At 40.4% G+C, this 1,153,433-nt stretch overlaps 14 protein-coding genes, 3 long non-coding RNA genes and 3 pseudogenes across 40 annotated transcripts in view; 8 read left to right on the plus strand and 12 right to left on the minus strand.

Annotated features, from left to right (window-relative positions):
• The first annotated feature begins 128,252 nt into the window (after positions 1-128,252).
• TMEM108 (transmembrane protein 108) lies at positions 128,253-491,922 on the plus strand. 5 transcript variants are annotated; one of them, XM_072651345.1, is made up of 6 exons: positions 128,253-128,446; positions 139,011-139,076; positions 297,750-297,835; positions 476,208-478,205; positions 487,002-487,156; positions 491,577-491,922. In XM_072651345.1, exons 3-6 carry the CDS (start codon positions 297,796-297,798, stop codon positions 491,697-491,699), a joined length of 2,316 nt encoding a protein of 771 aa, XP_072507446.1. In that variant the 5' UTR covers positions 128,253-128,446; positions 139,011-139,076; positions 297,750-297,795; the 3' UTR covers positions 491,700-491,922. The 5 variants fall into 5 exon arrangements, with proteins under 5 accessions (XP_072507446.1, XP_072507444.1, XP_072507445.1 ...); XM_072651343.1 differs by having other exon boundaries at positions 128,257-128,446; positions 139,011-139,115; XM_072651344.1 differs by having other exon boundaries at positions 128,259-128,446; positions 139,011-139,115; positions 297,754-297,835.
• LOC140531000 (vacuolar protein sorting-associated protein 29 pseudogene) lies at positions 322,661-323,215 on the minus strand (annotated as a pseudogene).
• A 7,700-nt stretch (positions 491,923-499,622) lies between the features above and the next one.
• Positions 499,623-606,653, plus strand: BFSP2 (beaded filament structural protein 2). Its single transcript, XM_072650513.1, has 8 exons — positions 499,623-500,081; positions 529,348-529,430; positions 531,396-531,552; positions 533,077-533,238; positions 543,914-544,045; positions 553,018-553,238; positions 554,801-554,834; positions 606,345-606,653. Exons 1-8 carry the CDS (start codon positions 499,623-499,625, stop codon positions 606,651-606,653), a joined length of 1,557 nt encoding a protein of 518 aa, XP_072506614.1.
• A 193-nt stretch (positions 606,654-606,846) lies between these two features.
• On the plus strand, positions 606,847-621,576 carry CDV3 (CDV3 homolog). 5 transcript variants are annotated; one of them, XM_072651364.1, is made up of 6 exons: positions 606,847-606,871; positions 607,107-607,171; positions 608,657-608,733; positions 616,704-616,840; positions 617,690-617,849; positions 619,030-621,576. In XM_072651364.1, the coding sequence occupies exons 1-6, from the start codon at positions 606,862-606,864 to the stop codon at positions 619,154-619,156; spliced, it is 576 nt and encodes a 191-aa protein (XP_072507465.1). In that variant the 5' UTR covers positions 606,847-606,861; the 3' UTR covers positions 619,157-621,576. The 5 variants fall into 5 exon arrangements, with proteins under 5 accessions (XP_072507465.1, XP_072507466.1, XP_072507462.1 ...); XM_072651365.1 differs by lacking the exons at positions 606,847-606,871; positions 607,107-607,171 and adding an exon at positions 607,363-607,959; XM_072651361.1 differs by lacking the exons at positions 606,847-606,871; positions 607,107-607,171 and adding an exon at positions 607,605-607,959 and having other exon boundaries at positions 617,696-617,849.
• A 10,026-nt stretch (positions 621,577-631,602) lies between these two features.
• TOPBP1 (DNA topoisomerase II binding protein 1) lies at positions 631,603-684,625 on the minus strand. 2 transcript variants are annotated; one of them, XM_072651352.1, is made up of 28 exons: positions 684,413-684,625; positions 684,046-684,135; positions 683,637-683,771; positions 683,251-683,394; positions 682,278-682,459; positions 681,204-681,400; positions 679,284-679,463; positions 678,369-678,538; positions 671,801-671,964; positions 671,420-671,661; positions 665,594-665,907; positions 664,658-664,833; positions 660,655-660,866; positions 658,727-659,010; positions 653,147-653,320; positions 652,943-653,052; positions 649,286-649,409; positions 647,508-647,654; positions 647,310-647,409; positions 645,611-645,803; positions 643,173-643,387; positions 641,796-641,962; positions 641,541-641,652; positions 634,221-634,384; positions 633,400-633,537; positions 632,467-632,556; positions 632,177-632,338; positions 631,603-631,850 (listed from the first exon to the last, which is right to left on the minus strand). In XM_072651352.1, exons 2-28 carry the CDS (start codon positions 684,127-684,129, stop codon positions 631,665-631,667), a joined length of 4,566 nt encoding a protein of 1,521 aa, XP_072507453.1. In that variant the 5' UTR covers positions 684,130-684,135; positions 684,413-684,625; the 3' UTR covers positions 631,603-631,664. The 2 variants fall into 2 exon arrangements, with proteins under 2 accessions (XP_072507453.1, XP_072507452.1); XM_072651351.1 differs by having other exon boundaries at positions 678,369-678,523; positions 684,413-684,624.
• Positions 673,226-675,925, plus strand: LOC140531001 (zinc finger protein ZPR1 pseudogene; annotated as a pseudogene).
• A 10,509-nt stretch (positions 684,626-695,134) lies between the features above and the next one.
• Positions 695,135-720,802, minus strand: LOC140532645 (DNA topoisomerase 2-binding protein 1-like). Of its 5 annotated transcripts, none has more exons than XM_072651357.1 (15): positions 720,646-720,802; positions 719,927-720,005; positions 719,466-719,554; positions 718,882-719,016; positions 718,409-718,552; positions 715,742-715,923; positions 714,494-714,690; positions 709,390-709,569; positions 708,830-708,954; positions 706,241-706,410; positions 705,840-706,054; positions 701,253-701,569; positions 700,177-700,352; positions 697,006-697,217; positions 695,135-696,249 (listed from the first exon to the last, which is right to left on the minus strand). In XM_072651357.1, exons 3-15 carry the CDS (start codon positions 719,544-719,546, stop codon positions 696,245-696,247), a joined length of 2,139 nt encoding a protein of 712 aa, XP_072507458.1. In that variant the 5' UTR covers positions 719,547-719,554; positions 719,927-720,005; positions 720,646-720,802; the 3' UTR covers positions 695,135-696,244. The 5 variants fall into 5 exon arrangements, with proteins under 5 accessions (XP_072507458.1, XP_072507457.1, XP_072507455.1 ...); XM_072651356.1 differs by having other exon boundaries at positions 708,830-708,984; XM_072651354.1 differs by having other exon boundaries at positions 708,830-708,999.
• Positions 720,803-726,150: 5,348 nt separating this feature from the next.
• LOC140532646 (C-C chemokine receptor-like 2) lies at positions 726,151-729,421 on the minus strand. Its single transcript, XM_072651360.1, has 2 exons — positions 729,192-729,421; positions 726,151-728,317 (listed from the first exon to the last, which is right to left on the minus strand). Exon 2 carries the CDS (start codon positions 728,278-728,280, stop codon positions 727,234-727,236), a length of 1,047 nt encoding a protein of 348 aa, XP_072507461.1. The 5' UTR covers positions 728,281-728,317; positions 729,192-729,421; the 3' UTR covers positions 726,151-727,233.
• Positions 729,422-740,569: 11,148 nt separating this feature from the next.
• Positions 740,570-741,501, minus strand: LOC140532640 (BTB/POZ domain-containing protein KCTD18 pseudogene; annotated as a pseudogene).
• Positions 741,502-744,663: 3,162 nt separating this feature from the next.
• Positions 744,664-748,012, minus strand: CCR5 (C-C motif chemokine receptor 5). The gene is made up of 2 exons (XM_072651348.1): positions 747,942-748,012; positions 744,664-745,821 (listed from the first exon to the last, which is right to left on the minus strand). Exon 2 carries the CDS (start codon positions 745,808-745,810, stop codon positions 744,758-744,760), a length of 1,053 nt encoding a protein of 350 aa, XP_072507449.1. The 5' UTR covers positions 745,811-745,821; positions 747,942-748,012; the 3' UTR covers positions 744,664-744,757.
• A 17,299-nt stretch (positions 748,013-765,311) lies between these two features.
• LOC140532649 (C-C chemokine receptor type 5-like) lies at positions 765,312-792,630 on the minus strand. Its single transcript, XM_072651366.1, has 4 exons — positions 792,365-792,630; positions 774,692-774,793; positions 773,914-773,996; positions 765,312-770,753 (listed from the first exon to the last, which is right to left on the minus strand). Exon 4 carries the CDS (start codon positions 770,740-770,742, stop codon positions 769,693-769,695), a length of 1,050 nt encoding a protein of 349 aa, XP_072507467.1. The 5' UTR covers positions 770,743-770,753; positions 773,914-773,996; positions 774,692-774,793; positions 792,365-792,630; the 3' UTR covers positions 765,312-769,692.
• Positions 792,631-793,154: 524 nt separating this feature from the next.
• LOC140532641 (uncharacterized) lies at positions 793,155-796,618 on the plus strand. Its single transcript, XR_011976609.1, has 2 exons — positions 793,155-794,394; positions 795,875-796,618. It is a non-coding gene; the product is annotated as an uncharacterized lncRNA (long non-coding RNA).
• A 36,014-nt stretch (positions 796,619-832,632) lies between these two features.
• Positions 832,633-858,424, minus strand: LOC140532642 (C-C chemokine receptor type 3-like). 2 transcript variants are annotated; one of them, XM_072651349.1, is made up of 4 exons: positions 858,271-858,424; positions 847,364-847,434; positions 839,599-839,660; positions 832,633-838,709 (listed from the first exon to the last, which is right to left on the minus strand). In XM_072651349.1, exon 4 carries the CDS (start codon positions 838,696-838,698, stop codon positions 837,637-837,639), a length of 1,062 nt encoding a protein of 353 aa, XP_072507450.1. In that variant the 5' UTR covers positions 838,699-838,709; positions 839,599-839,660; positions 847,364-847,434; positions 858,271-858,424; the 3' UTR covers positions 832,633-837,636. The 2 variants fall into 2 exon arrangements, with proteins under 2 accessions (XP_072507450.1, XP_072507451.1); XM_072651350.1 differs by lacking the exon at positions 847,364-847,434.
• Positions 858,425-900,699: 42,275 nt separating this feature from the next.
• Positions 900,700-907,717, plus strand: LOC140532650 (C-C chemokine receptor type 1-like). The gene is made up of 2 exons (XM_072651367.1): positions 900,700-901,009; positions 906,314-907,717. The coding sequence occupies exon 2, from the start codon at positions 906,325-906,327 to the stop codon at positions 907,393-907,395; it is 1,071 nt and encodes a 356-aa protein (XP_072507468.1). The 5' UTR covers positions 900,700-901,009; positions 906,314-906,324; the 3' UTR covers positions 907,396-907,717.
• A 67,255-nt stretch (positions 907,718-974,972) lies between these two features.
• LOC140531121 (uncharacterized) lies at positions 974,973-979,289 on the minus strand. The gene is made up of 3 exons (XR_011976284.1): positions 978,964-979,289; positions 977,915-978,012; positions 974,973-975,589 (listed from the first exon to the last, which is right to left on the minus strand). It is a non-coding gene; the product is annotated as an uncharacterized lncRNA (long non-coding RNA).
• A 16,113-nt stretch (positions 979,290-995,402) lies between these two features.
• Positions 995,403-997,916, plus strand: XCR1 (X-C motif chemokine receptor 1). Its single transcript, XM_072651369.1, has one exon. The coding sequence runs from the start codon at positions 995,830-995,832 to the stop codon at positions 996,886-996,888; it is 1,059 nt and encodes a 352-aa protein (XP_072507470.1). The 5' UTR covers positions 995,403-995,829; the 3' UTR covers positions 996,889-997,916.
• Positions 997,917-1,019,877: 21,961 nt separating this feature from the next.
• FYCO1 (FYVE and coiled-coil domain autophagy adaptor 1) lies at positions 1,019,878-1,128,548 on the plus strand. 7 transcript variants are annotated; one of them, XM_072651372.1, is made up of 19 exons: positions 1,019,923-1,020,035; positions 1,024,757-1,024,853; positions 1,037,668-1,037,832; positions 1,042,596-1,042,702; positions 1,043,647-1,043,772; positions 1,050,236-1,050,342; positions 1,052,897-1,053,040; positions 1,057,985-1,058,078; positions 1,059,567-1,062,095; positions 1,063,043-1,063,135; positions 1,063,610-1,063,728; positions 1,065,832-1,065,999; positions 1,070,894-1,071,043; positions 1,072,278-1,072,486; positions 1,075,398-1,075,539; positions 1,105,948-1,106,043; positions 1,106,488-1,106,698; positions 1,122,022-1,122,131; positions 1,123,505-1,128,548. In XM_072651372.1, exons 3-19 carry the CDS (start codon positions 1,037,781-1,037,783, stop codon positions 1,123,578-1,123,580), a joined length of 4,533 nt encoding a protein of 1,510 aa, XP_072507473.1. In that variant the 5' UTR covers positions 1,019,923-1,020,035; positions 1,024,757-1,024,853; positions 1,037,668-1,037,780; the 3' UTR covers positions 1,123,581-1,128,548. The 7 variants fall into 7 exon arrangements, 6 of the variants coding, with proteins under 6 accessions (XP_072507471.1, XP_072507475.1, XP_072507473.1 ...); XR_011976610.1 differs by lacking the exons at positions 1,024,757-1,024,853; positions 1,123,505-1,128,548 and adding an exon at positions 1,113,138-1,113,316 and having other exon boundaries at positions 1,019,878-1,020,035; positions 1,122,022-1,122,086; XM_072651370.1 differs by lacking the exon at positions 1,024,757-1,024,853 and having other exon boundaries at positions 1,019,878-1,020,035.
• Positions 1,032,885-1,036,991, minus strand: LOC140532655 (uncharacterized). Its single transcript, XR_011976611.1, has 2 exons — positions 1,036,860-1,036,991; positions 1,032,885-1,035,819 (listed from the first exon to the last, which is right to left on the minus strand). It is a non-coding gene; the product is annotated as an uncharacterized lncRNA (long non-coding RNA).
• On the minus strand, positions 1,084,994-1,118,423 carry CXCR6 (C-X-C motif chemokine receptor 6). 3 transcript variants are annotated; one of them, XM_072651379.1, is made up of 2 exons: positions 1,118,266-1,118,423; positions 1,084,994-1,087,744 (listed from the first exon to the last, which is right to left on the minus strand). In XM_072651379.1, exon 2 carries the CDS (start codon positions 1,087,722-1,087,724, stop codon positions 1,086,699-1,086,701), a length of 1,026 nt encoding a protein of 341 aa, XP_072507480.1. In that variant the 5' UTR covers positions 1,087,725-1,087,744; positions 1,118,266-1,118,423; the 3' UTR covers positions 1,084,994-1,086,698. The 3 variants fall into 3 exon arrangements, with proteins under 3 accessions (XP_072507480.1, XP_072507477.1, XP_072507479.1); XM_072651376.1 differs by having other exon boundaries at positions 1,084,994-1,091,664; XM_072651378.1 differs by lacking the exon at positions 1,118,266-1,118,423 and adding an exon at positions 1,091,475-1,092,310.
• Positions 1,128,549-1,138,205: 9,657 nt separating the features above from the next.
• Positions 1,138,206-1,153,433, minus strand: part of CCR9 (C-C motif chemokine receptor 9) — a 17,785-nt gene continuing 2,557 nt past the window's right edge. The window contains exons 2-3 of one of the 2 annotated variants that reach the window (XM_072651380.1): positions 1,150,896-1,150,938; positions 1,138,206-1,140,913 (exon numbers count right to left, since the gene is read on the minus strand). In XM_072651380.1, the coding sequence (XP_072507481.1) occupies positions 1,139,861-1,140,913; positions 1,150,896-1,150,913 (1,071 nt within the window). In that variant the 5' untranslated portion in view covers positions 1,150,914-1,150,938 and the 3' untranslated portion in view covers positions 1,138,206-1,139,860. The remainder of the gene's footprint in view (positions 1,140,914-1,150,895; positions 1,150,939-1,153,433) is intronic. The other variant, XM_072651381.1, reaches the window with a different exon arrangement.

Below are 1,153,433 nucleotides of genomic sequence, written 5' to 3' on the forward strand. Positions count from 1 at the left end.
TTTATAGCATGGATCAATGGAAGAGGATTCTTGTTTGATCTCATTCAACCTGCAGCCTTTATTAAAGACTATGTTTTGTTTTAAATAGCATCAGACATGATTTCAGTTTATATTTAGTGATTTTTTTTGCAAGTAATTCTCTTGCCCTCCCTCCTTTTCTGATGTCCTAGAACATACCTGGACACCTTCTATAGTAAGTCAGTCAACAAGCATTTATTCATCCACTACTATGTAGCAGTCATTGTGATAAGCTTGGGGGATACAAAGGAAGCCAAATGAATTCAAGTCCTCTGACCCCCAAACTAGCATTCTTTTAAACTTCTGTTATTCTGCCTAACATGCAAGTGGAACATCTTTGTTAACAGAGGCACTCCTGGAAAATTGGCTGCTGAGTGATGTGGCCCTTTGGACTCTGGCCTCCGGCCTCTGATTGCTGAGCTTTTCCCTTAGTCTGCTCAGGCCAAGGACCATTGTCCCACTTCCTGGCCATCTCCAAGCCACATCAGCTGTATTCCAGCCTCCTCTTTCCGCTGGAGCTCAAACTCCTGGGAACCCCTAGAACCGTGGACTCTTATCTCATTGGGAACTTTGGCCTGATTTGCACCATCTGCTCTCACTCTTCCCATGCTCTTTTCAGCTTTAGCTTCCCTATGTGGGTTGTCTTCCCTCATTAGACTAAAGCTCAAATAAGATAATGACTGTTTTCCTTGATTGTTTCTGCTTCTCTGCCATTTAACTCAGTACCTGGCATACAACAAGTACTCAATAAATGCTTTTTATTTCATTCTTCCACCTATCCACCCGGAAATTCATTTGTTTACTCACTTCATTCATTCATTCATTCATTCATTCATTCATTCATTCATGCCAAAGAGACCACAGGCTGTAGTGCTAGAACTCTGGGTTCAGAGTCAGGAGTTTGATCCTGCCACTGACATACACATAGAGCAGGTATGTAATAAAAACTCATTGTCTTGATTTAACACTTACTGGCCATTTTCTTGTCTGGAAAATGGGAACAATGATAGTTGTATTTGTAATTATAACAACATTGTATAATATGGTATATATAATACAAAGGCTGCTGTGAGGACTCAGATGACATGTTAAGTGCTTTAGAAATCACAGCTATTGGGGTTATAAGAGTTTAAGGGAGAAGGAGCTCAAGCAGGGCTGAAGTAATCAAGGGAGGATTCATAGAAGTGGGATCTCCTATGTGCTGGGGCCAAGGCTACTTGTTATGGGGATACAAGAGAAATATAAGACATGATCCCATCCTCAAGGATATCAGCATTTCTTTATGGAAAACAATATATTCGTGCCAAACAATGAACTAGCAATACAAGACAGATTGTGATTGCATCCTGAAATGGGCAGGCTAGCCAACAGAGACGGCTCTAGGATAATAGGACCCTCTCCCAGGAAGGATTTTTAGAAATACAATCTCAAAACACAACCAGTACTTATGGTTTTTCTTAAATTACTGTTTGCCTATCCCTCCTCTTTATCTTGTAGAGACATTCTGCCTGAAAGAGTTCGGGTCTGGAGATTTTGCTGAGAGCTCTGACAGGCACCGTTGCTGTCTGAGAAAACAGACTTTATCACAATTCATAAAGAATCAGTGTTTAATTCTTAGGTTGGCTCGATTTCATGCTTAGAAGATGGGTTTTCATCTTATCTCAGCTGCTGTTGGTAAGCTTCCATGAGATGACTCCAATTTCATTTCCATATGAAGATATCTTTGTAGGGTGGATGAATGGTGTAGGCCTCAGGGAAAGAGACTGATCAGAGCTAGAAATGAGTAATTCTGGAATCTTGGAAAAGCAGTGTGCAAGGTATCCTCAGATCACAAGGTCAGAAGTTTAAAGCTAGAAGAGACCTTGGAGGTCACTAATTCTATCCGCCTCATTTTAAGATAAGTAAATGGAGGCCCAGAGATACTGAATGACCTGTTCAGTCATAAACTAGTAAGCACTAAAGGCAGGATTTGAATCTAAATCCTCCTGATGCCAAGTCCAGCACTTCCCTACTATCACCCAAGGTTTTTCCAGACAAATTCAGTTAAGTGGAGAGAGATGAGTGGAGGGAAGAGACCTGGAAGAAGATGGTAGGGATGCATGGAGAGAAACTCAATTGAATGCAGTAGCCCAGGGGAGGAAGGGTACTTGCTATCTGGTTGCGATTAATCTAGTTGTAATTAATCATTCTTTTGCAATTAATCTTATGTTAGAGGGGGCAGGGTGGTATAATATTTAGAAAACTGGCCAGAGCCAGGAAGTTCTGAGTTCAAATTCTACCCCTGATAAATACCCTGGGTAAACACTCAGTGCCCAAGACAACTCTCTAAAACTACAAAGTTGCAACAACAAAAAAAAAAAAGTGCGGTGCTGCAGTGGTAGAGGAGGTTCAATACTGGAAGTTTTCTAAACCAATTATATTATAGGTTCAGTCAAAATGAATGCAAAACCACACCAAGCCAAGAATAAGGCACTAAACTCAATAGTTTATATCTTCTGAAGAAATGCAATTGATTCAGTGCATTAAAAATTTCAGCACCCCAGGACAATGCCCTGTTCACCTTACCCTAGTTACAACTCATCCACAATTAATACAATATGCCAATGGCTCCTCCTTTGTGGGCCAAACACATTTGGAAGAAATGAACATTCATTTAAGAGGTTTTCACATCCATATGTGTTCAATCATTGCCATTTTCATTGTCATGTTACTCTGCTGAAATATGCAACATTTTCATGTTATTCCACTGATATTTCATATAAGTATATATTCATATTTCAATTCATATTCAATTCAATTCATATTTCAATAAGCAGTCATAGCCTTCTGTGGACCAAAGAAATGTCTTGTACACACTCATGGCACTATTTTTTCAAGTCTATGTGGATGCTTCTGTGATTGAGAAGGTATACATTCATTTAAAAACATTACTGAATTAATAGTAGATTTTTGCCATCATATATTTTTCCAGTGAATAGATCCCACTACTATTGTGTGAGGTCCATGGAATTTTTGCTGTGAAACAGGTTAGGAACTACTGGGTTGGGTAATTTGTTGATGCTTAAAAGAGAGAATTTTTAGGAGATAAAGGAAGTACTCCTGTTGAAGGCTCTTTGATTTAGTCAGCATATGCTGTCTTCTTACCTAATCAAGTTGGTAGAATAGTGGGTAATGTGTTGGTCTTGGAGTGATAAAGACCTGATTTTAAATGTCACTTCTTACCCTCATTAACTGAGTGACCTTGAATAAGTCACTTAATATCTCTGCTTCAGTTTCTTTATCTACAAAGTGAGGAAATTTGACTTCTAAGTCCCTCCCAGCCCTATATTAATGACTCTATAAACTTTTCTTTCTCTCTCTTCTCCCTCCATCCCTCCCCCTCTCTCCCTCCTCTTTCCCCACTATTTCTTTCTTCCCCTTCTCTCCTTCTGACTAAAACTATGATTTCATTGGAGTAGGGTGGGACTACTAAGTCCAATATTTCCTCCAAACTTAGTCTTAGAAAAATGTCTGCAGTTAAATGTCTTGCTCAGGGTCACAAATTGGTGTACATATTGTGTAGGATTTGAATCCAGGTCTTCTGTGCCTGTGAAGCCAGCTCCCTACCTATTATGCCTAACTTCTACACACATTATTAATATTATACACATATCAGTATCTTCATGAGTCACCATGGTTGGAAAATTCTAGTGATAACCCTTTTGTGTCCAGACTTTGAACTTGGTTGGTCCTTAGATTGTGGGTATTAACATCTTAACATCTAGGTATAGGCTGATACCTGAACTTTTCCCAGGGCTTGTTTTCCACTGGCATATACTTTGAAAACTCAGGGTCACCTCCACATTAGGATGAGATGTCCACTAAAGGAGGGACTGTTACCTTAGATAGTATTTAATAAACATATGGAACTCATTATCTTGGGAAGCTGTGCAAGCCAGAAATGGAAACAGGTTCAAGGAGAGTCTCTGCAAATTCATGGGTGGTCAGTCCAACAGGTTGGGAAACATTCAGAATACAAGCTTGACTGCAGAGGATAAATAAAACAGCTGCTCAAGTTTTCCACAGAATGCCCTCTGGTGCCACTCTCTGGGACAGGAAGCTGAGCTGAGCAAACCATGAATCTGACCCAGTGATTGAATTCAATTTTGTCCTTAAAGATCACAGAAATCTAGATACAGAACCAGAAGGAATCTCAGAGCCCATCTAATCTAAGCCTTCCAGCATCTCAGCTTTATTCTCCCTTATGATGACAGCCTAAATATTTGTCATCAAAACCACTTGCTTGGAATGTAATCAGATGTTAATGCTGACATAGGCTTTTTCTCTGTGTAGATAAAAACAATTACCCATGATTCTTAGCATTAGGAATTCTTAGCATTGGAAGATAGAAGGAAGGAAATAACCATGCCCCCTTTTAATCATTGGTCCTGAACAAAGTCCAGGATTCTCAGTCCCAAATATGGTTCAAGCTTACTCATCAATTAAAGAAGCTATGATTTTTATACTAATAAGATTCTTGAGAAAGAAGACCTTACATATGGATATTTTAATAACTCTGGGATCTCATTAATGTGGGCATTCACTTTATTGGCACAAAATGCAACTCATCTATGCCTTTTCATCCTATATGTATTGTGGTTTATGATGTTCCATAGCTTCTCCATGGAGGAGCTATCCAAAGTGCTGAGGCCCTCTCTAGGCCTTTAAAAAAAACACTGATGCAACCATCTGAGTTGTTCTTTTATCCCACCCTTTGTCAAAATCAATAGGTGACTAGTTCAGATCCTCACCTGGTCACATGCTTCTTGCGTGGTATCTCTTACAATACTTTTTGTACAGCAATAACCACAAAAACATTCTCTGGTGTCTCCTGTGCTTAGGCACATTTGTATCCCCATTGCTTTTTGTATCATGTTCAACCACGATTTTTTGAAGGTTGTGGTGGAGCAAGATTTGCAACCATACAGAATCATTGGACAAACATTTGTTTGAAAAGTTGGGTTTTTGTTCAGTGGGGCAACTTAGAATTATTGAAAGAACTATACCATTTCCAAATCAGAACCCATCAGAAATAAATGACCCAAGAAAATTGGGAAGAAATCTGTCTTTTTAAAGTCACATTGCTTAGGTAATAAAGTATTGTATCAGGGAAGGCATAAAAAGTAAATTAGGTCATAAGCCTAAAATAAGTTACTTCTTTCCTATTTAATCATCAGGGTGTGCGGCTGACCAAATGCTTGACCCTATTAAGTAATGAGGGCCAAATGCTATCAGTCACATGTTTATTCCCAGTAGCTATGCTCTCTGCCAACTGAGGCTCTCTGGAGAAGAACTCAAGTTCTTCATGGCTTTCAGAGGAGGTATACTCTGAAATGGAGGTGTACTCAAATATACTCTTGGCTCTGCCCCTACACCTGAGAAAACTCCTCTCTTCTTACCATCCTGGATGCATTTTAGTGGTTTACTCATATAATCATGGTATGACCATATAGAGTTCTTTAATTATGTCAGTAGGGAAAGAACTAATCTGACACATTAAAGCAGCCGAAATAGAATCAAGAGCCCATAGTTACTTCCCAGAACAAGCAGACCCAAACTTTTTGTCTTTGGGCAAGCTGAAACTTGGGAGTTCAAAAATACAGTTCAGAAATCAAGTCAGATTTCTTCTTTGTTTGCCAAGGCAAGGCAGATGTGGAACTCAGTCCCTTCTCCCTCTGTTCCCACAAGGAAATCACAGGATCCATTCAAGGGACATTCCATTAACCAACCAGGTTAATGTCCATGTGTTGAGGTGATCTAGTAATTTGGGAAACAATCTTAATTGGTCTTCTTCTCCTTCTGAAGAACAACTTGTTGCTCTCAACTCAGGTAATCTTTTGCTTATTGATTTCTCTTTGGTTCTCCATACCAGTAAGTGTCATGGGGTGAACTGCCTCCCTAGAATGTCCTGTGCAAGCCACTAGATGGGAAAGATGCACAAGAATCAGTACCTGACTTTTTCCTCCTTTCTCCTAGAACCAAAATCTCAACCATAGCTGGTATCTGTCTTCACTTGCCCTGAGCCAACTGACCCACTAAGCTTCCCAAAGGCTGGTTAGCTTCTTCTTCTTCCCTGCCCCTTAGCTTTCCTCTCTTGTTGCTATGTGGAATTGAAAGAGTGAGGAGGAGGAGGAGTAAACATGTATTCCTCATAGAGACAATGAGGCATAGTGGAGCATCTGAGACCTGGAGTCAAGAGAGTTAGGTTCAGATGCCACCTCCAAAAAGTGCCCAAGGGAAAGTTTCCAGACCTCATGGAGCCTGCAGCATCTATATCACATATGTAGTAGTACCCCCCAAGTACTATGCAAGTCTTCAGATACAAGCTAAGTGTCAGTAGTCATCATTGTTGCTGTTGTTGAGTTTTCTTTGGGCTCTTGATTTTAAATAGATTTGTTGTTGTTCAGTCATGTCTGATTCTGCATGATCCTATTGGGGGGTTTTCTTGGCAAAGATAGTGGAGTGGTTTTCTATTTTCTTCTCCAGCTCATTTTACAGATGAGGAAGCCAAGGAAAACAGGTATAAGTGACTTGCCGAAGGTCATATAGCTGGTAAGTGTCTGAGACCAGATTTGAACTCATGAAGATGAGTCTTTCTGACTCCAGACTCGATGTTCTATTTAGCACCTAGCTGTCTTAAATATATTTAGTTTTTAGTATATACTTGTGTTTATTTCCTTAGGATGGAGTGGGTGGTATATATATACATATATATCGCTTTATATGATATCTTATAATATACATACAACATATATCTAATTTACAATCATAGCAAGAGGAAAAGCACTAATGAAATACATTAAAGCAGCCCTGGAGAGATGGGGGCCTAGAGCTAACTTCCGGACCAAGTAGCTACAAATTGTCTTTAGGCAATTTAGTCTGGACCTCCGCTTTGATAAACCCAGAGCTGTTGTGAAACAACACCTGCGGTGAAACAGTGAAAATACTAGCTTGCTACTTTGTTTTGTACAATGGGATTTTGTGTATCCCTAGTTCCTACCACCAGAAGTAGGTTAAGATATCTAGGGATAATAGAACATTGGTTCTGGAATGGGACTTAGACATTATCCAGACTAGGGTTTCATAACCTTATTTCCACTGTGGATGCCTTTGGTAGTTGTCTGAAGCCTATGGACTCCTTTCAAGGATATTTTCCAAAAAAAAAATTCATAATTGAAGAAAATGCTAAATTTCTGTTAGAGGTTAGAGAAATTAATGGTGTAATTCCCGTCCCCTCCACTGAGTTCACAGATTCCTTGATATCTATTAAACTAGAGATTAAGAACCCCAGATCTAATTCAACTGAGACCCAGGAAGAAAGGCAACTTACCTGATCAGGATTTAGGAGGGAGTGGAGGACACAAATGTTTGTGGCGTCCATGAACAATTAAGAACTCCAAACAAGATTTGAGAGACCAATGATGCGAGAAGAGGACTCCTGTGGTTTCTTTGCTTTTTATCATCTACTTACCCCGCAAAAAAAGTTTTTGGCTATGTGAAAAAATGAAAGATTGCTTTATTTAGACTCATTTGCTGGATAAACATAAAGTATGAGAGAATTGATTATCCTTGAATACAATAATAACCCTAAACATTGCCTCAGCAGTATAGTATACCATTTGGGAAATGAAAATAGCACGTAGAAAGGGGGCCTACAGGTGCTTTGTCAATGTCAGCTTGGCCAAGCTCGGCTATCTGCCACATGCAGATATCTGTGCTAGACAAAGTAAGTCTGGCTGCTTCCAAGGTTGTTGTCCCGATTTTTTGGCCCTCCTTTCTTTGAGTTCATTGAGCAAAGTTTCTCAGTGGATGTGTTCTATTCCAGATCAGTAGTATTTCTGTGATAAGGGAAGAGATCCAGAAGTATGTGTGAGTGAGGATAGAGATAGGGAGAGCAGTAGCAGGGACATCTAAGTGTCTTCATCGGATGCAAACAGGCATTATGTGTGTGTGTGTGCATACACAAACACACACACACACACACACACACACACACACACCTCTGTCTTTTTATCTTAGATATGTCCAGGCACACCCCTAAAAGGATCAGTTTCCTCTACTACTGTCCCTCTTGGATTGCCTTGACAAGGTATGAATTCTCTAGATAAAGTGTTACTTTCCCTTAGCATGTATTATTGATCAGAAATTTTGAACTGAAAGACCTTAAAAGGCATCTAATCAAGGATCATAGATTTAGAGGTGGAAGGGCCCTTAAAGGTCATCTAGAGCCCCACTTCCATGTGTTACAGATGGAGAATCTGGGGTCCATGGAGCCTGAGGCCACATAAACTTTATGTTTCACAGATGAGGAATCTAAGGTCCAAGGAAGTTATTGCTCAAGGTCATGTAGCTAGTAAATGACAGTCAAGATTCCAATCCACTGCTGTTCCTCTGACTTCAAATCTAGTGATGGGACTGAGTCTTCATTGTCCCACAGATGGATCCTTTGTTTTTGTGTTGCTGATTCAAATTCATATCTAACGTATGCCTGAGATGCTCATTTGGGCCTGGTCATTAAAGTGATGTCTATGCTGGGACTCAGAGAGAGCTGGAGAGAGAGGTCAAACAGAAATGTGAAGTTAGAGGCAGAGGATAGAACTGAGTCCCTTGGGAGAGACCTGGGCATCTAATATTTTGTTGAATGGCAAATGCCCCATCAGGGAACCATATGCATCAAGGAATTGACTCCAGTTTAAGATACAGACTAATACATAAAGAGATAACACACCTCCACACTTCTGACATCTAGACTCTCCCCTCCCTTCACTGCAAGGCCTAAACCAATAAATCTTTCCTGGTAGAATTTGGAGAACTATGATGGGGTGTGGCAAAACTATTTTAAAGTAAAGACAACTCATTTCAAGTAAGGAGTCTTTGCCAGTATGCAGACTCCAATCCATTTGACCAGGGTTGGCTAAACATTTTTAGCACCTTCAAATCATGTAGCATAGGTAGTTGTCTATTTGTAAATACAAGGTCTGACTGAGAGGTGGGCACAAGTCACCAGCATTTGTCCAAGTGATTTATACTAGGCCTTTCTTCATCTCTTGGCTTTTTTTCTTTCCACATGCCTCTCTGAGGACAGGGGAGTCTAGTGGGATTCTCTTCAGTCATTAGTCAGTGGTTATAACCTTGATGTGGCCCTTAATGTAGTAATTCAATAAAGGTCTTCAAGGTTAAGGAGACAGAAGAGCAAGAGGGAAGAGAGAGAGAGAGAGAGAGAGAGAGAGAGAGAGAGAGAGAGAGAGAGAGAGAGAGAGAGAAGATGGAAGGGGAGGAGAGGAGAGGAGAGGAGAGAGGAGGAGAGAGGAGGAGAGAATCGAGAGGACAGGAGAGGAGAAGAAAGAGAAGAAGGAAGCACCAGATCTAGCATCTTACCTTTGATGTAGAAATGACATTAGCTGCTCAGACCCAAGGACATCACTGCAACGAAACCCATTTTTTCTGCGTCAGATGGGCCACTTTCTGTGTAGTAAGGGATCTGGGTTCTCTCCATCAGCAGCCATCTGGGTTTTAGAACATTTGTCAGCCAGAGAACTCGCTGATCTGGAAAAAAGTGGTTTTTTTCATAGGATAGCCCAAAATACATTTTTTAAAAAGTTAAGGAAAACTGGCAGTGGCTCATTTAAGGTGCCAACTGCTGACAAAAGTTTTTACCTAAAGATACCCTAGATGGAAAAAGTAGTGCAGTATTTTCAAGTAAAATACAAAGGGTGATTTCTCCATGTCTGGCTATTCAAGAGATCAGTTGAAAGAAAAAAGAAACTTTTTGGGGGGGGGGATCAGTTATGAATTTGGGAATACCTGGGAAACTCAGCTGGATGACATGATGTCCTTTCCTTTGTGGAGGTTTGTAAAAGTTTTTGCTTGTGCATGAGTGCAAAGATGTGATTAATACACTGCTAATGTCTATGTTGAACTGTTATCCCTGCAAACGAATACTTGAGTTGTAGAACAGGCCTGAGGGCCACACAATTTCTGTCTCCCCACTGGTCATCTAACCTTCGATAGAGACCTCTTCTAGCACACAGAGGTGGTAGTCATTGTAAATATGGCAGTTTATTTATTTGAATATTTGGAAGATTTCTGGCTTTGTCCTGCCTTTGTTCTGGCTATGTCCTCCAGAGCAGACCAAAGCCCCTTTGTACATAGATGTAGTTAGCAGACTGTATTGGAGAGTTGCTGTGACCAAAAAACAAAACAAAACAAAAAAATTCTGCTGTGGCCTCTTTCAATTTAGCTAAGTTTATATGGTGATTTAGCCCTACAAATATCTACTTTTCTATTTGTCAGAGAAAGACACTTTTGACACTATTAGTGAAGCAATGCAGTGTGTTCATCCTTCGTTCCTGAAGAAGACCATGCCATCAGAGAAATGGTGACATGACTTGCACTTGACATTGTTTTGAGTGAGGGCAGGTTGTGCAGGTCACCAGCCTCACTTCTCCTCCAGCACCATCTGAATCCCGTGACCAAATATGCATCAGGATTACTGGAAATGACCCAGGATGAGGCAATTGGGGTTAAGTGACTTGCCCAAGGTCACACGGCTAGTGAGTGTCAAGTGTCTGAGGTGAGATTTGAACTCAGGTCCTCCTGACTCCTGCACTGGTGGTCTATCCAGTACACCACCTAGCTGCCCCAAAAGCAAAGTAGTACAGTAGCTGGGATGCTGTACTTAGTTTTATGACCTTGAACGAGTGACTTAACCTCTCTGACCTTCAGTGTCCTCATCTGTATAATGGGATTGATAACAACATTTATCTTACAGCAGGTAATATATGTAAAACACTTCACAGCCTTAGAAGTGCTATATAAATCAAAGCTATTATAGGAATACTGAAGGCTATGTTTTTGTTTTATTTTAGTACCTAGATATTTTATAGAGAGAGGGTGGACAGTTTTATATCTTATATTCACCTCCTCATGTAATAAAGTATTTAAATGAGAAAATATGTATAAAGAGCTTTCTAAAATCCTCATCAGGGGGTGCATCTGTTACCAACTGCATGGGGCCAGTGCCATGTGACCCACTAGGCTTCTGGTGGGTTAATCATCAACCTCCCCTTCCCTGCTGGAGGAGAAGGAGGCCAAGCAGACTACACAGAGCATAGAGCCAATAAGCCAACAGTAACTCAACAAGCAGTCTTTGAATAATTACTATGAGCTAGGGACAAGAATGCAAATACGAAGAGAGGAAAGACAGGCAATGGTCAGGACGAGTGAGGGATTGACCATGGCTGACCTGGGCTCTTCTTTCAGATGGCAGCTATGGGAGCAACTGACCAATTAGAGGAAGGAGCCCCAGGAGAGAGCATTTCAGGTTGAAAAGTTGCTAGGACAAGGTGGAAATAGATGTCTGGAAAGTCAAGAACAGAGCTAGGGAAGGAGCGAAGGAGTGGAGGGGATGGGGGAAATGTTAAAGAAGTGATAAAAATAGATTACCTATAGAAACAAGGTAGCTATGATGGTGATGATAATGTTTATTACCATTACTACTCATAGGACTTTCTTTTTTCACTAAGTGAAGCATTAAGTATAATCATAAAGGAAGCAGAAGGGTAGGGTGAGTAGAAAGCTCATCTCCAAGTTAGGAAGTCCTAGATTCAAATGCTGCCTCTGATGCATATTAACTCTATGACCCTGGGCAAGTCACTTAAGTTCTCAGTAACCCAGTCAACTATCCCAAGACCATAAGTTATAAATGAGCTGCCATTTTTGTGTTGAGGGAGGGACTTTCCACACCAGATGTCCTTCTCCCAGATACTAATAACAATAGATCACATTTATATATCCCTTAAAGTTTGCAAAGTGCTTTTCATATGTGCTCACTTGATTTTCACAACAATCCTGTAAGGTGGGACAGTTGGTCACTCTTCAGTTAATCAATTGCTAAGAGACCCTGAACACTGAGAAAATGAGACTGAAATGGATTAAGTGACTTGTTCATGGTGTCATAGCTAGTGAGTATCTCAGTTGGGATTTGAACTCAGCTTTTCCTGACTCCAGGTTCAATGCTTCATCCACTGTGCCATCTGTCTGCCTACTTAAAAAAATCCTATAAGAGTAAAGAGAGTGCTTAAAAGGAAAAAAACCAATAGTGACTTTACATCTAAAAGAGTGCCATCCTTCAAAGCTGTCCCCTTGTGAGGTTATCCTAATGATACTGAGGAAGAGGGCAAGATGAAAAGGAAGAAGTCATTGGTTTTGCTCAAAACCATTTGGAAACTCTTTTTGAAGAAATGTCTGCAGAAAAGTTGCCCAAGAAAATCTGCTTTCCTTTTGTCCCCAAATTCGTCATCTGTGTTAGTCAGCAGACTTGGCTCCACATGATTTCTGGCAGTTTCCAAAAGGCAAATTGGTCCTTAGAGGAGGCAACTTTGCTCCCAATGAGGATATTCCAAAGAATGTGATGCAGACACAGAAGGTAATTCCAAGGGAAGAGTTCTAAAACTATTTTAAGCAAAGGCCCCATGATAAGAGAATTTGCCTTCAAGGTGACTCCTTTCAAGGGGATGAGATTCATGACATTTTAAAACCATCATAATGCATTCATATAATGCTGTAAGGTCTTCCAGATGCCACATAGCTGCCTATTTTTAAAAATGTATAATTAACAATTATATAGCACTTTAAAGTTTACAAAGTGCCCTACATATTATTATCTCATTTGGTCTTCACAATAACCCTGGGAAGTAGGTGCTATTATTATCCCCATTTCACAGATGAGAAAAGTGAGGTGGAGAGAGGTTAAGTTATTTGCCTAGGATCATATAGCTAGACAGTCTCTGAAGCAAGAGTCTTAAGTCAAATCTTTTTGACTTGACTTAACATTGTAGCTATTATCTAATTAAAGATGGTAGAACTGCAAGATGTGTTTGATATACAAGCCAACTCTATTGTGTACAGATGTGGAAAACTGAGACCCAAGGAGATAATGACTTATATAAGGACACAAGTCAGTAATGGCAGAAGTTAGGACTTGAACTCAGGTCTTGCCTTTCCAGCTTGAGTACTCTTTTCACTAAACTAAGTAGCCTCCTTTGTCATTTAACAGTTGTATGAGTTAGTGGCAAAATGAGAAATAGAAATCAGAATTCCTCTGCTTTCAAGCCAACTTTCCTCTTCTCTGCTTTATCACACTATTAACTCTAATGCCAAGATGTTGAATTTGGTTTGAGATAAAGAAAGTATTCAAAAGAATTTGGAATAATTATCATCCCAGACTGTGCAGTAGGAAATGGACAAATTAACTGAATACCTCAGTCCTCTGAAAGAGCCATGATTTTATTTAGGTGGGGAATTCCTCCACCAGATCAGTTCATCACTCTTTAGTTAATCAACTGCTAAGAGACCCTGACCAAACAATTTAACCTTCAATATTAGGCTCTTAATATGTGTCAGACATGGTTGCTAAGACCTGGGGAAGCAACGAAAGGCAAAGACAGTTCCTACCCTCAAGGAGCTCACATTCTAATGTAAATTACTAGGAATATACAAATATATACAGAATACATCTAAGGTAATTTCAAAGGGAAAGTTATTAGTCACTGCAGAAGTCTCCCTATAGAAAGCAGGATTTGACCTGAGTCTTGAGAGAAGTCAAGGAAATGGAGGTGGAGGTCAGGAAAGAGAACCTTCCAGGCATGGAGTATGGCCACTGAAAAGGCACCAAGGCAGAAGGTGGGGTATCATGTATATGAGGACCATCATGGATGTCAGTTTGAGTATGTGAAGGGGAGTGAGTAAGACTGGAAAAGGAGGAGGCAGTCAAGTCATGACATGCCAAGCAGAAAGGTTTATGTTTGAAACTGGGAAGTTGTTGATTGGGAGTGGAATGCTTTGATCAGAACTTCACTTTAGAAAAAATCACTTTGGCAGATTAGTGGAGGATACATTGGCATGGAGGAAGAGACATGATAGAGGTACCATTAAGAATGCTGTTGCAATAACAGTCCAGGCAAGAGAGAATGAGAGACTGAATAAGGGTCGTGTCTATGTGATGGAAAGGAGGGGACATATGGACAAAATATTGTGCACGTTGAAACAACATGCTTGGAAACCAGCTTGGGTACGTGGGATAAAAGTGAGAAGTCAAGGATGACCCCAAAGTTCTCAACCTGGATGACTAGAAGGATGGTAGAAAGAGCAGAAATAGAGAAATTCTAAAGATGAGGAAATTGATCCTGAGATGCTTTAAATGATTTACTTGTAGACGTACTTCCTGTGTCAGAAACTTGTTCTTAGTGTGACCTTGGGAAAGTCACTTAATTTTTTAGTGCCCTAAGCAGCTCTAAGACTACATATTATCATTGTGTTGTGGGTCTGTATTGATGGAGGTTTCAGGGTATGTGGCGTTACACAGGGGTATATGTTATGTGTTGGTTATGTGAGGTTCCTACGAGTCTGTTTAGATACAGCTCAAAGGGAGACAAGAAAAGATATCTTTAGAGTCTCCACCCACTCCTCTCCAAGGCAGACCAGTTCCTTCCAGGATAGGAAGGAGCAGATTGGGATCAGAAACTGGACGCCATGTTATCCTCAGATAAAAGACAATGGACTAGATTTGTGTCTATTTGCCCTATAGATATTGTTAATCTAGGGGATATAATTTTTAGGTTCAAGCTGCACCCCTCATCACTATCCCTTAAAAAGGAAAGAGTGGCCCAAGCTATATATCTAAAGCTATATATATTCCACCAAATTCCAGTTACATAATGAACACATGTAGCAGACAGAAAACAAACCCATTTATCCAAGAAGATAGTAAATAACAATTAGAGAATGTATACAGATGAGACTATACCAGAAAACCCAGAGTGAATGAATTCTCCTACTGGGATCAACCAAGAGAGTCTTAGATCTCATCCAAGGGGAAATACCTTGGTCTGCAATATAGTAAACTGGAGACGAATGATTGAAGCGTTAGTACTTCTACATATAAGCTTCTTCCAAGAGTCTTCCTCTCCCTTTAGGGAACTGAAGAGAATCTGGAACCACATATTTTCTCTCTCAAAGCCAGAAAGCAGGAGACTGAGGTGTCTCTTCTCTCAAACTATAGACAATTATGTCCCTGAGACAGGCATAAATCATTGAATAATCCACTTTCACCAAAGTGTACAATCATATGCAAATGATCTTTTAGAACCAAGTAACACAGATAAATGTCACACTAGAAGTTCTTCCAGTGGATGAAATCATAGATTTAGATTTTTTATTTTAAAAAAAAGACCTACTAGAATCTGTGTTCTATAGCTATAACCTTCAAGAACCTGGAGTTGGTCACTTTCCGTGCACAAAGTCATCAAAGTAGGGCTTTGGGGAAGAATTAATTCATCTGTCTCCAAGCATTTTTTCAGCAGCTGCTGGACTATAAATGCTAAATTCTGGAGAAGCAGAGATAAAAACTAAATAGTCCTCACTCTTAAGGGATTTGCATTCTACTGGGTGAGAAGGCATGCCAGAGGGATCATGTAGAAGGCATAGCTTGAGCAGAATTTTGAGGGGAACAAGGGATTCAGAGACTGAGATGAGGATACAGCACATTCCAGGCAGGAGGGAAGGCAAAGCAAATGCACAGAGGTGGACAGGGAGTATCCTGTGTGAGAAACAACCAGTGAATCTATTTGGATGAATTATAAAGTGTGTGAAGGGAGGTAGCGTATAGTAAGGCTGCAAAGGCAAGTTGGGACCAGGTTGTAAAGGGTGTTAAATGACCAAAAGAGAAGTTTGCATTTGCTTGTCAAAGCAATAGAGAGCCACCGAAAGTTTAATTAAGCAGGAAAACAGGTCAGAAGTCACACCTATACTTTAGAAATAATGTCAATGAGCACATGGGGGCAGTTCTAGTAGGATAATAGGTGATTGGAGCCTCATTCTGTAGAATCACAAAATTTCAAGTTTTAAAAGAACTTCAGCAACCATTAACTGTAGAATTCTCTCTATGACACCTTAATACTGGGTCATGCAGCCTTTGTTTAAAGAGTCTAGTAATGAGGGAAATCCAATACCTCTTAACAACTCAAGCTGTTAACAATTTGGTTTATAATGATCTTCTTCTCTGAAACGTCAATTCATTGTTCCTCAATATGCATGCTAAATCCAAGAAGAACATATCTCCTCCATGGCACTTTTAGTACCTGAAGACTGTAAGGATAATCTAACCTTACAAGTCTTATCTCTTCTAGCATCAGTAGTTTTAGACATGAATTCCTTTATTTCTTCCGAGCTCTGCTTCTGTTTCTCCAGACTTTTTTTTCTACCATATTACTGCAGTCTCTTCACCCTGGAAGACCTCTCTTGACCCCTATGGCCCTTCCCTCTGATCGGTCAGTTCCTCTTACACATTCCTCTGTAATCTCTGTACTTTCCAAACTTCTTTCTCCACCATGTATACCTTCCCACTTTTACCCTTTTCGGTTCCCTTTTATGCTTTGTTCCCTCTTCTCCTCCATTAGAAAGTAACCTTCCTTAGGACAGGGATTGTCTTTCTTCTTGCTTATATTTGTATCCCCAGCACTTAGCACAGTACTTGACATGCAGGAAGTACTTAATACGTGTTCTATCAATTACTCTATCAATCTATCATTCATATCTTCTTCTTGATATACAATTCTGTAGATGTGTGGTTAAGGTATTAAGGTCAAATACACAGTGCTGAATGGCTATACCTGCTTCTAAATAACTGATATTATCTGTCTTCCAACTGGATTCTTTCATTTGGTTTCATATGTAACAAGAAACCATAGGAAGGTGGGATGGTACATAGAGTATTAGAGTTAGGAAGAGAGAAGTTTAAATTGCATCAGATGTTTATTAGCTGTATGATCCTGAGCAAGTTATTCAAATTCTCTCAGACTCAGTTTCATCGTCTGTAAAAGGAGATAATAATAACACCTCCCTCATAGGGCTGTTGTGAGAATCAAGTGAGTCAACATTTGTAAAGCATTTTGCAAACCTTAAAATACTCCAAAATGCTAGCTATTATTATTAATAATTATTATACGCTTGTATCTCTTCCCAAGACAAGCTAGGTGGTATAGTGGATAAAGGGAAGGGTCTGGAGTTAGGAAGACTCTTAGGAAGACCATTCTTCCAAAGTTCAAATCCAGCCTCAGACGCTTAAGAGCTGTGTGACCCCAGACTTCACCCTGTTGGCCTCAGTTTCCTCATCTGTAAAATGAGCTGGTGAAGGAAATGGCAGACCACTCCAGTATATTTGCCAGGAAAACCCAAAGTGGGTCATGAAGAGTTGGACAGGACTAAACCAGAGTAGACAGCAACAACAAATATATGAGTCTAATGCACATGTTCTTTTTTATTTTTCATTTGTATTTGCCCTACCTAGCTACCAGATTGTAAGTTTTCTGAGAGTAGAGACTGATTTTCCTATTTTTATTGTCACCTCATTTCCAAAAGCATTATAGGCTACTATATATGTGTTGTATGTTCTTAATTATTAAATTCCCCATTAGAATGGAAGCTCCTTGCAGGCAGGGGTTGGCTTTTTCCTTTGTACTCCCAGTACTTTGTTTAGTCCCTGACATATAACAAGTGCTTAATAAATGATTTTTTTTGACCAAACATAATGCCTGGACACTCAACATGTGTTGCTGACTGAAACATAATGACACTATTTGATAGTAGGTACACATTGGCCCCAAATTAAACGAACTGTGCAAATACAGCTTGGCTTTTTCTGCTATTTTCGTAAAGATACAGAGAACTGTTCCAGAATAGGGCTAAATAATATTTGCTAACTGAGAGATAAGATTGTGTTTATAATTAAGAAACCCTGCCGATTTCTCTGAAGGGCAGATGCCACATGACTATAAATAAGTCAACTTTGTCCCAACCACAAATAAACAAATGTGTTGGAACAGAAATTTTACAGTTTGGGTTCCAAGAAGCCTTCAATCTGTTCATCTGGGGCATAAAAGGATCAAAAAGTTGATGAAATTTGCAAAATCAAGTTGACATGCAAAAAAGCAAATCATAATTTTTAAGCATCTTCTAACTTAAATTCACTAAAAAAAAGTAAAGTGTCTTCTAACTTCAAAATATAGATGCACAGGAAAAGAAATGGCTACATAGTCACTTCCTAGCCATTAGCATGCTCTATAAATTTTTTAGGTGAAATCCTTAACTTCTTTCTTTCTTTCTTCCTTCCTTCCTTCCTTCCTTCCTTCCTTCCTTCCTTCCTTCCTTCCTTCCTTCCTTCCTTCCTTTCTTCCTTTCTTTCTTTCTTTCTCTCTATCCATCTATCTATTTTTAGTTATGAAGACAGAGTATGGATCACTTATGGGAGCGCCTTAAGGGAGCATCTATGTGTTGTGCGTTCAGTACTGCATTTAGCAAATGATGGGGATCCAACAGTTAATAGCAGTGAAAACAGTGCCCCAAATGCATCTTGTAGATGATGCCAGTGAAAGTAATTTTCCCCTAAGCAAAGGCACAATAAGGCCATTAGACTTACCCATTTTCATAATATTGTAGGTTAAAAATAAGGCTATTGCTAAAAATTAGAAATTAGTGTGCCCAACCCAAAACTTCATGGGCCTCTGAAATATGCCCACTGCCTCCCACTCTCCCTTGTTTCGTGTCTATAATCATCTGTGAAGGAATACAGATTTTATATGGGGGAAGAAATGAACATTGTTGTCAATTAATTCAATTCTGTGTGCCTCTTCACAACTACCCCTTGATGTTCCCTGGTCCATATTCCAGCACCTGGTAGGTGTCCTTATCTTCCTTGCCACCACCCCCTCTATGATTATGTCATCTCCCAAGTGTAGAGTGGAATTATGTGCTGTGTGAATGATAGCACAGTAGGGGAGGGAAGAGGAAAAGTGGAAAAACCATGGCATGCAAATAAACAGTCTGATGAAGAGTGAAAGAAGATGGTGGTGTGGAAATTAACAAAGCAGCGATAAAGTCAAAGTCTGTTCAGTGGTGTTTAAAAGTCCCCAGGCTTAATTTCATTAAAAAGGGATTAGGCCTATTTCCAATCTGGCCACATGTTTTCTAATTTATATTCTCATGTCAAAAGGAGTAGGTGATTTAACTTTTTGCAAACCAGATCTGATTTCCTATACGACTCTGGCTATTGGGCTCAGCAGATTCTGAAAGGAAGGAACCAAATTTGAATTTCAGTTTTAGTTTAGTTTGAAACCAAAGTTGTTCGTCAAGATTTAGTTTCTTGGAAGAAATCTGATTCTCTTCCCAATTCTGGTTTTCAACAAAAACTGTAACTGTGGGCCAACACTAGTGGTCCCCCCTCAAATGGAAGATAGAGAAATCTCATTTGGAGAACACTGCTCAACTCATGCAGAAATCATTGAACTGATAGTGGAATGCAGATACAGAATGGAGCATGTGCTGTCTGATGTGACTAATATTTTGCTTTGTTTTGCTTAATTTTTTCTCATTGTTAGAAGGGAGGGTTATATGGGGGAGGCATTATTGGGATGTGAAAATAATATTTTTAAAAAACCATCAACAAAACTTTCTGAAAAGAAAGTAATGGATGAATCTAAGATACCAAGTTCTTTGCTCCTGGGGCTCCATCTTTTTTATGGGTAATTTCACTGTCTATCTTCCATGCCTGCAACTGTCTCTCTCCTCATCTCTTACTCTCTGTTTTGCTCCAAGTCTCAGTTAATACCTCATCTCCAGTAAGAAACCTTTCCTCATTTTCCTCAATGCTAGTTAGTGCCTTCCATCTAGAATCATCCCCAATTTATCCCACATATATGGTAAATGTGCCTTGTTGTTTATGTGTTGTTTTCCTCATTAGATAGTACGCTTTTCGGTGTCAGGACTGTTCTTTGTATCCCTGGTGCTCTACATAGTGCCTAGCACATGGTACAGAGTAAATGCTTGGTGACTTAACAACGGAGAGAAAAATTATATCACTTGGCAATAGTCTAGTGTGTGGGACAAAAAGAGAGAGAGTGCTCCAAAATTTAGAGCCTTGGAGCCCTGACAGGTGGAAATTCCACTAATGGCAAAGAGAAATTAACAAGAAATTTAGTCAAATAAGATTAATATTCAGGGTCATATGTCTGGATTTTGATGTAAGTAAAATTATTTAAGGACATTGTGTTTTAAAAAATGCTGAAAGTACATTTCAATGGGGTTCTTTTTGGAAATGCCAAAGCCAGTTCTGCCTGGTACCCCCAAAGGACAGTCCTCTGATTCCTGTAGCTGGAACAAAAGAATAACACAAGGGAGCAACCACATGGAGGGAACACAAATGCATTCGGAATCCTAGCCTGTGGGGTGCTGGAGAAACGCTTACCTTATCTCAGCCCAAAGCTTGTCAAGGGTGTTTCATCTGTCCTCTTGAGGACAATTGTTTTTCAGGGTGCTGCAAACTGATTAGTCTTCTTGATTTGTTGACAATGTCCAGGTCTATATATTGGCCATTCTTAAAAGAAAGCATTACACAGACCAGTGGAGAAAAGAAAGTAACAATGAAAGGGAAAGATTGTTGCCCTGTGTACAAGAAAAATTCACCCAATGTATGGAGTACCTCTGGGGCAATAGTTTCAACTTGTCATTGCATGAACCAGCAAATGGCAAAAGGAAGAACCAAATGCCCAAACCAATTTTTCTGTATTATTCTGCTTCAGTAGGCCAGCTGAACAAAGGCCAGACTCTACTGTGTCTGAACCTGAAGGATCTAGCAATCCACACGACAAAATTTGCAGCCACTCGACAACTTATCTTCTACCTAATTCTTCTCAAACTCCCAGAATAACTTGGTGGAGGGGGAAATATATGTGTGTATGTGTATATATAAATTTTATTATTTTTATTATTACATATTAGATTTTTGATCTATTTTATTTTTATGGATGAAGGACATCCTTCATTTTTATTATTTTATTTTATTTCATATATTTTATTTTTATTATTTTATTATTATATATATTACAGAGAGAGCTGGAGCTATATCTCTATTTATATTTCCCCCCCACCAAATTGTACATATCTGTATTCCTTCTATATGTATATATAAAATACATCTGTGGATCTATTACTTAAATATCTCTCTAAGCCTGTAGATTTTTATGGACTGCTGATATACACACACATTTGTGTATATGGAAATAAAATATTCATGTGTTTTGTTTCTTTGAATATTTTGCCATTGGTTTGGATTAAATAATTAAATATTTACTTCCTGTCTTGACTTTATCCTTCCTTCTCTTTTTTTCTTGATCACATAGTTGGAGGTTCCAGGGGCTTCCACACTTGCAGCAGCCTCTCTTTAAAGCAGAAGACAAGTTGGTTCCCCATGTAGAATGCGTTGCTAATGAGTGCCTTGGGAAAGAACTATTTAGGAAGGCAGGGTTGTTGGTAAGAGGGAGGAAACTTGGGAAAGGAAAGGGGTGCTGCTAGAGGTAGGGTGTAAATAGAGTCATAGAATCTTAGTTCTAGAAGGAACTTTGCAATTCATCCAGTTCCCCCTTACAGATGAGGAAAAAAAGGCCCATAGAGATTAAGTAACTTGCCAAAGTCATAGAGACACTGTGTAATCCTGGGTGAGTCACTTAACCTCTCTCAGTCTCAGTTTCCTCATTTGTAAAATCAGGATAATAATAGCTTTGTTCATAGGGTTGTTGTGAAGATCAGATGAGAATATATGTTTAATGCTTTGCTAAACTGAAAGTGCTATACAAATGCTAGCTATCATACAGCTGGTTCAGTGGCTGAGCTGACATGAGAACCTCAGTCTTCCGGCTCCTAATACAGTGCTCTTTTGGGAGAAAAGGGCTGGATGTTATTTAAGGATATCTATAAGTGATGGCAGTCATAGCCGCAGGCCATTACTACAACTAATATCTACACCAGCCATATTTTCTGGAGAAGACATTTTTGAAGAGATGGAATTGAGAAAGAAAAAAAGTTAATTTGATATTAAGTCTTATGTGGCATATACTTTACTTGCTGTGGCATACATGTACGGATAGTAATTTGATTTCGGATGGGAATAGGAGCCCTTTTGTCTCACACTGTCATGTATAACTAACGTGGATTGTGAATCACATCTGCCATATCTGTGAATGACTTCACCAAATAATGATGTGTCAACTTTAACTTGGACTTTTATGGCAGATTTTATGGTGAGGAAAAGGATGCCCATAGTTATTTTCGGCTGTGATTAACGTTGTCATTGACTGCATTTCCACAAATGAAAACACTACCATTTTTACTCTGGTGGGTTTAGTTGACAGCTCTTAGTATCTTGTCGGGTTAAAGATTATTTTCCTGGACAATTTATTCTGGTTAAGGTCAAGTTTCAAACCTGGAGTGTGCATCTCATCCCTTTGCTAGAAATTTTCTACCTTTTGACTTCAGAATCCCAGGGCCCTCAGTCTAGAAGAAAATTACCTCATCCATTTTATCTCCCCTGCCTTTTCATCAGTGTAATGCATATTCTCTAAAGGCTTTTCAAAGAGTTCTGGGGCCAGTGGATCACCTACCTGCTGTCGCAACCATTTGTGGTTGGAAATACACGAACTAAGTGAACCAGTTACAAACTCTACAGTTATCTTCTTGCGAATTGTCAACTACTTTTCAAAAATCTCTTGGGAGTGAATTCTATTTGCTATATTTCTTATTTCCTATAACAAATTCTTATGATAGGATAGCAACTTTGTTCATTATTGGCAACATTGTTAACTTACTAAGTGTATTTTAGAAATCCAATTCAGCAGTCATGAAAATGAAGTGAGAGTGATTATTTTCTGTGACCTCCAATGCATATTTCCTTTGTATTTTCAAAGAACAAGGGAGAGTCTCACCATAAAGCCCAGATTTGCTAATCTTTATATGTCCATTCCAAAAACTTCATTTAGAAACTTTTCTACAGATGGTCCAGTACATGTATTTGATTACAATATTGTACCTGTGGCATCTTAGCACACATAACAACTACAAAATATTTTTAAAATTGCTAAGCCCATGAATTTTCATCTTAATTTGTGCCTTTGGCCAATTACAGTAGAAGAAAGGTACCTTATCTTTCTTACCCACTTTTTTTGGTAGGGAGGAGGAATCTATTTATAACACTTTAAAAACATCTTTATTTAAAATTTTGAGTTCCAAATTCTATTTCCCCCTCCTTCCATCCTCTCCCCTCCTCCCTGAGATGGTAAGCAATCAGACATAAGTTATACATGTATAATTATGTAAAATATTTCCATATTAGTCATTTTGTACCAAAAACTCAAATAAGAAAAGAAAGAATATGAAAAACAGCATACTTCAGTCTGTATTCAATCAATATCAGTTCTTTCTCTGGAGGCAGACAGTATGTGTCATCATTAGTCCTTTGGGATTGTCCTGGACAATTTTTTTTGTCAGTATCGTTCAGTCTTTCACAGTTCTTCATCGAACAATATTGCTGTTACGCTGTACAATGTTCTCCTGGTTCTGTTCACTTTACCATACATCAGCTCATATAAGTCCAGATTTTTCTGAAATCATCCTGCTTATCATTTCTTATAGCATAATAATATTCCATTACAGTCATACCACAGCTTGTTTAGCCATTTCCCAATTGATGGACATCCCTTTGATTTCCAATTCTTCACCACCCAAAAGGAGTTGCTATAAATATTTTTGTACAAATAGGTCCTTTTTATTTTTTTTGGATGTTTTTGGGATATGGACCTAGCAGTGGTATTCCTGGACCAGAGGGTATGCACAGTTTTATAGCCCTTTGGGCATAGTTTCAAATTGTTCTCCAGAATGGTTGGATCGGCTCACAACTCCACCAACAGTTAATTAGTATCCCAGTTTTCCCCTGTCCAAGGATGGGAAATCTTTATATTCCATTTTAATTTGATGGAGAGAATCAAATGAACAGAACTCACTTAATGTTAATGCAATAATTTAAAACTGCATCGAGAATTTTGGAACATCCTGTAGCTAATTTGTTGAAGACATTGCTAGGTCTTATTTTCCCAAGGCATGATCCTAGTATCCTAGCATGATTGCCAGTAAGATTTCTTATCTCTTGAAGATTTTTTCTTCCATTTATTTTACTTGCTTATCAAGCTAACTCACTGCCTTATAAACAAATACTGAATGAAATTATTTTTGGCTTAGGTGTTGGTCCAGTCATGTACCATTCTATTTTGTTCTATCCTATTCTAGCTCATTCTGTTTGTTAAAAAAAAAAAAATAGCTGATGGATCTCTTCTCAAATCTGGGTCATTTTCTCTTTCTACCCAGGGCCAAACATTCTTTCCCTTAACTCCATTCTGGGTCCACATGCCACACAGCTCTGATGGCTAATCCTCAGTGGGAGTTATGTGAGCTCAGCTGAGAGAAGAATTTAGCTTGGTCTGTTCCAAGCACAAAAGGATCTGCTATGGTCTGTTAAACCCTAAATGCTGGACTGTGTGCAGCTGACAATTTTGAGGTACCTCAATGGGCCTGTGAGTCAGTCTTTCTTCCCCAAAGAGAATAAGCACGGAAAGAGACTTTTCTTTTGTCAGAGTTCTTTGTCAGCTTGTCTGTAAAGTTTCCACTTTCCCCAGGTTGTTGTCTTTAATTCATATACTTGAACTTTGCTCTGGTTCTGTCCTTTGCAGTCTCAGGGAGAATGAGAAATGCATCATGGCTGGTTCTTTCTTTGAATGCCCCATTATTTTACCTTCCACGGTGTTCTTGAACCTGACCTTGACAGCATTCCCCCACTAGACAGGGAGTTCTGTGGGAACAGGAGTTGTGCCTGATTCAGATCTTGTTTCTTGCACAGTCTTCTACACAGAGTAGAAGCTTAATAAATATTTATTCAATTTTGTTGCATGACATTTGAAATGACAACTATGTATTTTTATGTTTACTTTGACCTTTGCAAAGTATAGATATACCAGGAGATTGTTGCTCCAGATAAGTTACTTCACTTTTGTGGGCCTTAATTTCCTCACTTGTAAAATGAAGAGGTTGAAATAGATGATTCATTATGTGACCTTGGGTGAGTAATCTCCCCTCTCTGGGTGTGCCTCAGCTTCCTTATCTATAAAATGAGAGAAATAATTGGACCAGATGACTTCTGAAGGCCCTTTCAATTCTAAATCTGTTATCATTCATCTGGAAATGGTTTAAGACCATTGGATGGGTCAGTAGACTAATTGGGTACAGAATAGTAAATGACCATAGTAATCTAGTGTTGGATAAACCCCAAGATCTAAGCTTTGGAGGCAAGGACTCACCATTTAACAAAAATTATTTGGAATACCAAAAAGCAGTTTGGCAAAAACCAAGCATAGACCAACACCTACACTGTATACCAAGACAAGGTCAAAATGGGTAAATGATTTAGACATAAATGGTAATATCATCAGTAAATTAGAGGAGCATGGAAATATTTATGTGTCAGATCAATAGATAATGGAAGAGTTTCTGATGAAGAAAGAGGGTCATGGGAAATAAAATGGACAATTTTCATTATATGAAATTAATTTTTTTTTGCACAAACAAAACCAATGCAGCCAAACTTAGAAGGAAAGCAGGAAACTGGGGAAAACTTTTACAGAAGTTTCTGTGATAAAGATTTTATTTCTCGAATATATAGGAAACTGAGTAAAATTTGTAAAAATAAGAACGATTACCCAATTGAGAAATGTTCAAAGGTTATGAATATACAGTTTTTAAAAGAAGAATCAAAGCTATTATTTGTCACATAAATACTATATAATAAATACTATAAATCACCATTTATTAGAGAATGGCAAATTAAAACAACTCTGAGGTACTACCTCATACATATCAAATTGGAAAATGACAAATCCTGGAGGGTATGTGGGAAAATACACTAATGGTGTATTTTGTTGGTGAAATTGTGAACTTGTTCAACCATTTTAGAGAACAATTTAGAACTGTGCCCAAAGACCTGTAACACTGTGACCCAGCAATACCATTACTAAATCTGTATCCCAAGGAGATCAAAGAAAAGAGAAAATAACCTGTATGTACAAAAATAATGACAGAAGCTCTTTTTTCTGGTGGTAAAGAATTGGAAATCATGGAGATGCCCAAGACAGTAAATAAGTTTGGCATATGATTGTGATGGAATACTATTGTGTTCCTAAGAAATGAAGAGAGGGATGATTTCAGAAAAACCTGGGAAGACTGATATGAACTCTTACAAAAATTAAATGAGTAGAACCAGTAGACTATTGTACATGGGAGCGCCACTGTAATAATGATCAACTCTGAAAGAATTAGCTATTCTGCTCAATATAGTGATCTAAGACAATTCCAAAAGAATCATGATGAAAACTTCTCTCTCCAGAGAGAGACAGCTGATGCACTTCGAGTGTTGATTGAAGCATACTTGTTTCATTTTCTTTGTTTTTCTGGCTGTTTGTTTGTTTTCTTACAACATGGCTAATATAAGAATATGTTTTATATAACCTCACATGTATAATTGACATTGTATTGTTTGCCTTCTCAATGGGTGGGAGAAGGCTGAAAGGAGGGAGATAATTTGGAATTCAAAATTTTTAAAAGTGAACGTTAAAAAATTATTTAAAAAAAAAGCTAATCAGAAGGGTTTGTGTTTTATCCTAGAGGCAATAAGATGCTATTAAAGTCAATTGAGTAGAGAAGTCATTGGTCAGTTTTACATTTAAGGAAAATTACTTTGGCAGCAATGTGTAGAATGAACTGAAGTGGTAAGGGACTTGAGGCAGGGAGACCAATTAGGAGAGGTGATGGGGACCTGAACTAAGGTGATGGCTACCTGGGTGAGTGAAGAGAAGGGGTTGGATGGGAGAGATGTTGTGGAGGTAGAGATGACATTGATAGAATCCCCAGATGGCTCACATAATGGAATTTTCAGGACCTAGTGGCCGTATGTTTAGCAAATGTGCTCTCTTTTTTCATTTCATGCTACATTTTGCTCTGCTGGATTTCTGAGTCTCTATTCCCTTTCAACCCAGGCTGGAAAAGAGGATACTTTCTGGCCTTGAAGCTGGCTGATGAGAGAAGGCTCATTTCAGACTAGTCCTCTGGGCTAAGCTCAGGTCACTTTGTAGACCAGGTGTAGAATGTACTCAGAATTGAGTACTCAGGGATCCTTGCCTGAGTCTACCACAGGCCTAAGACTTCCATGGCATTTGACTTTTCCCTGTGTACTTGTCAGTAGTTGGCAATCCGCCTTGTAAAGGCTCATGTAGCCTGGGGGTGGTGAATTGGGCAGGGAGAGAGAGAGAGAAAAAGGGAGAGAGAGAGAGAGAGGGAGGGAGGGAGTGCTCCTGCGTGCACATGCAGCATATGTGTATGTGTATTTATGTGTATATGTGTGTTTGTACATATGTATGTGCATGCAAGCATATTTGCATGTGTGTGCCTATAAGTTTATGTGTGAACCTCTGTGTGTGTGTGTGTGTGTGTGTGTGCGTGTGTGTGTGTGTGTGTGTAACCCAGAAAAAGAACCAGGCTGAGAGTCCCAAGACCACAATAGAAGTCATCTACAAGATAAAAGTCCTGGCTACGTGATTTCTAGGGTCCTTCCCAACTCTAAAATTCTGTGATCTATAAATGAATAGTTGCTATGGTAACCCCATTCTTGTTTTAGAGTACATATAGGAAAAGGAGTGGAAAATGGCATTGATCATTTGATAACTGAAAGAAATAGGCTCAACTGCCTCTCAGGGAGTGACCCTACCTTTTACAATAAGAGACTAAACTTTATACAACATTCATACCAATGGATATGCCAAGCGTTGTCTTTGGTCTGCCATGAAAGAAAAAGGAAGGAAGGGATCCTTGAGTGGCCCAGGTAGAGTCTGTGACAGATTTCAGGGCACTCCCTCATCTGCTTTCATAATTTGAAATTATAGACTGTTTACAAAACCCCAACATGAGTACCATTTGTATTGTTCAATGAATTCTCCTTTTCTTACAGTGACCATTGTTTCTAATTGAACATAATCAACTCATGGGAATCCCAAGCTTCCATGCAGAATGCAGAAGAACTCATGTGAGGCTGAACTCTGGTGGGCTGCTTGAAGCTGAGGTGTGGAGTGGTGTGGAACATCCCAGGGCAGATTACATGATTGTAGGAAATGTTTGACACCCAACAGAATGCTACCTAATTAGAAAAGGCTGAAGCATGGAAACCCTTCAGAAAAAGTAGGTCAACAATATGCTATCCTGCTGACTTGTTGACTTCCTGGACTTAGGATCAAAGGAATCTTCTTGCTCTCTGCTGAAGTAGTGAGTTCCCCTTCACTAGAGGACCAACACAGCCTGTATTATTACTTACTGAACAAGTAGTAGAGGGTGACATATGGTTCAGGAAGGCGATTGTGCCCCTTCAGCCTCCTAAGGTTTTATGCATTACAGTGGTTATAATGGTAACAATGATAGCTAGCATTTATATAGTACTTTCAAATTTGCAAGATAAATATTATCTTGTTTTATCCTTATGTCAACCCTGGAAGGAGGTGCTACTATTATCCTCATTTTTATAAGTGAGGAAAGTGCAATAAATGTAAGTGACTTGCCTGGTGTCATGTGGCTAGTGTCTGAGACCAGACTTGAACTCATGTTTTTCAAGTTCAGTATTCTACAGATCATAGACCAAGAGCTAAAAGAGACTTCAGAGTATAGATATGTAGTCCAACCTTACTGAGTAAGTCACTTAACCCGAGATCTCTGTGTTCTCTAAAATGCCTCTGAGGTCCTTTCCATTTCTAGAACTATGCTTCTGTGAGCCTTCAATCCTTCATCAATCAATGAAGAAATATGTATTAAGTACTCACTACATGCCTGGCCCTCCTAAACCCTGAGTTTATGACCTAAAAGCATAAACAGCTTCCTTCAAGTTAACTTAGATTTGAATGGAGGGGAGAAAAGGTACATAGTAGGTACATACAAGAGAAATGTAGAGCAATTGGAAGGCAGCCTTACGGGAGAAGGTAAGAGCAGAGGAGAGAGGGCTAGTAAGGTCTTCCAGCAGAAGGTGATGCCTTAGGGAAGTCTTGAAGAAAGAGATGGAAGTGAGAGGGGAGAATTCCAGGTTGGGGAATTTATAGTGCAGTTGCAGAGAACAAAGATGGTAGGAACTGTGGGTGAAACTACAGGTAAAGCCAATATGGCTGGAGTGTAGAGTGTGTGGGGGAGAGAAAGGTGGAAGAAAACTGGAAAGATGGGGAGAAGCTAGATTGTAAAGGGTTTTAAGCAGCAAAGAGAAGCATTTATGGTATGTCAAGTCAACAAGCATTTAGTAAGCAGCTGCTGTATGCCAGGCATCGTGCCAGCCACTGAGAATACAAAGAAAAGCCCAGTCCTTGCCCCCAAGAAGCATAAATCTAATGGGAGAGACAACATGCAAATGACTATATAGGCAGGTCATAGACAGAACACAGTGGGAGATAATCTCAGAGGTAAGGCACCAGCAATTAAGGAAGACTGGGAAAGACTTATGGGAGAAGGCAGGGTTTTAGCTGAGCTAGGAAATCCAGGATGTATCTTTGAAGAGGGAGAGGAGTCCACATATAGGGGACAGCTGGTGAAAATGCACAAAGAGGGAGTTTCTTGCGCTCCAAAGAGCAAGGTTATTTGATCCTAGAGGTCATAAGAAAACCTAGGGGAGTGATTGTTGCCATCCCCATAGCACAGAATGTGAGCCATCCTGTTGCTCATAAGTACTGACCCTACCAAATATTTTCTTGACGTAATTGTTTGTTCCATTGGATTAATGTATAATGTTACAGGTCAAAACAAAAACTCTGGTGAACCAAAGATCAAGCTATTCACTGCTGACTCTTGTCACAGACAGATATATAGCACATGGAAGCCCAAGATAGCCATGCTTGCAAGCCCAAGTTTTCTTTTTTTTTGTTCTGTATATAGTATATTTCAGATAGAACACCACAGTGTGACACTTTCACTACTGTTGTTCAGACTCTTCAAGACCCTATTTGGGGTTTTCTTGGCAAAGATACTGGAGTGGATTGCCATTTCCTTCTCCAGCTCATTTGACAGATGAGGAAACAGAGGCAAACAGGGTTAAATGACTTGCCCAGGTTCACAGCTAGTAAGTGTCTGAGGTCAGAGTTGATCTCAGGGATCAACCTGACTTAGGTCTGGCATTCTGCAAAATGCTCCAGCATCAATGCTGAATATGGACTCATGGGACCTTTGAAATCAGACCTGGGAAGTATTAAAAGAATGATTTGCCATTGTTTTATCTTCCTCAGATCAACAGATTATATCCCCTTCTCCCTCTCCAAGAATTCAGTAGCTTTCTGAAAGGAAGCCTAGGGTGCTAGTACAACAGCCCTATGAGTGAATTCCATTCCTTCTAAATAAACAAGGGCAGATAGTGCTAGGGAATGATTTAAAGTGATTGGTCATAAAGGAAAAAGCCTCCAGGTCTCTCCCAGAGGAAAAGAGCAAGCCCAATGGATGAGCTATCAGAACGATGGGAGGAACTTTGAAGATCATCCTCTCTGAGCTAAAAAAACAAAAACAAACTTAACAACTGTTTACTGTTTACAATTTATTGCTTTGTTTTGGACAGTTTTTTTTTAAACAAATTTCATCAAATAGAAACTGGACAGATGCTGAGATGGAGACAAGGGTGTTCAATGAATCTTTTTGAAGTTTACTTCTGATGATCCATACGTATTATTGGAATAGAATGATAGAGTACCTTTCGTAGATATTTCTAATTCTTTTTATTTTTTAAAATTATTTTATGTATTTTGTTATAATATATAAAATAAACATAAATATGCTTTATGCATTTCATTATAATATATAAAATATAAATGTTTTATAGTTTTATTATAATATATAAAACATATGAATACAGTTTATGTATTTTATAATATACAAAATATATAAATTATATTTTATATATTTCTTTTATAATTATCCAGCAAGCATTTGATGGTCAGCGAATAGAATGCCAGGCCTAGGGTTAGGAAGATTCATTTTCCTGAGTTCAAATCTGGTCTCAGACACGTACTAGCTCTTTGACCCTGGGCAAGTCATTTCACCTTGTTTCCCTCAGTTTCCTCATCTGTCAAAAAATCTGGAGAAGGAAATGGCAAACCACTAGTATCTTTGCCAAGAAAATCCCAAATGGGGTCACAAAGAATCAGACTTGACTGAAAAAACGAATGAGTAGCAGCAGTATTCATCAAGCACCTTTTTTGTGTGAGGGCAATGCTAAAATGCAGTGGCAGATAAAAAGGTATGTTTGACTTGGGCGATGACCTAAGATAGGAAATAAGACACACTGCAAAAACTAAATATACATTGAAGTCAACCATAACATCTCTCTAGACAAGGTGTGCTCAATTCACTCCTGCCGGGACCACGCTGCTGATTCATCTCCACAGGGCCTTCTTTGCTATGCTGCAGAAATGCCCTGGACTTCTCAGAATTGGAAGCCTCTGCCTCTGATTGGCTGTTTCCTCCTTGCCTCCTCTAAGAAAGGCTCAGGCCAAACATGTTTTCATTCCTCTCCAAGCTGCACTCATTCATTCATCTCCACAAGACCTTCTCTGCAATAAGGACCTGGGTAACTTCTCTGCACCCTTTTATGTCTTACGTTCCCCCCTTAGAATGGAAACTTCCTGAAAGTAGGGACTATCTTTCTCCCTCCTGGCACTGTACTCCCTATGGCTTTGCACACTGTGGAGCACATAGTAAGCACTTAATAAATGCTTGTTGACTTAAATGCCAAACGAGACTCTGTCAATAAGTATCTCTGAATTCAGAGGCTGTTGGAGAGGTCTCATCTGTGGTTAAGGACAGACAGCTGTGTGCTGAGGCAATTGAGGGAGGAAGGCGGTTTCCAGGATTACCACACAATCTGCTTTGCTATTTTCAATATGTTTGCAACTCAGGTCTTATTGCCATTTAATTTGGAACTATGGAGCTGATGCTGGGCTGGGAATCAGTGGATGTGGATTCCAGTCCTGGCTCCACGATCTGTTAGTTATGTGATGCTGGGCAAGCTCTCCCAGCTTCTATGGGTCCACTGGCTGTATTATTAAAATAACCATAACCTTCTGTTTCTGGTATAGGAGACACATACTCATGTGTGGCTTGTGGAATCAGTCTCTTTACACCCTAGTCACACCTCATAGATTTAGTCTTTGTTAAAATGATGCTCTAGACACTCTTAGACTCTTCGTCTACTGCCATTGACCAACCCAATTGTTTCTATTGACTTTCCTAGTTACATTAGCCAAAAAGGCAGATGTTGGCTGATGATGGAGCCATACACACAGCTGACCACCCTGCCTTTGGGAAAGGGTTGGGGCCAACTGAGTCATTAAACAAAGAGCCCTTGGCCTGTCACATGAGCAACTGAACAACTGTGTTTCAGGTATATTACCATTCTCCTCTAGTCTAGATTACTTCCGCCTAACTCCCTGTTTTTTATTCCATTCTCCTGGTACCTGATCTGCCTCCTCCCCAGCAGCAACTGGACTTCCCTGCTGGCCTGACCTGGATTTTTGACATCCGTCTTCTCCTCTCCAGCTCCTATTTGGTCTGGTTTCCTCCAGTGCCATCTCATGCGATGAGTAAATTACTCATCCCAAAGGCCTCTGTAAGCAAGATTTTCATCTAGCCATGATCTTGCCTACATCTCCAACTCATTCCAATAAGGGAGACTTCCAGGTGTTAATTGACTTGACTTGAGAGTCAAAACAAGTAACTTCTGTTGACCTGACCAATCAAGGAAATATCACCACTCAAAACCAACCTTTGGTTAATGCCCAGCACACAGAAAATAGTTATTTTATTAGTCAAGAGTCAATTAGATTCTGATTTCCTTGAGAGTAGGGATTGACTTTTGTCCGGTGTTGGCATATAGTAATCATCACTAACCTCTATCTCCTTAAAGGCTGTTATAAGGATCAAAGGAAGTAGTATTTATAAAGCATTTAGTACTGTGCCTGGAACATTTGTTGTTGTCATCATATCCAACTCTTGGACCCATGTGGGATTTTCTTGGCAAAGATACTAGAGTGGCTTGACTTTTCCTTCTCCTAATTTTACAGATGAAGGAACTGAGGCTGAGAAAGGTCAAATGTCTTTCCCAGGGTCACATAGCTAGTAAGTGTCTGAGACTGGATTTGAACTCAGGTCTTCCTGACTCCAAACTCAGTGCTCTCTCCAATGTGCCACTTAGTTGCCCCACCTGGCACTTAATAAATTCTTATTTCTCCCCTCCCTCTTGACCAGGGTCACAAAGACAGTAAGTGTCTGAGGTCAAATTCAAATTCATCTTTCTAACTCCAAGTTCAGCACTCTATCTACTGTATCATATAGCTGCTCTTAAATGGAAGATCCAACCACTCCTCCCTATATCCAGTTATGGAATCTTGCAAGGTAGGATATATAGGAGCAAACAGAAGGATCATAAGATTTTATACAGGGAGGGATTTTAGGGTCCCAATCTAATCCAACTGACTCATTACACAGGTGAGGAAGCAGAAGCCAGAGGGGTAAAGGGTGTAAGTAACAGAATTTGAACTCAAGTCCTCACACTCCCAACACTATATCACTGGAGCCCAAATAGGACCTTCAATATGCCTGCTAGGAGAATGGATAACTTTGCCCAAGTATGGGTAACTCAGATGTGCTTCTGGCAAATTAAATCTCTTCTCTCTGGTTGGGGTTGAGTGACCACAAAGTTGATGATCTACAGAAGGGCCTGTCAGGATGATGGATCTGTTTGGTGGCCAGGTTCAGGTTTTCATGAGAGCACGTATCAAAATTGAACTTACTAAAAAGTGAGTTGCCATGAAACTGGTATTGATGCAACTGTCTCTGCGACTAGAGATATGGAAGCATTACTGGTGTTTATGATCACAGGGGGAGGGTGCAGTATTGCCATGCACCCCAAGAGCATGGATACTCCCATGTGTCAAATGGGACTTTGGCTGTCGAAAGTTATTTTTTCTCACTAATCAATTTGTGGGAGAAATATGTGCAAAGTTAGAGCATGGAGAAAGGGAGGAGCTTAATAGGAAAGCCTTCATGACAGTATTGGATGCTTGAGTCCTCATGATGAATCATTTCAGTGGCTGTAGGTCTGAACACATTGGAACGATGGAGACTGTGGTGAATGAAGTCTACTCTTGGTGGAAAGATTTATTCTTGTCCTTAGAGGGCAGACAAGAAGGCTGTTGCCAGAGTCCACTGCACGTTGCCTTCCTACCTTGGTTGGGCCTGCTAGACTTGACCTCCTCCGGCTGCCTCCACTTTATTTTGTATCATCTTGGATGTCCATAGTTGTTTGCATGTTGTCTCCCCCAGTAGACTGTGAGCTCCTTGAGGACAAGGGGCTGTTTGTGTCTTTCTTTGTGTTTATTACAATGCCTAGCACATAGAAAACAATAAATGTCTGTTGACTTGTCTAGCATGCTAAGAAGAGGCATAAGAGTGGGACTTCAGCAGAGCACAAAGAATCATTATTGTTAATCAGTTAGCTTGTCGTTTGTGATTCTCTTGAGAAGAGTAGCCATTTATTAGCTAAGGTAATATTTGATGGTTATCTGAGGCCTGCCAGTCATAGAAAAAGTAACTGAAGGTGGGCACCTGCTAGGTAATTGAAGGTGTGCTGTTCATTTGGGAATACTTATGAAATTTTAGACTGTTCTATTTTACTGATAGACAGTAATGACTATAATAGACTGAAGCCAAGTGAGCTACTTTTAGTTCAGAATAGCAATATTATAATATGTGACTCTGATCAACTAATTTACTAAGAGCTCTTTCCTGTTGATAAATAGTCTAATTTTAATATTTAACCAAAACATAGCTGTGACCTTAATATGTAAAACCAGGTCATATAGGGGAAAGCATAGATCATCATGGCACATAAACCTCCATCTGTAAGATGTGATGAGGTCAGAGAACCTTCCTTGTGACTTAGACAATGTTAGTAATAAATATTTACTTTATTCACACATTTCCTCCAGTAAAGTGCTGCTCAGATACTTCAATTAGACATGAAGAGGACTTTGGTTTCTCAATGGCTATGCCAGCAGAGTGCATGACTAGTCCAGGGTTCATAAACTGAGATTCATGAACTTGGTTACTTAAAAATATTTTAACATATATAATATAATACGTATACACACATATATACATATATATGCACATACACATATATACGCACATATGTAAAGATGCACTTATATACATATATATGTAAAGATAGGCAGCTAGATATAGACACCTGCATATAATTGGCTTCCTTTGTAATCATGTGGATTTTATTTTATGCACATGAAATTATCCTGAGAAAGGAGTCTATAGGCTCTACCATATCTGCTAAACATGACATAAAAAAGCTTATGAATCCCTGTCCTAGTCACTCCTTTTTTTCCTCCTTCAGGTGTGTGATTTTACAATGTGGAAACATAATTTAGAGAGTTACTTGGGACACTCGAAAATTAAGTATCATAGCTGATGTCATAGGATCATAGATTTAGAGCGGGAAGGGAATTTTGGAACCATTAAGTCTCCAACTTTCTTGTTTTACAAATGAAGAAATGAGGCACAGGGAAGTTAACTCCCATTTACATTTGCAGATATCTCCTATGAATGTACTTGTTTACACTGGACAGCACGGCAGCTAAATGGATAGGACGAAGACTCATCTTTCTGAGTTCAAATCCGTCCTCAGACACTTACGAGCTGTGTGAACCTGGACAACTCAATTAACCCAGTTTGCCTTGGTTTCCTCACCTGTAAAATGAGCTGAAGAAGGAAATGGCAAACCAGTATCCTTGTGAAGAAAACTCCATATGGGGTTATGAAGAGTCAGAAAAAACTGAAAGAAAGGTTCAACCACAACTTGTTTACCTGTTTTTATATGCCTATTAGAGTGTGATTTCCCTGAGGGCAGGAACCATGGTTTGTCCTCTTTTTATCCTCAGTGCTTACCCATTGCCTGGCACATAGCAAGTCCTTAAATGCTTCTTAATGATTAGGTTAAGTTCCTCGCCCAGCATCACTCAGCCAATGTGCATCCGGGGTACAATTTGAATGCAGGTCTTCCTGACTCTCTAACCACTCTGTCACACTATCTCTTGGAGAGTCCTACCAATTTAGAAAGGCTTCAAGTATGGACCCAGTATTGGACTGTATGTCTCTTGTCCAAGGACCAGCAAAGATAAGTGCAGAGAGACTCGTGATCAGATTGAACTTTGAATAAACATTTTGGCAATAACTTTTGAAGACCTTTTGCTAAGTTGTGGAGTTTTGTGTTGGTGGAGAAAGTACCCATACTGACCAAATAACAGATCTTTGGAATATTGAGAATTCATCCATTGGTTCTTTGTATGTGAACTCACCCTAAAAAACTCCACTTTGTTGATTACAGAGGGTTTTAGAATTGTGAACTGTTGTTTGTTTGGGCTTTGTTGGCATTGTTTTATTTACCCATTTACTTTAAAGACCACACATAAAACTAAAGCCCAACAGGCAACCAGAGTTGTTGGCTCTTCCCCTCTTCTAAGACCATTGAGGTCATACGCCTACTTTGCATTAGGAAACCCCAGTGGAAAGTGGGCTATGCCTCCATTTTCCCATATAAATTGGTCATAGAGCACATTGGGACTTACAATATTTGAACAGAATCCATAAATTCAAAGCTCTATGGTATAAGATATGAGCTGCTTGGTGGCAGGAGTGGGGCAAGGTCTAGAGGTTAAGAAAAAAATCTATATTAGCTAGGTTCAGTGTTACAGGTATAAAGATGGGGGGGGTGTGTGCAGTGAGCATGTGTGTGATGGGAGCATGAGGGAGCCACAGAATTGTAATTGTGAGGGATGGTGTGCTATAATGAAAAGAGTAAGGAGATAGGTCTGAGTTCAAAGCCTGGCTTTGTTACTTATTACCTTCCCAAATCTTTCTACTTCTAGGGTCTCCCTTGTGATATTACCTTGAATCTACTTGGTCAGTATCTTCCTATGCCCCTATGCTTCTTGAGGAGCTTATATGATTTGGTTCTGTCTTGTTTTCTCGATATCTATATATTATATGTACATGCATGCATAGGTACATACATGTTATCTATGTGTACATTTGTATATGTGTACTATATTACATGTGGAATGTGTATGCATGTTATATGTACATATATACACGCTTATACTGCATGGATATATCTCTATCTATCTATCTATTCTGTATGTTCATAGCTATTTGCATACTGTCCCCCCCAGTTGAAGCTCCTTGAAGGAAGGGGCTGTTTTTGCTTTCCTTTGTATCAGCTAACCTCTCTGAGCCTCGTGTCTTTCAACATTAAAATGACAAGGTTGGACTGAATGAACTCTACGCCTTTTCCAGCTCTAAATGCTTTGCCAAGGTCCATATCTGAACAAGAATCCCAGACTCTAACCTCTCCTGACAGATGGTCCCTTAATTTCTACTTGAAGACCTCCAAAGTTAGGACACTCACTCCCTACCAAAAGAGCTCATTCTACCTTTGGATAGTGCTAAGTTTTCCTTATTCTAGTCTTAATTTTGACTTTAGTTCTGCCCTCTGAGTCAAAGAAATGGGAACTAAGGAAGTAGGAGGCTTTTGTAGTACATCATTGTGTGGGCAGTATCTCTTGTCCCAGGTGGCATCTACCTCTTTTGGACACCAACCTCTGAGGATCCAAAGTGAAAATTAAAGCAGAAGTGGAGGAAGGGAAGGAGGTATAATGTATGACATAGAGTCTCTTGTCTCAGAGAGCCCTCTGCTGAGTGGAGAGGAAGGGCAGTCCCTTTTAGATGAATGAATGAATACAAAAGCATTTATTATGTACTTGCTGTGTCCCAACTACTGTGCTAAGATCCTGGGACAAAAGGGAGGATAGTCTTTGCCATAATGAGAAGATGGCTAGAAGTTAAGGCAGTATGACTGAGGTCAGTCCAATATGGTAGTCCTTCCTTGTTCCAAGCAAACATTCAATCAGCCTTAGGGTTCAGGTGTAGAAACTACTGAGTCTTCAGGGCCTGGCCTCAGCTTGTTGAGGTCAGAGTTGGAAGAGCTGGTTCAGATGTGAAAAAATTCACTTAGACCTTCTCTTTAGCCAATGGGAGCTTTACTGACACAAAAGCAGCAAGCCTGAGATTTATCAAGGAGCCAAACAAAGGCACTGATATAGGAAAAGAACCAGACTTATTTAGACAGAAATCTATAAAACCTATAGGATGATGGTGTAATTTTTAGGGTTTCTAATGAGGTTGGAGATTTAGGGAACGGGATAAGTACACACAAGGTGAGGAAGGTAGTTGCTTGTAAGATAAGGAAAGGCTATCATGACACAGAATGAGGAAGATGAATGACAGGATAGAGAACACAGAATAAGGGGGACAAAAGCCCCTCTTTTGGTGCAAGTTACATGGCACTTCAGCATATGAGAGAAAGGGCATTTGGACACCCTCAAGCTACAGGATGGCCTATAGGATGAGCCTCAAACCCCCTCAGACAGCCTGGGAAAGTGACCCTTACTGACTCTTAGAGCACCGTTTGTATCCACATCGTGTCAGTGGAAGGTAGCTGGTAAGAGGTTAGCTCACTCATTCCTGTTGGATCTTACTCCCAGAACTCCTGTTCACATCACAAGCTGTACAATTTCTGAAACCCTGGCCGCAGACCTCAGGACTTCTCTCGGCTCAAATCGTTGATATGCCGTGACTAGGAAGAGGCTCTCATCTTCTTTCTGATTCTCCTGACATCTTGGTTATTTCTAGGAGGACTGAGCTCAGCCTCCTTTGCCCGTCTGAAGCTCAGGGTTCTGACATTTGCTGTCTGTGTTCCAAATAGTTTCCATGGTGTTTCTTGCCTCGGAAACTCAGACTTCCTTTCCCCCAAAGGCATGAAGGAAACTGTGACTCATGGACACTTTAGAAACCTCCCTGGATGAAGCCAAGCTCTAAACCAGCTTGTTCAAGCAGCTGAACTTTCCCAGCTATAGGCATTGTGGTAATGTAGCTTGGCTTCTTGGGGCAGCCATTAACAATGGAGTTCATCGCTCTGGGTTAGTAGAGGCGATTTGCCAATGGGAGACCAAAGTATTATTAGGCTTAGGAGATCATTTTAAAAGCATATCCCTAATGTGCTTTACATCAAAATCCAATGCTGACTGAATGAAGTTGAACATATAACATGATTGGCATTAACCTGCTTCCAGAGCTGATAGGACCAGAGCACTGGTATATTGGAGCTGATTAAAAATGCAGGTGTTCTCCAAAGAGACTCTGTGGTTTTAAATGAATGAAGAAAACTAGAAAGTCATAGGATTGTACATTTGGAGCTGTAAAAAAACCCCAGGGCACATCCAGTCTGACTCCTTTATTTTATAAATGTGGAAACTGAGGTCTGGAAAGTTTAAGTATTTGCCTGTGTTATGTTCTTTTAGTTCCTTGCTCACTGACAGCAGATTCTATTTCATTTCTGTGTTCGTGTCCAGTGCATAACGTGAATGAATAATCAGTACTTGTTGAATTGAACTGAATTGAATTGAGTAGGATGAGAGGGAAAATAAAGAATGTGATTTATATGGAGGAAAGCACCTATACTGAATAATCATAATCCTAATTCAAATGCATGTGGCCCTTTAAGGTTTCTGGGATGTTTTACATATCAGATCTCATACAATTTTTACAACAAAATTTTTAAGGTAGTTGCCATTTTGCAGGTGAGAAAATTGAGGTCGACAGAAGTTTGGTGACTCACCCAAGACCACACAGCGAATAAGTATCTGAAGCAGGACTTGAACTTAGAGCTGCCTGACTCCAGGTTCACTGTGCCACTTAGATGATGATGATCAAGGACACATCTAAGTACAATAAGTTAAATGTTACCCAGGTAACCTGAAGCAGTTGCACAAGGAAAGTGGAGGGAGGCTCCTAGACTCTCCTGGACCCTCTCAGATTCTGTAGCTCCATCTGAAGAGTACATCTGGTCCTATGTGGCACCTCTTGCCCTCAAGAGACAGGAGGCCAACAAAAAGACAGCAATGACACCATCTTGCCCACTCGCTTGAGAACAGCAGTTGTCTGCTTGAATTCTTAACAAAGAGAGACTCTACCAAGGGGCAGCTTATCAAACCATCCTATTGCAAGAGGCTAACACCCAGTTGGGGGGAAAGAGAGTCAGGCACTGGAAGCTAGCACCTCACTATAATGATACAGTTTCCTGCCTGGGCATAATGAGCTCCTCTGGTGTTATTTGGCAGGGTGATAATTAGACTCTCCATCCTGACGCACTCACAGGGAGGGGTTGTATGATTTTTATGGAGGGGAGTCTTTGGAGAATAATCCATAGATTCTAGCCATAGGTGTGGGACTGCCCCTTTCTGCCATAGTCTCTCTCAATATTGTAAAACCCTATGAAGAATCAAGCTGGAGAGAACAGGGGGAGGTGGGGAGAGGGGGAGCATGAGAAGCCAATTCCTGTTGGGTGGCAATTATGTTTAATGGAATGGAACCTCTGAGACAGTCATAGTGTACAGTTGCCTTACCTAAACAATTTCTTTTCCCATAGTATAACAGATGAGGCCAGGAAACACGGCAGCTTCATGACCGATGAGTGCCCCCGAGCTCTTCTGCTTTGTCATGCTCAGTGGGGAAAACCATCTTCTAGCTAAGTGAGCTGCTCTGGGCCCTTATTTCTGAGTCTCCTGAGAGTGTATGCTCTCTTTTCTCACATCATCACAGTTCACAAGGTGCTGAGGGCTTATTTAAGGCGTAAGGAGGATCTCCTATGGGGAGTTTCAGCCCACTTTTGGAGGGTGCTCGTCAACCCCCAAGAAGTGGTGCTGTAGTGTGAGGCTGTGTTGATTGGACAGTGGGCAGCAGGATATTAGGGGTGCTTAGAGCCTGTAAGACTGGCAGTGGGCTACCAAGAGGTGGGATAAGACTGGAGCCTTTTTTAGATATGGAAGGAAGAGAGGATTCTGGGGCAAGGTGGGGTTTTAGCATAAATCAATTTTAAAAAGCAGCCTCTGTGAAAGATGAACAGATCACAGCCAAAGCAATTGTGAGGTCTCACAGTCTGTTGGCTTTTTTATTTTTTGTTCTGTTTTGATGGGGACTCTATGGGAAAATCATACTTCATATTTTAAATATCACAGAATTATATCAGCTATACAGATAAATTTTTAAAAGGTGAACAAAGTAATTTTTAGGTAGTGTATTTGAATGCCTGGACGAAATAATGGCCTTTGTTCCCCAATCCAATAGCCTGAGGTTATCATAAGAGAGATGATAAAATATTCATTTTTTCATAATTACTCTCAGTTAGAGGTAACTTGGAAGGAAGTTTCTAAAATTGCAAAGTAGCAGTCTGTGGAGGCAGATGCTGCAGGGGAAGGAACAAAGAGAAGGCTGAGCAGTTAATGAATGGCAGCCATTTCTAGTATGTGGACCTCTCTCCAAATTCCATTCTCCTTCCAGGGATCCATGAACTCCGCATTATGGGGTATACCCTCCACCAGTGTATGGTAAAAGCCATCCTCTCCTCATGGTCCATTCCTGTCCAAATATTTTCGTAAATCCTTCCTTGAGCTTCTATACAGTGCAGGTTCTTTTAATAGTGAAGCCACAGGATAGGCTGGAAAGAGGGCTGCTCCCAGAGTTACAGGAGAGCTGGGTTCAAATTTGTCCCCCTCACTTACCAGCTGTGTGACCATGGGTAAGTTATGAGACTTTTCTGAACTTTAGTTTCCTCATGAGTGGAATGGTGATAGAAAAGTACCTCTCTCACAGACCTGGTGTGAGGACCAAATGATGGAAAGTAATGTGCAAACCTTCCAGGATCAGCTCTGGGGAGGTAGCTTGCTACAGGGAGTAGGGGGAAGGATGGCTCTGGAAGCAGGAGGTTTGGGTTGGAATCCTCATTCTGTCACTTACTACTTATGTGACTTTGTGCAAGTCACTTAACTTCCATGAGTCTCAGTTTGATCTGTAAAATGAGGAGCCCAGACCAGATAGACCCTGTTAGCCTCAAATCTACAGTGCTATGAGTTCCTGGACACCAGTGCAAGGTAGTACTTAGACCTATGTGTGTGTATGTATACACATACATGCATGGACATATATGTATGCTTCTATACATTTACATGTATATATACAGTATGAATGTATGCATAAGTATATATTATAAATGTATACACATGTCTTTACACATGCATATACACAGATCTCTCTATTATATTTCTATATGCATGTATATATATGTATAATATTATTCCTTAGACACCTTTGTCAATATTCTACAGTCTACTTAAGTCTACTGTTCATCTGTCTGTTGTCCTTTGGGATTGCCTGCCATGTGATTCTTCTGAGACCATGGAATGAATTTCATCCTGGGTAGCTTTCTAGCATTACTGGGAGGGTTAAAAAGATAAGCTCGGGGGAGGGCAGTGTCTGGGAGCAGCCCGGGTTGAGGATCACTGAATGGGCTTTGGAGTTTCTTAATCCAGTAAACTCTCCTTCTCCTAGTCAACTCTGGCTGTAAGTAAGTGTTCATTTTTCAGTGCCTTTCCACAATGTATATATACCAATGCACTAAAAAAGTTTGCTGCCTATTTAATTGTGTCCTAATTGGGCAATATTCCTTTCTTCATCCACTTGGTTTTTCCTGCATGTACAGGTCCTGTCTTGGGGTTGAATCTTCCTGGACTCTTGTAAGATGTTCGGAGGACACCCTTTGAGACAATTCCCAAGACCATGCTTTGCTCCCCAGTAAAGAAAATATAAATATTTTTGTAGTAATAAAGTATTATATGGTATGTAATGCATATTATATATATTAGTATATTATATTATGAATATAATATGTTATATATAAATATGTATAATATAGTAATAAAGTAATAACTATAGGTATTTAAATTCAACATGTTCAAAACCAGAACTCACAATCTTTTCCCATCACTCATTCACCCAGTTTTGCGACCTAGAGCTCATACTCAACTCTTGCCTTTTACCCCGTTCCCGTATTTTATCTGGTACAGCCTTGGCAACCTCCTTCCTCAATATCTCTTGTATCCCCCTCCCTCTGTCTGCTCACACCAGAACCACCCTAGTCCAAGCCCTTATCACCTCTTGCCTAGATCATTGCACTAGCCTCCTGCCTAGTCTCCCTCTGGACTCTCCCTTCTCTAGACCGCCCTCCTCACAGCCACCATATTGGTATTTCTGAAAGACAGTTCAGTCCATCTCATTTCTTGGATCAAGAAGTTTCAGTGCATCCTGATTGCCTTTAGGATGAAGTCCAATGCTTCTACTGAGCTTTTACAGCTTCACAGTCTCTGCCCTCTGCCTTCACTATTCTAGTCAAAACTGGCATACTTACTGTTCCCCATATGTGACATTCCATCTCTCATCTCCACACCTTTGCACAGGGTATCTCCCATGCTTGGAAGGCCCTCCTTCTACCTGTCCACCTCTTAAAGTCCCACATCCCTTCAAGACTCAGGTCAAATAACACCTCCTTCTAGCAACCCTTCCTAATTTCACCAGTTTTTAGTATCATCATCATTTAGTATCATGATTTTATATTGTATATATATATATTAAAATATTTAATGATATATACACATATATTCTGTATTATCTGTGAGAAAGGAAAATGTTAAGGATGCTTCTGAGGTTAAGAAACTAAAAGGAATGGGGGCACTTGATGTTTGATGGTCAATATTTCCCAGATACCAACATGAGAAGAAGATAATGATAAGAAAACTGTAGGAACACAGAATCATTAAGATCAGGTCAAGGTAACTCAAGGATGAACTGAACCATGGACATCCAGGCAAGACTGGACTATTCCCCAGACTACCATGAAATCCCCAGCTGGAGTCTGGACTGAGTAAGTCCAGGGCTATGCTAATTTATGCAAATGATATTATGAGAGTCAAGAACAAGTGTAGGACTGATATCTAGGTAGGAGGGGAAGTTATGAGTTTTAAGAGAGAGTGAGATAGTCAATCACAAAGCATTTATTTAGCACTTTCTCTAAGGTAGGTGAGGGCTAGGCAGAGGCAACTAGATGGCCCAGTGCATAGAGTGCTTGCTCTGGAGTCAGGAAGACCTGAGTTCAAATCTAGCCTCAGAAATCACTAGTTGTGTGACTCTAGACAAATCATTTAATCTCTGTTTGCCTTAATACACTGGAAAAGGAAATGGCAAACCATCCAGTATCTTTGCCAAGAATTCACGGACAGAAGGACCCACAGGGTCACGATGAGTTGGACATGCCTGAGCAGCAGCAATACGCTGGGCACCATGCTAGCAACTCCTGGGTTACCAAAGCACAAACCAAGGGTCCCTGCCTTCAAGAAGTTCACATTCCAAAGAGGGAGACAACACGGATACCCAAAGAGAATAAATTTATGCATGATACATACAAAATAAAGACAAGATAATTTAACTGTGGGAGGTACTAGTGGTTGGGGAGGAAAGGAAGTGAGACTTAAACTGAACCTTGAAGGAACTTGAAATCCCAAGAGGAAAAGACGAAGAGGGAGTGGGTTCCAAACATGGAAGATTGACTGGGCAAAGTCCCAAAAGTGGAAGATGAAAGGACAGCAAAAATTCGAGTTTGAATGGACCACTGAGGGTGTAAAGAAGGGGGGTAGGACTAATAATGAAAATGTAAAGATAGATTGGTACTAGGGTGTTAGGGGTTTTGTGTGGCAAACAGAGGAGTTTATAGTTTGCCCTAGATGAATATAAAGTCACTAGAGTTTATGGAACAGGGAATATCATGTTCATCCTTGTCCTTTAGGGATGTAGCTTTGTAGAAAGTTAAATTGGAGTTAGGGAGACCAATTAGGAAGCCATTGAAGGAGACCAAATAGGAAGTCCAGGAGAAAGGTGGTGGGGCCCTGTGACTGTGGGAGTGGAGAGAAGGGAATACATGCAACTTTTCATCTGAGGACCATCTCCTGGCTAGCCGTGATTTCGAATGAAAGCAATAGCTAGAGACAAGGCTCTGGGAGCCAATGGCCATTACGGTGCAGGATTGGGCCCCAAAGCAGCCATAAACATTAGAACAGGACATGGAGCTGGGAAAGGTCAGAGAAGATACAACTCCAAGGGCCCTGTGAATGGGTCAACAAAAAGGCACTTCCAGCTACTGGCAAACAGTATATAAATAAAACTGACTTAAGTAAACTCACAGTCCAGTCCTGAAGAGTCTGTAACAAAAGCATTGAGAAAAAATTACTTGTTTGTTTTTTTAAAAATTCAACATTGAAGTTGAAGGGGAAAACAAGCATCAACACAAGGAAGCTTATTTACTGTAAATCTAATTCAAGACTTCAGATTAAACTCCCTGAGAGGGAAAAGATGACATGGGGCAGGGACAGAAACACTACACTGGTCATCGAGGGGCCTGGAGACTAGTTCAGGAGGCAGCTGGTGATGCAGTGAGTGGAGCACTGAGTTTGGAATCAGGACCACTTGAGATCAAATCCAGCTTCAGATGCTTACTAGCTGTGTGACCCTGGACAAGTCACTGAACCTCTAATTGCCTCAGTTTCTTCAACTATAAAATGTGGGTGATAATAGTAGCACTTACCTCACAAGGTTGTTGTGAAATTAAAATGAAATGAAATTTATCAAAGTGCTTAGCACAGTGCCTGACCTATAATAGGTACCATATAAACAGTTATTTCATTCCTCTTTCCTTTCCCTAATCTAACTGGTCTCTAAGATGTTCGGCTCTAAAATCTGTGCTCACTGAAGCAGAAGACATGTCCATGGGCTGAAGTCAATGATTTGCCTTATAGGGAGGCTGTGAAACTCAAGAGAGATTGTTGGAAGGTACTTTGTACCTTCCAGGGCCATCTAAATGCCAGTGGTTGCTACTTTTAGTACTAGGGCCAAGTCAGTGATTTCCCTTTAATTTATTTGATACTAGAATTTATTATTTAGTATTTGAGATTTTTGGAATATTGGGCACCTATACTCAACATGGCCATTGGAACCTATGTCATAATAGAGGGTTTCCTAAGGCATTCCATTTAAAACAGACAATCAGCTTTTTTTGTTTAACTTTTTGCATCCTGGACCATTCTGGCAGTGTCTGGGGAAGCCTATGGAGTTCTTCTCATAATCATGTTTTTAGGTGCATGAAAGAAAACATATAGGATTACAAAGGAATTTAATTATATTGAAATAAATTTATACAAATATTAAACAATAACAACAAGCTCACACCCCAAATTAGGAACTTCTCATTTAGAGTGCTCTGTAATATCACCTATCCATTCATCTATCTACCCTTTCCATTCATTCCATCTATCCATTCATCATTGTCATCTACCCTCTTACCTATGTACCTACCTAAATTTATCTACCAGTTATGTATCTATGTAACTGTCATCTATCTATGTACCTATATGTATACATATATCTATCTACCCTATCTATTCATCCATCCATCCATCCATCCATCCATCCTTCTCTCTCTAATCTCTGTATCTATCATCTATCTTTAGGTGTATTTATTAGTCTGTCCTATCCATGTATCTAACATATATGTGTGTATGCATCTATCTACTATTTGCTTAGCATCTATGTATCTATATACTGATGTATATAAGTACCCTGTCTGCCCTTTCTATCTACCTACCTCTCTGTCTGTCTCTAATCTCAGTATTTATGTATCTATCCTATCTACCCTGTCTATCTACCTACCTAATTTTCTCTCTCATCTATCTATGTATCTATGACCTATTATCTATGTATGTATCTATTTTTCCTCCTTCCTTCTCCTTCTTCCTCTTTTCCTCACTTTCCTACCCTGCCCCCAGCATAGTAGGCAGAATAGTAAACTTGATGCTGTGAAAATGGGAATTCACCTCCTGCCTTTGACACTCACCTTGCATATACATGTCCTATAATCTCTCTGACCTTTTCCTCATCCACAAACTAGTGAACAAAGTCATGTTTAGATAGTGCATTTTAATGCTAGAATTAACTCAATGGCATCTGCTCTCATATTAAGGTTGTAGATAGAAGCAGTAACCCCTGCAGCACCTGCTTTCCTTTGATCATGGGGATCTACTGAAAATTCATGGGAATCAGGCTACTGATTCTGCAGTACTGCACAAATATCAGTGATCCAGTTGATGGAGACCAAGGCAAAGGGAGAGGCACTCTTGCAAATGTTTCCATCCGAATGAATTGGTCATCATGTGATCTGATACAAGGGTTAAAAAGTGATTTGACATGCTCTTGAAAATGTTCTCTCTTGGGGAGTGCTGGAGGAACATCCTCTCTTTATTGAATGTTGGACGAATCTAAGAATCCATTTCAGTTCTGTGAGGGAAGATGAGATGACCAAGGCCTGACCTTGTGGATGATGGGGGTTACCACTTCTATGCTTGTGGTTGGTGAAGGCCCTCAATGAATTTAAGTAATTGTAGTCTTGGAGATATAAGGAAAAGGCACTAGAATGAGCACAACCTCACTATGACTGAGTGAAGGCATAGACCCATAATGGGGAGCCACATTTTATAATCTTTTCAATCATTAATTTGCTCTCTAGGGATCTAGTGGATTTTTTTTCTAGAATCTTCATTTGGATGCTTCATATACCATTGCTAACAATTATTACTTTCCTTGTTGCAAGTGAATTTTTAACCCAGATGCCTATTTTTTCCTGTTGTCATAAGCCTTCCTTTCTTGGCAAATGGATCGCGAAGTGTCTCTAAGGAGGCCGGCTTCACAAGGTCCGCAGGTAGGTATTCTGAATCCCCCAGGTCAGCATCCTTATAGCTACATTAAAATACCAAAAGTTGCCCTGAATGGGTAGTTGTCATTTCCATTATAGTAAAAAAACAAAAAAACAAGTAGTCCCCTTTGACTAGACTCTCACCATTTGCATTTTCAGACCGAGTTTCCCTTACTCATCCACTCGACTTTCAGTCAAATTGGCCTTCTTCCTATTCCACATAACATAGCATTTTATCTCATGCCTTGGCATTCAGTGGTCCCCCAAGCCTTGAATTATATCCCTGATCGTATCTACCTAATGAAGTCCTAGATCTCCTTAAGGCTTAGCTTTTTACAGGAAGCCTTTCCTGAGCCCCCTAATTATTATGGCTCTCTTGCCCCCTAAAATTACTTTGCCTTCACTTTGTATACATTTTCGATTTCCTTATCTGTGTACACCTGATTTCTCCTCAGCAGAATGTAAAGTTCTTGAGGGCAAAGACTGTCTGACTATTTTTAGAAAAAAAACTTTTTATCCCCAGTACTGACCTAGTACATAAGAAGAATTTAATAAATGCTTAGTAAATTAAGTTGAACAGAGGAAATTCAATTTAATTCAACTTAGCAACTATTTATTAAGTTCCAGGCACTGGAGACAGAAAGATTTAAAAAGTGAGGCAATTTCTATCCTCAAGAAACTTCCATTCTACTGAGTCAAAAGAAATTTATAAAGGGAAACTATTTCCACATGCATGACATCACTAAGGAGGGTCTAATATACCCCGTGGCATATGTTTCAACAGTGCCTATGTAAAGAAGGCAAACCAGAACTGTTCTTGGCAGAAGAAACCAACTCTGGAAAATGTGCATCTGGGCCTTTGTGTATGGTGGCTCCACAGAAGGAGCTGGGGGAGCTTCTTGCTCCTGTTTCACTCACCCTCTTCCTTTAGTTGCATGCCATTTTGTTAGCAATATCCTTGGGACTTGAACCTTTTCCCCCGTCCCCTTCTGTTGCCTGCTTATCAAACCCCAGTAAAGCCAGAGCATGTAGTTTCATGATGTCCTCAGCACCACCATTCATTCATCTCTCAGGGATTAAGCATTATGTAGGACTTTTGCATTCAAAACCCAAGAAAGCTCTGCTAACTGTGAATGGCATACCTCCAGATTTCCCACATATGTCTTTTTTTTTTTTTAATCTCTCTACTAGAAACCAGGCTGGGAATATTTATAGGCACTTGGGGAAAAGGAAAGCTGAGGGATCAGCTTGCTGGGCCGTCCAAAAAGCTGCCCGGCTAATTAGCAGATGCATATTTTACTCTAAGAAGGAGTTACTTGGTAGGTCACTCTACTCAGTGTTTAAGCATTTGAAAGCCAACCATGTTAGATTGGTATTAACCATTTGGAAAAGTGATGCCTATTTAAAGTTAGATCAGGATTTATCTCAATTATTTGAGATTCAATGTTAGACTATGGTGGACATGTGGAAGAACTTGCTGAGGAGAATCCTAGAACTCTGGAAAAGAAGACAAGAATTTCAGAGTTGGAAGGGCTCTCAATGGCCATTTAATCCAATACATTGTCAAGAAGGCTTCTCTATTACAAAATACTGAATAAATGGTTACTTTAGTTCTGCTTAAAGACCTCTGACAAAGGGGAACTCATACCTTTCATTGCACTCTTGAATAGTTCTCATTATTAAGGAACATTTTCTTGCCATCAAGTCTAAATTTGCTGCTTTGCAACTTATGTCCATTGTTCTGAGATCTACCCACTGGGGTGAAACAGATCAAGTTTAATCAGTCATCACTCCTCTAGCTAGACCTCACAGTTCTATCAGTCAGTGGCAAGTTCTTGAAGTTTCTTCACCTTTCAAGTTGCTCTCATCTGGGCACTCAGATTCCATCCATTCTTTCTCTGGAGGTGGATGGTATTTTTCATCAGAAGTCCCATGGAATTGTCTTAGATCATTGAATTGCTGAGAATAGCTAAGTCATTCACAGTTGATCATCATGCAGTACTGCTGTTCCTGGGTACAAGGTTCTCTTGGTTCTTCTCTCTTCACTCTGAATGTTTATGTCATGTTTTTCTGAAAGCATCCTGCTTGTCATTTCTTATAGCTCAGTAGTATTCCATCACACTCATATACCACAACTTGTTCAGTCATTCCCCAATTGATAGGCATGCCCTTAATTTCCAATTCTTTGCCACCACAAAAAGAGCTGCTATAAATATTTTTGTAAATATAGGAAGTTTTCTTTTTCTTTGATCTCTTTGGGGTAGAGACCTAGTAATGGTATTGCTGAGTCAAAAGGTATGCATAGTTTTATAGCCCTTTGGGCATAGTTCCACATTGCTTCTCAGAATGATTGGATCAATTCACAATTTTACCAAGAATACATTAGTGTCCCAAGTTTTCCACATTCCCTTCAACATTTGTTATTTTCCTTAAGTCAATCTGATAGGTATAAGGTGGTACCTTAGATAGATACTTATAGATAGCTTTAATTTCTTCTTCTGAAAACTGTCTGTTCATATCATTTAGTCATTTATCAATTGGAAAATGATTTGCATTCTTATAAATTTGACTCCATTCTCTGTATATTTAAAAAATAAGACCTTTACCAAAGAAACTTGTTGTAATTTTTTTCCTTGGTTTCCTCCTTCCCTTTTAATCTTAGCTTCACTGGGTTTTTTGGTACAAACCCTTTTCAATTTAATATAATAAAATTATCCATTTTATATCCTGTAATTCTCTCTCTCTCTCTCTCTCTCTCTCTCTCTCTCTCTCTCTCTCTCTCTCTCTCTCTCTCTCTCTCTCTCTTGTTTGGTTATAAATTCTTCAATGGAATATTTTCTTTGAAAATATAACAAGCACAGAAGAACAAACATTTTTCTCCACCTCTCCTCAGCACCTTGGGAACACACCCTTGCTTATCCTGCCTCAGTCTCTGGGGAGAGTGGTCACATTCTTAGTTTGGTTCCTTCTTAACGTTGGTCCCACCAAGTTCATACCAAAAGGGGCATAATGATAATAATAGGGTTATTGTTATTCAATTATTCAGTCATATCTGACTCTTCATGATCCCTTGGACCATACCACACCAATATTGTTCATAAAGCTTCCTTGGCGAAAATACTGGAATAGTTTGCTATTTCCTTCTCCAGTGAATTAGGGCAAATAGAGGTTAAGTGACTTGCCCAAGGTCACACAGCTAGTAAGTGTCTGAGGCTGGATTTGATCCCAGGTTTTCCTGACTCAAAGTCTAGCCCTTTATCTTTTGTGCTACTCAAAATTTCTCCAGCATGTCTGGCCTTGGATAGATGACTGGGGCTCTTCTGGCAGAATTTTGGTAATCCAGTTGCAGAGGAGGTGCCAGTCTTCATTTATAAAAGGAGGTCCCTCGCCACAAGTGTCCTCTAACCAATGAACAATGAAACCACAGTTCTGGTCCCTCTTATCCCCCCCAAAAGGTACAGGGTAGTTTCAAGGAGTAGGGGGTGGAATGAGCATTAACAGTGATGGGGGACATCAAGAAAGACCTTGGAAGAAGGTGATAGCTGAGAGGGACCTGTAAGGAAATGAGGGTTCCTCTAGCTCCTAATCACATCAGGCATTTTCTTCTTTGTAAATCCTTCCCTCAGTCAAAGTTGCATTTATGCCAAGTGAAAAATCTCATGCAGGTGAGGCTCCTTGAGGCCTTATATCATCTAGGATGGAGGTGAGAGAAAGGAGAGTATTCCAGGCATGGTGATTGGTCTATAAAAAGGCATGGAGGCAGGGGATGAAATTATGTCTGCAGAGAACAGCTAGTGGAGTAGGTTGGTTTGGCTGAAACAAAATAGATAAAGGAGAGCGATGTGAAACCAATCTGGAAAGCTAGGTTGGAGACAGATGGTGAAGGACTTTAAGTGCAAAATCGGGAATCTGTATTTTATCCTAGAGGCAATAGGGAACCACCAAAGATTTTTGATTAGAGAAGTGACAAGATCAGTCCTCTGTTTTAAGAAAATTATTTTGTCAAGTGTGTAGGGGTGGATTAGAGAGGGGAGAGACTGGAAATAAGGAGAGCCAGGCACCAAGAGAGATGTTAGCTGGGAATATAAAGGTAATGGCAATAAACAAAACCAGAAAAATGAAATACATGCTAACTAGAGGAAAAGTGAAAGTGAAAGAATGGACAAAGAATTTTAATGAGAACTTGGAAGGAGGATATGTTACATAGCATGCTGTTAGGTTACTTTATGCACTGAAATTAATTAAATATACTTACCGAACAAGTTTAGTTGATTCTTTGATGTTTAATGTAAGTCCTTTAATAACATATTTTTAAAAACAAAGAGAAGAGCAGGATCCACTAGTGAATTCTTCCCTGAAACAGTTGGCCACAAGTGTCTGAACATTAGCCCATAATCAAAGTTGCTGCATGAACTCTTGTCATTGACAAACTGCTATTATAACGGGGGAATAGGTGAGTTCTGTGTCACGTGAAAGCTTTTTGCAGTCATTCAAGATGCTTTCTTCAAGACACCGAGACAATTCATGTAACCCACGTAACCCCTTCCTCTCTCTTTCCCTCACTCCATCACAAGGTGTCCTCCAACCTCTTCCATTATGTCATTTCTGAAATCTGAATTTCTGTTTAAACATAACAAGAAGACATTTCTTTACAAAGGAATGAGAAAAATCCCCTTCTTTGGGCTCAAGGCAGATCTCCATATGGTACCTGTCAGATTCTCTCTCCCTTCTCCTTCCCCTTCTCTCTCTCTCTGTCTCTCTCTGTCTCTCTGTCTCTCTGTCTGTTTCTCTCTCTGTCTCTCTCAAAGGGAAGCACAATTTCTGCAATCCAAAGAACAATGGCTCACGCACATATGTAACCTTAGTGCCATCCCACTGAGATTATCTTGAATTTATCCTGCATGCATCTTTTTTGCATATTGTTATTTGTATATTTTCTCCTCTATTGGATTATGAGTTCCTTGAAAGGAGGGGCCATTTTTTGCCTTTATTTGTTTCTCCACTGCTTAGCACATGTGTCTGGCACATACCAGGCATTGAACAGATTCTTCTTAACTTGACTTGTACATTTCCAATCATAGATTTGCTGGATAATATCTTTTATTCTAATTCTTGTACACAAGTCACTGTTGATTGCATGATGCCACCTATTTATATCCACCACGCTTTTCTTTTTTGTCCTTTGGGTTGCCTGAGATTTCAAGTCTTTGGAGATCATATAGTTCCATGACTTCCATGTCATGTTATATAGTCATATAACATTGTCAGAAGGTAGTGGTGATTGTGGAGATCAGGTGAGGCATCATGTGGAAGGTGGCACTTGAGCTGAGCATCTGAAAGAAACCAGGGATTCTAACAGGCAGAGGTAAAGAGGAAGTGTGCTCCAAGTATAGGGCACAACTTGTACAAAGGTATGGAGATGGGATATCATTTATAAGAAAAAGTGAGATGATCAATTTGGCTGCATCAGTATATGTAAATGGGAGTAATGTATGCCAGGAATAGAAAGGAAAGGTAGAACTAGGTCATAATGGGCTTTAAATGCTAAATCAAATCTTTTATATTTTGTCCTACAGGCAATAAGGAGTCACTAGAGTTATGGATAAAGTAGTACTTTCAGTTAAATTCAACAAGCATCTATTGAGGGCTCACTAAAGGAAATCAAATGGCTTTAATTCTATTCAGGAGATGTAGTGCATACTTAAATAAGGAAAGCAAAGTTACTTTATGATGGACAGAGTGCTGTTAACTGAATGGGAGATTTAGTCAACTAGCCCTAGTCTACTTGTACTTCCCACTGGAGATTCAAAGAAAGGCCAACAACAATCTCTGTTTTCAAGAAGCTCACAGCCTAAAATGGGAGAGAACATGCTAACAGTTATGTAAGAGCAAACTATCTGCAGGATAAATTGGAGGTGGGCACTAAGATTGAGGAGGGCTGGGAAAGGCAGAATGTGGACCTTTAGCTGAGAGAAGAAAGAGAGGCATTTGAGCTATGTTTGGAAGGAAACTAAGGATTCTGTTTGAATCAAGCAGAGTTAAAGAGGAGTGAGCACACCTCATGGAAAGCAGCGGACCACTTATGCAAAGGTACAGAGGCCAGAGATGAGTTCAGAGAACAGCTCTCAGGTCAGTTGGACTAGATTCTACAGTTTAAAATAAATGGTTGTTTTTGTGTCTTAAAATATAAAAGGCATTCTTAGCTGACAAGCTGTACAGAAACATGCTGTTGGCTGAATTTGTTTCTCTGGATCTAATATGCCATCCCCTGAACTAGAAGGTAGAATGCAAGGAAGGAAGTAATATTAAATAAGACTGAAAAAGTAAGTGAGTCAGATTGAGGTGGGCTTTGAAGACCAGGCTATTTTGATTAATTACCTTCATTAACCATATGCCCTGAGCAGAAAAAGAACCAGTCCAAGAATGAGAAAACTGACCCACCCCTAGCTTCCTGGGTGGTGTTAGGTATTTCACCCTCCTTGGACTTGGAGAATCTATATCTGTAAAATGAATGGAGTCTGACCAGATGATTCTTATATCCTTTCAAAATCATAGATTAATTCCAAGGAACCTGAGAGGTCATCTAGTTCAGCTCCCTCATTTTACAAATGCAGAAACTCCTGCCCAGAAAGGCTCTAGGGATTGTCCCAGGTCATATAGACAGGACAAGGATTTGAACCCACATCTTCTGGCTCTAAATATAGATTTTTCTTTCACTACAGCATGCTGCCTTCTTGTTCTAACATTTTTCCATTCTGTGATATTGCCAAGAGCATATAAACATTGCTTGCAACGCACATCCCAAGGGTGATACCTTCATATATCATATATCCTTCCTGGGCATGAAACACAAAACAATTTAAAAAAAAAAATTCTACATTGAACACACTGGATTAAGGCTCTTCCTTTCTCTACCTCTAGCATAATAAGGTCTTAAATATTAACCTGCTGGATTCTACATAGTCAAATGTAGCAAGTACTTTCCTAATCCCACCCTACATGAAGTTGGATAATAAACGTGTCAATGATTTCCTTCTTTTTAAATCCTTTCCTTAAGCCAAACTGTGTCTACATTAAGTCAGAGATCTCAAGCAGGCAAGAATCTGTAAATTTAGAGACCCTCTATCATTGAAGATATTTGCTGCATCTAATTTTCAGTGTTTGGGGCAGGGGGAGGGAAGGAGGTATAGAAGGCCAGCCACACTGTCTCTTTAGAAGGATTTGCCAAATACAGGCCTGGCTCAACAGGACAATTGTGTTCATCACTGCTGGCAAGTGAAACATTCTGCTGCTCCCCTGGTTGGGAACACAGCCAAAATGCGTGCTCAAACTCTTGATAGAGGTCCAACAATGAAGGCAACTCATAATACGTGCGACCAGGCAACTCCCTTTTCCTGCTCGGCATCTCGCATTTCCTTCTGAATTAATTCCTGATGAACTGTGTTAATTTATGCCTTCAGACTACCCCTGCACATGTCCATGCCCTGAATTATGCTCAGAATAATGAAAAGTTATTTTTTAATAAAAACTACATTAATTGAATCTGTATGAATGCTACTAGAGCCTGTGAGTCTATTCTGCAAACTAAAGAACCATTGAAGGCGTCTTATCTCTCCTCACTGAAAAGGTACATCTAATGCAAGACTCATATACTTTACTCCTTTAGAAAGAAATTTGAAATAGGCTCACATTAGAGATACTGCAACAAAGGGTCTAGGGCATTGTAATCAACCAGAACAATACCTTGGGTCTACAAAGAAAGGGTCACTGACCCAGTTGTCAAGCAACTTACACAATACGCTTCTCCTGAGAATGTGGCTCCTCTGTCATTATGTAACATCAATATTCTAGGATGTCTTTTCTACAAGACCCTCAGACTCTTCCACAATCATGTAGCCAGCCCTGTGCCTATATAATTAACCTTAGCTATGAGATAAGAGGACATTTTTATATTATAGCACTTTCATAGAACTCATTTTTAAAATGAAAGTAACAGGAAAAACTGAAGGTTTTTCAGAAGAATCAGGCATGCTATTTTTAAAAATAGTTGCATATTGAGGTTTTAGAAGTAATTCAGAAACATTTTAATGTATTTTATGTAAAATAACTATTATAATGAGGAGTAGGCTGAGGATAGGATTAATTTACTCTGGTTCGGGAAGCATTTATTAAATTTCAGACATGCTGCAAGATCCTGGGGCTATGAGGGCAAAAATGAAAAGTCTTACTTCCAAGGGACTTCTCTTCTATTGGAGAACCTTACATTTGATTGAAGGTTAGACTTCAAGGCTATTAATTATATATGTTAGGATCCTATACATTAGAATTCACTCTCAGGAAACTAAAACACAACTATCATCTATAAAATTAGGGGATTAGATTGAATGGTATCTTGAAGATATCTTCTTGCTCTAAATCCTTGAGGACAACTTCAAGGGATAGATACAGGCTATATTCCAGTATAGCTGAGTGGATTCAGAACTGGGAGAATGGATAATCACTGACAACTCCATGTCAAATTGCGGGAGGTCTATAATCAAAGAGTATAATCTCAATATTTGGATTGAGAGATGGAAGGGAATTGAGAAGTCATCTAATATAGTATTTTCATTTTACAGATGAGAAAATTGAAACAAATAGTAGTTAAATGATTTGCCCAAGATCATACAGTTAGTAAAGGACAGAAGTCTCCAGTAGAATACCTTAAACATCTATGAATGGTCCTGCAAAGACATCAGTGATTTGGGGTAAGGTGAAGGTAGCATGTTCATCAAGTTTGCATTTGCTGTCAGTCACAGAGAGACAATAAATACATAGAATGATACTCCTACTAGAATGATCCGTCACACATAAAGAAATGAAATTTCCTAGAGATTTGAATTAAGTCCTTCACTTGAGTCTAAAAAAAAAATCATCTTTCAAGTACAAGAGGAGGGAGGCATCCTAGATTAATCTAGTTCATGTGATAAAGATTTGGAGATCTCTGTATGAATCAATAGTGAGACATGGCCGGCTAAAATCAGCTAATGTGATGCTACATTGCATTAAGATAGGCATGAATGGTGAGGTGGTGGCTGATGGAGTACCTGTGTTTTCTTGGTGTTAATTATTAGGCCAAAATTAGCACAGGCAGCAGAGATTCAAACTTTGATGCATCTCAGCTTCAGATTCTGCATTGAGTGCACAATCCTCTGCAAGCAGAAAATCATGCACCAACATTCCCTCCACTTTAGTCTTGGCTTGTAGCCTTTTCAAATTGAAGAACTTGCCATCAGTATGGTAGTTGACCTTGGTGCTGTGTTCATTCTCATTGAAAGAATTTGACAACATGGTTGAAAACATCATACTAAAAAGCATGGGAGCAAGCATACAGCCCTATTTCACTCCACTGGTGCCTGGGAAGGCATGAGAGCATTGTCCATCATCTAGAATGCCGGCAAACATGCCATTATGAAAATGATGTACAATACTGATGAACTTCTCTGGGCAACCAAATTTTGACATAATTTTCCATAAGTTTTCACAACTAACAGCATCCATATGTAGAACCATCAGTTACAACAAATGGAGAAGTTCTGAATACTGTGGATAAGTTCACTTACTTTGGTAGTGTACTTTCCAGGGATACACACATTGATAATGAAGTTGATGCACACATTGCCAGAGCTAGTTCAGTGTTTGGGAGGCTCTGAAGAAAAGTTTGGGAGAGAAGAGGTATTAGACTGACTACCAAAATGAAGGTCTAACAGAGCCGTTGTGCTGACCTCATTGTTACATGCTTGTGAAACATGGACAGTCTACCAGTGCCATTCCAGGAAACAGAATTGCTTCCATTTGAACTGTCTTTAAAAGATTCTGAGGATCATCTGACAGGATAAGGTATCAGATACTGAAGTCCTTGCTTGAACTGAACTGCCAGGTATTCAAACTATGCTTCAGAGAGCGCAACTTCAATGGGCTGGTCACATTGTTCAAATGCAAAATGTATGCTTGCCAAAAAGACTGTCTTATGGAGAACTCACATGGGGCAAGTGATCACATGGTGATCACAGAAGAAACGATACAAGGACACTCTCAAGGTCTCTCTCAAGAACTTTGATTTTGACTGTGCAACATGAAAGACACTGGCACAGGACCGCTGAGCATGGCATGCCCACATCAGAAAGGGTGTTGTGCTCTATGAGCAAAGCAGAATTGAGACAGCACAAAGTAAATGTAGGATGTACAAATTTTGGGTATCCACCCCAAATATTCACATGGACTATCTGTGCCCAACCTGTGGTAAAGCATTCTGAGCTCATAATGGTCTGATTAGCCATAGTCAGACACACTAAAATTTCATTTTATCACAGTTATGCCATTTTGGTCCTCTTCAAAGATGAAGGACAGCAACCAACCAACCAACCAAGACAGGCATAGTGCCCCAAATAAGGCAGGTGAAAGTCCCAGTGTATGCAGTGCTACTCAGACCACATCTTAAGTATTGTGTTCAGCTCTTGGTACCACGTTATAGAAGGACATTGAAAATCTGGATAGTATCCAGAGCAGGGTGACCAGAATGAAAAAGAGACATGAAATTGTGCCATATCTTCTAGTTAACCCAATTGAGACCTGTCAGAATAACTCAGTTTATGAATTAGTGTCAAATTGGATGGAGATATCTAGTGAAATACCCCAAGGATATGTCCTTGACCCTGTCTCAGGCAAGAATTTCTATCAACGACTTGAATGCAAACACAGATGATACGCGTGTGAAATTTGCAGATGACATGAACTTGAGGGAGAGAAAGCTAACACATTGGACAACAGAAGCAGGACAAAGACGATCTTGATGAACCCAAATATTGACTGAAGCCTAATCAGATGATACTTAGTTGAAAGGTACTTAAATATATTGAAGTATATTTTGAGTCTCTATACTGGGACTCAAAAAAATCAGCTGCCCAAGTATAAGATGTGGAAAAATAATTATACAACAATTTAAATGCAAAATATCTGGACATTTTAATAGAATGAAGTCAACATGGTATCTAGAAATGTTAATGCTCCTTTAAGACATGTACATAGAACTAGAGCATTCAGAATAATGAAGGAGAGAATTGCATTATACTTTGCCCTAGCCAGACCACATTTAGAACATCATATTCAGGTTTGGGCGCCACATTTTAGGAAGGACATTGACAAATAAGTACATACAGATCAGATTGATTAGAATGATGAGAAAGACTTGGGAATAATTTATATTTTATGTGGATTGGCAAGAATAAGAATGCCTTGGGGAAGAGGAAACAAGTATTCCAGTGACTGTCATGTGAAATAAGGATTAAATGTGTCTCTGCTTAGCCAGTAAAATGGGAATAGTAATAGCATCTACCTCATTGGGATTGTCATGAGGTTAAAATGAGATAATTTTTTTCTTTTTTAAAAACTTAATTAATTTTTAATTTTCATCATTCACTTGAGATTTGCATTAAGTCCTTCATTTGGGTCACTTCCATAAGCTTTTGAGTTTTCAATTTTCTTCCTTCTCCCCAAGATGGCATGCAATCTGATATAGGCTCTACATAGCATATTGGACATTTTTTCACATTAGTCATGTTGCAAAGAAGTATTAGAACCAATGGGAGGAACCATGAGAAATAAAAAAACAAAACAAAACAACAAAAGCAAAAAAAGAGATTAAATAGCCTGCTATTGAGACTCCATAGTTCTTTCTCTGCATGTGGACAGCATTTTCCATGATGAGTCTTTTGAAATTGTCTTAGATCTTCACATTGCTGAGAAGAACTAAGTTTGTGAAAGTTAGTCATTGTACACTGTGGCTGTTATTGTATCCAATGTTCTCCTGGTTCTGTTCACTGCACTATGCATCAGTTCATGTAAGTCTTTCCAGGTTTTTCTGAAGTCTACCTGCTCATCATTTCTTATAGCACAATAGTATTCCATTACATTCATATACCACAATTTGTTCAACCATTCTCCAGTTGATGGGCATCCCCTCAATTTCTAATTCTCTGCCACCACAAAAAAAGTTGCTATAAATATTTCTGTACATGTGGGTCCTTTTCCCACTTTTATGATCCCTTTGGGATATAGACCTAGAAGTGGTATTCCTAGGTCAAAGGGTATGCACAGTTTTATAGCCCTTTGGGCATAGTTCCAAATCGTTCTCCAGAATGGATGGATCAGCTCACAACTCCATCAACAATTCATTAGTGTTCCAATTTAAAATGAGATAATATTTATAACACACTTTGCAGACCTTAAAATGAAACATAAATGCCAGTTATCATAATCTTCATCATTATAATCATCATCATCATCATGATTAGTTTTAGCTGATAGAACTAAAAACAATGGTTGACAGTTGCTGAGAGGCAGTTTTCAACTCAATGTAAGGAATAATTGCCTGAGAATTAGAGCCATCCAAAAGTAGAATCAAGTACCTCTGGAGGAAATGAGTTCCCCATTACTGAAGGTTTTCAAATGGAAGCTTAGTGACCATTTGTCAGGGTTATTGTTGAAGGCAAACCCTAGATGATCTTGGAGGTCCCTTCTAACTCTACAGTTCTGTGATTTTCCATTTCTTTTTCTTGTGAAAGCAACCCAGTAGCTCTGAATATAAGGAAAGCTCACAACAACTGCAGGATAGGTAAGTATTAATACCCCCATTTGATAAAAGGGGGAAGAGGAAGAAGAGAGGTCAAGTGCATTATTCAAGATCACAGGGACAAGTCATTGCCAGAGTTGAGAACAGAATTTCAATGTTCTCTTTCTTTAGTCTTATTCTCATCTCTTGACTCCTATATGCCTCATGGCTTCATTTGTTGTTTTTACATTTGTCCTTTTTCTTTTTTAGAAAAGCGTCCTCAACGGAAAGAATTCACACATCTTTCCTGGCTCCAGAATATATTTTTTAAGTTGCTTTTTTCTGTCACAGGTGAGGAAAGGAATGGCATGGTTGGTCTGCCTAGGGAAGAGCAAGTAATAGTTTCAGCCTTCAAATGAAATTCTTGCCTAAATAGAGTACCTTTCATCCTAGGATCTTCCAGAAAGGAATTGTGCTTGTATGGGGGTCTACTAAAGATTTGTGATGAATTTTTCAGGAGGCATAGAACAAGTGATGCAGAGAGATCATGTAGACCAGAGGTTGCAGCTCAGCCAGTGCCATGGATCATAAACATACAATGCCATTTGGGGGCAATTCATCCTTTGAACCATTGTTCTTCATCCACGTGTGTCTGCTTGTGTTCCTAAGATATTTATCAAGGATATGTAATATACTGAATCAGGCTGTTCTGGGAAATTGTCCAATCACCTTTCCTAAAAAGAACTTGCAATCAGAGACAACCATTCTTCTGGGTGGGTAAAGGAGTCATATGGTAAGGAGGAGGAAGATGGATTACTTTAGAGGTCAGTAACCATTGAGGGGGGAGGATAAAAAAAGCCTTGGATATAAGCATCACAGGCCTTTACCTTCTTTACTTTCTGGGTGTAATGAAAGTCCTAAAAATGATGATCAAGGGGCATGACATGTTGGGTATACCAGTCTCTACTCTGAGATTCTCCACTATCTAATTACATGAACACCTGTTTTTCAGAAGTTACCGGAGTTGTGGCAAAGTGTGGACTTTACCAGAAGCAAATTCAGTGTTGTTCAGTGACAACTGGGTAGGAGGGTCTAGGGTTAGGAATGAGAAAACCGGAAAATTTGATGTTAACATAGACATTGAATAAAAATGGGTGACCATAACCCTTGGGGCTGCAGTTTCTCTCACTACGAAGTGAAGATAATGTCTGCCCCACTGACTTCACAGTGTTGAACTAAGTATCTAAAAAATGCTTTGAGTTCTCCCTGAAAAATGTATGATATCCAGTTAGAATATTTTGTCTAGGGAAAGAATGAGTGCCTTGACCAAAAGGATTGGCCACCAGTTTTTGAAATATTTGGCCACAGGAACTCATAAAACCAAAATGTAGAAGGTTTATTATTTGCTTCAGTAGAGGAGATCCCACATTGGTTAAACTTCAGATCTTTCTAAGTACTGGAGTAGAGAAGAGAGTAGAGGCCTTGAACAACCAAATGTCATGTCTTTAAGAATTCTTTTGCCTCCAAGCTGTCCCCACAGGAAAGACAAAGACAAAAAAGACATTTGGAGTTCTTTCTATTTCATCTGAATTGGATTCTGTCCTTTCCCAGAAGAGTCTGCATTTTAAGCCCTGGAGATCCTTTCCAGGGAGATAGTCCAGAAGACATTTAAAAATAACCATTTCTAGATGAACTTTGGGAATCCCAATAGATGACTAGCTGGCATAGTCAGTAGAGGACTGACTCAGAGTCAGAAAGCCCTGAATTCAAATCCTTCCTCAGGCACTTCCTGGCTGTGTGACTCTAAGTGACCTGCTCAATATCTCTCAGCCAGTTTCTTCATTTGTAAAATGGTCATTCTATTAGCACCTACTTTGTGTAAGAATCATATGAGATAACATATGTTAGGCCCCTAGTGAACCTTAAAGTTACATATAAATGATAGTCTTTATTATTAAAAAGAGACAACTATCAAACAGTTAACTGAAAATTATAGTAAAAAAATATACTTAAGCATCTAAATGATGGTGTCATCTTGTTGCAGCATCAGAGAATGATAGACTGTCAAAGTCAGAAGGGACCTGATTGGACATTAACCCAAACTGTACAGGAATGGCGACTCTTTCTCTAACCTCCTCTCTAAGTGATCACCCAGCTTTGGCTTGGACACCTCCATGAGGGAGAAATCCCTAGCTCTTGAGACAGTCATTTCCACTTAGAAGTAACTCTCATTGTTAAGATAGCAAATCTACATCTTTCCTTTTGCAACTTCTATAGTAAATCAATGAGTATTTATTAAGAACTCACACTAAACCAAGAACTGTGCTAAGTGCTGAGGGATACAAAGACAGGTCCTTGTGCTTGAGGAGTTTATAATCAAATGGGGGAGACCACATGTCAGTAGCGTGGTGGAAGGTAATCTCATGGGAAAAGAGCTGGCATGGGGGCAGGGGCTCGGAGCTGAGTGTTGAAGGAATCCAGGGTAGCCTGTCCAGAACTTTTCCTATCCTTTCTCTCCATCTCTTTCCTACCCTGAGGTCAAAGAGTTTCAGTATATACTTTCTTTGTAAAAGATGCTCTTCCTTCTTGTCGTTGCATACACTGCCTCTTTGGCAATGCATTATTTCACATAGGTCTTTAAGGACAACTTTCCCGAGGAGATTATATGTTATTTTCTCCATCATATATTCAAATGATAAGCCCCTATGATTTAAGCTAATCAGTAACCTAACAATTCTAGTGTTTATTATTTTTGAAGTTCGAGACAACCAAATGCCAGACAAGGTGACCTAGTTAAATTGCTTCTTATTTTAAACTGGGCTCTGAACTGTATGCTGTAAGCTGTTCCCATTCCCAGAGTCCAGTTTTTTCATTACTTAACGTATGGGGAGGGGCATTAGGTGGTACAGTGGTTAGAGTGCCAGGCTTGGAATCAGAAAGATTCATCTTTCTGAGTTCAAATCTGACTTCACACACTAGCCATGTGACCTTGGGCAAATCACATCTTCTTCTTTTAATCTTTCTACTAGAAATCAGGCTTTATATCCTCAGTGGCTTTTGGACTCATGGGTTCAAAAATTAAGTACACAATGGGAACAGACATAGATAAGTAGCCAGTTCCTGATACATAGTAGGAGCTTAATAAAACCTTTGTTGAATTGAATTGTTGAACCTATCACTCAACAAGGTCATGGAAGAGGGATATGTTCCTTAGGAATGATAGGTTTCCTAAATTCCTACATGGCACCAGGGCTTACATAGGGTTAGGCTATCTACTGCATCACCAGGCATCTTGACTTTTGTCTTGCCACTAGACTTTGATGAATCTGGAAGAGAGAGTGAAGCTGAAGTCTTTGTGTAACTCTGCCTCACTTAAATCCACTTCACACATAAGTCAAGACCTCTCTCCATGACATCATTGGTCCTCTTTCAAAATGATGGACAAAAAACACCACAAGTATCCTACAGCAGCCCTTCAATCTAACTTTATAGAATTACAGACTTAAAGAAGCAACTTTGAAGGTCATCAAATTCCACCCCCTCATTTTACATATGAGGACATTAAGGCTCAGAGAAATTGTGACTTGCCCAGGGTGATACAGCCAGTAGCAGAACTTGAATCCAGGTCTTCCTGACTCCAAGGCCAGTCTTCAACCTCAGCAGGTGAAAAAGGAATAAGAGGAAGATGCTCTTTGGGCTTTCCCATTTCCCATATGTCAGTGTACAGCCAATGCCTGACTCTGTTTTCTTCCCATGCTGATGACAGAACTCAGTTTCGCTCTCGGGGCCTTACAGGGTTTCCAAGGTGAGCACACTTCCAGATAGCTGAAGTTTACTGAGAAAATTACTAGAATGGTTGAGGAATTCATTTCTCCATTGTGATCCTTAATTTCCTAGGCTTCAGGGAATCTTATTGACTTCCACCTGGAGTTAGAAGTAGGCTGAACCTGGGGAGAGTCGTTTTCCTTTGGGGCAGTCATGGAGGTAGGGGGGATTTCCTCTGAGAGATGGAAAATAGCTTCTTCCAGATGAAAGTAAGAAAGAAAGAGATTTAGTATGTGTAGTTCATTGTCTGCTCTTGGACTGTTCGTGTATTTTTATGGTAGTTATTTCTGCTTCAGATTAATTAAAGAGACAAGGAGGGTAAAAGTATCATGAAACTGTTAAAAAAGGAAAAGATTTTATTAGAAGAAACTCTGGCTTCCCCTCAGGAGAAACATCATATGTCTCAGTTTTCTTTTCTTTTTTCGGCCAAGACATAACCTCCCAGTTAATAGAAAAATACATTTAAGAAGTAGTTGTATCAGAAAACAAAGACTGACTCAGAGTATTAGCCCTGGGAAGGGCCTTAGGAAAATGAAGTCCCTGGAAATGTAAATGACTCACCCAAAGTCACATAACTATTTAGTAGCAGAGCTGAGACTGTAAGTCCAAAGTTCTGATGCCTTGTTCAATACTCTTCCCACTACATTAATCAATCAACAGGCATTTATTAAATGTGTACCATATCCCAAACTCTTGTGTAGCAGTTGGGTGGCACAGTGGATAGAGTGACAGTCCTAAAGTCAGGAAGACTCATCTTCCTGAATTCAAATCTGGCCTCATATACGTACAAGCTGTGTGACCCTGGACAAGTCACTTAACCTTGTGTGCCTCAGTTACATCATCTCTAAAATGAGCTGAAAAAGGAAATGGCAAACCATTCCATTATCTTTGCCAAGAAAATCCCAAATGAGGTCATGAAGAGTCAGATGTGGCTGAAAACGACTGAACCACAAAATATCCCAGACTATGCTGGAGGACGAAGTGATAAGTGAAACAACCCTTGTCCTCAAAAGGCTTATATTCTATATGGTGAAACTACATGTACATACAATGTATAGAAAAATAATTTCTTATGATAATACATACAAAAGATACAAGACAAGTTTCCAGGGGAGGTACTAGCAACTGGAGGTAGTGGTTGTGGAGATCAGGTAAGGCACCGTGTAGAAGGTGGCATTTGAAACGAACATTTGAAAGAAACCAGGGATTCTAAGAGGCAGAAGTAAAGAGGAAGCATGTTCAAGGTATGGGGCACAGTGTGAGCAAAGGTATGGAGATGGGGTATCATTTATAAAGAAAAGCAAAGATGTTCAATTTGGCTGCATCAGAAGATGTGAATGGGAGTAATGTATACGGAAAATAGAAAGGAAGGACGGAATTAGGTCATAATGAGCCTAAAATGCTAAATTGATTAGTTTCCAGTTTGTCCTACAGGCAATAAGGAGTCACTGGAGTTTGTTGAATAGGAGAATGCTGTGTTCAGACCTGCCTTTAGGAATGTCACTTTAGTGACAGCATGGAGGTTAAAAATCTGGTATAAAGTAGTGACTACATGAGTAGAGAAAAGGGAATGGATGCTAGAGGCATAGAAGTAGAATTGCCCAGGATCGGCACCTGATTGGCTCTGTTGGGTGAGTGCATTCCATCATGTTTTTCCTTGAAGTCCTGAATCTCTATGGTTGTGAAACCAGTAGTATTAGGAAGAAGATGAAGAGGAAGAAGAAGAAGGAGAAGAAGTAGGAGGAGGAGAAAAAGAAGAAGAGGAAGAAGGAGAAGAAGAAGAGGAAGAAGGAGAAGAAGAAGTGGGAAGAGAAGGGGAAGGACAAGGAGAAGGAGGAGGAGGAGAAGAAGGAAAGAAAGAAAGAAAGAAAGAAAGAAAGAAAGAAAGAAAGAAAGAAAGAAAGAAAGGAAGGAAGGAAGGAAGGAAGGAAGGAAGGAAGGAAGAAAGAAAGAAAGAAAGAAAGAAAGAAAGAAAGAAAGAAAGAAAGAAAGAAAGAAAGAAAGAAAGAAGAAGAAGAAGGAGAAGAAGAAGAAAAGGAGATGATGATGATGAAGGATGAGAAAACTGAGGGACTGTTATCAGCTCTGTAGCTGAGCTCACTATGTAAAGAGAAGAAGTCGTTACCATTCTTTGGCTCATCCAAAGCCTCTTACTCCCAAGTGACAACTTTCTGCAGCCTTAGGTTGACCTTGAGCATGTGTGGGTTCAATTGGAAGCTGACTGCAATGTTTGAGAATCGAGAGCTCCTGGATCACATCTAGAAGTTCAGTCCCTATATCCAAAGCCAAAGACGTGTTAAGAAATAGAGGCAAGCTGGCAGCATGATAGTGACCAAATGAATTGGAGGAGGGACAAATGAACTGGCAGGTGATATCACAGGCTTCCTGCCCTAGCTTGGGGTCTTGAAGGTGAAGGACAAAAGGGACAAGGTGAGGAAGAAAGTGAGTGGGCTATTGGTGGGAAAATTGAGCTCTGGTTAACCTAGGAAAAGAAAATGACACGACACTGAAGAGCAAGGAGCCAAAAGTCAAAGAATAGGGGAAATTCAGAAAAACTGGGAGTTAAATGCCTTGGCAATTAGTCCCGGATCTACCCTAACTAACTTTGGAGACTTCTGAGTTTCTGTAAAATGCTACCAACAACAATACTGGCCTCTAAGTAGCACTAAAAGGTTTGCAAAGCACTTTACATTCTGTCTCGGTTTGATCTACCCAACGGCCCTGTGAAAATGGTGTGTGAGAACTGGGTTACAGAGCTAGTAAGTGTATATTTAGGATCTGAATTCCGGTCTTCTCTTCTCCAAGTCCAACACTCTATTCACTATATCACGTAACTGCTTCTACCCAGAGCTGTAACTCAGCTGGGACAATTGAGACTTTGCCACTGGGTGCTAAAAGTTAGAAGGTTCTCAGAGCATTTGCAGTTTTTCAGCAAGAATAATTCATTGAAATAAGTTATGCAAAATTACAGCCAATATCTCTCCCTTTAATAATTATAATAGCATTTATGTAACGCTTTAAGGTTTGCAAAGCACTTTACATGTCATTTGGTAATCAAAACAACCCTGGGTGATAGACACTATTATGATCCTTATTTTACAGATGAGGAAACTGAGGCACCGAGGAATTAGGTGACTCATCTGGGGTCATATGTCTAGCAAGTGTCTGAGGCAGGATTTGAATCCAGATCTTTGGACTTCAAGTTCAGCATGCTAACTACTATCCCACTTAGCTGCCACCACCCCTTTCTCTACGCAGCAACACTGAAGGTGTGTTCCATATCCCAGGTCCTCGGTATGGCTCTTTTCATACTTCCCCTGAATCCCTCATAGCGTTGCTTTCCAGATGAAACAAGATGACTTACTGAGAGCAGTTTGTGGCCATAATGCACCATCTCAGTGGAAGCTGTTATCTCTGAAAGGAGAGGCTGGGACTTCTAAACCTGACAGAGATCTCTGTATTTGGGGCCCCGCAGAACACCTTCTGCTTCCCTCTCCTCTTCCCTCTTTCAAAGCTCCCAAGAACTTGCCTTTGGCAGGGATGGAAGAAGGCAATCTTTCCCAGACCTGTTTATCTCAGCCCAAGTCCCCAGGGCCCTATTAGGTCTCTACTTTGTTGTCTGCCACATAAGATTGAGATTGAGAGAGGTAGTGAGGGTGGGAGGGAGCTGCCTTTCAGAGTTCAAAGCCCAGACAAACCTAGCCTTTCTTCTCATTGCCTCCCCTCCCCACTTTCTTCGCTTGTCAGCAGAAATGGCAGTTGAGCCAGACCAGCTTTTGTTGCTCCCCTGTATTTCCACTACACAGTTTAATCCTCAGGGCTCAAGCTCTGATGTCTCAGCTCTCATCTCTAGACCCGGGATCATGGGGTGTAGGAGGCAACCCAGCTACTTGGGATTTATTTTGGAGTTGTCAGTATTTCAACAATATAATTCCCATGTGTTCAGAAAATACAGGGTCCTCTTTTCTCTCTTAAACTGTTGGAGTCTCTGGGGTGAGCAAGCATCATCCTTCCCAGACTGCCCAACAATATATGTCAGTCATTTGTAACTGGAAGTTAGACTGTATTAGGAGGGATAGAAGATTGAGCCATGTGATCCTACCCAAGATCACTTAGCTGAGCCTCAATTTCCTTTCTTTGCAAAATAAGGAAGTTGTACTAGATAATTTCTAAAGTCTCTTACAGGTCTAAATCACACAATCCTATGAAGTTTGCCAACTAGCTGTATGATTTTAGATGTCACTTCATCTATAGGTCTCAGTTTTCTCATCTGTAAAACCGACGGTGGGAGACTAAAAGATCTCTTGGGTCCCATCCCACCTAAAATTATAAGAAATACCATGGAAAATTCCTATGATTTTTAGAATCTAAGAAATGGTTGAGATTTTTTGTGCTATAGCTAACAGGGGGGCACGGTAGTTAGAATACTGTACTTGGATAGAGGAAGCCCTGAATTTAAATCCAGCTCAGAAACTAAGCTGTGTAACCCTCACCCAGTCACTCAACCAATCTCATTTTCCTCAACTGTAAATGGTGAAGAGGAATTAAGAAGACTCTTGATGAGAGAAAAAGAGAAGAATGTAAAAGCTGGCTTGAAGTTTAACATAAAAAAAGCTAAGATCTTGACAACTGGTCCCATCACTTCCTGGCAAACTGTTGTTTGTCCTTTGTTTTTAAAGAACACCATGACATCAGGAAGGTGGTACCATCACCTGCAAGTGAATTGGAGTTAAGTGAGAGAGTGCTGTGCAAAGTCACCAGCCTCACTTTCTCCTCTGGAGCCATCTGGGTCCAGTAGCAAGATATAGATCAGAAAAACTGCAGATGGTCCCAGATGGGCTAGGTAAGAAATGAGGCAAAGAATGGTCTGTATGACCTAGTCAAAAAAGCAAAAAACAAAATCAGTCTGGGAGGAGGAGACCCTCAGGGAAAAGAAAGAAAAGCAGCATCAGATTTTATATTCTTGGACTCAGAGATTACTGCAGTGACTGCAGTCATGACATTAAACAATGCTTGCTCCTTGGAAGGAAAGTTATGGCGAATCTGGACAGCAGACTAAAAAGCAGACATATCACCTTGCCACCAAAGATCCATAGAGTCAAAGTTATGGTTTTTCCAGTAGGGATGTATGGCTGTGAGAGTTGGACTTGTAAGAAAGGTTGAGTGCCAGAGAACTGATGCTTTTGAATTGTGGTGCTAGAGAAGACTTTTGAGAGTCCCTTGGACAGTGAAGAGGTCAAATCCATCAATACTTAAGGAAATTAATTTAGGATTTTCAGTAGAAGGTCAAATATTGAAGCTGAAGTTTAAATACTTTGGCCACATAATGAGAAGATGGGATTCATTGGCAAAGACCCTGACACTGGGAAAGACTGAAGGTGAAAGGAGAAGGGGATGACAGAGGGTGAGATGCATAGATAGTCGCATAGGGACAACAAACATGAACTTGGACAGACTTTGAGAGATAGTGGAGGATAGAAGGGCTTGGCATCCTATGGTCCATGGGGTCATGAAGAATCAGATTCAACTGAACAACAACGAAAAATGGTGATAGTAGCACCTACTCCCCAGGATTGTGAAGATAAAATCTGATAATATTTGTAAACTACTATGTCAACCTTCAAAAGCTACATAAATGCTATTATTATAATATTATTATTGTTGTTGCTGTTATTAATAGAAGTAGTTGGAAATACACCAAGTTGGTGAGGTGCTTGATATGGCTGCACAGGACCTGAATTTGGGAGTGTGGTGGCAGGTTCTTCCCTGATATGCCCCTATGCCTCACTCCCTGTGGCAGGGTCCTAAGCAGTGACCTGGTGTCATAGGGTCGTGGGGTACCTCTATTTTCACCTCACAAGTGGTTTCTCCCCCCCTTCAGTGGAATCAGTCCACTTGATTTAGTTTGGTGTGCATCTTGAGTACCACAATTCCTAACCATCTAACTCACCCCCTTCTACTACTATCTAGTTTCTTTTGCAAAGCTGAAAACAAGCAAGAGGTAGCATTGTGGTACAATGATCAGAAGGACCTTAGGGAAGTCACTGACTCTTACTGAGCCTCAATTTCCTACTCTGTAAAATGAGGGAGTTGAACTAGATGGCCTCTGAGTTCTTTTCCAGATGTGGTCTAGGATCCTATGAAATGGTTAAAAGTAATAGACATTCTGGCAGCTGGGTAGCATAGTTGCTAAAGCACCAGGCCCAGAGTCAGGAAGGCATCTTCATGAGTTCAAATCTGGCCTCAGACTTAGTAGCTGTGGGATGCTGGCCAAGTCACTTTACTCTATTTGTCTCTGTAGCTCTGTGCACTTTACAAATATTATCTCCTTTCATCCTCCCAAGAACTCTGGGAGGCAGATGCTATTATTATCTGCATTTTAGAGATGAGGAATCCTTCTAGGATTCTTTGACTCTGATATTAGAGCTCATGCCATTTGACAATATCTTCTCTCATGCATGCAAGGAACTCCTAAGTCCTTGAGGGAATTAAATCCTGAGTCTCTTCCAGTTTTGCACATAAGCAAGGTCATGGAGAGATGAGGTCACTCCTACCCCTTGTCTCTTGAGAGTATAGAAGCCTGCCCATGTAGGATGACACGTATTCTTTTCTTTTGGGGCTTATTTTAGAGAATGTTAATAAAATAAAGCCAAAAAAACCAAATGATAGTAATTAAAGCTAATAAAGGGAAGAGGCAGATTGGAGGGCATGTCTGTTCAACGTAGCTTTTTGAGTAGCTGGCTGGGGTTTTATTATTGGTAAAGCAGGAGGCAGCTGAGTCAGGTTCATCACCAGTTGCTAGTCTACTTCTAAACCTGTAGCTATGCACGATATTTCTGTTCAGACACCTTTTGTCAACTCTCCAATGGCTCCAGGTTTGTAACTGCAGACTTTCTATATGTTTAAAATGACTAGTTTTTGTAATTGAATGAAAGCATTTGGATATTCAGGACAATTCCAGCCACAGAAATAATGATTCTGATTATTTGTGCCTTGTCCTGCTCCCAATTGATTTGGATGTCTTTTCACCCAGATCTCTATATTTTGAAAGCTTTTTGTTCCATATAATTTGGAGATTTGGGGTGTGTGGTGTGGGGTCAGCTAACAAAGCATCATTTTGACATGTTAATGGATTAAGGTCATGTCAGAGTAGATGTGGGTCGGTTTTGTCTGTGATGCTGCTGCAGTCTCAGTGCAGTTTATTTGTTGAATTTGCAAGGTTGAATGTACTAGTTGGATAGGTAGAAAAATATGCAGAATAATTGTGCTGTATGAAAAGGAACGCTTTGGTTCTGATCTGTATCAATGGAAAATGCCCACTGAGGGAGCTCACAGATCCATTGAAGTATCGAAGTATCAGAATTTGCTTCGGGCAATGGAGTGGGCTTTTCTTTCCTTCTACCATGGTGATATCTTGATAATCTGATGCATTTTCCAAGGAGTCCCAGGGGAAAGGCTAAGGTAGGTATCCTTTACCATGGACATATCCTAGGTTCAAGAGACTGAAGAGGTGATCAGCCTGTCCCGACCATTAGCAAATACCTTCGAAATAAGTAGCTACATGGTAAAGCAGGGTGCAAGCATAGTCCAACATGCAAGTAATGTATTAAAGTGGTTTTTATTGAAGGATGTGGTATAACTGAATAGAACTCATGTAGACAACGAGAACACAGCTTCTACAAGCAGAACATGCCTCACCCCTCACACCCCGCTGCTGCCAGAGCTTCCAGAAGAGAGACACTCCTCCAGGCTTGTAGAATCTTCAGCTGCATGTTACCCTTTGACATACTGACATACTAACACAAGATACTGTTTAAGGCTCAAAGGGCAAATCTTCATCAGCAGTGCAATTTGTGATCCAATTCTTCTAGCATAGAAGAATCCTTACTTCTGACATGTAACCAGTAAAAGTCTCCCTTGGAATATACAGCTCGGAGGGTTTGGAACATCAGTGGAGCAATTAGGTGGTACAGTGGATGAAGTTCTGGGTCTGGAATCAGAAAAAATTGATTTCAAATACAGCCTCAGATGCTTACTAGTTGTGTGACCCTGGACAAGCTACTTAGCCTCCATTTGCCCCAATTTCTTCATCTGTAAAATGAGAATGCTAACAAAGCGCCTACCTCCCAGGGTTGTTACAAAGATAAAATGAGATCATAATTATAAAGGACTTAGCACAGTGCCTGGCATATAGTGGACAGTACATACTATATATGTGTCCATTGTTGTCATAATGATTATGCCACAATGCAGGTAGCCAAACTCATGACTAATCTTTCTTATCTCATAATTCAACTTTTGGATTGTTTAGCCTCCAGTACATAGTCAGCAACCTTGGGCAAAGCTTCACAAGTGGCTATTATCTGGTGATGACATGGGAAGCCTGCATTGTGCAATTTCTCATAACTGTCCTAGGAATGACCTTGAAGAAGGCTGCTGTCAGTTTAGAATGGGGAGGGACTATGGGAGATGAGGGGGGGACAGGAGAGCATTGAGGCTTCTGTTAGACAGGGTTAAACATAGTGAACTTTTAACAAAGAAACTAAGAAGTTTTAAGAGGTTACAATACACTCCAAGGAAAAATGTTAACAAGCTAGCAAAGAGATTACAATAAACTGCACTTAATGTCAGCATTTCTTCTACTGGGGAGGGAATCTCCTCAAATGGGAGTTACCCTGGTGGTTTCAGAATCCAATAAGCAAGAAATGGATCCAATCCTGCCCTGAGGCTTGGTTTAACACATAATCTTAGTGCTGAAAACATGGATCCATGCATCATCAGTGGTTCCTTATATGGTGAGGCCAGCTATAGAAGTCACATCATACTCTGACCAAGAAAAAAGAGCACCATATGGGTTCATGTTATAGAGACAAAGGAGATAGTGAGTTGGATTCTGAATTGGTTGAAAGACTGGATCCACTGAGTGGTCATTAAAGGTTTGATGTCAATTTGGAAGGAAGCAGAGTGCCATACAGTGCTGTCCAACACTTTGTATCAGTGACTTACATAAAGCCCTTGAAGGCAATTTTGAAGAGATCAGAAGTCAGGACATAGGTAAACAAGTAGGAAGATTGAATCAGGACCCACTAAAAGACCTCAACAGGCTAGAATGTTGAGCTAAATCTAATAAGTTTATATTTAATAGGAAAACATGTGAAGACTCACATGGGTTAAAAATTAAGAATACAATGGAAATAGATATAGGTTGGTTACAGTTTGTAGAAAATCTTTAGATTTTGACAAACTGAAAGTTCAATATAGGTCAGCAGGATTCATTGAGAGCAGTGATATCCAAGACCAGGGAAATGATAGTCCTGCTATAGTCAGATCATATGTGAAGGGTCAGATTCAGTTCTGGGAGCACAATGGAGGAATGACATTCATAAATTGGACAATGTCAAGAAGAGCATGGGCAAGATGGTACAGGGCTTTGGGATCATGTGAGGAACCCTTAAAAGAGGATAACCTACCTTATTGGAGGAGAAAAGGCTTAGGGGAAATTATTATAACTGTCAAGTCTTTAAAAGGCTGTTATATGCAAGAGGGTTTAGGATTTTTTTTTTTGGCTTGGCCCTAGGGGCCAGAATAAGAGTACTGACTGGAATTTACTAAGAGGCAAATTTCAGCCTGATAGGGAGAGAACCTTCATAATGATTAGAACCATCCAGAAGAGGATAGACTGTGTTGGTAGAAAATGGAGTGTTCAAGTACAGGTTTGTGTACTGGGGACTCTGTTTTGGGTATACGGTAGACAAATGGCCAGGTCAGAGATTCCGTGAGCTTGTCATAGCTATTCAAACAGAGTAGTACCTTGGAGACCCTAGGCAAGGCAGGGATTGTCCTGGAATATTTCAAGAAGTTGGAAGAAGTTTACAGCAAGGCCTATCTATTATATGTTTATCGGATGAGAAGGATCACATAAGGATTTGAGGAGTGAGAGTTTGGAAGTGTTACACCATAAGGGACAGAGGGAAGAAGACAGAGAAAGGAGTGTGGAGGGTGAGGGAGGAAGGCTTGCAGTTTGATTTTCCCCAAATAATAACAGAATCCTGAAATAAGTGACCAAGAAGCTTCACTCTGTATGCCAAGGCTTAGAACAAACAAAACCAGACTAAACGTGCATGTGTGTCTTCTCACTAAGCCTGTGAGATTTGTGGCTTCTGGAGAAGAAAGGAAGAAGGTTTGGAGTTTATTACCCTCCAAGCAATGGAACTGCAGAATGATGGATGCTTTAGGTACAGCAGTGCTCCAACATGGAGCCTTTTCTCCACCCCTCCTTTTCCCAACATATCTGAACCTTTCAGACCATTAGACCCCCGGCCGTGGGACTAAACTTTGTAAACCTAGTCTTCTTGTAGAATTCCCCAAGAATACACTCCATTTCTTCCTATTCAAGTCACCTACAGGGTCATTTCTATTCTATCCTGGGAAATGCTGTTAAACACTCAGTTTCAGAGGCTTTTTTGATCTGTCAAGGTCCCTCTAAGACTCTGAAAGGCCACTGAAGGGGAAAGAAAGGGGGAGGGAGAATACTCCATAGAGGACAGTGCAGCAGAGAGGCCTTTCAGAGAAGGTTCTACAAACTGACAATTGCAGCTAGCCCTTTGAGCTGATTATGAGGGCTGGCATAAGCTCCGAGGTTTATAGCTTCTGAAGGAGACAGCTTGATTTCCCACAGAGACATTCAGAGTGCAGGTGAAGTTTCAGAGCTCAGGTCTAACTCCCTACATCCCACCAGAGAAATCACCCTCAGCACACAGAAATTGTTCACAACATTCTCATGTATAGAATCTAATTGCAGCATTTTCCCTTTGTCCCCCTGAAGGATCGTGTATGTTGGCTATGCTAGAGTGGATGACGAAATCAGAGCTCACACACAAAGGCTGCTCGGCTAGTCTGACAAGCTGTTTCTTTATCGTGTTACTCAGTAAGGCATTATGCCCTAGTTCTCACAGCATCACCTTAATGCTGCCTTATTAGCTAATCTTAATAGCTCAGGCTTCTTCTGTTTAACTGTATGCTTCATATGAAAGGGCCCACTGCCACAGCCTTGAGCCAAGCTCTGCTAGTGGCTGGAAAGTACTAGGCAGCGGGAGAAAGTATCACCAGGTTGGGAGTTGGGGTCTTACCAGCAGAGGTCAGTCCACATGAGCACAAGAAGGGTTGGTTCCCAGCAGGAAGCAACTGTTATTCATGCTCACCCACATGGTAGAATACTTCTCAAAGTGCCCTAGAACTAACAGAGCAGCTATGTGCATACACAATGAGTTATAAGCCTCTCACCAAAGCCAACATGTGAATGTACGAATGGGATCATAGATTTAAACCTGCAAGGGACCTCAGAGACCAACCTCCTTTTACAGATGAGAAACAAGTTCAGAGAGATTAAGCGACTTACTTAGAGTGAGTCAGCTAGTTAGTGTCCAAGGCAAGTTTTGAACTCAGGTCTTCCTAACTCTGAGTCTGACATTCTATCCCCTATGCCGTGTGAGAAACTGTACATCTGCATTAAAGTTAATTATTACACTAAGCTTACTTATCCTCCAAATTTCTTTTTTTGAGTGCAGTCATTTTCCTACTCACTTGGGTTCACAACCTGGACATTGTCTCTGATTCAGCTTTCATCCTTGCTTCCCAGCTCCCCTCTCTCGTATCCCCATCACCTTATCCAGTCAGTTGTCAAGTCTTGTTGGTTCTACCTCCACATCTCTGACCTCATTCTCTTCGCTCAGTTGTTCACTCCCTCAGTTCTCTTCTTTATCATCATTCACTTCATCTATTGAAATAGTCTTCTAATCGGTATCCTTATTTCCACTCTCCCTTCTTTGACCAGCTGTCAAAAGGATCTTTCTAAAGCACAGGTCTGGCCATGAAACAGCCCCAATCAGAATCCTCTCAGATATAAGTATTAGCATTTAAGGTCCTTCAGAATGACTCCAAACTGCCTTTCCAATGTCACTTTACTTCCTTTCTTGTACCCTATGTCTCAGGCAAATTGAATAGCTGTTTTCTGACCTAGACGTTCCCTCCATGATTTGCACAATCCATTCTCTGTGTCGTTCTCCCTCCTCGTCTTTGCCTTCTAGAATCCTTATCTTTCTTTAAGGCCTATGAATTATTAATTAATTTATGAAATTATAAAAGGAGGCAGACATGCCTGATTCTTCTGGCACTCCCTGGGAAAGACCATGAGGACAGCAGAAAATGAGGCTGCCATCACGCTTTAATAAGGCACAGAGGGTATGGGGTGAATAGCACAGAAAATATAGGGACAAGTGGGAGAAGGTGGAGTACAGAGGCATGGGAACAGGGTGGAAGAAGGTAGATGGTAGTGGGGAAGAGAATGGGTGACAGGGGAGGTGGGAATCACACAGAGTCACATTTCCATGAATTAGAACACTCTGCAGCATGGACCTAGTGGAGATGAAGGGGTACTCTAGGAGCAGGAGGTTGAGGTCTCATGTTTATAGGGGTTTTTTGGGGAGGAGCAGACTACCTCTTATCTGTGTCACCTTGGGTTGTTCATTAACGTATCCAAATCATCCCAAAGTTGTCAGCAAAACTTAAAGGTTAAATCTACCTCATCTCAAAGTCAGCATCATTTGGTCTTCTGCTGGTTTTACTGTGAATGTTTGAACTTATTTGAGATTTACACAGCATAGGACCAAAAGACCCTCACGGCAAGACCTAGATGGTTGATCCTGATTTAGCATGCAGTCTAAGGATGTGAATTTTGATTAGTTTATGACAGTTTACAAATTATGCTCCTTAGATCTTTGTGATGGTCTCTATGTGACTTCTAGCTTTCTCCTTTGTAAACTTATTTCTTGCTACTGTTACTTTATACTGGCTTCTTATAAACTTTCCATACAAACCAGGAGGAGAGCAGGGTGATGAGAGAGACCAGCACAAGATATATTTTTAACACAAACTAGCTCAGTTGTTATCTCCTCCATGTAACCTTCCTTGATTAGCTTATACATATTTGTATGTGATATAAAACTCCTAAGCCCCAATTCCCTTAGGAAAACGTCAACACTAAAGACAAAGATTTTTTGTTGTTGCCACTGCTGTTTTTGAGTTTGGGTCCTCAGCACTTTCACAATGAGCATCTAAGAAACGTTTTGTTAAAACTGAATTGAATTGAACTATGTCTAATGATGAGATGAGATAGCTAATCTCAACATTACTTATCCACACTGATTGGAATGCATTCAGCACTGTCTTCACTCCAATGTCCCCCACATTTAAATATACTTTAATGCTATATACCACCCCCCCCCACACACCCCATTCATTTTACCAGAGAAGCGTCACTAAGTGAGAATGATGGGGATAATTCAAAGCTAATTCTCTACCACTCAAAATAAGATGTAAAAAGCAAATCTGCAGAATTTTTCTTTGAGAGCTCATGAGGTTAAGAACCTGGAGTGGGGGCAGGCTGCTGCTGTGGGGAAGTAGAGAGGGGAATGTTACAAATGGAAACTGGCACTCTCCTACCTAAGGACAATTGTCACATTTGATGCTGGTGGAAGGGGGTATAGTTTTATAGGATTTCTGCTAGCCAAGGACCTCCAAGAAAGGACCAATCCCTATGCCAGAGTAGGACTTCACTACTGGCTCTTCAGGTGCTGGGCCTGGTGGTAGGAGTAGAAGCTTCAAGGGCACTAGAAAGTTTCCTGACTCATGAGAGTCCTCTCAGGTCAAATCAGCTCAACAGAACGGGTGGCAGCCAAGGCATAAACAGCTTCCTCTTGATACCTCCATTCAAACCCTCATGTCTCTCTCATGCAGACCAACCTCTTCCACTTCTGAGTGTTTTCCCAACCACTTTCTTCCCATCTTCATCTGCTGCTACAAAAAATCTGGGTGGCTTTATGTAAGTCATTTTGCCTTTAGAAACTTCGGTTGCCTCATCTGTAAAATGAGGAGATTGAATCAAAAGATTTCTAAGGTCCTTTCAACATTAAAATTCTCTGATTCTGTGGTTCCCTAGATCCACATCAGTTACATCTAGGGAAAAAGAATAGCCAAATAGGTCCATAAAGTCATATTCAGATACTGAAATGAACTAGTTAGGAAGAAATAGCCCAACTCTATTAGGCTGGCCATGGAATCTAAAACCAATAAAATTAGAGTAAAAAGCCCAGTGTGAGAAATGATGTCATGAAAATAGATATATTCATTAGGGAAGAGTATATAGGGAGAAAATCAGGGGAGTGCAAACAGCACCTTGAGGAATAACCACTATTAGTAGAAGAGGAAGAAGGGAAGTAAGCAAAATAGGCAGAGAAGGAACAGAGGAAGAAAAGGAAAACCAGAATGGAATTATATTGGAATCCAAGGAAAGAAATTCATGAATGGCAAAAGTGTCAGATACTGTAGAAGGTTCAAAGAGGATGGGAACTGAGAAGAACCTACTGTACTAGATTTGCTAAGGAGGTCACTAGTTACTTTTGAGAGTGTATTTTCAGAGTAAACCAAAGCTGGGTTGTAGAGCATTCAGGAATGAGTGGATTGGGTAGAAAGGAAGCAGAGACAGTACGTTTAGTTCACATATTCAGGGAATTTAGCAACCTAAGGAATGAGGGAAATGGGATTATAGGGTAGTTGTAAAAATTACTTAGGATCATAGATTTTTATAGATGAAAGGGCCTTTCAAAATCACCTAGTCCAATCTATTCATTTTACAGATGAGGAATTTGATGCTGGGTGAGTTGAAGTGACTCATTCATATATACAGATGGCAAAAGCAAAAATGGGCTTTATATCTGGTCTGATGATTCCAAATTCACTGCTCTTTTCACTGCATCATGCTGTGTCTTCCAGCTAGAAAGGTTGCTAGAAGGGTGACCAAGGTCAAAATAAGAATTTTTCTTAAGATAAAAGAGATCTGAGTATTTTGAAAGCAGAAGGAAAGGAGTCCATGAAAAGAGAAACAGTCAGAAAGATAGAGACATACAGAAAGAAAAGTGGGGGTAGGGAGATGGGAGAGGAAAGAGAGACAGACAGAAACAGAGACAAACTGTGAAGACTAAGGCCAGTAGTTAAGTCAGGGGGGCCAATGGTTAGGACCAAAAGAGACCAGCTAAGGTAGGAGTACTGTAGGATTAGGTAGCTAGACCTAGGAAAGACCTAAGAAGGTACAAAGTCCACCAAGTCAAGCAGTGGGGATCACAGACCCATGCCAAGGCATTTAGATAATGAGAGGTCAAGATCAAGGCAAAGGGTTTACATAACAGACAGAGGATACCAACAACAAGAATGGAATTTGATACTGAATCGATTGCTTTTTATATGAGCTGCCAATATACTTTCTATCTAGAATCAGAGCTTACCTCAGTCAATCAGTCTGCAGATTGGGAGGCAAATATGTAGACCTAGTGGAAGGAGAGGAGTTAAAGGCATAAAAAGTAGAGAAAGCCCTAGTGCTGCCATGATACCTAAAATTGTGTCATTAGAGTTTTATTCTTTTTGAGTTAAATCATTGTCTCTATAGAAGTCTCTTTTAAAGGAGAAAATACTCTCCTCCCCAAGAAAAGTTGTTATCATGCTAGAAAGAGTCCTGGTTGGGGAGTCAGAGGAGTTTGGTTCAGATCTTGACTCTCATGCTCCCTATCAAGGTGACCTTGGCAAAGTAACTTTTCTTCTCTAGGTTTCAATTTCCTCATATGTAAAATAAGAGGGTTGGAATAGATGATCTCTGATCCTTCCCAATTCTACATCTATGATCCTATTGGAATCTTAATAATCTTAATAAATTGGTTCATAAGGTTGCTTTTGAAGAATGCAAGATCCAGACAGAATGGGATAGCAGACAAGGTGACTTAAATTAGGGACAGAAAGGTTGGATCTGCAGTATAATGCATTGTCCATGGAGGAGAGGCCTCATGATGGATGATGCAAGGTCTTCCCTCATTGAAGGCACTGAATATCTGAGCTGGTTAGAAAGGGAGGCATTAGAAGAGGTGGGGTGGTATCAGTGCTCAGATCTGGATCATTCAGAACATTGCCTGGAGCTAGCCCTGCTACGATTGTCTTTGTTTTCCCATGACCTTGCACATCATAGACACCCCATCACGCTTACTGAATTGAGTGGAATTGAAGTCATGTCTTGCTGCATGCTTGCTTCTCATTTAATCTCACATTTTTTTCTTCATTGTTATAGTTGTGTGCACTCGCCATGTCACTCTTGAACAGAACCAGTGAGCCCAAAAGCTGCCATGGGTGACTCATTGACTTGCTGCCTTGAACCCTGTTTGTATATTTCCTCTTCCTGGCCGTGAGGTGGACTCTAAATCCCGTGTTGAATCTCCTCTGTGAACATCAATTTGTTTTCTGTTTATGCTCTTTACTTGTAAGTGACATGGGGTCCTAACATGGCCATCCCCATAAACAGTTCTGATTCATCTCAAAGCAGTGCTTCAGGCTGGGGAAAGAACTCCAGTTGCACCTTGGGAGCTTTAATTTCACTCCTTCAGAAAACTGCTGCACAGGCCTGGCTTGCCTTCTTTCCTTTCCACCTGCCTTCCTCATTTTATCTTTCCCTACTTCCTTGAAGCCTGGAAGCATTGCTGGATGGGTAATTCTTCCCTTATTCCTTTCAAATTGGAGAGTTTCTTGGATAAGAATGGCAATGTAATAGAGTGTTGGATTTGGCATCTGGAAGATCCAGATTTGAATTCTGCCTCAGAAATTTATTAGTTGTGTGATCCAGCGGCAAGCATTGATGAAGCATCTACTATGCTCTAGCCCTGTGGTAGGTGTTGGGGACACAAAGACAAGATGGAACTGCCCCTGCTCTCAAGGAGTTTATATTCAAGAGAGGGTAGCAAGAAAGATAAGTGAGGTTGGGCAAGTCAGTTAATTTCTCTTGGCCTCCATCATGGGGTTACTAGTATAAATAACACCTGACCAAGTTGTTGTGAGGATCGAGGGAGATTATAATGATTTGTAAAATATTTCACCAGCATACATAAATTATAGACATTTTGGTGGGGGAGGCGGGGAAAAGAAGACAGAAGGAGAGAAAGGCAAACTATTCCAGCTTTCCTCATTCCCCAAGCTCAGTGCCTTCCCCAAGAAGAAGTTCTAAGGATTTTTCCCCAATAAGTTAAATGGACATCTGTTCTTCAATTGTAGAACAGACACCCAGTTGTCAGTAATGGTTTAGATACAACAGAGCCTCCAAATCCCTAAGAGTTGGCCCTAGGAATTCTTTCTAATACTATTGACCTTAGAATTTAGAGTAAACTATTACCAATGAAATGGTATCTCCATTTACTCTGAGAAAATGCATGGCACAGTGGGTAGAATATTACACTGGGAGTCAAGAAGACCTGGGTTTGAATTCCCCCTCTTAGACAGTTTTAGCTGTGAGACCTTGGAAAAGTCACTTAACCTCCTTCAGTCTTGGTTTCCTCATCTTCCAGAGGAGGAACCATGGCACTGACAGCTTTGTTGTGAGGGTCAAATGAGATGGCTAAAGTGCTTGGCCAATCTAAAAGTACTCTACAAATGTTAGTTGTTAAAATTGTCCAGGGGAAAGCTACAATATAAATAATCACTTTTAGAGGTGGTGGCATTCTTCTTAATGGACTGATTATAAGGAGAATGCCCCTATTTCATCAAAATTGGGAACTTCCTTTGTGGAAATTCCCTCCACTGATGCAACATACTCATTGGTAGTGTTTGAGAGTTGCCTGGGGGCACTCTAAGGTATATGGTTTGCCTTTAGTTATGTAACAAGGAGCATAAGAGACAGAATCTGAAGCTAGGTATTCTTGATTCCAAGGCTGGCTCCCTGTGTTATGATGCTTTATGGATGGATAACCCACTACAAATGAGTGAAAAAAGGCAACCACCATAAGCATTCTTTGGAATAAGAGTTCAGATATTTTAAGATTTCAACTGAGTTTCCCTCATTGTTTAGTTATTATTTTGAAACAAATTTAGCAATGATCCCAGTAACAATAGTTCACGTTGAATTAGAACATCAAGGATGAAAAAGTTCATTCTTCACAAGTAATATTTCCATTTTATAGATGAAGAAACGGAGACCCAGAGAATAGGAGAAAGAGTCCTGGCTTTGTGGGCAGAGGCCCAGGGTCCGATAGTATTTCTGCTTTTTACTGTGGGACCTTCATTTCTTCAGGACTAAGTAAATGAGAAGGTTGGTCTCTAGGTTCTTTTGAGTTCTAAAGCTATGCCCTACAACCTTCACTTACAAAGCGAACTGGAAGTAGGAATTATCAGAGCGAGGACTTCTGTATCTAACTGTATCCTAGGTTCTTTCCATTCCAGTCCCCTGAGCAGCTCTGCCTGAGAAACTGAAAGCACTATCAGAAAATTCCAGATATTTCACACGTTAGCCAACCAAGCCTACAAATGACTCATTGCTGCGAGATGTCACAAGAGTCACAGAATTGCAGAGGCTCTGCTGTCTCTCCTTAAAATTGCTTCCCATTTGCAAGTTTGCAGGAGAGTCCATGGATAGCCAGGATTGCAGCTGGCTGACTGGGTAACAAGCTGCTAGGGACACACAGAGATGAAGTACCTAGCTCAGGGCCACATCGGCGAGTGAGGGTTGGAGGCAAATCTGAACCCAGGGCTTTCTGCTTCCAAAGGCCAGCTCCCTAGTCTTTACTCCAGGCTGTTCCTTATTGAAAAAGTAATCCTCTAGTAAGGCATACTTGCCTCAGTTGCACATAAAATGATAACTAATAAATAGCTTTTCTGCATCTAGAAGGGCAGCAGAATTCTGTATTCCTTTGTGGAATTCTCTTCTCTAGGTAAATGTGAATAAGCATACTCCTAGAAGGGGACAGGGAGTATCCTTCCTCCAAGTAAGCCAGGAGTATCCCCTTCTCATGAGACAGATGTCCTGTTGTCACTGTCCTTGAGATGTTTCTAGTCAACAGGTCATAGGTCAAGTTGTCCTTCCTCTTTTCACTGGAATTTCTGGTTATTTTTGTCTTCTCCATTTGTCATTGTTTCTTGTTCTTAAAAGAAATGGGCCAGTAGTGTTTCTTTGTCTTCTTACTGATAAGAATGTAATGCTGTAAGGATGTTCCAAAAGTGGGTGCAAAGTAACAAACATGTTTTGGGGGCTTCACATGGTGTCATATCATGGCTTTCAAATTAAAAACACATCTTCCTATAAATTCTTTTATGTGTGTGAATTGTCCTTCCACAGATTCCCTTCCTTTCTCCTCCCCTCTTTTCTTCTTCCTTCTCTCCTCTCTTCCTCTCTCCTCCCCCACTCCTATCTCCTCTTCTGCTTTCCACTCCCCTTCCAATCCTTCCCTTCTCTCCCTGCTAATATCCTTAATATTGGAACATCTGCTCATTGGTTAGCTTTTCTTTTCTGAACTGAGTTTTTGTAACTACATCACCTTGACTCTTGCTCACCCTTGCTGACCCTTGTCATTGCTGCTTTTCTTTCGAAAGAAGGCTATTTCTTTGTCTGGCTGCTTGTTTCATTTTTGAAAGACAGCTGGGTAAAGCTGGGTAGAGCACTAGATGGGGAATTTGGAAGACCTCCTTTAAAATTCTGTCTCTGACCCCTATGGGCTGTGTGACCATAAGTATGAATGTCACTTAACTTGTGAGTCTTGGTTTCATCTATGAAAAGGGGACAAGGATACAAGTAATATCTGCCAGACAGAGTTATTGAGAGACTCAAATTAGCTTGTGTTTGATAAGAAAGGCTTTCCAAACTCAAACCTATGAATTATTAAAATTTTTGTTTTAATATAATTTTGAGACCCAGTAGAAATACCATAAAATAATAGATCTAAACTGGAAGGAAATTTGAGGCTCTCTCGTCTAAATTCTTTATTTTACAGATGAGGAAATAGGTAGAGAGAAGGGAAGGAAGCTGTCCAAGGTCACACAGTTAGTAAGGGTCAGAGCCAGAACCTTAAACCTAGACCTTTGGACTCCAAATGGTATCTTTCCCACTGCTGTCTGTTGGAGTTACTTGAAAAAGTGAACCAAATAGGGACTTTTTTTTGAATGCCAGGAGTTTTCCCAGAAGCTTAAACATCAATCAATATTATAACATTTGTTGAAATTCACCCACAAGTATAGGCGTTTTAGTTTCAAAGCTCTTTTAGTCCTGAAATAGCCGGCAATCTTGTAAAGCTGATTAGTGTGGGTTTGACCTTGAATTTAATAGTGTGGGAACAGAAATATGGAGACAGTCATCTCCTCAAGGTCTCCTAGCCTGATAGTGTTTTTGTTGGTTCAGTTTCCCTTTCTTGATTCTGTGCTTACTCCAAAGGTCCTCACAACTCTTCATGCTCCTCTACTAGTGCAGGTAAATCATAGTCAAAAAGATAACCTTGGAAACTAACAGTCAGTGGGAGAAAGCAGAAGGAAAGCCATGGAAAATCATGGCCACATAGTTCAGAATCTTGTTAATAGCCAACATTTATATAGTCCTTGAAGGTTTGCAAAGTGTTTTACATTTGTTATCTCATTTATCCTTACAACAACCTTGTGAGACTGGTTTGGCTATTATCTCCATTTTACAGATGAGAATACTGAGGCTGAGAGTTAAGTGTCTTATTTTATCTAGGGTTACATAACTAGTAAGTGTCTAAAACAAGATTAAAACTCGGGTCTTCCTGATTCCAAGTTCTACATCGTATCCACTGAGCTACTATGCCTACCATGTACCATCTAGCTGCCCACCTGATTACACCAGGAGGTAAATCCATGAAGAGAATACAAATTATCTGAGAATAGAATTATAGTTTCTAAACTAGTTTCCATTTCTGGCATCATAATCACATGACATGAATGAGTTTTTCGCACTTTTAAATTGATTGAAAAGGATGAAGTGATCACTTTTGAAGACCCTTCTGTACTTCTTCCCCTACCTTGTGGTTCTTACATATTCAAAAATGTTGGTTGAAAATATGGGCTCCTTTAAAAAACAAGAAGACGACAGGGACCAGTAAACATTTTCAAAGAAAGCATTTCAAAAAACACCAATGGATGGGATATTTTTCCTTTTTGAAATATTATGTTAGTGCCTCTAAGGATTGTACTTGACATAATAATAATAACAGCATATATAGTGTTTTAAGGTTTGTAAAGCACTTTACAAATATTATCCCATTTTGTCCTCGCAACAACACTAGGAAATAAGTACTTTATTATCTCTCTTTTATAGATGAGGAAACTGAGGCAGGCAAAGGTTAAATGACTTGCCCAGGAGCACAGTTAGTATGTATCTGAGACTGGATTTGAATTCAGGTCTTCTCAACTCCATGTCTAGCTCTCTATCCACTGTGCCACTCAGAAGCCTTTGAGACTTGGAGACACTCTTGGTAGGCCCTCTTGTGTGTTTCCTGATTCAGTTGCCCACAGGAACATATTGCTTCTGACCTGCCACTGTCTTTGCTTTTACTATATAATCATTTTTATCAATCTCTAATCTGCCTCATTCTAACTTTTTAATTAGTTGTGATTAATTGACCCAAAAGAAAGAACTTGGAGAGCAAAATGAAAGTTCTCAAGTAAGTATATTCGAATAGAACTGTGATCTTATACATGGAAGTATTCCCTTCAACAAGGCAGATAGCAACCCATACAATTCTTGACCATGCGGTGACACTTGTCCATGTCTTTCTGTAAATTCAGCAGGGAAAAATCTACTAGATAAATTTTCCTTATTTTCTTCTGACCTCGCAAGTAAACCAGTAGAGTTCAGGGCTATCCACTAGTTTCTCTCACTCGCGTCATATGAGTAACCAAGCATTTTAGGTTGTGCATTTCTGTGATTACATCCTTTACTCCAAGTCTCCTTCATAATACCTTGTAATGCATTGTTACCTGCTCAAGCCCATGATGTGACACTCCATTGCCCTTTGGATGGTCATCAATTTCAGAGACCAGCTTTCTACAACTCCCCAAATCATTTGAAGGCTAAACATTTTCTCAGGCTTAGCATACTGTGTTAAGGATTCTTTAATATCTATGGTGCAATCTGTATTTTTTTAGCTCATTTAAAGTGATGCCAATGTAGAAAAATTACTCAACATGGTTAAATATCATTCTGTGGTTTGAAATATCAGTGTTTTATCTTTAACACAGAATTCGTAAAGGGCATCATGAGGAGGTAAGTATCTTCATGGATAGTCTATCACCTTGGAGCTCCAGAATTTGAAGGCTCATCATGTTCATGGATCAGCACCATCTCCACTCATTAATATTTTTAGCATCTGTCTTTTAAATCAGACACAAAAATGAAGGGCTTTTAAAAATAGCCTTACACATCCTTCCAAGCTAGATACAGCATGCCAAAGCAAATTGTTGACATCAGCATCTCCTGATTCTCCTCTTTCTCTCTTGCATCTTCCTCTTTTTTCTCTTCCTTCCTTGCCATCCTCCCTGCCTGTGGGATGGAGTTATGTTTGAGCTAAAGCAACCAGAGACTAATTACCCCAGGATTTGCTTTTGATCAATTTGGAGATAACTTTAAGTCAAGTGGAAGAAGAATCGTAGGGTTGAGCTAAAAGAGACTTAGATACCATTGAGTTCAACTCCCCAATTTCCAAATGAGGCCCAGAGCAATTGGGTTGTCTCACACAAAATAAATGCTGTGCCCCAAGGGGTCAGTCAGTATTTCTTAAATATCTGCTTAGCTCTATGCTAAATGTTTTGCACAATAACAAAACAAACTCCCCTCCACTGAGGAGTTGATTACCTAGTTCAGGAAATATGAACCAAACCAAAAACCCAAAGAAACCCCAAACCCTCAAAACTACTGGATAGACATTTGGATCTAGTGGCTACATGGCATATTGGATATAGTGCTAGATTTGTAGTCATGAAGGCCTGAGTTCAATTCTACCTCAGACACTCATGCCCCTGAGCAAGTCACTTAAGCTCTGTCTGGCTCAGTTCCTTCATCTATATATTGGGGATGATAGTATCACCTCCTCCCAGGGTTATTGGGAATGAACAAATGAGATAACATGTGTAAAGTGCTTTGCAAATATTAAAGTGCTATTGCAAGCCTGTTGATTATTATTTATAACAATACTTTTATGTGATACAGATGAAGAGTGCTTTAGAAGTTCAAAGAAGAGAGATCATAAAAGTGGGAAAGGGTCCTACATGTACAAAAATATTTATAGCAGTTCTCTTTGTGATGGCCAAGAACTGGAAATTGAGGGGATACCCATCAACTGAGGAATGGCTGAATAAATTGTGGTATATGAATGTAATGGAATACTATTGTGCTATAAGAAATGATGAACAGGAAGACTTCAGAGAGGCCTGGAAAGACTTACATGATCTGATGCTGAGCAAAAGGAGCAGAACCAGGACAACTTTGTACATAGCAACGACCACATTGTGCGAGGATTTTTTCTGGTAGACTTAGAACTTCATTGCAATACAAGGACTTAAAAAATTCCCAGTGGTCTTTTAAGGCAAAATGCCTTCCACATCCAGAGAAAGAAAGATGGAATTCCATCACAGAATGTAGCAGATCATTTTCTTTTGTATTATATTTTGGTTTGTTATATGATTTCTCCCATTCATTTTAATTCTTCTATGCAACATGACTATGGTGAAAATGTATTTAATAGGAATTTATGTATATAAAATTGTATTGCCATCTCAGAGAGGGAGGGGGGAGGGAGGGGGAGGGAGGGAGAAAATCTGTTATATGGTAGTGATTGTAGAACACTGAAAATAAATAAAATAAAAATTTTAAAAAACTAAAAAAAAAGAAATTCAAAGAAGAAAGAGATTTATGAAGGCCAGGGCATTTATGGAGGTCTTATAAGGAGGAAGTAGAACTTGAGATGAGCTTTGAAGGACAATGGATTGGGAGGGAGAAGTGGGGAGGGCTTTCCCAGTGGAGGTAGGTTTGGGAATGACCCAGGCAAAGGCATGAAAACATAAGTGATCATGGAAAGTGTTGAGGGCAAATACCATGATTGGGTCAACTGTGACTGTGTCTATGTGAGGGCATAATGGGATATAAGGTTGGATCTATATAAGGGGGCTTGTTGATGGAATATCTTGCATGCCTATCTGGGCTGAGGAGTTTATACTTCCTTCTATGAGTAATAGGGAATAATTCTAGGTTGTTTAGTAGGAGAATGACAGGATGGAAATAATGAGGAAGATTAATTCCCCAAAGTCAGGGTGTTTTTAGTGCTAGGAAGATGACAACCAAGGAAAAATAAAACCTGCTTAGTGGAAAGTGAATTAGGCAAGTAGTTGAAAGAAATCCACAGTTATTGACATACATTAGTGGGGACAATAGAGACTTATTTGCAATAGGAATTGATGACATTATAAACTTTTTTGTAAAATACTTTAATATCCTTTAATGAAAGCATAAAACATCACATTTAGGGGTGGTATTCTCAAATCAGTCAGCCCTGAAAACAAAGTAATCTGGATAACCACAAAGTCGAGGGCAATAAACTCCACATATGTCAGGGTTTGAGTGGATGAACCGTCATCTCTCTGATGCTCATTCAGTTTCAGAGCCCCACCCATGACTGCCTTTTTGTCCTGGGTGATCCTTGGTCAGGCCTTCCCTATTGCCTACTCCATACATCCTCTGTAGATGTAGCCCATATGTTGATGGATGGGGGAATCTTCATTTCAATCCTGTGGCAATTGCTGAATCCATTGTACCATTTGGGAAGGCCACATGCTACCTCTTGCCCTTGATAAATGACTAATCCCATTCCTTTTCTGATCACATATTTTCTGGCATCTTTAATACCATGCCGGTTGTGCAAACCAGTGTTAGTAATACACAGTCATATATTGATCACATGGTACAGCTTTCTCTTGCTCTTTGGGTCATTTATAATGGTGAGCTTTTGAAATCTGGAAATTGTGGCTCTATGATTCACAACCAGACTGCGGTTGCAAACTGAACTAAAAACAGCAATCCAAAACAATAAGTTTGCCAGCAATGATGTCCTCTTTCATAATCTAAAGATCAAATGCATTCATGTTTCTTGAAGCTCTTGCCAAATCAGTCATATTATAAGGAATTTGGGCGTGTTATTCCACCTGATCGTTTCTTCATAGCTTTGAAAACCCAAAGAGATCAACACCTGATTGTCACTCCTTCCTCCAATTCTTATTTTTCCACTTCAAACTCTCATTAATTATTTCTTGATGCACATCAGAAAATCCATTCCCTTTTCACTGGGGCTCATGGAAGAGCTGTCCGTAACAAGCTTGTCAAGTCAAACTTGCAACTTGAAGACTGAGATGGAAACTTAAAAGGCCTCCCTTCCCGAAGAGCTATCAGAGATTTGCACGCTGTCTGATGTTCTATTTCTTCCCTGAACTGGAAGATAGACCAATTATAGTCCCAGTACAATGGGGAAAGTCTTTTACACCTTTGATCTCAAAGAGATCAATCATTTCTGTTGTTGACTCTCCAGGTTGGTTCCTCTCAATTATTTATTTCTAACTTATGGTTTAGCCACTTCCCACTGAAATGGATTAGAGAGCTCCTTGGTGCACTATACAGCAGAGGTAATTGTAGTTCAGTGGTTTTTCAGTCATGTCTGACTCTTCATGACCCCATTTGGGGTTTTCTTGGTGAAGATACTGGAGTGGTTAGCCATTTCCTTCTCCAGTTCGTTTTATGGATGAGGAAATTGAGGCCAACAGGGTTAAGTGATTTGTCCACAGTCACATAGCTGGGAAGTGTCTGAAGCTAGATTTGAACTCAGGAAGATGAATCTTCCTGACTCCAGGCCCAGTATCCTCCCCATTGTACCACCTACATTCAGATAGTCAATGGTGATTCTAAACTTACTGATAGAGACGTGGCTGCCGCTTTGCTGTCATGGCTGCTTCAGGATTGTAAAGTCACAGATTAAGAGCTTGAGGGGACCCCAGACATCATCTAGTCCAGCCTACTTATTCTACAGTCAAGGAAACTGAGACTCAGGCTGGGTTAATGAGTTGTCCAAGGTCACCTAGGTATGAAGAATTTTAGTATTTGAACTCTCATCCTCTGACTCTGGACCCAGCTTTGTTTTATTATTTTAAAAATTATTTTCAGACTAAATCTTAAATGTATAAGTTCTTTGGTGCACACATTCAGAATGATGGCAAATATTCAGAGATCCCTTTGTAGATGACATTGTTTTGTGTACATTCTCATCTCATCTTCACAATAACCCTGTGAAGCTGGTGGCATGAATGTTGTAATTCCCATTTTACAGACAAAAAGACTAAGACTTAAAGACGTCAAGTGATCTTTCTAAGGTCACAGAGCTTGGCAGTGACTCTAAGTCCAGACAGCTTTCTGTCATGCCATAGTTGCCTTGGAAGGACAACCATTTAAAAAAGCTTTTATATAATTGTGCTCAATTTGTATTTGATATTCTGATTTGCTATCAGTAAGTAAGTCAGGTTTCTACTTTGTCTTATCTAGTCTCCAGCTCTATGAAGATATGTATGTGGGCACGGGAGTGGAAGCAATAATGGTGGTTTTATTTGGGTGATGTAGAGTGTACCATCTTAGGGTCAACAGAACATAGATACAGAACTAGAAAAAAGCTTAAACATCAGCTGGTCCAACACTCTCATTTTAGACATGAGGAAACTGAACCCCACTTCCACCCTCTCCCCCAAAGGATTAAGCACGAGGTCCAAGTTTATACAACTAGTAAGAGGATGGGTCAGAATTTGAATTTGGGTCCTTATCCTTCAAATTCATGATTACTTCCACATCACTATACTGTCACCAGAGATTTGTCATGAGTTGTTCTAAGTGAAGTAAATAGAGCCGAATTTATATATGTTGAAGCTTTAATTATATAAAATACTCTCCAGTTTAATAAGTCTGGTTCTCAGCCAATAGCATCAGAGAGTACAGGTCTCTGTGTGTGTGTTTGTCCTTCATTGCCAAAGAAAACCATAATGACATGACTTGCACTTGACTTTGTTTTGAGTGAGGAAGGACTGTACAGGTCACCAGCCTTACTTATTCTCCAGGGCCATCTGAATCCAGTGACCAGATATTCATCAGGATGACTGGAGATGACCCAGAATGAGGCAATTGGGGTTAAGTGACTTGCCCAAGTTCACACAGCTAGTGAGTGTCAAGTGTCTGAGGTGAGATTTGAACTCAGGTCCTCCAGACTCCTGCACTGGTACTCTATTCACTGCATCACCTAGCTGCCCTCTAACAGTGATGGGAAATGGGAGCTATGTAGTAGGGACAGTTAGGTGGTTCAGTGGATAGATCACTGAGCTTGAGGTCAGGAAGACTCATCTTCATGAGTTCAAATCCAGATTCGGATACTTATTAGCTGTGTGATCCTGGGCAAGTCCTTTCACCCTGTCTACCTTAGTTTCCTCATCTATAAAATGATCTGGAGAAGGAAATGGCCAACCACTCTAGTATCTTTGCCAAGAAAACTCTAAATAGGGTCATGAAGAGTCGGACATGACTGACTCAAGAACAGTTTGTCCCAAAGTGACAAGCTGCCATCCGGCATAAAGGAAGAAGGAACCTCATGGGATTCAGTAGTAACTGACTGTGTAACTGATTTTGAAAAGGAGATACGAACTTCTGGAAAAAAGGGCAGAGATTAGGGTTCTGAGCAGATATAGTAATAACATAGTATTATATAATAACAATGAAGTACTCTATGTGTATAGTGTGAAGTACAGAATAATACAGCAATAATGAAGAATCGTAAGCAGGCAACGCACAAGTCCAGAGTTTGTCATTGATTTAAGTAAATCTTTGCCTCAATGTTCCATAATTTCCATGAGCTCACATATCTCCCTAAGACCGTTGGCTCTAACCATTCTGTTCATATGATAATGTTGCAGGATTGAGAGACCCGAAAGGCACCTTAGAGAGCATCTTGTCCACACTAGCCCCTCATTGTACCGTTGAGGAGACTTGGCCCTCATGTGTCCAGATGTGTCCCTTATGCAAACCTTGTAGTCTAGAGAGTCTGAGACTTTGAACCTGAAAAGGCTGGCAGGCTTGTTTCCCCAGCCTGCTCTAAAACCACTGTGACCTTCAGGTTATAAAGGAAGACCTCCCTCCCTCTGCAGCCTGCAGGTTGGGTCCCTGCTGTCCTCCCTTCTAATGGGAGTTGAGCTTTTAGCAGGCTCCGTTTTCATGTCTTTCTATTTCCCTCCAGGCATTAGAGATGAATAGATACAGTCCAAGCTAAAATAGAAAAAAAGACCAACCCAGCACAGGTTTCTGACGCTTTTCATCTAGCTAGTTGATGTGCTTTTAAGTTAGACAGCACAGTGTAGTGGCTGATGGCTAGCAGGACCTCTGCCCACTTACAACAACTTTTCCTCGGGCTCCAGACTAACAGCGTAAGTTTCCCTGTGTTTTCTTGAGCCCTCCTGACTTTTCCAGGGTCAGTGCATTAGTTTTTTCATCTCTTCAGGGCGGGGGGGGGACAGGGAGACTTGACCTCTGCCTGTGACTCTTTTCTCCCAAATTTCTTCATTCAGATAGTGTTGAAGAGGCTCTGTGGTACACTGGAAAGATCTCAGACTTAGGAGTCAGAGGAGCTGGGTTCAAATCCTTCATGTGACTCATTACCTAGGAGATCTTTAGCACACTTAACCTTCCTGAGCCTAAGGTTTCATCCAAAGTGGAACAAGGGAATTAGGCTAGATAACCTCTGAGTTCTCTTTCAGTCCTAGATTTATGATCCAAGATCTTCCATTTGTGCAATATCCACTGCAAACAATAATAATGGGTCACAGTCCTATTCTGGTTCTTTCTTTTTTGACACTGAGATGAAGAGGGGGAAGTGTACCCAGCCAGAAAAGGCCCACTTGGAGGGTTCAAGCAGGCTTTAACAATGTCAAGGGGACATCTGGACAGGATGGGATAGATTTTATTATGGACTAAAAGTAAACTGTGTAACAGACGCACATTTTGACTCTTGACCCTCTTGCATGCATGACTACCCTAAGTGGTTCTTTTTCCTTGGTTGAAACTACTGGTGACTCTGAGCTCTGCCTCTCAGATATAGCATCTTCCATCCAGGACTTGTCTTCACTGTCCTCAGCAAGAGAAGAAGTATGTGTTGAACACCTACTATGTGCTGAGCACACTAAATCTTACCAGCTGTATATTCCAGCCGAGGGTATTTGCCCCTACAGTCTGCTCTATTCCTCTCTCCCTAAATCAAAGTTTGCCCCAGGGAGTAACCCAGACCTTCCAGAATTTGGCACCTGGAGACACTCACAAAGTGCCCAAGACCATAAGCAGAAATAGATCCTTACCCTGCCTGGGGAGTCTCTACCTGTCCTACACAATTACAACAGATACACTCACTTCCCCCATAAACTCTCAGCTTTCAAAGATTATGGGGCCTCTCCTGTTTTCCTGGCAAGATTCTCTTCCCAATATCCCCAGCTCTCCTTTCCTGCACAAACATTGAGGGGCCACTTTCCTAAGACGCCTATTTCCCAAGTTACCAGCCTCAGGAGAATGTCTCAATCACTCTTTTATAACCCAAGGAGAAACAGCTGCAGCTGTAATCCATCTCTGACTGGGACACATATTTGATACCTGTTCTGTGTCAATCATCGTTTTCTACTTCACTTGTTTACCCACTTGTTCCTAGGGACTGGGGATATAAATGCAATGTGGGGTATCTAGCAGAGGCTCTAACCCTCACCTCCAGGCAAACCCCTTAAAATGTCAGACAGTGTCTCATATTTGTTCAGCATCTTGCTCTAGCTAAACGTTTTTCCACATTTAATGCAATATATTCACGACAGCTAGTAACTCAGTGGATAGAGCTTGTAGTCAGGAAAACTTTCCTGAGCTCAAATCTGGCCTCAGACACTTACTAGCTGTGTGACCTTGGGCAATCACTTAAACCTGTTGGCCTCAGTTTCCTCATCTGTAAATCAGCTGGAGAAGGAAATGGCAAACCATTCCCATATCCTTACCAAGGAAACGCCACAATGAGGTCACAGAGAGTCAGACAGGACTGAAGTGACTAAACAACAATGATAACTGTTTATAGCAGGGATGTCTTCCTCATCAACGCATACCCATTCAGTTGCTTCTTCAATTGCTTGTAATTCTTTATTTGGGCTTTTCTGCTCTGTATCCTTCTCTTGATTTTTTCTCGTTCCTTTGAAGCATTCTGCAACATAACATCCTCCATTTTAATCTCTTATGTTTTAATCAGTTTGTTTCTCCTTTGTTTTTTACTTTCCTTGGTCCGGGGCCCAGCTTCCTAACATACCTATGCTACTGATCACCATCCTCAGAAGGATGTCCGGATCACTCCTTTCTAGCTAAGGGACTAATCAGTTAGTATGGAGATCTTTGACTTGGGTACATATCTGCTACCTCTTTGGTGTCTCCATCAAAAAGGAAGCACCTCCTTTCAAGCTACAATTCCCCATTACTTCTAACTGGATTGTCCAGTACTATACACTAGAGAAGCCCACCATGACAGAAGGACCGTTGGCAGTCAGTCCCCTAGGATTTATTAAGTGCCTTCTGTGTCAGGCATGGCACAAAGCACAAAATACATGTGCTTACAACTAGCCTCCTGAGGGTCTGAAACAGAAAGATGGGATTGTTTATCAAACTAGAGGACCTGAGAGAATTCCAAGGGGGTAGTGGAGATCAGAGTACATGCACAGCTTGTTATCATAGCCCTGTGACAGTGCTGACCCTATCATCACTTCTCTGCTCACTTCCCAGTCAACCCTGCCATCCAGCATGCTCCGCCTTGTCAGTCATTAGTCACTTGTTCTCCCAGATGCTTGTTCTTGACCTCTCTACTCCTTGTGGGAATCATGTTTCTCCTCACCTTACACAGACCTGGCTTAGATTGTTAGTCTCACTCTCTCCTTCTCAACTACAGAGAAATCCCAGAAAGCTTTCTGTGTCTGTAACAAGGGGCTGACCACAGGGTATATCCTGTTCTGCTCTCCAAGATTTCTGCCAACCATATGTACTAGCTCATTACTTCGGCACTTTGGGAAGGATGAATTCCCTGGCTGCTTCTATCGGACCATGTTTGTGACTTGATGCTAAAGGGAGCTTGTACTTTGAAATGAAGACACAGATTCCTTGTTGGTCATGGAACAGCAAGAGGTAATGCCTGTAGGAAAGTGGTTCTCTAAAGGAACATAACTGTCCTCGGTAGCATGTGTCTCTTCTCCTTCTGCCTACAGAAGTGTGTCTACCCTTCAGTCTCCTGCTGGAGTGGAAAGGATGGAACTGTTGCCTCAGGGCTCCTTCCTGGCCTAAGGGCTCCTACCCTCAAAAGAGAAGGGGGATTAGCCCAGTCATTTCTGAGATTAGGTCCTTGGTACTCTTTTCTACTTCGTGCTCCAGGTGACAGGACATCTATCTTGAGATGAACATGTCCAAACTTGTGAGTGCAAGAGATCCTAGGTCTATTGGATAAAACTCAGTGATGTCAGGAGAAGTTATTGCATCAGAGAAGATGGCCACTAACAATAGGAGGAACTCACACCCTGGCCTGGGTAGCCAGTAAACAGAGACTTCGAGGGAAGGATATAAAACTAAGATGCACCTACTCAGCCAGTGCTCCTACAAACTGCTTTATGCTCAGATAAAGTTCAATTCTCAATTTTCGAGCTGAGTTCAACAGAAAGAATTACTGCTGCTTGTACCATTAACTTCGAAAAAATCTGTCAATTTTCCCTTGTATTTTGTGTTTAGCATTGCTTTTGTTTGTAGGAAATAAATACATGTTCCATATCAATACATGTTTATATTATACATTGAATCGTGTTCTTCTCCTCCCTGGGTGGAGGGGTGGGATTGGGGAAAAAGCCAAAAATGAACCAAAGCATGGGCAAAAATATGTCTTAAATAATTTTCCTAGTCTGGGGGGAAGGAGGTGTGTGGTACACACAAACAGTACAATTTGAGAAAAGGGAGTGTAACTCCTCTCATTGAAAGTCAAGCTTCTCTAAAGACTTAACTTCATATGAACCACATCCATGGGTCTAGTGCAGATGAGCCCTTAAGTGAAATAGATTTGGTACAGTATCCTAGCCCTCCTAGGCTCAGCACTGGTTACATTTTTAAATGTCCTTTTTTGCAGAGAGTTAATCTGGCACATGGTAGGTTATGATAAGAAAGTAAATCATTGCCCAAAGCCGATCATGACTCAGATGGCCTGATAAAGAGATATATTTTCCCATTTGTTCAGAAGGAACTGTTATTCAGTCATTTCAGTTGTGACTGACTCTCTGTGACCCCATTTTGAGGTTTTCTTGGCAAAGATACTGGAGTGGTTTGCCATTTTCTTCTCCAGATGAAGAAACTACAGCAAATGGGGTTAAGTGACTTGCCCAGGGTTATACAGCTGATAAGTGTCTGAGATAGGATTTTAACTTGGATCTTCCTGACCCCAGCCTTGGTGCTCTATCCGCTGCAGCACCTAGCTGCTTGGAAGACAATAATATAATAGTATGATGCTCTTTATACAGTAGCTAGTTAATGAGTGAATGGTTGAATGAATGAATTATGATTACATTGGAATGATGACTTTTTGGAAAACTTTAGAAGGAAAAGAAAGAAACTAAAAAATGTATTTTGTGGCAAGGTCCCTGTGGTGAGTGACCAAGACTCTGAACATATCCTGAAAGTTTTGGACCCCTGTGTTCTCTAGGTTTTTTAGTTAAAGCTGGCAATTAATCAGCAATCATTTATTAAGTACCTACTACGTACCATGTACAACTTTAGGTTCTGGTGCTACAATAAATCCTTCTCTCAAGGAGATTACATTTGAATAATAAGAGTGGAACTAGAGTTTAGCTTAGCTGTGCCTCTGAGTACAAACATTTGGTGCTGAGAATCAAAGACAATTAACTGAGGTAGACATTCACCAGATCCTTAGTCAGAAGGTGTTAAATTGAAAATAAAACTGCTAATAACATGAATTGAAGGTTTGGAAACAACTGAACTAAGGTGGGAGGTGAGGCTCAACTAAGGAGAATATTGGAGTGGTGAGATGAAGGGAAAAGTTGCCTAAGTGAAATTACTCAACCTACAGAAATCGACTAAGAGTTATTTTTTTTCTTATTTATGAGAATTGGGATGAGAAGTAGCCATTTCCTGAAGCTGATGAAAAAGGTAGGGCTTTGATATTTTTTATTGGAAGAGTAATGAAGCATGAACTCTGGAGAGATTTGGCTAGATTGAAACACAAATACTGGCTTAAATGAAAGCTGGCATCTCGTTGAGCTAAGAATAAATGAAGTCCCTATAAAAGCTGGTCAGCAAGGCACAAAGCAAACAACTGAAGTCCAAGGAACTTAAACTTTAAATATGGATTTCTGTGTTGCTATTGACAAGCTCCTTGGTCGTTGTGGAGTCTGATACATTTTGAACCTCTAATAAAAATGACAAAAAAAAACCTCACAAGTAAATAATTGGGAAATGGAAATAAAAGGAGAGAAACTCTTCTTCCTTATTTTTGGTGAAAGGAAAAAAATCCTTTCAGGTTCTTCTTTGGGTCAGAGTAAATTTTGATTTCCTTCCTTCCTTCCTTCCTTCCTTCCTTCCTTCCTTCCTTCCTTCCCTCCTTCCTTCCTCCTTCCCTCCCATCTTTCCTCAATCTCTTTCTCTCATTTAATTTTTATTCTGAATTTAACAAACACCAAACAAAATAGACATTTCTGCATACATACTATAAAACAGAAAAGGATGATATTTCTTTCCTATTTTATTTTTATTCTGAACTTATGAAACAGCAAATAAAATGGACATTCCATATACATTTAGCAAAACGGAAAAAGAGGACCATATTTCCTTCCTTCTTTTTTATTTTTTCTTTCATTTTATTTCTTTCTTCATTGAATTTTTATTTTGAATTTAGTAAACATCAAACAAAATGGACATTTCCATATACATAGAGTAGAACAGAAAAAGAGGACAACATGTAAAACTAAAGATTTCCATTTTATCCAGCTAGAAACTCATTTTAACTATATAATTAGTTCAATATGTAGCTTTCCAAGTTTTCTGGATTGTCTGTGCTTCTTTGGGACTTTCCTTATGGATTCTTTCCTTCATTTGAAAAATAAAATGGTTCAATGAAACTTTTTTCTTTCTACCTCCCCTCTCCCCATCCCTGTCCTCGCAACATCTTCCCTCATTCCCCCTCCAACCCTAACTGGAAGAAAAACAAATTCCTTGTAACAAATATGCACCATCAAGCAAAGTATATTCCTGCATTGGCTGTGTCCAAAAATAAATGTCTTAATTCTGTATCTTTAATTCACTATCTTTTCATCATTGAATCGATTAGAGTTCTCAAGTCTTTCTAAGATGTATTTCTCAATAATGTTGTTGTCATTGTATAAATTGATCTTTTGATTCTGATCACTTATCTGTGCACTTAGTTCATGCAAATTTTCCCAGGTTTCTCTGAAATAGGTAATTTTGTCATTTCCCATGTACAATAATATTACATGATATTCATATATCTTAATTTGTTAGTCACTTTCTAATAGAAAGGTTCTCTTTAGTTTCTAGCTCTTTGGTACTATAAAAAGTTTGCTATAATTCAAAAAAATGTATGTGTGTCATTTTCCTCCCTTAAAAAAAATATCCTTGAGGTATAGGCCTAGAGGTGGTGTGTGTTTGTCCTTCATTGCTGAAGAAGACCATGCCCTCAGAGAAATGATGACATGACTTGCACTTGACTTTGTTTTGAGTAAGGGAGGGCTGTACAGGTCACCAGCCTCACTACTCCTCCAGAGCCATCTGAGTCCAGTGACTAGATATTCATCAGGATGACTGGAGATGACCCAGGATGAGGCAATTGGGGTTAAGTGATTTGCCCAAGGTCACACAGCTAGTGAGTGTCAAGTGTCTGAGGTGAGATTTGAACTCAGGTCCTCTATCCATTGTACCACCTAGCTGCCATAGAGGTGGTATAATTAGGTCAAAGGGACCAGTTATACTTTACTGACTTTGGGGGTACAGTTATAAACTATTTTCCAGAACAGCTAGACAAATAGAGTAGCAATATGCCTTACTTCTTGTAGTCCTTCTAACAACTGACATTTTCCATTTTTGTCATCTTTACCAACTTGATAGATATGAAGTAGAAACTCAAAATTGTTTTTGTTTACATTTCTATGTAATTGATTTTTTTTTCATTTTTCTGTTAATAGTTATAAAGTCATCTACAAGTAGCTCCAGAAAGAATGAAGCAGCTGGGCCAAAGCTGAAAGGAAACTCAGTAGCAGATGTATCTGATGACAAAAGCAAAGTCCAATGTTTCAAAGTTCAATATTGCATAGAAATCTGGAATGTGAGATCTATGAACCAAGGTAAGCTGACTGTAGTCAAATAGGAGATAAAAATGTCAACATCTTGGTATCAGTGAACTTAAATGAACAGGAATGGGTGAATTAAATTCAGGTGATCATTACATCTAATACCATGGGCAAGATCCCTTAGAAGAAATGGAGTAGCCTACATAGTCAATAAAAGGATGAGAAAAGCAGTATTGGAATATAATCTCAAAAATGACAGAAAGGTATCAGTTCAAATGCAAAGCAAACAACCTTACAGTAAAATAAGTCTATGCTCTAATCACTGATGCTGAAGAGGGCAAAATTAATTCTTTGAAGACATACACCATCTTCTGGAAATAAGACCAAAAGAGATATTACATTAATCATAGGGAATTGGAATGCCAATGTAGAAAATCAAAAGCTAATTGTAATAATAGGCAAGTTTGGCCTTGGGGTACAAAATAAAATAGGACAGAGAATAGCTGTGTTTTGTCAAGATAACTCCCTGGTCACGGAAAATACTCTTCATCAATAACCCAAAAAGCAACTCTACACGTGGACATCACCAGACGGCCAATTTCAAAATCGGGTTAATTGTATACTTTTCAGCCAAATGTGGAGAAGTTCTAGAGATTCGGTTAAAACAAGACCTTCGAGGGGATGGCTCATATCATGAGCTTCATGTTACAAAATTTAGAGTTTAGTTGAAGAAAGTAAGAGGAACCATCAGACCATATAGATATGACCTAAATAAGATCCCTTATGAATATGAAGTGGATGGGATAAGTAGATTTAAGGCATTAGATCAGGTAAATATAGTTCCTGAAGAACAATGCACAGAAGTTTACAATATTTTGTTCAAGAGGTAGCAACAAAAATATTCCAAAGAAAAAGAAGAGTGAAAAAGCAAAATGTCTGTCTAATGAGGCTTTGCAAATAGCTGAGGAAGAAGGAAGATGAAAGGTAAAGGAGAAAGGAAAGATATACTCAACCAAATGCAGATTTCCAGAGATCAGCAAGGAGAGATAAGCAGGCTTTTCTCAAATGAGCAATGCAAAGAGATAGAAGAAAATAATAAAATGGGAAAGACAAGAGATCTTTTCAAGGAAATTAGAGATATCAAGGGAATGTTTCATGCACAAATTGGTATGATAAAAGATAAAAATGGTAGGAACTTAACAGAAGAAGAGATTAAGAAGAAATTCAAGAACACACAGAAGAACTATACAAGAAATATCTTAACATCACCAATAACCACAATGGGGTAGTTACTGATCTAGAGCCAGACATCTTGGAAAATGAAGTCAAATGAGTTTTAGGAAGCATTGCTAACAATCAGGCTAGTGGAGATGATGGAATTCCACCTGAGCTATTTAAAATCCTAAAAGATGAGGTTGTTCAAGTGCTGCTGTCAGTGTGCCAGCAAATTTGGAAAACTCAACAGTGGCCACTGGATTGGAAGAGATCAGTTTATGTCCCAATTCTAAAAAAGAGCAGTGCCAAAGAAAGTTAAATTACTGGACAATTTCATTCATTTCCCACACCAGCAAGGTCATGCTTAAATTTCTTCAAGCTAGGCATCAGCAATACATGAACTCAGAATTAGCAAAAGAGCAGGCTGGTTTTCAATGAGGCAGAGAAACCAGAGGCCAAATTGCCAACATTGCCTGGATTAGGGGAAAGTAAGGGAGTTCCAGATAAACATCTACTTCTCCTTTATTGAATATACTCAAGCCTTTGACTGTGTGGATCACACCAAAATGTGGCAAGTCCTCAGAGAGATGGGAGTACCAGATCATCTTACTTGTCTCCAGAGGAACCATATGCGAAGCAAGAAGCAGCACTTAGAGCCAAACATGGAAGAGTGGATTGGTTTAAGATTGGAAAAGTAGTACGACAAGGCTGTATGTTGTCATCTTATTTATTTAACTTATATGTAGAGTACATCATATGAAATGTCAGGCTGGATGAATCAAAATCTAGAACTAAAGTTGCTGGGAAAAACACTAATGGCAGAAAGTAAAGACTTAAGCCTCTTGATGAGGGAGAAACAGGAAAGTTTAAAGCTGGCTTGAAGCTTAACATTTAAAAAAAGAGTAAGATTTGATAACTGGCCCCATCACTTCTAGCAAATAGAGGGAGAAGAAATGGAAGCAGTGTCAGATTTTATATTTTGGGGCTCACAGATGACTGCAGACAACAACTGCAGTCATAAAACTTTTAAAAATTTATTTATTTTATTTTTAATTCATGGGATAAATCAAGCATTTCCATAACATAGTATAACAAAAAAAAGATGATTGCACATGAAACTGCAAATCTATTATGTATAATTATCTATTCCTTTTAAATATATAATAAAGTTATCATGTAACTTTTTCTTTTCCCCTTTTTTCCTTCCTCTCAGCCCTACGAATGGCTACCATTAGACACAAATATATATATATATAAATGTATATGTGTAGAATCATTTTATACATACTTCTATGTTATTTCTCTGGGTGTAGATAGTGTCTTTCTTGATATGTCCTTTTGTAGTTTATTTGAGTATTTAAAAAAGTCAAAATGAGTAATTCACTCAAAGTTGTTCTTGAAACAATGTTGCTGTTACTGTATACAGTGTTCTCTTGATTCTACTCATTTCACTCCATTATTTCATGCAAATCTATCCATATTTTTCTAAGATCATCTTATTTCTTATAGCACAGTAGAATTCCAACACAATCATATACCATAACTTGTTCAGTCATTCCACAATTGACGGGCATTTCTGCAATTTTCATTTCTTTGACACCACAAAGAGAACGGCTATAAATCTTTTAGAATATATGGATTCTTTTCCTTTCCCCTAATCATCTTTGGAAATAGACCTATTAGTGTTATTGCTGGGTCATAGGGCCTAGGCAGTTTAATAGCTCTTTGAGTACAATTCTAGATTGCTGTCCAAAATGACTGAATCAGTTCACAATCCTACCAACATGAATTACTGCCCCAGTTTTTCCACATTCCCTCCAACATTTTTGCTTTCCCCTTCTGAGAGGTGTAAAATGATATCTCAGAATTGTCTTGATTTGAATTTCTCAGAACACTTTTTCATATGATTATAAGGTATTTTGATTTTTTCATCAGAAAACTTCCTGTTCATATTCTTTGACCATTTGTCAATTGGTGAATTACTCATATTCTTATAGATTTTATAAGAGTCTTTATATATTTGATGTATGAGGTCTTTATCTGAGAAATTGTCTATAAAAGTTTTTCCTCAATTTTCTGCTTTCCTTCTGATCTTGACTCAGTCATGATATTAGAAGACACTTGCTCCTTGGAAGGAAAGCTTTGGCAGATTCAGAGAGCATACTAAAAAACAGAGTCATCATCTTGCTGAGAAAGGTCCATATAATCAGAGCTATGTTTTTCCCAGTAGCAATGTATGTCTGTGAGAGATAGACTATGAAGAAAGCTGAGTGCCACAGAACTGAAGCTTTCAAACTGTAGTTCTGGAGAAGACTTTTAAGAGTTCTTTGGACAGCAATGACATCAAATCAGTCAATGCTTAAGAAAATTAATTCTAACTATTTGCTGGAAGGTCAAATACTGAAGCTTAAATACTTTAGTCACAATGAGAAGACAGGACTCATTGAAAAAGACTCAGATATTTGGAAAGATTGAAGGCAAAAGGAAAAGGGGATGACAGAGGATGAGATGAATAGATAATGTCATGGAAGCAATGGACATGAGTTGGGACAGATTTTGAAAGATAGTGGAGGATAGAAGGTATACGATGGTCCATGGGCTGATGAGAAGTCAGGCATGGCTGAATGACTGAACAGTAACAGAAGTCTTTCAAACTTAGTTTTCTCTATAATGTTATCATTTTGTAAATTGTTCATTTAGTTCTGCTTACTTCACTCTGTATCAGTTCATAAAGATCAACTTGGTTTCTTCATAAATTATACATTTCACTAGTTCTTACAGTATGGTAATATTCAGTCACACCCACATACCCCAATTTGTCTATAGGGCACCCCTCATTTCCAGTTCTTGATTACCACAAAAAGAGCTTGTGTACAGGGTATGTGTGTGTATGTGTGTGTGTATGTGTGTGTGTGTATGCATCCTCCCCCCCCCCACACACACACAGATCCTTCTCCTTTTTTATAGCTGAGTCAGAAGGTAGGCACAGTTTGATAACTTCTTTGACTTTTTTCCAATTGCTTTCTAGAATGGTTCACAGTTCCACCAAAAATGAACTAGTATACCTGTTTCTCCACAAACTTTTCAACATTTATTATTTTATTCTGTTATCATCTTTTCTATTCTGATAAATGTGAGGTGAAACCTTGAGCTGCTTTAATTTGTATTTCTCTGGTAGTGATTTTTCATGTGATTGTGATAGTGGAAGGAAAAGGGAATTCAATAAGTATTGCCTACTATGTTCCTGCCACTGTGCTAAGCACTATATAGCTATTATCTCAATTGGTTTTCATAACAACCTTATAAGGTAAGTGCTGTTATGAATCTTATTTTTCAGTTGAGGAAATTGAGGCAGACAGAGGTTGTGACTTGCTCATGGTCACACAACTAGCAAATGTCTGATCCTAGATTTGAACTCCAGGCTCAGCACTCCTCTACTGTTCCACTTAACTGCCTCTAATAGATTCTTAAGCTTGGATTTCTTCTTTTAAAAACAACCTAGTCACATTGTTTAAAAGGGACACTCTCTAGCTGTTTGACCTTGAGCAAGTTACTTAACCCCAATTGCCTAATCCTAGGTCATCTCCAGTCATCCTGATGAATATCTGGTCACTTGATTCAGATGGCTCTGGAGGAAAAGTGAGGCTGGTGACCTGCACAGTCCTCCCTCACTCAAAACAAAGTCTAGTGCAAGTCATATCATTAGTTCACTGATGGTATGGTCTTCTTCGGCAACGAAAGGATGAACACAGTCACATCCTTTAGCCAAATAGACGTATGCATATAATACATGCATATATACACATGTGTATTTACATATACATGTATATGTGTGTATATATGTATATTATTTATGTATATGTGTGTATGTATATATGTGTATATGTATATATGTGTGTGAGGGTGTGTGTGTGTGTGTGTGTGTGTGTGTGTGTGTACATATGAATGTCTCTTAGTCTTATAAATTTGAATCAGTTCCAGTTCCTTGAAAATGAAATCTTTATCAGAGAAACTTGTTAGATTTCTTTCCCTTTTAATATTTACTAAATTAGATTAACTCATGGAAAAACTTTTAAAAATTGTGATAAAATTTCCCATCTAATTTTTGGTGATCCTCTCTATCACTTGTTTAGTCATAAGCTCTTCCTCCATCCATTCATCTAAGGGAACTTTCCCCCCTTGTTCCTCTAATTTGTTTATGATGTTACTTTTAATACTCAAATCATATATCCATTTGGAGCTTATCTTGGTACGTGGTGTGAGGTGTAATTTCTGCCAGACTGTTGTCCAATTTTCCTTGTGGTTTTTGTCAAATAGTCCTTCTCCTAGTAACTGGGTTCTTTGGATTTGTCAAACACCATACTACTATTTCATTTAATTCTGTATGTTATATTCTTAAGCTTTTCCACTGACCAAACTTTCTTCTTTTTTGGAGCCAGTACCAAACATTTTAATGATTGATGCTTTGTAGGACAATTTATTCTTTGAGTTATTCTTTAGGATCATCATTTAGTATCCAAATATTTTATAATATTTTCTTCAAAGGCCTTTTATTGAATAGATATTTTTTTGCATTGTAGTCAGTAAATGACATATTTAGTATATCTGCTTTTCTGAATTTTTCAAAGTTTTTATGTCCTACTACATGGTCCATTTTTTAAAAGGTTACATGAATGAGAAACATATTAATATTTTTCTTTTCCCATTTAGTAATCGTCAGAGAACTATTATGTCCTTAACTTCCTTCTTGTTTAATTTTTTTTTAGATTTGTCTCAGTTTGAAAGGTAGATATTCAGGTCTCTTACCATTATAGTTTTACTGTCTGTTTCTCCCTGTAATTCAATTAACTCTTTCATTAAGTATTTAGTTATTCATTATTGATATTGATTATTTATCTATGGTGCCTTTGAGTATGATATTGTGTTTCTACTTATTCTCTTTTATCCTTTTATTACTGTTGTTACCTTTTCTGAAATCTTTATTACTAATCTAAGCACAATGTTCTCTCATTTAAACTCCATGAATATTCATCTTTCAAGTATGGTTTTTCTTTTGTTTCTTTTTTTGTTTGTTTGTTTGTTTTTTGTAAACAACATATTGTGAGGCTCAGCTTTCTAAACCCTTCTGCTGTCCTCTTCCATTGTGTGGGTGAGTTGATCTTGTTCATGGTTATGATAGGTAATTGTGTTTTCCTCTTCATCCTCATTCTTATTTACAAAGAAAACAAAGGTGATGAAAGTGGAGTTTGCCTGACAATTGTGATCTATGAATGATGCATTTTGTTTCAGCTCCTATTGCCCCTCTTTTCTGACCCTTGAAGATCTGAAAGGAAATGAAAGACATCTGAAAGAATACTTGCTTTTTCTCCCACTATGAACAAGTAGACAATTTATCCTCCTATGATCCCTTCCAGCTGATCAAATGTTCCCCTTTTCTCCTACATTTCCATTTTAAAGTGTCTCTCTGGGTATGACCTTCCTGTAAGGAATGTTTTGAGGTCTTCTGTTTTATTAAGGTTAATTTTTCAGTTTTTCTGGATAAGTTATTCTTGGTTGTAAGCCTTTGCCACTTGCCTTTTGGATGGATGACAGTGTTCCAACCTCTCCTTTTCTTTATAGTGGCAACTACTAAGTCTTCTGTGATCTTGTCTGACTCTGTGTACTTGAAAACTTTATTTTTGACCCTATGCAGTATATCTTCTTTGACCTGGCAGCACCATATTTTGGCTATGATGTTCCTGGGAGTTTTCATTTTGAAGTGTCTTTCAGGAAATTATTAGTAGCCTCTTTCTGTTTTCAGTATGACCTTTAGTTCTAAGAGATCAAAGTAGTTTTCATATATGATTTCTTGAAACATAATATCTAACCTTCTTTTTGGTAATGATTTTCGAGTAGCCCAATGCTCTCTTCTTGACATATTTTCCATGTCAGTTGATTTTTTGAAAATGTTTTCTTCTGTTTTTCAGTCTTTTGATTTTGTGATATTTTTTTTTGTCTCCTGGAACAGTTTTATGTTTGTCCCATTTTAATTTTCAGAGAATTCAATTCTCAAGTAAGGTTTATTATCATATGTTTTGTTATTAATTATCCTTGTCATTTTTTCCTTCCAAGTTTTACCAATATGTATCTCTTGTTTAGTTTCCTTGAAGTACTTTTGTAATTTTTGTGGCAAAGATTTTTTTCCTCTGAGGTTCATTGTGAGGTTAATCTTGAAGAAAATTGAGTATCTCTCAGTCCAAGTTATTCCTTCATAATACTTAGTGTTTTCTTCTTTTTAGTCATATTTTCAACTTCAATTTTTATATTGGAATTTTGTGCTCCACTTCTGTTTTCCTAGAGGGTATTGATAGACCTTGCTTGAGTTTGGTGACTAAAATTAAGCCTTACTCTCTATAGGATTTGTCTGTCCTTATCTGCTGCTGTGGTTTGGATGTAGGTTTTCTGGATCCAGAGTCCAGTGTGGGTTGCATGGGTGCTGGTCTGACCCTGTCTTCTCAAGTGATTGGGGCCCCTAGGTTACCTCTTCCTGAGCACTGCTCTTGCTCTGTATCTTGTTGGAATGGGGCCCTTTGGTTGCTCCACACCAGGTCTAGGTGCTAGTCTGACTCTTTCTCCTGCCACAGCTTGGGATATTGCCCTTGAGTTCTTACAATGGATGCAGGTTTGGATATATTTCCAGCAGTAGATTGGGTCCCTGAGTAAGCCTGAGCTGGTCCTAGGTGTTGTCTGGCCGTCTACCACCTTTGATGGGGCTACTATGTTGCCCATATGGGGCTCTGCTGAGGCCCTTTCTCCTACTGTAGGGTCAGGCTATTTTGAATTTCACATTTTACCTACCATCTGCTCAATTTTTCAGCAGCATTCTGGTGATCTTTTGTGGAGTTCTGGACTGAATGGGGGAGTTTATAGCTTATAGGAGTGTATAGTTTATAGCTGATTCTCCTTGGCTTTTATTTTGTCATTGTTCCTCCTGGTGCATTTTTAGAGCCTTATTAGGGTATCTATTGATAACCTGGGTTCCTAGAAGTCCTAACACACCACTCTCTTCCCACAATTCCCTAGAATAAATTTGGGATAAAGAGAAATTTATGTGTAACACCAGTCAACACAAATATCCTGAAATTATCGAACTCCTGAAGTGGAGACTATTGTCTGGTACCACCAATCTACCTGATTCAAAAGACCTCCATTATTTATGTCAATATTCAATATATCCAAAGGCAGAGAAATAATTATGCAGTCCTAAGGGAGTCTGGCTTAATAAGCTCCCTTGCCTGTTCATACTCTTTCATTACTAGTAAATTATTGCTTTCTTCTATATGCTTTAAATTTGATACAAGTGACTATTCAGATAAGGAGTTAATCAGCGTGAAAATGACAAGTGTTTGCTAGGCTCATATATGTTTATCTTTGAGGATTTAAAAAAATCACTTAAATCTTATTAATCCCCAGACAATTTCTTGTCCAGTATATAAGACAATGACAGAAGAGGGAATGTTCTGCTGCGTATTCAGAAATAAGCAGGGACTGAGATTCAAACAATGTCTTTTGTATTTTAAATCTCTAGCCCACTCAAGTTGTATGTTTGTTTTATGTTCATACCCCTCATGCATCTGTGTGAACTCTGTACAGATCTTTGCTTCTTTTCACAAATAACAAATTATATTTTTTTGCCTGAACAAAAGGATAAAGAGGTGAATGATGTGACTCGGGGAGTTGTGGGCAGCCCAAAGCATGTGTTGGGAATCTTTCCTCAAATATCTATCTCTTTACTGAAAGCCTTTCAGGGTTAACTCAAGTATTGCCAGATCAGCACTGTATTGTAAATATCTATATTTATACCTTACAGTTCTTTGTAGTTCAATTCAATTCTACACAGATTAATAAATGTTTGTTTTTGTAATTTTGCTTTCATGTAGCAGAAATCACTTAAGACAGTACAGGTGACATTTAAACTAAGGGCTTGATTAAGGCACCTCCAAGGGACATTTCTAGGAATGCAGCTAGGAAGTTCACAAGTTGACAGGTGTCAGGCATGTCTTTTCTCTCTGAATTGACATTGATGGCACAGTACTCCTCCTCTCCTTAGAATAAAAAAAATGTGTGTAGTCTGTTCTGTCAGAAGACATCAATGGATCACCATTTATCACTTCTGCTTATCCTCAAATCAGTTCTGCATTTATTTTACCTCTTCACCTACAATCAAAATGTTCCAGGTCCCACTAGGATTCAATTCAGTTCAGCTACCAATTATTAGGGTCCTGTTATATGCCAGGCACTGTAATAGGCAGTGTGGATTCAAAGACAAAACTAAAACACTCTTTGCTGTCAAGGGGCTTATATTTTATTTTAATGAAATGACATATACGTTGACACACAAAGTAAACAATACATAGAAAGTCATGTCAGAGTAGAACAGGACAAAAAGAGCACACTAACAATTATAGGAATGATGAAGGGTCTCATAAAAGATGGCACTTGAACTGTGAGTCTTTGTTTAGTATTTCTTTTGTGTAGAGGAAATAAATAGCTGCCCTATACCTCATCTTCATCTCACACCTTTCTGCTTCACCCTTTAGTGAAGACCCTACATAGGAGGCAAACCTAAAGTTTACATAATTTTTCCTGGGCCATGGGGACTGGAGTGTAAAGAGCAAAGGAATACAAGGAAGAATACTTCTGATCTGTTTTGTAGGTGGTCAGGTATTGAACTGAGATCTAGTGCCGAAGGAGAAGACAGTGATCCAACCTCCCAGGCCCAGGAGCAAATGTTACTGTTTCGTATGGGATACATTTAAATCAAGGATGGGAACAGACATCATGTAATAGTCATTTTATGATAGGCCATTTAAATGGAAATGAACTTTTTCTCAAAGCTAGCAAGATCTTGGTCCACATTACCCCTCAGACAAATACTGTCAACGTGATATTGGACAAATTACTTAGCCTCTTAGTGTTGGAAACAACACTCTAAGACTATAAATTACAGAGATGTTGCTGAGTCTCATTAGTGCAGGGAGTTTTCTCATTCAGTAGTTCATTATATTAATGGAAATAGATCTAATCCCTATCCCCGATTTAAGAGTTAAAAAAGGTGGTAAAACAGCCTCAATGATACTGAATCAGGATTGATCTGAGAAGGTAGTCCAGAAACACCCCTTTAGCTCTAAATCTATGATCCTACCTCTAATTTTTACCTTTGAGGTGGGATGTGGTAATATTCCTGTTGGACCCAGTTGAAGAATGCTTTCTATTTCAAGTATATTTATTTTGGGGGGAAAAGACATCTAATAACAATTTCTATAAGACAAACAGAATGAAAAATACAATTCTGTAAACATTTACATTTTAATAATGAAACAATAGCAGCAACTTTTTATTTGCTTTGTGTCCTTTTAGGATTTCTTTTCCATCTGTATATACATCAGGTCTTGTTGATGGTGGTTGCTTTTTTTTTTTTTAATAATCACATTTGGTTTGTATTTTTTTCACTCTTCATCACTTTATATGGTATCTTTCTACATTTCTCTGTATTTTTCACATCTATCCACCCACATGAGCATGCACACACACACACACCTCTCACAGTAATATTCTGTTACATTGATCCAGGATAATTTACTTATCCATTTCCCTGTTGGTGGAGATTGGATCTGGCCAAGGGACCTTGCCAATATAGGTAGCTTTATTCCAACTTCTTATGACAACCTCTTATGTCTTCTTCCAGTCTCTTATGCCTTTGTTCAGAACTTTGCTCTGTTCATGTGCCTTATCTTGTCACTGTTATGCTTAGATATCTCAGGCATAATAATATTTGCTTCCCTTACTGTGATTGGTCAAACCTTGACATTTAGTTGTGCTAAAATGCTTGTTTGGGCCAATCCTTGGCATTTTGAATAGACTGATATGTTTGTTCTGACAAAAAGCTCATCCTCAGCCCTTTTACCACTAAGTTCTTCCACCAGGGCAGGATTGGGGGTACTGAATGGTGAGTAGTATTTTCTGCTTGGTAGAAACTTTGCCAATATTTGTGCCACCAGAGTTTGGGAATCATGGATGATTGCATCAGTGAAATGGCACATTCTTAGTGTGTGCCCTTGGCCATTAGCAAGCGGACATAGTGGCATGTTCTTTGGTCAGTCTGACAGTGGAGAGTATATCAGTTTGACTAACCCAGATGATGACAGTGTACAAAGGCAGACAACCACAGACATAGTTTGTTTCAAACTTTTCACTATTACAAATAAAACAACTATAAATATTTTTGACCAGATATGGTGATTATTCCTTTTAAAAGAATAGCTTAGGTAAGTTTGTAGCTATTATCAAAGGGTTGGGTGTCCTTTTTCCAGTCACAAAATCCTCCGAAGTTAATCCAATAAGGCACAGAAGTCTATTAGTCTGTATACAAGGAGTGAATACCCACCATTCCTGCCATGAATCTTTACAGTATTACAATTAAAATTGTAGTACTGGAACCACTGGATCAAAGGATATGATCAATCTTGCAAACTTTTTATGCGCTGATAACTTGTGCTTCAGAAAGATCATGCCAGTCTATATTTCCCCAGCATTGCAAGAGAGTGCCTGTTTCCCCATAGCCCTATCAAAAAAAAATGCCATCATTTTTAAAACCTATATAATGGGATTAAGGTGATACCTCAAAGTGGACTTAATTTGCCTTTCTCTGGTCAAAAGAGAATTTGAATCATTTTCAATTAATTATTAGCAATGTGTTTTCCTACCGTACAGAAGTAACCATTCATATATTTTGATTAATTTTATCATTCATTGAGGAATGAATAATCAATTCAGTCCAACAAATCTAAATTAGTTGAGTCTTATGTGCAAAGCACTGTGCTAGATGCAGGGAATACTAGACGTAAGTCAAGTTTCCCCATCTGTCAGAATGCTGCGTACAAGGAAGTATATACAAAGTAATTTGAGAAGGATGAGAAAAATCATGGTGGAGCAGAAAATGTGCTGAATTTGGAATCAGAGGACCTGGTTTTGAATCCTGACTCTGACAGATGATTGACTTCATCTGTCTGCACCTCAGTTGAATTATCTGTACAGATGACAGAGTTGGGCTATATGACCTCTCAAGTCCCTTTCACTTTTCAACAAGCCTATGAACTATCAGCTGTGGGAAGGGTGGAGATAGAGGAAGTGGTGGATAGGTGAGTAGAACCAAGGTGAAACCAAGTTGAATCTCGAAGGAATGATGAGGAATCAAGTTGAAGAGAGAGAGCACTGGAGGCATGGGAGACCACTAGTGCTGAGACCCCCAGAACAGCTGGGAGATAGAATGCTTAATTCAGAGATTAGCTAGCAGGCCAATTTGGCTGCAAAAAGAGTGCTGGAAGGGGAATAATAAGAAACGAGGCTGGAGAGGTAAATTGAAGACAGATCATAAGGGCTGTAAGTGCCAAGCAGAAGGATTTGCCTTTCATTCCAGAAGCAGTAGGGAAGCACCAAAAATTTTTGAGCTGAGGAGTGACATGATTAAACCCATGCCTTAGGAAGACTATTTTGGTGTTTGTGTGAAATATGAATTGAAGAAAGAGAAGCTGGAATCAGGGAGACCAATGGGGGTCATCACAATAATTCAGTCCAGGTGAGAGGGAATGAGGGCCTGAACCAGATGGTTGGAAAGAAGGGAAGGGATGTGAGACATGCTGTGGAAGTAGAATCAAGAAGACTTGGTAAGTGATTAGACATGGAGAAAGAGAGAAAGGAAAAAGTCAAGGATGACTCAGAGGTTGCAAACCTTCCTGTCTGGGAGGATAGTGATAGCCTCAAGAGGAAAACATTTCAAAGAAAAGAAAAAAAGCTTAAGAAGATAAAGAGAAAGAAAAAAGTTTAAAAGACTGATATAATGGACAATAATTACTTTTATGAATGTGTTCCTGATAGATTCTGTGTATTGATTTATTAGACATTTTCACATATTTTCTACAAATAGTTTCTCCCCACATACCTGTTTCTTTTTGCCTTATCAGTTGGTTCTTTCACACATTAATAAGCAAGATAAAGACAGTGTTGGGAGATGTTTGACTTGGGGGACTTGGCATAGTTTGGAAGAGGAGTCATAGGAGGTCTATTGGCAAGTCAGCTTCTAAGACCCTAGGAACCCCAGAAATAGCAGCAACATTGGACAAAGATCTGTAAAAGAAGGAAGTGATCATTATCTTTGGCAAGGGGAGGTCATAGTTACTACACATAGATATAATGATCTTCTCAAGGCAAAATATTCTTTCTGGGATATGAGGCATAAAAGCCTACTGGGGGGAGCGGAGCCAAGATGGCGGAGTAGAAAGACGCACATACACATAGCTCCGAATCCACAACCCACAGAACGGCTACAGGGGAGTAACTCATGATGAATTCTGCACCCAGAGGCCACGGAATATTGGAGCGAGGGAGATTTCTGTTCCGGAGGGACCTGCAAACCTCTCGTGGGGGGTCCTTCGCGTTGCGGACTGGGCGCCAAGACTGGGAGCTGAGGGCAGCCCTGCAGCGGCCGCGGCACTGAGAGGAAAAGCTCCAAGCGGGCTTCGGGGACGGGATCTCCAGCGGCCACGGGGTCCCTCCACCCACAGAGGGACCTGCAAACCTCTCACAAAAGGTCCGTCGCGCTGCAGACGCGGAGCCCAGCCCAGCCCAGACCTGCTGCGGCCACGGCACCAAGAGAAACAGACCTGAGCAGGCTTCAGGGACGGGATCTCCAGCGGCCGCAGAAGTCCCTCCACCCACAGGTGACGGGGGTTGGTGAGAGAGTCTCTTTGGTGGGTCGAGAGGGGAGTGGGGTGCCCCCATGATTCGGGCCCCCCCGGGAGGTAGAAGCTGAGAGGCGGCTGCAGACCGGGGCTCCCCAAGCGGGCGGGAGCCTGGATCCATTGTGGAAGGTCTGTGCATAAACCCCCTGAGGGAACTGAGCCTGAGAGGCGGCCCTGCCCCGACCTGACCACCTGAACTTAATTCTCACACTGAATAGCAGCCCTGCCCCCACCAAAAGCCCTAAGGCTGGAAGCAGCATTTGAATCTCAGTCCCCAAACGCTGGCTGGGAGGACCAGGAGGCAAGGTGGGTGTGAGGAGAATATTCAGAGGTCAAGTCACTGGCTGGGAAAATGCCCAGAAAAGGGAAAAGAAATAAGACTATTGAAGGCTATTTTCTTGGAGAACAGACATTTCCTCCCTTCCTTTCTGATGAGGAAGAACAATGCTTACCATCAGGAAAAGACACAGAAAGCAAGGCTTCTGTGTCCCAGCCCACCCAATGGGCTCAGGCCATGGAAGAGCTCAAAAAGAATTTTGAAAATCAAGTTAGAGAGGTGGAGGAAAAACTGGGAAGAGAAATGAGAGAGATCCAAGAAAAGCATGAAAAGCAGATCAGCTCCCTGCTAAAGGAGAACCAAAAAAATGTTGAAGAAATTAACACCTTGAAAACTAGCCTAACTCAATTGGCAGAAGAGGTTCAAAAAGCCAATGAGGAGAAGAATGCTTTCAAAAGCAGAATTAGCCAAATGGAAAAGGAGGTTCAAAAGCTCACTGAAGAAAATAGTTCTTTCAAAACTAGAATGGCACAGATGGAGGCTAAGGACTTTGTGAGAAAGCATGATATCACAATACAAAACCAAAAGAGTGGAAAAATGGAAGATAATGTGAAATATCTCATTGGAAAAACAACTGACCTGGAAAATAGATTCAGGAGAGACAATTTAAAAATTTTGGGACTACCTGAAAGCCATGATCAAAAGAAGAGCCTAGATATGATCTTCCATGAAATTATCAAGGAAAACTGCCCTGAGATTCTAGAACCAGAGGGCAAAATAAGTATTCAGGGAATCCACCGATCAGTTTCTGAAAGAGATCCAAAAAGAGAAACTCCTAGGAACATTGTGGCCAAATTCCAGAGTTCCCAGGTCAAGGAGAAAATATTGCAAGCAGCTAGAAAGAAACAATTCAAGTATTGTGGAAATACAATCAGGATAACACAAGATCTAGCAGCCTCTACATTAAGGGATTGAAGGGAATGGAATAGGATATTCCAGAAGTCAAAGGAACTAGGACTAAAACCAAGAATCACCTACCCAGCAAAACTGAGTATAATACTTCAGGGGAAAAAATGGTCTTTCAATGAAAGAGAGGATTTTCAAATTTTCTTGATGAAAAGACCAGAGCTGAAAAGAAAATTTGACTTTCAAACACAAGAATGAAGAGAAGCATGAAAAGGTGAACAGCAAAGAGAAGTCATAAGGGACTTACTAAAGTTGAACTGTTTACATTCCTACATGGAAAGACAATATTTGTAACTCTTGAAACATTTCAGTATCTGGGTACTGGGTGGGAGTACACACACACACAGGCACACACGCACACATACATAGAGACAGAGTGCACAGAGTGAATGGAAGAGGATGGGATCATATCTTAAAAAAAAAATGAAATCAAGCAGTGAGAGAGAAATATATTGGGAGGAGAAAGGGAGAAATTGAATGGGGCAAATTATCTCTCATAAAAGAGGCAAGCAAAAGACTCATTAGTGGAGGGATAAAGAGGGGAGGAGAGAGAAAAACATGAAGTCTACTCTCATCACATTCCACTAAAGGAAAGAATAAAATGCACACTCATTTTGGTAGGAAAACCTATCTCACAATACAGGAGAGTGGGGGACAAGGGCACAAGCAGGGTTGGGGGGGATGATAGAAGGGAGGGCATGGGGAGGAGAATGCAACTCGAGGTCGACACTCATGGGGAGGGAGAGGATCAAAAGAGAATAGAAGTAATGGGGGACAGGATAGGATGGAGGGAAATATAGTTAGTCCTATACAACACAACTATTATGGAAGTCATTTGCAAAACTACACAGATTTGGCCTATATTGAATTGATTGCCTTCCAAAGGGAAGGGGTGGAGAGGGAGGGAGGTAAAGAAGTTGGAACTCAAAGTGTTAGGATCAACTGTAATGTTCTTACCACTAGGAAATAAGAAATACAGGTAAAGGGGTAAAGAAAGCTATCTGGCCCTACAGGACAAAAGAGAAGACAGAGACAAGGGCAGAGAGGGATGATAGAAGAGAGAGCAGATTGGACACAGGGGCAATTAGAATGCTTGGGTTCGGGGGGGGGAGGGGATAAAAGGGGAGAAAATTTGTAACCCAAAATTTTGTGAAAATGAATGTAAAAGTTAAATAAAAAAAAAATAAAATAAAAGCCTACTAGGATAAATGATTGGGGATCCCTGGGCTTGAGCGCTTTGTCTATGAACAGGAGGAGAAGGTTGGTGACCGTGAGCCCACTCTGAAAGCAACTTACTCCATATGCGAACCCAGAAAATCCAGTATGACTCTGGATTCTGATATTTAACCACACAGAGTTTCCATTTCCTTATCTATAAATGGGAAGAAAAGTATTTACACTGCTGATTGTCCAAGATTATGAGGAAAGCACTTTGTATATCTTAAGGTGTGCTATAAATGTGAGTTATTAGTATTATTTCTCCTGAGAGACAACATTCTACCCTGTCCAAGATCAGGGAAGAGTTTTTGTCAACCTAGGGAATGAAAAAAAAATCCCAAAAGAATGACAGCAGAAAGGGAGAGATGAGTTTTGTTTGTTTATTGTTTTTTGCAAAACTGAAATTTCAAGTGTTCCTTGGGGAGTGGGGGTGGGAAAGAAGCATGGGGTGAGACTATTAGAACAGATTCCCTTGTGCTTTTTGCCCAATTCATTAAATAACTGTTTCATTAAGTTCTTTTTTATTCATCAATTTGTAAGGGAATATAACAGATGATTGAATTCCAAAAAGAGTATTTTAAAAGCATCCTCCTCAGGAAGCACTCATTCTATTTCTTGTCTATTTTAGAAATAAGACATAATTAGCTATAAATGCAACAATTTCACTTAATGTAAATTTCCCTCTGTGTGGGAAATTTAGTTAATATATAATTAATTGCTTCCTGAAATAATATTGGTTTTCTCATCTTGGTAAAAACAAAATATGTCTAAACTTACATAGCTTGCTTAATAATAGAATTATTGGTGCTGTAACATAAAAACCTCATCTGCCACTTTTTTGATCAGTTGAACAGATGCATTACATAATGCCTCAGAGCTCATCCCTATTGGTCCTCACTCATAATGCCCCACCTCCTGTTTCCTTGCCTTTACATTCACTAGCTGTCCGTGATTTCTTTGATAGGGGCACTTCTCTCCAGTGGGGAGCCCTGTTCACTTATACAAATCAGCACTGACTCTGCTATTTACAGTTTTAGAAGGTTGCCTGAGAAGCACTGAGATGTTCTGATTTGCTCAGTATCACTCAAACTTGGGAAAGTGTCTTGACCCCACTGCTGACTTCCTATCTATTACATCAAGCTGCCTTTTATTAGTTTTTACAGTCATAAAATTCTGCTGACAGAAGAACTAGGAGCATTGGACATATATTAGGAAAGGTACATTTCACCTTAATCCAAGGAAAAGCTTCCAAACAAGTTGGGCTTTTAAAAATGGAGTGGAGATAAAATACCTGTAAAGAACTCCCAACAAATTCTGGAGCAGCAGAAGTCACAGAACAATGGAGTGGAGGAGATTTCTGTTCCAGAGAGACCTGAAAAACTGACACAAAAGGTCTGGTGGGCCCCGGACCTAGAGCAGAGCCCTGCCTTGGCCTCGCAGCACCAAGAGGAGCAGATCTGAGCAGGCTTCAGGGACAGAATCTCCAGTGGCAGCACAGGTCCCTCCACCCACAGGTGCTGGGGGTGAGTGAGAGAGTCTTTTTGGCTTGCTGGGAGGGGAGCAGGGTGTCTCCAAGGCTTGGGCCCCCTCGGGAGGCATCAGCGGACAGGGGCTCCCCAAGCAGACAGGAGCCCGAATCCATTGTTGAAGGTCTCTGCATAAACCCCCTGAGGGAACTGAACCCTGTGTGGTGGCCCTGGCCCCACCTGAGCACCTGAACTTAATCTCACACTGAATAGCAGCCCTGCTCCCTCCCAAAGCCCTGAGGCTGGGAAGCAGCGTTTGAATCTCAGCCCCTAAGCCCTGGCTGGGCTGATCTGGAGGCGAGATGAGTGTGGAGAGGAAACTCAGAAGTCAAGTAACTGGCTGGGAAAATGCCCCCAAAGGGGGAAAAAAAATAAAACCACAGAAGGCTACTTTCTTGGTGAACAGATATCTCCTGCCTTCCTTTCAGATGAGGAAGAACAATGCTTACCATCAGGGAAAGATATAGAAGTCAAGCCTTCTGTATCCCAAACATCCAAAATAAATATTCAATGGGCTCAGGCCATGGAAGAGCTCAAAAAGGATTTTGAAAATCAAGTTAGAGAGGTGGAGGAAAAACTGGGAAGAGAAATGAGAGAGATGAAAGAAAAGCATGAAAAGCAGATCAGCTCCCTGCTAAAGGAGAACCAAAAAAATGTTGAAGAAATTAACACCTTGAAAACTAGCCTAACTCAATTGGCAGAAGAGGTTCAAAAAGCCAATGAGGAGAAGAATGCTTTCAAAAGCAGAATTAGCCAAATGGAAAAGGAGGTTCAAAAGCTCACTGAAGAAAATAGTTCTTTCAAAATTAGAATGGAACAGATGGAGGCTAATGACTTTATGAGAAGAGAAGAAATCACAAAACAAAACCAAAAGAATGAAAAAATGGAAGATAATGTGAAATATCTCATTGGAAAAACAACTGACCTGGAAAATAGATCCAGGAGAGACAATTTAAAAATTAGGGGGCTACCTGAAAGTCACGATAAAAAAAAAAACCTAGACATCATCCTTCATGAAATTATCAAGGAAAACTGCTGTGATATTCTAGAACCAGAGAGCAAAATAAATATTGAAAAAATCCACTGTTCACCACCTGAAGGAGATCCAAAAATAGAAACTCCTAGGAATATTGTGGCCAAATTCCAGAGTTCCCTGGTCAAGGAGAAAATATTGCAAGCAGCTAGAAAGAAACAATTCAAGTACTGTGGAAATACAATCAGGATAACACAAGATCTAGCAGCTTCTACATTAAGGGATCGAAGGGCATGGAGTAGGATATTCCAGAAGTCAAAGGAACTAGGACTAAAACCAAGAATCACCTACCCAGCAAATCTGAGTATAATACTTCAAGGGAAAAAATGGTTTTTCAATGAAATAGAGGACTTTCAAGCATTCTTGATGAAAAGACCAGAGCTGAAAAGAAAATTTGACTTTCAAACACAAGAATGAAGAGAAGCATGAAAAGGTGAACAGCAAAGAGAAGTCATAAGGGACTTTACTAAAGTTGAACTGTTTACATTCCTACATGGAAAGACAATATTTGTAACTCTTGAAACTTTTCAGTATCTGGGTAGTTGGTGGGATTACATACACACACACGCACACACACACATGCACACACAGAGACAGAGAACACAGAGTGAATGGAATAGGATGAGATCATATCTTAAAAAAATGAAATTAAGCAGTGAGAGAGAAATATATTGGGAAGAGAAAGAGAGAAATGGAATGGAGCAAATTATCCCTCATAAAAGAGGGAAGGAAAAGGCTTTTTAGTGGAGGAAAAAGAGGGGAGGTAAGAGAAAAACATGAAGTTTACTCTCATCACATTCCACTAAAGGAAGGAATAAAATGCACACTCATTTTGGTATGAAAACCTATCTTACAATACAGGAAAGTAGGGGAGAAGGGGATAAGCGGGGGTGGGGGATGATGGAAGGGAGGGCAATGGGAGGAGGGAGCAATTTGAAGTCAACATTCTTGGGGAGGGACAGGATCAAAAGAGAGAATAGAAGCAATGGGGGGCAGGATAGGATGGAGGGGAATATAGTTAGTCTTACACAACACGACTATCATGGAAGTCATTTGCAAAATTACACAGATATGGCCTATATTGAATTGTTTACCTTCCCAAAGGGAATGGGTGGAGAGGGAGGGATGAAAAGAAGTTGGAACTCAAAGTTTTAGGAACAAGTGTCGAGTACTGTTCTTGCTACTAGGAAATAAGAAATACAGGTACTGGGGTATAGAAAGTTATCTGGCCCTACAGGACAAAAGAGAAGATGGAGACAAGGGCAAAAGAGGGATGATAGAAGAGAGAGCAGATTGGTGATAGGGGCAATCAGAATGCTTGGTGTCTTGGGGTGGGGGGAGGGGAGAAATGGGAGAAAATATGGAACCCAAAATTTTGTGAAAATGAATGTTAAAAGTTAAATAAACAATTTTTAAAAATGGAATGGATTGCCTTGTGAAGTAGTGAGTTACTTATTATCACTGTGCTCGGTTTGCAGTTTGGACTTCCAATTCCATAATTCTGTGACTTTTTCTTAGGTTTCCAATAAGGTGTATCAAAATAATCTCCGAGCTTCTCATGGACTATTTCTTTATTTTTTAAAAATTCCACTTAACTTCTATTTTAAAATTTTACTAAAAGTTCTATTTATTTAAAAATTCAGTTGGCTTCCTGAATCTAATGCCTGAATTTGGTACCAGTTCCTGTTTCTGAAACAGAAAGTTCACATAATGGATGTCTTGTGTATTCTGCCCTGCCTCCACCTCCCTCTTTCTCTGCCTCACCCCACTAAGCTAATGAGTTGAATTGTGAATGGTTCTCTTATTGTCTCCTCCAGGGCAAATTCCTAAAGGCCAAGTCCAATACATTTCTTCACATGGGATCATAGTGGAAAGAATATTTGACCCTATCTAGCCCTTTTATCACTCCCAGGGGATTTTCTAGTGTGGAAATTCTCTTCACAGATACAGATCAGCAGAGCTCAGCTCAAGTGTCACTGGCAACTGGAAACTTTCCCTGTTCCCTCCAACTGCTAGTGTCTCTAGCCCTAAAATTATATTGTATTTATTCTATACCTCTTTCTATATGTAGTGACTCCCGTGGCTAGAGTCTAAGTTCCTTGAAGGTAGAGATTGAATTCCTCTTGTCTTTGTCTACCCAGGACCTATCACTATACTTGGCATATAGTAAGTACATAATAGATGTCTGTGAATTGACTCAACAACCTAGGTTCTTGGAGGATTGCCTCAAGACACTGAGAGGTTAAGTGACTTCCTGTGGTCATGCAATCAGTATCACAGGCAGGAATGGGGAATTCTTGACTTCAGGATTGACCTTGAATCCATTATATGTTCATAGCATCATGAATTTAGAGATGGAAGGGACCTTCGAGGTCATTTTATTTAACAGTTGAGGAAACTGAGACCCAGAGAGTTTAAATGACTTTCCCAAGATCATATAATTAGTAAATGGCTTAGCCCTTAGGACTAAGGTTGAATCTGTACACAGTGATTCAGAGGGGGAAAATGAAAAGCATTAGTAATTAAAACATAGACACAGTTACATAAAATGTTCCTCTGCCTCTATTTATACAGCAGATGGCCAATGGAATCTCTGGTAATCTGTGACTCCATTTCCTGACTCCAAATTCAGCATTCTTTTGCCATTGTACCATATTGCTTTCATGTGTCCTATTACCTCTTCATAAACAAGTATAAATGTGTGATTACTATTACCTAGGAACCTCACTTATATCTCCTGTCAGCATTCATTAGCATATGTTTGGGTAATTAAGATCTTGTATTATTATTCATTCTTTGAATTTTACAATTTCCCTAATCTCATTTGACTTTTCTATTCCTTTCTCATTGATTTATTCAGTTAGTCTAAAAGAAACCTTTATTATTACCCTCATGCTATGTGAACCTAGAATGGCCAACTACAGAGATTTCATAGCACTTTTCCCTGCAAAATGTTTACTCTTATACTTCTTAAGTTCATGAAGTCAAAGTGATGAATAACCAGGGGGGGAAACAAAGAAAATGGATCAGTCTTTGGACAAGAGTGCATGCAGTATACTTAGTGAACAGTCTATGTATCCATCTATTGGTATCCATCGATGTCGATGGAAATTTCCAGCATGTTGGGGGTCCCTTGAACCCACAATGATGATATTGCAGATCCAGTGGAGTAACTGGTATCCTTGACAACACCTCTTGGGTGATGATAAAGCTTTAGGTACTCCCATCCACCTGTCCTTAGCTTTAGTCTTCCTGTTTTGCTTGCTGCTTATGAAATGTCCATTCAAAAATCATGTTATTATTCAAGAAATAAATCCCTGAAGATTAAGGTTGAATCTGTACACAATGATTCAGAGGGGAAAAATGAAAAGCACCAGTAATTAAAACACAGACACAGATACATAAAGTGTTACTCTACCTCTGTTTATACAACAGATGGCCAATGGAATCTCGGGTAATCTGTGAGCCTTCATGAATGAAATCAATTAAGTTTAGGGAAGCTATCTCTTGCTAGGGAATATAAAAACAGTAGCAATTGTACAGATGTATGGAGTGAATCTAATTATTCTGGCACAACAGGGTAGTTTCTGGACAAATGGGACTTGGCTAATGGAGACTGGGTATATATCTCATTCTCTATCTTTTGTTTGTTGATACTGTCACCAATCTTTGGGAGATTTCTAGAAAGTTCTTTACCGTAACTCATATACTTATTTACATTGTATTGCTAACACATCACATCATATCACAAGCATATCACACCAAATCACATTGTGATTTGAAACCTGACTGCATAAGTGTTTATCAGAATCAACAATGTTTCTATGTTCTTATAAAGATAATTGATGTTGGCATCACTATTCTATCTTAAAATTCATATCCCTAAGTCATGTTCACCCAGCTTTTATTATTTTTTTTGTTTTCCATTGTAATTATGTTACCACTTAAAGAGAAAATAAAGACATTTTCCTTTTTACAAATTATGTAGCTTATGTTGGTTAAACGCCAGAGACATTTATCTTTCTTCGGTTCTGCATGATGATACACAAATTTACAAGGTGAGAAAAATTTCTCCCCCCATTGGAATGTTGTGAAATATATTTTTAAAAGGAAGTGTCAAAGCAGGAAGAAAGTTGTTTTGCAGGCTCACACGTTGGGTTCCCATATTTTCTGGTGTCATAAATGACGTCACACTTTTTAGCAAGATACCAGAGAGCGCAGAGCACACCAATCCACTAAAATGTGGGTCAAGTCTCATTACAACTATATACCAATGAAAATCTCCATGTAACAAAAAGATTTCCAAGTCCTACCCAATAACCCACTTATTTCAAGATACACTTGGTACAAGTAAAATTCTAGTACAACGGAAGAATTAAGATCCCTTAGCATTCACTGTAATGGAAACGTATGGGATCTAGTCAAATCTTTTTGCATAATACTGTTAGGGGTAGGGCACCAAATTACACCCTAACTGTCAAACAGGAGGCTTTGATTATAGGTAATGTTATGTTTCACGGCACATAATTTGACAAAAGTATAATCAAAAACATAGCAACAGTTAGTGTGGTACAGTGAAAAGAACACTGACTTTGAAGACCTGAGTCTGATTCTTGGCTCTGCCTTTTACTATCTCTGTAAGTGAGCAAGGGACTTCATCTCTCTCAACTTCAGGCTTCTCATCTGAAAACTGATCATCTGGACTAGATTACTAAGGTCTCATCTAGCTCTGGAGCTAGGATACTTTAGCCTCACCTCTGGGTCCCTAGTGGGTGTTTAGCTCCTCATGACTCTCAAGGTTATCAGCTAGTAGATATCAATGAGTGTTCCTTCCCTTGCCTTCCCTTCCCTTCTCTTGCCTTCCCTTCCCTTCCCTCTCCCTTTGTCCCTCTCCTCCCCTTCCCTCAGAAGCCCATGGTACTATAACTGTCAGAAGCAGCATTTAGACCCAGTTCTCTCTTCTCCAAATTTAGCTTCCTGTTTACTGTACAAAACCTGCACTCACCATCTACTGTTTCTCTCCTTGGGATATAAGTATGCTTTTTCCCCCCTCTTGGGAATACATCCTAAAATGTCTATATACATCCTGCCCAAACATGTCTTTGCCTTCTTGATGGAAGGAAACACAGTCCTCATTAGAGACAATAATTCATGTTAAGAATTTGTAAAATGAGTTGGATTGGAGTAGATGGCCTCAATGACCCCTTCCAGCTCTGGGTCTGCGAGCTACACAGTGCATTAAGGTATATAGAGTGCTTTCCCCAGAACAAATCTGTGAGGTGGGCATTGCAAGGAACTAAGTCTCTGAGAGGCCAAGTGAATTAACTGTCTAGGTTTATAGGGTTGGGAGTCTGAACCCTCTTGAGTCCAAATCCTGGTTTCACATTCTGCCTGTGACCCTTACTGACTGTGTGACCTGAAGTAATTCACTTCTCAGTGCCCTAGGTAAATTGCTAAAGAACACAAGTGGCAGAGAAGGTGCTTTCCTGCTCTGGTATAGGGGAGTTGCTTCAGTTTTCTTTCCTGAGAGTATTGGGAACTTCCAGGAATGAAATATTAGAAATGAAACCACAAACTCAGCCCCTATTACTATGAAATTCTTACCAGAGAGTTACTTATTTTACAGAGTAAAAAAAAAATCAGGAAGAGGGCTCTTCCTGAATTTTTTTTTCTTTTAGGGCTGAAATTTGAGTTTGGGACAAGATCCTGAAGGTTTCCAATTTACTAATAACAATAGCTTCTGAGAGAGAAGCCTTGATTAGTTGTAATTAGAGATTTACACTGACATCCAGAAGGGCCCTGGCTTCGGTTTTGGTTGGATAGTACAACTGAATATTGCAAATTACTTTCCTTTTCTTTGTATACCAGTAGACATGTTGCCAGAGGCTTCCTGATCAAGTCCATTGATCTGACAGCTAAATAATGAACCAGGAAAACCTTCCTTAAGGCTTGAAACATATCATTGCCTCACTTAGACATTCCTCTACTCCAACAATAGTCAGAAAACAATGCTGGGCTAGGTTTAGGATATCCTACGAAACTCTTGACTTCATTTGCTAAATGAAAGCTCTTAGCATGCTTGATGGTATCAATTTCATTGCCAGCAAAGTAGGAATAATTGCTAGGACTCGATTAGCAGGAGATTTAAAAAGTGAAACTGGGGTGGCTGAGGAGGATCAAGGTTTTTCTAAGTGGCCCTTTGATCACCTTGATGAATAATATGAAATGATTGCTCCAAACACAATGTGGTGGAACATTGGATCACTTGGGTTTGAAGGGTCCGAGGGATTGGAGATGTGCAGGCTCTGCCTCTAGAAATGCATGAGTGATGTACGATGAGCAAAGCTGAAACTGCTCTGATAAACAAGTTTAGGGTAATGTAACACTACAGAAAATATTTAAGTTGGAGAACAATATACCAAGGCAAGCTGATTATCTTTGAACTCGAAGTGACTTTTTGAGGCTGGACTGCATCTACAGAAACTAAACAATTGTTGGCTAATTTTAAATCCTCCAGGCAAGGAGATTTTCTGTAGCTTATTGGCATGTTTTCAAATGTATGAATTGGCCAAGGGAGTGTAGGACCTCCCCTCCCTACCCCCCATTTTGTGGTTGTCTTTTGTTGTTTTCTTGGTATGGCAGACAGATTTTTAGTTATTTCACTTATATACAAATTCCTGTTCTGCTACTTGACCTTGAGCAGATCACTTAACGTCTTTGCCTCTCAGAAAAGGGGAGAAACTGAGCTAGATGACCTTTGAGATTTCTTCTAGTTCTAAATTTATGATCCTCTGGCTCTGTGTTTGATAGTGTTGGGGGTATTTGTCTTACACTCCAAACCTAGTGAGGCTGTGGAGAAGCCAGGGGAGACCTGTCCTTCGATAAGTACAAGTCATGTGCAGATGGAGGTTTAATGCTTTTCGAAACATTATCAACTCCATCATGGTTCAGAGAGAGCATCCAGGCTGCTACTGCTTCCAGTTTCCATTTCCTAGCACCAAAGTGCTGAGTTGTTGCTTCCTAGCCCAAAGAGAGAGTGCAGTGCAGAGGATAATGCTGGATTTTCTGAAGTTAAGAAGACCTAGCTAGGTTCAAATCCTACTTTTTACATTTGCTGGCTCTTGGGCCTTGCACAAGTCATCAAACTCATTGGACTCTCAGCTTCATTATCTGTAAATGGGGGGAAGGGCTGGTTGGCCTGGATGTCTTCTCAGTTCCCCATCTCACTCTATTCCATGATCAGATGAGTCACCCAGAGATAACTTGTTGAAAGATCACATTTGATGTCCATCAATTCCTTAAGGGCAGGAAATGTTTTGGTTTCTATATCTCTGACACCTAGAAGAGTGTCTTACCGAAAGGAGATTCTCAATCAATGCTTGCTGACTAGAACTCTCCTCCTCTGTGAGCTGATCCAACCATTTTGGAAAGTAATTTGGAACTATGCCCAAAGGTTACAAAAATGTGCATACTCTTTGACCCAGCAATATCACTGCTAGGACTGTATCCCAAAGAGATCATAAAAATGGGAAAGGATCCCACATGTACAAAAATATTTATGGCAGCTCTCTTTGTGGTGGCCAAGAATTGGAAATTGAGGGGATTCCCATCAATTGGGGAATGGCTAAACAAAGTGTGGTATATGAATGTAATGGAATACTATTGTGTTAGAATAAATGATGAACAGGAAGACTTCAGAGAAGTGTGGAGAAAACCTGGAAGAGAAGCCTGGAAGGACTTATATGATCTGATGCTGAGTGAAAGGAGCTGAACCAGAAGAACTTTGTACACAGCAACAACAGTGTGCAAGGAATTTTTCTGATAGACTTAGCCCCTCACAGCAATGCAAGGACCTAAAACATTCTCAGTGGACTCTTGAGGCAAAATGCCATCCACATCCAGAGAAAGACCTATGGAATTGGAACACAGAACGAAGCAGACCATTTTCTCTTGGGTTATATTTTGTTTTGTTTTGAGGGTTTCTCCCATTCATTTTAATTCTTCTATGTAATATGACTAAGGTGAAAATGTATTTAATAAGAATGCATGTGTAGAACCTATATAAGATTGCATGCTGTCTCAGGGAGGTGGGGAGAGAGGAGGAAGGAGTGGGAGGAAGTAGAAAAATCCCAGATATATGGAAGTGATTGTAGAAAATTGAAAACAAATTAATTAATTAAAAAAAACATTCCTCCTTCCCCAGATTTCCCTAGGCTTCAAACTTCCTTCCTTAGCTATTTCAATTGGCTATCCATCAGCAAGAGGAAGGAAAGGGAATCTTTCCAAAAGGTAACTTTAGATAGCTTCCAAAACAAAGGCATGGTAAAAGAGCAGATGATGAAAATGGTCTGAACTTTTGACAGGTTCTCTACTGGCCCTTTCCTGGAAAACTACTTCCCAACAGCTGGGAGGGCATCTTGATAGAGGGGCATAACACACAGGCTCTAGTGATTAGGTCTAGTCATTGGTCTTGGATTCAAATGCTACCTTTGCTGCTACCTGTAATAGTGGACAAGTCACTTAGTTTTCCTGGAGCTCAGTTTATCTGTAAAATGAGAGGATTGGACTAGATGGTCTTAGGAGAACCTTCTAGCTCTAGATATATATGAGATGAACTAGGTTTTTTTGTGGGGGTGGGGGGATTAGTTTTATTTTAGGCCCTTTGGAAGGTTCCTGAAATACTTCCCAGCGCCCACCCCCACTGTGTTGGCACTCTGAGGCGGTGGCAATACAGTCATTGGCAGAATTGTAGACTTAGAGCTCTGGCTTCTTTCAAGTCCCAGCTAAAATCCCATCTTTTACAGGAAGCCTTTTTCCAGTCCCTCTTGAGTATTTCCAATTCATTCTCTAGATGGCTTGTCTGTATGTTGCATGTTATCTCCCCCTTCAGATGGTCAACTCGGAGAGCACTGTCTTTTGCCTTTCTTTATATTCTCAGTGACTAGTACAGTGCCTGGCACACAGTAGGCAAATAAAAACGTGTACTGGATAACTGAGTGGGAGTGACCTCGGGGCCTCTCTCATTCAGCCCCCTCATGTTACAGATCTGTAGCTTTTGTTTGCCAGGGTCCTGGATCTAGAGCTGGAAGTGTTCTCAGAGGCCATCTAATTCACCCCGCCACACACCCCTTTTTACAATGCAGAGACTTGCCCAAGGGCGTATGTATGTACTATAAAAGGAGAGTTTTGAAGCCAGACCACTTTCCAATGCCCCTGGGAGCACCCACCGCCCTGAAGCAGTGACCCGGGGGTGGCTGATGCCAGGGCTGCCCTTGCTCGAAGGGTGTCGAAGGGAGGACTCTCCTTTCGCTAATCCAATAGAGCCTTGGCAAACACTGCCTTTAATCTCCGTTAATAAACCCGGGTTATCCGTTGCACCAGTCCGGCCTCATTGGCATGCAGGGGCCGTAGTACTAGGGACGGCCCTCAGCACCGGGGCTCCCTTTGTCCGCGGCTGCAGCCGAGGGCCCGGGCAGGAAGCCTCTGGCCACCGCTCCACGGAGCCGGGCGTCCAGTCCCCGGGGATGGCACGGCTCCCTAGGGTATCTGCCCGCAGCGAGCTAGGAGCGGAGGGATGCCCGCCAGCCCTCCCGGAGGCGAGAGGCGGGAGGAGCGCACGGGAGGAGCTGGTGGGTGGGTGGGGAGTGAGGAGTGGGGGGCGGGGGGTTGGAAGGGGGAGGCGGCCCGGCGATTGGCCGGCGCCCGCACGTGACCGCGGCTCGCGAGCCCACACGTGCTATCGGCCTCCCGGGCTGCAGACGGGCTGCGAGGGCCCGGTAGCTGGGGTGTGCGCGCGCGCGTCTGGGAATGTGGGTCTGTGTGTGAGGGAGCGCGAGCGCCCACGTCTGTCTGCGCGCTGAGCGCCGGTGCCTGCTTTCTCCGTGGTCGCCGCTGTCTGCGAGAGCGTTCGCTCCTCTACCGAGGTAAGCCGGAACCACGGCTCTTTATTCTCCTAAATTCGCCGCCTGGAATGAATGAATGAATGGGGGGAGACGCGGGGAAGGGGGGCCGGCATTGTTCACCTCTCACTCCAAAGAGTGCGATTTTTGCATTGGATGGAAGGCAAAAATCAATCAGGCCGGACCGTGGAATGCCATGTATTGGCTCCCCGTCTTATTGGCAACCTCCTCCCCCCCTCCACCCCCAATCAATCGAATGTGGCTTCAGGTGCAAAGCCAGCCCCACCACCCAGCTCAGCTGCCAACGTTAGAACCGGCTGCCTTTGTTGGTAACCGGGGTGGGGGCTTTAACATTTTCAGTAAGCTTGCATGGAGTGAAAAATAACAGCCCTATCGGGTCTGCATCTTTCCGGGTAGCTTAATTGGTAAAGATGGACCGGGGATTGTGTCTGTGCCCAGAAAAAAAACAAAAAGCCCAAAACCCATTCCCCTGCCTGTGGCGGCAGATCGAGAGACGATTCTTAATGCGAGGAGCACGGCTGGGCACGGAGGATGGAATGTCACTTTTGCCTGGTTCGCTGCAAAGTGCATGGGGGCTGCGGGTGCTCATGCAGGCTGGGGGAGGCATGGGATCCAGGACCATGGCAAATGGAGAGAATGCGAGTAATGCTGAATCTGAAGTGTAACTGTGCGGAGAGGGAGGAAAAAAATAGGACAGTTTGCTTACCGCAGGTCTTAAAGCCCAGCACCGATTAACCAAGCTTGATGGAGTCCCCTCAGTCAGCAAGCATTCCTTAAGCACTTACTCTGTGCCGCACTGAGCTTAAGCTCGGGGAATTCAAAGCAAAGCAAAAACACAGAACCTGCCTTCAAGGAACTCACATTCTAATGGACGAGACATCATGCAAATAATTAGGTACATGTAAGAGTATGCAGTGCACGAGACAGCTCCTTCTCATACTTTTACCTGTATTGTATTTGATGCTGGACGGGGGGATGCAGGACACTCATTTTTTTAAAGCTATAAAAAAATAATTGAATATTGGTGGAGCTGAGCTAAAAGAAAGGCTGAGGCTTAAAAGAAAAAAAAGATAAATATGGCAGAAGCTGTCACCAATAAATTGTAGAAAGAAAAATGCCTGCAGTGAACTGCAGAATATGCCAGTGTTCAGGGATTTTTTTTTTTAGAGGATTTGGGGGAGAGCCCGTTAGCTGAGGGTTTTTTTTTTTTCCTGGCACTACACTCTCTGACAGTTCACTACTTCCAGTCAATGCCTTTACAGGCTGTTTGCCGGAGGTGGGGAGGGGGTGGGGGGAGGGAGGAAAGCCAGCATCTGAATTAGGCAGACTCAGACCTCCTTAATCCTCTGAATAGTATGCTTCCAAAAGGCTGTTTGGCTTCCATAAGAGGTCCCTAGAAAGAGCTGGGGGAACGTCTTATATCAGTTGATACTAAAATTAAGTAAAAAAAAAAAATTGGTTGAGAATTGTACCAGTGATTCCTCCTTGTCTTTACTCTCCCATTCCCCTAAGCTCACAATAGAAGGGACATTCCATGCTGGCACTCCAATGGGAAGATATAAAAGTTCTTTGGGGATTCACCTAGTTGATTGGTAGCATTGCTGGATAGGAATGGATTCTACTTACAAACTTTATAAAGATTTTACTCCATTCCTAGACTTTGAACATAGTACCGGTGGAACATAATACAACAGGGAGGCAGAGAGCCCCCTTTCTTCTAGATATTTGAATCCGTCTGATGCCAGTTCTCTGCCTGCTTCAACCACTCTTCTCATTTTTCTGCCTCTTCTTTTCCCTTTCATATATATGTGTGTGTATGTCTACATGTGTGTGTATATGTGTGTATGTATATATATAATCCAGGAAATAACTTGATTTCCATTAGACCCATGATACACTCCCAGTTTTCAAATGCCTATATTTCCCAGAATATCTAGGATTAGGGAAAAATTAGGGGAAAGTAGAGCTCTTGTTGTTGGTAAAGAGATCAGACCTTAATGACTTTTGGTTTGATGGCACCATTGTTGGGAACAGGCAACAACTTTTGACTGGTTTCTGTGCAATCAATTAGTTGCCAAAATGGAAGTGAAAATATAACTGATTACTAATAAAGCTAAATGTAGTTTGTTCCCCCAAATATAGTAAAATGAGACAAATTCTCTTTACAACTTAACTGATTTAGAATCACTGAATGTTAGAGGAGAGGATCTTAGAAAATATCTCATTGTAGACCTCTTCATTTTGAAAAGGAGGGACTCAGTAGTGAACACTAGCCAAAGGATTGGCAGCCTTAGATCATTAACCTATGCACTAAGCTATGTGGTTCTTTGACCTACTGGCCGAGGTTCTGGTCTCTGGTCCACCAAAGGCCTGCTTTCCAGTGCTACTTTGGAAGTAGCAATAATGAAAAGACCTTTCTTTCTGGGATTTCTCCTCCATGGGTTGGGGGCAGGGAAGGAGATAAAAATTTACCCTTCCTACTGAACTATTTCCTCTTTGGGAGAGGATTTGTGGCCACTTACATAAATAACTCGAGAATGGTTCTGAATCCTTTTCTTAAATGTTATAGGTAGGAGGGGAAGAATATGGTGGAGGAAGTCAAATGGAGGAAAATGCTGTAGGAAAGTAAAGGAGATGGTAAATCTATCAGTTTCTCCTGGCTGGGCCTTGGAAGAAGCCTCTCCACAGGAAAAGCTGCATTACTTATGGCTTAGCCTGTGTTTACTTTAGTTTCTAGGGGTATGAAGGAATTCATACATGGGGCAGGGAGGGTTGGCTCAAATGACCAGCAGAATTCCTTTCAGCACTGAGATGCTAATGACTCCAGGGGACTAGCCATTTATTGAATGGGAGGCCCGGGTGAAGGTAACTTGTACTACTCAGAAAGAAGATTTTAAGCCTTAGCTATGCTAGCAATGTACTGGAGACAAACAAAGCCAGCCACCTAAGCCGCAGCCCTCCCTGAGTCCTTGGCTCCGCTGTCTCTAAGAAGCCTGTAGGTTTAGGGTCTGCCTTCTCCACCAGTAGATGGCGCTGCTGTCTCTGGGAATTCCACTAGGAGGTTTAACAGGCTAATTGACCAGCTGTAGTCCCTCAAAGACGCCCTGTGCAGTGTTCAGAAGATTAAAAAGAAAAAAGCTGTGTCAGCCCTCTGTTGGAAAGAGTCACAAGGAGAGTGCATCTGAAAGACTGAGCAGCATCTAACAGGTTGAAATAATGGGTGCTATCACAGAGGATGAATGATTGGTTATTTCATTTGCTGTATCTTTTGGGGGAGGATGAGGGGAAAGGAGGTAGCAAATGATGATTAAATTTTCTTAGCATAGTACTTTGCAGTTCTGTGGTTGGTTAATTGACCATAAGGTTAATCATTCAAGTGGATTTAATTGCAGTTTTGAATATCCCCTTTTCTTTTGGTTTTTTACATAAAAGCTAATATGCAAATCTGGGCATATCCCTGAAAATATACTTATGACTTAGAACTCAAACCTAAGCAAGCATCAGAGACCTAGGGAAGGCATAGAGTGGGTATATCCTCTGAAAACAGGAAGTAATAATCAGGGAGTGGGTGAGACTTTTATGATCTCATCATTGTAGGTATCCTCTGAAAACCGGAGGAGGGGTCTGATTTGTTTACTTTTTTTGTCATAGAAGGAGGTGGTCCATCCATTTCTCTGTCCCTCTTTTCTTCTTGTTATGAAACTATTTTTCTTATCCAAGAAATAAACAAGTTTATTTTCCCTATATTTTAGTATCTTACATTGCCTGGCATACTGAGAAGTAATAGACTTGGCCATGGTCACACAACTGATATGTGTCAAGGGCAGGACTTGAACCCCTTTCTTCCAGAATCCACACCTGGCCTTCTACCCACTATACCTGGGGTCCTCACAATGGAGTCTATGAACTAGTTTTGCTAAAAACAAAAATTCTGATTACTGAATTTTATTATAATTGGTTTTCTTTTTTATTCCATATATTTTGTTTCTTGCATTTAAAAGTATTATTCTGTGATGTGGATCTAGAGGTTGGATCAGGCTTCCAAAGGCATCAAATGTACATAGAAAAGTTAAGAGTTGCCTGAATGGGGGATGCCCCTTATTAATGGAAAAAAAATAGAAAAAAAATCCTACTACTGCAAATATGGAGTATGGCATCATTCTACTACAGGGCTAGCTTCTGCAGGTACCTGAGAGTCAGCCACAAAATATTCTCTTCAAAGTCCCTATAAAATTCCTAATAAGCATCCCAAACTCTTGCACTTAAGAAAACTATGAAGGAAGCAATTTGCTGACTTTCTGTTCAGGATAGAAAAAAGTGACCCCAAAGATCAAGTAATGATTCTAACCTCATTAGACAGGAGGAAATTTTCAACTCTTTCCTGGTAACAACTCTCTAGAAGCCCCATCATTTTTAAAGCATTTGGTAGAAATGTTCTTTAGGAAGAAAGTGTCTAGCATCAGCCTCTCACTGGTGTGCATTGAAGGGCAGGGTCCCATAAAATAGAACTCATCATAAGTTTGGACCAAGAACAAGGCATGATTCAGGAGTAATGGTGCCTTTCATTCATAGCAATAGTTCTCCAGGCAATTCATGTCTTTGACTCAGCAGTGTCCAGGTCTCATTAAAAGATTCATTTTCTGTGCCCGTCTAAATAATCTGATTGCTACCAGTGCTGAGGCCAGCACTTAAAACTAGTGACGTTGTGGGTGGTCAGTGGGCACTGTCACTCTGGCCTCTTTTGCCTTTTCCTGCCTTGGCACGCACGGTTGGTAGAACAATGGATGAGAACTTAGGAAGATCTGAATTCCCTTCCCACCTCAGACGATTCCTATGTTCTTTAATCTCTCTCATCTGCAAAATGGGACAATGACAGTGCCTTCTGCAGATGGCTGTTATGAGGATCAAATGAAATAAGTGTTATATCAATGTGAGCAGTTATTGGTAGTAGTAAGATCATTGATCTAGACCTGGAAGTGACCTAGAGATCCAGTCCCCTTGTTTTACGGAAGAGGAAACTGAAGCCCACAGGACTGGGGTATTCTATCCAAAGTCATATGAATAGTCACTGCCTGAGTTGGAACTTGAATTCAGGTCTTTTGCCAAATACAAAGCCTTTTCTAATATTCTCTAACTATATGACCTTGGGCATGGCTCACTCTTTCCGGGTCTCAGTTTCCTTATATGGAAGCTGAAGAAATTAGACAAAGTGATGTCTCAGGTCCGTTGTAGCTCTGAGGATATCTCTCTGATTATGCTGAAGCATTTCCAAGACCTCCAGGAATGTCTAATTTAGAAGATACCCTGGTTATGGGAATATGAGACTATGTATGGACTGTTTAACCCCTTTAGCAGTCTGGTGAAGCTTATTGAGCCCTTCTCACTAAAATGTTATAAGAGATAAAATACATAGGGTTACAAAAGAAATAGAATATAGAAATACAGTTATCAGAATATTTTTGTAAAAGATTCACAGACCCTAGATCAAAAATCCTTGGCTTCTCAATCCTTCATATGTTTCAACAAAGAGAAAAATTAACATAAAGGGGGCAACAGACATTATTCTCTCCAATACTTGGTGACATTATTTAAATATTTTATTTTAAACATTTTAAAATAAGCATTTAATTTCTCTCTTTTCTATTTCCCTCTCTCCCAATGGAAAAAGAAAAAAAAAAACCCTGATAACAAATATTTATCATCAGGAAAAACAAATGCCTATGTTGGCCAAGGCCAAAATTGCCAAACTGAGGTACATTTAAAAGTGTCTTTCTCTGGTTAAGATTGTTATTTGGGAAATTTACTTATATCACTGGCATGATAGGGATCAAGACTGCTGGGAGTCCATCCCTCAGGACAGTCTCCTAGCTTAAGAAAGGTTTAGCACACTGGAACTGGAGCACTAAGCTTTCCTTAGATCTGATTCTCCATAGAGAGATTTTTAAAACTAGGAGTTTCCTAAGTATAATTACCTAATTTGTGGGAATCACTGGGCAAGCAGGGCTGTGAGCAGCGCTTTGACTAAGTGGACTGGGTACATCTCAAGATGATCCAAAATCTTAGGCTCCTGGAATTTTTGATGAAGGACAACAGCATCTGCAAGGTCATCTTCATGGGCCTCCTCTATTCTAGAATTCTTTGATTCAAATGAAATACATCCAAGGCCTCTATGAACCTCTCTTTGGGAAGGCGTCCCTCCTGCAGGTATGAATGTGAATGCCTGAAGGCTTTGCAATTTCATCAGGATGTCAAATTCCCTCCGGTGCAGATTGCAGTCCATCTAGGACTTAGTGGATAAGTCCTGGGAAGCTGCCTGGGGGCACAGAGTTTAAAAAACCTGCCCAAGGTCATATAGTTAGTAAATATTCACTCCCATTCTGGGGTTAAAATAATTTTTCAATTCTTAATTTCACTGAACTTGTGTTTTTCAGCAGTGGCCTTTTATTTTCATTCCATTTTAGTCCTGACTGTCTGCTGTTACTACTGTAACATGTGTCTGACCACAACCACCTGTCCCCTCCCCCTACTTACTCTGGTTCCTGCCTCATTGCAGCCTGTAGTACTTCAGTCCCCTTTAGCCCATCTGTTCCTTCCTGATCGCACCTCCTTCCCTACCCTGTGTGGATTCCATTGTCCTTGCCAAAGCTCTGGAATTCCTCTCCTCTTTGTCCTATTTACCTACCATTCTATTCCCCCATTCCTGGGGAGAAAGCCCACTATCTTTCACTTTCTCTGATTTTTCTTCCAGGATACTTATCGATGTTGGGGGGTTGGGGGGAGTCTTGAAGTCAGTCCCACAGTTGTTAACCCTTAGCTAGCACAAATGGTACCATGGTACATGACAATTATGCCTATTTATTTACTTATGATTTATATATAGTTAATTTATTTCCTATTGCATTCCCAATGGTCCCTTTCACACACCCAGGCCACCACTTACTTGACAAAAACCTTACCTTCTACTTCCCCGAGAAGCTGAATACCAACTCTGCTGTTTCTGTTAATGGCAGTCCAGAAGGCCATTATTTTGGGAGGTAGCCTTTTTCCTTTCTTGCTTGATCTCGAGTTTTCATTGCTTTGAGATAGTGTATTCCATGTCTCAAAGTCATGTAGTATCCTTAGAAGAGTATTGGTGTTGGAGTGATGGCCCTTTGTTTCTGGGACAAACTACAGCGTGACTATCGTTTGTTTTTTGTAGTCGTAGGCTCCAAAGGCCATCCAGCTTGCTCCTCCCTCCTGATTTTTTAATGCAACTTTTTCTTGCTTATCCTGAACACTCAAACCATTGTCAAGTTTTGTTTATTTTACTTCTGTCATCTCTCTTTTCCTCCCTCTCTGGTCCTGTCCTATGTATTCCCATTGACACTGTGATTCTGGGCTTTATGACACCTCTCCTGGTCTATTGTAGTAACAGTATAACTGGTCTCCTTGCCTCTATTTTCATCATCTCTCACTCATCCTACTTAATTTCACCAGACTAATGGAAATAAAACACAACTGAATTCTATCACCTGCTCAGTGGCTCTTCATTGCATCATCATCACCACCATCACCACCACCATGGCCCTCAGCTTTAAGGTTTACAAAATGCTTTATTCACAATAATCCATTGACCTAGTTAGGCAATGCAGAGGTTGAGTTCATTAATTGGATTTTAATGCGATTTGGCCTCAACTTACCTCTCCACTCTTATTTTTCATTTCTTCTCTTATTTTCTTAATGTATAGCTTAGCCAGAGAACAATGTTTTCAGTTCCCTAGATACCCCTTGTTTTCTTGCCACTGTACCTTTGCTTTGGCTGTTCTTTCCATAATGGAGCAGTTAGGTGGGGTAATGGATAGAATACCAGTGCAGGAGTCAGGAGGACCTGAGTTCAAATTTCACCTCCCACACTTGACACTCACTACCTGTGTGACCTTGGGCAAGTCACTTAACCCCAATTGCCTCATTCTAGGTCATCTGCAGTCATCCTGATGAATATCTGGTCACTGGATTCAGATGGCTCTGGAGGAGAAGTGAGGTTGGTGACCTGCACAGCCCTCCCTCACTCAAAACAAAGTCAAGTGCAAATCATGTCATCATTTCTCTAATGGCATGGTCTTCTTCAGCAATGAAGGATGAACACAAACATCTTTCCAGAATGCCTCCCTTTGTCATCCCTTCACCTTGCACAACTCCATAGTAAGCATCTTGCCACTGCCATAGTAAATGGGTAGGCTTGTTCTCTTCGAACCTAGAGGACAGACCTAGAATTGGTGGATGCAGTTTGCAGATGCGAAGACTTTGCTCAATGTATAAAGCGAGAAAAAACCCTTCTCCACAATTAGAACTTACCAAAAGTGGCATGAGTTGCCTTAGGAGGTAATAGGTTCACCCTTACTGGAGATCTTCAGATGGAATCTGGAAGACCGCTTGTTCAAATCTGCCCTTAGACACTTTCTGGCAGACCCTAGGCGAGTCATTTAACTTCTGCTTGCCCAGTTTCCTCATTGTAAAATGGGGATAATAACGGTACTTATCTCACAGGTTTGTGGTGGGGATCAAGTAAGATATTATTTGTAAAACACTTCGCACAGTGCCTGGCACATAGTAGGCACTATAGAGATGCTTATTCCCTTTCTTCCACTTGTCAGGGAAGTAGCCAACAGAATTCCTGTTTGGGTATTGACTGAATTGTAACCTCTGAGATCTCATGCACCACTGAGCTTCTCAGAATTCTCACCTAGCCTTCAAAGGCTCAGTTCCAAATGCCATCTCTTCTGTGAAGCCCTCTCTCTTCTTTGTTTCTCACTTCTCCCCTGGCCAGAAGTCATCTCTCCTTCCTCTGAAGTCCCAGAACATTTTGTATTCACTTCTTATTGTCCTTTTAGACTTTGCCTTTTCTTAATTATCTGTGTATGTCTTCCCTTTGTTGCTAGAATATAAGGTCCCTGAGAGCAAGAATGAGGCTTTCTTCTGTTGTATGTTCTTCATATCTTCTAGCATGGAGCCTGGCACATAGCTGAATACTTGTGGAATCAGAGAATGTGGAGCCCTCTAACGCATTTTCCTTATTCTACAGAAGAAAAAACTTAGACCCAGAAATTGACAATTGACTGGTCTAAAATCACACAAATGATTTACTGACAGAGTCCAATAGTTTCTCCCTTATTGTAGGTTGCACTTCTTTTTATATTTTATTCTCAAAATTAAGAGACAACACATTGTAATGGAAAGAGTATCAGAGTAAAAATACTTGGGTTTAAGACTAGCCTGCACCACTTATTAGCTTATTAACTTTAGCTGTTACCTAAAGCATGTAACCTCAGATTTTTCATCTGTAATGTTTGCTCAGAGTTTGTGTGAGGACCAAATTAAACAATGTATTCAAAACACACAGTGCTACTTTTGTAGCAATGGACACACAGCATGTGAGATTTTGTATCTGTTGACCTTGGTCTTTGACAATTTCCCTTCACCTAAAAGTTTAAACACAGCCTCACCCTGGAGGGTGAGACAGATTCAAGTCCATATTTCCCTTTGTAGTTCACCCCTGTTTTAGTGACAGGGTGATGATAACAAAACTTAAAGTTTGACTAACTTTAACCAGCCTACTTCTCTTGAGGCTGCTTTAAGTAATATTTCTATAGTTGTCCAGGGTCCTCTATGGAAAACTGCTCTGCCCTACTAGGAGGTAGGTAAGTGGATACATTTTAATTTAGGCTAATATAAGCCACTGAAGTCTAGAATAATTTTAATGCATAATTAATAATTCATTGAAGAATAACCATCAAAATTCCTTGATTTTTTTAAACCTGGTTTTCCTACTTTTAGTACCATTAACTCCTTCTGTAATGATGGCTAACTTCCCAACTAGACTTCTGGACCAGAGTGAGCACCTTCTCTCTTCATGTTTGTATCTGTGTTGGTATCAGAGTGGACTGTATTCTTGCCTCTGCAAGGGACTAAAAATACTCACTTCTAATGGTTTTCAAATTAATCGGTGTTTGGAAAACACTTGTGAATGAATGAAGAAATGAAATAAATGTGGATTCTGTGAGGTTCAGTATTCTTCCAGTCCTTCAATGGATTCCCGCTGAGAACAGCTCCTCCACATTTCCTCGTTCTGTATAATTCTTGTCAAGACTGTTACACAGAATAGCCCACCCCATGTGCTAGGAGTTTTTATTATTTCATGAATATCAGTGCAACCACTGAGCTTTCCATCATTAGCACTCCTCCCATTCCTGATGCATATCTGCCTTGCCTCTTTTTCCAGGGCTATAGGGAATAAATGATAGTCCCTTTATCTGTAAAATCAGTAGGTTGAACCAGGTGATCTCTATGGTTCTTCCCAGATCTGAAATTTATGAAATCCTATCTAGTCTCTGGACTAAATATATTGGCTATTTGGGGATTATTTATGAAAATCTTCCATGACACTTGTGTCCAGACATAACTGACCCTTTTAACATTTGTACTTGGAACTGGCCCTGAGTAACAAATTGTCCTGCATTGGTGGATACTTCATGTTGTGTATGAATAGATGGGCTGGTTCCTTGATCAGTCATTCCCTTTTGTTTTCCAGCATCTGGTTCAGCATGCTAGAAGAAGCAAGGAGTGAGCAAAAGCAGAACTGATGGGCCATGAGGATGTAAGTGTGTTCGAAGGCTGCCTTACATACCACTCCAGGGTAAGGCCAAAAAAATAATCTTTGCCATTGTTTCTTCATGGTGCTAAGTGACCGTTGCCTCCCAGGAGTTCCTTTGCACTGGTGTTCCCAGGTGACAGAATAATCTGGTGGTTGCTGAATTTTTAATGGCCATGAATAATAGTGCATTGGGTAATTTCTTATACATCCTAGGCATCAGTTGTGTTCATCCTTTGTTTTCGAGGTAGACCATGACATCAGAGAAATGATGATATGACTTGCACTTGACTTTGTTTTGAGTGAGGGAGGGCAGTGCAAGGTCACCAGTCTCACTTTCTCTCCTCCTGACCCATTTGGATCCAGTGACCAGATATTCATCAGAATGACTGAAGATGGCCCAGGATGCAATGGGAGACCTTGACCTTTTCAGGTATTCACTTAGAGGGAGGTAACACCCATTGGGTGGATAGGCCTCTTTAAGAAGAAGTCAGGGAATGGCCCTTTTAATGAGCAAAAACTAAATAAATAAATCACGCTGGGAGGGAAAGAGAGACTGTTATTATTGATAATCCCTGTAAGGTAGCCATTAAGTGGAACTTGGGCAGGGACCTATTGTTGTCCAACCCATGGCCTTCAGAGTGCACTGAGTTTAAGGTTTTGGGAAAAGAAAGGAAGGAAGGAAGGAAGGAAGGAAGGAAGGAAGGAAGGAAGGAAGGAAGGAAGGAAGGAAGGAAGGAAGGAAGGAAGGAAATCTAGCCAGTAAACCCCAAAGGAAGGGGAGAGGGGGCAGAAGAGAAAGGATCCCCACTCAGGCAGAGAAACGATGGCATGACTTGCACTTGACTTTGTTTTGAATGAGGGAGGGCTGTGCAAGGTCACTAGCCTCGCTTTCTCCTCCTCCCTAGGCATCAGTAAGCATTAGCAGAAATATATCACCAAAGAAAGTCATGGTGTGACATCTGGTCTCACTCATCATCAAAAATTGCTTTTTATTAACCAGTATTTTTAGAATATAGATGGGCTTTAGAACAGAAACTTTCTTTGAGTTCCCTCTGGGAGGAGCAGGGGAGACATTCGGGAGTGACTGGGTCATATCCGGGGAAGAGTTACAAAGACTGAGCAGACTTTGCTTAGAACAAACATCCCTATAACTTTAGCACCCCTATCATAACCACCTCCCCATCTTCCAAGTTTCACCACATTGCCACCACCTCCACACCACATAATCTGCAATCTGTCCCACATTAATCACTTTATTCAAGAAGGAAATAAGTTGCCAAATGAACAACAGATATTCTAAGATTGGTGGCAGTACTGTTAGTCCTACATCAAGATTTTTGTTGGTTCAACTGTCTCCTAGGCTGGTAGAGGAGAATCCTTCTAATTCTTCATTATTCATGATTTGGTTTATTCTACTGCACTCACTGTGGTTTCATGAGAAAGAGAGGAAGGCCCTCCAACATTTGGGGTGGGACCTTTGAGGCAGACTTTTGGGAGGATGTGAAAAAGAGTAGCACAAGATGGACAGATTTGGAGGGATCACAATCTGAATTACTTTAGGGAACATCCACATCGATGAACTTTCACATCTAGTAGAGTGTATTCACAGTCCCTAGTGAGGAGTTGTCTGCACTAAAAGCTGTGGGGTTTTTATTGAAGATTACTTAGACCTGTGGGAGGATTTCATTACCTCCACACATCCTTCCTTTGAATGCTGGCAAATATGCAGATGGGGAGTAGTGAAGGAAGAGACAACATCTGTTTGACAGCTTCAGCTCCTACGGCTTCAGCTCCAAACTGACTCCTTGAAGAAAAAATCGGGTATTCATAAAAAAAACCCTGGAGAGTACCTCTTTTCATGATTAGCAATGGAGAGGAGAAGGGAGTGAGACATTTATTTAGCTAAGACATTAGCTCATACAGGCTTGTTGGAGTCCCTCATGTGGCAGCACCTGGGCCAAATCTGGCTCCTCATCCTGCAGCTGAGAAGGAGAGTGACAATGGAAGATAATGTATAGAACTGCACGCACCAGCTCAGAGCTTGGTAATGAAGAAAACTCGCCAAACTAGAAAGATAATTAGGAGCTCGGGGTCTCTGGAGAGTACCACAAATGTGCCTTATTACAGCTTTGGGTAGAAATGCACGTGTTCACTAAGCTCCCAGCTGCAGAACTCCATGAGCAGGGAAGAGTCAAGGTTGGCGGTGTGGATTGAGACAAATCATAGCGTAGTGTCTGGGGGCTTGCTAAAGAAAGGACCCAGCCTTTGTCAGCTTTTGGCATGAAAGGTAGGCATGATCCCTCTCTATTGATTTTTTCACCGGGTGGCTTTCATTTATGTTGGAGTTTTAAAAATAACCAAGAATTACAGAGTATCAGACAAGAATACTAAGACTGATAATCTTTATCTATTCAAATTCATTACCGGGCTCTCTTTGTGGGAGTGGTTGGTTGGTAAAGGGAGGTGGTTCCCAAGTCACATAGCATGGATCTGAGCCTTGTCAAATAAGAAAAAATAAGCTGCAGAGGTCTTTGGGAAGTATTGGTTGAGACACTACTGATCATGAAGCATGGGCCTGATCATTGTCAAATAGAAAAAAAAACTGCAGGGGCCCATGGGAGATAGGTGCCCAAGACTCTAGGGGTAATTCAGTAGTGCTCCTGCTGAATACTGCAATAGAAAAGATTATAGTCCTGACTCTGGGGTGATATATGACTATATAGGAATGATCTAACCTCACTTAGTGCTTCAGTTTATCCATCTGTAAAATGGGCATAGGAGCATCTACTTGGAATAATTGAGGTCATAACTAATAGCAATAGTAGTGATGTATTAGTGTATTATATACATAGTAACTCATATAGTATTGTAACTAGTGTACATAGTAACTAAAACTTGTATGGCTTTCTAAGATGCTGAGAAATAAGGTCTGTTAACTCACATTCTCAAGAACAAGATGGGTTACCATAACCTTTTAGTCATTTGCAGTGGCATCTGCTGAGCAGATTGGGAGATGGAGGAGAGAAAGGTGCCTTTTATTAGGAGTGTTGTAGAGGTGTTAGACTGCATTGCTTTTTAAAACTAAGTCAATATGTGACCCATAGATATCCTTCTGTATGGATCAGTGACCTCCATTTTTATTTGAGTTTCACACTGCAGTTATAGAGGACATTCTTATTCAGGTACAAGTTAGACTAGATGACTTCTGAATCCATTCCAGCTGAGATCACTGATTCTGTGATTCAGTTCTTGTGACATTTAAAGAGAACATAGCTTAATTTAAAAACAAACATGGTGGAATGTAGTTGTGTGACACCATCTGCATTTTAGTCCATTATTTAATAGCTATTTAGCAAAAGCTGATCTGTCATATTTAAAGAATGAATGCTGTGTATCTTGAAGAAAATCTGACGTGCTGGAGAAAGAGCTGGTATTGAAAGGAACTGTTCTTTGAGTTAGAGGATTAAGACCCAATTTTTCACATTTTAACACAAGCTATGGTGGCCAGGCTTGTGATCAGAGGCAAGGGAGAAGAGGGACCTCGGTGGTTCTCCAAGTACCTTTTTGAAGATTTATGGATGGGCATAACCTGTTTCTAACAGAATAGGATAGGGAATGGCTGCAATGGTGGTTCATCTTAGATTTTGCCACCATCTTTATTCATTGATTCCAAAATTTTAGAAATGTGGTATGGTTCTTGTGTAATAGTTTCCTAAATCTTCTCTGATCACTATTTAGACAGACATTGTGTTTGGACCAGTTGGAGAGGGTGAACACCCCTTCTTTTCCTCATCCTCTCAGTTTTGTGTTTTTTGCCAGATTCTATAGTTTTAATACCTACTTATTAAGGAATTCGTGTTTTTCTATTGAGTGACAAACCAGTGTTTGTGAGTATATTTTATGCACGCACACACACACACACACACACACACACACACACACACACACACACACACATGCCTCAGCTAAGTAAAGAATTCCAAGGTACCCTGGGAGAAATGATTGAACTAAATTGAATGGATTTCTTTCAATCCATTTGGATACTTGGAGAGAGGTTTTGTTAGATGCTGTAGTGACTGGGATTTTTCTTTGTAATGAGATTTTTTTTTTCTAGAGTGCAGTGTGGGTATTCCATTTTGTATAAGTCCCTTCCTGACTTCTCCTGCCTCACCCATGGAAACTATTTTGTATTTAATTTGACTTGTTCATATTTTACATCTACTTTACTTTTCTTTTTTTGCAAATAGTATTTTATCTTTTCCAATTACATGTAAAGATGGTTTTCAACATTCATTTTTTAAATAAGATTTTGAGTTCAAATTTTTTTCTCCCGCCCTCCCTACTATTTCCCCTCCTCAAGATGACAAGCAATCTAATGTAGATTATACATGTGCAGTCATGTATGCATAATTCCACTTTAGTCAGGTTGTGAAAGAAGAGACACAACAAAAGGGGAAAGTCATAAAAAAAGCAAAAACAAAAGTGAAATATCATTCTTCAATCTTCATTCAGTCTTTTTACTTTCTCTGGGTGTGGATTGCATTTTCCATCAGGAGTCTTTTGGAATTGGCTTGGATCATTGCATTGCTGAGAAGAGCCAAGTCTGTCATAGTTGATCATCACACAATGTTTGCATTTACTCTTCTACATGTATGTTCTCCCCCTCCTGTAAACTCCTTGAGGGTTGGACCACGATTTTTATATTTGTATTTTAGGCTTCCATAGTGCCTTGTACATGGTAGGTGTTTAATATGTATTTTTTTTAAATGTTATTTATTTTATTCTGAACTTAAGAAATAAAACAAGCAGTTCCATAGCATAGTAGAATAGGAAAAAAGACAATTGTACATACATGAAAATACAAATCTATCATGTACAACCTGTTGTTTTCATAATAGAAATATATATTTATGTATAATATGTATTATACACATAGTCATATATAATAATCATGTAACTTTTTCCTTTTTTTTTCCCTCAATCCTCTCTTCTGATGGCTACCATTAGACACAAATATATGTGTGTGTGCATGTGTGTGTGTGTGTATATGTATATATATACATATATATTACGTGTGTGTGTGTGTGTGTGTGTGTGTAAAACCATTCCATTCATACTTGTATTTATCAGTTCTTTCCCTGGATGCAGGCAGGATCTTACTTCCTGTCCTTTGTAGTTAATTTGAGTATTTATAATAGTTAAAATGACTTAGTCACTCACGATTAATAATTTAATTGAAATTTAAGTGCTTAATAAGTTTTGTTTGTTGATTGAGTTATAACTAAATGTATATTTATGTAAATTTATATTTTCTGTATGTGGTTACTTTGGAGTCAGCATAGAGGCTTGGTTGAAGGGAAGCTATCTAGGACAGGGGTTCTTAATCTGAAATCCATGGAGAGATTTCAAGGGATTCATGAACTTGAATGGGAAAAGATTTACATTTTTACTAACTGTAATTAAAGTATAGCATTTCCTTCAGATATGTGTGTATACATGCACAAACACACACACACACACACACACACACACACATTTAAAAAAAATTATTCTGAGGAGGAATCTATAGGCTTCACTGGACTGCTGAAGGGATCCAAGACCAAAAAAGGTTAAGAAGCCCTGAACTGGAAGGAGTACCTGTATTGGACATAGTTCATTTATTTGTCTAACTAAGGATTTTTTTTTTCTTATCCTATGCCCTCTTAACTTTTGCGGAGGAGTTTTCTTGTTCCCTTGATATTTATCCCTTCCTGGTTTGGTGTCTGGTATTTTAATAGAATTGAAATGTAGAGTAATACTTCCTTTATTTGGCACCATTGGAGTGGTGTTCCAGTGGGGATACATTTTCCAAATAACTGAAGCTTATCTTTAAACCCAACTTTAAAATCATTTTTAAGCAATTGAGATGGAAGTCTTTTCTACAACAAATTGCAGATTCTCTGCTGTGCTTGTTGAGTTCCTGTATTTTCATTTATGTTCTTTGTTCCTCATTTTCTTTCTTGTCACTTCTTACCGCTGTGTGCTTGCCTTTAGAGGCTACTTTTTCATTTTTAAATTTGTAGTTTTTAATCTGGAGTTATTTAAGAACCTAGATAATTATACCTTGTAGAATCATGTCTTATAAAATATGAGTAAATGGGTTCCTAATGAAGACCTGAGTATTTACTGTGAACAGAATGCATGAGCTTCATGCTAGGGCCTGGGAAAATCTACAAAATGCTTCCAATCTGAGCTAACCTTTTTCCTCCAGGCTGACTCGCACCTGCCCTTAGCTTGGTCTGTGACTGCACATTTAGCAAGGTAATGACAATAAAAATGATGAAGACAGAGTAGTGATATGAATACATTAATTTGGATGGAAAGAGATACTTAATTTTTTTCCTGGTAAATATATTTTAACATAGTAATTATGTAATTTTGGGGTATGTTTAACGCAAAAATTTAGAGCTACTTTAGAGGTCACCTAGTTCAATTTCCTCATTTTATTGGAAACAGACACCCAGAAAAGTTCATTAACATGTTTGAGGCTACACAGGTATTAACTGAAAGATCTGAGATTTAAACTCAGGTCTTCTGATTGCTCATCTGGCATTCTTTAAAAAAAAATTCCACCCCTCCCCCATTAACAAACATTTATTTTCTTTACTTCCACCTTCCTCTCACTGAGAAAAGAAAAAGAAAAAAAAAACCCTTGTAACAAATAGCCCTAGTCAAGGAAAACAAATTCCCACATTGGTCACGCCCCTAAATCTATATCTCATTTTGCTCCCTGAGTTCATCAGTGTTGTCTGGAGGTGAATTGCCTGCTTCCTCATCCATCCCCTGAAACTGTGGTGTGTGGTTTCATTGGTCAGAATTCTGAAGTCTTTCCAAGTTCTTTGATTTCATGGTGTTGTTACGAATATTGTTCTGCTGGTTCCATTCGCTCCACTCTATCACTTCATAAATTCTTCCCCGGTTTCTCTGACACCATCTCCATATTTTTCCTGGAATGTTCATTTCATTCTTGTACCACAGTTCATTCATCTGTTCTCCAATCAACAACCACTGCCTTGCTTTTCACTTCTTTGCCACCAGAAAAAAAAAGCTATAAAAATGTTGGCACATATGGGCCCTTTTCCTCTTTCTTTGATCCATTTAAGGCATAGGCCTAGTTATGGCATCTCTTGGTCAAAAGACCTGCAAAGTTCAGGTGGGAGCAGGGTGGGACCTTTAGTTCCAAACTGCTTTGCACAGTAGCATCTCTTAATTCACAGCTTTACCAGCAGAGCATTCATTCACTTGCCTGCCAAATCTGGCCTTCTTCCCACTATGTGGGAACCTCTGTGTTTCCTTTCAAGGGGATCTTACTTTAAAACAGAGTGCTGCATATGAGGGTAGCCCATATTTTAACCACTGCATTATTTGTCCGCTAAGTTCTCTTTTTGCTTTCTGGTTCTTGGCTGTGCTCTATATCATTGAGATTCTTAAACAACTGAAGTGTTTTATGTGTGTGTATCTACTAATGCAGAAACATAGTGCATTGTTTTGTAGAGGAGATATGGGTTTATCCTACCCCACCCCCAATGGCACAAATTTGAGTGTGTGACCCTGGGCAAATCAATTAGTCTCTCAATTCCCCAGGCATCACAGGGATGGGAAACCTTCCTCCTTCAAGCCTTAAGTGGGGGGATTTATTCAATAAGCCCAGTTTAAGAATCTAGAAGGCCAAAGCCACATGTGGCCTCAAGGCCGAAGGTTCCCTACCCCTGGACTGGATATGTCCCTGTCTGCATTGGGAGAAGGAGTTTCCTTACTGGAGCTCTCTACACTGATGAGATCACAGCTCTAAGCTGTCTCCCACCTTCATGAACAATGCTCTTGGAAGCAGTTTCCAGGTGAGCTAAAAAACAAAACAAAACACGTTTCTCAGGTAGCTTCCTGTTATATGCCTCCAATCCATGACTTAGAATTTCTTTCTTTCTAGTTTTTTGGCTTCCCAATCTCCTTGTTTGTCCTACTAATACTGGCGGCATGTATTCAGCACAATGAGACCCCAGATGGTCAGGAGCTGAATTTCCTCCTGGGCCCTGCTTCCTGCATGAACTTGGCAGCTTAAGGAATTCAGGCTTGTTAAACTGCTTAACTTTCTGTGGCATCTGCCTAGCACAGAAAGCACCATGGGCCCCTGAGTTGAGTACATTGTCTCCAAAATATTTGCTCTTTAATCAGAAGCAACCAAGCTGTCTGTTCTCATTCAGCCTCTTCAGGCTTTGATTCCTAGTGACCAAGTTTGCTTCTGTGGGATGCCTCCTTTGGAATTGCCTGGAGCCTGACAAATGGTGTGGAATGAGCTAAAGGGCTTTTCCAGGAGCAACCAAGAGAAGTTCCAATCGCCTCCTGATTCCATCTTCTAGAAGGAGGATATTAATTCCTAGACACCAGTGTCTGAGGAGTTATTGCCTACAGGAGAACTATTACTTGGAGGGGTCACCAGTAAAATCCTTAAGCTCATGGAAGAATTTTTATTTAAGCTTGTTTTGTTACTCTTACAAATATTAATTACTTTACTTACTGAGGGATGATCCCAACTGGTGCAAATGGTCCTAGAGGGAGGATTGAAAGTGGAGGAGGTGAGGGGGAAGTGGTAGTGAGTGAAACTAACCTATATATTGAAGTGGAAATTAAAAACAAAAACCTGCAGGTGAAGAAAATAATGCCATCAAGCTAGGCCTATTTTGAAGAGTTTTATCAAAGTAAGATTGTATGGAATGAGAACTGAGAAGACAGAAAGAGAGAGAGGGAGAGATAGAGAAAGAGACACAAAGAGACAGAGAGAGACAGACACAGAGAGAGAGAGAGACAGAAGGGGTTTTTTAATCTGAAGTCATCATTTGGTATAGATTTGAGGAAGGGAGAAATATTAAAAGTTGAATCAAGTATAAAAATTATTAAATTTATAGTAAATTTATAGGTAAGCTAATTTCATTGGGGCCCAGAAAGGGACTGATTCAAGGTCATACAGCTACTAAGAGACACAGCCCTTACTCAAACTCATACCTTCATTATACCATAGCATCTTAGCCCATTTCTTTTGACAACGTTCCTTCTACATCCCCATCCTACCTTTTGAGTTGGACTGTCCTTTTTCCTTTCCCATTCTGCCCTCTTCTACCTTGTCTTTCTTCCTCTTTCTTGCCATCCCAGAACACAGTTTGGTATATAGAGGGAGTATAAAGGGAGTGGAGCGTGGGAGGGAGAAATCTGACTCACTGTATAGGTGGCATAGTCAGAGTTGGGGAAGGGGACGGGGGAGGAACGTATTTCTGTTTCTTTCTTTGGAATCTGCATTTATAATCATTCTAGTCTGGGACTAGCTTAGACACTGGAAGAACATCAGTATGGCCACCAAGGAACTCCCACAAGGCTTGGAGTCTGCAGGGCTAAGAGACAGACGACCACCAGCTGGCAGATCTGTGAACACTAATGCCAGTGTTCACGTCAGCTAAGTTTGCAGAAGTTATTGACCTGAAAGGAAGCCAGGTGGTGTAGCAGATAGATGATTAGTTGGCCTCTGAGTCAAGAAGAGCTGAGTTCAGGTCTCACCTCTGACATTTACTGGCTGTGTAACACTAGGGAAGTAACTTAACCTCTCAGGGTTCTCTGAGGCTACCTGCAGATAAGGTGCTAATCTGCATTGGTTGAGGGAGTTTACTCTCTTGGGAACTGGTTACTCCAGTGAGATCAAGGGTCTAGTCCTTATAACCCTGCCCCAGCCACTCACAGTTGTGCACAGAGATAATGCCACAGACTGGTAGAGGGTGAGCTATCCTCTCTCTCAGAAGCCTTCTGCTACTGTCTCCTCCTTCACCCCTCACGTACATCACATTACTCTACTTTTTGCCAATCCTAAGCCCTCCATCTGCTCAAGTGATCTCATTCCTTCCTGGCTCCCCCAACAGATCGCCCCCTCCTTATTACTACTCTGTAACTTCTTTTCAATCTTTCCTTGTCCACGGATCCATTTCCTACTATTTACAAACATGCCCATGTCTCCTGCATCCTGAAAAAGCTCCACATTTGGATTCATCCATCTTTCCTTACTTTTATTCTATAGCTCTTCTGCCCCTTGTGGCCAAATTCCTTGAAAAGGCCATTTACAAGAAATGCCTCCACTTTCTCTCCTTTCACTCTTTTTGTCTTCTTTTCCTCTTCCCTTACAGTCTGGCTTCTGACCTTATCATTCCACCCTTTCCAAAGTTCATCGTGTTCTCTTAGTTGCCAAGTTGGCCTTTTCTCAATCCTCCTTCTCCTTGACCTCTCTACAGCCTTTGACATGTTGATCCCTCTGTCCTCCTTAATATTCTCCTCTCTAGGTATTCAGGACACTGCTGTCTTCTGATTCTCCTCCTTTCTATCTGACCTTTCTTTCTCAGTCTTGTCTGTTGGATGCGCATCCGGATCATTCCCCTCACCTTTAACTCTAGTTGTAAGGTTCCATCCTGAACCCTATTCTCTTCTCCCTCTATACCTTTTTACTTGGTGATCTCATCAGCTCCCATGAATTTAATTACCATCTCTATGCTGATGATTCTCAAAACTACCTATCCTGCCCCAACAACCTCTCTACTGACCACTGATCTTCATTTCCAACTGCCTTTTGGACACTTTGAACTGGATGTCCAGCAGACAACAGAAACTCAACATGTCCAAATTGGAACTTATCTTTTTTACCCCTAAACCCTCCCCCACCCCCACATTTCCTATTACTATAAAGGGTAACACCATCCTCCCAGCTCTTTAGATTTGCAACCTGGGTATTATCCTTAATTCTTCACTATCTCTAGCACCCCTCCACCCCCATATTTAATCTGTTGCCAAGGCCTGTCAATTTCACCTTTGCAAGGACTTTTGAATATGCCCTCTCCTCTCCTTTGACACTACCACCTCCGTGGTGCAGGCCCTCATCACCTAACACCTTTCTTCTGTGGCTACTGAGGGGCGAGGGGATCTGCTTTTCTTAAGTCTCTTCTTCTCTCCAATTCATCATTCAGCCATCAAAGTGACTAAAGTGCAAGTCACGCCTATCCTAAAAAACAAAACAGAATAGAAAACCTCCGGTTGACTCCCTATTGTCTTTAGGATCAAATAGAACATCCTCTGCTTGGCATTCAAAGCTCTTCATAACTTAGCCCTCTCCTCTATTTCCAGTCCTCTTAGGTCAGTGACACTAGCCTCCTTGTTGTATTATGAACACTACCTTGATCTCTTGGCTCTGAGCATTTTTTTTTTTTGATTGTCTCCCAGCCAGGAATGGTTTCCTTCATCTCTGCCAAATGGCTACACTGGCTTCCTTTACTGCCTTCTCACTGTGAATCATTTCTTATTTATCCTGTATAGACCTTTCTCTGTATATATTTGTTTGCTTCTCTCCCCTCCCCGCATTAGATTAGGAGCTCCTTGAGGCAGGGACTGTATTTTGCCTCTTTTAATCTCCCCAGTGCTTAACACAGTACTTGGCACATGATAGGTATTAAATAAATGTTTATTGATTGATTGAGAGAAAAGGAGATAGCTACTGCCATCCGTTTCTGTGTTCTTTCTTCATAAAGGGAAATCTTACTCATGTAGCCCCTGAATGTCAAAGGGGAAAGATTTGCTCACTTTTCTTTTACAACTTTTTCATGCTCCTTGATCTGATACCCACTCATCCTTCACCTTTGCCTCTTAAAATCCCTAGGTTCCTTCAACATTTGATCCTTGTGCTACTTCTAGGGAAATCTTTTGTGATTTCCCTAAATTGTTAGAGCCCATAAAGAAACTTGAGATACACACTTTTGGGGGGGGGGGGTGTCTTGGTATCCCAGTGCCTAGTTCAGTGCCTTGAGAATAGTGCACTTAATACTTGCATGTTGAATTGGATTGTATGTATTGTTTAATGATGGGTATAGGGGATGGGAAAAGAGGGAGAAACAGAGAGCAGAGAGATGAGAGGGAGAAAGAGACAGATAGACAGAGGAATCTTACATGTTCGATAGTAAACATATGAAAAAACATGAACACATTCTTCTGATTGAGAAAACTACTCCCATAGAGAGTTAGCAAGTATCCTTTCGGGCTAGAAGCCAAGATATGAGGACTGTATTCCCCACACATATTCTCAACTTTTCCATCTGTCAAAACATGATTATCTGGGCCACCTGTGTATCCCACAGGAATAATGGTTAGGTGGATGGGTAAATGTTGAATGACATTTGGAGATCCACTGATGAGTCTTGTTAACAGCCACATTTTTATTCTGATTCAGACAAGAAAGGGAGGTAAATTGGCTTATTACTCTAAAATAAATTTCATCTAAGGGTCAATTTCCTTAGGATTAGGGCCTTATTCAGAGAGCCTTCTCCCTCATCCCACCCCCACCTTTGGAGGGAGACTGTATCACTTGAACAGATTATTTCTTGTGTTTCCCAGGATCAGGCGTGTGATTTTGTCTCTGAATACTGATGACCCAAACTCCTGTATAAGCTGTGTTGAGTGAACTAATCACCTGCAGCACTTTGGAGTTTAATGGAATCAATTTGAGAATCAGACCTTGGATTTCTTAGCCCTGACCATTTGGATCCCATTTAAGTCAAACAAAGGAAATCAGTCTTTACTTTGTGCTGAAAGGGATGGGCCAGAGGGTGACCCCTGTAACTAACAGTCCAGGAAAGGCCTTTTGCTGGTCAGGGAGGATCAGTGTTGATTTTCTGACTTTGGTACAGATTTCAGAGGAGAAAATGGTACAGATGATTTATGTCTCACTGGTATTCCTTGTCTCCCTTCTCCTTGAGGATGAATATTTCTTCTATGGTAGAATGAAACAATGGTAATAGCAAGGAGGGAAGAGATATGGAGTTGCTACAATTAAATGAATAAAATGTAACTGAACTTCTTGGAGAAAAATAAAATGTGTATTCTGAACAAGGAGTTTGGGGGCAGTGATAATATTCCCACCGTCCACAAATTCTGTAAAAGACAAAAAACAACACCCCTCCCTTAAAACCTCTAAAAACAAATTATAAAAAGCTAGCCAAAAGGTTGCTTTGGAAGAAACATTGATCCTGAGGCACAGATTAAAAATAAAGATGCACAGAACTGTTTAGTGAAAGGAGCTTTTTAAATTTTTAAATCATAAAACAAATTGTAATCCCTACAGTCAGGAACTGATGTGAATTCCTGATGTTGTCCCTAGCCTAGGGCCCTAACAGAAACCTCTTCTTTCCCAGTGGGGAGGACATTTCTTAGTTTATTTCTGATCCTTTGCTTATTGAGATTAGCAAGAAGCTCTTTGGGCCTAAACCATTAATTACTTTGGCTAGGGCATCATTTAATGACTATTAATTAGAAAATGATTGTGTGCATCATTAAAGAGACCAGAAGTCCTGAATAAATGGTAATAGTCCTGGATTTTCAACCTTAATGTCCCCCCACTCGTTGTAAAGACTCACTTCATCTTTTCTCCTAGGATTATCTTACCTTCCTAAGGAGGCTTTTTCCTTTTTCTTTTTTTAAAAGCTCTCATTGTTCAGAGAGGAGAATCTGGTTTAGTTCTAAGCTATAGATAGCTCTTCAAGATTTTCTTTTACTAGTATATTTCTACATATTGGTAAATTGATTTCCTTATTGACAATACACTTCCTCTACTCATGGATACTTTTTAAAAAAAAAAAAAAAAAGAACCTGACAGATGCAAAGCCTGATGAAGCCCAGATGAAATAGATTATATTTTAGCCAAAAAAAATAGAAAAAAACTCATTTAGCACAAGCTCATTAGATGGGCCCTCTGGTAGTTTGTTTCATTACAACTTGACCCTTCCCTCTTTCTTTCACATCTAAGCATAAAGAATAAGGAAGAGTTATTTTTAAAAACATTTCTTACATTTGATATTTAACAAAAATATTTCTGCCCTATGTTTTAAAATTGTTTTTATAATGTTTAGCACTCTTCTCCTAGGAAGCCATGTTCTTCCTTCAAGTGTCCTGCAAAAAGCACAGCGCCCTTTCTCTTCTTTATTCTATTTGAAACCTCATTATTTGGCTCACTTTCCAGTCCTTTAAGCCAAGTGTATTGTCTATACATTTTCAAGTAGACTCTTTCTCTCCTTCTCCTTTGATGTTCCACACTCTGAAAGAATATTTGGATTTTTTTTTCACTCTCTCTATTCTAGCTAAGAATAACTTTGCTATTTTTATTTCTCCTTTAGTTTGGTTCTTTTGCTTTGGTCATGGTAGAAATTTCTTATATTTTTATTTCTCACTGAATTACTTTTTCCTTTGCAACATAGCTCTTCACCTTTCTTGTTTTCTAGCCTTCTTTGATTGTATAGTGAAGCCTGTGGACCCCTTCTCAGAATAATATTTTTAAATGCATAATTTAAAGTACATAGGATTATAAAAGAAACTAGTTATACTGAAATGTGCTTATCTATACCTACATCTATATTCTGTATCTCTGCCTCTCTGTCTCTCTAGCTCTGTCTGTCTCCTATCTACCTAACCATCCATCTGTCTATCTTATCTGTCTGTCTGTTATCTATCCATCCATCCATCCGTCTATCTAAACCTAAGTTTCAGCTCTCTGTGTTAACCACCCCTGCTCTCTAGCCTTTTTTTAGATTCTTATTGTTCTTCTACTTTGACTCCATAAAATAGATGCTTCTTCAAGATGGACACTTAATTCTTTTTGACTCTGAATCTCCCAGTGCTCCACACACTTCCTGCACTGAATAAATGATTTTTGGTGGATTGATGTGTCTTCACTTCAGGTAAAAGGGCATTGATAATCTAGAGATTACCCAGAGAAGAGTGATTAGGCTTGTGAGGGACTCCTCTAGGATGATTGTTTGCCTTGGAGAAAAAAAGACATGGGGTCTAGAAAGGAACATGCTCACCGTCTGCAAGTATATAAAGCACTGTCAGATGGAAGGAGGATTAGTCTTTCATCCCCTAGCTTCCACCTACCTTCCCAGACCTCATACACCTTGCACTCTCCTCATCCATACTCTGCTAGCCAGTGACACTGGCATCCTTGGTGTTCCTCATCTCAAGATGGTAATGTGATACCATCTTGTGACTCCAGGTATTTTCACCAACTGTTCCCTATATCTGGAATTCTCTCCCTCCTCATCTAACTCCAGGCTTCCTTGGGGTCTTAGCTAAAGTCTTACCTTCTCCTAGTTCTCTTTAATCTTAGTGCCTTCCTTTGCAGACTACCCCCAGTTTATCCTGTATATATCTTGATTTTGCAGAGTCTTTTGCATATTGCCTTCCCTGTTAGGTTGTGAGCTCCTTGAGAGCAGGGACTGATTTTTGCCTTTCTTTCTATTTCCCAGGACTTAGCACAGTGCCTGGAAAATAGTAGATGCTTGATAAATGCTTGTTGACTTGACTTGTGCTTGGTCTCAGAAAACAGAAGCTCAGGAATAATGGGTGAAGGTTTAGCAGAACTAGATTTGAACTTTATATCTTGAGAAATTTTCCAACAATTATGGCTATCCAAAAGTGGAATAGGGAGAAGTAGTGAGTTCCTGCCCATGCCTCCTTCCTCCCTACCCCTAGCTAGAATGATCACATTTGGACATGCTGCTCTAGAAAGGTTTCTTAAATATAATTTGGACTAGACAGCTTTGGAGGTTTTAGAATTTTTTGATTTTTAATTTTATTTTATGGTAGATGATATCTCAGTATGAGTAGGCTAAGTAAAGTTTGTCAACAATGACTTGTGCCTTCACAGTGGTTAAAGAGATATCATCAAGGACACATGTAACCAGAAGGAGAGAGTGCTAATCCTGTAGCAAGAGTGAGGGGTGACAGATGGACAGCCTGAATGTTGCATTGGTCCCCATGACTTTTTAGAAGAATGGAAAGAGGGCTATGTGGAGTAGATTTTTCTCTATGGAAGTACAAGGTCTAAAATTACAAAGGATGAGAAGGTGGATATAGTCCTTTACTGGTGGAGATAGTCCTGACAGAGGTTTAATCATGGAACCATTGAAATCTTGAAATAAGAATGCTCCTGAAGGCAACAGATTGGATTTGTCACTGTGGTTTGGTCTTTCAAGTCTGTTGCTATGAAGGCATTCAGTCAGTTGCTAACACTCCATAACATGCATTATATTTTGCTTATCAAAACCAGGTCTTCCAGCTCATTTTCATCTGTAAGGTTAAGGGATTGGAAGAAATGATATCTAAGGTACTTTCCAGCAAGGCTATACCATGCACTATTATGTTCCTCACTGTCCCTCCTTGTTAGGCACATCTCTGGAGTTCAGAAGGTGCTTGGCCAAATTGAACTGAATAGAATTTTTCTCTTTGTGCTCTGTCCTTGTTTAACTCTAACTTTCTTCTGTTTCTCACTTAACTTATCTGGTTCCACCTGGAGTTTGACATTTATTTTTCAGGGTGAAATAGAGTTCTTTCTCTTTGCCTTTCATGCTGTTTTTAGCTGCCTCCTTCCTGGTTGACGTGGACTTACCTGGCTTTATCTTCACTTTTTCTCTCCTACAATTGCTGTTGAGCTATGTGAATCTCATGAAGAGCAAGAACAGCAAATCCAGGATCTCCTCCTGCCCTCAGCAAATTCAGGCCTACTTTGGGCTTGAGACATGATCCAATTCAGGCATAGGATGCCTAAGTGGCCTGGCTCCTTGTCTTCCTTCTCCACGGATTTGCTTAAATCATGACAATTCCCTGTGCTAGTTCTCTCATCATATAATGGAGAGAATAATCTTGACTTAGCTAGAAGGGAGTGGTGGTGTTGGGGAAAGGTGGTTGACTCTTAAGTCAGTTACTCTCTCTACACTTAACTGCCTTTGCAACCTCAGCTAAAGGACTCCCTCTGCCTCTGTTTCCATATCTGTAAAATAAAGGGTTGAATTAGATACCCTCTGAAGTCCCTTCTAACTGTAGATCTGTGATCTACCTGTTACCCAGATGTTATGGGAAATAGGCAATAGAGACCCAGCCCTTGTGCCTGCATATTGTCTTGGACAGTTCTAAAGTAACATGTAAGCAAGGGCATGATGGTGTGGGAAGGGCTTCCTAAGTAAGAGCCAAAGTCATTATTTGTATTGGTGAATGCATTTTGAAATTCAGCTATCCATTGGCCTATTTGTTGGGGTTCAAAAGGAAAACAGGTGGATACTTTCCAAATGGTCTATGGTTTGATTCACGTGGAAGGAAGGACTATGGCACCATTTATAGGCATCTAGGAATTAAAGTAACTGTGAGTCAATACTGCTTGCTTAGATATTTACTTATCAAAAAAATAACAGGAGGGAACAGACCTAGAGATATTCAGACACTTATCCAGGGTCACAGAGCTAGTTAGGGTCTGAAATAGGATTTGAATTTAGGTCTTACTGATTCCAAATTCAGAACTTTATTCACTGGAACCTAGCTGCCCTAATGAGATTATTTTTTAATATATATATATCATTATTATATTACAAAACATAATGAGATTATGTATTATTATAAGATGCTTGAGAAATGTCAGTCTGATGATGATGATGAAAATGATGATGATGACAATGATGATTCCCATGTGACCTGGTCAGGGAAGAGGAGAGAGAAAATCCATTTAAAAGGGGAAAAGGTCACTTTTAAACTTGGGACCATAAAGCCAATGCTTAGTCATTCTCTAAGCCAGTTTCTGTATTTGATGTGAATATTTTCCTACTGAAGCGTCATAAGCCTTAATTAATTTTTTTTCTTCCTTAGATAAACATAACCCATTGAACTGTTGCTGAATATAATGCCCTCCAAACCTTTTTATAGCTCTTGATGATTTTGTTTCATTCTCCATTTAACATTCTATTATTTAGCATTGCCTTAATTTTCTTACCCAAGATACATTTCTTTTTCAGATTCTTAAGTGAAATTCAGTACACATTGCAGTCCCAAAGGGCTCATGTCCTATTAGTCTGCCAGCCCCAGACCTCATTTAGTGCTCTGGCATTAGAGTAGCACTGCTGACTGTCTAGCAGAGACTTGTAGAATCCTGTGACTGTGAGACCTTGAGATGACAGTTCCTCCTCTGGCTTCAAGTAAATCTATGTTGTTCAGTGGTAATCATGATTCATATTTCTCTCAAATTTTATTATTTATACAGCACTTTCTCACAATAGCTTGTGAGGTAGGAGACAGATGTTGGTATTTTTAATGACTCTATGACATGGTAGCCCAAAAGGTGACTGCTAGCCTTGATTGCACAAAGAGGGTGCATCCAGGGTGGTGGGCAGAGGCCCCAGTCAGATTCCATCTGGCATACTTGGTTTAGTTCTGGCTGTCACATCAGCATAGCTACACAAACTGGAGTGTGTTGAGAAGATGGTGTCCAGAATGGGGAATGGACTGGAGACCAAGTTATATAAGAATCAGTTGAGGTCACTGGGATATTTGACCTGGGGCAGATGGATAAAATTTAAGAGAGAGAACATGATAGCAGTCTTGAAATATTCTTATGTGAAAGGAAGATATTTCATTTTTCTGTCTGTGTTCATCCTTTGTTCTTGAAGAGGACCATGACATCAGAGAAATGATGACATGATTTTCACTTGACTTTGTTTTGAGTGAGGGAAGGCTATGCAGGTCACCAGGCTCACTTCCTCCTCCTGAGCCATCTGGGTTCAGTGACCAGATATTCATCAGGATGACTGGAGATGGTCCAGGAAGCTTTCATTTTTCTAGTCTCTGGAGGAATAACTGCTTCTTCTCTCTACAGATTAAGTTTCTTTATCTGTAAAATGACAGGGTTAGACTAAGCCTATAAGGTCTCTTTCCCAATCTAAATCTGTGGTTCTTTGATTATAGTTGTTATTATGCCTGATTTTCAACTATTTTTTTAAAAGAATCATTGACCCTACAACCGTTGTACTGGTCCTCCAGATTCTACATTAACTCCACGCAGTGTTGCTTAGATGAGGAGTCACTGCTTTCTCATTTGGATCCCCATATCACCAGGGTAAGGGTGGAATGGAAGTAGGAATGCATCAGTATTCAACAAAGAAAGCAAAAGAAGATGTAGAGAAAGAATGGCATCGTACATTAAATATTCTTGGGATACACAGCTTTATTTCCTTTAAGTGATCTCTGATTTCATAAAGTCCTGAGTTAGTCTGTCTGGTTACATTATGATCTTCAGGGAATAAAATGCCCTTGTCTCTTCAGTATTCAATGGCCCACATTTTCTGGGAGAGTTTCCTTGGATCTAAGTGGAATTGTCTTTCCTTGTCATAGAACTCTATTGTAGAGTACATAGGATTAAGCACTGGAAGGGACTTCAGAGGTTATTTTGTCTAGCTCCCACCTTCTGTAAATGAGGGATCTGAGACTAGACAAGGTTAGGCAAATTATCAAAGGTCACAGGGCTAAGAAGTTACAGAACCATGATTCAAACTCAGGTCTGCTGACTCCAAATCCATTCTTCTTTGTCTTATACCTTATCACTTCCTTTTGTAGACTTTAGAGTTGGAATTCACCTGAGATCAACTAGTTCAGGAGTCACCCTGAGATTTGTGAATAAATTTCAGGGAGTCTGTGAACTTGGATGAAGAAAGAAGTTACATTTTTATTTTTACCGGCTTCTAACCAAAATGTAACATTTCCTTTACTTGTGATTGTAGGCAGCAAACCACAGTTGATTTGGGCTTCCTCAGATTGCCAAAACGAGGGGGAAGGAATTTATGACACAAAAAGGGTTAAGAACCCTTGACTCAGCTTCCTGAAGACACTGAGACTCAAAGAGTTTATGTTGGTAGCAAGTAGCAGCCTTTCAGCAAGTCATCTTCCTTCTCAGTGGCCAACTTATTCCAGTGGAAAAAAATAGATGAAACTTATCACAGTGGTTAAGAGAGGTCCATGCTTGCTGCAGAGCAGCTCATTTTTATGGAAGCAGCAATCAATTCATGCTGAAAATGCAAACAGGGAAGCCAGGCTCTGGGCTGCTGCCTCTTGAGATATACTGAATTGTAGCCTCACTCAGTTCCAATTCTGGGAGCTTACTTCTTGCCAGAGAAGCCATGGTGCCCAGAGACTTGGCTGCTGCTGAGCATCTCATTATGAGACTGGCTGTTGTGGTGGTGGCTACTTAGTACCCATAGCTAGTGGAGAGGATTGTATTTCACCCTGATGGCACCTAATGTGATCCTTGCCCAGACACAGAGGTGATGGGCACTGAAAGCTATACCTGGAGGGGACCTTGGAATTTCTCTAATCCAACTCCCTCATTTTACTGATGGAAACACTGAGGCCCAGGGAGCATAAAGCAAGACTTGAATGAGGGTCATGCTGGTGGCAGAGGCAGCACTGAACTCATCCACTGACTCTGGGGCTGTTGCTTTTTCCACTCTCCTTGCTTGGCTTCATTTGTGTATAACTGCAGGACTGTATAAAAGATGTGAGCTGTGATTACAAAAGATAATGAAGCATCCTACTCACCTCCTGACAGAATAATGGTGAATTCAAAATGCAGAGTGAGACCTCCATTTTTGAACATGGTCCATGTGGGGATGTGTTTTATTTGAATATTCATATTTGTTACCAAGATTTTCTTTTTCAATGAGGGGAGGTGGGAGGGAGAGAAACATTAATGTTTTTTAATCGAAAAAGGGTAAAATAAATTAAATTGCACATTCCAAAAATAAAAGATGAGAACCACCCAAGAGCTTATTAAACTGACTTTATGCAAATTGCCTGACTTAGCTTTGGTCTCCAGAATAGTCACCTTGTACGGTGAGGAAAAGTCACTTTCATTTAGCCACCATTGATTTCTATTCCATTGGTGTTTGGGCAAGTAGCCCCTCTCTGCTGAGTGAGCTTGGCTGGGCATTTATCCTTGACTCTCCTTGTGGTTAAGTGACTATACAATTATAATTGAGACAACTTAGAAAGCTGTACATGCTTCTCTGAGTCTCTTATCTGGTCAGTAAGTGACATTTATAGAATACTCACTGTATGCAAAGTGCTATCTTAGGCACAGTGGGGAGATGAGAAATGATTGGGTGACTCGACTCTTGGAAGAGTAACTTCAATTATTTCAGAGAAAAGAGAAGAGAAGCCACAAGATCTCCAAAAATAAAAGGACAATTAAAAGTCAATTGAGTTGACTCAGCTAGCAAGTCACAAGATCATAGAACTGGAAGCGACCTCATTGACTAACCAAATTCAGCCTCCATCAGAGTGAGAATCCTCTCATCTGCATAGAATCATAGAAGAATAAGAGGATCACCAACAGATATTGACTGAAGGTCTGCTGGGTACAAGTCACTACACTGAACAGAGTGACTGGGGATAGAAAGAGGCTAAGAGAAGATTTTGGCCCATGTTTTACATGAGTTTATAGCTGCATAAGGGGGCAAGACACATGAAAATATAATGAGTGATAGAAAGTAGCCCATGCAGCAGATAAGTGGTAAGACTGATAAGGAGGGATGGATGTTCAGGGGAAGGAGAGATCACTGTAGACTGGTTCATTTGGAGAAATGTTATGGACTTGAGCTAGAGCTTGCTAACTGACTGAGACTAAGGTCACCAGTGGTGGTGAGGCATTCTAGGCCAAGAACTTGATGGGAGGAAAGGCCAAATATTAATGTAATGTCAGGAACAATGCATTTACTTTGACTAGAATGGAGCATTCATATAGGGGAATTGGGGGGATAGGTTAAAGTTGGTAGGAGGTTGGGATCTGATTGTGGTGAGCCTTGAATGCCTTTAGTACCCTGGTAGAAGGGGTAATTACTGATGAGTTGGCATTCAAAATGAAGGGATGTAGCATGTCATGTGAAAAGCACACTGGACTAGAAGTCAGGAGACTATGCTTCAAATACCAGCTACGCCATTTAACTGGGTTCTTTTGAGTCAAGTGCTTAACCTCATAGGGGTGTTGGACTAGGTCCCTTCCAGTTCTTAAAATCTATAAATATTGTCTTTGATGATAGACATTCTGGTGAAGGAAAACCAGTGTCAAGAACCATTCTCTCAGTCTTTTAAAAATTATCTTATTTATAGACTTTTTGTTTTAACTTGGCTTATTTTTTATTATTTATTTGACATTGGTTCTAGGGTTTTACATTGATGTATTATCAATTTCCCTTAAAGAAATTCTGACTTAGATAATTATATACCTAGAAGGCCATATTGTAATAGTACTTTTCCTCCAAGTGGAAGGAGTAAGGTCTTTCGAGTAAAGTCTATTAAATGTTGAAACCTGGGCATTTGACATAAAGACCTTTAGCTTTTGGGATGGGAAACAGTGTCAGCTCTGCCTGAGCAGTGAGGTACCTGACTACTTCTACTATCATGCCTCCTCTTTTTCTAGGAGAAATGAATATTTACTTTGTTTCTTAACCTGGGACATATGAAATTTAAAAAAAAAATTGATAACTACTTCGATAAATTGGTTTTCTTTGTAATCTTCTGTATTTTATTTTCTGCCTTTAAAAACATTTTTCTGAGAAGGGATCCATGGGCTTCACCAAGCTGCAAAAGGGGCCCATGACAGAAGGAATGTAAAAGAATCCCAGTTCTAATAGCCTTGTGGCTCTCTCTTACATTCTTGTAATAAGATCATAGGTTTAAAACTATGATTATCTTGTTTTATTATAATTATCTTGTCCAGCACTTCTTCAGCTTTGGGGTGAGACCCCATATGGGGTTGTGCCCCTCAGTTTAAGAAATGCTGAAGAGATTGGGAGTGGAAAAAACTTAAGACGCCCTGGAGTCCACTCCCTTTGTTTTGCCAGTGTTCTGAGGCCCAGAAAAGTTTGAAATGATTTAGTTAAGGTCACTTAGTTCATAAATGGCAGAACCAGGATTTGAATGCAGGTCCTGTGACTTCAGCTGCCATTTTTTTCATTATGCCATGCTTTGTTATATTCTCCTTTATAACTTATTTAAGTAACTTCCTCCACCCACCCCCACTTCTATCTGGAGGGCACACATGGATTGTCTGATCCAATGCCTGCATTTCACAGATCAGGCCACTGAAGACCAGAGAAGTTAATTCCAGAGGATCCTAGATTTGGAATGATCTGCCCCAGGCCATTTAATTAGAAAGGAACTGAGCCACATTTAAACCAATCCCATGTTGCCTTGTAGGTTATAAGCTTAATGCGGCCAGAGAACTATCTGTACATCTCCTTCAGCACCTAGTACAGAGCCCTGGACATAGTGGGTTTTAAATAAATGGTGGTCAGGTTGAATTGAATTATAGCTAAATGTCCTCACAGTGAACCTGACAAAGAAACATTCTGTACAACTATGTGATTCCCACTCTTTGTTATGTCGCCCATTGATGAAATGCTTTGTGTAGACCTGAGTGCACCAAGTTGTACTGTTGTATCAAAGGAACAGTTCTCTCCAGGTGCTTTATGTGATACACCTATTGTAGATGAAGACCCAGATGATGTGGTGTTTGTATACTGACTGTAGGGCTGGGGCCAGACTCTTTAGGCTTACTCTCTAGTAGCAGCTACACCTCAAACCTTCACCCCTTTCCAATGCAAATAACTCCTCACAAAAACGAAACTGTATACACCAATCCAGTTCAACAAACAGAGATAAAGTACCTATTGTGTGTTAGCACTGTGGTAGATGCTAGGGATACAGAAAGAACCATGAAAACTCTCTCTACCCTCAAGAGGTTTACCTTTTACTAAAGATTCCTAAATTCCAGGTCAGCTGAAAATCATGGTGGTAGCATGTGCATGACTTCTTCCTCTCTGCCCTGTGATAAGGAATTGTCCTTACTTCACCTCTCAGGCCTATAAACTGGAAATATGATTGCTACATATGTAAAGTAACCATGTTGAACATCCTCTACTATAACCATGGAGGAGCCCACACGTTCATGTCCACTCTCGTTCTGTTCTTCTCTGTCTCACTCTTGTTTTGTTGTTTCCCCCTGCCATGTTTACTCCTGTCAATACCATCATCCTTTGTGAGATCGTGGGGGAAATGTGAAGATAATTAGTTCCCTGAATGTCTTGTTGCTGTGGGATACAAAGAGATTTCCATAGCTGTGTATTAGTTATGAGTCACAGAGAAAGAAGCAGATGGTGTGAAGGGTGAAGTGCAGAGTTGTGGGGATATCCAAAAATCAAAAACAAATAGAAGCTTGAAAGCCACTGAGAGTAAAGGTAGGCAGCAAAGCTCAGAAAGAGGCTGGGGAATATTTGGACATATACCAGAGTGTTCAACAGAATCAGGTTCAGGAGGAAGAAGCTATGACTCAGGAATGTAAATTGAGTGCTTTGATTGTGTGATATGAGTGATTGTGCAGTGAGGAGGGAGGAGGAGGCAGAGGCAGCAAGAGTGATTAAACCATTATGTTGTAGTAGAAATAGCATTGAGCTGGTGATGTGGAATCTTGAATTCTTGGACAAATAGAGACTCTCTAGTTTAGTTTCCTGACATGTAAAGGGGGGTATATCTCCAAGACAGAGGTCCTTTGGTGTCATGGACTCTTTTTGGCAGCCTGCTGAAATCTATGGAGTCCTTCTCAGAAGAATGTTTGTTGCCTACTTTCATAAATGAATAAATGCTAAATTTCAGTTAGAGGGTAGAGAAAAGAAATATGTCATTTTTTCCCATCAAAGTTCATGGACCCCCTGAAATCTTTTTAAGGAACACAGTTTAAGAACCTTAATCTAAGATGTTTTCCAGTTTTAAAGTTCCATGAGTCTCAGTGAGGAAGTGACAAGGAAGGCAGATGCTTGGAGTGGTTTCCTATTGTACAGGTAATAATATATCACTCTTGGGTCAAAGAATTCATCACCAATGGACCAGCCCGCAGAAGATGTGCCTCTCTGTGCAGAACTTTACTCCCAAAGGATAAGCCTTCAAGACACATTCTGATGCCAGAACTAGTCTACTCAAAGTCTGTCCAGAAAGCTGGAAACTTCTGCCAGCATAGCCTTCAAGAACTCAAGGTCACCCTCCTTCCTATGAGGATGAGGCATTGAGGCATTGAGGTAGGACTTTGTGGAGGGCCCCTAGGGCTGAATGTGCTTGTAAGGTAAGGAATTCTTAATCTGGGCCCATGAACTTCCAAAAATAATTTTGGTTTTGTTAGCTCCATTTCAGTGTATTTGATTTCCTTTGTAATCTTATGTGTTTCATTTTCTGCATTTAAGGACAGTTTGAGTAGGGGTCCATAGACTTCAAGAGATAGTACAAAGGGCCGTGATCCAAAAAAGGTTAAGAATTCCTGTTCTGGAAGAAGTGAAAATGCACCATAAGAAAACAAAAAGGGGGGAAAGCTGATGGACAAGGCCAGTCATACACAAAAGAAAAAACTGTGTAATTTTCAGGGCATTGTAGGATTCTCAGTCTGACAGAAGGGGGATGATATCAAAGGCATGGAAAATTTTGGAGTTTTTGGAATTTGTAAAATTTTTGATCTCATTACTACCAAAAAATGGCAGCTGACGGTGTCTCAACAACTACTGACCCATATACCTACTTTCCCCATTTTTATGAAAATTTATAGATATAATCTGTACGATTCTACTTGGATGAAAGTATCCTTGATGAAGTTATGAGAAGGTAACAAACAACTTTTGCAGTGATATTCCACTATAGACGATATCTTTACTGTAGCTGAAAGACATAGAGAATATGAGAACCCACTCTGTTTATTGTTGACCACAAGAAAGCAGAGGATTGGTGGGAGAGAGAGGGATGGCACATGTTGGCTCCAGCTGTATTGAAGCTACCAGGTTCCTGTCACCTATTTCTCCTTTTGAAGCTGTCAAGATTCCTGTTTTATGTCTGGGGTCATTCAAAAATAGTGTTTGTGGAGCTGTTTAAGGTATGTGTGCAGAGTACTATGCATATGTTAAATCCTTTGATTCTCATGAAAACCCTGGAAGTTAGATGCTGTCATCATCCCCATTTTACAGATGAGGAATCTGCAGTTGAGAGAGATTATGTGACTTGCCAAGAATAAGACAGTAGGTGTTTAAGGCAGAGTTTGAACTCAGGTCTTCCTGACTCTGAATCCTGCATTCTATCTGCTGAGATGCCTAGCTGTCTCTCCATAGAGACAACTGCCCAACTTTAGAATGGGCTCTAGTTACCTTACTTTATTTGGTGGGCTCCTTGCAATGGAAAGGGGCCCCCTTCACCAAGCAGTTTGGGGAAATTTGTCCAATGGCAGAATTGTGGCTCACTCACTTTGTGTTTGGGTAGGTAGCAGCTGTGGTGGCTAATTGTGTGTATTTCAGGCTTGCTTATCCCCTCCCTCTCCTTACCTGATTTTGGAGCTACTTCTTATCCTTGCTGTCTTTTGGAACCTGGGAGGGGAAGGGGGGACAAGAATGTTGGGCCTGAGGTGCCCAAAATTGAGTTACAACTTCCTCTCCACTTCTAAATAAGGGGAAAAAACAGGTTACAACATACACTCCTGGGCATGTTCCTAATTACCATCTGGGGTAATTCGGTTATGCTTTTCTCACCATGATGCACCAAGCTTTAGGGAGGTCCTGAAGATCCCCGCAGAGCAAATTGGAGCTGTGAGCCTATGACCAGTTGCGTGGTCCCAGCTTTGTTGCTACCAGAATTTTTAATTGGGGCTTAATAGTTTAAGTGGATAATCAACTGAGACATGAATGCAACCTAGCAGGAAGTAATTAGGAATTTGAGATTATATGTTCAACTAGAAAATGTTTTAAATGGATCTCTTTCTATTCAGTCAGAATAATTGTGTTAAATAAATGAAATGATTCATACTACCAAGAATGAACTACTAGGAATCTCTTCAAAAACTGCACATTAGTTTGTTGCTTGGAATTTAAACAGAAATGACATTCATGCATTCATTTTATTCTGTAAACCTTAAGCACCTGCTGTGTACAAAATATGGTGCCTGAATTCCAGGTGATAGGAAGTTTAAATGAGACAAGCCTCCTGGTCTTGTTCTAGCATGCATGTGTTTATTATGTGGTTTTCTGCCTTAGAATAGATACTTCTTCACCTTTTTGCATCCTGGACCCTGATGGTAGTGATTGGTGAAACCTCTGGACCCCTTTTTAGAAAGATTTTTTAACACATGACCTAAAATACATCAAGAAAGCAAATGTTATTGAAATAATGATGTAAATTTTTCCCCATTCTGGTTCACAGAACATCCCCCTTCCAGGATAAGAATCACATAATATAAACGAGAAGTGCTATGAGACAGAGAGATGGGGGAGAGGAGAGGAAAGAGACAGAGAAGGAGAGAAGGCAGAAAGAGGGATAGATGCAGAGATATAGAGAGGGAAACAAAGAGGGGAAGAGGGAAAGAGAGAAAGAGAGGAGAGAGAGAGGAAAACACACTGAGAGTATCATAAACTGGAGTGATTGCCTTTTATATAATATCATTTCTTATTCTTGTCCCCTAGGTTAGAACATTGCAGGAGGTAACTTGAAGAGTGGTTAGGTAAGAAAATATATCCCTAAAGCTTGTCTTCGCCTGGTACCTTGTCCAAGTTGTTTAATAAAAGTTTTTGTAAATATATGGTGGTCTCATCATGAATGAGGTGTCTTTCTAGGAGTGCAGAGGAGGAGGATTTCGAGTCTTGTGTTTGTCTTCCCAGCCAGGTTTCTGCTTGCAGACTGGATGGAGGAGAGCAAGCCCTCCTGTGCTCACCTCCTGGGTACTGACCCAGGGCTGGATTGCAAAGCACTAGTGTTGACCTAGCACCAAACTTGTTAGCTGAGTCACTCTAGAGTGACCACTGTGGTGGGGGCGATGCCATCAGGATCTGGGGTTTGATTTCTCCTTCTCTCCTAAAGACATGTTTCAGCTTGTCTGAGTCTTGGTGCCCTGTTTTAGGAAGGACACTGATTGACAGTCTGGCTCATGTCCAGGGTAGCCAGAATTCAATTAAATTCAACAAACGTTCATTAAGCACCTTCTGTGTGTTTGGCATTGAGGATGCAAAGAAAAAACAAAACAGTGCCTGTCCTAAAAGACCTTCTACATTCTCTTAGGGGAAACAATATGTACACAGATATGAAAATACAGAATATACACAAAGTAATACAAAGAAATTTTGGAGTTGGGCGGGGGGAATGACTATAAACTGGGATGGTGGTCAGAAAAGCCCTTCTGTAGCAGCTGGCACTTGAACTGGGTCTTGAAAGAGGGTCCCAAGAACTGAGGAAGGAAAACATTCTAGGCATTAGAGATGGACAATGCAAAAGCAGGGAGATGGGAGATTAAATGTTCTCTATAAGGAGCAGTAGGCAGGGCAGTAGAGTAGGAATCAAATCATACCAGTATGGTTTGTGGATGATTAACTTAAAGAGCAGACTACTTGGCAGTGGTTAGGGGTGGGTGGGTGGAATGATGACTGGCTTTGGGCATTGGAAGGGTACATGGAAGAGAGATTTAATTTGCTTTACTTGGTCCCAGAGAGCTGAGAAACAGATTTTTGCTTGATATAAGAAATAATTTCCTGACAGTTAAAGTAGTCTAGATTTGGAATGGACTCTCTTGGGATGTAGTGGGTTTTTCTTTCCTCCTTCCTTCCCTCTATCTCTCTCTCTTCCATCTATCTCTGATACTTTTTCCATCTCTGTCTCCTCATCTCCCTCAGGCTAGAAATGCCGTGGCCATTTGTGGGTCCTATCTCAATACTCATTATCATAGAAGCTTTAACCTGCTTGGCTTTTTCTAGGCTGAGTCTTCTTAGGCAGCCAGATAGCCCTCCACTCCTGAGGGAGCCAGACAGTGTAGACACTGTCAGTGGCTATACCACAGCTTGGCATGTCCATACAAAAGCAAATCACCAGCCAGCCTCATCCTCATCCAGTAGTTCCTAGCTTCACATGAACAGGTGGATAATTTGTTTGGGATTTTGCAGAAGGAATTTCTGTTTGTGTTTGCTTTGGGATAGTTTTGAGATGCTGGGATTCTGCTTGGCCAATCTTGCCCCCTTCAGGGTTGGTTGTGAAAAACAGAGCTCAGGGCTTTGTGTTGAGCTGCCTTGGGTTCTTCGATGAGTCAGGACTGGATCCAGGAGTAGACCCCTAGTTACTCTGTCTTCAGCCAAGACTTCAAGGCTGCAGCACCTAGAAAGTACCTGTGAGACACTCCCTGCCTGCTGCTCCTGCTCCCTTGTGTTCCTTCCTGCATCACAGTAGCAGGGCCAGCTGGTAATGGACATCCAGCAACTGCTTGGTGATGAGTGATGAATGGATGAGCACACACCATATGTCCAGGGCCTTTGAAATAGCTAATTTACATAACTTGGGAAGTAGGAGCAAAGCCAGTGCTCTGAATCTCACATCTTTTGTTTTCTTGTGCTATTTGTTAAATGTATCCATTGGGTAGTGTCAGCTTAGGGACCTTAAGGTTGGAGGGAGGACCGTGATATGTGCAAGCCAGACTCAGAATCTCTGGCTCAGAAAGGGACCTCATACAACATCTTATCAAACTTAGCTGAATACAATTCTCAGCTACAAAAGAACTCCATAGGGTTTAGAAGTTGGAAGGAACTGTTTCTGATTGTTTAGTCTAATATCCTCTTATTTGATTGATAATGAAAATAATAATGATAATTATTATTAGCTAACATTAATATGACTTATAAAGTGCTTTACAATTATTTTCTTATTTGATTCTCATTACACCCCTGGGAGGTAGGTGCTATTATTATCCCCATTTTACAGTTGATAAAACAGAAATAGAGGTTTAGTGACTTGCCAAGAGTAACACAGAAAGTAGATGTCTGAGGCTGGATTTGAATTCAAATACAGTACTCTGTTCAATGTGTTTGAACATTCAAACCATGTTCCTGATAAGATCCTCTAACCTCTGTTTAAGGATAGTCCAGTATTTGTGAACTCTGCCTTATGTATAAGGCAGCCCCTTCCATTTGTGGAAAGCTGTAGACGTTCATTCCTTATAGGAGCTTTGATTCTGCATCTTCACAACTTCTACCCATTGTTCCTAAGTCAAATGTTGGTATGATATAGTATTATTGTTATAAGATAACTTTTAACCAGTAATAAACATCTCATCATTTTCTAGAAAAACCTAGGAATCTAGGGTCCATGCATCTAAGAGCTTTCTAAGTTGAATTTTTAATCACTCCAGTAAAGGAGACATGAAGGCTTGGCAGAGAGATTGCTGGACTAGCCAGGTTAAGTCTATTTTTTACTTTTCCATTTTCTAGCTCTAAACGGAAGGTGGAAATCAGCTTTGGAAAAGGAAGAAGTCACTTTCTTGACCTTCCCTTTTGTATTTGTATCTCACAGAGATTAGCACAGTGCCCAACACTTAGTAAGTGCTTAATAAATGCTCATTCATTCACTCATTCATTTCTCCTCTGCCATAAGACACACACTTACCTTTTTGTGAGGACTGATTAAAAAAACAACTCAAAAAATATTGAGTCATCTGAAAGAAAAGAATTATATAAGTATAATGCTTGGGTTTATATGCATGAATATAAATATATTCATAAATGAATACTTATAGACTATAACTATATACACATATGAAAAGATATATATACATATAAGTTGAATAGTTTTAATTTACATTCATTTGGGCTAAATCTCCCCTCCCATTCCTCTGCAGTAAACTGATTTTCCTTTTTTAGAGGACAGTCCAAAGACAATGATATGTATATGGTATGCCAATATATGTAGAAGGTAAGCCAAATTTCTAATTCTTACATTTTTTTTTCAGGATAGATCTGAGCTTTCTCCAGGGTCTTCTGAGGGATAGAGAAGTACTTAGAATGCTCTATGTTTTTATCTGTTTTAGCAATGGGAGTCATGAGATGATTTTAAAGTTATGGAATCATAGACTTTTAGAGCTGGGAGAACCAGCACCAAAAGTCTTGAAGCTTCAATTTGGGTTTTCTTTTTTTTCAATCAAATAAAATCATGGATAACATGTTTTCTAATGTGTCCTGCAGCTTCCCTGTGTGTGCCTAATCCAATATAGCCAGGATTTGTGGAGCACTTTCTGTATATAAAGGACTGGACTTGGTACTGGGGGGGGGGGGGGGGCACAGAAAGCAGTCTTTGCCCTCAGGGAGCTGATATTCTACAAGAAGAGTACAACTTCTGAACAGATGGACACATGACTAGGGCAGTCAGGAAGATGGTTCAGGGGCTGAGCCTCAAAGGAGGTGAAGGGAGAGTTACTTTGTAGTCTTTGGGGACAGACAGATTCTCACTCAAATTCCTGACAATATACAATCCCCCAAAGGCATCAAGTAAAACAAGAATAGATAAGAAGGATTTTCCTTCTTAGCATGTGCAGCCTTACACTTTAGGAGTTTTATGTTTCTATGAGTTAACCAATAAGCACTATTTAGCACCTACTGTTTTGCAGATATTATATTAGGTGCTAGAAATACAAAGTCAAAAATGAAAGTCTCTGTCCTCAAGGAGCTTATAGTGTATTGGAAGAAAACAACAAACTTGTGTAAAAAGATATGAAATAAATATGAGACTTTTGGGGGGGAGGGGAGGCACTAGCAACTGGAGATATGAGAAAGACTGAATGAAGAACGTGGCCCCAGAGTTAACCTTTTTTTGTCAAGAGAATTTGCTGTTGTTGTTCCAATTGTTTTTTCAGTTGTTTCATGACCCCATTTGGGATTTTCATCGTAGACACTGGAGTGGTTTGTCATTTCCTTCCTCAACTCATTTTGCAGATGAGGAAACTGAGGCAAACAAAGCCCAGGCTCATAAAACTAACAAGTATTTGTAATGTTAATGGGATTTAAGACCTTGGCTGCCCATATATAGCTGTCACGTGAAGCCCATTAAGGGAAGCTTGCTTAGGGGAGGCTTGCTCGTAGGAAGGCTTTTCTTTTGCTAATTTCTAATTAGGCACAGAGTCTGGAGGGTTATGATGCCTTCCAGCACTGAGCAGTGCTCTGGGTTGGTTTTTTGCTTTGGGGGTTTGCTTATGAGAAGGACCTTGTGATTTCCTCCTCCAGACTCTGAGAAGCTGTCTGCTCAGGCACCTGGACTGCTCAGACGTAAAGGCTCTCGATCCAGCGGCATGTGTGAAGTGTATGGCAATATTGCCTTGATTCAGGCAGTAGAGCCCTATCTGTTGATCTTTATTTTTCTGCTTATATTTTCTCTGAAGTTCAGGGTGCTGACTTTTCCTCTGAACTAGTGAGTGTAATTTTAAAAGCATGTGGACTCCTTAAACAACTACCTTTTCTAGTAAAGCAGACCCAAGAACCTGAGCTAGCTAGTCATCCTGGGTGTGCCAGGGTGCTTGCTGTTACAGTTTCTGAGCCCAAATTTGAACCCATAAAGATGAGTCTTCCCGATTCTGGGTCTGGCACTCTATCCACTCCACCACCTCGCTACCCATAAGAGAGAGGGGATACTTAATAAATTAGTTTGTAAAACTTTCTCTAGGTTTGTCCTTTATTGTTTATTTTTAATTCTCATTTTGTTGCTAACTCAAGTTGCTTCCATTTACATAGTTACAGTGATTACACAATCTTGTTTTTCTTTTGGTTCTACTTTGTTTTCTCTTCATCACTTAATTCTACCTGTATTCATTCAGCTTAACCCTCTTGCCACCCTCTGAAACATCCTGTTCCCTTGAAGAATTATCAGGAAGAAATTTCCTGTTTTAGACTTCCTGAGATCTTGAGGATGAAATTATTTGTCAGGTTAGAGAAAATAGAGACAGCCCCTTGGGACTTATTTATGCCCTCAGCTAGTTGCAGAGTCAGAGCATACCCCAGGCACATACTAGATAGGCTTTTATTTTCTGCTTCACCAATGTCCTTCCTCCATATAAAATCCAACCTCCTAAATAATGGATTCAGAGATCTCTCTCATACTTCTTTTCCTCCCCACAAAAACCAGCTGACTTTTCTTCTCTAGTTAGCCATCAAACCTATCCCTTGCCTCTCAGCACTGCCAGTTGCTTCCTTTAGAAATGTTTCCCCCCCATGGTTTAGTCCCATAGGTTTGGGGAAGAGCATAGTACACAGGTATGTAGTTCCTACTACCTACAGTAGGTAGTTCCTAGTACAGGGATCTTGATTACAACCCAGTCAGGGAATGCTACCATATATAAATATTAAGTGTAGGGTAATATATTGGGCCCACTTACAGCAAACTCCTCAAGATACTCAACCAAATCCATTGTCCATCAGTATCCTTTTCCATTTTTAATGAAAAAGCTAGGCTTTTCCTCTTCTCTGTCCATTGCTGGAAATATTTTTTCTCCTGCTCCATATTTTATTTTAGCTCTGTAAATGACTGAGCTCTACAAAGATTTAGGGGATATAGCTTGTCAGAATCATAAAAAGATATGATACATCAACGGTCTACTGTATCTTGACAGTTCAGGGCTACCTTTTCCAAAATTATATGTTATCCTGGATTCTTCATCACCTCATCTCTATCTCTACTTTATCACCTTCAGATAGAACTAACTTCTAAAAGATAACTTCCCTTGCTTCTGTTTCCTGCTCTGTTATCTCAAAAAATATTGCCCAATAATGCTATTGTTTTTGATTATTTTTACTTTTATAGTGCATGGAAAAAAGAAATGAAGATAAGAAAAATGTTATGTAAGTTGGGTATGGTGGTACATGTTTGTAGTACCTGCTACGAGGGAGTCTGGTGCTAGCGTCTTAACTTAAATCCAGGAATTCTGAGCTACAGTAAGCTAAAAAGTCAATTGAGTATTCTCATTAAGTCTGTCACCATTGTGGTGAAGCCCTGGCTTGGGTGGGGGAGCCACTGGGATGCCTAAGGAGGGAAGAACTGGTCTAGACTAGAAACAAAGCAGCTGCCTCCGTGACATGTGACATTGAACAATGGCATGGCACTTATGCAAGGCCATAGAACTTTCAGTATCTGTGAAACAGGGAGACCCAGACTCAAAGAAAAGAAAAGAGGAAAGATGGGAAAAGAAGGGGAGAAAAAAGGAAAGGTTATACTAGGACCAGCAAAAGGGAAGGAGATCAGTATTTCTCAGTATCCTTGCTTTGATTCCCCCACATCAAACTTATCTTTCTTCCAGAGGTTTCTAATGTTTATAAAAAAAAGTTTTGTTTTATAAGACACTTCCCTCCCAACAGTCCTGTTAGGTATTGTACAAGTAGCATTATTCCCATTTTACAGAAAAATAAACAGGCTCAGAGAGCACTATATAAGTGTGCTATTATTATTTTTTAAAAATTAGTAGATGATTCAAGTACATTGGGTAGGACTATGAAGGTTTCAGGAACCCTTAGAATATAGGATAAAAAAAAAATTTAGAACCACTGATGTAGATCAGCGTACCAGTATCACGCATTAACCAGAGTACTTTAACTAATGTGCTGCAACACTTTAAGAATTTAACCTTTTTTTTAAAAAAAGTATTCATTAGACTTTGCAGCCCACAAATTTCCTATTTTTTTTAAATTGCCATTATCCGTTGTTTTATTAGCATCTATTTGAGCATGAGCACTACTTAAAGCCAAAAGAGAACTAAGCATGCTTATGAGGACCATCTCACACCATGTCAAAGGAAAAGTTCTCTGAAGAAAATATGCTAGTTCAGTGTTAAAAAGAAATGCTTCCTAGTTTGGATGCATTAAGAAAGGCAACACCTCTGGCAAATATTCCTATTCTCCCCTCTCCTTCCCTGACCCTAAATCCAGATATAGGTACTTATTGACTGGGTGACCCTGGGTAAGTCAATTAACCTCTCTTTGCCTCAGTTTACTCAACTGTAAAATGGGGATAATAATAGCACTGTGGTTGGCATACAGTAGGTGTTATATAAATGCATATTCCCTTTCCTTTCCCCTTTCCCTTTATGCCTCTTGGCCTCAGTTTATTCACCTGCAAATTCGGTAGGTTGCTCTAGATGATTTCTAAGCTTCTTTCCAGCTCTGCAAGTCTATGACTAGGCATATATTTAAGTGTTTTCCTTTAAGGTGATTCATTTGGACATAGATTTCTGCCTCTCCTAAAAACCATGGTTGGAATTTTTGGTAATTTCAGATTAAAGCTGAGGTTGCTGATTTGTTTTGTCTCCTAGCCAATGACTAAGGAGCCGATAAGACAGTGAGAGTATGAACCAGGTCTCTCTTCTGCTCTCCTCCCTATTATCAGTTCTGCTGCAATCCTATTCATTGCACAGTCAGAAAACAGAAGATGAGAAGGAATTTATTTTAGACAAATATATTAGTTGTGAGCAGCCTTGGGGAAGGCTTGACTCAGGAAGAGGTTGAAATTCTTGGCTAAGACAACATTTAAAGATTTCCGTGAAGTTAGTCACAGATTTCCATTTCTCATCCTTATTACTATGTGAGTTGGTTGTGGGATTAAAACAAGTTAGCAGATAAACTGATGAAAAAATGCAAGTGTTGCTAAAGGTTTGATCCTTATGAGCATTCTCTGCTGATACTAGATGTGTTTATGGGCAAGGGCACCCAGGGTTTATGGATAAGTTTCATTGCATTGTATCCCAGGAAATTCTTTTGCTTTGAGCTAATTGTATTCTCTGACTGACTGTTGAACAGTTGGGATTTGTGAATGATAATTCGAGTGTGGCACCACAGAGTACCTTGAACCTGGAATAGCCATTCTCTGGAGGACCAGTCCTATGGGTTGGGGGGAATGTTCCCAGACACTTGACTGTGAATTAGATTAGATGCCCTCTGAGATTCTTTTCAGCTCTTGATATGTGAGACTGCAGTCTTTTGAACTCTAGGCTCTGGGGGCACTCTAATTGTTTCCATATACTTGGAAACCTCAGACCTCACTTGGGTAAGGGAAACACAGGTGGTCAGAAATCTCTGAGAAAGAGGGAGGAACCTCAGAGAATGTCCTCTGTTGAGTGTCAGTCTTCAAGAGTGGGCAGGTCTCCTGAAAATTCACTTTTAATTACCTGGGTTTAATGGTACTGACTTAGACAAGTCAACCATCCTTTTTTAAAAAAAATACCAATTAATTTCTCTCTTCTTTTGCTTCCCCCCAATTACATGTAAAGATAATTTTTAGCATTAATTTTTACAGGATTTTGAGTTCCAAATTTTTCTTCCTCCTTTCTTCCTAAAATGGTAAGCGATTTGATATAGGTTACATATGTGTAATCATATAAAAATGTTTCCATATTAGTCACCGTTGTGAAAGAAGAAACAGACCAAAAGGAAAAAAATATATAAAAAAAAATAAAGTGAAAATAGTATGCTTCAATCTTCATTTAGAGTCCATCAGTTCTTTATTTGGATGTGAATAGCATTTTCCATCATGAGTCTTTTGTCATTTTCTTGAATTATTATATTGCTGAGAAGAGCTAAATCATTCATAGCTGATCATCACAGAATGTTGCTGTTACTGTGTACAATGTTTTCCTGGTTCTCCTCCTTTCACTTTGCATCAGTTCGTACAAGTCTTTCCAGCCAACCATTCATTTTTGAAGCCTCCTTTTCATGTTGTTTCATTTCAGATGTAGAGGGGCAGTACATACAGTTGCCTGATATATATTGTGAGAAAGGGTAATGAATGTATATGAATGTGATAGACTACAACTGTGTTGTAAGAAATAAGGATATAGATGATTTGAAAGAGACATGAAAGTACATGAATAAACTGATTCAGAGAAAAGTGAGAAGAATCAGGAAAACAATTTTTATATAATAACAGCAACAATGTTGTAAAGACAAACTTTGAAAGCTGCAGGAACTATGACCAAAACAATGGCCATCCATGATTCCATATGACAGGTGATGAAACATACTGTCCACCCCCTAGCAGAGGTGATGGACTCAGGGTGCAGAATCACATACACACATACGTATTATGTATTTTAATGTAGACAATGAGGAAGTTTATTTTGCTTGAGTATTCATAATTGTTATAAATTGTTTTGATTTTTTCCAATGAGAGTAAGAGGGCCAGAAAATGGATTTCTGTTAATTTTTTTAAAAAATTCTTTACAGTGATAGGTGAGGATAGAAAGAAAAAGCACAAACCCAATAGTTCATATCCCTTGAACTTGGCTAACCACTTGCTGTCTCAGAGCAAAAGTGAAGTACATGGAGCATTTCTTTGAGTGGTGGAAAAACATAAGTGACCCAAGAAATGGGGGTGGGGGAGAGAGGGGGGGGGAGGAGAGAGAGAGAGAGAGAGAGAGAGAGAGAGAGAGAGAGAGAGAGAGAGAGAGAGAGAGAGAGAGAGTCAGAGTTGACTTGCTTCATTTGCAAGCTTTTCATAAGTAGAATGGTAGTAGAAAATTAAAATGAGAGCAGCTGGCCTTGAAGGGCACAGTGGGAGCTGGAGAAAGTGACTGGTGAGCATTAATCACGTACTATTGAACTCCATGAAGGAAACTTGTTTGCAGGTGTTTGATTTCACCATGAAATGCAACACAAGAGGGTAATGGCTGTTTGTTGCCTTTGAGCCAGCTGGGATTTAGAGTGAGGTGAGATCTGGTCTTGGCAGAGCACAGCCAGGGCCAAAGGAGTCTGGGTGTTGAAAAGCAGTTTGAAAATGACCAGCCTTGCAATGATTCATTGTGACAGTCCATGACGTTACAGTAGAGAAATACTGGGCTTAACGGTGAGTTGAACTGAAGGCTACGAAAGTAGGGACCTCAGCATATAACTTTGGCTCTTGGTATGTTTAATGATAATGCCGTCTTCTGTTTGTCTAATTTTCTTTCATTTCTGTGATTTCATTTCATGCTCATGATCTTATGAGATATATCAAGTGGACGTCCTTTCTTCATTTTACAGAAGGGGAAGCTAAGATCATTTCCATGAGGTCGTGACTAGTGATAGACTGAACTGTCTTGTTTGCTCTTTAGTCTTCTTTCCACTAGGTCCATGTTAGTGACCCTTTATTTGTTTGGCTCCCTCAGTTTCTTCATCTCCAAGGCAGTAATTGAAGATGGGAGATCAGAAAGCAAAATGTAGAATTTGGCTTCAGGAGTTCTGATGAACTGAAGAATGGCTTTTGGATACATTCTCTTCTACTGTTTTCAAAGAAAACCATTCTCTTCTACTTTTCTGGTAGAAATTTTAAAAAATCATGGCATCCTAGATTTACAGCAAGAAGGGAGCTTAGAGGACCTCTAGACCAACCGTTCATATGGGGAAACAGGCGTAGGGAGGTTAAGGGGTTAACCCAATGTCACATGTATCGTAAGCCTCTGAAGTAGGATCCAAGTCCCCTGCGTTCAGTCATTACTTTTTATTCTTCTTCCCTTTCTGATCTCATATAGTTGGAGATTCACCAAGTTTGAATCCTTAGCCTCTACCTTCTTGCTTCAAGACACAGAATTAATCCTGTTGTTCAATTGTTTTAGTCATATTTGACTCTTTGTGACCCCATCTGAGGTTTTCTTAGCACAAATACAGGAGTGGTTTGCCATCTCCTTCTCCAGCTCATTTTACAGGTGAGGAAACTGAGGCAAACAGGGTTAAATGACTTGCCCAGGGTCACACAGCTAGAAAGTGTCTGAGGCCAGATTTGAACTCAGGAAGATGAGTCTTCGCAACTCTATACCTGGAGCTCTCTGCACCTAGTGACCCTTTCAGAACTAGTACTACCTTGAGCAAGAAGACTTTCCCACCCTTGCCCTCAGATTACTTCCCATGCAAAATGCATCTGTTTTGTACAAGCACAGTTCTTTGTGTGTCTTCCTTCTCTCCACTTAAATGTGAGTTCTTTGAGGCCAGGGATCTTTCTTTGGATCCTCAGGACTTAAGCGTAGTAAGTGCTTAATCATTGCTTTTCTTGGTAAGCCTCTCTATTTCATTGCGTGCTTTTAAAAACATCCTGAGAAAAAGTCCATAGGCTTCATCAGATGGCACCCAAGAGGTCCAAGGCACACAGATGGTTAAGATCCCCTGCTGCAGTCTAGAGCCAAGGCTCCAAGGGCTCTAACATTCTCCCTGCTCAGGAAGGAGCAGATCTCCTCCTTGAAGGAAGGGAATATTTTGCTATTGTTTTTGTATACCTAGCACCTAACACAATCCCTACCATGCCTGTTTCTTTAAAATTCTTCTTAATAATCATCAAAACAAGCAAGCAAGAAAATCTAAAATATGAATCAGTATCAAGAATATTTGCCATTAAAAATTATATTAATTTTAACATCATTATCATCATTGAGACATTGTTTCCATTTCCTGTTTTTCTTCTGTGTATTTTTGGGAGGATTGTCAATATCCTCAATTCAAGAATAAAGTTGTTACTATGTCTCTTCAACATTTGTTCAATATTTCTTTCTTCCTTTCAATAAGATCCTTAGGTTATAGTTATAATAGGGAGCTCTCTGGACTGAAGGGTATGAAGAATTTTCTAGCTTTTTTTACGTTACCATATTGCTCAGCAAGAAGATTGTTCGACATCACATGTTGGTCCTTGGTGGAATATTGCACTTTTTACTATCTAGCTTTTCTGATGTTGAATTTTATGGTTTTTTAACTGCCTTTTCCAATTTAGCAGAAATAAGATAGTATCTCAGAGTTGTTTTAATTTGTAGTGAAATTTATGTCTCTCTGAGAGAAGGTTGTTTGCAGATAAGAGGCTTCTGAGGATAAATAGGTCTGATGGGGACAATAGTTGTTTCTAACCAGCCTCAACCCTGGCTCTTCCCAATGGACTGGCTTACGAGATGAGCTGTTTTCCTTTCTATTTAATATAGTCGTAGCATAACATTGTGTCCCTTATTAATTGCCCTCCTGACAAGTATTGATTATGTGCTTCTGTGTAGTTTAGTAACCGATTTAAAAAATAATATCCAATTAGAATGAGACAGTTTTATTTATTATTGTACATTTGAATTTGCCAGTGTCTTATTTTCAATGTTTGAACTTTTGTTACTTGAAATTTGTAAGTGATCACTAATTATTCACTGGCCTGGACTCATTCTTGAAAGGTGGCCAGGCTATTTTTCTGCTTTGGGGCAGTCCCTATACTAAAACAGGAATCTTTCTTGTTTCTTTTTAAAAGAAGTCATTCATTTAATCAACAGATATATTTCTGTGTTTTCTATGTAATTATTTGAATGCTTGTGTGCAATGCTGCATATTAGAAAGAGATCTAGCCTCCAAGTCAGAATGACCTGCTTCTGATACATACTGGTTAGGTGACCTGACCCTGCTCAACTCATTTAACCTCAAAGAGCCTCAGACAACTCTTTAAATTAAGTTTCATGAAAAGTGCTAATCTTCATTGGTAGAAAAAGTTTTTCGTCAGGAATTCCCTGTGCTGATGAAAGTGTCTAAAACATATACATATATGTACCCATATACATATACATGCATACCAAAGTTATTACTAATTTCTAATGGCCTTTTCTCAATGCTCATCCAGTTTGGCCTCTCTATAGCCTTTGACCCTGTTGAACACCCTCTTCTTGACACTCTCCTCTTTCTTGATTTTTCATGACTGTTCTTTCCTGGTTCTCCTACTACCTTTCTGGCTGTTCCTCTGTCTCCTCTGTCTCTGATGAATCTTTAACCATATTACACCCACTAGCAATGAGCATTTCCCCAGGACTCTCTTGGGCTTGATTATTTCACTAGAAGATCTCAATTCCAATGGATTCAAATGTCCTCTCTACATAGACAACTCTTAGATCTTCTTGTCCATTCCTGACCTCTCTTCTGATCTCCAGTCAAGCATCTCCAATTGTCCTTTAGACATGTTGAATTGGATGTCCTGTAGACACCTTAAACTCAACCTGCCCAAAGCTAAAATCATTATCTTTCCCTCAAAATTATCTCCTATTGTTAACCTTCCCTATTTTGCTGTCAAGGTTACCACCATCTTTCTAGTCACGCAGGTTGATAAACCTAGATGTTATCCCCAGCTTCTCCCTCTCACACCAGATGGACAATCAGTGATCAAGTTCCTTTGTAATGTATCTCGGATGTACTCCTTTATCTCCCCTGACACTGTAACCACCCTGGCACAGTCCCTCATCACCTCATTTTTGTAACCCTCTGGATGTTCTCCCTGTCTCAAGTCTCTCTTCACTTGAATCCATAAAAGTCATCATAAAATGCAGATCTGACTATGTTATCTCCTAATTAAAAGGCTCCAGTGGTTTCCATTTATATCCAGGACCAAATATAAAATACTCTGTTTGGTTTTAAAAGCCCTCCATAATTGGCCCCTTCCTACCTTTCCATTTTTTACATCTTGCTCCCCCTCAAAGACTTTACAAGACATGCGTTTCCTGACTGGGAGCATTTTAGCTGCTTGTCCCATGCCAACACCCTTCCTCCTCATCTCCACCTCCTGGCTTCCCTCAACTTTCAGCTTAAATCTCACTTTTGGCAAGAAGCCTTTCCAAGTCCTCCTTAATCTTAGTTCCTTTCCTGTGATACTGTCCCCAGTTTAACCTGTGTAGATGTTGTTTGTGTGGTTGCTAGGATGTTGCCCCTATCAGATTGTGAACTCTGAAAGTAAGGACTGTTTTTTGTCTTTCTTTGTATCCCCAGCACTTAAAACAGTGCCTAGCACGTAGTAGGTGCTTAAAATACACACACATATACAGACTCACGTGAATATACAAACACACATGCATCCACATGCATCCACATATCTACGAACACACATATGTGTATATACATACATGTTATATATGACTGCATACATACATATATGTATACATACACATATGTCAGTGGACCAGGTGTTATGCAAAATACAAAGTTTTACATGTCACAATTGTCCTGTCCTCCAGGAGCTTACAGCAAAGTTTGCCTCTGCCCTCCTAACCTTTTTCTTCTGTGGGACACTATTAGTCACTTTTGGAACCTTTCCCACGAGTCCATCCATTTTACAGACTTCCTTATTACTGTTGAGGGTTCTCACCACCTTGTGCCATTTTTGACACTTCACTTTCCTTTGCCCTAATTTTGTTAGTTTGACCTTTATGTCTTTTATTTTTTCTACTTTCACAAAGCTGCTCCCACCTTAGTTCAGGCTCTCAACACCTCTCAGATACACTAATGTGGTAACCTCCTAATTGACTTCCCTATCTCCATGCCAATTCATCCTCCACACAATTACCAAAGTAATTTACCTGAAACACAGGTCTGACATATCACTCCATTGCCCAAATTCTAGATGCTTTTGGTTTGATACTAGGTGCCATTATAATTTCATCATTCTCTCATTCTTTATCAATTATTAGGAATAGTCCCTTTGTGGGTGCTCGCTCACCACTTTTTTACTGATGGGGTCCACGATCAAAAAAGTTGAAGATCACTGATGTGAGTTACTAATTACAGCACATTTTTTTGAGGAGAAAACTTTGCTAATTCATTGGGAGATGAATAACTTTTAGTAAGGAAGGCGGTGTTGAAGTGAAACACATGACATAGGTTGGTGAGATGTTGTTATCAAGGTTGCTGAGTAGCAAGAGGAAAGAGTAAAGATAATGAAGACAAACTTTGACTGCTTCAGCTTTATGCCAACAATAGCCAAGCGGTGATATCACTTCAAATGAACCAACATTTTACAGAATCATAGAACTAAGGCTGGGAGGGACCTCAGAGCAAATCTAGTCTAAAACCTTCATTTTGCGGTTGAGGAAACTGATATCACAAGAATTTAGTAACTTGCCCAAGCAACTGCTACATAAGTAGTAAGCATCTGGGGTAGGATTTGAACCCAGGGCCTCTGACTCCAAAGCCAGTGAACTTAGGAATACTTTGTTTTAAGGCCATAAAAAATTGAACAAGGTAATAACAAAATTCCATTTGTTTGTTTCTCTAGTGTTGTTTTTGTTTCAGCAGCCTATTTATTAAATAAGTGAATAAATCAAGAGCAGGTGTCAGGAAGGAAAAAAAGGGCACTGAATTGCTAAAATTGAGAAGTCTTGGATTTTTTTTGCCTTTTTAGCTGAGTTTCAAAGTCTTCCTTCTGTTTTTGAAAGAGTTATTGAATTCCATCCTGATCCCCTTCATGCCATAAACCATATAATTCCTGTGTTCCATCACCAATACTTCTCTCTCTCTTTGTAGAGGATGTGAGTGTGTTCATCTATTCATTTAATTCACATATGGAGGTGATGTTTGTTCAGGTCTGCAGGGTCCATGTCTGTAGGGTCTTCCTATTCTCCTGAGTTAGTTTTCTCATCATGCCATGAACAGATGGACACTTAATAAAGGTATTTTGATGATGATGAGAGAATTAGAGTTTCCAGATGTGGTGGGCAGGAAGGCAGGGCAGAAGCATCTTGTGAACTGTCTGCCTTCTGCGGAGGGGGTGGGGTGGGGGGTGGGGATGCTTTCTATCACCCTGGTACCAGGCTGGAGAAGCCACTCCATCACCTGTTTCAGCCTCTGGCTCCTTCCCATCTCCCTCTCTCTGCTCAGCCCCATCTGCCCACTCAGTGGGGGCAGGGCATGCTTCAGAGATGCTCCTCTGTGGTGATCCAACAGGAGGCAGAACTCAGATCTGGAGCTGGCTGAATGGAACCCTGCAAATGTTACTGCACATGGTATGTAGAAAGCCTTAATCAGAGGTCAGTGTGGGAGCAAATGCTGGCTTTGATCCACCTCAGGAGTGCAGTCTATTTAGAAGAGCGATCATCAGAGGTTAATAGCTGTTCAGCTATGGTGTTTGGTATTTAAAGAATCAATTTAAAAGTCTTTTACTCAATGGCAAAATGTAACATGTCCGTGTCGGTTAATGCAGTTCAAAGTATACTCCAGATTGAAAAGATACAGGGATGGAGTTTAGATTTCTGACAATGGAAACCTATCTATTTTGTATTGTCTGAATGATCTGCCTGTGGCCGTTTCCAAAGGCATCTGCTGTGCTCCTGGCTAAAGGTATGTGCCAGAGAGGCTGCTGATCACCCCCAAGTCAGTGAGGTTTTATGGGATTTTAACCAGATCGCCAATTAGAGATCTGCTACATAGTCATGATTGAGGTTAGAATTAGAAAATGTTAGACCAGGAAAAGAAATGGCTCCCTCCATCCTTCCCCCTGACCTTGACACTCTAGCTCAGGAGTGGGGAACCTGCAGTCCAGAGCTACATGGGGCCTTCTAGGTCCTCAAGTGCAATCCTTTGATGAAACCCAAACTTCACAGAATAAATCCTAAGGGGATTCAGTCAAAGGGCTATACTTAAGGACCAAGAAGGTCCCATGTGGCCTCAAGGCTGCAGGTTCCCTACACCTGCTTTAGCTTTTTCTGTCAATCCAAACAACTATGAAAGGGAATAGATAGCTGGAAAAAAAATCTGCTTTGAACTTATTTTATTTGTCCTGTTCACTGGTAGAGGTGGAAGGAAGTAATTGAATTAATTTTCATCTGTATTTAATTCAGGCAGTTATTACTCAGGGACAGATTGCGTTAGCAAAATGGTATTGAGTGAATGATAATTTTGCATTTATTTGTAAGGTTTACATACATTTTAAATACATGGGTTATTTTTAAAATTATGTTTTCTTACTCAAAATGAATGAAAAATAGTTTCTGCACCAAGTACCATTCTAGTTGCTAAGATCAGAAATACAAAAGTAAGACAATCCTTGCCCTCAAAATGCTTTCATTCTAAAGGGGGAGATGACCCATACAAGGCAATGGTGTTTTAGTCTAGAAAGACAGGGAGATGCTAAGTGGAACCATAGAGTAGGCGATCGACATGCCCTTTCCAGTAACAAGGACACTGCTGCTTTGACTGGGTCCTAAGGCTGGAAAGACCAGGGGAGACAAAATTACACATGTGTGTATATGGTGGCAGGCAGGATAATTTGCAAAAAGATGGGGATGAAATGTGAGGCAAGGCTGGTGCTGCCTAGATCCATTAGAGATCATGTGACCCACTCCCCAATCAGAACAGAGTGGAAGGACAAAGAAAGTTTCCTTTTCAGAGATTTGGAAAACTTTATGTATGTCATGAGAAGCTTTATTGCAATTATTGGATTTTGAGCATGTGTATATACAAAGTGCCATGGATGAAAAACCAAACACCTGTGTAGAAGGTTGACCAGGTAAACCCATCTGTATGATAAGGTTGTTTGGACATTGGCCTCTCCCTAGGGAGGATCTTGGCTTTACCTTCCTGGGAGTTGGTACTTATATAATGAGAGCTTAGCTACAAATGAGAAGCTGGAAAGGTTTGTGCAAAATGAACTTTGTTAACTGACTGCTATACTCAGGACAGTAACTTCTCCCTTCCACCCCTGCCCCTGACTTTTTAGCCACATCTGCCTCAGGTGAGTGGTGTGGTCTGACTTCTTTCCCCTTTGAGCTATACAATAATTGAGGTCAGTGACTATTCAAAGTAAGGACACATACTAGAATTCACTTAAGTGGTATGGGGGAATTTATAGGCCCCTCTGTACCCTAACAGAACTTTGTCTAAGAATAACAAATCATGGATCAATCAATCTTTAGGCATTTATTAAGTGCTAGATACTGTACTAAGCACTAGGGATGCAAAAACTAACATAACCCCCCTCAAGAAACTTATATTCTAATGGAGAAAACAGCATGTATACAACTTATACAACTCAAACCCAAGATGGGTAGAGTCTAGTAGCTATGGAGATGGAAAGACCTTCCATAGTAGGAGTGCTCAAGTTGGTTTTGAAGGTATCCAAGGATTCTATTCTAAGAAACAGGTGAGTGAGAAGGAACAGGGCTAGCCAGTGCAGGGGCATGGGGATAGGATATGGAGCATAATTTAGGAACCATAGTTATCTGGAGATAACTGGGGCAACTTCACTGAAAGAGAACAACTCTAAATGAATTTCTGGTCTCAAGGGCTATATTGGTTTCAATATTTACCGAGAACAGGAACAACTCATAAAATACTTGACTACATTTTATGGGACCTTTAGATGTCCTCCTAGCCAAGGACTGCCCATTCATTAACTCGGGAGTGATCATATACATGTGCACAACTTGGTGAGACCCATGCAACAGGAGGACATTAGACAACACATACAAATAACCTCAGTGTGATTCATGCTGATGTTTAGTAAGTGAAAGCATTAGCCTTTCACAGTGGGGCTTAGTGTCTAATTTTCTGCTTAATCTTAGAATTAACACAATATTAATGAATTACAATATGGGAATTTTGTAGCGGTAATAGACTTACTCATGGATTGGCAACAGGAGACAGCAGAGAAAACTGGAATGCATGGATCTTCCCAGAATGCTTACTCAGCCTTCTCCATGACAGGTGACTGAACTGGCATTGTTTCCTTCTGCTCACCATTCAAATAGAAGCCAATAGAGTAGTCAGGGAAGTAAGAAGGAAGAATAGCCAAGGGGTCCAGAGCACAGAATTGTGCAGCTTGGGCTGGGTGCCTTCCAGAGTTGACCCTGCTGTAGTAGGGTGTCACCAGGCACAGCTGTGCCCTAGGCAGGTGACATGATTCCCTGATGTCTCTGGGAGCTCTGGGATTAGCTCCAGTTGATGTGGCATCAAAGGCCAAGGAGAAATGGTAAAATGGTAGGGGTTTTTTCTCAGGGTTGGAGGGAGGGAATGATGGAATATGGAGGGTATGTGCTTTCATCAGTGGAGGGAGCTCTTGGCATGGAAATTCTACCCACCGATGCTCATCGGCATCTCCTTTGTAACCAGTAGTCTGAGATCATAGAGACTTACCCAGGGCCACCTCATTCATTCTGTAAACATTTATTAAGCATCTATTATGTGCCAGAAATTGTAGAAAGCTCTAAGGAAAGAAAAAGGTAAAAAAAAACCAGTCCCTCCCCTTAAAGGAGCTAACAATCTAATGGAGTAGACAACATGCAAACAAATATATACAAAGTCAAATTATATATGGGATAAATAGGAAATCACTAAAAGAGGGAAAGCACTGGAATTAAGAGGGATTAGGGGAAGACATCCTGTGGAAGGTGAGATTTTTAGCTGTGACTTAAAGGAAGCCAAGGAGGCCAGTCGGTGGAGTGCATATGCCTGAGTAAAGGCTGGGGCTAGAACCTAGAATCAGGGGTGGGGAACCTGTGGTCTCCAGAACACATGTGGCCCTCTAGGTCCTCAAGTGCGGGCGTTTGAACAGATTTATTCTGTGAAGTTTCCAAAGGCCTGCACTTGAGGACCTAGAAGACCACATGTTGCTTTGAGGCCACAGGTTCCCCACCCCTGACCTAGATCTTCGGATGCCTGCTCTTCTTTCCCTATTATTATTATTCCTATATGTTGATATAGGCCCAATGTCTATTCTACTTAATTGTGAATTTCTATTTCTGGTCATTGAGGATTTGGACAGGACCTCATCAGTCCTGGGAATTCCCAGTGAGGAAACTTGCTTTACTCAATGCAGTTCAGCTCCTCTTTGGCAGCTCATAGGAGCAGAGAAAGTAGCCAGTAGCACTAAGTGATTAAGTGGTTTGCCCAAGGTCAAGTAGTCACTCATGTATGTTTCAGAAGCTGGGCTTAAACTCAGGACTTCTTGGCTCTAACACTGTGACTGTCTCTAATTAAAGTACTTCTGCATAAAACTCTCTGACTTTATTCACCATCTGAGGACTTGCTTTGAGCTTTTGCTACCCATTGGACTCCCATCAATAATATGCCCACCTTTTGTTTCCCCCATATTGTCCCTCCCTGTTCAGTATTTCACGATATGTGAGGGATTTCAAGCATCATCTTGCTCTCATGGGAAGCAACCAGCCTACTGTGTTGACATTCATTTTGTTGGAAGTCAGAAGATTTGGAAAACTTTCTGTCATATGAGAAGTTTTATAGGAAGTATATGATCTTGAACATGTCACATGTGTACACGTACAAATGCCATGGATTATCAAATCAAACATTTCTATAGAAGGCTGGCCAGTCAAATTGATGAGGTTAAAGGGAGGAGGCATTTGTTTGAACATTTGCCTATGGAGGATCTTGGGATCTCCATCTTGGGTGTAGGTACCCATGTAGCTGCCATAGTGCTGTGGTAGCCTGTATTAGGGTGTTGGGGACAGGGTGTACATGGCTGCGCCCATGGAAACACAGTTTTTCACCTAGAAAATGGCTTTCTTTAACCAGACCAAATATTTGGGCATCTCCTGCTATGAGGGAACAAGGAGCAGCACTATAGGAAGGAGGAGAAAGCAGAAGAGGAGAGTGGGAGGAGGAGAGAAACTACTTCCAAAGGAAAAAAAAAGGAGCTTTTTGTTTTTGTTGAATTTCCTGGAATAGCTGGGACGTGACTTTTCTTGTGTCATGGTATTCTAGTGAAAGTCAGATTTATAGTGGCCTGTCTCCTTATAATTAAAAGAGGCTGCAGCTGTCTTTGTATCATGTAGGGCGGAGGGGGACCTTGAGGGTTTATCTCTTTTAGTGTGCTTGCTGAACGAGTGCTCAATTTAAAGACAAAGGACCTTGGAGGCATTCCTGATTCTACCATCTACTGCCTGCACAAGATTGGGCCAGTTACTTGACCTTTCTGGGTCTTCATTTCTTCATCTGTAAAATGGGGAGGTCTTCCTCCTAGCTCTAAATCTGTTACCTTCTGGGTCAAATATACTGTGTTGGACATTTAAAGCTCTTCATAACTTGACCCCTTCCTACCCTTTTATTCTTTATATTTTAATCCCCTTTATACATGCTAAGATCCAATACACTGAATTAGAATACCCTGTCTCCCTTCTCTGCCTTTGTCCTGATGATTCCCCATGCCTGGAATACACTCTTTCCGCACCTCCACCTCTTAATTTTCCTGGCTCTCTTTAAAACTCAGCTCAAATCTCATTTTCTGTAAGAGGTCTTTCCTGGCTGCTAGTACCTTTCCCACTGAGATTTCCTTCCATCCACTCTGTCTGAACCATAGGTAAGACTCGGATGATGGATGGACACCAAAGGTTGATGAGTAGCACTGAAAAGGGCACAGCAAATTTTCACAACTCTCCCTTACTTAAATCCAGAAGAGTTAAGCAACTTGTCCCAAGTCCCACAGCTTGATCCTTCCAGGCTCTCAACAGAATCCAGGTCTTCTGATTCCAAGTGTGAAGCTCTGTCTCATCCAAACTACAGCCTTTCAGATATGAATAACAAAATAAATTGTCTAGCACTTTGAAGTTTTAAAATATGGTTTGATACAAACAACCATGGACTTGGAGACAGGAGAAATGTGCGTTTAAATCCAGGTGCTGACACTTAATACTTATTAGCTCTGTGACCATAGCAAAGGCATTTAGCTTCTGAGCCTCTGTCTCCTCTTCTGTTAAATGGGGATAACAATTCCTGCTTTATCTCCCTCACAGGATTATTGTGAGGAACGCATTGGATATATTTTAAAGCACCATAGAAATGTGAGATACTACTACCATTACACACCTTATTTCACTTGATAATTCCCCCCCAGTTTCTGAGCTGCTTTCTTTGTCCCTGGTTCAGTTGTTAGGTGTCTGGGTGGGGCACCTGTTTTGAAAATGTAGAGAAGACTCCATATAATGAAGGTAAAAAAATACTTGTCATGGTCAGTGGTGTAGTTTTCAGAGTAATAAATGTACAGGCCTGAACTCTTTGTATCTGTTCAGTAGCTTTGGAAAGAACTACAGACAGAATCCAAATGGAGAAGGAATTAACCCTCCCCCCCCAATTTTAAGCCTGGATCTTTGCAGCTGCAGTTGAATTGACATGCACTGAGAAGGACTACCTGCCCTGTTTTGCTAAGCCCACACCTGTCTTTGTCAAGTTTGAGTTTCAGGTGTGATCTTTAAGTGTAAAGGAGTGATATCACACTCACAACTTCTTTAGAAGTTGACACAGAACGTATAAATATGCACAGGGAGAAAACTCTACTTTAGTTCTAGATTAGATGATAAACCATAGAATGTGGAAGGGACCTTGCAGATTATCTTTTGTTTAGTTTTATCTGGGTCTCTGTGACCCCATTTTGTAGGTTTCTTGGCACAGATACTGGAATGATTTGCTAATTCCTTTTCCAGTTCATTTTGCAGATAAAAAAACTGAAGCAAACAGAGTTAAGTGACTTGCCCAGGGTCATCACACAGCTAGTAAGTGTGTGAGACCAGAGTTGAACTCATGAAGATTAGTCTGATTCCAAGCCCTGGGCCACCTTGTGAGTCTCACAAATTTAATTTCCTAACAGGAAACTAAGGCTCAGAGAAATCCCACATCATAGAATATTGAGCTAAAAAGAATAGCAGAGATTATGAATTGAGTCCAGTCTCCTCAGGTGAGAAAACTGGGGCCAAGAGAAGGCAAGGACCTAACCCACTATCAGAGGGGTGCTTAGTGTCATAATGTGGAGCAGACCTGGGCACTATTCCTTTTGACCAAAATATCATTGTCATAGTTCATTCATTCCATGCCTATAATGATAGCCTCAATTGACCTTCTGCTAGCCATCTTGTCTTCAACAGAACTGCTTGATTTCACTCCTTTTCTTATTTTTGAATCTAAAGTTTAGGTACTTAACATGATTATTGATTGATTGAAATGGAAATGTCCGTGGCGTAAAAAAAAAACCAAAAGGCAGAATAATTGGAAATTGAGGGAATGCCCATTCATTGGGGAATGGTTGAACAAGTTGTGGTATATGAATGTAGTGGAATACTATTGTGCTATAAGAAATGATGAACAGACAGACTTCAGAAAAGCCTGGAAAGACTTAAATGAACTGATGCTGAGTGAAGTGAGGAGAACCAGGAGAACTTTGTACACAGTAACAGCCACAGGGTGCAAGGACTGACTCTGATAGACTTAGCCCTTCTCTGCAATGCAAGATCTTAAAACAATTCCCAAGGACTCGTGATGGAAAATGCCATCCACATCCAGAGAAAGAACTATGGAGTCTGAAGGCAGAGCAAAGCAAACTACTTTCTTTTTTTTGTTTGTTTTTTTCTTTCTCATGGTTCCTCCCATTCGTTCTAATTCTTCTATGCAATATGACTAATGTAAAAATATACTTAATAGGAATATATGTGTAGAGCTTATATCAGATTGCATGCCATCTTGGGGAAGGGGGGAGGGAAGGAAGGTGAAGAAAATGTAAAACCTCTGAAAGTGAATGTTGGAAACTAAAAATAAATAAATTAAAAAAACTCTAAAAGGCAGGAGGAATAAAATTGAAAATCTATTTTTTAACAATTGTTAAGTCAAAGAAGTTCTGTAGCTGCCTGAAACAGAACATACTGTACATATACTGGGCATTTAAAATTTTTCTTTTTGAGGAAGACTGCATAACTTCTTTGGATCTTGGTTTCCTCATCTGTAGAATGAAGGAGGTGGCCTATGACCTTCTCGTTCTCAAAATGCCAGGAATCCAAAAGAATTGGGGAGTCATTTGCTTTTTGGGCTTTCTCTTGCTGATTGTTTCTATGTCTGTTGTTCCTGAGAATCTACCTATATCTCCCCTTTACAAGTTCAAAAGAAAGTGAGGTGAAAGTCCTCTGAAAGGGGGATAACTGTTATCAGCCAGTTTTTACATCACCTTCAATCTCTTGTTAGACCCAACAATATCAGTGACAAGTGTTTTGTTGTATTTGCTGGTTGGGGAGCAAAGTAAGAGTTATACTTGGGATGCGATGTTTGAAGGGTACTTTGAAATGTTGCTGAACTTACCTGTGTGTTCTAGGAATGCATTGTGGGATTCTCCCAGAGATCCCTCTCCCAGCAAGGCCTCCCCCTAACACCTGACTCCCTGCTTCTCACCCATTACCAATTCTTCCAACTTTGGCCACACTGGGGAAGAAACTGGTATGTTTTGTTGAAGCTACACCAAAGTCAAGAAGTAAAAGGATAAAGCCTAGAGAAAATTGTCTCACATGGGGCAGGTCTTTGGATTTCAGAAGGGTGGAAAGATAGTAAAAAAAAAAAAAAATTAATGGTAGCAACTGCTGATCGTGATGGCCAAAAAAAGGATGCTGAATATTCAGTATTCTAGGCTGCGGGACTTGTGTCCTGTGACCTGGAGAAATAGGGGAAGGTTTCCTCCTTTTTGTTTATTGTTGTTCAGTTGTTTTTCAGTTGTATCTAACTCTTTGTGACCCCATTTAGGGTTTTCTTGGCAAATATACTGGAGTGGTTTGCCACTTCCTTCCTCAGCTTTTTTTATAGATAAGGAAACTGAGGCAAACAGGGTGAAGTGACTTGCCCATGATCATACAGCTAATAAGTGTCTAAGAATCAGATCTTTCTGACTCCAGGGCCCCATACTCTATCCATTTCACTACCTTCTGAAAAATGAATACTTTCCTAAAGTTCTTCACGTTGTGAGGGATACTATGTCCATAAAACCCAGCCTTCTTTTGATTCTATTAACATGCTTTCCTCTTATTATAAGGGAATAGACAGGCCTAGACTCCAAAATAAGGTGTAGCTTACAATCAAGAGATGAGGCTAGAATAAAAAGGATAAAACACTTATGGCCTGCAGTAACCTTTAGAGTTAATGAGAATCAGTTCAGAGGGTACAGGATTTGTTGTTTGGAGCTAGCTTGTAAGAAATAACTCACCTTAGAGATAAGTTGCAAATATATTGCTGATAAGATTAAGGCACCTCCTCAAATTCTGCTGTGAGGCTCTAGGGGAAATGTAACAAATCAAATATTAGCCTGTAATCTCAGAAATCCATAGCATAAGGTAATGTAATAGCAGAAGGTTTTGGTGGTTGATAAGAATATGGAAAATGCAGCTCTGCCTTATATCACATTACACTGCTAACTCATACAATGGCACAACTCAAGAAATGTGGGAATCCTTAATGTTAAGCAGTTTTGTAGCTCAGTTTGTAACAAAAATGAAAAAAATATTTCAGAGCAAATTAGATTTGAAATTATTGTCTGAATAAATGATATTTTCAATATACTAACGTGATACTTTTATGAGCAAACTAAGTAAAACATAATATATTTTATGCTTCTAAACTAATGTAGTGCTTTAACTCTGTAAAAGGCCCTAAAAATATGTGCATCACAGATAATTTAATTGTCTGCCAAATGTCTTTTTCCCCCCTCCAACTTTTTCCCCAACCAAAATAATTATTTTAAAAGTTGTTTAGGGAAATTCAGTAAGTGGAAAATTACTTACTAGAGTGAGCAGCTATAGCAAGAAGCGTTTGGCAATGGTAAAGGGATCAATGCAATGGATTTTACTGGGAGAGGGGAGGAGAGGAAATGGAATAATTGAAACTTCCCCGGAGCACCCGTAAGAGGTTGGTATGCTGATGAATGAGGCATGGGTTTATATTAAATTTTATTTTTTATTTAATTTTTCAATTAACAAGCATTTGTTTTTCTCTCCCTCCCCCTTCCTTGTCCCCACCTGAAAAAGAAAAAGAAAAAAAAGAAAACCCTTATAATAAATACACAATCAAACAAAAGGTATTGCTTTTTACCAGACAGATTGAGTGGCTGAAAGAGTGGGAAAATTTTGCTATGAGTTGGAGTGGATGGTGAGTGAGTGGCTATAGACCAGAAGAGTGTCTGAACACCTTGCTAATTACAAATGTGGTAAATCAACTGTGCAGAAGCACAGAATGAGGGAACCTGCCTCGACTCTCACATGAGAGTTGATCAGAATATTAAAGTGAGCCAGCAGCAGGATGCAGGAGATGAAAAGCAAATGCATCTTTAGGTACTTTCACAAGAGCAGAATGGCAGATCAAGGGAGGTCATATCATAGTTGGCCCATGATCTGACTGCATCTAGAATGGTGGGTAGAATTCCAGGTGTCATACTTAGAGGGACATGGGCAGCGTAGACTGGGTCCAGAGAACAGCAAACAGAGAATAGAGTAAGTGGTGGAAAGGAGAGGATCTTTAGTATGAAGAAGGGGGGAAAGCATAAAAGCTGTCTTCAGATAGTTCTTATTTGGAAGAGGATTACACACACACACACACACACACACACACACACACACACACACACACATACACACGCACACAAGTGTGTACACGTGCGCTTTAAGTTTTAAGCTTTAATAGCATCAAACATTACTAAAACTTTTGGAACACCCTGTATATATTTGTCTTGTTTGTCAGAGCTGTGACTGAGAGCTGTCCTGATTCAGGTAGATTTGGGTTTGGAAAAAGGAAGAACTTCCTAACATTTGAGGTCACTTAACAGAGAAATAAATAGACCACCTTGCACCCTGGCAAAGTCCATGCCACCAGAAGTGTTTGAACAGAAGCTGGAGAATGGATTTATGCATTGAGAGGGAGATTAAATCTGTTGACCTCTAACCTCCCTTCTATCTGTAAGATTCTAAGGACAAGTGAAGATCTTACTCTCTGACTATTTAAAACTCTTGATTTTAGTAAAACCCAAAGTACTTTTTCTTAAATGTCATTCCTCTCAATCGTTAGAACCAAGCATATTCAAAGGAATTTTAAACCGTATTTTCAATTCACTCACCCATAACCAGCCAAGCAGTCTTCATCTTGCCCCAGTATAAAAGAAGCCATTTTGGCATTTTGTCCTTCAAATAGTATAAGCTGCCTGAGAGCAAGGACTCTTAGGCGCTTATTAGATGTTTGTTTGGTTTTTTTTCTTACAAACTCTCTAAAGTTCAATAATTCATCAGCTAACTCAATTTCAATTCAACTCAATACTTTAGGACGTATTTCCTGACTGCTGTACATACAATGATTGGCACTGGAAAAAAACCAAAGTTTACATAAGACACTATCCCAGGCCCGATTGAACTTACAGTCTAATATACAAAGACTTATGCCAACAAGTAAAATACAAAAGCATCCATGATAAATAAATTGAACAAATGGAAATCAGAGGTGCTGCTGCATGAAGTCTGATGAGAGAATTTTTTACCGACTGTGGGTTCAAGGATTGCTGGGTGACCTTGGTGTCATCCTCGACACTTTCCTTCCTCCTTGCTCCTTTACTTCTGAATAGCTGCTGAGCAGAGGTTAAGGTTAGGATTAGGGCCAGGGTGACTTCGTTTATGGTTCAGTCTTTCTCTACAAAATCTCTCCTATCTATCCCTTTCTGCACATTATCCTAGTTTTGGGACCTAATCACCTCCCTCCTAGTCCTAGCAGGAGTCTCCTAACTCTTCTTCCTATTTCCAGTTTCTCTTCTCCAAAATACTCTCTGTTTGGCTGCCAGAATAAACTTCCTATAGCACACATCTGACCACTTCAGTCCCCTGTTTGTCAGACCCCAATTGTTTTCTTGGCAACTTACAGACTCCTCAACTTGGCATTTAAAGACCTTCCCAAATCTGGCTGCAACGTACCCTTCTATCTTATTTTACATTGCTTTCCATTGTGTGCTGTGTTCCAGCCAAGTGAGCCTACCAGCTATTCTTGAACCCTTATATCTGTACATTTACATAAGCCATCCTCCATGCCTGGAATGTACTGCTTGTCTTCTTTCAAGGTCCACCCACCTCTGCTTTAAAACTTTTCCTGATTCTCTCCCTCCTCCAAACCCTGTTTGTTCATGTTTTCTCCCTCAAATGTCTTTGTATTTACTTATCCATGTACATATTACAATTGCATATAGTAAAATACAAGCTCTTTGGGGACAGAGACTCGTTTTTTGTAGCCCCAGAGTCTTGCATATGGTAGGCATTTAATAAATGTGGGATGAACTGAACAGAATTCATAAAGAGAAGGGCTGTTTAATCTTGGGTTTAAAAAATTGTATGAACTAAACAGGAAAAGAGATAGAAAGTCAGGACATACTAGGTCTAGGAAATAGAGCTAGAAATAACATGGGCATAGGAAAGCTCAGGGCATGTCTAGGGGACAGAGCAGTCTAGTTTGATTGGATGTTGTGGTAGATGGACAGAGTGAAATGAGATAATGTCTGAAAGGAAGAGTAAACTAGCCAAATTAGAGAGAGCCTTGAATGTCAGGCAAATGAGCCTGAGTGTTATTTCAACAATAACAAGGAACTCCTCAAAACTTTTGAATGGAAAATGAAGAGTTGAGCTACTTGGCCTCTGAGATTTCTTTTGGCTCTAAATTTAGGATCCCATGAAAAAAAATACTTGTTAAATTACCAGCCCCAAACTACTAGCATTCAGAAATGTTTGCAATGATTTTTTTTAAACATGCTCTGACAGGCCTGCTTGAGGTATCATGGTAACCTTGGGTTCTCAACAGCTGAGTAGTCAGAACACCAACTCAGGCAGGTCCAGACAGGCTGAGAAGGCTTTAAGAGATGGCGGACCAACAGTCTGAGCCTTGCTGGCTGAAAACTTGCCTAGCCAAGTGTAGAAACTTCATTCCTAGTAGGTAATGTGGGGAAGTTTTTGATCACAGCAGCTTAGGAAACTGTGTACTAAGTAAGTCATGGAGAGCTCTTGGTCTACTTTGGTGGAGGAAATGGAACACTAATGAAATGACCATTCAAATTGCTATAACAAGCACTCTCTAGATGCTTTCCTCCCTTCCTTGTTGTCAAGAACACTACTTGTATGTCTCGGTCAACACACATAAAATGACTGTGGACAAAGAAAAAAATAACCTCTGGAGCCTTTTCTTGTTTCTGGAAATCTATCTACACACAGATGTGCATGCTTGCTTATGTACATTTATAGCACTCAAAGGCTGTTCTGTGACACTTGTGCAGAATTTTGCATTTAAGTTCAAAATTGCAACTTATTCTAAGAATAAATGTATATTTCTATGTAGCTATACTTATATGGCATCAACTTTATATTTATATAGACATAGGTATGCTTACATTTCTGTATTGATATGGACAATTATATAGAGAGAATTTAAGACAGATATAGAAATATAGATGAAAGGTAGATGATAGCTATCTAAGCTGCTCAATTGCTAATCTGTATCAGTAGAGGGGAGCTCCTTCTATCCAAGAAAACTTTGATCTAGACTGATTCTACTAGCTACAACTAAATAATAAATCTATAGATATAGATACTAGTCAAGAGTAAGTCAAAAGTTTGTACTTCAAAGCAAAATTTTGCCAAGGGGATCCCTTGACAATCTACAGGTACCAGAAACATCTTATGTGCTATTACTCATGATTAATTTACACCATAGGTTGAATAAAAGCTACATCCTTTATAGCACCTTCCTCTTCTCTTTGATATGGTGTGTTTATGTCAGGTCACAAGACCCCAACACCATCTTCACCATTAAGAAGCAGAGGTGTCAAATACATGAACTGTGTAGAGCCCCAAACATTCCCAGGTGGAGCCCAAACCAGATTAAAATGTAATTGGGAAAGATTTACCCAAATAGATACAAATGTAATCAAACATAGACAATATTCCATTTTAAAACTAAGTCAACATGTGGCCCCACAAGTATCCTTATGTATGGACTAGTGGCCCCTGTTTCTATTTGAGTTTGTTATTATTGTCTTAGAGTGTCTACCACAATTAGGAAGCAAGACAGAAAGACTGAAGGGTTGAACAGTTGCTAGTTGTTCTAAAATGAGTGCTAGACTCGCTCCTTATTCTAAGCACCTGTAGGCAGTGAATAACAGGAGAGAGAAAGAGAACCTCTAGTCTAGCCTGGTGTTTTTTTATCATCTGGTTTGTTATGCTAGAGTTGCAGAGATGACTTGGTATGACAGAGGAAAAGGAGAGATAGAAAGAGAAAAAGACAGAAAGATATAAACACAGAGAGAAGTAGATGTAGAGAGAGACAGAGGCAGGGAGTCAGACAGACGGATGCAGTTATAGAGATAGAGACAGAATCTGACAGATAGTCTCAAAAAAAATGACAGAAACAGACACAAAAAGAGGAACAGACAGAAACAGAGAGCCACCTACGATGAGAGAAACTTCCATGTATGATGTAGCTTTGGGGCTATTTTCCACAGGAGCTTGTCCTTGTCTGTCCCTCTCATTGTATGTGTCCACAAGGGAGCCATGTGGGCTATGAGCTATCCAAGGTCTTGGGTAGAGACAACATTAAATAGTGTCAGCGAAGATGTCTCAAAGTCAGCATTAATATATTGACTCTTTAACAATAGCTTCTGAGCCCTTCCTATCCCCATGACATGTTTGTATAAGTGGTTATGAGACCCTTACAGTCAGAGTTTGTGAGACCTTGACATACAAAGAACCAGAAATTTAAAAAACTGTCACAGAGATAAGAAGACCTGACCTCTGTTCTTGCAAGATTGCAAGAACTTATTAAAGTGATCATTTGAGACATTGTAAATTTGGACCTAACCCCCCGTCCCCCCCCCAAAGTCCTGAATTTAAAAAAAAAACCAAACCAATGGTAACTAAGCCACAAACAGACAATAAAAATTGCCTGCACATGTAAAACCCTTAAATGAGAAAGTTTTATTATCGAGTACCCCTGTGGTCAATGGTGATTACCATGGAAACAACTTCCAAAGACACTATGTCATCTTCAGCAGCAAATGTGGTGATTTGAGGCCTACATTTCTCTTGGGAAGATGTCTGTTGGCAGTTAGAAAAGCAGCAAGTCTAATTGCTGCTTCCCATCCTACCCTTCTGCTTTGTCTCTGTTTGACAGGAAAGTACTGTTCATTAAAGGTTGTTGACATCCTAGATACAAAAGACAGTTCAAATTCAGAATTGGGGTGTTTCAAACAACATGAGGCTGAACTCTGTTCCATTAGAGAAGTCACTCACTGACTTATTTCTGAACAAATGTGAAATCTAAAGCCCTTGAAATCTACTGTGTTAAAAACAATTTGGTTAGCTTAGATAAATGTGGGTAGCACTTCATGAACTAAGGGCTCCCATCATGAAATGATCATCCACCACTCCCAGATTTGGTTTATATAAAACTTACATTCAAGCCTAATATGAGAATAATTATTCAGTATATATCTATATATAAAAGCCACTAGGAGATGCAGCAGTAGATAGAGCTGTGGATCTAGAGGCAGGAAGACCCAAGTTCAAATCTTGCCTCAGACTCTTACTAACTGTACACTTTGGGGCAAATCACTTCATTTCTGTCCAATCCCATTGTTCACATACATTATACCTTATCCATAAATAAGTTGATGTCATCCCCCCACTCTTTTACAGATAAGGAATTGGGGCCCAAAGAGGAAAAGTTCATGTTCATACAAAAAGTAGGTAGCCCAGCCAAGATTTTTGAACCTTTTAATTCCATACTATGCCTTTTCCCCACTGTACCACCTTCCAGTGGTAGTCTTGAACCACACAACTGTACCTGGAGTTTCATTCTCTCCACAGATGTAGATCCCAATCCTTCAGTGTCTGGTCTACTTGGGTTGCTGTGGCTGCATCATTCAGGGCTGAGCAGGTGATGAAACTTTGCGAGCTTAGTGAAATTGATCCAATGACTTTATTGGTTAGTTGTCCATACTCTGGCTCTTACTCAGACCCCTTCCATCTTTCCAGTTGTCAGAGCTTGAACTCTGATGACAGAGTCCTTGACTACCCAGGGTGACCAGATGAAAGGCAACATGATTTTAGCAGGTGGATTGTTGGACTTGGAGTCCAGGAACTCTGAGTTTAGATTCTGTCCTTGACACAATTATTAGCTGTGTGACCACAAGCAAACCAAGTGATGTCTCTGAGCCTCACCTGTAAGTAAAGTGGAGACAATAAATAATACCGTCAGTATTTTACAAGGTCATTAGGAGACTCAAATGAAATGATATATGTAAAATCCTTTGCAACCTTGAAAGCGCCATCTCATTTTGGGTGGATCAATTTTATAGAACACTGCCATAATATTTTATTTTCAGTAACCTATTAGCATATCCTGATAGTTCCCACCTTTAAGAATGATCATTCCCATTTTACTAAGAAGTAGGAATTCTAAGGGAGGGTAACCTCCCTTTGGGCAGTCATCAAAACCAAGACATTGCATCCTATGTGTTTGTTCTAAAGGGGACAAGATTAGAGAATGAGAACAGTAGTTATCATGTAGATAGCACCTTAAGGTTAACAGGGCCCTTTCCAGACAACATCTTATTTGATAAATGGATACTGATTTGTCAAATATTGGCCTGAAGGACACTACTTCGAGAGCATGGCTTTCCTCTTGGTAACTAACTGGGACTCTAGCATTCAGTCTCTGAGTCTTGGGCTCCACTTTTGTAGAGTCTGGATTTTCTTTCAGAACAATACAACCGCAGCTAATTTTGGTCAAGACCAAGAAGGACAGGCTCTTAACTAAGTCATTGTGATTGTGTACACTCATTCATCCCAAATTGCTGAGGGGAGATGCTAAATGTAGACCAGTAAGATGAATCAACAGATTTCCTCCCTTCTCCAAATGTGGCTGCAAGATGTTTTTTTCCCTAGATGTTAGCTTTGAACAAGATGCAGTCCTTTTTCTCGGAGTGTTTCAGGCAGAAACAAATAGGAAAGGAGAGGAGATAGGAATAGTTTACTATAATTTGACAAAAAAGAAAAGAAAAGAAAAGGCAATCACAGAATTTGAGATTAGAAGGGACCTCAGTAGCCATGTAGTGTAACCCATCATGAAACGAATCCCCATCATAAAATACCTAATGAGTGGTTGTTCCGTCTTTGCCCAAAGACCGCTAAGGAAGGGAAATCTGCCCCTCCCACTCATGGACAGCTCCACTGTTTAGAAAGGTTTTTTTCCTTACATCAAGCCTGAATTTTCTTCTTTGCAATTTTCATCCATTACCTTGGGTTCTGCCCTCTAATCCTTCCTTTGCATTCTAGCCCTTGAAAGATACTTGATGATAGCTGTCACAACTTCATGAGTCTTCTTTGCCTCAAACTAGTCATGCCCAGTTCCTTCAATTGATCCTCATATCACATGGAGTCAGATGCCTTTCACCCCTTGGGTGGTCCTACTGTGAGCCTTCTCTAACTTGTCAGTGTCCTTCTTAAACCATGGTGACCAGATTTAAGGCTTTAAGCTAAAAAGATTGGGGAGGGAGAAGACTACCCATGTCTAACCCTAAAGTTATAAACTATAGAGAAAGAAGAAAAATAACATTGGAGAGACCCAGAAATGCACAGGAGACAAAATCTAAGAAAGGAGTCAGGAGTTAAACTCTTGGTCTTAAAAATCTGCAGACAAATGTCCAAAATTAGACAGTAAGTAAGAGGAGAGGGAGGGAAGAAGGGAGTGAAGGAAAGAGGAAGGAAAAGGGAGGAAGGAAGAAAACATAAATTTATTACATGCCTACTATATACTAGGTACTGTGCTAAGTGCTTTCCATATATTATCTCATTTGATCTGGAAGTTCTAAAACAAGGGGGCAAATTTGACCTCATCGAAGGGAAGGAGAGAAGCAAAACTGGGAAGGAAAGAACAAGGCAGGAAGGATGGAAAGGAAGGGAAGGAAAGAATGAGTAAAAGGGAAGGGAAGGATGAAAGAAAACAGCTCTTCACCCAATCTTCTTCCTCATTCATCTCACTGATTTCCATTCTTTGATTCCTTTCCACTTTCCACACAGAGTTATTCCTAGTATAACAACTAACATGTGCCATGGAGTACAAACAGTCCTTTTAAAATACATTCAGGTGCAGTCTGCCACAACCATCTGCTCCATCCCCTACCCTTCATACAGTCAAACCTCATTAATTTAGACTCTGCCAAACTGTAATTTGTGATGATTTGTCCAGAGAAGGGCTGAAGTCTTCCTTTTCATTATCAATGAAGAAAGTATTGGCTAAGTAAATGAACTGTGTGAAGAAGAGTATTATGAAAGTTCTTACTTGCTTGAGATGGGAAGGGGAGAATGTTTTCTAGGGCATCAGCATCTATTACTAATAATTAATGTGCTGATTATACATGCTTTTTATCTAGTCATTAAAGTCGACCCAGGAGGACTTCTATTTAATTATATTTTGTTAGCATTTAGCTTGAATTATTCTACTTAGAGAAAGTACTGGAACTTCATTTCTTTAAAAAAAATTGGTATACTCAGATGCCACCCTGCAATTTAGCTAAATTTGTAAGGGTTTTATTATAATTACCTACACCCATCCAATCCCATGAATACTAACCAGCACTATTAGATTTCTTTAACCAAGATTTTCAGTTTTCCTTCTTTTTTCCAAGATAAAAAAAAAATCCATGAAGTGTAAATGAACCATATTTGGTGGTAATTGCACTGGAGAGATCAAGATCTTAGTTATATCACTTACCCTCTAAAAAATTCATTAGAATGCTATAAATGAGAAGCTAAATATGGCTAAAACAAAAAGAAGGCTATACACTTCTTAACTGGTGCTGTCAGATAAGGGCACAACCCTCCTTGTCTTGCCTCCATCTGCTGGGAAGATCAAAGTCATGACCTTTCTCCACCACATCCCATAAAAGGCCAGAGGTGCAGAATAATGTCTAGAAGACAACTTTGAAAGATTCTCCTAAGGACATCTATTGTCCCACTTGACTTAAGTTAGTCATCAGAGTGAGATATGTACTGTGTTCAACCTCCTAGAAACCACACTGTACAACTATACACCCTTCCCCTTAAGGCATGCCTGCCTCATTCCATACAACTTTCTAAATAAGCCCAAAGATCCACATTACATTTCATGGCCAACCCCTTTTGTCACATGTGTATACTAACCCTTTTACATGAAAATAGTGCTTTTTTTGTTTAGCTTCATCCCACGGGATTCCAGCTTTTCTTTACTGTATCTATAATTCTTTATTATCATCTTTTTCTTCTTGTTTTCCCTTCCCTTGTGTGGCCCACCTCAGTTCTATGATAACCAGTCATCAGTCCTTACAATGTTGCCACATCCCCTGCTAGAATGGAATGAAAGAACAGTCCTCATGTCCTCCCTTAAGCCACCATATGTATTGTCAGACATTGTGGCCTTGGACCTGAACTGGTCCTTTGGCTACTTTGCTCAGCAGTTTAATTCTTTTGCTTTTGTAACATTGTCCAGTTCAGGACCTCTCTACCAATTCTTTCAGCTCCATAGAAATACATAGAAACAAGCAGAGACTTGAAAATGACCTGTAGTTTCCTAGGGATACAAAGTCCAAATCCATTGCCCCTGGAAAGAAGCCAGGGTGCTGGCCTTGAAAGGAACATTCAGGCTCATGCCACAGGGTGAGAGGGCTCTAGCCGGCAAATACTGCAGGTCAGAACGTATTCCAAAACAAATCTGCATAGTACTTTGTCTCTTAGAAGCATAACTCAGTAGCACTCTCCAGGGGCTAAGAAAGGGAGCCAGGTTCTTCAGGATTAGGACACAAGGATTGCTTATGTTGGCTTTCCTATACTATTTCCTCCCAATGGGAAATGAGCTTCCTGACAATGGAATTAAAAGCCCAATGTATGCCCTGAGGTAGGATACCAGCGGACATCTCTGTTTTATGTCAACTTCTAGGCATGAGTCCCTTCTGCAACCACCATAGATATGACAGTTCTGACTTACTGTCGCAACTATCAGTAACATTTGTTTTCTTTCCCTTTTCCTTTCTCTTATTAAAAATATATAGGGTCAAGCAAAATGAAATTCCCTAATTGGTCATGTTGAAAAATGTGTGTGTCATTCTGCACCTTGAGTTCAACTCTGTCAGGAGATGTAGGTAGCCTGCTTCATCACAGGTCCTCTAAAAACCATGGTTGGTTGTTGTGTTGTTCAGAGTTCTGAAGTCCTTCAAAGTTGTTTGCCTTTACAATAATGTTATTATTGGATAAATTGTTCTTTTGGTTTTCTCATTTCACTCTGCATCAGTTCATTCAGGTCTTGGCAGGTTTCTCTGAAATGAGATAAAATATACAAAGTACTTTGCAAACATTAAAGTCTTATTTAAATAATAATTGTTATTATCATTATCATCATTATTTTTTCCAAGCCAGGAACAGAATTGTCTTCATCATTTGGGTGAATCTCTACCTGGCCTACAGGTAGAGTTAAGTAGGTCATCTGAATGGCCTGGAGTAGAAGAGACAAGGTACAGGAAACATGGCTGACCCAAATGGACTTGGTCCAATAGTGTCCTGGGGATTGGCATAGATATAGTATCCTCTGAATGAATGGATTCAGAATGGCTTCAGAAAACTAAAGTTAACCTTACCCCTGGGTAATTTTTACTGTTTGGGGGATAGGTGCTGCAGATCCTAGCGGCAGAGGGCGGAAGTTCTTTTCAACCCTTTGTCATGGCTCCTCTTTGCAGACATCTCATGCCATCTATCATTGATGTAAAGAAAGAAAAAAGAGGATCAGGAAAGTACACCAAGCCATGGAATAACCTTCCTAAGATTACATAGCAAATTAGAAATCTGATCAGGACTAGAACCAGGTCCTAGGATCACAAAATCAGAGTTTTGGAGCCAGAAAATTCCTTAGAGTCCATTTTTAAAATGAGAAAACTGAGGCCCAGATAGAGCAAATCTTTCCCATATTCAGACAGGTAGTCAAACTCAGCTCCCATGACTTCCTGTTTGGTGCTCTTGATTCCCATTCAAGTGCCCTTTCCCCACACCAGGATGCCATCTAATTGTGCCTCCAGAGACAAATGATGAAATCTGCAGAAGTACGGGTCAGGAGATGTGGACTGGTAGTGGCTTTAAAGTATTAAAACCCACGAGATCTTGTTATGCTCTGATGTGTGATCTTTGCTCCCCTTTGTCTAGAGCTCGGAGACTAAGAAATAGTTTCTAATTTCTTATCTATTCCTAGGTTTAGAAATGGGTAGAATCCATCTCTAGCTAATGGGTAGACTCCTAGTTCATTTGGAACCAAAGAAATCCATTTGGCCACAAAGTAAGGTGCAAGAAAGGAACAACCACAAAATCTTTGGATTTTGATTCAGCGAACATTTGTCCAGCCTTTATGATATATATGTCAGAAACTGGGCTGAGGGCCAGGGATACAAAGTCAAAAACTGAACAAGCCTCTGCCCCCAAGGAGGGATATGATATCTGCACCAATTGGTTATGTCTCAGTCATGTGAAGGAGAAAACAATGAGGATTAGGGGAGATCTGAGAAAGCCTCATGGAAGATGTGTAGTATCTGAGCTACCCTCAAAGCAATATCCATCAATCAGAAAGCAAGTACTTTGTACCAGGCACATGGGATACAAACAAAAGGAGAGAATGGAACAGCTCCTGTTCTCAAAGGGTTTATATTCTTTCAAGAGAGACAATCAGCACATATATAAGTATATAGAGAATAAATTTAAATGAATAGAAGGTGGTGAGGGAGGGACTAGGAAAGGAAAGGTCATGAGGCTTGAGCTGTGGCCTAGAGAAAGAAGGATTCTGTGAGGCAGAGGTGAGGAAGGAATGCATTCCTGGCAACTGTACAAAGGCATAGAGAAAGTAAATGGGGGGAGGGGGCTGCATGTGAGGAACAGAGATGAGGCCAGTTTTTTTATAAGGGAGTTGGGCTTTGAGAGGCATTTTTGGAGGTAGAGACAACAATTTAACCTCTAATTAGATACACAGGATGAAGGGAGAGTGATAAGTTTGAGAATAACTTGGGAGTCTGGAAGAATGGAAGTGCCTTCAGTAGAAATAGTAAGGTTTGGAATAGGGCTGGGTTTTGCCAGGTAGGATAATTAGGTATGTTTGAAACATTTTTTAGTTCTTGGTGTCTTCAAGACTCTGAGAGGTAGAAATGAGGAAGGAGAACATTCCAAGCTTGGGGGTTGGTTTGTGTACCTGCAGAGGTGGGTAAGTGGACTCTGAGTTGGGAGAATAACTGATAAGTCTTGAAAGAGGGTGGTTAAAGGAACCTACAAAGGCCCAGGCTCCAAGAATCAGTCAGCCAGCCACCAGCCTACCAAGATATTTGTGCGGTATAATGACAAAAAGGGAGAGTGCATATCTTTTGACAGGCGATTTCACTTCTTGTTAAGGAAAAAAGTCATAACAGTCATTATGTCTGGCTTTCATACATTTCCTGCAGTTAGGAGAACAATAGACAATTAAAATGACAGTGTCAGGAGCTTCTAGCGTTTTATAATGTATGCCAAGGGAAATGTCCTCCTGAGAAAATAGTGGAAATTTCCTGCACCTACTTTCTCAATGGAAGGGCCCTTGGAGGTTGAACCCCAGGCCAAAAAGAGTCACTTCACTACCTGTCTGGCAAGTGATCATCCAGCCTTTGATGAAGGCCATTGACATCCCCCCCCCCGCCCCCCCACTTCACGTGTCTATACCTCTAAGGGTTGGGAAATCTCTGGGTAGTTTTCATTGTTTCCAATTCCAGAGTAAAACGTAGTCCTTCACATGAGAGTGCTGTTCCATAGACCTCATGTCCTTCACGATCTCAGTTTCTCCCCCTCTGAACATTCTTCAATGTGACAGAGTCCTGGATTTGTAGTCAGGGAGCCCTTGGTTTGAATCCTGCCTCGGACACTTAATAGCTGTGTGACTCTGGACAATTTCTTTCAGCCTCAGTTTCCTCATCTGTAAAATGGGGATAACAATAGCACCTCCTTAATATAATAATACCATTATCTGTAAAATGGAGATTATAATAGTGCTTCCCCCCTTGGGTTGTTGTGATGAGTTGTTAGATTGACTCATTTTTCAGGCATGTCCAATTCTTTATGATTCCATTTGAGATGAGCAAATGAGTTAGTATTTGTGACACGCTAAGCAAACCTTAAATTGGTAAATCAATGCTAGCTATGATTAAGGAGCTTGACAAAACTTTAATGCATTCTATAGATGCTGGATATTTTTGGCTATTGTTACCAGTGTCTTTTGTAAAAATGTACTTATCTGATCCTAGACAGTTACCACTCGCCTGCCAATATGGGATTTGACCAAGGCAGAGACAGCAACATTCTTATTTCCTTAGTCCTGGAAGCTCGTAATACAGCTTGTATTAATATTAGCTTTCTTGTCCTTTTATTCATATTGAGCCAGTAAAATGCTCAGATCTTTTCTTCACATATAATTCTGGGCATTCATGCCTCCACCATATTGTAATATCTTTTACAGTTGGGAATAGTATGGTACATTTCTGAATGCTCACAGGAGCCAGCTAGGTACCTCACAGATGGAGGATATTACATGGAGTCTGAGATTATCCTTCATTCTCTTCTTGAAGGGCCCCAATGGCATCACAAGGGTGATGTCTTGACTTGGGCATGAATTGGATTTAAGTAAAGCAGAGTAGCACAAAGTCACCAGCCTTACTCTGTCCTCCAGCATCATTGAAGCTCCTGTGACAAGACAGAAGTCAAGACACTGGTGATGGCCTGGGACACCTGCCTCAGTTTCCTCATATGTAAAATGGGGATCATAACAACACTTACCTTACAGGGTAGTTGTGAGGGTCACATGAGATGACAGGTGGGAAACACTTTGCAAACATTAAAGCACCGTATAAATGCTATTCTTGTTGTGATTTCCACTGGAAATTGAGGAGGTAAAATTAAGTGTAAACCTGTGCCAATATTCTGCTGACATTTTGTTGCCAATGACTCTGGTAACCATGTCAGTGTTTTAAGCACTTCCCGCAAAAGACAATTCCGTCTTTTTTCAGGTGCCACGTATGGCTTATTGTAGCTTTTCAATTCTTAACAAAACCAAGTCATTGGCAAGAACCTGCAGTTCCATAACAGGTGTGGAATCTCTGCCCTCGCCTTGAAAGAAGCAGAAATTGGGCAGTAGGAGCAAGATGTTTATTTGGGTTTGTTTTTCATTTTTTTAAAGCAGAGACTCTTTGTGCTTCTATAATCATTTAAGTTAAACAATTCATATAGACCTAATAAGATTTTCTAATACTCTTTACAGACAATGAAGTTGTGATTTATTTACCATGTCTGGTACATGGCACTTGCCCACTTCATGAATGGTTTATAGGAGACCCTCCTCCCAACTTATATGGTTTCTGTGTTATCACTGAAGCAGTGGGCTTCCTCCAGAAAAGCCCAACCCAGCTTTGCTTTAATGAGGGTTGCTTTATTCTAGATTCCTTCAGCCTTCTCTTATTTTACTCCCCATCTTACAGTATTCCCCTGCTCTCTGAGACAGAAAGGGGATTTATTTCTCATAATTGTTAGACCATTCTTCATAAACCCTTTAAATCAGCAAACATCTATTAAGTGTCCATCTGGAGCATGAACTAGACTAACCTTGTGGTGTCAAGTAAGGACCAGAGGACATGTGGCTCCCATACTGGTTTTATGGGCCATTCTCTTAGCACAGTGTAGTTCAGTGGTGAGCTCATCAAACACACAGATGATTCAAAGCTAGGGACAAGAAAACTAATACACTGGATGACAGAGGCACGATCCAATAGAATCTTGGCAGTCTAGACAATTGGTCTGAAACTAATAAAGTAAAAAAGTAAGTTTTCAAGATCATTTTATTCTTAGGCACAAAAGCCCAATTTCACAACTACAAGATGAGAGAGGCATTATTAGGTAGAAGTTGTTCTGAAAAAGGTCCTGGAGTTTTAGTTTTAGTCAGCCAAAGAAACTCTTTGGTGAGAGGTATAGTTTGGAGGAGCAGGGAAAGATGATTTCACTGTACTCTGGCTTCATCTAGATTATTGTATTCAGTTTTGGGGGCACATTTTAGCAAAGATATTGGTAAGCCAGAGAGTGTCCAGAAGAAGGCAACCTGGGTGGTAGAAGCCTATGAGTCCGTATTATATGAGGATTAGCTGAAGGAACTGGTGATGTTCAGCCTGGAGAAAAGATGGCAGAGGGAGACATGGTATTTCTCTTCAAATGTTTTAAGAGTACTTTTGAAAGAGGGGCTAGTTGTATCCTTTTTGGATATAGAGCATAGAACGAGGAACCATGGGTGGAAGCTACAGAGAGGCACCTTTGAAGTCGGAGAAAGCTTCTTAACAATTAGAGCTATCCAGAACTAGCATGATCTATATCGAATAGTGGTCAGCTCCCCGTCATTGGAGGCCTTCAAGCAGAAGCTGAATGTCTTCTTGAGTTAAGTTGTAGTGGCAATTCTTCATGTGTAGGTGTTGGACAAGATGATGACTGAAGACCTTTCCACTTCTCAAGTTCTTTGATTCTACGAATAAACACAAGAGAAGCAAAGAATTATGGATGATTACAGTAGAAAGAACCTTATAGACTGCCTAATCTAACCCCCTCATATAAATGACAAAGTTGAGGCCCAATGGGTTTAAGAGCCCAATTATACAGAAAATTAATGGCAAAAAAGTAATAGATTTGAATTTAGAGGACCCAGGTTCAGATATTGAATTTGCCACTTTTTATCCCTATGACTTTGAGCAAGTCACATAACCGTTTTGGCCCTCAATTTCCTCTATAAAATGAGGGAATTATGTTGGATGAGTTATTTTTTTTAAAAATATTGCTATATGTATAAACTATATTATATTGCTTAGCTTTTCAGGAAGGGAGGAAGAGAAGGAGAAAGGGAAGGACAGAATTTGGAACTCAAAACTTTTTTAAAAGTTTAAAAATTGTTTTGACATAAAAATTGGAGGAAAATAAAATATTGTATAAAATATTGCTAAATAAATTTTTATATCATTTTCATTTCCAAATACATTTTCCCTCATTCCTTGTAGAACTATCACTTCTGACAAAAAATAAAGAAGTAAACCAAATGATTTTAGCAAAACTAACCAATGTATCAACTGAATCTGATAGAATATACAGTGTTTCATGGGCAGCTAGGTGGCACAGTGGATAGAGTGCCTGGCCTGGAATCAGGAAGCCCTGAATTCAACCTTGACTTCAGACACTTACTAGTGGCATAGCCCTGAGCAAGTCACTGTTTGCCCCACTTTCCTCATCTGTAAAATGAACTGGAGAAGAAAATGGCAAACTACTACAGTATATTGCCAAGAAAACCCCAAATGAGGTCACAGAGAGTCTTTAGGGACTAAGTTTGAACAGTATAAAAACAGAATGTTGAATTCATTTTGAGGGTTAATTTTTCCAGTTATTTTGTTGGAGTGATTGTGTTCCTGGTTCTGCATGCTTCACACAGAATCATTTCGTATGAGAAGGAATGACTTCTTAGGTCCCTCTACCTTTAAATCTTCAGTCATATGATTAATTCCAAGACTGTCAGGCTGATTGAATTGCAGTTTTAACATGCTGAGGAGTGGCTTGTAAGACAAATACAAAAGTAGGTCTATGACGCTGACAAGCGGTCTAGGATCTTGGTTTGTTTGTTTTATCAAGTTATAACTATATCTCAATATTATTATATGTTTTCATTAACATGTTATATGTTTTATATTTTAGTGTTACATTTATTTCATTCATTTAAAAATATTATTCTGAGAAAGGCCCCATAGTCTTCACTGGACTGCCAGAGGGGCCCATGACCCAAAAATAGGTTAAAAACTCCTACTTTAATTCAACATAGGCTTTTATGTTCAGAGAAAGAAAAGCCATTTCTTCTTCAGTGAGGTATGACTTTCTGCACCTACTCAGAATCTGCTTTTTTACATGCAAAATAAATTAGCATAGCCTTCTGATGCCCTGTAGGATATATAACAAGTGAATTATCTGTGACCTTGAGCATGTCCCTAGGCCTCAGTTTCTTCACTTGTAAAAGGAGAGGCTTGAACTAGATGATCTCTAAGCACTGTTCTTATGCTAAATTTCAGGTCAGCTAGGTGATGTAGTAGGTGGATGCTGGACCTGTAGTCAGGAAATCCAAATCTGGCATCAGATACTTACTAGCCATGTGACCCTGGGCAAGTTATTTTTAACCTCTGCTTGACCCATTTTCCTCATCTTTAAAATATGAATGAATTGTACTTCCCACTGTTGCTTTAAGGTTAAAATGAGATTTTTGGTAAAGTACTTTGTAAACCTTAAAGTACTGTTTAAATGATAGCTATTATTATATAATTTCTGTGTTTTAAAATGCAAGATAACAAAGGTAGCAGGAAAGAAGGAAAGGAAGGAAGAAGAAAAGGGAAGGAAGGAAGAAAAAGAAAAGAAAAGGAGGGTGGGAGGGAAGGAGAGAAGAAAGGTAAAACAGAAAGAGAAAGAAGAAAGGAAATAAGAAAAAAAAGCCATAATTTTGGTCTTTGACATTGTGGGCGTTACTGTGAGCTTATTAAAATCCTTGTTAGACTAGAGTGACAGAGAAGGTATGGAAAAAAATAATAAAGATTGCCTTGCTAGCCTGCCTGCAGTAATCCCTTATTCTCTGATTCAGGGAACTTTTCCAAATAATCAGCCAAGCCAAGTCATAGCAGTACATGACAGTGGTGGGAGAGATAACCTAGACTTTGGCAGAAAGTGTTTCATGTTAGCAGAAATCAATTAACTTATAAAGACATCATGGAATAAGGTGAACTTACCAGATGTGGGTTCTTCATGGTGTTTCTGGGTTGAGTCATTACACCCCAACAGTTGGACTGATAACCCTCCTTGTCTTCATGGTAAAAGAGCTGGAAACAGCTAGCCTTAGAAACACCTGTCCAGTTGTCCTTTGGGATAAAAAAAAAGGAGGCACTGGCTTTATGCCCCGAGTAGTTTCAGAGACTAAACATCTGCTGCTGGACTGTTGATTGGATGGGGCAGCAAGATGGATCTGGCTCCTAACCAGCAACCCAAAGAAAGGGATATGGAAATACAAAACATTTATTCTTAATGAGTTTCTATCCGCAGTAGTTTGGAGGAAGAATAATGTCATATTTGTTGTCTCAAATTACATTACAAGCTCCATGAGGATTTTTTTCCTTTTATTTCTAGTGTCTCCATCCCTTGAGCCCCCTCCATCCAAGTACTTACTAAATTTAATCCAATCAAACAAGCATTTATTCCTAAGATGCATCTTGATGAAGTGGAAAGAGGGGGTCAATTTAGAGTCAGAAGACCTGGGTGTAAATACTGTCTTGCCCCCTTACTCCTTGTGTAGCTTTGGACAAGTCACTTCAACTCTTGGGGCCTCGGTTTCATTAATCATACAAAGAAAGTATTGGACTAGATGACCTTGAAGGTCTCTTCCATCTCCAAATCAGTGATCCTGTTAAGCACCTACTAAGTGCAAGGCACTGGAGATATGAGAATGAAATGAAGACTAGCACCTTCTCTCAAGAAGAGCAGCTAGGGTGTCCGTTAATGCACAGGGCACTGGGTCTGGAATCAGGAAGACCTGAGTTCCAATCCAGCCTTAGACACTTGGAAGTCATGTGCTCCTAGACAAGTCACTTACCTTCCCTTTGACTTAGTTTCCTCATCTGTAAGATCTATCAGGGTTATTGTGAGGATCAAATGTGATAATAGTTGTAAAGTGCTTAACACAGGGCCTGGCACATAGTAAGGCTATGTAAATATTATTACTACATTCTCTTATAGTCTTGGAACACTTACATAGATAAGTATACAAATGATAATTTGAGGAGGAAGAGGACACTAATAAGTAGAGGGAATAGGAAAGGCTTCTTTTGAGCAAGGACACATTGAATAAAGTTTTTGTTATTCAGTCTTTTCAGTCATGTCCAGCTCTTCATGACCCCATTTGGTGTTTTCTTGGCAAAGATGCTAGAATGGTTTGCCATTTGCTTCTCCAGCTCATTTTACAGATGAGGAAAGTGAGCTAGTAAATGTCTGAGGCTGGATTTGAACCCAGGAAGATGAGTCTTCCTGACTGGCACTCTATGCACTATGGCACTCCAGGGATTCTCAGAGTTGAAAGGAGGATAGAGAGCCCTCCAGTTACAAGGACCAATGTAGACAAAGTTACAAAGACTGGAAGTGGAATTCCAAGATGTAGAAATAGCAAATGTGCCCATAGGTCTGGAAGGCAGAATGAATGGAGAGGAGTAATGTGAAATAAGTCTAGAGAGATAGGCTACAGCTAGATTGTAAAAAGACTAAGTGCTGAGGTGAGGAGTTAGAATTGTATCCTAGAGAAAATAGTGCCATTGACTGTTCTTGATCAGAGGAGCAATATTATCTTAATAGTTAGAAGAAAGAAAAGAGTAGAGGCCTAGAGTCCAAATAAGATGCTGTTGCAATAGCTACAGAAGCAGTTACATGGCCTAATGGTTAGAGCACAAGACCAGGAGTCAGGAAGAAGAGTTCAATCTGTCCTCAGACACTTAGTAGCTGTGTAATCTTGAACAAGTCACAGCCTTTGGTGGCTGCAGTTTCCTCATCTCTAAAATAAGGATAATAATAGCATCCACTCCCCGGGGTTATTTCATGATAAAATAAGACAATATTTATAAAGTTCTTTGCAAGGACTTTGTAAGTCTTTGCAAGCTTTAAAGAGCTATATAAATGCTACTATGCTATTATTATTACTGTTATCATCAAACAAGTAAAATGTGATAAAAGTGGCCAGGTAAATGGAGAAACAGGCAAGATATTTTGTAAATCCAAAAGACATTGATACTGATTGGATATGGAGAGTGAAAGAAAGAATGAAGAGTCAAGGAGAACTCTGGGAATGTAAACATGAATGACTAGTAGGTTACCAGTTTCATGAACAGAAATAGGGCAAGTTTAGAAGAAGTCTATGTTCCAGTTGGGGCCAGAGAGGAAAGAGATCCTAAGTTCTGTGGTGGATATTTTGAGTTTTAGATGACTACAGGAAATCCAGTCCAGCTGGCTATGTCCAACAGGTAGGTTGGTGATATAGGCTTGGAGCTCAAGAGAGCATGTAGGGCTGGGGGTCATCTGCATAGAGATAATTAATGAACACATGGAAGATGATAATCCTCCACATTGCCAGTGAGCAAGGCAGCATCATATAATTTTGTTTTCAAAACTGCTTAGATTCTGTTTTGTTCAAGTGTGCTTTAAAAGGTCCATGGCTGAGAGGTGGTAATGGGAGCCAAGTCCCTCTAAGAATGGATGATGATATAGCAAGGTAGATTGAAAAAGATTAGCTAGACAGGAGGAGAACCAGAAGAAAGCAATGTCACCAAAACTGATGGAGCAGGCAGTGTCCAGTAGTTTCAAATGTTTCCAAAAGATCAGGAAGGATGGGGGCTGAGAAAATATTAAATCTAGCCATTGAGTGCCCAGTCTTTGGCAACTTTGGAACAAGCACAATTTTTTTGAATAGAGATTTGTGAGACATATTGCAAGGGATTGAGAAATGGATGAGTAGAGAGGAGGTGAATGCAGCAATAGCCTTCTTTTTAGGTGTTTGGTTGTGAAAAGGAGGGGTGGGTAATAATGTGAGGAGTTATCACTGTTTTGATGACAGGGTTGTAATGGTATGGTCAAGGGAGGAAGATCCAGGGGTATTTGTAGGCAATGAGGATGGAGTCTGATAGCAAAGAGTTCTGCTTATTATGAAACTCTGTAAGTACTCCTGAACAGAACAAAAGAACGTCTGAGAGGGAACACTTTTGTCATAGAAGCAATTTATAGATAGAAAAAAGTAAAGTGAATGACAGAATTATAATCTTTTAGACTTCTGTGATGGCTAATGTGATGTAGAACAATAATATAAAAAATCAACTGAAGTAGGTAAAAAAAAACAACCCAACCCAGTGCACCATGTATTTAGCTGATGACTTTGACCAAAATGAAACATATTATATCATTACATGATGCATTCTTGAATGTTAAAACCAAGTCTGAAGTGTCTTGTTGGAGCCTTGTTGGGAGAACTAGAGTCTGTCTTTATTCATGTTGCCACTGACTACGAGACACTGAGCAAGGCAGCATTGTATAACTGTTTTCCAAACTACTTAGATTCTGTTTTGTTCAAATGTACTTTAAAGAGTCCACAGAGAGGAAAAAATCAGGTGCCTCTACAGAGCTTGAAAAGGATCACAGATGCATTATTTCATCTAGTTTTCAGTCACTTAGCAATTTTTGGAAGCTAATTGAAGCATGGTATTTAGTGTCATGGGAAGATAACTTGTAGAAAAAGAGGGAATTTTAAAGAAAAGGGAGCAAAATGTTGCATGTTGATTGCTACAGGAATCTTTTCTTGACCACCATTGATGAAGAGAGGAGATTCCCACTACAGTCATGTTTTTCTTTTGTCAATGGGATGCATGGTTGAATGCAAAAAAAAAAAAAAAAGCATAAGGAACAAAGATTCAAGCAGCAAGTTTCCATTATCATGACAACTACACGTAGTGATACTAGGTCTCCTGGAATGGACTCATCAATGGATAAGTGTCAGACTAGGTTAGTAAAGATAAGCAGATAAATGAAGGCAGTTAATGTCGGAAGGAAGGCTGGGGAGTTAATTGAGGAAAACAATCCAGTATTCATACCTAGCTAAGCACTTCTTTGAAGCACATTGGAATGAAGATTGTCCAAGTTTCTGATTCTAGGAACTAAGTAAGGCTGAATTCTGCTTAAACCATGGAAGGAACCTTAAATTAGATCAGGCAAGGATTGATAATTGAAGTTCAGTGGAAGTAGATGCTGAATTTGTATGTAGGTATTTGTATTTCTTTAAATCTTGCTCTATATTTTATCTTGACTTTATAAGTTTTATAAAACAACTTTTATAAACTTTTATGAAGTTTTATAAAACAAATAGTAATTAGGGATCTAGCTATGACTCATGTTATTATATTAACATATAATTATATTCTATTTTCATGGGAAGAGCATAATTATTAGAGTGTTGGCTGTTTTTCCTTCTCATACATAGCTCTCAGTGCACTCCATTAACAGGTACCACTCTTTACCTGGTAGCAACTTTCAGGATTGTAGGCAGTATGCCAAGCAGGAAATAATCAACCACTATTTGGGCTGGTCTTGAATTTCCAAGTCTAGTAAGTAATAACAAGTGTTAATGTCTCCATGCCTGAGATTATCTGACTGTTAAGATGGAAATAATTTCTGTCCTTTACTTTGCAGGGATAATGTAAAGATGAATGAGTTGCTTTTTTTGTTTGTTTGTTGTTTTTTTGGAAAATGCTTTGCAATTTCTATAAATCATGGTAATACTAAGTATAGGGTGGAGAAGGGGTGTTCAGATGTTCTGGAATCACCACATTAGATGATAATAATATAATGATGTTATTAATAATAATAACACTAGCTAGCACTTTCTGTAGTATTTTAAGGTATACAAAAAAGCGCTTTACTCATCTGATTTAATCCTCACAACAACTGTGGCAGGTAGATGAGACTTGCTGAGCATCACATGACCAGTAAGCATCAGAGACAGAATCTGAATTCAGGTCTTCTTGACACCTAGTTTGGTGCTCTGCCCACGGCACCACGTAGCTGCTTCTCAGTCTCATAACTTTGAGGATAACCTTGATATTCTCTCTCTCTCTCTCTCTCTCTCTCTCTCTCTCTCTCTCTCTCTCTCTCTCTCTCTCTCCATACACACACACATACACACACACATACACAGACACACACACAAACACACACACACACATATATATATAAAATAGGATCTTGAATAAGCAGTAAAGGGTCAGCATTCTCTAAAATAAAGCAAAGTACAATTCAGCCTGTTGCCAATGATCCAGTTAAAAGATGGTCTGAGGTTGATGAGCTTCCCCAAACTTAGTAATTATATTTGGTTATTTAAATGGCTCTATGATCTCATTGGTATGATTGTTCCTTTCACTGGGGGTGGATCATGACTCTCCCATTCTTTACTGGAGGTGATTCTTGTTTGTATCTTCCCTCGCATTTTCCACAGAGAATCTACTCCCTTGTCCTGGATGATTTTTCTCTGGAAAAATCTTAAAATATCTTTTTCTGAGAATTATTTTTTTAATATCTTATTTTTCCCCAGTTGCATGTAAAATGATTTTTAACATCTGTTTTGAAGCATCTATAAAGAAACATTTTGTGACTATGAGTGTAGCACTTTGGCTCTCCATCTATCATGCCCCCTTCTCAGGACATGACTGGTCCCTTCTAGTTCTTTGGGTTAATGATGCCTTTGCCCTTACTTCTTGCACATAAAGTCATCATTTGTTCTGCACTATATCCTACTTAATATTCTTCATGGATTTTTCCATTGTCCTTTCAGGAGGCATTGCATTACTGAGCAAAGATTATTACCTCTGGAGTCAGAGGACCCAGTTTCAGGTCCCACCCGTCTATGTGACTGAGGGCAAGCCACCCCAACCCCTCCACCCTGGCTGGTGCTTTGGTTGTCGCATGTTTATATAAAATGAAGGGATGAAACCCAATAGCATCTGAGGTCTCTTGAAACTCTAGATGTAGGGTCCTATGAATCTTACCTGCAGTTTTGACGCTGAGATGTTTCTCTTCTATGATGTACAACAAGATAGCATCCCTGGGAGAAATATCTTGTTAACAGGAATGGTTAATATTAATTATTATTATTTATTAATTAGTTATTAGTTAATTAATGTTAATATATAAATACTCTTAGGATCAATCACTTTTAGTGTTCTTCCTTCTGCCAGAACATGTGCTAGTTTCTGTGGTTTGGCCACAGATGATTGAAAGTTGATGAGCTTCCTCAAAGTTAGTTGGGCTGGTCCTCAAATGACAAAGTCTTGCTTCCAGGTTCTTGATTTCCAGTTTCTTCAACTGCTACTGCCTTTCCTCACTTTCCATCTCATCTGTCTCTATTTAAAGAGTCTGTATTAAAGGAATGCATAGTTGTTTTAATTTTTGTCTCCCTCCACTGGAATGTGAACTACATAAGGGCAGGAACCATAAGATTTTGTTCTGAGGGTGCATTTTTGCCTTCCTTTGTACCCCTAGTGCCTGCCATATAGTCAACACCTAATAAATGCTTATTGATAGACTTTAGTAAAAGCCTTTCCAATTTTGTAGAACCATCTGTGCTTCTAGTGTTGTGTTGGCATAAGCCTTTAGAATCCAGGGTTACCTCCATGCCATAATGGGTATCTGAGGAGCACTTCAGAGGAGTAATCTAACTAATTGTTATTATGTATATATTATAAATTATGCAGCTAGGTGGTATACTGGATAGAGTGCTGGGCCTGGAGTCAGAAAGACTCATCAAATCTGGCCTCAGACACTTACTAGCTGTGTGATCCTAGGCAAGTCACTTCCCCCTCTTTGCCTCAGTTGTTCATTTGTAAAATAAGCTGGAGAAGGAAAAGAAAAGCCACTCTAGTATCTTTACCAAGAAAACCCCAAATGGAGTCACAAAGAGTCAGACATGTCTGAAACAACTGAATAACAGCAATGATCATTAATTATAAATATTATTTTTAATAACAAGGGAAAATTAGTGTGGTAAAACTATGGATGGAGGTTACTAGGGCTGTAGTAAAATTTCTCTTTTCTTTTCATGTTCCTTATTTGGACCAAAACACACCAAAGAGAAGATAGAAAATAAGATATTATAGTTACCTATAAAAATTTGAAGAGCTGTTACATGGAATAGCAAGTGGATTTATCCTACATTATTTGTTGTTTGAAAGGGCATAACTAGGATCAGAGGGATGGAAGGTACAAGAAGGTACAGTTCAACTCCCATCTGTGAAAGAGATAGGTAGATAGGTAGATAGATAGATAGATAGATAGATAGATAGATAGATAGATAGATAGATAGATAGGGCTGTCCACAAAAGAAACACTTTGCATTACAACATGGTGAGCTCCCAGTACCTGGGAGTATTCAGGCAAAAGTCATAAAAGGAAATCCAACATTGGATGGGAGGTTCAATCTAGACTAACCTTTGGCTCTGAGATACCATGATTGTTAATGCACACACTCTTGCCTGTAAAGCCACAATCTTGAGATATCTGCCTTTTTGTCACAATCTTTGATTGTAGGTAAGAACTGATGCACAGATAGATACAGGAGGAAGATGAGAATGTAATTTATAGACTGAGGAAGAGAAAGAAAATAATTTCCAAAATAATATCTTCACACAAGCTTGAAGTATGGAAAAAACATCTAGGAATTTCACAAAATAGCCTAGACTAAACTTGGAGTTGGAAAATTTTCTCTGGAAAGTTTCTGCAAAACTCTCAGGTTTCTATTGAAGACAGTGTGGAAAACCTTGGTTTAAAGGACGTTGTGCCTTGGTTAGTTATGTAATCTGATTTTTAGTCCCTGAGCAATTTGGGTCTGGGAACTTGTCATTTACGTTGGAAACTGATCAAGTCTTGGCAGACTGACACAGTCTCATTTTACTCATGGGAGATGGATTTGTAAACTAGAAAGCCAATTATTAATTTACAAGGAAAGTTGTAATTTAATAATCAAGACTGTCCTTGCATTCTGCAGATGACACCCTCTCTCCTTAGTAGTACTCTCACAAGGGAGGCAGAATATACTTGTCTGTGTGAGATCTACCTGACTAGATGTTATCAGTACTCCTTAGACAAGTTGCTTCCCTCTATCCTGTCCTTCCAAATATGCTGACTTGGGAGACCCACCCAAGAGACCAAATGAATATTGGAGGCCTTCCCTGGTAAGCATGTAACCAGATACAAAGAGTTCACATTTCTTTAAGGGATATTTTAATTTAGACTTCATTAATGTGATGGGGTAAGCTTTTGCCATTGCTGGTAGCATGGTACAGTGTTAAGAGAACTGGATTTAGCATCACAAGTGCATGGTTTAGGTCCCTCTCTGTCACTGATTACCTGTGTGACCATGGCAAGTCACTGGACTTGCCTGGGTCTCAGTTTCCTCATCTGTAGCAGGAAGGGGTAGGGACTAGGTGACCTCTCAGGTCTCTTCTAGCTCTAAATCATTCATTGGATAGAATGACTTTATGAATCAATGATTCTGTAATTCTGAATCAGACTTGTATGCCCATAGTCAGGTCTCCTTCTTTCAAAGAAAGCTGAGTAAATTCTGAAACTTTTCCTCCCTTTTCTATGGTCCAAGATAGATTTGATTGATTTGCTTTCTGGTTAATGTGTTATTCTTAGTTTCTTTGTTATCCTTCAGTCTTGCCTTTGCATTGATTACATGGTAGCAGGGGGTCAATCGATGTAGCCAGGACAACTTGGCAGAGAGGCTAGAATAATGTCCACTTTGGATTTGGAGTCAGGAGGACCTGGACTTGCATTCTGCCTGCCTCAGAGACTTGAGCTTAGCTGAGTGATACTGACCCAATCACTTCTCTTGGTAGGAAAGGACCAGGATGTGAAGTTGGTTTCCATTGCAGTGTCCTCTGATGCCTGAGGGTGGAAAGGGCCTACCAAGCCACAGAGACTTTGCTTGTGGGTCTAGTAATAGACTGTATGCCTACCATCTGAGAATGAGCCCATTAAAATTCAAAGAGGTTCATCAACCCCACAACAATTTCTGAAAGTCATTTGTCAAGTGTTTAAGGGGTTATTTTCTACAACATTTCAGGGAACACTCACATATCTCTAGAACCTCAGAGTTTTGATGTATTCAAGTGTGAAGACCTAATTAGACTCCGGAGCATTAAAGTCAGTCAAGGAATGACCCTTTGTGTTAAATACATGCAAGGGATATTACTGGTACAGACACTGAATGTGTAGCTATTTAAGTTCTATCATTAAATATGAACAAGATTTCAGAGATTTTGCCAAGTCTCTGGGTTGGTGTACCATTCCTGTGGTTTGGTTTATCACTCAGGGTAATAGCTGGGTGCCATCTTTCATGAAAGCTAATTTGCAGTTTATTAAGCAAATAATAAGAGTCTTCTGAAGATACCCTAAGTTAATAGAATGAGACATGGCTTCACCCATTAGAATTATAAAATTTTAGAGCAGAAATTGACCTTTGCATGTGTAATAGAAAGCAAGTAAGACTTGAAGTCAGAAGGCTAGTGTTCTAGATGGTGCTTTCCATCTACTAGCTATACGGACTTGGCAAATCCTCCTCACTCAGCCTTGGTTTCCTCCTCTATAAAATTAGAGTTTGGGATTTAAATGAACATCCTTCCACTTGTAAAAGTTTTTGTTCATCTAATCTGACCCCTTACTTTATGGATAAAGAAACAGACCTCCAAGAGATGAGATGTTCTGCCCAGTGTTGCTAGTGCCTTCATGCTCCTCCTACTTTTTCATGATCCATTTCTCTCCATCAGCATTTTAAGATTTGAAAATCACTTTTATTCATTATTTCACTTGATTCTCATGACAACTCTGTGAAATAGGTGCTACAGGTATCATCTGTCTTTTCAAGTTGAGGAAACCAAGACTTAGAACCAAGTTCAGTGATTTTCCCATAGTCATGCCATGGGGCCCCTCCTAGCTGCCGTTCAAGCAGGTTTTATCTTTTGTCATGCTGCTCCCTGCTTCTCAGTTCATTCCCCAGCCTTGTTCCCTGGGATTCATTGTATACTTGAGAGGTTGTGCTTTATTTAGGATCTGCAGAATGAAGGTGAATTCTCTCTAGTGTCCATTATGTATTTTGTTTTGTCTACTTACGTATGAATTCATCTTGTAGAAAAGATTCTAGTCCCTTGGGCTGCTGTTGATGGTGTTGAGTTCTTTATTCATGTCCAACTCTTTGTGACCTCACTTGGCATTTTCTTAGCAAAGGTACTAGAATGGTTTGCCATTTCCTTCTCTTCATTTTATAGACAAGGAAACTGAGGCACACAGGGTTAAGTAACTCACCCAGGGTCACACAGCCAGTAAGTATCTGAAACTGGATTTGAACCCAGGAAGATGAGTCTTCCTGATTCCAAGCCCAGCACTCTATCCACTATGCCACCTGGCTGCTTCCCTCTGGCATGAAAGTATCAATGAAGATGTAGAAAGAAGCTTACTTATTATTCGTTATTTTTTTTTTAAAAAAGTTTTAAGATGAGCTATTGAAGGTGGCATGAGTAAAAAATATGAAAAAAATAGTAAGTTGAATATGTACTGAAACTTGACAAAATACTATTAAAAATATTGTAAGGTGGATGAAAGGATTTGCTGTAATGCTGAGGAACTGGCGCGATCCCACACATTCTCCTTACAGGTATTTCCAGAGATCTCTTGAAACTTTTTAACAATTCAAAGTACTTTGTATCTCATTGATGGGATGATGGGAGTGGAAAAAAGCAAATGGAAAGGGGAAATATATTTATCTCCAGCCTTAAGATTTAAAAAGAGATGCAGAGCTTGTGGAGAGCCCATATTCATCGAGTTATGTGGGATAAAAAGACCCTTACTCAAAATCTTAAATAAATGAAGAGGCTTCTCAATAAGAACAGAAAGAAAAGGATTTATTTTAATTCTCAAGAAAGGGATATCCTTCCACCAGGTCAGGGAATCTGATGGAAGGAGGCAGCTTACAGAAATTGAAGCACAATTTTATACCCTGACTCAGAGAATCCCACCTCCCCACTATCCCACCTCTCCATTGGCTGGGAGGCGGGCTTACAATCTAAGCATGAAAAACTAGACAAACCCCAGGAAATCTTCACCTATCCCAACATATTTACCTCATCTAATATCTAACTTAACTGCTGATGTGACTTTAGAAAAGCGGGGGTTGGGGGGAGAAGTGGGAATTGGTAGTGTTGATGTGGCAACAGTACAACAAACAAAGGGGAAATTTGAGTGACTTCCAAGTTTCAGCTACAGCCCACAGCACTTTCACAAAGAAAGCTGGTAGCTGGTAAGGGGGGTGCCGTCCACAAGCCCTGGATACCTGAAACTCAGGTGTCCAGGGAGAGAGGCTTTATGGAAGAGAAATTTTATTTAAAAAATCCAATATTCCCCATATTTTTATTATGAAAAGTCTTCACAATCTCCTCATCTCACTCAGTGTGGTATGGGAGAAAGTATGTACTGTGGAGTCTGAAGGTCTGAGTTCAAAATCCTACCTATGATACTGACTTTGTGACCTTAGATAATTATTTTTATCTCCTTGGATCTCAGTTTCTTCAACTCCAAAATGAAAGGTCAGACAAGAGAGCCTCAGAGACCCCTTTCGTTGTTAGCTTGATGATCCTTTGACCCTGGGACAGGGAAAATGGGAATGGAATGCCCTCATGCTGAACCGTTAGGTCTAGCAGCGGCCCATTGGGTAGAGTTAAGTGAGAAAGGCTAGTGTCTGGCTGGCCGAGTGGTGTGGAGGAGACCTGACTAACAGAACAGCTAAAGGTCATGCATCAACATGTGGCCTTGGTCTGAGGGAGAAGGACAGAATGAACCACAGGAAGACAAGGGCAGGCACTGAGTTGACGTCAGGTAAGAAATCAGAAGAGCAGCAGCCCAGGGTGGAGCATCAGTCAACAACACCTGCAGTGACAGGGCTGTGAGCTTCCCAAACTGAATGGAGGCAGATACGTGACGGAGCTGAAAAACAGCAAAGTGGACCCCTCCGAGAAGCTAAGGGATGTGAATCTGGGTAATCTCTGGCAGGAGAAATATCCCAGCCTCAGCAGAGGCACCACTCCCTTACTCTCCACTGATGGATGAGTGTTTTGAGAAATTCTACCCTCTGATGTAGGAGGGCTAAGAGTGATTCTACTGCTTGATTTTCCGTCATTTACTGGGCTGTTCTGTCAAATAAAATGCCTTGAAATTTGATTTATGACTCCTGTGTGGTGTTTGGTACAGAATGCGTTGGATAAAGGTGTGAACCTAATGTCAAACCCCACATTTGATCCAGGGAGCATTGTAATTCCAGAGTGGGTGGGATACTCATTACAATAGAAGAGAGGAATCTCGTCTTATTCAATCATTCCTTGACTCCATTGTGGCTCCATTGAGTGCTAGGACTACTTCCTGATGTGTGTAGACGGGAAACCTCACCCTTAGTATGCACATGAATTAAGATCATCTTAAAGGCTTTTCTGTCTTGGCACACCAGACAGACTCCACAGAGAATGTGGTCCTGCAATTTCCTCTAGTTTAAAGTGTGGCAGAACCTTCTTAACTGGCTCCTTAGCTTTTCGTTACCACCTCTTGAATCCATCCCACACACTGCTGTGACATTAATCTTCAAAATACACAGCTTTCATCACATTAGTCCTTCATTCAAAGACTCTCAATGACTTCCTCTTACCGACAAAATAAAATTCAATCCTCTTCTCAAGGCAGTCGGTCCTTCATTTTCTTGTTCCAGGCTTACATTACACCATGCTGTAGCCACATTCAACTGTTTTCCATTTCCTGATGCATCTTCTGCTTTTCAACTTCTGTTGGTTCTGCTTGTGCCATTCTGTCTGCCTCTCCCTCCATCTTTCTCAGCTTTTTGACGCCCTCCTCCATCAAGACCTAGTAAAGATGCCACCCTTTGGTCTCTGCACTGGAAGTAAGCTCTCTGTTTCCCTTCATTTTCTTAGAACTTTGATTATAATGTTTATGCATCTCATTTTGCTTAGCATATTCTACTTGTGATATATTTGTATATGTCAGTATCTCATTTCCCCAAGTAGAGCCAAGTAAAGCTACTTGAGAGCTGGGATCTGGCCCTCTTGATCTTAATGTTCCTGGTGCCATGACTAGTACCTTACACATATCTATAGATTTAGACTTGAAAAGGACCCAGTGCTCATTTTATTAATAAGGAAACTTAGTCCTAAAGTAGTTAAATATCACGTAGATAGTAAGTGATCAGGTCTTCTGACTCCAAATTCAAGACTCTTTCCAATATACCATATTTTGTGCATGTTTAATGAAAGATTCATTGAATGAATAAACAATTTTTCTATTGTAAATATTGATTATAACAATAATAGCCTATCTAACAGAATCATAAAAATTTAGTGTTTAGAATTCATTTAATCTAATCTCCGCATTTTACATATCTGAAAACTGAGCCCCAGAGAAATGAAGTCACTCCCCCAAGACTTCATAGATGGTTGGGGGTAGAGTTCAGACCATGAAGCCTGTCATTAATAGCTACATTAAACACTTTTTTAAAAACCTCAAATACCTATTAATTAAGCTCTATTATATGCTTATTTTGTTTTGTAATTGTCTGCATTTTTAGGTAGTGTTGCAGATAGAATATTAGACTTGAAGCCTGGAAAATCTGAGTATGAATCCTCTCTCAGACATTGTATGGACCTTGCAGTCACTTAGTGACTCAGTTTCCTCATCTGTAAAATGAGGATAATAATATCTATTTCACATGGTTTTTGTGAGGATCACAAGTGTTAAAATGACATATAAATAAAAGTTGTTACTATTATCTTCACTACTAGCATGTGAACCCCTTGAGATCAGAAGCTACTAGTATCTTCTTGTATCTCTCTCAATTCTTGACATGGAATGATAAGTTGTTAGCATGCCTCAGTGAACATAAGTTAAAACTAAATCTTGAGTGTCTCATAGATGGAATGTTCCATTTGGAGTCAGGAATACCTAGAAGGCCCAGGTTCAAATCTCACCTCAGATACTTACTAGTTTTGTGACCATGGGCAAATGGTTTACGTCTTCTGAGCCTCAGTTTCCTCAACTGCTTGTTGGGCTAGATGGCATCTGAAGTCTTTTCAAGTTCTTCTTACATGATCCTGTGATGCTAAGTCATTGCACTCTCTCTGCCTCAGTTTCCTCATCTGTAAAATGGGGATCATCATACCGGCATACCAACTTAACAGGTTTGTTATGAGTACCAAGTGCAATGATGTATGTATGAGCCCTTCATTAACTTTAAAATGCCACATGTGATCTTATAGTGAAACTCACTGTGGTCTAAAGGTGAACTGAGATTTATATAACTAGAATTGCCTCTGCTTCATTTTGTAGACTTAGCAATGTTTTCAAAGTCAATCACAGTTTTGGAGCTAGAAGGGACCTAAGAAGTCACTGAGTTCATCTGAACCTACTTCATTAATAGTTAGATTTTGGCTTAACCTTCATGCCAAAAATCAGTGTTTGGAGCCAAGGGATGCTATTTCAAATCCTAATTCTGCTCCTTACCACTCTTGACCTTGGCCCTCTCTGGTCACCAGTTCCTCATCTATAAAACAAAGGAATAGACCTAGGAGGCTGCTGGGGTCTTTCGGAGCTCTAAATGGATGATCTTTTGATTAGCATGCAGTCTGCAAGGGCGCCTTGCTCATATATCACCAGCCAGCTGCTGTCGGAGCCTGCGCTCCCTGTTCCCAGCCTTCTGGACTTCCTGTTTGCATTTTTTATCTAGCACTCCTTCCCTTTGGATGACAGATGTGATTCAGACTTGCTGTCAGCATCTGGCAAGACTAGAAAGAAAGGAGGGGAGGGTAAGACAAGAGCTAAAGGAAGGGAATGGGGGGATGAGCATAAACCTTCCATTTAATTAAAAAAATATTTGCAGGGCTTAGGCTGGATACCTGCTGTTTTAACTAGAATGATTGGTTTCTCCCCTGGAGATTGCTTTGTGGCCTCTGCCAGTTTCTTTGAGCCTAGGCTATGGCTTTTTCTTTGATGGATGAGGAACCACCGTGACATAAAGGCTTTTGTTTATTCACTCATATGTAATAATTATGATATATGCTCCAGAAAGTTGAGAAGAGCTTTGCTGTCCCCACCTGCCATTGGAGCGTGAAGTGATAATGACAGTCCAGCATAGGGTGTCATACTGAATTCTAACTATATCTTTGTTTTTTGGGGTTTTTTGTTTAACTAAGCAAATATATATAGGAGTGCTTAAGATTGAGGGAGGAAGGGCATGAAAAGGGCATCTCTTTTAGACCACTCACTTGCAGAAGGAAAAACTTACTTTGAAAGAGCCCTATTGTGCCTGGAAGTTTTCCTTGATCAGGATAAATGGGGCTCATCAGTAGTAATGACTGTGGTCTAGATGACAAAGGATGATATCTAGAGGTATCATGGTATTACAAGAGTATGGCTTTAGGAGTCAGGAGTCTGGGGTCTTAGTTCTAGCTATGTAATGATATTAGCTAGCATTTATACAATACTTTAACATTTGCAAAGTGCTTTACAAATATTATCTCATTTGACCTTTACAACCACCCTGGCAGTAGGTACTACTATTATCCCTATTTTACATATGAGGTAACTGAGGCTGAGAGGTTGTATCTTGTCTAGGGTCATACAACTAGTATCTAAGACAATATTTGAACTCAGATTTTCCTGACTTCAAGTTCAGCACTGTATCCAGTGAGCCTGCCAGTTGTCTATGTCATCTATCTGCATGACCTAGGTCTCTTTTGTAAAATGGATGGATGGAACAAGATAGTCTCTGAGGTGCCCTGCAGCCCTCGTTTGATGATTTAAAATCAGTCCTCATTTATAGATGAGCACATGGAAGTTCTGCTTAATTAAGGAGAAGATAGATCTTAAACAGTACTGAGGTCAACCCCCTCATTCTGTAAACGGGGAAACTGAGGCATAGACTGGTCCAGGATCACACAATTGGTAGCAGAGTTAGTTCCTCTGAACCCAAATTGAGCAGGCTTTCTGCAATGCCATACTGCTTAAAGCTCCCCTCTGGGAAAGTTCAGCCCTGCTCTGATGCTGTTAGGTACATGTGATGAGAACACGGAGAGAGCTGTGCCCTTGAATTTTGATGTTCAGTTGCCTTGGGGCACATAGGGCTCTGGTGAAGGAGAAGTTGGCAAGCTTAGTGTTTCCCTGACCTTTCCCGGATTAGAGCAAGTCCTAGGAATGAGACTCCTGATGGCTGTGAGCAACAGAGTCTGAAGTGTATTTGCTATATAGGCAATTTCTATCTTTATTTTAAGCTCTCCCTTTCAAGACCTTATCAGCAGATCCATAGAGATTTGCCTGGACTGTGTTAAAAATATTGTTGTTGTTCAGTCATTTTTCTATCGTATCTGACTCTTTCGTGACCTCACTTGGGGTTTTCTTGGCAAAGATACTGGAGTGGTTTGCATTTCCTCCTCCAGCTCATTTGACAGATGAGGAATCTGAGTCAAACAGGTTTAAGTGATTTGCCCAGGGTCACACAGCTAGTAAATGTCTGAGGCTGGATCTGAACTCATGAAGACGAGTCTGACTTCCTGATTCCAGACCCAGTGCTCTATGAACTATGGCACCACCTAGCTGCTCCTGTTAAAAATGCTCCTTGATCTAAAGGTCTCCAGAGAAAAGGCGTCAAGGAAAAACTTAACAGTCATAAGGAGGGTGAGATCCGGATGACTCAGTCTTTGCTCACACCCTGCTTGGAAGGCACAGCCCATTATCCCACCAGTTTATAGTGTTATCTTCACTGTCTTCATCACCAGCTAGTTACTCTGAGCTGTCCTCATTCTTGGTTTGCTGTATATAAACGATAGCACAGAATCCTTATCTCTACATGCCTCTTTACTGTACTGAACTTTCTTCTCTGGTTTTTCTTCATCATATTTGGGGAAATGGAGATGGTTTTTATTCAGATATTTCATTCTGTTTTATACCATGGTCACCTTTGGTAGTCTATTGAAGCCTCTGGAATGTGTCTCAGAATAATAGTTTGTTATCTATATTCATAATTGAAGAACATTCTAAATATCCATTAGAAGTTAGTGAAAATAAAAATGTAATTTTTTCCCATCCAAGTTCACAGAACTCTGGAAATTTATCCATGGACCATGGATCCAAGGTTAAGAATCCCTAAAACTAAATCAGTTTTTTTAAAAAAATATTCTCTTTTGTTTTTATGTCCCCTTTTTTTCTGAATACATGCTTTGCCTTTCCTCTACTCAGCTAGACATGCCTTGTAGTAAAAAAAAATTAAAAAGAAGAGGAGGGGAAACAGTTTTGAAAAACTAACACACACACATCTACTGAGTCTGACAGAAGCAACACAGAACAGCCTGAGAACTGGGTGCAAATGCCAGCTTTGACACATCACCTGTGTGTAACCTTGGATGAGTCACGTAGATTCTGGACCTCATTTTCCTCATCTATAAAATGAGAATGCTTGACTAGATGGCCTCTGAGGTCCGTCCCAGCTCCAGAGTTGGGTTGTGTGTCAAGTTTCACCCAATGGTCCCTTACCTCTCAAAAAAAGAGAGGGATCTATCTTTTTCTCATTTCTTCTTTGGGAACAGGCTTAGTTAAGACACAGCATCCTGTTTCAAGGTTTTTAGTTTGTTTTTGTTTGTTTGTTTTGTTTCTTTCTATTCACATCGCTGTGGTTATCATGTAGATCTGCTTCTTGATTTTTTCTCATAGTGGCTGAAAACATAGGACACCATCTTGAATAACCCCAGGGCATCCACTCAATGAATCTGATGTACAAAATGACATCACCTCTTTCCCTTTGAATTCCTTCTTGGCTATGCGTTTGGTTGCTTGTCTGTGAAGGTTTTGAACGATTCAAATTTCCTGTTGTTCCTGTTCATCATCAACATACAAACCAAGGCAAAGACAAATTGCACCTGAGACAGAATGGCAAAGATAAATGATTGTGAGAAGGGATTGTTCTTTTCTCATCCTATGGCTTAAACTTGAGCTGATGCCAAGGATGAGTGGACTGTCACACCACCATCAAAGCAAAGAGCACATGAAGGTTGTCCTGGGAACAGGTTTCCTCAGTACCTGCCTGAGGCAGCCCTGCCCTCTCCATCCTCCAACAAAAAGTGGATAGGATGTGTCACAGTTCTGAATACTAAACTTGGGTAGCATGGTGGTAGCTTTTTAGTGTGATCAAGGATCAAAGTGGCAGCCAAGACAGATGTTTCTTATGTTGTCATTGACCCAGTGAATTGTGTCCTCTCAAAAGACAACCCAGGCTGTAAATCTAGAAAAAAAAAAAAAAAAGGAAAAATATACCACTGAGAATGAGATGCTGTGGAAGAGTAAGTATGAGAGGCAGAAGAGTGACAAGGGCAAGTTATTCTATCCTGGGGAAGTGAAATGAGGGTCAAAGAATGATCCTAATGGATCAGCTATCAAGGAAGGCACCATGCAAAGCTCTGAAGACCCAAAGATAAAAGTAGAAGAGCCTCAGCCTTCCAGCTGTTTTCCTTCTAAGACAACATGTACTTATATAAATGTAGGGGGATAGGGGCTGGTCTTATGATTTCATTAGTGTAAGGAAGTCCCAGCTAACACAACCTCCTCTACCAATGCAGGTCAACCCCCATGTTCCACTCAAAGTCTTAGAGATTGTGTCTAGAACGTAGAAAAGCCAAGTGACTTGCCCAGGGTTACTCAGCCAAGATGTGGTAGAGTTAGTCCTTGAACTTGCCTGATTGCTTCCAAGATTGGCCCTCTAAAGCCATGTGCTCAGTGTTTTTAGCAAGTTTATAAATATTGCATATTTCAAATAATGGCTTCAGACACTTACTAGCTAACTTTGTTACCCTGGGCAAGAACCTTAATTTCTCTCTGCCTCAGTTTCCTCCTCTGTAAGATGGGGGCACCTGCCTCAGGTTACTATGAGGATCCACATGAGTTAACATATATAAAGTGCTCTGCAAACTCTCTATACTGCCTGTTACGATGATGTAAATATATACATCGTACTGACTAAAAGAATCCAAAGTATTTTGGAAAGGGGAGCACTAGCAACCAGGGCTATGGAGAAGAGCAATGGAGCTGCATTTTGAAGGAAAGTAGGGGTTTTAAGAGGTAGAAGTAAGGAGAGAACACATTCCATATATGAGGCACAGCCAGCATAAAGGTGCAGAGGTGGGAAAGAAGTGTCCCATGCAAAGAATAAAGAGTAGACCCGCATGACTGAATCACAGAGCGCATGAAAGGCAGTAATGTGCAAGAAGGCTGGAGAGATTAGAAGGAGCCAGGCAGGGCTTGACCATAAAGTCACATAGCTAGAATGGACTAGATGGCCTAATGGCTAGAACACTGAACCTGGAGTTAGGAGTTCAACTCCAGCCTCCAACACTAGCTCTCTTCGCCTCCTGAGGTGTTTGTAAGGATAAAATGAGTTCATATTTGTTAGTACTTTGTAGACTTTGAAGCAACAGAACAACAGTAGAAACACGTGTGTGGTGCTGTCAGTCATGTCCGATGCTTCATGGCCCCATTTGGGTCTTTCTTGGCAAAAATACCATTGCCATTCCTTCTGCAGCTCATTTTAGAGATAAGGAAATTGAGGCAAACAGGGTCAAGTGACTTGCCCAGGGTCACACAATTGGTAAGTGTCTAAGGCTGGATTTAAACTCAGGTCTTCCTGATTCTAGGCTCGCCACCCTATCCGTTGCACCACTTAGCTGCCCCCATGTACATCTTAGCTATGCTCATTATTTTTATTATAATGCAACATGACTGAAAGAACACTGGATTTTAAAGTTAGAAGAGCTGGATTTGTAATCTTCTTCTGCTGTGACCTTGGGTCAAGTCACTTTTACTCCCTGAGATTTAGTCTCTTCCTTAAAAAGATGTGAGGAGGCTGGACTAGATACTACCTCAAAGTCCTTCCTGGCTTCCCTTCCTATGATCCTGTGACTTCTGAGGAAAACAAGGGACGATCAAGATGTTAGAGCTGAAAGAAAAACCTGGATAGAGGAAAAGAGAGAAGAAAGGAGAGGCAGGCACAGGAACATCTCATTGGTTCCACCATTTGAGGGTAAATGGATTTTGGTCCATCCTGGATTCCCTTGCATTGGTCAAGGTCCAGAGAGTTTCTGTTCCTAGCCATCACTTTCACAGGGACTTATCTCTAGAGGAATTTCTCTGCCACTCAATGTGAGAGACACATGAGGATGGGGGTGTGTGAGAGCAGGGAAGGGGTCATTGCACACTCAGCAACAGCAAACCCAGGAAACTTGTTTAAGGAAAAAACTTCTCTGTGTCTCTCATCTAAATAAGATGGGAGGGGGGCAGGGGATGGGTGCGGTGCAGCTAGGTGGTGAAGTGAATAGAACACCAGCCCTGGAATCAGGAGGACCTCAGTTCAAATGTGGCCTCAGACACTTAACATTTACTAGCTGTGTGATCTTGGGCGAGTCACTTAACCCCAGTTGCCTTGCCTCCTCCCCTCCAAAAAGGAAACAGAAATATAAATAAGACCAAGAGCTTGATGATAGTGTAGTTACTACATCAAAGCTATAACAATGGTGGAGTGTGAGGATTTTGCGCCCAGGTGCCAGAATTTAGGGAGGTGGAGTAAAAGCATTTGGAGTCTTTCAGTAACATTCATTCATTCACTAAATCATAAAAATAGTGTATCATAAAAACAACTGATCTCAGCATCTTCATTCTTAAGAGTAATTGATTAAAATAGGAAGCCACTAGCATAATGCTAGCCACTTCCTGCTCTCCTGAATTTGCCTCTGAAAGTTGATTTGAGGATGGTATTCTGTGCCCCATACCCTGAGAGCAAAAATTGCTATACCTTTTGCCAGTTAGTGCTTAAAAAAGGACTTTTCATTCATTATTCATTCATTCATCTTTTCCATGTAGAATTCTTTTTGCAGTTCTAAGGCTGCAGGTTAGGGTAGGGGCACTGCTATTGTTTCAAGTATGTAATGATTTGAGCTGCTGCCTCAACCCCCGACTTGCAATTTGAAGTGAATGGATCCTGAAACATCCTCACATGGTGTGCTCAGAATCCACTGCTTGCCTAGGAATTGTCATCAATAGCCATTATCCTGTGGCTGACAAATATTATATTGTCTCTGAATTTGTGCATTTTGGAGAATGTGTTGATTGGAGGGAGGATTATCTGCTGGACAGTCATGCTCTTCCTCTGACAGCTTTATCAGTAGTTTTGCCTTCTTAGAGAATAGGCTGGCTATGATATAAAGAAGGATGGCAAGACAGCCATTTAAAAGCCTCTTCACAAAGCAGCTGAACATGAGGATATCAATCTATCTGATTTCAGTTTATCCTTTAATCATTAATACTACAACATGGGAAGTTTTAAGCTTAAATAACAGTGGGATGATGGAGACTCATAGTGACAGGACAGGAAATTCGAATAAAACCTGGCCTCAGGCTAATGAGGCAATTCCAGTAATGCCCTATGTATATCATGGCTTGACACTGTGAGGAGGAGAAGCCACAGTTAAGGTGGCTTGTGGTCAGTAGGAGGTATGGGAAGGAGGTAAGTGCTGGTGTCATGCCAGAGAAAAGGTACCAGAATTCAGGTAGTCAGGAGAGGTTTGCAGGAGGGAAGTCCTCAGAGGTCAGGATGTCCATAATGTAGATGGAGAGATCAGTTAGGCTTGAGTACCAGCCAATAGACTATTGCAATGTGAGCTTGATTCTGAGTTGAAGGATGTTGGAGCTACTAGCTCCACCTGAAGTCTGGAGCACATCCCTAGGAAGGGGCAGGGGTCCTGGGGAGATAGATGGGCAGTGTAGACTTCCAGACACCTAATGGATTCTCCTGGAAAAGGAGGTGGGGATCTGTGAGGGAGAAGTAAGTAGATGCTGGTTATGGAGGAAGGAGCCATAGCAGATTTGGCCTTCTTTACATTTCCCTCTCTTCCCCCAACGCCAACTGAGTCTCCTTTAGCATAGAATCTTTGAGTTGAAGGTCATCTAATCCATCCTACTGCTTTGAGGAATTAGCAGTGTGGTTGAGGAGACAAAACACCAGTACATTAGACAGCAAGAACAGTTACAAAGTGACATGTTGCAGCACAGATAGAGGGCATTCCGTATAAAGCCCAAAAGAGGCTCTTAAACTTTTTTTGGGTCATGGAACCCTTGGTCAAACTTTTTTGGGGTCATGGAACCCTTGGTCTTCTGATAAGAGACAGAGACAGGCTCCCTGAGGCACTCTCCTTATAGACATACATGTTGTTTCCCTATATGGAAAATAAGCTCCTTGAGGGCAGAGACCATTTTTATTTTTTCTTTCTATCCACATCATTTAGCTTGGTGTCTGGCACCTACTAGGGAGTCCAAACATACTTACTGATCAGTTAATTACTTGAAGGCAAAATCAGTAATCTGAATATCCTGATAATCTAGGTAATAGATAAGGAGAGTAGGATGAGAACAGTGGAAAGAGAGAAAAGGAGGGGGCCTTTTAGGCTTATTTTCATTGTCCCCCTCTGTGTCATTTTGCAGCAAAGGCTGTTGTGAACCTAAATGAAGAGACAGACAAGAGGCCAAGGCACTGAGCCAAAGTCACCTCTTTGCTTAGTGGGAAAGCAGGCTTTGAACTCTTTTTCACTGCCCTTAAGTGACCACTGATTTTGCCCTCTCCTTCACTTGTCCCAGAACCCTTTCCTTTGGGTCATATTGGAGAGCAGCTTAGTGCCCAAACTCCCTGGCTCTCTTGCCCAAGCCATTGTCTGGATGAATTAATAAATTGACAAATGAAAGTATGGAACAACCCACCTGCCATCCTGTTAATGTAAGTAACTGTGTTTGATGGATTAAATCTTGTGGTGATGCCCAGATGGAAAATTCCAAGGCCTCCACGAGCTCCCTACTTGACAGGTAAGGAGTGATGAATGACCGTGTACAGTTGTCCAGCTTCCCCGGCTTTCTAAATTGCAACCTAAAAACAGTATAGATCATGTTACTCAGTAACACGAAATTCTTGTGATCTGCAGTTACTCTGTGAAATGAGGACTGAATTTTTTTCTTTCTTTTTTTTAAACTGTTCACTAGCAGACATAGCCTCTGCTGTGTTAATGTTTCAGAGTGACACAGTGGGAGAGGTCTTGCTGCAGTGGCTGGCAAGTGAGCCTTGCCTGATCTATACCACGTAGACACTTAGGGCATCAGCCTAGAGGGTTGGGTGCAGCTAATGATGGCTCCAGGGAGAAGTTACAAGAGGAGGGCTTTCCTGAATGACAGACTTCTCCTTCATGCCCCCCTCCACCTATCCATACTTATCCCTCTGTACCCCCACCCTCTGCCTCCTGCTGCAAGAACAGAACCACAGAGTTCTTGAGTCATAAGGGATCTCAGAGTCCAAGCTATATCTGAAAAAGGATCCTTATTACAAGCTACCTAACTCTAACAGATGACCACCCATATGGGCGAATCCACTGCCTCCTAAAGCCATTCATTCTACTTTTTTTTTTTGTAGGCAATCAGTGACTTGCCCAAGGTCACACAGCTACTAAGTGTCTGAGATCAGATTTGAACTCTGGATATGCTGACTTCAAGACCCATGCTCTGTGCCACCTAGTTGCCCTTCCATTCTACTTGTAACAACAATATTTGTTAGAAAATTGTTTTTAAAACACTGATATCTTTTGTTTTGAACATTACTTCCATGTCTCAATATGTTCCTTTTTCCTCATTATGAAATGAGATATTTGTAAACTGCTTATTAGCATAGTATCTGGCACCTAGTAGGCACTAAAAAAATGCCTGTTCCTTTCCCTTCCTCTGGCATGCCTCCAGCCTCCATGGAGATAGCCATTCTTTATAACAAAGAGTAATGTTAGGAATCTTTCCCTTATATTAAGGCTAAGTTGGCTTTTTTGATAACTTCCCCCCATGTAGGTTATGACTGACAGCCATTAGCAGTAGAGGTGTCTCAGAGGATTTTATGCAACTAATAATAAAAAAATAATAATAACCAGCATTTATATAGTGCTTTTTAAGGTTTGCACAGCACTTTATAAACACCTTATTTTATCCTCAAAATAACCCTGGGAAATTGTAATCCCTGTTTTACAGATGAAGAAATAGACACAGAAATGAATAATAATAATAGCTAGAATTTATATAATTACTTACTAGACATATATGTATGTGTGCATGTATACATGTATGTATGATGTATGTGTGTATATATCTCACTATGCTCTTTACTGTTACCTTGTTTGATCCTCACCACAACCTGGGAAGCGGGTACTATCATTTATCTTCATTTTACAGATGAGAAAATGAGGCAAGCAGAGGTTACATGACTTGCCCAGGGTCACACAGCTCACAACTGAGGCCATATTTGAGCTCAGGTTTGAATTGAGGACGGGATGTCCTACATGGAGATCCGTTTAGGGGTGAGACAGAGAGGGAGCCCAGCAGAACAGTGAGAGGCTGAGGGTCAGAAACTGTGATCAGAACTTGAAAGCCAGGACAGCTCAGTTTGTAGGCACCACCCTGGAAATCACGTGTCCAATAAGTGAGACTTAGAGAGGAACCAGAAATGGGAGATTAGGGGCAGGAGGAGCCAGGAAGGTTATAATTTTCTTCAGTGGGTTGTTGTCTGTGGGCCATTCTAGTGAGCTCCAATTCCCAACCCAACACATCTGCTTCTGCTGTTCAGGGCACACTTCATTTATTTACCAAGTATCTTCTAAGCTCCCACCTCAGGCTGTTCCTAACAATGCCAGGCCTCCTTAGTTTCTTTTTAAGTATTTTTCCCAGATGAAACTGGAATCCAGGGAAATTGAGGCCTTCTTGCTATTTGGCAAAAACTCGTTTTCCTGCTATTTCTTGAAATGTCCCACTCAGAGCTGTTGTAAATAGAGAGAAACAATTCTGGTATCCTGATACCTACTTCTGCTGCACAGGATGTTGAAATAATCAGCTGGTTCTGTTTACTCTTAACAATCCCCAAAAGCAGCAGTTGAAGGGAAAAGAGGGCAACTTAATTAAAAAACGACTGCCAACAACAAGCAAATAAGTAAAATATAAAGAGCTCGTTTCAGATGAAAGCCTTAACCTAGGCAGCAAAGATTTCTGCCGGATGAAGTCTGTTTTATTATTAGATTCTTTCCCCTGCTTGTACCTGGTCCACAACCAACTGACGATGTTAGATCGTCTTAATTAGATGTGTTTTCTAAAGAAAAGAAAGATGAAGTTTACTTTGATTTTTATAGAATACTCTAATAATTTCAAGTGTTCCAAAGAGTATCGTGATATAGAATATTCCTCGTCAACATCAGAAATTTAAGTTTATAGATTAAGAATTGGAAGGGACCCCGCAGGCCGTTGAGTCAACCACCTTCAAACTACTGGGGCAGCTAAGTGGCATAGTAGGTAAAGTGTTAGGCTTGGAGTCAGGAAGACTCATCTTCATGAGTTGAAATCTGGCCTTAGACACTTGCTGGCTTTGTGGTCCTGGGCAAGTCACTTAATCTTGTGTGCCTCAGTTTTCTCATCTGTAAAATGGGGATAATGAAAGCATCTAACTCACAAGGTTCTTGTGAGGATCAAATGACGTAATTTTAAAGTACTTAGTACCAGTGCCTGGTACATGGCAAGTATATTTATTATTATTATCATTACAGATGAGGAAACTGAGACCAAGGGAGGTTAAGTTACCTGAGACGTGGGTCTTTCTCTTGACCCTGTGACTTTGGATAAGGCACTTAAACTCGGTGTTCTCATGATCTTTCAGATTTTTTTTCCATCACAGATATGGTGCTTAAATTTCATTTAAGAGATACCAACACCATTGCCAGAAGTAGACTCAGTAGCATCAAAGGGAAAGGCAGACCAGGCATCAGCACTTAAGCCATTCTCTCCTGAGTGATGGTCACCTTAGACCAGAGGAAGGCTAGCAAACCATGAGATTTTTGAACCATGACCACCTAAGATCTTTTAGCTTTATTTGGAAGCACAGCTAAAGCCTCTGGCCCTGGTAGGAAACCCTAAATTCACTTCAGTATTTTCAGTAGGCATCCTGTCCATGAGGTTCCAGGGAGATACGTCATGACTTGGAGTCATGATAATGTTATATATTATAATATATTAGATAATATTATCATGTCTGACTTTGAGTGACTCCAGAGAGAGTTGCTTTCATTGTCAAAGGAGTCAAGGCGCACGACTGTCGGCAGAATTCCATGGAGCCGCTGTCAGCATGAAACATACAAGTGGATGAGATTATCTTTTAAGAAGGTGACAGGGAAGCATCACAAATGCCAACCCACACACCTGTAAAGGGAACTAGCAAGCTGTTTGATGGCCCCGAAGAGAGCGACGTTGAGTTCTCACTAAGAATACATTTTATAAATTGGGATTCATTGAATTGATCTAACTCTAAAAATGTCTCCCCTAAATGAACAAAGCTCAGATTCCATAGCAGGGAGGGATTTTTTTTTTCAGATCAAACGTCCATCAATCAACAACAGATGCTTATTTAGTATCTCTTACTGGTGGTGCCTTTGTCATCATTATCATCTTCTTCATTATTAACTGACCTTTAGCAATTTAAGGTTTATGACATGATTTCCTGTGGACCTTCTGAGAACCATGTGAGGTAGGTAATTCATATGTTTGTGTCCCCACTCTACAGATGGGGAAACTGATACTCAGTATCAGTATTCACTTGGATTTAAAAAAAATCCACTTATTAAATGCCAACTATGTGCCAGGCATTGTACTAGGTAGGCAGAGGGAAAAAGAACAAGCATTCCTTTACTGCCAGCTCTGTGTCAGGCAGTGTGCCACGTGCTTTTACAAGTATCTTATTTGCTCCTCACAGCAACCCTGGGAAATAGGTGCCACTATTATTATTAATATCCCCATTTTGCAGTTAAGGAAACTGAGGCAGACAAAGTTAAATGGTCACACAGCTAGTGAGTGACTGAGGCTGGATTTGGACTCATCTCTTCCTCACTCCACATCCCCACACTCTAGCTACTGCCCCATCTAGATACCTCCAAGGGGCCACGAAGGTAAAAGTAAAACAATCCTTTTCTCTCAAGGAGTTTTTCTGTTCTACCATGTTGTTTTATCATGTAGTAAGCTCCTTAAACAGTGCAGATTAGCACTTTTTCTCCAATTTGTGATCTTTGAGAGTTTCCTGGTAGTACTGAGAAGTTAAGTGACTTGATCCAGGATGTATCAGACTTGAACCTGGATCTTTTCTGACTCGAAGACCAGAGCTCTATTCATTGCCCCGTACTCTCTCTCAAGAATACACTTCTAAATACAAGATATATGCTACATACAAAGTAACACAAAATAATTTCAAGAAAGTACCCACAGTGGAGTGGAAAGGGTAGGGGGCCTTGCATTGAAAGGCTACATTTAGAAGGCAGTGCCTGAGCCATACTTTGAAGGGGGCTCAGGGAGATTAATAAACTTAACCAAAGGTCACAGAGACAAGAAAAACCAAAGGTCACAGAGACAAGAAAAACCAAAGGTCACAGAGACAAGAAAAAATCATGTTATATTCCCATCTCAAAAGAGTTTTATTCTCATTGTGATCATCAGAAGCATACATATGAAACCATCCAAGGCAGGATGGTCCAGATGAGGGGGATAGCAAGCTGCATTTCGGGCTAAGAACCTCTGAGTCCAGGCAGTGGGTATGACTGCCCACCTGTGCTATGTCCAAATCACCATTTGGACAGTAAATCAGCATAGCTGCCTGTCTTTGGTCAGTTTCTTTCTGGCACCACTTAAAACATAAAGAGTCAAACTGGCTTCAAACCATCCACTTGTTTTTCTCCATCTTTCCTGCTACATGCTGAAAGTATTTGAGTAACAGCAATAGAGCTGTTCTTTCTCTGCCTACTCTGCCATTTCCAAAGTCATGATGGATCCCAACCATTAGGAGAGGAAAAAGCGGGAAGGAAAAGTCAATGATCAGGAACAAAGTGCTTCTAAAGATACAATTTAATCAGCACACTTTTATTAGACATCTGATGAAATATATCAGGCATTGAGGGTACAGAAACAAAAATGAAACAGTTCCTGTCCTTAAGAAGCTTATATTTATTCACAGGTGAAAAACTAACTCAAGGAATGCTAGTACTAACCAGGCAACTGGCCTTCTTCCTACTAATTTTCTGTTCTCCCATTTGTCTGTAGTTTGTCCTTCATAGGACAGCTAGGTGGCACGGTAGCTAGAGTGCTGGGTCTGGAGTCAAAAAGATTCATCTTCCTGAATTCAAATCCCGTCTGAGACATTTACAAGCTGGGTGACCCTGGGCAAGTCACATAACCTTGTTTGCCTCAGTTTCCTCACCTGTAAAATGAACTGGAGAAGGAAATGGCAAACCACTCCAGTTTGTTTTCCTAGAAAAATCCCAAAAGAGGATGACTGAAAGTGACAGAACAAACAAAAGTCCTCACAAAAAAGAAGTCAAATCTTATTATTTGGAGGAATGGAAGGAAAATGATCAAAATCTCCTTTTCTTTCCCCAAAGATTCCCACTCACTAATATCCTCAATAAATTCACTAATTTACTAAATTACTACTCATAGAAATGAGGGGTGATGAGCTCAAAAGCTTTCTGACCTTTTGCTGTCATACTGTACTTGAAGTCCTTGGCATGGAATGGTCTTGTAGATGAGATAACCTTAGGATTAAGATCTCCTGGGGAATTTAATAAATATAGATCTCTCTCTGTCTCATTCATATACAAACACACATACATATACACACATGTATATATGTATATAGATATACACAGATGTAATATACATATATGTATATATTGTATACACATATGTGTGTATATACACAAGATGTGCAAATTTAGAGAACCCACTCAAATGTTCACATGGACTATTTGTGCCCAACCTGTGGTGGAGCATTCCGAGCTTGTATTGGTCTCATCGGCCACATTTGGACACACTGAAACTTGACTCTAGCATAGTGACGGCATTTTGATCCTCTTCAAGAATTCAGGACAACTACCACAATATGTACACATGTATCTGTGCATGTATGTTTATGTATATGTACGCACAAACACATATATACATGTCTGCACACATATGTATAGATACATTTATACACATATAGGCACACACATATAGACATGCACACAGATACACACAGATATATAGATATAGACATATATGATGGGATTTTAAATGGATCTGCTTTGTGCTAAGGGCAAAGTGTCAGTTCTGTCTGAAGGATTTGCTAGAGGTTGGTGCATCTTGAGTATTCTCAGGGTCCTAACATAGACGCTTTACCGTGATTCTTGGAAAGTATAATGTTAGCGGTAAACGGTAATGATAATAGTTATTATTTCAAACGTGTACTTGTGGTTATCACAATGAGAATACAGACTTGTTCTATCTCAGACTCTTTTTTTGTCGCTGTGACCTTTTGCAAACCTTAAGGTGATATGTAAATATTAGCTACTATGATAATTACAATATCATTGTAATTGTATTATATTTATCATATAAGGATTAATACCAATTACTTTTGTTACCTCACTTGAGGCTCACAACAGCCCTGCCGAGATGAGTTCATTATTATTTCCATTTTGTGGATGAAGCAAGTTAAGGGCCTTGCCCAGAGTCGCACGGCTATTAAGTGTCTGAGACGATACTGGAATTCAGGTTTTTGATTCCCCATCTAGTGCTCGTAATACTACACCAAGATAAAGAAGGAATTAGTAACGATTCTGTTTTGGGGTCAGCCTTGGAATATTCTTGTTACATTTCTGGTTCCTGCAGCTTTTGCAGCTCTGTTTTGTTTCTTCATACACAGCACAGTTAGCTGACCAAAAACAACCTTCTTTATTAGAATCACGCAGACATAGACAGCAAAGTTAATTAGGTTTGGGGTCTACAGAATCATTTAGCAATCTGCACAAAATTCCACTGGCTTTAAAAAAAAATGCATAAGATGATACAATAGTGGTAGATGTGATGACCCTGAGCCAGAATGGCCCAAGGAAATTCTGTGTGAGTTCTGGGCAGTCTGGTCTTCCATCTTTATGGGCAGGAATTTTCATCCATTTTCTTTTCAATGTTTCTTTGCCCTCCTTGTAAATGACTCTGCCCATTTGTCACCCACCATTTCATTTTTGTACCACCCAACAACCCTAAAAAGAACATAATACTGGAAAATGTTTTCCCTATTTTCACCCCTGCAAATTTTTCTCCATTCTGATTTCTCTAATTAGACTCTTAGTTTAATTCCCAAAGCCCATTTCCCCCCAAAGAGACATTTCAATTTTTTTCCAGTACTTGTGTATATTTTCATTTTCCTCATGTCTTTTCACTTGCCATTTAGCCATATCTTAAAAGGCTGCTTTTCTTTCTGTTCGTCCTCAGAAATTAATTCCATCAACCATTTAACCATTTGGGGTTAATCTCCTTTCCTCACTGGGAATCATTCTGATACAATGCTGTCTTGGAATATAAAGGGTTTATTCAAAATCTTTTTTTTTAATAGTTACAGAAATTAAATGAAACCATAGAATTGAATTAAGGAGCACAGTAGTAGTTGGCCGCCAGCCAGAGTGTAAATTCGCAGGGTCTGTGGAAGACTTCTCTCTTTTTAAACTAGGATCTTTCCGGTATGTGTTGTCTGGGAGTATAGACAGCGCTTGAAGAGCCTCCTATGTCTTGTTTCGCTATAATGACCCCAAAGAAATACTTCTTAATCCTTCCCCATAGGAGTAAGCTTATGTTTCCATGCTATAGAGAAGGCAAAAAATTTAAACTGGCTTTGGTCAACAGGTATCTGAGTTCCTGATCTGTGTAGAGCAATGCATAAAATCCAAAGTTCAGAAAAAATCTCATTTAGCTTACATCCCACTAAGGGATAGCATGTACATAAAAAACTATCGTGGGTAATACATGATAAATGCATGAGAGAGGTAGGCAAGGTGTTATTATAGGATTATAGGGGCAGAGATGAGGAGCTGGAAGGAATGTTAGAAGCCACCTGCTCCAAACCCTCTTCATTTAGAGATAAAGAAATGGAGGTCCAGAGAAGTCTAGTGACTTGCCAAAGTTACTAAGAGATTTGTCATGTGACTAGTAAGTTTTGAAGGTAAGATTTGAACCCATCCCCTTTGACTCTAAATTCAACTTTTCTTGTATAGTATTTTTACTAAACATTCTGTTTATACCAGTATAAGAAGATAATAACGGTGTCAGACAAACAATTTTCTACATCAGAAGCATCTTTGAGGCAGCTGGTGATGTGGAGGATAGAACTCTGGGCGTGGAGTCAGGAAGACCTGAGTTCAAATCTATCCTCTGACACTTACTAACTGTGTGACTTTGGTCAAGACACTTAACCACTTTTTCCTCTGCTGTAAAGTAGGTAATAGCACCAAACTTATGGGTTGTTGTGAAGACCAAAGAAGATCATGCATATTTAAAGCACTTAGCCCAGTGCTTGACACATAGTAGGCTCTATATAAATGCTTATTTCCTTCACTTCTCCTTCCTGTTTGCTCATGTTGTGTGCAAAACATGAAAAGTAACATAGTGTGGTGGAAAGAGAGCTGGCCTTGAATCCAGGAAGACTTGGGTTCAAATCCTACCATTGACACATAGTGGCCATGTAGCCTGCTCTAGGCAAGCAAGTTTTTAAAGGCTATAACAATGCTAAACTCTAGAAAAGTGCAGACCTACACTGGTCGAGGGAGTTAACTTACAAAATAATAGGTCCAGTTTCTATTCCTATACCTTTGATTCACTTCCATAAAGATTTTATCAAGATGAGGGACTAGGGACATGGATGAAAATTATCAATGTCCTCTTGATTGGCTTTTTTTTTTCAAAGTAGTAATAATGTCTGTGACTTTTCCTAGTTTAGTTTCTTCCCCTCTTTTAAATATTTTGAGAATCAGTTCATATAGTTTCAAAACAATCTCTCCCTGCATGGATTTCTTCTGTGTCCAACAATTTTTCCAACTACACATTCAGAACTATTTCTGTTTCATTTAGCATACTGGGAACTGACATGTTAAGGTCCCAATGTGGTGGTCACAATGTTATCAATGAGGAAAGTCAACTGTTATAGAAATATTGGCAGATCTGTTCCATTTCTTGTTTGTTTGTTGTCCTGCTTCCAGTTTCATTGGTAAATTTTTTTGGCATGATTTGGTTTAATTCAGTCTTATACAAAGCCTTGTGTGGACTCAGTGGCCTAAACATAGTGGGAGCTCAATAAATGTTGGGATAATTAAAAGAACATACAATACATTCTCATTGCAACAAGTCATTGCTATGAAGTAACTAGGTAGGTCACTGTGTTCTCAAATTCTGGAAGACTCCACATGTCCATAATTCAGTCTTTGAGGAAAGAGTTGGTTGCTTATTCAAAAATATACCCAGCTCTCCAAGACCTGAGTAGCCAACTAGAGAATTGATCTGAAGTATTTTTAGATATTTTCTTTTTTTCCCTGGAAACTTGGTTCCGCTATTGCACTGAGGCTGAAAGTACAGTGGCCACTCATGTCCTCATTCAGATATTGATTGGTTCAGAAGGTTTAAATAGCCTCATTTGCCCTACCAGGGCTGGTTGCATGATGGCCCTCCATTCCCAGGGACTCATCATATTAGTGCCAGACTTAGTGGAGACATCATTTGGCTTACGTTCAGGGTGTGAGGGCCTTGCAGGCCCTTTTGAGGGCTGCTCATCCCCCTTTGGGGTCCACCTGAATCACCCTGGCAGAATGATTGGATGAAAACGATTTGTTGCAACAGCCATGAAGGCAGCTGAAGCAGGCCCTGTGGAACACTTAGAGCTTTCAGTTTAAGGGTTTGTGGCTTGGACAAGGCACCAAGTACTGAGGGTCTGTATTTTTCTTTAACTTAATGCTATAATTAAATATAATTTATTTGGGTAATAATGAAATCAGATTTTGAATTTAATCCTTGAACTTATGACTGTGAAATTTCTTTTAATAAGGGAGTGGGAAAAATTCCTGGTGTCCTAGACAGCCATTTTTCTAGTGAGATTGATGTGTTCTTTTTGTTGACCTGGAAAAACAGGAAAAAAATGTGCAATCTTCTTATTTGGTACACCTCACACTGTGGCCTGAGAACCGTAACAGGCTTGTCAACCTTTAATGTCTCAATGATTGGACTTCCTCCATAATTAATTTTTATTTAAATTAAGACATTGTCACTCATTTTAAACATCTAAATATCAAACTCGCCTGGGGGAACTGATTCCTGTGAAAACTTAAGCATTTTTCATTGATGAAGGGAATGGACATGGCAACACCTAACATTTCCACATAGGCTTGTCTGAAATATAGTTGAAAATATTATTCAATTACCATATTGAAGTCTTTGGACAAGGCGATCTCTCAGGTTCATTCCAGCTCAAAATTTATGAATTTATGTTTTGTATCATCAAGAGGTAGATGGAGAGCAGCCAGTGACTTTCTCCAAAATAACAACTAATAATATGGTGTTTCAGCTGGACAAATTCTTTTCTTTTTAGAATAATCCTGTGAGATAAGCCATCTCCAAACCAAGCCTCTCCATCTCTGGCCTTCATGTACAACTAAACTAAAAATAAAAGCAAAGCTAAGAATAACCACAGGAAATGTAGACTGTGACTCTGGAACAACTCTGGCTCTGATTCAGTAATTTTTCAGTTGTTGTCTTCAACTCTTTGTGACCCTATTTGAAGTTTGATAGGTAAGCTCTTTATCTTACTCAGATCCAGGCATCCACCTTCTCTAAACCATGTCACTGCTAACTTTCAGGTCTCCTTTATTTATATTTCAGGTCTCTTTCTCCAGTGGAATGTAAGTTCCTTGAAGGCAGAGGTTTTTTGTTTTTTTTTTTAACTAATTTATTTATTTATTTTTAGTTTTCAACATTCATTTCTACAAGATTTTGAGTTCCAAATTTTCTCCCTATCTCTCCCCTCCCCCCACCCTTTGACACCATGCATTCTGATTACCCCTTTCCCCAATCTGCCCTCCCTTCCATCACACCCCACCCTTCCCTTAACCCCATCTTCTTTCATTTCTTATAGGGCAAGATAAATTTCCATACCCCATTACCTGTATTTCTTATTTCCCAGGTGCATGCAAAAACAATTCTCAACATTCATTCCTAAAATTTTGGGTTCCAACTTTTCTCTCTTCCTCCCTCCTATCCCCACTGAGAAGGCAAGCAATTCAATATAGTCATGCAAAAGACTTCCATGGTAGTCATGTTGTGAAAGACTAACTATATTTCCATCCATCCTATCCTGCCCCCCATTTATTCTATTCTCTCTTTTGACTGTCCCTCCTCAAAAGTATTTACTTCTAATTACTCCCTCCTCCCATTTGCCCTCCCTTCTGTCATCCCCCCCACCTCACTTATCCCCTTCTCCCCTACTTTCCTGTAGTGTACAATAGATTTTCATACCAAATTAAGTGTACATATTATTCCCTCCTTAAGCCAAATGTGAAGAGAATAAGCTTTACATTTTCCCTTGCATCTCCCTGCTTTTTCCCCTCCATTGAAAAAGCTTTTCTTGCCTCTTTTGTGAGAGATAATTTGCCCCATTCCATTTCTCCCTTTCTCTTCCCAATATATCACTCTCTCACTGCTTAATTTTGTTTTTTTAGATATCATCCCTTCCTATTCAACTCACCCTGTGCCCTCTGTCCTCTGTGTGTATGTGTATATATATACATATATGTATACATATGTACATATATATGTATATGTATATAATCCCTCTGACTACCCAAGTACTGAGAAAAGTTTCAAGAGTTACAAATATTATCATTCTGTATAGGAATGTAAACAGTTCAACTTTAGTAAGTCCCTTATGATTTCTCTTTCCTGTCTACCTTTTCATGCTTCTCTTGATTCTTGTGTTTGAAAGTCAGATTTTCTATTCAGCTCTGGTCTTTTCATCAAGAAGGCTTGAAAGTCCTCTATTTCATTGGATGACCATTTTTTCCCCTGACATATTATACTCAGTTTTGTTGGGTAGGTGATTCTTGGTTTTAATCCTAGTTCCTTTGACTTCTGGCATATCATATTGCAAGCCCTTCAATCCCTTAATGTAGAAGCTGCTAGATCTTGCATTATCCTGGTTGTATTTCCACAATACTCGAATTGTTTCTTTCTGACTATTTGCAATATTTTCTCCTTGACCTGGGAACTCTGGAATTTGGCCACAATATTCCTAGGAGTTTCTCTTTTTGGATCTCTTTCAGGACATGATCGGTGGATTCTTTCAGTATTTATTTTGCCCTCTAGTTCTGGCATATCAGGGCAGTTTTCCTTGATAATTTCATGAAAGATGATGTCTAGGCTCTTTTTTTGATCATGGCTTTCAGGTAGTCCCATAATTTTTAAATTGCCTCTCCTGGATCTATTTTCCAGGTCAGTTGTTTTTCTAATGAGATATTTCACATTGTCTTCTATTTTGCCATTCTTTTGGTTTTATTGTGTAATTTCTTGGTTTCTCATAAGGTCATTAGTTTCCATGTGCTCCATTCTAATTTTTGAAGAACTGTTTTCTTCAGTGAGCTTTTGGACCTCTTTTTCCATTTGGCTAATTCTTCTTTTCAAAGCTGCCTTCTCTGCATTATTGAGTTAGCCTACTCTTGAAGGTGCTATTTTCTTCAGCATTTTTTTGAGTCTCCTTTAGCAGGCTGTTGACTCGCTTTTCATGATATTCTTGCATCACTCTCATTTCTCTTTCCAATTTTTCTTCCACCTCTCTTACTTGATTTTCAAAATCCTTTTTGTATTCTTCCATGGCATTGCATATATGTTTTGGACGTTTTGGATGCAGAAGCCTTGACTTTTATGTCTTCCTTTGATGGTATGCATTGTTCTTGATGAAAGAAAATACCTGTTCACCAAGAAAGTAACCTTCTATAGTCTTATTTTTTCCCTTTTTTGGGCATTTTCCCAGCCAGTTACTTGACTTTTGAGTCCTTCATCAAGTGGAGGATATACTCTGGGGACCTATAAGTTCTCAGTTCCTCTAAGGTGGCACAATCAAGGGAGAGGAGTTTACTCCTCTCTTGGCCTGCGCTCTGATCTGGGAGCAACTATAAGCACTGTTCTGTTCAGCATCTGCAGGTAGGAACCCTTGAGCTAGCCTCTTCTCTCACCTGGAAAATGAGGCTCAGCAAGGTACAGTGATCACTGTACCTGGTCACACAGTGAGTCACTGAGAAAACCAGACTGGAGCCTCTAGCTCCCCTAGTTATCAGTCCAATGCTTTTTCTGTTGGACTACTCTGCCTTACAAAACTGAAAAAAGCACTTTCCTCAGGGAATAGGAGGAAAATGTAAATTTGCATGCCAATGGATGTCATAGAAAATTTGGTTCAATGTTTTGCATACGACACTCACTTAGTAAATATTGAATTGATCACTTGGAGGAGCTACTGAAGACCTTCCTTTGCACCTGACCTCTTAATACTGATGGTCTCATAATAGGACCAAGAGTAAAAAATTTCAGCAAGAAACTTAGGACAAGAGAAAAATCATGGGACTAGAGTAGTGTGGTGGTAAAATTGATTTCCCCTGTTATAAATGAACCTAGAATCTGTCCAAAAAAAAAAGTTGCGTGGGTGTTGTGTTTTTATCTTTAATATTAGAGTCTAGTACTAGCATGGATTTGAAATTAGAAGATCATTTTATATCTAAGCCATGATTTTATATTAAAGAATTGTGAAAGGAAATTATAATAATTAAATTTAAATTATCCAGGGTGCAGGAAAGCCAAAAAGCCAAGGGGTGGGTTAATGGGGCAGGTGGTAGGGTGGCAAGAAGGATGCACTCCTCCTCCAAAAAGACAGGCTGGGAAGGAAGCCGTTAAGGGTGGAAATTGGTTATGAATGCAAGTTCCCCTTTAGAGGTGTGGAAATACTTGTGTATAGCTGCTTTTCTCTCCTTTTGCCTTTGCTACATAGGAGTGCTGGGAACCATAGCAGACCTTTGTCGAAGATGAGAGGAAAGCTAGCAGGGCAAGTGAAGGCTGTCCTTTTACTAAAGATGCAGGGGAGCTGTGCACCTGCAGCTGAAGCAGTGAGGGATCACAGGCAGGGACAGGTTGAAGAGAGAATGCCCTTGTACACTGATGCTGGGGCTTGCCTGCCTCCCTGGCAGAAGCAAAGGGAGCAGGGATGAACAGGAGCTGTCCACAGCTCAGGCTCATTTTGGTCACAGAAGGAGCACCAGGTTACATGCCACAGGCATGATCAGATCACTGAGTTTTCTCAGCTCTGAGAGGCTGTTTACCCAGACTCCTGCACACCTGATCATCTTCATAGCTGGCCTTTGACTTAGCTTTGGATGCCAGATTTTGCCTACTCTCTTGTCTCCTCTCAGCATTTGTAGACTTTTCTTGTAATTTATCTTTTGCCTGACTCTTTACTGGATAATCTGGTAACAGTGGATTTCTTTTTTAAATGCATGACCTTTTATGCACAGAACTCAGGCTAGGGGGCTAGCCATGCTTTAGTGGGATAATGCCTCCTTGTTCTTATTGTTCAGTCATTTCAGTCACGTCTGACTCTTCATGACCCCATTTGGAGTTTTCTTGGCAAAGATAGTGGAACGGCTTACCATTTCCTTCTCCAACTCATTTTACAGATGAGGAACTGAGGTAGACAGGGTTAAGTGACTTGCCCAGGGTCACACAGCTAATAAGTGTCTGAAGCCACATTTGAACACAGGGAGACACATCTTCCTTACTCCAGGTCCAGCACTCTATTCACTGCACCACCTAGCTGCCCCTTAGACCTTAACTATCAATGATAACAATTAAGGATTATGTTTTAATGTATTATGTTTAGGTGTTAGCTTTCTTTTAAAACTTGCTCCATATGTATTAACTTTCGTACTTTGAGAATTTGTCATTACCCTTATGCTAATACAAACCAAATCTTGATGACTTAGTAGATGGGCCTCAAGAGTTGCTATGACATTGTGAAATGACCAACTTTGATAGACTTAGCTCTTCTCACCAATGTAATGATCTAAGACAACTCCAAAAGACTTATGATGGAAAATGTCATCCACATCCAGAGAAAGAACTCTGGAGTCTGAATGCAGATTGAAGCATACTGTTTCCTCTTTTTTTTCTTTCTCATGGTTTTTCCCTTTTGTTCTGATTCTTCTTTCACAACATGACTAACGTGGGGATATGTTGAATATGATTGTACAAGTATAGCCTCTATCAGCTTGCATGTTGTCTCCAGGAGAGGGAAAAGGAGGGAGGAGTAAAATTTAGAACTGATATCTTATAAAAGTGAATGGTGCAAACTATAAATAAGTAATTTTTTTTTACAAAAAGAGTTGCTGTGGCAAACAAAAGGCACTAATAACACTCTTTAAAAAGGAGTTGCTATGATTGTCCCATCTGTCATTCTGCAGCAACTTGGTGATGAGCCTCTCCAAGCTTGGCTAGGCTGGTCTTTGGAGAACAGAGAGCTTTGATGAGCCCATAGATGAAGCCTTTCCAGCATGGTAGGACTGGCCAGAACTTGCACCTCACTCGCATAACCTTTGAAAATGCAGAGTTGTTTCCCTCCCATCATTGGACATTGGAGGAGGAGTGTCATGCAGGTGCTAAACATGAGCAGACCTGGGCTGGAATGGTGGAATCATATGACTGAAATGGACAATGACAGATAGCATCTACATCTGGCCATTTTGAAGAGGATGTTGCCCCTTGGCTTCTCTTTGCATTTCTTGCCATCTGCCTTCACTCTTTAGTCTATGGTTTCACTATGCCAAAGGACCTTAGTGCATAGTTCATTCAGCAAGCATTTATTAAGTATCACCTATGTGCCTGGTATTGTGCTGGGTGATGGGAGAATACAAAAAAACAAAATAGTTCCTGCCCTTGGGGAACTTACCTTCTACTGCAGAGGAAACAACATGTACATAGAAAAGCAAATACAAAACGTATTCAGATTTAATACGAAATCATGTCAAATAGTGGAAGGACAGCGTAAGCAACTGGAGCACAGGTTACCTGTGCATTCATTCCATTTGGAGAAGGAGGTTGCAAGAAGGAAAGAGGAAGAAAATAAATCATTGGAAGGAATAAACCACCAAACTGTACTATCATCAAGCTTACATGTCTGACTCTTGTCCAGAAAAATAGCATAAAAGACTCTTTGAGTCAAACAAATGCTTTGCTGACGTCTAAATCACTTCTGTCTGTGGAATGACTTATTTTTAATGATGTCATACTGATTTTTTTGTTGCTGTGCTCATCTCTTTTCCATTCTGGTTCTTTAAAATAGGTTATCATTAAATGTAAATTCTGCAGGAGTGGATGCTCTAATGAATAATTTATCCGAACATGCATACTTGTGATGTGGGGTAGATATAAATGTTAGAACTGCTTTCAGTACATAACTTTAAAAAGCTTTTTCATAAACAAAATCCATGAAGAGAAACTACTGAGTCAGACAAAAATCTTTGCATCAAATGGCTCTGATAAACCTGCTCTCCTAGATATACAGGAAATGGATGCAGCTAGGTCAGTCCAACAGCCAATTCCTAGATAAATGATCACAGTATGTGATCCAAAAGTATTCCACAGTGTGTTTGCAAACTATCGATAATAATATGAAAATATGCTCCATATCACTAATAATAAGAAAAACAAAAAAATAAGCAAATAAAATCTTGAGATTTCACCTCATTCCCATTAGGTTAGCAAAAAATGATTTTAAAAAACCAACGACAACGGAAATAGTGTGGGAGGGACTGTGGAAAGTCAATCACAAAAAAATCTTTTGGAGTTGTGAATTGGTCCAGTTGTTGTGAAAAACATTTTGAAATTACAAACAAAAAGACACTAAATTGTTCATATTTTTTTTTATCCAGTCCTCTCACTACTGGAAATATATTCTGTGGAGGTCAAATACACAAATAAAGACTCTGTGTGTAACAAAATATCTGTAGCAGCATTTTTGTGATCAAGAACTGGAAAAAGTAGGAGACTAGTAATTGGAGAGAGGCAGAACAAAGTATGATTTAGGAATGTAATGAGACATTATTACATAATACAAAATAACAAAATTAAGGACTTCAGTGAAACCTGGGAAAAGGCATATAAACTGATTGATTCCTAGTAAAGCAAGCTTCGAAAATGAAGGAGGAAGAATAGTCTTTAAAGACTATTCCTGATCCTAGAAAACAGATGATGAATGTGTCATCATAAATTCAGGGAATGGGGTACTGTGGGCACAGAATTATGCATACACCGAGCCTCATTCTTTGTGTTAGTTGGTTTTTGATAAACTGTCTTCCTTTATTGCATGGGGGAGCCTAATGCAGGAGGGATATATTGTGAAATGATTATGATATAATATTTTTAAATAAATAAGAAATTAGCACATGCTCTCTATGTGCCCAGATCAGTGCTAAATATTTTGGGACATACAAATGAAGTACAAGGTATACTTCTTTACTTTTGAGGAGCTCGCCAATCAGGTGAAGAGGCTATACACACATATCTATAACATCTCTCTGTCTGTCTACTTACCTGCCTACCTACTTATCTAATAACTAGGGAATAATTCAAAGCAAATTACCCAAACTAGCTTTATCTCTCATTACTTCTGGTCCTATACTCTCTGTTCCAGTTAAACTGAAAAGTCAAAGCCATTTCCTCTATGGACATTTCTGCCATCTGCCTCATGCATTTTCACAAGCCCTGCAGCATGACTGCATTCTCTCCTCATCTTCCTCTCTACCCCTTCTCTTCCTTTGGAAGTCAGCTCAGGCATCACATCTTTGTTGAATCCTTTCCTGATCCTCCAGTTATTAGTGCTGTCTTCCTTCTCAAAATAGAGAATGGAGAATACAGCAAGTGAACAGAGCACAGGATTTGGAGACAGAAAACCTAGATTCAAATCTTGGTCCTATTCCAACTTGTGTGACTTTTGGCAAGCTCCTTAATTTCCTCCAACCTCAATTTCTTCAGCTACAAAATGAAGGGGTTCATCTAGATCAAAGTTTCTTAACCTGGGGTTTGCAAACTTGTTTTTTAAAACAATAATTTACTAATTATTTCAATATAAATGGCCTCCTGGGTAATCTCATATATTTCATTTCATGCACTTAAAAACATTGTTTTGGAAAGGGAGCCAAAGGCTTTGCCAGACTGTGTCAAAGGGGTCCTTGACACAAAAGGTTATGAACCCCTAGACTACAAGATCTGTAAGGCTCCTGTAACAGTCTTAAACATGCATTTACTCATCTGTTTCCACATTGCATGACCCAAGTATAAGCTCACTAAGGGCAGGAATTAACTTGTTTTTTGCCTAGTGACTATTACGGTGTCTTTCACATGATAGGCACCAAATTTATATGGAGTTGAATCTTATTAAATAATCCAATGTTGGGTAATGTGTAGTAGAGACTTTTCTTTCTCAAGAATGTAAGTGTTTGAGGAAAGAAAAGCTCATTCTGGGATGAGGCATGAGCCATGCTTTGGAGCAGTTCTTGGACTATAATCAAAAAAGAAGGGATGATGGATAATGAAGACATAAAAAAGCCTCAGTCAAGACATGAAGCAGGAATGAATGGAGGGAGGGAGTTAGTGCAGAGACTTTGTGGACTGGAATGGATGGATCATATTTAGAGAGAAATAGAAGATAAGGTTGAATGCAGAAGATGCTCCAGGTGATGGAAAATTTTTGAGTGCCAGCGTAAGAATTATGAATATGACTGGTTGGGCAATAAGGAGACATTATAGGGGAATGGCATGAAGAAAGAGGTATTTTAAAAGATGAATATGGCAAGGATGGTCAAGATCAATTCCAGGACAGAAGTGGGAAGCCTATAGGCAGAGAAATCAGTCATCAGGCAAATGTGGAAACACAGACTTGAGGTGATGGAAGGAAAGAGAAGGGGTGGATCTGAGAATTGTTGTAAAGAAAAATAACAAGATTCAGTGGCTCATTAGATATGGGGAATGAGAAAGGAGTGTTAAAATGATTTTTAAAATGAAGAGAAATGCTAGGGAAGGTGACCTAGGCCTACCAGATCTCGAATTGTATTATAAAACAGTAATCAGCAAAACCACCTGGTATTGGCTAAGAAACAGAGGGGTAGACCAGTGGAATAGGTTAGGTACTCAAGACACAAAAGTTAATGAGTATAGCACTCTACTGTTTGATAAACCCAAGGACCCTAGCTTCTGGGATAATAGCTCACTGTTTGACAAAAATTGCTGGAAAAACTGGATAACAGTGTGGCGGAAACTAGGCATAGACCAATGCCTGATCCTGTACACAAAAATAAAGTCCAAATGGACACATGATCTAGGTATAAAGGCTGATACTATAAACAAGTTGGGGGGCATGGAATAGTATATTTGTCAGATTTATGGAGAAATTTATGATGCAACAAGAAATAGAGAACATTATGAAGTGCAAAATGGATAATTTTGATTACAGTAAATTGAAAAGTTTTTGCACAAACAAACCCAAAGCAACCAAGATTAAGAGGGAAGCAGAAAACTGGGAAAGAATTTTTGCAACTAATTCTCTGATAAAGGCCTCATTTCTAAAATATATAGAGAACTGAGTCAAATGTACAAGAATACAAGTCATTCCCCAATTGATAAATGGTCAAAGGATATGAACAGGCAGTTTTCAGAGGAAGAAATTAAAACTATCTATAATCACATGAAAAAATGCTCTAAATCACTATTGATTAGAGATGCAAATCAAAACAACTCTGAGGTACCACATCACACCTATCAGGTTGGCTAACACAACAAAAAAGGAAGATAATAAATGTTGGAGAAGATGTGGGAGAGTTGGAACACTAATTCGTTGTTGGTAGAACTCTGAGCTGATCCAGTTATTCTGGAGAGCAATTTGGAACTATGCCCAAAGGGCCACAAAAATGTGCACACCTTTTGACCCAGCAATATTGCTTCTAGAACTGTATGCCAAAGAGATCATAAAAATGGGAAAAGGTCCCACATATACAAAAGTATGTATAGCAGCTGTCTTTGTGATGACCGAGAACTGAAAATTGAGGGGATGCCCATGAATTGGGGAATGGCTGAACAAGTTGTGGTATATGAATGTAATGGAATACTATTGTACTATAAGAAATGATGAGCAGGTGAACTTCAGAGAGGCCTAGGAGGACTTATATGAACTGATACTGAGTGAAATGAGCAGAACCAGGAGAACATTATACACAGTTAACAGCCACAGTGTGTGAGGACTGTTTCTGATTAGCCTTTCACAGCAATGCAAGGATCCAAAACATTCCCAAAGGACTCTTGAGGCAAAATGCCATCCACATCCAGAGAAAGAACTATGGAATCAAAAACGTAAAAATAAGCAAAATATTTTCTCTTAGGTTTTGTTTTGTTTTTTCTCATGGTTTCTCCCATTCATTTTAATACTTCTATGCAACATGAGCAATGTGAAAATGTGTTTAATAAGAGTGTGTGGATAGAACCCATATAAGATTGCATGCCATCTCAGGGAGGAAAGGAGGAGAAAATGTAAGACTTATGGAAGTGTTTGTTGAAAACTGAAAACAAATAAATTAATTTTAAAAAATAAAATAAAATGATTTTAAAGTTTCAAACCTTGGGGAATTGGGAGAATGAAGATGCTATTGATAGAAATAGAGGACTCTCCCCAGAAAGGGGGCAGTAGTTTTTTTGGGGGGGAAATGATGAGTTTGAGTTTTCTGTATATCGATTCTGAGGTGATCACAGATCCAAATAAAATGCAGTTGGAATGCAGAGCCTAAACCTAGGAAAGTGGAACCAAAGGCAAATTTGAGAGTCATTTGGATAAAGACAATATTTGAACTTGTGAAAATGGATTAACTTCCCAAGAGTATAGAAAGAAAAGAGCAGAAGAACTAAGACTGAGTTTGGTAGACAAGTCATTAGAAGTTAGAAGGAGAAAGAATAATTTAAGAAGAGATGTAGCAGATGTGAAATAGGAGAACCAGAGAACTACAATCCATGAAAGCATCTGAGCAGAGATGGGATGGAAAGCATTTCATCCCTCTTCTCCCTCTACCTATCCCACCTCTCACTAATCCATTCTGGAATAGTAAGTACTTCTCTTGATTGGAGTATATCTTGTGAGTAGGTGAGTAGTGTGAGATAAGCCTGTGGCATATTACTAGTCAAGAGTCAGTTATGCATAAACAGTGGGGCAGAGATTATCACTGGATAGATTATGGTTGAAATAACCTTGGCTAGCCATGAAGGGAGAGCAAATGATTACTGATGGACTAACTACCCATATGGTACATTGAACTAGAATGGGAGATTCTTGAGAGCAGGGACTGTCACTTTTCTATTTGTATCTCTGGTGCTTGGCACAGTGCAGTGCACACAGTAATCCCTTAATGAGTGTTTCTCTGTCTACAGCTTAGAGCCTTAGAGTGTTGCCTAGGATATGGAAAGGTATAGTGACTTGGTCAGGGTCACATAGCCACTGTGTATCAAAGGTAGGTCTCAAACTCAGGTCTTTCTATCTTCCAGCCCAGTTGTTTATCCATTATGCTACATTGTTTCTCAGACTCTGTGTGTGTGTGTGTGTGTGTGTGTGTGTATGTGTGTGTGTGTGTGTGTGTGTGTGTGTGTGTGAGAGAGAGAGAGAGAAAGAGAGAGAGAGAGAGATTATCTGTATCTTTATAGCTACTGTATCATCTAAGAGAATTATTACTATGTCTAACTTCAACTTGACAAAACATTATAATATAGAATGGTAAGAGAGAGTCTATTGCTACTGTCAATGCAAAAGATATGAGGAATTCATTAAAAAATAAATTATATAGGATTTCATCCAATCCCATCAGAAATCAGTAGCTAGTGGCTAGATGATTGAGTGTTTAAGGATAGTATACATATTTATGTGATAGTTCAGAGTTGGAACTTGGAAGGGGTCTTACAGGTCATCTAATTCAACTTCATTTTACAGAGAAGGAAACTGAGGCCCTAAGAGGTTATATGACTGACCCCAAGCTCAAACAGGTAGCAGAACTGAGATTGGAGCTCAAGTCCTTTATCTCCATGTCCAGTGCTCTTCCCCTCTATGATGAATATCCATGTCCCTGTTCATAGTGAAGGTTTCTGGTAACTTCTAAAAGGGTGGCAGAGGAAAGGCTAAGAACCCAAGTTACTCCTGAATCAGTTATATAAAAATGAACCTCCCTGAGCGGCTAACAAGGAGAGACTGAGGCATCAGGATAACCAGGCTCAGAATAGTACCTGGTACATAGTAGGTATTTAATAAATGCTTGTTGATTATCATCCTGTGATCTTTAAGGTCCCATTCAGATCTCAAAGTCTATAAATCTGTGATTTAACTGTGATAAAGAAAAACAAACATAGAAATACATTATTATTTCTTCTCTTCTTGCTTGTTTGTCCCTCAAGTCCTTCCTGTGCAGGGGCCCTTACAGGTGGGGCAGTCCAGCCACCACCATGTAACCAATAAGGAGTCTAAGATTCAGGAACATTAAGACTGTCGGGCGTCTTCAGACACGTCTTTGCTGATATCTAGGTCAATAATAAAGATTCACCAAGTGGTCGATTTAAAAGTATCGCCTTTTAAGCCGACTGAAGACAATCAGTGGCCAGATTGGTGCCTTGTACAGTTTAGGACAAGGACTCTGAAGCACTTTGGGTTTTACCAAAGCATTTTTATAAAGGAAGACAGCCTTGCTTGCTATGAATTGTGAGCACAGAATTGGCTCTCTGGGAAAGAACTATGGAGTCAGAACGCAGAATGAAGTAGACTATTTTCTCTTTTGTTATGTTTTGTTATGTTTTTCTCATGGCTTCTCTCATTCGTTTTAATTCTTCTATGCAATATGAGTAATGTGAAAATGCATTTAGTAGAAATATACCTGTAGAGCTTATATAAGATTGCATGCCGTCTTGGGGAGGGAGGGAAGAGGGAAGAGAGAAAATTTGAGACGTATGGAAATGATTGTTCAAAACTGAAAACAAATTAATAAATTTGGGGAAAACACACGCGCGTGGGTGCACGCGTGCGCGCGCACACACACACACACACACACACACACACACACACACACCAAGAATTGGCTCTCTTGGCTCTATAGCCCAGGACTTGTCACCAAGGCAGTTCTTGCCCTTCTAAGGGTCCCATACTAGACCATAAGGGATAGCCAGTGGTCATTTATTTTCCATTTCGTGACAGTGGAGGCATTGTGATAGGAGAACTAGTTACTGCCTAATCCAGTGTTTTTAAAATACCAGACACCTGAGAGTTCTGTATGTAAGGTCTCTCAATGTTTTTGGTGCTGTGAGATAGTTAGAATTGCCTGTCCAAGTGTAAAAGTGACTGTCCCCTTATTTTGCCTCCTTCTTGCCTCTTCCCTTTTCTTCATTTTACAGGATCCCCTAGTTGGCTTGTATGACATATCTATTAAGTACTTACTATGTGTAAGTCGTTGTGATAGGACCTGGCCATACCCAGATAGTATGCCACAGGATCAAATGGATCTGTGGTATCATCAATGTGATGGTCCCTCCAGTGACACGGATTGTGCTATCATCCATTTCTTCTCATAAGTTTGCAACAGGGGGTCTTCCTAACATACTAGGGGCTTTTCTTGATTCCTTCAAACATTGTGAGGATACCAGTGGAGCACATTAGCCATTCACCATTTATTTTCTGCTTGCCATACAATCAGACCACTTTCTTTTCCAACTATACAGTCTTTGATGATCAGTTCAGAGGCCAACTGCAACACTTCCTAGTTGGACCAACTCATATTGGGAAATAGTTACTGAAATAAATAAAAATACAGTAGAATATAGATAATGTAAACATATGGTTTTCTAAGTCTTTATGTGGTTGTAAGGATGCTTATGCCTGGTTTAGTGGTTCTCATTTCTAATTTGAGTTTGACATTCCTGCTCTAGATCTATGTAGTTCCTTATTTGTCATGTGTTGCAGTCTGCCACTCTTAACCACGTGACTCTCCACTGTCATCTGGGGGATACTCATTTTTACTTCTTTGTTGATTCCAGTGTTCTGATTCATAGCCATACAAGGACATCAGTAACCTTGGTTTCTGAGGTTACAAAGATGAAAGATGACACAATCACTTCCTTCAAGGAGTTTGTAGTCTAATAAAGGGACATGACATGAATGCAATTAAGAATTTGAGATGGAATTTTATAAGGTCAAAGGAAAAAATGGCATAGTGGAAAGGGCACTGGATTTGGAGTCAGAAGACCTGCCAATCTTGGGTCTGCTTCGTAATGACTATGTGATTTGATCACTGTACCTCTTTGGTCTGCAGTTTCATCATCTCTAAAATGAATAGCTTTGACTTGATTCTAATATCCCTTCTACCTCTGGGTCCTGTGATTTTATGAGAGATCCAAATAAAGGGCTAGAAGAAAATAGGAAAATCTTGTTTTCCTAGGTGTTGAGTATTGCCTATACTGTCAGACACAATTGATGTGTTTTGCTAAGCTATTTTATTTCTCTTTAAAAAAAAATTCTTTGTTACAAGATATGCCTAGGTAGGTGTAAGGGAAAGTAGAAGGATACATTTGGAAATGAAGTTGATGTTTAAGAAATTATTAATAATTTTTTAAATTGCAGAATCAGCTGGGTGAGGTGGTGATCAAGGAAATACTCATGAAATAGGTGGCATTTGACCTGGGTCATGAAGGAAGAGAAAGATGGCAGCAGGTGTCATTCTGGAGGGGGTACATTTCTGGCATGGAAGGTAGCCTGTACAAATACATGTCAATCAGAGAGGGCAGGATGAGAGGAAGAAACAACAAATCATCCAGTGTGTAAGTGGAATGGTCATAGATGTGGAATCCAAGGTTCTATATGAGCATAATCACAACTTGGCATATTTATGTAGGGGTATGTAAGTGTTCTCTATGTGGGTAGTGGGGAGTGGAGTGTATCTAGTTACCAAGCAACTATTAATAGCTTGAAGTGGATGAGGGGGCATTGCCTGCCTTCATCTCCATTTCACTAGTCTTCAGAGAAGTAAAAACCATTTGCTGTGTTATACAGTCTGGACTGAAGAGAGCTTAACTCTGAACCATTAGGGTGCTTTCCCAGAGATCATGAGATGTTCAATTCACTAGCATCCCTTCTCCTGATTTCCTCTGTTTAACTCTAATCATTGACCCACTCCCAAGCATTCCAGCCCTGACAGGACCTCTTTGTAGCTTAACTTACTTGATCATGTTCTACTGGACCAATGGAAGGGCTTTCTTTTAAATTCCAAATTAGAACTGATTTTTCCTATTCTCATACTTCCGAGCTTCCCACTCATTGAGGCTCATTTACTCTCCCATGTTTATTTCACCATGACAGAATGTGGGATTCTTTACTTGAGAATAGGCTCGTTGTTTCCAGTTGTTGCCTTACCTGGGAATGATGTATCTATTTCTGGTTCCCTTGAGATGCCTAGCAGGCCTTTGGGACTTGAAAAAGGCAATTATCTATCAAATAACAGATGGCTTTGTAGATTAGCTGGGATGAGTAAAAACACAGTAATACTGAACAAAAGATGGTGATTACCTAGTTGAATAACAATTGGCAGTTTCAAATGCAGATGTCCTGAAAACAAGAAAAGATCAGATGGTAACATTTTTATTTTTTGGAGTTCATTAACAATGCATTCATTATTACAATACTGCCCTAATGTTAACAATGTGGAGATAAGGAGGGGGAGGTTAACTTTTATACCAGATTATTCTTTTAAATTTAAATAATATTTTCCTTTAAATGCTATAGGGATAAAGGATAACACTATTATCTCATCTAGCAATAAAGCATCGTGGTGGTATGTTCTTAAATGGCAACTATTTCTGGAGAATGCCAAACTAAGCATTTTTTAGCTCAATTTATGTAAACATTGGAAAAAATCAAAATTTATTATATTCTTACATGTGTTACAGAACTCAGATTTTTAAGAAAGGAAAAACAGACCACTAGTTTGGCCCTTTTTCTCACTGCTGGGGGTAGAGGTGGGGGAGTGGGGAGGAAGTGGAGAAAATGCACCAATTGAAATCTTATAAGATAATATTTGTTTTAAGACCTGGATATCATAATATAGGAATCAGTCATCCAAAAGAGGAAAAATAAAACCTCAGGCTCACGTACTAAAGGAAACAAGACTGTGAACAAATAAGCTATTAATTTTAAACTGACTACACTTTTACCCTTCCAGAATGGACTTCTTGAAGCTAATGATGATATTGCTTTTAAATGTGTCTATTTTCATGCTCTAAAACATTTGCAAATTTGAGTTTGCAACGTTAGCTCTCTAAAGGCTATTTTTTCCCCATCTAAATACTATGCCTATAATATGAGAGTGGTTGGTTGGACCTGACCTTGTGGTCAAACTACCTAGGTTTCCTATAAGTGTGATGAAAATACTGTTCTGCTCAATTACTTTTTACAATAAAAATTAGGATTCTATATTAAAATCACTAAGCAAAAATAATAATTACCAACTGATTACTAAGCCTTAAGAGATAATATGTATTTTAAAGCAAAATGTGAAGAAGTGGAAATTTTTAGGGCTCAATTAGGGTACTGTTTTTCTTACTTTTAAACATTATCCCTTTTCTCTTTTTGTGGTTTTGAATAAAGATCCATTCATTCTTTCTCTCACCTACTGTTTGTACTAGTGTACAGAATCTTATGGTCTGTATAAACTTTTTGTCACAACCCTATTATCATTGAGTATACAGCTTTTCGTCATCAAATTGGCATACCTTTATACTATGTAATGGGTACTATAGTAGTATGGTACCCATTATGTGGTATAATAGATATGATAATAGTTCATATTTACCCAATGCTTTAAGGATCACAAAATAGTTTACTTAAAACAAACAAGTTAGATAAGTAGTGCAAGTATTTTTTTCATTTTACAGGAAATCTGAGACTTAAATTGGTTAAATCATTTGCTTCCATAGTCACATAGCTAGTGTTTGAATTGAGATCCAATCCTAATGTTACTTCCATTGAACCACATCAACTCATGGGTACAAGATATAGCCTACTCTTAAAGAGGTTATAGTCTTGGTGAGATTCATTAATTAATTCATGAATTACTTCAGTAAATCTGGAGCAAGGGAAATAGAAATGACATGAAATAGATATGAAATAGACATGAAATCAACAAATGACAATATGAGATAGCATAAGTTTACTGCCTGTTAAATGGGTGGAGTTGAAGGAAGTCTTGTTTGTGGCTTCATCCTATTGTTTCCAGCAAAGAAAAGTTTTAGGTTGTTTTCGAATCAGTTATCTTAACTCCTGAGTTCCTGTGTGGCTTTTCTTTCATAGATAGAAAAGCAAGCAATTATAATCTTACATGCCCCCTATGTACCTGTGGGACTTCTCCTCGACTATCTTTCCCCCTTCAGGAAGGATTTTTCTCCATTTGACCCTTCCTTCTTTTTAACTCTTTCCTTTTTGACATCAAATGCTTAAATTTACTCATTGAACAATAAACAACTAATGCCTTCATTTTTTTTCATTTTAACCCATATAAAGAAATTTCAAGCGTGCTTAGTCCTTGGGAGTTGGTTTACTCGTTGGCAGCTTTAGACTTACTAAATAACTAGCAAGTGATTAAATTTCTACTTTCTGACAAGGTATTTTTCTTTCATAGTTTATTTTCGTAATTGATGGAACCTTGAGATGAATTGGGTCAAGTATAGATGAAGGTCAGTCTGAGACCAGTTTTTATCATGGATCTGATTGCTTAAGTTTGACAACACTAAGGATTAGTATCCAAATCTGTCCAAGAGATCTTCAAGGGAAACCTACTGTCCTAAAAACACAGTGAACAATTGATTAGAGAAATGCAAATTAAAACAACTCTGGTACCACCTAACACCTATCTGATTGGCTAATATGACAAAAAAAGTAAATGTTGGATGTTGGAGGTGATATGAAAAAACTGGGACAGTAATGCACTGTTGGTGGAGTTGTAAACTGATTCAACCATTCTGGAGAGCAACTTGGAACTTACCCAAAGGCTATAAAACTGTTCATACTTTTTGATCCAACAATACCATTGCTAGATCTATATCCCAAAGGCATCCAAAAAAGGAGAAAAGGACCTATTTGTACAAAAGTATCCATAGCAGCTTTTTTTGTGGTAGCTAAAAATTGGAAATCGAGGAGGAGATGCCCGTCAGTTGGGGAATGGCTGAACAAGCTGTGGTATATGATTGTAATGGAATATTATTGTTCTATAAGAAATGACAAGCAGGATAATTTCAGAAAATGCGGGAAGATTCACATGAACTGATATTCAGTGAAGTGAACAGAACCAGGACAACATTGTGCATAATAACAGCGGTATTGTTCAGTGAAGAACTGTAAGTAACTTAGTTATTCTCAGCAATACAATGAACTGAAACAATCCCAAAGGACTATTGAAGAAGCATACTGCCCATCTCTAGAAAAAGAACTGATGTTGTTTGAATTCAGACTGAAGCATGCTATTTTCCCCTTTCATTTTTTTCTTTTATTCAAGTCTTCTTGTACAAAATGACTAATATGGAAATGTTTTAAATTGCACATGTATAACTTATATCTGATTGCTTACCATCTTGGATGGAGGAGGGAGGGAGGAACGGATAAAACTTAAAACTCAAAACTTTAAATAAAATGCTAAATTAAAAAAAAGACCAATGAACACACTTCTCAGAATTGTGGGGAAAGCAGGACATACACAGTCATGACCTTGGAAAGGAACAGTCAGATGCTGCAAGGACACATTCTTCAGAAAGGTGACTTCAGTGAACTTTTACAAGACACAAACCCAAAACTGCTTCTCTGAAGATGTGGTTCAGCACAGCTGAGAAAGCAACTAGTTTTAAGATAAACAGCAAGGAGTAGGGTATCCTTTTGAACTTTTTACACATGACTGCCCCTGGAAAATTGGACCTATGCCTCTGCTGAGTTGGCCACAACTAAAATATCCAACTAGTTTTATTTCAGATTTCAAATCCTTGTCCCAGTGGAAAGTGATCCCTTTACTGTCAGAATGAAGTTCTGTGTCTCATTCAAGTTCAGGACCACAGACAGCTCTGGATTGTTGTCAAATATTCTCACTTCACCGATTGTTAACTTCCATAATCAGTCATGAAGTGCTTGTTATGTTCAGAGTCCTGGGAATATAAAGACAAAAATGTAATAGCCCCTGCCTTCCAGAAGTTTACATTCTACCGAACAATTTTTAAGATGGTGGATACTGATGCAAATACCAAAAATTCACTCAGACCACAACTACTGGGGATTCCTTGCAATCTAAATACGACTATCAATTTCCCACAGTCCTGCTTATCATATTTCACCTTTATCTAGTCTCCTACATTCCTGCATTTGTACAAGCTTTTCCTCATCCCCAGCTTCCTCTTCCTTCCCTTGAATATTACTTTGTAATTTCTTCCTAAATAATTTAGCTTACTTATTCTGTTTCTGTTTGTTTCATGCCAATAGAATGTTAGCCCCTTGAGGATAGGGACTTATACCTCTGTATCTATCACAGTGCTTGCAGTAGTAGAAACTTAATTAATACTTACTGAAGAACCCCACCTACCTGGGCCTGGCCCTGGACTCCTACATATCTTTGACATTTGGAAGTGTAATCATTTCTGCATATGAGTACTGCCTCTGGCCAGTGTCTTCTTATTCTCTGTTTTGTAGAAACAGACACTAAATCTTCCTTTCCCAGTGGTAGATCAGTTAACCAGAGCACACTGAGGACAGCAAAGGTGGATTTTCCTTTCAATACCAATAATTCCAAATAGACTTTTAAAAGATGAAATCCTTCTTTCACCTAGAAAAATGGACAATTGTGATAGCTTTACCCAGGTGCTTCTCTGCATTTAATGGGAATATATTCTTTAAGAAGGCATGTCTGCCAGGATTAACCATTTAAGAAGGATGAAATGAGATCTAATTACAGGATATATCAGTGTGGACATCCAAAGGATAAGAGAAATTGAAATAGGAAACTGAGAGGTCTCCAGGGACTTATACTATAATCAGTTAAAAGTTTTATCTCTCTTGGTCTGAAGTGTTATGATAAGGCACTTCCTTTCCATGTGTGAGTTGCTTTATGGCACTAAACAAATTGGTTTCCTCCTTGTTTTTGCTTACACTTGACAAAATGTTTTATTCAGCTGGCCTGTTTCTTCCTCCTGCACTGCAGAGATGGGGCTACAATGAAAAAGGCACATATGAGCCTAGGGAACATTCCTCCATCTTTTGTGAGCTGAAGAATGCGAAGATAGCTTGTAGCTTTATGTCTGGGCACTAAATAACAATGCAGCTAAATGGGATCCCTTTTCCTTAAATGGGTCAGACAGAGGAGGAGTTGATAGGAGCTTTCCCTTAATCTCTGGCTTTATTTGCTGACCTCCCTGGAAAAGGCATTTATTGTTTGTAGAAACTAAACCCATAGTACAGAATATGTGATTTGGAGGAGTCAAGTAGTCCAGTCTGTATTAGAACAGGAATCCTCTCTACAGCCTCCCTGACCAGTCATCAGCCAGCCTTTCCTTTAAGACTTCCAGTGATGAGGAACTCACTACTTTCCAAAGCAATCCATTACACTTAGGAACCCCCCTCATTGGAGTTGGAGTTTTCCTGGATATCCCACCAAAAATTGGCCTCTTTTCAAATTCCAGTTTAGATGATTTCTAAGATCCCTTGAAGCTCCATTTCCCAACAGCCTCTGATGCAATCACATCAGCTCTGTTAGGCAGCTTCCATGCTGAAGAAAACTCTATAAACCTCCTACGATATTAAAGATCATTGTCTAGGGCTCCTCTTTTTACCTCTAAGCAGAAATGGCATTTAATCATAGCCATTGTATGTTTGAGGAAAATGTTTTCTCTTTGATTGTAGAATTTGTCCCTGGGGAGAGAGCTTATGAAGAAATAGTCTTCCAAAACTAGACTTCCTATGGAATCATTGCCAGCCCTGGAGTTCAAGTCTGCTGGAATTATGATGCCAATTAGTGGCTACTTTGATATCAGAATGTTCAAAACACTATCAAATTGCTTCCCTTCCTCTGAGGAATAGGTGTATTAAGTAGTCAGTATCTTGTATCTATTCCAATATGCCAAATTGGTCTTTGGGAGCAAGATCAAGAACTTTTGTTTTTGAGAGTTTTTACCCCAAATGCATGTGTCCCCAGAAAATATTCATAGAAGCACAAATAGAATATTTTATCTACACATGATTGGATAACCAAATGAACTCATTCACCTTTTAAAGAATTTTTTCCCTTGTATAAGCAGAGGCAATTACAGGGATGGGTATTATAGTACCTAGACATCTCACATTCATCCCCACACCTTTACCCTAAGCTCATTCCCTGTTGTTTGAGAGAAGGAACCCCCATAATCTGAAATAGTTTTAGAAAGAAATTGATTAGCTCATTTCATAGAGGAAAGTGAGCTGGAAAGGACATGTGGCCCCTTTGCCCAGATTCTGGAAGATTTACATTATATATGATTTTGACAAATGTTTCCCATGCAGGAACCCCACCACACAGTTAAGTAGTTCTGCTGAGAAGGAAGCCTGAAAGGTATATTGAGATAGATATGAGAAATTATAATTCAAAATAGCTTAGGGGTAGAACCACTTAGGAGTTCCCAGGTGTATTAACTCAAAACAAGAATATTCTGGGTAGATCCAGAGGCTTGGGGGAATTGGAAATACCTTATATCTCTAGCATTCCTAGAGAGTTACTAGGATCAAGTAGCATTCTGGGTATGGACAACCTTTAATATATAAGTTAAGATTTAAGCAGCATAATAAATCCTGGAATAGTATAATAAATTATTTTCCTATACTTCTGTAATGTTAATTTATATTAATGAGAGTTAAAGATCTTCCCTGCCCATTAATTAATACCTATATTTATACACAAATACACACACACACACATACACACACACACACACTGAGGTGAGGTTTTTCTTGGTGCTTAATCTTTGGAAGAAGGTTTGTGTGCCAGATGAGACTCTGGGCAGCCCCCCAGCTTTGAAAACCCAGAATTTGGTGCTTCTCTTTCTGATAACTATGTATGTATGTAATAGACAGTAGTATTTGTCTGTTGATCTGTGATGTATGTATTGCTTAAGGTCAGACAGAAGCCCTGTCTGTTGGTCTTTATTTTATTGCTTGTATTTTCTCTGTTGGTGAATCTAATTAAAGTAGATTGTTGACCCCTTTTAGAAAAGCAGATCTAAGAACCTGTACAGTAGGCCCTCTTGTGTATGCTGGGGTGCTTGATGCTACAAATTCCCAGCTCCACCCTTTAAGGCAGGGCTTCTTAAACATTTTTGTGTACCCTGGATCCTAAAATCCATGGTCTTCCTTAGAATAGTGTTTTTAAATGCACTGGAATCACAAATACTTGGAACCACAAAGGAAAATAGTTACATTGAAATATAGTTATCAAATATATATTTTTTTAAGTTTATGAACCCCAGGTTAAGAACCCCTGGTCTAAGGAGTAATGAGGAAGCAAGGCTTGAAACACAATGCTTTTAGTAGGAGTTGCTTTCAAGGGATTGAAAGAGATGGCCTTCAGGACTGGCTGTCTGATGTTTCCCTGAAGACTCTCACTACCTCATTATAATAAGCAGTGTTCTTGACTACATAACATGACATGACTAGGTGGCACATCTCCAAGCAATTTCTCATCCATTTTTGCCCATATATCCTTCTGGTTTACCTATAGTTTTACATATGTCAAGATGCCAGCCAGATGGAAAGCAGAAAAGAAAGGAATTGGTAGCCAATGGTGCACCAGAGAACAAACTTAAAAAATGAAGATGCCAAATAACTGATATACTAAATCCATATCAAAGCAACTAAAGTCTGCCCTTTCAGCATTAACTCTGTTTATGCCCAAGGAGTATTTCTAGGATCATAATTGTTGCCTGTCTTTCTTCGCCTCCCTTCCCTCCCACCCCATTAAGATTGAAGCCAATTCATCACATAGACACTGAAGGTTATTATTCAAAGTTGTATTAAAAAGTGAATTTATATTGAGCAAAATCAATAAGGCAAGCAGCCCTGACATTTAATTTTCTTGGAAAACCTTTCCTATTGAACATGGCAAATCTACATGAGGCACATTTGCAAAATGAAAAGCACTGTTGGGAGGGTAATCTTCTTGCACAAATGACGGGTGAGTAATTTGAAAATGATTAGGCCTTCTGGAAATCTCTCTTTTTTTGTCCCCTGTATCAGTTGCAGTCCTGAGAAGAGTCTGTGTGAGTAACAGCTTCTATATACATGCTGCATAAAGACCTTCATCCCCCAATCTATAAGAAAAAAAGGAAATAAACATTTATTAAGCACTTATTAAATGCAGTTGTCAGGCACTGTGCTAAACACTAGGGATACAAATACAAGCAAAAAGAAAGACAGTTCCTGCCCTCAAGGAGGACTATAGTCTTATATAAATGCATTGTCTATATTCTAATGAGGAGAAACAACAAACAAAAGGAGGTAGGGTGAGAAAGGACCCAGTGAGGGAGCATGATTTGGAAATCTGGAATTGAGGAGTAGAGCCAGAAAGGGAATGAAGTCCTGGCCCTTTCACAAAATAGAAGCCCCAAGAGGAATTTGTCAGTGGGAGAAGGGGATGATAATAATAGAAGATGGGGAGAATGGCACTTGTTCTGAATCAGAGTATTTGTGTAGGTATCTTCAAATTTTATTGTGCAGCTGAAGTAGGCAAGTAGGTGTGATAATAACATCTAGTATTTCATTCGTTGTCGTTGTATACCCAGAGCAGTGACAGTATAGACTTAATCAGTACTTGACTGATTAATTAATTTGAAAGGCTTTGAAAATGGGAGGAAATGCTATTATAATGATTGTACCACTTCAGAAGTTAGATATGTGCCATGGAGCACTGTTGGAATGGTTGGGATTCTGGACTAGGAATCCGAACACTTGGGATCTAGTCTTGGCATGCCACTAATTTTCTCTGTGACCTACAGAATAATACTTGGTATCTCTGTAATTCTGTTTCATCCCTCATTATGTCTAAGGTCACTTTCAGCTCTAAGAGTCTCCGCTGCCATTTTGTTTTCCCCTCATATGAATAAAAATGTTCGTCCAGCTCTGGGCAGAGAAGGAGTGGGATTAGCTGGAGAAATTTGGTCTTTTGTTATTAGCTGCCCATTCCAGTTTAATTCTGACCCTCTAAGAATGTTCTTTCAGCCAATGGCACCTGTACATCAGTGACCAATAAGCACCCTTCCCCTTTGGGTTGGCTCAAAAACCAGGTCAGGTGTTAGTCTGAGCACTGGTATCGATTGAGCAGTATTCTCAAGAGGAGCAAAATTTCAGAATCTAGTTCTCCTCCCTTCTCTCCTAATCACACTTACTGCCTTCCCCTGCACAGTGGGAGAAAGAGACATCTCTAAAGAAAGTGGGAGTCCTAAGAGGTTTCAAATCAATAGCCAGCAGCAAATAGTCATGCCTGTGTATTGGTACCTACCCTTGAAATGGGATTTTCCAGGTACTGGTAACAATAGCTGACATGGACAGAATGTGTTAAGTGTTTTTTAAGCATGCATCCTCTCAACTTCTCTTCACCATAACCCTATGGCCATGGTAATGGCCAGTCAAGTGACAAACATTTATTAAACACCTACTATGTGCCAGGCACCATGCTAGGCTCTGGGAATTGTTATCCATGTTTTAGAGATGAAGAAATTGAGGCTTAGAAGAAGCTAAGAGACCTGTCATGGTCAGTTGGCTAGCCAATGTCCGAGGAAGTGTTTAAATCCAAGTCTACAAACTCTAAGTCTACTTTCTTTCTACTGCTCTGCATAACTTCTCTCTATTTGCTGACTCCCCCAAATTTCTTGGTCCCCCCACACATACTGGATGTCATTTTTTTCAATTGTAGTCCCAAGATTATAGCTCTGAAACTTATATTTTAAGGGTGTACTCCATTCATTTTGGTTTACTAAGTGATTCCTTTATTATGGAGAATTTCAGACATGAATGGCTAAATAGGAAGGGGGAGAAATGCATTGAAAGGATGTTGGTGGGAGCAGAGTTGTTTTGCATACACATGTGAGTGCTTTAACTTTTAGGCAATTCATTCAATGCACAATCAATGCCAAATGTATCTCCCATTTGTATCTGGCATGTGTATATGTGTGTATGCATACATATATACACATACATATTTATATACACACTTGTATGTATGTGTATGTGTGTGTGTGTATATACACATATAAATGCACATACATATACCTGTATATTTACTTCTTAGGTGAACTGTAAATGTTTGGATATTTAGGTCACATCCAACCTGGTTTTATGCCTTTTTTAAAATAATGGGGCATGAGGACTAAAGGGCTGAAATTTTTATTGATTCTGGAGCTGAGCTTTATCTGCTTGGAAAAGGCCAATATTGTAGAGAGCACCTCATATCCATGGCAACAGAGATATCAACTTTTAACTTTTAGCTGTATAGAGAAGAAATTATCATTATTTTTGTCTATGATTTTAGAGATGTGTTTCATGATTGTAAAAATGGTCTTTGGCAGTTATTCTCTGTCAGTTTCATAGCCATGCAGGTCAAAGGGCTTATGCCTTCTCAATGTGTCACCCTGTTTTTATTTAGAGCAGAGAGAAAGGCTATGTTTAGGATGGGCAGAAAGTCATTTTTATGCTTAAACCCCCTGTCACTCAGAGGAGATCTGATGGCTTAGAGAATAAGAGAGGGCTGAGTAGAATAGAAAGTTTTGGATGTTGGGGTCAGGAGAATTGACTTCAAGCTCTGCCCCTAACCAGCCATGTGACATTGAACAAAGCACTTTACTGGAATGGTACACTTGGAATAAGGAGACCAGGCTTCAGATTAGGCATTTATTTAATAGCTGTGTAACCATAAACTGGGGAAAATGAAATTTGGACTACTTATAATCATTTTCCATGGGAAAATGTTTATAAATCTTAAAATACCAAACAAATGTGAGTTATTATTATCATGAACTTGAAGCCTTCTTTCAACTCAAAAATTCTATAATTCTAAGAAATAATTTTCCAGTTTGTCCAATTGATACAGGCAGATACAGCACATCTACAACTTAGTTGCCTGAGGCTCAGGAATTAACATGACTTATCTTTGTTCACACAGCCAATGCGTCAGAGACAAGATTTGATTTTAGGTCTTCCTGGTTCTAAGTAAAGCTTTCTCTCCACTGTGCCATAGCTTCCTCTTGCCCAACTGAAATCACACAGAAGGTGTTTGGTTAACTAAATTCATCTCCCTGGGACTATCGAGTCATCCCATATCTCTTCTGTGGCTGTTAGCCTTTTCAGGTCCATGGGACATGGACAGCTCCCTGAGAAAAGAGAAGTGAGTAAGCTGTGACCTAGCAAGAGCAAACCTGCCCAGAGTGCTAACAAGAAATCACTGCATTTGTCTAAAAACACTGAGTTGACAACAACTGTCAGAAGTGCTTCCCCTCCTAGCAAGCTAACAAGGGTTTGCTTTCTTTTTGAAAAGAAGAAAGACAATGGAAGGCAACTGAGTCCATGTCTCTCTGTCTCTCTCTGTCTCTGTGTCTTTCTATCTCTCTATCTCTGTCTCTGTGTCTGTGTCTCTCTGTCTCTCTCTGTCTTTGTCTCTCTGTCTCTCTCTCCCTCCCTCCTTCCCCCTTTCTCTCCCTCTCCTGAGGAAGAACAAAGAGAAATGTTAGGTTGCAGTATACAGCTCAGTGTGTACTAATATTTGAGATGACGTGTTTCATGTATGGGCAGCTTCTGATGGCCAGTATCCATTAGAGTTGTGGCAAAGGTTCTGGAAGGTTGACAGTGCTAGTGCTTCAATTAAACAATAGTTTAAGAGGGTGGGTGGGGAAAGATACTTCGTAGACCAATCTGTTTCATTTTTACAGATAATGATCTGATAATGGTAAATAGATAATTCATTTAATATTAATTATGGCAGTGGGAGAATACATTTCTGGATGGTATAGTTGCTGAGAAACAGAGCTGAAGGGATAAAAAGGCTAATGCTGGGAAGGAAGAATTCAAGTTACATGTTTAAGAAAAAAGAAGCAAGTAGAAAGTAGATATTCACTATAAATGAACTGGAATCCCTGCTTTACCCTGAAGTTTTGACTGATCTCCCATCTTTTCACTCTTTGTTTAAAGAGCAAGCTTTCATCTCCTAGAATTCCCTGAAATAATTCAATTCATTTCAGTAATCATATATTAAATTATAGCTAGGCAGTCGTGTGGTCTAGCGGGTAGAGTGCTGGACTTGGAGTCAGAAAAACTCAAGTTCAGATCCTGCCTCACATCTAGGCAAGTCACTTAACCCATCTCAACCTCAGTTTCCTGATTTGTAAAATTGGGATAATCATAGTACCTACCTCTCGGTTGTTGTGAGGATCAAATGAAGAAATAAGAGCTCTGCAAACCTTAAAGTATTATATGCATGCTAGCTGTCCTCATTGTCACTGTTGTAGTTCAGTTGTGTCCAACTCTTTGTGACCCTGTGGTTCTCTTGACAAAGATACTGGAATGGTTTGCCATTTGCTTCTCCAATGGATTAAGGCAAACGGAGATTAAGGGACTTGCCCTAGTAATTAAGCTAGTAACTGTCTGAAGCCAGATTTGAATTCATGTCTTCCTAATTCCAGGCACAGGACTCTATCCCCTGAGCCATCTCACTGCCTCCTAACATTATCATGATTATTATTATTTATAATATCAACCCTTTCACATTGTAAACTCCTTGAAATCAAGGTCTGTGTCCTTTTCACATTGGAATTCATCAGAGCTACTGTACACATAAGCCCTTGTACATAGTAAGTGCTTAATCAGTGTTTATTAAATTGAATTGAATTGTCATGACTAACTCAATCAAAGGAGACATATAACATTTTTCCACTAACATTTTCTCACTTTTTCTTTGTCTGTCAAAATGAGAACTTTTTAACATAAGAAATTGCAGTATTTACTTATTTGCATAATATTTAATTAGGAGATAACGATTTGTACAAGATTTAAGGAAAATAAAAGCAGGTGCAGTTAGTTAACTTTTTTCTTTTGTTTGCAAGTGTTTCCAGTCACTGCTCAATCAGCCTAGACTTACGTCCATTGAAATAGCTTGAATACTGAGAATTCTTGTTTCAGTTTGGGGTTGGCTTCCATCACCTCTGACGCCCCTTTCAACTCTCAGATCCTATGATTTTGTGGCAACTCAGTCTTAGTCTTTCTTGGAAATTCAAACCACTTGAGGACATCGAGGTGAAAGTATCTGCTGCTTTACCCCCAACAATTTGGGGATGCAAGGCAACTTGGCCTGAAGCCCTTACTGGCAGCTCCTGTTTAAACTTTGGACTTTATAGAGAAGAATAGACTGCCTACTTATAGCTTCTCTTTAGACAGACCTCATTTGCCCTTTTCCTTTCCTTGTTTCTTTTTCTCCCTTGTGGCAAAGCAGAGAGATAAAACCTTGTCACAGCTTGATATCTTGTACAGAAACCCTGTGATGGTCCGGTCCCCTACCAGCAACCTGCGTGTAGAATCTTTTCAAAGCCACTTACTCCCATCAGACAGGCAGCTCAGTTATGCTGACTGACTAATTTGGACTGAATGCTTACCTCACAGCCATGACTTAGATATAACAAGATATTTCTTCTTTTTATAAAAGTTTCATATGAAAGGGGCTTGGAGTTGGAAAAAGTGACTGACTCTGTCTAAACTCAGCATTCTGAACAGATCAGAATTGAGCAAGGTTTTTAACCAGCAATATGCAGTGATTTCTTCACAAAAACTTTTCAACAGTTAATTCCTGTTAATAGGAAATTTCTGCTCATAACCTAACTTAAATCTTTTGTGCTAAGAGCCAGCAACTGGCAAAGAACTCTAGTCGTTCACAAGAGAATCATATTTTATACATGAATAGCAGCAGGTGCCTGCACACACACATATGTATATACACATATGCATGCATATAAAATTTGACAGTCAGTGTGGTATGGTGGATAGGATGTTCTACTTTGAGTCAGGAAGTCTGGTAATGATGTTACACTGTGTGACGCTGGTCAAATCACCTAACCTCTTTTTCCTCATATATAGGATTACAGATTTAGAACTGAAAGGAATTTTACAAGGCATTAAAGCCCAAATCTCTCATTTTACAGATGAGGAAACTGAGGCAAGGAGAGAATTATATATGTAGATGTAGATATATACACATATATGTGTGTTTCTATATACACACATGTATATATGTATATATACACCCACATAGACATATACACACACATATATATATGCACATATGTATGTATGTCTATATTAAGGGAACGCAAAATAAAAAAGTAATCATAAGGAGATAGAACTGACAGTAGAAGGACTTTTTGGAAGGAGGTAAATCATGATTTGGTTTTTGAAGGAAGCTGAATTGGTCAAGAGAAAACAAGAACACATTCCAGATAGGAGGTCACCATGAGCAAAGGCAAGGTGACAGAAAAGAGCAAGATATTGGCGGGGAATGAGTGGGTGACAGTTAAAAGCATAGAGGTATGTTGAAAGATCATATGAAATCAGGTTGGACCTAAACGAGAAAGTGAATTGATTCAATTTTACAAAAAAAATCCTTCAGTTTGCTTTAAACAGAGTTGTTTTCCAGTGTTTTAGAAGTGTGTGCCCTTTAAAACAGGAATCCTTAACCGTAGATAGATTTCAGGCATTCCCTGAATTTTGAATGGAGGGAAAATTGCAACTTTATTTTCACTAACCTTTGGTTTTCTTGGTAAACCCATGTATTTTATTCTTTTGCATTTAAGAACATTATTTTGAGGAGTCTATAGGTTTCACCAGCGTGTATAAAGGGACCTGTGCACACAATAGGTTCAGAAGCCCTGCTTTAAAAGAAGGAAGCTGTGTATCAGTGAAGCAGATTCATATCCACTCTTCTGACGGTTGCTACGGAAACAGTTGAGTACAGATTATATTTCACACTTTACACAGCTAGGGAGTTTGAAAACTGAAAGCAATTTAGTTTGGTGGCTAAGAAATTTCTATCTGATTGGAAAATGCCTGTTATGTTAGCAAACATTCAACAGTATTTTAGAGAGAATTTCTTTTCTCCCATTTTCCTGGAATGCATAGAAACAGGACCTCTTCACCCATAGAACAAACATAAGGGAGTACTGAAGAGAGAACTTAGTGCCCTTTCTTTGGTGAGTTGGAAGCAGACAGATGTCTCTTACTTGAGAGAAGTTAAAAACTTGAAGGGAAACTACTGATAAAGGAAGATAGCAGGGTTTTTGATGAAAAAGTGGTCAGAAGTGTCAAAGTTATGACCATCCTCTTGGAAGGATTTCAAGAAAAATTTCAGGTGAGTTAGTTTTATTCAGAACTAAAAGACAGGACACTCTATCTCCCTAGACAATCCTTTATACTTTTGGACAACTTTAATCAGTAAGACATTTTTCATTCTATTAACCCAAAGTCTTCCCCTCTCTCAGGTGAATGTTCTATGGGAAGTCTAGCACTTTGGACCATAAACCCATAGCCAAGGCCTCACTCTCCATCTAGGGGTCCTCTAGGATTCTTTCAGACAAAGTAACTAGGAGAAAATAACTTCTTAAGAGTTGGTCTGGTGAACCCAAACCTATAAAGTGAGAACAGAAAGCACCATACAGGCTTTTAATAGATAACTTCTGATTCTCTGACTTCTCTCTGAAGATAGATTTCTTTTGGTCTGTTACAAAGCACTGAAGAAGAAAACCATTTTTCTTTGATTTTCAAGGTTTGGGGATTTATGTGTATGTGTGTGCTAGAAGGTAAAAGCATTTATGTTCAAAAGCCTTCTTTCTTTGATTGAAGCACAAAATTTCTATAAAACTCTCTAACTTTTCACCAAAGGAAATTTATGCCACATGCTTCCTCCTTCTGTTTTAAGACATGAAGCCTTATTCTGCCAAGCCCTGCTCAGACCTTTAATGGAGCACTGTCTTTCATTCTAGCTGCTGTCCCATCTCTCAAATTCCGTCCTACTTGCTGTGTAACTTTATGCCTAAACTCCTGTGATCTCTTCACACCTTCTCATCTTGCGTGATTCATGTTCCTGTTTACCTATAAGGTCTACAAAGATGAGCTACCAAATATGTCAGTGACTTCTTTCTTTTTTCTCTTCTGTACCCCAAGACCACTGACCTCTGAAGTTAGAAGTCTGCTTTCTAGTCCCTTTGAATTATTTTGTACCTTTTATTCATTTGAGGTTATGGTATTCTCATACAGGATATTGGTGTTAAAAGAATGGGCTTTTACAATAGTGCACAGTTTTCAACCATGAAAAGCCACTATACATTTTCATAGATGCCATCTAGCCTAATTTCATGTTGTATCCTCCTAAGTGGTCAAATGAATCTCCTGGAAGGTGGGAACTATTTTTTATTGTTGTCTTTTTCCCCATTGAGTAGCAGCATCTTGTACTTTTAAAGAAGCTGAACCAGTGATTTCATTGTTATGTGGAACTTGTGATATGGAAAGGGGCAAGTCCTTCTCTGCAACTTACACCTTTAGAGAATTGCCTTAGAGATACTGAGGGGTTCAGTGACTTGTCCAACGTCACAGAGCCAGTATGAGTCAAAGGCAAGATTTGAACCTAGGCCTTCTTAACTCTGAGATCAATTCTCTTCATTGAACAAGATGTTTCTTATGTTATACATATAGCAGATACTAGATAAATTCTTGATTGAATTGTGCTTCTTTCTCTTCAACTCTAAGGCCAGAATTATCCCCTTGTCTTTGTTCATGTAATTCCCTTCATTTCCTTACTATTGGAATTTGTTGAAATCCTACCCATCCTTCTAGGCTCAGCTCAGTGGCTACCTTCTCCATAATCATCCTAACCATTCTCCTCTGAACATGTAGAGCAGTTCGTAACTCTGCTAAGCCCCAAGTCTTCAAGCATTATCGTTCATATACATGCCTTATCTTCCAGAGGCCTGTGGTCCTAACTGTCCATCTTGCCCTGATCAGTTGGAGCTAAATAAGTGTTTGAATAAGTGGAATATACAAGGTGTACTCATTGCCACAAGTCACAGCCATGAACTAACCAGGTAGGTCACTGTGTTCTCAAATTCAGGAAGACTTCATATGTCAACAACATCTTGACAAAAGACATCGCTTATTTAAAAATACACCCAGACCTCCAAGACCTGAGTAGCCAAGTAAAGAATTAATCTGAAGTATTTTTAGAAATTTTCCTTTCTTTTCCTGGAGACTCGGTTCCTTTATCTTAGTAAAGCTGGAAGTACAATGGCCATTCATGTCCTGATTCCAATATCAGTTGCTTCAAAAGCTTTGAATATCCTCATTTTCCTACCAGGGCTGGCAGCCTGGTGGCACTCCATTCTCAGAGACTCACCATATTAGTGCTGTGTAGACACCATTTGGCTTGTGTTCAGGGAGAACTACCACCTCTGGTGTGCAGGCTGCCTTGGTATCTACCCCTCACTCAATTCTCACCTGTGGCTGAAGATGTAGCATGTGTAACAGACACACCCTGGTAAAACTATCTTGGCAGACAAACTAACTCAGGTTGAGGGTAACTGACAGCCCTCAAACCTGTTGACGGGTTTCAGATGTCTACCCCAAGCATGTGAAGATTTTCCCCAATGGAATGAGCAGCTGAGAACTGCTCATTCCAATGGCCATGAAAGTGGCTGAAGCAGGCAAAGATGCCAAGGTCATTCATTGCATCCTGGGCCATTACTGGTCATCTTGACTTTTGTCTTGCCACTGAGCTTTGATTACTAGGGAAGAAAAAGTGAGATTGATGACGGCACAGCTCTGCCTCACTTAAATCCACTTCACACACAAGTCAAGATATCACCCCTTCATGTCACTGATACTCTTCCAAAATGAAGGATGAACAACTATCTCTAGTATACTTTAGATCTCCTGAACTTGAGACATCCACCAGCCCCAGTGTCCCTCAGTAGCCTGGATTACAGGCATATGTCATCATGCACTGCATGCAATCTTCTTTGTTATATAGACTTCTATATTTATCAAAGAACCCTTCTGATCTCTGGGGTATCTTTTAGGTCTAAAACTCTATGTTACTATTATTCTAAAGGGGGCATATTGAGATTATTGGCAGATATTTCTGTAAAGTACATCTAGATCTACAGTGTAATATAATAATAAAACCTATTAGTCTGTAGTGAGAAGTCATTATGGCCTCATGGATAGAGTTAGCCTTGGAGTCAGTAAGATCTGTGTTAAGTCTGTCACCTGTCTGTGTGACTCTGGGCAAGTCACTTAACTTCTTAATTGTGTTCATAACTCTCTTAGAATTGTAACTTGCAGAGAAGGTGCAGATAGCTTTCCGTGTGTGGTACACTGCTACAGGAGAGGAGAGACCATCCCATTCCATCGAATATGTGTGTGTATCTTACTGTGATATAAATAATGGACAGCACTGTCTCTCTCTCTCTGAAATTCTTTATACTAATAAAGCAACATCTAGTCCCTATCTCTGATTAGTCTGTGCCATATTATCTCAGTTATATAAAGAATGAGCACTCATTGTTTGAATGAACTTTGGATAAGTAAACCATAATAGAATTCTGGTGTCTTTTGTTAGACTGATGTTCAGCAGACAGCTGCCCCCCAAAGTTTGTAATGCCTACTTCCATAAGTTACTTCATTTGTTTATTTATCATATGAGACCACCTGTCCCATGAGAATCAATTTAGTGAATCTATAGGAAGCCTCTATAATGAATAGGGCACTGTGCTAGGCACTAAAGGCCCCTTCTGATCTGTAAGGTCCTTTTCAGCTCTGAAATACCATGGTACTGTTATAATGGAGGTTGGTTGAGGTCATCAACAGATATTTTTGTAAAATATATCCACGTCATCCTTTTAAGATTATAATGAAATAAAAATTACATTCAATAAGAGGCAGTGGAAAGATAGAGTAAAAATTAAATGGAAACTAAATAATCTAATCCTGCCGAATAAATGGGTCAAAGAACAAATCATAGAGACAATCAATACTTTCATTAAAGAGAATAACAACAATGAGATGACATATCAAACTTTATGGGATGCAACCAGATCAATACTTAGTTTTTAAAATTTAATCTAATTTTAAAATTTATCTTATTCTGAACTTTCCCTCCAATTTCTAATATTTTTATTTCAAGTTTTGAGTTCCAAACCATATCTCTCCCTCCCTCCCTTCCTCCTCTCCCTTTCCCCTTCCCAGAGATGGTAAGCAATCAGATATAGGTTATACATGTGCATTTATGTAAAACATTAGTCATTTTGTACAAGAAGACAAATAGAAGAAAAAATGAAAGAAAGGGAGAAATAGCTTGCTTAAGTCTGAATTCAAACACTATCAGTTCTTTCTCTAGAGGCAGATAGTATGCTTCAATATTAGTCCTTTGGGATTCTCTTGGATCATTGTATTGCCAAGAACAGCTAATCCATTCACAGTTCTTCTTGCTATAACTGTGTACAGTGTCCTCCGGGTTCTATTCATTTCACTGTGCATCAGTTCTTGTAAGTTTTTCCAGGTCATTTCCTGTAGAACATTAGTATTCCATTGCAATCATATGCCAAAAGCTCTATCTAACAAAAGCTGCTGGGAAAACTGGAGAAACTGGGTATAGATCAAGATAAGGTCAAAATGGGTATACGATTTACGTGTAAAAGGTGAGACTATAAGCATAGTAGGAGACCCTGGAATAGTTTACCTGTCAGATGTATGGATAAAGGAAGAGTTTAGGACCAAACAAGATATAGAGAGCATTTTGAAAGTAAAATGGGACATTTTTATTATATAAAATTAGAATTTTTTTGTATAAGCAAGACCAATGCAACAAAAATTAGAAGGAAAGTAGAAAACTGGGGGAAATTTTTTATAGCAAGTATTTCTGATAAGGCCCCATCTCTCAACTATATAGAGAACTGAGTCAAATGTATAAAAACACAAGTCATTCCCCAACTGATATGTGGTCAAAGGATATGAACAGGCAATTTTTAGATAAAGAAATCAAAGTTATCTGTAGTCATGTGAAAAAATGCTCTAAATCACTATTGATCAGAAAAATGTACATTAAAACAACTCAGTGGTACCACCTCATACCAATTTGAGTGGCTAATGTGACAAAAAAGAAAAACAATACATGTTGCAGGGGAGATGGGAAAACCAGGACCCTAATGCACTATCGGTGGAGTAGTGAAGGAATCCAACCTTTCTGGAGAGCAATTTGGAACTATGCTGAGAGAGAGAGAGAGAGAGAGAGAGAGAGAGAGAGAGAGAGAACCCGAGACCTATTTGTAAAAAATATATATAGCAACTCTTTTTATGGTAGATAAGAACTGGAAATTTAAGGGATGCCCATCAATTAGGGAATTGTTGAAGAAGTTGTAGTATATGATGATAATGGAATATATAATGACAATGGAATATTACTGTTCTATAAGAAATGACAAGCAAGATGATTTCAGAAAAACCTGGAAAGACTTACATGAACTGATACAAAGTGAAGTAATCAGAACTAGGAGGACATTGTATATAGAAACAGCAATGTTTAATATGAAGAATTATAAATGATTTGGCTATTCTTAGCTCTGTGATCCAAGATAATCTCAAAGGACTTGTGATGAAAAATGCTACCCCTTTCTAGAGGAAGAACTGATGTCTGAATACAGACTGAAACATACTATTTTACTCCTTTCTTTCTCTCTCTCTCTCTCCTTCCTTCCTTCTTCCTTTCTCATTCTAGTCTTCTTTCACACTATGACTAATATGGAAATTGCTTTCTGTGTCATGGAAGGGGAAGGGGATGGAGAGATAGAATTTGGAACTCAGGACTTAAATGCTAAAAATTGTTTTCACATGGCGGAAATAAAATATTATTTTAAAAAAATATATCCACATCTGCAGTGTAACAGTAATCAGTACAATAATAATAACACCTATTTGTCTGCAGTGAGATGCATCGAGTCACAAAAGCAAAAATGTAGTGATCCCTCGGGCAGCCAGGTGGCTCAGTGGAGAGAATGGTGAGCCTGGAATCAGGAAGACCTGAGTTCAAACTTGGATTCAGATACTTCCTAGCCATGTGACCCTGGGCAAGTCACTTAACCCTACTTGTCTCAGTTTCCTCATCTGTAAAATGAGAAGGAAATGGCAAACCACTCCAATCTCTGTGAAGAAACCCCAAACAGGGTCATAAAGGGTCAAACACAACGGAAAATGACTACACAACCATAAAAACAATCTCTGCCTTCAAGGAGCAGCTTGCATTCTGATATGGATATATAACACAACGCTTGATAAGTAAATACAGAGTATGTACCGTGAAAGTCAGTATCCTTTCAGGATAGAGAGCACTTCTAACTGGGGAAGACAAGGAAAGACTTCATGGAGGAAAGGGCTTGACCTCTACTGTGAAGGAAGCTAGGGGTTCAAAAGCAGAAGTCAGGGGGCAAATTGCGAACCAAGCAGAAGAGGCAGCTCTGACTAAAGCAGAGGGTCAGGAGTGGCCTGCACAGGGAAGCAGCAGGCCCGTTTGGCTGGAGCAGAGAGAACAGAGGAAGGGGATGTTTTTCAATAACTCCCTAAGGTAGAGAGGAACCAGCTTGTGGAAGGCTCCGAATGGCAGGCTGAGGATTTGGTCTTCTATTTTTCAGATGACAGGAAAACAACAGTTGTGGTGGTTGAGTTAGAGTTGGGGAGGGCATGTGGTCTAGGAAATCCCTTAAATTTTTGCTGAAGGCATAGGAAATGAAAAGAAGCAGTGGTGTCTTGGCTGGTGGACCTTTTGTGTCCTAGAGCAATGCATAAAATGGTGCAAAAGCTAGAAGCAAGATGATGATGGCTGTGGAATTCAGATCTAGAGAGCTCAATGAGCCGTGATAGGCACGCCTGCTGGCCGGGGTCTTCATTGTCATTGCTTCTGTTTCCCTCTTTAATTCAGTCTGCTGGTAGTCTGACAGGTGCACAATGGCTCTAGGCAATCCACTGGCTGGTAAGACTGTCCAGACATTTGTCTTCTGTTATCTTCCATTTCTCCTTTAACTCATGGGTTTCCTCGAATTTTCCACTCCCCATCCCTTGCCCGAACAGTTTATGTTTCAGCTGTTCGCTGCACTGTCTGCTTGGCTACTCAGCCAGTCTCTTTTGTTATGTTCTCATCATCCCATCTTTATTGTCTTTAATGTAGGTAGGGCACCTGGAGAATCATTTGTGAAGGTGGACTCGCCAGCTGCTCTAGGGAGCTCCAGAGTGCTCTTCAGAATGTGCACATGCAGTCATGAGCACTGCATTTTAGAGAGGGGGAGAGATGATGCTAGAATCTGAAAGCCCTGCTTTCATAGGACATTCTTCTCACACTGAGAACTGCGAGCCTGCAAAATACACAGAGGCCATCAAATGGGATCAGGTCTCCTCTTTGTTCCTGTCAACCCACCATGCATGGGAAACCATCTGGAAGGAAAACCTTCTAGGAAGTGAGTCCAACAATAAGTACAAAAAACATCCCTCTACTAGAATCTAAAAATGACAGATGCTATTATCTGGTGAGATACTGGATATAAATTACTTCTTATTCTAGAGAACGTTGTATAATGTTACCAATCATTACTATATTGATTTTATTAATATTAATTCAATCGTTACTATACTGATTTTTATTAATGTTAATTTTATATTACAGTATATGTTATAGAATATATTTCTATTATATTAATTCTGCTACTCTCAGTCATATGTACCCTATTCTCATTGGAAGTAAAATGAGTCACTTCCTATCTTAGTTAACAATAATAAAATGGGTTGTTTTCCCAAGCCAGACACAAAAATCAGTCCTTTCAGAAGCATATGAAAAGTAATTTTTATTCTTAGAGCCTTGGACTCCTTAGAGAAAAGGAGTCTATCTGTATAATAGATAAACCAGATAAGGATATCAGAATTGACCAGTCATCTAATCCAGCTCTCCCCACCCCAAGAGGTTAAGTGATTTTCCCAGGCTCACACAGGTAGTAAATTTCAGAGGCAAGATTTGGAGCCAGGCCATATGACTTCACTTGGTACGATTTTAGAGTTTGAGCTGAAAGGGACTTTACAAGTCATCTTCAGAGCTCTTTCCACTGTACCACACTGCCCGCCAATCTTGTTTATTCAAGTAGCATACACATTTTTACCAAAGCTTTCTGACTGTTAGTAATTCCCTAGGCCATATATCTTTAAGGCAGTAAGTATCTAGGAGCTTAGAAAAAGAATAATGATGTTAATATAAGCTTTAAAGTTTTAAAAGTCCTTTCTGTGTTTTTTGAATGAATGGATGCATGGGTGGATGCACATTTATTAGAGATTTACTATGTTCAAGCATTGTGCTAAGCGCTTGAGAAACAAATAGAAAAAGAAGAGGAGCTTTCACTCTGATTAGAGAAGAACGAAGTCAGCTGTAGCGTGAGTGGAAAAGCCTAAGGGGGCAAATACAGAACTAATGACAAGTCCTTGATATGGAGTATTCATGCCAAAGGAGTGGCCTACCACCACTGGGAAGAGGGGAGCAGCTTAGTGTAAAAGAGGTAATTCTGGGTTCCCTCTAGCAAGGATGAGGATAGAGCTGCATTGTCTGGTGGTGAGGGAGAGGGGACATGGTAAGAAAGGTAGGGGGTAGACTTTGGGGAGGAAGGAGAAAGTGAAATTCCACTTTTGGTGTCTGGAACAGCCTGTTGGCAGAGGGACTCATTTATTCTTAGGGTAACCCTATCATAAAACGGTAGTCTCACAGTGAGAGCCATGAACCTGAGAAATACACACAGATGTCATCAGATGGGATGTGCTTCTTCTTTGTCCACGTCAGCAAACCTGTGAAATTGAATGTGATAAGTATTAATTTATCTCCATTTTTCAGATTTGGAAACGGATTCATTGATGTTAAATGACTTACCATGGCCACATATCTAAGAAATATCAGTGATGAGTTTCAAACCCAAATCTAGTCTAACGCTGCTCCATCCATGGCATCACAGATGTATAGCCGCAGGGCCAACAGACATATTTTTCATTTCTTTTAAGAATGTTATGAGCCTACTGCCTGTTTCCTTCTGGGTTCTTCTGGCTCTGGAGGAGAAGTGAAGCTCGTGACCTGCACAGCCTTCCCTCACTCAAAACAAAGTCAAGTGCAAGTCACTGATGGCATGGTCTTCTTCAGCAACAAAGGACGAACACACACACACACACACACACACACACACACAAATCTTTCAGGTCCTGAGCTTCTGGCTTAAGAGTTATTTGCATGGCAGAATGCTACAGGTGTGATCTATCTTTAAACACTTGCTGTCATTGTTAAGTGTTTCAGGTTCTGAGTGAAAGGTTTATTTGAAAGTAGCAATTCTAGGACTTAACAGTTTAAACCAATTCTCCCCATATACGTTCAGAATTTCAATTCATTGCGTTGTCTAGTTCTTGGCCATTGTGTCTGACCATATTGGGAACAAGAAATACATGATGATGTATTCTCCAGCTTCTCTCCCTCACCACTCCTCAAACAAAGCCCATATTAAAGGCTTGTGTCTAGATTTTCTGAATAATATATATTCAGTATAATAGTAATAGGACAATGCTGAGGCTGTCTCCAGTCATCCTGACCCTTATCTGGCCATTGGACCCAGATGGCTCTGGAAGAGAAAGTGAGACTGGTGACTTTGCATAGCCCTCCCTCACTTAAATCCAATTCATTAGCAAGTCATGACATCACCCTCCTGATGTCATGATGCTCTTGGAGAATGAAAGATAAACAAAAACAGGACACTAAGTAAATCCATTTCAGCTGAGTAACATTTCAGATATACCATTACAACTCCAAGATGAAGAATTCAAAAGTTAATTCTTATATCCCATTTGAACTAAAGAATTTTAAACATTTTCTTCCTTAACAAGCTTATAGATTCCCTAGAATTTCACCCTTTGTGTGCAGAGAAGAAATATAAAATATTAGAGCAGAAAAAATCACTAGAATCCAATGCTCTTCACACTACAGATGAAGAAGCTGAGGTCTGGAGGGTTTCAAAATCATCACAGAAGACTCCTAAACTATCTGTGTGACTTTGGACAAGTCACTTGAATGAGTGAATTAGTGAGTAAGTGAATGAGTGAAAAGTATTTATGGGCTTATTATGTGCTGAGTTACTGCAAACAGCATTGCAGAGAGTGCACTTCCTGTGGGCTGACCATGTTGTTCGAATGCCAAATGTACACTTGCCTAAAAGACTATTTTAGTGAGAACACACACGAGACAGGCGTTCACATGGAGGGCAGAAGAAGTGATACAAGGACATTCTCAAGGGCTCTGAAAAACTTTGGAACTAATTGAGTGACATGGGAGACACTGGCACAGGACTGGGCCAGCATGGCATGCCCACATCAAAGAAGGCACTGTGCTCTATGAACAAAACACAATTGCAGTATTTTAAAGCCATTTCCAGTCCAAATTTCATATGGATTATTTGTGCCCAACCTGTGGTAGAATATTCCAAACTCATATCGATCTGATCAGGTGCAGTCGAACACACTGTACCTCCAACATAATGATGTCATTTTGGTCCTCTTTGAGTATTATATACTAAGTCCACATACACAAATACAGAAGCTAGACTGCCTTTCCTCTCAAGGAGCTTAAACTGTGAAGGGTGGGAACACACATTAGGGAATAGTAGCAAGGAAGGGTGTTTTGTTTTGGGAAGAAACAAAAGATGTTGAGTAGGGCCATAGGGGAGTTGATTGAAATGCTTCTCCAGTAGCTCTGTAGGCATTAATTTGATTACAATTCACAGAGGGGAAGAGGAGAAGGGGAGAGGATAGAGGTAAGGAAGGACAAAATGGCAAAAAATTGGCAGGCTGGAATATAAAGTGTAATGGGTCTGACTAGTGACCAAATGATGCTTATCAATCAGGAAAGTTTGCCACCTCCCCAAGAAGATGTTCCAGACCTCAGTGGCTTCAGTTCCCTTAGCAGTCATGTGAATAGGAGGGAAGGTACAGTCACATTACACCTTCCTGGGTCTCAATTTCCCCATTTGTGAAAAGGAGGAAGTTGGTCTGCTTGGTCAACTCTAAATCCATGAGACTAGGAAACTAGTTTGTGGCAGAAAGCCAAAACTCAAACCTAGGTCTCCTGACTCTTAAGTCAGCAACAAAGAACCACAGTGATAGTAATGCTATCTGAAATTAAGATGGCACTTTTAAGTTTGTTACATACATTAAGTGCTCTTTGCAAGATGCCAGTGCTGCCTGCTCTCCCAGCAATCACCAGTATTCAAAGTGCTTTCTCAACCACAGAACACTACATAGATCTAGGTGATTTATTGATTTATTTAGACAGGTTTTGTGGGGAGCTCATTTTCACAAAAGCATGTCTTTGAAATCAGGATTAGAAACCGAATCCTCTCCTGCAGGTTGAAGTCTTGCTATTGGGCCGCTAATAGGCTTCATTACCCTATTTGATACACTCACTAGTGGTCTAGAGATTTTTGAACTAGTTGGCCTCAGGAACTTTTCTTTAGCATTTGTGAGCCAGAAACAATGGGGTGTCTTGTTTCGTTTTGTTTTCCCCTCTTGGATCCATGTTCTACTGGTGTGTTAGCCCTTCAGCTCTGGACAGACAGGATCCCAGAGCCAGCAGGCATTCCAACCAGGGTATTGGATAGTTTCAGATTAATTGGTTAAGATGTTGTGGACTTCAGAATTTTTCCCTGAAACAAAGATCCTTAGTCAGTAGATCTTAAAAGTCTTACCTGGTAGGTTCTTAAGTCCAAAGCTAATTGCCATCACCCACCTCAGAAACATTCATTGGAGCCCAACTGCTTACTGAACTATGTTTAGACCAGAGATGTCCAACTCTCCAAATCAGATTACATCGTAATTGGGAATGACTGAACAAAATGAATAAAAATGCAATAGAACACATATAATGCTAATATGTGGTTTTCTAAGTCAATGTGGCCAGCAGGGATCTTTATGGAGTGACCCTAGGTTTCTCTTTGAGTTTGACATCCCTGGTGTTGTCTCCAAGGGAGGCAGTGTGATGCAGAGGAAAGAACTCTGGATTTGATGCTAGGTAAAGTAGGTTCAAACCCCAGTTCTGCCACGTATTACTTGTGTGATATTTTCTCTCCCAGACTGAGTTTCCTCATTTCTAAAAATGATTGAATTGATAATTTTGGAAGTCTACTGTATTCTCTTTATAATTAAATGCAAAATAATCAAGATGGTAGAGTTTAGAGGGGGAAAAACAACAGTGGGAAGAACACAAGATTTGGAGCCAGAAGAACCTGGGTTCTCTGTTACTTATTATCTGTGTGACCATGTGGAAAGGTAAGCTCTGGAGTTAGGAGAACCTGAGTTCAGGTCCTGTCTCTGAGACTTACTACCTAAGTGCCTTTGGACAAGTCACTTCACATCCTTGGGCCTCAGTTTACTCCACTGTAAAATGGGAGGATTGAACTAGATTGTCTCCAAGGTCCCTTTTATTCATAAGAAATAGGGGTACAGGGAGTAAGGTAAACAAACCAGGAAAACAATTTAAGCAAAATAACATTGTGAAAAGAAATAATTTTGAAGGATGTGGGTAGCAGAGAAAACTCAAGCACCCCCATTTTGCCTGTGGGTCCTCTGCTTTGTCTCTGACTGTTTGTATTGTAGCCCCTGCCCATGCTTTCCCCCTACCTTAGTGCTGAAACAGTGAGGATCAGGAGCAATCCTATCTATCTATGAGGGCAGAGTTACGAGAAACTACTAACCTGAACAATCTTATCCCCATATCTCCAGTAATTAGTCCTGTTCAATCAAGAGATGCCCTTTACCTCCTGCCTAACTGAAACCTATACGTATTACCATTTTATGTAAATTTGAACTACATAAATTCAAAAGAATTTTGAAAGAAATCCACATTCCCCCCAAAAAACCCACCTATGTTAACTTTAGAGTATTATGCTCTCTCCCCTCCTGCCACTCTGTTCCCACTCCTCATCACCCTTCATTTTAAAAAAAACCTTGAAAAAAATCTTCCCAAGGAGAAGCAGAAGAATATGTGATGAGTGCTTGGGAGTTGGCTCGAGACCTCCTTCCCAGAGAGAGGAAACCTTTGCACTGCCCCTCCACCTGCTGGAATATTTGTCCTTTACTTGTCTATCTTCTCTCTGTGCTTGGATGCTACATCTCTATCCCCAGTCCCCATAGGTTTCCCCTACTCTTGTCTGTGTCCACGTCTGGCCCACACATGTGCCCCATCCCCTTCTTGGTCAGGGTCCTGGTTCCATGACTTCCTTCTTCTGCTCTAGCTTCTCGGTCCCCTTGTGCCCTAGAACTCTGTAAAAGCCCCTTCCTTCACCCTTTCTGCCTCCCTCCCCACTTCCCTTCTCCCACATCCCAGGAGCAAATTTACATAAGTAAAAATCAGTTTACAAAGAAGTCTGTGGAATGGTCCACTTAAGTAAAACAAGAATTTCTGTATAAGCTTTGTTCTTTTGTTCCTCCTGGGAGTCTCTGACTATATGTGGAAGTGGGGCTCCCTTGCTAGTGAACTTAGTAAACCCTTTTGGTTCCTAAATTTCTAGTTCTGGTTCTATTTCTAGTTTCTGGTTTGGTTTTTTTTTTTTTTTTTTGGTTTGGACAATTTTGCCCACAGGGACTTATGAATTACATGGTTAATATGGAAATCAATTTTGCTTGGTTATACATATTTGTAATGGTTTTGTCTTTCTTGCCTTCTCTATGAATAAGGGAAGGGCAGGTGGAAAGAAAAGAATTCAGAACTGAAAATATAAATAATTTTTTGAAATGGACTTAAGGACTCTTATCAATGTAGTCACCAACCATTACTACAGAGAATCAATGATGCATGCCACCCATTTCCTAACAGAGGTGAGGGATTCAAGTTGCAGACTCAGACATACATTTTTGGATGTGTCCAAGGCAGGAATTTATTTTTCTTGACTAGGCATATTTGTTACAAAGGGTTTTTTTTTAGAATTTGTTTGGGGGAAAGAGATAAAGGAAAGAAAAGGACCCAAACAAACAAAAATATTTATAGCAACTATTTTACAAGGACAAAGAATTCGAAACTGAGGGAGTGCTCATCAATTGAGGAGTGGATGAACAAGTTATGGTATTTAGAAATGCTGAAGGGAAAGGGATGATTTCAGAGAAACCTGGGAAGACATGTATGAACTCTGATTCAGAGTGAAGAGAGAAGAACCAGGAGAATATTCTGTAGTCAAACAACAGTATTGTAAAGATAGCCAACTTTGAGAATCTTAGGAATGCTGATCAGCATATTAGTGGACCATGATTGTGGAAGACTCACAATGAAACAATGAAAATTTTTTTTTGACATGTTTGTGACAGATTTTTTTCCCTGGTCTTCACAATGCAAGGATGGAAAGTGAGAGGGAGAAAAAGCAGACGTTTTGGGGGAAAATCTAATTCAAAAAAGGAAAAATTGCCTTAGAGGATGAGAGAGAATAAATGCTTCTCTATTGAAAAAAAAGTTGAAAATATGAGTATAGCGAGATGGATTAAATGACTCTAAATTCTATTTCATCTCTAGATTTATGGCCATGTGAACCTCCATTCTCTGGCTCCAGACTTCTTTTTTTTTTAACCTTATATTCTGCTGCTTCTCTAAACTTTCCTTTCACATCAACTTGGTGGCCTCTATATTTCCTAAATATGCCTTCCTATCTGCTTACCTTTGCTTATAGAATTCTGGGCACTGTTAAGGCTATCTTGAGTGTTTAAATACTTCCTGTCCTTCAAGGCCTAAATCAAATGCCATTTCCTTTGTAAACCTGATCTACTCCTTAACCAGGGAGATTCTCTCTCCTCTGAATGGCACTGGCACCTTGGATCTCTCTCTCTCTCTCTCTCTCTCTCTCTCTCTCTCTCTCTTTCTCTCTCTTTCTTTCTCTCTCTCTCTCTCTCTCTTTCTTTCTCTCTCTCTTTCTCTTGCTCTCCTTCTCTCTCTATCTCTCCTCCCCTCTCTTTTCCTCTCCTCTCCTTTCTTTTTCTCTTCTTCTCCTCCCCACTTACCATACAAGCTTAGCTTCTTGATACTAAGCCCTGTGCCCTAGTCACATTGCCATCCACCCCAGTGGCTCATAAATGGTACTTGTTCAGCAACCATCTTGAACGAATGAGAATGTTCAAAGTGGCCCAGCATGTTGGCACATACCTGTACTCCCAATTAATGTGGAGGCTGAGGCTGGCAGATCTCTTAAGCTCAGGAGTGTTGAGCTGCAAGGGGATAATGCCATTTGAGCATTAATATGTCAAGCCCCTAGGAGCATGCACTCTCTTTTTGATTAGTGATGGGCAAACTGGCCCAGATCAGAAATGGAACAGGTCCATTCCCCTCCACCCCCCTTTTACAGGTAGAAAAACTGAGATCCAGGGAGTTCAAGCAGCCTAACCAAGGTCATATAACTAGTAAGCAACAAAGCTAGAATTCAAATCCATGTTCTCTAATTCTATGTGCTCTCTCTCTCTCTTTCTCCTCCCCCTCTTAGGAGCATAGTTCCATTGTCCCACTTGAGAATTTCACCAAGCCATACCGTGTGTCTCCAATTTCAGGGATTTAACTGTCACCATCTCCCTACCAGGTCATTTCAAGGTTCTGGGAGAAGCAAAAAGTCTCTCAAAAGGTTGGGTCCTCCTGTGTTAGAGGTTTGTGACATTTTACCTCTGAGTCAGTCCCCAAGCTCATGCATAATCTCCTGCTATCTGTTTCTTTCTTAATGTCTCAGGTCTTCAATTTCTAATTGACTTGTACAACATGGGACCATATGTGGCAAGACTTTGCCTTTGCCTAGGTCCTTTCTTTGGGGGAGCTGAATTTACTCCACCGACACCATCTCATTAATCATCCTGATGTTCCCATGAGCTAAGTGGCAGGTACAAGTATGGAGTTAATTAAAGAGAGACAAAGATGAAAAATACCTTATGTTGCTTAAAGCTTATCTTGTTCAGAAATGTTAAATAATTTTAAAAGGTTGACCAATGTTATAGTTTGTTGTGTTTACCCTGTACCTCTTATCTTGCCTAACCTACCATTTCCTGCTCCTGTTGCATCCCCAGCAGTGAAAGTCCCAGGGTCTCTATCTCCTCTCTTCTACTAAATTTGTCTTGATGACATCCTGTATCATGTTCAAACTGTGCATTACAAACTTGATTTGAAGGTGTGTTTTGTGCTGTTTGATCTGGTTCTCAGAGCTGCTACTCAGGCTCTGAAAGAGTACATGGAACTAAGTATTTTTACCACCATTTGCTTTAGTTTCCAGTCACAGGAAGGAAGACTTTCTATGTCTGTGAGCTGTGTGACCTTAAACAAGTCACATGACCTTGCTGAGCTTCAGTGTCTCCATCTATAAAATTCCTTCATTTTGTCCTGACCAATCATGAATGGTAAAAGATCTTAGTGATGGACGTATCAGTCAGAACCATGAGGGGAACCCTCACTCTGGAGGATGGAGAGTAGAGTGAGGAGCAGGTAATCATAGATCTCAAACTTAAAGGAATTTAGAAATCTCTAGCATAACTTCCTTATTTTACTAAAGAGAAATCTGAGTCCTGAGAAGGAAATGACTTGACCAAAGTCACACAGCCAGCAAGTGGCAGAGGCAAGATTCATACTCAGGTCCTGTGACTACAGGTTCATTAGTCTTTCCACTTTACCACCCCGGCTCTGGAATGTTGTTCCTTCTTCTGTCTTCCATCACTTCCTTCAAGATTCACCCAAATCTCTCCTTTTTCAAGAAGCTCTTCCTGATCCACCCACTCATAGTGCCTCCTTTCTGAGCTTACCCCCCATTTACACTGTATACCCTATATTTATGTGTTGATTCCACTATCAGGCTGGTAGATCCTTGATGGTTTTGCCTTTTTTATCTCCAGCGCTTTGCCCAGTGTTTGGACTGTAGTAAGTGCTTAATGAAAGCTTATTGATTTAATTAACCCCATTACCTTTCATTGGTAACTAATCAGAAGTTCCCCTGTTCCTATTAAATATAATTAAAAGTTAAGAGTTTTACTTCACATCACATAGCAAAGCTAAATATCCAAATTAGGATCTGCCTCTCTATAAACTTTCACCAATGGTTCCTAGTTTTCCCTCTGGGGTCATTCAAAACAATAATAATAATTCCTATTATCAGTATAGCTAACATGTATATGGTTGGGCACTGTACTAAGCTGCTATGTTCCCATCTCCACCTAAATTGTTTTCTTCTCTAAGCTAACCGTCTCCTTTCCTTCAACCGGTCTTCATCTGTTATAGTCTCAGGGCCCCTCATCATTCCTGCCATCCTCATCTTGAGAGTCTCCAGCTTGTCAGCATCTTTTCTAAAATATGGCACCTAGAACTGAATGTGAAATGAATTCCAGATGTGGACTGACCAGAACAAATTACAATGGCACTATGACCTCCGAATCCTAAATCTATTTCCATTTATTCTAAGATCTTGTTTGCTTTTCTGTTGGCTATACCACTTTCTTAACTGCTGATGAGCTTGCGGTGATCCACTAAAATCTCTAGAGTTTTTTTTTCACATTAACTGTTATCTAACCCATCCAAATGTAAGACTTTATATTTATCCTATTAGATTTTGTCTTACTGGGTTCATCTCATCATTCTAGCCTGTTGAGAACTTTTCGGATTTTGATACTGTCATCCAATATGTTAGCTATCCTACCATCATCATCCAAGCCATTGACAAAAGTGCAATATGGTATTCTGAGGTCAGAGCAACTATATTTGATTTGTTTCTCCTGTAGCTTCAAACTTTGTAGAGCATTATGTGATGTTCCGTAAATCTTGGAATACCATTAGCTTTCAGTAGTACAGAGATGATCCCTATTGATGTGACAGCTGGTCTTTAATCTCGACTTTCCAGGTGTCTGGGGCCCATGCTATATTCTAACCAATTCTTCTTTTGTCCTATATAGTTATCCATTCTGTTTTTATTCTTTTCCAGCTATCTTTTCACATCAGCATAATCTGTCTGCCCTAGTGGGGCTGCTTAACTTCTGAGCAAAATCCATTATATGACAGACTTTGAAGATTAAACCAGAACCATGAGTTGAAATTGATTCACACCAGCCAGTGATTTTGGAAGCTGTATACTTTTTCTCCCTGCTCCTTTGTCTTAATGGGGGAAAAGAGAGAGAAAGACCTCATATAAGTGGTTGAATTTGAAAGATTCAAACTATGGCTTGCTCCAGCACTTTGAAATGGTATAATGTTTTGCATTTCTGAAGCCCTTGCAAAGGAGCTAAAGGTCAATCCCAAGTTTAAAGCAACCTGATAGAGTTTTGGGAGCTTCATATGGCCCCTTGTTCCCAGTTCACCCTAAGAAATCAACACATTTTTCAGGACAACTGTGCTGGTACCAGAAAGCAATATGCCTTCCTCCAGGTTCCTGAATCCAATTTCAAAAGATATTTTTCAGGCATTGTTATAAAAAAAAGGAGAAGAAAGGAGAAAAGAAACAGAAAAATAAAGAGAATGAATTTTCTGTGAACAGAAATGATCTTTTTCATTAGCACTTCAGGCACCATGATGAAGCATCCCCCTCTCATATTTGGCATCTAAGCAGTATCATTTAATCCTTTGACCTCACTGTTCAGTGTTTAACATTAGAACCATGAAAAGGGAGGATTTTAGACAGATTCCTTGGCTGGTACAAGCTCCTTCCTGTCTCCGTGAATGAGATAAATAATCTTAATACGCTTACATGCCATAAGAAGTAGCCTTGGATTCTTGTAACAAGCACAGGCCATCATTGATTGTCCTTCTATTTATAGCCAGCTGCTGACTTCAGGACCTGGGATAGCAGTATGCCATACTACAAACAAATGCAAATAACGTCCAGCTGGAAGACAGGAGCCCATAAAATTGCCATCCCAGTCCCCAACAGTATTCATCAGTAATTGTTACACTCAACAATGATTTCTTTTTAGTTGAGGAACAGAGTTTCTCCTTTGTTAGAAATTCTGCTTTTTCTGATAGCTCTATTGACCTCTTTTTAGGCTGTGGGAAACCTAGTTGGATCAGGAAATTAGTAGGGGAGGGAGTAGTGGAAAGGAGCTATGCTGGAGGCAAGTTTTTGCCTTTGCAGACCATGGGAACCCCCTACTTAAGACAATTTGATCATTGCCTACCACAGATTCAAGTGCCTTGCGGTCAGGACTTAGCAACAGGAGGCCAAGACCTTGACTTTCATTGAATCTTTCCCAGGGCTGGGGAGGTCCAAGAAGCCAATATCTTAATGAACATGAACGCTATGAGTTGAGATACCCTCAATGCTTTTGAATAATAATATGTGGCAAGAATGTTTTCTTTTCTCTTCTTTCTTTTCATTTTTCTCTCTTTCCTCTCTTTCCTTCCTGTTCTTTTTTTAACTGAACCTGTGATTTCATTGCTATAGAAGAGGACCCAGTGAGGGGCCTCCCTCTATAACAACAGATTCTGACCAATTCTCTAATGTTTTCAGAGAATCATCTGGAATGCTGAAAAGTAAAGTGACTGGACCAAAGTCACACAGCCAAGGATGACTTGAACCCAGGTCTATCTGTCTCCTAGATAGGATTTCTATGTACTATGTATGTTATCATGCTGCCTTTTATGACTACAAGTATGAAAAATTTTGACACATTTCTTTGGTTTAAGTCTCAGTTCCATCACTTAATGACCTGAGGTAAATAATTATACCTCTACAGTCTCAGTTTCCTCATGACAAATGAGAGAACTGAATGAAATTAATTAGGTTCCTTAATATTCTATGATTCTGGGGGCAGCAGGAGTATGGGTAAAGATATATGTGTGGAGGGAGGATGAAGACAGATGTTTAACTCATTGAATTGCCGCCTAAGATCCCTCCAAAGTTTCCAGTGGTGAGGAGGTACCTAGATAATAGAGTCCATTCCTTCCTTTTTTCTCTTTTTTTTTCTTTTTTCTTTTTTTTTTGCTTTGCTAGAAACCCTCACCCTCCCCAGTTTACAGTGGGAGTTGGGGACACAGTTGTCATGGCAATCTCTGTCCCATGATCAGATGAGTAACAGGTTTCCTATCCAGGAAACATGGGATTGTTGGAGGGGGAAAAATAGTAGTTTCAGTGGAGAAATAAGAAGTATTTTGAAAGGGCTATTCTTTTTAAGGAAGGGAAATCAGGATGCTAATGTGGAAGTGTGTCTCTTAACCTCCTAGAGTGCTGTAGATAATAACAAAGGCACTTCCTTTGTATAGCTTAGTCAATAGGCCTGCCAGTCCTTTGGGACTTCCCAAGCAGAAGACAAACATGCTTTCTGCCTTCATTCACATGAGTATTTGATCAGCAGAGAGGAGCTGTTTGTTAGTTTGTCTCACGCGACTAATGTGTTCAAGAGCCATTAAATAAATCACTGGGAAAAAATGCCATGCTTTGGCAAATGCAGTGCATTGCAGGGAGAGCAGTGATTGCTTTATACAGGTATTTGAAAGCATTCAGTGAGAGGCTGTGTGACTGTGTTCCATAATGAGAAGTGAACCAGAAAGCAGCAAACTCTGGGAGCCAGGTGCTCCTTCTTCCTGGTCTTAGTTAGTAAATATTTATGAATTACCTACTGTGTGCCAGGCATCATGCTAAGTGCTGGGGATACAAAGAAAGTCAAAAGATAGCTCATGCTCTCAAGGAGCTCACAGTCTAATGAGAGAAACAACATGGAAACAATTATGTACAAATTAGCTATCTACAGAAAAAATTCCTGAATTGTAAAATGGATGGGTTGAACCAAATAGCCTCAAAGAACTCTTCCATTTCAGAATCAGAGCTCTTTCATTTTCCTTTCTCCCCCATACCCCCAGTTTCTCATTAGTTGAGTAAGAATGGTCATTTCACTCCCCAAAGTCCTAGCAAGAAACATAAATTCAGATTTGGAAGAGGACTCAGGAGATTATCTTATCCATTTTCCTTGCCTTCAGCAAGGTAAGACATTTTATAGATGAGGAGACAGTCCTAAAGGGGACATATATCAAACTGTTCTTCTTTCCAGAACTGCAACCCAGGCTTTGTTCCTAAAATCCCAAGGCTGATATTGATGGCCCCCATATGCACTTAAAGCTGGGGAAAGAGTTGGATGCTGATGATAATATCTTGGCAACAAGTGTACAACTGATTATAGATATTTTTGATGGAGTTGTGAGAAGATGTTCATGCTGAGTCATAATTTGCTTCATAGATTTATAGAGTAATTCCTTTGATTCAATGAATATTGTCTGATTCAGTTCAGCCAATGTTTATTAAGCCTGTAAGAGACAGTGGGGTGCTTCAGAACCAGGAGGAGCTGGGATCCATTCCTTCTTCTCATACATAATGATGTTACAAGCTACTTCAACTTTCAGTGGCCCCATACCACCCTTGTAGACTAGAGCTGTCAAACTCAAATAGAAACAGATCCCTGGTGCTTGTGTGTTCACTTAGAAAATACCAAATTCGCCTTGTGTTATATTTTAATTTATTGGCTTAATTATTATTTTTGGTTTAATCAATCAATTTATTATTTATTTATTAATTATTGGTTCTGGTTGTGGCTGGGATAGGAGGGTTCTGAGTTGGACATCTCTGTAATGTAGACTAGAAAATGCAGATTAGTTACTAATCAGCATTATTAGATCACACTCAGCAGAGGAAGTTTTCTCACTAAAAGTTGTCTAGACCTTTAAAGTTACTGGGTCTTGATCCTGTCACAATATATGCCACATGGTAGACTTCACTTAATGGTTTTCTGAAGAGAATAACCCTGATTCCCTTTGCCTTTTAGTTTACAGCATCTTAGATTTTCTGGAGAGGATGACTTAATGGTCCTCTCCTCCAGTTTGTTAATTTTACAAAAGAGGAAACTGAGACTCAGAAAGGGAAAAGGGCTCATCTAAGGTTATAGCTAATGAATGATAGAGCCAGGACTTTCACTTAAGTCACAGGAGCTTACATTCTAATGAAGAAAGACAAGTTGAGAAGGCCCCAGACACCAAGGGGAAAAGGATGAGCAGGAAACTCTCAACTTCATAGCCTTCTCAGTGAGTCATAAAATTGATGAGCTCTTTTCAAATTGATTTGAAATCGCAAAGCAAGGGAATTGGCCATTCTTCACCTTTCCCTGACATTTGACTCTCTCTCACTCAAACATATAGGACCATGAGACTGAAGAGTATTCTATCCAGGGAGCTACACTATGTAGGATTGTCCCGAAAGAGACACAGAATAAATATTCTTTTGATTTAATAGAAAATGAAGTTCTGGGAGGTTTACTTTTCTTAGTGTCTGGCCTGATCATTTTCATCCCATTTAGAGGGAAGATGCTTTCCCCTGTACTGATAATTAGCAAAAACACCCTATCTGCTCTTTTATTCCTGAAGTTTGCCAGTATTTTCCTTATCACCTTTTCCCCTCCCCCATTCAGCCATTTGGGTTGTACTGTGAGTTCTGTACTTTATTAAAGACTTAGGCCAAATGTTAGTTATTATTTATGGAATTATACTAATACTATGCATCCTCTGGAGAGAATAGACATAGATGGTAGCCTGACCTTTTATCAGTCTTCATTCTCCTTAGTCATTTGCAGAAATTGATGCCTCTGACCATCCCCACCTTTTTGAGAATCAACATTGGCTTCCATGACTGCTCTCCACTAGTTCTTCAACCAGTATGAGTTGTAATTCTCAGTCTTCTTCAATGAGTTCTTCACTTCCTCCTCTTGATCCCTAAGTGTGGATGTTCCCCAAAGCTCTGTCCTTAGAATGCAGATTTTCTTCTTCTCTCTCTATGATGTCTCTCCTGTTCATCCTTTCCTATGACTTTATTTATTACTTCTATGTAGATAACACCTAATCTGCATAAAATTACTGACCCCTGAAGTCTACTCTCATGTTTCCCATCATTTGCCTCAAACTCAAACTAAGCATGTGAAAAACTGAAACCATTACCTTCTCCAAAAAACCCAACCGTCCTCCAGAATTCCTTGTTTGCAGTCATGGTACCATTAACCCCCTCCTGGTAACCCAAGCTAAAAACCTCAGACATCTTTGACTCTTCCACCTAACACATTCACCATATCATTCAGTTGCCAGGGCCTACTTTGGTAATGTCTCATATGAGTTCCCTTCTTTCCGTTTACAATACATTATAATTCCAGGTGTAATTAACTCTTACTTAAACCATCCAAACAGCCTCCTGACTCCAGGTCCAGTGCCCTGTTCACTGTGCCACCTAGTTGACCAGTCTTATATATAATAGCCCCTTAATAAATGTTGGTCTTATTAAATTGAAGAGAATTGGTATACTGACAAGAACACTATTTAGAGACAGAATATCTGGATTCAGTCTCCAGTGTCATGCATAGAGTGTATTGGGCAAGTCACTTAATCCCTTTGATTCTAAATTTCATAATCTGAAAAATGCATATTTGCACTATGGGCCTCACAGGGCTGTTATCAGGCAAGTGCTTTGTAAAAAGTGAAGTGCTGAGTAAAATCAACTACGCTTAATATTAAGAACTACTTCACTGATGTGAAGGAATCTAATGGTAAATAATAGAGTTAAAAAGCAATGAATTATTATGGCTGTTATCATCATGATTGTCATTATTTTAATCTCCTTGGGTCATTTATCATTAAATATAAGCAGCAAGTAACAAGTGTTTATTAAGCACTTCCTATGTGCTAGGGACTGTGATAAGTTCTGCTGTTTTCAATACATCTTTCCCCTCCCCTTAATCATAAGGGTTTTTTGGTCTAGCATAAAAGAAAAGAGAAAAGTAGTTATTGATTTGGAATTAGCTTCCCTTCTCCATTTTTCTAGTATGGATCTGGGTAGTAAACCGACCAAACCAGTACAAGAGTAAGGAAGGAGCTGATTGTTCCATTTTTATGAAACTTATTATTTGTCTACTACCTAATTTCTGCCCAGTTTTTCCCATGCCCTCTTACTCATGGACTCTATGAAGTAGGAAAGGTCAGTTCCTTTGGATCATAGATATGGAGCCATAAGGGGCTGAAATGGTGAGAGCACTCTCAAGTGACTCCTAATTTGTTCAACCCTTTATCCAGAATTACACATGGACACACCTAGTATTAAGAACATTTTGTTAGGGTAGGGTGGGGGTTGGAGAATACCTAAAAAGAACTTTCTTTGTCTTCTATTTCTGACCTCAAGAATTCAAGCAAATTCTCAGAAAACCCTTCCAAAGCTCTGAAGCCAGATCTTTACTCTTACATTCTGGTTGGAATTTCCCCTGGGAGAGGCACCGTTTGAGAATTTGATCGATGATTTTGTTCGAAACGAACTATTTGTGGTTCACCCATCCCCAAGACCCCCTTCTAGAGAGATAATTTTGAAGTTATTTGTAAATGGTGCATTACAACCAGGGTAGACATTAGTGGAACTGTTTCTGAACAGCTGGATGGGATTATGTTCCCTGAAGGGAAAAGAATGATTCCATTCTCATGATAAATTTTCTTCTCTCCATCTCCCAGACAGAATCATGAATAAACTGGAGGACAAGCAGGACCAGATGATACCATGAAGAGAAGTTTACAGGTCCTCTATTGCCAACTGTTTAGTAAGTACAGTCTCTATTTCCTCTTGCCTCTAATATGTCAGTGTAGTGTTATCATTGTCTGCTGAGTTCCAGCTGTGTCAGTATCCTCTGGACAGCATCTGCAGGAAAGCCTGGGATTGGTTAGAGAGATGGATGCAGTGAATTATTCCTCTGTTCATTAATCTATATGTTGAACAGTCTCCTGATTTTCTGTTATCTGAATATGTACCACTGTTCAGTGTTAACTGTCATGTGAGTTGTGAGTCATATCGCTCCTTCAGAGAATTAGATGTTGAAAGGCAAATGTTTCTGTGTTACTGGGTAGAATAAAAAGGTCTTCCATTCCAGTAGAGTCCCATGCACTTTTTGGTTGGTAGGAGTTAAGATTGTGAATATGCCACTAAATTACTGTTGTCTTAAAAGTGTTTGAGCTCATGGCTGAGTGGGGAAGTGAAGCATCTGGTGGATTGGTGGTTAAAAGACTGTTCCTCAGTAGCCTGGTCTTTCTACCCATTTCCTCTTTCTCCGTGATATTTTCCTGACTTTGCTCTATACAGAAGCTTTGGATTCCTGACTTTTTCACTGAGATCCTATTCTCTTGCCCAGTCCACAGTCACCCCTGGACCTTACACCTTTGTGGATTTCTGACTTTTGATCTCAGGGTTGCTGTTTTATTGAATCTCTGGAGCTGGACAGAATGCTTGGACTGCTGCCCTACTCCCTAAGCTGATCATTTCCCTCCACCCTGTTAATCACCCAAATGGACAGAAACAACTGTAATGGCGCTGGATTTGTAATTTATGGATTCTTTTTTAATCCTATTTATTGGGATTGGCAAACTGACACCATTTCTGCCCTAGCTTTGCCCCCTCAAAGTGCCATTGGATAATGTAGTTTAAGGGAAATTTACATCTTGACCTTTCTAGAATCGTTCTTGCTGAAGTCCTTGGAAGTTGTGTGAATATTCCAGGGCTGGTTGTCTGGCTCCTGTTAAGATGTGCTAAATTTGCTTTACATTTTTTTGAGAAAATAAAAAGAGTTTGGAATGCAACCCACAAATCAACCCTTTGATTTGAGTAATTCAAGTTAGATTTCAGCCTCCATATGGAGCACAGCATCTCTGAATAGCATTCTGGCTGAATTTTTAATTGACTCATTTCTACCACCGAATTTTAATCCCTGTAACACTGATCATGTTAGCCCATTTGTGTCATGGTAGATAGAAACCAGTTATGTGCAAGTCTTCCCTACTCCACCTCTGGGCACCATTCTGAACTACAATGACATTTTGGTGGGGTTGGGGAAGGAGACCTAGATTTAATTGATGGAAGAACTCTTAATGCAGATCAATAAGTAAATCATCTAGCACTTATTAAGTGCCTACTATGAAACAAGGGTTATTTTGGTGCTGGGGATATGATGGCAAAAAAAGTTAACAGCCCCTGCCTGCAAAGAATTGACAGTCTTCTAAGGGGAGACAACATATGCAAATATAGGTATGTTCAAAATAGATATAAGATAATTTTGGATAGAAGACACTCATAGCTGGAGATGAACTTTGAAGGAAACTAGGGATTCTATGGATTAGTTACTGTTGGTAATTTAGAGGTTTAGAGGATTGCCTGGAGGCACTGGGCACTTGAGTGACTTCCTGAATGCCCCCCTTTTTGTCCAAGGTGGGCCCTGATGGGTTTATGTCCATGATCAGATCTCCCTGATTCTGAGACTAGTTCTGCCTCCACTATTCCATGCTGTCTCTCCTGTAGTGAATTTACTCTGTGTAACAGAGGAAAGGTTTCAGCCCATGGAAGAAATCTCATTAGTCATAATGGCATCTCCTTTGCTGACCAGGTATCTGAAAGTGTATGAATATTCACTAGGTCACATTTTACTCTGTGGCTATCGATGGGACTATTAACTCCTATTTATAGAATTTTAGGGTTCACAAGGCACTTTCCTCACAACAATCATGTGAATGAAGTGCAAATATTATCATGCACTTTTCATAGATGAGGATTGAGGCTTAGAGAGATGAAGTCATTTGTCCACGGGGAGGCATGAAGCCTAAAATTCTGATGTGAAATGGAGACTACACAGCATGGTGGAGAGCAAGGCATCAGACCTGTGACTACCGGTCTGTCTGTCTGCAAAGGCAGCCGATTAAAATGCAATTAGGAAATGTTTAACAAAATAAATAAAGGTACCATACAACATAAATGATATTAACTTGTGGTTTATGTAGCTCTTCAGGGTTCCTTTCTATTTGAGTTGGATATTACTGATGTAGAGGAAAGCCTTGGTAGAGTAGCCCCAGGGAAGACCCACTTCTAATCTTGCCCTTGCCCCTTCAAAGGTTTGGGATGCCAGTTAGGGCCTTAGCCCAGCCATTGAGTTATGCTGAACGTAGCCTCACAGATCTAAAGCTGGAAGTAGTCTGAGACACCTTTACTCCTCATTTTTTAGAAAATTGAATTGTTTTTTTTTAATCAACAAAAATTGATTTTGTTTTTCTCTGCTCCTACCCATTGAAAAAACAAAACCAAAACCCTTGCAACAAATATACATGGTCAAACAAAGAAAATGATCACATTGGCCATGAAAACTAAAGAATCATAGACTCTTAGAGGTCATCTGATTCATGTGCCTTCCAAAGCATGATTCCCCTCTGACCTTATCATTGACAAGTGGTCATCCAGGCTCTGTTAGAAGAGCTAGATGATTTAAATGAGCTAAAAGTCAGTGTGTCCTTCTGCATCTTGACTTTATCACTTCTATCAGAAGATGCAAGCCCTTCATTTTACAGACCAAAAAACTGAACTCCAGGGAGAGAAGTGAGAGACCCAAGGTCCTACAGGTAGTATGGAATCCAAGGTGAGATTTGAAATCAAGTCCTCTGCTTCAGAACCATTGGTCTTTCTTAAGTAGCAGATGGAGCAAGACACTGCCTTTGGCACCTCTTGGCTCTAGGATCCAGAGACTGGTTTGGATTAGCTGTATACCACTGCAGGAATCGTCATATGAGCCCAATCAGTTGGCTGTTTCATCTATTTGTTTTGTCATTCATATTCTGTCCTATATCACAAAACCCCTCATTTACAAAGTTGGCTAATCAAAACAGAGGACATGTGAAAGATGAAGGGACATCTCCATGGAGACTGTCATGGGAGTTGCTGAATGTAACTGAGTGTGAGCTCTTCCATTCCCAGGCAAAGTTTGCACTGGAAATTCAGAATCATCCAATGGAGACCCTCTTCTTCTACCAAGCAGACAGAGATATTCAATGAACCCACTCTAATTAAGCATGAGTCTGGTTTTCAGCCTTTTGTACTGTCAAGTCTGCATTCTAATATCTGTCTTCATCTTCCTGGTTATTGTCTCTTCCACCACCCAACCTTGGGCCCTTATCCTATGCCATCTGTACTCTCGCAATAACCTCTGCTGTAGAAAATTAGCTATTGTTATTATTTACCAATCTTCTAGCCTCTCCTAGACAATCCATCTTCTATAATGCTGTCAAAATAACCTTCTGAAATCACAGCTGTGATTATCACTGTCTGGCTCAAAAATGGTCATTTGAACATTTTCCCCTAATGAATAAAGTGTGAATTCCTTTATCTGTTATTCAAGGCCTTTTGTGTTATACTACTCACCCTAATGCCCTGATTTCCTATCCTGATCATTCGTGTTTGTGATATGAGTAATGGAAAATGAAGATTTCTTTTGAAAATTAAAGAATCATAGACTCTTAGAGTCATCTGATTCATGTGTCTTCCAAAGCATGAATCCCCTCTGCCCTTATCATTGACAAGTGGTCATCCAGCCCCTGTTAGAAGAGCTAAATGATGAAGAAGAGTGGATGAGGGGTGCTAAATAGTCACGTCATTTATGGCAAGTTAGGGAAGGTCCACCTGTTTCAAATTTATATTTAGCTTTTGTTTGGAATTGGAAAAACAGATGTAAATAAAAAGGTGAAAGCTAAGACAGAGACAGAGAGAGAGAAAGAAAGACAAGGTCTGTCTTATGGAAAAGACATATTACATATATGCATTTTCTGAGATGTGGTGTTATCTCAGTACTATTTCTGAAGTCTGCATCATCTCTGCCAGTCACCAGTGATAATGTCAGTAGAAAGAGCTATTTATTTTCATGCAAAACTCCTCTCCTGGCAACAGTGTCTCTTCACCATGCCGACTGCAACATCAGCCATAGCTCCTACCATGGAGCTAGCATAGAACAGTCCTTTCAGTTGTAAACCCCAAATGCCCTTCTTGCAAAACCTACCATGTGAATGTGTCAGGAATGAATGTTTGCCATCTGAATATTTGTAGTCCTCTCATTGAGGGAAAAATAATCCGACAAAAGCAATCTTAAGAAACTGAGAAATCTTTGTGTCAGCATCAAACTAAAATAAAATTCTATTTATGTATATCTATCATTAAAGGATGCTATTTAAGATGCATCCTTATGTTTAAAAATAAATTCTTAAACAGAAGAGTCCTAGGATCATAGATTTGGAGATGGGAGGAATGTTTAACCTCATCTAGTCAATTTTATAGACAAAGAAACTGAGGCTCAGAGAGTCTAAATGATTTGTCCAAGGTCAGATAGGGTATTAAATGTCAGAAGTGGAGTTGGAATCGGGGTCCTCTGTCTCCAAATACAAAACTTTTTTCATTGACTCATTTAAAAGAGAAAAGTACCAAGAGCCACTTGTTGTCTAGATGTTTAAAACCTTTGGATTTGTTAACAATGTGGTATCTATGAGCTTCAATTAAGGCAAAACACATCCACAATTTGTTATTATTTGTTCCAAACCCATATTTTTATATGGAGTCATTTGTATTTGCATAGAGAGATGTGCAAATGACTTTTTCTCAGGAGCTTCTGAGAACATCCTCTTCTTACACAGACAGCCTCTCTTCATCTCCAGGGCAAGTTGTCCTATGCTAAGATTCATGCACTGAATGTAAGGTGGTATATGTATGTACTGTGATTGAAATTTCATGTTTCAATGAGAGCCCAGAGGAAGCTTCAAGAAAAATCTGCAGGCTCAAGGCGGTGGCACGTTTGGCAGGATTTTCTCTTGAAGGGACAGAGTGAGCAAATCTTAAAGCCATGGGTTCTACCATAGAGACTTTTATTTCATTTCATTTCATTTCATTTTTGTCCTTCTGGGGGATCAGATGGTCCAATATGCAGAGATGTGAAGGGAGAGCATTCTGGATAGGGTGGACAGCCAGTGCATAGACTTGGTAAGGAGATGGAGTGTCCTCAATGCAGACCTATGGTTTCTTATGAATGTGACCATTGATGACATGGGACAAACAATGCAAGTCACTGTTGAGGGGGATTTAATTAAAAAAGAAAAAGATAACTAAGATAAAGGTTCCTGTTCAAGGACCTTCCTTTGGGAATATAAATTAAAGCAAAGTAGCTAAAATTGTGCATCCAAACCTGCCTGCAACTATCATCTGTCCTTATTTCTTCCCCCCTGACCCCAATTTTGGCCCTGGGAAAGGAGCGTGTAATAATAAATATAATAGCTGAGATATGTTTCTTAAAGATGGGGATTTCTAATCTTTTTTGTGTCATAGCCTGCTTTGGCAGGCTGGTAAAGTCTATGCACCCCAACTGAGAACCATGTTTTAAATGCATAAAATGGTGATAATGATGATAAACATAGCACTTATGTTGTTGTTGTGCTGTGTTCAGTCCTTTCAGTCATGTCTAACTCTTCATGACCCCATGTGGGGTTTTCTTGGGAAAGATACTGGAGTAGTTTGCTATTTCCTTCTCCAGCTCTTTTGACAGATGAGGAAACCGAGACAAATGGTGAACTAACTTGTCCAGAGTCACACAGCAAGTAAGAGTCTGAGGCCAGGTTTGCCAGGCACCCTGCTAAGCCCTTTATAATTATTATCTCTTTTGATTCTCCTAACAACCATGGAGAATAGGTGCTATTATCTCCATTTTACAGATGAGGGAAACTGAGGCAGACAGTGGTTAAGTGACTTGCCCAGAATCATATAGCTAGTACTTCTCTGAGGCTGGGTTTGAACTCAGATCCCTCTAAACCATCTAGTTGCCAATCACTTTGAAATACAGTTGTTGAAATATTAAAACAAAAAACCCAAGTTCACAGCTCCCAGTCCTTAAGAAACTCTGCCTTGAGATTTCCTAAGCCTTTCCTGAGAGGAGGGACTATTTTTTCCCTTTGTCTCCCCATTGCCTAACAAATGCTTATGGATTGATTGATTTATTGAAAGTTCTTTTTATATATTTTATTTTTATATTTTTTATTTTATAATTATATTTTTATTCATCATCACAATGAGGTTTTTTTTTTTCAATACAACAGGGATTTCACCATCACAGAGATTTTGTGGTGAGGAGACTGCCTTTTCCAAAGCAGATAGTCTTATGTTTTGTATCTAAGAAGCTAAATGACTTGTTCAGGGTCGCACAGTTATAGAGACAAGACTAGCAGCCAGGTCTCTCCTGGTCCCAAAGAGTGTTCTTCTCATCATGTGCATACTGCCTCTTAAATACGGAATCCATGACGGTTAAAGCGTCAAGGTCATTTGTACCGTTGGTTCCTTGGACCTGTCATCCAGTTCTGGCCTCTCTGTGCCTGGGTTCTACCTGTGTTAACTGATTTCTCTCCATCTGGGTTCAGCCCCTTTTGACTGATCTCTGCCTGTCTGAGCCTTGCCTGTTTTTCCCCTCTCTGTGTGCCTGGACTCTGTCCCTGTTGTCCATTCTTTCTATCTGCACTATGCCCTAGTTGTCTGATCTCTCTGTGCCTTGGCTCTGGTCCCCTTTGCATCTCTCTCTCTGTCTGGTTTTAGAACCCAGTTCATTGACATTCGGGGGGTTGATCCCCTTTTACCCAGGTTCTCTGAGTAGATGTGTCTGATCTCCTGGATGCTGGTTTGCTTTCCTCCTTAAATTTAGACTTTTTCTTCAATAATACTTGAGCTCCCACACCTAGAATCCTACTTTCTCACTTGCATTTATGGTGTTTTTATGCCCTTTCTTTTACTAACGGATTTCCTGACCATGACCCATTGTCATCTAGACACGATGTTCATTCGCCCTGTCTGGTCTATCTGGATGCTGAGTCCGCCCAGCCGTAGTCTATTGGTGCCTTAAGACTCAGGTGACTCAAATGTTCTAAGGATTTAAAGAAAGGGGCTCTTCAAAGAATGATGCTTTCTGCTTCAACCATTATTTACCAAAAACCTAAAGTTTGTTTGATTCAGGAAAAAACTCTCATCACAACATAACTAAGTAAAGTTGAGACTAAAAGGCCTAGTTATCAGTCTACTTGTGTTGGAGCATATCCCAATTTGTTTGATCTTTTACTTCAGTATTCATAGCTGAACATCATTTGGCACTAATTACTTCAACAGAAAGCATAAAGACTGCCTCTTCTCAAAGGAAGTAACTTCCTCTGCTCCTTCCTTTCCCCCCTCCTCTTTCCCCTCCATACTATAGCAATTCCTTTAACATAGTGGCCCATGGCATGTTGTATCAACATATCTACTTTGTACCAAGGACACTGAGACTTTTCTTTCTCTCTTCTGGCCTCATTTTTTGTTTGTATTTGTCATCATAGTACCCAAAAATAGCATTTTCTTGTCCCATCTCTCCAATGAAATTCCTGTTACCTCCCATCCCAGACCACTCTGTCTTTAAAAACAAAACTACAACAACCCCAAAATGTTCTTTTATTTCCAGGTGCTCTCAAATCATTCAGAAAAAGAGAGAGATTTGGCCCCTTTAAGAAAGAAGTTGGCCTGAGCAGAGGCAAAATGTAGCAGAGCTTAAATAAGCTGTGATAGGGAAAGAGTGAATTAGCTAAAGAAAGCAGCCATGGAACTCTGGTTGTCCTCCCTTTTTTTTCCACTTCTTTTTTTCTTCCTGGAAAACCATCAAGGGGTCTTAAAGATTTGATCTCTCCTTCACATTTTATAGTTATAACCCCTACAAAGCCCCAGAATCTTCATAAGAAACTGTGAAGAGAAATGACATGTGAAAAAGATATTTAATGCCTGCCTCCTCTGATAAGCCAAGCAAAATAATTAGAGATTTTTTGCCATCCATAAGGAGAAGAGTTAGAAGGAAGGAGGAGCAGGAAGAGGAGGGGAAATGGCACATTCTGAGACTGAGTCAAACTGATGTTCTGAAGCCCAAAGCATTGCTGAAGAAGGAGGAATCTTAATAAATTTAGTAGTAGTAGTAGTAGTAGTAGTAGTAGTAGTAGTAGTAGTAGTAGTAGTAGTAGTAGTAGTAGTGGTAGTAGTAGTAGGGGTGTATAGTATAGTATACCACTATACTATACCTAGCCACCTCTATAATATAAGCTGTGAAGATTTCCAAGCCTGTAAAGAGTGAGAATGAGTTCCACTTACAATTGGGAAGTAAACCCAGCACTTAGCAGTGATTGGTAGTATGTACCTAAGTGTTTATACTTTTTTAAATCTTGTTTCATTCTTTATCCCATGCCCACTGTTAGATGCATGCCATCTGCAGTTTCTTTCCTCAGGTGAGAGGTGTAAAAGCAGTGGAAAGTAGCTCCTTAAGTAGGGTCAGACATGTCTGGGGGATAAAGATGAGAAAATGTACTCAGTTTTTTCTTCTGAGGGCAGGAAGCTCAAGTCTCAGACCCCTGCCTTACCCGATATTTCCAGGTTGTTCAAGACAGGAAGAGAAGAAGGAGGAAGAAGAGGAGAAGGGCGGAGGAAGTAATAGAGGAGGAGGAGGAGAATAATAGCTCACACTTATATAACACTGTAATATTTGCAAAGGGATGTACATATGTTATCCTCTTTGATCTTTACAACAGTCATATGAGGTTGGTGGTATTATCATTCCCTTTTTATATATGAGGAAACTGGGGTAAACAGAGTTAAATCACTTGCCCAGGGTCCCACAGCAAGTTGGCGTCTGAGACCAGATCTGAAGTCAAGGGAGATGAATCTTCCTGAATCCAGACCCAGTGGGCCAGGTAGCTGGCCCTCATTCACACCTACCTCCCCTTCAGTTGCACGTTACATTCCCAAATTACCTTTGTCAATCCTACAGCCATCAAAACTATCTTTATCTCAGCTTGTCTAATCTTAGTTCTGTTTTAAGAGGATGTAGCAGTCTCATTAAGTTAATAATAACTGATATTTATGGAGTCCGTTAAGTCTCACAAACATTTTATACATATTAGTTTATTTGATCTTCCCAGCAAGACTATGAAATAGATACCACGGGTGTTTTTTGTTCATGAGTAAACTGAGATTTGGAGTTCACACAACTAGTAAGTATTAGAGGCAAGTGGAAACCGAGTCGCTCTGTCCTCCAAGTTCACATACTTTTTCACTGTATCAAGCTCTCGCTCTCTCTTAATCTATATTATGGTACAAATGACTGATACTGCCTTCCCATATTCTCTTAGGGGGTATTTGGACTTTTTTGGGGTGGTGGGGATGGAATTCTTCAGGAAATCCCAGTCCCTATGTGGTAGACGTTATTAAGATGATGACTCCTTTACAGATGAGAAAACAGAAGCTGATAAAGATTAAGTGACTTGTTCATTGCCAGGCCTAGAGGCCTGTGTGGGCTACCCGAGTCTTCTTACCTCACCTCCGAGGTCTTCGGTTGGCCAAAACTGGATGCTCATATGAGAGAAAGGACGTTCCAGAGTCGAACAAGGGTTGAGCTTTATTTCAGGGTCTCGGTTACAAGTGCAGGGGAGTCTTCCTTAGGAGGAAGAAAGGGAGATTTCCTAAGGAGGCTAAGATCTTAAGGGATTGGAAGTAGAAGTACAAGCGGGGAGAGAGGGGGAGGGGAGGGAGGAAAGAAGAAAAGCGGAGCCTACTGTCCTCTTGGCTGTTCATGATCTTTTAGATAGAGTCCGAGAAGTCTTCCTGACTCCAAGTTCAATGTTCTTGCAGCATTCGTCATATTTCTACTTATATTATCCACATCTGGGTAGAGCCACTTTAGGAGATTGTTCTCCTGATGGCAACCACTAGAGAAACACTCTGCCTAAAAAGCACTGGTGCCCCTTCTTAGGGGGCTGGCATTTCTCAACCTACTAAATGCTGGCAAATTTTTGACCCAATATTTTCTCTGTGTGCACATGCAGACACAGTGAAACAAAGCACTTTCAGCTCCTGGATGCCTATGCCCCCTGTTTACTCTCACTAATTCAGAACCATCATAAAATCTGACCCCACAGAATAGAACGGTGTGACCAGTAGGTGGAAAGTTCAGGATCTTAACACCTCTCACCTGGGCTATTACCATTGCCTCCTAGCTGGTCTTTAAGTCTCAGGTATCTCCTCACATCAAATCATCCTTCATGAAACTACCCAAGTGATTTTCATAAAAGACAGGTCTAACCATGTCTCACCCCTTCCCCTTTACTCAATAAACCCTGCTGGTTATTTTGTTACCTCTAGGATGAAATATAAACTCCTCTGTTTGGCATTTAAAGATCTTTTCAACCTGTCTCCTTCCAATATTTCCAGTCTTCTTGCACACTGCTCACTACCACATAATCTATGGTCTAGCCACACTGGCGTCACAGGATGCCCTATCTCCTCTCTCTTTTTACTACTTGTCTCCAAGCCTCGAATGTTCTGTCTCCTCATCTCCACCTCAAGACTTAAATGAATTTGCTAATTACACTTTATTTATGATGAATGCTGGCTTCCCTCAAGACTTACATCAGACACCTTTGTCTGTAGGGGTACCTTCCCATTCTTCATAGCTGTAAATGCCTTCCCTCTCAGACTTCATTCCATACCTATTCATAGCTTACGTCTACCTATTTATGTCTCTGTTGCCTTCTCTGTTAGAATATAAGCTCATTGAGGGTAGGGACAATGCTCAACCTGGTTAAGCTTACAAAATAAAATGGCAAACATGAAAATCTCGCCATTCCAGTTGGTCTCTTACTCACTACTTAGCTGTATTAGAGTATTTACTATTATCATGAGATGACAAAGTTATAGCTTCAGGTGACCTTACAAATCATCTAGTCCGTTTTAGTCATTTTTATAAGGAATATAAAGCTGGAGGAAGCTGAGACCTAAAGAACTAAAATAATTTGCCTGAGGTCACCCAGGTAATTAGAGGCAGGAGATTGATTTGAAGCCAGGTTCTTGGACTCAAAAATCCATCTCTCTTCCCATTGTCCCTTTATAAGGTTAATTTGTGGAAACAAGAACTTGGGCCTGGCACCCTTTTCCCCCTCATTATACAAATATTTGCTTTTGTCATGCACAGATAGGAGGCGATTGCAGTTCTGAAGTGAAAGTCTTTCACTGAGACTGTTGGTTAAGAGACCATCTTAGATTGGTGAAGAGGGCAAGTTCATGGAGGACCAAGGACATTGAGAACTTTCAAATTTCTAATTCTGATAAAATATCTTTTAAAATTTCCACTGTAATTGAAAATTTACATAAGTCAACAGCTCCCCTGTGTATACTTGCATTTCCATGTGAAATTAAACGTTGCCAGCATTCTCTAATTGCAAAGGTTGGTTTGGCTTAGCGAAAAGGAGAAGTGTGGAACCATGTTAAAGAAAGGGAGCTTTATGACATTCAAGTACCTACAGTAAGACAGCTGGCAAGGCTATGTGTTTCTGTCATTGTGGGGGGGAGGAAGGAATCATGCTTGATACCTTAGTTTTATAAGTGTTTTAATTAACAGGATAATTTGTAATTAGCAAATTCATTGCTCTGTGTGTAAATGTTCCTGCTTACTTAATTCTTACAGATGCTCAAAACATAGCTTGTTTGGTCTTTCACTCTTACATAATTTAATTCTCCCCCCGCCACATTTTGTTTGCACAGGGACTTTAGGTACCAAATAGTTCTTTTCCCCTCCCATCATGCAAAAGTGTACTTCACTCAAACATGTGCCAGTCCAGATTCCACATTAGTGGAGTCCCACTTATTGAGATTTAACTGCCCAATTTATTTCATTCGTTGCAGCATTACTAATTACTAATTGGACCAGAATGACTAGGGCCAGGTCGAGTTGGACTGGAGGTTTTTTGGAGGAAGGGAGTTTTCAGCAGAATTTTGAAAAGCCTAATGTTGCCTTGAAGCGGCCCTCAAAGCTTCTATGGTTCTGAATATTCAAATATCATCCTTGTAAGCTGTAAGAAGAGAGAGCTTCCCAGCCCTCAGGATGGGATTCTGGGGACCCATGGGAACTAGTCATTGCTTGCCACTCAAACCCAGAAAGCCCCTTGAGGTCTCCTTTGTCCAGTCTCCTCTCAGCAGCTCATTCATTTCTCTTTTCTCTGATCTTCCTGCCAAAAGTTTCAGTATTTTTTTCCCTAAATAAGCATCCTCCCCTTGAACACTACCAAGTCTACACTGCTTTGTCTTTCCCACAGTACTTCATACAGATCTTTTAGGGGATCCCAGGGCTGAGGGCTGGGCTTGTTATTCACCATCTCCCCAGCCTAGCCCATTTGATGAGCACCATTATTGCTTAAGACACCAGAGGATATCATCCAGCTTGTGAGCTGATGACACTTGCTTACTTACTTGGCCCACAAGGATGGAATTGGCTTCAGTTGAGACTATGCATTAGGACTCAGCATCCATTTAGTGCTTGGATAGGTTTAGCTTAGCTCATTAGTAGTTGCTAATGAGACAGCTGTGGACATAGTTGTGTAGTATTTAGCTTCATATCAAAAGACAGAAACAAATGGAGTTTTCGATTCCTCCATTTCCCTGTCTCTAAAATGAAGAGGTTCTCTTAAAAGTCCTTCCATTCCTGAGACTCTGTGAGATAGCAATCCAGACATTTTCTACTGTTACTCTTTGTGTGATTAGTCTGGTTAATGTTCTGCAGTATGACTTTCCTGAGGTCTTCTTGCTGTGTTACAGCGTGTATTCCCCACAGCTCAGTAACTTAGCTTGGATGAGAATCCTGGAGGCCTCAGAGATGAAAAGTTTCCAGGGTTTTCTTTGGAAGTTCTTGGTCTTGATGGTGCAGTTTAGGGCACTTCGCCAGGGTAAATTGGGGGTAGGGAACATGTCTTCAATAGAGGACAGAGAAGTAGAGTCCAGCAATGGTTGGGAGCAGAGTTTGAGAGCTGGCTTGGAACAAGAAACCCTAACAGGAGAACTCTGGTAGTACCATCAGGTAACAAATCACCATGGAGGACCCAAGGAACTTAGAACCAAAGCATTTTCCTAGTGCTAACTCAATTACTAAGACAACATAGCAGAAGCCTAGCTGCTCTCCCTCAGCAGCGACCCAAGTCATCATTACCAGAGATGGGGTCGAGCCCCACAGAGACCCTCAAATGGCATGAAAGGAAATAGGCTTGTTTGTTTGAATCTAAAACTGAAAGATGGACAAATTCAGCACCAACTGACATGTGAACATGAAGAATGAATTTTTGGCTATCACTATGTTAAAAATGGGCAGCTGGTTGGATAGAGTGATGGACCAGAGTTAAGAAGCCTCATCTTCCCGAGTTCAAATCTGGTCTCAGACACTTACTAGCTGTGTGACCCTGGGCAAGTCACTTAATCCTGTTTGCTTCAGTTTTCTCATCTGTAAAATGAGTTGGAGAAGGAAATGGTAACTAGGATCTCTGCAAAGAAAACCTGAGGGGGGTCATAAAGAGTTGGATGTGACTGAAACGAATGAACAACAACAAAAATGCTAAAAGTACGTGCACATGCCCAAAGCAGGCACATAATTTTATTAAATAAATAGTCATGCTTTCCCCCTATGCCTAAGGCAATACAATTAGTAGTAAAAATGAAATAAAAATAAAGCTAACAGAAAAATAATCCAGCATCAATAGAATCTCCTCATGATTGTGAAGTGCTTAGCTTGGCACATAGTAGCATGATAAATGTTTATTGATTGGTTGGTTGAGGTTTGATGGGTCTGTGTCTGATTCATGGGGCAGTCTTCACCAGTGGTACAGATCTGATCAATGATAATGTTCATTAATTGATTGATTGAAGGTTTGTGTCTGTGATCTCACTCTTTGGACACTTCACCAGGAGGGCAGATTTGAGTCCACCTTTGCCTTCTTGTCTCATGGGGGATCTCTTGTCTATCTTGTCCCATGAATCTTTCACAAGGGGCCCAGCCACTGTGCTGGGGGTCTTCCCCTAGATCTTGTCCATTGGTTATCCATGATCCCTTCTGCACAGATCATGGATTTGGAGCTAGAAGGGACACAAGAGAATATCAGATTCAACACCCTTACTTTACAAATGAGGAAAATGTGCCTCAGGTAGGTGAAACTACTTGCCTGAAGTCACATGGGTAATAGGTAGGATTTGAACTCAAGTCCTTTGATTCCAAAATTAGTATTTATTTTTCAGGCCATATGATGCTAGCTTCCTAATCACTAGCCCATTTCTTTCTGTAGTCTAATTTCTTTTGAAGTCTCTTTTGTGCTGCTTCTTCTATGGAATTCTTTTTTTTTTAAATTTTTATTTTCTCCCAGTTACATGTAAAAAAATTCATTTTTAAAATTAAGTTCCAAATTCTCTTTCTCCCCACCCCCCTCATCGAGAAGGCAAGCAATTCGATATAGTTTGTACATATGTCATCATGCAAAACATATTTTTCTATGTAATTCTTTATTCAACGTAATTCAATAAACATTTATTAAGCACCTACTATGTGCCAGTCACTGTACTAGGACATGCAGCTGTCTGTTGCCTTTGGGGAAATCATTCTCTAGAGATGGTAGGGAAATAGTATCACCTGAGCCAAAAGGATCCACACATATACCTCTCTCTCGCCCCTAACAGATATTTCAAATACTCCAACTGCATATTCTGTTACTTTTTTCTCTTTACTGTTTTCCTAGAAGTTAATCAGCTGTTTCCAGAAGAGGTACAGCATCACTGACAAGCAACCCTTTCTGAGTATTTATAGGAACCACTATAGATTTGAAAAGTGTCATTTTATGGATATAGTGTTCTTTTCTTCCTGAATGCTCAAAGCATTTCAGGACATACTCAAATTCAAATAAACACTGAGTTAGACGTCAGCCCGGGCAGAAAAGATTTGCCCTGATGGAGTTTCTCTCTTGTAGCACAAAGCGGGTAGGGCAAGAGCAGATTTTTCTAAATTTGAGAATCTCTGTAAGGTCCAGGATTCTATCTCCAAAGCAGTAATCATCTTATCCAGGTAAATTCTCCCATTTACATTGTGGATGATGATTGGTTCGCAAAGCTCCCTGCTCACAATTCCATTTTGAGGTAGAGAGTGAAGATATCATTCCCGTTTTATTATTGGCAAAGCTGAGACTCTGCCTTTAGAACTCTTCATCTGAGTATATCCTAAGGTTAGTCAGGTAATCCCCTGGGGTTGGGTCTAAGCTTTCCCAAGTTCCTTGCCTAGGGGCATATAAGCAAAACTCCTGTAATTCTGCAATCATTTGCTGAAGTGGGAAGGAGGTAGTTACATATTTTGTTATAATAAGGTTAATCATTGTGATACTTCTCAGATAATTTTTCCATCTTTTACCCCAAAATACAGCTCAGATTTAAATGTCCTCTCTGGTTGGAGGATGCAAATCTGAATCATTTGAACCCACACAATCCAATCCAATCCAATCAACATTTATTAAGTGCCTACAATGTGCCAAGCACTGTGATAAATGCTGGGGATACATTTAAAAAAGACAGTTTCTACCTTCAAAGAGCTTAAAATCTAAAGGGAGAGAAAACCTACAAAGGAGTCAAGAGTGAGTGGGGAGAGGCTTGAAGGGGTTCCTAGCACAGGGGCATCTTGTTCCATAGAGTTGAAACCAGGTAGAGCAGCAGATGTAAAATGGAGTGAGCTCAGAATTCAGGTTCTGCCCTCTATAAAGGAAGGCATTGGGAGCAATTCAGTACTACGTTCTCCAGTCAGAGGGGAGAGGAGGCAGAGGGAGGTGGTGTCAGTTAAGACTTGAGTTAACATCTTGGTAGTGAGTTTAGAAGTGATGAACTTATCCTAAAGTGGTATCTTGTTCCATGGGGTTGAAATCAGGCAGGACGGCAGATGGGAAATGGATCAGATGGTTACTTCAATGCAGGTTTTTCTCTTGGCATGGGCTTTTACCCCCCATCTCTCTGAGGTCTGTCTCTGTCTCTCCTTCTGCCTCTGGGTGTGTATGCGTCTCAGTCTCTGTCTCTCTCCATCTCTCTCTCTGTAGCTCTCTTTGCATGTCTTCCTCCCTTCCTCTCACTCTTATATTTGTTCCAGAAGTTTTCTTCCATCTCTCTCTTCCTGTTCCATGGTGGGGAGGGGAAGATTAGTGTGACGGGGAGAAGAGGAGAAGGGGAGGTAGAGAAGCAGTCTTGAACAAGTTCAAGTTGATTGCCTGCTCAACATTGACGCCTACAGCTGTCTGTCGTGGAAATCTTTGGCTTTATTATCACTGTTAGTTGTAATGATCCCAGGAAAAGCACGTGGCATTTCTATCTATACCTATACTTTCTCTTTTCTCACCATTTTCCCAGGATAAATGCAGAGACACTAGTTCCACTTGTCCTTATTGACGAGAGCATGTGCTCTTGTTAGCAGGAGGACACTGGTAAACGAAAGAGCACTTAGACAATAAACCAAGACTTATGTAATAGATGCAGAGAAGGTATGGATGATTATCCAATAACTAGTCTATAATAGATGATATATGTGAAGCACTCTGCTAACCTTTGTTGCTAGCTGAACAAATACTAACTATGGAAGCAGGTCCTGAAGGCATGGGAGAGGGGCCTCAATGAAGCCTACATCTACCTTTGCTCTCCTCTGCTCCTTCCATCATGCCATCTCCCAGGTCTGAAATGCACCTCACTGCCTCACCTTCCCTGCTTGAAATCCTTTTCCCTTGAGGTCCAACAGAGATGCCATCTCCTCCTTGAAGGCTTCCCTGAGGTAACCATCTGAAAATGATCTGTCTCCTCTCAAATTTCTCACATCACTTTGTCTCAACTACTACTTTACATTTATCACATCCTCTCTTTTCTACATTATAATCTTCTTCAAGCCAGGCTTTGTATTATCTTTATGTCTCCAATACTGTATGTTGTTGTATGCACTAGATGCTTTTTAGGGAGAGGGGCAGAGAATCTGGACCTGTGATTTCATTTCCTCACTCCCAGTGAGGAAACCCCCTTCTACTGTTGCAAATTACTTACTGCTCTCCAAGTTCCAGACTTGGGATTTGCCTGGGTATCTCACAAGTAATTTATATCAGAGAGGATGAGCCTCAGTCTTCCTTCCACCATGGTCAATTGTCTTTCGACCATGTTGTCTCGTGGCATGTTTACTGAATTGTGTTGAATTGGGTCTCAGTCTCTTCTTTTGTCAAATGAGGGAGGCAATGACTGGATGGACTCATAAATATCCTATCAGTTCTGAATATTTGACCCTATTAAGTGAATTAAGTAGGCAAATGATTTTTTATTTCGTAAGTGCTAGGAACTCCCTCCCCGTAATTCTCAAGTAGGCTATGACTTAATAGTTAAACCTGGGGAGTTGCCTGAAACACAGAAAGATGAAATTAATTGTCTGCAGCTCAGATCAGAAATAGGATTTGAACCTGGGTCTTCCAGACTCCAGGCTGAGCACTCTCTCCCACATGCCACTTTGTCAATCAGCTTAAATTCTGGTCTCACCTGACACAAGTACAAAAGGATGCATCTGATAGTCTCATCCATGTGCTCAATAATGAGACTGTGACTGGGGCTCAGTCCATTTAGGAGAATGATGTTACACGCAAGATCATTTATGGCTGTCCTGAACTCTGAGCAGCCCGGAATTGCCTCGGAGTTTACTCTGGCCACTCCAAAAACATCTTGCCTACATGGGGGAATTCTAACAGTTTCTTTTTAACATATGTTTGTGTGTGTGAGAATGTGGGAATGTATGAAGTGCTGTATGCATGAAGGGTGCTGAATGAATCAAGAAAGCAATTGACCAATATGGAGGGTCCCATAAAAAGATATGAGCAGGTGATTCGTGATGAGTCTGTGGGAAACAAAGGCATCTTAGAACCTATAGTTAGAAGAAAGTATTCTAGTCCAACCTATACCTGAGGCTTGAAGCCTTTCTCTGGTAATAATAGTTCATTTCCCAAAGGAGAGGGAGGGAGGGAGAGGGAGAGAGAGCGAGGAAGGGAGGGGGGGCGGGTTTTGAAAGAATCAATTAAAATACCAAGAAGTAAACAAAAAATTCAGAAGAGACACAAACAAGACAATTTTGTAACTACCAAGTTATGTTTAGTGAATAGTTTTTAAAAAATACTGTATAACAGAAGTTCACAATTTCATATCTTCTTTTTTCTGTTCGTTGTAAATTGATATGTACATTTTGGTTATAAACGTTCATAAAGAAAAGGGGAGTTAAAAATTTCTAAAGCACTTTTCATACATTCTCTCCAGCATTACCTGAATTTCAACCAGGCATTGGCCAGTGTTTCCCTTGCCACCCTCATAGGGAGCAAGTATTTATTAAATACCTACTGTGTGCCAGAGATTTATTAAGTGCTTTACAAATATTACCTCTTTTGCTCATAGACAAGCTGGAAAGGAATGCCAGATGAGAAGACATTTGAGCTTTTCATTTGAGTTACAGGGTTGGTTAAGGAGAGGTTCTTTATAACATTCTGAAGAATTTAGTCCATTAAATAACCAATTTGGGAAGGACATGTGAGAGATGTGCATAGGATAGCCATTCTGGAAAGCAGTTTAGAAGAAAGTGACAGAAATATTCATACCTTGTGACCTGGATAGTCCACTCCTAGGCATAGACCTCAAGTAAGTTAGCAACACAAGGAAAGTTCCCACGTACATCAAAATATTTATAGTCACATCTTTTTTTTAAATAGTAATAACAAAGGCCTGGAAACCAACTAAGTGCTCACTGATTGTAGAGTGGCTCAGCAAATTGTGGCATAGTGATATAATAGCAGATTGCTGTGCTGTAACAAATAATGTATATGGTGAATAGAGCAAAGCAGGGAAGACTTATAGGACCTGATGTAGAGTAAAATAAGCCTAACCTAGACTGTATGTACAAGACAAATGAGATAATCTTTGCAAAAAGCACTTAGCACAGTGCCTGGCTCACAATAAATCTTATTCCCCTTCCCCTTCCCCTTCCCCTTCCCTATAACAATGTATGTGGAAAGAAAAACAGAAAATCTAAACTGAATGTTGAGAAAGTATAATGATAAAACATGGCCCCAAAGAAGAGTTATAAGAAAGCATCCTGTTTCCCCACTTCTTTGCAGAGGTGAGGGACTGTGGGTGTGGAACACAGCACAACGTGTCAGACTTTGAGATATGTTAGCTTAGTTTTGCTGAACTGCTTTTCCTTCTCCTTTTTGTTCTTTGTTATAAGGGATAGTCTTCTGGGAAGGAGAGAGACAAAGACTACATTAGGCAATGTCTTGTTAAAAACAAAAGATGGTAATAAAATATATTTTTAGAAAGTTTCTATGTGCCTGCCAGATGCTGGATCTAGAGACAAAAATGATCGTCCCTGTCCTGTGGGGATACATTAGGTATAGTGAATCTAGGATGCTAGACCTCAAGGGAGAGGGGACTTCAGAGACTGGGGAATTCAATCCCATTGTTTTCTAAATCAGGAAACTGAGGACCAGGGAGGTACAGGTTAAGTGACTTACTGAAGATCATTCAGGGAGTTTCAGTGGTAGATACAAAATAACTTGAGCGAGGTGGGGAGAGATGGAGGGGGAGAAGAGAGCAAGAACACTCACAAGGGAGGGAGGGAGGGAGAGAGAGAGAGACAGAAACAGACAGAGACACAGAGAGAGAAAAAACATAAAAATGAAACCAGCAACTTTGGGGATCCAGGAGGCTTCCTGTAGGAGATGGTATCCGAACTGGCTTTGAGAGGATATATGTATTCCAAGAGATTGGGATGAGTCAATCAAGAAGCCTTTTGTATGTGCTCGCTCTGTATGAGACACTGTGCTAAGTCCTGAGGATACAAAGAAAGGTGAAACAAACAAACTCATGGTCCCTACTATCCAAGAGTTCACATTCTAATAGGAGGGAGTGCATTGCAGGCATGGGAAATGTGCCAGAGAGTGGATATGAGGAAAGTACTTTGCAAGCTGTAAAGCGTTATATAAATGTTAGCTATTATTGTCATTTTCATGATCACCTTGTTAGCTGCCCCAGTTCTTTTCCTCTATGTAAATAGGTTCTCTCCCACATGGTACAGTGGAAAGACACTGTATTTGGAATCAATGGACATCCAAGTTCAAACCCCAGTCCTGGTTCTGATGAAAGCCTGGCTATTTACTGCCAGTGGTCCCATACCCCTAAGTCCCCCTGAGCTTCAATTTCATTGTCTTGGGACTGCAGTGACATCAAGAGCCTCATGACGGCCAACAACACTCAGTGAACATTTGGTCAAAGGACTCTTCCCCGAGTGGCCTTAGAACAGGATTTCAGGTCTTTTTGATTCTCTCTTTTGCCAACCTTTCCTTGTTAGCAGAAGTTAGCATGGTGGTGAGTCACCATTTACCATGTATCTCTGCCTTTTTACTCAACAAAATAAAAAAGACACCAAGTGAGGACTGAGATGACCTGTGTGTGCACGACAGCCAGGTCAAGAGCAGCATCTCATGGATCAGTGTCTCCTTTATGTAACATGGTCACAGCAGCAGGGAGAGCACAGTAACAGAAGTCTGGTGACTGGGGTCTGCAGCTTTCTAGCTATATGACTCTAACCAGCAAGGTACCTCCTTGTTGTTTTCTCTAAAATAAGGGGCTTGGACTTACAGTGCAGGGGAAAGAGTGCTCAATTTGGAGTCACAAGCCCTGGGTTCAAAGCCTAGCTCTGATACTACTTATTTGACTCTCTGGACCTCAGTTTTCCTTATCTGTAAAATGAGGGGAAGGTCATGCTAGATGACTTCTAAGGGCCCTTCCAGCTGTAAATATTGGATTCTAAACGCAAGGTCTCTTTTGACTATAATGTGTTAAAACACTGCATTTTAATGACTTGTCAATGCAGGGGCCATTTGTATTTTTGCACATGGTGCAATATATGCTGACTGTGGGTTTCTGGCTTCTAGCATGTTCATTTTTAGACTTCTCCCAGCACTGTTTATTTAAGAAACTCAATGATCCTGCAAAATTAATGAGCACAAACAAAGTTGATTAGTCTTCCCCTTTCTATGCAATTACTGCACAGGGGGAAAAAAGACATGACTCCCATCAATATTTAGGAGAACTGCAAGAGACTATTGACATGACACAGTAAATTCTTCTAAGAGCAGTGTGGTAAAGATGTCTGAAAGTATATGATTTGTGGCATAATTTGCTAGAATTACAGGAGTCCATCACTTTCCTTTTGAATCCAGCCTTTTTGGATCATAAACTACATACCTTTGAACTGAAAGGAATTTTCCTTAGATATATGGCAAATGGAGGCTTTCCCATCTAGTCCCAGGGCATAAAATAGGCTGCTATGTGGATTTATCTCCCTCCCATTTTCCCCCTTCCTCGACCCAAGAAATAGTTTATTTTCACTGGTAGAATTCTGTCCCTAAAGACTGAAAAAATAAGTTAAAATCATAGAATCATCATTTTCTAGATGAGATAACCAAGGTCTAGGGCAGTGAAATGACTGTCTCAAAGTCATACAACTAATTCATAGCAGGGTTTTAAAGGATGGGAGAAAGAAAGGGTTTCTTTTGAATATCTACTTAGAGATCTTTTCCTCAAATACACAAATAGGCTTAATGAGTCCATTTAAATGTCCTTTTCATTGAAAAGCCTTTATAACGACATCTTGATTATTCAGGAACTGATTAAGGAATAGTTAGATAACATAGGACTCCTCCTCTCCTCATGTCTTTCACCTTTGCGAAGTTTCATTGCTAATTAGCGTCTATAGCAGAGGATAGAAAAATGATAGAAAGGGAGGGTGAAATAAACATCAAACCATTCTGCTATTACTTATAATTGAAGGTAAAGTGCTTTTCCCCCTCATTATTAACAAAGGATTTCAATTCTCTTTCCTCAATTGCCAGGGATGATGGAGAGTTCCTTTGAGAATCTTAGAAATGGAAGGGATCTTGGAGTTCATCTAGTCTAATCCCTCCCTTTGACTTATGAGGAAACTAATACTCAGAGGAGGAAAGGGATTTGCCCAAGAGCATCTAGCTAGTTAGTGACAGATAATAACGATGATGTGTATCTGTCCTTCGTTGCCGAAGAAGACCATGCCATCAGAGAAACAATGACATGACTTGCACTTGACTTTGTTTTGAGTGAGGGAGAGCTGTGCAGGTCACCAACCTCACTTCTCCTCCAGAGCCATCTGAATCCAGTGACCAGATATTCATCAGGATGACTGGAGATGACCCAGGAGGAGGCAACTGGGGTTAAGTGACTTGCCCAAGGTCACACAGCTAGTGAGTGTCAAGTGTCTGGGGTGAGATTTGAACTCAGGTCCTCCTGACTCCTGCACTGGTGTTTCTATCCACTGCACCACCTAGCTGCCCCTAATAACGATGATGATAGTGGTAGGGATAGCTGCTATTTGTATGTGTTTTAAGGTTTGTAAGGCAATTTACAAACCTGATTTCATTAGGTAGAGAGATGGGTTTGTATCACCCCCATTTTAGGAAACCTAAGCAAACAGAGATTAAGTAACTTGCCCAAGATCACACAGGTAGTAAGTATCTGAGGCTGGACTTGAATTTGGGTCTTCCTGACTCCAAGTTCAGTGTTCTATCAGTTGTACCACCCAGCTTCCTGACAGTATTTACACTGACAGATCCTTAAATAAACATCAAAAGTACCAGGAAATCGAGGGTGGAGATGAGGTAGGATATTAGAATGGTGTACCTGTCATCTACACCTTTTGGTAAATCATATTCTAAATTAGAGAAGTTGACTTATTAGTGTTGTAAAGATTAGGCAATTGATGAAGGGCTTCCTTATGCCACAATATCTTAGCCTTAGAAATCTCAGGTTAGAGTTAGAGGCCCTTTAAGGCAGAATGAATGACCCTTATTTGGACATTCATCATCACCAACTTAGCAGGTGGGTTTATTGCCAATGTTTATAGCACTGACAAGATTCCTCTCTCTGCCTGGCTCTTTAAATATGGTGCCCTGCTTTCACATTTACTGGGACGGTCTTCTCCTTCCCTTTGCCCCTCCCCTGTCAATACTAGGCTTGTTTTATTTTGCAATATCTAATTCTCCGTAGAACAAGTATAGAGGGCAAGCTGAATGACAGAGTCATCAATTTCAAATAATCCCTAGAAGCCAATCACCCCAAATGGAACTTAACCTAAAAGTGGAAGTTATTCCTTATCTTCTTTTCACTCATTCCAACTATTTCTGTCACCTTCCTGCAAGGCAGAATCTGTTCCTGCTTTCCAGCTTTTTCCTATTCCAGGATGGTGATACGTTACCCCCTCCAGATGCTCTGCAGGTCAACCAAGCCAATCTTCTTGGTGTTCCTCATACCCAACATTCCATCTTTCATATGTATGTCTTTAGACAGGATTTCTCCAGTGCCTGTCTTTGTTTCCTTCAACCCTGAGCTTAAACAAAACCAGTTTGATTTTGCCCCACCCCAGCTCCTTATACTTTTCCCCACCCCTACTCCCAAATTGCTTTGTATTCATTTTGTATACACTTAAGTTTATATATTTTCTTTTTTAATAAATTATAAGCCCCTGGAGAGTAGAGACTGTTTCATTTTTTTCCTTTTTATCTCTAGCACCTGTTACCTTGAGCCATCATCGTAATGAATCATACAGATATTTGAGCATCATTATTATTGTTTTACAGGCAAAGAAATTGAGGTTTAGATAAACTAAGTGATTCCTTCATAGTTGTATTCCTTGCAAATGTCAGAGATAGCATTAAAAGGTCAAATGAAAACCAGCACTAGTCTAACCAGTATAGAGAGACAAAAATGAAGCTTTTTTACACTGGGGTGTTGGGGTGGGAGGTGGTGAGATAACATGTACGCAAATTAAAAAATACCCCCAAAATGGGCATAGGAACTGGACCTCTGATGTATTGGGAACACCTTATTGAGGAAACCACCTTTTTACCCAAGCAGGTTGGCACCTTCCCAGTAATTTGCACTCTTAGAAACATGCCTCAAGAACTGAGAGGTTGTGTCTTTTTCCAGGTTTACACAGCCAGTATGTGAGTGGGGTGGGACTTAAAGCCACGTCATCCTGTCTTTGAGGCCAGCTCTTTATCTTGCTGGCTCAGTGGATAGAGCGTTAGACCTGGGATCAGGAAGATGGGAATTCAAATCCTACATCGGACACTTAGTAGCTGTGTGACCCTGGACAAGGCAACCTCTCCCTGCCTTAGTTTCCTTATCTGTAAAATGAGGTTAATAATAACACCTGCCTCCCAGGGTGGTTGTGAGGATCAAATGAGATAATATTTGCTTTGTTGTTGTTTTAAACGAAAGGTAAGTGTACAAAGTATAAAAAGTGTAAACAAAGAGGCAGAACTATTCATTTACTATATTGGTAACAAAGACTTGAATGTTAACATTGAAGGTATTTATAGAGCTAAACTTTTTTTTACATACATCCATTTACCATGTGGTACGTTATTTCTTAGATATTATGTCCTATAAACTAAATACATTCTCATAGTTTTACAATATGCTAGTAGTAAAATATATATCACCAAATAAAATGTTAGGTTTTTATTTGTTTGTTTTTTGGCAAGGTATTCAGAAGGGTTACTTGACTTGCCCAGGGTCACTCAACTAAAACGTTAGTTTTTAATGCATACTACTTTTAAAATATCACAATTTGGTGGGTTCTGAATGTTTAATTACTTGATTCACACAAGGGAATGGAACAGAAAAAATCACCAAGCCAAGACTGTTTTAGGATTTTTTTTAATTCAATGCCTTCTACTTTCACATCATCTCCCACTATCTGATACATATAAGTGACAAGTGTAGAAGCTCAGATAGCCATCAATGCAAATGCAAGAATGATGTTTGTTTCCAGAGCATTGTATGTTCCAGTGGCAGATCCTGAATTAGTGTAGAATTTATCTTCATGTTCAAAGACTTCAAATTTGTGTGTGTGTGTGTGTGTGTGCGTGCGTGTGTGCGCATGTCCTGAAATGAGAATGTCTGCATCCTACTGCCCTTGTAGCAATGCTAAGTTGGCCACATCACCTCATGGAATAATTTGATGTCTATGGATCAAACCAGTTTTGAGTGGCCTAGCCATCACAGCTTTCTGTTCTGGATAATTCAGATTCTCATCAAATGTGAACATTTCCAGCTAGAGTCTTTAAACGGTCATAGCTTTCTTTGGTGAAAAGTTTCCAGTGCAGAGAATGAGCTGAACTTTTTCAGGCACCAGCAGTTTTTTTTTAATTTAGCTATTTTCTCTGCACTATGTTAGCCACCATGATAACAGCGATGATGGTGATCAAACACTTATCAAGCTACCATTTTGTGCAGGGGCCAATGCTTGATTGTAGAGATGCAAAGAGACACAAGACATGGTACCTGCCTTCTGCGAGTTTATAATCTAGATGGAAATAGTGAATACATGCTTCAGATGAGAATTAAAATTACAGGAGAACCCATAAGTGCCAGATAAGTGGTGTGGACATGAACTCTCACTGGAATTTGGAACAATGAGTGATCACCAAAGGTGGAATGGTTACGCAGACTCCACAGAAGAGAGGGGACTTGGGGTAATTGGAGGACTTATTTACCAAATAGATTTTCTGATAATGATCACCTCAATTCAGATAAACCTTAGTTGTAGACTGAGGATCAGGAATGATGGGCTCCATTCCCAGCTCTGTCTCTAGTAACCCTGTAGCGTGATGTACAAGGCTCTAAGAGTCTTTCCTGTATAATGAGTTTGGAGGGAAGAGGGAGGAATCAGGCATTAGGGTATAGAAGATTCCCTCCAGCTTTAAAATTCCATGTTGCCAAAAATTAAAAATAATAGTTGAGTTTATAAAAATTTGATTTCTCTCCACTGAAAATTGAAGTCTTGGCAGCCTGTGCTTCCTTAAAGATCAAGCTGAATGTGTTTATGATTCATCACACATGGTAAATTGAACCAGGAGCTATAACCAATTCTTGATAAATTGGTATTTATTTTGTATATCTTATGTGTTTACTTAGCTTTGAACATGTACAATGGAAGGTAAACTCCCTGAGGTTAGGGCCTGTCTCTTGTATTGTATTCCTCTGTGGCTACTAAAACAGTGCTGGGCACATAGTAGGTAATTTTTTATTGGTCCTGTGGTAGCCTTAGTATAGGGAGCTCCAAGTAAGGAACTTTCTCTGCCATAGTAGACTGAGAAAGTTGACCGTTCCCTGGATGTTAAGTGGTTAGTGTCATACAGTCTGTAACAGACATCAATCTTGAACCCAGGACTTCCTGACTCTAAAGCCAGCTTTCTCTCTACTATACCCTATTGCCTCAGTTAGCCAACGAACATTTTTATGTGATCAATGCTTATTGATCCACCAAGTTGTTGGTTGATCTGTTGATCATCTAAGAGTTGGAGGCAGAAGGAAAGAGTGCTGCTCATGAACACCCCAATCTATGCACTGCCTAGTTCTGCAGAGTCCAGTGTGAAGATTTGTCCTGTTTTAGTCACCAACCACCCTTCCAGTCTTGCACTTCACCCAATAGTCACATGCAAAGATGGTGCCCTGATTGACCATGAGGTTGGCAAGCATGGAGAGCCCATTAGACATGGCTTTGGCATGTTTTATGCAGCCACTCAGCATTTGTTTTCATCCTGTTTGGGAATTTCTCCATAGGGGGTGAATGGTTTGGAAGAATGAACGTTGGTCTGGACCTTTAATTTCCTTGTGTAAAGAAATCCCTGTGCAAAAATGACCCCTACCATTCAGATCTCGGCACCTGTCCAGACCTTAGAGTTGCCCAGGGCACTGAGAGTTAGTTAACTGGGAGCAAACCACACACCTTCTCCTAAGCTTCCCTTTCTTCATCTGTAAGATGGGAATGATAATTCCTGTAGTACCTACCTCAAAGGATTGTTGTGAATCAAACAGGATTCCATAGGGAAAATACCTCATGATCTTAAAGTTCTATATAAGTGTCTATAAAGTTTTATATAAATTTCCATTGTGGTTGTTTGTGAGGCACCTTAGAGACAGCTTGCTGGAGCTATAATGGATAGAATGCTGGACCTGGACTCTGGAAGACCTGAGTTCAAATCTAGTCTGAAATTCTTCTTAGCTGTGGGACTCTGGACAAGTCACTTAACATCTGCCTCAGTTTACTCAACCACAAAATGTCAGTAATTAATAGCACCTATTTCCTGGGGTAGTTGTAAGGATCAAATGAGATAATACTGGCACATAGTAGGCACTTAATAAATGCTTGTTCCCTTTCTTTCCCCCTTGTTGTTATTATTATAGCTTTAACATGAGAGGTTCAGCATTCCTGGTATAATCTGGTTCTTCTTATGTTAACATCCTCAATTCTCCTTTGTACTTACCTGAGGTCTTTTTAAGGTGGGGGTGGGGAGGGAGCCCACAGCAAAGGGATGAAGCTAATGACACATGTCAGGTGCTGTCTCTGTAATATTCAGGGAAATAAATGTAGCCACTTCCCAAAGAGTTGAGCCATTCCTTTAATATGTAGATGATTCTGTAGCTCATTTAAGCTCATTATTTTTCAGTTAGCGGCTCTAGTTGAGCCATCCTTATGGCTATATTTTTAGAAGGCTTAGATTATTATAGCAACTGTGAAAAAGGAATGGGAAAAGAAATCTGGCTGCCAGCACACAACTCCCCTAATTACATTTCTTGAATTGAATTCCCCTTTCTTTTCACCCTCAGAGAATATTGTCCCCCTGATTGAATGCCGTCGCCCTTGGGTGACTGCTGACAAAGCTGCCAGCTGATGAGTGATGTGTGGGGATGCTGGTCCTCCTCCTCATCCAGATGCTTATTCTGTGCAACAGCTGGGCTTTGAGAAAAAGGTTGGGTACCCAGCGTGCCTGGAATGCCATCTCCTTCAAGCAGCTCAATGAACCATTTGAAGAGTTTGGTCTTCAGGCTGCTGTTTCTTGACAAAGCTTCTAAGAATTAAGGGAGTGGATGTGAAAGAAGAAGAAGAGGAGGGGAGAGGAAGAGGAGAAAAGATGAGGGAAAAACCCCAAGGAGGTCATGTTAGTAATTGTAGTAGAAAAACAATTAGAATAATAAAGTCTAGGTAGCTGAAATCTTTAGAACAGGATTTCTAAAAATGAGGCTGGTGAGAGAGAAGTTTTGAGAGACTTGTTGAAGATGAAATCTTTAAGAGGCTGCTGCTGCAGGGGAAGGCAGGGAAAAGAGCTTACACACGGTGGTGGAGTGGGCTGACCCTGACTGCCACGTTCCCCCTGCTTCCCCTCTGTCCAGCTGTGTGCACAGTTCTTCTGACCTCCAGTGGGGAACTAGTCAGAGCACTGAGGAAAAGAATCCAGGCTGGTTTGAATTTTGTTTTCCAGAAGTATGATGTGGGGCATTAAAGCTGAAATTTAAAAAAATAAAAAAAGCCCTGGGCAGGTAAGCTTAGGCCATGGTTTTAGGGTGGGAAAAATTGGAAAATAGGAATAATGATAATAAAGTAAAGGAGAAAATTTTCTATGATTGGGGCCAGAGCTGGGTCACACACAGAAGATAAGAACAGGGAAATGGAGGAAAATAAGGAAGAAAGAATGCTAAGCAACTAGGAAATGACTGAATGAATAAAATAGAATATTGTGCTGTAAGAAATCACTCAAGGGATGGATTCAGAGAAACCTGGGAAGACTTTTATGAACTGACAGAGTGAAGAGAGCAGAACCAGGAAAATGATTTGTACAGTGAAAGTCAGCTGTGAAAGATGTAACAATGGAATCCTCCATTCAATAACCAATCATGATTCCAGAACTTAGGATAAAGCAGCCTTCCCATCTCTTGGCAGTGGGGTGATGGACTGTAATGGCGGAATGAGACATACGTTTTCAGACATAATCAATGTATTCATTCATTATGGTTGACTACACTTATTTATTTCAAGGGAGGGCACTTATGTTTTTCACTAGGGGAGAGGGTTGGGTGAGAAGGGAAGGCTAGTAACAGGGATGCAGAAAAAAAGGAAGAAAAAGAAAAAAAGCATCACAAAATAGTTTTAAAATATACAGGAGAGAATAAAGGAAATTTACATGAAGACCTAGACAAGCAGGGTAATATTGGTGGTGCCATGTTCAATTTAATATCTGTTTTTTAAAGCTTCATCTGTATGTAATAGAGATTTATAGTTTCCTATTCAGTTTGTTCTTTGTAGACGGAAATGTTCACATCTATTGATATTTGCCACGTTCCAAATTAAAAAAAGAAAAAAATTGAGAGAAATGAAGATAAGGGAAACTTAAGGCCATAGAACTTAGAACTACAAGCTCATGGTATGAGGGATGTGGGGGAAAAGAGGGGACTGGATATGTTAATTCACTGGCCTTTTGAGCTTTTGGTGAGTGCTTTCCTTTACCAGTACCAATCAGTGCTTTCTGTTCAACTTGGAGTCTTTAAAGAAGTGAATGGGGCCAGTAGGAGGTTAAGTGACTTGCCCAGGGTCACACAGCCATGTATCAGAAAATGGTAAAAATGGGAATAGGAAACAGATTCTTCAAGGTGGAACCTCCTGGACGGAGGGAGCATAGCAGATTAGGAAAACAGTCAAGCATTGATTTTGGCCTTTGGTCTGGTCTTTGGCCTTCATGATTCTTCTGAAATTCCAAATGGGCCATTACTCAAGTAATTTGACCAAACCTATGATTCTCCATCCCTGAAAAAGGGATAAATAAAAATGAACATGCCCCAAAGGGAGAAAAACTTAAAAATCTAGGGGACACCTAAAGGAACCCACTGATAATTTTTTTTAAAATAAAGTCTATCTACTAACAAGTATTTACTAAACACTTGTTTATGTTTGTAAGGAACTGTGTTAGAGACCAAAGGGATTACAAAGAAACATAAGTAATGGAGTTTCCATCCTGTAGCCCTGGGGGAAAAAAGAGAGATTGTGGGACATTCAGGACACCATGCTATTTATCCATATCCTCATAGAATCATGGATTTAGAGCTGGAAAGGACCTCACACACCATCTAGTCCAGTATCTTCATTTTAAATGTGAGGAAACTGAGGCCCAGGGAGGTTGTGACTTGTCCAAGGTCATGCAGGCAATACACAGAAGGGCCAAGATTCATCCTCTGACTCCAAAGTGGGTGCTTTTTCATCACTGAGAGCTAAATGGACATTCAGAGATTGCCTACAATATTCCCCTAAGGTGACACAGGAAATACCTGAGGCCTTAAGAAAAAAGTGATTCACCAAAGTTTGTGCAGCTTAGAGTCAAAGACAATGGCAGAGTCCATCCCAACTCCCTTATTTTACAGATGAGGAAACTGAGGCTCAGAGGAGAAAAATGCCTTAAGGTACTAAATATCAGTGGTGGGATTTGATCCCAGATCCTCTGATTCCAGAACCATTGACCTTTCCGGTGTATCTTGTCTAATATCATGGAGTATCAAAGTTGAGGGCCGTCTTTAGAGGTCACCTTGAACCACTCTCTCAGTTGATATATAAACAACCTGATGCCAAAAGTTGTATACAAAATAAATAGCTTAGCAGAGACTGAACCTAGATCTCTGTTCTAGGTCCTCTTTACCTTCCCTTCCAGGTACAGAGATAAAATTCCTCTTTGTGTCCTCTTGTCCTTAGCACCAGTGCCTTGTATGAAGCAGGGGGCTCCATGTATGTTGATTTCCATGGAAGTGTGAAAAAAGACCTAACTCAGCCAAACAGAAAGCAATCAATTTTCTCAAATCTAATGTTGTAAACAGTGCAGGAGAAGCAATAAGAACCAATAAGGCATGGCTTAGGAGATGAGCCAATCTTAACTGCCATGCCCTGAAACCCTTAACTGCAATTTTCACTCCTAAAGATTGGGAATAAAGGCTTGAGCAGCCAGAACTATTGCTAATTTCAAGTTCTAAAAGAAGTAAGGGATAAACACTGCTGTTTGCAAATTGAAAAGGATTAAAATCAGGAGGGGAAACCTATTAATTTTAAATTTCTTGCTCTGGCAGCATTGAAGTACTAGTAGATTGGGACAAAGGAGGAGGAAATCCTGGAAACTAGATTTTTGGGGTAAATTATAATGAATTTAGTACATAGTTCATCAACCTAAAAATCCTACATCTAGGATGATGAGTTTGCTCACAGCTATCCACCAACCTACTCAAGGCTTTCCAAAAGAATATCCAGGCAGCCCTTTACTCAGGAAAACCAGAATTCTAAAAGATTGAGACTCCTGGATGAAAATAACACAGCAGGTGAGTAGAATGACAATTCATTGATTTTTGGACTTCCATCCAGGTCTAGAATTTGGCCTTCATGAATCCAGAGCAAAGAAATCCTGAGAGATCCCTCAAGGAAATAGTATAAAATATGGATATAGAGAGGTGAATATGAGGTGAGAAAATAGGGGAGGATTTTAAATGTTAAGAGCCTAGGAATATTGTAAAGCATTGGTTGAATGGAAGGGAACCAAACATTAGAAGAAATAGGGAAAATTGAATCAGATTCTGGAGCCAAACCACTGGTATAAAACCTGTGGCTGAGTCACTTTTCCTCCCACTCCACTAATGGATCTGCCATCTCATCAATGTGAGTACTCCCTCCTGCATTGTAGACTGCAGCCCATCCATGTCTGCCTGTCTTCTTTGTCTCATCTTCCCCTGAATCTGTCATAAGGGGTCCATCTAACCCGATGGGCTTTTTCTCTTGTCTTCTTTGGAAATTGGTAGATACCAGTGGAGCCCAAGTGTTAATTTCAGTTACCTTTCACTCTTGCTAGAAGACCAAAGCATCCTGTTACTTCCCTCATTCTTGTTCCTCTAATGACATCCTCGTCACTTAACACTCCTTTACCCAAGAAGCTCAAAACAGGTGAGAAAAATGTAACTCATCCTCTCTCCAGCTCCCTTCCCCTCAAGAATCAGTCTGAATTCAAGTGAATTTTGGCCCACAGCGATGCCAGGAAGCATTAAAAAGACAAAGAAAAGCAGAGAAACAGCAATGTTTAGTCCTTTTGAAATAACCCTTTACAACTGTTGTATTTTAAGCATTTGTTAAACTAAACTGATATTGACCATATGGTCAACGAGGGCCCTTCTAACTCTCCAATTCTCTGATTTTATGTTGTCGTGGAGGAAACCAAATTAAATGAAGATCTTATCAAAGAACTTAGGAATGCTAGATCCTATGTGACTGAAATATTTGGGGGCTCTTTTAAGTAGTTTCTTTTGCAGGATGCTTTCCTTCTGGTATGCTCCTCTTTGCTTCTCTTCCTCCAATATATTTCTTCTTGTACCACATCAGAGCACTTTCCCCTGCTGCTCATTGTCTGTTGAAGGAGTTTTAATTTTCTCATGTGAATTGAATTCCTAGACATTGTATTCCTCTTTCACAGTTTCTCTTATAAATTGGGCAGGAAGAATGTCTTCTTTTCAACTTTTCACTACATCATATTCCCAGAAGTCCCCAATGACTAACTTAGCTTGTGATAAGTATCTGCCAATCTCTTTGGGGTGTTCACAGTGATATAGAGACATGTGCTAAGCATCCATTGTGTGAACATCACTCTTTCAGGACTAGTAGTTTTACTGAGTGAGATAAGGCTACACAGTCCTTGTCCTTACTGGGTTTACAATCTTGTCTTGCTTGTAGACCAATAAAACCAAGCCCAAAAGTCGCAGAAAGGAGTGAAAAGTGAATATCATTTTAAATATCAAATTTCATAATTGATAATACACAGGGTAGAGGAAAGCTATGACTTCTCCTTCCTTCTGCAGGGCAATCAGCAAATCAGCTGTTGGAAAGATGCAGGGAAACTTTGGTGAGTTTCTGGTCTTGTGATAGATTTTTGAATTTCTTGGTGCTGAGGCTGAAAGCTCTCCAGATATTTTCTATCTATAATGCCCTCCAGCTCTTTGCAATTTACTTTCATCAAAGTGAATTAGGTCTACAGAATATCTTAGCAGTCATGTAAGCATTTGCTTGATGGCCTTGGTGGCTTCAGGCCATCATTCTCCCAATAGTCTTACTTCCATGGTGCCATCAACTGCCCTTACGTAAATGCTTGCTTTCTCTTAAGCAGTTGTTAAGGGGCTTGATAGGGGGCAGTGAGGAAGGCAAAGAGAGAAAAGTGCTAACATTGGTAGATGTAGCTAATGCAGTGCAACCATATAGAAACTTTCAATGAACTTGTGGGTCTGATACAGTGGTGAAGTAAAAAGGACTCCATGCTCTTAGTCTAGAAAGCTAAGTTCTGATCCCTGCATTGCTACTGAGTGACAAAAATGTGATTTGGGAAAGTCACGTAACCATGCACCTCCATTTCCTCATATATAAAATGGAGATTGGGCAGCAAGGTGGCGTAATGGATAGAGCACAGGACCTGGAATCAGGAAGACTCATGTAAGTGAGTTCAAATTCAGCCTTAGACACTTACCAGCTGTGAGACCCTGGGCAAGTCCCTTGACCCTGTTTGCTTCAGTTTCCTCATCTATAAAATGAGCTGGAGAAGGAAATAGAAAAACACTCTGGTGTCTGCCAAGAAAACCCCAAATGGGGTCATGAAGAGTCAGGTGTGACTGAAAAACAGCTTGACAACAGCAAAAATGGCGATAACAGACTTACAGATTCTTAGCTTTGAAAGTAACTTTGTCTGTCATCTACTTCAGCTCTCTCCCTTTACAGAAAAGCAACCCCAAAAGGTTAAGTAACTTGCCCAATGTCATGCAATCTAGGGTAGAATCATTAGAAAGACAGTTCCTGACAGGAACAATCTTGTTTTTATCTCTAGCACCCAGGCACATGGTGATTACTAAAAGGTGATTACTCTGACAAATTTCAGAGAGGTGTGGGCCCCCTGGAGCAGAATGTTGTATACCTTGGAAGATAGTTTCTGCTTGGCTATTTTTGTTTGTTTTTCTTTGTCACAAGGGATTCAAACTAAAGGTGGAATGAGTACAAACTAACTGTGAGATAAAGGGATAAAGTGCCTCAATAATTTTTTTAAATAAATATTCGTTGAATTGAGTCAATTCTGACAAGGAAAAGAGCCCAGATTGCCCAGATTCTTATCCAGATTCATCCTATATTAAAAGGCCAGGGAGACACATGATCATCCCAATGTCTCTTCCAGTTCCAAGTTCTAGCATTTTAATGGATTTGGAAAACTTGACAAGACCAGGCACAGTGAAATGGCAGCAGTTTAGGAAGTAGCCAACACTTGCTGGGCTGAAATTGACCCATCTCTCTGAAAATAAATGCTCGATCCTTCTGTTATTTTCTTATCCTAGCTTCCAGCCTCCTGCAGGTGGCATCTTATGGTGTTACTGATGCCAGACAGCTTGAATAAATTAGGTATTACAATGTCCCCCAGGAAAATCCAGCTTGGCTGATAGTTTTAATATTGAAAAATTATTCAGGGTATGGTAGCAGGAATTGAGATCAGGAAGGCAAGAGAAAACTTAGGTAATTGCTACTCAGCTATCCTCTCAAATTCATAGTGAGTATGGCACCAGCACCCTCTTACAGAAATCATTTAACCTTTCTAGGATTCCCCATTTTCTCACTTGTAAAATGAATGGAAGGATTAGGTAATAACGATAATATCTCACAATTTTAGTATTTTATGAACTTCATCTTACTGCTATTAGTATTTCACAGATGAAGAAACTGAGACTGAAAGAAGTTAAAATGATTTGCCCAGGATCAAGCAATTAAGAAGCCTCCAAGACAGAATTTGAATGCAGATCTTTTTGACTCCAAATCCAACACTTGATTCACTATGGTACAATACCTTCTAATTTTTACAAGTCCATGAGTCTGTGAAGCTTTTACCTTCTTCAGTTTATGTCCTGAATAGCAAGGAGTGGGGTTTGATAGGGCCTGTGGATATCTTGAAACCCACTTGAGTTTGTCTCTTTTTAATATTCATGATCTGGGGTTTCTGTGTGGTGTCAAGGTTGTGTACCAGGCATCTCTTTTATGACCCGAGTTGTCACAGGCTGATGAATAATGAGATGTTTGGAGGAACCATTGAAGGATTAACTGGAGGGTCTTAGCCAATCCCTGAGCAGCAGGAGCTAAGGGGCCTTCATGAAGAATTTATCTGAGTGATTCATCTTCAGCTCCTGTGAACAGATTACATTCTTATTCCGTTGTGGAAAGTTTATAGCCAGTTTCCAAGTAGTACAAATATATTATTAATAATCCTTAGAAAAACAAGACATTGTTGCGTGGTTTATATATCACTCTTATTCAGTAATATTGAATTGTCTAACGGGGCCTCATGAAATCACGTGAATCTTGATATATTGAAATTTAAATCAATTTGCAACAAAGCCAAAGGATTTTGTGTTCTTATATTTGAGACTAGTAAATCTGTGTTCCCTCTTAGACAGTGCCTAGCATCATTATGCTGTAGAGCTGGGGTTGATGAATTAGGTTCAGATTAGAAAATGAGGCACACCTTTCTAGGTTTCCTATTTTCTGTCTTCTTTTTTCAAATTTATTAATTTATTTTTTTTCAGTTTTCAATATTCACTTGCTTAAGTTTTAAATTTTCTCTCCCTTCCTACCCTCTCCAAGATGGTAGGCAATCTTATATGGGCTCTACACATACATTCCCATTAAACACATTTTCACATTAGTCATGCTGCATAGAAGATTTATAGCAAATGGGAGAAACAATGAGAAAAACAAAATATAACAGAAGAGAAAATAGTCTGCTTCATTCTGCATTCCTACTCCATAGCTCTTTCTCTGGATGTGGATCTCATTTTGCATCATGAGTCTTTTGGAAATGTTTTAGGTCCTTGCATTGCTGAGAAGGGCCAAGTCCATCAAAATTAGTCATCATACACTGTGACTGTTAATGTTTTCCTGGTTCTGCTCACTTCATTCAACATCTGTTCATATAAGTCTTTCCAAGATTTTCTGAAGTTCATCTGCTCATCATTTCTTATAGCACAATAGTATTCCATTATGTTCATATACCACAACTTGTTTAGCTGTTCCCCAGTGGATGGGCATCCCCTTGATTTCCAGTTCTTGGTCACAACAAAAAAAGCTGTTATAAATATTTTTGTGCATGTGGGCACTTCTCCCATTTTTATGATCTCTTTGGAATACAGCCATGGTATTGCTGGATCAAAGGGTATGCACATTTTTATAGCCCTTTGGGCATAGTTCCAAATTGCTCTCCAGAATGATTGGGTCAACTCAGAGCTCCACCAACAATGAGTTAGTGTTCCAACTCATCCACATCTTCTCCACCATTTATCATTTTCCTGTTTTGTCATGTTAGCCAATGTGATTGGTGTGATGTGGTACCTCAGAGTTGTTTTGATTTGCATCTCTCTAATCAATAATGATTTAGAACATTTTTTCATATGACTATAGATAGCTTTAAGTTTTTCCTCTAAAAACTGCCTGTTCATATCCTTTGACTATTTATCAGTTGGGGAATGGGTTTCTTATTTTCTTGAACCACTGTCAATGAAATGAGAAAGGAAAGAAAATGAGCTTATATGGTAGTGTTTCCAGGGGCTTCCCTGGACAGGATATAAGAGAGTTACTGTGTATTGTACTGGGAAAACTTGTATGAATTAATGCAGACTGAGGTGATTGGAACCAAGAGAGCAGTTTACATGATGACCTACATGAAAAAAAAGAAAAGAAAACAACATTGAAAGACTTAAACTCTTGAAGTAACCAATTGTTTCTTTGGAGAACTGACATGGAAGCATGCCTCTTGCCTATTAGCAGAAAGGCGATGAAAGATGGAGGTGGGTGAGACATACAATTCCCACTATGGCCAACATGTTGGTTTGTTGTGCTTGGCTGTATTCATTGGTTAAAAAAAGAGCTTTGAATTATTGGGCAACAAAGGAGGGAGGTCATTGGAGAGTGATAGTAATGTTTTACAAATATGAACTTTAACAAAATGCAAAGGAAGGGAAAGAAACATGAAAGCCTAGAACCCATAGTTCTAGTCTTGTTTATGCCATGTCCTACCTGCATCTACATCAGGCTCCAGCCTTCTCTACCTCAGTACTATTGTGCAGATCAAAGCATATTATATAATTGATGACAATAAAGTGTAAATAATAATAATAGTAATATAGAACTAGCCTCTCTGGGAGGGCCAAAGGGAAGAGGACTACATGGGGATACATGGTTTCTTCTGTTCCTAATGTTCTGTGAAGGTTCTTCAGTTCACTCACTATATTCATTCATTCAAGATACTTCTTGGGTACCTATGCTGCCCTTCTTTAGAGAGAAGACAAAGGGATGTGTATCTAGGGTCTACCTACTACAAGGAAAGTTCAGAATGAATTATACCCAAGATCCCAATATCAGGTAGAGGTTCAGAATGTGGTTTGTTAAGTTTGGGAGAATCTTAGAAATCACTGGAAGGAGAGATGAAATCTTAATCAGAGAAGGAGGGGAAGGAGAGAATCTGTAAGAGAGCCATGCTTTGGAGGAGGATCTCAAGATGGGTTGGCTTTAGTTAACAAGTGTTACCATTTGGTGAACAGATGTGAAGGAAGACCCAATAGTGTAGAGCAGGGGTGGGGAACCTGCAGCCTGGAGGTCGCATGTGGCCCTCTAGATCCTTAAGTGTGGCCCTTTGACTGAATCTGAACTTCACAGAACAAATCCCCTGAAGAAAAGGATTTATTCTAAGAAACTTAGACTTAACCAAAAGGCCACACCCAAGGACATAGAGGGTCACATGTGGCCACAGGTTCCCTACCCCTGGTGTAGAGTATTAAGTCCATCCAGTAGATCTTGGTTTTCTAGGAGTTCTGAAGTTTTTGCTTGAGTTCCATGCTTTCTATCCTACAGGTTAGGTAGCTTGTACTTTCAGCATCACCATTAATCACTCACGAGGCTTCCTGTTACCTGAGTGGTATAAAAACTGATGCAAAACAAAATGAGCAGAAGCAAAGAATCCTTTCTTTGTTTGCCTACATCAGTGACAGAAGAGAAAACAACATTGCCTTCCTCATCAGGGAAAAGTTGAGGATCCAATGAGATTCAGAAGCAAGACTCCTGAATTTGACGTCAGAAGGCCTGGGGTCAAGACCCTGCTCTGTTACTTCCTAGTTAAGCAATCTTAGGTAATGATGAGCAGCATGGTAAAAGAGAAAAAAACATTAACCTGGAGTGACAGGACCTAATACTTTCTCCTAATACTTACTCCTTGTTTGACCTTGGGCAAATCACTTAAGCTTTCTCAGCCTCATTTTTCTTATCTGTAAAATGATAGTGTTGAACTAGAGGCACCCTCTACTTTTGTATCTTATGAGCCTGTATGGGTGTGATGATAAATAAGCTGACAATGTTTTCAGAGCACCTTACACACATTGTCTCATTTGAACCTTATAACAGCTCTGTGAGATAGGTACTGTAGGCATTATACCCATTTTTCAGATGAGGAAACTGAGAGGCAGCTTATGGTTTTTGTGTAGATTTGGGGTTGGCATCCCTTTACTCTTTAAGCCCTTGGGTTTAAGCTGAGATGAGGGAGGGCAGTTTTACCACTAAGACTGCTTGCCTGTGTGCCCAATGAGTTTACATTTCAAAACTGTGAGAAAGGCACTCTTGGATGTTGTATATTCCTTATCTAGAGGATTCCTTCGAGATTGATGATGGTTTTGCCTTCCTGACTAGCCTTTTGTGCCATCAAGAGTTTCATTGAATCATCGAATTTAGAGCCTAGAGGGATCTTGGAGATTATCTAGTCCAATCTCATTTTACAGATGGATAAACACGTACAAGATGTAAAGTGCTCCGGGCTCATTTGTCCCTTTTTCAGAAGCCTTCTGTCTCAACTTTGGCATGCCAACGTAGCCTCTAATGATGATTAGAAGCAATTGTTGGATCTTATAAATCTAAGCTGTATGTGTAGTTTTGCCCACTAAATGTACATTTCCTCCCAGGAATACCCCTGTAGCGCTTATACCTGGCTCTTTCCAGCATTACTATTTGCTTCTCCATTTCCCAAGGTGAAAGAAGTCAGACCTGTGGTGGAAAAAGAATCCCTAGGCCTATTTATTTCTGAAGTCTTTAGTCATAGCCTGAGAACAAACTGGGCTATAGCATGAAACAGGAAAGGGAGAAGGAAAATGATGATAAAACATGATGCCAAGTTCAGCACAGCTCTGATTTGGACATTCAAATTATATTGGCATGAATTCAGGATGACTTTAAAGCAGGGAGATGAGTGGGGGCGGGGCGGGGGGACCTTTTTGCTTCCTCCAAATGGATTATCTGGGCATTGTTTTACCCTTGAAAATGCTAATGTGGACAAGGCCTCTTAAATGGGAACAATTCTAGCCGTGGTGCTTCCCCCTGACGCCTACTTCCTTCCCTCCCAAGGCTGCTGGGTAATATGTAAGCATGATTCCATGTAATCCTCATCCCATACTGACATGGTAGTCAGTATTCTCACCAGGAGAAGGCTTCTCTTGTTATTTATCATCTTTACAAATTTTATTATTATATTCTGCAGCAGCTTTTTTTTCTTTGTTGCTGTATGGGATTTTTTAAGTCCCAGGCTCATCGTCAGAATGGCACCTTACCCCAAAGTGCACAGCAGGTGAGTGAGAAAGCTCTTACTAACCACCCAGCCGTTGTTCATTAACATCCTCTCTGATATAAAACTTCACATTTGAAGGGATTTTCAAAATTCTCCTTCCGTCAGCCTTAGCTATTCTCTAAATAAAGTAAGCAATTCATTTAAATGCAATACTTTGGATAAAAATTGGCCCTAAACTTAATTGTAACACAGATTCTTTACTACTTCTCTTCCCCGATCCCTCTGGAACCTGGTTTTCTCTCAGGCAATGACTGACATACTCTCTGTTGTTCTTCATTTTTTTAAGGCTGCTGGGTCATTTCCTGTAATCTCTCTCATTTATTTGAATGACTCGGCACAATTTAACCCACTCTGCCTCCTGTCCTAATGCCCTCCATCCAACCAATCTATCTGTCTTATCTTTTGTTTTATCTGTAGTTCTGGGACCACTAAGTGACTAATGGAAGTAGTCATCTGGTTACATTGTACAAAAGGTATGCATTATGCCAAGTTTGGTACAGTCATCCCATCAGGGGGCAAAAGTTAACATCGGAAATCAAGATGCATTCATTTAAGGTCTTTTGCAGGAAACCTAAGCCTAACCCTCTTACCCCAGGCATGGGTGGGTAATATCAATCAGTTTCAATTCAGAGGAGATTTCTCATTGAAATACATTCAAAGAAAGCAAAGAGTCATCCCAACCGCATTGCCTTCCCAAGAAGTTTTGGGTAATGTCATGCCTGACTGGCAGCTAACAGCATTTAGTGAGCTCACTATGGGAACTAATTGAGTTCTACTCGGGGGAAGCAACCTCAGAGATCACCGATTTTAATTCATACCTGAATAGGAGCGCTTCTGTAAAATACTTAACAAGTGTTCATCCAGGCTTTGCTTGGAAGACCTTTAGTCAGGGGCAGAATGTGTGGTAGCAGGAGTACCTACCTCCCAAGGGAATCAGTTGTGATTTAGCTAGCTCTGACTGTCAAGCCTCAGTTCACTTCTTTGAAGCATTAACCATTTATTTGGCTCCTCTGAAGTCAAGCAGAACAGGTCTCATCTCTCACAGCTTCTGAAAGCCAACTATCATTTCTGACTCTTTCTCCAGGCTACCACCAATTCCTTCAACTAATTTTAATACAGCATGACCTCCAGGTCCTTTACCAACCTGGCCACCCTTCTCCTGGACATTCTTGAATTTATCAATGTCCCTCCTGAAAAATAGTTCTCAGAACTCCTGATGCAGCCTAAGAGTTTATTAGTCCTGTTGACTCAACGAGTTTACATTCCCTTAAAACATTTGGATTTTTTTTCAGACAGAGTTTTATCTAGCCATATTTTGTGTTTGTGAAGTTAATTTTTGAGTCCAGTTTTAAAGTTTCACATTTATCCCTATTAAATTCCATCTTATTAGATTCAGCCCTATCTTTGTTTGCATAGAACTTTACTATTTATAAAGAATTTCCCTTGTAACAAGTCTATAAATAGAGGTCATGAAAGTATTATTGTTCACATTTAACAGAAGAAGAAACTGAGTCACACAGAGGTTAAATGATTTGCTCACTTTTATGCTGCTGAGCTGAGGCACAAACACAGGGAAGTACTCTTAAGTTTCAGAGACAGCACGGGATCATGGACAAAATAGCCCTTTGATTCGCTAGGAACTCAAACTTAAGTCTTTCTGTGCCTGCTAGTCTGTAAATAAAGCTGTTTCATGTTTTGAACCCAAGTGATTATAAGAGGAAATGGTGGCCACCTTTGAAGGAGAGCACCAGATACTGATATACCCTGGTTATCTGGTTTGGGGCAAACAAACAGAGAAGTGAAAGGCCTTCAGGTTAAACATTGGACCCCTCAGGGCAGGAAGGATTCTCTGACACAGGGGTTACAGTGCCATGTATCAGAATAGTTCTAGAATACTGAGAGAGAATGGGGATGGGAGGGGGGAAACAGACAGTGGGAACTTAAGAGGGACTTTAGGCTGTGATGCTAGAGACCTGTCAAGCCTAAGCATTTTCTCCTTTAACACATTTAGCATTCATAACTTTAGAACATTTAAGCATTCACATTCAGGTGTTCACAGGCTGTAAATGACTCTGTCCCTAGAATCTCACTCCTCTTTCATGACTTGAATTCCATAATAAGTAGTAAAAAGCAATTCAACATGTGTCTGTCTTGGTACTTACCTGTTGATCAACAAATACATGTATTACATTCTTCTCTGAGAAGAATGTAAACTCCTTCATTTTTGTTTACGTCTCCTCATCACAGAGCCTAAAACATGCATTGTATTGCATTGCTTTGAATGAAGAATGATGCAGCCATTTCTGAGACTAGCTAAGACTGGCTGCATAGCTAAGAGACTGATGTTTCTCAAGCCTCATTGATATCATCTCCTACAGCAAAACATCACACTTTGCTTAGGGAAATGTGGTGGAAGAAGAGGAGGGATGCTTCAGATGTTTCACCCCCTCTCAATAAGATCCAAGCCACATTAATTTATCATTTTGCATTTCTATTTTAAGATGCTGTTAATTCCAATAACTTTTGATGGAGGTTTGAAACCCAAGTGTTTTAATGAACACATAAATCACATAGTCATAACAGCTCCCTGAAAATGTTCTTGTGCAAAGTCATCCTCAAGAATGGAGGTTCCCTGAGGCAGAACCAGAAACATTAACCCTGCCATGGTACATGCTTTTCTCCAGGGCAACCAGAAACTTGCCTAGCTTGAATGAGATGTAAAGCAATCCCTACAGCCCCAAATCAAAGTTAAGGAACTTGGCCTTGTGGCTAAAATGGTACCCACCCCATTCCTTAAGGAGCTGTCCACCCCAGACACCACTCCACCTTTGAGCTTTGAAAGCATAGAGTTCAGGCCAGAATTTCATATATCATAGGGGATAAGGAAAATCTTTCCCTTATCCTTTAGCATATTGTAACCAACAGTTGACAATTTGAATTTTCCAAAAATACTTTTTTGAATCTCTCCTTCGCTGCCAGTACATTCTACTGAGTGTGGTATCCATCTTTGTATGTGTTATATGTGATGGTAGCACCTCGGTGGCAGAGACTATGTCTATTTTCATCATTATGTCCTCAGCATGTCTTCAAAATCTTGCATAGTGCTTTGCACACAGTAGTTCCTTAAAAATGTTTGTCAGAGTGAATGGAATGGAATGGAATTCACCATATGCTGGGTTAACATTTCTAGGAGCATTTCACAGAGCCACATTTCTCACAGATAGAAGGAACCATAGAGACTCTCTAGGGCTAATCCTTACCTGAACAAGAGTAACCCTGTCCCCACATCTCTAACAGGTGGTCATCCCATCTTCACTTGAAGGCCTCTTAGGGGCAATTTACAATCTTCCTCTTGCAACCTCTTCTCCTTTGGAATATCTACTGTTAGCAGGTTTTTTTTCCTTTCATCGATCCCAATCTGGCTCTCTGTTCAGAGCTCAGAGCTGTGTACCCTGGGACCAAACAGGACAACTCTAGGCCTCCTCCTCCCTTGTAATCCTTCAGAGACTTGGAGTTAGCCATGGTTTCTCATCATCCTGATCACCCTCTTCTGGATACTCTCCAACTTATTAATGTCCTTCCTAAGGCTTGGCACTCAGAACTGAAAACCACAGCCTTGAGATAGTCTGACTGGGGCAGAGTACACTGGGACAACCTCTTTCCTATTCCTAGACACTCGGAACATTAGCTCATGGATTGAACCACTGGAATTTTGCAACCATAGCTCTTATGTGTTGAAATGAGAAATGGACTCAATTCCCCCTGGCATTTCTAAAAATGTTTTAAAATATTCACTTACTTATAATCTCATACTTAATGCAACTTGCCCATACTCAGGGTATCTCTGTTTCAACATACTGTATCTCTCTTCCATAGAGTTATGTATTATTTAAATGCATTTATGATGGGTTGGGACATGTACAAGCATTGCAGATTGCTTAGAATGTTGCCTTCTGGGCATATTTTTCATATGAGCTGCATCAATCTCATGATCACCTCCTCCCCTCCCCCACCCATGTTCATAGAGTATCCTGGCACTAGGAGTTACCATGGTAACAAAGAAAATTGTTCAAACAAAAAAAAAATAACACGAGCAGAAATATATTGAGCTTTCTTTCATCTTCCCTGCTCTAGGCTCTTTTGAACCTATCATGCAATGAGCCAGAGATTAATAATTTTCTATCAGAGAAGTTTTTCTTTACATGTGTGACATCACAGGATTTAGAGCTGGCTTGGCTCCCAGAGTTCATCTAGTCAAACCTCCTCATTTTATAAATGAGTAAACTGAGACCTAGAGAAATTTTTTTTTTATCCCAACCACACTGCTAAGGAAGCTCAAATGGAAAGCTTAAATTGAAGTATTTAAATGTCCCTCCTAGAGGTGAGAATTACTGTGCTGTAGATAATGGGAGAGACTGTATATTACGGAATTTGGATGTTCCCCTCCCATGGTCTATTTGACTTTGGACCGGGGGGAAGGGGGAAAGAGAGGGGGGTAAGCATTGTCAGGAAACTAACATGGTGCTGTCCAAGGTCATGATGTTGTACTTTTAATGATCCAAGAATAGGTAAAGAGGTTAGCTTGGGCATAGCAAAATAATCAGTAGAGGGCTAGAAGCCAAGGATGGGGTCCCTACAAGGTAATGAACATAATTGATGCCAGATTTTTAACAGAGTCTCAGCATGCTTAGAGGCAAATGGACATCTCTCTACATGTAGCAAAATGGTCAGCATAAGGAAAATACCTAAGACCTGACAGTGGAAACAGAAATAGAAGTCCAAGGTTAAAGCAAGGGCCAAGATGGAACTTAGAAAGATTAGCCGAGCATTTGTCAAACTCAGTGAATTTGAAGCACCTGATGCAGCTGATGCCAAGTACCTGATGTCTCCAGTGGATCCTCCATGGGGAGACTCTGGTTCACTCTGAATTCTCCTTAATGAAAGACAACAGTTTTATGTATGGTAGTATATAGTACAGCCCATAGGCTGTTAGGGTATCACATATGTGAGAATGGTTATGGTGTGAATTAGGAATGCCTTTACCTCTTAAAGCAACGAAGATGAAATCCATGTAAGGAATCAGGAGGAGTCATTGGAGTTGACTTGTGGGAGATGATCTGTATTTGTTTTGCTACATAAAGTGGCTAAGAGCAGATTGGGCAAATGCTGTAAAGAGGGCAAGTGCAAGTCTGCTGATAGAGTATCCTCAAGAATGAGCCTTGCTAAGTTGCAGAAGGTTTATTCTCAGGAGATTGACCCCCAGGTGAAAGGGAAGGTTGCTTATTTTTGGTCAGAATCTGGAACCATCTATTAAGGTACAGTGGGATTATGACCCACCTTCCTAGATTTTCCCACAATGAGTAAACCAAGGATTTTTCAAAGTACTAAAGAAATGTTTTCTATAACTCCTACCTAGAAAATGACCAAAATTGCCAATTTATCCATGTAACGGAATAGTCTTATACCCACCAATAAATGTTCTCTCAGTATACAGATTATTTGCTGGTAACAGTGGCAACCGGAAAAAAATAGTAATTTAACAAAAAGTGACATAGAATCTTGAAAAACTTAAGACACCTTCTCAGAGACCAAATTTGATACCAGTTTTCAAATATTTTTTAATCTTAGTCTATTTATTTTCATTCATGGGTTCTTAACCTTTTTTGTCTCTTGGACCATTTTGTCAGTCTGCTGAAATCTGTGGACCCCTTCTCAGAATCATGTTTTTAAATGACTAAAATAAAATAAAAATAGAATTGCAAAGGAAATCACTATATTAAAACAGTTATCAAAATATTTTAAGTTCATAAACCTCAGGATAAGAACCATTGTTATGACAAGTGTTGTTTAATTCTCTAAGGAAATTGATTTGTAATTCACTTAATTTAAATGTGTAGTTTCCTGTGGTGCACTTTTAGGTGAGAATTCACTTTAATTCAACACACATTTATTAACAACAACAATAATGGCTAACGTTCATATAATATTAGAAGTCTGTAAAGTGCTTTACCTATATCGATTTGATTTTTATGTACTTTATATGAGAATGTTTGGTTGAGTTTGCTAGGTTTGTAAGCAATTTCCTGCCCTCAGGAAGATAACATTATGTTGTCAAGGATGTAATATGTAGACAGATGAGTATAATTGAAGGTATAGAGAGGGAAAGAGAGGATTACAAAGTACTCTAGAAATGTTTGAGGAGGGGCCAAGCTATCAATCAAGGGAAAAGAAATAAAACAAAAATAAGATATTACAACTTCTTAAAGGTTATCACCTTCCTTGACTCTGGAGTGAGATCAAGGACTTGATATAGTAACTGAATAGTTTGGGTTTTGTTTTAATGATGCTAAGAAGAAGGCAGAGTAGCATTTCCATTGTGTTGACAGAGAGAAAGACAGGGAGAGGGAGGGAGGGGGAGAGAGAGGGGGGAGAGAGAGAGAGAGAGAGAGAGAGAGAGAGAGAGAGAGAGAGAGAGAGAGAGAGAGAGAGAGAGAGAGACTGTCCTAGCAGTTGATAAAGGCCTGGGTTCAAATCTTGGTTCTTCCACTTAATGATGGTGTGATCTTGGGCAATGCATTGAGTCTCACTTTTCTCATCTGTTAAATGGGAGTAAAAAAAGAGTGGGAGTGATGGCCTCATTGGATTTGTGCTTTTGAGGGTATATGTGTATGTATGTATGTGTTCATCTAAAGAAAGTGTTCTGTAAATTTTGCAGTGTCCTGTAAATGAATTGTCATTAATGCCATCCTTTTGATAGACATACTTATGAACAATGAACTGGATGAAATGCTTCAGCAATTCAAAAACTAAATAATTAGCCCTTGTGAATCATTTTTTTTTTTTTAGAAGGGAAGTCCTCATCCTTAGAGCACTTCCAAAAGGATGTCAGAAAAGACATTTGTGTCAAGGTCACATCCACCTACATGTTATTGTTTTCTCTCTGCCTCTCTTGGGACCTAAATCACTCTGAACAGCTTTCTTGATCTGGCTATGCAGTAATCAGTGACTAATGGTAAGGACAGAAGGAGAAATGTACATTGGGCAAAATGAGATATTTGCTTCACATTTGCTATAGAACTGAAAATTTTTGAACTCTGAATATATGTCCCCCTCGACAGAAAATTTGATTATTGGCTCAACCTGAACAGGACATATTTTTGTATCATTTCCCAGCCTAGCAATAGCTTGCCTTTATTCATCTTTGGCTCAGTCTCTTTTTGACCAGGGGCGTACATACCTGTGAGACAACTGACAGCAATTTGTAGCCCTCAAACTAGAGTTTTCTCTGTGGGAAGCCAAATGATATTTCTTCTCACCATGTAGATTGAGATATTGTAAATCAAAGACTGTTTTGAGGGTTATATTTGTATCTCCACTGTCTAGAATAGAGTAGTTATTTAATCAATTGAAATGCAACTTTTGCTGTCTTCAATCCGTAAAATTTGGTTTAATTCAAGCACTGTGTTAAGCATTGGTTTCATATCTGTATGCACAGTGTGTCTGTGGTCTTGAGGGGAGATAGAAATTTTGGATAAGGCATGCAATCTCCCTCCCCTTGTGGAGCTGACGGACTAAGGAGGGTATGGAACACATGCCTGGACCTTTTATTAGCTCAACAACTCCTCTTCTGTAAAATGAGAGTTGAGCTAGGTGGTTCTTTGTCAACAAACATTTATTCAGCACTTGAAGTGGATTGGTCTTGTTTTCAGCAGTGAGAATTCAAAGAAAGGCCAAAATATGGTCATATCCTTAACGAGCTCACATTAATAACTAGCTATATACACAAGATATGTGCCGAGTAGATGAGAATTCACCCCAATGGGCAGGCATCAGTGGGGGGAGTAGATTTGTAGGGGAATCCAAGAATTTGATCGGAGTCTACAAAAGTAAAGCCCACCAGGGGGCTGTCTGCATGAGTGGAGAGAAGGGGGCATAAAGGAGAGCTGTTGTGAAGGTAGAAAGGGCAGAAAGATCACAGATCAGACCAAGTCAGGAATGGGGGAACCTGAGGTCCCCTCCATCTCCATTTCTTTTTAACTCTGAGTGTTTTTGTAAGCTTGTAAGATTTCACCAAGTGCTTGCTCATGGCAGCTTAGCAAGGTAGGAATGCAGGTATTATCTCTGTTTGGCAGATTCTCTAGGATCATAGATTTAGAGCCAGAAGAGACCTTTGACTTCATCGAGTCTAACCACCTCATTTTATGGATAAGGAATTCTTGGCCTATAAAGGTGAAGTGACTTGAAGGAGTCAATTATAATACGTGGTACATGTCTAAGAAAGGGATGAGCAAAGTGTTGGTTGAGTTTGGGGGCAGAGTTAAGGGGGAGGAGATAGTTCTCCATTGGATGAATTGGAAGAAGAAAAAAGGGAGGGAGGGTTGTATGTGGAAACCTTTTAAAAATAAAGAAGGTAATGAGCCCAGAAAGCCAAGGATAGAAGGGAGAGCTAAATCACAGGGTTGGGAGGAGAAGATGAAATAATTTCAGAGAAAAGCACCTTGAAAGGGAGGAAGCAGTAGCCAAGAGGCCCTGGTATTATTAACCTAGTCCATTAAGCCTTTTAAGATATTTTCTTGCCAGCACTTCCTGAGTCTCAGGATGAGTTTGTCTCTCTCAGATTATAGTGAATCCCTCCTGGAGAGCCTTTACTCACTGTGGCTCATTCTTCAACACCACTGACTTCCTTTTAGAACCACTTTTAGAACATGCTCTGAACTTTGCCAGGGCCTCCAGGCTCTCACAGGCATCATTGCCACCCTGTTCCCCAAAGATAAGAGCCAGGGTTATACAAGTCCAGAGAACTCACAGCTATCCTGGCCCAAGCGATTCCCAAAAGGGGATTCCCCAATGAGGTCATTCTCAATGAAAAGAAACATATTGGTCTAGCTCCTTCTAGATTGCCCTAGCCTTCAGGATTCACAAGGGGCTCCTGTAGTTGCAACCCCTCTCCAGGTATGCTCTAATATATCACTGATAATTGCACAGTGAAAAGAATGCTGGATTTGGAATCAGAGGACCTGGGTTGCTATCCCAGTTCTACTTTCTACTTACTTCCTAGGCTTCATTTCCATGGGATCATTAGAGCTGGAAAAGACCTTAGGGGCCATAATCTATGAGCCTATAATCCAGAGCCCCTGTTTCTCACTGAGGCCCAGTTTATACTCTTGGGCTTATCCCTGTGACTTTCAACCTTCCTATTTAAGATGAAAGTGTAGGATGACCAAGGGCTAGGGTGTGGCTGCTATATTCCAGGATGTTCTGCTAGCCCTGGCAGAGTTGGTATGTGGGGGCAGGGGGAAGGGGAATAGTCATCAGATGCCAATTTGCCATCTTTCTACTCCATCACTATCAGGCGTAATTCCGTCATCTTCAGGCATGAGTCTTTGGCATGAGATTTTCATTTTCAGAGCATGCTGTCTCAAGAATCTGTTCTCATCTCTCTCCATTTCTCTTTCCCACCTCCTGACTTTGAAATCTTTCATTATGCATTAAGGCTCTAAAATTATTCCTCACAGAATGAAAACATTCTCCAGTCCACCTTTCAAGTTTCAGACTTAACTGGAAGAAGGAATGAATATGACGGATTTGGTACCTTCCCTGAAATTGGCACTGGAATGAAAGAGAGCCGACAGACAAAATATTTATGTCTGTACATGACCTGTTGAAGTTTCCTGGGGTTTTAGGCCTCCTTCACCGTGCACAGTGCACTAGTTGCCCCTGCAACTAATTCCTCATCATTTTTCCACTGACTTCAACAACCCTCAAGAGATCAGCCTGACAGAGGAAGCAGCACCAATCACAAAACAGGATGATGGTTGGGGTGGTCCAACAGATTAGAGGACTATGGCCACAGTCTGAAGCTACTCCAGAAGGTAGGGATCTAGGACCTTGGGGACAAGTATTTATATACAATTAAAGCCACTACAAATCTTGCTCAGGGCTCTGCACAATAGGCAAGCTACATATGTGCGCCATTTTCTCCATTGCTCCAGCTCCTGTCTAAGAGCAGTTTCCACCTACATCTATGAAATGGGTAAGTAGACATTCTTGCAGGTATCTTCCTCAGTTGCTGCTCCTGGTGCTAGGAACAGGAAAGAGGAGTTTCAGAAGTTCTTCTCATATATGTTTATAGACCAGACTCACTTCATCCTCACTCTCTCCCTGGTAAGTCATTCATCTCAAGACTTTCCTGTGGTCATTTCTGTCCTCATTCATACAAACAAAGACCTTCAGAGGGCTCCCCACTCTCCAGGGGACTCAAAGAACCAGAATCCCAGGATCAGAACCCATTATAGCCTTAAAACACACAAGAGGGAAAAAAGCTTTGGTCACCTGATACTCTAGGGGCAGCCCCTCAGGAAATAGGTCCCAGTAAAATATCTTTGAGATGTATTGACCTGGATTACTATACAAGGTGATGGAATGAGAAGCCGAGTTCTGGGCTGCTGCTTCTCTTAGTCCTGGCTGGGAGGGTCAGCTTCCTTGGGGAATGTGAACCATTTTGGGGCCTGGATGGAAGAGCAGTGAACAACATACTGAAACTTTGTGTGTGACTGCTTCCAGACTTTCCAGAGAAGTACTTTCAAGGGTTCATCCTCATCTATAACCAAATAGCATGAGAAAGACTTGCATTTTTGCTGTTCAATTTTCTTACCACCCCCACAGTATAGTACACACTTGGTAGATGTTTTCCTTCCACAAAAGAACATTTCCCCCCAACCAGTTATTTTGTTTAGTGTTAGGGTGAGCTTGTAAAACTAGTATAGCGTGTCCCGAAAGCCTTAGCGCAATTTTAAGCCTTAATAGCTTTCATATCTATTAAATAGCTGTATATCCAGACTCTCATATAGGAAGACAAATAATTGGGATAAAGTCAGTAAGCCAGAATTTAGTCAAGCTGAGATAGAGAGACAGCTTGGAGAGAACACTGACCTTAGAGTCTAGAAGGTTCAAGTCCTGCCTGGCTGTGTAACTTTGGGCACATCACAAAACTTCTTTGACTTCCTTTTCCTCAACTGTAAAATGAAAGCATTGGATGGTGAATACAGTCTCTGAGCTCTCTTTGAGATCTAGATCTATGTTCAAAAGTTAGAAATGAGTTTCTCATGTGTGTTAGTGGAGGGAGTTTTTACATCAAGAATACTCACCACTAATAAAATCATGGTTGTTGTTGAGTCATTTTGTCATGTCCGACACTTTTCTTGGCAGAGATATTGGAGTGGTTTGTAATTTCCTTCTCCAGCTCACTTTACAGATGAGGAAACTGAGGCAAACAGGGTTAAGTGACTTGCTCAGAATCATAGAACTAGTAAACATCCGAGGTTAGATTTGAATTCTGGAAGATGAGTCTTTCTGAATCCAGGCCCAGCACTCTATTCATGCATCACCTAACTATCCACAATAAAATGACAGGCATGGACCCAAAAAAGGAAATTAGATTCTAGAAATAATTTTGCCTTAGTTACCTGGGGAGCAAAAGAGAACGTTCAATAAACAATTTGCAAAAGGGACCAAATAACTCATATGTGTCTTGAAGTAAATACTTGCTTGTGGATTCAATTCAATTCCACAGGTATTTATTCAGCACCTACTGTGTGCCAGGCACTATGCTGGATGCTGAGGATATGATGGCAAAAGCAAAACAGTCCTAACCTTCCAGAGCAGAAGGACATGGCACACACAAGTAAGGAAATGCGAGTAAGGGATTGATGGTGCTAAGAAAAAAAATTAAAGAGCTCTAGAAATATTGAGAGAGAAAAAACAGTAACAGATAGAACAGTGAAAGGACGTGGCACCTTGAAGGAAGGAAAAGCTTCTGAGAGGGGAAGAGATGGGCACTTACTGTAGTTATAAGATAACTCCCATCTAATGACTGTGTACTCATTAAACACAGGGCTGGTGTGGGGTTCTCTCAGTCCTCAGAGGTGATGAGAGCCATCTGTCCTTGTATGCCATATATCATTGCTTTCTCCTCAACCCTTCCCTTTGCTTCCCCTAGCCCCCACCCCCCCCCCTTACAATTAAGGAAATTCTAGAAATCAATTAGTTCTTGATCTCGGAGCTGATATGAATGTTAACCAAGTACACCAAAAATAATTGTCTCTAATAAGCAAGCAATAATTCAGCCACAAAGTGAAAAATGCCTTATTTGTAAGGATGGGGGAGGCTCCATGCCTTTTACAACTCAGCTCATCTTCTGGAGGAAAAAACAAAGAGCCTTGGAGGAGCCTCGCTTACCATTCCTCCTCAGGTGACACATGGCTGCCATTAGTGGTAAGGATGAGAAGATACCACATGTTCATTCATTAAGGAGCACATATCATTGGCCTGGAGACTTTGGGAGATTCAAATAGCTTCATTGGGAACAGTCCAAGTGGAAGAAGACTTGAAGGGAAATGGTCCTGTTTCCCTGACACTTTTCATCCACCTCCAAAAAAGCCAGACTACCTGTGCATCTTTTTTTTCCTTTATGATGGGAAATGCTATTTGTAACAAGTCCCATGGAGATCCCCCAGTCAATAGATCATGAGCTAGTGTTGCCATGAAGCTTTTCTTGGTGATTCTCTAAGTCGATGACCCCTGGTGTGACCCACTCTCTGTGATTTTCCCAGGATTTCCAGCATGGAAGGTAGCATAACTGGCAATAATAGTGCCTTCTTCTCCATCCTTCTCCAGAATATCATCGTCAGCCACTGGGCCTCCTTCCATCAACTTCTCACAAAGTCAAGGATTTATTGGAATGAAAACACAAACTGCCAGTACTCCCCAGTTGAGATTATTCTCTGACCTATTAAAAGAAGAAATCCTGTTTTAATGTTGAATTAAACCATCCCTGACAAGACATCACTTTCCTTCTAAAAGTTCTTCTTAAAGGTCTTCATTCTTTCATGGACCCAGGAGAACCTCAGTGGGCCTGGGTTGGTCATGAGGGGGCACCTGACGCTGATCCATCGTCAGAGCGAACATCACCAGACCCACTTTGGAAAGGAACAGGCACTGTTAGCATCTTCTAGGTCTAGTCCAGGCGTCGGCAACCTATGGCACGCATGCCAAAGAGGGTATACAGGCTGGTTTTTCTTTGGCATGTGAGCCAGTTGCTGCTGCCACGACCCCTTCCCTGCGACTGGAGAGCCACTGCCAGGGGCACAACTCCCTACCCTCTGCAACTGTGGGAGTCTGCACATAGTGAGGACAAGAAGGAGAGGAGTTGGAACCTCGCCCCCCTGCTTATTAAAGGTTGCGATCCCTGCTATAGCGACTCTGGTGGGATAATGTGATGGTCTGGGTTTGATTCCTGTGGGTGAGATGTCCACATCAGGCCTATACCATCACTTTAATCAACCCTTTCTGAGTACCTGGAGTTGTTGGTTTTCTGTCTACAGTGACTGAGGAAGAGATAGAAACCGCCTCCTCATCTTTCACTAGGTCTCCTCTGGCTGCCCATGGTCTCATCTCTTGAACAAATTGGAAGCTGAAGTGAGCAGATTTCAGTAAAGAAAGCAGGTGAAAAGGATTGCAGCATTCATTCAAAATTCATCCATCCATTCATCCATCCATTCATTTAGCAGGCATTAGTTAGGTGCTTGCTTTGTGCTGAAGCACTATTCTGGGAACTGGGAATTCTGGGAAATAACGAAGTTAGATATGACATGGTCTGGGACCTCAAGGCATTGACAGTGTGCTGAGAATATAAGATACCAACACAGGTAGTGATAACAAATAATCTAATAAGGTGAGAGGTTCACCAGAGACTTCCAGAACCAAGGATCCTTTGAGGTCCAAGGCATTTAAGCATATGAATTAAGATCAGTTAGAGACAGCACAGTTTTATCAGGAAGATCTGAATTTGACTTTCACCTCTGACATCTGCTAACTGGGAGTTTCTGGTTAAGTTGCTGTCAAAGCTCTAAGACTTTCAGTTGTGGAATGGTTGTGGATATGCATCAGAAAACAGGAGTTTCCTATACCAGTAGCCTATTAGAAATCCATTTCAAAATGATAATAACTCAAATTGATAGAATGTTTTAAAATTTGTAAAGCACTATCCACACATATATTTATATGTTTACATGTAATGTAAATATATATTATATTTAATAATCTTATTTAAGCCTCCCAACAATCCTTTGAAACAGGGGATTATTATCCCTGTTTTAAAAATGAGAAAACCAAGGCCAAGAGAGGTGACTTGTCCATGACTACACAATCAGTGTCAGAGTCAGGATCTGAAGTCAGGTCTTCATGACTACACAGCCCACAGGTGGGAAACCTATGATCTCAAAGTCACATGTGGCCTTCTAGGTCCTTGGGTGTGGCCTTTTGACTGAATCCAAGTTTTACAGAACACATCCTTGTTAAGGAGATTTGTCCTGTGAAGTTTGAATTCAAAGGGCCACACTTCAGGACCTAGAGAGCCATAGGTTCCCCATCCCATTCCTAGGCCTCTGGTTATGTCAAAGGAGGCAAGTGATGGAGGTTAGTTGGATTAGCCCCCACTTTTCATTATCTGCTAACTTTTATCAGATACTCATCTCTGTGTTCTGACATTGCATAACTTTGTTCACAAAGTCTGCAATAGGAAAAATGAGAGTGCTTTATTTCAGAATCAGGCAATTAATCAACAAGCATTTATTAAGCACCAAGTATGTGCCAGGCACTGAAGGGACTAAGACAAAAGTGAACTTAACCCTTGACCCCCAAGAACCTCCATTCTGTTGGGAAAGACAACATAGGCATGTACTTCTATCCCCAGAGATGTCAAACACAGCCTGTGCTGTCCACAAAACTCCCAAGTGTGGCCCAAACTAGACTGGTAATATTTTGACAAAATAAAAATAAGTAAAACATAGATAACATTACATTTAAAAATCAAGTCAATATAGAGTCCTCAGGGATCCTGATGTATGATTAGTGGCCCCTGTTTCCATTTACCTTGATACGTACACATGGGGGCAGTTAGTGGTACCGTGGATAGAACTCTGGGCTTGGAATCAGGAAGACTCATCTTCATGAGTTCAGATCCAGCCCCAGACACTTTCTAGTTGTGTGACCCTGGGCGAATCACTTCACCTGCCTAAGTTCCCTCCTCTGGAAATGAACTGGAGAAGGAAATGGCAAACTATTGCAAGATCTTTACCAAGAAAACCCCAAATGGAGTCAGGAGGAGTTGGACATGACTGAAATGACCCAGCTACAACAAAATATACACAGGGATATGCAAAATTGAGTCAGCATAAATGCAGCATCTTCCAAAAATCTTCATGCAGGTTTTAGCTTTAAAAGTTTCAAGCCATTAAGTAGTCTGGTATAAAGTTCTTTATCGAAGGTAAAGGAAGGTACCAGTGGTTGGGGGTGGGGCAGGGAGATGAGAAAAGACTTCACATAGAAGGTGACCCTTTAGCTGAGCATTAGAGGAAACCAGGAATTCTGACAAGCAGGAATTCTGACAAGTAGGAATGCACTTCAGGCGTAAGGGATAAGTCTGTGTGCAAAGATGTGGAGATGGGAGATGGACCAGCAAGAAGACCAGTTTGTCCAGACTGCAGAGTGCCTGACAGGGAGAGGAATGTATAAGACTGGAAAAGTAGGTTGGGGAGAAGTCGTAGAAGGCTTTAAATGCTAAACAATCCCAATTTTACCCTCCAGATCTTCTAGAACCGCTGGAGTTTGTCAAGAGGGGCAGTGACAGATTGAGACTTTTGCTTTAGAAATAGCATTTCATTAAATACTATTAAAATGTGTAAAACACATCAGGATTTTGCCAAGGTTTTCAGCCTTAATTGTGAAGTGGTAGAACGGAGGAGAGCATTGATGAAGAGGGAGATAAATATCTACACACGTAATAGTAAAAGATTTCAATCGGTTTGTGTTTATGGGTAAAACTCTCAGCTAATCCATAGCAGGCATTAATGACCTGGCTCAGCTTGCTTCCCGGAGCTGTCTAAGTCACGTGTGCATACTGTAAATGAGCTAATCTGTGAGACAATGAATTGCACTCTGGTTATGTGGAGGCATATAAGCTGTTTAAGGAAAAAACTGTGTCTGGGGCATTTCTGAGTGATCAAAGTCAAATTCGAGAGATGGAAAAGGGAAGGGGTGATAAGCATTTAGTAAATGCCTGCTGTGTGCCAAGCACTGTGCTAAGTGCTTTTCAAATATTATCTCATTCGATCTTCACCACAGTCCCTGGTGGATAGGTACTATGATCATCCCTCTTTTGCAGATGAGGAAACTGAGGCACAGAGAGATGAAATGCCTTCCCCAGCATCACTGGTAAGCATCTGAGGCAGGATTCCAATCTAAGTCTACTCATTGCCAAGTCCCATTCTGCCACACTTTAAATTTTACAGAGCACTTTCCTCCCAGCAATCCTTCAGGTACATAGTCCATGCTTGATTATCTTCAGTTTACAGACAGATTATGTGATAGATTTAGAGCTAGCAGTGATGGTAGAGAAAATTAGTCCAATATCTAGTTTCACAAATGAATAAACTGAAGGTCAGAGGGAGAAGGGACTCACCCAAGGTCACATGAATGGCAGGTGGCAAAGTTAAGACTTTATACTATAGAGGACTACTTTGTCTATATTTGTAGTTATTAAATTTTTTAAAATATTATACATTTTAGCATATGAACTTTTTGTCTAGGAATTATTTTGTTCTTTGTACTTATATCCCCGGTAGCAACAGCAGGTGCTTAATAAATGCTTGTTGGTTGATTGATAAGCCTAAGCCTCTCAGATTCCAGATCCAACATTTTTTCACCCACACTGCCATCCTTCCTCATCAGGCCAGTCCTCAGACCTTCATCCATTCATTTAGCTGTGAGACCAAAACCCCCAGCTTAGCTCCTAGGTCTTCCCCTGAAGTTGATTTGATCTATGCATTTTGTGCCCATGAACCTAAATCAGAACATCCACTTCCCCTGCTCACTGGTAGGATTTATTTTCATATTTATTTACCAAAAGATTGGTTTTGTTATTTTCTACAGAGGGTACAGAACAACAATTAGTTTGGCCTCTGGCTGTCTCCTCACTAGCCTTTAAGAGACATCTTTTATTAGTTCAGGGCTTCTGAGTTATGGGAAGAGGGCACAGTGGGATCAGTTTCTTAAAACCCTGTTGTTTTTCCTGTGTCAGCTTCCTTTTCATATACTTTCATACAGGTCAGAGGCCCACAGCTCCAGAGCTCCCCTTGCCTACCCTCTTGGTTCTCCATGGTTATGTAATTTAGTCATCAGTGCTAAGTGGCTCAGTGGATAGATCGCTGACCCTGGCAATGTGACCTGAGTTCAAGCCTGCCTCCAGACACTTATCAGCTTTATGACTCTGAGCAAGTCACTTCACCCTGTTGGCCACAGTTTCCTCATCTGTAAAATGAGCTGGAGAAGGAAATTGACTTGCCCAGAAGGTAGAGTTCCTGAAGGGGAACAGGTAAAACAAACCCGGGAAGAGAGGAAGAAGGCTGAGAGGAGCTTTAATAAAAAGCAAGTTAAAGAGTTTGTATTTTATCCAAGAGGTCATCCAAAGCTGCTGAAGACTCTTAAGCCAAGGAGTGATGTGGTCAGATTTGTGTTTTCTGATTAGGTTTTAGGTTACTTTAACTGAGGCAGAGAATTGGTCAGAGAGGGGAGACAACAGAGACAGAAAGACCAGTTCAGTTATAAACATTTATTATGTGCATGTTGTATACAGAACACTGTCAGATGCTATTATACACAAAGCAATATGGTATAAAATATAGAACACTTTAAGGTTTGCAAAGCACTTTACGTATGTTATCTCATTTCACTTTCCAAGGATATATGACTTTGAGCGATTCACTTAATGTCTGTGATTCCCAGTTACTTAATCTGCAAAATGTGGTTGATAATATCTTACTTGTTAGATATCACTGTTTATAAAAACTCATCTTTCTAAAACACGTTAGGATTTGCAGGGCATCTTTCTCACTACAACACTACAAATTAGGCCAGTGGTTGGGCCCAGGGATGTGCTAGCAAATGTTTAACAACCAGATCTCTTTAAAAAACATACATAGGCTAGCCTTTTATGTTTAATCTGAAGTATTAACATTCTTTCCTTTACTTTCTTAAGTCTAGGTGATCAACAACAAATCAAACAATTAATCGAGTCTAGATTTGTAGCATTTCCTCATTCCTAAGGTGTAAATGCTCACCCCACAAATTTAACAATCAGCTCTTGAGCTGGTGCAAGCTGGCTCTAGCACACCCTAACTGAACCCTCATGATCTCACCAGGGTCCTTTCTTCAAGGATCCATCATCCTAAGAATGAATCTCTTTTATATTCCTGTGTATTTCAACATCAGTAAAAAAAAAAAAAAGAAAGAAAGAAAGAAAAGAAAAGAAAAGAAAGGCTATGATATTTGTGAATGAAGGGATGAGGAAGAGTGTGTGGGAGTTAGCTAATTGCCTTCCTAAGGAATCTTTTCATAATCCCAAGAAACGACATTTTAATAACTTGTGTTTCCACATGTAAATGATGAGATGTTTGAAAGGTAGGACAATGCCTGAAGAATTGCTGTTAGAGCTATAAAACATTGCACAAAAAGTAGGTGGGTTCCTATTCCTACAAATAATAATCTCTGATTAAAGTCAAATCCAAAGCTTTGACAGATTTACAAGTCTGCTATCAAAAAGACAGAGTCACAAAGCTGGGATCTCCCCTGCTGAAAATAATGTCACCCACTTCCAATTTTCCTAGAACACTTTGGCTGGTGCTCTTCTCCGCCCCCATGACACTACCTTGTTTTACATTTATGTTCATGTACACATGCACACAGTGAAATAGAAGTTCTTTGAGGGCAAGGACTAAATAAAGTTAATCTTTTATATCTGCTCCCCTTCCCTTTTAATTCAATTCAACAAACATTTGTTAAGTGCTTATTATGTGCCAGGCACTGTGCTGGTCCTGGAGATGTAAAGACATCAACAAAACAGTCCCTGGCCTCAAGGAACATACATTCAATTGGAGGTGGAGAGACATGTACAAAGGAAATTAAATACAAAATACACAAAATATTTCCTGTGGGGAAGGCACGGGTCTCATAGGATGGACAGTTTCCTATTGAGCTCCTGAGGGCAGAGTCTTTTGTCTTTATACCCTCAGTGCTTAGCCCAATCCCTGGCATGTAGTACATACTTTACGTGCTTGGTGATTGAATGGTTTGTGACCATGTAAGTGCAAAGAAGGTGATAGATACAAAAGATGTTATTGTTGTTGCTTCTGCTACAGTTGTGTCTGACTCTCTGTGACCCCATTTGGGATTTTCTTGGCATGGATGCTGGAATGGTTTGCCATTTCCTTCCTGAGCTCATTTTACAGATGAGGAAACAGGTTTAAGTGACTTCCCTAGGATCACACAGCTAGTATCTGAGGCCACATTTGAACTCATGAAGATGAGTCTTCCTAACTCCAAGCCCAGCACTCTATCCAGTATGGCACCCAATAGCAAGAAATATTTTGATATTGGAATTAGCAGGACATGGCAACTGATTTTATGGAGGACAGTGTACAGATTGAAGGAGTTTGAAGATTTGAAGATGATTTTAGTTGTGAACCTGACTTTCTAAAACAATGTGGGCACCCTCGACAGAGGTGAAGAGATTTGGAGAAGGTAGCAGGTTCAGAGAGAAAAATCATGAGTTCTGTTTTGGATGTATGGAGGAGAAGTAAGGCTGGTGATCTTGCACAGCACTCCCTCACTCATCACAAAGTCAAGTGCAAGTCATATCATCATTTCTCTGATGGCATTGTCTTCTTTGGCAACGAAGGACAAACACTGTTCGCATATCCAAGAAAAACATGGGGGTGAAAATGTCAAACTGACCATTTGCAGTGTGGTGCCAGAGGTCAGGATAGATTAAGCCCATGATCTGGAGATCTAGGAGTGATCTGCATAGACGATTCTGAGGTTGTTACCGAAACAGCTAAATGAATGTGCAGGCTAGGATAAGATCACCAAAGATGATAGGGAGGAGAATAAAATGATGTACAAGACAGCCATGGTTAGATGTTGGAGACCAGTGATGGTGATGACACAGCAGGAGATTAAGAAGGAACTATCAGAGGTGGGAAGAGAGGCAGAAGAGAGCAGAGCCACAAAAAACAAGTGAGGGTGGAAGATCCAGGAGGAAGCAGTGATTGGTGCTGTCAACAGCTGTAGAGAGATCAAAGAAGTTGGAGGACTAAGGAAAAGCCATAGGATTTAGCCAGTAAATAATATTAATAGCCAACTATAAATACTGTTTTTACTATAGGTCTTTTTAGGTCCCTCAAATCATACCATATAAGCAGCCACCTACCACAGCTATTCAAAAGGGCACCCCTTGTTGGGAGGAACAATTATTAATATGCTTTTGCTTCTGACAAAAATAATAACTCACCCTTATGTAGTATTCTAAGGTTTATAAAGCACTTTCTTCACCACTGGGTGAAGAAGGTATTATGGGTTCTATAAAGTAGCCTCATTTTCTAGATGATTAAACCTAGTCTCAGAGAAGTGATATGTCTTCACCAAGGTCACCCAGCTGGTAACTGTCATAGCTAGAATTCAAAGCTAGGTTTTCTGATGGCAAACTCAGTGTCTGTTTTTTTTCCCTATATCATCCTGAATATATAAAGAATGGATTGGAGGGAGAGAGAAAATACTGAAGGTAGCTCAGATGAAGGGAACTGAGTTTTGTGTGATTTTGTTCACTATATTAGAACAAGACTTTAAGAACACTGAGGTGGCAAAGAAGCTCCAAAAGATAGCTCTGTCCATGTGAGGTGGAACTGATGGGCTCCAGAAATCAGAAATGTTCTTCCCCCTCTTCTAGAGTCATAGAATCATAGAGCTGAAAGGGATCTTCAAAATCCAACCCCTTTATTTCATAGATGAGGAAACTGAGGCCCCTAAAAGTGAAGCAATTGCCTGAAGTCTTCTAGCTTTTTACTAGAATTGAAATCTGTGAATATTCTATTCTGGTACAGAATATGAACATCCAGGTGGAAACAAATATTTTAAAATCTATATGGCAGTGAGGAGTGACAAGAACAAAGCTGAAATTAATAATCAATTGACCTTTTGGGGGTCTCTCTGCCCCTATCCTTCCCTGTGGCCCCAGTGTTCTCTAGGTACTTAGATTTTAATTCCTTCAATCATTATTAAAATCCCAAGCTTTGGATTTGTTCCATCACTTGAGAATTAAGATGAATATTTCATAGCAACAGGCAAGGAGATGAACACCAAGCCCACCATCCTCCCTTTCCTTCACTTTATCCTTCTGACCCCTGTATTAAGAACCATTTGGAACTGTGAGCTAAAGATAATGGGTGTCTTTGAGGTTAGAAGGGTTTTTCCCCCTTTTCAAGCCCAGAAATGTCATCTGTGAAAGTGTGTTTTCTATCTGATGTGTCAGAGTGATTGTATATCTTAAGTAATAAATGGCTGTATTAAATCACCCCCTATATTAAAATAATCTGCTAAGAGGGCAATTTCTGACTAGTTAAGCCAATGAAATGGTCACATGGTCTACATTGGACTGCCACAATCTGTCAGCCTGCAATGGCTATTAGGTAATTACATTTTGTGGTGTCATTAGGATTATTCCAGTTTGTGGAAAAGGGAGGAAAGAAAAAAGAGACATGAAGGATTTTTCTGTTGTCTTAAAAATGGCCATTTTAAAAACACAAGCAGAATTCTGGGTGGTGCACAGACACCCACCCACAATAGCAAATTAAAATGAATGCGGCACTTGTAAAAGTGGTCAAATTAATCTATTGTGTAAATGGCAGCCTTGTTAGTTGGTACAAGTCAGTGAACACAGGTGGCCTTGAAGCCAGACTGCAGAAACTACCTACTCACACTGCCAGGAATAAAAGAGCTTCTCTAGAGAGGAATATTCATTAAGCCTCCCTGGGGCATTCCAGGGTATGCTGAGACAGCAAACCGAGCCTCTCATTTTTTAGTTAACTTCCCTGATGATTCATGAGTCCATCAAAGCACAAATGAATCCATTTGACATGAGATACATCATGATCTAAGCCTTGGCTAAACCACCCTTCCCCCGTTTGCTTGGCTCAGGATTCCTACTCTTCCACTAATGGGAGAGTTTCTGGCCTGTAGGTTTCCACCAATCAAAGAAATGACCGAAATAGTCAATCTCTGTGCCTGAAATTTTCCCAATAGAATATAAACCCCTTGAAGACAGGACTATTTCATTTTTGCCTTCAGAACCCGAGAACCTAGTATGCTTAGCACATGGTGAGAGTTTTATAAGTTTGTAAATGAACTGAATTCTTTCTCTCATACTGGGCATTCTATCTCCTCCCTCTATCTCTACCCGATTATCCCTCCATCCCTCTTCACTTCTCCTCATCAAATCAATCCCTAGCTCCCTGGCCATTCCTGCCCCATCCTAGATGAATAAACTATGATTCTACCTTCAAGGAATTTATAATCTAGTTGGGGGAAGGGCATGAGATTATATTTATAAAGCACTTAACATAGTGCCTAGAACATTGCTATGTAAATGCTGGCTATTAGTACTGTAACGTGTCCATAAACATTGTTATTGTAAATATATAACTATGGTACAAATTGATATGGTGACTTTATACATGAGGTCAGGTAGAGAGAGTGATTAGAGCTTCAAGGAGAGAGATTTCTTCAAGCTTTCAAGGGAGTCAGAGGTGCGAGGAGAACCACTGAACTAGGAAAGACTTTGTAAAGAAGATGTCATTTAGTCTGGATCTTGAACAATGAGTAGACTGTCGAAGGGGAGAGACAGAGGAAAGTGGATTCCTGAACAAAGGGCAGGGGTGACTTTGGAAAATAATCCAGCTTAGCAGGGGGTTACAGAAATGAAATGGACTGCTATGTGATAAGATTGGAGTGTGCCCTAGTTAGGGGTGGGGACACTCGAATGCCCTACTAATGAGCTTTGACTTCGCTCAATCACCAGTGGGGAGCCATTGAAGATTTTTGAGCAAGAAACTGACCTGATCACTGTCACGTTGAAGAATGCAGCATATCCATAGTTAATAATCAACCCTGGCTTGGATGAACTGCTCTGCTGGGGAGGAGGTGCCAACTTCAATAAAAATCATAAAACAACTTCTACTTAGCTGGTAGCTTTGAAGTTTGACCCGCAGAGCCCTCTTGGATTTATTTTTCATTCACGTTTGGGTAAGAACAGATGCAAGCTGATAGATTAACAAAGTGTTCCTACCTGCTTCCTTTCTGGGAGTTGTAATTATGTCTGTACCTAATGACTGGCTTCCCACCAGGATAATATTTAACATTCCCTCAGGTGCTCAGGAGCTTATTAACAAAATGCCTTTTGTTGAAAAAATAGTAGTAAAAGTTGTATTTGTTTTTGTTGACCTCTTTTTTTCACTTAGGGGTTTAGGAATATCTTTCTTGGCAGGATTTCCCATCCCTGACCCACAGACTGCCTGTCAGATCAAGAATGCATCTTTTTGCCCTTTGGGGGAAAAAAAATCACATTGTGTCATCATCCTAGGAAGGGACCTAAGAGGCTGTCTCTGCCTGCTCTCCCATTTTATTGTCAGTATGTCCATTGACATTTATGAAACATTTACTATGTGCCAGGAACCATTCTAACCCCCTCCCCAGCCCCAGAAAATCAAGAAAGGCAAACATAATGGTACCTGCCTGCAAGGAGGTCACTTTCTAATGATGGAGAGAAGATGCAGATAACTGGGAATACGCAAGCTATATACAGAGTAGCTAGAAGGTCGTCTTTGAGGGAAGGCTGCCAAAAGTGGGATCTGAATTGAGTCTTGAAGGAAGAGGTGAGCAAGGAGAACTTGCTAAGTGTGGGAGGTAGCCAGGGAAAAGGCACACGGCTGGGATCACCGTCCAGGAATAGCACATAGGTCACTGTAGCTGATTGTCCAAAGAGATTGGTCAGTATCTCAATGGTTGTAGGTTACAAAGCTGGGAGTCTAACCCAATTCCTCTTGCTTCAAATCCAGTGCACAGTTCAGCTTTCTGCAATCCCAAAGGGGATTTAGTTCAGTCTGAATTGTTTGATTCCAGGTTCATACTGGTTTGGAGGCTGGGGACTGGAGGAGTTAAAGATTTCTCCTAAAGGCTGAGACTGACTATGAAAGATTCCCTCAAGTCTCATCAAAGAACATGAAGTGCTGAGCCTAGCTAAAGAGCTTTCTCTTTCCAAATTACCCCACCCTAACTTAGAGGCAAGATGGCTGAATTTGAGTCTGAAGACCTGAGTTCAAATTCTGCATCTGCTATTTACTAACCTGTATGATCTATAGGAATTCTCCCCCTGGCTTTAAATTTCCCTAAAGAGCTAGCGTTGGATATTAGAAAGGACAGCCAAGTCAGGTTTTCTTTGTCACTGATGCCCCTGGGCAGGTCTTAACCTTTTTGGACCTCAGTTTCCCCATATGCAACGGGAAGGAAAAATTCGATGGGCTCTTCTAGCTCCACAGGGATGTGGTTTTGTTGCGGTAATTAAGAAAGCAGACAAACGAGCAACATGCATTTGAGGGCTACTATGTGCCAGGTATTGTGTGAGGTACTGGGAATACAGACAAAAATGAAACCATTCTTGCTCTGACCTCAAGGAGCTTGCTTTCTATTAGGAAAGTTATCAGCATAGAGACTGAGGATTTGAGTCACACCTTTAATTGGTAAAAAATTCATTCCATCTGAGTTCAACTGCAACAGCCCAGTCAGTTTCTCTCTGCTGCCTCTCTGTAGGCTGGAGGGCAGTGCTGGCATTTCAGGGAAGAATGCAGCTGCTGAGACTCCTTCCCATTTGTAACTGTGACTATGCCCTGGCAAGTTCAAGGTTGGGGTGGGGGTGGACAGGAATTTGATACTCTGACTAGCAAAGACCAGAGATGGATGTGACAAAAAATTCCCTTTCTCATCTGATATAAGCACTTGATTTGCCAATGCATTTTAAAAATCCCTGGAGAGCTAAGGGGGATTCAGTAGTCTGGAAATGGGGCAGAGAAGGGGAGGTCTGTGAGAAAGATGAATGTGGATTGGCTGAAAGCTAGTCCATGTCAGGAATTCCAAATGAGCTGTCTGGATCTGGGACTGTCTCTGAAGGATGTCATAAACCTTTAAGCTAATCGGGCATTTGGTGTATTACTGAGCAGCTCGTTCTCCTGTCAAAAGATTCCTAGAGAAAGAAGGAAATAAAGATGGAAAGAAAGAAGAAGAGGGGGAGGAAAGGGAGAAAGGAAGGAAAGAAATTAAGAGAAAAGAAGAAACACAGAAAGGGAAGGAAGACAAACAGAAGGAAATTAAAAGAAAGGAAGACAGGAAAGGAATTACAAGAAGGAAGTAAAAAAAACAGAAGGAAAGAGGAGTGAGGGTTTACTTCTTAAGTCATAACTTCCCTGGCCAAATGTAAGCTGTGTCCTCTCTGAATTGCCTCCAAAATTATGAGATATACAGAGTTATGTGGTGCATTAGGTAAGTCATTTGGCTCCTCCAGGAGCCAGCTTTGTGAGGAAGTTTGTTGCATTCATTAAAACTGGATTTCTGGGTAATTTACCATCATTCCCCATAATTCCTACAGAAGACTTGTCCTAGTGCATCTCTGAGAGACTTCCCTCAGACTAAACCAGTTTCAATCTTTGGTTGCAACTATGTGTATCTGAGTTTTCCACCTGCTTTAGTTTTTTGAATGTATAATAATTGTTTGGTTTTTTGAGTCCTTCACAGTTACTGAGTACTTAGTATCCCATTTCGTCCTTACCTTTCTCCTGGACCTGCATTCAAAGAAAGAAGGCAGAATCCATGTTACTGTTGTTTGGAAGGTCCTGTTCCCTCCTCACTCCCCAACTCTGGAAACCCCTACCTTGGCTCCCCAGGGCTTTTTTATTGATTGGCAAATCAGGTATATATAGCTGAAGACAAAGTCCTCTGTCACATCCGTCTTAAATCAGTGACGCAAGCAGGCCAAGGATTTCTATTCTTGCTTTGAGGAAGAAGAAATCTGGAAGTCAAGTGACTTGTCCATGTCACACAGCCAAGAGACTGAAGCCCGTCAGTCTTCTTTCTTCTCTCCTACAGTGCAATGAAGAGACAGCCACTGAAACCTGCACACCTCAAGGTCCAAACCTCACTAGGTTTGCTTTTTATCCTAAAGAGCCTAACAAGGGGAGTTCACTAGGATGGAGCAATAGCCTTAACTAGATGATATGAGGCAGCTGCGTGGTATATTGTATAGAGAGCTAGACTTGGAGAACAAAACAGCCTGAGTTTAAATCCTTCCTCATATACTTACTAGCTGTGTGGCCCTAGGCAAGTCCTTTAACCATTTTCAATCTCAGTTTCCTCATCTGAAAAATGGGGATAATAGTAGCACCTGTTTCACAGGATTGTTGTGAGAATCAAATGAGATAGCATATGCAAAATACTTCACAAATCTTAAAGCACCAAATAAATTCTGTTAATTTTTATATGAGTGGGAAAATATTGTGTGGTAGGGGAATAAAACAACCACCAGGATATGGAGTCAGAAGACCTGAGTTCAGATCCCCAGCTCTAACTTCCTATGTGATTTTGGATACTTAACTGTCTTTCTGTGGGCATCGGTTTCCCCGCCTGTAAAATGAGAGGCTTGTACAAGATGATCTGTGATCCTCATCATAAATTCTGAACATGAAAAGGCCCCAGGAAGTATGCTCTAGAGGATGATTTCGCTGGATTGTAAATCCATGAGAACATAATTCTGTTTGAGCAGTTCTCAAACTTTTTGGTCTCAGGACCCCTTTTCACTCTTAAAAATTATTGAGGAGCTCAAAGAGCTTTTGATTACATAGGTTGCTTCTGGCAATATTTACTATATTGGAAATCAGAATATTTTACTATTATTATGAAAATTGTTTTGATCTTATGTACACCCCAAAAAGGCCTCCACACCATACTTTGAGAAGCCCTACTCTAGAGCAATATGTCAGGTCTGGGGCTTCTATGGATTTGTTCTCCTTTTTTAGTCTCTCATCAAAGGAAAACATTCAGGACAACCTCCATCCTGAGATTTATTGGTGCAAAGCCAAGCACTCATGCTGTGTTGAATGAATTGGGTTAGGTTGGATTTATAGGATAATTTTCAGCCTTGTTTGTTGATAATTGTTCAGTTCATAATTTAAATTTTTTTCCAAAAGAAGAGAGTGCAAAGTGAATTAAGGACCAGCTCTCATTTCTTTGTAAGTTTTATGAAGCATTTACTTTACAGTTGAAGAAACTGACTCTAAAAGAGTCCCCAGGACGCCTAACTCTGATTCTATCACTCTTTCTACTACACTCCCATCTTTTTTAAATTTTTATTTATTTTATTTTTAATTTATGGAATAAAACAAGCATTTCTCGAACATAATATAATTTTTAAAGAGATGATTGCACATGAATCTGTAAATCTATTATGTACAACTTGCTATTTCTTTTAAATATATAATAAAGTTATCATGTAAATTTCTTTTTTCCCCAAATTCCTTGTGATCAGCCAACCATGTCTTAGCTGCAAAGGAAAGCAGATAGCTTTACAGGGAAGGCTTTCTTTGTATCTTTGTATCACCTTAAGGGGTGAATGCCTCTGAGTAGGACTCTTCTTTGTCCTTTCTGCCTTTTCTCAAAATACTTTGTCTTTCTTGGCCCTTTGTACTATCCATGAGCTCTATAGGGCCTCGCGGAGGCTCTTAACCTTCTAGGATTGTTGCCATCAGGGTGACTTTGCCACAGGGCTTCTTCCAGACCCTAGAACAATATTAGTATTGGTGACAGGTGCACAGGGTCCACAGGGGTCTTCTTTCAGAATGTCTTGCTGTTTTGGCATTCCTCCCAGTAGGGAAAAGTAACCAGGGAAACCTGCGCCATATAGTTCACATGGACCTCTATCTGTTTGGACAAGCTGCCCAAAGATCCAGCCCTCGGAATGCCAATGGAGAGTCAGCCAATGGCAGGCTGATGCCTCAGGCTCAGCTATGACTGCCAGCTTGATGGTGTTTTCTGAACCTTTCCCTTCCCCTGAGGGCATGTTCATAGCAATGATCACAGATTCTGTCTCATTCACCTAACAAATTTTATTCAATTGGAACCATCCTATTCAAACTCTACTTTCCAAAGTTATCAATGACCTGATAGATCAATAGGCTTATTCTCAGGCCTCATTTTCCATCTCTTGGTCATACCTGACATAGTTAAAGGGCTTTGTAACCTTGAAAAGTCCTAAATGAGTGTGAGTTATTGTTGTTATTCATGTCTCCGTCCTTCTGAGTGATTTCCGTCCTTCCTTTGGATTTCATGACATTATAGTCGCCAAGTTGTTCATCTACCAAGAGACCACTGCTTCACCAGCTGTTTCCTGCTCTTACTTTATGACTCTGGGCATTTCCCAAAGTTTATTCTTTAGTTCCTGCTACCGTCTCTGTGTTCTCTCCCTCTCTGTCCCCGTCTTTCTCTATCTGTCTCACTCTATGTGTTTCTCTCTCTCTCTCTTTCTCCCTCCCTCCCTCTCTCTCTCTCTCTCTTTCTCTCTCTGCATATATGTATATATAGTTATAGAAGCACATACACACATAAATATATGCATATATACATATACACAAGTTGTTGTTTAGTCATTTTCAGTCATGTCTGACTCTTTGTGGCGCCATTTAGGGTTTTCTTGGCAAAAATACTGGAGTGGTTTGCCATTTCCTTCTCCAGCTCATGTTACAAATGAGGAAACTGAGGCAAACAGGCTTAAGAGACATGCCTTGACAAATTGCTAGTGTCTAAAGCTGGATTTGAACCCAGATCCTCCTGGCTCCAGGAGTGGTGCTCAATCTACTGCACTACCTAGCTGTCCTATATATTCATGTATGTGTATGTATTTATATACATCTAGATATCTTGATGGATGGATGGATGAATGGATAGATAGATGGATAGATAGATAGATAGACAGACAGACAGACAGACAGACAGACAGATAGATAGATAGACAGATAGATAGAGCGAGCAGTGGATAGATCACTGGACCTGGAGTCAGGGAGACTTCTTGAGTTCAAATTCAACCTCAGACACTTACTAGCTGTATGATCCTGGACAAGTCACTTAACCGTGTTTGCCTCAGTTTCCTCATCTGTAAAATGAATTGGAGAAGGAAATGGCAAACCACTCTAGTATCTTTGCCAAGAAAACCCCAAATGGGGTCACAAAGAGTTGGACACAATTGAAAATGACCAAACAGCAATAAATATGAGTGTATGTGTATATAGTCTCTCCCTCATAGAATTCTAGCTTTTATTTATATTGAAATAATTTCCAGCTTTAGCTCCAATCTCTTTCCTGAACTCCATTTCCATTATCACCACCTATCTACCACACATTTCTCCATTCTTGGAGGCATCAGGCATTTTTACATATCCCATCCCAATTTTGCATCGTATTGCATGGCAGGACTTTGTTTAGTTCAGGCCCTTATGTCCAACAGCCTAAATTATTGTCCTGGTCTACTAACTGGTGCCTTGTTCTGTATGCATAAATATGCTGCTTCTGGAATCACCTTCCTTAAGAATCATTTTGATCTGTGCTTCCACTGCTTTAAAACCTTAAGTCACTCCCTATTACCTGTAGAATGAAAGACAGACTCCTTAGTTTGGTATTAAAGGCCATCTGTGAGCTGGCACCAGCTTAATGATCCCCATTAAATTAAATTAAATTTAAAAATCTCCAGTTTAGTGCGGTGGATAGAGGATTGAGTTTGAAGAAACTCTGGGTTCGAATCCTAGCTCTATCACTTATTAACTGCATAGTACAAAGAACACTGGATTAGGAATAAGAGGAATCTGGTTCTGTTACTTATTTCCTGGGTGATATTGTTGATTTCTTCTCAGGGCCTCAGTTTCTTCCTCCATATAACTGGGGAGAGGGAAGGTACTGGAAGACCTCTGAGATCTCTTCCAACTCCAATCCATAACGTTATGATCCTTTGTCCTTGGACAGATTCCTTGGATTCTCTCAGTTTCCTCATCTGTGAAATGGAGATAACACTTGCAAGCCTTGGGCTTATGGGGGATATGTTTTGTAAATATAAAACACTATATCAATTTTGTGAATGTTATTATTGCCCTTTAGCCCACATTCTTTGGCTAGGCTGGCATAGCAACTGTTCCCCCTGCCATGCCAGGCACATCTCTGTTTCTTCCTGCTATCTGGATTCCTTCATTGCCTCATCTCTTTCTATCCAAAATCTAAGCTATGCTTTAGCATTCAACTCAAGTCCCACCTTCTCTATGATGGTGATCATAGATCTCTCCTTATTCCCTGTTTGTTAACTTTCAAACTCTTCTTAGCAAGAAACAGGCTTGCCAGCTCATACATTTTATTTTTTTATTATCACCAAGCAAATGCACAAACCCTTCTGACTCTAGAGGAGCCAGTAGCTCTAAGGCCTGAGCCAATCCGTTTGAAATTCCCTAATTATAAACACTGGTGAAAGACTGATTCATTTAGCATCCCTGCACAGGGCTCTGGGCTGCTGACTTCTCTGTGGCCAAACCGAATTGGATTTCCACAGCCTTCCATGGCAGGAGTAATCACTCCAGGGCACTGAGGCAGTACCAGAGTCTCTGACAGCATTTCCAAAATCCCTATGGACCATTGTTATTCCAAGTCCTCAGGGCTGGTCAGTCTATTGGCAAAAGGCTTAAAGTAACAGAATAAATTCCCTGTTTTGACTTACAGCATGCATAAGTTCATATTCCTTCGAGGGAAAATGGACAGGAAAATGGTGGGTGCTGAGTATGAGTGGATGCTCCTTCCTTTTTCTCAAGTAACTAGATTGACTTAAACTTGGTTCTTAAAATTCTTTCCTTGACAGATGCCTGGGGAGACTTTGCTGGGGATGGATGTTCACATCAGGTCTAAGATCATAGGAATTAGAGCATCCATTTCGTTATCCATCCCCTGCAGTCAGTCTAGACAGCAAGAAGGCAGAGCCACATCCCTAAAAGCATGAGACAGCCTCCAGTAAATGGCACCATACAGGATGGACATCCATTCAGCCCCAGTTAAAGGGCCTTTATGGTGACAATCTGGCTCTGAACAGCAGTCCTCAATACACAGCTCCCCATTCAAGACAGTCTTCTTTTCACAACTCCAGTGACCATTATTGTCAGTATAACTGAGAACATGTCATCTATTTGTCACTGACCATCCCTTGAGTCCTGCAAGAGACTTGCAGAGTCTTGCAGAGACCAGAGAGAGCTTTGAAATTTAACCTTCAGCTATGCTGCCACACATCAGTGGCTGACCAAGCTAGCTCCTTATGAATCCTCCAGACTGGTGCTGTTGCCAGGGGAAGGGGAATCAGGACCCCTGGTGTTTCTAATCAGATCAGGGATCCATGCCCAGCTATGACTGGACAGCTTCTGCTGTACCCCCACTCCTTCTCAGTCCATACAAAGACTCATTCATCCAGTTGTACATTCTACTCACTCTCGCCTTGCTCTCTTTTCACATTTTGACAAAACATGATTTGCTTCTGGAAACTCTTCACACACACACACACACACACACACACACACACACACACACTGGTTTTTATCAACCGCATCGAGGGTTACATCCAGAAGTTGACAATGCCCTTGCACTTCAGGCATGGAGCTGTTACCCTTTCACTGGCATCCCCCAGCTCTAGCAGCATAATTTACCACTATGAACACTTATCAAACATGCAGAATTCTTAAGGCTTCTACCAAGAAATCTGAGTGGTATTTAGGCTAGCCCAGGGCAAGCTGTAGAGGAGATTACTGCTAAGGTATGTATTGGGACATGTGAGGTCCCTTCCTATTTTAAGATTCTATGAGTCTATCCTTCAGTGTTTTACCTGATCAAATGCTTCAGGCAGCAATATAATCTGTCTTGCACCTTCCCCCAAGGGTCCATACAATGAAAAACTATTGGCCTAGTTGCTGAAATACTTCCTCTCCTGGGAGAACAAGCAAAGTGATAAAAACATAACTTCTGTAAGTCTGAACTTAAGACACATTTATGCCAGAACAGGAAAACAGAAACCTCCTCTGCATGAGAGCTTTGAGAGAAGCTGAAAGGAAAGAGAATGACTCAGGAGCAGGTGAATGCATGATATCCTATCACGCAAACCAACATCCTGACATTGAGACAGAATTTGTCATTTGCTATCAGGGAACTGAGCATCACTATTTTGGTAACATGACTTCTCAGCCTCATAAAATGAGGATCCGGAAAGTTCAAGTCCTTAGATTTTAGGCTGAAAAAGAAGGAAGGATAGATAGAGAAACATATAGAATATTTATTAAGTTCTTACTATGTGCCAAAAACTGTGTTAGGGATACAAATGCAAGTAACCACAATGGTTTATACTTTCAGGGAACTTACATTCTAATTTAAAAAAACAAAACATAAAGGGTTGCTGGAAAACTCGGAGGAAGGATAACTGGGAGGAAGGCACCTCCTTAGGAACAAGGCTACTGGTAAAAAGTCAGACAGTCTGGGGAGTGAGTTGGTTTGGGAGTGAAATGAGCTGGGGCTCCTCATGAAATAACTCTAGAAAATATACTGTTATCTTGGTTTCCCTGTAAAAATACTTCCAGAAGAGCTGCAGTGAAAGATGGTGATGACCCCAAATGGTCCTATTTCCCTTTGTGGTGAAGGAAAGAAATATGTTTAGCCCACTTAGGCCCAGAGAGAGCCACTAATAAGGATACAAGATGATGGGGCTTAATACTGCAAGGAACCAGAAGAGGTTAAAGCTAATGACACTGATGTGTGAAATCACAACCAAGGGATGAAAGCTGAAGGCCTTGCTAGACCGTATGCTCTAAAAGAGTTCTGGACGAAGAAGACATTTAGCATATGTTGAGCTGGACTGAAAGTGAATGAAGGCTGTGATGCAAAGCGGGGTGGGGGAGGAAGAATAGAAATCAAAATGGGATGGTGCCTTGCAAAACGGCCACAGTCGTCTGGTCAGAGGAGGCTAAAAACTAGTGAATGAGTCAGAGAAAGAGGAGTCTCTTAGTAGCAGAAGAGCCAGGAGGACGAGCTCTCAGAGAAATTTCAGAAAGTGAAAATATCCAGAAGGAAAAAGAGCTCTGCAAAGTTAATTGTTCAGAGAGAGGCAAAGGAGAATAAAGACCAAGAAAAAGCCCAATGGGTTTAGCAATTAGGTTGTCAGTAGTGACTTTAAGAATACAGGTCTTCATTAAGAGTTTGTCCATCTGCAGATGCAGTAATTGGGGGCTCTGAGCCCCACCTTTCTCCCTATTGAACAACCCTCAGCAAGGAGGGAAGCAAGAGCTGGTGTCATTGAGGGGAAAGCAGATGGATGAACAAAATGGAGATCCAGTCTTCTGTATCATAGAATCATAGATTTATATCTAGAAGGGTCCCGATAGATGATCCAGGCCAACCCCCTCATTTTATAAATATAGAAACTGAGATCCATAAAGGTTAAGTGATTTGCCCAAGGTCATAGAGTTAGTAGCAGAACTGGGATCTGAACTCAGATGTTTCAGTTTGAGATGGAATACTTTCTACCTCATCCCACCCCTCCAAATAGGGAGGTCCAGAATAAGAGTCAACTTCAAGGGAAGGATTATGAGTTCAATGTGAGGCTTGTTTTCTGGGTCTCTGGACCTTTGGTTACCAGTTTTTGAGACAGATTTGTCTGGGGGAGTAGTAAAAGTCTGGGAGGTGCAGTGAAGGACACATCTACCATTGACCTGGGAACATTGCCTCATCCCTGCCCAGGTCTTTGGTGTGTGCCAGGCATGTAGAACTTTTACCACCAGCTCTCTATGGGATATTCCCTCCCAGGGACACTTACAGTGCATGGGAACCCAAATGCCATCATGGAAAAGCACTCAGGTAAGCAAAGTGAGTGCCCACTGATTCGGGAATGGCATATGGATGAAAGACAATGTAATTATACCAGTCATTTAAAAGGTAGCCAAGGAAAGGAAAAGGTGAAGCTAAGGGAGATGGGATTCAGATAGCTAGCTAGATGAATAACTAAATGAATAAGTGATTATAGGAATTCCATCTCCAAAGCAGTTTCATGCAATATTATTCATAGATTTTTCTTTATCAGTCTCCTGAACTTTTCTATCAGCATTCCCAATTCATGTTCCTATTAATACCATGCCCTGTATCCAATATATTTCTTTTCCTATCCTTACCTACTCACTGCGGGGACTGAAACAACAGCTAAAAATTATTCTGTCAAAATCCTCATTGGGCTGGTAGTGACAGTGAAGGGGACAAGAGAGCACACACTGAGCCTGTTCTGTGGATGTTCATGAGCCAGTGGCCAAGACTGACATAAAGAGATGTAGCAGTGAAAATATAAAAATGTCTCATCACATGCACACTGGCCTTATAAAAAACACCACCACCCAACAGTAATAAATAAATCTTTTGAATGAGGAGGCAATGCGAGTAGACATGGCAGGCAGATAGGAGTAGTGAATCTGTTTAGGTGGAAATGTCAAGATTACAACGTTCTGACATTGTGTTAAAGTCTCTCGAAACTGGTCCTGCCTCATATGAAGAATGTGAAATGTTAGCTCTCTTAGAGGTAGGTGGTACAGTGGAGAAAACACTGAACCCCAAGCCAGGAAGACCCAAGTTCAAAGCCTGTTTCACTTACTAGCTTTGTGATCCTGGACAAGTCACTTAACTCTTCATTTTTCATCAGCATGTCAGCTTGGTTTTGACTTCACAGAGCATCATGCCTCCAAACTGGGCACCCCTTCTTTCCCTGTATCCTGTCCTACTTTTTAGGGGCAGCTAGGTAGTACAGTGGAGAGAGCACCAGTGCAGGAGTCAGGAGGACCTGAGTTCAAATCTCACCTCAGACACTTGACATTCACTAGCTGTGTGACCTTGGGCAAGTCATTTAACCCCAATTGCCTCATCCTGGGTCATCTCCAGTCATCCTGATGAATATCTGATCACTGGATTCAGATGGTTCTGGAGGAGAAGTGAGGCTGGTAACCTGCACAGCCCTCACTCACTCAAAACAAAGTCAAGTGCAAGTCATGTCATCATTTCTCTGATGGCGTGCTCTTCTTCGCAACAAAGGATGAACACACACACCTACTTTTTAGCTTCCTTTTGTACGTTGGCTCCCCCCATTGGATTGTAAGGTCCTTGAGGTTCTATTTGTGGCCCCAGTGCTTAGCGTAGGGCCTGCATATAATAGGCACCTAATGAACATTTATTGAATCAAATTGAACTTAACGTCTGTCTGCTTCAGTTTCCTCATCTGTAAAATATATACAATAGTAGATCCTACCTCACAAGGTTGTTTCAGGATCAGATGAGATGATATTGTAAAGTAGTTTGCTAATCTTAATAGCTGTATTAATACTACCTTTTAGCTATTAGCTATAATTAGGATAATGGATCACAACTTTATGATTATATTACTAAGAGGAGTAGCAGTAGTTGATATTATTAATGCCGTAAGAATACAGGAATTCTCACCCCCATTTTGTAGATTGCATAACTTGCTCATAATCACACAGTCAATAAATGGAGGGGGCAGAATTCAAAACCAGGTCATCCTGACTTCAAGCACAGGACCCAGCACACTCCATGATACCGCCATCCAGCTGTGTTTCAACAACAGGCATAAAATACCTAGCTTCAGATAAATAAGAATAGCCAAACAGTTATTAAGATGTATACAAAATGCACTTTTTCATCTGATCCTCACAAAGTCCCCAAGAGTGAGGTCCTCTTATTTTTCCTACTTTACAGAAAAGGAAACTGAGGTTTTGAAAGATCAAGTGGGAAAGAATGGCCCCCAGGTGCCATTTCCAAGGGTAAGGAGCCATGATTAGAACATGACGGTGTGGAGGGAGTGATGATGGGCAGGGGCAGCTCATCCAGATAGAGGGAGACGAGGCACTTTCCTAATGTTATGCCATATGGTCTATACGGAAGATGAGGATTTCTTGTTTTTAGCTTGTAGAGAATAGTAACATCCATTCAGAATGAACTGTGCTAGACAAAAGCTGAAGTACCCTGGGAATGTGAAACATGGGAACTCCTCTGCCCATGAGAAGGTCAGTCAATCAACAAGAGGTTATTAAATGTTTGTCATGTGCCAGGCACTGTGCTAGGCCCTAAGGATACAAATTTAAAAAGGACTAGTTCCTGTCCTCAGGTCATTCACATTCTAATTTGGGAAGATGACATGTACATATGTAAGTATATACAATGGATTAGGCGTAGGAACTGGATCTTTGATTCCACTGGAAGAGAGTACTCTTTAGTGAGAAACTCCTTCTACTCATGACGGTCAGCTCCTTCTCTGTAAATTAGCATCGTAGTGGTCCAGAGCAGTAGGGTCAAACTCAAATGGAAATTGGAGCCCCATATTGACTTAGCTTTAAAAATGCAATGTTATCTATGTTTAGTTGTATTTTTATTTATTTTATTAAGTATTTGCCAGTTCTATTGACATGCAATTTTTCTTTTCTTGCCAATTTTAATCTGTTTTGAGCCTCACTCTGGAGTGTTACAGGGTATGTGTTTGACACCCCAGGTCTAGATCACTGACAAGTAAATGAATTGCCCATGGTCACAGCCAGTGTGTGTCAGAGGTGGGACACTTGAAGTAGGTCTTGTGGTTCTAAAGACAGCTCTCACTGCCAATTATGCCACGATATTACATAGATATAAGGTAACTCTTGAGGGGAAGGCACTGGTAGCTGGAAGGACTGGGAAAGGCCTCCTATAGAAGGTACCACTTGAACTGAGTCTTGAAGAAAGACAGGAACTCTAAAGGGGGAGATGGGGAGGGAGGACATTCCAAGGGGATACATGGAGTGACAGACAGCACAAAGGCAGAAACAGGAGATGGAATGTTAAGGGCAAGGAATGTGATTGGATAGTGGAAGGCATGGATGAGGGGAGCAAATAAAGAAGACTGGAAAGGTAGGAAGGGGCCAGATTGTGAAGAGCTTTAAATGCCAAACAAAAGAGTTTATTTGTGATCCTGAACATAACTGGGAGCCTTGGAGTTTACTGAGGAGAGGAGAGGCATGGTCAGATCTCTAGGAAAATCACTTGGTCAGTTGTGTGGAAGAAGCCTCAGAGTAAAGAGACTTAAAACAAGGAGACAGTGAGGTTATTGAGGTGAGACATGATGAGAATCTGAACTCAAGGGGTTTGTGAGTAATTGATTGGACCCATGAGGTGAGGAAGAATAAAGATTTGGAGGTGACAATCCTGGATCACCTGAAGGAGAGTGGTGGAAGTTTGGAAGAGGTGTGACTTTGGGAATGAGTACATGTGTTTGAGACGTCTCAGGAACATCTAGTAGCTCCTTGGGACAGCATATACTAAGCTCTCACCAAATAACCTCAGCCATGAGCATCTTTGCCATAACCATGCTCTCCCTTTCAGGGCCTGAGAGCATTTGTGGAATTAAAATGCCCAGGGACTCCACAAAATCTAAAAATTCTGCCCAACATCTCCCTGATTAATATAAGTCATCAGTTCTCAAAGTGTGGGTCCCTTTTGGAGGGCCCTTGTGGTCAAGATTGTTTTCATACTAATGCTAAAACATTTCAGTTTCTAATAAGGTCAATATCCATAGATATCACTCACAAAAACAAATGGTCTTTGGAGTCTTCAGTAATTTTTGTTGTTGTTGTGTTCGTCCTTCATTGCCGAAGAAGACCACGCCATGAGAGAAATGATGACTTGACCTGAACTTGACTTTGTTTTGAGTGAAGGAGGGCTGTGCAGGTCACCAGCCTCACTTCTCCTCCAGAGCCATTGAAATCCAGTGACCAGATATTCCTCAGGATGACTGGAGATGACCTAGGATGCACTGGGAGACCTTGACCCCTTTAGGTCAAGGTCTATGCAGAGTATTAAGGGATCTTGAGACCGAAAGAATTTCTGGTATAAGTAATCCCAAGCCTCCATTCAGGATAGAATCATAGGAGTAAGGATCTAGAATTAGAAGTGATCATAGAGCTGGTCAAAGCTCCTCACTTTGAAGATGGAGAAACTGAGGCCCAGAGGAATGATATGACTTTCCCATGGTCTCACAGGCAAAAGAGCAGAGCTCCGGCTGGAACCTAGAGCCTCTGTTCTCTCAAGGGGAGGTAACAGAAGACAGTAGAGATTCAGGCCCTTTCCCTCCCTTCCCATTTACCTCATAATTGCTATCATCATCAACTTGTAATTGTCTTCTTTCCTTATGTACACATATTACATATGGCATTCCTACAAAACCTTCTTTGGCTTGACATCGTAACTCACTAACAGTCTGGATAAGGAAGCCTCATCAAATAATACTGATGATGCACCCTCCTATGCCTGGCATTGTCTTCAATGCCATGTGCCCCTTGTTAACAGGTCTTTTCCTGTCCCTGCCCATCATGATTTTGCTCTCTCTTTATACTTGCCTTTATGAGGACACTGAATGTATTCCCCATTCCTATAGCTAGTTCATCTTTAATAAAAAGGCGATCATCAGGTTATTGCTTGGGTAGGAAGGACTCAAGGGTACATCATGGACTAATGCCGGTCAGTATTTCGGATGTAATGTTACAGCATTACAGGAGTGGAAATCTAACCAGCTGGTTATGTGGCCACTGATGGGCTTTTAATTACAGGAGAATGTGAGGAAGAGAAGTTTTCAGGAAATAAGCCAGTGTAATCTAACCTAGATGGAAACTGCCCCCAAATGTCTACATTGAAGGTTTTAATTCTTGTGTCATTTCAGTCTCACTGTCAGAGCTGATTCAGAGAAGTGACAGATTTCCCAAAATACCGTGCAATTTAATTATAATTAACTCCTTAGCAATTTAATTGCAATAAAACCTCTTTCTCCAGAGTTCGAGTACTCAGGACTCCCTCCCCTCGGTGTTAGGAAGTGTGAGACAAAAGTCAAGGAGGCAAAACCAAGGATTTATTCCCAAAAAGCGGCTTTTGGGGTCAAAGAACAAATTGTAGAAATAAGAGACTTTCATCCATGGCCATGACAACAATGAGAGAATATACCAAAGCTTTTGAGATGCAGCCAAAGCAAGTCCTCGGGGAGGGGGGGGGGGGGGATTGTAAATCTGAACACCCCTGCATCATCATCAGAAGAGAGAAAGAAGTGAATGGAGACTGGAACCAAAAAGCAGCAGCACAGCTTCAGCCTAATCTCGTGTACTTTCTACAACTTTAGCTGTGCGCAGTGGCTGTAAAGCATAGGTGTTAGAGATGGAAGAGACCTTGGCAGCTGAGTCCAAATCCATTTTTTCCACATATAGAAGTGAGGAATATGGAAAGCTGGTGACTTGCCCATACAGGCAATAAAAGTAGTGCATTAAGAGGTGGGAAAAATTATGGTTTGGAAGTGAGAGAACCCAGGTTCAAATCCAAGCTCTGCCATGTATTAACTGGGTCTCAGTTGCTTCATCTAGAAAATGAAGGTGCATCTCCCACCCTCCTTTGCAAAGGTCTATACAGGCTGCAGATAAGTACAGGCGGAACTGCAATGGCAGACGGCTTAGTCAAAAGGACCACGAGAGCTAAAACATGAAGGAACTCTGAGGGGAGCAATGGGAAAGTTAATAAATAGTCAGTAGAAGGCAGAAAACCTGACTCAAGTAATGGATTCCCTGAAGCATTTAAGACTAGACCACACAGAACTCACCAAGGCCATGAGACAGATCAAGACAAAGCTATAAATACTGTCACTGTCATTCCATGACTACTGTCCATTAGTACAATATGCCCTATTCAAACTGAGCTTGTCACTTGAGGGGTGCAGCTCGGTGGCTCAGTGGATAGAGTGCCAGACTCCTGTCAGGAAGACTCCTCTTCATGAGTTCAAATCCAGCCTCAGACATTTACTAGCTGTGTGACCGTAGGCAAGTCATTTAACCCTGTTTGCCTCAGTTTCCAGATTAAAATGACTGAACAACAAATCAGTTGAGTGGAATGTAACCCATGACTTGAAACCTATTTTCATGAAACTATTCTTGTTGGTAGAAGTCTGATGCAAATGGTTTTTGAGCCCTAGGTTACATAAACAAGTCCTTATTAAGAGCCTGCTAAGTATATTGTGCTAGACATCACAGGATACATAGACAAACACAAAATAATTCCTTCCCTGGGGCTTAAAAGTGGGATAATATATACTTCTAGCTGTGTGACCCTATGTGGTATATGTGGTACAGTCACTTAATCTCTTTCTGTGTCTCATCTAACGAGAGCTTTGGACTGGATGGTCTTCAAGGTCCTGTCCATCTCTAGATCTCTGATCCTAAGAACTGAGGCTTGTAGGGGGTTCAAGGTTCTAAGGTGAAACACCTTCCATGCGTGATGGGATGCCATTGAGGGAACAGCATAGGCAGCGTGAGTGGAACACACAATAAAGTTTAATCAACTTGAAAAGCTGGTTTGGAGGCATACTGTGCAAGCCGTTAAGTGTCCAGCTGAGAACCACTGAATCAGTTACCATTCACACCACACAATGACTAATATGTGTTTGCCCCCAAATAAGCCCATGACACAATGTCATTTTAATCAAGTTCTTTGCCTCTGTTAAGTCAAGGAGGTTAATAGAGTTACTTCTGGCTGACTGGCTACATGGGTGGGGGTGTCCCTGCTTATTCATTTTTTCCGGTAATGCTGGTTTCCTTTGTGAAAGAGCAACATCTAAATTATGATCAGACAGCTAAGGCCAATGATGGTGAAGCAAATTCAAAGACTGGTGACTGGGAAGATTCCCACGGCGGCTTCATCGTTATTTTTTGTGGGTGATGATGTTATCCAGGGCCAAATAAAGTCCAAAGAAAGTTGTTTGGGGGTCTTGGATGGAGAGGATCAGCCAAATTAACTGGAAAATACAAAGGCACAGGATTGTTAATGCTTCCAGCTTTGCAAAAACACCATCTATCTCTAAAGTTCTTCACCCAGCTCAGTCATTTCTTGGGAGATAGAGAATGTTGCTACAGTGGCATGAAAGAGCTGAGAATGGGCAGGGTGGGAGTAGAGGGGACTGTTCTCCACCCCCACCCATCACACTCACTCTAAATAAGGAGCATAGGCTTGGCTCACAATAATAGATAAAGAAGCCCCAGAACAGGAATTACATTTTAATCAAGACCCAGGAGAAAAGGGAGTGTTATAGATGAAGTCATTAATAGAAAATAGCCATCTTCCTCGCCCCTGCTAATGTTTGTGTACCTCATTCCTACCCAGTTTGGTAAACTAGCAGCTGCTCTCTCTTTTACTCAAATGTGTATTCAGGGCCATTTCCAAAAGGTTGATCCTATGGCCTTAGGGCTTTGCTTTGGGCTATTTTCTTGCAATGAATTGTTAAAAGATCAGCTGAACTGCAACTGACTCAGGTCAAAGCCCCAAAAACCAAGGGGCTAGGAAAGGACAGGGCAAAGAATAGCTGTACAATTTAAACTTCTTCCCAGAGCTGTAACTGGAGCAGAGTGATTGGGGCTTTGCCCCAGCGTGGGAAAATTTAGAGGACACTGGCAGCTCTGTTCCAAGGTATACTTCTTCCCCTGCCCCATTCCAGCCCCCAGCCTCAACTCTCAGTGGTCTTCTTCCCTCCTCAACAACTACGTTAAGATCATAGATTTAGTTTGAAGGGACCTAGAAGGTCTTTGAATTCAACCCCTTCCCTTTCCAGATGAGGAAACTGATACACAGAAAAGTTGTGTTGTCCAAGGTCACACAGTTAATAAACGACTTACTCCGAATCCCATTCCTTTTCCACTCGAGTGCATCCTCTCCATCATATTCCTTGATAATCTTAGCCAGTTCTCCCTACCCTCACCAATTGTCCTAGATGCAAAATGACTTTTTTACAGTTTTCTTCCTTCCTGCACTCAAATAACTATCGATCAGTCCATGCATTTATTAAGCACCTCCCATGTGTCAGACACTCTATTAAGTACTTGAGACATAAAGACAATTGAAACAGCGATGGCCCAGATGGAGCTTACACTATGTTGGGGCAGGATGGGGGTGGGGAGAGGGAGGGAGAGACATGCTAGAACCTGGGTCGGAATCCTTGCCCTGCCACATGGGGCTGAACAAGTTACCTATCCCCTCTCAATCTCAGTTTCTTCATCTGTAAAATGATAATTGGACTAGCCCTCAAAAGTCCCTTCTAGCCCCAAATCCGTGGTCCTGTTTATATGTAAATTTAGAAAATGCAAAATGATATAAGGTGGTTTGAGGAGGGAAGGTGCTAGAATCTTGGTAATCAGGAAAGATGTGTTGTAGAGGGTGTAGTTTGAAATGAGTCTTGAAGGAAGTGACCTGAGATTTCACCAGTGGGAGTATTCCTTCCATTGACGCAGTTCGCAGCTCTCTGTGACGCTTTGAGAATTTCTTGGCTGGTGGCTGGATTTCAAACCATGCACTCCATTGCCAGGCCATGCTGAGAGCCTTTCCGGTGGTTTAGGCTTCCTTTCCAAAACTTGCAGTCCCCTGATGCAACTTTCAACCCATGGTCACATCTTGGCCCCTGAGAAGAGATAAGAAAGTATACCTCTGCCTTCCTGCTTAGCAGAAGTAGAGGATTAAGGGTATGGTGGAATACTGCATAGATTATCATATTCATTTAATGTATTAGGTAGTTTTATGGAATGTCCCCCCCCCTTAAAAAAAAAGTCTTTGCTATCAAAGATGGCTACTTGGGGAGGAAAGAGATATCTTTGCTAATGAGGGTGATGTAAAACCAAAAAATAATGATAAAAATGTAAAATAAATTAATCTCAAAAGAGTCTATGGTCATCTCCAAACCATGTTGACACATATCAAGTGGGGCTTTGATGAAATATTGTAGACCTACCCTTTGGATGTGGGGAAATTGCCCCTTATGCCTGTGATCTTTGATATATCTCTGCAGGGTAAGTGCAGTTGGGTGTAAACACTCATCTTTGCAGAGTCAGTGAGGTTGGCAGGGAGGTAAGCAACAGTTGCTCAAAGCTTTTTTCAAAGTCCCCAACAGATTTCAATCAGACATAACTATGTTTGATAATCAGGTGGGATTTGGAAGCATTATAGTTTTGTCTTTACTTTTCAATTTTGTTTTATTTTTCCAGTTTACAAAAATCTATTTTCTCTCCCTCTTGTCACTCTAACCCCATTGCGGGGAAAAAGGGAAAAGAAGAAGAAAGAAGAAAAATCAAACCCTTGTTTAAAAAATATGCTTAGCCAAGCAAAACAAATTGCCAGATAGGTCATGTACAAAAAATAGATGTCTCATTCTGTGCCCTAAACCTTACTCTGATACCTTCTTTGAAATTATGGGACTGTTTTTGTTTCGTTTTTTAAAACAACTTTATTAGCTCTCTTTCTAAATCTTTTTCTCCTTCTGATTTCATCCTTTCTGTTACCTCCATTCACCCAACCTCCTATGTTTGTAATTTTAAGATTCTTCTACTTCCCTCCCCCCTCATATCTAGTTGATTCCACTCAGCTATTTCTGGCTATCTTCCTGTCCTGATTCTCCCTGCTGCCCTCCTGCTGCAAAGCCTTATTGCTACCTGTTATGCCTATTGTAACAAATCTCCCTGTCTCTGCTTCCCCCCCCCTTAAACCATCCTTTATACTGTTCTTCAGTCACTTCAGTTGTGTCTGAATCTCTGTGACCCCATTTGGGGTTTTCTTGGCAAAGAAACTGGAGGGGTTTCCTTCTCCAGCTCATTTTACAGATGAGGAAACCAAGGCAAACAGGGGTAAGTGATTTGTCCAGAGTCACACAACTGGTATGTGTCTAAGGATGGATTTGAACTCCTGATTCCAGGCCCACTGGTCTATCACTGTGCCACCTAGCTTCCATCCTTCAAACTACTGCCAGATTAATCTTTCTCATATGGTAGCCATTCCTCTGTTCAAAAATCTTCAATAACTCCCTATTGCTTTTGAACAGCTGATCAAAATTGCATCAAGGTAGACTTGGACATGATGTAAGGGAATATCTCCTAATCCCTAGAAATCTACAAAACCAAGATGGGCTGCCTCAGGAATTAGTGGGTTCTTCCTTACTGGAGGTCTTCAGTGAGTAAGCAGATGACTACTTCTTGTAGGTTATGCTAAAGAGGTGATTTTATTTTGAAGGGGGTGAGGCTCTCTTAACTTTTCTGGTTCTCAGTTGTCTTGGATATAAAATGGGTATAATGATATTTTACATACTTTTAAAGACAGAAGATTGAACCAAATTATCCTATGAAGTTCCCTCTAGCTCTACTGTCAGTCTGCCAAAGTTTCATGTTTGGAAATTGATTCACATGAAAAGTTTTGAAAAGAAGGATCACAGACTTTCAACCACATGGGGAAATGTGGGGAGAGATGTTCCAACTCAGTAATTATGAAAGAAATACAAATTAAAACTACTCTGTGGATGTACTTCATACTCATCAAATCATAAAAGATAAAAATAATTGGTGTTGGAAAGACTGAATGGTTGGATGGATGTACAGATGGATGGATAGATGAACACAAAAATGCAAGGCTGGTTCAGCTATGAATTGGTCCAACCATTCTGGAAAGCATTTTGGTACTATGCTAGAAAAGTCATTAAATTGTTAAATTGTTCATACGCTTTGACCCAGCCTAAATGCCAGGCATATCTCCTAAGAAGGTCAAAAACAGAAGGAGAAGTGCACTACTTAACAAAATTTATAGCATTTATTGTAATTGCAAAAAAAAGTGGAAACAAAATGCGTGCCTATTGAAAGAATGGCTAAGCAAATTTTGGTATATGTATAAAATTGAATAGCGATATACCATTAGAAATAAGAGTATGAGAAATTTGAGAAGATTGTGTGAACTGATTAAAAGTGAAAAAATGTAGAACCACAAGAACGATAGGTATCTCCTTGCCTTACATGTACCTGGCACATGGAAGGCACCAGATAAATAGAAATAGAATGAATGAATGGAAGGGCCATCCTGGCAAGAAGGGAAGCTGGGGAAGTGAGCAGCCAAAAAACACAGTTGGCATTTATAAGACCCTTTGGGCCAAAAGAGCATGCTCAACCAGGCTTCAGTTGTAAATCTAGTGGTAGATGCCCGTTTGGCACAAGTCAAGAAGGCAGAATGATCTTGATCCAGTAGTCTCCAAAATTCACCTTCATACCAAGGACTGTAGTTGGAAATTTGTTTGCTTTTTATACTGCTGGTATAACCATCTTTAAAATCACTGTCTTCACTACTACTACAAGATTATTCAGCACAGAAACCCTCCTAACACCCAGCAAACAAGCTTCAGTCAGGAGAACTAGAAGGATCCTGAGGCTAGGCCAGGGTACGGTGTAGAAGGGATGGCTACCTGCGCAGGTGTGGAGTGGACTAAATGAAGAGTCTTCTAACACAGAGACTCTTCAGTTCTCTAACTGGTAAGAAGACAGAATCAATGTCTGTGCAATGGCCTTGTTGAGAGCAGCCCCAGTATTGGGGTTGGTACCAAACTTCTCTGGCTACCATGAAGCCATAACCAATGAGAATGCTGCTGCACTGACTTTTTTATCCTGCTCTGTCCCTGGCCCCTGGTGGAGCTAATTTGCAGCCCTCCATGCTGTGAGGTAGCTGGTGCCTCAGCAGAGAAAACAAACAGCTCAGCTGGAGCTTGGAACAAGACAGCTTATAAAAAGCACCAGGCAGGAACAGCCCTGTGCCAGAGCTCTCACTGTGTCTGGGGCAGAGGGCTTTTGTGTGTCAGGATCTGCTTCTTTTGCAGAACCAGGAGTATATCTGTCTTTGAATTCATCTTCTCAATTCAGCAAATGCTGCCTGAGTGTGTCTACCACATGTAAGGATATTATATCATCTACATTATATGTAGATAAATAACATCCAAAGAGGTCTCAAGGGCTGCTTGTGACTACTTTCCTATACTAACAAGTGGCAATGGTAATAGCTAGCATTCATATAGCCCACCCTCTATGGGTTAGATATTATGCTAAGCACTTTACATATATTATCTCATTTGATTCTCAAAACATTTGGAGGTAGGTGCTATTGTTATGCCCATTTTACAGTTGAGGAAACTGAGGCAAATAGAGGTTCAGTGACTTGCTCAAGGTCACACAGCTAAGACAGATCTGAGGCTGGGTTTGAATATGGGTCTTCCTGACTCCAGGGCTAGCTTTCCATCCACCATACCACCTAGCTACCTGTCCTGTCTTCAAGAAAAGCTGAAATTAAAGTAAGCCTGCCAGAGTAATATTAATAGTAATGATAACCAAAAATAATATAATAAAAATAACCAATTATTGTTAGGATTAACATTTATATAGCCCTTTGAGATTTAGAAAATGCTACACAGACGTTAACTCATTTGACCCTCATTTGATACATTTTTATTTTATCCATTTATCCATTTTATCCCCAAAACAACCCTGGGAGGTAGGTGCTATTATTATTCCCATTTTACAGATGAGGAAAGTGAGACAGAGGTGAAGTAACTTGCCCAGGTCATACAACTAGTAAGTGTTTAAGGCCAGATATTAACTTCCTATTAAATACTTAGTCAATGCTAGTAAATCTTGATAGACAAGGAAACTGAGGCTCAGAGAAACTGACTTCTCAGGGGTTCAATGCCTAACAAATGTCTGAGGCAGAATTTGAATGCAGGTCTTCTTGACCCCAACTATACCAGACTTTCACTTATATTCAGAGACCTCCCGAAAAGGTCATGACATGGAGTCATCTGCACCATAACCCACCCAACTTGCACATCCTTTGGGGTCACTTAAGGCCCTTCCTTCCTTCTCTGTCTTCAGCAGTACTGCAGAACAGCCAAGTCCCAATCCTCAGTAGGAAACCTTTTCCCATAATTGAGGTCTCTGGTTATGAAAGCACTGAACCTTCCAGGCTTGTGTTTGTCCCAGCTCGGACTGGATGGGACGACAGTCACCCAACCTGGAACGCAACAGGGAAGCTAGGAAATTGCTTCATGGTAATAGAGCAGCAGGCTCAAGAAAGCTGTGCACCCATATCAGAAATTAGAATCTGCTGCCCTCAGGAACCTTGCCAATAAGATGGGCCAGATCTTTGCCTGAGGGGAGGCTCCTGGAGGTAGCATTAGAGAACATATAAATGTGCTGCATGACAGTCCAGTCCATCGCTTCAATCCTTGGTCCTCCCACCTCGATATTGTTTTCCCTGACTGCTGCTGATCTCACTTCTTTGGATCTTGGGGAGAGTCTAAGGTTTAGCCACAGGGCAAGTATTCTGTGTTTTGTTAGGGGCAAAATGGTTAGTGGGAAGGGCATTGGACTTGAAAACAGACCCTTAGGCCGGCTTAGCCATGTAAGGTAAGCTCCATAAGGACAGGAACTGTACCCCTTTTTGTAGGAACTTAATAATGCTGAGTTCAAATTCTGTCTCTTTCACTTGGTAGTAGAGTGACCTTAGCTTCTTATTTTCCTTCTCTGTGCCTAAGCTTCATCCTCTGTAAAATTAAGATGACTGAATGAGATGAACTCTAGGAAGCTCTGAGTCTGATGGAAAGAGCCCCTGAGCCTGAGCTCAGAAGAGCCAGGTTCAAAGACTAACATTACTCCCCGGCATGTATATTTGGTGAGTCATTCAGCCTTCATAAAGGGGAAAGGGAACAAGCCTTTACTTAGTGCCTACCACATACCAGGCACTGTGCTAAGTGCTTTACAACTGTTATCCCAATAATCTAGAAACCTCAGTCTCCTCATCTGTTAGATAAATGATAGAAAATCCTGTCATGCAAATGTATGAATCAAAAGGGAAAAATGGGCTGGTACTGTGGAGTGAACTATGGAAAACTGATGGACAGCTCAGTATCCTCAGGGTGTACCTGCACACTGGTGGACCCAAGAGACAAGTGTCATACCAGATATAAAGGCTCTGGATTTGGAAGTGGAGGCCCTGAGTTCAAATCCTTGCTCTGCCACTCATTACCTATGTGATTTTGGGCAAGTCATTCCATTTCCCTTTTGTTGTTCAACTATTTCAGTCATGTTCAACTCTCTGTGACCCCATTTGGGTTCTATTGGCAAAGAGAGTGGTTTGCCATTTCTTTCTCCAGCTCATTTTACACATGAGGCAAACAGGGTTAAGTGACCTGCCCAGGCCCACACAGCTAGTAAGTGTCTGAGGTTGGATTTGAACTCAAGAATAGTCTTTCTGACTCCAGGCCCTGTGCTCTATGAGCTATGGCATCCTCTAGCTGCCCTTTCCAATTCTATAGGCTTCATCTTTAAGATGAGGCTGAATTCAGTGACCTCTAAGGTCACTTACTGATCTAAACCTCTAATCCTAACAGCCTGTGAATTTATGGAGGATAGAAACAAAAGTCAATGGAGTGGGCAGTCATGGATAGGGTACAGATTGTATTGCTGGAGGGATTCCCACCCCAATGAGACAACATCTGAGTATTTGTATGAAATGGGAGTAAAGGTCCTTTGCTATTCCCACCACCTTGCACGCTGGTCTGTCTCCAGTTTGTTGGAAGGTAAACTCTTAATAAACAGTAAAGCTTTATATAAACATCAGCTGCTATTAATTTTATTTGTTAGCTTAGCGGTTCTAAACATCTCTGGAATGGAGGCAAAAGGGACCATCTTAAACCTAGACAGGGCCAAAGGAAAATTTTCCAGGGAAGGAAATTGTCAATCAGGCCCAACTGTGTTTTGAACTTATCAGAATGGCTTCCCTGGAGCTCTTCGAAATTATAAAAATGAAGATGTTAAAAATTCAAAGCAAACCTTTATGTTTGTTTTAAATTCTAATTTGGAATTAGGAGACCTAAGAATTATCATAAGACTAAAAAAGAAATGTTATGGGCCCCACAGATGAGACAGCCCAAGATGGATTCACTTGGGTTTTCTTTCCTTCAGAGATGATTATTTCTGGACAATTTAATTTAAATGCTGGTGTATCCAGGAGATGGGAATTCTCCTTATGTAACAGTTTTCTTAGCCGCAGAAGGATACAATCAATTTAAGTAGCAGTGTTGAGATACGTTTTTATTGGTTTGCCTGATTCGTTTTTCTTTTTTAATCTTTTATCTTCTCTATTGATTGAAACTAATTAAAACTAAATGTGATGCACCTTTTATTAAAGAAACACTATAGGGATGGGCCTGTTTGGGAAGCCCCAGGCCAGTCAGTCCCCCTTAATGATGCCTGTTAGTTCACAATTGGGGCAATTCTGCAGGGCTACTTGAAGCATTTCCTGAACATTTCTTCTAAGAGGAAAGAATGGATACATGGCTTCCCATGTAATGAGAGCAAGACTCTCTAACTGGATTAATGAGATATCACCCAGGTTACCTGCCTCTAGAATCATAATTAACTTTAGCAAACCTAGAGAGTGTGTCCACTCACACAAAATAAGCTGAGGGCAGCCTCCCCTACTCTGGGGGAAAGAAAAGGGCAGTGATCAGTTGGTCACTCCCCTAAGCAACAAATGGGCTTCCTGGAATGCCATGGCACTGGTCTAGCTGGTAGCCACTTTTCTCACTTTGATTTCAGACAGGAGAAGAGAAAGGTTGGGGTTCTGGTTAGGACTACATACACTCCCAAAGTGCATTGTGGTCTAGCAGATGGTAATAGAAATAGCTCACCTTTCTGGAAGATTTACCTCCCAACAGCCCTGAAAAGGAAGTGTTGTAAGCATTATTACTCCCAATTCCTCAGTGAGGAAACTGAGGCAACAGGGCCAGCGCTCAAACCCTTTATTATTTCCACTGCCCCACCTTACACACACACACACACACACACACACACACACACACACACACACACACACACACGCGCGCGCGCGCGCGCGCGAATACCAACCTCAGAATGTTCCCCAGGTTTATAGGTTACATTCAGCAGTATCACTGTCAGAAGTTGAAGATCTGCATCATTAGGTAGAGTTTGTATATTGGGAGTTCTCTATGCCAATGAAATCATACATCTGGACCACCCATCCCCTCTCCTCTCCTCTCCCCGCCCCTGCCTCCCCCGGCTACAAAAGAAAAGGAAACAATTAGTGAAGAATCAGAGAAACTTAAGAAGACATACGTGAACTGATGCAAGCCATAAGGAGCATCATATAAAAGAATAATATACACATTGATCACAATAATATAAAAGAAAACAATAATAAAAGACATTAGAACTCATGTTAATCTGGTAATTGATCATGATTGTGGAGGATTGATGAGGAAATTTAAGGAGGCCATGTGGTCCAATGAAAAGAGCTCTTATATCCCTGGGTCTCAGTTTCCTTATTTCTAAAATTAGAGGATTGGACTAGTCAACCTTCCAATTTCAAATCTGTTATTCCATTAAATATCCCTTCTCTCAGTTTAAAGGTGGTGGACTCTGAATATGGAAAGAGACAGATACTTTCTGACATGATCCATGTGTCAATTTATTTTGCTTAGCTATGGGTTTGTTTTTGTTTTTTGTTTTGCTGCAAGTAAGGTTTCTGTATGGGGAGGGAGATATTAGGAAATTAATTCAGTATATTAAAAATATTTTAAGTACTCATTTATATTTGAGCATGTCACCCAAGCTTAGTTAATGTTTTCATTCGTTTCCTTACTGTGTCAGGCATAACAGACATACACATGCTTTAGTCATACTTCTCTCTGCCCAACACAGATGCTAGCATATCAGGGCTTCCTTAGAACATATGCCAGCCAAAAACTGTAGTTCAGTGTTAATAGGATTTTTATTAATGGCGGTGGAACTAGGTCATTCACTTTCTCTCTCTACATAGGCCCATAATTTGCACACTTTAAAAAGAAGACTCAAACCTAGAAAGAGAAGGCTAGTGAGGAAAGCATAGAGAGAGAAGGAAAGAAAGGGGGAGAAGACGAGAGAGATGAGAGGGAAGTTCCTTAGTAAGTGCGGAGGCCCTGGGGAAGAAGCCAACTGTTCTCCAGGGAAATTCTGACAAGATCACAAAGAAAGGGAGTGATGACAGTAAGGTCTCTATCCATTTTGCCCCCAATGGATTATTTAATTTGTACGTGGGAGAGGGCCCTCAACACAAGAGGCTACTGAGATACCACTGCTTACTCCCCTTCATTGAGATTAGAACCAGAACTCAGGCAACTAGCATTAAGTGCTCAAAATATACCAAGATAGTGCTAAGTGCTGGAGATACAAAGAAAGGCAAAACAAAAACAAAAACAAAAAACCCACTGTCCCCGACCTCAAAGTGTTCACAGTCTAAATATTTATCTAAACCTATCTATCCCAACAACTGTAGTCCAAGGATGCTGAAAGTGTCCCCCTTCTGGGAAGGAGGTGAAGGAAGTTCTACCTGAAAATGATTAAAGCTTCTAAGAGCATCGTTGAAACATTGAAAAATACACAAAGGAGAACAGAAGGAAATTCAGCAAGAGACAAACAGGCAGGGCAGTGTTGGAACTACCATGTTAAATTTGATCTATTCCTAAATTAAAAAAAAAAAGCTGCCCATAATAGATGTTCTCAGTTTCACCTTCAGCCCTCTTTTTCTGTTCTTATCTGTATATGCAAGTGTTTGTGTTTCCTGATGGTTGTCAAATTCATAAGAAAAGTAATAATTAAAGCTCATTTAAGAAAGTACTTATTTGGTGCTTGGGCATGGGAATGGCATATCTGGAAATGACTGGTATAAAAAATAAAAGGCAGCAGTACAACCTATTTTAACATGATAATAATCGCTTGCTTTACATGTGGTTTTGTTGTATACAGCATGCTTTCCACACAACCACTATCTGAAGAGTAGATGGTGTAGGTATTACAGACCAGCCTCCTCTTCTCTATTCAAAGGGCCAAAACTCTCATCATCTCTCCCCCTGGACCATTGTACTAACCTCCCAACCCTGCCTCCACCCTTTCCCCCTGCTCGCAAACGATCAGTGGCTTTTACCACTGTGATTAAATAAAAATAGCCTGATCCACAATCTAGCCACATCATACCTTTGCAGCCTTGTTTCATGACACCCCTTCCATTCATTTTACATTCTTGCTAATCTGACTTACCAGCTGCTTCACTGTCCCACTTCAGTGCATTCATGCACATTCTACCCTCTTTTTTTTCTCTCCTCTGCTCTGATAACTGTTCATTGTCATCTCTCCTTATTAAAACATCTCTTTTCCCTAAAGGCTAAACATAGGTAATATCTCCCCCATGAAATCCCCCCTGATACTACCCCTGCTGCAGCTGAAAGTTTTCCCTCCCTCCTTAAAATTTCTTACAGCACTTAGTCTGAATCCTTCCTTTTCCCTATCACTCTCTCCTTTGTATTGTCTTGATTCATGACCTATAGGAGACACTATACTTCTCAAGAATAGTAACTTGTTTTCATCTTCCTATCCCCAGGGTCTTGCACATAATAATCCCTTAACAGATGCTAATTAAATTGGATTGCTTAATGTTTATTAAATCTTGCACTGCTTTCCAAACACACTGGCTCGGGGAGACAGCAAAACTACTGCCCATATGGTATTGGTCGAGTCACTTAATTTTCCTATACATTGGCTTCCATCTTCCCAAACCATTCTGCTCCTCAGAGTCTTGATCTTCCTTCCACAAGTGACCATGACTGGTGTTCTCTGTTCCTTCCTCAACTACCTTGTATTTACTTAGCCACGGAGATGTTCTGTACCCCAAGCAGAATATAGACTTCTTGAAGGCAAAGACTTCCACTTTTGTCTTCTTCCATCTTTGTCTCCAGCATCCAGGATAATGGGTTCAAAATAAATGAGCGCTTGTTGATTTGAATTAAAATGTGTAAACGGGAAAACTGAGGCTGGGAGGTTAAAGGAATAGCTGGTGAGTAATGTTGCCCTGGCCTTCTGAGTCCAAGTCCAGCACTCTTTCGATGATATGTGTCGCATTGCTCTCCAGTGACAGCAGTCCAAACAAGTATGTGCTTAGGATGTCAAGGAACCAGAGATTTAGAGCTGGAAAGAACTTCAGAAGTCATCAAGTCTAACCCTCTAATTTTATACATGAGGAAATCAGGGCCCAGAGAGGATAATTAACTTTCCCAACATCATGCACTTAGTAAGTGACAAAGCTAGGATTTGAACCCAGGTCCTCTGTCTCCAAATCCAGTGCTTTTTCTACCATTCAGTGCTGTCTTTACCCTAAAGCTTAAGAACAGAAAAATGTTCCTTTCCTTGGTTTCCCAAGCTAGTCACTCATGCCTCTTTCTACTACGAGTTTCTTTGTCAAACTCTTAATGAGGCTAATTGGGCATCACTTAAGGAGGCAGGAGTGGTGACAATTGCAGTGAATAATTTGGGGAACTTTGCTTAAAGTAAACTCAGTGGGTATTCCTGCCCTTCTGTACCAGTAGCTTTGAGCTGCATCTGACCCTGATGCTAAAATCATTCACCCCTAAGAAGCAGCAAGCTGGCTAGATGGGCACACCTTCATTTCTTAAAAAATAAGACTTTTAAGCCTAACCTATAACCTTTGAGTTAATTATTGATAATGAGAGAGCCCATTGGGAAAGTAAAAGTGACAGTGGGAACCAGTGGAAGGAAGGAATGATGTTTAGGGTTAGTGATCTTTAGGGTTTCATTACTTAACAGATCTATGATTAGATTGATATGGGTACAAACATAGGTTACGATCTCTCGATGATATTAATAGTCTCCCATAGTCACAACAGCCAAAGTATTCCCCACCCTGCAGCCAGTCTGTTGGTGAACAAAGCTAGGCTGATCCTCAGGCAGAAGAACCATGCTTAAAACCTTTCTCAATTTTGCACATCTTCCAAAATTTGTGTTCCAATGGCATAGTCTTTTTGAAACCAGGGACTCCTCACCATCACATTGAGGCATCACAGAATCACAGGATTTTAGAGTTAGAAGGGACCTGCCATCTAATCCAACCCATACCCACAAAATAATCCCCTCTATGATGTACCTGGCAAGTGGTCTTCCAGTTTATACTTGAAAACCTTTCATGCAAGGGGAGCTCACTACTTCCCAAAACAGCTTGTTTCCCTAATGGGCAGCTGTGATTATTAGGGTGGTTTTTCTGCCATCAAGTCTAAATTTGAGTCTTTGAAATCTCCAACTTCTAGGGTCAAGTAGGACAGATATTATTTTTCTTCTATGTAACAACCCTTCAGATACTTCCAGAGAACTAGCATGTCTTAAGACAAAGGCTGGATGATCACTTGTCATTTATGCTCCTTCATTCTTGAAGAGGACCATTGACTTCAGGAAGATGATGCCATGACTGGCAAGTGAACTGGATTTAAGTGAGGGAGGACTGTGCAAGGTCACCAGCCTCACTTTCTCCTCCAGAGCTTTCTGGGTCCACTGGCAAGATATAGATCAGGACAACTGGAGAAGTCTCTCATGCTATGATGGGAATTCTTTTTGAAAATGAAGTGGATTATATGGCCATCAGGATCTCTTCCAACCCCCAAATACCAGGATTCAATGTTTTCCCTGAATCTTCTCTTCTCCTAGCTTAACATACCTGAATACTTCAAGCATTTTTTCTCACATGAACTCTTCAGAAAGAACTAGGATAGAATGTTGGATTTGGAGTCAAGAAAATCTGAGTTCAAATCCTACCTCAGATATGTTCTTAGTTATGAGACTTTGGGCACATTAGTAAGCCTTGTTGTTTTCCTCATCTATCAAATAGGGATAATCATAGCACCTACTTCTCAGGGTTGTTGTAAGGATCAAAAATGAGATCACATATATAAAGCATTTTGTAAACCAAATGCTAGCTATTAGTTCCTCTGGCTGCCCTCCCTTGGGTGCTCTCCAGTTTAGCAAAGTTCTTCCTAAACTGGGTCTTCTTAAACCCAAAACATTTCAGTGGAGGAGATGATCTTCTTTTTAAAATTGTCAATATTTACCAAATAGCTTATCTAGAAACAAGATAGGAAGAGGACAGGAAGTTCATCAGAAATGATCTCATCAACTTTTTGAAACTTAAAACTTCATTTCTTGGATGGTGCTATACAATTTATGTGATGATAATTCAACTAATCAATGCAACAAACATTAAGTGCCTACTAAGTACTAAGGATATGAAGGAAAAAAACCCACACAAAAAAATCCTTGCCCTCAAGTAGTTTACATGGGAGAAGAGGGAAGTACAACATGTACATGGATAAATATGGCAGATATGTAGGAGGGAGAGATTCCTAACAAGTAAGAAACCAGGAAAGACTTCACAGAAGAGGTGCCACTAACTTTGAGGAGCAGCTTGTAGTTCAGTTTGGCTGGAGTTCCTGAAGTGAAGTTATATGAAGGAAAGCTTGAGTGGTAGGTAGCAGTCAGATCATGGAGGAGCTTAAGTGCATTTTATCCTATAAACATTGAGGAGCAGGGGATTATATGATTAGATGTTTGTCTGTCCTAGGAAGATGATTTTGGTGATTGTATGATTCATGGATTGGTGAAGGGAGAAGCCAGGGCAGGGAAAGCAGTACAATAGTCTTCATGTTGTCATTGAGTCTTTTCAGTTGTTTCTGACTCTCCATGACCCCATTTCAGGTTTTCTTGGCAAAGATACTGGAGGGGTTTGCCACTTCTTTCTGCAGCTCATTTTACAGATGAGGAACTGAGGCAAACACGATGAAGTGACTTGCCCAGGGTCACACAGCCAGTAAATATCTGAGGTAGGATTTGAACTCAGGTCCTTATGACTCCAGGGCCAGCATTTTTTCCACTGCACTACCTAGCTGTTCTATATAATAGTCTAGGAGAGAGGAAATAAATGACTGATACTGGATGACAACCGTGAGGTTGGAGTCATCTCAACAAGTCTGTGCAGAGGGAAGAGTCAAGGATGACTCTGAGGTGAAATCTGGGTGACTTGGAAGGATGGTGGTGCAGGAGTAGGTGAGAAGATGATGTGTTCCTTCTGAACATGTTAAGTTTAAGGTGTCAAGAGTTGTCCAAATTGTAGTAACAGATGTTTGATAGGAGTTCAAGAGAGAGAGATTAGGGCTGGATATATAGAGATTTGTAAAATAAATACCTACTGACTGATGAACCAGATATAAGGCTAGGTCCACGCATCATCTGGACAACAAATAATTCAGTGAAAAAAAGAGCAGGTAAACTGGCTGCTGAATGCTCCACAAACCAAACAGAAAGTTGCAGGGCTGAATTTCACTGCAACTGGTCACCTGGATGTCCTGAACCTTGGCTTGAGTTAATGATCAGGAGACTGAGTCACCAGGTAAAATTGGAACAAAGATCATTGTGTTAATTGACCTATAAGGTGTTCCTTCTGTGAAATTAACTCCTATTTAACAGTGCACATAAGCTGATGCTATTTCCCCAGAATAATAGTGTGTGTGTGTGTGTGTGTGTGTGTGTGTGTGTGTGTAGAAACTGTGTGAGTAGAAACTCTGCCTTCCTTTTTCCAACTCCACACACAACCCCTCTCCAAATTGTCCCCAGTTGTTAATGAATTCTCACTCCTCCTCCTCCTTATCTTTATACTTGCTGTACCCTCCTTCCCTCCATATAATGCAAGTTTCTTGAAGATAGAAACTAATTAGGGTCTTTGTATCCCCAGCACCTAGGACAGCACCTTGCATTTAGTAAGTACTTAATAAATATTTGATGAATTAAATCAGAGCTTCTATATCCCTTCCCCCACTTGCATCAATTCAGCATTTTTTTCTAGGCTCTACCATTTTAACAATATTACATCTGTTCTTCATTCTCTCTAATTATAAATGTAATTATCATATCCCATTAGCACATTTTATTAAACCAGACTTCCTAACACATTGAAGTGATAAATATGAAAAATGGAGATGACAGAGATGGCATGTCTGAATGAGGAAGGAGGTAGGGCAGGGGGTTACCGATCTCCCTTTGATATTGAGGAAATGGTTAGGAATGGACTCGTTGGTAAGGGAGTAGTCAGGATGAGGCTATAGAATTGTTAGTGTGATGGATGGTCAAAGTTTGTATTCTGGCTTACTGCATTCATGCTTTTCTGTACTTTTTGAAAATGATTCAGACCCCTAGAAATGTTATTTGCTCATTAAGCTGCTTTTGAGTTGTGAATTCATTTAAGAGTGTAAAATAAATACATAAGGAAATCGGAAACTCAGAGGTGTTAATTAATGTCCACTGGCCATATGCAGCATCCCTGATAGTGTTGCCTAGCAACCACAGGAAAGCAAGTCACAGATCAACAAGGTCTCAAGCAAAGAGAGGAACTGAGCTTATAGCCAATGGAGACATCATTATTCCCCACCACTGTTTGCTAAACTGTGGGTATGGTTAGGGTAGGACCAAAGAAGCACCTCCCTATATTTTATCTACTTTAATGATTGAAAGGTATCACTGATTTAAGGATTGGTTCCAAATGTAGGGAGCCTAACAGAGTGTAATAGGAAGGCTTTCCCATCTCCTGTTTCCTTTGATACTGATGATGCAGTGAGGTAGGCTGCATTCAATTTTACAACCAGGCAGGGTGCCTACCTTGACAAAGAAACCAGTTCTTCTCTTCAGATTTGCTGTTAGGACCTAAAGATTATTTTATGCAGTGGCAGCAAGGAGTCTATTAGCTGCAGACTTGAAAAGAAAATATTCAAACCACCCTGGACTCAGCTGCTGCTCATCTTAACACATCTCAGGCTGGTTAAGATAGAAAGCAACGTTTCTCTTGGCTCACCTCACAGATTTAGCCCGAGTCGAGACAAAAGATGTGTTGTTTTCTATTATGTGGCCTGTGTTCTGTCTTGTTCCTTTTGAGGTTTGAGGAGTTTCCCCATCCCCCCTCTTGAAACCCCATACGTTATTTCATTGTGGTACTACTTGCATTAATTGGAATGAACTGTCCCTACTCCTTTGTGCCTCTAAAATGGGTTGCAATTGTTGGCCGACTTCACTGTTAAAAATCACTTGGGGGATTCTGAACAATGGATGATCAGTGGATAAAAGCTGTGGTTCTAGGGGGCCTGAGGAGAAGAAACAAATTAAAGGAGAGACATTTCACATAAGTATTTTTCAGGTCCAAGGTCCCTGTAAGAGTGTCCTGATCATTATCCCCCAGATTTTCTTCTGTGTTTGCCATCACCTTATTGAATAAAGCCAAACACAGTGGTTGACAAAGCTGCCACGTAAGCCTCACTAGGGTCTTGTCACTCATTGGCTTTTGGTTGTGCTATTTTACTCTGTTTGATTCACACATGACACAGAGAGACATATGCTAAAGTGTAGCTGTTCATGTCAACAATTGTGGAAATATAGATCTAGAGTGGGACAAGACCTTAGAAGCCATCTGGTCCATTGCTCAAGGGAAGAGACCTTGGAAACTGATGGGATCTGTCCAAGGTCAGCATGAGTCATAGATTGTGTTTGAACCTGAGATCCTGGCTCTTGAGCCAATGCTGTTTCCACTGTACTAGAAAGAATACTGGTCTACCTTCATTGCCTATGGTGTCCTTCCCTGACTCCAGATACTTCTCCATTTGTGTTCTAGAATCTCAGAATTGAAACTTCAGAGGTCTCTGTTGTATCACATTACCACATCTCTGCCTATTCAACATCCACCTTACTCTTTGCTTTACTATCTCATGATGAGGAGGAACCTACCAGAACCCAGAGGTGGCACATTCCTCTTTGGGAGAGCTCTTATCATCAGGAAACTTTTCTTGACAGCAAACCTCTAAATTTCATTCTGAATAACTAGATGAAGGCAGCTTGATGGTGCAATTGCCAGACTTGAAGTTGGGAAGAATTCAAATCCTGCCTTAGATACTTACTAGCTATGTGACCTTGACCTTTCTCAGCCTCAGTTCCTTATCTGTAAAATTGGGATAATAATAACACTTACCACCAGGATCAAATGAGTGCACATATGGAGTGCTCTGTAAACCCTAGAGCACTATAGAAGTGCAATCTATTATTGTTATTATCATCATCATTTTCCATGTGACAGCCATCCTGTCTCTCCCCTTCTTAATGGATGTTCTCCAACTTAGCAATTTGATAAATGGGGATAGAGAGACAGAGAGATAGAGAAGAGAGAGAGACAGACAGAGAGGTCTTTCATTGACACTTTTTGTTTCTCACACCACAGTTACTGGGCTGGTTTCCTTTGAATGGACACATCATTGGTTTGGCTTCCTTTACAACTGAGACAACAAGAAGTCTAGCCTATGAAGAGTTGGTGTGAGAGATTTTAATGGAATAATCCTGCCCTATCTATATGATCAATCTTTACTTTTTGCCATGGCAAAAGCAGAAGTGGAGGAGAATAGTGTTTTATTTGAATTTAGTTAAGAATTGTATTCTTTTTCATCTCACATGTAAAATTGTTCTTATTACATTTTATAGTCCAGGATGCTCTCATTGTGGTCTAACCCTGCACCTGAATCACTGTGCTGTTCAGTTACACCTGACAACCTATAATATTTGGCATTAGTCAGCAAGGGTTAATTGTAGTGACTTGCTAGTTAAATTCATTGTTGAAGTAAGGGAAAGGTAGTGGGAAAGAAGAGGAGACATGGGTGATTGGATGACCAGCTCCAGGACCACCCTAGTATCCTGTGGTTCTAGCATTGCTAGTGTACACTCTGAGCCCTTTCAGTGGAATAAGAAAGGAGTTCTCATTGTCCTTGTATGATGAGTCCAATGTATACTTGAAGAACTTGATAGGGAAAGTAGAAATACCGTAAAATCAAACATCCCCTATAATTTTATTAATGGTTTTAGAAAAACTAGATTGTCAGAGAAGGAAAATGAAAATAAATGACCTTTGGTGTTAAGCAATTAAAGGCAAAGGTGAATTGCTTTTTTTTTTCATTTTTAAGTGCCTCAATGGTAAAAGAATGACTTATGAATTTAGTAACATCACAAATGAGGAGGACAGTGCTAATAGGAGTGGGAAGGAAAGAGTACAGGTGGGAAGGAAAGCCATTGACTCAGAGATAATCCCACTGAGGTGAGGGCTTTAAAGAAAAAGAACAGAAGAGGGAGCAAGGATGAAAAGTAGAAACCAATGTTGGTGTAAAGCCTAAGGCTTAACCTATTACTATCCCTGGGATATTACCTCCCATGAGATGACTTCCTCTTTGGGAGAGTCAGGGAAAACTGGGAGGAGAAGTTTAAACAGCAAGTTCATAAATCATTACCATGCCTCTTGTGGGTCAGAACCATCTGATGAAGCCTATCTACCCCTTGGAATCAAAGAAAATGCTAAATTTCATAAATTCATGAATAAAATTCATAAATTTCATCAGTTAAATGTCATAAATGAAAATAAAGATGTAATTTTTTCCCCCTTTTCAAGTGCATGGACTTCCTGGAATCTCTCCACATACCCCCTTGGGGGTCCATGGATCCCAGTATGGTCTAATCAGTAGCATTCAATTGGTTTTGGAGAGATTTCAGGGGATTTCCTCTTTCAGAGTCAGCTGAACCAGTAAGAAGTTCCAGATGGGGATTTCCTTTGTCCCTTTTTTAGGTGGCTCATATGGGGAATTTTCTATACTTCGCCCCACAAAGATAAATGCTCTCTTCAGCCAGTTTCCCTAGTGAGAGACAAAAAGAGAGAAGCTAAAAATTTTAAGAGTTAAGTTTGATAGACTGGATTTATGCTTTTCCCATAATACCCCACCCCCACCCCCACCCCCACCCAATGTGCTTTAGGTGCAATTAGATCCTAGCAGAGCCCCACCAGAAGGGAATCAGACTTCAGCCCTGGACCTTCCCTTTCAGTCCCTCCTTACAGAACTGGGCAGATCAGGTTGAAAGTTTGAGTAGAATTTTGGGTCAGGTCCAGAATAGACTATCCACACAAATGGATCCCTCTAAGGATTATGAGAAGGAGGCAGCAATGTGTCCCCACCACATTAAGTGGACAGAGGGTAATGATATTCTTTCCTATAGGCAGTTCTAGGTGTAGCTTTTGAAACATGAAGTCCACAGGAAGTAATATTATCAGTAGTCAGCCTATCGTAGTCTTAGTAAAAACTGAATTGGAACCCTCAGAACTAGGGCATAATTCCTTCTGCCCCTCCCAGATTTAGGACATCTCTGACCCCACATGGTTGTGCAGAGCCACTCAAGTCTTTGAATCTAGATTCCAGGAACTGTTTGGATGTATTCCCCTAGGGAGAGGACTAGTTTACCCAAATCTCAGACCATTCTTATTGCAGGATAGCAAGGGAGCAAGAGACCACAATCTCGAGTCAGTGTCTTGGAATGAGGGGGCCACAGATATGTAAGGAAATGCAAGATACCTACAATCTGTTTACTGTCATACCAGGGATTCTAATCCCAATCCTAAATCACTGGCCTGGCCTAAAGTAGTCCTAGCTCAGCATAACCTCCCAGTATCCACCATCCCCCCCAATAGGACCCTCTCATAAAAAAGAAACACCATTGACCAAAACCAACCAACCCAACAACTCTATCTGATAGAATATGCAATGTTTCATACCCTTTCTACTAAGAAAAAATAAATGTATTACAACCTGAGTCTTCTGGAATCAATAACCATTGCATTTGAAATGATTTCTAATATCTTGTAGCCTGAATTTTCATTTCATTACTTGTGGTTATGGTTCATGCTGTTACAGTTCTGTTGTCAGTTCATACAAGCCTTCCAATGTTTATCTAAATTCCTCATGGTCATCGTTTCTTATGACATAATAATATTCCATTGCATTATGTATAATTTCTTCTACTGCTCCCCAATCAGTGGATGCCCTTTTGGTGTCATAGGATAATAGGATGATGAATTTAGAACTAGAAATGACTTCAGCTGCTCATTTTACAAATAAAGAAACTGAGGTCCATGGAGATGAAGGGACTTGGCCAAAGTCATAGAGAGCCAAGGTTGGAACCCAGGTCTTCTGATTCCATATCCAGTGTTGTTCCCCCTGTACCAGATTTCCCCTTATCTTGTTATTATTCAATCTTTTTCAGTTGTGTCCAACTCTTCATGACTCTGTTTGGAGTTTTCTTGGCAAAGATACTAGAGTGGTTGGCCATTTACTTCTCCTGCTCATTTTAAAGATGAGGAAACTGAGGCAAACAGAGTGAAGTGACTTGGCCAGGGTCACACAGCTAGGAAGTATCAGAGACCAGATTTGAACTCAAGGAGATGTAAGCCTGTCACTCTTGTCTTGTAGGTAGTAAGCATCTCAAGAGAAGAAAACCAGTATTCCCTTTTCTTTCTCCCTTTGTTACCTAGGACAGAACTCTATTCAATAAATCAGTTACCTGAATGCTGTTGCCTCAGTGATCCCATCTTAGTTATGGAAATGGGCCAGCCTAACGGAAGCCTGACTGTTTGGTACATCTTCTAAATATGGGCCACTGGGACTCTGAAGAAAAAGAATGTTTAGATGTTTCCTGCAGCTCTAGGTGGAAGGAGAAAATGCTCATTTCTCACAACACTACCAGTCAAAGCCACCCTCTGTGAGGCGAGCATTTATAATAGCATTAAAGTATTAGAACCTGAAGATCTTTTTAATGTGTATTTAAGGCATTTCCCTTGATGAAAAGATGACTGGAATTAGAAGGAGCTGCCCACCAATTGAATGAAGGCTTTCTTATCCATGTAATCTAAAATAAGATTGCTTCTTTTCAGTGGGCCTGTTCCTGGTACTAGTAAAAATCTCTCCCTGATTTGATCCCATGCTGGTTTCATGAATAAACTATGGAACATGGTTTCCATGGGAATTTTTAAGGATTTTTTTTTTATTTCATCAAACCCCAATAAATGAACAGCTAAAAAGAAAAGAAGAATTGTTGAGGTTTCTGAAGTTATTTAGAGAGAGGGTGGGTTGGGGTTGTTTTTAATAGCTGAGAATTAAAGATGATGCTAATAAAGTCCAAAGAGTTTACCCCTCTCATCACTATCCCAGCATCCAGCTAATAGGAGGAGTGACAGCTCTGTTATTGAATTATGTAGATGCTAATTGAAGACACAACAGAACAGAGAGGTCAGCAGACTTTGAAAACCACTCTCAGTTTATTAGCAATGCTGCTTAAGGGCAGAACAATTCTTTGCAAGCCATTCCGAGCACCAGACTGATATTGCTCCTAGGAACATGCCTGTGTTTGTAAATAGTATTTTTACACAGCCCCCTCAGTGATTCATGTTCCTTGAGCACATCATTTTCAAAAATTGTCCTTTGCTCTGAAAGTAAACTCATCCCTCAAAATAGGGAACTAATGCTTTGAAGTCCAGTTGGATTCAAAGCTAAATTCTGTATATTAAAGCCAATGATTTCAATTCAGCCACCATGTATTGAGCACTTACTGTGTGCCAAGCACTGTGCTAAACAGTGAGGATACAAAGACAAAAACAAAACCAGCTCCAGCCTTAGGGATCTCCACCTTCTGGCTTCCCTGGCTTCTTTGAGACCCCAGCTAAAACCCCACCTTCTGCACGAAGCCTTTCCCAGTTCCCTTTAACTTTAGCTCCTTCTCTCTACTGATTATTTCCTCTTTGTTCTATATGCAGTTTGTACATAGTCGTTTGTGTATTATCTCCTCCCCTTAGACAGTGAGCTCCTTGAGGGCAGGGACTATCTTTTGCCTCTCTTTGTATCCCCAGGGCCTGACCCATTTGTTCAGTCATTTTTTTCTTCCACTTTTTGTGACTCCATTTGGGGTTTTCTTGACAAAGATACTGGAGAGGTTTGACATTTCCTTCTCCAACTCATTTTACAGATGAGGAAATGGAAGCATGCCGGGTGAAGTGACTTGCCCAGGGTCATACAGCTAATACGTGTCAATCTAGTTGTTGTGCAGTCATGTCAATTATGCCTGACTTTTCCTTCTCCAGCTCATTTTACAAATGAGACTGAGGCAGACATAATAAAGTGACTTGGCCAGGGTCACACAGCTAGTAAGTGTCTGAGGTCAGATTTGAAGCCAGTCTTCCTGACTCTAAACCTGGCACTCTATCCCCTATACCACCTAGCCACCCAGCTTGGCACATAGTAGGTATTTAATCAATGCTATATATATTCTCTTAATATACTTGATGAGAATTGACAGGGAGCTCCTAGGGTAGCCAATCTCTCTGCTCCTCCTTTTGGGAAGAAGAAATAATTAACTTGGCAGCTCAGTTATGCCACTTACTATCTATGTGACCTTAGGCAAGTTTTTTAACATCTCCTAACCTGTTTCTTCCTCTGTAAATTAAGGGGTTGGAGTAGACGGTCCCTAAAGTCCCTTCTGGTACAAACTTCTGCAGTACTGTTAATAGCACTTGGCCCCATAGCCCCCCTGGGCAGGATATAGCTTGGACCAGGGCAGAGGTGGGAAACCTGTGACTTCGCAGCCACATGTGGCCTTGCAGTTTCCCCACCCCTGGACTAGGATTTTCCCTGTTTTCAACAACACCCTTGCTGCATGGCTCAGCTACGTGACCTTCCTGGTGAAAACTGTGAAAAGCCGGTCATGTAGAGAAATCAGAGAGAGACGAGAACAGCATGGCTCACGCTGTTCCCATCGGAGAATCATAATAAGACGATCCCTTGTCTGCCCTCTTCTGGGGGAGGGGGATACAGGAGCTGCAACAGTCACTGAGCCTGCAAGCCTGCCTCTCTCTTACAATAGACAAATCAGAGACTCACCAATGACTCAAGGTCTGGATCTCCCTAAATCTTCAAGAAGCACATGGAAGCTGTGTCCAAGCTGATAAATTTCACAATTTCAAAGGTAGACTCATTTCCAGGAGAAACGAGAGAAGCATCTTTTGACCTTGAGCATGCTGTAAACAGAGAGAGAGAGAGAATATTTTGAAGTTGTATATTTTTTATTGTATTTTTCCTCTTACCTACCCCTCACATGTAGATGAATCCAGAGCAATCAGTTGATCCAAGGCCTCGCTGGTTCTTAATGACCAAGTAAGGCCTGACATTCAACAACTGATCATTCTGACACTACGCTATCTGTGTGAAAAACTAAGAGTGGCTCATATAATAAACGACTTTAGGGCTTGCAATGCATCTCCCCAACCTCAGGAGAGTAGCTTGATATAACAAGTGTTGTACTTAGAATGAGGAAGACCTAAATTCGAATCTCACCTCAGGCATTCCCAGGCATGTGATCATAAAAAATCACTTACCTACTTTGAACTTCAATATTCTCATTTCTAAGATGAGAGTGATAGTAATCCCTATGTCTGTGGTCCCTGCCTCACAAGGTAGTAGCAAAGCTCAAATGGGCTCATGTATCTAAAGTGCCCTGTGTATCTTGAAAGTGGCATGTAAATAAATGTCCACTGTTGTGATTATTATCCTTATTTTACAGATGAGAAAACTGAGATACAGATCATGGATCATGGAACTGGAAGGGGCCTCAGAGGCCCCCCCAGCCCAATCCTTTTGTTTTACAAATGAGAAAACTGAGGCTCAGAAAGATGAAGCAACTGAATCCCACAGCTTGTGGGTGTCTGAGCTGAATCAAACCCAGGGCTTTCTGACCTGTAGAGTCCAGCACTCTACACTTTGCCCTACTGATAATCTGAAAATGGTTAGTATGGTGCTGCTCAAGAGTGTTAGCATTTGGGCTCAGATCAATATTTCAGGGCAGGATTTAGAGAACAAATGGAATTAAAAATAATAAAAGTCTTGAATTTCTAGGAAATGAGGGCTTCTGTGAAAACATGAGTTCAAAGGCTGCATGGCCTTGGATAAGTCATTTCTCTAAAACTATTTCCTCATCTGGAAGATGATTGAGGGTGGGGGAAGGGATGTTAGACTACATAAACTTGAAGAATTTTCCAGCTCTAAATCTTAGGCTCTAATCTGCAGGTTCCCTACTCCTGATCTAATAAATTCTAGCCACGGCTATTTTATTAGTAAGGATTATAAAGTATTCTAAGCTGAGGCAGGAACTGCTCTCTCACTGTATGAAGTCCTAGTATTACCCTTCTAAATCCTCTGCTAGGAAAATTGAAGTGAATTTGGGTACCCAAGAGATTTATAGCTGTTATTACCATATTACTATGATGGTTGCTGTCGGACTTACCCCCTAAGCATCTCCTTTTTCATGAAACTTCACTCGTTCATAGTAAGAAGGTTGTATTTTAGTGCTTTTTTATAGGGGCTGGGAAAGATATGGATATCTGCACTTTTGAAAAAAAAAGAGGGAGACAAAGAAAAAGGAACTCAGAAGCAGGAAGAATTTCTAGCCAAACCTTGAAGATCCTGGCACTATAAATGGTATGACTTTTGTAAGGAATGAAATTCCTCCAAATTGGGACCAGCTGTACTGCAGATGGCCCAGATGGCTTAGCAAGCCACAGAATTTAAACAGAACATAAATTATGGGCCAGAACATAAACAACAAATCCCATCTCCCAAGTCATCAGAGGCTGAAACCTGAAGGATTTGTAGCAAATACTAATCCCATGCATCTTGTCATGTCATTCCCATGTCAGGTATGTGCCTGGAAGTGGGGCCGTATCATGAAAGAGGAACAATGAAATTTCAACCTGATTGTTAGAAGTAATTTTGAAATATATTAAAAACGAGAAAACTGGCCATTCATCCCTTGAAACTGCCAAGGGCTGAGTGGAAAAAGCACAAGGCCAGAATTCGGGGGGCCTAGATTCTAATCGCAGCTCTGTCTCTGTGCAATCTTATGCAGGGCATTTGCCCACTTTAGGCCTCAGTTTCCTCATCTGCAAAATGAGGGAGTCTTAGATGGTGTCTAAGTTTCCATTCATCCCTGAAAACAAAAAAGTTAAAAAATGTCTTCATTAAAATGTTTTAATTTTTAAGATTTTCAGAAATGAAATAATCCTTAAAACATGAAACACACAGCTAGCAAGGTCACATAAGGTTAATATTGGCCATGAACTAGAATTGAAAGAAAGAAAGCCTGCAGACATCAGAAAGAGTCACTGAGGCCTAGTTTTGTATATCTAGTCCATAGCTATGTTCCAATTAAAACCCCTCTCATCAGGCATAAGTTAGTCTGTTGGAAGTCAGGTGCTTATCAAAGACAAGTACTTTTAAGAGGCTCTGATGGATGGTGGTGCTTCATGGTTCAAGGGAAATTAAAGACCAAACTGGATTTCAAACTAAAAAAGTGATTTACAAGATGAAACTGTCAAAATACAAGACTCAGGAAAAAAAAAGAAAAGGGTTCTACTCCCTCCACATCAGCCACCTTAGAAGCTTACAATAACCCAGTTATTTCATTCTCCCTGCCACAGCTGGGTGGCAAGGATAATGATTGGGATGGTTCATTGAAACTCCAGTACTTATGGAGATTGATGATCTCATCACCATTGAGACTCCCTTCAATGGTACAGATTGCAGCCCATCAATGCCCACTTATCCCATACGACTCTTGCCCATATTCTCCTATAAAACCTTCCCAGATGGCCTAGTCAATGTACTAAGAAAATTTCTCCAGGTCTCTTGATATTCTGTGCTACCAGTTGAGCACAAGGGCCATAGATCAATTATCCTTCTCTCTTGCCCTCTTCTCATACCCTCATAGACTGATAAATTTGGAGCTGGAATGGCCCTCAGAGATCATTGAGTCCAACCCCCCTCATTTTACTGAGAAGGAAACTGAGGCCTAGGAAGATGAAGTAACTCAACCCAGGTCACATCAGATCCTCCAACTTTTGAGTCGTGCTCTTAAGTGTGTGGCAAACAATACACCTTTTCTGGTCATTTGTTGTTGTTCGGTTTTTTTCAGTTGTTTCTGACTCTTCATGACCCCTTCTGGGGTTTTCTTGGCAAAGATCTTGGAGTGGTTTGGCATTTCCTTCTCCAGCTCATTTGACAGATGAGGAAATTGAGGCAAGCAGGATCAAGTGACTTACCTAGGGTCACACAGCTAGTAAGAGTTTGAGGCCAGATTTGAACTCAGGAAGATGAGTCTTCCTGACTCCACGTATAGCTACTCTATCCACTTTATCACATCCCTCTAATTAGACTCGCTTCATACTTGAACCATTCTTATACTTCATTATTGTGCCATTGTTATACTTTATTATTGCCCTTTGGGTAACATCATTAATTCTTTTAAGTACTTTAGTACTTTCAATATTTTCATTTTAATCAACTAATTAATTATTTAATATTTAATATTTTTATTAATTATTTTTTATTTTAATACTTTTATTACTTAATTTTTAATACTTAAGTATTTTTAGTACTAAGTATTCCATAACTCACAGCTAATAGAGCATCACTTGAAGAATTATTGTAATACTAATAATAGTAATAGTCAGTAGCATTGATATAGTGCCTCCAGGTTTGTGAAACACTTCACACGTAACATCGCTTGAATATTGTTTTTCATAAAGGCAAGTTTTTACTTCAGAGCCAAGCTTGCGGTTAAAAAAAATAAAGTCCCATGTGAAGTTCCCTGATTAGTGTGGGATATAAAGCCGTTCCCTTTTTGAAGACTATCAGCATCACCCACTTTATTTATCCCCGGGGATGATGAAGGGGTCATTGCTTTCAACGCAGAGGCAAAAAAACAGACTTTATACATAGTAGACAGTTAGTAAGCGTGCCTTGAAGCACACTGAGTTGAAGTATAAGCCTTTTAGTGTTAGCACCTGAGTATGTCAAATGTTCCTGTGTCCTGAGTAAAATTACTCAGCTTCCAAAGAAGCCTAACTCACAACTAAGAAGGAGATTTCATCTTAATGTTACTAACACAGTGTGAAAACCACAGGATTTGAAAAGAAGAGCTGTGTGTAATAGAGATTCATAGTTTCCTATTTGGTCTTATTTTCCTGTTCTGTCCATATGGAAATTTTCATATTTGTAAAGTTCAGAATAACAAAAAAAATTAAAATCCTAAAAAAAAAATGTGTTTGGAATCAGAAGATCTGTGCTCAAGTCCTGGCTCTGTGGCTTACAGTCTGTGTGACCTCAGGCAAGTCATTCTCCTCCCTGAGCCTCAGTTTCCCCATCTATAAAATAAAGGAATTGGGCTCAGTGACCTGAGGTGAGTAGTGAGCAATATTTGTAACAGATGTTGGAGCCAGATTGTGAAGGGTTTGAAATACCAAACAGAAGGGTTTGTCTTTTATCCTAGAGGGAAGTGGCTGAGGTTTCTTGATCTAGGAGGACAACCGGGGAAGGCCTGTGCTTCGGAATGATCACTTTGGCAGCTGTGCTAATGATGAATTAAAGAGACAAAATTAAGGCAAATTGACCAAGTAGAAAACTTTTTCAGTCTTACAGACAAGAGGTGATAAAAACTTGAGGCAGAGTGGTGCTTTTTTGAGTACAAAGGGGACAAATGTGAGAGACACTTGAGAGATCAAGTCAACAAGACTTGGCAAATGATTAGATATGGGAGGTGAGGGACAGAGAAGACTGGAGGATGATTCCAAGGTTGTAAACATGGGTGACTAGAAGGATGGTGGTGTTCTTGACAGAAATAGGGAAGTTTGAAAGAGTAAGAGATTTGGACCAGAAGACTGTGAATCCATCTTGAACATTTTGAATTTGAATTGCCTGTGGGACATCCTTGCAGAGATGTCCAGCAGGTGATTACTTGGCTGCCATAAGGCACTGTTGATTCATATTGACCATAGCATCCATTGAAAGAAACCCTTTGATCTTTTTCAGAGAAAGTGCTAACTAGACCTGTCCAGTCTTGTGCATATAAAGTTGATTTTTTTTTTAACCTATCTACAAAGCTTAAAATTTATTTCTATTGTTTTCTACTAGGATGTTGGGGGAGGGGAATACTTTGAAAAAATAATTTTGAATTCTATATAGATGTCAGGTGTGTGTGTGTGTGTGTGTGTGTGTGTGTGTGTGTGTGTGTGTGTGTGTGTGTGTGTGTGTGTGTAAAATGCATGGCATCCTAAAATTCTAGATTGAGACTGATTACAATCTCAAGGGCTTATCTCAAAGAATTATTTTTCTCTCTTTGACTCATTTTCTATATTAGGAGTGTACTTCAGGAAAACATCCAAATATCTACCTTATATCTAGATCTTGATTTGGGTAAATGGGTTGCCCAGCTCCTAAGCAAGCACATTGGGTAATAAATACATAATGGGTAGAGGACTGCTTTTACTTTACTAGAAAATGCCAAAGACTCATTGAAGCCTGTAAATATCCATCCAAGAATACAGGTCCTCCCTTCTAGCACTGATGTATTCTCTGAATAGGGAAAAGGTGAAAAAAACAGAGAACAGGCTATTCACTGTCTCAAAGACAGGCACAGTGAGGTAACTCCAAAGAATCTATCCTCCCTATAGCCCTAGTCTGTTTCTTGAGGTAACCCTAATTCCTGAAATCCAATCAGGATTTGTCCCGTGTCCTCTTATCTAGGCACCAGTGACTATTTCTGCCATCTTCATGAAGAGGTTAACTATCTATCAGTTGCCCCTAAAGCTTACCACCCCATAAGGTCTTTAAGTGAATATGGGGAGCTCTTCAGCTTGTGGAACTATACTGAGCAATAACCGTTGCATATACAAATGTTTTTCTGGAATATGAATACCTCAAAAGAGCTGGGAGGAAGTGGGATGAGGAGAAGGTGGTTTTGATGGATGACAGCTGACTCTACTGGAAGCTAAGAGATATACCTCTTTGAGAATCCTAGATTAAAGTTGGAAGGGCCCTAGAGATCATCTAGTCCAACCCCCTCATTTTAAAGATGAGGAAACAGAGGTACAGAGTGACTGTCCCAAGGTTACAGAGCCAGTAAGGGACAGATTCAGGATTCCAAGACAGATCATTTCAACTCTAATTTCAGTGCTCCTCCTAATACACCAATGGCATAGTCTGAAACAATACAGAGTGACCTAAAATCTTAGGATGGTTTTAAATCATTCGATAGCTTAAGTCATTTTATTTTACTTAAGTTTTAATAGCTTAAAACTGTACTAAGACTTTTGGGGCACCCTGTAGTTTCAAAGCATTTTCAGGTTCCCTTCTTTCTGCATTTCAGTGTCTCTAGTTGAGGCTTTCAGATTCAGGATCTGTAACAGCAGGAGCATGGAAATATTGATTATCCAATGGAGCCGCCTGAGTCTAAGTGGATGGCATAACCAGGACTCAAGCTGTCTCACAGGCATGCTTCACACAGCAGCAGGCCCAGAACCTAGCACACATCATGAGACCCAGGGAACATTTACATTAATATTTCTCACATTTCTGGTGAGTTTTCTCACCTAAAAAGGCCCGAGGATGGTCATGTTCTTTCAACAGGTCACCAGAGCGAGCAGCACAAGATCAAGCCATTGGGTGACAAACACGTCTTTGTGCTTTCCTCCAGTCTAGGGGATTCAGAAACACTTGATAGGACTTTTGAGACCAGCTAGACCCCTCACTGGATAGATAAGAAAAGAACTGAAATGCCTTTCTCGAGGTCATAAAGGCAGTAGATAACAAAACTGGGATTTGAATCCAACTCCTGTGAATCCAGATCTAGATTTCCCCCCCATTATACTCCATTGCCAGAGAGATAGCATGTTCTGGTCCTCAAATTAGATTCTACAACTCCATAGTTCCATGACCAACCCCTGATTTTTATGGAAATTGTGTTATTGTTCTATGGAATATGTTTTATATGTCTTCCATACTCAGGGGAAAAACACAGCAGTTAAATCTAAGGGACTTACTGCTTTGTTATGAGCCCCATTCCAATGTAAAAATAATATATTCAACTTGGAGCCCTTTTCATTTTGTTTTTTTATGAACAGCACAGAAATGGGAATGATAACATTGGAAGTCTTAGCCAGGTCAGTCTAACCCCTCGCCCCCCAAAAAGATAATGAAACAAAAGAAAAAAGTCATTAGGCACCCTTGTATATTAGTGAAATGACCAAGATAAATTTGGTTATGCAATGGAAGCTGGACCTATTGCCAGAGGACTTCAGTTTATTAATAGTCACATAAAGTGATAGCTGGGGTATAACTAGGAGCACTTTACTTAGGTCCCATCTCCATGAGTGCTATCTCCAAGTAAATGGGAAGGCCCAGTAAGAAAGAAAAGGGCAAGCTGAGTAGTGGCACAAAACCAGCTTCCTAGGAATCCTTTGCTCTCTGTGGACAACCGCAAATAACTTTGGTAAGTGCACAGGGAAATTCTGAGTGAGCTCCTACTCACATTTTTTTCTCTCTAATGTTAAAAGATGGAGGAGGAAGGAAAGAAGGGAGGGGAAAAGGGAGGAAGAAAGAGAGTGATGAAGGATGCAAGGAAGGAAGAGAAGAAATGGGAAAGAAATGAAAGAACAGAGGAGGAGGGAAGGATAGGAAGAAGAAAAGAGAAGGAACAGAAGGAGGCAAAGAAAGGAGGATAGGAAAGGAAGTATGGGGAAATGAAGGAGAGAAGAAAGGAGTGGAAGAGGGAAAGACAAAAGGGAGGATAAAAAAATGAGAGAGAAGAAATACAAGGATGGAAAAAGGAAAGGAAGTAAAGTATGGATGTTTGGAGAGGAGGAAGGAAACAGCAAAAAAGAGGCAAGGAAAGAAAGAGAAGATGGAAAAAGAGAGCAAAGAAAGGAAAGATGGCAGAAAGAAAGGGGAGAAAGTAACAATCAGATTATCCTCATCATAGTTCATAGTGACTCCTGTATCCCCCTACTATAGGAAGTGGCACTGAGAGGTGACTGCTCTGGGATGGGGGGAATGCACACAACCCTTTCCTGCTCAATTTTCCCCAAGATAGCTGTACATATCGTAAGAGTCTGTCTCAGAAGTCCTCTGGGAAATGAATGATTAATTGCTAATTAAATATGGTTCTAGGCTGTGGTCAGGAATCCTATGAGAAGGTGATTAAAGGGAAATGTGTAGTTACATTCTCATTGCTTAGTGAAGATGAAAATTAAAAATTCCTGTTGTTAGAGTTACTGGACAGAACTGAAAGTTTGGGCTGTGGTGTGTCAGACACTTTTATTAAACCCATCCCTGTTGTTAGGGAAAGGGTTTCTATCGGCATTGCTGTTCTTTATATCTGACCATACTGTCTTTGCAAGGAAGCCATTATAGTAACATAAAGGTAGAAGAGGAAGGGAAAAGCATCCATATATCACCAGCACCCTTCCCTGACTCCCAGACTTGCTGAATTGTGTACTGCTCATTTTCATTGATAATTGTCTGTGGATAAAGAGCTTTTTCCTTGCCAGCTCAGATCCTCTGGATGGACCCCATGGTGAAATCATAGTCCTTTGTGTATGACCTCACAGTCGGTTGCCATGGAGAATCAGTTGTGTGACTTCAGTGATGGATTCCAGCAGAGTAGAAATTGTGTGGGAGGACATGCTTTTTTTAAGTTCATACTCTCTTTCATAATTTTTGAGCAGGAAAAAAAAAGATAGAGCATTAAAATCATCCTTTAAAGACTCGTGTGTGTGTGTGTGTGCGTGTGTGTGTCTATGCATGCACTCTCAGTTTTCTTTCTTGGGAAGTTCCTTTTGCAGTGACTCATGAAAGAAAAGCTTAGGCAGATAACTGCCTGATTTTCTAGTCCGAATACCTCATCAGAGATATCAGATCTTGCCTTTTCACAAAGATAAAGTGCTTACCTCTTCTTCCATCTGAAGACTGTATCCAACCCTGTCAAGAAGATGGAATCAGCTGCCTAGGTCTTTTCAGTCTCTAACCTCTGTAATCTGTTCTGATTGAGTCAGCATTTAGTTTATTTTCACATTTTATAGGGCTGTTGCAGAAACCATTGAACAAAGAACCATGCACTGAATTGGGAAAATATTCTTCTAGGGTAGAAGAACAAAAGAGACTTCTAAAAACATATAGGCACAAGACCCACTGTCCCTGGTGCAGAAAGAAATGAGGCTGAACCCAAAAGAAACCAGGTTCCAATAATCCCACTTTTATCTAGCAGTTGTAGACTCTGGGGAAGTCTGAGACAAAAAGAAATGGCACCCTGAATGGTTGTTGTCCTTCATCCTTGAAGATGTTGTGGTCAAGGTACAGTGTGTCTGACTATGGCTGATGAGAACAATAGGATCTCAGAAGGCTCTACCACAGGTCTGTCAAAAATCTATGTGAACATTTGGAATAGAGATGGCTCTAAATTTGTGCATTTCACATTTCCTTTGAGCTACTGCAGATCTGCTTCACTCATAAAGCATAGTGCTTTCTTTGATGCGGGCAGTCATGCTGGGTGGTCCTGTGCCTGTGTCTTCTATGTCTTGCAATCAATTCCAAAGTTCTTCAGAGAGACCTTGAGAGTGTACTTGTATCACTTCTTCTGACCTTCACGTGAATGCTTGCCTACTGTGAATTCTCTGTAAAATTGCCTTTTAAGCAAACATAAGTTTGGCATTCTAACAATGTGGCCAACCTATCAAAGTTGCACTCCCTATAGTGGAGGTTGGATGCTTGATAAAATGGCAAAAAGTAGACACAAAGTAGGTTTCCATTGACAAGGGAATGGCTGAACAGACTGGTATAGAAACATAATGGAATAGTGTGTAGTGATAAAAGACAACTCTGAGAAAATCAAAGGAAAATGGGAAAAAACTTAGAATCAACATGATGTAGTAGAAAGAACTTTGGGCTTAATCCCAGGAGGACCCGGGTTTAGATCCCAGCTCTGCCGCCCTCTAAGAGACATAAAATGGAAAGAACACTGGATTTGAGGGCAGAGCCAAGATGGCAGAGTAGAAAGATGCACATACTATAGCTCATCCCCCACAGCCCATAAAATACCTGTAAAAAATGACTCTCAACAAATTGTAGAGCAGCAGAAGCTACAGAACAACAGAGTGAAAGAGATTTCCAGCCAAATGTAACCTGGAAGGCCGACAGGAAAGGTCTATCCCACGGGATGCTGACTGGAGCAGAGCCCAGACCTGGTCATGCAGCACTGGGAGGAGCAGGACCATAACAGGCCTCCAGGGCAGAATGCCCAGCAGGGAGGGTCTCAGATCTCTCAACCCACAAGCACCAAAGAAAGTTTCAAAGGTCAGTGACAGGGCTTTCCCAGCTGGGTGAGAGGGGAGCAAGGTCCCCCCCAGCACAGGCCCTAGGCAGTAGCGGTGGCAGCAGCAGCTGAGTGACAGCGCTGCGTGGCAGTAGCCCAGTTGGGCTGCAGCTTTCATTTGTGAAGCACTCCACCTAAAGCCCCTGGGGGAATTGAGCAGCTGATCTGATTCTCAGCCCTGAGCATAGTCCTGGGGTGAGGAGGAGCACTAGGACCCTCCTCTTGACAAAGGATTCAGAAGTCAAGTAATTGGCTGGGAAAATGCCCAAAAAAGGGGGAAAAAAAATAAGATCATGGAAGGTTACTTTCTTGGTGAACAGGTATTTCCTTCCATCCTTTCTGATGAGGAAGAACAATGCATACTGTCAGAGGAAGTCAAGGCTTCTACATCCAGTACCTCTAAAATGAATATGCAATGAGCTCAGGCCATGGAAGATCTTGAAAAGCAAGTCAACAGCTTGCTAAAGGAGACCCCAAAAAATACTGAAGAAAATAACACCTTTAAAAATAGGCTAACTCAATTGGAAAAAGAGATCCAAAAAGCCAACAAGGAGAAGAATGCTTTAAAAAGCAGAATCAGCCAAATGCAAAAAGAGGTTCAAAAGCTCACCGAAGAAAATAGTTCTTTAAAAATGAGAGTGGAGCTGAGGGAAGCTAATGACTATATGTTAAACCAAGAAGTTACAAAACAAAACCAAAAGAATGAAAAAATAGAAGATAATGTGAAATATCTCATTGGAAAAACAACTGACCTGGAAAATAGATCCAGGAGAGACAATTTAAAAATTATGGAACTACCTGAAAGCCATGATCAAAAAAAGAGCCTAGACATTATCTTTCATGAAATTATCAAGGAAAACTGCCCTGACATTCTAGAACCAGAGGACAAAATAAATATTGAAAGAATCCACTGGTCACCTCCTGAAAGAGACTCAAAAACAGAAACTCCTACGAATTTTGTGGCCAAATTTCAGAGTTCCCAGGTCAAGGAGAAAATATTGCAAGCAGCTAGAAAGAAACAATTCGAGTATTGTCAAAATACAATCAGGATAACACAGGATCTGTCAGTTTCTACATTGAGATTGAAGGGCTTGGAATAGGATATTCCAGAAGTCAAAGGAACTGGGATTAAAACCAAGAATCACCTACCCAGAAAAACTGAGTATAATACTTCAAGGGAAAAAATGGTCATTCAATAATATAGAGGACTTTCAAGCATTCTTGATGAAAAGACCAGAACTGAAGAGAAAATTTGACTTTCAAACACAAGAATCAAGAGAGGTATGAAAAGGTAAACAGGAAAGACAAATCATAAAGGACTTTCTAAAGCTGAACTGTTTACATTCCTAAAAGGAAAGATAATATTTATAACTCTTGAGACTTTTCTCAGTACTTGGATAGGTGGAGGGAATACACACACACACACACACACACACACACACACACACACACACACATAAGACAGAGAGCACAGGTTGAGTTGATTCAAAATGGATAATTATCTGTAAAAAACATAAAATTAAGGGGTGAGATGTTGGTAGGAGAAAGGGAGAAATGGAATGGGGCAAATTATCACTCATAAAAGAGTAAGAAAAATCTTTTTCAATGGAGGAGAAAAGGGAGGAGGTGAGAGGGGAAAAATGAGGCTTACTCTCTTCACATATGGCTTAAGGAGGAAATAACATGCTCACTAAATTTGGTATGAAAACCTATCTTACACTACAGGAAATTAGGGGAGAAGGGGACAAGTGGAATGAGGGGGATAATAGAAGGGAGGGCAAGTGGGGGAAGAGAGCAACTAGAAGTAAATACTTTTGGGAAGGGACAAGGTCAAATGAGATAATAGAATAAAGGGGGGAGACAGGTAGGATGGAGGGAAATATAGTTAGTCTTATACAACATGACTATTATGGAAGTCATTTGCAAAACTACACATATGTAGCCTGTATTGAATTGCTTGCCTTCTCAGTGGGGATGGGTGGGGAGGGAGGAAGGGAGAGAAATTGGAATTCAAAGTATTAGAAACGAATGTTGAGAATTGTTATTGCATATAACTGGGAAATAAGAAATACAGGTAATGGGGTATAGAAATCTATCTTGCCCTACAAGAAAAGTGAAAAGATGGGGACAAGGGAAGGGTGGGGTGTGATAGAAGGTAGGGAACATTGAGGGAAGGGGTAATCAGAATGCAAGGTGTTATGGGGGAGGAGAGATGGGGAGAAAAATTGGAACTCAAAATTTTGTGGAAATGAATGTCGTAATCTAAAAATATTCTTTTTTTTTATTTAACTTTTAACATTCATTTTCACAAAATTTTGGGTTACAAACCTTCTCCCCTTTTATCCCCTCCCCCCCCAAACATCAAGCATTCTAATCGCCCCTATGACCAATCTGCTCTCTCTTCTATCATCCCTCTCCGCCCTTGTCCCCTGTCTTCTCCTTTGGCCCCCAGGGCCAGATAGCCTTCCATAACCCCCCACCTGTACCCCTCACCTCCCAGTGGCAAGAACATTACTCGACAGTTGATCCCAACACTTTGAGTTCCAATTTCTCCACCTCCCTCCCTTCCCACCCCCTCCCCTTGGAAGGCAAGCAATTCAATACAGGCCAAATCTGTGCAGCTTTGCAAATGACTTCCACAATAGTTGTGTTGTACAGGACTAACCACATCTCCCTCCATCCCATCCTGTCCCCCATTACCTCTATTCTCCTTTGATCCTATCCCTCCCCATGAGTGTCGACCTCAAATTGCACTCTCCTCCCCATGCCTTCCCTTCTATCATCCCCCCCCCACGCTGCTTATCCCCTTATCCCCCACTTTCCTGTATTGTAAGATAGGTTTTCCTGCCAAAATGAGTGTGCATTTTGTTCTTTCCTTTAGTGGCATGTGATGAGAGTAGACTTCATGTTTTTCTCTCACCTCTCCTCTTTATCCCTCCACTAATGAGTCTTTTGCTTGCCTCTTTTATGAGAGATAATTTGCCCCATTCAATTTCTCCCTTTCTCCTCCCAGTATCTTTCTCTCTCACTGCTTGATTTCATTTTTTTTTAAGATATGATCCCATCCTCTTCAATTCACTCTGTGCACTCTGTCTCTATGTATGTGTGCGCTTGTGTACATGTGTGTGTGTGTAATCCCACCCAGTACCCAGATACTGAAATGTTTCAAGAGTTACAAATATTGTCTTTCCATGTAGGAATGTAAACAGTTCAACTTTAGTAAGTCCCTTATGACTTCTCTTTGCTGTTCACCTTTTCATGGTTCTCTTCATTCTTGTGTTTGAAAGTCAAATTTTCTTTTCAGCTCTGGTCTTTTCATCAAGAAAACCTGAAAATCCTCTATATCATTGAATGACCATTTTCCCCCTGAAGTATTATACTCAGTTTTGCTGGGTAGGTGATTCTTGGTTTTAGTCTTAGTTCCTTTGACTTCTGGAATATCCTATTCCATGCCCTTCAATCCCTTAATGTGGAAGCTGCTAGATCTTGTGTTATCCTGATTGTATTTCCACAATACTTGAATTGTTTCTTTCTAGCTGCTTGCAATATTTTCTCCTTGACCTGGGAACTCTGGAATTTGGCCACAATGTTCCTAGGAGTTTCTCTTTTTGGATCTCTTTCATGTGGTGTTCTGTGGATTCCTTGAATATTTATTTTGCCCTCTGGTTCTAGAATCTCAGGGCAGTTTTCCTTGATAATTTCATGGAAGATGACGTCTAGGCTCTTCTTTTGATCATGGCTTTCAGGTAGTCGCATAATTTTTAAATTGTCTCTCCTGGATCTATTTTCCAGGTCAGTTGTTTTTCCAATGAGATATTTCACATTATCTTCCATTTTTCCATTCTTCTGGCTTTGTTCTGTGATTTCTTGCTTTCTCATAAAGTCCTTAGCCTCCATCTGTGCCATTCTAATTTTGAAAGAACTATTTTCTTCAGTGAGCTTTTGAATCTCCTTTTCCATTTGGCTAATTCTGCTTTTCAAAGCATTCTTCTCCTCATTGGCTTTTTGAACCTCTTTTGCCAATTGAGTTAGGCTAGTTTTCAAGGTGTTATTTTCTTCAACATTTTTTTGGGTCTCCTTTAGCAAGGGAGCTGATTTGCTGTTCATGCTTTGACTTTATGTGTCTCATTTCTTTTCCCAGCTTTTCCTCCACCTCTCTAACTTGATTTTCAAAATTCTTTTTGAGCTCTTCCATGGCCTGAGCCCATTGGGTGGGCTGGGACACAAAAGCCTTGATTTCTGTGTCTGCCTGATGGTAAGCATTGTTCTTCCTCATCAGAAAGGAAGGGAGGAAATGCCTGTTCACCAAGAAAGTAACCTTCTATAGTCTTATTTCTTTTCCCTTTTCTGGGCATTTTCCCAGCCAGTGACTTGACCTCTGAATATTTTCCTCACACCCACCTCACCTCCTGATCCTCCCAGCCAGCGTTTGGGGTCTGAGATTCAAATGCTGCTTCCAGCCTCAGGGCTTTTGGCGGGGGCAGGGCTGCTATTCAGTGTGAGATTAAGTTTAGATGCTCAGGTCGGGGCAGGGCCACCTCTCAGGCTCAGTTCCCTCAGGGAGTTTATGCACAGACCTTCAACAATGGATCCAGGCTCCTGCCTGCTTGGGGAGCCCCGGTCTGCCGCCACCCCTCAGCTTCTGTCTCCCGAGGGGGCCCGCACCATGGGGGCACCCCACTCCCCCCTCGACCTGCCAAAGAGACTCTCTCACCGACTCCCGTCACCTGTGGGTGGAGGGGTTTGTGCGGCCGCTGGAGATCCCATCCCTGAAGCCCGCTCAGATCTGTTCCTCTCAGTGCCGCGGCCGCGGCAGCGCTGTACTCAGCTCCCAGTCCCGGTGCCCAGTCCGCAGCATGAAGGACCTTTTGTGAGAGGTTTGCAGGTCTCTCCGGAACAGAAATCTCCCTCGCTCCAATGTTCTGTGGCCTCTGGATGCAGAATTCGCCGTGAGTTACTTCTTTGTAGTTGTTCTATGGGTTGTGGGTTCGGAGCTATGTGTACGTGTGTCTTTCTACTCTGCCATCTTGGCTCCGCCCCCTAAAAATATTCTTTAAAAAAAAAAAAAGAGCACTGCATTTGAAGTTGGGGATCCCTGAGTTCAAATCCTGATTCAAAAACATACTGGCTCTGTAAGCCTGAGCACATTAATTAGTTTTACTCAGCCTCAGTTTCCTTATCTGTAAATTGGGAATAATAATAGTGTTGACCTCACATGGTTGTTGTGAATATATGTAATATATATATATAATATATAATACATATATATGTAATATGTAATAAATGTAAATGATATATGTAAAATTCTTTGCAAACCCTAAAATGTTAGCTTGTGTTTCTTTGACCAAGTGATTTCACCCTTCTTGGCTTCATTTGCCACATCTGTAAAGTGAGAAAATTGGATCAGATTATCTGTAAGATCCCTTTCAGATCTAAGACTGTGAAGCAAACAGAAGTTACATGACTTGTCCAAGTATCCCAAAAATTTGCTCTCCTACTTATTACTGTGCTAAATTAATAAGCTTATGGTTTTAGAACCAGAAAGAACCTCAAGGGTTATCTAGCCTGGTCTCCTCATTTTTACAGATGAAGAAAGTGGAACCTAGAATGGATAAGAATCCAAGGTCACAAGGTAAGTTTAGTAAGTAACAGAGCCAGGATTTAAAACCAAGTCCTCCAACACATATCAATTATTACTGCTGTACCATAGGTTGGTTTTGTTTAAACTGATTCTTCTTTATAAGAGAGAGTTCAAATGTGTATGTTGAGTAGAGTAGTATCATCAGAATGATATAAAGGTAAAAGGCATCAATGAAACCATACAAAATGAAACTCAACCATGGAATAATATCTTCTCTATAATTTAAAATTTCACATTTGATTTGATCTTGATGCTGTCTACCAGCAGATGCATTCATACCCTGACACTGCTAAATGCAGGGCATTGAAGGAATGGAGGGTCCATGAAGATAGCTGTTTAAAGCCTTTGTTGTCCCCATAGTTTAGAGAGGACCAGTTTCATTGGTCTCTTACTATTGCTGACTTTCTATGAGTCATATTGGCCCCTTCTCAAGCTTTCCTTTTATGGAATGTTTTCCTAACTCCAGAGAAGCTGACTTCATGATATTGGGCTTACCAAATCAGCAGCAACACAGTCATTGCTTTCTGCAACTTTTATCTGGCAATTGGAAGTGCCCCTGTTGGCTGATCTGAAACCCCATTAGGAAAACCAAGGGCATCTGGAATCTGCCCATAGCTATTTTCAGTGCCATTTGTGGCATGCAAACCAGATCTGCACTGGGCACCAGGTTCCAGCATCTATCAGTGTCTCTCTGTCTTCCATGTTTATTGTGTTCTCCTTCCTGTGCACCATATTGAACAGCTTTTCCCCTAGGAGGGAGAGGAACAGAGGGTAGAGGAGAATGGCACAGTTCTAATTAAATAAAAAAGCCAGGAGGAAACAGCCTAAGTAACATTTGCTAGGGGAGCCCTTGGGAAAGAGGAGGAAAGGGAATGGAAAGACCAAACTCAACTTACATTGGACAATCAATATTGAAATTAGATATTTAATTTCCAGGCTAGAGACCTGGATGGTAATTTGCCCAAAAGGAGCTGACACATGCAATTTTGCCTCTGACCTCCCTATTGTTTGTAAAAGGATAGTACAAGGAACTAGGAGGGAAAGAGGCATACTCTGGGACCCCCTTACACCACTGGGATTGGTGGAATCTATTGACTTAAACCTGGGATCAGCAGGCAGCCAAAGGCTGGCAAGAACTGCACTGACTTCTAGCAGGGCAGAACTCTCAGTGTTTAGGAGAGGAGAGTGGTCAGCAGTCTCAACTTGCCCAGAGGGAGAAATTGGCAAGTAACTAAGAGAATATCTTCCTCATTCTCAGTCATTAGACTTGAATTAGCCACTCATCATCTATGCCCATTCTAGAGGCTCATTCAGAAGGAACTTTAAGAAGTTCACAAGAAAAAGAACTGCCATTGTGTAGCAGAAACCACCAGGTTCTCAGGCTCTCCTTCAGCTTAGATACATCCATGACCTCACTCTAATACTATCCTTGGGGTCCCTGGGTATTGAGTGAGTGCCACCACAAGGGTCTTTCTCATTCTACCAGTGACAAAGGATGGCATTAGTGCTAGCCATCCTACACACCTGTCGTGACTTGCCTTCTCACTTCCACCTGTTAGAATCTTTAGCTTTCTTTAAAACTCAGTCAAAATTTGACTGTTGGGGAGCCAATCAATCAGCAAACCTTTATTAAGGGCCCATGTGCTAGGCATCAAGCTAGGTACTGAGGTTTTAAAGACAAAAGATGAAACAGTGCAAATTCTTACTTGAAGCATTAGTGATCCCTCTAGTTATTAGGGTACCCATCCCCCTCAAATTATATTTTTCTCTTCAAATATTTTCCCTCTAATCCAGCAGTTCTTAACCTGGGTTCTATGAATGTTTTTTTTTTATTTGCTCATTCATTCATTAATTCAAAAAGGATACACTAATGCATTGTTGGTGGAACTATGAACTACCTTAACCATCCTAGAAAGCAACTGGAAATATACAGAGAAAAATGACTGAAGAGTGCATACCCCAAGGAGGTCAGTGTCAAAAAGAAAGGCCCCCATATCAACCATATGGAAGCCCCTTCTAGTGGCAGCAAAGAACTAGAAACAAAGTAGATGCCCATTGACTGGGGAATGACCAAACCACTTGGGATACATGAGTGGAATGATTATTGTGCTATAAGAAATGACAAATAACACAGTTATGGAAAGAAGCATATACTGAGCAACCAGACAGTATTATCTACAGCAATCTAGAACCAAGTCCTTGGAAAGAACAGCCAGCCCAAAGCCATTGAACCTGAATGCTGCAGGACTATAATAACCAAATTTGACCTGAAAGGGGCTCTGAAAGGCCCCTCCCCCAACTCCTCTCCAGAAGTAGAAGTCCATGGGGGTGGAATACTATTTATAATATCATCCAGTTTTTTTAATTAATTAATTTATTTTAAGTTTTCAACATTCATTTCCACAAAATTTTGGGTTTCAAATTTTCTCCCCATTTCTCCCCTCCCCCACTTCAAAACACCGAGCTTTCTAATTACCCCTATCACCAACCTGCCCTCTCTTCTAACATCCCTCCCTTCACTTATCCCCATCTTCTCTTTTGTCCTGTAGGGCAAGATAAATTTCTATACCCCGTTACCTGTATTTCTTATTTCCCAGTTGTATGCAAGAACAATACTCAATAGTTGTTCCTAAAACTTTGAGTTCCAACTTCTCTTCCTTCCTCCTTCCTCACCCATCCCCTCTATGAATATTTTTTTTAAAAATGTTATAGATCTAGTAGTAAGCAGTAGTAAGTATCACTGGATCAAAAAGCATGCACAATAATAGCTTTTGGAGACTAATTCCAAGTTGCTTTTCTTAATGGTTGTATTCATTCTTATTTCCACCAACAGTGCACTAGTGTATTAATTTTCCCAAATCCCCTCTAGTATGTCATTTTCATTTTTAGTCATTTTAGCTAATCTGATGGAAAAGAAGTGATAACTTAGAGATATTTTAATTGGTTTTTCTCTAGTTATTAATGACTTAAAGCATTTTTCATATAGCTATTGATAGCTTTAATTTCTCCCTCTGAAAACTGTCTATTCATATTCTTTGACCATTTATCAATTGGAAAATGTCTCTTATCTTTGTAAATCTGACTTAATTCCCTGAATACTTTAGAAAGGGGGTTTTTATCAGAAAAAAAAACTTGCTGATTTTTTTTTTGTTTCCTGCTTTTCTTCTCATTTTAGCTACATTGGTTTTGTTTGTGTAAAAACTTTTTATTTTTATTTAATCAGAAGTATCTATTTTGTGATTCTCTCTGTCTCTTGCCTGGTCATGAACTCTTCCTCTATCCATAGGTTTTACAGGTGATTTCTTCCATGCTTCACTATTTAGCTTATAATATCATTCCTTATATCTAAATCGTGAATTAATTTTGAACTTGGTATATGGTCTAAGATAAGGGTGGGGAACCTGCAACCTTGAGGGCACATGTGCTAAGTCCCTTTCCTTCTCTTTTTTTCACTGATTCCTTTGATATTCTTGACTTTTTGTTCTTCCAGATGAATTTTGTCATTATTTTTTCTGGCTCTATAAAGTAATTCAGTGGCAGTTTGATTGGTATGGCACTGAATAAGTAAATTAATTTCAGTAGCATTGTCATTTTTATTATATTTGCTCAGTCTACCCATGAGCAATAAATGTTTCTCTAGTTGTTTAGATTTGTCTTTATTTGTATGGAAAGTATTTGTAATTGTGTTCATGCATATAGTTTCTATATATGTCTGTGTGTTTTGGCATATAGACTCCCAAAAATATCAAAGAAAAAAAAGCACCCTTATGTACAATAACATTTATGGCATTCCTATTTGTGGTAGCAAAGAATTAGAATCTTGGAGATTGTCTGTCAATTGGAGATTGACTGAAGAAGTTATAGTATAGGATGAAGGGGGGGTGGTTTCAGAAAAACCTGGCAACACTCATGTGAACTGATGCAAAGAGGAGTGAAGAACAATTTATACAGTAAAAGCAATTTTGTAATAATGATCAGCTGTGAGACTTAGCTACGCTGATCAATACAGTGACCAACAACAATTCCAAAGGACTCATGAACAAATAGGCTGTTCACCTCCAGACAGGTAATTAATGGACTCGGAGTATAGATTGTCTTTTCTTCCTTCCTCCTCATTTTTCTTTTTCCCCTTCTTCATGGATAACATGGAAGTTTGTTTTGCACTGGTACATATTTTGGTAATGAGTTTTGCTTTTCTTGCCTTCTCACTGGGTAGGAAAAGAGAAAAAGAGGGAAAACATTTGGAACTGAAAAGAAAATAAAACAATTTTGAAAAGATAAATGAGTGAATAAGTAAACAAACAAACAGATACAGGCAGCTAAGTGGCATGGTGAATCCAGTGCTAGACATGGAATAAGGAAGACCTACGTGTCCAAATGCTTCCCCAGATATTTACTAGCTGTATGACCCTGGGCAAACCACTTAACCTTTGTATATCTCAGTTGGCCTATCTGTAAAATGGAGATAATAGAGCCTAATCACCCCTTCCCCAGGGTTGTTGTAAAGATCAAAAGACATAATAAATGTTAAATACTTTAGAAACATTAAAGCACTATTTTAATGTTAGCTATTATTGTTAAATTGATCAGACTTCTTGGATGAATAAAAAAGTTTCATCTTCTGCCAGGTCTCATGCTTATAAGTTAATATATTTCAGTTCTTTTGTGAGTTTTTTTTAAATCCAAGCATTAACGTGTCATATATCCAATATCCGATGACCAGTCTTCTTCTTGTTCTCAAAATTGCTTATTCATACTCACAGCATGTTCCTATAACCAGGGCTTCAGAGAGAGTGGTTGACCATTAGCTCTCTTTTTAGACAAGGTAAAAACATATCAGAAAGAGGAACTGAAAAAAAGATAGAGTTTACACCCCTTGTTGTGTTTTCAATCTCAAAATCCATCCTTGCTTTTGGAAAACAATTATAGCTCACTCCTGAGAGCAAACCAAGTGCAAACCTAACTGGCCAAGGTTCACTAGCCTTACAGCAACATTGACCCAATGACCTTCCCCAGCACCCCTCAATTCTGCCTTTTCTGCAGTGTGAGGTCCTCTTCCCCTCAATTATATGTCTCTTTTAAGAAAGAAATATGGGTCCATGTTTCTAAAATTATTGAGTATCTAAGTCCAACTCTCTATAGCTACAAATACTGGGTTTGGCAATTTTCCTGGGGTTAGTACATGGGTGTGTGTGTGTGTGTGTGTGTGTGTGTGTGTGTGTGTGTGTGTGTGTGTGTGAAAAAGAGACATAAAGACAGGGGAGGGAGGGAGGGAAGGAGACAGACAGAAAGAATCAATGACAGAGATAGAGGGAAGGAAGGTAAGGAGAGAGAGGCAGAAACAGAAGGAAGGGAGGGAGAGGGAAAGACAGAGAGGAGGGTAGAGGGAATAGAGAGATAGAAACAGAGTCAGAGACAGGGGAGGAAGGGAAAGAGAGACAGATGGAAGGAGAAAGAGAGAGAGAGAGAGAGAGAGAGAGAGAGAGAGAGAGAGAGAGAGAGAGCGAGAGAGCAGGTACTACATGATATATTGGTCAGACATGGCCTCACATTGGAGGTTAGACTTGTATCCAGTTTCACAGGATTAGGATAGCAGAGAGGAGAAATCATTCAATGCAATGAGACATTGTGAGCAGAAGTCCTGAAATGGGTTTGGAAGGTACCAGGTGTGTTTGGAAGATAGTAAGAAGAGTAGTCTGGCAGGAATGGATTGTTTATGTAGAGAAGTGAAGGGATGGAAGGTGCCTTGAGGCATTACCTCATAGCCTTTAAATTAGCAAAGCTGGTAGGAGCTTGAAAATCTCATTGGAGGGGCTGTGGAAAAACAAGTATGGTAATTTACTGCTAAAGGAGCCATGGACTGATTCAGCCATTCTGGAAAACAATTTGTAATTATGAAAGAAAAGTTACTAAATTATTCATACCAGTTGACCTGTTACTGCCTCTGCATCCCAAGGAGTTTATTGACAAAAAGAAAAGACATATGTATCCAAAAGTATTTAGGGAAAAAAATTACCTGTGCAAGGAAGAAGCTAGCAATAAAATATGTGGCCAAGTATTGGGAGATGGCTGAACAAAATAGGAATAGTGCAATATTGTTGTGCCAAAAAATGATGACTGAATAATTTTGAGAAACAGAAGACTTGTATGAAGACAGCAATGGTGGAGCAGAGAGAAGGGTGAGTTTGGAGTTAGATGATGGGATCAGGTGCTGACTCAACAACTTCTTGCTCACATGACCTTAGGGAAGGCACTCAGAGGGTTGAAGCAGATGACCGCGAATGTCCCTTTCCACTCTTTAAGCAAAGCAGAGTAAAGAAAGCAAAGCTACATGAACAATATGCATGACCATTACTATAACAATGGATATAAGGACAATGCTACGAGACCAAAAACATGACTAATCTACATGGAATATGAGAGAACCTTATAAATGATAATAATTAGAATAATATTTGTAAAACACTTAGCACAGTGGCCAGCACAAAATACATACTTAATAAATATTTATCCCCTTCCCCTTTGATCCATTTCTATAAGTGTCAAAACTAAAGCATTTATCCCTCTTTCCTGTTAATAATAAACTATAAAATGGAAAATGACACCTGCTATCAGTTGCCATCATGTCATTAGGAAGTTTTGCTTAACTTTTCAAGAAACATAATTAGAAGAAGGGGTCATTTGGGTATTTGTCAGGAAGTGTGTGTTATGTTGAAATAAAATGTATGAATAAAAATATTTTAGAAGAGTAAGCAATAAGGTTAGAACAGTGACCCAGTCTATGGATGCTAAGCCCATGGCAGACTACACTGAGTATGAGCATTCTTAGCATCTTTCCCAGGCCATTGCAGGCAGATGTGAGAACAACACCAAGAGAACAATTTTCTTGTTTAGGTCCTTATACCAAAAGTTCATTGGAGAGGTCAATGGGGTCCAAAAAGATCCCTGAGTCATTTTTTTTAAAAAAAAGTTTTTTAAAAGCAAGCAAGCAATTGAATTAGTTGGCTTCTGAATTGGTGTTAGGCAATTTCATTTTTCAAATGACGTTTTAAGGGTGATTGATACACTATGCCCCTGGACTCCAGTTCTGTTTTAGAAATCGAATCGGTTAATAACAAGGAGTAATTGCCTTTCCCCCCTCTTTCCCTCTCTCTCTCCATACCCCATTTCACCTCTCTTCCCTTTATTGCTCTAGAATTGAGTATGATTGCCTGGTTTCAGGAATAAGTGACAGCCCATGGTGTAGTAGAAAGACCACTGTCAGGTGTGATGGCACACACTTGTAATCCCTGCTAGTAGAGAGGCTGAGGCTGGTGGATTTCTTGAGTTCAAGTGTTCTAAGCCACAGTGGGCTAAGCTGATTGAGTGTCCATACTAAGTCTGGCACCATCATAGTGAACCCTTAGGTACAGAGGCTACCAGGTTGCCTAAGGAGGGACAAATCAGCCCAATTCAGAAGCAGAATAGATTTTTTATGCCAGTTAGTGGTGGGATTAGGCACGTGAATGGCCAATGTACTTCCTGCCTGGGCAAGGTAAGGCAATCTAAGGAGGAAGGAAAGAAGGACCTCTGGATTTAAGATAAGAAAACTTGGGTTTGGGTTCTTGTTCTGCTACTGTTATCTTGAGCAAATCACTTTTGCTTTCTGTTCCTCAGTTTCCTAACCTGTTGATCTAGTTGACCACTTTCAGATCTAATATTCTCTAACTCTATAATCCTAGAGGGAGAAAACCTATGTTCCCTGCATGTGATGTCTGTCATAAGAGTATAGGCCTAGAAATAGTAATTTCTAAAGGTCAAGCACACCTTGGGTATAGCTCGTATACTTTCATGAGCTGTATCTTTTGTGGTCATTGAATAAACCACTTTTGACTTGACTGAAGAGATAACAGGGAGGGTTCACCTTTGTAGATATCCGAGGGAGAGTTTATACAAAAAATGAAGACCCAGAATAGAGCCTTGGGTGACCATTTACACTTAGGGAGCAGAACTTGAATAAGGTGTCTGAGATGGAATTATCAGACACTCCAGAGGTGAACCAAAATGAAGCAGCATCATAAAAGCCAAGAGAGAGAAGATGTCCAAGAAGAGGGCTGAGTTAACCATTCCAAAGTCTGCAGAGATGTCAAGTAGAATAGAAACTAATTTTAGTAGTTCAAAGTTCATTGGTAACTGTGGGTAGTGGATTGAGTGCTATAGTTGGAAGTCAGACTGCCAGGGATTGAAAAATGAGGAGGAAGTGAGGAAGCAGAGGCAGCTTGTGTTGTTGCTGGCCCTTTCTAGAAGTTTGGGTATAGGAAGGAGAATTTATAAAAGGTAGATAGATGGCTCACAAGAAAGAGCCATATGAAAGATTTTTATGGATGAGAGAGAGACCTGGCTGTGTTTGTAGGAGATGAAAAAGAAGCCTGTAGATAGTGATTGAAGATGAAAGAAAGGAAGGATGGTTAAAGAGGCAAGCTCAGAAAGGAGGCAGGAGAGGATGAAGTCAAGAGAAGGAGCGAAGGGGTTGGCCAAGGAGAAGGATTACATCTTATCACGGTCTGAAGCAAAGGATAAAGAGGATGAAATTCTGAGTCTGAGTCATCTGAGGATGAAATTCTGAGACACACAGAAAAAGTTATATGGGGCAGCTAGATGGCACAGTGGATAGAATGTCAGACCTGGAGTCAGGAATATCTGAGTTCAAATCCAGCCTCAGATACTTATCTGCTGTGTGATGCTAGGCAAGTCACTTAACCCTGTTTGCCTCAATTTCCTCACCTGTAAAATGAACTGGAGGATGAAATGGCAAATACCTCCAGTATTTTTGCCCATGAAACCCCAAATAAGGTCACAAAGAGTCAGACATGACTGAAAATGACTGAACAACCAAAACAGATAATTATAGTCTAATGAGATTTACGAAGATGAGGTAAAAGGAGGCAGTCCCAAAGCAATGAGACAGGTTCTCAGTAAGCTTCAGGGCCAGATTGCTTATTTTAGCTCCCTCATATCTGAGCTCAGACTTCCCAATCAGCAGCCAAACATCCAAGCCAACAAGCTCTCCCTTAACTCATTCTGTCTCTTCCCTTTCATCACCTAACCCTGCCCCCCCCCCCAAAATAACTCATTCTAGCTATCTGCTTTGTTTAGCACTGAGGGAAGGATGTCATGTGTCAGCTTAGATTTGCAGCCTGAGTTCTTTGGCTCTTATGAGCTTAAGGGAGATCCTTAACATTACTTAACACCTGTGTCCTGGTGGAAGAATTGATCTTCAGTCACCAGGGGAAAACAGTTTAACATATATCACTTTCACCATGGTAAGGAAGCACTGTCCATGGTCCTTAATGAATAAAACTCTTCTGAAGTCCCATGGAACCTTATGCAGATCAGTTCTGTTACTCCCTTCTTAAAAATGAAGGCAATCATATTTGCCCCCCTTTTCATATTTAAGATTTGTTAATTAGGATCAAGGAAGCACTAGGCTTGAATGCCTGGTGATCAATCAAACAGGCAGGGGAGGTGACAAGAAGGAAATGTTCCTTCCATTTCTTCGTATCCACACCTTTTTCCCTAGTTCTTGTTCTAAGTGTCAGATTAAGTGGTGGGGAAATTTACATAGTTCAAATCAAGTCAGCAAGCCTATACTGAGCACCTTTTATGTGCAAGGCACTGTGCTAGACACTGGGAGGGACTATGTAGAAATGAAAAACATGTTTCTTGTCCTAAGAACCTACTATGTAGTGGGTGGGATGTGTGTGTGTTTATGTAAGAATAAAATACATATGCAAATTCATTTAAATTCAGCAAACATGTATCTGGCACTGTGCTGGGTGATGAAGATATAAAAACAGGCATAAAATAACCCCTGACCTTGAGGTACTTACATTATTTTGGGGTGGGAGAACCACGTGCATATCAAAGATTAAGTATAAATTTAATACAAAGTAATTGAAGGGGATGGTCATAGCAGCTGAATCAGTGTTTCCTGTGGGATGATGTGCTTGAGCTAAGCATTGAAGGAAGCTAGGAATTTTAAGAGGTGAAGATGAAGAGGGAAGATATTCCAGACTTGGCAAATAATTTGTGTTAGCAGATGAAGACAGTATAAAAAAAGTAGTATCAGAGAGGTTAGAGTTGCAAGTTGAAGTCAGGAAGTCTTGGGTTCAAATTCTGCTTCTGACACTAGTTGTGTGCCCATGGGTAAGTCAACCTCTATGAGCCTTGGGCAACAACCTAAGACATCCTCTAAGTGCTGGACAGATCAGAGCCTCTTGGTGAAAGAAGTCGCAACACTGGTTAAATTAAAAATCCTTATGGCCCAGAAGAAATTGGGATATGTAAAGTGCTAAGAAAGGTTATCAGACTACCAGAGATGGAAACAATGTCTTAATCAATAAACCTAATGGCCCATTTTCATTCCTGGATTGTTTTGTAGCACTTGATATTCTTGACCTCCCTCTCCTCCCATGTGTTCTTCTCCCTGCATTTTCATGGCACTGATTTCTCTTGGTTCTCCTACCAAAGTGACATATCTGACTCCTCCTGGCTTATCATCCATATCACATCTCCCAATTGCAGGTGTCCCTCAAGCCTCTGTCCATGGTGACATTCTCTCCTTTGGTGATTTTAACAACTCTAAGGGGTTTGTTGATCATCTCTATGTGGAAGATTCCTGGATGTAGATTCATAGATAGATTAATAGATAGCCAGATATGTATTTATATACATGCATGTGTATATGTACATAAACACATAGACACAAACACCCATAATCTCTCTCCTGAAATATAGTCCCATGTGGTCCCAGAAATATTGTCTGTCTTTTGACCATCTCAAGACAAATGTCCCCTCTCAAACTCAACATGTCCAAAACAAAACCCATGATCTTTCCCCTCAAACTCTCCCCTTTTCCAAACTTCCCTATTTCTTTCAAGGGAACCACTATCCTCAGTCTTAAAGGAAAGCCAGGGAAACTAAAAGGAAATGTGAAGAGGGAAAGTATTCCAGTTGTGAAGGATGGCCAATGCAAAAACACAAAGAGAGGAGTCATGTGTGACTCATGGAACAGCCAATAGGCCAATACAGCTGGACTGTTGAGTACATGGGCAGGACCAAGGTGCAAGAAGATTGGGAGGTTTCCAAGAACTTCAAATGGCAAATTGAGTTCCACAAACCCTTCCAAATCCATCTCACTCTTTCCATTCACACATCCACCACCCTGTTTCAATGCCCTTGTCCTTCCTCACCTGGACTGTTGCCATAGTTTCCTAATCAATCTACCTGCTTCAACTCATTCTCCACTCAGCTGTCAAAGGCATAGATCTGACCATGTCATCTCTCTACTCAACAAACACCAGTGGTTCTTTGTGATCTCTGAAGTCAAGTAGAAATGACTTTGTCATTTAATTCCCTTTTCAACATGGCCTCAACTTACCATTCTAGCCTTAGTGTATACATCGTTCCTCTTCAAGAACTCTACAGTCCAGCCAAACTGGACTTATTGCTGCTATTCGTACATGACTCTCTGTGTCCTGTCCCCTTGCCTTTGCAACTAGTCGCCCCCCATGTGCTCCCTCCCTCCTCACCCTCCACCTCCTAGGAAACCTTCTGTTTCCTGCACTGAAATACCACCTTACACATGATGCTTTTCTTGACCCCTCCCCCAACTCCTACTGTCTTCAGTCACCAGATCACCTCCTTCTGTTATGTATATGTTTAGATATACTTAGATATGTGCACAGCATCTCCCCCAACAAAATGTCAACTCCTTGAAGGCAGAGTCTGTTTCCTTTTGTATTCTTGGGTTGACAAGTGTTTATAACGTGCTGGACATACAGAGGAAGGCAAAATCAATCCATGCTTGCAAAGAACTCACAATCTAATGAGGGAGACAATATTCCAACAACTCTGCACACAAAAGATAGAACCAGCATGGACTGGAGATATCAGAAGGAAGGCACTAAGGTTAAGGGGGGCTGGGACAGGCTTCTTGCAGAAGGTGGGGCTTTAGGTGAAATTTGAAGCCTGGTAGCAGAGATGAAAAGGGAGAGAGGACCAGGCATGAGGAAGAGCCAGCAAATGTCCAGTCAGGCAGTGGAATGTAGTGTACAAGGAAGAACAGGAAGGTCAGTGTCACTGAACTGGAGAGGAGTTAGTGTAAGAAGACTGAAAATGTAGGAAAGGGCCAAATTAGGAAGGGCTTTCAAAGGCAAACTGAGGATTTTGTATTTGATCTTGAAAGTGGTAGGGGTCCACTGTAGTTTATTAAATAGGAGAAGGGGTGATACGGTCAGATCTGCACTTTCACATCAGCTCAGTGAAAGGAAGTGAGGAGAAACTTCAGGAAGACATAATAAGCTGAGGATGATTGGAGTAGTTCAGGTGTGAGGTGGTAGGGGCCTGTACCAGGATAATGGAATGTCAAAGGAGAGAAGGAGACATTTATGAGAGATGTTTTGAGGATGGAAATGACAGATCGTGACAAGTGATTAGATATGAGGAGCAAAGAGTTGGGAATGACACCCAGGCCATGAGCCTGGTTGACTGAGAAGATAGTGGAGCCCTCATTAGTAACAATTAAGGGAAAAAAGCTTAAGGGCAAATATAGAGGGTTCCACTTTGGACATGTTGCATTCAAGGTGCCTATGAGATATTTGGTTCCATACATTGAATAAGCAGTTGGGGATATGAGACTAAAGGTCAGAAGAGAGGTTAGGACTAGACAAATAAATCTGAGAATCATTTGCATTGAGTGGATAATTGGATCCAGAGGAGCTGAAGAAATCGCCAAGCAAAAGAGTATGGAAGGAGAAGTAAAGAAAGCCCAGAACAGATCCTTGAGGGTCACCAGTAGTTATCAGGTGTTACTTGGATGAATTACCTGCAATGGGAACTGAGAAGGAGTGGTCAGACAGGTAGGAGAACCAGGAAAGAGCAGTCTCCCTGAAACCAAAAGAGAAGAGACCTAAAGAAGAAGGTCATGAACAGGGTCAGAGACTGCAGAGAGGCCAAGAAGGAGGAAGATTGAGAACAGGCCATAAAAGTGGTCATTAGGAGGCCACTGGTAATGCCTAGCCTATAGTAGAAGCTTAATAAGTGCTTATTGGCTGCTTTATTTGGTTAGTTCATAAGAGAGGGATAATTTGGGGTTATGGAGACAAAGGGACATGGAGAAGGTGACATTCAAAGCAGATCTTAAAGGATGGATGAGATTTCAATTGGCAAAGATTGGAGACAAGGGGACTGTCCTAAGATTGGGGAATAGATAAAAGCAGACAACTGAGGGAAAGGACCAGAGAAGAGTGTGAATAGACTGGCTTGGCTAAAAAATGAAGACATGAAGAGAAGCAATGTAAGATAAGACCAGAGAGTCAGGTTGGAGTCAGATTTTGGAGGGACTTGAATGCCAGGCCAAGGAGTTTAGATGCTGTTGCACTGAAGTTTTTTGACCAGATGAGTGACATGATCAAACCTTTGCCTGAGGAAGAGTAATCTTATTGTGGGAATGGAGAAAAGGAAACAGACACAAGCTACATTGTAGCCAGAGTGGCACCACATTTGTTTCCACACTGGAGTGGCCCATGTGGGCCAGGGAGCCCTGATGTGGGAGTGTAGTAGCACACCACATTCACTATGGACAATTCACTAGTCTCAAATTAGTTAATATACTGCATGTAAAGCAAATTCTGTAGCACTGTAGTGATATCAGGTGTTATCATTTACCACCTTGAACCTCAGTTTCCTCATATGTAAGAATAATGTGTTTATTATTGAGCTTAAACTTTGGGCCAGACTTCAAGCACCATGTAATAAATGTTGAAATGTCTTCAGGGCCTTGGGAAACTGATATGAGAATGGGAGCTATTAGATTTGTCCCCACTGGGTTGGACTTGAAAAGTTATCTAGCTTCTAAATTTCAGTTTGCCTCTTTGAAGCCCTCCCCCACCTTTTCAATGAATGGGCACCAGCCAAGGGATGGGTTGGATATATCTGTGACCCAGCTCCCCCCATTGCTGAGGCTGACTCCCTCTGTTCTCATTCAGAGCAGTGAGTGCCACACCATGCCAGCCACTCTAGTTAACTGCATATGTACAAACTGCAAGGCAAATTTCACCTGGAGCAGGGAGATTTCTCCTGAACACTTTTCCTTGACCATTCTTGATATGTACTAATTTGTTCACATTCTTTGTGGTTGCTTAGCAATAAAGAGTGGAGCCATCAGCAGGATAGAGAATTTCAAAGATTATCACCTTCCTCTTTTGCATTTCATTTGCTTCCCAAGTTCTGGTGATAGACTCTCATAGGTGTGAAACAGGGATTTTTCTGGGCGTGGGGGTTTGTATGTGTCCAGGGCTCGAATGCCAGTCTGAACCAAAGGAAGGGAATAGGACTGTAGATCTAGAGATGAACCCAAAGTCAGAGGTGAATCTAGTTGAACCCCCTCTCATGAGGAAACTGAAACCCAAGGTTACCCAACTGGTAAGCATTGGAGGCTAGATTGGAACCCAAGTGTTCTGATTCCAGGGTCCAGGCTAACAGCCCCAGTGGGCTGGGTCACATCTCTCAAGGGTTCCAGTGATACTAGTATACAACTAACACAGGAAGAATTATAGAACATTAGAGCTCCTTCCCTCCCTACCTCCTTCTCTTCTTTTCTTCCTCCTTTCTTTTCTTCTCGCTCCTTTCCTTCCTCTCCTTCCTCCTTTCCATCCTTTCTTCCTTCCTTCTGTTGTGAGGACTATGCTTTGTAAACCTTAAGGTACTATAATAATGTGAGCTATTTCTATAATATTTATACACTCTTTTATATTTGGTATTAGCACTGATTAAGAGCAAAAAGGAGGACTCGTCAAACCTTAGCCTTCTGTTATTAAGCTTTTGTAGAACTGTCCTTTATGTATATATAGACAGAAAGGCAGAATGATGGATAGAGTGCTAGGCTTGGATCTGGGAAGTCTTGAGTTCAAATTCTGACTCAGACTCTTGCCCACTGTGTAACCCTGGACAAATCATTTAATTTCTCTGTGTGTCAGTTTTCTCATTTGTAAAATGGGAACAAAACCAGTAATGATAGCACCTACCTCACCAGGGAAATATCAGATGACTTAATATATGGGAAACATTAAAGAACTTAATATTGTTATTTTTACAATGATTGTTATCTCCAGTTCCCAACACTAAGTTCGCAAAAGTCACCTTCTGATTTGTAATTCAGTCTCCTGAGTGAACCTGCTACCTAGGAAGAGGAAACAGGCTCTCATTCTTCTGTCAGGCACATCTCCTACTCTAAAGTAATACGCTGGCATTTGTTTTCAGTACAAAGCAAGTAGCCGGTAACTAGAATCTGTCTAAGGTAGTAGGCAAAAGCCCTGAATTTAGGGTTAGAGGGTCTGGATTCAAATCTTGCCTCTGTTACTACCATTATGACTTCAGGCAAATCATTTCTCCTTTATGGGCCTGATGATGTGAGATTTTATTTTACTTGACTGTGCATACTTGTTACAAAAGGTTTTTTAAAATACATGTGTGCATGTATGTGTGTGTGAGAGTGTGTGTGTGTGTGTGTGTGTGTGTGTGTGTGTGTGAGTGGGTGTGGGGGGGGTGTGCGTGTACATATAAACTTTTAAATTGAATGTGCAGAATGAGGACAGAAAATAAATACTTGTTCATTAAACAATAAAATGGGGGATGGGGGAAGAAACACAAAAAAGACTGAAAAGTAAAATAAGGGCATCAGTCTTGATGAGCCCTGAGGTCCGTCCAGGCTCTGAATTGAGAGAACTGTGGTGTTTTCTTCCCCCAAAATGTCTCTTGAAAGAAGCCAGTGTGTGTGAGTTTAAGGTCCCTCCCATTGAAATGATGCTGGACACAGAGAGGAGCTTTGGGGCTGCTCCCCCCCACCCCGCCTCATTCCTCTTCTGGAAGCTTCTGGAAGCCCAGGTTGAGGAGGGAGATTCTGGAAGTCTGGCCACGTGAATGAGCAACTGGAGGCTGCCAATCTCAATTTCTGTGTGACTCATTCCCTTCCCAGCACAGACATCTCTATCGAAATATAGCTTTCCTAATCTGGCTTTTCCTTTTACACATTCATTTAGCATATGTGCAGAGCAAATGCTAAGAAAATTAGTCCTATTTCTTCCTTTGAAATGATTGGCATGCTATACACTCTCATGCATAATTCATTGGGCAAACCTTAGAATACATTTCCAGATCATGTGGAGTAGAGATGGTTTATGCAAATACCCTGTGACATCACCCTGCCCCATCTGTAAGAATGCTGTCGAGTACATTTCCTGACACACATGACTTTACTCCACAACCTCCAGTGTCCAGGTTCTCGTGGGATCTGACTTTGCTACAGAGATTCAGGTGGGGGAGCAGGGGGGCGGGGAGGTTGTATAGGGGTAAAAAATACAGTAACCTCTTGTTGTCAAGGAAGTTTGTTCCCTGCTTTAGCAGGTGGAAATCAATTAGTGTTTTGCTTAATTAAGGCAAACTCATTTATTCAACTACGTTCAGCTTGTTGGAGAAATATCTGATCCAGGAAGAGAGAAGGAAGAATTCCTTTAGATGCCTATTGCATCAACTACCATTATTTGCAGATAATTGCTTTTAAAATTCATCTTGAGTCCCTTGTGTCTAACCCACATCTGACCATAATTCTGTAACAGTACTGTTGCCTGGATCTTGTCAATCACCCAGCATAGAAGTTCTACCCCTTAACAGCTACATCCTAGGAATTCTTTTGGGGAGTGTAAGTCACTCAAATGGCTCAAGTTGCCCATCTCTTGGTCACAGCCCTTCCTTTCCTGACCCAACGCTGCTTCATTCACTTTGACTCGGATGCTGTAGCAGTTTAATTAGATTAGATAAGAGCATAGCCCAATTAAAGGGAAAAAAAGAATACATATATCACAAGGTACAACATCCCACTCCTTCCCACACTATCCTCCAAGGCTCCTTGCAGCTACATGAGTGAACAGAAGAGCAGGTGCTCCATTCTTAGGTCCCCCAACCCATTCCAGGATCTCCAACTGGGCTATGCATCAGGATTTCTGGGGCAGCAGGCAGCCCCTAGAGCCCAGCCTGGGGAGGTGGGGGCGGGGGGTGAGATTGTTATAGTGTCGCCCCTGACCCATGGCAGTTGTCTGGTCTATATCTTTCACCATCGAGCTCCACCATCCAGTCAGCAGGAGAATCACTCCTCCACCTAGCATCCACACCATCCCCTTCCAGGTTCTTTAATGCCTGGGAGACAGAGGGACAAATGAAGCTTGGTTTTAATATCTGAGTACTGGCAGCAGGTTAGAGGACTCCTCTTGCATCTCTCTTGCATCCTCATATGTTCTTAAAATAGAGCATATAGATTATCCAGTACTAGAAATGCGGAAGATGACAAATTCATCTTCATTGACCAAGGTCAGCAGGTTTCTTATTAAAAGTAGAGGAATAGAGCTCGAATGAGGAACTGGGCCCTGGGGCCAATGTTTTTGTTTTATTTTTGGCAGCTTTAGATTTCTTCCTTCATTCTTCCCCTTCCCCACCCTCTCGTCCCTTCTTCCTTTCTTTGTGTTTTTCCTTCTCTCTTCTTCCTTCCCAGAGCCCAGAGTAGCAGCATGGGATGCTGTAGACAGAGGGGCCTGAGACTGTAATGGATACTCAATAAATGTAATGAGGGCTAAATTGAAACTCTTTTCGCCATCTCAAGACCTGAACTTCCCAGTCATTTCCTGGAAATGAAGGAGGACGATTCTGTACTTAGCACAGGAGAGCTCAGGCTTGCCCTTTGTCCAGTTGCTCAGCAGGGCCTTTCCTGCTAAGGTCTTATCCTACTCACTGTAGTCTGGGACCAGGGACATGAAGATAAACCCCCAGGCAGAGATGTGCAGCCTGACTCTAGGGTAGCCTTCGCTGGTGGCCTCTTCTCTCTCCCTGCTGCTGCTGCCAGGCCCTGTCTTGCTCCTTTTCTTACCTGGGATTTTTATTTTTTTGCAGGTCAGAAACTATATTTTGTGAGCAGGACTTTAGATGCATAATTTAAAGAGTAAGCTTCCAAATTTTTCTCACCGACAGTGGAAGAGGAAGGTTGGTTAGGGCACAGCCTGGGCGCTTTCTGTGTTGGCTACGATACAGCTAGCTCCTCTCAGTTACTTGTTTCTTCTCGCCCTTCTCTGTGGCCCCAAGAGGCAGCAAGGCATCATGGAGAGGGAGCAAAGACCTGGGTGTGAGTCTTTCCAAATCCTGCTGTGTGACTCTTACCAAGTACTTTTCCTTCTCAGTATTCTAGCCCACATGAAAACTATAATTTGAAGAGAGCGCACTGACCTGTACTGATAAAGGGTATCTCAGACACTGTCCTTAACCATCTGACTGACATGTGCAAAGACCTCTGACAACCAGCCTCCTCTTCTATACAAGCAATAAAAGAGACCTAATTGTGTCTCTGATGATTAGTGGAAAGAGGCTGGAAGATGAATAAAGAAATCAGGGTTTGAATCCCAATGATGCTTAATGGTCCTGTCTGTGTGACTTTGGACAGATCAGTTTACACCTGGGCTTCTGCACCTGTAAGAGGGAGATCCTGATACTCAGATTCACTTCACATACAGGGTTGCTTAGAGGGAAGCACCCCAGAAGTGTGAGCTGTTATTCATGGATGAATGTTAATGGTCCAGCATCACCTGACACAAGGTTTCCAGGTGACAGTAATATATGGAGCCCAGGAGAGCCTGAGGCAGACAAACAGAGGCAACAGGCCAAATCATAAGCAAATGTCACAGGGAGATAGACGGTGTTGTTCTCCCCATGGCCGACAAGCGTCCTAGACCCAAGGTCATCCTGAGGAAATGGCCTGGGTCACTGCCAGGGTCACTGCCATCATGCTTATGGCAGCCTAATTGACAGTGAATGAGTATGGAGGAAGAATTCCAGGCAGAGCTTGCTGATGAATAAATAGAATGTAAATAAATGAAATACAAGCAGTGGGGATTAAAGAGGAAGCGTCTTGCATAAAGATGAGGACTCTCTGAACCCTCCAGATTCATTCACTAGCAGGGGCCCATTGTAGAACCTTCCTCAGGGAGACCTCTTTTCACCCCCTCCCCCACTTCCCCTGACCTAGGAAGGAGACATGGAGTGTGCTCCCCAGGTCTTTCCTTCCATTTGCACCCTGCCTTCTCAACTCATGAAACACAGATTCCTAAGAGTATATGCCTTATCAGTGTGGACACAACCAAAAGATCACTCCCAGTTCTCCCCTTCTTTTGGAGCAGATGCCAAAAACGAAAAGGATTCCAGGCATGTTGAGCTCTGCTTCCATCTATAATGCATCATGTCTGTGCCCTTACTTTCTTGTGTGCCAGGTCGGGCTGTCACTGAAACGGTCTACTGCGTCAGCACAAGCAAAGCAAGGCCATTTGGTCTGTCTCCACTTTCAATGTACTTATAGGTGTTCATTTTGTCATCCTGGAGAGAAGGTAAGAACCTCGAAGGCAGTGATTGTTTTGTTTGGGTCTGTGTCTTCCAGGTCTTAGTACAGTGCCAGGCAGATGGTAGTTGTTTAACAAATACTTGTGATTTGGCTGATTAATTGGTTGATGGAATGAGTGGCAGGTCATTTTTAATCCCTGAACCATTCAAATGCATACTTCACCTTTCCATTTTAGTATTTAGGAACAGCCAGGCCAGATATCCCTTGATGTGAGTAGAGAAAGCCATAGCTCTAGCAGAGATGAGGCCAAAGCTAGGAATAGTTAGTACATTTTTACATGAGCATCATGGACACTCCAAGGACAGGTAGGTGGCACAGTGCATAGAGTACTGGGCTGAAGTCAGAAAGACTCATCTTTGTGAGTTCAAATCCAGCCTCAGACAATTATTAGCTGCGTGACCCTGAGCAAGTCACTTAACCCTATCTGCCTCAGTTTCCTCATCTGTAAATTAAGATGGAGAAGGAAATGGCAAACCACTCCATTATTCTTGTCCCAACAACTCCAGATGGAGACACAGAGTTGAACACGACTGAAATGATCCAACAACAGGTACACTCCCAGAGAAAATGATTCAAAGATGCAAATGCAGGGCCTTCTTTGCAAGGTCAGATGCTCCTCTGTTCTCAGGATCCTTGTCAGATTAGTGAGCAGTCTGGACCTCATGCCACCCAAAAAAAGACAATAGAAAGAATACGGAATATTTAGCCTGAAAGAGAAGATTTAGAGAAGATGGGATGGCCTTCATCAAGTGTCTGAAAGGTTGTATCACACAGAAGCGGCAGATTTAATATTGTGTAGCTTTCGAAGGTAAAATGAGAACCAATTAAGAGTTTAAGGTGTTAGAATTTTGGTCAGTGGCAGGAAAGGATTTGCAAAGGTCAGAGCTACCCAACCATAGTTGTTTGCTTTGTGTAGTAGTGATCTCCCCATCATAGGAGTGTTCAACAGATGATGCTAAATCATCACCATTCAGGCATAGTGTAGGATATTGGATGGGAAGCTGGACTGGGTGTCCTCTAAAGCCATAATATTTAGAGTTTTAAGAGACTTCAGAGAGTTCACCTAGGCCAGAGAGACTTAACTGTTTTATGGGTCATGGAACCCTTTGCTAGCCTGGTGAAACCTATGGACTTAATTTTTGAAAAAATGTTGAATTCCAGCTAAAGGTCAGTGAAAACAAAGATGTAGATTTTTTTTCCCTCTTCAAGACTATTGATCCCCTGAAAGCTACCCACAGAATTCCACTGACCTCAGGTTAAGAACTTCAGATATAATCCAACCACTTTATTTTGTAGTAAAGGAAACCAGAGTTCAGAGAGGGAATTCTGTTTTTGCAAGGCCGTATTTCATAGTAAGTATCAGAATAGAATAAATGTAAAGTAACATATGAGTAATTATCAATATTTACAAAGTGGTTAAATATGAAGTAGCTTGGGAGGGAAGGTACTAGCACCTGGTGGGATCAGGAAGGGCTCCTTTCAGATGTTATCTGAGCTGAATCTTAGAGGGATGGAGGGATTCTGTTGTTCTACCTTCATTTTCGAAGAGGACCAATGATATCATAGGGTGATGGCTTGACTTGGTTGTGAATTGCATTTGAGTGAGACAGAGTTGCACAGAGTCATTAGCCCCATTCTCTCTTCCAGAGTCGTCGAAGTCCAGTTGTAAGACAGAGATCAAGATGACTGACGATGTCTTAGGATGCAGTGAATGACGCTGGTGACCAAGCTTTAAGCACTCCACAGTGCCTGCTTCAGCTGCCTTCATGGCCATTGGAACAAATTGTTTTCATCTACCCATTATGCCAGGGAAGTCTTCACATGCTTAGTACATACCCCTTAACTCACCTATAGGTTTGAGGCCTCTTGATTACCTTCAACCTGGTTTAGCTCGTCTGCTGAGATGATTTACTGGAGTATGGCCACAGTGCATGCTACAGCTTTTTGGAGCCAGGTGGAGATAGGAAGAGAGTGCATTCCAGAGATTTGAAACAATCGATGCAGAAGCATGGAGATGGGCAATGGAGTCTCCTCTGGGAGAAAGAGAGAAAACTGATTTGGCTGGACTGTGGAATGTAGGATAGAGAATGATGAGTGAGGATGTAAAGATAGGGAGAAGGCAAGGTATAAAGGTCTTTAAAAGGTAAACAGAGGAGTTCAAATTCTACCCTGTGGCTAATAGAGAGCCCCCAAAATATTTTGAGTTAAGAAGTAATATGGTTTTAATATCTTTGCTTAAGGAAAATGACTGATAGCAGTATTCAGGATGGGTGATCGATTTGTTGCCATCATGTAAGTGAGAGGAGATGAGAGCCTGCGCTGCAGTAGTAGCTTTGTGAGGGGAGAGAAGGAGTTCAGTGTTGTGCAGGTAGAAACTGCAAGATTTAGCAACTGATTGGTTGTGCGAGATGAGGGAGGAGGAAGCCGACAGTGATGTTGGGAGACTAGAATGATGAGACAGAAATAGGGGAGTTTGGAAGAGAGGAAGATTTCAGAGGGGATAGGGAGTTGAATTTTGGACATTTTGAGTTTGAGATGTCTCCAGGATGTCCAGTCTGAAATGTAGTTAGTGACACAGAACTGAATCTCCAGCTCAGGGGACCAAATGACAGTACAGTATCCACCCATTCCAAACTGGTTTGATTACTGACCTAACTTCATCCGGGAAAAAAATCTGAGAAAGGCTTGCTTTTGTCTGGCAAGGATTTGAGTTTGAAGTTGAAATCTGGGTGCAAATTTAGGAGGTAAATCTGATCTCATCCCCATGGTAATATTTTCAGCAGCAGAAGAAAGAAAATAAAGCCTATAAATCAAAAGGGCAAAGATATCATGAGTCATTCAAAATCTCTTCCTAACTTTAAAATAATCATTCAGAAATGACCATGTAAATGTGATTGAAAGGGGTCTATTATATGATAAATAATGTGTATTAATCTCTTTGCTCAGTTATCTACCTCAAGAGACCATACTGGACACCCAAACTGTAGGTAGAGTAACTAAGAGGAGCTGACCAGATTCTGGGAGCATACTTTGGAAAATCAACCCTGTTTGAGTAACTGGGAAACATCAGATCTGTGTGTGTGTGTGTGTGTGTGTGTGTGTGTGTGTGTGTGTGTGTGTGTGTGTGTGTTGGGCATCTGGATGGTACAGAGAATAGAGCACTGGGCTTGGAATCAGGGAGACTTCATGAGCTCAAATCTAACTGTGTGACCCTGGGCAAATCACTTAACCGTGTCTGACTCAGTTTCCTCATCTGTAAAATGAGGTGGAGAAGGAAATGGCAAACCCCTCCAGTATCTCTGTCAAGAAAACCCCAAATGGGCCACAAAGAGTTGAGCATGACTGAAACAACTGAACAAGTATGTATACATGTGTGTTTGTGTGTATAGCAGTGACTCTTTCAGCACATGAACCAAGAGGAATTGGCCCCAACCCTTCCAGATACATTTCAGGGCAGTGCAGGAGAGGTGGCCTGGGAAGGAAGAATGTTGGCAAGGCCCTGGGAGCCATGTGAGTCCTGGTGATGGAGGTGTGAGTAAAGGGAACAGCACATGGGAGCAAGCCAAAGCCATACAAAATCCCTAGGGGAGAATCATAACAAGAAAGAGCCACAGTCATGTGTTATACATATATATCTACATACACATACACACAAATACATATATGTATTATATATACCTGTTATATGTTTCAAAATATGTTGCATGTGAGTGCTTATAAGGAAAACCCAGATAGCCACTACTGGGGGCAAATGAACTGAAGTTCCCAAGTGTTACATGGGGAAAAAGTGTGGAAGCAGATGAGAGGGAAAAAATTATTTAAGAGGGGGCCAGTGATGATCCCTGAGGGCAAATTAGCCCCAGACTGAAGTTCCCAGGTTCTCCTGGAGTTAGGATAGATGAGCCATAAGTCACTCACCAAGCATTTATGAAGTATGTTAAGCATTGTACATATGAAAAAAAGAGCAAAAATACTCCCTTCAGGAATGTTACATTCAAGTGGAGCAGAGAAATTTATAAGAATTCACAAAATAATGTGCAGGCCCTTCATGTTGGTTGGGAGCCTCTGGCACAAGGGTCATCCTACAATTTGTGTCTGGGTCATTGTTGGCTGAAAAGCCAGATGACTCAGGTGGGAATAAGGTGTCGTCTACTGAGGGGAATGGCCATTGAAGGAGCAGAGCAAAGACAGAATGGGGTCAGAGAATAGTTGCTTCTTCTACCATAACAGTGTTCTAGAACCTCATCTCTTTATGTTCCCATTTTTGGCCATGCCTGCAGTTCCTGCTGTCTGCCATGTCTACCATAGTTCAAAATGTCAGTGACCAATTCTCCATCATCTACCATTGGTACCAACTTCTGCCAGTTACAGAGATGATAAAGGTTAAGAAGAATTTTTCACAAACTCTCATGAAACATCCATGGTTTGGGTACTCAAATGCATTGAACTCAGTCATTATACCTGGGTTTCTAGTTCCAATTCTGCCATTATATGACTTGAGGCAAGTTCTCCCCACCCCAGCCTCAGTTTCCTCATATGTAAAATAAGGGAGTTGAAAATTCAGCTGCAGACTTTTTTTCCCCTTTCCATCACTATTAATCAATGTCATATGAGTTCTGCAGAAAGAAAATCTGAGAGAAGATTGATTTTATTCCCTCCCTGGATTTTTTTTTTTGCTTTTATCTTTGAAACAGACGTCTGTGATTGTCACATGCAGCATTAACTACAATTGTACCATACGAGGTTTTTGATATATGACTTCTTTGTTTATGAGGTTAGAATTATTTTTATAGAGAAATTTGGAGAAATAAAGAATCTGTCACTGGCGAAGTTACTCCAGGAGCTAATCAGGATGGTTTGCCATATCATACTGAATTTTTTATTTATTCACACTTAAATACTCATGGATCTATTATCAATTTGGAAGACCCCTCTAGTGAAGATTACAACTTGTCTTTGACTGCCCAGTTGCTGGAGACCTTCCTCAGTTATATACCAATAAAGCATTCTGGTTCTCCACCTGACATTCCTCATCTTTATCCAATGACTAGCAAATTTTTATCCTATCACACATTTGAGGACATATTCTCCTCCTACTCTTCTTCCACGTTCCTCGTGAGTTGTATGATGCATCCTATTTTTGTCTACCATGTGTTTCTCCATTGCCTTCTATGGAATGCTCATTTTTAATTCTTTGCAGAGCAAACCTCAATATGGAACTCTTCTTCTTCCCACCAGAATTTGAACTCTTCTCCTGGGACTTTGAGCTCTGATGAGTGATTTTTCACCTCCTTCCTAGGAGCAGGCTACACACCACTTCCTAGCCTTTTGCAAACAAGCCATGCTACCATGTACTCTCTCCTCTTCTCCCCTTCCCCCCTTTCAAAACCTAATTTAATGACAGAGACTGTCTTGCTGGCTATGCCTTGAATAGTAAGTGCTTAACAAATGCTTTTTCATTCATTCATTCATGAATGGATTTGATGAATGAATGGGATGAGCCTTTAAGTTGGCATTTTGTTCTACTCAACTAAATGCTTTTTCATAATCAAACATAATTAGATTTTATATCCTCTACATCTTTCAGCCAATCACAAAATGGTAAAAAAAAAAAAAAAAAAAAAAGTGGTCCACTGTTGACTATAACCTATAAATGCCTATTTGTTCCCCTTACCATTGATCTCATCAAGGATGCCTTGATACATGTTTAGAAGACTCCCATACAGATTTTATGTACAGTGAGACCAGTCTCACTGGTCAATAGTTAATGTTTTCTCAGTTACTTTTGGAGGAAATTCAACAGTCCAAGATTTTATTTATGATTAGCATCTTTCCCTCCATGAGTTACCTTACATATTGACTCCTCAGCTTCCTCACCGTTGTGTCTTCTCTATATATATTTGACCTTTTCTAGGTGTTTTTCCCATCTTTGTGATTCTCAGTGTCCTTTCTACCTCCCCTCCAAGCATGTCTGGGACTGTTAGGTTAGGGTCCAAGTATAGCAATTCCTCTAGACTTGATAGTGAAAAGAGCCATTCTTATAATCTTTACAGATCTTTTCTATTTTTCCTCTATTATTTGTCATCCTTCCATTTTCATCATCTGATGCCCTTGGGATAACTTTGCTTAGCCTCATCTCTTCCAATATTTTTTTAAACTAGTTTTACCCTCTACTGCTTCTCTCTCCTTTATGACACTGCACTGCTCATAATCATCCATCACCTTTCATAAAATTCTACAAATGACTTTTATCTTCTAAACCAATGTTGCCCTGATTGTTTGTGTGCAAAAATCACATAATCCATGATGCATTTACATTTGATTTTTTAAAAAAGTTGTGGTTTTAATTTCTTCAATATTGTCTAATTTAAATTGTGCACTGAAAAGTGATCAAATTTAGTCTTCTTTGGATTTATAGCAAAAAATAAAATAAAATAAGGAGATTGAGTTAGATCGAAGCTTCTGAACCTGGAGTCGGTAAATGTGGTTTGGTTTTTTTTTATATTTTGATGACTATATTTCATATGCAGTAATTGGTTTCCTTTGTAATCCCATGTATTTTATTGCATGCATTAAAGATATTGTTCTAAGAGGGGGCCCACTGGCATCACTGGACATGACTAGAGGGGTCCATGACCAAAAAAAAGGCTAAGAATGTCTGGACTAGATGATCTCTAAGGAATGCTAGTCAGAAGAATCCAAAAGAATTCTAGAAGTTAAATCTGTCTCAGCTTTTGTCTGTGTGAGTATTATGGGCAGATATGTGAAAAAATATTAGATTTACATGTCTCATCATCACAGAATATGTATATCACGAGTTTCAAGCTTTCTAAGATAAGCACATCAATAAAATATGAAGAAAGGCTTCTATCCTTAATATTGATGACTATGATAGCTAGCATTTTTATAGTGCTTATTTTTATGGTGCACTATCTCATTTGATCCTCACAATCCTGGGAGACAGGTGCTATTATTACCTTCATTTTACAGATGAAGGAACTGATGTGAAAAAAGTTTAAGTGACTTGCCCATGGTCACACGGCTAGTAACTATCATACAAATACTAGTTAAGACTCTTAAGATGGTCTCCTATATTAAAATCACACATACCTGACTGATTGTCAATGTTACACTATGAATATGGTGCTGGACTTGGAGTCAGAAAGCTATAGGTTCAAATCCCACCTCTGGCCCTTATTAGCTGTGTGACCCTGGACAAGTCACTTTCTGAGCCTTTGGTTACTCTTTTAGACTTATCTTTTCAGTTATGGAGAGGTTGTGATCTGTACAGAACAGATCTGTCAGGTTCTGCTGCATATTTATTCTGTAAAACTGAGAGCAATATATCAGGGCTACATACATGCTTGTATTTTTTGTTGTTGTTGTTAGTAAGAAATTTTCTCTTCCTTGCTTCCTAGTTTCCTACAAGGCCTTGACTTTAATGTTACATCATTTCTACCTCTCAGGCAGCTAAGAGTCTCAACTGCTTTGAAATCTGCTTCTGCAACCTCAAGCTGTGAGAGCAGTGGGAGGGTGAAACCTAGGCAGGTATCCTGTCCTTCCCCCTACAGTCCCCTAATTGGGTTATTTCTCAGGAAGCTTCATGCCCAACCCACTAACCACAGCCCATGAAAGATCCTGCTCTAATGTCCACACCCACACATAACCACTCCTTCCAAGAAAGGAAGATGCTTCTATCTGGGACCCAATGCTGTTGTGGTTGTTCAGTTGTATCCAACTCTTTATGACTCCATTTTGGGGTTTTCTTAGCAGAGATACTGGAGTGGTTTGCCATTTCCTTCTCCAGCTCATTTTACAGATGAGGAAACTGAGGCAAACAGGGTTAAGTGACTTGCCCAGGGTCACACAGCTAATAAGTGTCTAAGGCTGGATCTGAACTCAGGAAGATGAGTCTTCCTGATTCCAAGCCTAGTGCTCTATCCACCTAGATGCCCTCAATACTTATTTACAGTTTTCCTTCTCTCTCTCTCTCTCTCTCTCTCTCTCTCTCTCTCTCTCTCTCTCTCTCTCTCTCTCTCTTTCTCTCTCTCTCTCTCTCTCTTTCTCTCCCTCCCTCTCCCACCTCTTCCCTCTTCTTTACTAATCAAATCACCTATGACTTCCATTCCATGCCCATAGATTTTGGTGTCAACATTTTTTGAGGAGAGTAGGAGAGACAATAATTAATTAAAGCTAGAATGTGGCAGGGAAGAAAAATCCACTCCCAATATTTAGGGTCCAGCTCAGAAGAAGCCTTATTCAGGACCACTATAGCTGGGGAGGGGGTTGTCAGAAGGAAGAATTCCCTTGAAGTTAGCACAGAGCATGCTTTAATATCCTGACAAAAAAAGCAGCTTGTTATATTTGAAGTTTTGTTACAGCTTGTCTTAAAAGTAAAGCAGGACTTTTTTCTGTTATTGACTTTACAAGCAGAACAGGTCAATTTACTGATCTCAGAATGAAGCAGTCAGTCAAAAATTCTTTATTAAGCCCCTACTATGTTCCAAGCACTATTCTAGGAATCCAAAAAAAAGCAAAAGACAATCTCTGTCCTCACAATCTAATGTGGGATACCGTGTGCAAACAACAATATACAAAGTAGCTACAGACAGAATAAATAGGAAATAGTCAGCTGGGGAAGATGCTAGAAATAAGGTTAGGAAAGGCTTCTTGCAGAAGCTAGGATTTTAGATGGGACTTGGAAAGCCAGGAGGTGATGCTGAGAAGGGAAAGCTTTCCAAGGATGTGTGATGAGAAGAATCAGCCCAGCTTCTGAGAACTGAACAGAGTTGTACATGGCTATTGGTTTTGCTGCCGTAGAGTCGATTCCAGTTATGCTAAAAGATGAAAATCATCTGAAGAGATCAATGTGGATGCACAGGTTGTTCATGAAGCATCTGAGTGTTTGAAAATAAATGTACAGAAGATTGAAGCCTGGCCGTGTAAGACAACATGATTTATAAGAGGGTGGCCTGGCCCCATAGAAATAGTGTTGGGAATGCTAAAACCCAGAATGAAAGGCTAGAAGGAAAGCTGAAAACAGTAAAATGGGGGGAGGGAGGGACAGATGGGTTCTATCTTAATGGTTCAATGTCTTTGTGTGCCTCAGGGCTCCAGGATTTCAAGCATTTGGGTTTGGCCCTAGGCTGTTTCATATTTTTTGTAAATGACATGGATAATCAACCAATCAGTAAACATTCATTGAGCACCTTCTATGTGCCAAGCACTGTACTAAGGCTGGGAATACAAAAGGAATCAAAAGACAGTCCTTGCCCTCAGGAAGCTTATAGTCTAATGGAGGATAAAGGCATAGAAAGAACAATAACTAACATGAAAACAGAAGGACCAGGTCAGGATCCAAAAGGATCCTGACAGGCTAGAATATTGGATAAACCAAATTAGATGAACTTTGGTAAGGATCAATGTATCTTGGGTACAAAAAAACAATCAACTTCACAAATATTATGGGGGGAGGATAGAAAGCAGTTTTTCCAAAAATGATGTAAGGTTTCAATGGACTCCATGAGTCTGCAGTAGGATAGAGAAGCCACAAAAGCTAAGGACAGATCTTACAGGAATAGGGAGGTGATGGTCCCACAGTACTTGACTCTCTACGGACCTCATCTGGAGTAAGTTTTCAGTTCTGGGTACTGTAGTTTAAGCACATTCACAATGTGGGGAGTGTCTAGTATAGGTCAGGCAAGATGGTGAATGACCCTGAGTCCATGATGTGAGAACTGAGAATTGGTTGAAAGAACTGGGCATGTTTAACCTGGAGTAAAGGAAGATGAGAGTCAGGACATGAGAGCTATCTTCAAGGCCCCTGCAAGGCTATACTGTGGAGGGGAGACAGATTTGTTCTGTTTGATCCCAGTAGGGCAGAAACAGCAGTGAAAAGGGGAAGTTACCAATGTAGACTCAATGTCAAGAAAAACTTCCTTATAGTTATTGACAGCTATTAAACCAATTAGAGTTCACAGTTCCTTGGAAGTCTTCAAGGAGAGCTGGACTTTTCCTTGCCAAATACGTAAAGGTGGAGATTCCTTTGGTGTATAGGTTGTTCTAGATGAACTCTAAGTTCCTCTCCAACTGTCAAATTGTGTTTTTCTGAGCCACTGGTGCCACTGGGAAGGAGAAAGTCACTGTTCTTTGTGCTTTTATGAATGTGAGCTTCTAGAGGACAAAGATAGTTTCTTTTTGTCTTTGTATCCTAACATGATATGTGACACCTAGTAGGTGTTTTAATTGTGTTCATCCTTCATTGCCAAAGAAGGCCATGCCATCAGAGAAATGATAACATGACTTGCACTTGACTTTGTTTTGAGTGAGGCAGGGCTGTGCAGGTCACCAGCCCCACTTCTCCTCCAGAGCCATCTGAATCCAGTGACCAGTTCATTGGGATGCCTGGAGATGAACCAGAGTGATCATCAATAGTAACTGTTGCTGTTTCCCACCCAGAATGAATGACTTGTGTTGATGGAGAGAATTCCCTCATCCAGTGAATTTTAAAAGTTAGAACACCCAATGCAACCAAGATTAGAAGGGAAGCAGAAAACTGGGAAAGAATTTTTGCAACTAGTGTCTGTGATAAAGGCTTCATTTCTAAAATATATAGAGAACTGAGTCAAATATACAAGAATACAAGTCATTCCCCAGCTGATAAATGGTCAAAGGATATGAACAGGGAATCTTCAGAGGAGAAAATTAAAGCTATCTATAATCATATGAAAAAATGCTCTAAATTACTGTTAATTAGAGAGATGCAGATCAAAACAACTCTCAGGTACCACATCACACCTATCAGATTGGCTAACATGAAAAAACAGCAAGATGATAAATGTTGGAGGAGATGTGGGACAGTTGGAACACTAATTAATTTTTGGTGGAGCTGTGAGCAGATCCAGCCATTCTGGAGAGCAATTTGGATTTATGCCCAAAGGGCTACAAAAATGTGCATACCCTTTGACCCAGCAGGACTGCTTCTGGGACTCTATCCCAAAGAGATCATAGAAATGGGAAAGGGTCTCACATGTACAAAAATATTTATAGCAGCTCTCTTTGTGGTGGCCAAAAACTGGAAATCAAGGGGATGCTCATCAATTGGAGAATAGCTAAAGACATTGTGGTGTATGAATGTAATGGAGTACTATTGTACTATGTGAAACAATGAACAGGAATCTTCAGAGAAGCCTGGAAAGACTTACATGAACTGATGCTGAGTGAAAGGAGCAGAACCAGGAGAACTTTGTACACAGAAACAACCACAGTGTGTGAGGAATTCTTCTGGTAGACTTAGTACTTCATTGCAATGCATGGACTTAAAAAATTCCCAGTGGACTCTTGAGGCAAAACATCTTCCACATCCAGAGAAAAAACTATGGAATTGGATCTCAGATAGAAAAAGACCATTTTCTTTTTTATTATGTTTTGTTTTGTTTTATGGTTTCTCCAGTTCATTTTAATTCTTCTATGCAACATGCATTGAATAGGAATGTAGGGAGGAAGGGGGGAATGAGGGGGAGAGAGTGGAAAAAAATCTAAGAAATATGGAAGTGATTGTCGAACACTGAAAACAAATAAAATAATTCAATTAAAATTTTTTTTAAAAGTTAGAACAATTTGGTTATAGCAAGTTGATATACTTGAGAATTACAAGCCTGTTGAAATTGACATGTCCATAATGTATGTGCATTTTATGTGCCTCAGAACTGGTCCGGAGGCACTATTATGCTATAAGCTGAAGAGAACAAGACATGTCCAAAGCCTTTTTTTCCCTTTGAAATGTGTTTCTTTGTGACTTTTATAAAATCCTTGTGCAGGGTCAGAGGATCTAAAGCTATCAGAGACCTTAGAGATCATCTTTTAGTCCAACTACCCCCTTTTGCAGTTGGGACAGCTGTGACCCAGAGAGGGGAAGCAGTTTTCCTCAGGCCACACAGTGAAGTAGCAAAGTCAAGATTTGAATCCAGGTTTTTTCATTTTAGATCCACTTTCCTTTCCATGGTCCCCTTGTCTTTTCTCCCTCTACTCCTCCTGCCCCTTGACCTAGTTATTTAGTGATCCTGAGCGCGGAAAATGCCTATGGAGAAAAGGACTTTGGTCCTTCCTGTTCTACGCCTGTAGGCTGAGGCAACTACCCTTCCATCTACTGGACCAGGTCTGCAGCCTAACAGTGATGGTGACTCACCTCTATTGACTCAGCATTTTCAAGGCTGATCTGTGTATTCCAGACAGTATTTCATAATAAATATTCAAGATAGGAAAGCTACCAGTAGCCCAAAGGGATCTCCTCCCTGGGAAGGTTAATGCCTTTAATAGTTTAGGAAGCTGTTCCCTCAGGCAGAACTTGGAACCTGCAATTTACTGCAAGAGGCCCAGCCACTTTGGGTCTCCAGAGTAAATAATTTCATTAAAGAAGGAGGCACGTGGCTAACCCCTGAAGGGTTAAAGGGATAGCTAGGTGAGAGAAAAGGACAAATGTCCTACTTTCCTGGGTTTTTCACATGTTATGCTGGTCTTCAGTCATTTTTCAGTTGAGTCTGACTCTTCATGACCCCATTTGGGATTTTCTGGAGTGGTCTGCCATTTCCTTCTCCAGTTCATTTTACAGATGAGGAAACTGAGGCCAACAGGGTTAAGTGACTTATGCAGGGTCACACAGCTAGTAAGTGTGTGAGGCCAGATTTGAACTCGGGAAGACAAGTCTTCCTGACTCTAGGCTCAGCACCCAATACACTGCACCCCCTAGCTACCCTTCACACAAATCAGCTTAGGAGAGCTGGTTGCTCAGCAAGAGTCAGAGGCAAAGTAAAGCACTTTACAAACTTTAAATCACTGTCTAAATGTTAGCTCTTAGTAGAAGGTTGTCCCTCACAGGTTTGTCATCATAAGAAGCACAAGCAGGTACCTGGTAGGGGCTTGATCAATGCTTGTGGACTTGAATTAGATGGAAGCTAGAAAACACCTAGTTCAAACTTCTTGTTTTACTTACTGATCAACAAACTGCAGCCCAGTTAAGAGTCAAGTCAAGTCAAGTCACCTCCAAAGTCACACAGTAAGTTAATGACGGAGCTGGCACAGGAGTCAAGGTCTCCTGATACCCAAACCTGAGTCCTTTAGATTCTTCCCATTACTGCCTTGGCTACTGCCTTCTTGAGCCAGCAAATAACTAAACATTTTTAATTGTATTTTAATTTATCGGCTAAAACAAGCATTTCCGTAACATAGTACAATTAAAAAAGATGACTGCACATGAAACTACAGACATGCTATGCACAACTTACTGTTCCTTCCAAATGTACAAAAAAATGATCATATAAATTTCTTTTTGTTTTCTTCCCTCCCACCCAGTGGCAAAGATGAAAGAGTGGTCTACACCTCAGAGCTTCTTCATTCTAGGGGAGTGATGCCTAGAGAGGCTCAGTAGGGCTTTTCAGAAGACAAAAAAATTAAACATGAAGACAGTGAAGTTGGGGAGTTTTTATGAGACTGATATAAATCCATCGGTCAGAATCAGAATCAGAAGATGCAAGTTTGAATCACCACTCTAATGGTTACTTACCTCTGTAACCTGGGTGATTCACTTAATCTCCATGAGCTTCAGTTTCTCTATCTGTAAAACAAAGTCTTTCCAGCTCTGAATGGGTGATCCTGCAGTCCTACTAGCCTCCTCTTTCCCTTTCAGAACCCATTCCAGGTGCCTAGAACCACCTCCCCAGCCAGACTCTCACCCCTACTGCCCTCTTCTTTTCCGCCTTCAGAGGGAGTGGGACAGAGACTCACTGGCTGGCCAGGCTCCACAAAATAATGTGTCTCTGGTCTGGCATCTTCATTCCTTCAGGGCCCAAGATATAAATCACTAATTGGATAAATTTTGTCCTGTTAATGTGCTAATAGGAAAGGGTTAGATAATTATTCCTCGAAAACCTGTGACCCAGCCTCTCTATTTCGAAGAAAATATACTGTCTCTGCCTTTTTAAAAAATTCTCTAACTCATTAATCACTATAGAAGAGAATTTCTGTCCAAAGAGGGAGGAAAAAGACTTGAGGTATAGGAGGCCTGGGGTGGGAGTGGGGGGTAGAGTGTGATTTTTCTTGGTAGAGTAGCCTTAGATTCAGATCTCAACTCTGGATGAGTGAGTGCCTACTGTCTCTGCTTCATTTTATTTGTATATGCCTGACTTCAGTTATTCAGGTATCTGTAAGATCAAACTGTAGATGCATAGATAAATGATTGATTTATAGATGTGAGATAGAGAGATGGAGAGGTTAGTAAATGGGAAGGGAGGAACAGAGATAGAGAGGTAGACAAGTAGTAAGAGGGGAGAAAGACAGACAGAGAAAGTAGGTCAGAGAGAGAGAGAGATGGCAGAGAGATAGATGAGAGAGATCAATGGGTAGATAAATGAATGATATCAATGGGTAGATAGGTGGGTAGATAGATATAAATAGACAGATAGATGTAAGTGGATAGATCAATAAGTACAGGTGGATACTCAAATAGACAGATATAGAGAATATATAGATAGATGAGATAGATATAGACAGATGATATGGAGACAGACAAGAGAACGATATAGACAGACAGACAGACAGACAGACAGACAGACAGACAGACAGACAGACAGATAGATAGATAGATAGATAGATAGATAGATAGATAGATAGATAGACAGATAAGTAAACAGGTGACATCTTTATTAAGTGCCAAGCACTGTGCTAAGTACTGGGAATGCAAATGTAGGCAAGTAAGATGGAATCTCTCCTTAGGTCACTAGCACTCTAATTAGAGAAGACAGCAACACATAAAGGGAAACTGGAAAGGGGGGGACAGAGTGGAGGTAAGAAAATCTGTACTTCCAAGAAGAGGAAAAAGTCAAGGTACAAGCAAGCTGAAACATGGCTAGCATCCTTCCTAAAATGGTAGACCTGGAAGGGAATCACCAATCAGGAAAGAAGGTCTTTAGGATACAATAGGAGAGGAAGAAGAGTCCAGAAAGCCAGTCCAGCTGTGGAGACTTCCTCTGATGGTGCTGGATCATAACCTCTGTGTGCCCTCAGACATTCAGTTGTTGTGGCTGAAAAAATTGATTATCTGGTGGCCAACACTCTGGTGATGAACTTCCCTAATCCTAGCAAAGCTGATAGCAGCAAGCATTTATTAAGTACCTACTGTATAACAGGCTGAATCAGACATGGAAGCAATGTGATAGAGAGGAAAGGCTTTGGCATCAGAGGATTCTGGTTCAAATCCTGCCCCTGACATTTACCACCTGTGTGACCTTGGACAAAGTTGCATAATCTCCTTGGTCTCTTCAATTTGATCATCTCTAACATGAGAGGAAAAGATGAAAGGTTAGACTAGATGACCTGATACACCCTCTACTTGTAGATCTGTTAACTTATAACATAGTCTATTATTCAGTCAACAAGCATTTCTGAAGCCCTTACTACCTACATACATCATGCTAAGAGCTGAAAATACCCAGATACTAGGCAGCTTAGTAGGTCTTCACAGAAGTTACATTGGCATAGACTTTAAGAACCCAGAGTCTGTCCCTTCTCTATCATGAAGATGCGTTAGAGTAGGACTTTAACAAAGATTTATGTGCTTTAAATATTAACAATAAACCAGAGTAACCCAAGACCCCACCTTATGTCCCTGATGCTTTCACGTGTCCTCTTGCTCTGGGCCTTGGGTAGCTCAGAGACACTGACCAGCATGTGAAGGGGAGGCACGAGTATAATAGTCATACCAAGGGCAGAAGCCGCAGTAAAGGCAATGGAACCAAGACTAGGAGAAATTAGCCAAGCTTCAGAGGCATAGGTAGACCCCACAGACCAGCAGAGACACTAGATTAGAAGTCTGGGAAGAGTCTGGTCTGCATAGATCCCAAACTGGGCACCAGGGAAGGCTCCATGATGGTAGAATGGAAAAAGCCTGGACTTAGGGTGGCTTCAGATCCAGATTTTGTCACTTGCAGGTTGTGAAACTTTAGAAAAGTCATTTTGATGTCCCTGAGCCTCTGTTTCCCCCAAATTTGTTAATTTATTTATTTTCCGTTTTCAGCAATCACTTCCAAAAGTTTCAGATTTTCTCCCCCTCCCTCCTCCTCTGGGTCTCCAAAATCTCACCTTCTGCAAGAAGCCCTTTCCTGGCCCCCCTCCCCCGCCCCGGGATAATCTCATTGACCTTGTTTTGGACGTAATTGCTTTCATGTTGTCTTCTACATTCTATTGTAAGTTCCTAGAGGACGGAGATTGTTTTTGTTTTGCTTTGCTTAGCACAGTATCTAGCATACAGTAGGTATTTAATAAATGCTATTTGACGGACCCTGACCAAAACACCCTCCTTGGGACCGTTCTCCAACAAAAGTGGTCTTTCCCTATTAGAATGCCCCTTGAGGGCAGAGGCTGTCTTGCTTTAGTCCCCAGTGCTTAGCATACAGTAAGCGCTTGATAATCAATGTTTTTTTCATGTATTCATTCATTCAGAAGCTTTGTGGGCATCCTTATTGCCTTGAGGACAATATGCAAACTCATAGAGCCTCAGAATTCAGGAGATGGAGGGGACTAAAGTGACCCCCTCATCCAGTCCATACACCAAAGAAATCCCCTGTAACTTACTAACAAGGAACAACCTCACTTCTGCTTGAAGACCTTCAGGGAGCGGCGAATCTACCATGTCTCTTGGAGGCCCCTGCCACTTAGGGGCAATTCTAGTTGAAATTGGGGCCGCTAGGTGGCGCCGTAGTAGATAGAATGCAGGCCCTGGAGTCAAGAAGAATCATCTTCCTGAGTTCAAATCTAGCCTTAGACACTATTAGCTGTGTGATCCTGGGCAAGTCACTTCACCCTATTTGCCTCAGTTTCCTCATCTGTAAAATGAGCTAGAGAAGGAAATGGGAAAACACTCCAGTATCTTTGCCGACAAAACCCCAAATGGGGTCAGAGAGAGTCCAACATGACTGAAAATCAAAACAAATTGTTGAGAAGCCCTTCCTTCCATCAAGCTTCAGTTTATCTCTTTGCACCTTCTACCTGTTGCTTTGGATTCTTCCAACCTATGCTTGGCATTCAAAGTCCTTCAGAAACTGGTTCCAAACTACCTTCCAGGCTTAGTTCACATTACTATGTTTCACCCAACACTCTACATTCCTCCTAAAACAGTTGGTTGGTCATTCCCTGAAGTCCATGGGCCATCTCTGTGCCTTCACTATCCACTATGCATTCACTCCTCTCCTTCACGTAATTATTTGTCCTGTTCTACCCAGATGATCTTGTATCTATTTTACATGTTGTAGCCTCCAGAAAAATGTCAGCTCCTATAGGCACGGGTTTTTTTTTAAATTTTGGTGTTTATACTTCCCATATCTAATAGATGTTAGACACTTAAGAAGGAAATATTTGTTGAAATGCTGAGTCTACATAGAGATTGAAGGAATTCCAATCTCCTCAGTAATATCAATAATGGCATTGCTATTATAGGCCAATAATAACAGTACTTTACTTACATTATAACATGTTATCCTCACAACTACCCTGTGAAATAGTTAGTATGCATCTTCTTTTCTCCTTTTTACAGGTTAGCAAATCAAGATCAGATAGGTTTAATGATCACGTGGCTAGTAGGTACCATGTAGGTTTCAAACCTGAGTCTAGGACAAGAAGGATATCTGTTATATGTTATGGGTCTGGCCTTCAGGAAAACCCTAAAGGACACGGTTGTTCAAAAGAAATCATTACTGAAAAGAAACTATGAGGTTGAATTCCATGGAAACTCCCTGGAGCACTTCATCTTTCTGTGGTTTATTTTCCTATTGATTCTCTGACACCGGGGACCAAGTGCTCACCACATTCACTCCTCTGAGGAAGGTGATAGATGGGAACAGATTCTTATCTTCCTTGAGACTTCAAGATGAGAAACAGGAGGTTGAGTTTGCATGGACGTGAAGCACCCCTGACTGGGGAATCACCATTCCTCCCTTCTTCCGGGAAATCACCCTTCGTGGGAAACTACATATAACTAGTTTAAAATCTCTTGTATCTTGTTTAAAAGTATTAACATGTTCAGATTGGGAGGGAGGGAAGACTTGTTCCTTTGATCCTTCGGTTGGTCTGAGCAGTTTTTTAAAAAGCAGAAGTTATCAGGTCAAATTAAGTCTACGAGAATTTATTAGGTGCCCATTAGGTGCCAGGAACTGTACGAAATGCTGAAAAAGTTTCCAAAAGGACTGATTCATTCATAAATAACAGAGATTTTTACTGAGTTGATTAAGTAACTTTCTTGTTAAGGATCCTCCCGATTCAAAGAGAATCACTGTAGAATTAGGCACAGACTTCCTACATGTCAGCTAGGCTCCTGGGAGTTCTCTTTGACCCTTCCCTCTCCCTAGATCCCATATCCAATAGTAGCCAGATCCTTTAGACACTCTCTTTGTGATTTTTCAGCCATCCATCCTTTCTGTTCTTGCCATCCTAAAATCAGGCATACCCTTAACACTACTTGCCTAGATTCTGGCAGCCGTCTCCTAATTCATTTTCTATTCCCAGTTACTAATTTCTCCCCACCCTCATCCATCTTATGCACCTTGAGCTGGTCATTCTTCTTTAAAGAAGAGAGTACTTTCATCATTACTTCCTTGCAGTAATCCATCAATGGCTCCCTAGTGGCTCCCAAGTAGTCTGTAGATCAAGTAGTCCTGATCAAGCATCTAATAGATATGAGCTTCTGGAGGAAATGCAGGAAGTGGAGACATGATGATGAGCTCTGAGAATGAGAAAACCTTGGTGCTAGGATCAGTTCTGCCATCCACCAATCTCTTAGCTTCACGGCATCTCAACTTCTTCATCTGTAACATCAGGGTGTTGGGTTAAATGATCTCTAAGGTTCCTTGGGGCTTTCACACACTGTACTGTGGAACCAACCATGGGTACAAACACTGTACATGTTTGTAATGGACTTTGTCTTTCTTGCTTTTTCAATGGGAAAAAGGCAGGAGAGAGAGAAAGTAGAACTGAAAATAAAATAAATGTGATTTATGCACACAATTCAGTTATATGCGTACTTTCACAGAATCATAGGATCCTAGATTTGGAGTTAGTTTGTTGTTGTTTGGTCATTTTTCAGTTGTCTCTGACTCTTCATGACCCATTTGGGGTTTTCTTGACAGATTCTGGAGTGGTTTGCCATTTCCTTCTCCAGCTCATTTTACAGATGAGGAAACTGAGGCAAACAGGGTTAAATGACTTGCCCAAAGTCACTCAGCTAATAAGTGTCTGAAGCCAGATTTGAATTACAAAGATGAGTCTTCCTGACTCCAGATCCAACATGCTTTGCACTGTGGTGCGCCTTAGCTACCCCAGAAGGACTAGAGGACTTCTATTCCAAATCCCCTCCTTTTACAGACAAGAAAACAGAGTCCCAAAGATGTGAAGTGACTTGCCTAAAGCAAATAGCCAGGGTGAGATTTGAACTCAGGTCCTCTTACTGCAAACCCAGTGCTCTTTCTATTGTACTGTGCTACCCTGAAATCCTGGGATGTCTGGGGGTTCATACTTGTCTTGTACTCAGAAGCCCCTTGAAGGCATTGTCTTGTGGCTCTTTTGTATAATCATGTTCTCCAAAGTCTAAAGGTAGGGTATTTATCAAAAAGAGAATCTATCATGTAAAGGACTTTGCCATCTTGAAGTACTGTACAAATATTAACTATTATTATTATCATTGTTTGAATATGTCAGCATGTATCACAAGGAGGAAAGGAAGACAATTGGAAGGCTCGATCTTCACTTAGAACCTGAAAGGATTTCCAAGGCTTTCTAATTCAATCCCTTCATTTTCCAGATAAGGAAATTGGGGCCCAGAGAGGTTAATTTAAGTCACGTAGGCAATAAGAAAGAGGCCTCATTTTGAAAGACTATATGAACATACATGCATACATATATATATGTTCACATGTTGATATATACGTGTGTGCATACTGTTGGGTTTTAATGTGTTCTCTTATGAACATGTTCATGCATGCTCATGCCATGTTATATATTTAACATTTTTTCCTGTATCTGAACATAGTATATTGTATATTATATATAGTGTTATATAATATCTACATAGTGTTAGTTGTGGAAGCACTAGGGTTCATTACACATAGGCCGGCACTGTTTTCTGCAGTCTGAAAGACAATTTGAATCTATCTCCAAAGCCTCATTCAACCATCCTCCCATGTGAATTGGAAGGCACAAACCCCAAAGACAATTGTGAGAGAGTCAGATAGACCATGCTGTAGTTTTTGTTTTGTTTTGTTTTGTACTTAATCCCAGAAATAACTGAAAAGGGGTGAGGGAGGGGTGGGGCAGACATTAATTCCCAGACACATACAGGCGCAGAATTTCCGAATTCAGTTGTGAGATCCATCTTGGTGGCAAAGCCTAAATTATGCCCTGGAGTATGGGCATTCTGCCTCGAAGTAGAAAATGAGGTAGTGTCGCCAGACTGCGCCTCTGTGTAGCTTGTTGCTGCTTTGTCTCAGCAAACTGGAAGGGGCTATGAAGACTGGTGTTGTACTTCATTTATCCGATTATCTTCAGCAAGGCTTCCATTGGAGTTAAGCATTGACATGAAGTATAAAGGCTCTTGAGAAAATCTAGTTCAAATCCCATCAAACCTTGGGCAAAATCTTGCTCATAATCCTTTGGAGTCCTAGAAAGAAATGAAATTGAGTTTGCCATATAGTACTTAGAAATGGAATGTTGTGGGACTTTGCCTGTACCAGGACAAGTGATTCTGTATGTGGGCTTGTAGGCAGAGCCAAGCGAGGGTGTCCCTTTATTCTGCCTTGTGTACCTTAGTTCTCCTTCCTTCATTAAGATCCTCTGGACTGGACATAACTGGATTGCTCAGAGGAGTTGAAGGGAGAAGTGATTTGCCTTATTACCAGAGTGTTTGTTGTAATGGCCAGTAACTCACTGCCTCTATTTGTTTGTTTTTGGGGTCACGTTCATCTGTAATTTTGTTTCTACTATTTATGGGTAAGATTAGCTGCCTGAAATGTAAGGGGCCAAAAGCAGAAAGAATTTATCTATCTGAAATAATACTCCCACATCCAATGAATTCATAACATCTTCTGCATGTTGATGCCAAGGGGAAAGGTGGTCATTCTCACCTCACTGTTAAGATGGGTGTTTCCTTTTCTTACAACTTACATCTTTGGTCAATAGAGAAGGTAAGAGTCTTGAGGGCAGAACCATCTCCTTTGCATCTTTGTATGACCAGCATTTAGTGCAATACCTGGCACACAGAGGTATGCTTAATGTGGAAGGCAAGTAACACGTTTCTGTGGCGCTTCAGGTTTTAGGAAGGATGTCCTCACCACAGCTCTACAAGAGAGATAGGAGTATGATCATCACCCCTGTGTGGCAGATGGAAACTAAGGCTCTCAGGGATTAAACAATATGGTCAATTTTATGCAGCTTCCCTTCTTGTCAGAACAGGGACCCCATCTCAGGTGTTCTGCTCTGTTCACCTTGCTCCCTCAGTCTTCTGAATGACTTGAATGGTTTAAATAGCTATGCAGTCCATAACCAATAATTGCCCTCTCTGCTTATTCCATGTTTGTAGAAAAATGTGTCTACAAAATCTAGGCAGTACCATGACATTCCCTTTGTAATAGGAAAGTTACCAAAAATTGTGGCCCAGAAGAAGTAGAGCTAGATTTGGTGTCAGAGGACTGGGTTTCAAATACCCCCTCTATCTCCTCCTCTTTGTGTGATCTTGAGATGAGTCCAACCAGTCTGGGCTAAAATTCTTCATCCATAAAATGAGGGGCTGGATCAGGCTTCTTGAGGTCCCTCCCACCTCTAAATCTATGATCTGGGATTTCTTCTGGATTGGAATGAAAGCTCCTAGGAATTCCTCTTAGAGAACTCTTCCCTTGTTTTAAGTATCCACAACATGAATGATTCACTACTTATTAAAAGCCAGCTGTATGCCAGGCACTATGCTAGGTGGTAGAGACAAGTACAAAAGAATGAAGCTGTCCCTTTCATTCTAATGGAGGCCACAAGAGCCTCCAAGAATATATGTGACATAAATATATGTAAATAAATAACAACTGAACATAATGCCCTCAAATATAAGATCATTTGAGAGGGAGGGCACTGGAGTCTCACTGGAGGCAATAGCTCTATGTCTCCTAAAGCCCATGAGAAAAAAGAAGCTAGGAACTTCTCTTTAGGGAGCTGCAGCTTATCTTACTATGAGTTTGAAGTAGGAGGAAATAGAAGATCATGGGATGGGAAGAAGGGCTTATAGGAGATGGAGGAAAGAGTAGCCCCTCTGGTGTGAGGGCTGCTCATCCACCTTTGGTGTCCACCTGATTCACCTAACTATCCCCTTGGCTCCAAGAAACTGGAGCATGTGAAGCAGTCACACCCTCGTAAAACAGTCGTGGCAGACAGAATAAACCAGGTTGAGGGTAACCAACAGACCTCAAACCAATCAGTGAATTGGAGAGGGGGGGGTGTCTACCCCAAGCATGTGAAGATTTTCTCTGGTGGAATGAGTGAAAGAGAACAATTTGTTCCAACAGCCTTGAAGGCTGAAGCAGGTGCTGTGACACCAAGGTCATCCACTCCATCCCAGGCCATCACCATTCATCTTGACTTTTGCTTTGCCACTGAACTCTGATGACTCTAGAAGAGAGAGTGAGGCTGATGACTTTGTGCAACTCTGCCTCACTTCAGTCCAATTCATGCACAAGTCAAGACATCACCATGATATCATTGGCCCCATTCAAAAACAAAGGACAAAGAACTACACCAGCAGGCAGGTGAGGTGATAAACCTGATGCTTGGTTTTTCAATAGCTTCCATTCAGACCTTTTACATTAACAGCCTCCTCCCTGGCCCAGCCACTGGACTACACTGAACACCATCCAGGGGTTGACTGGCATTGCATGAATGTTTCTAAGCATCTCCCTTCTGGATTTAGGAGAAAACAAGGTAGTTTTGCAGTGAAGTATTCCTATTCTTTTCCATCGTACCAGGGGAATGATCTCTGCATTCTAATAGCCCTATTATGTGGTTAGGGATGGAGATGACCTTTTCATCTGTCTATTCCCAATTACATTTCTTTTTGTTTGATTTTGGCAAGCATTTCAGAGAGCACTGTTAATGAATTTGTGTTTCTTTGGGTTACAGTTGGCTCATACTCTTTCAGAATACAAGTCCTGGGCAGGGGAGTGAATCTCCCAAACAAAAATGATTCTGTGTAGTTCCTCTCGTCCTTTATACTAATAATGATAACAATAAGAACAGGCATTTACAATGTAAAATTTACAAAGGGCATTCATCATTTTATTTAATTTATTTAATCTTCACAACAACTCAATGAGGTAGATAATATAGGTCATACGATCATGGGTTTATGGGCTCATAGATTCAGAACTGAAGGAAATTTAGAGGCTATCTGATCCAACACCTTCATTTTACATATGAGGAAACTGAGGCCCTAAAAGGTTAAATGATTTACCCAAGGTCCTACAAAATGGGAGAGGCATTATTTGAACCCAGCTCCTCTGATGCCAATGCTCTTTTTAATGAACCATTTTACAGATGAGAAAACTAAGGTCAAAAGGTGATGTGACTTGTCCATTGTCACACAGTGAGACAAGATTCAAACAAGTCCAATGCTTTGCCCTCTCTAGTTTATGGTAAGTAGCATAAAATCCAGCGAAGTATTTGGAGTCAGAAGACACGAGTTCAAAACCTAGTTCTATTAATTGTGCTCTCTGTCTCATTAGACAAATCACTTCCAGTATTTGACTCCAATTCTGCAGGCGTGTTGTCAGGATTGACTGAATTAGCATATGTAAAGTTCTTTGGAAACTTTCAAATGCAGTGTAAATGAGATGATGGTGGTGGTAGTGATGGTGGTTACCTAAGTGCACACACCTAGTAAGAGTGAAGATTTGAACCCATATCCTCTGGGATCTTCTGGAAAAATAGCCAAGCTCCCTAGTGAGAACAGTCACAAAAACCAAGAGAAAAGTAGTACTAAGTTATTTTAGAAAAAAGTTTATAGGAAAGAAATATTTGGTGGGGGGAAAGAAATGGGACAATCATCTTGTCTGGGCTTAGGCAACAGAGTAGAAATACAAGAAGGAAAGGCTGCCATAATTCTCCTCCAACTTATTCAGTAGATCAGAGGAAGAGAGAAGAAGAAATGATGTCTTCCTATGACTGAACCTTAATCTTTGCATGAGAACTATCTCTGATGAAAGGGTTTGTTTTGTTTTCCATGTGGCTGGGGTTTGTTTGGTTTTTGGGGGGCGGGGGAGAGTCTTGCGGGCTCAGAAATGGAGCTGAAAGGAATCTTAAGGTCATCAAGACCAGTTACCTCATTTCACAGTTGAGGAATCTGAGACCTAGAGAGGAAAGAAGGAAGGAAGGAACAAGCATTTATTAAGTACCTACTATATGCTGGGCACTGTGCTCAGCACTTTACAAGCATTATTGCATTTGATCCTCACAACAACACTGAGAGGTAGTTGCTATCATTATCCCCATTTTACAGTTGAGAAAATTAAGGCAGATAAAGGTTAAGTGACTTTCCCATAGCCATGCAGCATGCAATTATCTCAGATTGGATTTGAACTCAGGTCTTAGCCCAATGCTTGGCCAAATGCAATATCCACTGTACCACCTACCTATAAAAGTTGCTATTTACTTACTATCACACAAATAGTAGCAGCAAAGCCAGTATTAGGACTCAAGTCTCTTAGTTCCCATTGTGGGATCCTTCCCTTAAGCCACACTGCCATCTTTGACCCCAACCAGAACCAAGTCATATAAATAAAGAATGCTTCAATCCACTATGAAAGATGATCTCTAGACAAAGTCTTTGGCCCCTAGAAAAGCGTTATATTGTCATGGGGAGGAGGACCATGTCACTGTACCATTCTCAATGCACAGATTCCTAGATTGCTATTAAGGATACCATGTTGTTTTTGAGTCATTTCACTTATGTCTGACTCCTCATAACCTCATTTGGGTTTTCTTGAAAGATACAGGAGTGGTTTGCCATTTGCTTCTCGATCACATTTTACAGATGAGGAAGCTGAGGCAAACAGGGTGAAGTGACTTACCCAGTGTCACACAGCTACTAAGTGTCTGAGGCCAGATTTGAATTCATGAAGATGAATCTTCCTGACTCCATGTTCAGTGCTCTCTGCACTATGGTGCCACCTAGTTGCCCCTCTGTCTTCTGTGACCTAGGGCCAAACAAGCCAAGCCAGAAATGCCTAGGGATCTCCAAACACATACATAACTTTCCAGATGTTTTCATCCCCTAGAAAAGTGTCATCAGATACAAACAAGTTTCCTCAAAGGTCCCAGCCCTCCTACCCTTCCTTCTCTCACGGGTCTCCACACTTACAATTTCTCCAGAGTTCTCATCAATATCATTTTTGACTCCTGCCTTTATAGCATAGTTCCTTGCACAAAAAGACACACTTCATCAATGGATATTGATTGACTCATTGATTAGTTAAGGTCTTAGAGAGCTGCCTAATGCTCAGAAAGCATTGAGACTTTCTAGGATCATACAACTAGTAAAAGAGACAGGATTTGTCAAGAGTTTGGGTTTTTTGTTTGTTTGGGTTTTGTTTTGTTGAGATTTGGGGGGGGGGGGTTTGCTATCTGCTTCGCCAACAGTTCTCACAATTTGTACAGTTTCAAGGATTATTGAGGGACCCCAAAGAGTCTTTGCTTATGTAGGTTATATCCAGGGGTGTGCTGGTAAATATTTAAAACCAGCTCACAAGAGAGTTAAGTGGGTTGGTTAATCTGTATTTTTAACATTTTCTCCCTCACTTTCTTGAGTCTAGAAATCAACAAAACAACAAATCAAGCCCGGATTTGTAGCATTTGCTGATTTCCAAGGTGTAGATACGCTGAAAATTTAACAAGTGGTTCTCTCAAGCTGGTACAAGCTAAACTCAGCACTCCTTGATATCAATATTTACTGTATTATAAATTAAAACTGACACATTTTAGAGTACTTATTAATCATTTTAAAATAATAATAACTCATTATATGTTAAGATAAATAACATTTATATGAAGAACAACTAAATTTTCTGAAACAAATTAAAGGAGAAGAGTGGCCCTATTTTCATATTACTGCAAATCACTTTACTGTCTGGTCTGATAGAAAACAATTAGATTCTCTTATCTGCTTCTGCAGTCAACCTCTTGCAATATGTTATTTTGGTTTAATTGTATGAAGAATGTCCAGCCTCACACAGATACGAAGTTGGAAAAGAAAGTATTTTATATTTCATTCATTTCTTTTAAACTTAAATACACAATAAGAAAAAAAAGCATTGCCGTGTGTGCAGCAGAGCATAAGAGAAGAATCAAAATATACAGCGATAAATTTCCATTTCAAGGAAGCCTGTATGGTAAATACTACACATTGTGTTCAGAGCTGTCCACTTTCCTTTGCTTCCTTGTGAATTTTCATTTGTTCTCTGCTGTGCACTTTTTACTTTGCTCTTTTTTCCCTTCCCTCCCCTCTCCCCCAAGAAGGCTACAATTAAGCAAGGATATATATATATATATTTGGACAGATAGTTATACATACACATTCACATACATATACACACATATATACACATGTATTCATGCATACACTTATACACATATACCCATACATATACTTAGATTTCTATAATCATACACATAGAAGTGTACATTCATATGCATCTATGTAAGACTTTACTATACTTATTTGTTCTCTGTTCCTCTGAGGGTGGATAACATTTTCCTTCATAAGTTCAAGTCTTTACATATTTTTCTAACCCCACCAACTCATCATTTCCTATACTACAGCAGTATTCCAACCTTATGCTCTTTAGTTATAAACAATATTAGTTAATATGGCTGAGATATAGTATAGTTTCCCTATCCTTGTCTTTTAATTAACTCTATTTGGGCTCTAACTTTGAGATCATGATTACTACCCCTGCTCTTTTTTCCTCTAATAAATTGTACTTCTAATCTTTACAGTTGTGTGTATCTCATATTTCTTGTCCCTCCTGACTCCTCTACTTTACTTCTACTTGCTACCTTGTCCTCCTATTGCTTAACCTACCCCCCACCAAAGATTCCCTCCCTTATCTTCTCCCCTCACCCCTCTCCTTTATCCTCTTCCCTCACTCTAAAATCCATGCTTTATCCTCTCCTGCCTCCCTATCCTCTATACCTTTTATTTCTTTGTGAATTCAGAAGACTTTTATGCATATGTATATATATATATAGTTCTGTCTTCAACCTATTTTTTGATGAGAGTAGGGTTCCAGAACCACCAGCCCTCCTCCTCCATCTAATTCCTTCATGTCAGTTCTTCCTCTCACACATCGTTTGCATAAGATAATTACTCTTTTTACCTTTTCCTAAATGGTTTGCTTGTTAGTATCGTATCATACTCAACTCTACCCCAATCTTTCTTTTGACCTACCCAATTACTAATAAAAATCTGAGACATACAGTTTATATTTCCTCATATAAAAAGTAAACAGTATGTTCTTATTGAGTCCCTTGTAATTAGTCTTTGATGTTTACCTTATATTTTTCTTGTTTCTTATATGTTAAATTTTCTATTGATTTCAGGTGACTTTGCAACAGAATCTTGAAAATCTGGTAATTCATTGAAGGTCTATTTTTTTCATTCAGGATTATGCTTAACTTTGTAGGATATGATATTTTCAGTGGCAACCCCAATTCTTTTGCTCTTCAATTCATAGTGTTGCCAGACCTGCAGTCTTTTAATGTAGCTGCTGCTAGGTCTTGTGTGATTCTAATTGTAGTTCTGCCTTATTGGAATCTAGCTATGATATTCCTATCAGTTTTTCTCTTAGGATCTCTTTCAGGTGGTGATCAGTGAATTTTTTCTATTTCCACTTTGCCCTCTTGTTCTAATACTTCAGACAATTTTCTTTAAACATTTCTTATGTTATTGTATCAAGATTCTTTTTTTATCATAGCTTTCAGGTAATCTGATCATTCTTATGTTTTCTCTTCTTGATTTCTTCTCCAGATCAATTGTTTTTTCTTGTGAGATGTTTCACTTTCTATTTTTTTCATTCTTTATATTTTGTTTTGTTATTTCTTATCACTTAGTTGGCTTCCCCTTGCCCAATTTAATTTTCAAGGAATTGTTTTCTTAAGATTCTGAATCTCCTTTTCTAGTTAGTTGACTTTCTTTTCATAATCTTGTTTTTCTTGGATAGTTCTTATTTTTTAAATTTTTTCCTCAATTTCTCTCATTTGATTTTTAAAGACTTTTTAAAATTATTCTATGAATTCTCTTAGGATAGGTGACCATTTGACATTACTTTTTGGGATAGAAGAAGGTTTCTTTGCTTCAGTATAGTCCTCTGAAGACAAACCCTAGTCTTCTCTATTTCCATAGTAACTTTCTATGGTTGGATTCTTTCTCCTTTGCCGTGTGTGTGTGTGTGTGTGTGTGTGTGTGTGTGTGTGTGTGTGTGTGTGTGTGTGTGTGTGTGTGTGTGTGAGAGAGAGAGAGAGAGAGAGAGAGAGAGAGAGAGAGAGAGAGAGAGAGAGAGAGAGAAAGAAAGAGAGAGAGAGAGAGAGAGAGTTTTGTAGCAGTTTGTTACTGTAATTACTGAGGTATGGGAGATGGTGCCTCTGGCCTCAGATCCTCCCTCAGTTGTTCCGTCTGCCCTGGAACCAAAACCAAGAACTCTGCCTTCCTTTAAGTGCTCACAGCCAGCAGCGTTCCCCACCCCCCTCCCCCACTGCTTCTGCCCTACCAGAAATGTGCTGGTTCCTCCTCACCCAGGGCCACATCTCACAGCACACCTGGGTCCAATGTCCCTTATCAGCAGAGGTTCCCGGGTTCCCTCAGTCTTCCCTGGCTCAGATGCCCAACTCTACATTCTTCAGGAAGTGAAAATTCCTGTGCCTGGGCCAAGGCTACCTCCCAACCCAGCCAGCCTCAGGGGTCACCACTTGTTCTTTCAGTATAACTAGCTAGAAGTGTTTACTCTTCACAGAGACCAATCTCAGTCCTGGGATTTTTCTTTTGATTATCCCGGGAGGACCACTGTTCTGCCCCATCTCTTGTTTTTGGTTTTTGTTTGTTTTTTGTTTCGTTTTGTTTGTTTGCTGCTCTACAGCTCTGAGATGCTGTCTTGTTTGGTGGGGAAATCTGGAGAGCTTGGAATTTTCTGACCTCCTCTGCCATCTTCCCAGTATCCTCTCAAAGAAAGTATTTTAATAGGCAAATGTCATAGAATTATTTTGAAACCAGTTTTGGTCTCACAGAAGTTGGGATCCATACTTTATTTGAGAACCACTGGGCTCCACCTTCCTGCCTCCCTGTCACATGTTTCATGGTCACAAGTCATAGATTTAGAGTTGGAAAAATCCATAGAAACCACCCTAGTTGAATAGTCAATAAATCAATAAATATTTTTTGAGCACCAATTATGTGCTGGTCACTGAGCTAAGTGCTGGGAATACAAGTTCATTTTACAGAGGGAATTTAAATGAGTGCCTCAGAGGGAAGTTAAATGACTTGCCCAGGTTAGGAAGTTACAGTGGCAGATTTTTGTCTTCGTATTTCCCAGTCAGGCTCTCTGTCAGCTACACTGTCCTGCCTTATGAAAATGTGATAAGCATATGTGCAGTAATGTAAGGTCATAGAAGGGAGAGACCAGCATAGGAGCCACACGAGACTTGCTCAACACCCTTGATGTAGGTGGTATCCGACGAGACCATCCATAGAAATTGTAGTTCCTTCCTCTATCCTCCTCCAGGGGACAGCCAGGAATTGGGCAGGCACTTATGTCCCAATGAGCTTTCAAGAGTTAAGATTACAAGGTGGAGAGATCATATGCTTTTTGCCATTCTCCCATCATCCTTCTTCTCTCCTTTTCCAACTCTTTTTCTCCCTTTCTCAGAATGTGTAACCTGAGGTATGTAAATGGCTGTTATAACTGGATGCCCAAACACAGGTAGTATGTTTCTGGGACCCACAGCCACAGTTTTCCATTGCTTTCGTGGCCCCTGGGTTGCTAACAGACATACTCTCATCCTCTGACTCTCCAAAGCAATTTTCTTTTGCATGCATTCCCCAGGGACCAGCCCCCATGAAGTCAGTGACCTGATGAAGCAGACAGTTGAACCTGTGATCCCCAGACTATTCCCAAAGGAAGCCCGGTTGGCTGCCCAATTAGCTGTAACCACTTTGAGGGATTCCTTCTGCTCTTTTAACTCAGTGACGCAGAGAGTTACAGCTTAACAACCTCAAGCAGAAGAGACAAGGGCAATTAGTTATTGGTTTCTTCTTAGGCAATGATCCCCAGCACACACTGAAAATGGATGTACATGTATTTTTCAGGGAAGTTTTCTGAAGAAGGAAGACAATGCTCTGAGAAATAAAAATTCTAAATTTGTATTATAATAAAATATACTCTCAGAATGGGGCAGCTAAGTGGCTCAGTGGATAGAGTACTGGCCCTGGAGTTAGGAACACTCATCTTCTTGAGTTCAAATCCAGTCTCAGTCCCTTCCTAGTTGTATGACCCTGGGCAAGTCACTTAATTCTATTTGCCTCAATTTCCTCATCTGTGAAGTGAGCCAGAGAAGGAAATTGAAAATCACTCCAATATCTTTGCCAGAAAAACCCCAAATGGAGTCACAAAGAGTCAGACACAATTGGGGGAAAAATGACAGAACCTTCAAATTCCAGAACATGAAAAACAGTGTAACTGAGCCATCATTACGCCTTTCTTAATCCCCCTAGCTGCTAGGATCTTCCTTCTTCTGCCCCCAATTTTTCTGTTTTTAGTGTATGTATTTTGAATATATTTAATATAATTTTTGTCACCTTCCATCTACGCTGTAAATCTCTGTGTATGTTTTGTCACCCCAATGACAGTGTGAGCTACTTGGTAGGAATTGCTTTTGCTTTTTCTTCGTATCTGTGCATGGGCCCATAGGAGGTGCTTAATAAATGCTTGTTGGTTAATTAATTAACATGTAGACATATACAGGTTGCCTCCCTAACAGAATGTAAGGGGAGGGGGCTTCAGAAGTCCAGCTAATCTGCCCCCCCAAGACCCTTCCATCTCTGATGCTATTATCTCAAACCAGTAAAACACACCTTATAACAGAGCATGTGTTTACTAATAGGGGAAGAATTTCTAGACTCAGAGGTTGTTTGACCTTGATATGAGAGACTGAAGGAGAGAGTGGAATTGTCTTTTCTGGAATTTTAAGTGCAAGATACATTTCTAGCTCTCCTGGATGGTTTTTCTTGCCTCAGCATCAGGGGAATGCACTCTATGGCCTCTCAGAGTTCCTTCACTCTCTTTGATTCCGTGATAGGTCAGACTTCAGGGAAAGTCTAAAGAAGCTAACTCTTGAATCTTGCATTGGAAAAGGAACCTGAGTGGGGAACAAGAGTTTCTTTGTGAAAAGAAAAGGGAAAGGCCTGTTGAAAAAGGCATGGAGCAGAGCTGAGAAGTATAAGGGCATATTTTCTCTTTCCCACAAGTACTTTGTGTCTGAATGAGTTCACATAACATGTGAACCTTCCTCTCCCCAAAGCTTGCATACATTGAACCCCTGATGATCAAGGAATTAGAGCAGAAATTCCCAACCCTTGTTGATATCATGGAGTAGTACATGGGAAAGTGAGCTGAGTCGGGAGGCAGAAGACCTGGATTCAAACCCCAGCTCCCTCACATACTACCTGTGTGACCTCAAACAAATCAATTAATGGCTCTGAGCCTCAGTTTTGTCATCTGTAAAATGGGGGTGGGGGTTCACTATGTGGCCTCTAAGGCACCTACCAGCTCTAAATCTGTAATCTCTATGATTTATAAAGTATGAAGAAATTCTTAAAACAAAATTAATTTTAATTCATTTTCATGAAGAAAACAAAAATATTCCGTATAGTATTTGGGCTTGGGGAGATAGAAGGGAGGTAAGAAGCAGTGTCATAAAAATCAAACACATCAGTAATGTCTAAATTCCAAAAAGGCTGTGAATCATTGGGTGAAAAGACAATGGGAGGAAGCTTGGAATGAGACTGGTTGTTGATTTGAGAGAGCAGGGTGGTTGATAACATTCATTGAGTGAAAAGGGTTGTGTTTGTAGGATACACACACATATATACAAAATATATATATATGTATGCTTGTGTGTATATTTATGTGTACATATATACACATATATGCCTGTGTGTATATATGTATTATGTGTGTGTATGAAATAATATAACTTAGAAGAGTAAAGGAAAACACAGCGTACTGCTTTGCCAGATGCCACCAATGAGGACAAAAGCTATCCCTGTAACAACAAAGACAAACCGAATTTCCCTTCCCTTGTCCTGGGGTCTTCTCCCAACATCCATGTTATTCACCTTCAATGTGCCTGACATCCCCAATCTTCATTCCTCCATGGTTGAAAAATCAGCTCCATCATTCAAGTACATCCGAGTCTGCCATATTGAGCTTTAATAGAGTTTTTGTCAGTTGACTGAATTAATTTAGTTTGTTTCACCCCACCTATTTTGAGTTAGCAACTCTGGAACTCATTATGCCAGTTCATGTAAATGATATGCAAATTGGGGTGCCCCCCAGATCAACTGGGGGGGAGGGGAGCTGGGCAGCTTTCTGTAAGATGCCTTGAATATAAATTTGTATTTATTCTGCAAACCCTTATTTAGAGGCCCTGGACACTTTATTTGAGATGCCTAATCTATTCAGTCCTTAATCTCTTTTGTACTGAGGACTGGAGGTGAATGCTCAGCTGATTTACATACTGAAGGTTGCATTGGAGGATGAGGGCAGGAAAATAAGAGTATAAAACTGTAATAACCTTTTTATGATCCAAATTTTTTAAAAAAGCAACTTTACAATCCTAATGTTATCACCCAAATGAAAACTGGCTGTGCACCAGCCATACATCTGTCTCCGTATTGTCCTATTTATAGCACTGTTCCTTTGGAAGTCACAGTCCTTTTTCCATGAAAGCAGTCAGCTAAGAGGTATTGATTAAGCACTACAGCCCCTGAACTCAAGAAGCTCATGGCTATATCGGGGAGACAACATATAAATACAAGATCCATACTAGACATGTACAGAGAAGTCATCTCAGAGGGAAAAATTCTAAGGTGGAGAGGCAGGGAATATGAGGGTGGACCTAGAAAAAGCCAGTGAATGATGGTAGGTGGGATGTGCCCAAACACAAAATTATGCTCTCTGAAGAATAGTGGCCAAGGGCTCTGCACTGGAGGGACAGTAGTCTGGTATAGTAGATGTTTGAACTTGGGGTCCAGAGATAAAAAAGCTAGTGTGGCTTAGTCTGCCCCAAGAAAGAGATAGTGAACAAGACTATAAGCCCTCTGGACCCTACCTGGGTCAGACAACATCTGGAGTATTGTGTCTAGTTCAGGAGGTCACTGACAAACCAAAGGAAGAAGGCAGTCAGGGTGGCAACAAGCTCTGAGATGATGCCACTATACATAACCAATAGGAATATGCCAGCCCATGTATATTATTGGAGGTGAGTGACTAGATGGCTCAGTGGATACAGCACTGGGTTAGAGTCAGGAAGACCCAAGTTCAGATCAGCCTCTGACACTCACTAGCTGTGTGATCTTAGACAACTCACTTAATCTGTGTTTGCCTTAACTTACTGGAGAAGGAAATGGCAAACCACTTCAGAACCTTTGCCAAGAAAACTGCATGGACAGTATGGTCCATGGGGTCACAAAGAGTGAGAAACCATCGAACAATAACAACATGCATATTATTACAAAGGTTTCTTTTCTTTTTTATGGGAGGGATGGGAGTGTGGGAGGGAGAGAAAATAAATGTTTATGAATTGAAAAAACAAAGAGAAAATAGCTTAAATATTTAAACTATTAAAGAGAGGGGAAAAGGAAAGAGAAAAAAGAAAGGAAGGAAGCAAGGAAGGAAGGAAGGAAATTATACTATGTGAGAACTTGGAATGTCTTGCCTGGAGAAGGAAATACTTGGATTTGGAAGATGGAAAAAGATGAGAACATAATAGCTGTTTCACTCTTTTCAAGTATTTGGAGATCTGGCATGGAAAAGAGGGGACCCAAAGGGCAAAGTAAGAGGTGTGGGTAAAAGTCACAAAGAGGCAATTCAGACTTGAACATAAGGCAAAACTTACCAGCAATCAGTTACAGCTGTTTACAAGAGGAATGGACTGTCTTGAGGCCAGAGAAGGTGAGATTAATAATTATAACTCCTTTTTATATGACACTTAGAAGTTTGGAAAACATTTTTACATACATTATCTCCTTTGAGCCCCAATACAATTCCATGAGGAAGGTATAATGAGATACACTGATATGTTACTGCTAAGTGTTATTATCCCCATCTTATAGGTGAGGAAACTGAGGCAGATAAAAGTTAAGTGAGTTTCCTAGGGTCACACAGATACTAAATGTCAGAGACAGGATGTAAAACAGGATTTCCTCACTCCAAGTAAGTGCCCTACCCACTGTGCTACCTAGCTGTGTGCACGTGAGTGCACACAAACTCACACACATACACACACACACACAGACATAATATAAAATGCCATATCAATGTGAGTTTAATAAAAAAAAATAAAAAGGAACTTATTTGTACTGGTGGTTCAGGCTATATATAAGGAATTCAGTGAGCTATCTGATTTAATTTATCTTCATTAATTCAACCTAAGTAAGAGGAAGGCTCTCCCACAGATGAGTAACTTGCATGGTTCATCATGGGTCCATTATACAATCCCTTTCACAGAAGGCATTAAACAGCAGGAAATATTAACATACCTGGGATTGTTAGATATAGCCTTCTTTGAAAGCAGGGGGATAAACTTAGTAGAAATGCCTTTCCACCTTTCAATCCTATGAGTCTATGAGTAGGTAGGATATATCATTTTCCATTTTTGAAAATGATGCCTTCTATTTGAAACTATGCCCAAAGGTCTATAAAACTGCATGCCCTTTGATCCCACAATACTAGGTCTGTATCCCAAAGAGATCATAAAAAAGGGAAAAGGACCCCACATGGACAAAAACATTTATAGCAGCTCTTTTTGTGGTGACCAAGAACTAGAAATTGAAGGGATGCCCATCCATTAGGGAATGGCTGAACAAATTATAGTATAGAAATATAATGGAATACTACTGTGCTATCAGAAATTATGATCAGGCAGATTTCAGAAAAACCTGGAAAGACTTACCTGAACTGATGCTGAGTGAAGTGAGCAGAACCAGGAGAACATTGTACACAGTAACGGCAGCATTGTGAGATGATCAACTATGTAGACTTACCTCTCCTCAGCTATGATCTAAGACAATCCCAAAAGACTAAAGATGGAAAATTCTGTCCACATCCAGAGAAAAAAACTGTGAAATCTGAATGCAGATCAAAACATACTATTTTCTCTCCTTTTTTGTTTTTGTTTTCTTTCTTATGGTTTTTCTCTTTTGTTTTTATTATTCTTTACAACATGACTAATGTGGATATATGTTTAATGTGATTGTACATGTATAGTCTGTATCAGATTACCTGCCATGGGAGGGGGAATTAGAAGTCCAATTCTTATAAAAGTGAATGTTGAAAACTAAAAATAAATTTAAAAAAAAGAAAATGATGCTTTTTTAAAAACCATTACAGTCATTTCCCAAAATACTGCACCTTTCTCATCAAAGTGTGCGCCACATTTCACATTCGTAGTCCCCCACCTCTACTGAAAATAATGTGTGTTACATCTCTGTTCTCCAAACTAAGAATGTTCATTGTACTTAACCTCATTTCAGCCGCCTTTCTCTGTTGTTTTCATTTGCATTAATGTAAATCATTGCGTAGTTTATTCTTATGGTCCTGTTTACTTCACTCGCCATCATTTCATACAATCCTCATGTTTCTCTGAATTCCTTATATTTGATGTGAGATGGTGAAATCAATTTTCATTTCATTCACATGCCATATTTTTGTCAGCCATTTTCCAATTGATTGATAGATGTGATACCATTTTTCTTGTCTTTGACCTCCTTGGAGCACACAGTCACTGGCAGGATCTTAGGGTGAAAGGGTATCAGCATCTTCATGTCTGATCTCACATAGTTCCCAAACAATGGATCATTTTGCATCTCTGTCAACAATGTATATAGCTGGTTGATTTTTTCCAAAACTGCTCCCCCAACCTAAATGTCTTCAGTTCTGGAGAGTGAGAAGCATAGCCAGATTTTGGGATGAATTTCCCACTGTCTTTTTGGTCTGCATTCCATCTGAAAGCAAGTTATGCTCTCGGTCAGTGATGCTAAACCAGGACATTTGTCAAGCCCAGAACCATAAAGGGACATGTGGTGTAAATGGAGAGGTCAGGACCAAAGGTGCTTAGAATAGAATGTCCTTGCTGGAAATGAGCTGCAGTGGAGGGAGAGGAATAATGAAGGATTGCTTCAGACGTTGGCAACTTTTGTTCCTCATGGTCATTGTTGCATCCCCTTCTTTCTCCCTTCATCTTTCACATCCTCTTCTCTGAATAGCGTTAATCAGTGTTTACTCAGCATCTATAAGGAACCGGGTCTGTTCTGCCCTCTCCCAGGTTCCATCCTTCATAAATAATGCAGAATAAACAAGGACAGGCTGTTCATGTTTGGGTCTGAATCATGCATGGAAAATTCAGAAGCAGTGGTTTGGTCAGGGTGAATTAAGGGCAGGAGCAGTTACGAGACCAATGTTTTCCCTAACAACACACTGCATTACTGCAAGTGGCATAGGGAATGGGGGTTCCGAAGAGCCATCCCTGGCCTAGACCAGACAGAGAAATGGCCCCCTGCAAAGTGCTCTGTTTTCAGCAGACCTCCAAAAGCACACTGCTTTGGCAAAAAGCTCCATCCTTATGTTTCCCAGAAGCTCAGGAGGGATCCTGCTTCTCTGGATGCTGCCAGTACCTTTGTGGGGCACTCCTAATCTCGTAGGGAAAACTGTGCTAGGTGGTGATGCAACGTATATCCAGCTCTAGCATCTTCATCAACCAAGTGGCTTTTTGTTGGGGTAGAGACAAACTATCCATTTGCCTGTCCAAAAGGTAGCAGCCATTGGATCCTGGGAATATCACAAGTTATGCATAGGAGCTGATTGCATTAGAAACCTATAAAAATCACACTATATTCCTCTGATAGTCTTCTCTGGGGAGAACTTTCCTAACCCATAGAAAGCTTTCAGAATAAGCTTGGTTTGTCCATGATAAAAATGGTGATTCTAACTCTGAGGGAAGAAGAAGCAGGTCCCCAAAAGTGTCCTGCCAAGGGACAGAGTGTGATTGAGAAAATTCCTTGTGGGGCTTATTATATGGTAGTAAGGGGAGTCAGGGAGAGGATGATACAAGAGAAAACTAGGACAGGTAAGCCCCAGTGTGCCAGCAGGTGGCTAAGTGATCAGATTTGGAATTCAGGGCACTGGTCATCCAGGCTGCTCTTCAGCCTTCTAGACTTTCCATGTACCATTTAACTTTAAGACCATGATCACCACCTTGGGTAGGGCAGAGGGAACAGTTGCCACTCCACCTGATCCTCCTTCCCCCAGTGAGCACACCATCCCTCTTCCCTCATTGCCACACTCCCTGATTCCAGCTACCTGTCATTCAGTTGAGCATTGGGTACCAAAAGCCCAGACCCATTGCAGCCTATTAGAATGAGCTCCCCCTGGATACAGAGAAGCTTGTTTCTGTTGTATAGACCATCAGAAGAGAGTAGGAAGGGGCGAGGGGAGTGAGAGGGAAAAAGTCATAGGTCCAGGAATATAAAACAAGACATCAGTGAAATTTTGTTTTTTCCTAAGAAAGAAGAAAAATGTAAATGAGGACAGCATGGCCTAACTGCTCTTCCTTATCAATACACAGCTTCTCTCCCTATAGAGAAGTGATTGAAATCTGTCTCTTAAACAGAACTGAGCAGATACCCCTCTGTTGGGCCCAGTGCTACCACGGAGGGGAAGGGGAATAACTACATCTGTGAGGTTTTCCTTTCTGCTCCCAGGGTTCTTCAAACATCATCCATGAAGGCAAGGTGCAGCTGGCATGTTAAGGAATCCACCCCAACCCCCATCACTTTCCTCTCTGCGTTTCAGTTGTTAGAACTCAGAAAGCTCAAGGACCAATGATGGAGCAGGCTGCACACTTCCTGATGGTGCAGAAGGATCTCACATTTTCAGAGACAGTCCATGCAGGAATTTGGGAGGGGTGGGGAGCAGGGACAGAATAGCCACACATTTTTTAAAAAGAGGGTCATTGAAGCTCCTTTTAAAGGCACAGACAAGAGTAGGAGAGAGACCAAAAAAAATGACAGAAGTAAGTCAGCTTTTGAAGCTAAAGGTTCAATTTAGCAGATATTTTTAAAGGAATGTGAACTGTCCATAATAGACACCCACAGTTTCAGGTATAGTCCTCTTTTTCCTGTTCGTCCGTGTGTATAGAAATGCCCATTTTATTTGGTGTTTGTTAAGTTCAGAGTAAAAATCAGTTTTAAATTGCTTAATTGTTCTCTTTCCCTCCCTCCCAAGGTGTTCTCTTGATCTTGGCACTGACAGAGCAGCTGGTATTTGCCACCCAGGAACCATCTCCCAGGGAGTCACTTGGGAGCCCCCAGATGGACACTCCCCCTGTTGTCATGGTGACAGTGTCCCCCAGCTCCACCACTGTGGTGGTGCCAGCTCCCCGGACTGATGGACGCCTCATGACAGATGCTGCCCCAACTGCCGTGGCAAAGAAAGCCCCGCATTCCAAGAGACCCTCCCTCACAAATAGCACTGCTGCCACCATGGTGATAGCAACCCGTCGCCCACCACGGCCGCCAGGTTCTTCGAGGAAGGCTGCCCGCCCTTTCCCATCTGCGGCTGGCGGTGGTGCCAGCCGGAAGGAGACTCACCGGGCACGCAACCAGAGTGCCATTCACCTGGGGCAGACTCGTCCTCTTGGAAAAATCTTTCAGATTTACAAAGGCAACTTTACAGAGCCTGGTTCCCAGAGAGAGCCACATCCCTCCACTTCCACCTCAACAAATTCAATTTCTAATCACTCCTCTGATTCTCCCCAGCCCCAGGCCATGGCTGCCACCCCAGAGCCCGTTGGTGGAGTGTGGGCACCACCTCTGGACAAGATGAAAGGCCTCAGGCAGGCAGACCAAGAAAGCAGCCATGGAAGGGAGCCCAATGCTACAGTCATGGCCCCTGAGCCCCCCGCTGATCCAGAAACCACAACAGTGCCTTCTCAGTCCCTGTACAGTGACCTGTCACAGGATGTCCCGAGACTCAGCGACTCCTGGCTCGCCCTGACTCCAGGAACCAGCGTACCTTTGTTTGCCAACCCTGGGGTCTCCACAGCCCCAGGGGGCCCTGTCCAGGCTGCCTTTAATGTCAGTGTTTCATCCCCGGTGGTGGGGAGCCCTCAGGGAGCTACTTCCACAACCCAGCAGGCCCTGGCCAGCCCTGATCTGCCTCCCAGCAGCGCCCTTTCTACCAGGAGCCCAAAACTACTGTTCAGCACCCTCGCCTCCAAAAGCCCCGACCTGGGGTCCAGCAGCACCCTTTCTACCAGGAACCCCGAGCTGCTGCCCAGCACCCTTGCCTCCAGGACCCCCAATCTACCATCCAGTAGCACTGTCTCAGCTCAGAGCCCAGCCCTGCTCCCCAGCAGCACCCTCCCACCCAACAGTTCCACGCTGCTCCCCAACAGCACCCTCACCCCCAAGAGCATCACTCTGCTCCCCAACAGCACCCTCACCCACAAGAGCATCACTCTGCTCCCCAACAGCACCCTCACCCACAAGAGCATCACTCTGCTCCCCAACAGCACCCTCACCCCCAAGAGCATCACTATGCTCCCCAGTAGTACCTTCACCCCCAAGAGCATCGCTCTGCTCCCCAACACCTTCACCCCCAAGAGTTCCACCCTGTTACCCAATAGCACCTTCCCTCCCAAGAGTTCAACTCAGCTTCCCAGTGGCACCCTCCCTCCAAGGAGCCCCACTTTGCTCTCCAGCATCACCCTTCCTCCCAGGAATCCCACACTCCCCCCCAGGAGCCCTACCCTGCTCCCCAACAGCACTCTCTCCCCCAAAATTCCCACCCTACTCCCCAGCAGCACCTTCCCCCACAAGAGTCCCACACTACTCCCCAACAGCACCCTCTCTACCAAGATCCCCACCCTGCTCCCCAGTGGCACCCTCCCCCCCAAGAGCCCCACCCTGCTCTCCAACATTTCCCTTCCCCCTAGGAGCCCCACTCCATTCTCTAGCAGTGCCCTTCCTACTGCTGAGGGGCACATGATCACGCCCACGGCTGCCAGCAGAATACCCAGCTCCCTGTCTACAGTGGGCTCTACTGCTACAGGAAACTTCCTCAACAGGCTGGTCCCTGCAGGAACCTGGAAGCCTGGCATGCCAGGGAACATCTCCCACGTCACTGAGGGGGACAAGCCCCAGCACAGAACCACCATCTGCCTGAGCAAGATGGACATTGTGTGGGTGATCTTGGCCATCAGCGTACCCATCTCCTCCTGCTGTAAGTGGAGTGGCCTTCCTCCTCCTCTTCTCCTCCCCAGCTGCTCCCTCCATCCTTTTCTTCTATCCTCAGCTCCTTGTCCCCTCCATGATCTCAACCTACAGGTGGACCCAATCAGCCCCCGCAAAGCAGGCTTCTAGACGGTCACAGCTAGGCAGATTAGGTGGCACCAAGGTGCAGAGAGTGCCATGCCTGAAGCCAGCAAGACTCATCTTAATGAGTTCAAATGTAGCCTCAGACATTTGCTAGCTGTGTGACTCTAGGCAAGTCACTTAACTCTGTCTGCCTTAGTTTCCCCATCTGTAAAGTCAGCTGAAAAAGAAAATGGCAAAACCATTCTGGTATTTTTACCAAGAAAACCCCAAATGGGGTCACCAAGATTCAGCCATGCTTGAAACAACCCAAGAGCCATCCAGATGGTGATGGGTGAGCAGATTACTTACTGCTCCATCTCATTCTGTAAAAGGGCAGAACAGATAGTGAGCTATCCCCTCACAATCTCACCTCTCTGTAGTGGTCCATGAGGCATCCCCTTCTGGTTTGGTACCACACCAAGGGACAGAAAGTCCTTCTTAATACTGAGCCCAATCCTGCCACTGTACCTCCTTCACCCTGATTTCTGGGTCCTCATTCTACAGTCTGGAACTATGTAGTTTTCAGACTGACCCTCTTAGCCACATGAAAGTCATTCCATTGTTTGAAGGCAGCTACTTCATACCTGCCCACCTACCCAAACAATCTTTTTTTCAAGGTTAAATATCCCCCTCGATCATTTCTCATACCCTGATTTCCAGACCTTCCACTCTTTTCTTCTGACCAAACTCTGGCTTATTATTGGTCTCTCAAATGAGGTACCAAGAAAAGGAAAGTTCTGGGAATATGGAGACAAAATGGAGACAATTCCTGTCCTCAGGGAACTTACAAAGCCATGGAGGAACTAACACCCAGAGAATCAGGAAACATCTGGAAGCAGGTGGTGCTTGAGCGGAGCCTTGTAGGAGGCTGAGAATGGCAGGGCAAGGAGAGAGAGCATTCCAGGTGTGGGGAAGGAACTCAGTGATGGTACCTGGGGTTTCTACGAGAGTCAAAGGAGGGGTTTGGTGGAGTTTTTCCCAGCCAAATAGGCCTGTGCAGCTTTGCATCAGACACAAGAGAAATTGGGAATGGATTTTTTTTCCAGATTTCCTTCAGAAGACTAGCCACAGTTTAAAAAAAAAATCAGGCTATTAAGGTTTGTCCAGTTTTTAAAACCTGATGCTTCATAAGCCTCTGTTTGTTTGGTGCTGGGGCTCCCAGGCCAGTGAAAGGGCTGGTGATGTGCTGGAGGGACAAGTGTGCTGTATTTGAACTCAGTAGATGTGGGTTTGAATCCTGATTCTGCTCCCTACTACCTTGACAAAAGCGTTTCCCCTCCATCAGGCCTCTGCTTCCTCATCTGACCAATGAGAAGTTAGAAAAATGATTTCAAAGGGCCCTTCCAGGTCCAAATCCCATAATTAACCCCAATGAGGCTTCATTGAGACAGCCAAAATTGTGAGGCATCTTTTGGAATGTCCAGGAAGCCCACCTTGAAAGTCTGGATAAAGATGGGCGATTGTTAATAAGGAGAAAAAGAATGCCTTGTGTGTGTATCACCCTGGGCAATTCACAAAGGACTTTTCAGACTTTCTTTTGACCCTTAAACCAGTCCTGAAAGTAAGTGGGGCAGGGGCTGTTCTCCCCATTTGATGGATGAAGAAGAGACAGGTCTTGTCCACTGCGGGGACTCTCCCCTGCTCCCCAGTGTCTTCTCTTACACACATTGCCCCTTCTTGGTTCCATCACCATCGCCCTTACTGTGTGGGATGTTGATAACAACAGCAGTGATGTGGGCATTGAGTGGTTCGGTGTCTGAATCCCTCTCATTGAAAGGCCAAGTCAGGCAGACGGGCTCACTGGAACAGGCCCTTTGCAGGAGACAAAGATATGGGTCCAGGTGGACTGGCTCACTTTTTACACTCTTTGTAGAATGGCAGATCTTTCAAGGTGAGGACTATTTCATCTTCATCTTTTACCACTTCCCTCCCACCCCACTAGTGTCTGGCACATAAGAAAGGTTTAATCACTCAATGTACAGTGATTGATTGATTAGAGAGACTAGCCAGCTAAAATGGCAGCCATCTAACTTGACAATGAAGTGCAGGGGTCCCCTTCACCTCTGAACTAAGCAATGGCTTGAAGACACCAGTTTATAAAAGCCAAAGGATGCTTTTGTCTGTAGAACCTTTTTTAGTGGCTCTTGGTGACACCCGTTTTCAGACAAGCTCACCCTAAACTCTTGGCTGGGCAGCAGGTATGGTGGAGTCTGCTGCCACCCTCAGGTCAGATGCTGCTCATGGCTCATTCTCCAGCCCTTTGAGCCCAGGATCTCATTCCTCAGACTCCCTAGGCACAGGCAGGTCTTGGATCAGAACAGCAGGTCCAGCTCCCTACCATAGAAAGATGGCAAGGCCCTTCTGCCTGCCTCTACCTCCCCAGAGGTGATCCGAGGGAATGAAGCTGTTTCTAAGAAATACTCACTCCTTGGGAAAAGCTTCTTATGGGAAAGGTGGATTAGTACTTGAGAGAACAGAAGTTCCCTAGTTTACCTGTGAGAAGATTCCTCTCTCTCTGAGGGGAATTTGAGGAAGGGGTAACTAGATCCTTTATGTACACTCTAGAAATACTCATTATCCATCTGAGATAAAAAACAGGGTTATAGATATGGAGCGGAGCTGTGATTTCGGTGGTGCAAGGAGCTACCTTGACCAATGCCAGTCAGCATCTTTCTACAGCATATAATCTTGGCTGAGACAGCTAGGTGGCACAGTGGATAGAAAACTGGCCCTAGAATCAGGAGGACCTGAGTTCAAATCCACCCTCAGACACTTACTAGCTGTGTGACCCTGGGCACATACCCCAATTGCCTCCCCCCAAGAAAAAAAACCTATACTCTTAGCTGCCTATATACGTAAAAAGGATGTGTCAGATGGGACTTGAATTCAGGTCATCCTGGCTCTGAGGCCAACTCTCTTTGCATTCGCTAGGTCTAAACCTCACTCCTCCCCAAAATTTTTTCCTAGCATTATTTTCTAACCCAGTCAAAAGCTTGTAGTGGAGATTGAGAAGGCAAAGACAGCTACCTCAGAAAGGCTGTGCCCTGAAGACTTGGGTGCTGATACTTAGGAAACAGAAAAGGGAAGATGAGGAAACAAGAAGGAACCACAACAAGAAAAGCTCTCTGGACTGAGAGCTCGGAAAAGTGGGTTGATGATTCATTGGCCTCTAATCACAGCCTAATCTCCCTACCTTCTTCTTTGCCATTATCCAGTACTTTTTATTATATATAACTGCCTCAGACAACCTGAGACCTGGGAAGGACCTTAATTTAGAAAGACCAAGGTCTCCCACTGCATGCTGCTGGACTTTGAAGACTATGGAGAATGAGGCTGATGACTTTGCCTCACTTAAATCCAACTCATATGCAAATCAAGACATCACCTGCAATGTCATTGGTCCTCCTTGAGAAGGAAGGATGAGCACCCAACTCTATTATTATAATGGACCTGCAATCTCAGAGATATGAGTACTCCAACAATGCAAAGAGCAAGCCATCTATTCCTTCCCCCTGATCTTTATTCATTTCAGTCCTTCATTGGGTGGGTATTATGTGTCTGCTGTGGTCAAGGTACTGTGCTAAGTGCTACTGGAAACATAAACATGAATATATCATGGTCCCTGCCCTCAGGAAACAATAAGGCAGAGATGACCTAGGGAAGAAACGATGAAGAAATTTAATGCCAGGCTGAGTGTGACATACGAGGATAAGATTCTACCATCCAATGAATCATGAAAACTTTAATGGAGGAGGCAGAATTTAAGGCTGGTCCTTGAAAAATGGTTAAGATTAGGTAGAGATAGATAAGGCAGGCTTTACAAGCAGAGAGAAGGGCATGGAGGCAGAAAATAGCAAGCAGTGCAGTTTGACTCTATCCAGAGGCATTCCAGTAAATCTTTAATAACCAACTCTCCAGAGGGAGAAATGAGTTTATGACACATTCTTAGTTTTCGTTGTGAGCATTGTCTCTGTCACTTTCTTAAGTGCACTCTAGACAATCAATAAAACCATAAATCATGCCCTGGCTTCGCCAATTTCCAAGGTGTAATATTCACATTGAAAATTTAATATTTGGCTCTTACAAGCTGGTTAAAAGCTGGCTCCAGCATGTCCCTGGCTGCATCATAGAGCGCATGTAGCTATGTGGTCCAGTGGATCGAGGGCTGAGCCTGAAGTCAGGAAGACCCGAAATCAAATCTGGACTCAGACACTTACTAGCTGTGTGACCCTGGGCAAGTCACTTCACCCTATTTGCCTCAGTTTCCTCATCTGGAGGAGGAAAGGGCAAACCATCCCAGTATTTTTGCCAGGAAAACCCTAAATGGAGTTACAAAGGGTCAGGCACAACTAAAATAACTGAACAAGAAAAAGCTCGATGAAAAATAAGGCTGGAAAGATCAATTTGGACCAGATTATAGTGGGACTTGAATGCCAAAAGGAGCTTTGACTTGATTCATTAGGTGATGGAGAGGCATTGAAGGTATTTTTTAACTAGATGAGGATCTAAATGTGATTTCACTGGCATAGGCGTTTCTAGTGAGGAGTCAGCACCAATTCTGCCATTTAGAACATTGCCTAGAATGCTGGGAGAGTGAATAACTTTTTTAGAGTCACATGGCTAATATCCTTCAGAGGCGGGATTTAAACCTGGCTCTTACCGGAATGCCTCTGGATAGAGTCAAACTGCACTGCTTGCTATTTTCTGCCTCCATGCCCTTCTCTCTGCTTGTAAAGCCTGCCTTATCTATCTCTACCTAAGAGATTAACTACTAAGAGATTAACTATTTTACTAGTTAAGGTTTGAAGTAATACAATCTGAGTAATAGTGGCAGCAAGGGCAATGAAAGGGATAGGTATTGGAGTTGAGAGCTTGGACTGGATTTTTGGGGGGGGGTTTTCTTGGGGAGGGGTAGGTGACTCTTTCTTTTGCATCCCTAGCCCTTAGCACAGTTCCTCATACATTTTTGTCTTTCAGTCACTTGGAGTCATGTCTGACTCTGTGACTTCATTTGAGGTTTTCCTGGCAAAGATACTGGAGTGGTTTGCCTGGTACATAGTAGGTGCTTAATAAATGCTTGTTGACTTGACTTGACCTCATGAGGTAGCATGGCAAGAAAACTGGTCTTAAGCATCAGAAGACTTGGGATGAGTCCCAGGTCGGATATTAACTAGCCCATGTACCCCTGGGAAAGTCACCCACCCACTGAATCTTGATCTCTTCATCCTTAAAATGAGGGTCATGATGCTCACGTTTTCTACATACCCTGGGCATTATTGTGAAAGCGCTTTGTAAATCTTAAAGCAGGATTTAATCAGCCCTCAGTTTCCTCATCAATAAAATCAGGGCATCAGACAAAATGACCTTTCACCTCTAAATCAGCGATTTTATGAATTACAAGTTATTATTGTTGTTCTCATTGAGAGCCGTATGCGTATAAATGAAATACTAGCAAATAACTAATAATAGATAATAAATAAATAAATGATAATAGCAAATAGCTAACCAAGTGGCAGCGAAGTAGAACAGCAGATTGAGCGTTCAGCCTGGAGCCCGGAAGGCTCCAATCTATCCCCAGATATTTACTAGCAATGCAACCTTGGACATTTAGTTTGGCCGCGGTTTCCTCATCTGTCGAATGAAAATAACAACAGCACCTACCTTCTAGGGTTGAGGATCGAATGAGGTGATATTTATAAAACACTTTGCAAGCCTTGATAAATCCTAATGATTAGTATTAACAATTTAACTTGAAAGTTCAGAGTATTTTACACACATTATGTCATGAGATCCTCACAACAGCCCTGTGAGATAGATAATGAAAGTGTTTATTATCCCTATTTTATGGGTGAGAAAACTGAGACTTGGAGGGATTAAGAGATTTGCCCACATCCTGTAAATGTCTTCTATCTCCAAAGCTGGTGCTCTTTCCATCCTGCTGCATCTGGGACTCTGGGCTAGGAATCAGGAAACCTGGGTCTGCTCTAGTTGGTTCGCAGTGGTGTGTGACCTTGGACAGGCAGATCTCCTAGCCTCACCTCTCTGGGCCTGAATATCCACCTCTACAAATTGAAGGGATCATTGCTAAGGTTCTAGATTTTGTTTTTCTGAAGGAGGGAGGTCCATGGAATACAGATCCCACCCCTAGCCTCCTACCTTTGAGTAAGATGGAAACTGCACATATGTCCATTAATGGAATTTCTGCTATGATGAAGACCGTGGTTCCATGGAAGCATTAGCTGGAACAGGAAATGGGACCGGGGGTAAATAGACTGTTTGCCATCACATCCAAAATGCCTCTGACCTCCCTTTCCTTGTTTCCCTCTCTCCCAGGCAGTAATTCTAATAAATAGTTTTAGCTGAAACTGAGGAAAGGACTTTCTTTCCCATTTTCCAAATACGTTCTCTTTCTATTTATGATTTGTGCTTTACCAGCCCAAACTCCCTGAACTACTTAGCCATTGCAGGGGTCTTTGGTACCTCTACAGGCTCAGGGTTGAGAAGAAGCCAGGTGTACTTTTGAAGCATCCTGGAGAAAAAAAGATTTACAGGAGCAATAAGAAAATTCGAGGCATTTTGGTCAGAATCGAAGCAGATCAGAATAGAGGGGAACCTGCCCTTAGACATGCTTCTGCAGGAAGGTGCAGTAAAGGGGCATGCTCTCTATTCATTCATTAATTCACTCATCAAACACTTATTAAGCACCTTCTCCAAGCATCAGGGTCCCAGATATAAGATGGAAAGAGCACCCCTGTGCTAAGTTCCGGAAAACAAATTAAAAAATGAAATAGTTCCTGCCCTCAGAGAGCTTATATTCTATTGGGAAGGAACAGTATAAATACAGATGGATAAATACAAAATCAGTACAAGCTAATTTCTGAGTGTTGGGAGAGGAGAATCAGGAAAGGCCTCAAATAAGAATTAGCACTTACACTGAGCCTTGAGTGAAATTAGGGATTCTAAACAGTGGACGCTAAGGATCATAGATTTAGAAGTAGAAAGGATGGGGACAGCTGGGTGGTATAGTAGATAGAGCACCAGCCCTGGCATCAGAAGAACCTGAGTTCAAATTTGACCTCAAACATTTCTTAACAGTATGACCCTGGGCAAGTCACTTTTCCCCAATTGCCTCAAAAACAAAAAGAATTGCAAGGGACATTCAAGATGATTTCTTTGTTTTGCAGTTGAGGAAACAGGCCCAGAGGGTGACTTGCCCAATCCTGCACAGTTAATAAGTAGCAGAACTAAGATCTGAACTCAGGACCTTTGACTCTAACTCTAGCACTATTTTTCAAGTCTTTCATACATTCAAGTCTTTCAAAGTGAGAATCTGAAAAGCCTAGAAGGGGCCAGGGTCTCCCACTACATCCTGGGCTATCTCCAGTCATCCTGATGAATATCTAGCTACTGGATCCAGATGACTCTGAAGGAGAAAATGAGGCTGGTGACCTTGAACAGCCCTCCCTCACTCAAATCCAAGTCAACTGCAAGTCATGTCATCATCTCCCTGATGTCATGGTCCTCCTGGAAAACGAAAGGCAAACACACACAATATAAACTATCAGAGTTGCGTTTTCCTCTTTCTCCCTTTACCCAGCCAACAACTACCCATCTATCTGCCCTGAAACAGTTCAGGACCTTGACTAGTCACTCCAATTTACTACAACCTAGTGAATGCCCTAGGTACATTACTTCCAGGCAGTCTCTCTCTACCCCTAATGTTCAGCCATTCCATATCAAAAAACCCCTAGAAAATTTTTAGGCAGCACTTTGAATAACTCATGAGGACTTCTTGTGGGTCCGTAGGATCTCATTTCCTTTGAAGCATCTCCCAGATCTCTTGAGGCAGCTTGGACTCAGAAGTTCTTGCCAGTGTAGTTTGAACCAGTGCAGTTGGGTCTCCCTGCTTATTGTGGTCCAAACCTACGCCTAGGGGAGATTGAGGGCAGGGATGTAAATTAGAATGTGACTAGTATGAACCTGTTGATTCATCAAGCAGTTTGGTTCATCTTTCCAGCCTCCAGCTCACCAAAGGTACAACATGCTCTACACTGAGTTTCCCAAATAGGCCTAAATAAGATTTGTTGGAGTGAGGGAGGGGGGACATACCATGAAAAGCCTGTTCTGAAAAATCACAGCTGGACTTTTTCCTTGAGGAATCACAAGTCATGTATTTCCAACTGAAACAGCCTGGTTGTCCCATCTCTATCCCAAGCAATTGGCCCTACATCATGATGGTTTGATGAGTCCTGGTTAATTAATATTGGTGAATGATAATGTCCTGGGATTTGCTCAGGGTACTAACCACAGGGCACGATCATCTCTGCTGGGCTTAAACTAGAGATGTTCATCATCACTTAGCTCCCAGGCACACGTACAAGGACTCCAGAGGACTTTCCACCAGGATAATCATGGAGCCATAAAATTGAAAAGGACTTTAAAGGCTATAAAGTCCGACATCCTTATCTTACAGATAAGAAAACTGAGACTGAGGCAGGTAAAATGACTTACCCAGAGTCACACAGGTAGTATTTGAGACAGGATTTTAATTCAGGTCTTCTTGACTCCAAGTCCAGTGCTCCCTGTACTATGGTACCACATAGCTTCCCTTAAATGAGCTCTCTTAACAGTGACCAGATTTTTGCTTTCTGTCTCTCTACAGCTGTCTTGCTGACAGTGTGTTGCATGAGGAGGAAGAAGAAAACATCAAACCCAGAAAACAACCTGAGTTATTGGAATAATGCTATCACCATGGACTACTTCAACAGGCATGCTGTGGAGCTGCCCAGGGAGATCCAGTCCCTGGAAACTTCTGAGGTACTGGGTCCAGCTGGGACTAGTCTTGGGAGTGACTCTTGGCCTCCTCCATGGCTGCATCACAGCATGGAGGTGAAGGACACTGAGTCTCAAAACCAGGCCAGCCATGTAAGCAAGTACTAGTCATCCTCTTCAAGCAAGGTTTTGAGTCACATGGTTGGACATGACCAACATGTTTGCTTTTTCTTTTCTTGATTAAACATCATTGTTACAAGACAGGTTGCTATAGAAGCAAGGGGGTAGATGTGAATCATTAGGAAGTAACAACCAAGTTTCTTTGTAAAATGTTAAAATAGGCAAAGGTACCATGGCAAGAAAGGAAGGAAGGAAAGGAAGAAAGGAAAGAGGGAGAGAAAAGAAAGATAAAGAAAAAAGGAAGAAAAGAGAGAAGGAAGAGAAAGAAAAAGAATGAAAGAATAAAGAGAAAGAAAAGAATGGAAAGTCTGCCAAGTAATGGCATCACTGTCATCAAAGAGCAATCTAGCTAGGTTCAGAACAGCTTTTCACCAGAGAGTTGGCCATTTGGTGATGAAGTTTTTTGACCATAGCAACTCATAAAGAGAATACTAAAAAGAGGGGGTTTGCTTAACAGTTTCCCAGAGTCTCATCTGGCACATGAACCTTCTTCTAACACTAAGCCCCAAAGTAAAACTTCATCTTTATACGCTTTCTATACTTTTTAGAACCAGAGGGCATCACAACCCTTAAGAACCAGTGCCTCATTAACAAAAGGTGTGGGCCTTCCTACAAATCTTCCCAGGCCCGTTAATAGGTGGGGAATATCTTCTTTAATGATTAACAATACAAACACGCATACTGTTTCTAGTTAAAGAAACTCTTGTTTCTGTACTTTACTCCTAGTAAAGACTCTTGATTAATAACGGCAGGATTCAATCAGAGGCACTTGATTATGCTAAAACAAAAATGGCCAAAGATCCTACTTTGCTTACCATCACACCCTGATAAAATTGTCCATGTGCTTCGTCCTGTGCCAGTGAAGGAAAAAGCAGTGGAAAGGGCTAGCCCTCCTGGATCTGAATAAGGGATGTTTTCCCAAAAGTTCTTCCACAGATCTATGCTCTATCTCTGAGCAGGCCTATATTTTTTATAAAATATATTAAAAATCAAATTGTAATTCTATGTAAAAATATGCTGCTATGTGTAAAAAAATTAGAGTGAAATTACCATCTGCTTTTAAAAGGAAGCATGGGTTTTGGCCATATTAATCATCCTCTGCCCTGAGCAGACTATTTCTGAAGTCTTGGGTTCCCTTCTGGCTGCCACATTTTAGGAAGGCCTTCCATCAACTGGAACAGGTCGAGAGGAGGGCAGCCAAGACAGGGAAGGTCCTTGAATTCCTGCTATATGAGCACTTGGGACACTTAAGAAAAGACAAGGACAAGGTGATGAAGTTGAAAGTGTGCTTTCATCTATTTGAAGGGTTGGGAAGGAATAGAAAGAATTACTTTTATTCTGCTTGGTCTCAGAGGACCAAACTTAAAACAACGGGTCATGCAGTCAGTCAACAAATGTTAATTAAGCACTAACTATGTTAATTAAACTAGGCATAGTGCTGAGCATTGGGAGGGATCAAAGAAAGATCAAAGACAGTCCTTGCTGTCCAAAGAGCCCACAGTCTAATGGGGAAGACAGCATGCAAGCAAATAAACAACGTACAGGATAAATTGGAAATATTCAATAAGATGAAGGCATTAAAATCGGGGAGAGTGTCAACTAGGAAGAATTCAAGGCACAGGATCCCCCAAACGATTCAAGGCACCTAGTCACGCAGACTAGATCCAATCTCAGAGTGACCCTAAAAAGATACTCTTTTTTAACTCACTCTGCCTTCACCCAAGGTTTTACCTAGAAAATCTCTCAATAATTTCTTGTCTAGGTTTTCACAAACAGGGTAACAGGAGTCCCCAGTGCCCACAAACACTCTTTACAATGCATATTGTGTATTTGGGAGCCTTCCAATCCCTGAACTCCCCAAATGGGGAATTATTGACAGCTCCTAAGGCAAGTGCTGCCCAAAAAAATCTCCTTTCCCCTTCTAGAAAGCTAAATTCTTGGATCACACTACCCAGGAAATCATACCCCTCCCCACTTCTTTACACAAGAAGTTGGGGTCTATAAATTTCCTTCTCTTGCCAAGTGGGCAGGTCTGTATTTTCTTATGCCATGTTCTTTTCTATGAACTCTATCCTGGCCCTGGCTGCTGCCATCTCCTGGCCTGGCAAAGTCCACCACAGGCCACTGATCTCTGACTTGTGCTTCAAAGGGGAACTAGCAGAAGGTGGCCAGGAGTTTACGTTTCAGGAACTGCCCTCTCAGTCCACATAGACAAACAAATGATGCCTATCAAAGGCTTCTGCCTTAAGTCACCATTAACTTCCTCTCCTCATCCTCTCTATACTCCAGAAGAAAGCTGTGGAGGACAAGGTGGGTGAAGAGATGAGCCCACCTACCAGATTACCTTTATAATTTGGCCAAAAGGGCTGTTTCCTCTCACAAAAATCCATCTTCTCGAGCTCTCTAGCTACAGGACTCATTTTGGGGGCAGCCCAATCCCTGGACATCAATCAGGACATCATCCACTAAAAACTAATCACTTTTCTTTATCCACTTAACAAAATGCCAGTGGACATGCCCATACTCCATGGGAGAAGAGTTATGCTTGTAGGTTCGTATACTATGAAGGGAAAGACTTGCTCGTGAAATTGTTCAGGGAAAATTATCCAGTCAGCTCCTCTCCAAAGAAAAATTAAGGCTTGATGGAAGGAGAAGCTTCCAAATAATTAGGGCTTTCCAAAAGAGGATTATATTACCTCTGTAAAGAGAAGTACTCCCCCCTCATTGGTGGTTTTTAAGCAAAGGCTGAATGACCACTTGTCAAGTTCTGGTAAAGGTTGGACCATGTGACCCCCAAGGTCCTGTCCAGCGTCTACTAAATGGTTTGACCACGTGAGGATTATCGTAAGCTAAACACATACAAAATATATGTGGCTGACTTGTACAAAATCTGCCTCAACTCAAACGAGTGTTCTTTTTCAGTATAAACATATATTTCTTTCCTTTCAAACAACTCTCACTTTAAAGGTACAGCCTCCATTTAGGGGTGTCGTTTACAATTGTACCAATCTGGCACTTCAGCTTGTTTATATTCAGATCTCCCTTTGTACTCAGAATTATTCACTTACTCTTTTCCATTTAAGCTGCCAATTTTATGGCTTGCCAAAAGCCTCTCCAAAACAGATTTTTATAGTGGCATTTAAACCTGGTATCTTACTCTCCTGCTGTGTTGACGAACCTCCCATCTCGGCATGCTCAGTCCTCCACCAGAAGGGAGTTGAGAGAGAAACTCATCGAGGAATGGACGTGGAAAATCAGACTGCCTGAAATATGCTTGGAACTGTAGTCCTTTCCTCTTTTCCTCCCTGCTTTCCTCCCTATGATGTATGTTCTAGTGAATATCATTTTGTGCAAGTCTTATAAAGACTTGCCCATTCACAAACTTCCAGGTTCTAGATGGCTCCTTCCCAATTAAAATGAGTGGGGGGGGGGGGGGGGCACTCAGCAGGTGGGGGAGGGGCAAAGCACATTCTTTATCTGGGTACTGTGGCCCCAGATGCGTATTTTTCTAATTCCAAAGCAAATCTTTGGGAAAAGGTGATTTAATCTTTGAAAATAAATCATTTAATAAGCACTCCTCCTTTCTGTCATTTATCCTTCTCTGTTCTCCTCTCCCTTCCCCCTTCCTTCACTCTCTTTCTCTCCTCTCTTCCCTTCCTTTTTCTCTACTCTCTCCCTGTTTCTCTACTTCTACCTTCTCCTTCCCTCCTCTCTGCCCTTCCTAATCTCCCTTCTTTCTTTTTCCTCTTCCCTTTCCTTCTTTTTTCTCTCCCTGCACTCCTTTCCATCACAAATATACCAAATACACATCCCCAATTTGTCCCTAATAAGGAAGCACCATTGAGATAGCTGTACCTTTCATGTTATCGGTGCAACATCGTTAATTCACCTGGAGAGGGACTGTTTCATTTTTATCATTGTGTCTGTCGCTTCACTTGACACGATACCTCATACATAGTAGCCTGAATAAATGTTTATGAATTGTCAACTTCTAGCAGTGATGACAAGGACACAAATGTTTAGAATGTTCTTAAATGTCACCTCCATACTGAGGAAGCCCAGCAGCACCTCCCTCCCCACCACCATTGTCTTGTCCCAAGATCTACTGTAGTTCCAGGGGTCTCTCTTGCCAGTCCATAGCTTATGTCAGAATTGAGACTGGCTGTGACTTGTTGGTAAGTTTCTGGGGGTGGAATTGAATCCAGGGCTTTCCGACTCAAGTCTGGTGATCTCTGCTCACTCTGCCCTGCTGTCTCATGCCCTTTCCTGTCATTGTTTCCCTTAGGACCAGCTCTCTGAGCCCCGCTCTCCAGCCAACGGAGATTACAGAGGCAGTGGAATTGTACTTGTCAACCCTTTCTGTCAAGAAACGCTGTTTGTAGGAAATGACCAAGTGTCTGAGATCTAACCTGCACCAGCCTGCTCGTGTTACAATTCTGTGCTTTCCGTCTCTAAATTATAAATACATATATATATTATAAATATAACCTTTGTGTAACCCTGACTTAATGAGAAACATTTTCAGCTTTTTTTCCTAAGAATTGTCAACATCTTTTTTATAAGTGTGGTTGAAAAGAAAACTTTACAGAATGACCTTTGGCTTTATAAAATAAAGGTATTTCTAAGCAAAATGGTCACTCCAATTACTTCTCTTGGTATCTGTCCTCAGAGGGAAATTATTTTCACAAAACTCCCAAGTTAAGTACGTTGCCTAACCTCTAGCTTGTGTCTGATTTATCCATACTCCTGATATGGTCAACAGCATTACCATTTATGTGGTCCACAGAGATTAATCCCTTTTCATCTGAACCTATTACCACGTTTCTTAATGTTCCTCAAGTGCTCCAGGGAAGAAACCAAGGTCATGTGGGTGTAAGGGGTGACCAGATTCACAAACCAAGGGATGGAGAGAAGGAGCATAGAATCATAAAAGTAAAGCTGAAATGGACCTTAGAAGTTATCAATCCCAACTCGATCATTTTACACATGAGGAAACTGAGTCCCAAAGTGATTGAATGATTTTCCCAAGGTCCTATAAATAGTCAATGATGAAATTATCCAAAGAACCCAAGATCAATGACTACAAAATCCAATTCCCATCATACTACATTGGACTGTCTCCCAATAACCACCTCCAAGATATTTCTCTAGGGCAGCTACCTGTCCAAACTATTCCGTAACTTCAAAGTACTTCCCCTTTGCTATAAAGCAAAATTCAACCTAAGCTCATGGAACTTGGTCGAGAAAGTAAACTTATGGAAGTATGAAATGGACCTCCTCATAGGACAATTATGCTTACGAAAAACTCTCAAGACACAGCACTAAAAGTTAGCATGCTATAATGAGAAAGAAAAAAAGATTTGTAGTCAAAAGACCTGGGTTCAAGTACCATTTCTTCCATTTACTGCCTGCAACCCTGCATAAGTTAACTTCATCTCTCTGGGTCTCAGTTTTCTCCATCTATAAAATAAAGGATTGGTTGTAGTCGATATTAGGAGCCCTTTCAGCCCTAAATCTTGTGACAATATCATCTGCCGTAGAACAGTATGATGGAAACGTTTTTGGTGGTCATAAAAAACACTCTGTCTTTTAACTACTCCCATTACTAACTTAGCTTTTAGATGGGAGAAAATTTGTGTTAGGGTTGTCATCCACGTTTTTAAGAAGGGTAAGCCATTTGTGTGCCCAAAAGAATACTGAGAACATAGTTGGTGATCAAATGTTTTGTAGGCTTTTTTTTAAAGTTATGAAAAATTTTATGGGCACATGACTACTCTTGCATTCCCCTGAAGCAAGCTACCCTCCTCTTGCAATTTTAAAAAGAATTAAATTTCCAAGGCAAATCATTTAGGAGAAAGGGCCAAATAAATTCCTGCTACACACTTCAGAATGAGTCTTCACAAACCCAAATCACCACCCCTTCTGGTTTTTCCCAGGAATCCTAGGCTCTTTTCCATCCAGAACCTCTGAATGCTTTAGTTACTGTGGAGTGCCCACCACCATCCTTCTGCTCCCACACAAGGATCAAGCAAATCAGTGACTCAGGAAGGACTCTTAAGGATAGGTCACTTTTCTTTCCTTTGCTTATTATCTAGATCCTTGGGAAAGAATATTTTGACTTTCTAATCGATGCTGGGGTGAGTGGCTCACTAGAAAGGTCTGTAAGGTTTTTTCCAAGATTCAGCAACCCAAAAGTCTTTGAGTTTAAATTAAGTGAGGCAACACTACATTACAGCATTCCAGTCTAGTGTTTATCGTTTGACAAATGATTTTTAAATAGAATATATTTTGAATATAAGTGTTATTGCGATTTGATGGGGGAATCCAATAATTATTGCTTCATCTACTTGTGTCGTTGCATTTGGCTCTGTATCATGATTTGTTTTCTCTTTCCTCTCCCATTTCCTTGGAAGAAAAAGATGGCCCTCAATGTGTGCGTCCTCCCTGTTGTATAAGCCTTCCTGTGTGAGTTATTTTGTCGTTTCTACTCAGAAGACTTTACCTTACCCACTAGGGGAACGGTGGCTTAGGGAACCATTATTATCTGTCTCTGCTGTTGGTTTTTTTTTTAACCTAAACATAGCATTTCTGTTAGCCTACTGTGCTTAGCATACCAATGTGTGTATATATAGAGATACATATGTAAAGTAAATCTATATATAATATATGTAATCAAAGATGCATATGTTATATATATATATATGAACGTATAACCTATTTTTCTTGATCTATAATATTCACCTACTATGTATATACAAATAAATGTATTTTATTAGCCAGAGGCTTAAGTTCCTAACACCTTCTGCCTTTTTGTTTGTTTTTAAATAACTCATTAACTCATAAATTAACATCAGTATCATGCTTACGTCCAACGGGTTGCCATGGAGGGGTATTCCTGTTTGGGGTCAAAAAATAGACCCTCTGAGGTCCCATCCCACTCTAAGAATCCATGATTATTGGGTTTCAAATTTATTTTAAAACTGGGTAAGACTTTGTGGATTTGCTAAGCTTGTGCTAAGACTTGATCATTTGACAAAAACTATAACTAGGCCTTAAGAACTTTCAGCTACCTGCCTTTCACTCCAGGTCTTTGAAGATGTTGGCACCAGTTAAAGCATGTCCTCCTTCCTCCTCCTCTTCCATGAGAGCTTTCATGTGGAGAGATCTTTGGGAAAGAAAAGCAATGAGTTTATTTTCCTTGGGGGAGCAGGGGAGGTAAGCATCCCAAAGAGATCAGTTCTTACATAAATGAGTCATGGGTGAATACTAACTAGATATGCTGTAGACTCCTTATGTAGTTCAGAATTCTGGAGAACCCAGGTCCATCTTAGAATACGTTCAAGGTCAGGCTAGTTAGCAGAAGTACTCAAAGGATTTCACAAAAACTCAGTTACACTTTGATCCTATAGCACGAGCCAGAGGATGGCATCAGGTTGGTGGTCTCAGGGCCATGTCTGCCTAAGGTACACAAAGAAATCCAGTCACAAAGAGTTTTTAGAAGATCTGACTCAAATCAATCAACAATCCTTTGTTGAGAGCTTACTGAACCAGACATTGTGCTAGGTGCTGGAGATACAAGGACAAAAGCAAAACGGTCCTTTCCTTTAAGAAGCTTCTATATGTGTATGTGTGTATGTGTGTGTGTGTATACACACATACACACATACACATGGAGAGAGAATTATTAGAATATAATTAGGATATAATAAAGTAATGGGGAGAGGAAGAGAAAGCACCAGTAGCTCGGGGTCAGGAAAAGATTTCTGTAGAAGGTGAAACTTAAGCTGAGCTTTACAGAAAACTAGGGAATGTAAGGAGCAGCTAGGTGATGCCATAGTGTGTAGAGCACTGAACTGGGAGTCAGGAAGACTCATTTTCCTGAGTTCAAATCTGGCCTCAGACACTTGCTAGCTGTGTGACCCTGAGCAAATCACTTTCTCCATTTCCTCATCTGAAGAAGGAAATGGCAAACCATTCCAATATCTTTACCAAGACACGCTTTTACATTTAATTTGCTTTATTAACATTTTTCTCCATCACTTTAAGTCTAGACAATTACCAAAACAATAAATCAAACCCAGATTTGTGGCATTTGCCGATTTCTGAGGTATAAGCGATGGGCTCTTGTGAGCTGATAGGGGCTGGTTCCAGCACACACCTGCATATGCCACTTTGGCCGGGTCCTTGGATTATAGGTTTAGAACTGGAAAGAATCTTAGATGCCATCAAGTTCAATTCCTTCATCTTGCATATGAGGAAACTGAGGCAGAGACAGTGAACCATCTGCCCAGGTCACAAAGCTGGTATGCTTGAGACAGAATTTAAACTCAAATCTTCCTGATTCCAAGCCCACCATGCCATATGCCTCCATTTCCAAGGATGTATAATGGGGCTAGTAATCTCTACTCTGCCTACCTCATTAAGTTTTGTGAGGATAACATACAATCCCCCGTGTGAGAATGCCTTGTAGACAAGGAATTATTGACTGAATAGCAGAGTCTTCGTAAACAACTTTACTATGTCCCACCTGCCCCAACCTCCTTGGCCTTTGGGGTATTCGAGGAAATAGGAGCAAGGGTGTGTTTCTCAACAACCCTACTATTTTTTGAGAGGGTCCCAAGAAGAGATATCCCAAATCTGATAACCCAGATTTATGCCCTGGGAGGTTGCAGAAAAATGTTCTCTAGGCTGATGCATGGGTAGGTTGTCTCATAAAAAAAAATAATAATAATTGTATAGGTGGGAAAGTAGACAGGCATACAGGTTAATAATTGCAGATGCTTTCTCATTTTTCAATTTGTTGAACTGAGATTCTTCCCCACCCCTGCCATGATTTTGGTATGTTCCTTCCTTCAGATACCTTAAGAGTTGATCTTTCAATACTCTCAAAGTTGCTTCCACATAAAGCATGGATCTCCTGTACATATCCTTGGATTTTTTCCAAGTACTTGGAGGAAGAAAAACCAATAACCTATGTCCTTGGTATGGAGGTTTATGCATACAAGGTAGCCCAAAAATTCTTTCTGCTACTCAAATAACATCTTCAGCACCATAGCCAGAGATTTGTCCACGGAGACCAAACAGCATGAAATTCATCCTTAATTCAGTTTACTGGGAGGCAGTACAGCCTAGACAGGGGAATGCTGGGAGGTTCCAAGGGAAATAAGGTGGTGAGGTCAGGCTAGGTTAGAAGCTTGCCAGCTACTTGGGGAGTGGGGGAGGAAGGCAGAGGATGCCACTCTCTGCGAACTTCCCATTTTTCTAATTATATGCTGAGCCCCATTGTTTCTATGCTACAGAAGAATGGGAATGTCAATACTCCTATAAATTTTGGTTCCCTGAAACAAAGCTTGGATCATTGCCATCCACTACCACCACCACCACCACCCCCCCCACACACACACATACAACCTTCACCAGTTATGGCTCCCCTCACTGTCATCATGGTGATACAATAAAGGAAGTGCAAGCTCTGGAGTCAGAGGAATCTTACCTCCAATGTTTTTTATTTGTATGATCTTGGGCTAGCACCTTAACCCTGCTTGTCCTTGGTTTCCTCATCTGTAAAATGAGGCAATTGAACTGGATGGCTTCTGAGGGCCCTTCCAGCCCTAGAGTGAGAAGCTGTGAGCTTTACCAAACACTTTCCTCACAAGTGTTATCAAGACCATTTTGTAGATTAGAAAAGTGAGACTGTGGAAGATTAAATGGTTCACTCATCATTATGTAACTATTAAGGTAGGGGCGGATCCGAACCCAGGTCTCTTGACAACAGGTCCAGCATGCTCAATACTATACCACACTGACTCTCAGTACTGAATACACAAATAGGGCCATATGTAGGAGTTTTGTTTTATTAGGATGCTAGAAGTAGTTATAGGGACTGTTAAAATGTAAGTAACTGGGGAAGAGGGCACTTCTAGACAGGTACCAGGAAATCTTCAAACTGGGAAACTCCCTCAACCTCCAGCTCTAATCTCAATTCATCAATGTTTAATCAATATTCCTGCCTGACTCAGTTTCCTCATCTCTAAAATAAGAATAATAATAGAACCTACTTTCTAGGATCGTTGTACGGATCAGATGAGAAAATATTTATAAAGTGCCTAGTAGGAGTTTAATAAATGCCTCCTTCATCTCCAACATGGTTGTTGAATAACAGATTAAAAGGCATGTGTGAAGCAGACAGTTCAACATGCAGTCAGCATTCCACTAAATTGGGAGGCCCTGAAACAAAGGTACGGTCATCCCAGCTTAGTTATTGTGGCTCTGCTGACAGGACATGTAACCCAGAACAGTGGCTTTGTTCCAATCCCACCTCTGATGCTCATTACCCATATCACTTTGGACTATTTACTTGACCTTCTTTCGTCTCAGTTTCCTCACTTGTAAAATGAGGTGGTTAAACTGGTCCCTTCCATAAGCCCCCAGATTCATGATCCTCCTTTCTATCCCTTCTCTCCGCCGAGCACTGGGATGCATCCACCGTTGTTCATTTCTAAAAGAAGAGCTCACTAGGGGGTTGGTCTTTTCAACCCCTGATTAGATACTACCACCACCACCACCATTTCCACCCAGAATTCTGACCAGGGCCTAGGTAGGGAGACTAAAGCTCAAGGGGAAAAAAGGGAAGGGAACAGGCCAAGGCGAGCTGAGGCTTATCTGAGAGTGTGGGAGTAAGAACAGAAAGAGGGTACAGCCCTGGCCTATGGTCAACAAGATTGAATTGGACTCTGAGGACATCTATCCAAAGCCCATCTCTGCTCCTGACTACCTGGGTGACTTTGGGTGAGTTCCATCACCTTTCTGGTCCTCAGTAAATTAAGGGAATGAGTGGGGGTGCAGGGTGATTTAGTGGAACAGTACTCGAGGCAGCTAGGCAATGCCATAGTGCATAGAATGCCGGGCCTGGAGTCTACAAGACTCATCTTCCTGAGTTCAAATCCAGCCTCAGATACTTACTGGCTGTGTGACCCTGGGCAAGTTGCTTAATCCTGTTTGCCTCAGTTTCCTCCTCTGCCAAATGATCATCATGTCTGTCCTTCGTTGCCAAAGAAGACCATGCCATCAGAGAAATGATGACATGACTTGCACTTGACTTTGTTTTGAGTGAGGGAGGGCTGTGCAGGTCACCGGCCTCACTTCTCCTCCAGAGCCATCTGAATCCAGTGACCTGATTTTCCTCAGGATGACTGGAGATGGCCCAGGATCTCTAATGGCATGGTCTTCTTTGGCAACAAAGGAACATGTTCCTGCCAAATGAGCTGGAGAAGGAAATGGCAAACCACTCCAAGATCTCTGCCAAGAAAACCCCCAAATAGGGTCACAGAGAGTCAGACATGATTCAAACAACTGAACAACATTGGGTTTGAAGTCAGAAGCCCTGGGTTTGAATTCCAGTTTTTCATATTTACAGTTTTTTGATTTGTAACCTTGACCCACACACAACTACCTTGCTTGTAAAATGAGAATGGTTGGACTGGAAGATCTCTGAGTCTCTTTCTAACTTCCAGTCGTAGGATCATAGATTCAGAGTCATCTAGTTCAGCCTCTTCATTTTACAGATTAGTAAACTGAGGCCTGAGGAGAGGAAGTGATATAGACGAGGTGACATGATCTGGAGGAAACTGCTATGTAGAGTCAGAGGGGCTGGACTCTAACCCCAGCTCTTCCATTTATTACGTCTAGGACACTGAACAAACCACATCAGCTCTTCAGGACTGTTTCCTCAGCTGAAAAAATGAAAGGGTGGGATGGCCTCTCATATCTCTTCCATAGATTTATGACCCAAAGTGTCAGAGGCAGGATTTTGAACTCAGCTCCTCTGACTCCAGAGCTCAGGTAATTGAGACATCCAGATCTGTGAAGCTAGAACCTTGTTTCCCTAGATGTGAAAGGGCTTGGTACCCTCTACAAATGGAAAATAGGCCCATTTTTTTCCATCCAAACTCAAATCCAAGCTGCCCTCTCCCCAAAGCCAGGGGCCAGCTATCTAGAAAAATCAGACATCCCTGAAGTCCTGACATGGCAGAGAATGAGTGAATGGACACAACCCAGTGCCCGGGGAGCGCTTCATTGTCTGGCTATGCAGAGGCCCTAGTCCCAGAAGCATCTCCTTTCAGCTGCCCTGAATGAGGAAGGCCATGGAAGGCCCAGAACAATGGGGCCAGGACCCTGAGCTGACAACTTTCCAGAGGCAACAGGGGCAGAGGGGGTGGAGGCAGAGGGGCAGAAAACAAAGAAACAATGCCCCCTCCAACAAATCATTGCCTCATTCGGGCCAGGGGATGAGAGAAGGGAGAGGCAGTGCCCAACAGGCTCCAGTGCCAACATGCCCTTCCCAAGGCGTCGGTCTTCGTTCTTGGGGTCCCACTCCTCAACCAGCCTTGACAGTCCAGGGGCCTCAGGCTGCCGGGTCAGTGTTATAGGGAACAACCTAGGCAGCCTCCCCAGGCCCCCAGGGGTGTATGTGGGGTCAGTGCCAACTGGAGGAGTGAGCAGCCTGGGCACCCGAGTGTCCCGCCGGGCTCTGGGCATCAGCAGCGTCTTTCTGCAGGGTCTGAGGAGCTCATCCACAGCCCTCGCTCTGAGCCCAGGACTGGAAAAGAACAGAGGCATCTTCTTTGAGTCCCTGAATGGCTGCATGGTAGAGTACATTGAGAAGGTCCGAGCCTTGGAGCAGGTGAACAGGGAGCTAGAGGAACATCTGCGGGTCTACTTAGAGAAGAAAGCCTCCAGCATCAGCAACTGGGGAGCCCTGCGGGAGACCTGGGAGAGCATTTACCATCAGGTGAGTGAGTCAAGCTGGTGGCTCATGAGGTCAGACCCTGCTTCCCTGGGGCCAAAAGGCTTGGGAAAGGAAGCACACCCACCACCAACACAGTCCTTTGGTGTCTCTTACCTAGCACCTCAGGCATTGATACTGGAAGGAAGGGAAAGCTGGAGCCAAGCCATCTGGGAAAAACTGCATCCATATACAAATGAACAAATCTATTTACATATATATATATTTTTTTAAACTATTTATCTGATTTCATACTCTACTGCCCCATCCTCATTCTACATTTACTGAGAAGTAGCCTGTACAGTGGATTGGAAGCTGGTTTCGGAATCAGGCAGGCATGGGTTCAAATCCAACCTCTGACACCTACTATCTATGTGACTCTGGGCAAGTCATAACCTCTGAGAAGTTGCAGAGGAGGTGCTGACCTGGATTGGTAGAGGAGGTTTCTTCCCTGAGAATTCCTTATACCAATAAAGTCATAGGTCTGGTCTCCATCTCCCCTCTTAAAAAAAAGAAGGATTTCCATAAAGTATATGACTATACCTCTGATCTCCTCCACATTGCCCCTACTGTCTCCATCACAACTGTTTTAGAGTATTAGAACAGCATCCTAACTGGTCTCTCCCCTCACCAATCCATCCTTCACCAGTACCCCAAATAATCTTCCTAAGGCACAAGCCTGACTACTGATTCCCTCACTCAGAATAGTTCAGATGCTGAGAATACAAAGACACAGATGAAAGATTTTCTTCCTTCTTCCCTCTGCTGGAGGACAGAGGATGGGCAAAGATTAGCCAATGCAGGGCAGCTTAAGGAGACAAGTGAGGGTCAGGACAGTCATGGGATGTTGAAAGAGCTAGTAGAGTGTTTGCTCACACAGCATTATTCTGAAAAGAAAAAACTGGGCCAGTTGGGAAATAGTGTCAAAGAAGTGAGTAGGAAAGCAGTAGCACACCATCTTTTAAGTCAGCAAGCATAGGTAGCCTTGCCTTAATTTCTTCTAGGATGGCCAGTCAACAGGTAGAAAAGCCCCAAATTCAGCCAATCACTATTCATTTTGGTTTGTACTGCAGTAAGCAGCCAGATTGTTTGATTTTCCTTTCTAAATGGATTATTGTTTCAATCATGTATAGACACAAGCTTGTAATGGGCCCATCAGTCAGCGAGTATTTATCCAGTCTATCGATCCAGCCCTAATCCCCTCTTGAATTCCAGTCGCCCAGGATCAACTGCCTATTGACTGTCTCCTCCTGGATGTCCCGTAGACATCTCTAGCTCAACCCTTCCAAAAAAGGAATTCATTATCTTTGCTCCTAAATTTTTAAGTGCTGTGTAAATGTCAGTTATTATTATTCCTTCTGTCCTTTCTTTCTTGTCCCATTTTGCAGCAGACTAATCTTCCTAATTCTATTTTTCTTAGATTGATATTAAATTCAACAAATTTCCCACCCCCCCTTTTTTGGTTGAGAGCACTTCCATCCTCTTAGCTCTTAAAATTCATCTCCACTGAGTCAGCTTCCACTCCTCCCTCTCCCTCATCCACCATATCCAGTAAGTTGCTTAGTCTTCAGTGCTTCTACTCCCACGCCTCTCTTGTGTCCACCACCTTCTCTCTCCTCATTGGGTCACTATCCCAATTCGGGTCCTTGCCCCTCTCTTGCCTCAATGACCTCCCTTCTTCCTGTTACTCCCCTTTCTGATCTATCCTCTACACCAGAGGTGGCAGACTCAGCCCACACCAACACAGCTCTCCAGTGCAACCTGAACCAGACGAAAATGTAATTGGGAAAAGTTTAACAAAATAAATAAGAATAGAATTCAACATGAATAATATGAATTTGGGGTTTTCTAAGTCAATATGCCAATTACAGAGATCCATTTCTGTCAATGCTCTACACAACTGTCAAAATCATCTCCCTCTGAACCTCTTGGCTCCCTATTGTCTACAGAATAGAATACAAAGTCCTTGGCCTGATACCAAAATCTGGAGCCAACCTACCTCTCCAAACTCTCTTGATATTAATGCCCCCCCCCCCATTCTTCATGTTCCAGCTAAACCAGACTACTGAATACTGCTTATTCATTTACCTTATTCTGTTTCCCACCTCCAGGCATTTGCAAGTCCTAGTACATCTTTGCCCATTGAAATGCCTCTCTTTCCTCAATAATCATTCAATCAACAAGTATTTATTAAGAGCTTACTAAGAAAAAGACAATGTGCTAAATGTTAAGAACACAAAGGCAAAAACATGGTCCTTGCCTTCAGGGAACTTACATACATGACCAGGTGTTGCCTCTTTGAAGAAGCTTTCCATGAATCCTCTCCCAGCAGAAAGTGAGCTTTGTCCTCTCCAGTTTTCTTAAAATATTTTGTCTGAGTCTCTCCTTTGCCTCATCAAGTCTACCTAATGTTCGCTTCTGTTTTCTGATTTCTGTTCACATTATATCCCCCCATTATATTGCTAGAGATGATAAATGTGTAATTTTTCATCTTTATACTTCCAGAACCTAGCAAGGTGCTTTGAACATAGTGAAGTTTGGGATGTGGAAAGGAATAGGAAAGGAATAAGATGGAACAGTGTGGAGGGGAGAGGAGGGGAATGGATTAGGATGGATTAGGATGGAGTAGGATGGGGTGGAGTGGGATGGGATGGAATGCAATAGAATACAAGAGAATGCAATCAACTGGAATATGAGGAAAAGGAGAAACAGATTGAGAAAGATTGCTTCCTGTCCTGTAGTATAACGAATTCAAAATCGAAATCAATCCCACCTTTAGCAGTATCCTTTGGTGTCTGTTACCTAGAAACAGGACCAGTGCCTGGGGAAGCTAAAGGGAGAGTTAGATACAAGCCATATATAGAAAGCCTTTCTCTGGTTTGTTTTTTTAACTGAAACATGGTTCTGTCCATTGGTACGTTCAAGGAGCTCAGAAGACAATGTAGACATTTTCTGAGCCATCCTCAGCATCCTAACAAGGGATGTTGAGAATGGCTCAGTCCTCCTTCCTTCTTTCTATTTTTCCTTCCATTCTTCATTCTTTCCTTCCTTCCTTCTTTCTTTCCCTCCTTCCTTCTTTATCTCAAATGAGATATTTGCAAAAAGGTTCATAAATTTTAAAGTGCAATATAGATGTTAGCTATTATTATTCCTTCAGTCTTTTCCTTCTTGTTCCTTTTCACAGCAAACTAACCTTCCTAAATTCTGTTTTTCTTAGATTAATATTAAATTCAACAAATTCAACTCAACATTTATAAAAGGTCTTCTAGCAAGGCACAGTGTTAGGTCTTAGAGACACAAAAATGGAATCCTATGAACAATGCCTACCCTCACGGGGGATTAATGTCCTCTGCGAGTTGGGAGGGGAACACAATCATGTGTAACACAGTGATGGAGATAATGGATGGTGCCAAATGTAAACTCTGATTTTCAGGATGTCTACTCTATATCTTTTTGACCAAAGGGAAAGGTGACCCAGAGGACTATGGTAGAGAAATGCAGGATTGAAATATAAATTTGCCATAATCAACCCAGATTGTCGACAAATCTGAATCACAGGTGTTAGAAGGTTGCCTAAATCTCAAAGAGGTCAAGTGACTTCCCCAGCTAGAAAGTACCAGAGGCATGATTTGCCCCTAGTTCATCCTGATGATAAGTCCATGCTATCTGCTCCCCTAGCCTGTACTCAGGTAATTGAGAGTTGAGCCTTCTTCTGCTCTGGCTCCCTGGCATTAGTGACACCTACCAACTTACGGCTGCAATTATCCACATACTTTTCCTTTGTCCCATAATATAAACATTTGGTAAAGATGGACTTAGCAAGACTCATTTAACTAGATAAGTTGTTTACTGGCTTTTTGCCAATTTTTAATCCGTACTACAGCGTTGGAATCCAAGCCAATTAGAGGAAATTTGCAAGTTAAATTTCATTATCTAAGCGCTTTAAGTGACTTTCCTGAAAATTCTCTATCTGGCCCTTCTGCCAGCTCTCCAGTTAGTGACAGTCACCTACAAAGAGGGGTCAGAGCTTTCCGGTTTGTTGGTTCAGGAGTAAACTCGGATGGAAATGAACTTGCCTTCATAGTCAGGGTCTGTCCTCATGTTTCCTTCCAAGATGAGTCAAGCTGACTAGACAGACACATCCAGGCTCTTAGTCAGATGAGCCCCTCTTGTCCTTGGCCTAATTCACTAGCTGTGTGACCCTGGGCAAGTCACTTACTATCTCTTTGTCTTAATCCACTGGAGAAGGGTATGGAGAACCACTCCAATATCTTTGCCAAGAAACCCCACGGATAATGTGGTCTATCGGGTCACAAACACAACTGAAATGACTCCAGAACAACAGCATTGTAAACCTAGAGCTCTCCACCAAAAAAGAGAGACATGGATTTCATGATCTTGTTCAGAATTCTTTCTCCAGTAGGTCTGGGCCCACCCTGATGCAGTCATATGCCTTTGGTTAGACCCCTCGGTGCCAGAAATTCTTCATTCTTGTAACTTCCTTTGTTACAGCTTCTCAGAAGGAAGTTAGTACCTTTATTCCAGGAAAACATCTAGGTGACAAGTCCACAGGGTTGGCTGCACCATCCTGTTCACCAGCTCACTTTACCACTGCTTACGTGGGTATCCCCAAATGCTTCTTGGGGAAGGGCAATTGGCATCATCAGACTTTGGGAATATTCGGGCAGTTATATAAAGGCCAGATCGGAAAGGGTTGAGATTGGAGGTAATTATGGAAAAACAAATGATGAAGAAGGAAATGATGAAGAGAGAAGTAAGACAGGGGGAGAAAATGAATTACTCAAAAGCCACAAACAAAATGGCAAAGTAGTCTGTGAAAAAAACTGAAAAGGGGGTGGGGCTGGGGAGGGGATCACCAAAATGTGCTCCCTTTGTAAAGGACCAAAGGAGAAGCTTTTGCTTTATTCCAAGATTGTTTTCTCCTGCTTTCAAGTCATTGAAATTTTCTAAGCCTTGGGAGCTCACAGGATTTCTCAAAATGCTTTATTAAAACATTCACATTGGACCACAACACAGTCAACTAAACTTGCTTAGTAACTATTGAGATTTCAACTCATTTCAATGCAATGTTTGTCATTACTTCAATAAGTCCTCATCCGGATCACAGATCAAAGGTAGAAGGGACCTCTGAAAATATCTTGTCATTTTATAAATGGGGTAACTGAGGCTCAGGGGAAGTTAAGTGATTTACTCAAGGTCATACAGGTAGTATGTGTCAGAACTGGACTTGAACCTAGGGCCTCTGATCCCCCAATTAAGTGCTCTTTCCACAAAAGTTATTTTTTAAGGGGGAAGGGGGTCCTTTTTTTCTCATTTACCTTTCCTCTTCTCTGGTTGTTGATGTGTCCTCCATTCTGGCCCAAAGAATTTAGAAGAGACCTTAAAGATTAAATAAGTCTCAGTTGCTCATTTTACAAATGAAGAAACTGAGGCCTCAAATGGTCATGCAGGTAGTAGGTTGCAGAGGTAAGATTTGAACCCTGGTCTTGGGATTCCAGATTCAGGCCTCATTCCATCATACCACAGGATATGTGGTAAGGCTGCTTGTTTTGTTTCCTTTTTTATTAAAAATACCCTAGGTGTTTAATTTTCTCCTTAGCGGCTTTCCCCTGGATGCTCAGACTCCCCTGTGATGGTCAGTCACTGCCTGCTGCTCCATCTGTAGTCATTTAGACATTGTCTTTTCATGGACCATTTCTTTTTGTCTGGATGAAGTAGGACAGGGAAGTCCAGTTGGGCCAGGCCAGCTTCCCTGGCCCAATGCACCGGCTGCTTTCCAAGGCCCTCCAGAGTCACTGTAGCAGTCCTGAAAGTCGTCCAGGAAAAACGGCTTTCACATGCAAATGGCAGCTAATTTCTCATCTATTCCTTCCCAATTAGGTTTCATTATTATTAATAATATTATTATTATTTTGCAAAGTAAATGGAGCTGATCATGGAAACTGCCATGAATTTTGGGCCCTCCTCCTCTGGAACCCAGCTAGGCGGAAACCTGGCATTCATTATTCAGATGGCTCAGGGCCAAGAGAGGGAAGGATGGAGAGGGAAGAAGCAAGGGGAAGAGATTATGGTAGTGGGGCAAGGGAAAGAGAATGGACAGGGGAGTCAGGAGGCCTGGGTTTGAATACTAACTGCCACTTACTAGCTGGAATCCTTAGGGAAGTCGTTTTTGCTCTGTGGGCACTAGTTTATCCTTCTGTAAAAAGAAGATATAAAAATTAATTTTAAATTTTAAACATTTTAAAAAAGCAGATACCAAAGCCGATGATCTCTACAGGAGTCATATCTAGAAATTTCTGTAAGGAAAGAGAATAAGGAGGTTTCCTGGGGCATGACCACCAGAGGGAAAGAAACTCACCTTAGGACAACATGAGATTTTCAGGGTGTCAAAAGATGAGCTATTCCAGGGTATCAAAAGACTAGCTACTTCTACAGCAACAGGAGAAGGGGTAGGAGAGATGGTGATGCAGCCATGGATAAAGTGAGGGAAGGAAATGCATCCTAGAAGAGTTGTCTGTAACCTCTAAATTTCAGTGCCCTAGGACAAAGTTCTCATTGCCCTGCCCTAGTTATAGCCTGAATCTCTAAAATTCTTTTCTGCTCCAACAATCTCTCAGTCTATAAACCCAGATCATGCCAAGTTTTAGGAAGCAGGGGAAAGTCTGAGCAAGGCCTATAGGGTACAAGTCTTGGGACTTTACTGCTGAGTACTAAATAAGAGAAATTGATGAACTCTGTGGGATAAAACACTACATTAAGTCTGAAACTGCAGAGCCCATCAAGGGGAGGAGACGGGATAACGTAGTCATTGAAAGATAGGCAGATTTGACTTTTAAATGAGGATGGATCTGAATAATTTCCCCCGGTGCTTATAAACCCTGCTGTTGCATGGGGCTTGGTACTTAGGAGACTTGTTGTCAAACCTGCTTGTTTGTGGACTTGCTATAAACAGGCAATCACAATTAGCACCAATCCTGAATTTTCTTTCAAATATGGATCAGAGCAGGTACAGTGGATTGAGCCCCAGCCCTGAAGTCAGGAGGACCTGAGTTCAAATCCAATCTCAGAAACTTACTAGCTGTGTGACCTTGGGCAAGTCACTTAACCCTGATTACCTGCCAAAATAAATAAATACAGAAATGAATACAATACCTTGAATCAGAAAGCAAAGTGAAAGCGTACGGGTTTTACAACACGATGAAACAACAGCCTGGCGTCATGGAAAGAACACCAGATTTGACGTCTGAGGCAGATTCAAGTTCAAAAATAAAAACTTAAAGCTCACATTTATAGAACATCTTATGTGTGTTCTTGTTTGACCCTTACAGCAATCTTGCTAGATAGGCACTATTAGTATTCCCATTTTACAGATGAGGAAACTGAGGCTGGCAAAGGTTAAGTGGATTGCTCAGGATCACACAGCTAGAATGGCAGGGCTCAAACTCGTGACTTCCTGACCCAAGGAGTCCTAAGGACCTACATGCCTCACAAATCCCGACTCTGCCTAGCCTAGGACCTGTGTGACCTTGAACAAATCATTTGTTTCCTTATCTGTAAAATGGAGAGGTTGTTTTTAACAAAATCTGAGATTTGGAAGGACCTCAGAGGTCATCTTGTCCAACCCACAGCTGAACCCAAATCCCCTCTAAAACATGCCTGACAAATGCCTTTGCTTGAAGACCACCCAAGGATGGGAATCCCACTGTCCCCTAAAATAGCTCATTCCATTGTTTGGATAGCTGTAATTGTTAGGAAGTTTGATGAAAACAAAATTTGTCTCTGTCCTTCCGCCCATTGCCTGAAAGGTAATAGGGAGCCATTGAAGGTGTTAGAGCAAAGGAAGGACAGAATCAAAGAAAGGTGTCATATGGAGCAGCCTATTCTCAAGAAGTTTCCTTACTAACAGAGAGAATACACATGGGAGTTCTCAGCGCAAGTCAGATGAAAAGATCCTGGGGTGCTTAGGGACAAGGTCCTAAGGACAAGGCAGAATCAAAGTCAGGAATCCTCTTGAATGTCCTATCCATTGGTAAAAGTGCATGTACTGGGCCATTGGACAGTCCAGTCAGTCTTTTGCTGGTTTTCCTTTCTGGGTCTTCTGTAGCTGTGGCCTCTGAAAAGACAAGACTGTATAACACCTGGAAAGACAATTATCAGGTCACTGGCATTTCACAAATGCTGGTCTCCAGGATGGTAGTGTTAGCACTTTGGGCTTGAAGCAGGGTCAGTGGTCATGAGGACACTGCTCTTCCCAGGGCTCTTGGACCTACTTGACCCTTGGTCACAGTTGACTGTTAGTTGGTGCTGTTGATGGGAGGGATGGTGGACCCCTTCCCATCAGGATTGCTAGGCTGGTTGATGCCTATGGGGGCTAAGGCAGGAAGCAGGGCTGGTGGGCTTGGGGAGTAGGGTGGCCCTGCAGCTTCTAGGACTCCAGTGGTGGCAATGGGTCTCTAGGAAATCGGGTTTTTCCATTACAATAGCCTATTTCTGGGATGTTCACAAATTGGAGGGCATCCAGTGAAGGGAAGGCAACAAGATGGTGAAGGAACTAGAAACCATGGGATGTGAGAAATAAGCAAAGGAACTGACAATTGGAGCTATCCAAAAATGAAATATGGTGCCAGTAGGAAGTGTTCCTTCTCATGAATTGTCTTCAAATGTAGACTAGTGGATAGACCCCACATCAGGAATTCCTGCATCAGCTACAGGATCATAGATTTAGAGCCAAAAAAAGGACCAAAAAAGTCCAACTCCATCATTTGACAAATGAGGAAACTGAGGCACAGAAAAGTAAAGTAACTTACCCAGGGAAACACAACTAGTGTTTGAGGTAGGCTTTGAACCCAAGTCCTCCTGACTTCAAATCCAGTGCCCTATACACTATGCCATGGGGTTAAATTGGATTACTTTTAACCCTTAAGATTTGTTCTAACTTTGAGATTCTTGAACTGGGATGTTTAGCCTGGAGTGGAGAAGACTGGAGGATATATGTTTGTCATGCATAGTCAAATCAATTGATAAACATTTATTAAGGTCCTACTAAGTGGAGGCAAAAAACATCTCTGCCCTCAAGGGCCATCATGGCAACCAGAAAGCAGAACCAGGGGCAAGGGGCAGAATTCAATTTAATTGAATTCAATCAATATTAAATTTATTACCCATACACAGTACTACAGAACAAAAGTTTAAAAAAATAGTCCTTGCTGTTAGAGGAATTTATAAGAGGGTAAAACATACAAATATATTGTATATAAATTTATAATTATTATATAATGTAATTTCATATTATATATAAGAGGGTAACACATAAATCCAAATAAATAAAATCAAAGTTAGTTTGGTGAGTGATTTTTTTTAAACCAGGCCTGTGTGATGAAGGCAAGTCAATCCCTGTTCGATAACTTAGAATTTTAGAATTGGGGGCAAAGGGAGAGAATTAAAAGTTCAAGTGATGGATCCAAGGTCACACAGTCAGGAGGTAGAGACTTCCCACTTCCACCCCTTTTTTAACCAGAGGAGATTGACCTTTAGAGAAAATGTGATCAGAGGCAAGAGTTTAATTCACGTGTTCCTGGCTCTAAGCTGTGGCTCTATCTACTATACCACGCTACCTCTACTGATAAATAGAGAACAGAGGTTAAACAGTGAGGATCAGGAAGGAGTTGGGGTCATTCTGAGCTGGGTCAGGGAGAATAGCCAGGAAAGTTCATGGAAAAATACAGGATTACAGAAGACAGTAGAAGGTGACATGAATCTTGAAAGAAAAGAAAAATTTCCCACAGTTCCTTATAGAAGATACTGATGTTCAAGAGGTCCATTTCAGGCCAGGGTGACTTTTGCAAATTCCCAGGGTGGGAAGAGGGAAGGATAAGAAGAGGAAACAGGTCTTAGCTAGATCCTGGAGTATAGTGAGGAAAAAGGAACATGAAATAAGACTAAAAAAGTAAGTTGCAGGCAGACTGTGCAGGGCCTTGAATGCCGAGCTGAGCGGTCTTCATCCCACAGGCCCTGACATATCCTGCAGGGAGCTCTTTTATTGGTATCTAGCTGAAGTCAATTACGTTTCAGTCTGGGTATCTGACAGTAACACGAAGGAGCCAAGCCAAACCGGAAGTGTATATGTGGGGGTGCAGATATTCTCACCCCCTTACAATAAATATAGAGGCACATACATACATATATATATGTGTGTATACACATTATGTACTTGTAGTCTTCCCCATTATGTATGTATATGTATGTATATACATCCATGGTCTTCCCCATTAGAATGTAAGCGTCTTGTAAGTAGGGATCATCTCAGTCTTTGCACTTGTATCACCAGCACCTGGCATAGTGTCTGCCATGGAGGAGGGACTTACTAAATGTTTGTTGATTGATTAAGGGCCCACACTAATAATAGTAAAATGGTATGGCTGTTGTTCGATTCCAGCATAAATTGGAATGAAATGAGACAGAGTTGCCCAACGTCATTGGCCTCTCTTCTAGAGTCGGTCACCATCCCGGGACAAGACGGAGTCAAGATGACTGGTGACAGGTCAGGATAATAGCATACATTTATATGGTCCTTCATGGTCTGTGGAGCATTCTATAGCTGTGCATATGAATCTTATTTGAGCCTCATCACTAAGTACAATCAGCAATATTAATATCCCCATTTTACAGATGAGGAAACTGAGGTTCAGAAGTTCAGTGTCTTGTCTATGGCTCTAAAACTAGTGTCCAAGTTGGGATTCAAACACCGATCTCTCCTGACTCCACTGCCAGCATGTTCTTCGCTACCTACCACATTGTATCTTCTACCCCTGATTCTACATTGGGATTTTTTGTAAGTGGGGAAGGGGCAGGATAGTATAACCTTAAGAGACAGCATGGGATAGTGTAGAGAGTAGACCTTAGAGAGACAAAGTCTTGCCTCTGGTCCATAGTGGTTCTATGACCCTGGGCAGCCAGAAAGCCTAAAACCAGCCAAGAACCAACAGGTAAGCCAATGGTCCTTGATAGGAAGCATGGCCACCACCATCACCCCCATTCTCAATGCCAACTCCCTGGGCAAAATCTCCAGCAATACCTGTTGTAGGGTCACCAGGCAAGGCTTAGAGAACCACTGGATAGATGAGAACTGACACCAGTGGTGCTTTAACATACAAGATAGAAACCTCCTTGGAAGGCCTGAAAGGAGGAAGATGAGGATCCTGGTTACGTGGACTTGGCCTAGGTACAAAAAAAAGACACCAAGGAACAAAAGGCCCCATCTCTGAACAAAGGCTCAGTCTCCATCAGCAGCAGGTAATGACAGCTGATGGCTTCCTCCATCCTAGTCCTCGAAACTCTTTGTAGCTGATGCTCATAAGGAAACCTAGGATTTGGGATGCTGAGCCTTTGTGATCAGTCTCTTCCCTGCTGAATCGTCCAGCCTCCAGGTCAGAGTTTTCTCCCAGTTTTCGTATGGATGTTACAGATAAGCAATAAATTTCCCAGGGGATGAATGGCGTCTGATGCTGCCTAGCAACTCACTTAGACCTTGAGACATTCCTGCTACCTGTTAATCCCAGGTTTTTCTGGTGAACTCATAGGCTGGAAAGTGGAAGATGCTGGAGAGGAAGAAGGCCACCCTCAAAACTTAAAGACCCGGGTTCAAGGAACATCTTTGGGACTTACTAACCAGGAGGTAGCTGGTGATGCAATGGATAGAGCCCTGGTCCTGGAATCAGGGAGACTTGAGTTCAAATTTGACCTCAGACACTAGTTATATGACCCTGGGCAAGTCACTTTGCCTCTGTTTGCCTCAGTTTCCTCATCTGTAAAATGAGTTATATCAGCACCTACCTAGCAGGGTTGTTATGAGGATCAAATAAGAATAATGATTGTAAGGTGCGGCACATAGTAGGTGTTTCATGAATGCTTGTTTCCTTACCTTCCCCTTAGGTAGAAGGCTAGACCCTGACAAGACCTTAGAGATCTTCCGCTCCAATTTGATTATTCTACACATGGGGGGTGGGAGGGTCCCTAGGCCCTCCCCAAACTCAACCCGTGCAATCATAAGACCTAATCTAAGGGGATTAATCTCATCAAAATTTTCAGCTAACTGGAAAGATGTGTCAGACCCCTTTATGATGTGAGAGCACCTTTTTCTGATGGAATGAAAAGGAACTAGGGGGATTGGCTGAGGAAACAAGTCAACCACGCCCTTACCCTCCCCCAACTTTAAATCTTTAAGTCCTGGCTAGAGAAGAGTTCCAAAGTGGGAGCCAGAGGGAGGCCTGGAAGGGGGAATCTGCTCTTGGCCTGTGACTGGGGAGAGGAAAGGATTTCTCTCTCCTTTCCCCCAATCCCAGCCTCTTTTGGCCATGTAACTTGGAAAAGGACATCCAGCAGGTACAAGAGACACACAGAGATACCCAGAGACAGTTACTGGTAAGAGGAAACAGCCTCCAGGAACCTGATACTTGGCAAAGCTCAAGGGCAAATGCAAGGTGATCAGAACATACCAAGCAGATGGTCTCACCAACAGGTGGGGAAACTGAGAAACGAAGAGACTTGTGCAGTCTCACCATGAGTGGGCAGTGTAACGGGACAAGTCATTCCACTTCTCTGCCTCAGTTTCTTCATCTGCAAAATGAGTACAATCAGACTTGTACCGTCTCAATAGGACTGGCTGGAGTCATGTCCCAGCTCTTTGAGGTTTACAAAAAGGGGCATGCTGGTAAATGTTTAACAACCAGGTCGGGGGGAGGACTGTACCTACTATGAACTTCTATGATGAATCTGCATTAATTTTTTAAAATCTAGACAATCAACAAAACAATAAGCCAAGGCCTGATTTGGGGCTGGTATAAATTCTCAAACTGAAAATTCAACAGCCAGATCACTGACAAGCCTCTCTCCTCACTCTCCTCTCTCCCTCCCCTCCCCTCTCCTCTCCATCTCCTCTCCCTCTCCCAAGATAGCAATCAACAGGGACAGGCACCAGACTTGTGATCCCCCTAGTACCCAGAGCTCCACAGTGAGGGGACACCTGGATATTTTTCTTCATTTATATCAAGGCAGATCAGGACCTCAGAAAATCTTAGTCTAGGAAAGGTCCCTAATGCATTGGGAGACTCAGTGCTTGCCCAGAGTCAGAAAGAGAACATGAAGCCGGGTCTTCTTGCTCCAGGGCAGCTTCTCCAAAGCAATGGCCCCAGATCGACATGGAATTCCTCCTTTGCTCTTGAAAGTTCATAGGGTTAGTAATAAAATACAGAATTTACCAATACAGCTTACTTCCCCTGAGATTAGATGGGAAATTTCTCTCCTTTAAGCACTGGCCAGAGAGGAGACATTTCTTAGTGTAGTGAAAAAAAAAAAGCCCTCCCCCATTGCAACCTCTGACCAGGACACAAAAATAAGGCTCTGTCCAGGTGTTTTGTGTGAAAACAGAGTCAGAATGATAAAATGACTAGAATGTGACAAAAGAACCAAGGGTTAGTCACGACAGGGAAGTAGTATCCAGCTGGGGTTCCTTGTCCTAAAGCAGGAGGCCCAGAGGAGGGGGGATGGGGGGAGCCCTCCTCCCTGTGTCTCTGCCCAACTGTACAGTCCTACCAGCCACCCCAGTCTGATGGGTCTCCAGCTGCCAGGCCTCAACTCCATCTATTTCTACCCTGGTATCGGAGAACCCATCCTGTTCAGCACCCTGTCCCCACCACTATTCCTGGTTTCTGGGGTAAGAGCCAAGCTCCACAGCTCTGAATTCTCATTGGGTGTTTATAATATTTCTCCCATGAAGTCTCCCCAGATCTTCCCCACCGCCACCCCTAGGCATGGGAAGGGAGGGCAGGAGAGGTGATCTGGATATGTAACAATAATTACAATAAATAGGCAACCTGTGTCCTTGAGCCTCGGGCAACGTCTGCTGGAACTGGGTCTAACTGCTTTGTATTTCTTTCCCTTTATCCCCCTCCCAATTCTTTCCCTCTCTCTCTCTCAAATGGCCAACCTTCATTTTCTTCCCTTTCTTGTCTTTCTACCTTTTTCTTCTATTTTCTTTCACACCGACCTGTAATTTAGGCCTCCCCATGATTCTCACTGCCCCATCCCCATTGCTAGGACTGGTACTGTGAGTTACTGACTTGAGTTAGAAGGAGTTCTGTATTTTCTGGTGTAAAAAGGGGTCAGTCCATGGAGGCTTCAATTAACTTGGCGAACCTACATTTGGTCAGACGTAATTAAGGGAGGTCTCTCTCAGTTTATCTTATGTACCTCACCCTCTCCACCAATGGAAACCCCTCAAGGGTAAGAACGATTTCTTTTTTATTTTTATATCATAAATGCCTACCACAGCGTTTTGCTCATAGTAGGTGCTTCACAAATGCTTGTTGGATTTAATTGTATTTGCAAAACCTTAAAATGCTATACAATGTCAGCCATTCTTATCCGCAACAGCACCGTCAACCTGGTCTAGTAGGACCCTGTTCTGAGAGCTGGAGGCCTAGCTAGGGCCCAGGCTGCCATGTGAGGTGACAAAATGTGGCCACATTCTACAAAACAACTGAAAAAGTGAAGTTGGTTTAAAAGGAAGGAAGCTAAACACTTCACCAATACTAACTCATTGGATCTTCACCACCCTAGAAGTAGGTGCTATTATTATCTCTACTTTACAGTTGAAGAAACTGAGGCAGACAGATGTTTAGTGATTTGCCCAGGATTGCATAGCTATTAAGTGTCTGAGGCTGGATTTGAACTCAGGTCTACCTGACTCCAGGCCCAGCACTCTATCCATTGCACTGACACACTGCAATAGTCCCGTCCCCCATACCAGTGTTCTAAAAGGATCTGTTGTTGTTTGTTGTTTTTCAATCATGTCTGAGTCTTTATGACCTCACTTAGGGTTTTTTTGGCAAAGATACTGGAGTGGTTCACCATTTCCTTCTCCAGGTCATTTTCCAGATGAGAAAACTGAGGCAAACAGGGTTAAGTGACTTGCCCAAGGTCACACAGCTAGTAAGTGCTTGAGGCTGGATTTGAATTCAGAAAGATGAGTCTTCCTGGCACTCTATCCACTGTGTCACCTAGGGTGGGTTACTATTATTAATAGTAGCAATAATAATAGTACCTAGTATTTACATAGCACGTGAACGTTTGCAAAGTGCTTTGCATATGTTAAATAATTTTTTTAAATGCCACACAGAAGAATAAGATATGTTGGGGTCGTCTTCTCTCTGTAATCTGTGATGCCCCAGCCTTCCTATTTTCCTCATTTCCTCCCGTTTTCAGGACTGTCACACACAAAAAACCAAACGCTAGTGACTGATCCTTGCTTGAGCGTGGTGCTGCGGGGTCCTAGCTGCTCCAACCAGGATGTGCATGACTGGGCTCAGACCCAAGTCATCAAGCATCTCTGGTAGGTACTGGAGAGTTAATAGTTGAACTGCAGGAGGAGGGAGCAGCCCCTTCAGGGCTTGGTTTTATAACTGAATTTGATGCTTGGAAAAATGTGCCAGGCCAACAGTGTTTGGGCTGACGCACTTTAGCCTGATCTAGTCCAGCAACTCCTTGGGGAAGGCTGCTATGTGGTTTCCATTCTCCTCTCGAGCGAGGCTCCTGACTTGATACCTTGCCTGAGTGCCTACTTCCCTGATTTTTAGATGACCTCAAAGCCTGCTCAGGAAAACTCAACTTTGTAAGTTCAAATCCAGCCTCAGACACTTACTAGCTTTGTGACCCTGGGCAAGTCACTTAACCCTGTTTGCCTCAGTTTCCTCATCTGGAAAATGAGCTGGAAAAATTCATGACAAACCACTCCAGTATCTTTGCCCAAACCAAAAAAAAAACCAAACAGGGTCAGGAAGAGTTGGACATGACTGAGGCAAACGGTGAAATAACTCATCCAGGATCACACAGTAAGTGCCCAAGCCCAGATCTGAATTCAAGAAGATGAGTCTTCCTGACTCCAGGCCTGGCGCTCTATCCACTGTACCACCTAGCTGCCTCAATGACAAACCATTGATGAAGCACTTACTATGTGTTAGGCACTGTTACTAAGTAAGTCCTGGGGATACAAAAAAAAAGCATAAGAGTTCCTGACTTCAAGGAGTTTATAATTTTATGGGGGAGACAACTGCAAACAAATTAATACACAGCAAGTCATATACAAGATAAATAGGAAATAATTCATTATTTCCTACTCAGAATTTCTATTTTATTATTTCCTATTCCTATTATTATTTCCTATTCCTACTTCATTAACAGAGAGAAGGCAGTGGAATACAGATGGCTTGGGGAAGGCTTCCTAGAGAAAGTGCGATTTCACTTGGGACTCAAGGAAGCTGGGGAGGTCAGTGGTCAGAGCAGAGTTACTTTCTATGTGTGTGACCTTGGACCAGTCTTCCCCTCCCTGGGCTTCACTTTCTTCTTCCGTAAAATCAGAAAATGGGACCAGGTGGTCTCTAAGGTCCCTGCCAACTCTAAATCCTCCAATCAGGAATGGTCTGTTTTACCATGGTTACCACCAGCAGATTGCAGCTGCTCCCTCATTTCTCCTTAGCACACAGAAATTTTATACCCCAAGTCAAACCAGTGATTTCTGGCCAGATGGTTTTTTTCATTCCACCTCACACATTGGGAAGAGACTGATTCTTCAGGGACTTCTCAATTATCTCAGCCTTTGCTGTTTTGCACCAAATCACCACGATCTTGGACAAATCATTTCCTTCCTCTGACCTATGACCTCTTCTATGAAATAAGGAGATTGGAAAGGGGGCTTCCCACTCTATGACTCTCCTCTTATCTCCCTCACCTAGCCTGGAGCACATCTCATTTGTTTCGATCCACCTCCAGAAGAGAAGAGGTAGCATTCAGATCAATCAATTTCCTTGTCCTTCAAAGCCCCTCTCAGGGACGTGGTAGTTAAATTAAGGTTGGAGGACAGTCTTCTGATTGCCCTGATTCTTCATCATGACGTGTCATTGGATGGGTGCCTTTCTCTAACCCAAATGCTCCAAGGGAAGCCAGAACAATCTTTTTCTGTCACAATAAGAAGATAAAGGCCATACCTTCCCAGACATACTCTGCCAAATGGCCTTGAAAGTTGGTCATCAAGGGTGTTTATGGGCCCAAATATGATGACTATCTAATGATCCAAGACCATAAGAGAGTCCAAGCTAAGACTAGATGACTGTTTTTCAGTCCCAGGGTTTCTGTTTTTGCCTCTATCCAGATGACTCTCAAAGTTGTAACTAGTCCCATCTACTCCCCATAATTCCAGTCCCATATGACTGTAGATGAAGGTATTTCATCAGATAAGAGTTTTGCGTCAATGATACTTAGGCCCTTGAAATTCAGCCTATAATTCTATGAAGCAGTTAAGAGAGTCAGTGTTTGCCCGATGACCTCAGGAGAACAAATCAAGGAGAGGGAGCATCAGTGATCAACCAAACCTGGAATGTCCATGCAGTGTCCTGTCATCATGAGTCTATGGATGTAATTTTGGGGCCTCAGTTTCCTCATTTGTAAAAAGTGGCTGGACAAATGCTTTTCCAGCTCTAAAGATGGTGTTTCCTGATTTTATGGCCAAAGTCTTTACCAGATAGGACTCTATGTCAAAACCCCAAATCTTGGTTCTCCTCCCTGCTGGTATAGGGTCTCTTGGCAGGTGGAGCCACCTGCTGTCCATTTTCTGAATTACCTTGCATTCCATTCAGCTGCAAAACACTCCTCCTGACAGCACAGATGATTGTAATCATCCCCTCGCAGGGCTCCTCCTCAGCCCGGAGCCTGGCATTTCCCACCATGCTGGGCGGGTGCAGCTGGTGTAGGAATTTCCATGACAACTCCCAATTTTCTGAGGATTGTAACTCAACCAGAAAAAATGTCATTCTGGACTGAAACTCTGCATACATTAGGCAGGAAGTCTATTTCTGTTACTTGTCTGGGAGGAGTGAGAGGGGCTTTTTTTCCTGTTTTACAAAATGTGTAATGCGGGAACCTCACTATTTTTTCCCATTCGTGGTAGTTTCATTTAATAGAGTCATAGGATAAGAAATCAGGAGCAGGGGGAGCCTCAGAGGCCATGTGGTCTTCATTTTGCAGATAAGACCACGGAGGCCCAGAGAGATAATGTGATTTTGCCCAAGTTCATATACAGGCAGTGAATGAAAGAGTCAGGATCTGAACCCAGGCCCTCTGACTTCAAATCCACAGCTCTTTGTTTCTAAAAAGCCAGATATTCTGGCACATGGGTACGCTTCATGATTATGGTATGGAGGTATTTGCTGATCATCTCTCCCTCCTCAGACCCCAAATTCCTCCAGAGCAGGAATTTCAAAGGCCAAATGTCATTGCAAAGGAAAGCCCTGTTGTGGAAGTCAGTCAATCTACCCTTGAACCTTGGCTCAGCTTCTTGCCAGCTGTGTGACTCTGAGTAATGATGACTTTTCGGCTGTCTGCCTCAGTTTTCTCATCTGGGGACAATGTTCTGCTTAAGACAGTCACAGACAGGCTGTGAGCTGTCCTTCTGCGAGGAAAACCTGTGCTGATGAAACCATGGCTCAGAGGATTGAATGAGAATCAAGCGATCCTTGCCATACCTACTTCACAGGGCTTTTGTAAGGAATTAATAATTGGTAATAATAATAGTAGCACTTATGTAGCATTTTAAGATTTGTAAAGTGCTTTACAAATATTATCTCATTTTATCCTCACAACAACCCTGGGAGGCAAGTGCTTTTATTATCCCCACTTTACAGATAAGGAAACTGAGGCAGAATCAGGGACTTGCCCAGGGTGGCAAGGCAAGTGTCAGATCATTTGAACTTGGGTCTTTTTGCCTTCATGTCCAGCACTCTATCCAATTAGCTGTGTAGGGGCCTAGAGAAAGAAGTTACAGGTCTGAGAGATTGGGTGCAAATGTTTTGTAAACCATAAATCATTTATTAAAAAACGTAGTAAATCATTTACCTGCCACAGAAGCCAGATTGGTGCTATTCATAAAACACACATTTGAGATATGTAGAGGTTGTTGTTCAGTCATGTTCAATTCTTCATGACCTTATTCGGGGTTTTCTTGACGAAGATACTGGAGTAGTTTGCCATTTCCTTCTCCAGCTTATTTTACAGATGAGGGAACTGAGACAAACAGAGTGAAGTGACTTGCCCAGGGTCACACAGCTAGTAAATGTCTGAGCTCAGGTCTTCCTGACTCCAGGCCTTGCATTCTAACCATTGCACTACCTAGCTACCGAGTAAATGTAGAGGACTGAGAATTTTAAGCTTTTCTTAAAGTTCTTCTGGGGACCTCTGGCAAATGAAAATCTGTCCAGATTCTGTGTGTACCATCATTTTAAGAGCTATGTAGTGTGGTTGGTATATTTTTAGATCTTTCAGAAACAAATTAGTCACAAGTGTATAGTTAGTTGTATAGACTTGGCCAGATTGATTCATGTTCCTAGGACTCCTTTTCCTTATTTATAAAATGAATGGGATTGGACCATGTTCAGTTCTAACTGTTGCTTCTTGACCCGCATACAGTTTCCTCAGAAGACGAGGTGATCTGGTACTCTTATTGGGGACTTATCCCATTTTGTGGTGATCCACACAAAGGCTTTAGTGTAGTCAAAGAAGCAAAAGTAGATGTTTTCCTCTTCACCAAAAGTCTTCAAGCAGGTGTTAAATAAACACCTGGAGGAAGCATTGTAGAAGGAATTCTTGGGCAGGTAGGACCTGAATTTGATGGCCTCTGAGGTCCCTACTAACTCCATAGTTCTGTGACAGAGGAGAAATCTGGGATTTTTCCCACCCTGGATCTCAGTCGCTTCATCTATAAAATGACACAATTAGACTAGATCAGCTCTAGGGACTCTCTGTCTTCCCTAAATCCAGAACTGAACATAGTGCTTGAGATGTGGTCTGAAGAGGGCAGATTACGGCAGAGCTACACACTAAATAATCATAACTCACATTTATGTAACAATCAATCATTCAATCAACCAACGAACAATTATGAATGAGCAGATATATTTTGTAAATCTTAGAGCACTATGGAAGTGCTCTATTAGTATGATGATTAATAATGATAGTTAATACGGTTAATGATGATGACAAACACCTACAATGTTCGAGACACTGTGAGGATGTGGGAGATACAAACGTAAAGAAACAATCCTCAAGCCTCAAGGAACTCACATTTTAACATGAGGAACAAGTGCATCTATAAGTTTTTGCAGAATAAATATAGAGTGTAAAAACAAAGCAGTTAAATATAGGCGATAAACCTAGAAGACCAGACGAATGGTGCTGCCTTTGATAGGGAAGGTTGGAAGAGAAAGAAAAGGGGAAAGAGAATGCATCGAAAGTTTACAAAGTGATTTTTTTTCCTCTTCCTATTCACCTCCAGCCCATAGGAATGGCTCTGGGCTTTGAACTTCCCTTCACCCCATGAGTCGTGATGAGATCATACCTGAAGCTGAATGCCTTGGAAAGCCAAGGTGGTTGGGAGCCATCTACCCAAAGCATCACTTAAGTATAACTCCAGAGAGCTTTCATTCTACACAAGGAACAGGGGGTACCAGCTACTATCTCAAAAGCAAGGTGCTGAATTCGGTGAAAAATAAAAGCCATTTATAGTCATGAGCCCTTTGAGGTCAGCCCCAGGGGAAATGAACAAATGCATGTGGTCATCTTGATGGCTTCTGACAAACTCAAGATGTCACAGAGTCCTGCCAGAGAAGAAAGACAAAAAGATGAGGGGGTGGAGTTACTTTCGATGTAGGTGAGAAAGCATCAGCTCTGATGTTGTTAGGGTCCCAGCCATCCTCCCACAATAGATTGGTCTCCTTCTCTCACTAACTCAGCCTGTGACATTGGATTAGAAAATCAGCTATGTCTGAACACATCCCAAACATTTCCATGGGTTGTCTCAAAATCCACAGCCGCCCAAGTCAGTGTTATCAGTGATAAATAACAGAATTATGCTTTCTACTGCAAATCATTACCCTTTGAGGTATGTTACTTGTCTTGTGGTAAGGTTGGATCTTTAAAACTTGTGGCATGGCGGTCAGATGAGCTCTTTCTCTGCTTTATTCATTTTTTTTTTCAAATGAGCTACTAGAGAGAGTAGAAGACGCTTTTTCAAAGTCCTGACTACCCAGAATGATAAGAAATAGATTATAGTCATGCCCAAAAAATACAGCGCATGTGTCCAGGCACACCCAAATGAAGGTCTCAAAAGAAATTGATGTTTCGTCTCTTTTTTAAGAAGTTCATATTTTTAAAGTAAAGTCCAGTTGTTAATGTTTTTAAAATTCAATTTAGTTAAATTTTATTTCTAGTTTGATGAATAAAAATATTATCCTTTATGACTGAACATTGAATATCACCTTAAAAGTTTTTTTCTGGGTATATACCCTAATGACACCCATGGACATGGGGATTTTGTGGGATTGATGAGCTAAAGGATGTCAGAGATCATCTAGTGTGACCACCTTACTTTACAGATGAAGAGCTAAGTACCCAGAGAGAGGAAATGGTTTATTTTCAAGGTCATACAAGTAATAAGTGGCAGAGCTGGGACTTGATCTCTTGTCCTTGTGATTTCAAATTCAGCGCATTTGCCACTGAAGCACATCGTTCACTCTCTCAGTGTCCTATGAGTATTAAGAGTATTAAGGTATTGACTGTCAAGGTCAGGATTTGAACCCAGGCCCTATAAAGTATGACAGGGACCCTAGATTTTTAATCCAAGGATCTGAATTCAAATCCTATTCCTCCTACTTTATACCCTTGAGATGTCAAGTAAGCCATTTAACCTCTTTGTGTCTCAGTTTCCTCATCTATTAAATAGCAGGTTATCTTCTTTAGCTTTCAATGCTACAAAATCCCTCATTCATACAAATTTCTCTAGCCTATTACTAATCGTGGTGGCCAAGAACTATTTTTTCCAAGTTGAACCACTAGGTGGCAGGCTTCACTTATTTTAGCCTAACAGAGGGTTACACATTTCATGGTGCCCCAATCAGAAACAAAACATTGTAACAAAATGAAGGAAAGAATGACAGGCTTTACAGCTGGGCGGGACCTTAAAGATCATCTATTGTACCCCATTTCCCCACTCCTACCCCTACATCATAAATGAGGAAACTGAAAGCAGGATACAATGGGGATTTTCCCAAACTCACATAAGTAGTAAGAGAGCTAGGCTTCAAACCCAAATCCTCTGACTTCAAATTCAGGGCTGTTTTCACTACCTTACATGTTATAACCTTCCTAGCATCACCCCCTCAAAGCGGGCTAATGACCTCATGTGGCTCCTAACTGCCTGGAGCCCTCCACACCTGCACCTCCACCTGGTGCTGCCGGCTTCAGACTATATTTGGAGGGCTAGAACAGCCTTCCCCACCCTAAACTATATGAAAACCTGGTGAAATTCTTTATGCTAGTCAGCACCTCCTCGACTTCAGCACCACTGTTCTTGGTAATTGATCAGAATTTGAAAGGACCAGGAACTGGGGAGAAGAAAGAAGTGTGGAGTCGGATTTATTTGTTTTATCAAGTGTATAGCTCTTAATAAGTAAGGACCTTTGTCGGTCAACAATCTACAAAAGGTTTAAATTTGAAGCAAAACTAGATACTTTGTCTCTGCACTCTGACCCATAACCAAAAAGTGTCTGGTTCCCTTAGGATCCAGCTAATGAATATTGTAAATTCCAAATAAAACTTGTTAACGATCCACAATGGTTCTTTTAATTAGGAGTCAGTGCCTTTATCTGACTGGTTGAATTCCAAATCAATGGGGGAGATATTTGGTGACAAGTTCAGGGTCCCTCAAATCGCATCTTGCCAGCAGCCACGCACTATGCCTATCTTTATGACTGACCTTGAATGATACTGTTGGGACAGTCCTATTTTCTATCCAAATTCTATGTATTTACAGCAACCTGTGGTTGTGAGTCAAGCGCTGGACTTGGAGTCCAGAAACTAGGTTCAAACCCACTTCTCTGTGCTGAAAGCAACAGGATATCCTTCATTAAGTTGGAGACAACTGGTAGAAGAGGTGCCCTGTGCCAGTGGAATCGGTGATGCTTTTTACATTTTACAATTCTTCCCCACCTCCCAAGAAGTGAATTACAAGCAGTTGAAATTATATTCATGTCCAGTTTTATTTACCAGATCTAGACCAAATTTAGCTTGATGGGCTTAATGAAATTATCTATTATAGTCAATTTTGGCCTATTTATCAAGGAGTTGTTTCCCTAAGAGAAGTCTCCCTAGAGAGACTTCATCTCTCCAGGATGTTTTCCTTTTGAGTATGATGGGGTTACTAGCTGTTTTGACACTAAGCAGAAGGATGCCTAAGCACTCCAAGTCTCTTCATTACCTAGTTTGACACATGGTGTTGTTCACTTGTTTCAGTGGTATTTAGCTCTTCCTGATCCTATTTGGAGTTTTCTTGGCAAAGGTACTGGAGTGGTTTGTCATTTCTTTCTCCAGATCATTTTACAGAGGAGAAAACTGAGGCAAAAGGGGGGAAGTGACTTGCCCACGGTCATACAGCTAGGCAGTATCTGAAGTCAGATTTGAACTCAGAAAGATGAGTCTTCCTGACTTCAGGCTCACCACTCGGTCCACCACATCATCTAACCATCCCAAATTCAATATATGAGTGTTATTCAAATTCTCAAAATGTTTCTTAAGTAGCTAGTATATGTTAAATAGGGACAGCTAGATGGCTTAGTGGATAGAATGTTGAACCTAGAGTCAGGAAGACCTCAGTTCAAATCCAGTCTCAGATATTCATTAGCTGTGTGATCCTAGGCAAGTCACTAAACCTCTGTTTGCCTTAATCCACTGGAGAAGGAAATGGCAAACCACTCCAGTATCTTTGTCATGAAAACCCCATAGGCATGGTCCATGGGATCACAAAGAGTCAGACACAACTGAACAGAAAATATGCCAAGCTCTGGGCTCTGCATTGAGAATGCAAAGACAAATATGAAAGAGTCCTTCTCTTCAAGGAGCTTATTCCAATGGAGATGCACAGCTTGGACAGAAACAAGGAAATACAAAAGTTTAGATATAATCCTAGGATACCAGGATTGCATTGGGGATTGAACTTGGAGTATGAAAGACATGGCTGCAAATTCTGCCTCAGAAATTACTGACTCTTGGACCCAGGAGGAGTCAATTAACTTCTCCATGGTTGGACCCTATGGCATCTAAATGTTGTTTTTAACTCCAAATATAGCATACAAAAAATACAGCAAAAAAAAAATGACAATAATCAAGTTGGAATTGTGCCAGGAATATAAGGATGATTCAACATTAAGGAGACCAATGATGTAAATAATCCTATTTTAACCACAAGAAATAATAGGGAATATTATTAAGTGATATTCCTTGAGCAAGGGCATACCATGTCATTCTTTAGAAATGTTAATTTGGCCGCTGTGTGGAGGATGGACCAGACAAGGGACAGACTGGATGCAGCGGGACCAATGAAACTGATAGGAAATATCATGAAGGGTGAATTGACAAGACTTGGTAACTGATTAGGTGCGAAAGGGAAGAGACAAGGATCATTTTCAAGTTGTGGCCCGGGGTGATTGGAAAAGCAGTAAGACTTAGAAACAAGCACAAGTTAGGAAGAGGATCCTGTTTAGGCAGAAAGAGTTTGGTTTGGGGCTTATTGTGTTTGAGTTGACTAAAAGAAATTAAGGGGTGTGTCTAGCAGACAGGTGGAGACTGAGTACTGTGTTCACTTCCAGAGGCCCTGTTTAACATTGTTTTGATTGCCATCTCTTGTTTTGATATCACCTTCATTTGATCGACAGCATGGTGTAGAGGATTGAACTTGGAGTTTGGGAGACCTGGGTTCAGAGTATGCCTCAGAAACTTGCCCACTCCATGACCCAGGAGAAGTCAATTACCTTCTCTATTCTTTATCTGTTTCCACATCAGTAAAACAAGAAGGTCGAACTCCAGGGCATTTAAACTCTAAATCTATGAGCCTTTGATTGAGTACAGAAATCTTGGGTCAAGATTATAGATGAATCATGAGCGGGGCCCAGAGCCATGCCCGTGCTGTCTCTGGACTGGTGTCAGGGATCACCAAGGAGTATAGAATTCAGCATCCTAAGGGACCATGGATTGGTGAATAAATTAGAGCACATGGCTCTCCCACTGGAGCATTTTTTTTGTATAGTTAAAAGCAAAGTAAAATGGAATGACCTAAAAGGTAGTCCGGAACTCTTTTCAGAGATTGATGGGAAAAGATAGGGAAAGAGTAGGGAGGTTTTGGTAGAGAGGTGGTGGACTGTGGCCCACAGAAGGGGTCAAACACAGTTGATGTATCAGTTTGATTTGCTTAACTATTTCTTTTTTACAAGGGAGGGTTCTATGGGAGGTGTCATTGGGAAGGGGTCTAAATTACTATCAATGAAATATTTTTAAAATAAATAATAATAGTTAACATTTATGTAGTGCCTACTATGTGCCAAGTACTGTGCTAAGTGCTTTACAATTATTATCTCTTTTGATCCTCACAGCAACCCTCAGAAGTGGGTGCTATTAATCATCCCCATTTTTCAGATGAGGAAAATGAGGCAAATAGCAGTTAAGTGACTTCCCTAGGATTACACAGCTAAAAAGTGTCTGAAACAGGGACTTGAACTCAGGTTTTCCTGACTCCAATAGGTATTAATGAAATTTTTTAAAAGAAATACAAGAGAAAAGAATAGAGAAGTAAAATCACTGGAAAGGAAGAAAATATTAAGAGTTAGGAGAAAAAAGAGTAAGATAAAATGGCAATTAAGTGCTCTTGAAAGGCAGGGGTCAGATCCTTCTTAACCGGTACAATGGGTAGAGTGCTTGACTTGGAGATGGGAAGACCTGAGTTTATATCCTGCCTCAGACACTATGACCCAGTCACTTCACCTGTTTTAGTCTCAGTTTCCCCCTTTGTAAAATGACAGGGTTGGTCTACATCAGAGGTCCTTAACCTGATGTCTGAGAACTTGTTTTTTAAATTACTTAAATAGCTGTATTTTAATGGAATTGTTTTCTTTTGCAATCCCACATATTTTATTTTACAGATTTAAAAAACGCTCTTCTGAGAAGGGGTCCATAAGCCTTACAAAGCTGTCTTGGGGTCCCAGATTTACAACAAAAGGTTAAGAACTGTGACCTAGAAAGCTCTGAAGGCCTATTCTAGCTCTAAATCTATGACCAGAGGGAACTTCTGCATTAGTAGAAGACTTTTCTCTTCCCGCACCCCTCCCCTACAGAATTTCATTTTTTTTCTTATTAAGGTATAGAAATGATCTCTCCTTCTTTGAGATTTCCTGGCTCCACCTAAAATGGTTCCATTTGCCTGCCCCATCTACCCAGTGAGGCATAGAGAGAATAAGATCAGATTTGAAATTCAAGGACCTGGGTTTAAATCTCAGGTCTGTGATTTCCCTCCTCAGGGCTACCTGATTCATCCAGTTGGTTTTTCCCACGTGGATTACTGAGCCAATGTCCTTTGAGTCATCAAGGATGCCACTGAGGAAGGAGTTGGACCTTCAATAAGCATTCTCATTACCATGGTTCTCTGCTTCCTCATGGCAGAGAGTGACCTAGATGTTCTCTAGGAATCCTTCCAGCTCCAAATCTGTTACTCATTTGGGGATCACTACTCTTAATTCGTGGAAAATCTAAACCCTGTGACCATCAAAGGAAGAGTGCCATGATGGTATGGTGGAAAGAGCAATGGATCTAAAGTGAGAGGACTAAGGTTTGAATTCCAGCTCTGCCACTTACTACCCACAGAGCCTGGGCAAATCATTTCCATGCTGTGGGCCTCAGTTTCTTCTTTTGTCAAATGAAGAGGTTAAATTACATGACCTCTAGATCTAGTCTATGATCCTGGGACAGAATGTTGTTTCAGAAGCCATTTGCTCACTGTGAGACCTTGGGTAAGTCCTTTCTCTGGGTCTTAGTTTCATATAAAATGAGAGGGCTGGATGAATGATGATGATGATGATATAAAATTTATGTAATACAATAGTATAAGGGGTAACTAGAGTAAATAGAGTGCTGGGCTTGGAATCAGGAAGATGTGGTTCAGACTTGATCTCAGACGCTTAGGTAAGTCACTTCACCCTGTTTGCCTCAGTTTTCTCATCTGCAAAATGAGCTAGAAAAGGAAATGTCAAACCACTCTGGTATCTTTGCCAAGACAACCCCAACAGGGTCACAAAGAGTCAGACATGACTGAAAAATGACTAGACAACAGCACAATAACTTATATGATATAAATTATGTAACATAATTTGTATAATAGGATCATCATATAATATAATCGTTATATAATTTATATAACATAATGGTAATTATATTATCTGTTATATATGATGTCAATTATGTAATATAATAATATAATGACAATTACATTCTGCTTTAAGATTTGTAAGATGTTTTATGTTACCTTCTTTGTGCCTCGCAATAACCCTGTGAAGGAAGTGTTAGTATGATCCTCGTTTTACAGATGAGGAAACTGAAGGCAAGAGTTTAAATGACCTCATCCAAGGTCACACAGGTACAAGGTTAGATTTGAACTCCTCCTGACTCCAGGTCCAATGACCTCAGTACTCTGCCTCCCAGTGGCCTTGGAGGTCCCTTGGGACGATGACCCTGTGAAGTTCTCAGTCCCTCCATTCCCCATCCCTTTAGAACAAGCTTTTTCCTCAGTGAATAGTGAAAGGATTGGGAGGATGAATGATACGCATAGTGCTGGTTTATTTTTAAACTGCTTGTTTAGTGAAGAAGGGGTTGAAACACGTGCCAGCAAACCACACTTTTGGCAAGTCGGAACCTATAATTAGCTTTCGAGTTGAGCTCCCATCTATCCCCAGTTGTGCTATGTGCAAGCAAACTAATAAAGCCTGAATCCTGAACAAATCCCAGCAGGTCTGAGCCTCCCTGAAGGTACATTTAATTTGGCTTCCTCCACTCTCCGTCAGCAGGGACGAATTCTCCAGGAAAAATACCTCCTTGTCCTGACTCAAAGGTGAGGAACAAGTCATCTCAGGCCTCAAGCAGCCAGTAACTGGAGAGGGAGGCGTCTGATGCAACCTGTTCCCTACATATCAGTTAGTGGAAGAAAGAAAGCTAGTGCTGCATTCCTGCCACCCTCAAGCTTTGTTGCATGATGGCCAAAGGACAAGAAGGGACATGGAATTGGGCCTCAGTTCCCCTCTCTGTAAAATAGGAAGATTGGGTGCTCCAGTATTCTGGAGTCCCATAATACTCAGACTATCCTCCCACCCTGGCTTGAGCCCAAAGCTATGTGGCATATGTTCTTTTTAAGAATCACTAGCCAGCCGCATTAAGCTTCTCATTGACTCAGCTTTGCCATTTGTGATAGATGTCATTTACCATAGATGTCAGAGTCATGGTGAGGAAGGATGAGTAAATGCCTGAAAAGCATGTTGAGTACGTCTGGAGAAGGGATTGCTAAAAATATGAAATACTGCTTTGTAGAGGAGGAGGGAGATGAGTGGAGAGTTTGTGTAGTGGGGAGATGGAGTGGAGCCAGACCCGGAGCCAAGCTGCTCATTATTGAGCTTCCACACATGCGCCTTCCTCTCAGCCGTCTGGTCACTGAAATCTCTTCAGGGCCTTGTGCCAGATAAGCCACTCTAGAAAGGTCTGAGGTCTAAAATGAGGTGAAAGTCCCTAACCACATCTCCAGGGCAGATTTATCTGACTTTGAACCATGCTCTCGACAATTCATTTCATCTCTCTCTGAGCACATTTATATTCAGAGAATCAGAGAATCTCAGACTTGGAAGAAACCTCAGAGATCATCCCATTAAACTCATACCGGACCAAGAATTCCCTCTACAATATACCTAACCAGTGGTCTTCCAGAATCTGCTCTACTGAGTAGTTACCCACGAGCTTTGAGGCCTCCTGACTGCTCCTCACTCCCTGGTTGATGAGGACAAACTCTATAAGCCTCAGTTTCCTTCTCTGTAAAATGAAGAGTCAGACTCGATAACCTCTAAGGTCCTTTCCAGCCCTAAATCTGTGATCCAAAATATTTATGCTATGATAATATCTTCCCAATGTCTTCTCCATTTATTTTCATCTTCAATGATCCACACACATCTCTAGGACATAACATACAGCTTTTGCCCCCGAGTCTGGGGGAAGGTTCCGTAATCACATAACAAATTTGAGAAAGCAGCAGTTGTATACTTGTGGGCTCTAACGTGTGCATTTGTTCCAGGTGGGGGACGCTGTCTTGGACAATGCACGGCTTATGCTGCAGACTGAGAACACTCAGGCCTGTGCAGAAGATTTTAAAGAGAGGTGAGTCTCTTGTAGACCTTTGCCACTGTGTCAGCAGCTTTTGTCATCCACCTCACTCTGTCCTGAAGGCCACATTTTTCATCTTCATCAGATAATTCTTACATAGAGGGCCAAGGGGTGTATGGGGCTGTATGGAGAGACAGAATCCTGAGACACCTACTTCCTAGCTGTGTAACCTCTCAGTCAGTGAGTTAATACACATTTATCAAGTGTCTACAAAGTATCAGGCACTGTGCTAAGTTCAGGGATACAAAGAGAGGCAAAAGATAGACCCAGTCTCAAAGAGCTTACAATCTAACATGCAGACAACTGTACCAATATCTATAGACAAAAATCTTGGAGATAATCAACAGAAAGCAGGTGCTAGAATTAAGGGGGTTATAGAAAGGCTTCCATGGGATCTTACCTGAAACTTGAAGAAAGAAAAATGCCAGAGAAGGCAGGAGGTGAAGATGAGGAGGAAGAGCATTCCAGATGTGGGGGAGAGTCAGGAAAATGTCTGGAGTCAAGAGATGGGGGGGTTTGTTCCAGGAAATAGCAAGGAGGCCAGTATCACTGGGCAGTATACAATAGGAGGATATGAGACTAGAAAGATAGGAAATGAGGGGGCTAGGCTAGAAGATGGGTCGCTGAGTGGCACCACAGTGCATAGAACACTGGGCCTGGAATCAGGAAGACTCATCTTCCTGAGTTTAAATCTGGCCTCAGACACTTATTACCTGTGTGACCCTGGGCAAGTCATTTTACCTTGTTTGCCTCAGTTTCCTCATCTGTCAAATGAGCTGGAGAAGGAAATGGAAAATCCCTCCAGTATCTTTGCCAAGAAAACCCCAAATGGAGTTATGAAAAGTCAGATACAACTGAAATATCTGAACAATAGAAAAGAATTGGAACTCCAGTGTCCCTTTCAGCTCTTACCTAGGTTAGACACAGTACTCCATCACAGAATCTCACGCCTATAAGAGAGCTCAAGGAACACATGATCCAATCCATACCTGAGCAAGAATCTTGTCTCCAACCTATATAACGTGCAGTCATCCAGTTCAGGAAAAATAGTAACCCATTTCCTTTTCCCTTGTCCCTAAGAAGCTTATCAGCAAAAGAAGACAGAGGGAATCTGTAACTATACCCAATGACTACATGGAGGGAATCCTCAGCCTGGGCTCATGTGACCCAATCCCAAAGGTGCAGGACACTCTAGTATTCCTTTGCATACCTTTCCTCTCCTCTCCATTCCTTTCCTGTTTGCCCTACTTGTGAATACTCTTTTGAGACTATTTCTAGGAACAAAAAATGAAATGTTAAGAAACTGAAATGTTTTCTCAAAGGAACATTGGGTCATCTGATATGAGAAGTATCAATCATCCCCCATGTACAGACAAGAGAAACTGAGGTACAAGAAGTTGACCTGAGGGTCAAGATTATGTAATGGAGGAATTATGAGACCCTAAGTCTTAGGGGACAGTGGCAACCCCAACCATACCTCTATGAAATATCAGATGAATGACCCCAAAACATCATAGGCTCATAGATCTAAGGGCTAGAAGAAACCTTAGCGATCTTCTAGTCTAAATCCCTCATTTTACAGATAAGAAAATTGAGTCCCCCCAAGGCTAAATGACTTGCCCAAGGAGTCTGGTCTGAAGCAATGACTACAAAGCGGTCCTCTTGACTAACTCTGAGCCTTCCCTCCTAACCCAGTACTCCGACTTTAAGCTCTGGGTGGAAACCATCCTGCCAAGGCAGCTAATGAGACTTCAGCTGTCACAACTGGAATTTGAAAAAATCAAGGTGTGATGACAGCACCGACTGTTTCTATGTATTCTAGAAAGCCGTGCTGCTGAGGGAGGGCCCCCTCTTGGCTCTTGTCTGTCATGTAATTAGTGCGATGGTATCATTTATAATATGCTTTTTCTTCCCTTTGGGTTAGCTACCCAGCTGTGACGATTATTTCTTTGTCTGTAGATATGAAAATGAGCAGCCCTTCCGAAAAGCAGCGGAAGATGAAATTAACTCCCTGTATAAAGTGATTGATGACGCTAATTTGACTAAAATGGATCTAGAGAGCCAAATTGAAAGCATGAAAGAAGAACTGGCTTTTTTGTCAAGGAATCATGAAGAGGTAGGTCAGAGCTTGGGCTGTATCTGGCCACGGATTATGTGAGGAGCTAGGCAGTTTGAGCTTGATCATAAGGATAATAATAGCTTTGTAAGATAAGTATTTTGCAAATATTATCTCATTTTAACCACCCTGGAAGGACTCATCCCCATTTTAGAGATGCAGAAACTAAGGCCAGCAGCAGGTAAGTGACTTGCTTAGGGTCAGTGTTTGAAGTGGGTGCTTTGATTGAGATGATCAGATCACTTTAAAGATGGGGAAACTGGGGCATTCAGAAGTTAGGTGAGTTGCCGGAATAATACAACCAGTAAGTATCTAAGATGGAATTTGAACTCAGGTCTTTAGGATTCATGGCACCATGTTTTATCTACTGCACCACCTAGCTACCTCTTATAAAAGGGCCTCTGATAGACAAGTTTCAACTTGTATAGCTCAGAGAAATAATTGTCTAACTTGGGTGTAGAGGCTTCTAAAGTCATCTGATCCATTCCCTGGGCAAAACTGCATTGGATTTGAAACTACCCAGAAAGATGAATGTCTGCCTGAGTGCCTGGCACATAGTAGAGCCTGGCACATAGTAGACTCTTAATAAATATTTGCTGATTGATTGAGTGATAGGTCTAAACCAGAGGTGGGAAACCTGGGGCCTCAAGGCCACATGTGGCCTTCTATGTCCTTGGGTGCAGCCTTTTGACTGAGTCCAATTTTACAGAATAAATCCTTCAATTAAGGAGATTTGTTCTGTGAAGTTTGGGTTCAATTAAAGGGCCACACTTGAGGACCTAAAGGGCCACGTGTGGCTTTGAGGCCCCAGGCTAAACTCTAAAGCAAGGAAGATTAAACTTTTCTGGATCATAGGCCCCTTTGGCCTAGGTTGCTGAAATCTATCAAGTCCTTCTCACTATCATATTTTTAAATGCACAAAATAAGAGATATTGGATTATAGCTATATTGAAATAATTTTTTTAAATTAAAAAACCAGTTCTCTCTCTTTCTCTCTCTCTCTTTCTCTCTTCTCTCTCTCTCTCTCTCTCTCTCTCTCTCTCTCTCTCTCTCTCTCTCTCTCTCTCTCTCTCTCTCTTTCCCCATCAAGCCAAAATCTGCCTCTTTATAAAATCTACAATCAAAAGTGATTCCCTAGACAATGCATAGAATCCAGGAGTCCTTTTTTGTATCTAACCTTAATCTATCTAGCTACTTCGTGAGTCTATCTTCTCTTGTTTCTAGCATCAGCAGCAATCAGAACAGCCAGTCATTGTCATCACAGAGTAATCATTTATACATTCCAAAATTGTTTTAAAGTCTCCTTTCTGTAAGGTCCTAGATGAGACATCTGCTTCTTCTGTTCTTTGTTGGTCATGGGGAGAAGTACCCAGACACTGGGCATCACCTGTCTTCTGCACTTTGTGGGGTCTTACAGTTATGTCAGGAAAAGAAAAGGAATCCATTGCTACAGGGCTGGATTCCAATGGTGGGATTTTCCTCAACTCCTCCTGAGAGCCTCTCTAAAGCGAGTGTTACTTTTAGGATGTGAAGGTGCTGTACAAACAGCTGGCTGGGTCAGAGCTGGAAGGAATGGATGCTCCTATTGGTACTGGCTTGGATGACATCCTGGAGACCATCAGGATTCACTGGGAAAAGGACATAGAGAAGAACCGGGCAGAAACAGGGGCCTTGCTCTACGCCAAGGTGAGTGGCAGTATCCTTGCTGGTAGTCCGACCCCCCTCACTCTCACCTTGAGATGTTCTTACAACTGAGGAAACAAAATGAACCGAGAACATAACAAAATGGGAAGGTTTTTCCATTCTCCCTACACCCATTACCAAGTCCCATGATAGGATTTGGGGAGAAAGGAGAAGGACAGAAAAGCATGGAAAGAATAGGAGAGAAGAGTATAGAAGTAGGGGGGAAAAGGGCAGGAAGGGAAAATAGGAGTGACCAGGGTGATTTGCATCTACCAAGGGGGAGAAGCAATGTGAGGTAGTGGATAAAGAGAGCTGATCTCAGAGTCAGGAAGATCTGAGTTCAAGTCCTGCCTCTATCATAGCCTGACCAGGTGACCCTGGACAAGTCACTAGTTTTTTGGCTTGCTTGTTTGTTTTTTAGTACCTCAGATAGCTCTCTGTTAGTGCAGAACAGGTGCTGATCCACCTCAGCAGAGGGAGTTTCATAGGACCACAGATCTAGAACTGGAAGAGACTTCAAAAGTCATGTAGTTCAACCCTTCATTTTATGAATGAGGAAAGTAAGGTTCCTGAGATGACTTGCCCAAAGCCACACCTGTGCAAAGTTCTCCTCCCAAATCTAATGAGAGGTTCATAGAAGGGGTAAAAGAGAACTTTTTAGTTGCTTTTAAGTCCCCTATTTCTTTTTCTTTTTTCCCCTTTAAATTTATGGACACTTTTTATTTTGCCACAGGATATGATCCCCAATAAACAAAAAAATGAGCATTCTTACAAAATTTCTTCTCTGAAAAGGAATTTATAATAATAATGATAACAACTAATATTTATATAGCTCTTTAAGGCTTGCAAAGGAATTTACCCACGTTATTTCATTTAAGCCTTGAGAGGTAGACATAATTATCTTTATCCCCATAAGAAAGGTGGGTCTTAAAAAAGGTTAGATCACTTGAGCAGAGTCATAACCAGGAAGGGCCCAAGGTGGGAATTGAATTCAGCTCTTCTAACTCCCAAATCCAGAATTCTTAGCATTGACATTAACTATTATAATTGACCAGAAGTCTGTTGCCTCTCTGGGTTGATGTTACTTACATATTTATTGCTACCATTTAGGATACATGGTTCTTCTGGTGTTGCTTTCTTCTCTGCATCAGTTCATATGAGTCTTCCCATGTTTGAAATCATGTTCTGAAGTCTTTAGATTTATTGTTCTTTATGGCTTCATATGTGGCATAGTGAAAGAAAGCCAGGAAAACCTGGGTTCCAGTTCTACCTCTGACATACTGTTCTTGGGATCACAATCAAGTCAATTAACCTATCAGTGTCCCCAAACAATTCTCTAAGACTATAAATTGAAGAAAAGGTAGCGCTCTGCATTGGTATAGGAATAGCTTACCAAAGATATCAAACTCACTACCCAGGTGGCCCAGTAAAACTCCCTAATGCAGCCTGAACTAGATGAAAATGTAACTGGGAAATTTTAAAAAACAAATAAAAATACAATACAACATAGATAATGTTAATTCGTAGTTTTCTAAGTCAATATGTTGCCAGCAGGGATCAGTTCCTATTTGAGTTTGACACCATTGCCTTACACCAATGAAATCTTAAGTTGAATAAAAATGTAAATACATCCCATTAAATTCATGTACCATAATTTGCATTATTATCGTAGAGAATGCTGTCATAAACATTTTGGGGGCATGTGGATATTTTCTTGGTATTAATAGCATCCTTGGAATTTGGTCCCAGGAATGGGATCTCTGGATTAGTGGATATGAACAATTCAGCAACTTCTCCTTCATCATTCCAAGTTGTAATCTCCACCCTCCCCAAACACGTTATTTCATTCTCTTTAGGGTCTCTGTGATTCTTCTCAAAGGACACACATCCCCATTGCCTCAGCCATGCTAAGATGGCTATCCTTTTTGCCAAGTATCTGCCCTTTTCTAATGACCACATTTTCCCTATCCACTCCTGCTCTGGAAGGCTGACACACTGAGCTGCCTCAGTTCTAGAACTGTTTTTTTTCTTCTTTAGTTTTCAAAATTCACTTTTGTAAGATTTTGAGTTCCAAAATTTTTTTTCTCTCTCCCTCATCTCCCTCCCCCAAGACAGTAAGCAATCAGATATAGGCTATACATGTACAATCATGTTAAACATATTTCCACGTTAGTGATGATGTGAAAGAAGAATTTTAAAAAATCGGGGGGGAACTACAAGAAAAAAAAAAGAGAAAACAGTATGCTTCAATCTGCATTCAGACTCCATAGTTCTTTCTCTGGATATTGATAGCATTTTCCATCAAATTCCAAAATTGTCTTAGATCATTGTATTGCTGAGAGGAGCTAAGTCTATCAAAGTTGATCATCGCACAATGTTGCTGTTATTATGTGCAATGTTCTCCTGGTTCTGCTCTCTTCACTCAGCATCAGTTCATGTAAGTCTTTCCAGGTTTTTCTGAAATCTACCTGCTCATCATTCCTTATAGCACAATAGTATTCCTTTACATTCATATACCACAACTTGTTCAGTCATTCCCCAATTGATGAACATCCCCTCAATTTCCAATTCTTGGTCACCACAAAAAGAGCTGATATTAATATTTTTGTATATGTGGGTATTTTTCCACTTTTTAATGATCTCTTTGGAATACAGACCTAGTAGTAGCATTGCTGGATCAAAGGGTATGCACAGCTTCATAGCCCTTTGGGCATAGTTGCAAATGGTTCTCAAAATGGTTGGAACAGTTCAAAACTCCATCAACAATGCATCAGTACTCCAGTTTTCCCACATCTAGAATCTTATTTTTATTGGAAAGTTGAAGGCAGCAATAGCTTTAGAAACTTTCATTCAAGAAAACTAAATGATGCAATGGGGACTTGGAGTTAGGAAGAATAGAGTTCAAATCCTCCCTCAGACACTTAGTAGCTGTGTGATGGGGCAAACTGAGGCTCTTAGCCTCAGTTTCCTGTTCTGTAAAATGGAGATGATGATAGCACCTACCTCCTGAGGTTGTTATGAGGATCAAATGATACAACATATGTCAATAGCTTTGCAAAAGTTAAAGTGCCATATAAATTCCACCTATTATTATTATCCATTCAATAAACTAATTCAGTGCTGCCAGATGGGGTCTACTGGAAAGACAACTGGATTTGGAGGCTTAAGACCTGGGTGAGAGTCTTGACTTTGCAACTTAGCAACTGTGTGAACTTGTCACATCACCTGGTCTTAGTTTTCCTACCTGTGAGGTGGGAATAATTACACTGCACTACCTATTTCACAGCATGACTGCAATCAGTCAATTAGATAATCCATGCAGGGTACTTTTAAACCATAAAGCATTCAATGAATGTGAGTATTTCTTATTCATGCTAGTTGCATGTGGGCCACACTCTGGGGAGTGATAAAATGGTAAATAAGGCACGTTCTATGGTATGGAGGAGAAAACACTGTGATAGAAATATTAGATGTGAAAACCAGATACAGATTTTTATCAACAAACATTTCTTTATGTGTAGGGAGCACATTCCCTGAGCTTCATGGACAGCCTCCTTCCTTAAGGATGCTACTATCAGCCCTTCAGTCATCCCCTTGTATTATTATGATTGCTTAACATTCATAGCTCATAGATGACAGGTCATAGATTCAGAGCTTGGAGAGGTCTCACCAGTCATCTGGGACAATCCCATCATTTTACAGATGAGGACCCTAGAGAGATTAAGTGACTTGTCCAAAGTCATCCAGGTAGGAAGTGACAAGGTCAAGATTCAAACCCAGGATCTGTGCCTACAAAGTCTTTACATTTTACTGCTCTGCTTCCCTAGATCTAGAATGGGCCTTAAAATTATCTAAGCCAGAGGTTCTTCATTGGAGGTCCATGCATTTGGATTTAAAAAAACCTATTTTGATCATTATTCCTTCCCTGCTCCCAGCTATTTTGGACTTATATACATATATTTGTACATGTAAATAAAATGTGCATATATATTTTTGTTGAGTCATTTCAGTTGTGTTTGACTCTTTGAAACCCCGTTTCGGTTTTCTTGGCAAAGCTACAGCAGTGATTTGCCATTTCTTTCTCCAGCTCATTTTTGCTTTTTTTTTACAGATAAGGAACTGAGGAAAATAGGATTAAGTGACTTGCTCAAGATCACACAGCTAGTGTCTGAGGTCAGATTTGAACTCATGAAGATGAGTCTTCCTGATTCCAAGTCCAATGCTTTATTCACTGCACCACCTAACTTCCCCGTGTGTGTGTGTGTGTGTATGTAAATATTAATATATATACACACATACACACACATAAAATTGTGTCTGTATGTGTATACATATGTGTGTACATATACATATATATACAAATGTGTGTGTTTACATGCACACACACATACATATTTGGTTTCTTCGAAATTCTTTTTTTAATTTTATACATTTAAAAACCTGATTTTGAGATGGGACCCATGAACTTCATCAGACTGCTAATGGAATCTATGGTTCAAAAAAGGTTAAGACCCCCGGCCAACCCTCATCATTTTCCAAAGAAGGAAACAAAGGCCTAGGAGGGAAAGTGAGTTCCCCAAGGTCAGAGAGCCAGGAAGCAGCAGGACCCCACCCTCAGCCTAGTTTGCTTCCAGCTCTGTCCATACTACACCTCACTGCTGAGAACTAGTCCTTTCTTCCTACTCACAAGATATAATTCTTCTTTGATCATTTCTTGTGGGTAGGAAAAACAACCCCAATAACCTCATCTGTCAATCTTTCTAGATAGAGTCCCTGCTAAGGTTGGGAGTCTGTTGGTACCATAGGGTTTATTCACTCAAGGCCTAGTTTGGGGGGAGTGGGGGTGGGGACTGGAGCAAGTCTACAGAGATGTTTGCTTTCCTGTGTTTTCTTTGGCAAACCTGAAGAGATCTCAAAAACTGAGCTTCAATGGCAATGCCTGTAGGGGGTGGGAAGCAAGGTAGGGGTTAGACCCATTTTAAGAGCAGCTACAGCAGTCCAGCAATTTTTCCTTAAACATAAGGAAGAAATTGGCTTACCAACTTGGTCAGCTGCACTATCCACTGCTTCTCATGAAGTTTGGACTTTAATTCTTGAAGTCTTTCTGTGAGGGGAACTAGCTAGGGAGATCAAAATTGTCCACTAGGGTGCAAAAAGGTCATAGAATGCCACTGTTGGCTTTAATTTGACGGTTGGTACTTTAATAATGATTTATAGCCGTAGCTGATGGTAACATAAGCCAAAAACGCCTGTAAAAAGGTGATGATTAATTCATATGTTATCACCATGGTGTAGGCCCTGGGGAGGGAGGAAGAGAAATCATGGTAACAGAAAGGATCTTGCTGCTTCTTTCATTGGGGAAGGAATGATCTGGTTTGGGATGAATGATCTAGAGCTATAAGGAATCTCAGAGGCCACCTAATCCAAGTTCCTCATTTTACAAATGAGGAAACAGAGGCTCTGGAAGTTGAAGTGACTTGCCCAGGAGGGAAGGAAAAGGAGAAAGGATGGTCAGGTTTAGATGGGGAAGGAAATCAATCTGTGGTCCATGAGATCATCTAAGAGGGAGGAAAATAATTTCCCAAAAGGGTGATATGTTTGGCCCAAGGTCATGTGATAAGGAACTGACTAGGACTAGAGACCAGGTCTCTTAATGTATGACCTGTGTTCTTTCCACTATCTTGTCCAAAGGACTTGACTTGTGTCTCATAGAAACGGGGAACTTCTATTCAGGTGAGGTGGAAGGATAGACCAGGCCTTTTTATTCTGTCCTTTCTAATCCAAGGCCCTTTGGTTAGGAAGAAAGTGGAAGACCCCTCATAGTGCAAGGTTAGGAAGCCCTGCCAGCCCACTTCTTGTCCTATTCCTCTCCCAACTATGTGCGTTAATTCCCCTACAAACTTGGACAATTTATCCAGGGTCTGGAAGACAACTACGAGGGGAAGATTCGCAACAATCAATGACTCCCTAGTATCAAATACAAACTCCTCTGCTTGATAGTTAATGCCTTTCACAACCTGGCTCTGTTGATTTCACGTTATTCCCCAATGTGGGTGCTATGCTGCAGCCAAACTGATCCCATTGACAGTATTGACATGCTATGTATGGTCCACGGGGTCACAAAGAGTTGGACATGACTGAACAACGAACCAACTGAAGTCTTTGTACATGTTGTTTCTGCCAGTGTAGTATAAGCTCCTTGATGACAAGACCATAGCATTTTTTTTATCTTCATATCCCTAGTGCCTGATATAATGCCTGGCACAGAGTAGGCACTTTATATTTGTTGAATTGAGTTGAAGGATTGAGGACCAAGATTGGACCAGTGTAGTGCATGGATAAAGAACTAGCCTCAAAACCAGGAATTCCCCTCAGCTCAAGTCCCTCCTGTCAGCATGACCCTGGCTACTCACTTAACCTCTGAGTATGCTAGGCAATTCCATAAAACTCTTAGTTGTTGAGATGGTTCTGTCCTGCATTGACAGAGGGAGTTTCTTCAGCCAATAGTTTCCTATATCCATCAAGTCACAGACCTATTGTCTAGCCTAGCTCCTAATGCCTAGCCCCTGATTATAGAGCAGAAATGGTGATTTTTCTAAGCAAAGGCAGAATTTTAATTTACATCTCCTTAACTTACAACCCCTTGAGCAAATCCACTTGCTAAGAGAGTTGGGGAGGGGGCATACATTGGCATTTACCTTCCTTATAAAAAAACCTCCCTTCTCCCTCCTTCAGGAGGTAGCATTTCTTCCTTTGTGAGTTCTACCACCACCACTATCACCACCCCCCAAAATGTGTTTTTAGAAGCAGTAAAACCAATCTGAAGAGTGATTGTTGGTATTTTTTTGCCACAGTTTGCTGACAGTTTTCAGATACATCTTTCAAATTCCTTTTGACTTATTTAAAGTTATGGTTTCCATCTTGTATGCACAATAGCATGCAAATGTAATCAAGTGATTAAAAAGTCAGTAATCTCTGATGACATTACAAAATGTCAACATTTCCCTTGCCTGGAAAATACAGATGGAAAGTAAAAAATAGGCCGTTCCCTTCCTGCCTCAATAAGAGCCAAACTTTCATGCTGTTTATAAAGCCTTGGGACCCACTTAGCTGCATCTCATTATGCAAACTATATACTATAACAATATGAAATTTAGCCTCCCAATCTCATGACTTGCATCTTATCTGATCACAACATAAGTAGGAATTGGAAGATGTTGGTTGGCAAGGATATAGCATTAAAACTGTATGGTAATAATGTGGAGACATAAAGACTTCTAAAGATTCCTCAGAGCATATGGCTGTGAAATATCTTAGGTCAGTGGGAACAGCTTGCTAACGAGTCAGGGTTGGACTGAGTTTCTCCCTTTGTGAGCCAATTAAATTCAACTGGCTTGTCAAGGTATGGGCAGCTAGATGGCACAGTGAATAGAATGCTGGGTCTGGAGTCAGGAAGACTAATCCACCTGAGTTTAATTCTGACTTCAAATATTAGCTATGTGACCCTGGACAAGTCACTTAACCCTGTTTACCTCACTTTCCTCATCTGTAAAATGAGCTGGATAAGGAAATGGCAAACCACTCCAGTATATTTGCCAGGAAAATCCCAGATGGGGTCACAAAGAGTCAGACACAACTGAAACAACTGAGTAACAACAGTTTGTTAGTGTATGAGCAGGTAGGTGGCACAGTGAATAGAGAGCTAGGCCTGGAGTCAGGAAGACTCATCTTCATGACATTTAACTAACTGGTGACCCTGAACAAGTTACTGGATTCTGTTTGTCCAGTTTCCTCATCTGTAAAATGAGCTGGAGAAGAAAATGACAAACCACTCCAGTATCTGTGCCAAGTAAACCCCAAATGGGGTCACAAACAGTCAGACAAGACAACAATAGCTTGTCAATGTATGTCACTGGTTACACGGGACCTGGAGAAAAAAGTGTAAGTGGTGCTATATTACGTGTTCTCCCCACTAAGGAAAATAAAACACCACCATAAAACATACATTCTCTAAGGGGATGGTGAATTAATCAAGTGACATCTATGTACAGAACTAACCTTTTTCCTTAGAACATATCATAACTTTTATAAAAATCATTTGACAAGTTGGTATAGTGGAAAGATCAGTGAATTTAGAATTAGAAAACCTGAGGGGAATGACTTTACCAAGCATAAAATCATTGTTCACTGTTAATAGATTTGGAGCTAGAAGAGACCTTAGAGATATTCAGTCCAATCCCTCCATTGTACAGATGTGGAAACTGAGGCCCAAGGAGATAAAATAGCTTCTCCAAAGGCACACAGGTAGTGAGAGTAGTGATTCAAACCTAGATTATCTGACTTCAGATCTAGCATGCAGAGCCAAAACTTGTGCCCAAATCTTCTGGATCCAAGATCGATCCATGTGCTTACCACTATACCGTTTTGACCATAGTAAACTAGATTGGACTTCCAAAAACCAAAAAAGAGCATCAAAAATGTACTAAGTGCCTGATAGATCATCTAAACATCCAATTTATCAATAAAGTTATAGTAATACAGTATATATATATATGTCATATATGTGTGTTTACACACACACACACACACACACACACACACACACGCACACACATATATATAATTTATACAGAGACATAATAGAATTTTCTAGAGGAAAAAATCAGTCTTATGGACAACTTTTCCACAATGGGAAAGGAAGTCACAACAGACTGTTTCCTCCTAAAAAAGCTTGCCCAGTGACCTGGAACCATGGTTATTTACCCAGTCAACTTTATTTGGAGGCGTCTACCCTTTGCACATACCATCAATCAATCAAACAACCAAACATATTAAGAACCTACTATATGCCAGACACTATGCTAATGGAAGTTACAAAAACATGATGAAACAGTCCCTGACCTTAGGAGCTCATATTCTCCTTAAAGGGGGTATAAGATGTATACACATAAGAAAAAACAAAAATTAGTAATAGTTATAATAATAAGTGACCAGGGATGGAAGTTATTGTCCTTACATTTATAATAGTGGCATCAGCACTTGGCTAAGTTCATTATTTCAACAGGTAGCTCTTCCACCAGTACAATGCACAACGTCCTTTCCTTTCATCTTTAGTTATTCTTGTCTATATCTTGAAGAATAGAAACTCTATGAGGGCAGGTACCATTTCACTTTTTGTATTTGTATCCCTACTGCTTTGCACATAGTGGGTGCTTAATAGATGCTTGTTGATAGATTGATCTTGCCAAAAATCATCCTTAGAGTATCCAATCATACCAATATGGATAGAAAATTGGAGGTCTGGAATTGAAAGGAAACATATAAAAATAATAGATTTCGAGCTGGAATGAACTTTAGAGACCATCTTGTCCAACCCCTCCTTTTACAGATATGGAAGTTGAGGTCAAGTGAATTGCCAAAAAAAATCACAGATATAGGAAGGGAAGATGCAGGATTTGAACCCAAGTCCTTTGACTCCCAACCCACCACTCTTTCCGCTGTAGCATGTTGTTATTGTTGTTGTTGTTCAGTCATTTCCAACTCTTTGCAACCCCTTTCTGAGGAGGGTTCTTGGCCAAGATGCTAGAGTGGTTTGCCATTTCCTTCTCCACTTCATTTCATAGATGAGGAAACTGAGGCAAATAGGGTTAAGTGACTTGTCCAGGATCACATAGCTGGACAGTGTCTGAGGCTGGATTTGAACTTAGAAAGATGATTCTTTCTGACTCTAGGCCCAGCACTCCATCCACTGCAGCGCCAACTAGATGCCCTCCACTGTAGCATATCACCTCTCAATGAGAATTCTGAGGCAGTGAGAAGTTAAGTGACTTGATAGTGAATGACAGGGATAACATCTGAACCCAGGTCCTTGGAGTCGAAAACTACTGCTCTTTCTACTATGCCACCATGCTTTTCATTAAATTCTCCCTTCTGCAGGATGCCTTTCTCTGTCTCCCAGGTTGCTATGCCTTCCCTTTTGAGATTGCCTTCCATCTACCCTGCATATATCTTGTAGGTACCTTGTGATTTAGCTCTTGTTTCCCCCATTAGCTTATGAGCTCTTTGAGGGCAGGCACTGTTCTTGGCCCTCCTCATCCCTTTCGTACATCTGGGTCCTGATTAGTACAAATACCATCACCCTCCTGAAGAGGTTGCTTGTATTCAAATTCACACTATTCAGAGTTATAATTATGTAAAATATGGTAATATTTGATGAAAATATGCAATGCAAATTCAGATAATTGAACCATTTTTGGAGAGGTATTATTCCCACTAATCAGGACCTAACTGTATCTCCAGCACTTAGTACAGAGCCTGGTATATAGTAATTATAATAAAGCATATTAATAATATAAGAAATACATAAACTAAGATAAATTATAAACATAATCATTAACTTAACGAATGTTTGTTAACCAGCTAATAAAACTTTTAAAGATTCTGAGTAAATGGAGTACCTTTCGGCTGGTGAGAGTACTTTGCAAATAAGACATCTCCTCCAGTTCTTTTAAGTGAGACTGTCAGACAGCTTTTAATGGTTAGAAGACAATCGAAAAATCCATTCAAAAACTTCATTTTCTCCTACTGGTGAGGTGATGCTGGTCTGAGAGGAAGAATGGGGAAGATGGCTTTCAATTCTCCATTCAAACATGGGCTCTTGGCCTCCCTTTGTCTGCAGCAACATTCCCAAGTGGCCCAGGCAGCTCGGTCCCAAGAGGAAGAACTGGTGGAGCTCCTTAGAGCAGAGTTTCATGATACTGCTTGTGATGTTCAGCGCCTTCAAGCGGAGACCGAGTCCTTGAGAACTTTGGTAAGCAGCTCCTGGACAGGAAATGTTTCTGCCCAGTCTCCATCTCTTTTTTTGCTGTCTCCTGGTTTCCTGAGAGGTACTTTTTTCCAGGGAATTTCCATTTCAGTGCAAGGACAAAATAAGCTTTCAGGATAGTCAGAGGGTCCTGAGGAACTAAGTAGTCTGATTAACTAGCACCTCTCCAAAGAATGGTAATTCCCCCAAATGTTATCTGACTTCCATGAATATTGATCTACGGGTGGGTCTGATGGATGGCATCTGCTAATCACAGGATCATAGACTTAGAACTAAAGAGGATGTTATAGGACACTGGATCTGAGCCCTTCATTTTACAGATGCAGAAACTGAGGCACAGTAAGGTTAAGAGACTGACTTGTCTAAGATCAAACAGATAGTAAGTGGAAGACCTGAGATTTTAATTCAGGCCCTGGGACTTCAGGGTCTTTGTAGACCAGGGGTAGGGTCATGAAGTGGCAGGCATAACCAAAACAACTGAACAACAATCCAACTTAGAATCTGAACCCACAACTCCCAGAACTAAACTCAGCACTCTCTCCACTATGTGCATTTAGTGTCTCTTCTATCATAATATTAAGTAGAAAAAAAAGAGACTTCTCTAGCTTGGCGTTTCATCAAAAGTGGCACCACTCTGACCTTCAATTCTGGTAAGATGTTTATCTTTGGTTTCTTTGGTTTTACTAGTGGCAAATGACAACAGTAGTAGTAATAGCAATGTAGGATTGCAGAGTGTTTTCTTCCCATCGGTCCTATGTGGATTGATTATATATCATTACTATGTATTTATGTAACAACAAGGACCCTAGCATACACAGGAGGGCCTGCTATCACAGGTTGTTTGATCTGCTTTTCTAAAAGTTAGAAAACAACTTTTGAGGAGTCAGCAATCTACTTTAATCAAGCACATATATCACTCACTTAGTTCAGGGGAAAAATTTGGTACCCTGAACTTCAGAGAAAATACAAACAGAGAAATAAAGACCAACAGATAGGGCTTCCAACTGTCTGACCATGAACAATACATACATCACAGATCAACAGACAGATCCAACTGTCTGACCCTTACATACATACATAGTTACCAGAGAGAGAAGCATCAACACCTGAGTTTTCAAAGTCTGGGGCTTCTTATTGGCTGCCCAGAGTCTCATCTGGCCAAACAAACACTTCCAAAGCAAAACCTCACCTCAGAGTATTTATACACTTTTCAGAGCCAGAGGGTATCACAACCCTTGAGAACCAGTGCCTCATTAGAAACTGACAAAAGGTGGGTCTTCCTGCAAAACAAATTTCCCTAATCAAACTTCCCTTAAGGGGAAGACCCATTAAAGGGTGGGGAAGATCTTTAACTCTCATTAACATAATTAACATTAAATTTTATTAATATATTAATATGTGATATAAGATGATTAAGATATTATTATTCATATTTACCAGATAAAGGGGCTCCAGTGATTGGAGTAGGTGGTCCAAGGGACTTTTTGTCCCACTGAAATGGGCCTTAGATCATTACAGTTTGGGAGGTCTAGCTCTCAAAGTCATACCACTCCTAGCATTGTGCTCACATTTAAAGAATTGGTACTGGTACCAATCTCACACCTTCTCTTCCTTCATGATCCACACTCACATGATTTGATTCTAATGCCACCTCTACTGAACATCAGTGAGTCTCTTCTGACCATCCATATTTGCTGGAAATACTGAATTCACTGTAGACAGCACCCTATGAAGCCTCAGCCCTTTCCAGTTATTGTCCATCTCAATAGATGCCATTCACCTGTCTCATACAACATGGCACAGTGGAAAGAAGCCCCAAGTTCATCTAGTCTAATTCGTGTCTAAATAGGATTGCTCCTACCAAATCCCACCAAGCTGTTTTCTAGCCTTTGCTTCAAGACCTCAAAGAAAGGGTAATTCACTACTTCCCTTTGGGATAGTTGTCACTATATATTGGGACTCATCTGTGGTAGAGCCTTCCAAGCTCATGTTGGTCTGATCAGCCACAGTCAGAAAGACTGTACTGAGACAATGATGTCATCTGGGTCTTCATCAAGAATGACCAACCAATTCTCATCATTAGAAAGTCTATCCTTACCTCAAGTACAAATTTGCTTCTCTGAAACTTTTACCTACTGGTCAGCATTCAATATGGTGCCAGACGCATAGCAAGTCTTTACTAAATATTTGATCCTGATATGGTCCTCGTTTTGCTTTGTTGGGTCAAGCAGAATATGGCATGACAGCCCTTCAAATCCTTGATTCCAGTCATTGTGTGCTCCCACAGTCTTCCCTTCTTCAGGCTATACATCCCCACTTCCTTAGACTAATCTTCTGATGGCACAGTCCACAGCCTTCTCACCATCCTGGTCACCCCTTTCTGAAAACACTCCGGCTTGTCTAGGTCAGGACTTTCTAAAAACTTTTTCACTCATGACCCACAGCTTAAGAAGCGCTGGTCTAGGTATTTCCTAAAATGTGATACCACCATCTGATACCCATGTGGTAAATCATTCAGTCAACAAGTATTTATTAAGCATTTACTATATGCCAGGAAGTCTGCTAACTGCTAAAGAGTCCAAGAGAAACAAAAACATTCTTCCTCATCACAAGAAACTCAAGTTTCAATGGGGAAGGCATCACTCAAACAACTATGTACGTACAAGATAGATACAGTGTAAAGGGGAAATCATCTCCAAGGGAAAAGAGTAGCAGGAAAGGTCTCCCGGAGGAGGTTGAATTTCAGCTGAGTCTTGAAGGATTCTAGGGGGTGGAGGTGAGGAAGGGAGAGCATTCCAGGCAATGGGGACAACCAGAGAAAAGAAGAAGAGTTGGGACATGGGAGATGGATGACATCGAAAGAGTCAGCACAGCTGAATCATAGGGCGTATGGGGAAGAGTAAAGTATAAGGAAATTGCCAAGGTGGGAAGGAGTCAGGTTGTAAAGGGCTGTAAGTGCCAAACCAAGGAGTTGACATTTGTTCTTGGACATAATAGGGTGACACTGGAATTTGAGTAGGATATTCCAGTGGAGGTCAAGCAAGAACAAAGGAGTAGGGTTGGTACATGAGGGGAGAACAAGTGATCAAGAATCTTAAAGAGACAAGAAAAAAGGGGGAGATTTATCTTGTCCCAATGAGAAAGTTAAGCCAGAAGTAGAAGTAATCCTTGAGAGAGCAAACCAAATCTTTTGGGATTATCTGTGTCTCCTGACTTCCAATAAAATGAAAACAGGAAACAGCTTTTCCTGTGCCGTTAGAGTTCCAAAAGACCTGTTGGTATATCCTACCATGCCACCTAGAATATTCATTCAGACATGTATTCATTCATTTAAAGAAGGTTTAGGGCAGGGATGAAGAACCTGTGGCCCCAAGGCCACATGTGGCCCTCTAGGTCCTCAAGTGCAGCCCTTTGAATTCAAATTTCACAGAACAAATTTCCTTAATAAAAGGATTTGTTCTGTAAAACTTGGACTCAGTCAAAAGGCCACATCCAAGATCTTAGAAAGCCATACATGTCCTGGAGGCAGTAGGTTCCTCACCCCCGAGTTAGGGGTTAATATGTTCCAGGCATTGTTCTAGGTGCTAAGTACTAATCTAGGCAGTTTTCTCAGTTGCCAGTGAGACCTAAGACAGCTCTCCTGAATGGGGAATGAGATGTTTAACTCTAAGGTAGTCTTGAGAATTTTGTCAGGGCAGTAAACTGACTGGCTCCCCTTCACCCTTCAGATGAAGCTGGTCTTGGTCCATACTTCATCCCATTCTAGCATCCATGAGGACACCAAGGCCTAGCCAATGTGGGCATCTTGCCATCAATCCTGCTGCAGCCTATGTCCTGTTCCCCTTCTCCCCTCCCTTGCTCAGGGAGGAGTAATCAAATCAACATTAATGCCACCAGAAAAGAGGTGACAGACAATTATTGCCATCCCTGGGACTGCCTGGACTGAAGCTGCCTTCCCTGGCTATTCAAAAGGAAGCTTTCTTGAGGGCCAGACAATCTCACTTTTGTATTTGCATTTTCCACCCTTGACACAGTGCCTGGCACATGTTCAATTGTTAATAGGATGCTTGTTGATTGACTATGGTAGCTCTAGGAAAGTAGGTAGCTACAGTTACCCTCACATCACCAGACCCTGATTCTCCTTCCCGTCTAATAGAAAACAGCTGTAAATACAGTGTCAGCAGCTCAGCTGATGGAAAAAGAAACCTCCCAATACACTGAAAGCTTAGGGATAATGCATTAGAGCAACAGACTCTTAAGGATTAGGATCTTAAAAAGAAGGAAAAAATCTTGGGGGACAGAGGCTTTCTACAAATTCTTCCCATTTCTAGAGCATTTTAATCTTTGCAAAGTAATCACTACACTGTGAGGGAGGAGAAATATCATTATCGTGTGTATTTTACAAAGGAGGAGTCCAGAAATGTTAAGGAATGTGCTCCTCATCATAGTTAGCAATTGTCTGAGGCAGGACTTGAACCCAGATCTGACTGCCAGTCTAATACACTCTCTTTGCCACAGTTTTTCTCCTTTCTTGCTCTGACAGCCTTGGTCCAAGGGCTTCATTGTCAATGATTAGGGCCCTTCTTAGACTCCTAGCTCAGGAATCCTGGGACAGCTGAGTGGCACAGTGGATAGAGCACTAGCCCTGAAGTCAGGAGGACCTGAGTTCAAATGCTAGTTGTGTGGCTCTGGGAAAGTCACTTAACCCTAATTGCCTCCCAAAAGGGGGTAGGGGGTGGGCAGAGACTGGATAGGAACCAAGTAGTCCCACACCTTTGGAGCCATCATATGTAATCTTCACATCACTACTATGGATGTGGATACACTGAAACTCCACGAGGGCTCTTTTTAAACAGCCGACAAGATTGCCTACGTAACGCAGAACCCTCTAGGCCTTCTATGCTAACACAGTCATGTTTATATTGGCAGCCTTGTCCTAATAATGATGTTGGAGGCCTCCTAAGCTGCATGTTCAGTCAACTGAGATCAGGAATGTAACACAAGGCCAGAAACCACAGAAACCTTTTAAGAGAGAGAAAGAAGGAGGCAGGGAGAGAAGGAGAAGGTTTAACAGTTCAGCAAGTTCCTTTTTATCACCCATATTTTGGGTTCTAGGGGTGAAATCGGTGTTTGAGTCCATGGGTTCATAGATTTAAGGCTGGAAAGGGCTCTCTGATCCAACTCCATCATTTTACAAATATGGAAACTGAGGCTCATAGAGAACAAGTCACTCTGTGTTACAAAACTAATGCGTCTGAGTCAGGACTTGAACACAATTTCAGTATTCTATCCAATATATTATTCTTTCAGCCAGAAGTAAGGAAGTTACAAAGATGGTAGCTTTGGACAAGTCATTGTAACTCTGTGAGATTCAGCAAAATAAAGGGTTTGGATGTAGAACGCCTCTAAGGTCTCCTTAATATGAGCCTATGGTCCTCTCAATACCTTGGTCTCTGGAAACACATACTATGTGGCTGTAAACATTTCCTTAGATCTTTCCTTGGTCTCTATCATCATCTATAAATTGAAAGGGTTACATTAGTTGATCTCCAAGGTCTCCTAAAATTCTAAAATTTTATAATCCTATGTTGCTTTAGCCATGGCAGAACTCCTCCTATTAACCTCTCAGGTAGGAATTATGCCATGGTAGAACTGGATTCCAATTTTGAGGAGAGAATGAGCATGTTGGTTCTGGTGTCAGAGGGAGAAAGGTTGGAAAGGCATACCATCATGGACTCAGTACCAGAAAGGATCACCTAACCCAGTGGTCTCATTGGCCCAGAAACATGAAGTGACTTGTTTAAAGTCACACAGGGAATGGAAAGCAGTGCCAACACCAGAGGCCTGGTCTTTCTAGCTTTTTCCACTAAGTGAGGCTAGACCCCTCAGGTGGTGGTTCTCATGATTTCTCCCTATGTAGGTCCAAACTAAATGCAGACATTCCAGGGCTTGTGATGGAGGTAAACTGAGGAAATAGAAAGACCTTTAGACTGATGGATCACATTCATACTAAGTCTCTTCCTGAACACCCACACACACGTATACACATCCAATGTGAATGACCACCCACAGCTTAACAATGTTTTAAAAAGCAAAAAGTTGAGTGGAGAACCCAGGGAGATCAGAACATGTTTCTAAAGTTCAGGGTGGCCTAATTCTACCACCCACATTGCAAGGATTGGTTTCTAGCTCCTGTCATGGGTAGAATTCTATTAAAAAGCCTGATCCAGAGTCCTGTCCTGTTGGCCTCGTTTTGCCTCTGCAAAATTACCCAGGATCTGCTCCCAGTCTACATTCAGTGGCATCTGGAAAAGCTGAAGTTAAGATGATATGCCTGCCTCTGCTGAATAGTAGTACTTACAGCTGCTCCTAGGTAGCCAGTACTAAACATTTCAATTCAATTTAATAATTCATTCAACTGTGAGTTCCTTGAGAGGAGGAACTGTTTTGTTGTTTTGTTTTGTTTTGTTTGGGGAGGGTTGCCTTTCTTTGAATCCTTAGCACTTAGCACAGTATCTGGCATATAGCAGATGTTTAATAAATGCTTGTTGATTAACTAAACATTTATTAAATACCTACTACATACCAGGCAACAAGGTGGCCTAGTGGAGGGAGTGCTGCACTTGGAGTCGTGAAGACCTCGATTAAAATTCTGCCTTAGACACTTACTAGTTGTGTGACCCTGGGCAAGTCCCTTACCCTCTGTGTGCCTGTTTCCTCATGTGTAAAATGAGGATGGCAATACCACCTACCTCCCAGGTTTACGGTGGGGATCAAATGAGACAATATATATATAAACAGTTCTGCATATCCTTAAAGCGCTAGATTGGCTACTTTTATGATTATTACTATGCACTGGAACACAAAGACAAAACAAAAAATGGTTCCTGCACTCAAGGAGACTGCATTTTACTGGGAGGATGCAAAATATCCACAGATAAGTCAGTACAAAATACGTACAAAGTAAATGCTAAGTTATTTTTTGGTGGGGGGAAAAGGTGCTCACCAGGGAGAATCAGGAAAAGCCTCGTGAAACGCATAACAAGCCGCAGGCAATGAATGGTCTCTCATAAATCTCCCATGAAGATCCATCCAAAGAGCTAGGACTCCTCTCTTATGTCATTTTTCCATTGCCTCAAATAAGCAGCAAACATTCAAGTTATGACCCCAGCCATTGCCCCTCCCTATGTCTAACACTCCTTCCGAGTCACCATTTCTTTATATATATTTTTTTTCTTCCCCTATTAGAACTTAAGCTCTTTGAGGGTAAGGACTGTCTTGTTAGTTTATATTTGTTTCTTCAGTGCTTAGCATTGCATATAGGAAGCAGTTCATAAATGTTTCTTCATTCGTTCATTTTTAATATTACGGAAGTACCTTTTCATCAGGCAGTCTGTACAGCTTTTTGCTCTTCCATTGGTAATCCACCTGTGATTTCTTTAGTGTAGGGAACTCCTAGTAAGGAACTCACCCCTTCACTGATGCAAATAGACAACTCTTCTGTAAGGAAAAGTTTTAAAGAGTAGCCTAAAGCATTCAGAAATTTCATAAATTGCCCAGGGTCACACAGACAGAATATGCCAGAGACAAGATTTTACTCAGGTCATCCTGGCTCTGAAGAGTCTTCTCTCTCCAGTGTTACTGGTCATACGTTCTTTTAATGACATCTTTTTACACTACTTCTTTTCAAGACTCAGAAATGTAGTTGGATATGCAGCCTGCTGGGCTCATCCACCAGTATGTATGTCTTAGACAAACATAACAGATGGGTGATGAGCTGGGCCCAGAGTTGGATAGGAGGAAAAGGGCAAGTTGAATTGCCCTTGGGAGGATGTTCAAGGACCCAACCTCCTCCCAAACAAAAGTTAGCCTTTATGCTACCAACTGTCTTCAAGAAAGATGCTCCAAGGCTGTGGGTCATACATCATCATGGTTGGAGAAGAATGAAAAATGTGAGTCCACCCAGAGGACAGTGGAGAGCATGAGCAAAAAGTGGGTTGAAGATCACATATAGTAGGTCCTCAATGAATATGTGTTGAACGAATGGGGAGAAAACTAATTTAAAAATCTTAGTTTCCTCAAAATCAGCATAGAAGTACATGAATATGGTGTTTCTCAATCTTTCTCTGATCCACACAAGCAAGTTGGATTTCCTGGATCAGAGACAACAACAAGAGTAGAAATACAACCAACTCATGTGGAAATAGTACTGTATGGCTTACAAAGCACTTTCCTTAAAACTTTGTACAGTAGGTGGTAAAAATATTATTATCCCCATCTTACAGATGAACAAACTGAGGGATGGTCTGAGCCAGATGAGATGATTGGGGAGTGAAGTTAAATGTGACTGGAACTATCCTAAGTAGAGTGACAATCACCAGTTCACAATCCATCCTTAGAGTGAGAGTAAGCAATAGCCCATAAAGAGCCCCTGGTATTAAATCTAGTGTACAATTTTGAGAGAGGAAGCATGGTATAGTTACAGTATTAGAATTGGAGTCAGGAAGACCTGAGTTAAAATGCCACCTCTAATATTTATTAGCTGTGTGACTATAACTGAATCAGAGCCTTAATTTTCTTGTCTACAAGAAAGGGAGATAGTTATCCTTTCCATATAGTTGGGGTTAGGGGGCGAAAATCCCAACATGGAAGGGATAATTATAAAGATAGCTGCCATACCTGCCTCACAGGGTCAGTTGCTTTAATGGTCCAGTGAGACAATGTGTGCAAAGTGCTTTGCAAAACTTTTAAGTACTATAACAATCTCAGTTATTATATTATTATATTGGTGCATGGAGAATAAGCCACATGACTACCAGAAGCAGGACAGAGAGTTGGTCTGCTCAGCATCCCTGATCACCAGCTCACCATGAAGGACTTAGCGGGATGGGTTGTTCTCTCTCCCTCGCTCCAGGAGGCTGTTTCTCCCATTGTTTTCAAATGTTCTTTTCTTCTAGAAAAGAGGTCTGGAGAACTCGTTGTATGATGCCAAGCATTGGCATGACATTGAGCTCCAGAACCTGGGCTCTGTTATTGCCAAGCTCGAAGCGGAGCTTGGGGAAATCCAAAGAGAAACCGAGCAACAGCAAAGAGACCGGGAGCATCTGTTGTCTGGCAAGTTGCAACTGGAGAAAGACATCGTGTCCTATCACTGCCTTCTGGATAGAGAAGGAAGCAGGTATTTGTTTATTCCAGTGGGGAAATAATAGTGGCGGGACTGAGGACTCTGCTTTCCAGCCAGTTCTGTACAGAAACCCACAGAAATCATCAAAGGCCTCCTGTTTTTCATAGAAGCATAGCTCTAGAACTGGAAGGGACCCCAGGGGCCAATTCGCTCACTTTATACATCAGGAAGCTGAGAATCTAGGGGAGGGGGAGGAGACCCTTTGTTAAAAAAAAATTCACTCATTTTTTTTTATATTCCTATCACTGCCCAATAATACCTCCCTTTTAACAAAGAAATGAAGTGTAGTCCCTCAAAATGACATATTGACCACATCTGACCGTGTATGCCTCATTTGATACCCATAGTCCATCCCTATTCTGCTGAGAAGAGCTAAGTTTCAAGTCGTTAAGAGTGCTGGACTTGGAGAGCAGTTTGTGTGATGTGAGCAAGTCACTTAGCCCCACTCAGCCTCAATTTTCTCATCTGTAAAATGGGGAGGATAATAGCATCTGCCTCCTAGGATTGTCATGAGGGTCAAATAAGGTCCTTAAAGGATAATTTAAATGATAGTTGTTGTTTTTTTAGTTCCTCTTTGTATCCTCTTGTTTTCTCACAAGTGTGCCACATTATCTGCCTCAGAAGAAAAAGTGTGCCCAGAGGACCACCACCCTCTTTCTCCTTTCCTCCTCCAGATAGACTTCCAACCCATGGCTCTTTGGGGATGACTGATTGCTGTTGAATTCAGCAATTGTGGTTTAGAAATGATAGTCATAAAAATACAGATTATCTTGCCAGTGTCCTATGATCAAAACCGATTTTGCCAAGCAAACAATTTATAGATATTAAGTCTGTAAAATAATAGTCTTCCTCCTTTGCTTTATTGGAGCTTGCATGTGGACTTGGGTCCTCAAAGACTCTGTCCATAGGGCATAAGCTCAAGCAAGTTCTATTTACCAAGATGTAATAGACCATGTCTGATGTTTGGGGACCAGCCTAGAGAGGACCAGTTCAAAATGGCTTATTACCAGACTGACCACTGGAAGGTGAAGATTTTTGGCCACACAGAAACTCTTGAAGACAACTCATTTAGACTCAGAAGGATTGCAATCTTTATCTTTGAAGGGAGGAAGGTAATATCCACACTAAAAGATTAACAAATCCTGAAAGTATCAAAGTTCACAGAACTTGCAACAAGCAAAGTCCACTGTGTCTCTGTTGAGTTTGCGCATGTCTATTTTTAATAACTAACGTGTATGTGTATTTTCAGCTAATTTGGAAAATTCCTGTTTCACAGAAGTCGATGGTGAATAGCTGAAGACATTGTTGGAAAAACTCTTCTCAGAAGCATCACCCCTGGCTTGAGTTGAATAGCTCCCCACAGATACAAAGGATTATCGCTGTTAATATCATCACTATTTCTTAATTAACATAGGCTTTAGTGTGAGATGCTTCCCTGGTTGCTCTTCAAATAAAAGCTTGACTATGCAACTTTCCATTCACTCACCCTCATCAAATGAGCCCCTCCGTAGGTGAATGTCTTGTGAGCTCACTGGTCTTTTTCTCATGGCTTTCAGGAATCTCATTGAACCATTTCCAAAAATGACTAAGGTATGAAACCACCTGTTTGGTCATTCGGGGCCATGGAGCCAACTCAGACTTGCTCTGGTGCTTAAAAATATAATTATGATGTTTAGGTAAAAAGAAAAATGATAGCCCAGCATTAGTGCCAAGAGAGATGTCTACTTGTGGTTGCTAACAGCCACCGTCACCACCATAATAAACATCAGCTGTTATTATGTGATTATCAGAAATGGTATGCAGAGTGTGTAGAGAATTTGCCTTAGAATCAAGAAGACCTGGGTTCAAACCCTGCCTCTGATGCATCCTGGCTATGTGACCCTGGGCACGAGTGGCCCCAGAAATTCTCAGACATAGTAATTTTCAGAACAGCTTTTCATATGTGTCTGGAGGAGGAGTTTCTCATGAAGACTTCTTTATATCCATGAAATAATAGCCCCTAAGTAATCATTACATAAAAACAATAAGAAAAACAACAACTCACATGAATATGGTCTCTATTTCCAAATTGCTTTGCGTATATTACCAAATGAGTTACCATATGTAAAAGCATTCTGCAAGCCTTATCAGTCTATATAAATGCTAGTTATTACTATCTTACTTGATACTCACAACAACCCTGTGATATATATATATATAGATATATATAATATATGTATATCCAGGAGTCTGCCAGGAGTTGGGAATTTTGGAGGTCAAAGGGTCTCTGGGTACATCAATAACATCATTTTAGTTTCCTCTTCTTGGCTACTCAAAGGGCTCCACATGGCCAAAGACGGTAGCCATTTTGCAGAACAGACTGAGGGTTATGGAGGTTTAAGCAGCTTCCCCAGGGTCAGAAAGTGTCAGGAGCAAAACTTATAACCAAGCATTACTGACTCTGAATCTAACCCTCTATCAGTGAGGCTACACTACTATCACAAGTGAATTCTAGCTGGTGAATGCATTAGGTTGCTGCTTTTTTTATCTGGATGGATGGATAAGAAAACAGATAGATGGAGATTATACAGAGATAGGGTCTGGATCATTGATCTCACCATTTACAGAACTCCCTGGAGAGGTGACTGCTACAAATGCGATTCAGCACCTTGGCTGCAACTTAGTGCCTTGAGCCCTGAGAATTTAAATGCCTGCCCAGGATTGCTCACAGCCAGCACGAGTCAGAGGTAACACTAGAACCCAGATCTTCCTAACTTGGAGGCTGACCATTCACTACACCAGTAGTATTGAACACAAATAGAAACAGAGGTCACCAATCCACACGTAGGGATCCCTTCTGGCAAGATATTGAGTTTTAAAATGTGACATTACTTATATTTATTGTAGTTTTATTTGTTAAAAATGTTCCAATACATTTTAATCCGATTCTGGTCACACTTGGCACTGTGGGCCCCATCTGATCTAGTCCAGTTCTACAGATGAGAAAACAGAGGCCAAGAGGTTCTGTGACCTGCTGAAGGTCATCCAGAGGTCAGTATCAGAATTTAAACACAGGTCCTCTGACTCAGAATTGGCACTTTACCTACTGCACCAAGCTGCCTGAATGATCATACGGGTACCCCACCACCTGTCTTCTAGATCACAATCTAGTCATGTCTTCTCCTGAAGAATTCTCGAATACATCATCCCATAAATGTTACCAATTTATCCTAATTGGGGTGCGTAGGGGAGGCAGGGCTGCTACAGAACTGTAATTTCATGGGTGTAGACCTGCATAATGTTACAGATTTGCTTGGAGCAATGAAAGGTTAAATAATTTACCCAGGGTCACATGGCTAGCACACATCAGAAACAAGGCTGGACTTCAGGTCTTCAGGGCCAGCTCTCTATCCACTAAACCACACTGAGGAATTCCTCACAAGTTTAAAAAAAAAAAAAAAGATACAGCCTTACTTTCTCCCATAGTTCCTATCCATCAAACCAAAATGTTTTTTTGTTGGCCTAAAGATAAAAAGATACATGAAAGGCATCACCCAATGATACAACTCAGCAGGAGGAGGAGGAGGTTCCTCCCAGTGATAAAACACATACTTGTGATGCTACATTGTAAGCCAACAGACTTGCAGATGGTGCTCACAAAGAACGTGGCTAGATTGTTTTAAAGGGATGCACCTCACAGTTGAGATTTGTTTCTTCTTATTTTTGAAAATGTAACATTTTAGCCATTATCTGTCCAAGTTTGAAAAGCAAACACAAACACAGCTGGGGTGTAAAAGGTGAGGATACCCTCAGGGGTCAACTGTGGAAAGGGGTTATTGACATCTGAATGTTATTGTTGATCCAGATTTAGAAACAAACCACTTTTGTGTCTCCTCTTGATATCAAGCTCTAGAATTAGAGACTTCTGCTTCCTCTAGGCTGTAATTATAATGAACAGCTGCTGAAAATCATTAAGTTAATCCTTTGTTGGCATGGGAAGAGGTGGCCTATGAGTGCCTTCCATCCTGGGCACGATGTCTTACTGTTTCTAATGATACTTCATTAATAGGTATGGAAGGGCTCAGCCAGGCAGGCACAGAATTGGTTTGATTTAAAGAGGGTTTGCTCCAGCAGTTAGAATACTAAGGCAATTATATTTTGGCATTAACACTCCAACAGGTGAGAGGGAGTGTCTTTGACCAGCCTTCCTCTGCTTTTGTGTACAGGGCAAAGCATTTTGACCAAGGACTTTTCAATAAATTCACTCCAAAACTAAGGTAGGATTAGATTTCAGGGTTGAATGATCTTATTGGTCTTTGAGGTGATTAGGATGTGATTTGAGTGTCTTTGTGAGCATCCAAAGACCAATACCTATCTCTGAACTCACAGGTGTGACAGTAAGATGGGTGGTGATCCCTGCCATCAAAAGGTTATTGAATACCAACTATGTGGAAGCCACAATGGTAGGCACTTGGCTACACCAAAAGATGGGAGGTCCGGTCCTTAACATGGAAGGGTTTAACAATCTAGTTAGGGCAAAGCAGAAACCAGGGTAGGACCCTTGGGACTTTGATTGACCCAGAGTGCTGAAATTTAGAGGGTATTCACAACACTCCTTCAACACATAGAAAAGAGTGAGCTTTGCATCAAGGTGGTAAAAATAATTAGTTGAAATTATTATCCAATGGAACTACTTTCTTTCCCTCTCCCTAAATTCCACAACCGACACCCCCAGTGAAATTCCTCTACCACACAGCAAGGTAATATCATTGTATTTCAGGATTTCTTTCTCTCTGCACTAACTGAATTTGTTTTCATTTGTCTTGTTTGCTCTGGTAACAAGTTATTAATAAGGTAGGAAAGAGAGAGGAAGGCAGAGAAAACATGAAGTTTACCCCAGAGAGGAAAAATGTTACTTATGGTTCTGAACTGAGGAGACAGGATATGAACAGTAATGTGTTTGGTAAGAGTATAAGTGACTTGTGGCTAAAATACACCATAGGAGTCCTGCTAGATAATCCACAAACCAGGAGTTGACTTCAATGATCAATGGCTCTGTTTTCTCTGAGGATGATCACAATAGCTCATTTTTATGTAGGATCTTTTCAAAACACTTTCTCTCTAACAACCCTGAGAAGTAGGGAGCAGAAACATCATTATGCCCATTTCCAGGGGAGAAAATGAAGGCTCAGAGGGTTCTAGGAACTTGTTCATCACACTGCTAGTTAAGTAGGAAAGTTATATTTTGAGCCCAGGTCTCCTGACACCTACCTTATGGCTCTTTCTTCTACATAGTCTTCTACAACTCCAAATTGGAATTATTTCTTAAATATTCTTAGTATGCCTTTGAAAAACGTATGAAATAAAATTTCCTTCTTCCTGTTTTTAGAGATAGGGAATCTGAGGCACAAAAAAAAAAAAGTTAAGCAACTTGAGTTCTCATGGGATCATAATATTTAGAGCACAAAGGTACCTTAGAGTTCATCTAATCCCCTCCCCCTTTAATTTTATTGATAAGGAAACTGAGGGACAGAAAAGTGAGTAACTTGGTTGGTGGTCACATAGGATGCCAGTGGCAAAGTTAATGTCTGAACTCGTCATGTGATCCCCAATCTAGCATTCTTTCCACTATACCAAATACTCAGGTCAAAGCTGGGTAATGACAAATGATCTTGATCAATTTAATTTAATTCAGTAACTTTGCATTAAACATCTGTTAGACCTAAGCCATTTTTCTAGGCACTGGGGACTCTTTTGGGGGGGGGGGGCGGGTAAGGAGGAATGAAGCCAGTTTGTCTGGAATATAGAATACAGTTATCCCTTCCACATTGGGACATTCCTCATCATGGTTTTAATGTATCGTGGGTCAGAATAAGAAATCGAATGGTAATTTTGGGGGAGTTTTGCAGAAGCCAAAGATAGCATGCAAAGATCAACAGATGACACAGAAGAAGTTTAAAAACTCAGAAATGCATAAAATATATGTATAGTATTGTATAATATCAAAGCAAATTATATAATAAGGTGCTGTAAACACTCCACAAAAGAAAAAGAAGAGAAAATTCAGCCTTCTCTGGTAAGAAGGGTCAAAAAATTTTAGGTGGATTTTCCAGATCAAAGGGGTGCTGCACCCTTAACCCCCACAATGTGTAAGGGATAGCTCTACATGAAGAGAAGACAATCCAAGAGAGAGCTTTGGGGGATTCCTGGGAGGAGGAGAGACATAAAAGGGGATGATTGACTAATAAGAGGTGGAGCCAGAAACAGCATTGTCTTGAAATTCAAGGGAAAAGAAATTGTCCAGGAGGAGAGAGTGGCCAACAATGCCAAATGCTTCAGGAGGGTCAAGGAGCATGTGGATTAGGAAAAATCTTCACACTTATCAATTAAGAATTGATCACTGATCTTGGAAGGGCAGATTCTATAGAGCTGTTGTGATGGAAACTAGATTGACTGCAAGGAGTGGAAGAGGAAGTAAATGAGGTGGTGGAGGGAAGGTAGTAAGTGTGGCTTATTCTTTCTAGGAAAAGGAAAGGGAGAAGAGCTATGGGATAAAAATTTGGGTTGGCAATGTCAAGGAAAAGTATTTTAATGATAGAGGCTAAAGAATTTTTGTAAGCAACAAAGACGGAGCCAAGAGAGAGAAGACAATGAAGAAAAAGAAGGAGATAATGAGAGGGGACAAGCTTCTGAAAGAAGGAGGAGGAATGAGATCAAGAACACTTGTTGAGGGATTGATCTTGTCAAGAAGGGTTGCCTCAACCTATGACACTTGGCAGCAAAGCAGAAGAGTTAGGTGATAACATAAAGGGATTTGAGGATGTGGAGAGGAGCTCATAAAGCATGGCTCCTTTCTTCTCCGTGAAGGAGATAGCTAGCCATCTGCTTGAAGAGTGAGGAGAAGTTATGGAAGGGTCACTGGGGGAGGGGAGTAGTGGTGGGGAAACAATTAGACATAAATGAAAAAAGGGAAATGAGTTAGAAGATGAACCAGGGAAGGAGACAGAAAAGGAATGTCTGATGGGAGGAGATCAAGGAGAGAGCACTGCCATGAAATCCTGGGAGGTAATACATCCATGGGTGGGTGGTCAATAGTGTCAAATGATCCAATGATCCTAGGATTCTTGGACTCTATGCTCTTCCTAGTGACATACTGGAGACCTAGTCCTGCCATGTTTCCCTGATGTTATACTTTGATAGTCCACTTATAACTTTATACCACCTTTGGTCAACATCATCATGTAATATCTCATGAAGTTAGATGGTCTCCCAGTTGCATGGCAATCCAAAGCTGATTTAATTAAAATGAAATATGTGGAAATTAAATATGTGTGCATGTGTGTGCGTGCATGTGTCTAAATATAAATGGAGCAGATTTGTGATTTCATTAATGTAGGGAGTTCCCAGATAAAAAAAACTCCTTATACCAAAGCAGGTCAGCACCCTCTCCACAAATTCTAGTCTTAGAGAGTTCTTGGGGTCACTAAGAGGGTAAGTGATTTGCCTAAGGTCATACTCTCACTAGAGGTGTAACTTGATAGCAAGGACTATATAAATGTTATTGCTATTATATTATTATATTATTATTATATTATTATTATTATTATTTTATTATATTATTATTATTATTATTATTTCTGGCTCTGAGCCCAGGTTTCTATCTACTCTGCCAGGCTCTCTACTACATATATTTAAATACATTTCATATACAGTAATAGATAGATAATAAGCAGATATATATATGTACACTGTCTGTCAGTCTGTCTGTGTTCATCCTTCATTTTCGAAGAAGACCATGACATCAGAGAAATGATGGCACGACTTGCACTTGACTTTGTTTTGAGTGAGGGAGGGCTGTGCAAGGTCACCAGCCTCACATTTTCCTCCTGAGCCATCTGGGTCCAGTGACCAAATATTCATCAGGACAATTGGAGATGGCCCATATGCACACACACACACACACACACACACACACACACACACACACACACACAAATGTATTAAAGGAAACTAGGTGGTGTAGTAGATAGAGCACTGGGCCTAGAGTCAGGAAAATCTGAGTTCAAATCCAGCCTCAGACACTTACTAGTTGTGTAACCTTGGGCATGTCAATCCTGCTTGCCTCATTTTCCTCATCTGTAAAATGATCTAGAGAAGGAAATGGAAAACCACTCCAATATCTCTGCCAAGAAAACCGCAAATAGGGTCACAAACAATTGGATGTGACTGAAACAACTCAACAACAACTGAAGTCTTCCCTTGGTGACTAGAAGGATTTGAAAGGTAAAGAGAGAAATTTAGAGGATATAATACAATATTAGTTCCTAAGGTATGACTTTCGTACCTTCATTCCTTTGATCATTTGCTGAGCATCTGTACTGGGTACAAAACATGATGCTAGGGTAGGCATTGCTGGGGAGCCCCCAAAGCATGATGTCTGCCAGTGCTTGCTCTCAGGTTTCTCTCAGGTCTGGTTAGGCAGATAAGGGATACACACATGAAAGCATAATCCTATACAAGATTCAGTTACATAATAGTTGGTATTAGCTAGAGAACTGCTAGGTAGTGGAGGTAACTTGGTCCTGCTGACTCAATTGACTACCTCAGTGGAAAAATCCATCAAACTTGTTATTTGACTAATGGAACTAGTAATACTGGACAAACCAGTGGCCCTATGTAGATATTGCACAAGAGGTCCTTAAACCCTTGATTTGCTAATCAAGATTTTTTATTTCTATTTCTTAATAAAAAAAAACCCTAAAAACAAAACCCTCTCCTTTGACAGTAAAGGAAAAAAAAATCTTCATTCTTCCTCAGTGCCTAAGGATAGAAAGTAATCTACACTGGGGGAAGAAGAGTTTTGGGTTCATTCACTAACCAAGAATGAAAGCCATGGACCACCTTTAGGAGAAGTCCACCCGTGCCAGCAGAATGATCCCGAGTTCTGGCCAGTCTGGTGAGGTTTTGTGTATAGACCCATAGACAGATTGTGGCTGCTTCCTGAGGACCAGCCTCGATACGTACAGAGACCAGCAGCAGCAGGTTGGTCAGGAAATAAATTATTTGGCCACATCAATCCATGAAACTGGATAAAATCAATTCGACACTAAAATAATATGGGAGACAATAGGGAGGTAGCAGCTATTGGCAGCATACTATAAGCTGCAATGTGTAAGTGGCACCTCAAGGTTGGCATTCACCACACCAAATTAACTATCAAAACTCCAATTCTTATTTGCAGTCTACATTTACTAAGCACCCACTAGATACCAGGCACTGTGCTAAACACTGGGATCTCACCAAAAAAAAAAGATCAACCACAGTCCCTGGTGTCTAGGAGCTGCATTCTGGGAGAGAAGTATGTAAAATGAATAATTAAATGAATGAGGGAATGAACAAATGAAAGAGCATTCATTAAAGCTTTCTACATATCAAGCAATGTGCTGCTGGCTGGCTTACAAATGCAAAAGCAACACTGTACCTGCCCCCAGGGAGCTTACATTCTAATGAGGGAGAGGTACTGGACAGTCGGTCCACAAGCATTTATTAAGCACCTGTGCTAAGCACTGTGTTAAGTGATGTGGATGAAAGAAGAGCAAAACACTGTCTCCATGCTCAAGGATCTCACCAGCCCTTGGGTGAATTGATTAGGAAGGTACAAAAAGAGATGATTGGGGATCTTCTAGGTAGAGCTAGAAGGAACCTTGATGATCATCTGCTCCCATTCCCTTGATTTTCAGATGCAAAACCAGATGCCCAGAGAAGTAAAGGGCTCTGCTGCAGGTCACATGGGCAGTGAGCAGGAAAACTAAGATTTGAATCCAGATCCTTTGACCTGTGGTCTAGGGATATTTTCTATTAGCCACAGCTATCCCATTTAATATGAGAAAATTACTTGGGAAACCTAGTAAAGGCTGTTGGTTCAAAGTGGCTACATAATTAAATTGACCTATGCAAAATTAAGATCTACATTTCCATGATGGTCATAAAGAATTGTAGTATATGCATAGAAATGTTCTGCTTTAACACTTCAACCATCTGGAAGATTTCATGGAGGTGAGTACTTCCTCCACTATTCACAACTCTTCTCCATTTCTTTTAAGAGTCACTATGAAACAAAGCCAATGAAACCAAGATTAGCAGGGAAGCAGAAAACTGGGAAAGAATTTTTGCAGCTAGTGTTTGTGATAAAACTTCATTTCTAAAATATAGAGAGAACTGAGTCAAATGTACAAGAATACAATTCATTCCCCAATTGTTAAATGGTCATAGGATATGAACAGGTAGTTTTCAGAGGAGGAAATTAAAACTCTCTATATTCATATTAAAAATGCTCTAAATTACTATTGATTAGAGCGATGCAAATCAAAACAACTCTGAGGTACCACATCACACCTATCAGACTGGCTAACATGACAAAACAAGACAGTGATAAATGTTGGAGAAGATGTGGGAAAGTTGGAACACTAATTCATTGTTGGTGAAGCTGTGAGTTGATCCAACCATTTTGGAGAGCATTTTCGAATTTATATCCAAAGGGCTATAAAAAATGTGCATACCCTTTGACCCAGCAATACCACTTCTAGGGCTGTATCCCAAAGAGATCATAAAAACGGGTAAAGGATCCACCTGCACAAAAATATTTATAGCAGCTCTTTTTGTGGAGGCCAAGAACTGGGAATTGAGGGAATGCCCATCAACTGAGGAATGGCTGAACAAGTTGTGGTATATGAATATAATGGAATACTATGGTGCTATAAGAAACGATGAGTAGGTGGACTTTAGAAAATCCTGGAAAGACTTATATGAACTGATGCTGAGTGAAGTGAGCAGAACCAGGAGAACATTGTTCACAGAAACAGCCATACTATATAATGACTGATTTTGATAGACTGCTCATCAATGCAAAGACCTAAAACAATTCCAAAGGACTCATGATGAAAAATGCTGTCCACATTCAGAGAAAGAACTATGAAGTCTGAAAGTAGAGTGAAGCAGACTGTTTTCTTGTTTTATTTTCTTTTGTTTTTTTTTTCATTTCTCATAGTTTCTCCCATTCGTTGTAATTCTTCTATGCAACATGACTAATGTGAAAATGTGTCCATATCAGATTGCATACTGTCTTAGGGAAGGAGGGAGAGAAAATTCAAAACTTAGGGAAATGGATGTTGAAAACTAAAAATAAATAAATTGAAAGCTGTTAAAAAAAGTCACTGTGACTGAAAAGTAGTCATCACCCTCCAGTGATCAGTCTCTCCAGGTTAGCAGCACCTTTGAAAACACAGGGTCACTAGCATGCCAAGATGAGACATCAGAATGAAACTCTAATGGAGAAGAAATTTCTTGAGATGGGAAAAAAATAGTTTGGAAATAAACTAATCTATTGAAAGGTTTAGTACCTTATACTCTCAAACATCATTAATCAAGAGACCTAACAGGTGAAAAATAGGATTTTAAAAATTGAAATCTTTTGTTTTTACACTCCATTTATTTCCAAATATAAAATAATGATAACTCACATTGATAGAACCTGATTTAACTTGTATGGTCAAGAAGTCAAATCAATAAGTATTTATTGAGGGTTTACTATGTGTCAGGCACTATGCTAAGTATTAGGGCTACAAAAAAAAAGGAGGCAAAAGATAGTCCCTGATTTCAAGAAGCTCACAACCTAACAAGAGAGACAACATGAAAACAACTTTGTAGAAACAAGATTAAATTCAGGATAAGCTAGAGGTTGATTGGTTGTTGTCCTTTGTGCTCAAAGATGACCAAAATGACATCACTATGTTGGGAGCAAGGTACAGTGTGCCTGACTATGGCTGATCAGACCATAATGGGCTCAGGTGCTATCACAAGTTGGGCACAAATAGTCCATATAAACACTTGTCTCTAAATATGTACATCTCACATTTATTTTGAGCTACTGAAATTCTGTTTTGCTTATAGAGTACACCTTCTCTGATGTAGGCACCTCATGCTGGACAGTCTTGTATCATTATCTCCCATGTCTCACAATCAATTCCAAAGTTCTTCAGAGAGACCTTGAGAGTGTCCTTGTATCACTGAGCTCTTGCCTGGCATGACTTCTCTGTAAAATAGTCTTTTAGGAAAAGGAACATTTGGCATTCGAACAACGTGGCCAGCCCTTCAGAGTCGCACTGTCTGTTGTAGAGTTTGAATGCTTGAGAACACTAGGAAATGCTTCCTCTGGAAGGGGAGATCTTAGCTGAGACTTGAAGGAAGCCAGGGAAGGGAAGCATCGATGAGGAGGAAGAACATTCCAGGCCTAGGGTGCAGCCAGTGAAAATGCCTGGAGTGGGAGGAACACCAAGGAAGCCCGAGTCACTGGAACATAGAGGGGAATAAAATGTAAGAAGACTGGAAAGGGCTTTAAAAACCAAACAGGGTTTTATATTTGATCATGGAAGTAATAGAAGCCACTGGATTTTATTGAGAAGGGGGGTTAAACTTGGGGTTAAGGAAGATCAATTTTTCACTTAAGATTGGAGGATAGAGAGGAAAAGAATGGAAGGGACTTGAAACAGAGAGACCAGTACTGATGGAGGGGTAAGTGTGCCTCGGACTCCACCCTCTGAGGACATGGGACATGTAGGAGCCTTGGTCCTGGCTTTTCTCCCAGTTCTGTTCTTCCCCTCCCCCACCTCTAGGATATTCTATCTGCTGCTGGAAATCACTTGCTATTAACCAGTTGGTAGTTCGACATTCTTCAGGACTGAAAGGGCTCAGGGAGCCATTAGAGATGATAGATTATTTCCTAGAGAAGGCACCAAGTTGTTTGGAGTACTTTACATTCTAACATTGTCAGGTTGTTACAGAGCATTCAGAAACCATTTATTAAACTCAAGGTTTCTCTGAAATGAGTAAGTTTGAACATGTTCCAAGCCATGGTGCTATTTCCTGAGAGAAGCAGCCACATTTTTATGGGACATGGGCTGGTTCCATTTCATTTATGGCCAAACTGAAAACGTGGCCTGCTCCCCTTCAATTCCCTTCCTCTGGCTGGAAGTCAGCAACGGTTATTGGGTGGAATGGGAGAGGATAGTGTCAAATGCCAGAAACAAAACATTCCCTCTCCCTCGCACTTCCAAGGGTGGAGGGTGAATGGCTAGAGAACCCTTGCAAATCAATTAAGAAAAGATGTTTGCCTTGAGCAGCTAAATGGGGAGGCTCGAGGGATAAAATTGAAGGATTAATACGTATGTAGCAATTTATGGTTACAGAGCATCAATTTTACCTCCTCTGATTCTCATGGCAACCCTGTGAGCTAAGGAACACAAAGGCAATTTACAGATGAGTAAACTGAGGCACAGAGCAACAAAGTGCTTTGCCCAAGGTCAAACAAATAGTGAGCAGCAGAGTCCGTACTAAGTGAGATAGCCAAGTTGAAATCTGTCTCTGCCCTCTCCAAACCACCCTGCACATCGCACCTAAAATAATATTCCCCAAATAAATCTGACCAACTTCTCCTTCCTTCTCCCCTCCATCTTCTCACTTTGAAATCTTCCATGGCTGCCTATTGCCCCATGGATCGGCCTGGCATTTGAGGCCCATCACAGTAGGCCTCCCCTTTACCTTCCCAGAGTTCTTTCCTCACACACTCAAATTGGCCTGAGAGCTATTTTCTCTACACAATATGTCACCACCCCACCCCCACCCCTGTGTATTTTCATAGGCTAATCCCCCACCCCTGGGATGCTCTCCCTCTTCATCTCTGGCTCTTAGCACCCTGAGTGTTCCAATAAGAAGTTACTTTCTGCTAGAGTTCTTTTCCTTATCTTACACACACACACACACACACACACACACACACACACACACACACACACACACACACACACACACACACACACACACGCCTCTGTTAACAGTCTTTCTCTTGAATTTTTTTTCTTTACTTGTGTGCTCATTGTAAACTCCTTAAGGGACAGTTTTGCTGTTGTCTTTTTATCATCTCTGTATCAGGAGCTTAATAAATGTTTATCGAATTGAACCAAACCCCAACCTGAATATTTCCACCCAATTAACCAACTAAAAAGCACTCTGTACACCCACTGAGTCCCAGGCTCAGGACTAGGTACCAAGGATAGGGAAGGAAGGAAGGAAGGAAGGAAGGAAGGAAGGAAGGAAGGAAGGAAGGAAGGAAGGAAGGAAGGAAGGAAGGAAGGAAGGAAAGAAGGAAGGAAGGAAAGAGGGAAGGAAGGAGGGAAAGAGGGAAGGAAGGAGGGAGGGGAGGAGGGAAGAGGAGAAGGAAGGGAAAGAGAAAGGAAGGAAGAAAGAGAGAGAAGGGGAGGGAGGGAGGAAGGAAGGAAGGAAGCAAGAAAGGAAAAAGAAAAAGAAAGAAAGCCTCTGTCTTCAAGGGGCTTACTGCCATACTGTCACTCCCAAAACCAAAATAACTGTCGAGGTCCCTAACTGTGACCTTTGACAAGACCCTTCACCTCTCAGGGACTCAGTTTCCCTTTCAGTGAATTTAGTGAGATTAGACTAGAAAAACTCTGTGTCCTGTGTCATAATTAATAAAAAGGATTTGTTCCATAAAAAGTGGACTTAGTGAAAAGACCACACCCGAGGACCTAGAAGGTCACATGTGGCCTCGAGGCTGCAGGTTCCCCACTCCTGCCCCATGACTTAATGATCTTGTGAAATTTGTAAACTATAGCATTAAGTTACTGAAGGTGCTGACTGCCAAGCCCTTGATAGGGGCTTCATGTACACCACCATCACCACCACTGCCCTTGGCTGTTTCTGTGGTTAATAGAAAGAGCCATGATGGGGGGCCAGAGGGGTGAGGCCCTAACCAACTTTGTGACCAGCTGAGTGCACAAGTCACTTCCTTCCCTGGGCCTCAGTATCTCATGTGTAAACAGAGAGTGTTGGACTAGGTGGCCTCCAAAGACCCTTCTCTCTGAATCCACAATTCTCTGATCTCTTGCAGCCCTCACACTATATGAATCTACAAACATTCAGTATCTGCAACAAGAGTTTAGACTATTCCAGACCACACCACCTTGATTCTCTGAAGCCAGAGCTTCCAAACTCGACTCTTCTAGTGATTTGCTAGAGACCTTGAGGCAAGTCCCAGCAAATCTCCACATCTTTGCTTCTCCATCAGCAGAGATGTGCCCAGACCAGTAGAATCTTGTGTAGCTATTCTGGACACTGAATAGTTGGAGGTTGTTGGACCTTCCCTGGTCCTGCCACCCTCTGGGGGATATCCAAACATCCGGTGTAGTAAGAGACTCCGTTCTCACTTGTAACCTGGGTGGTAGAGAACACAGGTATTTATTGAGCACCCAGAATTTACACTGTGCTGTGCAGCAGAGGAAAAATGAAGCAATCCCTACCTTCAAGGGGTTTCCATACCAAAAGACTTTCTAAAATGTCAGTAATCACTAGGGTTTCTGACTCACACAAAGATGTCATGAGGATTAAAGAAACATCACATTATCTTTGTTGTCCAGTCATTTTTCAGTCATGTTTGACCCTTCATGACCCTACCTGGAATTTTCTTGGCAGAGATGCTGGAGGAATTTTCCACCTCCTTCTCCAGCTCATTTTGTGGATTTGGAAACTGAGGCAAAGAGGGTTAAGTGACTTGCCTAGAGTCACAAAGTTAATACAGTGATTGAGGCTGGATTTGAACTCAGGAAGATGAATCTTCCTGATTCCAGGCCTGACAATCTATGAGGGTAACTAAGGTCAACTTATTTTCCCAGGGTGATGCAGCTAGGAAGAGTCTGAGGCCAAATTCAAACCCAGGTCTCTAATTACTTTAATCTCTGCATCACCTGGCTGCCTTCTCTACTGACAAATACAAGGTAATTAAGATGACCTCTTAGGTCCCTTTCAGCTCTAACATCCGTGGACCTACGAAGGTCCTGTTTCTTCAGAGGGGGCTTGCCCTTGCTACCAAGCAACTCTATTCTCCTGCTTCTGTCCCGCCTCATCCATCCCATGACTGCCCTTCGTCTGTCTGTTTCTTCTCTCTGGCATCAGCTGAGCTCAGAGGTCAAAGCTCTGTCTCTGGCCAGTCCACATCTCTGTACTCCCATGGTCCTTTGAACTTCAAACAACATCCTAAGGTCAGTTCTGGGCTTGCTCTAGTCCCCAAAGTCTGGCTCTAAAACAGGCATCCCTGTGAGGAAAGATGAGACCACATGTTTCTGCTGCCTTTTTATTTTTTTAAATCTTGTATTTATACTGGGCTTTTCTCCAAAATGCAAAAGCTTCCAAAGCTCTAATTTCATTGATCTTTACTGTGTCCCAGGGAGGAAGACAATCCCAGATGGAATGGCTTTTCTCTGGTACATCAGGTTCAATTTTCTGAGTGCTGGAGTTTGGAGAGGTCCAGAGGCAGCCCTGAACTAGACCTTTCCCATCTGTCCCACCCCTCAACCCACAAATGAAGGTGTTAATAAGCCCCACTCCCCCCTCCCACAACCACCTTCTCTCTCTTGCTTTATGGGAGTGATTCAGGCAGCCTCTTGCTGAGGTCTCTTCTCATCCACCCAACCTAGGAACTGTGGAATTGGCACACAGGGGCCAAGAAGGTCACATGTGCTCCTGTGGTACAGTAGAAACAGCCCTCTTTTCTTGGCTCTAAATCGAGGCACTGACACTAGCTGTGTGTCCATCTTGGGGCTCCAGTTTCCTCATCTGTCAAAGGGGTGAGGGTGGGGGGGAAATAATCTTGCCTCCTCCAGGGAAACGCTGAGCCTGCCATGTGTGAGCTATTGTTAGTACTATTTTTTCATCCTACCCTTAGAAGTAGGCAGCCACTTAAGAGAGGGTGAGTGAAGAGTGTGGGTTCCATTCCTCAGGACAACTGAAATGCCAGACAGCTCAAACTCAGCAGCTTGGCTAAATACTGTAGCTGTAGCAACCAAGCCAGGACCTCCAGCATCCCGAGCTGGCAGGTGTTTGATGAGATTGTAGGGCAGGAGGCAGGAGAGGACATATGCATGTGAGATAAACGAACCTATATTGGCATTGAGTAGTTCCGTCAACCCCTGGGGAGTAAGAGAGCCAGTGGAAATGCCCAGAGGAACCCCAACAGCTTGCCTCTTTTCAATACGCATCCACCTTGACCTGTCTGTTTGTTAACCCCATTCTCTTCCTGAATACTCTCTCCTCAATGGGTTTTTGTCATGCTGCTCTATCTTGACTCTCCTCCTATCCGTCAGACCATTTGTTCTTAGTTTCCTTGGCAGAATCATCATCCATATCACAATGGGCATTGCCTCAGACAGCTGAGACCTGGGAAAGATCTTAATTTAGAAAGGCCAAGGCCACCCACTGCCTTCTGGACCATCACCACTGGACTTTGATGACTCTGGCGGGGAGAGTGAGACTGATGACTTTGTGTAACTGTGCCTCACTTAAATCCAGTTCATGAACAGGTCAAGGCATCACCCTCATGATGTCATTGGCCTGCTTCTAAAATGAAGGATGGACAACAACATCTTTCTAATTCTTAGGTCCTTTCCTAGGCCCTCTTCCCTTTTCTTTCTATATTCTTTTACTTGGTGACCTTATCAGCTCCCATGGATTGAATGGTCTCTCTGAAGCTGGTCCCCAGATCTATATGTTCAACACAACTCTCTCCCTCTGGAGCCCCAGGATGGCATCAACAATTGCCTATTGGACATTTCCAACTGGGTGTTCCATTGACATCTCAAACAGAGTTCATTTCCTTTTCCTCCCAACTCCCCTCTTTCTAATTTCCCTATTCCCATCATCACCCTCCCAGTCACTCAACTGGAAAACTTGAAATCATTCTTCACACTCCTGCTCCTCCTGTATCCAAGCCACTGCCAAGTCTAATCTAGTTGATCGCGATCCCATCACTCCTTTCTCTCTCCTCTCCCCCCACACAGCCACTACCCTAGCTTGGGTACTTCTCACTTTTCACCTACCCTCTCAGTCACCTCCTAGTTGATTTCCCTGCCTCTAGTCTCTCCCTCTCTGATCGATTGTCCACACAGCTTCTAGTGATTGAGAAGCATTCCGTATAACCACATCACTTCTTCGTCCCCAAAATGTCAATGATTTCTGTTTCCTCTGGGACAAAGTACAAACACCTCTGCTTGGCATTTAGAGCCCTTCACAGTCTGACTCCAAACTATTTCCAATTATACGAAGTTCTTCCTAACCTCCCAACCATCCTCTCTATTATTATTTATTATTCATCTTACGTTTATACAAAACTAATAATTAACCATTATTAATTTTCATTTACTTATATGTATGTATATTGTTTTCTTCATAGAATAAGATCTTTGTGGGCAGAAATCACTTTGTTTCTTAATCTTTTTATCCCCAGCACCTGGAATAGTGCCTGGAATATAGATAATGTTTGTTGATTGATTGGAATGGAGGAGAAAGTACAGAAGGCCTGGGTTCTAATCTAATCTAATTCTGATACTAATACTTGTATGTCACTTAACTGTGCCTCAATTTCTTCATCTGTAAAATGGGAACAATATAACCTGTTGTACCTGCCTCATGTGACAGTTATAAACCTCAAAAGAAATAATGTTTTTATAATTCTTTTCAAAATTTAAAATACTACATACGTGTCAGTTCTTATTTTTCATTGACAGTCCAGAGTGTGTGTGAAAGGGAGGAAGCAGTGAGGAATCAAGCTCTCTGGTCCCTACCTTGACATCTCAGACCCTTTAAAGAGCAGATCTAATCATAAGACCACCCCCCTCCTCAGTTCTATAAATTCGAGTAGCTGCCTGTTACCTTCAGGATCAAACCCTCTATTTGGCATTTAAAATCCTTCACAACCCAGCCCCTTCCTAGCTTTCTGGTCTTCTTACACTTTACTCACCTCCACTGACTCTGATCCAGTCTCCTTGGTTTTTCTCACATCTGAAACTCCCATCTCCTGACTCCTTGTCATTGCAATGCCTGTGCCCCATACTTGAAAGGCCCTCCCTTCTCATCTCCACTCCTTGACTTCCTTGGATTCCTTTAAGACTCAGCTCACATCCCACCTTCTGCAAGAGACCTTTCCTGGAATCCTTCCTCATGCTGACGAAGCCCATTGGTGGCATAACCTGGGGTAGGGGAAAGAGGAATGGGGAACCTGAGGAGGGAGTTCAGAGTTCAAAGGTAGAAAGCCCTTCTTTCTCTTCCCATGCACATACCCTCCAAGAGGAGACTTGGGGTCCCTCAAACCTGGGGGGCCCTGAGTCAAGTCCTCTCCATGTTCTCATAATGTAGGTATGCTCACTTCTGGCCTGTCCACACTTTCCTACCAGAACTGGAAAAAAGAATGTGAACTTGTTGGGAAAAACCAGTTGGGAACTGGTCCAGGGATGACATGCTGCTTCTAGTTACCACACAGGGCTCCCAAAACAGCATATTTTCAGTTCAGGAGAAAGGGAAAAAGAGAGAATCTACAGAAGGAAAGCGAAGGGGGAGTGGGGTAGGGAGGGAAGAGAAAAGGTAGGCCTGGGAGAAGAAGGAAGGAGAAAAGCAGGAACTCAATCAGTCAGTCAACAAACATTTATTATTTACTCTGTTCCAGGCCTGAGGTAGGCAATAGTGATACAAAGACAAAAATAAGTTTCTGCCCCAAAGGAGCTTACATTATATTGTTGGGAGGGAAAGAATAGTTTGTTGTTTAGTCATTTTTTCATTTGGGTCCGACTCCTTGTGACCCCTTTTCTCAGAATTTTCTTGGCAAAGATACTGGAGTGGTTTGCCATTTCCTTCTCTAGCTCATTTTACAAATGAGGAAACTGAGGCAAACAGGGTGAAGAGACTTGCTCAGAGTCACACAGCTAGTGTCTGAGAATCGATTTGAACTCAGGGAAAGTTCTATTGCACTCTTATGCACCTTAAATAGCAAATATCTACAAAGTCAAAATGAGGTAACGGGAAAGAGACATTAAGATAAATTAAAGATGGGGGCAGGCATAAGGATACCGGATTCTGGCTAATGCTTTATTTTTCATCTGGCAAATTCAGAGGCTGAAAATAAGTCTTTTCTCTTTTACAAAGATATCTCCTTAAAACAACAGGGTGTGCTGGCTTTGGGGACACAGGAGAGGTAAGGGAGACAGACCTCAGGCCAATGTCCCTTGCTTCAGCATTTTGTCTAAAGCCAGGCCTTTATTTATTAGCTCTCAACTGTCATGAGCCTGCCAGGAAGGGGCCCAAATGTTTGCAGACTGAAGGATTTTTTGAAAGCCATTTGCCTGACTGCATTTCAAAGACACAGAGTTGGTTAAGCGCCTCTGGGGCCTCCGGATGAGTCCTTTCAAACCTGGAGCATGTTATTTGGACGCTTTTCTTTCTGACTCCTGCTGAGGCTGGGAGGAAGCATGGGATTTTAAGCCCATGGCTTTAAAATAAGCATGAGACAACAGCTCAGCTTCAAACGTGGTCTTTGTACCCTGGCTTTCCCATCCTTTTCTTTTCAGAGGACTTTTGAGGCAGACCAGGCATGAAGAGTACACGTAGTTAGAAAACCACAGTGAGGAAGGAAAGCATTGTATCCACCATGTCTGTCCAAGGGTAATGGTGCTGATTTTACTGGGGGGAACCTTCCCATCCAAGTTTGATGGGGAACATTGGGGCAAGGCTGGCAATAACTGTGGTTGGCATTTATGAAGCATCTTCCAGTCTTCCTGCTCTCCCATCCCTTTGTTCAATCATCAATGACCAAGTCTTTGATTCTACCCACCCCCATCCCATAATCTATCTCATACCCATCCCCCTTCTCTCCACTCCTTCTCATTGATCTCCTTGTTTCTACACTCCCCTCTCTCCAATTTAGCCATCACACAGTGACCAGAGTGAGGAGCTTCAATCAATCAATCAATAAACATTTATTAAGCACCTACTATGTGCCAGGCACTGTGCTAAATCCCAGTGGTATCCTCTAGGATAAAATACATGGGTCCTTGACTTTACCCTGAGGGGTAGAGATTTTGCTAAACTAGGAGAGCCTTCTAGATATATAGGCCTGTTTATAAGTGTATTAAATACATATTTTTGTATAGTATATATGCAGTATATGTAGGAGAGAGAGAAGAAGAGGGAGAGAGAGAGAGAGAGAGAGAGAGAGAGAGAGAGAGAGAGAGAGAGAGAGAGAGAGAGAGAGAGAGAGAGAGAAAGGCTAAGTGCTGTTCTTGGAGTCAAGAAGCCCTGAGTTCAAATCCTACCTCAGATACTTTCTAACTCTCTGACCCCAGGTGAGTCTTTTAACCTCAGCATCAATTTCTTCATTTGAAAAATGGTAATAAATAACACCACCTCCTGTGCAGGACTGTTGCAGGGATTGAGTGAGGTAACATAAATAAAGTCCTTGAAACTTTAAAGGACCATATAAATTCTAGCTATTATTATTATTGATAATAATAAATAAACAGTGATGGAATAATGGACAAATTGCCGCCTCTAAGAAAATCACCACCATCCTCCTCCATGACTGCTAACCTCAGGTTCCTTTGCCCAAGAGAATCTCTGCTTTGGGGAAGCTAGGTACTGTGTTAACAAAATCTATTTTGTTCATCTCAAGACCCCAGCTGGAGAAAGCCCTCAATGATCACAAAAAAGAATTTCTCCACCTCTCTGTTTACCTGACTAATGTATTTAATCCCTCAGGGACACATACAAAAGTAAGACCCAATAGGTAAAAAGTCTGTGTTCTGTATCCTAACCCCAATTAATTCAATTAGATGAAGTAAGCCAGGAGTTCTTAACTTGGAGTCCATGTACAGATTTCAGAGAACTTGCATCTCTACTTTGACTAGTCTCTAATGTAGGTTAGCATTTCCTTCAATTGTTTAAAACCATTAGTCTGAGAAAGGGTCCACAGGTTTCAGGAGGCTGCCCAAAGGGATTCATGACATAAAAAAAGCTAACAGGTTCTGCTTAAGGCCCTGGTTCCCTTATTAGGTGACCATGTCCCTTTCTTTGAATAGGAATCAATCAACCAAATGTGTAAATAAGGTGTGAAGAATTCCTAGACACCTCTAATGAATCAATCCATCAATCGAAGGCCATAAATTAGGTGGGAAGAAACTAGTTAATCAAAGAAGGAGCAAAGTGCTTCTAACCATTATGTGAAATCAGATGATGCAACTTTATTAGGGTTGGTTGATGAGTCATTTTCAGCCTGTTCAATTCTTTGTGATTGATCCCATTTGGCATTTTCTTGGCAAAGACAATGGAATAATTTTCCATTTCCAGCTTATTTTACAGATGAGGAAACTGAGGCAAACAAGGTTAAGTGATTTGCCCAGAATCACACAGCTAGTAAGTGTATGAGGTCAGATTTGAACTCAGGAAGTCTTCCTGACTTCAGGCCCAGTGCTCTATGCACTATGGTGCCACGTAGGCCCCAGGTGAGAGGAAAGGGAGATTCCAGCAGAACATTCCAGGAAGGGCTTTTAGAAGACAGACCATTTGTACCTGTACTATAGGGCAGCAAGTGAGATGGGATCAGACTCTGAAGGCCTGTGCCATGACTGTATTGGAGAAAACAGCATCTTTTAAAGGCTTGTTGACTGACTTTTAAAATAAATGGTACACACAAAGTCTGAACACAAAACAAACATATATTTCCTAACTGGGCCTCTGGAACCAAGACCGCTCATTGCATTCAGTCAGATTTCTAATGTCTTTTGCTGCTGTATTCATTCATATTTTAGAGTCATACATATTGCTCTCCTGGTTCTGCTTTTTTAGTTTTATATCATTTCATATAAGAGCACCAGGCTTGTAGTCTGTAGGCAATTTGGGTTAAGTGACTTGCCCAGGGTCTCACAGCTAGTATGTATCTGAGGTCTCCTGATTCCAGGACTGGTGCTCTATCCACTGCAGTGCTGCCTGGCTGCTCCCACCTAGAATTTTCAAAGGAGAATAAAGTAAAAGACTTGGAAAGGTAGGAAGGGGCCAGGTTGTGTAAGGCTTTAAAAGCCAAATGGAGAATTTTGTGTTTATTACTGAAGGTCATGGGAAGCCACTGGAGTTTTTTGGGTAGATATGGTCAGATGTGGGCTTTAAGGAAGCACTTTGGCAGCTGAGGGGAGGATGGAATGGAGGACAGGAGGCTGTGCAGGCACGGAGACAGAGCAGAAATTGTGAGTAATAGCCCAGGCCAGAGGTAATGAAGACCTGTAACAGAGACTTGAGGTAAGCCCTGAGGATTTGAACTCAGGTCTTCTGGCTTTGAGGCCAACTTTCTACCAAATGACATAATATTTGTAAACTACATAGCACAGTGCCTGGTACCACATAGCATGTGCTTTATAAACTTGTTTCCTTCCTTTTCCTGCTGATAGCACATAGTAGGCACTTAGTAAATGCTTCTTGATTAATTAATTAATTAACCCAATTCAGTTCTACATTTAGTAAATTATACAAATGATGGGTTCAGAAACAAAATTTTCTCTACTACATACAGACTGTAGAGAAAGTACTGAATTTAGAGTCAGAGGCCCTGGGTTCTAGCCTAAGCCCTCCTACTTCTTAGTCATGTAAGACTGGATGCATCATTTCTTTGGGCCTCATGTTCCTGATTTGTAAAATTAAAGAGCTGGACTCAGTGCCCTCCGAGGTTCTTTAAGATCTGTGACCTTATTAATGCTTTACTGACAGTTGCAACAGCCTCTGAGGGCTTCAGGGAAGTCACAACACCTGAAAGTCCTGAACCCACCCATCTCAATTGTCCTTGTAAAGGCTATTTATAGATGTACAAGTCATTAAGAATTCTGGCATGCCTCACTGCAAGCTCGTTATTAAATTGTGTAGAATGCAGCACACAGATAGCTTATTACAAATCAGGTAGTTTTTATAAGTTTGGCAGCTCATCACTTGGGGCCCTCGTCTTAGCTTTACACACTTGTCAAAGTCACCTTAGTAACTATGCTTCCTGGCATCCTGAGCCAGGCACTCACAGCTGGGGAAGGCTCTGGGGGAATTCATCAGTCGAGGCAGAGGCGAGCCTTTGGCCAGCACTGCCACGTAATATTGTCTTTTTCGGTCATTCCACTGAGATCCACGGTGCATTTAGAAGGGACTTCCAACAGTCTATAGCCAGGGAGAGAAATAAGTGGGCCAAGGAAATCTGCAGGGTGGTGTTAGAATTCTCAGCAAGTTGACTTTGTATGGAAGCTGCATTTCCATCCTTTGTAGGTGAAATCATTTGGAGCAGCAAACATGTATTATGTAGCTTCCACATTCCAGGCACTGAGCTAGGAACTAGGAATATGGAGACAAAAGAAACAAAACAGTCCCTGTCTTCTAACAGCTTACATCCTATCAGGGGAAATTTATACATACATACATATGTATGTATAGACACACACATCCATTTATACATACTATATAAAATATCTACACACATATATACATGTATATATACATATACATGTGTACATATATATATATACATATATGTGCACATTGAAATATGAGATAATTTAAGGAGGGATCAAGGAAGACCTTGTTTAAGGGGCCTTCGGATCATAGATGATCTGGGGCTATTTCCCCCAACCTGTACTCACACTCACTCACAGGCTACGGTCCCCAGAGGGTGGCTGACTATGGTTTTAGGGGTAACCCTGAGGCTTGGTATTGCCCCTGAGCCCCCACCTATGTGTTCTCAATTAACAATAGACATCAATTAGTTTTTAGAAAGGATTTACCAAGAAGGTATAACAAGAAGAATTGGTATAAAACATCTCCCCCCCCAAACCTGGGGCATATTTTCCCCCAAATACACAAAGAATTCATGGGGACAATAATCATTCATTTACTCGTGGGTACCTCTACTGCCATTCAGCTCTGACCATTGATAGAACCCTTCTGATGGCACCTCTGGATCTCCCAAACTCACCAGGTCATCGAGACACTTCCCATCATGAAATATTCATGAGCCTAAGAAAAAGAAAAAATAAACACAAAGAAATAGGGGCAGCCATGCACACATAGCCCCTCCATAGCCAGATGGGAAGCAGGACTGTTGCCCTTTTCCTACCCTACTCATGGGCCTATTCCTAACTCATCCTGCCTCCCCACAGTTGAAAAGGAAAAAGGAGTGAGAGATGGCCAGGCTGGCCCTCTCGAACCCACACTCAGTTCTGGCTCAGCAGCCCCTCCTTGCTCTAAGGCCAATTAGAAGACTTTGCATCATTACAAAGTACCAGCCTGTGAGTCAGCCACATAGATGTAAATAGCTCCACCCCAAGCTTCTTCCTTGTGGTTGCTTGGGCTAAAAGCAGGAAGGAAATATTTGTGTATGCTTCAGAAATTGGTTATACAAGTGCCCCAGGCCAGTCCATCACTATTACACTCAGTATTGATGCAAGAAGCCACACCTGCCTCTAATCCAAGTGCGGGGTTTATTCATAGCATACAAATCAGGAGTGGAATGCTCATTCATACACACACACACACACACACACACACACACACACACACACACACACACACACACACACACACTACACACACTTCAGGAACACCTGTACTTCCAACTCATCTTAAATTCTATTCTTGTGCTAGTTGTGGGAAATGAAAATGCACCCAGACCACACCCCAGTAAATCAGTCCTACCTCAAACCTCAGACTAATGTACACTGGCTTCAGAAGAGCTGAAGCCTTTTATAAATGTGCTATTTGAGGCTAAGCAGACCCCAGTCACCTCTGAATACACCATTCATGAGGAGATCAGATAAGGGGTTGGTAAAAATTCCTTTAGGGTCAGGGACTAGACCCATGAAGTCATTCATTCTTCTAGTGTTTCCGTCACTATATCCTCCTTTCTCCTTCTGATACAGGGATCCTTAATCTTTTTTGTGTGTCATGGCCCCTTTGTCAGGTTGATGAGGCCCATGGATCCCTTCTCACAATCATTTATTTGAATGCATAAAATAAAATACATAGGATTGTAAAGGAAAACAATTCTATTTTAATACTGTTATTAAATAAAAAAAAGTTCATGGACCTACATTAAAGGACCCACTCTGACACTTCCATCTAGTCTGATCAGCCTGCACCATGGGGAGATGCTAAAATGAATAAGGTAGAGTCCTTGCCCTCATCAAACTTCAAATTTAGAAGGGGTCAGACAAAGGGAACTCATTATTTATATTATGTTTATCTAGGTGCATTTATTTTTTACAGAGATCTGCAAAGATAAAACATGGACAGAAATAGATATAAAAGGAACTTGAATATAATGCATGAGAAGTAAAATGTGCCATGAAATCAAGTGTAAGCAAAGTCATTTAAGGTGAGGGTGGAAACCAGCAAAGGCCACGTGGAGGAGGCAGTGTTCAAGCCGACCTTTGAAGGATGTTGACAAAAAGAGATCAGGGGAAAGAATCTAACCTCAGCTCCTGACTTTGAAGGGGCCCATGGCAATCCTTTGCGGTAACTAGGTTTATTCCTAGCACTTTGAGCAAATCTTCCAAGTTATCCATTTAGATGATCTTCCAGTTCCTACAGATGTTGGGCACTGGTGAAAGTCATTAAAGAATCCCCCCCCCCCCCCCCAGTCATGGTCTAGAGTCATGGGCCCTGGAGGAGCTCCAGGTTTTTCAGAAGCAGCCCCCATCTTTATACATTGGGAACAAAAGAGAGGCTTCCTGGATAATCCTAAATCTGACTCACCATTCCAACATGTCAGTATCTCAGGAAGCACGAGAAATAGAGGAAAAAAAGCACAGATGATGCTTTCACTGTCTGGCCATGAGGATATCCCATTAGGCAACCTTCTCCAGTGATGGGGGTTTGTGTTTGGTTGTGAAGAATTGGATATATAGCTCCAAGAATGGAACTCCTACCTTGCTCTAGCACCTCTGAAGTTATTCACAGTTTGTAGTGCTACCAGAGGTTAATATTCCACTTCTCTACAAAGAAAGAACCTGGCTTACCAATGATCTACACAGACCACATGATTCACAATACCAGCAAAAGGCAAGGTCTAGGTTCAGCTCTCCATATGATGGCTCTGTGCTTCGTTATTCTTTGTTCCCAGCTTGTCTTCAGTTCTGGGGATCGCTGCCATATCCATTTTTATTCCTACTCTAATAGTCTGTCCCTTGGCTACCACTCCCTCTAGGTTCTTCTAGCATTGTTCTTTAGCTAGCTGCAGAGAGCTTGGCATTGCCCCAATTTCTCACTCTTGTTGATTTGTCAAGGCTCTGTCATTCTATTATACTTTCATTGTCACTACTTCTTTCACCATTGACCAGTCCTAGAGACTTCTAATTGGAAGGTTTTCTTACATCAAGCCTGAATATGCCTATCAATTACTGTCACCTATAGCTCTTTATTTGTCTCTTTGGGTCCAAACAAAGCAAGTCTAATGGCCTTCCACTATGACCGCCTTTCAGGTACTTGAAGTCAACTACCATTCTCCCCCTATAAGTCTTCTCTTCTCCAAAGCTAAACCTACCCAATGCTTTCAACTAACCCTCATGTAGCATGATCTTAAGTTTCTTCACCATCCTCTGGCTCCCCACTGAACATGTTCCAGCTTGGCAATACTCTTCCTAAAACATGGTGCCTAGAACTAAACACAATATTCCAGATGTGTTCTAACAAGGAACAGAATACAGCGGAACTATCATGTCCATGGTGTCCATAAATGCAGCCTAAGATTACATCAACTTTTAGAGTAACCCTCTCACCTAGTTAATTCATGTTGTTTCTATAATCCATGAAAATCCCTAGATTCTTTTTCAGAACAGCTGCTAATTGGCCACACTTCCCTCATCTATTACATTATATTTGCGAAGTTGATTTCTTGATCCTCAGTATTTTTTGGTATCTTGAACCTTAAACTTTACATTTAATGAAATTCCATCTTCAGTTCAATCAATTAATAAACATTTATTAATTGCTTACTTTTGCCAGATTAACACACTCTTGGTAGAGCTATGAATTGGTCCAACCATTCTGGAAAGTAATTACAAATCATGCTAAGAGACTGATTAAAGTGTTCACATATTTTGACCCAGGAACCCACTGCTGGGCATACACCTCAAGGAAGTCAAAGACAGAAATAAACAGCAAAATAATCATTGTAGCATTTTTTTGTTCAATTGAGGAAAGATTAAATAAAGTGTAGCCTGTTAGTGTAATGGAGTATTGTTGTGCTATGAGAAATAATACGAAGGATTAAGAAAAATATGGAAAAACGTGAACTGTTTCACAGTGAACAGAACAGAAACAGCTTGTACAATTACTATGACAGTGCAAACAAGAATGACAATAAGACAGAACCAAATATTGTGTAATTATAATAAACCAGCTCGACCATTCATGGGAAAAAGTTCAGGAAATGTACCTCTCTCTCTTTACTGAAGAAGTGGGTAGGAGACTATGGGTATGGAACACTGCTGAGCCTATCAGCCAAGGTCAGCTCATTGGTTGGTTTTGCTGAAATTGTTTTCTGTTTTTCTCTTAAAAACTGTTACAGATTAAGGGACCGATATACTCAGTAAAGAATATGATGTTAAATTTAAAAAAGAAAAGAAACAAAACATAAAATCACCTTGATAACCTGAACCAGGGGATTTCAATGATCTGTTATACTTAGAAAGTGGTTCTCTGAATGCGATTTGTGGAAACCTGCACCTACAAAAATGTCATGTGGACTTTATGATGTCCCACTTTAAGAAGAATAGGAATTTCGAAAGAAAAAGATCTTGCCTGGTTTGTGGTGCCTGATTATTTAAACAACCGGAAGGTAAGCAAAGAATTCATCCTTGTAATTCAGGATGTGACCCCAGCACCTCTGTACAATCACATCACCTTCTGTTATTTCTAAAGAGCCTCTGGGGACAATATTTGGAAAAGCCACTCCCTTGCTCACACAGGTAGTAAGAAAGTGGTATAACTGGAATAGAAAGCGGTTTAGATGAACTTTTGTGACCTTCAGCTTGGTTAGGTAAATTATCAATGGAGCTGGCATAATAACAGCATATTGGTAGGCCACACATCACGGTGAATTTGGATCCAGAAATAACTTGGCTGAATCTTGCCACATTCCTTGTCCACAAGCTTGACACATGCCACATGTGTCCACAAATCCTGGTTATCTTCATTGGTTGTATGACCATGGGGAAGTCATTTATCTGCTCTGTGCCTCAGTTTTCTTGTCTATAAGATGGATATCAATCAATCAACAAGCATTTGTTCTTGTTTTTAAATTTTTTTCTCAATTTCATGTAAAAATTTTTTTTTAGTTTGTACTGTGTTTTTATTTCATTAAACATTTCCCAATTACATTTTAATCTGGTCCCTTCACTTGGGAGTTTTGCAAGCCAGAGTTTGACACATCTGGCTAGAGAAGTGAGAGGTTTAGGGACTTGTCCAGGGTTACACAGATAGCATGTGTTAAAGGTGAGACCTGAAACCACTACATTGTGGTTTTCTAACCATGGACCTACATCAAGGACGCCTGCCCTGACACTTCCATCTAGTTTTATCAGCCTACACCATGGGGAGATGCTAGAATAAATAAGGTAGAGTCTTTGCCCTCAATAAACTTAAAATTTAGAAGGGGAAGGACAAGAGTAAGTCACATTATTATTTATATCATGTTAATCTAGGGCAAATTGTCTCTCTTTCCTGTGCCTTGGTTTTCTTTTCTGCAAAATGTGAGGGATTAAATGACCTTTAAAGTTTCTTTCAACTCCTCACTTTAGGAGAGCAATGATTTCCTTGGCAATGGGCACTTTCTCCACCACTGCAGATTGTGAAACTCCTCTGTCCCTTTGTTGGAGGTTATCATGAATTACAGTGGCCAGACAAAAGCCAACCAACCCACCAAAAAACCAAATCACCTGACAGCTGATCTTTGGGTAATGAACCATACTGCCCTTAGCCAGGCAGGTCCTGAGAAGACATTGCTTGTTGTGGGGCCAAGAACAAGAAAAATCTTGAACTACTTTTTATGTTATGTTGCCTATCTGACTTCTGACTCACTGCTGTTCAAACCCTGAAATGTTATGTGAACTATGCTTCCTGAATTCTCGACTGTTGGCCTATTGATGTGCAGGGTCTAGCATGATCCTGTCTCCCCTACAATAGAGTATGGTAGATTTCACCATCCTTTCAGACAGATAGATAGAAAGAAAGATGGATAAAGATATACACATATATATACATATGTATGTATATGTGTATGTGTGTGTGTATATGTATGCATATATAAAATTTGGAGTATTTGGTCCCAGACTGTGTCATCTACTGGCCTTCACATATCGTCTGTGGCTTCCACAAAACTCCCAGAAAATTCCCATTTAATTTCTTACTCTGACCCATGATATATCAAAGCCATGATGGGGAAAGTTGCAATGTGGAAAGGATAACTTTGTGTGTACATATGCATGTATGCATATGTGTGCATATGTGCACAGGTGAATATGTGTGTATATAAGCCTATTACGATGCATTGTATTGTGTGTTGTGTATATACATACACATGAATGTCTATGTATATACACACATACGTATCTAAACACTGTTACATGTGTATTGCCTAGTTATGTTGCATATGTACACACACATATCTTAGGACAGATATATCATATATATATATACATATATACTTGATTTCTAGAAGAATCAAAGTTGTAGGTCAGTCAGAGCGCCTTGTCAGCTGCAGCACAGTATTAATATGAAAGGGTACTGGATCTGACATCCGAGCGCCAGAGTTCCAATTCTGGCTCTGTGATTCGCTGCCTTTATGACCTCGGACAAGTCATGTAGCCACTTTGGGTCTCATTTTCTTCTACTCTATATAAATTGATTGGATTAGATGATACCTAAGACCCTTTATAGCTACAAATCTATGGTCCAAGGAACAGAGATGTATGGGAATTGATCATGTTGATGAGATCCCTGATCCATTGATCAGTCAATTAACCAACATGTGTTAAGTGCCTACTGTGTGCCGGGCGCTGTGCTTACTTCTGGGGATACAAAGGAAACTGTCTCTTCTCAAGAAGCTCTCAGTCTAACAGAGGCGACAACGTGTAAGCCTCTATGTGTACACTAGATCTATACAGGATAAACTGAGGTGAGTTTCAGAGGGGAGGTACTAAGACAAAGGAGATCTGGAACACTGACGAAAGTCCTTGAGGGAGCAGGATCCCTGAAAGTTGAGTCATAGCTCAGTCAGACCACTGGTTTTGAGACCTGCCTCTTCCAATCATGAGTTTTCATGACAATGACCATGTCACTCCAACTGAGGCCTGGTCACCTCATTTGTAAAATACACAAGTTGAATTCAGGGATCTCTAAGGGCATTTCTAACTCAGAAATGTGACAATGAGATATGTATGTGGATATATGTACAAATACACATTCATTGCATGCACATATGTCTTTGCATACATGTACATATGCACATCAATCGTGTCATATTGTTTGCATATGCATGTGTGTGTGTATCGGGCACATTATACACCAGGCATATGCACATGTGTACACAGACATGTATATGTGCATATATGTATATATAAATCTATCTGCATATGTATGCATATATATCTTGAGAGCAGTATAATAGAGTACGACTTCCGGCCCAGGAAAACCTAGGTTTACATCCCGCCTATGGCACATTGTGGCTGTGCCACCCTGGTTAAGTCACTAACCTCTCACCACTCTAGGCAACTCTCTACCTCACAGAAAAGGTGGCTGCCTGCACCAGTGGGAGGAGTTTCTTCCCCTGGGAACTCCCTTAACCAGTGAGACCATAAATCCAGTCCTGTCTCTGTCAATCAATTTTAAAAACAAAGGGTCATTTCCAAAGGCATGTGAACTGTGACCTCTTTGGAGAAGAGGAAATGAGTGGGTTGGTATCTGCATCCTTAGAGGCGGTGTTTACTCTGATGAGATCATACATACAGGTGTTCAAAGTGGGAAGAACCAAGAAGCCTTTGTCCTACTGTGTGCTGGGCGCTGGAAATGCAAAACCACACAAATGAAATGGTTCTTGTTCTCAAGAAACTTACAGTCTATCAAGGGAGCCCATGAGTACATATGTCAATAGATACAAAATGAATGGGAAGTAATTTGAGGGGGGAGTAGAGGGGAAGGGGCATCAGAATTCTGTGAGGAGCAGGAAAGGATCCATAGTGTCAGCCTTGAAGGAAACCATGAAGTGTGTGGGGCAGAGGGGGAGACACATGTGTGTGTGTGTGCCTACATACATAGATACATATGTACATGACCAATAACTCGATGCCTCTGGGGTCTGTCTGTTCTGGCTCTGGATCTATGTATTATTCCAGAGTTTATAGATATACATTAGTCTACGTGATATGGAAATGGAACTAGATCTGTAATTATTTGAAAAATCAGGTTGCGTGTCTGTGTACGTGTGTGTGGTATGCAGGGGGGGGGGGCAGGGCAGTGTCAGGGAAGTGACAGTTCTCCCTGAGAAAGGAAACACCCGGAATTCATCAGGTCCCCTGACAGCCCAGAATGAGATCTTGTAGCCTTAAAGAAACAGATGACTCATCATTTCCTTGCCATGTTTTCTGTGGGCTTGAAAGATGCCACTTGGTATTTTTTTCCACTTAGAGGTCTCTTTTGGGGAGAGGTCCTCAGAAAGCCCTCCCTCCTAAGAGGATTTTAGTGTCAACCCTTCCTGATGAAGAGCTCTATGGGGGATCCTGGATCTGGTGTCTGGTGTTGAGAAAACAACTACAAACTTTAATTATTTCCCAAGCTTCAAATATTCCCTGGGGTGCCTCGAGTCCTCCCATCTTTCAATTATTGCCTGAGTTGGCCACAGTCTTGAGCTCCCAGAAGTCTCTCTGGGCTTGTCTGAGCTTCTGAAGAAGGCTTCTCCTCCAGGGAGGGCTGTGCTGTCCTCTCTTCCATCTGCAGGGTACCAATGACTGACGCTATCACTGGTGGAGAATTCTGGAGAAAGATTGGGGAAGCAGCTATGTCCTGGGGTGATCTGAGGGCTGCCAGGAAGGACCTCTGCCTAAACATCTCCCCTACTGTATGCAGGCAAAAATGGATAATATTGTTTCCTAGAGGTGTGTAGAGTTTTGCAATTGCTATCTTATTTGGGTCTCACAGCAACCTTAGGAGTTGGGTACTAAAGGTATTAGTATCCTCACTTTACAGATGAAGAAACAGAGGCTCAGAGAATTGAGGTAACTCCTACCATGCCATGTATTCAACAAGAGTTTATACAGAGCCTATTATATATCCAGGGTCATAGAACTTGTTGCTGAAGAGGACCATGACATCAGGGAGTTGATACGATGACTCAAGGGAACTGGATGTAAGCGAGGCAGGGTTATGCAAAGTCACTAGCCTCACTTTCTTCTCTAGAGCCATCTGGGTCGGGTGGGATATAGATCTGGACAACTGGAGATGGCCCTGGATGCAGTGGGAGACCTTGGCCTTTTTAAGCCAAGGTCTTTAACAGATCTCAGTTTGCCTGAAGCAACTCCCATTTAGTGATTAAAACTAGGAAATAAATGAGGCAGAGAATGGCCTCTTTACCTAGTCAAAAAAAACCAAACAGTTAATCCCAAGGGGAGGGGAAGACCCTCAGGGTTTCTGGCCAAAACAGAAACAGCTGCTATTTACATTCATTCTGAGCTAATCAGGACCCAAACACTGACCAGGTGAAGCATGGCCTGGACCTATTGCTGGCCAATCAATGACAGTCAGATAGATTTGGGTTTAAGGTAAGGTCCTTAAGGAAAACAAGAAGGTTTCAGTGAAATGACTTTTAAGTTTCTTTCCATGTGGACTCCATGATTCTATATCTCCAAGCCCAGTGTTCCAGTCACCACACTATTTTTGTCTTAGAATGCTTTCTGTGGACATCAGGATGACTTTGCTGTATAGCGGGGATCTTTACCATTTGGGTCATGGATGGTCAGGCAGTTTGGTGAAACCTATGGATCCCTTCTCTGAAACAAGTCTTTAAATGCATAAAATAAAATGCGAAGGATTACAAAGGAAATCTATGAGATTGAAATAGTTATTCAAATATTTAAAAAGAAAGTTTAGAGGTAGGTGCCAGACTGATCCCCAGACTGACACCCATAAGGTACCTCCTTTCTAATATCCTCAATGGAAAGATAGAGTCTAATCTGGGGACAGACTTTGTCAGGCGTGACACACAGCAACACAATAACAGAGGCAGGATTGGAACACTGGTCTTCAAAGTCCCAACCCAAGAGGCTTTCCATTGTAGCAGGCTGCTCATCTATGCTTTTTCAGGGACAAACTCAGCTACCTAGTTCAGGCAGTCACCCTTACCATCAAAACTGTATCCCAGGGACCACAGGGGACTCTATTCAGGTGTGTCAGGGAGACAGCAAGATTCCGCTCCTTGCCACAGGATGGCCTCTTTCTTTTCTTTTAAAGAATTTCTGTCACATTATGATTAGTCAATCAGTCAATAGGCATTTATTAAGTGTTCACTACGTGCTACCTGTTGGCAGTACAAAGAAATACAAAAGGCAAGTGGCCTGCCCTCAAGGAACTTCAAATCTAATTAGGGAGACAATGTTCAAACAAAGATGTATATGTAAGGTCAGTCCTGGATAAACTGGGAATAATCAGGAGGGGTCGGAATCATCTAATTCCATTCGGTTGTTAGATTCAAACGGTCAGAACTGGGAAGGATTTTAGAGAATCTCTAATCCACCCCCTTTATTTAATAAAAGAAACTGAGACCCAGAACTGTGAGATGATTTGTCCAAAGTTATGTAGGAAAAGTGTCAGAAGTGGAATCTGAACCCAGGTCCTAAATCCTGGGTTCTTTCTACTACACCATCACACCAACAAGGGTTTTTCTAAAGCCCACCATCCAGCATATTCAGCCCTGTGGTAGGTAGGAAACTTAAGACAAAAAAAAGAGGTGGCCTGTAGCAGGGACTCTGAGCATGAGGAATAGTAGTGGCCTATAGACACTCAAGATTAGCTTAGTAACAAGTCACATTTATATATCATTAAAATAATGATGGTGGGGTAGTTTTCTCCAACAACCCTGTGAGGGAGGTAGAATCATAATTATTATTTCCATTTTGCAGATAAGAAGATTAAGGCTCATTGTGGCTTACTTCCTATGTGACTTGGAGCCAGTCATTTTAACATCTTTGGGTTTCAGTTTACTCATCTGCAAAATGAAGAGGGGGAGGAGTAGATGAGGTCATCTCTAAGGTGCCTGCCAGCTCCAAGTTGAAGGCCCTATGACTCACATTGAGCTTTAGAGAGGTGAAGGAAGAGGCCTGTGGTCACCCAGTAAACATGGCAGTCAGGAGTTAGTCTCAGGTCTTGTGACAGCATGTTCCTCTCACTCTCAGTAGATACTTGATGTTCCTTCAAGGTTCTAGGGAGGACTAGGTAGTTTAACTGGATTCATCCCATTATCATCCCCTTTCTTTGCAAAGGAGTTGCAACAACCCAGGAATCACAATTTCTTCTGCCTTCTCTTTCCCCTCCACTTTCAAATTATAGCCTGGAGAAGTCATTAAGAGTGAAGGAATTTGGAGCCAACTCTGAATTTAAAGGAAAGAATGGTGTTTAAAAACATGATCCTGGCATGGAAAATTCATTACCAGGCACAGAGGTGCATGTGTTTTACTCCTGACTCCTCTGGGGATGGTTCAGCCAGTTACAAACAGCACTGGACTGGAGAGACATGGAAATGGGCCTCAGTTTCCTCATTTGTAGAATGAGGGTAATGCTCGAAGGTCCTTCCAGATTTGACATCCTAAGATCCCATGCCATCTACTCCATCCTACTACCCCCAAACAGGGTTTCCTCTAAGTCATCTTTGATTCACAGTCATGTTGTATTTTGAAGGATGACGTCTCTTGGCCTCAACTTTGCTCACTGTTAAATGGAAATGATAGATGTCAGAGACATTGTGGGTCATCAGAAATTGTGAAGATCATAGGTAAAAATGCCTAAAAAGCATGTCAGGCAAAGCATACCTCTGTCTTCTTGGGGTATCCACCTAGGGACCTACCTCTGAATTTCTTGATATTAAATGGATACAAATGCAACCTGCTGATGGTTTGTGTATTGTATTGCTTCTCTCATTACCTGAACAACCCACCTTTTCTGTTCATACAAGCATCTGTTTAAAATATATCTCATATGTAATGATATATATACTTCTGCTCTTTCTCAGGGAGCCTGGACCTGGAGGAAGCCCTATATGGATATAACAGTATATAATGAAGCAGCTTGGTATGATAGGTAGAGAGTTGGTCTTGGGAGCCAGCTGGTTCAGATTGGGCTTCAAGGCCCTCCTCTGCTGACATACACTGTCTGTGTGACCCTGGGCAAGTTACTTAATCTCTTGGGGCTGAAGGCAAATCTCTTGAATTATAAATTGCAGAAAAGGTGATGATCTACCTTGGCAAAAGGAGCTTCCTTACCTAGAAGGTCTCTATAGCAATGAAATCACAGGTCCAGTCCCTAGTTCCTATGTAGTTATATAGGATATTTGATATTCCTGAAATGTTCCTTGAGTAGGAAAGCTTGATAACACAGGAGTAAGTTAAGAAGGAAAAAAAAAATGATGTCCTAAGAAAAGAGGTTCAAGTAGTAAGAAAAGAAACCCAGGAAGTCTACCAGCCTTATTAGGTATAAGGGCTGAGACAGAGGTACTGCTCTCCACACTGGAATTCCAGGGCTACCCAGGGAATTTCCATAGATATTTCTACTCTTTGTGGAAATGGCAAGGAGTGGAATTCAAGGACAGTGTCCAATGCCCTAAGGATATACCAAGGGCCATTCAGAGAGTGTCTCAGGACTACTTCCCATATAGATACATACAGTACAGTATATTGTAAGTTGAAATAGCGTTGGGCCCCCAACCTCCCTCTCTGCAGTCTCTCATGGGAGTAAGGCTGAAAGGACCTTGGTGTCAAGATAACAGATTGTGGGCAAACCACATGTGAGACACTCTGCACATTTCCAGGAGAGATCTGTAATCTCTCACATTCTGAAGATTGTGCAAACTAATTCATCATATAAAATAGTGTAAAGATCAGGGATTTTTACCCCAGGGCCCATGAACCAGAGATTTGTGAGTAGGTTGCAGCAGTATCCATGAACTTGGGGTGGAAAAAGAGCATTTTCACTAACCTCTAACTGAAATTTAGCACGTCCTTCAATTACAAATCTGTGCAACAAACCATCATTCTGAAAAGGCTTCACCAGCCTACCAAAGGGGTTCATGACACAAAATAGGTCAACAACCCCTGGCCTATGCAGGGGATCTCAAAGATCTTAGTATAGCTTAAGCTTAAAGTGATTTGTCCAGGGTCACACTCTGCGTGTCAAAGATAAGACTTGAATCCAGGTCTGAACCAACTGGCTCCAGGGTCAACTCTCTACTTACTACGTCAATTTGCCTCACTAAATACCAATGTAATATTCATACAGGACTCACCTCTGGGCCCAGACTTAAGATTGCACTAGGATTTTTAAGACACCTTGTATAAACCACTAAGTATGGGCCTCATCTGTATAATCAAGTTATCTCCAAATACATGGCAATGGTAGCTCCCAAAGGCCTGATATTAAAATATACTTCATTATTGTTGACGAATGGTAAACCATAGGCAGACGTTTCAATGCTATTAGTGTCAATTACTGTATGAGACACTGTTGCATAACTCCTTTTCTGGATACTGGAAGGTACTAGATAGGAATAGTTTATTGAGAAGTGGTTTCTAAAAGAATCTCCTTTTTACTGTGAATTCAACAAATATCAAGAAACATGAATATTTAAACAAAGAACATAAAAGAAGACTGAACATGAAATTGTAATCACAATTTGGGTTTATTTTTTTCAAGTGTACATTAAATTCAATACAATAGTAACACAAGTGTCCTGAGGACCTGCATTCCCCACTGAACCTCCCCCTGTTTTCCATGAGGGATTGTTTCATGAAAACAAATCAGTACAAAAAAGAATTTTAAATGAATCCATGCTACAATTATATTATGGATTTGATTTTTTTAGCATTTAATTTTTGCCCCAGATGGGCACCATTTTCCAAATGCATGAAAATCACTTGCCACAAGGAGACCAGAAGAACCTAAGCATCATTTCAGGCAGCAAACAATTGATCTCCTTGCCACGCACAGAAATATGGAAGTTAAAAGGCAACAGTGGTGGCCTTTTGTGTAGTCACAGGGAAAGAAGAGAAGCAGTACAGGAGAGGACAAGTTTATAGAAAGCTTCCTGAGGACCCAACGTAGTGGGATCATCCCTAAGGCATTAAGGGATGATGTTTAATGGAGGCCAACAAATGAATTAAAAAAATGGAGATCTGTTCTCACTTCTCTAATGCACTCTTCTCTTCCTCGCTAACAATGAAGCTGCCATATTTCCTTGAGGCCCCGCATGAGACAACAGAAATGGAAGAAAACAAAGATGGGAAGAACAGTTGGATTTGGTAAAAAGACACTTAGGATATAGAGATGATACAGCTTTGAGGGTGTTGAGAGATTAATTCTCAAAATATTTGAAAGAAAGGCAAATGTCAAACTTCTAAAAAAGACAGATGTTATTGCTTTAAAAAAAGTGATCAAGGGCATATCATTAGATATAATTATTAGATTATTAAAATATGAGCTTCTTATGAGTAGGGATTGTTCCATTCTTTTTATATGCACATACTAGGTGATTAATAAATACTGGTTGATCGATTGCTCTTTAGCTGCTATGTTTCTTTTCAATTTGGCTCTAGCCTAACGTCCTCCCACCATCTCCCAACTTATATCCAAATTTCCTGCCTTCATACTCTGGCTTGCATTCTTCCTTGTGCCTGGAACCCTTCCAACCTTTTCTGAATTCTTACCCAACCTATGAAGACCAATTCAAGAGCTGTTTTCTCCAAGAAACCTCTCCTGGCTCCCTCCTAGTTAGTTTTTCTCTCTTGTACCTCATATGGCATCTTGTTTGCACCTCTCATTTGAAAAATCATCAATATCATTTTCATATTATCTTCATTCCTAGATATTTCCCCTAACTAGCAATATATTGCTTATAAAATAAATAAAGAAGAAGGAGACAATAAAGGATTCCAATGAAACTAGCCAGCATGTTGATCTACTCTGGAGTCCCCTTTTCTTCAAAGAAGAAAAGGAAGTACATTTTCTTATCTCTTCTCCAAGCCCAAGCTTGGTCATTATAATTGCAAACCTTCAGTTTTGTTGTGATAGTGGTGGTTCCTCATCTCTACTTTTGCTGTCACTGTGTATTTTCCCCCCTGGTTCTGCTTACTTTACTTTCCATTAATTCATAAGTCTTGCCAAGCTTTTCCAAATTCTTCTCCGATTATTCATCAGTTCTTATGGACAGTGATATTCTATTATGTTCATGTATCACAATTGGTTTGGCCAATCCTTGATCACCCCTCATACACTTTTCTTGTATTATTTTATATTATAGAATTTTGCTATTTGAGAAACTGTCTCACATAATAAAAAAGGCTACATGAGTCTTGGGTTAGTAGGCCATCTCAAACATTCAGTAGCTCTAGGAGCTGGAGTTGTCACCTTCACTTCTTAGAAATAAGGTTTCTTATTTGTAAAATGGGGATGGTGATATACTGCATGCACTGTTGTGAAGGACGTGTTCTACAAACTTGGGAGTGCTCCACAAAAGTAACCTATTTATGTATGTATGAGATCCTCCTTCTAGTCTTTAAGCTCCATCAGGACAGGGATCCCATTTTTGTAAAACTTGGCATATTCCCTAGCATTGGTATACAGTGTTATACACATAATACAATGCATGCCATTGGGTTTCTTTAAGACTCAGCCCAGATTCCACTTTCTCTGTGAGGTCTTTCACCTCCCCATCTCTGGTAGTGACTTCCTTCTGAGAGGACCTTGCATTTACACTGTAAATATCTTGTATGTACATGGTTATTTTGGTATGTTGCTGCCCCCATAAGAACTTGAGACTAGGAACCATGTTTTTCGCCTTTTTGACATTCTGAGCCCTTAGTACAGTAGCTGGTACTTATGAGGATTTAATAAATGCTTGTTGACTAGCTGACCAGGGAATTTATAAGTATTTGTTGAATTGAATCAAAGGCAAGGTGACCTTAGATACTTCCTATATTATGCAATTCTTCAACATTTGGTAACCGTGAATGCCTTTTCTCTCCCTGACCTCATATTCCCTTTAATTTGGTTTAGTTTGTCCCCTGGAAGAAATGTGAGTTATTTCTAAGTAATCTGCCTCTCAAAGGGGAACCAGGGTATAAGACTCTTACTACTTGCCAATACATATAAGAAGGCCATATGTATCTTTGGGTCCTGGGATGGATTGGGGTGGGTGTAGGGGAGTTATTTCCCCCTCTCTGGGTTTCATTTTCCTTCTCTGTAAAATAATTGTGGTAATCTCAATAATTGCTAAGGTTCCCTCCAGTCCTAAATTCTCTGAAGACCTATGAATTGGCCTGGAGATACCAAAGTAACCTGTAAAATGAAAGGGTTGGATTGGTCAGTTTCCAAGGTCCCTTCTACCTCCCAAACCTATGGTTCTTGGATCCCTCTTGGGGCATGCTGAAACCTTGATATGACTTGGGAAGTAATTGGGGAAAAAGAGATCCAGGAGAATTGACCTCTGTTGAGAGATGTGTATCATTTGTTCAGGACTTATAATTAAATGCTATTCAGATTGTCATCTAGAGATGGTTGTTTTGTATTGTTTTATTGAGTTGTTGAGTAGGTTTACATGTCTGTACATATCTAAATGCAAATCAAAAAGCATTATTGCATGATTGTTATATACTTCTGATTCCCGAAAAACAAAAAGAAATCCAGAATCCCAGGTGGTATGCCAATCCCCAGCAAGAAGTATAGCTGCAGGAGGCAAGTCTCCCAAACCTTCTAGACCAAAGGACAAGGAGATCATCTGGGTCCTGGCAATTTGGGGTCTTATCATAGTGTCAACAAACTTTACCTTATTCAATAGACTGCCAACGTTGGGCAAACCGTTGGTTTCAAGCTAATTAATCATTAAGAAGATTATGATTGACTGATGGACCCTCCAGGAGGGACAGCATAGGACTGGCCCAAGTCAGGATGACCCAAGTACCTCTGTGAGTACTGCCTGTGTGACCCAAAGGCTTTTTACTGAATCTTTCCGTTTCCCAAGCAGCCTCCTAGCTGTTGCAGAGCAGCTGGTGATCATCATCCCTCTCTGGACTTTCTCCACCATGCCATGGTAGACTCTACACTGTGGAAATTCTCTCTGCCCCTGCAGTTTGCTCCTTCTGGAAAGTCATTCCCCAGCTCCTTCCTCTGATTGGTTGATTCTTCTCAGAACCTTCATTTGAAAGAAAAAACTTAGGCCAGCCCTGTCTTCCTTCCTCTCATGCAGATACTTAATACTCCAGTATTCAGCTTCCTTGTATGTGCTGTCTTCCCCGAGAATGTAAGGTCTTTGAGGTCAGTGACTGTCTGCTTGTACTTGTGTCCCCACTGTTTAGTTCAGTGGCTGGAATGTAGAGAGTGCTTAGTAAATGCTTGATCTGCATGAGTAGAGAGAGTATAAACACTGGAAGCTCTCCATGCAAATGAAGTCATGAGTCTAGAGAATGGACGTTGAGTTGGGACCCTGTGGATGGCCGCCCAACCTACCAGTCAGCACTAGATTGGCTCTACAGTGAAAAAAGTGCATCTCCAGCTCATTTAAATGGGGTTTGAGACAGACAATAGGTTTGTTTTGTTGAACTGTGGGTTCTTATAAAATGTTACAAGGGAAAGTTCCCTGGGGAGAGGATGCGTGGATTACATTCAACCATGAATGTTATGGTAAGGCAGAGGCCATCAAAAAAAACTTTACTTTTAAAAAGATTTTTAGAGAAAAGGTGTGTGAGGTTGGGAGCATAGGAGAGTAAAAGGGGCAGAGTCCCTGCATAAAGGCCTGACATCACCAGCTGATGGGTAGGATTTTCCCTCTCCTGTGCCTTCTTTCTCTCCCCAGCCCTGAGCCAGGGGAAGTTAAGTTAGGAGGGGCTGAAAGTGACTGAGAGAGAGTGTGCGTGTGTGTGTGTGTGTGTGTGTGTGTGTGTGTGTGTGTGTGTGTGTGTGTGTGTGAAAGAGAGAGAGAGAGAGAGAGGGAGGGAGGGAGGGAGGGAGGGAGGGAGAGGGAGAGGGGGGGGAGAGAGAGAGAGAGAGAGAGAGAGAGAGAGAGAGAGAGAGAGAGAGAGAGAGAGAGCGCCCAACAGACTGACGTCATCATCCCGTCTTTTGTCTGCTTCTCAAAGCCCACCTACATCTTCAGCTACAGTCTGCTCCTTTGCTATGGTTTCAGAGAATGAGGTGGTTTGTCTCCTGGCCAAGGCTAATTCCTCTACTTGGGTACTCATTCCCCCCCATACCCTCTCTTTCAAGAGTCTGCCCCATCTATCATTCACTCTCTGTTTTCTTCTTTAACCTCATATCTTCAGGCACTTCCATTGCCTAAAAACCCGATCTTTCTCCCAGTGTCCCCATTGTGTTTTGGTTTTTTTTTATGGTACCACCACTCTTTCAATTATGCATGTTCAAAAACTCAGTCATCACTGACTCCTCCCTACCTACCCCCATCTCCCACTTCCAATTAGCTGACAAGTCCAGTCATCTCTACAATCTCAGCATTCCTTTCCTCTTCCCCTTTCTCTTGATTTCTACTTTCCCCGATCTCATACAGAACATGATTGCCTTTCTCCTAGATTATTGTAATGACCTCCTAATTTTTCTCCTTGCCTCCAGTCTTTCCCCTAGCCAATTAATCATCCACAAGCTGCCAAAACTTGATTCAGAATGCTCAGGTCTCACCATGTCACTCCTCTGCTCATACATGTTCATTGCTTCCCTTCGTCTATAACAATGATCTCCAAACTTTCTTGGTCATCCATCCATCAGTAAAAAATTTTTGAGTACGTTTTGTGTGTGTGTGTCTATACACATATAATATATACACATACATGGCATATACATATACACACATAACCTATATGCATATATAACATACATAATACATATGTGTGTTATACTATATAGATAGCATACTCCATATAAAAATTTTACATATATACTTATAAGATGTAATGAGAACTTCATCCATCCCTACTTGCTCATCCTGTGTGAATTACTCTGTCCCACAGAAAACAGAAAGGGAGAGTGGAGGCAGCCAGAGCTCTTACAGGGAAGAGGAAGGGGCTTAAACAAGTTCATGACTTAGAGGGTGAACAAGGGAAGGAGAGAGCTAGAGGAGTAGGGTAGGTGTGATCATGTTGGTGACAAGCCTTATCCCACAACTGGCCATCACTGACTGTTGCTGGAAGGGTGGGATGCCACCATCTTCCCATCCTTCTACTAACCTTGGGGTCTGGTCACAGGTCCTCACATTGGAGACCACTGGTTCACAATCTCCTTAGTGCATCATTTAATGCTCCAGCCTAATCTCCTTCATATAAGGTTATTTCACAGTCTTGCTCTTTTCAGTCTGGCCAGACTGATCTCATCCTATTCTCTGGACATCCTAAAGGCCTTTCCAATATCTGGTATTCATTCCCTCCTCCTCTATGTCCATCAGAATCCTTTTCTTCTTTCGTGTCAGAACTCTGCTACTACTTCTTACATGAAGCCATTGGTCCTCCCAATTAAAAGTGTTCTCTCCTTCCTCATGTTTTTTAGGGGATTGTGACTAGAGTTTTCCTTGGCTCCATCACAGTCTTATTTTATACATGTTCTGGTGCATGAATGTTTTATTTTCTGTAATACAATGGAAGCTCTCTGAAGACAGGGACTGTGGTGTTGTTCATCTTTACAGGTCCACCACTTAGGACAGTGGCATGTATATAGTAGATACAGAATGTTTTGGTTTGAAAAATATCTCATACACATTACTTACACTACATTAATTTATTTCAATTTGGTTGAATAACCATTCAGAGCTAGAAGGACCTTAAGGCTATACGACTTTCAGTTCTATAGCTGGAAAGGATTTAGTTTTCTTTAAGTCCAACCCTCTCATTTTCTAGATGAGGAAATCAAGGCCCAGGGAGGTACAAATTAGATGTCTAATTGAAGGCATCCTGTTTACCAGCATGCTTTGGTCGACAGGCATTACATTCCTTTCAGGTGAGTAGGAGGGGAAATTCCCCAAATCACCAGGTGCCTGAGCAGTGCAGTAAAGGGCCAGGTTCCAATCTGTTCTTGATCCCAGATTTCCAGAAATCTCAATTCTTTAGGCAATCTAGCTCCCCACAATGTTCCTGACCTTGTTCTCAGGCACTCTGCAGTCCACCTTGAAGGGATTACCAAGTCACTGGGGTTGAAGATGACAGATTGAGGCCGGAGGAAAAGATCAAATCCTTCTTGAACTGACAGACCTGAAGTGACCTCCTTCAGTCCATCTCTCTTCTAACTTTTCCATTAGCATACACAAGGAAATATAAGATGTTGTGAATTAGATCAATTTATTTCTTCTTGTCTGTAAAATGACGAGATTGGACTGGATGCTTCTAAGGCTCCTTGTAGCTCAACGTCTATTATGGGAAAAAGGAAGTTGTTGCTTCTGCATAAAGGTCAAGTGGCTAAACAAGAACAGGTGCTTACAACTCAGCTGGAAATTATAAAGAAAATGAGGGGAAGGGAACAGGGTAATGGGAGGCGTAAACGGTGGAGAACCTGGGTACTTGGCCAACTGGGAAACAAGGGAGGGGAATAGGGAATAAAAAGCTGTCCTTTCTAACTCCCCGGTGGCTTTGAGGAGTTCTTGGTAAGATGCTTGTTTCTTACACTATGATTCTATGAGTTATACCTTAATTTTTCCATTCTGTGGTTCAGTTGGGAAGAATCTCCTAGCCATTTCTAGAGAGACTATTCAACTATTTTTTAAAATTATTTTTTGTTCTTCTAAAGTTACAAAGACCAATAAATCCTTCTACAAAAAGAAGAAAAGGATTGTATAGGAAACCATAACTCTTATATATATATATAAAATATATATATAACTTATTTTTGAGCATACCATGAATCCAATTTAAGCATATCATGAATCAAAACTCTGTTGCTTATCTAAACTTCTCTCTGAACTCTCCTCTGCTCACTTCTGAGCATTTTTTAAAAAGATTCACCAATGATCCTTGTTTTATATCTTCTATTTTTGACATTAACCTCCTCTCTTTCCTCCCAAGCTTATCTATCATAATAATAATAATAATATAAACCTTTCACCTATGACAAAATAAATCAATACATTGACCATGTCCAGAGAAATGCACCGCTCTTCCATCAGCACTCTGGAGTCATGTTGGACTCCATTGGTCAATTATTGAGTACCTCCAATTCGTTTTTCTTGCTATTGCTACTGTTCATCAAGCATTAATTACGTGCCTACTGCGTGCCTACTACTGTTCTACAAAGAAAGGCAAAAACATGTGGGTATTTGTTATTTCCTAAACTGTTCCCATGATTCTACTGACTTCTCAATGTTCATAGAAGTTGTCTCAAGTGTCTTCTAACCCCATTCTTTTCATCATTTGCACTAATTCACATAAAATCATTTGTTTATCATTTCCCAGTTGATGGTCACCCCCTTGGTTTCTAGTTCTTTGCTTCAACAAAAAGTGTGGCCATGAATATTTTTGTACATGGGAGTCTCTAGCCTGAGTTCCTTATTTGGGGCTTTGTGGAAGGGCCAGATTCTACCCCTTCCTGAATTCTTATATGACCCTGACTTCAATTTCTTAGGTTCCTGATACTGGCTTCTACATTTCCCAGTATGTCTTCAGTGCTGGCAGTTTTCAAGGCACAGTTAGACCATCCAAGCTCAGAGTACTACAGTTTTTAGGGCCTTCTGGAGCATCTCAGATCTAAGTTCTTTGGACTTCTGACCCTGGATCAAAGCATTGTGGATTTCTGACTACTCACCCCACCCTCACCATGAAGCTTTTTCCACCAAGCACTCTGAGATGACAGCCCCACTTTGACCCTGGAGCATAAAATGCTGTTGACTTGAGGTGTGGAGCATCTCTGTTCCAAGCACTGGCCTGCCTCTTAGCTTGTTTACCTGCACTCAGGCTGCTTTTGCTGGCATGGCCCTTTCCTGGACTCTATAGACTCCCTTTTTTGTACAGTCCTAGGCTGAGACAGTGCTTGCTTCTATCCTCTTTGGATTTTTTGGTCATTATTTGTCCTGGGGTTCTCTTTTCTAGATCTCTGCTGGGATACATGGGAGAGGAGGACTTCTCTTCTTAGAACTGTCACTCAGCCATCTTAACTAAAGTTCTCCTTCGACTAACCTTATAAGGTGAAAGAAGTATTTGGGAAGATAGGAAGAATGTGAGAGGCAGTATGGCCTAGTGAATACAACCCTACAGAGAGCATCTGACAATCTGGATTCTGTTCTCACCTCTGCAACTAATGGCTTGTCTGGTCTAGGGCCTTAGGTTTCTCATGTGTAGGCTGACAGGGCTGGACTAGTCTAGGATCTTTTCCTACTCTTGATTCCACAGTAGATATTATTGACTCCTTAACTTCCTGCCTAAGAACTCATCAGTAGTCAGTATTAGAGTAAGCCAAAAAGCCAATATATATTAGACTCTCTGGAATTATCTATTCTACATGCCAATTGGAGTTAGAACATCAGTCACTAAAATTTTTGTAGCTAAAGCAAAAATTTTATTTTAAGTCATGATCATCATAGTTCCTCACCCCCAATAAAAATTGATTTAAATAAATTTCATTTGGGATCCTAGGCTCATAAAATCATTTCTTTCCCTAGGACCAACAAATAGCACAACGTCCCAAAACACTGGCAGAAATTTCAGTGATTTGGAGCCAGAGACGATCAGATAAATGGATAAAGAGTCCCCAAGTAGCTGGGGTAACTAAAAATAGTGGCAAATCACAGGGTTGTGAAAAGAGCCAACAAAAAATGTGTTGAATCAAAATAAGTCTACTAGGAAACCATCATGATGTGTTTGTTATTACAAACACTTTTCATCAAAGTAGATGTTCTTTCTTCCCCTCGGTCCATGGGTTCTATACAGCAAAAGCCAGATGCAACAGTCTTATCAAGGATTGGTAAAGTCAGAGCTCTTTCTTCTTTGGAAATTATTTAATGTTTCTCATTTTCCATTGACCATCCCTTCTTTATATTCAACCCAATCCAACAAGTATCTATTAAGTGTTTGCCATGTGAAAAAAGATTCTTATGCTAGGTAGCATCTAGGTAAATACAGTGCTTGGCTTAGAGTTAGGAAGACCTGAGAGCAAGTCTGAACTCAGAAATTTACTAGCTGTGTGACCCTGGACAAGTCACTTAACTTCTCTTTGCCTCAGTTTCTTCAACTGTAAAATGGGGATAATAACAATATCTACCTTCTCAGTATTGTTGTGAGGAGTAAATGAAGTGCCTGGTACATTGTAGGACCTCAATAAAATGCTTGTTTCCTTTTCCGTCCTCCACTCCTTCCCCTTGGTATCTGCTCTGTTATTTCCCTTCTCCCAGCCTTTGTATGGTCTATCCTTATTTCCTGGAGTGCCTTCCCCTCTTAGCCTCTGCCTCTGAACTCCTCCTTTCCTTGAAGACTAAGATCAGGCCCCTCCTTCTACAGGAAGACTTGTTTCATCCACCCATCTACCAGTGCTCTCCCCCACACCTCCAGTCACCATATAGCAATTTTGAAAATATTCTGTTTGTACCTGGAGGGATGCCTATGCTGTCTCCCTCAAAGTCCTCTTAAAGTAAGAAATTATTTCCTCTTCCTGTATCACCACAGTCCAGCACAGGTTCTTGACCTTTGTCACTGTTATTATTCAGTCCTTTTTCAATTATATTACCTAAATTACATCATATAAATTATTATATCATTGCTGTCATCATTTTTCAATTGCGTATGCCTCTTTGTGACCCCATCTGGGGTTTTCTTGGCAGAGCTACTGGAGTGGTGTGCCACTTCCTTCTCCAGCTCATTTTACAGATGAGGAAACTGAGGCAAACAGGTTAAGTAACTAGCCCAGGGTCACAAAACTAGTAAGCTCTGAGACACTGGACTTGCCTTGATCTTATCATGAGCCACCTAGCAGTTTGGCATTTAGTTCTTAGCAAATACTTAGTAAGCACTTAGTAAATGCTTATTGATTGATTGAGGATACAGAGTCCGAAATGGCAACCTCTGCTCTTTAGGCCTTCCATTCTTATTAGAAAGGTATCAGCTTACTTGTAATAGGTAAAAGATCCTCAATTATGCACAGATAATTTAAGAGTAAGGAAGATGGCCCCAACAGCAGGAATTAGGAAAAGCTTTTCAGAGTGGGAGGTCTGAGGCCTGAGCTTTGGAGGAAGCCAGAGATTGATTCCAGAGTAGTGTGCATGTAGGAGAATAAAAAAAAAAAACAAAACATACTTAGAAAGGTAGGCTGGAGGCCAATTGGGAAGACCTTTAAATGTGTATTTTTAATTCTAGAGGCAATACTGAGGCTCTGAAGTTTCTTGAGTCAGAGAGTGGCAGGACCAGACTGTGCTTTAGGAGCATCGCTGTTTTCTGTGGCAATATGTCCTTCTTGCTCTATTGCTTCTTCAACTAGTGAGAGTCATTCATCCTTCCTCTTCTCCATCCCATTCCTAACTATGAGCATTCCAGGGCCTAGTCCAGGCCTTTAGGCCTCTCTGACCCTGGGGCCTCAGCTCTTGATTCTTCCAGAGCTAGAGCAGAGCTCCTTTCAAGCTTCTTCCCTTCCCACTGCCAGCCTCTTCTGATTTGTGGTGTGGTACTCCTGGCCTCCCTGGGTTCAGCCCATTGGTGCCATCCTTTGGGTCCTCAGTTCATTCCCAACCCATGGGAGAGCATCTTTATGACTTGTGTATCCCACCATGTTATTTTTTAATCACTTACCTAACTGCCTTTCCTACCCCTTACTCCCAGTGGGGACAGGGAAAGAACTATACAGGTGAAATATTTAAAATTACTCCAAAAATCAGAATAATTCAACTCAACACAGAGACTACAATCCATATCTCCGATCCATGATTTTCTCCTTGCTCTATAGGCACGGAGTCAAATGGATAAATAGCTGCCAGGGAGTTGGGAAGTTAGGAAGACCTAACTTGAGTCTACCTCAGCCCTTTCTAAGCTATATAACCTTGGGCAAAATCATCGAACCTCTATCTGCCTCAGCGTCTTCATCTGTAAAATGGTGATAATAATAGCACCTACCTATCAGAACGGTTGTGAGGACAAAATGAGAGGATATTTGTAAAGTGCTTTGTAACCTTAAGCTGCTATTTAAATGCTAACTATTATTATAGTTGTAGACTTCCTGCTGCCTCATACCTCCAACAGGTCAAGCAGAATAGTAAGTGGGAAGAGGACTGTACCTAGAATTAGGAAGATCTGAAACCTGCCTCTGGTACTTTACCATGTGTCAGTTTGTTAATCTCCCTTAACTTGGTTTCCTCATTTGTAAAATGAAAATAAATGTGAATACCTACAAATACAGGGTTATTCTGATTATCAATGAGTCAATGAGGTCAACTCTTTGCAGACCTGAAAGTACCCAACAAACACCAGCCCCAATTAAATATGTTCTTAATTATGCCACTTTCTGATTGGAATTACTGTTCTTGGTCCACCCCAGGGATGTTCCAACTCATTCCTCTCCTCATTCTTTGGATCTAGTGTGTGACTAAGTCCTTTCTTCTTTTGGAATGACTCTCTGATTTTCTTTTCTTTTTGGATCTTAATTTTCTTGATTTTTTTGTATCATTTTCATTTCTCTCTATGTACGTATGTATATTGTCTACACACACACACACACACACACACACACACACACACACACTTCCTCCCTTACCCTTTAAGACATCCCTCATAACAAAGATTTTTTTAAGAGAAAAAAAACCAGGTCAGCAAAACCAATAAACCCACCAGCCAGGTCTGCTTGTCACTGCGATATTCCATGCCCATCGCTGCCCACCTCTACAAAGAAGGGAAGGGTTATGTATTTTTCTTAACTCATCTCAACTCAGCTTGGTTATTAAAATGACACAACACTTAGTTTCAGGATTGTTTAGTTCTTCCCCTGTTTATAACATTGTATCCATTGTATATTTTTGCTTTCCCAGTTCTGTTTACTGCACCTTGTATCCATTCACATAAGTTCTCTCATGCCTCTCTGAATTTTTCCTGCTTACAATTTCTCATAACACAGCAATGGTGTTGGGGTGGGAGAAGAGGTATAAGCAGCTATTCAGTCTTTTACTATGTGTCAGGCGCTGTGCTTTATAAATGTAATTCCTTACAAATATCATCTCATTTGATCCTCACCACACCCCTGGGAGGGAGGGTACATGATATTATTCTTTTCTTTTTTTTTACATTGAGGAAACCAAGGCAGACAGAGATTGAAGTGTAACATTCTGTTCGACTCACATACCACTATTTGTTTAGTCATTCTTTGGATTTGGCAAAAGAGAAGCCATCGGTAACCCGTCAGAGGGTAGCTTCTGTGGAGCAGGGGCAGAAGTCAAATTACAGGAAGAGAAAGTGGAGAGACAGAAGATGCAGACCATGAAGAACCTCTGTTTGGCAGCAAAAAGAAGGGAGATCCGGATATTTGCTAGACAAGGAAGAACAGGGTTAAAGAAAAAATGGGATACCAGAGCTTGGAGGCAGAAAAGGAACCAGGCAAAGTGAGAGACTGAAAATGCCTGAGATGCATGCCACCTTCTCTAGGAGCCCTCCAGGTACTGCCTCCCCTTCTAAATGGCTTTGTATTTATTTTGTGTTTTGAATTTTCTTATTTGTGTTCTTGTCCTTTCACCCAATAGAATACAAGTTACTTGAAGTCAAGGACTGTTTGGGGCTCTGTATCCCCAGCACCTGACACATAGTAGGCACTTCATAGATGAATTGTTGAATGAATCTAACGATTGAATTACCTTCATTATATTGATAATGGGGAAAAACACTCTTATTTGTGCAGTGTCTTATTTTTCCTTCTGGGCTTTCAAGTTCTTGATCAAGGGGCAGTGTCCAACTTTTATTTATCTCTTTTTATCTGCTATTGTGGTACCTTTCAAATAAGGGGGTTAACTCTCTGATTGAAGATAATTTAGACAATAGGAGAATGGAGGCCAAGGTGGCTTTGTAACATCATGGGGGTATGATTGTGTCACAAAGGGAAGTGACCCATGGTGACTGGAAGTGATAAATGATTGGGAGGAGATGGTGATTTGACCTCCTACTGAAAAAAAAGTAGAATATAAACTCCTTGAGGTCAGGGATGAGAATCAGCCACCACTCATAACTTCCTAGTGGAATTCATGTTCTCTCATAGATCTTTCCATAGATGAGTTACTACAACTTCTGGAGGCCTTCTTTCCTCTATGTCTTGTTATGTTCTGTAGTATCAGGCTACCAATGTGTTATCCCTCATTTTTCCTCATGTGTTCCCATTCTGTTTGCTGATAATGTAAATTTATTACTTCAGTGTAAAATGTAAAATATCCTTTATAGGAATGTCTTGTAGGTGGTCATCATCGGAAATATGGTGGAAGGAGGTTGAGAATAGATGGGTCTTTGTATCAGGAAGCATCTTGAAAGCAAATTTTAGAAGCAATGCACAATTTCACATCCCACTCGTTCCCTTCATTTTAGTCAATTCTCAACCCTACTCACTGTCCCTCTGCAATGTCTGTACATATTTATGTACACTTAAAAGTCATTGTCTTTGCCATCCCACTGTATGGCATGTTTTGAAAATAGGCATGATTCATGCATTTGGTTCTCCCTATTTGGACTGTTAAAGCTATCTCACTTTTGTAATTTCTCTTACAAATTGTAATTTTAATTTGTAAAATCCTGAAGAAGGAACATTTTCATATACGAAGAACAGAACATGAAGATAATGTGGTGAAAATGTACATTTCTATCAGATTCAGCTCGGTTTTCTTTTTTCCAAGTATATAATAAAGACAGCATAGTTCTCAAAGTGGTTCTTATTTATTTCCTTCTGAATTTACTCTTTTCTATACATTAAAAATCTCTGTAATGACACTTCTTTTTTGTAAGCCTACTGTTAGCTACGCTTCCCTTTATTTTCCCCATCCTCCCAAATAAAAAAGAAAAACACATCCTCAGAACAAAAAATCATACTCAAGTAAAACAAAGCCACACATTTGTTGTCATAAAATGTATTAGGCTAATTTCTTTCAAATACTAATAATAGCTAGCATTTGTAAATTGCTTTGAGATTTATTAAGCATTTTACACGTTACTTCATTTGACTTAAAGAATGCGTGGCTCATTAAGGAGAGGATAAGTGACTAAATCTTAGCTTTATAGATCTTTATAGATCCAAAAGGTTCAGCTCAGTTCTTTGGTAACCTTGAACCAATCAAATCATGCCCAAATGACAAAACTGTCCAACATCCTCTATGGCGAACATTTATTACATACCCACACGGTACTGGGGAGGAACAGAAAAATTCAGAAAAGATTTAAAACTTATTCTCCTGGAGTTTACAATCAGCTGGCGGGGGAGATAGTATTTTACATTTCAACTATATATTATTATCAAGTTAGACCGAGCTTATATTCTAAACTTTGTCCCTGGGGCTTCCTGCTGTAAACTGGGCTAAGGTCAGAGGTAAGAAAGAGAGCTTGCTTGCACCAGCTTTGAAGGGCGGCTCCCGGTAAGTAGTGCAGGTATGCCCAAGTCAATGTGAGTGTTGGGGGCAAGAACTGGTTCCTATTGGGATTCTTATAGCACAGCACACAGCTCGGCACGAAATGAGCGCTTAACAAATGCTCCATCTAACTCACGGCTCCTTTGTCCACCGTCAGTCAGCAAGCACTCATGAAGCACCTATTACTGGCAAAGAACAAAAGACCATTCCTGCCCTCTAGGACCTGCCATGCGATCTCAGGAGATGACCCACACTCATCAGAAATCCAACCAATGATTCGTTTCAGAGTCGCTGGATTTCAGAAGGGGCTTCTCGCTCAGGATATACTCAGAAGGAATCCCCCCAAAATGCTGTCCAATCCTCTTCCTGTGTCCAGTTGTGGTGACGATGACTGATGATTTGAACCCCAGCGGAAGGGCTGGTCACCTTCACGTTGTCTCATCGGGTTTGGACCGAGGCCCGCCGAGACCCGTGGGGTCCTGGCTCTGTTGTCCCGTTTCCTAGCCCACCCTCCCAGGCTCGCGCCATCTGCAAAGCGTGGAAACGTGTCCTTTGTAACTTTTATTCGAGTCACCAGCTACCATTGGAGGGAACCACACGAAGTTCTGGGGCCATACGGTGCCCTTCAGTGTCCCCCCAACGGTGATAAGCGGGGTGCAAAGGGGCAAAGGAAGGTTCTGAACATCACCACCCATCCACATAAAACAGAGGGCGTCTAACACACAAACACACACATGGACAAAGACACAGACAGACACAGACACAGACACACACACGGACACACACACGGACACAGATACACACACACAGACACAGACACAGACACACACGGACACAGACACACACACAGACGCAGAAACACAGACACACACGCAGACAGACACACACAGACACACAGACACACACGTGCAATTCGCTCTCCTGCGCATGCGCCCAGGTAGGCGGAAAATAACTTTTTTTTCCCTACCGGGTTCCCTACTTCATTGAAGTTCTTCCCTCAAATCCAAACGTGTAGCCAATCAGAGGATTCGAGCCTCTCTGGGCCTTCAAGCGCACGCGGGAGGGCGCCATCTCATTTGCATAGTCCCACCTCTCCGCGCCCACCTCCTCCGGGGCGGGGATTGTCCTCTAAGCATTTCGCGCTGCCACCTGATTGGTCGTTTCTCCCCTAGCCCTGAGTTGCCCCCTCTCCCTCCCGTCGGCTCTTTCAAAAGTGAGGGCGGCGCCAAGTGGGCAGGTACCGCCTCTTTTATTTTGCCCTCCCTCCTCCTCTCCCTTCCCCTTCCCATTCCCTTTCCCTTCTCTGGGCGCGCGTGCGCGCTTCTACCGCCCTCCCCCTCCCCTCCCCCGCGCCCGCCCCGCACGTTGAGCGTCTGGCTCTCTCCTGCCCCCTCCCCCCGCCCTTTCCTTTTCCCCTTTGGCTGAGGAGCTGGCAGCAGCGGCGGCGGCAGCGGCGGGGGTCGGAGCAGCGGCGGCAGCCGAAGTAGCAGCCGACGCCGGAGCCGCCCGGCCTGCCCCCCGCGTGCGCACGGAGCTCTAGGCCCCCGCGGGGCCCGAGCGGAGCGGACCGTACCACCGCCGGGCGGCGCGCAGGGGGGACCGCCGGGGCCCGCGCCGCCGATCCCGGGCGTCGGACGAGGACGAGGCGGACGCCGGCCGCCGCCGGGGGCGCTGCCGCTGCGGCCCGAGGGAGCCGGGGCCGGCGCTGAGGCCGGCGGGAGGCGGGAGCCGGGACCCGGGGGAGCCGAGCGCTCGCCGGCCGCCGCGGCCATGGCCGAGACCGAGGAGCGCAGCCTCGACAACTTTTTCGCCAAGAGGGACAAGAAGAAGAAGAAGGAGCGGAGCAGCCGGGCCGCTGGGGCCGCCGCCGCCGGGGGAGCCGGGGCCGCGGGGCCCGGGGCCGCCGGGGGCGCCTTGGCCGGAGGCGGCAGCGGGCCCGGGGGCGGCGGCGGGGGCACCCGGCCGGTCGAGGGGGCGGCGGGGGCCGCGGGGGCCGCGGGGCCCGGAGCGGCCGCCAAGACCAAGGTGAGAGCGGGCCACGCCGCCCTAGGCCGCGCCGGGGCGCGGGGCCGGGGCCTGGGCGGGAGGGCGCGGGCCCCCTCCCCATCCCCACCATGTGCCCGGGCGGGGGGCGGCGCCCGCAGCGTGGCCCCGGACCGGCCTCCCCCGGGCCGCGGCGTGGCCACCGGGCGCCCACGTGACGCGCGTGTCCGCAGGCCTCGTGGGCCTCGCCGGCTTCCTGCCCAGGCCAGGAAAGCGCCTCCGCCCCGCCTTGGTCCTTCCTTTGGCGTTCGGAAGCCCCGAGCCTGTGCCCCGGGAGGGGGCGGCCGGCGGAGCCCCCGACCTCGCCCTTCGGGGTGGGAGGCTGGCCTCTCTGTACGGCCGAGGGTCTGGAGCACCCTGGCGGGGGAAGTCCGGCCGCATTTAGAAGTAACGATGTTTGCGGGGCACGTTTGACCGAAAATTACCCAGACCAGGTCCTGGTGAACACAGCACGGCCGTGTCACGTGCGGGACTGAATCTTTTAAGGATCGTTATTTCCTTCGGAGACCCTCCTACCTGGGGTTGGCCGCAGTTGACGTGGCCCCAAAGTTGGTCGTTGGGCCTGGAGGGAGGAAGCCTTTGAACCTAAGAGCTGGGGAGCCTCCTCTGAGCTTGAGCGAGATGATCTCTAGCTCCGATGGCTCCGGGGCTCTTTAAATGAGCGGTATGTGTTTTTCAGGATGAAGACGAGTGGAAAGAATTCGAGCAAAAAGAAATTGATTACAGCGGGCTCAGAGTTCAAGCAATGCAGATAAGGTAGGGGTTTCTTTTTCAAGTGCTTATTTTTAGGGATAAGGTATTGAAGTTTTAATTTTTTTTTAGAGAAAAGCAGCTTTGTGATGAAACTTATATTAAAGCAGCAATGAATTCTGTGTATCTCAAAGTTAGATCTCTCCCATTTACTCAGCATTTCATCAGTGTTAATAGGAAAAAGCAAATTCTGAAGTTTTTTGGAAAGTTAGCTTAATTTTAAAACCCTGGTTATCAGTTTAGTTTAAATCTCATAAGTATTGGAAATTCCAGGAAATAAATTGATTAAAAATAAAATGACTTATTAGTAGACCTTCACTGCTTGTGACATCTAAAGTATTTTGTGCTGAATGAAGTAGTTTTTCTTGAATCAGCTTGGACAGAGTACTGAGTACTTAAAGTAAGTTCTGGGCACCTGCCCTGGAAGTCGGGAGGACTCTTCTATCTGAGTTCAAATCTGGCCTCCCACACTTACCAGCTATGTGATCCCGAGTAAGTCACTTAACCTTGTTTGCCTCAGTTTCCTAATCTGTAAAGTGAGCTGGAGAAAGAAACGGCAAACCACTCCATTATCTCCTGGTAAGAAAACCCCACATGGGATCTGGGAGAGTCCATTGTGACAGAAAAACCTATATGTTGTGGTAACTTACATAACTGGTTACAAATTTTAGAGATATACTTGATGACTTAGTAAGTTAAAGAAAGCTACAGTATTCTGTTTCTTTAGGTAGAAACAAGACATTTTTCATTTGAAGAAATTCCCTCAATGTGACTGTGTAAAAGGACATTAACAATATTGTTTACTTGTCTTCCTTTTGAAGTCTATCTTTGAGAATACTTGTGGCCCCTCACTGAAAATGTAATGTTAGTTTCCTTAACTATAAATCCAGTTTTTATCTTAGAGGAGGTAGTTTACTGGCCTTAAAAACTTGTTTTTCAATGTAACTTTTTGGGAGTAAAAAGCTTTCATCACGAATTTTTCCCTTTTACCAAAGTAAAGCAACAGCTTTCATCTAATTATAGGGGAAATGTCATTTGTTTTAAAATACCCTTACACACTATAAAGTCATTTTTTAATAAAAGGGTAAGCAACACTTAACTAAAGTTGTGTCTTAAGTTTTATCTTCAACTCTTTCTGATATGTTGGATGCTCTGAGTATTTAAGTAGATAAAGAGGCCTATAATTGTGAAAGTATTCTGGTTCTGTGTTTCTGCTTAAATCACTCACCACCTCTTTCTTTATCTGTAGCAGGAACAGTTTATACCTGCTGTATGGACCAAATGAGCTCTGATGCATGCATGTAAAATAATTTGCAAGCCTTAAGTATCAGCTATTTTAAACTAATCTTGAATTCTTGAGTCTTTCCTATAAGATTAAGCTCCAAATTGTTTTGCTGTTCTCTTCAAAACAGTACATTGGGTTTGAGGGGTGCTGATGGACTCTAATTGACAGGATCAACCAGTGCTTGACCATATTGTATGGGCTTTGCTAACAGTAGGATTCTGGGGAAAGACCTGAGTGGTCCTGTAATTGTAATCATCCATTTCTCTTTTGAATCAATTGATAGGATGATTGTTGCTAAGATATTTATTTGCAGAGAAGATAGAGCACTAAATTAAAGGGAAAAAATTCCATTAGCTTGACACTGAATCATGAAGATCATGTATTAATATTCTGGTTATTGAACCTGAGTTCCAGATTCAGTATCAGGACAGATTCTTGTCCTTTATCAGGAACTGCAATTTTTATTACTGTGAATCTTTCCATAGCAGGTTAGATCTTCAAGCTCTGCCATAAATACAGATTTCAGGTTCAGCATTTTAATTTTCCACCATTTTACTCCTAGCCAACACAATAAGCAAGGAGCCCTTAATCCAGCCTTATTAAGCCTTTAAACCTGTGAGGACTTAATCTTCCATTTAGTCATAAGAGCCTTCAAGTAAAATTTTGTTGTTACCCATCTAACTTGCTTTCCTCAGGAAGGGGCTTAACACTATATTTAGGGGAGGGAGTTTCTGTTTTGGATGGTGAATCGAGCTCAACTCAGTTCCACATTGTGTACAACAGGGACACTGTTGAATGGAATCTTTAGAATCTGAGATCCTTAAATCAAGTTAGGGGCATAATCTAAGAATTTCATAGAACAATCTCATCTAGCTATTTGTTTCATACCTACTGAGATATAATAGAGAGCAACTGAACATCAGATTGAGGAAGACATGATGGGAATCTAATGCTTTTTCCCACTTGGGAGCAAAAAGTGGGAGAAAAGAACATTGAGTGGTGGAAAGGGAAGCAACTGAAGAATTGGGGGACAAGGTTTTGCCTTTTTTTTTTTAATAGCATTCCTCAAAGGTTTCTAGATTTAGTTAGTATTTTGTTGGGGGAGAGAGTGTAGTTCTAAATTCTTAACTGTTAGTCCAGTTTTGTATGCTGGTTTGTGCCTTTTCATCATTGTTCCCTCTTAAAAGTTTGGTGAAGGAACACTGCAAAAGATAAATGTTGGTTAAAAACAGCAAAGCAGGTTAATAATTGTCTGTCTCATTTAGCTCCTAGTTCTGTTATTTTTGTGCCATGAGTATAGGAGTATCTATTTAATTGGATGTCTACGTCAATAGCTTTGAGTGTACTGCATCTTGAACAGCTCGAACTGAAAGGTAATATTGACAAGCCTGACAATTTATCCAGACAGGTATTTGATGACACTATTTAAAAATAACACTTTCGACTCTGGTAGATTTGTGATTGATACTTTGGTTAACCTTAACTAGTAGGTGATTGGTATCTGCTGACTGATATTGCCCAATCCTCCCAGGGACTTGTAATATTAAGTCACTGAAAGGACATGGGTCGTATAGTTTAATAGTTGTCAAATTACTGCAAATTTTACTGCACCTTATGATGTGAACCTCAGCCTCATTGTCATCTGTTAAGTAGAATTAACAGCCTGGTCTTTCTGTCTTGAAAGGGGTTTTAAAGAATAAGTAAAATAATAGGTGTAAGCTCTTGGAGAAATATAAAAGCATCTTCACAAGTGTAGAGTGGAGGTATATTTCCAATAATAACTATAAGTATACCAAGTACCACGAAGTACTTGAGGTAGGACAAGGAAAATTATTCTGTGCAATATCACTAGGGTAGGGACATTTTTAGCATAAAAGATGGGTTAAAAGAATCCTTTCTACAGCTCACGTAAGTCCTCTTAGCCATCATTTGACTTCTTGCAGTGTATTCAGGCTTTGGCTGGTGAATTCTGGAAGGGGTTGGGGGGGCTTGTCTGGGCCTCTTTCTCAGAAGACTGGTTAGAACTGAATTCCTGGCAGGGGAGTTAGTTGGGCTGGTTAGTTTTGATTGCTAGGTTTTCTGGTCACTTTACTGCTCCTGTGGCCTTAGACCTATGTAAAGCTGAACAGTGAATAAAGATGACTGCTAAGGAGGCTTCATCTTGGATTGGTAGAGGGAATCTACACACCTGAAACATAATGCCTGGATGAATACCTATCTTGACCATGTTAAAAAGTATGTGAGTAGGTAATAGGATATGTTGAATTGACATTGGGTAAATTTATTTTAGTATTAAGGTTTCTTTAAAGCTCCAATTCCTTCATCTAAATATTAAATACTTCGCATTGTAATGGGTTGAAGCTGAAGCTTAAATACTTTGGCCACATGAGAAGACAAGACTCAGTGGGAAAGACCCTGATGTTGGGAAAGATTGAGGACAAAATGAAGAGGATGAGATGGATAAATAATGTCATGGAAGCAAGAGACATGAGTGCAGACTTTTTGATCCGATGGTGGAGGATAGAAGGGCTGTGCTGCGTGGGGTCAGGACTGGAAGGCAATAAGTTGTAATGGGTAAATAGTCAGTTGGAGTCAGGTGTTTGTCACACTTGAGATTTTGGTTAATGAGCATCATGGAAAAGAGGTCTGTATCACAGCTCTTGCTCTTTACTTTCTTTGAGAAACTCTTTAACGCCACACTTCAATTCCTCTTTCTTCCTTTAGAACTTTCCATAAATATTGACCAAGCCTCTGCCATGTGCCAGGTGCTGTGTTAGTGCTGGGAATACAAAAGGAGGCAAGTCTTCTGCCCTCAGGAAATTACAGTCTAGCTTGATGGAAATTTCAAAAGTCCTGTTTAATGGCTTGTAATAGCAACTTAAAATGCAGAAAAATTGTTGTCAGTTTATATACTTAACCATCCATTCAGCATTCACAGATGGATGGGTGAAATCAAAATAACTTTGTGAATGAATCTGCAGTGTGTTTCATAGGCAGTGGGGTTTTTTCCTTATTTAAGACCCAGCTCTAACAAGTGTCTGATTTCCTAGATTTAGAATTAGAAGGGAGTGAGTAGAGCTAGAGACCAGCCAAGCAGTTGTAGTAAGAGAAGAAAGCAGGTTATCCAAATCAAAACTAAGAACTCAGAGAGTCTGGGGCCTTGGGGTGTAGCCTCTGTTACATTATGGTACAAGAACTAATGTTTGTGATGATATTATAATTAGTCACAAAGAAAAGGTTAAAGTATGTTTTACTCAAAAAATATAGAAAAAGATAGTAGTACTTAGGTGTGTGTAGAAACAACGTGTATAAAGCGTTTGGTTGGCCCCACCTCATGTGGAGGTAGCCCCTAAGATCTCAGACTTTGGTCCTACACTATATCCATGTATTTGTCATTTCAAGAATCTGCTGTGTTCAGTACAGAGAGGCTTGTCACCTTAAGATTGGAGGCTTGATTTTGGTCATAGCCATTAGTGCCTGAAGATAGTCTCAGGGTGGGTTATATAGCATCAGTGGAGATAGTTGACTTACTCTGACACAAACTTCAAGAAATAACATAACCACAAATACTGTTGCATTTGCTATAAGCATGTAACTACAATACAAAACTTGATAGAGTGGGTTGGCATTGATACTTATTACTGTTTTTTGCCTTTCGTAGTCATACTCAGGTAATGCGACATTTATGCTATACTGTTTAAATTTCTTGTCCATATAGCTCTTGCTATATTGTAGCAATCCAGAGTGAAGAGATCCACTTTCATTTGAGTAACTAACTTCTTTCAGAGGAATATTGGTGGAGATAGTAGGGCTGCTTTGATCCAAGAAGTTTTGGTTTCCCTTTTTTATGTGTTTAGAACCAACTTGGTATTATTAGGGATTTGCTTGGTCCCTTTTCTAGCAACCTTTGAAGTAGAGTCTATTGCTAGAAAAGCTCAAGGAAGCCCAGCAATCTCATCTGGGCACCAAAATATTTTCTTAAAAATATTTTTGACGTCTTTTATTTTCCCCCATATCCTCCCCCTTCTAAAAAGCCATTCCTTATAATAATTTTTTAAAGAAGAAAATAATTAAGCAAATATGATGTGCAGTGAGCTACACCTGTCAACCCTCCTCCACCTATCCCCCAAGGATTGGGGCAAGTTTATCTTCTTAGGGCCAAGCTTCCACTGGATAACTTTCATCTTTTGTGGTGATTCTTTTCCATTTACATTTATGTAGTCACTATGTATTTTCCTTGCTTTGCTTTCCTTTGCTTATCATTGGTTCACCTAAGTCTGTCTTACGCTTTGTGTTTGTTATCAATTTCAGCACAGTAATGTATTCACGGAATTCATGGAAAATCAGTGCTTGTTGAGCCATTTCCCAGTTCATGGCACCTCAGTGTTTTAAGGCCCTTATTTGCGCTTTATTTTTCTTTCCCTTTGATCATTCACATTGTTTCACAGTGTTCGTAAATCCCACAGGGTTGGTTTAATAGCGGCCACAGGAACACATTGCTGAGTGATAATGAATCTAGGAAATCCAAGATTTTCTGTCTGCCGGACAGGTCTTGTAGTTTCCCCTATAATAGTTTGTAAAACACGAGAACTGTGTTGTTCTTTTCTATTATTTTAGGGACAAAGTATGAATAAAAAAGTTGTGAGATTGACTTTCTAAACAAAGGTTAACACTCATTTAAAACTTGTCCAAATTAGTGTTTTCCTTCAAAATCCTCTTGAGAAAGACCATGCTCCATTCGTGTGGTGGTGCCATTGCTCAGAATTGTTTGAGAAATTTGTTTTTTGTAAAACTATCAGTCTCTTTGATGTAGTCCTCAGAGATTCCCCTTAGGTTCTCATACCTTTTTCTTACTTTCTTCCATTCTTTTCACTCTATCCTCAGCTTAACCTTTCCCTCTCCATTCCTGCTTCCTGAGCCAGCAACCCTGTTTACTGACTGTAGCCAAGAGAAAAGAGGGACTGTGGGCCAGATTCAAGCTGGGAGCCAAGGAAAACCTTGTCTACTGCCTGTCTTCTCTAAGTGCTGCCAATTGATAACATGGGTATAATTGGCTAAGTGCCCTAAATCCAAATTTTAGAAAAACTCGTGTAAATATACAAGTTAGTAACTTGATAGGGAAGTACTGAAGTATTTAAAGTGAAGAGTTTTGTGTTCTGTTGTATAATCCTTAACTTATTCATAGAACATTAGTGCTGCAAAGGGACTTGAAGAGGGTAAGTTGCTCCATTTTATAGAAAAGACACAGGCATGTTAAAGAACTTCTTTTTATCCCCAGGAAAAGATCTGAAACTAGACCTAGAAACTGACTTTAAGTTCAGTGTTTTTACCAATATGCCTGCTTTATGGGGAGGGGGGGGAGGGGGTGGTTTAGCAGAGACCATAAAAATGGCTGTGATTATGAAATCTTTTTTTAAAGCATTAGATTTGTTGCCAAAATGAGGGCTTTTTCTTGGGTTTTAGGAGATCGGTAACCTGTGGGCCTCAGTTTCTTCATCTATAAGATGAAAATATTAGTTCCTTTCTAGTTCTAAAAATTTTCTTTTGTTTTACCAAAGTTTTGTTCTTAAATTGTATGGGTGGACATTTTGCTTGAATATCATATAAATATTTTGTATTCTTTAATGGTTAGGTATTTAAGGAAAAGTTCTAGATTAGCTTTTCTTCTATTTGCATAAAGTAATGCTTGTATTGAAACTATGCTTAAAAGTCACTCAGGATGGCAAAGGGACTTGAGATCTGCTTATTTTAAGGTAAAAAACATAATGTTGTAGTCATTTCTAGAATTTTTACTTGAAACCTAGAGTATATACCTTATTGTAGGCTAATGACTAAAAAGGAAAAGTTTTTAAGCTAAACTTTTATAAGAAGTGTGGCACTTGAAAGCCTGTAAAGCATGTTATATATACAGAATATATGTATAGTGTGCTTTTAGTTGGTTAAAGAGCACTGAGACTTTGGGGAGACCCCTGTATATAATTGCATTTGATCCTAGTAATCTTGTGTGGTACTCATACATATTATCCTCACCTTAGATATGAAACTGAGGCTCAGGTTAAGTGGATTTGTGTTAGAGAAGGATTTAGGTTCAGAGATTCCATAGGAGGAGACAGTATTTAGTTAGAGACTTCTCAAGAGTCACACACAGCTAGAGCTGGTGATACGGCTGAGACCCCAGATTCAGGTTTCTCCAAGGTCAGTCTTTTGCTTCAGGAGCATTGGAAAAGGCTAAGGATAGTACTTCCCTAAGGGACATTTTAGGGGTTATCTGACAAATGAAGCCTAATTAAATGTGTTTCTCTCCAGTTTTCCCCTTTTCCTTGTCTGCTCTTTTTCTCCGTCATTTTCCCCACCCCTTTTCTCCATTATCTTAGATAAAAACCTTTTAGAAGTCCTTTGTTCCTATTCAAAAACACACACTACTCTTCTTCCCCAAACCAGTATGTTGTTCCCACTAGCCCATGATAGGTCGCTATTTCCCAAAAAGACAAAAGGGTTGGTTAGTAGATGGTTCTGTTGTATCTGTTGATTGGAAGCTTACCTCAGATTTTTTCCCCGAAGCCTGAATAAAAGCCCTACTGTATTAATTGAAAATGAATTACCTTTTGGAGCAACTAAACTTGGAAATAGTCTCAAATTTCCCTGATAATTCTTTTTAGCCTTAGATCATCTGTACCTTTATTTCTAATAGTGAAAAGGAAGAAGATGACAATGAAAAGAGAGAAGATCCAGGGGATAGCTGGGAAGAAGCTGGTGGCGGTGGCACAGAGAAATCATCCGGGCCTTGGAATAAAACAGCTCCTGTTCAGGCACCTGCTCCAAGTGTTGGTAATAGATTTTTTTCTCTAGTTAAAGCCCAATTACATGTGTGAAGTCAGTTATCTAAGTGTAGATTTTTCTTTTGAATATCTTGAATATTCATTGATATTGAATTTGAATACTCTTGAATATCATTTGTTGTGTCACTCTGAAGGCCTAGTATGAAAGTCGTACCTGTAGTGTGGGAATTCTGTGCTTTTTACTTGGTGTATGTTGGTATACTAGTCAGTCCCCCTCCCCTAAATGCTTTTCTATTTCTGTAAGATGTATTTAATTCTGTAAGTAAGCTAGCTACTGAACTGTTTTAATCAGAAATCCCTTTTAAAACTGCAAACCTGCTGCTAATCCAGCAGAAGCCAGTAGGATAGTGTCCTTCATTTCTGTTTGAGTCGACTGTGTGAGCAAGAGATTATTACTCATTTTACCTTCCGTAAATTTTAATGCATTGAGTTCTGTTAACATTAATATTTAGTTCTCTTGTAGTAGTTGCTTTCTGTTTAACAATACAGGTTCGGTGATTAATTTTGTTTTCATGAACAGCAAAACATTGTCTAAGAATGGATTGACTAGAAATCTAGAAAAGTAAATGACATGCACACTTGTGTGGTCTTTCAGTCTACTCAGTTTTTGTATGTTTGGGATCCTTTCTCTTAGGGTTGGCAGGCTGGCTTATGCCCGTTTTAAATTATACGTGTAGCCCAAAATGGGATTCTTATTAGATAATTTCTGTTTAGAGCTTACCTAGATAATGTTAGGCATTGCTTATTTCATGTAGTTGATAGGGAGATAGAACTCGAAAATATCTTACTGTACTGTAAGTTTTACTGTTTTTTCCACCAAGTCATTTTGTGTTGTTAGTTACAGAAACCCCAGAACCTGTTACGACTGGTGGTGTGTACAGGCCTCCTGGTGCCAGGGTGACTTCAACGAGGAAAACACCACAAGGACCACCAGAAATATACAGTGATACACAGTTCCCATCATTGCAGTCCACTGCCAAGCATGTAGAAAGTCGGAAGTAAGTGTAGCTACTTAAATAATTTTGGAAAGTTTGGAATATGTTTGACATTTACAAGTTTTTCATTTATTGCTGCCTCTTCCTTCCTTCTTGACAGAAGTTAAGGAAGAGGGATGAAAATGGTCTATTGTTATTAGTTCATTAAGACCTTTGCTTGGGTAGTTAATTGCTAAGAAAAAAATTGGGCATAAGATAACGTCCAGGAGAAAGGCAATGAGCCCTGGGAAGGGAAAGGGTCGGGGAGCAGGAAAGGAAACACACTCCATTTACCAGGTGTAATCTGAAGGAAGTAGGTCTCATGTTCTGGAAAAGTTGCTTCATTTCTTCTACCTGGTCCACAAGCAAGTAAAAATGTCATTGGATGGTTTGTATGTTCCAAGAACATAAATGAGAAATGCCTGGCATTTATAAATATGATAAACATGTATTTCAGCCGTTAACTTAAAAAATGTCTTGTGGAATGCATTACTTAAGAAACAGTTCAGATCTGGTTTAGGAACTGTCTCCTTGCTCTCCACCAACAAAAACAGTGGTGAAACTTGTTTAGTTTACACCAAAAGTTAGTGCTGCTTCTGAATCTAGTGGGTGGCTTTGAAAACAGAGCCTGGGATGTTGTCTTTCCTTTTTTTTTATTCTTTAAGAACACAGCAGTTTTAAAAATTAATTGTAAAAAAGCCATTTCCTTGTATTTGAATATGCCATTTCCCAAACCTCCCACAACCCCCCTTTTTTTCCTTTATCTTACTCATTTCTATGAGATAGAATTTCTGGAAGTCTAGTCAAGTTTTTAGTTTGATTTGCATGACTTTTACAAAAGGATAGATATATTTATAGTTGAAAGGAATTGCCATGTCAGATAGCAATTTTCAAATTGTTTCCAAACTAGTCCTGAAATTATCTGCAGTTACTACTGCAGGATAGATCACTGTGTTCAAAGGTAGGGCCTCATTAGAAAATAATTCTGTGTTTTGTTTAGTTGAAACCTTTAATTTTCATATCAGGAGGTTACTCTATTTCTCATAATGGCTGAGAAGCCCTTTTAAAAGGAGCTATATTAACTTCATGACATCCATCTTTCCCCCCTGGATTCTTCTTGGGGTGGGTTTTTTCAAGCAAGATTATTTTCAAAACTACCTTAGTCAAGGAGAGATGTTTACTGATTCCATTTCTTTTCCCTTAGGGATAAAGAAATGGAGAAGAGCTTTGAAGTAGTAAGACACAGAAATAGAGGTAGGGATGAGATTTCCAAAAACCAGGCACTTAAACTGCATCTAGACAACCAGTATGCTGTGCTGGGGGATCAGTAAAGCTACCCACACAGACCTGTTAAGGAATGGCTTTTTGATAACCCTCCTACTAAGGTAACTAAACTCCAGCTAACAGCCATGAACAACAACCCACCTGGTGATATCTGCCGCATCTCCTGCAGCACCTGCAGACTGTTTGACATCAGCATCGGCTGAACTGCTGCCCTGTGGAAGCTTAATGTGTTGTATACCATTGGATGTGGGGCAATTCTCAATGTTATAAATTGCTTGAACTAGATTCACCAGTGTTCTTTGGTAATTATTCTGCAAAAAACCCCCAAAAACCTGCAGCCAGTGGTCATTTCAAAATCTTTTTATGTTCAGATACTGAGCCTTCGTAAGGGTTGACTACCTCAGATTTGCTGCACTCATTGTGGACACCATGTGGATCACAACTTCTGGAAAAGAAGGTTACAGCTATTAAGTGGCGATGTGAAACTTGAAACCAGCTCTACTGGATTCCTATCAGAAATCCTGCAAAAGTCAGCGATTTGGGTTCTGATCTGCTATAAATGACAAAGATTTAAGTGACCTTAATTAACCTGTCCTGGGCCCCATCCTTAAGGAATTCTTTCTCTACTAGCTATGGCTATCTGCGATTTTTCCTGAGACCCGTACCATTCTCAAAAGAACTGTGTTCAAATAAACCCATGCAGAGCTGTCTTGGCTTTTTTTTTTTTTAACCCTCTAGCTGTAGCCATATTCTGAGGTTACAAGAAAGTAAATTTAACCACACTTTGTACAAAGTGGGATTGGGGGTGGGGTGGGGTAGGGGTTGAATGGTCCAATTTTTTTTCTTTAGCCATTTTTATTTGGATAGCACATGTGTTGTATTTTCTGCCAACAAGGCCTTCCTTGCTTTGACTTAGAATCTAAGTTCTTTGAACAGAGCATAATGCTTATGCTTGGTTGAGTAACTTGAGACATCTGTGAAGAGGGATTGTGAAATAAGTTTCATAACCTGATTTCCACCCCCAAGGGGATGGAACTCCATAGCCTTTATAAAGAGCAGTGGATGCCAAGGCTTGACTTCAGGTGCTGCTAAAGCCTCTAATCACCAGGTCTTTAACTTGTACAGTATGTATTTGACAGGAGTACTGGTATCTTGCAGGTGGGATTGTAACCTTTTTTACTACTTGGAGTACAGTAGAGGTATTCAATCACCTGTCAGTTTATTTCTAGCAAACTTGTCTTGCTCCTTTTCAACTCAAATCGATATGAGTAAATCTTAATCAGAAGCTTGGTGGTGGTGTGTGCAGAAGCTTTCCTGATGTTTCACATATACTGACCAATTGTGTGGTATTTGACAAAGACTCCGAAGTGCCACACTTACCCCACCTTTTCAAGGTCAGGATGTTTATTGCTGCAGTGATTATCTTGACTAGCTCTGTTGGATGTGTGTCTGGCTGTTCAGTGGGTGGGGGATGGGGGGGAAAGAATGGGGCAAAAGACAGGTGATATAGCACTTCTGTTTTTAATAACTCCAGGTTAAACAATCCAGTAACTTAGTCCTTAAGTGGGACCTGACCAAGGCACCCAAAGTTAATTGCCTATGGTATGAAAGTTTCATTCCATCTAACTTCAGATTCTGTTTCATCTTTCTTAGTTTTGTCACTTTGATTCAGTACAAATATTGCAAAGTGGTGTGTGACCACTTGATGCGCAGAGTCTGGGTTTCTCACTATTACATTTCAATGCCAAATTCAGGGGTTGCAGACTTGCCACTGACAAGAGTGAAGCAAGTAGGTGAGTAAAACAATCTCCCAGATTCGATATCAGCCAATTCTCGTTAGGGATTCAGATGCCGAAATCACCTTCTGACTCCTAGAAGGGTTACTGACAATGTCTTTGGCAGCCCCTGCCAACTGCTTCTTGGCATAGTTGCTGGCATTACCAGAAAGAATTGGCAGGCTAGCTCCATGTCCTCTTGTAAAGGTATACCTGGACAAGTTGCTGAGCCAAGGACAAGTTGGATGTTCAGAAGAGGAACTGGGCTTACTTGGTTAAACTGAAGACTTCGTTTGGGAACCAAAAACCTTAGTAAAAGAATTAAATAGAATTCTTGGACTTTGAGCCATCTGTTTTCCCTGAAAAGTATGCATCTTTGCCAGCAGTGTCTTGTTGGATTATATTACTGAGGAATGAACTGAGATGATTATGTGGAAGTGTTATTTAATGGCATATTGTCCTCGAAATTTGAAGACCTGCAATAGATTTTAACTCCCAACTCTTGTTAAAACATTTTTAAGAGATTGTGAAATTGTCAAAATGCACATTAATCAAGTTTTAATATACTGTATGATGGGTAGATGAGACTGTCCATTGTACCTTATTTCATTATTTGAATTCTCAGGCATGGTTTTGGCAGTGCAAGAACCCTGTAACATTAACAAATTCAATAAAATGGAAATGTATATGAATCTTTGTGCCTGATTTTTATTCTCAGACTTAATCCTTGTTAAATGGTAGTTTGGTTAAAAACAAATGTGTCTGAACTTTTGGTGGGGGAGGGGTTGAATGGGAGTGATCCTTGAAAAGGGATTGATGACATTTATAATATTTGGTTATGTAAGTCTTAAGCTCATCTTCCTGTGAAGACTGTTTAAGCTTGGGGGTTGGGGTGGTGAAACTTTTGATGAAGGATCTCAATAAAAGCTGGTTATTTTTTAGTTTTTCTTAGCGTAGCCACCAAATTATGAATATTAAGTTTTAAGGTGAGACCTCCAAAACAGACTTTGGTCTTAAGTGAAAGCATTAACCATACATGTTAAGTTTTCTCCCCCTTTTCCAATTCATGTTACCACAATTAGAAATTTCTTCTTGCTATGTCTTACGAGGGGATAAAAACATGCTATTTGATATAGTTGAGGCTAAAGATTGGAGATTTTTGACATCTCAAAGATAATCAGAAACTACCATATTTAACAACTGAAATAAAACCAACAGGGTACTTTGGTTTTTTAAAAGGAAACTTCAGTGTAAATAAAGAATTCATATCTTGAACATGAGAGGCCTTAACTGTAACTGTTGAATCTATCTTTACTTAAGTAGTGGTACATAGTGACCTTCGTTTAGAATAAATTATGATAGATTAAATTTAGAAAATGGCAAGTACACAAATGCTCTTGCCAGTTTTCACACTTGCAGAGGTAGTTCATATATAAGCCACAGCTATTATTGTAATACATGTTTTATATGTAGCTACTATACATATTCTGAAGCAGGATACTGAAGGCAACAGGCTCTTGGTGTCTTAAGTTGTCATAAATCACTTAATCCATGTGGATGTGTGATGGCCTCAAGACCTATTGAAGTATGTGGAGCTATTTTGACTTGAATACACTAAAAGGCATAGACTACTTGCATGTGTTTTAAATACCAAGACTGAAAATTTGTTTTTCCTGTGATTATTTACTCCCCAGTTCGTATTTCTGTGTGTGTACGTATGTACATACATGGGCAATGCATTCCATCCTCCAGCCATTTAAAATGAGAGCTTTTGATTCGTCTCACCTGCCCTCTGTAAAGGTGTTCCTCACACCCTAGTTAAGTAAATTCTCAACACCCCTCTTTCTACACTATTGTGATCCTTTTACCCTCCATTTTCCCCACTCCAGATCCTCCGAACAACACAACGTTCTCCCCAGAACCTCTTGTGTAACTGCCTTCGTTAGCATGAAGGTTCTGAGGAGGCACTTATTTCTTCCTTTTTTATCATGTTAGCAACATGTCATTACACAGCCCTGTCTGGTTGTTGAGATAAATCTACCTTTGTAGATTGTTCTGTATTTGTTTTTGTATTTCAGAGTTCCCACTCAGCTGTTACTTTCATTAAGAAGTTTGAAAGTCACTCTTTTTTTTCCTCTTGGTAGGATTATACTCTGCCTCTTGTGCCTTTGGAATTTTCTATTTCAACCAAGATCTTAATTTGTGATAGAAGTTTGCTGGCTCTCCTGTGATCCTGACTGCAGTTTCTTGATATTTATGCTTTCTGGATGTTTGTAATTTTTTCTTAACGTGGAGACTGGATTTTGGCTATTGACAATCCTTGGGCTTTGGGAGTTCCTTTCAGGAGGTGATCTGTAGATTCCTTCTGTCTTTTGGTTCTAACAGAATCTGGGTGATTTTCATCTGATTCCTTGAAAAAGTAACCAGACTAGTTTCAGGGATTCCTTAAAATTTTTTTTTGACCTGATTTCCAGATCTTGTATTTTTTTGAATCCTGTCTTTTCTATTTTTCAATTTTGATTCTAGTATTTCTTTCCTGTTTTATGGATTCATGGGCCTGTTTTTATTTTCTAGGAGTCATTTTTTGGATAAGTTGACCACTTTTCTAAGCTATTCTCCTAGATTTTCCCTTAAAGACTGATTTTATTTTTTTACCTTCATTTTCTTCATGTAATCCTTGTGGAAAATTCATTTTTTTGTCTTTGATTCTTTGCTTGAAGTTGAGAGTTAGATTTGCGATAATTTTCATGCTGGAAGGTCTCTGGTTTAATCATCTTTTTTAGCGTTAATTCTTGAATTGGGGCTTTGTGTTGAGGCTAGCTTCTGCCCCTTACTGCACTTTTGGGTGGTGACTGCTTGTCTGGCCCTGGGTTCTTCCCCCTCCCCCCCCCCCCCCATTTTTGAGCTGATTTCATCCTCCCAGAGTTAGGCCCCTCAGATTTTCTAAGTCCCTTCTAGTTTCTCAGGACACTGTTGGGGACTTTTGAGCCCTTAGACTGAGGAAGGCCCCCTTTCCTATTACCCAGAGCCTCAGGACATCTTTTTGTTCAATTCTGGAGTGGAAGATTGCTCATTAGCTTTCTTGATCTTTGGCCTGGTAGAAACTTTTAAAGGGTTTTACTAAGAGTAGATGTGGGAGTGTTGGGCAGCCTTCTTCCCATTCACCCAGCCATTGTGGCTGGCAGCTACTGCAAAAACAGCATTGATGGATCCAGACATTTCAGCATGCTCAAGACGTCGTTAAATGCTCGAAGTAATAGCAGCCCTTGCATAGGGCTTTGAGGTTTGCACCGTACTTACATTCTGGGAAACCAGATCCTGGAACAACTGACATAGCACTTAAGGCACTTTCTGCACATTGTTGTTTTGAACTTCACAGGCTCTGGGAGGTAAGTCATCTAGGTAGGAGTTTCTAATTGTTTTACTGACTGACTTGACTTTGATCTGCACAGTGTCTCCAATGAGATTTAAACCCAGATCCTTCCTGACACCAAGTGTAATGCTTTTTCTGTTAATATTGTCCTTACTCTCATAACCAGACTTGATTGAGGGCACATGTCCACATCAAGACTTTTAGCTGAGGGGGCTGAGGGGACTCCACATGTGCCTTCAGGTATTATACAACTTGGCCTATTAAACTGCGTGCTGTTTTTACAGATGAAGTCTCAGGTTAAGTGACTTGGCCCAAGGTTATTTCGACAAGTGATTGGAACTTAGTCTCATTTCATCAAGTCTTAGGGGCAGCAGTTAAATTTGCCTCCTTGCAAAATTCACCCCATTTATTACCCATTCTTGTGTGTATTCACAGGGCCATGGTTGACCCTCCCTGAATTAATGGGTCGTTGCTATTACCTTTTTGTGCCTGCTGCTTTAGGGCTGGTTAGGTTAACACGGGCACTTATTTTTTCCTATTACTTTAAAAAACACATTTTTATTGGTTTTGATTTTTGAATCACATTCCTCAACCCGGAAAACCATCTCTTGTTTAAAAGATTTTGGAGGAAAAGCAAATCTAAACACATAATCAATTGAATATGATAGTATAGGAAATCCACATTTTCATTTCCAATGAAGGGATGGATTTTCTCAGTTTGAAGCTTTGTTGTCATAATATGGTTTTGTTTATTTCACTTTATATCGTTGTCATTGTGTATATTGTGTTTCTGGTTTTTAGGTCTGCATAAATCCATGTACCCCATGCTTTTCTGAATTCCTCATCCATGTCTTATTGGAGCTATAATATGTCATTATCCATTCGCCAGTTGACTGCCATTAACTTTGTTTAGATAAGTGACATGTACGTAGGGCTTTAAAGCGAGCAAGGTATTGCACATACCTCATTTTACCGATGGAACAGGCTAAGAAAAGACAAGTGAACTTGTCCCGGATCTTGTAGCTAGTAAGTATCCAAGGTTGGAATTGAATTCAGGTGTCCCTGACCCAGCACTTAATTCACTAAGGTGGGTAGGTGCCTGCATCATTTTTTTTTTTTCCTGCCGGGTTCCACCAGCAGCATTTTGGTGTATATGGGATCATGCTTACTGATTTTTGAAAGTAAGTCTAACAGTAGTGTGATATTAGGCTCCAAGGGCATATATATTTTAGTCACTTGTATTGAACTTTAAAGTGAGTTCTTGCCCCCAAATACAAGATTTTGACAGGGTGCTAAGATGAACTTCAGTGGTGAAAAATGTGGAGTTTACACTTCGGTCCAAAAAGTCATCCACAAGTACTATCCACAAGCAGTTTGCCTTGGAAGCTCCGGTGGGACTAGTGGATTACTGCAGTCTCAAGGTCATTGAACTCCTGTCATAGGAAGAAGACTGGAAGGAATGAGGGACACAGCTGGGATGATAGCTGTGTCTGAAGTGTGTGAAGGGGTATTAACAATGGGGACAAGTTTATGAAAGAGGAAAATTTAGGCTTTGTATCAGGGAAAAACTTTCTAATAGGGATCCCAAAGTGGGATGAGCTACTTCAAGTGGTGTACTCTCCTCATGACCAGCTCTCAGGTGTATCTTAATGGACATTCCTTTTGAGTTTGGACCAGACTGGGTGGTTCCTGATGGTCCCCTCCGGGGCTAAATTTTGTGATTTTGCATTTCTCTTAATAGATGCAGCAAAATGTTTTAGCCTGTCAAGACCATTTTGAATCCTGTAATCCAATGTATTATTACCTTTGTGTTATCTGGCAATCAATTAAGTATGTGATCTCTGCTTTCCAAGTCATTGATGAGAATACTCAAATAGCCTAGGGTCACCCATGAACCTCTAGGACACAGCACTGGATACCTTCCAAATTGACAAGATGTGAATAATTTGGTGCTTCAGAACCGTACTTCATCCAGGCATTTGAACAGCTTGTTTTAGGTAAGTTAGGAACTTCATTTTGCTCTGGAATAGTAGCAATCTGTTAGTTCTCAGACTTGGTCCCCATTATGGGCCCTTCCCACTTCTATCTCATTCTGTGACCCTGTTTGGGATTCTTTCTTCATCTGTGCAGTAGGGATGTAAATGGGGGTTGGGAGAGTCCATGCTGATGCACTGATGGCTTGTATCTATCAGTCTGAAATCTTAGGAAAAGATTTTTTAATGAATTAGATATCTTGCCCCATATTCTTCTGTGTTTGAATTACATGAGTGAAATAAAATATTGCTTAAAAAATATTTTGTAAGCTTTGTCGACATGGGCATTATTATTTTTATGGTCCCTTCATACCTATACCAAAGAACATTCTCTAATCAGACATTTTATAATTTTCCTGTTAGAAATGATAGAACATGTAAAATTAGTTCCATCAGCTAGGCGATGCTACATTAAAAAACAAAACTTGTCCTGGAAAGATCCATGAACTTGGATTGGAAGGTTTGAAATCTGTTAATGCTTAGAGTCACATCATCCATCTCCCAAAGAAGTAGTTTTGTCTTGAGTGTCAGCTGACACAGTATGCAGGGAAGGTGAAGGCTTTGCAGACCCGGGCAGGGAGTGTAGTGGGTCAGGATCTAGGTCCATTCAGCTCATGGGGCTGCTGACCCTAAAGCCCCCTGCAGCTCTAAGTATGACCCTATGGCCAAACAGAGGCGTAAAAATCACTTAGCATTTACTTTGTTACTGCTTGTATGAACCCTCTGCTCAGTGAGTGTCTCTGAAGTGTTAGTGATGGAAGTCTATTACAGTTTTTAGTTTGCAAATGTCCTACTTGGAAACTGCTTCATAGAAAAAAAGATCAAATTTCCCCTTTTGAAACTCCTGGACTTAAAAGTGAAACTTTATATTTATAGCTTACTGGTTATTGATACTGAAAATTTACTTGCTTCATATTCCATAAAGAGGATGAATTAGCAACACATGTTGATGAACCATGAATTGATCTGCCTCCACTTTACCTTCTCTTAGTCTAAACATATTAGTAATTTTAATTCTGTAGATTTTATAGTATGACAAATCCAATAGTTATTGGCAGTTTTATTGGTGGGCTAAGAACCTGCCCAACAGTTCACAGGGCAAGTCAGGTGATCTGCCTTAGCTGGTTCTAATTTGGCTTCTCTTCAGGTGCTCAGTTAAGGCATCGAAGGGTTTTATTGCTTTCCTCAGAGTTGTTACAATTTTCCCTGGTGACTCTGAAAAGAGACCCAGGTTAATTAATGCAGTGGAGATAAGTTTTAGCAGGTGTGGAATCCCACAGCTCACCTACTTAAGAATGGAAGCTTCAGAGACCACCTGTGTATCCACATTCCGTGGTTCATATTCCCTCTGTTCAGGTTTTAAATGCTAAGTCATTGTATTTAACAGGAAATCTGGCTTCCAGTGGGCCTGCTTGTTTCTTCAGTGAGCCCAAGAGTTCTCAGATTGGTTGGACCAATTACAAGTGTCTGAGCTTTTCCAGCTGTTGTACATTTCCATGTAAGTGTCCCTTAGGTGCCTCAAACCCCCGTTTTCCAAGCAGAACTTGTTACATTCCCCAGCCCTTTTCCATCCTTCTGGGCACTCAGGTTCGTAACCTTGGAAATAATCATGATGCTTTCCTCTCTCAGCCATCTCTAGTTAGCTGTCAAGTCTTGGTGATTCTCCCTCTTACAATAGCTTATATCTCTCTACTTCCTAGTCAAATAACCTCTTCTAGTTCTTACAGCCTCGTCCACAAAGCTGTTGGATTATTTCCAAAACCCAACACATATGACTACTCTATTTAAAAATCTTCAGCATCTGACTTCTAGGATAAAGTCCAGATTTCTCCATCTTGCAGCTCTGGCTCCCACTGAATTTAACAGCCTTAATTCTCTGCTCCAGTCAAGGTTGCTTATTCGAAGTCATGGTCTGTTCTCCCTCTTTTCATTGACCTCCTAGAACCCTTAGCCTGCTTCCTTTTCTACACAGCCCAAGTATTAACTCCTCCATGAGGCCCTTTCCCAATAGCTCCCTTCCCCTTGTACATTGTATTTATTTCTGCACGAGAAAGCAAGGACTATTGGATACTTTTATCCCTCATCCCTCACACACATATAGTATGAGGACTTACTGTTTCTTAATAGAGGGAGGTTTTTCAGGTATGGGTTGGACTAGATAGTCTCTAGGGGATATTCTCAACTCTGTCTCCCACCCACATAGGCTTGGGAATGACTCAGGCTAAGCAGATATAAATGCCATGAGAATCCTTCTTAATCATCTTTTTTATTGATGCCTTTTGTATTTTACATCAGTCATTACCTAATATCCCCTCTGGCCCGCTGGCCCACCTCCTCCCCTCCAACACACAGAAAGTGGACCCTTTCCACTACAGTAGAGGAAAACCAGCAGATAGAGCTCTTTGCTTTTTGTGCAGTCTAGTATCTTGAATCCTTAAAGTCCTATTTCTCTACTGTTTTATCATCTGTTTTCATTTGTAATTAGATTGAATCTGGCAACCTTTTAGTGTAGTAAACCTTTTTTAGCTGATCTGGAAAGGAACCAAGAGGATGTGTATGTGCAAATCCATATTTAAGAAGCATAAAAAAACTGTAAGCACTTAATGCTGGGTGGTTTTGCCAGAGTATAAGGTTAACAGATTTTCTTGCCCTTTGTCCCTTCTTGCCACACTGGCTTCCTGGCTGTTCATGCACAAAGGGGTGGGGAACATGTGGCCTTCTAGGTCCTCAGGTACTGCCTCTGAGTCCAAGTTTTATAGAACAAGAATTTGTTCTGTGAAATTTGGGTTCAAAGGGCCAAACTTGAGACGTAGGGGGTGACGTGTGGCCTCGAGGTGGCAGGTTCACCAACCCTGCTAAGACATTCCTGACTCTTGGGTTCCCGGTGGGTATCATTTCCCTCATTAGAGGTGCTCTTATTACCTCCATTTTGCAGATGAGGAAACTGAGTCAGAGGTTCAGTGACTTGCATAAGGTCACACAGCTAGCAAGTGTCTGAGGCAGATATGAACTCATTTCTTTGAGGTTCAGCCCTGTCTTCTGTCCCACATCTTTGTTGCCTGTTAACTACTCACGACCCATAGAAGCCCACCTGCTTCCACTCATAGACACTTCCCTCTGTCCCTGGCTTCCTGAGATGAAGGCCTGCCAGCCATTTCTGTCCTTCAGGCCCCTAATCTGAACTCCAGGACTTTCTTCAGCTGTTGTCACTGAACTGTCTTTCATGGGTGTTTCCCTCCCCTCAACGAGAGCCTGAGATTCTCAAACAGGAATGTTTTCTCTTTGTATCTGTCCTTGGCACACAGAAGTGCTTCTTTCATTCACTGCGCTATCTCCCTACTTTATCCCACCATTAGGCTAAACTTATAAAGTCTTCACCGAGCGTCTTCATTACTTCTCTATTACTTTGGGAGCAAGAGGAGGAAGCTGGAAGAGGCAAATGTAGCCTTGCTGTAAATGCTTTCTAAAAGTCGGAAATGTGCTGCCCACAGAGGAGGAGCGGGGATTCCATCCTCGCTGGAGATTTCCAAGTTTCCTGGCCATGCTCTTGGGCACTCAGGGTTCTCTAGTCCCTTCCAATGCTGAGTTTGGGGATAACAACATCCGAAGAATTTACACTTCCCCTTGTTTTCTAGGTGCTTCATTTCTCTTCGTTTTATTTTTTACCTTGAGAATTCCTGGCCCCACAAGTGAGCTATTGTGGTTTCTATCACCTATGTCCTCCATCTACTTGGTAATTTAATGAACTCAAACTACCATTCTTTACTTGTAATTCTGCACGGTATTGTTAGGAAGAAGCTGAGTTTTAGCTTACGGTTCCTACCCTCAAGGAGTTTATAATATTTTAGGGAAGATCTAAGGCCAGGGAGTTGAGAATATTCTGTCTGCACTAGAAAAATCTACATTCATTCAGGGAAACATCTTAGGATGTAATTAAAGGTGATTTGAGTCAATTACACTCTGCGATGTGTAGGAATTTCACTGCTTCTGGATGGAAATGGGACTTATTCTGTTTTTTATTAGTCAGTATTGCCTAGTAAGTAGAGAGAGCCAGAAGATCTGGGTTCAAGCTGTATGCCCCCTCTTGTAATGGACGAAATCATGGTCTTGGTAAGGAGGCCTGGGTTCACTGGAAGCTGCCTTTATCTGCTCACTACCCTGCTGAATGGTTAACAAGCAAAGATAAATGGACACAGCATTTTACGTTCCCCCCTCGGTAAGGGCCCCATCTTGTGGCACAATGGAGTACAGAGAGAGGCTCTTAAGCAGTCCTTTGTTCAAATGCATCACCTCCAGTGTAAAAATTATAAAATCTATAAATAGAATATTTCTACCACATAAAAATATTAATTCTGGAATGACTTTTTTCCCTGTCCTATCTAACCCATCCTAAAAAGACCAGCTATATTCCTTCCCACCTCCCTGGCCTGGAACCCTCAAAAAAAATTATTCTTCTGAAGGCCACTAACGTTCATCCAATACTGCTTTGCAGCGTTCTCTGCTTGTACTCCTTGAGGGAGGGGACCATGTCCTATACATCTTGTTTCTCATAGAAGAGTTCTTTCAATGATTTACAACCTAGAGTAGTAGATGGGGGGGAAAAAGTAACAAAACTATTTTGGGGGGTGTGGGGTGTGCTATATATGGTCTTTTAACTTTGTAAACTTCTACCAGCTTTGTTGAATATCTTACTATGATGTACTAAATTAACTTACCTAGCTCGGTACCTTAGAGAAAATTTTAGTCAAACATCAATAACCACTGAATAAGTACTACAGATGTTAAATGACTATGAGACTGAATTAAAACCTGGAGATTTTAGCAGTTTTACATGTATTAATTTGTACAGTACTCAGCTGTGGCTTAGCTCAAAGGTGATACTGCAATTTCTGATAATTGTACTAGAATGAACTGTTGTATCTTTGCTACTGGTTCCTGCCTGCATTTCTAAAACTCCTGACTTAAAACATGTTACATATAGATGTCTTGGTTTTTTCCCTAAAATGAGGCAGATATTTTTGGAAGCTTATAGTGCACCTGTGTATTAATTACAATGTAACATGCTGCATCCTTATGCCTTTGCTACAAAAACATAACAAATTCCATGCAGAAATATTAGAAGAGTCTTGCTGAGACTGTACCACTTATAAAAAAACAAACAACAAACTAAGTCATACATAATTGATTCCTGATTGCATATAAAGATGTAGGCTGAATGACTCTGATTATACCTGTTGCTGATGAAACTCAGCACCAAAGATAAGTGAAGTTTTTATCAAGGTTTCTTTTAATCATCACACAAACTCATGAAATTAACATTGCAAGTTTTAATTTTCAAAATATTTCACATTAACTAAAAGAGCAGACCCAAGTTTTAGTATATTCTCGGTCGCTTGAATTTATTTACTTCTGTAGGAGTTTTTCTCTTCTGTGATAATCCTGTCCCGGTTTCCTTATTATTTTGGAGAAATTTCTGTGATAATCCTGACCCGGTTTCCTTGTTTTGGAGAAATGGGACTGCTCCAGGTACAGAATAATTCTCTAATGATGGAAGAGATTCCTGTAAAACAAAAAATAATACTGTTTCCAGCTCTCAAAATGCCACAGTGACTTCCTAAAGTACATGTGATTTGAAAGTATGAAAAAAGGAAAATTACAAATATAAACTCCAGGGAAAAATAGGTTCTTAAATTTTTAACAATGGAACAGATGTTGTGATTGAGGTGAAGGATATTATGAAACTATTTTAGAAAAAAAGTCATCAAATACACGGAGATGTGTTAGACCCAAGGGTAGATGTTATGGAACAGGATATTACTGAGCCCTATAGTATATATAGGTAATGCCTGTTTTGATTTAGTGCTTTCCGCTGCAGTTCCCACCAACCTGCATCAGGTAATCCGCAATGTACTCTGGCTTCAAGCAGCTTATTTTGTGGGCAGCAGCTTCTGCTATGTTAACTTTGATGTCATCTGGTTTGAGCTTACTGAAGTCAACAAAAAGGTGTGTGGCTTCTTTGAACAGAGGCACAGAATGACCAGGTAATACCTAGTGAAACAAGCCAGGATCACAATCATTTGGTCAGAGTAGATCAACTCCGTGTTCTCCCTTTACTGATCACATCTCATTAAAATAAATTCAAGTAAAAAATCTCAGTAAAGTGATTTGATACAAACCTTTGCTCCTCCAGACTGAAGAAGACGCCGAAATCCTGCTTCCTTGGACTGATCGACATTTATAATCACCTTCCACCCACTAAAAGCCCCCTACAACAAAAGAAATGCAAGTGTTTAGGTCAATTTGAAAGGAAAATCTTTCCCTAACTCAAAACCCAGAAACTGACACTGGTAATAAAATAATTTAAAATGTGGCTATTAATAGAAAAGCAGCTTGACCTGTGTTCAGCATTTCCTCATGTCTTTCTAAAGCAAGACTCCCTCTTGTTTCATTTTGGAATTTTCCTAACTGTTGCCTAAGGGCTATATGGAACCACGTTCTGAAGTAAAAGATGCGGAGGTGAACAACTGGTTTGTTAACAGGTTGGTTAGTTGAGCACTAAGGAAAGTTAGGTGGAATAAAAAAAACCTAGCCACATTCTAGAAGTTGTTTGGACTGATGCAGATATCAACAGGAATTGCTGTCTTTTTACATTAATATCAATTGTGCTGATTTCATGAAATACTCTAAGAAGACCAAGCTCTATTTACTTTATTTAAATATATAAAAATGAAAATATTTTATACAAATAAAGAAAGATGACAGAACTAACTTGGTGCCATGAATACCAGAGGAAAATGTAATAATCCCTACCCTTAAAGTGTTTAGATTCTACTAGTTTAATAATATCTGTCTTTTATATGTATATGCTATACATACATAGGTACGTATACATATGAATAAAATGGACATTACTTATGTTTAACAAAATGAAAGTACAATGTAAAATAATGTTAGATTGTGGTTTACGTCATCATGCAGTCAGCAATGATCCTCTTCTATCTGAACAGTGCCCAACCTTTGGCAGAGGTAGCTGTTCCCAGGTCCATTAAATCCATGAATATGTACAAACGGTTTATTCATATTAAACATACACAGACACAAACACACACCTCAACAATGCCCTCCTCTTGTTTTTTCTGAATCCTCTTCCTCCATCTCATTGCGGCAAGTGCTAGTTTCTTCTGCTGTACACTGATTCCAGTCAAAACATCAAGTATGGAATTACTTCCCCATTCATATTCTTCTTCCTAGAAAATTTTAGCCTCAGTAAAGACTCTTTCTGGCTTTTAATACAATTGTAGCCTACAGAAATGTCTGAGTCAGAATCATCAAAAACTAACTACCTTGATAAAGACTTAGGAACTTGGCACTCACAGCTACCTTGTATGAACTTCTCACAAGCCTAAGAGGGTTCTCTTCTTATTTACAAAAAATAAGAGCGCCAGGAAGCTTTCACAGTCCCATGCTGACATGAATTTGGAGGGTAGACAAGGAATCCCTCTACTTTTTATGATAAAAAAGACAGTTAATATGAATAAGAATACCTTGCTATCAGAGGTTTTTAATTCTTTTAATAAAAGAGCAAGTCTTATTAAACTAAATGTCCTACATAAATAATATCAGAATAACAATGAGAGCTCAAGGCTGGCAAACGAAATATTCATTTCCAAATGGTAAGCAAATTCAAACAAAAATTATCTGTTGTTTTACTAGTAAGCTCTGTTGAATTCTAGGGAGAACTTTTACTATTACTTTGCTTTGTTAAACTATTAACATTTTTACATGTTTGGTGCCACGGAATGAGCTGTGATTCAGTGACTTTAGTTAGGTGAATTGTTAAGTGTTCTTTTCAGTTCTCCTTTAACCATTCTGGATAATGTTAACATACTTATGACCAATAATTACCTTAAGAAAGATTATTAATACACACCTGGACAAAGTGTCCAGCTGCTCTGCAGGCCTCCAGGTATGAGCGATGAAGTATCCACTTTCCTGCAGCCATTGCAGCCAAATACTTCTCATTCCGAAGGGGATGTCCCACAATGATGTGTGTACAGCTTGGATCGAAGCACTGTTTATCTAGCACAAAGCCACCTAATGGAGAGATTAGATATGCATTTAAAACATTCATTTCAAGGCACTTTTCCTAGTAAGAAAATTCTTTAATTGACTAGAAATCACCCAATGTAAAAAAGAGAAACTTATTTCATAAGTGTTTCACTATACAGACTAAATGCAACACTGAAAATAGTGAAATCACCTATAATGAAAGACAGATGTAGTCACTAATAAAAAAAAGAACTTTTTTGATGTTTCAGAAAAATTCCGTAGAGGTGAGCAAGGTGAGGAAAACCATTATATATGGGCTTGAGAGAAAAGAGCAATGACATGAGGGGGGGTCAGGGTACAGAAAATAATGCACGAATGATGTCTTAACTTGCGAGTGAAGTGGATTTAGGTAAGGCAGAACTGTGTCAAGTGGTCAACCTCAATCAGAGTCACTGAGGTCAAGTTGTAAGACAAAAGTCAAGATAGCTGGAAATAGCCCAGAATGCAGTGGATGACCTTAGTGTCTTTGGATGTCTGACCAAGCTCTAAGTGCTCTACAGTTTCTGCTTCAGCCATCCCCCTAACTCACGCTCAACCTGGGTTAGCCTGTCTGCTGAAAAAGTTTGCCAGGGAGTAGCTACTGTGCATGCTACAGCTTCTTGGAGCCATGGGTGAGAGCTGGATGACGGGTGGACATCAAAGGTGGCAGGCCCTCCCTCCCACCAGAAGGGCTAGACCTTTCTGAGCATACCATGTCATATACATACATGTTAAAGGAATGACAAAAATTTAGGCACGGTTGCAAAAGAAGGAAAAATGAAATCTCTAACTTATACAAACCACTTCACTTTTAGGCTTTATGTGTTAATATGCTTAATGGTCAGTCCTCAGGTTGTTTTTTTAACCTTAACGATACCAAACTAACCATTAAAAGCTTATGACAAAACAATAATAATACTTAATGTTATATAACACCATGTGCTAAGCACTTAATTATTATCTCATTTGATCCTCATCTACCCTGGGAACTAGGTGCTATTATTATCCTCATGTTACAGATGAGGAAACTGAGGCAGTGCTTAAGTGATTTGCCCCAAATCACACAGTGAACTTCTGAAGCTGGATTTGAACTCTGGTCTTCCAAACTTACCAGCTCAAATACCAGTATCAACATGGTAGATTTTCTTTTGTTATACCTCACTCAATAGAACATACACTAAACACTACCTAAGTGGACTCATAGCATTGGATCTTCAAAAGGCCTTAAAGGCTGTTTGGTTACAAATGAGCAAACTGAAGGTCAGAGACATGGCTTGGCCCATACATCACAAAATGAATGGCTGATCCAAGATTCAAACCTAGGTATTCAAACTCTCAATCCAACATTCCTTTTACTACACCACAAAGTCTTCTAGGAATACAAATTATTTCACTTTGTGCAATTGGGGGTGGGTAAGGAAGGGAGGAGGAGGAGGACACAAGATGGCAAAAATAGTTCCTGACAGTTGCGAGGCCTATAAAATGATATGTACTTGGTCAGGTCAGAAAAGAGAAATCTGTGTGGAGATCACAAATGTGGAAGGTTAGCCAACTACCAAGTACTACAGTTTCCTTCTATGCCAAACACACTTAGGAACCTCATCTGAAACTAACTGACATTTTTCAAAATGTATGTGTCAGATCTGTTGAGCATACTTCATAATGTCTTCAGATATGGGAAAGCTTCAAAATTTATTTGAGCAGTGGTATCAAAGTCAAATAGAAATAGATTCCTGGGACCCTACAGACTTAGAGAACCACAAGTTAACATTATCTATGTTGTATTTTTATGTCTTTTGTTCAACATTTTCTAATTACATTTAATATGGTTTGGGTTACACTGGGAAGTTTTGCTGCCTAACACCTTTGGTTTTGAGTATTTCAAGCATCCAGACAATTCATGAATTAGGGAGAGCTTTGGAGGAAACAAGAGCAGCAATCCTGAAGTGCTCTGTATGGAAGGAAGCTCTAGGATTTATCTCCTGTGATACAACAGCATTCACCCTCTTGTACCTAACAGTTTTGGAAGCATTAATATTTGTTTTTTGTACGTTATCCATTACTCATCCTGATGCTTACAAATACAGTACATATTTAATATAGTGTACACTTTCTATACAAAGGAACACCCACCTTGCAAAAGAAAATTAGGCAATTTTGAAGCATACTAGTCACAACTCATTTATTTTGCATGATTGAGCAATAATCCAATAGATCTGTGATTTCCTTAACGTGGTTATTTCCTCTAAAGAAACAATATAAACCTTCGTATCTGTCCATTCCATAACTGTAACTAAGGTTTACATCCTTTAATAAATTCACTATAGGAAGTCAACCCGACATGCTAGACATTCCTTGAATTCCTTTAACATTCTTTGAATACCAATGGAGCCTGTGAGCTACATTCTGGCGTCCCTCACTCTTGCTTTTTTCTGATGACATCCTTGAAACCACTTCTGAATAATTTCCTTGTTTGTAATGTGTCTGCAGGCTCTGTGAAGCTTTTCAGTTGCTCTCTGGGTGATCCTCAACTTCAGTTCCTCAGAGACTGTGATGTTCCAGGACTCAGTTATCCAGCATCACAGAACAAACTATTTAGAAATGGGCCTTTGTTTCAGTGAGAAGCTTGAGGTGATTAAAATAGTTTTGCCATTCTCCAAAGACAATCCAATTTACTCACCTCCTCTTCCATTCTGGACCAGATTGTCCACTCACGGTGTGTGCAAGATGTATGTATGACAGAGCAGTTCTACAGCTTATCCAACAGTGTAAACCTTTCTTTATCCACTTGATTTTTCCTGTGTGATTACTTGGTCCTAACTCTTTTGAATGATCTAAGGTTAGACATAATTAGCTTGTCATGTACAAATGTAAAGCATCTGGACGTAGAGAGAATGAGAATCCCTCTAATTTAGACCTCTTCCATGACAGTGATGAACATTGTTAGTGAGCATACATCTCCCTGCTTTATGCCTTGTAAGCAGAGGACAAATGAATCAATTTACTTCTCGTCTTAAATCTTCCAAGGAATCCTGTATGATTCTGACAAATTCATTCTGTTCTACCAAATGAAATTCTTTTTTTTTTTTTTTTTACAATCAATAAACAGCATAGAGGGATTTATTCTCTTTCAGTCAATTCTGTGATGATAAAGATGTATTTTTTTCTTTTTGTATAACATTGCTTGTTCTCTAATACTGTCATCAAGGAGGCTGCTCCTGTAAAATTCTCACAGCATTTCTGTAGAGATGAGAAAGTGAGTAGATGGGCTGTTCTGCATCCTCCTTTCAGTAATAACAAGGTCTGAGATTTTTTTTCCAAGTCGTTGCCATGGCACAATTTCATGTATGTTGAGAAATGACTAGTGCCTATGAAATTGTTTTGCTTTAAAACATGGTGGCCCTCTTCTGTATTTTTGGTGTCATTCCCATATTTTTTTCCTTTCAGAAGCATTTCCATTTCTTCTAGTAGCACATTTGAGATAAAGGTCCCTCCAGGCCTCAAACTATAATCCAAAACTGGTCATCTGCTGGACACAGACATGACTCCCATGAAAATGCAACCAGGCTCTTTTTTTGTAATGTTATTTCACACTCACCAGATTTGGAACTTACTAATTCTTTTCAGGATATACAGGTATGAGGCTTCTACTGAAGCCTATAAGCCTTTTGCTTACTCCTAACTCCCAAGTTTTCAAATAAACAAATAAAATAACCATATTTTCAAATATCTTCCTCCCTGCCACAACATTTTCTTCTCTGCCCCCTTGAATGATAATGATTATGAAATGTAAGTTGATTTAACTGGAGCATCTTAACAAGCTCTTTGTAGAATTCTATATCTCCTTATCTTCTTCTAATTGGTGCTGATGCAATTATTTTTAGGGCAGCTTTTTTTTGGGGGGGGAAGGGTTGCAAATACTTATGAACACTAAAATTTGAGATGTTAAATATCCCATGAAATCTTTTGTTGCCTTTGGATGCTCAATAAAACCAATTCAGCCAATTCCTTTATCTGACTCTCCAAGGAGAATCTGGGAATCATTATTCCATTTACTTCAATTCCTTTTATCTTTGGTTTCACTTATAGAGAATGACAAAATGTTTAGTTCTTCATGGAGTGTCTTCTGGATAAGTGCTGAAAGCTAAGTTAGTTTTTATAGATGGTTCAAAATGTTGACTTTTTAAAACACTGTGAAGCAGAAAAAGGTCTGCATAGGATTGAAGGACATTTTGTATTTTTTTAGTTTTGTGGGTTGCCACGACCAAAGAACTCGTTACCAATTGGCCAAATGCTGGTGATGAAGTCTTCCTGTCCTTAGAAATCATACCATCTGTTGCTAGAACTACACCTAAAGACTTTCCAACATGACAGAACCTGGTAGAGCTTGTATTCCACTGGCAAAGTCACCCCAAAAATACAGGTTATTATATACGTCAGGAAAAAGCATAGTAATAGCTATGTAGTACCAATGAGCAATGAGGCATTGGATGAATTTTTCAGATTGATAAAGTCTTTTTAAATGCAAGAACCAGTGAATTGTTTAAAGAACAACTGTGAATGACCAAGTCATTCCAACTATTACAAACACCCAAAATAACTACAAAGGTTCTATGAAGGAAGCTACTATCTGCATTCAGAGAAAGGACACACGGACATGGACGGATGGACACACACACACACACACACACACACACGTGTCTGATGCTAGCCATCTCAGGGAGGGTAATTAAATGATACCTTTGTTGTCTATTTAAAAGGGATTAAAATAAGAAACATAATGCCAAATCCTTTTGGCTTTAAGCACTTTCGGTTGAAATCTTCCTAAAATGTACTACGTTATGTACCACATTTTAGTATTCTACTTCAACATGGGATATGGAACATAATTTAACTTTTTTATGACTTAAAAACTCAACTGGGCCCTTATCACTTCAAGACAATCCTTTTATTTCTGTCTCTTAATTGATTCTCTATGTCACTTTCCCCACAGGTTGTTTCAAACCTTTTCTTTAAGTGTAGTGCACTATTCCCTGCCCCAGCTATAAAACCCCTTGATACCACCCCTCATTTTTTCTTCCTTCACTCCTGTCTCTAATGAAGAGATGAGCTTTCTCATCATGGTCAACCCTTCTATGTTTATCGATGGTCCTCTATCCTTTCCTTCCTATTTTATCCAGTGGATTGCCCACATTCATTCTCCTTTCCATTTTAATCTTCGGTTTCTCCCTCTTGATTGGTTCCTTTCCTACTGCCTACACACATACCCGAGTCTCCCTTATCTCTTCAAGCTGCCATACTAGCTTTATCCTTCTTTTCCCAGTCAACTCCTAGAAAAAGCCATCTGCGCCAGTTGCCTACATTTCTCTTCTCATTCATTTCTCATCCTTTGCAACCTGACTCCCAACCTCATCACTCAATCGAGACTGTTCTCTCCAAAGTGACTGATATGAATGGCCTGATCTTATGGATTCTTTTTCAAACTGCGTACTCCATGAACTCCCAGTAGCATTTGCCAGTGTTGATCCCTCTCTCCTGAATATTGTGTCCTCTCTGGGTTTTTGTGACATTGCTCTGTCTTGGTTGTCCTGAGTGCTCTGCAGGTTCTTTATTCATCTGATATCCCTGATATCCCCTGAGTGTACTCAATGTTTCATCCTGAGTCTTTTCCTCTTTACTTTCCATATAGTCTTATTTGTGTTTAATTATACCATCACTATGCAAATCATTCCCAAATCTATCCATTAAGTCCTGGTTTCTCTCCTGAGTCATATAAAAGCTGCATCCTGATTATTTCAAAATAGATGTCTGTGTAGCCATCTCCATCTCAGTAGGTCACAAAACGACTCCTAATCTTCTCCCTATCTAAGCTACTCCACCTGTGAATGGACATATTTCTGTTCTGGATAACAATATCCTTGCAATCAGCCAGGTTAGGCTATGTACAATTTTGGTGCCACCCTCTGACGCCTCCCTATCCGTCACCCCTCCTATACAATATTGGCCCAGATGCTGTTATTTCAACTCCCCGTCTCCTTCTTCCCCTTCCTCTTCACTCACACAGCCACCCCCTAGTTCAGGCCCGTATTATTACAACAACCTCCTCCTCTTCTTTTCCTAATGTGCACATCTGACAAGGTCACTCACACTCAAACAGGAGCCCTTCTGGCTTTTAAGTTCCTTTACATCTAGCCTACATCTGGCCTTTTCTACCTTGTTTTACATTATTTCCCTTCCTACACTTCAGAATCCAGCCACATGGGCCTTATGTTCCTTAAATGGTCCTTTATCTCCCACATCTGTACTTTCACAGTGGCTATTCCCTAAGTCTTAACTACAGTCCCATCACACCCTCACTTCCACCTCTTGGAATCCCTCCCTTCAAATTCTGCTTAAGCCCCATCTTCTCCACAAAGTCTTTCCCCATTGCCCCCTGGCCACTAGGGCCCTCCCACTTTTTTTTTTTACTTTATGTGAACACATTTGAATGTAACCTCCTGGAAGGCATTTTATCTTTATCACTATATCCAACACACAGATTGCCCCACTCCAGAGGGCCATTCTGTACACCATTACTCTTAATCTGCAGCTTGGCCCATTGTGCGTTACTCAGTTTTCAGCTCCTCCTTCAAAAACCAGACTGTGAGCTGTTATTTCTCTTGTTATCATTCCCTCCTCCCATCACCTGCTTTTCTTCGCAGTTTCTAAACTAATGTGGTCCGGAAGACCTAATGACTAAGCTTGTTCAAGAATTATATTAGAAACAGCCCTCCAAGTACAGAGCTTTACTAGCAGGATGACTTTGAAGTTGTTATTTCAAGTTCTCTACAGAGCTGAGGTTGCTAAGTGGCTATTTTTGTAATGTTAAATTAAAAGGTTACTCTACTTATAGTTTAAGTCTACTTCAACATCAATTTTATGAAAGACTTAAAAACAAGGTTAAAAAATCTTAAATGTAAACCTTGATAGATTAAATTATTAGTAGTTTGACACCATCTAGTAAACAGATTCTGGTCCGAGCTATGATGTTGATTCATTATATGGCATACATATTATCTCTTCCATCCCAGTTTTTCTGGCAAAAAAAGAGCAACATTTAACTACCTAACAAAGCTACTATTACTATGTAGGCTTTTATGGTTTAACAAAAAAGTATTGTTACCTAATTCCTCAATGAGATGACAATAATCGATTCGCTCCTGAGGATTAAGAGATGATAGTTGAAATCGGTATTGTTTTTCTAATTCTTCATGTGTCTCCTCTGCCTGTACAGTCTGGAATGAAACAATTTCAGATTTAAAAAATATTCACATTTTAAGCATAGGAATATTTAGCACATTTTCTTTAAAACTGACTGATAGCTTATTGAATATTTAAAACAAACCATATTATCATACTGGAACATATTTAGCTTCACCTTTTCTTTGGGGTGAGGAGCCACAGGTGGGTTGGCTAGGGGGAAAGCAATGCTGGGGGCTTCTGGTGTAGGGATGAGATAGCTGTCATTCATTGTAGTTTCCAGGTCTTCACAAAGTGGCTGTTTTGGGACCTCAGATAGACACACATCTCTAGGACTGCAGACCACTAAGGAGAAATAAAATGCAGCAATAAGATAGCTGAATACAATAAAAAATAAATTCTAAAAAATATGCTCAGCTTAACGTCAAAGGGAGTTAAAAGTACACATAAAAGATGTTGCCACCTTGTCTCAGAGATTAAAAAAATATATCAGTTTTAAAAAAGCTTTTCTTTTCTCTAAATTTGTCTTTCATTGTTGTAGAATAATTCCAGTCTGAAAAAAGGTAAAGAAATTTGCAGCGAGAACATTATTAGAGGAAAATACTATATATGATATAAAAAAGCATTACAGGAAGAAAACACAAGCAAAGCTCCTCAGTGAAAGAAACAAACTGAAATCGAGATGATGAAAAAGTAGAGATGACAGGAAGCATGTAAAGACAGTGTTGAAAGAAGAAACAAATTGTTTTTATCAGTTTAGGAAGGAAGGGAATCAAGAAGGACTAGATACCTATCAGACACCATGTTGGGAGGGAGGGCAATTGGGATGTTTTTCTAAATCCCAACTTCATGAGGCTTCAGTAATAATTCAAAACTGAATTTGCATTTGGATACAGTAGCTTGAGATGGCAACGGCACTTTGTCTGTACTGTAAGGACTATTCTCCAGTTCTGGGAGAAGTGAGGCTGCTGACTTGCACAGCCCTCCCTCACTCAAAACAAAGTCAAGTGCAAGTCATGTCAGCATTTCTCTGATGGCATGGTCTTCTTCGGCAAAGAAGGATGAATACAATATTCTCCAGTCCTAGTTTCTCTGAGATTTAGATAAGGCTTTCTGCTTGTAACTGCAGAAACTTATTAACATGTGTTTCTTCCACGTTACCTGTCAAAAATTTAACCCTTTATTGAAGCAGCTTAAACTCAAGCAACATAACTAATGGCTATCTCCAAATATGATATACACTTTAGAGCAATTTCAAAAGATAAAATGACATAATTTGGACTCTACAGCTAATTTTTAACTTTTATGTTCTAACAGCTATAAAAAAAGAGTAAAAAAATAAGAAAATTAAACAGGCATATAATATTGAGAAGAAAGGCAAGGACAAAGATCAAATCAAAATTTATGAATTATTTCTAAGTTTAAAGCTGTAGAATAAACATACAATGCTCTTCATTTCCTTTTAAATTCCCTATTATTACCACAAGCTATTTGAGATTTTTAATAAGCAAAAACCACCCTTATTAAACTAGTTAATATATTTCTCTTTCACTACCATGTTCAGCAGAATCATGCAAAGCTTCTTGGAAGGGAGTATCTTCCAAATTCTTCACATTAGTTGAAAGTTCAGAATACTGCGTAGGGCAGCTGGGCCACTGCAAGTTGCTGGCCAGCCTCGCTCTCTCCTCCCGTGCTGTAGGATCATCCCAAATGATCTGTTCACACTGGGAGGGCTCAGTGTTGACATCAGCAAGGGCTTGACGAGACTGCCTAAGGAACACATGGAGATGGTGATGCTCAAACTACCTTTGTGACGGCAAAACCCATCTTGTCAAAATTCCTAAGTCCCATGAAGAATAGCTCCTGTTGAAATTTTATTTCCTGAACTTATACTATTCAAGTAACAGTATTAAACAAAATTTGTTCCAGTGTCTTCGGGAAAGTTAATATACACCCTACAAGTAATTAAAAGAAAAAAAAAAGCATTTTACTGAGGTATTTAGACTTAACATGACTGACAGGTTTCTTTTTTTTGGGGGTGTGGGGTGAGAAAAGAATGCCCCTTTCCCTGCCCCTTGGAGAAAGAACCCTCTCTTATGACCAAAAAATCCTTCCAAACAACTAAACAATAAAGAAAAAAAAAAGCTGTCAGTTATATTGAAATTTCATCATGTACATAATATTGTCTGTCTTAGAAGTTCCCCATAGGTAATGTTTTAGTAAACTGAAGTCATTAGTCTACCAATAATGGTATTCTTATTATTACATAAATTATATGAATAATAACAATTTAATGCATGCATTTATCAAGGACCTATGTGTCAAGCACTGTGCTAGCATTTTCTTTCCTCAAGGAGTTTACATTCTAGTAGATGAAAAAACTTGTATGTGGATAAATAAATACAAAGTAAATTTATTTTTATGGGCACGGAAGGGGAGGGAAGAGAACAGAAGAGGTCACACTGATAACAACTGGGGAATGAGGAAAGGTCTCTTTCAAAAAGTGTTATTTGAGCTGAACCTTGAAGAGAGCCATGGACTCCCGGGGGTGGGGTGGGGAGAGCATTTCAGGCAGGGGGGGAAACAGGTACAAGAGAAAAATGAGGCAAACTGTCAACCAGGCCAGTTTGGGTGGTACATTGAATGGGGGAGGGAGAGTAACACTTATCATAATGCTGTCTAGAAGCTCATGTAATGAGAATACTTTATCAATCAAATTGTTACAGGGAATAGCTAAAGCTCCTTGAGGATCCAAGATAAGTTACTCATAACAAGATATACTCTATGGTACTAGAAGGTGGTTTTATTGCTATCTATACCAAGTGTTGTTTATTTTCTCTTTAATTGTTGCATAGTAAGTATAATTTTTTCTAAATACATCTATAGAGTCCTAGATTAAGAAAACTACCATCCTATTTATGAGTTCTTAAAGTTTTAGTTTATCTCACAGGCACAGGAGTGTTGAGAAGCTATTCATTCTGACTCAGCCCAGCAGAATCATTATTTAATAGTATTAGAAGTACTTTTTGAACAGGCAAAGGACTCATTCTATTTAGTTCAGTCATCATCACTTAGTCAACGATAAAGCTGACTAGAGTTAATTAAATATTTTTCTAAATACTATAATGTTGAACACTTAATAATAGTAAATACTTATGTGTTTTAAATTCTTTGTGTTTAAAGGTCTTAAAGTTCTATGATGCTTGCCAGCTTTTAACGTGTATTATTTATTTTACAGATGAACTGGAGATGAGAGATGACTTGCCTAAGGTCACACAGCTAGTGTCTGAGGCAGTAGTCTAATTCAGGTCTTTGTAACTCCAAGTACAACTTTCTATCCTGCCAGATGTTCTTTAAAATCTTCCTAAGATAATTCAAATGGATCACCTGGCAGGATAGGGCATCACACACTGAGGTCCTTACTTGAACAGGGCTGCCAAGCATTCAAACTGCTTGAGAGAGCATAACTCCAATGGGCTGGCCTCGCTGTTTGAACGCAAAACATATGCTTGCCAAAAAGACTGTTTTATGGAGAACTCACACAGGGCAAGTGTTCACATGGTGGCCAGAAGAAGCGATACAAGAATGCTCTCAAGTTCTCTCTCAAGAACTTTGGATTTGACTCTGTGACATGGGAGACACTAGCACAGGACCGCTCAGCATGGCATGCCCACATCAGAGAAGTTGCTGTGCTCTATGAGCAAAGCAGAATCCAAACAGCTCAAAGGAAATGCAGGATGCACAAATTTAGAGTATCTACCCCAAATGTTCACATGGACTATTTGTGCCCGATCTGTAGTAGAGCGTTCCAAGGTCATATTGGTCTGATCAGCCACAGTTTGGTCTTCAAGAACGAAAGACAGCACCATCACCCAACTCTATCCACTACACCATGCTGCCTTCTTAAAGTGCTACCACATAAACAGATGAGAAAAATAGAGTGCCTGGATCTCTCCCCATCCTCTGAGGGGCCTCCCCTCATGAGCCAGATACCTTAATGCTTCTAGAACTCGGCTGCGGCCACTGCGTGCAGAGCGGGCGCTATCCGGAGTTGAAGAAGAGCTGTCACAACCATTTCTGGAAAGGGAATTCCTTTGCCCTTGAAGTTTTACTACTGATGTGGCAGACATTATCTCCTGCAGCTGCTTCTGAAAGCTCTTTCTCATTTCCAGGGTCTGTGTTAGAGCTTAGAATAACAACAAGAGAATCACCACCTAAGGTTTATGTTTTATTTCATTTTTTTCTTTTTCTCAAATGGAGTTTGGAATATATTTACATTTAGGTTCTGGCTAAGCATAAATTCATTTATTAAGCATTTCTTTAGCATCCATCTCATAGTATCAAAGAATTAAGCCTGGATGAAACCAGGAAGATAAGCCTTCCGGTCCCTTCATTTACACATGCAGAGGCTCGTTCGATGATGGGCTCCCCATCACACTGAATCCCAAACCAGGAATGCTCAGTTCACTACAGTATGGCATTAGATGCTGTGATACAAAAAAGCAGAAACTCTTGCCTTTCAGGGTCTTCACATCCTTTGAAGACACATATAACACATGTATAATAATCACAACACACAGTAAAGTGCAGGGATTGCTCTCCTCCCTCTGAAATCTCATTCCATTTCTCCCTTCTCCGTTAAATAGGGACATTTTATCTCCCCAGTTGTGTGAGGACAAGAATAATGCTGCCTCTAGCACCCAGCATGGCAGCTGCTCTATCAAGAGTTGTGGAAGGATGTTGTGATGAGAGACCTATTAAAGGCATAAGGATCATCATGAATTTAGAACTGGCAAGGGACTCAAGGTTACTATCAAACCCCTTCATAACTGGGGAATCTGAAGCTCCTGGAGGTGACGTGACCTGGCCAAACCCAAGTGACTTGAACCCAAGGCCTCTGACCTTAAATCCAGCACTTTTTCCATTTCTTTTTTCCCACCAAATGAACAACATTTTATTTAATTTTTGTATGCCCCTCAACACTTAAAAACATTTTTTTTTTCAATTAACAAGTTTATTTTCTCTCCTTCCCCTTTTCCCATTTCATCATTATCCTTGGGGGGGTCAGGCCGATGGTGGTATAATTCAATCTGTAGGCCTAGTACAGTACCATAAGAAATGAAGCACCTAAAATGTTTCTTTCTCAAAATAACTCAAATTTTAAAAAAGCACTTTTTGTCTTAAAGCCCTTCCCTCAAAACAACCCTGTGACGTAGGTAATTAGAAGGAGTATTATTCCCATTTTACAGATGAAGAAAACGAGCCCTTGAGAGGTTAAGCAATTTGACCATGGAAATAAATTTAGTTCCTTAAAGTAGCATTTGAACCTCAGTCTCCTGACTTCATTACAGCCCTGAATCTAGTACTCAAACTGTGTACTTGGTACATATTAGGCCAAAGGTCTGCAGATATATTTGGCAACGTGGAGAGATGGCCTTTAGTATTCATGGAAAGAAGTCATTTTGTATCATCCTTCACACTGCTCTAATACTTCAAGGATCTCTGTTTTTCTGAGTATTCCCCTTTGACAACAAAGATCATGGACAGTCTTTTAAAAGCTACTGCAGCCAAAAAATTCATTATCTGGCAGACATCCTGGTAATTCTTTACATAAAAACAAAATAAAAAGATATCTTTGTAATCTACTTAAACTTCAGGTTATAACTATAGTTGGGCAACATGAAAATTTTACCTCCTTTGGGAATACTTGGTATTTCTCCGTTTGTACTTGCCATTTCCTTCTGATCAATGGTCATATCTTCATTTCCTTCCAAAGATAAATGAAGAAGAGTCTATTGGGGGAAAAAATGCAATTTCTCAAAAGAGACCATTATCGTATGTATACTGCATTAAACATTCTTAGGTGTTAAATGTAGTCTACATTAAATACCTCATCATCTTTTGTCATTTTACCAGTTGATGGAGACCAACTGGTACAAAATCTGCTGTCTGGCACTGCACTTATATCCAGGCTCATTTTGGGATTGTAAGTATGTGGATAAAGCGATTCAGGAAGACGTCTGTATTCTTGAGCACTCTGCAACACAAACACACTCCTAACAATGCTGAAAAATTATAACAGCCTCACAGTGTTACAGAAGTTAAGGATAATCTAAATATTTCATGTCTAAGATTAGAACAAAAATCTTCTACAAGCCTATGGTCTTCAAAGCTTACATGAAAATGTTTCCACGATGAAAGCAAATTTAACTGTTCTTTTTTAAAGGAAAAAGTATCCACTGAAGTATAAAATCTAATTCCATTGCTGCATTACTGTTACTGGCATGAGAGTGCTTCTCTATATCAAAGTAATATATTGCACCAATTCTCAACAAACTATTAGGGAATAAACTTGGACCTCAGGTAAAAGGGAATCTACCACTGAAGAATGAATGATTTAAGAAATAAGGTTTAAGCTTATGACACAATTCAATGAAAGAATATTATGATTAATAGCCACAATTAATATTAAGCATTTACTGTGTGCCAAGCGCTGTGCTAAAGTGTTATATGAGCTTCAAAGCTTAGGTAAGAACATGGTTCCTGCTTTCACAGAGTTTATAGTCTACCATAAATACTATGACATATTATAAGTACCAGGGGAGGCTTATGCCAAGGAGGAAGATTCTGAAAGGCATTTCTAGCATTATTAACTTTCAGGAGTTAAGAAATGATTTAATAGGAAGAGAGGCAGAAGTTGTTCACTCCAAACATGGGAAACAGCATGTCTGGCTAAACTACAGAATGAAAAGCAGAGAGTATGAGAACAGGCAAGAAAACTATGGCAGTATCAGACTGCTGGGACGTTAAATGTAGGCAAAAGAGGACACATTTAATCCAGAGACGCTCAGAGTGGGAAAACTCAAATTCTAATGAATCGTCCCCCATACAGTAATGCCCTCTTCCTTGCCCCCAGTAATTTAGCCTTTGCTTAAAGACGTCCACAAGACTGGAAAACTCCCATAATTTGAGTTTCTTTAGAGCAAGAACTGTTTTTTGCCTTTCTTTGATTCTCCAAGCACAGTGTCTGGCACACAGTAGGCATTTAATACATGGCAGTTAATTGATGACTGACAGGAAAGCCATTTTACCTCCTTAAGCAGCCCAACTGACTTCTGGGGGAGCCCCAGTTGTTAGAAAGGTTTTTTCTTACATCAAACTTTAAATTTGCCTCTGTGAAACTTCTATCCTTTGCTTGGAAGAAAATGGAGAATGCCTGGCTTTTGTGCACATAAAGATGAATTTATCAATGAAAAAAAGGAGGGACTAAAGAATCAGGAAAACTTGTGAAGAGTTTAGAGTTTATTATCATACCTCAGGTCAGCGGTCAAGTCTGTGGTGGGGCAATAATAAAAAAGGAGGAAAAAGGTTTGAGAGATGTTGTAGAGGAGAACATGCTTGTTGGGGGAAGGGAAGGCAAAGCATGGGAAGAGTCAAAGAGAACACCAAAGCTACAGAGAAGGGACACTGGATGGTCAGTGGTAACAGGATTGGGGGGAAAGAGAAGTTTTGGGGGGGACTAGAGTTTTATAATATCAAAGAATTATTCATGATAATCATAAAAGCTGATGATCAAACATGTGTACATGTAACTGAAGTTTGCTGCTGCTTTGGAACAAGTTGTGTTTACATTTTTGTTGAACAGAAAGGGAGAACAACGTTACCTACTTCTAAAAGCCAGTGTTCCGAAACAACGTGTACCCCTTTTTCTTTAACAGCCTTATACTCTCGATTAGTGTCATTTGGTCGCCCTTGATAGATGAAATGAGTCACCGTTTCGTCAAAACTCCATCTATGATACAGGCAAATGAAATGTAACTAAAAGACACACAAATGAGTTTAATGTCATTGCTGCTTAGAATATAGGAATATTTTTACATTCCAGAAACAAAGAAAACTTAAGAAGTATGTAAGAAAAAGTCTCTAAACAACTTAAATGAATGCCCTTTTAACTTCTGATCTGAGGAAAAATCTTGGAAAAGTACAGCAGATCTCTTTATAAAAGTTCATAAAGAAAAAAGAGAAGAACATTTAAAATTATTCAAAACGACAATTTTTTTTCTTTGTGGATGCCTAATTTCCTTCATTTCCCTTAGCTTTAGGGGCTATACATTTAAATAGCTGTTTTTTCCTTAAAAGTAACTTCCATTATAAGTTATCTGTACATTAGCAAGGTCTTTACTATTAAGGTGAAAAAGCAAATTTAAATTGGTCACATAAGTAACCAAAGCAAAAGGATAGAATTTGTGTTGTGTAACTGTCTGTAAAATTTCCCTCAATTCCTTACTCTACCGCTGCAATGAAAAGGCTGTGGAATCTGTTTTAAAGTAGAGATTACTTTCCCAACCAAGTCCAACTGTCCCACATGCTTGGAATGCGCACCTTCCTTACCTCTGCTCAGCCTTTCGGAAACAGTTCACTCAACAGCTTCTTTACAAAGCCCTTTCCTGGTTCCCAACCACTAATGTTCTCATTTTCAAACTACCTTGAATTTAACTACTTTGTATATATTTGTATTTATTAACTTCATATTTATGCTTTATATATTTTAATATGTAGCTCTTGTTTCCTCCCCTAGAATCTAAGCTCCTTGCAAGTGGAAACTATTTCATTCTTTGCATTTGGAAGCTTAGTAGCACATTTCAAGACACTTAATAAATACCTGTAGATTTGACTGAGTAGTTCAAACATTCCCTTGCCTCAAAGCAAGGGAAGATCATCTCTTAAAGCCCTCTCAAATCTATGCTTCTAAAACATTAAATACTACAGAATGTTGGAGAGGTAGGGATAGATAGAGAAACAGAAACAATTCTGACTCTTCTAAGTCAGTAAACTGCCTATTTTGGGAATTCATAATCAACTTAAGGGCTCTTTTAACCCTTTGTATTTCGATATTTCTAAGGATAAGGAAAAACATGATACTAAGTATGACAAAAACTACTTCAGGAAAACAGGGGACCAAGATGGTGGAATGGAAAAGGAAATAGTACAGATCAGCTGTCCCACCATTAAACAAGAAGATTACCAAACAACTCATCCCTTAGATAATCGGGAAATAAGATCTAGATCCCTTTGGGGATGAAAGTGAAAGGTTTCAGACTCAACATAAAAGTGAAAGTAAAGCTATTCCTCACTGGTCTCAAAAGGAAGAAATGCTTAAATTGAAACCAACAGACTTCAGGGCTAAAATGAAAACAAACAAAACCCCCAAACCTAGGCACTAAGGAAAAAACCCACTTCAGTGTAGGAAAAAAAAACAAATCCCAAACCAAACTTCTGTTCCAGCTGATAATTAAAAAAGAAAGATTATGAAAGAAAAGGACCTCAACTTCTTTCCTCCTCCAGAAAAAGATCTCTACTAGGCCTTTCCCATAAGACAAGATGGCATCCTTGGCTTTAAAAATTAAAGAAAAAGCCTCTCTTTCCTCTTTCTCCTCATCCAAAGGAACAGATTTCAACTAAAACTAATGACAGTAGAGAAGTATTTATGAGGAAGAAAAAAACCCTAAGGACCACAAGGGAGGGAAAAGTCCTCAACTTCATTTGATCCTCAGTGTAGGGGAGACCTAGAACTCAAATTCTAAGGCATAATAAGCACAAAAATGAGTAAAGAAAGGATTTTTTTTTAACACCAGATGAAGGATTAAATTTGTGTATAACAGAAGGCTGTCATAAGGGAAAATAATTTGTGGGAACAATATTTGGCAAAGAAAAGAAGTCAGTTATTTGATCACAGGTATGAAAAATGAGGCAATTTAGAGGAAATTTTGTAGTCTCTTGTAGGTTGCCTGTGTGTACATTCAGAGTGATTCTTACGACACAACTCCTTAATAAAACTTTTATCTTTTCTCCTCACTTCATCTTTTCCATTAATTCTTCCCTTTCCCAAATTTTCTTATTTCTGTTGATGGCACCAACCAATTTATGTTTTTGAGCCATTAAAGAAATGACTGAAACATAAACCTGGAAGAGGATAATATCTCAAAAATACCTATACTCAGAATCTCAAAGAAAAGAAAATAAGTGTACTCACAAAAACAATTTAAGTTTTCGGGGAATTAATGAAGGAATTTAATTGGTAAAGGATCAACAGCCTAATACAAGAGTTCGTAAAAAACCTTATCTTAGTGACAAATTCCCTAAAAATCAAAACAGTCCAAAAGGAAATTAATGACATCAGGAGACAACAAAAACTGTTAAACCAAAATCAAAAGAAAGAGGAAACAAGGAAATGGTAGATCTCTCTTATCTAAAACAATTGATCTGGAAAACTGATCAAGAAGAACTTAAGAATCACAGGAATACCCAAATAATATGACATAAAAGAACCAGGATGTTATATTTTAACAAATTTTTAAAGAAAATTGACCAGAAATATTAAAACAAGGGGGCAATGTAAAAAGGGAAAGAATCCAATAATTACTTGAAAGAAACTTTGAAATGAAAACTCCTGATATGAAAATTCCCAGGAATGTCACTGCCAAAATCTTAAACTTCCAATAACATCCTAGGGAAGTAGAAATAAGAATTGGCAGCTGGTTGGATAGCAGGGTGAGAGAGAATGAGAAGTCCTCCTGGATAACGCTCATCTTGCTAACCCAGGAAAATGGAATAATGGTGGTGTCTCTTAAAGAGAAACAGGAAAATGGGAGACTTATGGGGAAAAAATAATCAGTTCAGCCTTGGATATCTTAAGTTTAAGATGTCCTTTGGACATCCAGCTTGATATGTCCAAAAGGCAACTGGCAATATCAGACTGAAACTCAGGGGAAAGACCTGGAGTTGTGTATAAAGAGATGACCATTAAACCCATGGGATTGATAAGAGAAACAGAGCAGAAGGAGATGAGAAGAGATGAGAGAACAGGAAAAGGGGAACACCTACAGTTAGGGAGCAAGGTCTGGATGATGAATCAGCTGAGGAGACTGAAGGTGAACTCCAAGAGAGCAATGTCATGGGACATTGAGCAAACAACAGTGAACAAGAGTATAAAATGAAGCAGATACAGCAAGAAGGGTTACAATTGAGAAAAGGCCATCAGATCTGGCAATGAAGAGATCACGAGTCACTTGGATGAAGTCAGAAGCTGAATGCAAAAGGGTAAGGAGTAAGGAGAGCAAGTGAAGCATGACAGCTGGAGGGAAGTAACAGGGTCCAGCGAAGGTCTTCTAAGGGTGGAGGAGAATTGAGCATATTTGAAGACAGTAGGGAAGAAAGAAGATAATAGGGAGATGTTAAGGACTAGAGAATAAGGAGAGGTGACTGAGGATACAATCTGTGAAAGGAGGCAGGGGATGCCTGCCTTATTATTAAATAAACACAAACCTGTAATCCGCCCCGAGGGATGCTGCGATAGTATTGAGTTCACTCTGTTTCTTACTGAGTTTTTTACTAACACATATAACTACATTGTGAAGTGGTTTGGGGTCTTCCTCCTGTACATAGAAAAAAAACAGATCAACCATAAATAATGTTTCAAATCACATTATTGTGTAACATCTCTTCTACTGTTAAGTAACCCAAATCTACCTTTTCTGCTTGGACATCTTTCAGCACAGGGCTAGCAGTAGGACCTACTGTGGGGCGAGTGCTATTTGCCAGAGCAAGTTTCAAGTTCTTGCCAATGACTTCAGAAAGTGGGGTACTCATTCTTCTGCGATGTTGACTGGGACCTAATGGAGTTTCCAAGGCTGCCAGTGCATCCTATTAAAGGAAACAGATGAATTTGGCTTTATCATTACCTGGCGATTTTACATCCCAAATTTTTTACTTGGCCTGAAATAAATAGATATTTCATATATGAGAAAGAGGAAAAAATACAGATTTTATGGCAGTCTTGTTTGAAGTACTATAGCAGATTGTTTAAAAACCAAACATGCTTAAAAAAATTTTTTTTAACTCCTAAAAAAGAAAAATTAAGTTTGCAAAAATTTTATTAGGCTCTGCTATATTTATTCATCAGGGTCCCAGAATGAAGTAACTGAAATAGGAAATATATAATCACCATTTACTTTTAGAATAAATGAACATAAATCCCATTAGCCAAAAGAACTGTAAGAGCTCTCTTCAGCACTGTGCAGTTCACAACATATCGTCATCATAACCATCTTTGCAGTAGAGCAGTAATATCCCCATTTTAGCTGAAACAAGCTCAGAAAAGTCAAATGACTTACACATGGCCTCACTGTTAGCAGATATTTTAGCCTTTTCAAACTCTGGTCTCAGGTGCTATAATGCATCAAGTTGCCTGCTTTTTAACACATTAAGAAAGAATACATATAAAAAATGGAAGGATGAATACAATAAGAATAACCACAACTCATGTTTAGACTGTGTTTAAAGGTTTAAAAAAAGAATTGGTTGTATAAGGCAATTGAGTAGAGAAATCTATCTTACTCTACAGGAAAGGGAAGGGACAAGAGAAAGGGGTGGGGGAGATAGAGGGAGGGCAGACTGGAGGAAGGGGTAATCAGAATACATGCTGTCTTGGGGTAAGGAGAAATTTTGGAACTCAGAATCTTGTGGAAGTAAATGCTGAAAACTAAAAATAAATTTTAAAAAATTGGTTGCATAGGTATTATTATCTCCATTTTACAGATGAGGAAACTGAGGCTCAGAGATATTAAGTCCCTTGGTCTATGGTCTCAGAGTAAGAAGGAGAGCTGGGATTCAAACCCTGGTATCCTAAACCCAAGTCCAACACTCTTTTCACTGTTATTTAACATAAGGATATCTAATATGAGCTGAGGCTTGTGAAAAATGCTACATATTCAAACACTTTTACTTTTAAAATATGATGAAAAAGGTAAGTAAAGTGGGAAAGATGGCATAGTTTAAAACAAATAACAGAAAGGAGGTAGAATGACTCCTGTTTTGTCCCTGTTTTCTTCATCAAGAGAATAATTTTCCTACTGTGCGGAACAAGTGCAGTACAGAGAGAACTAATGAGAAACTGAGGTGGCAAGAAAATATGAGACCTCCCCCTTCCAATGTCAGGTCAGTCTAGGAGCCAGTTGCCCACACTGTTGCCCACTTGTGTAGCACAGCAGCACAGAGAAGGCTCTAACAGGGGCTAATTGACTGAGAGGATTTGCAGATGTGACCACAGAACTCCTACTGGTCATCTCTATTAAATCTTGGAGGAAAGGAGAATAATTCCAAGACCCAAAAAGGAAGAAAACAGCACATTTAAAATCTAGATAAATATGCCTGATGTCATTCCAAAGGTGATATGAAACAGATAAGAGGTCTTCACAAAGCACAAGCACAAGCTCACTTCAAACAGGTCATACCAAAATGAATTTCCTTTTTGTTTAGTGTCCCTGGACTATATATAGATTGGGAGAAATCGCAGATGAAGGATTTCTTAATTTCAGCAAGGCACTTAAAAATCTCTTAAAATACTTTTCAGACTGGTTGGGAATATAGGCCATCTCCAACTAGGAAATATTCCATAGGTATTTATATTGATTTGATTACTTATTTTGATAGGAAAAAGCACTCCAAATTCCAATGTTGAAAACTAATATATAATAAAATATTATAATATATAATATATAATAAAATATAATAATAATATAAAATATATTTTATTTTAAAATAGTGGCTAGGGTCCTAAATCAATCCTCTCAAAGTCTTTTTAACACATTACTATTTCTGAAGTATATTAACAGTGGAGAACCTAACCACCATGTGCAATAGTAATTTTTTAGGTAAATACATTTAGAATTCATTAGAAATTCCAATAACAAGGGTTGGATCTCTCTCCCTTCTTGGTCTTAGGCATAGGGGTTGACTATGGAATTAACTAACTGTTCAAATATACATGCCAGGACAAGGCACTAGTGTGCTCTAGGTTGTCAGGTTTGGAAATTGTGGCCGTCATGTATGATAGTCCACTGGAAGCTTTAGGCCATCATTCCAGCACGTGAGTTGACTTCTAAAATAAATGCTGATGGACTACGGAGAATGGAGTTTTTTGACATTTACAATTTGTTTTTAAAAAGACAAGCACTCCTTGTGCTCTTCTTAATGCTACCCCCCAAAAAGCTAATTATTTTGACATCTTTAGGAACAGTAATCTATATGTCCCTTCTCATTATTAGAGTAGTTAAAAGGAATGTAAGATAGATAGAGAGGGCAAAGGTATGACTTGAATATAAAGGGATGATACCTAAAAAATAAAATTAAGGGGTGAGAGAGAGGAATGTACCTGGAGAAGGAGAAAGGGAGAGGTAGAATGGGATAAATTACATTACATAAAAAATGCAAGAAAATGCTTTTACAGTAGAAGGGAAGAGGGGGGAGGTGAAGGGGAATGAGTGAACCTTACTCTCATCAGAACTGGCTCAAAGATGGAGTAACATATCCACCCAATTGAGTACAGAAGTTTATCCTACCCTACAGGAAAGTAGGGGAGAAGGGGATAAGAGAAGGGGAGGGCAGATTGGGGAAACAGGAGAAGTCAGAAGCAATACACTTTTGAGGAGGAGCAGGATGAAAGGAAAGAGAGAATAATATAAAGGTGTGGGGGGGAAAGGCTCTAATAAAGACTATGCTTTCTTTCACAACATGACTATTATGGAAGTGGTTTTGCATGATTACACATGTATAACCTATACTGAACTGCTTGCCTTCTCAAAGAAGGGGGGTGGGGAGAGAGGAGTGGAGAGAATTTGAAACTTAGAAATTTTAAAAATGCATATTAAAAATTATTTTTACATGTAACTGGGGAAAATAAAATACTTAAAAAATTTCTAAAACTGAGCTTCAAAAAAAAAAAAGAAAGACCTTGAGTATACAGGGTAGTTCTTCCACAAGGACAGGAATTGCATAGAATGAGAAGGCATAGAAAGATTGTAATCTGAATGGTGTAGAATACTGACACTCTGGAATTCACAAATTCAAAACATCAAATTAAGCTAGAGGGACCCCAGAGGAAGACAACAGAATTTGGAAATGAAATCCTATTTACAAAGGTAAAAAGAAGTGAGGATATAAGTCGAGAAAAGTAAAAACTTAAAAGAAGCCTAGAGCTGTCCTCAAATACTCAAAAGACCTGTCATACCACAGGGCATATATGTTTTATATACATTGCTTTAGTTAATAACATACATTAATAAAGTGCTCTCCTCACAAAACTCCATACTATCAGATAGGTTTTATGATCTCTATCATAAATGAAGAAACTAAGGACATGAAAGGAGATTAAACACTTGAGCTTCTATGACAACAACAGCTAGTAAGAGTCTAAGGCAGGATTTAAACAAAAATATCTTTACTTCAAGTTCAATGGCCTATTCCCCTATGCTGCCTTTCTATAAGGCAGTACAATGAAAAATGGGTAGAAGCTGTTGTAAGGTAGATAATGGCTCAGAATAAAGGAAAACCTCCTTTGTCCAACAATGGAATGTACCTTGTGAAGTGGCACACTCCCCACTACTGGAAGTGTACAAAAAGTAGCTGGAGGATGACACATCAGAGATACGGTAGAAGTTCATTAGACTAGATGACTGGACTAGATAATATCTAAGGTCCCTTACAACTCCAAAACTGTATGATTCCATATTATGTATGGTATAGGTAGGTCATCATTTCAATTTTTAATTAAAATTCTGATTTTCCCATAGTACTATTTCTTATAACTTTATCCTATTTTTTTTTAAAATAAAGTTCTTGGGTCCATGGCTGGAGAAGAGAACTTTCTTCAATCAAAAGCAAGGAAAAGAATACTCTGGAACATAAGTAAAAAGCAATTTTAATTTGGTTTCTTTTTGCCATTTCTAATGAGAAATGTTAAATGTTTCACTCGCTTAAAAATTGAAGGAGTTTAAAATATAAAATTCTATTCAAAATATATAGTAAATAATTTTTAAAATTAAGTATGATGTCTATCATCTTGAGATTGGCTAGTCATCTGGAACCCCTACACATCTAGAACTGCTCTCAAACTAGAAGTAGCTGAACAAAGAAACGATGCAAAGATTTTATATTTTTATCATTATTATAAATTATAACATTATATAATTATAGATTATAATTTGCTATAATTATATTGTAAATAAAAATAAATTATAAAATATATTGTTACTATAAATAAAATTTACATATTTTGTACGCAGACTTGGTTTACTGAACAGATGTTGGTATATGTTCAAAAACACAGGTTTTTTATACTAAAGGATGGGAAAAAAGACAAAACAGAAGAGAGGTAAGAGCTGCAAAGATCTAGTGATAATAGCAGAAAGAAGTCACTAACACAAAAGAAATAATAATTTTGCATTAGTGAAACATAAGAATTATACACACCTCAATACACTGCCCTTAAAAGTCTTCATTAGAGTCCTACCTTCAAGATAGGATGGGGGCAAGGGGGGAGAGAGAGGGAGAGAGGAAGAGGGAGAGAGAGAGAGAGAGAGAGAGAGAGAGAGAGAGAGAGAGAGAGAGAGAGAGAGAGAAAAGGAGGGAGAGAGGGAGCGAGGGAGGGATTTATGCCCAGGAATACCCACTTGTACCTTCATAAAATGGCCATGAGTATTCATGACACCTTACCTTTACGTGGTACTTTAAAATTTGCAAAACACTTTGTATATATGTTCACTCATTTGATAAGACACCTCAATTGTGTACTGTATGAACAGACAGCTCTTGCCTAATAACACAGCCTTCAGCAGTGGAGCCAGAATTCAGAATCAGGGCTGGAACTGACCTTAGTAATCATCTGGTCCAATTTCTTCATCTTATAGATAAGGAAATGGATTTAGAAGTGAAATGATCTGCTTCTAAGACCACACAGAAGAGTTGGGACTAGAACCCAGGTCTCCTGACTGATATTGTTTTCAGTTATCTATCACAACTACTCCTTACTGCTACCATTCTGAAAGTCTGCTACCTTTAAAGCTATAATGTAGTAGGAACTGCCTAAAACCTATAATGTACTACAAGTTAAATCAACAACATTTTTAGTTTCCCTTGTTTTGTTCAGATAGTGTCAATAATAGCTTGCTAACACATTTGGGAAAATCCATGGCACCATATGATAAGGGGCCATGGAGCATTTGGTGTCAACCATTCAAATTACAAGGCTGACAATATTAACCGAATTCTTACCTTTACATCAAAAGAAGGTTTGAAGAGTTTGTCTTTGGATAGAAATTTAGATGGTGTGTCAAGGTGAAGTGAAGGCTCCTTCTGAAGTGGCTGTACTTCAACAGGAGGAGATGAAGACTTTCTGTTATGTTGTGAGATTACAGTATGAAAAGTTTTACTCCGGAACCTGTTTACATCTAAAGGTGTAACAGCTAGTCTTCTTTCAGGCTCCACGACCATGTTAAAATTATCTGAAGCATCTGAATAAGTCTTGTCTACTGCCATCTGAGTTTCAAAATTTTCTTCTGCAAGATTAAAAGAAATAATACAAATATAAACAAATAATGGCCTCAACCCCCAACCCCCAAGTCTAAAACCTAAAGTTTTATCAAACACATCAACTTCAACATTGAGTATGGTCCATCTATTTTCTTTTTTCCTTGACATCTTTTGTTTTTATATACATTATTTCTGGATATAACAGCCTCATCTGCCTCTTTTTAACAGTTAAGCCAAACTCAGTGACAAGACCTGACAGCGAATGCAATGTTCCACACCCACAGTGACCAACACCTTTCCATGGAAAGGAAGGAGGTACGCTGCACTTATTACACCTTACAATAATGGGGTAGCTTGCAGTAAATGAATGTGTATTGGAACAGGCTCACATCTACATCACTGAAAATAGTTATTCTGAAAATTGTGTTGGCTCAATTCATCTCTAGGGGAAAAAAAGAGAGTGCTCTGTCAAAAACATTCTTTAGCAATTTGTATTTTTAAAATACAGCTTAAAGTGAATATAATTAATGTAATTTATAAATCTTCCTGTGAGAAAACTCAAGTCCACAATATAACATGGTCTCCTTTCATTATTATTATGCCTGAATGATACTCACAAGATGTCTCATGCCTACCGGTAAGGTAGATGTTAAATGTCTGCAAGCCACTGGCAGAATCAAATATATAACGAAAGTTGGTGCATATTTATAACTACAAAGAATGAAAACACAGTTTGCTTATGTTTTTGGAGAAACAATATAAGCGTAATAATTTGATCAAGGTTAGGAGGTCTTCATGTCATATTTGTTGAATTTTCCAACTATCTTGGAAAATGACCCCTGTTCGGAGAGCTATTCTAGCTATTTTCTCTAACTCTGACTTTTCAACAGTTTATTCTGAAATGACAACAAGGAAGAGATGTAACAGAGCAATGGTTCTTAACCTGGGGTCTGTGAACTTAAAAATAAATTTTCTTCTATTTCAATAAATTGTTTTCCCAAATAATCCCATGTCTTTTACTTTGAGCATTTAAAAATATTATTCTGAGAATGGTATGTCCATAGACCATGGGCCATCAGCAGATAACCAAAGACATAACAGATGACCATGACACTAAGAGGTAAAGGACTCCTAACAGAGAAGGTTCCCCTTCTAGTTTAATTGCAAGGTGGCAGCACTAAATAGAACCGAGACCTTCCATTTTTACCACTTGCTCTTGTTCTAATTCAGCCATTTAAAAAATTTCTTTGAGAGAATTATGGAAACATCCTTAAGTTGCTGTATATCTTGGGAGTTACAGATAACGAAAATTATATGTGCTATATTTCCATCTCCAAAGACAATTTAAAAGAGTAACCTATTATTAGACTTTAACTGAACTTTAAAATACAAGTGCCCAAATAGCAAAAGCAAAAATCAAAGCTCTTTCCTAGGACAAAGCCCCAATATAATTTAGTACCCCTCCCACCAGCTTGTTTTGTTCTCTATATGAACAGGGGTTGTTTCCATTTTTGTTTTTGAGTACCTCACACATCAGTGATTTGATAAATCAATAGAGCTTTGAGTGAATTTCATTTGTAAAATAAGAGGGTTTGAACTAGGACATCTATGATCCCATGAATCAACTAGTCACAGAAATATGGATAACAAAACAAAGTCAGATTGGCAACCTTGTTTGTGTAGATTTCCAATCATGAACTTGCATTCATCTGCTCTCTTCCCCAATTTAGCAGTCTCGATTATCCAATCCATAGACACTGCAGGTAATCCCCACTTCTGGGCAGCCTGATATTTAGAACCATCTGGTTGTTTCACTACGAGATGGGTACTAGCAAGCATGTCCTTCTTTTCACTGTCCTTGCGCACAAAGAATTCTTGAACTCTGAAATTATTAATGAAGACATTTAGTAAGCTGACAATAATTTATCTGGAAGCAAACAATAAGGGATGCTGCTGGACAAGATACAGTTAAGTTTCTCTGACCAAAAAAACTTAGAATGCTACAAAAATCATTATGAGAGATAATCAGTTATTTAAAAAAAAATACAAAATGCAAATATTCCTACAAGTAATAACAAAGAAAACGTTTTAACCTATATAACTATTTATCTACTTACTTTCACTCTTCTACCCAAAGGCACATGAAAGGAAAGCAGAACACAACAGGTAACAATAATATTTCCTATCCATAAAGATATTTTTAACTCTCCCAAGAGCTTTCACATACAAATCTCATTTGATCTTCACAACAGAGCAGTGATGTTGAGTAGGAAAGAATATATCACCATTTTACAGGTGAGAAAACTGAGGCAGACACATCTAAGGGACTTACCTACTGATAAAATGACAGAACTGGGGAGAAGGGAAATGGAGTAAGTAGTAGTAAGGCCCCAGACTTGTTCAGCTCTGCCCCTCAAGGAATGGAATGGGATGGGACACCAAAACCCAAACCAGCAGGATGCCTTTCTGCTGGGTGTCAGGGAGAACACCCAAATGTGCAGAAAGCCTGGAAGCTTACAGACAAGAGAATGTACAACACAAGCACACCCAAATTGCTTTGTGCCTCTCTGAAATGGGAAACTGAACACTGGGTGGGAGTGTTCAGATTATCTGCCTGAGAAAATGTGAACAGCACCTAAAAAGCTACATCTTCTCCTCTAATTCCCATTTGGGCTTGGGAAAAGTATATTCTGAAGGAATTTTCGAAATTAGCCTGATAGCCATGTAGCAGCTTACTGAGAGGCAATGTAGTCTAGAGAAAGAAATGCAAAAGCCTGGATGTTAAGTCCCAATGCTACCACACACTGCAACTGTACAACCACGGTCAGACCATCCCTGTGTCTTGTTTTCTTTCTCTCTAAAATGTCAATACTATCTGCTTTTGAGAAGTTTTTTCTTTTATAAAGTAACTCATTTTTTTTGTTTGCCTCATCACTTTCTTTTCCAAACATATTCCTGCTCCCTCTTCTATCCCTTCCTAGCAATCCCTTTTAAGGAAGACAGAAGAAGATGGGCAGGGGTAAGGGAAGGCAGTTCCTCAAAACTCTCATGTTGCCACAATCTAGCAATATATAGTATTCTAGACTCAAGAGTTCTTCCAACTCTGCAAAGAAGGAAGGGAGCTGCATGTTGTCATCTCTTTCCTGGAGTAGAGCTAAGTCATTCTAACTACAAAGCTCTCACTTTCTTTCTTCTCTGGCTGCAGTCATTGTGGGGGCGCTGTTTTTCTGGTTCTGTTTCCTTCACCTCTGCATCACTTTGTACAAATCTTCCCAAGAAGACGTTGATGTTTTACTGAGGAAAGGGCAGAGAGGGGCAGATAGGGCAAGGACACAGTAGGGACAGACAAAAGAGAGGCAAAGGAGATCTAGGATGCATACTAGGATGAAGAGTGGGTGTGAGAAACCAGGGAAGGACACCTAGAGGAGGAGAGGGGAGCTGAATACTGAAGAAGAAGAATCCTCAAGGACACCTCAAGGTAAAAAAGGACTTCCTAGAGATCACCTGGGCTGGAGTGCACTGTGGCAGAATGGTACATCCAGTCTGGGAGAAGAGACAAATGTGTTACAAGGAGTGTTAAGAACTAAGACTACACAAAAACACGCACACACACAAACTGTGAATGACTTCCATATTTCTTTCGCAGTTTGTGTGTATGCGTGTTTTTGTGTATCATGTTTTGATTTGTTATATGATTTCTTCCATTTATTTTAGTTCGACTACATAGCATGACTATAGTGAAAATGTACTCAATAGGAAAGTATATGTAGAACCTATACAGAATTGTATGCGGTCGTGGGGGGAGGGGGGTAGTGGGGGGTAGGTGTGGGAGGGATAAAATCTTAATTTTATGGCAGTGATTGTAAAACATTAAAAATAATAATAAAAAAAAAGTTGAAACCAAAAAAAAATAAAAAATAAAAACTATTTTCCAAAACAAAAATAGTGAAAAAAGTAGCATTGTTTTACCTGTTTTTGAACATCCCTTTAAATCTGGCTTATTAGAAGACAGCTAGATTCTTCCAACTGCTTATTCATTTTCTCTGTTGTGATATGCTGTTTTAGTTGAAGTGTATGTAGAAAATATGGTCTCACAGAGATAAGTATAGGGGAATTTTCATAGATTTTTCAGGTCATTGTGAATATTTTTCTTTGATACTATACCAACATTTGACAAGTAGTATTTTCTTAAAGGTGATTTGCAGTGTGGAATCTGAAACTATATCAATGAACTTTTCATAATCTGTTACATTAAAATACATTGATCTATCTTGTATATTGAATGAATCTTTTATCCATGAATGATTTTTTAAATTTTTAAAATTCATGCACTGATCATTTGGAAAGTGTTGATTCATTAAGTTTTGCAGGTCTTTCATTCAATTTTACAATATTAAAAATCATATTTGTTAATATTTCCATGGATCTCATCAGAAAAATCTTTAAGTATTGGGGAGTTGCCAAGCTCATGGTGGTGGATTTAACTTTTCCAAAATTCTCACTTTTGCTTGAGAGTTGAAATTTTGTCACTGGCAATAAACACTGTAGGTTGTTTTCCTTGAAAAAAAAAAAAAACTAAGACTACAAAAGGAAGTTTGGAAGCTGAACAGGAAGCACCTTAAATGCCAGGCTAAGGATCTTGTATTTTATAGCACAGAGGGAATTGGGAGTCACTGAAGGTTTCTGAGCCAATGAGTGACAAGGCTACACCTGTGCTTCAGATTATTCTTGCAGCTGCATGAAGGATGGATTGGAGAGGGAAGAGCCTGGAGGCAGGGAAGCCAACTAAGGGCTGTTACAATAGTTCAAGACAGCAGGTAATCAGGGCCTAAACTAGGGTAGTAGTAGCAGTATGACTGGAGAAAAAGAATGGGTATAAAAAGCACTATGCTAGGAGATGAGGATATAAATACAAATGTGAGACAGTTCTTGCCCTCAAGAAGCTCCCATTCTAATAGGGGAGATTTTGGGGATTCTAGGGAATCCCAAGAAGGGTGAGTGGAGCCTTCACCAGAACCAGTCTCTGCTGTCCAGGCCCTTCCAGAATTCCTAGTACCAGCACAGGACTGACATACAGCTGGCACAGTATTCAAGGTAGATGGAAGAAAAGTAAAGTCTTGAAGTAGCTAGAGAGTGAGTTAGATAGGTTTGCTCTCATTCGCACCAATCAGGAAAGTAATTGTCCTGAGTGGGGTTCCAAAGGTGAGGAGTGTGGAGGAGCAGTGTAAATGACAATATTTCTGAGGAGAGACGAATATGAAGGGGACAGAGGCAAAAGCTACAAGTCTGGTGAATGATATAGGGAGATGAGGGAGAAGATGCCTTTGGAGTTTCAAATCTTGGTGCCTGGGAAAATCATGGAGCCACCAACATTAAACAGGGCAGTTTTAGAGGTGGGGCAGGGTTGAGGTTGGTTAACCCTAATTTCCATTTAGTTTTGGACATGTCAAATTTGAGGTACCAACAAGACACTCATTCAAGTGGAGAAACATAAGGCTCAGGAGATATGCCTTGGAATGGAGCAGAGGCACAGGTTGATTTCGGTGATTCACATCACAGTATGTGTGGCTTGTTCGTTACTTTACACATATATATTGTATATAGGAACAAAGACAAATTCTGTTTTGCATGTTTTATAGTACACCAAGATTACATGCTAATGAAAAAGCATACCTTGCTCCAAGCAGGCTTGCTAAATATACCAAGGAATCTTTCTCTGCTCCAGTAAACTGACTGAGTGAAAGAACACAATTTTCTAAAGGAGTACCACTTCCTTCCAATACTGGTATTGGTGTGAAGAGTGGATTTGATTCCGGGTCAAAAAGATTTTGTTGTTCAACACAAGTAATCTTACAAGAGAGAAAACAAAAACAGGAATAAGGTACCATAGAGTAACATAAGTTCAGTTATAAAAACTCTTGTCTAGATGGGAACCATTAATTATATCTCAGTACAAAATCTGACTGTGCTTATTCTCAATATAATTTTAATATATACGTATTTATACATGTATATCTACACACACCTTTACTGAGAATAAACAGGGAAAAAACTTTCAATTAAGAAGTAAACAAGCATAGTAGACAGAGAGCTGGCCTTGGAGTCAGAAAGACCTGGGTTCAAGTCCTGCCTCTGATACCTACTTCATGGGTGACCCTGGGTCAATCACTTAACTTCTCAGACTCTTAGGTGTTAATAAAGGGAGTTTCCTCATCAGCGGTTCACTAGAGCAATGAAATGACAGGTCTGATAAAAAAAATCCCTCCAGCACACAGAATAAAGAAGATTTATTAAACCTAGTTCATTAGATGAGAATGTTAATATCCATCAGATTGGCCTTCCTCTTAGGTCACCAAACCATACTTCACAATTGCATCTCTCCGTACCTCGCTCTCCCCCATGGAACAGTCACTTTTTAAATCAATTACTTCTTAAATTACAACAGTTGCTTTGTTTCCGAATTCTAACCAGAGTGCTCAGTAGAACTATATATGCAATAACAATCAACAACAACCTATGTATTCATAGCTATCCTTTAATCACAAATTCTGATCAGTCTATTTCTAACAATGTTACTTGCTGATGTTTCAACTGCTAGTTTCTTCTTACCAGCCATGTATTTGTAACAACTTCTCCTACAGTTGACTCCACTTCACACCCCAGTAAAGGAACCACAGCATAGTCAGCAATAGTTCTGCTTTGGAGGGGCAGAATTTTTCCAGCATTTTCTTTAATAACGTCGACAAAGCAAGATTCATCTTCTTCACTAAAACCCATAACAAGGAACTTCTTCCGGCTAAACAAACCTTCAATAATTGTAGAACTCTCAGGCAGTGAATTGTGGCTGAGGAAAGACTGGTTATCCCCTCGTGTAGTAGAAAGAGTGGAATCATTAAAGATTCCAGTTTCCGACTTTTCACCATCTGAAAAGAGAAAGCAAAACAATTTTCTCAATGGGAGCAAATTCAGATTCCAACTATAGTCTGTTGCTGAAGTTAGGACCATGTGTCACATAACTTGTTTTTTCAGGCACTCTCACATGTGCTCTGAAGGCCAGTAATACTCACTTAAGGAGTGACAGTATCAAAGAAAAAAAGAAAATAAATTTAAACAGCACATTTGCCAATGAATGACAATAGAATCACATTACTTTTGGACATCTCAATCCTCAATACGCACCTACCCCATGCCCTACCCTCTCTCTCAGAAGAAATGGCCACAGAGATGAAGAAGAGCTGGATCAAGTCAAGCTCACATCAAGAAATCTACCATGGAAGTCATATGATTTTGAAAAAACTTGAGGGACTGATTTTTAAGATATCCTAAAGAAGGGAAAATACTGAACAACCAGGGGGAAAGCCAGATTATAGCATTATGCTCCAACCTGCCCACCCCCCATAGCAACTGACAAATCAAGATGAAATCAGAACTCCTAGAAGTGGATGCTCATTTTTATAAAGGGATAAAGTGAGGCCCAGAACTTAAATGATTTGTTTAAAAAATACCAACAGAAAGAAGCAATGTTGGGAGACCTGAACTCAGACACTTTGACTCCAAATTCTGTATACTCTTTTTACTAAATCACACCCAACTTCTGAGGACCTTCTCAGAAAGATACATGAACCTTCAAAAAATATCAATAATCTACACAGGAAATAATAGATGAAGAATGTCTATGGTCCAGACTATGATAGGCAGATGTATCTTAATATGTTTATACTGTATATATGTGCATATACAGGACAGGAACTGAAGATGAATAGTAAATTGGCCCTGGGATAAAAAGGGTAAGAAGTCAGACTAATTAGCATACTGAAAACTGTCTAGTACTTTCAACAATTCCAATGTCTTTTCCAAGTTTTTTAACACTTAACATTCTCTGGAATGGAATACTATTGTGCTATAAGAAATGATGCACAGGAAGACTTCAGCGAGGCCTTAAAGAACTTATATGAACTGATGCTGAGTGAAAGGAACAGAACCAGGAGAACTTTGTACACAGCAACAACTTCAGTATGAGAGGAATTTTTCTGGTAGACTTAGCCCTTCATAGCAATGCAAAGACCTAAAAAATTCCCAATGGACTTTTAAGGCAAAACACCTTCCACATCCAGGGAAAGAACTATGGAAGTGGAAAGCAAAATACCATTTTCTTTGGTATTATGTTCTGTTTTGAGGTTTCTCCCATTCATTTTAATTCTTCTATTCAACATGACTAAAGTGAAAATGTATTTAATAGGAATGTATTGATGGATTGCTTGCCTTCATTAATATTTTTGTGTTCGTGGAGCCTTTCCTTTAGTCATTAAACTCCTTGGGGAATATTCATAGTAAAGGGTACTCTGGGCCAAAGGGTCCAGTCACTCTTTTTGCATTATTCAAAACTGATTTCCAATTTATGGTTCCACCAATGATGCCTTAGTGTGTCCATCTTTCCACAATCTTTCCGAAATGGACAATTCCCATCTTTAATCATTTTTTATCATGCTGTATTAGCATGGAATGTTAAAAGATTTAGAGAGACGTTTCCAAAATATTAAAAGAATTTCCTACAGAAGAGTTATAAGACCTGGATAACAATCACAAGATAAGAAGGCATGAGTAGCATACATTAGGATGGAGTACCTACATTATGAGATTAAAAATACATCAAAGTATTGCCATATACTTGTGTGTGTCAAAGAACTTAAGAGGGTGATAACTACATAAACTTAAGATGAAAACAACTCCTGAAATTATCCGTTCCTTATAAATCTCAAGAGAATCAACATGGCATGGTAGAGGGAGAACCAACTAGTCATGGAATCAGAAAGAGCTGGGTTCAAGTCCCACCTCTGAATCTTACTGGATTGTGTGACCTTGCACAATGACTCAACTTTAGTAAGAATAGAGTTTCCACAACAGGAATTCTTTATACCAGTGAAATCACAGGTCTGAACCACAAACAAAATAAACTGCAATACTGGTGAAATTCCTCCTTGTTTCACAATGACACTGGAATCTCTAAACATAGTACTGATGCAAGTAACAGTGTCAAGGATTCTCAAAAGGGTCACTCTTTAGAGTAAGGCTGAGCTGATAATTGGTTAACTGGACCAATGGCAAATGACCATAGACTACATAGCTTACAAAATAAGCATATATTCTCCAAATTGCACTTAGCAACAATGGTGAACAAAAGCATCAAATTCCTAATTAAATCACAACATCCATGAAAGCAACAAGTTACAAAAACTGTAGGAAGAAAAACATTTTAAGAGATTCTAGTCAGCCTGCAAGCTCCTCAGACAGGAACCATTCCTCTTTCATATCCTTACCAGGATTTAGCACACTTCTGGGTCAGAGAAGGTACTTAAATACTTATCACTTATAAGGCATCTTCAAAATATGCCCTTCAAACTTTGCTAATGAGTAATAATGATCATTTTTCTCTCTATGAGGAGGGCTCCCAAATTGTATATCCACACCCAGTCTCTAGCTGGACCCTCCCAGTCCCACATGTCAAAGTGGATGGATGTCCTTGAGGCATCTCCAACTCCATGTGTCCAACATAGAACTCATCACTTTTCCCAAACCCACCCTTTCTTCCCAACTTCTCTATTTCTGTTGAGGACATCACTGCCCTTCCAATCATTCAGGTTTGCAAGCCTGGAGTCATCCTCAACTCCATATATCTAATCAGGCCAAGACTTGTCATTTCCACTTTCATCACATCTCTTGCATCCATCCCCTTCTGTCTACTCACAGCCACCACCTGAATGAATGCAGAACCACATATTACATGCTTGCTTTGAGTACTGTGCTAAATGATGGGGATGCAAATACAAAAGTGAGATAGGCCCTCCTCTCAAGGAATTTATATTTTAGTTGGGAGAGGCAAAAGATTTAGGGGGACAGAGCCCAGGAAAAGAGACATTTTTTCCCTCAAGTCTCTCCCTACTCAAATTCATGCTCTACACAGCTGCCAAAGTCCTTTTCCTACAGCACAAATCAGACTGTGTTCACCATCCTACTCAATAAATTTCAGTGATTCCCTATCACCTCTAGGATTAGCTATAAAACTTCTGTTTGGCATTTAAAGCTCTTTCCAAGCTGGTCTCATTCTCCTTCTTCCCCCCATGTACTTATGATCAAGCAAAACTAATCTTCTTGTGTTTCTCACATATAATGCTCCACCTCCACCTCCCATGGCTATGTTCCAGCTGTCCAGTTTCCTAAAAGACTTAGACTAAGTGACAACTTCTGCACGAGACCATAAATGTTTCCCCACACAGTTATTTTTTAATCTGTTTGCTGTAAACAATTGAGGTTAAGGGACTTGCTCAAGGTCACACAGCTAGTGAATGTCAAGTGTCTGAGATTTGAACTCAGGTCCTCCTGACTCCTGCATTGGTGCTCTATCCACTACACCACCTAGCTGCCCCCATAGAAGTTTACTTTCTTGGTGAACAGGTATCTCCTTCCATCCTTTCTGATGAGGAAGTACTTCCAGTACCTCCAAAATGAGTATGAAATGGGCTCAGGCCATAGAAGAGCTTGAAAAGCGAGTCAGTAACTTGCTAAAGGAGAACCAAGAAAATGCTGAGGAAAATAACACCTTTAAAAATAGGCTAACTCAACTGGAAAAAGAGGTCCAAAAAAACAATGGGGAGAAGGGTTTAAAAAGCAGAATTACCCCACTGGAAAAGGAGGTTCAAAAGCTCACTGAACAAAATAGGTCTTTAAAAATGGGAGTGGAGTTCAGGGAACCTAATAACTATACGATAAACCAAGAAGTTACAAAACAAAACCAAAACATTGAAAAAATAGAAGATAATGTGAAACATCTCACTGGAAAAACAGCTGACCTGGAAAACAGATCCAGGACAGAGAATTTAAAAATTATGGGACTACCTGAAAGTCATGATCAAAAAAAGAGCCCCAGACATTATCTTTCATGAAATTATCAAGGAAAAGTGCTCTGATATTCTAGAACCAGAGGACAAAATAAACATTGAAAATAAATAAATTCACCTATCACTTCCTGAAAGAGACCCAAAAAACGAAACTCCTGGGAACATTGTGGCCAAATTTCAGAGTTCCCAGGTCAAGGAGAAAATATTGTAAGCAACTAGAAAGAAACAACTTGAGTATTGTGGAAATACAATCAGGATAACACAGGATCTGGCAGCTTCTACATTAAAAGGGATCAAAGGGCTTGGAATAGGATATTCCAGAAGTCAAAGAAATTGGGATTAAAACCAAGGATCAGTTACCCAGCAAAACTGAGTATAATACTTCAAGGGAAAAAATGGTCATTCAATGATATAGAGGACTTTCAAGCATTCATGAAGAAAAGATCAGAACTGAACAGAAAATCTGACTTTCAAACACAAGAATCAAGAGAAGCATGAAAAGGTAAACAAGAAAGAGAAATCATAAAGGACTTTCTAAAGCTGAACTGTTCATATTCCTACATGGAAAGATAATATTTGTAACTCTTGAGACTTTTCTCAGTATTTGGGTAGGTAGAGGGATTATACACACACACACACACACACACACACACAGAGAGTACAGGTTGAGTTGAATCAGAAAAGATCATATCCATAAAAAAATAAAATTAAGGGGTGACAGAGGAAAATATTGGGAGGAGAAAGGGAGAAATGGAATGGAGCAGACTATCACTCATAAAAGAGTAAGAAAAATCTTTTTCAATGGAGGAGGAAAGGGAGGAGGTGAGATGGGAAAAGTGAAGCTTACTCTTTTCACATACGGCTTAAGGAGGGAATAATATGCTCACTAAATTTGGTATGAAAATCTATCTTACACTACAGGAACATAGGGGAGAAGGGGACAAGTGGGGCGAGGGGGATGATAGAAACGAGGGCAAATGGGAAAAGGGAGTAACTAGAAGTAAACACTTTTGGAAAGGGACAGGGTCAAATGAGAGAATAGAAAAAAGAAAGGGGGGACAGGGTAGGATGGAGGGCAATATAGTTAGTCTTACACAACACGACTATTACAGAAGTCTTTTGCAAAACGACACATATGTAGCCTGTATTGAATTGCTTGCCTTCTCAGTGGGGATAGGTGTGGAGGGAGGAAGGGAGAGAAGTTGGAATTCAAAGAATTAGAAATGAATGTCGAGAATTGTTATTACATATAACTGGGAAATAAGAAATACAGGTAATGGGGTATAGAAATTTATCTTGCCCTACAAGAAAAGAGAGAAGATGGAGATAAGGGAAGGCTGGAGTGTGACAGAAGGGAGGGCACATTGAGGGAAGGGGTAATCAGAATGTAAGGTGTTATGGGGTGGGGGGAGAGGAGAGATAGGCAGAAAAATTGGAACTTAAATTTTTGTGGAAATGAATGTCAAAATCTAAAAATAAATAAAACTATTAAAAAAAGTCCTTATTCTCATAAAATCAATTTGACTTATACAGTTCTTACCCATGTGATCATTTATGTACTGGGAGAGTAAGTCTTCATCAGCTTGCTGATGTTTTTCCGTGTCCACGAATTCTTTCTTAGAAAAACTGTTATTTCTTTTGGACAGTGTTGCTTTCATTCCTGGTTGATCTGAAACAGTTATCTCCACTGGCTGGTAACTCAAGTGGATGTATGGCTCCTCAGAAAGCAGATAACCTTTACTAAAACACTCCAGCAGCCATTTTGGTCCCACTACATGAGGCCTATGAAAACAGTAAATACAGTCATGATCTAACATTTGAAGCATTTAGTCCATTCTTTGCTTCCTACAGTCACTATCTATAATTTACAATAAAATTATTTGCAACATGAAAATTGCTTCAAAATATAAATAGTCAGAACCTGTGTGTCGATTTAGTCCAAAATTGTTTTAACTCATCATCATAATCTCCAACAATAACATGGGTCACATCTTCATTGAGCTGATTAAAGCGAACTCCACCACCACAATTAATAAGTCTTCTCAGTTTATCTAGCTTTCTGCCACTAAAACCACAAAGGTATATCTGCAACCAAAGAATAGAAAAATACTTGTGTCAGACTAGAGTATGCGGTACACTCACAATTCAACTCCCATATAGTCCCAAATATATGTCTCGTATTATGACCATACCCTTGTTGTTGGATTGGCAAAATCTACCCCAGTTTGACCCACAGTATGATATGATAATCGCTCACATTTACATAGAACTTTAAGATATACAAAGCATTTTCCTCACAATAATTACAAGGGGAAAGGTTTCCAGAAGGACTGATATAATATCCTCATTTTATAGTTGAGGAAACAGGTTAATTAACTTGTGTAGAATGACAAAGTTTTAAGCGTTAGATCCATTACTCTCACAAGTCTTCTACTACTCTTTCCACTACACTAAGCTGCTTCTTAAGCCAAAGCTATTTGCTGAACTCTCTGGTTCTCTTAGAAAACTTGATATTCTTGCTAATTTAAAGTTGCACTAGGTCTTTAAAATTCTATCTTTTTAACAAAAAAGAAATGTTCCCCAGCCCATACTATGCCCATTCCTTCCTCCTCATTGTTGGTCATATCGCTTGCCTGCAATGCCCACCCCACTTCTCTCCTCAGTAAGCTCATACTGTCCATCTTCTGAGATTCAGCTCAAGTCCCAGTCCCCCAACCCCATCTGAGCCTTCCCAGGAACACTGATTTATGGTGATTGCCTCTCTTTCTCATGCCTTTTGTCTGTCCAACACTACTAAGACCTTGTTATGTAGTCAACATATTCACAATGAAATTCATTCTGTCCCCGATCCAACCCTCTTACTAGCACCCTTTTCCTACTTTTCCCCATCACCCACCCTTCCACTCACTTAGGTTTGAACTCTGGGAGTCATCTTTGACTCTACTCTCCTTCTCAATATCTATCAACTGCCATATCTTGTCAATTCTGCCATCACAATGTTCATTTCTTTGTTTTTCTGTCTTTACTGACAGAATCCCAGTCCAGGTCTTTATCCCAGATGACCTTGACTACTCCCACCACTTAATTGGTTTCCTTTCCTCTAGGCCTTGTCCTCTCCAAACCAAAGTTTACAAGGCTGCCAAACTGATATTCCTACAGCATAGGGTTTTTTTGCTCCACTCCTCAAGAAGCATCAGTGGTTCCCTAATACCTCTAGAACAAAACATAAACTCCTTTTTGTTTTTTCACCTATTCCAAATATGAACATTTTAAGTTCTCCAAAAATGAACATTTTTCATTGTAAGTGAAATCAAATCACGTAACATTTATTAAAATTCTAGGCACTATGCTAAACACTTGCTTGCAGTCCCTCTTCTCAAAACGTTCATATTCTAATGGAGAAAACTCCATGAAAGAACTACGTACAAACAAACTAAAAGGAATAGCAAGGAGACCAATGTCACTGGATCACAGAGTAAGTGGAAGGGAGAAGACTTAGCAAGAGAACTTTTTATTTAATCCTAGATACAAGTGAGTCACTAGAATTTATTGAATGGGGAAAGGGGTAGAGTAAGGCAAGGAGATCAACCAGTAGGTTCTTGTAATAGTCCAGTTATGAGGAGATATAGTCTTGCCCTAGAGTAATGGCAGTGTCAATGCAGGGGAGTATACAGGAGATGTTACAAAGGAAGAAATGATAGGATTTGGCAGGAGAATGGATATGGGGAAATGACTGACAGTAAGTAATCAAGGTTGTAAAGCCTGGAACAATTGTAGTATCCTTGACAGTAGTAAAAAGGAAATTAGGAAGGGGGTAACAAATGGGAAAGAACAGATTAAGTCCAGTTTTGGGCATGCTGAGCTTAAAATATCTATGGTATATCCAAGATGTTTAATAGTCAGTCAAGAAACATTTATTAAATGCATACTATGTGCCAGGCACTGTGCTAAGTATTGAGGATACTAAAAGAAATTAAAAGACAGTCCTCATCCTTGAGGAGATCACAATCTAATGGAGTAGACAGCAAGAAAACATGTATGTACAAATAAGCTCTATAAAAGATATGATGTAAGATATAGTAAGACTGCAAAGTTAGGAGGGATTTAGGTTATTAAGGGTTTTCAACACCAAATAAAGGATTTAGTATATGATACAGGAATGGTGTAATAAGGAGTTATTGCAGTTTATTGAGTAGGGAGGCAACATGGTAGGATTTATGATTTAAGAAAATCACTCTGGTAGCTGAATGTAGCATAGTTTAGAATGGGCAGAGTGCATTTAGGGTTAGGCAGAGACTCAGAGCAGGCGAACCCACCACCAGCTATTGCAATAGTCCAGGCATGAAGTGATGAGGGTCTGCACCAGGAGAGTGGTAGTGCCAAGAAGAGAGGCATATTTGAGAGATGAAGCAAAGGTAAAATGGACAGGCCTAACAACAGATTGAATGTTGAGGTGGGGGGTGGGGAGGGAGAGAAGAAATAGTGAGGAGCCTGAGACTAGGAGAAGAGTGTTGCCTTCTGTAGTAATAGGGAAGGTAGGAGAGCACTGAAGGGAGGGAATAAGGAGGAAAAGATAATATGTTCAGTTTTGGACATGTTGCATATAAGATGTTTACTGGGAGTGGAGGCAGCTGGGACCAATGTGATGGTCATGTGGGATCTCTGCGCATTGGATCCTGGGGTTAGGCTGGGGGCCCCACCCTCGCTTCTGGGAATCTGTTCCATCCCCCATTGGGGCCTACGGAGTCCCTGTGCACGAACTGTTATGGCAAGGAGATGACTTGCCTTCTGCTAACCAAGATTCCTTTTCTCCTGTGAACATTGTGGCTGGTCCAGCACAAGAGATTCAGTCTGCAGGCAGGATCCAGGAACAGAGTATGCGCTATACCTTGTCTGTTAGGGTTTGTGAGGACATGAACTAGAAGTAGTGAAAACAGATCGTGCCACAGCAAGGTTCCCAGAGTTAGACTTTGAGATTCCTGGTTTCAGCAAAAAAGGAGCTCTGACCACTGTCAAAGGATTAATTAATCATGCCATCTCTGGTTTGGAATAGGACCAACCAGCTCACAGGGCAAAAGGGGAAACCATGGCTAGAAAAATTGATGAGTTTATTGCCAAGCTGAAGCAGCTGAAGCGGGTGGACTCCCCATTCACTTTTATCATTGATGATCCTTCGGGGAAGTTTTGTGGAAAATCCGTATGCTCCTTGGAAAGATGATTCTCTGGTGATCACACATATACCAGGACTCCCCAGCAAGGGGACATGCTGGGTCTCAAGACTGGAGCCTGAAGAGAAGTCCACTGACCCTGTGGAAGATCTCAGGAATGAAGTTTTACAGTTCAACACAAATTGCCCTGAGTGCAATGCTCCTGCCATCACCAACATGAAATTAGTGTAAATCCCCCACTTTAAAGAGGTTATCATTATGGTGACCAATTGTGAGAACTATGGGCACTGAACTAATGAGGTAAAGTCAGGAGGAGCAGTGGAACCTTTGGGCACCAGGATCACCCTTCATATCACGGATCCCTCAGACATGACCAGGGATATACTGAAGTCTGAGACATGCAGTGTGGAAATCCCAGAACTGGAGTTTGAGCTGGCCATGGTGCCCTCAGGGGCAAGTTTACCACCTTGGAGGGACTGCTGAAAGACATCTGTGATCTGGTGACCAGGAACCCCTTTACACTGGGCGACAGCTCCGACCTTGATTGCATAGAAAAGTTGGAGGAGTTTAGCTATAAGATGGACTAGATTATAGAAGACAAAATGAATGCTCACTTCATTCTGGATGATCCAGCAGGAAACAGCTACTTCCAGAATGTGTATGCCCCAGAGAATGACCCAGAGATGAAAGTCGAGTGCTATAAACGCACATTTGATCAGAAGAAGGAGCTGGAGTTCAATGACATGAAGACAGAGGGTCATGAGACTGGACTGACTCCAGTGGTATTAGTGGGCAAAGGGGCAGGTAGGACAACAGTGTTGCCCACGGCCCCATGGTTATTTATTACTATTGTAATGGGTCAGAGGAATAGGGACTAGAGAACAAGGGCTTTCTCTTGGATTGAGAAGACCTGAGCTGAGTCTATGAGATTGTGCACACTTTCAAAACAATTCATGAAGCAAATGCACATCCGTGGTGTTACTGAACTTATTTTGGAGGTTTTGTATTGGTTTTTGAAGAAACTTGGAATTGAACTCTCAGGCAAGTTTTACTACCCTTTTTGTTCCTGTTAAAGTCTTACTTTCCCTCCCTATTTCTCCTCCGATCTATAAGGAAGGGGTTCCGAGAAGTTGCTTCCAAGTAGATTTGTTGAAATGGAGGAGTGGGGCACAACCAGAAGTTGGCATTCTATAGGTATTCTAGCTTTCAAAAATGAGAGGAGCCATGGTCAGGGAGAGGCCAAAGTCCTGGGATCAGGCAGAAAAAAAGACTACCAATAAAATTACTGCTTTCAAACAAACAAACAACAAAAAAAAGATGTTTACTGGATATCCATTTCAAGACATCTCAAAATCTGTTGGGAGATGCAAGACAGGTCAGCAGAGAAACTGGGGCAGAATGGGTAGATTTAAGACTCTTCACTATAAAGGTGATAATTAAATCAATGGGAACTGATGAGATCACCAAGTGAAGTAGTAGAGAGGGAGAAGAGAGAAGAGAGACCAGCAAGTATCTTAGGAACATCTACAGTTGGAGGGAGTGATATGGAAAAAGATACAGCAAAGGAGACTGAGGAGTTGAGACAGGTAGGAAAACCAAGAGAGGGTGGTGTCCTGAAAAACTAGAAAAAAACAGTATCAACAAGAGGGTGACCAAAAGTGACAAAGGCTAGAGAGAGGTCAAGGAGACTGATACTAAAAAAAGGCCACTGATTTTGGCCTTCATCAACTCAAGGACCTTAGCATTCTAAACCTTTTCATTCCTTCTCATACCTCACATGGTACCTCACCCCCAATACTATCAGCCGAGGATCTTGCTTTCAACAAAAACAATGAAATTATTCACTTAAGAAAACTCCCACTTTTTACCCCTCACCTCACTCACTTCCCCCACCTTCTCCTTTTTCCATTCTTCTTCCTTCTGTAGTCTGGCTTTTGAACATGATTCAACAGAAACTAATCTCTCAAAAGATACCAATGATCTCTTGATTTCTGCCTCTCTGTCGCCAGTCATTGCTGACCACCCTCTTCTTTTCCTGGATACCTTATCTTCTGCAGTAAGAAAATACACTGCTCACTCCCTTAGTTTTCTTCTACTCATATGACTACCTTTTCATCTCCTTTGCTGGCTCTTCACTCAGGTTATGCCTACTATCCACAGGTATTATTCTCTAAATCTCTGTCCTGGGCCCTTTTCTCCCTCTAGACTTTTCCCCTTGGTCATGTCATTATTTCTCATTCACTTGATTATAATCTTTTTCAGAACTATTCATTCAGCCCTAACTTCTCTCCTAACTTCCAGGTTAGAATCACCAACTGCTTATTAAACACCTTGAACTAGATGCTGCCTAGAGTACTTAAACTCTACATGTCTAAACTTAAACTATGCATGTCTAGTCCACAACAGTATTGTTTCCCCAACACCATCCTCATTCAAACTTGCCTATTACTATGAATGATCCCACCATCTTCCCTGTCACTTAGGCTTCTCATTTGAATTCATTCCACATAACCAACTTGGTGCCAAGTCCTGTATGTTTCACCCCTCCCATCTCTAACTTCCTTCCTCCTCTCTGTACTCACATAGCTGACATATGACACCCTTGGGCAGAGCAGCAAGTTTGCTGGTTCATCATTTTATCTCGAGCCTCTAACCATTCCCATCCATCTTCTGCTTGGCTGCCAAAATGATCTTCCTAAAACACAGGTTTGCCCACATCATGGTCCTACTTGATATACTGAAATTGCTTCCTATTAACTCCAGGATTAAATATCAAACCCTCTGTTTGACTTTTAAAGCCATTTACAACCTATTCTGTTCCCATTTTTCCAGTTTTCTTACATTTTATTCTCCACCATGTATTCTAGCACCAAGCATCACCATATTTTTTTTTTTTTTTTGCTGTTTCTCACACAGGACATTGTCATATCCTGACTGCTTTTTCACTGGGGTAACGTACCTGGAATGTTCTCCCTCATCACCTCTAACTCCCAGGCTCAACATTTATTTCAAATCCCATGTTCTGCAAGCAACCTTTCCTGTCCCAATCCTGACCCTCTGCTAAACCTTGCCTCTGAAATTACCTCCCACTTACACATACATATTGCTTGTAAGTATTATTTGCATGTTTTCTCCCCCATTAGACTGTGAGTTTCCTTAGGTGCAGAAGCTATGGTTTTGTCTTCCTTTGTATCCCTAGCATTTAGTGTAGTGCATGCCACATAGTAAGTGATTACTACATACTGGCTGACCACAAATATAAGGCTAATGAATATTAAAATACATTAAATATCATAAAAGTCAATTAATTTGCAGACATACCCGACAGCCATCTAGTAAATCATCAGGGGCTTGAAATGCGCTGATATCCAGATTTTGTAGATTTTCAAGTAGAGACCCCAATTTGCTGTTCATAATTGAGTTATGTGTAGACTCATTAATGCAACTTGAATTGATGTTAGATATGTGACTGACATCTGAAAGAGTACGACCTACATATCAAAATGTAATGAAGACAAGCATTCATAAATGAAGATAAATAAATCAGGTCCTCAATGATTATGTTTTCCCCCACTGAACTTGATTTTGCAATCGAAAAGGATTTCTACTTTTCAATAAGATTCAGCATTTTAGCTAGAAGACAAAATATGAAAAGAAAAAAACTAAATGGGTTATACTACAGAAAGCTAAGACATTATTTAGAATTCTCTCATGCTCTATAATAGAACTAATTCCTTCCCCCCCACATCCCCAAAGGTAAATCTGCAAGTGCCAGGTTTAAGGGCTTAGAATATTTTGGAATTTAAAAAATTCCAACTTTTAAGATATGGCACTCTATTAAACACAACTTTTAAATATAATATCAATAAACATGAAGATCACAGAAACTGTATAGCAACATAAAGAAAATCAAACATGAACTTCATTTGAGTTTTTGATTTTGAGTTTTTAAAGAATTCACTGTTTATTTTTGTCAGTTGCTCAAGTTGATTTCCTCAGCCTTCCTATACATCAATAGTTGTATAACAAACGCAGCTGTCATACATCACAAAAAGAACTAAGACCTAAATAATTCTAAGACATTTTTCCATTGTCCAATTATAAATGAAAGAATATATCCAATTTTCTAATAAGAAACATCTCAACAAATACTAATGAAAACAAACCCTTCCATTAAAGTAAACTAATTAATACAGAAAAAAAAATCACTTCACTAAGTTGTAGTTCGGAACTTACCACTAGCTTCACTGCTCTGGCCAGTAGGAGTAGAAGTACCTGGTACACTCTTTGCTTCTGATCTAGGCTCTGTCTTGTACTTGGCTTCATCTTGACAGAAGCCTTTCTCAATACTATGAAAAAACCACTGGACTGTCACACAGTGTACATTCCATCTCTTGGCACATTCATATTTCTGACCTACCATGTGCAATAAGAAAAAAAATTAGTTTGTTAAAAATTCCCTTTACGAAATTCTTTTAAGTTCTCAAGAATGAGGATAAAAATCTGAATTAAAATCACAATAGTAAAAAATACTATGACCTAGAGACAACCTGTAACACTGATAAGTAACTTTTTCAGCCATGTTTGGTTTGAATTATAACTTTATAACGTACAAACATTAATATGCATGAGAAGCATATTTATGTCAAAGTGCAAAAGTAACAAAATCCAGTATTTCAAAAAGCAAAACTATTCTAATATCAAGCTGATTCAAATTATGATCAATTCTACACATAACTTCTTTTCTCCAAGTATTTTAATTCTTTATTTATTCAGTGAACTTGATACCATGGATGCAGAAAAAATTGGATCAAGCGGAAGCATGAAGTGACTAAATTAGAATTTCACTTCTGGTATTCTTAAAAACCAAGAGTTTTTGAATAGCATTAGCAAACTGAATAATCGTCTAATTACAGACTTCATATTGCACTCATGTCAAATTTAGCTTTCAGACTCATGGTCCTGAATTAGCACATCTCTTCTATGGAAGTAGTTCAGCAAACACAGGCAAATAAAGAGGAAGTACGGCAGAGAGCCCCTCTCAAGTCCATTTGTACAGATACTGAAGAGCTTAGAAGACACTTACTAGAATTCCACATACAGGTGGTTTATTTTAGTGAGAAGTAGCACAGGGAAAGAAAAGAGCAGAGACTAGGAGTCATAAGACACGGGATGTAGATTCAGGATGTGTGACCCTCATTCTTGGTGCTGACCCCAGGCAAATCATTTAACTTTTCTGAACCTCAGCTTTCTCATCTCTAAAACATGGATAAGAACACGTACACTATTCACCTGGAAAGATTGCATGATGAGGAAAAAGCTTTGTCAACTCTAACATGGAAATGAGAACCTATTTAGCAAAATATTAAAGAGCCCAAGTTATCTCATCACATTTTTTCAGATTCTTTGCTAACAATCCTCCACAAACTTCCTCTGGTCCCTGACTCACTGTTCTTGAGAAGAACCCATTTATACAAAACAAGTAGCCTACCCAATCATTCAGTGACTGGATTGACCCTTAAAGCAGAACAAGGATTAATTGTCCAATTTAGTAAAGTAACCAGGGTCCTAGAATAATAGAAATTTAGCCAGTTTAGTTTAAAGAAAAAAAAATAACTTTTTATCTAGTAACATAGAGGACTACAATATTTGGTAAAGGATTGAAAATGCTACCTAATGGTTTTCAGTATTGTTGATTCCTATTCAGATATCATTGATTGATATCATAATGGAAACTTCCAAGCAAACCATATGGTATCGTAACAAAAAAACAACCATTAAGAGACATCAGTTGTTGTCTAGTAGTTTTTCACTCATGGCTGAATCTGAGACCCCTTTTGGGATTTTCTTGGCAAAGATACTGGAATGGTTTAACATTTTCTTCTCCAGCTCATTCTACAGACAAGGAACTACAGGCAAAAAGGGTTAAGTTAATTGCCCAGGGTCACAAAGCTAGCAAGTGTCTGGGGCCTGATTTGAACTCAGGAAGATGAGTCTATCCGTTGTGCCACCTAGCCGCTCACAAAGTATAGGTGGTTTTCAACTCTGGTATTCCTGACTTCAGGCCCAGGACTTTATTTACTGCACCATCTAACTGCCCTCCATAGACATGAGTAACAACAGTTATAGGGTTTAATTTCTTGGAAACATTTTTACCTTTTGGTTCGTGAACAATGAGGTGTGTGCATTCATTCATTTTTAGTTGTCCCATATATCGACCTCCGTTCTCAACAGTGAGTCGCTGAACTGCCTTTCTATCCAAGCTACATAAACCAGTCACACAGATGGTACAGCCAAAAAATAAAGGGCATTTGAAATCTTCCATATTTATATCTGTTAACTGTGTCATACATCTGGGGAAAATCAAAATAGCAGAAGGAAAACATTGGCTGTACAATAAAAATTAGACAAAAACACCCCTCAAAATCTGAGTTATGATAAATTTTACTTTTGCCAGAAGCAGCTTATATTTTATTTATCATTTTCTTTTCTCATATTTTAGGTTTACTGCAACACATTCAAACTCATCATAAAAGTGAACTGATTCAAAAAGTCTGAATCCAAATTTTCTTAGGAAAAAAAAAATGACTGTTATGCTCTACAGCCTATCTCTAAACAGATTCAAAAATTCCAAACCTCAACACAAGAGTTTTTATCCAAAGTTTTAAGTCATAGGCTTCAACTTAAAAGCTTGAAATTACCCTCAAGCACCTCCCATTTGATTGCTACTTTGCAAACAATTATTCTATTAGGAACACTATGGCTAATTCTGAATGGCAATTTATGCTTAACACAAGTCTACTTTCTCTTCGAATCTGATGTACATGTGGGCAATTCTGGGGACAAACTAATTCTAGGAAACTAAATGGGGAGGTGGTAGGGACCTCACAACTCATCTGTTACAACTTCATTTTACAGATGAGGAAATGGAATTTCCAGAGGGGTGAACTGAGGAGCCCAACACTCAAGGCACATTTCCACTACCAGAGGTGCTCTGATCCCAAACCCAATACTCTTTCCACATCACACTGCCTACCACGGGCACTCATTATCATTCTGTGCCTAAGAAACTTTCACCCTTCTGGGTTTGGGAAAGAGAATGGTGCTGAATCTGTTTAGGTCACTGAGTGATTAAGGAGAGAAGACACTTGCAAAACTTTCTTCAGGGGACCCATGAGATTGGCTTACATGATCTTACACATAACTTTTAAGTCATAATAAACAACTTACTTCTCTTGTGACTGCTTCCATAGCTCTTTTACCCAAGAAGGAAGCATAATAGGTTTCCCTAGATTTGCAGCCACTAAATATTTTTTGCTGCCGACTTCACCAGCAATAAGATGAGTTACTGATATACTTAAGTCTCTGCAAACTCGTCCGCCCATCATTTGTACATATTTATGAACTTCTTTCTGGAGTGAAAAAGGAAGAGGTAAGAAATATGTTAATCTATAATCATTGTTACCCGTTTTCTAAAGCATTCACTACATTATGTCCACAACAAATTCATATTCATTTAATCACTACAGCTGTGCTATGTTTATGATTTATTTATATATGAATATATAAATGCACAATGATGCAACAATTAAGATGAACAATTTACAAAGAAATACGAAGATCTTCAAATGGTTAATGGCTCTACTGAAAGACACTAAAAGCACAATTCACTAAGTTGTTTTTTTTTTCATTTAAAACCCTAACGCTAACCAACTTTATAGAGAGCACTTAGAACAACATAACAAGGAGAGAAACAATGTTCTGGAATGAGGACTCATAGTCATTTTGTTACAGTGACTGGGACAAGACCAGGGCATCTATGATCTGAAGAAGGATGAAGCAGGTATCAGAAATTATGGAGCATGAAACTGCAGTCCTGTGGCTAGAGCAGCTGAGGTTACAAATTGTCTGCATGATATTAATATGTAGGGCTTTGGTTATATTGCATTTATAACATTATTATGAAACATCATTGGTTAGGATGACTTGTGCTAGGTACAACTCAATTTGAAGATCACCTCTTATACTGCTAGGTCCTAACCCTCTACTATATCTGTTAACTGTGTCACACAAAATAGCCAAAGGAAAACATCTGCTCTCATGTGAAATAAAATTCGAAACATTTCACAGTACAGCTTAACCAACAAAAAAAATTCATATAAAACATACATATCGATGTTATCATCCTACTAAAACATCTTACCCTTGTTTCTTTGTCAAGGCTTGTACAAGAAATAGTTACGTCTGCCATAATCATATTATAGACTGGATACTCTGCTTTTGGAACACATCGTTGGTGCTGCATACAAAATATGACTACTTGTGGGCCGACAATTCTACAGCCAAGCTACAGAACAGAAAACACAAGGTTTATGTTGTTTGAGTAGCGAAACAAAGACGATTTTCCTTCACTTGTCTTCCCTTCTGCCAACCACTTCACCAGCCTTCGTGCCTATTTCTCCAAGGCCAGTTCTTCCAGCAGCGTGAGCATCCATGCACTAGGACACACCGCAGATCTGTCATTCCCGGGGATCCCGCGGCCCTCCCGTTTCCTCGTGCATCACACCCAGACGCGGTCACTTAACGCACCTTTTTGAGGTGCTCGAACACGGCGCCGCTGAAGGGGTCGCAGATGTACAGCGATCGGTCCTTCTCCGTCACGCTCAAGGCCTCCTCCTCGGCCACGGTCTGGAGATACTCTTCCGACTGGAATTCCTTCATAGACTGTTTGAAAGGCGAAGCGAGAGCGCACGTCAATCATTCAGAGGAAGGCCCCAAGCAGGCCGCGCTGCGCTTCGGGAACGTTTCGGCAGCGGACCAGAAATGCTGCCCAGGAGCACGGAGCCGGGCCGAGCCGGGCCGGGCCGAGCCGGAGCCGAACCGGGCCGAGCCGGAGCCGGAGCCGGAGCCGGGGCCGGGGCCCGCGCCGCTCACAAACCCGCTTCTACGCGGCGGAGACGTTGGGGTCCGCCCGCCCCCCCACGGCCCATCCACTCACCCCAAGCGCGGTAAAGAAACCCTCCGAGTTCCCGGGCGCCTTCACAAACTTCACGTAGTACGGCTCTCGGTCACTTTCCGACATGTCGACCTAAGACCAGAAGGCGCCGTCAGCACGGGGCCGCGGGCCCGGAGGCCGAGCGGCAGCAGGCCCGAGGGCGGGCCCGGAGCTCCGGAGGGGAGGGGGCGGGGCCGCCCCGGCCCCCGACCCGCAGCGCGGGCCCCGCAGGCGCCTCAGGGCATTCGGCCTCGAACCCGGCTCGGCTGCCCGGCTGACAGGACCCCCCCCCTTCCCCCCCCCCCCGCCGCCGCGGCCCGGGGCGGCCACACAACGGTCGCCCCCAACGCCGCCCGTCGCCCTCACTCACCGCCCCGGGGCTCCGACGTTCTGAGGCGGCGGCGGCTGCAGTCCGGGGCGAGCGTCGGGAGTGAGGCGGCCGACGCGGCGTGAGGAAAGGCCGAGCGCGCGCCGGGGGCGGGAGGGGGGGAGGGGAGGGGGAGGGGGTCGAGCGGGCTCGGAGCCGCACCACCAAGTTTCGCGCCAACCCGAGGGCTTCCCCTTCCGCCACGGGGCGGAAGTGACGCCGCGGGGCCGTGCGGAAGGGGAGGAGACACTTCCTGTCGCGGCTGGATCTAGTTGTCCATCCGTAGCCTTCCGCACCGGGCGGAAGCGATGCGATTGACAGCTTCCGGGAAGGGGAAAGGATCCGGCCTTGGCCTCTTTCTTGGGTTCCTCTTCCACCTTGGGCTTCTACTCCGGACCCTGGCCTAGCCCGGAGTGTAGGAAGCAGCCATGGTAGTCACCGAGTCTGGAAGGGCCGCGGAGGGCTTTGCAGAGACGCCGTCCAGGGATCCGGAGCCACCCCCGGCGACTTTCCCCTCTGGGCCGCTCTCCCTGTGGACCAAAGACCGGGCCTGGAGCTCGGCCGGAGCAGAGGCGGCGCCTGCTTCCGGGAGCTCCTCCCTCCTGCCCTCGGGCCCCCGGACTCCCGGGCCCCCGCTAATAAGTGGAACCCGGAACCGTGCGCCCTAGGGGGCACCCGTTAATATGTGTGAGTAGGAGCTGAAGGGGTGCATACCTACTCGGAATCCAGCAGCATGTGGGGAGAGGCCTGGAAATGATAGGAAAGTACCCCAGAGCAGCAGCGTGCAGATGCAGGCCGTAAACCAGACTTGTGACGGGCCCGGCTCCGAGGGCCCTCCATGACTCTCCACGGCCAGGTGAAACTTCTTTAGACTTGCAGAGGTTCTAGTTGCATCCAAGAAAAAAGAAGCAGTTAGAATTTACAGATGCTGGAAAGGGAAAGAAAGATGTATCATTTCTAACTACGCAAGCTTTACACAGAGCTAGTGTAAGATATTTAACCAAAGATACTGTAAGAAGAGGAAGGAGGATTGTATGGCAAAAGATGACAAAAGGAGAGTGACTTCAATTCGAGTTGTAAATCATTCAGCAAGTACTGAGACTGGTTTGGAAGTTACAAGTAGCAACGATGATCTTAAAACTGAGCCAGAAAATCTTTTTATCTCTACCCAGTGAATTGTCTTGAATTAAATTATTCAGTCTCAGCTAATTCCATACTCTAAGAAAAACTCCAGCAGATTTTCCTTGTAAAATTAAACGGTCATGCTGGAGCCAGATAAAAAGAAAGCTGAAGATTTACAATGAAGGAAACCTACAGTAGAGTGGGGGGCCAGGACTTAAAATTTAAAGAGGTGTGCCCTGGGTTTTAGCTGAGTGGTACAGGGGATAGAGCACAGGACTTGGAATCAAGAAGATGAATTACAGCCTTGCCTGAGACATTGGGTTGCAAGTCACTTAACCTCTGTGTACCCAAATTTCCTCCTCTGTAAAAGGGGGAAGAAAACAAGAGGATCTACTTAACAAGGGTTGTTGTGGATCTGATGTAACTACATGTAACATATGTAAAGCACTATATGAATGCTATTATTATCAGTAATATAGTTGAGAGCAAGCTTTAGAGTATAGCTTGCCCACCACACTTCCTTGACAAAGATCTAAAATACTCACCACACCTGATTCTGATCAAGAAAGCAAAGAAAGTCATACTCAGTCATTTTTCTAGTCCAAAGTAGCTCTGGGATACAGATTTCTGAATACTGAGGACAAAGTCTGCCATAAGCATGCATAAAGGAGCATTCCAACAGGTAGGGACTGAAAGAGGGTAACACAGGGCACTGGGGCAGGAAGCACTGGAGCAAAAAAGATGCCAGCAGATCCCTTAACAAACACTGGTTGAACTGTCATTCTCTACCCAGTTCAGGGTCACAGATGTAGGGTAGAGAGAAACAGTTGTGAGCATGGGCTCTAGTTTCTCTGAACCTCAGAGCTTCCCAGCAGGCCAGTAGTGCCTGAGTTAAGTGAAAGGCTACTGAAGATCTCAACCAAAAACAAGACAGTAAACCACAAACCTGAGTCAGGACTTTGCAGAGCTTAGATACAGAGGGCAGTGAACAGATCAACCCCTGGATCACACCACTATGGGGGCATTGCAAACTTGTAGGCCCCCAGCTGGAACTGTGAAATCAGCAGAAGGATGTAAGAGAACAGAAATTCATGCTTTCCCCACAAGTATGCAGAGTTCAACACTAATATAAGGTCTAGAGTAAAGAAGTAGGCTGGAAGAATGAGCAAACAAATAAAAAAAAGTCCAATTATGGTGACGGGTAAACTTGAGATACAAACACAGGAGAGAATGACTCCAGAACATTTAAAAGCAAAGCCTTAAAAGAAAATGCAGGTGGGCTACATGTCAAAATTCCTAGAAGAATTGAAGCAAATGTTAAGGAGCTCAAAATTTATTTTAAAAACCAAAAAGGGGGATTCTAGGAGGATGGCAGAATAACAGCAAATTACCTGGCTCTTCTAAATCTCTCTACAAACAATATAAAATAGTGCATCAGAGTGAACTTTTGAGTGGCAGAAATAATTTAAAGCCAGGTAAAGCAGTTATCTACCTAAGACAACTTCTGAGGACTGTGAGGAAATACCCCATGTCCTGGGGTCTTTGACCTCTTTGTAGTGCAGATGCCTCCAGGCAAGTATTGCTGAATCAACAAACAACCAGCTGTGGGGGCAACTGTGTTCTGGTAGTCATCCTCAGCTTCAGGAGCTTTCACCCCACAGACTGTAGTTGGGATTGGGCGTTGGGCCCAGGGAAGATTTCAGGGCCCTCTGCTGGTTCTGGATGCCAGGCACAGGTGCACTGATCTGATACATTTTAGGGCTGTGACTGTGGGGTGAGGAAGAATGAGTACATTCTGGGTGAGTGTGGTCACAGAGGGCAAGGGCCCAGTTGGCTGTGGGCACTTAATGGAATCCCTGATTTCGGTTTCAGTGCAGAGGGGTGAGCTGAAGCTGAGCTGCAAGAGGAACCACAGGGATTTCAGGGGCACCTGATTGTGGCTCAGGGGCTGAGAGGAATACCTGAAGTTAGGGCCCTGGATAGAGCTCAGAAAAAAACACAAAAACCCTGAAGCCTGAGATATTATCCCGTACACCTTGGGACTAGAACCCAGTTTTAACACAAAATTAACAGCAAGAAATAAGCCACTAACAAATATAAAATAATGTGTAAGTGAATGAGTGAGACAGACTCCTCAGACTGTAATTTTTCTCCCAGGGGTGAGGTAAGGCCTAAAGGCTCAAGGTTACAATATTTTTAGAATAGAATAGTTCCATATAAGGATATAAAGCTGTGTAGTGTATTAGGGTCTCAATGATTGGACAAAACTTACATAATTCCTCAATGTCTTCATTTCAAAAGGGATTGGTTAGATTTCGTGTCTAGAATGTAAGACCATATTCTCAGCTAATGAGGATAATGGTCAGTGGGGGGAGGAGGGACTTGCGTTAGGGTCTATATAAATCACTGTCCTGTTCTTTGTCTTGGGCTTTCCTACTCCTACAGGTGAGCCCCGCTTCTCCAGAATCGAATAAATCACTTTTCTGTCATCACTTTGAGAGGCCTCTGAGTAATTGATTTATGTAGGGACCTGAGCCATCCCACACAGTGAAAGAGAAAGAACCCAACCATACATAGCTGTTATGGTGATAGAGAATGTCTAGTTTCAAATTCAGAAGAAGATAGTGAAGTTAGAACAGCTACTTCTATTTCAAAGAAAAAAGCAAAATGGTCACAAGCCAAAAAACATTTTTGAAAGAGCTTAAAAAGGATTTTAAAAGTCAAATAAGAAGTTGAGGAAAAATTAGGGAAAAAATAAGAGTAATGCAAGAAAAGTATGAAAAGAAATTCAATCAATTGGAAAAAGAGATCCAAAACTTTACAGAAGAAAATAACTCCTTAAAAATTATAATTGGGCAAGGGGAAGCTAATGACTTCATAAGACACCAAGAAATAATAAAATCAAAAGAATGAAAAAATAGAAGAGAATGTAAAACATCTCATTTGAAAAACAACTGACCTAGAGAACAGATCAAAGAGAGGTAATATAAAATTATTGTACTGTCTGAAATTTATGATCAGAAATGAATCTAGATACTATACCTTAAGAGGCTAAGGAAAATTGCCCTGAAGTTTTAAAATGAGAGGGTAAAATAGAAACAAAAATTCCACCAATCATCACTGGAAAGATCCCAAGATGAAAACTCATAGGAATATCAGTTAAGTTATAAAACTCCCAGGTCAAGAAGAAAATACTACAAACAACTAGGAAAAAAGCTAAATATTGTGGAGCTACAGTCAGGATAACACAAGACTTAGCAGCAACTTCTAAATGACTGAAGGTAATGGAGCAATATATTCTGAAGAGCAGAGGAGCTGGGCTTACAACCAAGAATAACTTACCAGCAAAGCTGTGTTATCCTGAATGGAAAAAATAATAGACATTTAATGAACACAAGGGCTTTCAGGTATTTGTGAAGAAAAGATCAGAACTAAATAGAAAATGTAACCTACTAGATTCAGGAGAAAGATAAGAAGGTAAACATTAAAGACCAATTCTAAGGGACTTAATAAGGTCAAAATCTTTACCTTTTATATAGGAAAACATTAACTGGTACTCTAAGAATGTTATCATTTGAATAGAAAGATTTCAGAAAAACCTGGAAAGACTTACATGAAATGATGCAAAGTGAAGTAACCAGAACTAGGAGAATGTTGTACACAGTAACAGCAATACTATAGGATGATCAACTATGAATGACTTAGCTATTCTCAGCAATACAAAACACTTCAAAGCAACTCATGATGAAAAATGCTGTTCACTTCCAGAGGAAAAAAAAGATGCAGTATGAATGCAGATTGAAGCATACTGTCTTTCACTTTCTGTATTTTTTGTGAATTTTTTTCTCCACTTTGGTTCTGTGTCTTCTTTGACACCATAACTAATATGGTAATTATGTTTTGCACAATTGAACATACCTAACATAACAAATTACTGTTTCAGGGAGGGGGAAGTTGAAGGAGGGAGGGAGAAAATTTGGAACTCAAAATATTTTTTTTTAATTTATTTGTTTTCAGTTTTCAGCAATCATTTCCATATATCTTAAATTTTTCCACCTCCCTCTCTGCTCCCTCCCCAAGACAGCTTGCAATCTTATATGAATTCTACACATACATTCTTATTAAACACATTTTCACATTAGTCATTGTGGCCTTCCTCTTTGTGTTGGGGGTCTTAACCAGCAAGACCCTATCCCGTTCTCAGGATGCAATGAATGGGCGGGAGGCAGGGTGTAAGGCAACTCCATTTATTATCAGTAAAGCAGCATTATTTATAACATAATAGCCTCGGGAATTATGCCCTTCAACCAATCCCTTTGAAGGTCAAATCTACTCCTCCAACCCCTGCTCCGCATTCTCCTCGTGTCCAGCTCGTGATTACCCACTTTCCCCAAACTTCAGGAGAAAAACAAGGGTGGCGGTCCTGCCTCAGACTTTTAGTTCCAGGCACCTTGGGTGCGGTCCTACAATGGCGTCCGAGAGTTCCTAGCCCCTTTACAAGTCATGTTGCATAGAAGAATTAAAAATGAGTGAGAGAAGCCTGAGAAACAAAACAACACAAGAGAAAACAGTCTGCTTCATTCTGCTTTCTGATTCTATAGTTCTTTCTCTGGATGTGAATGGCATTTTGCCTCAGGGGTCCTTTGGGAATGTTTTAGGTCCTTGTATTGCTGTGTAGGGCTTAGTCTATCAGAGACAGCCCTTGCACACTATGGCCATTACTGTGTATAATGTTCTCCTGGTTCTGCTCATTTCCCTCAGCAGCAGTTCATGTTAAGTCTTTCCAGGTTTTTCTGAAGTCCAACTGTTCATCATTTCTTATAGCACAATAGTATTCCATTACATTCATGTACCACAGCTTGTTTAGCCATTCCCCAATTGATTTTCAGTTTGTGACCACCACAAAAAGAGCTGCTATACGTATTTTTGTACATGTGGGACCTTTTCCCATTTTATGACCCCTTTGGGAAACAGCCCTAGAATTGATATTGCTGGGTCAAAGGGTATGCGCATTTTTGTAGCCCTTTGCGCATAGGAATTCAAAATTTTAAAAAAATGTTAAAAATTGTCTTTACATGTAACTGGGGGGAAATAAAGTATTTTTTTCACTTGCAAAGATTTATTGCAGATAAAATAATTTCACAAAATATAAAGTAGACCAGCATTCCCACCTATACTGCAACAAATATTTTTTAAAATTTTTAAATTTTTTTTGCAGTGACTTATGTAGAGGGGATGATGTTTCTCTTTGTTTTTTCTTTTTCTTCCTTCCTTTTAGTATCTTATTTTTATCTTTCCCCAGTTATATATAGAAACAATTTTTTTAACATTCATCTTCAAAATTCTTGAGTTCCAAATTGTCTTTCTTCCTTCCCACTCTGCTCCCCCATTGAGAAGGCAAACAGTTTAGTATAGGTTGTACATGTGTAGTCATGCAAAATGCATCCATAATAGTCATGTGGTGAAAGAAAACATAGACCAAAAAAAACTCCAAAAAAAAGTATGTTTCAATTTGTATTCAGACACCCATCAATTCTTTCTCTGGGGATGGATAACATTTTTCATCATAAGCCCTTCAGAGTTGTCTTGGATCCTTGTATTTCTGAGAATAGCTAAGTCATTCACAATTGATCTGTTATTTTGTACACAGTACATTTCACTTTCCATCAGCCCACGAAAGTCCAGGTTTTTCTGAGAGCATCCTGATCATCATTTCTTATAGTATGATAGTATTCTGTCATAATCACATACCGCAATTTGTTCAGCTATTTCCCAATTGATGAGCATCCCCTCAATTCCTTGTCCCCAGAAAAGAGCTGCCATAAATATTTTTGTACATATGGGTCTTTTTTGTTTTTCCCTTTTAGGGATACAGACTTAGTAGTGGTATTGCTAAGTCAAAAGGTATAGCCCTTTGGGCATAGTTCGAAATTGCTCTTCAGAACGGTTGAATCAGTTCACAATTCTACCAACAGTGCATTAATATATCATTTTTTCCACATTCCTTCCAACGTTTGTCATTTATCTTTTCCGTCCTATTAGCCAATCTAATAGATACGAGATAGTACCTCAGAATTGTTTTAATTTGCATTTCTCCAATAGTGTTAAGAGTATTTTTCATATGGCTATAAATGACTGATTACTTCATCTGAAAACTGATCATATTTTTTCATCTTTTATCAGTTGGGGAATGGCTCTTATTTTTATAAATTTGACTCAGTCCTCTCTATGTATGAGAAATGAGGTCTTTATCAGAGGAACTTGCTTCAGATTTTTTTTTTCATGGTTACTACTTGAGTCTTGTATTTGAAAGTCAAATTTTCTGTTCATCTCTGGTCTTTTCATCAAGAATGGTTGAAAGTTCTCTATTTCACTGAATATTCACTTTTTCCCCAGAAAGATTATATTTGGTTTTTCTGGGTAGGTGATTCTTGGGTTATAATTCTAGCTCCTTTGACCTCCTGAATATATTTCAAGCTCTCTGATCCTTTAATGTAGAAGCTGCTAAATCTTTTTATGCTTACTATGGCTCCACCATACTTGAATTGTTTCTTTCTTGCTGTATTCTCTCCTTGACCTGGAAGCTCTGGAATTTGGCTATAATATTCCTAGCAGCTTTCATTTTGGGATCTCTTTCAGGAGGTGATCAGTGGATTCTTTCAATTGCTATTTTACCCTCTGGTTCTTCAGGATAGTTTTTTGTGTCTCCTGTTGACTTGTTTTTCATGATTTTTTGGATCACTCTCATTTCTTTTCCCAATTTTTCCTCTACCTATTACTTTTCAAAATCTTTTTTTGAGTTCTTTTCAAAATCTTTTTTGAGTTCTTCGATGGTCTGAGACAAATTCATATTTTTCTTGGAGTTTTTTGTTGTAGAAGCTTTGACTTTGTTATCTTCTAAATGTGTGTTTTGATCATAACTATCTATAGTCAAGAATTTTTTTCATTTGCTCATTTTCCCAGCCAGTTACTTGACGTTTAACATTTTGTCAAAGTAGGGCTCTACTCCTAGGGTGGAGGGCACCCTGTCACAAGCTTCAGGGGTTTTGTGCAGCTGTTTTCAGAGATACTTCTAGGGACCTGTAAGTTTTCAGTTCTTCCAAGGTGGTATGAGCTAAGGAGAGGTGTTCTCCTGGCATGTGCTCTAGTCTCTGAGTGACCACAAGAACTCCTTTCTGCCCTGGAATTGTGAGGAGGGTTCCACCCCCCCACGTTCCACTGTGTCCCAAGCTCTGCTATGTTAGTGCTCCTCCTCACCCCTGGGATTGCCACCCAGGATTGTGACACAGATCTAAGTATGGGCAAAGCAAGAGTTCTGCCTCAATGCTAGCAAAGACTCCTAAAATCTCCTTCGAACCAGTTTGACCCCCTTACTGTCTGTGTGTCAAGAGCTCTGGAAGCAGCTGCTGCTGTTGATTCAGTCTCCTGAGGCCTGTTCCTGGTTTGCTGTGGCTGTGGCTGTGCTGGTGAGAGGTCAGCACTTTTCTGATCTTTCCTGCCAATTTTCCAAGTTGTCTTAGGCTGGAAATTTGTTTTACTGTCATTCTGTTGGTTCTGCTGCTCTAGAATTTTAGTCTTTTTTAAAAAGGTATTTGGAAGGGTTTAGGGGAGAGCTCAAGCAAGTCCCTTCCTTTACTCTGTCTGGATCCACCCTCCAAAAATTAAAATTTAAAAGAAAAGGAATGTTATCATTATTTAGGTAATTTGAAAGAGTATACATAGAAGGCTTGAGGTTGAGTGTGATGGGATGATGCTAAAAAATAAAACTGGGTAGGGAGAGATAAAATGGAACAATTATATGAGGAAGTATTTCTATAATGGAGGCAGAAGTGGGTGGAGGGCTGATGTGCTCAAACCTTATTCTCATCAAAATTGGGTTAAAGAGGGAATGACATATAACAGGATAAACCTTAACTTAAAGAGAATGGCAAGGGGAGAGGACATGGGAAGGATTCTTAGGAAGGGGTATGAATTAGGGAGGCAGTGGTTAGAGGTCATTTAGACATTTGAGGGGGGATAAAGTGAAAAGGAGAGAACGATAAATGGTGACAAAAATAGTTGGAAATGTACAACTAGTAATTATTATTTTGAATGTTAATGGGATGGATTCATCCACAAAATAGCAAGATAGTAGAATGGATTAAAACCCAGAAGTGCTGACAATTTGTTGTTTACAAGAAACACATTTTAAAATGAGAGCTATACATGGAGTAAAAATAAAAGGGCTGGAATATAATATATTATGCTTTAGCTAATACAAAAATAAAAAACAAATGTAGCAACCATTATCTCAGAAAAAGAGACTGAATTAACAGGGAAACTACACTGTGATAAAGGTGCCATAGATAATGAAGTACTATCAATACTAGACTTATATACAACAAATCCTATAGAATCCAAAATTTTAAAGGAAAAGCTTAATGAATTATAGATGGAAATAGCAAAACTATTAGTAGTGGAGGGGCTTCAATCTTCCCCTATCAGTACTAGATAAATCTAACAAAAAAAAAGTCAGAGATGAATCTTAGATAGGCTCAGTACGATAGATATCTAGAAAGAACTGAACGAGAATAGAAAGGAATGTACCTTTTTCTCAGCAGTACATGGTACTTTATAAAAGCTGACCACCAATTTAGGTATAAGAATTTTATAGTTGAATGCAGAAAAGGAGAAATACTAAATGCATCCTTGTCAGATCAAAATGCAATAAAAATTATATTTAACAAGCAGTAATAAAAGGAAAATTTATATCTCTAAATGCTTATATTAATAAAACTGAAAAACAGCAGTCCAATGAATTGGCTTTGCAATTAAAAAAAACTAGAAAAAAACAATGTTTACAGTCTAATGGAGTCAACAAATATAAATAAGCTATACAGAAGAAACAGAGAAATTCTAAAAGCGCTGGAATTGTGTGGGTTGGAAAAGGCTCCCTGAAGATGTGATTTTAGTTAGGATTTGAAGGAAGTCAGAATACAGAGATGAAGGATAGTATTTTGGTCATGGAACAACAGCCTAAGAAAATGCCTAGAGCCAAGAGGTAGAATTTTCAGTAACAATAAGGAAGGCAGTGTAGGGGACCAGTACTGATGAAGTCTGGAATGTAAGATACTGTCCAGGTTTTACTTGGGACTTGTAGTAGCATTCTCAGGATAACTGGCTAGGATGAGAACGTCCTGACCCTGACTGTGCACCCCGAGGATGTTACACAGAAAGCTAAAAATGTTCTCATGGGAATAACCCTGCTTGCTTGCTTAAGAGAGTATATAAACCTTGACCCTCAGATCAATAAACTAGTCATGTACAGATGGTACAGGCTTGCCTAGCCCCCACTGCTGTTGTCTCTTTCTTTTCAATAACCACCGTGCCTCCAGTCGGCCAGTTGCTGGCAAGGTAGTGTCACTGAATCAGAGTATATGGAGAAGACTAATGTTTAAGAAAACTGGAAGGGTAGGAGGAGGTTAGGTTTAAATGAAAGGGCTTCCCAGAGCAAATGAGAAATGGGAGTAGGGGAGTGACACATAATTGAACCTTTGCTTTAGGAAAATCACTTTAGTAGCTAAATGTAGGATTTACACAAAATAATTATCTAAAACAATGTAATAAATGAAATTAAATGAAACTTTATTCAATCCATATTTGAAAACAGTTTAAGATGCAGTGGAATGGTACAGCTGGCTTCTTGTAGGCAACTGTTGATATGGTTCCTCATTGAAATGAATTTCATTATTGCTACAGGAATGGGAAAGGTAATTAGAGACATTTCCAAAAATCTCATCAGAAAACCCATAGATCACAGGAATAATGCAGCAGTGAGTGGTGGCAATAGTTTCGGTAACTTGGGATTGCTTTGTTCAGGTGACAGTTGCTTGCTCTCACCATCACTCATAGACAAGTGGGAAAGTGGGAAATAGGGGAATTCTTGAAAAGTGGGAAGGAAAAAAAGGCATGAGGGTTGTAAGGTATAAAAGCAAGCATCACAGCAAAGATAAACTTAAAACCCCCACATTTTTGCCTACTTTTATATTAATGTTTTCTCATTCTCCCATAGCAAAAGATAATAATTAACAGTGGGACATGAAGTCCCAAGAGATTCATCTTCAAAGTTCAACAAATGCTTCCAGAAATTTTCATCACCTAAAGAATAATTAAGCCTAGCAAAGACGTAATCTCTGCCTTCCACTTGAGTTTGAGAAGGCATTTAGGAAAAAAAAGGCTAGCATGACTCTTCTACATGGACTTGTAACAATGCCACAGGTGTCATATTGGCAATTGAGAGAAATATTCGTATGTGGACAATTACCAGGTAACTGTATAGTATCAAAAATCAAGACTGAAAAATGTGTTTGCACATTAGCCTATTAAATAGAATCCTAAAACAATTATACAAATTGGATTTCCAATATCCCAGCCATGAATTCAGAAGGAACAAAAACAAGCAAAATAGGAACGGTGAATCCTAAGAAATAGATAGTCCTTTATATTTCACCAGGATCACAAGATAGAGATTGCCTATAAAGCCATGTATAAACCCTGAGCAATGAAGGGGTAGTATAAATTGTGCTGCACAAACTTTATCATTACTTTCATAGAACTATTCTGTCATCAAAAGAAGAAACTTTTATTAAAGCACTGTAGTAGGTTGATGAAGGTATAATTGCTCATCTTGGGCTGTCTTGTGAAGGGTTTTTTCTTCTTTCTTATAAAGTAGTATCACCCTGGGGGAAAAAACATAGGATTAATTTAGAAACCCATTATAAGCCTCTTTTGGAGAACAGCACTTTTCCAATAATGCTGAATGAAATAACTATTGGCATTTAGGTAGATATAGCTTTCAGCTTGCATTTCCTTATCTGCAAAAATTAGGATGATTGTACTTCTCCCTACTTCAAGTTGTTATGAGAAAATCACTTGTGACTGCTAAATTAATGGAAATCCATCTAGAAATAGAAGATATCTTTAAGGTCATCTTATCTAACTGCCTCATTTTACAACTGAGAAAATAAGGCTCAAGGAGGTAGACTAACTTTCTCAAGGACATAAAGGTAATAAGTTGCAGAGTAAGGGCTTTGAACCCAGATCCTTCCTTCTCATTACATAATGTTAACCAGAACAGGCTTGCACAATTAGTGTTTTCAATGATTTATAGAATGAAAATTTCTCCTAATATGTCTGTACTTTAATAAAGCAAAGAATTCAGTTCAACAAGTATTTACTGAGTAACTGCTATGTGTTTATCTCTGTGTAAGGTGCTGTGGGAGAATTAAAAAAATCTATCACAGAGTCCAAATAGAGTCCATATTTTTTTTTGATGGGGGGAGAGAAAGTCTGGGAGAGAGTAGAACAAGACATGCAAGAAATAATTAGCAAGTAGTGGAAAATATATCACTTTAAAATGCTAAAGATCAAACACCATTCCCATGAATCAACTAGTCATAGAAATATGCATAACAAAACAAAGTCAGATTGGCAACCTTGTTTGTGTAGATTTCCAATCATGAACTTGCATTCATCTGCTCTCTTCCCCAATTTAGCAGTCTCGATTATCCAATCCATAGACACTGCAGGTAATCCCCACTTCTGGGCAGCCTGATATTTAGAACCATCTGGTTGTTTCACTACGAGATGGGTACTAGCAAGCATGTCCTTCTTTTCACTGCCCTTGCGCACAAAGAATTCTTGAACTCTGAAATAGTCAATGTAGACATTTAGTAAGCTGACAATAATTTATCTGGAAACAAACAATAAGGGATGCTGCTGGACAAGATACAGTTAAGTTCCTCTGACTAAAAAACCCCAGAATGCTACAAAAATCATTATGAGAGATAATCAGTTATTTAAAAAAAAATACAAAATGCAAATATTCCTACAAGTAATAACAAAGAAAATGTTTTAACCTATATAACTATTTATCTACTTACTTTCACTCTTCTACCCAAAGGCACATGAAAGGAAAGCAGAACACAACAGGTAACAATAATATTTCCTATCCATAAAGATATTTTTAACTCTCCCAAGAGCTTTCACATACAAATCTCATTTGATCTTCACAACAGAGCAGTGATGTTGAGTAGGAAAGAATATCACCATTTTACAGGTGAGAAAACTGAGGCAGACACATCTAAGGGACTTACCTACTGATAAAATGACAGAACTGGGGAGAAGGGAAATGGAGTAAGTAGTAGGAAGGCCTCAGACTTGTTCAGCTCTGCCCCTCAAGGAATGGAATGGGATGGGACACCAAAACCCAAACCAGCAGGATGCCTTTCTGCTGGGTGTCAGGGAGAACACCCAAATGTGCAGAAAGCCTGGAAGCTTACAGACAAGAGAATGTACAACACAAGCACACCCAAATTGCTTTGTGCCTCTCTGAAATGGGAAACTGAACACTGGGTGGGAGTGTTCAGATTATCTGCCTGAGAAAATGTGAACAGCACCTAAAAAGCTACATCTTCTCCTCTAATTCCCATTTGGGCCTGGGAAAAGTATATTCTGAAGGAATTTTCGAAATTAGCCTGATAGCCATGTAGCAGCTTACTGAGAGGCAATGTAGTCTAGAGAAAGAAATGCAAAAGCCTGGATGTTAAGTCCCAATGCTACCACACACTGCAACTGTACAACCACGGTCAGACCATCCCTGTGTCTTATTTTCTTACTCTCTAAAATATCAATACTATCTGCTTTTGAGAAGTTTTTTCTTTTATAAAGTAACTCATTTTTTTGTTTGCCTCATCACTTTCTTTTCCAAACATATTCCTGCTCCCTCTTCTATCCCTTCCCAGCAATCCCTTTTAAGGAAGACAGAAGAAGATGGGCAGGGGTGAGGGAAGGCAGTTCCTCAAAACTCTCATGTTGCCACAATCTAGCAGTATATAGTATTCTAGACTCAAGAGTTCTTCCAACTCTGCAAAGAAGGAAGGGAGCTGCATGTTGTCATCTCTTTCCTGGAGTAGAGCTAAGTCATTCTAACTGCAAAGCTCTCACTTTCTTTCTTCTCTGGCTGCAGTCATTGTGGGTGTGCTGTTTTTCTGGTTCTGTTTCCTTCACCTCTGCATCACTTTGTACAAATCTTCCCAAGAAGACGTTGATGTTTTACTGAGGAAAGGGCAGAGAGGGGCAGATAGGGCAAGGACACAGGTAAGTAAAAAACACAGTAGGGACAGACAAAAGAGAGGCAAAGGAGATCTAGACAAAGCATACTAGGATGAAGAGTGGGTGTGAGAAACCAGGGAAGGACACCTAGAGGAGGAGAGGGGAGCTGAATACTGAAGAAGAATCCTCAAGGATACCTCAAGGTAAGAAAGAACTTTCCAGAGATCATCTGGGCTGGAGTGCACTGTGGCAGAATGGCACATCTAGCTTGGGAGAAGAGACGAATGTGTAACAAGTAGTGTTAGGAACTAAGACTACAAAAGGAAGTTTGGAAGCTGAACAGGAAGCACCTTAAATGCCAGGCTAAGGATCTTGTATTTTAGAGCACAGACGGAACTGGGAGTCACTGAAGGTTTCTGAGCCAATGAGTGACATGGTTAGACCTGTGCTTCAGAGATTATTCTTGCAGCTGAGGGAAGAATGGATTGGATAGGGAAGAGCCTGGAGGCAGGGAAGCCAACTGAGGGCTGTTACAATGGTTCAAGAGAGTAGGTAATCAGGGCCTAAACTAGGGTAATAGTAGCAGTATGACTGGAGAAAAAGAATAGACAAAAAGCACTATGCTAGGAGATGAGGATATAAATATAAATGTGAGACAGTTCCTGCCCTCAAGAATCTTTCATTCTAACAGGGGAGACAAAACTGTGTTCCATGGAATCCCAATAAGGGTGAATGGCGATATTAACAGCAATTTTGATAGCCTTTCCAGAATTACTGGTATCACAAGAAAAGTCAGACAGGGGTGGCAAGCCTGCCAACTCAAGATACCTCTTGCATTGGGCAAGATTTCAAAACTGAGTAGACTCACTACTCTGTAAGAGGGGAACAGAATCTCTGGAAGGCTGCTCTAGACAGTGTTGCTCTAGGTGAAGACACAGAGTAGAGCAGCAAGGCAAATGATAGGATTTCTGGGTTTAGATGCAGTAGTTCTTTTGATGGAAAACTTGGCAGTTTGACAAATATTTAACTATGGTAGAAGAGAGAATGAAGATATCTTTGCTATCTCAAATCTTGGTCTTTGTGAAAACAGTGCTGTCATCACCAGAAAGAAGGGAGTTTTAGAGATGGTGCGGGTTTGGGAAAGAAATGCAAGTTCAGTTTTGGATATGTCAATTTTGCTATGCCAGAAGATATTCAGATGGAGATATCCATCAAGCACTGGTCATGTGTTATACTGCAGTTGAGCAAAGACTCAAGTTCATTTGACATTATGTATGAGCAATGGATACAAATGATTGTGAACCTGGAGATTTCATAATCTCTAGTATAGAAAGCAGCAATGGATATATTTCATTAATCTTGTTTTCCTTTCACTGATTCATGCCACAAGAAATACATTAATAGCATGTGTGACTTTCTCAAGTAGTAGATCCTTTTAAACCATTTTTACACAGACATAAATAGTACACAAAGTCTAATTCTATTTTGCATGTTTTTTCAATGAGATAAAATAAAAGAGCCCACCAAGTTTATATGCTAATTAGGATACACACCTTGCTCCAAGGAAGACTGCTAACTGTACCAAGGTCTCTTTCTCTGCTCCAATAAACTGGCTGAATGAAAGAACACAGTTTTCTAAAGGACTACTACTTTCTTCCAATACTGGCACTGGTGTGAAAAGTGGATTTGACTTTGGGTCAATAAGATTTTGTTGTTCAATACAAGTAATCTTACAAGAGAGAAAACAAAAGCAGGAATAAGGTATTGAGATTAATGGCAGTTCAGTTACAAAAACCTTTTGTTTAAATGAGAAACATTAGTTGTGCATTAGTAAAAACTTGATATTTAAATTTATTCTCAATATATTTTTACTCTCTATGCCTCTTTGCCCTCTCCCCTATGAAAGAAACAGAATAAAGAATACATTTTTCATTAAGCAATAAAATGTAATAATAGAGAGCTAGTTTTAGAGTCAGGAAACCTCAGTTCAAGTGTTGCCCCTGACACATTCTGCCCTGGGTGATCTTGGGCAAGTCAAGTTGTGGAGCATGTGTCAATCTGCAATAGTAGAAGGAGTTTACTCATCAAAAGTTCCCTACAGCCCTGAAATCACAGGTCTGACAAAAAGTTCCCTCTAATCTTATGGAATAAAGGAACTGAAATTAATTCATTAGATAAGAGTATTAAAATCCATCAGATTGACCATGACTTTGGTCACTGAGCTTTTCTTCAAAATTAAATTTCTCCTCTGGGGTGCATTAAGCTGATCTCTGCCTTTTCTTCTTTCCAGTTTAATGGAAAGCCTGAAAAGTTACATGGAGTAAGTTTTAGGGGAAAGCCCATGAGCAAGCAACTACGCAAATACAAGACCATCTGACGTCACTTCCTTATTGTTATGCCAGGAATCACATGGGCCCTTAGATTGCAACCATTTGCTTCCCATTTCAGCATTTGATGTGTTTGTGAATTTTAATATCTCAATAGTGCTCAGATCAAACTTTACCTAAAAGAGAACTTCATGTGCAATGATAAATCACCTCCAGTGTATTCATAGCTATCCTTCAATTACAATTCTCATCCTTATCTATTTCTAACAATGTTACTTGAAGATACACCAGTTTTCTCTTACCAGCCATGTATTTGTAACAACTTCTCCTACAGCTGACTCCACTTTGCACACCAGCAAAGGAACCACGACATAGTCAGCAATACTTCTCCTTTGGAGGGACAATATTTTTCCAGCATTTTCTTTAATAGCACTGGCAATGGAAGATTCATCTATTTCGCTAAAACCAACAATAAGAAAATTCTTCTGGCTAAATAAACCTTCAATAGTTGTAGTAGTCTCAGGCAGTAAGTTGTGGCCAAAGGAAGACTGATTCTCCATTTGTACAGTAATATGAGAGGGATCATTACAGACCCCAGCTCCAGACATCTCAACATCATCTGAAAAGAAAGGAAAAACATTTCTCAATGAAAGAAAATTCATATTCCAATTATGTGAAATTTCTGAGCAGAGATAATTTGTTGCTGAAATTACAAAACAAAGGACAATCTTCACATGTACATGGTGTGGAAGGAAACTTGAGTTATATATTTATTCTTTCCACTCACTTCCATATATACAGTGAATACCAGTACTATTCACTTAAGGAGTGCTAGTGCCCAAAAGATTTCCAATAGTCCCTAAACCACAGTTGGCTGAAAATTATGATATTTTAAAATATGGACAATTAAATGGTCTCCTTATCATTTTAAAAGTGATTTTTGATCAGGTACACCAGATTTTATTATGCACTCTCAGATGGGAAAAAGGAAATAATTTTAAATGGTATATTTGCCAATTACCAGCGACAGTGGAATATTTTGGACTCAAAGATCCCAGTCTCCCTTCCCTCTGCAAACACACATCTGTATATGAGGAAGAAGATAGAAGGAGCTAGATCAAATCCAGCACACAGAAAAGAAACCTGAATGGAGGTGACATGATTTTGAAGGAACCAAGGGACTGATTTTCGAGATATCCTAAAGAAGGGAAGATGTTGAAAAAAAGTCACAAACTGTAGTATTACTCCCTAAAATGGCAACAGAGAAGACCAAATGGAGTTCAAACAAAATAGGAACTCTTTATAAACAGTAAGTATCTAGATGTTCCTGTCTGCAGATGTGCTGAACACATCAGATATCTGAATACTACAAAGAATGATATTTAGAGCTGGATGGTCCTTAGAAAATATCCACTCCAACCACCTTTATAAAGAAGAAAATTAAGGCCCAGGAGGTTATGTGACTTGCCTAAAATCACACTAATCAAAAGCAGCAGGGCTGCTTGGAGTCAGGCCCTCTGACTCCAAATACAGTATTCTTTTTTGCTATACCTCACTTGCTTTTCAGGCTTTGTTAATAAGATCCAGGAACACTCAAAAGAGATCAACAGTCTACAACAGGAAAGAAACAAATAGATGAAGAATGTCTATTGTTCAGACTATGGTATACAGTTAGATATGGTCTATTACTATGCATTTCATGGACAGTGAGCTGGCCCCAGAATGAAACAGAAAGAAGAGGTAAGACTAGAGTGTATGTATGATAACCTAACACTTTCAACAATTCCAAGATATTTCCCAACACAAAAACCAATCTTTCTAACACTAATATTCCCCTAGTAATTTCCATGTGGCTACAAACCATTCAATATAATCGTGATTCAAAGGGCAATAGAGAAATGTAGACTATTACCAATGATGACTTTCATGTAAGATGTAGCATAAAAGATATCATCTGAGAAAGATATGATTGGAAAAGGAGGGATAACTGATGGTCAGCCCAAATCATAACCTATGGAATTTTAAAAAAAACACAAATGTTTATTAACAGATTGTTTTTATTACAGTACTTACAATCCCCACTGTATCCCTTCCAACCCCTTCCCAGAGGGCCATCCTTTATAATACAGAATAAAGAGGAAGAAAGAAAAAAGTTTAGAAAATTAATTAATGAACCAAAAAAGGCTGACATCAAATACTGTATTCTGATGGCTTCTCCAATTTTGTATAGAAGCAGTTGAAGTTATTTTTTCATATTTCTTCTTTAGGGCCAGACAATTCTCATCCTTAGCTATCTTTGCTAATTTGTTATATTAGCATGAAATATTTAAAAAATTTAGAGAAAAGTATCCAAAAATTAGGTGGATTTACTATAAAAGATTTATAGAACATGGATAGCAATTCATATAGTTGAGATATACTGAGATATACTCTGCACTGCCTACTTAACAAAGATTACAAGTACATCACTATTGCAGTATATATGTGTATGTAAAGAACTTATCAGGTCATGGCTAGATAAACTACAGGGTAAAAAAATATACTCCTGAAATTATCCATTCCTTCAACATGGCATGGTAGAGAGAGAACCAGCCTTGGAATCAGAAAGAGCTGGGTTCAAGTCCCACCTCTGAATCTTACTGGATTGTGTGACCTTGCACAATGACTCAACTTTAGTAAGCATAGAGTTTCCACAACAGGAATTCTTTATACCAGTGAAATCACAGGTCTGAACCACAAACAAAATAAACTGCAATACTGGTGAAATTCCTCCTTGTTTCACAATGACACTGGAATCTCTAAACATAGTACTGATGCAAGTAACAGTGTCAAGGATTCTCAAAAGGGTCACTCTTTAGAGTAAGGCTGAGCCGATAATTGGTTAACTGGACCAATGGCAAATGACCATAGACTACATAGCTTACAAAATAAGCATATATTCTCCAAATTGCACTTAGCAACAATGGTGAACACAAGCATCAAATTCCTAATTAAATCACAACATCCATGAAAGCAACAAGTTACAAAAACTGTAGGAAGAAAAACATTTTAAGAGATTCTAGTCAGCCTGCAAGCTCCTCAGACAGGAACCATTCCTCTTTCATATCCTTACCAGGATTTAGCACACTTCTGGGTCAGAGAAGGTACTTAAATACTTATCACTTATAAGGCATCTTCAAAATATGCCCTTCAAACTTTGCTAATGAGTAATAATGATCATTTTTCTCTCTATGAGGAGGGCTCCCAAATTGTATATCCACACCCAGTCTCTAGCTGGACCCTCCCAGTCCCACATGTCAAAGTGGATGGATGTCCTTGAGGCATCTCCAACTCCATGTGTCCAACATAGAACTCATCACTTTTCCCAAACCCACCCTTTCTTCCCAACTTCTCTATTTCTGTTGAGGACATCACTGCCCTTCCAATCATTCAGGTTTGCAAGCCTGGAGTCATCCTCAACTCCATATATCTAATCAGGCCAAGACTTGTCATTTCCACTTTCATCACATCTCTTGCATCCATCCCCTTCTGTCTACTCACAGCCACCACCTGAATGAATGCAGAACCACATATTACATGCTTGCTTTGAGTACTGTGCTAAATGATGGGGATGCAAATACAAAAGTGAGATAGGCCCTCCTCTCAAGGAATTTATATTTTAGTTGGGAGAGGCAAAAGATTTAGGGGGACAGAGCCCAGGAAAAGAGACATTTTTTCCCTCAAGTCTCTCCCTACTCAAATTCATGCTCTACACAGCTGCCAAAGTCCTTTTCCTACAGCACAAATCAGACTGTGTTCACCATCCTACTCAATAAATTTCAGTGATTCCCTATCACCTCTAGGATTAGCTATAAAACTTCTGTTTGGCATTTAAAGCTCTTTCCAAGCTGGTCTCATTCTCCTTCTTCCCCCCATGTACTTATGATCAAGCAAAACTAATCTTCTTGTGTTTCTCACATATAATGCTCCACCTCCACCTCCCATGGCTATGTTCCAGCTGTCCAGTTTCCTAAAAGACTTAGACTAAGTGGCAACTTCTGCATGAGACCAAAACTGTTTCCCCACACAGTTATTTTTCAATCTGTTTGGTGTACACCTATACATGTGCATGGTATCTTCCTCTTCCTTTAGAATCTAAGCTTCTAGACAGTGGATTCTGTTTAGCTTTTGTCTTTTTACCCCAGCACTTGACAAACAGCAGATGCTGGAAAAATTCTTGTTGATGGCACGAGTTTGTCTTGCTTGACTATATATATTTGTTACAAGGGCTTTGTTTAATTGGGGGGAGGTGGGAGGGAGAGAAAAAAGTAATTTTTAAAAATACTTGTTGATTAGTTGGGGATTCAGAGGGATGGTGAGTTCACCAATAGGGCTGTTTACTGATTGGACTTTCAAGAAGCAATTGTAGTTAGAATTAGAAACCTATGCATGGTGGCTTCTCATTACAGTGAACAGAATTCTTAAAGTCTTCAAAAGTTGTTAAAAAAAACCCCAATATAATAGTATCTTTCAGTTTAGAAACCAAAGCAACAACCCACAGTACCTGAAATTTTAATCTTACACTAAAATACACTGAGATGTTAGGAAAATAAGAGTACTAATGGATCTGGGAACGAGACTTGGATTTTAATTGTAGCTTAGCTATCAAGGAGGTAAACTTTCAAAAAAAAAAAAAACAACTCAGTGTCTAAGTTTCACAATTTGCAAAGGAAGAGATAAAGATACCTGCTAAGAGATAAAGACACCTGCCTCTACCTCACAGGGATGTTTTAAGGACAAATAAGCTAAATGAAAGTAGAAGCTGATATTATCAAAACACAATTTTGGAAACAGTTTTAAGAAAAAGTCAGTTCTTCTCAAAAAATAAACTTGACTTAAATAGTTCTTACCTACTATCATGGCATCGTTGTCATTTTGAGCTTGCTGATGCTTCTCAGCATCTGCAAATTCTAGCTCAGAAAAATAGTTTTTCCTTTTCCTTCCTTGTTGTTCTGCTATGGATATCTGGACAGGCTGGTAATTCAATTGGATGTACTGTTCCTCAGAAAGCAGATAACCTTTACTAAAACACTCCAGCAACCATTTTGCTTCTACTACATGAGGCCTATGGAAACAGTAATACAGTCATGACATATTAGTTTGAGGTAGGAGGACCATTCTTTGCTTACTTGACTCTTTTACAGAGTTTCTACAAAGTAAGTCTCTGCTTCATAATCACTTTTATAATTTACAAGAAAAGAAAAATCACTATCACTGTGGAAATCACTTTTAAAGTAAAAATGGTCACAACCTGTGTGTTGATTTAGTCCAAAATTGTTTTAACTCATCATCATGATCTCCAATAATAACATGGGTCACATCTTCATTGAGCTGATTAAAGCAAATTCCACCACCACAATTAATAAATCTTCTTAGTTTATCCTCATCCACTTTTCTGTCACGAAACCCACAAAGATATATCTGTAAAGAAAGAATAGCAAAATACTTGGTTTAGACTAAAGTAGATTGTAAATTAATTATGTAACTTGCCAGCAACCTCCCAAATATGTCTCACATTATGACCATATCCCTGCTTTTGAACAGGGAAAACCAGGGCAATCATGTTAAGATTTTCCCAGTTCGACCTACATGGAAACAGCTTACGCTTACACAGAACTTCAACATACACAAAGCATTTTCCCCACAATAATTCTGTGGGGAAGGTTTGTACAAGGACTGATATAATCCTCATTTTATAGCTGAGGAAACAGGAGGTTAAGTAGCTTGTGTAGAATGACAAAGTTTTAAGTGTCAGATCCATTACTCTCACAAGTCTTCTACTACCCTTTCCATTACACTAAGTTGCCTCTTAAGCCAAAGCTATTTGTTGAATTCTCTGTTTCTCTTAGAGAACTTGATATTCTTGCTAATTTAAAGTTGCACTAGGTCTTTCTATCTTTTGTAGCAAAAAAGAAATGTCCTCTAGCCCATGCCGTGCCCATTCCTTCCTCCTCGTTGTTGGTCATATCGTTTGCCTGCAATGCCCACCCCACTTCTCTCCTCAGTAAGCTCATCCTGTCCATCTTCTGAGATTCAGCTCAAGTCCCAACCCCCCAACACCATCTGAGCCCCTTCCCAGGAACACTGATTTATGGTGATTGCTTCTTTTTCTCATATATTTTGGAGATACCACACTACTAAGACTTTGTTATATAATCAACATATTCACAATGGAATTTCTACCCCTCCTGCTAACTCTAACTCCCTTTCCCTACTGAGGCCCTGACACCCACCCTTCCACTCACCTACTTTTGAACCCCGGGAGTCATCTTTGACTCTACTCTCCCTCTCCTCCATATCCATCAATAACACATCCTGTTAATTCTGCCACCACAACATTCATTTATTTGTTGTTCTGTCTTTGCTGATATGACCACAATCCTATTCCATGTCTTTTTATCACAGACTGCCTTGACTACTCCCACCACCTAACTGGTCTCCTTTCCTCTAGGCCCTGCCCGCTCCAAACCAATGTTCACAATATTCCTACAGCATAGGGTTTTTTTGCTCCACTCCTCAAGAAGCATCAGTGGTTCCCTAATACCTCTAGAACAAAATATAAATGTAGGCTTCCTGAGGTCAGAGACTGTTTTGTTTTTAATCTGTAACTCCAGGACCTAACCCAGTGCTTGGCATGTAGCAAGTGTTTAATAAATGCTTGTTGAATGTTGTACTGTTCTGTAACTGTCTGTTCTATACAATTTAATACATTAGAAGATTATAGTATCAGAGTACATGGCACAGGGGTTGGGATCCTGTGGCTTTGAGGCCACATGTGCCCCTCTAGGCCCTCAAGTGTGGCCCTTTGACTGAATCCAACCTTTACAGAATAAATCCCCTTATTTATTTATTCTGTAAAACTTGGACTGATTCAAAAGACAGCACCCAACAGGGCCACATGTGGCTCCAAAGCCACAGGTTCCCCACCCCTCAGCTGGCACATAATAGGTCCTTCACAAACCCTTGTTAAGTGACTGAGTGAAAGACAGTGGCATGCTTTTAAACAAGAACTTTATCACCTCTATGTCCCATAGTAAATCGGGACACCTTGACTGCTAGAAGTGTAAATTTTCTTTTATAAGACGAGACTCACATTTGCTGGATTTAAGGGACAAGAATAAGTAAATGCTGCATTCCATTAAATGTTTTATTCTCTATCAATACAGCATAACAGAATCCTGAATATTATTTGAATAAATTTAAATATCTTATAATTTCAATCTTGTGCTCATTATAAAATGGGAATAATTACATATCCCCTTTTTATTTCATTGAAGGACATTGTGAAAATATGAATCAATTCATATTTATGACTTTCCTTTTATATGCAAAGCAACATACAATAGGCACTAGAGGAGATAAAATATAGCATAACACACTCTCTTTTCTTAAAGAGCCCAGAGTACATTTGGAAAAACAAGGCTAAAAGAAAATGGGAAATAAGGTAGGAGTTAAAACAACAATATAAGAAAGATCATGAAAACCAAATGAGTGGTAGAGAAAGAATCAGAGAAGGGTAATCAAAATGGACTAGAAAGATAGGAAAGACTTCATGAAGTTCAGAATCCAGCTAGGCCTTATAAATCAGGCAGATTTTGGTTAGGAAGAGAAGAATATTCCAAGTAGTGGGGACAGAATGAGCAAATTTAGACAGGGAAGAGACAAAAAGTATAACTGGAATAGTAGTGAGCAGACCAATTTGACTGACAGGAAATTTCATGTAAGAGAGTAGCAGAAGATGAGGTTTGAAGATAAGCAGGGCCCTTACCATAAAAGGTCATAATTACAATGCTAACGAGTACCAAAAATTATTATAGAGATCATTCATTTATAGACATACCCGACAGCCGTGTAGTAAATCCATAGGTGCTTGAAATGCACTGATATTCAGATTTTGCATATTCTCAAGTAGAGATGCCAAGTTATTGTTCATAACTGAATCACGTGTAGCTTCATTAATATAACCTGAATGGATGTTAGAAATGCAGCAGACACCTGAAAGAGGATAACCTACATACCAAAATGTAATGAAGACAAGAATTCAAAAATGATGATAAATAAGCCAGGTACTCCAGGATTGTTTCCCCTCAATGAACTTTAGTTTTCAACTGAATATAATTATATTTCAAAGATAAGATTCAGAATTTTTGCCAAAAGAAAAAATATGAGATAAATAAAACTAAATCTCTTAAACATAACTGCAACATATTACATAAAATGAACTAAAAACTATGAACAGTTATAAGACATTTTTCTACTGTTCAACTTATAAGCAGAAAAAAAACAATGATAAATCCAATTTTCTAATACAAAACATCTGATGACCCCATTAATAAAACAACTCTCATTGCCATAAACAAACCAAAACTAAAAAAATGACAATTATAATGAGGGACTTACCACTAGCTTCACAGTTCTGGCCCAAAGCAGTTGAAACACAAGGCTCACTCTTTGTTTGTAACACAGACTCTGTCTTATACATGGCTTCATCTTGACAGAAGCCTTTTTCAATACTGTGATAAAACCACTCAACTGTCACACAGTGTATATTCCTTCTTTTGGCATATTCATATTTCTGACCTACCATGTGTAGAAAGAGAAAAATTATTATCTTATGAATTCTTTTACAAAATTAAATTCTCAAATTCAGGTGAAAAAAATCTAAATAAAATCACAATACTGTTAAATATTCCACTGCAGTGAATATAAGCTATAGTCCTATGTTAAAATTCTATCTTTTTTCTGGTATCCCTGAGCAATATCCTTACCCCTATTATAGTCAATATCCTAAGTCTATAAATAGCCATAACACTGGATATGTTAATGAATTAACTTCAAGGTAGAAGAGATAAGTTAATCTATCCTCCCAAAAAACGTATAAAAATGAGACCTCAAACTCCTGCCCCATTGAGCTCCCTTGCTTCTCTATTAGATCCGTGCTGCTGAGTGCTCCCAACTCTAATCTATGAGAGATACTCTTTTCCTCTACCCCTCCCTAACCCACTTCCTATGTCACCTGCCTTCCTTCATGATTCTGTCCCTTGTTCCCATGCTATTTACCTCTTTATCCCTTTCACTATGTGTCTCTGTACCCTCTGTGCCTAATTAAAGTGTGACTGCCACCCACTTTCCCACTGCCGATGCTTTTCTTGGTGAGTACCTAAAGAACTTGGCATGCCTGCCCCCATTTCACAATTTCATAATTTAGTTATCAATTCATCCTCATCAGTAACATCTTTCTAAACAAGGATGTTGTTGTTCAGTCATGTCTGACATGTGACTCCACTTATGGTTTTCTTGGCAGATACTGGAGGGGTTTGTCAATTCCTTCTCTAGTTCATTTTTACAGATGAGAAAACTAAGGCAAACAAGAGTAAAGTGACTTTCCCAGGGTGACACACAGCTAGTATGTGTGTGAGGCCAGATTTGAACTAGGGGAAATGAGCCTGCCAGCTTCAAGCCCAGCATGCTATCCACTGCACCACCTAGCTGCCCCCACTCAATAAGCATACACAGATCTTTTTCAATGTTAAACATATAATGTATACATATGTTCATTTATACATTTAGAGAATGTATATATGTATGTCAAAGCACAAATGTAATAAAGCCAGTATTTTAAGAAGCAAAACTATTCAAACATCAAGCTGATTCAAATTGCAATCAATTCTACACATAATTGTTCTGTTCTCCAAGTATTTCATTATGCTGCACTTGACACCACTGCTGCAGAGAAAACAGAATCAGGTGGAAGAAACAACCAAATTAGAATTCTGTGCCTGATATCCTTGAAAACCAGGAGTTCTTCAATGTCCTACAGCACCAGCAAACTGAATAATCATCTAATTAGAATATTAATATTGGACTCATTTCAGACTTAGCTTTACATTCATGGTCCTGAATGAGCACCTCTCTTCCACCAAGGCAGTTCGACAAACACGAGCAAAGATAATAAAAAGGAAGCACAGCAGAAAGTCCCTCTCAAGTCCATTTGTACAGAGACTGAAGAGCTTCGAAGACATTTACTGGAATTCCACATACAGGTCTTTATCTTAGTGAAAAGTAGGACAGGGAGAGAAAACAACACAGACTAGGAGTCATAAAACATAAAACATGAATGTGGATTCAGGATCTGTGACCCTCACTCTCGATGCTGACCCCAGGCAAGTCATTTAACTTTTCTGAACCTCAGCTTTCTCATTTCTAAAATGTGGATAAGAATACTTACACTATCCACCTGGTAGGACTATCATGGTGAGGAAAAAGCTTTGTCAACTCTGATATGAAAATGAGAACCTATTACTCTTTTAGCAAAACACTAGAGAGCCCAAGTTATCTCATCACATTTTTTCAGATTCTCATCATTCTTGTAAAGTACCCTGCATACAAAACCAATAGCCTACCCAATTATTCAGTGACTGGACTGACTCTTAAAGCAGAACAAGGACTGATTACCCAATTTAGTCAACCAATTTCCAGGAATAACAGAAAATTTTTCAATTTAATCAAAATATTTCATCTATTTGTCTATGTAGATAGAGCAACCTAATAATTACTGTAGCTCTTAAATTTTTGGTTTCTCTCCAACCCTTTTCCCCAAATAGTTGGCACTTGTATGAAAAACAGCTACAAAAAACTCCCAGAGAAACATAAGATTTAGTGAAATATTAAAAATGCTACCTCTAATGGCTTTTAGCTTAACATGTGGTATGACAACAAACAAGGAAATACATATTTTTGAGCTGTTCTTTTGGTAACTGAAAGGCATAAGACCCTTCCTCGTGTCCTTTATTATCATTGCTACTTTTTCAATAAGCAGAAATATGCCCTCTAACCCTTTTTTCCCCGCAAACTGAGAACTAAGAAAAACAAACCCCCCTACAAACATGCACAGCCAAGTAAGAAAAATTTCTGCCTCAGCCATGCCTAAATGAAAAAACAACAGATACACATTTTGTCTCGTTTTGCAAAGAATTATCTATCAAGAGGTGAGTAGCACACTTCATCATTAGTACCTTGGAATCTTGGTCGCTGATTATGATGATTGTTTTTAGGTCTGACAGTCTTTGCAATATTGGTGTCTTGCATATGAATCATCCTCCTAGTTCAGTTCGCTTCACTCTTCATCAGCTCTTACAAATCTTCCTAGTTTTCTCTGAAACCATCCCCTTTATATTTTGTTTCTTTTAATTCCTATGTTTGAGCTTTGAAGTTTCTATACAATTTTTTTTTTTATCAGGAATACCTGCCAATCCTCTATTCAATTAAAAGTCCTTTTCTGTGAAGGTGGAGAGAGGAGCTACATCCAGTGGACAGAGGGCTGGACTTAAGAGTCAGTAAGATTCGAGTTCAAAAGTGACTTCAAGAACTTACTAGCTATATGAGCCTGGGCAAAATCACTTAACTTCTTTGGCTCAGTTTCTTCAACTATAAACAGAATAAAAGTATCACCTGCCTCACAGGGTTGTTGTGAGGATCAAGTGAAATAACATTCTTAAAAGCATTTTGCAGAGTGGATTAAGATTCAATCTCTCTCTGTTTCTCCCAAGCTCTATAGTCCTAGATTCTTTACCTTCTAGAATAATATTCTAAATTTTTCATTGCTTTATAGTAATGGTACTTATTCTCCTGTGATCCCAACTGTGGCTTCTTGGTACCTGAATTTTTTCCTTCTCATTGCTCGCAGTAACTTTTCTTTGACCTGGAAGCTCTGGCTTTTGGTTCTAATGTTCTGGGAGTTTTCATTTTGGGGTTTCTTTCAGAAGATGATAAATGGATTCCTCCTATTTCCACTTTACTCTATGATTCTAAGAGGTCCTGGGAGTTTTCTTTTAGTATTTCTTGAAATATGATTCTAGGTTCCATTTTTGGTCCTTGCTTTCAGGTATTCTAGTAATTCCTAAACTTTTTCTCAGTGATCTGTTTTCCACATCATTTGTTTTTCCTATGTGACAGCCTCACATTTTCTTCTACTTTACTACTTTTGATTTTGTTTTACTATTTCTCATTGTCTCATGGAGTCAATGGCTTCTTTTTTGCCCATTCTAATTTTTAGTTTGTTGCTTGGGCAAGGTTTTATATCTCTTGAGTTAATAAGCTGAATTACCTTTCAAATACTTTCTTCCATAACTTCATTTCTTTTACCCTTTTTTTTCATCTGGTGCTCTCATTTCATTAAAAAGTTTTTTTAAACTTTTTAAATGCTTGCTTCAACTCCTCTAGGAATTTTAGTTAAAATTTGTATCCAAGTAGAATTTCACTTTTAGGCTTTCCTTTAGACACTGTAGAATCATTCTCTTCTTTCCAGATGGATTGGAGCATCCATGGCATCATAACACGTTTTTGTGTCGGGATCTTTTTTTTGTTTGCTCATTCTTCCAGTCTACTTCCTGACTTTGGACTTGATGTTAGGGTCAGGCTCAGGGCACCTCTGGGAAGGTCTAGGCTGATCTGACTGCTGCTTTCTTGTCACTGAGATCCTTCAGTGCATTGAGCACCGAGCCTGGAGTCAGGAGGATGACTTCAAATCTAGTTCCAGACACTTCATAGCTATGTGACTTTGGGCAAGTCTCTTAAAAAAATGTTTGCCTCAATTTCCTCATCTGCAAAACAGGGGTGATAACAGCACTGACCTCCCAGGGTTGTTGTAAGGATATCAGTACCATGTCTGACACATACTAGGTGCTATAGAAATGCTAGGTATCGTCACCATCATCATGGCTATTGTTATGTTATTCCAAGTACCTGCAAAGCGTTTGATGCTTCCAAAGCAGTATAATCCAGGACAAAGTTTGGGCTGAGCTCTACAAAGTTCCTAAAGCTGGGTCTGGTTCTAAGCAATAGTAAACTGCTGTTGTATTTGGGCAACATCAGCTAGGTGGCAAACCTAGCTGACTCAGACTCACAGTTCTAAGCTTCCCCTTGGTCTGGTACAACACTCTTGTTATTCCTCAGTAGGATTCCACTGGGTTAGAAGCTGCAGCCCTGGGCCAGGACCAATGCTTACCTTGGAATGCCACCCATAGGGGCAAGTACCCTCAACCATCTGCCCTGGATCTGTGACCAGGAACTGGGGTAGTGAGGGACAGAGCTCCCAGTTGATACCTGTTCCTACTCTCTGCAGGAGCTAACCATGCACTGGTGGTTCTGGGTCCTCCCCTTGACCCTGGTCACAGGCCCTGAAAGCTGTAGGGCTCCACATGGCATACTTCTGGCCAGTCTCTATCCTTAATGTCTGTATCCCTATGATGACCTGGGTTTCCTTTGGCTTTTTTTCCCTATTTTCCCATCAATATTTGATCCAGTACATTTTCTAGGTCTGTTCTGTTTTTTTAGGGGTGGCTGGGAAGGGGTAAGCTATTTGTATTTCTTGCTAAACTGCAATCTTGGCTCTGCCTACCCACATATCCTATTTTATCAAGGGAAGTCAAACCAAAACATTAACAGCTATCAATAGCAACAACTATTTATGGCTGTGGTTTACTTTTGGGGGTATCATTTTTACCTTTTGGTTCTGGAACAATGAGGTGTGTGCATCCATTCATTTGCAGACGTCCCATATAGTGACCTCCATGCTCAGTTGTAAGTTGTTGAATTGCTCTTCTTTCCAGGATACATAAACCACTCACACAAATGGTACAGCCAAAAAATAAAGGGCACTTGAAAGTTTCCATATTTATTTCTTTACATAGGGTCATAGGGCTGAAAAATTAAAAAATAAAACAGTGAAAGGAAAACATTTACTGTACTGTAAAAATTAAACAAAAATATTTGCTCCAGAACCAGGAGAACTTTGTGCACAGCAACGACCGCAGTGTGCGAGAGTTTTTTCTGGTAGACTTGGAATTTTGTAATAACGCAAGAACTTCTTAAAAAAAAAAAATAATAAAATCCCAATGGTGGTTCTCTAAGGCAAAATGCCTTCCACACTCAGAGAAAGAAATATGGAAGTCATTCCCAGAATGTAGCAGATCATGTTTGTGTATGTGTGTGTTTTTGTGTATCATGTTTTGATTTGTTATATGATTTCTTCCATTTATTTTAGTCTGACTACATAGCATGACTATAGTGAAAATGTACTCAATAGGAAAGTATATGTAGAACCTATACAGAACTGTATGCAGTCATGGGGAGGGAAGGGGGTAGTGGGGGGTAGGTGTGGGGGGGATAAAATCTCAATTGTATGGCAGTGATCGTTAAACATTAAAAAATAATTAAAATTAAAAAAAAAATATTTGCTCCAAAGTTGAGTTAGTAAATATTTTACTTATGTTAGAACCAGTTTTTCTTTTCTCATGTTTTAGGTTTATAATCATAACCGCTCAAGTAAGAATTGCAACATATACCAAGTCACCTTCCCTTTGAATCTGATATATATGTGGGCAATTCTGGGGACAGACTAATTCATAGCAGACTAAATAGGGAGGTGGCAGGGACCTCAGAGCTCATCTAAAACAACCTCTTCATTTTACAGATGAGGAAATGGGAGTCCCAGAGGGGTGAACTGACAAGGCCAACACTCAGACACATTCCAACTAACAGAGGTGCTCTGATCCCAAACTCAATACTCTTTCCACATCACACTGTCTACCATGGGCACATATCATCATTCTGTGCCTAAGAAACTTTCACCCTTCTGTTAAGGTCACTGAGTGATTAAGGAGAGAGGACACAAAACTTTCTTCAGGGGACCCTAAGGATTAGAATTAATTTGACCTCATGCATCATTCCTTAAGACCAATAAACAACTTACTTCTCTCGTGACTTCTTCCATAGCTCTTTTATCCAAGAAGGAAGCATAATAGGTTTCCCTAGGCTTGCAGCCATTAAATATTTTTTGCTGCCAACTTCTCCAGCAATAAGATGAGTTACTGACATATTAAAATCTCTGAAAAATCGTCCACCCATCATTTGTACATATTTATGAATTTCATTCTGGAGTTCCAAAAGAAGAGATAGGAAATATGTTAAACAATAATCAATGTTATTTTTTCTAGCATCTATTATTCCAAGTCTACAACAAAATAATATGTATCCAAACACTAAAGTTATATTAAAATGGATTATTAAGACAGCTGATTTGTAAAGAAAAATGGAAGTCTTCTAATGGGTCAATGGGTCTTTTCAAAAAGGAACTAAAAGCATATTTCACTAAATCACTATTTTGATTTAAAATTCTATCTCTGCTAAGCATAATCCTGAAATGAAAAAAAAAGGACATTTAATAAATTGTCACAATTTGAGGACTCTGTTCAAAAGAGACATGAACTTAATAGAAGATTTGACGTACAAGAGCCAAGAGAAATATAAGGTATGTAACAAGGACTATTATAAGGGACTTTATAAGGACAGATTGCTTACCTTTTACGTATGTAAAATGTAAAACATATGTCCAAGATTATTATTAGTAGCTGAGTAATTCGTAAGAAAGAATGGGGTAGACTTGAGTATATGACTTCAAAAAATCAAATTGTTTAGGAACAGCTAAAATGAGTAATTATCTTATACAAATGAGGTGAAAGAGGAAGAACCAACACAGAGGAATTAGATTAGAGGAGAGCTGTTAGTTCTGGAAACCTATTTTCATTAGGAATGGGTTCAAGAGGGAATAATACATATATACCTAAAAGAGTAATAAAAGTCTTCTAAATTCAGAAAGAAAAAAATGCTAAGGAGATAGGGAAGAGGGAGAGGATATGGGACAAATCTCGGGTTGGGGTGAGGGAACAAACTAAGGGCAGTATAGAAGGGTATTTAAAGGGAATGGGAGGATAGGGGAGGGATCTTTGGAGGGGAAGGTATGTTAAGTAATAAGAAGGCAAGGTAGAGGGTAGAAGTGCAGTAGAAGAGTCAGGAGGGATAGGAAACAGATATGCACAAACATAAAACAAAGATGAGTAGAATCTGTTAGGGAAAGTATATGTTTATATGTGTATGTATCTATATATGTATTTATGTGTATATATATGCATTGCATATATCTCTCTATATAAATATATCCATACTTAACTGTATCCTGGGGGGGGGGGAACAGGAAGAGGAATAAAAGAACAAAGTAAAAAGTGCACAGCAGAGAGCAAAAGAGAACTTACAAGGAAGCAAAGATGGACAGTTTTCAACATGAGTAGTATTGATCACATAAACTTTTTTGAAATGGAAATTAATTGCTATATATTTTGAAACCTCTTATGTTCTGCTATACACATGACATTTTTTTCCTTTCTTATTTTGTACTTAAGTTTTATAATATGTTTTCTTTCTTTTCTTATTATGGAAGGATCTTTAGAGGGGAGGGTGAGGAAACAGATCAAAAGGGGATATAAAAGGGTGTTTAGATTTATGGGAATGGGAGAAAAAGGGAGAGATCCTTGGAGTAGGGTTGGTTAAGTAATAGGAGGGCAAGGTAGTAGGTAGAAGTAAAGTAGAGAAGTCAAGATGGACAGGAAATAAGAGATGGACAGGAAATAAGAGATACACAGAAACAAAGATCCGGTGTACAATTTGTTAGGGAAAGTATATATCCATATATGTATGTATGTTCATCTATGTAAGTGTATGTATATGTCTATTTCTAAATATATCTGTGTTTAATTGTAGCCTTCTTGGGGGAGGAGGGGAGAAAGGGGGAAAAATAACAAAGTAAAAAGTGCACAGCAGATAACAAAAGAAAACTTACAAGGAAGCAAAGATGGACAGTTTTCAACGTATTGCATTATTATATAGGTTTTCTTGAAATGGAAATTTATTGGTATTTATTTTGAATCCTCTCATGTTCTGCTGTACACGATATACTTCTTTTCTTTTCTTTTGTATTTAAGTTTCAATATTTAAATTTATAATAAGTTTCTTTTTCTTTTCCTTATTGTGTATTTGTCTTAGTCTTTAAGTCTAAAATAAAAACAATTTAAAATAAGAAAAAAAAATCCTGTCTCTACATTTTGATTTATAAGCATAGCTACCCAAATCAAGCACTTAATATCATCAGGACAATATTATAAAAGGAGGAACAATGGTTCTGGGGCAGGGCTGGTAGTCATTTTGATCTAGTGGCTGGGGCAATTGTAGGCACCTATTATCTGAAAGGAAATGGTAAGGTGTGTATCAGAGATAAGACAATATGGAATGTGAAATCACAGTCCTGTGATTGGACCAACTGTAACGTTACAAGTAGGTTTCATGATGTAAATATGCGGAGGTTTAGTTATACTGCATGAACATTATTATGAAATGCCACTGGTTAGGACAATTTGTATGGGGTACAACTCAATCTGCTAATCAATGTTTTGCCTATCATATTGCTAAGCTGCAGCCCTTTACTTTGTAGCATATAGTATAAAATTCAAAACATTCTGAGGTATAGCTTAACCAACAAAAAAATTCCATATAAGAAGTATGTTAAAATTCTACTAAACCATCTTACCTTTGTTTCTCTGTCAAGGGTTGTACAAGAAACAATTATATCTGCCATAATCATGTTGTAAACTGGGTACTCTGATTTTGGGATACACTGATGGTGCTGTATGCAAAATACAAGTACTTGTGGGCTAACAATTCTACAGCCAAGCTACAGAAAAGGAAAAGTTAACATCATTTAAGTAGGAAAAAAAGATGAGTTTTCTCTTTACATACCTTTTTAACTTCAAGCTGTAGTATTCACACCTGTTCTTCAAAAATATGTAGTTACATCAGTGTAAGTACTCTCTCATCAACACATATCACTATGTTATAACTTAGCAGAGAGTCTTTGAGAGTTGTTGTGGCTGGAAAATTTATCACCTTGTCGCCTACCTCTATTTATAATTTGCATTTTCTCTAAACCTGATCAGCCTAAAATAATAGCTACTGGAACAAGGACCAGAAAATCCTAAGTAAAATACAAAATAGTTGACAAACCTTTTGGAGATGATCAAAGGCCATGCCACTAAATGGTTCACAGATATAAATTGATTTGTCATTCTCTTTTATATTCAATGCCTGTTCTTCTGCAAGAACTTGAAGATATTCTTCTGACAGATATTCTTTCATATACTGTAGCAAAAAGTGAAATGAAAGTATATTTTTAATTATTCACACTTCTATAAGCTAAATAATTGGGTAAGAGAAAGAAAAGGAACCCAAAAGGTTACACTACACTTAATGAATCTCGGTTTTTAACAATGAATCAAAAACTCTGTTCAAAAATCATTTTCCAAAAATACAAAGTGCTATTCTAGTAGACTACATCAAACATCAGAAGATTATCGAGTTCTAGTACTGAGTGCCTTGTTCTTCCAAGGGCTGCACATGAAAATACAAGTTAAACTCTGCAATATGCAACATGCAACGTGAATGTACAGTATAACTGTGGAAATACAACATTTTAGTTACAAATCCAGTTTTACTAGATAGCAAATATCTTGATAAACCAAAGTTACCAAAACTTAAAAAGGAAAATGAATTCACAACTCCAGGCAATACAAATGGCCAATTACACTTACCCCAAAAACTGCAAAAAAAAGTTCAGAGTTTCCCTGGGCCTTCAGAAACTTTACACATGGATTTCTCTCTTTTCTAGACATTTTTTGACCTAAAAACCAAACCAAAAGAAAAAATAAAAACTGTGGCCACAAACAATCATTTTAAAATGTACTACTTCAGACAGCAACAAGAATGGACATGGATCTGCAATTTCACCGGTATAGGCTACTGTCAGATAAAAGTACAGTTTGGCACTTTCTCTACAGCTCAGCCTTAGAGAGTTGTCTAGAGCCCTGAGAGAAGTTCAGTGACTTGTCCAAGGTCACATCTGTATGCACCAGAGGCAGGATTTGAACTTGGGTCTTCCTGGTTCTGATGCCACTTCTACTGCTTAAGATATTTTAAATACCTACATCTGTGACATACCACCGCAACAGAAAGGTCAGAACTGGGACGCTAGAAGCAAGGAAAGATCACTTACTGGCAAGGGTTCAAACCCTTCCTTTGCTGGTACTTGCGTGTCCTCAGCAGGTCACGGAGGCTCCCTGGCTTTCCTTGACCTTAAGAATAAGAATAATAGTAAAAGTAACAATAATAGAGCTAATGAGAATCAAGGCACCAGCTAACAGTTGTCACGTGCCTACTACGTGCTCAGCACTTGACAATGGGACCTCGGGACCTCTTGGGAGGTGGGCGGGGTCGCCAGGCCCACTTTCCAGAGTGGGAGGAGCTTGTCGCTGGAGGCCCCGCCCCACCCGGCCTATCTGGCCCCGCCCCCGGCCGGCAGGGAGGGAAGGGGAGGAAGTGGAGGCCCCTGGTGGCCAGGCTGGGTGCTGAGGGGTCTTCCATTCTTATCTCATTGGATCCTCGCCATGGGGCTTGCCCTGGGTCCCTGGGCCTGACAGGGCCTCGACTGCCTCAAGGGCCGGGCGCCCCCAACCTGCAACCCCCCCGCTACAGAACTGGAGGCATCCACGTGGCCTCGGGACCCCCCCCCCTCCCTCCCCCGCGCCCCCCTCCCCCCGTGTCACCTCCCACAAAAGCCGGCCCCTCCCGGACTCGGGCCTCACAGCTAAGTGTGGGAGAAGCAGCACTCGAAGCCAGCTCCGGCCTTCTCCCAGACAGGGCCCCTCTGCCCACAGCAGCGCCCGCCCACCTGCCCCTGCGCCTGCCACCCCCAGTGTCTCCCTCACTCCCTACCTTCACTCGCCACCCTGACTCGCCGACGCCCTGAGGAGACTGAGGCGCCTGAAGGCGGCGGAGACGAGACTGCGCCTGCGTGGGAGTCCCAAAAACGAGGCTCCAGGCTCCAGCCCGCACGTGACCTGAGGTGAGACCCTTGTGAGGCGAGAGATCCCGTGGGGGAGGGGCGAAGCGCGCTTCCAGCGCCCAGTGCCCAGCCTGAGTTTCCCGCCAACCCGGGCGGAAGTGACGTAACCCCTGGCGCTACACCGTAGTCAAAAAAGTGGTGAACATTCTTTCATTGGGAAAAGTTCATATTTTATTTTGGTATCTTTGAGTTTAAGCCAAAACCCGCCCAGAGTGTCTGGGCTAATTTCCCCCCCCTTTTTTGAAAGCCCCCAGGCGTCGTTTCCTTTTGGAAAGACATTTGGCAGCCCCCTAAACCTTCCCGGCTTTATCTCCGTCGTGCATCGTTGAAGCCTCCTCTTGGTGCCTGACCCCATCCCAGTTCCGGCCTTCCCCACCCCCACTCCCGTGAAATCCCCTCAGGGCCCGATAAGCAGGGGCTGCTGGGAGCCACGTGGGCCCTCTGGGTCCTCAAGTGCAGCCCCCTTGACGGGAGCCAGATTTCATGGAGCAAATTTAGGGCTAGGGTCCGAGGTGGCATTTTTTCATTGAAGTTTGGCTTCGGTCAAAGGGCCGCACTTGAGGACCTAGAGGGCCCCACGTGGCCTCGAGGACGCTGATTTCTCCTCCCCTTCTCAGCAGGGAGGCTAGCCTCCCCACATGCAGGGTTCAGAGCCCGGAGGGACGGGCACAGGCCCTGGCCCCCCAGCGCTGGGTGAGGGCACCAGGATGGTTCACCCCAGGATGAAGCCAGGCCCTGCAGCCTTGGGGCCTAGGCAGGCTGCCAACCCCCCCAAAAACTGGCATATTCAGTGGAACCTAAAGGCTGTCCAATAATTGTTTCTGCCTTTCCAGTCTTGTTCTTAATTACCTCCAGAATAAAATAAAAAAGGAACATCATGTGTGCTTGCGCTTTTGTAATTCTTAATAGAAACGTAGGGAAGCCGATGGGGCGCCTCCCTGAGAAGGTGGTGAGAGTGGAGGCACAGGCCGTGCATTCATGTCTGCGCTTAGGCCCAGTTCCCTTTGAGGAACGGCACCGTTCCGTGGAGCCGGGACCAGAACCCGACGGCTCGCTGCAGGAGGGGGCAGCGGAGCCGGCACCGGAACCCGACTGCTCGCTGCAGGAAGGGGCAGCGGAGCCGGCACCGGAACCCGACGGCTCGCTGCAGGAGGGGGCAGGCTTGAAGGCGGTTTACCTGAACGAGGGGCAAGCTCGGTGAGAGCCGTCAGTTACAATTCCTGCTTCCAGGCTGTGTGAATTTCCTCTCTGTAGCCTGTGTCTGTGACGTGCGGGAAAGGGAGAAAACCCCATGTCTGGTGGCGGGCATCCTGTCCTGAACAGGTCCCGAGACGGCCGACGCAGGAAAGGGCGTCTGTGGAGCAAAGCCAAGCAGTCTGATTGATGAGTTCAGGCTTGGGCCCTTGTTAAAGCCCACCGTGTATATGAAATATTGTCAGTATCTGAGTTCCCAGAGAAAATAGCTTAATCTGTTGCTTTTCTCAAAGTAATATTTATTGCTCCACTAAAACGTAAGAATTTTACGTAAAATTTGAAACTTTAATGCAAAAAATGTGTATGTGATAGGACAAAGAGGTGATGTGATAAAATGTCAAATTCTAGATAATTTGATGGAGATAGCTAGGTGGCACTGTAGATGGAATGCTCGACGTGGAGTCAGGAAGACTCACCTTCCTGAGCTGAAATCTGGCCTCAGACACGTCCTAGCCGTGGGACCCTGGGCAAGTCACTTCACCCTGTGTGCCTCAGTTTCCTCCTCTGTACAATGAGCTGGAGAAGGAAATGGCAGGCCTACTCCAGTATCATTGCCAAGAAAACCCTGAGCAGATGTGTCTGAACAACAACAAAAAAACACCACCCTTTTCCTATCTTGTTTTGGATTTTTGCATTAGTGTTTATCTTCCCACATACAAGAACTACTTTTTGTCCTTTCAATTAGAGTCATTCTGCTTGATTTGCTGGGGGCAGAGCTAAGACTGATGGAAGTTTTCCTCTCACAAGTTCCTGACTGTTACAGCTGTCCAAAAATGGTGTGGAATCACACCTATCAGATTGGCTAATGACAAAACAGGAAGATGATAAGTGCTGGAGAAGATGTGGGAGATCTGGACGCAGTGAGCTGATCCAACCATTCTGGAGAGCAATTTGGAGCTATGCCCAAAGGGTTACAAAAATGTGCATACCCTTTGACCCAGCAATATCACTTCAAGGACTGTATCCCCAAGAGATCATAAAAGTGGGAAAGGGACTTACATGCACAAAAATATTTATAGCAGCTCTCTTTGTGGTGGCTAAAAATTGGAAATCAAGGGGATGCCCATCAATTGGAGAATGGCTGAATAAACTATGGTATATAAATGTAATGGAATACTATTGTATTATAAGAAATGATGAACAGGAAGACTTCAGAGAGGCCTGGAAGGACTTCTATGATCTGATGCTGAGTGAAAGGAGCAGAACCAGGAGAATTTTGTACACAGCAACAACCACAGCGTATGAGGAATTTTTCTGGTAGACTTAGTACTTCATTGCAGTACAAGGACTTAAATAATTCCCAATGGTCTCTTAAGACCAAATGTCTTCCATATCCAGGGAAAGAACTATGGAATTCGATTGCAGAATGAATAAGATTATTTTCTTTTGTATTATGTTTTTATTTATTTCATGATTTCTCCCATTCATTTTAATTCTTCTATGCAACAGGACTAAGGTGAAAATGTGTTTAGTAGGAATGTATGTAGAACCTATGTAAAACTGTATGCCATCTCAGGGAGGGAGGAGGGAGGTAGGGAGGAAATGGGGGAGGAAGGGGAAAAAATCTAAGATATATGAAAGTGATTGTAGAACACTGAAAACAAATAAAATAATTTTTAAAAAATAGTGTGGGAAGCTTAGGCAGGAGGGTGAGATCCTCTTCAGTGAATGACTCTCAGCATAGTTAGCCAAAGCACTAAATGTGGAATCCCATGTCCTAGATTCAAATCTCAGCTCTGATCCTTTCTATTTAGGTAAAGGGCCAGAGAGGCAGGAAGTGTTATGGGAGAGTAAGGGCAACGCATAGACCAGTTTGGCAGGAAAATAGAGAAGCAGAAGTCATTTGACATTAGCCTTGAACAGATAGTTTGGAGGTAAACTATTAGGGACTTTAAACGTCAAATGGAGGAGTTTTTCATTTATCCTAGAAGCAATAGAATCCTTCAAGACTTGGTGAACCTTAGAGGAACGTCATAGTTAGATCTGTGCTTTAGGGATATCATTTGGAATAGAGGAAGGACAAGTTGGAAGCAGGGCAGCCATTTAGAAAGCTATTGCCTGGATAAGAGGTGGTGAGGGTGGTTGCTTTGAGAATGAGAATGATACTACTGAAAGATATACTGTGGAGGTAAAATTGATAAGACTTGGCAACTGGATATGGATTGCCTACGGGTATGCGATAGAAAGAGACATCAGGGATGACTCTGAGGTTGTGATTTTGAGTGACTAGAAGGATGGTGATACCCTCAACAGAAAGATAAAAATTCAGAAGATTTTGGGGAAAAGATAATGCATTCTGTTTTTGATATTTTGAGTTTGAGAACCTCATGGGACACCCAGGTAGAAATGTCTAGTAGGCAGTAGGTGATGAGAGGACTAGAGCTCAGAAAAGGGATGTGAGCTATATGCGTATACATACATACATACATACACACACATCTATATATGCAGGCATATGCATAGAATCTAGTTTCCTTACTTGTCAATAGAGATAATATTTATACTACCCATGTCACAGGACTTGTGTGAGCATCAAATGGCATAAAACTTTTATAAATCTAAAAGAAATATATATGTGAACTATTATTATTTAATAAGGCTTGATGACTCAGCTACAAAAAGAATAAGCTGGAAAACATGGGTAAAGAGTAAGTCATGAGAGAGTTCAAAAGCTTATAGAATATTCAGAAGCCTCACACATATATGTCATGAACACTTTTTTCAAGAAGGGAATCCACAGGTATGAGAGACCAAGAAACATCATAAAAATGACATTTTAACAGATAGGAAATAACTTGTCATGGATGTCAGAGATATTTTTTAATAAACAATCTATATATAGTCAGACCACTAATTTGTTAAAGATAAAAATCAATATCAAAATGGAAGACAATAAAAGAGAGGAAGATATGGCTAACAACTCAGTCAACTTCAAAAGACATTTTAAACAAGCTCTTGATGTAAAAAAATGGGTAATGTATAGAAGAATAGACATTGACATGGACTAATAATACTATTTCTTAAGAAAGTTTGACCTTTATAAATCAACTGCCACAAAAAGGAGACTAGAAGAAAGATCCTATGCGCCATAATTGCTTAGTTTAATTGTCAGAGAGAGATGGCAATCCAAGACAACACTGATTTAAAGGCTTTTGGAAGGCCTTAGATTATAAGTATTGCCTCATAAAGCAGCAGGAAGCAGCAGAAAGAAAAGGGGAAAAAATAATCCACAAGATTGGTAAAGAACCAAACTAACCAAAGTCATCCTGAAAGATTTTGAAGATGAAACTTGGAGGAAAAAAAGTAGATGAAAAATGGAAAACATCTATAAAAATTTATTTATGATGTCTTTTCATCATAAATTCCAGTGGAGCCGCCATCTTTGGCCTCTAACACTTCAGTTCCAAGTATGTTATATAAGGAATTATTGCAGAAATAGCAATGAGAAACAAAGATGGGAAGAGAAGCTGGGCTAAACCAAACACAAATGACTGCACAGAGGAAATCTATCATAGAGGTGGCCCAATTTTGACTGCACTGAGAGTGATTGAATCTCAAGGTACTAGCAAAAAGCCATGTGCCTTCTTGTTAAATAAATGCAATTGAGAGAATGCTAAGAACTACCAACCCACATGCTTCTTTTCCATCTCTATGAAAATTTTAATCAGTCAGTGTATAATTTGAGGAGGAACTGATTTGGATGAGAATTTGAATGTGAGCACTTCAAACATACCTCACTCCTCTATAACGATCCTGCTCCAAGAACTGCACTGACAGCCTTGACCATCAGGCAGTACTAGAGGTAGGGATTGATAATCAAATTCACAGTATCATTGCTACTCCTAAGGTAATGCCTTAAGAGTCTATTCAGTATCCTGGAAATTGGTGCATATGTGTCCTCTGTCGCCCTCTCGTCCCCTACCCCTACCTGCAATAGTTTAAATTCTTGAAAGCATGAAATGTTTGCTTTTTGTCTTTGTATGTTCAGTGCCTCGTACAGTGTTTGGCACATCACAGTCACTTATTAAATGCTAGTTGAATTGAACAGAATTGACAGATATTGCAGATGAATAGTGAGCTGATCCAGGATTAGAAGGGAAGAGATCAAACTAGGCAACGTGGAAATTACACAGTACTTTTTAATGACCCCCAATGTTATCCTAAAACAAAGGCCTATCCTTTCAACAAGAATATTCTTCTGGCAATGCTATGTATAAAAACAACTGACGGACATTCATATAATAATTGAAGGTTTCCAAAGCAGGTTAATACGTTATCTCCATTTTACATGTGACAAAACTGAAAGAAGTTAATTGATTTGCTGGGATTAACACAGCCAGCCATTGTCAGAGAAAGGATTTGAACCCAGCTCTTCCTCACTCCAAGTCCACCACTCTTTCCACCATGCCACACTTGGTCCTTGAAGAATTAATTTTAAGTCACTCATAAGGCAATGGAGCAGCTCAGAGAGGGTGTGGATTCGCAGCAATAAATATATTGTTCCGTTGTAACCAACTCTTTGTGACCCATTTTGGAGTTTTCTTGGTGAAGATATTGGAGTGGTTTGCCATTTCCTTCTCTAGCTCATTTTACAGATGAGGAAACTGAGGCAAACAGGGTGTGGTGACCTGCCTAGGGTCACACAGCTAGTAAGTGTCTGAGGCCAGATTTGAACTCAGGAAGATGAGTCTTCCTGACTCTAGGCCTGGCACTCTATCCACTGTCCCACCTAGTTGTCCTGGCAACACATTATCAAGTGATAACTGTACCAGAGAAGTAAAAAAAGAGGATACTATCAGAGAAATGTATAACTGAAAAAGGGGTAGGAGCAAGAGATTGCCAATGGACACCTCATTTGTTCCATTGATATTTGTGCCATATGAGGAGTAAAGAAAGCCCCAGTATGTTGAGCGGAGCCCCTTGAGAGGATTGATGGTAAGATAAATAAATATGGTAAGATAAATATGGTCAGAACTCACCCCTGTATTTAAGGAACTTATGGTTTAATTGGTTAGATATGGCATGTACTATATACATGGTTGCACTGATGGCCTTGACCATCAGGCAGTACCATGTGTGTACACATGCATACCCCTATACATGTATGTGTAAGTCCATAATAGAGATTTACACCAAACAGTTACCTAAACCCAAGTAATAAATAAAACTAAGGGAATTTTATTTTAACCTACAATGAATATAGTTTAAAATCTACTGGAATGGTATAGTGGTCCTTTTGTTGCTGGTGATTGCTGTTCTGGTCCCTCCCTCGGATGACTGTCAGTATTATTTTGGTGATGAAAAAGGCAGTAGAGACGTCTTTGAACTGTCTCATCCAGAAGCCCATAGATCACAGGATTAATGCAGCAGTGAGTGTCGCCAATAATTTTGGTTACTTGGGTTGCTTTGTCTAGGTGATAGCTGCTCTCACAATTGCTCAGATTCAAGTGCTCTTGAAAAGTTGTAAGGAAAAGCACTAGGCTGTAAGGTGTCCACAACCCAATAAAAACAAGTGTCATGACAAAAATAAGTCTAAAAAGTCCATAATTTTTCTCCTTATATCTTGATGTTTTTCTAATACTGCCATAGCAAAAGACAGCAACCAACAGTGGGATGAGAAGTCCCAAAATGTTCATCTTTAAAGTCAGAAAATTCTTCCAGAACTTCTCATCCCCTAGAGGATAATGAGGCTGAACAAAATGGCAGATGTTATCTCTGCCTTCCGTTTGAACTTGAGAAAACATCAATTCTGGTAAAGCAGCTAGCACAGCTAGTCCCCATGCACTTGCAATGATGCCACAGCCGGTCTTCTTGGCAGCTAAGTGAAATCTTCCCATGTGGACAATTGCCAGGTACCTGTGTATTATCAAAAGTACCAGGAAACATGTATACCCATAGTAGCCTGCTGTGTAGAACCCAGAAACCATTTTACACATTGCATTTCCAAGGTCCCAGCTGTGTATTGCAGTGTGAATCCAGAAAGGGTAGGTGACCAAGCAAAGGAAATTAGAAATGGCTATGTTTAGGAAAAAGACATCCACTACACCCTTGAGTCCTTTATATCTGACCAGGGTCAGCACAAGGAGGGCATTGCCTACCAGGCCAAGGATAAATACCAAGGAATAAATTGGGGGCAGAAATTGTGCTGCGAAGATTTTGTCATCATGTTTGTGGCACTGTTCTGTCATATTACCACTAAAGTCTTCTTCTATGAAAACATCATAGTAGGTTGTCGAAGTGTCATCATCCATCTTGGGCTGTCTTGTGAAGGATTTTTTTTCTTTCGCTCTAAATGAAAGAAAAAGCATAGCAGGAATAGTAAACATAACCATGTTTCCCCTTTACCGAGTTGGTGTTTTTTGTAGTGGAAAAATCATTGGCCTTAAAGTTAGAGAACTGGTTTAGCCTCCTATCTCTAGTACTTACTGTGTCTGTGACCTTAGACAAGTCACTTAAACATTCTCAGTCTCTTTGAGAACAGAACTCTTTTAATTACTGGACGTAAAAATGACTATACTTTATGTAGGGCTCAAAGCTTGAGTTACCTCATCTACAAAAATAAGGGTAATAATACTTCTACCACCACCATATAATGTTAACCAGAGTGGGCTTAGCCCTCACGTGACTAGTCACTTTTACTTTTTATTTATATATGTATATATTACACATATATTTATATATATATTATATATATATACATATGTATATTAATACTAGCTTACTTTTACCAAAGCAGTGAATTCTGTTAAGGAAGTATTTAGCCATTTCCATAGCTAAGGTGCTATGGAAGAATTAAAAAGTATATCAAATACCTTTTGAGGAGCTCACAATCATTTGGGCAGTGAGGGAATTGAGGGAAGAGAGAGGGGAGGAGTACAACAAAACAGGAAATAATTGCCAAATAGTAGAATACATTCCAATATAAAATGCTAAAGAACGAAGCGTCATAACTTATCTAACACAATTCAACTTAACATGAACTTTCAAAAGAGAAATATAGAGAACGTAGTAGTTTTTTAAAAGTGTGTATTATTCACCAACTGAAAGTTTGTTATATAAGGCTCATTATCTTAATCCTAAAAAAACATGTAAGCAAGAGTTTGTAGAAGCAAACATGACATATATTGGCTACTCAGCAATTAGTTAAAAGAAAATGGCTTACCAGAAAGATCTTCCCATGGAAAATTCAGTTGTTTTCTGAGCAACCACCAAAAGAGCCATGTAAAGGAATGCATTTGCTAAATAGTGAGACTTCTGTCACTTTAGCTCCAGTTCTGAGCCCCGAAGAACAGGAAGACGTTCTCTGTTAGTTTTTTATCTGTGGGTCAGCCTTTGTAACTTCCTGAAATAAGTAGACTGGAGACTCCCTCCTAGTAAGTCATCAGGACCTCTGAAGCTTCTGTGAAAGCAGAGGAAGTTGTTGTTTTTCTTTCTTTTCCTCCCTTCCCCCACAGCCACCTCTAGTTTTCCCGCTTGCCAATTCTCCTGGCTACCCAAGATAAGCATATTAGGTGGCTACTCTACAGGATGGTTTATAGCTTCGGATGGCTCACTTCTATTTTAGAATGAGTCTTACATCATTCTGTTCCTTATCCTGGAATAACCTCCTTTCCATCTCTACCCTTGAAATCCTACCCATCCTCTAAGTCCTTCCCCAAATGCTTTCTGTTCCTTAAAACCCTCTCAGATCTCCCTGCCCCACTGTGCCTTCAAGCCAGAGATGATAAGCTCCATCTATCACTCAGAGTCTGCCTCCAGTCTACCTTTCCAGACATTTCATGGTACAGTCCAGGGAAGGAATTAGGTTCTGAAGTCAGCGTTTAAGATAAAAATTGTGTATAATCAAAATTACCCCTGGAGAGCTCATAAATCCTAGGTAAAATACAATATAACTCTTTCAGTAGTTATATGTACCTGGGAAGGGCTTAAGAGAGACAAAAAGGCAGTCTAAGTCAGAGAGCAGATGCCACTGAAATGTTGAACTGTTGGGGAAAAAAGCAAATATAAATTTCATTTTTCACAATACCCAAATAAGCTATTGATTAGGAAACAGGAAGGAGTTAGGGCTTTTGCTCATATTAAAAAAAAAAAAAAGCTAGTGAAGACTTAGATGGTAGGAAAACTAATTATTAGGGAGAGAATGCTCTTGAAAGGGCTTTGCAGTGAAGTAAGATTATTACAGAGAGTGATCATACCCCCAGTTGTTTCTTCGTCCTGCTTTACCATGAGGTTAGAAGATACAGGAACAGTTAAATGGTGCAGTGGACGGAGTGCCAGGCCTGGAGTTGGGAAGACTCCTCTTTGGGAGTTCACAGCCTCAGACACATACTAGCTGTGTGGCCCTGGGCAAATTACTTAACCCCGTTTGCCTCAGCTGTTCATCTATAAAATGAGCTAGAGAAGGAAATGACAAACCACTCCAGTATCTTTTCCAAGAAAATGCCAAGTGGAGTCATGAAGAGTCAGACACAAGCAAACAACCACTGCCACCATCACCACCACAAACAACAACAGAGATACAAGGGTGCCAGAGGGTACCCTTGAGGGGCATCCAGGAATTCCAGGGAGACAAATTTAGGGTCTCCTTGTCATTAGCTTATTAGCTCTGTCAACCTTCACAGAATGAATAGACTGAATATAATGAAGAGAACTGAGACTAAGGAGAAGGACATGCAGGTCTCATCTCACACTCTTGGTCATTCACACACTGAGTGGCAGGACAGCTAAAGTCACCTGAACTACTTAATTTCTTTTCTTTTTTGCTGAATACACATGATGGAATTCATATACATGGACTACATTCCATTGCCCTTCACACATGCTACTTTACAACCAAATTGGATCTCCCTGCCATTACCATAACTCATCATTACCTCCCTTGCCTCTTTGCCTTTCCAAAAACTACCCCACATGCTTCCCTTAAGACTGAACTCTGGTGGTGCTACTTTCTACAGGAAGCCTTTCTTGGTCACTTCTTTTTACCACTCTGTTTTTGAGATTAACTTTCATTTACATACCTGTCTACATCTCATATCTCTACCTCCTTGAGAGCGGAGATTATTTTTCGATTAGTCTTTGTCTCCTAGTACCACAGATGAGTAGTAGGTACTTAGTAAATATTTGTTGAATTTAATTTAATAATGCACTTATCATATTCTGCTAATAATAGATTGAAAATTCCTTGAAGATAAGGAACTATATTCTTAGTTACCTTCATATACCTCTCAGCAGGTGCTCAAATACTTGTTAAATGAATTTGACTACTATGCTTAGGCAAGACTACTTAAAAGACTGTTGCCACATGTTAGATATATGTGGTATAGTGGGTGGAGAGCTGGTGCTGGAGACAAGAAAACCTGATTCAGGTGGACTTGATGTGTGTTCTGGGCAAGCTACTTAACCCTTTAGTGCTTTGGATGACTCTCTAAGACTATTGGTTGTACACAGCAGTTGTTGATCTGCTTGAGAAGAGGAAATTCTGTAAACCAATGATTTCATGAATATAAACAAACAAAAAAAAATGACCAAAGAAAAGCTGATCTTTACCCTCAAAGATCTTACATTTGTCATGAATCACTCATCATCTACAATTTGTATCGTGTTCAACACTCACTCTGACCAAAAATTTTAAAATTCTCCCCTCAAACCACAGGGCAGCCTGCTCTGTGTTGGAATCCTTCAGGGGCCACAGTGTCAAGGCAGGAGACTTTAATAATTAGAGTATAATTGAAGGCAATGTAACCTAATAGAAAGAGGAATGGAGTAGAAGTCAGAACTGGAGCTGAGTATCACCTTTGCCGTTTATTGTATAACTTTGGGCAAATCTATATGAGGAAGATAATCCATCTTCCCACCTTTGCAATCTTATGACATTCTACTCTCCTCACACTCTGTGATCTAGCCACAGTGGCCTATTTGCTGTTCCTTAAACATGCCACCCTTTCTCCCATCTATCTCCTTGTCTTTCCAGTGGCTATTTTTCATGCATTGAATCCTCTCCCTCCCAATATGACTCTTAGAATCCCTGCCTTTCTTTAAAACTCCTCTCCTTCAGAAGACCTATTCTGGTCCCTCCGGCAACTAGTATAACCAGTTACTAAGATGATTTTCTAAGGTTTTCTTATATCTTCTCTGTATTTATCATGTATGTTCTGATTCACATATGTTGTCTCCCAATTCAAATGTAAGCTTTTTGAGGCAATGGTCTGTTTCTGTCTTTTATTCATATCCCCAGTGCTTAGCAGAATGCCTGACACATAGTAAATGCTTAGCAAACGTTTCTTCATTTAGTTGCGTGATCAATCAGAGCCTTGGACACAAAAATAACACTCATGGTTTTCCAGATCTGGCCATATTCTCAGAGACAGAGGTTTCTCCTTGACTGGAATTTCCATGTTTTCCTAAAGGCTGCCTTCTATAGTCCTGCTCCTGGGTCAGTGGTGTGCCAGATTAAAAGATGAGGAACATTACAGCACACGGTCCATGGCAAGTCCAGTTCTGCTCTCTTTTAGGATCCTGCACTCCAGCAGACCCTAGCTGCATTACCTGGGGCCTTCCTGTCGTGTCTGGTGTGATTCTGTTGTCTTTCTTGTCAAAGATCTGCCACCTCTTCCTGTTCTCTATGTAGTGATTCAAATGTATGTTCATGGAGACTATGAACGAGAACACCAATTCTCTTTTAAGTGGTCCTATGAGTTTATAAAATACTTCTATCAGCGCAGAATCTGACTCAGAAGGGACATCAAAGGACACTGAGCCTAACTATTATCAAGCTTCTCCTCTACAAAAATCCCTCATAAGTAATGGGTGCTCCACATTAGTTTGTTTTTTGAAGAACTCTGGTAATGGGGAACCTGCTTCCTCCCAAGGTCACCGTTTCACTTTTGGCTAGCTTTTGTGGTTAGGTCATTTTGCTTACATAAAGCCTAGTATCTGCCTCTCTGCAACTTCTGTTCATTGTTTTGACTTCAATTCTTTGAGAACAAAGAGAGGCAGTGTGGTACAAATGAAAAATGACTCCTGGCTTTGAATCCTGTGTTTGTCACTCATTGTCTGTTTAAACTTGGTTCTTCATGTAAATTCCTTAACTTTTCTCATCTGAAAAATTAAGTAGTTAGATTAGATGATCTGTGAGGTCCCTTTAATATATTCTGTCTCATCCTTAGTAACCACATCATAACCTTTCAGGTTCATTGTTGTTGAGTTGTTTCAGTTGTGTCTGACTCTTCATGACCTTGTTTGAAGTTTTCTTGGCAAAGATACTGAAGGGGTTGGTCATTTCCTTCTCCAGCTCATTTTACAGACGAGGAAACGAGGCAAACAGGGTGTAGTGACTTGCCCAGGGTCACAGAGATAGTGTCTGAGGCCAGATTTGAACTCTTAAAGATGAATCTTCCTGAATCCAAGCCTAATGCTCTATCCACTAAGCCATCTAGCTGTCCTAAACCTTCAAATACTTGAGGTCAACTCTCATATTTCTCTCTAAGTCTTCTCTTCGTATTAAAACATTTCCAGTTGCTTAAAAGAATCCTCATGTGGCATGGACTTAAGACTCTTAACTATTCTGTTCACTCCCAGCTAAGCACTATGTGTTTTGATAGTGTCCTTCTTAGAATATGGCATCCAGAACTGAGCTCGATACCCCAGATGAGATCTAAACAGGGCAGAATATAATGGGACTCTGACCTCCCTTATTTTGCATGTTATGCCTCTCTTAATGTAGCCAAAGATCATATTAACTTTTTGGATTGTCAGATCGTATTTCTGACTCATTGAGCTTGTGGTCAGCTAAATCTTCAAGATCTTTTTCTCAAGAACTAGCCCTTTTTCCTCAATAGTGCTTATGCAAAGTTGAGGTTTTGAACCCAAGGAATACCTCCTCCTAGCTAGAGATGACTATCAGTTGGTAGAGTCCATTTATACAGACTTTTGAAGAGCATTCTTCTTGTCAGAGGCCTGGTATGGTAGTAACTGCCTCTTTCTTGTCCTAGAAGTAACCTCAAATAACAAAGAGACACCTAAACTTGCTAAAAGCTCCTGAGAGAATTCTCTTTTTTTATCTGAGGATTTTTCCACTTGACAGCAGCCCCTGATAGTTTTTCTATCACTAAAGCTGCTCAAGCCATACAAGCTCAAGATTAAGTTTTAAACATCACAAATATTATTTCACATTAGCCGAGACTGACCTTTAAAAGGGTGTTTGGTGGTGGTGTAATTGGTTTGGGTAGAGATGGAGTTGCTGCAGCTGATAACCCTGGAGGGTCAACCACAAGTCCAAGAATAGTCTTCTCCTCCACCCGAGCATTCACAGGCGACAAGTCAACATGGTTTACCCAGAGGCTGTGAATCCACATCTATTTCACTCACCAAGCATGTATTGAACACCCATGTACCAACACTGAGCCTGGCACTAGGAATTCAGGGACAAAAACAGAACAGGGCCTGCCCTGGAGGAACTTATATTCTATTAGAAGTTGGGGGCATGTACACAGGCAAGAAAATATAAAATAAATAGTAGATAAAATAATTTTGGAGGAGTGTACACTAGCAACTGAGGAAGTAATTAGACTTCCTGTTGGAAGTGGCACATCAGCTGAGCTTTGAAGGAAGAGGTGAAGTATGGAGAAAGGGTATTACAGGTGTGGGGACTATGGAAAGAGACAAAGATAGGAGATAGAATATTATGGATGGTTCTAGTACCAGTATCTACAAAGTGGCAGGGGAAGGGACTGAGATGGTTCTCTGTTTCTAGCCATCTTAGATACTCTCTAGTATACCTCAAGAGAAATAAAGCAGAATCCTAGATCAATTGCCTTTATAAATAGGCAGCCAGGGAAGAATTAGATGAACTGATGCAAACTGATAATGTTTAATATAAATTTTAGACTTTAATAAGGGTCAAAGTTTGAATTAGGAAAAGCATAGGCCTAATAGTCTCCTTTGTTTAACTTAGAGGATACCTTTTGATGTCAAGCAAAGAAATGGGACTTCCTTACCAGACCCTTCTTCTGGCATCTTAGTGATAATACCTAGGGTTGTAACTTCAGCTTTGTCAACTCTGTTAAGACACCACGGTTTCAAAGGCCTGATTAGGACAAGATATCTGTTATCTGGGTGATGGGACCTTTTCCTTATCTTAAATCACAGAGATATGCTACAGAATGAAGATGCCCATAGCTTGGGATCATAAAACCCAACTGACGCCACTTTGTTTACAATGTGTTTATCTAAGAGAACTCCTTTCTCATGGCAAAATGTACTTAAGACAGTCAATTTCTGTACTAAGTCAGCCAGAACATTTCTGGCTCCATAATGCATTATGTTACCGTTTTCTTTAATAGGGAATTGATCAATTAATTAATTAAATCATAAAATGTATGCATTTAGCCTGTTGCCTTTTCTTAACAAAGTTTTCAGGTCAACAAAACTGAAGTAAATCACATGATCTATTTCAGAACTATTTATGCATTTCTTACCCCTCTGTGGAACCTTAGTTTCACATCTCAAGTAACTGGTTATCCTGTAGACATGTTAAACTCAGCATATTCAAAACTGAACTCATTATCTTTTCCCCAAAATCCTCCGCTTTGATAATGTCTAATATAAAATTTTAGAATAATCTCTTTGTTCTCTCTGAAGCAAACTCAGAGAGTGCCTCTTCCTATGTCAGCAAAAGCCAGCCAAGGCCGACTCTACACTCCTTAAGGAGACCTTTAACCTAAGACACTATATCTTGAATAATGAGGCTTTCCTTTGTATCTTATTATCTATAGACATATACTATGTTATGGCATATTAATGGTAAAGAAAAATAGACATCTTAGGTCGTAATTTCTATTGAACTTTGTTTAGCCTTTTCCTATGTCAGTTATCTGTTTAGGGCAGGAAGCCTGCCACTCACTAGTGGTGGGATTTCCTTTCTCGTCACCGAGACATATGTTTACCCAGCTGGAATTGCAAGGCCTGACCAACATTACTTTGTTAATTATCTTGTCTTACTAAATTTATGATTTGTTCAACTAGGAGAGTTCCTTTCTCACAGCAAAATGTATATAAGCCAGAAGATTTCTGCACTGGGTAGCCAGAACATTTCTGGCTCCATAATGCATTATGTTACTGTTGTCTTTAATAGGGAATTGATCAATTAATTAATTAAATCATAAAATGTATGCATTTTTAGCCAGTTGCCTTTTCTTAAATTAAGTTTTCAGGTCAACACCTTTCCCTAACTTAGTTACTATATCACAGGTTCCATATCCTTCCAGTCACTCAGGCTTGGAACTTAGGGGATCATCTTTGACTCCTCACTTCCTCTCTCACCTCCTTCCCATATCCAATCTGTTGCCAAGACCTGTTGATTCTGCCTGCACAAGATCTCTCCTATCCTCCCCATTCTCTCCTTTGATACTGCTGCCATCTGTGCATGAGCCATTATCACCTCATGACTGGACTACTGCAATAGCCTTTTAGTTGGTTTTCCTGCATTCTCTCTCTCCTCTTTGGGCCATCTTCCACTCATCTGTCAAAGGGATCTTCCTAAAGTGCAGGTCTGACCATGTCACCTCTCTACTCAATAAATTCCATAGCTCCCTATTACCTGTAGGATCAAATATAAAATCTTCTGTTTGAAAACCAAAGCACCTAAAATTATAAGAGAACCAGGTAATTGGGGGAAAAGTCTTCATTTGGCAAGTTTCTCTGATAAAGATCTTGTTTCTAAGGTATGGAGGAAAACTAATGAAAAATTTATATTTTTGAGACACTCCTCAACTGATGGTCAAAGGGTATGAACAAGGGCTTTTCAGAGGAAGAAATCCAAACTATCCATAACTTTATGGAGAAGTGCCTCAAATCACTAAAAATGAGAGGAATGCAAATTAAAACAACTTGGCAAAATTAACAAAGAGAGACACATGCTTCAGGGACCATGGGAAAACAGACATATTAATACACTGTTGAGGCTGTGAACTGGTCCAGTCATTTTGGAAAGCAATTTGAATCTATGCTCCAAAACTCAGTGATATCACTGGATGGTAGGGAGGGGTTCATACTGCAAAGCAATCTGAGAAAGAGGAAAAGTACTCATGTACAAAAAACATTTATAGCAGCTCTTTCTGTGGTGGTAAAGAACTGAAATCTGAGGGATTACCCACCAACTTGTGAATGGCTGAAGAAATAAATGGTATGTGAATGTGATGGACCACTATTGTGCTATAAGAAATGATTGAATGGGGATGGTTTCAGAGAAACCTGGAAAGACTGATGCAAAATGATGTGAACAGAACCAGGAGAATGATCTATAAAATATTATTAATAATATTATAATATAATAAAATAGTAATAATGTAATATTAAATAATAATCTTTCTTCACGTCTGCCTTTTGACTACCCTAACTAACCTTTAAGTCTCAGCTACAATCCCCCTTTCTGCAAGAACCTTTTCCTGGTCTGCCTTAATGCTAATGCCTCTAGTCTGAGATGATCTCCATCTTATCTTGTATATATCTTAATTGTCCCTGCTATTAGATTGTCCTCTTCTTGAGGGCAGGGTGGGTTATTTAGGCTTTTTTTTTTCTATTCTCTGTACTTAGCACAGTGCCTGGCATACAGTAGGAGTTTAATAATAATTGTTGTGACTTGAATAGAGAGAACGAAGAATACAATATTAAAAAAAAAAACAATAAAAAAAGGACTGAGAAAAGAAAGTAACTTAATGCTATGTAATTCTAATGACTAAGCTTGGCCCAAAGGGAATGATGAGAAAATATATTGCCCTTTGTTTTTGTAGAGATCGGGGCTATGAGTGTGGAACAATCCATATGCTATCAGAAGCAATCAATACTAGTTTTCCTGAGCTGCTTCCCCACCCCCTCTTTCTTTTTTATTCTACGTTGAAAAGGATAGCTTTCTGAGTAAAGGAAACAGGAAGGATGTGTTCAGAAATAGCATCGAAGATTTCAAACTGGAGGGAACCTCAGTGGCCGGATGGTGCAACCCCCTTATTTTTACAGATGTGGAAATTGAGAAACAGGTAAGTTAAGTGACTTGCCCAAGGTTAGACAGGTAGTCAGTGTCAGAGTCAGGATTGGAACCCAGGTCTTCTGACTCCAGAAGGAGTACTTTTCCCACTATAAAATAAAGGCGGTATAAAAACAAAAGACATCAATAACTATTAAAAAAAACAAATCAGATGGGCAGGCAAGGTGGTACCTAAATTTATATATCTTTACCTTCTGGTAAATTAATACCCTACTCTGGTGTGGGTATTAAGCACAGTGTCATTTCCCAAGATATTCTGCATGGTAGGGACAGAAACTCCACAATACCTTCCACCTCCCTCCATTAGTCTCCTTCCCAGTGTACCAAGAGAGCACAGCAGCACATCGGAAGATTCCAACCACCCTAATGACCCACATAGTCCCCTTCCCTACCTGCTGAAGGCTGACTTAGGGAGCTCCTTTCTTCATAGCTGAACCATTCCTTCCCAGAGGATTACTCACTACCCCAGGACCCTTCCTTTTCTATAAGGCATACTAGGAAATTTCAGCTCTGTGTATTAGAATGATGACGCAATCCAGCCTCAGACTCAGTGGCTCCAGCTCAGTGGCTTCCCAGGTCACCAGCCCAACACTGACACATTCTTCTTGGCAGTCACGGGACATGTGTGTCTGTTTTCTTAATGAGAGAGATGGAAAGTCAGAGTGAAACTGAAATCAGAGCAAAGCAGGCTGTTATAAAAGTCATTTGCAAAAATTATTCTCAAGGCTGATGTCAGCTTCCTGTCTGAATGGAGGGAGAATGTCTGGAAGAATGGAAGGAATCATCTCACTGCCTTCTGTACTCCTCGGGCAGTATCTGGAACGTTTCATACAATTCAGAACACTCTATTTTTTTTTAAAAAAGGAATATTTATTGATGTCTTTTGTTTTGACATCAACTAATTTTCTTGCAGTATCTTATCCCCCAATTCTGGCTACTATATTTTAAAAAGAAATACTGGCAAATTGAAATGATGCCCAGCATCAGGTATGTAGACTTGGGAGGGCATGGAAACCATCTCATGAGGCACAGTCAAAGGATTTCTGATCTTTAGTTTAGAAAAGATATTGAAGGGGGAGGCATAACTGTCTTCAAATATTTGAAAAGCTGGAATAGGAAAGAGAAAGTAGATTTATCTGCTGTAGGGAAAAGAACTAGAAGAAGTAGAAGTAGAAGAAGAAATAGTAGAAGATATAAGGAGGCAGACTTCAGTTCAATAGAAGAAATAACTTTTCAACAATGAGAGCTGTTAAAATAAAATGAGCTCCCTTGTGAAGAAGTGAGCTGTGTGTTCAAGGATTGAGTGGACTGCCATGGAAAGTAGTGAGTTCTCTATCATCGGTAGTATTTAAGTAATGACTGGATGACCACGTCAGAAATACTATAAAATGATGCCTGCATTCAGAGGCAGGTTGAACTGGATGACTTTTAGGGTCTCTGCCAATGTTAAGAATCAGTGATCCTATGAAATCATAGCCAGTGAGTGAAAGGGCAGTAAACCAGCATTTATTAAGCAAGTATGTGCCAGCACATGTTTTTGCTATTACATAGCATTTCCTTACAACTATTGGATGAAGCAGGTGATATGAACATAAATTTTTCAAATATTTTATTTTTTCCAATTACATGTGAAACATTTTTAACACTTTTTTTTTTTAAATCGAGTCAGGGCTGGAACAGAATATATTGAACTTCAAGTAAAAAGGCAGGGGAAACAATCATGATCTCAGACAAAGCAAAAGCAAAAAGAGACCTCATTAAAGGAACTAATCAGGGAAACTACATTTTGCTAAAAGATACCATAGACAATGAAGTAATAAAAAGCCTATAGAGCAAGTTTCTCTGATCAAGGTCACATTTGTCAAATATAGAGGGAGCTGAGTCAAATTTATAGAAATAAGCTGCATTCTCCAATTAATAGTCAAAAGCTAAGAGCAAGCAGTTTTCAGAAAAGGAAATCAAAGCTGTCTATAGTCATATGAAAAGGGCTCTCACTATTGATTAGAGAAATGCAAATGAAAACAACTTTGAAGTGCCACCTCATACCTATCAGAAATGACAGAAGCTGGAGAAGATGGGGGAAAAATAGGTAGACTAAAAAACTAGACTAATAACTGGTCCAATTATTCTGTAGAATAATTTGGAACTATGCCCAAAGGACTATAAAACTGTGCATACCTTTTGATCTACCAATACCACTACTAGGTCTATATCCCAAAGATATCAAAAGAAAAGGATTTACATGTACAAATTATTTGCTACTCTTTTTGTAGTGGCAAAGAATTGGAAATTGAGGGGATGCTCCTCAGTTGGGGAACGATTGAACAAGTTATGACATATGATTGCAACGGAATACAATTGTCATATAAGAAATGATCAGGAAAAAACATGGCAAGATCTATATAAACTGATGCAACATGACTCTGAGAAAAACTGGGCGATCATTGTGCACAATTATGTATTACAGCAATGTTGTAATGATGATTAACTGTGAAATACAGGGCTAATTTATTATTTTTAACATTCTCTTCTTTTTAAAATTTGAGTTTCAAATTCTCTCCCTTCTTTTGGCCCCACTGAGAAGGCAAACTAAACGATATCAGATATACATGATCAGAGTAGCTATGGGTTGGTTTGTTTTGTCTCTGGAGAAGACAGCTGAGAAGGTGTACACAGAGGAGCCAGTGGGAATAGGGGTCTTTTCTGAGAGGGAAGCCTTTGCCAGGGACCTATGTGTTTCACCATTTTTTGCACTTCCAGTTCCACAGGGTGGCTGTGAATTCACAGCCATTGAAATGCCAGGGTCAGGTATGGTTTTTGTCACTGTATGGCATCCACTGCTTAATTGTCGTCGGGGAAAAGATTTTTGAAGTCTTAGATGTAAGCATCTTTACTGAAGCAGAATTCTTGACTTTGCTATGTATGCTTTTTGAAAGGCTCCCAAATCTAAAGGGTTTGGGTCCTACTTTCCAGTTCACACCGTCCTCGTCCTCTTCCTCTTCATTCAAGGCTATCAAGCACCTTTTTCTAATTGGAGCCACGTGAGGAAGGTCAAGCGTCCAGCATTCCATCAATCCCCGTGGAATAGGCCAGTTGCTAACACCTTCACCCTCCCAAGTATCAAAGTCATCCATCATCATTTTCAATTGCGCTACTTAGTAACAGCTCCCCATGTACTGAGTATTATTTCCAGACTCTCTCTTGTAAATGCTGCGGATCCTTCCTCCCAGCGGTTTTATCTGCAGCATCAGCTCCACCTGCTTTTGTGGCATACGCACCAATAATTCTACACTGGCAGCTTGCACCAGAAGTACTGAGGGAGTGTAGAACCCAAACAGCAGACCTAGCAGAATCACAAGTCTGTCAAAGCCTTTTTAAGGTCTGCGTTTGACCCTAAAGTGGTCAGACAAAGGATAAGGGACTCCCCGGCCATCAGCCTCACTCGTCTTTAGGAACCCCAGCTTCTCCTCCAAGAGAATCTAAGAAGCCAGAAGAGCCCACGAGTGGCTCTTGGTCAGCCAGCGGAGCGTCCGGCGGCTGCCGGGCACGGACAGAGGAACTTCGGAGAGTGGCCCCGGGGCTGCCGCCTCGCTGCCCGGCCCCGCACCTGCCGGCCCCTACCGACTTTGACCGGGGCCCCGGACAGGGCGCGGAGAGCCCCCCAAAGCCGGCCCGGACCCGCCGAAGGAGCAGCAGCGCCTCCTCCAGCAACGTCTCCTCCTCCTCCTTCTACGAACCTCCAGACTGCGGGCTGCGCCCCCATGCGGCCCCCGTGGGCCACTGCGGGCCACCGAGAGCACCCCAAAGTCCTTCCCATACACGTGGTCACCTGGCCACCTGGCCAGTGCGGATTCTTCATCCACTCGGATTACTAACCCATCTCTTTCGAATGGCTGTGGATTTCGCTGAAGGATTTATTAAGCACCTACTATGAGCCAGCCGTTGTGCTCCCTGTTTTGTAAATATGACCTCTTTTGAACAACCCCAGAGGGGATGTTGTTGGGATCCCCACTTGATAGCTGATGGAGCCCAGGCAGACTTGCCCAGGGTCACACAGCTAGTAATTTTGGAGGCTGGATTTGAATTCAGATCTTCCCCTCTCTATCCAACGGTCCACCTAGCTAACTGGTGGCTGCAGTTCTGGATATTGTTCTATATAGCAAGGAACACCAGAAAATGTGTATTTTCAGAGGCACTTTTGTTTAAGGTAGTGAACTGATTTCTTTTAGCTATCTTATTGTTTTGTACCATAATTGACTAATGTAATCTTTCATAAAAAATTCGCCCTGAAATTTTATGTGGATCACATGTCCCTTGAAGAACGTTTCTTAAAGGACCGATCTATACTCTTAATTATGGCACCAGATATGTCATGGTAGAGCCTTTTCCTTAGTGCTTCTGTAACTATATATATTCATTATAGACAAGTTAGGAGAAAGGAATTGAGAACCAGTGCCCTGAGCTGCTTGCTGCTCTGGATCCCAGATTATGTTATGTCAGGTCCTGTCAGCAAGCAGAAAAACCAGTCAGATACACCCAGTACAGCACTGAGAACATAGGCAAAAGAACTCTGAGAGGCGGCAAAAGCACAATAACTACTCTCAGGGTTTCTCATGGAACATCCATCCATAGGAGCATGTCAGTATTAGACTGGTCAATTGCACTTCTGGAGCAGTGAAACATGGACTTTATCAGGCAGATGTGTGGGCCTTGGCTACTTCTCATTTATTTGACATCACAGGAAAACAAAAGCCTTGGGTCACCATTTTTTCCTTACTAATTGTATTTATTTCCATCTGAGAATATTTTTTGAAAAGACAATTGTGCTTTTATCAAGTAATCGTGGAGCAAATTCATTTTCAAACCACAGTACAGTTGGGGATGAAATGTTTATTTCAAATATGTGAACATTAGTTCATCTGGTCTTGAAAGAAATTAAATCATAGACACAAGAAAAACCAGAAAGAAGAATCTGGAGATGAAAGACAATCTAAAATTATTTCACAGACTTTTCTTTTTTTCTCATTCCCTTAATACCTGCTCCCTATTTCCATAACTGCATCTTCTTTCCTTCCCTCCTTCTTTCCTTCCTTTCCTTCCTTCATTCTTTCCTTTCCTTCTTTCTTTCTTCCTTCCTTTCTCTCTCTCCTTCCTTCTTTCTCTCTCTCACTTTCTTTCTCTCTTTCTTTTTTCTTTTCTTTCTTTCCCTTTCACAGATCTCTGTCTTCTGTTCTCAGTACTTATTTAATCTCCTTGGCCCATAATTTTTCCCTCTTGTGTAAGGTGAGAGGGTTGGATTGATTGATTTCTAGGGTCCTTTCCAGTACGAACTCTCTTGCTCTGATGCTCACGCCTATCTTTTTTTCCCTTGATTCTTCTTTGAGCTTTGTCTATACTGTCTGTACTGAAGTATTCCACTTTGGAATGTTTTAGGGTTCATTCCTATGCTCTTTGTGTCTTGCCTTCACCACAGAGCAGTTTTGGTTGTACTAGGAGGTTAGTAGAGATGGGAAGCAAAAGAAATGGTTAAGTGAGCAGTGGTTTTAGGGGAGCAAGAAAAGGTATGAGAGAATTAAGATGCATGGAGCTGGCATAACAGAGACACAGCAGTAATACAGGTGAGATCAGAAACTATGGGTGTCTAGGGGAGGGTGCTAGCTTATTAGGACCTTGTCTGTTTGCCCTTCTGCCAAACTGTCCTTGCTATTATCTAAACACATCTCTTTCGTGCTTTTACACTTTTTGTTTATTTTTTGTATTTTTTTGTATATGTATTTTGTATATTTTTTGTTTGTTTTCCTATTTAAAATACCCCTCTCTCCACCTATCCAATTCTCTTTCAAGGCAAATCTGGGATCTGTTTAATGTGATCTTCCCTAAATCCCTCCAATTAGCTTTTGAATAGTCTTCTCTAGCATTCGAGGCCTGGATTAGGGCACTTCACCTAGATCCTGTCAACCCCCAAGGGATCTGTGGACAGATTTTAGGAGTCCATGAATTCATTTTTAAATATTTTGATAACATTATTTTAGTATAATTGATTTCCTTTGCAATACTATACATTTTATTCTTTTCATTTAAAAACTGTTATTAGAAGGAGTCTTTGAGCTTCAACAGGTACTGCCAAAGGGATCAGTGACATAAAAAAGTCCAAAACCCCGAGTCCATATCCTTCTTGGGGTAATCAGTTATGTTCTGCCTGCATTATTCTTTCTCTTGTATAGGTATAGCGAAGAGTAATTTGTATTTGTTGTTTTTTGACTGCTTGCCTTGTTTTCTCAACTAGATAATAAAACCCTTGAAAGTAGAGACTATGTCTCATAATTCTTTGTATCCTTCATGGTGTTAAGGGCAGGAGAGACAGTCAGTATTATTGATGGTTTGATTTTTAGGTGACACAACACAAAACTCAGAGGTCACACTCCACCAACAAGTTTCATTGAGTTTTGTCAGGAATTTGATTTCATGGATTTGAAATTGTCTGGTACAAAGCATATAATGACTGCTAAAAAAAAGACTGTAGACATCATGAGTGAATGAATCGTTTCAATCACTATGACTGAAAATTGCTTTTTAAAAGAATCTAACCATGAGGACTTATTTTTTTAAAATGAGAACTTATTTTAAAACCTTTATATAATTACCTATTAACTTAAAGAAAACCTTATACACACAGTAATAAATCCACTTTACAGACCAGTAGAAACGTCCTGCTCCCCAGTAGATCGGGTATATGTTGAGCTCACTCGGTCAAGTGTCTCCCCATGGAAAATGGGGCAGTGTTTGCAGAAACGCCGGACAATGTATTTGCGGAAGAAAGTAGAGAGGTACCTCCTAAACTTTTCCCCAACAAAGGCATAAATCACTGGGTTGATACAGCAGTGAGTCATTCCAAGCGTCTCTGTTATTTGCATGGCTCGGTCCAGCCTCTTGGAGCCATCACAATTGTCCAGACCAAAGAAAGCTTGAAATGTACTCAAGAGAAGCACGATGTTATAGGGGGCCCAGAAGAGGAAGTAAATAATCATAATCACAAAGATTAACCTCACTGCCTTGTGTTTCTTCTTCTCATTCCGACACCTCAGCAATCTGTTTATGATTCTTGAGTAGCAGATGATCATGACAAGGAGGGGTAACACTAACCCCAAAAGATTCATCTTTAAAGTTTGGAAGTTCTTCCAGGCAGAAAATTGCTCTACAGGGAAATGAGGGCTGCAGGTGTGTTGCATGCCTTCCTTTTGAGATTTGGTGAAGATGAATTCTGGGAGAGAGGCAAAGACAGCCACCACCCAGGTGATGACACTTGTCAAAATGCCAAAGGTGACAGTCCTAGCTTTCAGAGCAAACACAGCATGGACGATGGCCAGGTACCTATCGATGGTCAGGAGGATGATGAAGAAGATTCCTCCAAAGAAACCTATGTGATAGATTCCTGTCAGCGCCTTACACAGGTCATCACCAAAGATCCACTGGTCTGCAGCATAGTGAGCCCAAAATGGGAGGGTGATGATGAAAAGTAAATCAGAGATGGCCAGATTGAGCAGATAGATGTCAGTCATGCTTTTCAGCTTTTTGCATCTTATCAAGACGAGAAAAACTAGAGCATTGCCCACAAAGCCAAAAATGAACACCAGGGAGTAGAGTGGGGGGAGGAGTCGTGATGCTGTGTGTTTTACATCAATTTTCTGACAGGGTTCTTCAAAATCTGGGTAGAAGTATAGTGAGGTTGTCTCAATGTCCATCTTGCTTTGTCCTATCAATAAAGGAAGAGATGCTCCTTTTAAAAACAGAAGGTTTACCTGTGATATCCCTTTAAATACAAACTACCCTAAATATTACAGTTAAGATATATATATATATATACATATATGACACATGTCCATACATGAACTTTTCTTTGTGTATATTTTACACGTAGGTATTTACATAGCTCTGTGTATATTGCTTCACCCAAATAGAATGTCAGGTCCTTAAGGCAAGAAACTCTTTGTATCCACAGCTCCACATTGTTACATGCTTAATAATGAATGAGTGAATAAATGAATGGAAAATCATTGAGTATTTACAGGGAAATAGATCCAGAGGACTCATATCCCACCGCTACTAGCCATTAAGGCCATGGCCAAGTTGTTTCACTTTTCTAGGCCTCAGTTTCCTAATCTGAAAAATGAGGAGGTTAAACTAATTGCCTCCTAGACTTTTTTCCAGCTTCTGATGTTTCAAGATTAGGTGAGGGTTTGCTGTCATTTTAACAAAGTAAGGAAGAATGTTCCACCAATAGAAATATACTGGTTTGCACAGTGATTGGGAGTGAAACTTTAACAGTTTCAGGTTGAGAGAGACCTCCCTCCCCCACTTCCCCTGCACATATCATCTTAGGAGAACATTCATTTCAGTAGTGTGTTGTGAATGGAAGACTGGGGACTCAAATTGGACTGGCTTGGGGGTCTCTACAATTTAAAGAGGAGAAAGAATCTAGAACATGACCTCCACATGCCACAACCCTTTTATCCAAGGGAATAACTAAAGTTCTCCCAAATTTACCAATTTTGATGGTTTCTCATTCTTTTCCACTTTGTTTAACCATATTTAGGGATTGTCACTCATACATATAATGGTGAAGTGGAAAGCATGCCGTAGGCCTCACATAGTTACTTGTTGGGTTTCCAATAAATATTTCACATCTTCTTTAACCAGAAGCCTGACCTCAGCGTACATACAATCTAGGGAGTAGCATATTCCTAGACTCTCTCTAGTCCTTACTGAGGAGTGTAGACCCCTCTCTTTATCCAGATGAGGCCACTGAAAGGAACATATGCCACGCAGAATGAAGTATGACTCTTCACAAAGTTGTGAGTTATGGATCTAGAAAGAACTCCAGAGGCTATAGAGTTCAACTTACTCTTCCTGTAGAAGAGGAGGCAGCCAAGGTCCATGGGGATTAAAAGACTTTTGCAAGGTTGTCTGGTGTCAGAGGTGGGAATTGGATCATAGGAGATCCTGGAACTAGAACGACCATCAAGGCCCTCTTATCCAAATAATTTTACAGGTAAGAAAAATTAATGACTTGTCCAAGGTGACACAAGTAGGAAGTGACTGAGTTGGGCTATGAATCCAGATCTTTATTCTATTGACATAGGCTCCTAGGGTCATATATATAGCACTGGAAGGGACCCTAGAGGCCACTTTGTTCAACCCTCTCATCCTACAGGTGAGGAAACTGAGGACTATGAGGACTAAATGACTTGCCCAAAGTCAACCCAGCAGTAGATGTCCAAAGCAGAATTTGAACCCAGGTCCCCTGGTTCTAAGGCCAGTGTTCTTTCTAGTGGACCATACCACCTCTCATTTGCAGTTGACCTTACCCTACATTTGACAGAGGCTCTATCAGTAAGACTGAAACTTGTGAGTAACTTGTTGTCAGTTTTTACTTTGTTATGGGTTTCTTTCCCTTTGGAGAAACAGGACCCAGTCACTAAGACAGAGCTGCAGTTTAAATTCCCCCTTACACAAGAGAATCTCCTAACAAGGCTTCAGCAAAGTCTCTTCTCTTTGACTAGAGATTAAATTTGAAATTTGTCATTTGACTGACTTTCTTTTTCCCAGTCAGCATAGAGTTCTACAACACTTACCATTCGTTACAATTTTCCCCTTACTCTAATGTAGTCATAGGCTAGAATGGATCCCAAATTCTTTCTTTTCCCTATCTTGATGATGATGATAATGATAAAAGATAATGTTGCCACCATCAAGGCATATTGTCAAACACATTTCCTCCCCTTGAGTTATTCTGTATTATTCCCTTTAAATTTCACTTGATTCACCTGAGCAGCATTGGTAATTAATAAGTAGAAGAATTGAAAAGTGACTTACCTGTAGAGTTCCTATGAGGGGAACCTCCGTTCTGGCCAAGTGAATTGTGAAAATAAATTATGTGTAGACAATATACTCCCTAGTAGGAAATGCTATTTCCTGCCTAAGAGGGAGGTGTTATTATTTTGGGGGGGGAGGGGGTTCTAGATAGAAGGCAAAAAAGTTCTTCTTTTTATAAATAGGACATCATCCAGTATAAAAGGGCACATGATCCATCTTGTGAAACACCCAGTTCCTTTGCTTCCAGTTAACTTGTTCTGCCCAAGCACTAATGGTTGTAGCTTCATTCTTACAATCATAAAGGGAAGTCAAGAGTCTCCGTGGAACTTTCTTAAATTTTGTCTTCCACAAGGTGGCAGAGTAAACAGTTGGTTCAGGCAACTTGGTCCCCAACTCAGTTTTTTGTTTTGTAGTTTGTGGGGTTTTTGTTTGTTTGTTTTTGCTAATGTGTAGTCCAAGTGATTGATTGGTTCATTGTCTGACTTTATTTTTTTTAACTTTTCCGCTGGTTGTGTGATATCAGTGTCTGGAATGAGCCTTTAATAACTTTGTGACTACAGTTGATTTGGGTTGCATGTAGACCCATGATCTTGTTACAGTGAAATTTTCCCAGGAGTGAATTTCAGAGCCTCATCTGTGAGCAAGAATAGAAGGAAAGGGCATAGAGGTGTCACTTTAAAAGGTTTCACTGCCTTCTAGAGGAATGGAGAGCACATGAAACTAGTAGCTGATGTTTTTGAGAAATCATTTTCTTTATTTGTAAAATGGGGAATAGTTACCCTTTCCTCCTCATAAGATTGTTATGAGGAAAGCACTTGGTGACTTATCAGTGGGTTAGTTATTACCACAATCCCGGCCTTCTGATCTATCAGTGTTCTCATGATGATCCATGTTGTGCAGCATGTTTTAAAGGACACCAGAGAAGTAATAAACATAGTCCCTCCCTTTAAGTAGCTTGTAATCTTAGTTACTAAAATAAAATAATCCATATAAAACAACTATTAGGAAATATTTATAATTGATAAGGGAAGGGTTAGATAGAGCACTGGAATTGGAATTGGGAAGGGCTGAGTTCAAATCTTCTCTCAGACACTGATTAGCTATGTGACCTTGGGCAAGTCATTTAACTTCTGTTTGCCTCAGTTAAGATGGGGCTAATTATAGCACCTGCCTCCAAAGGGGGTTTGTAGAGACCAAATGTGTTAATATTTATAAAGCCCCTTGCAAACCTTAGAGCACTTTATAAAGGCTAGCTATTATTAATATTATTAATTTTATTATCAATAGTAAAGATAGGAATGTATCACATAATTGTTGTGAGGATCAAATGAGAGAAAATAAAGTGCTTTCACAAACCTTGAAGTGCTATGTGAATGCCGGTCCTTACTATTATTGACAAAACAGAAAAGTATAGGAAATGTTTCATACTGCAACACCTCACTTATCTGATAGCCAATAATCTGGATATCTGAATGAACCCAGAACTACCTGAAACACAGCTGAGAAGATAGCATGGTGCAATAGGGAGTGAGGTAAGGAGTTCCCCCTTGCTGGAGATCTTCATGTGACACTAGATGACCCAAAGTTAATGGTTTGTAGAGGGAATTCTTTAGGTATTTGTTGGACTAGATAATATCTGTGATACATTCCAATTTTGAAATTCTATGAGTTTCATGATTATAGAAGAAAAAAGACAGAACTGTCATGGTGGGGTTATGGGTTTTAGGTTTAACTTTGCCACCAATTATCAGTTTGACCCTGGGAAATTAGTGAATCACAGCAGGTTTTAATTTTCTCATCTCTAAAATGAAGAGGTTAGACTATAACAACAGTAATTTATGAAGCACTTGCTCTGTGCTAGGCACTCTGTTGGGCAGTAGGGATGCAACGGTTAAAAAAAAGAAAAAGATTACAATTTATGAGGAAGACAAAATATGAACATACAAGTAAATACAAAGCAGGAAATAAAATGATTTCTGGGGAGAGGGCACTGGCAACTGGCATGATTTGAAGCGGCTTCTTGTAAGAGGTAGCCCTTGAGCTGAGCTATGAAGTGAGATGGAGGTGAGAAAAGAATACATTCCAGGCACTGGAGGTAACCTGTGAAAAGGCCTGGAGGTGGGAGATGAATGAGATTTAAGGTATTTTCTAACTTTAGAATTCTATGTTTCCAGAATAATTCAGATGTGAACCAAAAAAAAAAAAAGGCCTCTGACTAGCCAAAAGAGCTACCACAAGGTCTCTGCATTAAGAACATATATTTTATTAAGATCCTTCCCCACCCACTCTTATTTTATATAAACTTCTCAGAAAGTCAGTTATCTGCTTTCAGAGGCTGCAGCAGATTAGGAATGTCAGACCTTCTGTAACTCATTTCCATCTGCTAGCCATGTGATAAAGAGATGGATTGTTGATTGTCTGTGTAGCCAGAATGGGGGAACGTTCAGAGGACACTAAGTAGACGAAGTGAGGAGGTCCTCATGCTGGCCTGGCTATGTTCAAGTGAAGAGCAAGGACTGAGCCCTCCATGGGGAAAGCCATGTGACCCATGAGCATATGGTCCTGCTGTTGCTTCTCTCTCTTTTGTGTTCATTTTTTCCTGCTTTTAGGTTAAAGGAACTGGAGATGGACTTTTCCAGTTCATTTTATAGATGAGGAAGCCGAGGCAAAGAGGATTAACTGACTTAGGTGGCTTAGCATTGGTACCACCCCAAGCAGCAAAGAGAATCACAAAATGAGAAGAGACCCCAGTGTCCAATCTAGTCCAATCTGTACCAGACCAAGAACACCTATTACAAGTGTTCTTCTAGCTTAGGAATGGAGCAACCTATTCCTTCCCTTTCCAAGTCACCTATTTTATTTCTCGTTGGCTATAATTGTTAAGAGGTTTCCTTTCCCCCTCCCCTCATGTGGCAAAACAATGAACTTACACTTCTAGGGTAAAGATTGCTATATTTCGGGTACCCCTGAGGGGCTAAGAGTATCAGCTCACACTCCCATTCTAGTGTATTTTCCACACTGTTAACTACCAATGACTAGTGTCCACCAATTTGTACCAAATAGCTTTTACAAAAACATGCTTATTGCTAATATATAGCCAGAACAGAAGTTGCAAACATTTCTTTCCAATCTCTGGGGGCATACTCTTCTACACCTCCTCTGTCTCTGGAGAGAGGGATCCCAATTTTAATTCAGGTTTTACATAGAATCTGATCCCCAAGTTCACTTTCAAATGTGGTATAGTCACTGGATGAGTACACCATATCTCCACTGGGACTCAGGCTGAGTCAAAATAGGTTGCTTAATACTTTACTCCCCTCTGGCTTTGGAAAAATCCCAGCATGGACTCTAACTCCCCAACTTCTAGTGATTTACTGTCCTGACCTTCCAAAGCTCCCAAGGCTCAAATCTGGCTTCAATACTTACTAGCTGTACGACTCTGGGCAAGTCAGTTAATCCTCTTTGCCTCGGCTTCCTCATCTATAAAATGAACTGGAAAAGTCCATCTCCAGTTCCTTTAACCTAAAAGCAGGAAAAAATGAACACAAAAGAGAGAGAAGCAACAGCAGGACCATATGCTCATGGGTCACATGGCTTTCCCCATGGAAGGCTTAGTCCTTTCCTCTTCACTTGAACATAGCCAGGCCAGCATGAGGACCTCCTCACTTCATCTACTTAGTATCCTCTGAATGTTCCCCCATTCTGGCTACACAGCCAATCAACAATCCATCTCTTTATCACATGGCTAGCAGATGGAAATGAGTTACAGAATGTCAGCAAAGACTCCAGACTCGGGGCTAGGATTCCTCCATTCTGTGTCATCAGGCATCTCGAGAAGCAGACTCTAGCCACTTCCACATGGAGACTGTAGTCAATGTGAAAACAATTACATAAAACAAACTATGTGTGGGATAAACTGGAAATGATCAAAAGAGAAGAGGACTTAGAATTAAGGTGAATCATCAGGAACGTTTTCCTGTAGAGGTGGAATTTTATCTGGGACTTGAAAGAAGTCAGGGAAGTCAGGAGGCAGAGATGAAGGAGGGCATTCCAGGCATGGGGGACAACCAGGGAAAATGCCTGGAGTCAGGAATATCATGTGAAGCCTGGTTCTTCCTCCACGTCATTATTTCAGACACTTGAAGACAGCAGCTGTATCTTCCCTAAGTCATATCTTCTCCAGTCTTAAACATTCCCATTTCCTTCAGCCAGTCCTCATGTGACTTGAACTCAGGATCCTTCACCATCATGGTGGGCTTCCTCTGGATCCTGTCCAACTTCTTAAATTCTGGTGCCCAGAACTGAAAACAGTAACCCAAATGGAATGAGATGAGGGTAGACCACAGTGGAATCATTGCCTCTTTATTTTTAGAAGCTCTGCATCTTTTAATGCAGACTTAGGTCATGTTAGCTTGGGTTTTTTTGGCTCCCATATTGTGATGTTGATTTAACACCAAAGATCCCAGATCTTTGTGGTAGCAAAGAACAGGAAATTGAGGGGATGCCCATCAACTGGGTAATGGCTAAGCATATTGTGATATATGACAGTGATGGAACATTACTGTGCTATAAGAAATAATGAGTTTGTTAATTTTAGAAAAGCATGTAAATGCTTGCAAGAAATAATGAAAAGTGAGCAGAGCTAAAAGAACCTTGTATACAGTTATAGCAAGTTTGTCTGAAGAACAACTATAAATGACCAAGTTATTCAGCATATTATAAATATTCAAATCATCTATCAAAGGCCTATGAGGGAAAATGCTCTCCACCTCCAGAAGAAAAAAATGATAAATAAATGTATAACATGGTTTTATGTATATTTGTAAATTTGTGTCAAATGGTGGCCTCCTCTAGTGCCAGGTGGGGAGGGAGGAAGGGAGATAGTTTGGAACTTAAAATGTAACAAAATATAAATTTTTAAAAACTTTTAAAAAGAAAGAAAATAAATTTCATCTGATGTACAGCAACATTTTCACCTCTTAAGATCTTTTTGAACCCCGATTTTGATGTCTTTATTAAGTATCCCTTCTAGCTTTACATAATCGTAAAATTTGATAAATATGTTCTCTGAGTGTTTATCTAAGCCATTGCTTAAAATTTGAACACAGAGCTAAGCCTGGGTCATTTCACTGAACACTTCCCTGTAAGTGGATGATAAAATATTAACAAATATTTGGCTTTGGTCAAAGATGAGTTCTAAAACCACCCATTCATATCATTCCATCTTGTCCACAAAGACAGTATGAGTGAGTGCTTTACAAAAATCATACTCCTGTTCTACCAATCTAGCTACTAACCGTTGGACCAACATTTGACTTTCTTTGGATACATAATTCTCGTCCTTTTTTCCATGATCTTTCAAAGATGGCTAACAAAGGCTCAATCGGTCACACCTGCTACCTATTGCAATATGGTGTTAGGTAGTTTGTGTGGGACTGATTTCTTAAACTCAACAAGGAAAGTTAGGTGGTCTTTTATTATCTACTTTCTTATCTCAGGTTTCAATTTCCTATCAGCCATTGTCCTTCTGTCCTTTCCAATCCAAAGATTATTCTCTTTGGCAGAGAAAATAGAGGGAAAATAATAGTTAGGCATTTCTTCCTTCTGTTATTTCTAATTAGTATCTCATCCATCCTGAATAGATGTCCCATTTCTGCTTTCATTTTCCTATTTTCTCCAAGTGACAGGTGAAAATTTGACAAGGAAGGGATAGAATTAAAAAACTGAAGTAGAAAAGGACTACTTAGGGTAAGGACAGATAGCCTTGTATACCTCAAGGGCTGCTTAAAACATCATGATGCTACAAAAAAGTAAATAACTGCCCTCCCTAATTATGACTGAGCAACATAAAAAAAATGAGAAAAAAGTCAGCAAAATTAATCAATACATTGAAAAAATCTGAAAGTATCACAAATGTGGCTCATTGCAAAGGGTTGGGGTGGGGATGTCTTCTCATATTTCTTTTTTTTTTTTTTGAGCCATGCTTATTCTTTGTAATTTTGTAACATCCACTTTTGATTTTTTGTGGTGTTCTTTTCACTTGCACTGTTGTAGTCATTGGATATATTATTTTCTTGGTTCTGTTTTATTCTTCATCAATTCATATAGATCTTTCCATGTTTCTCTGTATTCCTTAGTCAGTAAATAACCATTTATCAAGTGCCTACTAATGTGCCAGGCAGTGTGCAAAGCATCATATTTATCATTTCTTACAGCACAGCAATATTCTGTGAAGTTCACATATTAAAATACAGTTTGCCATTCTCAAATTGATGGAGATCTACTTTGTTCCTAATTCTTGGCTGGTGCTTTTCAAAATGGCAGTACTGATTCACAGCTCTACCAACAATGTACCAAAGTGCCTATCTTCTCACAAGCCCCCTGGTATTGGTGATTCCCATTTTTTGTTTTCTTTGACAATTTTCAGCGTATTTGGTGAAGCCTTTTTGGCCAATACTACTTGATTTTGATGACTGCTTTATGAAAGAGTTTGAGGTCTTGGATTTTGAACATTTTTTAAAATAGTTGTTGATTGTTCGTACTATTTCTCTTTAGAATTATTTGTTCCAATACTTCACGACTCACTAGAGAACTACTAATTCTTTAAAAAAAAAGTATACCAATCCACTGTAGATTTTGGACATCAGAGAAATTGCATGCAAGCAGATTTCCTTGTCTATTTCTTTCTTTACCTCTAAATGCATTATCTCTACATGCTCAAATATTTTTAAAATGTTTAAGTAATTAAAAATAGATCTATTTTGTCTTTCATTAATTCTCTTAGACAGGCCCTGTGGCTTAGTAGATAGATTGCTAGACTTGGAATCAGGAATACCTGGGTTCATATTTTTACTCTGACTTATTACTCTTACTTATTAGCTGTGTGATTATGGGCAAGTCTGCTATAATGTTCAAAGGCCCATCGACTAAGTCATAGGTTGTCATTCATGTGGAATGAGGGAGTTCCTACATCCATAAAATCATATGCTCTTGGTGTATTATAGATCAGGATCTGAGCTCAAGTCCCACCTTTGAGACATAATATCTATTTATCTACTGTCTGTTAAATGACTGGTCAGGTCACGTAACCTGGGAATACATACACCCAGGCAACTAAGTTGCAGAAGAGTTTCCAATTTATATCAGTAGGGGGAGTTTCCTCACCAGGAGTTTCTGACTTAGTAACAGAAACATTCTTCTCTGCCCTTCCCCCACCCTCTCACCCAGCTTCCCTTCCCTCTTGTGACATTTTAAACTTAGATCATGAAGCTCTTGGGAATTTATGGCTGTATATCATGCTAGATATTAGAGTAATTCCATTTTTTTTTTTTTTGCCAAACTGTTCTTCAGTTCTCCAGTAGTTTTTGTTGAATAATGAGTGTCTTTCTCCGTAATCTGTGTTCTTGGGTTTATCAAATGTCAGCCTGCCATATGCATTCGTTCTATTTCTTGTTTATCTAACGTATTCAACTGATCTTTTTCTAAAATAAGGTACAACATTCTTTTGATAAGCATTGATTTATAGAATAATTTTAGACCAGAAAGTGTCCTTCTTTCTTTCTTACTTTTTGTCAATATTTATCTTGATGTTCTTGACCTATAAATTGCCACATATGAATTTTGCTATTAGTTTGTCTAATTTCATAAAGTATTCATTGATATTTTTATTGATATAGAGTTAAACGTGTTGATTAGCTTGAGTAGCATGGTAATCTATTTGTGTTTTGGACAATTCACTCTCAAGTATTTGATACATTTTGTTGTGATTTTAAATAGCATTTCTCTTTTTGTCCTTTTTCCTTGTAAAAATAAGATATGGAAACAATGCTGGTGATTTTGTGCATTTACTTTGTTAAAGTATGTGATTAATTTTTTGTTGTTGTTAATTTTTTTAAGCAAACCATTATATTATTTGAATAGAAAGGTGTTTTAATCTCTTCTTGCCCAGTGCTTTCCCCTTTAGTTTCTCTTTTTAGCCTTGTGGCCATAATTAGCCAGCATTTATTAAGTACCATCTGTGTGCCAGGTACTGTGTTAATTACTAGAGATAGAAAGAAAGGCACACACACACACACACACACACACACACACACACACACACAAAACCCAGTCCCTGCTCTCAAGCTCACAATCTAATGGGGGAATCAACCTGTAAACAGCTATGTACAAACAAGAGGTATACAGATTAAATTGGAGATAAACCATAGAAAGAATGTACCAGCATGAAGTGAGACTGGGAAAGACTTCCTGCAGAAGGTAAGATTTGGGACTTGAAGGAAGGCAAGGAAGCCAGCAGGGCAGTATGAGGAGCAAGAGAATTTCAGGCATGGGAGACAACAAATAAAAATGCCCAGAATCAGGAGATGTGATTTTTTGGGGGAAGACCAAGGAGACCAGTGTCACTAAAGAACAGGATATGAGAAGGGGAGCGCTGGAAAGGTAAGAAGGGACCCTGGCTACAAAGGGCTTTAAAAACCAAGTAGAGAATTGTATATTTAATCCTAGAGGTTGAATAAATGGGAGGGCTGTATGTGATGTGGTCAGACCTATGCTTGACAACTAAATGGTTATTGAACTACAATGGGGAGAGACTTGGCCAACTAGGAAACTACTGCAGTAGTTCAGATGTGAGATGATGTAGCCTTGTACCAAGACGGTCTCAGTGTCAAGGGAGAGTGGGAGAGTTCAATTTCACACATGTTGTGTCTAAGGTGTCTATGGGATATCTGGTTTGATATGTTTAATAGGCTTTTGGAGATGTGACTAGTAGTCAGAGACAGTTTAGGACTGGATAAGTAAATCTGACAATCATCAGTTTTAGAGATATCATGTAAGATATGAATTTTTAATAATTGTATAGTTATGGTGAATCTGTACCATTTTCCATTTTGTCAGATATCACTTATACAATTTCTATTTTTTTTTTTTTTTGGAGTCTGCTGAATGATTCCTTCTTGGGCCTTAGTTTTGGTTGAGATTAGCTTTTTGAATATGATTTGAAGGTTATTTACCCCTTTCCATCTTGATCCTCCCATCACTTGGATATTATCTATGGCACCTGTCATCAAAGTATGACAATCCCTTCCTGCCTCTCCCTTCCTCAAGGCCTTGTGTTTCTTTTTGATTCTATTTATAGGATTTGCCATCAGTTTTTAGTCACTGTGACTCCATGTACCTATTGAAAGACTGTGATGTTCAAAAAGTTTGAGACATATATTTTCTTGGTAATTAGTCATTTTGTTACTAATGCCAACATTTTTAATAACGGGTCAGTGGCACTTTCACAATTTATACGCCCTTAGAAGAGGGGTTTTCCTGAGCATGAAAATCAACTCCTATTGGTTAACAATTAATGAGAAGTAGACTTTACAAAGAGAAGTGAGCTCACTCCAATGAGGGGCTAAGAGTGGCATCATGTCACTCTTGGACTCTTATACCCAGAATACCCCCAGACTTGGGCAGTCTAGACAAGCCTGAGTAGAAGGGAGTTTTCCCTTAGATTAGAAGTATGATCTAGTTGGGTAGAGTGGCAGTACTCAGGAAGAGGAGAATGTTAACCTTATCTTCCATCAGCTCTGTCCTTGAGAGATCAGATAAGGAAATAGGACAGAGGGAAAAAAGCTGGAGTCTCCCCAATTTTAAAAATTGGCTATTAATATGAGAGAGATAATTAATTCTCTCAAGAAGAAAACCTCAAAGAAACAACATATTAGTTAAACTGATAGGTGTGGGGTGGTACCTCAGAGTTGTTTTAATTTACATTTCTCTAATCAATAGTCATTTGGAGCATTTTTCATATGACTATATGACTAGTCCTATATGGCTATAGATAGCTTTGATTACTTTGTCTGAAAACTACCTGTTTATATCCTTTGACCATTTATCAATTGGAGAATGGCTCTTATTTTTATAATTTGACTCAGTTCTCTATATATTTGAGAAATGAGACCTTTATCAGAGAAACTTGCAGTAAATTTTTTCAGTTATGATTACTGTGTATTTCCTTCCATTCTATTTCTCCTATTTATCCTACTCTCTCTCCTTTCAGTCCATCCATCCTCAAAAGTGTTTTTGCTTCTGACTACTGCCTCCCCCAGTCTGCTCTCCCTTTTATTAGTGCCCTCTTTCTCCTATCCTCTTCCTCTCTTACTTTCCTGCAGGGTAAAATAGATTTCTATACCCAACTGGGTGTATATGTTATTCCCTCTTTGAGCCATTTCCAGTGAGAGTAAGGTTTGTGCATTGCTCTTCATCTTTCTATTCACTGTGAAAACTCTTTTGTGACTCTGTTACATGAAATAATTTACCCCATTCTATCTTTCCCTTTCTCCTTTTCCTAGTGAATTCCTTTTTCTTAGCCCTTAATGTTTTGGGATTTTTTTTGGATAATCATCTCATCATATTCAACTCACACCTATGTCCTCTGCTATGTATACTCCTTCTAATAGCCCTAATTAAAGTTCTTAGGAGTTACAAGTATCATCTTACCATGTAGGATTGTAAACAGTTTAACCCTATTGAATTCTTTATGATTTCTCTTTCCTGTTTAGCTTTTTTGTGCTTCTCTTGAGTCTTGTATTTGAAAGTCAGATTTTTCTATTCAGATTCTAGTCTTTTCATCAAGAATGCTTGAAAGTCCTCTGTTTCATTGCATATCCATTTTTTCCCCTGAAGGATTATTATAATCAGTTTTTCTGGGTAGGTGGTTCTTGGTTGTAATCCCAGCTCCTTTGCCCTCTGGAATATCATATTCCAACCCCTCCAATCCTTTAATGTAGAAGATGCTAAATTTCATGTTATTCTGACTGTGGTTTCGCAGTAGTCCAATTGTTTCTTTCTGACTGTTTGCAATATTTTCTCCTTGATTGGAAGCTCTGGAATTTGGCTGTAATATTCCTGGAAGTTTTCATTTTGGTATCTCTTTTGGGAGGTGATCAGTGGATTCTTTCCATTTCTATTTTACCCTCTGGTTCTAGAATATCAGAGCAGTTTTCCTTGATAATTTCTTGAAAGATGATGTCTAGACTCTTTTTTTCATTATGATTTTCAGGTAGTCCAAAAGTTCTTAATTTATCTCTCTTGGATCTATTTTCCAGGTCAATTATTTTTCCAATGAGATATTTCTCATTTTTTTCATTTTTTTGGTTTGATTTTATTCTTTCTTGATCTTTATGGAGTCATTATCTCTCATTTGCCCAATTCTAATTTTTAAGGAATTATTTTCTTCAGGGAGCATTTGCACCTCCCTTTCCATTTGGCCAGTTCTACTTTTTGATGAGTTTTTCTCTTCAGTGAATTTTTGTGTCTCTTTTTACCATTTGGCCTATTCTGTTTTCAAAGGTGTTTTTTCTTCAGTAATTTTTTTATCTCCTTTACCAAACTGTTCATTCTTTTTTCATGATTTTCTTGCATCACTCTCATTTATTTTCTCAGTTTTTCCTCTACTTCTCTTATTTGATTTTTTAAATCCTTTTGGGGCTTTTCCAGGAATTCTTTTTGGATTTAAGAGCAATTATTTTTCTTTGAGGCTTTAGATGTGGCAGTTTTGACTTTGTTGTCTTCTTATGATTTTGTATTTTGATCTTCCCTCTGACCCTAGTAGGTTTCTATGGTCAGGTCTTTTTTTTTTGTTTGCTCATTTTCCCAGTTTATTTCTTGACTTTTAACTTTGTGTTAAAGTTTGGCTCTGCTCCTGTGATATAGGAATCACTATCCCAGGCTTCAGGATTTTTGTGGAGCTATTTTCAGAGCAGCCCCAAGGCCTGCTGCTGGTTTGCTGCAGTGTGGCCTATGCTCACTCTCACCATGGTGTGATAGACCTTCCCGCCAACCTTTTACGTTGTCTTGTATTGGAAAATTGTTTCACCTTATCCTTTTGTGGGTTCTGCCACTCCAGAATTTGTTTTGAAGCATTATTTAGAGTTGTTTGAGGGGAATTTGGGAGAATTCAATTGAGTCCCTGCCTTTTCTCAGCCATCTTGGATTCACTCCCCCATTAAATATTTCAAACTAGATAATCCTATTGGTAACTCAGATTCAACATGTGAAAACGGAACTAATTTTCTTCCTCTGAAAACATACCTTCCTCTCAAACTTCCCTATTACTATTGTGGGCATCATCTTTCTAGTCATCCAGGATTGCAACCTTAGCATTTTCCTTGAGTCCTCCTTCCTCCTCACCCAATATATTAAATAAGTTGCTAAATCTTGCCGTTTACAGCTCTGCAACATCTTTCTCATTTGTTTCCTTCTCTTCACTCAGACCTTATTACCTCTCACCTAAACTTTTTCAATAACCTTCTAATGAATCTCCCTCCCTTCAGTCTCTACCCTCTCCAATCCATACTCCACACCATTGTCAAAGTGATTTCCCTAAAAAGCAAGTCTTACTGTGTCACTTCCCTGTTTAGTAAACTGCAGTGACTTCATGTTGCTACCATTCTCAAAGTATAGCTCTTCACAACCTGGTTCCAATATACCTCTCCAATTTTATTATACGTTTTGCCTCTTCCCCTACTTCATCATACAATGAAATTGGTCTATGTTGTTGTTCTTTACACAAAATACTTCATTTCCTATGTGCCTTCCCTGTGACTAGGACATATTTCTACTTCACCTCTACCTCTTAGCATCTCTTGTTTCTTTCAAAACTCTGTTTAACTTATATACAAGAAGTTTTCCTGATTCCTGATCTGGAAGGGTTCTACCCTCCCCAATTTATATTTATTTTCTACGTATTTATCTTGTTTCTTCTGCTTGAATAGACTCCTTGAGAGCAAAGTCTATTTCTGTTTTGTATTGTATCTCCAGCACTTGGCATAGTTCCTGGCACATAGTGAGTGCCTGATAAATACTTGCTTAATGAAGTTTACATATGTAGAACATTTGTAATTTGAAAATATTTATTTATGGTTTGCATATGTTAAAGGCTTGAGCTAAGCTTGTCCTCATCAAGAATGTAGTCTAAAAGACCTTTAGTAAATTGCAACAAAACTTGAAGAATGTTTCTTAGAAGACTGAGCTATATCCTTAATTATGGCACCAGATATGTTATGGTAGAGCCTTTTCCTTAGTGCTTCTGTAACTATATATACTCATTATATACAAATTAGATGATAAGAATTGAGAACCAGTGCCCTGAGTTGCTTGCTGCTACAGATCCCAGATTATGTTATGTCAGGTCCTGGCAGCAAGCAGAAAAACCAGTCATACACTCAGGATAACACTGAGAACATAGACAAAAGAACCCTGAAAGGCAACATAAACACAGTAACTACTCTTAGGGTTTTTTATGGAACATCCATTCATAGGAGCATGTCAGTATTAGACTGGCCAATTGCATTTGGTTGATTTGTTTTGCTTTTTGATATATGACCTTTCTTTTCTTGTTCTGAATGGAAAGAATGGTGCTTTTTAAATATGTGGTTTATTTCTTCCATGCTGCTTGCACAAATCTTCTCATTGTGGTTGAAACTCTGTATTTTGAAGATTGCATTTCTAGGTGAGCCCAATTTGTGATTCCTATGTATTGACATCCTACATTTTCTGTTGGCCTTTACTCTTTCCTGTTTTTTCTAGCTATTTTTAAAAATAATATTCTGAAATATTTCATTAAGACTCTTTCTAAATATTTTTTTAATTTCCACTAGAACCATCAAATTCTTCAGAGATTCTAACATCTTACTAAGACTCTCTACCAATATTTTTAAACTGTTGAATGTCCTTACTCTTTACTTTTCATTCACTGATTTCTTCATTTTTCTTCTTTTTCCATTAATTTCTTCCTTAGCTTTTCTGAAGAGTCATGTGATAGATCCATTTTTGATTCTGGGATTTTTTTTCATTTCTTTAGTTTCTTTCACCCCCCAACTATTCATTATGTTGAGTCCCTCTTCCCTTTTCCTTTGTTTACTTATTTCATAAGTTGACTTTTCCCCCTTTCAATGTGGACATATTCCCTCTGGAAGGTTTTTGGTTTCATTTGTTTGTTCTTCTGCATTGATACATTTCCTGCTCTTTTTGCAGTGATGTGGGGGAATTGGGTTCAAACACAGTGACTTGTTCTACTATATTTCTCTTCCCCCAGATCTTTCCCTTCCTATGCCATAAAACTTATTTATTCAATTTTTTGAGTAGCTGAAAGCCTTCTCTAATACACTGGTGACAGAATCAAGATTGAAAAGGATCTTAAGTCTGAAAGAATAGAGTGAATGAGCAGGGAAAATGCAAAATCCTATTCTTAATGTTTAAAAAAAGGCAAATGCAGTGGTAATACAGGATAGAAGAAACCTAGGTCAGCAATAGTTCTGGGGTTTTATTTGACAAGCTCAGTTACAAATCAATGAACGGTATCATTACACTACCAAAATAGGTCATGCTACCTTAGTCTGCATTAATGGGTGTATAATGGTCGTATCAGAAGCAAGTCATTGTCCCATGACATTCTATGATGCTCAGACCTCACCTAGAGTGTTGTTAGAGGGCATTTCCAGAGGACAGTTATGGCTGAAGTGTCTGGAAATATTAAATGAGAAAAGCTGAAGGAACCAGGCATGTTTTACTTAGAAAAGGTAAACTTTAAAAGAAATATTATGGCTGTCATCAAATATCATGTGAAAGAGGGATTGGATTTATTTCAAAGAGCTCCAGAGGGCAGAACTAAGATTAAGAGGAATATTTTTAGCTCAGTGTAAGGAAGCACTTTCTACCAGTTTGAACTAATACTAGAAGGAGCCACCTCATGAAGTTGTGAGCTCCTTATCACTAGTGTGATTTATGCAAATTCCATTTGAAAGGGTTATTTCCAAGAAGTGAGTCAGACTGGGTCAGAGGTTGGACTTGATGACCTCTAAGGATTCCTTGATTGCAAATATTTTGGTGACATCTGATCTCTTGATTGATGACTGTCTCCTAGGGACCACCATTTTAGGAAGGACCCCAGTCATATTTGACCTCACCCACATCTAGACCCAGTATCCAGATTTCTCCTTCTCTTTGCCTGTTGCTTTGCCATCTCTGCTCTGAGACCCTACTTTCCAGATTAAGATCTCCCTCCTTGAGGCCATCATTTCAAGAAAAACCTCAGTCACACTTCATCTCACTCATGCCTGGACTCAGTCACTAGATTTCTTGTTCTTTTTTTCCTGATGTCTTATTCTCACATGGGTACCCATGCCCACACTTTCTAGCTTCTCTATATATGTTATCTTTCTTGAGGGCAGAAAGTGCATGGTTTTTTACTTATATTTGCATCCTTAGCACTTAGCACATGCTAAAATTTAATAAATAGTCTATCCATCCATCCATCCATCCATCCATCTGTCTATCTATCTATCTCATCTATCTATCTAAAATATTCCTTCAGACATTGAGCAGATACCATGAAATCTAGCTAACTTTTCACAAAACAATGTGAAATTATTTCTTAGATCTTTATCAATAACATATTTTTCTTGACAAGCCTCCCTTCTACTTTTTTTTTATGATGCATATTCCAGTAGTAGGAGGTTGCCAGAGGAATTGCTATTCAGGTACAAGTTGGATTGCATACCTTCTGATTTTCTTACCAACAGACTTCAGTTCTGTATGAACATCTAAGATTTCCCATGTCCTTGATGTAATTAAATAATTATTATCAAAGCAATCATAGCAGAGTGGCTAAAGAGTTGGTCTTGGAATGAAGAAGACATGAGTTCAAGTCCCATCAGTTCTCAAAGTGGGGTCTGGTGACATCTGAGTCTCCATAAAATGGAAATAATAATAGTCCCTAACTTGTTAACTTGACAGCTCCTGAGACTGTTGTGAGGATAAAATGACATGACATTTACAAAGCAGTTTGCAAACCTTAAAGTGCTGTGTAAATTCAGCCATTGTTTATTAAGTCATGGAGCAGCTTTGATATATGTCAGTGGAGGGAGTGTCCATCCCAGACCCCTGAAGTCTTCCTTAAGGCATGGATTCCTTTAAAAGCACACAGATAACTTTGGTACAACCCAGCACAGATCCCCATTCTATTGGCAGTTCTCACTAATCCCCGTGGGACCCAGATGTTTTAGCCAAACTAGCTTCAGATTTATAGCATAGTTTGCCATAAGGAAGATGAGGCAGTGCTCATTATAGTGTGCCAGTCACTGTACCAAGTGCTGGGGATCCATACCCCTGCCCTTTCATTTTGGTGGAATCTACCTGACTGGCAGAATCACAAAAAGCCCTGGAAAGGCTTTCTCAAACCGATCTCAGGTAAATGGAAACCATCTCCGATTTGCCCTGTAACACGAAAGGTTTCATTCCATTTCCACCTGTAATCAAATGTTGTTTGGAAAGAATTAGATCCTGATTCTTCAACTCCTCTGTCCTTTCATTTAAGTGGTTTTACTAGGCTGGAGAGACTCTAGAGTCTTTTTTTTTTTTTTTTATCTCCAGCACATAGTACAGTTCCTGGTACATAGTAGGTACCGAATAAATGCTTATTCCCTACACCCAGAGACCAGGGTTCTGGAGGACTGAACTGTTCATCTCCCAATTCTCACTCTGGGTGCTCAAGGTCCTGATGAGTGAGTGCCTCACCTGGGAGCTACCATCTGTCTAGCTCTAGACATGCTCCACTTTATTTCCTGGACATCTCCTTGCCAGTTGTTTTTGTGTCTCCAGCATCTACATACATGCCAACTCCTCTCCCCCTAACTTTCTGGTTCTGAAACCATGATCAAATCAATAATTCCATTGCTAGGCACCCTGTGGGGGAGACAGGAGGCAGCATGTATAGGGCAGGTCAAACTGCCACCACCTCCTTGACCCCCAGGTTTTATAGCCATAGCAACTGAAGACCCAAGAACTGCCAGATGTGAAATCAACAGATCTGATTTAATCTGTGGTAATGACAATAGAGAAGAGGCATGACCATTTGTTTGAGGACCATGGGACCTTTCCATCTGATTTGCAATTGAAATCTATGTGTTTTTTTTTCTCACTTCCCCCCTCCCCCCGTTGGAATGTGAGCTCCCAGAGTGGGGGGACTGTCCAACTTTTCTATCTGCATCCTCAGAACTGAGCACAGTGCTTTGCCCATAGAACATGGTTAATAAATACTTTATTCATTCATTTGTTTGCTCATTGTGAATTGGAAATGTATGTCAATCTATTCCCTATGACTCCACTCATCCACCCCTGCAAATATATATATATATATATATATATAATTGTCTCCCCCTTTAAGGGTACTTGAAGGCAGGAATTTGTCTTTGCTGTGTATTTGTACCCTCGGGGCTTAGTGCCATAGTCTATATTTATTTATTCTTTCAAATGCATAACACAATAAAAAGAAAGTGAGTCCATTTTATATAAGATAACAACACAATTGAACATTTCAAATATTTTTGAGCAAAATTTATTTTTTTAAATCATGATCAAAATAGATAAGATAAACTGATTTATTAGGAGAGTGCCAAGCTTTGGGTAATACTTCTTTAGTACAACATCCAACCCATGATGCATGATTCTGACTCATGATACACAATTTTGCAGTAAGGCACCTATGGCAACCAGGGGCATTAATTCGTCTGGAGGAAGAGTTTGGGTTAAAGATTCTGGGAAAGTCAAGTTGTTCTGTTACAGTAGAAGAGACATTTGTAAAGGAAAACTTTCTATAACTCAGGACAGTGTTATACTATTTGGAAGCAGTATTTTAATCAGCTTTGAATAATAATGATGTGAGCTTCCAGTTATAAAGCACTTAAAATTTTTATAATATGTTTTTCCATACATTATCTCATGTGATTCTCCCATTGTTTTTTGCAGTACATAGTTCAAGCATTATCATCCTCATTTTTAAGATAGGGAAACTGAGGCTGGAAGGTGATGAGAGTGATGTAATTTACCCAAGATCATGTGTAAGTTTATTCAGCCTAGTACTAGAATGCAGATCTTCTTTATTTGTATATATGTGTATACATTTGTTTATTCGTATAGGTGTATGTATATATACATACACACATACATATGTATTTGATGCTTTTTGAATACACTATAGTAATTTCCTAATAACCGCCTCCTTCCCCACTTCCATACCCCTCTAACCAGTGGAAACCTCTATTGTGACATCAACAAAAAAGAAAACAATGGTGAGAGAAAACAACTGACTCATAAGCTTCCTCTCCCAACTTATGACACATTTTTATACCCCAAACCTCTCTCCCAGGAGAGTTGAACTATATCTTGTTGTCAGTTTTCTGGAGTCAAGATAAACTGAGGGTTTCTAATTCTAAATTCAGAATTATTTCCTTTACAGTACATGGGCTTTTATTATAAGAAAAGTTTATCTTGTCCTGTGCTTATATGCTTAGAGTTCTAAATTTTGTAGTTTTCAAATTGAATGTCATGCCCTAGCTCAGAGACTGAATCAGAAAAGATTTTGAGCAAAGCAAAGAGAAAGAAGGGCAAGGAGGGAGGTAGAAGGAACTGCAAAAGACAGCTTGAATATTAACTAGATTTTTTTCACGAGTTGTTGTCTCATGAGCCATATATATTTTCTCCCTTTCTCCTTCCTTCCTCCCTTATCTTTTAAAGTTTTATTGATTTCCCTTTGTTTTTGCATTACAGTCATTTCCTATATATTCCTCTCCACCACTGACCCCTCCCTTATAATAACAGCAATAAAACCCCAAACAAATAGGTAAATGAAACCAATGCATCTAACAACCTATCCTATGCCCTATTCTGCACCTAGAGACCCCCATCTGTCTCCTGAATGGAGAGAGGTAAGTTTCATTTTCAGTTCTCCGTATCTCCCGTTATTTCTGAGTGGTTTGTCCACAAAATCTACATTCAGGCAATATGGAAAAACTCCTTCTTTAGTTTTACATGAACTTCAGCTCATTTAAGTAGCTTTGTTTTTGGTTACCTCTTGGCGAGGTACCTATTTAACAGAATATCTGTTAAAGAAAAACATGTTTTCCAAAATTATATTTGAAGTGGTCATTACATGCCTTTCATTCTCACATTCTACTAGTAATATTCCATACCAGGGTTTTAGAAAAGACTAATCTCAGCCTTATAGGCAGCAAGGGGACACCATCATGCACAGTAGTGCTGGGCCTGAAGTGAGGAAGACTTCAGTTAAAATATAGCTTAGATATTTAGTAGCTGTATGACCCTAGGCAAATCAATTGACCACTGTCTGCCTCAGTTTCTTCATCTGTAAAATGGGAATAACAATAACATCCACCTTGAGGGTTGTGGTAAGGATCAAATGAGATATTTGTGAAGGACCTTGTCAACTTTAAAAAACTCTATAAATTATAGCTGTAATTATTTTGACAAAATAGAAGAGATTGCCATTATTTGCTTACCCTTAAGTAACACTTAATCTGTAAGGTGAAAAAAAACAATGTTCATTGTCCAGGTTCCTTCATTCAACTTTATCTTCCAAACACACTATTATTTAGATCATCTTGTGCACTTATTTCCTGTTCTTCCCCCTAGGTGCTTCTGGCATGGATTCTGGTTTTAAATTTTAGTTAATTAACTTGTGGGAGACAATCATTTCACAGGATGCTGATGTAGGAAGGCATCCTGGTGTAGTAGCAAACAAAATCCAATAGGAGATAGGGACCAGGTCTGGGTTCCAGTTCTAGTAACCTTGGGTAAGCCCTATCCTCACCATGTCTCCGTTTCTTTTGCTGCAAAACATGGACGATTCTTGGACTGCAAGGGTTGTTGATAGGATCTCCTTGCTCTGCTACCCCAATTTTTACACTAGGTAACTATATGACCATAAGCAAAGCACTTGACCTCAATAAGCTTCAGTTTTCTCATCTGGAAAATGGGGATAATTCTTGCAGCTCCCACCTCATGAGTTTTTTTAATGGGGCTTTAATGCAATAACATGTGTGGAATTCTTCGTAAAACCTAAGATGTTACAATGAACGTCAACTATTATTATTGTTTGTTGCTACTATATTTCTCTGACCTTGGTCCAGGCACTTCATTTCTCTGGGCCTCAGTTCCATGTCTACAAGATGGTTTGGATGGCCTCTAGATAATAAGACACTTCACAAATATATATCTTATGTAAAATTACTTTTAAAGCAATGTACAGTTGCACTAAGACTTTTGGTACAGCTTGTATAAATGTATCCTTAAGATCTTGTGTTTTCAGGTCCAACCTGAGGTCAGTTGTACCCCTTTAGAAAGACAGATAGTAACATTAGGAAGATTTTATTTTCTAAATAAAGACATATCTAGATAAAAACAAAGTGCTAGAAAGCAAATCAGAGAGTCTATCTTTTGAGTGACGCTAACAATAATGTCATCTTTGGCCATCTGGGCTGACCTAGTTTCTCTAAGTCACATCCTGAGATGCTTTAGGGGGAAAACAAACATTATCATTTAATAATCACTCCAAGACAAAGCTGAAGGCTCCATATCCAGGACATTGTCTGCATTGGTGTACAGAATGATCTGATGGAATGGATGACAGATACTTTTTTAAAAGGAAGCAAACAACACGAATAGACTAATATATTGAATCTGGGAAGTTGAATCATCCAACTTAGTCTAGGTGTCATCAGCCTTGAGGGTTTAAGAGCATACCCCTCCCCCCCTTTGGACCTCATTATCTTCAACTGGGAAATGGGAGGTTTGAACTTGATATTCTAAGGCTCTCAGTTTGTGACAATGACCACAGTCTGGTCTATGACCTGTGCCCATCACTACCCTGAACTTTTAAGTCATCAGTTACTCCTCCTGTCATCCTGTGTCTTTGCCTAGGCCCTTGCCATTCGCCTTCTCACCAGTCCATTGCATCCCATTTCCATGCTGCCCCAAGCCTATCTCCTTACCCTTCTTTAAAAAAACAAAAGAATAGAATGGAAACTCTATGGGAGCATGGAGGTAAGGATGATTTCACTTGTATATCTGCATCCCCAATAGCTAGTATACAGAAAGTGCATAATAAATGCTTATTGATATACTATATATATATTTTTTCTTATTCCAAAAAGTTTTGGTTTCAGACTTACATTTCTTTTTAAGCACAAAAGCTATAGCAGGAATCTTTGGATTTTATGTGTGTGTGTGTGTATGTGTGTGTGTGTATGTGTGTATGTATGCATATATATGTACATACACACACATATATACATTATATATGTGTATATATGTATATACACAACACACACATATATATGCATATCTCATGACATATCATCCATGATATAAAAGAATTCATAAACTTCAACATCCAGTGTTCATTGTTCTATTTGCCCCAGCTCTAATGATCCAGATTCTAGAATCTTTCTGAAGACATGCTAAGATAGACAATGTTTAACTCAGCTACTCTATCTATCTTATCTATCTATCTATCTTACCTACCTATCTATTTCTATATCTGTGTATGTTTATACACACATATATATATAGATATATGTCTACACATCCATATATGTATGTATGTATGTATATGGAAGTAGGCTTGAGGATTGATTAGACCAAATAGGAGAGACATACAAAGGTCCAGGCCATCTGTTGTAACTCAGAAGTCACTTGATACTCAAGGAGTCTTCTGGTGCTATAGGATAATATATTTATTGAGAAGTGGTGATATTAAGTTCAGTTCTGTACCTGGAGTCGGAATATCCTTGCATTTCCTTGCCTTTTAGGGATCTCTATTCTTGAGTCTCTAAGATTTTCAATTCCTTTTAAGACTTGTAGGACGTCAGCCCCCCACCCCAAGCCATTTTTTTAATGATCCTTTTTACAAACCAGCAGAAACTTCTTGCTCCCCAGTAGATGGAGTGTATGTTGAGCTCACTCGGTCAAGTGTCTCCCCATGGAAAATGGGGCAGTGTTTGCAGAAACGCCGGACAATGTATTTGCGGAAGAAAGTAGAGAGGTACCTCCTAAACTTTTCCCCAACAAAGGCATAAATCACTGGGTTGATACAGCAGTGAGTCATTCCAAGTGTCTCTGTCAGTTGCATGGCTCGACCAAGGTTCTTGGAGCTCTCACAATTGTCTAGACCAAAGAAAACTTGAAATGTATTTAAGAGAAGCACGATGTTATAGGGGGCCCAGAAGAGGAAATAAACAATCATAATCACAAAGATTAACCTCAGCGCCTTGTGTTTCTTCTTCTCATTCCGACACCTCAGCAATGTGTTTATGATTCCCGAGTAGCAGATGATCATGACAAGGAGGGGTAACACTAACCCCAATAGATTCATCTTTAAAGTTTGGAAGTTCTTCCAGACAGTGGACTGATCTGATGGGAAATGAGAGCTGCAGGTGTGTTGCATGTCTTCCTTTTGAGATTTGGTGAAGATGACTGCTGGGAGAGAGGCAAAGACAGCCACCACCCAGGTGATGACACTTGTCAAAATGCCAAAGGTGACAGTCCTAGCTTTCAGAGCAAACACAGCATGGACGATGGCCAGGTACCGATCAATGGTCAGGAGGATGATGAAGAAGACTCCTCCAAAGAAACCCATGTGATAGAATCCTGTCAGCACCTTACACAGGACATCTCCAAAGATCCACTGGTCTGCAGCATAGTGAGCCCAAAATGGGAGGGTGATGATGAAAAGTAAATCAGAGATGGCCAGATTGAGCAGATAGATGTCAGTCATGCTTTTCAGCTTTTTGCATCTTATCAAGATGAGAAAAACTAGAGCATTGCCCACAAAGCCAAAAATGAACACCAGGGAGTAGAGTGGAGGGAGGAGCCATGATGCTGTGTGTTTTACATCAAAGTTTTGGCAGGGAACTTTAAAATCATAGTAGAATGGTGAGGTGGTTGACTCATCCATTTTGATTTGTCCTGTGAATGAGGAAAAAAATATACTGTTCCTTCAGTACAGTATCACCAGAAATCACAAGATTGGGGTTATTGGAGGTTGTCTGGTCCAACGCCCCTGTTTTATAGATGAGGAATATGTGATCTGAAAGGTTAAGTTACTTGCTCAATGTTGTGACTTGGGCATAATTTGAACCCAGATCTCCTGACTTCAAATTTATTGCATTTTCCACTAGAGTGAGCTGCCTCTCAAGTAGTCTATGAGAGATGCATAAAATCAATCTATCAACCAACCAACATCATCTATTAAGTGTTTATTACATGATAGACACTGTACATCTATTGGTACATAATGATGATAGCACTGAGGCTGGTGTTCTGCATATATGGGGAGGATGCTTCTAACCCATTGTCTAGACTCTAGCATTGATAGAGTTGCTTTAAGGTTTATAAAACAGAATATGCAAGTGATCAGATCTGGTCATCACAATGACCCTATAAGGGAGGTCCTCTTTCTAGTCCCTATTTCACAGATGCGGCACATCAGTGTGACAGATTCAAACTCAGGTCTCCTGACTCCCAGTTCAGCACAGTGTCATCCAGATGCTTCTAGTGATCATTGGAACATGCTCTTTTAGGCATTCTCCCTCTCCCCCAAGAGTTTTCCATTCCATTCCTCTTTTGACCATATGCAGATTTCACAAATATTAAATTTCACATATGGTAATCATTTTCAGCAGATTCTTTTATCTATATGGTATAATAGAAAGCACATTGTATTGGGGAATCAGAGGGCAGGGCTTCAGTTCCAGATCTGCCACTTGCAAATATATTATTTTAAGGAAATCACTGTACATTTCTAGGACAAAGTTTGTTGCTGCTGAGTTGCTTTCAGTTGTATGTGAGTCTTTGTGACCCCATTTGGGGTTTTCTTGGCAAAGCTACTAGAGTGGTTTGCCATTTCCTTCTCCAGCTCATTTATAGTTGAGGAAGCTGAGGGAAACAAATGATTTGCCTCAGGTTAAACAACTAGAAAGTGTCTGGGGCCAGGACAGAGTTTACTCACTTGTAAAATGAGGGTGTTAGTCTAGATCACATCCAAAGTCCTTCCTAACTTTACCTCTGTTGAAGGCAGGAAACCAGACATTAAATATTTACCTAAGTGAATAGAAGGGCAAACAAATGCAAAATCCATGGATTTGCTAATGATTCTTCCCTATTGAAGGCACTTATGGTTTTTGGTCTGTAGCCTTTATACGTGTATATCTGTGGGCACATGTTGGCTGCATCAGATAATCAAGTCTGTAGGCTGTATTGTAGCCAAAGGGTCAAGAGTGAACCAAGACACTGGATGCCCAAGAGAACATCTTAGGGGCATTAACATAGAGACACCCTTCCCCTTGTTATGGCATTCTTCCTTGGCTTTGGGGTACTCCAGAAAGACCATTGAGATCACAACTAGAGTGGGGTGTTCCTTATTTTTTTTTAAGTTGGTGGAGAATTTCACTTTCCCTTTAGAATTATATACAGTGGAGATAGCAGAACCTGTTGAGGGTATAGGGTGGGAGAGGTAGGCAGAGATGAATTGGACTAACTGAATTAGTGGAGTGGATAGTACTTCCTGTGTTGCATTAGGTAAAAGCTCATTATTTTTGATGGGAGAGGGGAGAGTCGAACTTGGGATTTCATCAGGGAAGGGACTCCCAATAAGAAAATGCCTTCCACTGGTACACATCAACATCTCCTCTTTAATTTAAAATTTTTTTTGGAAGGGGGGCACTGGGAAGTTAAAGTGACTTGCTAGAGTCACGCAGCTAATATGCATTAAAGGCAGGGCTTGAACACAAATCTTTCAGACTCCAAGGCCATCTCTTTCTCCACTAAGCCCCATTGGCTCTTGTAAAGCTGGTAGAAATCATGTATGGAACTATGGTTTCATTGGCCTGGAGAACTTCTGAATGAAAATTCCTTCTATCAATGCAAAACTCACTTTGTAGAACCTTAAGAGTTGAAGTGACTTGCCCAGGGTCCCACAGTCACAGTATGTCTGATACAGTGTGTGCCAGAGGCAAAACTTTAACTCAGGTCAAGCTATGGCTTTAAGAAAGGTTGTAGGTATCTGGTATGGTGCAAATTATCCTTAATTATTCAGGAGGGCAACTAAGTAGCACAATGCAAAGACTTCTGGACCTGGAGTCAGGAAGACTATCCTTCTGAGTTCAAATCTGGCCTCAGACACTTCCTAGTTGTGTGACCTTGGGCAAGTCAGTAAACCCTGTTTACCTCCATTTCCTCATCTGTTAAATGAGCTGGAGAAGAATATGGCAGTATCTTTGCAAAGAGTTACATACAGATCAGTAACAGCAGCAAAAACAAACCAATATTCCCCCATATTTTTCTACAAATTATTTTTAACATCTCAAAGCCTTCAGGTCAAAGGATCAGTACACCATAGATTTAGAAATAGAAAGGACCTTGGAGTCCAGCCTGTCTCTAGGGAAACTGAGGCTCCAGAGAGGTGAATTGACTTGTTTTTCTATATGACCTAATGCTTTTAGTATAAACAACTGAAATAATTACCTGAATCAGAGGGACAATTGTGATTTCCTCTAGGTCCAGCCACAAGCTATTTTTATATTAATCATAGCATGAAGAAGACCTGAGTTCAAGTCCTTTCTTTGATGCATATTGACCTTGAGACCCTGGGCAAGTCACTTAAATCCTCAAACTTCTGGAAAGTGAGCTCTGCATTGATAGAAACAATTTCCTTATTCAGAAGTTCCTGAGGCAAATGAAATCATAACCTCAGACTCTTACTTCTATACCATAATATAAAGTAAGGATTCTTATACTTTTTTGTGGCACAAATCCTTTGGGCAGTCAGTGGAAGCTTTTAGATCCCTTCTCAGAATGTTTTTAAATGCATAAAATGAAAGACATAGGCTTGTAAGGCAACAAATTATATTGAAATATAGTTATCAAAATATTTTTCCATCCAAATTCATGGACTGCCTGAAACCTATCCAGGGACCCCATACCAGGTTAAGAACCCCTGATCAAAAGCCATGCAAGAAGTAAGTTCTTGCAGAAAAGGAAGTTTTCAATGCAGTTTGCACTGGAGTAGGCAGATATACAAGAATGCCATATGAGACTTAAATACTACCTTAAATGAAAAAACTCTCACCTTCCAACAATGTCTTTCAGGAGATGAATGAATCACAGGATTTCAGAAGCCATCTAGTCCAGTCTACTTCTAAAGAAGAATCCCTGACAGAAGAAACATAATGAGTCAGGTGTTTGTACTGTTACATATGTAGAATATTAGCAGGAAAAGGAGATTTCCTTCCACAATGGACATTTTTAGTACATGGCATTAATTCATCTCCTCCTTCCCTGAGATAGAGGAGAGAGAAGCTGGATGGTATGGAGAAGGAGCAAGGAGAGGAAGGAGGTAAGTTAACTCTGCTTAATTTGGGGCTAAATTTCAGGCCCCTTTATGTTTTTTTTCAGCAAAAATCTCTTCTCTCTCACTTAACCCCTTTGGGGAATTTCCATGTGCCCTTTTCTTGAAGCCTGAGTTTATGGTCAGAGGAACCTAGGTTTGAATCCTGGCACGGGCACCTGTGTGACTTTGGTTTGTCATGTCACTCTCTGGGCCTCAGTTTACTCCTCTGGAAAATGAAGGTATTGAAATAGATGATCTCTCAGATGACTTCCAGCTCAAAGTCCTATGATCCATTTGCAACTGTGCCTCACAAAATGATCTAGCAATAAATAACCAATAGTTCAGGGAAGAACATTTCCCCTCCTCTGGCTGGTTATTTTCAGAGCTAAATGCCCCCAAATGTAAATGCACAATGCACAGGATGCTTGTAATAACCTCCCTTCTAACTCCCTTTTAGAGAAACAAGTCATGGTAGCAAATGAGTAAAATAATCATAAGAAAAAAATCCACAACTCACCAATTGACAGTTTTCTCCACAAGGCACAAAAGTTTTAACCTCCTCATAGACTTTGTTGTGACAATCACTAGATTGGTGTGCAAAAGTAGGAAATAACATTTCCTGCAAAAAAAAAAGGGCGGGGATATACTAAACACGTGTATATAGTATAGAATTGACCAAACTTCTCTCCCCTCTCTCCAAACTGAAGTATCATAGTTCTTCTTCTCCTTGTTTTTGCACTCAAATAGACTATATCTGTTGAAATCTTGTTTCGCAATCCTTGATTTGAGTTAGGCACACCCTATTATATGGTTCGGGGTCCCACAAAGCTCCTTTGCCCAAAGGCCTGCAGCAAATGATACCAATGATCCCTAGGGATGCATCTAAAGTAAAAGTTCACTTGCATTTGGGTGAGATAAGGAGACACAGTCTCAACACAAGCCTAAAAAAGAAAGAATGCTTGGCTAATGAATCCCAAAGGAAGAGTCAAAACACAAATTTTGTAGGTTACCCTTAAAAGCCTTATTTTACAGGTGGCCTGGCAAATAGTAAGCAGTTAATAAATGTTTTAAGTGACTGACTGGAGAAACAACAAAAGAAGAGGGAGACTTCAGACTATCAGTGGCAGAGCTAAAAACTCCAACAGTGAAATTAGCTGTGTTCTCCTAGATACTTCCATGACTCTTTACTGACCTGGGATCTATTCTCTGCCAAGAAATACAGTACAGAAATTGTGCCATGGTGAGAAAAGATTAGAGTCAGGTATGGGAAGAAAGGAGTGTTGTACTTTGATTTTTTAAGAATCTATTTTATTTTTCCCCAGTTATTTCCCCTTCCCTCAACGTAAAAACAATTTTTAACATTTATTTTTAAAACTTTGAGTTTCAAATTCCCTTCCATCCTCCTTTCCGACCCCCGACTGCCATTGAGAAGGCAAGCAATTCAATACGTTGTACATGTATAGTCATGTAAAATATTTCCATATTAGTCATGTTGTGAAAGAACCCATAGACCAAAAAAAGAAAACCTCAAGAATAATAAGAAAGTTTTTAAAAGTATGCTTCAATCTGTATTCAGATAACATCCGTTCTTTCTCTGGGGATGGAGGCGTTTTTCATCATAAGGTCTTCAGAATTGTCTTGGATCATTGTATTGCAGAGAATAGCTAAGTCATTCACAACTGCTCATCTTAAAATATTCCTGTTACTTTGTACATAGTACCTTTCACTTTATCAGCTCATGTAAGTCTTTCCAGGTTTTTCTGAGAACATCCTGCTCATTGTTCTATATAGCACAATAGTATTCCTCATAATCACATACCACAATTTGTTCAGCCATTGCCCAACTGATGGGCATCCCCTTAATTTCCAATTCTTTGCCACCAGAAGAGAACTGCTGTGAATATTTTTGTACACAGAGGTCTTTTTAAAAAAATATCTTTTGGGATATAGACCTAGCAGTAGTATTGCTAAGTCAAAAGGTATGCATCGCTCGGGCATAATTCTAAAATGCTCTCCAGAGTGGTTGGATCAGTTTACAACTCCACCGACAGACTGGTAGTCTTAGTTCTTGTGAGTGAGTCAGCCACCCATGGTTAGAATCATAGTGTTAGAGCTGGAAGGGACCTTACAAACTATCTGGTCCAACCCCCTCATTTCAGACATAAAGAAACTGAGTTTAAGAGACATTAAGTGACTTGCTCATAAACTCACAGCTAGTGTCAGGTACAGGATGTAAACCCAAGTCTGCCTTACTCCCAAAATCATACTTTTATGTCCTTCTTTGCCTCTTCACTGATTCTCTTAGAAAAGTAGAGATACATTTACTTTCAGCCAAGATAAATTCTTGCCACCTAAAAACCAAATGGACTAAAATCCTTAGTTTTACAATGGGAGGGAGGTAGGTATCTGTGGTTTTTTTGGTTCACATGCTTCCTTTGACCTAGTTAACAAAATTTAGCATTAAGTTCTAGGATTTTAAACATTCTTTTATTTTGTTGAAAATAAAGTTCAGGACCTACGGGCCTTCATTATTCTTACGAAGGGAGCAATATCTGCTTCCACCATAAAAAAAAATGAATAAGTGATTCATCAAGGAACTTGGACTTAGTTTCTTTGGGAGCTTAGTTGCTTTGTTCTGGACACACACACACACAAACACACACATACTTTCTCACATACACGTACACACACAAACACACACATAGTTCAACTCTCCCCAATCGAGACACATGCACACACATGTGCAAATACACATGTGCCTCAACCCTACCACTACCAAAAGCCACATCTTATCTATATTGGAACAGATTTCTTCAGTCAAGATGGCTCAGGTTTAGCAGATAACTCCATGGTCCAGGAAATGGCTCACAAAGTCCTCCCTCAAGTTAAGAACAAACAAGGAAATGAAAAGGAGATAAAGAATTTTATCTCTGATTTTGGAAAAAAAAAGTTAAAGATTTTGTCCAAAGATAGGGAACTGATATCCGTCAGCCAATAAGGGTAAACACCTAACAGTGGAAAGGGAAAGAAACCAACTTTTCTTTTTTTACTTTTGCATATTTTCAAAGTACTACATTGAGTAACTGTCAATGAAGACATTCAAATAATCATTTTTTTCTGGTTTCAAATTTAAAAAATACTCCATTGAATTAATCATCAACAGAGACATTCAAATAAATAATTTGTTTTGTTTTCTCAGATTAAAAAATGCTATATTGAGTAGCCATCAACAAAGACTTTCAAGTAAAGTACAATTTTAAAATAATATCCAAATAGTTAATACAAGAAGGATCAAACTGGGTAACTCTTACTCTCTCTGCCAACCTAGATACAGCTCATCTATTGCCTTACAGAAGAGGTCTTAGGGAATTGTCTGAAGCACATAAATTTAGATGACTTAAGTCACCCAGCTAGAATTTGTCAGAGCTCTCATTATAACCTAGACCTTCCTGACTCCCAGCCCAGCCCTTTTTTCACTACATTGCTGCCTCTTTGATTTATTATTTATAGTTTGTTTATTGAATGGTATATACATTGTCATCACATAATAGTATAGTATAGGTGAGAAAGCATTAACATATAGAGGCGTGGGACCCTGGTTTGTATCCTGCCTTTGCCATTTACCAGTGATGTTATCTTGAGCTCTCTGAGGGTTTGTTTCCATATCTTTAAAATGATTGAATTAGAACTTCTAGCTCCAAGTCCTAGGAACAAAAATATCCCATTGGCTTTTGATCTCTTTTGCTTCTGTGTTTCTTTTTCTGAATCTTATTGCTGTCATTGTGATTATTTTCACTTCCTCTGTTCATTCATGGGATGGAGTTCAGGTAGAAATGGTCCTGGAACAGCTCACCATCCTGCTATTATTATCTTATGTTTTATGTTCTTTGAGTTATTGCACAGGTGGATAAAATGCCTGATTTCTTTCTTTTCCCTCTAAATTGACTAATGGTGCCATGAAGCAAACTCATCTCTAGGCTCCTTGAAAACTCCTTTGGAATGTCTCTGATAGCAAATAAAAGATAGTGGATGCTTTCTCATGGTCCTACATGACTTTAATTTCTTCTATGATGTCTCCTATTTTGAAAGCTTGTCAGTTAATGTAACTTGGAGATTATAATTATTGGTTAAAAGTGTTCATAAATTTTTATAAATTGAAGTTCTATCTGGGGATTGTGGGCAACAGTTTTGTCTGTTTTGTTATTGATATGATTATCTCCTCATCTTATTCAATAGGGTTCAGAAAATAAGTGGTCCTTGGGTCAAGGTCAAATAATAACTGAATCAATAAAAAGTTATTCTTAATGCCTCTGGGATTTTTGACTGTCTTTTCTGCTTTGAGAAGCCAGTAGACTGTTTTTTTGAAAGTGTTTATAGGTTTGTTTTTACTATACAAGTTGTGAATGCTTTGTAGAAAGTACACAAATATATGTAACATAGGGATGCCCATGTGAGACGTATGCTTCCATGGGTGGTGTAAATGTGTAGATATTGCTTGGTTCAACTCAATGGGCAGTAAGACAACCAAGAGTCATGCCCATAGTAGTTAGTACAGTGGGGAGTAGCAGGTAGCGTCAAGAATATTGCAAGGCTGGGTGATCTTTTCTAAAGTCCCTGAGAGGGGTATTGGGTTAAAATGACATATATCTGTCCCATCCCTTAAATGGCTTTGGTATAAGGGTAAGATGATTAGGAATTCAGAAGGAAAGCCAATATGCTGGTCACTCTCAGAGGGTAGGGTAGCCCTTAGCTTACTTTCAAGCTTAGCACCTTTCCATCAAACTTTGGTGATGTAAAACTGTGTCAAACTCAGATAGAAACAGGGGTCACTAAACCATACATAAGAATCCTTGTGGCCTGTATATTGGCTTAGAAAACTACATATTAATATTATCTGTGTTTTACTGTATTTATGTTTATTTTGTTACATTTTTCCCAATTACATTTTAATCTAGTTGCACTCAGGATTATTGTAGACACTTGCAATGTCAGGGACCATCACAAATGGAGAATAGCTAGTAAGCACATTTATCCAAGGAAAAGAGCAAATAAAAATGGAGGAGTATTGAAGGTTAGAATATATAAAAAGTAACAAGAGAGAATGAACTCTTCAGCTGGGAGTAAGATCATATTTCAGCTCAAATCAAAAGAGAGATACTAGTCTCACACAAAAAGGTCCATTCTAGAAGTCTCTAGGGAGGCAAAGTTGAAAGTGAACATGTTATATCCTGAATTTTCCCTAAATGGATGCAGCCTCTCTCTCCCCTTGTGGCTTTTTCAAAGAATCTCTGAAACTATATATCTCTCTTTGAGAAAACTGAGCTCTAAAGTCCCTTATGCAGATACTCTCAGCCTTCTTTCCTCTAATCAGAAGTCACATCTCCTTACATGAATGCAGCACAAATCTGCAAAACCATCTCCCAGGGTTGGGCAGAAGCAGAGTTGTATTCATAATTGGCCTGTATTTGGTAAGATCATTGGTGTTTCTTTATTTTAAAAAATGATTATTTATTTAAATTTAAATTATTTATTTAAAATTTTATTTATTTTAAATTTTGAGTTCCAAATTCTCTCCCTCCCTCTTAACCCTCCCAACCCAAGGAAAAGATAAGTAATATGATGACAGTTACACTTGTGAGATCATGCAAAACATATTTCCATATTAGCCATATTGAAAAAAAAAGAAAAAGAAACTGAGAAAATTATACTTCAATTTGCCCTCAGATTTCATTAGTTCTCTCTCTGGAGGTGGATAGCTTATTTTCATCATGACTCTTTTAGAATTATCTTGGATCATTGAATTGATTACAGTAGTCAAGTCTTTCACAGTTGGTCATCATTACAACATTACTGTTACTATGCAAAACGATCTCCTCGTAATTCTCACTTCACTTTGCATCATTTCATATAGGTCTTGCCATGTTTTTTCTGAAACCACCACCCTGGTCATTTCTCATAAATACAGTAGTGGTTCAGCCTTTCACTAATTGATGAGCATTCTCTCAATTTCCAATTCTTTGCCACCACAGAAAAGGGCTGCTATAAATATTTTTGTACATATAGGTTCTTTTCCTTTTTGTCTGATGTCTTGGGGATACAGACCTAGTAGTGGTATTGCTGGGTCAAAGAGTATGCACAGTTATATAGCCGTTTGAACATAGTTCCAAAATGTTCTCCAGATTGTTGGAGCAGTTTACCACTGTAAAGTTCATTAATGTACCTATTTTCTCACTATTTCCTCCAGCATTTGTCAATTCTGATAGGTATGAGGTAGTACCTCAGAGTAGTTTTAACTTGCATTTCTCTAGTCAATAGTGATTTAGAGCATTTTAAAATGCAACTATAGATATCTGATTTCTTCTTCTGAAAACTGCCTGTTCATATCCTTTGACCTTTTATCAATTGAAGAATGACTTTATATTTTTTTGTAAGTTTGACAGAATTCTTTATATATTTTAGAAATGAGACCATTATTAGAGAAATATGCTATAAAATTTTTTGTATTACTTCATTGTCTGATACCTTTTAACAAAATGTAGTTTCTCTCCTTTTAAAAATTTTATCCCTTTTAATTAGGTCGATTTTTATCTCTTTTAATTAGGTCTATTTTTGCTCTTGCATTGAAGATCATAATTGCTATTTGTGTCTCTTTTTTTACTTCAGCTGAAAAATATAATAGATTTTTTTTTGCTACAGTTATTTATTTTAACTTTGTGTGTTTCTGAATCAATTGTGTCTCTTGTAAAGAACATATTGTTGGAATCTGGTTTCTAATCCATTTTGCTATCCACTTCCATTTTGTGGGTGAGACCATCCCATTCACAGTTATGATTACTGTGTATTTCTCTCCATTCTATTCTTTCTCTGTCTCTCTGTCTCTCTCCTGTCCCTACTTAAAGTCTGTTTTGCTTCTGACTACTGCCTCCTTTAATCCACCCTTCCTTTTGTTTACTCTCCCCCATATCTTTTATGCCCTTCCCCTCCTATTTTCCGATTGGGTAAGAGAAATTTCTATACCCAATTGAGCATGTATATATATTCGTCCATCTTGAGCTGATTGTGATGAGAGTGAGGCTCAAGCATTGTCCACCATTCCCACCCCAATTTTACCTTCCACTATTAAAGCTCTTCCTTGCATGCCTCTTATGTGAGAAAATTTTCCCCATTCTATCTCTTCCTTTCTCCTTAACCCTCTTTTTCATCCCTTCATTTTTTTAGATCATCCCAACATAATCAACTCACACTCATGCCTTCTGTCCTTGTAGACTCCTTTTAACTGCCCTAATAGCAATAAAGTTCTTAGGACTTACATGTATCACTTTCCTATAAGGAATGTAAACAGTTTTGCTTTGTTGAGTCCCTTATGAATACTCTTTCATGTTTACCTTTTTCTACTTCTTTTGAGTTTTGTGTTTGAATGTCAGACTTTCTGTTCAGTTCTGGTATTTTCATCAAGAATGCTCAAAAGTTCTCTGTTCTATTAAATATCAATTTTTCTCCCTTGAGGGATTACACTCAGTTTTGCTGGATCGGTTGTTATTGATTGAAATCTTAGCTCGTTTGCCTTCCAGAATAGCATATCCCAAGCCCTCTGACCCTTTAGTGCAGAAGCTGATGAATCTTGTGTGATCTTGACTATAGCTTCCTGATGTTTGAATTGTTTCTTTCTGGCTACTTGTAATATTTTCTCCTGGAATTTGGCTATAATAGTGTTGGGAGTTTTCACTTTGGGATCTCTTTAAGGAGGTGATTGGTGGATTTTTCCAATTTTTATTTTGTCCTCTGGATCTGAAATATCAGGACAGTTTTTCTTGATAATTTCTTAAAATATGATATATATTTTTTAAATCATGGCTTTCAACTAGTGTAGTAATCCTTAAACAGTATGACAGAAACTAAGTATAGACCAACATCTTACACTGTATACCAAGATGAAGTCAAAATGGGTACGTAATTCAGACGTAATGGGTGAACATTTTCACCTTTAATAAGAAAATTAAGAGTGCAAGGAATAGATTACCTGTCAGATCCACGGAGAAGAGAAGACTTTATGACCAAACAAGAAACAGAAAGCAATTTGAGATGCAAAATGGATAATTTTGATTATATTAAATTAAAGTTGTTTTGCATAAACCAAACCAAGATTATAAGGAAAGCAGAAAACTGAGAAACAATTTTTACAGCAAGTATCTCTGATAAAGGCATCAGTTCTCAAATATCTAGAGAAATGAGTCAAATTTATATTTGAAGACCACTCATTCCTCAGTGGATAAATGGTCAAAAGATATGAACAGATAGTTTCGGATGAAATGATCAAAGATATCTATAGTCATATGAAAAAGTGGTCTAAATCATTATTGATTAGCAAAATGAAAATTAAAACAACTCTGAGGTTGAAATGCTACTAAATCACCAAGTGCCTTGTTGTTGCAGTCAAGGTACTTCAGGGCTCTTCCATCTGACTTGCAGCTGAAACTTCCTATATGAGTCATCTCCCACAATTAACAGGTGAGTTTCTTGAAATTAGGATCTGTCTTGCTTCCCTCCTCCACAATTAGAATGTTAATTTCTTGAGATCAAAGACTATTTTCCTTTACCAATTACATCTCCAGAGGTTAGCACAGTCCTTTGCATATTATAAGTACTTAATAAATACTTTTCACTCATTCATTTATCAGTTGAATCAAAACTTATTAATGATGATGTATAAGAATGGCATTATTATATTATTCTACCAAAATACATTAAACAACTTCTTTATCTTGTGAAATCTTTCTCCAGTTATATCAAAATATCATTTGGACTCATTAGTTATAAAATTCTTAATGTATACCAAGGAAAGCTAGAGACCAAAGGTTTCAAGTTTGAATCTGGAGGTCATGTCAAACCAATATATGAAAGTAATACTTACAAATACCTTGGTCTCCTAAAGGCAAGAAACATCAAGTTAAAAAAAGTCAAAAAGGAATAAATCAGATCGAAAGACCCTAGGGTACCTTGACTGAAACAATAAAGCAGTTAGTGATGTTCCTTATTTAGTTTCTAATATATTAATCAGAAATGTGAAATCATAGCTGAATAAGGATGAATAATGCATTTATTAAACACTCACTATGTGCAAAACACTTGCTAACTACTGAGAATACAAACAGAAGAATACATTTAGAGGGTTCTAGCAGGAAGTCAGATGGAAAAGTCTCATGATCCTTAGAATGTAGCAGCAAACAGATGTTAATAATCTCTTCTTCAATATCATTTCCCCTTATAAAATTGTATCTGTTTCTGATGTTGAACCATTTGACAATGCCAAGGACTCTGATGGCAGGAGTTTTCTTTCTTGGGTCTTTAGTAGCTGTGGCTGTATCACCTGCAAGAGCAGTATCTAGCTGCATCTCCACAGTGGTGGCTTCCTAAGATGGTGGCTGAGGGCACTGGGATGGAAGTATTCCTTTTCCTAAGGCTCTTGGGTTCAGGGTCCTACACTGTATCCAGCGGGTATGAGGGGAGATGGTTGTCAAGGTGGTGGAGCTTTGACTTGTCTGGCACATACTGCCTCCTGTCTCTCCCTCAGGATACCCTACTGCTTCAGGTAGGCTGGCACATCTGCCTTGTGTGTGCCAGCTGGTTGGCAGTTGGTGGGGATGACCAACCACATCTTCATAGGAGTTGAATGAATATGAAGAATAATGAAGAATAAACTTAAAGTGATTAATACCTATATCTTAACATACAACTTTGGGCCTATAAAATGGACTAGGATAATCTAAAAAGTATCTGAACTCTACAACATAAAGAAAACAGAAGGTCTGTCACCCCTAAAGTATCTACAGAGAGAACATTTCCTTCCCACAAAAGAGGAAGATGATTGATAGGTTCAAGCTTTGGCCTGAAGACCTCTAGTGAGAGTATTTAATTCTTCCTGAGGCAGCACATTCTGCTTCTGTATCATTCTGATTGTTAAGTTTTTCCCTAGCTTAAGCCCAAATCTTCTCCCATTTGCTACTAATTGTTTTGCTACTAATTATATTTATTGGGCAAGTAAATTTCCTTATCTCTACAATGAGGGCGTGAAACTAGGCAGGACCTTTCCAGCACTAAGTCTGTGTTCCTAGGATTTTGAATCTTTTTATGGTCTCTGTAGAAACTCCTAAATCTACATATTTATCCCTAATCTTTCCTCTCAACATCAGTTCCACATCTTTAGCTGCCTGCTAGATATCTCTGCCTAGATGTCCACAGGCATTTCAAGTTCCACATGTCCCAAGCAGAAACCACTATTTTTTCCAAGAAACCCACTGGTCCTTCAAACTTTCTTTTTTCTGTTGAGGGTACTATGGTTTTCCTACTCACTGGAGTTCAGAGCCTCTGAAACATTTTCAACTCTTACCCTCTCCTTCATTCCCTCCTTGTCAAATCCTGTTGATTTATCTTTGCCAGATTTCTCACATCTCTCTCATTCTCTCTACTCACCCAATCACCTTAGTTCAGGCTGTTATCACCTAGGCAGCTAGGTGATGCAATGGCTAGAGTACTGGGCCTGGAGTCATGAAGACGAGCTGAAATTTGGCTTCAGATACTTAATATATCTGTGTGACCCTGGGCAAGTCACTTAGCATCAGTCTGCCTCAGTTTCCTCAACTGTAAAATGGGCATAATAATAGCACCTTTTTTGCAGGGCTACTCTGAGGACCAAATGAGATAACATAGGTAAAGAGCTTTGTAAAGCTTAAATTGCTGTATAAATGCTACCAATTATTATTGTCATTCATCATCATGATTCAAGTGGACATGCCATATTTCATCTCCATGCATTCTCACAAAGCATCTTTCATCAATCAAACAATCAATGAGGATTTACTAAGTGCTTAAGTGCCAGGGACTAGGCACACTGAAACAAAGGTAAAAAAGAACAGGCCCTGGTATCTAGGAGCTTACCCTCTATCAGAAGGGACAACATGTACATACATAAGTATATATACACAAATGGATAAAAGTTTATTGGAGGGGTAGCAATACGAACTAGGGGATTAGGAAAGACTTCTTGTGAAATGTAGTTTTTGAACTGTCTTGAGGGAAATGATGGTGTGATTCTAAGAGGTGAGATAAGCAAGGATTCTAAGATGACCAGGCATAGATGGTCAACAATGAAAAGACACAGAGACAAGAAAGAGAGCTCCATATTTAAGGGATGACGAAAAGGCCAGTTTGACTGGATTCCAGTTGGGGACTGTGTAAGAAGTCTGGAAAAGTAGGTTGGGACCAAGCAGAAGAATGTATTTCATCCTGGAGGCAAAAAGGAGCCTCCTACAAGCGGAGTGATGTGGTTCAGACCTGTGCTGTAGGAAAGTCACTCTGGCAACAATGTAAAGGATAGTTTGCAGTGAAGAGACACTCAAGACAGGGAGGCCAATAAGGAAGCTATTTCTGTAGTCCAGGATAGAGGTGATGAGGGCCTGAGTTAGGGTGGTGGACTCCCTTCTGATCTAGGCCTCTCAGAAACCTTATCTCTTTCCAAAGATTAGCTCAGCCTCTATTAATAGATGAGGAATGCTCATTACTATCTTGGAAAATGATGGAAACTATTGGAACTGTTATGGAAAATGATGCTGTGGACCCTTTTTCTTTAATCATGCCTACTACATTAAAAAGATGGGGTTTTTGGAGAGCTTGCAGCTTGAGATCATTGAGAGCAATCAGCAATTTTCTAATGCAATCCAGTCACCTCTCCTCCCCCAATTCACTGTGAAACCAATGAACTATCACTTGGACTGCAAAGAGTCAGCTGGACAATATACATTTTTCATCATCTTAGTTTTTCTTCATAGATTGTTAGGCCTACCTCTTTTGCATGGCTGTGGTTCTCTGAGAGATGGCTCTGAAATATTCTAGGACTCAAAGCAATTAGAGAACTGTCATCCATGAATGGGGACACCCTAAAATCTTTACCCTCTTCCATTTGAACATTTTCAAGCCCTCCTCCATGACACTGGTAAGCACTATTGGAGATTATGTCTACCTTTTTTATATGTTGTTCTATACTCATAATGAGAATGCAAATCCATGAGAATGGATTGAGAATAGGAATGATGATTGAAATAAAATGAGAAATGGAATGAGAACACTGTATCTGTGGGCAAATCATTTAACTTCTCTGATCCTCATTTTCCTCATCCAGAAACTGGAGATAATAATGACACCAACCTCCTAGAGTGGTTGTGAGGATAGAACGAAATGAGGTACATGAAGTACTTTGAAAGCAGAGTGCTCTCTACATGTGAGCAATTATTATTAAGCACAGTTTCTAGTCTGTCTTTTATCAATGAATCTTTTATTATTTTAATCTGTACATAGGATCATAGGTTAAAAGTTAGAAAAAATCATGGAAGTCATGGAATAGAATCCAACCTCTTCATTTTATAGAAGAGGAATGTTTCTATTTTCTAAAGGAAGATGGGTACAAGTACAGATTGCATCAGTTTGCTAGGATGGTGTCATCCATATGGAAGAAATGAGGGGAGCTGCTTCCAAGAGAGTCATGAGGACTAGAACACATATGAACATTCCATTATTGGTTCCAGTTGACTGACGTACCACATGATTGGAAAGAGGATTCTTCCACTGGCTACAAAGCCAGAACTGTCCTTGGTTTTAAAAGGGCCTAAATCAACACTGATTGTAATTTTTGCTGCATCTCAATCTGAGGAAGTAAGGTGGCTCTTTGATTATTGCCTTCTGGCTAGAGAGTAATAAACATGGTACTTACTTAGGCCTCAAGAAATGGATTTGAGTCCTTAAACTTTTTATTCACTCTTTTCCAATGTTGGTGTCAGTCTGGGCCAGGAGCATAAGCTATGGGGATCCAAGAGGCCAGAAATCCAAGCTGAGTGTTGTAGTTATCTCATCATCAAAGCCCGGAGGGACACAGGTATGGGCCTCCAGCCCAGCAGAATCTGGTAGCAGTGCTGTCTTTGGACATGAACTTCATGGGACTAATGCTACTGGGAAAACTGGAGCATCAGGAAGGGTCTCCCATAGGAGATAGGTGAGGCCTCAACTGAATTTTGGGGGAGATGGTAAGATTCTAAGAGGTGGATGTGAGAAGGGAGTACATTCCAGAAATGAAACATAAAGAGGGAGCAGACTGAATAAAAGCCCAGAGACAAAAATGGGATGCCAAGGCTCAGGATCAGCTAGATAGCTTGTTTCACTGAAATATAACAAACATGAGGGGGAAAATGAAATAAGACAGGAAAGTTAATGTGGACCATCCTGGGAGAGACTTTAAAAGTCAGAATCTTGGAGCTTAAAGGTCATCAGTCGTAACTTCCATTTTACATGAGGTCATAAAATTTGAGTGACTTGCCCAAGATCACACAGATGGTTAAGCTGGGATTTGAATCCGAAACTCAATATACTCTGTGGTTCCAGAAAGTTACTGACACTTCAGGAGCAGGTAGTGACATGGTCACTGTATAAATAATGTAGCATTTATAGACACAATGGACATGAATATGGATAACATCTTCTATGGTGTCCAGCATAGAGGACAGACACCTGCACGTAACTGGGTATGGAGAGCTCCCTATAATCTTCTAGGATTCCCATACCTCCTAAACTTTTTGATTAAGGAAGCCTTTGTACAAGTAGAAAGAAAAGCTCACTAGCATGTGAGACAGTGATTATTCTTTGGCACTCATTTCTTTTTGACCATGATCAGGCCCCAAACCAGGTAGGGGCATTTGCCCTGCCCAGTACTCCCAGGTCCTAGAAGTCAATGACCCGACTTATCCATCATTTACATTTTTGCGTGCACCAGACCAATTTCTGGTGCCCCATTAATATAAAAGTCCTGCCTGTAGATGTTTAGTGGTAAGAGATACCGCTTCTGAAACTTTGTAAAGATGCACCACATCCCTTCCTCTTTTCTCTCAACAGAGTTTTATCTTCCTCTTTCAGTCACTTCTTACTTCTGAATAGTACCTTCCTTAAATATTTCACTTCCCATCTCCCTTTTTTTAGATGTGTACTCCATCTTCCATAAAAGAACACCAGTAGCTAACTCTACTCCTCCCCTTCCAACTATAGTCTCAGTGTAAAGTTCCATGATGTCCCAATGGAAAAAAACTATGAGGCTTCAGAGACTTTAGAGTGCAATGGAATCACAGGCACTTTCAAGTCTAACTAACCCCCTCATTTGACTAATAAGGAAGCTGAGCACCTCAAAGATTCAATGATTTGCCCAAGGTCACATAGGTAGTGATTGTCAAAGATAGAGTGCAAATACAGGTCTGCTGAATCAAACACCACTCTTCTTTCTACCATAGATAGCATTCTGCCCCTCCTTGAAGAGACCTGGATTCAGTTCTGCCTCTGTGACCATAGGCAAATCATGACCGTTATCTGAACTTAGGCTTCCCCTCTATACATAGGACATTACAACTAATTAATTGTTTTACAGAATTATCATGCTGATTAAAATAAGATTATGGACCTAAAGCCCATTAAAAAAAAACCCAACACCTTATAAATGTCAACTCTTTTAATGTTCCAGAGCTCCAGTCAGAGCCACTCCTTAATGGTTTCTGGCTTTCTATATTGGTTTTTTGGTTAAGCCTACAGCTGAGTCTGTGGTTTTCTTAAAAGTGTTAGTTATCCCTATGAGTTAAATCAAAAGACACTTTTATTTTATAATTTTTATCCAAATTATTCTCTCATCTCTTTACATCTTTCCCCAAATCTTCTTGGTGGTTTCTTTCTTGCCATCCAATTAGTAATAACTAAAAGAAACACATTTCACTTGCTCAATGTTGCATTTGTAACAACGACCATCCCATGAATTTCATAGGCATTCATGATATATTGTTTTTCTTTGCTCATCATTTGTTTCTTCATTGATTTCAGTTATGTGAAGTGAGTAGTCAGAAGACTGGGTTCTCATCCCAATTCTGCTACAAATTAGCTGCTACAAACTTGCATTAAGCAAATCATTTCCCCCCTTCTGGGTCTCAGTTTCCTCATCTGTCAAATGAGGGGATCGGACAAAAATGACCTCAAAGGCCCCTTTTATTACTTAGCACAGCGATGAGCACGTAGTAGACATTTAATAAATACTTTATGGATTAATTTATAATCTGTGTTCTAAGGTATCTTCTAGCTTTCATAGTAGGTATCCTAAGGGCCATTTTGAAGGGCATTATTGTGTGGTGTCTAGAGAGTCAGCCTTAGAATCAGGAAGACGTGAGTTCATGCCCTGCTTTTAACACATACTATGTATTTGACCAAGAACAAATCGCTTCTTCTCTCAGTGTCCCCTGATGACCTCTAAGTTACAGATAAGCTAGTTACCCATCTCGTTGGTGGAAGAAATATCCTTATGGGGAGCTTCAATATAGATGAAATCATGGGTGTAGAGCAGATTTGTTTTGTGAATTTTGGATTCAGTCAAAGAGCTATACTTAAGAACCTAGAGGGCCACACGTGGCCTTGAGGCTGCAGGATCCTCACCCCTGATGTAGACCAACAGGGCCATTCCAAGTGCTAACATTTTATGTTCTGATATTTCTTCTAACTCTCATATTTTATATCCTAAGATTCTTTCCAGTTCTAAATTCTAGAGTCTAAGATCCTTTCCAGCTCCTAACATTCTGTAGTATAGGGGTACTTCCAGTCTAACGTTCTACTTTCCAAGGTCCCTTACAACTCTAACATTCTATGTTCTGAGGAACCATTCTCATGTTCTCTCCTCTAAGAGTTCTTCCAGTTCTAAATTCTCTAGATCTTTTGTAGCTTGAATATTATATTTTATAAAACTTCTTCCAGTCGAATATTCTATGATCTAAGATCCTTTGTAATTCTAAAACTCTTAGTTTCTAAGGTCCTTTCCAGTTTTAAAATCCTTTGTTTTTTGATTCCTCCTAGGTCTATTTTCTAAGGTCTTGGAATATTCTATTTTCTAAGGTTTCTCCCAGCGCTAACATTCTGCATTCTAAGTTCCCTTCCACCTTGAAGATCTGGCCTTCTAGAAACCTTAAAAAAAACAAACCTCTAAGACTTTGTGATTCAATTAATTGCACAACTCCTCAAGAGGACTTTAAAATACTTTAATGATGCAGGAACTGCAAAAATTGCTCCACCTACTAAGATTTTTTCGACCTTTCCCTATCTCATGTTAGAGTGAGTAGGGGGCAGGACTAGATGATCTCCAAGGTCCCTTCTAACCTTCAGTTGTAGGAATCAGTGTCTATAGCCCTTCCATATTCTGTGAGAGTGAGCAGTGGTAACCAACATGGAAATTAGTCCCCAAATTTTTCAGCTCCTTCTATGCCTACTGGGTATAAGACATTGTTTAAAGAAATGCAAAGGTTACAAAGAAATCTAAGGAAATATATTCTAAATTTCAGAAGTTTAGAATTTCACATATCAATCATTTAAATTTTTTTGGTCTTATTCTTAATGTCTTTAAATATTTGTGTTTTTATTTAGTATTTAGTTAAAATATATATTTTTTTAAATTAGAGAAATACATGATACAATTCCTGCCCCCAAAGAGCCTGCAGTCTTGTTGATGGGTAAAGAACAACACAAAAAATCAATAAGTGGCTCAGATTCAATCCAGCTCAGATTCTATCTAGCTGGGATTCTATCTGGCTGGCTTGTGAATACAAGCATTACAAATGCTTAGGCTCCTTAAGAAGCAACTCAATTAGGCGAATCTTTAATAAACTGTTTGGCTTTAAGAAGGCTTGAGTCGAATTCATTCAAGCACTACCCGGACTATTGGTATTTTGGGGTCCCCATCACCCCTCAGCCTCTTCAATTATGGTTCCCTGATCCAGAAAAGCTGCTAATCTCTGCTCAAACTGGAAGGTATGTAAGCCTCCCCTCTCCCTGTCTTCTACTTGCTCTCCAAGCACCTTGGAAGCGAATTTTCGGACCTGGCTTCAGGTCCCAGTATCAGGCAAAGTCTCTGAACTTTCTGGGCGCTAGAGAGTTAGAGACTCATGTTGTTGGTCCATTGGTTAGGCAGTGGACCTGGGCATACAGTGGGTACCCAATTCTCTGGATTTCCTGGGCTCAAGGAAATCAGGGAAAACTCAATTACTTTTTAGTGTGTCCTAAGTCTCTGAACTTTCTGGGCGCTAGAGAGTTAGAGACTCAGGTTGTCTGTCCAGTGGCTGTATTTGAGGCCGTGGACCTGGGCATACCCTCCAAAGCACAATTCTCTGAACTTTCTGGGTGCTAGAAGATTAGAGAAACGTCAGTTAAGTGGGTGCCCAATTCTCTGGATTTCCTGGACACAAGGAAATCAGGGAGAACGATTATTTTTGTCCTCATGTTTTTTTCTCAAGGCTTACTTCCACGTCCTCCTTTAAGGAGGGGGGGACTTCCAGTCCCACACCAAGAATATGGGTCAAAATTCATCAGTTCCAAGGAATTCGCCTTTGGGCTGTCTTTTACAAAATTGGAAAAAATTTAACTTCTCTAAAGACCTTAAAAAGAAAAAGTTGATATTCTTTTGCAACACACTTTGGTTTCAGTATCATCTGGAGGACAACGAAGTATGGCCCATATTTGGGATCTTACAATGTAATATCCTTTTACAATTACAATTATATTGCCTCCAAAAGGAAAAATGGATAGAAATACCTTACATAAGGGCCTTTGTCAAACTCTCTCAGGACCCCATTCTCAGAACAGATTGTAAGATGCTTATAGCTAGAGTCGCCCCGCAAAAGGGAAATGGGAGTGAATTGGATGTTTTGGATGACCCCCTGTTTATGGCTCCTAGGGTCTCGACCTCACCTCCTTCTCTACCTCCATTACCACCATCCCAACCCCCTCCCCCTCCCCAATCCTTCCTGAGCCCTCCTCCAGCTCCCCAACCTCCTACTGCTCCCCTTCCTCCCCTGAGTCCTTCCACCTCCCCCTCAGCCACCTGTACCCCAACCTTTCCTTTACCCCAACCCCCCTCAATTCCTGCCTCATTTGCCTATCCTGTATCTCCTCCTGTGCTTCTCCCCCTCCCCCCCCACCGTAACCCCCGATCAATTCCCAGCCACTAGGCTTGCTGAGGTGCCTCCCTCTGCAGCCCCTCTCACTGGGGCAACATTCACTCAGACCTCAGGCCTCACCCCCACGGCAGTCTGTACAGTATTACTGCCTGTAACCCACCCCTCCTTGGGGACTTTACCTCAGGCCCCAACTACGGGCCTTGCTGGGGTGCCTCCCTCTGCAGCTCCTCTCGCTGGGACAATATTCACTCAGGCCTTAGGCCCCGCTCCCGTGGCATTCTCTGGGGCATCTCCCCCTTTGATCTCTACTCTTCCTCAGGTACCAGTGGATCTTTCCCCTTGCGAGCCAGATCCCCTGGCCCTGCAGCCTAATCCAGTTCAGCAAGCATTCCCCAGCCCCTCCCTCACAAGAAGTGGGACTTCCTATCTTCCTCCACAAGCCCCTGTCCCAACTGGGCGGTCAGGGCTGTTTCCCTTGAGATAAGTGCCTACCCCACCCAGTGGGACAACCAGGGTGCATGTTCTGCTCTCTCTTTGGGATCTCACGCAGATTAAAGAGAAACTGGGGAGATACTCGGAAGACCCCACTAGGTTTACTGAGGGTTTTAGGGACTGATAAATGTTTAATATAAAATTTTGGAATAATCTCTTTGTTCTCTCTGAAGCAAACTCAGAGAATGCCTCTTCCTATGTCAGCAAAAGCCAGCCAAGGCTGGCTCTACATTCCTTAGGAGACCTTTAACCTGGGACACTATCTTGAATAATGGGACTTTCCTTTATATCTTGTTATCTATAGACACATACTGTGTTATGGCATATTAATGGTAAAGAAAATATAGACATCTTAGGTTGTAATTTCTATTGAACTTTGTTTACCCTTTCCTATGTCAGTTATCTGTTTGGGGCAGGAAGCCTGCCACTCACTAGTGGTGGGATTTCTTTCCTTGTCACCGAGACATATGTTTACACAGCCTGGAATCGCAAGGCCCAACCAACATTACTTTGTTAATTGTCTTGTCTTACTGAATTTATGATTTGTTCAACTAGGAGAGTTCCTTTCTCACAGCAAAATGTATATAAGCCAGAAGATTTCTGCACTGGGTAGCCAGAACATTTCTGGCTCCATAATGCATTATGTTACTGTTATCTTTAATAGGGAATTGATTAATTAAATTATAAAATGTATGCATTTAGCCTGTTGCCTTTTCTTTAACCAAGTTTTCAGGTCAACAGGACATATCCCTACAATTTGAACTTTCCTGGAAGGATCTGCATATTCTTTTCTCCGTCTGTTGTACCATTGAGGAGAAGGGGAGAATTTGGGAACATGCCCAAAAGTTTGGGGATCATATGGCTAGCAATAATCCCATAAAATACCCCCCAGGAGCAGCTGCTGTTCCCATGAGTGACCCCAGATGGGACTATCAAAAGAGTGAGGACAGGGAAAAGAGAGTCTTTATGGTAATTTGCCTGTTAGAAGACCTAAAAACTGCATTTCAAAAACAAGTAAATTTTCAAAAAATTAGGGAAATTACTCATGGAGAAAAGGAAAACCCTGCCCTTTTTCAAAACTGGCTAGTAGAAGCTATTAAAAAGCATACAAATTTGGATCCTGACTCCATAGAAGGGGCAGCAATCCTTAGCATGTATTTTATTAATCAGTCTGTCCCAGATATTCGGAGGAAACTGCAGAAATTGGCAATGGGACCCCAAACACCTCAGGCCCAGTTACTGGAGATGGCCTTTGGAGTCTTTAACAACAGAGGTCTAGTTGCAGCAGAGGAAAGAGGACGAAGGAGAAGGGCCAGGGCCAGGGAGCATGCTTGACTCTTGGCTGCTGCCTTGGCCAGGAAAAGACCCAGGGAGCACCCCTCCAGGGTGCCCCCTTGGAGGAAGGCTGGCTACTTGGGCAGTGGGGAAACCTGCTTTCGTTGCCACAAGGAGGGTCACTGGTCCAAGGAGTGCTCCTCCAGGGCGCCCCGCCAGAGGGAGCCCCAGGAACCAATGCCTGTGGAACTGTGCCCATGTGACCAGAAGGGACATTGAAGGAAGGATTATCCCCAAGGTTGGAAAAGTGGTGGAGCCGTCCCCCAATACCCTGTTCTCCAGTCTTCTAAAGACTTGGAACGACGGGAAAGCCTGGGTGCTGGCAGTGCTCCCACTTTCTCTACCTCTCTTGCCAAGCCCTGGGCAAAAACAAAGGCTGAAGGTAAGGTTACCCCCTTTAACTTGGCTAAGTTCTCTGCTTTAACCAGTTACTCTGGCCCTACCCGTCCCTTCATCACTTGGGTCATAGGCATTGAAGGGGAAACTAAGGAATGTCTCCAGACATACCCCCTCCCCAGCCTGCTTGAGAATCTGTTGTTTAAACACTCCTTCCTTATGCCCTCCTCTGACCCTGCCCCCTGGTTGGGAAGGGACCTGATGGTGAAATTGGGGAGCCAATTTTCTCTAGTTAAACCTCCCATCTCCCTTTTGCCTCTGTTCACTACATCTTCCCCGGTTTGCTTGAGAGTGTGGGAGACAGTCAGGCTAAATATTTGGGACCCTGGAATTCCAGAGAGAGCTACTTCTGCCACCCCAGCTGTTGTTAGCCTCCCAGACCCTAAAGTGTTCCCCCATCTCAGCCAGTATCTGATTAAGACTGAGACCTGGGAAGGACTACAACCTTTAATTGAAAAATTCCTTAAGTATAGAATATTTGTCCCTTGTTTATGTCCATGCAACACTGCAACCCTTCCTGCAAAAAAGCCTAATAGAGAATATTCACAATTAATTTTTGCTTTTGAATGTACTTTTCCTGGAGAATCAAGTCCATATCAGTTAACGCAGACAGTTTTGCCCCAAAACTTTCGAGCTAACCCTCTTGTATTTGGCCAGGCTTTGGGAAGGGATTTAAGGCACCTGAAACTAGCAGACGGTAGCTTAATTCAGCATATGCATGATATTCTTATTTGTAGCCCCACCCAGGCAGGTTCTTTGGCTGCTGCCACAGAAGCCCTTAATTTCTTCAGCATTCGAGGCTATAGGGTCTCTTTGAACAAAGTCCAGATAGCATGCCAGTCCATAAACTGTCTGGGCCATGAACTCAAGCCCATCTCTCTCTCCTTAGCCTCTGAGAGAAAAAGGACAATCCTGTCTATCCCTGTTCCAGCCACTAAGAAACAAGTTCGAGTGTTTTTAGAAATGACTGGATTTTGTAGACTCTGGATTGCTAATTTTGATGTTATTGCTAAACCCCTTTATGACCCTGCTCCGGGCCCTTACTCAGACCAGGCTAAAGTTTTTGAGACTCTGAAAACTAATTTGATCACCACCTCATCACTAGACCTACCCAATATGGGAAAACTTTTCACTCTGTATGTCGATGAAAGGAGAGGACAGGCTTTGGGAGTCTTAACGCATTTCTTAGGACCTGACCCCAGGCCAGTTGATGTTTTTATTTACTCAAAATATGCTTTCCTTGTTCTACATGCCCATGGAGCAATCTGGAAAGAAAGGGGATATCTGACAGCAAAAAACTCCCCTATCAAACATGCCCTTCTATGTTTTGGCCTTGCCACAGTCATCTTTAATTCTCTCCAGAGAAATTATCTTTTATGCCAGGGAAATTGTCTTTTCTTTATACTCCTTTTGTACCTTCTTGGTGTGTGTTTGCCTAACCTCCTTGCTAGGTTTGTCTTTTCTAGAGTGCAAGCCATTAACTTCCAGATGACAGCCCATGCTATACACCAACCTCTGTCTGAATCCAATGTCTCCAGCCCACTGGACCTGGAACCACCCAGGTTCTGAAGTCTGACCCCTTGAACAGGACCCATCAATGCAGGGACAGCTCTACACCCCTTGTGAGCAGGAAGAAGTTTCAGAAGCTGAGACCTTCGCCCTTTACCCCAAAAGAATTTGGGTTCAATCTGTTTGAGGGGGGAATGATGGGGTTCAGACTCTGGGAGCCTCCTTGAGCTCCCCTTGAATCTTCCCACTGTTAATATTTAATATAAATTTTAGACTTTAATAAGGGCCAAAGTTTGAATTAAGAAGAGTCTGGACCTAATAGTCTCCTTTGTTTAGAGGAAAAACACAGATACCTTGGGTTGTAACTTCAGCTTTTGTCAAACTCTGTTAAGATACCAAATTCAAAGGCCTGTTTAGGACAGGATGTCTGTTATCTGGGTGATGGGACCTTTTCCTTATCTTAAATCACAGAGATATGCTACAGAATGAAGATGCCCATAGCTTGGGATCATAAAACCCAACTGACGCCACTTTTGTTTACAATGTGTCAATCTAAGAGAATTCCTTTCTCATGGCAAAATGTACTTAAGACAGTCGATTTCTGTACTAAGTCAGCCAGTTCTGATCCTGGCTCCATAGTGCTATGAAACCGTTTTCTTTATGGGGAATTGATTAATTAATTAATTAAATCATAAAATGTATGCATTTAGCCTGTTGCCTTTTCTTAACAAGTTTTCAGGTCAACACCACTTAATCTGGCCTTTCTTACTCAAATCTAATGTTACCATTTGTTCCGACAGTCTCAGGAAGCCCATGGGTTTTTCATTACCTTTGATCCCATCAAAACCCCATGCCCCAGGCTGCCAACCACTCCCATCAAGATCTGTATCTATTTCCATACTGCCCCTATCAAGATCTCTGGATTGCCCCACCTGCTGCCCACCTAGGCGCCCCCTAGTCTGCCTCCTAGTCTGTCTCGTGATAGCCACCAGGTGTTTCCAGCCTTTGACCCTCCTTGGACTTCTCCTCCTGACCCTTCCTAAACCCCTCCTCCCATCACCTTGAACTACCAGACCACCGCCCACCCCAGACCCCTCCTATACTCTTTTCTGTATTTAAGTTCCATCCTGCCTCCATGAAGGCGCCCAGATGCAATCCAGCTCAGACTCTGTCTAGCTGGGATTCTATCTGGCCCACTTGTGAATACAAGCGTTACAAATGCTTAGGTTCCTTAAGAGGCAACCCAATTAGGCGAATCTTTAATAAACTTTGTTTTCTTTGGCTTTAAAAAAAAAATCAATAAGTGGCAAATGAGTAGTCTAAAAGATAAATTCTATGGGAGTTCAGAAGAGGAAGTGATTCCTTCCAGATTGGATGACTAGAAAAGGTTTCATAGGTCTGGGCATTAATTATTGGATAGATTTAGATTAGGAGAAAACTAAGGGTCTAGTATTTGTGAGAATGGTATTTCAGGTAAAGAGAGCAGCCAGGTGAGAAATGAGGTGGCAGCCCTGAGCCTACTCCTTAAATAAGGAGGCTAGGAGGATCTTTCCTAGGTCTATCCTCAACCCTCTTCAGTCAGAGAGGGGAGGGAAAAGCCCTAGGGCTGGGGGTACAGTAGTCCAAATATAGAATAGTAAAGAGCTAAGCTAAGTTAGAAATGAAAAGGTCCAGAACTGAGACAATCTTCCTGTGATCGTCACTAAAAGTCTGACTGAGTGATGCTGCTTAATTCAATTAAATTTAACAAGCATTTATTAAGCACAAAGGAATGTAAATTTTGATCCTGAAACCTTGCAAGATATTTTGGAATTTATGGGCTAGATTTTTTTTCTTAAAAACCAACCTTAAATGCAAATCATCCTGGCTCTCAGTGATTGATCCCAGCTTCACCTGGTCTTTTTTGGCTCTGATTGGCTCAGAGTAAAAATAAATAGCAATTGTTTCTGTTCTGGCTGAAAATCCTAAGGATCTTCCCCTCCCAGATTGATTTTTTTTTTTTTACTAGTATTCTGCTTTATTTCTTACCTAACCTTTATCCCTAAGTGGGTGTTGCCTGAGTCAAACTGAGACCTATTAAAGACCTTAGCTTAAAAAGACCAAGGTCTCCCGCTCCAGTTGTCCTGATCCATATCTGGATGGACCCAGATGGCTCTGGAGGAGAAAGTGAGGCTGGTGATTTTGCACAGTCCTTATTCACTTAAATCCAATTCACTTGTATGTCCTCCTCAAGTGGGAAGGACAAAGAGAACAACAACAACAGTTGTGTGCAAAGAATTGTGCAAAGTAGCCAGCTGGGCTCGAGCTCATGAGTATGTCCTTTTTACCTGGTATTCTGACTAGAAAAGAAACAGATGATGCAAATACTGTAATGGGTGTGAGTGCCCAACATGAGCTGGTTCAGCAGGTTCCTGACTTACTTCCCCTGAGCTTGCTAGTGGAGAAGAAGTAGAAAAATCTTTCATGGATCTTAGAATTTAGAGCTAGAATGAACATTTAGGTCCACCTTGTTCTTTTATACATGTGGAAACTGAAGCCCAGAGAGAAGGAACCTGCCTAAGGTTGCCCAATTGATAGATAATCAGCTTTGGCTTTGTGACTCCAGTTCCAGTGCTGGTTCTGCTACACCATTCTGAACACTGTAAGGGAAAAGATGGCTCCAGAGTCTATGGACAGGGAAGGGTTACCTACTACAGAAAGGAAGTCAAGATGGAAAGGTTGGCATTGTGGGAAAGCTCTGGATTTGGACTCAGAGGGCCTGGGTTCAAGTCCCAACTCTGACACTGGCAAGCCACACAATCTCTTTGACTCTGGGGAAATGGTTTCCCTTTCCTGAGCCTCAGTTTCCTTATCTGCAAAATAAGGCATTTGAACTAAAGGTTCTCTGATGGACCTTTGTAGTAAGAGAATTTGAGTGTTGCCACCAGTTTATTAAGACAGTCACATAATAACCTGGAGAATTTAGCTAAGGGTAGTGATAGAACAATTTCTGGTTTAGTTGTATTGCTGTTCAGTTGTTTTTCAGTCAGATCTGACTCTTCATGATCCCATTTGGGGTGGTCTTGGCAAAGATACTGGAGTGGTTTGCCATTTCCTTTTCCAGCTCATTTTACAGATGAGGAAATTGAGGTAAACAGAGTGAAGGGATTTGCCCAGGGTCACACAGCTAGGAAGTGTATGAGGTTGAATTTGAACTCAGGTTTCCTTGACTCCAAGGCTGGTGCCCAATCCGTTGTGCTACCTAGCTGTCCTCAGCTTTATTACCACATAATTAATTAAACTGAGACATGGATTACAGCCCTGGTGATGTCTGGTCAGTTCCCACCCTGTATGGTTGCAAAATTACATTAAAAAAAAAACCAGCTAAATCCCATTTATTAATTTACCTAATATGGATATTCCCCTTCTGCTATTGGTTCTTTGATTTGTAAATTTTTGCCTTCTTTTTTGCCCTCTATAGAATTCCAAGTGTATCCTTCTTACTGATGGAACTAAAGGCTATATGAGATTTTTGAAAATGCAACTTGGGGCCAAGTGGTTTTTGTGCAGCATGGGACCGTTCTCCAGCAGATAGTAAACTGATCATTAATATGTCTCTGCATGTTGATAAGTACATATCAATAAATTCCTGAATGTGTTTATATCACCCTCAAATTCTAAGTTGATTCAACGGAACAGTCTGTGACTGTCCTGTGAATATCAATGGAACAGCTGGAAGAGCTAAGTTGTGTGGTACAGACTGAAGGATGCTGGAAGTAGTTCAGAGGAAAAGAGACCCTGGGTGAAACTAGGAAGGCTTCATGGAGAAGTAGGACTGCATCTGGGCCTTGAAGGAAAAGTAAGGTTTGGAAATTAGGAATTGTAAGGCAGTGTATGAGGCACTGAAGAGATAATCAAAGCAGAGGCATGGAAGAGGGGAGGAGCAGTTTGTGTTGAGGACATTGTAGAGAGGCTGGCTTGGTGGAGATGGGCCATTCTGGAGACTGAGAAATAAGTGTGGCTTGGTAGAATGGGCCCCAAGGTCAACCTTAGGAGACTGGTAGCACAGTAAATAAAGCACTGGGCCTGGAGTTGGGAAGACCTGAGTTCAAATCCAACCTCAGACAAGTTTCCTCATCTGTAAAAGGAGGTGGAGAAGGAAATTGTATACTACTCCAATGTCTTTTTCCAAGAGAGAACCCAAATAGGGTCACAAAAGGTTGGATGTGACTGAAACACCTCAGTTTCCTCAATTGTAAAATGAGGATAATAATAGCATCTCCCTTCAACGACTGTTGTGAGGATCAAATGAGATAATTGTAAAGCATTTGACTCAGTGCCCGGGACAGCTGTCAGTTAGTTGTTCCCAGGAGGGGACAGTTTTCCAAGAAGACATGGGTTGCTTGAGGCATATAATTGTGAGAAAACTCCTTGCATCCGACTGGATTTCTGATCAGAATAACCTAAGTCCTTAGTGAAGGGTCTCTGAGCAGCAGGTAGAGGTGGTCCAGCTTCCCACCCTTTCGAGGCTGGGTTCAAACAGTGCAACAAAATCTTCTCCTAATTCCCAAAGTTGAATAAAGTTTTCTCACAGGACAGAAATTGGCCTAGACCCATAATTGAATAGGAAGGAAACTGAACTAGCTCCAGAACTGAGTTACAAGTTGCAGTCAGTGTGATTCGCTCAGTTCCCTCAATTTCCCACTTGCTGTTCCAATCCCCTCAAGAGGCTGTTGGCTAGAGTGAGTGGTTTGTCTGAGCTGCCTAGAAGGTAGAGGGTGAAGGAGAGAAGAGTGAAATAAGATTGTAAAGGTATGCAAATATCATATTGTGGATGCTAAGCTAAGAGGGTTGCATTTTATTCTGCAGGTAGTAAGGAGATCTTAAAACTTTGTTCCCTGAGCTCGTCAGCACTTAATATTTGAAACTAGGGAATATCAAAAACTAAGGATAAATGAATCGAATAAAAAGAGGCATATGTGAAGGTTTTCTGTATACACGCCCTGAAAAGACTCCATGTTTATCCCAGATGAGGCACTATGGTGATCATGTTGGGGAAAGATTCTCCCCTCTCTAGGCTTAGATCATTTCCTCCTCCCTTATAAAAGTTACAATGGAGAGAGAGCAAGAGCTTTTATCTCTTTCTGACTTTTGTACACACACTGATTCCTGTTTATCAGTCAATTAAAAGACATTTAATCATTATTCAATAAGCAGAAAGCAGACTATCTACATATGTTCTGAATGGGAGGTAAGGGAGAAGCTGCCCCCCCCCCCCATATGCCTCATTTATGAAAGAAGGCTGTACAAGCCCTCATGAGGGATGACACCAGATAGAGCAGATTGCAAGTGCTTAAAGACTGAGTCACTACTAACTCTATTAATTAAAGACTGAGTCTCATCCTTCATTACAACACAGTTTAGCAACTAATTCTACACTGTCTCATATTGCTCATTATTGTTTCAGGTGTGTTAGTCTTTTCCTCACCCAATTAAAAAGCAAGTTCTTTGAAGGCAGGGAACATTTGTAGAATCTAAGAACTAGAAAGGAACTCAGAGGTGTGTGCTTTAATCTAACCCAAACCCAAGTAAGAATCCCCTCCACAAAATACCCTGAATTCAGCATGTGAGGATACTTCTCCGAGATCCAGTAGATTAGCCTTCTTTGTAGCCTCTTGTTAATATTAAGCAAATTCTATTATGTCAGCTCTCTTGGTTCTGTCTCTCCCTGTATTCACTGAAAGAATGTAGGGAAGAAAGAAAATGAAGAGGACAGAGAACAGAAAAAAGAGAAAGAAGAACTTTTGAAGGAAGAGAAGAAAAATTAATTTTGAAGCTTGTTTGGAAGGTTTTAAAATTGCAAAAGAGGCTGAGGATTGACTTTGGGGAGGGGAAATTTGGGAGAAACTGAGAGGTCCAAGATGAACGGAGAGAGGGATGTGAGGAGAAGGAAAAGGAAAAGAAGAAAGAACTTAATCTATCAAGATCCATAGTAGAGATAAGACAATTTAACACTGGCAAAGGAAGTTGGTAGTTACCAAGGTTCTAAAGTGATGAGAAGGTGATAAGGAATTGAGAAAATTCCTACAAGCAAGTTTGCCACAGCCCTTCCCTACAGGAGTCACTAGAAAGAACTACAAAGGTCTTTTGATCTCATTACATGTACTTCCTGTCAACTACCTTTCCTCAAGTCCCACTAAGAGACAATTTTGAATTCTTTGGAATCCTCGTTAATATACGGTGTGTATGTTTGCCCTTCACTGACAAAGAAGACCATGCCATCAGAGAAATAATGACATGACTTGCACTTGACTTTGTTTTGAGTGAGGGAGGGCTGTGCAGGTCACCAGCCTCACTTCTCCTCTGGAGCCATCTGAATCCAGTGACCAGATATTCATCAAGATGACGGGAGATGACCCAGGATGAGGCAATTGGGGTTAAGTGACTTGCCCAAATGTCACACAGCTAGTGAGTGTCAAGTGTCTGAGGTGAGATTTGAACTCAGGTCTTCCTGACTCCTGCACTGGTGCTCTATCCACTGCACCACCAAGCTGCCCCTTAAAGGCAAGAAGGTATTGTGAAGATGATGAATGAGGGAGTGATGTGATTTTTTTTGTCAACAGGTCAAGGTCAGGGGAAATTTACAGATGGGGTGATTTATAACAGTGGTGAGAAACTTTGATTATCCAGATGTCTGCTAGAACAATGACTTCCAAAAGTAGAACAGTTAATGAATTCTTGACTTGTTTTAATGAAAACTCCATCTTTCTAAAGGTGGGAAGAATCAATACAAAGAAGCTCCATACTGGATTTGATTCTCATTTACAAGGAAAAGCTAGTCTTTGAAGTGGAAATAATGGGAACATTGAGAGGAAGTGACTACTTCCTCCTAGAACTGGTAATGGAGAAGGGGAGAAAAATTGGACATAGTCTGACAAAGCACCCTAGATTTTGGGAAAGCAAACTTCAAACAGTCCAGAGGAAGGATCCATAGGATAAGTAAGGTCACATGGACCAAAATTCATCATGATGTATTCAGTTTATGAGAGATGGGAGCTTAAGATTAAAATTTTGAAGGCACAAAGGGAAGCCATTTCATTTAGCAGGAAAAATGGAATTTTTTCTGAAGAGAATTATGTGAATGTATAAGGAACTTCCAAACTAACTTAGATTTTTAAATTTTATTTATTTTTAGTTTTCAACATTCACTTCCATAAGATTTTGAATTCTGAATTTTCTCCCCATTTCTTCCTTCCCTCCACCCACAGATGGCATATAATTTGATATAGGCTCTACATATATATTCATATTGAACCTATTTTCATATTAGTCATTTTGTGAAGAAGAGTTAGAACCAGTGGGAGAAACCACAAAATAGATGAAACAAACAAAAGAAAAAGAGAGAGAGAGCGCAAATGATATGCTTCGATCTGCATTCAGACTCCATAGTTCTTTTTGCGGATGTGGACATCATTTTCTATCATGAGCCCTTTGGAGGTGTCCTGGATCCTTGCATTGCTAAGCAGAGATAAGTGTATCAAAGTTAGTCATTGCACAATGTTGCTGTTACTGTGTTAACAATGTTCTCTTGGTTCTGTGCACCACTCAGCATCGGTATATTCGAGTTTTTCTGAAGTCTGCCTACTCATCGTTTCTTACAGCACAATAGTATTCCATTACATTCATATACCACAACTCATTCAGTCATTCATCAATTGATGGGCATCGCCTCAATTTCTAGTTCTTTGCCACCATAAAAAGAGCTGCTATAAATATTTTTATACATGTGAGTCCTTTTCCCATTTGTATGATATCTTTGGGATACAGACCTAGAAGAGATATTGATGGGCCAAAAGGTACCTAACTTAGATTTTTTTTTTTATTTTGTTATTAATTTATTTAACTTTTAACATTCATTTTCACAAAATTTTGGGTTCCACATTTTCTCCCCTTTTGTCCCCTCCCCCCACCCCAAAACACCGAGCATTCTAATTGCCCCTGTCTGCCAATCTGCCCTCCCTCCCTCCCCACCCCTTCCCTTTGGAAGGCAAGCAATTCAATATAGGCCAGATCTGTGTAGTTTTGCAAATGACTTCCATAATAGTAGTGTTGTGTAAGAACGAATTATATTTCCCTCCATCCTGTCCTGTCCCCCATTACTTCTGTTCTCTCTTTTGATCCTGTCCCTCCCCATGAGTGTTGACCTCAAATTGCTCCCTCCTCCCATTGCCCTCCCTTCCATCATCCCCCCCACCCTGCTTATTCCCTTATCCCCCACTTTCCTGTATTGTAAGATAGGTTTTCATACCAAAATGACTGTGCATTTTATTCCTTCCTTTAGTGGAATGTGATGAGAGTAAACTTCATGTTTTTCTCTCACCTCCCCTCTTTTCCCCTTCACTAAAAAGTCTTTTGCTTGCCTCTTTTATGAGAGATAATTTGACCCATTCCATTTCTCCCTTTCTCCTCCCAATATATTTCTCTCTCACTGCTTGATTTCATTTTTTTTTAAGACATGATCCCCTCCTCTTCAGTTCACTCTGTGCACTCTGTCTCTATGTGTGTGTGCGTGTGCGTGTGCATGTGTGTGTGTGTTATCCCACCCTGTACCCAGATGCTGAATAGTTTCAAGAGTTACAAATATTGTCTTTCCATGTAGGAATGTAAACAGTTCAACTTTTGCAAAGTCCCTTATGACTTCTCTTTGCTATTTACTTTTTCATGCTTCTCTTCATTCTTGTGTTTGAAAGTCAAATTTTCTTTTCAGCTCTGGTCTTTTCAAGAAGAATGCTTGAAAGTCCTCTATTTCATTGAAAGACCAATTTTTCCCCTGAAGTATTATATTCAGTTTTGCTGGGTAGGTGATTCTTGGTTTTAGTCCTAGTTCCTTTGACTTCTGGAATATCCTATTCCACTCCCTTCGATCCCTTAATGTGGAAGCTGCTAGATCTTGTGTTATCCTGATTGTATTTCCACAATACTTGAATTGTTTCTTTCTAGCTGCTTGCAATATTTTCTCCTTGATCTGGGAACTCTGGAATTTGTCCACAATGTTCCTAGGAGTTTCTCTTTTTGGATCTCTTTCAGGCGGTGATCTGTGGATTCCTTGAATACTTATTTTGCCCTCTGGTTCTAGAATCTCAGGGCAGTTTTCCTTGATAATTTCATGAAAGATGATGTCTAGGCTCTTTTTTTGATCATGGCTTTCAGGTAGGCCCATAATTTTTAAATTGTCTCTCCTGGATCTATTCTCCAGGTCAGTTGTTTTTCCAATGAGATATTTCACATTATCTTCCATTTTTTCATTCTTTTGGTTTTGTTTTGTGATTTCTTGGTTTCTCATAAAGTCATTAGCCTCCATCTGTTCCATTCTAATTTTGAAAGAATTATTTTCTTCAGTGAGCTTCTGAACCTCCTTTTCCATTTGGCTAATTCTGCTTTTGAAAGCATTCTTCTCCTCCTTGGCTTTTTGAACCTCTTTTGCCAATTGAGTTAGCCTATTTTTCAGGGTGTTATTTTCTTCAGCATTTTTTTGGGTCTCCTTTAGCAGGGTGCTGATTTGTTGTTCAAACTTTGCTTGCAAGTCTTTTATTATTCTTCCCAGTTTTTCCTCCACCTCTCTATCATGATTTTGAAAATTGTTTGGGCTCTTTAAGACCTTTTCCCAGAACAGATCCCATTGAGTGGGCTGGGATTTAGAAGCACTGACTTCCGTGTCTTCCCCTGATGGTGAGCACCGCTTTTCCTCATCAGAAGGGAGGGGAGGAGAAACCTGCTTACCAAGAAAGTAACCCTCAATAGTCTTGGTTTTTTTCCCTTTTCTGGGCATTTTCCCAGCCAGTGACTTGAGCTCTGAATATTCTCCTCACACCCACCTCGCCTCCTGATCCTCCCAGCCCGCGCTTGGGGTCTGAGATTCAAATGCTACTCCCCAGCCTCGGGGCTTTGGCAGGGGCAGGGCTGCTATTCAGTGTGAGATCAAGTTCAGCTGCCCGGGTTGGAGCAGGGCCGCCTCACGGGCTCAGTTCCCTCAGGGGGTTTATGCAGAGACCTGCAACAATGGATCCGGGCTCCTGCCTGCTTGGGGAGCCCCAGTATGCTCCCGCTTCCGCTGTTGCCTTCCGAGGGGGCCTGAGTATGGGGGCACCCCACTCCCCTCTCGACCCACCAAAGAGACCTTCTCACCAACCCCCGTCACCTGTGGGTGGAGGGACCCGTGTGGCCGCTGGAGATCCCGTCCCTGAAGCCCGCTCGGATCTTTTCCTCTCGGTGCCGTGGCCGCGGCAAGGCTGTACTCAGCTCCCAGTCCCAGCTCCCAGTCCCGGCGCCCAGTCCGCGGCCAAAAGAACCTTTTGCGAGAGGTTTGCAGGTCTCTCTGGAACAGAAATCTCCCTCGCTCCAATTTTCTGTGGCCTCTGGGTGCAGAATTCACCTTGAGTTACTTATTTGTAGATGTTCTATGGGTTGTGGGTTCGGAGCTATGTGTATGTGTGTCTTTCTACTCCGCCATCTTGGCTCCGCCCCTCTAACTTAGATTTTAAAAGCATCTTTACAGAAGATGTAAGCAAAAAGTAACCAAGGAAGAATATGAGATCATTGGACAATTCTGTAGAAATAGGGTCGGCAATGTTACAGAACCGGATGAGCTGAGGCTGAAAAGATAAGCTAAGGGGGTGTTTTATAGGCTTTACTGAGGGAAAGAAAAAGTTATCAAAAAGAGTTAGGATCATTTCTTGGAATGAATGGAATAGGAATAACTGACAACAGAGTGAAAGTAGATCAGACAAGTTTATTTTGCTTCTATTTTCCCTGCTCAAATAACAGACATAAATAATGAGTAGGGAGTTGATAGCCAAGTTAATGAAGGGAACCGTAAAAAATCAGATTGTTACAGACACAATGAGTCCAAGATTACAGACACAATGAACCCAGATGAAAGACACCATTAGGTGCTAAAAGAAATGGAAACTGTGATTGCTGACATATGGCAGTGACATATGAAATATTGTGAGGAGTCGGAGAAGTCCTACAGAACTCAAAAACGGCAAACCTTGTAACCATTTTCAAACAAGATCAGAGAACAGTTTGCAAACTACTTGTAAGGGAGCTTAATTTCAATTTCTAGGAAAATTATATTAATTATACATTAATACATTAAGTACAAGAAGTCCAATAAACATTAATAAGTTAAACAACTGTATTGATTTATTAACAGCTTTTCAGAGCTAATTAGTGAACATCTAGAAAAATAATCAATGATTACAAAAAGTTAGCATGACTTGCTTAACCACAGATTATGCGTATTAATCTAATTTCCTTTCAGAATAATTAAATATGAAATAGATCAGGGGAATGCTGTAGCTGTAGTTTAGCTACACTTTTTATTAAAGTATTTTGGTAAATTATCTCATAGTCTGTCTGGAGAAAACATGTAGACTGGGTATTAATATAATTAGATGCGATTTGGAGCTAGTTAAATGGCTGGACTCAAAGAACAGTAATTAATGGTTCTCTATCAGCTTAGCAAGAGATCTTGAGGAGAGTGTTCCAAGGATTCGCATTGGCCCTATGTTGTTTCACTTTTTATGAAAGACCTGAATAAAAACATATAGATAGCACGCGCATCAAATTGATGAATGGCTCAAATCTGGAAGGGCTAGCCAACACACTGAATGGCAGAGTCAGAGTCCTAAAAACAGGCTGGAGCATTGGGCTGAATATAAGAAGATGCAAACCAACAGAGATAAAGGTGAAGTCTTATCCTTAGTTTCAAAAGTCAACTTTCCAAGTACATGATGGAGTAAATTTGGCTAGACAGCAGTTTGTCTGAAAAAGATCTGTTGGTTTTTCCGTGGAATGCATGTAGATTCAATGTGAGTCAGCAGTGTGGTGAGGCAGCTGAAAAAAGCTCATTTAATCTTGGTATGTGCATCAAGAGACATTATTTCCAGGAATAAGTGTGATAGTCCTTCTGGTCAGAGTACATCCAGAGTCTTGTGTTCATTTCTGGGTGCCCCAGCTTAAGAGGGAGATTGATAAACTGGAGAGGGTTCTGAAGAGGCTAACTAGAATGATGAACAATCTTGAGTCCTTGATACTATAAGGTGTGTGGAAAGAACTGAGGTTGTTTATCTTAGAAAAGAGATGACTTGGAGGTGGAGGCATGGGGAAGGGATAGCTGTCTTCAAGCAAAATTCTTTCTCGTTTTTAACTCAGAGCCCCTACATCAGCATAAAAGCCTGAGCATTTTAGAATGAGATTTAAGTGTTTTCTCTAAGTACTGTGTATTGCTAGATGTTTACTAGCATCTTCCGTTGTACTCTCCCCTGCATGCAATAACAATGTCAATCAATCAAAAAACTTTTATTAAATATCTTCTGTGTTCCAGATATTATGTTAAGCATTGGGGATACAAAAAGAGGGAAAAGATATCTCCTATTCTCTAAGAGGTCACAGTCTAATGGGAGAGAAAACACACAAATAAACATATACAAAGCAATTTGTATAGTTATTGTTATCGTTCAGTTGGGTCCAACTCTTTGTGACCTCATGGACCATAGCACCCCAGGCCCTTCAATCCTTCACTATCTCTTGAAGTCTGTCTAAGCTCGTTTGTTTTTTCATGACACTATCAATCCATCTCACTCTTTGCCATCCCCTTTTCACTTTGCCTTCAATCTTTCCCAACATTAGAGTCTTTTCCAGTGAGTCGCCTCTTCTTATTATGTGACCAAAGTATTTAAGCTTCAGCTTCAGTATTTGACCTTCTAGTGAATAGCCTGAAGTAATTTCTTTGAGTATTGACTGATTTGATCTCCTTGTGTCCAAGGGACTCTCAAAAGTCTTCTCCAGCACCACAGTTCAAAAGCATCAATCTGTGACATTCAGTTTTCCTTATAGTTTGACTCTCAAAGCCATACAGAGCCTGTATTTGCTACAAGTTACATAGACTGCACCATAAAAGCGATTGTGATAGATATAGATATAGAGTTTTTACGTGAAACAACAATCATAAAATAGAAACAACTTAAGGAAATAAAGAAAATCACATAAAAGCACCTGACAACAGAAGACACTAGAGAAAGCACTGGAAGAATTAAGCTTTTTGTAATTCTTTAAAAGAGGAAAGTCACAGCCAACAGCCTCTACTCTCAGAACTTGAGACTCTGTCCTCACCTACAAACTAGTTCAAAAATTCCTGATGTGGCAGAAAGTTTGAGCCTACCTCAGAAGATGGAAGTCTCATCTTTCACTCTGTGCAAGAAGAGAACACTTTGGAACTACAATTCTTAGGCGTCATAGTCAGATTTTGGAATTTTTCCCTATAGCGAGGTAAATCTGAATCCTCAGTCACCCTATGATTCTGAAAATATCCCCAAAAGTCATCATTCATTCCCTCATCTATAATAAGAATAGCAACTCCTTCAGTGTGTAGGCTTAGTGTTTTAGCATTTCATAGACACTGATGTTTCTTATCCCTTGGATTATGGATTATTATTTCCTTTTTTCTTTTTATGAAGATGGAAGAAAATAAAAACCTGAAGTTGCCACTGGCATTCATGTTAAAAATGACTCTACCAACCTTAATAGCAGGGATGTCTAAAGAGACCCCAGCATGAGTAGCCCTTATCTCTCTTTGCAAAACCTATCCTATGTCAAGACCATAGCCACTGTGTGCAATGCCCTGGACTGACCAACTCCATATTCCTATTTGCATTAATCACATGTCTTACCTGCCACTATTTTTAATTAAAACCAGCCAGCCTCTTTCTGATTGGCCTCTTACCAGCTATTGTTTTCCAGGAACCAGTGGCCCCATGGCAGCATTTGTAGTGTGTGCTTCATTCCATCGCTTCTCAGTCCAGTTTGCTGGTTTTGTAGGTATGGTAGAGTAATGAGAATCCCTCAATTTACATAATAGTTTCTCTTCTTCATTTTTCATCCTTTTCTGTCATATTTCATTTTGTGCAATTTATTTACTAAAAATTATGTTTCATTGATGTCTTTTGTCTTTATGTCACAATCAGCTCACATCCTCCCTAGATTAATCCGTCTCTTGTGATAAAGAAAAATAGTGACCACACCTAGTAATATATACACATATAATATGATATATAATTAATCAATTATATTAATATAAAACATTAATATGTAAATTATTAATATATGGATATGTATAATATTCTAGGTGTCTTCCAGCTCTCTGCTGTGATAGAAGTAAATTTCCTTATCTGTCTCTTTAATGTTTTTTTCATTACTCAAGAGCCAATCTACTTTTAGTGATCTTTTAATTTACCTTTTGGAATGAATGTATATATGGTTGCTTGGTTCTGCACATAGCCATATGCCTCCCACCTGGTCCATTTAGCCAGAGTCCATCCCTCATGTTTTTAGATAAGGGAACTACAGATGTGGCAGATAAAGGCTATAGCTACCTTGATGCTGCCAGAAGATGACAGTCACCTTTCCAGTCTTCCCTTCTCAGGAGTTCCCAAACTCCTGTCAGAGCCTGGACATTTAAACCTGTGCCCTCCTTTTCCAGGACCAATCTTGCAGTTAGAATGACAGATTGGGGAGAATGACAAAACGGAGGGGGGCAGTTTGTAGCTAGCCATCCTCTTTCCAAAGGTTGTTATACACGACTTTCTGTTGCTGCTTTTCCAGAATGATCCTTTTTGCTTTGAACTTTCCCTTCTGCATTGTGTTTCTGACTCTCCTTCACCCCCACAATTCAGTGACTTTCTTGTCGTAGAACATCCTTCTGTCTTGATGTTTCCCTTCCTCCACTGGTGAGCTCCTTCTGGGACCTCCATTGTGGGGACAGGCCAGCTATGCTTCCTTTCCCATATCATTCACCATACCATGACTCTTACCCTACCCCATTAGAATTGCAAGGTCCTTGAGGGTAAGGACTGTCTTTCTTTTTGTTTGTATTTGCATCCTCCAGTTCTTAGCACCATTCCTGGGATGGTAAGCAAATGCTTGTTGTCTGCCTACACATCTGTAGGCAACATCTGTTGCCTTTAGTCTAAAAGAAGATGGACTTCTCCATTCTCTTCTTGAGAAAAAATAAACAAAGATTTCTGCTGGAGGTCTTGGAGCAGGGTCCAACAAGCATCATCTCATGACAGGCAGGGAATTGAGCCTCATCTGGCACTGGATATATGCCTTGGCAGCAAAGACTGTGTGTCCAACCAAGCAGTATCTGGCAGAAGAAATGTAGAATAATGTCTAACAGAGACTTTGCATGGAACTAAGTAGCATCTAGCACAACAGATTCTAGGATTGTAGCCTTGGCAGAAATGACAGTTCCAACCGAGAGCAGGTCTGGTGGGAAGTGCAGGGACAGAACTAGATGCCAACAGCAGCCCTGCAGCATCTGAGGCACGTGTTGCCCCACCATTTGTAGCCCTATCCACACATCTTCCCTAGTAATAAAACCCTAACTGATGCCAATTTCTTGGAAATAAACTACAATTAGTTAAATAGAAATAAGATATATACCATTACCAATTTCTGGCCAGGTTCTACTCATGGCTGATTGAATCCTTCAACTTTCCTTGAACTTTGATCAACTGTTCAGAATTTTATTATCTCAGTGAATTTTTGATTTTGGCTTAACTCTTTCAGCAGGAATGTCTAATTAGTGGCCCAAGGGATGGTATGGTGAAAAGAGCACTGGCTCTGAATTTAAAAGATGCAGGTTTAAATGTCACCTCTGAAGCTTACTAGCTACACAAATTTGGGCAAGTCACTGGGCCTCCATTTCTTTATCTGTAAAATGAAGGGATTAGATTTGAAAGGCCTCTGGGGTTCTTTTGAGGGTTCTTTCTATGATCTGAATTCTCTCTTTGGTGATTGGGTTCCTCTCTTTTCCCTCCCTCTCCTTCCTTTCTTTTTTTGTCCCTTCCCTTCTCCCTTCCCATCCCTCATTTACCCACTCTTCTTCTCTTCCCCTTCTCCTTCCATCTTCCCTTCCTTCCTCTTGCCTTCCCTCTCTCCCTCCTTTCCTCTCTTACTTCAACATTTATTGAGCACCAGGGTGTCAATCACTATACTAGGTACTGGAGTGCACAGACAAAACAAAATAGCCCCTGCCCACATGGAACTTACGTCCTTCTAGAAGAAAAGACACACCTACAGAGAAGAAAATGCAAAAGATATACAAAGTAAAGATGAAATAATATGGGGGGAGGCACTAGGAACTGCAGTGAGGATAGGAAGCTGTAGGAAAAGCGAACGTTTCACAGAGCAACAGTCCATGTAATTTCCCAAAAGAGAAACATTTCTGACCCACAAGACTTCTTAGGGAGTGACTACAGACTCATCTCTTATGGTATAAATATTTACAATATGACAGCATCTGTTTCTCTCTCCCCCATATATACATATATATGTGCATATATAAATATGTGTGTGTGTACATACATACATATATACATATGTACACAGATGTGTCTGTGTATTTGTTTCTGACTCCCCTCATTGGTGTCATAGAGACATGAAATGCAGTCACTCTGGGGTCATTATGGTAAGGGCCCTTTTTCTTGGTAGCAAGTGTGCCGACTCCTTTCACTTTTCAGAGTGTCTCAGGCGAGAAAAAAAGAGCTATTCAGCTCTGAGAGTTTGCAAAAATCCTAATTATGTGCCACAGTGTCATACTCTGCCCAAGGCTGAGTTTGGTCAGATTTAGAGCAAAATGACTTCTGAAAACTCTTATAGTGTGTTAGACTTCTGATTTCTACTTTTTCTTCAGACTTCTTAGAAAACAGACCATGGTTGGTCTTCCGTGAACTTGTTTTTGTTTTTCTCCAGGGTGTCATACTATTCTATTTGTTACCAAAGAGCATACATATGCATAGTACTTCCAGTTCATGTCTGTTTCTCGTATCTCATCAACATCTTAATGCAAATACATGTGTGGCTTTTTGTAAAGGAACTAGAAGATTTAAAAATTCTGTCTCTGTGTATTTTATGGTAAAAAAAAAATACCTGACTTCTGCTTTTCATAATCCATGAATACTCTTTTCCCGTTCCCATTTTGGGTGAAGAAATGACTCTCTTTTGACTTCCCTCTGACCATTTAGGTAAGCTTTGATTTAACCACTTGGAAAGTCTTCCTCAGAGTTCTAATCATTCATTCTTTGTTTTGGCGGAGTCCAGGATCCCCTCAAGATAATCCGAGATGACAAAAGGGCCTGTGAAGAAAAAACAATATGGTGGCATTGTGGGTTGTGGATTTAGAGTTGGAAGGGACCCTGGAGGTCATGCAATCCAGGCCTTTCATTTTACACATGGGGTTCAAAGAGGCAATGCAGAAGAAAGAAAGAAAGAAAGAAAGAAAGAAAGAAAGAAAGAAAGAAAGAAAGAAAGAAAGAAAGAAAGAAAGAAAGAAAGGAAGGAAGGAAGGAAGGAAGGAAGGAAGGAAGGAAGGAAGGAAGGAAGAAAGAAAGAAAGAAAGAAAGGAAGAAAGAGGAAGGAAGGAAGAAGAAGACAAGAAAAAAGAGGAGGAGAAGAAAGAGAGAAAGACAGAGAAAAGGGAAGAAGGGAGGGAGGAAAGAAGGAAGAAAGAGAAAGAAAGAAAGGAAAAATGGAGAGAAGGAAGGAAGGAGGGAGAGAAGGAAAGAAAAGAAAAGAAAAAAGAAAGAAAAATAAAAAGTTAGGGTTGCCCTAATTTAAAAATTACCATTTAACTGAATTAATTTTTAATTAATTTAATTAATTACCAGGGTGAGGGCATCTCCATTAAAGCAATAGCATCAGTTCCTTCCATGGATTTGTCTAATTCATGCTCTTGAGCACATTCTACCAAATCCCCATTTGTACTGGCAATCTGGGTCCCCAGGGTGTGGCTACTTGTCTTCTTAGAGCCCAGGGATAGACTTGAGGAGTTGGGGCATCTATTGAATGGTATAACTTATAAAGTTTTCCCAGTACACTTCTCCTCCCTACCATTATCTGGCACTACCAATTAGTCTGCTGGATTTAATTAATCCTTAGAAAGGGATATTTGCTATAAGGTGGTATAGTAAGAAAATTTGCTGTAAGATATATGGTGCAAAATATCTCCCCAAAAGTCTGTGATATACTTTCTCACCAGTACATAGAGTCAAGGGGAAAACAAGTTCATTCTTACAGAGTGCATATGACAAAGGGCTAACTCATTGCTCCTAGAAATCACTTTCATGTAACAATGAAGGTGTTCCTACTAATTTTTTCTTAAACTCCTTGTAGAGTCCAGAAGGTACTATTCCTTGATGCATCTAGGTTGTGCTCATCCCCCAGTGTAGACTTGGCATCACCTGCTGCTGTTCTGTGTTTTCTTTGATGCACAGGTGAAAGAAAGGGTGTGCCAGGGCACTGATGAAAAAGTTCAAATCTCAGGCCCTTTGAGTTCCCCCAAGGCCCTCCTCTAATCAAAGACAGGAGAAGTCTGAGGCACTCCTCTCCCCCTACCCCCAGCTCCCAAAGATTGCTTTCTAGGAGGCTGACTGAAAGTTTCTACTATTAAATTTCTACCGTTAAATTACCGAACGCTCAGATCCCCATGTTCAGAACTGGTTTGCTATTTTATTTTGTTGTTGTTCAGTTGTGTCTAACTCTTTGCAAAACCCAGTTTTGGGGTTTCCTTGGTAAAGATGCTGGAGTGCCTTGCCATTTCCTTCTCCTGCCCATTTGACAGAAGAAGAACTGAGGTAAACAAGGTTAAGTGACTTGCTCAGGGTCAGTTAGTTAAGTGCCTGAAGCCAGATTTGAACTCATGAAGATGAGTCTTTCTGACTTCTGATCCAGTGCTCTATCCCCATACTACCTAGCTGCCCTTGCTGTTTCAAAGATGGCTCCTCATGTGGGACCAAGTTTCCTCAATCAGCCTGAACACATGTCCTATGCAAAGGGCAATGTCACTTCAGATTATCCAGTGGCTTTCATGAACATCTCAAGTGGTCACTCTTTTTCATATTTAATCTAACCCTATGATTAATGATTTAAGAAATGTTCTTACTTGGCTAAGATATCAAAATGTAATATTGTTTGTTTAAATGGGGTGGGAATAATTTAATTGATTGACCCAATCTCCATGCTTATATTTTTATTTTCTTAGAAAACTATTCCTGATTAGTGGAATTGCAGGTCAACAGGGGAGATATTTTGGGACCCAAGATGCCTTATCTTTGCCACTAAAATTCTGTCACATAGGCATCTTTCTGTTTTGAGGTCTACTCTACTCCCACCTTCATTTTCAGTTCTCCCTCCCTCTTCCTAGAACCTCCACCTCCAAACCCATTACTTTTGGGTCTAATTTCCTCAGCTTTGCTTCTAGCCAGCTATCAGTATCATTAGCTATGGATAAGTCACGACTTTGATTGAAGATCTCCCAATGGCTTTCCGTTATCCACTGTGGCTTCATTTTCATTCTATCTCAGTTTCCTTTATAACCCATAAACATACTAATATTGTTATCTTATGAGGCATGACACTTCATTTTCTTTACTTACCATAGTCTATAGGCTAAAAGAAAGGAGTTAACTGAAGCCTGTTGGTCATTCTTGGCCTCCAAATCCTCTTTACTGAATCATAGAATTTCAAGGGTGGGAAACATTTCAATAGCCCTCTGGTTTGTCTCATACCTGAGCGATAATTCCCTCTGCAATATCTCTTCACAAGATGGAGTGAAAGTGGGAATAAGTATTTATAGCTCCTATATGTATATATATACATACATACATATGTGGTATGTATGTATGTATTTTTGTATGTATATGCATGTATGGCGCTTACAACATACCAAGCACTGTGCTAAGCACTTTACAAATATTATCTCATTGCCTTTTCTTGAAGACTTCTAATGAAGAAGAACCTATTACCTCAAGAGGCATCCCACTCTACCTTTTATAGTTTGGAGAGTTTTTTCTTACATAAAGCTAAATCTGCATCTCTGTCATCTTATATCCTTTTGGTCTTGTTCTGTTTGATGAGGCTTTCAGAAAAGCAACTCTGACCTCTTTCCTTTGTGACAGTTGCCCTGTCCCATTGAGATGTCTCATACCCAGGACAAATGTCTTGAATTCCTTAAACTGATCCCTGGATGAGATGTGTTCTTCAGTCCTCTCTCCATCCTTATTACCATCCTCTGGATGCTCTCCAGTTTGGCTGTGTGTTTTCTAACATATGAAACTCAGAACTGAAAATAGTGCCAAGTTGTGATTGACCAGGGCAAAATATAGTGAGACATTTTCCTAGCCCTATGCACTTTGCTTCTCTCTCTCTCTCTCTCTCTCTCTCTCTCTCTCTCTCTCTCTCTCTCTCTCTCTCTCTCTCTCTCTCTCCCTCTCTCCTTCCCTCCCTCCCTCTCTGTCTCTATCTCTCTCCCTCTTCCTGTCCCTCTTTCTTCCTCCATCCCCCCTCTCTCGGCTCTCTCTCTCTTCTTTTACAGCATTCACTATTATGGTTAGAACCTAGAGCCACATCCTGGACAGAAGCACCATCCTTCTCTTTTATAAATTTTCCATGATGTGCAGATATGAGAGTATGGAGATGAATTGCTCCAAGAAAGGAGTGTTCAATGATTTTCTTTGAAGTTTTTGAGATATATGATAAGCTATATGACCACTGAAAGTTGCTTGTCCCAACACCTTACACCATATATTACGATACATTCTAAATGATACATGACCTTAATATTAAAGATCATATTATAAAAAATTAGGAGAGAAACAGATCACATACTCCCTATAGTTATGGGTAAGAGATATATTCTTAACCAAACAAAGATAGAGGTGATTACAAAAGATAAATAAATAACTTTGATTACGTGAAACTAAAAAGCTTCTGCATAGACAACATTAATGCACATTTGGGATAAGGGGGGAATTGGTCAAACAGGAGAGAATCTTTATCCAAGATGGATCTATGTATGTATGTATCTGTCTATCTGTCTGTCTGTATTATCTATCTATCTGTCTGTCTGTCTGTTTTATCTATCTGTCTGTCTTATCTATCTATCACCACCTAGGTAGTAGAGTGGATAAAGCACTGTGCCTTCTCTAGGGCAGAGAGAAAATTAAATTAAATTAAATTAAAAGTGCACAGCAGAGAGCAAAAGAAAACTTAAAAGGAAGCGCAGAAAAGCTGGATATCTGAAAACAATATTTAGTATTTTTTACATAGGTTTTCAAAAAAAGTAAACAGTTTGAAATAGAAATTTATTGTTTTATGTAGAATCCTCTCTTATGTTCTGCTGTATATGTGGATTTTTTTCTTTCTTGTTTTGTATTTATGTCTAAAATGAATTTTTTAAAAAGTAACACCATGTCTTCCTGTGGGTTTAAGTTGGTGTGAATGAGTAAAATAACACCTAGGTGTCACCTAGGATAGTGCCAAGCAAATGTACAGCCTTTACACTGTCATATATAATAACCCTGTGAGGTCAGGGCTGCAGGTGTTTTAAATTCCCCTTTTACAGATGAAGAAGGTGAGTTTCAGAGAAGTGATGACTTGTCCCTGGTCATATGGCTCCTAAATATCAGAGGTAAGACTTGAATGCAGGTCTTCATTCTGAATTCCCATGCTATTCCATGCTGCCTCTTCAAATCCCTTAAAAGCAGTAATTAGGTCTTAGATTTCCCTTTTGATTCATATAGTCCAAAGCACAGTTCTGGGCACATAGGAACTCCAAAAATCCTTGTTAATCAATTGGGTTGTAGAATTTAGAGCTAGAAAAGGTGCTCTGAGATCATCTGGGCCCACCTCTTCATTTTATAGATAAGGGAACTGAAACCCAGAGATGTGCAACGAGTCCTCCTCCAAGATCATACAGGGGGAAAATGGCAAGAGAGTCGATACTCAGACGGGGGTCTTCTGGCTGGAAATCTCGTGTTTTCTCCATTGCATCATGTGGGTTGGCACCACATCTGGGCCCTATTTTCCGAGTTGGTTAAGGTGAGGCAAGAAACTGAAACAAGAAAAAAACCACACAATAGAACTGTTTTGTACCTTCCTGGCTTGGACCAAAAGAGTAAGCATTTATTCTGTGGCAGAGTCAAGACTCTTGGTCAGAAATGAGACACACAAGCCTTGAAGGGGTAAGAAAGGAAAGCAGAAAGGGCCTTATCTAGCTCTGGCAACTCTTAGCAGTTTCAGTTCCTAGGCCTTTTTTGTCCCTAATGAACTGAAACTATCAGTCTTTGTTTTTTGGTAATCCCCCCTTATAGGTTTTCTATTGTTGATTCAGTAGAGTTTCTAAAATTCTTCTGCCATTCTAGTGGCTGGTTCCCATTTTAGCCTGATGTAACATAAGCTATGGAATCTTGTCTCTCTCTCTCTCTGACTCTGTCTCTCTTTGTCTCTCTCCTCCTTCTCTTTCTCTTTTTTCTTTCTCTGTTTTTTCTTCTTTCTCTCCCTTCCTTCCCTCCCTCCCTCCTTTCTTTCTTTCTTTCTTCCTCTCTTTCTTTCCTCTTCTTTCTTTCTTTCTTTCTTCCTTCCTTTCTTCCTTTCTTTCTTTTTCTTTCTTTCTTTCTTTCTTTCTTTCTTTCTTTCTTTCTTTCTTTCTTTCTTTCTTTCTTTCTTTCTTTCTTCCTTCCTTCCTTCCTTCCTTCCTTCCTTCCTTCCTTCCTTCCTTCCTTCCTTCCTTTCTTTCTTTCTTTCTTTCTTTCTTTCTTTCTTTCTTTCTTTCTTTCTTTCTTTCTTTCTTTCTTTCTTTCTTTCTCTCCTTCCTCCCTTCCTTTCTGTCATTGACTAGATGTCTATCCTAGGCTGGAAGTGCAGTGGCCACTCACAGGCCTCATCATCTGTACTGCCCTTTCTAAGGGTCAGTGAGATGTCAGAACTATTGAAGTTTACAGAATATGTGCATTCAGTTATTGTTTATTCTGATTCTTGGGTACTGAAGGCTAGAGAGTAGGTACACTCTCGGCTGTAGTTTATTCCAGTCCTTGTTGACTCTTCTATATCAGAGGTGTCAAACATCTCTGTCTCCCTCTCTCCCTCTTTCTCTGTCTCTCTTTCTCTGTCTCTGTCTGTCTGTCTCTCTCTCTCTCTCTCACACACACACTCACACACACACACACACACACACACACACACACACACCACCCAGCATGTGGTCCACAATATTCTCAGTGTAATCCAAGCAGATTAAACTGTAGTTTCTATATGATTTTAATGTGTTGATGTATTAAACTTGCTAACTATGTGACCCTAGATAATTCACTTAACCAGGTTTGCCTCAGTTTCCTCATCTGTAAAATGAGATGGAGAAGGAAATGGTAAACCTCTCTGGTATCTTTGCCAAGAAAACCCCAAATGGGGTCATGAAGGGAATAACTCGATAACAGCAAATATTTTTTTTAAAAAAAGAAATATATATATGTGTGGTTTTCTAAGTCAGAAGTGTCAAACAATCCTGAGAGCCACCATCAGATTAAAATGTAATTAGGAAATACTTAAGAAAATAAATAGAAATAGATTAGAGCATAGATAATGGTAATACATGACTTTCTAAGTCAATATATGCTACTCTTGAAGATCATTCTGTGTGGTTTAGTGGTCCCTGTTTCTATCTGAGTTTGATACTACTGTTCTACACAGAAACCAGTGTGGTCATGCTGAGTTGGGCATCATCTTGCCTGACCAACTAGGGAACAGAGGCTTGGCAGATTGTTATCACTCAACAAGTAGCTAGGGGCAGAAGACACTGCAGCTAAGGAGAGTAAGGAGGATCCAAGGTAGTGACTATCAGTGAACCAAGGATTGGCCAAACACTGCTGAGATCTGATAGCATGGGAGTAGCAGGTATGTTGTTGTGATGTTTGGGGGTAGTTGGAACCCTTCCTTAATGGTAACTTAGCCAGTGGAAGTTGTCAATTTCCTAATTAACTAACTACTTTCTTCCTATTACCCTAGCTAGAGCACAAGGAGGAGTGCAGGATGGGGAAATAAGGTAAAAATTTTGCTACAACCTACAAGTTAAAGCCTATTTCTTTTATATGCTTATTAGAGTTTCTATGTTACTTACAGGAAATTAGGAGACAGTAGATAGAACACTGATTCCAGAGTCAGGAAGACTCATTTTCCTGAGTTCAAATCTACCCTCAGACACTTACTAGTTGTATGGCCCTGAGTAAGTCACTTCACTCTGTTTACCTAAGTTCTTCAACTGTTAAATGTGGTAGAGAAGGAAGTGTCAAACCACTCTAGTATCTCTGCCAAGAAAACCCCAAATGAGGTCATGAAGAGTTGGACATGACTAAAAACTACTGAAGAACAACAAATGTTACTTTCAGATACTAATTAAACCATAGGTTTTCTTTGAGTTGTAGGCAAGCTTATGAGTATGGGGACTAAGAGTGAGAAAGAGGAATTTAACCCTGATAAGAACAAAAGATATTTTCCTCAACTTTTGACTGAGTTGGTGGCTAGAGCCAAAGGAAGAGAGAGCATTTGCTATTTTGAATAATTTTTCAGATTGCGTATACATAAATATAAGTTCACAAATGCATACCCTTGAAACTTTTTTCCTATTTGGAACCTGGCAAGAAAAGGAAAATAAGCCAAAAAAAAAGCCTCCATTTCGTGGAATTCAGTTCTACTCTTATCTGAGGACACAGGGCTTTGTTGCCATTTTATCTAGGATACCAAAGGGAAACGAAGGGAATAAGCATTTATATTAAGCACTTACTATGTGCCAGTCACTGTTTTCTGAAAACATATTTTTATTTTTTGTTAAATATTTACCAATTATATGTAAATTTTAAAATGTACTCTTTTTTAAAATTTCGAGTCCCAATTCTCATTCTCCCTCTTGCCCTTTCTCCCTCTTTGAGAAGGCAATTTTATCGATTATATGTGTCAAGTCATATGAAATATATTTCCATATTAGCCATGTTGCAAAAGAAAACACAAACAAAAAAAAAAAACAAGAATAAAGAAAGTTAAAAAAAAAGTGTGCTTTGCTTTGTTATTCAGAGTTCCTCAGTTCTCTCTCTGGAGGTGGATGATATTTTTCATCATGGATCCTTTGGAGTCATCAGGGATCATTGTTTTGATCAAAATAGCTGTCTTTCATAGTTGATCTGTTACAACGTTGCTGTTACTCTGTACTATATTCTCTCGGTTCTGCTCATTTCATTCTCCAACAGTTCATACAAATCTTCCCAGGTTTTTCTGAAACCACCCCCTCATCAATTCTTATAGCACAATAGTATTCCGTCATAATCGTATACCACAACTTGTTTAGTCATTCCCCAATTGATGGGCATCTCCTTAATTTCCAATTCTTTGCCACCACAGAAAGTACTGGTATAAATATTTTTATACAAATTTCTCCTTCTCTTTAGGATATAGATGTAATAGTGGTATTGCTCAGTAAAAGCCTATGAACAATTTTATAGCCCTTTGGGCATAGCTTCAAATTGTTCTCCAGAATGGCTAGAACAGTTCACCACTCTACCAACAGTGCATTAATGTCTCAATTTTCTACATCACTAGCATGCATCATTTTCTTTTTCTATCATGTTAACCAATCTGATAGGTGTGAGGTGATAGCTCAAAGTTGTTTTAATTTGCAGTTCTCTAGTCAATAATGATTTTGAGCATCTTTTTCATGTGACTTCTTAAAACTTCATGTTCTTACCGTTTGACCATTTATCAACCGGAGAATGGTTCTTATCTGTTAAATTTTGACCCAGTTCTTTATATATTTGAGAAATGAGAGCACCAGGCACTGTTGATCCTCACAACCCTACGAAGTAGATGCAATTATTATCCCCATTGTACAACTGAAATCTGTCCAGGGTCACACAGATAGAGAGCGCCTGAGACTGGATTTAAATTCAGATGTTTGTGACTCCAGGCTCATCACATAATAATTAATAATAATAGCTAATATTATAGAACTCTTACTGTGTATTAGGCACTGTCCTAAGTACTTTACAATTATTATCTCATTTGTTTCTCACAACAACCCTTGAAGGGAGATACTATGATTACCTCCATTTTATAGATGAAGAAACTGAGGCACACAGGTTAAGTGACTTGCCCAGGGTCACATAACTAATAAATGTCTGAGGTTGGATTTGAGCTCCTGGAGTCTTTCGGACTTCAGGATCAGCACTCTATGCACCATGGCACCACCTGGCTGCCTAGCTAGAGTTCTAGCTAACTAGCAAATTGTAGAGGTTCTGTTTGTTATTCTCCTGGTTGAATGTTGAGGTCTTTAGCACAGCAAACTCCACAGGGCTCTTCAACCATGTTTTCTTGCTTTTCCATCTATCCATAACACAATTTTGCAAAATGATCAAGGATTCCCACCTCTTTTGAGTTATTATTATTTGTTATTTGATTAATAATAATGTTTTTTATTTGCTTTATTTCATAAACTCTTTTGCCTATAACCTAGAATCCCTGACAACCACCGAAATGTTGCATGGCATGTATTTATTTTTGAATATAAAAATTAATCTAAAATATTTTTGTATGGAAAAATTTATGTTTCATTGAGATAGGAGAAAATTATGAAATACTTATGACTTGTGAAAACTTAAGTATCTCATTTAGCCTCCCTCTGCCTCATTTTCCTCATCTGTAAAATGACCAGGTGGTACTAGTCATTTTAGAAGTCCCTTTCAACACCATCTTGAAGATGCAAGAAGCTTATGACTACATCCCCAAATGGGTTAGGAATCCCTTGGTCAGCTCTTGAAAGCATTTACAGCTAGCCTTCTTTACAAAAAAAAAAAAAAAAGGCCAAGATCACCAACAACCATAGATAATATTGGGGTGTAGGGAGTTTTTTCTTTCAGAAGGTGAGGGGAAACATTAGGTACTTTCTTTTTTCTTTCTTTTTCACAAATATTCTTCTGAAAACAGAACTTTAGTCTCACTGTTGATCTAGCTTTATGTGAAAAGTGGTCCTTTTCAGTGATATTCAACACTGAAATGGTTCAGTTCTCATTTTCTTATCTCATCAAAGTGTGACCTTCAGATTCTAAGAGTTCAGCATCTTGACACCCTTTGGAAAAAAAAAATAAGAGGGGGAGGTGAGGGTGTTTCTTGGTATCCAGGCACAACTAGGGATAAAATCGATTGGGGCCCATGCTTTTCATTCAGGAGAAGGAATGCAATCCTTCATCAACCCACGGTGTTGACAGATGTCTAAAAGTTGATTCATGTGTACACTGACATGCTGTGTCATTACTTATCATATAATTGTGTGTATTTATAGAGGTAGATAGAGGGTTGGACCTGGACCAGAGGACCTGGCTGTATATTTTATCTACTGATTTTGTGATCATGAATATTCAGAACCTTATTTGTAAAAGGGAGAGTATTATTTACCTGATCTACCTCACAGATCTAATATGAGGAAAATTCTTGGAAAATCTTCAAGGGTTACATTAATGTGAGCATTTTATTATATTTGAGAGGCAGTATAATGTCATGGATGAAGAAATGGTCTCAGATCCCTCAAGAGTCTATGGATCTCAGTTTAGGAATCTCTTGCTCTGTACCCACCAAATTCAGAGACCTGTTTTCAAGTACTCCATCTCTTATGTGCATGACCTTGGTATCTTTGACTTCATCTCCCAAACTTCCAGTCAGTCACCAAGTCCTGTCAAACCCATGCCTGTGATACCTCACAAAATTCTTCCCTTCATTCCTATTCTCACTGTTACTGCCCACCATTACAGCTCACTATTATTACCCTTTTGAATGAATACAGTAGTTTTCTAAGAGGACCTTCTTATCTCATCTATGTATTCTCTCCATTTCATCCATTCTACTATTTTCAGGGCAAGGCCAAAATCATTTAAACTCCCACTACTCTACACAACTCTCGAAGACTATAAATTACAGAAAAAATTGCTGCACTTGAAAGGCATCTAAAAGTTTTGGTTCCTGAACTTGTAGAGATTTCCTCTCTCAAGAGTTCCCTACACCATTGGAATCATAGATACAGTCCCCATCCATAAATATAGTCATATAACTCTGTTTGAAAATCCCAAAGAGCTGTCCATTTACTTTGGAGTGAAATTCTTAAAATGTTGGTACTTAAGTTCATGCTCTTATCATTTCTTGTATGACCTATAAAGTAATCTTATGCTAAACTTCCTGCTATCCAATCTTTTCCTTCTACAATTCATTCTATACATGAAAGTTAAATCAACAGAGGCATAAATTGGGTAATGCAACTAAATATATAAGACCCAGATTAGGACAAATCACAAATTGCCATGGAATTTTTGCTTTTCAAAGATTTAATAGCTAAGTAAAAGTAGAGTCATCCAAACACACAGACACTCATTTTGTTTATCCACTTCTCCATTTGTATAATAGTTATTAAATTGGTGAGTTCACCCAGAGATGGCGAACACTGTCTTGTAGTCCTACAATTGATTTCCATAAATCAGCCAATCAAGAAGCATTTAGCTAAGTGTCTACTATGTATCAGCCACTACGGTAGTGATGGGGATGCAACTACAAAGATAGGGTTGAGGTGGAGACCTTGTAAATCAATGGGCAAGATTGTTCCATGAAGTAGAAAAATCACTATAGATCTTTTCCAGATGTAGGAATTCAATGTACCTCCATCTTGTGTGGATCTATATAGACTTCTTCATTTGTACCCTAGAAACTCCACCCCCTCCTCCAATATGAATTTCTCCTATTGGACAAATAGCAGATACTCCTGTCAATTCTAGAGGATGACTTGGATCAGCTTGTGGTGTTGGGAGGGATAGTTGGAAGAGGTAAAGGTACTATGGAGATGGGCCACCAAGCTGTGACTCAAAAGGTCTTGAAAAACTGAATTCTTGAAACCTTCAAAACTGCAGAAGTTTTGCATTCAGGCAAGTAATATTGGGTTTGAAAGAATATTTTCCATTTTTTCCCTTCATATTGTGGTACATGGCCTCTTCTCCCCATTCCCTGCTATTGTCTTTGAGGGCTTCAATTTTTATGTTGACAACTTTCTAAAAACCTTATGTTTTACATCCCCAACATCCTCCACTCCAGTGGCCTCTTTTTCTTCTTAAGTTACATAATGGTACAGTCACCCATCAGATTTCATCATCTATTGCACTAGGCCCTGGGTTAGATACAGAGTTTAAGTAAGACAAAAATTTATGTCCCCAAGAAGCTTACAATCTAGTAAGGAAAGAAGGCAAAAACACAGAAGACCAAAATACTCAACCTAACCATAGTAAGCATATTAGAGAGATATAAAACAGCTTTCTGTGAAATCTGATAGAAAGCATGATTCTTAATTGATTAATCAATAAACATTCTTTAAGCACCACCTGAGAAGCTCCATATTTCATGGATGTAAATAGAAAAATTCAAACAGGGAATCAGAGAAGGCTCCTTGGAGAGAGTGACATTGGATTGAGTTTTCACGAGTGAATGGAATCACGGTAATGATGAAAAAGAAAAGTATTCAGGGAGCAGCCTGGGTAAAGGCAAAGAGAGATGAACATGGAGTATATTTGAATATAGAGAGTTGTTCAGTTTGGCTAGACATAGAAGACAGTAGTACAAGAAAAGGCTAGAAAGGTAGGCTAAGGTGTGGGAGGTCTTGAATGATAAAAACAAAAAGGAGTTTAAATTTTACTCAATTGGGGATAGTAAGCCACTGAATATTTTTGAACATAAGAGTTATGGCCAGATGGAAAAATGGCTTTGGAAACGATGGAAGGATTGGAAAAGGTAAAGAGTGGGGACTGGAAGACCTTCAAGGCTATTTCAATCATCCAGATAGGCAGTAATGAGCTCTTGAATTAACATCATGGCTGGTGGGGAAGGAGATGAGAGAGAGGCAAAGGATATTGTAGAGATAGAAATTGATAAGTGATTAACTGAGTTATAAGGGAAGAGGAAAGTCAGTCAACTTTCAGGTTATGAACATGGGACATGTTTGGTGAATGGTGATACTATAGACAAATAAGGAAGTCAGTTTTATCTGGGAAAGATAATGAACTCTGCTTTGGATATTTTTAGTTAGAAGAATTAGAGGGAGGCAGGGTAGGGACTCCTGGCAGAGAAGTAATACAAACAGTTGAACGTGTGGGTCTGGAAATCAGAAGAGGCCAGCCTTATAGTTTTGAGAGTCACCTGCACACAAGTGATAGTTAAAACCATAGGAAAGAATGAGATTGGTGAGGGGGAGAGAATAAGGAAAAAAAGAAGAGAGTGAAGGACATGTTCTTGGGGCATACTCACTATCAGGTGTGTGAAGGGAATGAGGACACAGAGGACAGGACAAGAGGAGTGAAGGGAGAGGGAGGAGGACCAAGACAGTAGAGTTTCTTTAAGGTCAACCAACAAGGAGAGTATCCAATACAAGGGAGGAGTCAAGAGTGTCCAAAACTGCATATCAGAGCATGAACTCTTTAAAAAGACCTTAGATTTTATGATTAGCACTTGGGTTTTCATGGCGTTTCGGTACTGTCAGTTACTCAGAGAGCTATACTGTTTGTTGGTGTGTCATTGTGATCTCCAAGACTCCCTTCTGGGTGTCGTAGTACAAACATCATCTCTTCCTGCTTACAAAGTCAGAAAATATCATAATATTCCATGCCTACTGGTAATTAGGGCAAGCAAAAGGGCAGGAGTGGGGCAGTCCTCTCTGGGGAAGAAAGGCAGGATCTGAATTTTGATCCAGGTAAGCATACACCAAAAGGTCCATCTAGGTCAAAGGCAGGGTTCCTTAGAGCTAGAATCTAAAGGAATATCCTGAAAGTAGGATATTCATTTTAGGAGCTGAAATTCAGGCCAACAGGTAAGAACAGGATAAAGAAGAAAGATAAGAGAAGTGTGTGGAAGCAGAGTCAACACTTCTTTCCAAAACTTTGGCCTCTGAGGACAGCTGCATGAGGTCCCCCCCCCGCCCTCTCCTGCAGTACAGCACGAGTCACGGGCCAGATCTACCACAAAACCCCTCTTGACTCAGACATGCCAGTAAGAGCACTCACTGGCGTGGGTATTTTAATATGAAATGTCACAATAGAGATTGCATAAGTCTGGTGCAATCAACCGCCTCTTCCTTGATATTTCTATCTTCTGTCTCGATGTGAGGCCCCAATTTCAGTGTGTAAGGGGTTACCTTTTCTATAGTATCTTGAGCTGAGTATGTTTCCATACCTTTGGTTCATCTGTGTTTTTCTCAGGCCAGTTGTTGCATGGCCCAAATTTCATAGGATTGTCCTTTCGTCCCTGCAAGTCACCTGTTCTCAGGGACACAGCCCTGAATGCAGGAGGCCAAGAAGCTAGTTCCTTGTTGAGAGTGTGGTCCTTCCCTTTGCTAAATTGATAGAGGGCAGTCCTCAGGCCTTTATCTCTTTCCTGAAAATCAGGTGATTTTTTTTTGCAGATAGCACTTTTAAAACAACAAACATGAAAACCACATCCATGAAGCTCTTCTGGTTTTGTTTTTATAAAAATAATTAAATTGGATTTTTCTTTATTCTCAAAGTTAATTGCTTGTTCCATTAATGTCATAACATCCTTTGATGAAAAGACAGGGGTGAAGAAGAGAGGGATAAACATTTATACAGAGACTACTATGTGCCAGGCACTGTGCTAAATGCTTTATGAATATCTTATTTGATCCTCACAGCAACCCTTCCAAGTATGGGCTGTTATTATCCCCTTAAAGCATAGGTTAACCAACATCACGCAGTAAGTGTCCAAGGCAGGATTTCAACTCAGGGTTTTCTGATTGAAGGAAAAGTTACAATTCATTGTTGATGATTAATATGAGTTGCTTATTATTATTATAACCCTTGTGTCCCAGGTTCCCTCCTGAGGTTAGCAAAGGGGAATGCCACTATGAAAGAGCAGTCCCCAATTACTACTCCTAGAATCCAGGGCAGCTAGGTGGCTTAGAGCACCTGGTGCAAAGGCATTGGACATGTTTGGTATATTTGGGGACAGTTTTTGCTTCTTAGGACCAAGATTGCTTAAGAATTTCAAGATCAGGAATCCTTCCCAGGGAGGAATTGCCAAGCCTCACATATGCTTTACAAACCCACAGCCTCACAAAACATAGGTTTGTTTTACAAGTCAGTGAACAAAATCTCTTACAGAGTAACAATGACCACTAGTAAGCAACTATCCTCTCTGCCCCTTGCACCAGGACAGTGTCAAGATTCTTGATGGGTTTAGTCATGTCTAATTCTCCAAGACTCTATTTGAGGTCTTCTTGGCAAAAGTTACTGGAGTAGCTTGCCATTTTCTTCTCCAGCTTATTTGACAAAACTGAGGCAAATGGATTTGCCCAGGGTCACATAGCTAGTAATTGTCTCAGGCTGGATTTGAACACAGGTCTTCCTAACTCCAGGTCAATTCGCTGTGCCACCTAGCTGCCCTGTGTTCTAGGAAGGAGTAATTGAGGATTGCCCTTTGATAATGGTATTCCCCTTTGCTAACTTCTGCAGATTGACTTTATTCCATCTTCCTCAGTTCTCAGCAGGTGGTGGTCATCCATTATAAGCCATCCCTTCTCCCAGTCCTCCATTGTTCTATAGTTCCTCCTGCCATGCCCCTAAGTCTCCAGTAGAGGGTACGTATTCCCTTTTCTAGGGGACCAGCTCTGTAACAGCAAACCCATATGGGAAGAATACTCTGCGGACAAATGTGTGCATGGCTCAAAAATCAAAGATTCCAGATCCAAGCACCTATTTTTTTCTTTCTTAATCTCTTGTATACCAGTTCCCACAACCCCAAGCTTTACTCTATCTCCTGCCTTACAAGGGGATCCCTTTCCTTAATTCCATGTAGGCTTATGGTTAATTATTATGATTTGTGTCTTACTTCCTTTAGTACCTGGGGAATGTGACTTTTATTTGCACAGGGAAGTCTAGAAGCTCAGGAGGTGGTCCTTCCATCTCTTCCACTTGCCTCTGGGAAGCTCCAAAGAGTTATTCAAATGGCTGGAGGCTGTTTTCTGAACTAGCACTCTCCATGCCCACAGAGAGAAAGATTTATAATCTCTACTACACAATTATTGATCCAGTAGTGATTAAACTACTTATCCTTCCTTGGAAGTCAGATAAATCTTAAAATGCCCTTTTCATTGTGTGATACTTTGTTCTAAAACCTTTAGCCTAACAAACAGAGTTCAAATTTCTTAACATGTGGTGAGCTACTGGAGACTACAGATTGTATGTGATACTTCTCTGCATTTTCTGCAGAATCTTGCCCATCTGAAGTTTCCCATAAAGATGTGTTGATAGATGGGTTGATTGGAGACCTTATTCAGAGGCATTTTGAAGTGACTCTGAAAGGACCACGTGTCAAGACAGTTGGTACAGGCAAAAGGTCTCTGAGAGTTGAGCTAAGATGCAAGAAGGTGAATGAGTAAGGGGTAGATCTGAAAGTATTAAGGAGTTGTACAGTGTAATGGTGAGAGTGCTGGCCTCAGAGTCAGGAAGGCCTGGGTTTAAGTCTAGCCTCTGACATATGCTAGTTGTGTGAACCTGGTCAAGTCAACCTCTGAAACTACAAATTATAGGAGAAGAGCTTGTCTGCATTGGCAGAGGGAGTTCTTTACTAAACTTGCTAAATCAATGAAATGACTGGTACGATACAAAAAAGTGAGCTAAAGAGAGTATGGATTTGAATGGAATCAGCTCAAATTCTGTCACTGCTCTGGAGTACCTGTGTGACCTTGGGCAAGTCACTGTAAGTGTACAGAGGCCAGCCTGTTATAATAGTACAATTCCCATTTCCATAATTCTTTAAGACTTGTAGAGCACTTTTTCACAACAACCAGGTGAAATATACAGCATGAATTTATTCTCTCCTTTCTACAGATGAGAAAGTTGATCATCAGAGTGAGGAAATGATTGGAGGCAGAATTTGTTCTTCTGACTCCATATCTGAGCAATGCCTTGTGTGAGTGCTGGAGGCCTCCTTATGATTCAAGAGTTTCAAGGCTAAGGGATGAACTGTATATGTAATCAGACCTATTCACTGTTTGCACAACACAAACAACAATGCAATTCCGATCTTTGGAAAGTTCCTAAGTAGAAAAAACAGTTCTATGAAATGAATTATAGTCACATCCCAAGATATGCCCATCTGGCTTACAAGGATTCACCTTTAGAAGGAGCTTCGTGTGACACTTCTACCTTGGCTTATAAGGCGTTTCTTTGAATGTGTAAGGTCTAATTTGGATTTTGTGTGCCTCTGGAGGAGCTGAGTGCTGTAACAGTTGCTTAAGATGCAATCTTCTTTACAGTTATATAGTTGGTCACATGACTTTGGTTTTTTCTCATAACAAAAGAAAACAAAAACAAAAAAATGCTTCATCATCGTTTGAGGATTGATGAATCCCAGCTTTGATGATGTCTGCCCTTTCTCCCCTTGCTTAGACCTTCCAGGGGCAGGCAACAAATCAATAGAAGCATAAGCATGAAATCTGGAGGAGTTTATTCTGGGATCTTGACAGCAGCCCAAGGAACAGGGTTTTAACTACTTCCTCCATTCCAGTATCTTTGCCAAGAATGCCTTAAAAGGGGTCATGAAGAGTTGGATTCAAATGAACAACAATAAGAAACCCTCCATTTAATGCATAGGGGTCAACTTGGGGTCTGATTCTGGATCCCAACAAAGGGAACATCTCAAGAGTTCTTAGATTTTTGTGGATTGCTTCAAGATCCAGGCTCCTAGTGGGTGGATGAGGAGAGTCCAATTGAGACATCTTAGGAAAGAAAAAACAAAGGCAAAGTTGGATGGAGGCAGAAACCAACTCATTTTGAGTGGAAAGGGGAGGGGAGTACATTTGTGGACCAGTCTCACATTTATTTGGGTTCATTTAAATAGTTTTTGGTGGTTTTGTTTGTTTTTTAGCAAAAATGAGCTTAAATTTTGGGGTTTATGGAATGTATGAGAAATTTCCATTGAAATAAATAGTAATTACGTGTTTGATTTATGAGAATTCATCTTAGGAGGGTTTTTTTCTGGAACAAAATACCCTTGTAGGATGGAAGAAAGACTAGAAATACTTTATTCTTACACATTAATTAAGAATTTTCTTTGAAGTAGGTCATAACCTCTTAGCTGGCATATTAAAAGCTCTGCAGTTGTTTTCCTTTTTGAAACTTTTTCAGGAAGTCAAACTGGGTTTTGTACGTTCTCCTCCCACCTCCTTACACATTCACCCCTTAAGATAGCTGTTTCAAGAAATATCTTCTTCCAGGTCATTCTGGGATAGCATCTGCCCTGGTCAAACTTTCCATCCTAAGATAACAGCCATCTCTCAAGATTTCTGAATGTGTATCATCCTTAGGCTAACTAAAGGAAACTGTCTAATATAGGCTTCCTCTCCAACTAACAGTCGCATGGTTTTAAGGCCATTAATTATAAATTCAGAAAAGACAGCTATGTGTATGCTGACCAATCAGGGCTCCTCAAATCTACAAGGCCAGATCAGAGAAAGCAAGAATTTGCTAAGTGGCAAAAGAAGTGATCCTTTTTTTCTACATAAACAAGAGAAACCTAGTCTCAAAAAGTGTGCTGACAAAGGTATTTTGCTGTTGAAAAGTCTTCTCCAGCCTTTATCATTTGCCTTAATGCAGATGTAAGAGACACAAAGATTCCTTCTTGAAAGCAGTCTTATGCCAGCATCCTTCTCCGTCATCTTGGGATCCAGCTTTCTATACTATGTCCTTCAATAAACAATTCATTGAACGGATGGATGGGTGAATAGGATGAAAGAAAGAAGCTTATATTATGTGCTTCACATGTGCTAAAACACTGTGCTGTGCACTGGGGAGGCAAGTGGCCAAAGTGAGATAAACCTGGCTCACATTCTAATTAGGAAGGCCAACTCAGCTGCAGAGCTGATGGAAAGACCACAGGAGCTTTAGGACTGACATATAGCATAGACAGTAAGTCTTAGTGTCCCAGTGGTCCAGAGCAGTGGTGTCAAACAAGTAGAAATGGATCCCTGCTCCTCTATACTGACTTAGAAAACTACAAATGAATGTTATCCATATTATATTATGTTGTGTTTTTTACTTATTTTGCTAAATATTTGCTAATTATGTTTTAAACTGGTTCAGGCTGCACATGGGATCTTTGTGCTACATGTAGACTTGTCCAGAGGTACAGCTTCAGGGCAAATGGTAAAGCTTAGTGATCTGTTGTCTTCCAGGAAGGATTGGAGATGGTGACTCATTATTCGTCAAAGTGGAATAAGCAGCAATGTCCACTCCCAAATGAGGGAGATAGAGGGGCCTAGGCCCATGACTATTGGATAAGGAGAAATGGTTCCAAGGTTCACAGTAAAGCAAGTGCTCTAGGCTCCCTCCCTAAGGATTGGGATAGGAGTTGGCATCCAATGGGAAGAGGGAAGGAAAAAGTGGCGATGACAAGAAGATTGGATGTTGGAAAAGAAGATTTGTGGGTAGGCAAGGTGGGAGAAGAGTAAAGACTCTAATGACTTACCCTTGTCTGAGGCTTCTCATTTCTGGTAGGATCTGGGCAAGGGCAAAGGGTAGGACTCCTTCATTTTGGTCTGCTCCGTGCTCTCCAGTGCCCAGAGGAGTATAGAGAGGGGTGAAGGTAAGTCTCTTCTTTCATTTCTTAATGGCTTGGTTATAACATAACTACATAACTATCTCTTTTGAGATATTATTGAGATATTGAAATATTATTGAGATATTGAGCTGCTGAATATTGGAAAATAGCTGAAGAGACCAATCAGCTCTTCAGCTTCTAAAATTATCCCCTCAAATATAAGACAACAGAGCAGTAAGAGGCAGGTAACCCTGCCTTAGTAGGTATTTATTAAAGACTTGTCACAGATTTGAAAGATGGTGGTTTCCTTTCCAGACTATGTAGGAAACAAATTATAGTAAAATGCTCATTTTGATAGCAGACTTGATTTGAAGATTAGAAAGACGCAAGCCCAAGAGGTCTGGGGAGAATGTCGTGATTTGTTTTCTTCCCAACAAAAATAAAGTATTTAAATGTGAAATATGTTGATCCCAATAACTTAGATTCTAAATGTCAGATAACTCAGGTCCTAGGTAGTATAGAATCTAAATCTAAAATGTCCCCGGTAATGAGGGTAAATTTTACTCTCACTGATGGCACGGATTTTAAGTCTCTAAGCCATAGGATTCAGTCTGTTTTCTTATCCACAGAAGTCATTCTTTGTTACAGAAATGAACATACAAAGCACAATTGTATGATGTAGCTGTCTTACTCTCTAATATGTGTATTTGCTTGTACATGTCATGGATAGATTGTTCCTATTATACCTACAACCTAAGGTATTTTCTCCCTTTAGCCCTATAACAATAATTTCTAACAAAGATGAATAATCAGGTAAGTGGCAAAACTGTATATTTAACAATAGAATTAAATGAACAAAAAACAAACAAGCAAAGTAAATATTTTTGATTTTTGTCTGGCTGAATATTGTGTCTTATTTTCCTTCCTCTCTTCTTCCCTTCATTCCTTCATTCTTTATTCATTCGTTCGTTCATTTGTTCCTTCCTCCTTCCCCTCCTTTCCTTCCAAATACACAGTTTTGTTTCTATTGATTTTGTTTTGAAACACTTCACCTAATTTTTTCCGTATATTTGATACTTCATATTTATTTAAAATTTTTATTTAATTTATAGAATAACACAAGCATTTCCATAATATAATAAAATAAAAATGTGATTGCTTATGAAACTTCAAATCCATTATACAATTTGCTATACCTTTTAAATATATAATAAAGTTATCATGTAAATTCCCCCCCACTAGAGAAAGCTACCACTAGACACAAATATGTATATGTAAATTTGTTTATATATGTATGTATACATGTGTGTGGATATACATGTATGTATATATGTAAAACCATTCTATACACACTTATATTTATCAGTTCTTTCTCTAAATGCAGACAACATCTTCTTTCATATGTCCTTTGTAGTTAATTTGGGTATTTATAATGGTCAGAATCACCTAGTCGCTCAAAGTTGTTCTTAAAACAATGTTGCTATTACTGTATACAGTGTTTTCTTGATTCTGCCCATTTAGCTCTTTTTTATTTCATGTAAGTCTATCCATATTTTTCTAAAATTGTCAAGGTCATCATTTCTTATAGCACAATAGTATTTCATCACAATCATATGCCACAATTTGTTCATCCATCCCCCAATTGACAGACATCTCTGCAATTTCCAGTTCTTTGCCATCACAAAGAGAGCTACTATAAAGATTTTAGAACATATAGGCTTTTTTTCTTTTTCTCTAATCATCTTTGGAAATAGACCTAATATTGGTATTGCTAGGTTATATTTGTTTTTATAGCATTATATCATTTACACTAATATATCATAGTCTCTCCAGATATTTTCATGTTGTTAGGTATACAATTTATTTCCAGTTTTTTTTGGCTAGTAGAAATAAAGCAACTACAGATATTTTTGTTCAGATAGGTCTGATTTTCCTTTTTTTCCTTTTATTGTGTCCTTAGGATAAAATCCTGGCAATTTAGTTGCTAGGTCAAAATGTATGATCAGTTTTATGCCTTTCTTTGCATATTGCTTGTTTGTTCCAGCCTATGGGCCCACCAATAATGTGTCAGATTGTTTATTTCCCCATAATCCCCACTCCACTATTGGATTTCATCATTAATTTTACTACTTTCGCCATTCCAGTGGGTTCAAGATGGTATATTTAGTTTGTTTTGTCTCTGGAATTAGGAAATTTGACCATCTTATGCGACCATCATGTCCTTTGAACATTGTTATGTTGAAAAGTATTATTAGTCTTATAGATATTTCTCAATTCTTTATAAATTCTAGATGTCAGATTTTTATCTAATTACTTACTTCAACAATTTTCACCAATATGTATCTTTTAATTTTAGGAATATCACTTTTGTTGTACAAAATTCTTTTAACTTTTTCTTGATCAAACTTATTGATTTTATCTCTATTTCTTGTCTTAGATTTCTTATTTTTAATATTTGATCAATATTTCGTGATAAAAATTGCTAATAATAGCTGATATTGACACAGCACTTTAAGATTTACAAAGTACTTTATATTTACATTATATCACTTGACCCTCATGACAACCCTGTGAGGTAGGTGTTATTATTATCCTCACTTTACAAAACGAGGAAACTGAGGCAGACAGCTTAAATGACTTGCCCAGGATCACATAGCTGGTAAAGTGTCTGAGGTCAGATTTAAACTAGTCTTCTTGTCTACAGATACGACATTCTTATCCATGAGGCCACCTGGCCTGCATTTCAGAAAGCTTAAGCAAGGTAGCACTGAGGTTATCTGGCTGGCTTTTTCTGTAGAGCCCCAAGCATCTCAAAGTACAAAATGTTACATACAATGCACAAGTATCACAGATAAAAATGCTTTTTATCTATGTTATGAGTTAATGAGTATACGTTATTCCTTTGTCTTTCAGTATTTAAAATATATATATATTTAAATATAGTTAGAGTTAACTGTGGCTTATGGTACAAGTTATGGCCCTGAATCCATTTGTGCCTGCTTAGTTTTCTCATTTCCCAGGTGTTTTTATTAAAGAGAATTTATTCTCTGATGTTTTGTAAAAACAGCCTAAGTTCTTCTAATGTAAAAGGACAGTTGTATGAAAGCTTCAGGATCCTAGCCTTTTATCATGGCTGAAAAGAGTGGAATTCCTGAAATCCTTGTTTCTCAAAGGTTCCCTTGAGCTTCTCTTTGGTATAGACTCTTGGACTGTCTCTTTAATTACCACAAAGAAAGGCTATTTCCCTTTTGTGAGCTTCAGGCTTCTCTTCTAGAACATGGCGTAGACAGAGCTGATCTTGGAAATTACTGGAGGGTCAGAACTGTTGAAACATATCACTAGTTCAACAATTTTGACCTAATTGTCAGGTGAAGTCAATCCCGAAACTGGTTAGATTGATTTCTTTCCCCTCGTCCCCACTACCAATTAGTTGTTTGGCCTCATGGAGTTACAACCCAAAACTTGGTATTTTTCTTTCTTCTCTATAATATAAACTAGGATGAGAAGACTTGTCTTTCTCCTGGAAAATGCAAAATACCTGCACAGCTTTTAGTTTCAAAGATGCTTGTATGTCTCTATGAATGCTTCAACCAGGGATAGTTTATAAACCTAACAACCTTTATCTATACCTTCCCTTTTATAATTTGGATCTTAGCCCAACTGAGACACAATCCAGCTTTGGCCTGCCATATGTTCAAGTTAAGCTTAGCATCTATGTACAAAGTTATAGGTCTCCTGGTGAGACCACTAACTTGTTATTCATTCTTGTAATTTCAATCAGGAAAATGCCTTGTCAGTCATTCTGCATGTACTTTGTTTTTTTAGGAACACAAGTTGTGTTTGAGGTCTTTGCCATTTAGGGGGAAAGTCTCAGGACTACATTTACCAGAAAACTATACATGAGCATAGGTAGCAGTGTCTGTTAGCATGGGCTGACATAGAGCCTTCTGGGAGATGTAGTGTTATGTTATGACTTTCCTCTTCAGGAGAGAAGGTCTCTCACCCTCCCAGGAATTTGAAAAATCAAGTCCTCCGTGAATTGTTCTTGCCTATATATGCATCAAATCAATTAATTATTTAAAATGCTATTAACCTCAAAATAGACATGCTAGGTAGTCATATTGCTTCATAACAGGAAGGGCCAAATATTAAACACTGACTCTTCAGAGGAAGAGAGATACATGTTTAAAATAAAATAATTGAGGGACCAGCATACACAAGACTAATTTCATTTAAATTAACTTAAATGCATTATGAAAATAGAAAATGTTTTTTTAAATTACTGGAAAAAATGATACTGAAAAATAGTCCTTTCTTGCATGTTTACAAAGCTACAATTGATAATTACTGAGCAGCAAACTACGTTAAATTTCTTGACACTATGTAAAGAGTTGATGTAAAGTCTTCTTTCCACAAGTGGGTGGGTATCCATTGAGTTAGGAATAACAAAAATATGCCTGCAATTGAGTAATAAAATGGCATATTACTGTCCATATAAAAGGACAGAGGAGGAATTCTGAGAAGCATTAGAAGATTTATGCAAATGTATAATAAGCAGAACTAAGAGTAAAGGATCCACAGTGTCTACAACAACATAAATGAAAAAGTCCCGAAAATGAAGTTGAACCCTGAATAACTGAAAACTGAAGAAGGTGCTGTAGAACATATGATGAAAACTATCTTTCCCTTGATAACACAAAAGTAGAAGATTACTAGGACAGAATATTGTACACCCTACCAGGTGTGGTCATTACCAGCTGATTTGCTTGTTTTTGTTTGTCCTAAGAGGGGATTATTTAGGAATAGAGGGACAATTTATAAAAATATTATATAAAAATAAAAGTGATCAAAAAATCTTTTTTTTTTCATTTGCTTTCCAGGGTTAGTTTTTGATAAGTAGATCATTGGAATGTACATTTCTTCTGTGAGAGTTCTGTCTTCTGCTTATGTATTTGACCTTGTCCTAGAGCCAAGATTTCTTTTCCTTTTTTTTTTTTTTTTTTGAAGCAATCAGGATTAAGTGACTTGCCCAGGGGCACGCAGCCAGTAAGTATCAAATGTCTCAGGCCAGATCTGAACTCAGGTACTCCCAAATCCAGGGCCAGTGCTCCATCTACTGTACTACTTAACTGCCCCTAGAGCCAAGATTTCTTGCTTGGAGTATCAAATTTTAGTCTGGACAACAAAGTGCGCAAGATTGCTATGGTCTCCACCAAAGCCTGACCTAAAATGCAGCAGAGAGCTCCTGCACTCCTGTGGATGGAGATATAGAGCTGACTCGCTCCAGTTTCTCACCAGGTAAGAATGGATTATAATAGAACAGATGGGCTACAATATGTCTGCGGACAAAATGACAGAGGTATTTCCTAAATCGTTCCCCAACAAAGGCATAAATCACAGGATTGACGCAACAATGAGTATAGGCAATCACTTCAGTCACTTGCATTGCTATGTCCAGTTGTTTGCTTCTCTCACAGTCCCCCTTAAAAAAAGATGCTTGAAAAGCAGACAGAAGAAGAGTGAGGTTATAAGGTGTCCAGAAAAGAAAGAAGACAATCATGATGACAAAGATGAGCCTGACTGCCTTATACTTCTTGTCATTACGACTTCCGAGCAGTTTTTTGATGATTCCTGTGTAGCAGATGATCATGATGGCCAATGGAATAGCAAGTCCCAATATGTTCATTCTCAGAGCCTGGAAACGCTTCCATTTGTCTTCATCATACTCAGGATAGCGAGGACTGCATATATGATTTTCCATGTCCTGCTGGGACTCATGAAAGATAAACTCAGGAAGAGCTGCCAATGCTGACAAGCCCCACGTGACAATGCTGGTGAAGATGCCAAAGGTGACTGTCCTGGCTTTCAGGGCAAACACAGCATAGACTACAGCTAGATACCTGTCAATGGTCAACAGGACAATGAAAAAGATTTCACTATATAAGCCCAGGTAATAAAGGCCAGAGAGGATCTTACACATGGTATGACCAAAAACCCAGTCATTTTGCCTAGCGTAGTGAATCCAGAAAGGAAGTGTAAACAGGAAAAGCAGATCTGAAATGGACAAATTGAGGAGATAGATGTTGGTCATACTCTTGAATCTCTTGTACTTGGTAAGTATCAGCACCACCATGATATTGCCCAGTAGGCCCACAATGAACACAAAGGAGTACAGAGGAGGCAGGAACTTGGCTCCCAGAGTCTTAATGCTCATCTTTTGGCAAGGCATCGCAGAGTCATAGTCAAATGTGGTCATCTCCTCACTTGTGTCCATGAAAGATGTCATGTTGCTATGTTCTGGAAGGAGAGAGAGACAGACGCACAGAGAGACAAAGAGACAGAGACAGAGAGGAAAAAGGAAACAGAGACAGAGAAAAAGAAATGGAGACAGACATCAGAAGGAGGGAAGGAGGAAGGGAGAGAGAGAGAGAGAGAAGAGAGAGAGAGACAGACAGAGAGAGAGGGAGAGAGAGGGAGAGAGAGAGAGAGAGAGAGAGAGAGAGAGAGAGAGAGAGAAGAGAAGAGAGATTTTTCTTTGTTTAAACACGTAGTTGGAATAAATGGAATTCTGCCAACATTCTATATCCCAATAGAAGCACCATGAGTAAACAGGATTTATACTTCTTAAAAGTAAAGCATTCCTACAGATCCCAAGGGAAGCTCAGAGGTTCTGTGAGGGGAAGGAGGGAAGGGAAAACCAAAGCTGGACTTAGAACTGCTATAATTCAGTAGTTTTTCACAGAGTGCAATGAGAAAGGAGGCCCCAAACTGGAAGCTGTGGAAGTAAAGAGCTATAGGAATAATGACCCTGAAAGTACCTGAAAGGGGGTGGGGAGGAAAGAAACAGAAAGGAAGGTGAATAGCCAAACAACACCAATCAGAACATAATGATGATCTCATAGTAAAGTTGGGGGAAGCCTGTAAAGAGGTAGATTTAGGCTTGATTTCAAAAAAGACTTCCATTCAGTGAGAGCTGTACCAAAGTTGCATGGGCTTCCTCAGGATGTGGTGGCTTCCCAGTTCTGGAAAGTCTTCAATTAAAAGCTTGGTGACCACTCAATGAGTTCCCACTACCTCTGAAATTCTGTGATTTTAACAATGCCAAATCATGACATGTCTGTGAGATATCACGGGAATTAGTGGATCCTTCATTCCCAAGGTGAAAATCAAGAACCAAACAAATTACCTAAGATCAATCAGCAAGTCAGTAGTAGAGTCCAACTTTCAGTCCAAGTGCTGACCACCAACCTTTAATATTAAAAAAAGGAGATAGAGTTGATTTTTAAATGAATAAATGGAATACTAGGAAGTTAGAAACAAACTATTGTTTTAGCTAAGACAGTTATCATTCCTTTCTAGAAATACTGAACTGGGAAACAGTCTAAATCTTTATTCTGGAGAAGTGAAATGTTTTTATCAAACCCTTTACAATGGAGTGGCAGCTAGGGGGAGATGCTAAGGCCTTGCGGGGAGCAGTAAAAGAACAGCAGACTAAGCAATGAATGACAGGCTGATGAAGAGGTAAACATGAAAGATGAATAGATGTAGTAGACAACAGCTCTGGTCTGGTTTTGCTTTTTTGTCCACTGTACAATCAAGGTTTATTAGAAGAGGCATTAGATTTGGTTATCCGAACTTTTTGCCATAACCAACTTTCTTCCCCTTTGACTGCACCCTTTATTTATGCTAAACTTATGGAAAAAGCTTCTTACACCTAATACCTCTTCTTCACTGATCTCTTGACCTCTTACATTCTTATTTTGACCCCTACTACTTTACTAAAATGAGCATTTCAAAGATCACCACTACTCAAATCCAATGACCTTCTTCAGTCCTCATCCTCCATGAATTCTCTATAGCATTTGGGCATTGATGGATCACTCTGTTGTACTGAATACTCCTTTCTTTTGACTTTGGAGACACCACATTCTCCCTAGTTCTCTTCCATCTCTAATTAATCCTTTCCTCTCTTCTTTTAGAGCTTTTCATTTTCCTAGCCCCTTATGGTGTCCCTTCTTTTTAACTTGCTGAAAACTGCTCTGATATTCTAGAACCAGAGGGTATAATAGAAATGGAAATAGAAATTTGACCAATTCACCTATCACCTCCTGAAAGAGATCTCCAAAGGAAAACTCCTAGGAATATTGTAGCCAAATTCCAGAATTCCCAGGTCAAGGAGAAAATATTATAAGCAGCCAGAAAGAAATAATTCTACAATTCTAGTATTATGAAAATACAATCAGGAAAACATGGGATTTAGCAGCTTCTATACTAAGGGATCAAAGGGCTTGGAATATGATATTTCAGGGATCAAAGCAGAGAGGATTAAAACCAAGAATCACCTACCCAGCAAAAATGAGTCTAATACTTCAGGGGAAAAAATGGAATTTCAATGAAATAGAGGACTTTCAAGTATACTTGTTGAAAAGACCAGAGCTGAATAGAAAATTTTATTTTCAAATTCTTGATTTTCAAATCAAGAGAAACATAAAAAGGTAAACAGCAAAGAGAAGCCTTAAGGAACTCGTTGAAGTTGAACTATTTATATTCCTACATGGTTATTTGTAACCCATGAGACCTTTTTCGGTATTAGGGTAGTTAGAGGGAATGTGTGTATGTGTGTGTGTGTGTAGTCATGTATGGGTATGTATGTATTATATATGTGTAGGTATGAGTGTGTGTGATATACACACACACACAGAGGGCACAGGGTGAGCTGAATATGAAGGGATAACACCTAAAAAACAAAATTTACTGTCGAGTGAAATGTACTAGGAGTAAGAGAAATGGAGAATGTAGCAAATCATCTCACATAAAAGAGGGAAGAAAGAGCTTTTACAATAGAGAGGAAGAGGGGGAGATGAAAGGAAATAAGTGAGCCTTACTCTCATGGGATTTGGCTTAAGGAGGGAATAACACACACTCAATTGGATATGGAAATCTATTTTACTCGGCAGGAAGGCAAGGGGGAAGGGGATAGGAGAGGGAAGATGATAGAAAGGACAGCAAATTGGGAAAGGGATAATCAGAAGCAAACACTATTATGGGAGGACAGGTCAAGGGATGGAATGGAATAAATGGAGGGAAGGACAGGACAGAGGGAAATGTGGTTAGTCTTTCAAAACATAACTATTATGGAAGTTTTTTGCAGTTACACATGTATGACCTATATTGAATTGCTTATTTTCTCAATGAGGGTGGGTGGGGAGGGAGGAAGGAAGAGAATATGGAACTAAAGGTTTAATAATGAATGTTAAAAATTTGCATGTTTCCACATGCAAGTGGAAAATAAGATATACCAGCAATGGGGTATAGAAATCTATTTTGTCCTACAGGAAAATAGAAGGGAGGGGTAATAGAAGGGAGGACAAACTGGAGGAAGGGGTGGATGGGGTGCAGGCTGTCCTGGGGTGGGGGGTGGGGAGAGATGGGGAGAAAATTTTGAATTCAAATTCTTGTGGAAGTGAGTGTTGAGAAGTGAAAAATAAATAAATCATATATATGTATTTTTTTTAAAAAAAGAAAATTTCTCTCCTCCATTGTTCAGAACTTCTCAACTAGATCATAGATTTATGGGAAGGGACCTTAGTGCTTATCCCATTTTTTGTCGTTGTTCAGTCATTTCAGTTGTGTCTGACTCTTTCTGATCCCATTTGGGGTTTTCTTGGCAAAGACACTAGTGTAGTTTGCTATTTCCTTCTCCAGTTCATTTAATAGATGAGGAAAGTGAGGCAAATAGGGTTAAGTGATTTGCCAGGGTCACACAGCTGGTAAATACCTGAGGCTGAATTTGAATTCATAAAGAGGAGTGTTCTTGCCATTAGGCCTAGGGCTTGGCAGCTAGCTGGTGCAGTGGATGGAGCACCAGGGCAGCAGTCAGGAGGACCTGAGTTCAAATCTCACCTTAGACACTTGACACTCACTAGCTGTGTGACCTTGGGCAAAGTCACTTAACCCCAACTGCCTCATCCTGGGTCATCTCCAGTCATCCTGATGAATACCTGGTCACTGGATTCAGATGGCTCTGAAGGAGAAGTGAGGCTGGTGACCTGCACAGTCCTCCCTCACTCAAAAAAAAATCAAGTGCAAGTCATGTCATCATTTCTCTGATGGCATGGTCTCCTTTGGCAACGAAGGACAAACACACACCTAGGGCTCAATGAATTGTAGCACCACCTAGCTGCCCCATCTAACCTCCTCTTTGTACAAACGAGAAAAGTCAGGCCCCAAAGTAAAGTGATTTGTCTAAGTAAAACAGGTGGCATGTGGCCAAGCTGGAATTTCCACCCAGATCCTCTTACTCCAAATTCAGTTAGTTCTCCCTCTAATATTCTGTTCTTCCTTCCTTGTTTGGTGCTATGGCATTCACTTGTTTCTCATACTCTAAAACTCAGGGACTTGACACCAAAACTGCACAGTAGGAGCAAATACCAGATCCTGGAGTACAGTGGAAAGAGTGATGGCTGTGGATTCAATGGACCTGGGTCCATATCCCCCCTATGATGATTACTACAAGTGAAACCTAGGACAAGTCAGTTCAGCTCCCATGGCCTCAGTTTATTCATTTGTTAAATCAGAGTTTGGACTCAGGGGATCCTTCCAAACCAGATCTAGGATCCTATAATTCTTTAATTCTGGCCACAGAAGAGGAGCTGTCCTTTCTTTTCACCAAGGTTAACCCTTTCATCCCATTTCATCTTACATTTTCCAGGACCTTGCTGCATCATTTATCTCCTTCACTCTGATGTATGTGCAATTTCTCTCTATCTTTATGACTGGTTCATTTTTATTTACCTACAAAAATACAAAAATGATCTACTCAGTCATAAAAAAACCTATCCTTGGACCTTTCAACTTTTTCTAGTTACCATGCCATCACTCTCCTTTTCTTTGTTGAATAACTTCTGGGAAAAGTTAAAGAGATCCAGTGCCTTAACTTCCTCAGCACTACTCTCATTAGTCTTTTGTAATCTGAACCACTCAAATGAAATTTCCGTTTTCAAGGTCATCAATTACTTCCCAATTGACCTCCCTGAAGTATTTGACACCAATAACTCCACCCACTCTTGGTTTCAGAAATCCTACACTTTCTTGATTTTCCCCTTACTTTTCTAAGTGTTCTTCCTCTCTCTTTGTATCGTCTTATTTCCTTCAGGTGGTTAAGACGGGAATTCCCCAAGGTTCTGGGGCCTTCTCATTTTCTTTCTCTATAGTCAATATCATACTGTCCCATGATTTCAACAACCACTTCTATGAAAATGACTCGCAAATCTGTACCTCCATCTTTGACCTCTCTTCTGAGTTCTAGACCTATTTCTTTAACTTCCTAAAGAACATTTACACCTGGATGCCACACCAGTACATCAAGCTCAGCATTGCCCAAGTTCATTATCTTTTCTCTGTTCTTCCTTCTGGCTTCATTATTTTTATCTGTGACAGCACCTTTCACCTAGTCTTCTGTTTTTATAAACTTAATATTTTCTTTAGCAACTCTCCTCTCCCCTTCTCTTCTCTCTTTCTCTCTCTCTCTCTGAACACACACACACATCTAATCAGTTACCAAGTTCTATTGACTTCACCTTTTCACTGCCTTTAGCATCCACCCTTTCTTTTCTATACCTACTACCACTCCCTTAGTTCAAGACCTAATTACTATCCATAGTTAGTCAACTCCCCACCTCTATCCTTTATATTACTGCCATATTAATCTTATTGATTGATTAGCTCAAAAATCTATTGCCTGTCAAGTAAAATTCAAATTCCTTTGCCTAGAATTCAAGGTTTTCCACAATCTGGTACTATTTACTGAATAAGTGGATGGGAATAGTGTGAGACAAGGCTAGAAAGATAGGGTACTATGCAGGGCACTATTAATAGTTATTCTGCCTACGTGTATCATTCAAATAATTCAGAGGAAGCACAACTTTCAATGGGATATTCTAGATGTCTTCCCAGTCATCATATAATATTTATAACTATCTTCATAATCCCTGAGTCATGAAGCATAAGACCTCAAAGGGATCTGAGAGACCATCATGTATAATTCACAAACATTATAAATGAGTTAACTGACATCTTTAGAGTTTAAATGACTTGTCTAAAGTCTCTTAGCTGGAAAGTGTTAGACCCAGGAATTTGAACCCAAGGATTCTGACTTCAAGATCAGTGCGCTTTCTATTATGCCAGGCTTCTTCAGTTCATTAGTACTTGTCATGGATTGTTCTCATCAAAAGCAATGATGAGATATGGAACTTTCTGTGCTATCATATCTGATCTTCAACACTTGGAGGATCTAGTTTTGTTGATGTATGTCCTTCCTCCAGTGACATAAATTGCAATCCCTGTACAACTTGATAGACAATCTTTGAGAGTTTTTGTGGCAAATCCTGACTTCTGTTATTAATACATTCAGCCTTCATTCATAGTGGCCTAAAAATTCTAGAGGTTTTCTAGTTATAAAGGAATGATACCCAACATCTTTCTAGAGAGAGACAAACAGGCAAAAGTTCACTAGATAAAACTTTAGAAATGCAGTCTATATTGCCTTTACCAGATATAGAAGAGTAATTGAGATAAGAAGGGATTTGAATTGGGGGCTTACTATGGCTCAAGACTCTTCCTACTAAAACCAAGTGTTTCCTTCTGATTGGTCACTAGGAGAAGTGGCATGAGGCCCCTCTGAAAATGAGGCTCACAACAAATGAAATACAAAAGCTAATGGGGAGAGCACACCCTTCAGAACTTGAAACCACAAGTTGAAGTTTGATCTGATAAACCTGAAGAGGAAGCCACACTCTAAAATGAAAAGAAAAGATATTCAGAGATACGATCTTGACTCTTCCTTCCAACCTTAGGAGAGGGCTACAAAAGATTCATCTAGGCTACAAAAGAAAATAGACCCTTAATATCAGTCTAGAGTCTACTCCAACTGGGCTTCTGGTCTACCTCTGCTGGGGACATGGCTTTTTTTCTGAAGTTGTGATCACGGTAGGACAACTTCAGGCAGCCACCAACAAACTAGGAGCAAAGTACAGTACCTCCAGAAAGTATACCATGTTGAGTAGGTTAGTGATTCTATATAATAAAATCACCTGCTCCTTTCCTCCAGGAATCATTCAAAAACTTGTTAACATTTTCCACTGAGGATGACATTTGGTACAGAATTGTCACAACCCCTGAATTTGTTTTCTACAGTATGATGTAGTGAAAAAACAATGGCTCTAGAGTCAGAGGACTTGGATTCAAAACCCAACTCTGGGGCTTGTTACTTGTGTGTTCTTGAGCAAATTACTTTAGTGCCCTGGCCCTCAGTCTCTTCAACTGTAAAACTGTGTAATTAGAATGTTGGATTTGGTGGCCTTTGAGTTCCCTTCTAGCTCTGAATCTATGATCCTTTTGAAGTTAGGTGATCAAGACTAAGCCTGAATACTGGTGCTATACAAAGCGCTTGGATATGGTAAGGGGAAAGGGAAGGGAATGATTTCCATCATTGCTGAATACACCTTCAGAAGAATGCCTTCAGTAGGTTTGTTGTCATTATTCAGTCGTGTCTGATTCTCTGTGACCCTGTTTGGGGGTTTTCTTGGCAAAGATACTAGAGTGGTTTGCCATTTCCTTCCTTCCTAGCTCATTTGACAGATAAGGAAACTGAGGGAGACAGGGTTAAGTGACTTGCCCAGGGTCACACAGCTAGTAAGTGTCTGAGGGCATATTTGAACTCAGGTCTTCCTGACTTCAGCCCAGGTGCTCTATCCACAGCACCAACTAGATGCTCTTATGCATATACTCAGTATGCTCTCATATAAACTGCCCCATTCCTTTAAGTAGTAGAATACATTTCTGTGCCATGTTCCCTTCCCCATGTGTCTAATCAATGAGCACAGACTTCATTTTACATATGGGTAGGCTGAAGTTTGCACACATCGCTTAAGTTTACAAAGGACCTTGAACCTCACCTGCCTCAGCATTCTTACCTGTTAGAACAAGGGTTCTTCATCATTTTTTTGTGTCATGGGCCCTTCTGAGAGTCTGACAAAGGCCAAGAACAATTCAGAATACTGTTTTAAATGCATAAATAGAACACATAGGATTATAAAGCAAATCAATTATATTGAAATATAGGTATCAAAATATAGTTTTTTAAAATATGAGTTCATAGACCCCAGGTTAAGAACCCCTGTTGTAGAGGTAGACTTGGCAAGCCTTGGCAGTTAATTGGATATTGATGTTAAGGGAGAAATAAGAGTAAACACTGACATTAAAATTGTGAACCTGGTGAGAGAAAGGATGATGGTACTCTCAAAAGTTAGTGGGAAATTTGGGGCAGCTAGGTGGTACAAGTGGATAGAGTAGTGGCCCTGGAATCAAGAGAACCCTGAGGTCAAATCTAGTCTGATGCTTTCTGTCTGGGTGACCCTGGTCAAGTCACTTAACCCTGTTGGTCTCAGTTTCCTCATCTGTCAAATGAGCTGGAGAAGGAAATGGCAAACCACTCCAGTATCTTTGCCAAGAAAACCCTAAATGAGGTCATGAAGGATCAGACATGACTGAATTGACTGAACAATAACAACAAATCTAGTGAAAGCATCCTTCTGAATGGATATTCAGGCCAGGATGAGAACTGAGAATAAGAACATTAAATTTAGCAGTTATGAGATTGTTTGTAAGCATGGAGAAGGCAATGATTTTCTAGTGTGGCGATATACTCTATCCCTGGCCAAGCATCCATCATACCTCTATTTTAAGCTTTTATCCAGAAATCCAGTTTTGGTTCTCGGACATCATATTCTCAACCATCTGCTCATCTACTATTCCTAAATCTACTATTCCCTTTTTGTTGTCTTGACAATAGTTCATGCAGCACCTGAGTTGCTAAGACTGTATTTTTGCCCAAGATGTAATTCTTTTGGAACATTATCTGGAATCTTTCTGGAAGTATCATCTGTACTCACATAAATTAACAGACAAGGTTTGAGAGGTTCTCCATCATGTTCTGAATTCATACCCTGGGGAAGACACAGACCTATAGGAATACAGAGATAGATTATAGAATCATAGATTTAGAACTGGGGGACATTAAGCCCAACCCCCTCATTTTACAAATGAGGAAACTGAGTACCTGAAAAGTGAAGCTACTTTGCCCAGGGTCATTTAGTTAATAAGTGTTTGAAATGAGATTTAAAACTAGGTTATCCTGGCTCCAAATACAGTCACTCATCTCTCATTCCTTGCACTCTTTCTGAATGATCTCTTAGGTTACATTACCTATGGATTCACATCATCATTTCTTAGAGTACAATCAACTGTTTTGTCTTCAGAAGGTCCACCTATCTCCCCTACTAGAGCCTCAAGTCTACGCTTAGAACATAGGTGGGAACTTTTAAGGCCACCCTTAAGGATTTAGAAGGTCTTAAGGCCGCAGGTCCCCACTCTTGGTTTAGAACCATCTGATGATTCTTTCTTTTTTCTTCTGTGCTATGTTCTTTTATTCTATAATGTCCAGAGGTTGGGATTCTCATGTATCTCTTTAAAGCCTTTTTTAAAGTTTGAGCCCTTCTTTCTTTAGTTTAAAAAGAACACTGGAGAGTGAAAACATGGTCCTTGAACCCCTTTATCCTTTCTTCTATCCTTTCTTCAGCCTGCACAGTGAGCACAGAGAGTAGTCACTTGGTCATAGCCAAGGCCAAATATCACACACTCCATGAAGGTCACTGCAAATATCTCCCTGATCTCCATATTTGCTGGAAGCAAGATCCTCAGGCCTTTAGGCTTTTTTGCTAGTAGCTTCCCTCCTGTGGGAAACACTTTGGACAGGGGGTTTAGCTCGGAAGGCGTCATCATCCTTACCTGTATGATCTCAGCTGGTTAGCGCATTGAGAGTCATGTCCAGCTTCCTTTCCCTTGCCTTAGCCACTTCCTTTTCTTCATGTTCTTCTCCTTCTGCTTTAGTCTTACAACTTCTCCTTCATTTCAATTCCGTCTCCTCCTTCAGCTTTAGTCCTTTTCTTTCTCCTTAAGTCCCCCCATATTTGTCTTCTCCAAAGCCCATGTCTGACTGAGACTTGAATCTAATTCTTTGAGCTCCATCTTGAGCCAGTATTCTACGCTATATGTACTAAGGCAAATCCAGTTTTCAAAGCAGAGTGTCAAGGAGAACTCAAAAACCCAACAAGGCCCAGCAGAAGGTATTAGAAGGGAGAAAGAACTTTCAGAGGAGGGGATCTCCCTTGGATGAGAGAGGAGATTACCAGAGAGCTCAGCAGTTGTCAGAAAGGATGACAGCTGACTGAGCTTGGGTCAAACACTGTGAAAGCTCAATTTAATTCACTTCAACAACACTCATTAAGTAGAGAACAGAGACAGAGGGAGACCAAGACTCTGTGTGAGAACAGCACTAGGGACATCTGGGGCAGTGCATCAGGCTCCTAAGGGATCTGTGACTTGAACTAGGTCCTCAGCTGAAACTTTGGTCCCTGATGCTCTGATTCCTGGAGGATCAGCTGAATTTAGGAGTCATTTTAAACCACTTGGAAAACTGTTCTTTGTTCTCCTTCTTTGTTTGTTGAAACCTGGCTGTTTCTGATACTTGTGGCCTGTGTGCGTAAAAGTCCAGTGCAGAGATTTTCCCATGATTCCAATGGATTGTAAATGCCTTGAGGGCAGACATTGTCTCATCATAGTATTCCCACATAATAGGCACTTAATAACAAGGTATTTGTTGATTCTATGATTCTATGATTTTGTGAATCTTTTCTGTATTACAGAAAGCACCTTCTAGGATTTCAGCACTGAATTATTCATAGTGGAGTTCAGTCTGATGTTGTAATAATCATAACTGGTATATATGGTATTTTATGCACATTATTTCATTTGAGCTTCACAACAGCCCTGTAAGGTAGGTGGCACAGTGGATAAAATACCAGACCTAGAGTCAGAAAGACCTGAGTTCAAATACAGTCTCAGACACTTACTAGCTGTGGGACAAGACAAGTCACTTCACCTTGTTTGCCTCACTTTCCTCATCTGTAAAATGAGCAAACCACTCTAGTATCTCTGCCAAAAAACCCCAAATGGGGTCACAAAGTCAGACACAAATGAAGATGACTAGACAACAGGTATTATTTCCTCCACTTTACAGACGAGGAAACTGAGGCTGATTGGCTCAGGATCTTACTGCAGGCAAGGGTCAGAGGCAGGATTTGAACTCTAGATTCATCACCTTATACACTCCTCCATGCCATCTCTTGGGGAAGGAATTACACCTCTGTAAGCTCTGACTTACTCTTGAGGTGGAGAGGGAGCAGGGGCAAGTGGTAAGAACATTAGGACCAAAGGAGTCAGGGGACCTTGTCTAGAATATGTCATTTCCTACCTCAATGACTTTGGACAAGGTACTGTATTCTCTCTTTTCCCATTTGTAAAATAGGTTCTACGTAGCGTCTAAGATCTCTTCCAGATGAAAGCAAGAAGTCTCTCCTGGTCTTCTTAAATAGGTTGGCCCTCCCTCCAAAAAGGTCTCATTTTTTTTGTGTATCTAGTATTTGTACATAGTTGTTTGCACATTGTCTCCACTATTAGACTGGGAGCTCCTTGAAGTCAGGGACTGGTTTTACCTTTCTCTGTATCCCCAGAGCTTAGCCTGGAGCACAGTAGACTCTTAGTAAATGCTTGCTAACTTGACTTGTTGACTTTTAGCTTTAAAAACCCATTGTCTTGTGACTCCTCTATTTTACAGAAGTTACCTTCGACATCTTCAGCTTTATCCCTTGTAGATTTACACTTTACAAATAAATGATGATTTCTAATAACAATGTACTCAAAACTTGTGGCTTCCCAAATATGAGAAGGTTTCTATATATAACCAGGGTAGGAAATGAGCAAAACATTCAAGTGGGACCTTGAGCTAATTTTCAACAATCTCTCTATTACTCATCCTTCTCTCAATGGTTCTTTAAGGGTTAAAATATTCATGAGCTCTTGCCAGGTGGCTAAAACCAGATACTATTGATTGGCTGTACTCCTAAGCTTTGTGTAGAGTTCAGAGACTACATTAAATGTGATGAATTTACCTACTCTCTATTAAATGCACATGGTATTATTGTTGGTGGAGCTAATAGACATGTATGTATCGTGATGATGACTGAGGGCCAACTAATGGGAATCAGTGTTTCCCATTGAACAGATCACTAAGTAGGGAGGCTGGAGGTCTGAGTTGCCACTAACATGTAAGTTTGGGCAAGTCACTGATCCTCTTTGATCCTGAGTTGTCCTTAGGTCCAACTAAGGTTTTAAGTTTAATATGCTATGTCTGTAATCAGTTCAATCCAACAAGTATTTATTAAGGGTCTACAGTTTACAAAGCTATTGTATTTCTCTTAGTTTACAAAAACAAAAAAAAATCAGCCTGCTCTTAAGAGTCTAACAATCTATTGGAATTCTATCCATCTCAGGGTCTTGTTTTAATTTCTGTTGTTATTTAATAATTTAACTAAGATTATTCATGATCTTAGCTTCATGAAAGTGGCTATTAGTAAATATATTTATTATTATATGTTTTAAATATATTTGAAAATTCACAAATATATTTGAAATTCACAATCTTCCATTTCACAGCTGAGGTGATAGGTTCATAAATATATAGCTGGAAGGAGCCAAAAATCCAACCTTCTCATATTACAAATGAGGAAACTGAGGGCCAAAAGGAGTTAAGTGACTCGCTCAAGATCACATAGCTAGTAAGGGTCTGAGTCAGGTTTCAAACCCACGTCTTGAAATCCAGTCTGCTACCCTGTGTACTACATGACCTGTCAATTTACTGACACCTGTGATGAAGGCATCATAAATAAAAGATCATCTTTCTTTAAAAATAAATATGAAAAAAAGATTTTATTAGATCAATCTTGCACTGCCCCCTCAGGCCAGGCTGGAACACAGAATCTGTTTGCACATGTGTGAGCCAGCCTGACAGGTAGGCTAGCACTTTGGAAAGAAGATAAATCATTCAAGACAATAAGTCAAGTTCATGGTTCCATCAGGGAAGTGAAGCTAAACTGGGGCAATCAGCACTGCTCAATGTGCTGTATGAGTATAGGTAGAGTCCCTGTTTTAGGGAACCAAAGGAAGCCAGCAAGGGGGAGTTTGAGAGTCATATCAAACCAAAATGGTTGACAGGTGCAAGGCCCTGGGCTATCTAATTACATCAGAGGAAGTATGTTGGCCATGCCTTTTGACCTTTTCTCTGGGTGGGCAATAGCTTTGCTGCTCATGACCTTGACTGTCTCAACTTAATTCTGGTCAACCAAGAGAAAAAGAATAGGGCTCAATGAATTACCCCAAATTCCCCTTATGTTGTTCTCACAGAGGGCCTTGGTCTCCATCTGTCTCTACCCTGCATGGGATAGGAATTTTATGAGTGTTTTGAGAAAGGATACATTCCCTAGAGTTTATAATAGCCAAGAAAGAGATTGATAAGCTGTCAAATGCACACCTCAAACTCAACGATGGCAAAGAATTTTAAATTATCTTAATCATGTTGGTATGAACCTATTATTAAAGACTCAAAAACAGTTAACTAGTATTTATTAAGCTCTTACCATGTGCCAGGCATTGTGCTAAACACTGAGGATGCAGTGAAAGACAAAAGACAGTCCCTACTCTCAAGGAGCTCATGGTCTGATAGGAGGTAACAGATAAACAACTTTTATGAACAAGATATATGGAGGGAGGATTGGAGATCAACTCAGAGGGAGGACACTAAGATAATGGAAGACTGGAAAAGACATCTTTTCAGAAGGTGCAGTAACAAGAGCTCTTAATCTGGGGTCCATGACCTTGTTTTGATAGATAGATAGATAGATAGATAGATAGATAGATAGATAGATAGATAGATAGATGGAAAGGTATATATATAGCTGTATATATAGAAGTATACATATGTATGTATACTTCTATTTTATCATTGATTTCTTTTGTAATTTTATATAGTTTATACATTTAAAAACTTTTTACTATGAAGAGGCTTCACCAGACTGCCAAAGTGGATCATGAGACAAAAAATAAAATAAATTAAGAGAATAAGAGTCTAAAATTGATTTTTTTAAAAAAAGCTACAATGATCAGTGATCCTGTTCTAGGAGAAAAGGAGAGGGGTGGATATTATTAATTCCCGGATTTGTGTCAAACGACTGCCACCCCGTGTATTGTTAATGTATTTTTAATGGAATTAATGTATTTTAATGGAATGGGAAGATCTTTCCCATCTATTAATAGGCCTATGTGACCTGCTTAAGTCACATGGAAACATAAGTCACATGATTAGAGTCACATGAAGCCTAAAGTGGGAGGAGCTGGCTGAATGGGTGGAACAGGAAGAAGTGGAGCTGGAAGAGAGCTGAGAGGAAGTTAGAGCTGGGAAGGACAGAGGAAGCAGGTGGCTAGGATTTGAGTGTTTGTTTGTGGGAAGGCCTGATAATGTATATAGACTTTTTGGTTACCATGATGGATTTTATTGTTGCTATGATGGATTTGGCTTTCTGATGTTGGGATCTGGCTTTCTGGTATCTGAATAAATGTTTTGTTTTTGTCTTCCTTGTGGAGAGTATGTTGTATTTTATGATGCAGAATTATGCTGGTATATTCATGGTGTCCATCAGTGGCGCTACACCCTCTGAGCTCTGGGCTCCCACGTCTCTTTTTGTATTCCTATTTTTCCATGCAGAAACTATTAGCATTGTCTGGTAATGAGAACTAGATTTAGAGGGAGAGGACCTAGGTTGAAAGCATGGTTTTCCTGCATACTACTTGTGTGAACCTGGAAAAGTCACAGTAGATCCTGAGCTTCAGAACACTCTCAAGTAGATCTGGGGCATAATTGGAAACAGCAGGAGATACAGGTGCCCTCATGTCTTCCTGTCCGTAGTTATTCTACTTTCAAGCACTATCAACTGGATAGGGAGGACTAGTGGTTTGACAATATTCCCAACATTAGTCCCTTTATTAATAGATAGATAAAGGGTCTGCTGGTAAATACCTAACAATTAGTTCTCTGAAAAATGCATACATGACACACTTCTAAGTTTAATCTGCATTATCATCATTTTCTCCATCACTTAAGTGTAGGCAATAAAACAGTAACTCAAGTCCTGATTTGTAGCATTTTCTGAAGTGTAAATGTTCACACTGAAAATTTAACAATCAGCTATGTATAGCAGCTAGGTGTTGCGGTGGATGGAGAGCCAAGGCTGGAGTCAGTTGACCTCAGACACTTACTAACTGTGTGACCCTGGGCAAGTCACAACCCTATTTGTCTCACTTTCCTCATCTTTAAAATGAGCTGGAGAAGGAAATGGAAAATCACTCCAGTATCTTTACCAAGAAAACCCCAAATGGGATTATGAAGACTTGGATGCTACTGAAATGATTCAAAAACAACAACAAAAAAAACCCTCAGCTTCTCATAAAGATGTGCTTTTCAAGCATCTAAGGAGGCATCCTTCTCAAGCCTTCCAGATGACTGAAGAGTTCAGAGGGACAGCTCCTATGCTAGATGACAGAATCGAGATTCAAAGCTATTTTTGATGTGTAGCAACAATGAGCTGAAGCCAACAAGAGGCAATTTAATGAGAATTAATATAAAATATTACAATGAAATTCTAAAAATCAAGTGCACAAATAAAAGATGAGGGTGGCTGCCCCTTAACAACAATTCATTTGAAAAAGATCTGGGGCTTTTGGAGGAATACAGGCTGAAGATGAGTCTGTCATGTGACCTGGTTGCTAACCAAGCTAACGTAGGAGGCTACATATAAAAGATTACATGTTACTGCTAATATGCGTACATATGACACATCCCAAATCTGATCCTCTCACCCATCTACTCAGTGAACTCCAATGGCTTCCCTTTGCCTGCAGGACCAAATGCAAAATATTCTGCTTAGTGTTCAAAGCTATTCATAACCTAATTTTTCTGCTACCTTTCCAGTCTTCCCAAACCTTACTCCCTGAGGTACCCTTTTTGGTACAGTGAAACTGACCTCCTGATTGTTCCTCAAACAAAATCCTTCATCTTTTGGCTTCAGGCATTCTCTCTGGCTGATCCCCATGTCTGGAATGCTCTCCTTCTTCTACCTTTAAGTCCTGGCTTCCTTTAAGTCCTAACTGAAATCCTATTTTTTATAGGAAGCTTTTCCTAGCTCCTCTTAATTCCAGTGCTTTCCTTCTGTTAATTATTTCCTGTTTATCCTGAATGTGTGTGTGACACACATGTGCACACACACACATATATATGTGTATATATATATATATATATATATATATATACACATATATATATATTCATTTGTATATTGTCTTTCCCCTGACATTGTAAGTTCTCCTTGAGGACAAGGACTGTCTTTTGCCTCTTTTTATATCCTCAGCTCTTAGTCCAGTGCCTGACACATAGTAGGTGCTTAAAAATGTTTGTTGTATGGTATAAGACTTCATAATTTGCAAAGCTGTATTTCACCATGATCTCATTTGATTCTTACAGTAACCCAGTGAGTTAAGTAAAGCAAGTGTTCTTCTCATCCTCATTTTATAGATTGGGTACCTGTGGTTGGGAGAGTTTAGGTGATTCTTGACTAAGATCTCAAGACTACCTTGTAGCAGAACTTCACAGCAAACTGTGAAGAACAGTGAGGTGATGATTATCGCCCCCACCCCACCCCACCTCCACTCTACCCTGACACTTACCTTGTATTGGGTCTAACACATCTGGAATGTTGAGTTTGCTTGTGGGTGCCCCTATTAGACTTGAGTTCCTTGAGGGCTGATCTTTTGCCTCTTTTTGTATCATCAGCATTTAGCACAATGCCTGGCATATAGTATGTGATTGATAAGCGTTTATTGATTGATTATTGACTGATTGCCACATTTTAAGAGAGGCATGGACAAACTAGGTAATATTCAGAGAAGAAAGATGAATGTTCTGAACTAGAGATGTTCAGCCTGGAAAGGTAAACACATGGCTGGGGACTGGGGCCAAAATGCCAGGCTTTAAAGTTCTAAGGGCTATGTGGTGGAGAAAATAGATATAAATATCTGTACAGCAGGAGTTATTAACCTTTTTGTGTGTCATGGATTCCTTTAGCAATGTAGTGAAGCTCAGTGACCCCTTCTTAGAACTGCATTTTTAGATGCATATAAAATATATAGGATTACAAAGGAAACAAATTATATTGTAATATAGTTATTAAAACAATTTTTAAAAAAGTTCATGGAACACAGGTTAAGAATGCCTGCTCCAGAGGCTACAAGTCTGACCAATAAATATGTCATTGGAAGGCAAATTTGGGTTTAATATAAGGAAAAACTTTCTAATGTTCAGAGTTGACCAGGGAGACAATGAGCCACCCTGTAAAATAATGAACTCTCTGTCTCTGAAAGCTTTGGAGCAGAGACTCAATGAATAGCTGCCTTCAGAGGGCATGGATGCATGGGATGGAAGGTTAGAATGAATGATCTTGAAGGTCGCTTGTATCTCTGCAATTCTAATTGATCATTGCATTAACTTTTTTTTTTTGCTAGTTGCCATTATCAGCTAGCATTTGGTCTTTAGGGTGACTTCGGGTAGTTTTGTATTGGGTTTACACTGTTCTCAAGCATTAAATACTAAATACTGAAATAAGAGACTTTACCCTATTTTCTTATATTTCCTCCTGCCCTGAGCAGTAGCTTAGCACACAATCCACTTTGAATTAGCCGGTTTCATCCACCTGCTAAAAAGCTGTTGATGTTTTTAACATTTATGACAGGAAACTCAAAGGCTGGATATGGATTCAACTGCAGGTGTTGCCAATGAAATCAATTTTCAGTTCTTTAATGGCAGATGTTAAAGAGAGTATGATTTTTAGCAAGAAAGAAGTAGTTGTTAATGTTATAGTAGCAATGGCTTCTGGGATGAAACAGATCCATTGTGGCACAGTACAACCAGGAAGGCCATTTGTGGAACTGCAATCATTCTATCTGGGTAGAAAGAATATAGATTTCAAACTCAAAGGAGCACTAGCAGTCATCTACACTGGCACTAGTGGTCATCTACACTGGCCCACTCATTTTCAGATGAAGTGACTTTACCCAAAGTACCACAAATCTTAGGATCATCCAAGGGTTAGGATCCAAACTCAGGTCCTGTAATCCTGGATCTTTCCTACTAAGTGAGGTGATATTCCTGGATTTCCAAGTCAGTGGAATTGCAATGTTTCCTGGCAATTGGGCATGCTCCCCATCAGCTGTGCTGTGCTGTGTTGTGGGCTGAGCTTTCCTGGGGTGGAGAATGTTGAATATTGAATTCTAAGTGAGATCTCTAAGAGCTCATTTTTCTGGCTCTTCAAAAAAGGACTCAGTCCCATGGTAAGTGTATAGAGACAGTCTAGGTACTAGATGCTAGGGATAACTTCACAGTCAACACTGAGCTGTAGAATGCTTTAGACTCTGCAAGCTACAAAAGCAATATCTATTTTCACCATCTTCACCTGAAGCTTACTTCAAACAACTCCCCATTTCCAGATGCCTCAGTTACAGTCAAAACAATCAGTCATTTTAGACAAACCATTGAGAAGAAAGAGAAAAATTAGTTGAATTGGTCATCAAGGTACTGATTAAAGACTATTATTCAGCTAAGAAATACATGTAATTATCTTTAGAATCTTAGAAGGGATAGGCAGCCAAAGTGATTCAGTGGATAATCTGTTGGAGTCGGAATGAGGAAGACCTGAGTTCCAACCCTGCTTCTAATGCTTACTAGCTAGGTCCTTTGGCAAATAGTTCACACTCTTTGAGATTCAGTTTCCTTGTCTGTAAAATGGGGATAAAGATAGTACCTGTCTCCTAGGGTTATTGTGAGGATCAAATGAGACAACTTTAAGTATTATATGGGTGCTAGTTACTATTATTCATGGTAGTGTTATCTTTCTCACTAGTCAATTTGAGTTGTAAGCATTTTCATGAGCATGTGCTTAGGAAAGATAGGGTGAACAAGATTATATTTTTGTAGTCCTGTAGCCACTGCTTTTATATAAAGATAATTTTTAAAAATCTCTCCCTTACTGAAAATTGTATTCTCTCTGACATCTGCCCTTTTTTCCACTAATGAAATGAGCATTGGTCAAGGATTGGGAAAGGAAAAAAAACCCCAAAGGCTTTTCTAATTCTAAGAGGCAGCTAGGTGGCACAGTGGATAGAATCTGACCTCAGACACTTACTAACTGTGTGACCTTGGGCAAAATGTTTAATCCTGTTTGCCTCAGTTTCCTCATCTGTAAAATGAACTGGAGAAGGAAATGGTGAACCATTTCAAGTCAGGAAAATCCCCAAATGGTGTCACAAAGAGTGAAATATAATTGAAAATTGACTGAGCAAAAACAACTTCTAAGAACTGAAGACACGCAGAAGGCTAAGGGAATAGGCAAAGGAAGGGGCCAAGAGAAGACCGCAAGCATTCACTAAATGTCTACTATGTGCCAGGCACCGTGTTACGTACTTTACAAATATTAGCTCATTTGATAATTTGATGGGTGGGATTGGAGGAATGAGCAATATAAAGGCAAAAGAAGTTAGAGAGAGAAAGAAGGGCACTTCCAGCTACATATTCCCCCACCCAGATATTGCTGGGTACCAAAGCCTCTTTATCATTATCCATAGACATTTTCCTATACCACCATCTGAAACATCATGTCTGCCAGTCCCTTCCCATTCCGTACACTAAGAATGCAAAGTGACCTGGGAAGGACACATAGCCCCCTCCAACATAAATGGCCCCCCTTTACTTTGAACCTGTTCTGTCCCATAACAGGCAGAAAAGAACAAGAAAAGTGAATACCTGATGTTGTGGAAAAGTCCGTTGTGTGTCCCAGTGATATCTTGGATCCAGTCGCCAGTGAGGAGAAAACCACTTTTGATTGTAGAAAACACTTCGTTTCCTGTTTTAAAGTTGCTTAGTTTAAGACTATTTTGCAAACATTTAGAAAAACATGAAGCATGGAGCAGTTCTTCTTTTCTGATATCTGAGAACACCATTTTCTTGGTGGGGCAATATACTAGATAATGGAGATAAGAGCTCAGCACCCCTTCTCTTCACCCTTGCAGGTTTTGCATGCTCTGGTGGTATTCATCTCCCTTGTGTGGAAGAGATTTTAGAAGAGAGACACCAAGGATACCCTATCAAGAATTCTTAACCTTAATTTAATTTAATTTTTTTACTAACTATACTTCAATGGAATTGGTTTCCTTTATAATCCTGTGTATTTTATTTTATGCATTTAAAAACATAATTCTGAGAAAGGATCCACAGGCTTCACCAAATTGCCTCAAAGGGGACTACAGCACAGAAAACAGGTTTAGAACCACCAAGGTCTCATCAAAGGTAGAGGACAGAACCTTTGTTATTAACCTATGAGTCAGCTCCCAAGGCCCAAATCCTGGGCTATTGCTTACCTTCCAGGTGCTAAGCACATGCTTCAGGTTGTTGACCTTGTTGTTATTTTTCCTTCCTTCTCTAAGAGGACTGTGACATCAGGGATGCCTTGACATGCAAGTGAATCGGATTTAAGTGAGGCAGGGCTGTGCAAAGGGACCAGTCTCACTTTCTTCTATGGAGCCATCTGGGTTCAGGGGCAAGGTATGGATCAGGATGATTAGAGGTGGATGTACTTGCAGTAGGAGACCTTGGCCTTTTTAAACTAAGGTCTTTAAACAGGTCTCAGTTTGACTGAGGCAACACCCATTCAGTGCTTCAGGCTAGGTAAGAAATGAGGCAAAAAAATGGCCTCTCTACCTAGTTAAAAAACAATTAACCTGGGAGGGGTTGGATCTGGAGATCCCTCCAACTATAAATTCTGTGAAAGTAGGCTCATATCAGTAAGGCTAGACAAGACTCAGAGACCATTTGAGTCCAATCCTTCATTTTACAGACAAGGAAACTGAGGCAAATAGGGCTAAGTGACTTGCCCAGTCATATAGCTACGAAGTATCGGAGGTCATATTTGAACTCAAGTCCTCTTGACTCCAGGTTCTGTGTCCCTTCCCTTCCCTTCCCTTCCCTTCCCTTCCCTTCCCTTCCCTTCCCTTCCTTTCTGGCCAAAACAGAAACAATTGCTATTTACACTCACTCTGAGTCAACCAGGGCCCAAACAATGAGGTCAAATGTATCATACAGGAGTCTGGAGTACTAACTACAACAAGTACCTTGGGTATCTAGTCTGTATTTATCTGGCTCATTTGTCACCATTCAGGTAGAAAATGGAAATATCCTCATCTGTAGTTAGTAGTGTAGTGTAGTAGTAGGTCTAGGTCTAGTAGTGGCATTACTGGATCAAAGAGTTTGCATAGTTTAGGAATTTTTTCTGAGGGGCGCGGTACATAGTTCCAAATGGCTTTGCAAAATGGCTGGACCAACTTACATTTCCACCACCAATATATTGATGTCAGTCTGACAAAAAAAAAATCCACTTAACTAGACCAAGTTGACTTCATTAGCAAATAAACATCTAGTTTCCTTTAGCATTTAACCCAAGTTGTACCTTCTGCATAATACCTGTCCTGATCCACTCTCCTCAAATTAATGTATGTGTATATTTATATACACACATATTTTTATGTATCTTACGTGTGCTTATTTATGTATGTGTTGCCTTCCTTCATATGCAAGCTTCTTGAGGGCAGGGATTATTTTAGTTTTTTCTTCATATCTCTAGTGCCTAGCACAGTGCCAGGAACATAGTAGGTTCTTAATAAAGTTGTATTGATTGATTGGCCTTCTCCTTTTCCCTGAGCAGCAGCAGTAATAATTCCACAACCCTTCCTCTGACTTCTAAGTCACTAAAAACAGTATAGATTAATAAGGGCAGGAAATTCTGACTCACTATCACCTTTCAGGTCACACCTTTTGTTTGAACTGGTGCAATAGTTTGCTGGTGCTTCTCCCTTTCTTCTATGTCTCTCTTCTGTGGTCCATCCTGTGTTCAAAGATTAGATTTTATCTGGACCTGAAGTTAACATCAGTCCTGGAGAGACTAGCACTGAAGCAGGAGGGTCTATGACTCTAACCCTACTGATCTCTTTAGATTTTTATTTTTTTCCTCAACATGACTACTTGTGTTCCAGGCTCTTGTCCTGAAATGACATGTTAGCATGGCTGCAGGTCAACTGTGCCATGACACTGTCATGATCCAGGGGTAGGGAATCTACAGCCTCAAAGCTACATATAGCCCTCTAAGTCTTCAAGTGCGGCCTTCTAACTGAATCCAAACTTCACAGAACAAAGCCTCTTATTAAAAGGATTTGTTCTGTGAAAATTTCAGTCCAAAGGTCACATCCGAGGACCTAGAAGGCCACATGTGACTTTGAAGTCTTAGGTTCCCCATCCCTGCCTCCAGAAGGTCATCACAAGAACTTTAGCAAATTCCTGGATGAAATCCGAATAAGTTAAGTTGATGACACCTCACCTACTTAGTAGTCTAATAACCTGGACCAAAAAGGAGATGGACATAATATTTTATGACTTTTTTATTTCAAAGAGAAAGCTCATTGTTATATTAGTCATTTATATATATATGTATATATATATATACATATATGTATATATGTACACACACACACACACACACACACACACACATACACACACACCCTACCACCACAGCCCATAAGTTTCCTCTTGTAACAAACAAAATCCAGCATAGTGACCCTATGTGATAGGGTTCACTTTCATATTCTTCCATCTCTCCAAGGAAAGAAGGGAAACATAGATCTGCATAACTTCTCCAAAGTGGCCCCAAATCAGTCATTTTAATTGCATAGTGGTTAGTTATAGTGTATTCTTCTTTCTCTTAACATTATATAAACCATATATATTGTTTTCCTGGTACTGTTCAATATATTTTAAGTCAGTTCATAAATTCTTACCATGTTTCTCAGAATCCCTCATATTCATTGGGACTTATTCTTACTGGAGCCACGCTGCTCAATGATCACTACTTCAGTTACCAAATGCTTACAAATCATCCCTTTAATGTTTTCTAGGTATTTTCCAGAATCAAACTTAAGTTTATTGACCTTTCATAAAAAGCAGAACCTACTTTTTTGAACAGTTGGACATTTGCCCATCTCTACCCTTGTCATATCTCACTTGTTTGTCTTTTGTTTTTGTTTTTTGTTTTTTACAGGGGTTAAGTAATCCCAACCACAAGTTCCTTTAGTAACCTAGGATTTGGTTCATTTGGATCTGATAGTCTGAACTTTTTTACCTTCTCCTTATCAATCTTGGGTTTTAGGAAGGGAAGAAAATAAGTATTTATGCAGTGAAGATACAAAAGAATGAAAGAGAAGGTCCCTACCCTCAAGGAGCTTACCATCTAATGAAATTAAACACAAGTCTTCCTGAATCCAGGCCCAGTGATCTATTCACTGCACCACTTACCTGCCTTTTAATTACCTGTTAATCAGTTCCCTTTCCAGCAAATATTGACCATTTTTCAATTATGTTATAGAGAAGATTCTTTTGGAAGCATGGGTTGGATTAAATGTCCACTGAAATCTCTTCTGACCCTTAACTTCTGTTCTTGTCTCAGTCTAAAGATCATTATCTGTAGCAGGGAAAACAGGAGCAAAATAATTCAGTGATTTTCCAGTCAGTCAATAAACATAAATATTGTGAGACTAAGGGAAAAAATTTTAGGTTTGAGCTGGTATCCTGACTTGTTATCCCTTAAATGTGGAAAAAGTCCCCCAAATTAAATATCCAAAGCTTAACTGCCTTCCTACCAGGTGCTATACAATGAACACATGTGGTAAATAGCAAACAAGCTGATTTATTGAAATTGATAGTAAAACAGAAATCAGAGAATTTCTATCAATCAATAAGCATTTATTAAGTGTCTAATAAGTGCCAGGTACTGTGCTAAGCCTCCCTTCTCTCAAGAAGCTCACATCCTAATGGAGGAACCATTCAACAAGATGTGTACAGGATAAATGGCAGATAATCAACAGAGGGAAGGCACTAGAATTAAGAGAGGTTGGTTAGAACTTCCTGTAGAAAGCAGGATTTTAGCTGGGACTTGAAGGAACCTGGGGCAGCCTTTGCTTTCCCTCTCATCTGCTACCATCATCTCATTCATCCTAATATTCCTCATCCCCAGATTAGCTAAAAAGTATCTTTATTGTCCTTAGCATTCATTCCTAAACTCGGTTTATTTGGAATTTTACCTTCTTAACCTAATTTCCACAGGACTCTACAGCTACCCTTTGGGATTTGTCCTTTTAATTTTTTGTATTTATCTTCAGTTATGTCCTGTGGTCTCTTTTTCCTTCCCTACTACAGTCATTTAGATTTGTATTACCTGAATTATGCTTTCATCATTGGGAAGTTATGGGCAGGGGGGAAATTTCCATTTGATTTATACAAGAATCTTCTAGTAATTAGTGGTCTAATGGAGTGATAGATAACTTAGAGGAATGCTCAGTAAAAATCTGTTGAGCACTGACAGCAAATAAGTGTGTGACCCTGGGCAAGTCAGTAATCTAGGAAGCTCTTTAAGACTATAAATGTTAGAGAAGAAGCCAGCCTGCATTGGTGGAGAAAATGTCTTTATCTGGGAGTTTCCTGTACTAATGAAATTACATATTCAGTCCCTTTCCCTTGTCTTTGCTTCTTTCATGAAATATTGATGACTATATGTCCTTTCCTTCCCTCTCAGGTTGGGGGGTATTATTTATACATGGCTAGGTAGAAGATCACAGACTCATATTCACAGTAGATGAAAGTTAGAAGTTCAGCGTCCACCTAGTCCAACTCATACTCAAAAGCACCCCTGCTATAACATAGTTGGCATGTGATCATGTAGCCACTACCTGAAGACATTTATGAAGGAGAAACCCACCACTTCTTGAGGTGGCTCATTTCAGTCACATCTGACTTTTTATGACATCATGTGGGGTTTTCTTGGCAAAGATACTAGAATGGTTTGCCATTTTCTTTTCCAGCTCATTTTACAGATGAGGAAACTGGGGCAAAAAGGGTTAAGTGGCTTGTCCAGGGTCACATAGCTAACAAGTTTCTGAGGCTAGATTTGAACTCCAGTCTTGGTACTCTATTCACCATGCCATGTAACTGCCACTGCTTTTGGATAGTTCTTACTGGTAAGAAATGTTTTTTTCTGATATGAAAGGTAAATTTGTCTCCTTGCCATTTCTATTTATTGTTACTGGTTCTGCCCTCTGGGGCCAACCAGAACAAATGTATCCTGTGCAGAGCCCAAACTGAATGGGAGTTCCTATATGGTGAGGTAGTCCAAGTGTTTCTATTTGCAGAAAATATAGTATTGATTGTTTCAAGCCTCAGAAAATATGACAAGGTCTCCTCCACTAAGTTCCTGACCACTCCAAAGAAATAATCCTGACAACAAATATAGGGAAAACTAACGTGATGGAGAATGCCTATTTCCCAAGCTGCAACATGCAGCTGAATGGACTGTGCATTCAGGGAGTCCATCTACCTCAGAAGAGATATGAGGTGGAATATGAGAAATCAATAAGAGTTAGAAAGTGGGTTGACTTGCATTTGGGAAATTGTTCAGCACGTCTAATGGTCCCCACATGCTTCCCAACACAAAAACCCAAGGGAATGTGGTATTTTTTTAATTGAAATTCTTCCAGTGATTTCTCTGGTGATGCCTGTGACTCATAGTATGCCACGGTCTCTAAAGAATCAAAACTGTGGTTGACCCAAGTAGTTAGTAATGGAGAGCTACGTGGTGGGTTTAGGTAATTTACAGCATTTAACTAAGAGGCAGTAGAAAAGATGCCATCCAGGAAATGTGAGATTGGAAAGAGAAGTGGGCTGTTTATATAAAAATAGCCCCAAGCACTACCCACAAATAATTGAAAGATCCAGAGAAAAGCCTCCATCACCTACCTTAATTTGATCCTTCCTAGGGAATTCATGGGAGGACTTTGACAAGAGTCATACGTGATGAGAAGATAGGTTGCAGATTCGTTACTATATATAAGTCCAGTGCTCCTTCTCTTAAGGGATCTTAGAAGTGCTTCATAAATGCTTGTGGATTGATTGAGTGCAGGATAGGAGATAGCACTGAAATGATAGGTTACTATCCTCATAGAAAGAGCCTTAGATTCAAGGTTGGGGAGTTTCAACGTAATTCAACAGGCACTAAGGGTCCACTGGAAGTTTGTGAGCACAAGAGAGAGCAGCAGTGAAGTTTCATGAAATTCACATGGATAAAATAATTGTCATTAAGAAGGTACTCTATACCATACCCTTAAACCTGAAATTTTAAGTTGGTACTCTGCAGGTCCAATTCCTTCTCACCACTGGTCTGAGTTCTTTGTTTTCAAATGACCACAAGTAAACAAAAGCTGAACTATCAGGGAATGATGACCAATAAAAACATGGCTGTGTTTAGGGTAATGCCTAATGGACTTATGAGATAGCTTCTCAAGTAGGGGTGGGATGGCCACTGGTCAGGGATGCTGCAGAAGAGACTTCTTAGGGAAGATTGGGCTAGGGAACCTCTGAGGTTGCTTCAGATGTTCAGATTCTTTGGTTTTGGTCTCCCACCTCATCTTTGTTTCTTTGTATAAATTCCCTGCTTGAGTTGGACTAGGCTGTATATTATTTCTTAGAGCACTATATTCTCCTCCCACCACCACATCCTTGCTTATTGTATGACCTCTCTTTGACATACCCTTCCATCTGACTTAGTTAAGTCATTCCTTTCCTCCAAGGTCCAACTGAAAAGATTTCATCATAGGAATGAAACATGAATTCCTGTCATGAAATCTTTCCAGGATGTCCTCTTTCATGATCAGACTCTAAGCTTCTAGGGAGCTAATCATTGGTATCATTTACTTAGGATCAAATAATCACAGATTTAGGCCTCAAATTGACCTTAGGGGTCACCTAATTCAACCCTTCCATTTCACAGATGAGGAAACAGAGGTCTGGAAGAGTTAACCAAGAGTTATTAGTATTGTTCAGTTGTTTTTCAGTAGTGTCTGACTCTTAGTGAACCCATCTGGGGTTTTCTCAGGAAAAGTACTGGAGGTTTCCCATTTCCTTCTCCAACTCCTTTTACAGATAAGGAAACTGAGGCAAACAGGGCTAAGTGACTTGCTTAGGATCACACAGATAGCGTGGCAAAGATGGAATTTGAATTTGAATTTGTGTCCTGTGAATCCAAAGTTCAGCAAAGACCTTTACACCATCCTCCCTCCCACTTCACACTTGACATCACCTAATCTGTTTAAGTATGTGTCCTCTCTCCTCAAACCCCTCAAACTAGAGGCATAACTAGGGTGAGAGTGACTAGAGCACTGGTATGCAGAAGGTACTGGTTTCTACAGCTTAGAAATAACTGAGCATGATCACATTTAGCCAGCAAGAATAATTACACAAAATAGGATGCTAATAGAAGACCATTTGGTGATGAGGAGGAGGAGGACGATGAAGAGGAGGAGGATGGATTTGATGCCAGTCAGGACTGAATGGTAAAAAGCAGCCCCCAATACTTCTCTATTGTCCTGTCCTTGAGGCCCAGAACATCAGAGCCAGAAGGGACCTTAGAGGTCAATTATTGCATTCCCCTCATTCTACAAATGAAAATATGGAGGGTTGCATAGATGGGATACAAACAGGAGGGCTTGGCCATTGGACGTGAACTAGGCATACTGAATTGTAGTTCAGCAGAGAGGCTGAATTAGGCCTGATTCAAGGGAGAATTTCCAAACAATTAGGGTGGAGTGAGAGGCTATATGTTCCCCATCCATGGAGGTCTTCAAGCAGAAGGGGATGGCCATTTGGAAGTCAGACTGTAAAGGAGATTTTGCTCAAGAAAGGGTTGGAACAGTTGGTTTCTGGGGTCCCTTCTGTCTTGTCTTCAGCTCACACAAGTAATTAGAGGGAAAGCCAGCACTCCCCACCATGTCTCTGCTCCCTCATCCAGTGATCATTGAGCTAGAGCAGGAGAGAACTTTAGATGTCATTTAGGTCCAACCTTCTCATTTCATAGTTGATGAAACTGAGGCCCTGAAAGGTTCAGCAACTTACCTAAAGTCACACAGGTAGCAGATTCAGGACCAGAATCCAGGTCCTCTGTCTCCATAGCTTCTCTGCTTCTCCACACCAACTTCTGGGCATAAGCTGGGCAGGCAGGGCTCCTTTACTACTTTGTCTCATGCCCCTGCTTCCAAGCTTCAAGTGAAGAGAAAGCATTGGAAGAGCTCAACAGTGCTTCTGTAACACTCTAACATTCTCCTTCACCTTAAAACAAATTAGAGAAACCTCTGAGCAAGAGAAAACAATGGATTACCATGGCAGCATGTGAGGAAGAAGAACTCTGGAGAGAAAATTAAAAGTTCTAAATCTGATGGATGGTGCTGCCAATTTATCAGAAAAATAAAGAACAGGTTAGACAGAGGACACAACTGCAGGGTAGGCAACGTTTGTTATAATCAAGGACAGATGCACAACACCCCCTCGCTGTATCGTTTTCACAAAGAGAGCCAACAGGCAATGGGGAAGTCATTTAGCAGATGAAGCCATCTGCTGTGATAGCAAATATTTGGTCTTAATTGGAAGAATGTTTAGTGACCACCACCTCTAGGTGTTTTGGTGACAGGTAACCAAGTCTGCGCCCAGGGCAGAGTAGCTGTGAAAATGTCTTTTTCTGGACGTTACTCTTAAGGGATGGGGGGATCCTTATGTGTCACTCAGAGCTATGTAGTAATGAAGGCATCTCTTCTAATCACTTGACTAGGGGATCATTCCATAGGAAAGGGAGTAAGTCAGACATTTGTGAAGTTTGTAGGTCAATGGATTATAGAGGTAATAGGACAGAGGAAGATTGCCTTTATGGCAACATGTATAGTCACCTCTTCAATGGATCTGTAATCTCATTGATTAGGGAGCTTGAATAAGTGAGATTTTCTTGAGCTGTAGGATTGTTCTTGAAATGGAAAGGACAATTAATCAAGTCTTGCCTTTTTTGTTTTCTATATTTAGTAGCAAATACCTCTTTAAACAAGTGATTTTTTGTGGTTAAGAACAACATCCGTGCTAGGAAAGAAAAAATGGAATTAACCCACACACAAAATGAATCCACATGAGATTTATTAGTAATATTCTTTACAACTGATCCAGGTCTCAGGGGGTCTGGAAGTTTTTGGTTCTGTGTTATGAGCTGGGTCTTTGGTGGTTGGTTTATCAACTGCAATTTTAGGTCAGCTTAGGGCAGCAGTAATAATGACTTCCTTACACACATATGAATGTGTTTATATATGCACAAATATATACATGGATGTGTACACATATGTATATATTTGAATATAAGAAAGGATACATCTTTGATGTATGTCAGTGATGTTTAACCAGTTTCCCTCACTTTCCAGGAGTGAGAAAAAAGTGAGGAGAAGCCAGGTGCCATTCATTGCCTTCATTCAGAAGTTTGCTGGAGACAATTCCTAAAGAGAGTTGATTGCCAAATTTTCAGTGTGAAATTTACACCTTGGAAATTAACAAACTACAAATCAAATCTTAATTGATTTTATTGATTTCTAGACTTAGGAAAGTGATGGAGAAAATGTTAATAATGGAGATTAAACTTGTAAGTGTGTCAGGAACACCACATCTCCATTGGTTGGTTTTCCAGATGTCTTTTTTATTGTATAAGGTAATAATACCACGTTAGACTTCGTTTACAACACTCAAAAGATGTACACATAGAGATAAATGGTAATAGTATTATGCAAGTCTGTTCCTGTTTATGCTGAGGTATGAGCTCTATGTGTCTACATTCTCAGGGTGCAGGAGGGGAGCTTCCTATATCCTACGCCAAAGCACTTAGATGTTACATACTATTTCTAAACAAATGTTCTTTAGGGTCATACTTCTTTGCCATTACCATATTGACTAAATGAGTTGAAAAATCTACTTGTCTGAGTAAAATGCTCAAAATAAAATTGACAAAATTATGTATATATTAGATATCTATCTGTCTATCTATCTATCTATCTATCTATCTATCTGTCTGTCTGTCTGTCTGTCTGTCTGTCTATCTATCTATTAAATACTCCATAAATATGGCCTAAAGACTTCATCGATCTCAAAGGCAACATGATGGTATAGCAGAAAGAACAATGGTTTAAGAACTAAGAAACACAAATTCAGGCTCTACCCCTAACTCTGTGTGACCTTGACCTAGAACCGAAAGATGATCCAAGGGATCATCCAAGGGCCAGTTCTATGCCAGACCAGTTTAGGATTTAGAGTAACAGAAATACAACTTTAATCTGATCACAGGGTTTATTACTAATAATGGCAAAAAAACAAAAGCAGAGTTCATGTAGTGTATAGAGAAGCAGTTCTGAAGTCAGAAAGATCTGGATTTGTTCCCTTCTCAATCATATTAGCTGAGCAACCTTGAGTACACTACTGAATTTCTCAGTGCTTCAGGCAACACCCTAAAACTCTAGGTTAAGATGAACTGTTGAGCTGGATCTTGAAGGAATTTCCGCTCTAACTAAAACATAGGCCTGTACCCCAAACACAGAATTCTGACACTTATATGGCACTTTATGTGAATAAGCTCAGTTTGTCTTCATAGAATGAGGCAGGCAGTACGTACATACATATATACATGCCTATTGTAAAGTAAAACATGGTAAAAAATATACACACACAAAAATGTATGTGTATGTATGCATGTGTATATATTCCTACCCCATCTCTCTTTCTCCCTGTTTCTATCTCTTTTTCCTCTCTTTCCCCTCCTTTCTCCCTCCCATCTTTCTCTTTTCTTTTTCTTCTCTCTTTTTCTCTCTCCCTTCCTCTCCTTTTCTTTCTCTTCTTTCCTTCCCTCTCTCTTTCCCTCTGTCCTTCTCCCCCTCTCTCCCTTCCTCACTTCCATCTCTCTCTCTTTCCATTTTTCTCCCCTCCAGAGGCACAAAGAATGATATTATACATACATATTCAAAAGAAAACTTTGTTATAGTTTTTATTATTCAAAAAACATGGTGAAAACTTTTGTATGACAAAAAAATGCCTTGCTGTTTGTACCTGCTGGATAATATTACTCATTTAGGGGCCTCGCATTCAAATATGAATAGAATGAGATATCGATAATTCTATGACTCATTTTCATGTTACCATTGGAGTCTGATTTAATTTCACACCATCAAGCTTTTCTAAGATGAGGGTTTTGTTGCAAGGCTGTGCAAAATTAACTCATGGTGATTAATAAAGTCTAGCGTATCCTTTACTAAAAATCCTTTGCAAGTTAGTATGGGCATGTATCCCCATATGAGTTTCTGAAGGCTCTCTTATGGGCAGGAGGTAGAGCCTAAATTATCCTGTCTCCTTCTCCCTTTTGGCTTTTACTTTACATAGTTCAGAGCAAAGCAAATCGTAGGCAAATTTGTTTCTAGTGCTCCACCATCACCCTGCCAAGGAGCTATCCTCTGTTATCTGGAGCTCCCTGTTATAGAACCACACCCAGACTAGGTAGTGCTCTGTGTACCAGATCTCTCAGTCTCTGTATCTTTCTGTTTCTCTCAGACTTACTTTCTATAAATCAACTAACTATTTCTTAGAGTTGTTGAGTACATGATTGATTAAATGAGGTGATGGTTATGAAAATATTATAAAGGATAAATGGCAGTGTAGTCCAATGGAAAGAGAATTAGATTGGAAGTCAAAGTCCTAGATTCTAGTCTTGGGGCTGTCACTACTACTTGTAGGATATTGGGCAAATCCCTTCACCTCTGTGGGCCTCAATTTCCTCATTTGTCAGATGAAGGGATGAAATGCATGACCTGTAAGGTCCCTTCAAACTATAAAACTAGGATCTTATGTTATGCTTACCACTTCCACCTGTCATCTCCCCATTCAAATGTCAACTTTGCCTTTCTTTATATCCCAACGCACTGGGAGAGGGGAGGGTTGGTTTGGCCACTTTTAGGGTTGCACAAAGAGCAAAGGGGAGCATCTGTCCGCTGGGACGCCATCTGCCTAGAGCAGTGCTAGTCCGATTCTCCTCTACATGACAAGTTCAGGGGCTGGAGATCTCCTCCGCTCCATCAGACCCGGCAGCAGAGGACAGAGTACCTCGCGGGCTGCCAAGCTGATCGGAGCCCTCTGGAGCTATCTGCTGGCACGGTCCCATGATCCACAGCAGCAGTGCTGTCATCATTGGTCCCTGGCCACAGCAGCGGAGCATCTTCCCCACTGCCTCCAGCAGCGAAACAGCCACCGGCGGCGCTTCTCCCAGGAAGAAGAAAAGCTGCCGTGTCTCTTTGTCCTTCATTTGTAAAGAGGCCCGCTGTCATCCTGGGGTAGATTTAAGTGAGGCAGAGCTGCACAGAGTCCTCAGCCTCTGTCTTCCAGAGTCATCAAAGTCTAGTGGCAGAACAAGTCAAGATGCCTGGCGATGGATAGGAATACGGTAGATAACCTCGGTGTCTTCGATGTCTGACCAGGCTGTAAGTGCTCCACAGCACCTGCCTCAGTCGCCTGTAAGGCCATCGGAACACATTTTTCTCTTTTGTCCATTATACGGGAGGAAGTCTTCATGTGGTTGGAATAGACATCCCCCTAACTCATCAATGGACTTGAGTACCCTCACCCCGGGTTAGCCCATCTGCTACATGCTACAGCTTCTGGCAGCCACAGGTGAGAGTTGGGTGACAGGTAGACACCAAAGGGGGAGAGCAGCCATGAAAAGGGCTCAGTAGCCCTCTCACAAAAAGTGCTGGTCCTCCCCGAACATCCTACATACCCCCCACTACTATCTGATAAGGATAATTAGAGTCATAACAGGAAGCGTAATAATAGCCAACATTTTTTTTGTACTAAAAGCTCACAAAGCATCACATTTGTTCAGTGAGATATGTGCTGTGGGTGTTCTTCTTATTGTAATCCCCATTTCATCGATGAGGAAAGTGAGACTTAATAAGGTTAAGTCATTTATTCATGCTCACAGATAGTAAGCCCCCTACCGGCAAAGACTTAATTCCCTCACAGCATCTAGTACAGTGCCTTGCACGAATTAATATTTGCCTTGTTCAACAAATACTTGTTAAATGAATAAGCTAATGAATGAATGAGTACTAGTCTCCATACAGCAGAATGAAGATGTGACAAGCCCCTTTGTAACAGCTTTGTTTCAGATCCTCTTCGACCCTCAGTAAGATAGAGTGAATATAGCTCTTTTGAAAAGCTAGTCATAATGGCACACATATAACTCTTTGGCCAGAGACCCCAGTACACATTGGGGGATTTTTTCACTTCTCATCTTATTGGCAACATGGTGTAATGGAGAAGGAGCCATCCTTGAACCCAGGAAAACCTGGGTTCAGATCTTACCTCTTATATATACTGCCTGTGTTAACCTGGGAAAGTCACTGAAACTCTATGTTCTTAGTTACTCTCTAAGACTAGAAGTAGTGAAGAAGAGGCCAATCTATGTTACTAGGTCATTCAGAAGTTCCCTAAGCCATTGAAATCGCAGGTTCTGAATGTTTCCACTGTTCCCAAAATAACTGGAAAAATGTTCTCACTCTGCATATCCTCCCTACATGAACACACTCACACATGTGCACACATGCATGCACACACACACAGACTGAGTACACTTCGATTGGTCCCACTTTAGCAATTAGTAAGTTCATAATATTACAGAGAAAATTGTTTTAAAGAAAGGAAAACCAAAAAGAGAGTAGCAACCAGTCCCAACTGTTGTTGAGTTGTTTTTCAGTCATGTCCAAGTCTTCGTGATCCCATTTTTGGTGTTTTCTTGGCAAAGATATTGGAGGGGTTTGCTATTTCCTTCTCCAGCTTATTTTATAGACAAGAAAACTGAGGCTAACAGGGTTAAGTGACTTGCCCAGGGTCACACAGACAGTAAGTGTCTTACGTTGGATTTGAACTTGGGAAAAGAAGACTTCCTAACTCCAGGCCCAACACTCTGTCAACTGTGCTCCCCAGCTACCCAACCAGTCCCAAAGATGCATGTAAAGTCCAGCATCACTTATGGACCTAACTAGAACCTATCTTCTGGCAGCCTCTTCCACAAAGTCCTCTCTCTGCCATGTAGCTTGTTGTAGGTTGAAAGCTGGGTTGGGTTAAGGGGCAGATGAGTAGATCACTCAGGGATAAATCTCTACGGCTCTTTGTTCTTCCACAGAGCTTTCATCTGGATGCCACCTCTCCTTTTCCTTTTCCTCTTTTCCTGACCTTTAGTCTTCACTGAGGTATCAGCCCTACTACCTCCAAGTCCATTTCAGGAAAGGAAACTACATATTCTCACCAGATGCTCAAACAAGAGATGTAGAGAAAAGGGAGAAAGATCTTGGCCCCTGATATTTCTAGAAGGAGTTTAGTACAGCAGCTAGCACATACTAGGAACATAATAAATGCTATTTCCTCTCACCCTTCCGGCTATGTAGCAGGTATTGTTGACTACGGGAGAGGGAACAGAAGAAGTCTTTTTTCCTCTCTGTGGCTAAGGGGTAAACATCTATATTCCATCTCAGGGGGACTGTTGTTTCCCTGAGATTGGTCTGTATGGAAGAGGCCATTCAGTGTCCATAAGGACCTGCTGAGTAGTCAACAGAATTGAATTCTGAGCTCTGCCACTCCTTGAGCCTTCACATTGGTTCCTGACTAAGACCCCCAACTAACAACAAAAACAGGGGATTCTTAACCTTTGGGGATTTTTGTTGTGGGTCCTGTAGACTCCTTCTTATAATAATGTTTTTAAATGAAGAAAATAAAATACATAGGATTACAAAGGAAATCAATTAGATTGAAATACAGTTGTCAAAAAAAATTTGTTAGCCAAATTCATAGACCCCAGGTAAATTCATCATGGTCTAGGATTTTTTGCATATGTATATGTGCATGTGTATGTATGTGTGTGTATACACACACACACACACACACACACACACACACAAATAATGGTCCATGTCCTAAAATATAGTAGAGAATATAAGCATGTATCTTGTGAATATATATGTGTGTGTATATGTATGTGTTTATGTATGTCTCTTATGAATATATACATATATGTATGTGTATGCATATAGATATGTGTGCGCATATATATATATATATATATATATATATATACATATATATATATATATATATATATATATATATATATATATACGCATGTGTGTATTATGCATCTTGGGTGTGTACATACTCAAGAAACACCCTTATTCGCTCTATTACATTTTAAGGCATGGACCATTATCCCTGACCTCCCTAACATCTAACATAGCGCTTTTTATGAAATAAGTATTCCATACTTAACTGAATTCTTACCCACATGCACTTGCATAAATGTGTGTGTGTGTCTCCAGTCAGACAGAAGATTTCACAGAAAAGAGATACAGTAATGCTCACATTAAGGCTCATTGATGGCATGCAGAACACACACCCACACAAGAAGAAACATATGCCTCTGATTCATTCTTCTCTTGGGTCCCAGTCCCCTGGTTTGGGGAAATGAAGTTGCTTATATAAATAACTCCCAGGAAACTGGCTCTATCCAGACTTAGACTGACTCTGGATGATCCTAGGATTTTAGTGTCTGTGTAGCTTTTTTATACTGAGGTAGATACAGTGAGCTGGAATCTTGAAAATTTGCCCATCTAGGTTAAGAAGACCCCACCTCTCTTTGAATACACCAGTCATTCAGAAGTCAGATAGGAATAAACACAAAGGTTGATAGAATTCCTTTGGTGTCAAAGACTGAATACACCAATCATTAGGAAGTCAGATAAATAGGTTCCTAGAATTCTTTTGATGTCAGGGGTTGTATCCATGGATTCATCCATCATTCTAGAAGTTTCTATAAATATATTCCCCTTCTCCCTCTACACCTGGGCCTATCCAGTCTGTATCTCAGTGTGTATGTTTGTCTGTATGCTGCTGCTAAGAGAAGAAGAGCTCATGAGCAACTATAGAAAGACCAGAAATGAGGCACTACAGAACAGTTCTGTTTGGACCTTTGAAATGGAGGATTCTGCCCCTGCTGTTGTGGAAACAACATTGGATTTGAAGTGAGAGGATCCGTGTTTGAGTCCCAGCTCTCTGGTGGGTCTCAGTCTCCCCATCCTGTGATACAAGGGGTTTAAAAAGGGAATATCGAGTCCAACCAATAATTTAGTGATAGGTAAACAAAATGAGTTTTGCACAATCGAGTCCATTGATATGGAGAATATTTCTGAGTCAATGAAGCTCATGGGGGTCATTCAGGTTGATGTACTTCAGATTAGTGGATTCACCTTCATTCTCTTCTCCCTTTTCCCCCCTCTGAAATTGAAAACAACCACTGTGATCAGCTGAAGGGTTTAGATATTTTCTTTTAAGTGATAGGCGGGATCCAAGCATACATATCTGGAAAATAGTAGCAAACAAAGCCAAACAAAAACAAGAGAGACAATGAGAAAGGCAAGTAGTGAGACTAGAAGGGCCCAAAAAGAGAAGTGTGAGTTGGATGCAGAACTATTTCAGTGAAAGACAAAATGTGGTTAGAGCTTCTGTTTGTATACATGCGGCCAGACCTCATCCTAGATGCTTGTCAAGGAAGACAAGTTCCTCAAATGTGTAAAGAGGAACCGAGACTGCTTGGCCTTAAGAAAGCTTTTGTGTCTTGCATCTACTTGGCTCAGATGGACAATGAGGGTCCTGGCCCCTTCAGATAGAGAGGTGATGGACTCAATGCAGGTGGATGCACATGCGTTTTGGTTTTGTGGCTAATGCAGGAATGTGTTTTGCTTGACTAGACTTGTTTGTGTGGTCTGCTTTCTCAATGTGGGTAGGGAAAGGGGGGAGAGAAAGAATTCAGAGCTGAAAATAAAATGAAATTGAATTACAGAAAAAAAAGAGAAAGAAGCATTATTTATCCTATGAATCCTTTGCAGAAGCAGGAAGTCCATGGGTGTGGTATATTACGTCGATTTTTCCAGACTAGTTCAATGTTTTGCGTGATTTTGCTAATTTTTTTCTCTTCTTTTTCTTTATAAGTATTATTTGTTACATGGAGCAACTCTCCTGAAGGGAAAGGAGTATAAATACTGGGAGAAATTTTGATAATATAGAAACCTCACCACCAAATCAATAAAAATGATTTAAAACATTTTTTAAAAATCAGGGTTTTGATCCTCAGTTCAAGGAATTGAGTCTGCACATGGTTCTTGGCAATTCTGCCTCTGTGGGAAGGTCGTAGATTTAAAGCAAAAGCCAGTCTTAGACAAACCCTAACTTAGTTATCACAAGATCCTTAGACTGAGAAATGGAAGGGACCTTAGAGGTTGTGTAAAGGTAACCCTCTCATTTTATAGATAAGGAAACTGAGGCTCGGAAAAGGTAAATGATTTGCCTAAGGTCTAAGATGGAACAGAGCCAGGATTCCAACTCAAGTCCTAGGACTACAAATTCAGGAACCAAAGAGACATAGCCAATTAGCATAGAATTGGCAGGATGGAGTTTTAGCCAGTGGTAGCTATGGTGACAGTTTAGCAGAGACTGTCAAAGAAGTAGACAATAGGAAAGGTAGCCAGACCTTTCCTGACCAAACCAAGCCTTCTAGCTCTGTCCCTCCCTTTTCCAGTGTTTCTGGTGTATTTGGGGCTCCCTGGAACTTCAGGGCCTTGAATGCCTGGGCACTGGTTGCCAGAGGGATGATGAGAATTGCAAGCACAGAAGAGGACTGTCTATATTTATCCCCAGCCTCAGGAAGATTCAATGGAAGGTACTGACTGTGCACTGGTCAGGTGCACTGCAGCCTGAGGCAGGGAAGAAGTAAAAGGCATTCACTCTTCCTAACTGAGATCCTAGCAAGAGCTAACGGCTAGGGTACATCTTGTGGAAGGAGAGAGTCAGAGAAATCTCAATGTGGCTTTTTGTGTTCTACTGGGAAGAGGCCATTTAGCAGGAGAAATGATTAAGGTCAGTTTGAGGTTGACCAACTTGGGGCACCATATTAGGGAGACAGCATATTTTCTGGGGTGCTGTGGTGAAAAACAGGAACAGGACAGACCCTGGGTGAATAGCCCCAAAGAAATAAAGGCGTAGTAGCCACAGCACCCCTAGCAGCATAGGAGGGAGCTGCTATTGGCCACAGAGACCCCGGTGGAAGGGGAATAGAACAGCTGAGTGATGAACTTCCCAGTCTTGAAGGAAATGGAGGGAAGCAGCACGTGGGTCTTGCTGTAGATCTGGATGAGCCAAAACCACGTAGACTAGAGTGGGAGGGATTTCCCAGTCATGATCCAAAACCAAAACTCTACTTGGAGTATTCATTTTCCAGGAATTTTTCCCTTCCCAATAGGCTTCTGAGTTGGTGGGAGATAGTTCTTCTTTGTAGAGAATGATTCAGTTGCTTAATTTTCCCTTGTTGCTTATTTTGTGCCCCCCCCCCCCCAAACACTTTGCCATTTGATTGTGGTTCCTAACTGATCTGTTGAGAGAGAATGCCTGGTTGGAGATGTAAGCTGAATGTCATCCCCATGTGAAAACTGAGTGGCAGTATAGTTCCAGAATTAAGTACAGCTGTCACATCTTTTAATCTACAGCCTTAAAGATGATCAGATAGAGATAACATTTCTTCAGCATATGTGGGAGCCATAAGGACACATGGCTGAGAAGTCACTTGACAATCAACTATCTGAGAATGAATTATGCCAGCAATCCCTGTAACTATGTGTCTTGGAATAAACCAATAGCCCAATCAGTTTTTCCTCTCCTTTTCTACCATACCTAATAGCAGTTATCTCTTTAGGACAAAGCTCAGGGACCCACGAAAGTCCTCACTGACCACTCAGCAGCTTTATTTGTCAGTTGATTAAGCAAGAAGACTCAAGGCAACCAGGGAGGGTGGATGGAAATCAGAAAGAGTAGGTAGGCAGAGAGCTATAGGAGAAAATTAGAAAGACATCCATTTCAACAATAAGAAATACCTGAGGTTGTGGTCTAGGACAGAGGTGTCAGATACAAGCCTGCTGCTCCACTGCAGAATTTGGACTAGATTAAATTTGAATTCAGAAAATTTTAACAAAATGATCAATAATGCAATAGAATATAGGTAATATTAATATGTGGTTTCCTAAGTCGAGATGCAGCCTATTGGAGTTTGATATACACAGGATAAATCGGAGGTCATCTCAGAGGGGAGGAGCAAGCATTAAGGGGGACCACGAGCTGAGGCCTGAAGGAAACTGGAGAAGCCACGAGGCAAAGGAGAAAGAGGAACATTCTAGGTCTAGGGCACCATCAATCAAAATGTTCTGGGAGATGGACAGTCATGTTCAAGGAATAGCAAAGAGGCTGGTGATGCTGGATCTCAGAGGGGGTGGAAGGAAGGAAAGTGTAAGAAGATTCCAAAGGGAGGAATTGGCCAGATTGTGAAGGGCTCTAGAAACCAAACTCCTGATGAGGAATTTCCCTTCACTCTTGCAATTGGCTGGACACTAGATCTGCAACTTATTGTTTCAGAGTTTCCAGGGGCATTGGGGGATTAAGTGACATGCTCAGGGTAACACAGCCAGTATGTGTCAGGGTTAAGGTTTAAACCCAGGTTTTCTTGACTCTGAGACTCTGTCTCTCTCTCTGTCTCTCTCTCTCTCTCTCTGTCTCTCTCTCTCTCTCTCTCTCTCTTTCTCTCTCTCTCTCTCTCTTTCTCTCCTCCCCGCTTATACAACCATGTCTCAAAACCAGCAAATTGTGTTGTTGTTGGCAGCTGGGTAACTCACTGAATACAGCATTGCCCCTGGAGTCAGAAAGACCTGAGTTCAAATTTGACTAGGTGATTTAGCTGTGTGACCCTGGGCAAGTCACTTTACCTGTTTGCCTTATCCTATTACAGTAGCAAATGGCAAACCACTCTAGTATCTTTGCCAAGAAAACCACATGTGCCATATATGATCCATGAGGTCATGAAGAGTCAGACATGACTATAATAACAAAAACAAATTGCATACAATATATATGTACAAATACGCAAATATGTAAAATATGAAACTGAACATAAAGAAGATGTAGCGTATTCTGCAAATCCATTTTTGGGTTAGGAAAATTCATAAGTCATAAGACTTACTAGTCATTTAGATAGGGTAGCCCCATGTGACAAACAAAGGAGAAGATGGGAAGGAGGGGAAAATATTTCAACCTGAAACCTTGTGTAGATTTAAAACTGAAGGGGAGTTCAGAGGTCATCCTACCCACCCCCAGAAGGTCATATAAGTAGAGGAGACTGTTTTTGGTTTTAAAAAAGTCATTTTCAATAGCAAAGACAGTGAGAGAGGACAACAGCTGGAGGCATCAAGCCCCAGGAAGCAAAATGGTTCTCACTCCTCTGCTGTGGCTATAGCGATCAAGTAGATTACAGTTCTAAGCCCAGCCTTTGTTCAGTAAATATTGAAAACAGCATTCTATGAAAATCCAGCTAAACTGTCTAACAGAGTGAAACAGAGGCATGCCTGTAGATCGGAGAGCTGGAGTCAGGCATAACAGTGATAACAGCCAACATTTATATAGTGCTCGCTATGAGCCAGGTCCTGTGCTAAGTGCTTTACAAATATTATCTCATTGGATCCTCACAGCAACTCTGGGAGGCAGATGTTATTATTCCCCTTTCATAAATGAGGAAGACCTAGGTTTGAGTCCTGCCTTTGACACATGTATAACTTTGCAGTGTTATAAGCAACTCATTTAGAATATATTGCTAGGTGGCATGATGGATAGAGCACTGGCCCTGGAGTCAGGAGGGCTTCAGTTCAAATCTAGCCTCAGACACTTACTAGCTGTATGATCCTAGGCAAGTCACTTAACTGTGATTGCCTCCAAAAAAAAGAGAATATATTATGAAGAAGTGTGTGTGTGTGTGTGTGTGTGTGTTTGTGTATGTGTGTTAAACAGAAGAAGAATCATGAGCCAATGCCCAGCATAAATACAGTGGATGTTGGATGAGCCTGTTTCGGAGCGTGAAGGACTGTGTTCTCTGCTCTGGAACATTCACAGGCATTCTATGACTTCCCCTTGTCCATTTACTGGGAGTCCAAAAAAAGGCCTTTTCATTGGCTGCTGAGTGAATCTGAATGTCTGTCTGATCAGCCAAAGCAATCCCTCTCCTCCTGGTTGCATTTGAGTGAGGAATATGTACTGCTATGGGCAGGGAGAGGAACCTCAGATGGTGTCTTACTGATTGCCAGGAAACCACGAGTAGATGTCTTGACTGAGTTCTTTTCTCCTCTTAGGAGGAGGTATCTGAGAGACATCTTTGAACTTGAAGGCTTTGAAAAGGGAGAAGAGTGAGTTGCTAGATGCCCAGGAAGTGGAGCCTGTGTCAGAGTTTGCCAGGAACTGAGCCTAGCAGGAGTGTACCTCCAAGGAATGATTTATTCAAGCCAGTCTAGGAGTGGCCAGCCCTCCCTCACTCAAAACAAAGTCAAGTGCAAGTCATGTCATCATTTCTCTGATGGCATGGTCTTCTTTGGCATCAGAAGAGGAACACAATATGGAAGACAACCTAGCAGTGGCTGGAGTATCTGTCCTGCCACCAAGGAGTGACTGGTCTAAGGGATATTTGGTAGGGGCGAATGCTTTGTAGCTGTCCAGAACAGAGTAACTGTAAATAGATTTTTTTAAAGTTTTATTTACTTTATTTGTTATTACATTACAAATATTTCCAGATTACTCCCACTCTACAGAAAAGTTTTCTTGTAACAAAGAAAAACAATTAAGCAAAACTAGCAACAGAGCAGCTAGGTGGAGCAGTGGATAACTTGAAGTCAAGAAGACCTGAGTTCAAATCCAGCCTCAGACACTTACCAGCTGTGTGACCCTGGGCTAGTCACTTTACCCTGTTTGCCTCAGTTTCCTCATCTGTAAAATGACCTGAAGGAAATGGCAAACCATTCCATATCTTTGCCAGGAAAAGCCCTAATGAGATCACGAGGAGTGAGCACAACTGAAACTGCAACATAATGACCTTATTTGCAAGTGAGTTCAACATTCTTCATCTGTAGAACCTCTTTTTCCAATGAAATTTTAGAAAAATTAGATATGATAGACCTTTGGCAATTTTTGAATGAAAATGGAAATGAGTATACATATTTAATAGTTTTACTTGGCACCTTTATAAAAATACATCATGTCTTAGGACAAAAAAATCTACAAAAATTCATAAAAGTAGAAATATTATATATATTCTTTATTGACCACAGTGAAATAAAAATTAAGTAAAGGGTTCATAAAATGTATTAAAAATCAACTTGAAACTAAATAACTTAATCCTAAAGAATTGGTGAGTGAAAAAAACAAATCTTAGAAATTATAGATAATTTCATTAAAGATAATGACAACAATATAACAACACACCAAAATTTGGGGGATGCAGCCAAAGCAAACCTTAGGGGAAAATCTATATCTCTAAAAACTTTTATTAACAAAAAGGAGAAAGAACTGGAGACTGGTAGTAGGGAGAACTAACTAGAATTAAGGAATCAGCTCAATAGCATTATAAGAAAAATCTATAACCCCTTAGGGTTACTTCCTTGAACCATGAGGGGCAAATGTAGTTAACTGCTTTCTGGGGACTCAGTTTCCCAATGTGAGTAAGAGTTTGGAATCCCAGAGTCTATTTTAGCAATATGTATGGAGAGAGAGAGAGAGAGAGAGAGAGAGAGAGAGAGAGAGAGAAAGAGAGAGAGAGAGAGAGAGATGCATACATGAGAAAACATTACAACTCAGAAAGCCAAAACAGATTACTTTAGCAATTAACACTTTGCTATTTTAATAGTTAACTTGCAAAGAATTTTTCTTTCTAATCTTAATCTGTGTAATTTTTACAGCACAATAAGAAGTCATTTTAAAGACATAAAAATATTATAAAAGAAATATTTCTGCACTAAGAATCTATTCCAAGGCTTCATGTGACATGGAAGTGATCCTAGCTCCCTAAGAACCAGCTATTCTAGATGAATATAGACCAGAGATCCTCTTTCTGGGCCCGTGTTCCAAGGAGGTTAAAGGTAGAAAGAAAGGTTTTATATATCACAAAATATTTATAACATCACTATTTGTGGTAACAAAGACCAAAAATAAAATTGGTTCATTTATTGGAGAATTGAGGAACCGATTATCATACATGAATGTAATGGAAGGACACAATTAATATAAGGAATTTGGTGAAATATGAGAAAACTTGCGTGGATTGAAGCAAAGTAAAGTGGACAGAACCATTATCAAATATATACACAAATATACCACAATATTATAAAGTGAAAGAGCACTAAAATGAAGCCAAGTGCTCTAGAATTATAACAACTAATCTTAGCTCTAAGAAGAGATAAGGAAATATATTTGCACCTTTTAATAGAGAGATGGGGGACTAAGGGCATGAAATGTTGGAGGATGTTATTAAACCTGTTGATGTAGTGGCTGATTTTGCTTAATGCTTTTCCCCCCTTTGTTACAAGGGAATAATCACTGTGGAGAATATGGGGAGATGAGGATATCTAGAAATGACTGTAAAGAAGAACAGTCAGAAAATTTTAAAGGGGGTAACAAAACAGGCCCCAGTTAGTGGAATTAAGGAACAGTGTAGGGGTTTGTTTACAAGAAACAAAGCAAGAATCCCAGAATCAACTGCCAAGACAAGCAGTCTTGGACCAGCTTTAAGATGAATAATAATAATAATGTTGAGTCTTTCATCACTAGGTCAAGTCTCCTTAGAATTCTCTGGGCTTGGACCACTTGGACCTCAGGCTCTGCAGCAGCAGGGATGAACTGGCAGCTTAGGTTTCTTGAGAGACAGGGTCACATGTACACAAGAAGATCATTATAGGATGAGCCTGGTTACAGTGGTGGTGACTGTGGTAGAGTATGAAGATATTAACAGAAATCCCTTGTTTCTCAGAAGCCACCACTTGGCTTCTGTCTGCAGCATATATTAAAGCCTCACTAAGTCAAAATTAGTGCAGCAGGGATCATTTATTCGGTTCCTTCCTTCTCCCTTTCCAGTATGCCTAGCTTCCTCTGTTGGTTACCTTTTGCCCTTTTACCTTAGATGTGGTAGGAAGCTGCTGCAAGTCATTTAAAGAAAGTTTTCACAGACTTGGAGAATGACAAATGTTCCTGTTTTCAAGAGTGAAAGAGAGAGAAAGAGAGACACAGAGACAGAGACAGAGAGACAGAGAGAGAGAGAGACAGAGAGAGCTACAGAGACAGAGACACAGACACAGAGACAGACAGAGACAGACAGAGACAGAGACAGACAGAGGCAAAGGGAGAGAGACAGACAGAAGGGGGAAAGACAGAAAGAGACATAGAAAAAGATAAAGGGAGAGACAGACGGAGAGGGAGAGACAGACAGAAAGATGGACAAAGACAGAGAGACAGATAGACAGAGACAGAGAAGAAGGGAGAGACAGAGAGAGGGAGAGAAAGAGAGAGACAGAGACAGAGAGAGACAAAGGGAGAGAAACAGACAGAAGGGGAGAGACAGAAAGAGACATAGAAAAAGATAAAGGGAGAGACAGACAGAGAGGGAGAGACAGACAGAAAGATGGACAAAGACAGAGACAGAGGGAGAGAGACAGACAGACAGAGACAGAGGGAGAGACAGAGAAGGAGGGAGAGACAGAGAGAGGGAGAGAGAATGGCATTGTAAGAGTACATGCTGGCAACCTTGTCTTGATCACAGCAGTATAGTATTGTAGATAGAGAGATGTGACTGAAGTTAGGAAGGATATGTAACTCTAGGCAGGTTAATTAATCTTTATCAGCCACAGTTTCCTCTCCAGTGTGGTTGGAACATGAGTACAAAGATGACAAAAATGTATAAGAAGAATGGAAAGAAAGAGTGTCAGATTATAAGGAGCTTTAAAGATCAAACAGAGTTTACTTTTATTACTAGAAAAGTGGTTTTCTCTGGCAAAGAGGAATCACATGATATACAATGCATAGACAGTCCAGAAAACTGTCCCAGAGAATAACCAGAAGGATGCAGCATAGACGCTAATTGCAGAGAACTGCGAAGACCTGCAGGAGCCATGATGGGAGGCAAATCTAATGCCACCTGCTGGGGGCTATGGAAACTACAGAAGGAACCAAGGGAAAGAGTTGTCTTGTTGGGAGCCTAGTCTAGTACATGCCTTTGTCCCAGATTTCTGATGACAGGCCTCTCCTTCTTTGGCTTGTGGTAGTATCAGGGAAGTATGTGACCTAGATGTGACCACCTTTCCCTAGATGTTTCAGGAGTCACTGTGGGGACTTTTGAATAACTCTGCCAGGCTTTCCCTGGGAAAATTATGGATAACAGAGACAACTGGAAAGAGAGTGAGATGCTTTCCTGAGCAGTCAGATCCATGGAAAATATTGAAGCCCTTGGGAAGTACACTGAGCGGGCAGGAGGAGAGAGATGCTATCAGACTGAGGCAAGTGATTAAGAACCAACGTGAATTACTTCTATCTGCCTCAGTTCCTTCAACTGCAAAATGGGGATAAGATAGCAGTTGCCTCAGGGTTTTTGTGAGAGTCAAATGAGATATTTGCAAGGTCCTTAACACAGTGTCTGGAATACAGTAGATGTTATATAAATGCATATCCACTTCTTCCCCTCTTCCCCTATAGTGCCTTTATTAATCATGTTGTCATTGATCATTAATCAGTTAGTCAATAATCAGTAAACATTTATTCAGTGTCTACTATGTGCCAGGTACTGAGCTAAATGTTGGAGATACAAAGAAAGACCAAAGGTAATCTGTGCCCTGGAGGAGCTCACAATCTTAATGGAGGAAGTAAACAACAAGGAAACAAGTAAATAACTACGTACAATTTGTATACAAGATAAATAGAAAATAACCAGCCAAGGGATTCCAAGCTTATCACTTGACATTATCTAAAATCATTACAGCTCTACGTTTTTGGAATCACCTGAAACAAAGGAAATGTTGTTTCAGACCCTCAAATAACAATAAGAATAAAAAAGCTTCCCAAAGCCCACCTGGTTGCTTTGGGTCCGGAGGGAGCCTCTCACTTATCTCACATATATATGCAAATGAGGCTTTAAAGATCTCTGGGAAGGATTGTTCATTAATGTGGGTTCTATTATGAGATCTATTGGTTTGTTTTGGTTTGTGCATTTTAACCTGCAAATAAAACTTTCCTTCTTTGAATTCTATTTCTCAGGCTTTCTGGATGGAGATAGAGACAGTGAGCTGAGGCATTCTCTCAAAGTGTACCCAGATCTTTCATGGCACAGGAGAACCTCGTACACAAGGGATATATTAATTGATTATAAACAATATGTAACCTAGGAGAGGTGATAGAGTGTAGTAGATTGAAGACCCACCTCAGGAGCTGGACAGCCTACAGTTAAATCTTGCCTCTGATGTATACAAACCAGGGAAAGTCCCTTAACCTCTCAGTGGCCCACATATCTATCCATGACTACAAGTTGTCCATCTATATCAGTGAGTTCCCCATATCAATAAAATTACAGGTCGAGATTTTTTAAAAAAAGGAATCCAAAATAACTACTATTTCCCATGCAACTGGAAACTATTTACTGCCTATGGTTTTAACTTTGCAGGTACCCTGTCCATACTCTGTCATCCTGAGTAATTTTAATCCACTTTTTTTACATGAATCTTCCATAGAAGGTCTATCCAACGTACTAGAGGCCCTCCTCTGGTGTTTTTTAAAAGAATATCTAAGAGTTTAGTAATGTTATCATCACACTATCTGCCTATTACCTCTCATTCTCACCACAAAACCAGTCCACATCCTTTTCCAGGTGATAAGTATCCTTAGTGATGCTATGCTACTTACTTATTGTGGCCAAGTCAACATAGGCAATTGATGGTGGGTCTACTTATGTCCAATAAATCTTTCCATTACTTGTTAGACTCTTTGCCCTTTGAGTTCTACCAAAATTATTTTCCCCATGATTCACAGCTACATTATATATATAGCATTATTAAAACAATATTGGAATTGTAAAGATAGGCATAGTTTGGAATCATTGTAATTTCCCAAATGTAATACAATCCAATCTCATCATTATCCTCAATTTTATACTCAGCCCCTCTGTTAATCTACAGTGCCAGTCCAAGAGATATAGATAAGTGGAAAAAGAAACAGAGATAGAGACAGACAGAGATAGAGACAGAGAGACTGAGGTACAGCAGAGACAGAGACAAAAACAGGGAAGCAGAAGAGATTGAATATACTGATGGGAAATGACATGAAGAAATGGTAGCATTAGGTCTTCTTAGGATGCATTGGAGTGAAGAGTGAGGGCTATGGAGAATGCCCTTAATAACTCTCTGGGCTCTGGAAAACATTTCAATTAAATTTGACATTTAAGTATTAAAATTTCACGTCACCCAAAAGTTAATGGAGAGACCTGTTCCTGATATATAGAAACTTTAGTATATTCCCAGTGATGACTTCCATAAGGAATATCATCCAGGAAATGGATAATTAGAAAAGGAGGTTGGCTTCTAGGGTAGCAGGATAGAGGAAAGAGATGGCCATTCCCACTGCTACATGGGTAGACAGAAAAGGTGAAAAATCAGAAAATCTTCTATTTCATTAGTTAGGTATATTATGGATGATTTCCAGGAAGGCATGGAAAGAAATCATTTGGAATCATAAAGCTTGAATAGTGAGACTTGACTGATCTGCATCACTGGAGCAAGATGAGATTATATATCTATCAAAACAGTGAAGAAATAATCCATTGAAATAGTGATCTAATATTTAATTGTTATGTTGGGCTCACATATAGTATTGTCCACCAATGGATTAACTAAGTACAAAAGTCAGTAAAAATATAATTGAATTTGATCTTACATAAGCAAATATTAGGACTATATGTATGTGTTTATAAGCACATGTGCCTATAAAGCAATGCTGCTCTGTTTTAAAGTTGGAAGTGAAAAATTTCCTAGTTGAGAGAAAAGATTTATCAATGAGTAGATAAATATTGTATGCTAACATCTATGGAAGGCATCTGATGAACTCTTTTATCACACTCTTATGACAAGATGGAGAAATTTAGACTGAATTATAGTATAGTTAAGGGGATTCAGAAATATATGAACAACTCAACCCAATAAGTATTAATCAATGGATTTATATCAGCTTGGATTGATATATATGGTTAGAAATCTATCCTTGGACTTCTGTTATATGCAACATTTTAAAAAATATTATTGGGTAAAGCAATTGACATCATGCTTATAGATTGGTGGAATATACCAAGACAGGAGGAAGAGCTCACATGGTGGATGGCCAAATCATGATCCAAAAAACTCTCAACAGCTAGAATGATGGATCATATCTCATAGATAAGTTCACTAAGGCTAAACAAAAAATCAGATACTAGAGTTACAAAAGAGTAGCTTCACGTATGGAGGATGGGAAAGATGTAGCTAGACTTATAAGCTCAACATAACTTGAGAAAAAAGACCTTCTTGTTTTAGTGGACCATAAACTCAATATGAGTCAACTCAATATGAGTATTATGGGATAGCCAAAGGCCTAATTTAATTGTAGGCAGCAATTAATATAAACATTGTTTCTAGGATGAGGCAAGTTATATATAATCCCTATATTCAGTCACAATCAGAACACGCACGGAGTACTGGATTCAGTTCTGTGTGTGACATTTTGAGGATATTGCCAAATTGAAGTATATTCAAGGAAAGGTGATCAGAGTAGGGAAGGGACCTGGAACTATAGCATATGAGGAGAGGCTGGAAGAACAGAGAATGCTTAGCTTAGAAAAGGAACAATAGGGTAGGGAGGAGGGAAGATATGATGATATCTTCAAGTATTTTGAAGGACTGTCACATAACAGAGACTTATTTTGCCTGGCCCCTGAGGGCATAACAGGAAGCAACAAATGGATGTTTCCAAGAAGTGTATTTCAGTTCTCTATATGGAAAAACTTAGAAATTGGAGATATCCAAAAATTGAATGGGGTATGTAAGAAAGCAGTCAATTCCATGTCTTTAGACACTGTCAGGAGGAGAACATTCAACACTTGTTAGGAATGTTAGGAAAGGGATTCCTACTTAGGTATGACTTAAACAAGATGCCCTCTGAATTCTGTTCTACTTCTGACATTACAAGGGTACATCATGGAAATGTGTTTTGCATGACTACACATATATAACCTACGTTAAATTGCTTGCCTTCTCAATGTGGAGGAGATCAGAGAGGAAGGAAGAAAGTTTGGAACTCAAAATTTGAAAAAGAAGGTTAAAATTGCTTTTGCATGTAATTGGGGAAAAGTAAAATATTAAATTAAAAAAAAACAAAGACAAGAGACCATCTGCTTATATGAGTCTTCCTAAGTTTCTCTTAATTCTTTAGATGCTATTTCCTAAGGTACAATAATACCAGAGCATTCATATACACACTACCTACTCCTGATACACACACATACTTGTAGACGTACACACATGTGTGTGTACATACATATATTCTGCACTGAGTCTTTTTTCATCTCTCCATCAAGAGGCAGATAGCATGCTTCGTTAGTCCTCTAGAATCATTGCTGGCTTTGCTTTTCCTCCTTTATCACTTGGAAACAAGAAGGACAGAAGGTTGGCTTTTGCTGATTAGGAAAAAATATACGTTTATATATTAGACATGTATGTATTGTGTATGTATAATTAAATAAGAACAATACAGGAACCTCTGCTCTGTAGCTCATTGTTCCTTTTTCCATAGAAGGAGAAAATGCAAGAGACAAGCCTTTTCTGAAATTCTGAGAACTATCCTTCAGCTGTGCCCATTACTTTGATTCTAACTTGGTGGTATGTCAACAGCCAAGTTCTTGGATTTACTGGATCTAGGCTTACTCAGCTGTTCCCTTTTAAGGCCTGGGAGCAGCGTCTGTCTTCTGTATTTTAAGTTCTGTCAGTGTGAACCCTGGGAGAAAAGACTCTTTTCCAAAAGATGAGACTGTTTTGAATCAAGGGAGTCCCACTCCTTTCCAAAAAGAAAGTTTGTTCCCTCACTCCCATCCAATATGACTTATTGGCTACTCTCTTTCTGAAAGGACTAGTCATTGACAGTGGTGTTCTATTCTGAAGTCAATTTCAATTTAAGAAAGGTTTGCCCTATTAACAAAAAAACTGCCTCCTCAAGTCAGTTCAGTGACTTTAGAATGCACTTTCCTGAGACCTGCTGTTCTGATAGGAACTAAGAAGAGGAAGGATGAACTATTTTGCCTACCACTTCCACCTCCAAACAGCTGCAAGGTAGCTAGATGTCAATGTTACCACTGATATGGTGAGGATAGCTACACAGACAGAATTTGAAAGGCAGAGAAAATGCATCAATCTGTCAGTTTTTTAAAAAAAAATTTATTGGAAGGATTCTGGGAAGATGGTGGAGTAGGTCAGAAAATTCCAGACTCTCAAGATTTCCCCCAACAAAAGAGATAAAATAGCACCTTAGGGTAAACAAAGTGAGGATAAAAATAAATAAGAATAAGGATACAATGGTGGTCTTCTTGGGACAATTTGGGGTCAGAAGAAAAGTCCCAGGACAAGGTTTGGTCCTTGTGAAGAGCAAACACCTCCAGGCTAGGGTCTGCTTTAATGAACCCCCAAACCTGGGATTACTTGGTTCCAGAGGCTTCTTCAGCCCCAGTCACAGGAACTTTTGTCCCCCAATAGTGAGGGGAGCTGAGTGTCTGAACTGGGGAAGATTGAGGGAACCTCTATTGACAAGGAATGTCAGACCCAGCTGTGCTGTGAAGACCATTTTGGGGGGAAGGGGGAGAAAGAAAGAGTACATGCCCAGTGAGTGCAGAGGGAGTAGGACACAGTGCCCCGGCTGTACTTACAGGAGGTTGGAGGTTTGGCTTTGGTTCCAGGCAAGAGGGGAGAATTGAAGATCTGGGACAAGAGGCATCATCTCCCATATCCCAGGGCTAGATGTGATTACAAAAATTAAGCTATTACCACAAAAAAAAAAATGCACAGGCAAAGGAGAAAGAATCCAGTCATAGAAAGCTATTATGGGAATAGAAAAGACTGGGGTTCATCTTCAGAGGAGAATACTGAAGTAAAGAAACCCTCTTCTACCCCAAAGAGTAACATCAAATGGTCACTTGCCCAAAAAGAATTCAGAGATGACCTTAAAAAAGACTTTAAAAATCAAATGACAGAGGGGATGGAGCCAAGATGACAGTAGAAGCATGGACTTGCTCTAGCTCTCCTACCATAGCCCATAAAATACCTGTAAAAATGACTCTAAACAAATTCTAGTTTGACAAATTGACACAAATTGACAGAGTGAAACAGATTTTCAGCCCAAGACAGCCTGGAAGGCCAACAGGAAAGTCTATAGCAGCAGGCTCAGAGTAGATCACAGCCCAGCCTGGTCCATGCTGCACAGAGAGGACTGGACCAAGCTTCAGTGCCCAGAATCACAGGTAACAGCTGGGGTTCCCAGATTTCTCAACTCACAAATGCCAAAAACAGGTTCAAAGGTCAATAAGAAAGCTCTTTCATCTGGGTGAGAGGGGAGTGTGGTGCAGCCCCAGCACCAGCCCCAGGGCAGCCATAGCCTCTGCAGCAGCAGTTTTCACTTTTGGAGCCTGTGAGCTAAAGACCCTTGGGGAATTGAGCAGCTGATTTGGATCTCAGCCCTGAGTGGTGGTCATGAGGTAAGGAGGAGCACTGGCTGGCATGGTGGATCTGGAGGTGGCTGTGAAAGTTACAGGTGTTATTCACAGTTACAGGGCAGAAAAGACTGCTTGTGGTTGCTCACAGACCAGAGCGCAGGCCAGGAGAGGAGTAAACTCTTCTTCTTTGACTGTGCCACTTTGGAGAAACTGAGAACTTACAGGTTCCTAGAGTATACCCTTCACTTGATAAAGGACTCAAAAAGGACACAGTAACAGGCTGGGAAAATGCCCAAAAAAGGGAAAAAATAAGACTATAGAATGTTCCTTTCTTGGTGAAAAGGTATTTCCATTCATCTTTTCAGAAGAGAAAGAACGAAGCATACCATCAGAAGAAGACATCAAAGTCAAGGATTCTACATCCAAAACCTCAAAAAAATATGCAGTGATCTCAGACCATGGAAGAGCTCAAAGAGGATTTAGAAAATCAAGTAAAAGAGGTGGAGGAAAAATTGGGAAGAGAAATGAGAGCAATGCAAGAAAATCATGAAAAGTGAGTCAACAGCTTGCTAAAGGAGATCCAAAAAAATGCTGAAGAAAATAACACCTTTAAAAATAGATGAACCCAAATGGCAAAAGAGGTCCAAAAAGCCAATGAGGAGAAGAATGCTTTAATAAGCAGAATGGTCCAAATGGAAAAGGTGGTTCAAAAGCTCACTGAAGAAAATAGTTCTTTAAAAATTAGAATGAAGCAGATGGAAGCTAAAGACTTTATGAGAAACCAAGAAATTATAAAACAAAACCAAAAGAATGAAAAAATAGAAGATAATGTGAAATATCTCATTGGAAAAACAACTGACCTGGAAAATAGATCCAAGAGAGATAATTTTTAAATTATTGGTAAACTTGAAAACCATGATCAAAAAAAAGAGCCTAGCCATCATCTATCAAAAAATTATCAAGGAAAAAACTGCCCCAATATTCTAGACCCAGAGGGTAAAATAGAAAAGGAAAAAATTCACCAATCATCTCTTTAAAAAGATGCCAAAAGGAAAACTTCTAGGAATATTGTAGCCAAATACCAGAGTTCTCAGATCAAGGAGAAAATATTACAAGCAGCCAGAAAGAAACAATTCAAGTATTATGGAAATACAATCAGGATTAGTAGCTTCTACACTAAAGGACCAAAGGGCTTGGCATATGATATTCCAGAGGTCAATGGAACTAGGAATGAAACTAAGAATCACCTACCCAGCAAAACTGAGTATAATATTTCGGGGGGAAAATGGAATTTCAATGAAATAGAGGACTTCCAAGCATTCTTGTTGAAAACACGAGAGCTGAATGGAAAATTTGACTTTCAAATACAACAATCAAGAGAAACATGAAAAGGTAAACATGAAAAAGAAGCCTTAAAAAACTCATTAAAGCTGAATTGTTTGCATTCCTATGTGGAAAGATGTTATTTGTAACTCATGAGACCTTTTTCAGTATTAGGGTAGTTAGAGGGAATATATATAATTGTATGTGTGTGTGTGTGTGTGTGTGTGTGTGTGTATGTGTGTGTGTGTGTGAGTGTGTGTGTATTATATATGTGTAGGTATGTATATGTATATGGGCATATGTGTGTATGTATATATATGTGTGTGTATATATGTGTGTATATGTGTTTATTATATATGTGTAGGTATGTATATGGGTGTATGTGTGTATGTATATGTGTGTGTGTATATATATATACATATATGCACACATACACATAGACAGAGGGCACAGGGTAAGCTGTATATGAAAGGAGAATACCTAAAAAAATAAAATTTACTGTTGAACAGAATGTACTAGTAGTAAGAGAAAAAGAGAGGTAGAATGTAGCAAAGAGGGAAGAAAGAGCTTTTACAATGGAGGGAAAGAGCGGGGGAGATGAAAGGAAATAATTGAACCTTACTCTCATGGGATTTGGCTTAAGGAGGGAATAACACACACTTCATTGGATATGGAAACCTATTTTACTCTGCAGGAACTCAAGAGGGAAGGGGATAGAAGAGGGAAGATAATAGAAGGGACAGCAAATTGGGGAAAGGGATAATCAGAAGTAAACACTATTGTGGGAGGACAGGTCAAGGGAGAGAATGAATAAATGAAGGGCATGCTAAGATAGAGGGAAATGTGGTTAGTCTTTTACAACATAACTATATGGAAGTGCTTTACATTGTTACACATGTATGACCTATATTGAATTACTTGTTTTGTCAATGAAGATGGGTGGGGAGGGAGGTAGAGAATATGGAACTCAAAGCTTTAAGAATGAATGTTAAAAACTGTTTTAGCATGCAACTGGAAATCAAGATATACAGGAAATGGAGTACAGAAATCTATTTTGCCTTACAGGAAAATAGAGGGAAAGGGGTTGGAAGAAGGGAGAGTAATAGAAAGGAGGACAGACTGGAGGAAGGGGTGCATGGGGTGCGTGCTGTCCTGGGGTAGGGCATGGGGAGAGATGGGGAGAAAATTTTGAATTCAAATTCTTGTGGAAGAGAATGTTGAGAACTGAAAATAAATAAATTATATATTTCTTAAAAATCAAGAAAATTATGAAAGGAATGTCAGTCAATTAGAAAAGGAGATCCAGGAAGAAAATGACACCCTGAAAATTAGAACTGGGCAACTGAAATTACAAGAGATCAAGAAATAATTAAACAAAATGGGTATAATGAAAAAACAGAAGAGAAAATGAAACACCATATAAGAAAAACAACAGATCTGGAGAACAGATCAAGATGAGAAAACATTAAAAAATTGGACTAATTGAAAGCTAAGATCAAAAAAAGAATCTTGATGCAATAACATAGGAAATAATTAAATTGTCTTGAAGGATTAGAACAAAGGGGAAAGTAGAAATAGAAAAAAATCTGTCAGTCACCACTTAAAAGACATCCTATGAGCAAAACCGAACTCCCCAGCTCAAGGATAAAATATTATGAACAAAAAGAATAAAAGAACTTAAATTAGAATCACAGAAGACCTAGCAGCAGAAATATTAAGGGACTGAAAGTCTTGGAACACTATATATCAAAGAGCAAAAGAATTGGGGCCCTGGCAAAAAAATATCATACCCAGCAAAGTTAAGCATAATCCTGAATGAAAAAAGAAAGGATATTTTTCAGACTTTCAAGACTGTTTAAAAAAAAAACCCTGAAGATTTGACATACAAGATCCAAGAGAAACACAAGGTATATACTGATGATTAATTACAAGGGATTCAACAAAGACAGATCTTTTACTTTTTACATATGCAAAATGTATGTCTAAGATTCTTATTGACAACTGGGTAGCTCCTAAGAAAGATTGTAGTAAACTTGAGTAAGATATGAATTCAAAAAGTAAAACCATTTAGGAACAGTTGAAAAAGAGTAATTATTTTATATAAATGAGGTACAAGAGAAAGAATCTATACAGAGGAATTAGAAGGGGGAGGAGGGCTGGTAGTTCTGGTAACCAACCTATACTCATCAGGAATGTCTTGTGTGTGTTCCTCCTTCGCTGCCGAAGACCATGTCATCAGAGAAATAATGACATGACTTGCACTTGACTTTGTTTTGAATGAGGAAGAGCTGTGCAGGTCACCAGCCTCACTTCTCCTCCAGAGCCACCTGAATCCAGTGACCAGATATTCATGAGGATGACTGGAGATGACCCAGGATGAGGCAATTGGGGTTAAGTGACTTGTCCAAGGTCACACAGCTAGTGAGTGTCAAGTATCTGAGGTGAGATTTGAACTTAGGTCCTCCTGGCTCCTGCACTGGTGCTCCATCCACTGCACCTAGCTGCCCCCACTCTCATCAGGAATGGGTTTAAGAGGGAATAATACATATGTGTGTGTGTATGTGTCTGTATACATACATATTATATATACATATATATGTATAAAAGTCTTCTAAATTTAGAAGAAATAAAATGGTAAGGGAATGGAGGGGGAGAGGACAAAGGAGAGATCTTTAGAGGGGAGGGAATAGGTAAAAGGGCGGTATAAGTCAATGTTTAGATCAATGGGAATATGAGGATCAGGGAGAGATCTTCAGAAGGGATAGTGAGGGAATAGGGTATAGGAGACTACAGAAGGGTGTTCAGATTTATGGGAATGAGAGATTATGGGGAGGAATTCTTGGATGAGGGTAGGCAAATTAAATTTTAAAAAACCCAAAATATAAAAAAATATAAAAAGCATCTATTAAGGCAGGCACTGTGGTATATTGAAGCTATTGCTTCAGATATTTCTTAGCTCCTCTGATCAATGAATATTACATTCAAGAAGAAGACTAAGTTATGGCAAGACAGGCATTTTTGGCATAGCTGTGAATTGATCCAATTGTAGAAAATAGTTTGAGACTATACAGGGAAAGCCATCAGACTGTTCCTAGCCTTTTACCCAGTGATCCCGTTATTGGGCACACATTCCTAAGAAGTCAGTAGCCAAAAGAAAGGTCCTTGTCTACTAACAAACATCCACGGACAGACTCTTTGTGATTGTAAAGAAAAAAAACAAAAAGCAAACCTGAAAACAAACCAGTTGTTTGATTGTCAGGAAATGTCTTTGGAAAATGTGATGTATGAATGCTCTGGTATTAGTGTACCATGTGAAATGACATTTCTAAGGAATTAGGAGAAACTTGGGAATAAGTTTAAACACAGGAGTCAGAAATATAAAAAGATAAACATGGATGAAGAACCATAAGGTACCAAACAAATATAAGCTGCTTATTTTTGTGTCTCCTCTGAATCCTATTTGTACTATGGATCATAAAGGGACTCTAATTAGACAGACGCCTGGTTGGTTCTGTATATTTTATAAACTTAGAAAAAAGAATGAATATGAAAGGGGAAAAGAATACAAGGGGGAAAAGGAAGAGGCAAGTTAGAGGAATGTATCTCATATAATTGAAGTACACAAGTAGAAGTTTATGTAAACAAGGAAGAAGGGGTAGGGACAGTGGCTGACACTTGAGATTCACTCTCATCTGGACTGGCCAAAGGAGGAGGGAATAGGTAACACATTTGGGTACAGAAATACTTTTCACTCAATAAGAAAGCAGGAGAGAAAATAGAAATGGGAGAAGAGAGAATTAGAGGAACAACAGATTAAGGGAGGATTAACCCTAAATAAACTAAAGGTATAAAACTAAGGCTATAAAAATATTTATAGCTCTTTTTTTGTGTGCGAAGGCAAAGAATTGGAAGTTAAAGGTGTGCCCATCAATTAGGGAATGATTGAACAAGTAATGGTATATAAATGTAATGGAATACTATTGTGCTGTAAGAAGTGATAAAGGAAATGGTTCCGGAGAAACGTGGAAAGACTTGTACACTTGTATGAACTGACATAGAGAAAATCAAGAGAAAAATTTCTACAAAGACAACAATATTATAAAGTCAAACAACTTTTAAAGACTTAAGGATTCTGATTGGCAACATGACCAACCACGGATTTTGGTTATGACATTTCTGGGAGTTTCATTTGGGAATTTCTTTCAGAAGGTAACCAGTAGATTCTTTCTATTTCCACTTTGTTCTCTGGTTATAAGAGGTCTGGAAAGTTTTCTTTAATGATTTCTTGAAATACAATGGCTAGCATCTTTTTTTTTTTTTTTTTTTTTTGGTCATAGTCTTCAGGTAGTTTGATTTTCTTAAATTTTCTTGCCTTGATCTGTTTTCCAGGTCAGTTGATTTTGCTTTATTTAACAGTGTATGCTAATACATAGTGGGTGAAGCTGTGAAATGGTACAACCTATTTTTGCTATGCAATATTTACATTTTATTCTATTTTTATGTCTTTTATTGTTTAATATTTCAATTATCTCATGAAATCATTAACTTCTATTTAGTTCATTCTAATTTTCAGACAGTTTATTGCTCAGGCAAGGTTTTATACATCTTGTGCCAAGCTGTTAATTTCCTTTCCAATTCTTTATCCTGTAAGTCCTTGTTTCTTTTCCAATTTTTTTCTTCTAACACTTTCATTTATAAAAAATGTTTTAACTCTTGCTTCATCTCTTCCAGGAATTTTAGTTGATTTTGTGTCCATATGCTTTTATTTTCTTTCTTTTCTAATTCATTTATTAATTTTTAGTTTTCAACATTCATTTCCACAAGATTTTGAGTTCCAAAGTTTCTCCCCATCTCTCCCCTCCACCCACCCCAAGACACATGCATTCTGATTACCTTTCCTCCCCAATCTGCCCTCCCTTCTATCACACCCCTCCCTTCTCTTATACCCATCCCCTCTACTTTCTTGGAGGGCATCTTATTTCCCAGTGGCATGCAAAAGCAATTTTTAACTTTTGTTTTTAAAACTTTGAGTTCCAACTTCTCTCCCTTCCTCCCTCCCCACCCATCCCCACTGAGAAGGCAAGCAATTTGATATATATTATACTCCTGTAGTTATGCAAAAGACTTCCATAAAAGTCATGGTGTGAAAGACTAACCATATTTCTCTCCATCCTATCCTGCCCCCCATTTATTCTATTCTCTCTTTTGACCTTATCCCTCCTCAAAAGTATTTACTTCTAATTACCTCCTTCTCCCATTTGCCCTCCATTCTATCATCTCCCCACCCCCACTTATCCCCTTCTCCCCTACTTTCCTGTAGTGTAAGATATATTTTCATACCAAATTGAGTGTGCATGCTATTTCCTCCTTAAGCCAAATGTTAAGAGAGTAAAGTTCACTTTTTCCCTCTCACCTCCCTTCTCTTCCCTTCCATTGAAAAAGCTTTTTCTTGCCTCTTTTATGTGAAATAATTTGTCCCATCCTATTTTTTCCTTTCTCTTACCAATATATTCCTCTCTCACCCCTTAATTTTATTTTTTTAGGCATCATCCTTTCCTATTCAACTTACCCTGTGTCCTCTGTCTATATGTATATAATCTCTCCAACTATCCTAGTACTGAAAAAAGTCTCAAGAGTTACAAATATTATCTTTCCATGTACGAATGTAAACAGTTCAACTTTAGTAACTCTTTTATCATTTCTCTTTCCTGTTTACCTTTTCATGCTTCTCTTGATTCTTGTATTTGAAAATCAAATTTTCTAATCAGCTCTGGTCTTTTCATCAAGAATGCTTCAAAGTCCCCTGTTTCATTGAATGATCATTTTTTTCCCCTGAAGTATTACATGCAGTTTTGCTGGATAGGTGATTCTTGGTTTTAATCCTAGTTCCTTTGACTTCTGGAATATCATATTCCAAGTCTTTTGATCCCTTAATGTAGAAGCTGCTAGATCTTTTGTAATCCTGATTGTATTTCCACAATACTCAAATTTTTCTTTCTGGGTGCTTGCAATATTTTCTCTTTGACCTGGGAGCTCTGGAATTTGGCTACAATATTCCTAGGAGTGTTCCTTTTGTGATCTCTTTCAGGAGGTGATCGGTAGATTCTTTCAATATTTATTTTACCCTCTGGTTCTAGAATATCAGAGCAGTTTTCCTTGCAATTTCTTGAAAGTTGATATCTACTCTTTTTTTGATCATGGCTTTCAGGTATTTCTATAATTTTAAAATTGTCTCTCCTGGATCTGTTTTCCAGGTCAGTTGTTTTTCCAGTGAGATATTTCATATTGTCTGCTATTTTTTCATTCCTTTTGTTTTATAATTTCTTGATTTTTCATAAAGTCATTAGCTTCCATCTGCTCCATTCTAATCTTTAAGGAATTATTTTCTTCAGTGAGCTTTTGGACCTCCTTTTCCATCTGGCTAATTTTGCTTTTTAGGGCATTCTCCTCATTGACTTTTTGGATCTCTTTTGTCATTTGGGTTAGTCTATTTTTTACAGTGTTATTTTCTTCAGCATTTTGGGTAAGGGTGTCTCCTTTAGCAAGCAGTTGACTCATTTTTCATAATTTTCTTGCATCACTCTCATTTTTCTTCCCAATTTTTGCTTTACTTCTCTTACTTGATTTTCAAAATCCTTTTTGAGCTCTTCTATGACCTGAGATCAGTTCATATTTTTCTTGGAGGTTTTGGATGAATGAGCTTTGATTTTGTTGTCTTCTGTTTGCATGTTTTGATCTTCCTTGTCACCAAAGTAAGATTCTATAGTCTAATTCTTTTTTTGGTTTTTGCTCATTTCCCCAGCCATTTACTTGACTTTAGAGTTCTTTGTCAAGGTAGATCTCTGCTTCCAGTGGGAGCGGTTGGTGTGTACTGTTAGCCACTCAATTCCCCCACAATCTGTGGGCCTAAAACTCCAGAAACAGTCGCTGTCTCTGCCCCTGCTGCTGCTGTGGGTTCCTTCTCCCCCTTCCTCCTCTGCCACCTTGGGGCTGGGACTGGACCACTCCACTTTCCACAGTCTTTTTCCAATGGCCTTCCAATTTGTCCTCGGCATTTTGGGGTTCTGAAGTCTGGAAACTTCCACAGGTGCAAGAGAGTCAGTCTCCCCAAGGCCTCTTCAGGTCCTGTCTGTGCCAGCGTGGCCCACACTGGACTGGGCTCTTCTCCCAGTGTGGCACGATTGACACTTCTCAGTGACCTTCCAGGTTGTTTTGGACTGGAGATTTGCTTCACTCTGTCATTCTGTGGGCTCTGCAGCTCCAGAATTTGTTTAGAGCCATTTTTACAGATATTTGGCTGGGCTTCAGGGCAGCACTCTAGAAAGTATGTGCTATTACTCTGCCATCATGGCTCCACCTCTAATATGTTTTCCCTTGAGGCTTTCCTTGTAGATGTTTTGGAATCATTTTCTTCATCTGAGTTTGCGTCTTGAGCATCCCTGTTACCACGATAGGTTTTTATGGTGGAATGCTTTGTTGTTGTTGTTCACTCATTCTTCCAGTCTACTTTCTGACTTTTGAAGTGATATTAGGTGATATAAGAAACAGAAAACATTAATGAAAAAAATTTAATTTAATTGGAACTTCTTTAAAAAGTGGATAAAAATACAACAAAACATAGGTAATGTGAATTATGGTTTTTTTAAGTCAATATGTGGACAGCAGGGATGTGTTTGACACCAGAGCTGTAGAAAAGAACTAGATAGATACATTCAGCTTGGCCCAGGAGGCAGAACAAGAACAATTGGGTGGAAATTACAAAGGCATAGTTATTCTTGGCTATAAGGGAAAGTTCCCCACCTGAGCTATCTAAAAATGAAGTGAGTATCTCAAGATGTGAAAGATTCCCTTTGGTGGAGGTCTTATAGCATGGCCTGGATGTTCACTTATTGGGATGAATCATTATTCATGTACAAGTTGGACTATAAGACTTCCCAGGTACCTCTTAGATACTTTGAGTCAATGAGTATGGTAGTTACAGAGAGAAAGATCTCAAGTCAGGAAGAACTTTCCAAAAATGAACAAATATGGAGTAGGCTGCCTTGTAAGGCAGTGAGATATCCATCCCTGGGAGTGTTAATCGGAGCTAGGATAACCAATTGTTCAAGATGTTGTAGAAACTAGGTGACATGGTAGGTAGATCATAGGTTTGGGAGTCATAAAACATGAGTTCAAATCCTGCCTCAGACATTCCCTAGTTGTATGACTTTGGGTAAGTGACTTCATCTCTCTTTGCCTCAGTTATCTATAACATGGGTTAATAACAGCTACTTCACAGAGCTGTTGTGAGGCACAAATGATTTAACATATGTAAAGTGCTTTGCAAACTTTTAGGTGCTATACAAATGCTGACTATTTAGTAGCAGTAGCAGTAGCAGTAGTAGTAGTAGTAGTAATAGTAGCGGTAGTGATAGTAGTAGTAGTAGTAGTATAGACTCAAGCATTGTAATAGGGGTTGTACCATATGACCTCTGAGGTCCCTTCCAATTCTAATATTCTAGGATTTTGTAATTCTACAATCCAATGACTTTATGGTCTTATGGTTCTCTTATTCTATAACACTGTCATGTAAGTCTAAGGTTCCATGATTCTATAATTCAATGAAAGTCTGTAATAATAATGAAAAAAGAAAGGAAAAGGGAGGAGGGGGAAAAGAAGAAGAAGAGGAGAAGGGGGAGGAGGAGAAGATGGAGAAAAATGAGAAGATGATATCTCATTTGATCCTCACAACAACCCTGGGAGAGAGGAAAGAAGGAAATAAACATTTACTGAGCACATACTATGCGGCAGGCACTCTCCTAAGCACATTACAAAACATTGCCTCATTTGATCTTCACAACAACCCTAGGAGGGAGATACTATTATGATCCCCATTTTACAGTTAAGGAAACTGAGGCAGGCAGCGGTTAAGTGACTTTCCCTGTATTATACAGCTGAAAAGTATCAATGGTTGGATTTGAACTCAAGTCTCCTGGAATCTAGGGTCTTCATTCTATCCATTGTACCACTTACTGCTTCCAAAAGAGGCAGGGAGTGTCAAAAGAAAAATGTTACCTTCTACTTCCCAATTTGGCTGCAGGCTTTTGGCTTGAGGAACAGAACACAGATTTCTTGATGAAATTTTTCCAGATACAAGTCTGAAAATAACTCCTTGTGGTAGTAACCTCTGTGCCCTGCCCAGCCCCACATTCCCTGGGTGATCAGGTGATCTGATTTCTGCCCAGTTTCCTGGAACCCTGCCCTTTGATCTCCCCACTATCCCAAGCCCATAACACTGAAGTCACCAACAGATTTTTTTTTGTTAGATAAGGAAAATTGTGGGCAATAACATGATCAAAGCATTTCTGCTCTGCAAACTCTCCAGAGTTGTGGTGTCCACTGTGTGACTGTCATGAGTAAGCTCCTAAAGAAATGAAATCAAGAGCAGCACTCAATATTTCTTATTCTGAAAACTTAACCAATCCCCTAGAGCCCAATTTCTGTTGCTCAGGAAGCTGGGTGTTTCCTTTTCAGACAGCCTAGGAAGAAGACTTAACTGACACTGCTGAAGAGCCCTGTGAACCAGTAAGTGACTTCTTTTTCTTTTTTATGATTTACTGGTCAGGGCTATGTTAAGGGTGTGGAGTGGACAGTAGAAAGATAACTGAACTTGGATTCAAGAGATTTGGGTGTGATACAACTCTTCCAGATTGAGAAAGTGACTTTAGATCTCTTTAGTCTCACTATCCTCATCTGAGAAATGAAGGGTTGAATTATGTGAGTTCTAAGGGTCTTTCTTACTCTAAACCCTGTGAAAAATAGGGGTCCAAGGAAAGTAGACTAGGACATCCTTATCCTTCGAAATTCATAAAAATAAGGATAGACTGGGTTTTCAACTGCCCATAGCAAGGCGGATGCACTACATGATCTTTAGAGGTACCTCCCATTTCATAATAAACAGAGAATCTTAGAGCTAGAGTAGTATGATACCTCAGAAGCCATTGCATTCAACTTTTTCGTTTTATAGATGAGGTAAAAAGAGATTTTTGTTATATGACTGGCCCAAGGTAACACATCATGAATGTTAGTGGAAGGTTTTGAATCCAGATACTCGCATTCCAGACCCAGTGATCTTTCCATTGTACCATGCCACCTCCTTAGAAAAGACCGATGGTACCATTCTTGGATAGCTAGGGGATGCAGTGTATAGAATGCTGGAAGACTTATCTTCATGAGTTTGAATCTAGCCTCAGACCTTTACTAGCATGTGAACCTAGGCAAGTCACTTAACCCTGTTAAGTCACTAGGCAAGTCACTAAACCCTGAGTTTCCTCATTAGTAAAGTGAACTAGAGAAGGAAATGGCAAACCGCTCCAGCATCTTTGCCAAGAAAAGTCAAATGAGATCACATGGAACTGGTAACAACCAAAATGGTGAACAACAACAAATTATCTTCAGGACAAAAATCCAGGGTTGGCTTGAATCAGGTTGTCAAGTCTTGACTCAAGCCTAGGGAAAAAACAAGTCTAAGAAAATTTTAAAGATGCTTCAAATACTGTCTCCCAAGGAAGCCTTTGCTTCTTAATGATGTTTGGGTGTGCTATCACTTGGAGCAGTAGAGAGAGAGTGAAAATCTCAAAGCCATGAAGATCTGGGAACATGGCCTACTTTGGACATATGCTCACTGTGTGACCCTGGGCAAGTCATTAGAATTATCAGTGACTGAGGCAACTTCTTGACTTTAAATTTTAGAGAAGGTGCCACCCTGAATTTGTAGGGAGACTTTGCTCACCTACATGTTTCCTAGACCAGTGAAATCACTCCCTACTACTATCACTTACTTATAGAGCAGGTAAAAATTGGGTTAAATGTTGCCTCATTCTGAAAGTTGAATGCTCCTCCTTGCTGCCCCTCTAACCCCAATACCTATCCATCATCCTAAGGGTCGTTCCTCAAGCTTTTAGGTTCTTGCACTGAGTAAGGTCAGCTTGGGATCATGTTGAGAGTTGGAAGATTATCTGGTCCAGCCTCCTCCTTTTACAAATGAGGAAACTGAGGCCCATAGAGGTGCTCCTAAGATCACCCAAGTAGAAGCTAGGGGGCACAATGAATAAAGTATAGCACTTAGAGGAGGAAAGACCTGAGTTGGACACCCTAGTTGGGTAAGTCACTCAGTTTCTCATTAGAGACAAGATTTGGAGCCAGCTCTACTGATTCCAAAGTCTGTGTTCTTTCTTCTGTACCATACTACCCCTGCCAAGAGACTTGTAACAAGCCTAGAGCCCCTACTTTAAAGCCATGAAAACTTTTGGCCTAGGAAAGTCCCAAAGGGGGGAGTAAGGGATGACCAATATTCCCTCAGCCATTGGTAACCACATCTCAAAGAGAATTAGCCAGTCATTGAATTTTAGAGCAGGAGGGCACCGCATATGCCACTCACTCAGTCCAATCCTTCCCTGATGCATGAATGCCCTATCCCTCTGTCAGTAGCCTGGCAGCCTCAACTTGAATACTTCCAGGAATAAGTGATTCACTCTCTAACAAGATTCCCCATTCCATTTTCAGGCAGCTGTCATTCTTAAGATCAATCACAGGCTCATAGATCCAGAATTGAGAGGGATCTTAGACATCTTGTCTAATCTCTTCATTTTACAGATGAAGAAACTGAGGCTCAGAGAGGAAAAAGTGATTTCCCACAGGTTATTCCTCATATTGAGTGGAAATCTCCTTCCTTATAGTATCATTAGGTCTTAATGTGCATAAGCCATAAGAATGTAGCAATGTCTTTCTCGTGGATTATGGAGGACAGAATTGCCAGCCCTGCACATCTGCTTTTTCTTCCCCAATGGACCCCCAAACCCTTTAGGTCATTTGCTTTCCAAGAAATAAAGGGTTTCAGAGTGGCTACACAGTGACCAATAGAACAAGTACTTGTTAATCTCCTACTGTGTGCAAGGTGAAAAGCAGAGTGATGAAGTTGGATAGAGAGTGAGTCTTGGCATCAGAAAGCCATGTGTTTAAGTCCAGTCTCTGATACATATTGGCTGAGTGATTTGGGGCAGGTCACAGCCTTTCAGTTCTCCACACAAATCTCTAAGGCTGGAAATTGCAGAGTAGTTACAGATCTTTATCCTTGAAGGGAGTTTGCATACTGAGAGTTCCCAACTTGAAATCATGGCTCTGGGGAAAAATTGTACCAAATACCTTGTTAGGTGCCAGGGCTACAAAGGCAAAAGGAAGACTAGTCTCTGCCCTCAAGGAGATTATATTCTTTTGAGAGATACAATCAAGGTGTGCTGGAACTCATCCATACTTTCTTATGAGCTGTTAAATTTTTAGTGTGAGTGTTTATACTTTGGAAATTAATAAATGCTCCAAATCTGTGACTTGTTTTGTTGATTCACATTTTCAGCACACCACTGGAGACTGCACATGCACACACACACACACACACACACACGCACAGAGATAAGTATATGTATGATCATTTTAATAGAGGCAGGGCTCTAACAAGGGAAGTTGGGAAAGCCTATGGTACAACATGACCCCCTAAACTGAGCATGAAGGGGAGGAATGAGTGAATTCCAGGCATGGAGGGAGGACTGATGAGAGATCAAATATCCAGTACAGCAAACAATGAATGGGTCAGTTGGACTGGACCATAGAATGCATGAAATGGACAAATGTGAAATAAACCTGAAAGCGTAGTAGGCTCCCTCCAGATAGACAGACTTTAAATACCATGCAGAAGAAATTGTATTTTATTTTGGATCTAATAGGGAGCCAATGAAGGTTCTTGATCATCAGTCTTGTCCTTAAAAAGGTTCTTCTAGCAGCAGTGTGAGAGATGGATCAGATGGGTGAGAGATTGCAAGCTAGGAGTCCAAATAGGAGGAGACTGTTAAAATAACAAGAACCAGGATTTATATAGCATTTTAGGGTTTATGAAACACTTTGCAAACATCTCATTTGATTCTCACCACAACCTTGAATTGGTGGTACTATTATCGTCATTTTATAGTTGAGGAAACTGAGGCAGACAGAGGTTAAGTAACTTATCAACAGTTATACAGTGTCTCCAACTGGATTTAAACTCAAGGTCTTCCTAACTCTTTGTCAGGTGCTCTGTCTATTGCAATTATCCATGAAAGTGAAAAGATCCCAAACTCCTTTACTTTATGAAAGTGATGGTGGTGGTAGTATCAGGAATTAAGTCTCCCTTCTGATAATTAGTAAGTGAAAAGTCTTTTTCCATAGGCTTTTACATTGCTCCATAGGGTGCAGATCGCTGAGCTATGGGACAGCAGCTCTGACCACAGTCTGCCATTTGTCTTTAGTCATGGCCTGATTTTCTTGCTCACCAGCTTGCCTGGCACCTCTGTAGAAAATGGGTCTCCCCCTCCTCTAGCTGCTACCTGGAAGACTGAGTTCTACTACCTTCCACACAAGGGACAGGAAGCACCAATATGGTCTTCATTTAATGGTCTACTAGTAAAGACACCAATATCTCTAACCAACCAGATGGACTGAAAGAGTTAAAGACTCATGGGACTTTAATCCAAGTGGAAATGGGGGGAAGGGAGGGGAGACAGAGGGAGAGAGAGAGAGAGAGAGAGAGAGAGAGAGAGAGAGAGAGAGAGAGAGAGAGAGAGAGAGAGCAATCCTAAGAACTTTAGTTAGTCCAAACTCCTCATTTTGTAGATGAGAAAATAGAGGTACTTATCTAGATACATGACCTTGGACATGTAATTCCTTAACCTCTTCAAATTTGTTTCCTCATTTGTAATTCAAAGGAAAAGAGAATTGAAGCCATAAGCTAGGGAAGGGCAAGTTTTGATGGGGGAGAGACATCCTAAGCATGAATTTTCTCTTCTCTCAATCATCCCATGGCCTTCACCTGAGTGCTCTCCCAGTGATTTATGTGTTTCTGTAGTATTTAATAAACTGATGATTTGATTTTGCAAGAATGTGATACTCAATCCTGGTCATGCTTCATATGAGCAACCTGGCTCTGAGATCCATAATGCACTTGTTTCTCAATATCATAATAATTATTGTTGGTACTTCCTCCCTAGATATAGAATAACATCCACCTCCCCATGCTTCTGTAGGAGATTCTGTGAATTTCTGTGACCCAGAAAAGTCATTGCCTCTCTAGATGATGAGCCAACCCTCTCAATCATGAGTCTAGATGAATTGAGTCAAGTTGATTCTCAATCAACACCCAGTCTATTTCCAGTCCTCTGATTTATGCCAATCCAACAAAGACAAAAATTAAACAATCTGCACCCTCAGAATGCTTCCATTCTACTAGAGGAAGGTACCTGGAATCTTTTCAGTTTGGTATGACTTGTCCGGACTTATGACTCTTTGGCAAAGCCTTCAAGAACCCAGAGTCACCACCATATCCCAACGATGCATCAGAAGAGAACTGTAGTGGAAACTGATCTATCAGTAATTAATTAGCAAGCATTCATCAAGTGCCAGGCACTATGGCACCCACCAGGTGGTGGGAATACTAAGACAGAAAGAAAACAGTCCCTGTCCCCAAGGAGCTTATATTCTATTCAGAATTGCAAACTTATTTGCTGTATACACTAGACAATAAGGCTTGATGACCAATCAATCAAGAAGTATTTATTTAGCACCTATGTACCAGGCACTGTACTAGATACAATGGGTACATGTACAAAGGAAGCAAAGCCTACCTGTAAAGAGCTTCCATTCTAATATTGTCAGACCACTTGGTGGATTATGTGGTAGAGGAGATTCCTGTTAGGCTAAGTGGTCATGCTGGTCCCTTCTCACTCTAAGATTCAATGATCTATGATTCTATGAGTTTCTATGAATCTTTTAGCAAAATAAGCAAACCTTTTTCTTTCCTCACAGGGCAGTCCAGGATGAGTACTTCTACAGCACTACTAGATCCTACTACAACTGAATATTATTACTATGATCTTTATGCCACTCCGTGCCTCAAAGACAATGTCAAAGAATTGACTTCCAAGTTTCTGCCTCTTCTGTATGTGGTGGTGTTCATCACAGGCCTGCTGGGCAATGCCATGGTGGTGTTGATCCTCACAAAGTACAAGAGACTCAAGACCATGACCAATATCTACCTTCTCAACTTGGCCCTCTCCGACCTGCTTTTCCTCATTACGCTTCCATTCTGGATTCACTATGAGTTGCAAAGGGACTGGGTCTTTGGGGATGCCATGTGTAAACTACTCTCAGGATTGTATTATTTGGGCTTATACAGTGAAATCTTCTTCATCATCCTGCTAACTGTCGATAGGTACCTGGCCATTGTCCATGCGGTGTTTGCTATTAGGGTCAGGAAGGTGGTCCTCAGCATCACGACCAGCATCATTACCTGGGGTGTGGCTCTTTTGGCCTCTCTCCCTGACATTATTTTCACTAGATCTCAGAAGGAGTTTTTTTATCACAGCTGCAGCCTTCATTTCCCATATGAGACCGCAAGGATGTGGCGGCAGTTCCAGGCTTTGAAATTGAACATTCTGGGACTCATTTTGCCTCTGCTGGTCATGATCATCTGCTATACAGGGATTATAAAAATACTGCTTAGACGGAGGAACGAGAAGAAATGGAAAGCAGTCAAACTGATCTTTGTCATCATGATTATCTTTTTTCTCTTCTGGACCCCCTATAGCCTCACAGTTTTAGTTTCTGCCTTCCAAGATTTCTTTCTCATATCCGAATGTGAGAAGAGCAAACAGTTGGATGTGGCAATGCAAGTGACCGAAGTCATTGTCTTCACACACTGTTGTGTCAACCCTATCATCTATGCCTTTGTCGGGGAGCGGTTTCAGAAATACCTCTCTCATTTTGTCCACAATCACGTTGCTGTGCACCTGTGCAAACATATCCCATCCTTCTTGAGGGACAGACTGGAGAGGGCCAGTTCTATCTCTCCGTCTACCGGCGAACAAGAACTCTCAGCTGAGTTTTAGATTGGCCCGAGAATAGTTCGCCTAGGAAGATGGGTCATAGACCTTGAAGTTGACCCAGCTGGAATGGGAAAAACAAAATTAGTGTACTCATCTCCAGATTTAGGCTTCTCAGATGGGACACAAAGTCAATACTCACCAGGAGGTGAAATGGCCAAGAGATTAGGCCCTGGGCTCTCCACAAACTCTAGTACGCAGACTGTAAGGTGGAGTTATTTGCAAATAGTAATCAAAAAGAGCTTTGTAGATACAAACAGAACTTAATGTAATTTATTTTCTTTTGAGGTTTATTAGTAATTATAAATAAAAGTTTTCTGTACCTTCAGACTTGAAAATCATGCTTTTTGAACACCCAAAAACATAATAGGAGCGTGTATATATAATGTCTTTGTATACATAAACATACATACATTTATACACATGTATGCATCTATCTCTGTATGTTTCTATCCCTATCTGTTATTTAGTTGTTTTCAGTTGTGTCTGATTCTTCACAACCCCATTTGGAGTTTTCTTGGGAAAGATTCTAGAGTAGCTTTTCATTTCCTTCTCCAGATCATTTTACAGATGAGGAAACTGAGGCAAACAGGGTAAAGTGCATTGCCCAGGGTCACACAGCTAGGTAATGTCTGAGGCTGGATTTGAACTCTGGTCTTCCTGATGCCAGGTTGGTACTCCATCCACTGCATCTCTCCATCTAGAGAGAGAGAGAGAGAGAAAGAGAGAGAGAGAAAGAGAGAGAGAGAGAGAGAGAGAGAGAGAGAGAGAGAGAGAGAGAGAGAGAGAGAGGAGGGAGGGAGGGAGGGAGGGAGGGAGGGAGAGAGAGAGAGAGAGAGAGAGAGAGAGAGAGAGAGAGAAGACAAGAAAGAGGGAGGAGAAGGGGGAGGGGGAAAGAAAAGAATGAAGGGAGGGAGGAGGGAGAGAGAGATAGAGAATGTAGCACAGTGGATAACATGTAAGACTTAGGTCAAGGAGGCCTAGGTTCACCCCCTGCCTCCCCAACTTACTAGGTATGTAACCAAGTTAGTTAACATGCCTGAGCTTCAGTTTTCTCATCTGTAAAATGGGGATAGCTCCTGTAATACCTGCAAGGACTTTGCAAAATTTGATGTGCAATGGAAATGTCAGCTATTGTTATGAATGTACAAGACCTGACCAGACCTGTATTCTCTGAAAACCTAAATATATCAGAAATTATGTTCGTGGGGTTTTTTTTAAGCTATCTCTATAACAATGACTGGAATTACTAGCCCCCAAACCCCTCAAAGCCCATTTTCCTAGGATTCTGGGTCAGTGTAAAGTTATGTAGAGACAGCACATGGTAAAATATATAGCTGCATGACAATGGCAAAGCTCTTACCTTCTGTGGGTTTAAGCGTTCTCCCAAGTGACCTAGGACTAGTGGGAGAGGGTGGGGGTGGAGGAGGGGCAAACTTTCATTGACTTCTCTAGTTAGCCTCTCCACTTCATGGTAATACAGCCCTTTCATGACAAATAGCCCACGAGGTCCTGGGGCTTTTTGGTAGGAGCTGACTGGTAAGGGAAGGATGACTGGCCAAAGCCAGTGGAGAAGATGAGCATCCACAAGAGGACTGGCCCAAGCCTGACCTGTTTCAGTAGGAGGCGTAGGGCAGGAGCTGCTTGGACCATACATAACAGAGGTGAAATATAAAATGCCTAATCAGCAACCTCACAAACAGCTTTAGTTGCTGACAAGGTTTAAGTATTGGTTTCCTAAGAGAATGTGACAATGTAGTTGTAAGTTGTTTCTTCTGAATTCTGTTTTGGGTCGTTCTGTCGCTGTGCTTATACCTCATTACTACTGCTGCTTTTTACTTCGCTTTCTCCCTGCTTTGGGGAGACTTAGATGTGAACCAAATCCAATTTCTGAGAAATTGGTTTCTGAGAAATTAATTTCCAGGGGTTTAACAAGCTAAAGAATGAGGAGATAAGAAAAGACAGCCTGGCCCCACTCTCAGTAGAAGCTGGATTCTCCCAAGATTGAATGGTCTGGACCAGAGCAGGAGGGTCGCTTAGTCACTTAGGGAGTGAGTACACTGTCCCTCGTCTGGGTCCCTTTGACTCAGAAGCAGTTCCCTGCCCTCCAGGCAATGGGAATTTATGTTCAAACAGATTAGAATTCCCAGGAGTCTGTGCAGCCAGGCTCTGAAAACCTTCTCTGCCTTCAGAGTGGTCTGTCTTATAATAATAATATTTAAGAGCTAGAATTTATACAGGCAGATATATTATAAAATATATCCTACAGAATGTAGAATATAAAAAATGTGTAGTGTAATGCATAATATAAAATTATATATAAAAGCGAATAATATAAGTATATAATATAGCATCATTTATAATCTAAATATAATATATTATAAAATATGTAATATTGTATTATAAAATATGCAATTTTAAGGTTAGCTCAATGGTTTACAAATATCTCTTTCAATTTTCATAAAAGTTTTATGAGGTAAGTGCTATTACTATTTCCATTTTATAGTTAAAGGAACTGAGGCAAACAGGTTCAATGACTTTCCCAGGTTCATAGCTCATAAGTGCTTGAGGCTGGATTTGAACTCATGTCTTCCTGACTCAGGTGTCTAGGATTCTATACCCACTGCACCACCAAGTTATCCCTAATCCTGATTATATTAGAAAGAAACTCTAGATAGATCCTATGAATCCCACCAACTTTATTAGTAATGTCATTTTATGTCATTCTCGGAGAAAGTTCATAAGATTTTCTAGCACATTTTCAAGAAATTGTCAGCTGTTATTTTGCATCATAACATGGAAAGAACATTGGTTTTGAAACAGATCTTTCTTGTGACCAACTGACTGGGGGGATAAGGAAAAGAGAAATGTTTCTTAAGTCATTCCTGGGTGCTGGAGAGAGAAACAGACAAACTAGAGAGTGCCTGCCTCATGGGGCTCACATTCTAATCAGGGGACACAATACATATAAAAAGATCTACCTGCAGGGCAGATGGAAAAGTCCTGTGGTTCTTAGGTTGCTGTAGCAGGACAGATGGTAAAGTTCATGAGTCAGAGTGCAATGCCAAGTCAAATGGTAATTCCCCAGGGAGCCATAATGTCAGGGCAAGCTTTAGTGGCCTACCATCGTACCATCTAGTTGTTAACTCTGCCCATCCAAGTCCTATTGGACGCCATGTCTCTCACCAATAACTGTTGGAAAAGTGGTAATGGTCCCCAGAGTCCAAATGTAAGGGGGAAGGAAGGGAAAGGAAAAAGCATTTATTAAAAGCTTACTACATGCCAGACGATGTCCTAAGCACTTTATTCACTTGATCCCCACAATGGTGCTGAGAGGTAGGTGCTGTTGTTATCCCCATTTAACAGTTAAAGAAACTGAGGCAAGCAGAGGATAAGTGACTTGCCCAGGATCACACAGCTATTAAGTGCCTTAGGTCAGATATGAATTCAGGTCTTTCTGACTCTGATTGGAGGAACTCTTTGACCTCCAACACTCTGTCCATTGCACCATTTAACTGTGTCAAGGCTCCAAGTCACTCCAATGTCCAGTTGGGAAAAGGAGTCTAGTCAGTGCCATCAAGCATTCTACAGTGCAGGGCATCCATTGGGATCTGAGTAACTGCTGTTGGTTGACCAAAAAGGGAAAGTCATTTAATCTCTTTGTTTCTTCATTTATAATGATTAAAAATGATGATAGTGGCTCTTACCTATAATGCTTTGCTTTGCTAAGAACTTTCTTCCCAGCAACCCTATGAAATGAAAGAATTAAACCAAACTTCCAGCCAATCATGTTGTTTTTGTACCTCAGCTGTGTAACCAATCATTTTGTACTCAGTCTCATGATGTCATCTCTTCCATTCTTTTCTTTGTTCTGTCCTCCTCAAAACCTATAAAAGGGAGTTTTCCATTTGTTTGGGGTCTTTGGCATAAATGGAGGCAAGCCACTAGCTTTGGTTATTCCTATATTCCCTCCTTGCCTCATTATCTATCATGCCAAATCCCATTCCTCCCATAGCCTCTCAAAGGAGGGCAGTTCCTCCCAGTTATTTTGTCTTGGACTTTACCAAGATTCATGGAAAGTTGTAAAAGCAATCTTGCCAGTCTGGTGGTGTGACTGACAAAGAAGTAGCTGGAGGGACTTTGGCAACCATGATAGTTGAAGCTTCTTTTCTTGGCCCCTTTCTGAGGAATCCAGAGTGGGAGGGAAGAGAGTCCATCACAATACCAGTTTGGGAAGAAGGAGAAAGTTTGAAAGGAAAGTCCTTTTTTTGACAAGACCAGTTCTAGGACTGTTAAGAATGGTCACTGCTCTCAAGTTTTACTTGAAGTATTCCCAAAGGGTAACTGGAGTAGTGGTTTCATTGATATAGGGAATTTTCATCATACAGGTTGGCACCTTCTCTATTTATGTTGTTCCATGATGTCCAACTTTTCGTGACCCTAGGTACCATAGCCCTCCAGGCCCTTTACAATAGGGATAATAATAGCACCTGCCTCCTAGGGCTAATGGGAGGATCAGAAGAGATAATAATTGTAAAGTGTTTAGTGTTACTGGAGCAGAAATGCCTATTATTCAAGTGAGTACCACTTTTGCCTCAAATTCCCATCCAGGCTATTGCCCCACCAGACTATAAAAAGGGAAAATTGCTTAAGGCTTAATTTTTGGCTTACATCTAGGATCTCTCCAAAGGGTGGATTAGAAAGGTATTCAATGCAATATGAATTAGGTATGGGACAGGTATTTATTTACTACACATAAAAGAAATGCTAAATACAAAACTCTCACAACAGCACAGTAGTAGAAAGACTTAAACGAGATTCAGTAACTTCACTTATAGCTATTTTATATTTTCCTATGATGTTGATCCTTAAATCTTATAAGAACATAAAGAAAATTTGTGGGACCACTGAATAGGTATTGTTAGATTTTTACCTCAGCTCTACGCTGTCCTGTCAAAATCCATGTCTACTGACCAGCTAGGATAGTGCTTGGCCTGCTCCCCTTATACTTGGCTTGTCTCAGATATGTACTAGCTGTGTGACCCTGGGCAAGTCATTTAACCTCTTTTTGCCTAGTTTCTCCAACTCTAAAATGGGGATAATAATAACACCTATCTCTCAGGGTTGTTGTGAGGATTGAGTGAAATATTTGTAAAGTGCTTAATAAAATGCCTGGTGCATGATAGGCACCCCTTCCCCTGGTCATCTTATCTAGTGCAGGCAACCAATTTGATCAGATGGTCCCAGGACCTCTGAACCTCTTGATTCACAAGATTACTAACAAATATGACATGTCCATCTTGAGAAGAGAAGGGCTCAGAAAGGGCTGGAGCGTAGATCACTCACTTTAAAGATCCACTGAGTCATCAGATTGCCCTGCTCAGTGGCTGCCCACAATGAGGAGATCATTTCCTCATCTTCCAGGTTTGATTCTCACATGGCCAGAAGTAACTTTGTCATCCTCAAAACGCTTAAGAGCTGAGCTAGCACACATGGTTGGCTAGAATCAGGAAGAACAGTTTTGTACATAATTATTCAATGATAGATCACACCAGACACATTCATTTTAGTGGTGCTGTAAGAGAACTCTGTGTTAATGCCAACCCTTGTGTTGGGGGAGAGACAGAGACAGAGAGACCAAGAAAGACAGACAGAGACAGAAAGAGGAAAGGAAACAGGAAGAGAAAAGGAGAGAGACAGAGACAGAGAAACAGAGACAGACAGAGACAGAGAGATACAGAAAGAGAAACAGAGAAGGAAAAAAGTTACCTCAGTAGATAAGACTTTGATGTTCAAAATTGTTGGAAGACAGGGCTTCTTTTTACCTTTCCACACTTCACTGGAGACTTTTTTCTTTTCATCTTACTCAGAAAATACAAAGTTTATATTCTATTCTGTCTCTGGGGCCGTTTGCCAATGCCAGCTCTATATGGGCATAAAGAGGGTGTCACCCAAAGGTGTAAACTGAAGGCAGCTAAAGGCCCTACTTGTCCAAAAATTTCTTTTCCTTAAATGTCTGATATTAGTCATTCCTTTCAGTTAAAGCATTGGCTACAGAAATCCATTGCTAAAATGCAAAAATAACTTCAGAAAAGGGTAATGCATTAACATAATAGCCACTATCACATTAGTGATCCCATCCTAATTAACATTTTTATCAGTGACTTGGATAAAGGCATTGAAGACAGTTTTATCAAATCTTCAGATGATGAGGACCGGGAGGTTGGAATTTAGAGCTGGATCATAGAGAGCATGTGGTGATGTTAATAACAGCAAGCATTTATATAAAACTTCAGATTTTGCAAAGTGCCATTCTAATCCATCATTTTATGGTGAGTAGATTGAGGCCCAAAGAGCTAAAGTGTGACTAAGGTCACGTAGCAAACCTAGGTCCATTGGGCCCAGATCCAGTGTTCTGTCCACTAGACTAAGGCTATTGCAATCATCCAGGTGGGCTGGAAATATAGGGGTTTACTAGGTTGGGGATGGTGGGACTATAGAAGGGTAAGGCAATGGGAAACCCAGAAAAATCAAGGAGCAGCATGAAGGCAGTGGCTGTTGAGGAACAGGGGAGGAAATCCAGGGAGCCCCACAGTAGGTGTCAAGCTACCTTGAGAAAGTCAAGTCAAGCATTGACTAAGTTCTTACTGTCTGCCAGGCATTGTTCTAAGCACTGAAGACACGAGGGAAAGCAGAAGTCTTTTCTCTCAAACAACTCTCATTCCAATGGAGGAAACAGCCTGAAAACAACAGTGTGTCAACTAAGCCCTGACTCCAAGACTTCAGGGAATTTCCCCTTGGTTGAGATCTGAGACTCTCCCTCTTGGCTGGGCTGAGTTATCTCACTCCCAATGGGAGACCACATTTACTCTGTATGTTGTCTGGTATAGACCCTCATATCTGTGAGGGCAGGGACTGTCTTTTGCCTCTTTTTGTCTTCCTATCACTTATAACAGTGCCTGGCACATAGTAGGTACGTAATAAGTTTGTGTGTGCATACATATATGTGGGTTTGTGTGTGTGTACATATATATGTGTGTATACACATTCATATATGTATGTAGCTGATAGCAAAGTAGAAATCAAAGTGTATATATATATATTTAGATAAATTGACTTATTTGCTATTTGCTACATGTATTCACATATTTGCATTTTAGCAGTAGATTTCTATATTCAATTCTTTAAATGAATTTATTTAAGGCAGTGAGCAAACTAATGGGAAAGAAAGATTTGGACAACTGAGTCTTTTGCTTCCCTTCAACATATCCTGCAGGTGACTACTTAGAAGTAGGTGCACATGTAGAGTTGGCATTTGTTGGGAAGGGACTTAAGCTTTAGGTATATAGTTTGGTGGACTCTTTCCACATTAAGGAATAATGATCAGGCTAATAGCCTGAACCTAAAAATTATTTCCCCTACACTAACAATATTTAATGGAACAGAGAGATAGTTAAAACTCTAGTCCAATACCCCCTCTCTCTGAGGAGGGTAGCCATCCTCTGGTCTTAATTTCCTGCTTCTTTTCCTGGTAAGAATCAATTCCCCTTTAAGAAGAGTGTGGGAAGAAACTCTAGAAATATTTATTCTTGCCTCCCTGTAACCTACATCTAGACAGACTCCTGTAGACACACAGAATGCACCTGTGCAAAACAACTCAACACCATGCATCTTGCACATGCAAACTTTATACAGTAAACACAACAGAATGTAATCTCAAAGGGAAGACACTAGCATTTGAGTGGGGCAACAGGAGACCACAAAAGGCCTCTTGTGTTGCAAGATTTTGACTGTCTTGAAAGAAGCTGCGGAAGGGGGTAGGGCTGAGATGAGAAAGGAGAGATCTCCAGGCATGGGGGACAGCCAATGACAAAACACATAGAGGCTAACCGAAAGCCAAGGGCTTAGAGTGATAATATGATGGTTTTGAAGACCAACCTACCTCCCCACCCCCTCCAACTTGGAGATCTGTTTCTCTGGTCTTGCCTTGTTCTGGTGTGGGACCCCGGGCTATGACCTTTCTGTTATCCCTCCTCCATTTTGGCCTCTGTCACATCAAATCTTAGTTTAGCTCTCTGCTCCTAATCTCTGGGGCTCCTAACTTGGGATCCTGTTTGGATAACATGGCACCACTCTAGGCCCTAATTTCTATATATGATCACTACCTGATAAGGTGATCACTGTCTAGAGAACCCTACTGTAGGGCCTCAGTAAAGTCCTGAAGGCCTTCCCTTAGAATCAGGAGAAAATCATGGCAGAATCTTTTCCAAAACAGAGGTAAGCAGGGGAAAATGCTAGAAGGCAACAGGTGGGCCATGTTAGCAGTTTGAGAAGTTTTCTACCCTAATTATTAATTAATGAAATATATTTTATTTGATTAAGAGATGAACTTATTCCGAAATGAACCTAAAAACTCCACATCAAGCACTCATTTCATCTGAAAAATGAATCCATAAGTCAACTTCAACTGAACTGAGAACAAAAACCCAGCAACCTGAAAACTGCTACAACCCAGCCTTCAAGACAGTTGACCTTTAGATGTGGCTAAATCACAAACTTTCTTGAGAATAACAAGTAGATTTATTACCCATGTATAAGGTAGGTGTCTTACAACTTCAAAAGAATGATGACGAAAAATGCTGTCCACATCCAGAAAAAGAACTATGGAGTCTAAATGCAGATCGAAATATGTTATTTGCTCTTTTTTCCCCTTCTCTCTTATGGTTCCTCCCATCAGTTCTAATTCGTCTTTACAACATGACTAATGTGAAACTATATCTAATATGAAAGTGTATGTATAGCCTGAAACGGACAGACCGAGACAAAGCACAGGCAAGAGTCAATTGAGAATTTGGGAGCATCTTTATTAGCCGGTGGCTGTCTCATGGGAAAACACCCAGAGGAGGCAGCCCCGAATAAGGTGTGTGTGTGCCTTTTAAGCATTTCAGCACTTCCCAGTACAGCCTTGTGGTTTTAACAGCAAACATATCTCACAGAACACTTTTGACAGGGGCCCAAGTTGCTGCTAGGCAAGGGGGCACAACAGAGAGTGGCTGCTACAACAGAGAGGGGGGCTACTAGGTGCTGCTAGGCAAGGGGGCCCAACCCTGCCTAGAAACTCAACAGACATTTCTCAACCCAGGGGCTCCGGGGGAATAATATCCACTTCACTCCCCCCTTTTCATGTAACTAATTCAAATGGGGGACTCATCAGAGGCCAAAGGGGTATAAGTCATGAGCAAAGCAAACAGTTTAATAGATTGGAGGCTATCCCTGATGTACTTAGAGGCACAGTTTACAACGTAAGGGGCTATCAATAGACCAAGACACAGAAGGGCCAGGGGTCCTGCTACAGCGGACACCAGAGTAGTTAACCAGAGTGACCAGCTGAACAGAGACTGGAACCATGTCATGGAGTGTTGTGGGATTGACTCCCGTTCTTCCAGACGCCTGTGGACCATAGCGAGGGACTCTCGGACCACCCCAGAGTGGTTCTTATAAAAACAAAAGGTCTCTCCCAAAGCCATGCAGAGGCCACCCTGTTTTAGGAACAGGAGGTCTAGACCCCTATGGTTTTGCAGGACTACTTCGGCCAGGGAATCTAAAGCAGACTCCAGGTACGAGATTTGGGACTCTAAATCTCTAATGTCTTGGTCTATGCGGGCACTAAGAGCCTCGAAATGGCTGTTGCTCGTGACTAGGGAGGCTGTGCTCACGGCTGCCAAACCAGCTATACCCAATCCTGCTGGAATGGGAATCAGGATAGGAGCAGCCCTGGGAACACGTCTTCGTAGGCCGAAGTGTTCCTGGGCTTCAGGCTCAGAATACAAATAAACCTGGGGCAGGACATGAACTAAAAGACAGATTTCTGGGGGTTCCACAGTAAAGGAATGCTCCTGTACGCAGGTAGTCAGACCAAAGGTGCAATATTAGGGTTGGTCTCATTAAGGCAGGAGAAGACCCTAACGCAGAGAATCCCACCTCCCCACTATCTCACCTCTCCATTGGCTGGGAGGTAGGCTCACAACCTAAGCGTGAAAAACTAGGCAAACCCCGGGAAATCTTCACCTATCCCAATACAATTATCTCATCTAATATCTAACTTAACTGCTGATGTGGCTTTAGAAAAGAGGGGAGGGGGAGAAGCAAGAACTGGTAGTGCTGATGTGGCAACAGTACAACAAACAATGGGGAGATTTGAGTAACTTCCAAGTTTCAGCTACGGCCCACAGCACTTTCACAAAGAAAGCTGGTAGCTGGTAAGGGATGGAGGGTGGGAACCACTGACCATAAATACAATCCTCACATTCTTTCCCCTATACATTCTTCCCTTCATCTATCCCCTTTATATGAATACATTTACAAGGGAACTATCCCATATTGTAAGTACAGATACAGAGATTTAAGATACAAAGGTAGATCAATGAATTATCCATTCAGAGGTTCCATCTCATCTAGGAAGGGACATCATCTGATGCAGTTTTCTGATCTAGATGTTCCTTCAATCCATCTTCAGCACAGCATCTCTGCACATTCTTTATCTTCTTGTAGAAATCCAGATGTCCACTCTCCTACAAAACTGACCTTAATACCATTTTAGATGACTATTCTTTCAAAATTGGGACTTTGGTAAGAAATCCAGATTAGAACCCAGTATTTACATCTTACATTCAGATCTTTTAAAGCATTTACAACATAGGCCACAAACCATTTTTCTTTTAACCAACTAAGACAAAATAATGATAAACTATGTATGCTAACCTCACAGGCCTTATTAACCTGATGGTTTCCACACTCTTACTAGAAATTAAAAGACTCCAATTTATTGTTGTTGTTCTAAAGTCCTAAACCTGATAGCTTAATTTTACACTTAGCCTCAGATGTTCCCCTACCAACAATCTGTTATTTCATAAATCTGATATTAAGCTTACGAAACTTTTGGTTATAGGAAATTGCCACTAAGAGTAGGGACATTGCAGGGAAACAACATCTCCCTAACTTCATGTCAGTTCCAGGCAGGAGCAGATTGTCAGCTGGCATTCAGCCAGGCTTAAAATCCACCACGTGTCAGTGGGGAAATCGAGTCAGGAGAATCCTACCTCAGCCCAGGCTGAACAGCCGCTCTCCCAACTTTACCATGAGATCACTTCTTGCACTTCATACCAACATCTCACAGGCTTACTGACATCATGGATCAGAGGCTCAGACCACCTTTCTTGCTATCCATACCTGGAGTTAGACTCAGAAGAACAAACAATTAACAGTCCCATAAAATCTTAGAATAGCAAGTTCCAATAATCAGGTTTCAGATATGAGTATAATTTCACATTGGCTAAGGAACATCTTTTGAAGCAAGTTTTAAGTGGCTTACATGCCTTTCTGTACATGTTCTTGTTCCTTATAGATTTACATCTGCTTCCCAAGCTTCTCTGTATGTTTTGATCAAGCTTGTATTTAGCTTTCCAAATCTCTGGAACTGATTGTTCAGACTGCTTCAGTTTCCTTTATATTTCCACCATAGACAAGATAGTGTATAAGTTATTACTGTTCACTAGCAGAGCTGTATTGTCTTAAACAAAAAAGATTTCTAAGTTGAATCTCACAACTGAATAGATGATCATCGTTGTTTCATCGGCTTGTTTATCTTTTTCTGATTATATTCACTCTGGAAGAAAAAACTTCCCAAAGTATTATAACAAACCAAATTCTTAGGTATTACAGAATTCCTAAATATAAAATATATATTCCTAAATTACAGAATTCCTAAATATAAAACATCTTTGACTCTGTTTGAATTCAGATAGTAGTGAAATTTTCCAATCTGTATTATAGCCAGACTCAGGAACAGTCAGGTGGGAAACATTCCTTTATAAAAGGACACAGTGGGGAAACTGACCAGGAGGATCCCATCCTAGATTGAGTCTAGAATTGTCCCCTTGGTGTTTCCTCTCCAGATACAAATTTCACCTGATAACAGTACAGGATGCAGGATCACAGTCCCTTTGAGTAACTTGCGGCATATTCTTTCAGATACCGATTTAATGCAGACAACTATACCCAAATTCAAACTTAAACAAAAATATTTATGGTCCCAAATGCTTTTACCTTAAACAGCAAATTTCACTAATCCCAACTTAAAGTCAAATACAGTTATTTGTATTCCCATGGAGTTGAAATAAGCAATGAAGATTTAACAGGACTCACATACATAAGAGATTTCATTTAAGATCCTTCCTTTTCAAATTTAAAACTTGTCCTGATATAAAAGCCAATTGTTAAAAATCCTTTCTATATATAACAACTTTTGAGCAAGTCACATTCATTGTAAGCCAAACAATTTTCTTAGGACTGATGACCTTGTCCACATGAAAGGGGCCTTGGCAGTTTTACAAAATAAAAAGAATTGGCATGGATCCCATGCCTGCCAACCCCAAACATACAGGAGGACTGTTCTGAATGGGCAGAACCAGTCTAAATAAATTATTACTCCATTCATTTCTTTCCACACATAGTCTTTAACAGGCAAAGGTGAAAATACCTGGTTTTCTAAATGGAAATAGCTACAATTTTTCCAACATCTTTTAGTTTCAACAAAATTCAGATTACATATTGCTTTCTCTAACACCATTTCTGTATTACAGAGTAAAATAAAAATCTCAATGGTTCTAACTTTTACTCAAGAAAATTTCCTGTCTGTGTCCACTCCTTAAAAATGTTTTTGGAAGAAAATGTTGTGAAGCTGCAAGTGGAAGTGAGGGAGACTCTGGAATTAAGTCCAGTGGCGTCTAGTCCTCTCCTTTCCACTTGGGAGTTCAAAGCTTTTCATTTGCAGATTTATGCATTTTCCCAATTTGTCTTAGTGCTAAATAACACAACAAATTCTGACCTGTCTTAAACATCCAATTAGGAGTGACATGTTTCACTTAACTACCTTTTGGTTGTATCTGAAATGGAATGAAAACAGGGGGGGAAGGAGGGGGGGATGGGATTTTGCTGCTTCCAATTATACAGATTCAGGGTTGGAGGAAGCACTGGGTAGAGGCGGCACTGGGCTCCAGATGCCACCATATTTGTTTTGGATTCTGGCTGATGGTTCTGCTGCAGTGCCTGAATCTTAATAGGAGGAGGGACCTTAGAGAGACCTTAGGGTTAGGACGGGGAATCAAATCTACCCAGATGCTGATATATATGGGATCTGATCCAGATGGCCCAGATCCCCATTCACTATTCTCTGCACCTGCCCTGCAATGGATTTATCAAAGTCCCCTCTGGTGGACAATCCACCCCGAAGGTGGGCCATTCCTGTTGACAGAATAAAGTTAATTTTTCCTTAGAGACTTCGTACCCATAACCAGCTGCAGCTTGTTGGAAATGTTTAAAACATTTTAATATGAATTGCAACGGGGTCTCGGGACCTGATTGTCTCTGGCCCATGACACTAGGAAAGGAGAGTAAGACACAAAGTTCGATTAAACAGAAACACAAAACAGGAGACAGACAGAATGCAGTCAGGCAGTCAGGACTCTCAGAGACCCAAAACAGGAGATCCAGACTATCAGGACTCTCAGAAACCCAAAACAGGAGAGTCAGACAACCAAGACTCTCACGCGGCATCCCGCAGAGGTCAGTAAGGGCATTTCCCGCTGCATCCAGCCTCGCCACTTACTTTACAAGAGTACTCACCAAGACAGACAGGGCGCTCAAAATGGCCAGATCAGAGGAATTGGGCTACCGGGAGCCTGGTTTGCACGGATGTGCTTTGAGATTGGGGCCAGGGAACATCAATCCTGGTGGCCCCCAGCATATATCCCGTCTTGGGGAGGGGAGAGGGGTGGAAGGGGGAGAAATTTAGAACTCAAAATCCTGTGGAAATGAATGTCGAAAACTAAATATAAATAAATAAATTTTTAAAAAAAATTTTAAAAAATAAGGTAGGGGTCTTAATAAGACTATGTGTCTACCTAATGGGTATTTGGGGCTAAAAAGAGATATCTACCACAAGAAGAATAATTAGCAATGCTACAATTGTAGATATATTTTCACTTTGTCGTTTTGGGATCATTATTTATGCTTTTTTAGATGGCACTAAAGTCAGTACCCACATGTAAATGATTTAACATCTGAGTTTTTTGCAATTGCATTTGGATTAGACAGTCTCTATTAACAAGGCAGAGACCACTGTTTGTCCAGTACTTACTTGTTATTAATACATAATTAAGACACAAGGTCTTTATATATATCCTGTTTTAACTAGGAAGTGGCCACTGAGATAGGAAAAAGGAGATTGGGACTATCACTAATGTACCAATGTTGAATAAGCAGACCCCCACCAGTCACATTTGAATATACCAGTCATGAATTGGTCAGATAAAAGTAAACACACAGAAGGGTGGAAGTCTTTAGATACCAGGGACTGCAGCTGAAGAATTAATAGTCAGTAAATATTTATTAAGCACCTACTATGTGGCAGGCATCATGCTAAACTCTGGGGTTACAAAAAGAGGGAAAAGACAGTCCCTGACAGTCTAATGGGAGATATAATGCTCAATCAACTTTTTAAAAAAAATTTATTTTAAGTTTTCAACATTCATTTCTACAAAATTTTGAGTTCCAAATTTTCTCCCCATCTCCCCTCCCCCACCCCAAAATGTCTTGCATTCTGATTGCCCCTTCCACCAATGTGCCCTCCCTTCTAACACCACTCCCTTCCCTTATACCCATCTTCTCTCTTGTCCTGTAGGGCAAGATAAATTTCTATACTTCATTACCTGTATTGGAAGCAGCTAGAAAGAAACAATTCAAGTATTGTGGAAATACAATCAGAATAACACAAGATCTAGCAATTTCTACATTAAGGGATTGCAGAGCTTGGAATATGATATTCCAGAAGTCAAAGGACTTGCAATAGTACCTGTTGTATGAAAAAACAATTCTCAACTTTTGTTCCTAAAACTTCTAGTTTCAACTTCTCTTCCTTCCTCCCTCCCCACCCATCCCCAATTTAATACAGACTATGTATGTATAGTTTTGCAAATGACTTCCATAATAGTCATGTTGTGTAAGGCTAACTATATTTCCCTCCATCCTATCCTGCCCCCTGTTGCTTCTGTTCTCTCTTTTGACCTTGTACCACCCCAACAGTGTTTACTTCTAATTGCTCTCTCCTCCCATCTGCCCTCCCTTCCATCATCCCCCCCACCCTGCTTATCCCCCTCTCCCCTACTTTCCTGTAGTGTAAGATAGATTTTCATACCAAATTGAGTGTACATGTTATTCCTTCCTTGAACCAAATGTGCTGAGAGTAAGCTTCACTTTTTCCCTCTCACCTCCCCCCTTTTCCCCTCCACTGAAAAAGCTTTTTCTTGCCTCTTCTATGAGAGATAATTTGCCCCATTCCATTTCTCCCTTTCTCCTCCCAATATATTCCTCTCTCACCACTTAATTTTATGTTTTTAGATATGATTCCCTTCCTATTCAACTCACCCTGTGCTCTCTGTCTCTCTCTCTGTCTCTCTCTCTGTCTCTCTGTGTGTGTGTGTGTTATGTGTGTGTGTGTATAATCCCTCCAACTACCCAGATACTGAGAAAAGTTTCAAGAGTTACAAATATTGTCTTTCCATGTAGGAATGTTCATCTTTAGTAAGTCGCTTATGGTTTCTCTTTCCTATTTACCTTTTCATGCTTCTTTTGATTCTTGTGTTTGAAAGTCAAATTTTCTTTCCAGCTCTGGTCTTTTCATCAAGAATGCTTGAAAGTCCTCTATATCATTGAATGACCATTTTTTTCCCCTGAAGTATTGTACTCAGTTTTGCTGGGTAGGTGATTCTTGGTTTTAATTCTAGTTCCTTTGACTTCTGGAATATCATATTCCAAGCCCTTTGATCCCTTAATGTAGAAGCTGCTAGATTTTGTGTTATCCTGATTGTATTTCCACAATACTCAAATTGTTTCTTTCTAGCTGCTTGCAATATTTTCTCCTTGACTTGGAGAATTTAACTCTGGAATTTTCTCCTTGACTCTGGAATTTGGCTACAATATTCCTAGGAGTTTCTCTTTTTGGATCTCTTTCAAGAGCTGATTGGTAGATTCTTTCAATATTTATTTTGCCCTCTGGTTCTAGAATATCAGGGCAGTTTTCCTTGATAATTTCATGAAAGATGATGTCTAGTCTCTCTTTTTTAAAAATTTTTTTAAATTTTTATTTATTTAGCTTTTAACATTCATTTTCACAAAATTTTGGGTTCCAAATTTTCTCCCCATTTGTCCCCTCCCCCCACGCCAAAACACCGAGCATTCTAATTGCCCCTATCACCAATCTGCCCTCTCTTCTATCATCCCTCTCTTCCCTTGTGCCCATCTTCTCTTTTGTCCTGTAGGGCCAGATAACTTTCTATACCCCATTACCTGTATTTCTTATTTCCTAGTAGCAAGAACAGTACTCGATAGTTGTTCCTAAAACTTTGAGTTCCAACTTCTCTTCATCCCTCCCTCCCCACCCATTCCCTTTGGGAAGGCAAGCAATTCAGTATAGGCCATATCTGTGTAGTTTTGCCAATGACTTCCATAATAGTTGTGTTGTGTAAGACTAACTATATTTCCCTCCATCCTATCCTGCCCCCTTTTGCTTCTATTCTCTCTTTTGATCCTGTCCCTCCCCAAGGGTGTTGACTTCAAATTGCTCCCTCCTCCCATTGCCCTCCCTTCCATCATCCCCCCCTACCCTGCTTATCCCCTTCTCCCTCACTTCCTGTATTGCAAGATAGGTTTTCATACCAAAATGAGTGTGCATTTTATTCCTTCCTTTAGTGGAATGTGATGAGAGTAAACTTCATGTTTTTCTCTCACCTCCCCTCTTTTTCCCTCCACTAAAAAGTCTTTTGCTTGCCTCTTTTATGAGAGATAATTTGCCCCATTCCATTTCTCCCTTTCTCCTCCCAGTATACTTCTCTCTCACTGCTTGATTTCATTTTTTTTTAAGATATGATCCCATCCTATTCAATTCACTCTGTGCTCTCTGTCTGTGTGTGTGTGTGCATGTCTGTGTGTGTGTGTGTGTGTGTGTGTGTGTGTGTGTGTGTAATCCCACCCAGTACTCAGATACTGAAAAGTTTCAAGAGTTACAAATATTGTCTTTCCATGTGGGAATGTAAACAGTTCAACTTTAGTAAGTCCCTTATGACTTCTCTTTGCTGTTTACCTTTTCATGCTTCTCTTCATTCTTGTGTTTGAAAGTCAAATTTTCTTTTCAGCTCTGGTCTTTTCATCAAGAATGCTTGAAAGTCCTCTATTTCACTGAAAGACAATTTTTTCCCCTGAAGTATTATACTCAGTTTTGCTGGGTAAGTGATTCTTGATTTTAGTCCTAGTTCCTTTGACTTCTGGAATATCCTATTCCATGCCCTTCAATCCCTTAATGTACAACCTGCTAGATCTTGTGTTATCCTGATTGTATTCCAACAATACTTGAATTGTTTCTTTCTAGCTGCTTGCAATATTTTCTCCTTGACCAGGGCACTCTGGAATTTGGCCACAATGTTCCTAGGAGTTTCTCTTTTTGGATCTATTTCAGGAGCTGATCAGTGGATTCCTTGAATACTTATTTTGCCCTCTGGTTCTAGAATCTCAGGGAAGTTTTCCTTGATAATTTCATGAAAGATGATGTCTAGGCTCTTTTTTGATCATGGCTTTCAGGTAGTACCATAATTTTTAAATTGTCTCTCCTGGATCTGTTTTCCAGGTCAGTTGTTTTTGCAATGAGATATTTCACATTATCTTCCATTTTTTCATTCTTCTGGTTTTGTTTTGTGATTTCTTGGTTTCTCATAAAGTTATTAGCTTCCATCTGTTCCATTCTAATTTTGAAAGAACTATTTTCTTCAGTGAGCTTTTGAACCTCCTTTTCCATTTGGCTCATTCTGCTTTTGAAAGCATTCTTCTCCTCATTGGCTTTTTGAACCTCTTTTGCCAATTGAGTTAGCCTATTTTTAAAACTGTTATTTTCTTCAGCATTTTTTGGGCCTCCTTTAGCAAGGTGTTGATCTGCTTTTCATGCTTTTCTTGCATCTCTCTCATTTCTCTTCCCAGTTTTTCCTCCACCTCTCTAACTTGATTTTCAAATTCCTTTTTGAGCTCTTCCACGGCCTGAGCCCATTGAATATTTATTTTGGATGTTTGGGGTACAGAAGCCTTGACTTCTATGTCTTTCCCTGATGGTAAGCATTGTTCTTCCTCATCTGAAAGGATGGGAGGAGATATCTGTTCACTAAGAAAGTAACCTTCTGTGGTATTATATTTTTTCCCTTTTCTGGGCATTTTCCCAGCCAGTTACTTGACTTCTGAGTGTCCTCTCCACACCCATCTCGCCTCCAGATCCACCTAGCTAGCGCTTAGGGGCTGAGATTCAAATGCTGCTCTCCAGCCTCAGGGCTTTTGGCAGGGGTGGGGCTGCTATTCAATGTGAGATTAAGTTCAGCTGCTCGGGTGGGGGCAGAGCCAACACATGGGGGCTTAGTTCCCTCAGGGGGTTTATGTAGAGACCTTCAACAATGGATCCAGGCTCCTGCCTGCTTTGGGAGCCCTTGTCTGCTGCTGCCTCCACTGCTGCCTCCTGAGGGGGCCTGAGTTATGGAGATACCCTGCTTCCCTGGGTGAGCTGAAAAGACCCTCTCACTGACCTTTGGTGCCTGTGGGTGGAAGGACCTGCGCTGCTGCTGGAGATTCTGTCCCTGAAGCCTGCTCAGATCTGCTCCTCTGGGTGCCATGTGGCCAAGGCAGGGCTGGGCTCTGCTCCAGGTCTGGGGCGTGACAGACTTTTGGTGCTGGTTTTACAGGTCTCTCTGGAACAGAAATCTCCTCCACTCCATTGTTCTGTGGCTTCTGCTGCTCCAGAATTTGTTGGGAGTTCTTCTTTACAGGTATTTTATGGGCTGTGGGTTAGGAGCTAGTATATGTGTATCTTTCTACTCTGCCATCTTGGCTCCTCCCTAGTCTCTTTTTTTGATCATGACTTTCAGGTAGTCCCATAATTTTTATTTTTTTATTTTTTTATTTTTTTTTAGAAATAAAACAACCATTTAATTAACAAAATTAAGAGCTGTTAAAAAAACCCAATAAAATAAACAAACCATTAGCTAATTTGATTGAAAAGAGAAAAATCATATTACCAGCATAAAAAATGAAAAAGAATTCTCAACAAGGAGAAGAAATCAATTATTATTGAATACTTAATTAATAATCAATTATTATTAGAAACAATTTTGCCCAACTATTTGCCAATAAAGCCAAAACCTTAACTAAAATAAATGAATATTTACAAAGATATGACAGTCAGATTAACAGAATAAGAAAAAGAAAATTAATCTAATTTTTTTTTTAATTTTTTTATTTTTTTAATGTTTAACAATCACTGCCATACAATTGCGATTTTATCCCTCCCCACCCACCCCCCACTACCTCCCTCCCTCCCCACGACTGCATACAATTCTGTATAGATTCTACATATACTTTCCTATTGAGTATATTTTCACTATAGTCATGCTATGTAGTCAGACTAAGATAAATGAAAGAATCCGTATAACAAATCAGAACATGATACACAAACAGATACACATACACAAACATGATCTGCTACATTATGTGAGTGACTTCCATATTTCTCTCTCTGAGTGTGGAAGGCATTTTGCCTTGAGGTCCACCATTGGGATTTTTTTTTTTTTCAGAAGTTCTTGTGTTATTACAAAAATCTAAGTCTACCAGAAAAAACTCTCACACACTGTGGTTGTTGCTGTGCATAAAGTTCTCCTGGTTCTGCTCCTTTCACTCAGCATCAGGTCATATAAGTCCTTCCAGGCCTCTCTGAAGTCTTCTTGTTCATCATTTCTCCCATAATTTTTAAACTGTGTCTCCTGGATCTATTTTCCAGGTCAGTTGTTGTTCCAATGAGATATTTCGCATTATCTTCCATTTTTTCATTCTTTTAGTTTGGTTTTGTAATTTCTTGGTTTCTCATAAAGTCATTAGCTTCCATCTGCTCCATTCTAATTTTGAAAGAACTATTTTCTTCAGTGAGCTTTTGAGCCCCCTTTTCCATTTGGCTAATTCTGCTTTTTAAAGTATTCTTCTCCTCATTGGCTCTTTGAACCTCTTTTGCCAATTGAGCTAGCGTATTTTTCAAGGTGTTATTTTCTTTAGCATTTTTCTGGGTCTCCTTTAACAATCTATTGACTCGCTTTTCATGATTTTCTTGCATTGCTCTCATTTCTCTTTCTAATTTTTCCTCCACCTCTTTTACTTGATTTTCAAAATCCTTTTTGAGCTCTCCCATGGCCTGGGAACACTGCATATTTATTTTGGAGGTTTTGGATGCAGAAGCCTTGACTTTGATGTCTTCTTCTGATGGTATGCTTTGTCCTTCCTCATCTGAAAGATTGGGAGAGAACACCTGTTCACCAAGAAAGTAACCTTATATAGTCTTATTTTTTCTCCCTTTTTTGGGCATTTTCCCAACCAGTTATTTGACTTTTGAGTCCTTTGTCAAGAGTAGGGTATACTCTGAGAATCTGTGAGATCTCAGTTCCTCCAAGGTGTCATAATCACTGGAGAGGAGTTTACTCCCTGGCCTAGCTCCTGGCTGAGGTTCAGATCAGTTGCTCAATTTCCCCAATGCTTTAAGCTGAGCTCTCCCACAATGGAACAATGGGTGCCAGCTGTTGCTGTCTTCCTCCACTGCTGCCTTGGGTGGGGGCTAGGAGAGGACCCTGCTCCCTTCTAGCTTGAAAAAGCCCTCTCACTGACCTTTGGCGTCTCTGGGTTGAGGGATCTGTGAACCACTGCTTTTGCTGGGGATTTCATCCACAAAGCCTGCTCTAGTCCTATTGCTTCCAGTGCCACACAGCCAAAGTTGGGCTGGGCTGGGCTCTGCTCCATGTCCAGTGCGACAGACCTTTCCAGCCTTCCAGGTCACCCTGGGCTGAAAACCTCCTCCACTCCATTGTTCTTTGACTTCTGCTGTTCTAGAATTTGTTGAGAGTCTTTCTTTACAGGTATTTTATACGTTATGGGGGAAGAGCTAGAGTATGTGCATCTTTCTACTCCACCATCTTGACTCTGCCCTCCACCCCCACTGTATCGCAAACAGCTCTTTACAAATTAGGTACATGCAAGGTAAATAGGAAATAATTAAAAGAAAAAAGGCACTAAAATTAAGAGGGGTTGGGAAAGATGGGATTTTAGTTTGGCCTTAGAGGATGAATCAGTTATTCTAGCTGGTTTTGGGTAGATTCCCCCTTCTCCCTAGGGATAAATCTAGTGGTGGGAAACCAGTCTAACCAAATTATATCAGCTCACCCTGCATGCATCTCTCCATTGTTTTCTAATGACTTGCAGTCATATATCACTACCAGGAGAATCCTGGGCTTTCACAATTGTGAACAGTTGGGAATCATTGAAAACACATGCTCTCTTCTCCCCTCCATCCCTGAGAAGAAATGCAACCTGTGATTCTGTGGCCTCCATCATCCTTCTCATCATTCTCCTCAGTAGGTGGGGACTTAGATAAACATGACTGAGTCACTGACAGGCATTCAGTAACTTCATGGTCTCATAAAAGGCAGGTAAGAGAGAAAGTGAGCCTTGGGTTCAGACCTAGAATAAATGTGATGAAATGGTTCCACTGCTGTTCTTTGTACTCAAAGAGGTCCAAAGTGACCTCACTCTGTTGGGGTCAAGGTACACTGTATCCAGTTGTGGCTGATCAGACCAATATGAACTCAGAAGTCTCTACCACAGGTTAGGCACAAATAGACCATATGAACATTTGGGTAGAGAGGTCTCTAAATTTGTGTATCTTGCATTTCTTTTAGCTACTGCATGGTACCAATAATTCAGTTTTTGGGGGGAAGGAAAATCTTGGGTTTTCTGAAGATTCAGACTGTGATTCTTTTCCAGGGGAGGGTGTGTGTGTGTATGTGTGTGTGTGTGTGTGTGTGTGTGTGTGTGTGTGTGTGTGCGCATGTGTACACATGACAATTTCTAATTCTAAATTGGTTTCAGAATCTGGACTTTTCTCACTTTCTGCCCTTACATTTTCCTAAACAGAAGATTCTGAAAGCAATGTTTAATATTGAATGGATGACTAACAGAATGAATGGATGACTACTGGAATTTCAGTCATCAATAATGGATATTGACAAGAAGATTAACTGAAATGACTGAGGAAGCAAAAGTTTGAGCTTCTGAGCATATCAACTAATTAAGCAATGCATGCCAATTGCATAACCAATCAGGACCAAGCCTCCTCAGCTTTGACACTGGCCTCCAAATGCAGGGGGAGACAGATTTTTATACATTAAAAGCAAGCAATTAACAGGATATAAGCCAGTATACAAGATTATGTCATCTGATTTCTAATTGGAGGAATGATTAGGGGTTTTCCAAGTTGAAAGAGAGAAAGTAAACAGGTGCAACTCCCTGAAATCAGAAGAGGTGTTCCACTCTTCCAAACTGTCTGTATTTAATCAAAGGAACAAGGAAATTAACTGATTGATCAGCACAAGGTTAGTCTTCAGGTAAGACATACGAATTGTGTGAGATGTATAATTGTGAAAAATTCCTTCCATCATTCTTTGAATCTGACTGGATTTCTGGTCGGGAGATCCTAGGTCCTTAATTAAGGGTCTCTAATCAACACATGAAAGTGCTTCAGCTTCCCAGCCATGCAGGGCTAGATCAAACAACGCAATAAAATGGTTTTCCCCTTACAATTCCCATAATTGAATAGAAAAGGAACTGAGCTAGACCCAGAATTGTGTCACAAGATGAACTCTGTGTGGATCACTCAATTCTCATGATTCCTATGAGGGAGAGAGGGAGGGGAGGTTTTTGAGAGATGGGAGGCCTTTACAGTGTTCCTCAATCATCCTATGCAAGTTATCTTCAGTCTTAGTAGAGTTTTAGACGTTAATAGTTTTAATAGGCCACACCTGTAGGGGCATCCTGTACCAATATCTGAAAACTCTGCCTTGGTCTGAGGCTAATCTGTCTCCACACCTGAGTTAGAAAAGTGCAAGAAATGAGTATGACTCAAAGACCACTGGGCAAGCAAACACCCACTTACCCTTTCAGGAACTCCGATGATGGTCATCAGAGACTGTCAAGTCATTTAGGCAAACGAATGTTAACTGTTGCTAAAATGTACAAAGATATCAATGCTGCTGCTTCATAAAAGGGATAGCAAGCATGTTGAGTAAGAGTCAGGATCTAAAAGATATTGGCAGTTTAGAATGATAGGTAGAAGCTTAAGAGAGAGACAGAGTGATGACAGAGACAAAGACATGGGGGCAGGCTGGAGAAGAAAGGTATTTTTAAGCACTTATTTTTGTACCAGGCACTGTGCTAAACTCAGAGGTTGCAGATACTAGCAGCTTTCAAAGATCCTATGTCCTAATTATGGAAGGCAATACACAAGGGGGAACTGAAAAGTAGGGGTGGAGACAGGCATGAATACATCCACATGACACTAGAGATGGCCCAGAAGTGAGGTGGAGACCTGTTTGGATTCTATGATCCAATGATATTATGGATTTGGTTGCGATTAGAATGAATGGTGACTAGAAAGGAGGAAATGTATCCCACCATAATATACTTACAAAATACAATTTATGTTGTGGTTTGAGTCTTTAAAAAAAAAGTATAAAGGCTGACATTCACCTGAGAGTTGCAATGAAATATGGGGCAACTGGAAGAAAGGTATTTGGCAAATTGAAGCCAAAGGGGCAATGTGGTTTACAAGTTGGGGAATGGGGAATGGGGAAAAGTCTGCTAGTTTGATCTTTCTTCATAATCATGCCCGAAGTCCCCTCCCGCACTTCCACATCCCATCATAGAGATTACTGGCAATTCAAGACAAAGAACTTGAGGACAAACAATCTTTCTACACATAAAAAGACACACATTTCCAAAAGAGGAACTGATCTTTGACTAAAAAAAGATTTCTTTATAACTAATGCTAGTCATTCAATTCCTACTGCTTGATTTCCTTCCTACTCAGAAGTCAACTTCATAGAATTACAAGCTAAATTAATTCCTGAAAGCCACAGTTGATCCTTTAACCTTTGATAAACCAATCAATTGTGTCCATCTCTTATCTCCCTCACCTCTGATAGCCTCCCACTTTCCCAGGTACTGCTGAGATGACTACTTTCTCATAAAAATTCTAATAAACAAAGAAAACCTTCAAGGGTGAGCAGCTGAAGGGGAAAGGGCACTAGCATTTATTATGTGCCTGCTGTATATCAGGCATCATGCTAATCCTTTACAAATATTGTCTCATCTGATCCTCACAGCAACCTCATGAGGTAGAGTCTATCATGATTCCTATTTTCTCAGCTGAAGAAACTGAGGTGAACAGGGGTTAAGTAACTTGCCCAGGATCACACAGCTAGTGGTAAATGTCTGAAGCTGTCTTCCTAACTTAGTAACTCCAGGCACAATATTCAATCTACTGTATGGTGGAGTGGGAAGATCTTGAACTGTGGCTCACAAGACTTAATTTCTTTTCCCAGCTCTACCATTAACAAGATATGTAAAAACAATCCAATTCAACAAATGTATAGCATGCACCTACCATATGCCAGGCATTGTGTTGTGTTCTGTGGATACAAAAGCAAAAAATGAAACCATCCCTGCCCTCAGGGAGCTTATGTTCTAAGGGATGGAGAATGCAAAAAAAGTACCCTTGAGAAATTAAAAATTTATAATCTAAGCACTTAGGAAACTCACGAGTGAGGTTAGACATTGCTAGGTTGCCTAGTATCACTATGCCAACTACAGATGCTGGTGAAGCCCTTCAGCTAGGTGTTGTGTTTGTTTGGTATCCCTAGTGCACACACACACACACACACACACACAGACACACAGACACACACACACACACACACACACCCCTTTCTTTCTACACCTTAGCTCCTGAAATGCATGCCAGAAAGCTTTTAGCCTCTCACTAAGCCACAGGAACTTTCTATTTCCCCTCATAATGCATTTATTCCTGCACTCACTGTTTCCTATAAAAAAGTGAATGAACATAGAGTTAAATGACAAGGATTATTCAAGATGACACTCTAGCCCTCTCTTTCTCTAATGCTGTAGTTCTTCACCCAGGCTATCTGAGCAAATTCTCTCTCTCTCTCTTTCTCTCTCTCTCTCTCTCTCTCTCTCTCTCTCTCTCTCTCTCTCTCTCTCTCTCTCTCTCTCTCTCTCTCTCTCTTTCTCTTTCTCTCTCTCTGAATTTCTATTCTGCCCCCTTATCCATATCTGTGATTTTATAAATACAACAAACACTTTGGAATTTTTTTTTTGGCAACAAGTTGTATAATATTTTAAAATCTTAGAAGTGAACGTGAATATTCCAGGAAAGAGCTAAACTTCTCTATCTGTACTTTCACAGTCAACGTTGGAGGAGTTGTGGAAAGAAAGGCACATTAATGTATTGTTGGTGGAGATGTGGATTAGTACAACCACTCTGAAAAGCAATTTGGAATTATGCAAATAAAACTATGAAAATGCTCAGAACTTTGGCACAAGCCCCAAGGAAATAGCTGACAACAGGAAAGTCTCTAACTGCACCAAAAATATTTGCAGCAACCCTTTTTGTAGTAGCAAAGAACTAGAAACAAAGTGGATTCTTATTTATTGGGGAATGGCTAACAAATTGTGGCACATGGACTCTAACCAGGCTGTCAGAAATGAGGAGCGTGATGGATACTGAAAGTGAGGAAAGACTTATATGAGTTGATATAAAGTGAAGTAAGTGGGGTCAATCAATACATGGAAAGACTACAGTAAATGGAAAACGTAACAACCACAAAACAATTGAAATGGAATTTGGAGGAATTACTTGATTAAGTTTGTTTCAAAGAAGAGGCATGAGATGCCTGGGTCACTGAGAAGATATGTCACTTGTTCTGGGTCACACAAGTATGTATCAGAAGAACTTGAACCCAGTCTTCCTGGTTCTAAGACTAACTTGCCATCAGTTACGCCACCCTGCGTCTCAATGTAAGTTATTCCTCTTCAAAACTACATATAACTACACGCTTTCACATTTAGTCAGTCATGAAGGGGAATATGTTTTTAAGTCCAAGAGGGAAGTATAGGACAAACGTTTAGTGTCATGGAAGGAATGGTAGACTATGGATCAAAAGACATGGTCCAGGTGCCAGTTCTACTTTGAACCATTTTGTGACCTTAGGCAAAGACAAATGACTTTGGAGACTTGAGAACTCTGACCAATGAAATGACCAAACACTGCTCCAGAGGATGATGAAACCTGCTACCTACCTCCTCACAGATAGGTGATGTATTCAAGATGTGGGAAGCAATATATGTTTTTGGACAGGATTAATGGGAGAATTTATTTTTCTTGACTGTGTATATTTGTTGTATATACATATAAGTATATATTATGTGTAATTTGTATATTACATATTAATGTATATTATATTATATATTTATATGTGTTAGGTTTTTTTTTCCATGGAGGAGAAGTAGAAAGGAAGAGGGATAGGGTTGAAAGAGAAAGAGACGGGCAGAGACAGAGAGACAATGAGAGGATAATATGCTAAGCATCAAGGGGTAGCTGATGAGGAAGTGCTTGGTAAGGTTCACTAGCATTCTGAGGTGAGCTCTGCTACAAGGTAAGCTTGTAGTTCCTTGCTTATATCCATGTGTCCAAGGGTGAAATAGGAAATGAGGGAGCAGATGATACTTGTTCCCATCCAGGACTGGCTATGGGGTTCCTCAGCCCCTTCCTCAGTTTCCTAATAGATTTGAGCAGCCATAGGAGGCCCTGTCCTGTGGGACCTTACCCCGGGTTGTGACTATAACTCACATGGACTCTTTTCTTGCCTATATCTTGGTCATACAGGGGAGGGGCTGAAGAAAAGGGAAACAGCTGGAGTCTGGAGCTCCAAACTTCCTGGCCTTGGCTACAAATAGGCCACTTGCCTCTTCTTGACCAGGTTCAGGACCACAAGGGAACTCTCAGATTGCTGAGCTTCTCTTGCCCAGGGGATGCAATGGTAAAATGGTCTCTCATGGGGGGAGCCCAGTTGATCATAGCAATGAGGACTACGGAAGGTATACAAAAGGACATGTCACATAGCCCTCTGGGAGGAAGGTGATGGGATGGTAAAGCTAGAGCAATCTCCCCGGTTGAAGCCAAGGCCCTGCAAAGATCCCTCAAATTCATGGGACATAGATCCTGGTCTGAGCAGATTTGAACCAAGATTTGGTTATGACTTACTCCTCTAGAGCAGTCTTCTCAGCCAGGGGATCTATGAATTGGTTAAATATATATATATATATGTATATATATATAACTATATTTCAATATAACTAGTTTCCTTTGTAACCCTTTGTATTTTATCTTCTATGTTTAAAACATTCTTCTGAGATGGGGCCCTTAGGATTCACCAGGCTACCAAAGGGGTCCATGATACAAAAGGTTTAAGAACAACTTAGAGAGAACAGAGGTTCTCAGTGAAGACAATTAACCATACCATCCCTTTAAACTATATTTCTCTTCCCTTTTTATTACTAAACTTTAGAAAAAGCAATCTATACTTCCTCTCCTCTCCCACACTTTTCAGCCCCCACTTCTTGACTAAAATGATGATCTATAAGTTCGCCAGTGCTCTCAGTTGCTCAATCTCATGGTTTTTTCTTCAGTTCCCATTTTTCTTGACCTTTCTGTAGCATTTGACATGTTGTTCATAGCTCTCTCTCCTGAATTCTCTCTTTTAACCTTGGACACTGCTCTTTCTGGGCCCTCTGTCTACTTCTGGTTGCTCCCTCCCTTTCTGTTAGCTCATCATTCACCTTCCACTTCCAAACTCTGGGTGTTCCCCAAGACTCTGTCCTGGGCCTTTTGTTTTCTTCTCTCTCTACGTCTTTTCTCTTAGTGATCTTGCCAACTCTCATTGGTTCAATTAACTTCTCTATGGGAATTACTCTCAAGTCTAAATATTCAGCTCTCATTTTCCATATCATTAACTGACCGTTGAATATCCCACAGACAAAGTCAACATCAAGGCAACATGGTGCAATGGAGAGAGCTCTGAATTTGGCATCAAGAGACGTGGGTTCAGACCCTGACTATAATATTTAATATGTGTTACTTATCCTCTCTGGACCTCAGTTCCCTCATTTGTAAAATGAAGAGTTTGGACTGGATGACCTATTAAGAACTCTAGCTCTACAGACCTGTGAATGAAAGTGACTGTTAAAAAGTTAGAAAGGTTTAACAAAGTAAAAGATTGGCACACTACTCAGATTTAGTAAGGTGGAGATGACACATTAAGCTACTAGTCCCTATCTTGCCTGAGTATAGAATGCCCTAAAGTTGCTTAAACGTTATATAATCAGATCTATGGGAGAAGATTTGACCTAAAACTTTTAAGTAGAAGGATGAACTGTGCCATAGAATTTTAGATTGTTCTTCTTGATAGCATGTGGTTTTCATGAAGGCATAGCCACCTCATGGAAAACCTTAGAAAAAGGTTAAATCATCTCTTATCTCTTCTTTTACTCTACATCATCCTTCCTCCCTTGCCTTCCTGTTTGCTTTTTTTTTCTTTTTTTGCCCATCTCCTGAGATCTCAGAACTTGAGCTTTTCCTGCATCAGGCAGATCTGGTCATCCATCCCCATGAGGTAGCTGGGGCCAGTTGATCAGCTTAATTTGATTAAGCTGGAGGATCCAGCTGCACTTCAGATCATCCAGCTTCACAGCCTCAAAGTCAGAGCCATCCCTGACTTTTCCTTTCCTGGCACTGCTGATCTGCCCAGTCAGTTGTCAGAACTTATTGATTCTACCTCCATGACATCGCTCATATCTGCCCTCTTCTGTCTACTCATGCTTCCACCACTGTAGTCTGGACCCTTTTCATTTCTTGCCTCCACTGTTGTCATGGTCCTCTTCAAAAACAAAGAACAAACACAACCACAACATCACTGTTGCTACAGACTTCTAATTTGTCTGTCTGCCTCAACTCTCTCCCTTTCCTAATTCATCTTCCATGTCGCTGGAAAAATTAATATTCTGACTATGGCACTCTTCCAGTTAAACAAACAAACCAGTGGCTCCCCCTTGCCTCTGAATATAATGCAAACTCTTCTGTTTGGCACTAAAAGTCCTCTGCAATCTTACTACATTATACCTTTACGATTTATTACATGTATTTTATGTTCTAGCCAAACTGCTATTCCTCATACATAATGCCTCATTTCCTATCTCCATGCCTTAGGCTATCCCTGTGCACATGCCTGAAGTGCTCTCTCTCTCTCTCTCAGCTCAGGTGGCACATCCTACATGAGACTTCTCCTGTAATCCCCAGGTGTTAGTGTTCTCATTCCATCTAAATTTTTATCTATCTATCTATCTATCTATCTATCTATCTATCTATCTATCTATCTATCTATCTGTCTGTCTGTCTATCATCTATGTCCATGTGTCTATGTCTGTCTGTCTCTATCTAGATATATGTATATACACACATAAATACATATACAAACATATAGGCATGTACATATATACACATACATCTTATACATATACAGAGAATCACACATATATATGTTTCTACAGCACTGTTTCATCTCTGCAGAGCCAGGAAATTCCCTCATAAAGAAAGAAGAATGATATAGCCAGAAGTGAAACTGCCTCCATTCTTTCTAGTTCAGAAAGAGAGACCTTTCTCCCTTGCCAAATTCCATAAAAAGCTCTACTGCTCCAACCACTCTGGAGGAGGAATCTGCATGATAAGATTGAGGAAGATATGGGTTCAATCCACTGGCATCCAGGATTGACTACTTTCCTTTCCTTCTGCTACCTTTGACATGCAGTTTCTGGGTCATCTAGATGGGGCAGGGAGCCATAACCATCACACAGATATCCAGGCTTCCATGACTTAGGCTGGAGCAATGGGACCTTGGATTACAGCTGTTTCTGTAGCCTAATGTTTTAACGGTGAGCAATCGTGGCCATCAGAGACCACATTGCAGAGGTGACCCAAACCCTGGTCCAGAGAGATAAACCAGAGTGTGAGTAGGAGAGGGGACTTCAAGGTTCCACATTGGCAGCTATGGAGAATTTTTGTTAAGTGGGCAAAGTGAGGAGGAATGTTTCCTCTTATCCCTCTCACCGTGAGTTTTCCTTGTATGGTCTGTGGCATGGAAAATAGCACATGGATACACACACACACACACACACACACACACATCTCTCAACCCATTCTCTTTCCATGATCCAAAGATGCGGAATTTCCTAAGTGTGATTTTTTGAGCACTATTCTATCCCTATCAACATCTGAAATCTGGTCAGTATGGTTTTAAATCCCTTAATGTTGCCTTTTGAGGCCCCATCCATGGTGGAGAGAGGGGTGGAGGGCAAGGGGAATAGGGCAGCCTAGGTGGGATAGGCTGAGTGCTGTCTAGTGACCACAAGACATACCTTTTAGGAAGGTATGCACAGCTGCTAGAGAGGAACTAAGATGGCTAGTGGGTCCTCAGCTCCAGGAAAGTGGTTCCTGGTGGACACCAGATATGACACTTCCACATAGGATCATTAATACAGTGACGTGCTGTCATCCTGGTGGCTTAAGAAAGGTACAACACAGATTGATTTTAATTGCCACTACAGAAGTGTCCCAAGTGTCACATGAAGGGCAGCTTGGTATCACATAAAATTTTATCTTATAGAGGCAGTTAGGTGACACAGTGGCTAGAGCATTCAGCTTGACATCAGGAAGTCCTGTGTTCAAATTCACACACACTTAATAGCTATGTAACTGACTCTGGGCAAGTCAGTTAACCTCTGCCTTGCATTTCTCAATTGTAAAGTGAAGAAAATAATAGCACCTATTATCATGTGGTCACTAGGTGGCACAGTGGATAGAGTGCTGGGCGGGGAGTCAGGAAAACTCATCTTCTTGAGTTCAAATGTGACCCCAGACACTTCCTAACTGTTTGACCTTGGGCAAGTCACTTAACCTTGTTTGTTCCATTTTCCTCATCTGTAAAATGAGCAGTAGAAGGAAATGGCAAATCACCCCAGTATCTTTGCCAAGAAAACCCCAAATGGGGTCACAGAGAGTCAGACATGACTGAAAAATGACTGAACAACCTAGGGTTATTGTGAGGAAAAAATGAGATTACGTTTGTAAATTCTTAGTGCAGCACCTGGCACATAAGAGGTGCTTAATAGATGTTTATTTCTTCTCTCCCCCTCACTTACTTCTCTGTGTGCATGTTGTCCATCCTCAAGAGACTGTAAGTAAAATCCTCAGGGCAGTGGTAATTGCTTCACCTTTTCTTATCCTGTGCACATCACTGATACTGCAGTAGATACTTAGTAATTATTTGGTAGACAAATAGTTGAACGGAATGTTAAACAACTCCTATGTGCAAGGTACTTTGCAAGGCATGTAGTAAGTATCACAGATACATAGTAACTCAAATTTAGAAATCTTGTTCTCCAGGAGATTATAATCTAGTGAAGGAAGAAGGACAGGCTGAAGATCATGACCACGGAATGTAATATGTCGAGTCCAAACAGTGCCATATAATTTTAAGAAGGAGAGAGCAGGGAGGCTTCGTGGAGGAAGAGGTACCTAGAAGAAAGGAGACTTCAACTGGGTAAAATTGAGGACAAAGGGGTTTCCATTGCAGACATAGAGGATGATGTAAGCACAGACAGGAAGACAGGTACGGTTAGGACAAGAAAAGTACTGGTGAGTAGGTAGGTGAAGAGTGTGTAGACTATGGGAAGGGGTAGTAGAAGATAATCTTTCAAAAAGTACTTATTAAGTGCTTAATAGTGCAGGCAATGCAGACACAGTTAAATCAATCAATAAGCATTTATTAAACTGTTACTATTTGCCAGACATTGTGCTAAGCCCTGGGGATACAAGGAGCTCACATTCTAAGGAGGGAAAGAACAGGTAAATAATATGGTACGTGTTAGAGTAGATGGGAGGAACCTGAAGGGAGAAATCCGCTGGAAGGATGAGGAAAACCTTCCTGCAGAAGGTTGGATTTGAGCAAAATCTTGAAGGAAGCCAGGAAAACCAAGAAGGGGAGTGAGAAGAGAGATTCTTATGCTTGATGAACTCTAAATTTACTCTAAGGATGGCTAGGATAGATATATCTAGAACTTGTCCCACCTCTATCCAAGGGATGCTGGGTTCTATTCTAAGGAAAGCTGGAGAAGGGCTGTAGATGGGCTCTTGTTCCTTCCATCTCCTATCTCCAAGGGAGTATCAGACTAGAATTATATATGGCAATTAGATATACATGCACACACACACACACACACACACACACATATGGCTCCCTAAATATTGATGCTCTAGGGGTATGAATCTATGTGGAATGAAAATCTGTGATTGCTAGCTCTTAGCTCACATCTGCTGTCTTGGCCCCTTCCCAGCAAATACCAGTCACACAAAAGCCATCACAAATAGTGAAAAGTAAGTAAAATCATTATCTAAGATAGCAAACGAAATTGGCAAGTTCAACAGGTATTATCTGCCAGGAAATAGATAACAGTGAATGAGGCTTTTGCTGGGAGGTAGATGAGACCTCAGAGAAATTGATCTTACCTAAGGAAAAAGTCTCCAAAAATGTCTAAGGAGGCAAAATACAAATCAGGGATGTGTTGAGGAGCCAGTTTCTCCTACATTTTTGTAACTTTCAAAGTCTTTCCTTCTCTCTTCCCTGGAGTCCAGGCTGAACCCTGTGTGTCTCTCTCAGAAGTTCTCATACCAATTTCATCCCTTGCTCAGAGACTTGGACCAACATACTCAGCATTTCCCCTGCCAAATCAGAGTTATGTCTCCTTTTGTGTCTTTAGTAGCATATAAAATGCCCAGGTTTAGGTGAAGACTAGATACATAGTCTTTTGAGAAATTCAGTGAACAGAAGGAGAAATGTGGGACAGAAATCTAAGAAGATATCAAGATTAGTCAAAAGATATGTAGTTTAGAGATAATCCATTGAAGCTAACAATGAATCCCCCACCATCCCAGGTAGGCAACCTCCTTTGATTTTCCTCTCTGTGAAGATAAGATATTGGACACAGTGAAAACCAAGTAGTTGCCATAGTCACATTGTCAATAGACAGAGAAGTGCCTCATCTGTACATTCATCTAGTTACAACATGCTGGGCTGAATCAGCACTTCTGGAATCTAGTAGCTGCCAAAAACAAACACTACCATTGCTGGTTTTCAAGTGTGTTCCCAGAATGCTCATTTGACTCTTAACATTTTTTTTTTCATTCTCTCTGGTTCACACTTGCCAAAGATTTCATGTTAGAAAACTTCTTTTCTTTCAAGAGCTTGTATGAATTGACATCTGTAGCTGACAGGAGTGGAAAGATGTGCAAATAGTTCAGATGCTGACCACTACTTTTAGTTCTGATTCTTCAGGTCATCAGCCCAAGGAGGGTACAGGACCACCACAACAAGACAAAGGCTATACCCCAAGTCGTGGGCACTCAGCTCTGAAACCATCAAGTGCCCCTTTTAGAGAACTGTCTCCTTCTGCCATGTCTTTTCTTGCCTAGGAAAATGATAAAACTGCATGCTATTTTTAAGGTAGAGGTGAAGTCTCTTTATGTGGTCTTACCCAACATGACTATTTTCCTTTTGTGGTGAGACAATTAAGACAATAAATAACATGAACTAATCCTAAATTGTCTACATGTGGTCACAGCATTTAACTTAATGCAATACACATTTACTAAATGCCTGCATGCAGGAAACTGAACTGGGTATTGGGGGGATGGGCATTTTAAAGTGGACGTCCAGAAAGCATGTGAAACCTAACACATTCGAAACAGAACCCTATCTTTTCCCCACAAACCCACCCCTCCTCAGAACTTCCTTATTTTTATTAAGGCAACTACAATCCTCCTGGTCAAAGTTTTGCAATCTAAGAGTCATCAATGACTGTTCTTTCTCACATCCTATCCAGTTCTTTGCCACATCTCTAAAACATCACTTAAATTTGTCCCCTTTTCTCCACTTGTATAGCCATCACCCTAATTCTTCTTAACCCTCTTTACCTCTCCCTTGGGCTACTATAACAACCTCCTCAATGACCTCCCTGCCACAAGTCTCTCTCCCTATCTGATCCATGCTCCACACAGCTGCCAGAGATAGTCCTAAAGTAGAGGTTGTGGCCACGTCACTCTGTTGCTCAATAAAATATTTCTTTTTTTGGTTTAGTCATTTTTCAGTCATTTCTGATTCTTTATAACCTCTTCTGGGGTTTCCTTCACAAAGATATTAGAGTGGTTTGCTGTTTCTTTCCCCAGCTCATTTCACAGATGAGGAAATTGAGGTTAACATGGGTAAGTAACCTGACCAGAGTCACATAGCTAATGTCTGAGGCTGAATTTGAACTCAGGTCTTCCTGTCTCCAGGCCTGGCACTACATCCACTGAGCCACCTACCTGCCCTGATCACTCTCTATTTTCTCTAGGATCAACTACAAATTCCTTTATTTAGTATCCTATATTCATAGCCTGACTCTAGTCTAAGCTAATTCCTCACCTCTCCCCTTCATGCATGCCACTTTCCATTCAAACTAGCTTTCTTACTCCTCTTTACACATTAACCTCTTCTCTCTCCGTGGTTTTGCAAAGGCTAGCCCTCCTGTGCCTAGAATATACTCAGTCCTCTTGGAATCCTTAGATGCTTTCTTCTTCTCTTTTTGAAAAGCATGTAATCTTTGTTCTGATAGAGTTTTACAAAATGGAATAGTACTTTTTCCATGTGTTGGTCATTAACACTGTGAAACAATTATATTTATTTAGGTATTTTATTTAAAAGACAGCTGATAAGATGCTACTGGAACCTTCTGCCTAAGGCAGGTATCCATATTAAAAAACTGAAATGCCAAGACATAGTTTAAATTTTGTTTTTATTCTAAACTTAATACAATATAGAATGAACATTTCTATATCCAAAGTAGAACAGAAAAAGAGGATTGTACAGTGAAACCATGAATCTCTGTTATGTATGTCTTGCTTTTCCTTTCATACAATAAATTCAACATTTGCAAAGCTGTCCTGCTTATATTTCCTTCTATTCCCTTTTAGGTGTTAAAAAAAATACTTTGATGACCCTCCTTTCTTTGGATTTTTTTTGGACGTAACCCTATTGATAGCGTGCTCCTCTTCCAACTCTGTCAAATGAAAAGAAAAAGAAATGAGCATAGTTACATAAAACAAATTCCTACACTGACCACATCTATCTCTCATTCTATACCTTGAGTCCAGCAGCTGTCCGCTGGATAGCATGTTTCTTCATTTCTCTGGAATCCTTGTTGGTGGTTGCACTAGAAAGAACTTTTAAGACTTTCAGAGCTCTTTGTCTTTACAAATATTTTGTATAAATTTTTCTCCAGGTTCTGCTCACTTCACCCTTCATCAGTTCAGGCAAACCTTCTGAGGTTTCTTTGAAACCAAACCATCAAGGTTGTTGTTTCTGACAGACCAGTTATATTCCTTTATATTTGCATACTACAATTTGTTCAGTTAATCCCCATCTGATGGTGCCTCTTTAATTTCCAATCCTTTAACCCTCCAAAAAGAGCTATTTTAAGTATTTCTGGCCATATTGACCCTTTCTTTTGTCTAAAGAGCTGCCCTAAGTATTTCTGTGCATATTAACCCTTTTCTCTGTCTTTGATTTCATTTGTCATGGCTGTTTATAGTTTGTATTTTCTCCTTTGAAAACTTGACTGTCTCTTTTGGATTTAGACCTAACAGTGGTATTTCTTAGTCAAAGAGTACACACAGTGTAATGATTCTTAACCTGGGCTCTGTAAGCTTGTTTTTTTAAATACTTTTGCAAATATATATTTCAAAATAATTGGTTTCCTTTATAATACTCTGTATTCTATTTTATTCATTTAAAAATATATTCACAGGTTTCATCAGATTGTCAAAGGGATCCATGATATAGAAAAGATTAAGAACTACTGGTTTAGTGACTTTTTGGGCATGGTTCCAAATTGTTTTCTGAAATGGTCAGAGCATTCATAGTTCTATGAATGGTATAAAAATCTTTCTGTTTTCTCCTCTAAAAATTGTCATTTTCTTTTTTTTGTCATCTTCACCAATATAATAGAATGACTGTTGATACCTTGTATTTCTTCCTTTGAGAACTGCCTATTCAAAACCTTTGATTATTTTTCTTTTGGGAAATAACTCTTATGCTTCTATAGCTGAATAAGTTCCTTATATATCTTGGACATCAGACCTTTGTCGCAGAAACTTGCTGTGAAAAAAATCCCAGCTAATTTTCCCTTTGAATTTTGACTGGATTGGGTTTGTTTGTGCAAAGACTTTTTGATTTTACATAACTAAAAAGTATCCATTTTATTTTCTGTAATCTTTTCTATTTCTTGATTGGCCATAAATTCTTTCCTTGTTCATAATTGTGAAAGGAATTTCCTTCTTCCTAAATTGTCTTTTTATATCGAAGTCATGTACCCATTTGAAAATTGTCTAAATGTGAGATGTGGGTACAACTCTAATTTGTGACAGGCTGCTTGCCAGTTTTCCCAGTTTTTTAAAATCAAATATTGCTCCAGTGGTTGGGGTTTTGGGGTTTATCTAACATTATGCACACTTCTGTACATTGTAGACTTCATTTGTTCCATTAAGCAATCTCTCCATTTTTAAATGAGTATAAATAGTTTGAATCATTACTGCCTTGTAATATAGTTTGAAATTTGCAACTGCTGTACCCCTTGCCACTTTTTGTCATTATTTCCCTTGATATAATTGATTGCTTTGTTCCTCTAGATGAATTTCTTTAGTATTTTTCCTAAGTCTATAAAGTAATCATCTAGAAATATGATCAAAATGGCAATGAAAAAGCAAGTTAATTTAAGTAGTAGTGCCGTGTGGCAACCATGAATCATTAATGTCCCTCTTGTTATTTAAGGTAATCTTTATTTCAGTAGAATGTTTTGTACTTGAGCCATATGATTTCTGTGTGTCTAGGTAGGTGGCCTCTCAGATATGATATATATTTTGAATGAAATTCCTCTTTCTATCTCTTCCTACTGTTTTTTATTTGGTAACACAGGATGACTGAAGACTTGAGTAACTTTATTGAACTTCTTAAAGTGAAGGCTGATATCTGATACATCTTTGTGTGCCCCACTAGGCACAGTGCCTTGCATAGAGCAGGTCCAACAATGATAGATAGTTATTGTACAGGCATTCCCTGTGGGTGGGATGGCCCCACTCTCACCTCTCCCTTATAGAATCCTAAGCTTCCATGAAGGCTCAGTTCACTTGTCACCTGTGTCTCCTCAGGCAAGACACTTCCTCTTTCTGGGCCTCACTTTCTATACATGCAAAATAAGAGAGGTGGCCTACGTGATTTCTAAGACAGCCTGCCCCTGACCGCACCCCCCTGTCAACATTTCACATTCTATGATTCTAACCACGCTGGTCTTTGAGGGATAGCTCAAACAAGCTGATTAGTTCTTCCTAGGCATGGTTCCTGTGATTCAAGTATGTAGTCATGACCTGGTAAACACTAAATAAGGTCAAGTGGAATGCCTTGAGTTATGATAGGATGGGCCAAATGGTCAGGCTTCTCCCTGGAAGGGCTGCCTGAATTGCAAGGGCTTCATACAGAATTATCTATTTTTATATATTAAAGGGGCTGATTAAAATGAACTAAATAGTAATTGGTTAATCTGTGCAAGTTCAAGGCAATAGATAATGCTGATTCACTTTTAGAGTGCTGACAATCAGAAATGAAACGCCTCGTACAGGGGGCGCCCCACCACTGATGAGGTGGAGTCGGAAAGACTTGGTTTCAAAACTAGCCTGACACTTATCTGGGGGATCATAAACAAGTTACTTACCCTCTCTGAACCTCAGTTTCCACATCTGTAAAATGAGAGACTTAGACCTCCTCCAAGGTCCTATTCAGTTCTACATTTCTGATCTTCTAGCTAAACTTCAATTATTTTCAATCACTTTTTAATCTAATTCTGGATCAAAGTAGAAAACTCACTCTGATTCCTTTAAAAACAAACAAACAGAAAAACTAGTATTTTTTCCAATCAATATTTTTTTCTCCCTCTTACTTCCTTCCTCCCACTGAACATTAGAAAGGACCTTCATGACAAATACTTGTGATCAAGCCAAGCAAGCTCCCACACTGACTATCTGGACTCCCCTCCAGTCAGAAGCCATTCAAACTCCATTCATCCATCCATGGGGGCATCAGTATCAAACCACCCGCTACTCCCACACTGATTGCTTCTTCCTGTTTCTGTCATTCTACCAGTTTCCTTTCCAAACCCAAACTGAATGACCTTCTCCAGATTCTCTCCTTGAGGCAAGCTCACAAGCACGAACACACACACAACATGAAGTCACAAACTGCATTTCCGTTATGATTCTCTTTCATTCTCTCTTCTTCTCTCTCTTCCTTTCTCTCTTTCTCTTCCTCTTTCCCTTTCTGTCTCTCTCATTCTGTCTCTCTGTCTCCTCTCTTCCTCTCTGTCTGTCTGTGTTTCTCTCTCCTCTTCTTCTTTGTCTCTTTCTCTCTCTCTCTCCCTCATTGCCTATCTCTGTCCCCTCTCTCCTCCTCAGCCTTTTAACATCTCCCTTCCTTCTTTCTTTATCACTGCTTTACTAACAAAGGGGAAGAAAGCTTTCTGTCATAGAATCATAGATTTAGAGCTGGAAGAGAACTTTGAGTTCATCAAGTCCAACCTCTCTCATTTTACAGATATAGAAACTGAGGCCCAGAGGTTTAATGACTCACCCAAGGTCACACAGATAATAAGTGATACCCTCAGGCTTTGAACCCAGGTCTTGTCACTCTAAACCTTGTTGTTGTTGCTGTGTATGTCCTTCTTCCTCGAAGAGAGCCATGACATCAAGAGGATGACTTGACTTTCATTTGAGTGAGGGAGGGCTGTGCAAGGTCACCAGCCTCACTTTCCTCTCCTGAGCTATCTGGGTCTAGTGGCCTGATATTCATCAAGATGACTGGAGATGGCCCAGGATGCAATGTGGGACCCTAGCCCTTTCAGGCTAAGGTCTTATCATGTTCTCACTTTGAATGAGATACATCCATTCAATGAATAGGCTTCTTTAAGTAGTTTTTCAAGGGATGGCCTAAGGGATGGCCCCTTTAATAAAAAAAAAAAATCAGACTGGGAGGGGAAGACCCTCAGGGTTTCTAGGTAAAAGAGAAACAATCACTATTTAGTAATTACAATCACTAGGTGAGTGGGGACTTGTCCAGTCTGAGAGCTGCAGAGTGAACTGGGCTTAAAGGCTTAATCTTTGAATAAGATATGTAGCCAGTAAACCCAAACGAAAAAAGGCAGCTTTTGGCCATGGAGTGTACCTTTCTCTGGGTAGAGCAATAGAGGACAGGAGAGGAGGAGGAGAAGGAGGAGGAAAAGGAGGAAGAGAAGGAGGAGGAGAGCTGCTACTCACTCACAGGTTGTGTTTGTCCTTCATTGTCTAATAGGACCATGATATCAAGATGATGACATGACTTGCAGTTGACTTTGATCTGAGTGAGGGAGGTTGTGCAAAGTCATCAACCTCACTGTCTTCCCCTGAGCCTTCTCAATCCAGTGGCCTGATATCCCACTCTAAACCTAGTATTCTGCCCAAGGCACCCTGATGCCCCACCCTATTCAAAGAAAATGTTTATAAGCTGCTGTAGTGCTCTGCACTTCTTACAGGATGCCATTTGTTTTCCAGCATCACATTGTCAAGTGCATTTAAATCAATAGAAGAGAGATATAAATTTTGATCAAATGTACAGCTCTTTTCTCATATCCCTCTTTCATTGTCTGACCATTAGGCGTCCTCTGACTTCAGCAGAACTAACCCAAACACTGTATTTTATTCTGGTTAGTTCAATGCACTTGTTCTGATCTAGGTGGCACAATGGATAGAGTGCCAGAGGTGGAAGACCTGAGTATAAATCCAGCCTCAGACATAAACTACTTGGGCAAGTAACTTCACCTTGTTGGCCTCAGTTTCCTCATCTGTAAAATGAGCTAGAGAAGGAAATGGCAAACCCCTTCACTATCTTTGCCAAGAAAACTCCAAATGGAGTCATGAAGAGTTGGATGTGATGAAAACAAATGAATAACAGTAACTCTTGTTCTGATGGGGCTGTTGAAAGCAGCAGGTACTCATGGCTCCCAACCTACAGGCCAGGCTGCGTGATCAGCCTGAAATACAAGGTGCATTTTTTTGTACTCATCTAAAGTGAATAGATGTGTCCTGGTACCTTTGTGATATTGGGAATGACCTGGCACAATGGAACTGTATCTAGTGTTTTATGGGAAAATGAGGCCCTGAAAGGCAGTGTGATCTAGTAAGAAGAGAGCTGAACCCTGAGTTAGGAGAAAACTGAATACATTTGATTTATTGTCTCTCCTGGGGATACAGGGGTTTGCATGTCCCCTACATTTTCCCAGAATTCCTCTCACCTTTAGGTTGGCTGGACTTGCTAGATCGATATATGTATCTCTACTTACAGAATAAGCTTGACATACAAAAACACAATTACAGGAATAGCAGACATTGAGACAGGCTGTCCCCAAATCACCGGATACCCTGTTACACCAGAGGTGTCCGGGAAGGAGGGAGGGACAGGGCTGCAGGACTCTGGAGCCCCAAGCACATAAAATGTAATTGGAAAATGTTTCACACAATAAATTTTAAAATGCAATACAACAAAAAGTTATACTAGATAATAGTGATTTGTGGTTTTCTAAATCAATTTGTGGCCCACAGGGATCTGTTTCTATTTGAGTCTGATACCACTGACTATCCCACCATTTCTGTTTTATCTCATTTGAACCTCACAGCTAGGTACTTACAGAGATTATTGGTCCTGCCTATACTTTCACAGTTAGTAAGTGTCTGGAGGCAAGGTCTGATCCCAGCTCCTCCAGACCCCAATTCTAATGCTCTCATCACTTGTTATTTAGTCATATCTAACTCTTGATGACCCTATTTGGAATTTTCTTGGTAAAGATACTGGAGTGATTTGCCATTTCCTTCTCTAGTTTATTTTACAGATGAGGAAACTGAGGCCATCAGGTTTACATGACTTCCCCAAAGTCACACAGCTAGCAAGTGTCTGAGGCTGGATTTAAACTCAGGTCTTCATGACTCTGGACACTGTGCTCTATCCACCGCATCACCGAACTGCCCTTTACACACACTCAAATAATTATGATGCCAGCGAGAATAAAATGGGGACAGGCAAAGAGAAATTTAAGAAGAGGGGAGATCAGTTTCCTCAGTGGTTGGGGGAGGGATCAGGGAAGATTTGATGGGTGAAAAGGTGCTCACATTGATCCCTGAGTGGACTTTAAATGATGGAGATAGAGAGGTGGTCAATTCTAGGCAAGGAGATTGTACTGAGCTCAGGCATGGACATGGGAGAGGATGGGCCAGCCTTAGCATGACCAATGGAGAATAGACACAACTGACTAGACAGGTGGGATAGAGGAAGGACCTTGACTGAGGGGATCAAGAAAAAGCTTTATACTTGATTCAGGAGAAGTAAGGAATCCCCAACAGCTTTTGAAGTAACATGATCAGAGCAGTGGATTGGCAAGATTTGTCAGGCAGTGGAGCAAAGGATGGATTGGGGAGGGAATCATAGATTAGAGAAAGGAAGACAAATTAGAAAATAGTTTAAAAATCTAGGCCCCCCAAAAAATGAGAGAATAGTTTGCTATTCATTTGTTTTAGTCATGTCCAGGTCTTTGTGACTCCATTTGGGGTTTTCTTAGCAGAGATACTGGAGTGGTTTGCCAATTCTTTCTCCAGCTCATTTCACAGAGGAGGAAATTGAGGTCAACAAGGTGAAGTGACTTGCCCAGGGTCACACAGAGAATGGGGGTGGGGCATAGTTTTCAGTAGAAGTAGAGGGGAGGGGCCAGATACAAGAGTTACATAAAATGAGTGGGAATTTAAAACTGATTAGATGTGGGGAGTGATGAAGACAGAAAGTCAAAGATGACTCCAAGGTTATAAACCTGGGGGACCTGACAAATAAGATGACCTCAACAGAAACAGAGTCCATGCATGACTTCCAGATCATGAGGGGCTCCTTTGGCAGAATGTATCTACCAGAGGACCTCCTGAAGCTTTGGCACCAATAGGGAGGACTAGGGGCTTAATCATAAAACTAGTAACTCATATTTACACAAAAATTTCAGATTTACAAGGTAATCTCACAACAACCTTGTGAGTTAAGTAGTGTAGGTGTTACTATCCCAGTTTTCTGTATGAGGAAACTGACTCTCACAGTATTTAAATGATGCAGCCAGGGCCAATAGCAGTCAGAGCCAGCACTCAGACCCAGGGTCCCAGACTCTCACCATGCCTTGATGTATAAATCTCATGTACAAAAAAATGTGAACTTTTAAAATACATAACACGAGAGAAATTATTTGCAGTATATGAAATTTTTCACTTAAACGGATTCACTGGATTCCCAAAGTCTGTCCAATACATATAAAATTAGATTCAATTGATAGAAATTCTGTATCATATTTTATGTAAAATTGATTAACCCTGGGTCCAAATGCAAGACAATAAATACTAAATGAAAATGGTCAATCACCCAAACCATAGAAGTTCTCTCCCTGGAGAGGCAAAGTATGGGGAGCCGCTGCCCTCTATCTGCAACTCTTGGTGGTGTTTGAATTCATTGCTAGGAGTCAAAAGGCTTCACAGAAGAACTAGGAGTCAGGTAATTCTGAAAGCATTGTTGTGTTTAAGAGAAGAGCATTGGGCTTGGGTGGAAACACCCAAGGGAGCCAAATGCAAGGACCATGAGGAAGGGTGCTAGAGTAGCTGAATGACTCCTCTACAGAGAGAGAGAGAGAGAGAGAGAGAGAGAGAGAGAGAGAGAAAGAGAGAGTGAGAGAATAATTTATAATAATACATATTATGATACACATGTATGTACACATAGAATACATGTGTGTATACATTTATAATGCATGTGTATATGTATGTAGAAATATACAAAACAAGTGCATGTGTGCACAGTATAATAGTGTATGTATACATACATGATACATGTGTATAGAAGCACCTATATGTGTAGATATACATAAATGCATATGTGCACATGCATGCATGATACATGTACTTACATAATCACATATATGATTGTAAATATATTATGCACACAAAATGTGAGGTACAAATAGAATCATTTGAAGAGGAGGGCATTAGCAGTGGCAGGGATCAGAAAAGATTTCATGTGGAAGTGTGTTCGTCCTTTGTTGCTGAAGAAGACCATGCCATCAGAGAAATAATAACATGACTTGCACTTGACTTTGTTTTGAGTGCGGGAGGGCTGTACAGGTCACCAGCCTCACTTCTCCTCCAGAGCCATCTGAATCCAGTGACCAGATATTCATCAGGATGATTGGAGATGACCCAGGATGAGGTAAGTGGGGATGAGTGACTTGCCCAAGGTCACACAGCTAGTGAGTGTCAAGTGTCTGAGGTGACATTTGAACTCAGGTCCTCCTGACTGCTGCACTGGTGCTCTATCTGCTGCACCTAGCTGCCCTCTCATGTGGAAGGAGAGCTTGAAGGAAGGGAGGGATCCTATGAGTCAGAGAGGAGGAGGAAATGCATTCCCAGCATGGATAATGCTCAGGGCAAAGGTATAGGTGAATAGAATGGGGAAAATCAGGAGAAAACAAGCAACTATTAAGCACCTACTAAATGTCAGTCACTAGGCTGATCTTCACAACAGTCCTAGGAGGTAGGTGCTATTATTATCACACCCATTTTACAGATGAGGAAACTGAGACAAACAGAGGTTAAGTGACTTGCCCAGGATGGCACAAATTGTAAGTGTCTGAAGTCACATTTGAATTCAGGCCTTTCTAGCACCAGGCCTCGTATTCTATCCGACTGTGCTACCTACCTGGTCAGGAGTGTTGTGCATGAGGAATAGGAAGAAAGCTAGTTTAGCTGAATTAAAGAATATAGAAAGATGAATAATGTACAAGGAGGCCAGATAGTTTGGTTGTAGGCTGCTAAGGGCTTTGAAAGCTAAAACGAGAATTTCTGTCTGGCTCTTCTGGAGGGGATTTTGCACTTTCATGTGCTTTGGCCTGGTAAATGAGGGACATCCCTGGGGACTTGTGAGTGGTAGTTTCAGATAGACAAGCCATCAGTGTGGCCTGAACATGACTGTAGCTTCCAGGAACCCACATTTGAGAGCACACAGGCTACCAGTACAGCCGACAATGAGTGTCTGGGGGTATTTTCTACTGCTTTGAGTTCTCTATACTCTTACTTTACTCCATTTGTTTAAATAACAAGTCTGCTTCCTCCCTGGAACTTCCTCATTGTCAGGTCTTTGTAAAGGAGTGGGCAAATGCAGATAGTAGTCATGGTATAAATGTAAACTGTCATCTATGACAAAATAAAGTCCTGTCTTTACCAATAGCATCCCCTCACAGCCACCAAGAAGTATCATTTGCAAGCAAAGCATTGTCAAGACCCATGACTCATAGATTTCTTCCCCCAAACCTCCCCACACCCCACAAGACGATATCCTGGAAAGAGGCCCATTTCTGGTCAGAGATTCTTGTGCAACCAAGGATTGACTTCACTATCTTCTTGATTTGAAAGATTCATGACATCTGGGGAGCTCATCTCTAAGGAGTGGGTTAGAGGTTTTCTCCCTGACTGCACACACATGCTTCCTGCTCAAAAAAGGTGTGAAGAAGTGGCGCCTGTGGTCTGTGCTAGCCCAGCCATCTCTGTAGTGTGGTCTGGATGTTGCTTTCTGCAAATTGTGCTTCAGGATTGTGTTTGTGTGTTAGTGGGTAATGAGTTATGGTAAGATCTGGACCTCAGAAAAGTTGGATCCCAGCACAGTCAATAAATGAAACATGAAGCCTGTGCAACAGATGGGACCAAAGAAAGAACAGATAAAAAATGGTAGAAATCCCTTTGATTTGTTTGGCGAGGAGAGGAGCTTGGTAGCAGTATGAGGAACCACTGCATAGGGTACAGAGGAGAAAGTGCTGGATCTGGTGTCAGGAAGACCTGAGTTCAAATTCGGCCTCAAACACTTGCTAGCTATATGACCCTGGGCAAGTCCCTTACCCTCTGCCTTTCTCAGTTTCCTCATCTATAAAATGGGGATAATTATAGAACCTACCTTCCAGGGTTGTTGTGAGGACCAAATGAGATAATATTTTTAAAGTGCTTTGTAAACCTTACGATATAATATAAATATTAGTTCTATCCATCTATCTAGCATCTGCATTTAAAATGTGAGTTGCTTGAGGGAAGGGACAATGTTTTGGTTTTCTTTGTATCTGTGAGAGCTTAGCAAAGTGCCTAGCATGTAGTAATCATTTAATAAATGTTTTTTGACTGACTAACTATGATGACTGAAGTCATTCCCCACAGTAGAAATAGCAAAAAGTCATTTTTTCAAAGTCATATTTCAAAACAAAGCTGGGAACTGAGAGGATCCACAGAATGGTGGGTATAGTGGCAGCAGGACCATAGTTAAAAGAGATGACTAAAATCATGGCCAAAAAAAAAAGTACCTACTTGGGGAGGAATCAAAGTGAAGGTCCTAGCCCTTGGAGCAAATCTTAGAGCTATTACTGCTAAATCCAGGGGGAAAGGAGGTCACCAAACCAACTAGATTAAGGAGTAGCTGCAACATGGAGGAGACAGCTCCAAACTCAGGGACCACCAAGCCATGGTGACACTCCCCAGTTTATGAGGAAAGGAGACAGGGAGACATTTATAAGAAGATTTTAGGAGACATGTCTCTCTGTGATGAAGACACTATAGTTTTATTTAAAAACTGAATATTGATAAAACATATAATAATTTTAAAATAAATACATTTTTAAAAACAAAAACTAAATATCATTTAATTTAAGTGTGAGTTTCTTTAATTCTTTAAGTAGAGGTTCCTTATCTTTCTTGTGTCATGAGTCCCTTTGGAAGTCAGTTTGGTAAAACCTATGGATGTCTTTTGAGAAGGATGTTTTTTAATTAATGAAATAAAATATATAGGATTGCAAGGGAAATGGATTATGTTGAATTTTGCTGTTTTTTCAATCATGTTTGACTCTTCATGATCTCATTTGGGATTTTCTTGGCAGAAACACTGGAGTGGTTTGCCATTTTGTTCTCCAGCTCATTTTACAGATGAGGAAATTGAGGCAAACAGGATGAAGTGACTTGCCCAAAGTCACACAGCTAGTAAGTGTCTGAGGCAAGATTTGAGTTCATGAAGGTGAGTCTTCCTGACCTTGCTTGCTCTATTCACTGTGCCAAGACTTTAACATAGGTCTTCAGACTACAGGGGCAGGGTTCCCTGTCCTGCTGTAAGACCGCTTCTGCTTCCTGGACACTGAATGACCTAGAAAATCTGCTTGGTTACACAAGAGCACCAGTTCACATAATGAGGAAAATCATACCATCAAGAGACTCCCATCAGAAGTCATTGTTAGAGGAAAGGCCCCATATATTCCAATATATTCACAGCAGCATTTTTTTGTGGTAGCAAAGAATTAGAAATGGAGTGGATTTTTTTTTTGATTGGTTGTAGAATGACTAAACATGTTGTGTTCCATGAATGTAATTATAGTTGCAAGAAACAAGAGATATCATAACTATGGAGAAGCATGGAAAGATGTACACAACCTAATGAAGGGTGAAGCAAGTTTAGCCAAGAAAGCAACATTCACACTGACTGTAATAACGTAAATGAAAGAGGAACCATAACACAATCAAAAGTGAATGTGGCAAAATTGCAATAAACAAGCATGACCCCAAAGAAAGGATACAAGAAGACACCCCCCTGCCTTCCAAGAGGAGATGAGAGGTCCAGCACTGTGGAACACAGGCTGTTTTGTATACATTGGATTTTGTCGATGTATTAAACAGTGTTAATTTTTTTCTCCTTCCTTTTTTTGTTTCCCTCTAAAAATATTATTTGTCATGAGGGATGGCTCATGGGAGGGTCAAAGGAAAGGGAATTGGGAAGTGAAAAACAAAAGATACCCGTAAAATGTTAATTTTTAAAAGTTAATAGTGGAAGGACTCAGGATAATTGACACTTGATAGATCTGGGACAGACCAAAGACCTCCAAGCCATAGCCATGTAAGCTCCTGGAGGACAAAGACTATTTCATTTTTAATTTAGATCTCCAGAATCCAACCTAGTGCCTAGAATGTAGAGAATACTTAATGTATGTTTGTTAATTGATTTACAGATAAGCCTGAACAAGAGAAGGATTTGGGGGCTGGAGTTTTTGCTTAGACTAGGGAAGACAGTCCAAGATTAAATGAAATGGTGATTGATAATAACTGAAGACAGAACTGTAACTAGGGCTTTTTCCAGGCATCTGTACCTAGAGGCACATTTCTTTCTCTTAGGAGTCCAGAGATCATCAGGCCTTATAGTCTTCTACAACGGGACTATAAGAGGAAGGGGGATCCAGGAGAAGACAAGGAAATGGGGTCATGGGTCAGCAGAGGAAGGGGAGACTTCTCCTGCTATACCCATATGAAAATTACTTCTTCTGGACCTCACATGTGCTAACCTTAAAAATCAAAGTGAAGTCAAATGTCCTACTCACATACCTTGGTTGGTTTGTATCTGAGTGAACTGAGAAAAAGGGAAACATCTCTAGTCTTTTCACTTTCATTGCTGAATATGTCTCTCCAGCCTTCCCTACTCAGCTCATATTACTTTATAGCAAAGACTTTAAAAAGAGAAAAATGAAAAGCAACACTAAAATATCCCATGCCTTCTCTACAAAGAAGACAGGAATCATCTGTCACTTCTTCTTCAGGTCTAGTTTGGCCATTATAGTTATACAGCTGATTAATTTTTTTAACTTCTATTTATATTGTTGTAATCTCTGTATATACTGTTTTATTGGTTCTGTTTGCTTTACTCTGAATCAGTTCAGATCAGTTCATTCTCTGAATCCTTCATTTTTGTTACATCTGATGGCACAGTAATATTCCACATTTGTAAGGAGGGGAGTCTCTGTTGAATCAACCAATCAATCCACGAAAGGCATTAAACTAATCTGAAACAATTTAATAAATTCAGAAGGAGTGTAGAAGATGTGTTGGTATTGGCTGAGAAGACTTAGGCATCCCTTGTTGGTTGCCTCTAAAACAAGGCAGTTTGGATCCTAGCATCATTTCCCTGCCTAACCATGAGGGGTGGAAGCAGTCCCAGCCTAGTTACTTACAGGCAATCACTTGGGGGAGGTGAGAACGCCCTCAACCAGAGGAGGACCTTGTGAACATTGTCATGCTAGTAATATCTTCAGGATAGAAGCAGCAAGGCACCCTGAGAATATGTAGCTTCAGGACTCTTTAGGGAGCCCAGTAGAATGAGACCCCATGCCCATGGGGATGATTCTAGTAAAAGCACTTTCAGGAGCTCTGGGTTACTCCCTTCTCTTCACGTGGTCCAAGTTTGAGGCCCCTTTACCTTGGACTCTGTATGTCTTAAGGGAGAGCAAGCCTCTGATTTGGAGTTGGGGGCAGGAGGAGAGTGTTTTCAATTCATTGTTTTTGCTACACTGCACTAATCCAACTGTATTGTACTAATCCAGTCAAGTCAGTATGAGTTCAGAATACTCTACCATACGATGGGCACAAGTAGGCCATGTGAACGCTTTGGATTCTCTAAATTTGCATGTCTCAAGTTTCTTTGGAGCTAATGCATTTCTGCTTTGCTCATAGAACACAATGTCTTCTTTATTACTAAAAAAGAAAGAAAGGAAGGAAAGGAAAAACGTGTCTGGATATTTTAAAATAAACAGGATAGAGAGAGAAAGACAAACAGGGCAGTGTTGGAACTATCATGTTAAATTTGAATTCTACTCCAAACCCCCAACAAATCTATACATAGTCAGGGGGAAGAGAGAAGGAAATTGTATGTTAACAGAAGTTCATAGTTTCATATACAATCCACTTTTTTATTATTCTGTGATTATTAGAATTTTTGTGGATCTTTAGTGAATAATAAAAAACGTTAAGGAAAATACCTCTGGAAATTGTAATGGAGGTCATTACTGGAAATTATTTGAAAGCATTAATGGAAAGCACTATGTCATGTTCTTATTAATATCAACAGGTTGTTGGAAAGAATTCTCTTCTATGGACTTATGCAAATACCAGTTTATACCTGTTCCAGTTAAAGGGATGATGGGAAAGGAAAACGAAAAAGAGCAAAGGAGAAAGTAGCCTGACTCTCCATAGGGAAACAAAAGCTGACTAAAGGAATTTATGAAAGGGATATTTTTTTTACAGTGTGTGGTGAATCAGGAATTTTGAATGTAATAAAGGGAAATTGAGGCCATCTTTCTAATGAAATTGGAATAGCCTAAAGAGGATGAGCAAGTAAGCTGTTGATGGATAACACTGAGAGAGGAAAGTCACCATCTCCTGGAGAAGACTAACAAACACAAAAGAATTTTGGTTGGCTCAAGGACTGTAGGGAAATTCCCTGGAAAGAATTTTGAGTTAAGATTTAGGATACGATAAAAGGAATCATCGGTCTCTGCACTACTACAGTCTCCTGGCAACAAGGTTTAAAAAAAGTGTGTGAGGCGGTGGGGAGGGTTAGATTGGCTGTGTAGGTCTGATGAGAATGTTAAGGAATTCAAGTTTTTAGCATTTATTTCTTTAAAAGTTGTCCTTATCTATCATCATTAAAAATAATGACCCACTTAATATTAAAGATAGCTATTTAAAAAAACAATTTAACAAAAAGAAAGAATGGGTAATTAATGGTTATGAATCTGTGGGGACCTCAATAAACACAGCCACCCATAAGAATTAAAGAAAATCACTACCACCACTTAAGATTGTCATACTAATACAGGAGTTTCCATTTTTTGAGAGGTGAATAATTTATCTGATCATCAATTCTTATTATAGGTTAAGAACAAAACTTTAATGATTATATGATCCACCCCACCCCTACCCCATTTGATAATTAAGGAAATGTACACCAGGAAAATAGCTTGCTCAAAGTCACACAGTCATCAACAGCAGCATTTGGGATTTGAACCCAGGCCCTCTGATTCCAAATTCAGTGGTCTCTCTACTTCACCAGGTGATGTGACTTTGTGGGTTGAAGTCATGAAACTAAGCAAACACCATATTACCTGATCTGCTTGGACCTCCTTTAGACAAATAGGGAATAGACTGAAGGCTGGAGGGGGCCCAGGAAAAGGGCCAGGGATTAACATATAACATGCCAGAGATGTTCCCAATTGCCCTTTTCCTTAACAACAAGAAAACTTTAGATATGAAAACATATGGTGGCTCCAGAGAGTCAACACTAAATTTTCAGTGTGAGCATTTCCATCTTGGAAATCAGCAAACACTACTACTAAATCAGGACTTCATTTATTGTTGTGCTGATTGTTTAGACTTAAGAAAATGATGGAAAAATCTTAGCAACACATTTTCAATTTTAAATGTGCTGTACATACACTTTCCCTAGAGAGATGATGGCTCAACATTTACCAGAATACCCCTGCCTCAAACAAATAAACAAATGAAATCAAAACAAAATGCAAACGAAAAAGGCAACTACAGATTTTGCAAGCTCATCAGACAGTTTAGTAGAAACAAAATCCAGAGACAGGAACAGTCACATGAAAACTAAGAAGTGACCTCCCACAGAAGCAGCAAAAACCTCTCTCCTCTTGAGGCTTAGGAGATGGAGTCAGCTGCATCTGAAGGCAGCCCATTCTACTTTGGAAGGCTCTACTTGTTTTCCCTTTCCATGAAACCTAAATCCACCTCTGTAACTGGCACCTGTTGCTTCTAGGTTGGCTCTCTGGGGCCAAGTAGATCGAGTCTAAAATGAGGCATGTTGGCTGACATGTTGGTACTCTACATGGACAGCAATCCTCTGAGTCGCTGATTATTTAAAATGAAATAGATATCAAGCCTCAACTTGATAAAATAAAAACACTTATGGTAGAATCATGGTTTAGGGGGAAAAATACTAATTAGATTTGTCTCCACTCCCACTGCTCAGCCACAACGTTTTTAGCTGGATTCAGCTGCTTTGTTCTTATTTCTGGAACTGTGCTCTGACTCCTTTTCTTTATACATCCTCTATATTTATCTCAAGTGGAAAATTAAAAACACGGAAAGTATGAGGTGGGGGCAGGAAGACAAAAGAGAGATACAACCCAGTAAATGCTGTTTCATCCAAAAGTCTACAAAGCAACAGCTCAATTTGGAAGTCTTGGTTTAAATTATGTTGGTAATAGTGTCTGAGGGAATCCAGTCATTATCTGGGTTGGTGAAATGATGATAATGCAAGAAAAAATCCACAAATGAATCAATACTGGTTTGGGGCCTGGGAGGAACTGGGTGACTGACTACACACCTAAGGCGTGGGAAAGAAAGAGAAGAGCACTAGCTCTGGAGGCAAAGGATGGAGGTTCAAATGTCCTATCTGATGCTTGTCACCTATGTGACCATGGGTAAGTGTCTTAACCTCCCAGGGACCCAGTTTCCTCATCTGTAAAAATAAGAGTGTTGAACTATGGTATATAAGCTCTGGGGTCTTTCCTAGATCTACAATCCTATGAATTCATAGCTTCGAGGGCAGTTGTCCAAGAAGACTTCTTCTGAGAAGTAATCCCAAGGAGTTGAAGGCATACAGATGTTCAGGGAAGACTAGCACCTCTGATGTGAGGGCTGCCAAACCCTTTTCAGGAATGCTCATCCACCTTTGGTGTCTACCTAATTCAGCCAACTCTTACCTGTGGCTCCAAAAAGATGTAGCATGTGCAGTGGCCACACCTTATAAACCATCTTGGCAGATGGACTAAACCAGACTGAGGGTAACTTCAGAAGGCCTCAAACCCATCAATGAGTTAGGAGGGTGTCTATATCCCAAGCATGTGAAGATTCCCTCTTCCTCCCATGGGTAGATGAGAACAATTTGTTCCAACAGCCATAAGGGCAGCTGAAGCAAGCATTGTAGAGCTTTGTCAAACATCAAAGTTGCCATGGTCACCTACGGCATCCCAGGCCATCCCTAGTCATCCTAACTTTTATCCTGCCACTGGACTTTGATGACTCTGGAGGAAAGAATGAGGCTAACGACTTTGTCCAACTCTGCCTCACTTGGGTCCAATTCATGTGCAAGTCAAGACATCACCCCATGAAGTCATTGGTTGTTTTTGCAAAATGAAGGACAAGCAACTACAGCACAGATCTAGAGGTCATAGTCCACTCCCCTCATTTTATTGATGGGAAAGCAGAAGACCAGTGATGCTAAGTAATTTGCTCAAAGTCACTCAGATAATAAATCTAGGATTCAAAGTCAGGTCTTCTCATTCCAAACTCAGAGCTATTTTTACTCTACAACAGGACCTCTTCACAAGTGTCCATTTAGAAAATTATCATTCAAATTCAGCCTGCAACAAGTTGATAACTATCATAGGTTACTCCTAATGGGCCATTTTTAAAAAGAACTAGTTATTTGAATGGATCCAACAATGGTCTTTTTTTCCATCCTCAAGTCCATATGTGTGTGGATGGATGCAGCCTTTGTGTGATTAGCTGCCCAGACTGAGGAGACTTTTGTCTTGAGTTTTGTACTCAAGGGACTGTACCCAGAAGTCTTTGAGTCATGATGTGACAACAAGCATGTAGGACTGAGGATGTGTTCCATAAACACAACATAGAAACCCTTAGCTTTTAAAAAAAATACTTCAATGTGTACTTTCCGGAAGAGCCTGAGTCAAGACAACTAATTTCATTACATCTTGAACTTCTGAAATGGCTAAGTATCTTTCTTCCTAGCTTCTGAAGGCTTTATTCTGTCCTTATTCTCCAATCTTTGTAAGGTTCTGCTTCCCAGATGTTTTCTCCCTCAGGGAAAGGGAAACCTGGGAGCAATAGATGACTTAATCTTCACATATTCAATTTATCTGAGGAAAAAAGAGAAGGAAGGGAAGATGGGAGGGAAAGACAGAAAGGAGGGAAGGGAAGAGGGAGGGGAAGGGGGAGGTTATAACTGGGATACTTTTGCAAGAGGTGGCAACTGGGTCCTGCTTTGAAGAAAGTTAGAGGTCCTGTAAGGTGTAGCTGAGGTTGGAATATATTCTAAAGAGGGAGGACCACTTCTACTCATCTTCTTTACTCTGTAAAGAAGAATCTCTATCCACAATGCCATTCTGACTCTCAAGAGGCAGAATAATTAGCTAATTACCAGATAGTATGCTTTGTTCTTCCTCCATCAGCTACACTTCAGATGGGCTCTGCAGTCAGGTAATGGAGTGGCTACAATGCTGGCCTTGGAGTTGGGAAGTTGTTGTTTATTTAGTCTTTTTCAGTCATATATGACTCTTCATGATCCCTTTTGGGGTTTTCTTGGCAAAGATACTAGAGTGGTTTGCCAGTTCCTTCTCTTACTCATTTTATAGATGAGGAAACAGGGGGAAACAAGGTTAAATGAATTGCCCAGCTGTCTGAGACTGGATTTGAATTCAGATCTTCCTGACTCCAGGCTCAGCACCACCTACCTGCCAACTAACTGGGATGGAAAGACCTAAATGCAAATCCTGTCCTAGATAATTCTGAGCTGTGTGATCGTAGTCAAGTCACCTAATTTCTGTTAACTTTATCTGTAAAATGGGGGTAATAATAGTGCCTCCTACTTCATAGGATTGTTGTAAGGAACAAACGAGATATCCAAAGCACTCTGCAAACCATAAATCTATAAAGACTAGATATCTTATAATAATAATAATTATTGTTATTATTAAGCCTTAGTCTTTTTCAGTGGCATCTTCTCCTGTACCAGGTGTTCCAGGGACTCTGTCTACGCCCACCTCCAAGGGAGGCTTGTGTGTAGACGGGTGAAGTCTGCCCCTCTACCCCATTCCCATCTAAATTTTTAAAAAAATGCTTATCCCTGGAATGTGCTATGGCACTTGACCCAGGAATCAGAATTAAGGAACCAGTTAAGGCCCTGCTCTGCCCCATGGAGAAGGATGCCTTATCAGTGGTGTGAAGAATTATCATTTACAGTTCGAATGAATGAACTCTAAAGAATTTATGCCCTAACCCACAAGACCCCAAGGAGTAAGGTGGTCAATGAGGAAGAAAAGATTCAGATCTCTCTGTTTAATGTCTGTCAGGAGAGAAAATAAGCTTTAGAAATAAGAGAGCTTGGGGTCATAGTTAGCAGAATTATTGCTAAATATAATATTTTTCTCACCCTAGAAACCACTGTTGGTATGCAATTTGGACTAGGTAGAATTCTAGAGAGTCTGGCCTCTAAAGAGAGGAGAATGGGGCTTCCTTTTCTTGTACTTTTCAGTACTGCCCCAGTGTCCTGGAGATATGACTCAAGGCTAGGATTTCGTCCAAAAAAGAGGGGCAGAAAATAAAAACTTACTGAGACGTACAATATGAATGAGGTATGGGACAGGTCATTTATCTCTTCACAGACAAAAAGTGCAAAACATAAAAAAAACTCTGAGTTAGGAAAAATAACTTAAAATAGGATGATTTATACTGACATAATCTGCTGAGAGGTTAATATTTAAACCTCATCAGAACCAATTTGTAGGAATATTAATTACACATTTTGCACTTCACCTTGGGTCCATACTGTCAAAACAACTTATGTGTTTGTTGGTAAAATGGTGAAACTTAGACCAATCCTCTTGTTGGTGTTTGTACAAGAATGTCAGTGCAAGAGCACCAGAATAGGGACTGGGACTCCTTCCCTGGCACCATTCAGCTCTCACCTGATGGAACCCAACATCTGTGTATCTCTCCAAAACAGGAGATTTAAGGCTTACTGTGTGGCATAGAGAATACAAGACTGGCCCTGAAGTCTGAAGGAACTGAGTTCAAATCCAGCCTCAGATACTTACTAGCTGTTTGACTGAGCAAGTCATTTAACCCTGATTGCTTAAAAAAACCCATAAGATGTAGAATTATGTTTATATCCTAGGTAATATTTTATTCTACCCCTTACCTCTCTTAGACTTAGGTATCCTAGGAACACCCCTTAGACTAGAGCCAAAAATAGAATTGTTCCTTAAGAATCTGAGGTGGGGGGACAGAGCCAAGATGGCAGTGTAGAAAGATACACGTATGCAGGGTCTCCCCACACAGCCCATAAAATACCTGTAGAGGGGGACTCTCAACAAATTCTGGAGCAGCAGAAGTAGGGGAACAACAGAGTGGAGAAGATTTCCAGCCCAGGGTGACCTGAAAGACCCACAGGAAACATCTGTTGCACTGGACGTGGAGTGGAGCATGGAGCCCAGCCCAGCCTTGGCAGCACTACGGGGCTCACGAACAGCCCTTGGGGGTGGAATCTCCAGTCGTGGAATCCCCAGTCCCAGTAGCAGTGGTTCCCAGATCCCTCAACCCATAGGCGCCAAAGGTCAGTGGCAGGGTATTTTCAGGTGTCCAGGAAGTGAGAAGGGCCTTCCCATAGCTCCAGCAGCAGGCAGCAGCCACAGAGTCTGCACAGCAGCCTGTACAGAAGCTCCATTGTTCGAGTGTAAAAACCCCTGGAGGCATTGAAGAGCTGAGTCTTACCTCAGCCCTGTGTGGAGGCCCTGGCTGAGCTGGTCTTTGTCTCACACTGAATGGTGGCCCTACCCATCCAGCTTATTTGAAAAATCAGTCCCCAGTGCTGACTTGGCGGAACTAGAGGCCAGGTGGCTGTGGAGAGGTAACTGCTAAGATTCTGGGCACAAAAATCCCTCTCTACATCCAGACCAGTACACGCTTAATTGTGCCACCTTGGAGGAACTGAGATCTTACAGATTCTCAGAGTATACCCTACTCTTGACAAAGGACCCAAAAGTCAAGTAACTGGTTGGGAAAAATGCCCAAAAAAGGGAAAAAAAATAAGACTATAGAAGGTTACTTTCTTGGTGAACAGATATCTTCTCCCATCCTTTCAGATGAGGAAGAACAATGCTTACCATCAGGGAAAGACATAGAAGTCAAGGCTTTTGTATCCCAAACATCCAAAATAAATATTCAATGGGCTCAGATCATGGAAGAGCTCAAAAAGGATTTTGAAAATCAAGTAAGAGAGGTGGAGGAAAAATTGGGAAGAGAAATGAGAGAGATGCAAGAAAAGCATGAAAAGCAAGTCAACACCTTGCTAAAGGAGACCCCAAAAAATGCTGAAGAGAATAACAGCTTTAAAAATAGGCTAACTCAATTGGCAAAAGAGGTTCAAAAAGTCAATGAGGAGAAGAATGCTTTCAAAAGCAGAATTAGCTAAATGGAAAAGAAAGTTCAAAAGCTCACTGAAGAAAATAGTTCTTTCAAAATTAGAATGGAGCAGATGGAAGCTAATGACTTTATAAGAAACCAAGAAATTACAAAACAAAACCAAAAGAATGAAAAAATAGAAGACAATGTGAAATATCTCATTGGAAAAACAACTGACCTGGAAAATAGATACAGGAGAGATTTAATTTAAAAATTACAGGACTACCTAAAAGCCATGATCAAAAAAGAGCCTAGACATCATCTTTCAAGAAATTATCCAGGAAAACTGCCCTGATATTCTAGAACCAGAGGGCAAAATGAATATTGAAAGAATCCACTGATCATTTCCTGAAAGAGATCCAAAAAGAAAGACTCCTAGGAATACTGTAGCCAAATTCCAGAGTTCCCAGTTCAAGGAGAAAATATTGCAAGCAGCTAGAAGGAAACAATTCAAGTATTGTGGAAGTACAATCAGGATAACACAAGATCTAGCAGGTTGTACATTAAGGGATTGAAGGGCATGGAATATGGTATTCCAGAAGGCAAAGGAACTAGGACTAAAACCAAGAATCACCTACCCAGAAAAACTGAGTATAATGCTTCAGGGGGAAAAATGGTCTTTCAATGAAATAGAGGACTTTCAAGCATTCTTGATGAAAAGACCAGAGCTGGAAAGAAAATTTGACTTTCAAACACAAGAATGAAGAGAAGCATGAAAAGGTAAACAGCAAAGAGAAGTCATAAGGGACTTACTAAATTTGAACTGTTTACATTCCTACATGGAAAGACAATATTTGTAACTCTTGAAACTTTTTTCAGTATGTGGGTAGTTGGTGGGATTACACACACACACGCACACACACACGCACACATAGACACATAGACACATAGAGAGAGAGACAGAGAACACAAGATGAATTGAGTAGGATGGGATCATATCTTAAAATAATGAAATTAAGCAGTGAGAGAGAAATATATTGGAAAGAGAAAGGGAAAAATGGAATGGGGCAAATTATCTCTCATAAAAGAGGCAAGTAAAAGACTTTTCAGTGGACGGAAAAAGTGAGGAGGTAAAAGAAAAAACATGAAGCTTACTCTCATCACATTTAACTAAAGGAAGAAATAAAATGCACACTCATTTTGGTATGAAAACCTATCTTATAATACAGGATAGTGGGGGAGAAGGGGATAAGCAAGGTGGGGGGGATAATGGAAGGGAGGGCAGTGGGAGGAGGTAGCAATTTCGGGGAGGGATAGGATCAAAAGAGAGAATAGAAGAAACGGGGGGCAAGATAGGATGGAGGGAAATATAGTTAGTCTTACACAACACAACTATTATGGAAGTCATTTTCAAAACTACACAGATATGGCCTATATTGAATTGCTTGCCTTCCAAAGGGAAGGTGTGGGGAGGGAGGGATGGGCAGAAGTTGGAACTCAAAGTTTTAGGAACAACCGTTGAGTATGGTTCTTGCAACTAGGAAATAAGAAATACAGGTAATGGGGTATAGAAATTTATCTTGCCCTTCAGGACAAAAGAGAAGATGGGGATAAGGGAAGGTAGGGATGTTAGAAGGGAGGACAGATTGGTGATAGGGGTGATTAGAATGCTCATTGTTTTGAGGTAGGGGAGGAGAGAAATGGGGAGAAAATTTGGAACCCAAAATTTCGTGGAAATGAATGTTGAAAACTTAAATAAATAAACTTAAATAAAAAAAAAAAACCAAAAAACCCAACACATTTTTAAGGGTAAGGGGCATGAAATGGAGATTCAGTTTCATAGAAAATCATCTTTCTATGTTCTGCTATCTATATGAGAATGTGCTTTTTTTGTATGATTAACTTACAAGTAAAAAATAAAATTATTAAAAAAAAAAAAAAAGAATCTGAGGTAGGAGCCCTTGAGAGTCCTGTTATCCCACTGAGGGAATTAGTTTAGTTTAGATTAGATTAGATTTCCTAATCTAAGAGCAATGAACCCAAGATGAAACTAAGAGCACAAGTAAGGGACAGGGGTTGGCAAAGATTGCTAGACTTAAACCAGACTTAAACCCAGGGGTATTTGATGAGTCATTAATACTACAGAGGTCTGCATCAAGGTTTAAGACCTGATCCAATTTGTATCTTATAACTCCAAGAGGGTGTAGAGACCTTTGAGCAAAGTCAGAGGAGGGGCAACAAGGGTGTCTAATATCCAACATTTTAGGACAAAATGCATTGGACGTGAATACAGAATATAAAGAGTTTCTTAACGTTTGACAGGCAGCAATTAGTTGTGTTACTTTGGGCAAGTCACTTAAACTCTTGGAACCTCAGTTTTCTTATCTGTGCCTTGGGCATAATAATTTCTATCCTGCCTAATTCATGAGGTTCAAGTGAGATGTAAAAGTGCCTTGTAATACAATTACTAATGCAAGCTGGTAGCACTATATGGTGCTTTATGGTTACAAATACCCCCCACATCACGAAAGACTTGGAAAATATGCCTTAAGAAAAAGAAAGCTAGAGAAATTAAGGTGAAAAAGAGAAGATTCAGGATGGCCCTAATAAGAGCAGTCAAATGTTAGGTGAGGAGACAGGAAGTGGGCTTGATATGCAACAGGAAAGATTTTGGTTAGACAATGAAAAAAACCCCCGAACTCTTGCATTTGGCAGTTTTAAGAATTTAGCTTAGGTTTCCTAGGAAGGTTATGAAATTGGCACACAGTTATCTCTGAACTTCTGGAAGAGAGAGAGAGAGAAAATAGCTGCGATTTGTTTAGAGATTTATGGTTTCAAGGACAGTTTTACATCCAATAGCCCTGTATGGTATGTAGGATGGAGTATCATTGATCCCATTTTACAGATGAGAAAAGCAAGGTTTGTAGAGATTGAGACCATGTAAATTCACACAGCTAGTAAACAGTAGAGCCAATACCAGAGTTTAAGATTTCTGGCTTTAATCCAGTCAACAAGCATTTACTGAGCTCCTTTTATGCACTGTGCTAAGCATTAGGGATACAAAGTCAAATAATAGTATCAGCACCTGACTTCAAGGAGTACAAAATCAAATGAAGGAGGAATGTTCTTCTCACTACAACACATAGTCCCTTAGAATTCTATGTTCTTCTCACTACAACACATAGTCCCTTAGAATTCTGTAATCTACCAGTCCTTCACTACCTTCTTGAAGTTTCTCATTGTACTTCTCCTTGTATCCATGGTTGACTCCCCTGTTAGACTAGGAGTTCCTTGAGGGGCTGTTGTGCCTTTCTTTGTGTTCTCAGGGCTTAGCACAGTGCTCAGCATATAGAACATCCTTCAGTAAAATGCCTTTTAACTTGCTATGTGCTTGACAACACTGTTCATTAGATATGGTGATGAGGATCCCAGACATAATATAGCCAGGGCGTCAGGAGATTTTGCATTATTTGTGAGGTTCTGAAGTCAGGAGGTCCTCCAGAATTTAGAGCTGCACTAGTCAGGTGTGGAACACAAGTAGAACCTGAAACAAAGGTCACAACATACAAACTGACTTTGTGTGTAATGGGGATTGTGTGTGGAGTCTTCTGGAAGGGTATGATGACATGTAAGAGGAGTGTCTTGGAGAGATTTGGAGCACATGTGAACATTCTGTAGGTGGTTAAAGTGTGATAGCCATATAATGAAAAAGAAACTGATCTTCTGGGTAACTGGAACTAGACTGAATTCAAAAGGCACTAGTCAGCCAGGGCCAGTCCCGTTGTGATCTGCATGACTACAATCCAACAAGAGATGGATATTGTTGGTGGTGGTAGTGGTGGTGGTGGTGATAGTGGTCCTTCATTTTTCAAAGAGGACCAGTCACCTCGCAGGTGATGTCTTGACTCATGCATGAATTGGATTTAAGTGAGGCAGAGTTGCACAAAATCGAAAGCTTCACTCTACCTTCCAGAGTCACTGAAGTCCAGTGGCAGGAGAAAAGTCAAGACAACTGGTAGTGACTTGGGATATGGTGGGTGACCTTGACATCTTCAATGTCTGACCAAGCTCTAAGTGCTCCATGGCATCTGCTCCATCTGCCTTCATGGCCATTGGAACATATTGTTCTCATCCACCCATTCCACCAGGGGAAGTCTTCATATACTTAGGGTACACATCCCCCTAACTCACCAATAATTGAGGCCTGTGAGTTACTCTCAACCTGGTATTTCAATCAATGAGAGATAATGAGGTAAGGGAAGAGGTCTTGGGCTTGTAAATATGGGCCTCTCTCTGGTCTTTGCTGGGAATACAAAGGCAAAAGGGGAGTCCTACTTCCTTCAGAGAGCTTCCCCTCTTACTCATACAAAAAGACTCAGTAACTCTTCACTTTATTTCCATCCCCCAGTCCTTGATTTGACCTGGTGCTGGGGGAAAAAAATTACAGAGATTAATAACCAAATCCCTGGAAACCAGGTCAGTCTAGGCAGCTACCTGGTTCTAAATGGCTCACACATTTCAGAGAACTGTGGGATTTTTTACCCAGGTAAACAAAGGGAGCTGAAAATCTATTACAAAGGTACCGATCTTGGAGCAAGTAGATAAAGCTAAGCCAGAGGATATACTCATGGATATTCATCAGTCACTCTAGCTCTCTCTGTATTCATGTCTTCTTCCTGCTAAGTGATTGATAATGGCCAGCAGTGCTAGCCAAGTATTTCTGATGGCAATGGATTGGTGTTGGATGGGGACTAAGGGGGAAAGTTTCTTTGTAATAAATTATAAATCCTCAGGAACAAGAGACTGGCCTACAACCCATATGAGTTTGAGCAGGCTAGCAACTTTTCATAGATGAAGAATTTGTACATACATAAGTATATGCAGAATGAATACCAAATAGATATAAGCTGGTTAGGCCCTTGCAGTTGAAGGAAACAGTTGTGGTGGATGGAAACCAGATACTGACAATGGTGTTATCATGGAGAAAATGCAATTTAATCCAACAAACATTAATTAAACATTTATTGAGTTCAAGATTCTGTGCTAGTTTCCCAAGTTGGTTCTTTTTTTGCTTCCTGTTCACCAAATATGACTGATTTTTCACATTAATGGACTACGTAGCAGTATGAATGAGAAAGGGTGTGGTTTTAAGTGAGAAAGGAGAAGAGATGGGGTGAGGCATGGAGGAAGTGTGTTTGTAGTGAGTCTCTAGCCTTCCCTTTCATCTCTGTGTAGGAGATGTGGTTTGAACAGGACTTTGAAGCCCAAGCAAAGGTTGAACCGGGAGCACATTACAAGCAAACTTGGCATAGATGAACTTGGGCTGTGTGAAGGATAGGAGACAGAACTTCCTTGTTTGAGGAAAGGACCTCTATGGATAGTGTTGAGGTATGAGGCCAGTTGACAGAGGACCTTGAATGGCAAGAGGAGTTTGAGCCAGGAGACCATAGAGATCCTTGTGGTTTCTTGAGCTGGGAAGTGACTTGATGAAACTTTTAAGGAAGATTAATCAGGCACCTGTATGTTGGTCTTGCCATGGGACACTAACAGAGGAAAATAAGGTCATTGGAGAAGGCAATAGGGAAAGAGAGTGGAATACAGAAGAGTGGAGCATCAGGTATCTGTACAACACTCATGCCCCATTTCTTCTGCTGCCCACCTTTAAAATGTAGTTCAGTATCCTGGACTATAGATCAGATATATTTATAATTTCAGATTGTGAAATTTCCCTACTCCTCTCCTCAAAGTACCAACCCAGTCCCAGTTATCTAAAGAACGTGTGATTTTTGTGAAACTTTAAAGACTGGGGCAAAGTTCTCATTGAAAGTAAGGAGGCAGAGAACACATTGCAAGAAGGGAAAACACCATGAGCCAAGTCAGGGTGAAGTATGGGCTAGCTGAGTCTAATGTGGTTTTTGAAAGAATTTATGCTTTCCTATTTGCTTATGGCTTTCTAGGATCATAGAATTTTAAATGTACGTGAAACTTAATGATCATGGAGTCCGATATGCCCCATTTATGGATGATGAAACTGAGGTTCAGAACCAATTCATTAGTGACCAAATTGCAACTAGAACCCAGGTGTCCCGAGTCTGTCTTGAGCTCTTTTGCCATACTATACTGCCCCTCTATGGTTTATTTCTTCAAAAGGAAACAACAAAGGGACTGATTGCTTTGAACCTGAAGTGGTTGCTGAAGTAGAAAAGATGGGAGCCTTGATGGAGATTCACCGTTCCTTAGGCAGCCTGAGGTCCCTTGTTCCTAGAAGCTCACCATACTCATGCCAGAGACCTAACTGGCAGAAATTAGTGCAGCTTTGAACTCCCAAGCTCAAGTGATCCCCTAACCTCAGCATGAGAACTATAGGTGTTCACCAGTATGCCTGGCTGTGTACTCTTGTCTAGTCTCTTTATGGATCTAAAATCTGTCTTTCCCCTTTCCCACCTTGATGTATTTACTGTTCACCCTCTGGTTTATCTGGGTGACATTTGATGATCAGGACAACATTTGGCCAAGAGCCTCAGATAAACCCTAGGCAGTTAGTGGTCATGCTCATCTTCAGACTGACAATCTGGAAGTGAAAGAAGAATGTTTGATAGGTCTGCCTCACAGATGCGGGAAGAAAGGGGAAATTCAGAACCCAAAACATTGCCTAAAAAAGGAAAAAAACCAGCTTTCAAGACGTCCTTCTTCAATTTCACATTCACTGGGGCTGCATTTTTGGGTTTTATTAGGAGTATCCTATTGCTCTGCCTAGTGGCCAACAAAGATAACTACTGTATTAAAGGGTCATTGACTTAGGGCAGAAAGGTAATGGAGAGAAATCATCCTAGAATGAAGTCTGAGAGCCATGAGGTACATTTACCCAAGATTAACCAGCAAGGAATGCATAGAGCTGGATCTCTGTCCCAAAGTCCCTAACTCCAGGGCTCTTTCCACGACACCATGTTGCCACTGCAAGACAATAAAAAAGGGCAAAATGTTTGAATCTACTGCCTTACTTTGGCTCTGGAGAGAGAAAGAGAGAGAGAGAGAGAGAGAGAGAGAGAGAGAGAGAGACAGAGACAGAGACAGAGACAGAGACAGAGAGACAGAGAGAGACAGAGAGACAGAGACAGAGAGAGATAGAGAAAGAAAGAGACATAAACAGAAAGAGACAGAGAGCGAAACAGAGAGAGAGAAAGGGACAGAAACAGAGAGAGAGAGAGAGAGAGAGAGAGAGAGAGAGACAGAGAGAGACAGAGAAAGTAAGAGAGAGAGAGAGAGTTCAGCACACACACTCAGATTTGTAGCTTTAGGCTGAGTCTCAGACCCAATTCACCATTATTTAGCTCCTTTCAAAGGTATGATTTGTCTGGACTCAGGTACTACACAATAATATAATTTATGTTAATAGAAAATTAATGCCTAAGATAATTAAGACATTACAGTGACCACAAATCCTCTTATCTCTTGACCTTCTTTCTCCAAATTTGGATCACATTGTGATTCACCGTTCTATGGGTGAAGGCTACTGTGTTATCCCCAGAAAGTTATAGAACTGTGCTAATTTGGCTGAGCAGGAATTCATGCCACCTAATTTCTACTAGGTACTGACTGCTCGCAAACAATCTCTTCTTGATCCCCTGACATACTGGCTACATTGGCTGCTTCATGTCTTCTCCTCTATTCAAGCTTCTATTCTTGCTGAACTTCCCAACTCTCAACTTCCCAACTCTTGGCATATAATATCACCTCTTACTAATAATGCATTACTGGTAAAATTTGTCCACCATTCTGGAAAGTTATTTGGGATTATGCTAGAAATGTTACAAAATCATACATACCCTATGACTCGGTATACCACACTGTTAGGCACATACTCCAGGATTTCAACGTCCTAGGTTTAAGGGGCTAATTCCAAAGGCTGGAGAGCTTATCAGTCTCTCCCATCCTCCAACATTTAGCAGCAAATGCTCTCTAAATGAAGTTATATGAGAAATATTATTATTGTGCCTCTAAAAACTGAAAGCAAAACTCATAATACAGTTCTTATAGGTTTCAGTGGCTTTTTTGAGGATATATTATTGCCAGTTCATTCCTGAGTGATACCAAGAACAAGGAACATGAATCTTGGCAAGACCCCCTTGTGATTTTACGTAAGAAGTGTGTTCCTCCAAGCATAAAGAGTTACTGGTTCTAAACTCGTTCTTGACCCACCAAAATGAAGGCCAGTGTGTGAGTGTCTCATGATAAATCCTTACTGTCGATGTAGTTTCAGACTGGATTGCTCTCAGTTATATGGAGGGAAAAAAATCTCTTCTTCTAATATAACTTATCAACAAAGTCTCACTTCACAATCTAGCCTTGAAAGTTTGGAAACTTTGGCCAGGGAACATTTGACCAAGCTTATGGACATTCTTCTCTGAACTTTTAGGTGCCTGGCACATAGGAGATTCTTAATAAATGCTTGTTGATTGATACATTGATTGGAACAACTCAGTCTTGATATATATGCAACACCCTCAGTAGTCTCAGATGCTAGTGACTGTTACCCGGACAGAGGAGCCTATACAGGGGACAGCTCTTCATAATTAGTCTAAGAATGACACATTCAGTGACCTTGGGAGGTGGTTGCCATCACATGTCCCCAAACCTGCCCAATTCAATTACTAAGAGGTCAACCTTGACAAAGCTACTATATCTTATAATAGAGCTGGGTGGGCAACTAAGTCTGCTTAGTTGTTTCTTGTAAAAAAAAAAAAATTCAAATGGGTGAGAAAAAAGCTTGCATGCAAACTAGAAGTACAGATGGCTATCCTTACGAGAAAACTAGTCGCTCTTGATATGCAAGCAAAAAAGGATTTTAGTAAACTATACTTACTACAAATGGATTTTTTTTTCTTCTTAGTAAAGGAACTTCCTAAAATGGGGGTTGTGCATTGTGGTTTCAGAAGATACAACATATGGTAAGCTCTGTCTCCAGCCTGTTACATCTCCCGCGTCATGTACCCCGGGGGAATTAGAGGAATCTCTTTTTTTCTCTCTTTGTCTTGAGGCTCCACTGACTGTTTTCTCCTTTTAAGGACCTAAATTAGGTAATTTTTACAAAGGAGTATTTACTTCAAACATATACCAAGAACAAATTTATAAACATTTTCTCCAATATCTTGGGTGGAGGGCACAGTCTCCCCTATACTATCTCAGTCTCTGGAAAAGCATTAAATTTGAAGCTTAGCTCACTTCCTACCTAGCAGTGGTTCTACCAAGTTCATGTCTGATGGAGGCATCATCACTGGCTTCTGCTGAGATGGAGTGTCTTGAAGGTAGCTCCAAATGATCATTCTGTACTGGGCCGCTTGCAATGTCCAAACTTGATTCTTGGACTCCTGGATTCCTGTGGCTCAACCTCTTTTTCTTTGAACACTGCTAAGAAAGGCTGTAGACTCCACTCACTATACAGGAAAATGTGAATAAAAAGTCAAAGATTCAGGCTCCTATCTTGGGGGCCATGTGTCTTTAGAGGGGTGAGACACTATAGACCTTTCCCTTCTCTTCACCATATATGAAAGGTTTACCTCACTCTCCTGGCACGATTGGAGCAAAGAAAGACCTCCAGAGCTGATTCCAACCCTAGCGAGTATGCCAACAATTCTGGTTATGTATCCAATGGCAAAAGATTTCTTTCCGCCATGTCATAGGCCAACTGGACTCAGCTACAGAATGTCCACATATGCTACAATCATTTCAATTCTCCCAGAAGTAGCTTCTTAGCATTTTCCACATCTTTGATGGCATTTAGCATGGAGTTATCACATCCCTATTATATAGAGTAAGAGATAAATGAATCCAGTCCCTTGAAGTGGTTTGGTAAATCCCCGTCTTAAACTCTTTGACCTATCCCTTATCTCCACTCCTACATGTCACCATTCACAATTTAGTGTGACTCACCATGAGATGAGGCACAGCCATCAAGTAAGGCACTGGTTAATAAAAAAAAGGCCACTCAGGACAGTCACATGTATACAAAAATATTTATAGTAGTGGGTTTTTTTGCCTTGGCCAAAAAAAAGTGTAACCAAAGTGAGTGGCCATCAATCGAGAGATGGTTAACCAAATTGTGGTATGGAGGTTGAATGTTTCACTGCAAGAAATGATTAATAGGCAAAATTCAGAGAAACTTGGGAAAACTTGTACAAACTCTATATAAACTGCAGTGTAAGAAAGTCAAGGAGAATACTGAAAAACCTCAGAACTCTTATCAGTATGGTGACTAGACTTGACTTTGGGAAGCATAACTCTCAAGGAAAAGGAAGTAGTCCATAGGTACAGCACTGTGAGACATGGCCAGTTTAGCTCCTGTTTTAACTCTTTACTGTTTAACTCTTTAGCTGTTTGACTATTCTTTCTTTGTTAAGAGGAAATGCTCTTTTGGGTAGGGAACGGATCTTTTAAGAACAGCAACAATTGTTTAGAAGCATCCACGAAATATTTTATTACTTTTAAGAAAAGAATCATGTAATTTCCTACTTTGCATATATCAACAAGATCAGACCGCTATCTGTGTCTCAAACATCCATGCTAGAATCAGAAGATTAAAAAGTGTAAGAAGCCTTGGTGGTCACCTATTCCAAGGCCCCCATTCAATGCAGAAATCTTCTCTACACTATACCTAACAGATTGTCATCTGATCTCTGCTAAGCACTTCCAGTGATGGGTTTCTCACTGCCTTAAAAAACATCCTATTCCATTTTTGAAGAGTTCTATTTATTGTTCCAACTGCTGATCTCCCTAACTCACTTTGCTGGAGGTGTTTATTCACATCCAACTCTTTGCGACCCCATTTGGGATTTACTCAGCAAAGATACTGGAGTGGTTTGCCATTTTCTTCTCCAACTCATTTTACAGATGAGGAAACTGAGGCAAACAGGGTTAAGTGACTTGCCCAGGGTCACCCAGCTAGTTAAGTATCTGAAACTGGATTTGAACTCAGGAAGATGAGTCTTCCTGACTCCAGGCCTGGCATTCTATAAGGTACACCACCTAGTTGCTCCAGATTCCCTTAAATCCCACCTAAAATCTCACCTCCTCCAGGAAGTCGTCTCTAACCCCTCAGTTCTCTTGGCTTTCCTCTGTTCATTATTTTCTATTTTTCCTGTATATAGCTTGCTTTATACGTATTTGTTTGCATGGTGTCCCCCCATTAGATTGTAATTGCTCCTTGAGGGTAGTGACTGTCTTTCATCTCTTTTTATAATCCCAGCACTTAGTGCAGTGACTGGCACATAGCAGGCACTTAATACATGTTGACTGATTGGTTGGATATTGATTAGGTAGTTCTTCCTTATGCTGAGTTGATCTCTGCCTCTCTGTAACATCTGTCCATTGTTGACAATTTAAGAGAGAACTGGATTTGAATCCAGAGCTTTCTGGCGTTTCAACCCACTGTCTAACCACTATACCAAGTTCCCTCTTTCAGTACAATAGTTTCCAGATATAATCAGGGAGATCCTAGAAGTAAAGTCCAAATACCATTCAATGCAACAGATATTTATTAAATGCCTACTGTATACCAGAGCCTGGATTAGCCAAATATCAATATTCCAGCCTCTTCATCCAATAAGTGAGTTCCTCTCTGAAACCTCCATTTGAGGAAACACCTACATCAGCCACACTCACTTCAAACCTAGGCGGGTCCATGGTGCTCCAGATGTTTTCTCCAACTTGCCCCATTTGGTTATATCCTTCCTTGTAAACATCCGCTTTTCAGCTACCTTTCCTGTGTTGTCAAAGTGCTTCATTAGTTGATATAAACTCCTTGAGGTCAAGAAATGGTCTTTTTTCCTGTGTCTGTATTCTCGGTTCTTAGTGCAATGCCTGTAACAGACCAAGTATTGAATAATACTTTACTGTTCTCTCTCTCTGTCTCCCTTTCTTCTCTCCTCTTCTCTGCTCTTTTCTTTCTTTTTGTCCCTGTCTCTCTGTCTGTGTGTGTTTCTCTCTGTCTCTGTCTCTGCTTCTCTGTCTCTGTCTCCTCCCCCTCCCCTTCTTCCTCTCTGCCCCCCTTCCCTTTGTCTCTATCTCTCTCCTTCTCTTCCCCTCTCCTCTCTTCTCTCTCTCTGTCTCCCTCTCTTCCTCTCTCTTTCTGTCTTTGTCTTTCTCATCTGTCTACATACCTATCATTATCTATCATCTATCATTACCAGTCTATCATCTATATATGTATCTGTCAATCTATTATCTAACATATGTCCTCTGTGTTTCTATTTGTCTATCTATCTCACTGGGACATAGTGATCTATTTGAATTTGCTAACAATTACCCACACACTGCCATGTACCCAGTGAACAAGGGAGATTTGGGCCTCACTTTGAAGGGATGTTTCAGAAGCTAAGTGTGATGGCTTCTACAGGAAGGAAATTCATGGGTTTCAACAGGAATCTCCACTCTCCTGACCCCCATTATTTGGTTAATTTTTTTTACATCTGAATCTATGATTTTTCTGGTGTAAAGAAATCCTGGAGAAGAAATGCTCTTTATCAGGTAGGCAAATTATATGCAATTTATAGTCTTGGTCTCCAACTCTGTAAGGTAATTAACTGAATTGGCTCCCTAGGGACCAAAGAAGAAGATCACTCTTTATGACCTAAGGCTCTCATCACTCGCTTGCTTAAGTCAGGGAATCATAGTGTTAGAGGGTGAGAGGAGTAAGCATTAATGGAGCATTTGCTAGGTGCTAGGCACTCTACCGATGCAAATATTCATCTCATTTGAGCCTCACTGCAACTCTGCTGTTATTATCCCTATTTTACAGATGAGAAAAGTGAGGCAAACAAAGGTGACTTGACTTGCCCAGGGTCACACAGACAGTAAGTGTCTGAGGATGGATTCCAGCTCCAGATCTGGTGCTCCGTTCCCGGCACCACCAGCTCTCTCTACAGCATTCGAGTGAAAAAAGACCTTGGAAATAATTTAGTCCAGTCATCTCATTCTACAGGCAAAGATGCAAAGGTATGATTTTCCCCAGGTCATACAGGTGGTAAGTGGTTCAGTCAGGATTTGAACTCAGATCTTCAGACTTGAAATCAGTAAATCTTTCCATTGTACTATGGGGGAGACCAAGTGGACCCTCACACAGAGTTTGTGAATTATAGGGTAAGCTCCTTGGGGACAGGAGCTGTTGCTTTTTTTTTTCATTTTTGTGTCCCCAGAACTTAGCACAGTCCCTGGCACCTTGTAGGGACTTTATAAATGTCTGTTGAATTAAATCCAGATAAAGGTTCAAGGGCAAGAACACATGTTGCAAAAGTCTGCCCAGCAAAGTGATGTTTGGTTCCTTTAAGAGAACAGTAACATCTGATCACCCTTTCATCAGCAGATGGCGATGAAAGACAGGGAGAGAACAGTAAAATCAGCCACTGTAAGGTCAAGGCAAATCTCAGTCCTTCAAGGATTTGTCCTTAATAAGAATGGGGGTAGTCCCTCCACTAATGCAGATCCCCTCCCCTCTGTGACTTAACAGGGTTGGGGGCACTTCTTGGAGGAAAACATGTATCACGTGGTAGCCACCTGGTGAGAAGCCTCTGCAGGCCTTTCAACCACTCTCTAGTCTTTGGATGACCTACAGGCATAAATCCCTCCCAGGGTTTGTACTCAGATCTATTTCAGCATGGTCAAACCAGCTAGAGTGGGAGTTACTAATCTGAGGTTCAAGGATAGTTTTCAGGGTGTCCATGAATTCAGATGGGAAAAAATTTCATCTTTCCTTCCATTAACCTCAGACTGAAATGTAGCATTCCCTCTGATTATGAATATAGGCAGCAAACCATTATTCTGAGAAGGGGTCCTTGGATTTCATCAGATTGTCAAAATCAGTCAGTCAATCAACAAACATGTACCAAGCACCAGCTATGTGCCAGGCACTGTGCTAAATTCTGGGGATATATAGAAAGGCTAAAGACAGTCACTGTTCTCAAGGAGTTTATAATCCCGTGAGATCCATAACACAAACACACACACACACACACACGTTAAGCATTTTGGGTCAAAGCTCATGTTCTGCTGCTGTGGTCCTGGAGATCAGCAGCATCACTTTTCACACCCAGATGAGGTGTTAGAGGAGGATTTAGAAGAGCACATCCCATTTGTTTTTTGGTCTCAACCTGCAATTTCATCTCCACTTTTTTGCACCTTCTACTTCACCTTACAAAGCTTTTGAGGATACTGAGAGGTCCCGTCACTTCATTTAGGGGCTTGTTTCTGATTCTCACCGAGATCGTGGCCCTCCAGGACTGTCACCCCTGTAGTGTTAGAAGAAGATTGCTGTTGTTGTTACAAAATAGTGTTTTTCTTGGCAATGAGCACCCACTTTGCATCATCAAAAAAACCTGCATAATTTATCATATAACCTCAAGCCATGTTTTCTTCTCCTACTTAATTCTTGGCCCATGGGGTCTTAAATCTAGAGTGAGGAGGGCCTTCATAGACTGTGGTTCATCTCATTTTACAGATGAGACCTGGTGGCTTTCTCTACAGAGTCAGTAGCCCCTGCCTCCTCAGAGGTTACAGCTCCCAAAGACCCAGAAAGGACCATGCTCAACACCAAAGCTCTTGGCATTGTCAAATAATTCAATATCAGAAACTAGCATGGTTTTACGTGAAAATAAAATTAAGGAAGACATATTGCTCTATAGTTCGATGCTGCACCCAAGGGTGGGTCCTTCATCTAACTGGAGCCTGAAACTTCCTATATATGTTACTTTCCTCTATTAGAATATAAACTCCATGAGAGCAGGAATTACTTTCTGTTTTTTGTATTCCCAGCATTTATCACAGTGCTCTGCACGTAGTAGTTGCTAAATAATTGCTTATTTATTCTATCTTTGTTAGTTATTGGAACATTTTTCACATAAAGGCTCTTTCTGTTGAAAATTACTTGTTCATGTCCTCTAACCATTTATCTATTGAAGAATGGCTCTTATTCTTATGTATTGGAATCTTTTCCCTTTATATCTTGAATATCAGACCCCTATCAGAGAAACTTGACAGAGAGATTTCCCCTCCCAATTAACTGTTTCCCTTTTAATTTTACCTGCATTGACTTTGTTTGTGGAAAAGCGTTTCAGTGATAAGCAATAAAAACTGTTTATTTTTTATTTTGCTTTGATTCTTCCAAATCCTCTTGAAGTTTTTGTGGCAAAATAATTTTTTTCCCACTGAGATACTGCTTTTATTCTCTTTTTCTGGCTTACCTCTTGGGAATTACCTCCCCTGTAACATCCTTCATAGTATTTGGTGTGTTGTGTCTCCAGCTTCAGTTCCTGGTTTGGGACTTTGTGCCAGGTCCAAGCTTTTCCCCCTCTCACCCTCTCAGATGGGATGCTCAGGCTCTCTTTGGTCCTGACCTTGATTTTATCATTTTTCCTTCTGATGTCCACCTCTCTTGGTGAATCTGCTAAGATCAATTCCAGGGTTCAGGTTGCCCTGTATCATCTCTGTCCAGGGTGCTCTGGTCTTCAGGATCCTCTAGAATCAACTGAGTCAGAGAACTGTGCACATCTACCCTGCTTGTTGTTGGCTTGTGGTCTCATGCCTAACATTAGAAGAATCAGAAGGCTGAGGGCATCTGTCTCTTCTAGAACTTCCTCATCAAAGCATTTCAAGCTTCCTGCCACTCTTGCCCAACATAGAACTGTAGGTTTCAGGTGCCCCAGGAGCATCTCTGGTCAGAAAGTTGGCAGACATCCAACTTGTTTACCAATACCTATGCTGGATTCCCTGGCAGAGAAGTCTCTTAGGCTGCCATCTTTTTGCATGTTTCTGGACTGGAGGAGGGAGCTAACTGTTATTTCTCTTTGGATCTCTTGATCATTATTCAATCTAATGCCCCTTTTAGATTTTTATTGGAACAGATATGGGAGTGCTGCATTCCTGGACAAGCTTGGATGCTACCACCTTCATGGGAAGTCCAGGTAAGAGAAAACAAGACCAGCAAGAATTTTCAGGAGGAAAGGGTGGCAAATAATATAAAAAAAACTTCAGAGAGACCAAAAGAGATTAGGACCAAGAAAAGGTCATCAAAATGGGAAGGAAGAGAGCATTGGTAACCTTAGAGAAAGCTGTTTCTGCAGTTGTTTGGTTGGAAAGCCAGACTGCAAGAGGTAGAGATAGGAGTGGGAGGTATAGAAGTGGAAGCAGCATGTGTAGACAGTTTTTCAAGAGTTTGGTCAACAAAGAATGAAATATGGACCAATTGCTTAAAGAGATGGCAGGGTCAGGTTAAGATGGCTTTGTTATCATTGTCACTTAAGAGGGTTTTGCCACTGTCATTTTAAGGGAAAACATTCATTTTTGTATCTAGTGGGGAAGGAGCCAATAATGCGGGAGAGATTGAAGATGAGAGGGAGTGCGAATTATTCAAGGGGAACATTTCTGGAGGAAGTGGGAAAGGCTGGGTTCAAGGACAGAGGCTGAGGGTTTGACAGTGGCAAAGAAAAGAGCCATCTCAGAGACTGGAATGTATCAGTGATTTAGTAAGTATTTATTAAGTACTTACTATGTGTCAGGCCTTGTGCTCCTCTGAAGGTACAAAGAAAGGTAAAACAAGACAAACAGAAAAGCAATCCCTGCCCTCAAGATGCTTATACTCTAATGGGAAAGGCATGAGTAGAAGAGGGTCCATAAATACGAAGATAAGTTTTGAAGTAGAAAGAAGGGAAAGTGGATGAACTCATGATGGAAGACCTTGACTTTCTCAGGAAAGTGGAAAGCAAAGTCATCTGTTGGGAGAGAAATAATTAGGGATGACACAAAGGTTTTAGGAATGGGAAAGGTTTCAAACAGCCAACTACTTCAGTTATTCAAAAATGAAATAGAAAGGAAAACGGCACAACAACCTGGTATTTGTTATATGTGAAAAAAATAAAATAAATTAAAAAAAGATAGACAACCCACCACATCCCACAACTAAACCTATTCCACGTCACTGATGTTTGGAAATGAGTCAGATAGATACAGAGTGACTCAACCATTAGGTACAAACAAGCTACAGACAAAGAAAGACAGCCCCTAACCTGCCTAAGATAGGGGTTCACAGTATTACCCAGACAAAAACTCAAGTTGATTACTTTTCTTCAATCAATCAATCAATCAATCACTCAACCAGTCAATCAACAAACATTTATTAATCACTTACTGAACAGTGGATAGAGTGCTGGCCCTGGAGTCTGGAGGACCTGAGTTCAAATTCAGCCTCAGATACTTACTATCTATGTGGCCCTGGGCAAGTTATTTAACCCTGTTTGCCTCAGTTTTCTTTTCTGTAAAATGAGTTGGAAAACAGCAAAATATTCAAATATCTCTACCACAAAAAAGCCAAATAGGGTCATGAAGAGACAGAGAGGTTTAATAGACCAAACAATATGTTCCAAACACTGAGTTAAGTGCTGGCTGTACAAAGAAAAAGCCAAAATATTCTCTGCCCTTATGAACCTTATGTTCTAACAGGAGACACCATATGAAACTGAACTGGCACATACAGGTAACAGAGTAGATAGAAAGACAGTTTAGAGGGTAAAATACTAGTAGCTGGAAGGACCAGTCCTATCTCAAATATTAATCCCCTAGTGATTTAATCTCCTTTTGCAAACTGAGAAACTGAGGGTGGAGAACCTCTAAGGCAATAAATACTTGTTGCCTTTCCCTAGTGGATCTATAGGCCACACTGAAATGCTGAAAGAGAGACGTGGAAGCCATCCAAGTTTCAGGAAGGAATCAATCTTCAAAAGAAAAGGAGCCAACATAAATGTAAAATCATAAAAAACACAGACTGGGCCCCAAAGAAGAGATGAGAAGGCATCCCCTTCCCTTCTGCAAAGGCAGATATTCAAACGCAGGTGTGGGACGTTGCCCTGAAGGTTAGATTTTTTTTTAATGAGTTGATTGTTTTTTTCTTTTCTTTCTCTTTAATACATGCTCGTGCGCGCACACACACACGCACACATATGTATTATAGACAGGACGGAGGACAGCCCTCATCCACTGTAACTCCAGGCAATGGTCACAAGGGATGCTTTGATCTCACTGAGAATCCTCAGTACTTTTGGCTGCCTTTGCCCCAAGTGCCTACTGGTGATGGCTATTCCTGGGATATCCATTCACATATCAAATGAGATAATGTATGGAAAGTGCTTTGAGATCCTGAAAATGCTATTGACTAGGTTTATTATTACTGTTTATCTTGTTATGATCATCATTACTACTGTTCCTCATTCTACTACACAACCAGGAGGAGCCCTTTGGAACATCTGGAAAAGGGAAGAAAGAGAAAATGGGAACCAAAACTCTTTAATTGACTAAAAACAAATGACTCCAAGGGAGGAAGTTCAACTGAGCAGCCTCAGAGCTGCTGCAAGCCCTGTCTTGAATCAGGCCACCATGGTTAATTTAGAGTGATCACAACTATAAGGAGCTGTGGTGAAGGCAGAAAAAAGCAAAGGTAGAGACAGTTCAAGGTGGAATGCGAGGAAGGAGGAAGCATCAACATTTGGATAATCACATGAAAGAGACATTCTCTTTTTTTCTTCTTTCAACTGTACCTCAAATGTAGGCCTTGGGCTACACAACTAGGTAGAGCATTGGGCCTGGAGTCAGGAAGACCTGAATGCAAATCCAACCTCAAACACCTACTAGCTATGTGAGCTTAAGTAAATCACTGAACCTCTGTGTAGCTCAGTTTTTTCAACTGTAAAATGGGTATAGTAATAACAGCTAACTCTCAGGCTTATTGTGGTAATTAAATGGGATAATATCTGTAAAGCTTCTCATTCTGCCCTCTGGGCTCAAGAAGTCTGTCCTATCCTCTTTCTACAAGACAGACCCTTCAAATGCCCAATGATAACTATCATACCCCTCCTTTCTTCACAGCTTCTCTCCTTCATGACACTTGTACATGCTAGGGGGGGCTTAATAAATATTATTGTCAAAATAAAATGGGGTAAATTATCTCTCACATAAAAGAGGCAAGAGAAAGCTTTCTCAATTGAGGGGGAAAAGGAGGAAGTGAGAGAGAAAGAGTAAACCTCCTACCTAAATTGCCTAAAAGGAAGTGGAACCTACAGTGTGTGTTTGGGTGGTCTGAGGCTATGCCCATCTTGTGGCATTTGGTCATGTGTATAAGCCCAAAGGTCTCTGAAGAGGTTAGGAGTTCAAATGGCAAATTCATCAGGCTGTGGATGGTGTGTTTGAGGGTGGTGAAAGGATCTGGTATACAGGATAGAGGCCATGTGGTATGTGAGCCTTGGTTCTTAGCCTTATGGGGCTGAAGAGCTAGGAAGATCTCCCTTTAATCTTTCTTCATGTTTGGGAAGGACACAAATAAACTGGGTAAGGTCAAGAGGATGACAATCAGGATGTTGAAGACCCTGGAAATCATGCCAGGTTAGAGTGGATGAATTTAAATTCCAGCCTCAGACATTTACTAGTTATGAGAGCCTGGGCAAGTCACTTAAACTGTTTGCCTTAATTTGTTCAACTATGAAATGAGGATAATACCAGCACCTACTCTGCAAATTAATTGTAATGTTCAAATAATATAATATTTGTAAAACTCTTCTCATGGTGCCTACATGTAGTAGGTACTAAATAAATGTTTATTCCCTTCCCTGTGTCAATGCTTTGCCCAGGTATTTTTGTTTGATGGAGGAGTGATGTTGGGCATTGGAGGAGATTGAAGTAGGTCCGGCACTAGAACAGGTGGGTTAGCTCACTGACAGAGTTTACTAGATGCAAATTTATATTTTATCTAAACTTTGTCTCCCTCCACAAAGTGGGTACTTAATAAATAAATAAATAAAAATAATAAAAATTAAATAGTGAATGAATGAATGATTATTGGAGAGGGTGGGGAGTGAGAAGGCTGCCTCATTATGATGAAGATGAGTGAGGAGAGGTCATGCTCCATTCTAGAGAATACTGACAAGATGGAGACCATCCATCTGGAGAAGGACCCTGATGGTGAAGAGCTTTGGCTGGAGACTTGGTGAGGAAGAAGCAGTAACATATAGAGGAAAGGGTGGCCTCTGAAGTCAGAGGACCTGGCTCATGTCCTATCCCTGACATAGATACTACCTATAAATGTAAATGTGTTCATTCTTCGTTGCCAAAGAAGACCGTGCCATCAGAGAAATGATGACATGACTTGCACTTGACTTTGTTTTGAGTGAGGGAGGTCTGTGCAGGTCACCAGCCTCACTTCTCCTCCAGAGCCATCTGAATCCAGTGACCAGATATTCATCAGAATGACTGGAGATGACCCAGGATGAGGCAATTGGGGTTAAGTGACTTGCCCAAAGTCACACAGCTAGTGAGTGTCAAGTGTGTGAAGTGAGATTTGAACTCAGGATCTCCTGACTCCTGCACTGGTGCTTTATCCACTGCACCACCCATATGACCACAGCTTCCTTAAGCTTTATCTTCCTCAACTTTAAAATGAGAAGTTTAGGCCAGATCATAAGCTCCTTGAGAGGAGGGGCAGTCCTTTGTCTCTTTTTGTATCTCTAGCACTTAGCACAGTGCTTCAGACAAAGTAGGTGCTTAATAGATGTTTGCTGATAAATGGATCCAAATGATCTCTAAGGGACTTTCCAGTCTAGAGCTATGATATACAAACTACTCCAAATAAGTAGACTTTGGACAGAGGTTGGCTGATGTCACACTTGTTAGAGATGTTGTAGGAGAGATTACTGCCCAGGTTTCAGATATTTTCTGAGATCCTCTCTCAGATTCTGCAAAGTTAGATTTGAGTTGTATGGTTTCAATCCTGGGAAGTTGGCTGACTCTATTATAGAGGGTTTTCTCCAAATGACAAGAAAACTGTGGGAAGATGACATTACTATCCTCCAAAAATTGCTTGCTTTTTAAAAAATGAGGTATTTCCCTCTCTACATATTGGCCTTGGCTACTGCTGTAATTAGCCTAACTCTGCTTGTTCCCTTCCTATTTATCTAGGCCTTGCTTGCTCTGACATTGACGGTCAATTCCCTGATCTTTTAACGAAAGTTCTCTTTAATTGACTTGGAAACTTTTTGAAAATGGAAAAAAAAATAAAGATGTTAGCTTTTTTTTTTATTAGATTTCAGTAGGAGTTGTGGTACAGGAAGAGGAAATTTGCATAGCTGGATAGGATCACTAACAAACCATAGGTTTAAAAGGTCTCAGACCGAAAGGTCCAAACCAAAGTGTCTTCTGTCTACTGACTTCATCCACTTCTCTTGTAGGTACAGTGCAGATATTACTTTGAAAGTTCTTATTTCTTTCCAAACTACCACTTCTTACTTCTGGTTTGCCAACAGGCCTACTGACAGCTCATGTAGGGGAAGGAGTGTCAGTCTGTACATGGCTCAACATTAGTGCAAGTTGTCCTAGTGGGTACACTTACATGAGTAACTTTATCAGAAGCCTGGAGCAAAATAACCAGGTTGATTCTGTTTCTGAAGTAGCACAGGGTAGCAGGTAGAGAGCTGCACAGGTATCACAATATATAAAAGTATGAACAGAAATACACACATGGATTGCCTATTAACAGGCAATTTGGCCTAGTGTGTAAAGAGCTGAACACGTGTATATATGATGTAAACACCTACACACATACATTACTTATTGAGAGGCATCTTGGGATAGTGGATAGAGAGCAGGCCTGAGTTGAAGAGACACATACTAACTGTGAGATAAAGCAAATCAGTGCCCCAGAAAGTTCTCTAAGTCTGTACCTTGTAAAGAAATTGCTGATTTGCATTGACAGAGGGGTTTTACTCAGCTGGTACTCCCTATATCTATGAAATCAAAGATCTAGACCAAAAAAAAAAGTTATTCCTCCATCTTAGTCTTACTCTGAGGCCATCTACTTCAAGGAAAGAAGATAAAAGACAAATACTTATGAGATTGCAAGAGCTTGATGTAATCAAGCCAAGATATTAATGAATCTCCTAACTGAGATGCAAAACAGTTCATTAAACCTAACTATCCACACAGGAAATTTCAAGCGGATGAATAATGGAGTTGATAAACAGTTGGATAAAAAATAGAACTTATCCATCCATACACATATGCACACACACATGATGTATGTGTGTACATATAACCCTCATTTATTCAAACATATAACAAAGGGTCTCCAAGGTCCTTTCTAGTGTTAGCATTCTATAATTCTGTAGCATTGGTTTCAGAGCTACCCAAGGCTTGGAGGCACTAGGTTATTTTGGAGAAAATATCTTGATTATCTTGGTTCTATACATAACCAAGAAAACTTGGAAAAATATCTCAACTGGGCAGTCTGGTTGATTGACATGAATTCTTTAATTGTAGACTGATCATATTAGACAAAAGAAAAATTTACTAGAAGGAAACAAAATACAATTTATTGTATTCTCTACAACCAGTGAATAGGGAAAGTTTGGATTCCATTGACTTTTACAGTATTTTCCAATGTTCTGGTCCCAAGAAGAGGATTTCTCTTGCTAGGGATTATAGAACCATAAATTTAGAGATGGAAGAAATCTCAGAGGCCATATGATCCAATCCCCTCATTTTGAGAAAATGAGATGAAAGATGAGAAAACTGAGACTCACAGAAGTAGATTGATTTGTTTAAGATTGCAAGGCATTAAACACAGTATCTAGTTTTAAGAACTAGTTCTTTGCTCCCTTGACTAGCATAAACTTTTAGGGCAGTTACTTGATGCATGGTGTCAACTTCACACATCCTCTCACGGGCATCCCCTGGCACTATCAAGGGAACCAATCTTTCTCTGGGCGTCTGAGATTCTGTGGGCTGGGGTTAAATCAGGATGAAGACCTGTTAAGAGTGATACATCTTCTGTTCTTGAAATTCTTCTCCCTCATTTCCAGTTACATCAAGTTCCTATCATAGACTCCATGTTCAGTAGGGATGAACCACATCTTGATGTCCGAAAACAAGAGCAAGAAAGGGTTTGACTCCAGGGCTCTGAAATTTAAATGAGTTCTGAAATATCTTTTAGTTCTTTAGCAGAGTAGAAACAACTAACTATGGTGCCTTGTTAGCAAGAATAATTAGTTACAATAGGAATCTGTCAGAACTCAAAGCACTAGCCTTGTGGTAGCTTAGAGTCTCGGTATTCTGAGCACTAAGTATTCTGTACTCCTGCCCACCCCCAACACCATCAAAGCTTGTCTGGGTATGTTTTGTACAAATTGACTCAGGAACCAAATTTCCTTTGCATGTCTTTACTTTTGATATTTGTGTTGGGTGCCCTTTGTCAAAATAATTCCCTATAGAATAGGACCTCACAAAACAAGGTAATTTTTCTCTAATTTTTCCTACTCTCAAATACTTAGATGATCTTATTCAAATTATCCAAGACTCTTAGTCACTCGACAAGTTACCATTCCCATCCCAGTGAGAACGACATATTTGGCAGTTCCCAAAACATGCTAAACATGGGAGTGTGGTCAAGTCAAGAAGCATTTATTAAGTACCTACTACATGCTGGGCATTATGCTAAGCTCTGAGGATACAAAGACAGGCCATAAATAGTTCCTGCTCTCAAGGAGCTCACAATCTAATGGGGGAAACAACAAACAAACATTCATATTCAAATAAGATATAAACAGGATAAATTGTAGATAATACAAAGGTTATCTTTAATTGTGAGTGAGGAGCAAAGGGGCAAGAGAAGAGAAAAGATCTGAGCCCAAAGTGCCATTCTACAACTCTTGTGACTTAAACTAAGGGGAGATGATTCATATTACCACTATCCATAAATGGACAGTCCAAATTATAATATGGATTCCATAGGAGTAGGCTGACAGGCCAAAAATGTCTTGGGTTGGTCAGTGGTTCTGTTATTAGGGAAGAAAAGGACACTATGAATCCAGGACCACAGTATTCTAGTGTTTGGTGAATCTCTGCATCATGTCCTCTATCCATGGATCTGAATGAATGAATGGATAGATGATTTATATTATAAAAGGTATCCTTAAACACTGAACCATTCCTGCATCACTTTAGTCCATTAAAAGTACAACCTGATCAATTTTTTAAAATCTGCTTACATGTACTTTTTCAAAGGCATATCTACTGCATAACGACAGTTCTTTTATTGCATATTATCTGGTTTTTTTCACCCTTTAAAATACCTGGGACACACAATAGAAGTTTTAATACAATCCTAGAAGTTTTCATACAATTTTAAGCTATTAGACCTTAAAATTATGAAAGGTATTGAAACTATTTTGTTATTAAAGTTTATAACCACACTAAGACTTTTGGGACATCTTGAATAATGTATATAATGTAATATATCTAATGAGTACTTTCTTCAGGAAGAAGTATAAAGGGGCAACTAGATGACTCAGTGGATAGAGGACCAGCCCTGGAGTCAGGAGGACCAGAATTCAAATCAGGCCTCAGACACTTATTAGCTATGTGACCCTAGGCAAGTCACTTAACCCTGATTGCCTAAAAATAAATAAATAAAAAGAAGTGATTTAAAGCATTGGGGAAAAAAATGAACACTAAACATCATTTCCCGACCCCTCAAATGAAATTGATTATATTTTAAGAGGCAGAAAACAACTAGTTAGTGACACAGGTAATCATTTCCAAATCAGTAGTCTATATGTGTCTAGAGCATTAGGTAGTCAGACCAAAGATCAAAATTAGAACCAAATTAGGGGAAAAGGTTGAAAAGAAGAAGACATTCAGTACGATTTCAATAGCCCCAGTCTGACCCATTTAAACAAGCTGTCACTCTGAAAACTGGGATGTGAATAAAAACAAGAACATTCATTCTGATTATCACCATTTCTTAGAAATGTTGAACCACTAACAGGAGGCTGGACCATCATTTTGGAAGAATCAAAATTGTGGACCATCTAAAGGGCAATGCCATGCCATTTGCCCAAGTAGACCATGTCATAATGCTGGTGCTGACTTGCCTCCAGGAAGACACCAGCCAGAAAGTGTATGATTGGAAATAGGGATGTGAGTGTGATATTCGATCTTACTTTACAGATCTGCTTTATTCATTAAATTAATAGAAAATAATAATAAATACTTTAACCAGCCTCTTCCTCTCTTCCCCCACATACTTCCCAGTAAGGCCTCCCATAACTCCCATCTCAGACAAAATCCTTTACATAGTACCTCCCACTTACTCCTGTGAAATAAGGTACTAATTTTATTTTATTTTATTATCATTCCCATTGTATAGATAAGGAAACTGAGGACCATAAAGCAATTCGCCCTTGGTCATACAGAAAATAAGTACCAGAAGCAGAATCTAAGCACATCTATTCCTGACTGTTAAAGGAGCGAAGTCTCCTAAGAACACTATTCTTAGGATCCAACGGCCATCAGTTAAAAAGACAACCATTTTTTTTGGTTTGTTTTAGCTTCTACATCAAAGCTTAAAAGAAATTGAATTTCTTCTTGAATTTCTTGAATTTCTTTTGCAGATGAAACAAGAGCCATCATCCAGTCTCTGAGGGTGACTAAAACTCTTTATCATGGAGAGAAGTGGATGCAAGTCTTTCTCTGTGAGTTCCTTTTCCCACTTCTTAAAGCAAGGAGGGGAATGACAGTCTCACTCTCACTTCTCCACTGACAAATCTACCCAGACTATTGGGAGGGTACGACTTTAAATATGGATTCTAAACAATGGAATGCAGAGAGAGGATATAATGCATGCAGTCTGGCACAGTGCCTATATTTTCCTAACTGATCCGACCAGTTCGACTCAGCCAACATTAATAATAATAACTAGTAGGAGCACTTTAAGGCTTGTGAGTGCAACTATTATCACATTTTACCCTCACAACAATCCTGGAAGGTGGATGCTGCTATTATCTCCATTTCACAGATGAGAAAACTGAGACAAACGGAGGTGAAGTGACTTGCCCAGGGTCACACAACTGCTAAATCTCTGAGGCTGAATTTGAACTAGGATTTCCTGACTCCAAGTCCAAGCTAAGGCAAAGTGGTAGGTGCTGAGGGTGCAAAGACCCAAACCAAAATTTCCTTGTCTTCAAGGGGCTTCCATTCTACCAGGATGCAAAGGCAAAGGGTGTAAAAACGATGTCATAATGTCAGGAAAGCAGAGTATAGGTCACTTCCCAGCTCTATCCTGGTCCCTTCAGTGTTGCTCGACTACTCTGAGGCTTGTTATCAAAACTTTAAGGAGCCTTAACAGAGAAAATGCTCTAATTGGCATCAGGAAGGCTTGAGTTCAAATTCAATTTCAGAAGCTTTCTAGCTGAGTGACAAGCAGGCAGGCCACCTAACCTCTCTTAAGTCTCAGTCACCTCTTTGGTAAAATGGGTGTGATACTAGTCCATCCCTCACTGGGCTGTTGTGAGAGTCAGATGAGTTAATATAAGTAGAGCACCGGGCAAGAGCTGGTTGGAAAGAATCTCTCTAAATTAAGGCACAAAGGGAGCCTTCAGCCCTACTCAGTATCTATGAAACTGGATAAAAGTCTCTATAACTTTCTGAGGGGCCATTCTGATGTGACTGTGTGCTTGACTAAAAAAAAAAAAAAAAAAAGAATTGAAAGTTTGTAAATTTTGGGGAAGAAGGAGAAATGTAGCTTCAGAGGCAGAGTAACATAACATGGTAGAGGTGGTTTCTAGAAAATGGAACTATGAGATGTGCCTTTGTGGCAATACAGCATTGTGCCAATTTTCTAGGGAATGTTCCCTTTCCCGCTGGCATGAGATTTCATGGCAGGCTTTACTCTTTTGTGTATGGGGTACCGAGAATGCTTCCACTATTAAATGTTAAATTAAATATATTAAATTAAATAATTCACTATTAAATTATATATAATATAAATTGTATTAAATTATATAGTATATAAGAACATATATTATATTAAATATAAATGCCTTGCTATTTATTTTGCTACTCCAACCTAACTAAAAATTTTACTATTTCTTTTATGGTTTTTTCCAGGTCTGTCGGTAAATTATACCTTGGATGGGGGCTCAAGCTTTAATGATGGAACTGTGCTTGTGCCACATTGAACCTGGGGTAGTGAGGGATTCATGAATCACATGGGGCCTGCATTGTGCTTGTCCTTCTTCTCAAAGAGGACCGTGACATCAAGATGATGACATGAGTTACAGTTGTCTTTGATTTCAGTGAGGGAGGGCTGTGGTCTTCTCCTGAGTCATCTAGATCCAGTGGCCTGATATTCATCAGGAAGGCTGGAGATGGCCCAGAATGCAATGAGACCCCGGCCCTTTCAGGCTAAGGTCTTACAGCATTCTCACTTTGAGTGAGATGCATCCATTCAATGAATACGTTTCTTTAAGTAGTTGCTCAAGAGATGGCCCCTTTAATAAAAAAAAAAAATCAAAGTGGGAGGAAAAGACCCTTGTCAGACATGTGATCTGACAAAGGATTTTATTTTCTGATTAACTTCTTTAACACACTTCAAAATACACTACAAACTATTTAAGATTACATCTTCTGCACTCATTTCCATGATAAAATATAAATTTATAATTAAATTGTATAATTTGTTATATATAATATATACGTATATGTAAATATATATATATAAAATTAAATTGAACTTATTTGAAACAATTTTGAACTATAGGCAAAGTAAGCTGACTTGAGTGCCTTTATGCAGCCATCTCTAAACCTGAAAGTTTTCTCTTCCTACTCCAGTTTTCCTAGAACACTTTGCCTTGATCTCCTTTGCCTCAAACCACATCTAACTTGAATTTTACATGGCTACATTAATACCAGAGCCCCTCCCCTCCAGTCCCAGAGTGTAAACTCTTTGAGAAAAGGTACTTGTCATTTTAAAAAAGATCTTTGTGTTCTCCAGTACCCAGCAGAGCTCCTTGAATAAGTGACTAACAAATGTTTGCTAAATTGGATTGAATAATGCCTGAAAATATTTGCCATTATTGTATTAGAGTCGGTCAGTTCTGATGTGTTGACTCAGTTGAGTGAATACTTCTAGACCCAACTCAGCATCCGCGAGCTTTATGATCAGAGATGTTGTGACCAATTATTTTCATAGCTGCAATATCTATACCATACCACCTTCACGGTGCACATAGCAGGAATACATTGCTGAAGCTGTCAATAATACAGGTTTTCATCAATGCCTTTAATATTTCTTCCGACCGTGAACTTCCATTTTTAAGGATGTCCTTATCATAATGCATGCTAACTTGATTCATTCCGCTGCCGTTTGTCCAAACATTGGAATTTCTTGTATGTTTTGATGGCAATCCTCTACCAAACACATACTCTGATGCTTCAGTGAGGCACAGACGTGACCTTATATTCTTGGAAGATGTGTCAACGGAGGACTAACTGGCAGGTGGAGCCTTTCGCAGTCTGGTTCCAGATTTATCCCGCACTATACCCCCTCACAACTCTACATTCCAGATGAGCTGACTGTTTTGTTGTTCCCCGTCCGCATTTCATCTGACATCTCCATGAGTTTGCTCAGACTGTGCCCTCCCACCACTTACAACTCTCAAATTACAATCCTCTGAACTTGAACTCTGCACTAGAGAAATGCTGAACTTCCTCCAGCTACTGAAAGCCCCCGGAAACATGGCTAACTTGTTTGATTAGCCAATGATACCAACCCCTTCTTGATCCACTCAAAGAAATGAACCTCATAAAGGGATCAGAGAGAGCACATATCATCTTGTTTTCATCCTGTATGATTGTTATATCATGCGATCATGCTAATATCATGTGAATAAAATAAATAAGGTGTGGGGCGGCATTTGTATAAAAATATTTATTGCAAAGAACCGGACAGTGAATGCCCATTAACTGGAGAATGGCACCTGATACATAAACATCATAGAAAATAAATTGTGCTACAAAAAAAATAATGAAAGGAACCATTTCAGAGAAATCTAGGGAGACTTGTAGGAACTGATGCAGAGGGAAGTGAGCAGAAACAGGAGAACATTTTATACAATAAAAACTACATTGTAAAAATTTAAAATGTTGAAAGACTTAATCTGATCGATGCAATGATTTATCATGATCCCTCCTGGAGGACTGACGGAATTTAGGTTACATCCACTTCCTAACAGAGAGATAATGGACTAAAAGTACAGAAAAAGAGAGATATTTGGGGACATGGCCACTGAGATTGTATTTTCTTTAACAATGAACATTTATTGCAAAGGTTTTGCTTTTCTTTTTCCAGTGGGAGGAGGAACAAGTGAGAGGAAGAGAGAATAAATATTTATTAACTGAAAGAGTGAAATTTAAATTTTTAAAAAATTAACATGAGGAGGAGTGACCCTTCTTCTAATATCTACACCTCTGACACCAAAGATCCGTTGCGTCCACCAAGTCTCCAGGAGGACCTTTCCTGATAAGGAAAATCTGATGTGAGATATCTGTAATGTACTTTACAAATGCTAGTTATTATTAATTATTATCCTCCAAGTCACTAGACTTCTTCCATCCCCTCACCAACCACCATACTGCTTTATCTGTAACTTGTATTTACTCATCTAAACATGTTATTTTCTCCAATGGAAGTAAACATCTATAGAAAAGGGACTTTGTTTTATTTTTGTATCCCTAGCACCTAGTACAGTTCCTGACACATAGTAAGTGCTTAATACAAGTTTATTGAATGAATGAATGAAGGTACTGCTAGACTGGAAAAACCTTTAGCATAAATTCAGCGGATGCCTCTAAATCTGACAAATAGCTTTACTAAGCATAGAGAGACTTTACCAGGTCGGCTGCAGAATGACAAATTTCCAGTCTACAGAAACTTTGCAGAACATCTCAGTCATACTGGGCTTGTGATTTGAGTCATCACACTGCTTAAATAACATGACATAAAGTACTGAGGCATTTGGATGGCTTCTCAATATAATGTCACAGAATAGGTGAGATGAGGACTGCCCCAGGAAATCTGAGGCCGGGGGCCACTATTATTCTCAGATACAAATTCAGCCATGAAGATCTGAAACCAGACTCCATCAGTGTCTCATTGCTACTGACCAGCCAGTCCTTGAGAACTTCTCCTCTGACCTCAGACACACAGAGATAGCAGTGTACTTACACTGGTAAATGTTTAACAGCAAAAAAAAAAAAGAAAAGAAAAGAAACATGTTTAAATTCACTCTCTGTTATGAGGATTTCCTAAGTCTAGCCAATCAAGAAAACAATCCATCTAGTCCTCGTTTTTTGCTGCCATTTCTGAGGTGTAAATGCTCACCCTGGACATTGGACAATCACTCTAGGTAAGCTGGTTAGAGCTGGCTCCAGCACATCCCTGCACACAGACACACTAAAGATCCCCATCACGCAGACCAAACCCAGCTGCCATGTCCAATGGTGCAAGCACCCAGGTAGACACACATAATGTATGCATAGGAAAGATCAGGACCCTGCCCTGACCACCTTCAGTTCTCCAAAAATAAAGATGCCTCCTAGGAAAACGGGACCCTACACTTACCCCTAAGCAGATATATTTTGAGAACCTAGTAAGTTCACTGGGCTGGGTGTTAATGATACAAAGAAAAAAAAAATAGTCCCCTCCTCAAAGAGCTTACATTCTAGTGGGGGGGTGGAGGGGAAGTACATAGGTAAATATATACAAAACATATTATATATCTGGACTTTTTGGACTGCACTTGTGATTTCATTAAAGTATAAAATTGTCCAGGAAGAATAGATTTAGAGTTGGAAAAGGTCTTAGAGGCCAAGGATCTCTAAGGATCTCTTTTGACAGATGAGTGAAACTGAGGCCCAGAGAAATGGAAGTAACCTGTCCAAGGTCACACACACACACACACACACACACACACACACACACACACACACACACACACACACACACACACACACCCCTACCTGAGCAAGAGTGGGGAGGAGTGAATTTCTACTTTAAAAGAGGTAGTGAAAAAACTGTCATTACTGTTTCAGGGAAGGAGAAGGTAAGCAGCTCCCCCTTATACTCTGTTTCTTTGTTATTGACAATGGTTTTTCCTTCTTTTGTATGATGCAGAGGAATTCATTTGGCACACAGGAAAGACTATACCTTTCAGAGTTTGAGAAGTAGGTGTTTTCTATCCATTTGTTTTTAGAAAGCACCTAAGTAATTGGAGGAAGGACTATCCTTATTGCTTTGATAATGAATACTGTATTTTCAATTCCAATCTTTGGAATTATGTTTCTATGGCCAAGGCAAAGAGCCCAAATTCTCTGTAATTGTGAACAGACATGGGGCAGGGTCTAATCTAATTCTCTTGAAGCCCTATTTGTACCATTGGGCTTAGCCTACAGATATTTTCTCTTTTTGTTTGCTATGTATGTGCCTGGGTGGCCTTTGTAAGGTTGTGAGCTCCTGTTCTGGCAGGTGCTAGATAACCATCTGTCTGGGAGGGTAGGAGAAGGGGTTCCTCCCCTTGAATGCCCCATCCTGGTATGGTGGTGATTCTGGGTTCTTGGAGACTATACCAATAGGACATAAATTCTGACTGGAGAGGTTTCAGCTAGGGGCCCAATGCTAGGATGCATATCCATTGCTACCTAGCATAGCTAAGTTTTGACCGCTAGCTGGGCTACAGGGCAATGCATTTTTTTTTTTTTTTTTTTTGCCGTAGTAATGATACAAAGCCTCAGCAGTAAGGTATAGATTACCATGTTCTATGAGTCCAGGAAATTCCTGGATGGTTTATAGAAATAAGTTGATTAGACCAGATGATATGTAAGATCTCCATTAATTCTAAATTTCTTTCTTTTAAGTTTTTGATAGCTTTTGGTCTTATATCACCTTCAATTCCTAGTACACTCCTTCCCTCTCCCCTATCTGGAGAGCTATCCTTTGTAATAAAGAACAAAAATGAGAAGGGGAAAAGAGTTCAGCGAAAGTATCACCTCCATCAATCAGACAATATATGCTGTACCCCACCTCTTTAGGTCCTGTACCATTCATCCACACCCCCATCTCCACAATTTTTGTAAAGAAGAGAGGGAAATGCATTCTCCTATCTCTTCTAGGCTAAGCTTGTTCACTCCAAGGGCACAGCATTGGCCAACTCTAAATTTCTATGATTCAGTGATTCTCTATGCTATTGATGTTTCTGCTTTCCACCCAGATGGATCCTACGTTGGACTTAGTCGACCAAACCCCTACCACCCCTCCTTTCTACGACATCGACATCTCTAGCCGCCTGTGTGAGAACCAAGCTAACTTTGAGTTAGCAGCCCTGAGCCACACAGTCTTCTACTCTTTGGTGTTTGTCCTAAGCCTTGTTGGGAACAGCCTAGTGCTGTGGGTCATGGTGAAGTATGAGAGCCTGGAATCGCTCACCAACATCTTCATCCTTAACCTCTGTCTGTCTGACCTGCTCTTCTCTTGTCTGCTACCCTTCTGGATCATGGTCCACTACTACGGCTGGATTTTTGGAGAGTTCTTCTGTAAGCTCTCTAACATGATTTTCCACATCAGCCTCAACAGCAGTGTGATTTTCCTGACGGTGATGACGGTGCACCGGTACCTGTCTGTGGTGCATCCCCTGTCGAATCTGGGCAATAAATCGTTTAGCAGGAGAGCCTGGATCATCTCGGCCATCTGGACGGCCAGCATCATGGCATCTGTTCCTGATACCATTTTCCACACAGTGCTTCACGACACGTGGGTCACCATTTCTGTCTGCGACTATTCTGAACTAAAGTGGTTTCTGCTGTCCGTTTATGAGCAGAACTTTGTCTTCCTCTTCTCCCTGGTGGTCATTTTGTTCTGCTACATTCAGATCCTCAGGACCCTGTTTCGGTCCCACTCCAGGAGGCGGCACCGGACAGTCAGACTCATCTTCACCATCGTGGGAGTTTACTTTCTCAGTTGGGCCCCCTACAACGTGCTCCTGGTCCTGCAGACGCTGCACAGGCAAGGGGTCCTCAAGAGCTGTGAAGTCATCAAGCAGATAGAATACTCGGTACAAATCTGCAAGGAGATTGCCTTCTCCCACTGCTGCTTCAACCCTGTGCTCTACGTGTTCGTGGGGATCAAGTTCCGGAGGCACCTGAAGGTTCTCTGCCATCAGCTCTGGCCATGGCAGTGGAGCCTCAGCCCTCTGCCCCGCACCTCAGGATCCTTCCATGGCGAGGATGCCTCCTTCTACTGAAAAGTCTCTTCCAGAGAAAAGTATCCCCCTAGTTTCTCATTCCTCAGAAAAGGGGAGAAGAAAACTTATGGACAGAACAGCTGGGGTTTTCATCTCTGGGGAGCCATGGAGAAATAACAAAGTTAGGTGCAGTTTATATTTTGCTAATAATGTACCTTATGTTGAGGCTAAGCAGAAAAATGTCTCCTGGAGGCTGTATTTGGATGATTTCTTTTGGGGGCAATGGGATGCAAAGGAAAAGGGGTGCAGTTTTCTTTTTCCACTGTTCGGACCTCACTTGGAAGATCCATGTGCCAGTTGGTGTTTAGGGTTGGGTAAGTTGTGTGTCTACAAGACTGGGAAGTCAGTTTCATGGACTCCTGGTCCCACGTCATGGACATTTCATTGCTAGCTCCTGATCTCCTAGGGGCAGAGGCAAGCTCAAGGGCAAAGCAAACTCATCTCCTACCAATCAGGTCAAGAGGATGGTATTTAGAAAATTAGCTTTGTCTAGGCTGGTGGCTGCATTGGGTAACTGAAAACAGCATGTCCACCCCCCACCCCCCAATGGAAGGGCATGGAAGAGGATTTGGAAGCTAAGAGTAGGAGTGAAGATTAGGGGGGAAGTGGCAAAAGGGTACCTGGGAGGACCGAATAGTGGAGGTGAGAATAGGAAGTAGAGCCAGAGAATGCAGAAATAAATCTGAAACTTGGTCACCAGTTTATCAACCACAGTTTGAATGGGAAAAGTTTGCTTTGGGAAATATGAATCATAACTCGCCTTTATTTGATGCTTTAAGGTTTGCAAAACATCACATATGTGACATATATGTATATATATTTTATATGTAAATATAGATATATCCATAGATGTGCATATAAAGTCTGTATATAAACATACTCCAAGTGGAGCAAATTGATCATTGAGCTGAGAATTGCTACATTACCATCAAGGAAAATGCCTCCTGGATGCTGCATATAGATTATTTCTTTGGGGGGGGAATGGAAAGTAATGGGGACATCAGCAAATAAAAAACTTCATGATTTGCTTCTCGTTGTTTTTCTGCCATATTTTATAGCAGGGTGGGTTTCCAGAATATATCATTCCCTATTAGGAGTCTGGGGCAGTTAAGTGGCACATTGGACAGAGTGCTGGGCCTGGAGTCAGAAAGACTCATCTTCCTGAGTTCAAATCTGGCCTCAGACACTTATTAACTGGGAGGCTCTGGGCAAGTCATGTAACCCTGTTTGCCTCAGTTTTCTCATCTGTAAAAATGAGTTGGAGAAGGAAATGGCAAACTGCTCCAGTATCTTTGCCCAGAGAACTCCAAATGAGGTCATGAAGAGTCAGACACAACAACAAAATCAGGAGTCTAAGTTGAATCTGTTGGGCAGAGTGAGCAAAGCCTTGGTAAGGACTGGGGCTCCTGTCATAGAAGTCCCCTAGACTATATCCATGTCCTACACAAAACTGTGAAATAATTACATTTTACTCCTTCAAACTTCACTCTTCTTTGCCCATTTCTCCTTGCACACTCTTCCTTCCCCTTCCTCCATCACTCAAAACATGGAGGAAAAAATAACGAATAATGAATGAGCGGACAAATGACACATTTGCATTTTTATCTGGAGACATAGCACCTTAAACTAAAGAGACTAGATTTATTTTATTTGGCTCCCAAGGGCAAAATTTGGACCAATAGGTATAAATTAAGAAAAACATCCTTATATTTAGAGCTGCCCAGTGTAATGAGCTGCCTTGGGAGACAGAAGAGTCCCTGTCAATGGAGGCCTTCAAGGAGAGCTTTTATGACTGACCTCTCAGGGATATTGTAGATGACATTCTTGCGAAGGTACCTGGCAGACCAGAGGATCTGAGAGCCCTTTCAGCTCTGATATCCTGTGACTCAGACTCTCCTAGTGGAAATTTCAGGCACCACAAAAATTCAGGAATGAAGATGATTTTTTTTTTTAACTGGGGAAAGGAAGTGGGTCTTTGCTCCCTGACATTCTTAGGCAGGTTCCTGCTCCAACAATAATCAAAAAACAGCACTTTGTTAGATGCTAGAGGAGAGATAAGATGTAGATAAGATAGGACCCTTCCCCTAAAGGAGTTTACAGTATAGTCAATTCTATTCCTGGATCAGTCTAAAGTATCTTAAAGCTTTGGGGACTTTGGAACCCTTCTGGTCCAACCTATAACCAAAAAAAAAAAAAAGATGTTTCATCCTCTCCATAAGTATTTTTTTTTGTCCAGGCTAAACATGCTGAGTTCCTTCAATTAATTCCCAAAGGACATAATCTCAAGATTCTTCTTGGTCTTTTCTGATTACCCATCTGCACATTCTCCAGTTGATCAATGTCCTTCTAAAAATATGATCCTGGGGCAGCTAGGGGCACAGTGGATGGAGCACCAGCCCTGGAGTCAGGAAGACCTTAGTTCAAATTTGACCTCAGAGACTTGACACTTACTAGTTGTGTGACCCTGGGCAAGTCACTAAATCCCGATTACCTAGCTAAATAAATTAATAAAAAATAAAAAACATGCTTCCCCAGAGCTAAATACAATGCTCCAGATGTTTGTTTATACATAATTGCTTGCATCTTGTCTCCCTCATTAGACTATGAGCTCCTTGAGGACAGCTCCTGTTGCCCTTTGCCTTTCTTTATATCCCCAGTGTTTAAGTACAGTGCCTGGCACATAGTAGGTGCTTAATAAGGTTTATTGGCTAACTGGCTGTGATGTGGACTGGCCAAAGCAAAGCACAGCAAGAGGACTATCCCTCCCTTAATTCTGGATTCCTCACCTCTCTTAATATAGGCTGATTTCTCATCAATTATTATTTTTGACTGTCACATCATCTTATGACGAAGATATTCCAATTCCCTTCCTTGTTTTAGACTCCCTCTGCCCCAAACCAAAAGGTACGAGGCAGAATTGACATGCAAAACACTTCCTTTGTTTTGTCATTTTGAGAAATGATCAATTTCTAAACTTTGATGAGTTTCCCAAGCTAGAGGGTGGGCAGGTATGATTATCACCTCTACTCCTCTTAGAAGTATGCAAATAGAAAATGACTAAAATTATTGAATATTCCCAAGCCTGACTCCCATATTCACTTTATTTCAATGAAAAAAATTTCAAATCAGTCAACAAAAAACAAGATAAACAGCAATTTTTCTCTGACAGTGAATGCAGCCTAGAGATTAATATGGTGGATGAGAAAGAGGTCAAATTTGATTTGGTGCTTGGCCAATCTCGGTAGAGGGATGAAAGTAATGACAATTTACAAACTGTTAGAAGTGGTAATGATTGACAAAATACCTTATTATCCTTTGTGACATGGGAATGGTTCTCCTAAATCAGGGGTTCTTAAACTTTTGAGTGTCATGGGTCCTTATGAGGAGAGTAGGTGGTACGATGAAGAAATTGCTTGGCTTGGAGGCAGGAAGACTGCAAAATCCAACCTCAGACAGTTATTTAGTAGCTCTGTGGCACTACGCAGGTGACTTAACCTTTAATTTGCCTCAGTCTCTGCAACTGTAAAAAGGGTATAAAAATACCACCTACTTCCCAGGGTTGTTGTGAGGATCAGGTGAGATAATAGTAGTAAAGCACTTAACGCAGTGCCTGGCACAAGGTAGGTACTTAATAAATGCTTATTTTCTTCCCTCTTTTGGCAGACTGTTGAAGCCTATGGACCCCTTCTCAGAGTAATGTTTTAATACAATTACTTTTGTTTTACGATTGTTTTAATATAATGAATGTTTTGAAAATAATCAAAGGAAATGCTAAATTTTCAGTTAGATGTTTAGTAAAAATAAAGATGTAAATTTTTTTCCTATCCAAGTTCACAAACCCCTCCCTTCCCCCCACCTCCTCTCCATTCCCCTTCTGAAATCTACCTGTGGAACACAGATTAAGAAACCCTATCCTTCATTATTCAGATTTGTATCATATATTTTCATCAGGCTGGAGCCAATTACCATGTTTTATGTAAATATAATTTTGAATAGTGCAAATCTGATACATGTGACCATTTGAGGGGAATCCATATTTGTCTTCTTCAGGACCTAGCTATAATATTTTGGCAATGGTGTGGGAGATGGAGCGTAGAAGGGGAAAGACTGGCGGCAGGAAGACCAGATGGGGGCTATTGCAATAGAGCAGATGAAAAGTGACATAGTCTTGTGCCCTGAGGTTGTGGCCATTTAAAGTGAAATGAGAACATAGGTAAGATATATTGAGGTGCAAGGTCCCATTAGTAAGCTTTGGCTATTGATTGGAGATAGACGGTTAAGGAAGAGTGAAAAGTCATAGACGACTGTTATCATCACTGTTGACCTGAAAACTTTGTTAAGAAAAGGCAACATGGCTAAATGCATACATTTTATGATTTAATTAATTAATTGGTCAATTCCCTATTAAAGAAAACAGTTACATAATGCATTATGGAGCCAGAAATGTTCTGGCTACCCAGTGCAGAAATCTTTTGGCTTATATACATTTTGCCATGAGGAGGAAAATCATAAATTCAGTAAGACAAGACAATTAACAAAGCAATGTCAATCAAATGTTGAGATACCAAGCTGGGTAAACATATGTCTTGGTGACAAGGAAGGAAATCCCACCACAGATAATTGACACAGGAAGGGGCAAACAATGTTCAATAGAGATTATGACCCAAGATGTCTATTTTTTCTTTACCATTATTCAAGATATGTCATAACATAGTATGTGTCTATAGATAATAAGATACAAAGGAAAGACCCATTATTCAAGATATGTCATAGGTTAAAGGTCTCCAAGGAATGCAGAGTCAGCTTTGGCTGGCTTTTGCTGACATAGGAAGAGGCATTCTCTGAGCTTACTTCAGAGAGAACAAAGAGATTATTCCAAAATTTTATATTAAACATTATCATTCCCTCCTTTTGGTCAAAGGCAAGCCGAAGGCTTCGCCTGTAGACCAACAAAGATATGATAAAAACCTCTAAATAACCAGTAGTGTGAGAGTTTACTCTTCATTCAAGTCTGGTCCAGACTCTTGGGAAAGTTGTCTATGTCTGATGGCATCTTCTTCAGGCCTTTTCAAAATTGGAGGGCACGATTCACTCAGGAGCAGGAGCAATGGAGGTGATAGATGGATCCAAGAGTCTATACAGAAAACTTGACAGGGTCTCCCAGAAAACATGATTTGATAATTGAAATGAAACAATACAACATAGTTAACATGGCTAAAGACACTTAGCAATAGTTCAGTTTCCTAGCCATGCAGGGCTAGGTTCAAACAACACAGTGAAGTTTTTTTACAATTCACAAATTGCATTTTTACATTGTCAGGTACAGATTAAAACTTAGATGGCTCACAATAGACTAGTTTTAAAAGGGAGATTTACATGTCACCAATATGAACAAGAAAATTAAACATGAATCATACAAATCAATGCAATTATTATTTTAATGTTAATTAACATTAAGTTCCTTGTATCCCAGTAATGCATTCTTAATTTTCATTTAAACAAAACTTTTTGAATCCCAGATTTCTCATGTAGTTATCTGATACCTAGATATCTTTTCCTTGACAATAGGTTTCATTCTTGGGATAGTTCAAAAAGAGAATTCTGCTTTTCTGGTTCAGATCTAGAAGTTCCCAGATACTTCTGACAACATAAATTAGTACAGTTACTTAAAATTTGTTCTCCACTTTTTGAAATTTCAGAAAATTTCAGTTCACATTATTTACTGTTTCTATCTTTACCTAAATCTTGTACCTGGAATAAGAATCTTTCAAAATGTGAGAGTTCAACCATAAAATGAACTCACCTGCCCTTTAAATTATTGGACAGGTACTTTAACAGACAAGAAATAATTTACCACTATCTTATACAATCTTGTGCAAAAATCCAGATTGAGATCTTATTATCAAAAGCATGATAAATTTTAGAAGCCAATCATATACTCCTGTATATAATTCTTAGAGGAATCAGTCTGATCCTGTTACTTTTCCTCAAAATTTGCTCTTATTACTTTGCCTAATCAATTCCTCGATATTATCTCTATATTATATTTATTTATTTGGCCAGGAATATAGGTTAAAGTTGTAAGCTATTCATTCCTGCACCCCATTATGATAACTCAGAGATGCTCCAAATTCCATTTATTATTTGATAGACTTAGTATTGTACTTTCAGAACTTCTTGATTATAAAGATTTGCTATAAAAGAAAAAGAGGGACAATGTTAACAGAAGGAAAAGATCTCCTTAGTTCTGGTTGATTCCAGGAATAAGCCATTATCAGACATGTAATCATGAGGTTACCAGGTGCTGAAAGCAGGGCTTAGAGATAATCAGGTGGGAGATTTCCTTTTTCAGAAAGGAAATAGCACATTTGGGAAATAGAGTTAGGAAGATCCTACCTAGGCCGTGTCCAAGGTCGTCTTCAAAACCTTTCCAAGCATCCACCATTAGCCTGCAGCACATGTCAATTGGCTTTATGATAACTTAGACAAGTATTCCTGTAATCAGAACTTCAAACAATAGTAAATTGCAGTCCCAGTCTTATACAGCAAATCAATATTGGCTGGTATCCTTCAGATAAAATACTTCCTCTTACTTTAAACCATCTGAAACTGGCACAAAAGTATCCAAAACAACTATCTAGGAGCAAGAGGGGCTTAGAAAACCCATATTTATTCCCAAATCTTATCTACTTTTCATAGTTTCAATCAGAACTTAATTTATCTTTCCAAATCTCTCAATCCTATTCTTCCACTTGCTTTTACATTTTAACCACAAGACAAGATAGCTCACAAGTTATTACTTTTTACTAGCATAACTGTACTGGAATCTCATTCCAGCTTAAACAAAACAAAGAGGTTAATGACTAAATTTATAGTTTGATGGAATTATGTCTGTTTCATAAGTTGTTATTCTTCCCTAATTCTACTCACTCTGGAAGAATGAGATACTTCAGGAATTAAAACTTTTATATAATAAATTCAACGCAAACTTTAACTCTAACTTAGGCCATAGAATAACTACATATTCAGATCAAAACAGCTTAATTTAACAGTATATTATTTTGAAACTTTAGTAGGCCTTCTAAGAATCACACATGATTTTTCAAAACATTTTCTTCTAAAAGTATTTCCCTTCTTTGAAAACAGTTTAAAATTTACTCTAATGTTCACTAAACTCTTATGAAGAAACTAGTTGGAAACTTTTAAAATGCTTGATATCTCTTTCTTTTTTCTTAAGCAAAAATAAACCTTTAAAACTGGAATTCATTAAAGCTGAGTTGCTACAAAAATGTTCTTAAGTAATATGAATTTCCAAAGTATTATAACAAACTGAATTCTTAATTATTGCAGTATTCTTAGATATAAGAGACTGACTCACAGAAAAACACTGTTGCTTTTAAAATCCTTTTAAACAATGGGAACATCTTAAGGTGAGTCTTAAGTAGTTTACATAAATTTCTGCATATGTTCTAATTTCAGATAAAAAATAATATTAGATTTCCCAGTAAGATTACACAAAAGGCTCACGTTTTATTGGTCACTTCTTATTGACCACAGAAATTTGCTATAGAAGGAAAAAGCAGGGACATGTGACATACCAAATGTGACAGGATAAAACATCCTTTACTCTGTTTGAATTCAGATAAGAGTGAAATTCTCCAGTCATGCAGTATCTGTTTCATAGCCAGACTCAGGAATAGTCAGGTGAAAAACATTCCTTTTTAAAGGAACACAATAGGGAAACTGAGCCAGGGGGATCCCATCCTAGATTGAGTTTAGAATTGTCCCTTCAGTGTTTAGTCAGATGAGAAATATTCCTTTGTGGCATGTGTCTCAGATACTGATTTAATGCAGACAACTATACCCAAATTCAAACTCAAAACCAAAAATAGTAATGGTCCCAAAGGCCTTTACCTTAAACAGCAAGTCTCACTAATCATAACTTAGAGTCAGATAACAGTTATCTCCACTCTCTTGGAGTTACAATAAACAACAAAGATTTACTAGGACACACACACATAAGGGATTCCATTTAACATCTTTCCTTCTCAAATTTAAAACTTGTCCTGATGTAAAAGCCAATTATTAAAAATTCTCTCTGTCTATTACAACTTCTGTGCAAGTAATATTCATTGTTTAGAATTTGCATTAACCAACCAAATTCCTTTACTAAGACTGATGATCTTAACAACAGGGATAGGAGGACTGTTCAGAAGGAATTTAAATAAAGCTTTCACTCCATTCCCTCCTTTCCATACGCAGGAATCACTTAACAATTTTAGGTTTCAGCATTCAAACAGTAATCCCAAATAACTTAGTTAACAATCCTACAACTTCATAGAAGATAGCCAAATTGTTTAGCTTTAACTTTTTTTTTCTCAACAGATAAAGGTGAAAATACCTGATTTTCTAAATGACAGTTACAAAACACTAAAAGACAAGGTTAGCAGGACTGATAAAGTAACACAACTGGTGTTACACAATTTTCCCAACATCTTTTAGTTTCAACAAAATTCAAATTAAAAATTGCTTTGTCTAACACCATTTCTAGATTACAGTGGTCACTCAATTTTCACAATCTAAGAGAAATTCAGAAATACAATTCTAGAAATATAGTTTTAACACAACAATAACTGCAGATGGTATAATTTGCATTTCCAGAAATTATTGATCTTATTACTTCTAGCAATTAAAACCACTTCAAAGGTAACAATTACATTAGAAAGATAATAATGTTGTATGTAACATATACCAGTCATTATGTTAAGCATTTTACAATCATTTTATCATTTTGATCCCATAACAACAAGCATAATCATTTTTACAAATCAGAAAATGGGTCAAACAGAGATAAAATACTTTTTTTTTGCAATTGAATAGAGAAGTGAAGCTTACCAAGAGTAGAGAAAATGATGTCCCAGTGGTGATTTTCGCAGGCAGAGTTTAGAGAATGCTCGCTACGGGCCTGATTCATCCATCTCCCCCAACCCCCCACAGCAGCAGAATTTACTGAGCCCCTAAGGCGATATGCAGGTGCTGGGACAGGGTGGGCGGAATTAGGACTTAGAAAGGTGGGGTACTCACAATCTTAGGAGTAATTTCAAATGATCAGTTCCCGAAATAGTTCTGATTAATTTCACAACATACAAATCTGCTAAAATGATTTTACCTAAGATGATCTAACTTTCCATTGTAATTCCAGGTTGGCCAGACCAGAATGACAAGGAAAAGTCTCATAGTTTTGTTTGTTTATTTCCCTAGCTGCAGCCACTGAAGTCTGGCTGCTTGCATTTAAATCTTACAAGATAACACACTCATTCACAGCACACATGATACAGACACGGACATACACCAACAGACAAACTGACAACAGGACAAATACAAACGTAGCTCACAAAAAAAACAACCCAGAGAGAGAAGGCAATTAGAAGCTTGCTAGAAATCCCCATCATGCTATTATCATTCTGAGGAAAGGCTGTTGCAAGAATCCAAGGTCTGATAATAAAGGGGAATCCTGCAGCCTTTGCTCAGAGCACCCCTGCAGTTGTTGGAGGGGTGGGGAGCCTTGGTGCCCCAAAGTTTCTGACTGTCTTAAACAGGCCCCATGGGAATAGGTTCAGGCCTCTAGTTCTTAGGTGGATTGTAACTGTCCTCTTCAGGACCAGAGCCCTTACGGGAAAGCGGGAAGGGGGAATGGGGAGGAGGGAGGCAACGGAGGCTTGAACAGAAGCTGCCTTTCTCAGGTCTAAGGTAGGGGAAGGCGATGGGGAAAGATTGAATCTAGGTGCCGTCAGTTTCCCCAGATCAGAGGCCTTCAAGGGGAAGGGGAGGGAAGAAAGGGTTGAGGAATAGGACGGAGGGAGTGAAGGGAAGGACAGACTGGAGCCCTTGAAGAAGAAAGGATTTTTGCCAGGACACGGCTAGGTGCTGAAGCAGCTCCCAGCCCTAGAGCGAAGAGGCTACCTGTCTTTTGTTTTCGCTCAGCCAAGTCAGCAAGCCCAGGATGAAACGTCCTCGCTGCTGGCTAGTTGTTTTGTTGGCCTTTAAACTTAATTTGGTTGTAAGATAAAATAACTTTGACCGGTCCAAAAGAGCCCTGTGGTGGCCAACATAATTTAGGGCTATCTTTAGTTGATTGACACTAGTGCTAGCAATACCTGTACTAAGTTTCCTGAGATCGATCGCCAGAGGAGACCTAAGTAATACAGAGCGATTTAACGCGACTTGGTCTCCGGTCCCCAGAGTTTCCTTTAATAGGGAATTTAATCAATTCCCCACTAAAGAAAACGGTAACATCCCCAGAGTTTTCTTTAAAGGGAATTTAAAGTGAGAGTTCTTTGGAAGCTGGGAATGGAAGGACTTACCCCGACCCCGTCAAGGTCCAGGACTCTAGGAAAAATAGTTCCTATTGGCGCCGGAGTCCTGGCGTTGGCGAGATGAGGAAATGTCCATTCGGTTCCACAGTTCCAATCCACGTTTGGGCGCCATAACTGTTGACCTGAAAACTTTGTTAAGAAAAGGCAACATGGCTAAATGCATACATTTTATGATTTAATTAATTAATTGGTCAATTCCCTATTAAAGAAAACAGTTACATAATGCATTATGGAGCCAGAAATGTTCTGGCTACCCAGTGCAGAAATCTTTTGGCTTATATACATTTTGCCATGAGGAGGAAAATCATAAATTCAGTAAGACAAGACAATTAACAAAGCAATGTCAATCAAATGTTGAGATACCAAGCTGGGTAAACATATGTCTTGGTGACAAGGAAGGAAATCCCACCACAGATAATTGACACAGGAAGGGGCAAACAATGTTCAATAGAGATTATGACCCAAGATGTCTATTTTTTCTTTACCATTATTCAAGATATGTCATAACATAGTATGTGTCTATAGATAATAAGATACAAAGGAAAGACCCATTATTCAAGATATGTCATAGGTTAAAGGTCTCCAAGGAATGCAGAGTCAGCTTTGGCTGGCTTTTGCTGACATAGGAAGAGGCATTCTCTGAGCTTACTTCAGAGAGAACAAAGAGATTATTCCAAAATTTTATATTAAACATTATCATCACCTGTCCTTGCAGAAAATTATCAGATCAGGAAATCTTATAAAACTGGGGAAATATACTTTAACATTTTGAGGCGTTTTGCAAATCAACTCTAACATTTGAGAGTGGAAGAAGCAAGCTACATTTTTCTCCTTTTCTTTTTATCACATCTGATTCAAGAATCTGCTTCTTTTTCATTTTTTTCTATCAGTAAAGGATCAACTGCATTTAAAAAAAAAAACATGTATTTCATTGATTTACAGATAATTATCGCTATTTAGAGGAAATATTCAAACACTGAAACCAAATGGGAAAAAATAAAGTTCATATCTGCATTTCATCATTCGTCTTTCTTCCTTTTCCTTCCCTGCTTGGTTTTGAAGGGAAACTCAAGAGTTGTAAAACTATGATTCCACTGCAGGATGAGTGAACTGGAAAGTACCTGTAAAAGGAAGAAAAAATAAATCATTGGATCTATCATTTCTAGCCTACAAGGCTCTTGTGAGTTCTTTTATCTTCTCCTTTCTTTCTGTGGGGTAAAATAAAAGCTGTCCTCTCCCCATACTCTTTGGCTAACTTTAATGCTTGTAATGGATCTGAGGACTCTATGGAGAAACCTAGATACAATGTATACTTGTAAACTGTATTTGGAGATTTCCCTGGAACAACCCTGGGTAGGGGCAATGATTCAGAAAAGTGGAAATGACTTTTTTTTGGAGGGGGGGAGAATCAACACTCAGAAGCTGACTTAGTTTGTGTGAATTCAAATTCTTAGAAGGCCCTGTGGAAATTGGGCAGGGATGATGGGATATGGATGTATTCAATTCTGATTGAGTAGCCAGGATATAGAGAATGTTCATACTGAATTAAGAACAATTTGGTTATGGGTAAATGGAAATAACCCTAGATCAGGAGGCATAATATGTTTGAATTGTCATTCTATTCCCTATGGCCTGAGTATCCTTGGGCAAGTTACTGAACCACTTCAGTTTCTCCATCTGTAAAATGAGGTAGCTGACCAAGAGGATCTTTAAAATTCCTCCTGCTCTAAATCATAGGAAACAGCAGCCCTGCAGAAAGTGAGGAGTTATAGAATTTAGAGTTAGAAGGAAGCCTGGAAGCCGTCTAGTACACACAGTACACGTTGGAGTGCTAGATTTGGAGTAAGAAGGCATAGGTTCAAATTCCAGTAATAATGACAACTAGCATTTGTATTATTCTTGAGGGTTTACAAAATGCTTTTAGGAGAAGCAGTGGATAGAGTGCTGGGTCTGGAGTCAGGAAGACTTCCTGAGTTCAAATCTGGTCTCAGACACTTCCTAGATGTATGACCTTGGGCAAGTCACTTAATCCTGTTTGCCTCAGTTTCCTCATCTTTAAAATGAGCTGGAGAAGGAAATGGCAAATCATTCTAGTATCTTTGCCAAGAAAACCCCAAATGGGGTCATAAAGAGTCAGACAAGACAAAAACAACAACACTACGATTTCATTTGATCCACAGTGACCCTGGGAGGTAGGTACTGCTCCTCTACAAATTGTTTCCTGACCTCCCCGTTGCTAGTACTCCCTTGCTCCATTGACAATCCTGATGAAAAGATTTCGATCAAAATGAGGTTTAAGCTACTTGCCTCGGAAATTATTTAGCCAGCTTGTGTTCTTTTCTCTAACTATGATTATTTCATAAGTATTTTGTATTTAAGAGTAGTGAGAATTCATACATATACAGAATAGGGTTCAACAGAACTTACCCGGGTTACACAGCTCTAAGTGGCAGCGATGGGATTTGAACTTAGCAGCTCTGACTAAGCCAAATCAGGAAGAAGGGATAATACAGAAGGACTCAACGTCATCTATCACAACCACTTCATTAGACTTGTGAGGAAACAGTAACCCAGAGAAAAATAATGTTGCCCAAGGTCATAGAGCTTCTCAGTGGCTGAGCTGTGACTGGAACCCAAAGGTCTTGCTCTCAGTTCAGTGCTTCCCTCTCTCATAACTGGGAAAAGAATGAAGGAGCCCTCAGCTTCCTTCAAGACACAGCCCCGGTGCCACCTTCTGCAGGAGATCTTTTCCAGACTCCTCAGCTACAGTGCCTTCTCCTCTAAGGAGCCCATCTATTTTGTACACATCTGGCATGCAACTATTTATTCACATATTAACTCTCTCATGAGATGTAAGCTTCTTGAGGGCAGGAACCATGTTTTGGTCTTTCTTTGTCTCTTTTGCACTGAGCACAGTAACTAATAAGTTCAGTTGGTGGAAGGTGGCATGTTGGCCCCCAGTCCTCCATACTGCAGTGCAGAAGAGGTCTCCCTTCTGCCAGAAAGTCTTTAGTAGATATCACATAATTGTGTCCAATAGGAAAGTTTGTACAGTTAGTTCTTGAATGGGTTTCACATCCCACAAAACTCATCAGAAGAACTCCCTATTCAGTCTGACAGGCATCGAGTATAAAGTCAACTTTTAATATGAGATTCCAGGAACAATCTGCTATCATTCTTCATCAGCAGAATTTCCTGTTATCTACCAGTCAACACGATGGTAGTAAAGATAAACACTTTTCTAAGAAGCTGTCTTCACTTTTTTCAAAGACTCTATATTTCCTTTAATTGTCATTTCTGTTGTAGTAGACAATGGAATGAATTTTTTCCTTCTGAGAAGTAATCAACTGGGGAAAATTCCTTGGACAAGAACATATCCAAACTTCCTTAGGGTTTTCTTTAAAATAATAGTAACTCATTGCCTTCTGAATGTTTATAAAGTGCTTCCTTCATTTGTAGTATGAAGGTTATTATTCCCATTTCACAGATGAGGAAACTGAATTAGAATGATTAATTTGTTGATAATCACATGGTAAATAATGAAACAAGGGTTCAAACTCAGGATTCCTATCTCCAAATCTAATTTAGGGATATCAATTTGGTTTTGCTTTAGTAGTTAGAAAACCTATTTGGATATAAAGTCCTTAGTCATTTAATTTGACTTCAGGGACAAAATTCACTTTTTGATTATTCACACATTTTAATTCTGTTTTATTTTCATGAAGAATTAAATCCACAGATAATCTCAAACCTTGGGTTTGCCATTAGCCTTCACCATCTATCAAGGCTCTTGATCCTTTCCTGCTTTTCCTATTTGTCCCATTTTTTTTAGAACATCTGCCATCCAACAACTATAGTTTACGTTCCAAGTTCAATTCATTACTCTGCCCTACTCCTACCTTCTTCTAATGCTGGTATAGCCACAATGTGGGGAGCAAGAGGAAGGCTAAAGGCTCTTGATTAGTAATAGATTCAATAACTAACCCTCAGAAAACTGAGTTGTTGAAATTTTAACCAATATTTAAAATATTATTTCAATAATGGATCCGTGTGTTCATTAATGTAGACACTTCTCTCCATCAGTGAAGATGGAAATTCATCTACATCATCTCACATCTCAACCTATGCAATTCCTGTCCATAATGTCTACATTGTCTGTTGATCCCCTGAGGTTCCATCTAATGTGATAGGACCTTCTTCAAAGTCTAACATTACATGGGTACCAGTTGTGAAAGGAAAATTATCTACCCTCTGTGTTTTATCTAAATTCTGTCAGACATACTTTAAAATACATATGTATATACAGACTATATATATATAATTATACATATATATATATATATGAATTATTCTGCTTGGAAAAAAATTTCCTGCTAATCAAAAAATACTCCTTGGGGTTCAGGGTATCTTTCTCTAGTGCTATTAGCTCAGCCTTCATTGTGGTAAGATTCTTTCAATTAACCTCCAGAGTCTAGCATTATTTAACCGATTAAGATCAATTAACTTTGACAAAGAGATATTTACTTTGAACCCATAGCAAGGCAAAAGTGCAAACATTTCTCCCAAATACCTGGGGGGCATACTCTCTCCTATGCCACCTTAGTGTCTGGGAGGATTAGACTTACTGTGGTCCTATGTAGAAACAGGACTGATGTCACCAAGCTCACATCCAAATGGAGCATCACTGCTAGAAGATCCCTGGTCTCAGCAACATCTGGGCTAAGTTCTCAAAGCCGGTCGTGATTCCTTGGGGCACTGATTCTGCAAAACCTTCCCTGGACTCCTTTCTCAGGAGCTCCTGACCTTTTGAAATTTACAGATGCATGGATTTCCAATTTCTTCATTTAGGACAAAAGGTAGAACAAAGAAGAGGCCTGTTTCACAGGCCATGCATTAGCTTAAAGAGAACAGGATTCACAGGACAGAACTAATTACAAATTGTCTACATCTGTTCCAAATCCACATGGAGAGTACTTCAAATGAACAACTCTGTACATGTTCATAAAGACTGGGCTCATATTTCACAAGTCTATGCAAAAATAATCCAGGTTGGAGGCAACAATATTTGAAAATACTGAGGAATTCTCAAAAGCTAGGCAGCTGGATTTTGCAGTAGATAGAGAGGGGCCTGGAGTAAAGAAGACCTGAGTTCAAATTTAGCCTGAGACACTTACTAGCTGAGAGATCCTGAGTAAGTCACTTAACCTCTGATTGCTTCAGTTTCCCCATCTATAAAATGGGGATGACAATAGCACCTACCTGTCAAGTTTGTGGTGAGACCAAATGTAAAGCACTTTACAAAGTTTAAAGTGCTGTATAAATGCCAGCTGGTATAATTGTTGTTCCAAGCCTGTTCTAGGTGATAAGCCACCACACACATCCTATAAAGGATCAGGCTGCTCGCCAAGAAGGAAGCGCATTTACATATCCATTTTCTTGTTTTCATTCTTCCTCTTATTCTGGTTTGACCAAAGGTTACACAGCCACATCCCTGCCTCAAAAGTTCCTTATTTCTCTCTGAATTCTGCTTATTCTGTGTGGGGGGCTGGGGGTGGGGGGTCCTCAGGGTAAAACTACATGACAATCTTGCCAGATTGGATCAACAGAATTGGAGTCAAAACTTCTCCCCTCAAGAGACCTTTCTAGAGAGGTCCAAGACAAAAAGAACCTAGAGCTTTTCAAAGGGAAAGTTCTCTTTGTCATGTCCAAGCACATTGATTTGGGGGGATACCCTTTTCTGTCAGTTCTTACATGTTCCATAGCAGAGGGGCATCCTGACCCCTTATGGGGTCCGCACCAAACAGCTATGACACAGTCTTCTTTCTCCACCTCCCCCCGCCCCCACTGCCATATTGGATGTTTAGCTGGGTAGGTTTCCAAGAATTTGTTGCATCTTTGGGAGAAAAATAAAATTCATTTGGACAAATAGATAAATATGATAAATATATCCTCTGAAACCTCATGAATGGAAGTGAGAAGGTATAAACTTGCAATTATGACTTCAGGCTAAGAGTAAACATCAGATATGAGATGAAATGATGATATTGTGCTCCTTTCAAAACAACACACAGAAGCAGAAATATGTTCTAATGGTGTTTCCCCTCCCCCACAGAACTCAGGGTTCTAAAGTGATTCCTTTCATTGCTTTGGTCGTTAGCAGACAAAAACATTTAGAGCAGATGGAAAGAAATGGGACAACATATATATGAAACTATGTTGTAAGGGTAGAAGGTCTTGTCATCTGCCTAGGTCTAGATTCATTTTCAGGAAGCTAGGTGGATGGAATGCAGGGCCTGGAGTCATGACGACTCACCTTCCTGAGTTCAAATCTGGCCTCAAACATTTACTAGCTGTGTGGCCCTGGGCAAGTCACTTTACCTTGTTTGCCTCAGTTTCCTCATCTGTAAAATGAACTGGAGAGCTAAATGGCAAACTGTAACGGGACGAGTTAGAGCCGACCCCTATCCATTTTCAGGACGCCACACTGAGAGCCTGCCTAGATAACCTAGGGGCTTGTCAGTAGGGGTGGAACTAGATGGATTCAGGAGGAAGGGTCTCGTCCTTGTTTGCAACGTGGCAGTTCTTTGTCCTGGCTCCGGATGTTCAGTGGAGAAGACACCCATATAAGGAAAGGTGATAGGTGATAGGTTCAATGTAAAAGGTGATAGGTGATAGGTTCTACGTAGGGCTTAGGAATGTACTTAGGAATGTACGTAGGTAAAACTATAAATGCATGTGATTTAGATGAATAAAACGGAGTCTTCACCATCTTTGTCTCCCGCCCCATTTCATTACTCACAAGATCAAGGCCTCTTGCTGGACAAGAGCCTTGGGTCAGGGTTAGGGGTTCCCGTAAGTGGTCTAGGGGACCCCAACAGCAAACTACTCCAGGATCTTTGTCAAGAAAACCCAAATGGGATCATGAAGAGTCAGATGTGATTGAAAATGACTGACCAACGAACAACAGATGCCTTTTCAAATACAAAACGCTCTCTTTGGCATTCCGAGCCCCTCATAACTTAGGATCTTTCTACCTCTCTCGTCTTCTTCTACCTTACTCCTTGACAGGTACTCTCCAGTCCAATGATATTGGTCTTCTGGCTATTCCACGAACAAGACCCTCCATCTACGGGCTCTGGGCATTCTCTCTGGCTGTCCCCCAGGTCTGGAAGGCTCTCCCTCTTCTGCTCTGACTACAGACTTCCCTAAACTCCCATATCCTACATGAAGCCTTCCTATCCCCTCTTCATTCCAGTGCCTCCCTTCTGTAAATTATTTCCAATTTATCCTGTATGTAGCTTGCTTTGTATATCTTTGTTTGCATGTTCTTTCCCCCATTGGATTGTAAAGAAGGGACACTTGCCTGGCATGTAGTAGGCGCTTTAGAAAAGGTGGATTGATTGATTTTTCCTGTCCCTCTCATGCATTCTCATTCCCATCCAGCCAAGCCCTGCCACCCTCCTCCAATAACCTCACCTCCTCTGCCCTCCTTTTCATTATGCCTTATTCTCTTTGCTCCCCCTACTCCATCCCTTCTCACATTGCTTCCATTTTTCATCTGTCACTGACACCCAGCTTTCTTTTAAACAGAAAGTGCAGCTATTCTTTCTCCCACACCTTCTCCCTAAAAAGCAGAGCCAAAAGGTGGAGTCTGAATCCTTCTTTATCCTCACTGCCACTGTTAGACCTTCCCTTCCTTCTCTTTCGAGGTTTATTCTAACTTAATATAACAACCTGTTTTGATATCTTTTGCAATCAGGTATATCTCCTATTTTCTTAAATGAGTCCCTGACTCACATTCTTCTACAACCTTTATCTTTGGACACTTTAACATTTACCTTACATCAAGTCTCCAAATCCCATGAGCTACACCTCCATTCTATTGAATCACCCACAGGGGGACTGATAACAGAGCACATCATCATCCAAAGATGTATCTCCAACATCTGAAATTCCCTTTTCTGATAACAGCCTCCTATCCTTCCATTTCTCCCTTTGCCTCACCCCTCCCAAATCTGTGCTACATCCTTATCACAACCCCTGGTTCAGGGGTTCTTAACCTTTGCTGTGTCATGGATCCCTTTGACAACCTAGTGAAGCCTTCTTAGATTCATGTTTTTAGATAATTGGAGAAAATGCTGCATTTCAGTTAGAGGTTAGTGAAAATAAAGATACAATTGTTTTTTCCCCATACAAGTTCATGGGTCCCCTGAAATCTATCCATGGACTCCTTTCATGGACTGCAGGTTAAGAAGCCCCTACTCTAGACTAATCCTGCTAGATTATGTACTTTTTGAGGGCAGCGATTGTCTTTTGCCTTTCTTTGTATTCTCAATTTGACATAGGGCTTAGTAAATCCTTGTTGTTTGTTCTTCCTTCTCCAAGAGGACCATGATATCAGGGAGGTGAAGCCATGATGTGCAAGTGAATTGGATTTAAGGGAAGGAGGGCTGTGTGAAATCACTAGCCTCATTTTCTCCTCCAGAGCCATCCTTAGCTAACTGACGGACTGAATCTTTTTCCTATTCTCCCAGTTGATCACACCTCTGTGGTTTCCTTTCCCTCTCTCACAAGTCATGACAACCCCTAGAGCTGACCAGTTCACCAAGATACTGTCCTCCACAACTCAATTCCTTGTCTATTTGTTTGCTCCCAGACCATCCTCCACCCTGAGGTACTGGAGAATATCACAGAACCACATCAACCTCATCCTCTAAAGTTCCAAGGAATCGAACCTAGCCTGGGACTTCCCCACCCACATAATAATCCTTTTCTTCCCCTCTGGTTGAATCTCAGTCACATTCTCCATGGCAGTAAGCCCGAACAACTCCCACCAGCTTCCGGTCTTGGTGAATGACTTTGCCTCCTACTTCACAAACAAGCCATAACACCTTTCCCCTACTTGACCTGTCAAAACTCACCTCTCCTTTCCCTCCACCACCTACCATATTATTATTGTTTGTATGCTGCTCTCAGAGGACCATGACATCAGGGAGCCGACGCCATGACAAGCAAGTGAATTGGATTTAAGAGACTCTGCCAAAGAAGAGAATCGTAGATTTCTGAGTGACAACAAGAGTTTTAATTTTTTAGGAAGATTTCCTTATATCTTATTTAGATTGATTTCACTGGAATTGCCACCCACTGTACCAAGTAATTCTTCCCTCTAGGGCCAAACATTAAAAGTCTAATCCCTTTTTCTCTAGGACAGATCTTTAAATACTTGAAAATTCTTCTCTGGAGGCCCAAACACACACACAATTAATATATTAAATATATTTATTCAAATATAATTCCTCTTTAAATATATATTTGTTATATAAATATATATATATATATAAAATTCCCTTTAAATATATGATGATCTCTGTCATTCAAAAGGATGTATCTCAATAGGCTAGAACTTTGAGTTAAATCTAATAGGATGAAATGTCATAGGAATAAATAAAAACCATTATCCTTAGGTTTTGGCTCATGCTGGCTTTATGGGGTCAGGTCCCAGGGTGGGATTCAGTTTAACTTAATTGAGAATAAAGGCCTCCAAGAGCAGACATGCAAGGAAGTTACTAGAGTTGTAGAGGGAGGGGCTTTCTTATCAGCACTACAGCCTTTTGACAGAAAAATTAATATTATTTTAGATATGAACAATATTCCTGCCACGACTTATGTAACTCTGGGCAACTTGAAGGTGAACCTGAACACTTCTATACTTCCTTCTAGCTATCCTCCCATTCTAAAATACAGAACCACGAGGACCACTTCCTGCTCCTTCCTACCTTCCTATAACCTTATCTGATCCCCTATCTTAAGACGTGTGGCCACAGAAACTTCTTTTGATGAGCTAACTGTCCTTTATTTTAGATCTCTGCACTGCACCATTAACCTATCTTGCATACTTTAAAAAATTTGTATTATTTATTTTCATCATTCACTTTAAAAAAAAATGTTGAATCCCAAATAATCTCCCTTCCTGCACCCCTCTCCCACCCACTGAGAAGGCAAGTGACGATGCCAATCATGCATGAGAAATCATACTTGGCATCCTTTTGTATTTCATTTCCTATGTTCCTGCGGCCCACTATTTCACTCGCCTCCTCCCAAAAGCAAGTAAACTCCCTGAAGGCAGAGGCCATCTCTTTGTTGCATGCATGCCTAATACAGACGGGAAACATTGTTGCAAAGAATCCAAATGAGATGATGTAAGGGGAGCGTTTTGTAAATCTCTCTCTCTCTCTCTCTCTCTCTCTCTCTCTCTCTCTCTCTCTCTCTCTCTCTATATATATATATATATACACACACACACACACACACACACACACACACACACACACATAGGTGTACATATGTATATATGTGTATATATGTGCATATACACATATACACACATACATATATGTATATGTGTGTGTGAAGAAGAGGTTTTGAGGGCCATTAGGCTCCTTTCATGTGGCAAAGCCCCTGGTGTTGATTCCATTCCAGATGAGATTTATAAGGTAGGGGGACCATTGCTCATACAAAAGTTGACTGAAATTTTCCAGGTTATATGGCAAGAGGAGGTTATCCTCCAGGAATTCAAGATGCCTCCATTGTCCATCTCTATAAAGATAAAGAGAATAGATTGTCCTGCGACAATCACAGGGGGATTTCTTTCTTAGTCATTGCTGGCAAAATTCTTGCTACAGTTCTCCTTAATAGGATGATCCTTCATCTGGAAGATGGTCATATACCTGAGAGTCAGTGTGGCTTCAGAAAGGGCTGAGTAACAGTCGATATGGTGTTTGCTGCCCAGCATCTCCAGGAGAAATGCCAGAAGCAGAACAGAGGTCTGTACACAATGTTTGTAGATCTGACCAAGGCCTTTGACACTGTTAGTCATGAGGACTTATGGAAAATTATGTCAAAATTTTATTGCCCAGAGAAGTTCATCAATATTGTACGTCAATTTCATGATGGCATGTTTGCCTGGGTTCTAGATAATGGACAATGCTCTTGTGCCTTCTCAGTCACCAATGGAGTGAAATAGGGCTATGTGCTTGCTCCCATGCTTTTTAGCATGATGTTTTCAGCCATGTTGACAAATGCTTTCAATGAGGATGAACACAGCATCACGGTCAATTACCATACAGATGGTAAGTTCTTCGATTTGAAAAGGCTGCAAGCCAAGGCCAAAGTGGAGGGAGTGCTGGTGCATGATTTTCTGTTTGTGGATGATTGTGCACTCAATGCAGCCTCTGAAGCTGAGATGCAACAAAGTGTGGATCAATCCTCTGCTGCCTGTGCTCACTTTGGCTTAATAATTAACACCAGGAAAACACAGGTGCTCCATCAGCCACCACCACACCATCCATATGTGGAACCACTGGTTACAACAAATGGAGAAGTTTTGAATGCTATGGATAAGTTCATTTAACTTGGTAGTGTACTTCCCAGGGATATACACATTGACAATGAGGTTGATGTACGCATTGCCAGAGCTAGCTCAGTGTTTGGGAGGCTCCAAAGTTTGAGAGAGAAGAGGTATTAAACTGACTACCAAACTGAAGGTCTACAGAGTTGTTGTGCAGACCTTATTGTTGTATGCCTGTGAAATATGGACAGTCTACCAGCACCATGCCAGGAAACTGAATTGCTTCTACTTGAACTGTCTTAGGAAGATTCTGAGGATCACCTGGCAGGATCAGGTACCAGACACTGAAGTCCTGGCTTGAGCTGAACTGACAAGCATTCAAACTATGCTTCAGAGAGTGCAACTCCGATGGGCTGGCCCTGTTGTTTGAATGCAAAATGTACGCTTGCCAAAAAGACTTTTATGGAGAGCTCACATGGGACAGGTGATCACAAGGTGGTCAGAAGAAGCGACACAAGGACACTCTCAAGGTTTCTCTTAAGAATTATGGATTTGACTGTGCAACATGGGAGATGCTGGCACAGAACCACTGAGCATGGTGTGCCCATATCAGAAAGGGTGCTGTGTTCTTTGAGCAAAGCAGAATTGAGACAGCAGAAAGGAAACACAGGATTCGCACATTTGATCTGTGCTCAACCTGTGGTAGAGCATTCCAAGCTCCTATGGGTCTGATCAGCCATAGTCGAACACACTGAAACTTAACTTTATCATGGTGATGTCATTTTGGTCCTTTTGGAAGATGAAGGACTACTAACCAACATACACACACATGTATATATGCGCGTATATGTATACATGTATATGTACATATCCACATATGTACATATACATGAGTGTGTATATATATGTATATATATGTATGCAAGGAGGTACAGGGATCTCCCAAATCAGGATCCTCTCTCTGCTAAGGCAGGTCATCACCTTCGCTTCCCTTTAATGCCTTCAAGCTTCACTAAGACCAGGAAGACCTGTATTCTCAGCCTGGAGGGCCAGCCTTGGGTCAGAAGCAGAACTTGAACTCAAGTCTTCCTGCATTTGAGGCGGGTTCTTACTACATCTCTTACAACCCCCGGCCTCTTATAAACTCTTATACGTCTTATAAGGACCAGCAGCAGCAGCAGAGTTAGACGAGGAGGGCAATCTAGTCGTGCACGAGGAACCGAGAGGTGGGAGGGGCGCGAGGGAGTTGGAGGCTGCCGCGGGAATGCTGGGAGCGGTAGTCCCCGCGCGGGGGACGCTGGGAATCGTAGTCCCGAGCCCTCTGCCGGGCGCTCCGTGTCATGGCCGCCTGCGTCGAGGTCCTGCGCTTGTCCAGCCGGTGGACACAAAGTTTCTGAGCAGGGGTGACTGGGACCTGAACTCCCGTAAGTGACGCCGGGCGGCCCGGCCCGGCCCGGCTCCTGTAGCAGCGGTCCCCCCGGGGCTGCCCAGCCGAGCCTCAGAGCCCGGCTCCGAGTGGGTGTCCCCGCCACTTGTTGCGGGCGGCCCCCGCCTCGCCCCGCCCCCGCCCCGCGGCCCCGGCCCGGCGCTCCTGCCGCCTTCTTCCCCTGCCTGGCGGCGGGGCGCGGAGCAGCAGCCCGGCTTCGGGAGACCTCCCGGGCTGGAGAAGACAGCCAGGACCAGGGCGCGGGCGCGGGCGCCCTCCGAATCCCCCCCCCCTGCCCTGCCCGAGCGCTTGGCACTGCCCGGGGCTTGGCACTGCTCCCGGGTCACTTTCCGATCAGGAAGCCCCCGGTCTACCCTGCAGCAGGCTGGAGGCTTGTCCGTCCTCTCTCTGGGCGCCTGGATCGAGTTCCCCTGTGGGGGCACCAGCTAGCTAACTGCGCCCAGTCTGTCTGATTTGGGCACCGCAGTGTGGACCGGGGGGAGCTCCAGCCCGACGCCCCGTTCTGTTTAAACTTTGGCTTCTTCTGAAAAGAAGGGCAAACGGAGGTCACATAGCTGGGCAGGCGCTGGACAGAGGCGTGCCCCAAGCCCCTGTCTTGTCTCCGAGCCTTCGGCTTCTCTCTGTTTGGGGCAGCACGATAGAATTTATAGAGCAGAAAGGGACCTCAGAAGTCACTTAGCCCAACCCCCTTGTTTTAGCGGAGGAAGCGGGGCCAGCTTGCTCAGCCAGGATTTACCGAAACATTCTGGTGCATTCTGCGGGGCAGCCTGGCTAAGGAGAAGTTGATACTTTGTTGACAGATTTCTTCTTTGTCCAGAGATGTAAATGGGATGCAGAAGGAGAGAGACCCGTGTGCTCCAACTTGGGTTTTATAGCACAGCTGAGTGTGGAAATGGTTCCTTGAAGCAAGCTTAATCAGTAACACATAATCCTCAGGTGGTATACTCGGTGACACCAATAACTGGGGTGAAGATAACCCTAACTTTTACTTGTCCTGGCTCTTTGCATTGGACTGGCCTTCCTGGGACAGTCTTGTGATAGGCCATTCATCACATAGCCAACTTGTAGGGAATCTTCCATTAGCTTTGGAGATCCCAGCTGGATGGATCATTTCCATTTCCTCTGCCACACCCATGTTGCTTTACTGGAAGGCCCCAGTTACACAGGCCAGGCGGGGTTTTCAGTTTGTCAACAGCTCTTCCAATAGTGTTAAAGCTGTTTACTTGCCTGGCAAAGTGTCCTTTTTAAAAACAAAGGATAACCCAAATGAGAAGTCCATGTGCTTTAATGGAAAGAAAATCCAGTCAGTCTGGACGTCAGTAGAACTGGGGTCAGTTTTGGTAATAAGTCCTTGAATAAATTATTTAACCTCTCTGGGCCTCAGTTTTTTCATCTGTAAAATAGTGATTATGAAGTACTATTTTAATGTAGATTATACATAATATTTCAGTTCAGTTGTTTCCAACTCTTTGTGAGGTTTTCTTGGCCAAGATACTGGAGTGGTTTGCCATTTCCTTCTCCAGTTTGTTTTATAGATGAGGAAACTGAGGCAGAGTGAAGTGATTTGCCCAGGGTTCCACAACTAGTAACTCTCTGAGATCAGATTTGAACTTGAGTCTTTCTGACTCCAGGATTGGTGCTCTATCACCTGTACTACCTAGCTGCCCCATGCATAATAGTATCTATGTAATATTGATAGGGATAAGGGCCATTGATAGTAATTTGGGAATGTTGATAATAATATGGAAACATTGCTAATAACAATAGTGGTAACTATATCCAGTGCAAGAATTAATGTTGATTTGCAGTGAATTAGGTTCCTAGATCTAGTGCCCAAAGGGACCTAAGGCCATTTAGGCCAACTGCCTCACTTTAAAAATGAGGAAACCAAGGCTTAAGGCGTTTAAGCGATGTACCCAAATTTTTGTAGGTACATCCTGGAGCCACTTTACTACCCTGCACTGGACCTTTATAAGTCCTTAGGCAGATCCATGTTAGGTTGATAGTTTGGTTAGTAAAATAGTCCTAGCCCAAATGAGTATAGTCTGTATATTTGGATGCCAATAAGCTGCTCCAGATCTGTAACCAAAAAAACGTGATCAGCAGATCATCTGCGTTTCTCTGACTTGTGGTATAAATATCCTTATCTCCTGTGGTTGCCCCAATGCCAAAAAAAAAAAAAATAGACAAAAAGAAATTGACCTAAGCAAAAGCCGCATCTGTCTTCTCTTTGCCTTGGCTTCTAAAGACACTTCCTTCTTTGAGAGAAATGGGGTCAGTGGTTTATTGGGGGATAGAATTAGCATTGGTTAATCTGGTCTTGTGAACTACTCATCTGCCCACTCCAAGCCCCTTGTACATCCTACTAAACTCCTCCACCATCTGCTTAATCCTGCTCACCATTTTATTTTTCTTACTGCCTGATTGTAGTGTGTCAGAGGAGCTAGCCTTGGATTCCATATTTCTTCTGTCCTGTTTTTGGAGCTGATGCTACAAAGTGGGTTTTTGGGGTCCTTTGCTTGTGAGCATCGTAGGGGGACTTATTTCCCAGTACTTAATTAATCTATCCAAGTTTAATTTTCTTCCTCCAGCTCACAAGTTTGTTTCCTTCTCTAGCGTTAACATTTTTATAGCCCTTTATGCCTCAGAGGATGACAACTTCTTGGGTCCATTAATTTTCCACTGTTTTCCGTGTAGTGGGTATGAATTTGGAGGACCAAAATGCCTGAAGCTTTTAGTTGGGTGATGCTTCTTCAAATTATTAATATAATACAAAGATCTTTTAAGGTTTACAAAGCACTTCAGTGTAGATCACAGGAAGGAACATTGGTGAGAAAGGAAAATTGATAACATACTGACAGCCATCACAGATTTAAAATTTGCCTTTCTCAGAATGTACCACTGTCTTTGCCACCAACATTATCACCACCACCATGATGTATTTATTAAATACTTACAGTGTACTAGATATGGACAAAGATAAAGAAAAAGAAAGATAAAAGACAGAAAGAAGACCCTGATGGTAAGGCACTTAGAGGCTAATGGGTCTAGACCAGAGGCCTCAAGGCCAAAGGTTCCATACTCGTGCCCTGGATAGTATGCAAGCCACTATGTATATGCAGAAAATATACTGTATAAATTGGAGATAATCTCAGCAGAAAGACATTAGTAGGGAGGGAGACATGAGGCTCCTCAGACTTCTTGGGAAGAATTAGGGCTCTGGGTCCAAACCCTCCTTGATCCTGGCTCCTGTGACTGACTCAGTTTTGTTTCTGGCCGTTTCCTACACTCATTCTTGAATTTTGAGCAGTGGGTTATTTATCTCTCTGATGTCTTCCAGAGTAATGAAGGTAGATCACATGCCCTCCGAGGTTCCTCCCGAGTTGAGTCAAATCCAAAAATAAATGTTCATGGATTTTTATAATCATCTTGAGGAGGAACATGGGCTTAGCAGGACTTCCCAAATGTCATGTACTGCGGGCTAGGTGAGAACAAATGTTTCTCATTGGAAGTGTCACTATAAGGTTGATGTTCAGGTAAGAACCTCAGCTGCCTACTGACTGGTGTTTTGGAGTGACAGGAGATACTGCTTATGATTAAGAAGTTAGTGATCTAAAGGAAAGGTTGAGAGAAGCAAGCTTTTTTTAGCTGTGACCTTGATCTGAAAAGCACAAATAGAATCAATGGCCTATGGCCCAATTTACTGTTAAGATTTCAGGCTGGAAGGGGTTATTTCCTTGTATGGACTCTTTTTCCTAAACTGCTGAGGTCTGTTATCAGCAGACTAAGAGATGTGTTTGATAACCTGTTTCCAACCTAATGGGGAGTCTCTTTAACTAATGACTTCTGTTCTCCGGGAGGGCTGATAATGCTTAAAATTATATTGTTGGCTGGATTGAGAGATTAGATTATGTTTGTGTTTATTCTTTTTCTTTCCAGGGTTAACTATATTTAAAAATCCTCTTTGAGAGACTGTATATTGCTCAATAGAGGAAGTTATATGAACAATTGGTTAGCTTGGGTCCAAGATATGCATAATGTGTGTTCGTCCTTTGTTGCCAAAGACCATGCCATCAGAGAAATGATGACGTGATTTGCACTTGACTTTGTTTTGAGTGAGGGAGGGCTGTGCAGGTCACCAGCCTCACTTTTCCTCCAGAGCCATCAGAATCCAGTGACCAGATATTCATCAGGATGCCTAGAGATGACCCAGGATGAGGCAGTTGGGGTTAAGTGAGTTGCCCAAAGTCACACAGCTAATGAGTGTCAAGTGCCTGAGGTGAGATTTGAACTCAGGTCCTCCTGACTCCTGCACTGGTGCTCTATCCACTGAACCACCTAGCTGCCCTTATGCATAGTGTGCTGCTCTTTTAGCAGAATGGAATGAGCCCCTAAAAGGTCAATCAAAACCAGGTCAACAAGCATTTATTAAGGGTTACCAATTCCCGGCATTATGCTAACCCAAGAGAGGCAAAAACAGTCCCCACCCTCAAGGACCTTATACTCTGATGGGGACACCTCAGGTAAATAAGTAGATGGATACAAGGTTAACTAGAAAAGAGAAGGCCTTGGCAGATTTGATAGGCTCCTCTGGCAGAAAGTAAAATTTGAGGTCGTTTTGCAGGTTAAAAGGTGGTAAATTGTTGTTGTTCAGTCATGTGCATCTCTTCATAAACCCATCTGGGGTTTTCTTGGCAGAGATACTGGAGCGGTGTGCCATTTCCTTCTCCTGCTCTTTCAGATGGGAGAACAAAGGCAAACAGGCTGTAGTGACCTGCCTAGGATCATACCACCAGTAAGTGTCTGAGGCTGGATTTGAATTCAGGAAGGTAAGTCTTCCTGACTCCAGGCCCGGCACGCTTATTCACCTTTGAAATTAGTACTGCCTGTCTGTCAGTAAATAGAATCTTATGTACATGAGGGTCACGTGTGTATCTGGGCCTAGGAGTGATACTGCTATGATAGGATTTAGGAAATTTCCATTGTGTGGCAGAGGTTGGCACCTTAGACATATTGGCTTGTGAGGTATCGGAGGCTCAGGGCCAGTTGCTTAGCCACATCCTTTGTGGCACTTATCTCCTTACTCCTGACCTCCACTTTAGAGTAGTTTACACATTTTATTGTCTCTTCTGTCCTCTACAACATAATACAAGTCAAAACTCCTAAATTTTGAAAGATTACTAACATCTCTTTTTATTAGTTTTCTGTTTAAAATCCTGAAAGGTAAGCCAGGGTACTGGTCACAGGTATTTGACTAGGCACATTTAGGCACATACTTTAGAAAGAACAATGAATTTGGTGTCAGAGATCTGGCTTCAAATCCTGGCTCTTCTATGTGTCATCTGTGTGAGTTAGAGCAAGTTAATTAATTTCTCTGGGCTTCACTATTCATCTGTAAAATGAGAAGATTGGGATGAATGACCTCTGAGATTTTTTTTCCATTTTGAAATTTGCTATTTTCTGATCTTGTGACTTGTGCATTGTCGGTAGAGTAGATACTGGTTAGTTCTAAGGTCCCTTGTAAAAAGTTGCTAAATTGAGCACAAAACATAGTTTCATTAGTTTCTACAAAAGTTAAAACTCCTGAGCTTTATTTAGGGTTTGTTTATATGTTCTTTGAATTTCAGCATGCCAGAGTTGATGTTTAGGTTTCCATGACACTCTTAGGTGTGGATTGTTTATTTTAAATGACTTTAGGGAATCCACTAGTCTACCCACCAACTCATTTTATTTTATTTTTTAATAAATTTGTATTGATGGCTGTTGCTTTTAAATCACCTACATTTCCCAAAGCAAGGTGGCCAGTGGATAGAGTGCCAGCTCTGGAATCAGGAAGACCTGAATTTAAATCCAGCCCCAGCTACTTACTAGCTGTGTGGTCCTGGGCAAGTCACTTCACCCTGTTTGCCTCAGTTTCCTCATCTGTAAAATGAGCTGGAGAAGGAAATGGCAAACCACTCTAGTGTCTCTGCCAAGAAAACCCCAAATAAGGTCATGAAGAGTTAGACATAACTGAGTAACAGCAATTCACCACTTTTAAACTAATTTTATCATTTTGAATTTTACAGGATCTTGGGATATAGGTATATAGACTGGGTTCATACACAGGGGAGAGTATGGATAAATGTTTATTGAATGAATGAGCCCTAGAAATTAATGGTCCCTGTTTTTGGTTCTGGCAGTTAATGTTAAACTGTTGGCATTAGTATGTTATTTTTATGTTTATCATACATCACGTTATGCTGGGTTTACTGCAAATTGTAATATTGTCTTTCATTTAACCTTATGGCAAATTTTATATCTCATTTACTTTTTAGTTAAGAAGGTCTACTGTTCCTATAAAAATAATCATAGGTAGAAATGTGAGCCTTTTAGCCCTTTTTATACAGTTGTGTTCTTAAAGCTGTGTGGCTTTTACAAATGAAGATGGAGAATGCCAGATTGATTGAGTAGGTTTCTGAAAGTCTCACAGTAAGAACTTGTTGGAATCAGGAATCAGAATCTGAGCCCTGCTTGGTTGTCTCCCTCCATAATGCTGCCTGTTGAATATTTTAAGGTTCACCTTCTCTATATTTGGGGCCCAGTCATAGATTCTTATTTCTAGAAGTCAGCATTCAATAGGATTCCAGCCAAATACATCTCATCCCATCATGTTTCTCTATGTGCAGGTTGGCCTTTTTAAAACAGGCCTCATTTAAGATCATGCCTGACATAATGTGAAATAAATAATTAAGTCAAATCAAACGAATGAAGCCATGATGACATCATTTATGTGTAGTTTAAACCAATGGAAAAGTCAGTGGTTAAGAGAGAGACCGACTTGTAGTTGTGAGCCCTCCTTGCTTACAAACATAAAACTTCAGGTGTGCAGCTAGGTGGTGCAGTGGACAGAGCACCAGTGCAGGAGTCAGGAGGGCCTGAGTTCAAATCTCACCTCAGGCACTTGACACTCACTAGCTGTGTGACCTTGGGCAAGTCACTTAACCCCAACTGCCTCATTCTGGGTCATCTCCAGTCATCCTGATGAATATCTGGTCACTGGATTCAGATGGCTCTGGAGGAGAAGTGAGGCTAGTGACCTGCACAGCCCTCCCTCACTCAAAATAAAGTCAAGTGTAAGTCATGTCATTATTTCTCTGATGGCATGGTCTTCTTTGGCCAACAAAGGACGAACACACACAAACTTCAGGCATTCATTTCTTTGGACTCAGCTGTTTGCTATCAGTGTTACTGGGTACCATAATTAGCTTGAAAAGTTACTCATATACCTTTCATGGGTGTTTAAGACACTTTTCTCTCTTTTAACATGTTATTCACAGAAGTGTGAGCATCTGTCAAATAGGATTTCCTAGGAGAATCCAATCTGTTTTTCTCTTAGAACTTGAACATCCAAGGAGGAGGAAATTTCTTTCTGTGTCCTTCAAGGTCTGTCATGGAGTCACTTGTCTTTTTCTTACAATTTTTCCAGTATTCTGTGTTGAACTAGTTGAAATTTCCCTGAGGAATTTTCACAGATGACAGACTGAAAGTATAATTTTCCTTTTGGGTGTGAGTTCTGTTTCCTGGAATGGATAGGCCTTACTTTGTAGAGACCAGGGCCCCTGCTACCTTTTGCCCTGGAGCTTCCTGGGTATTGGCAGACAGAATCAAATGTGTCTGGTCAGTCAGAAGCATAGTAAGGTGCCTACCAGCACTGGATTTTTTGCTAATTAGGTCATGTTTTTTATTGATCAGTTAAAAGAATCAAACTAGGATGTGAAGATAAGCAGTCAAATCATTTTTGAGGGTCTCTGGCTAACTAGGTTGTTGTGGGTCAATTGTTTTTCAGATGTGTCTGACTCTTTTTGACCCCATTTGGGGTTTTTTTGATAAAAGGTTCAGGAGTAGTTTGCCATTTCCTTCTCTAGCTCATTTTACAGATGAGGAAACGAAAGCAAATAGGGGGAAGTGACTTGCTCAGAGTCACACAGCTAGAAACTGTCAGAGACTAGATTTGAACTCAGGTCTTCCTGACTCCAGGCCCAGCTCTATCCACTGTACTACCTACCTGTCCTAATTAGGTTGTACTAGGTCATAGATCCTCAAATGTGAGAGTTAAAATCTAGTCAAGGAGTTTTAATCTGCGCTCCATTGAGCTTGTTTTTAAAGTATTTGGATAACTATATATCAAGCACATTTGGTTTCCTTGGTAATCCTGTGTATTTTATCTTACTCGTTTAAGAACATTCTGAGAAGGGGTCTGTAGGTTTCACCAGACACTGTCAAAGGGGAAGGGATTGGGTCCATAATACAAAAAGCAGAGAACATCTGCTCTAGGCCACCTCCCTCCTTATACAGAAGAGGAAACTGAGAGGCAGACCGGGTAATCCATGTACCCAGGATCAGATGGCTAATTATTGGCAGTCAGTCCCAGAAGCCAAGTCTCTTGGTTCTCAATCCTATGTCCTTGCCACTATTGGTACCACTTTCATGTATTAAATTTATAAACATTTTCATGAAGGAAAATATTGTTATTGAATCGTTTTTCAGTTGTGCCCTACTCTTCATGACCCCATGAAGAGTTTTCTTGGGGTTTTCTTGGCTAAGATTGAAGTGGTTTGCCATTTTCATTTCCAGCTCATTTTACAGATGAGGAAACTGAGGCAAACAAGGTTAAATGACTTGCCCAGGGTCACACAGCTAGGAAGTATCTGAGGCTGAATTTGAACTCAGAGAGATGAGTCTTCTGGACTCCAGGCCCAGCACTCTTTTCTACTTCACCACCTAGCTAGTGCCATCTCTGCCAGTCAGTCATTCAGTTGTAAACATGTATTAAGTGGCAGGCATTGGGCTAAGCTCTGGGTACACAAAATGAGGCAAAAAAGGTCGTGCTTTCCAAGAGCTCATTAGATGAATGGATTGTGAGCTAGGAACAGTCTCCTAAGAGAAGCTACAGTAGACATGCAGATAATCCTTATGGCCACATGTATAGACACAACACTCACAAAGCAGTGAATTGTGGGTTACTAAGGATGAAATAAATTCAGGTGGGGGGTTATTGGGCCCCCTTGCCATTTCTTCCTTTTCCTTCTACTGTCCATTCTCAGGCATTTTGCTTCAAATTAACAGCAGGGAGAAGAAAGAGAGAGAGAAATTCCCAACCATTTGGCCACAGAGAGGCTAATGAAAGTTCCTGGGCTTAATCACATGAGGAGTTAGTGTCAGTGCTAGGATTAGAAAATCATAGTTCCCGAGTTCATTTGGCTAGATTTTCTTTACTCAATTGATCTGTTTACTGGAACTGGACAGGATTTGCCCACTGGCAAATGGAGAGAAGATGGAAAAGCAGTAGCAAATAATAGATTACATATTATTATTGAGAGGCTTGGGGCAGGGGGAGGGGGAGAGGTTAGAAACCCTGAGAACGATCATTTGCTTGAGAATGGAAATGATGTCCAGAGCAATGCAGAGACCTTTAACGCAGGTGGCATCAATGCTCATCATTTCTTGTGATAAGTTGATAGAAAGAACCTGATTTATCACAATCAGGTGATAAGAGAACTTCTCAAGGAATTCTGGGCCTAAAAGTTCCTTGATTCTGTCTTCAGGACATATATTAGGCACTTGGTGGCCATGGCACCTCCTAGTCCCTGTGCCTTCTACCCCCAGGTACGCCGGAGCTACTTTTGACTTCTGCGGCAGCATATTGTTAACATGCACTGTTATTCAAACTGTTTGTTTACAGTCCGGTTTTTAACACTTAGGGATTGGAAGGTAACTTATCTTCCCCTACCTGAGCTGAAATTAGACTCCCTGGGGGGAACCACAGACATTCCAGAATACCTGGAGAAGTAAGTTTTGGATGCTTAGTTGTGTGAGCCCTGAAAAGTGACTTGCTAAATTCCTCCCAGTATGGCTCTTGTGTTTAGATTGGAAGTGTTCATCCCAGACACTCCTTTGTTAGGATTCTAAGTCTCTGGAATGATGGGAACACCAGACCCAGCAGTACCACGGTGCTTCCCTTTCTTGTCCCAACACAATTACTTCCAGACCTGTGGCTCTTGCACTACACTATAGCAATCCAGCTCCCACACCTTGGCTTTATTCCGGATTTAACTTCCTGACAAAGATAATTGGCCTACCTCCTCCTCCTCCCCCTTCTCCTGCTCCTCCCTGCTTATGGGAAATAAAATGGTGGGTGAATGTGTCACTCATGATCCTGCTGACCCAGGCTGTCGAGCTGAAACAATAAATGAATAGCTAGCCAGTACAGAACAAATATGACTTGGATGGCATTTTCTACAGGAGAAAGTAATGTGCTGTTGGGGAGAACAAGGGATGAGCAGATGGAAGTTTTAGGAGATTCTGGCACAGATATAAAACCTGATTCCCTTCCAAAAGGGGCAGTAGTCATCCTGTTTGGGAAGATGCAGCTTCTCAGTTGTTTGGCATATTTAATTAAAGGTCCAAGGGACTGTGTCACTTAATTAGCATCATGGTCATGCTTGCACAAACACCTACTCCGCGTGTTCATCTGGCTCCTTGCTCCTGGGCCGAAGGAGTCAGTCCTCTTGAATAATTCCCCAGCTTGGATGGTACAGGGTGGTATCAGTGGACTGTTTCCACCACTAAACCCGTAGCTGGGAAGACCTCGGGGTGTCCAGAGCCCAGGGAGGTAGGTAAAGGATGAATGACCTCATTACCTTAACATAGTCATTGGATAAATGCTATTCCTGCCTTCTAAGTTTAGAATTGTTTCTTTGCTTGACATTCATTCTTTGGTAGCTGTTTGCCACCTTTGTCTTCAGAGGATGGTCGTGAGAGTCAGAGGAGATGGTGTCTATAAAGGGCTTTGTAATAGAAATGCCTGCTGTTCTTAATGTTGACTTGGTCAGTATGAGCCCCTCCATTGTAATGTGAGCCAGGCACCGACTTTTGCCTTTTTTTGTATCCCTAGCACTCAGCACAGACCTGGGCACACAGTTGATGCTTAATAAATGCTTATTGACTGACAAGGAAAATAGAATAGTGTTGATGTGTTCTGCAGAGTTCTCTGAAGGAAGCATTGGCTTACTTACTGAAATGGTGTGATTAATTGACTGGAAACATAAAAGGAGGAGCTGTATAAATGTAAAACGAATATCAGAGCTTAAGGATGTTGATGAAGCATCCTGGATTTATTAAGCTTCTACCACGTGACTAGAGGGGCAGCCAGGTGGTACAGTGGCAAGAGTACCGGTCCTGGAGGCAGAAAGACCAGAGTTCAAATCTGGCCTTAGATACTCACTAGCAGTGTGAGCCTGGGCAAGTCACTTTGTCTCGTTTGCCTCAGTTTCCTCATCTGTCCAAAGAGCTGAAGAGGAAATGGCAAAGCACTTCAGCGTCTCTGCCAAGAAAACCCCAACTGGAGTTAGGGAGAGTCAGATACGTCTGAACAACACCAGCAAGCTACAGCTGAGTGTGACTAGAAGCTGTGCTAAGAGTGGGGGTCTCTGGCCTTGCTCTCCAGTTTAGAGTCTATCCGCAGGCGATAAATAACATTAAGAAAGCCGCTGGTGTGGTGAGCACAGTTAGAATAGTTTATCATGCAGCCGCTTTGAGGCTCATAGCGCCTTTGAACTCTGTGGCTTGGGTAGATACTTGCCTTGGCTGTCTTCTCAAAGAAAGAGCGATTTTATGCCTACTTGTGCGGGTCAGTCGCAGGCATCATAAAGGAGAACAGCATGTGACATTGGTGTGGAGACAAGCAGACACTCGCCTCTCTTTTTTGAGATCATCCTGAGATACGGTTGGTTTCCTCTGCTGACGCTGCTTTTCACACGGCATCTTGAGAGGGAGGGTTAATGTAAACTAAACCTTACCACCCGGGTGTCTCGTCATGGTATAGAGATGACCCTGGGTTTGTGACTTGTTTTTATGTTATCAGTTCAATTTGTGATGTATTATGCTAGGTGCTGGTGATACTTCAGGAGTCAGGTATGGAGTTAGGAAGGCCCAAATTCAAATCTGACCTCAAGATGCTAGCTAGCTGTGTGACCCTGGGCAAGTCACTTAACTGCTGTCTGCCTCACTATCCTCATCTATAAAATGTGGCTAAAAATAGCACCTACTTCCTAGGGTTGTTGCAAAGATAAGATAGATAATAACTGTAAAGCACTTAGGAGGGGGTGTACACCTAATGTGCTAGAGGGATTTCAAGGATACCTCTCACCCCTCACCTTTACCTCATGACCAGTCTGTCTTCTCCTATCATACATTTCTCTGTTTATGTAAAGATGGGAAAGGAAGGTTGTCCATCAATAGCTATAGTATTGTCTTGGTCATCCTTTTCAGCATTAATAAGGCCTGAGATTTTTTCCAATTAATATATATTTCCCTCTTTTAGATATGTTGTAAATTAATCTTTTAGTGCCCTAACAATTCTGTCACTTCCAGAAGAAATCACCTCTTTGTGGACTTGGACTGCTTTAGCTGCTTTCCCTTTCTTTATTGCCTTTGGTGAGTGGCTGGTTCTCTAATGCCATTTTTACCTCCTCTATGTGTATGTGTATACATAATGTACACATACATGCATATAGACACATATACATGTACACATATACATACATCAGGAAGACTGGCCTCAGTCACTTAGTAACTGTGTGACTCTGGACAAGTCACTTAACCCTGTTTGCCTCAGTTTCTTCATCTGCAAGATGAGCTGAAGGAGGAAATGACCAACCATTCCAGTATCTCTGCCAAGAAAACCCCAAATGGGGTCACAAAGAATTGGACACAACTGAAATGACCAAACAGAAACAACATAAGTATATGCGGGCCTGTGATGTTAGACGCTGAAGAGACTGCCTTTATTGACCTTGATGATAAAAACAACCTTTTATTAAAAACACAAACAGCAACAATTTTGCAGCCTTCCCATTACTTCTTTGCTGAGGTGGGGGGGCTGTGGGACTCTGGGTGTATAACACTGCATCTAGTTATAGATGTCTTCAGTCTTTTGGTTAATTTTGGATGCTATTATACAATTACATCTAATAATAATAGTATAGTTATATATGTGTGCATGTGTGTACACAAACAAAGAGGGGAGGGAAGGAAAGAGAGGCAGAGAGAGGGGGCGGGGAAGGGAGCACTGCCTCTGCCCAAGCTTTGGGGAGCTTTTGTGGTCAGTGTAAGGGCCGGGGCTCTTGACTGACTGAATAAATACTGAGTCATACAATACTGTGTAAATGGAGATTGCTGAGAGGAGCCTCTTGCTGCTAAAAACAAAATAAAACCAAAAATAAATTTTAAAAAATGAGTAAGCCAAGCAGAAAGAATAGAGAACGTCTGGGTTCATATTCAGAGGAAGATAATGGAGCTAAAAAAGCTGCTCCCTTTTCAATGAGAAATGTCCAGTGGTCCCAGGAACAAGGAGAGTAAAAGTCAAATAAGAGATATCAAGGAAAAGTTAGGAAAAAAAAAAAAGAATATCAAGAAAATGATGAAAAAAAGTCATCAGGAAAAAGAGAATCAAAAACTTAAGGAAGAAAGTAATTCCTTAAAACTAGAATTGTGCAAGGGGAAGCTCATGACCTTCTAAGACACCAAGAAATCATAAAACAATAAAAAGAATGAAAAAATAGAAGAGAAAGTGAAACATCTCAGCAGAAAAACAACTGATCTGGAGAACAGATCTAGAAGAAATAATGTGTGTGTGTGTGTGTGTGTGTGTGTGTGTATGTGTGTGTATGTTGCTTTCAGAGGAAAAATGAGAGATACACACAAAAATAAAATAAAGGGCAGGAGTAGAGTTTGCAATGTAAAAAAAAATCAGGGATGGTAATCATGATATCGGACAAAGTTAAAAATAGAGAAACTATGCTATGTATCAGCAATATTATTCAGTATTGTTTTGGACCACTTAAAATACCTAGACAGTACAAAATACCTGAGTGTATACCTGCCAAAACAGACATAGGGAGTATAGGAACATAAACATAAAACCCTTTTTATACAAATAAACTCAGATCTAAATAATTGAAGTAATATTTATTGTTCATGGATAGGTAGAGTCAATAAAATTTTTAAAATGACAGTTTTACCTATTCAATGTTTTTCTAATTAGATTACAAAAAAATTTTTTACTGAGTTAGAGAAATAATAAAGTTTATTTGGAAAAACAAAAGGTCAAGAACTTCCAAGAAACCAGCAAAAAAAAGATAGAGATTCAGCAGTATCAAACCTTGAACTATATTATAAGGCAAGAACATTGTTGAAGTGTAAAAAGGATAATTTTGATTATTTTAAATTTAAATTTTCTTGTGTCAATAAAACCTTTGTGGCCAAGAACACAAGGAATGCATAAAATTGGGAAAAAAAAACTTTCATAGACAGTCTCCCAAATAGGATGTGATTGGGCTGGAATATTGTCATAGTGTAGGAAATGATGAGCTTATTGATTTAGAAAAACATGGAAAGACTTAGACTTACAAAGAAAGATGGGTTCTACCTTCACAGAAACAGGTGATAGGAGGAAATAAACTTAGTGTAGCCTTACATATATGTGTATGAGTATATACATATGAATATGGATATGGATATATGCGTATATATACATGTGTGTATATGTACATATATACATATGTGCACATGTGTGTATACACACATGCACACACATATAACAAAAGCCAGCCTCAGCCCTAGGATGTGTCTCCTTGTCCTTGATCCCCTCCATTAGAGTTTAGGGTGACCCAGCTCCCAAATGTGAAAACTAGCCAGAGAGGTTAGGATGGAGATGGCTTTCCCTTTTTCAACCTATTGATCTATCCACAAATGTATATCTAACACTTAGGCTGAGGAAGTAGAATGTTTGGGCCTAGAATTCACTGTGGGACAAGTCAGAATTGGAATAGGAGGCAATTACGTGTCATCTTTACTGAGATGGGTCATCTCAGTGATTCATAGCCTCCCCATTAGGAATACTTTCATAAATATTTTTAAGGAGGATGATCCTTGATGTGGGTGAACTCCTAGACTTTGTTTTTTGAGTGTCATAAATCAGCATTTGTTATTCAAGTTCAAGAACAGGTTATGAAGGAAGTAGGGGGGCCCATTTGGAATAGAGAGTCAAAGATGGAGCCCTAGGGGAAGGGGAGGAAGGAGGAGACAGGGAGATGTGTGCCTCTCATCTGTGTCTGCTTCTAGATAGGGTCCGTCCTGATTTCTGAGCCTTGGTCCAGGGCACACCATGAAGCATGTGGTAAGATGAAGTTTCAGGGGTACAGTTTTAGGAAGACGCTAAGGGATGGTCAGGGTTATACATCCAACCAAAGATGGCAGCTGGGATTCTCCTTTGATCAGCCCCAACACTTCCCTTTATGGAATGGAAGCATTGGAAGTTTGTTAAGTTACATCCATGCATTTTAGCTCTTATGAAACATCCTCATGGTCAAAGTCTTCCTGCTAAAGAATTCTTTCATCACCCCTCTAACTTCTTGTACTTTGCTTCTAGTTTCTTTGAAAATGCATTCAACTTGTAGGCTCCAGCTGCTGCTTGCTTCTCATTCACGGGGATCCGATCCAGATAAGACCCAAGTGCTGCATATTTCTGGTTTAAATCCTTTAGGTTCCTGCTTATGTTTGCTGCAGTATCTTTCATGGCTTGATACTTCAAGCTAGTCAGTTTGTTCATATTTTCCAGAAGTTTCTAGTCATCACTGGTATCTGTGTCTGCCACAGCCCTGTGATATCCACCCTGGTGGGCTCTGTGGCCTCCTTGGATGTCTCCATGGCTTCATCGTCTGGGGGGGGAAGGAAGGAAGAAGAAAAGATGAAGGAAGGATGGGGATAGGAGGGGGAAGGGATGAGATGGGATGGGAGGGGAGGACACAGCAGGGAAGAGGGAAGAGGAAAGGAGCCAGGAGAAAGGGAAGGGTTGGATTCCTAGACTTTCTGTTTTGATTCCTAAAGTGGTACTAGGGGTGGGAAGAGGCAATGGTTCTAAACATAGGTTAGGAAATGATCCCAGTGTGAGATTCCCAAGTCACACATTTTGGGACAAGCTACTGATGGAAGGGGAAAGGAATCATCGTTCATTAAGCCCCTATTTGGTGCTAGGCACCAGGCTAAACTCTTTACAAATATTCTCTCATTTGATTCTCCTAACCCCTGTTAGGTAGGTGCTATTATTATCCCCATTTTACACTTGAGGAAACAGAGGCAGAAGTTCAGTGACTTGGTCCAGGTTGTAAAGCCAGTGTAAGTCTGAAGCTTGATTTGAACTTAGATCTTCTTCACTCCGGGGCTGCCACTCAAGTTAGCCATTGTGCTGCTTGGTGCCTTGATTAGACAGGAGTTTTTTGTGTTTAGTTCATTTTTTTTTTTTTTCAGAAATGTGGCTGGACCAGACCATGCTGGTTGTTGATCTGGGTAGAATGAGTGTTAGAGGAAGTTGTTTTTATGAGGTCCTGGTGATCATGTGTGTCCGGATTTTTTCATATCAGCAAAAAACATTACTTTGTGGTGAATGCTTTAGAGCACAGATTCTTAACTTGGGGTCTGTGACCTTGTTTTTTAAAAATATTTTTTGATAACTGTATTTCAGAATAATTGGTTTCCTTTGTAATCCTCTGTACTTTATTTTATGCATTTAAAAACATTACTTTAAGAAGGGGTCCATGGACTTCACCTCAGGTTCCTCACCCCTAGATTCTACCTAAAGGGGCCACCCAAAAGGTAAAGAACTCTGCATTAAAGGAAGTTCTGAAACATAATAATGCCCAAAGATGTGTGGAGAAAACACACCCGAAGCACAAAACCAAACCAAACCAAATCGAATTACCTGTCTGACTTGTAAATCCGCCAGGAGAGCTTCCAGCCTTTAGGGAAGTGTAGTCCTTAACTCCACCGGTCCCAGCAGAGACTGTAATGCAGCTTAAAATAGAGAGGTGTCCTTTACTTACTTCAGGAATTCAAAGTGCCTCTGAAGGCAGGCAGGCTTGCCTGGATGCCAGAACAATCAGGCTGTGGACTCTGGGCAGCCAGGCCATAGAGAACTGAACGGGAAGAGTGTTTTGGGCCAGACTGTGGAGTTTGAGCAGTTCAGAAACTGGAGGAATATACTTTTGGGGCTCCGTGTTCATCTAGGCTACATGCTCTCTTGGCCGGCGGAAGTTTGCTGGTTAGTATAATTCAGAAGCAAAATGGGGGAAGGATGTGGGGTAGGAGATGAGGGATAAGAAATCTGCTGGGGCCTCCTATTATCGGAATGTCCAGCACACAATCCTAAGAGATCGTTTGGTTTTTAGTTCTTTCCAAAGGTAGAGAAATGCTCAAAAAACCAGAATAGAAAACTTTTTTTAACCTGGGAAGAAGAGGAATAAATAGAAGCCTGGAAAGAAAACCACGTGCTATTATGTTAATCTCGTTGATTGGCTTTAAACCAGCTCATCACATTGGAATGCAGTAGCCAAAAGCAAATCCAGATCTGTCTGTGGTGAAGCTCAGGAAGCCAAGTCATATGTATCTAGGAATACTTTATCCTCCAATAAGTGCCTCTGCTGATTTTTTAAAGCAGTGCTGGTGATAGGGTATTTATCTTCATGTATTTTTGTTAGCGTGCTAACCTGCTTCCTTCTCCCAACGTTCAGATGCCCTGAGATAGTGACCTCCGCTAAGCCAATGTGCACAGCTGAAATGAACTTTTGATCCCTCTGCTGACTTGGTACCGAGTTTGGTGGTGTGGGCAGACCTCCTGTTCGTGATGGCCTCGAGTGCTGAAAGCCAGCTGCAGAGGATTATCAGAGATTTGCAAGGTAAAAGCTCTGTCCCTGATGTTTAGCTGGGGCTGCATCTTTGGGGTCTGAATTTGATTGAGGTTGGTAGAAGGTGGTGCATTTGTGGCTGTTAGTAAAGTTTCCATTTGGATCTTTGCACTCTGGGAAGTTGTCAACTTGACGCTATCTCATGTCAAAACATTTTCAGCTCAGATTTCGAACATTCTTTAAGAAGCTCTCAGCTTACCAATTGCTTCTCTCATTACAGAATTAATTTGGAAACAAAATTGAAGATCCCATTTTGACCACTGGGTCTTATTTCAGTCTTTCTTTTTGAACTATCCACGTAAACTATACGAGTTAAATTTTTGCTTAAGATATAGGCTATTACGCGCTTATTTGAACAAGCCAATTCTTGAAGGAAACTTTCTGCCACCCTTGAAGCAAGAGAGGCAGGATGTCTAAATGTTCTGGGAGGCAGTGAAGTATAGTGGAATACATTTAGAATTGGGACATCTGGCATCACATTTCTCCCCTGACATTTATTAGCTATGTGACCTTTGGCAAATTACCATGTCTTAGTTCTTAAGTCTAAGTTGCCTCGTCTGTAAAATGGGAACAGTCCTTGCATTACTTGTGTCACATGTCATGTGAGGAAATTTCTTTGTCAAAATTAAGGCCCTCTGAAATGCACGTTCCATAATGAACAAACTTGGATATCTTCCTTTGTCACTCCCTCCATATTCTGACACTGATTGAGGCCTGATCCCCATCCCAACCTTTTTACTACTGGCTAGACTTTCTTTCACACTGCCCCACCTCTGATTCACTTGTCTTGGTGAGAGTGTTGGAATATTCCTTGCTCTCCACTGCCACTTACAGGTTCTCCCTCTACCACCGTTATTCAGCAGCCTCTCCTTTTTTGAGGTTCATGCAAGCCATATTTATCACTTAATTCAGATCCCAGGAGACAATATCTATTAAAAACCCAGGACACTGTCGTGGTTGGGACTGTAGGGTTGTCTCACATTCTCTCTCCCCCATAACTTCTGCCTTCATACTAGGGGACTTTAACATAAATATCAATGCTCTCTCCAGTATCCCAGCTTCCCAGTACCGCATATGACCACATATGTCTCTTTGCTGCCTCAACTACAGACAAAGATTATGTCCTTGAGTGGATAGAGCACTGGCCCTGAAGTCAGGAGGACCCGAGTTCAAATCCGGCCTCAGACACTATGTGACCCTGGACAAGTCATTTAACCCTGATTGCTTTACCAAGAATAAAGAAAAAAAAAGAGTATATCCTTGATTGGGCTCTGGACTCCAAGTGTCTCACTTCCATCTTTTTCATGAATTCTAAAATTCCTCCATCTGATCAGTCTTTGATCTCATCTTTCCCTGTCCCTTGTGACCACTAGCTGTCCCACGATGACCTTGATTATCTCCATCTCTTTCTGTCTTCAGTTTCTGTCTATTTGTTGAGAAAGCTATCACACTAGATGTGTCCATTTCCCCATTCTCATTTTCTCCTTACTTTTTTCCAGTCTGGCTTCCAGCCTCATCATTGAAATGAAACTACCCTCCCAAAAGCTAACAGTGATCTCTTAGTTGCCAAATCTAACGACCTTTTCTTAATCCTTATCCTTGTCTGCTCTGAAACCTCCAACACTATTTATTGTCTTTTCTTGGATTTGCTTTCCTTTGTAGGTTTTCCTGTCACTGTATTCTCCTGGTTCTCTTCCTGCCTATATGATCAATCCTTCCCAGTGCTCCTTGCTGGTTCTTCATCCAAGCCATGCTCACTAACCATGGGTGCCCCCCAAGGCTCAGTCCTCTTCATTTTTCCTTTTGTGCCAGGAATTTCTAATCTGGGCTCCATGACCTTATTTTTAAAAATAATCCCACAACTCTGCTTCAATATAATTGGTTTCCTTTATAATCCTATATAATACTTTTGATTTATATATTTTAAAAATACTATTCTGAGAAGGGATCCATAAATAACACCTGACTGCCAAAGACATCCATGACACAAAAAAAGGTTAAAAAACCTTTCTTTTACACTTTCCCATTTGGTGATTTCCTCAGCTCCCATGGGTTCAGTTATCATCTCTATGTACATGATTCCATATCTATATATCCAGCCCTAGTCTCTTTCCTGAGCTCCAGTTCCACATCACCAGCTGCCTTTTAGACGTCTAGAACTAGGCATCTCAAACTCAGCATCCCTAGAACAGAGCTCATTGTCCTTCCCCTGCCCCTCCTTCCCCTCCCCTCTTCTGAACTTTGTGATGACTGGTGAGGGCGCCATCTTCTTGGTCTCCCAGGCTTGTCACCTGCTATCTTCCTTGACCTCCTCTCTCATTCATCCCGGTTATCCAGTCCAGTGACAACTGTAGTTCACAACATCCTTCATATACATGACCTTCTCTCTATTCATATCCCCACGCTAACAAAGGCCTTCAACACCTCTCACCTTAACGACTGCAGTAGCTTATAATTGGTTCCATGCCTTGTTTCTTTCCACTAGAATCCATTTTACATTCAACTGCCAAAGTGATTTTCCTAAAGTTTAGGTGTGACTCAGTAAACTCCAATGACCCTGTTGCCTCCGGGCTCCAACATAAAGTCCTCTATTTGGCATCTAGAATACTTTCCTACCTGGCCTGCCCTACTTTTCCATACTCCTTAGTCTTTATTATCCAATCACACAGGACTGCTCACTCTCTCCTCATCTCCTATCTCTGTGCCTTTGTACTGGTGAGCGCCTGTGTCTTCCTCCCCATTTCTGCCTTAGTTTCCCCAACTTCCCTCAGTACTGAACTCAAACTCCATCTTTTCCAGAAGACTTTTTCTGCTCCTCCCCAGCCTAGTGCCTTTCCCTTCCAAATGACCTGCTTTCTACTTTTTAGATACCTTCTATGTTCCTTGTTATTTGCATATTGTCTCCCCCTATTTGGGTGCCTGCTTCTTGAGGGCTGGGTCTTGCTTTGCTCTTTGTGAGTCCCTAGGACTTAGCACAGTGCCTGGTATGTAGGAAGTGCTAAACTAATGTTGACTGCCCACAAGTTGTTGTTATCATCTGTCCTTCCTCTCTCATTTTTCTTTTTTAGCAGTACTTTCACCAATCAGGAGGTTTGCTCTGGGGTCTTCTGATGTGTGGTCTTTATGCACTATGAAGACAGACAGGGTTTGAGGCTGGCAGGGCAACTCTGCATAGAACTAGAAATTTAGAAGAACAGATTACATTTCTGCTTTTGTCCCAGAGAGAAGACCCTAGTTTGATTCTACATGGTTCATTTCTGAGAAGAATTTAGTTTTCTGGCCTGCTAGCTTCATAGACATACATCCACGTCACCTGAGCTAGCAATGAGATGACTAGATGCTGTCATTGTTTTTCCTTTTCTACTTTCATTGCAACATGATCTTATGTGGCCAGTTTCTTTCGTGCCATTGGAGTCAGAGGTGACCATTCCCTACTGGTCAGAACTCTCAGCTGCTCATAAGGTGGTATCTACCAATGAGGAAACTCTAACGTGGGAGACCACATCTGAGCAGTTAAAGCCACAGTTTGGTTCCAAAGGTCAAAAACCAACATGCAGGGGAAAATATAACCTGAAAAGAACTTTTCTAGGATTTATTCATCCATTTCGTGTTGTATCTAGGGCACATAAGTTATTGTCTCCATTTGATTAAAAATCAGCTGTAAAATTAAACAAAATTAAAATAATTTCAATACTATATCCTGTGTCTTACTATGAAGCAGAAAAAATGAAATATTTCCTAAAAGCAAAGATCAACTTGCTTCTGGCCCCATGCCCTAATGAATACGTAATGTAGATGAAAGCAGTTTTAAAGTGTGATATAAGCATACCACATTGTTGTAATATTACTCTGAAGTATGAGGTGTTGCTGTGGTATGCCTGTTCTCATTTCTGATTCTGATCATCTTGGTTTTGTTTAAGTAGAGGTATTGGGTTTGTTTTAAATCTTGCATTCAGAGAAAATAGGAAATAATCATCTTATGGATCATCTCACACTTTAGCACTTGTGATGAGTATTTGTAGAAATACCACAATGAAAATGACAATAGCTTATGTGCCCACTGTTGCAGGGGTAGAAATGGTAACTTGAGCATTAACAATAAGGGTTCACATTTCTATAGTCCTTTGAGGTTTGCAATGTGCTTGGCTCACAACCACCCTGTAAAGTGATGGGACGCCATTTTGCCCAGAAGAAGGGGCATCTGAAAGAATAAGTGATTTGTCCTCAAACATAGCTTGTAAGTGCCTGAGGTTATTTAAACCCAAATCTTTTGACTCCTTCAGGGTAGCTCGGTGTGGTGTAGTGGATGGAACACTGGACTTGGAATCAGGAGACTCATCTTCCTGAGGTCAAGTCTGGCTTTAGACACTTAATTAGTTCTCTGACCCAGGCCAATCACTTCACCTTGTTTGCCTCAGTTTTATCATCTTTAAAATGAGTTAGAGAAGGAAATGGCAAACCACTCCAGTATCTTTGTCAAAAAAACAAACAAACCCCAAATGGGATCCTGAACAATTGGACCAAATAACAACAATGACTCTTGACTCCCAAGACCTGGCTCTATCCATTTCATTGTCCTGTACTAGTGGGTAAAGAATGCTATAACTGTACAAAATCTGACCAAAAGGTGCTATTCCTTTTTATGTTGCATGTTTTCAATTGATTTTACAGTAATTGTTGGTTACTCTTCACACCTGTCCCTAGCCTTTCATCAGATTCCTTTAGATCACCTGTTCTGGTTTATTGTCTTAAAGATGCTGTGGTTGAACTAAGCAAGGAATTTAAAGATCTCGGAGAGCCAATTACGGATGACAGCACCAACTTGCACAAGTTTTCCTACAAGCTTGAATATCTTTTGCAGGTAAGTTATGCACGGACTCATTCATCTTCCTATATGAGGATCATCTAGTTAGATTCCTGAGTATTTAAGAAAGTTCACTGGGGTTATTTTCAGTGCACATTACAGTGCCCTTTATATTCATACATTCAGACTTGAGTAGGACATCCTTTAGTGTGTACCTTGGAAGACCCAGTATGGATTTAGGAAGTGTTTAAACACAAGGACATTTCTAGAGATTTTAGTCATTGGAGTTTGAAAATGTGTTGAGGTCTTTCATAACTGAAGATACAAAACTTTATTGAAAAACAAGGATCAAATGAAATCATATCCATATAAGTGCTGCTTAGACTTTATTGTCAGCTGTAATTCTTATCATGTATCTTTCCCAGTTCCATTGTATTATCAGTAGAGTTCCCAGCAAAATGTGTGACTATAAGGAGAGCAAATTAGAGAAATTACTAACCAAAATGTTTAAGTAAAATACTTATCTGTGCCATTTCAATTGATAATCAGGATTTTTCATAGTGAAAATATGCCTCTTCATTTCCTTTTAACCAAACCTGTTTCAGGTTTTAGATTTGAAGGGACTTGAAGCTAAGAACATATTTGCATGGTCTGTGAGTGTGTGTGTGTGTGTCTGTGTATGCACGTATATGAGGAATAGCAATTTGAGAACAAGCTAATATCTAATGTTTGAATACTTAGTGCCAAATCTCAATTATTCACCCACCTGAGCTAGGATGTACTTTAAGTAAATGTATTGGGCACAGTCTCCAAACTTCTTTTTTTAAACATTCACAAGTTAATAAAAATTTTGATATGAGGTGACACAGTTATACACGTGAAGATTTCCTTGGTTGGGGGTGTTGGGGGTATGTGTGTGTGATTTATCTTTACTTGTTATTAGCCTTTGAGCATTGTGGTGAAAATCTGAGTTTGGCTGTTACCTTCTTTTTCCCACAAAGTTTGACCAAAAGGAGAAGGCCACTCTCCTAGGAAACAGGAAAGATTATTGGGATTACTTCTGTGACTGTCTGGCAAAAGTGAAAGGAGCCAATGATGGGATTCGCTTTGTCAAATCCATTTCAGAGGTAAGTAGAACTGCTTAGTGGAGGATGTGTGATCAGTCACTTTCCTCTGTCCACTGGTAGAGCTGGAGAGCCTTAAGGAAGATGGTTTATAGCTATTCAATCAACTTAAACTATAAGAGCAAAAACAAAAAAATGAAACTTTCTTTTTCTCTCCTGAAAAAGGGCAAAGAGCAAAGCAGTCTGTTTTGGATTTATTTCATGTTTGTTAATACTTATTTTGAACTCAGAAAAAAAATACTTAACTAAATTTACCATGTGGAGAAATGTCTTAAATCTTAAACAGTCTAAGACACAAGTTGGAGGAAAAAGGTTCAGTAAATGTTTCTTATGTTAAGTACTTTAAAAACATATTGCTTAAACACCTTCTCTAAGATGTTTTCCTTGGCAGTATGGCTTTGAAATAAACAGAAAATCACTTCACTTTCCATATCACTTTTTAGGTGATCAAGCCTCCCTAGGCTGGATTGAGAGCTATGTAGGGGCAGGGATCACATCTTCTACCTCCTACCAGTATGTACTACTCATGTTTATGTATTACATTGTAGTATGTAGAATTCTGTAAGAAGTAGCAGCTAATTGATTGACTTCCAGGATGCTGACCAGCAGTGCAGGCACTGGCCTTAGTACGTTTCACTTTGCATTAACTGGGGCATCTCCGTACGGGACTGATAAAGCCAAGGACCTTCTTGTGGGCAAGTGCCCCAGCTTGTCCAGAAGCAAAGATTCTTCCTTTGGTCACAAAAGAATATACGCTGCTAAGCTCATACTTAGAGGCACTGAGCCAAGAGTTTCATTTTTCCTTATTAAAAAAAAATTACCTCTGTTTGGTTTCATTGATTTTTAAAGAGAACACATAAGCACTTTGGTTGGTCACACACAAAGCCTGATGGGATCACTGCAAAGAAGTCCTGGAGTCAGACCAGCTTGGGCAGCATGTTTGTATTGATGAAGGCTGGCAAGTATACTCTGTAGCATGTTTAAATAACCTGCACCTTGGAGCTAGACATTCCCTCCCCCCCCAGTTTCAGCACCCAAAATATAGCCCCAGGGGCCTAGAATTTTAGAAACTGCTTGGAGGCTCTTTGAGGTCACTGTAAGGGTTACTGTAGGTAGGCAGTTTAAAGATCTCACTTGATAAGTTAGTTCAGCCTTGCAAGGTGGAGAGTGACATGATTGCTTCATAATCTGGGTGGGGTATTGGACTGTCCTTTGCCCCACGTTATCCTCCCCTCCTCATCTGCCGCATCATGAGCAATTCAGACATTCTTGGCTTCTGATCTGAGGCACATGAAGTCTGGAAAGAGCGTCGCTCCTAATCCCCACTGCTGGCAGTGATGCACAGCTCACCAAAAGATGCCGGTTTCTCCAAACGATAATTTCTGTACTTTTTTTCTCAAATAACACTCTGGATTTTGCAGAGTTTGCTTTGAAAAAGAACTGATTGAGTGGTCACTTAATGGACCAGCGAGAGGGAAATGTATTTCTCATTTAAAATAAAAAAGATGTGCTCCCTTTTCGTGTTTGATATGGACAGTGCTGTACATGCAGATTCTTACACCTCTGTTAGGAAAACAAACTGATGACTTAGGTTGGAAAGAAAGGCTTCAAATAATTGAAACTACTTGTCTGAGTGTGCTTTGTGAATATTTTCTATTAAATTTGGTAGTCTCTACTTAGTGCAGTGAGGGTGGAAGGTGTATGATTGGAACGTTACATGAGGCCCATAACGAGCCCCCGCCAAACAGGTGCATCAGGCAGCCTCGGAGGCACCGCTGACCTTTGGAGGAGTGCGTGTGCCTGGGTCAGAGTGGGACGTACTGTTGTGGGTGATGGTCTTCCTTGTTTATCCTCCTGTGTTTCTTTTAGTAAGTACAAATGGGAGATAGGAAAATATTACTTGACAATAGTAAGTAAAAAACACTTTACAAACGAAGAGAAAAAGGCTTAGTGGATTTTGAGTCAGGCCCTGCTAGTGACAGTCGTAGCTAATGACAGTACTAACAGCCATTAGGCAGGACTGTGCATCCGTCACCTCCTTGGACCTTCATAATAACCCTGCAAGGTACAAATATTATTATCCCCATTTTGCAGATGAAGAAACTAGGGCTCTTCAAGTGTCCCATGGTGTTCCTTGAGCTCAGGCCTCTTGTGGATGCAGAGCCAGCGCTTCTCTCACTATGCCAGACATCTTCCTAGTTGTTGGATGCTCCAGTTCTTTACCTGCTACTCATGTGCTCACGCCTCCTGCCCTCCCTGGCTTCCTTCACGTCCCAACTAAGATGCCAGCTTCTCTGAGAAGCCTCCCCCAACTGCTCTTCATTCCAAGGCCTTCCTTCATTTAATTATTAAATTTCCTAATTTATCCTGCATATGGCTAGTCTATGTGCTTTTTGTTTGCTTATTATCTTCCCCCATTAGGTTGTAAGCTGTTTGAGGGCAGAGACAGTCTTTTGCCTTTTTTTATATTTCCAATGTTTAGTATTTTTAAAAAATTAAATTCATTTTTAAAGTCATTTAAAAATGATTTACTGGCTGTGTAGCTGTGGACAGCTTTCTGGGCCTCAGCTTTCCCAGCTACCAAATGAAGGGGTTTCATCAAAATCTTAGAGAGCTTGAAGACACTTTGGGAAACTTTAGAGTTTATTTTGTGGGTAAAGAAAATGGGGCTCAGAGAAGAAGCAACTTGCCCAAGGCCTGATGAGATGATCCCTAAGGCCTCTTTCTGCCCCAAGTCCTGTGATCCTATAAATCTGTGGACCTTGGATTATCAAAGAAGATATGCAGAAAACAATTTTTCTCCAGGATTGGCTTTTTTTTTTACATCTTTATTTTTTAAAGTGCTAAATATACACTTGTTTTTTATGTTAATTCATATAAATGTCAGTAATTTTAGGCAACAAGGTGGTGCAGTAAATAGAGCACTGGGTCTGGAGTCAGGAATACTTACCTTCCTGAGTTCAAATCTGGCCTCAGACATTTCCTACCTGTGTGACCCTGGGCAAGTCACTTAATTCTCTTTGCCTCAGTTTCTTCATCTGTGAAATAACAAATCACTCTAGTGTCTCTGCCAGGAGAACCCCAAATGGAGTCATGAGGAGTCAGACACGACTGAAATGACTGAACAGCCACAAAAAAATGGGGTGATCATGGCCCCTCCCTTGCAGGACTGTTGTGAGGATCAAGTGCACAGTGCCTGACACAGAGTGGATGCTTAATAAATGTTTATGGATGGATTAATTGATATTACACAGTGACTCATGTGGAACTTTCAGCCCTCTAAAATCCCCAGGTGCTTTTCAAGCAAAATCTAGCTGTACTTCCCCTATATTGTACTAATGAAGTTAATTTGTTGAACCTGATGATAGGACTTTGCATTTATTCCTATTAGATTTCATTTTAGTTGATTTTACCCAGTATTCTAGCCTGTCATGATCTTTGGACCCCATGGTCATTTTGGTCATTTGGTATATGAGCTGTCTCTCCTGCCACTGAGTCATAGATAAATTGAATTAGCATGCTACCTGTGTCTTCAAGTCACTGATGAGAATGTTTAATAACATAGTGATAAAGATTTAATCTTTGTAGATTTCACTTGTGTCACGTTATGTCATGGTCTTTTTAAATGCCATGATCTGGGAACCCTTGGATACTCTCCTCGAGATCTCCTTTCATGTTTTCATGAAACCATTTTTGACATCCAATCTCCAACCAGTTTTGAAGCCACCTAACTGTATGCATCTATTTCTTTGTGAAACCACCACTGACTTCTCTGTGGAAAGGTTTCTAGTCTGTATCTCTCTATCTTTGCTGCAAAAATAGTATGAGAGACTTTATCAAATTCTAGGCTAAAATTTAGTTTAACTGTATTTACAGCATATCAACTTTAGTAGCCATATCAGAAAAGGAGATGAGGTTAGTCTATAGGAACTATTATTCTTTTAAAGTAAGCCTTTTACTTGGGGAAGAATTATGAAACACCAAAGAAGGTGAAATGGGGAAGACAGCATGACCTTCATTTTCCTTGACAGAGACAATGGAGATAAATAAGTATTGAGCAGTTCTGGCTTCTTTGTCGTTATCTATCATCATCTCATCCTTTTCTCCCCCAAAGTAGCCCATGTTTGTTTTTTCAGAGTGTGTGTTTGTGTGTCTTGGTGTCTGTGTCTGATTGTGTGTGTGTGTGTATGTGTATGTATGCATGTGTGTCTATGAGTGTGTGTGTGTTTATCTGTGTAGGCAAGCATGGGGCTACAGATGTGTGTCATCCAGCATCGAGATAAATACGTTAGTGATGGATTGGAGTCCTTCGTGTTAAAATGCCCCCATGCATCGTCAGTCTGACTTCTGGGCAGGGAGGTTCTGGTCACCCCCCCTAAACATTTTGCTCTCAGCCGGTTTGCCAGGGAGGAAAGCATTTGGATACAGGGATGCCACTAAGATGGTGGCTGGCATCCTCATCATAACCTTCTTTCTACTAAACCCATGATGGTTTCCTAAAGCAATGGACACAAAGCCCTGTCTGACACACCTTGTGTTTTCATCATTGTTTCCGTTGTCTCTCCTGTCATCTTTGACCCCTCTTTGTGTCCCCCATGCTTAGCATGGTGCCTGACACTTATGTCGTTCATCCTTTGTCTTTGAAGAGGACCACCGACATTGGGACATTAGGGTCACGGTACCGTGTGTTCAGCAGCGGCTGCTCAGTCTGTCGTAGGCACCGAATAAGTGCTTTCTGACCACCTGTTTGCTGGTGAGGTTGGTTTTCTGAGTCTTTGGGTAAGAGTATCCAGTCTGTGGGAGGAAGTGTGTTGCCACCTCTGTAGTTAACCACGATTTCACACTTTTAAAAAAGTCTTTATGGAACCTGACTGTGCGCCAAGAAACTTGCTATTGTGTGAGGTGTTAACATATCAATACTTGAGGCTCAACCAGTTTCCTATATATCACTTTTCCCTGATTGACTTTCTGTACTGTACAGGTTAAAAACTTAATAATTGCTTATAATGCCTGTTTCTTCAAAAGAACTCTTTTTCCTGAGCATTTTAAGGTGTATCCTATAGGAATTTTGGGGTAGCTATGTGGCACAGTGGATAGAGTGCTGGCCCTAGAGTCAGAAAGAGCCATCTTCCTGAGTTCAGATATGACTAGCTGTGTGATCTTGGGCAAGTCATGTAACCTTGTTTGCCTCAGTTTCCTCATCTGTAAAATGAGCTGGAGAAGGAAATGGCAAACCACTCCAGGATTTTTGCCAAGAAAACTCCAAATGGGGTTGTGGAGAGTCAGTCACAACTGAAATGACTGAACAACAACATAGGAATTTTAAATATCTTTAACTTTGGCAGGGAGCTGGGGATGCAGCTTTCTCTTTATGTCTGTGCCAGAAATCTAGTTGATTGTGATGTTACCAGGCAGCTTTTTTTCCTCCAGGGCAGGGACAATCTCATTTTTGTCTTTGTTATCTGTATGTCACCCTAGTACCCAGCACGTAGTCAGCACTTTATTAGTGTTTATCAGTTGATTGATGGATTTCCACCATTGGCATTGGGCCTTTGAGTGAACGAAACAGCTTTGGGAAACACAACGGACAAGCTTGTCCTAAGTGTCCTCTGTGGCCCTTCCCTTTATGCCTTTAGCCTGGACAGGCCCATGCTCCCAGCTGTCAGAGTTGTGTGACATGGTGAAAGGTAATTAATTTTTGAAACAGCATAAGATGAAATACTGGTATGATAACACCCTCCTCATCTCTGCCCCCATCAAACATTCTTTAAAAGAACCCAATCAGGTCTGCTTTGAGATTGCATTTTGATAACTGAGTTTTCACATCAAAGTAGTTTGTCATATCAACTTTCTGTCTAGAATTTGTCAAACACAAATGGCAAGAATTGACTTTTGACTTTTGTGACCCAAAGTATTTATAGACTCTCTAGCAACTCAGGTCAAGAAAGCCCTTGGGGTCAGCAGTCAAGGACATACTTGTTTTCCACTAGACTATCCTGTTACCTGACACATGCCCGTCCTTTAGCCCAAAATAGTTTGAATTATTTGGATCCTGTTCAGAGAGAGCTCCATACCTGGAACTAAAACCCCAACTCCTAAAAACTTTGACATAACCAAGGAAGGAAAAATAGACTCCATGGGGAACCTTTTGATGGAAACACTGGAGAAGAACTGATCCCCTTTAATATATTTTGCTCCTCCTGAAAATGACTAGGAAACCAGGAAGCCCAAGAGAAAATGGATTAACTCATGCTTCTTTTTTCTATTTCCTTTTGGTTAGTTTGTCATGGAATGGTGGAGGTGACTGTTAAATGCCTTTTGCCTAAAGAGTTGTGTGACTCAAGCCAACGATGTATTTGCAGACTGGTGAAAATGTCTTCTCTGAACTCTTTTTGAAGGGCATCTGGAAGGCTGGGTCATTTGGAATCTAAGGGCTGTTCCTTTCTTTGTATTTTCACTCCTCCAGCTCCGAACATCTCTTGGGAAGGGCAGGGCATTCATACGCTATTCTCTAGTGCATCAGAGACTGGCAGACACCTTGCAGCAGTGTCTCATGAATACCAAGGTGACCAGGTAAGTGGAGAAGTAAGATCATGGCACCAGAAAACAATGTTAGCATTTGTCCCAATGTTGTGTTAAAGTAAGTTCAATTATTATTCTCCACAATTCACCTTTGGTGTTGGTGCTAACAGCTTACTTCATAAGTCTAGTGGTTAAATGAATTATGATATATGAATGTAGTGAAATATTGTCATGCCATCTAAAATAATGAAATGCTCAGTTTCAGAGGAAACTAAGACCTTTGTGAAATGATGCAGAGGGAAATGAACAGGAATAGGAGAACAATTTCTATAATGACAGCAAGTTTGTAGAGAAAATCAACTTTGAAGCTCTTTAGAACTCTGATCAATGCAACGATAAACCACGAGTCCAGAGACTGAAGATGAAGTAGGCCACTAACTTCTTATCAGAGAGATGATCAGCTTAAATGCAGAGGGAATCATGCATTTTGGGACATAACTAACATGAGAATTTGTTTTGCTGGACTGTGTATGTTTGTGATGGAAGTTTTTTGTTATTGTTCAGTCATGGGGGCAGCAGGATTGGGAGGGACACATTATAAATGTATACATGAACAAATATATATTTTTAAAAGAAGTATAGTATAGACCAGCAGCTAGGCAGTGCAGTGGATAGCATACCAGGCCTGAAGTCAAGAATACTCATCTTCCTGAGTTCAGATCCAGCCTCAGACACTTACTGGCTGTGTGACCCTGAGGAAGTCACCTCACCCTGTTTGCCTCAGTTTTCTCATCTGTAAAATGAACTGGAGAACTAAATGGCAAACCACTTCATTATCTTTGCCAAGAAGATCTCACCTCAGGTCATGGAGAGTAGGATGTGACTGAAAAGACTGAACAACAAGAATGAAAATAGTATAGACCAGAGTAGAATCGTGTCTGAGTGTCATGACGGGGATAAGCAGTGTCCATGAATGCCAGCTGGATGCCACTGGCAGGCTTCTTAGGTGTACAGATAGGCAGAAGGAAGAAGAAAGGAGGGAAAGAATTTTCAAGAATACAGGAGAAGAGAGAGGAAGGAGAACAGAGAACCATGCCCCAGATACTGGCCTTCAGTTACCCAGTGGAAAATTCTTTACAGAAGCCACAAAAATAACTGTTGAACTGAAGGATGAAATTTGTGAGGGTGGGGGACTTTTGCCACGCCAAGAGTTCTGCTGGAGGATTCATTTGACTGCACATATGAAGTCTGCTGGTTGAGATGAGAACCTATGCCCATATGATCATAACCGATACATCGATCTAGTTCCATAGCTGGCACTTCCTCGTCCTGCAGTAAGAAGTGTTTTCCAAGCTTCACAACATACCTCTGGGTTCGGTGCTTTGATATACTCATTTTGGTCCTTTTTGGTCTTGATATCCCTAGTACTTAGCACAGTGCCTGGCGCATCGTTACCGTTTGGCTGTTCAGTCACATCTGACTCTTCGTGACCCCATACACCATACTGTCCAGGAGTCTTTCTGGCAAAGACACAAGCATGGTTTGCCATTTCCTTCTCCAGTTTTTCATGCAGGCAGAGGTCAAGTGACTTGCAGGGGTCACGAGTATCTGAGACTTGATTTGAACTCAGGTCTTCCTGATTTCTGGCATGGCACTTTGTCTTCCTGGCCACCTAGCTGTCCCTGGCACACAACAGGCACTTAATAAATGTTGATTGGCTGTTGGCTATTTGCTGTTACCTGACTTATACCTAAAACATTTCAAGTTGGGGAGGAACTGTCAGAGATTGAGTACCATTTATCAAAGGCTTTGAAAAATCCAGAATCATGTTTGCCAAAACAGTCTCTGGAAGGGGGTTTTAGTTGAAATTGAGGTCAGCAGGTAGAATAAAACCTCATGGGTTTTAGTACTGGTTTGTTGTAAATCAAGTGAAACTGTTACTCCATTGACAGTTTGAAGTACAAGTAATATTTAATTTCAGCTGAATATCGGGACCTTTGCTCTTAAGCTAGCCTAGTCAGCATCAAGCTGAATTATTTTGATTTGGAGAGGAGGAGAGGGTCATTCTTTAACTTCTTTCTTTTTGTTAAAGAAAGGAACCTTTTCACAGAAGCTTTTGTTGATGTATAATTGTGATTATTGCGCATTTCTTGTTTAAAAAGCAGTCTGTCTTGGAGTGTGCCCTTCTTTGATGACTATAGATAGGGATAGGGCCAGGATCTGTTATTTCATTGACATAAGAAACTCCCAGGTGAGGAAACTCCACCTCCCAATGCAAGGAGCACCTTCTCTGAAACTTGTAGTCTTAGAAAGTTGTCTAGAGCAACGAGAGGTTCAATGACTTGCCCAGGGTCACACAGCCAGGGTGTGTCCAAGGAGGGTCTTGAATCCAGATCTTCCTGGTACCATCAGGTCCCCTTTCTACTGCACTACACACCTTTCTTTCCTTTGGTTTTCCTTATTAACATAGAGGCTTATTTGGCACATTGGCTTTTTAATTGATGAGGGTAGCCATGGTAGGTGCCAGTGTAACATATTGGGAAAATGGACTCATTGAGTTCATTGATTCTGTGTATTGATCTGTACTCTTTCATCTTCTCCTCAGTGACTGGTACTATGCAAGAAGCCCATTCCTGAAGCCCAAAATGAGCTCTGACATTGTTGGCCAGCTGTATGAGCTCACCGAAGTCCAGTTTGATCTGGCATCCAGAGGTTACGATCTGGATGCTGGCTGGCCAACGTTTGCGAGGTACTTTGGAGAATTGTTTGCTTTTGTTATTTGATGATTTCAAAAGATTAACAGTAATATCTCCTGGGCAATGTGCATGCCAGGTAAATGATATCAAACTTTCCAATTATCCCTTCTCCTGATTGTACTCATATTATAGAGAACATGGATAAAATAAGGCAGATAAAAAGCCTGATCTTATACAAGCTTAATTAACTGCACAATATATACAGATGAAGATTTTTAAACCTGCCATTCATTTATATTGTCTTGTTTCACTGGGGCTCACAGGACTTTGACTTATTTGCATAAATGAGCATTCCTGCCATGTTTATAGGGTCATTATGAAGACCTGCTTGAAAGCCTAGAAAGAAAAAAGTGATTGCAAAAGTTCTTTTCTGTATGGGACTGTAAATACCTTTAAAATAATGTGTCTGATGACTAATAAAGAGGAAGGTGCTTGTAGAGCAGAAATGTGTTCGTTGGCAAGGTAGGAAGTATTGCCTAGGCTGAGTGTGGGCAGTAAGACGTGCACTGGTGATCACTCTCAGCTCCTTGGGTCAAGCAGGTGAGAGGGCGTTTGTGACCTCTAGTCCACCTGACCCCACCTCTGCCAGATCTCACTAGGACATTGTCTCCTCTGACTCTTTCAACACTGATGGAATGGGACCAGTTTCTACCCTAGAACAGGCAGCAAACTCACTTCAGAAAGACATATGATCCCTTTGAAGTCTAATGGGCACAATTTAAGAGATGATTTTATTCCTTTTTTAAAAAAATTATTCATTTTAATCTTAAATATAAAACAAGAAGAAAAAAAGAACATTTCCATGTCCATCACAGAACATAGAGGATTAGATGGATGTAAGACAGTTCCATTTCAAACTTTACTTTTTTTTGGAAAAACTGTGTTCTAAGTATACATTGTTTTCAAAGTTATCCAGCTTTCCTGTGCTTCCTTTTAAGTTTTCTTTTGTTCTCTGCTGTGTATTTTTTAATTTTTTCTCCCTGTTTTCCACTCCACCCTAGAGAAGACTGCAATTAAACATGAATATATATGCATATATATCTATACACATGCACACACACATACACATATATGTAAGACAACACTAAACATATTTCCAATTTGACCGTTCTTTCTCTGGAGAAAGCATCTTCCTTCATAGGTTTAAGTCTTTCCATGTTTTTCTAAAATCAACCAGCCCATCATTTCTTGTATCACAGTTGTCTTCCATCATAATCATATACCAAATGGTAGAGATGTTTTCTCACATGGTAATCCAGTGGTTTAAAAATATTGATATACCTTCAGAAACAAGCTGGTTTTCCTCTTCTTATTAATAAGTCATTAAGAAACACCTTGTAGAAAGAATTCTTGGAAGATGGTGGAGTAGGGCCAAAGACTTCGGGCTCAAAAAATTTCTTCTACAAAAAAGGACAGAACTTGGCTTCATAGTGAATGTAGAGCAGCAGAAATAAACCCAAATCAGGGCAAAGCAGTTGTCCTAAGACAACTGGAAAGGACCATAGGAAAGACTCAACCCAGAGGTGGAGGTTTGGCCTGAGTGAAATGCAAACACTCCCAGGCAGATTCTGCAGAATCAACAGACAACAAACCCTGGGAGCAGATGGGTTGGGAGGCAGCCTCAGGAACTTTTACCTCATGGACTGAGCACCAGGGTCCAACTGCTGAGTAGGAGAATATTTAAGAAACTTCCACTGTCAAGGGCTGCCAAGAATAGCTGTGCTGGCTAGATGTGGTCACAGGCTGCGGTTGTGGAAGAGAAGGAGCTAGCATACACCTGGTGAGTGTAGTAGAAAGGACAGGGACCCTTCTGGCCGTGGACACTTTCAGAAGAGCAGAGTCACTGGTTTTAGTTCCAGGGTATAGAGGACAGTTGAAGTGTGCACCCACAGGAGGGACTGCAGGGAGCAAGAACATTTATGGGACAGTGTGACTGGGGGCCTTGGCCGTGCCTTAGGACTAGAGAGGAGAGCCCAAGGTTGGGCCCAGGACAGAGCTTAGAAAATAACAGAAGGACCTGAGACCTGGGGCATCATTCCACACACCTCAGGACTAGAACTTGATAAAAATAATAAGGTGCTAAAAGCAAAGTAAAAATAAAAATGAGTAAACCAAGGATAAAGAACCCAACCATCGATAGCTACTAAGGGGATAGAGAAGATCTGGGTTCATATTCAGAGGAAGATAATGGAGCTAAAAAAAAACCCTCCTTTTTCAGTGAGAGATGTCAAAATGTCCCAAGCTCAAAAAGAGCTCTCGAGTTCTTCCAAACGCAAAAAGCAATCCAAGAAAATCAGAAAAGTTACAAAAAGAAAGTTGACCAACTGGAAAAAGAGAATAAAAAACTTAAGAAAGAAAATAATTCCTTAAAAACTAGAATTGGGCAAGGGGAAGCTAATGACATTATAAGACACCAAGAAATCATAAAAACAAAATCAAAAGAATGAAAACATAGAAAAGAAAGTGAAGCATCTTTTCAGAAGAAACAACTGATCTGGAGAACAGATCGAGGTGAGATAATCTAAGAATAGTTGGACATCTTGGTACAATATTATAAGAATATTAAGAAAAATTTCTCTGAAGTTCTAAGACAATAAGGTAAAGCAAAAATAGAAAAGATCCACCAATCACCACCTGAAAGAGATCCCAGGAGGAAAATTTATAGGAATATCATAGCCAAATTTCAAAGCTTCCAGACTAAGGAGAAAATGTTGCAAACAACATGAAAAAAAATTAAATATTGCAGAGCTATAGTCAGGGTTACCCAAGACCTAGCAACTGCTGCGTTGTTTTGTAGAGCAGAAGAGCTGGGCTTCTGACCAAGGGAAGCTTTCCCAGCAAAGTTAAGTGTAATCCTGAATGAAAAAAAGGATATTTAATGAACTGAAAGACTTTCAGGTATTTGTGACAAAAAGAGCAGAACTTAAAGGAAAATTAAACATATAAACTAAACATTAAAGACCAGTTAGAAAGGATTCAATAAGGCCTTTATATGTGAAAATATTAGCAGTACTCATATGATTGTTGTCATTATTTGGGTAGTTTGAAAGGAAGGAGAGAACTGAGCTGAGTATGATGAGGTGATTCTTAAAAATACAATTGTTGGAAGAGATGAAAAGGAGTAATTACCTCATACAATTTTTCCTCAAAGCATGAGAGGAAAAATTGATATAGAAGAGACAAGTTGGGGGGAGGGCCGGCAGTGCTGGAACCTTACTTTCATCTGAAATGGGCTAATAACGGAACAACATATAAATCTAAAAAGGTATAAAAGTCTTCCAAATTTAAGAAATAGGAGGGGGAGGGGATAGGATAAGGGAGGGACTTTTGGAAGGATGTGTAGAGTAAGAATTAGGAGGGGGAGGGGATAAAGGGGACATTCTTAGATAGATTAAGGTGAAGAAGGGTGCGGGAGAGGATAAGGGGTGGGTAGATTAAAGAAGAGGAAGGTGAGGTAGCAGTAGAAGTAAATTAGAGGAGAGAGGAGGGATAGGTAAATAGGATAAGAATAGTTAGGAAAAATAGGATGGAGGGAAGTACACAACAAGTAATTATACCTTTGAATGTGTGTGGGATGAATTTACCCATAAAATGGAAATGGATAGAAGAATGGATTAAAAATTTGAATTCAACAATATGTCACTTTCAGGAAACAAGAAAGATGAGAGACACACAGAATTAAAATAAAGGACTGAAGTGGAATTTATTATGTAAAAAAAGCAAGGGTAGTAATCATGATTTCAGACAAAGTTAAAGCTAAAATAGATATAATTAAAAAAAAGGAAAAAGAGGGAAGCTACACTATATTTCACCACTATTATTTTTGTTTAGGTCTCATTTCTCAAGTTATATAAAGAACTTTGTTAAATTTATAAGAATTGAGTCATACCCCAACTGATAAATGGTCAAGGGATATGAACAGACAGTTTTTCAATGAAGAAACCAAAACTACATATAATCATATGAAAAAATGCTCTAAATAATTTTTGATTAGAGAAATGCCAATTAAAACAACTCTGAGGAAACATTTCACGCCTCTCAGATGGGCTACAATGATAGATGCCCTTCAATTGGGGAACAGCTAAACAAGCTGTGAATGTAGGATTGTGATGAAATACAATTGTGATATAAGAAATTATGACTTGGTTGATTTAAAAAAACATGGCAAGACTTAGACTTATGAAAGAAGATGCTATCCATCTCCAGAGAAAATTGACAAATAGAAATACACATGGTATGGTCTTACATATATGTATATGTGTATATAATATGTGTTTATGTTTATAGATATGTATGTACATGTTTACATATTCATGTTTAATTTGTATCCTTCTCTAGGGTGGTGGGGTGGGTGGTGGGAGGGAAAAAATTAAAAATTGCACAGCAGAGAACAAAAGAAAACTTAGAAAGAAGCACAGAAAAGTCGGGTAGCTTTGAAAACAATGTGTATTATTTATCACATCAGCTTTCTTGAAATGGAAATTGATTGTTTTAATAACAGCAGAACCATCACAAAACAAGGACAGCACACTTGGTGAAATGGCTTTGCCCCCTTTTCCCATAATTTGGAACTGTGCACAGTCCAACTGTGGGCTCACTTGAAAGCGCTTTGAGGCAGAAAGAGTCCTTTTGTCTGATTACATTCAGCATCTGCCTGGGCATCATTCAATTCAGTTCATCCACTTTTACCACATGAGAGGCTGTGGTCAAGTCACTGAACTATGTGCCAAGAATACAGAGACAAAAATCAAACAGCCCTGCTCTCAAGGGGCTTCCCTTCTACTTTGTGAATATGACATGTATCTAGATAAGTATGATCCCTGGGGATCCATGCAGCAAAGAGATGATTATGTATAGATGAAACTCAGTAAGATACATGACGGAAAGATCTGTGTGGCTTCCTGTTTAGGTAACAGTGTCTTTCTTGTGGTTCACAGGAGGACTCTGGCTTCCCTTGGATCTTCAGCATACTTGTGGAAACCCCCAAGTCGGAGTTCAAGTATGAGTAGTCTGGTGAGCAGTTATCTGCAGGTAAGCCCTGGAGCCTGCCCTTACTTCTTCATTGAATTGGAGACATTCACATGGGCTCTTCCACTTGGCATAGTACCTAGCATACAGTAGGCACTTACTAAATGCTCACTGACTTGACTTGATGATCCTAGGAATGAATATTATGATCTGAGGCCTGAGGGGCACTAAAGAGCTGAAGAACTCTCCTATTCCCTGTTCCCTTGGAGGGCTTCTGAATCTTTCTTCAAAGGTTTTGAAACACAGTGGAAAGACCCATTTTATACTTAAAACAAACCAAGTGAAACATGTTTGTTTCTGCTGCTTCCTTGAGTGTCTAGAAATCCACATATGTTATCATAACTGAAGGAAGTAACATATGTAGGTTTGGAAAATTACTCAGAAATGGACCACCAGTGAAAGAGTGCTCTCAGATGTAAAGTGCAGTGAGACAGAGCACTGGCCCTGAAGGCAGGAGGGCCTGAGTTCCAAGCTGACCTCAGACACTTCCTAGCTGTGTAACCCTGGGCAAGTCACTTAACCCTGTTTGCCTCAGTTTCCTTATCTGTAAAATGAGCTGGGGAAGAAAATGGCAAACCACTCTAGTATCTTTACCAAGAAAGGAGGGATACTTTTACCTTAGCATTTTTAAATCTTTTCAGCAGTTCTTAGTGAGTGTTAGAGGGGAAAAGAATTTTATAAAGTTCCTTCCCTTTTGTAAGAGCATCACATTCAATTTAGGAACCTGAAAGGGAAATTTCATAAATGAGTTTTCTCCCTGTCCTGTGCTGGGCACAGTCTCATATGCCAGAGCTCATGGAGGAAGCAGAAGCTAAAACTTCAGAAGAGTCAGCTGAGTAGGGAGAGGTGAACCAGACGAAAAGAACAGGCATCGTCACCTCTAACTTTGAGTCACTGTGTGTCTGAGTGTATTGCTTTGTGTCTGTGATCTGTGCTTCAGACATAGGCCGGCCTATTCACCATCCGGTGGGGGAATAATTTTAGTAAAGTATACATTTTTTTGAACGAGGTTAATAATAGGTAGAATTTATTCCTTTAGTACCTTAAAATTCGCAAAGCGCCTTCCATATTTAAATTCATTTATCCTTACGATGACCCTGTGAGGTAAGTGCTGTTACTATGCTGATTTTGCAGCTGAGGAAACTCAGATTGAGGAGGGGTAAGTGACTTGTCCAGGGTCACACAGCGACAGCTTTGAACTCAGGTCTTCCTGACTCCAGGGCCAGCATTCTATCCACTGTGCCTTCTTGCTGCCCCCAGTGGTTGTCTTTCACCATATAATCCCCCCTGCTTTTCACTCCCACAGTTAACCCCTGAAGTTACCTCCACAGCTGTCCTCCTTGAAGATTTAATAATGTGTGTGTGTATATATATTTGTATGCATATGTATTTATATACATGTATGTGTGTGTATATATTATCTATATGTATGCACACACACACACACATATGTGCCTAAGAGATTTCATTCCTTTGCTTTTGTTTCCCCAGACTCAAGACTTGACCTCCAGCTTCGATGTGAACAGCTCCATGAATGCAGAGGCCCTGGAAGGGTTTGATGAGATGCGTGTAGAGCTGGACCATTTAGAGATAAGGGAAAAGGAGCTACAGGATCGCTTGCAGCACTTGGAGAGGGAGAATCAGGAGCTGAAGAAGGCCGCAAGCCTCCAGGCAGAGCAGATGCAGGCAGAGCAGGAGAAGGGCAGAGGCCTGACAGAGGAGAATGCCCGGCTGAACCAAAGGGTGGCTGTGCTTCAGAAGGAATGTCTGATCTCTCAGTGTACTCAGAGCACCATGCAGGAGCTGCAGAAATGTCTGAAGATGCTGGAGCTGGGCACAGCTGAAAATCAAAGGGAATACCACTTGACCCTGCAACAACTTGAATCAAAATTACAGCCCTTGGTGCAACAGCTGGAGATGGCCTGGGATGCCATCAACATGAAAGACCAGTGCATTGCTGACCTCCAGGCCAAGCTGGCCATGGCTGAGCAGAGGAACCTGGAGACCATGGCGAAAGGCGATGCAGTGATGCGTGTGAGGGGCCAGGAGGCGTCCGATCAAGTCACCTTCTCCCAAGACCTCCAAGACCTAGTGGAAAAGCAAGTGGTTGAGCTCGAGAGGCTGACCCAAGAGTTAAAGCAGAAGGAGGAGGCCCAGGGACAGCTGGAGTCCAAGTTCAACATTTTGGTCATGAGCTCCCAAGAAGAAAACAGGAAACTGCTGACTGACCTGGAGAGGTTAACCAAGGAGATGGAGCCCTTACAGGAAGCGCTGTCATCAAAAGCGAAGGAGGTGACTGAGCTCCAGCTCCAGCTCCAAGAATCACTGGCGAGCTCCAGGTCTCTTGAAAAGGAATTGGAAGAGCTAAGAAAGGAAGAGAAGGTTCACCAAGATGAGCATAGGCAGGAGAAGGAGCTGCTGGAGCAGGAGACCAAATCCCTGACCAGGCAGCTCCAACTGCTCGAAGCCCAGTTGTCCCAGGCAAACCAGCATGTGAGCAGTCTGGAGGAGCAGCAGAAGCAGCTGCTCGGCGACCGAGACCATCTCCACCAGAAGGTGGGGGAGCTAGAGTATGTCCTTAGGCAGCAGAGCAGGGAGCTCAGCGCTGCCAGGGAGAAGGGTGAGGAGCTGAGCTCAGGAGACTCCCTCCTGCTGCCTTCTAGAAAGAAGCTGGAAGAACTGAAAGGACCACAGGAGACCCCAGCCTCACTGGAAGGGGATGTGGCCCTGCTTCAGGGACCCAGCAGCGATGCCCAGGTGTCTGTCAGGGACAAGGAGGGGAAATTCCGGGTGGGAGAAGGAGGGCGGGATGAGGAGCTTCAGAATGCCCTCCACCGAAACCAGATCCTAGAGGACAAGCTCCAGACCCTGCAGGTGGATTACAATGACCTGAGGCAGCGCGAGGCAGCCATCAAGGGCTCCCTGGCCTCCCTGGAGGCAGAGCAGGCTAGTATCCGCCATATTGGGGACCAAATGGAGAAGAGCCTCCTGGCCGTGAAGAAGGCCAAGGAGACGATGAAGGCCCAGGTGGCTGAGAAAGAGGCGGTCATCCAGAGAAAGGAGAGAGAGTGCCAGCAGCTGCAGGCAGAAGTGGAGAGGTATCAGAGGCAAGCTGAGGCCTGTGAGGAGGAGATGAAGGGCCTGAGGAGCATGTGCCAGCATCAGAGCCAGCTGATCGAGGGCCTCGGTTTAGAAAAGGGAGTGATGGAGAAAAATGCTCAGCTGGAGCAAAGTATAGACCGGGAGAAGGGGACCCAGGAGCTGGCCTCCCACGTGGTGCTGTTGCAGAAGCAGCTGGAGATCCACCAAGGCGAAGCCAGGAGGTCGCAGGCAGAGGTGGTTGATCTCCGCACCAAGCTGCAGAGTGCCCTGGAAGGCCAGGAGAAGGCCCAGAGCCGGCTGGCAGTGCTGGAGACCCTTCTAGAGGAGAACAGACGCCTGGTCCAGCAGCTGCAGGAGCAGAACGAGGGCCTCAACAGGACTCATGTGCAAGAGCTGCTCCAGTGCAGCGAGAGGGAGGACGTGCTGAGGGAGGAGAAGGACGGGGAGGCCCGAGAAAGGGCTGAGCAGGAGAGACAGCTCCGGGAGGAGCTGTCCCGGGCCAAGCAGGAAGCTGAGCTGGCTCAGCTGGAGCATGCCGAGGTGCAGGAGCAGCTCCATCGGGCCAACACGGACATGGCTGAGCTTGGCATGCAGGTCTGTGCCCTGACGGCAGAGAAGGCACAGGTCAAAGAAAAACTCGCCCAGGCCTCTCAGGAGCTTGAAGAGGCCCAAGAGAGGGCATCCAGGGAACGGGAGGGCCTCCAGCGGGATGTGGAAGGGCTCAGGCAGGAAAGGGACAGCCTGTGGGAGAAACTGCAGGTGGTCCAAGAGAGTGCCCGCACGCTGCCCACCCTGCAGAGCCAGTTGAGCCTGGCTGAGAAGCAAGCCCAGAGTTTGCGGGAGGCTAGTCAGGAAGAGCTCTCCACGGTGAAGTTCCAGATGAGCACTGAGATCATGAACTGCCAAGCCAAGCTCAAGGTAATTGACAGGTTATCATCCTGGTGTTAAGATTCCTATGACTCATGGCCGGGAGCTACTACCTCTTCCTGGGCAAACTCATAGGCTCATGTGCCCCTTTGGCCTCATTGAGTTTAAGAGGCATCTGACACCCCAAATGAAGTCCATCTCTCCTCAAATATCTCATCACAACCAAACATTTCATGTTACTAGGGAAATATATCTCTGCCCAAATCCTGTTCTCTGCAAAGATTGGATTAAGTGACTTGCCTGGGGTCACACAGCTATAAGTGTCGGAGGTCATGTTTGAACTCATGTCTTCCTGACTCCAGTCCCAGCATTCTATCCATTGCCATTAGGATGGTATGACCAGGTATCTAAAGATAGCACTTGGCTTCTGTCTTGATTGATTCACCTGAAGTCTCATAGGACTGGATGTTCTGTTCTACCAGGTTATGGTTATAGTTTTGGGGAAACATCCTGACTGGTTTTAATAAAAACTTTGGAATTAAAGAGGTCTGCAGCTGCTATATATCTTACTGTCTGCAAAATTAAAATCCTAGAGTTAAAAATTAGGTACATGACAAGTATGAGGTTTGGTAACTTGAATGTTTATGAGATGTCAGTGGGTCAGATCCTAACCTTACTCCAATTTGGCAGCTGCCCACCTGCCTCTCCAGTATATGTGTCCTAACTTAGGGTGGTAAGCAGAGCTTACATTTCTTCTACATTTTTGACCTGTTAAAACAGAACCTTTTCCTATAGGATTATTGGATTTGATCCTATAGGATCCCTATCTTATAGTATTCCATTGCCTGGTGGCCTTGGGCCACCCAAGAGGTAGTTTTCTGAGGTGGCCTCTCCATAGAAGTAGCAAACTTGGACAAAGGAAGGGATCTGTTGTACCAGAGGCTAGGACCTTTCAGCTGTGTTTACCACTTCAATATTCCTTATCTCACCCATGCCAGGCAGTGAGCGAAGAATGTAAAAACCTAAAGGATCAACTAGAAGAAAAAGATGGACAGCTGAGGGTGGCTGAAGAGGAGACTACAAAGCTGAAGGTGGGCACAGAAGGAACCTCAGGTGACTCTGGGACCAGAGGGGTCTGAGAGTGGTGAAGAGGCTGGCCATGTGGCCAAGACGTCCTGAAGCTATTTATAAGCTGTTCTCCTGGCATCACCCCTTCTCACAGAGATGGTGTAGTTTTTGCAAGTCTGGTTGTTGAGTCTCACTGTGAAATTTTCAGTTATCAGTTTGACACTCATTGTTTGGTTTTAAAGTCATCTGCCTGTCGACAAGTAGATGTGGCTAGCTGCTGGCTGCCAATGGCCTGTATTTTCCAGCCTACTTTCATTCACTCTCATGTCTGTGTGGTTTTCTCATCTCTCTGTCCTCATCACACCTTCCATTCTGGTTTCTTTAATCTACTTTTTAATGGTGACACGGGAGGCATTTCTTTTGTGTTCTCTCTGAAAACTGTGCTTTCTTGTTTGGATAATTCTTTTGTTTTTTTTTTTTTTTATCTCGTTTGTTAGGCCATGGAAGCAGGTTTGGGGAAAGAACTGAAGCACTCAACAGAACAACTGGCCAAGTACCAAGCTACAGTGATAGCAAAGGAAGAGGAAGTCGCAGCCCTGAGTGCCAGTTTGGAAAGGTTGTTTCTATAGCCTACCCACTCCCTTTGCTCTGTAATGCTGTTGGAGAAAAGAGGGTGCAGGTGAAGAAGAGAATGGAAAAGAAAAGACTTCTGGTCTTGACTAGAGGAACCATTTTTAGTACAAGAACCAGGAAGTCAGAAAGCACTGGGTTTTATATTCTCTTGCTAGTATCTTTCCGCAATGAACCAAGCCCAGCTTGCCTGCTCCAGTGGGTACTGAGAGCTTACCATCTTATCATGCTAAGGAGTGTTACAGCTCATTGTGGTTTATTCTAAAGGAGTCTTCTTATCTGGGAAAGAAGATGCTTCAGGCTCAGTGGAGTGACCTGGTGCTCAGTCTAGTTAGAAGAGAATAAGAGGTTGGGGGGTGTTTACATTTTCACACTGAAGCCATATATCTCTCTGCCCCCTTTGTTATTTCCTGTGTGAAATGTCACACCACAGTGTCTAGTTTGGTGTTATCAAAGGTTAGCCATCAGCCTGGAGGAAAACCAACTTCGGCTTTGGCTGCTAGCCTACCTAGGTCTGTAAACAGTCATGCAGAAAATGCTTTTCATTCCTTTTACTGAGTATGTTTTAGCCCTAAAATGTATGCGCTTTAAATTTTACATGGGGTGGGGGGAAAGAGCCCAAAGTCTTCCCTTGGTCCCAGCATTTTATTGTGCTTTGATAAAACTCATAGTTCCTGACTTGTACCCAGTAAGTTCAAAACCTGTACCAAGCTTTACTCTTTAAGGCATTATAAATTGTCTAATTAAAATATTATAGCTCAATTTGACACAAAAAGGAAACCTCATTTTCCTGAGAAAATGTGCCTGTCTTAGTTCTCCCCTAATCTTGTTGCAAACCTTTTTCACCCAGGCCTATCACCACAGGAGACACTGGAAGTCTACTTTTTGGGATATATAGCAACCAAAGCTTAAAAATGTTTCTCTGCTTGGTTTTTAAATATTATAAACCTATATATAGACCCCATTCAAGACTTGCCTCCTCTTTGAATGATAAAAATTAAGTTATTCAAGCAAACGTTTATGAAATTACAACGGCATACGTAGCACTCTGTTAGGGGCTGAGAAAGATACAGATTTTAGATACACATAATTCCTGCTCTGATGGATCAGGGAAAGATGTGACATGTACGCAAATAACTAATGCAGAATAATACATGGTAAGTACATAAGAGAGAGGCAGAACGCTGTTTAAATCACTGGAAAGGAGAAGGCATTGCTGACTGGAAGTTTGCTCAAGAAAGTGCCATGGAGTAACATGACTAATGTGAAAATGTGTTTAATAAGATTGTATGTGTAGATCCCATAGGGGATTGCATGCCATCTTGGGGAGGGAAGAGGAAAGAAGGTGGAGAAAATTTAAAACTTATAGAAGTGATTATTGAACATTGAAACCACATAAAGAAATAAATTTGGAGAGGAAAAAAAAGAAGGTGCCATAGACCAAGGGAAATTTGAGTTGGACTTTCTCAGGTGAATAAGTATTGAACAGATAATGTTTGGAGTGAAGGGGATATTCCAGGAATAGGGAACAGCTTGAGCAAAGGCATGGATGGGGTTAGCCAGTGTAATTTGACTGGATGTATAAATATGAGGAGGAAGGTGTGAAGTAAGACTTAGGTTTGTTGGGAATGCCTTGTAGGGTAGGGTGCTTTTATGGACCCATTTGGAGAACTCTTTACCTTGGAGAAAGATGGAGTTAAGGTAGTTGTAGAGAGTTAGATTATAGAATAAGGAAAATGGGATAATGAAGGCATAGAAGACATAAACTGTTCTGAAGGAGGTTTTAGCAGACCTAGAGCTTAATCCTATAGATTGAGTAAGACTTAGTCTCCCAGAATTTCCTCTGCATCTGATAGTTTTACATGTGATAATTCCAGAAAGGAATTGGCCAAGATGTGAAGCTACAAAGGCCAGTGAATGAAGGCATCAAACTGCAGGTCAAGACAGCACTGAGAGCACCACCATATTCATAAAAAAGTCACTCTTGTTGGAAGGGAAGGGCCACCACAGTGGTTGCAGACAAGTGGTTAGTGTGAGACTGTAGAAGTGAGAACTGATTTCAAAGAACTTTTGAATATCCCTTTCTTAGGACACAAAAGGAACTCGAAAAGTCAGATGCGAAGGTCCAGGAATATGGGGACAAGCTCAACCAGGAGATGGTGGAGCGAGAAAGAAAGGAACAGCAGATGCTGGCCGATCTGGATGATCTGAACAAAACCAAGAAATACCTGGAAGAACGGTTAATAGAGCTTCTCAGGTGGGGGTCATGGCTTGCAAGGAGTTATTAGAAGCTTGAAATAGAATTCTTTTTGTAATAAAATAAAATAAATGTAGATCTCAACTTTATTCTATCTATGGAATGTATGCCCCAAATTTCAACTACCTTTTATAGAGTCATTGCTAAGAGTCATTTATATGGTCATGCAGTGTCAAATAACTTAGCATGCTAAGTCAAATAAAATTAATCGTATCTTTCATGCATCCCTGTGCAGAGTAATATGGGAACTCACCCCCATGAATAGCACTTATGGGTAAGTTCACTCTTCCTAGGATTGTGTTTTTAAAAAATATATCATGATGGTAATTAAAAAAACAACTTCTTGATTAAAGAAATCAAAATATCATTTTTTAGATAATTGTTGTAAGAATGAAAATCTTTTTACTGACTTAAGAAAGATTTCTGTCTTGCCACTTTTCTCTACCTCCAATTTCTCTCTTCCTGCGATATCCAATCAATAACTCAACAAGCATTTATTCAGCCTCTGCTAGGTGCAAGGCATTGTGTAAGACACCCAGAGATACAAAGACCTATGTGAAAAGGCGGCTACCTCAAGAAGTGTGCATTCTCTCAGGGGAGGCAAGCATGTACTTATGTGGGTATTTATATACACAGTAGATACAAGGTGGGTTTTTTGCTTTCTTTTTAGGGAGATAACAGTAGTATCTGAGGGTGGAAGGGAGTCAGAAAAGGGCTGTTGTAGAAGGCAGTGCTTGAGCTGAGTCTGCAAGGATACAAGAAGTAAGGGTGGGGTAGGAGTGGGGATGTGTGTGCGTATTCCATGCATAGCCTGTGCATTATTTTTCTTTTGTTCTTTAAACGGGCCACTCCCTGACTACTTCTTAAACAGGCCTGTTCACTGTCTGGGCCTTACCTCACTCTAAACAAGAACCTGAATAGGCCCAAGGCCAAAGAGCCCAAGATCTCCCAGTGCATCCTGGGTCATCTCCAGTCATCCTGATGAATATCTGGTCACTGGACCCAGATGGCTCAGGAGGAGAAGTGAGGCTGGTGAGCTGCACAGCCCTCCCTCACTCAAAACAAAGTCAAGTGCAAGTCATGTCATCATTTCTCTGATGTCATGGTCTTCTTTGAAAACGAAGGATGAGCACAGACAGACAGAGTGCCTCCTATGTGGAACAACAATAAGAAGGCCAGTCTGGCTACACTGTAACGTGAGAGAAGGGTTGTGACTTGTCATAAGGCTACTAAGATAAGTTGGGGCCAGGCTGTGAAGTTTTCAATGCCAAGGAAGAGGGCTTCTCTTTGATGCCAGTGATAGCAGAGGACCAGTAGCATTAATATTGACCCAGGGAGTGATGTTGTCAGACCTGCATTTAAGGGAGGTCACTTTGACAGCTGTGTGGAAGATGAGTTGGAGATCCATCTTGAAAATGGAGACAGAGAGATCAATTAAGAATATTGCAAAAGGCCAACGAGAGGTGATAAGGACTTCAAAAAGTAGCTTTGTGATTGGAAGAAGAAAATGAGTATGAAAGATGCTGGGGTAGTAGAAACAGTAAGATATGGCAACTAATTGGATAAGTGGGATGGATGGGAAAGAGGGAGGGGTCAAGTATGACCCTGAAGTTGTGAGTCTGGATGACTAGCAGGATGATTGTGCCCTTGGTAGTAATAGGGAAGGTTAGAACTGGAAGGGTAGGAGAAGATAATGAGTTCCATTTTGAATAAGTTGAGTTTGGGATGACTAAAGGACATACATTTTGGAATATTTAAGAGGTTATTTGTGATTTGGGACTGGAGCTTGGAGAAAGATTAGGGTGAGATATATAGATTTAGGAATTATCTGTATAGAGGTATAATTGGGAGTTGATGTAGGGAGAGAAGAGAAGGCCCAGGATAGGGTCTTGGGGCACATCCACAGGTAGAGTGAAGATCCAACACAGGAGACTGAGGGGGAGCAGTTAGACAGGTAGGAAGAGAACCAAGAGAGAACATGAGTCATGCAAACCAAAGAGGAGTAAACAATGTTAGATGATGCAGAGAGGTTAAGAAAGATAAGATATGAGAAAGGCTTTTCGATACAATAATTATCCAAAAGAATGAAGTCAGTGCTACAGTGGCACTAGCTTCAATGTGGATAAAGCTAAAAATCTCTTCCAGACCATTTGATGAATTGTCTAGCCCAAAAGTTTCAAATATACCTGGTCCACAAAGCAACATTCCCTAGTGCAGTAGAACCAGATGAAAATGCAATTGAGAAATATTTAACAACATAAGTAAAAGTACAATAGAATATAGATAACTTTAATGTGTGATTTTCTAAGTCAATATGTGGCCCTCAAGGATCCTTATGTAACGTTAGTGACCATATTTCTGAGTTTGACACCCTTGCTCGAGCTCATGGGCTAACTCCAGTCCCAGTCTCAGTCATAGAATACAGTACCCTCTTCATCCGCAGGGGAGACGGGAGCAGACAGCTATAAGTAAGAAAAGGAAAACTTGGCTAGTTCAGAATAGTGACCCTTAAGTTAAAACAGCCCAAAGAAAGTCAAAAGGCCTGGCGCAGGCTTCTATATCAAAAAGTCCAGCGCTTTACATTGCTCTTGGTGTCTCTGACTGTCCAAGGATAACTGCTGAGTCAGATTTTTTCATTGGACAGAACTGAATGAGCCCCCATTGTGGAAGTATAAATTCTGAGTACTCTTCCAATAGGCTAAGCATTTCTAAACCAAGGAAACATTAGACTGTGGGAAGAAATTAGTATCAGCAAACAATGGGCAAACTGTCCATATGTTCAGGGTATCCAGAAGAGAGTACACCAGGTATCATGTGCAAGTGGGAAAGTGACTTTGTTGATATCGTCTTTCAGGATTACGAATGGTGATAATTGATGTGAATGATCCAAGATTATGAATGTTTTGGGTATGTGGTGATTTACTCTGTATTAGTTGTTGATCTCTTTTTTTACTTCCGATCTAGGACTGTGTTGTGTTTTAACAAAGTTGCTGTATGAAAGAAAGGAGTCCATGGTTTAGCAGACATCTCTGTGAATTGCTTTTGACTTGATATGTAAAACCTCTTATTAGGAAAGATATATTCAAGAGTTGAAATTGTTCTTTCCCCTGGGACATAAATTTTGACTACCAAGGCTGGGGTCCCACTAAGGCCCCACTACTTTGTATTGTGGGTTTTGGTTATCACCTGCTCGCACCTCTCAGAATATTCATCAGAGATGGAGATAACAGGGCTGGCCACCTCTTCACTGAAGAAACACATTCCCTCTGGTAGTACCAGAACTTCTTAGTCGGTCATCCTAGAGCTCTTGTTATGTCCTTAGTTGCTGTTAAGCAGAGAAATTTGGTCCTTCCCATCATTTCATGGGCTGTCCCTCTTTCTTAGAACACTCTGCACCTTTACTTCTCTGGCTTTCCTTTGCAGGTGGGCTTTTGTGGTCTCCCAGCTCAGCCACAGATGCCTTCCTTCTGCGATTGCCTCTCATTTTTGTGATCTCTACCTTGTTTGTGCCTAGCAGTCTGCCCATGGTCTCCCCCATCTGACTGAGCTCCTTGAGGGTAGAGAATGTTTTTTGCCTTTCTCTGTATCCCCAGTGCTTGGCATGGGGCCTGGCAAGTAGAAAACCTTTTGTAAATGCTTGGTAACTAACAGATTGTCGGACTGATTGAAACTCCAGAAAAGTATTTTTTACATGACTTCTTTATCATGAGTTTTTCTTACTCCTTAAGAAGGAAAATTCTGTTGTTAGCTTTCTTGGAAAAAAAATTTACACACATACACATATTCATATGTGTATGCATATACATATGTATAACGTATAATTTGTCTAGCAATTTCTTGTACCTTTTAAAATTACTTTCGGTCCAACAGGCAAGCATTCATTTCAGCTTCTCCTCTGCCACTCCATATGTGAGGTACTGGGGATAGAAAGACAGAAATGACGTGACCCTTGCTTTGAAGTACCTTCTTCATTCTACTGAACAACATAACACATACATGCAGAGTTATATACGCAATAAATAGTTATATGCACCAGTCGTAGGCAGCTTGGGGACACAGTAGATGGAGCACCAGGCCAGGAGTCAGGAAGACTGAAATCCAGATCCAGCCTCAGACACTTTCTTGCTGAGTCACAGTACCTTGGCATGTAGGAGGAGCTCTATAAATGTTAGCTATTATTATTTGTAAAGTAGGGGCTGTATAAATGCTTATTCTCTTCCATTTCCCTTTCCTCTTTCGGTCTGAGTATCTCCCTTTATCTGCCTCCTTTTGTGTCTTATGTCTCTTGTTAGATTGTAGCTCCCTGAGGACAGGCACTGTCTTTCTTTCTATTAATTGTATCTGCAGTGCTCAGCACAGTGCCTGGCAGTAGTCTCTTAATAAATGTTTATTGGATCAGATTGAATTGGATTGGATTGAAGATGCCATGTGGCCAGCCTGAATCACTTAGCTGTTCAGGTGTGGTTTTAACCAGCTGGCCTTGGAGATCCTTTTCAGCTCTGAGATTCTGTGACCTTGTACTGCGCAACAACCAAGAGCCCCGAGCCAAAAGCTGTATGTGTAAAGTTAAGTACAGGTGTCAGTCTTGTTGCCTGGGGCAGAAGGAGCATATCACTGAGACCAAAGCTAGGAGAGAATGATCTGGGGAGACTTTTTGATTGTCCAAACATATTTGACAAGAACTTGTTAATACTTAATTGGTTTACATCACCTTGCTAGTTACCATGGGGATTAAAGAGGAATGCTTGGAACATTCCCTAAAATGGAGGAATTAGGAAACAGAAGATTTGGGATTAATGTTCAGGATAAAACAAAGGGAATTCTAAACTTTTTCTTTGTCTTTTTCTTTTTTCCCCTTTCTCTCTCCTTTAAAACAAAATTACTTCCTTCTTAGGGACAAGGATGCTCTCTGGCAAAAATCTGATGCCTTGGAATTCCAGCAAAAGCTAAGTGCAGAAGAAAGATGGCTTGGAGACACAGAGGTGAATCACTGCTTGGACTGTAAGAGGGAGTTTAGCTGGATGACACGGCGGCACCACTGCAGGTCAGTACGGCAACCCACAGCATCTGTAAGATTGAAATGGGAAGAGCACTAGGCTCCTAGACCAAAGCCTGGATTCTAATCTGTCTCTGTTATAACTCTTTGATCCTTGGCAAGTCTAGCCCTTGTACTGTGACATTCATTGGTTGCTGTGAGAAAAACTCTTTGTCAACCTAAAAGTGCTGTAAAAATATACGTTATTGCTGTTTCAGCTCTGAAAATGACTGTTAGATAAATTGTAGTATATCGATGTAATGTGATAGAATCAGACATCAAATTATTAATTAAATGCAGTTCATTTAGTGCAATTTTAAGATAGTCACACATAAGGAATATAAAAAAATATGTCAGACAGTAATGCAAAGTGAAGAAGACTGGCAATACAGACTCAGCCCAGTGAAGGGCAAGTCAGATAGGAAGGCGACTTAGGGAGGGAGCAGCCAAAGCGCTGCGATCACTGATGCGGCACAGTTAATTTAGACATCAGTAGTTACGCAAGATTAGTGAGCTGGATTGATGTTCAGATTATTTTTGTAAGAAAAACAATGAATAATAATAACGACTAACATTCATATAGCACTTACTGTGTGCCAGGCATTGTACCGAATGCTTTACAACTTATTATCTTGTTTGAACCTCACAACAACCCTGGGAGGTAGGTGCTGTTTATTATCCCCATTTGACAGACGAGGAAACGGGCAAACTGAGGTCAAGTAACTTGCCGGGGCTCACACGGCTAGTCAGTGTCTGAGGCCATATGTGAACTCAGGTCATCCTGACTCCAAGCCCAGCGCTCTGTGCACTGCGGTGCCACCTAGCTGCCCCTGCATCGTTAAGGGGACTTTTCCAAGGTCACGCATCTGGGACTATTTACAGATGATGTGGTATAATTGAAACTTGGAGTTAGAATCTTGGGTTCTGGTTCTGTAGTTAACTGCAGTCACAGGAAGTGTGTTTAACACCCTGGGCCTCCAGGTCTCTGTTCATCATTTGAGAGACTTGGCCCTAGGCCTCTGCCCTCTCTTCCGGCCCTTAAACGCTCTGTGACCCAGAGTCTCCTGCTTACTGTGAGCCCAGTGTCCTTTCCATCAGGTCACCACGACCTCCCTCCAGTCTTCTGAAAGGTTAGAGAAGTAAATGGCAAGCCAGCCCACAGAGGGGCACACGCTCCCTACCTGGCATTCCATGCTGTCAGCAGCAGGGTTCCTTTCTCACTCTCTGAATCTCTTGTTATTAGGATATGTGGTCGCATCTTCTGTTATTACTGCTGCAACAATTACATCATGACCAAGCACAGCGGCAAGAAGGAGCGCTGCTGCCGGGCCTGCTTCAGGAAGTACACAGAGGGGTCTGGCTCCCCAGACAGCTCTGGCTCCTCAGCCTCCCAGGGCGAGCTGCTCTCCTCTCCATCCAAGTCAGCAGGTGACTTGGCTGCCCGGGTCAGAGGTCAGGCCTTTCCTCCTCCTCTTCCAGTGTTCTCCAGCTGCCCACTGGGCAGCCATTTGTATTCTGTTGGCTGGGTTGTTTTTAGTTCTTATACTGGAAATGCATCTATATTTCTTACCTAAAGCAGCTTCCCCATTTTTGCTGAAAACACACGTGCATGAATACAGGAATTTGGAAGGTTTAAGAGAGAGTGTCAGGATTTCAGCAAAGCTGAAGGGAATAACGCTTCATCCTCCACTTTTCTCTGGGGCTCAAGGATTGTCCTGGATTAGGGAAGGGTAGGCCAGTAACATAAGCTCTGGCATATCAGGTCAAGTTGTAATGGGGACCCAGTGAGACAGTGTATCTGCCATCAGGAGCCCAGGCCGGGTCATTCTAGAAAGACTTATGCATCATGCCTCTGGCTACAGGGCAGTGAGTTTTTTCAACCATAGTTCATGATAACTCTCCCCTGAGAAGTGGAGGGCTTGTCATCTATAGCATTAAAAAAGTGCATTTCTCATCCTTGAACTCAGGGGTTCTTAACCTAGGGTGGGCAAGCGTGTTTTTCTAAGAAAAACATATTGGTAACTGTTTTTCAACATTGTTGGTTTCCTTTGTAACTCTATGTCTTACGCATCTAAAAATGTGATTCCAAGAAGGGGTTCAGAGGCTTCCCCAGACACTGTCAGAGGAGTTTATGACACCCAAAAGCCCTGATTTAGCTGGGTCCTCAGCAAGGCCAGCATGGTCAATTACTCTGATCCCATAATAACTCAATGCTTACCATTGAGGTCTGCTTTACCTTTTTATGTAGTGATTTGCATCCTTTTCTTTCCCTTTGTTGGCCTCTTTTCCTCCTCTAAAACTCAAATCAACAAACAAGTGTGTAGAAGATTCCTTATAGAGACAGGAAGTCACATTTCTTTTTTCTTTGTTTCTTGAGGTCTGCTTCCATTCATTATTCAGTTAGAGAGATCGTTGCTGTTGTGTTCATCCTTCTTTATCGAAAAGTAGATTGAGTTAGAGATTAGCCTGACATCAGAAGAAAAGTGACTAGGTCAGAGAAGCAGTGAGCAAAGATTACCAATGGAATCAGCCTCTTGATCTGGAGACTATATCCTTATAACCCGCAGTTTAAAAAAAAAGCAACCAGTCATCCCCCCTAGTGCCCTCCCACCCTTCCTACTTTGGTGGGTAGGAATCATGGTGATGCCCTATCTGTTGGCCCATAGCAGGCTGAATCTGCAGATTAGAGTCTGGGAAGGGCCCTAGGGCTGAGCCAGAGCCTCACTGTTGGCCACGTGCGCATCATTTTAATCTCTCTTCCCCATCTGTGGAACAAGGATCTGGGTTATATCACCTGCCCCGTAGAACATGAGCCACGTGCTTTGTAAATACAAAGTGTTTATACCAGAATTATTATTACCAACCATTGTCCTGCATTTGTTCTTCTTTCTGGCTTCCCTTGCCTCCTGGTTTCTCATCACCTGGTTTCTTTTAGACCTGTCCTGGATGAGTTGATTCATACGGCTGCCATCAGTGCATTAGCTGCACTGTTGTCTTACTAACCATCTTACACAGTCAGAGGTACAAGTCACACTGGCAAAGGCACAGTCGCTGCACATTTTGACTAGCAAACAGAATATCATTTGTGCCTGAACACCACTCGAGGATGTCTGTTGGAAATGTGGGTACAGGAGGGCTTGTTGTGCATTTGTAAAGATTCTCTTGAGGTATGTGAAGAAGGTCTAACTCTTATCCATGATCTCTCAGGCCACGTACCCTCAGAGGACAAAAGAGGGAGTTTTCTGTTTGTTTGGTTTCTTCCCTGGTGAGGACTTGCTGTATAAAGTGGGAATAGAGAGCTTCTAACAGTCAGTCAGTTAACAAACAAGAAATATGGGCTTACGTGCTCCAGGCACGATGCTGAGTAGTGGGAGTACAAAGAAAGATAGAGACACTCACTAGAAGCAGGATGTGCTTTTAAGTTCCTAGATATATACTCATATATATAGATATATGTGTATATCTATATCTATATCTATATCATATGTAGCATCTGTTAACAGAAATATTCATAAAACTATATAAACACATGGATGTACACACGCATATACACACATGCACATATATAGAGATGTGTATATACACGCACACATGTGTATACATATGCATATAGATACATATGAGTAAAGATTAGCAATGGAATCAGCCTACTAACGTGGAGATCATATAACCCACATTTTTAAAAACTAACATATTTGTGTATCTACGTCCATCTGTCCATATATCTAAACATCTTTATATCTTATGTAACCTATATCTGTTTATAGTTATCTATAGTTAAACATCTTTATGTATCTATCTATAACTAAACATCAAAACATCTTTACATGCCTATATCTATGTCCATATCTAAACATTTTTATATCTCTCGATATCTAAACATCTTTATATATCTGTATCTATTGTGGTTTAGTCATTTTGCGGTCATGTCCCACTCGTTGTGAACTCTTTTTGAAGTTTTCTTGGGAAAGATCCAGTTCATTTTATAAATGAGGAAACTGAGGCAAGCAAGATGAAGTAACTTGCCCAGGGTCATACAGAGGTCAGACTTTCACTCAAGAACATGAGTCAGCACTCTGTGCGCCATGGTGCCACCAAGCACCAGTATTGCTCTCTGAGCATCTTCATGTACAAATGTCTTTATATCTCTCTCCATAGATATGTATTTATGTACACACACACACATGCACATGTCAAGTCCTGTTAAAGTGCTTACCGTCAGCTTCCTATGCACCATTTCCAGCGCTAGCTTCCTCCAAGGCATGACCAAGTGGAGGTAAGAAGGGAAGCCTCCTCATGCTGTCTCTAATGGTCCTTGTCCCTCTTCTCATTCTCACATGTGGTGATGACGGTGGTGATGCAGTGGCAACTCCGGACTCCCGACCCCCAGATGATGCTGTGTTTGACATCATCACTGATGAGGAATTGTGTCAGATACAGGAATCTGGTTCCCTTCCTGAAACACCCACCGAAACAGATTCGCTTGACCAAAGTGTGGCTGAACAGTGAGTAAACCTGCCTTGATTCCTCTGCTGCCTTCCTGTTAAGTGAGATCTGATTGAGACTGACCTGGGGAAGCAGAGCAGATGGTGGTTGGCCATTGTCATTGTGGGAGTAACTCAAAGAGGGGACCTTCAAAGAGTTTCCACCTGTTGAACCATTCTGCATCCAGCTCAGGGCCTAGCACAGAGTAGGTGCTTAACACATGCTTGTTTCATTGGCCAGTTGGTTGGGTCTGCCCCAGCACACATCCACCCAGTCACTGATTTGACTGTCTTCAGGAAAAAGGCCCCATCTGAGGCATCTACCCACAAACCCCTATGAAGTGCCCTGACCCACTTTCCCCCCTCAGAAAATGTCCTCTTGGCAAGAGAACAGAATGGCAGAACACCAACTGTTAGCTACTCTTTCAGCAGCTACCTCAAAATTAACCACTTGGAAACCCCTTTTATAATTCATTTCAACAAATATTTATTTATTAATAACTTACCTTGTGTAAATCACAGTGCAAGGCATAGAGAGAGAGAGACAGAAACAAAGCATTTCTTGCCCTCCAGGAATTTATATTCCCTTGGGGAAATCCAATGCATAAATAGGCAAGAAAATACTAGGCATTTTGAGAAAGGGGTATACACTCACTGCCCGAGGAGCAGAGATCAAGGAAGTATTCACATTTCAGATGGCTTATAAGCTGAGCCTTTAATGAAGATAAAGATTATAATAGGTGGAGATGTTAGCTTTGGCGAAAGCACAGAGAGTGATGGCGGAGTTCCAACTGACCAGTTTGAATCGTACATAAAGTTCCTGAAGGGGAGTAATATGAAGGAAATATGGAAAGTTAAATTGAATTTAGATGATAGGCTTCAGTTGCCAAGCTGATACATTTCTATTTTATTGTCCTAGAAGTAATAGGGGGACACTGAGGGTTTTTGAGAGTTGAGGGAGACATTGGTTATATGCCTTAGGAAGATTATTTTTGTAGCTAAATGGAAAATGGATCAGGTGGAGAAGAGATTGATTAAGAGGTCATTAGAATTCTCCAGATAAATGTCGATGAGGTCGTGAACCAAGGGAACAGTTGAAGAAGTTCCAAGAAGAAAACAAATAGAAGATGGGGCTGCCACCCCCACAGTAAGACTTGGCAAGCGGATCAGACTGAGGGGGTGTAGGAGAAAGAAGGGCCAAGGCTGACTCTGGTCTCGTAATGGAAATTGTAGCTGAGCCCTCAACAGAATTAGGGCAGTTTTGAGTTGGGATGGAGTTAACGGGGAAGATAACTGCTTCATTTTGGACATGATGGGTTTGAAATACCTGTCAAGAGGAGATGGTGGTGGACGTGGAACTGACAGGGGAGAGATCAGCGTTAGCCGTTTAGATCCTTGAGATGGTTGTTACCCCAGTGGAGGCTGATGAGATTGCCACAAGAGAACTCAGCACAAAGGCTTGGGGTGCACTCCTTGAGAAGGATTGCTAATATGACTGAATATCCTCATCTGTAAAAGGAGGAAATCAAACTCATTGAAGTTAATAGAAGGGTCATCAGGAAGGGAAAAAAATAACAAGTAATCAAATGTTTATAGAGAGCTTGTTGTGTGTTGGGCATTGTACCAGGTACGGGGGATGCGAAGGAAAGCTAAAAACAGTCCCTGCCCTGAGGAGTGTGACATCTAATGGGGGAGACAATGGGTAAATAACAGTCTAAACAAGGTAGAGACAAGACAGAGTGAATCTGATCTCCAAGGGAAGGCACAAAGCTTGAGGAGAACCAGGAGAACTTCTTGCAGCTGGGATTGTAGCTGGGACTTGAAGGAAGCCAGGAGGCAGAGATGAAGAGGAAGGGCATTCTAGGCATGGGGCACAGCCAGAGGAGATGCCCAGGGTCAGGAGACGGCAAGTCACATATGAGAAATGACAAGGAAGCCAGCATCGCTGGATTGCCAACTATATGGAGGGGAGATGTAGAAGAAAAGTAGGCTAAAAAGATTAGGAGAGTTTTGAAAGAAAAGTGAAGGTTTGGTATTTGATCCTGGAGGTGATAGGGAGCCATTGTGGTTTATTGAGTAGGGGAGTGACATGATCAGACCTGAGCTTTAGGAAAATCACTTTGATGGCTAGACAGACTGCAGGGACTTGAGGCAGGAAGACCCACCAGTGGCTATTGCAGTTTGCCTAAGTTTATATTGCAGTGGCATTTGTATTGCAATAATAAGTAAGTTTACCTTTCGACACCAGCTCTTTTTGTCCCTTAGTTTGTCCTAACAAAATTTCCAAAAAACAGTCTTGCAAGGGCTAGATTTCTAATTCATGTTAGGTGCTTCCTACAGGAAAATGCCATAAAAACTCCACCCGTTTTTGTGCTCTAGAGCAATGAAGGCAATAGGTCAGTTTCACTTCTTTTGCATATTTTGGAGCCCAGATGACCTTCCTGCACCTCTCTCTGTTTCATCTGTTTGCTGCCACCTAGTTAGTGGGCTGATCTAAATATAGCTTCCGCCAGCAAGTGTGTGTGTGTGGTTCAGAAGATGCACAGAACATGCTGTTTCAGAGTCTTTTTCCTTTGTAAACCATATTGTTTGACCTATTTTCCCTGTAGTAGAGGATTTCTTTCTTTTTTGAAGTTAGAGTCCCATCATTTTTGCGTTATGCATTGCTGTAGAGTTTGATGCATCTTTCGGGTGTTTGTGCCAAGGATATGAATCTTAGTGCAACAGGTAAACCCCCTTTGCGCCTCCCTGTCCCTTTGCTCATTCCAGCTTCTGTGACCCTTCCCCTGGAATGCCCTTTGTCCTCTCAGCCTTTGGAGGTCCTGCTCAGCCACCCCTTGAAGTCAGATCCCCCAGCCCTCAGTGGTCTCTCCCTCCTAGGAAGCCCTATATCCATCTTGCTGCTAATCCTCTGCTGTCTTTTATTGTTAATTAATTTACCTATTTATTTCATTTCTCCCAAACTAAATGGTGAACACTTTGGGGGCAGGCATTGTGGTGTCATAATGCTTTCACGTCATTCGGGGTACCCAGCACCTAACAGATGATCAGGAAGCAGTTGTTGATACTAAATGTTGACAATATAGTGAGACAGTGATAAATTGCATTTTATATTCCACTTATTCTACAAAGGGATGATGTCATACTAGATAGATAGGGAGTCTGAAGAGACCTGGATTCAAATCCTATTTTTGTCACCTACTAGCTGTGTGTCCATATGAAAGGCCTTTCTCTTCCCCCCACCTGTTTCCTGGAATATAAAATGAGGCCGATACTATTTGTACTCCTGACTTCACAGGGCTCTTGTGAGGAAGATATCGTATAAATCTTTGAGCTCCAGTAAAATATGAGCTCTTATTTTCCAGTAGAATTTACAAGTGGGGCAGGGGGATATTTTTAGTCATGAGAACTTCTTGGCTGCTCCCCGAAATGACATTAACTGAGAAGGAACCTCCATGGAACAGATCACAAGGGCCATATGAAATGTGCTTTATTGAAACCCTCCCAGTGTCCTAATGGAACAGAAAGTGTTTGACCACTGACGGAAACATGTAGTCACTTATTAGAAATGGGAACCATTCCAGGGAAAGGAAAGTGCCGGTATGATTATCACTTTCCTCCAAGGCAGAACCAGGAGAGACCACTTTCAGAACTGAAGGCTGTTTCAGAACTTCACCTGTTTTGCCAGCAAACTCTCCCAGAGTTCTGGCTATAAAGTGATCTCCAGACTGGAGAAATGAATGTCATCCATTTTCTTCCAGAAGCTAACATGAAGCCTGGACCGCCCTCCTCGAGGGTTTTTTTTCTTTTTAAAGACTTGGACCAATAGGGAATAGGAGCTAGGGAAATGTGGCAGATGTAATCAGCTAGAGCTTTGTAAGACTTTGTGCATATTTAGGGACTAAATTAACAGAGTAAAGGGGCAAAGTAAAATTGTGATAGATTAAAAACGGCTTCAGTTGTGGGAATTGGGCAGATTCTCTAAGAAAATGAGGAAAGGCCAGGTTGGATTCTGAAACGAGGCTTTGGAGTAGTTTTGAATATTCAGTATCCAAGTCAATTCAATGAGCATTTTTAAGTGTCTTTTCTGTGCCGGGCAAATTCAGCTGTTCTTTATTTGTATGTTTTGTTGATGCTGTTGGAAAAGTCGATTGTGTCGAGATCCCTTTGCCAACATTTACACAGGTCAGCAAACCTGAAGTCCCTTCTCTGAGTCTTCCTTTGATTCTTCATCATGGAGTGAAGATGACTCTGGGTTCTCAAAGGCCATGGAGGGATATGAGGGCTAGGGTGGAACGGTAGGGATTGTAGACCATGGCAGATCTTAGGCTGGTGTTCAGTCATTTCACCCATATCTGACTCCTCATAACCCCATTTGAGGTTTTCTTGGCAAAGATGCTGGAGTGGTTTGCCATTTTCTTCTCCATCTCATTTTATAAATGAGGAAGCTGAGGCAAACAGGGTTCAGTGACTTGCCCAGGGTCACATAGCTAATATGTGTCTGAGGATGTATTTGAAATCAGGTCTTTCTGACTCTAGGCCTGACGATTGATCCGCCATACACCGTGCCTCCTATGGCTGATGCTACCAGTCCAGAAAGACTTCGAGTTGGGAGGGGGCCTGGTAACAGAGTAGATGTGTGTTGTCTAAGAATGAGCTGTACTAAATTCTAAGAGGCTCACCCCTAGGTGGGTATAAGGAATTAATTTGGGGGGAAGGCAGTGGGGTAGATGCAATCTACTAAGATATGGATGGGCTGTTATCTGTATCAATAAAGGGTATGCCCACACCAACATAATTATGAGTCCTTTAAGTAGAAGCATTTGCATGACACTGTGCTGGAGATGCAAAGCTAAGATAAAGCCTATGCTCTGCTCTCAAGCAATTTATAATCTCTTCCTGCTCCTCTCCTTACGTGTTAAGAAAAATTACCCACTCAGCTCCTCTTTTCATGGATCTCCCCACTGTCTATGTCCCTGCAGTCAGAGCTGCACACAGCTGGGCTTCACTGAAACCCACCTGCCCCCTGGATGCCCCTCTAAGGAAAAGCAGGAAGATGGATGTAGGACTGACCTCAGAAGTACACATATGACTCCAAGAGAGCCCAGGCCCATGTACCCATAAGTCACCCAGTCATCCAGACTCAATTTTCAATGATCACTAATCACCACAGCCTTGACAGGACTTCCTTCTTTTGTTGGAAGAAGCATCCTGGAGCTTTGAAGGCCACTCCCCCAGCCTTGGTCCATCCCTCCCCACAACTCTCCCCAGTGGAGTCAGGCCTGAGTTTAATGAACACAAGTCTGTAGTCTCTTCCTGTTTCATCATCTGGAGCAGGACCTTTGATCTCCTTCTGCCTCATTTCCTTCTCAATAAAATTCTCTGCCCTCTTTTTTTAGACTCAGCACTACCTAGAATACTGATTAAATCTCATTTGTAAAATGATTTAAACATATCTGAGGTAAAAATCTCAACATGATTATATGGGGGTTTTTTTTGCTCTGTCATCACACCTGGACTATCTCCCACTTTCCTCTGATAGGAATCACTCCTGGTTTGGCATTAAGAAGCTGGAAAGCAGCCTCTCATTTTAGTGACTAAGACCATAGCTGTCCAGGAACACTGTCCTTGGGCTCCCCAGCACCCAGCATCTCTGCCACTGATGTTGAGTTCAGACGGAAAGAGCATCCCATACCATGTGCGGCAGGGAAGCATTTTTCTCCTTTGGCTATCATCAGGCAGTTATGAGTGGGTGCATACAGGTGGCAGAGAGGGGATGGCATATTTCATGAAGGAGTCATTAAGCCAGATCTTCACTGAGGCCCATGATGCCCATCAGAGCTTTGGGAGAGAGAAAAAAACCCAAAAGTTTGGCGCTTTTGGGCCACATGGTCAGAGTGAGTCTGAGTATTGAGCCTGGAAGAAAACATCTGATCCATGGCATTGGAATGGCTTAAACCAGCTCAGCAAGTTTGAATTAGCCCATGCCCATAGTCCAAGCAATAAAGCTATGGAGATACTCATGGGTATGCACACGTGATCTACACACACGTGTGTGTGTGTGTGTGTGTGTATGTGTGTGTGTAGTATATAAAAGCAATAAGGCTTATTATATAAGGTTTTATATAAATAGAATCTAGGTATTAGTGGTTTGCTTTTGATGGTGGCTTACTCCAGGTTTAGAGCTTTTTATTTGGGTTCTAATTCATTTCCTTCTAAGCACTTGATTGGAATAGGAAGCATGTTGTCTGCCTACTTCCATCTTAGTCAGTCGATCAATAGGCATTTATTACTGGGCTGGGGAGGATGCAAAGAAAGGCCTGATCCCTGTCCCTGCCGTCTAGGTTTGTGATCACATTCAAGTTGGAGAAATAGCGTGCAAGTAAGTTTGTCTGTACAAGGTATGTGCTGTAGTTGGAAGGTAAGCTCAGAGAGAATGCACTTGGAGCTAGCTTCCTGCTGAAGATTGTATTTCAGCTGAGTCTGGGGCAGTTAAGTGGTACAGTGGATAGAATTCTGGGCCTAAAGTCAGGAAAAACTGAGTTCAAATCCAGCCTCAGACACTTACTAGCTATGGGATCCTAGGGCAAGTCACTTAACCTCTGTCTGCCTCAGTTTCCTCATCTGTAAAATGGGGATAATAAAAGGAACTCCCTCCCAGGGTGGTTGTGAGGACCGAATAAGAAAATATTTTTAAAGCATTCAGTATGATGCCTGGCACATAGTAGGTGTTTTAATAGATGCTTGTTTCCTTCCTCCCTTTCTTGAAGAAAGTTAGAGGAGATGAGAAGCAGAGTTATGAGGAGGGAAAGTATTCCAAGTGTGAGAGGCAAAGACACAGAACTGGGAGGTAGTGGGTGGTGTCTAAAGGACAACAGATAAGCTAGGGCCTTGAATGCTAGAGTATGTGGGTGGGTGGGTGGGTGTAAAATCTAAGAAAATCAGAAAGGTAGGAAAGACTAGTCTGGGGAGGAGTTTAAAAGGTGGCAGAGGACAGAAGACTTTCTGTTTGGTCCTGGGGTAGCAGGTTACAAAACCCACTCTTAGAGGGCAGGAGCAAGTGCTTGTAAGGTTTTTTGAGGTGGGGGCTTGCATGCTTCAGTTGTTTGACGGGGCCCCCAGTAGCCCAGCAGGCACCAAACTCCTTGATCATGGCGCTTCACCTTAGGTACAGATAGAACCCTGGGCACAGTGAGCACCAGCTGAGCCAGGAAAGTCCTGCCCCTGCTCCCTCTCAGGGCTGGTCTCCTCTGCCACAGGGCTTATCCTTCATGAGGGTTACCCCTTCCCCCTGCTCTCTCTCTCTGTTTGCCTCATGCCTCAAAAATGAGAACAGGATAGGGTGAACATGGTAAGGTTTCTGAAAGTCACGTCAGTGTGGTGGTGTTCACCGCAGTGTGGGCAGAGAACAGTCACACTTGGCATTTCTGGGAGCTCTTGGTGACTGGAGAAGAAAGCGAGGAGTAGGAAGGAAGTCTGGCTGTGGTGCTGATGGCCTCTTTAATCAGAAAAGAAGATGGTGCCAGGATAACTGCCCATGATACCTGTGTGTCCTTGGCATGTTCTCTGACCTAGTACTGGTCCCTCCAGTCTCACCACTGCTACCACATATGGTCTTCTGGATCTCTACTCAGGGCTTTGAAAGTGCAAAAGGGACTGCTGGTGTTGGAGACCTGGTCCCTCAGCTCCATGCTTGAGGTCATGTGGCAGAGGAAGAGAAGGAGAGAGAAAAGGGAGGGAGGGAGAGATGGAAGGAGAAAAGGAAAAAAGAAGAGAAGGGGAAAGGAAGAGAGGAAGAAAGGGAAGAAGGAAGGGAAAGGAAAGAAGAAAAGGGGGAAAGGGAAGAGAAACAAAGGAAGAAAGGGAAGGGGAGGAGAGAAGGAAAGGAGGGAGGGAGGGAAAGAAGGGAGGAATTATTAAGCTTCTGTGTGCCAAGCACTGTGCTAAGCACTTTACAATATTTTCTCATTTTAAACATACAGCAACCCCAGAAGGAAGGTACTACCTCTGTTTTACAGTTGAGGAAACTTAGACAAACAGAGATTTAAGTGACTTGCCCAGGGTCACCCAGCTAGTCAGCATCTGAGGCAGCATTTGAGCTCAGGTCTTCCTGACTCCAGGCCCAGCACTCCCTCCACTGCACCACCAGCTGCCTCTAACCAGAGCCTAGGTAAGAAGTCAATCCCTCGGATGTCTGTTGTCAGAGACATTGTAGGGAAGCATTGTGCACTTCTGGCTCCCAGGCTTTCCAGCTGAGTTCAGGTCAGCTCAAACAAACTTTTCTTGAGAGTCTGCACTGCGCTGGGTCCTGAGGGCGCACAGAGCTGGGATAAGACATGTTCTCTGCAGTAATGAAACTTCTGCTCCAGGAGAGGGGAATGAGAAGATGCACCAATAAATAACTGGCATTACAGAAGGAGAGCAGTAGAGAGGCCCTATATAAGGGCCAAGGGGGAAGGTTGTTCCTGATGGGGCTTCATGGGAAAGGTGGCACTGGACATTACAGGCGCAGGACCAGAGGCAGAGGAGCTGGGAAGCAGAAGGAGGAGTCCAGTTCAGCAGGAACCTGGAGTATGTGAAAATATCTGAGATCAGGCTAGAAAGGCAGGATGGGGCCAGATTGTAGAAGGCCTTGAATGCCACACAAAGGAATTTGAACTCAACTGGGCAGGCAGCAAAGCCTCTGTGTGAAATTTGTGATATCTCCAAGATCCCCTGATCCACAGGCACTAATCCCAGCCCTTTTTTATTGTTACCTCTCCCAGGGGTATCTACATTTTAATTCTTCCTTTTCACTGTGGAATGAAAAGCTTTGTCCCCTGTTAAATTCATATGGGGTACTGGAAAAAGGGAGAGAAAGTTTGTATTGCAGGGGTGAGGAGACCAGAGACCAGGGGGACTCAGGGGATCCCCCAGTGACAGTCCCTGGAAAAATGTCATAGGAAGTTGCCTGCTCTGCCTGTGCAGAGTGGCAGCCCTGTTTTGTCAGTTCCCCAGCACAACCTGCCTCATAACCAGACAGCTGTTCACCACTCGCCCAACTGCCTGCTGGTCCAAGCCCCTGAGGTTACCACTAGAACCCCCTTGTGCACAAGTGGTTCCATCTTGACTTGATTAGACTGTACTGCTTAGTAATTATTGGGGATGGGAAAGGTGAAGAAAACATGACTGAATTCTTTTTCCCCCATTGATGAGGAAGGATGAGGGTGGGGATGGGAAGTGTTTGCAGGGCTCTCTATGTGGGCCTTTCCCGTCACTGAGAGATGTTTGAAGAGGTGGGAAGAAATATTTGGGATTGTGGGAAAGGAGGGAAACACATCCTATGCTAGTTGAGTCTAAATTTCTTTAACTGACCACTTGATATCTTCAGTGCCTCTCCCTTATGGCATACACATGGACTGTGTGACCCTGGACAAGTCATATGACACCCAGCTGCCTCAGTTCTCTCATCAGTAAAATGGGGATAATAACAGCATCTCTTCAAAAAATTATTTATTTATTTCTAGTTTTCAGCATTTGCTTTTATAAGATTTTGAGTTCTAAATTTCCACCCCACTCCCTTCATCCCTCCCTTCCCCTAAGACAGCTTGCAGTCTGATATAGGCTACATAAGTACAGTCATATTAAACATTTCCACATTGGTCACGTTGTGAAAGAAGAATCAGAACAAAAGGGAAAAACCATGAGAAAGAAAAACAAACAACAACAAAATAGAAACCTCTGGATGTGTTCAGTATTGTCCCTCAGGAGTCTTTCGGAATCATCGCATTGTTCAGAAGAGCTAAGTCTAACAAAGTCAGTCATCACACAGCGTAACAACATCTGTTCTGCAGGGCTCTTAGGAGGATCAACTGAGATACTTGTAAAATGCTCTGCAAACCTTAAAGGATTATCTGTAAATGCTATCATACTGATGTACTGAGACATGGATAAGCCAGTAAATACATGTATTTTTAAGTTAAAAGTATACCATTTAAAGACACGCTTCAGCCAGTTTTCCTCATTTTAAAGATTAAACAAATGCCCTCATTTCATTAAATAACATGTTGGGGGCCTGACATCATGGCAGCCAAATGGTTTTGCTAAGCTAGGCACAGCTTCCATTTCAGTAGAATCTAAGTCTCCTGTACACCGAGCTGCAAAGCCCTCGAAAAACACCCCAAATCATCCTTTCCCGGGATGTTTCAGTCACTCTGGGAAAAAATAAAAAATAAAGGATTTATAAAGAAATCATAGTTCGTAGTTCAGAACAAAACAAAACAACACAACCCTTTGTTATGATCTGGCCATAATAATGAAAAGATGCTTTTCACATACCTAGGATAAGCATTTTAAATCTAATTTTATGTACAAGAAATATAGCAGGTTCACAAATTACCCTTAAATTCCACTTAGAAAACAAACAACACAACACATCACTTTGAACAAGATATATGAATTCTCTTCTAACTATAAAGTTGGTCTTAGACCTGCCCACGTTTATCAGAATGGACCACTCCATTGCCAAGACAGTCTAGGTCTTTCCTTCCTGCCGCATGCTAACTCTTGTGAGCATGGAAATGGAATCACAGGGGGTTTAGGGCAGAGTATAAAAGGAGACAAGAAGATGTCTGTTTTTAGGCCAATGGCCTGATGCCTCTTAGTTGTCCTCCATTTCCTTTCGTTCCCAGAGGTCTGGATCACTCTTCGTTTCCATGGTCTGTGCTAAACCATGGAGTCCATAGTTTTACTGGTGGTATTTTGTCGGATTCTTCCATTTCCCGAAGATAGTTCTTGAGCACAGTAGAGATACTGGGGGGATTTGAATAATTTATGTGTTCATTCACTTCACCCAGTGATTCCCAGTTCACAAAGCACATGGCACTGGGGGAATGTCCGTGCTGTATTCTGGTTTTTGTGATCACTGAGCTTAGGTCTGGGCAATAGCTGCTGTTCAAGGAAGGAATCAAGTTAGCCTGTGGTCTGTGATGATATAAGCATCCTTGATACCCAGCACAATGGTACTTATTCTCTTCTTGTTGATAATTCAGAGTTTACAAGCAAGAATCCCACTCAAGATATAGCCATTGTCTTATAAACTTCCAGAATAATTCACTTAATTGCATTCAGCATGGTGTCTGGCACACACATAGTAGGCACTTAATAGGTACTTCTTGACTTGTCTGAACTGTGGGCATGTGCTACAGCTGGTACATGCTGGTGGCCTGAGCATTGTTGGAAGCAATAAAACTTTTAGAGTTATCATCGCTGGACTGATACTGACTTATTTTCCCTGCTGCATAAGGGCATTTGAAGGCCTTCATGAGTTTCCAAAAGTTCTTTCTGAATTTCACCCCAACAAAGGCATACAGTAGAGGGTTGAGGCAAGCCCGTAAATAAGCAATGGCTTCTGTTATTACTAAGGCATAGAGGAAGCGGGGGTCCATGTCATATTCCCAATTTGTGGTGCGGATAAGTTTAATGAGATTGAAAGGCAGTTGGGTTATGACAAACACTGCCACAACTAAAAAGATAATCTTTAAAGACTTGTGCTTCTGGAATCCTTTGGCATGTATCAAGGTCTTGACAATGACTGAGTAGCAAATGATCATGGCTGTTAGAGGCAGGAAGAAACCAATCGTCATTTGGATGGTGAGGGTCACAGTAGAAATTTCTTCCTCTTCAGTATGACAAACCTGTTTGTTATTTTGAGAAACCTTGGCATACATGAACTGTGGGATGGCAACCAACAGAGAGAGCACCCAAATGATGACATACATAATCTTTCCCACAATCATCCTTTTGGCTTGATAGTTGTGGGTCTTGGTGGCCTGAACTACTGCAACAAACCTGTCAATGGTGATACAAGTGAGGAACAACATGGATGTGTAGAAATTTAAGGTGTACATCCCTAGGACAACCTTGCACATGACTTGCCCAAAGACCCACTCGTGAAGGGTGGCATAAATCCAGAATGGCAGAGTACAGATAAACAGCAAGTCAGCTATGGGTAAGTTCAGAAGAAATTGGTCAGTCAAACTCTTTGTCTTCTGGAAAAAAATATAGACCACCAGCACCAAGCAGTTCCCCACCAGGCCAAAGGAAAACACCAGCAAATATATGCAGGGTAGGAAAATCTTGCTGAATTTCAGGTAATTCTCATGCTCCTCCTTGCTGAAGTTCTCTACTGATTTCCAAACATCGGGATTGTATTCATAGTCTTCCATGTCTCTCTTTTTAGCAACACCTGAAATTAGACAATAGTTTTCCTCGTTATCTTGGAGCAATGCTACTGCCATCCTCCATCCATCTCCCAGAAATTCAATGGTGCTCATTATCGTACTTCTTATCCAAGACCAAAGAGCCACGTGGTGACTCTGGATTCATCGTTATCACCAAGATACTCAGTATCCATAATATGTACCAAACCATGCAATAACCCTTTCCCAAATGAAGAAAAGTATAATTTTTTGAGCTTTTATCTAATTTGATTTATACTGCTTCACCAGCACTCTGGACTCACCAATTAGCATGGGCTCAGCCCATAATATGAGAACATTGACAGCAGACATACTACTGCTTGAATGATAGGCACTTGATCTTTCTATCCCAAATTCAGAGTTCAGAGACAGTATATATTAGCTCTGACAAATGCAGGCAATACAAACTTTATAGTTTGAAGAGAATTCATGCATATTGTTGAAAGTGTCTTTTTTTTAGTGGAATTAAGGGTAATTTAGTTTAATTTGAGGACAGTTAAGTGGAATTAAGGGTCCATATTATAGATGTGGACACTAAGGCACAGAGGTACCCACTACCACAAAGATTAGAACACATATCTGGTATGATTTAAGGGGTGTTAGAATTTCTCCCCAACCCAAAATATGTCTCACAGTACCTAGAATTCCACCCATTGGAGATTTAATTCTTAAATCTTAAAGAGTTTTGTCTTCAAGCTTTTTCTTTTTAAACTGAAATATTCCCAGGAGTAATACCTTAAGTCTTTATCATCCAGAGGTGAGAGAATTTATCAGTCAATCAATAAACATTAAGAACCTACTATGTGCCAGGTACTGTGCTAAGCATTGGGATTTATTTAACAGATTATAAAAGTATGATGGAAATGGGATCCAGAATAGGTCATTGGGATGGGAGAGGGAGTAAAAAGCAGTGAAAGGGGTGGTAGGAAGACATCAAAGACCAAGTGTTGCCTACTTCACCATTTTGCCTTGAACTGTTACTACTTTCTGGCTTCCTATTTCTTCTCTAGAGTATTGGGCCTGAAGTCAGGAAGACCTGAGTTCAAATTCAGCCTCAGATCCTTATTAGCTAACCCTGGGCAGGTCACTTAATCTCAGTCTACTTCAGTCTCGTCATATGTAAAAAAATATGTGATAACACCATCTAGCCTCTTAGGTTCATTGTGGAGATCAAATTAGATAATACTTGTAAAAGACTTAACACAGTGCCTGGCACATAGTAGGCACTTAATAAATGCTTATTCCTTACTTCCTTTCCCCTTTCCTTTCACTCACACTCATTGTAAAATATTAGCTTTGTGCAAAATCTGTTCACTCTGAATATTCTGGTAAGGAAAGGTCCAGTAGCAGTGACATCACCTTCCTGCACCAAGGACAGCTCTTGTTCTGTTGAACTGCTCTAACAAGTGCAGCAAGTGAAGACCTGTTTTGTATGATGCCTTTTTGGTGTTTGGATCCTAGTGTTATGGAATGTTAGAGCCCAAAAGTGCCCGAGTGATTGGATACAAAAATAGAGACCCAGAATACTCATTTGCTTTGCCCCAGAATCGAACTGATATTAGTGACTGAGAGTTCAAACTCACATTTCCCATGGCTCTTTCCATTCTGTTCAGTAGGATCCTTACAGTACCCAGTATCTTGGTCTTAACTTCTTTCAAAATATTGATTGGTTTTCTCAAAATTGATTGGTTTCTCAAAATATTGACTGACTAAATGAGGATTTTGTTAACCATGCCTCCTTCTAATCCACTCTGCTGTTGCTTTTGATTTTCTTTAGATCATGAGATTTTATACTGACCAGACGTAGTATTTTAAACTCTAAGTTTCAGTCAGTCAAACAAGCAGCATTTATTAAGCTCCCAACATATACCAGGCACTTAGGTTAGTGAGATGGCTCTGAAGGAACAATTCCAACCACATATATTTTATGATGCTTTCAAGTTTTCTAAATACTTTCTTCACATTAGCCCTTGAGAAATCAGTACTATAAATACAATTATTTCCATTTTCCAAACTAGGAAACTGAGGCTTGGAGATGTTAAGTTACATACTCATGGTTGCTACTAAGTGTCTGAATCCAAGTCTCTGATTCCATGTCCAGCTTTTTCCACTAGATCTGCAGTCCAAAGACCTGAGTTTGAGTCCCAGCTTAGCCTCTTACAGCTATGTGACCATGGTCAATTCACTTTACCCCTCTTAAGACTCAGCTTTCCCATCTCAGGAAGGAAGGAAGGAAGGAGGAAGATAGAGAAAGAAAGGAAAGGAAAGAAATGGAATGAATAAAGAGAGAAAAAGAAGGAAAGAAAGTAAAGACAGAGAGAAAGAAGATATGATAGAAATTTCCTTATCCATGTCCCACAGTTTTTAGAATGACTAGTTGAGATGATGTATATAATTTTCTTTATAAACCATGAAGTGTCACATACAGACAAGCTATTCTCATTAGTGATAATGTGAGCTTTCTCTGTAATGGGAAGAATTGTCTTGTCATAGTCATGCTGTCATAGTTTCAGCTAAGCATATTGTAACAGTACAACTCATTGGCAAAAGAATATAAAATATTTGATAACAGAAGATTGAGTCAGACTGGATGTCCTTTCTTTTCCTTAGTCACAAGTAGCATTTTGTAGTGCCAAATCCCATGGGATAGTATATGTTGTTTATAATGGAACAGAACATTAATTTTTCTTTTTTCAGCAGTGATGGTCTGAGTCACCTTCAAAATTAGAACACTATTGTCATTTAACTCACTTTTGCAGAATTTTCTCCCATTTGCTGATTAAGTCTTTCCATACACTGGCATTATTTGAATTCACCCTTACTTCATAGTCATTATAATTGGCCTGTGCAGATCCATCACTAAGACTTCCCCCGACACACACACACGTTTCCCTCAAATTTGTATATGTACCTGCTTCACCTGAGAAATTGATCCCCAAAATTCTGTGCTTCAGCCCAGTGATCAGAAAGACCTTCCAGTTATGGTTGATGTCTTAGAAAATTATTCCAGTCTCCATGGTCTCCTCTTTTCATCCCCAGTACTGATATAATTGATTAGCTCTTTTTGTCTCTTTCCTCCATGCCTTTGCATAAACTGTCCCTCATAACTAGAAGGAATTCCCCCTTCATCTTCAACTCTTAGAATCTTTAATCCTTCAAGAGTCAGTCCAGGGACTGTCTCTTTTATGTAGATCTGTTCTTGACATCCCTAGCTTAGGGGTGCTTAACCTTTTCTGTGTATTGTAAACCTCTTTGGGAGCCTAGTGAAGCCTATGGACCCCTTCTCAAGGTAATATTTTTAACTACATCAAAAAAAATTCATAGGATCACAAGGAAAACCAATTATCCTGAAGTATAATTATCATTTTTTTTTTTAAAACAAGTTCTTGGACCTGAAGATTGACCCCACCCACCCTAGATGTTAATACTTTCTTTGTCCTCAGATTATCTTGTTATAACTTAATCTGTTTGTATTTTTATTGTCCTCCCACTTTTTTTTACCTCCATTGGAATGGAAGCTCATTGAGGGTGAGCCAGGTTTTATTTTTGTCTTTTTATTCCTGTTAAATTGTACTTGACTACTCCAGTGCATTCAAAAAAAGAGGAGCAGAAAGAAATAGGGAGAAGCCTCCATAGTGAGAGGAAAGACAAGGGGGCTGCATCTCCCTTTCCATTCTGCTTTATTGCTGTGGAAATAGAAAAAAAAAAGTAACTCACCAGAATCTCCTTCAGTGCTAGTGCCCAGTCAGTCTGTTGTCAGAGATGAGCTCATGATGATGCTGCCTTTACACCTCAGTAGCTGTGATCTCTCTAGGCTTCTGACAGGTTTCCTTTTATGCCAGAAGCCTTGGGTTGGCTATGGAGCTCAGAGGTGTTTACCCCTCCCACTTATCTGCCCACAGCCAATCTGAAACCAGATAAACCAAATCAAGACAGAGCCTGTGGCTCTCTACTCAGGTCAGTTAATCCTTTTTGAACTTCAGATTCCTCAGGTGTAAAATAGTAGCAGGGTAGGTGATAATAATACCCCTACCTACTTCACATCATGGCTGGTGAAACCACGTAATGTCTGTGAAAGTGTTGGTGGGCAACCACTTGTGTGCTTGGCACTGTACTAATTGCTAGAGACAGAAAGAAAGGCAGTAACATGGTCCCTGCCCTCAAGAAGTTAAAATTCTGATGGGTGAGAGTGTAAGATAATGAAAATGGATGCTCAGAGGGGAGACACTAGCAAGGATGGAGGGACAGGAAAGACTTCCTGCAGAAAATAGGAGTTGAACTGGGACTTAAGGGAAGCCGAGAGGCAGAAATGGGGAAGGGAAGGGGGTTAAGCAAGCAAGATAAACACAGATATGATCATTGGAGGAGGGAAGGAGCACCTACACATAGGAATGCTAAAGCCAAAGGAAGCTAGGGATTCTAGGATGTGGAGGAGAAAACTTTGGGGAATCCTATGCAAAGGTGGGAAATAGATGACTGTGTTTAAGAAACAGTAATTTGGCATTTGGATAGTGAGATGAGGTCATAGTGCATAGAGGGGTAGGCCTAGAGGCAGGAAGTACTCATCTTTGTGAGTTCAAATCTGACCTCAGATGCTTCCTAGCTATGTGACCCTGGGTGAGTCACTTCACCCTGTTTGCCTCAATTTCCTCATCTGTGTAATGCACTGGAGAAGGAAATGGCAAACCGCTCCAGTATCTTTGCCAAGAAAACTCCAAATGGGGTCACAGTTTGTCAGGCACAACAACAACAAAAAAATGACTCCACAACAATTATTTGCGGGAAGGGCAGTAATGTATGATAGTCCTAGAAAGGTGGATTGGAGCTAGATTGTAAAGTGTCCAACTGAGGAGGTTGCATTTTATTTAGAGGAGATGAGGGCACAGTGGGGAGAATAATGCATTTGGGATCAGATGACCTGGGTGACTGAGCACTTGCCTAATCTCCCTGGTCCTCAAGTGAAGGCACTGTGTTAAACAACTTCTGAGGTCCCTCCTGTTGCTATACCTGTGATCCCTCAGTGGCCCACCAAAGACTTCTGGGGTGGGGGGGACATATAGAGTTTTGCTGTCAAAAGAGTATTTTGACAGCAGAATCAAAGAAGAATTAGAGAGGGGAGAGATGAGAAGCTGCACCAGTGTAAGTATAGAGAAGGAATGCCTGAGAGGTCAGTTATGGAGGTTGAGTTGATAAGACTTGGTAACTGATTACATGTGCTGGGAATTGGGCTAGAGGAAGGGAGGATGAAAAAGAGGGAAAAGTCAAGGTTAACTCCAAGATTTCAAACCCGGACAACTAGAAGGATGGGAGGGAGGAAGACTGGTGCAGTAGAGAGGGTTCTAGATTTGGAGTAAGAGGACATGGGTTCAAATCCTGGTTTTCCTACTTATGACTACTTTATATCTTTGGGCAGGTCATTTAATGTTCTTGTTCTTTGTAAAAGAAGAGGGTTTGGCCTAGATGATGTTTAAGGTTCTTTTGCAGCTTTAATCTATGTTTCTAAGATTCCAGTAGGGCACTTTTAAGGATGAGTTGATTGGGAGAGGGAATAGTGAGTTCTGATTTGGGTTTATTGAATGGGAGATGTCTAATAGACAATTGGTGATATGGGATCACAGTTTAAGATAGACTTAAACAAGGCAACCTCTCTGGGCCTTTGTTTCTCTGTCTGTAAAGGGAAGAGGTGGACGAGATTACACCCACACTCCCTTCTAGCTCCAAATCTTATACCCGCAGCAAAGTGAGTTGGCCCGAATCAGGGTCAATAATCTCCAAGGGGAGTAGGATCTATTTATTGTCCAGATCTATATCTGGCCACTAGACCCATATGGCTCCAGAGGAGAAAGTGACGCTGGTGACTTTGCACAGCAAAGGTCACTTGCAAGTTGTAGCATCATCTTCCCGATGTCATGGTCCTTTTTGAGAACAAAGGACAAACCACAACAACCACAAACATAGTGATAAGTAGCAGGGCGTAGATTTGCAGCAATGAATATCAAATGTTTTTCATAGATGATTAGGTTCACGTTTGCAGGGCATGCTATTTCAAATTGCATCTCAAACTTCTTTTCAGAATATGCTATTTTGTTTCTGTCTATGGTTTCTGGTGGGTGCAGAATGGCCTTTGTGTTATTGTCATCTTTTCCTTTATATTTGAAAGTCTTTCTCTTGATTGCTTGCAAAATTATTTTTTTTGTCATTAGAATTATTAAATTAACCAATATGTGTCTTGGAGTTTGAAGTGTAGCATTTTTGTTTTTCTGGAGGAGATGTGTACGTTCTTTTGGTGTTTTGCCTTCTGTCTTCAAAAATTCTGAGCAGCTTTCCTGCATCATTTCTTGCACTCTGGTAGTCATGTTTTTTACTTGTAATGTTCCAATGCAAGGCCTATGGTCCCAAGGCCTTAGTCATCTCTGCATCACATCTTCAAGGTCAGTATGCTTTGCCTCCATAGAGAGCGTCTGTTCTTTTATTGTTTTGACCTTTCTTGTAGATTGTCCTTCATTTCAGTACATTTGTGTTCCCAGTCTGTTCTCTTTTGCTTCTTTGGAGAGACTTCTCCAAGGATTCAAGTTTTATTCTTCTAATTATTCCTGCTGTGTAAGTCACAAACACTGCCATTTGTCCCCATCTAACTTCTCTCAAGATTCTGATTTCTCACTTGAACCGTTCTTGAACGCCCTATTGAAGTTCCGTGCTCTCTGGGGAGTCCACAGGGTTCTGTATTTTATCGGTGTTGGCTCAGTTTCCTTTGTGATACAATATTTACTTAGAGACATTTGCAGTCTCTTAGATGTCTTGATGTTCACCTTCTAATTTTGGCATCTCCCTTATTAGTTTATCTGCTTATCCTCTAGGTTTTTAACTGAATTTTCTCCCTCCTAAAATATTTGGTAGTTTGGGTCTTTTTTTTTTCATTTATTTCACTGTCACTGACTTTCTGACTCCTTCTCCTTTAATGTTAGGTTTATCTCCAGGAATGGGCTTCAAAACTGTCTCAGCCTTCTCCTATACTGGGGAATTTACTTTTCACCAGCCTCAGTCCTTCCCCCAAGTAACTTCAGAGAAGGTGGGCCTGGTCTAAGCTGAATGCCGGTGCTCTTTTCTGCAGGTCCAGTTTATCCCCATGATCTGGTTCCCTGCCCCAGTGTTCCCTGTTCTTTAGTTCTCATAATGGACTAAGTCAAAGGCTATCACCTTTTTAAGGTTTAGGAGAGAGGATAATGGATGTTCAGGGCAGAGTTTCTGTCACCTTTGGGTTCTCTAACCCAGGAGCTTATCCAGGCAAAGGGTACTCTCTCCCTCCACACATGACTGGGCCACAGGATGATGGAGGCAAACAGGGGCGGTGTATTATAGCAGAAATTGCATCTGGAGGAAAAGCCCCCTGAGTGAATACAAAAGCACCAGCCCATGGGTGCCAGAGCAAGACTGACGGGGGCAGGGAAGTGCTAACTGATTCTAAGAATTCACATTCACTAATGTTAATTAACAAGGCCATTGCCTCTTTGGGCTTCTTGCTTTCTCCTTCTATGGGAACAGCTGTGATCTTCTACCTCAAGCACATAATTCCTCCTTCAGGAGGTCTCCTTAAGTTACTGGAGTCTGAAGAAATTGTTTAGTCATCCATATTGGTCATGTTGCAGAACCTAAAGAGGAACCCAGGTTCTGTGGCTCTTAACTCCATGCACTATCCTACAAGAAACTGTAGATATGGCCACTTTGCTCTGTCCCTGCCCACCGAATCCTAAAAAAGTTAGAGCTGGAAAAGATCTGAGAAGTCATCTCATCCATCACTTGTTTGACAAATGAGGAAGCTGAGAATCACAAGGGTCCCTTGAGTTGGTCAAAGTCACATGGATACGTCTGACTAAAGATAAGGACAGTGGTCTTTCTACTTCATCAGGCTGCTATCCCATAGTCACTTCTTAACCCTGACATCTCATCATAACGGTTCCTTTATGTTGTACATGCAGGTTTGCAAAGCACTTCCCATATATAATGTCATTTGATCCTCACGGTCACTCTGCAAGGTGGCTGCTTTATATACATATATCCCATTTTAGAGATGTGGGAATTAAGGCACATTGAGGCTACACAGAGAGTCAGTGTCTGAGGGGGTTTGAACTCTAATCTACCTGACACCACATCCAGCCCTCTATCCACTATTCGTGCTACACTTCATGAGACAGTAAAACTTCTATTAACCAGGTCTTGACCAACCGGAAGCCAAGTCACTGAATTATTTTTCTCCATTCAACTTTGTAGAAAAAGATCATTGATAAGTAGAAACAGTGGCATGAACTTAAACACACACATACATACACACACACCACACACACACAGACATACACATGCACACACTCACATACGCACACACATACACGCACATGCACACCACACCCACAGACATACACACTCCACACCCACTCCACAAACACACATACCACACACACACACACCGCACACACACACACTCATGCACACACATGTACACACATACTCATACTCACACACATGTGCACGTACACACACACACACACACACACACACACACACACACACACACCCCTTGTAAATGTTCAGTATTGCTTTAGTCAGGTCTCCCACAACTTTTACATCTCTGCTCTTATACAGCAATCATTGATTTCAGAATGATATTCAGCAGAATATAAGTTCCTTGGAAGCAGGGATTTTCATTTTTTTGTCTTATCCCCAGCTCCTAGTACAATGACCACTGTAGTTCATCCCTTAATAAATTCTTGTTGGTTATGTTTTGATTTTATAATTTTATTATTGTATAGAAAATGAAGATTCTGAGACTTTGCAATTTTTTTAATTATCCAAAAAAGTTTTAGTCATGTTCATCTCCAGGGAACTATACAAGCTTTTTCACAAGACTCCCCCCTCTCCTCCCTGCCAAGGCCCATCTTTTTTAACATGGGTAATCTTTTGATGATGCCACAGAATCCCAGTTTCACAGGTGAGGAAAGGGCAATGAGGAGGCAGGCACACTCATGTTGGATGTGAGAAAGCTGCAACAAACTCCTCACCAAAAATTGTTTAGGATAATGGGTGCAAAGATGGCCGTTGGGGAGCTGCATTCTTAGGAAAGGAGGTGGGTGGTCATTGAACAGGTCCCCTCTCCATTTTTCATCAGGGCCCCTGTTTGGTTTTCATCTCATGGACCATCATGGCTCCCCCATGATAAACTGATCGCCTGAAATCTAATCCCCATGCAAATTGACTCCACTTTTTTTTATTCTCACCACCTTCTCAGGTATCCCAGATGCCTCTCCCTTCCAATTGAAGGGCTAAAGAGGGAGCCTTCGGCTTCTCCCAGAGCATTCCTTTATAGAGGGCTCCATCTATGGCTCTGCTTGGCTTCCACTCTACACAACATGCTGCCTGATGGCCCCTAATCCCCACTTTTTTCAGCTTCCTTTCATGTGTTGATTTTCCCCATTAGATTGTAAGATTGTAAGGGCAAGACTGTCTTTTTTCTAGTCATATACCCAGTTCTAAGCACAGTGCCTGGTACACAGTAGGCACTTAATCTCGATTGAATTGAAACGGGATAGCTGATAATTCACTGGGGTCAGGGCTCCACTGTTATTCACAAAATATCAAGAAATCTAGATGACCCCACAGGCATTGGAGAGCATGAGCAAGAGTTGCCCAAGATGAGAAGGTGAAGACAGATTTCAATCTTCACCAGTGGAAAGAGTACCCATATTAATAAAATCACCAACCAAAGTATGGAGGTATACCGTACTTGGCACAGTACACAGAGGGCCGGGCCTAGAGTCAGGAAGACCTGAGTTCAGATGTGACCTCAGACACATGTGAGCTGTGTGACTCCGAGCAAGTCACTTAAATTGCTCTCTGCCTTAGTTTCCTCATCTGTAAAATGGAGATAACAGCACCTACCTCCCAGGGTTGTTGTGAGGACCAAATGAGGTGATGTATGTGAAGTGCTTTGCAGACCTTAAAATGCCCACACACAAGCTAGCTCTTCACTTGCCAAAATAGGAAAATAATCTGAGGCTTTCAAAAGTACGTAAAGCAAGCTTGTCAACAGGACTCAAACCCAGCACTCTTCCCGTCACAACTGAAATAGCCTAAACTCCCAGTATTCCAGCGAATGGAAGTTTTCATGAAATTATAAAGAGGCTAATACTGTTTTGATTTAGGAGGGATGAGCACTGGGGTTTTGAGTTATAATTGCCAAAAGCAGGGCTCCCATCCCCTGCCCAGTACCAGGGAATTGCTGCCACGTTCTCGTCTCCGGTCCTTGAATATGAGTTCATTCTCCCTCTTTTTCTTACTCTGCAGCTTGCTTCTCATTTTAGTCTCACAGGGCTCTATAATTAGTCCTTGATTATTGCTTTATTGTGGAATTAGGGAAGAGGAAAAAAAAGAAAAAAACTTATTCCATGCCAGATAATGAAATGCCTCCTTTCTATTAGGTCCGGCCATCTGGTGCGCAGCTCCTGCGATAACAGGAGAAAATCGAGACCTGGTATGCACAGGTGCTGTGGAGGACACGATATATATACTCTTTATTAATAACGCATTGTCTTAGGTGCTTGAGAGGGAAATGAAACCAGGCAGCCGGATGAGCAGGCATCCTCGGTGATGGGGCGACATCTAGTGGTCCTAGCTTTCATGTGCTGTATCAGTGGTTTGTCCATGTCATCCCATCCACCCAACATGGTGGAGGTCTTCCTCTAATCCTGTGCTTCCCAACTTTTTCAGATATAAGACTCTCTTTTTAATGTACCCAAATTTCACAGTCTGTCCTTCCCTCATGTGATAGTGATTGTGTTACTGTCACCTGCCCTTCTGCCTTTAGGAACCCAGAATCACCTCCAGATCGAATGTGAGTGGAGATTACAGGCCTGCAGTAATAATAGCCTATGTCATGGGATGCCTGAAGGTTTACATATTGCTTTACATATTTTATCTCATTGAGTCTCATAACAACCCTATGATGTAGGGGACACAAGTATTATTCCTGTTTTATTGATTAGAAAACTTATCAGGGTGATTAAGTAGTCTGGCCTAGGTTGCTAACCTAGTACCAGAAGAACAACTGAGACAAACCCGGATGTTCTGAATTCATATTCTACACACACACACACGCATGCACACACATGCGCCATATGGCTCCCATACCACATATCTTTAAGGTTTTGATGTTTGGTATATTTCAAAACTTGGGTGAATCTCTGAAGTCATCAATGTGAGTCTTCTCTCCAGTGGTGCAGACTGAAATCCACCAGGGCCTCCTCATCCTGTTCAGTTCTTGTCCTCACATACATCTTCCATGGGATTCTGCCCGAAGCGTGCTGGCAGCCTTTCTCTAGGTCTCTTGACACACTTGTCGCCTATCTCTTATCCTCACCATTGCTGCTTGGCCAATCTTCCTTATTCTCCAGAATATCATCCAGATATTGTATGATATCTTTTATGCTGATTTTTACATTCAATTTTCTATCAATTGACATATGTCAGCCTAGCTTTTGAAGACAGAAATTGAATAAAATAAGAAGGAAATAGAGAATTGAAAAAATTACCCATGCTGATAGAATGAAGAGGAGATGTCAATAATAAATAAAATGCATTTGACTTTGGAATGTTGACTGAGGTGAAATCACCATTACAGCCTTTACCCTCATTACATCCACCCTCCATGCATATGTCAACCTTCTTTCTCAATTCAGTTCTTTTGTAGAGAAAGAGCTGATTGAGAAAAACTCTGGGTCTTCTCAATTATCTGTTTTATGTATTATCTGAATGCAGATAACCAGGAATTGGCTGTAATAGTGGTGGCAAAAACGATAGATATGGGATGGAAGGAGAGCAGAAAATGGACAAATGAGGGTTTTCATCTTTTCAAAGTCCCTGACCTAGTGTTGCTAGTGTCATTATTTCTTAAAATATTTTTTTCTGTTTACTTTGTAATTTGTAGAAGAGTGAAAGGAAAAAACAGAATGAAGGCTCAGAAAGAGGAAATCCAGAACTCTAGTAGATTCTGAAGGATGGGAATAGAGACAGACCAGGTATTAGATGGGCTGACAAGGAGGGCGGATAGAAAAGGAAACTCTGCTTGTGACAACAAGGTTGCAGTTGCTACTGCTGGTGAATTTCTTTCCTAAATTTCTTCCACTGCCCCTTTTCCCTATGAGGCTGCTACTATTTTGGTAGAATTGAAGGGGAAGCCAAGTCAGGTTAAATAAATGAGCATTATTAAGCTCCTGCTATGTGCACAAAGAAAGGCCCAAATAGCCCCTGATCTCAGGAAACTTAAATTCTAATGGGAGAAACGTCCAACATTCTATGGACAGACTAGCTCTAGACAGAATAAATGGGTGGTGATTTCAGAGTGGATACTTGAAATGGCTTCTTGAAATGGTGGGATTTTGAGTGAGAGTTGAGGGAAGCCAGGAGATGGAGCTGAAAAGGAAGAGAATTCTAAGCATGGAGGACAGCCAAGGAAGATGCTTGGAAGTCCAGAGATGGAGTGTCTTGTCCCAGGAACAGAAAAGAGCCCAGGAGCTACACTGTTGAGTGTGTAAGGAGAGTAAGGTATAAGAAAATTGGGAAGGCAGAAAGGGTTATGGAGGGCTTTAGAGATCAAATAGAAGATTGTATATTTGATCCTGGAGGTAGTCAGGAGCCATGGCAGCTTCTTGAGGGAGATAAGGGAAGACATGGTCAGATCTCTGTTTGAAGAAGATCAGATTGATAGGTGAGTAGAGGGTGAATTGGAAGTGGGGGACACTTCAGGCAGGGACACCAGCCACCACACTGTTGCAGAATGAGATGAAAACCTGAACTAGGGGGATGTCAGAGGAAAGAAGATGCTGTGTATGGGAAACATCATGGGGAAAGGAAAAAAAAACCTGCCCACTCAACTCTAGTCATTGCTGCTTAAAAGTCCTCTCAGTTCATATTGAAACCCTTCTGTGCTCTCTCCATGGACTCCTAACTCTCCCTTTGATGGGAGGCATGACCCTCTGCTCTCTGATAATCAAAATTAACGGACCTAAAAAGGAGTTGATTTTTTGAAGACTGGTCTTCTACACTGGGAAAAGCCGCCATCTTCAGCATCAAATAGATGACACAAAGGGTGGTACGATAGCAGTGATGAATTTCTAATTGTTTGGGCAGTTCTAATGATTTTCTAAAAAAGGAGAGGACTTTGGCTTTCTGGATCATTAGCAGCAAAACCAGAGGAGGGAATTTACCTAAACTCCCAAACTGTTGACCAGTATCAATCGAACAAAGTGAAGTGAAAGACAAATGAAATATTAGGGAATATGAGCTAGACATTGGCCTGAGGATGAGATTTCCTAGTCTCTGGGATCACTAGTCAAAGGGATGTCATGAAAAGCACAACTGGTTGGGGACCTATTGTCAAATCCAACATGGTACTTAGTTGGTCCTTGTCTTTCACCTTCAAAAAGGACCAAAATGACATCACCATGATAAAGTGAAATTTCAGTGTGTCCGACTGTGGCTGATCAGACCAAAAATATGAGCTTGGAATGTTCTACCACAGGTTGGGCACAGATAGTCTGTGTGAATATTTTGGGTGGATATCCCAAATTTGCGCATTCTGAGTTTACTTTGTGCTGTCTCAATTCTGCTTTGCTCAAAGAGCACAGCACCCTTTCTTATATGGGCACACCATGCTGAGCAGTCCTGTGCCAGCGTCTCCCATGTTGCACAGTCAAATCCAAAGTTCTTGAGAGAGATCTTGAGAGTGTCTTTGTATCACTTCTTCTGACCACCATGTGATCACCTGCAAGTTCTCCATAAAATAGTCTTTTTGGCAAGCATACATTTTGCATTCAAACAACAGGGCCAGCCCATCAGAGTTGCACTATCTGAAGCATAGTTTGAATACTTGGCAGTTAAGCATGAGCAAGGACTTCAGTGTAGTACCTTATCCGGCCAGATGATCCTCAGAATCTTTCTAAGACAGTTCAAATGGAAGTGATTCCATTTCCTGGCATGGCACTGGAAGACTGTCCATGTTTTGCAAGTATATAACAATGAGATCAGCACAACGACTCTGTAGACCTTCAGTTTAGTAATCAGTCTAATACCTCTTCTCTCCCATACTTTTCTTTGGAGCCTCCCAAATACTGAACTAGCTTTTGCAGTGCATGCATCAACCTCATTGTCAATGTGTATATCCCTGGAAAGTACACTACCAAGGTAAATGAACTTATCCACAGCATTCAAAACTTCTCCATTTGTTGTAACCGGTGATTCCATTTATGGATGGTGTGGTGGTGGCTGATGGAGCACCTGTGTTTTCTTGGTGTTAATTATTAGGCCAAAATGAGACATCAGAGAATTGATCCATACTTTGTTACCTCTCAGCTTCAGAGGCTGAGTTGAGTGCACAATCATCCGCAAACAGAAAATCATGTACGCACACTCCCTCCACTTTGGTCTTGGCATGTAGCCTTTTCAAATTGAAGAACTTACCATCAGTACAGCAGCTGACCTTGATGCCGTGTTCATCCTCATTGAAAGCATTTGTCAACATGGCTGAAAACATCATGCTAAAAAGCATGGGAGCAAGCACACAGCCTTATTTCACTCCATTTGTGACTGGGAAGGCATGAGAGCTTTATCCATTACCCAGAACCTGGGCAAACATACCATCATGAAATTGACGTACAATATTGATGAACTTCTCTGGGCAATCAAATTTTGACATAATTTTCCATAAGTCCTCATGACTTAACAGTGTCAAAAGCCTTTGTCAGATCTACAAACATTGTGTACAGACCTCTGTTCTGCTCCTGGCATTTCTCCTGGAGATGTCAGGCAGCAAACACCATATTGACTGTTATTCAGCCCTTTCTGAAGCCACACTGGTTTTCAGGTATATGACCATCTTCCAGGTGAAGGAAAATGGCCTATTAAAGGCCTATTAAAGAGGACTCTAGCAAGAATTTTGCCAGCAATGACTAAGAGAGAGATCCCCCTGTGATTGTCGCAGGACAATCTGTTCCCTTTACCTTTATAGAGATGGACAATGGAGGCATCCTTGAACTCCCGGGGGGATAATCTCCTCTTGCCATATAACCTGGCAATGAGCAATGGTCCCCCTACCTTGTAAATCTCATCTGGAATAGAATCAGCACCAGGTGCTTTGCCACATGAAAGGAGCCTAATGGCCCTCAAAACCTCTTCTTCAGTTGGAAGTTCAGCTAAGGAGGGATTGACTTCAACCTGAGGTAAATGGTCAGTGGCTTCAGCATTGATTGATGATGGTCTGTTGACAACACTATGGAAAAGTGTTCAGTCCATCTGTCTAGGATCATGTCCTTATCACTAATCAATGTGGCTCCATTAACACTGAGTAGATGTGATGCACCATAGGTTTTTGGTCCATAAATACCTTTCAGGGAATCATAAAAGCACTTTGTATTGTTCCTATCAGCATAAAACTGAATTTCATCTGCCTTCTTACTGAGTCAGGAATCCTGCATCTCTCTAAGCTTTGTTTGTACTTTACTCTTTATAGAATTAAATGCTGCCTTCTTAGAGGTGGATGAACTATCCTGCTGATAAATCCTGTGGAGTTCTTGTTTTTCATTTAGCAGCTTCTGAATTTCCCCATCATTTTCATCAAACCAGTCTTGGTGTTGGCGAGTATTCTGACCCAGATGAGCAAATGCAGTGCTGTACACCAGATCTCTGAGAGCTGCCCACTCCTTTTCTGCTTCACTGTGTGTTGGCTCAGCTTCACCTCCAAGTTAGCAACAAGCTGTTCCTGCTTGGAGAAGAGCTGTAATTTGTTGTCATTGATTCTTCTGGTCGTCATTTTGCCTTGGGGCGGCACTTACAAGTTGCAGAAAGGGATAGACCCTTTCACTGACTAATCCCTCACCTTCTCCTTCCCTGCCCTGAGATATTCAGAAGAGCAAATGTTCAGATTCTTCATTTGTAAAAGGAAACCTGAATCCAGTTTTATTTGTGGTGCTGATTTAAGAACACATTATTTGCTATAGTGTTGTCTATAGCGCTGATTGATAATCTGTGTACCTTGACTCTAAGCTCACCTCTTCCAGCAAGCCTTCCATGATTATTAATCTTACTGACTCTGACCATCCCTTTATTTTGCTTCTCCTCTGAGTTTTTTAACTCAAGTGGTCCCATTATCCCAGTGCCTACCATTCCCTTTCCTTGGGGTGGAGAGGGGAAGTGAGTTCTACTGGGCTGGAAGGCTAGGCAGCTCTGGGAGCACACCTCCAGTGTGTACTGTCTGAGGGCTCTGGAGCAGCAGCCCAAGCACAGCGCCCTAGAAGTACCCCACACTTGCCACAAGAAAGGTAGGAAAGAAAGGAGGAAGCCCAGGAGCCCCAACTCTAGACACACCTCTTCACTGGACTGTAGTTGTGCATGACCTCTCTGCCCTCTGACCCCAAACCCTCTGCTAACCACCATACACATCCTAGGCTAGTTTGATCAAAGATAGACCAGCCATATGATCTCTCTTTTTCTCTGCTTCTTTTATGTGCCTAGTGAACAGCAGCCTCTGGGAGAAGGGTCTGTGCAGCTAACCCGGGCTAGCCGGTTGTTTCGAGAAGCTGCAGTTTAAGGGGGCTTCTTAGGGTCCTCCAGTTTTCCTGAACACTATCATCCATCTTCTCTTTTTCATATTAGCCCTGCGTACTGTTCTCTGATGATTTGCTCTTCCTTCCAATCCCACAGACATCCAGTCCTAGAGAAGACATGCTCATTACATGCACAAGGGTACCACCCTCAGGCAAAGATGAGCCATACTATCAAAATCAATTCCTAGGTGGGTGGGGCTGCCTGTTGAACATTCTGTCTCTTTATCTCTGTGGGATATTTCTGCATATCCCCAGCAGTATTTAACATTTTAAATAGAATATTTCTGTATCTTGACACAATTCCATTCACACTGTAGATTCTTGGAAAATATCTCAGTTCTGCACAAACCAGTAAGCTACTAGGAAGTGAGTACTTCAGGTGAAAGATAAAGGGTAGTGCATGAAACAGAGGTGCTGTGTGCTAATTCAACTTGGCTAGATAGCAAAGTGGTCCAGTACCAGAGCTAGGCATAGAATCTTAAGAGTCACGCCCCTTCCTTTAATTCTAGGTAACACCACAAACTCCTCAAAGGACCCATGCAGTAGCAGGGGCATCAGTTTGCCAGCAGAGTGAATCTGGAGGTGACCACGTTCATGACTAGAGTCTCCCATGTGTGGCCTCCTAAAAGCCATGGGAGATGGTTGAGTGAGGTTCTATGTGCTTTATACCACACTGTTTGGGAGGACTTACAGCCTCTCTCCTCATACACTTTTCATGCCACATTCTTGGCAGCTGGGTAGCTCAGTGGTTAGAGTGCTGGACTTGGCATCTTGAAGAGTTGAGTTCCAGTCCTCAGACACTTAGTATCTCTGTGGTCCTAAGCAAGTCATGTAACATCGTCAGCCTCAGTTTCCCCATCTGTAAAGTGGTGATACATTTACCTACCTTCCAGGATTGTAGCGAAGATCAAATGAGGAAACATGTACAGTATTTTACAAACCTTAAAATGTTACATGCATGCTAATGCTTATTATTATTAACTCTACTTAGAGCTTGTCTTAGATGCCACCTCCTTCAGGAAGCCTTCCCTGAAGCCCCAGTTGTCAATGCTCTCCCTTTTCCCAGGGCACATTACATTGACTTATCTGTGTAAAGGTTACATTCCCTCCAGTGGAATGTAATCTCTCTCCTTGAGAGCAGGATAAGCCTTCAAGCAATAAGGACTTGCTCAATCGAATTAAATTGACGCTACAGAACTTCTCTGCTACCTTATAAATGGACTGTACACCTGGGCTCAGAACTAATTGGACTTAATTCAGGGCTGTGGGTTATTGCAACAATACCATGTTAATGTAGTTCAGTGGGTATAGGGTTGTCAGTCAGTCAACATGTTCTTAATATCCAGCAGAGCTATTCTGGGGGCCCTTTTCAAAGATACCCAAGGCTTTGTTACTGCAGCTAGGCCTTGAGAAGCTATTGATTTCTTAGATGGAATGCAGCATTAGACAGCACAGTCAACACACCTCACCAGGACAAAGGGGATCTCTTGTGTGTGTGTGTTTATGCCTGACTGGAGACTGTCTTTGTGTTTCTGACCTCACAGGGACAGCATGTCCAACTCTTTAACACCTGATGGCTCTGAAGACATGCCCATGGGTCAGGATGCAGAAATCTGCTTGCTGAAGTCTGGGGAGCTGATGTGAGTACCACTGCAGTGTGGCATTTGCCAAGTTGGAGGGCACCAAGGTGGGGAAATGGAGGGAAGTCAAGGAGGAGTCCTATTTGGTTGGGGACTTATAGGCATCGATATGTCAGAGGTGAAAGGTTACTGACAAGTTTACCAATTTTGTCAGCCTTGGACAGTCCTTTGATTCTCATGGCCCTTGTCACAATTGATGTCTCCATGGAAATGCTGCCATCTTTCTCTGGACCCTTCTTCTCCTTCTCCCATGTCCTTTCTCCCCTTCTACTGCCTGACTTGACCAAGAAATACAGAATGAGAACATCATGGGAGAATTGCCCTAACTTGGGCACCTAATACTTGGGACCCTCAAAAAGCTAAATAGACAAGAGAGAGGTTGCTGCTTACCATAGCTGGACATTGGTCATCCAGCTGAACCCATACCCCATATCTTTCTTTCAGGATAAAATTACCCCTCACAGTGGATGAGATCTTAAATTTTGGGGAAAGCAACAGAGAGCTATTTGTCAGATCCAGTACCTACAGCATTATCCCAATCACTGTGACTGAGACTGGCCTCACAATCAGCTGGGTCTTCTCCTCTGATCCCAAAAGCATATCGTTCAGTGTAGTCTTCCAAGAGTCTGAACATGCTGCCCTGGATCAGTGTAAGGTAAGGATCCTTCTGATGGACTGCCCCATAACTCCACAAATCCAGAGGTAAAACCATCCGAAGACTTATATTTTCAGACATGCTCCCTCCACATCTTTCTGGCCTCAAAGCTGATGGAATCACTTTTGCTATCAGTAGCTTCCAGCCAGGAGTGCACTGGTAGATATTTGAGCAGCTAGCTCTCTGGGAGAACTCATGTTCACCCAGCACACTTTTGAGTTTAATCTGCATTATTCATATTTTCTCTGTCTCATTCTTAAGTCTAGACAATCAATAAAACAATAAGCCCAGCCCTGATTGAAAGTGTTTGCTGATATCTGAGGTGCCAGCGCTCACAATGAAAACTTAACAGTGAGTGCAGCTGGTGCCAGCCTTCTTTCCAAGATCCTACCAGCACACTCCCTTGTCTGTGCTCTCTGCTGTGAGAGTGGTGGCAGCCTCTTTTTTATTCCCAAACAAACCAGTGGGGGGCAGAAGGAAGCCACTTATCATGGCATGAGCTGCTTAATAGTGTGCTCAGACAGGCTTTCCATCAGAACTGAGCCATCCTCATCTCTCTGGAATACGAGCAGTTGGTGATAGTCCGTGCCCTTCCCCCCAGTCACTTTCTTGATATATAGCACTGAAAAAGCATCAGGGGGATGGACAAGTTTCAAAGCTTGTCCAAGCAGCTGACTCTACAAACTTAACCTCAGAGCCAGGCTTTATGGTCACAGACAAGGCACATCACAGAAAGGACCTCCTCCTCCCATAGAACATGTGACTCTAGATCATTAGGAATCCTGGATCTATAATTGGGAAGGCCTCCGGAGCCTCTCATTTAACAGAGGGAGAAAAAGAGGTGCAAGGAGTTGAAGGGACAAGCAAGCAGTGAGTAATGTTTGAACTCAGCCTCTAACTGCAGAGCCAAAGCCCTTTCAGCCAGCAGGTCACTTCATCCTTATTAGGCACCTACTCTGTGCCAGGCACCATGCTGAATGTGAGGGATGCAGAGAAAGGAGGTAAAAAAACCCGAGTTTAAAATGGAAAGACAACATGCAACAACTGTAGAAACGAAAGTTGTTGTTGAGTCATTTCAGTCGTGTTTGACTCTTTGTGACCCCATTTGGGGTTTTCTTGGCAGAAATACTGGAGGGGTTTGCCATTTCCTTCTCCAGCTCATTTGACAGATGAAGAAACTGAGGCAAACAGGACTAAGTGACTTGCCCAGCGTCACACAGCTAGAAAGTGTCTGGTGTGAGATCTGACCTCAGATCTTTCAGCCTCCAGCACTGGCAGGCTATCCATTGTACCACGTAGCTGCCTGAAGAAGATACAGAGAGGTTAAATTTGGGGTTGGCTCAGAGGGAAGGCACTAAGATTTAGGGGAGCTGAGAAAGACTTCTTTCTGTGGTTTGAATCATATTAAGATCAAGTACACGTCCCAATGCATTCTAGTTATGTTGTCAGGTCCCAATCAGAGGCCACCATGTTCTCTCTCCTGCAACACCTAGGACAGTGCTATATTCATGTGGTCAGTGCCTGACAGATATGATGGATTCGGTGATTCAGATCAGTAGTGTTTTGTCATGCATTTCAGAGTCTTTTGTGATTATCAGTAAATATGGTTAATCAGTTGACGATGTATGAATGGGGGCAGGGGGAAGTCACCCTTCTCTAACATGTGTTTCTTCACCTATATCCATGAATTCCTGGGGTCTTGCCAATGACCAGTAGGTAAGGTCTGCTCGCTCAGGCACAAGATGAGTCAGGAGCCCTGAGTCTTCCTCCTGCTTTGGCAGCTGCACTTCTGAGCAGTGCTGGGTGACTTGCAAAATCTTTCCATGATTCGGTTTCCAATTTGGATAAAAGAAAAGAGCATCTAACTAATCAAAATAACTTGAATAAACCAGAAGGCCCCAGTAGATGAGATGCACATGTCAGATCTGGATTCTTTTTTGGGGGAGATATGGAGAGAATAATGGGGAAATACCTCCTAGTGAAATTATTTACAAATTGATATAGAGTGAAATAAACAGAGCCAGAAGAACCATATACACACTGATTACAGCAATGCGCATGGAAAGAAGGAAACCAAACTCTGCACCAATGGGAAGTCCAGTGATGTCCCAGAGAAAATCATGAAGCTGCTGCCCTCCTCTTGGCAGAGAGGTGGGGGAGCATGGCGGTGGAATGGTGCCCATGCCATTACCGCGTGCATTCAACCAATCAGGCTTATTTACAGGTACCTACTATGTACCAGGCACCATTCTAAGTTCAGGGTACAAAAAGAGGCAAAGCACAGGCCCTGTCCTCAGGGAGCTTACAGTCTAACATGATACACCTTCCTCTTGCAGCCTAGCTGGGATTGCTCATTTTCATTGTAATAACAGTAGAGGTTTGATGGTCCAGTTATTGTAGATTCTGAATTCGTGAAACTTGAACAAGTTATTTCGTAGAAGTGACCTTGTCTCCACCACAGCCTCTTCTGATGCCCCGTGGTGGGGTGGAGGTGACCCTGAGTTCTCAAAGGCCCTGTCATCAAAGCACAAGCTCCAGCAAAGGCTCCCACTATGACCCAGGGATGGCCCCATGTCTGTGCGCGTCTGTGGAGCAGCCTCTCAGTGGAGGGCAAGACGCTTCATCACCATCACCTCAGTCACTAAGCACCTACTTTCGTGACCACAGCAGTTGCTAAAGGATGTTTGCAGAGGCACAGAGGGGTTTCCCTCTGCACTGGTGGAGGGGCTTAATTCACACTGGGTCAATCACAGATCTTGAGGGATTGGAGTAAGTATCTCTCAGAATAAGGTCTGATTCTAACCTGAATATCCAATGATTTGTTTTTTTGTTTGTTTTGGTTTGGTTTTTGGAGACAGTTGGGTTAAGTAACTTGTCCAGGGTCACACAGCTATTAAGTGTCTGAGTCTGGATTTGAATTCAGATCCTCCTGACCCCAGAGTCAGTGCTCTATCCACTACCCCATCTAGCTGCCTGTAGGATTTATTTTTAATAAAATTAGAACAGGACATGGAAATTCTAACCAGATTAGAACCAGATGTTGAAACTCAAGGATTCTGAGTGTGGGGAGAAATGTTCTGTAGCCGATGATGCTGTGAGTGTTCTAGAAGAGATTTCTTGCTGGCTCTAAGTCCTTCTTCTCCGGGGAATACTACTGAGCAGTAGCCTGAAGCACAGAATCCTCATGGGCTCCTGTAGGTAGAATGTTTGTGGTTGGAAAGATTTGTTTCTACTGTAAATGCTTTCATGAAGAGTCATACCAAGCCTGGAGTTTGGTGTATTCTGCCCAGAAAAACGCCACCTTTCTGGCTTCATGATCCTTCCTAAACCTCCTGATCTGTGAGTGCTGTCTCCATCAACGCACGTGACGGCCTCATCTTAGCAGAGAGTCTGCATCAGTTGTGACTAAATAGAAAAGTTCACTACCTGATGACCAACTAGCCTTCTCAGAAGAAAATTCTCCATGATCCACGCTGGGCCTGTCCTTGCAAAACAGTCAGTGGACAAGCGTTTCCTAAGCACTTCTTGTGTGCTCAGCACTGTGCTCAGTGTTAGGGATACAAAGAAATGGACAGTATGTTGCTTGACCTGTTCCCAGCCTGATAGGGAGGCCCTCCAGAAATCGAGTTTCATTAATGTAGTCTTCACAAAGCCAAAGCCTTTTGCATGACATGATTAAGCAGGGCCTTATTGGGAAAGTCTTTTGGTACTATTTTAGGGGACTTGAGTGAATTTTAATTTTTTTAATTAGCAGAAATTATATTTTCTCTCCCTTCTACCTTGCCCTTCCCATAGTTTAAAAAAACAAATAACAACAATACACACGTATACCAAAAAACCCTTGTAGCAAATTAGCATAGTAACACAAAAGGGATTCCCTCATTGGTCATGTCTAAAAATAAACACATATTCTGGACCCTGAGTCTGGCTGGTAGCATGCTCCAGTCTTCAGGCAATGGAATCGTTGGTGCTCATTGTGTTGAGCAGAGTTCTAAAGTCTCAAAATTGTTGTTCTGTACCTTGTTGTTTTTATTATAGAATTTGTTCTCTTGGTTCTGTTGACATGACTCCTCATTAATTGATAGGAATCTCCCCAGAATTCTTGGAGACCATCCCCGTTGTTATTTCTTACAGTCCAGTAGAATATCATTCATGGGCCATTCCTTGTTCAGCCATTCCACCTGATGAACAGTTTCTTTAGTTTCTAGCTCTTTGTACATGTGCACACGCACACACACACACACACACACACACACACATACAGAGGAGAGAAAGAAAGAGAGAGAAACAGAGAGAGAAAGAGAGAGACAGAGGGAGACAGAGAAAAAGAGAGACAGAAAGAGGGAGACAGAGAAAGAAAGATAGAGGGAGACAGAGAGAAAAAGAGAGAAAGGGAAAGAGAGAGAGAGACAGAGGGGGACAGAGAAAAAGAGAGAGAGAGAGTGCTGCTATAAATATTTTTGTACCTGTGGGTCCTTATCCTCTTTCGGTGATCACTTTAGGGCGTAGGCCTTGTAATGGTATTGTCGGGTCAGAGGCTCTGCATAATCCAGTGACTTTTGGGGTACAGTTCTGGGTTCCTGTTCAGAATGACTGCATTGAATAGAATTTGCAGCACCACCAACAGTGCCCTAATGTGTCTGTTTTCCTAAAACCCTTCCCAATGTTTGCCATTTTTTTTCTTTTTTGTCAGCTTCTCCAATCTTATGGATATGAGGTGGAAATTCAGAATTGGTTTAATTTGTATTTCTCTATTAGTGATTTGAAGCATTTTTTCTTATGGCTAGGTAGTACAGAAGAGACAGAAAGACTCCCCTTCTTGAGTTCAAATCCAGCCTCATACACTTTCTAGATGTGTGACCCTGGGCAAGTCACTTAATCCTGTTTGCCCCAGGTCCTCATCTTTCAGATAAACTGGAGAAGGAAATGGCAAAGTACTCTAGTATCTTTGCCAAGAAAACCCGAAATGGGGTCATGAAGAGTTGAATATGACTGAAATGACTAAACCACAATAAACAAATTAATAGCTTAGATTTATTCCTCTGAAAAACTGCCTGTTCATATCCTTAGTCCAGTCAAAGAATTTGAACTATCGTTATCAATAGAGGAGTGAGATCTTATTCATATAAATTTGAATCACTTCCTCAAATAACTTGGTAATGAGATCCTTAGTAGAAATGTGCTACAAAGCATTTTTCCCACTTCTGTGCTTCCCCTCTGATTTTAGCTGGTTTGTTTTTATTTGTACAAAAACTTTTTAGTTTTATATAATCAGAATTGCCCATTTTGCCTTCTGTAATCCTCTCTTATCCTTTATTTGGTCATGAACTCTTCTCCTATTCATAGATGACAGGTAATTTTTTTTCTCCTTGCTCTTGTCATTTGTTTAAAATGTCTTCCCTTAAGTTTGTATCCATTGAGAGCTTGATAGATGGTGTAAAATGTTAGTCTGTGTCTAGTTCTGCCATATTTCTTTCCAGTTTTCCCAGCAATTTTTGTTGAATTATCAGTCCTTAGCCCAGTAGTTGGAGCTTTTGAGTTTACCCAGTAGTGACTACTGTATTCTTTTGCTTTTGTATGTTGGCTCACTAATGTGTTCCACTGATCAACCTCTTTATTTCTTAATCAATACCAAATCATTTTTGGTGATTATGGCTTTGTAATATAGTTTGAGATTTGATAACTGCTCACCCCTTTCTATGTAAATATTTCTTAAGTTATTTTTTGTATTGTATTACATGATACCCTAGGCTAATTCCTAGAGAGACTAACTTCCTCTCAGAATCCCATTACCCCCTTGGTGAAGATCTAGCTTTAAATTTTATTTGAGTTCATGTGAGAAGTAATTCATTTGGACCCCTACTCTATTCCAATTAGTATTAATCAATTTGATACGATGCTATAGGGGTAGGGTATATTATTCTTTGGAGCTGTGAGCTCAGATTATAAGTTCACTTGTTTAATCATAGGAAGTTAACTAGAGACCCTCCACCCTTAGTTTTCCTTCTCATGGTGACCAAACCCAGTATGACAGAGGTGCCTCAACTACATGGAAAATCTTCCAGTTTATTTTTTTACCTCCAGACTATTCTCTCTGGTCCAACATGAGCAGGTAACGACCATCTTATAACCATCTTGTGACTAAGACTTAGTCAGTGGAGATGCCCCATGCTTTACCCAACCTATGAACCTTCCCCCCTGCCCTCATATGTCATTTTTAGCCCTCAAGAGTTAGGTCTATCAGCCAATGTAATTCTGTATTTTGCTATGCCTCTTTTGCGTATTTGGGTATCAAACTCTGTAAATACAAGGTTCTGGAAGAAAGAGGCATCTCATATCATGAGGAAGATCTGAGGTCCACTTCATTAGAGGGTACAGTGGACCTCTTAATAAAAAGTGCCATTGGCTCAGAGCTCTGCCTCAGTCTCTTTTATTGTAGGTTGGACAGTTTTGAGCCCCACATTAATGGCACCCCAACCTCTTTTGGCTGGCCCCTGCAAAGGACTCAAAAAGGAACCGGACACCAGGTCAAATTTTCTCTGATGACTCCCTAACAGACACTGGGCCTGAGAGGTTGGACTCCCGTCACTGTCTGCACCCAAATTTTCTGAGTTGGAGGTAAATCTCTTTAAGATTGGTGCATCTGCCTTGATTTATCATAATTCATTTTCTTTAAGAAGGGTCCGCAATTGGGCTAAGAGAGACTATTTGAATTTGTGACTAATCTGTGTAATTTATAAGTTTCAGAGCACTTGAATTCTTTTTTTTTGTAAACAATTATATGACCACAATTTTAGTTTTTTATGTGCCAGCTACTGGGGATTTTTCCTCCATTTTCTTTATTTTCCTTTTGTTAAGACCAGGGAAATTCAGCAGTAGAAATTGCTAGTTCCTTATTTTCAGCCAGCTGGCCATGTAGCTAATTTTAAAACTTCCTGTTGACAGAATTAAAATAGATGTTTTTGCCTTTAAATTCTTTTAACTGGGAGTAATTATAAATCATTTTTGTCATTAGTAGAGAAATCTTTTAAAATGATTGAGGGGGAGCTTTCAATGATTCACAGTAAGGAACTATCCAGAGGAGCCTATGACCAGTCCCAGAATGGTAGGGGCTTGGGGAGTGATTTCCCACTCCAGTGCTCCAACAGCACCTTGAGGGAGCAATATTTTGGACTAGACCTAACAGCATTAGGGAAGAGGTACCCTGCCTCAACAGTAAAAGCTGTAAAGAAATGTGACCATCCTGGGAGCCATTTCACCTTCTTCTGACCTGAGAAGAAGACTCATTTTGGTTTTACAGAGATGAGGAAAGGAAAAGGTTATTTTCACTTATATTTGCTTAGGGTTAAGTCAGTTATTGACAATGAGAGCTAAATTTTCAGAAGATTTTAGAGGAAAAGAGGTATACATTTTGCAGAATGTTCCCTTATAGAGAATCTTTGGGCCCTAGTTGACTGGTCTTAGGACCCTAGAGATTCAAGCCCAGAAATTAAGAATTGGAATTTTGGAAAATCTGCCGAAACAAATCCCTGAATATTATAGTGTTAACTGTAGGAAAGATGCCCATATAGACAGAACTCAGGCTGGTAGATTACCTCCCACAATTCATAACCAAAGTGGGGGTCATCACTAGCACCTTCAGGTAAACTTCTCAGATGGAATAAGCTGAAAGCGGGTACCTCGGGATTCTAGTCCAATTCTTTCAGGACCAAGTTCCGCCAAGAAGTGCCACTCCTGGTCGGGGACACTCGCAGAAGAGATGGGGACCAGCAGAAGAGGGGAAATGTGTCACTTAGGATCCCCATTGGGACCAAGGTGGGCGCCCTGTTGGGGGATGACTAAAGAAAGAGATTGGCTCCCCAAGCAGGCAGGAGCCCAGATCCATTGTTGAAGGTCTTTGCATAAACCCCCTGAGGGAACTGAGCACCTGAACTTAATCTCACACTGAATAGCAGCCCTGCCCCCACCCAAAGCACTGAGGCTGGGAAGCAGCATTTGATTCTCAGACCCCAAGCACGGGCTGGGAGGATCCGGAGGTGAGGTGTGAGGAGAATATTCAGAGCTCAAGTCACTGGCTGGGAAAATGCCCAGAAAAGGGAAAAAAACCAAGACTATTGAGGGTTACTTTCTTGGTGAGCAGGTTTCTCCTCCCCTCCCATCTGATGAGGAAGAGCGGTGATCACCATCAGGGGAAGACACGGAAGTCAGTGCTTCTACATCCCAGCCCACTCAATGGGGTCAGTTCTGGGAAAAGGTCTTAAAGAGCCCAAACAATTTTCAAAATCATGATAGAGAGGTGGAGGAAAAACTGGGAAGAGTAATAAAAGACTTGCAAGCAAAGTATGAACAACAAATCAGCACCCTGCTAAAGGTGACCCAAAAAAATGCTGAAGAAAATAACACCCTGAAAAATAGGCTAACTCAATTGGCAAAGGAGGTTCAAGAAGCCAATGAGGAGAAGAATGCTTTCAAAAGCAGAATTAGCCAAATGGAAAAGGAGATTCAAAAGCTCACTGAAGAAAATAATTCTTTCAAAATTAGAATGGAACAGATGGAGGCTAATGACTTTATGAGAAACCAAGAAATCACAAAACAAAGCCAAAAGAATGAAAAAACGGAAGATAATATGAAATATCTCATTGGAAAAACAACTTAACTGGAGAATAGATCCAGGAGAAACAATTTAAAAATTATGGGCCTACCTGAAAGCCAGGATCAAAAAAAGAGCCTAGACATCATCTTTCATGAAATTATCAAGGAAAACTGCCCTGAGATTCTAGAACCAGAGGGTAAAATAAGTATTCAAGGAATCCACAGATCACCGCATGAAAGAGATCCAAAAAGAGAAACTCCTAGGAACATTGTGGCCAAATTCCAGAGTTTCCAGATCAAGGAGAAAATATTGCAAGCAGCTAGAAAGAAACAATTCAAGTATTGTGGAAATACAATCAGGATAACACAAGATCTAGCAGCTTCCACATTAAGGGATCGAAGGGAGTGGAATAGGATATTCCAGAAGTCAAAGGAACTAGGACTAAAACCAAGAATCACCTACCCAGCAAAACTGAATATAATACTTCAGGGGAAAAATTGGTCTTTCAATGAAATAGAGGACTTTCAAGCATTCTTGATGAAAAGACCAGAGCTGAAAAGAAAATTTGACTTTCAAACACAAGAATGAAGAGAAGCATGAAAAAGTAAATAGCAAAGAGAAGTCATAAGGGACTTTATAAAAGTTGAACTGTTTACATTCCTACATGGAAAGACAATATTTGTAACTCTTGAAACTATTCAGCATCTGGGTACAGGGTGGGATAACACACACACGCATGCACACACACACGCACACACACGTAGAGACAGAGTGCACAGAGTGAACTGAAGAGGAGGGGATCATATCTTAAAAAAAAAATGAAATCAAGCAGTGAGAGAGAAATATATTGGGAAGAGAAAGGGAGAAATGGAATGGGGCAAATTATCTCTCATAAAAGAGGCAAGCAAAAGACTTTTTAGTGAAGGGAAAAAGAGGGGAGGTGAGAGAAAAACATGAAGTTTACTCTCATCACATTCCACTAAAGGAAGGAATAAAATGCACAGTCATTTTGGTATGAAAACCTATCTTACAATACAGGAAAGTGGGGGATAAGGGGATAAGCAGGGTGGGGGGGATGATGGAAGGGAGGGCACGGGGAGGAGGGAGCAATTTGAGGTCAACACTCATGGGGAGGGACAGGATCAAAAGAGAGAACAGAAGTAATGGGGGACAGGATAGGATGGAGGGAAATATAATTAGTTCTTACACAACACTACTATTATGGAAGTCATTTGCAAAACTACACAGATCTGGCCTATATTGAATTGCTTGCCTTCCAAAGGGAAGGGGTGGGGAGGGAGGGAGGGAGGGAGGGCAGATTGGCAGACAGGGGCAATTAGAACGCTTGGTGTTTTGGGGTGGGGGGAGGGGACAAAAGGGGAGAAAATGTGGAACCCAAAATTTTGTGAAAATGAATGTTAAAAGTTAAATAAATTAATAAAAAAAAAAAAGAGATTAAACTGTCTAAAGTTTGGTCTGAGAATCCAGAGAGCTTAGGGAATTGTTTTGGGCAGAGCTTGGAGCTTTTGGTTACTTAGAAAGTTCGGAAATTTTTATTGAATAAACTCCCCAAATCATCTTAGAATAAATGAACTATTGATATCACTACATCTTTCATCAGTCTCACTTTTCCTTCTTGCAATTATACTTTGCAAAAAGTCTAGGGGAATGGAACTTTAAGCATCCTACTTGCTGGAATCTGTGACATCCTAAAATGAGAAATTTGTTCTGCTGAGTGAGTGGTTGGTGAGTCTGTTTGTCTATCACTTGCCAAAACAAAAAAAAACACATGTGATTCTAACTGCCCAAAAGCCCTTAAAAGAAATTTATATAAACTGTGCATTTGTAACCACTAAAGAACCAAAAAGTAGTTTATTGGAGGAATTAAGCAAGGAGGAAAAAGAAAGAATAGTGTGGAAGAAAAGTTAAGGATGAGTAGGTTGGATAAAGAAAGTTGGAGTCTTTTTGCACTGACAGTGTAAATTCAGGGTTTTGGAGTTTTGAAAGGAGATTTCAGAGTGTCTTAATCCCACTGAAATTGAAAAGATTTAGGACTTTTTCTACGCAGTGCCCCTTTGACAGTTGTTACATGTCTTCCTTTCTCAATCAATCTAAGACTACAAAATATCTTTCATAAAATGCATGTTCATTAATTGATAGAGAGAGGATTATCTCCTTGCTCTGATTTAAATAGTCGTGCTAACAGATTAGCAATTCAGAATAGTTAAAGGAATTGGTTTGGCTGTTTGTGTAACTCAGAGGAACAAAGGAGCAGTCAGGGGAAATTTTGAATTATCACCATGAATTTTTTTGAATATAAGCCAGCTAACAATAATGGAACATTGTGCAAAATGAAGTTTAGTTATTGCCAGCAGTCGTTATAAATCAAAACTGGGTTAAAAATATTGTAATGGTAGTAAACTAGAAAATCGAATCAGTCCTTTTATGTACAAAGGGAACAGTCATATTTACACCTGTCTCCCAGGGTTGCTGGGAAGTGCTGAACACAGCGCCTGGCTTCTATAAAGGATGCACACTGGGCAGGAATTCAATGAAACATGTTAACCCATTCATGGGCACTTTTTCTAATTGTCAGGGAATGTTAACAGAATTGGGAAATTAGAGACTAAACGTTTAAAGTATTACTAAAAACAGGCTTAAGCAACTGTCAAGACATAGAAGAAGCCTGGCAGGGGGTAGGCGCTGCGTAAACTACTATGATTAGCGTGAAAATGCCAAGGGTAGTAAGATAAATGACTCTCTATGCACTGATAAGTTTGAGAAGTATTTAACTAAATTATCATCACCTGATTGGTGATGTTTTCAATACAAAATGTCTGAGACGTTCAAGCAAATTTCTTCTTTTCAATCTGAATACTGTTATATTATAAATACATCTATTATATGATTATTAGAGTATATTTTGTACAAAAAACTCAGAAAATAATAATAATAATAATAGTAAATGACTTACTGTTGGGAGAAAAACAAGGTAAAATCCTCTTAGGAGATCTTTGTCTGTGAGAGTGTTTGGGAGGAGCCCCACTGACAGGGTGTTGGGAATGAAGTTCTACAGCGTTGCCATGTGAATAACTAAGACCTCATCTGTTAAGGCTGCTGTTTTGAACCAACTATTCACTATGTATGAACTTGTGGTAAAGAAGTGGAAACAATGACCCGAGGTTAAACAGATCACTTGGGTCTGAGCGATGAAGGAAGGGAAACCACTCTTCCCCAGAAGCTACATGTACTTTTTTAATTCTTGTAGGGAGGCCATTGTGCCACACAAGGGACAATAAATTTAATTAAGCAAGAGTGGGTTACTCCAGATACCCCCACAGTGATCACACTTGCATGACAGCCACTTTTCCAGCTTGTGTAGCTTTAAATCACTTTGCCTTTCAAGTCACACACAATGGTGGCTGTCTGCTAGCTTGCACCCCTCTTTGAGCACTTACAGAAAAACACAAAACAAAAAAAAAAATATGATTATTGTTATGTCCAAGTCAGTCCTTGAAGTTGTGCCTGGGTACGACCCACTTGTCCACATAGACTGCTGGGGGAATCTCATCTTGTTCTCATCCCGTTGTATTCTAGAAATGGTCTGTTCTTCTCCCTTTGGCTTTATCTGCAGACCAAGGTGGAGGTGACAGTTGTGAACAGATGAAATTTGTGAATAGTTAAATTCTCAATGGAATATTGAGGCTAATATATGACAGAAATAGCAACTATCTAGCCTGAGCTATAATTAGTGTTGAGGAAGAGTCTCTTGGGGCTTCATTTTGCTGCTCTTCTAAATTTTGAATCCAGGTTAAGTGTCTGATCCTTTAGGCTACTGGTTCATCATTCAGGGGAGATGCCGTGTACCCCTGCAGTCTGAGGACTGCCACAGGTAGCTGTCTGTCGCTCAGAAAGTCGAGAGAGCAACCTTGTGAAGGTAAAGATGGGGAATTCTCTTACTCTATCCCCATCTTGGTGAATAAGAAATTCTCCCACCTGGTTAACTCTGAGGCTAGCTACGACAACCTATCCTACAATTGGCTGTCTACAGCTCATACCTGAAATCAAACAGAACTAATGCCACTATGTTCCTACCTTTCTCCTCGCATAGCAAATTCCATCAACCAGAACAAGTATAAAAGATGAACCTTACTGGTGACTTTTAAGTAAGTTACGCATGCTGGTATAGTGAGGGATCATTTTGAATTGTCAGTTGAATCACAAGTAATAGATACCATGAAGACTTATAATTAGTGAGTTATTTAGTTTATAAGAGACCATCCTATAACATTCTTTCATAATGATAATATGATTACTGGAAGATGTGACACAATTTTCAAAATTGCATTAAGAATTTTACATATAAGAAATAGTTTGAAACATCTGTATAATCATATTAAGAGAGACAAAGACTTGTTTTCCAATTCAGGCCCTCATGATACAGCAGTTGAAATTCTCTGAAGTTCTGTCGATTAATACTGGAAATAAGATTTGAGTTATTTAGCCTAAAATTTTAGTCCTTCCTAAAATTAATGTGAAGATAGCTGGATATTGATGTAACAGTTTATGGGACCAAATTGTTGTTCTATTGATTATTAAACCTAAAATAGAAACATCTTCAGTTTCAGTTTGAAGAAAAGATTGAAGAAAAGATTGCTTAATTAAATTTATTGTCCCTTGTGTGGCACAATGGCCTCCCTACAAGAATTAAAAAAGTACATGTAGCTTCTGGGGAAGAGTGGTTTCCCTTCCTTCATCGCTCAGACCCAAGTGATCTGTTTAATAACCTCGGGTCATTGTTTCCACTTCTTTACCACAAGTTCATACATAGTGAATAGTTGGTTCAAAACAGCAGCCTTAACAGATGAGGTCTTAGTTATTCACATGGCAACACTGTAGAACTTCATTCCCAACACCCTGTCAGTGGGGCTCCTCCCAAACACTCTCACAAAGATCTCCTAAGAGGATTTTACCTTGTTTTTCTCCCAACAGTAAATCATTTACTATTATTATTATTATTATTTTCTGTGTTTTTTATACAAAATATACTCTAATAATCATATAATAGATATATTTATAATATAACAGTATTCAGATTGAAAAGAAGAAATTTGCTTGAACATCTCAGACATTTTGTATTGAAATTGAAGATTGAAGAAAAAGATTGATAATTTTATTTGTGTTTGTTATTGCCCCCTGAATGTGGAACATGTCTTAAAAGGCAAGTGTTTTATTATAAATTACTTATTTGATCTACACTGTCTTGAAATTGACTACTTGGTGTACTTATGCATCATATCCCAGAACTTTTTGCTACAGTTGAAATTTGACAACTTTTTAAATAAATTCATTTGTATATTGGGGATTGTTATCTTTTAAAAAAAAAAGCATTCTGTTAATAATTCCCTAGCAAAATCTCATCCTTCCAGGGGAGGCATAAGCAGCTAAAAGAGAGTAGCTACAGAGATAATTTTTCAATTGATTTTAATAAATTGTTGTAACAAGATTAGGTAATTATATATGCCAAACATAAAATGTGGATTCAGAATTTTTTGATTTTTCAGTTCTTATTTGAATTTGCCAACCTAGACATGTAAATTCTCTGATCTAGTGATGTTCATATTAGTGCTATTAAGATTTGAGCTGGCTTTCACTACCTGACCTGGTTATCATCGTAGCAAGTTAGAATTATATTAAGATGTATTTTGTCAGAGATTGTTTAAGAGAGAAAGAGATCTCCACAAGCGACCTGCAGTGGTCACCCTCGTTGCATTATTCCTGAGAGAAGAGCTCTCGAGAGGAGCACAGGCCTGCATCAGAGGACAGTTCAGAGACTGGATATCTGTATGAGATGGGATCATTGTCTTCCTCTCCACAAGTGACTCCTGATCCCCCTGTTCCTGAGCCTGCAGTGACTGGAACCTCAAATCCGCCTTTCTGCTCTCCTACCTTGGCCTGTGTCCCACCATCGACCACAATGACCAGTAATTCCATTCTCTCTTGTCCAACATGATCAGATGGTCACCTTATAGCTGTCTTATGACCATATAGTCAGTGGAGATGCCTCATGCTTCACCCAACCTATGACCCTCTCTCCCCCTACTAATATGTATTTTTTTGCCCTCAAGAGCAAGGTCTGTCAACCAATGAAATTCTGTTTTGCCATGCTTGTCTTTCATATTTGAGTATCAAATTCTTTAAGTACAAGGTTCTATCTCAGATCATGAGGAAGATCTGAGGTCCACTTCATGAGAGGGGACCATAGACCCACTGGGTCAGAGCTCTGCCTCAGTCTCTTTTATTATAGGTTTGACAACTATAAACTCCTCATTAAATTCAATAAACTTGCCATGCCCCAGGCCTCAACTTCAGAGTAAATAAAGTTGGTGTTTAGCCTGGCATATCTATCCCCACTCCTGTAATCCCCTGGTAGCTGTCTTCTAGGAGAAGGGTGATTTCCATTGATCACTGAAAGGATGAAAAGCACATTGGACTGGGGGTCAGGAGACCCATCTTCCTTGTTCAAGCTGTGCTGCCTTCTAGCCTTGAGCAGCTACACTTCTCTGGGCACCAGTTTCCTCAAACATCCCCCCAATGGGGAATGAACTAGCTGGTCTTTAAGGCGACCCTGTTCCAGTTTTACCTCTTGTCATCTCTAAAGTGAAAAATTTGACTATCCGTTTCCAGCTCTGAAACCAGCATGTTATGTCTTCTCTGGTTTGATTTTCAGGTTCTGATTCCTATGACCCGTTGCAATTCCCACCGGGAAAACATCAAAGGTCAACTGAAGGTCAGGAACCCAGGGATTTACATCCTGATATTTGACAACACCTTCTCGAGGTGGGTGAAGTTTTTTCCTGGGAATAATATTGAAGGCATTCTTACTTGTGTGGTCCCAGTGGTGACACCTGAGATGAAACCACGCTGAGGCTGTATGAACAAGTTTAAATTCGGGAGCTGCAAGGTGCCTCCTCTCCCCTGCACAGCAGGGATGTCCATATTCCCAAAGGGTCACAGTCAAGCCCAGGAGTTGGGATGACCACCTCCCCTCTTGGCTGCTGTATGAGACGTGGGCAATTCATGTTACTTTTCTATTTCCTGAATGCCTAAATCAAAAGCTGGCAACCTTCCCAAAGTGGTGTGCCAAGCTTGAGTTGTTTCCTCTCTTACAGGGAGGAAAAGGATGGGGGACCTTTCCTTATGACCCTGGATTTCAGCACAGACATCTTTGGTTTGACACTCCAGGGGGAGACTCCCTTCAGTCTTAGAGTCCCATGATTAAATGCTCCAGGGCCACTAGGGTAACAGCCAATAGTGAGTGGATAGTAAGACAGCAAGCTTTCTTTCCTCTTCTCCTTTCATATAATCTTTGGCCTTCAAAAACTTCGCTAAAAAAATGCAAATACCCAAGAAGGGGCCACTCCTTAACCCCTTTTGAATGATACCTCAGTTATCAGGAATTAAGCAAGAATGGGAAACTAGGTGGCCAAAGAGACTTCTTCAGATTCAGTTTGGGAAGGCCCTGGTACCTACATATGACTTCAAATCATCTCTTGTATGTACCACAGGTCACTAATTTCTGGCCTAATCCTCTGTTTCCATAGCTGAATGGAGAGATGCTCACAAGACAGCTGTGGGAAAGAGCATTTTAAACACATTCCCTGATTCACCTCCCCAGGCTGATTTACAACAAGCCTTCCATCTTTCTTCTGGTGGAATTATTGCCTTCATTTCTAATGTAGATGATGAGTACCGATGGGGACTGTACAGTTCTGGTGCTCATAAAAAAAGACTTTGGTCCAGCTGAATCTAATGAGGGCTGGTGAGTTCCCACATTCTTCTGAGAACATGCAGCTTCCCAGTCCATGTGAAGGTAGAGGATTCATTCGTGCACCAAGGAGGAGATTTCTGGGGCCACTTTTCTATAATGATCATAGCTAGCATTTGTGTCGTGCTTTCAGACTTGCAAAGGGTTTTACATGTTATCTCTTTTGAGGTAATTAAGAGTAATCTATTTGTTCTGAGCACAAAACCATTTCTACCTCAGGAAAACTTGACTCATAGTCTTGTTGCATGTGACAGCAAGATCCTTGACCTCCTGTCACTGACAGTGGCTCCTAGGGAAAGTCATGCCCATTGAAACAGCTGGCAGTCACATCTGGGCTTTTTGGGTCATCCCTAACAGGCTATTTTTTTCTTTTTATATCCTGCAGGTTCATCTCCAAAAAAGTCTTTTATCACCTGACAGTTGACTGGCCTGTGACCTACGATGGGACTGATTTCCCATAGATTTGATCTTAACCACTTCACTTTATCCACAGGAAACACTACTCTTATATCACATAAACACTAAAGAAAAGAAAGCCTGGCAGCCTTTGACCCGCACAATTTTAAAGATGGAACATCTTGGGCATGCTCCCTGGAAGACTCTGCTGTCTAGGAACACTCTGCTCTGTACCATGTACAGATGGCTGTTGGCTTATGCAGCTTCCTACAGCCTAGGAAACTCTCTCTTCTGATATTTAAGGACCTCAGTCACAGCCTTTTAAGATGAATAACCAACAAGCATGAATTTTCCAGAGGGATTCACTTGAGTTTGCAGTACTTGGATACTTAAAAGAGATTGTCTCTTCTCTGGGCAACTGTCTTCTATACCTGCTGTTGTTTATACCCAAATAACCAGGAAGGCACCTGCTTAAAAAGCCAGGATGGGGGAGGGACCCTGGGGGGAGAAGGGAGGGGAGTGGGTGAATCACCCAAACTTGGGGTGAGTTGAAGAGAGACACACTACCTGTGGCAGTGATCAGTGGGGGCTTGTCAGCGTCACCTTCCTTGGCATGATGCCAGTATCTTTTTTCTAGCTCCTTTTAAACACCAGCTAATACTCAAAGAAATAAATCATGCAAGGCATCCATCAAAACAATTGCTGTGAGATAGGAAAGGCAACCATTTATTAAACACCAGCTATGGGCAAGGTTTTTTGGGGACAGAGACTACAAAGACAAAAGGGAAACAGTCCCTGCTTTCAAGAAACTTCCGATCAGAAGTTCACATGGAGACTGTGAAAGGTGAGATTTCTGAGTCTTCAGCCCGGTCACATTTCCTTCTCTCTCCCATTGTCCCCCCAGATTGGGGGCTTCTCTGAAGCTCAACTTAGCCATTTAGGGACCTGTCCCTCCTGCCCTCCTTCCCAGGCATCTCTCTTATTGTGCCTGGTCTCCTCAAATAATCCAGTAACTGCACAATTGGCCCTTGAGTCTCAGCCTTCTAAACAGATGGGCAGGTAGAGTTACCCCATTACAGACATAATCACAGATATAAGTGAAGACAAGCAGATGACCAGATTGTCTGAGCCAGAGTCCCAATGAGCTGTACTCATGTTAAACACATGCCTGCTGGTGTCTGTGATGGGAAAGAGAAAAGAGCAAGGTCTTGCATTTACTTGACATGATGCATCTCTCTTTTGGAGTGCCCAAGAAGACCTTTTGCCTTGACCAGAGGCTTTGGCATCAAAACATTTTATTTTTATCTGAAACTGGCTCCCTGATACTAAATGCAAATACATTTGTGGAAATACAAACACGTTTTCACTTACTGATGACTATAACCAAAGCATCGTTCTGATTCCCAAAGCAATCATTTTTTAAGGAGTGTGTCTTTGAGAACAGAAGTATAAGCATTAGTATAGTTCATGTGTTTGATGCATTTTTGTTCCTTGATTTACCCTTTAGCCCTGATACATATATATATAAATATATACATATATTTATATATATATGGCCTATGATTTGCAAAGTCACGTTTGTTTTCCTTTTGTCCCCATCTCATACCTTTTAAAGAACTCTTCTCTCCTGCCACAGACTTCTCTCTCCTCGAGGAGAATGACTGTGTCTTTTCCATGTGATACTGTGGCCTCTTCCCAAATATTGGACGCCATCTTTGCTTATGTCCTTTTCTACCTATATTTCCTGAATTGTCTTTTCCAAGGTCATTTGTCTCTTGGACTTCAGGGGCCTCCTGACATGTGGTGCTCCTGAAGGATGAGTATGCTTTAGTCCTAAGGAAGAGAGAAAGTCTTGGAAAGAGTTATAGATTGGGGGCTCAAAGGACCCAGCCAGCCTTGGGCCGGTAACTTCACCCCCACCTCATCTGCAAAATATAAATGCAAACCAAACTGGCACACGTTATACTCAATAAGCATCTGTGTCATGGATCTCTGTGACTAACTGGCGAAAACTATGGATTTCTTCTCAGAATGATTTTTAAAACCAAAAATAAAACACAGGATTACAAAGGAAACCAACTGTATTGACATCAAAATATTAATCAAGTTCATGGATCCCAGGTGCTAAATGACCTTGAAGGTCTCTTTCAGTTCTAATATTCTGTGATGCTAAGTGTACTTAGAAGGACAAGCATCGCTAAGTCCAGTGCACTATCCAGGACCACGATGATACCAACAGCTGGGAACCTTGTTTGGGGCAAAGAGATGAAATAAAAGATGTGTTGAGAGGAAGGGCCTTGTATAAAAAGGGAAGCTGCTGATTTTCAACAGAAGAGTTGTCATTTTTAATCAGGGAAGGAGAGGACAAGAATGATGACTGGTGCCTGCCTTCTATTTAGGAGGCTTGTCTCAAGTCCCTTGAACTGGCCTACAGGAGCAGAAAGCCAATTGATTCATCCTCTCAGCTAGGAAAGGAGTAACTGGTGCTCTTCATTCTAGGGTCTGGGAGAAGAAAGTGAAGATGGGAACCTGGGAGAAGGAGCATGAAATGGGAACAAAGTTTGGAAAAGCATCAGCATGGTGGGGCCCAGCCTCAGATCTGTTGTTGGTGAATGTTCAGCTCCAAGATCTCATCGGGAAGAGAATATTCAGGGCTGATGGCAGCTTCTAGTTGCCTGTTTTGGAGATATTTCATTACTTCTATCAGAGGGTAAGAAGAAAAAAATGGGCACCGGATAGAACTTCAAAAAAGGCTCCAGAAAAGGATTCGCAGAGAAAGTTTTGGCTCCAATGGTGATGCCCACACCCTTCATCCATCCACCATCCTCCTTCATTGCTATGAAGAATCAAGGGTTGTCTGTATCACTGAGAGAAGCCAAAAATAGAAAATTAACCCTTCACAGAGCTTCATTTTTCTCTTTGGGGCTACCAGTTTTATCTAGGGCCTCGGTGCCACTTTAGGAACCTCAACTGAATGACCTGACACCCTAGCTGATGACATTGTCTTGGTCATCAGCATCACCACCAACAAATATTGTAGACTTCTCTTACACCCAAGGCATTGGGTTGGGTATTGGAATATGTCTTTCCAGCTGAGATTCATTGCATCTTTCTGTTATAGACTAGCAGGAGGACCTGTTATAGATTCTTTAAAAAGCAACCCAATTCATTGCTACTTAGGAAGTCAGTCACATAAGGAGATACTTTACTTAGGATGTATAGAATTTTGACTGTCCTCATAAATGAGCAATCAGATTAAAAATGAATGCACTTTATTGTACTCAGAGGGCTGCCCAAATCATGCCATGGATATTTCACTAGCTATAATTGTAGCCACATATTTATTTTTCTGTGCTAAACACATCTTGAGCTTTTAATGAGACAAATATTCAGAGGTTAGCTTTGTAATGGATTCCTAAGATTGGAAATACTAACACTATCCAATGACAGCTCTCCCATCAAGTATGGCTCTAAACCGTGTTCCTTTAGTTTACAGTTACCTTGCCAATTTTGCTAGGTGTGGTGGGTTTTAGTTTTTGTTGTACTACCAAGTTCTGTTGAATGCTTTAGCTCTGGCTGTGACCCATTGACTAAAACTAAGCCAACAGGGAGCATGCTTGGAATTTCAGATGGCAGTGTTAAAAGAAGTACAGCATTTGATTGCAAGGACCCAGGAAAGAGAGAACTTAGTGTGGTAGGTTTGTTTTTGGAGAGCCGCGGCCCTGAAGCCGTTAGTTAAACTTCACAACTCCAAGAACCAGGTCAGATTTATCCAGTTGTATTCTGTTGATGTTTTTTGTCAATGAAAAAAATTGTCTTTAAGTCCATACTTGAGAAAGCACTTTATAATTACAGCATTTGATTCAGAAAGATGAAGCCAGACCTTTCCCTGCTTTTATTTATTCTTATCTAGACTTCTGAGAACTAATCAATGCATAGGGCTTTAAAAATGGAAAAGGACAATAATGTGTGAATATGAAATAGGATTGGTTTTTTTTTCCCTCTCCCCTAGGGTCATCCATCCCATTACTCAGTAGTGTTCCTGGATATAGGTCATACTCAGAATGCTAGGAAAACATAGCAATGATGGCCAAAGCATGAGGTGCAAACAATGTCCAAGGCAAATTTGTCGTGAAATGAAACCATTTTGATAGAAAAGTCATATTTTGAGATGTGACTTAGATTTTCCTCGTTATTGCCCTCTCTGGTTTCATTTAGAAATGTTGGTCATGTCCTCTTATGCTAAGACTCTAAGCTTTGGTGCCTGTAGATGCTAAATTCAGTTCAGCTGTCCAAGGCACCATGCTAACCACTGGAAGCACACAGGCAAAAATGAACCAGCGTCTCCTCTCAGGAAGCTGAAAGTGAACCAAGTGATAGCATATGTCCTCAGATGAGGAAGGGAGCATTAACCACATGCCCTTCTGAGGTCAGTGGGGGTGGGGAATAGAAAACAGACACCTCTGAGTCCCAAAGCAAGAGAGGGATGCTTAGTGATCAGATGAGATCAAGTCATCCAGGTGTGGAAAAAAAACCACTTTTTCTTTGTGAAACTTTCAGTGGGCTTTGTTCTATTGCACTGTGTCCAATAGGGTTCTTCCAAAAGGCGGGAAAACTGAATTCACTGCATGTTCTTTGGTCTTTTAATAATTCTTTAAAAGAAAAAAAGGTAGTAGATGGTTACGTATCTGAAAGGTTAACCAAGACAAGTCCCTCTCCAGGCCGAGCCACATGTTATTCAAAGGGGCACATGGACCTTTGGCAACATGGAAGAGCAGACACCCAGATCTTGAAATCTGTGACTTGGTGAGACCAATCTTCAGTGGATCCGGCCTTATTCTGCATCTTGATTGGGCTCCTGATTCAGTGACACCTGACAAAGGACGCCAGCCCAACCCCTAACAGTGGGGTGAGAGATTATTATCACTGGTGTATACTCACTTGTTAGCAATACATACACTGTACCATACGGGGCACTTCATGCTTTCTGCCTTTTTGGTTTTTATCTCAGGAATTAAAAGGAGAAAAGATCATTTAGAGTGAGTGCTGTGTCTTATTGTCACTTATGTGGTAGGTAGGTGGGAGGTGAATGACGCTGCCCCAAGGGCAGGGTTGGAGGACCCCAGAGTACGATAGCACTTGCCTCTTCTGCTTGCCTTTCAGAACCATTATTTTATGTAGGACAAGCAGAACATGGGTCTTCTGCCCTAGAATCTTTGTGTGTTGGCGGTCTGAGCATCTCCTAACTTGTTTTACGAAGGTCTTTCAATCCTACTTAAGAGAGCAAACATTCAATTTACCAAACATTGTTCTCATACTTGCTCTGTGAGATAAATAGATTTGATATTATTATCACCCCCATTTTACACAGGTTCAGAGAAATTAAATGATTCGTCCAGAGCCAGCTATGCATCCAGTCACGGATGCAAGACAAGGCCTCAGACTCAGGCCTTCCTGACTCCAGGCACAGCCTCCTTAATCTATACTGCCCTATCAGTCACTTTCTATCACTAGGGTTTTCTAAATAGGAGTTCTAAGGCCTAGCCACAAACCAAATTTGGCTTACTCCGGTGGAGCATACTTGACTTCAGAGGAAGATCTGGATTTGAATCCTACCTTCAGACACTAGCTTTGTAACCTGAAACAAGATGCTTAATTGCTCTGAGGCCATGGGACAGTGCAGTGTGGAAACTGGAAATTAGAAAAACCTGGGATGACTTGTATGAACTGATGCAGACTTAAGCAGAACCAGGAGAGAAATTGGTACAACAGCATTAACATTGTAAAGAAAAACAATTTTGAAAGATTTTAGAATTCTGCTCAACCGACTGATGATGAATCATGCTTTTCATCCTGACAATGAGGTAGTGGACTCAGGGTGCAGACTAAACCTACTTTTTTTTCCCAATGGCCAGTGAGGGAATGTGTTTTGTTTGACTATGGATATTTATCCAATTTTTCCAATGGGGGTGTTATTTGAAAAAAGATTTTCAATAGTCCTTTTTGCCACCACCCAATAATCAGGTTGAACTATAGCTTGAAAAAAGTGATTTTAGATAGGCTTTCAAGAACATCGGCTACCTTTCCTGGAAAAAGGTAAAAAAAACACACACACAAAAAAAACAAAAACCAAACTTCTGCTTGAGGCTCTATCTGACAGACCTTTTGATGGAGGGTTGTCAAAAGTAAGTCCATCTTGTTCTGCCATTCTGTTGGGGGTTCCAAGTGTGACCGGATCCAGCTTATGAGTCCTTTCCCTCTGTCTTATGCTTCTAAGAAACAAAGATGAGACAAATTGGGCTCCTGTCTAGGAGCCTATGACAGACAATCTTGTCTCTGTAGAAGCTTTGGGATTCAGAAGAACTAGCTGCCTTTTCCACTGAGCGAGTCAGAGTAGGGTGCTGAGGAGGATGGTGAGATTTCTGCAGATGACTCAGGAGAACTTCCCCTAAGTGAGAGGTCATCACCTCTCACTATGAAGATTCGTGGGAAAATTCAGGGTAACTTAGAGTGTTAGAAGTATCTAAGGGACAAGCAGATGTTACTCATAAATATATGCAAAGCAAGCACCCTCCACCAAAGAAAGAAAAAAAACGGACCTTTTTTTTTTTTGTTTTGGAAGTGAAAACCTAAAAACAGTAATAATGAAAGCTAATCGGAACTTCTTGGGGTTCAAAGGAAGGTCAGCCTTTTACTTTTCCCACCTTGGCCGCCTTCTAAAGAAGGACCATGAAGATGGCAGGGCACATCTACTAGGCTTCTTGTGTCTGCTCAGCTCTCACCCCTTCTCTCTCTCTCTCCCTCTCTCTTTCTCTCTCTCCCCTCTCTTCCTGCCCCATTTCTCTTCTCTGTCTCTCTTTGTCTCTCCTCTCTCCATCTTTCTTCCTCCCCCTTCTCTTTCTCTCTTTCTCTGTCTCTCGCCTTTCTTTCTATCTCTGTCTCCCTTCCCCCATCTCTATCTCTATCTCACCTTTGAAGTAACAGATGTCTGTGGTTTCCCTGAACATTTTTCTGCACGTACACTAAGGGAGATTTTCTCACAGCCATTTCCCCATCTCAGTCCTGAATTGGATTTCATTCTTATGGGCCATGATAATTGTAGTAGTGAGGTATGCTTCTCAGGGAGTTAGAAAGGAAGCCTGGCTAGTGGACTAGACCTGGGCATTGAGCCTGATGGCCAATGTGGTAGGCAAGGAGAAATTTTCACTAGGAAGACCCACTAGGCCAGGCACTCCCAGATCCATCCTCATGATGGAATAGAATAAGAGATGGAGTTTGTCCTAGAGAGACCTTGCTCAGTCTTCCAGATGGTGCTGTCTGTTCACTGGTGTGGGAAACATATTCCAGCTGGAAGGAGGGTAGGAGTGGATAAAAAGGGAGAAGACAAAAAGAGTTAGCCTTAGATGGCACCTTGGAGATCATTTGCTCCAACTCCCTCATTTTAGAGATGAGGGAACTCTAGTTGAGAAGAGTGAGGTGACTTTCCTAAGGTCACAAAGCTAGCGAGTGTCAAAGGTTCTTAAGACACTGACTCATCCATTAAACGATGTGGCAGCTCTCAAGAATGCTGATATCACAGGTTCCACGGACCTGACTGAGAAGAGCTTCCAAGAAAGAGAACAAGTAATGCTCCATCCTCGTGGCCACAGCTGAACATTGGGCCTTGCTGAAGGCTGTCATCAAGCTGAAGACATCACTGGAACACAGGCAAGCCCCAGAAAATGTGTCTAGCTTGTACAGCAGGGACTGTACAGATGCTGTGGGAGGTGATGGTGGTGGATTTGAGTCCAAGTCATTTTAGTCCCAGACCACAGACCCTTTAAGAATAGTTGGTGTGCTTCTTTGAGTGGAGTTGGGGATGATGGTGGCCAGCCTCCAGTGACAACCCTTCCAAGGATGCTGCTGTTGGGGACAGCCGAACAACTCTTTTATCATCTGGAACCAAACTCATTCTCAAAGAACATCTGATCACCATGTAAAATTACTCATGATTATTAGAAGGGATGAGCATCCATAAGTACAGAAAGGTAGAACATGAGTTGGGATGACATAGGGAGAAGATAATATGGCAAAGTAGCCAGACCACTGAATCCAGAGTCAGGAAAGCCTGACTTTAAGGTCTGGATTTAAATTCTGTCTCTGGGACTTACTGTGTGACCCTAGGTAAGTTAACCACTCTGACCTCAGTTTCCTTCTCTGAAAGAATAATATAGTGCTTATCGCTCATGGTTTGACACTGATCAAATGAGATAATGTATGTAAAAGTGCTTGCAAACCTTAAAGTGACTATATAAACATGAGCATGGTAACTAGGTATATAATAGGTATTGAACAAATTGAACAGATGAAAAGAAAGCTGACCCTCTGTATTTCATAGACTGAAAAATGTATTTGTTATTCCATTGGTTACCAGGGTTGATCCAAGAGAAAGCTCAGAGCAGGATTCTTCCTTCACCTTTATGTGTCATGGACCCTCCTTTCCTAGTGTGGTGAATGAAGCCTGTGGACCCCTATCAGTATCATGTATTTTAAATAATTGAAGGAAATCCTAAATTTCAATTAGGAGTTAATGAAACCACAATAAAAATGTGATTTTTCCCCCCATTAAAAATCAATAGCTTTCCTCCCCCTGGCAGAACCTACAAATAAGCTCTCAAACTCCAGAGCATAGCAGTTGAATAAAGCAAAAGAAATCAGTCAATCCACCAACATTTATTAAGCATCTACTGTGTGACAGGCACTATGCTAGGCAGTGAGGATACAAAAACAAATGGAATAAACCCTCCCCTTAAGGAGCTTTCATTTGGTCAGTATGTGTATTTATGTACATATGCATGTACATTATTATTATATATGTACAAATTTAGGTGTATAGATACACTTAAACTTGGACATGTGTATATATACATATATAATACACATGTATTATATACTTTTGTTGATATTTTTCAGTTCTGTTAAATTCTGTGTGACCCCATTTGGGGTTTTCTTGGCAAGAATGCTGGGGTGCTTTGCCATTTCCTTCTCCAGCTCATTTTACAGATGAGGAAACTGAGGCAGACAGGATTAAGTGACTTGCCCACTTCCATAAGATTTCAAGTTCCAAACGTTCTCCTCATCTCTCTCCACTCCCCACCCCAACACAGTGCATAATTTGATATAATCTCTACATATATATTTATATTGAACCTGTTTTCACATTAGTCGTGTTGTAAAGAAGAATCAAAACGAATGGGAGAAACTGCAAGACAGAAGAAACAAATGAAAAAAGAGAGCAAATAAGCTTCGATCTGCATTCAGGCTCCATAGTTCTTTTTCTCTGGATATGGATAGCATTTTCCATCATGAGTTTTTAGCCAGATTTTAACACAGGAAGATGAGTCTTCCTGAGTCCAGACCCAGTACTCTCTCCACTATACCTCCTACATGCACACAATGTATGTGTGTGCGTATGTGTGTATATATATATACATATGTGTGTGTACATATGTATGTATATATATGTATCTGCAGGTTGTGTATGTACACATACGTAGGTATGGGTGTATATATGCACATACATGCATGTGTATTTAAATGTGTATGTGGATATGCAGATATGTAGGTACTTGTGTTATATAGACAAATAAAATAAATAGGTAACAAGTTTGAGTTGGTAGATGAGAGCACGTGTGGTGGGGATCAGAGAATGCTTCATGTAGGAAGTGACTTGAGCCAAGGTTGGAAGGAAACAAGGGATTCTAAGAGGCAGAGACAGCAGGGCTTTCCAGGCATGGGGGATAATGCAAAGAGGAGAGTTATAATGTTCCATATTATGGAACACAAAAAGATCAGTTCAACTGAATTGTAGATTGCCACAAAGGAGTTCTATATCATAAGGTTAAAAAGGTAAGTTGGTACTAAGTTGTGAGTGTTTTTAAAACCTTTAAAAAAGGAATATTTGAAAATTATTTTATTGAAGACCCATTTTTTCTTGTAAAATGATACTCAGTTTTGCTGGACTAATTATTCTTGATTGTAAATGTTTGTCTTTTTCCTTTTGGAATATACTCTTCCATGTTCTCTGCTCCTTTAAAGTGATAGTTCATGAATCTTGTAAGACCTGGATGGTGATTCTTTGATATTTTAATTTGTCTTTCTGCTTGTGGTATCTTGTTTTTTTTCTTTTGTCTGGAAGTCCTGGATTTGTCAGTGACATTCTTGGGAATTTTTACTTTGGAATTCCTTTCAGGAAGTGATTGGTGGATTCTTTCTATTTTCAACTTGCCTTTCCATCCTAATATATCTGAAAAATGTTCTTTAAAGATTTCTTGAAATATCCAAGTTATTTTATTGCGCGGTGGGGGGAGGCGGTCATGGATTTCAGGCAATCCTGTGATTCTTAATTTATCTCCCCTTTATCTCCTCTCCAGGTTAGTTGTTTTTCATATGAAAAACCTTACATTTTCTTCCTTTTTTTAATTTTTTGTTACTAGAGTAAGGTGTTGACCCTATTCTGTTAAGCTACTGATCCTTTTCCCAGGTGTCTTCTTCGTATCTTTCGTTTCCTTTATAGTATCTTTTTAAAACTCCTATAATTTCTTTGAAGAATTCTAATTATTCTTGTGGGAAAGGTATTCTTTTCTGGATTTGTGCTTTGATCATCCTTGGTGTTATAACAGTTCTTTTGCTTTCGTTTCTGTTTTTTGGATTTTTGTTGCTAAAGCCTCGGGAGGTGAGTTCTAGCGGTCTTGGAGTTGGGGGAATCGGTTCAAGTTAAAGAGTTTTATTTTACCCTTGTTCTCTTTCTTTATGCCTTTTCCTTCACAACAAACACCAAAGTTGTCATTTACTATGACCAGCCTAACTGAAGCCTGATCCCTTGAATGAGGAGAGATAAAAGAGAGGCATTTTCGTTAATGCTTTTTGCATGTGAGATAACTAGCTGAGGCCTTTCCCTTACCACCCAAAACTGATAGTTTTGCTTTAGTCTTTCAGGGGATTTCTTCCCCCTGAGGCAGTTAGAGGATTTTAAAAAATCAACTGTTCATTGTCACCTCTTCTATTTCTCATAGAAATAGAAATGCTGACTATAACAATAAGATTAAAAAAAATTGAGGGAATACATAGGTGAAGAAGGAAAGACATGATCACTTTGCCCCGATGATAGAATGGTACACTGAAAATCCTCTAAAGAAGTACTAAAAAATAAATGGAAACAATGACTTCGGCAAACTTGCAAAATATAAAATAAATCCACCCAAAGCACCAGTATTTTGATGTATGTTTCAGAGTCTACCTTCCAAGACATACACAAAAACTATATAAATTCAGCTACAAATAACTGCTCTGCAGAAATAAAGACAGACATAAGTAATTGGAAAAAATGTTAATTGTACATAGGTAGAATCAGCTAATATGATGCCTAAATTAATCTACTTGTTCAATGCCATAGCACTCAAAGTGCCAACATACATTGTAGGCATTTAATAAATATTTATTAATTCGATTGACTTTATTGATAATGTCCAATAATTTGGGAATAACTAAATAAGTTGTGATATGTGAATGTGATGGAGTGTCATTGTGCTATAAGAAACCATGAAATAAATGATTTCAAAACTTTATAGAACTAGAAAAAATTAATAACAAAACTGATGTGGAGGAAAAAAGGTTAAGAATCTGAAGTGAAATAATTAAAAGAAATAGTTAAGAAAAAGACCTAATAAAGACAGATCTCAAACTATAATACAAACAGTAATTATCAAAATAGTTTGGTACTGGATACAAAGATTGATCAGTGGACCAGATTATTGGAACAACATACAAAAACAAATGTATTTGACAAATACAAAGACCTCCAGCTATTGTGATAAGGACTCATTTTAACAAAAACTTGGGAAAATTAGACCAGTACCTCACAATTCATACAAAGATAAGCACCAAATGGGGACATGACCTAAATATAAAAGGTTACATCATAAACAAATTAGAGAAACATGAAGGGAAATTATCAGATTTTTGAACTGGAGAAAAGTTCGTGACCAAACAAGAAATACAAGTGGAATCATAGCAGATAAAATGGATAATTTTGGTTACATAAAATTTAAAAGCAATTTATTTTGCACAAACAAAGCTTATGAAATTAAAATTAATAGGGAAACAATTAAATGGGAAAACATCTTTGCAGCAAGGTTCTCTGAGAAAGGTGTCATTTCCAAGATGCATAAGGAACTAATTCAAATTCACTTAAAAAAGAGTCATTCCTCAATTGGATAATTGGTTAGAGGATATGTACAGATGGTTCTCAAGAGAAGAAATTCGGACTAGCTAATGCCATATGGAAAAAAAATGTTCCCATTACTAATTAGAGAAATGAAAATTAAAGCAATTCTGGGATTCTACCTCATTAGAGGAGGCATGACAGACAAGGAAAATGGTCAATACTGGAGGTACTGGGGGAAGATAATTACGAAAAATAGTTATTAAATAGTGTATGGTCTTTGGCCCAACTTTACTTCTGTGAAGCTTATACCCCAAAGTGATCAAAGAAATGGGAAATGGTCCTTTATACAAAAATATTTATAGCAGCATTTTTTTGTAGTGGCAAAAAAAAAAGTCTAGAAACTAAGAGGCTGTCTTTTGCCTTTTTTGTATCGTTAGCACTTAGCACGGTGTCTGGTACATCGTAGGCATTTAATAAATATTTATTAATTTTATTGATGATGTCCAATAATTTGGGAATACCTGAATAAGTTGTGATATGTGAATGTGATGGAGTGTCATTGTGCTGTTAATTAACCAGGAAATGAATGATTTCAAAAAGATACATTGATATTATACAAATGAACAATTTTGAAGATTTTAATAAACTACTAAAGAATTAAGTGACAATTAATTAAAGAAAAATTTATACCACAACCCTGTAAAAACAAATAACTTTGAAAGCTGAAAGAAATATGATTGATCCAGCGATCATTCGTGATTCCAGAGGACCAATGATGAAACATGTTATCCATGATAGAGAGGTGGCAGATAGAAGGTATGAAATGAGACATTTATGTTTCTATTTATTTTTACTAATATTTTATTTTCCTCCAATAACATGTGAAGACAATTTTTAACATTCATTTTTTAAAATTTTGATTTCCAAATTTTCTCCCTCCCTTCCTCATCTCCCCCTCTCCAAGACTTTGATCCCCCTCTCTAAGCAATTTGATATAGGTTAAACAGACACATATATTTCTACATACAGCCACTGAAAGAATTTGTTTTGCTTCACTATGCATATTTGTTACAAGAGACTTGCTTTTTTGTCTTTTCTTTTAATAGTGTGGGAGGAGGGAGAAAAATATTTTTGTTAGTTTGTAAAAATGGCTGAGAGACGTATTTTCAAATGAAGTCACTGTATTATTAGTTTTGCTTACCTGTTTTGTTTATTACAAGAGACCACTCATGAAATAAAATAAAAAAGAAAACATCAGTGAAACTGAAAGTGTAAAAATGAGAGAAAAAAAGGCTAAAATGAGGAGCTTACATTCGATCCTAGAAGCAATAGGGAATCGTTGGAGTTTATTGTGTAGGGGAGTAACATAGTCAATCCTACACTTTAGGAAAGTCCCTTTGGAAGAAATTCATTCTTCCTTATTTTCTGTTGTGTCTTATGTGTCCTAGGGGCTGAAAGGAAAAGGCCTTAGATCTGAGAAATACTTCAGTCATAGAAACAGTCTTATGAAATAATAAAATAATTCAATTACTAAAACTTTTTCTCCTCACCCTCCTCAGGATCTACGATTTCATCCATGTGGGGAACTCCCTGTGTGGAAATTCCCACCACTTATGCAGATTAGTAATTCATGTATAACATATGCTGTATTAAAAATAGAATGCCATAAATGACTTGAAAATAACTGATTAAGTTACAGCTACTCCAATGAGAACAGCTCTAAGATAATGAGAACATCTCTAAGACCATGCTGTGAGAAATCTGTGCTAGGAATAGGGTCAAATGAAGCATCGTTCTGTTTTCTAATTTAAGCCCCAACCACCTATGGCTCTTTAGCTTTGTAGATGTCAGCTGTACACACAGTAAGACTGTAGTTACAATGGAAAAATTAATCCTTGTACAAGGTCTCTCACCTTGGTGATATGATGAGAGAACCGCTTTTCTATTTCATAATTTTAGATGAAATGTTCACAATCACATTGGGGAATACAGATGAATTGCTCTTAAGCTGGTTGATCTGTGAACTTGATTTTTAAAAAAAGTATTTTGGTTACCATAATTCAGCCTAATTGGTTTCCTTTTTATTCTATATAGTTTATCTTATGCGCTTAAAATCGTTGTTCTTAGAAGGGGTCCATAGGCTTCGCCATCCTGCCAGAGGATGACACTCAAAAAAGTTAAGAATCTCTGATCTAGATTCTAGAAGGCTGTTTCCAGAAAATGGGGAAAGCAAAAATTATATACCTATTTCACAGGCCAGTTGGAAGGTAAAGCAATCTTTGCAACTACTTGGATTTCTGAAAATCTGAGGGCAAAGATGAAGAAAGCCCCCAGAGCTTCATGGAACCCCATTCTCTACACTTTCCATCTCCCCCATCATTCTCCCAGTACAACCTCTTCTCTAGGTGACAGTTATCTTTCCTCCCCATCCCAACATACACACACACGAATCCCATGAAATGAAATCAGTAGTTAGTGACAGGTATTTGAATTTAAAGGGAGAATTTATTTTCAAATAAATTTTTATCAATATTTTTTTACATCACATTTCCCATGATATCCTTCTTCCAACCCCTTTTAGAAAGCCATCCCTTATAATAAAGAAGAAAAATAGCTCAACAGTTTATTGAAAATGTCTACTATTACATGCAGTATTCTACATCCGTAGTCCCCCACCTCTTTAAAGACATGGCAACATATCTTTGGGGCCAGCGCGGGTAACCTTAGTCATAGTTTCCATTTTGACTGCTTTATTTGTTGTTGCTCTTTTCATTGACTTTGTTGTTGTGTGTATATGTTGTTTTACTGATCCTGCTTGTTTCAGTTTATATCAGTTCATATAGGTCTTCTCATACTTCTCTGTATCATTTATATTTATTGTTTCTTACAGCGCAGTAACATTTCATTACTTTAATGTGGGAAGATTTGGCTTAGCCATTCCCTAATTAATGAATATCCATTTTTGACTCTGGTTCTTTGCTGCTAAAAAAAGTGCCATTATAAATACTTTTGTGTATACGGGTCTTCTATTTTTGTCTTTTTATACCTCATTGAGGTATAAGTCTAGCAATGGAGTCTCTGGGTAAAAGGACATGGACATTTGAATCATTCTCTTCACATAGTTCCAAATTGCTTTCCAGAATGTTTGGTCTAATTCACAGGTCTACCAACAATGTATTTGCACACCTTTCTTTCCAGTCCAGTATTAATTATCCTTCATATTTTGACCTCTTTGGTAATTTTCTGAGTATGGAATTAAACTTCAGAGTTGTTTGGATGCACATTTCTCTTAGTAATTTAGAGCCCTCTTTCATCTGGTTGTAATTCTTCTTTGGAGAACTCTGTTCATATCCTTTAATCAATTATCTGTTGAAGAATGATTTTTTAGTCTTATATATTGCTGTTGGATTTTAGATCACACCTTTATCATCCCTAGTTTATAAAAATATTTCCCCAGTTGAATGTTTTGCTTCTTATCTTAATTGCACTAATTTTGTTCATGCAAAGGATTTTCAATTTCATATAATCAAAATTATTATTTTATATTTTAGAATCACCTACACATGTGTCACTTAGATAATAAGCATTGAAAAACACCATAGAAAACATCTCAGCTGGCCTAGGATGGGATATGAGACCAGAAAGGAAATGATACATGTATCTAGGTGTCCACACTTCACTATACAAGAAAGAAATCTAGTTCAAGAAACAGGCAAATTTGTACTGATTCTAGACCAGAACAACTGGGGAGAAAAGAGACAGGAAATCCCAAGGCAAATACAGTAGTACTAAGTCTTATACTATTGTAAGTACACCAATCTGCATTAGTGGTCAGTGATCAAGTGCTTTAATGCTTGAATAAATTTTATAGTCAAAAGTTGAGTGTGACAGTTTTCAAGTCAAGAAGATCAGTATGAATTCCAAATGGGAACTACAATGGATAGCACCATGAGTCAGCCAACCATTTCCCAATGGGTCAAGGCATATAGAGCCATGGAATTCATTTAACTTATTGTGTAGGGGTGCTTGTGTTTTTCTCTATTCTCTGCTCTCTTTGCTCTTTTTCTTTTTCCTCCTTTTTGTTGCCTCATGAGTCAGGTAGGGCTGGGTGGATCCTCAGCCTCTGAGAGAGATGATCTCTTAGAAGGAGAGAGGTCCGGATGTTGTCTCTTGCATCATGGATGACAACCTTAGGGTCCCTTCTTTCCTAGTAAAGGAGACCCATTGGGCCTGACTAATGCATCCCAGTTTCTTCAGGGTTTTTACAAGATCCTGGCGGAACTTTTCACCCACAAAAACATAAATAACTGGGTTTAGACAGCTGTGGAAGTATGCAATGGTCTGAGTAACCTGGAAACTGATGTCAATGTAGGTAGAAATGTCACAGTCTATAATGAACATCCTGTATGCATCAATGGCCTGTACCAGTATAATGATGTTGTAGGGAAATTGAGATAAGACAAAGACTGTGAGGACCAAGATGGTCACTTTTAAGGCTTTGTTTTTGGATGACTTCTTGGCTTGCATCAGGGTGTGAGTGACAATGGTATAACAGCTAGCCATGACAGTGACTGGGATGAAGAATCCCATAATAAACTTTAGCATCGAAAGGATAGCCTTGAGCGAGTTGTTGTCTCTAGGGTAGACCATTGTACAGACGGTTGTGTCATATTGCACCTTGCTTTGGCTGTACAGGTATTCTGGGATACACAGGATGATGGCTATCACCCAGATGGCGGAACATACCATTTTGCTGTAGAGAAGACGTTTCTGCCTCCAACGATGGGCTTTCATGGCCTGGACAATCACAATGTATCTGTCAATACTGATACACATGATGAGGAGCACGTAGCTATAAAAGTTTATCTTGTATGTGGCATTGATCACCTTGCACATATTGGTCCCAAATTTCCACTGGTCGGAAGCATCAATAGCCCAAAAGGGCAGAGTGAAGAGGAAGAGGAGGTCAGCTATTGCCAGGTTCAGCAGGAACATATCAGTCATGGTCTTCACTCTTGTACAATACCAGTACATAACAATGACTAGACTATTCCCTAAAGTCCCCACCACAAACACAAGCCAGTAGAGGGGTGGGAGGAAATATCTAGCCAACTGTCTGACACTGGTCTTCATGCAGATGTCATTGACTGTGTAATCCTCCGCAGAAATAGTGAAATTGTAGTCAAAGTTACTCTGCAAAGTGTCAACAGAGAGAATTAGGGAATATGCATTTATTAAGTAAGCATTTACTACACGCAACACTGTGCGAAGTACTTTAAAATTATTCTCTCATGTGACCCTCACAACAGCCCACAAAGGGAAGTGCTATTATTATCCCCATTTTACAGCTGAAGAAAGTGAAGCAGACAGAGGTTAAGTGACTCGCCCAGAGGCACCAAGATAGTTAGTGTCTGAGGCTGGATGTGAATACAGGTCTTCCTGACAGCAGGCCCAGCCTCTGTCCACTCACCACTCAGCAGATCAAGGGATTCACACCAAAGGCAGAGCAGTAGAGTAAGAAAGAAGGACAAACATAATCTGTCCTAAAGGCAGAAGCTTTCAACATCTCTTCTGATGTCTTGAGTCTAAGACAGAAAGAGGTTTGAACAAAGTGTTTGCTTCACAGTAAGATGTAGACATTCTATTACTATTTGTTTTGATTTTTATCATTAGATCAGCCCAGGGATTCTCAAATGCAGTAATCAGGCACTTTATTTGCTACCAGCACCCATAGTTAGCTTTGCAGACAGAGCCATAACTGGGGTGGGGAGGCTAGGGCTTTGCCTTAAAGTGTCAAATTTTGAGAACACCAACTACCCTTGAAGTCCTTCTGAAGTACAGAAATTGCAAAGTGTGGCAGCCAGTCAATAGGAGTAATGAGTTAAATTAGCGACCAGACTGTGGCAAACATTGCCTCATCCACCCTGCTCCTGACTCCTCAGCTTCTACAGATGCAGTGATCTGTGAGGACCCACTTCCTACAGCTTGTCCAAAGAGCACTTGGAGGTGTTTGTTCTGGGCACCAAAATTTCTAGTTATAGTTCTGTTGACAAAGGGGAAAAATGGATCTAGTGATCCACCCAACTGACTTTATATACACATCTCATTTCCTCTCTCCCCACCCCCAAAAACACATACCACATAAATTGGACACAGAAAGGAGTTGTACCTATTAAGGTACAGTCTATCTTCTTAACCTTTGGGGTCATAGAGCACCCTTGGCAGGCTGGTGAAACCTGTGAATCCCTTCCCAGAAGAACATTTGTTGCCTACATTCGTAATTGAAGGAAATGCTAAATTCAACTTAGAGACTAATGAAAAATCAATTTTCTTTTCCTATTCAAGTTCAGGCACCCCCTAAAATGGTAGGGGTCTGTATTGCCCAGGTTAAGAACCTCTGGCCTCATGGAGAAGGGGCTGCCTTATGAGTCAGGAGCCTGGCATTGTAGTACCACCTTTGAATCTAAGGCTCTTATATTTAAAGGGTCAGTTTCCCCTTCTATAAAATGGCCCAATACCCAGACAATAATTTGAAGGGCACCATTAAGTCTGAGAGAAAATGAACAAATCTCAGGAAAGCAGCTGGACAGAAAACCCTCATTTCTCTTAAGAGCATTTCATCCATGTGTTGAGAAAGGAATGCTGGTTCTGCAGTTAGGGGTCCTGGGTTCAAATTCTACCTCTGACACTCAATCCTTTTGTGACTTTAGGCAGGTCATATAACATCCCTCAGTTTTCTCATCTGCAAATTTAAGGGATTGGACTACATGGCTAATGAATTGTATAAATCAGGATTACCAAGAGGTTCTCAATATTTTATGGGTCATGGATCCCTTTGGCACAGCCTGGTAAAACATATGGACTACTTCTCAGAATAAAGTTTTTAAATGTATATGATAATAACAGTCAGTTAATAGTCAGTTGATAAACATTTATTAAAAATCTGCTCTGTGCCAAGCACTGGAGCCTGAAAGCTAATGAAGAGAGCAAGCAAACAGAAATGTACAAACAAGCCATAGGTGGGAGAAATAAGAAATAATTGACAGAGGGAAAGAACTAGAAATGAGAGGGGTTGGAGAAAGCTTCCTGTAGAAAGTGAGATTTTAACTGGGACTTAAAGAAAGCCAGGAAAGCTGGTAGACTGAGTTAGAAGGGTTGGAGAGTCTTGTTCATGGAGCAGCCAGGTGGCCAATGTCATTGGTTCGAAGAGGATGTGATAGGGAGTAAGGTGTGAGAAGACTGGAAAAGTCTTCTGGAAAAAGGGAGCTAGCATATGAAGGGCTTTGAATGCCAGGCTTTGCTTCTGGAGGCAACAGGGAACCATGGAAGTTTATTGAGTAGTAGAGGGGAGGTAACATGGTCAGACCTGAGTTTTAGGAAAATCACTTTATTGGCAAAATGGTGGGGGTGGATTGGAGTGGGGAGAGACTTGAGGTAGGCAGAACTACCCCCTCCCCCAGCAGCTATTGCAATAGTCCAAGCTGAGGTGCTGAGGATCTGCAGCAAGGGAGAGACTGAAGCATATTGGACAGATGCTGTAGAGGTGAAGCTGACAGACCTTGGCAGCAGCTTGGATATGGGGAGTGAGAGAGATAGGGAGGAATCCAGGATGACTCCTAGGTCATGAGCCCAAGCTACAGGGAGGACAGTTTTACCCTCTACAGCACCAGGGAAGTTAGGAGGGAGGGGAGAAAACCATAAAGTTAAAAAATAAACATCTTTAAAGCCCAGAGTCCCCAAGTTAAGACCTTAATCTAGGGATAACTGACTCCACCGTCTCCCATCCCTCTGTAACAATATACATGCTTGGGGGTTAGAAAACTTTGTGCTTAACAGAAGGTCTCTTGCAAGCCCTTAATTGTCAGTGAAAACATTTCCAGATGTTTCTTTTGATTATAATTTCTTTTATCACATGTTCATATCAGCTGTGTTTTCTTTTTATTTTTGCTAGGAAAATGTCTAATTCTAAAGCTGTAAGGAGCCATCCAGTCTCTAGTTATTTTATATGTAAATACAGAGTAGGTAGATAGAGATATTCAGTTCTCTATGCTGAGCCAGTGGCTTGAAATTAGAAGCACTTTTCAGCCATAAAGGAATGTGGGTTATGATTTTAACCCAATTTGGACTAATGTTGTCAAACAAGAATTTATTAATTCAGGAGTTAGATTTTAGCTCTATTGTAAAGAGTAATTATTTGTTAGCTTTGGGAAAGCCCTGCACCTCATTATGAACTGCCTTTCTGTGAAAATAGGGGTGAGGGAACATCCTTGCCAGGAAGTAAAATATATTGTACACATCAGGAGATCTGCAAAATTTAAATTTTTTAATCTCTTTTTGTTGTCCAGACATTTTTCAGTCATATATGACTCTTTATGACCCCATTTGGGATTTTCTTGGCAAAGATACTGGAGCGGTTTGCCATTTCCTACTTCCAGCTCATTTTACAGTTGAGGAAACTGAGGCAAACAGGGTTAAATTACTTGTCCAAGGTCACACAGCTATTAAATGTCTAAGGCCATGTTTGAACGCAGAAAGAGGGATCTTCTTGACTCCAGGCTGGGTACTCTATCCATTGTACCACCAATAATGACTTATTTTTAAAGGGGAAAATGATTTAAACAAAGAAAATTATTTCTGATGATAAAAAAAATAAATTAGAAACTTGACTTTAAGTAACAATAGAATCATAGATGTAGGCCTGGAAGGAATTTTCAAGGTCATCTTAATCCCACCGTCTCATTTACAGATGAGTTAACTGAAATTCAGACAGGTCAATAATGATAACTGAATCTTACGTAGGCATTAGCATTTGCAAAGTCTTGACATATATGATCTCATTTGATCCTCCCAACAGCCCTGTGAGATAAGTTCTGATGACTCCATGTTCAGCATTCTGTGTTCATGGACACCCTTTGTTCCAGCTGTGCTCCAGAGCTTTGGCCAGGTAAATTAGGATATGCGTACCTTTGGTTCTTGGAGTATTCTGTAATTAGTACTAGTTAGGATCTGGTAACTCATACCACTCGGGTTCCTTTCAATGGCTCCTCCCCAGGGTGAATATTCCACCTGGGCACAGCTGACAATGGAGCCCAGGCCTTCTCATCCTGGGCAGTCTTGGCCCATGCCAAGCGCAACCTGCCTGAGCTATGTAGTCATCTAGTGGTAGAAGAACTGTCACTGCATCCAGTTCTCAATGTCAACCCAGAACCCAGAGATGAGTCTTTTCTGAACAAAGTCTGATATAGATCTACCCCTCATCATCCATTCTGTGATGCTCATCCCCCATCCTACCGACCCTATTTCCCCAGAGCTTCAAAGGGTAAGAAACTTGGCTTCAATTCCAGGGCCCAGAAGTGGGTTTGCAAGTTCCCACTTGTGGGCAGGATGACTGTTAACCATCAAAGGAGACCTTAGCTGCCTGCCTTGGTATCAACAGAAGCAGCGTGCCTGCTGCCCGACCTCTTCAGGCGTTGTGACTGTCATGACACACAAATAGAAAACTCAAAATGTGAGCCAAAGTAATCTCCCAAAGCTCGGGAAACCACAGGGCAGCAAACAGACATTTAAAATTTAAAGAGACCTGTAAGCAGGAGCAGGATGTTTGCCTCTCCTGCATTACTTTGAGACCCTCACTTCCTATCCCCAGCTCCTATTTAGGAGAAGGCCTGTTTTGTAGCAAGCATTCACGAATAACATATTGGCTGAATGTACATCCTGAGAAGAGCTGGAATCATAGGAAGGGAGCGTCTATGAAAGTGCATTGGAAAGTAGAAAGATACAAGTCCTACCCACCAACCATGGTGGTCCCAAAGGTTCTATCTTGGGCTTTCTTCTCACTTCCTTCTCACCTGGTGCACCTTCCCTGGCTGCCTTTCATCTCAACTAAAATCCCATTTTCTACAGGAAGCTTTTCCCCATTTCTTTTCCTTTTAGTATCTTCCCTCTCCTAGTCATTTCCTATTTGTCTAGCACAGAGCATGTGTGTGCATACTGGTTTGCTTGCTGTCTATGTCATGAGAATGTGAGCTCCTTGAAGACAGGGGCTGTCTTTTTGCCTCCTTTTGTATTCTCAGCACACTTCGCCCAGTGCTTGGCACATGGTAGGTGTTTAATAAAAACTTATGGACCAATGGGCTCATCAGTTGCCATGGTTCAATTATAATCTCTATGCAGTAATTTCCAGGTGTGTAGATCTAGCCCCAGACTCTTCTGAACTGCAATCTCGCATCACTATCTTTGGATATCTTGAAATTGATGCCCTACAGGCATCTCAGACTCCAAGACAGAGCTCATTATCTTTCCCTGAAATTCTTATTTCTTCCCCCCAACAGGCAGCTAGGAGGTGCAGTAGATAAGGCACTGGGCCTGGAGTCAAGATGACCTGAATTCACATCCAACCTCAGATACTGCCAGGGTCAAGTCACTTGACCTCTATCTGCCTCAATTTCCTCATAAATAGAATGGAGATAACAGAAGCATCCATCTCCCAGCTTTGGTGTGAGGATCTATCGGAGATATTTATAAGCACAGTGTCAGGGACATAGTAGACACTAAGTAGACACTAAGAACTAAGTGTTCTCTTCCCTTCTTGAAGAGGTGTTCAAGCTACCATGAGGTAACAAGTTCTTAAACCTGTTGATGAGTTGATGGCTGTGATGAATTAGTCTTCAGAGAATAAGGAAGGTTACATTATTTTCCTTCAAACATCTATGAACAACTTGTTAGGAGACAGTCACAAGAATAACACACTGAGAATGTTTATGGTTTTTTTTTACTTTCATTTGTGACTTCCCTAGGAAACAGGTTTTCACACATACACTATCACATGCACACACATACACACACATACATACACATACACACACGACAAAAATTCACAGGACTCTGACATACTATAGTGTTAAAGAGAAAGACTGAGCTTTTACAGTGGAGGAGAAAATGGGGGAGGTGACAGGGAATGCTTGAAACTTATTCTCATTGGAATTGGCTCAAAGAGGAAGTGATATACAAACTCATTTAAGTATAGAAATCAATCTTACCCTACAGGAAAGTAGGAACGGAAGGGGATAAAAAAAAGAAGGGGTGGGGTTGATAGAAGGGGGGCAGATTGGGGGAGGTGGTAATCAGAAGCAAAACACTTTTGGGGAGGTACAGGGTGAAAGGAGAAAGAAAATAGAATAAACAGGGAGGAAATAAAATGGTGGGAAATACATTTAGCAATTATAACTGAAAAAAATTTATAGCAGGTTTCTCTGATAAAGGCTTCCTTTCTCAAATATATTGAAACCTGAGTTAAATTTATAAAAATAAGAGCCATTCCCCAATTGATAAATGATCAAAGGATATGAACAGTCACTTTTCAGATGAAGGAATCAAAGTATCTATATCCACATTAAAAAAATGCTCTAAATCGGAGAAATGCAAATTAAAACAACTCTGAGGTATTACTTTACACCTAAGTTGTATTATTGTATAGTAGGACATAAAAAGGAAAATGACAAATGTTGGAAGGAATGTGGGAAAATTGAGACACTAATACATTGTTAATGGAGTTATGAACTAATCCAACCATTCTGAAGAGCAATTCAGAACTATGCCCAATCAAATTGTGCATACCTTTTGATCCAGCAATACTACTACTAGGTCTATATTCCAATAGAGAAGAAAAACAAAAAGGCAAAAGACCTATATATACAAAAATATTGATAGGAGCTTTTTTCTGGTGGCAAAGAATTGGAAATTGAGGGGATGCCCATCAATTGAGGGATGACTGAACAAGGTGTGGTTGGTCATTGTTGCTGTGTATGATGGAATACTATTGTACCATAAGAAATGATGAGCAGGATGTTCTTAGAAAAACCTGTAAAACCTTATACGCACTGATGAAAAGTGAAATGTACACTGTACAAAGCAACAACAATGTTGTAAGATGATCATCTGTGAATGACTTAGTTATTGTCAGTAATACAATCATCCAAGACAACTCTGAAGGACTTATGATGAAAAATGCTAACCATACCCAGAGAAAGAACTGATTTGATCTGAATGCAGATTGAAGCATCCTTTTTAAACTTTATTTTTCTTTGGGGATTTTTTTTTAACAGCATGACTAATATGCAAATGTTTTGCATGACTACACATGTATAACCTATATCAAATTGCTTGTCTTCTCACTGGGGGGCAGAGGGATGAAGGGAAAGAATTTGGAATTCAAAATTTTGAAACAAATGTTTAAAAAGCTTTTACATATAATTGGAGAAAAAAATACTAAATAAATATTTTTTTAAAAAAAGGAAAAAAAGCCAAAAATTCTGAAATTGTCCTTCTGTTTCTAGTCCTATTGTGAAGAATAGTGATTTGTTAAGTTTCCCTAAGCAGCCTTGAATTCAGGAGTTGAACTCAATCTTGGAAGTGTCTTGCTTACATTTGAGAAGTTCAGGAGTATAGAATTCATGGACATTACATTCTGTGGCAAGAACTATAATGAAAGGCAAAGACTTTAGTTCCAAGAAGTGTGTGATTAGAAGGGGAGATATAACCCTAATGAATGAACCCATTAACTGCGTTAGGACACTAACTAGTTAACTATCTATTGTCCTAAACTAACCCCCTTTCATGCTTCTGGTTAAATACTCCTTCTGATACTAAGTAGAAGACAAATGATTGTTAGGTGAGAAATAAGTCATTCGTGTCATGTGTAAGGTGCAAGTGAAATGAGTTTTCTTTTGGTCTTCAGCAAAATTAAGGAAAGGTAGGAGACAGACCAAAAAGAGAAATTTTTGTAACGTTGAGCTCCAAGGGAAATCAAAGGGAATCATGTGCAAAGTCTTCAATTTACAAACTGGGAAACTAAGACCCATAATATTGAATGACATGTTCGAGGTCACACAGTAAGGACAGAGACAGGATTCAAACTAAAGTCTTATGACTCCAAGTTTAAAAAAAAAAAGCTCTTTTTCCTCTGCATCAAACACTTAAGTTTTCAATATTTTCCCCACTAGCTGGAGCCTTTCTGACTTCCTGTTTTCAAGAGAAAATGTTAAAGTATTAATTAAGTCTATGAATGGGTAATATGTTATAATTGTGAGAACTTTGTGAAATTACTCAATAACTTCAAACATTGTGTTTCAGTGGGAAAAGCTCTGAGCTTAGAATCAGAACCCAAGTTCTCTCACTTACTATTGGTGTGAGCCAGGGTGAAGTAACTTCTCTAAAAACTCAGTAAAATTTAGGGGTTGGATTAAAAAAAATCTTCATCCTTTGTAGCTCTAAATTTATGATCCTACCTCATGTCCCCATTATGGGACTCAGTTTCTCTTCTGCATAGTGAGGGTCTTGGACTAAATGATGTGTAAGGTCCTCTCCAGTTCTACACACCTACTTTAAAGGACAGGTTTCATTTTGTGGCCTAAAGTAAACATCTGTCTGGGTTATATCATCTGGAAAGTGCTATGGAAATCAATCAGATGAAATTAGCACTATTGCCCTGTTCCCCCAGTAGTAGTAGGGTTCATCATCGATGAAGATCTATTTCACTTGCCAACATCTTCCTAAAATGGACTTTGATCGGGGTTGCTAAAGCAATGTCAAGGACAGGTAGGAGGCTCCATAGTGCATCATAGAGTGCTGGACCTGACATCAGGAAGACTCCTATTCTTGAGTTCAAATCTGGCCTCAGATACTTACAAATATATGTATTACTCTAGAGGTAACTTTGGGAAGGAAAGACAGAAGGAGAAAGCTAGTGACCCCACAAGAGACTAGAAGTCCAGTTCCAGCACATTCCCAAGCTCTGGTCATGAATGTCAGGCTCCGAACAATCTAGTTGCATGAGTTACAGTCTGGTCCAGAAGCTATTGTGCAGTAACTTATAGGTAAGGGAAGGCATGCTTTAAAAACAAACAAGGCAAAAGCCTGGCACTGACAAGGAATTAGGGAAGGGACCAGAAGGAAGGAAAGAAGGAAACAAACATTTATTTAGTGCCAACTATATGCTAGGTAATATGCTAAAAGCCTTACAAATATTATCTCATTTGATCCTTGTAACAACCCTTTGAAGTAGGTACTATTTTATCCCAATTTCACAGTTAAGGAAACAGGCTAAGTGACTTGCCCAGGGTCACACAGCTAGTAAGTATCTGAGGTTAGATTTGAACTCAAGAAGATGACTCTTCCTGACTAGGCCCCATAACCCTGACTCAAGCTAATTGGGACCTAGCTATATAGAACGCTAGCCTTGAAACCAGGAAGACCTTTTGACCTCTGTCAAATATTGGCTTGTTATCCTGAGCAACCCCTCCTGGATCACTGCCTTATCATGGTGGAGGGGCTTGCATAGCTCAATGAAACTATGAGCTATGAAATGTAGGGTTATCCAAGATGGACAGGTCATAGTGGAGAATTCTGACAAAAGGTGATCTCCCAGAGAAGGAAATGGCCAACCACTCTAGTATCTTTGCCAGAAAAACTCTATAGACAGTATTAAAATGCATGATATAGGAAGATGAGCCCCTTGGGGTGAGGGCCTAGCATGCTATGATCCATGGGGTCATGAAGAGTCAGATGTGGCTGAACAACTAAACAACAAGAATCCCAGTCAAATCTCTTAACTTCCAGTGTTCTAGGCAGTTGTCTATAGTTAAGTGGCAGAAGAAGGATTTCCTTACCTGGGAATTCCCTATACCAATGAAATCACTGGCCCAGTTCTAAAGTGCAAGTCCCTGTGGGCAGTAGATATCAACACATAATGGCTGTGTGACCCTGGGCACTTAATCCCAACTGCTTCTCCACAAAAGAAAAGAAAAGAAAGTAATGGAAAGAATGATCCCTGTCCTCAAGAAACATACATATGGGGAAGATAGGACATGGACACAGACAAGCATAATACAGGCTTGAGTGTAACAGAGCTAAAGAAATTTCCAGACAAAGTATTCTAGGAAAATATAAGGCAGGAAAGAACACATTCACTAGAAGGATCCAGGAGGGCTTCAGGGAGGAGCTGCTTACAGTGTCAGACAATATATTGTATTATACTTTGATGGGGAAAGAGGCTTCAATGACTCAAGACACTCTCTGCTAGTTTGGGATAAGAAATGCCCTAATGAATGACCATTCCCCAGCACTCCCACCAAGGCCAACCTTCAAGGAACTGGGGAATTAGTTTAATAATACTCACCATGAGATCAGTGGTCATCTTGTTTGCTCAGGTGGAGGCTTGTCTTTAGAGGGATAGCAACAAAAAAAAAAAAAAATGAAAGCAATGAGGGAAGTCACAAAAAATTTAAAAATAAAAAACTAATGCCAACCAATCAGGTGCAATTTTGAAATCTAGCCACTGCGCAGTCTCCTAGACCTAGACCTTCCCCTACGGGAACTAGATGGAAGTTCCTTCAGGCCCCAAATGAAAAATGAAAAAAAAAAACAAAACCCTAGCACAGCTTAGACACTGAAGCAGAATAATGAGAGCGGATTGGCCACCTCTGAATCTGCTACTGTGGATTAGCACGATGTACAAAGGCAGAGACGTACAGCTAGCAATGAAACACACAGCTGTGCCAGATGATGCATAGTAAAGAGTAGGAAGAGGGGAAGAGACCCTGTGCTTTGACTTTGCTGGGGTTTTGTGTGTGTATATGTGTATCGAATCCCATTTATTAACCTGAATCTGGCTTCTTATTGTTGTCAGCTTTGCTGAAAGTCTTTCCCCTCCATTTGTCTGGTTTGTTTTGTTTTATAGGAAGATTTGATGACTAATTCTGAAACAAGTGGTCCTGAAAGAACTGTACTTTCCTAAGGGAAAGTCCTAGAACCTAATTATCCTATCATGAAATAATAATAAAGAGGCCTTATGAAAGAGAATGGGACAGACTCAAACCCTTCCCTTCAATCAAATGTTGTGTCTACCTGGAATTAGAGAGCCCCTCGATCCCACTAACTTGTGCATTTATCTTTAATAATGCTAGGGTACAATGATTCTAGTTTTCCTTCATGCTCCTGCAGGATCTTTCCGTACAATAAAAGAAAGTCCCTTCCTTTTCTTCTCCCAATCTTTCTACTCTTCATAGTCTCATTCATTCATTCATTCATTCATTTTTTTTCTTCTTTTCCCTTTCCTTCTTTATAGTCCTCATTCATTTTTTAAAATTCAAAGACATTAAATACCTCCTATCTGCAGACCTCTGTGCTGGGTGCTACAACAGATATGTTGTAAATAAATGAATGATAAAATGAATAAATGACGACTAGAAAGAGAAGGAAAAGAAAGAAGAATGAGGAAGAAAAAGAGGAACAATTGAAGGAAGAAGGAGAAGAAAGGGCTTTGGGTCCAAAAGGCTTGTTCCTGCTTTAAGCTGTAAAGTGCCCAGTTTTGGCTTGAAAGGATTTTGTTGTTTAGTCATTTCAATCATGTTAGACTCTTTATGACCCCATTTGGGGTTTTCTTGGCAAAAGATACTGGGACGTTTCACCCTTTCCTTCTCTAGCTCATTTTACAGATGAGGAAGCTGAGGCGAAGAGGGTTGAGTGACTTGCCCAGGGTCACACAACTAGTAAGTGTCCAAAGCCAATTTGGACTCATGAAGATTAATCTTTGTGATTCCAAGCCTACTGCTCTATCCATTGCACCACTTAGATGAAAGGATTTACATTGGCTTATTTGGATTTATATCATTTTTCTAAGTAAATCAATGGATCTTTGAGATACTGGAGGGAAAAATGATCTTTATATCTCTGGTCCTTGTCAATAGTGAGTGACTTCCCCTCCATTTTAGCTCACAGGGATGGGATAAGGATTGATCAGATAAAGTCTGAGAGGAGCGAGCATACATAAGCGAGCTCAGTATCAGCAACAGGGAAGAGATTGCTTCTTAAAGCATCAAATAGGACAGACTTAGATAACCAAGTTGTTAAGTGTAGAAAGTTATAACCATCCTTTTTGTAAGAACCATTGTAAAACTATATCTACCACAATGAATAAATGGTGGATATGAATCACCAGTACCCCAAATGATAATTATAAACTCTGAACAAGGGAAGAATTCTGTTAAGATTGCTGTGGGAAATGGAAATTAAAACAACCAAGAGGTTTTCTCTCAAACACAGTGAATTGAAAAGGTGATATAAGATAGAAGTAGTCAATGGTGGTCTGACTGTGGGAAGGTTGACTCACTGCTGATGAAGCTGCGAATTTGTCTAACCTTTCTGGAAACCAATTTGGAATTTTGCTTTAAAAGGGGTAGGGGCAGGGGCTAAAATATCCATTACTCTTTTACCTACTGCTAGGGATATAATCTAAGAAAGTCAAGGACAGAATTTGCTCCAAAATATATGCCAGAATATTCATGGCCACATTTTTTTTGTTTGGAAACAAAGTGGGTACCCATTATCTGAGGAATGAGTAAGCACATTGTGGTACATGGAAGGAAGTAATAAAATATTATTGTGCCATGAGAACTGATAAATATAAAGAATTCAGGGAAAAATGGAAAGATTTACATCAATTGATGCAGAATGAAATAAACAGGACCAGAAAAACAATAACATAACAAATATATCATCTAGATGTAGTAAAAGAACAATAAGGCAAAAACTGAATTCTGTGCAATTATAATGGCGAAATCCCAGGGTGGAGAAGGGGAAGTGCACCTCTTTGGTTGGAGTGATGGGAGATTAGAGGTATAGAATACTGCTTATGTTGTTGAACATGATTGACATG

Source organism: Notamacropus eugenii, chromosome 3 (genome assembly GCF_028372415.1).
Source record: "Notamacropus eugenii isolate mMacEug1 chromosome 3, mMacEug1.pri_v2, whole genome shotgun sequence".
Lineage (NCBI taxonomy): Eukaryota > Metazoa > Chordata > Mammalia > Diprotodontia > Macropodidae > Notamacropus > Notamacropus eugenii.

Excerpts from the sequence above, each read along its gene's own strand:
- XCR1 (XM_072651369.1), top strand. The coding sequence starts at position 995,830 with ATGCTATTGATGTTTCTGCTTTCCACCCAGATGGATCCTACGTTGGAC.
- LOC140532645 (XM_072651354.1), bottom strand. The coding sequence starts at position 719,546 with ATGTCTAGAAAAGAGAGAAATCCATGTGTAAAGTTTCTGAAGGCCCAG. Across the intron at positions 709,000-709,389 it reads CCAGAACTGTGAAGCTAGTG|GTTATCCTCTTTCAGGTGTC; the intron begins GTAAGTCCCTCA and ends TTTGGTATGTAG. Across the intron at positions 697,218-700,176 it reads GCAGTCTTCCTTGGAGCAAG|AGTTCAAGAATTCTTTGTGC; the intron begins GTGTGTATCCTA and ends TGACTATTTCAG.
- CDV3 (XM_072651365.1), top strand. The coding sequence starts at position 607,705 with ATGGCCGAGACCGAGGAGCGCAGCCTCGACAACTTTTTCGCCAAGAGG. Across the intron at positions 607,960-608,656 it reads GAGCGGCCGCCAAGACCAAG|GATGAAGACGAGTGGAAAGA; the intron begins GTGAGAGCGGGC and ends TGTGTTTTTCAG. Across the intron at positions 608,734-616,703 it reads GTTCAAGCAATGCAGATAAG|TGAAAAGGAAGAAGATGACA; the intron begins GTAGGGGTTTCT and ends TATTTCTAATAG.
- BFSP2 (XM_072650513.1), top strand. The coding sequence starts at position 499,623 with ATGCCCTTCCCAAGGCGTCGGTCTTCGTTCTTGGGGTCCCACTCCTCA. Across the intron at positions 500,082-529,347 it reads GGGAGAGCATTTACCATCAG|GTGGGGGACGCTGTCTTGGA; the intron begins GTGAGTGAGTCA and ends CATTTGTTCCAG. Across the intron at positions 553,239-554,800 it reads CTGGATAGAGAAGGAAGCAG|GAATCTCATTGAACCATTTC; the intron begins GTATTTGTTTAT and ends CATGGCTTTCAG.
- LOC140532646 (XM_072651360.1), bottom strand. The coding sequence starts at position 728,280 with ATGGATGATGACACTTCGACAACCTACTATGATGTTTTCATAGAAGAA.
- CCR5 (XM_072651348.1), bottom strand. The coding sequence starts at position 745,810 with ATGGACATTGAGACAACCTCACTATACTTCTACCCAGATTTTGAAGAA.
- FYCO1 (XM_072651370.1), top strand. The coding sequence starts at position 1,037,781 with ATGGCCTCGAGTGCTGAAAGCCAGCTGCAGAGGATTATCAGAGATTTG. Across the intron at positions 1,053,041-1,057,984 it reads GGCTGGCCAACGTTTGCGAG|GAGGACTCTGGCTTCCCTTG; the intron begins GTACTTTGGAGA and ends TGTGGTTCACAG. Across the intron at positions 1,058,079-1,059,566 it reads TGGTGAGCAGTTATCTGCAG|ACTCAAGACTTGACCTCCAG; the intron begins GTAAGCCCTGGA and ends TTGTTTCCCCAG.
- TMEM108 (XM_072651345.1), top strand. The coding sequence starts at position 297,796 with ATGAAGAGAAGTTTACAGGTCCTCTATTGCCAACTGTTTA. Across the intron at positions 297,836-476,207 it reads CCTCTATTGCCAACTGTTTA|GTGTTCTCTTGATCTTGGCA; the intron begins GTAAGTACAGTC and ends CTCCCTCCCAAG. Across the intron at positions 487,157-491,576 it reads AGTCCCTGGAAACTTCTGAG|GACCAGCTCTCTGAGCCCCG; the intron begins GTACTGGGTCCA and ends TGTTTCCCTTAG.
- TOPBP1 (XM_072651352.1), bottom strand. The coding sequence starts at position 684,129 with ATGTCGGAAAGTGACCGAGAGCCGTACTACGTGAAGTTTGTGAAGGCG. Across the intron at positions 645,804-647,309 it reads ACCAAGTATTCCCAAAGGAG|CTCTAACACAGACCCTGGAA; the intron begins GTAAAATTTTCA and ends TGTTATTCTAAG. Across the intron at positions 641,653-641,795 it reads CTCCTCACCCCAAAGAAAAG|ACTGTACAGGCAGAGGAGAC; the intron begins GTGAAGCTAAAT and ends GTTTCATTCCAG.
- LOC140532650 (XM_072651367.1), top strand. The coding sequence starts at position 906,325 with ATGAGTACTTCTACAGCACTACTAGATCCTACTACAACTGAATATTAT.
- LOC140532649 (XM_072651366.1), bottom strand. The coding sequence starts at position 770,742 with ATGGATGAGTCAACCACCTCACCATTCTACTATGATTTTAAAGTTCCC.
- LOC140532642 (XM_072651350.1), bottom strand. The coding sequence starts at position 838,698 with ATGACATCTTTCATGGACACAAGTGAGGAGATGACCACATTTGACTAT.
- CXCR6 (XM_072651376.1), bottom strand. The coding sequence starts at position 1,087,832 with ATGAGCACCATTGAATTTCTGGGAGATGGATGGAGGATGGCAGTAGCA.